Genomic DNA, 892,891 nt, shown 5'->3' with positions numbered 1-892,891 from the left:
TTTTCACTTTTTGTCCATGATTTAAATTTAAGTTATACTTCCTGCTTTATATTTCCTGATTTAAACACTGTCCACAAAATGTGGGTGCACAGTGACAGTATTTTCTACACAATGAGTGTCATTCCAGGTCCATAATGGTATCCATGCGCACAAACCTCAGCTGCTGCCAGCTGGCAACGCCACGTGCCATTTATGGTAGGTTGTTGTGGTTGGTAACAGTTCTAGCGGTGCCATTTTGACCTCAATATTCCAGCTAGTATCATCTCTTAGCCTGGCACAGCTGAACATCATAGAATCATCGAATTTACAGTGCAGGAGGAGGCATTCGGCCCATCGAGTCTGCACCATCCCCTGAAAAGAGAACTCTACTTAAGCCTCCACCTTATCCCCGTAACCCAGTAACCCCACCTAACCCTTTTGGACATTATGGGCAATTTAGCATGGCCAATACACCTAACCTGCACGCCTTCGGACTGTGGGAGGAAGCAGGAGCACCCGGAGGAAACCCACGCAGACACAGGGAGAACATGCAGACTCTGCACAGACAGTGACCCAAGCCGGGAATCGAACCTGGGACCTTGGAGCTGAGAAACAACTGTGCTAACCACTGTGCTACCCCACCAATGCTATGTAAAAGAATCAGCAACTACTTTCAGATTAGTTGCTGATTGGACTACTAAGCGTTGATAGATTGGTGGAGGTTTGAACAGATGTTAAAGTTGGTGAAGACTACAGGGAGGGTGCAAAATGCTGACGGCCTTTGGCGCTATGGCTTCATTAAACAGGGAAAAAAATAAATATTCGAAAGCAGCATGGCAAGGAGATTAAGCAGAGATTGACTTAATCTACTTGAAGAGGGAGGAAGGGGAGGGAAGTCCTCTCAGCAGGAGGCTCCATCCACCCAGGGTCTTCAGGGAACAATTCTCATATTTTAACCTCAAGCAGAAATGTATCCAATATCTCAGTTTCACCAAGGAATTGTTGCCTGAATTCTGCCATCCCCTGCAGATTGTCTCAGAGCAGGGCCAGGATGGCATGGCCTGTCGGTTTAAAATTGACTGCGGCTAGGAACTCATTTGCATTGGGATCCTTCCCGGCTGGAACAAGAATACAATAAGCACATTATTTCTCAATATACTGTCCACTGCTCTGTAAATGGCGTAATTGTTGCTCTACAGGCAAAACGAGAGGGAAATACATGACATTCTCACTTTCCAGGGAGAAACAGATTGAGCGAGCTAATGACTTTACTAGGATATTGGGCTTTCCTATATTGCAGGGTGCTGTGCCAACTCACCGTAACATCAGCATTTAGGCTACTGTTAGAAATTGCATGGAGATCAAAATAGAGCTATGCACTAACTATCTGGACCATACCCCCTGGCGCACAACCCACCTGCAAGTTGGCAGTGTGCATATGAAAGAGTCATACTACCCCACAGTTTTTAAAAATTCATTCATGGGATGTGGGTGTCATTGACTAAGCCAGCATTTATTGCCCATTCCTAATTGTCGTTGAGAAGGTGATGGTACAATGCCTTCTTGAGCTTCTTAAGAAGAAGGGGAGGAGATACCAGTGTTCAAAGGGACTTGGAGGCACTCAAGAAAGTTCAGCAATCTGTTCTTCAATACATTGTGAGCATTGTTGAGGCACCACCCGAGGAAATGGCAGTGATTCTATGGGGCATGAACATGCTGTCCTCTACCAGGACGACAGCATTCAGCCTCCCACCACTGCCACTCATCCAGTGTCCTGGCTGATGCCTGATGTCCAGCCAGACTGGACTGCTGCTGCCCATGCTTAGATGCTGCAATCTGAAACCAGACCGTCAAGGGTCAGAGCTGGCAAGGTTGGACTGCAAGGCAATCTGCAGTCTCCCCCAGTGAAAGGCAGCAGTCTTCCACCAACCAAGCCGCAGCATCCAAGTAGCATGGCAGAGGAGCACTAGGACAGGCAAAGGAATAAGAAAGCCAGGACTAAGAGAATGCACACAGGTGATTAGTTGATTTTTGTATGAAATATTGGATGGATTGATTGGTAAATTTGGTTTGGAATGTTTGTTCTGTGGTGGCTTGCATTGTAGCATTGTGGCCAAGCGAATTCTGGATGGTCAGTAACAGAGAAGATACTGGGTGGGATGTATCGCGCGACCCGCTGCCTGTTTTGCAGTGGCAGAAGGCACCCGCCAATAGCTGGCAGTGGAATTTGCTTGTCCCACTGTTGTCAATGGAGTTTCCCAGTGAATGCACTCCTCACTGCCATGAAACCCATGGCGGGACTGCGGGACTGGACGTTCATGCTGGCGGGAATGGTCAAAACGTTCTGGCCAATGTGTGAGACTGTTGCTGACTTGGAATTTAGAGTTATGTTCACTGGTACCATGGTTAAATGAACCATTCACAGACAGCCTGATGGAAAGGGATATGTTGGCCATCTCCTCCCTTTATTATCTCAGCTGCTCGCTGTAAACCTGCTGGCAAGAACTGAGCCCTAAGAAAGATGTAGGATGCAGCAGGCCATGACAAAGCATGATATGCACTGTGAAACGCGCTGCAGGGCTCCTCCAGAGCACTCTACACAGTATGAAATGAAAATCGCTTATTGTCACAGGCTTCAATGAAGTTACTGTGAAAAGCCCCTAGTCGCCACATTCCGGCGCCTGTTCGGGGCAGTAGAGGCATTGCTTAAGCACACCAACCATCCCCTTGATACACTTGTCCACTCTGATTTCGAGAGAGTTGATAAGTGCAATGTATAATACATACTCTTCCACGTGCGGGCAGGTGGTACTTGGAGGGTCGAGTAAATGAGATCTTGGGATGTTTTAGCACAGTATCAGACACCTTGACTTCAACTCTGCACATTCCTGATGACGTCTCTCGATGTGTTTGGTGCCTCTCCACCTGCAGACTTTCTCTAAAGTGTGTGTTAGCAGCTGAGCTTTTAACTGCGGGAATGAGAGTGAACAATGATGTTTCTTCATAATTAGTCTATTCTCTCCCTTCAACCTCTTGCTCTTGCATCACTGCCTGGACAGGTTTCAAATCCTAGGTATCTGAAAGGAGAAATTTATGAATACACCATCATACATTGAAACATAGAAAATAGAAGCAGGATGCGGCCCTTCGAGCATGCTCTGCCATTCGTTATGATCATGGCTGACCATCATCATTTGCCTTATTTATTGACTGCTGTACCTCTGCATTTACTTTCAGCAACTGGTACATGAGGGCACCAAGGTCTCACTGAGAATCCACTTCTCTCAATTTGCACCCATTCAAATAATAATTTGTCTTCCTATTTAAGCTACCAAAGAAGGTAACCTCACATTTATCCATATTATACTACATCTGCATTGCATATGCTCACTCACTCAGCCTGTCCAAATCCTGCTGAAACATCTTTGCATCCTCCTCACAGCTCACCCTCCAACCCAACTTTTTATCATCTGCAAATTTGGAGATACTACATTTAGTTCCCTCATCCAAATCATTAATGTATAATGTGAACAGTTGGGGTCCTAGCACAGATTCCTGCGGCACCCCACTAGTCACCGCCGGCCAATTGATAAAAGACCCATTTATTCCAACTTTTTGCTTCCTTTCTGCCAACCAGCTATCTGTCCAAATCAAGACACGACCCGAAATCCCATGCACTTTAACTTTATATAGTAATCTGCTATGTGAGATCTTGCTGAAAACCTCCTGAAAATCTAAATAAACCATGTCCACAGGGTCTCCCTGGTCAACTCTACTGGTTGTATCTTCAAAGAATTCCAAAGATTTGTCAAGCACGATTTCCCTTTCATGCCAACTTTGTCTGATTACACATGCTGTGCTATGACATCCTTGATAATAGACTCTTGCAACTTCCCTACTGTTGCCTTCAGGCCCACTAGCCTATAGTTCCTTGTTTTCTCCCTATCTCTCTTTTTGAACAGCGGGGTTAATCAGCTACCCTCCAATCTGTAGGAACCATTCCAGTTTCCAAAATATTTTGGAAAATGACCGCCAATGGATCTAATATTTTATAGGGCCACTTCCCTCAGTACTTTGGGATGAAGATTATCAGGCCCTGGAGATTTGTTTGCCTTCAATCATATTAATTTCCCCAAAACCATTTCTCTACTATTACTAATTTTCTTCAGCTCCTCACTAAACCTTGTGTTTCTCAGAACTTCCAGTACGTTGTTCATGTCTTCCTTTGTGAAGACAGAAGCAAAATACAAATTTAGTTCCTCAGCCATTTCTTTGTTCCCCATTATGAATTCTCCAGTTTCGGACTGTAAGGGGCCTACATTCGTTTTTATCAATCTTTTTCTTTTTAAATACCTGTAGAAACTTTGACAGTCAGTTTTTATGTTCGTCGCTAGCTTATTTTGATATCGTACTTTCACCTTAATCAACCCCTTGGTCTGCCTTTGCTGAATTTTAAACTTTTCCTCATCCTCGGGTCTATTGCTTTTTCTTACAAATTTACATGCCTCTCCTTTGAATCTAATGCTATCTCTAATTACTCTTGCAAGCCATGGTTTGACAAAGGTTCCCTTTCTACTATTGCAGCAAATAGGAATAAACAATTTTTGGATGGCGAAGGAGCTGGTAGTGTTCATGGAGCAGATGAGAGTGTGTGGATCCGTGGAGGTTTAGATACCCAAGGGAGAAGGAGTTTTCCTGCTTCTCACATGTACACAGGGTCTACTCCTGAATATATTTTCGCGTGGTGGGGAAATCGTTACTCCTGGAGGTGGTGGAGCTGGGTACTCTCCACACTATGTGGATATGCGCCTGGAGACTGACCAAGCCCACTGCCTTGATCCACTGCAATTCGCATACCGCCGCAACCAGTCCACAGCAGACGCCACCTCCCTGGCCCTACACTCATCCCTAGAGCATCTCGACAACAAGGACTCCTACATCAGACTCCTATTTATTGACTACAGCTCCGCCTTCAACACCATAATCCCAGCCAAGCTCATAGCAAAGCTCCAAAACCTAGGACTTTGCTCCTTACTCTGCAACTGGATCCTCGACTTTCTGACCCACAGACCACAATCAGTAAGAATAAACAACAACATCTCCTCGACAATACTACTCAATACTGGGGCCCCGCAAGCTGCGTACTTAGCCCCCTACTATACTCCCTGTATACACATGACTGCGTGGCAAAATTTGGTTCCAACTCCATCTACAAGTTTGCTGATGATAGGACCATAGTGGGCCAGATCTCGAATAACGACGAGTCAGAATAAAGGAGGGAGATAGAGAACTTAATGGAGTGGTGAAGCGACAACAATCTATCCCTCAATGCCAGCAAAGTTAAAGAGCTGGTCATTGACTTCAGGAAGCAAAGTACTGTACACACCCCTGTCAGCATCAACGGGGCCGAAGTGGAGATGGTTAGCAGTTTCAAATTCCAAGGGGTACACATCTCCAAAAATCTGTCCTGGTCCACCCACATCGACACTACCACCAAGAAAGCACAACAACGCCTATACTTCCTCAGGAAACTAAGGAAATTTGGCATGCCCACATTAACTCTTACAATCTTTTACAGATGCACCATAGAAAGCAGCCGATCTGGCTGCATCACAGTCTGGTATGGCAACTGCTCGGCCCAAGACGGCAAGAAACTTCAGAGAGTCGTGAACACAGTCCAGTCCATCACATGAACCTGCCTCCCATCCATTGACTCCATCTACACCTCCCGCTGCCTGGGGAAAGCGGGCAGCATAATCAAAGACCCTTCCCACCTGGCTTACTCACTCTTCCAACTTCTTCCATCAGGCAGGGGATACAGAAGTCTGACAAACACGCACAGACTCAAAAACAACTTCTTCCCCGCTGTTACCAGATTCCTAAACGACCCTCTTATGGACTGACCTCATTAACACTACACCCCTGTATGATTCACCCGATGTCGCTGTTTATGTAGTTACATTGTGTACCTTGTATTGCCCTATTATGTATTTTCTTTTCTTTTCATGTACTTAATGATCTGTTGAGCTGCTCGCAGAAAAATACTTTCCACTGCACCTTGGTATACATAACCATAAACAAATCCAATCCAATCCAATCCAGCGCCCCCGTGGAGGTTGGACATGACGCTCCTGCAGATAAGTGTGTTTTTGACAGGGTGGCTTTGGCCATCGGGGACTATGTGGGATTCAACAAGGATGGGGAGGTTTGGCCCTTCACGGAAGCATTGAAGGCACTTGTCAGAGGGGAGATGATTTAGTTTAAGGCCCACAAGGATAAGGTTGGTAAGGTGGAAAAGCAGAGATTGGTCGACTCCATTCTGGAGGTGGACCAACGATACTCCGTTGTTCGTGTAAAGGACGAAGCTACAGATGGAGGTCGAGCTTGTTCCGACGGGGAAGGTAGAGAGCCAACTTTGTCATTCGCGAGGGACATTTTATGAGTATAGTGATTTTGTGAGGGCTAAGAAGAATTCGGCAGGAGTTTGTAGAGTCAAACAGAAAGTAACTTTATTTACAACAATATGTACAAAGTACCAGCAGTTCACGAATGGTCCCTCTCTTGCCAGCAACACGCTGGCCAGCTCTATTTATACAGCTGCACTGCTAATGATTGCCCTCCACTCCCAACTCTGAGAACACGTACTAACAGATTCAAAAACAGCTTCTTTCCCACTGTTACCAAACTCCTAAACGACCCTCTTATGGACTGATCTGATTAATATTACACTCCTGTATGCTTCACCCGATGCCGGTGTCTATGTATTTACATTGTGTACCTTGTTTTGCCCGATTACGTATTTTCTTTTCATGTACTAAATGATCTGTTTGTGCTGCAGGCAGAAAAATACTTTTCACTGTACATCGGTACAGGTGACAATAAACAAATCCAATCCAATCCAATCCCCCCTCATTGGGAGAGCTCATATTCCCCAAGGAACATGAGGTAACCAATTGTCCCCAGCCTCCGGGCAGGTTAAAATAGGTGAGAAGGCCAGCCGGTTATTGGCTCACCAGTTGAGGCGGCAGGCGGCCATGTGGGAGAGATCTCAGGTTAAGGACGAGGGGGAGGGCTGGTTACTACTCCAGACAGGATTACTGGTGTATCTGGGGCTTTCTACCGGGGGCTGTACAAATCTGAGCCTCCTGAGGATGCATTGGGGACGGAGCAATTTTTGGATAGGTTGGACTTCCCGGTAGTGGATAGGGCGAGGAGGCAGGGGCTGGAGGCACTGTTGGGATTGGAGGATATTATTGACTGTATATGTTCCATGCAGTTAGGGAAGGCATGGATGGTTTCCCGGTGGAATTCTATGAACCGTTTGCGGCCTTGTCGGCGCCACACTTATTGGGAATGTTTAATGACTCTTTGTCTTGGGGGATGTTGCCGGCCACAATTATTCAGGCATCAATCTCTTTGATCCTGAAGAAGGACAAAAATCCCTTCGAGTGTGGGCCTTACAGGCCTATCTCACTGTTGAATACCAATGCAAAGGTACTAGCTAAGGTGCTGCCGACTGGTCTAGAGGGGTGCACGCGGGGGTGATCTCGTAGGACCAAATGAGGTTTGTCAATGGCCAACAATTGTCGGCCAATATCAGGAGCCTTTTAAATGTGGTCCTCTAGCCCTCCTTGGGGACTGTTCCAGCGGTAAATATCTCCATGGACGTGTAGAAGGCATTTGAACTGGTGGAGGTGCCTCTTCAAGATTTTGGAGTGAATTGGGTTTGGGCCAACATTTATCTCTTGGATGAGACTGCTGCATAGTGCCCCCATGGCTACAGTCCGAACCAACGTAGTGAGTTCAGGGTACTTCCGGTTGCAGAGCGGTACAAGGCAGGGATGCGGCTGTCCCAGCTATTGTTTGCGCTGATGATGGATGAACAAACCTACAAGTAGCTTCAAGGAGGGGTCCAACCCCAGAGCCTAAGCAGCACAATTGCAAAGTTGGCAATGTATGCAGGGGAAACCTTAAAGATTTTAAATACCACAACGACACCGGTATCGTAACAACAGCCGGCTCACTTACCCATGATCGTTGTGGAAGGACAAGGGCCAAGCCTCTTGGGGTGAGATTGTCTACGTCAGATAAGCTAAACTGGTCAGCAATTTCAGATGGTATATGTCAGGTGGAAAATGTTTTTCCAAACGAGCTTGGCTGAATACGAGGGGGAAAGGCAAAACTTCAGGTGAACCCTGAATCCTCACCAAAATTCTTCAGAGCTATGCCCGTCCCATATGTTCTATACCAGAATGTGGAGGCCGGGTTGATGCACTTGGAAGAACTAGGGATCATAAAACCCGTACAATTCTCTCAATGGACGGCCCCTACCACCCTGTCTTAAAAGCTGACAGCTCTGTCAGAGTCTGCAGTGATTACAAACTCATCATAAACTAATCAGCCAATTAATCAGCCGACAGGTATCCATCCGATCCCTCGGATGGCAGGCCTCTATGCAAAGTTGGTGGGGAGCCTCACATATACAAAGCTTGCCTGAAGTCACGCTTATTTACAACTGTAACTGGATGAGGACTCTAGGAAATTTGTGACCATCAACATGCATAAAGGTTGCCTTTTGGGATTTCATCTGCTTGTATAATATATCATCAGACACTGGAGAACTTGTCACAAGGAATCCCAAAAGTCGTGGTGTACTTAGACAACGGGCTGGATTCTCCGATCCCGATGCCAAAATCGCATTCAGCGATGGGGCGGAGAATCCCCAATAACGGCAAAATTGGGGGCGGCGTGCTTTCGCGATGCTCCGCCCCCTGAAAAGTGGCGTACTCGGAGAGTACACCACGCGCCATATCCCCGAACGTTGGCTGGGGCCCACCCCACAATGCACCATCCCCAACTGGCCGAGATCCCGACGGCGTGGGTCGCCCCCGTCGGGAACTCAGCGTGGCAGCTGCGGACTCAGTCCAGCGCCGCACAGTCGGGGGAGGGCCAATCCGCGGGCAGGGGGGGACATATTTGAGGCTGGGGGCACTGTGGTGGGGCGGTCCAGGGCGCGCAAGCCGGCCAAAGGGGGGATTATTTCACGGGCCAGGTCTGCGAGTGGCATCCGCCATGAAGTACAGCACGGCCGCTGCAGGCCGCCGCCATGCGCAGCCACGGACCCAGCAACTCTCCAGGCCCTATCAGCAGCTAGAGCTGGGAGCTGTACGCTGCCCGGCTGCTAGCGTTCCCCCCCAGAACAGGGAATCGGTGATGGTTTTGTGCCAGTTTTCCTGGTGTAAAACACCACTGTTTTCAAGCCGGTGTGGGGACTTAGTCTCCAAAACGGAGAATCCAGCCCAACATCTTAGTCACGGGGATTTCACCAGAAGAGTATCTGGCCAGTTTGGAAGAAGTCTTCGAAAGGTTCAGAAACTCTGGCATCAGATTAGAAAGAGAAAAATGCACATTTCAGGCCATCAAGGTCACATATTTGGGATTTAAGGTGGACTCAAAAGACCTACACCCTTTAGAGGGCAAAGTAAAAACCACCAAAAAAGTCCCAGTGCTGAAGAATGTCGTAGATTTGAAATTGTTTCTCGGCATGATTAATCACTACAGCCAGTTCATCCCTAATTTGGTAACTACATTAGTGCCGCTACACCCCCACCCACAAAGCGAGCTTTCCAAGTCAAACAGGCCCTACAGTCATCCAGCGTGTTGGTCAATTTCGACCCAGGCAAACGGATAATTTTCTCCTGTGACAATTTGCCTTATGGGATAGGGGTGATCCTGTCCCACCAGGTGGAGGACAGCAATGACAGGCCCATCACCATAGTCTCCCGAACACTCAATGACACAGAACACAAGTATGCACAGATTGTAAAAGAGAGACTAACTATTGGCGTGAAAGAATTCCCTCAGCATGTGTATGGCTGCCGGTTTACCACTGTAACTGACCACAACCAACTGCTAGGGCTATTCCATGAGGATAAACCAAACCACCTATTGCTTTGGCCAGGGCGCAAAGGTGGGCCTTACTATTGGGGACCTATAGCTACGATTTCCAACATCGACCGGGGACACAAATCTCCAATGCTGATGCCCTGAGTCGGCTCCCGCTCCCCCAAAGTCTGGCATCGCCAGCTGTGCCACAAGAGATTGTGCTGGCGTTAAATTTGCTGGATATCATGCTGGTCTCCTCCGCCCATATCAGGAACTGGACTCAATGTGACATGGTCCTCTCGAAGGTCAAATGAATAGTTTGAAGTGGATGGCACCGCGACAGGTCAGATCTACTCAGGCTCCACCAACTGAGGAAAGGCAAACTCAGTTGTGAGGGCAGAGTATGGCTTTGGGGTTTCCGGGTGGTGGTACCACCCCCAGCAAGAGGGCCACTAATGCAGGAGTTGCACAGTGCGCACACTGGCCAGACTAAAGTGAAAATATAGGCCAGGAGCTACATATGGGGGTTCGGTATTGACAAAGATATTGAGAACCTAGGGCGGGATTCTCCCCTACCCGGCGGGGCGGGGGGTCCCGGCGGGATGGAGTGGCGTGAACCACACCGGCGTTGGGCCGCCCCAAAGGTGCGGATTTCTCCGCACCTTTAGGGGCCAAGCCCTCACCTTGAGGGGCTAGCCCCGCGGCGGAGTGTTTGGCATGCTGCCAGCTGGCGGGAAAGGCCTTTGGCGCCACGCCAGCTGGGGCCGAAAGGACTTCGCCGGGCGGTGGAAGTCCGTGCATGCGCGGGAGCGTTAGCAGCTGCTGACGTCATCCCCGCGCATGCGCAGGGGGTGTGTCTGTTCCGCGTCGGCCATGGTGAAGACTGTGGCCGAGGCGGTGGGAAAAGAGTGCCCCCACGGCACAGGCCCGCCCGCGGATCGGTGGGCCCCGATCGCGGGCCAGGCCACCGTGGGGGCACCCCCCGGGGCCAGATCGCCCCACGCCCCCCCCCCCCCCCCCACCCAGGACCCCGGAGACCGCGCCGCAAAGTCCCGCCGGGAAGTGACGTGGTTTGATCCTCGGCGGCGGGACAGCATTCCAGCAGCGGGACTTCAGCCCATCGCGGGCCGGAGAATCGCCGGGGGGGGGGGGGGGGGGGAGGGGGCTCGCCAACCGGCGCGGCGCGATTCACGCCCCCACCGAATATCCGGTGCCGGAGAATTCGGCAACCGGCGGGGGCGGGATTCACGCCAGCTCCCGGCGATTCTCAGACCCGGCGGGGGGGTCAGAGAATCCCACCCCACATGGTTTGTCAGTGTGACCTCTGGCAGTCACTGCAATCTTTGCCGGCTGTGGCTCATCTGCATCCATGGGAATAGCCTGGCCTTCAGTGGACAAGGTTACACATCGATTTCGCTGGCCACTTCCAGAGAAGCACTCCAGTGGTTGGACATCCGGGAAATGGAGTCGAAAACCTCAGAAACCACTATTGAAACACTGAGGTGCATTTTCACCATTCATGGCCTTCCAGAGGTATTGTTTTCCGATAATGGCACAGCTTTTATGGAGGAGGAATTCCAACATTTCGTGCAGACTAATGGCATCCACCACATCCGAATGGCCCCTTATCACCCGGCCTCCAATGGCCGGGCAAAAAGAGTGTTGTCTAAAATAGGTAAATGTCCTCCTCTCGTTCAACATCACCCCTCACATTATTACTGGATCATACCAACAGAACTACAAATGGGCTATTGTCATTGTACTCAGTTAATCCTGGTGTTACCCAATATGGGACGTGGGTGGAGGTGAGGCAAGCCTCCCAAAAGAAGTATCACGATTCAGTGAAAGGCAGCAGCTGGTTTAAAATCGGCGATCGAGTTTTTGTAAGGAACTTTGCATCCGCTCTATTGTGGAAACCTGAGAAAATTGTGGCAAAATCTGGTCCTGTCTCGTACCCGGTGAATTTACAAGGCAGACCGGTGCAAAAGCACGACAGCCATCTAAGGAGCCAAGAGGCCGCATTCCCAATGAGCGAACAGCTGGTTCCGGTGGACATCACCAATGCCCCTTCAGTGGAGCCTGAAGCAAGGGAACGGGGGGCGGATTAAGAAGAGGTCCCTCCCACTAATCCTGAGGAGACGAGAGAGAGGTGTGCCGCCAACGTACCTGTGAAGACCTCAAAGCAACTTCCTACTGTTGACAAAGATACTGCCTCACTAGTGAAGGAACCGGTCTTGGAACTGAAGTGTTCCACCGGGCCTTAGGCAGCGATTTTCCAGCCCCACCTGCCGCAGGGATCGTCCAATCCTCTCAAAAGTCAATGGGCTTCAGGCTGGGCTGTAAAGTCCCGGTGTGGTATTTGCAGAGTAAGAGTCCATGCACAGCTTGATGCAGCTGCATACAATGGTGGCCATCAGGATGAGTACAACTTTGGATATATTTCACCCTCCCCACCCTCACCCCGCACCACCTGGCACCACTCACCTCATCTAAAGACTTGTACACTGCGTCCCTGCAGACCCAATCATGTTCGATCTCCACACACTAACTTGGGTGATCACCATAGTGCAGGAGGGTATGGGCCAGACCTACAACAACATCAAGAGTGCCTTGCACTTGATGCCCAGTTTCTTGACTTCAATGGAGTGGCAGAATCGCACCCACAAGCCCAATGCTTGTTTCACTGCGGTTACCCACTCCATTCAATTTTTGGCATACAACCCAGTCCTCCAAACCATATCCTCAGCACTTTCAGGCAGTCTGACCTGATGGTGAAGGGGATAAAGGATCAGACAGAGATATTTGCTTATCTCTGAGCCTGTATCAACAGATCATAAGGTGGCTCAGTCACATGACACAGGTATTGGTCTTTCACAGCCCCCTACAATTAGCCAAGAGTCTATTAGCGAGTGTTTTTACACCTGCTTTATCGGATCATTTACAATGTCTACCCAAGTGTGCAGTCTGGTATCACACTGATGTAGGCAGATTGTATGGAATGATGCGACTGTTTGGCCACAGATGGCAGAACAGGTTGACTTCTCACTCAATCTGCTCACCACATTGGTGTGAAAAGAATAATTGGGCTCCAGGAGGTTGTCAGTGAAAGCTCCGTAAAATCCTGAGTCGATATGATTGTGGGCATTCGGGACTTAGCACTGAAGGTCCTCTGAAATTTCCACATCCATTACTTTATAAATCGGTGAGCAGCAACAGGATTCAAATGGCAGTAAAATATTATTTTTGAGGCAGCATTATGTTTAAATGAATGTGTCGCTGTTGATAGAATGTAAATCTCCAGGGTAATCCTTTCCTCATCCACAATCCCAGTCTCACAATTTCACTCCATCTGCAAATGGGAACGCATGCCATCTTTTAAATGCAGATAAAATGGTATGAAATATTCAATCACATGTTTTACTCTCATCTCCTGCCTTATAAATATATTAAACAAATAACATTTTTACTATGCCAGTTGCAAGAGAAAAAATGTTTCCACAGCATCAACGTTTTACTTGCATCCATGCATTGACAATACTGCACTAACATAACACAATACCCAGGGGCCCAATACGCACAATTAACTAAAAGCACATTAGTGTAGTGATGCTATTTTAAAGAAGATGTTAACAAGCAGGTTAATGATTGTTAAAATATTGGTTGACTGAATTTCCAATCAATACATTGAGCGTGAATTTCCTTGGATCTTCTCCCTCTCCATTGGTGTAATTGATGGGAAATCCCACAGAGTTCCGCTAAACCCTGTCAAAGTGTGAAGCAAGAGGGCAGGCGTGACATCAAGAGATTCACCTCATTAATGCACTCAGTATTAGCATTGAAATGAAATGAAATGAAAATTGCTTATTGTCACAAGTAGGCTTCAAACGAAGTTACTGTGAAAAGCCCCTAGTCACCACATTCCGGCGCCTGTTCGGGGAGGCTATTACGGGAATGGAACCGTGCTGCTGGCCTGCCTTGGTCTGCTTTCAAAGCCAGCGATTTAGCCCTGTGCTAAACAGCCATATTTCAGTTCAGTCCTCAGTATTAATGCATCGTACCTCCAAATGCAATCATATGGCATACACACTTTTTAATTTTCACCCTCCATAATCGGCGCAGACCCTCAGGCCCCTGGGTAGTCAGAGAATGGACATATCCCCCAAGATGCTCTGAGGGACTCCGTGGATTTCCCAATGCACTGACTCAGTGAGGATTTCCCAGAAACTTCTGATTGAAAATTTTCCTGCTCCCTGAGACCCGTCAAAAAAAGCTCCAATTCTAAGTTAAAGTCAGAGACATTGGACTGTTCTGACTTACTGACATGGACTGAAAAATCCTAACCTAACTCCTAGATAACTATACACCTCCCCTCCCCCACCATCTCCCACCTTGACTCCCACCACCCCACCCCACCCTGCACCCCCCCCCCCCCAACGCAACCTGACCCAACCTCTCCAGCCAATTCCCCCGCCACCCTCCAAATCCCCTCTCAACCTCCCTAATTCCCTCCTGACCCAACTTCACCACTTGATTGCTCCCCCACCCTCCGATGCCCCCATGCCCTGCCAAGGCCTGACCTCACCACCAGGCCCTGATTTACCCAGATGAGGGGGGCCTGGCCTGGGTATGGGCCGGGCACAGGAGACTCTTCGGGCAGTAGGAGGCTTCCGAGTGGTCGCTTGCCTGACACATACCCGCCCTATGCCATCACCCACTTACATTGCCTACTTTACCTTACCATTGAGGCATTTAAAGTTTTACTTAATAGAATACAATAGCTAGTGCCGTAAAACAAAGAACGGGGACATGGCCACTGTGCAGATTCTCTCCACTGCTCCTTTTATTTTTTCATGGGGTGGAGATGTTGCCATCAAGACCAGCATTTGTTGCAAATCCCTAATTGCCCTTGAACTACCTAGCCATTTCAGAGAGCAGTTAAGAGTCAAACATACTGCTGTGGGTCTGGGGGGTCACATGTAGGTCTGGCCAGGTAATGATGGCAGATTTCATCTCCTGAAGGGGATGAACCAGATGGGATTTTATAACAATCGATAATAGATGCTATGGTCACCATTACTAAGACTAGCTTCATATTCCAGATTGATTAATTACATTTAATTTCCACCAGCTGCCATGGTGGGATTTAGCCTAGGCTTCTGGGTTACAAGTCCAGTGGCATTGCCACTACATCACTATCTGCCCTCCAAGCTTTCCTGCACTGAGTCAGTCAGGAAGAAAGTAAATGAGTATATGTTTATCTGATCAGTGATGGAAATAGGGGTTCCGATCCTGATCGGAAGATTTAGACCATTGAGAAATAAAATGTTCCGAAAGAAACCTCAAGAGTTTGACTGGATTCCCAGTGTAACTCCAGCTTGAGTCCAGTGGAACCCATTAGAAAAAGTTCAGGGCGCAAGTATGGGAGATCCCTCTAATTCTGAGAGTTTCTGGGCAACCTTGGGATGAAAAGTACCCATCGCCATCCTGTTAATGGTGTCAGGGGAGCCTGGGGACCCCCAATGCCCAACGGTCTCACTCCTTCAGCTGTGGAGTGCGAGGGGATGTGGAATGTTATTTGGATTCCCGTTTGCCTGAGAGAGGTGAGACATGCCTTCCCCACGTGGATGCAGATAAACTCCACTGGGGAGTCCAGTTGAGAGGAGCAACAATGTATCAAATGCAAGGAGAACTAAAAAAAGATTCTCAGCCTCGGGTACATAAAAGAGAATAAGACGTAGGAGAAGAAGTAGGCCAATCAGCTGATTATAAGTCTGTCTATCTCAGCCTTGAACATACCTAATGACCCAGCCTCTACAGCCCTCTGAGGTAAAGAATTACACAGATTCTTAACCCTCTGAGAGAAATAGTTCCTCCTTATCTCTATCTTAAATGGGTGACCCCTTACTCTGAGATTATGCCCACTCGTCTTTCCCACAAGGCAGCACGGTAGCATTGTGGATAGCACAATTGCTTCACAGCTCCAGGGTCCCAGGTTCGAATCCGGCTTGGGTCACTGTCTGTGCGGAGTCTGCACATCCTCCCCGTGTGTGCGTGGGTTTCCTCCGGGTGCTCCGGTTTCCCCCCACAGTCCAAAGATGTGCAGGTTAGGTGGATTGGCCATGATAAATTGCCCTTCGTGTCCAAAATTGCCCTTAGTGTTGGGTGGGGTTACTGGGTTATGGGGATAGGGGGGAGGTGTTGACCTTGGGTAGGGTGCTCTTTCCAAGAGCCGGTGCAGACTCGATGGGCCGAATGGCCTCCTTCTGCACTGTAAATTCTATGATAGTTCTTTGATAATCTATGACAAGGGGAAACAATCACTCAGCAGTTATCCTGTCAAGCCCTCTGAGAATCCTATATGTCTCAATAAGTTCAACTCTCATTCTTCTAATCTCCTATGACGACAGGTCCAACCTACTCAGCCACTCCTCAAAAGAAAATCCCTCCATACCCTGGATCAGCCTCATGAATCTTCTCTGGACTGCCTCCAACGCCAGTATATCATTCCTTAGATAAGGGGACCGAAACTGTTCACAGTATTCTAGGTGTGGTCTAACTCGTGCCTTGTATAGTTTAAGCAAGACTTCCCTACTTTTATACTCCATTCCCTTTGACAGGAATGCCAACATTCCATTTTCCAACCTTATTATCTGCTGAACTTCCATGTTAGCGGCACGGTTGCACAATGGTTACCACTGTTGCTTCACAGCGCCAAGGACCCTGGTTCGATTCCCGGCTTGGGTCACTGCCTGTGTGGAGTCAGCACATTCTCCCCATATCTACGTGGGTTTCCTCTTAGTGCTCCGGTTTCCTCCCACACGTCCCAAAAGACATGCTGTGAGATGAATTGGATATTCTGAATTCTCCCTCAGTGTACCCGAACAGGCGCGGGAGTGTGGCGACTACGGGATTTTCACAGTAACTTCATTGCAGTGTTAATGTGAGCCTACTTGTGGCACTAAGAAAGATTACTCGGATTATTTTTGTGATTAATGCCTGAGGACCCCTAAATCCCTCTGAGCTGCAGCTTTCCGCAGTCTTTCTCCATTTAAAAATATTCAGCTCCTTTATGCTTCCTACCAAAGTGCATAACTTCACATTTTCCTATATTATATTCCATCTGCCAAGTTGTTGCCTGCTCACTTAACTTAATTTTTTGAAATAATAATAATAATCTTTCAATAATAATAATGATTAATAATTATTATTATTGAATATTATTATTATTGAATAATAATAATAATTATTATTATTATTAAAGGAAATTAGCTCAGATTCTGCCTCACCCAGGAGGACAGCAGAGAAGTGCCCATAGTCGTACAGGTATCTACTAGTCGCATGCAAATTGACTCCGTCAATTCGCGGGCAAAATAAATGTTTACGTAACTGCCAGGCTCACAACTCGTAAACTTTGTGGCCATTGATTTTGGCCCATAGATTCTGGCGCTAGGTAGGTTTTGTCTGACTTGGGAGCTGTATATGCTTACCCTACTCACTGCCCCACACCCCACACTCCCTCAATCCCGCTACCCCCCCACCCACCCACCCACACCCTCACCACCTCAGTCAGGCCTCAGCTTGAAATTGTAAATTAGATCCTGAAGACATCATCAAACTCAATCCATGTGAAACAGAATCCTGCCCCCCTCCTGAAGTTTTCCTGTCCACCTGCTCAAAACAACAGGTTAATATCTGGACCCAGTAGGACCACCATGGGCCAGTGACTCATTTAATTTAACTGCACCAATCTGTCCCCCAGTTCCCCCCAGGCGGGGTGGTTAAAATCAAGCTCATATTGCTAAAAGGCATCATGAGCAATTGACATGATGGAAGGAAAGGTGAAACATTTTTTTCTGCTGTTGTAAAACAAGGACCTTATATTTCTATGCGGACAACCCCTTCCATAATTTCTGAAATACTGTTAATGCCTTTGGACCGAGAATGGTGTTTTACCTGTAGTGCTGAATTAAAAAGATGATTGATTTCACACTGCACTGCCCCCACTCCTTCCCCTTTCTAATCCCAACAGAATACATGTTTGGTAAAAATACATCTTCCCATACTAATGAGAATGTCTTGCTCTTTTAAATACATTCAGATTTCAAGTAATTACAGTAATAGTTTTATTTGCGTTTGCCTCATTACACACAGATAAATGTACTGGAGGTATCATGTCTAGGGGATGCATGAGATGCTTGTAATTACAAAGTATCCATCAATTTCCTGATGACTGCTGAATGTTACATTTCCCTGATATTAGTGGTGAGACAGGAAGAGTACAGGGAAAGTGGGGCAAAGGTTGTAAGGCTGGAACTTGGAGATGTTGCTGACCTTAATGAGGAACCCAGCGAAATAAACTTTTGACTGAATTTCTGTGTTTCTTCTGGCCCAGGCTCTGGGTAAGTTTTGTCTGACTGGGGAACTGACAATGGCTACCCATCCACTCCCCGTACTGCCCCACACCCACCGCTAAACCCCAACCCTGTACCCCCATCCCACTCGTGTCTACGCCCTCATTTGCTGAACCCCCAACCATGCCTGCATTCCTACCCCACCCACATCTGTACTCCCACCCCTGCACCCCCAACGCATCCTCATCTGTACTCCCACCACTCCACCCCTACCCCACTCACCCCTGCACCCCACCCCACTCACCCCTGCATCCCCACCCCACTCACCCCTGCACTCCCACCCCACTCACCCCTGCACTCCCATCCCACTCACCCCTGCACCCCACCCCACTCACCCCTGTACCCCCACCCCACTCACACCTGCACCCCCACCCCACTCACCCCTGCACCCCCACCCCACTCACCCCTGCACCCCCACCCCAGTCACCTCTGCACCCCCACCCCACTCACCCCTGCACCTCCACCACACTCACCCCTGCACCCCCACCCCACTCGACCCTGCACCCCCACCCCACTCACCCCTGCACCCCCACCCCACCCTTGCCTGTACTCCCACACCTGTACTCCTGCTTTGGGAATGCCAACTTGGCCAGGCTTCACGACGCCGTCGATGATTGGCAGGACATCCTGTTCCCCTGAAGGGGTTGGGGAACCAGCAGCAGGGTGGCCAATGCTGCCTGGAAGCAATAGCAGCTGCAGTGAGTGTGGGCAGCATGACGGAAGATTGCCTTCCAATGTCAGAATAAGTCGAACGACCTCCAATGAGTTGCAAGAGTAAGTTACCACTCTCTCCTGGCATCAGTTCCACCTACCACCCCTCAAATTGCCAAAACCCTCCCCCCCCAATCCACTGGCTGACACCTCACACCTTCCCCACATCCGACTTCAAGCTTGTTCCTCAGAAACCCTGTCACCCACCAGCTCAACCCCTTCATCTATATACAGCACCCACACGTGCCATAGACATCAAGTCCATGGCTCACAGTGTCCTCTCTTTGTCCGTGCATGAGAAGAAAGCTCATAATAAGAAGGAAAGAGCAAAGACAGGGGCGAGGAGTCCCCTGATGAGGAGCGAGCCCTGGAGATCATAGGGTTGCCGGAGGAGAGAGCAATAGTCGCTAGCGAAGTCGGTCTGTGCCAGAGAAGTGAGGATCCACTGTCCCTTCACTCAGGTGACCTGTCTGTAGTGAGTTGTTGATGCCCCAGACAATTATCCTTCGCTCTCACTGACCAATGTCCACTGTCTCACAGGATCTCCATCTGATGAGGCCTCCCATCCGGAGTCGGACACCCCCCTGCCATTCAAGAGAACACTTTGGGTGAGAGCTTTGAGGAGAGCACTGGCGAGGCGTCACAGCTTTAACCCACACCTTCCACCAGGGGCTCTATCTGCTGAGCACCACACAGTTGCTGATGCACATTAGGTGGATGCAGGAACATTCAAGGGAGACAGCAGTAAGAGGTCTGCTGGATCCCAGGACACAGCTGGGTCCCAGCCAGATGCTGAGCCTCTGGACAAGGTTCTCCCAAAGCTGATGCAGATAATAGGCCAGAGCCGTGACGTTCAGGAGGAGGCGTCAGCAACATTCCAGTGACTGCAAGGCCAATTGGAGGTGTGTCAAAGACTTCAGGTGCCAGAGATGGTGCCTGAAATTCATGGCACCCAGGCCAACACTGCTAAAGAGGGGACGGCAGTGGAAAACCTGGAGCACGACATCCTCACCTTGAGTATCGGTGTCGAAGGGGTTGCTCAGTCTGTTACAACCATGGCTGAGGGCCTCAACATCATGTCCCAGCTGGTGAGGGACATGTCAAGATGCAGGTGGGTATTGCCGAGGCACTGCAGAGCACGGTGGTTAGCAATGCTGCCTCACAGCTCCCGGGTCCTAGGTTCAATTCCGGCCTTGGGTGACTGTGTGGAATTTGCACTTTCTCCATGTGTCTCTGTGGGTTTCCTCCGGGTGCTCTGTTTCCTCCCAGAGTCCAAAGATGTGCAGGTTAGGTGGATTGGCCATGCTAAATTGCTAAAAAAATTAGGTGGGGATAGGGTGGAGGCGTAGGCTTAAGTATTGTGCTCTTTCCAAGGGCTGGTGCAGACTCAATGGGCTGAATGGCCTTCTTCTGCACTGTAAACTCTATGATATGTTGCAGTCACTGAGGAGCATCACTGGGGCATCGACACCACAGTGCAGACAGTGGAGAGCGCCAAGGATGGCAGAGTCAGATGACCCAGAGGCTTCTGGAGTTCACTCCAGCTGCTGCGCAATCCCATGGAGTTACCCAGGGCCCAACGGGGACCATCAGGGAGGAGGAAGCGCTGGAGCATCCTGACGCCAGCCACCAACGAGATTATGATGGTCTCCAGTTCTTCTGAATCCCCCCCTCCTGACACAGATGTAGCTCAAGGGCAGCGGGCAGAATAGGGTGGCACGGCGATGTCTGTGACATTGGTAAGTAGACTGGGGCTCTCAGCTCCAGGCTCTCCAGAGGATGTCTGCCAAGAGCATGAAAGGCCACAGAACACAGAAAGCATGAGGCTGCCTCTATCTCTGATGTGCATCCCGGGGACACACCTAAACAAAGCACTGAACCACAAAGATCAAGAAGAATGAGGAGCACTGAGTGGGCGAGGTTACTATCTGTAAATAGGGGAAATGGAACTCCATCACATTAAAATGTCCATTATTAAAATTTGTCGCACATGATACATGCAAAGCTTCTGTCACATTAATCTTCACAGCAAGCCTGACTGGCTTGACCATCCCCTGCCCCCCGCCCCTCCCCCTCACACCCACACCTCCGACACAGTGGTCCAACATCAAAACTCCCCAATGCTGACTCTGTCGTAAGGATGGGTATGAGCATGCTGTCAGTAACATACTGGTTAGCACTGTGGCTTCACAGTGCCAGGGTCCCAGGTTCAGGGGCAGCAGGTAGCATAGTGGTTAGCACTGTGGCTTCACAGCACCAGGGTCCATTCTGTTCCCTGCTGGGTCGGTGTCTGTGCGGAGTCTGCACGTTCTCCTCGTGGCTGCGTGGGTTTCCTCCGGGTTCTCAGGTTTCCTCCCACAGCCCAAAGACGTGCAGGTTAGGTGGATTGGCCACGCGAAATTGCCCTTAAGTGTCCAAAATGTTAGGAGGGGTTAATAGGTTAGGGGGATAGGCTGGAAGGGAGGGCTTAAATGGGTCGGTGCAGACTCGATGGACCGAATGGCCTCCTTCTGCACTGTAAATTCTATGTTCTACGTTCTATGTCAGCGGAAAGACAGGAGTCAGATTAATCAGATCCTGAGCAGCAGCAGAGATTTCCTCACAGCGAGTAATCAACATTCTCCTGCCTTGTATAGAGACCCGCTGACAGTGCCGACACACCACCCCTCAGTGATGTTACACAGACCCTTGGAGGAGGGAACAGGGTGGTAAGGGAGGGGGGCGGTGTGATGGGGGAGAGGGATTGAGGGGGGGGGGAAATGGAGGAGGGATTGGAGGGGCAATAAGGGGATTGAGAGGGATTGTGGGGGGGAATGGACCGGGAGTAGGGGGTTGTTGAGCTGATGGAACAGCCTCGTTCCAGGAGAATCTGGAGACGATGAGCGCCTCCCTGGTCCTCTAGCATGTCGGATCCTCGCCGCAGCCTGTCCTCCATCCTCTGGCTCCTCCTTGGGGGTCATTTTTCAGCTCTTCCTGGTCCGCCTCCTCCTCCTCCAGTATGTCGTCCCACTGCCAGATTGTGGAGGGCACAGCAGATGAAGACAAAGCAGGAGACCCTCCTGGGGGGGGGGGGGGGGGGGGGGGGGGGGGGTGTGCAGCAGGGCACCGCCAGAGCGGTCCAGGCACCGAACCGCATTTTAAGTAGCCTGATGCACCAATGACAGCATGGTGGCATCATGGGCCTCATTGTATCAGGTCTCCACCTCAGTCTCAGGCATCCACACCGGTGCCATTAGCTACATCCTCAACAGGTATCCCTTGGCCCCATGTGCCAATCCGTCATCCTGGGGTGGTCCTGGAAGACACTTGGAATATCCAAGTGCCCCATTGTGTAGCTGTCATGCATGTTCCCTGAGTAGCGGGCACACACATGCATGATTCTGAGGCAGTGGTTGCACACGCTCTGAACATTGAGGGATTGGAGCCCCTTCCTCTTAATATAGGGAACTCCACGATGTCTTGGTACTTATAGAGCATGCAAGGTGACATGCATGCCCTTGATTGCACCCTGGACCTATGGCATCCCGGCAATGGTGGCAAATCCTGCAGCCCCGACATCTTGGTGGGCCTGGTCCAGGTCGAAGGTGATATAGTCTGATGCCCAGGCATACGGAGCATCTATCACCTCCTAGATGTACCTGTGGGCTGATGACTGTGAGATCCTATGTTCCACCTCGAGCCCTGGAATGACCCGGTAGCATAGTGGTTTAGTGCTGCAGTGACCTTCACGGCCACCAGGAGTGAATATCCTCCTCCTCCATGGCTGCCATGCCATGAGGTGGCACGGTGGCACAGTGGTTAGCACTGCTGACTGGCAGCTCCAGGGTCCCGGGTTCAATTCCAACCTCGGGTGACCGTACACTGTATTGGTCCTGGCACTCTGTACACGACCATGGTGGTGTGATGGTGTTGTCACTACCAACAACCCAGACCACCCGGAGTCATCCTCTGGGGACCTGGGTTTGAACCCCACCGTGACAGCTGGTGAAATTTCAGGTCAATTAAAAAATTCTGGAATTGAAAGTCTACTGATGATAATATAACTAAGAAGCACTCTGGACATGTTCTGCAACAATCGTCCAGTTCCTGTGCTTGCAACTCAGCACTTACCAATATCATTATTGAATAACGACATAATATCTTCATAATGTCTCACTTGTTAATAAATGACTGCAATACTGTTAGTTTAATGGTTAACATCAGAATGATGTACACAAATAACTGTGAGACACAAAACATTTTCACTGTGATAAGTTATTCTATCAAACAAGATGACAATAATTGATATAAATGATTCAATTAGCTACTAATGGAGAACAGAGGCTTGCATTCCTAAAATGAACAAACTTGGTCAATAGCCTTTGAGTGGGTTAGTTCTACGTGGGCGTTAAAGCTTCGCTGCCTGAATTTTTAAACAATATATACCATCTCCAAATAGCTAGCAATACTTCAACATGTTTTGTGATTGAATAATAGATCTTAAACTAATCAAGCTGAGCCACACTATGTCTTGTGCTATGATCCACTTTCCGTTTAATCCACCTCACGGATGCCATCATTGCTACCATCTTGAAGAAAGGAGAGAAAGCAGACTGTGGGAAGTGCATGATTCTCCATCGCTGGGAGGATGATCGCCGGAATCCTCGCTATCCACTAGTCATCTCTGATGAAATCCTACCGGAAGGTCCTCGCTGATGGAAATAAAACAGAAACCTTGGAGGTCAAGACTGGAGTCAAGCATGGAGCTTCAGAATGCGGATGTCAATGCCACCTCCACTCTCTCAGAAGAGAATCTCAAAATCATGCTTCACGCCTTTGCAGAAGCATACTGAAGGATCAGTCTCATCCTCAAACCCAAGAAGTCTCAAGTCCTTTACCAAGATCTGGGGCAGGATTCTCCCCTACCCGACGGGACGGGGGGGTTCCAGCGTAATGGAGTGGAGGGAACTACTCCGGCGTCGGGCCACCCCAATGGTGCGGAATTCTCCGCACCTTTAGGGGCCAAGCCCTCACCTTGAGGAGCTAGGCCCGCACCGGAGTGGTTTCCGCTCCGCCAGCTGGCGGGAAAGGCCTTTGGCGCCATGCCAGCCGGCGCCGAATGGTCTCCGCCGGGCGACGCATGCGCAGGAGAGAGGGTCTCTTCCGCCTCCGCCATAGTGAAAACCATGGCGAAGGAGGAAGAAAAAGAGTGCCCTCAGGGCACAGGCCCGCCCGCGGATCGGTGGGCCCCGATCGCGGGCCAGGCCACCATGGGGGCACCCCCCGGGGCCAGATCGCCCCGCACCCCCCCCCCCAGGACCCCGGGGCCTGCCCGCGCCGCCTTGTCCCGCCGTTCAAAAGGTGGTTTAATCCACGCCGGCGGGTGAGGGTTGACAGCGGCGGGACTTCGGCCCATCGCGGGCCGGAGAATCGCCGGGGGTGGTCCTCCCTACCGGCGCGATTCCCGCCGACCGGCGCGGTACGATTCCCGCCCCCGCCAAATCTCTGGTGGCGGAGAATTCGGGACACGGCAGGGGCGGGATTCCCGCCAAGCCCCGGCGATTCTCCGACCCAGTGGGGGGGTCGGATAATCGCGCCACTGGTCTCTCTCTCCATCAAGATCAACGGAGAAATCCTACCAAATGTGGGACATTTCCCCTACCTGTCAACCCACTTCTCATCTAAGGCTGACATTGATGAAGAGATCCAACATCCTATCCAATCGGTGAGCGCCGCCTTCGGACTCGTAAGGACGAGAGTCTTTGAGGACTATGACATCCATGCTGATGCCAAGATCCTTCTGTTCAAGGCAGTTGTCCTCATAACTCTTCTATGCAGCTCAGAAACTTGGACTACATACAGATGCCACCTCAAGGTATCATCAACACTTTCTGAGACGGATTCTCCGCATCAGCTGGGAGGACAGGTATACTAACATCAGTGTCCTTGAAGGAGCCGAAAGCACCAACATCAAGTCCATGATCATTTGAACCAACTCCACTGATCTGGCTATGTGCTTCGGATGCCAGAGTCCTGACTGCCAAAGCAAATCCTCTTCACCCGGCTCAAAGAAGGCTCCTGAACAAGAGGAGGACAAAGGAAGGGCGTCAAAGACACCCTGAAGGCTTACCTCAAGAAATTCAACACAGTAGTCAATGCCTGGGAGACCCTTGCTCAGAAGAGACATACCAAAGAACCTTCTGATTGAAAGGACACAATTCTTCGAGAAAATCTGACAGCAAAAGGAGGTCCGAAAAGGAGCCTGAGAAAGGAATACCAGTGATCTTGAGCCCAAAAGACCAATCCCACCTCCCTGAAATACCTACCAAGTGTGCGGCCAAAGTTGCGGCTCTCGGATTGAGCTCATCAGCCACATAGAGTCACACAGAACCCATGACCAGTGTTATGGGCCAGGGTTTAGAGAACCCCAAAGTGTATCATGGAGTTCACCTGACCCACAACTTTTAATAGACTGTGGTATGGGGAGCACACTGCCCACTCTACAGGTGTGGTACAGCAGAAATGGAAAAATATTTTTTAAAGCAAAACAATGTTTATTCTATGAACTCAAGTTAACCTTTTTAAAACATACAGTGAACATCTTAGCAACCATTAATTCAAATACAACCCCCAAAGACTACAACACTAAGTAATCCTTTAAGCTTTCCTTTTAACATCCATAAGACTTTAAAAAACAAAGCCTTTAACAGAAGCACATCAGGTTTATATTCACTACTGAGAACATTTATAATTCTGAATTCACCAAATGATCAAGAGATAGTCTTTTCATGGCAGAGAGAACAACAGTACACCTGCTTTGTCTGGCTTCAGTTCCAACATTGAAAACAAAACCAAAAAGACACAGGCACACCCAAGCTTTTCTCAAAGTGAAACTAAAAAGCAGAGCCAAAGCTCAGCTCCACCCACACCCTGACATCACTGCAGTAACATGAGCAGCCAAACATTTCTTAAAGTGACATTCTCATGACACCTCCCCCCAAGAAAAAAAAAACATCAACTTCAAGATGGTTTCATTTTTCACCTGCTCACTATCCTTTTAGAAATGCACACAGTAAATATACTTTTTTGTTTCAAAAAAACAACACCCGCAAACAGGTCTAATAATATAGTCCTTTTTTTTTGTTCTTCTTCCTCCAACTGAACCTGCTTCCGTTCATCACATTCGTGACAAAGCATCGGCTATCATGTTTTTCCGTCCTGCCATATGTACTATTTTTAAATGAAATGGCTGTAACAATAAACTCCAGCGAAACAGCCTTGCATTATTATTCCGGAATCGCTCCAAAAACGTCAACGGATTATGATCCGTATATATAATGGTGTCAGACGGATTGCTGGTCACATAAATGTGAAAATGTTGTAAAGCTAGCACCAAACATAAAGTCTCCTTCTCAATAGTTGAATGCTTTTTCTGGTGAGAATTCAATTTCTTTGAAAAATAACCAATAGGCCGCTCTAGCCCTTCGTCGTCATCTTGTAGAAGCACCGCGCCTACAACCACATCATTCGCATCAACCGCCATTTTGAATGGTTTCGTATAATTAGGGATGGCTAAATCAGGGGCAGTGGTTAATATAGCCTTCATGCCGTCAAATGCCTGTTGACACTCCGCTGTCCACTGGAATTTGTTACGCTTCTTGAGCAAGTCCGTCAGTGGAGCGACCACACTGCTACAATTCGGTATAAATTTCTGGTAAAATCCACTCATACCAAGAAACCGCATTAGTTCCCGTCGTGTCGAGGGTATCGGAAACTCCCCAATAACTTTTGTTTTCACATCCCATGGGACCATTTGACGATGTCCGATTGTACGGCCTTTCCAAATTCACTTTTGGCTAGGTATATGACCAAACCCGCCTCCTGAAGTTGATCGAATAACTCCATCAGATGTTTCAAATGTTCTGTCCATGTCTGGCTGAAAATTACCAGATCGTCGATGTATACCGCACAATTGGGTAATCCTGAAATAAATTTGTTAGTTAACGGTTGAAATGTGGCTGGGGTGTTTTTCATGCCAAATGGCATAACTTTGAATTGATATATACCATCTGGAGTCACAAAAGCTGAAATCTCCTTCGCCCTTTCGGGTAAAAGTACCTGCCAGTAACCTTTAAGTAAATCCAGTTTGGAAGTAAAAGCTGATTGTCCCACTTTCTCAATGCAATCCTCCAAACGTGGGATGGGATAAGAGTCCGTTATTGTAACTGCATTAACCTTTCTATAGTCCACACATAACCATTGGGTCGGTCCGGTTTTAGTACATCACTGTGGGTGAGCTCCATTGACTGCAACCCACTTCAATTATGCCATTTTAAAGCATACTCTCAATTTCTTTGTTAACCTGTGCCAATTTTAAAGGGTTAAGTCTATATGGATGTTGTTTGATTGGAACAGCATTTCCCACATCTACATCATGTATAGCCATTTTAGTACTTCCCAACTTATCTCCACAAACGTGCCCATGTGATATCAATAACTCTTTCAGGTCAGTCCGTTTTTCCTCTGGAAGGTAACTCTAACAATTTATCCCAATTTTTAAGAACATCCTCATTTTCCAATTTAATTTGAGGTATATCAAATTCACAGTCATCTGGATTTGGTTCGTCACTTTGAGTTAGAATCATTAAAACCTCCTCCTTTTTCTCTCCTTCCCTTTAAAAGTACCTTTTAAGCATATTCACATGTCACTCTCGGTGAGTCTTCCTTCTATCTGGTAATTTTACCACATAATTCACCTCACTTAATTTCCTTTCAATCTGATAATGTCCACAAAATCTTGCTTTTAAAGGCTCACCTGCCACTGGTAACAACACTAAAACTTTATCGCCACTGGCAAAACTACGAACTTTGGATTTCTTGTCCACGACCCGTTTCATCACATTTTGTGCAACTTTTAAATGTTGTCCAGCCAATTCACCTGCTCTATTTAATCATTCCCTAAAATTTGACACGTCATTCAATAATGTAATTTCTGATTTCTCACTCACCAATTTTTCCTCAATCAATTTAAGTGGTCCTCTTACCTCATGACCAAAAATTCATTCAAAAGGACAAAATTTGGTTGACTCATTAGGTGCATCCCTAATTGCACACAGTACAAATGGAATTCCTTTATCCTAATCCTCTGGATTGACAATAAGCCCTCAACATTGTCTTTAATGTCTGATGCAACCTTTCTAATGCTCCCTGCGATTCTGGATGGTACGCAGTTTATTTAAATTGTTTAATTCCTAAGCTATCCATAACTTCTTTGAATAACCTCGAGGTAAAATTTGATCCTTGATCCGATTGTATTTCTGTGGGTAGTCCATATCTAGTAAAGAATTTACGTAACTCCTCCACAATCTTTTTCGCTGTTTTATTACATACTGGAATGGCCTCTGGAAACCGAGTAGACACATCCATTATCGTCAAACGATATTGATTCCCACTTTTCGTTTTAGGAAGCGGACCTACACAATCGATTAGGACCCTTGGAGAAGGTTCCTCAAATGCTGGAATGGGTATTAAGGGCGCTGGTTTTATCACTGCTTGAGGTTTCCCTATCACTTGACATGTGTGACATGATTGACAAAATTTAATTACATATTTATGTAGTCCAGGCCAATAAAAATGTTTCTGGATTTTAGCTTGAGTTTTCCTTATTCCCAAACTACCTCCCACTGGTACCTCATGTGCAACTTACAACACCTCCTTTCTATACCCTATCGGCAATACTACTTGATGAACTTCTGCCCTCTTTTCATCCGCCTGCATATGTAATGGTCTCCATTTTCTCATCAAGACATCACTTTTACGGTAATAACACTTTGGCATACATTCAGATTCCTCTTCCGTGTATGCTTTCTGATACATCCGTTTTATTTCTACATCTTTCTGTTGTAACTCCACCAATTTCCTGAACTAAAAATATTTGCCTCATCATCCACCTGTTCTTGTTGTTTTTCAACCATCTGATCAAAAATTGTTTCTGATAATTGCACTTCAACTTCATCTTCACTCTTTGATTTCTCCTCTTGGCTTAACATGTGACATTGCAACCTTGTTACGACACAGCTCGGAAAAATCCCAGGATATTCGTCCTTCAACATTTCAGTTGTCTGATTTTCCACTGGCTTATCAACCACAATAGGCATCACTCCCACCTGCGATCCAGCTATATAATTCCCCAAGATAAATTGTATTCCTGGACAACAAAGTTTCTCCATCACTCCTACTACCACTTCATCACTCTTCACTGGACTTTCCAACCTTACCTTATATAATGAAACACTAGTCCTCTCACCCTGAATTCCACATATTACCACATTTTCTGGCAACATTCTTCCCAAACTACATAACTCCTCATCTCTTACCAATAAAGATTGACTAGCTCCCATATCTCTTAAAATTGTGACTTCTTTACCTGCTCCCCCTGATACACATGAGTAAACTTTGCCCACACAAGTAAATTCTTTAAAGAGATCTGGCACCTTCTTATCAATCACCTGTTGATCAGGCTGTACAATCTTTTGCAACTCCTTCACTTCACTTGGGCTTTCGTTTACCACTTTAACAAACCCCACTGTATTATCCTGTTTTACCACATCAGCCTTCCCAGTGCTTTTCTTCAACCACCAACACTGTGATTTTACATTGCCTAGTTTATTACAATGAAAACATTTGAAACTTTTCATGTCTCTTCCACCCTCCTGGATTTCTTTTTTTAATCTGAAGTACACTCTCCTTATTATTTCCCATCAGATCACATTTACCTTTACCGCTTTAGTATTTCTCACGTCCCCAGTTTCTATCCCTCACAGGCTGAAACTGATGTCGGAAACCAGACTTTGATTTATGAACTAATTCATAATCATCTACCATTTCTGCTACTAATCTTGCAGTTTTAACCCTCTGCTCTTCCACGTGAGTTCTCATTACATTAGGAATTGAATTTTTAAACTCCTCCAAAAGTATAATTTCTCTGAGAGCTTCATACGTTTGGTCTATTTTCAAAGCCCTTATCCACCCATCAAAATTACTCTGTTTGATTCTTTCAAACTCCATGTATGTTTGATCAAATTCTTTCTTTAAATTTCTAAACCTTTGTGTGTAAGCTTCAGGCACTGGTTCATATGCACCCAAGATGGATTTTTTAACCTCCTCATACGTCCCAGATACCTCCTCCGGTAGTGATGCAAACACTTCACTAGCCCTACCTACCAGCTTTGTTTGAATCAGTAATACCCACATGTCCTGTGGCCATTTCATTTGTTTAGCTACCGTCTCAAATGAAATGAAAAAGGCCTCTACCTCCTTCTCATCAAACTTGGCAATACTTGGAGATATTTAAATAGATTCCCACCAAGCCTTCGACTATATCGCTCATTCTCACTATCCTCATCACTATCATCCACCTGTACGTTTTCCTTTTAACTGACTGTCATATTTCATGGCCATTTTCAAACTCTCTCTCATTATCTCTTTCTCTGATCTGTATCTCCCTTTCTATTTTGTTTTCCTCTCTATCTCTTTCGTATTCAAGCTGCTTTAATTCTTTCTCATGTTCCATTTGTTTAATTTGTAACTGAATTTTTGCCATTTCCAATGAGTCAAACTGTATCTCAGGGAACTTTAAATGCTTCGCCACCGCCATAATTACCTCATCTTTTAGCATTTTGTCAGGTAATGTTAACTGCAATGTTTTTGCCAAATCTAACAGTCTGTTTATCGTCTCTGTCCATGCGTGTGACCGTCTCCAACCCCAAAATCTTCAGAGCCTCTGAAAGATCCATTGTCCACAACACACTCCCTAGTTAAACTAAAATACCACACCTGAAAAGCAACCACAATATGTTCACCCCTCACTGTCTTTAAGTTCACTAAGCCAATCCAATAGATAGACTTTTATCCCACTCGAGCCCCCAATTTGTTATGATCCAGGGTTTAGAGAACCCCAAAGTGTATCATGGAGTTCACCTGACCCACAACTTTTAATAGACTGTGGTATGGGGAGCACACAGCCCACTCTACAGGTGTGGTACAGCAGAAATGGAAAAATATTTTTTAAAGCAAAACAATGTTTATTCTATGAACTCAAGTTAACCTTTTTAAAACATACAGTGAACATCTTAGCAACCATCAAATCAAATACAACCCCCAAAGACTACAACACTAAGTAATCCTTTAAGCTTTCCTTTTAACATCCATAAGACTTTAAAAAACAAAGCCTTTAACAGAAGCACATCAGGTTTATATTCACTACTGAGAACATTTATAATTCTGAATTCACCAAATGATCAAGAGATAGTCTTTTCATGGCAGAGAGAACAACAGTACACCTGCTTTGTCTGGCTTCAGCTCCAACACTCAAAACGAAACCAAAAAAAACACGTGAACACACCCAAGCTTTTCTCAAAGTGAAACTATAAAGCAGAGCCAGAGCTCAGCTCCACCCACACTCTGACATCACTGCAGTAACATGAGCAGCCAAACATTTCTTAAAGTGACATTCTCATGACATAGGGTTTCTCAGGTAGACAATCATAGTCGTTAGCGACTGATCGACAAATAAACTACTTTCTGACCCATCGCAGGATGGAACACACCGGAATATTTGTTGAAACAACGTTTCAATATCATTTGACACATTGTTACCTGAACACGACAAAGAATATAACAGAAACGTTTGTATTAGTTACTTTATAAGTGTTTTCAATCAAATGGCAGAGATTCCTCGGAATCAATGGGCTGGCAGAAGTGTGGTTAGCTGCACCCTGCTGATACAAGAGGTCTCAAGATCCAGGTGGGGCAAATGGAACCCAGTCGGAAGAAATGCCGGTTTTCCCTCAGGAACTGAAGGATGTGGGGAAAAGGTGATTGACCCTTCTGAGGTGTTTCGTTCTTTGCATTTGTTGTACAGGTCACTTTTTGCAACAACATCTTGCATTTCTATAGCACCTTTGACATAAGAAAATAAAAATTGCGATCATACCAAAGGAGAATGTACTTGACCGAGTCTCTTAAAGGAAAAAGAATGGCAGAAAGATTTAAAGAAGGAATTACAGAGCTAAGGGTCTGAAGACACAGCCACCAATGGTGGGGACTGTAGGCAACTGTCATATTGGGGACATATACTAAAATCTTAGTATTTTGTTATTATCCTGCCACAACGTTCATAAAGGCTTTCAAAACGATCAGTTAGCAACCATGCACAAATCTATATCAAATGATTCTGCTTGCAATAATTACAAAACACTGCCAACAAAATTGTTAAAATTTGTATGAAACCAATAAAAGAAACTGCACCAAGCTTTCTTTCAAGCTGTACTAATTTCCACGTGGTTAAAGGATTTCTTCATTCCATAGGACAGCTGGCTTTACAAATCTGAAACCAGTGACATATTTCAACCATCAATGTATTTGCACCTAAAATGATGAGAAAATAGTTGAGGTTCGAGTTTGTCTCTCTAGAGAGAGAAAGAGAGAAAACATTTTTACCAGAGTATTCCCATATCAAGGATGTTATTGGCCGAGACAAATCTTCCAATTTTGCTGCTCAAAAAACAATTATTTGACTTCATTTATCAGAAAAGAGGAAACTTGTTTTTCAATTTTATGCTTCAAATGCAGCATTTGCAGGATTGTCTTTTTGTCAAGACCCCATTGTAAACTATGGACACTTAAGATCAACTCTTTCATGGCTGAAAGCTCAGAGCAATGGTCACCAACATAGATAATTAACCAGAGAGACTAAAGGGTTAATTTTAATTGTACGCACTCTGTGCTTTGGGAGTTGAAAAGAGGCAGGTTATTACCCATTCAGAACTTTTTCCATCATCTCTACTCTTGAGATTAAGGGTTTTGCAGGCAGGCAGATGAGGGGCCATCCTAAATGCAGTGGCTCGAGACATACTGGAGGCTTCCGGTAATAAATAAAGGGGGTTTATTGATGAAAGGCAAAAGCAGTTAGATAATAGGAACAGGACACTATACAACAGGTCATTATACTTCACCTCCCTGGTCCAGACTGCCAGGTGTCCTGCTCCAAGGACACCGCACAAACTACCCATTGACTGGGGTTTGCACTCTTCTGCACGATTGACCCCAAGCCAGTCACGTGGTCCGTGGAGCCCGCCCCCTTAAAGGGGCCACAGCATTACATCCCTTTCCCCTCCCACCCCCCTCAAGTACCTTAACACACTACCCAAAAACTATGGCCAGAATTCTCCACTGTGGGATGCTCTGTTCCCCCAAGGTTTCCTGGCAGTGTCAGGTGGCTGCAATGGGAAATCCCATTGACGAGTGGCGGGAAATGAAAATCTCGCTGCCAGCGAATGGTGCACTGCTGAGAAACATGCGGCTGGTGGACCAGAGAATCCAGCCCTATGTACAAACATCCCAGGAAAGAGAGTCCATCAAAAGTTTGAACGGCCTTCTGAGTCAGACTGTTTGATGTTGGGTGGTAGGGGGCTATCCTTGTGTGTCGTATGCCATTTGTTCTCACAAAATGCTGCAAATGATCGCCGGTGAAGGAGGTGCCGTTGTCTGGAACAATTGACTCAGGAAGCCCATGAATTTCTTTTGTAATAAATTTAGAGTATCCAATTAATTTTTTCAAATTAAGGGGCAATTTAACATGGCCAATCCATCTTTGGGTTGTGGGGGCGAAACCCACGCAAACATGGGGAGAATGTGCAAACTCCTCATGGACAGTGAACCAGAGCCAGGATCGAACCTGGGACCTCGGTGTCATGAGGCAGCAGTGCTACCCACTCGTCACATGCCCAGGAAGCCCACGAATGGCAAACACTTGGCGCAAGGCATCTACTGGACAATGGGGAGTTTGCACGCTCCCGGGCGATTGGCCCCAATCCGGTCACGTGGCCTGTTGAGCTCGCCTTCTCAAACTTGCCCCTAGCCTGAGGTGTGGTGATCCTCAGGTTAAATCACCACCGGTCAGCTCTCCCCTCAAAGGGGAAAGCAGCCTATGGTCATCTGGGACCATGACGACTTTACGTCAATGAGAACCCAGTGGCATTTAATTAGGATCGAAGTGGGAAAGCTGCCATGCCTCTCTCATCAGACTGAACAGATGGAAAGCTAGTAGGAAGAATGGAGAGGCCCTCCATGGTAAGTCACAATATTCCTTTGTATGGCCAAGGGTAGAAAATGTGCTCTTCCAAACTCTATAAGGGGAGGTGCAGCCTCCCAGAAACGGACACTCTGCTTTCCTCCCCACATGACCCTCTCAGAACATTTAATGCCAAATAGCTGGCATCTCACTCAATCTTCCCCTGCCAGTGACAGATCTGCATCCTTTTCCTATCTGGTCTCGGTAGCAAGCGGACTGGCAACATTTAAATTCGCATGGTGATTAGATTTTAGATTAGATTAGATTTAATAATAATAATAATCTTTTATTGTCACAAGTATGAAGTTACTGTGAAAAGCCCCTAGTCGCCACATTCCGGCGCCTGTTCGGGTAAGCTGGTACGGGAATTGAACCCGCGCTGCTAGCCTTGTTCTGCAGCTCTCTAGCCCACTGAGCTAAACCAGATTTAGATTTGTCATGTGTACCGAGGTACAGTGAAAAGTATTGTTCTACGTAAAGTCCAGGCAGATCGCTCCATACATGAAAACATAGACCATACGATAAATGCACACTGTAAATATATAAACATAGACAGAGAAGCATACGGAATGTAGTGCTAAAATTGTAGAGAAGATGCTTAGAAAGATCAGTTCAGTCCATAAAGAGGGCCATTCAGGAGTCTGGTAACAGCAGGGAGGAAGCTGTTTGTCAATCTATTGGTGCGTGTTCTCAAACGTTTGTATCTTCTGCCTAATGGAAGAGGTTGGAAGAGAGAATAACTCGGATGGGAGGGGTCTTTGATTATGCTGCCCGCTTTCCCAAGGCAGCAGGAACTGGAGACAGCGTCAAGGATGGGAGGCGGGTTCGCGTGATGGACTGGCCTGTGTTCACCACTCTCTGAAGTTTCTTACGGTCTTGGGCCGAGCAGTTGCCATACCAGGCTGTGATGCAGCCACATAGGATGCTTTCTATGGTGCATCTGTAAAAATTGGTAAGAGTCGTTGTAGACATGCTGAATTCCTTAATTTCCTGAGGAAGTATAGGCGCTGTTGTGCTTACTTGGTATTAGCATTGATGTGGGGGAACCAGGACAGATTGTTGGTGATGTACACACCAAGGAATTTGAAGCTGCCAACCATCTCCAACTCAGCACCATTGATGCAGACAGAGGCATAGATGGCACTTCACTTCTGAAAGTCGATGACCAAGCTCCTTAGGTTTGAAGACATTGAGGGAGAGATTGTTGTCATGGCCCCATACCACTGAGTATCTCTGACATGGTATTGAAGAAGGAAGCCCATAAGCCTACAAGTTTGGGGCAGGACCAGAACATATGCATGTGACTAGCAAGGTCAAGAGAACAGCGATCACACATATCCTCCACATTTGGGAAAAACCCACTCACCACTGGCATGGACAGGTGCACCCTGTGTAACACCTTAAACTGAATTAGGCTCAACCGAGCACGTGAGGACGTGGAGTTGACCCTGTGAAGGGCCTCACTCCAAACCTTACTAGTAAGTATAGGAGTCAATTCCCTCTCCCACCTCACCCTCACACTGAATCCGACGAGGGAATATGGCCATATAGGTCCAAAATAGACCCCTCGCCTGGCCAAGCCAGGGACAGAACCCTCTTCTGTCCCTGGTATTCTTAGTAGTGTGGATGAGCAGAGAGATCTCGGTGTCCATGTACATAGATCCCTGAAAGTTGACACCCAGGTTGATAGGGTTGTTCAGAAGGCGTATGGTGAATTAGCTTTTATTGGTAGAGGGGTTGAGTTTCGGAGCCATGAGGTCATGTTGCAGCTGTACAAAACTCTGGTGCGGCCGCATTTGGAGTATTGCGTGCAGTTCTGGTCGCCGCATTATAGGAAGGATGTGGAAGCATTGGAAAGGGTGCAGAGGAGATTTACCAGAATGTTGCCTGGTATGGCGGGAAGATCTTATGAGGAAAGGCTGAGGGACTTGAGGCTGTTTTCGTTAGAGAGAAGAAGGTTAAGAGGTGACTTAATAGAGGCATACAAGATGATCAGAGGATTAGATAGGGTGGACTGTGAGATCCTTTTTCCTCGGATGGTGAGGTCTAGCACGAGGGGACATAGCTTTAAATTGAGGGGAGATAGATATAGGATAGATGTCAGAGGTAGGTTCTTTACTCAGAGTAGAATGGAATGCTGTGCCTGCAACAGTAGTGGACTCGCCAATATTAAGGGCATTTAAATGGTCCTTGGATAAACATGGATGATAATGGAATAGTGTAGATGGGTTTTAGATTGGTTTCACAGGTCGGCGCAACATCGAGGGCCGAAGGGCCTGTACTGCGCTGTAATGTTCTATTGTTCTCTTCAGCAAGGAAGAAGGTATTGCCAAAGGAAAGGAAGGAAAAACCACATGCGAGAAGTCGCGAACTTGAAAGTACCGACAAAGGCTGGAGTTGGGGAGCTGCAATTTATCAGCTAGCTCCCAAAAACTGGCAAAACTCCCCTCCATAAAAAGGTCCCCAAATGCTCCAGCCCATTCACTTCACAAGATTTAAATGTTGGGTCCCAACCAGAAGTTAGGAAAATGTGATTGTTACAAATAGAGGCTAGTGAAGCCAGAGAAACGAGGTTGAAATGCTGTCTAAACTGTTTCCAGATTCTAAGAGAGGTGACTACCACAGGGTTTGAGGAAGGTATAGCAGGGGGAAAGGGGCAGTGACTATGACGAGAAAAGTGGAAGTAGTGCAAGACCGAGCCTCCAGTTGCCCCAAATAGAATCTGGGTCACCGATCCGTCACAACGTTTTGAGAATGTTAGAGGCCCGTTAATAAAACAATAAATTGGGGAGGGCAAATCAAAAGGATCCACCTAAGATGGCGTCCAAGGCAAGTCAGAAGACTGGACAAAGAAAAAAACAACAGACACTGTCAGCAGGCTCTCACTAACTCCACGCTTATGTCCTGACACAGTCTAATGGAGTGGCCTTCCCACTTGAAATCGCAGGTGTTCCCTTGCCCATTGTAGAACCCTCTCTTTTTCTTTAAAACTGTGGAATCTTACCATCACCGCACGCGGTGGATCTTCAGAACGGGGCTTTGGTCGAAGTGAGTGATAGGCCCAGTCTAATTCAGGGGGGATGCAAATCCAATCTCACCCACCAAGGGGCTGGCTTAGCACACTGGGCTAAATCGCTGGCTTTTAAAACAGACCAAGGCAGGCCAGCAGCACGGTTCAGTTCCCGTACCAGCCTCCCCGAACAGGTGCCGGAATGTGGTGACTAGGGGCTTTTCACAGTAACTTCATTTGAAGCCTGCTTGTGACAATAAGCGATTTTCAATTTCATTTCATTTTCATTTCATTTCATTTTCATTTTGAGGATCACGTCCGAGAAATATTCCATGGGGGTATGGCCCTCAATCCCCTCCGGAAACGCCACAATCCGGATGTTCTGCCTCCTAGGCCTGTTTTCCATGTCATTTAGCCTGGTCATTAATGACTTATTGGTTTCAGCCACCAAAGTCAGATCAGACTCCAGCATGGAAATCCGATCACTGCGGTCTGATAAAGCCGCCTCCATGCTCTTAATTCTAACTCTATGGACTTCGACATTCTTACTACTTTTTTCCAGAACCACACAAATGGGGGCCAAAGCCTCTTTGATTGATTTTTTAAGATCCTCCAACACGTTTTGTCAGTGTTCCTCGAACTCTTTCGGCAAGATACTAGTGAGAACCTCGGCCGTTAGTGGAGTGGACGGAGAGAAAGAAGACGACTCCGTCATCTGAGCTCTGAGAGGCTTCAGGTTCCATCGGCGTGTTTCTGCTCAAAACTGTCTTAGCATTGTTTTTTCTGGGCATCTTAGCAAATTGAAAACTCTACCGGGATAACTTTCAGGGGTTTCCAAGGAATAAATGACCTGTGATGCCAAGAAAAAGGGCAAAAAGATCAGTTCTCCAGTGGAAGCCACCTTGTGTGCATCTTCTCCTTGCATTGCACCACCGGAGGTCGGGGGCACATAAAATATGGGCTTGTAGCCCATCTCCTGGCCATCTACCCTGACTTGTTTCCCACAACAGGGGGAGGTCGGTAAGTCGCCCACCAGGCTACCCATCCTCAGGCCTATTAAGGCCCTGAACCACTTAAGTAATTGGCAATTAAAGGCCTCAATCCGCCTTAACTGCCAGAAAATGCTGGGCAGTAGCAGGGGAGGCAGACTGCAAAACCCATTTTTGAAAGAGCTTCTTTGGAAAGGCGGGGAGGAAATGGGCGGTGGGGGAAAGATCCTGTGCCTTGTGCGCATTTGGCCCCCACCTTCCACCCCCCCCCGCCCCAGCCCTGACAAGATGTCACACTCCACTTGGTTCCCCACTGCCTGCTCTCCAAAATACCCATCTCCCACATCAATAGGCATTCCAATCCCTTCCTGCTCTAAATGCCCAGGCCTTACCTGTCTCCTGTCAGCATGATCTTCTTCCTAAGGACTCCTTGCCGTCCAGGCAATGGCCACGACTGAATTCTGAGCACACCGGGACTGCGAGAGCTGCCAGCCATTCACATTGACCAGCCGGGCCCGGCTCCAGCATGTCATCACTCTGACAGGGCAGGCATTTTAAAAGTTCAGGGTTGATGGGGGAGTGAGTGATCGCCCCTTCATCACCACCCCCCCCCCCCCAAAAAAAACACTGCACAATCCAAGACGTGGCCTTCCATTGTCCCTGGCAGACGGACAGTTAAATCTTCCAAATGGCTTCCCACTGGGATTCCCCATCAAAATGAAATCCATCCCGAGGAATCATACAGTTTTCCCATAATTATTAAATTGCTATTAGAATTATGTTTCAATTAAAAGTGAATTTGAACTGAACATTACAAACCTTTGGCATGCTAAAGAGCATGCTGAGCCTTTCAGGAGGTCTGTCTGATGCAGCAGGATTGAAAAGATTGCCACTTTCAATTATAGGAGTGTGAATAAGGATTTACTTTGGATTACAAATCGTTCTACTTTCCTGCGAATTCTGTATCTGGAAACAGGAATACCACATACCCACTAAAACTGGAAGAAGTAGTTTTGTTTTTAACATGTCAGCGAGTATAATTTCCTCTCTTTTTTTTCCTTTAGTGCTGTCCTTTCATGAAACTTAAAAACACTGATTAAAGGATCAGTTGATTTTACTGCAGGGATTCTGTACAGTTGAAACATTTTTAGTGATAGACAACTGGTCAATTCTGTTTGTAGCAATGTTCCATTCACAATTCTCAAGCAGTTATAGCCATTCAAGTGGCTGAAATAATGAATTTGTTGTTAATCCAGCTGTGGATTGCACATATCTGCAGCAAAATAACAGAATTACATTTTAGGCAAACCAATCTGACTTTGGAAATCTTACAGGTAATGTTTTTTTAAACTTGATTTTGTTTTTAGGCTCTAGATAAGGGATAGCCCACAAGCCTGCATTGGAGAAAAATAGCGTTCCCCACATAGAAAACCGACAAGGTCGTTTTAAGGCCAATTATTGGGAAGCAGTTGGAGGAATAAAAGCACTTCTAACCTATGGGTAACTAGTGTACAGGCCCATGTCAACCCCATGGGACTCCCCTCACACCTTAAATCCCAGGGGATTCTGACTACCACCCACCATGGTACGCCATGCCACCCTCCATATGACTCCCCCATCTCCCCTCTATAGGAATCTCCTATCATACCCACCCACGGGATTTCTCCAACCACCACCCCCATAATGAACATGCTCCACCCCCACCAAGAGACATCCCCAGCCTCCTCCATGGAACTTCTCCCAGCTTTCAACTGCCCCCCAAGGCCCATTCCAACCCACATCCCCTCAAAGCCCAACCTGACAACCCTGTGGGTCTGCACAATAGTTACCCAGAAGTTAGAAGTGCTTTTAATTCTTACAACTGTTTCTGGGTAACTATTATTGTATGATAGTTGGCTGATGGTTCCTTTTATAAGTCACTTGTCTCAAACTGTTTCCCAATAGTTGATCTTAAATTGACCTGGTCTGGTTTCTATGTCAGTTTTGATGTTTTTCTCCAATGCAGGCTTGTGGGATTTCCCCTTCCCCTGATCCTACCTTATACACTTAACTTGTCAAAGATCTTTAATCCTGGTTGAACTTTTAACTTGGCCTTGTTTATGGCAGCTAGTTCTGTAAAGAAAACGGGTGTGCGGCTGACTTACCTTCGACACTACAGCCCTCGACGGCAGGCCCCGGAGACGCGTTGCACCACCCAGATCTCACCCGGCCTGAGCCAGGCGGTTGGATGAGATAGGACTGCCTGGATTTCAAGGCAAAAACGTTCAAGCAGATTGGCAATCCAACTCAAGTGCCACTCCATCAGGAGTTACAGTCCAATGTCTGAATTACCTCCTTTTTCATCACGGCCTGGGTAGCATCTTCTTCCTTGGTAAAGGCGGGTGCAAAGTATTCGCTTAATAACTCAGCTGTAACGTCTGCCTCCATGCATTAGCCCCCCCAGTTTTGTTGCTAATTGACCCTATACTTCATTTTGTTCTTGATATGAATATAGAAAAGTCCCTTTTATGTTAATTGTCAATTCTTTTTCATGTTCCCTCTGTGTTTCTCTTGTTTGCTTTTACATCTCCCCTCTGAATCTTCTATATTCACTCTGGTGTTATGGGAGAGGTGTTTTCAGAACCCCAAAATGTATCATGAAGTTCAACCAATCTCCCCCTTTAATGCTATTGTTGCTTTTCCGAGTACACGGTTTGTTCTCCAGGTGTGATACAGCAATTATGGACCCGTGGGTTTATAAACACAAAACAATGTTTATTCCATGAACTCAACTTAACACTTTTAAATAAACATTGGATCTCTTAACACCCCCTTACTTCAAAGATAACCCTGAAAATATTACAACACTAAATAATCCTTCAATTATTCCTTTCAACATCCAAGAGAGACTTAACACCTTTAAACAGAAACACATCAGGTTAAAGGCTTTACTATTATGAGTTTAAATCGTCCACAAATGATCCAGAGAACTCTTTCATGGCAGAGATTACAGCAGATCCAGCTCACTGCAAACGCAGACACACACAAGCTCTTTCAAACTCCAACTAAAAACTCAGAACTGCAAAATGGCTGATCTAAAGCCCAGCTCCACCCACACTCTGACATCACTGCATTTCTTAAAGGTACATTGCTTAAACATCCATTTCTTAAAGGCACTCTCACATGACACTGGTTCTCAGTTATATTTGCTACCTGATCTCATAAGCACATTGTACTTTCTGTATCTTAATTTCAACCTTTTTTGTCATCTGGGAGCGCTGGATTAGTTTGCCCTATCTTTCCCTTTTGAGGTATTATACCTTGACTGTGCCCTAAATGCCTCTTCCATGAAGATAGCCATATTCTTCAGCTATTAAAACCCGCACCCCTAATCCATACTGTTGAATAATGTAAACCCAGGAATGGAGTCAGGAATACCGGAATTGGGTCCCAGCTGCCATTTTCACACTTCCACAGAGTCCACCAATTCCATGAAAACCCAGCTCAATCTAATTGAATGGAACAACAGCCTCAAGGGGATTAATGGTCTACTCCTGTTCCTGTGACAACCTGTACTGTGATCCTTAATTGTATGGCGCAGGCTGGATGAACCAGTGGATCTTTTGAAGTCTGTCATTTTTGTATATATGTGTGTATAAAGAAATGTTCAAATGTTGAAGCTGCAGGAAGCTTCTGTGTTTCATTGAATAGCTTTTCATTACTGTTTGATATGGGAGTTTGACATTTGCACTTGGAAGTTAAACTATGAAAAACACATGGTGAATAATAAATTTGAAACTTGGAACTTGCTTATATTTGCAAAGGACAAGTGCAGAGAAATTCTATTCTCTGCAGATTTACACCTCATAGAACTGACAGCAACATCTGGTTATATTCTCACATTGTAAACAATATTGTGCTATTTGCTATTAATTAGCTTTAATAATGTATTGGCTCATTTGAAAAATTGACCCACACGTTCAGGTATTTGCTATCCCTCGACAAACATTTGGACTCCTTCATCAATTTCAACTTTCCTTTTATGATTACAGCATTGATAAAGTATCTCTGGGGTAGTTTTTCAAGGATGATGGCTGCTGCAGAGTGCAAACATGAAGAGGGTTTGAATAGGAAGATCTGCTAATCTTTTCATTGTTTCAGCTCTACCGCTGCAAATCAGTAAACATCTCTTCAAATATGAATAACCCTCAATTTTCCTTTGTCTGATTTACTGAAAGAATGGACAAGAATAAATGTGGCAGCACATTAATGAGAAAATGGCTATGCATGACTCTTCCACTTTTACAATTACTGGTAGTTTTACTCCAGTGTTAATGATGACAAGAAAAATTAGCCCTTCCCCACCAAAAGGTTTTTAAAAATAAATTTAGAGTACCCAATTCTTTTATTTCCAATTAAGAGGTGTGTCCAATCCACCTCCCCTGCATGTCTTTGGGTTGTGGGGGTGAGACCCACGCAGTCACGGGGAGAATGTGCAAACTCCACACGGACAGTGACCTGGGACTGGGATCGAGCCCGGATCCTCGGCGCCGTGAGGCAGCAGTGCTAATCACTACGCCACCGTGCCGCTAAAGCTAATCATGAGAAAATCATGCGGAATACTGCAAAGGAGGGATCTAAGTGAAAACAGAGTTCTGAATTTCAGATTTAACCTGGGTGTAATAAAGCCCACCTTTAGTATCAGGCATTGTAGAATAGTGCTAATGTTGCTCGACTAGTAACGCAGGGATGGGAGTTCAAATCCCACCTTAACATGGAGTGAATATATATTGGGTAAGTAAACCAGCATGTATACTAGAACATAGAACATACAGTGCAGAAGGAGGCCATTCGGCCCATCGAGTCTGCACCGACCCACTTAAGCCCTCACTTCCACCCTATCCACATTACCCAATAACCCCTCCTAACCTTTTTGGACACTAAGGGCAATTTAGCATGGCCAATCCACCTAACCTGTACGTCTTTGATCTGTGGGAGGAAACCGGAGCACCCGGAGGAAACCCACGCAGACACGGGGAGAACGTGCAGACTCTGCACAGGCAGTGACCCAGCAGGAAATCGAACCTGGGATCCTGTAGGATGTGGGTGTTGAGGGATACCACCGGTGTCCCCACTGACGATACCTGCGGGAAGTGCACCCAACTTCAGCTCCTCAAAGACCGTGTTAGGGAACTGGAGCTGAAGCTGGATGAACTTCGGATCATCCGGGAGGCAGAGGGGGTGATTGAGAAGAGTTACAGGGAGGTAACCACACCCAAGGTACAGGACAAGAATAGCTGGGTTACAGTCAGGGGGAAAAAAACAAACAGGCAGACAGTGCAGGGATCCCTCGTGGCCGTTCCCCTTCAAAACAAGTATACCGTTTTGGATGCTGTTGGGGGGGGATGACCTACCGGGGGAAGGCCCTAGCGGTCAGGTCTCTGGCATGGAGTCTGGCTCTGGGGCTCAGAAGGGAAGGGGGGAGAATAGAAAAGCAATAGTTGTAGGAGATTCAATGGTTAGGGGAATAGATAGGAGATTCTGTGGTCGCGAGCGAGACTCCCGGAAGGTATGTTGCCTCCCGGGTGCCAGGGCCAGGGATGTCTCGGATCGTGTCTTCAGGATCCTTAAGGGGGAGGGTGAGCAGCCAGAAGTCGTGGTGCACATTGGTACCAACGACATAGGTAGGAAAAGGGGTGTGGAGGTAATAAACAAGTTTAGGGAGTTAGGCTGGAAGTTGAAAGCCAGGACAGACAGACTTGTCATCTCTGGTTTGTTGCCGGTGCCACGTGATAGCGAGGCTAGGAATAGGGAGAGAGTGCAGTTGAACACGTGGCTGCAGGAATGGTGTAGGAGGGAGGGCTTCAGGTATTTGGATAATTGGAGCGCATTCTGGGGAAGGTGGGACCTGTACAAGCAGGACGGGTTGCATCTGAACCAGAGGGGCACCAATATCCTGGGAGGGAGGTTTGCTAGTACTCTTCGGGAGGGTTTAAACTAATTTGGCAGGGGAATGGGAACCGGATTTGTAATCCAGCAACTAAGGTAGCCGATATTCAGGACGCCAAAGCATGTAATGAGGCAGTGGGGAAGGGAACACTGACAAAGGAGAGTATTTGCAGGCACGGAGATGGGTTGAAGTGTGTATACTTCAACGCAAGAAGCATCAGGAATAAGGTGGGTGAACTTAAGGCATGGATCGGTACTTGGGACTACGATGTGGTGGCCATCACGGAAACTTGGATAGAAGAGGGGCAGAAATGGTTGTTGGAGGTCTCTGGTTATAGATGTTTCAATAAGATTAGGGAGGGTGGTAAAAGAGGTGGGGGGGTGGCATTATTAATTAGAGATAGTATAACAGCTGCAGAAAGGCAGTTCGAGGAGTATCACCCTATTGAGGTAGTATGGGTTGAAGTCAGAAATAGGAAAGGAGCAGTCACCTTGTTAGGAGTTTTCTATAGGCCCCCCAATAGTAACAGAGATGTGGAGGAACAGATTGGGAAACAGATTTTGGAAAGGTGCAGAAGTCACAGGGTAGTAGTCATGGGCGACTTTAACTTCCCAAATATTGAGTGGAAACTCTTTAGATCAAATAGTTTGGATGGGGTGGTGTTTGTGCAGTGTGTCCAGGAAGCTTTTCTAACACAGTATGTAGATTGTCCGACCAGAGGAGGGGCAATATTGGATTCAGTACTGGGTAATGAACCAGGGTAAGTGATAGATTTGTTAGTGGGGGAGCATTTTGGAGATAGTGACCACAATTCTGTGACTTTCACTTTAGTAATGGAGAGGGATAGGTACGTGCAACAGGGCAAGGTTTACAATTGGGGGAAGGGTAAATACGATGTTGTCAGACAAGAATTGAAGTGCATAAGTTGGGAACATAGGCTGGCAGGGAAGGACACAAGTGAAATGTGGAACTTGTTCAAGGAACAGGTGCTACGTGTCCTTGATATGTATGTCCCTGTCAGGCAGGGAAGAGATGGTCGAGTGAGGGAACCATGGTTGACAAGAGAGGTTGAATGTCTTGTTAAAAGGAAAAAGGTGACTTACGTAAGGCTGAGGAAACAAGGTTCAGACAGGGCATTGGAGGGATACAAGATAGCCAGGAGGGAACTGAAGAAAGGGATTAGGAGAGCTAAGAGAGGGCATGAACAATCTTTGGCGGGTAGGATAAAGGAAAACCCCAAGGCCTTTTACACATATGTGAGAAATATGAGAATGACTAGAGCGAGGGTAGGTCCGATCAAGGACAGTAGCGGGAGATTGTGTATTGAGTCTGAAGAGATAGGAGAGGTCTTAAATGAGTATTTTTCTTCTGTATTTACAAATGAGAGGGGCGATATTGTTGGAGAGGACAGTGTGGAACAGATTGGTAAGCTCGAGGAAATACTTGTCAGGAAGGAAGATGTGTTGGGCATTTTGAAAAACTTGAGGATAGACAAGTCCCCCGGGCCTGACGGGATATATCCAAGGATTCTATGGGAAGCAAGAGATGAAATTGCAGAGCCGTTGGCAATGATCTTTTCGTCCTCACTGTCAACAGGGGTGGTACCAGGGATTGGAGAGTGGCGAATGTCGTGCCCCTGTTCAAAAAAGGAACTAGGGATAACCCTGGGAATTACAGGCCAGTTAGTCTTACTTCGGTGGTAGGCAAAGTAATGGAAAGGGTACTGAAGGATAGGATTTCTGAGCATCTGGAAAGACACTGCTTGATTAGGGATAGTCAGAACGGATTTGTGAGGGGTAGGTCTTGCCTTACAAATCTTATTGAATTCTTTGAGGAGGTGACCAAGCATGTGGATGAAGGTAAAGCAGTGGATGTAGTGTACATGGATTTTAGTAAGGCATTTGATAAAGTTCCCCATGGTAGGCTTATGCAGAAAGTAAGGAGGCATGGGGTAGTGGGAAATTTGGCCAGTTGGATAACGAACTGGCTAACCGATAGAAGTCAGAGAGTGGTGGTGGATGGCAAATATTCAGCCTGGATCCCAGTTACCAGTGGCGTACCGCAGGGATCAGTTCTGGGTCCTCTGCTGTTTGTGATTTTCATTAATGACTTGGATGAGGGAGTTGAAGGGTGGGTCAGTAAATTTGCAGACGATACGAAGATTGGTGGAGTTGTGGATAGTAAGGAGGGCTGTTGTCGGCTGCAAAGAGACATAGATAGGATGCAGAGCTGGGCTGAGAAGTGGCAGATGGAGATTAACCCTGAAAAGTGTGAGGTTGTCCATTTTGGAAGGACAAATATGAATGCGGAATATAGGGTTAACGGTAGAGTTCTTGGCAATGTGGAGGAGCAGAGAGATCTTGGGGTCTATGTTCATACATCTTTGAAAGTTGCCACTCAAGTGGATAGAGCTGTGAAGAAGGCCTATGGTGTGCTCGCGTTCATTAACAGAGGGATTGAATTTAAGAGCCGTGAGGTGATGATGCAGCTGTACAAAACTTTGGTAAGGCCACATTTGGAGTACTGTGTACAGTTCTGGTCGCCTCATTTAAGGAAGGATGTGGAAGCTCTGGAAAAGGTGCAAAGAAGATTTACCAGGATGTTGCCTGGAATGGAGAGTAGGTCTTACGAGGAAAGGTTGAGGGTGCTAGGCCTTTTCTCATTAGAGCGGAGAAGGATGAGGGGCGACTTGATAGAGGTTTATAAGATGATCAGGGGAATAGATAGAGTAGACAGTCAGAGACTTTTTCCCCGGGTGGAACACACCATTACAAGGGGACATAAATTTAAGGTGAAAGGTGGAAGATATAGGAGGGATATCAGAGGTAGGTTCTTTACCCAGAGAGTAGTGGGGGCATGGAATGCACTGCCTGTGGAAGTAGTTGAGTCGGAAACATTAGGGACCTTCAAGCAGCTATTGGATAGGTACATGGATGACGGTAAAATGATATAGTGTCGATTTATTTGTTCTTCAGGGCAGCACGGTAGCATTGTGGATAGCGCAATTGCTTCACAGCTCCATGGTCCCAGGTTCGATTCCGGCTTGGGTCATTGTCTGTGCGGAGTCTGCACGTCCTCCCCGTGTCTGCGTGGGTTTCCTCCGGGTGCTCCGGTTTCCTCCCACAGTCCAAAGATGTGCGGGTTAGGTGAATTGGCCAATGATAAATTGCCCTTAATGTCCAAATTGCCCTTGGTGTTGGGTGGAGGTGTTGAGTTTGGGTATGGTGCTCTTTCCAAGAGCCGGTGCAGACTCAAAGGGCCGAATGGCCTTCTTCTGCACTGTAAATTCAATGATAATCTATGATTAGTCTAGGACAAAGGTTCGGCACAACATCGTGGGCCGAAGGGCCTGTTCTGTGCTGTATTTTCTATGTATGTTCTATGTTCTGGCGCTGTGAAACCACAGTGCTAGCCACGTGTGCTACCGTGCTGCCCAATGGTTCTAATGGTAATCATGAAACTACCAGGTTTTCATAAAAATCGATCTGGTTCAGTGATGTCCATTTTAGGAATGGGAACCCCCTGTCTTAACCAGCTAGGTCTGGCCTATTTGTGTCTCGATCCACAACAATGTGGTTGACTCTTCATTAACCCCTGAAAAGGCCAAGCGAGCCAATCAGTTATGTTCGCCTGCGATGGCAAAGGACTGCAGCGGTTCAAGAAGGTGACTCACCACCACCTTCTTAGGGATGGCCAATAAATATTGAACTTGCTAGTGATGCCTATGCCCTGCAAAGGAATAGAAACTGCTATTGTCCATATTTACATAATTTTGTGAGAGAAAATAATTGTGTTGATACCTTTTCTGGCTGCGATGGGTCTCTGTGGTCAGGTCTTCCTCCATATTCGATTGCTTTGGTGTTGACAATTATGGGGAAATGCCACCTCACACCTAAACACTCCATTAGAAATAATCGTGCAGGCAGCACGGTGGCACAGTAGTAGCACTGCAGTCTCACGGCGCCGAGGTCCCAGGTTCGATCGGCTCTGGGTCATTGTCCGTGTGGAGTTTGCACATTCTCCCTGTGTTTGTGTGGGTTTCGACCCCACAACCCAAAGATGTGCATGTTAGGTGGATTGAACATGCCAAATTGCCCCTTAATTGGAAAAAATGAATTGGGTACTCTAAATTTTTTTTTAAAAAGAAATAATCGTGCTTTGGACTCCTGTCAGTCAGAGCTAATCCAGAGCTGAGACACTTGGAAAGATCACCTGTAGGACCATGAGAAAAGTATTTGTCAAAGATATATCAATCTGCAGGTTAGCTCATTTGGCTAGATGCATTTCAGAATAATACCTTTGTTATGGACAGTTGGGGGCTTAATTTTAACAGCATTATTTTCTCCTCTCACCACCCTTGCATTAACAGAAAGGTGTTTTGCTATGTTTCTCCATTTATAGGTGATGGTAACCCCTCAGTTTTAATGCAATCCAATTTTCTATTAATAACTCCACAGTAAAATCGCATTAGATTGAACTCAAATGGTTAGTTTATTTGCACACACTCAAATCATGGGAAGCGGGTCATAATGCTGCCTCCTTTGCATTCATACAGTAAAAGGGGGATTGATAATAAAAGGATTTACAGTGCAGGGACTACAGAAAAAATATTGTTTCATGTGGGTTCTAGAGTCCATACTCGAAGTCCAATGAGGTATTTCGTCAGTAGTCTTGCTGAAACCCAATACTGTATAATTTACTTTTCTGGTGGTGTTGACTTCACACAGTGAGATAGGCACGCAGAGGTTAATCGGTCTTCTAAACGATGGTGGAGAGGTTCTCGCAGGAATGGCATAGTTGGGCCCAGGTATTCAACCTAGGCCTTTTCTGTGAGGCTGCTTGTAAGGTGGTAAATAGCAGACTGAGGTTGCAGTACAGCAAGGCAATATAACTGTTCCGAAAGCTAGAGATCAATGTCACATGGCTCCCACCTCTCCTCATTGCCTTTGACAAGGAATGTGTGTCCCTCCTTTGGGTCCCCAAGATGGTTAAATATCTCAACCATTAAGAACTGAAAGGAAGGTTGCAGGGTCTTTTGTTCCAGCAGACCATTAGACTCTAGTTGACCAACCTGATTATGAAATTCAAGTGGCCTATGATTAGCTCTAATTGAATTTGCTCTGTGCAGCCCTTCGGGAGTCATTAGTATCTCTCCAGAGTTAACGAGGTGCCCATTTCGTCGATATTGCCAGGTAGCTATTTTCATTTGAGGGTCACTGACAGACATAGATTCAATCATTTTAATAAGTCTTTGACCAGTTTTTAAAGTTTTAGAAATAGCCACGAGGATATCTATATATATTTTATAAAAATATTATACAGGGTGAGGTCTTAATCCCTCCCATCACCAAACTCATCACAGGGGCAACATAAGATTCCGTCACCAACCTTCTGGCTCAGAGGTGCAAGTGCTACCTGCTGAGCCATGGCAGGATGTTTGTTATTCAAAGGCATATGGGGATGTCATTATGACCTGACAGAAGTTAATAAACAAGCATGCAGTTTTGCTTGTAACAAGATGGTACCAGAAACAAACTAAACATAGCTAAGTCAGACAGGAACATTATTATACCTCTGCAGCAGCCTCGTTTGAATGTAGGACCCCTCGACCCACTCATCTTTCTACTTTGAATTGACCAAAGTTAACAAGATAGACACTGAGATATTGTATGAGAGTGCTGCAGGAATTGATGGATTCTATTTGTACACTTGTCTAAATTGTACATAGTTTGCACATTTCTATATAACAAGCTCCCTAATACTTGCTGTTTTCTGATTATTAACATAACATTGATGCGGCAGACACAAATCATTGCTACATTTGTTCTTTTTGACTGCTTACAGGCCTGTCAAAACATATGGAGACAATCATTTGGTGCATGTCAACTTCATACATTAAGCAATCCTGTATATCAGAAACTACAATGAAATATTCTAGCCATGGTAAATATCCATGCAAATTTATGGTCATTTGCAAACTGCTTTTGTTTTTTCATTTAACACTATCTTCTACTGGCAGGCCAGGCATTACGGTCAGTTATGGGTGCTTTGAACTATTTATCTATCCTTATATAGATTTTTCACACGGTTAGATGTTTTTGTAATGCGGCGAAAAACACAATCGAGATAAGTATTGGAGAGTGGACCCAATGAATTAATCAACTAAATTGGCCTAAATGACCTTCCACAAATGATTGGCCACATTTGTTCTTTTTTACTGCTTATGGACTTGAGGGTCTCTGCAGCTGCGGCCTTGTTAGAGGCAGCCTCGGAACGGAGGACAGAGCAGGGCCGGGGTCCCAAGGCAAGTGCAGGGACAGCAGTCGGAGCTGGGGAGGGTCTTGGAGGTCAGAGCTGGGCTGACAAGACTTCCCTTAAATTTGGATTGGAATGGGTTTTTGTTGGAGATTTGTTGTGCTTACGACACATTATTAAATGTAAGACTTTTACGTCCCTTGTTGACTGTTTTATAAATATAGTCACAAAATCATTAACTATAGAAAGCCTTCTCCGTCTTACCAGTTAAAATTTTGCCTACTTCCCTTTATGGAGGATAAGAGTAATTGATTATTAACAGACAAGTCAGGATTTGAGCTCTCTCTAGGAAAACATTGAATAAATGATGTGCATGATCCTGTCGATGGCTTCAAAACATAAAATCCTGGGCGGGATTCTCCAAGCCCCGCATCGGGCCGGAGAATTGCCACAACCGCGCCACGCCACCCCTACGCCGGCACGCGATTCTCCGGCCTTGATGGGCCGAGCAGCCGTGCGGAAATGGCAGAGTCCCGCCGGCGCCGTCCACACCTGCTCGCAGCCGGCGGGAACTCTGCGTGCAGGATCGGGGGGTGGCCTGTGGGGGGCTCCTTCATCGGGAGGGGCCTCCAATGGGGTCTGGTACACGATCAGGGCCCACCAATCGGCGGGCCGGCCACTCCAGCCCCGGCCCTATTTTGTTACGTGGCCGGCCCCTGAACCCCTGCGCCATGTTGTGTCGGGGCCGGAGGAAGTCCCCCGCACATGCGCGGGTTGGCGCGGCGCCACTGTGCATGTGCGGGTTGGCGTGGCGTCCAGTTGGCGCTGGGAAGGGAGGCTGGAGCGGCGTGAACCACTCCAGCGCTGTGCTGGCCCCCTGTGGGGGCCAGAGTCAGTAGTGCCCACGCCCCCATTCTGCCTCCATTTCGGAGAATCCCTCCCCCTGTGTTTTGTGGGAGCAATGACAATGGGCACGAATCTCTGGAAAGATTTCTAAGTGTTGTAGTGAACGGGAATTGCCAGCGCTCAGCCCAGCGAGGCCGGCAACGCTGTTCAACGTTAATTGGTCCACTTGACGGACTTCTCGCCACAAATGAAGGCTCGCCTGCCGATTCACCAGCACTGCACTCACCAGACCGCCGCTAACAAAGTCTAGCAGCACTTAAGCTGCACTTGCTCAGCCAACCCCAGCCAGCTCGCAACAATGGGACCCAGGAGACCAGCCCCAAGATTCAAGGAAGCTGACGAAGGGAGGTTGCTAGACGCCGTGGAGGCTAGGGGAGATGTCCTGTCCCCCTGAGGGTTCTGGAGGGTTAGCCATTGGGCAGCCAGTGCTGCCTGGGACAAGGTGGTGGCAGCTGTGAATGCCAGGAGTATGACCAGGTGGACTGGTCTCCAGTGCCGAAAAAAGAGCAACAACCTACACCGGGCAGCACAAGTGAGCAATGACCCCTACCAGCCCTCACCACCCCTCCCTCACCCCCCCAAGACCTGTCCGCTCCCATGGGAGCATCTACCTGCCAACTCTCCATGCGACCCCCAAACCTCCCTCCACCCCCTCCCCCTTCAACCCCCCCCCCTCAATTCTCACTACACAGCTCCCCTCCCACCCCTGAGAACCACACGTGTGACTAACGACACCTTTTCTGTGACCCCCTCAGAAAGGCTCTCCCACAATCGCCGGGAGAGGGCACAGACTGGCGGTGGTCTGCACCACACTGCTGCTGATGTACATCAGCTGGAAGCAGGAACCCCCAGTGGAGATCCTGTCCAGTAGGTACATTGCCTATTTGTGTCTCGGCCAACTCTTACTTGTAAGGACTTCACAGTCCTTTTGCTTTGCTTGCCAGCAGCTAGAAGATGGAAGAAGCTCTCCTCCGAGATTTGGTGCCAAAAGCATGTTCAGGGCACTTGACGTCAAGAGTGCATGTAGGGCACTGACCTCCTCTCTGTTGTCACTTTGGCCGGAAGACTGCACACAGCCTCATTTTGTTTCATTTAGCAGGTGGCAGTGGCGCTATTCTCAATTTGAAAGCCAGTGGCAGCCGTTGAGCGCTTATCTTGCAATCAGACGACCGTGGGAACGGTGCGACTGATCGCTCCAGACACCTGCCCGTGACTCACCTGTGGGCCGCGTCCCGTATTTTGAAAAACTCTGTTCTAGATGGTAGTGATTGTGGGTTTGGATGGTGCCGTCTAAAGAATCTTGGTGAGTTTTTGCAGTGCATCGTGTCAGTGGTGAATGGATTGAATGTTTATGGAAGGAGTAGCATCCAAGCAAAATGCTTTTTCCTGAATAGTGTTGAACTTCTTGAGTGTTGTTGGAGCTGCACTCATCCAGGCAGTGGAGAGCATTCCATTACACTCCTGACCTGTGCCTTGTAGATGGTGGAAAGGCTTTGGGGAGTCAGGAGGTGAGTTACTGACTGCAGGATTGCAAGACTTTGACATGCTCTTCTAGCCATAATACTACATATGGCTACCCCAGTTCAGTTTCTGGTCAATGGTAACACCAGGATGTTGACAGGGGGAAATTCAATGGTGGTTATTGCTACAGGTACAGAAAAACAAATTTTTTACAGGTACAGAAAAACCATTTCCATAAAAAGTTCAAGTGTTAACTTCTTTTAAAGTTTGGTTATTATATTTCAGCTTCTGTTGTGTATGTTCTAATAATTTATTTAACTCTCGGTATAGTCTAATAAAATGTAAGGGATAATCAATGGGCTGGATTCTCCATCTGCGGGATCCCCATTTTGGCCAGCAGCGCACTCAGCCCACTGATTTCCCAACTGCATGGGGGAAACCCTATTGGCCGGCTGCTGGGACAGAGAATCCCGCTGCCGGCGGGGGCGCGTCGCACCAGAAAACTGGTGTGGCGGGACAGAGAATCCTGCCCAATGAAATTTACTTCCTGCTTTGCTGTCTGTGAGAATACTTCAATGTTCTGATTCAATGGGCTGCTTCCTGAACACCTGATGCCACCTAATTTTGAGAAAGTTGTAACCTATGGCACAAAGGCCACTAGATCTTTGTGGCTAGCTTTCTTTGAGGTCAGTGGCGTAGATTTTCACTGCATTGGCATCCTTTGATACACAAAATCACTTAGATATGTCTAAGAAGGGCCTTAGACAAAAAAGAATCTACGTCCACAAAATTCTATCTAATTCCTCATTGAGTTATTCAGCACATCAGTAAGTCACATTGACCAAGAATGTCCTTAGTCACTGGTTTATGCTGAGATAGCTCAGAGTAGCAGCATTGATCCTACAATTGGCCTCAGCACTCTTGTTTGTAAAGGAGTGGAAAATGAGTCAGGATTCTGGCTCATAATTGTTATTTGGGGATCCCTGGTGGAACTATGTATAATTGAAAGGGATTTGCACATACAGACAAGCAAAATCTTGTATAGCAGTCAGTGTGCATGGAACTATCTCCTAAAGGAGTCCATGTCTTCCTGAAGAGGAGAAGATGGGATGGGAGGAAATTAGTGAAGAAAATTTCTCAAACGTTTTTTTCAAATGAAAGATACCTATAGTTGTAGTGAAAATTTACAAAGATGTTTAAATAACAATACAAATTTACATATACGCTACTGGGAATTGGCAAACAAAATCCATTCCTGTCCTTTTGTTGAGAACTTCCATCACATCGCCGTAATGTGTCCTCCTTTCTGTCATGTGAGGCAGCCAGAGGCTGTTGAAGTAAGTGGCAGCTTTGGAACACTATAACAGCCGTCAAAAGTTGATAAGATGGATCATTAAAATTACAATGGAGGGCAAAGGGTACATAGAACTACATAAAATAAAGCAGTGGTACAGTGTTCCAGACTAATGCATTCCTTGGGCTTCCAGTGATCTTCAAAAAATCGCTCAAGGGCAATACTGCTTCATAACGTACTTGTATTGATTCTGAGTATGCGCTGATGTTACTATTAGATATTTATCAATATTTCACAGCAAAAGCTCTTATGTCATTAGATTTAATCAGTTATACAAGATGGGTACAGCACAAAAGGAGGCCATTCAGCCCATCATGTTCTTACTGGCTCTGCAAACAAGAACCACTCTCCCGCTTTTACCCCATGGTCCTGCCATTTGTTTTCTCTTCATATAATTATCTCATTCTCTTTTGAAAGTTACAATTGAATCCACCACACTTTCAGACAGTGTATTCCACATCCTAGCCACTCGTTGAATTAAAATGATGTTTTCTTATTGTCATGGGAATGTCCCTTTAAGAAATGTATGTATTATCACATGGCTTGAGTGATGTCATTATGTGGGTGGAGCTGGGCTGTGGCTCTGGTTTTTAGTTTTGTTTTTGAGCTGGAAGCTGTTGTGTGGTTCTGAGTTTTACTTTTGGTTTAGACTTTTGGCTGCTGTATTCAAAGTACAAGGATCTTGGATCTCTGACTGTCTGCATGTTAAAAGTGATAACTTTTTTTCTGGAAATAATTCAAACCTACTGTTTTGGGTAAAAGGGTTTTTGTCTGGTTTATGGATGTTGTTACTTGAGTGAAACAGTAAAGGGAAGTTATTAAGGGTTAAATATAGAGGACTGTAGCTGTGTGGGGTATTTATGTTTGTAGTTGATAAAAATGCTTCTTGTGGGTGTTTATAAAATGTTAATTGAATTCGTAGAATAAACTTTGTTTTGTTTAAAAGTATTCAAGGCCTCTGGTGAATAACACCTGAAAAGTAGGCCCTTGTGTTCCTCATAACCAAAATCTATAAACTGTTGTAGGTCAGGTGAACACCATGATATGGAGTTTGGAGTTTTCTAAACCCTGGCCCTTAACATTATGTCGCCATTGCTTATTTTGCCAACTGCTTTAAATCAATGTCCTCTAGTTCTAGAAAGCTCCTCCCACCAATGATAGCAATCTATCCCTTTCTAATTCATTCAAATCCATCACGACTGTTATATCGCCTCTTAATTTTCTCTTCTCAAGGAGAATAGCCCTAACATCTCCAATCCATTCACATAACTGAAGTTCTTCATCCCTGGAAGCATTCTGTTGAATCTTTTCTGCAGTCTCTCTGATGTCTTCTGATAGTGTGGTGCCCAGAATTGGATGCAATATTTTAGTTGAGTCTGAACCAGTGCTTTATCCCAATTGCCTTGCTTTTCTGTTATTTATACGGCATACTATCCTTTATGCTTCATTAACCACGTTTTCAACTTGCTCTGCCAACTTCAATGGCTTGCACACGTATAACCACAGGTCCCCCTGCTTCTGCACTCCCTTTAGAATCATGCTCTTTATTTTATGGTCTCTCCACATTCTTCATACCAAAATAAATCACTTCACACTTTTCCGCATTCAATTTCATCTGCCACTTCTCTGTCCATGTCACTGACTTGTCCATGTGCTTTTGAAGTCGATCACTATCCTCCTCACAGTTCACAATAGAATCACAGAATCATAGAATCTCTACAGTGCAGAGGAGGTCATTCGGCCCATCGAGTTTGCACCATCACTCTGAAAGAGCACCCTACCTAGGGTCAGGCCCCCACACTACCCCCGTAACCCAGTAACCCCACTTAACCTTTTGGACACTAAGGACAATTTAGCATGGCCAATCCGCCTAACATGCACATCTTTGGACTGTCGGAGGAAACCGGAACACCCGGAGGAAACCCACGCAGACAAAGGGAGAACGTACAAGCTCCACACAGACAGTTACCCAAGGCCAGAATTGAACCCAGGTCCATGGCGCTGTGAGGCAGCAGTGCTAACCATTGTGCCATTGTGCTGCCACGTTTCGCGACATCTGTAAAGTCTGAAATTGTGTCCGCAGGCAGACAAGTCTACTTCTTTAATATGCATTAAAAACAAAGAAAAGTACAGCACAGGAACAGGCCCTTCAGCCCTCCAAGCCTGCGCCGACCATGCTGCCCATGTTAACTAAAATCTTCTACACTTCCGGGATCCGTATCTCTCTATTCCCATTCTATTCATGTATTTGTCAAGATGCCCCTTAAATGCCACTATCGTCGCTGCTTCCACCACCTCCTCCGGCAGCGAGTTCCAGGCACCCACTACCCTCTGAGTAAAAAAGTTGCCTCGTACATCTACTCTAAACCTTGCCCCTCTCACCTTAAACCTATGCCCCTTAGTAATTGACCGCTCTACCCTGGGAAAAAGAAAAGCAGGGGTGCTAACAGTGACCCCTGAGGAACTCCGCCATTTACTACATACCAGGTTTGTGTGCCGCCAACCTGCACTGAATGTGGCAAGGAAAGACCATGAATCCCAAATAATGGTGCAGACAAATCTTTTGCCTGAAAAGTTTTACAGTTTTTGAATTGGTGATTCTACTGCAAATAGCAAAGAGTCAATCCTTCCCGATTGTTGGTTTGAGAGCGAGGTAGAATAAAACACAAATAAAATGTAAATTTATTTTAGTTTCAAATTCAAGACATGCATAGGACCGCTACTCTGGCTGCACATCTTCAAGGTAATCAGCTTCCTGTCAACTCCAGGTAGCAGATTGCCACTGAATGAGCTTTAGTGCTTGAGCAGGAATCAGGGGCGAGATTCTCCGACCCCCCGCCGGGTCGGAGAATCGCCGGGGGCTGGTGTGAATCCCGCCCCCGCCGGTTGCTGAAGTCTCCGGCACCGGATATTCGGCGGGGGCGGGAATCGCGGCGCGCCGGTTGGCGGCCCCCCCCCCGCTCGATTCTCCGGCCCGTATGGGCCGAAGTCCCGCCGCTAAAATGCCTGTCCCACCGGCGTAAATTAAACCACCTACCTTACCGGTGGGACAAGGCGGCGCGGGCGGGCTCCAGGGTCCTGGGGGGGGCGTGGGGCGATCTGGCCCCGGGGGGGTGCCCCCACGGTGGCCTGGCCCGTGATCGGGGCCCACCGATCCGCGGGCGGGCCTGTGCCGTGGGGGCACACTTTCCCTTCCGCCTCCGCCACGGTCTCCACCATGGCGGAGGCAGAAGAGACTCCCTCCACTGCGCATGCGTGGGAAGCTGTCAGCGGCCGCACACGCTCCCGCGCATGCGCTGCCCGGAGATGTCATTTCCGCGCCAGCTGGCGGGGCACCAAAGGCCTTTTCCGCCAGCTGGCGGGGCGGAAATTCGTCCGGCGCCGACCTAGCCCCTCAAGGTTGGGGCTCGGCCCCCAAAGATGCGGAGGATTCCGCACCTTTGGGGCGGCGCGATGCCCGTCTGATTTGCGCCGTTTTGGGCGCCAGTCGGCGGACATCGCGTCATTTCCGGAGAATTTCGCCCCAGATTAGTAACTTGAGGGAAACTACAGTTCAACTTTAAAATCACAGTAATTCTACATCTTACAGCCAATAACATGCAAATTGTTTCCATGAGCAGTTGCATAAATTTCGAACATATTTGAAAGTGCATATGCTGTTCCTAAGACATGACGTTGTCAGCTGCTTCCAGTTAATAAAGACGGCCCTCTCATAAATATTGTTAGACTTGTTAAACTAGAAATTATTAGAGAATGATTAGTGAGATAGCCACAAACATTAGCAGCCCATTAGAGAAAATTTTCTTTTCTTTCCCAACTAAAGCATTTACTGAATTGTTTGAAAACTGTGGATGCATTTTTAATAAATAAAATTTCTACTGAACCTTTGCTTGCATCAGAGAATAATTTTCTTTTTTTTTAACAAACATTTTATTGAGGTATTTTTGGTATAGTAACAACAACAAAATAAACAGTAGACATGAAACCATAAACATAGTGCAAAAGCCATTTACCTCTCGTACAGGTCCCACCCTTATTAACCCCCAACTCTAATCTAAACTACTCACCCCCCCCCCCCCGCCCCCCCCACCGTCTGCTGACGATTAATTTCCCGCAAAGAAGTCGACGAACAATTGCCACCTCCGGGTGAACCCTAACAGTGACCCTCTCAAGGCGAACTTAATTTTCTCCAAACAGAGAAAGCTAGCCAAGTCCGATAGCCAGGTCTCCGACTTCAGGGACTTTGAGTCCCTCCATTCTAATAGTATCCGTCTCCGGGCTACCAGGGAAGCAAAGGCCATAAATTCCGTCTCATTCTCCTCCTGGATTCCCAGTTCTTCCGACACCCCGAAAATCGCAACCTCTGGACTCAGCGCCACCCTTGTTTTTAACACTGTGGACATGATGTCCACAAACTCCTGCCAAAATCCCCTAAGCTTTGGACATGTCCAAAACATGTGGACATGGTTCGCCGGTCCTCCCGCACATTTTGTGCACCTGCTCTCCACCCCAAAGAATCTGCTCATCCGGGCCACCGTCATGTGAGCTCGGTGTACAAGCTTAAATTGTATCAGGCTGAGCCTGGCACATGTTGCGGACGTGTTGACTCTACTCAATGCGTCTGCCCATAGACCATCCTCTATCTCACCTCCAAGCTCCTCCTCCCACTTGTGCTTCAGCTCCTCGGTCTGCGTCTCCTCCGACCCCATAAGCTCCTTATAAATGTCCGAGACGCTCCCTTCTCCGACCCACCCTCTGGAAACTAGCAGTAGGAGTGGGAAGGTTGACACCTGTTTACAAAGGAAGTCCCGCACCTGCAGATACTTGAATTTGTTTCCCCTCGCCAACCCAAACTTTTCCTCCAACGCCCTCATACTCGGAAAGCTCCCCTCTGTGAACATATCTCCCATCCTCTAAATCCCCGTGATGCGACCATCAATTCACTCGAGACGGGAGTAGAAGTAAACTGTGGCTTTAATCAACTTCGAACAGTGCCTGCCTGCGACTGATCCAATACTGAGAACCGCCTACAGGTCGACTGCTCTTTATACCTCCCTTCAATGGGAGGAGCCGTGGGCAGAGCCCATACAGGCCCCAACATGTTCCCCTATGGATAATGCCAAACAATGGCCCATAGGAGGAGCCCAAAGGGGCAACAGCATAGCACAGATACAAATACAAGGGCAACAGCACAGATACAAATACAATGGTGGATTATTGGCATAATACATTCACCACATTCACCCCCTGTTAAAAAAATGAAGTCCGGCAGGGGTGACAGGTTCATACGTTCAGCCGGTCCGGCGCACGGATTGTGCGCTGTGATCGCCGAAGCTCTGGCGTTGTTGCTGGCCCGGGTGTCGAGCTTGGCCGTGCTGGCATCGGTAGCGAGGGCGCCGGTGCGGGTACAGACATGGACACCGGGAGTGTCTCTTCTGGAGCTTCATTCCTGTGGATTGGTAAAGGGGGGATGGCGGGTGGGAGGGAGCGCAGGAGCCACATAGGAGCGGGGGCGCTGGTCATGGTAGGTTGGGCGGGATATGGTGGAGGGGAGGTGGTGGTGGTGGTGGTGGAATCGGCGGGTGCCAGGTCCCGGAGGGAGACCGTATCCTGTCGGCCATCGGGGTGTTTGATATCAGCATACTGGGGGTTGGAGTTTAGGAGCTGGACCCTCGCCACCAGAGGATCGGACTTATGGCTCCTGACTTGTTTTCTGAGTTGGACTGGCCCCAGTGTCTTCAGCCAGGACGGAAGCGAGGCCCCTGAGGTGGATCTGCTAGGGAAAACAAATAGGCGGTCATGAGGGATCTCGTTTGTGGCCGTGCAAAGTGGGGACCTAATAGAGTGGAGCGCATCGGGGAGGACCACCTGCCAGTGAGAAACTGGGAGATTCCTGGACCACAGGGTCAGTAGGACGGTCTTCCAGACCATCGCGTTCTCCCTCTCCACCTGCCCGTTTCCCCTGGGGTTATAACTGGTAGTCCTGCTCGAGGCGCCGGCCAACCTACGACTGCGCGGGTGACGTCATTTATGCAGCGCCGGTCACGTCATTTACACGGCCCCACTTTTACGCAGCACCAAGGCCCGGCGCGCGTAAATGACGCGGCGCCGCTCCTAGCCCCCCGGGGGCGGGAGAATAGGGGGCTGGGAACGGCCTCCGACGCCGGAGTGAAACACTCCGGTTTTCACTCCGGTGTTGGGACTTAGTCACCAGATGGGGGAATTGCGCCCCCTATATTTTATAAACCTTTCTCAGACTTTGCCCACAACAGAAGTAAGGCTCATGGGTCTATAGTTACCGGGGTTGTCTCTACTCCCCTTCTTGAACAAGGGGACAACATTTGCTATCCTCCAGTCTTCTGGCACTATTCCTGTAGACAAAGATGACTTAAAGATCAAAGCCAAATACTTAACGACCCAGCCTCTTCAGCTCTCTGAGGTAAAGAATTCCACAGATTCACTACCCTCTGAGAGAAGAAAATCCTCCTCATCTTCTCTAACATTTCCAAAGTTTCTGTGATAAGCTGTCCATCAGCTTAATGAAGACATGTCTTCACAATTGCTCTTGAATCTCTTTCTCTTAATTCCATTCTACCTTTCTTTTCTTCTGTTGGTATCTATTTTCTTCTTGGATTTATAAAACATCCCAGCACTATGAGTGTCGCAATATACATGAAAGTTGCTTTTGTTACCATTGGCTGCTAATGCTTGAAAATAGTGGTTCCACTCGAAAAACATTTCAGGATGTAACCTAAGTGGCACTAAATTTACATCTGAGGATTACAGCACATGTCCCAGTGCACTCAGGTATGAGACGGTTGTACTTAACATGGCATCAAGGAAAGGATGATGCCCTATCATCAGGACTAAAAGCTTTATTTTGAGAGTAATTGAGGCGGCACCACATGTATAGAATAAAAGGTGTTACTGTTGCTGTAGTTGCACAATTAGCTTCAAAATTAATAGACTCTCCTAATCCACTCATACTCTTCAGTATCTCCTTCATAAAATATTTACTATTCAGGCGAGGTTACATTTACTCAATAAAAAAATATATTTTTCTTTGTCTATCGTACATTTTCCAGTGATTAACATTAAAGTGCATTATATTTTGGAAAATGTGTTTTAATCATGTGTAACAATACACTGGGACCTAAATTTGGTAGCGTCCAAGTTGGTCATGATTCTGGCAGTGTGTAGCAATGGCGTGATGGAATGCCGCGTTCTGAGGGCCAACTTTACAGGGGCCTCATCAGAGGAAATTGGGTGAAATCAGGGACGTCATTCTCCGACCCCCCACCGGGTTGGAGAATCGCCGGGGGTTGCCATGGATCCCGCCCCCGCCGGTTGCCGAAGTCTCCGGTACCGGAGATTCGGCGGGGGCGGGAATCGGGCGGCGCCGGTTGGCGCCCCCCCCCCGCTGGATTCTCCGGCCCGAATGGGCTGAAGTCCTGCCGATAAATTGCCTGTCCCGCCGGCGTGGATTAAACCACCTTTTGAACGGCGGGACAAGGCGGCGTGGGCGGGCTCCAGGGTCCTGGGGGGGGGGGGGCGCGGGGCGATCTGGCCATGGGGGGTGCCCCCACGGTGGCCTGGCCCACGATCGGGGCCCACCGATCCGCGGGCGGGCCTGTGCCGTGGGGGCACTCTTTCCCTTCCGCCTCCGCCACGGTCTCCACCATGGCGGAGGTGGAAGAGACTCCCTCCACTGTCAGCGGCTGCTGACGCTCCCGCGCATGCGCCGCACGGGGATGTCATTTCCGCGCCAGCTGGCGGAAACGGCCTTTGTTGCCCCGCCAGCTGGCGGGGCGGAAATCCCTCCGGCGTCGGCCTAGCCCCTCAATGTTGGGGCTCGGCCCCCAAAGATGCGGAGCACTCCGCACCTTTGGGGCGGCGCGATGCCCGTCTGATTGGCGCCATTTTGGGCGCCAGTCGGCGGACATCGCGCCGTCTGGGGAGAATTTCGCCCCAGGGATCAATAAGGAACTGTAATGCTGCCCATCTTGAGGGAGCTACCCAATTTGGCAGCATGGCTCAGAGACTAGTTTGGGAAGGGGTGAAAGGATTCTGTGGCGGAGTTGGGAAAATGAAAGGGAGGAAAGGAGTGGGTGAGGGTGGGGGATTCCTTTATGGAGCATAAAATAAACTTTTGCTCATTCAACTTCCATGAAGTCCAAACATAGAAAATAAGAACAGGGGTAGATCGTTCAGCCCTTCGAGCCTGCTCCACCATTCAATATGACCATTGCTGATCCTTTATCTCAACACCATGCTCCCATACGCTCCTCATACACCTTGACACCTTTAGTGTCTAGCAATCTATCTATTTCCTTTATTCATGCATTCAGTGACTTGGCCTCCAGAGTCTTCTGATGTAGTGAATTCCACAAGTTCACCACCCTCTGAGTGAAGAAATATCTCTTGTAAATGTTTTCAAGGGGGTTGGACCATTTTTGAATGATTCAGCGATCCCGCAAAAGAAAGCAAATATGAAGACAGACCTGAAACTTCTAAAAGTCTGCAATCAACAAAGAAGGTGTGAAGACAATCCGCAAGAACATACAACAGAGGCTGCTTCTTACAACATGTGGAGGAATTCGCTTTTTTGTATCTAAATCGCCAAATATCTTTCTTTTGAAATATACTTTTCCAATTTCCCCTGCAACCAGTGATGAAAAGATAACTTTATCCAATGCACGAATTGCTTCAATTAACCAAAGGGTATACAGAAAAGATGTAAGTAGAAAATAAGGGATTGCTTTAATATTTGTTGGGTATCCATCAGCTGAAATATATTTTAAAGTGAAAATCAAAACCAGAAAGTTAGTAATTTGAAGAACAGCACAACAGAACTTTACAGGCTCGATTTTATGCCCCCCACCCCCCTCCCCAAGGCAGCCATTAACAGACAACCAGCATGAAACGCGTGTTGGGAAAGGCTCAGCACTGAGAGGGGGTGAGCACCGAGAAAGGGGAGGGAGAATGCTGGCGCTTCTAATGCCCTTTCTCAAGGGGACGGCAGCTGTGGTGCTGTCTCAGGAAGCTGCAGATCTGTACTAAATTAATTCTGATGGAAAAACACTGCAGAGTGTCTAGGCAGGACATTCAAGCACAAACCTCAGTGCCAGGCACATGATTTATTTCAACCCTGACTTTTCATCCCGCCCTGGATCGATGTTGTAGCTGAAACGCAAAGGCTGCCTGGACAATTGGCCTGTCCAATTGTAAAAGCAGACGGGTCACGTAAAATAGCTTTAAATTGGCTCTTTAATGGGTTAAATTGTCTGCTTGATTGTTTGGGGGCACGCGCCTTCGTCTCACACATTTCTGGGTCGGGTGTGCACCTGTCCAAGTAACGTAAAATTCTGACCATTGACATTGAAGTGAAACAGGAGAAAAAAGCTCAAAACAAGAGATCTTTCCCGTTATTGCACCAAGCGCAGGACAGGGAGTGAAAAACGGAATTCTATCTGCCAGTAGCACTGTCTCACCCAATCCCTGCTGCATTAATTATGCATGCACAGGAAACATGACGGATTGGTGGTGGGTGGCCTCTATTTCACCCACCCCATCATGAGCTCACTATTTCTTCACTCCAGGCTCCATATTTAGCGTGCAGCTAGGACTGCTCCATTAAAGGCATGCAGCTCCGAAATCCACCCATGTGACTCTGGGACTCTCCAGCTGGTCCCGATTACCTCTTTCATCAGCTCCACATGCCTAAGGTGAGTGCACCTGCCCCACCAGGACATGCAAAGCAGGCTGGGCCCTCCAGGTCTCGACCCTCCAGTTGACACTCACCAAGGTCGTCACAGACAACAGAGCATAGCTGTCAGCAGGCTGCCTCCCCCACTGCATGCATCTGCCCTCCAATCCACCTGCACAGCCTTCACTAGCAGTGCTTTCCTCATTTTAATTTTGCACTGCTCCATTGCTGCAGGTTGGAAGATAATTGCACAGAAATGTCACTGTCAGACCAGTTTGCACCGTCCATATGTGAGTGTGGAAACCCTTCCCAGCTCCCTTCCCTCACAGACCTCTCAATCTTTCCACTGTATTCATTGATCCCATTGTGTGTTTGAGGTGCATATCAATGTTTTAGCCCCTGAACATTTTGAAGTCATAGAGACATAAAAGTCGAGAGCACAGAAAAGGCCCTTCAGCCCATCGTGCCTGTGCCAGCCAAAAACAACCAACTGGGCAGCACGATAGCATAGTGGTTAGCACAATTGCTTCATAGCTCCAGGGTCCCAAGTTCGATTCCCGGCTGGGTCACTGTCTGTGCAGAGTCTGCACGTTCTCCCCGTGTGTGCGTGGGTTTCCTCCGGGTGCTCCGGTTTCCTCCCACAGTCCAAAGATGTGCAGGTTAGGTGGATTGGCCATGCTAAATTGCCCTTAGTGTCCAAAATTGCCCGTAGTGTTGGTTGAGTGGGGTTACTGGGTTATGGGGCTAGGGTGATGTGGGCTTGAGTAGGGTGCTCTTTCCAAGAGCCGGTGGAGACTCGATGGGCTGAATGGCCTCCTTCTGCACTGTAAATTCTATGATTCTATCCATTCCAATCCCATTTTCCAGCACTTGGCCCATAGCCTTGTATGCCCTGGGATCGCAAATGCACATCTAAATACTTCTTAAGTGTTATGGGGGTCTCTGCCTCCACCACCCTTTCTGGCAGTGAATTCCAAACACGCACCACCCGCTGGGTAAAAAAGTTTTCCCTCACATCCCCTCTAAACCTCCTGCCCCTTACCTGAAGTCTACGCCTCCTGTCATTGACCTCTCCACCAAGAGGAAAAGTTTGTTTCTGTCTACTCTTTCTATGCCCCTCATAATTTTATACATCTTAATCATGACCCCTTCAGTCTCCTCTGCTCCAAGGAAAACAATCCCAGTCTATCCAATCTCTCTTCATAATTAAAACTCTCCGGCCCAGGCAACATCCTGGTAAATCTCCTCTGCACCCTTTCCAGTGCATTACATCCCTCGTACAATGTGGATTTCAGAACTGCTAACAATACTCTAGTTGTGTCCTAACCAATGTTTTATTCAGTGCCAGCATAACCTCCCTGTTCTTAAAATCTATGCCCCGGCTACAAAAGGCAAGTATATCATAAGCCTTCTTAACCACTGTATCCACTTGCTCTGCTACCTTAAGGGACCAGTGTACATGGACACCAAGATCCCTGTGATCCTCGGTGCTTCACAGGGTCCAGTCGTATATCATGTATTCTCTTGCCTTGTTTGTCCTGCCCAAGTGCATCACCCCACACTTATACAGATTGAATTCCATTTGCCACCAATCAGCCCATCTGACCAGCCCGTCTATATCCTCCTGTAATATCCTTCTCTATTTACCACCCCACCAATTTTCCCATCATCCGCAAACTTCTTGGTCAACCCTCCTACATTCATATCTAAATCCTTTCTATAAACCACAAACAGCAAGGCCCCAACACTGGAAGTGATGGTGGGACGGCTCACTAATTATATTATAATGTATTAAAATGAGGTTCCCAAACTTCCTACATCACCTCACACTTATCCAGATTGAATTACATATGCCACTAATCAGCCCACCTGACCAGAGTGCTTATCAACGTCTGTAACCTAACGCTATCCTTCTATTTGCCACCCCACCAATTTTCCTATCATCACTGAATTTACTGATCAACCCTCCTACTTTCATGTCTAAATCAGTTACGTAAACCAAAAACAGCAAGGGCCCCAAAACTGACCCCTGTGGGACCCCACTGGACATATGCTTCCAGTCAGAAAAATATCCCTCGACCATCAACCTCTGCTTCCTGCCACTCAGCCAATTCTGGATCCAAATTGCCAAATTTCCTTGGATCCCATGGGCTCTTAGCTTCGCTATCATTCTCCCACATGGGACATTATCAAAAGCCTTGCTGAAGCCCAAGTAGACTGCGTCAAATGCATTTCCCTCATCTACACACCTGGTCACCTCTTTGAAAAACTCAATCAAGTTGGTCAGACATGACTTCCCTTTAACAAAACCATGCTGACTGTTCTTGATTAATCCCTGCCTCTCCAAACACAGATTAATTCTGAAGCTCCGAATTGCTTCCAACAGTTTCCCCACCACTGAGGTTAGACTGACTGACCATTGGTTTCCAGGGACGGGATTCTCCGCAATCGGCGCGATGTCCGCCGACCGGCGCCAAAAACGGCGCGAATCAGTCCGGCATCGCACCGCCCCAAAGGTGCGGAATTCTCCGCATCTTGAGGGGCCAAGCCCTCACCTTGAGGGGCTAGGTCCGTGCCTGACTGATTTCCACCCCACCAGCTGGTGGGAAAGGCCTTTGGTGCCCCGCCAGCTGGCGCGGAAATGACTTTGCCGTGCGGCGCATGTGCGGGAGCGTCAGCGGCCGCTCACGTCATCCCCGCGCATGCGCAGGGGAGGGTGTCTCTTCCGCCTCCGCCATAGTGGAGACCATGGCGAAGGCGGAAGGAAAAGAGTGCCCCCACGGCACAGGCCTGCCCGCGGATCGGTGGGCCCCGATCATGGGCCATGCCACCGTGAGGGCACCCCCCGGGGCCAGATCGCCCCGCGCCCCCCCCCAGGACCTTGGAGCCCGCCCGCGCCGCCTTGTCCCGCCGGTAAGAGAGGTGGTTTGATTCTCGCCGGCGGGACAGGCATTCCAGCAGCGGGACTTCGGCCCATCGCGGGCCGGAGAATCGCCGGGGGGGGGGGGGGCCCGCCAACTGGCGCGGCGCGATTCCCACCCCCGCCGAATATCCAGTGCCGGAGAATTCGGCAACCGGCGGGGGCGGGATTCACGCCAGTCCCCGGCGATTCAGCGGGGGGTCGGAGAATCGCGCCCCTGGTTTATCCCTTCCCCCCCACTCTTCTTTAATAATGCTACCACGTTGACTATTCTCCTGTCATCCGGCACCTCTCTTGTGGCCAGAGAGGAATTGAGAATTATTGCCAGCGCCCCTGCTATTTCATCCTTTGCCTCACTCAGCAGCCTGGGATACATTTCATTTGGCCTGTTTAAGCCTGCCAGACCACTCAGAACCTCCTCTCTGTCTATGTTAATCTCTTTAATTTTATCACAGTCCTTCTCCCTAATTTTTCTCCCCACTTTGTCCCTTTCACGAGTGAACACTGACACAAAGTATTAATTTAGAACCCTACCTACATCCTCCGGCTCCACACTCAAATTGCCACTGTGGGGCGTCATTCTCTGCCGGCGGGAGTCTCCGTTTTGCTGGCGCCCGGCGGTTTCCCGACGGCGTGGGGCTGCCCCACAATGGCAAGCCCCATTGACCGGCCGGTGTAACGGAGACTCCCGCCGGCGGGTCGGGGCAGAAATGTGGCGGGGCGGGATGGAGAATTTCGCTCGTGGTCTTTCATGGACCCCATTCTTTCCCTAATTATCCTTTTTACTGTATTGCAAAACAACTTAGGATTTTCCTTCATTTAACCTGCCTGTATCCTTCTACACACCCTTTTTGCTCTCCTAATTTTCTTTTTAAGTTCCCTCTCGCACATTCTCACCAATGTGACTATAGGCATGGCATGTAAGAGCTGCTGAAGATCTTACAGTAAACTGTTTAATTCCTACATAACCCAGCAACTTAATGATGCTCGATCAATGACTCCAGAAGCGAGTTTGGATGACAATTGAAGGCTTTATTGGACTAGATGTTTCCCCCAGCAGCGCAGGTACAGAATGCAGCTGCTAGGGAGACACAGACTCTTATACTCCGCCTTACTGGGCGGAGCCAGCAGGCAGGCTTCACCAATGATCTTCCTGTCTCAGGTACCTCCCACACCAATGATCTTACAGCCTCAACCTAGGTATCGTAATACCCCTAATACTGACTACCAAACTTAACATGCTGCCAGGAGCTGGCCAAGATGGCACAAGGACTTTGGCGTGTCGGCCAGCTCATCTTCATTGACAACTGGAAACATTTTGAAAAGGAATGAGATGTTTCCTGCCATGCTGGTCTCGCTGATAAATCGAAGAAAGTACAAGCACATACGCTGTTGAACCTAGAAGGTCCGGAGGCAGTCAAAAAACCTGAATCTTTCATCTTCCATGGGGAGGAAGGCCACGAGGACCCTGAGGTACTATGAAAAACATTTGAACAGATATGCGCGCCCATAAAAAATGTCAGCATGGACAGACACACTTTTAACACCACTGACTAGAAACGCAATGAACATATGCCTCAATATTGAAAATGTTGGCAAAAAGTGCATATTCGGTACTCTCACTGATGAACCATAGACCTTTGGAAGGCTTGATTACCAGTGGAGATACCACATGGAATGCAGAGGAATCTGTATCTGCCAATCGGAAACATGAATGCAGTGAGCTTCAAAGATTCTTCATCCAACAGGATTTGCCAAAATCCACGCCATCTTTCTTTATAACAGCTACCATAGCTGAAACCCACTCTGTGGGCTCATCTGTGGGGGCTATAACACTCAGGGTGGGATTCTCCGTTTCAGAGACTAAGTGCTGACACCAAGACAGAATCGGTGGACGTCTACGACAGCAAAATTGGTGATACTCCCGGAGCAACTCCACAACCGTTAATGGGCTGCACCGGCGCCACGTGGAACACGATCGATTCCAGTGAGAAGCGGTATCGGATTCGCCAGAGTCGGGATTGACACTGAAGAGGCTGACAAGCTGCAGCCGCATATTAGCACTCCACTCCCCACACACACTTCCCACACACACTTCCCACACACACTTCCCACACACAGCCAACAAGGTGGCAGCAACGAGAATGGCACCAAGGTTTGCGGACGCGGAACTGGAGATCTTGCTGGACGCTGTGGAGGAGAGGCGGGTCACTGCTCAGCCAGCACTCACGGCTCCGGTGTTCCACCCTATTCCCACTCCACCACCCGAGGGATTCGATAGCACCGTGCGATGGAATAGCCAGCTCGCATGCAGGCATCAACCTGGTGGAAAGTGCTACCATGGGCAGGAGTCAGAGGTTGTCGAATGATGCGGAGCATCAGAGCTCATCTAAGAGCGGGTTGTCATCATCCTCCATCCCATGGGCCAGACCTGCTGTTACTGCCAACCCAGGGCCTGCTCCCCCTCGTGAGGCAGTTAGGAATCACGGAATGGGTTGCAACGGAGGGTGGGGGGGGGGGGTGCAGGGAGTGTGTTCATGGAGTGGGTGGTCTGCTGGGGTGGGAGGGGTGTGGGGGTGGCTGCCACCACCTCCCCGGGCCTGGAAAAGGCTCCCCTCTCCCCCCTCAGTCAGCCCTCTCAGTGGCGGGTCCGGCAGCCCACGGTCGTGCCTCTGTATGTCCTACCTCCTCTCTCCCTCTCTCATCAGCCACAGCACCTGTTTCCCGATTTTTAAAAACATGCCATCTGTAATTCCTCCTGGCCACACACCCTGGGTAGTGAACCTGGAGGCAATTGGAGTGTCCCGTGCTTGCGGCCTCCTGCCCGGGCCCCATGTCCTGCCCATTCTCACCCTCCGCAGCGTCCTCCTCGTCGGATGAGGCTGCCGTTCATCCTCCTCCTCCAGCTTGTCACCGCTCTGCTGTCCGATGTTGTGAGGATGCAGCAGGCCACCATGATGTGGGAGACTCTCCTAGCGCTATACTGGAGGGCCCCTCCAAAGCGGTCCAGGCACCTGACCCGCATCTTCAGGATGCTGAAGCATCGCTTGATCACACCCCTGATCACGTCATGGGTGCCGTTGTAGCAGGTCTCCGTGCTGGTCTGTGGCCTCCAGATAAGCACCATCAGTCACAACCGCAGTGGAGAACCATTGTTGCCCAGGAGCCAACCGTGGATGTGCCTCAAAGAGGTCAGGAACCGTTGAATGCGCCAGGATGAAGACGTCATGCACACTGCCCAGGTCTTGGGCTCAGATGTGCATGATGTGCGGCCCATGGTCACACACCAGCTGCACGTTCATCGAGTGGAACCCCTTACTGTTTGTGGGCTGGTACTTGTAGGGGGACATGCATCTCGTTGATCACACTCTAGACCCGGGACATCTCGGCGATGACGCCGAATCCCGCTGCTCCGGCAACTCAGTGAGCTCGGTCCACATTGAATTTAATGTATTGTGCCGAGCGGGCATGTAGGAACTACATTACGGCGCGGATGCACCTGTGCACTGAGGTCTGTGAGATCCTGGACAGACCCCCACTCAGCGCTTGGAAGGGGCCGTGGCGTAAAAGTTCAGGATGACCGTCACCTTGACGACCACCGGAAGCAGATGTCCTCCCCATAGCCCTGCAGTGTCAGATATGCCATGATCTGTTTCCCTGCTCAGCTGGAGTCTTCGACAGCATGCCCAGCTGGCAGGTTCTCGAACGACAGGCGCTGCCGGTACACACAAGGCATGATGCGGTGTCTCCTTCCCACCTCAACCTCAGCCTGTTGGGCAGCCGGCTCTCCATGCTCACTGGCTGACTCCTGTACCTCTGAGACAGGCTCCACTGCTGCAGGGTCCTCCTCAAGCAGCTCCTGCTCGTACAGCCTCAGTGAATCCCCCAGGGCTGCGGCGGCCAGGATGAAGGCATCTATTCCTGGTTGATTTCCGATAGCCATTGTGTGCTGGGGGTGAAAGGCAGACATTGTCCAATGGGCTACAAGGTAGCTCTGGCCTGCACTGCAGCTCCTGCCCCCTATACGGCAGGTGTTCACTGCCGGAATCAAGCATGCCCTGCAGCGTTTCCTCGGCATGATGAATTATCTATCAAAGTTCATTCCCTGTTACCTTGAGGTAATTGGATTCCATCATCAACTTCTTCACCAGGATGTAGAATGGTGTTCATAGAATCCCTACTGTGCAGAAGGAGGCCATTCAGCCCAATGAGTCTGCACCAACCCTCCCAAAGTGTATCCTGCCTGAGCCCACTTCCCCACCCAATCGCTATAACCCCACCTACCCTTTGCACACTAAGGGGCAATTTAGCATGGCCAATCGCACATTTTTGGACTGTGCGAAGAAACCGGAGCACCCGGAGGAAACCCACACAGACACTGGGAGAATGTGCAAACTTCACACAGACAGCACTCGTCCAAGGCTGAAATCGAATTGCGGTTCCTGGCGCGGTGAGGCAGCAGTATTAACCACTATGCCACCGTGCTGCCCACCGTGTTGGCAGGAGTACCACAATGCTGCATTCAATAAACTTGAGGATCTGCAAAATTGTAGTCCTTTGTCATCATCCCTACACAACCCAGCAACTTTACAATTACCAAATGTCGGTCTTACCAGAAGGAGGCCTGGGGCAGCTTGCGGAGATCAGAAGGAAAAATGGAGGCTCAAACGCCCGGACCCTGGAATACCACATGCAGCAGTGTATGAGTGGAGAACCCACCATGTGAATATGCCGCCTTCCAGGAGGTGAATCTTCCGACTTCAACAGTGGGTCAGTTGATAACCGGACATCTTTAAAATATGACGCCCGGACATAATGGTGAAGCGCAAGCCATCCAGTCTGCCCCACCGCGCTGAATGTTGGGAAACCCCCGACTGCATAATTAATTAAGCCAGCTTTGCGTGATATGCCGCAAAATTCCCAGTGACCTGAGCAGCGGGAAACTCTCCACATTCCTGCCCACAACAGGGACTTAGTCCCAGAATGGAAAATTCCACTCATTAACTCTGTTTCTCTCTCCATAAATACTGCCAGAGCTGCTGAGGGTTTCCAGCACTTTCTGTTTTCATTTCCGATTTCTAACATTCGCAGCATTTCGCTTTAACTTTCTGTATAAAAAAAACAGGTGGGGGGTGAGCAGATTCAATAATAAATTTTATCGGAGAATTGGATACATATATGAAGGAAAACAATGTGCAACATGGGAAAAGGACAGGGGATTGGATCTAACAGAATAGCTCTTTCAAAGAGTCACACGGGCATGATGTACTGAATGGCCTTCTGCAGTATCGTTCTGTTGTATCTGTCAAATCTCAGACACTTTGACCAGTTTATTTACCAAGCGTTTTACCCAGGTATCTTTATAGACAAGGAGGTCAAAGGACAATGCAAGTACATAAATCAAATAATTTTATTAAACAAACAGCAAAACAATTACCCTTAAATTAACCCTTAAATTATACGACGAATAACTGCCCCAAGATTCTTAACATGATCGTGCTGATGAACGCAACCATGCTGGGGTCTGATTCTCTGAGTCTCAATTTCCGCAGGGTCTTTGTTGCAAATGGTGAGTCTTGCACACTGCTTCCTTCCATCTCTGCTGCATGGAGTCTTTGCTGCTGGGATGTCCGGGCTTTGACTCTTATACCTCTCCCCATGCCTTTCCAGAAACCTCTCTAGGCCTCAACCAACAAGGTCTTGGGAGGGGGCCGCAACACCAAATGGATTTAGTGGGGGCCGCTTGACGGGATACCAGGGACCTGCCCCTAGTTGCTCATCTCCGATGGTGTTGATTGCACGTAACTTGAATGAAATGAAATGAAAATCACTTATTGTCACAAGTAGGCTTCAAATGAAGTTACTGTGAAAAGCCCCTCGTCGCCACATTCCGGCGCCTGTTCAGGGAGGCTGGTACAGGAATTGAACCATGCTGCTGGCCTGCCTTGGTCTGCTTTAAAAGCCAGCTCTTTAGCCCTGTGCTAAACCAGCGCCTTATATGGCAACTTAAGGTAATGGAACCCTGACTTGGAAATATATCGCCTTTCCTTCACTGTCACTGGGGCAAAACACTGGAACTCACTCCCTAACAGCACAGTGGGTGTACCTACACCTCAGGGACTGCAGCGATTCAAGAAGGCAGCTCGCCATCACCTTCTGAAGGGCAACTAGAGATGGTCAATAAACCAGCGATGCCCACATCCCATGAATGAATTTTTTAAAAAACAGCGGAAACTGGGTGCCAGAAAGTCTGGCTCGATCTGAATAACCCAAAACAACTGGATGCATATGAATGGAACCAATGATCTTCTGACCAGTGATTGACAAGGCAGGCTCAGACATGTCCATGTCTGAGCTTAGTGTATTTGAGTTTTTGGTCAAGTTCGAATTCCCATCAGCTTGCTTGGAGTTGACCGCAGCTAGATTTAAAATGTCCAATTCTTAATTTAGAGTGTCCAATTTCATCGGGCCTAAAATCCAGGCCATTGCAGGTCATCACAGTTTCAGGATACTAGGATTTGAATTTGTAATCGATGGCTATATTTCAGAATATTCTTGTTTTCCAAAATTTAGAGTACCCAATTCATTTTGTTTTCCAATTAAGGGGCAATTTAGCGTGGCTAATCCACCTATCCTGAACATCTTTGGGTTGTGGGGCGAAACCCATGCAGACACGGGAAGAGTGTGCAAACTCCACACGGACAGTGACCCAGATCCAGGATCGAACCTGGGACCTCAGCGCAGTGAGGCGACAATGCTAACCACTGCGCCACCGTGCTGCCCATATCAGAATATTCTATATGACAATGAGGATACTGTTACTTGTTTTGAGACCTATCTGGGAAATGGGGCTGCCCCGTGTAGACCTTCTCCATTCAGATTTTGTTGGCATGAATGTAATGCAGCAAGTGAGGAAAAAATATATTTTCAAAGATTTATGGAGAACAAGGAAGCGGCTTACTCCTCGCTCCACAGCAATTGTTCGGTGTTCTGTTGGCCCACAATCCATCCTCCTTCCAATTTCTTACCCCTCCCCACCGCCCTGTTAACACTTACTCACACGAACACATGCTGCTGGCCCGTGATCACTGCCCTTTCCGATCTCAACGCAGACTCCCTCACTTACTCAAAGATCACTGTTGCTGATGATGTCGGTAGTCCGAAATTAGACCCTCGCCATTAACAAGCCACCTCTCAAGGCACAACCGCTCACCTGTAATGGAAAAATGACCAATTTTGAATTGTCCCCAAGTTGGCCAGCTCCTGGCTTGCATGGCGTCTGAAACTGGCGCGAATCAATTCTTCCCCCATGGCATTATTTTATCATGCTGCTGTTCTACGTGTAAAATATGTATGGGACTGAAGGGAATGTAGAATATGGAGTGGAACACAAGTGACCTACTTTCCCCTCCCTGTTACAAATGAACATATAAAATATGGATACTGCTGTTGCCGTGACTACAGAGAGTGCAGGACAGCAGGTGCCCCATTTTTAAATTCATCGCCTCCTAGCCTTTCTCTTTCATTATTAGCCACTTTTTATTTTTTCAAATAAAACTAATTATCCAATTACATGCAGTCTTTAATCTCCAACTTATACCTTTTAGCACCACATTATTGTGTGAAAGGCCTGGATATTTCTATTACTTGGACAAATTTGAATTGTGCAATTCTACTCTCATACATCCGACTCCTGCTATTCTGTTTAGTGAAATGATCAGTTGTTATTAACACTTTAAAATACTTAGAATACATAGAATGAACATTAGTTTACTCTGTCAAGGCCAGCATTTATTGTCCTTGAGAAGTTGGTAGTGAGTTGCTGTCTTGAATCGCTGCAGTTCATGTATTGTAGATAAACCCACAATGCTGTTGAGGAGGGAATTCCAGGATTTTCACCCAGAAACAGTGAAGGCAGTACAGTTCCAAGTCAGGATGATGTGTGGTTTGCAGGGTAACATTCAGGTGGTGATGTTCCCAAGTGCCTGCTGTCCTTGTCTGATGCACGGTCAATGACCACTAAAACGAGGTTGTAGTACAACTGAAGGATTTAATAAGCTAGATGTTTCCCCCAGCAGCTCAGGTACAAAATGAGGGCTGCTGGGACGGCACAGGTTCTTATACCCCGCCTATCAGGGCGGAGCTATTATACACTCTAGCCAATGGTAAGCATATAGGTTCTACCAATGGTACTTCAGCCTCTCAGGTACCGTAATACCTCTCATACCACTTTCACCCCCTGTTAAGAATAATCCAGCGGGGGTGGTGGCCAGCAACTACAAAACATGACAACATGGTATAATTAGTTATGGAGGTACCGTAATATCCCCGTACAGTGTTTAGTAACTATTTACAAGTCTGGTAGCTATGTACATTCTGTGTTTTATATTTACAGATTACAGTTAAAATGAAGCAATCAGTCGATCGGCGGCCCTGGCCATCCTCTGTGATCGTCAGAGCCTCGGTGGTGAGTCCGGTGGAGGCTCGGGCGTCTGTGACTCCGGGAGCGTGGCTTCGATCTCCATGGCAGCTTCCTCACCCGTAGACGGTGCTGGTGGGGAAAATGGCTGAGCTGGGAAGGGAGCGCCTGCGGGGGGCGTCGGTGGGTGGGGGGGCCTAGGGAGGGGCAGCGGAAGGACCGATCCTCCTGTAAGATGCTGCGGTGGAGGGGAGGGTGGGACTGGTGGCTGGAATGTACGTGGAGTTCCGGCGGGCGCCAGGTTCTGTAGGGAGACCGTATCTTGTCGGCCGTCGGGGTACGCCACGTAGGCGTACTGGGGGTTAGCATGGAGCAGATGGACCCTCTCGACCAACGGGTCCGACTTGTGCGCCCGCACGTGTTTTCGGAGCAGGATGGGTCCGGGTGCTGCCAGCCAGGTCGGGAGCGAGGTCCCGTAGGAGGACTTCCTGGGGAAGACAAGGAGATGTCTGTGAGGTGTCTGATTAGTGGTTGTATAAAGTACCGGATGGAGTGGAGGACTTCTTGCCAGCGGGAGACTGGGAGGTTCCTGGACCGTAGGGCCAGGAGGACGGTCTTCCAGACCGTTCCGTTCTCCCTCTCTACCTGTTCATTACCCCGGGGGTTGTAACTGGTCATCCTGCTCGAGGCGATGCCCTTGCTGAGCAGGAATTGACGCAGTTCATCGCTCATAAAGGAGGACCCCCTATCGCTGTGTATGTAAGCAGGGAACCCGAACAGTGCAAAGATGCTATGGAGGGCCTTCATGATGGTGGAGGCGGTCATGTCGGGGCAGGGGATGGCAAATGGGAACTGGGAGTACTCGTCAATCACGTTTACGAAGTACGTGTTGCGGTCGGTGGAGGAGAGGGGGCCTTTGAAGTCCATGCTGAGGCATTCAAAGGGACAGGAAGCCTTTATCAGGTGTGCTCTCTCTGGCCGGTAGAAGTGCGGTTTGCACTCCGCGCAGATTTGGCAGTCCCTGGTGGCTGTCCTGACCTCCTCGATGGAGGAGGGCAGATTGCGGGTCTTGACGAAATGGATAAAAGCGAGTGAGCCCCGGGTGGCAGAGGTCCTCGTGGAGGGCTCGGAGGCGGTCCACTTGTGCACTGGCACATGTGCCGCAGGACAGGGCGTCAGGAGGCTCATTTAGCTTCCTGGGACGATACAAGATCTCGTAGTTGTAGCTGGAGAGTGTGGTGATGTGCATCACTGTAAATACATGTAAGCTAGACAGACACTCGAGGGAGCACCAGAAACATCACACACACACACTCAACCAATAGGTAAGTTAGATAGGAGGCGACCAATGGACATTCACGATACACAAGGAGGTGACACGACCACAGGGGGGCATTACACCAACCCATACATAAAGGATCATGATCAGCCCCTTCGGCCAGTGGAGACAGTCAGTGAGGAGAGGCACAGGGTTGATTCATTATCACACCCACCATGTGGAAGACAGCAGCTGGTTAGTCAGTTTAGGTAGCTACAATAGGATTAGCAGTAGTGTCAAACTCAAGTTATAAAAGTGCACATAGTGTAAATAAATGAGTTGAAGTTATTTACACGTCTCGACCTTCCTTGACAAATGCAACACAAGGAAGCCGCTTATGTTACAAAGGAAACATAACAAAACAGAGAGTTCTATCCTCCACCTCAAGATGTTGTCGTTTTTTATCTTGCCCCGCTGTGCATTATCGAACATGAAAGCCACCGACTGTTGGTCCATGAGGAGAGTGAATCTCCTGCCGGCCAGGTAATGCCTCCAATGTCGCAGAGCTTCTACTGTGGCCTGGGCCTTCCTTTTCAAATGAGGAGTGGCAGATTTTGGAAGCATGGAGGGTACGGGCGAAGAAGGCCACGAGTCTGCCCGCTTGGTTGAGGGTTGCCGCCAGAGCTACGTCAGATGCGTCGCCCTCGACCTGGAAGGGGAGGGACTCGTCGATGGCGTGCATCGTGGCCTTTGCAATGTCTGCTTTGATGCGGCTGAAGGCCTGGCGGGCCTCTATCGACAGGGGACAAACTGTGATTTGGATCAGGGGACGGGCCTTGTCCGCGTAGTTGTGGACCCACTGGGAATAGTAGCTAAAAAACCCAAGGCAGCGCTTCAGGGCCTTAGAGCAGTGAGGGAGGGGGAACTCCATAAGGGGGCGCATGCGTTCAGGGTCGGGGTCGATAACTCCATTTCGCACTATGTAGCCGAGGATGGCTAAAAACGCATTTATCCTTATTGTACGTTAGGTTCAGGATCTTTGCGGTCTGGAGGAATTTTCTGAGGTTGGTGTCGTGGTCCTGCTGGTCGTGGCCGCAGATGGTGACATTATCGAGATACATGAATGTTGCCCGTAAACCGTACCGGTCAACCATTCGGTCCATCTCGTGTTGGCAGACCGAGACCCCGTTAGTGACACCAAAGAGAACCCTTAAGAAGTGATAGAGCCGCCCGTCTGCCTTGAAGGCAGTGTATTTGCGGTCACTAGTACGGATGGGGAGCTGGTGGTAGGCGGACTTGAGATCCACCGTGGAGAAGACCTTATAGTGCGCGATCCTGTTTACCAGGTCGGATATGCGGGGGAGGGGGTACGCTTCCAGCTGTGTAAACCTGTTGATGGTCTGACTGTAGTCGATGACCATCCTATGCTTCTCCCCGGTCTTTACCACCACTACTTGAGCTCTCCAGGGGCTGTTACTGGCCTTAATGACTCCCTTCCCTCAGTAGTCTTTGGACCTCTGATCTAATAAAGATCCGGTCCTGGGCACTGTAGCGTCTGCTCCTGGTGGCGACAGGTTTGCAATCCGGGGTGAGCAGACAGTAAGGGGGGTATAGGGCCGCCGAATTGGAAGGTCAGACTTTGAAGGTTACACTAGAAGCCTAAACCCAGGAGTGTAGCCGTGCAGAGATGGGGAAGGACGTAGAGACGGAAATTTTTGAACTCTCTTTCCTGGACTGTGAGGTTTGCTAAACAAAACCCTTTTATCTCCATTGAGTGGGGACCAGAGGCCAGTGAGATTTTTTGATTAACAGTGTGGATGAGGAGGGAACAGCACCTTACCGTGTTGGGGTGTATGAAGCTCTCCGTGCACCCAGAGTCAATTAGGCAGGACGTCTTGCGGCCGTTGATGAAAACGGTCGTCGTCGCGGTTGAGAGTGTTCGAGGTCGAGATTGATCCAGAGTCACCGAGGCCAATCGCAGTAGTTGAGAATTCTGTTCAGGCAGTGTGTGGTCGGCCGTGCTGGGGTCCTGGGGGCCCATCCAAGATGGCGTCTCCCATTGGTCGCACATGGTCGGGGGTGCACAAAATGGCGGCGCCCATCCCTCAAGCGTGGCGTCCGTGTAACAAGATGGCGGCACTCGGGGTCCGCACGTGGCCCTGGGATATGGGGGTGGTGGCGACCGCTGGCCACACGGGGCCCGTGGAGAAGTTTGTGGTGGCGGTTCGGAGTCGCCGCTGGAGACCGCGGCCACCGCTTGGGCCTGACATACCCGCACGAAATGGCCCTTTTTGCCGCATCCCCTGCAGGTGGATGCGCGGGCCGGGCAGCACTGGCGGGGGTGCTTGGCCTGGCTGCAAAAGTAGCAGTGGGGACCCTCGGAGTTGGCAGGCCGCCTTGCAGCACAGGCCTGCGGGGGAACGGGGGAAGTCTCTGGGTCGGCCGCTGCCGGGTTCCACGCTGCCCAGGGGGCTGCCGCGCGGTCGGGAACGTAGGCGCGGGCGTTCCTGGAGGCCCGTGCCTCCCTAAGACCCAGGGTGTATTTCTCTAACAGACGCTGGCGGATTTGAGATGAAAGCATACCTGCCACGAAAGCGACCCGGACTAAGAGTTCCGTCTGCTCGTTCGCCGAAACTTGCGGGCAGCCGCAGCTTCTGCCCAGCACCAGGGGTGCGCGGTAGAATTCCTCCAACGATTCCCTAGGGGTTTGCCATCTTGTTGCAAGCAGGTGCCGGGTGTAGACCTGGTTTACTGGGCGAATATAGTGTCCTTTTAGCAGCTCGATTGCTGCATCAAAGTCTTCCGCTTCCTCGATGAGGGTGTAGATCTCCGGGCTCACCCTTGAGTGCAGGACGTGCAGCTTCTGCTCTCCCGTGGGTGCGTTTTCTGCTGTCTCGCGGTACCCTTTAAGACACGCCAGCCAGTGCTTAAAGATTGCCGCTGAGTTCGCCGCGTGGGGGCTAAGTTGCAGACACTCCGGCTTGATTCGGAGCTCCATCCTTTCTTCTTAAAACCTAGCTTATTATATTGATGCACGATCAATGACCACTAAAACGAGGTTGTGGTACAACTGAAGGCTTTAATAAGCTAAATGTTTCCCCCAGCAGCTCAGGTACAAAATGAGAGCTGCTGGGACGGCACGGGTTCCTATACCCCGCCTATCAGGGCGGAGCTATTACACACTCTAGCCAATGGCAAGCATATAGGTTCTACCAATGGTACTTCAGCCTCTCAGGTACCGTAATACCTATAATACTACATTGTCCTTCTAATGGTAGAGGTCACAGGTTTGGGAGGAGCCTCGGTGAGTTGCTGCAGTACTTAAGAACTAAATGGATATGATACATGTTAAATATATGCTGACTAAAAGGGTTCTGTCGCTTACGGGGAAGGAAGAGAGGAGCACCACGAGAATTTATGGGAGGATAATGGTGGAGGATACTGCATCCCTGGAGGTGACTAAGGCCAAGTGGGAGGAGGAGGAGGGTGTGTGGTGAGACTTGCATAGGATGAGCGCTTATTCATTGTGCGCGAGACTGGGGCTGATACAGTTGAAGGTGGTGCACCAGGCGCACTTAACTTGGAGTAGGGTGAGGGGGTGGAAGGTAAGTGTGAGCATTGTGGGAGGGGCCTGGAAACCCATGTGCTTATATTCTGGGCATGTCCTGAGCTGATGAGATTTGGGGTTTCCTTCTTCAGCACCATGTCAGTGATTCTACAGATGGAATTGGAGCCCAGTCGCCTGGTGGCCATATTTGGGGTGTGAGACCTGGGAGCTGCAGACGGGTGTGGGTGTGGATGTCTTAGCCTTCACCTCGCTGATCGCTCGCAGGCGGTTGCTGTTGGAGTGGAGATAAGCTTCTCCACCCAATGCCTCCGCATGGCTGGGGATCTTATGAAATTTGTGCATCATGAGAAAATTAGGTACATGTTAAGGGGTGCAATTGAGGGGTTTTATATAAGATGGTGGCCTTTCATTCTGTTTTCTAAAGAACTAGCTATTGTCAGCTGTTGTGGGGTGGGGCGTTGCTGGTTTGTTTGAGGGGGGTTTGTTTTATTGTATTGTTCTGTATTCATTTAAAAATGGTCCATAAAAATATTTTAACAAAAAATGTACGCTGATGAGAAGTATTGTTTCAAAGGCACTGGATTCATGGATAAATAAAAAAATTAGGAAAAAGATACAATTATTAATAGGAAATGAAGTCTAGGAAGGCTAAATGACAATATGAAAGATAAACTGATAGTGTACAAAAAGGGAATTAGTGAGAACCTTGAAGTAAAAGATTAGTGAAAGATAGAAAGGGTTCAACCTGAATTAGATTTTTTGAAATTCATTTGTGGGATGTGAGCTTAGCTGGCTGGACCAGAATTTATTGCCCGTCCCGAACTGCCTCCATTTCAGAGGGCATTTGAGAATCAACAAGACATCGGTGAACCAGATGGGTTTTTATGACAATCAACAACAGTTTCATGGTCATCATTAGACTTGTAATTCCAGATTTTTTATTGAATTGATATTTCATAGAATTTATTCATAGAATTTACAGTGCAGAAGGATGCCATTCGGCCCATCGAGTCAGCACCCTACACAACCGCACATCTCCACCCTATCCTCATAACCCAGTAACCCCACCCAACTTTTTTGGACACTAAGGGCAATTTAGCATGGCCAATCCACCTAACCTGCACAACTTTGGACTGTGGGAGAAACCGGAGCACCCGGAGGAAACCCACGCACACGCATGGGGAGAACGTGCAGACTCTGCACAGACAGTGACCCAAGCCGGGAATCGAACCTGGGACCCTGGAGCTGTGAAGCAATTGTGCTAACCACTATGCTACTGTGCTGCCCATTTCACCATCTGCTCGGGTGGAATTTGAACCCAGGTCGCCAGACCTTGCCCTGGGGATCTGGATTGCTTGGCTAGTGACAATATCTCCTACGCCACTGCCTCCCAATAGTACAAGGCTGTATTTATTGTCCATCCTTTTCCTTGAATCACTGCATCCCTTGTAGTAATGCTGCTCCCACAAAGCTGGGAGGTAAAGAAGGCCAGAATGTTGACTCAGCAATGTTGTAGGGTATGGGCCCAAATTGGGATGGTGTATAAATTGAAGTGGACACCCTCAATGGTAGAGGCGGCAGGGGAGGGGAGGGGGGTGCTTATGAAGTGACCTTGGCGGGTTGTTGTAATGCATCTTATAAAACGTAGACCTGCAAATCTTAGCGCAGGAAAACTCCAAGGCCTTTTACACATATGTGAGGAATATGAGAATGACTAGAACGAGGGTAGGTCCGATCAAGGACAGTAGCGGGAGATTGTGTATTGAGTCTGAAGAGATAGGAGAGGTCTTGAACGAGTACTTTTCTTCTGTATTTACAAATGAGAGGGGCGATATTGTTGGAGAGGACAGTGTGAAACAGATTGGTAAGCTCGAGGAAATACTTGTTAGGAAGGAAGATGTGTTGGACATTTTGAAAAACTTGAGGATAGACAAGTCCCCCGGGCCTGACGGGATATATCCAAGGATTCTACGGGAAGCAAGAGATGAAATTGCAGAGCCGTTGGCAATGATTTTTTTCGTCCTCACTGTCAACAGGGGTGGTACCAGGGGATTGGAGAGTGGCGAATGTCGTGCCCCTGTTCAAAAAAAGGACTAGGGATAACCCTGGGAATTACAGGCCAGTTAGTCTTACTTCGGTGGTAGGCAAAGTAATGGAAAGGGTACTGAAGGATAGGATTTCCGAGCATCTGGAAAGACACTGCTTGATTAGGGATAGTCAGCACGGATTTGTGAGGGGTAGGTCTTGCCTTACAAGTCTTATTGAATTCTTTGAGGAGGTGACCAAGCATGTGGATGAAGGTAAAGCAGTGGATGTAGTGTACATGGATTTTAGTAAGGCATTTGATAAGGTTCCCCATGGTAGGCATCTGCAGAAAGTAAGGAGGCATGGGATAGTGGGAAATTTGGCCAGTTGGATAACGAACTGGCTAACCGATAGAAGTCAGAGAGTGGTGGTGGATGGCAAATATTCAGCCTGGATCCCAGTTACCAGTGGCGTACCGCAGGGATCAGTTCTGGGTCCTCTGCTGTTTGTGATTTTCATTAATGACTTGGATGAGGGAGTTGAAGGGTGGGTCAGTAAATTTGCAGACGATATGAAGATTGGTGGAGTTGTGGATTGTGAGGAGGGCTGTTGTCGGCTGCAAAGAGACATAGATAGGATGCAGAGCTGGGCTGAGAAGTGGCAGATGGAGCTTAACCCTGAAAAGCGTGAGGTTGTCCATTTTGGAAGGACAAATATGAATGCGGAATACAGGGTTAACGGTAGAGTTCTTGGCAATGTGGAGGAGCAGAGAGATCTTGGGGTCTATGTTCATACATCTTTGAAAGTTGCCACTCAAGTGGATAGAGCTGTGAAGAAGGCCTATGGTGTGCTCGCGTTCATTAACAGAGGGATTGAATTTAAGAGCCGTGAGGTGATGATGCAGCTGTACAAAACTTTGGTAAGGCCACATTTGGAGTACTGTGTACAGTTCTGGTCACCTCATTTTAGGAAGGATGTGGAAGCTGTGGAAAAGGTGCAAAGAAGATTTACCAGGATGTTGCCTGGTATGGAGAATAGGTCTTACGAGGAAAGGTTGAGGGTGCTAGGCCTTTTCTCATTAGAACGGAGAAGGATGAGGGGCGACTTGATAGAGGTTTATAAGATGATCAGGGGAATAGATAGAGTAGACAGTCAGAGACTTTTTGCCCGGGTGGAACAAACCATTACAAGGGGACATAAATTTGAGGTGAAAGGTGGAAGATATAGGAGGGATATCAGAGGTAGGTTCTTTACCCAGAGAGTAGTGGGGGCATGGAATGCACTGCCTGTGGAAGTAGTTGAGTCAGAAACATTAGGGACCTTCAAGCAGCTATTGGATAGGTACATGGATTGCGGTAAAATGATATAGTGTAGATTTTTTTGTTCTGAAGGGCAGCACGGTAGCATTGTGGATAGCACAATTGCTTCACAGCTCCAGGGTCCCAGGTTCGATTCCGGCTTGGGTCACTGTCTGTGCGGAGTCTGCACATCCTCCCCGTGTCTGCGTGGGTTTCCTCCGGGTGCTCCGGTTTCCTCCCACAGTCCAAAGTTGTGCAGGTTAGGTGGATTAACCATGATAAATTGCCCTTAGTGTCCAAAATTGCCCTTGGTGTTGGGTGGAGGTGTTGAGTTTGGGTAGGGTGCTCTTTCCAAGAGCCGGTGCAGACTCAAAGGGCCGAATGGCCTCCTTCTGCACTGTAAATTCAATGATAATCTATGATTAACCTAGGACAAAGGTTCGGCACAACATCGTGGGCTGAAGGGCCTGTTCTGTGCTGTATTTTCTATGTTCTATGTTTTAAGTTGTTAATTAGCATCTAAAGTATACTCACTACCCAGCAGCTCCCACATATCAGAAATTTGCAGAAATGCTGTCCAATTATTAATTTTGTGAGTTTACCTCTTGAGTACGTAATCTGGAATGAGGTTCGTGAACACTGAAAAAGGCCTGGTTAATCAGGAACAGTCAGATTTGTAGAGGGCAAGTCAAGCTTGACTACATTAATTAAACTTTTGCACAGGATGTTTGTATGGGTTTCCTTGAAACATTTGATAAAACATTACAAAGCAAGTCACAAAGGTTAACACATATGTTATTAAATAGAATGTAGATGTGTGGTAAACCACCGGCACCACTCCGTCGCTCCCAACGGTGCATCAAGGCCCCGGACCGGTTATACCTCTAACTGGTCCACTGGACTTCAAAAGACATTTTTTTTTTCCTCTCGATCAAAAATTATAAATGTAAATGTAAAAAGAAAACCATTTGTTGTATATAGTTCTCCACCACCCCTGCCGGACTCAATTTTTAACAGGGGGTGAATGTGGTAAACCACTGTTGCACATCTATTAGGTGATGTAGGGTAGGATCTGTACTACAGGTACGTTGGTAGTCCCTGCCTGCTGGCTCCGCCCAGTAGGCAGAGTATAAATATGTGTGTCCTCCACGCTGCAGCCATTTTGCCAGCTGCTGTGGGAGGCCACACATCTTAGAGCAATAAAGCACTCAGTTGTACCCAACTCAAGTCTTTGTGCAATTGATCGTGCATCAAGATGCATGGATTAGGATGACAGAGGGAAAAGAGTGAGGTATATGGAGTGATTTCAGTTTGGCTGAATGTTGGCTAGAAACTCTTTTGTTCTCCATTTTGTAAGTGATTTGGACAAAGGCAGAAGATAAATAATATGAAAATCGCTCAGAATATCAACTTGGGTGGGGGGTCACATGAGGAAGAATGCAGAAGGTTGCTCGTGGATAAGGAAAGTAACAGACAGGTGTTACGTTCAATTAAAGACAAAGCAATGTGAAGTAATACAGTTTGGAAAAGAGAATTTGTTTAGAAAGGAAAAATACAGAATAATGTGGAAAATTAGAGGAGGCTGTGACAAAACTGAAGCAGCCTTTGCTCAAGAAAGGCTCGGTAGGGGCAGCGCAGTGGTTAGCATTGCTGCATCACGGCGCCAAGGACCCGACCCCGGCCCCGGGTCACTGTCCGTGTGGAGATTGCACATTCTCCCTGTGTCTGTACGGGTCTCACCCCACAACACAAAGATGTGTAGGGTAGATGGATTGGCCACGCTAAAGAAAACAGAATTGGGCACTTGAAATATATATATTTTTTTAAATGTTAATAGAAAAGGCTTGGTATCGGCTCCATTCATTCAGTCATGGTACTTAGTTAAAAATCAGTTTACTCACAGGAATCATTTCCCAATTAATGGCAACATATTGGAAAGTTCCAGCCGTTGTCTTTGTAAAATATAGCGCAAGAAATTGTTCCATTAGTTCTAACTCTCCAAGGAACTCGTAAGATCTAGTTTGAATATTGTTCAATTGATCCTGCGGAGGAGTTTTACAAAATCAATAGCTGAAGCAAATTATGGGTGGGATTTTCCGGTTCCCTAAGGTGGGGGGGGGGGGGGGGGAGTTTGAAGGTAGCTTGTAAAGGTCGCACATGGACTGCCTGCCACTTTTCCACCCACCCGGCTCTGCCTCCCATTTTATGGGGGCAGTAGAGTTGTTTGCCCTTGAGCCTTTTGACGTCCTTCAGTGGCCGATTCATGGCCACTTAGGTGCCTCATCCTACCCCATCACTATTGTGCCCACAGCAATGAGGATGCCCCTGCCAGGTAGGCAGCCCGACACCTTTTCTGTTTTTTAAATGTATTTTATTCCAAACGTTTCCAAAAATACAAAAACACAAATCAGTAACATTGTCAACACCCCCACAATTCACTGTTTGTACAATTTTTACCCCTTTTTACTCCCTCCCCTTCTCCCCTCCCTCATTCCAACCCCCCCCCTCCCCCCCAACACCCAATTCCTCAAACATTGTCATGAACAGTCCCCACCGTCTTTCACAGCCCTCCACTGATCCCCTCAACTCAAACTTGATCTGTTCCAGCTGAAGGAAGTCATACAGGTCCCCCAGCCAGGCCGCCACCCCCAGTGGTGTTGCCAATCGCCAACCGAGCAAAATCCTTCGCCGGGCAATTAGAGAGAGAGAGACGCAGGCCACGACATCGGCCCTCCACCCCTCCATCAGCTCCGGCATTTTCGATACCCCAAAGATCGCCACCATTGGGTCCAGCCTGATCTCTACCCCCACAATCTTCGATAGCGCCCAAAAACTGCCTCCCAGTATCTCTCCAACTTTTCACAGCCCCAGAATATATGTGTGTGGTTCACTGGCCCTCACCCATACTTCCCACACTTGTCTGCCACCCCATGCTATCCACACTAACCATCACCTCCCTCAGCCCTAATGACTCCTCCAGTGCCTGCCTCCTTTCTTGGGGCTGTGAAGCAATTGTGCTAACCACCATGCTACCGTGCTGCCTATACATTCACTAACACCACTGGCATCCCCTCCAGCAACCCACTCACTATCACATTCCTCCCACCGGGTCCCACACTTCCTTTGCCCCTGCAAAACCCGTCTTTTTGCTCAGTAAGGTGGCCACCCCTTGCGACTTTGAATCAAACACCGAGTGAAATAACCATCTCTTCCTCAACTTGACCTGATCCTTCAGGTGCTTCTCCTGCAGAAAGACCACTCCCGCCTTCAAACTCCTCAGGTGCATGAAGACCCAAGACCTCTTCACCGGCCCGTTCAGTCCCCGTACAGTCTATGTTATAAACCTTACCGGAGGCTTACACCTCCACTCTCCTCTACTGTCTGCCATCAACCCCTTACAAACTTATAGCCCCTTAACAAATAATAACAACATCAAGCTCACCACACCCAAACAACCCCCACCCCCACCCCCGCCACGTTACCTGCATCTTTCGACCTCTGCAGTTCCAGCTCCTCCGTCTCCCATCCAGATTCAGTTCTCCCCCAATTTATGATCTCTTATGAAGTCAGTGACCTCTTCTGGCATTTCAAAATAATACTCTCGACCATCAAAATTTACCCGTAGTTTCGCCGGGTACAGTACCCCAAACTGAATTTCCCTTCGGTATAGCACCACCTTGGCCTTGTTTAATTCGGCACGCCTCTCCGCACCGATATCTTGGTAAATTCAGACTCGGTTCCCTTCCCATTTGCAGTTCCGCTTCTCCTTGGCCACAAACGTATGGAGCTTCACAATCCGCGGTAGCTCCCCCGCTCTTTGCTTTTGCCTTAGGGGCTTTTGCGCCTTGTGCACCTCTGGGACCTTGTCCAGTAGCCCCTGTGCCATCAGCCCCGCCAGCATCCTTGAAATGTATCTCGATGCTCCTGAACTTTCCACTTCCTCCGGCAGGCCAACAATGCACAAATTCTGTCTTCTGGATCTGTTCTCCTGCTCCTCCACCTTTGACCTCAGTAACTTGCAACGGTGTCCCACCTCTGCCTCCAATGACACTACCTGATCACTGTGGTTGGACATCTCATCCTCCCGTATCTGCGACCCCTATGCTTCGAGACATTCTCCACTCGCACCATCGATCCTTTCAGGGGAGCTACTGGTCCCTCAATGGCCTTCCCCTAGTCCTTGTGCATCTCTTTTCGTTGCTGGCTACCACTCACTCCATGGCCGCCACCGGAAGTCCCCCACAGCCTTTATTGGACAAGTTGGTGTCAGGCAAGGGGGAACTTCCTTTCTCTATTGGGGGGACCCCACCATCAGGTCAAACCCCTGGCCTCTGAAACCCAGTCCCTGTCCCTTCAACCCTCTTGCTGGCACTTGCCACGCAAGGCCTGCCGATACCCCAGGCCTACCTGAAATCCAGCCTCCATTAGCTCCTGTTCTTTGAGGGCTGTTCACAGCTCGGACCTGACAGTGCTGGGGCTATAGAGCTGCTTGCCAATTCGACAGGCTTCCTCTCTAGATTGGGGTTGGGATGGGGTGGAAATAGAATTCTCTTCCATAGCCATTGAACTTAAATGGCTGCAAGGCTAGAGTGGGTACAGAGGCGATTCACCAGGATGTTGCCTGGGCTGGAGCGCTTCAGCTATGAAGAGAGGCTGGTTAGGATTAGGTTGTTCTCCATAGAACAGAAAAGGCTGAGGGGCGTGGACCTAATTGAGGTGTATAAAATTTTGAAGGACGTAGAAGGACGTAGATAGGGTATTTAGGAAAAAGCTTTTCCGCTTCGTTGAGCAGTCATAAACCAGGGAAAATAGATTTAAAGTAAGAGGCAGAAGATTTGGGGGGATTCGAGGAAAATCCTTTTCACCCCGTGGGTGGTGGGAATCTGGAACTTACTACCTGAAAGCGTGGTCGAGGCAGGAACCCTCATTACATTTAAGAAGCATTTAAATGAGCATTTGAAACACCTTGGCATACAAGGCTACAGACCAAGTGCGGGAAAATGGGATTAGAAGAGATAGATAGGCTTAAGTAGGGTGCTCTTTCCAGGGGCCAGTGGTGACTCGATGGGCCGAAGGGCCTCCTTCTGCACTGTAAATTCTATGATTGTATGAGGTGCTTGATGGTTGGGGCAGACGCAATGGGCCGAAGGGCCTCTTTCTATGCAGTAAAACACTGACTCAACCCTGCCATCTAAAAAACCCTACCCCACCTATGGGTTCTCTGCTCAGTGTCCTGTTATCCGAGAAAATGAAAATACTCTCAACGGTGTGGGAAGCGGGAGCTCATTGGGAAGAATAGGCTGAATCACAGAAACCAAAACTAAATGAAAAAGAATTTGAAAATGCAACACAGACAAATCCAACCAATGTAAGGACGAAATAAATGATCTCGTGCTATGATTCATAAAAATGCAATGAGAAAAAGGGTACGACTAATTCAAATTATTTTTCATTTATTTAGTAAAATGTCACCCAGAACTCATAATCGTCTTCAATGCAATCATTTGCAGAATTGACCTTTAAGATCAATTCCAATTTAATGTATTAAATTTAACATGTTTCAAGCGTAGCCATATCTTTAAAGACCAGAGATTGCAGTGCCTGAAATTTCAATAGATAAGTGTGCACTCGATCAAATTATGGATAATTACAGTCAGCATCATTTTTAGTGCAGCAACTGCGAGAGGAATCTTTACAATTTCCCATCACGTTAAATCTAAATGTTGAAACATGCTTTATAAATATCATACATTTTCAAGAGGCTTCAAAATCTGACATTTGAGAAGGTAAATAGGAAAAGATTCTTTCCAGTTTATGATGGGTAAATGGAGGTGAGGTTCAGCCATGATCGAGTTAAATGGCAGAACAGACTCAGGCTGAATGGCCAATCTTAGTCCTATGTGCCCATCAATCAGTAAGTTGGGGGTTGTAAATTTAGGATTATTTACTTCAAGAATGAAAGCAAGGAAGAAATATTTTTACACGGAGGAATTCTTTATTGAGGAATAAACTATAACATCATTGGATCTGGGTTCAAACCAAAGAATTTTTAAAAATTAGGAAAGGAAGGTAAATGTGTTCGCTCCACTAATATGGACAGCGCTGACACAAGCATAATGCACTCCACTGTTGCAAATCCTATGGGTCAGGCTTTCTTTCTGCGTGCGTCACTGTGGGGAGCACGGCAGTGTGAATGGAGGAGAGTCTGAAGGAATGTGGACCCGACCATAGTAGCTGTTTGTGGTTGTTTATGCATCAATTACTGATGGAGCGGCGAAGGCAGAGAGCTGGAACCCAGGTTGCCTCGTCGAGTCAGTGAGGGAGAAGTGCAGCACCTCTTTTCAAAGGGGGGCAAAAGGGGGCTGCTTTCCCAAGCCAAGCAGGCCTGGATAGAGGTGGTTGAGAACATGAGCAGACAAAGTGTGGTCAGGAGAAACTGGGTCCAGTGCCAGAAAAGGGTTATAATAATAATAATATAATAATAATCTTTTATTGTCACAAGTAGGCTTACATTGCAATGAAGTTACTGTGAAAAGCCCCTCGTTGCCACATTCTGGCGCCTGGTCGGGTACACAAAGGGAGAATTCAGAATGTCCAAATTGCCTAACAGCACGTCTTTCGGGACTTGTGGGAGGACACCAGAGCACCCAGATGAAACCCACGCAGACACGGGGAGAACGTGCCGACACCACACAGATAGTGACCCAGCCGGGAATCGAACCTGAGATGCTGGCGTTTGAAGCCATAGTGCTAAACACTGTGTCACCGTGCTGCCCCATAAGGATAATAGCCTTATTCAATTTAGTTAGGTGAATGCAACCCGTGTGGAGCCTTATGACAGGCTTCTGGGTATTTATACTCCAGCTAACGCACCAGCTGAGGTGCCTAATGTCTCAAGCTGCTATTGAACATGGCAGTAATGTATGCCCAGGTATCTTACTGACTCATCAATAAGGCTCAGAGCACTAGTGCTACTGAGAACCTGCCATCTCTGACACATGCAGTTTCTTATGTCAATGAGCCACTGTCATTGGCCATGGAGGCCAGAAGTAACATATCAGTCTCTCACTCTCTTCCTTTCATGAGGATTGGACTCACGATGCATGCAAATAGGCCTTGACCAGAGGAGTTCCCATTCTTCATGCTGTCACAGCCATGAAAGAGGAAGCAATGGAATCATGAGCTGGCTGACCAAAATTAAATCAGGGAAGGCGAGATGGGCGAGATGGAGAGGATAATTAGAAACTGCAGCATACCCGGTGAATGGTCTACGGTGCACTCCACCCCATCTGACAGTACACCAAAGACACAGGTGTTTTGGAAAGTCGCAGCACGCCGGGCTCTAGGCTAGTTCTCATGATTTCTTCTGACAGGTTCAGATGTCGGGGATATAGCTCTGATTCTGGGGCCAAATGCTGCCAGAAGATACCTCAGAACAACTGCCATCACATCTAACAAACGCACCCTCCAACAGCTCAGATACAGTCACCTCCATGGGTCCTCACGTGCATTTAGATAGGGTGGCATGTTAGGAATGAGCAGGAGGAAGTGACAGATGCAGAGGACAGCCCCTTGAGTTTGGAGGACAGGCACAGCTCTCTCAGCTGGGTGCAGACTCAGAACTTCAGGAGTCATAGGAAAGGAGGCTATGCCTAGACCAGCAATAAGGAGCTGTGCTCCCACATGTCAGAATTCCCGAGGCAGTGAGGAGTCACGGGTTGAGAATGGAGGAATCCACTCAGCTCATGTGCGGCACCAGGGTTGAGGACTTTGAATGCATGAGCTCCTCCATGTGAGTGGCCAACCCCATGAAGCAGCAGGGCATGGAGTGCATGCAGCAACAGTGCACTGGCACCAACAGACTGCAAGCCGCACGCTGTAGTATGGTTTGGTGGGGATTCCAACTGGCGGTCATCATGAGTGACAGCCAAGGGCTGAGGCAGTGACCAAGGATCATCCTCCTTACAGGGGACCATTATCAACATTGGCCTCCTTGGCACCAGTAACTGAGGAACATTGTATGCAGAAAGGTGTCAAAGGCTGCCCCTTCATTAACACCAATGCAACAGCCTCTGGAGGTGCCCCCGATAAGCACCTCCATGATGAGGATGACTGCCACAGGCATTGCAACCACAAGCAGAGACAAGTGAACTGACTGTCACCACATGATCAGAAGCCACAAGGTGAGCAATGTGCAGAAGTGGTCAAGAGTGGCAGCCACCATGTCAGGCGGGGCACTGAGTGGATCGCTGGTCTTTGATCTGTAACTGTTCACTTTTTCTCTTTCTGAACACCCTGTAAATATTGGCACATGAGGTCAGGCATGTGAGTAGAACAGCAAAAAAGGGATGAAGCGATGAAGAGGAGCAAGAGTTAGGGGTCACTGCCAGTGAAACATGTGGTCAAATCTGCATCATTGATTGCCAGTAATAATGAATCCATTCCAGACAGCGTCTCTAATGGAAACATCTTCATAAGCAGCCACAGAGTGAGTTCCAGACTGTGTGTCAGCCTGAGTTAGAAGAGCTCAGTTCAAAATAGCCTGAATCCAATGATCACTGATGTTGGTGGCATCTTGATGGAAATCTAGAGTCCGGGGGAAAGTGGCAAAATGGAGTGGGAATAAAGGGCAGTAAATCAGAAGCTGGGAAGTGGTATTTCACAAGGATGGGCGCTTGTACCACTGCTGTTCACAATTCACACCAACAGTTTGGATTTCAATACAACTGAAAAGGGAGACAAAGGTCTCCGACATCAACAGCACAAATATTTATCATCATCTGCTTGGATTGGGCAATCTCCTGCGGCACTAATTCCCGTTCACCTGAAGATAGCTCCACCTTTGCTGCTGGACCAAAAACTGAAGGTATGACCACATCCAGCCTCTCATCCCGCTCTTGATTCGCATGCCTACCAGATCCGAAATCTGAATCATGCATCTACTGCCAGCTGCTGCCTTCCTCGCACTCAAGTGGCCCCCCAGTTATGTCCAGAAACCCACATGATGCCGGGAGGATGATTATCTCCTGCATTGTCCAAGTTTATGCAAAACACACTTCCCACAGACCAAATGAAACGTGTGTGCTGAGTCACCCTCTGACTCATTCTCCCTTTGTTGGAATGGCCTTGTCTCACCACCGCCTCCATGCACCTGGTCTCCCAATGACCTTGCATGCAACCTTTGAGCCCCCACTAAACTCTCACCATGCCCGTTAACTAGCTCTCAATGAGCTCTTCAACAACCTTAATCATACACATTTACGGGCTGGGCAGTTTCTGATGAAACTCACCAGCAAGAGGAAATGTGAGATGAAACCAATGTGTCAGCCAATATTTTCATCGTGCGTCCATCCCCTTACCCCCGCTGGTGCCTAAAATTCCTGTTCTATGATTCTACTGCTATCCTTCTTTGACTAGCTTTCGGAGCGTCGCTCCTTCACTCACCTGATGAAGGAGTGACGTTCCGAAAGCTGGTGATTCCAAATAAACCTGTTGGACTTTAACCTAGTGTTGTGAGACTTCTTACTGTGCTCACCCCAGCCCAGCGCCGGCATCTCCATATCTTATATTTGCTGTGTTTGTGAACCTGCCTTCACTTCACCTGATGCAGGAGCAGTGCTCCGAAAGCTTATGATTTCAAATAAACATGTTGGACTTTAACCTGGTGTCGTGAGACTTCATACTGTGCCCACCCCAGTCCAACGCCGGCATCTCCACATCATCTTTCTTTGAATGTGGACTTTCATGCTGTAACTTTTAGAAGAATGTTTGTAATTCTTCAATTTTGGCACGCATTCCAATTTTATCCCCCTATCATTTGTTGCCTGTTGTGAGTACTAACTGGGACACACAGCTCCCGCAGCGCATGCTCTGATGTCACCTGCAACATTTGTCTTTGTCTGGATCACTGCTACGTACCTTTGAGCTGCTGTGATCGACCCAGAAGGACATAAATCACTCATTGTTTTGGTCGGGATTATGTACACCTCAGGAAGACCAGGCAAGAGAATCAAGAGGAACCAAGGGCGATGTTATGGATGGATTGGATTTGTTTATTGTCACCTGTACCGAGGTACACTGAAAAGTATTTTCCTGCGAGCAGCTCAAACAGATCATTTAGTACATGGAAATAAAATAAAAAGAAAATACATAAAAGGGCAACACAAGGTCCACAATGAAAATGCACAGACGCCGGCATCGGGTGAAGCATACAGGAGTGTAGTATTAATCAGGTTGTAGCACCATCAATATGACGCGAGGCAGGTTAAGGTAATGTCAATTGAAGGCTTTATTAAGCAGAACTTTCTCCCCAGCAGCGTGGTTACAGAATGCAGCTGCTGAGGGAAATGGACGGAAAACTGGGTTCTTATACCGGCATTTCTGGGTGGAGTCCAGTAGGTGGCAGATCCTATCAGGACCTGGCATCCCTCCACCAATAGCCTGTCGACACGTGGTGTACCGTATTACCCCTAATACATACCACCACACAGGTCAGTCCATAAGAGGGTCGTTTCGGAATCTGGTAACAGCGGGGAAGAAGCTGTTTTTGAGTCTGTTCGTGCGTGTTCTCAGCCTTTTGTATCTCCTGCCCGATGGAAGAAGTTGGAAGAGTGAGTAAGCCGGGTGGGAGGGGTCTTTGATTATGCTGCCCACTTTCACCAGGCAGCGGAAGGTATAGATAGAGTCAATGAATGGAAGACAGGTTCGTGCGATGGACTGGGCAGTGTTCACGACTCTCTGAAATTTCTTGCGGCCTTGGGCTGAGCAGTTGCCATACCAGGCTGTGATGCAGCCTGATAGGATGCTTTCTATGGCGCATATGTAAACGTTGGTAAGAGTGTAGAGGGTGCCATCTCTGCTACTCCACTACTGGGCCGATATCTGGGGTTTGAGTATCTGTGTGTGTCTCTCTCCAGCTGGCACTGAAACTTCAGAGTCCAGGGGATGCCGCACTGGGACACTTCCACTGAAGAGAGCACTGAATCAAGCCTGCCGTTTATCCCTAACCGGCAGCCTGAGGCTTATATCACACAGATCTCCAGACCCCTACCAATACCCAGGTGATTCTCTCTCTTGCCGGTGGTGCAACACCCACCTGGTTCCTACTTCGCTAGAGTAGCTTTCCCAAGAGAGAGAATAGGACCCTGCTGTTTATTACCTAACCAGCAGTCTGTCCTGAGTGAATCGCCCAAGATGACCCTTGATTCTTGAACCCGGAATTAAGGTGAGGAATATTTTAACAATGACTTGGTCAGAGATCGCTGGTGAAAGATTGAAGAATTTAATCGACTCCAATTATCAGCAAATCAAGGTTTATTGCAAAACCCAGGTCAAAATCATCAACAGAAGAAAATATAATAAAATCTTAAACTCTAACACAAGCTAAGTCTATTCAAAAAGTACTATAACGGACACAACGAAAAATCTTATGGTTACACAGTTTTAGCAATAGCACAAAACACACATCAAGTTCCCTTCCCCAAAGCCTCAACCACTATTAAAGTCAAGGGAGTTTCGCAAGCTGCTGCAGGGTACTTACGGTCACAGGCTGCAGAGGTCAAGTCAGAGGTGCAGAGGTCGAGCCAAGAGCGAAGAGCCCCTCAATCGAAACACAGCCCCTTTTATATTGAATCCATAAGGTTTAAAGTTCCCGCTGGTCCTGCCCCCGTTGAGCCTGTCAGACCTGTCAAGATAGGAGTACCTCCCCTAGGTCCGCCTCCAGTCTGCTTTTTGAGATAACGAGGTTGAGCTCCCTTGTGAAGAAGTTCAAAGTCTTCCATCTGCTCTGGAGATCGCTGCTATGTTGATGGGGTGTTGATTGGATACTGCTCTGGTGGAGGCAAAGTCATTTACATTTGCATGGGGCTATGACCATCCCATTGTCCTGCTTGCAGGCAGGCCCCCTGTGTATTCCCGTGCCCCTTTGTCTGTGTTTTGATCTTATCTCGTTGTCTGGCTCCTTCTTCCTTGTAGCTCCTAGGGGGGGTTTGTAAATACTTATGTCCCTACTCAGCTCAGCGGACCAAGCCTGCTGGGAAAACTGGTTACGTTCTCTTGGCTGAAAAGTCAGTTTACAGTCTCTGAGTTTTATTCTTGGGCAGTTCCAAAAAGGGCCGAATTGCCCAAAAACCTTACAGATGCCCCTTCGATACGTCCCTACCCGCTTGGACCGTATCGACACAGGTGAAGGGCAATTATTTCCTTTTGTGTGGACCGTAGGCCCCCCCCTCAACAACATGCGAAACTACAAGTCCCAAGACAGTTCCCTTAATCTAGGCTACCCCTGATTTCAATGAAAGGGAAAGACAAGACCATACTTAATTCAAACACACAGTAACATATACACATTTCACCGGAACCCCAAACGTAAGGGTCCCTGTACATATATCACAATCAAGTACACATTTCACCGGAACCCCAAACGTAAGGGTCCCTGTACATATATCACAATCAAGTAACTGAAACCCGCGAATCCATACAACTATTTACAATTGCATCTCTTTATTTCACCAAGGATCCTCCTTTCTTGGCTGCACTTCGCTTCTTCCCGTTGAAGGCTCTTCATTTTTCCTCCATCGTCGATACCTGCAGCTGAGAGGTTTAGTCCAACTGAGGCGACTGCATAATGTACCCCCTGTACAACATTTTCTTTGTGGGGGCAAACACTAAACCATTCTCAGGCCCCCCCCTGGTGGTGATCGGACAGTTGTGAGGGTCGATCGGTGGGGCTGTGGGCAGGGGTCGCTTTACCTGAACCAGCAGTTCGGTAGCTTCTACAGTCATCCCTTCCCTGGGCGTTACACATCCCTCCCCAGTGCGGTCAATTCATCCCGTTCCCTGGGTTCTGCCACCACCTTACAAAAGTGATTAATGCCCCTTGTGGACATGCCTTGGTAGATCCCCATGAACACAAATAAATGCCCTGGTCAGAAGCCCACCACTTATCCCAGCAAACGGTGATCCTACCCGGTGACCCCGTGATGGTCCGGTAGGTGTTGTCCAGTCCGTTCCCAGTCCGAGGACCGATCCCTCATGTCCAGCCTCAGCTTCCTGGGCCACCACCGTCTCCCCAAAGGAAGGTCCCCCTCACAGGTTGAACACACCCGCCTGCCCTCAGTCACCCTAACCCGGTCAGTCGAAGGACTCTTCTGTCTCGCCTCTGCGGAGTTCTCCCGGTCCCACCATCGCCAAGATCATCAGCAAGCTCCACATCGTCGGGTGCCCCATCTGTAAAACAGACAAAACACATCCTTGCCTCTACAGCCCTACCTACCTTAAAGTGCATGGGTTCTATCCAGCGGCAGCAGCAGCTCCCGCTTTGAAGTTGTGGCAGCCTGTCTGTGATTCTGTGTTTACAGCCCGGCTCCCCAGGGTCCTAGTGCCTGCCGCTATCCGGCGGCAGCAGCAGCTCCCGCTTTGAAGTTGCCGCAGCCTGTCTGTGATTCTGTGTTTACAGCCCGGCTGCACCAGGGTCCTAGTGCCTGGTGCTTCATCATTTTACCATTGCACCAGGCGCTTCTGTGTTCCCACGATCCTAAATACTTCACACACAACTACACACTAATTAGAACTAACAGGGGGGGAATGCTATATACAATGCCACCCGTCTCCGGGTGGCCAAATTAAAACTGTGCCCCGCTAAACTGGGGCAGTTCACCTGTTTGGTCCAACGGCTCGGGCCAGACCGTCCCCTCCCGGGGGTTCGGGCTGCCCCTTGCCTCTCCTTTCCCAACAGGGTTCGGTGATCCCTCATCGCTCCCTTCTACTCGGGCCCCCTTACTGCGGGACCGGGTGACAGGGAGGTGTGATGGGGACCATCTTACCGGGGGCTTGGAGACCCGATTGCTCCTTCGTCCCCTGACTGGTTCCCACGCCCAAGGTGATACCTCCACTTCCTCCGCCTCCTTAGCCTCTAAACTAAGGCAGGCCACCTGACCCACAGGTAAGGGCTTGGGAATCGTTACTGTCCCTGGGCTGGGTGCTTGCAGCACCGTCGGTCTCTTTGGGACTGCCCCTTCGGGACAGCACCTTGTCACCGGTTGTGTGATCGTGGAGTCAGGGACCTCCCCCACCGTCGTTAATTCTACGGGGGGTTTCTCCACTACCACCCCCCGTCTTCCCCCCACCTTGCTCTTTCTTGTCCTTATGGGGTGGAACAATTTAAATTGGCTGATGTGGCGTTCGCATGGGTCCCACCTTAAGGGATTTAAACTGCAAATAGCCGCTGAGGAAGCCTCCAGAATGGGACCCTGCACCTGGACCGGACCAGGGTCTGGGGCTAGAACTACCCCTGCGCTCCCTTTTTCCTGAGGCTGCTCCCTGGGTAGTCATACGGGTTCTTGTGGTGTGGGTGCGGGCAGGCCCTGGCCCGTTGCCATTGCCACCTGTCCTGAGCCTTGCAAAAGGGCTAAAATTTTACTTATCTCGATGGTTCCCGGGGCAGCTGCTCCTGCCGCCGGGGTCTGACTTTCTACTGCGGGAGCCCTCTCCTGCTTGCTAGGGTTTTTACATTCCCTCTTGAAATGCCCGGCCTTCCCACACCCGTAGCATACCGGTTTCTCGTCGGAGGTCCGGGTGCCCTCATGCTTCCACTCTCTCTTAGGGGCTGCTGGCGCGATTTCATGCACCCTACCCTTAAGGGGCTTGTCCTCACCCCTCTCCCCATTACGATATGCAAGGGTGAGTTTTCTAAGGACCTCTGCCTCATTAAGGTCCGGACTCTGCGGGTCGAACCAGTGTTCGGCCTTTGCCCTAACGTGAGGGAGACAGTTAGCTACGAGGGTCTTCAGCCAGTGGGCTGTTCTCTCATCTAAATTCTGCCTATCCGCGGGAGTCCCACACGCCTCCACATAGACAGTCCACAGCCTGTCTGCGAACATATTTGGCGATTCCCCTAGCTGCTGCTTGGTTTCCCCCACCCTCATGAAGGGGCTACCCAGATTCAAGCCCATCGCCTCCAGAACAGCAGTCTGTGCTGCCGCCCATGTGTCAGGTCTTCCCCCATTCCCAGAGGTCACTGTCCTGCATAGCTGTGCATCTAGGGTCATCAGGAGCATCCTTATTTGCTCCCCCTCGTCGCAGTCATTAATGCTGGCGGCCTGCTCCACCTCCATAAAATGAAGCGACGGATCCCCTTTTGGAGTTAGCCTGGGAACGTGGGCCACCATCCCCCTGAGCGCGGGTGCCCCATGAGGAATGATAATGTCGCCCTCAACCGGTCCCCTATTCGCCAGCCCCGCCGGGGGACCATACCTTCTTTGTCTGACAGGGCACATCCGCCCTACCTGGGGTTCCTGCTCCTCCTCCCCACTGTCCAGCTCTCCTGCCCCGTTGGGTAGCCCCCCTGTCCCCGGGCTAACTACCCATATAGGAGACGCCGCTATCTGGGGATACACCACTGACCCCCCTTGGACCTGCCCCTGACCGGGCGGTCCAAACCCTACCTGCTGACCCGGCCCCATCACCGGCATCCCAGGCAGCGGTCTGTCCCCATCCCATGGGGACCCACATACGAAACCAGGCGGACACGCCGCCAGCTGGGGGTACCCTGCCGACCCCCCTTGGACTTGTCCCTGAACGTGCAGTCCGATCCCCCCCTGCCGGCCCGGACACAATCCCGGTGCCTCAGGAGGCGGTCTATTCCCCTTGGCCTTTGGGGAATCATCCGCTGCGAGGAGCACCTTGCCCCTAGGGAACCCCCCTGGACCTACCAGGTGTATCTGTCCCCTGAACCTGGACAAGGTCTCCTCCAACTCCGTTATTCGTGCCTGGCATGGCCCATGGGCACAGTCCCCTACTTCCTCGCGAGCCACTCGGTACGCTGCCTGGATGTTCCGGAACTTCCCCTCCAGCTTCCTACACTGCTCTGTACTCCGAGCATAGAGTTCCTGGAGCCTCCGTTCCTTTTCTTTACCCTCCACTATCTGGCAGTGGAGATAGTCCTTCTCACACCGGTTAGACTCGCTTTCCTGTTTCATTTCTGCCATTTCTTCCCGCAGTCGTTCCGCTACGCTCGCGCTGTCCTGTTTAATTTCTGCCAATTCCTCCCGCAGTCGTTCCGCTGCGCTAGCGCTGTCCCCTGCGCTGGCCCTCACTTCTCTCAACTCCTGCTCTAACTCTTCGACCCTATCCTCTGTTTTGACTACCTGCTCGGACAGGCAAACCAGCCAAACTGCCTTCTCCAAGTGCTTTTTGTGCGCCTTACTTTCTGTCCATGCAGCCGCTGCCATTACCGGTTGCTCCGCATTGATTAGTTCTGAGACCCAAGGTTTGGTGAGGTTGACCTTTTGCCACAAATACGAGGAGATTCTCTCCTCCATTTTACTTCGTTCCCTCACCCCCTCTGCCAAGTCACATACTCCAAACCACCGGGGTCCTGCCGCGGTCGCCATTGTAGAGGGTGCCATCTCTGCTACTCCACTACTGGGCCGATATCTGGGGTTTGAGTATCTGTGTGTGTCTCTCTCCAGCTGGCACTGAAACTTCAGAGTCCAGGGGATGCCGCACTGGGACACTTCCACTGAAGAGAGCACTGAATCAAGCCTGCCGTTTATCCCTAACCGGCAGCCTGAGGCTTATATCACACAGATCTCCAGACCCCTACCAATACCCAGGTGATTCTCTCTCTTGCCGGTGGTGCAACACCCACCTGGTTCCTACTTCGCTAGAGTAGCTTTCCCAAGAGAGAGAATAGGACCCTGCTGTTTATTACCTAACCAGCAGTCTGTCCTGAGTGAATCGCTCAAGATGACCCTTGATTCTTGAACCTGGAATTAAGGTGAGGAATATTTTAACAATGACTTGGTCAGAGATCGCTGGTGAAAGATTGAAGAATTTAATCGACTCCAATTATCAGCAAATCAAGGTTTATTGCAAAACCCAGGTCAAAATCATCAACAGAAGAAAATATAATAAAATCTTAAACTCTAACACAAGCTAAGTCTATTCAAAAAGTACTATAACGGACACAACGAAAAATCTTATGGTTACACAGTTTTAGCAATAGCACAAAACACACATCAAGTTCCCTTCCCCAAAGCCTCAACCACTATTAAAGTCAAGGGAGTTTCGCAAGCTGCTGCAGGGTACTTACGGTCACAGGCTGCAGAGGTCAAGTCAGAGGTGCAGAGGTCGAGCCAAGAGCGAAGAGCCCCTCAATCGAAACACAGCCCCTTTTATATTGAATCCATAAGGTTTAAAGTTCCCGCTGGTCCTGCCCCCGTTGAGCCTGTCAGACCTGTCAAGATAGGAGTACCTCCCCTAGGTCCGCCTCCAGTCTGCTTTTTGAGATAACGAGGTTGAGCTCCCTTGTGAAGAAGTTCAAAGTCTTCCATCTGCTCTGGAGATCGCTGCTATGTTGATGGGGTGTTGATTGGATACTGCTCTGGTGGAGGCAAAGTCATTTACATTTGCATGGGGCTATGACCATCCCATTGTCCTGCTTGCAGGCAGGCCCCCTGTGTATTCCCGTGCCCCTTTGTCTGTGTTTTGATCTTATCTCGTTGTCTGGCTCCTTCTTCCTTGTAGCTCCTAGGGGGGGTTTGTAAATACTTATGTCCCTACTCAGCTCAGCGGACCAAGCCTGCTGGGAAAACTGGTTACGTTCTCTTGGCTGAAAAGTCAGTTTACAGTCTCTGAGTTTTATTCTTGGGCAGTTCCAAAAAGGGCCGAATTGCCCAAAAACCTTACAAGAGTCAGTGTGGACATGCCGAATTCGCTTAGTTTCCTGAGGAAGTATAGGCGCTGTTGTGCTTTCTTGGTGGTAGCGTCGACGTGGGTGGACCAGGACATATTTTTGGTGATGTGCACTCCTACGAATGTGAAGCTGTTAACCATCTCCACCTCGCCTCCATTGATGCAGACAGGGGTGTGTACAATACTTTGCTTCCTGAAGTCAATGACCAGCTTTTAGTTTTGCTGGCATTGAGGGATAGATAATTGTTGCTGCACCGCTCCACTAGGTTCTCTATCTCCCACCTGTATTATGGCTCGTCGTTATTCGACATCCAACCCACTATGTCGTGTTGTCAGCAAACTCGTAGATGGAGTTGGAACCAAATTTTGCCACGCAGTCGGGTGTGTACAGGGTGTATAGTAGGGGGCTAAGTACGCAGCCTTGTGGGACCCCGGTATTGAGGACTATTGCGGAGGAGGTGTTTTGTTTATTCTTACTGATTGTGGTCTGTGGGTCAGAAAGTCGAGGAGCCAAGACCTAGATTTTGGAGCTTTGCTATGAGCTTGGCTGGGATTATGGTGTTGAAGGTGGAGCTGTGGTGAATAAATAGGAGTCTGATGTAGGAGTCCTTGTTGTCGAGGTGCTCCAGGGATGAGTGTAGGGCCAAGGAGATGGTGTTTGCTGTGGACCGATTGTGGCGGTATGAGAATTATGTTCTGTGTTATGGCTGTAGTACAGATGCACACAGAACTTATAGTTCTTTGACTAGTAAGATGATTTCTTAACAATATTAATTAATCCCTTTGGATTTTCCATCTCTTTATCTGATTTATCTTCCTCCACTTTAACTTTTGATGTATCTCATTGGATAACTGCGCCATTATATCTCATTGTGAGTCTTCTGTCGCTGCGCTGTCTGGAATGTACAGCTGCTCAACTAGGTTCAGGGCCTCACACGTGTCCGCTCCTATGATGGAATCGAGCTCTATGTCCACATTGTAAAATGGTATGAATTGACATCTGTTGTGTACTCATGTGTGGAGTTCATATGCTCCCAGCATCTCAATCTCATGCCCATTGCAGTCTTTCAGTAGTCTGGTTTGATTGAGGACCTTCAGTTAATTCGCAGCCTGTTCAAATCGGACAAGCTAAGAGGGTTGGCCCCCACTCCCAAGTTGAGCTCGCATTTGATTATTGCAGCATTCAGTATCACTGGAATTGTCCGTCTGACTTTGATGATATCAGCATCACCATCACTATTGCCGTAATTGGTCAGTAGGACTTCTTCACTCTGCATATTCGGAATCATCATGCCTTAGATGAAATCAGGTCAATGAGAAATAGATCTTCAATGGACATCTTATCAATTTCATTGACTGTTCCTGTTTGGTCCACTGCAGGACCTGAAAAACATTGCTTCGCAAAATGATTTGTTAGGCCACACTTGGAATACACCTTGTCAAATATTGACATTGCCGTGGCACATATCGATTGCCACATCGCTGGCATGAAATGGCCGATCCGTTCGGCTATTTAAAATGGCCGCCCGCACTGAGACCACATTTCTTATTTGACTGCGCCACAGTGCTGATGGTGCTGTCGAACACGAAGGTATTGTAAATTTTAATTGCTTGAGGACCTGCTACCTGGAGCAGCAACGCAATCCGCCTCTCGTCTGGCTTTGCATGCAGGCCAAGAGTGGCAACAGAGAGTCCAAATTGCTTCTTAAAAAGACGTCAATATCATCTCCGTTCTGGTGACTTAAAGTTGGTGGGATGCCTTCAAACTTTCCATCTCGAACTTCACAGTCTTCCCTTGTGTTGAGTTTCAGTTGCCCGTAGATTACCAGGTAGGGAGAAGAATTTTCATTTTTCTCTCTTCAGCCTGTTTCATCCCATCTTCTCTGCTGTTATCTTTAATTGTTCAACACGCTTCATACCAGATAGAACATAGAACATAGAACGATACAGCGCAGTACAGGCCCTTCGGCCCACGATGTTGCACCGACATGGGAAGTCAAAAAACAAAAGCCATCTAACCTACACTATGCCATTATCATCCATATGCTTATCCAATAAACTTTTAAATGCCCTCAATGTTGGTGAGTTCACTACTGTTGCAGGTAGGGCATTCCACGGCCTCACCACTCTTTGCGTAAAGAACCTACCTCTGACCTCTGTCCTATATCTATTACCCCTCAGTTTAAGGCTATGTCCCCTCGTGCTAGCCATTTCCATCCGCGGGAGAAGGCTCTCACTGTCCACCCTATCTAACCCTCTGATCATTTTGTATGCCTCAATTAAGTCTCCTCTTAACCTTCTTCTCTCTAACGAAAACAACCTCAAGTCCATCAGCCTTTCCTCATAAGATTTTCCCTCCATACCAGGCAACATCCTGGTAAATCTCCTCCGCACCCGTTCCAAAGCTTCCACGTCCTTCCTATAATGAGGTGACCAGAACTGTACGCAATACTCCAAATGCGGCCGTACCAGAGTTTTGTACAGCTGCAACATGACCTCATGACTCCGGAAATCAATCCCTCTACCAATAAAGGCCAACACACCATAGGCCTTCTTCACAACCCTATCAACCTGGGTGGCAACTTTCAGGGATCTATGTACATGGACACCGAGATCCCTCTGCTCATCCACACTTCCAAGAATTTTACCATTAGCCAAATATTCCGCATTCCTGTTATTCCTTCCAAAGTGAATCGTCTCACACTTCTCTACATTAAACTCCATTTGCCACCTCTCAGCCCAGCTCTGCAGCTTATCTATGTCCCTCTGTAACCTGCAACATCCTTCCGCACTGTCGACAACACCGCCGACTTTAGTGTCGTCTGCAAATTTACTCACCCACCCTTCTGCGCCCTCCTCTAGGTCATTTATAAAAATGACAAACAGCAACGGCCCCAGAACAGATCCTTGTGGTACGCCACTTGTAACTGAACTCCATTCTGAACATTTCCCATCAACCACCACCCTCTGTCTTCTTTCAGCTAGCCAATTTCTGATCCACATCTCTAAATCACCCTCAATCCCCAGCCTCCGTATTTTCTGCAATAGCCTACCGTGGGGAACCTTATCAAATGCTTTACTGAAATCCATATACACCACATCAACTGCTCTACCCTCGTCTACCTGTTCAGTCACCTTCTCAAAGAACTCGATAAGGTTTGTGATGCATGACCTATCCTTCACAAAGCCATGCTGACTATCCCTAATCATATTATTCCTATCTAGATGATTATAAATCTTGTCTCTTATAATCCCCTCCAAGACTTTACCCACAACAGACGTGAGGCTCACCGGTCTATAGTCGCCAGGGTTGTCTCTACTCCCCTTCTTGAACAAAGGGACCACATTTGCTATCCTCCAGTCCTCTGGCACTATTCCTGTAGCCAATGATGACATAAAAATCAAAGCCAAAGGCTCAGCAATCTCTTCCCTGGCTTCCCAGAGAATCCTAGGATAAATCCCATCAGGCCCCGGGGGCTTATCTATTTTCAGCCTGTCCAGAATTGCCAACACCTCTTCCCTACGTACCTCAATGCCATCTATTCTAATAGCCTGGGTCTCAGCATTCTCCTCCACAACATTATCTTTTTCCTGAGTGAATACTGACGAAAAATATTCATTTAGTATCTCGCCTATCTCTTCAAACTCCACGCACAACTTCCCATCCCTGTCCTTGACTGGCCCTACTCTTACCCTAGTCATTCTTTTATTCCTGACATACCTATAGAAAGCTTTTGGGTTTTCCTTGATCCTACCTGCCAAATACTTCTCATGTCCCCTCCTTGCTCGTCTTAGCTCTCTCTTTAGATCCTTCCTCGCTACCTTGTAACTATCAAGTGCCCCAACTGAAACTTCACACCTCATCTTCACATAGGCCTCCTTCTTCCTCTTAACAAGAGATTCCACTTCTTTGGTAAACCACGGTTCCCTCGCTCGACGCCTTCCTCCCTGCCTGACTGGTAGGTACTTATCAAGAACACGCAGTAGCTGTTCCTTGAACAAGCTCCACATATCCAGTGTGCCCAACACTTGCAGTCTACTTCTCCAACCTACCCCTCCCAAGTCATGTCTAATGGCATCATAATTGCCCTTCCCCCAGCTATAACTCTTGCCCTGCGGGGTATACTTATCCCTTTCCATCACTAACGTAAACGTCACCGAATTGTGGTCACTGTCCCCAAAGTGCTCACCTACCTCCAAATCTAACACCTGGCCTAGTTCATTACCCAAAACCAAATCCAATGTGGCCTCGCCTCTTGTTGGCCTGTCAACATATTGTGTCAGGAAACCCTCCTGCACACATTGTACAAAAAACGACCCATCTAATGTACTCGAACTATGTCTTTTCCAGTCAATATTTGGAAAGTTAAAGTCTCCCATAATAACTACCCTGTTACTTTCGCTCTTATCCAGAATCATCTTCGCCATCCTTTCCTCTACATCCCTAGAACTATTAGGAGGCCTATAAAAAACTCCCAACAGGGTGACCTCTCCTTTCCTGTTTCTAACTTCAGCCCATACTACCTCGGAAGATGAGTCCCCATCTAGCATCCTCTCCGCCACCGTAATACTGCTCTTGACTAGCAGCGCCACACCTCCCCCTCTTTTGCCTCCTTCTCTGAGCTTACTAAAACACCTAAACCCCGGAACCTGCAACAACCATTCCTGTCCCTGCTCTATCCATGTCTCCGAAATGGCCACAACATCGAAGTCCCAGGTACCAGATATTCTGTGTTATGGCCGTAGTACCGATGCACACAGAAAATCTAGTTCTTTGATGAATAAGATGATGTATTAACAATATTAACGTGTGGAAAGATAACTAATGAATTGTGATACAGACAGTAACAAATAAAATAATTCAGTGAATTCTCCTGGGGCTACTTCTTGTGTGACTATCCTCATGTACGTCTTACTACCAACTGGTGGGTATCTCAAGTCACATGATAGATCTCTATCTTCACCAGCTGGTTGAAGGTTGCATCGCTAACTATATACAGAACTGTGCACAAGCATATCACTACAGACGGGACCCTCCATTGGCTGGCGCTGAAAGCTTGAAATGTGATTGGGCGGAGAATAGGTTCTGCTGCTAAAATCGTGGCAGGCGCTGATTTGATGCCAAATTGCAATTCTCCGTCACCTTGACAGCAGCGTCAACACACCGGAACACACATACATTAAACACTGTTTTCGTATCATTAGCGAGCCCAACCCGGTATTCTCCGGGGCCTTCACAATGTTCCGCTTCCAATGGGCCAAGTTCCCAACGGTGCAGTTCACTTGTGCTTTTAAAAATCGTGAAACCAACGTCATGGCTGCTGAAGGAGAGGGGGTGCGGAAAGTGTCCAAGATCGCCATAGTTTGTTGAAAATAGTGACGCTGGCCAGGGGGTTTCTGCCAGGGCCAGGGGGGGAGTAGCGGGGGGTGGCAGGAGGTGGGCTGTAGGGTCGGGGTGGATGGGCACAGAACACCATTGCAGCAGCTGTCAAGGCAGCCATGCAGCTTCACACGCCGCTAACAGCCCACTGTGAACTTAGGGCCACGGGTCATATAGGTGTTCCCCCCAGGCCACCCCCCTGGGTGCCCTCTGGTCCCAGCTGATCCATCAGCTGTATAGGTGCGCTCCAACACAACCAGTGCCACTTTGTTAGCTGGGATGAGTATGTGTGGGGATTGTTATGTGTATATGCGACTGCAGCTTGTCAGCCTCCCGAGTGTCAATCACGGGCCCGGCGAATCCCGCACCGTTTTTCATTGGAATCGATTGTGTTCCACGTGGCGCCGGTGCTAGCCCCTTCACAGTTGCTGAATCGATCCAGGTTTGTTGTCATGAACGTCCACAAATCCTGCCCCAGCGTCAACACTTAGTTTCAGAGACGGTGAATCCTGCCCCAAATGTCTCAATTTAACAAGGTAGCAAAAATGTATAATCAGAGAATTAGCTGCACCATAAATAAATTCCCGATTTTGCAGTAGACTCTATTTTATTACGAGAAAATCTCAACTTCCTAAAAACATTCCTTCAATCAAAAATTGAGAGCACCTGGACAGAAATTAGGAATAGGACAATGTACAGCCTACTAGGAGACAACGGATTTGTTGTCAAAATACTGTCGTAAAATATATTAATAGAAGCACATGAACTTATTTCATGTCAATACAACACCAAACCAGTATAAGTACTCGGATTAAAAGATTTGCTATCATCTCAGTAGATTACAGCGGTTATGATTAATTGTCTTTACTAGTACTTTGTTTCGATATTTCATTTATTTTAACCACCCCTTGTTTGAACATTTTTTAATTAATGGACGACACAGTGGTTAGCACTGTTATTGCACAGCGCCAGGGTCCCAGGTCCGATTCCCGGCCTGGGTCACTGTCTGTGCGGAGTCTGCACTTTCTCCCTGCTTCTGCGTGGGTTTCCTCCGGGTGCTCCGGTTTTCCCCCACAAGTCCCAAAAAGACATGCTGTTAGGAATATTGGACATTCTGAATTCTCCCTCTGTGTACCCGAACAGGCGCCAGAATGTGGCGAATAGGGACTTTTCACAGTAACTTCATTGCATTGTTAATGTAAGGCTACGTGTGACAATAAAGATTATTATTATTAATTCAATCTTGGGATGTCAATGGGACTGTGTTATAACCTGCCTACTTACCATTGGCTGGGGACTAATGACTATCCCACAATCCTGTGGCAGTATGAGCTTCCCCAATGAGGGGGGCGGAGAAACCACTAGTAAACCCCTAGTATAAATAAGCTGGCCAGTTCAGGAACCAGGAGGAAGGAGTATGTAGCAAGGGAAGTTACTGCTACTGGTTTGTATATATGTTATAGTAAATAAATGTTATTACTTTGTATCCTTAAAACTCGTGCTGGATTCTTCTTGGCCCTTACAAAAGACTGATAAGGCAACATTTAATGCCCATCTCTTAGATGGTGTTGAGCTAACTTCCTGAATCGCTGCAGTCCATATGGCATAGGTACATGCACATTGCTGTTGGGAAGGGAATTCCAGGATTTTGACTCAGCAACAGCAAAGGAACATTGATATAGATCCAAATCAGGAGAGTGTGTGATTTAGAGAGGAACTTGCAGGTGGTGATGCTCCTATGAGCTGCTGCCCTTGTTCTTCTAGGTGTTAAAAGGTCTTGGGTATCGAAAATGCTGGCAAAGGAGGTTTTACAATTTGATGGAGTGCACCAGTGATGGAGGAAGCAAATGTTTCATGTGGTTTTTACTGCTGTTAAATCACCAAGTCCTGGTTGCGAAGGGGCTGTGGTTTGTCCTTCTAAATTTAACCATGACTAAATTGGAGGAAGTATGAGCTGAGCTGTGTTATACACCTTATGGACAAATTACTGCTTCACTATGCCATTTTGCTCAGCACACAAATAAAGATACTCGTCTGGACTTAAATATCAATTTATGTCAATTTAAGAAGTGGAATAATGATAGCATTTGTTCTAATCTTTGAATAGCTTTGTTCTTCTGAAACAAATGGTTTTTCTCCCATCACAAAGTGGAATGTTGAGTATCTTTGTGTGAGTTACTGGGAAGGAACCATTTAAATTACATTAATGTTAATATACAATATAAATCTATATCAGTTTTTCAGCATTGTTTATCATCAGTGCTCCTGACACAGTGATAAATTAACCAATTACTCCTTTCTATTTAATGTTTCATCCTTGTGATTCAGTATCCCTCTGCACAGCATGGTATTTTATATCAACAAGTACACGCACATATTCGAAATGAGGTATGAGATAAGCCAGTAAGTCAATTAATTATAGGGCTATCGTTTAGATTTGATTAAATCTGGCTGGCTCCAAGTAAAAGAAATGGCTCTGCCTTGTCCAAACAAACTGTTTATGTATTTAAACAAAACTTTTGTCACCAAATAATCGTCTGTAAGAACCAATGTGCTTGGCAAATGGGAACAGCTTGAGGTATAATTCAGACACTCAACCTCATCATACACCCAAACAAAGTGTTGTTGCGACTCAGCGTAATCACTGTCAGCAATTACTGCATTTTCTTTGTTTGTTAGTTCTTTGTATCATTTGACACAACAACTTGCGTTTACAGAGCACCCTAAACTTCTCAAGGCAGTTAACAGTAATCAGGTTTGACATTGAGGCCCATGTAGATATATCAGAACAATAACTGGGATAAAGTGGTTGGTGTTAAGGAGCATTTTAAAGTAGGAGAGAGGCAGCGAGGAAGGGTGGTTTAGGTTTTGATTTGATTTGCTTTGATTTATTATTGTCACATGTGTTTGTATACAGTGAAAAGTATTGTTTCTTGCATGCTATACAGACAATGCATACCGTACATAGGGGTGGAGGAGAGGCTACAGAATGTAATGTTACAGTCATAACTAGGGTGTAGAGAAAGGATCAACTTAATACGAGGTAGGTCCATTCAAAAGTCTGTTGGCAGCAGGGAAGAAGCTGTTCTTGAGTCGGTTGGTACGTGACCTCAAACTTTGGTATCTTTTTCCTGACGGAAGGAGGTGGAAGAGAGTATGTCCAGGGTGCGTGGGGTCCTTAATTATGCTGGTTGCCTTTCCGAGGCAGCGGGAATTATAGACAGAGTCAATGGATGGGAGGCTGGTTTGCGTGATGGACTGGGCTACATTCACAACCTGTTGTAGTTTCCTGCGGTCTTGGGTAGAGCAGGCTCCATACCAAGCTGTGATACAACCAGAAAGAATGCTTTCAATGGTGCATCTGTAAAAGTTGGTGAGAGTCATAGCTGACATGCCTAATTTCCTTAGTCTTCTGAGAAAGTAGTCGTTGGTGGACTTTCTTAACTATAGTGTCGGCATGGGGGGACCAGGACAGGCTGTTGGTGATCTGTACACCTAAAAACTTGAAGCTCTCGATCCTTTCTACTTCGTTCCCATTGATGTAGACAGGGGCATGTTCTCCACTACGCTTTCTGAAGTCGATGACAATCTCCTTTGTTTTGTTGGCATTGAGGGAGAGATTATTGTCACCGGACCAGTTCACCAGATTCTCTATCTCATTCCTGCACTCTGTCTCGTCATTGTTTGAAATCCGACCCATTACGGTGGTGTCATCAGCAAATTTGAGAATCGAGTTGGAGGGGAATTTAGCCACAAAGTCATAGGTGTATAAGGAGTATAGTAGGGGGCTGAGGACACAGCCTTGTGGGGCACCGGTGTTGAGGATGATCGTGGAGGAGGTGTTGTTGCCTATCCTTACTGATTGTGGCCTGTGGGTCAGGAAGTTCAGGATCCAGTCGCAGAGGGAGGAGCCCAGGCCCAGGCTCCGGAGTTTGGAGATGAGTTTCGTAGGAATAATAGTGTTGAAGGCTGAGCTGTAGTTGATAAATAGGAGTCGGACATAGGTGTCTTTGTTATCGAGGTGTTCTAGTGTTGAGTGCAGAGCCGGGAGATGGTGTCTGCTGTGGACCTGTTGCCGCGGTCAGCAAACTGTAGTGGATCAAGGCAATCCGGGAGGCTGGAGTTGATTCGTGCCATGACTAACCTTTCGAAGGACTTAATAATGATGGATGTCAGAGCCACTGGACGATAGTCATTAAGGCACGCTACTTGGCTTTTCTTTGGTGCAGGGATAATGGTCATCTTCTTGGAGCAGATAGGGACCTCAGATCATTGTAAAGACCTCCACCAATATGCCATATACCCTCAGAAACCAATGGGGTCTTCCCGTTGGTCCTGCCCTTTAAGAACTGACTGTGAGGGCACACAGCAATGGCTGCCTCTAGAATTGGCACTGCTGAGGTTCCTGAGCTGCTGGTCCACTGATTGGCTGGCAGTTCATTCGGGTGAGCCACTGTCCTTAATGCAATGGCAGTCTTGACAACAGCCACCAAATGTGTTCCTGCTGACAAAATGGGGCCTTGGATCCCTCTGACCATCAATGTAATTTCAGCTCTGGCTTCTGACTTCAGCCCCCAGCAGGGGAACACCTGCAGCCACCATAAAATCCAGCTCAACATTTCAGGTCTCTGGCTGAGTCGGGTGAGAGTCGCACATGAATATTCCAATCCCCGTAGTGGAGGCACTCCTGGCCATTATGGGAAAGGTCATTGCTGAAACTATGGCCACTCACACAGCTGAAGCACATGAATGAGCACTTAAAATGCCATAGTTTACAAGCCTCCGGACCAAGTGCTGGGAAATGGGATTAGAGTAAATAGGTGCTGGATGGCTGGCGAGGAGACGATGGCCAGAAGGCCTCTGGCCATGCTGTAAAATTGCGTTGACTCGATGACACATGGCTTAATCAGCTGCGCAAGGGAAATTCTACCAGTGGTATGTAAAGGGATCATCAACAATTTGAAGGTTAGTTAGTTAGTTCTTACTTTCTACTGGCCCTGTTTGAATTTGTAGAAGTATAGGTTTTTGGTAGGTTTGTGTGAGGGTGAGGTGATGTAACTGAACCTTAGACATGAGTCCTGATTGTCTGAGATTGCTAATGGGTGAGTGATGGAGAACGAGTACATTGAGCAATTTGAGAGATTGATGGCACAATGAGTAGGAAATGTGCATTGAAACTGACTACTATTTAATCCCAGGTTTCTCAAAGTGGGGGCAGCACGGTAGCATAGTGGTTAGCACAGTTGCTTCACAGATCCAGGGTCCCAGGTTCGATTCCCCACTGGGTCACTGTCTGTGCGGAGTCTGCACGTTCTCCCTGTGTGTGCGTGGGTTTCCTCCGAGTGCTCCGGGTTCCTCCCACAGTCCAAAGATGTGCAGATTAGGTGGATTGGCCATGCTAAATTGCCCTTAATGTTCAAAAAGGTTGGGTGGGGTTACTGGGTTGCGGGGTGGGTGGGGGTGTGGGCTTGGGTAGGGTGCTCTTCCCAAGGGCCGGTGCAGACCTGATGGACCGAATTGCCTCCTTCTGCACTGTAAAGTCTATGAAATCTATGAGAAGGATGCAGAAATCCTTTAATGTGATTTGGACAAGTTAAGTGAGTGGGCAAATGACTGGCAGATGCAGGATAATTTGGATAAATGCGAGGTGATCCACTTTGGTTGCAAAAACGAGAAGGCAGACTATTATCTGAATGGCCACAAATTAGGAGAGCGAATGTGCAACGAGACCTGGGTGTCCTCTTACACCATAGAGTCATAGCGCTTTACAGCATTGAAACAGGCCCTTCGGCCCAACTTGTCCATTTTACCACTAAGCTAGTCCCAATTGCCTGCATTTGGGCCATATCCATCTATACCCATCTTACCCAAATAACTATCTAAATGCTTTTTAAGTGACAAAATTGTATCCGCCTCTACTACTGCCTCTGACAGCTCTTTCCAGACACTCATCACCTTCTGTGTGAACAAAATTGCCCCTCTGGACCTTTTGTATCTCTCCCCTCTCATTTTAAACCTTTGCCCTCTAGTTTTAGACTTCCCTTCCTTTGGGAAAAGATGTTGACTATCTACCTAATCTATCCCTCATTATTTTATAGACCTCTATAAGATCACCCCTAAGCCTCCTACGCTCCAGGGAAAAATGTCCCAGTCTATCCAGTCTCTCCTTATAACTCAAACCATCGGGTCCCGGTAGCATCCTAGTAAACCTTTTTTGCACTCTTTCTAGTTTAAAAATATCCTTTCTATAATAGGGTGACCAGTACTGCACACAGTATTCCAAGTGTGGCCGTACCAATGTCCTGTACAACTTCAACAAGACATCCCAACTCCTGTATTCAATGTTCTGACCAATGAAACCAAGCATGCCGAATGCCTTCTTGAACACCCTGTCCACCTGTGATTCCTCCCTCAAGGAGCTATGAACCTCTATTCCTAGATCTCTTTGTTCTGTAACTCTCCTCAACCCCCTACCATTAACTGAGTAGGTCCTGCCCTGATTTGATCAACCAAAACACTCTATTCACGATGCCTTATGCTGCTCTCTATTCACGACGCCCTATGCTGCTCTTGCTCCTGTATTTGCTTTGTTTGGCAGCTTGTTCCGCACTGTAACCAATCACTGTTTGCCGATGTAACATTTGTCAATGTTCTCTGTTGATTATTATTTTTGTCTACTAGGTACGTTCCTTCGGCCGCAGAAAAATACTTTTCACTGTACTTCAGTACATGTGACAATAAATCAAATCAAATCAATTCAAATAAATCAAATCAAACACATCACTTCACATTTATTTAAATTAAACTCAATCTGCCATTCATCGGCTCACTGGCCCAAGTGATCAAGATCCCGTTGTAAATCCTAGATAATCTTCTTCACTGTCCACTATGCCACCAAACCTGGTGTCATCTGTAAATTTACTAACCATGCCTCCTAAATTTTCATCAAAATCATTAATATAAATAACAAATAACAGTGAACACAGCACTGATCCCTGAGGCACTGGTCACAGGCCTCCAGTTTGAAAAAAACACTTTACAACCACCTTTGTCTTCTGTCGTCAAGCCAATTTTGTATCCAATTGGCTACCTCACCTTGGATCCTGTGAGATTTAACCTTATGCAACAACCTACCTTGTTAAAGGCCTTGCTAAAGTCATGTGGACAATGTCAACTGCACTGCCCTCATCTACCTTCTTGGTTACCCCTTCAAAAAACTCAATCAAATTTGTGAGACATGATTTTCCACTCACAAAGTCAAGCTGACTGTCCCTAATCAGCCCTTGGCTGTCTAAATGCCTGTAAATCCTTCTCTCAGAATACCTTCCAACAACTTACCCACCAAAGATGTTAGGCTCACCGGCCTGTAATTCCCAGTCTTTTCCCTACGGCCCGTCTTAAACAAAGGAAGAACATTTGCTACCCTCCAATCTTCAGGCACCTCACCTGTGGCTGTCGGCAATTCAAATATCTCTTCTCGGGGACCCGTAATTTTCTCCCTAGCCTTCCACAATGTCCTGTGACATTTCATCAGGTCCCTGGGATTTATCTACCTTGATGCACTTTAAGAATTCCAGCACCTTCTTCTCTGTAATATGTACCTTCCTCAAGACATCACTATTTATTTCTCCAAGTTCCCCAACAACCATACCTTTCTCAACAGTAAATACCGATGAGAAATATTATTTTAGGATCTCACCCATCTCTTGTGGATCCACACATAGATCCACGTAGATCTTGTAGATCCTTAAGAGGCCTTACTCTCCCTAGTTACTCTTTTGCCCTTTGTGTATTTTTTTTAATATACATTTAGAGTACCCAATTATTTTTTTTCCAATTAAGGGGCAATTTAATGCGGTCAATCCACCTAACCTGCACATCTTTGGGTTGTGGGGGTGAAACCCACGCAGACACGGGGAGAATGTGCAAACTCCACACAGACAGTAATCCAGGGTCAGGGTTTGAACCCGGGTCCTCAGCGCCGCAATACCAGTGCTAACCACTGTGCCATGTGCCGCTCCCCCTCTTTATGTATCTGTAAAAGCTCTTTGTATTCTCCTTTGCCTTATCTGCCAAAGCAATCTCATGTCCCCTTTTTGCCCTCCTGATTTCTCTCTTAACTCTACTCAACTTCTCTACTCTTCAAGGGATCCACTTGATCCCAGCTGCCGATGCAACTCATATGCCTTCTTCTTCATTTTGACCAGAGCCTCAATATCCTGAGTCATCCAAAGTTCCCGACTTCTACGAGCCTTGCCCTTCACTCTAAAAGGATTGTGCTTACCCTGAACCCTTGTTAACACACTAATGCAAGCCGACCACTTACCAGCCATCCCTTTGCCTAGCAACAGATTCCCCCAGTCAATTTTTGAAAGTTCATGTCTAATACCATCAAAATTGGTCTTGCCCCAATTTAGAATTTTAACTTTTGGGCATTCTCCACAGCTATCGTAAAACTAATGGAATTATGGTCACTGATCCCAAAGTGATCCCTCACTAACACTTCTATCACTTGCCCTTCCTTATTCCCCAAGAGGAGGTCAAGTTTTGCCCCCTCTCTAGTCGGGCCACCCACATATTGAATGAGGAATTCCTCCTGAATACACTCGACAAATTTCTCTCCATCCAAACCCCTAGTGCGATGTCTGTCCCAGTCAGTGTTGGGAAAATTAAAGTCCCCAACTATTACCACCCTATTTTTCTTGCAGCTATCTGTAATCTCCTTACATATTTGCTCCTCAATTTCCTGCTGACTATTTGGGGGCCTATAGTACAATCCTATCAAAGTGATGTCTCCCTTCCTATTTTTCAGTTCTACCCATATAAACTCAGTGGGCAAACCCTCGGATATATCCCCTCTCAGTACTGCCGTGATATTCTCCCGAATCAAAAACGCGACTCCCCCTCCTCTCTTGTCGCTTGTTCGATCTTTCCTATAGCATCTGTACCCTGGAACATTGAGCTGCCAGTCCTGCCCCTCCCTTAGCCATGTTTCAGTTATGGCTATAAAATCCCAGTCGCATGTACCCATCCGTGCGCTGAGTTCATCTGCCTTGCCCGCCAGGCCTCTTGCATTGAAATGAATGCAGTTTAATTTAGACTTTCCTTGCTTTCTGCCCTGCTTTCTCAGATCATGGGCGTCATTCTCCGACCCCCCGCCGGGTCGGAGAATGGCCGTTGGCCGCCGTGAATCCCGCCCCCGCCCCCGCCGAAGTCTCCGCTCCCGGAGATTGGGCGGGGGCGGGAATCCAGCCGCGCCGGTTGGCGGGACCCCCCGCTGGATTCTCCGGCCCGGATGGGCCGAAGTCCCGCCCAGGAATTGCCTGTCCCGCCGACGTAAATCAAACCTGGTATTTACCGGCGGGACCAGGCGGCGTGGGCGGGCTCCGGGGTCCTGGGGGGGGGCGCGGGGCGATCTGACCCCGGGGGGTGCCCCCACGGTGGCCTGGCCCGCGATCGGGGCCCACCGATCCGCGGGCGGGCCTGTGCCGTGGGGGCACTCTTTCCCTTCCGCCTCCGCTACGGCCTCCACCATGGCGGAGGCGGAAGAGACTCTCCCCACTGCGCATGCGCGGGAAACTGACAGCGGCCGCTGACGCTCCCGCGCATGCGCTGGGAAACTGACAGCGGCCGCTGACGCTCCCACGCATGCGCCGCATTTCCGCGCCAGCTGGCGGGGCAACAAACGCCATTTCCGCCAGCTGGCGGGGCGGAAATCCCTCCGGCGTCGGCCTAGCCCCTCAATGTTGGGGCTAGGCCGCCAAAGATGCAGAGACTTCCGCACCTTTTTGCCGGCGCGATGCCCGTCTGATTGGCGCCGGCTTTGGCGCCAGTCGGCGGGCACCCCGCCGTTGGGGGAGAATTTCGCCCCATCTCTCTGGTCATGTTTTGTACACTCTCCCTATGGGCGCAATTCTCCCAGTCCTGCACCGGGCCGGAGAATCGATGCAATCGCGCCACACCGCCCCAACGCCGGCGTGTGATTCTCCGAGGTGCGGAGAATCGCCGGCATTTGCACCGGCACGTTTGGCGTGGTGCCTGTCGTGGGCCGCCGATTCTCCGGCCCAAATGGGCCGAGCGGCCGCATTGACAAAGCAGAGTCCCGCCGGCGCCGGCCACACCTGGTCGCTGCCGGCAGGAACTCTGCGCGAAGGGTCGGGGGGGTGGGGGGGGCGGGGGGGGGGGGGGGGGGGGGGCTCCGTCCCCGGGGGGGGGGGGGGGCTCCGATGGGGTCTGGCCCGGGATTGGGGCCCACTGATCGGCGGGCCGGCCTCTCCCCCCCGGGCCTACTTTGTTGCGCGTCCGGCGTCAGAACCCCCGCGCCATGTTGCTTTGGGGCCGGAGTGTTCAGTAAGACCAACGCGCATGCGGGTGTCGCCACTGCGCATGCGTGGGTTGCCGCTGCCCCCAGTGCACGCCAGGAAGTAAGGCTGGAGCAACGTGAACCCCTCCAGCGCCGCGCTGGCCCCCTGTGGGGGACAGAATCGCTACTACTCGCACCCGTTTCGCGCCGTCACGAAACGCAATGGCATTCACGACAGCGCGTACACTCTGTCCCGCGATCGGAGAATCGCGCCCATCGTTTAAGTTTTCTTAGCCTTACTGGACCCACAGTTCTCCACAGTCTCTGCACTCTGTACTGTGGCCCTTTGTGATTTTTGACTTTGGTTTCTCTGCCTTTCACTTTTCCCCTTACTGCCTTTTGTTCCTGTTCCCACTTTACTTCCCTTTGATTTCCTGCAAGGATTCCCATCTCCCTGCCACATTAGTTTAAACCCTTCCCAACAGTTCTTAGAATATTCCCATTTATTGTGTACTCCCTACAACTATTCAACCTCCCTAAACGCATGATCTCACACTTCTCCATGTTCAATTCCATCTGCCACTTTATCGCCCATTCCACCAATCCATCTATATAATTTTGGAGGTGATAGCTATCCTCTACACTGTCCACCACTCAACCTATCTTTGTGTCATCTGCAAATTTCCCAATCATGCTCCCTACATTCACGTCCAAAGCGTTAATATATAACACAAGAAGTAAGGATCCCACAACCAAGCCCTGTGGAAGACCACTTGAACCAGCTATCAACCATTACCCTTTGTTTCCTTTTACTGAGCCAACTTTTTATCCTGTTTGCCACATTGCCCCGTATCCCATGGGCTTTCATTTTCTTGACCAATCTGTCATGTGGGACTTCGTCAGTCATGGGGCAGACTAGCAAAGAGAATCCCACCCATAATCTCTGTCAGTACTGCTTACAGGCTGACATGTCATGGGTCTACAACATCACATACTGTCAAGTTGGCAATAATTGATAGTGGTTTAAGATATGCCTCCTTAAAGGTGCAGCACAGAACAAAACTAGCACAGCATCGGTAATCCTGGGAGCTCTCTCTTGCCCGTTGCCCCATTTTCTGTGCATTCCCTTCTATCCAATTCTTCCATGGACATTATGCAGCAACCTTTGTAAAATGAAAGCAGCTTCCCTTAGTGAGGAGCAGGTTTCCTTTAAGATATGCAGGCTAGCTAAACAGGTTAGCCATGCACTGTTTAGCCGCCCTTGGGCTGGCTTAACTCAGTCGACTGGACAGCTAGTTCATGATGCAGAGTGAGGCAAACAACATTGTTATAACCTGCCTACTGACGATTGGCTGGGGACTAATGACTATCCCACAATCCTATGGGAGTATGAACTTCCCCAATGAGGGGGGCGGAGAAACTCCTACTATAAATAAGCGGGCCAGTCCAGGAACCAGGAGGAAGGAGAAGGTAGCAAGGGAAGTTACTGCTACTGTTATGTATATATTGTTATAGTAAATAAACGTTATTATTTTGTATCCTTAAAACTCGTGCTGGATTCTTCGGGGCCCTTACAAAAAATATGGCTTTAATTCCTGCACCGGCTGAGGTTATTCATGAAGGCGCCTCCTTCTCAACCTTGTCCCTCGCCTGAGGTGTGGTGATCCTCGGGTTAAATCACCACCAGTCAGCTCTCGCTGTCAAAGGAGAAAGCAGCCTATGGTGATCTGGGACTAAGGTGACTTCACTTTCCTTTTACTTGGCCTCCTTGTGGAGCATGCAGCCACTCAGCAGCATATTCTGCACTGGGCTGCATGTTGAAATCATTTAGATGAGGAGGCAGCATGAAATATGGGTTCTGTCTGCCTCGACAGGACTGGGTGCGGCGTGATCGCGCACCATAGCCCCTCGCCCAAAAATTCAAATTATTACCCAAAATACCTAACAGGAAATAGTGGTGGAATTGAATCTATAATAACTTATATGGAAGTAAATAAATATTTGAAAAGGATCAAAATTGGTGGAGAAGTGGGATTAAATGGACAGCTGAGAACTGGTTTGACTTGATGGGTCAAATAGTTTCCTTCTGTTTGTAATTTTTGTTCCATATATTTAATTTCATGTTTCATTTGAAGTGCATTCTTCGTTCTATTCCTGTATTTTAAAGGCAACAATTTGACCTTTTTATTCATGTTGTCATTTGAATGAAATTCCAGCCAAACAGCATGTGCTTCCAATTCAGTTTGTTATAAAAACCATTTCCAAAGAGTCCACACGCTGATTGAAACCAGAATTCTCAATGCTGGGCAAACCCAGGTGTGCAATGCTGAGGTTTGAGCCATAGGTCTGAAACCCTAATTCATCCAAAACATGTCTTTAAAAGCAGTAAACAACTTCTGTCTTGCAAGATACAAGGAACAATCGAGAGCTCTTGATGTATTCTCATTTTTATCCTCTTTTCATGTTCTTCCTCTTTCATTCTTTCCCATTTTATCTTTCTCCTTCTCTCTGTACATTCTCTCTTCTCACAGTTGACATGGCTTTGGGACTGCAGCTGAGAACACATGAAAACAAGAGTCCTTTGTGAGTTACACCACTGTCTGTGTAAAGTTAGGAGTAAAGTCACCATCGTCCCAGATGACTGTAGGCTGCTGTTATAACCCCAATGGAGGTCTCGTGATCAGAACTATTTGATTTCCCGTGACCTCCCTGGAATATGAACTTCCCCTTTAAGACTGGCAGGCTTTCTCCTTTAAGGGGGTGGGGTTTCCCCTTTGCAAAGAGAGCCCCAGTTGCATAAGAACTCTGGCCTAACTGCAGGTCAGGGTAGGAGACCCTTAGGGGAGTGGACAAGTATTGTAAGTGTATTGAAATAAACCTTGTTCTGTAATAACTACTTCCGTCTAAGCGTTCTGCCTACCATGGATTCTACAGTGGCGATGAGGATTCAGTGGAGCTGCCGTCAACGCCGGTTGCTACGCATTGGGCCCAACTCCTCTAGGCTTTGGCAGGCCCCACTACTAACCACTGAAATGCCACTCATAGGAAGGAAGGCTAGAACCTATTGATGTAGGTACAGGTGATTGCGGGGCATATGTTGAATGGATGGACCTTTTTTTTGAACAAATGATATTACTAGCGATGCCTGAAACCCTTATATTACTGACGGCTTGTGGAGAGCCTACCTACAGTGTAATAAAGAGCTTGACTCACCCCGGTGCCTAGATTCCCGGTCGATTGCCGCCCAGGTGACCCTGGTGGGGGAGCATTTCGACCCGAAACCACCTCTCATCATACACCGTTTCTGGTTCCACAAGGCTGCTCAGGCGCAGGCTGAGTCGGCGGGTGACTTCCTGGCCCCCCTCCGAAAACTGGCTGAGACTTGCGAACTCGGAGTAACACTGAATGAGACACTCAGGGACCGTTTGGTGTGTGGACTCCGCGGTGCGGCCATGCAATGGAAAGTACTAGCTGAGGCCCAACTGGACTTGCAACGTGCGGTGGCAATAGCTTACTCCAGAGAAAGCGCCAAAAGAAGGGTCTAGGAACTCCAGGGACTGACAGTGCTCAGTCTGGGGGGCAATCAGGAGCACCTATCACACTCGGCTAGACCTGAGGAGGCTGGCACCCTGATAACTGGACACCTATCGGAGGAACACGGGTCGCCATAATAGAGGCTGGGGACGCCACTTGATGTTCTCCCCTGAGCAGGAGGAACAGGACTATGACCACCAGCCAGCAAGGGCCACCACAGGCTGCAGAAACCAGAGAGACAGGAGGCCCCATGAGGATCTACTCACCCGCCAACCCACTAGGCGCAACCACCCCCCATGTGACAGGGCTTACTACATGGAAGATGCGGACAGCACCTACCAGCAGTTACGCTACATGGGTGCGCCAAGCATAGCGCCCATCTGGATCTCCCTGTGGATTAATGGACACCCAATCTGCATGGAACTCAACACTGAGGCAGCAGTGTCTGTAGTCAGTCGCCGTACTTTTGACCGCAATTCGGTCTAACATCTATAGCTGACCCTGTCAAATACCAATCTGAGGCCAGCCACTTATAATGGGGAACCGCTGGCAATAGCGGGCACTTCAACGGTTCCGGTCGAATATGGTCAACAGACTGCAAACCTTCCTCTGGTGGTGGTCCACGGGAGAGGTCGGAGCTTGTTGGAGTGCGACTGGCTACGCCACTTGCAGTTAGATTGGCAGCAGGTGTGCCGCGTACACCCATATGGCCCTGAGGGAGTTATATTGAGGTTTCCATCGGTATTACAGGCTAGCTTGGGCACCATAAAATGAGCTGTGGCCCGAATAAGTGTGGATCCCATGGCTCAACCGCACTACTTCCACATCCGGCCTGTCCTGTATGCCTTATGACCCAAGGTGGATGCTGAGTTGGACCAGATGGAGAACTTGGGCACCATCCGCCCGGTACAGTTCTCTGACTGGGCGGCGCCTGTCGTCCCGGTCATGAAACCGAACGGAACAGTATGCTTGTGTGCCGATTATAAAATGACGGTCAACCATGTGTCTCGACTTAACCGTTACCCAGTTCCCCGGATCGAGGACCTTTACGCAAATCTCAGCGGAGGGCGCATATTTACGAAACTCAACATGAATCACGCTTACCTCCAGTTGTTCCTGGCCCCCGAGTCCAGATGTTTTGTAACTGTGAACATGCACAGGGGCTATAGGAACACACCCGGCTGCCCTTTGGGGTTTCGGCGGAGGGGCTGCTTGGTTCCCGGGCGTCGTGTTGGCGGAAACAGGTCCGGTTCCTTCCCGAATATGGGCACAGGGCCGCGAGTCTAATCGCCACGTGGACCATCTCCGAAGTAGCGTATCGGATACTCCCTGAAGTCTTCTATTACATCAATACAGGAATTAGCTTTAATAGAGGGTTTCCACTCTTGCTCCCAATCATGGGATAGCTCTCCATACACTGCATTTTCTTATTCTCTCCTATTCTTCAATGAATCAAAGTAAAACAAAGTACTGAAAAATGCTTGAAGCCAAGTGGAATATTGCGAGAAAATGCAGAAGATTCAGAAAAAGGAAAAGCAAATGGGTATGGTATTTATTTTTCGTTTAGCGAATGCAAACTCCCTCAGCTAATCAGTTTCTTCCAGTCCTGCTGTGTTGCTGTCGGATAGATCTCCGCTGAGTCTGTGAATCAGACATTCTTCTCTGATGTGGTGCATTGTTTGCTCTCTCCCACAGGCACATAGAGGATGAATGAGGTGAAATAGAAAGAAAAGCTGATGCGATCAAGGAGTAAAAATAGACTTATGAAGGTTGACCATCCCCTAGGGCAGCACGGTAGCACAGTGGTTAGCACAGTTGCTTCACAGCTCCAGGGTCCCAGGTTCGATTCCTGGCTTGGGTCACTGCATGTTCTCCCCGTGTCTACATGGGTTTCCTCCGGATGCTCCAGTTTCGTCCCACAGTCCAAAGATGTGCAGGTTAGGTGGATTGGCCATGATAAATTGCCCATAGTGTCATAAAAGATTAGGTGGGTTATGGGAATAGGGTGGAAGTGTGGGCTTAAGTAGGGTGCTCTTTCCAAGAGCTGGTGCAGACCCGATGGGCCGATTGGCCTCCTTCTGCACTGTAAATTCTATGGTTCTATAACCTGTGTTTTGGTGAAAGTAAGTGAACTTTCAGATGTATGATAAAAGAAAATCTACTACAAACATTGGAGATCTGAAATAAAAATGAAGCGCTGGAAGTTCTGCTAGTATCTCTCCGTGTTTCTCTCTCCACAGATGCTGCCTGTCTTGCTGAGTTTTTCCAGCACTTACTGTTATAACTTCAGACATATAACTTGGTCATTCACCAGTGGGTTTGTCCAATATTAACACCAGAGCTGATAAGGGGTTACACTTGAAATATTAGCTGATCTTTCTCTTTCTGTGCTACCAAATGACTATTTATTAAAGGAAACCCAGTTCAAAGTGTATATGGGGTATCTCCCAACCTTGCGGAGATGACCAAAGGACCCACACGCAGCCAAGTTGCAAAGCTCCCCTCTGAGTCAGGAATCCGGCAGCACCTTGGAGGCGGACTCCCAGTGATAGGCCGGAGGGCCAACAGTGCCTCCTCTCACTGGCCCCATTATTCTGCCACATGAATGAAAAGGCAGCAGCCAGAGCAATGTGATTCTCCCATTGGGCCTCCTACCCCAGGATCCTTCCCACCATCCTTAAACACACAGGGGGCTTGATTCTCCAAAAATGAGACTATGTCCCCACGCCGGCGTAACAACGTTGGAGTTTTACTCCCGAAATTCCTTGAAAAAAGTTAGAAAAATTCATAGCCCTGCAGGGGGCTAGCAGGGACCCGGAGTGAATCTCGCTGCTTTTACTGCAGATACGGCCCCCGCACCTCCGGGTCAGAGGCTGCATATGCGCACGGCGGCGACCTCCAGTGGCCGCACCGTGCTCCATGGCGGCCTCGGACCTCGGAGCCTGACAAAAAAAATAATCCCCCCGATAGGCCACGCGCCCGAGCATCAACCCCCGCACATTTAATCCCCGGCCGCCTATAAGGCACCCCCGGTCTCCAATGTGGACTGAGTCCGCAGCTGCCACGCGTGCATCCTGACCGGCAATAGGTGGTTAGTTCCACGCCGTCGGGAACTCGGCCGGTCGGAAGCGGCGGTTTGTTCAGCGGGCCCCTGGCCGTGTGGTGAACTCCGCGGTGAAGCTGATTTTCGGTGCACGGAGAATCGCCGGTGCCGGGGCGGAGAATCCAGTTTGACGCCGTAATCGGGCCCGGCGCCAGCTGCAATTACGGCGTTGGGCTGTGGAGAATCTAGCCCATGGTCTATTAATTGGCCGACCATGTAAGATTCACAATTGTTGGAGAACTCTGACCCTTTCAGGGTTGAGACCTGAAAATCGTCTCTGTGCCTGAAAGTTTTCAAACCACATGGTTTATTAGTTAGATAATAAACTACAAAAGAGAAGTAAAGAAGTTAGACACAAAGGTTATATGTATAATCTTACATAATGAAAGCCATACAACCAGCTAACATTGACAAGATTTCAAATTCATTGACCTCGAATAGCCTTGTGATAATACTGAGCGTGTTCAGTTCAACTCTGAGAATGTTCTAATATTTCATTCTTTACGTCTGTCTAATTAATATGCATTAAATCACTCATTATCTTATGGGAACTTGTGCCTGTTTTTCTTCCTGCGTGTCAATAGATGTCATTGTTTACCCAAGCCAAGCAGCCTCCTAACAACTCGTGCGCATTCCATAATAGGCAAAAAACAGTCAACTCACTGTTACCACGTTATGTTCCCATAAACAAGAGAGAATGCAGACAAAAAGTCTTGTACGTAGGTGTACAAAGACAATTATACATAGTGCTAGCAACAACAACATTGAATCTCAGAAGCTTATTGTATTGAGAAACCTGCAAAATATGCTTTTCGCAAGATGCAGCTTTTGAAGATGGAGGCTGGAATTTTATCAAAGCCCAATTGCCTGGCGGCTGGGACGAAAGGCAGGCCCCAGGCTCCGGGAAACAAATCGTGAAGCCCTGGGTGGAAATGTACCAGCGCAGCCAATTGCAGCATGCGTCCCACATCCGCTGGCAAAACCAGCGAGGCAGCAGTTTGGTAGCCTGGGCAGCACCACTGATTATGGGTGCTGCAGGGAGAAGAGGACATCTCCATGTCGAAGTACCCTTGGAGGCAATTTTTTGAATTTAATATGCTGGGGCTAGTCAGGCAGACCCTACTAGTGGCACTGTAGCGATGGGGGTGGTATGTAGCCACTTAATTGATTCAATTGGCTGCCTACTTCCTGGCACCGATGCATGGGGTCTCTTTAAAGTGCCTGCCCCTAAGAATATCCTCTAATGGCTGGGTGACACCAGCCTCCTCTCCCAGTGCCTGCCACTGCCATTTTATTAAACCTCCCTCCTTCCAGCTGGTCTCCAAAGAGCTGGTAAAATTTAGCTGAGAAAGCCAGATAGCAATACAAAGAAGTCTAGAACAGAAATTTCAAGGTCGGGCGGGGGGGGCTCTGCTACCAGTGACGATGCAGAAAGTGTCAGCAAAATATTGATCCCATCAGGTGATAAGAATCCGGAAAAAGAAAGCAAACTGTCTTAAAGTTTCAGAGACAATTTGCTCAGTCTTCTTGACAAAGATTGCAAATCCTGCTACAGGAAGGTTGATGTGGATATTACAAGGCTCGTCAAAGAGATTAGTGCAAAATGGGAAATATGTATAAAGTGCGGGTGGATGTTGCCACATCCTATTGAAAGCCTTCCCTTGGCATATGAATTTAATGAGGTAGTGGCTATGGATTTAAAGGCACGGTAGAAATATTTTCATTTTAGATTTTTTATAAATGGCAGCCAGATTTACTCTTTCTATGGTATTACATGGCAATGGGTGATCACAGATAAATTCACGTAGAAATGAATGGGCACCAGACTTGGGGAACCAGCTAAGTTTCAAAATGATAATAGAGGAGAATTTGTTAATGACGAGTTTAAAGACCTGTGAAAACTTGAATATTATGATTGGGAATACCACAGCTTTCAGCAATGAACTCTGTGAAAGGAATCATGTGGTGATAGATGAAATACTGCATGAAATCTTAGCACACCAACCAAACTGCAAGTTGACAACTGTATCGACACGGACAGGCCATGCAAAGAATTTGCTTCAGATGGCTGGAGGGTATGGTCCCCATTAACTGCTCCATGAGAGGAGTTCCAAATTACCTTCTGTACTGGGCGATAGCCCTTCTTCCCCAGAGGGGAACACTATTCTGCCCATTTTTCTCTGCACATGTGCATGGTTCACATACAGGGAAAGTGGTTTTCATCAAGGCTGAGGTCTTGGAGAAAATTGAGAACTCCGAGGCATCGCATAAGATTGCCTGAGATAGACTTTAATTCTAGTGATATAGTGGGAGGGTCATAAATAATGGAAAGAGCCCAGATGGGTACTAGAGCGTAATGAAAGACACTGGTTTGCCAACATGGTAATCTGACTATTAAGGTTGACTCCTTACGGTTAATCGGGATTAATTACTTTTTGTTATTAAGGGGCAATTTAGAGTGACCAAACTACCTATGCTACACATCTTTGGGTTGTGGGTGTGAGACCCATGCAGACATGGGGAGAATGTGCAAACTCCACATGGACAGTGACCCAGGGCCGGGATCGAACCTGGGTCCTCGGCGCCGTGAGGCAGCAGTGCAACCGCTGCACCACCGTGCCGCCCTAATCAGCATTGATTACAAACTCTCAGAATCTGAGTAGCTGATAGAAGGTGATGAGGCAACTTGTACCCCTGATATTCTTGTGTTCTGCAATGACAGTCCTGAAGAACAGAATACAATAAGTGAGAGGCTGAGTGGTGGTAGGCTGAGTGATCATAATGGACAGAACAGGGCTCTCACGCACTAAGGCCAATTATGTAAACCGGTCACTCAGGTTCCAGAAGGATCCAGTGAATAGAGGGATGCCAGAACTGTGAGGTGTGTAGGGGAAACTTCTTTTTCAAGTATTTTTATTCGGCAAATTTTCATCATCTTCACAATACAAGATCAATCCCAAACAAATAAAGAACCTCCCAACCCCCAAAAAACCAACCCCCCCCCCTCAGCCGTCAACTCCCGGAAGTACATAATGAACAAACCCTAGCAATTGTAGAACCCCTCATTCGCCCCCTCATTCGTCCCCTCATTCGTCCCCTCAGCGAAAACTTTACCTTTTTCAGTGTCAAAAACTCCAGCGGGCCCCCATGCCACACTGAGGCACAGGGTGGAAAGGTTGACCTCCACCCAGCAAGACCCGCCTACGAATGATCTACGCGTGATCCACGAGGCATTTGCCCGCTCCCGCCTGCAGCTGCAGCTGCTCCGACACTCCAGGTATGGCTTCTCGGTGACCAGGCTCCACATCCACATGTAAGACCCCTGGGATTTTACTGAACACCATCCTCCAAAATCTTCCCAGCTTCAGGCAGGACCAAAACATATGAACATGGTTCATGGGGCTACTTCCACAGCGCTCACATACATCCTCTACCCCTTCGAACAGCCGGCTCAGGCTTGATTTTGTGATGTGCGCCCTGTACATTACCTTCAGTTGCATCAGCTCCAACCTCGCACACGAAGTTGAGGCATTTACTCTGCGCAGCACCTCACATCACAGTCCCTCTTCCAGTGCCACCCCCAGCAGTTCCTCCCACTTCACCGTAATCCCCTCCATGGACATTGTATCCTCCTCCAGGATCCTCCTGTAGATCGCCAAGGAGACCCCTCTCTCCGCTGACAGCACCGCCTCCAGCAATGAGGAGGCCGACATTATGGGGAAGTTCAGGAAAACCTTCCTTGTGAAATCCCGCACCTGCATACACCTAAACCCTTCCTCTGCGCCAACCCATGCTTCTCCCCCAACTCCTCTAAGCTCGCAAACCGCACCCCTAGGAACAAATCCTTCATTTCCTTAAAGGTAGGTAGGAGGAGCCTTCGGACAGGAGCTGCCATGCTGGCAGGTAATCCTGGTGAACGGAAGTGAGGTAGGGAGGTAGCATCGGGGGATGTTCAAGTGGGGGTGGGGCAGGGGTTTAGGTAGGGAGGGGTAGGGGAGTGGGGGGGATGCGACGCGGCAGTTTTTGAGACTGAGCTTGGAGCCTAGCAGAAAAGACAGTGGAACAGCAATGGCAGGAGTTTTTGGGGGTTATTAGGGAGGCACAACAGAAATTCATCCCAAGGAGGAGAAAACATGCTAAGGGGAGGACAAGGCATCCATGGCTGATGAGGGATGTCAAAGACAGCATAAAGGCTAAAGAAAAAGCATACAAAGTGGCGAGAATTAGTGGGAAACCAGAGGACTGGGAAGCCTTTAAAAGCGAGCAGAGGACAACTAAAAAAGCAATAACGGGGGAGAAGATGAAGTACGAGTGCAAGCTAGCAAGTAATATAAAGGAAGATAGGAAGAGACTTTTTCAATATATAAAAGGTAAAAGAGAGGCAAAATAGACATTGGGCCACTAGAAAATGTGGCTGGAGAAGTAATAATAGGAAACAAAGAAATGGCAGACGAACTGAATAGTTACTTTGCATCAGTCATCATGGTGGAAGACACCAATGGGATGCCAGAGCTCCAGGAGAACCAGGGGGCAGAGGTGAGTGCAGTGACCATTACTAAGGAGAAGGTTCTGGGGAAACTGAGAAGTCTGAATGTGGATAAGTCACCTGGACCGGATGGACTACACACCAGGATCCTAAAAAAGATAGCTGAGGAAATTGTGGAGGCATTAGTGATGATCTTTCAGGAATCACTGGAGGCAGGAAGGGTCCCAGAGGACTGGAACGTGGCGAATGTAACACCACTGTTTAAGAAGGGAGGGAGGAAGAAGACGGGAAATTATAGGCTGGTTAGCCTGACTTTGGTCATTGGTAAGATTTTAGAGTCGGTTATTAAAGCTGAGATCGCGAAGCACTTGGAAGTGCACGGTAAAATAGGACTGAGTCAGCACGGCTTTGTCAAAGGGAGGACATGTCTGACAAATCCATTAGAGTTCTTTGAGGGGGCAACAAGCAAGTTAGACAAAGGAGAACCAGTGGACATGATTTATTTAGATTTCCAGAAGGCCTTTGACAAGGTGCCGCTTAGGAGACTGTTAAATAGGTTAAGAGCTCATGGTGTTCAGGGTAAGATCCTGGCATGCATAGATGACTGGCTGACAGACAGAAGGCAAAGAGTGGGGATAAAGGGGTCTTTTTCAGGATGGCAGCCGGTGACTAGTGGTGTGCCTCAGGGGTCTGTGCTGGGACCACAACTTTTTACAATATACATTAATGATCTGGAAGAAGGAACTGAAGGCACTGTTGCTAAGTTTGCAGATGATACAAAGAACTGTAGAGGGACAGGTAGTATTGAGGAAGCAAGGGGACTGCAGAAGGTCTTGGACAAGCTAGGAGAGTGGGCAATGAAGTGGCAAATGAAATACAATGTGGAAAAGTGTGAGGTTATGCACTTTGGAAGGAGGAATTTAGGCATAGACTATTTTCTAAATGGGGAAATGCTTCGGAAAGCAGAACCACAAAGGGACTTGGGAGTCCTTGTTCACAATTCTCTTAAGGTTAACGTGCAGGTTCAGTCAGCAGTTAGGAAGGCAAATACAATGTTAGCATTCATGCCAAGAGGGCTAGAATACAAGACCAGGGATGTACTTCTGAGGCTTTACAAGGCTCTGGTCAGACCCCATTTGGAGTATTGTGAGCAGTTTTGGGCCCCATATCTAAGGAAGGATGTGCTGGCTTTGGAAAGGGTCCAGAGGAGGTTCACAAGAATGATCCCTCGAATGAAGAACTTGTCGTATGAGGAATGTTTGAGGACTCTGGGGCTGTACTCGTTGGAATTTAGAAGGATGAAAGGGGATCCTATTGAAACGTACAAGATACTGCGAGGCCTGGATAGAGTGGACGTGGAGAGGATGTTTCCACTTGTAGGAAAAACTAGAACCAGAGGACACCATCTCATATTAAAGGGACAATCCTTTAAAACAGAGATCAGGAGGAATTTCTTCAGCCAGAGGGTGGTGAATCTGTGGAATTCTTTGCTGCAGAAGGCTGTGGAGGCCAATTCACTGAGTGTCTTTAAGACAGAGATAGATAGGTTCTTGATTAATAAGGGAATCAGTGGTTATGGGGAGAAGGCAGGAGAATGGGGATGAGAAAATATCAGCCATGATTGAATGGCGGAGCAGACTCGATGGGCCAATTGGCCAATTCTGCTCCTATGTCTTATAGTCTTATGGCCGGAGAAGGGAGCCAACTTGGATGGGCCCAGTTTAGGGCGAAGTTCAAAGAGGTAAAATCGGAAAGGTATGATGGCGGACAATAGAGGGGAGTGGAGGCGTAATCCTCTGGCAAGGTTCATAACATGTGTGGTATTATCAGGTATTGCAGTACCTGAGAGGCTGAAGACCATTGGTTAAACCTAGGAGTTTACCATTGGCTGTTTGGTATGTAGCTCCGCCCTGACAGGCGGGGTATAAGAACTGGTGCCGTCCCAGCAGCCCTCATTCTGTACCAAAGCTGCTGGGGAACAGTTCTAGTCTATTAAAGCCTTCAGTTATGCTACTACCTCGTCTTTAATTGTAATTGATCGTGCATCAACATGGAATGTACGGGGACTGAACGGGCCGGTGAAGAGGTCTTGGGTCTTTGACACTTGAGGAATTTGAAGGCGGGAGTTGTCTTTCTACAGGAGATGGACCTCCGGGTGAAGGATCAGGTCAGGTTGAGAAAGGATGGGTGGGTCAGGTATTTCCCTCGGGTTTGATTCAAAATTGCAGGGGTTGGCCATCTTGCTGAGCAAATGCACCTTTAGTCAACAACTTCCTTTGGATGACTTCATTCCTAAGACCACAAACTAATCGGTCGCGAGGTGTATCATCCAAAGTCTGGCCAATTTGCAGTACTTTGCTTGCTTTCGCAGTGATGTAACAAGTTATGAAATGTTTTCCCCTTCCTCCTGTGCACGATGGTGAAAGTGAAATTTTTCAGCTATTAAATAGTGCATGGGGAGAGAAATGTTCTTGCAAGACAGTCTTTAACTCAGAATGTGACTTGTCTCCAGGTTTAGTTGGGTGTACTAAATTCTGTAGCAACATGAATGTTTTCCTTCCAACTGAGCTGAGAAAGGGCTCAGTCTGCAGGTCTGCTGCTGTCTGATTGGCTTTGTGGGAGGTCTGCAATCTTTCCTCATAAGAGTTCCATGTCTCCTCCTCCTCATCAAACCCATCCATGGCGTCTTTTCTTGCAGCTTCCTGGTCTGTGCTACTCAGCCATCAGCCTGTCTGCCCTGCCATTTATTTTCTCTCTGTTTAAAGCAGACAAACTCACAGCACACAAGCAGACTAGCTGTCTCTGTGCTCCACTACCAACTCCAAGGCAATAGGTTGCAGAGTCTCAGCCCCTGTAGATTTGCGTTGCCGCGCTCCATTGCGTTGCCTCGTGTACGGTCTCTGCAGCCTTACCCATTACAGCAGTGAGTGTACTGAAAACGTCGATCCTCCTTCTCAAGTAAGCCCCCAGTAACTCGCAGTTGAACCACAGCTTTTTTAAAAAACCCTTTTACTTGCACTAGCGGCTGTCGCAATTGATCAGATGATTGGTTGATAGGGTTGTGAAGAAGGCCTATGGAGTGTTGGCCTTTATTGGTAGAGGGATTGAGTTCCGGAGTCAGGAGGTCATGTTGCAGCTGTACAGAACTCTGGTACGGCCGCATTTGGAGTATTGCGTACAGTTCTGGTCACCGCATTATAGGAAGGACGTGGAGGCTTTGAAGCGGGTGCAGAGGAGATTTACCAGGATGTTGCCTGGTATGGATGGAAAATCTTATGAGGAAAGGCTGATGGACTTGAGGTTGTTTTCGTTGGAGAGAAGAAGGTTACGAGGAGACTTAATAGAGGCATACAAAATGATCAGGGGGTTGGATAGGGTGGACAGTGAGAGCCTTCTCCCGCGGATGGAAATGGCTGGCACGAGGGGACATAGCTTTAAACTGAGGGGTAATAGATATAGGACAGAGGTCAGAGGTAGGTTCTTTACGCAAAGAGTAGTGAGGCCGTGGAATGCCCTACCTGCTACAGTAGTGAACTCGCCAACATTGAGGGCATTTAAAAGTTTATTGGATAAACATATGGATGATAATGGCATAGTGTAGGTTAGATGGCTTTTGTTTCGGTGCAACATCGTGGGCCGAAGGGCCTGTACTGCGCTGTATCGTTCTATGTTCTATGATTCCCTGACGCCCCGCTACAATCTGTAAGGGTCCAAGTATTTACTTGAGAGTTGTTTTTACTTGCCATAATGATAATCTTGCCTTGGAACTCGACGATATTCCTCCCAACCTCACTCCTGATGGTGTGTGGGCCTGGATCTTCAATGATTCTTTCTTCTGACTCACAAAATCACCATCAAAAGTTGTTTTTCTCCCTTTTTTGTTTAGGCCCAGATCCAGTCACCAGCTTCACTTTTGTTCTATTCTTTGATGTAGCCGCAACGGGAAACAATCAGAGGTGGCACACATTGAGTTCGTACACACAGAGAAAGGGGTTTATTTACAAAATGCTGCTCAAATAGGGTACAATGGTGAACTCCACAAAAGCCCGCGAGGCACTCCTATTATGTCATTGCAGCATGTGACACTACACCGGCCAATGGTGTTACTCTTATCTCTGATGCATAACTTTGCCCCCCTGGATGCCACCCATGCTGTTTCATCTCCCCATGGTACAGTAAGAAAATGTTATTGCCCATTGGCAAAGGAAGGCAAGAAAAGCTGGAAAACCACGACTAACCTCAAAACCGGTATTATCTAACTGGCTTGTTGCTTTTCCGAATGGCAGTTCCGTTGTCCCTGGATTACAGAGTCTTATATAACATTTTCTCAACTGTGCTGTGCTTGTTCTTTGAATCCTTAATTATATTCCTAACTAGCTATTTATGTTGAAGGAATTAACCAACATACCATTAACTACTGTGGCTGTTTTTTGCATTCAGTCATTACATTTGGTGTGGAACCGCATCTCCTAATCACGAATCTTGCTTAATTTGGGACCAGAGCAGATAGCTACAATGGCAAAGGAAATCCAGGCCCTCGAACAAATTCAGTCTTGTTTCTTTTTAATTGGGTTTTATGCTTTATTGTTTGTCCTTTGGGTTAAGCTCCGTCTGTGTGGGAGTAATACCAATACAAAGCAGATATTTATACAGAATGTAAATGTTGCCACAGTCCCAGAGGACCATAGGCTGCTCTCCCCTTTGAGAGCTGTCTGGTGGTGATTTAACCTTAGGTTCACCACGCCTCAGGCGAGGGGCAAGGTTGAGAAAGACAGGCTTTCAGGATAACCTCAGTTGGTACGGGAATTGAACCCGGGCTGTTGGAGTTATTCTGCATCACGAACCAGTCAACTCAGCTAACCTACCCTCAGAATAGTAGAGCACATAAGGGGCGAAATTCTCCATTATCGGTGGAAAGTCCGCCGATCGGAGCAAAAAACGGCGCAAATCTGACTTACGTCACGCCGGAAAAATCGTCGCGAAGTCTCCGGCCCGAAATGGGCTAGCAGCGACGTGACGGGATCCGCGCTTGCTCACGTGGTTCACGCCGTGCAGCATCATACACGCCGCTGACACGGCGTGACGGCTCATAACGGCGCGCTGCTCCCCCCCACCTGACCAGAACACCCGACCGGATGGCTGGCCGCCGCTCAGCCCCGAGGTTCCAGTCACGGGATGTGGAGGCGCTCCTGGACGCAGTGGAGCAGAGGAGGGAGGCCCTGTATCCCGGGCACGGCCGCAGTGTTGCCCCACGCCACAGCCGGCGTCGGTGGAGGGAGGTGGCAGAGGCTGTCACCGCTGCGGCCCTGACACCACGGACAGGCACCCAGTGCCACAAGAAGGTGAACGGCCTCGTCAGAGCAGGCAGGGTGAGCCTCCCCCCCCCCCCCCGCCCGATATCCATATCCCCCATATCCCCCCTCCCCCATATCCCCCCTCCCCCATATCCCCCATATTCCCCCTCCCCCATATCCCCCCTACCCCCCCTACCCCATATCCCCCATATCCCCCCTCCCCCATATCCCCCATATCCCCAAGTGAATCCAGCCCTAACCTTAACCTCTGCAATGCACGCGCAACCGATGACGTGCATTCATATACCTGTCTAACACTGTTGCCTTTTACCCCTGCCACCACCCCCACCAGCCACAGGAGAAACGCGCACACAACACCAGGGAGCATGTGAGGACTGGAGGAGGCCCCGCTGATGAGAGGCCACTGACCGAACACGAGGAAAGGGCCCTGGAACTGGCTGGCGGACCTGAGGACCGGGAGGTTGCTGATGCAGAGGTCTGGGGCGTACTAGCGAGTGAGCCACTGACAGCCCATCCCCATATCCCCCCTGCCCTATATCCCCCTCCCCCATATCACCTGATCACTGCCTGCGTGTCTAACCATGCATGCTTCATTGTGTATCGCAGGAGCAAACGTCGAGGCACCCATCCCCGCAGATGCACACCGCCCGCAGGATGCCCCTCGGAGGCCACGGGAGACGGAGAGACCCGGACCCTCCGGCATGCGATGCCCGCAGGATGCCCCTCGGAGGCCACGGGAGACGGAGAGACCCGGACCCTCCGGCATGCGATGCCCGCAGGATTCCCCTCGCACACCACGGGAGACGGAGAGACCTGGAGCAACAGGAAGACGACACCCCCATCACGTGCGGGAGCGACGAGGCAGGCGTGTGCCACCCAGCGACGAGGGGGGCAGCCACAGGCCCCCGTCACATCCGAGCCAGGACACCACTACCCAGGACACCACTACCCAGGACACCACTACCCAGGATACCCCTACCCGGGACAGCACTGCCCAGGACACCCCTACCCGGGACAGCACTACCCAGGAAGACGAAATACCGGACAGTGACTCAGAGTGGATGGGTGGAGACGAACCCCCACCCCAAAGTGCCATGGACTCAGAGTGGGACGAAGAGCACGACACAACGCCACTGCTGTCACCAACACCCTCCACCATCGCAGAAACACTCACCTCGGTTGGGCACTTTAGTGATGAGGCGTCTGGTACACTCACTGGTGCGCACAACACAGCCGTCCCGGTACAGCAGGTGGAGGTAGGAGCAGCAGAGGGGCCGGGCGGTCGGAGGGCAGCCCAGCCCAAGCGAATATCTGCCGCCCAGATGGATCCCGGATTCCTGGAGTTACCACACCCACACACAGATCCGATGCAACCACCGACCCGGAGACGAGCGAAGAGGGTGACGGGCGGCTTGCGGCGGCTGCAGTCGCAGGTGGAGGAGTCCACCCGCGTCCAGGAGCTGGGAGTGGTGCCGGTCATGCGTGCCACCCAGGCCGACACCGCACGGGTGGCGTCCGCAGTGGAGGCAATGGGTGCGACGGTGTCAGACATGGGGAACGGTTTGCGAGGCCTAGGGCATTCCGTGCAGGCGGCGTCTGTGGCCCAGGACATGGCTGCCCTCTCACAGGAGGCCATGAGCCAGTGCCAGCGCCAGATGGCAGAGGCGCTCAACGCCATGGCCCAGTCTCAGCAGGCCATAGCCCAGTCTCAGCAGGCCATAGCCCAGTCTCTGCAGGCCATGGCCCAGTCTCTGCAGGCCATGGCCCAGTCTCAGCAGGCCATCGCTGAGGGCATCGGCGCCAGTGGCCATGTGCGAGCCGGCGTCGCACAGTCACAGACAGGGTTTGCCAACCCCCTGGGCTCCATGGCTGCAAACCTGCAGACCCCTGTCGATACCAGCACGGGCCTCCAGGACTGGCAGCGCCAGATGTCGGGGGGGCGTCGGATGGCCAGTCAGTTCGCATCCCCAACCCATGTAGAGGCCTGGGGGCCATCGGGCACCCCGAGGGAGGAGGAGGTGGTGTGGTCCGTCCCGGGTCCCCCTGTAGGGGAGGTCCCGGAACACCGCGACACCTCGGACTCCCCCCTTCCGTCCCAGGTGCATCGGGTGGGCAACGGGCAGGACAGGCTGGCAGCTCGCCATCCCAGTCGCCCGGGCCGCAGCCTGGCCCATCTAGGCCGGGAAGCCCCAGGAAACGGCCGCCAAAGGGATCCAGTGTCAGAGGGCAGGAATCACAGGAGTCCACCTCCAGTTCTGCTGTACCGTCTGGGGAACCACGTAGACGAAGTCAAAGGGCCCGTAAGGCCAAACAATTAGACACTGAGTAAGTTGGCCCGGGTGCAGGGCACAGATGAGTTTTAGGGGCTAGGGCACGTGCATGAACTCCTTTGGTTATTAAAGTCAATGTTACACCTACCGAAGCTGCCTTTGTGCTCTGTCCAAAGCGTGCGGGGGGTGTCATGTACGTTGAACGCAGGTGTGTGTGTGAGGGGTGGTCTTACCTCAGCCCCAGGTGAGTCTGCCCCCTTCCCCCTGGGCCGCCATCAACATCCCCCGGGCAGAGCTCGGGACCGTGCGCTGCAGTGTCACAGCCGCACGCAGGGATGGTCCGGGTGGATGGTGGTACTGTGGCCATGGGTCAGACATAGTCCAACGATGTGGAGCCAGGAGCACATCGCAGGGCGGGTTGTCATCATCCTCCATGGCCTGCAATAGACACGCGTCCACCCGCAACTGTGTGAGCCCGGCCATTGTGCCGCAGGTGGATCGGCACTGGGGGGGGGCGGTGGTGAGCATGCGGGTGGGGTGGGTGGGGTTGGGGAGTGGGGTGAGGGTGCTGGGTGGGTGGATGGGTGGGGGGTGTGGGTGGTCGGCTGTTGCCATGGTGTGCGGTCTGTGGCCATACTACCTGATTCCCACGCCCATCTAGTCAGTGAAGCGGGCGGCTATCAGTCTGTCCCGTGCCCGCTGGGCCAGCCGGTAACGGTGGACAGCCACCCGCCTGTGTCGAGCCCGTCTGTCCTGACCATTGCCCCCATCCCCCTCATCTGGGGAGGACTGCGCCTCTTCCTGCTGCTCCTCCACTCCGCCCTCCTCTGCCTGCGGCACATCGCCCCTCTGTTGGGCTATGTTGTGCATGACGCAGCACACCACAATGATGCGGCCGACCCTATCTGACCGATACTGGAGGGCGCCCCCAGAGAGGTCCAGGCACCTGAAACGTATCTTCAGCACGCCAAAGCACCTCTCTCACTCACCTTGTCGCTACATGGGCATCATTGTAGCGGTTCTCCGCCTCATTGCGTGGCCTCCGTATAGGCATCATCAGCCATGATCGCAATGGGTAGCCCCTGTCGCCCAGCAACCAGCCCCTCAGCCGGGGATGGCGTCCCTCGTACATGCCGGGGATGGATGACCGCGACAACACGTATGAGTCGTGTACACTGCCTGGGTAACGGGCGCAGACGTGCAGGATCATCATGCGGTGGTCGCAGACCACCTGTATGTTCATCGAATAGGTCCCCTTCCTATTGGTGAACACGGCCCTGTTATCTGCAGGTGGTCGCACGGCGACGTGCATCCCATCAATCGCGGCCTGGACCATGGGTAACCCGGCCACGGCAGAGAAGCCCACGGCCAGGGCATCTTGGCTGGCCCGGTCCACTGGGAAGCGGATGTAGCGGTGCGCCATGGCATATAGGGCGTCTGTCACTGCCCGGATGCACCGATGCGCCGATGTCTGCGATATGCCGGACAGGTCCCCACTCGGTGCCTGGAATGACCCCGTTGCATAAAGGTTCAGGGCCACCGTAACCTTGATGGACACGGGGAGAGGGTGTCCCCCGCCAGTGCCACGCGGTGACAGGTGTGCCAGCAGGTGGCAGATGTGTGCCACGGTTTCCCGCCTCATCCGGAGTCTCCTCCTGCATTCCCGGTTTGTGAGGTCCTGGTATGACTGCCGGGGCCGGTACACACGGGGCGCCCTCGGGTGCCTCCGTTGCCGTGGGGCCGCGACGTCCTCCTCCCCCTCCTCGTCCTGTCGGTCAGGTGTCCCTCCAGCCTGGGCGGCTGCCGCCTGCCCCTCTGCGGCAGCCTGCGCCACCTCTCTGGCACGCTCCTCCTCATCCAGGGCAACATAGACATTAGCGGCTGCCGCCACGGCGGCCAACATCGCTGGATGATCAGAAAAGATGACGGCCTGGTGGGGGGGGGGGGGAACGACGACATGTCATCATTGCCCATACCCCCTCCTTCCCCCCAGCCAGGTGACATGGACCGCATGGGTCCAACTGTTGGAGGCTGTCACCTGGCCAGGTGGACCAACTCACTTGCCCTCGCATCCCCCTCCCCGGCACGGAACCCCCCCATCCCCCTCCCCGGCACGGACCCCCCCCCCCCCCCATCCCCCTCCCGGCACGGACCCCCCCCCCATCCTCCTCCCCGGCACGGACCCCCCATCCTCCTCCCCGGCACGGAGCCCCCCCATCCCCCTCCCCGGCACGGGCCCCCCCCATCCTCCTCCCCGGCACGGACCTCCCCCCCATCCTCCTCCCCGGCATGGACCCCCCCCCCATCCTCCTCCCCGGCACGGGCCCCCCATCCCCCTCCCCAGCACGGACCCCCCCCCATCCCCCACCCCAGCACGGACCCCCCCCATCCTCCTCCCCGGCATGGACCCCCCATCCTCCTCCCCGGCACGGACCCCCCCCCATCCCCCTCCCCGGCACGGGCCCCCCCCCCATCCTCCTCCCCGGCACGGACCCCCCGCGCCCCCCCCCCCCCATCCTCCTCCCCGGCACGGACCCCCCGCCCCCCCCCCATCCTCCTCCTCGGCACGGACTCCCCCCCCCCCCCCATCCTCCTCCCCGGCACGGGCCCCCCATCCCCCTCCCCAGCACGGAACCCACCCCATCCTCCTCCCCGGCACGGACCCCCCCATCCCCCTCCCCGGCACGGACCTCCCATCCTCCTTCCCGGCACGGACCCCCCATCCTCCTCCCCGGCACGGACCCCCCCATCCCCCTCCCCGGCACGGACCTCCCATCCTCCTCCCCGGCACGGACCCCCCCCATCCCCCTCCCCGGCACGGACCCCCCCCCATCCCCCTCCCCGGCACGGACCCCCCATCCCCCTCCCCGGCACGGACCCCCCATCCTCCTCCCCGGCACGGACCCCCCCATCCCCCTCCCCGGCACGGACCTTCCATCCTCCTCCCCGGCACGGACCCCCCATCCTCCTCCCCGGCACGGACCCCCCCATCCCCCTCCCCGGCACGGACCTCCCATCCTCCTCCCCGGCATGGACCCCCTTCCTCCTCCCCGGCACGGACCCCCCCCCCCATCCCCCTCCCCGGCACGGACCTCCCATCCTCCTCCCCGGCATGGACCCCCTTCCTCCTCCCCGGCACGGACCCCCCCCCCATCCCCCTCCCCGGCACGGACCCCCCATCCTCCTCCCCGGCACGGACCCCCCCATCCCCCTCCCCGGCACGGACCTCCCATCCTCCTCCCCGGCATGGACCCCCTTCCTCCTCCCCGGCACGGACCCCCCCCCCATCCCCCTCCCCGGCACGGACCTCCCATCCTCCTCCCCGGCACGGACCCCCCATCCTCCTCCCCGGCACGGACCCCCCCCATCCCCCTCCCCGGCACGGACCTCGCATCCTCCTCCCCGGCACGGAACCCCCATCCTCCTCCCCGGCATGGACCCCCCCCATCCCCCTCCCCGGCACGGACCTCGCATCCTCCTCCCCGGCACGGAACCCCCATCCTCCTCCCCGGCACGGACCCCCCTCCCGGCACTCCCCAGGAGCCCAGCCCACTCTAACCACCCCCCCCCCCCCCCGCCCCCCCCCCCCCCCCCCCGCCACTCACACAACCCTAGACACACCTCTCCCCACACATTCAGACTGCGGCCACGCCATCGCCTGCCCAGCGGCCAACCCCCCAGGCCGTCACCCACCTCCACGCTGGTCGGCGTGAACCTGGAGCACAGGTTCATGCCGATGAAAAGGAGGTTTGATTTATGTCGACATGACCGGTCATCACGTCGACGGGACTTCGGCCCATCCGGAAGGGAGAATATTGGCAGGCCCAAAATCGGCTGCCTTGCGCAGACCCGTGCCATTCTCCGACGTCTGCGGCGCCATTAACGCCCCGCCGACTTTTACCCCCTCGGAGACTTCGGCAACCGGCGGGGGCGGGATTCACGGCGGCCAACGGCCATTCTCCGACCTGCTGGGTGGTCGGAGAATGACGCCCATTGAAACCATTCAGCCCATTGAGTCCCAGCAGCTTTTCACTCCCATTTTCTTGTTCTTTCTCCACATGTCTGCAATGTTTTCTCCTTTACGTACATATGCAGTTTCCCATGTATTTTGAATTTTTACAGACCCCATAAAAGGAGCCCACAGTGACTTTTCTCGCTTTAACTTGAAATGGTGTTTTGGAGATGAAAGAGTTATGCACGGTGGTACCCTATCCATCCTTGTCATGGTTTGTATCCAGAATAAATTATATATTAGTTACAGTTAAAAACAGCAGCATTTCAAAGCACTCTTGGAAAATATTGGGCGCGATTTACCGGCCCCGTCCCACCGGAGGCCTCTCATGGAATTCCAGACGGTCGTTACACCTCATGAGATCTCGCAAGACGTTGTGATCTGGATCCCGCCCACAGATTCGCAGAGTTATGTGACCTTAAAAAACTCACTTAACTCTGCCTTCACCTATGGGCTGCATGATGGCGGAGTGGTTAGCACTGCTGTCTCACTGAATTTAAGACCCAGGTTTGATCCCAGCCCCGGGTCACTGTCCATGTAGAGTTTGCACATTCTCCCCATGTCTCCCCATGTTGTAATGATCTGTATATAGTCAGGTTAGTGAAGGGTTAATAATTATATCTATAGTAAATCAAACACTAAAGGGAGTTACTAATTCTCTGTATTTAAGACAGCCTCTCAGGGAATTCTGGGAGAAGCATGGTGAAAAGCACACGGAGAAGATGAGAGCAGATTGAATGTTAATTAGAGATAGATAGCACGAGGTCAAATCATAGTGTAGTTAGTGACTAGATAGAATATTGGATACTGTAATATTATTATCATCCATAACTCAGTAGAGTGTTTGAACTTCATTTAATTAGTAGTGTAATAATAAATTCATTTTGTTTCAATCTTTTGATTGGTGTATTCTTTGTCACCAGTACATCGGGTCATTCTGGAAGAAAAGACAAAGAATATAACATATTACCAATCATGGTAATATAACATGGTACCAGGTTACTACTGAAGTTGTTTAGATAGATTATTGAGAATCTAACTGCAGAAAAAACTAGCACATGACTCAAACTTCGAAGAACAGATTGCTTACAGACCTGTTACTGCGAGACACCAAAGAATCCCGGACTCATGGAGAAAGCTCAATCTCTATGACAGCACAGGATAACTGGTAAACTAGATGTTAACTGGTGAGTGTTCAAACAACAGTTTCAGCTATATCTGTTTGCATCTGATTTAAATAATGCAAGTAATGAGCGGAAATTAGCAGTATTTTGAACGATGGCTGGTCCACAAGCCATAGAACTGTATAACTCATTTCAATTTGCAATGGGTGAAGATAAGACTAAATATGATGTTGTCATAGCAAAATTTGATCTGCACTGCAAGATACAGATTAATGAGACGTATGAGCGTTTTGTCTTTAAGAAAAGGATGCAACAAAATGGGGAGTCGATTGCTTGCTTCATGACTGATCTAAAACTCAAAGCTCAAACATGTAGGGAGGGATTCTTGCAGCCCACGCTAGGTCGGAGAATCGCTGGGCTGGGCGTGAATCGCGCAATGCCGCCCCGACGCCGGTCTGCCGATTCTCCAGTGAGCAGAGAATCAGCGCCATTGGCGCCGGGGCGGTCAGGGGCCGCTCTACAGGGCCCCGGTGATTCTCCACCCGGAATGGGCCGAGTGGACACAAAAAATCCGAGTCCCGCCATCGCCGTCCACGTGCGGTCTTACCCGGTGGGACCTCGGCGTGCATTCTTTCGGAGCCGGCCTGGTGGGGGGAGAGCGGGGGTCCGACCCCGGGGAGGGGGGGGGCTCCGCTGTTCCCTGGCCTGCGATCGGGGCCTACCGATCGGCGGGCCGGCCTCTTGGGCTGGGGGCCCCGACGCAACATGGCGTAGGTCTACAGGGGCCAGGCGGAGAAGGAAGCTACCGGGCATTCGCACAATCGCGCCGGTTGCAGTGCACATGCGTGCATTTGCACCGGTCGCAGCACGCATGCGCAGACCCACGGTGCCCATTTGACACCGGTATTGGCAGCTGGAGCGGCGTGGGTCGCTCCAGTTCTGTGCTGGCCTCTTGTAGGGCTCAGAATCACTGCTCCTGGGAGCCTGTTGACACCGTCGTAAAACACGACGGCGTTTACGACGGCATCAACACTTAACCTCAGGATCAGGGAATCCCGCCCGTAAGTTCTCAATCCTAACTGATTCAATGCTCAGAGACCAAATTGTATTTGGAATAGTAGATGATAATCTCAGGGAACGTTTGCTGAGACAGAAAGATCTCCAGCTTGAAAAAGCTATTAAAATGTGTCAAATGCATGAATTGTGCAACAGTCAATATACTGAAATTGGGCAGAAAGAAAAGGGCGCGAAAATGAACCTCAAGGTAGAATGTGTTGGAGCTGTGGCGCAGCACAGAAAAATGCGTGTTTCGGATGGCAGCCATGTTGCGCACGGGCATTCCCGACCTACACATGCGCACTTCGCAAGAAGACGCGAAACGGAAGAAGACCAATCTGCGCATTTGCAAAGGCACTGTACGCATGACGACATGAACGTCATGACGTGTGGACATGTCCACCCACACAAAAAATGTCCGGCATGAGGAAAAACTTGCTCACAAACTGGCAAACTCAACCACTTTGCTGTGCAATGCAGAACATCACTTAAAGCGACAAAAATGAAATCTGCAAATTTAACTGAAACATATATGAATGTAAGAAGTCTAGACACAACAGAAGAAGCTTATCAGAAAGAACATTTTTCCAATGATCTTGATGCTTACTGCTTAGAAGATTCCTTCTTTGTGGGCATTATTGAAAAATGTTATGATACCACAGATGTTTCATCTCCTCCTAACTTAGTTCATTTTTATTAACACGGAATCTGAATAGGACACAATGTTTCAAGTAAATGGTTCTGAAATCATTTTTAAACTGGATACATGAGCTTCTGCGAACCTGCTCAACAAGCATGATCTTTCACAACTGAGGCAACCTCTTGAAATCAAGAAAACAGATTGTCAATTGCTTGATTATAATAGCAACACTATCACCTCATTGGGAGCTTGCTATTTATTGGTTAGAAACCATAACTCTGCCATTTCTCTACAATTTGAGATTGTTGATTCGAACAGATCTTTTCCCTTAGGTGTGAAGCCTGTAAGTATCTTCAAATGCATGAAAGTCTCTTTCACAATACTATGACATCTTCTAAGGTTATTGAAGATTCACAGAAGACGTTAAAAACTTCTGACACTCCTCTTCTTGACTTGAGAAGATCATCCAGGATTAGAAGGAAGCCGGACAGACTCAATTTGTGGATCATCACTGTTGGACTGTTTGATTATTAATTTTTTTCACTCACATGTTAATTTCATATACATATCATGTATTATGTACCAATATTATACTTTTTTCCTTTAATAATAGAAAAGAAATGTCTTTTAAAAAAGGAGGATGTAATGATATGTATATAGTCAGGTTAGTGAAGGGTAAATCATACACTAGAGGGCATTACTAATTCTCTGTATTTAAGACAGCCTCTCAGGGAATTCTGGGAGAAGCATGGTGAGCAGCACATGGAGAAGATGAGAGCAGATTGAGTGTTAATTAGAGATAGATAACACGAGGTCAAATCATAGTGTAGTTAATGACTAGATAGAATATTGAATTCTGTAATACAGATTCAATATCATTTATTATCTATAGCTCAGTAGAGTGTTCGAACTCCAATTAATTAATAGTGTAATAATAAATTAGTTTTGTTTTAATGTTTTGATTGGTATATTCTTTGTCACCAGTACATCGGGTCATTCTGGAAAAAAAGATAAAGAATACAATAAATTACCACTCATGATAATATAACAGGTGTCCTCCCCACAACCCAAAGATGTGCAGGGTAGGTGGATTGGCCACGTTAAGTTGCACCTTAATTGGAAAAAAAAATTGGGTACTCTAAATTTATTTTTAAAACTTTGCCTTCACCAGATTGAAACTGCTCCCAGGATCTACCAGCCTCGCCAAGGAGACCCTAGCTGGGCGCCAATTAGGACAGGTCCCCACAAACAGGAACCAGGCATACCATCACTTGGGTGGGGGTTCTCCCGGGCTACCAGAGACCCCTCGGTATTTGGAATCTGGGCCGGTTGGTATCCTGGCACTACTGATGCCTTCTGAGAACCTTGGCACTGACAGGGTGCCCAGGTGGCACTGCCAGGTAGGCAGGGGCACTTCCAGGCTGGCAGTGCCAAGATGTCAAGCTGCATTTTGCCCATGTTGGGGATCGGACCTGGAGGTATCCTGCCCGTGTGAAGTGGGGTGCGGGGGACTCGGGGACCCCCAACAGGTGGGTTGGGGCATTAGGGGAGTCCAAGGGTTACATCGGGGGTTAAGAGAATTTTACATGGCACCCTGATCTCTTCCTACACTGAGGAGCTCCGCTCATTGGAGCTCAAACTATTTTTTGGTTAGATCGCAGCCATTATCTTATCTGTTTCTATTTAACTGTAGAATAAATATTGAATAGGTGCGATTTCCAAAAATCTACAGACCAACACTCCTTTGGAAAACAACTCGAATTAAAGCAGAATGCTATACCGGCCGCAACAAACCCATGACAAGATAGATTCATCTTAAACCATATGAAATGTGTGATGAATATTCCTGTGCTGCCACCTTGTGCTGTTAATAAAGAACCAGAAAGCAAATGTTAGCAGTTGTTTTCATTTTCTCTGAAAGTAACCCCGTAGAGGAGGCATTAAGATCCGAAACGAGTGAAATTCCCTTTTCAATTGTTGTAATTAAGATCAGATATTCATAAACAAATAAAACAATAATTGTTTTCCCTGATCCAGGCGAAAATAATATGAAATATAAAACGGAAATGGAAAGTTTTGCCTCCACTAGTCGGAACTGGGTAACTGAATGAAATATTAATTCCCAAAATTATCAGTGGGGAGTTTCTCATTCTGGTTGTTACTATCACAAAAGACTGAACAGCCTGGGACTCTTTTCTCTTGAAAAAAGAAGGCTGAGGAATGACTTGGTGGAGAACTTTAATACAATGAAAAGTTCAAAACTAGTGTCAAAAATATAAAAAGGTCACTATGAATCCAGTTGGAAATTCAGGAGAAACTCCATGTGACAAGGAGTATATTAGGTGAATTGCACGTGAGAAAAAGCTAGATGAGCATGCGCAAGAAAAGGGATGGTCTTGCTGATAGGACTGGATGAAAGGTGAGAGAAGTATAGGAACTATTGTCATATGAGAGTACCTTTAAGAAATGGGTGTTTATCAGTGATGTCAGAGTGTGGGTGGAGCCGCGCTGTCTGTCAGCTTTTTACTTTCATTTTAGGCTGTTTGCTGCAGGGTGTGTTTTAGTTTCGTTTTCAGTGTTGGAGCTGAAGCCAGACAGAGCAGGTGTACTGTTGATCTCTCTGCCATAAAAGACTATCTCCTGATCATTTGGTGAATTCAGAATTATAAATGTTTTCAGTAGTTAATGTAAACCTGATGTGCTTCTGTTAAAAGGTGTTTCTTCGGTCTTCTGGATGTTGTTTGGGAAGTTATTAAGGATTACTTAATGTTGTATTCTTTAGGGGTTGTATTTGAATTAATGGTTGCTAAGATGTTCACTATGTTTCAAAAAGGTTAACTTGAGTTCATAGAATAAACATTGTTTTGCTTTAAAAAATACTTTTCCATTTCTGCTGTACCACACCTGTAGAGTGAGCCGTGTGCTCCCCATACCCCAATCTATTAAAAGTTGTGGGTCAGGTGAACTCCATGATACACTTTGGGGTTCTCTAAACCCTGGCCCATAACAGTATAAACATTGGTATCAATCATTCGGGCCAAGTTACTTGTTCAAAGTTAGCATTTATATTAACATTTATATTAGGTTAGGTGGATTGGCCATGATAAATTGCCCTTAGTGTCCAAAATTGCCCTTAGTGTTGGGTGGGATTACTGGGTTATGGGGATAGGGTGGGGGTGTTGACCTTGGGTAGGGTGCTCTTTCCAAGAGCCGGTGCAGACTCGATGGGCCGAATGGCCTCCTTCTGCACTGTAAATTCTATGATCTATGAACTGCAGCCTTTTCCCAGTTTTAGGTATGGAGTTCGTAGATGGATTAATGGGATTAGTTGGCAGGTGACCTAACAAAGCCAGGACCGTGTGTAGAGAAGTGGCAATTCCCTAATTCCCAGAAATCTATCCAAAGCAAGGCAAGGCTTAATCAGCTCTCAAGGTATTGAGTGATGTCTGCAAGCTGCTGTCAGTATTTTCGTTTCATGGGGTGTGGGTTTTGAGTGCTCGGCTAGGATTTGTTGTCCATCCCTAATTGCCCTTGAGAAGATGTTGCTGAGCTGGCTTCTTCAACTGCTGAATCCAAGGGGTGTAGGTACACCCACGGTGCTTTTAGAAAGGACATTTCAGGACTTATGATCCTGCAACAGTGAAGGTTGAGTAATATAGTTCAAAGTCAGGATGGAGTATGGCTTGGAGAGGAACTTGCTGGGTGTCTTATTTCACCCATACTTCTTTGTCTTCCGTGAATCCACACAAGATTGAGGAAACTGCCCATTCATAGCCAACCGGAAGGAAATCGCAATGCCGTAGCCTCATTGAATTTGACTACCAGATCATCCGAAATGTAATTTAATATTGGCCGGAATTCTCAGGCTGTTAGGATTCTCTGTTGCTGCCGGCAGTGCACCCCTGCCCGCGGATTTTCCGGCAGTGGGGGGCGGCTTCAACGGGAAATCCCATTGACAAGTGGCAGGAGTAGAGAATCCCATCGCTGAGAAACACACGGCTGGAGAACCAGAGAATCCCGCCTATTGTGTTCATTTGTTCCAGAAGCTTCCGTATCAAATGGGAGAAAAAGAATGACAGAGATGACAGTGAGAAAATAACGTCGTGCATTGCACACACCACCTCTTCACTTATTAAAAATATCTGAGTGTCATCTCAAATGGATCTTTAATACTTTTGAGTCAACGCACTCTTAGACCACATTAATTAGTTCTTAGTTCGTACCCGCACTTTTATTTCAGTTGAACTTTATTGACATTTATTCACATTATTTAATCGGGCAAAATTTATGCAAAATAAAACTGTTCAGATTTTCTTTTATAAATATGGCATTCTCGAGATGATACACTAACAGTTGTCTGTCACATTGTGCCATATTCCTCAGCCTGTAAAATACGTGTCTAATTCTAATGTAGCTAAGGTTCAGTGGAAAGCTGCTCAGAGGTAGTTCACTGCCACCTACAGACAAAAAAAAAGGACAGACCAAATAACACTGCACACAAGGTTTTCTGTCATACGTGTCCATGCCCAGTTAGATCAAGGTGGGGAAATACACAAAATCCATCCACCCATATCATGTGAATAATTGCATCGCCATTTGGGGTGGGCACCTCCAGCATTGCTCTCTCTTTCCTAACCGGGCAGGCCGTCTTCAAGGAAGCGACGCACAAAGAGTTCAGCAATGGAAATTCTTGCAAACTGAAAACCAGGGTAGACAGAGGGAGTCAGATTAAGGATACCACACAAGGGCAGCACGGCCGCGTAGTGGGTTAGCGCTGCTGCCTCACGGCGCCGAGGTCCCAGGTTCGATCCCGGCTCTGGGTCCCAGTCCGTGTGGAGTTTGCACATTCTCCCTGTGTTTGCGTGCGTTTCGCACCCACAACCCAAATGATGTGCAGGGTAGGTGGACTGGCCACACTAAATTGCTCCTTAATTGGAAAAAATGAATTGGGTACTTTAATTTTTTTTAAAACGGATACCACTCTGGAGGTAATGGCAGTGCAGAAAGAGAGACACCATGCTTCTGTAGGGCTTCAGGAGACCCTGAAGGACCTGCCTCAGAAGGGAGTGGGAGAGGTTGGTCAGGAAGGTCATCCCCTGGAGGATGCAGCCGAGGACCTGGCAGCAATGCCAGAGGAGATTTAATATCCTCACTCCGGTGGTCAACATCAGTGGATGCATGTTCACGTGACATAGACATCCCCTAACTCACCTCACCATCAACCTCTCACGTTATTGTTAAAATATGTCCCATTGTTTTTTAAAGGTACCATTTCTAATTTTTCTTTTCTGGCTGGATTTAAAAAAGATTGAAACCCTCTAAAAGATGATGGAGACTGCCAGGTGGCTACAATATGCAGCTTGAATTCCGCCAAGTGGGATGAAAAGACACTCAATCCCCCTGGGGAGCATGAGCTATCCCATTCCCAATCCCATGGGGAGCGATCCCATTCTCCTTTTGACTTTACACCTGAAACTTTTCAAACGTTTCAGTGATGAGAGATCAATATGCAATGACCTGTTCAAAAAACAATGATTACAGCAGACATGAACTAATAGAATTTCCTTGGAGAGTACTTTAAGGGGTGTTTTTTTCACCAAGCAAGATAGATATAAAAAAATGGTGCACTGAAACAAGCTGCCAAAACTGTTCGCCCTCACCCACCCGCCCCCCCCCCCCCCCCCCCCCCCTCTCTCTCTCACACAAAGGTATTGTCCCCGGACTGGTGAAGTAATTTCCGCGAGAGGAGAAATCTACTGCAAACAACTACAACCAGGAAGATACATGACCAAAATGGCCGCAATGTGGAATTGCCACACAGGGACCAGCCAAAGAGCAACAAACCATATACACTTCTGTATTTTATCTTCTTCACCAACTGTAAGCATCCTTAAAGTCTATCCTCTTGTTCTGCCATTTGTATTAGTGTGTGTGGTAAACCACTGAACATACATTACATGTATTATGGTACACTGCCATTGTACTACAGTTATTACAGTAAATCCCTGCCTTCTGGATCCACCCAGCAGGCTCTGTATAAAAGTGTACGCTCTCCTGCACTGCCTCTATTCTTGGGTCCAGCTGCAGGAGGCTTTACATCGAGCACAATAAAGCCACAATAGTTCACCATTCGTCTCGTGGTCATTGATGGTATATCAATTTATTGTGCTAGAATTTTGAAGATGAAGGTCTTACTCAAGCCGGATCACCTGGAGCTGAGTCCACACGCAGCCGACGCCATAGCGACTTTCGAGCACTGGTTAGCCTGCTTTGAAGGATATCTCGGAGCATCCACCGAAGTCAAGTCAGACCCTCAGCAGCTCCAGCTACTCTACGCATGGGTGAGCCCACAAGTCTTCCTCCTCATTCGGGACGCTCCCACCTACACGGAGGCGATAGAACTACTGAAAGGACAGTATATCAGGTCATTGACTACAGTCAGACGATCAACCGGTACATGCAGCTCGATGCGTACCCACTTCCCCGCATATCTGACATGGTCAACCAGATTGCGCAGTATTGAGTCTTCTCCACCGTTGACTTGAAATCCGCGTACCACCAGCTCCCCATACGCACGGAGGACCGCCAATACACTGCCTTTGAAACAGATGGCCGTCTCTACCATTTACTTAGGGTTCCCTTCGGCGTCACCAATGGGGTCTCGGTCTTCCAGCGAGAGATGGACCGAAAGGTTGACCAGTACGGGCTGCGGGCCGCGTTCCCGTATCTGCGGCCATGATCAGCAGGACCACGATGCGAATCTCCAGAAATTCCTCCACACCGCTAAACTCCTTAACCTTACCTATAATAAGGAGAAATACGTTTTCCGTACAACCCGCCTAGCCATCCTTGGCTACGTGGTGGCAAATGGAGTCCTAGGGCCCGACCCCGACACTCCCTCACTGTCCCAAGACCCTGAAGCGATGCCTGGGATTCTTCTCACATTACGCCCAGTAGGTCCCTAATTATGCGGACAAGGCCCGCCCACTCATCAAGTCCACCATTTTCCCCCTGACGGCTGAGGCCGCCGGGCCTGCAACCACATCAAGGTGGACATTGCCAAAGCCACGATGCACGCAGTCAACGAGTCCCTCCCATTTCAGCTGGAGAGCGCCGCCACCCTCAACCAGGCGGGAAGAACCTTGGCTTTCTTCTCCCGTACCCTCCATGCATCTGAAAATCAGCACTCCTCTGTCGAAAATGAAGCCCAAGCCATTGTGGAAGCTGTGCGACATTGGAGGCATTACCTGGTCAGTAGGCGATTCACTTTCCTCACTGACCAACGGTCGGTTGCCTTCATGTTCAGTAACACACAGCAGGGCAAGATTAAGAATGACAAGATCTTGAGGTGGAAGATCAAACTCTCCACCTATAATTACGAGATCCTGCATCGTCCTGGGAAGCTCAATGAGCCTCCAGATGCCCTGTCCCGTGGTACATGTGCCAGCGCACAAGTAGACCGACTTCGGGCCCATCCACCATCACCAACGCTCCCGATCTGGTACCGTCTTCCCCCCCCTTCACTGGCGACCACTGCCACCCCTGCCCCTGCGCCATTTCCCCCCCCCCCACCAGTGACTATCACCGCCACCCCCGCCCCGGCATCACCCGTCCCCCCACCGGCTCATCTACTGGGTGAAGAAGGAGAGGACAACATGCTCCAGGAGTCGCAAGTACTCACATCGGCGCCCACACCACAGCTGGAGCCGAGGCGATCGAGGCAGAAAGTCAAAGCCCCCGACAGACTCGACCTGTAACTTCGCTTCACCCCCGCTGGACTCTTTTTTTAAACAGGGGGTGAATGTGGTAAACCACTGATCATACATTACATGTATTACGGTACACTGCCATTGTACTACAGTCATTACAGTAAATCCCCACCTTCTGGATCCACCCAGCAGGCTCTGTATAAAAGTGTACGCTCTCCTGCACTGCCCCCATTCTTGGGTCCAGCTACAGGAGGCTTTACATCTAGCACAATAAAGCCACAATTGTTCACCATTCGTCTCGTGGTCATTGATGGTATATCAGTGTGTGTGTGTGTGTGTGGGCCAAGATGAATATGTGTGACATATGAATGGTGGTTGTAATTCACCCAGTGTCTTTTTTATTTCAGGAAATAGTTTCAATAAATGTATCCTGTTTCTTTGTTTAATCTAAGAAAACATGTCTGACTAATCCTTTACAATCTGTCAGCATAAATAGCGGGATTCCTGCGGTATTGGCAAAACACATCCGGTGGGATTCTCGGTTTCGGAAACTAAGTGTTGATGCCGGGGCTGAACCTGTGGTGTTCTACCAAGGCAAAATTGGCACCATTCCCAGAGCAATCATCAACCGTTAATGGGCTGGCACTGGTACCATGGGGAACATGATCGATTCCAATGGAAAATGGTGTCTGATTCGCCAAGGTGAGAATTGGCACTAGAGAGGCTGCCGGGCCGCAGCTGCATATAAGCAGTCCACTTCCCACACACCCTCATCACAGCCAACAAGGTGGCAGCAAGAAAAGCGGCACCCCGCTTCACTGACGCTGAACTCGAGGTTCTACTGGGCGCAGTGGCGGAGAGGGGCCACTCAGTATCCCGGGGTGGGAAGGAGGTTGCCACCCGTCACCGTGCACTGGATCTGGTTGCAGGTGGCAGAGGCCATGAGCGCAGTGGGCAACACTGCCAGGACCGGCCAGCAGTGCCGTACAAAACTGAACAATCACCTCCGAGCGACTTGGGCGAGCAGACAGCTCTTTGCCCCAACCCTTCCAAACCCCCCCCCCCCCCCCACCCAGAGGGCGGCCGAACCCCCACCCTGCACCACCTGCCAGCCCCCATACCAGCCGCCATGCTGGGTGCTCTGGTCACGATTGGCACCAGCTACTCACCCCCTGTGTTGCACGGTTCAGACTGTCTAACACTGTGTCTTTTCTGATCTCAACCACCCCGTCTCCTGGAGAAGGCTGCCCACAACTGCCGGGACTGTGAAAAGACGGTGGGGAACGGCCGGACCTACGAGCAGCAGGCACTGAGACTGATCAGTGGGCCGGAGAGAGAGAGCAGTCATCGATGCGGAGACTGGCACCAGCGAGCAAGTGGACCCTGCTGAATTGTGGTTCCCCATAGCACATGTGTCACCACCGCCACCCCCAACCTCCCCCTCCACCATCACCCCCAACCCCCCCTCCACCACCACCACCCCCCTACCCCCCTCCACCACCACCCCCCTACCCCCCTCCACCACCACCCCCCTACCCCCCTCCACCACCACCCCCCTACCCCCCTCCACCACCACCATCCCCCCTCCACCACCACCCCCATCCCCCCTCCACCACCACCCCCATCCCCCCTCCACCACCACCCCCTACCCCCCCTCCACCACCACCCCCTACCCCCCCCTCCACCACCACCCCCTACCCCCCCTCCACCACCACCCCCCATCCCCCCTCCACCACCACCCCCCTACCCCCCCTCCACCACCACCCCCCTACCCCCCCTCCACCACCACCCCCCATCCCCCCTCCACCACCACCCCCCATCCCCCCTCCACCACCACCACCCTACCCCCCTCCACCACCACCCCCCTACCCCCCTCCACCACCACCCCCCTACCCCCCTCCACCACCACCCCCCATCCGCCCTCCACCACCAGCCCCCTACCCCCCTCCACCACCACCCCCTACCCCCCTCCACCACCACCCCCCTACCCCCCTCCACCACCACCCCCCTACCCCCCTCCACCACCACCCCCCTACCCCCCTCCACCACCAGCCCCCTACCCCCCTCCACCACCACCCCCCTACCCCCCTCCACCACCAGCCCCCTACCCCCCTCCACCACCAGCCCCCTACCCCCCTCCACCACCACCCCCTAACCCCCTCCACCACCACCCCCTACCCCCCTCCACCACCACCCCCCTACCCCCCTCCACCACCACCCCCCTACCCCCCTCCACCACCCCCCTACCTCCCCTCCACCAACACCCCCCACCCCCACCACCCCCCTACCTCCCCTCCACCACCACCCCCCATCCCCCCCCTCCACCACCACCCCCCATCCCCCCTCCACCACCACCCCCCACCCCCCCTCCACCACCACCCCCCATCCCCCCTCCACCACCACCCCCCATCCCCCATCCCCCCTCCACCACCACCCCCCATCCCCCCTCCACCACCACCCCCCATCCCCCCTCCACCACCACCACCCCTACCCCACTCCACCACCACCCCCCTCCACCACCACCCCCCTACCCCCCTCCATTACCACCCCCCTACCCCCCTCCACCACCACCCCCCATCCCCCCTCCACCACCACCACCCCTACCCCCCTCCACTACCACCCCCCTACCCCCCTCCACCACCAGCCCCCTACCCCCCTCCATCACCACCACCCCTACCCCACTCCACCACCACCACCCCTACCCCCCTCCACCACCACCCCCCTACCCCCCTCCACCACCAGCCCCCTACCCCCCTCCACCACCAGCCCCCTACCCCCCTCCACCACCACCCCCATCCCCCCTCCACCACCACCCCCCTACCCCCTCCACCACCAGCCCCCTACCCCCCTCCACCACCAGCCCCCTACCCCCCTCCACCACCACCACCCCTACCCCCCTTCACCACCACCACCCCTACCCCCCTCCACCACCACCACCCCTACCCCCCTCCACCACCACCCCCCTATACCCCTCCACCACCACCCCTACCCCCCTCCACCACCACCCCTACCCCCCTCCACCCTCCACCATCACCTGCAACCTCCCCCTCCACCATCACCCCCAACCACCCCTCCACCATCACCCCCAACCTCCCCCTCCACCATCACCCCCAAGCTCCCGCTCCACCACCGCCACCCCCACACACCCCCTCCACCATCACCACCAACCTCCCCCTCCACCATCACCCCCAACCTCCCCCTCCACCACCACGCCCAGCCCCCCCTCCACCATCACCCCCAACCTCCCCCACCACCACCCCCAATCCCCCCTCCACCACCACCCCCAACCTCTCCCTCCACCACCACCCCATCCCCCCTCCCACCTTCACCCCCCCTCCACCACCACCCCAACCTCCCCCTCCACCACCTTCACCCCCCTCCACCACCACCTCCAACCTCCCCCTCCAACCTCCCCCTCCACCACCATCCACAACCTCCCCCTCCACCACCACCACCTTCACCCCCCTCCACCACCTCCACCTTCATCCCCCCTCCACCACCTCCACCTTCACCCCCCTACACCACCGCCACCTTCACCCCCCTACACCACCGCCACCTTCACCCCCCTCCACCACCTCCACCTTCACCCCCCTACACCACCGCCACCTTCACCCCCCTACACCACCGCCACCTTCACCCCCCTACACCACCGCCACCTTCACCCCCCTCCACCACCTCCACCTTCACCCCCCTACACCACCGCCACCTTCACCCCCCTACACCACCGCCACCTTCACCCCCCTCCACCACCTCCACCTTCACCCCCCTCCACCACCTCCACCTTCATGCCCCTCCACCACCGCCACCTTCACCCCCTCCACCACCGCCACCGCCACCTTCAGCCCCCTCCACCACCGCAACCGCCACCTTCACCCCCCTCCACCACCGCCACCTTCACCCCCCTCCACCACCGCCACCTTCACCCCCCTCCACCACCGCAACCGCCACCACCCCCCCCTCCACCACCGCCACCTTCACCCCCCCCTCCACCACCGCCACCTTCACCCCCCCTCCACCACATCCCCCAACTTCCCCTCCACCACCACTCCCAACCCCCTCCTCCACCACCACCCCCATCCCCCCTCCACCACCACCCCCTACCCCCCCTCCACCACCACCCCCTACCCCCCCTCTACCACCACCCCCCATCCCCCCACCACCCCCTACCCCCCCTCCACCACCACCCCCCTACCCCACCACGCCCCTACCCCCCTCCACCACCACCCCCAACTCCCCCTCCACCCCCAACTCCCCCTCCACCACCACCCCCAACTCCCCCTCCACCACCACCCTACCCCCCTCCACCATCAGCACGCTACCCCCCTCCACCACCACCCCCAACTCCTCCTCCACCACCACCCTACCCCCCCTCCACCACCACCCCCTACCCCTCGCCACCACCACCCCCCTACCCCCTCCACCAGCACCCCCCTACCCCCCGCCACCCCCCTCCACCACCACCCCCAAACCCCACTCCACCACCACCACCCTACCCCCCCTCCACCACCACCACCCTACCCCCCTCCACCACCACCCCCCTACCCCCCTTCACCACCACCCCCCTACCCCCCTACCCCCCTTCACCACCACCCCCCTACCCCCCTACCCCCCTTCACCACCACCCCCCTACCCCCCTCCACCACCACCCCCCTACCCCCCTCCACCACCACCCCCCTACCCCCCTCCACCACCACCCCCCTACCCACCTCCACCACCACCCCCCTACCCCCCTCCACCACCACCCCCCTACCCCCCTCCACCACCCCCATCCCCCCTCCACCACCACCCCCATCCCCCCTCCACCACCACCCCCTACCCTCCCCTCCACCACCACCCCCTACCCCCCCCTCCACCACCACCCCCTACCCCCCTCCACCAGCACCCCCCTACCCCCCGCCACCCCCCTCCACCACCACCCCCAACCCCCACTCCACCACCACCACCCTACCCCCCCTCCACCACCACCACCCTACCCCCCTCCACCACCACCCCCCTACCCCCCTTCACCACCACCCCCCTACCCCCCAACCGCCCTTCACCACCACCCCCCTACCCCCCAACCCCCCTTCACCACCACCCCCCTACCCCCCTCCACCACCACCCCCCTACCCCCCTCCACCACCACCCCCCTACCCCCCTCCACCACCACCCCCCTACCCCCCTCCACCACCACCCCCCTACCCCCCTCCACCACCACCCCCCTACCCCCCTCCACCACCCCCATCCCCCCTCCACCACCACCCACATCCCCCCTCCACCACCACCCCCTACCCCCCCCTCCACCACCACCCCCTAACCCCCCCTCCACCACCACCCCCCTACCCCCCTCCACCACCAGCCCCCTACCCCCCTCCACCACCACCCCCTAACCCCCTCCACCACCACCCCCTACCCCCCTCCACCACCACCCCCCTACCCCCCTCCACCACCACCCCCCTACCCCCCTCCACCACCCCCCTACCTCCCCTCCACCAACACCCCCCATCCCCCACCACCCCCCTACCTCCCCTCCACCACCACCCCCCATCCCCCCCTCCACCACCACCCCCCATCCCCCCTCCACCACCACCCCCCACCCCCCCTCCACCACCACCCCCCATCCCCCCTCCACCACCACCCCCCATCCCCCCTCCACCACCACCACCCCTACCCCACTCCACCACCACCACCCTCCACCACCACCCCCCTACCCCCCTCCACTACCACCCCCCTACCCCCCTCCACCACCACCCCCCATCCCCCCTCCACCACCACCACCCCTACCCCCCTCCACTACCACCCCCCTACCCCCCTCCACCACCAGCCCCCTACCCCCCTCCATCACCACCACCCCTACCCCACTCCACCACCACCACCCCTACCCCCCTCCACCACCACCCCCCTACCCCCCTCCACCACCAGCCCCCTACCCCCCTCCACCACCAGCCCCCTACCCCCCTCCACCACCACCCCCATCCCCCCTCCACCACCACCCCCCTACCCCCCTCCACCACCAGCCCCCTGCCCCCCTCCACCACCAGCCCCCTACCCCCCTCCACCACCACCACCCCTACCCCCCTTCACCACCACCACCCCTACCCCCCTCCACCACCACCACCCTATACCCCTCCACCACCACCCCTACCCCCCTCCACCACCACCCCTACCCCCCTCCACCCTCCACCATCACCTGCAACCTCCCCCTCCACCATCACCCCCAACCTCCCCTCCACCATCACCCCCAACCTCCCCCTCCACCATCACCCCCAAGCTCCCGCTCCACCACCGCCACCCCCACACACCCCCTCCACCATCACCACCAACCTCCCCCTCCACCATCACCCCCAACCTCCCCCTCCACCACCACGCCCAGCCCCCCCTCCACCATCACCCCCAACCTCCCCCACCACCACCCCCATTCCCCCCTCCACCACCACCCCCAACCTCTCCCTCCACCACCACCCCATCCCCCCTCCCCCTTCACCCCCCCTCCACCACCACCCCAACCTCCCCCTCCACCGCCTTCACCCCCCCTCCACCACCACCTCCAACCTCCCCCTCCAACCTCCCCCTCCACCACCATCCACAACCTCCCCCTCCACCACCACCACCTTCACCCCCCTCCACCACCTCCACCTTCATCCCCCCTCCACCACCTCCACCTTCACCCCCCTACACCACCGCCACCTTCACCCCCCTACACCACCGCCACCTTCACCCCCCTCCACCACCTCCACCTTCACCCCCCTACACCACCGCCACCTTCACCCCCCTACACCACCGCCACCTTCACCCCCTACACCACCGCCACCTTCACCCCCCTCCACCACCTCCACCTTCACCCCCCTACACCACCGCCACCTTCACCCCCCTACACCACCGCCACCTTCACCCCCCTCCACCACCTCCACCTTCACCCCCCTCCACCACCTCCACCTTCATGCCCCTCCACCACCGCCACCTTCACCCCCCTCCACCACCGCAACCGCCACCTTCACTCCCCTCCACCACCGCCACCTTCACCCCCCTCCACCACCGCCACCTTCACCCCCCTCCACCACCGCAACCGCCACCACCCCCCCTCCACCACCGCCACCTTCACCCCCCCCTCCACCACCGCCACCTTCACCCCCCCTCCACCACATCCCCCAACTTCCCCTCCACCACCACTCCCAACCCCCTCCTCCACCACCACCCCCATCCCCCCTCCACCACCACCCCCTACCCCCCCTCCACCACCACCCCCTACCCCCCCTCCACCACCACCCCCCATCCCCCCACCACCCCCTACCCCCCCTCCACCACCACCCCCCTACCCCACCACGCCCCTACCCCCCCTCCACCACCACCCCCAACTCCCCCTCCACCCCCAACTCCCCCTCCACCACCACCCCCAACTCCCCCTCCACCACCACCCTACCCCCTCCACCATCAGCACGCTACCCCCCTCCACCACCACCCCCAACTCCTCCTCCACCACCACCCTACCCCCCCTCCACCACCACCCCCTACCCCTCGCCACCACCACCCCCCTACCCCCTCCACCAGCACCCCCCTACCCCCCGCCACCCCCCTCCACCACCACCCCCTACCCCTCGCCACCACCACCCCCCTAACCCCTCCACCACCACCCCCCGACCCCCCTCCACCACCACCCCCCTACCCCCCTCCACCACCACCCCCCTACCCCCCTCCACCACCACCCCCCTACCCCCCTCCACCACCCCCATCCCCCCTCCACCACCACCCCCATCCCCCCTCCACCACCACCCCCTACCCCCCCCTCCACCACCACCCCCTACCCCCCTCCACCACCACCCCCTACCCCCCCTCCACCACCACCCCCTACCCCCCCTCCACCACCACCCCCTACCCCCCCTCCACCACCACCCCCCTACCCCACCACGCCCCTACCCCCCTCCACCACCACCCCCCTACCCCCCCTCCACCACCACCCCCCTACCCCCCCTCCACCACCACCCCCCATCCCCCCTCCACCACCACCCCCCATCCCCCCTCCACCACCAGCCCCTACCCCCCTCCACCACCAGCCCCCTACCCCCCTCCACCACCACCCCCCTACCCCCCTCCACCACCACCCCCCTACCCCCCTCCACCACCACCCCCCATCCACCCTCCACCACCAGCCCCCTACCCCCCTCCACCACCAGCCCCCTACCCCCCTCCACCACCACCCCCTACCCCCCTCCACCACCACCCCCCTACCCCCCTCCACCACCACCCCCTACCCCCCTCCACCACCACCCCCCTACCCCCCTCCACCACCAGCCCCCTACCCCCCTCCACCACCACCCCCCTACCCCCCTCCACCACCAGCCCCCTACCCCCCTCCACCACCACCCCCTACCCCCCTCCACCACCCCCCTACCTCCCCTCCACCACCACCCCCCATCCCCCCCCTCCACCACCACCCCCCATCCCCCCTCCACCACCACCCCCCATCCCCCCTCCACCACCACCACCCCTACCCCCCTCCACCACCACCCCCCTCCACCACCACCCCCCTACACCCCTCCACTACCACCCCCCTACCCCCCTCCACCACCAGCCCCCTACCCCCCTCCATCACCACCACCCCTACCCCACTCCACCACCACCACCCCTACCCCCCTCCACCACCACCCCCCTACCCCCCTCCACCACCACCCCCATCCCCCCTCCACCACCACCCCCCTACCCCCCTCCACCACCAGCCCCCTACCCCCCTCCACCACCAGCCCCCTACCCCCCTCCACCACCACCACCCCTACCCCCCTCCACCACCACCACCACCCCTACCCCCCTCCACCACCACCACCACCCCTACCCCCCTCCACCACCACCACCACCCCTACCCCCCTCCACCACCACCACCCCTACCCCCCTCCACCACCACCACCCCTACCCCCCTCCACCACCACCCCCCTATACCCCTCCACCACCACCCCTACCCCCCTCCACCACCACCCCTACCCCCCTCCACCACCACCCGTACCCCCCTCCACCACCACCACCACCACCCCTACCCCCCTCCACCACCACCCCTACCCCCCTCCACCACCACCCCTACCCCCCTCCACCACCACCACCACCACCCCTACCCCCCTCCACCACCACCACCCCTACCCCCCTCCACCACCACCACCCCTACCCCCCTCCACCACCACCACCCCTACCCCCCTCCACCACCACCACCCCTACCCCCCTCCACCACCACCCCCTACACCACCACCCCTACACCACCACCCCTACCCCCCTCCACCACCACCCCCCTACACCACCACCCCTACCCCCCTCCACCACCACCCCCCTACCCCCCTCCACCACCAGCCCCCTACCCCCCTCCACCACCACCCCCTACCCCCCTCCACCACCACCCCCTACCCCCCCTCCACCACCACCCTCCATCCCCCCTCCACCACCACCCCCCATCCACCCTCCACCACCACCACCCCTACCCCCCTCCACCACCACCACCACCCCCCTCCCCCCTCCACCACCACCACCACCCCTACCCCCTTCCACCACCACCACCCCTACCCCCCTCCACCACCACCACCACCCCTACCCCCTTCCACCACCACCACCCCTACCCCCCTCCACCACCACCACCCCTACCCCCCTCCACCACCACCACCCCACCCCCCTCCACCACCACTACCCCACCCCCCTCCACCACCACTACCCCTACCCCCCCTCCACCTCCACCACCCCTCCACCCCTCCACCACCCCTACACCCCTCCACCACCCCTACCCCCCTCCACCACCCCTACCCCCCTCCACCACCACCACCACCCCTACACCCCTCCACCACCCCTACACCCCTCCACCACCCCTACCCCCCTCCACCACCACCACCACCACCCCTACCCCCCTCCACCACCACCACCACCCCTACCCCCCTCCACCACCACCACCACCCCTACCCCCCTCCACCACCACCACCCCTACCCCCCCTCCACCACCACCCCCCTACCCCCCTCCACCACCACCCCCCTACCCCCCTCCACCACCACCCCCCTACCCCCCTCCACCACCACCCCCCTACCCCCCTCCACCACCACCACCACCCCTACCCCCCTCCACCACCACCACCCCTACCCCCCTCCACCACCACCACCCCTACCCCCCTCCACCACCACCACCCCTACCCCCCTCCACCACCACCACCCCTACCCCCCTCCACCACCAGCCCCCTACCCCCCTCCACCACCACCACCCCTACCCCCCTCCACCACCACCACCCCTACCCCCCTCAACCACCACCCCCCTACCCCCCTCCACCACCGCCCGCCTACCCCCCTCCACCACCACCCCCATCCGCCCTCCACCACCAGCCCCCTACCTCCCCTCCACCACCACCCCCCTACCCCCCTCCACCACCACCACCACCCCCCTACCCCCCTCCACCACCACCACCCCTACCCCCCTCCACCACCAGCCCCCTACCCCCCTCCACCACCAGCCCCCTACCCCCCTCCACCACCACCACCCCTACCCCCCTCCACCTCCACCACCCCTACCCCCCTCCACCACCACCACCCCAACCCTCCCTCCACCTTCACACCCCCCAACCCCCCCTCCACCTTCACCCCCCCGTCCACCACCACCATCCGCCATCACAACCCGCAATCCAATCACGCGTCATGTCTTGTGTCTTGCAGGATCTCCTGGTGGTGAGGCAGGCCCTCCACGTGCCCCCCCCTCCCCCCCGATCCCAACCACAACCCCAGGTGGACAGAGCGAGGAAGAGGATACAGACAACGAGGGAGCCTTCGACCCGCAGCCCGAGACACGCCAGAGCACCTGTCCAGGGACAACACTGACTTAACTGTCACCTGTCAGCTGGGTTAGCGTTAGGGGCTAGGGCACAAACCTGTATCTATTTGTTCACTTGTTGACAATAAACACCTGTTCACAAAGTTACAACTGTGGTGGTATGCCTTTAGGCTATATCATAGCTGGATGTTGTGCGACCTCCAACCAAGAGGTGGCGGTACTCTAGACCAAGGCCATGTGACCTGTGACTCAGATATACAGGGAGACATATACGGCCATCCTCAGAAGATTGAGAGGGATTGACAAGATAGACATGTGGATAGTCAGTGCTCGGTGCAAGTTCCAGAGGAACTTGCTTGATAACGTGCTCTGTATCAGATTGCGACCTTACCACACGAGACTCGATAAAGGATTCTGGTTTGGACAAGTCGAAGTGTTTGGTGAGTTCCTTCATGATGTACAAAGGACCAAACACAACATTGTACAACGAGTGCTGAAGATTTAAAGATAGCGACGGCAGTGATAACATTAGGCATTTGGCTTGAAGACCGGTCTGGTGAACTGTAGCCTGAGACTACCCAACGCACTAGAAGATGTGGGAGCTACAGATTCAAGAGGTCAGGGGACCCCGCCGCCTCCAGTTCATGGGTAACATAGAACAAAATTGGCGCTTCTTTAAGCAGCAATTCTAGCTCTACCTTTTAACCCTAGTAAGAAGTCTTACATGCACCAGGTTAAAGTCCAACAGGTTTGTTTTGAATCACTAGCTTTCGGAGCACTGTTCCTTCCTCAGGTGAAGGAGCAGTGCTCCGAAAGCTAGTGATTCGAAACAAACCTGTTGGACTTTAACCTGGTGTTGTACGATTTTAGCCCTCGGCCTGCAGGCACAGCCTAAAGACGGGCTTCTCGTGTTTCTGTTAAAGGCAGTAGGTCCAAAGGCAGCAGAGCTAAATAATACATCTGCCTGTGTTGCTGAAGAGCAGAACAGAAGCTAAGATGACGCAGGCCCCATGTCCTGCCCATCCTTGCCCTCCCCCACCTATACCTCATCGGATGGGGCCTGGTGTTCATCCTCCAGCACGCCAACCCTCTGTGTGTGATGTTGTGGAGGACGCAGCAGGGTCCAACGTTATGGGTGACCGTCCTAGCGCTAGACTGGCACCTGAATCGCATCATCAGGACACCTGAATACCACTTGATCACACCCCTGGTCGCTGCATGAGCGTCATTGTTGCTGTTCTCCCAGTGCAAACTTTGCAATCCCCACCCAACACGAAGAAAAGAGCAACCCACCATCCTCCATCAAGAATGAAACAAACCCAAATCAGAGCAACAGCCCTAAATACAGCAACAGTGGTTCAGACAAACCAGAAGAAAACCAAAATACAAAATAGGAACATCTCCTCCAGAGTTCAATGTCCTCCTTCGCCTGCCAGTCCATTGTCTCGAACAAATTCCATCACCTCCTCTGGCGACCCAAAATAGAATTCCTGGCCTTCATTAGTTACCCACAAACGCGCTGGGTATAACAAGCCAAATTTCACCCCCTTCTTAAAGAGGGCCATCTTCACCTTATTGAAGCTCAACCTCCTTTTGGCCAGCACAGCACCCAGACATGCAGCCTGGCCCACCTCAAAATCCATTCCTTATCCAGGATCTGGTGCATCACCATCGCCCTCGGCGGTTCATTCCCTTGCGGCTTCCTCATAAGTGCTCTGTGTGGCCAGTCCGCCTCCAGGGGCCGAGCAAATGCCCCTTCACCCAGTAGCTTATCGGACATCCGCGCCACATATGCGCCGGCGTCCACTCCCTCATTTATCTCCAGCAGGCCCACGATCCTCAAGTTCTGCCTGCGCGATCTATTCTCCAGATCCTCCACCTTCTCCTTCAGCCTCCTTTGTTGTCTCACATCAACCCCATCTCTGCAGCCATTGAGACAAGCTGCTCCTCATGCTCCCCCACCGCCTCCTCCACCTTCTGGACCGCCTGGCCCAGGGCCTGTAATCTCATTTCCATGCGGTCGATCCCCGCCTTTATCAGATCCACCACTCTGGCCAGGTCCTTCAAGTTCTCCTTCCTCTGCTGGACAAATTTCTCGTGGAGGAAGCTCACTAGCTGATCCGTTGACCACTGGGCGGACAAGATCGAACCCTAACCCTCCGCCATCTTCCCCTGTGTCGCAGGCTTCACACCAGCTTTCAGCAATCGTTCCCTCCTTTTTTGACCACTTCTGGTCCACAAATCCATACACCAGTGGGATACTCTCTTCTTCCACCCCTCCTGCGCCTTTTACAATCACTCAGCTCCACCATTAGCTGGTCCAAAACGTCCACTGAGCAGGAGCCACCAAATGTGCAACCATGCACACCATGGCCGCCCCCGGAAGTCAAGCCTTCTTGATTAAAGAGTGCCTCCACTTGGCATCCAAGAGTCAGGGATGCATAGTAATGGGTCTTTCTGTTCCGTCTTTCCAATGGCGTGAGTACCGCCCAAATCAGGTAATGAGAAGATGAGAAGCATCGCATGTCAGGATGAGTTCACCTTTTGGGGTTGAAGTGGGCCAATAAATTAGACAACAGCAGCTGCCGATTTACTTTCTCAAAGGCCACACCTGTGGTGGGTTCCCAAGACCATTTCTGGTGCCTTCACAATAGTATGTGTAGCAGAGACAACAAGGAGGCCAAATTCGGGATAAACTTCCCATAATGAGTGACTAATCCCAGGAAATATTTAAATTCGGTGGTATTTCTTGGAGTTGGCACTTCCTTAACAGCCTTGGCTTTGTTCTCCACTGGGTGTAGCCCTTTTTGGTCCACCCGATAGACCAAATATGTCACTTCGCCCACATGGAAAAAGCATTTCTCCTTTTGAGGTGTACCCCTGCTTTTGAAAATTGCCACAAGACCTCATCTAGGTTTGCCAGGTGCTTGTGTTCTGAAGTCCCTGTGATCAGAACATCATCCAAGTACACTGCCACTTTGAGTAACCTTTTCTGTATATGCTCCATGACCCATTGGAATATGGTGCACACTGGCGAGACTCTGAAGGGAAAGCGAATTTAGTCATATAAGCCCTTATGCGTGTTAATTGTGATGTATTTTCTGGAAGGCTCGTGCCTCACTTAGTGAACGTCTGGTCACCTGCTAATTTGGCATCTAACTCTTTTGTTCGGGCAGCAAGGTAGCACAGTGGTTAGCACTGTTGCTTCTCAGTGCCAGAGACCCGGGTTCAATTCCCAGCTTGGGTCACTGCGTGGAGTATGCACGTTCTCCCCGTGTCTGCGTGGGTTTCCTCCGGGTGCTCTGGTTTCCTCCCACAAGTCCTGAAAGACGTGCTTGTTAGGTGAATTGGACATTTTGAATTCTCGCTCAGTGTACCCGAACAGGCGCCGGAGTGTGGCGACTAGGGGCTTTTCACAGTAACTTCATTGAAGTGATAATGTAAGCCTACTTGTGACACTAATAAAGATTATGATTGTTACTGTTATTCGTCGTATGGGTTACCTATCCAATTTGGAAACCCAATTGACCATAGCGTTATAATCCCCGCAAAGGCGGACTGATTTGTCCGGTTTAAGGACAGGAACGTCAGGCGGCGCCCACTCTGAATTGCATGGGTCTTATTATACATGGACTTTACAGGCAACAAAGCTCGGCCTGTACCTTCTCCTACAGGGAACTTGTCTTGTTCTGAAATATTTAGGCATAGCATCGGAGTGGACATTGATTTTAGCTCTGCCTCCTCTTATTTTCCCAAGGCCCTCTTGGAAGACTTCAAGATATTTTCTGATACCTTCGTACAGATCCCCAACACCCAATCTGAAAACCTCTAAACAATCCTTGGATTTTGCTTATTGTCCCGTGTACCGAGGTACAGTGAAAAGTATTTTTCTGAAAGCAGATCAACAGATCATTAAGTTCATGACAAGAAAAGAAATGCATAACAGGGCAACACAAGATACACAATGTAACTACATAAACACCCGCATTGGGTGAAGCATACAGGGGTGTAATGTTAATGATGTCAGTCTATAAGAGGGTCATTTAGGAGTCTGGTAACAGCTGGGAAGAAGCTGTTTTTGAGTCTGTTAGTGCGTGTTCTCAGACTTCTGTATCTCCTGCCCGATGGAAGATGTTGGAAGAGAGAATAAGCAGGGTGGGAGGGATCTTTGATTATGCTGCCCGCTTTCCTCAGGCAGTGGGAGGTGTAGATGGAGTCAATGGATGGGAGGCAGGTTTGTGTAATGATTTGGGCTGTGTTCATGACTCTCTGAAGTTTCTTGCGATCTTGGGCCGAGCAGTTGCCATACCAGGCTATGATGCAGCCAGATAGGATACTTTCTATGGTGCATCTGTAAAAGTTGGCAAGAGTCAATGTGGACATGCTGAATTTCCTTAGTTTCCTGAGGAAGTATAGGTGCTGTTGTGCTTTCTTGGTGGTAGCGTCGATGTGGGTGGACTAGGACAGATGTTTGGAGATGTGTACCCCAAAGAATTTGAAACTGCTAAGCTTCTCCACCTCGGCCCCGTTGATGCTGACAGGGGTGTGTACAGTACTTTGCTTCCTGAAGTCAATTACCAGCTCTTTAGTTTTGCTGGCATTGAGGGAGAGATTGTTGTCACTACACCACTCGGTTCTCTATCTCCCTCCTGTATTCTGACTCGTCGTTATTTGAGATCCGGCCCACTATGATCGTATCGTCAGCAAACTTGTAGATGGAGTTGGAACCAAGTTTTGCCACGCAGTTGTGTGTGTACAGGGAGTAGAGTAGGGGGCTAAGTACGCAGCCTTGCAGGGCGCCGGTGTTGACTATTGTGGAAGAGGTGTTGTTCATTCTTACTGATTGTGGTCTGTTGGTCAGAAAATCAAGGATCCAGTTGCAGAGTGGGGAGTCAAGTCCTAGGTTTTGAAGCTTTGATATGAGCTTGGCTGGGATTATGGTGTTGAAGGCAGAGTTGTACTTTGCTTTCTGAAGTCAATGACCAACTAGTTTTGCTGGCATTGAGGAATAGATTGTTGTCGCTGCACCATTCCACTAGGTTCTCTATCTCCCTCCTGTATTCTGACTCGTCGTTATTCAAGATTCAGCCCATAATGGTCCTATCCTCAGCAAACCTGTAGATGGAGTTGGAACAAAACTTTGCCACAGTCATGTGTGTACAGGGAGCATAGTAGGGCGCTAAGTACGCAGCCTTGCGGGGCCCCGGTATTGAGGACTATTGTGCAGGTGTTGTTTATTCTTACTGATTGTGGTCTGTGGGTCAGAAAGTCGAGGAGCCAGTTGCAGAGTGAGGAGCCAAGTCCTAGGTTTTGGAGGTTTGATATGAGCTTGGCTGGGATTATGGTGTTGAAGGCGGAGCTGTAGTCAATAAATGGGAGTCTGATGTAGGAGCCCTTATTGTCGAGATGCTGTAGGGATGAGTGCAGGGCCAGGGAGAAAGTGTCTGCTGGGTACCTGTTGCGGCGGTCTGCGAATTGCAGTGGATCGAGGCGTTCTGGGAGTACGGAGGTCATACGCTTCATGACCAGCCTTATCTGCTGGAGCCAATCTCTCCCAATAAATCATAGTCCCTGTCCTCGTACAATGATGAGTGGAAGTACACTGACTGCTAGCTGAAGTTCACCAGGGTCTTTGTAGTACCCTTAATCTGCAAGCTCTCCCGTGTGGCTTCCTAGTATGGCTCTAGTGTCTTCCAACCTCAAGGGCTGGATACCAGTTTTGATGCGATCAAGTGTCTGCTCTCCAATGTCAGAGACATCAGCCCCTTTATTCACCTCCATCTCCAATGGATGACCATTTATTAGCAACTTGTCATTATTGGAATAATCTTGGTCGTGATGATATGGTTTAATTGCCTTGTCTCAGTCAGAGATGGGCTAAATTCCCAATGCTCTGCCAGTTCCACACCCTGGTTGGCAGGTTGCCCCGGGGTCATCCCTGCCGTATTAAACTGGCATCTTTGGAGGATTTTGTACTAAGTCTCTGAGTTAGGGGCATCTGGGTAGGTCAAGTTTTTTATTACACTGAAGGTAGTGGCCCCACCTGCTGTCAGCAGAATCACTATCTGCTTCTCATCTCTCACAATGTTATAAGAAGTAACGTATGCACTCGATGTATTGGACTCAGTCTTCTTTGTCAATGTTTTCAAGGTTCTGGTTTATCAAAGAGAGGCATTTTGCTTCCTACCGGAGAAGCTGCTTGCATTAACTCTGAAGGCTGCTCGGAAAAATTTGTTTACAACTTCACCAAGGCCAGTCTCCTGATGATAACGCTCTTTATTAAAGTAACTCCCCAAACAGGCGCCGGAATGTGGCGACTAGCGGCTTTTCACAGTAACTTCATTTGAAGCCTACTTGTGAAAATAAGCGATTTTCATTTCATTTCATAAAAAGGGCCGCTGCCGCAGAATACAACGAATGCTGTCAAGCCCGGGGACTTACTGAGGTACCGACCCACATGGGAACGGCAGGGTTTAAACTCACACCATGCATCTCCTATTGGGTGAATCTCCAACTGCTCAACTGGGGAATTCATATTCCATGATGCCCATGTCCTTCATGGTCACCATAACTAAAGTGATAACCGAATAAAGTGCAAAAAAATGTGGCGTAAAAACAAAGGCATGGATATAAAAATTGTCTTCATGGGAGTGAAACTGAATATTACTGGGAGTGAATAGTTAACACTCAAGGGCCAATTATAATCTATGCCCAATCTCCTCTGGAAATGCAGGGGCTGTCAAATTGGAACGCAGTAATTTCTGGGTATACAGAGTGCCAGACTGAAACAGGCTCTGCCTGGCTCCACAAAAATACCGTAAAAGATGTTTCTTTCCTGGTCTCGACCCTTTGGATTTTGTCTCTGCCCATCCCAGATCCCTCCCCCTCCAGGACCTACCTGCTCCATGTCAGCAATTGAAATCCCCACTGGGCACAGACCAGAACACTGCACCTGGACCATTAGCATCTGCAGCTTGCCAGTTGAAACAAAACCTGATGCCAAATTTGGCATGAGCCTTCCACTGACTTCTTCGGCCTCACAAATTGCATCACCCATTTAGTGCCAGAAGCTTACCCAAGTTCAATTTCTCACCCATTGTGTCCATAAAATAATTAAACATCCCACGTAAGAGCATGGGAATATTGTTGTAAAAACCCATCTGGTCATTAATGTCCTTTCGGGATGGAAATTTGCCATCCTTACCTGGACTAGTCTACAAGTGACTCCAGACCCATAGCAATGTGGTTGACTCTTAACCGTCCTCTGAAGCAAGCTACTTAGTCCAAGGACAATTATGGATGGGTAATAATCGTGGGCCTTGTCAGTGTCACCCACATTCCATGAAATAATTTTTTTTAAAATTGAGCACATACCCATTTTGCTAACCAATGTCCTTATCAAGTCAGTAATTTGCCTTCAATTCCATGAGCTTTAATATTAGCTAGCAGTCTCTTATATGTAACCTTATCAAATGCCTTCCGGAAATTTCTACAATCTATATTCATAGACATTATATTTGGTCATTTGGGCAGCACGGTGGCACAATAGTTAGCACTGCTGCCTCACAGCACCAGAGACGCAGGTTCAATTTAGTATAGGGTGACTGTCTTTGTGGCGTTTGCACGTTCTCTCTGTATTTGCGTGGGTTTACTCCAGGTGGCTCCGGTTTCCTCCCACAGTTCAAGATGTGCTGGTTAGGTTGATTGGGCATGCTAAATCTCCCCTTGGTGTCCACAAAAAGGTAGGTGCAGTTATGGAGATAAGGTGGGGGTTTGGGCCTAGACAGGGTACTCTTTCAGATGGTTGGTACAGACCCATGGTTATTGGTCCATCTCCATAGATGTGCCGAATGACCTCCTTCTGCACTAGAGTTTCTATTAGGTATGACCTACCCTTTAAAACGCTTGGTGCTACTCGCTAATCAATTCCAATTTCCCCAAGTGCTCATTCTTTTCTTATTATGGATATCAATAACGTCCCCACATCAAATAATAGGCCAATGGGTTTATCATTTTCGGATTTCTGGCTCACAACCGTCTCCAATTGTTAAGTAACAATAGCTAACATCTCAAAATTTTACACAATAGGCATCTACACACAAAATTGTAATGTCGACACAGCTTTGAAAGAAATATTGACCACCAGTCAAAATAACATACTTCAGTTTCTTTATTGAACCCTTTATGGCACTAGTCACAGCATTGTTGTGCCAATCTTACAGAACTATTCATTCACCAGGATAAAAGTTAATGAGAGTTACCTTATAACCAATTCAATAAACTGTCTTTATTGGCTAACAAGACATTGTGGACAAAGCATGCATAACCAATAACCAAACCAAGCAAAGCAACCCAAAACAAACCAAACCAGATGACACTCGTATATTAGGATTTCAGTTTCTAGTAACCTAAATTACTCCATGGTTAAAAAGGCAAAACTTTCTTCTGGACTTAAACATTGCAGAGCAACCTGTACAGGGACAATTTATTTCAGTGTTAAGAAAGTGCTTGAAATATCCACAGTGCATAGGAAGAAAGACAAAAGTTCCACTAAAGAAATACTTCAAGTGATACAGCTGACATTAGTAATCTTGTGCATCTCACAGGCAAAATACAAATGTGCACCAGTTACTATTAAATCTCTCCAATATTAACCCACATTCAGTTGTAACAGACATTATCTTCAGGATAAGTATCTTGAACTTAAAACACTTTGCATAAACATAAATCTGCAAATACTCTAGAAGCAAACTAAGCAAAATTGCACACAGCAATTGATCTTATCACACTTGTGATACTGTAAGTTATGATCAGAGCTGAATCCAACAGCTGAAAAAGTTTCTGTTTCGCTGTTAAAGTCCAACACAATCAATGTTGATACGTCAACATTATTAAAAGCCTTACTGACTGCAGGAAACCATGGTCTATTACACTGTCTTCCTAAGATTGATCAGTAAGAAGAACAGTTTCTTAGGAAGTCCTAAGAATATATCAGTAATACAATAATGAAAAGCTACTTAGATAGTAAATAGGATTTTAATATACTTAACAGGTTCATCTCTTCCTCAACATTTTAATTACCATTTAGTGTAATAAAAATAAAGGATTAAGCACAAATGTCGAGAAACTGGATTCAGTGAAGAGGTTCAACATAGTTTGCTGGAAGCATTCCAGTTTTTCCGGTTCTCTGGACAGTGCCATACATCCAACCTTCATCAATTGCTTGTACATTAATGATGTAATCACCATCTTTGAAGGAAACCTCATCCTCATCAGCAGCAGTGTAGTCATACATTGCTCGGTATGTCCTCTGGAATGACAATGCATGTAATTAATGCAAGGATTTGCCTCATGCAGGGTTACTCTCTAAATAGCATCAGGAAAAATATAGTTAAAGTAAACAGTTCAAGTTGATGTGAAGCAGTTCGCCCTCCCAGTGATGGAAACAATGGTGAATCTGAACACGTCCAAATCAAATTTAGAAAAATGATGTAGAGCAGCAGTCACAGCCATATTCAGTGAATGCAACAATGATTGGTAAAGCAAATATATTGTGCAATGCTTTCCAGAATGCTCCATTTATTGTAACTAGGTTTCCAGGTGTGAACTCAATTTATATAGAAAATCCATGGATAATATTTATATCAGAATTCTGAATAGAAACATGGTGAGAAATTGCATTTTTAAGAATAAATATAAGACCGAACTTACGCAAATAAATCATTCTGTTATATCATCAGGGTGTCTCAAATGTTTTTACATCCAACAAGTGATTATTTTCCCACGTTTGAAGGATTTTTTTCCTTTTTTGATTTTATTAGCAGATTGTTCTGTCAGCGGTTTGTTAACTTTACAAGATAACTGATATTTAGAAATTGGTAAAAGGATTTCTGTTAATGTGCACAAAAGTGTATGTGCAGAATTTGGTTTAACCTAATACGCAATATCATGGAGGGTAGAACTTCCAAAGACATGCAAAATATCAGACAACTAGAAGTGAAGTGGCGAAGAGAAGCAGAAAGAGGTGAGAAGAGGCTGAAGGACAGAACTGGGAGCAAAATTAAACAAGTGGGAATGGGATGGGTAGAAAGAAGGACTGTATAAGAGTGACATTCTACAGAGCATTTCTTCTGAGGGTGGAAGGCAGATATGTTGTGTCTTCATGTTTCTTCCTAATTGGAAGAAGTGTAGCCATGTAAAATGGCTGACACCCGATTAGAATGGTCTGACCCCGATCTAAAATGGTGAATGGAAGAGGCTGATGGGAAAATCAGCCAACAGGACTCAAACGGACAGCTGCAGGTAAAACAGTGTATTCGCCTCTGGGGAAGTCAGTCCAGACCGATACCTGCAGCCATCAACATCACAACAACCCAGCCATCTGCATATTAAGCAGCCACCCCCGGGAACAATTGCTACAAATTAGCAACATAAAGCCGACCCAGACCTTTCGGCGCCAGCAGGGGCTAACACAAAGAAAGGTAAACGACCACCCCCCCGATCAAGGAATCGCTCCAGTATTGGAGCATATTGAACCAAGTGATTGGGACCAAGTCCAATCAATTGGAACCAGGTACGAGGTCCGCCCCGAGAGGCAGGAAGCCCCTAGGGACTACAAGAATAGGGGCCAAGTTCAACTCGACCCTTCTCCTCCTGCCCGCAACCTTCGAGACCCTTCTACAAGAGAATGTAAGTTTTACTCCAGCGATCGCTACCAGATAGGCACTCCTGACTATCGACTTGTACCAGCTTTTGAATCCCGCAGGCTCAGAACCAATTCGAAAGACCATTTGTTTCCCTGACCTGGTGGGCCATTTCCAAAGTTAAGTATTGGCCTGTTAGTTGTAGGTAGTAGTCTAGAAGTAGAATTATTGTATAAGTACTAATTGCTGTATATAATAAATGAGCGTTGATTTAACTCTTACTAAGCTGTGTGTTGCATTATTAATCATTACTTGGACTTGAACCACGTGGCGGCATCACTGGCGACTCATGAGCAAAGGTGACAGAATTAGAGCAAATAAACTAAGGCTAAAACGAGCAACAGAAGGTCTTGTGACATATGGATGACATCATCTACAGTTTGTGCGGCTAATAGTCAGTCTATTCTAGCAGCCTGTGTGAAAACAACTTCCCAATGAAGCAAATTTGTTTTAGACCTTCGTGGTCTGCAAGCTTCTCTTTTAAAAATATCACAAAGAAAACTGGCGACGACTCCGGTGAGTAAGAAAAAAATCATCGATCCACGCCACAGCCATCCAAAAAGTTTAAGATGACAAAACCATTATTACACCCAAGCTGGTAATGGAGCAGAAACCAAAGTTGAAACAAAGGTTTCGGAAGATACAGCATCAAAAAAGAAGCTACTACATGCTCTGCTCGGAAAATTCTGGGACAGTGCTCAAGTGTTCCCTCTACTGTGAGTGACAAGTAAAGTAACAAATTAATTGAGAGCAAGGAAAATGAAACGGACTGAGCTCATGATTCCCTTGTTCAACAAAAAAGGAGTGAGGTAGTGCTAAAATCATTGTGGCACACCTGCGCTTACGCAAACCCTTCCACAGTAAAAATGATGGGGTTTTTTGGCACCATGGAACTGTAGTATGAAAGCACCGAGCGCTGGGGCACATTCACTGAAAGATTGGAATACTTTGCCGAGGCGGACAAAATTTTTATTGTGGGCACATTTGAGGGGATGCACAATCCAATTCTGAGAGCATAACTAAGAATCGCTACTCCGCCTAGGCATCAGGTTCAGAGGGGCAGGTAGACAAACTTAATAAACTGCAAGTGATTTGACAGGATACAACAATGTTTCTTCACAAAAAAAAAGTAATGGGCATGTGGAACAGCCACATAACAAAAACCGTGAATGATTTGATAATCTGAACACTCAGGACACGATTCTCCCAAACAATTTCCAAGTTAATTTGTGGTGGGTTTTTCAGCAATGTCCCCACTGCTATTCAATGACAATTAGTCACTTTTTTGCACCCTGGGGAGTTTCTCACCAGTTAAGCTCACACTTAGAATTTGTTTTAGCACTGGGGAGCTGAACTCAGAGATCGGGGCACCATTTTGAAAGGGTGCCCCAATTTCTAAGTGAACTTATTGGCCCCCCCACAACCCCCATCCATGGGCAATGTCACCCGGACACTATCCGACACCCCCCAAGTGAGGGCACCCGGCTATGGGGTCCCTGGCGGTCCTCCCTCTTCAGGACCCCTCACAGCACCCCCTCCCTTCAAGTACCCTCCTCCTCCTCCATCAACCACCCAACCTCCTGGAGGCCCATACTTACCTGCCACCCCTCCACTCTCATTTCATGGGCATGGCACCCCTTGACCCCAGACCCTTGGCAGTGCCACCCTGGCACCTGGGAACCTTCACACTGTCACCCTGGCACCCAGGCAGTGCTCCCGCTGGCTTGGCAGTGCCATCTGGGCGCCTTGGCTGTGCCAGGGTGGCAATGCCAAGGTGCCCACGTTCCAGGGAGAGGACCTGGGGGCCACCCTGCACTTGCCCTGACCACCCAGGGGTCTCCGATGGCCCAGGAGACCCCTCAGGTGCCGTTCCACCTTCCACATTTCTGTGGTCCAGCATTAATCGGTGCCTGGCTGGGGATGCCAGTGGATCCCACGCTGGAAGGTCGTAAGTAAGTTTATGGCCTACTTCAGTGAGCGTCATTCGATCCCACCCATTTGAGAATCCCAGGAAGTGCGGAGCCTGTCAGGAAGCTCGCTGCAAGCCTCTCCTGGCATTCTCTGGCTGCGTTGTGCTCAAGCAAGAGCACAACACGGCCGAAGAATAGAGCCCTTGGGGAGAAAAAGATCACAATGAAAACTGCCAGATTGGGATGGAGTTCGTCGGCCTAAAGGGGGTCGAGCTCACTGGTCAGAGAACCAATTAGTTCCATTGACGATATTGGGTTGTTCAGGTACTTAAGTGGCCTTGTCAGACCTTCTCCAGGATTCAGTCCCTGGCATCATAGGTTCTGCCCACTGAGAGCTGCCGATCACTTAGACACTGGCAGCTCTTCATTGCTCGATTAGAGGCCCAGGATCGCAAAGGACCCGAGAGCAAAGGCACAGGTGATGCTGGACATTCTTAGGGAGGTACCGGAAAGCCATGCAGACCCCATTTAATGCCTGAGCTACCAATGAATTGCAGTGGGCTCAGGGATAATGGGTATCAATTGGCTCATTGATCAGTCCAACTGACATCCTATTGCCAGCAACTAGGAATCTTTTTGAAAGGGTGCCCCAATCTCAAAGTGAGGTTGAGGAGCCCCCACGCCCCTCCCACTGACAATGCAATCACTGCAGACATGGACAATAACCCAACCCACGACCCCCGAGAGGCAACCTCTGCTCCATCAATAAAGGTTAGGGCGAGCCCCCCACCACCCAAGCATGAGATTGACCCTGCCCCACACAATACCATATTTGTGGGATTGGGGAAACACTGTCCCCCACCCTCCAAGTGTGCATACCCTATGGTGTCACTGAGGGCCCACCATCTTTATGGCCCCCCCTTTCAGGCACCCCTTCCCTCCTCCTTCACGATGCCCTGTCATACTACGCCCATTCTCCTCACCTTTCATTGGCATGGCCCCCTCAGGCCCCACCCATGGCAGTGCCAACCTGGCACCCTGACACTCCAATCTGGCACTTGGACACTGCCCCTGATGGCCTGGCAGTTCCAACCTCGCCACTGTCAGGGTGCCCGGCTGCCAGGGGGCACTGCCCTGCCCCCGACAACCCAGCGGGATCCAATAGCTTCCGCGCCCCTTGGAGTGGCCATCATGCCTGGTGTTTACCTGTGGAGACTAGTCCTAATCGGCGCCTGGATGAGGCCTCGCCGATGCAGCAGATGACTCCCAGGAGCCGGGAGACTGCGGCCTCAAACCAGTTGCGCATATTTAGATGAGTCTAATGGCTTATTTAAATATCATTGACGGTGGGCATGATCCAGTTCACACCGGGTGTCGCAGTACGGGTGCCATGCGGCCCTTCGAGCCTGCTGCACTATTCATCATGATCATAGCTGATCACAGAGTTTGATACCCTGATCCCACCTTCCCCCACATATCCCTTCATAATTTTAGCCCCAAGAGCTATATCTAATTCCTTCTTGAAATTACATAATGTTTTGTGGCAGTAAATTCCACAGATTCACCACTCTCTGGGTGAAGAAGTTTGCCCTCGCCTCACCCTGCATCTTCAAACTATGACCCCTAGTTCTGGACTCCCCCACCATCGGCAACATTCTTTCTGAATCTACCCTGTCTAATCCTGTTAGAATTTTACAAGTTTCTATGAGATCCCCTCTCATTCTTCTAAACTCCAATGAATTTAATCCTAACCGACTTAGTCTCTCCTCATATGACAGTCCTGCCATCCCAGGAATCTTCCTGGTAAACCTTTGCTGCACTCCCTCCATAACAAGAGCATCCTTCCTCAGATAAGGACATCAAAACTGCAAACAATACCCCAGGTGTGGCATCACCAATGATGTATACAATTGTAGCACAACATCCCTATTCCTATACTCAAATCCTCTTGCTATGTGAGCAATGACATACATTTCATAATACAGACTCACAAATCATTACATTTTCAACATTAACAATATGATGAATCTTGAGGTTTGTTGCAACATGATCTTGAACCTCTCGAGTTTCTGGTATTTCATGAGGGTGTTATTCATTACGGCTATTTCTACCTTGCTTCCATTATGAAGCCAAAGTATTTGACAGTTATGCCGTTTAGCCAGTTGCCAGATTTGTGAGGTGTACCACCTTTTGCAATTCTCCACCCATGTCTTCTTGAACATTGTTTTCCTTGGAACTCAGTACTGCACAATTGCCACCTCCTGTCAGATCTTGAATCTTATAATCAGGTTTCCAGTGTCCCATTAGATGATTTAATCGTGGGTTCAAGGTGCACAATCCATCCGCATTTGGTGCTGCAGTTTAGCCAGGATTTTATTAAGGCACTGGATCCGTGCATTGTTGACTGCAGGCCGGACACAGGTGCAAGGACTTAGATTGGCCCTTTGCATCTCCAGTACGTTTAAACCTTATCAACTCTGCTACGTCCGAGGGTCCTTGTTCGATCCATCTCAGCAGAAGACCCTTTATGCAGATGTGTTTGTCCATGAGTTAGAAGTTCTGTCATTTAAGTCATTGTGAATCCCAAAGTTGTGGCATTGGATTTCTGCCCACATTGCGATCACCCATTCTCTCATTCCGGCTCCCAGTTTTCTGTCTTGCTCTGGGTGGGTAGATATCTGCCCATTGCATGTCCAATGTTTCTTCAGGTATGGGTGACTAAGGGCAGCACGGTGGCACAGTGGGTTAGTCCTGCTGCCTCACGGCGCAGAGGTCCCAAGTTTGATCCTGGCTCTGGGTCACTGTTCGTGTGGAGTTTGCACGTTCTCCCCGTGTTTGCGTGGGTTTCGCCCCCACAACCCAAAGATGTGCAGGGTAGGTGGATTGGCCATGCTAAATTGCCCCTTAATTGGAAAAATTAATTGGGTACTCTAAATTTATTTTTAAAAAGGTATGGGTGACTAAAGAGTGATCCAGACTCGAAACGTGAGCTCCCTTCTCTCTCCACAGATGTTGTCAGACCTGCTGAAATTGTCCAGCATTTTCTGTTTTTGTTCTTGATTATATTTTCTGGTTCTGGTAACATGTTCTGCAATGCCTCAGTAGTATTTGCTGACTCTAGAACCTTGATATTGTGTGTGTTATCAGGATCGCGAACTTCTGAGTTACTTTTAATTCAGCCTCTCTCAGACTTGTGATCCAAGAACTGGGTTTGGCCACCATTTGTCTTTGGTGACTCCCCTCCATGGATCTATTCAGGGACCTAGCTCCTTCTCCAATTTCCCGAGAGGAAGGTAGCTCAGGGGACTGCCATTTGTGCCCCAGTTCTCCCAGTGATTGTACAGGACGTCTTCCCCTTATTTCTTAAGCCTGCTGCCTTTTGGATTTGATTTCAAGTCATGTGTTTTCACAGATTGACTACGATTTGAAGCTCCTGGACATTCTGGCGTGGGAATTATTGTTGACTGCTGTGCCACCCGCAAGAGCCAGCAACGAGCAGTTGATATTCTGTTATGTTATAGAATTGCCATCTCTCAGGGAAGCTATCCCAGGAGCTATTTTTCTCCGCACAGGATGAAACCATTGATTGAACTGTCAATTCAACCGAGCAGTACCTTGTGATTCAGACGAGCAGTGTAAGGAGTGTTCTTATTCTTTTTGCATTCACTAGTGTGTATGTTTAATGTAAAATCGAAGGAACAATGAGGGGAAGCAGAAGCACACCTGATTTCATTCCATTCCCAAGTTATTCTGCGAGGATCTGTTTTCCCCACATTATACTCCATGATTTTCAGATGTGGATCCAGGTGTATTTTAAATAAGTTGAGTGGACTTCTGGTGGCAGCATGGTATGAGGAGTTGCACACAGGGCAGCTCCTGCTCGAAGGCATAGAGAAGAGCTCTTTTTACCTGAAAACGGGAGAAACTTCGACGGAAACGTGGAGCTGAAGGTTGGAGGAGAAGATCCCCCCCCCCGGGTGTGGCATGTCTGCTGGTTAGCAAACCCGGCAGAAGGGAGTTGGACGAGACCGGTGGCACAGCTGTTAGTGGAAGGATGGCGGAGGGGAAAGGGCCAGTGCAGGATGGAAAGCCGCAGGTGGAACAGTTGATTGCTTTCATCAGGGAAGAGTTCCGTCAACAAAGGAAAGAGATGCAGGAGGACCGATCAAAGGTCATCCAAGTGGCTGTGGCACCCCTGAGGAGCTCGATGGAAAGGGTCAACAAACGTTTGGAGGTACAGGGGTCGCAGATCCAAGAGATGGAGAGGGTGATGTCAGGCCACAGCGATCAGGTGGTGGCATTGGAGGTGGAGGTGGGACTCCTGGGGGAACTTTGTAAGACGCTGAGGGCAAAGGTGGAAGATGAACAGAACAGGTCGAGGAGGCAAAACCTGTGCATTGTCGGCCTGCCTGAAGGAGTTGAAGGCACAAGTGCCACGGGGTACGTCTCGAGGATGTTGCCAGGGCTGGTGGCGGAGGAGATGCTGGACAAAGCGCCAGAGGTGGACCGAGCGCACAGGTCTCTGAGGCAGAAGCCAAGAGCTGGGGAGCCTCCACTGGTGGTGATTGTAAGACTCCACAAGTTTGTTGAAAAAGAGAAGATCCTGCAGTGGGCCAGGGAGAAGCGGAACTGTGACTGGGAGGGGAAAAGGTCCGAATATACCAGGATGTGGAGATGCCAGCGTTGGACTGGGGTGGGCATAGTCAGAAGTCTTACAACACCAGGTTAAAGTCCAGCAGGTCTACTTGGAATCACTAGCTTTCGGAGAGCAGCTCCTTCATCAGGACATTGGAGCTGAACTGGCAAAACGGCGTGCAGGATTTAACAAGGCCAAGGCGGTGCTTTATCGACGGCAAATTAGGTTCGGGGCGTTCCACTCAGTAAATCTGTGGGTGACTTTTGAAGGCCGGGAATAATACTTTGAGACCCCAGAAGCGACCAATGACTTTATTAAAGAGCGCAAATTAGGGGAGAACTGAACTTTATTGGGAGACGGAGGTGCCGACACTTTGGAGTAATGGAAGAAAGGGGTAGAGTGCGGGATGGAAGGTGAGGCGGGGGAGTGGGGATTCTTTTCCTCCCAGGTGGGGGGCTTTTTGTTGGGTCGACAATGTGTAGCAGGGGTGAAAAGTTTGTAAGGGGATGGCCGCTTCTCCCCCTCCAGCTGCCTGTGGCAGTGTTATTTTCGCTCGGAGGAGCCACCTGTGGTTTGGGATGTTTCTTTGTTTTGGTGGGAGGGAGGGAGGTTCGCGGGGGGCCATGTACACAGAATAAAGAGATGGTGGGGGGAGTGGTGGGGGTCGGTTTGAAGAGCCTTTGGGCAGGAGTTGCCATGCTCGCAGGTAATACTGGCGAACGGAAGTGAGGTAGGGGAGATGGTGTGAGAGATGGCCGAGGGGGAGGGAGGAGGGGGGAAGGGAGGGAGATGCGACATGGCAGGGTTGGAAAAGAAGCATGGTCACGGGTGGAGAAGGGGGCCATGTTGGATGGGTGAAATTAGAGGGGGCAGAGCCGAAAGGAGAGGATGGCAGACGGTAGAGGAGAATGGAGGCACAAGCCCCCGGTAAGGCTTATAACGTGGAACATGTGTGGGCTCAATGGACCGGTGAAAAGATATTGAGCCTTCGTGCACCTCAGGAGTTTGAAGACGGGGGTGGTCTTTCTGCAGGAGACGCACCTCCACGTGAAGGACCAAGTTAGGCTGAGAAAGAGATGGGGGTCAGGTATTTCATTCAGAGTTTGACTCGACATCGCGGGGGGTGGCCATCTTGATGAGCAAGAAGGGGTTTGTAAGTGTGAAGGAACTGAGGGACCCGGGGTGGGGGGGGGGGGGGGGGGGGTGGGTGGGCGGGGGAGGCGTAGAGAGAGAGAGAGAGAGAGATATGTGATGGTGAGTATTGGAGGGGATGCTGGTGGTGTTGATGAATGTATGCGCACCGAGTTGGGACGATGTAGGGTTTGTGAGGGGGTTGCTTGTATCTCAGGATACAAGCTGAACGTAGGGAAAAGTGAGGTGTTCCCGGTGAAAGTATTGAGTCAGAAAGCCAGTTTAGGGGGCTTGCCATTCAAAGCAGCCAGAGATAAGTTCAGCTATCTGGAGATCCAGGTAACGTGAGAGTGGACGACGCTGCGTAAATGGACTTTAACAAAGCTGGTGGAGGAGGTTAGGGAGGATCTGAAGAGGTGGGACACGCTGCATCTGACTCTGGCAGGGAGGGTCCAAGTGGTGAAGATGAATGTCCTGCCAAGATTCCTATTCATATTCCAGACCCTCCCGATTTCTGTTCCAAAGGCCTTTTACTGGAAGTGGATACGATTATTTCAGAGTTTGTGTGGGCGGGGAAGATGCCACGGGTAAAGAGGGTCCTGTTACAGAGGCAGAAGGGGAGGTTGGCATTGCCAAACCAATTGTGGCAAACGTGGAGTAGGTGAGGCGGTGGTGGGAAGGAGAAGGGGCAGAATGGGTTAGGATGGCGGGAGAATCTTGTAGGGGGTCCAGCCTGAGGGCTATGGTGACAGTGGCGTTGTCACTGGCACCAAGGAGATATACGGAGAGCCCAGTTGTGCAGTCCACGATGAAGGTGTGGAACCAGGTGAAGAGACATTTTAGGATAGAGCGGCAGGAGTTGTGTGAAAATCATGGATTTGAGCCAGGATGACAGACGTATGTATAGGCAGTGGAGAGAATTGGGGCTGTTGAGGGCAAGGGTTTTGTACCTGGAAGAGAGATTTGCTAGCATAGAGGAACTAAAGGAGAGGGTAGAGCTCCCAAGAGGAAGCGAGTTTAGATATTTGCAGGTAAGGGACTTCACACGGAAGTTTTGAGTGTTTTTAAGGCAGAGATAGATAGGTTCTTGATTAATAAGGGGATCAGGGGTTATGGGGAGAAGGCAGGAGAATGGGGATGAGAAAAATATCAGCCATGATTGAATGGCGGAGCAGACTCGATGGGCCGAGTGGCCTAATTCTGCTCCTGTGTCTTATGGTCTTATGGAAAGAGTCCTCAAGCTGCCGAAGTATGCCTTACTGGAACGGTTGCTACACCCCGATGTGGAAGAGGAGGGCAAAAGAACAAAGAACAAAGAAATGTACAGCACAGGAACAGGCCCTTCGGCCCTCCAAGCCCGTGCCGACCATACTGCCCGACTAAACTACAATCTTCTACACTTCCTGGGTCCGTATCCTTCTATTCCCATCCTATTCATATATTTGTCAAGATGCCCCTTAAATGTCCCTATCGTCCCTGCCTCCACTACCTCCTCCGGTAGTGAGTTCCAGGCACCCACTACCCTCTGCGTAAAAAACTTGCCTCGTACATCTACTCTAAACTTTGCCCCTCTCACCTTAAACCTATGCCCCCTAGTAATTGACCCCTCTACCCTGGGGAAAAGCCTCTGACTATCCACTCTGTCTATGCCCCTCATAATTTTGTATACCTCTATCAGGTCGCCCCTCAACCTCCTTCGTTCCAGTGAGAACAAACCGAGTTTATTCAATCGCTCCTCATAGCTTATGCCCTCCATACCAGGCAACATTCTGGTAAATCTCTTCTGCACCCTCTCTAAAGCCTCCACATCCTTCTGGTAGTGTGGCGACCAGAATTGAACACTATACTCCAAGTGTGGCCTAACTAAGGTTCTATACAGCTGCAACATGACTTGCCAATTCTTATACTCAATGCCCCGGCCAATGAAGGCAAGCATGCCGTATGCCTTCTTGACTACCTTCTCCACCTGTGTAGCCCCTTTCAGTGATCTGTGGACCTGTACTCCTAGATCTCTTTGACTTTCAATACTCTTGAGGGTTCTACCATTCACTGTATATTCCCTACCTGCATTAGCCCTTCCAAAATGCATTACCTCACATTTGTCCAGGTTAAACTCCATCTGCCATCTCTCCGCCCAAGTCTCCAGACAATCTAAATCCTGCTGTATCCTCAGACAGTCCTCATCGCTATCCGCAATTCCACCAACCTTTGTGTCGTCTGCAAACTTACTAATCAGGCCAGTTACATTTTCCTCCAAATCATTTATATATACTACAAAGAGCAAAGGTCCCAGCACTGATCCCTGTGGAACACCACTGGTCACAGCCCTCCAATTAGAAAAGCATCCCTCCATTGCTACCCTCTGCCTTCTATGGCCTAGCCAGTTCTGTATCCACCTTGCCAGTTCACCCCTGATCCCGTGTGACTTCACCTTTTGTACTAGTCTACCATGAGGGACCTTGTCAAAGGCCTTACTGAAGTCCATATATGAGATACATGTATGGATGGCTGGGAGAACAGGGGGATGAGCAGGTGGTAAAGAATTAGGAGACGTGTGGGGAGGACCTGGGAGGGGAGATAAATTGGGAAGTGTGGAGTGAGGCACTATGCAGGGTAAACGCGACCTCCTAGTGTGTGAGGACAAGCCCGATACAATTCAATGTGGTACACAAGGTGCATAGTCTCGGCCGAAAATGAGTGGGTTCTTCCAGGGAGTGGCAGACGAGTGTGAAAAGTGTGGGTGGGGACCAGCAAACCATGCGCATATGTTCTGAGGCTGTGAGAAGTTGGAGAGATACTGGGCAGGAGTGTTCATGACACAAACAAAAATTGTGGGGGGAGGACGTCGGGCTGGACCCTACGGTGGCGATATTCAGGATATCAGAGAAGCCGGGGCTGATAGAGGGAGGGAGGCCGATGTTGTCACCTTCACTTCTCTGGTTGCCTAGCGAAGGATCTTATTGGAATGGCGGTCGGCAATGCTGCCGGGAGTGACGGCCTGGCTAGAAGACTTAAATGATTTTCTCCCTTTGGAAAAGATCAAATATGAATTGAGGGGTTCAGCAGAGGGCTTCGAGGGAAGGTGGGGGCTGTCCGTGGCCATGTTTAAGGAGCAGGGGTGGGGCGTTAAAATGGGGAAAAACCTGTACAAACTGTAGAAATGTGAGATGGGGAGCATGTTCCCCAGATTGTTCATATTTTGTAACTGTTTGAATAAGCTTGGAATAAAATACATTTTAGATATTAAATAAGTTGAGTTTTTTAGCCTCATTCACCAACTGAGACAGTGAATTCCAGACACCCACCACGCTTTGGGCAAAAAGGCTTTTCTTTGTGACCCCTTTAATCGTCCTGCCAATCATTCAAAATCCATGTCCCATGGTAACTGACCCCTCAGCTAGGGCAAACAAATCTTTCCTGTCCACCTTGTCTGGGCCCCTCATAACTTTATACATCTCAATCAGGTCACCGCTTGGCCTCCTCTGTTCTAAGGAAAACAACCCTAGCCTATCCAATCTTTCCTCATAGCTGCAATTCTAAAGCCCTGGCAGCATTCTTGTAAATCTCCTCCACATTTTCTCCAGAGCAATTATGCCCTTGCTGCAACGTGGTGACCAGACCTGTGCACACAATTCCAACTGTGGCCTCACCTGAGTTTTACACAGCTCATTACATCGCTGCATTTGTATTCAATACATCGCCCAATAAAGGAAAGCATTCCGTATGCTTTCTTTCCTACCTTATCCACCTGTCCTGACACCTTCCAAGGACCTGGGAACATGCACTCCAAGGTTTCCCATTTCCTCAATACCTCTCAATATCCTCCCATTTATCGTGTATTTCTCATGCTTTGTTTGCCTAGAAGCATTGGGCGTGATTTACCGACCAACCTGCTGCGTGTTTTTCAGCAGCAGAGGCGGCCAGCCAACGGGATCTACCGGTCCCGCCATTGTCAACAGGGTTTCCCATTGACTACACTACTTGTTTCCAGGAAACCCATGCGCGTGGGACCGACACCGGCATGATCAGCCGGTAAATCCCACCCATTACAGCCCACTTTTCTGGGTTAAATTCCACTTTTCCGCCCATTCATCCCAATCATTGATGTCATTCTGGGGCCAAAGGTGATCCTCTTCACTATCAACTACACAACTAATTTCTGTGACACCTGCAAATTTCCCAATCACGCCTCCCACATTTAAGAGCAATTCATTAATATTTACAATAAGCAGCAAGGACCCCAACACTGAGCCCTGTGGAACGTCAGTGTAAACCGTTTACCATTCGCAAGAACATCAGTTGACCATTACCCTTTGTTTCCTGTCACTGAGCCAATTTTGGATCCAACTCATCATCTCCCCTGTATCCCATGCGATCGCACTTTTCTGAGCAGTCTGCCATGGGATCTAAAATCCATATGGATAACATCCATTGCACTGCCCTCATCAGTGCTCCTTGTTACTTCCTTAAAAAAACTTAGCATGTTCAGACAAAGTCAACATGGTTTTAAAAAGGGGAAATCACGTTTGACAAATTTATTAGAATTTTTTGAGGATGTAACGAGTAGGATCGATAAAGAGGCATCAGTAGATGTAGTTTACTTGGATTTCCAGGAAACATTTGCCGAGGTGCCATACAAAGGTTGTGGGAATGATAAGGGGTCATGGAGTTGGGGGTAGAGGATTGGTCAATAAACAAAATGCAATAAGTACGCATAATTGGGACATTTTCAAGTTAGCAAGCTGAGACTAGTGAAGTGCCAGTTAGTCCAGTGCTGCCTCAATTGTTCACAACCTATAATAATTACTTAGAAGACAGATTGTAATGGGTCCAGGTCTGCTGATGATACAAAGCTAGGTGGAAATGTAAACTATGAGGGGGACGCAGGGAGGCTGCAAAGAAATATAGGCAGGTGTACGGTCACAGTGGGCACAACAAGGAGTCCTAAGAAGAACGGATGTTGGATACTGATTTCAGATAAATCCAGGCATTTTGGTTGGCTTTTAGAGGCCAGGGAGGTAGGCACAAAGAAGGGTTATGATCTGGAGGGTGGGGTGGGGGCAGGGGGCAGTGGAGAGAAACCTAAACACCTCAATAGGCCGAGGGCAGGTAGGCTGCCTAATGCCTTACCTGCCCCATAATATGAGGGATAGATTGGGGGCGGGCAGGAAGGTGGTAGGAAGGCTGCCCGCTTTATTCTACGTGCTTCTACACCCTCAAATATGCAAGAGTGGCCGGTAAAACTCACCTCATAGTGCTTGTAAGTGTAAGTTCCTTTTTGTGTTCACGTGCAGTTGCTGTGCTAGTTTTCTTAAGCAGAAAATAACTTGTATTTAGATAGTGCCTTTCATGATCTCTGAGCACATTAAGTGCTTTACCGCCAATTAAATACTTTTGAATTGTAGCTACTGTTGTATTGTATTGTATAGGAACCATGGCAGTTCATTTGGACGCAACATAATCCCATAAACGATGGGATGAATCGCCTGATGGTATGTTTTGTGGTATTGCTGCTTGAAGGACAAATGTTCACCAGAGCACTGAGAAAAGTCCTCCTCTTTGCAAAGTTTCATGTGATATTTTACATCCACCTGAGGGGAAAACATGGCCTCAGCGTAATGTTTCCTCTGAAAGGTTGTACTTCTACTTCAGCACTCTACTGAAGTGTCAGGCTTGGTTATCTGCTCAAGTCTCTAGAGTGGAGTTTGAACCTGTGACCTTCTTTTTGACTTAGGGGCATAAGTCCTGCCACTGAGTCAAGGTTAACTTAAAAATTGCAGGCAAGAAACCAAAATTAAATAAATCTATAAACTCTGCCAGGTATGGGCATAAACAGCTGATGGGTGACTTTTTTGTTGTTTTATTTCAGGAGATTTCACAAAAGTCATGCATCTAAGTTATCAGACAGATCCATAAAAACATTCTATATGTATTCACATAGCCAAGAACAGGACATAATTATGTGTATAACATTTTAATGTGTTTATATTTCATTATACAGAAAATTGCATAATAAGTTCAGTTACATCAAAAATAGGAAAGGTAAAATGACTTCATAATATATTTTTCTACATTTCCATGAGTCATTATTAGCTCTAATAATGAAAAAACAATGATGCAAAACAACATTACCACTTCTGAACAAGTCATTACAGTTCCATCCCTATTGCAAATTATACTGAACAAACTGCAGGAGTCAAATGTTAACACACACAATACGGCATATAACAGTAAATCAGTGCCCTTCCATGTGAAACCCAGAAAGGAGTGCAAGAAATATAAATCAAGCAGTTCAGTGAAAAATCTTTCAAACTTCAATTGAAGAAACCCAAGCACTCCAGCAGGAAAGGGGGAAGCATATCTAGGGCAGTATTATTATTCTGTGTACTCCCTCACTTTATATTGTGTATGCTGGTAAACGAAGAACACAATATTCTCTTTGATTTGTTCGGCTGCTGAGGGTCAGGCAAAATGGGGCGCATCAGCTGAGCACATCATGAAATGGAAGAACATACCTTGAATTTTGTGCCTGCTTAAAAGTCAGGCCTCCACAAGAACCCATACCACTGGTCAGAAGAGGCAGATAACCAAACATTCATTTTCATTCATTTTCAAACAATAGCATGGTCCCCATGAGGCTTATGGTTCCTTAGGAATTCTCACGCTGGGCCTAAGTCATGTCCCCTGGTATTATGAATGAAACTATTCCAAGGGGCCATGCAATAGTGATATCATGGAGCAGGATATGAGGCAGGGCCCCTCACTTGAGCACACCTGAATCCAAACGGCTGAGAAAACTTCTCAAAAAACAAAATGGAAAAATTATTTTTCTTCATAAAATGGGGGAAGTAAAAGTGCTGCCTCTCTTTAAAGGGAGAGCGATATGTGAGATGTATATATATATATATGAGAGAGAGAGAGAGAGAGAGAGAGAGGGGGGGTGGGGAGAGAGAGAGCGAGAAAGAGAATAATGTTTTTTGACAATGATTAAAAGACAACAATCTCACTGTTATTCTTTAACGGAAAGGCATTTAAAGCTTGGGATTCCTTTGGAATCATGCGAGTTACTTTATTTCATTTTGGGACAGTGTTTTTGAAGCTACAGAAACAGGCAAGGTATTATTATTGAATAAGAAGGAATCAATATTGATAAAAGTGTTTCTTTCCTAAGAAAAAAACAAAGTGTCAGACCCGAGGAATACAGTTACTCCTCCAGTTAGGCGGCTATCAGGTCACTCCAGGTTCTGCTGTATCTAAATTTTTCCGTCACTTTGATAAATTTAGGAAACTCGTGTGAGATGGTATCGTGTGAGTGGCCATGGGGACACATAAATAAGTGGAGGAGGGTCTCGATTGACGTATCCTGGAGGTGGCACAAGAGATCAAAGAAATTTATGTGGTGGCATTTTGGCATAAAATGGGGGGAAAAAATAAGCAACTCCAGATTAGTTTCAGGAAATTCGGGGTCAGAGTAGCTCAAACTGTAATTCTGATGTGTAATGATTATGTGTAATCAAAATTTAATGCGCATGATATCAAGTGGCACATGACCTCAAAAAGCTTAGAAAAAACTGAGATTATTTTTCTCAATAAAATGGGGAGTGAAACCACTCCCTCCCTTTAAAAATGGAGTGATATGCATTCCATACAATTTAATAGGCACTTTGGAGAGTAAAGACGAAGATCGTTAAGTGATCATTTGAAGAACTTCTGGAAATTATACTTGATAAAAGGACTTTGTTTAAAAAAAGAAATTCAAAGTTTGGTAATTTTACTAAAATGTTGGCATAAATTATTTGCTAAATGCTTATATCCCTGTGATATAATTGTTATTTCTGATGATCAAAATAATTTGACAGATTTATTTACTGTTAAATGCAAAATGTGCTGGCTGGGACCTATCCAGATATTCGGGGTGAAATAGCCTGTTTCATAGTGCATCCATTCCATAAACTATAAGTAGTACAATACCATAAATATTTTATTAACCTTCCACCCGCTTCCCTTTTTTTGGTAAGTTTAAGCTTTCTGAACAATTAGCCAGTTCCTTCCAAGTAATTCTAACATGCCAAGATTAATGTTCTGACACACTTTATCTTTTAAAACTAACACTGCTGGGAGGTATACGGACAAGTTCATAATCCTGAATATTTTCCCACAGTTCAGGAAAATAAGGTTCAATCAGTTGGTGGAAAATGTGCTTTTCTTTAAAACGGAACAAACAATTCACTAATGATAAATACAGTGCAAGAGAAAATCCACCGGCATGAACTCAATGGGCCGAGTGACCTCCTCCTGTGAGGTAATGACTCGATGACTCATTAATCAGCGAAGACACTGTGGTCTACTCACCATATTGATTGTATGAGGAAGAGAATGCTGCGGCCTCATAGAGGAAACACTGGACTGATGCATATAGCCGTATCCAGGAGAATGAGGAGAATGCATCTGCTGGTATGCTCCAGGAAGTACAGCAGCTAATTGATAACAAAAAAAATGTCAAGATATAAAGTAAAATATTACAATGTTGATACATGTTTGATTTAATTTTGTCTTTAATTCTATGCGTTCAAAATGTTAAATCTTTTCTTGTGAATTCCCTGTTGCAAACCACAGTTAGCTCTTAGGATAAAATCAAACTATCAGCTACCAATTTTTGTGAATAATTTTGATCTACATAAAGGACCTGAAATTCAGGAAACTCAGCCGAATGCCTTGGTTTGCATCATCCTTATCCTGGCCCCATAGAGGAAAGCTTTTGTTTAAAGTTACCGTCAAGGGCTTTGCTGACTTCTCAACACTTCCCTATACAGTAATAATGTGCATGGGACACATCCAGCTGGGGTTCATTGTTTCCCCATGCTCATTGGAACTGCGGGCTCCCCTGCTATGGGCGGTGTAGCTTACCAGCGTGATAGCCGACCAGAAAGGAGAGAGGACCCGGTGAGCTGTAAGCGGCCCTCGTGTCGATAATATTGTTGTTAAATAAATATAATTTCTAAAACTCACTGCGAACTCCCCGTGCCTTATTACATATACATCCTGGAATCTCAATTTGCATTTACTGACAAAGCTTTCAGGTAGGTAACTCACCTGTCGTTGAAACTAGTGGGTGATAAAATCAGCCACAATTAAACACCAAATGGCTCCCGATGTCCAAGTAAGGGTTATTAAACCTCAGGGTGACCCACGCTCAGGGGGGAAAAAAGGGACACTTACGAACATATGAATTAGGAGCAGGGGTAGGCCAATCAGTGCCTCAAACTATTCAATAAGATCATAGCTGATCAGATTGTAACCTCAGCTCCACATTCTCACCTACCCGCACTAACTTTTCACCCCCTTGCTTATCAAGAATCTATCTGTTATGTATTCATGTTTGTTCCTAGTTGGAAGAAGGTCACTTTAAGAGCCCGATCACGTTAGCGATTGATGACATCATCAGTCATTTGCCCAGGCAAATGAGCAGTCTATCCTAACACCCTGTAAGGCAAACACCTTTCCAATAAAGCTCTTGTTTGTTTGTATGTTCGTCGTCTGCAAGCCTGTACTTTAAAAATACCACAAAGAAAACTGGCGACGAGAAAGTCAAAACCATGTTGGCAGACTCCCTGAGAAGTAAAAAAATATATAGAAGTTTCATCAATCCATGTGCAGACATTCAAAAAGGATTGTGCTAAAATCTTCACTACACCAAAGCTGACGCGGAGGGATGGTAAACACTGATAGCAGCCATCAAACAAACCAAAACTTAAATGTGCATTTTGGATGAAGCTTGCCACGTTTTCTGCCCGGAAAGATCTGAAACAGTACAGGGAGCATTGTGAGTAGCAATTATCCTGCTTGTAAAAAGTGAGGTGCTAAAATTACGTGGCACACCATGCTTATGCAAGCCCATTACATAATTAAAATGGCAGGAATCTTTGGCGTCGTCATACAGCATGTTGAGAACACCAAGTGATAGAGTTCATAAACTGAAAGATTCTATTATTTTGCCCAAGCAAATATAATTGTTGCAGATATTGTAGCCCCAACTTTCCTGATTACGCTTTACGGGGGTGGGACATTCAACTTCCTGCAAAGCCTGTTGCAGCCAGAAAAATAAGGTTCGAAAACCTATGCTGAGATTGTGGAGGTATTGCAGGGCCACTTCTCACCTCAAACTTTGGTCATTGCCGAAAGGTTTAGGTTCCATAAAAGAAACCAAAAAGGTGAATCAATCATACAGTTAGAAGCTACTTTGAAGAAATTAGCTGAATACTGTGAATTTGGAAACGGTTTAACGACACCATTGGAGACAGACCAGTATTTGGGTTAAGAAGCGAAGCTATCCAAATAAAGCTGTTAACAGAAGGTAACTTAAACCTAAAGAAGGCTTTAGAAGTTGCAATCTTTATGGAATTAGCAGCTAAGGAAGTCCAGCAATTAGGTTTGAGCAGTGGAATCTATAAAATGTCCACTGAGACCCGATCACAGACGTAGATTTGAAATTGCCACCGATGTGCAAAAACTGGGCCCGCAGCACTGTAGTAAAAAGGGGTACAGAGGTGGCACGGTGGCACAGTGGTTAGCCCTGCTGCCTCATGACGCCGATGATCTGGGTTTGGTTCCGGCCCCGGGTCACTGTCCATGGGAATTTGCACATTTTCCCCGTGTCTGCATAGGTCTCATCCCATAACCCAAACCAAACAAAAACTATAAAAAGCAAGAAGGGCTGGATTCTCCCAAAATGTGGCTATGTCCTCACGCCGGCGTACAAAAGCTTGTCTTGCATTCCCGAGTTTCCTCAAAAAAATACAAGTTGATTCACTCACGTTCAGGGGGTTAACAGGGACCCGGAGTGATTCACGCAGCTTTAACTGCGGATACGGGTCCCCGCACATCCGGCTTTGTGTCCATGCATGCGCACGGCGACGGCCTACAGTGGCCGCATTGAGCGCCATGGCGGACTCAGACCACGGAGGCATCTGGAAAATGTAGGCCCCCCATCGGCCGAGCGCCCGAAGATCTGTCCGGCCCGATCTCTCCCCCGGCCGCCCATAAAGCCCCCCCCAGTGCCCGATCCCCCGCCCCCCCCGCCAGCGCGGCCACAGGTTGAGCCCGCATCCTGACCGGCCATAGCATGTTAGTTCCACGCCATCAGGAACATGGCCGGTCGGGAGCAGAGGATCACTGGGCGGGCCTCTGGCAATGCCCTCCCAGCCACGCAGAGTACTACGTGAACGCACCGATTCTCGGGGCCCAGAGAATCGCCGGACTGGTGCCGGGCCCAATTTCGGCGCAAAATCGGATTCTCCGCCCCCGAGTCAAACGCGATTCCAGCGCGAGGCTGCTCAGAATCCAGCCCTAAGTGTTTGAAATGGAAAACCGAATAGAGGGAAATGGGTCCACGTGATACAAAAAGGGCACGATAAAGGAACACAGAGGTACAGTCAGATGACGACCTGTCGTTGAACGTACTGGTCATTGTGTGCGCAACAAACCGTTACTGGGTCGCTCCTTTACTGGACGGACAACTGGAGAAAATGGAAGTGGACACTGGAGCAGCAGTTTAAATAAAATAACTTACCAGGACAAATTCTGCTAAGTGCTGTATTATAGGCGCAGTGCACACTGAACTAATTACCAGCTTTGCATGCTGGTCTTTTCCTGCATTCTGAATGGATCGAGTGACCCTTGACCCCACTCTACCCGAGCCTGGGAGTCAGATATGCTCACCGTATTATTTTCTTCCCACAAATGTTATTTCTTCACTATTATATAATTTCTTTTTATCAAAAAAAATTTGACAAAAATAAACTTTTTCACTTGATTGCATGTCTCTTCCTTTAATATGTAGACAGTCCAACTAGGGAAGGGGCGGTACTGGACCTGGTATTGGGGAATGAGCCCGGCCAGGTGGTAGATGTTTCAGTAGGGGAGCATTTCGGTAACAGTGACCACAATTCAGTAAGTTTTAAAGTACTGGTGGACAAGGATAAGAGTGGTCCGAGGATGAATGTGCTAAATTGGGGGAAGGCTAATTATAACAATATTAGGCGGGAACTGAAGAACATAGATTGGGGGCGGCATGTAGAGGGAGGTCGCACACAAGGTAGCTCCCGCCAGAGCACTCAGATTTTGGTCCTTTTAGCCCAGTTCCGGAGGAAATTTTTTGGACAGACCTGGCCCATCTAATAGTCCTTTGTAAGAGGATGTCAGAGACCCCAAAAAAGAATGTTGGAAATAAGGGTACAAGTGGTAGCCCTTCAGAGGAGACGGAGAAGGTGCGAAGCCCATTGGGAACAAAGACAGGAGGCAATCTCATTGGGTGGGGTCACGCCTATTACAGTGGATAAGCTGATGGAGGTAATGGCAGCTGTGTTTGAGAGACAATTCAGCAAGCATTTTGAGAGGCAAGGGAAGAAGACCCTCAAAAAGTCTGTGGAAGAGGCGCTGAGCCCAATAAGGGAGACATTGGGAAAAACCTTGGAGACAGTGCGGGAGCAAGGAGAGGTGCTGAAAGGGGTGAAGGAGACTTTTGTCGTGACACAACAATCAAACAGCCTCACTGGAAGCTGAGCTGCAGGTGGTGTAGGAGATGAATAAGGGCCTCAGGGCTAAGGTTGATGATTTGGGTAACAGGTTGAAGATGAGGAAACTCAGGATTGTGAGGTTGCCGGAGGGGGTGGAGGGCCCGAGGCCAACCGAGTACTTTGCTGAGATATTTGTAACGTTGTAAAGTAGGTCTACAAGGTTATGAGGGGCATGGATAGAGTGGATGGGCAGGCACCCTTTCCCAGGGTGGAGGGGTCAGTCACCAGGGGGCATAGATTCAAGGTCCATGAGGCAAAGTTTAGAGGAGATGTGCGAGGTTGTTTTTTTTACACAGAGGGTGGTGAGTTACTGGAACGCGTTGCCAGGAGAGGTTGTGGAGGCAGATACTTTAAAGGTGTTATCAAAAGACATCTCGACAAATACATGGATAGGATGGGTATAAAGAAGTTAGGCACAAGGAAGTGCTGAGGGTTTTGGCCAAGGTTGGTATCGTGACCAGTACAGACTTGGAGTGCCGAAGGGCCTGTTCCTGTGCTGTATTGTTCTTTGTTTGAGGGAGAAGGAGGAGGAACAGACCCCCCCCCCTCCCGCCACCGAGCTGGACAGGGACCCCCGAATGCTCTTGGCAAGGCCAAGGGCAAATGAGCCATCACAGGAGGTGATAATGTCCTATCACAGCTACTGGATGAAGAAGAGGGTCCTGAAACAGGCCAAAGAAAATCGTGAAATGCGGTTGGATAGCAGGATCTATCAGGATGTCGTGGCAGAGCTGGAAAAGAGTGTGCGGCATTTAACAAGGCGAAGTCGGTGTTGTCGAAGTAGTGTGGGTTTTGGGGTACCCGCCAAGGGTGAGGGTAATGCACAACTCCAAAGATCACCTTTATGAGACGGCGGAGGAAACGGAGGTTTTCGTTAAAGCACAGGGACTTGGACTGAGCAGAGTGGGTTGATATGGGACGTTTTTCAGTGGGGATGGGATGGGACTGTTTGGGGACATTGTAATGTTTATACATATATATATATGGAGAATTGAGATTTTATTAGGGCTCATCAATTATCACGGAAAATGCATCCCCAACTTAGCCACGCTGCTCACCCCGCTCCACAATTGTTGAAGAAAGGGCACCAGTGGTAATTGGACTCCTGCACCTGGAGGTTAAACAAGCTGCTCACGCCCTTTGACCCTGCAAAACCACTTCTCCTCATGTGTGATGCTCCCACTTACGGCGGGGGGATGCTCTCGCACACTGAATGCCCAACGGATCAGAGCGCCGACCTGGTGTCCAAAATGAAGATGCGTGCCCACAGCTACGTTTGGTGGTCCAGGATAGACTCCCGACATTGAGAAAGTGCCCAGCCCTGCGGCCTTTGCAAGGAAAACGAGAAGGCCCCACCTGCTGCTCCAATGCACCCTTAGGAGTGGTGTGGGACACTGTGGTCCCGCATCCACATCGACTTTGCTGGCCCATTACAGGGGGCAACGTTCCTCGACATGGTGTCGACCCACTTGAAGTGGCTCAAGGTCCAGAACTTGTAAACCGACGACCGTGGTCCGGCTGAGGCATGAAGTACAGAGACATGAAGCCTGCCGCCACATGGACCACATCCACAGCCACACAGAGGAGCCTCTGGAGCAAGCTCAGGACACGTCTGTCCGGGATCACCTGTGGTCTCCGTCACCACCTGGCTGGCTGCCTAGAGCTTCGCCCAGATCGCCGTCACCTCTGCCTGTGGTGGTCCAGGAGGCTGAGATTCTACTGGAAACTCGGACACCGACTTCGACATTTTCCCACCGACGTCGTAATACAGCCACTCCCTGTAAACCGGCCCCCCTGCCAACCACACCATCCCTGCCTTGCCGCTCCGCATGAAAGTGGCGGGTGCTGGTGCGATACATGCCACCCGGTCCTGCTCTGTCGACGCCGGACAGTCGTCCACTCCTAAGTGGACGAGAGGGTTCCGCCTCAGCCAGCAGGCGTGGATGTATCTCTCCGGACTTGGGGGTGGTGGGGGGAGGGGAGAAAGAGGTGTTACATCCCCTTCGGGGGCCATGGGCTATGCTCCATCAGCTTCCCCACATTTACCTCTGAGTATGAACTCCCCTGGTAATTGAGAGTGGGGTTCCCCTTAACAAGGGGGAACCTCACAGTATATAAACCCCAGCCTGGGGAGAGGAATTGTTAGTTTAGTGTTTTTGTTGACTCTCTCAAACTTGATGAATTATCACTGAGCTGCGAATATAACCATGGTTGGGAAGTGGGTAGTGGGGGAGGGGTCGGTATGGGAGCGGATGGAGGCAGCCTCTGTAAGGATTCGAGATTAGGGGGAATGTTGACGGCGTCTCTACCGTTCCCACCAGCCAGGTACTCCACAAGCCTGGTAGTGGTGGCAGCCCCGAGGGTGTGGGGACAGTGGCGGCAACACCTGAATCTGGAGGGGGCCTCGGTTTGGGCACTGAACTGTGGGAATCATTGGTTTGCTCCGGGGGGGCTGGACAGGGGTTTTGGGGGTGGCAACGGGCGGGGATTGAGCTGTTTTGGGATCTATTCGTTGGGGGCAGCTTCTCGAGCTTGTAGGGGTTAGTGGAGGAATTTGAGTTGCCCACCGGGAATGCGTTCCGGTATTTATACGTGAGGAATTTTGTCATGAAGCATGTACCGATCTTTGTCTGCCACTCCAGGGTCTGAAGGACAAGATGGTGTCAAAAACAGAGGTAGGTGAGGGAACAAAATGTAATATTTCCAAATTTGCTGATGACACCAAGTTGGGTGGGAGGGTGAGCTATGAGAAGGTTGCAGAGCTCCTTCAGTGTGAGTTTGGCAAGTTGAACGAATGGGCAAATGAGTGGCAGATGCAGTATAAGCTGGGTAAATGCAAGGTTATCCACTTAGGTAGCAAAGATGAGAAGGCAGACTATTATCTGAATGGCCATAAATTAGGAAAGGTGGATGTGCAACAAGACACAGTAGTTTGCACTGTTGCTTCTCAGCGGGTTTGGTTTCCAGCTTGGGTCATTGTCTATGTGGAGTCTGCATGTTCACCCCATGTCTGGGTGGGTTTCCTCCGGGTGCTCCAGTTTCCTCCCACAAGTCTCGAAAGACGTGCTTGTTAGGTGAGTTGGACATTCTGAATTCTCCCACATTGTACCCGAACAGGCGCCTGAGTGTGGCGGCTAGGGGATTTTCAGTAACTTCATTGCAGTGTTAATGTAAGCCTACTTGTGGCACTAATAAAGATTCTGATAGACCTGGATGTCTTCGTACACCAGTCACCAAAGGTAAGCATGCAGGTACAGCAGGCGGTAAAGAAGGCTGGCCTTCATATGCGAGAGGATTCGAGCAGGGATGTCTTGCTGCAATTATACAGGGCCTTGGTGAGGTCACACCTAGAATATTGTGTGCATTTTTGGTCTCCTTGTCTGAGGAAGGGTATGCTTGCTACAGAGGGAGTGCAGCGAAGATTTACCAGACTGATTCCTGGGATGGCGGGACTGACGTATGAGGAGAGATTGAGTCGGTTAGGATTGTATTCGCTGGAGTGCAGAGGAATGAGACGGGATCTCATAGAAGCCTATAAAATTCTAACAGAACTAGACAGGATAGGTGCAAGAAGAATGTTCCCGATGGTGGGGGTGTCCAGAACCAGGGGTCAGAGTCTGAGGATACGGGGTACACCATTTAGGACAGATGAGGAGAAATGCTTTCATCCAGAGAGTGATGAGTGGTTACCACAGGAAGTAGTTGAGGCCAAAACATTTCAAGAAGCAGTTAGATATAGCACTTAAGGCAAAGTGGATCAAAGGATATGGGGGAAAGTGGGATTCGGCTATTGAGTTGGGTGATCAGCCATGATCACAACAGCACGGTAGCACAGTGGGAAACACTGTTGCTTCACAGCTCCAAGGTCCCAGGTTCGATTCCCGGCTTTGATCACTGTCTGTGTGGAGTCTGCAAGTTCTCCCTGTGTCTGCGTGGGTTTTCTCCGGGTGCTCCGGTTTCCTCCCACAAGTCCCGAAAGACATGCTGTCAGGTGAATTGGATATTTTGAATTCTCCCTCTGTGTACCCGAAAAGGCGCCCGAATGTGGCGACTAGGGGCTTTTCACAGTAACTTCATTGCAGTGTTAATGTAAGCCTAATTGTGACAATAAAAATTACTATTATAAAGGCTGAATGGCCTCCTCCTGCTCTTATTTTCTATGTTTTTATGTATACCGCTGTGCCGCCCACCTTTGCTGGGTTTGTCCTGGCGGTGAGACGGGACATACCAAGGAATGATGATAGCAGTGTCTGGGACATTGGGCGTCATTCTCCGACCCCCCGCCGGGTCGGAGAATGGCCGTTGGCCGCCGTGAATCCCGCCCCCGCTGAAGTCTCCGCTCCCGGAGATTGGGCAGGGGCGGGAATCCAGCCGCGCCGGTTGGCGGGACCCCCCGCTGGATTCTCCGGCCCGGATGGGCAGAAGTCCCGCCCAGGAATTGCCTGTCCCGCCGACGTAAATCAAACCTGGTATTTACCGGCGGGACCAGGCGGCGTGGGCGGGCTCCGGGGTCCTGGGGGGGGGCGCGGGGCGATCTGACCCCGGGGGGTGCCCCCACGGTGGCCTGGCCCGCGATCGGGGCCCACCGATCCGCGGGCGGGCCTGTGCCGTGGGGGCACTCTTTCCCTTCCGCCTCCGCTACGGCCTCCACCATGGCAGAGGCGGAAGAGACTCTCCCCACTGCGCATGCGCGGGAAACTTTCAGTGGCCGCTGACGCTCCCGCGCATGCGCGGGGAAACTGACAGCGGCCGCTGACGCTCCCGCGCATGCGCCGCATTTCCGCGCCAGCTGGCGGGGCAACAAACGCCATTTCCGCCAGCTGGCGGGGCGGAAATCCCTCCGGCGTCGGCCTAGCCCCTCAATGTTGGGGCTAGGCCGCCAAAGATGCGGAGACTTCCGCACCTTTGGGCCGGCGCGATGCCAGTCTGATTGGCGCCGGCTTTGGCGCCAGTCGGCGGGCATCCCGCCGTTGGGGGAGAATTTCGCCCATTATCTATAACATACAATTCTGTCAGTATGACTGTCAGGCTGTTGCTTGACTAGCCTGAGATAGCTCTCCCAACTTTGGCACAAGCCCCCAGATGTTAGTAAAGAGGACTTTTCAGGGTTGATAGGGCTGGGTTTGCCATTGATGGTTCCTGTTCCTAGGTCGATGCTGGGTGGTCTGCCCGGTTTCATTCCTTTTTTTTGTGTTTTTGTTGTGGTTGAACACAACTGAGTGGCTCGCTAGGCCATTTCAGAGGGCATTTAAGAGTCAACCACATTGCTGTGGGTCTGGAGTCACATGTAGACCAGATCAGGTAAGGGTGGCAGATTTCCTTCCCTAAAGGAAGGAACCCAGATGGGTTTTTATGACAATCGACAATGGTTTCATGGTCATTATTAGACTTTTAATTCCAAGTATTTTACTGGGTTTAAATTCCACCATCTGCCATGGTGGATTGGAACCCTTGGTCTCTGGATTACCAATGCGGCGACAATACCACCAAGCAATTCCTCCCCTTTATTTAGTAAACAAGGAGGGATTCAAGTTATTCTCCTCCATTTTAGGTTTCATAATCTTTGGTTCTCATTAGATAATAGGAAAATCGGATAATTCAAAATTGTAGATTAGAGCTGCTGAACCTGACTTCCTTCATATGGAAATGTTTGTAATTTGCCCAGATTTTGTAGTAGCAATGACAACAAAACAGCATTCGTCCCCATTACTCTGTGAAACTGACAGCAACCTCTGGTATCCACACGTGCGATTAAGCACCAAAATCCCTAAGTGTAATAATCCTCACGAGACCCACAGAGGAAACCTAATTGATCTCCCTGTGGGGCACATGGAATGCGGAGGCCCATCAGCTGGGGATGATAGAATCAACCCTCAAAGGCGGCCTGGACTGGGACTGGCATGATCGCTAGTCCTGGTTGGGATCTATATGCTGTATGCAGCATTGGGCCTTTTCTTTTTGCTATAAATGCACCTCAATTTGAATCACCTTTCGGATCTCCCAAGCTTTTATTCTAAGTCACTGTCAGCGTGTCACGTGTGCTGTTAAAGTCCTCATAGTGGAAATCTAAGAAGAAATCACTAGATTTTGTAGAAAATTCCACTTTTTCCACTTAGTAAAAACCCTTCAAAATTTAACATTTTATTGAACAAGACGTAACTAGGTTTTAAATGTCATTAAAAAAATTAATGGGCGGGTTTCTCCGTCGCGCCGTGCCAGATTTCTCGTTCTGCACGTCGGCGGGATTGTCCGTTTCGCCGGCTGGTCAATGGGTTTTCCCATTATGGGGCAGCCCTACGGTGTCGGGCAACCCCCGGGCTGCCGGCAAAACGGAGCATCCTGACGGCAGAGAATCCAGCCCCATATATTTCTTTTTAAAAATTCTAAATTAGAAGTGTCCAATTCATCTTTTCCATTAACCTCATCTACATGTTTCAAACATTATTTTACTCCCTGTAAAATTATTAAAACAAGAAGCACAGCCAATGCTTGATACTTCCCATTTGCTGTCTGAGAACTCTTCAAAGTGATTGGCTGTTTAACCTGCTTGCTGACATCTCTGTCACTGGCTATCTGAATGAAACTAACTTTGGGTAGGTGAAATCCTTTCCACAGAGATGTAGGTACATTTCGACAAGGTCAGCAGTGAAAGCAACACTTTACAGTTGACTGCAACATCTGGGCCATTATATACTTTTAAGCATGAAGGAAGCATGAAAGGATGTTGAATGCAAAATATTAATGTTTTTAAAATGTCCAGAATTGAATACATTTTTGATCAAAATAGATTAAAATTTTGTCGGGGGGTGGGTTTCAAACAATCGTCCACTTTGGTCAAAAGACATTACTGGCGCTTGGGGTGTCATTTAAAAGCCAGCCACGTGCTATAGGTGCCAAATAGCTGCTTGTTGTGGGAGGACAGAGAAATTAGTGGATTCCCATGCTAAGGTTAGACCAGAGAGGTGATTCCAAGGTATGGGCCACACGTAGGCCAGGAGCAAAACAGCTTTAAGGTAGGACCAGTAGGTACATTGCTGTTCCCTTTCACACCACTGGTCAGGCTCTTAGTACAAGTTAGCAATGTGTGAGATGTCCATGCTCCAGCAGGAATGTGGTAAAGCTCTGGTTTGCATATTCAGGGAACTTTCCACTAGAAGGAGGTGGACAGGCCACTTGCCCATTTTAGTCCCAGCTGAAAATTACATCAGGTGAGCTTTGGTCCACAATGAAATGGCTGAACATTCTGTTCCACCACACCCATCAGCCTTGAAACCCTATCCACCCCCCCCCCCCTCCCCCCGCCGGGGCACCACAGTCAATTTCAATTCGATGAGACATGGATAAACAGCAGTTAGAAAGTGCCCTTGAGCTCCTGAGGAAATGCTCATTTCCTGATAGTGTGACTCTTTAAGATTTTGGGCACATAGAAACGACCTCATTAGCTGAAACAGGAACTGAATTTTCAGAGCCCTCAAAAGGCAAGGAAGGCCCCGTCAATACTGCCATCAGGTGTGGTTCCAATTTCAAGGTGCTGATTTCAGCGCTGGCATTAAAGCTGGAACTAGAATCCCACTCTCCTCCCAAATCAGGGTAACTAACACTATTTAAAACCTTGTTAAGAACTCATTGGGGGAGGAGGTGGTTACATTTTTAAAGAAGTGGGCAGGTTACCTACGCCTTCAGAAACGGACCAGCTGAAGACAGGGGAGTAAAGAGTGGGTGTCACTCATGGCTGCCTTAGACCATCACCCAGGCCCCATAAAAGGGTCAGCAGGCGAAAAGTGGGCTGATGACCTGGTTAGGGGGTGCCCTTCGCACTACCACAGGTGACAGGGAGAGTGATCATTTGGCACCTAGGTTTTCAACGAAGTTCACATTGTGGTAGAATAGTAGGGGGGCAAGACTGCCAAAGACAACTGGGCAGTCGCCAGCCCATCAGGAAGGCCTCAGCTAGCATTGGGGATACAACTGTCAGATTTCTGGCCCTGTGGCACTGAGGGGCAACATCCTTCATAGGGATGGAAGAACCCTGGGCAGCAAGAGGTCATGGGGGAGTAAAGGGGACAGGAAGGCAACAGAGGCCAAACCCTCAGCACAAGACTTGTCGCCAATGATGGTGCTCCCCGGAGACAATCAAGAACAGTGCTCCAGGTGGCTGTAACACTCCAGGCAGATGGTCAGAGAGATCTGGGCCCGTGTCACTGAAGAATTTGTTGTCATACCCTGCCACTGACTGTCAAAATCAGTGTCCTTGAACTTCTTCACTTCTGACTCCTTCCAAGCAGCAGCTGTGGACCTTACTGGCATCTCAAAATTGGCTGAACGCCACTGCATCATGCTGGTCACTGATGCCTTTTTGTCAGACCTGGACAACACATTCATTTAATGACAGACATGGCTTCGCAGAGCGGTTGTTGGGTTTTGCAGCAATCACTGGAATCCTCAAGGGGCAAGGCATCATTAACTGCAACCATACTATCAAGGCACCAAGTGACCAGCCAGTAAAATCCATCAATAGGAAGGGCTTCCACCCCCTCAATGTCCAACTGGTCTGCAACCACAACAAGAGCTTGCATCATGTGTGTGCTCACTTTCCTGACTGCTGCCATAATCTCTTCATTCACACTGCCTAAGATTTTTCCCCCAACCCCAACCTCCAAACTATGTGGAGGATCCTAGGGGATCAGGAGATATCCCTTTAAGAGATGGATACTGAAACTCCCAGGAGAGTCATAGACAGGGGTGATACAACCAATGCCGCCTGCTCAATTGGATGACCACTGAACAGGACAACGGGTTTCGGAAGATGGGATTCTGTTGCATGGACAAGTTGGGTGGTGCCTTCCAACACTCTCCTACACGAGTCTCAGTTATTGTGGCAGTCTACAGATATCCCTATTCATGGTCCTCCTGAAAGATATGGATCTTGTCCACAACAAGGCCCTGGAAGGATTGAGAGAGGAAAAGAAAGAGGAATTGAATGGAGATTAAACTGAACAAAGAGGTGCTCTATGACGAGGCAGCCTTCTGCTGCCACCCTCCATTCTGCCTTTAATGGCCTCCAGTGTTAGGTCTGGGCCGGCATCAATGAAACAAGAGGCAGCCGTGCTCAGGTGCCCTGAGACACCTCACTTCACTCTGGTACAATGAAAGACTTTGGTAAAGTCAACAAATCTCTCACGCAAGATAAGTAACAGCCTCAGTGATCGCTGCAGTCGGAGTCTAAATGAGACCCTCAGTTCATCTGACCCACCTTTGTTTCTACCCCCACTGGCTCTAAGTGGACAGGAAATCTGTTCCGCATGCAAAAATCTGAACTTTAATCAGTTTCCCACCGGTAGAGGTTTCTGACCCGAAAACAAACCCGACTCCTGTTTCCCATCTCCGTGGTGAAAAGTCAGCTTAAATTCAGCCTTAATGAACAAAAGCTGTGACCTACATTCAACAGAGAGAAATAGAGAGGGAGAGAGTTAGAGGGGACTTGTCTACTTAAATAAATGAAAGCAGCTACAGAAATTTGATGAATATCCTACTGCACAACATTAAAAAATGATACTGGTGTAGAAACAGTTCCACCATAGGAACTTAATAATAATAATCTTTATTATTGTCACAAGTAGGCTTGCATTAACACCGCAATGAAGTTACTGTGAAAATCCCCTAGTCGCCACAGTCCGGCGCCTGTTCAGGTACACAGAGGGAGAATTCAGAATGTCCAACTCACCTAACGTCTTTTGGGACTTGTGGGAGGAAATTGGAGCACCCGGAGAAAACCCATGCAGCCACAGGGTGAACGTGCAGACTCCACACAGGCAGTGGCCCAAGCCGGGAATAGAATCCGGGACCTAGGCATTGTGAAGCAACAGTGCTAACCACTGTGCTACCGTGCCACCCTTGCCACAATTATGGTTTCTGGGCTGATCACACAATTTAAATAATATTTTCTGCACTTTCTTTTTGCTTTATCAATTAAACTTGGCAATTAAAAGAGGAAAAGCAAGGATCAGAAACATTCTAGATGGTGCCATTTCTCCTTTAATTTGCCTTTACGAATGTGTATGCATAAAACAGTAATTATCCCCTTTTCTCACTATCATTTCCATTTTTCTTCGCCTCAACTTAACAGCATTTACTTTCCTACATAACATTTTGAAGCATTCTTTCTTACTGACAACTCGTGTTTTTTAGATCAAACCAATGTTAGTCATTGTTCACAAGCTCCAATGCTTTAACACCTATGATCCTTTAATAAATAGTAATAAGTTGTAAAATAGCTTAACAGCACAAACATCTGCAAGTGTCTAATTAATCATTTAATCGTTATTTGAACTGTGTAATTTGGGCTGTTCTTGATTTCAAAACGTGACCAATGTTAAGAAATGGTAATTCTGAATGGAGAAATAAAAATGCCTAACACATAAATGGAGGTTGTACAATTAGAACAAAATGGCATACAGTAATACTACAATCTTCAGGATGAGGAAACCACAGCTTGTTATTCTGGCTAAACCTAACAGCAGATGTTTCAGTTTAATTGCCACTAAGCCATCATTCAAATACTTCAGGCTCTTAGCTAATAGCACAGCATGATAGTTCCTGGTCCTAAACAAATCCCCAGATGACAGATGCTGTATGATCATATTACTAGCAGAGACACTGCAAAACCATAGTCCTAGCTTTATCTTTCTCACATGATGATGCTAAATCTCATGAGGTTTATGTGTAAAGTAAGAAAAGACTTGCATTTCTAAAGTGCTTTTCATAGCCACCAGACAACTCAAAGCACTTTGTAGCCAATCAAGTACTTTTTGAAGTGTCGCCACTGTTGTAATGTCAGAAACACGACAGCCAATTTGTGCAAACAGCAATGTGATAATGACTAGATAATCCGTTTTGTTTTTGGGATGTAGGCCGAGGGATAAATAATGGTCAGAATACTGGAGATAACCCCTCTGCTCTTCTTCGAAATAGTCCCCTGGGATCTTTTACTTCCACCCAAGCAAGGCAAGGCTTCGGTTTAATGGCTCACCCAAAAGACAGTACGTCCGACAATGTGGTACTCCCTCTGTACCGCGATGGAGCACCAGCCTTGATTTTCGTGCTCAGACCCTGGGCCAGAATTTTATGGCCCCTCCCGCTTGGCAGGATATTACGCTCCCGCCGAAGTAAACGGGAATATAAGTGGCCCACAGCATCAGCTGGCAGGAGACACACTCTGGCAGGGCCATTAAACCCTGGCCCTGGAGTGGGACTTGTAAACAAAACCTTGCAATTTAGAGACAAGTGTGCTGCTAACTAAACCACAGCTGACACTAAGTAAAAGTCTGAGTTTTGCTTCAATCATCAGACTACAGAAATGTTTTCATTTTCAGGATGTGAGCATCACAGACAAGGTCAGCATCTATTGTCCATGCGTAATAGCCATGTGAGAATCTTACAAAGCAAAACAGGTGTACTCTCTATTGTTTATCCCAACTGACAAGCAGATAATTTATGAGCATTTCAAGTAAGCAAAATCAATACTGAACATTGACATTGCAATTGAAAAGATTGTGACTCAAGTTATGTTTGTCAAAAATGCGTGCAATTAGTGTGCAGCAAGCGGCATTTGTCCAATTCATTTCTTTAAATTATCACCAAAAGGCAACTGGGAGCAATATTAACCAAACCTGCCCAGTGAATAGAGATAGAGATGAATTGGTCATTTGTTTTAAACCCTGTCTTATTTTACTTTTCACTAAAGTTAAAAGAAACTTAAAATTAAGCAGGATGCAAAACAAACAGCTCACGCAATCTCATCAGATCCCCGCTGAGTGAATTAGGCTGAAAGTATAATAACACAATCCTTTTTAGAACAGGATAAATCATTATGTTATGCATGCAATAATGTGCAAGTGTTGGTGCTCAACTTATCATCTATGTACCTCGTTCTCCAGAGAACTCCATTGTATGTTCACTGTGGCTGGAAATGCTGGTGTTAAGCTCAGTCATCTCTGACTTTTCATCTCCAACACTTATACTACCCACACCTGCAGACTGAGACTGTTTACTACAACGTTTTGCCTTTTCTACAGCGAGAGAAGGAAAGCATACAACGGAAAATTGATGCAGAGCAAAACAATGGATCAATTAAAAAATTGTCAGTGAAAAATTATTCTGAACTTCATTGATTTTCATTATATAGAGACTGAAGGTGGGGGTGGGGGTGGGGGGGTGTTGGAGAGGAGGATGGGGGGGGGATCTTCTGCCCTGTGTTCGGCTGCTGGGAAATCAAGAGGGGGCAGAGCATTCAACAGGAGTCCCCAAATAACTTTACGCAGATGGGATTTCCCATCGAGATTGTCCCTGCCATTGACATAATGGGGTTCCTGCCATGAAAGGCTCGGAACCTCATTTTCATTCATTTAAATACACTTCGTGGGCTTCCCCATTGTATCATCCCCCCATACTAGGTCCCCCCCCCCCCCCCGCCACACAGGGTTTACAACTGGTCTGGACAAACGGGGACCTGTCGAACTGTCCCCACTGGGGGCACACATACAAGTTCAGCCGTAGTCCCTGAGGTAGATGCCATGCTGGGCAGTTTCCCTGGGGTGTTTCTGCTTTCGTTTTTTTTTGTGCTTTCATTTTATTTCTGCCTTCATGTTTATTTATTTCAGATCGGGCCATCCTTGAGCCCATCCCACCAGCATGCCTCGTGGATCCCGCCCCTTCCATTTTTATTTCCCCAAGGTGTTTAAAAATGTCAGGAAAAGCCAGCAAGGCAGCTAGTGGGTTGCCCTCTGCTTTTCCCACCCGCGACAACTCGTTGAAAAGAATATTGTAAAATTCTGTCCTAACTTTCTCCAAGTGTTATTCAAGCATTACTATGTCCATAGTCACAAGGAATTCTGCATGTGTGTCACTATTCGAGATGGTGCTTCAAACCCGATTCCAGACTGAGGGGCAGTTGCCAGATTTGATTCACTTTTTTTTAAAAAAATATTTTATTGAAAATTTTTGGTCAACCAACACAGTACATTGTGCATCCTTTACACAATATTATAACAACACAAATAACAATGACCTATTTTATAAACAGAAAATGAATAAATAATAAACAACAAAAATGAAAACTAACCCTAATTGGCAACTGCCTTATCACAAGTAACACTCTCCAAAAATATAATTTAACAGTCCAATATATAATTATCTGTAGCAACGACCTATACATATTATACAGTATATATTAACAACCCTGAGAGTCCTTCTGGTTCCTCCTCCCCCCCCCCCCCACGATCCTGGGCTGCTGCTGCTGCCTTCTTTTTTCCATTCCATCTATCTTTCTGCGAGGTATTCGACGAACGGTTGCCACCGCCTGGTGAACCCTTGAGCCGACCCCCTTAGGACGAACTTAATCCGCTCTCGCTTTATAAACCCTGCCATGTCATTTATGCAGGTCTCCACCCCCGGGGGCTTGGCTTCTTTCCACATTAACAATATCCTGCGCCGGGCTACTAGGGCTGCAAAGGCCAAAACATCGGCCTCTCTCGCCTCCTGCACTCCCGGCTCTTGTGCAACCCCAAATATAGCCAACCCCCAGCTTGGTCCGACCCGGACTCCTACTACTTTTGAAAGCACCTTTGTCACCCCCATCCAAAACCCCTGTAGTGCCGGGCATGACCAAAACATATGGGTATGATTCGCTGGGCTTCTCGAGCACCTCGCACACCTATCCTCCACCCCAAAAAATTTACTGAGCCGTGCTCCAGTCATATGCGCCCTGTGTAATACCTTAAACTGAATCAGGCTTAGCCTGACACACGAGGACGACGAGTTTACCCTGCTTAGGGCATCTGCCCACAGCCCCTCCTCGATCTCCTCCCCCAGCTCTTCTTCCCATTTCCCTTTTAGTTCATCTACCATAGTCTCCCCTTCGTCCCTCATTTCCCTATATATATCTGACACCTTACCATCCCCCACCCATGTCTTTGAGATCACTCTGTCCTGCACCTCGTGTCGGGAGCTGCGGGAATTCCCTCACCTGTTGCCTCGCAAAAGCCCTCAGTTGCATATACCGGAATGCATTCCCTTGGGGCAACCCATATTTCTCGGTCAGTGCTCCCAGACTCGCGAACTTCCCATCCACAAACAGATCTTTCAGTTGCGTTATTCCTGCTCTTTGCCACATTCCATATCCCCCATCCATTCCCCCCAGGGCAAACCTATGGTTGTTTCTTATCGGGGACCCCCCCAAGGCTCCAGTCTTTCCCCTATGCCGTCTCCACTGTCCCCAAATCTTCAGTGTAGCCACCACCACCGGGCTTGTGGTGTAGTTCCTCGGTGAGAATGGCAATGGGGCTGTCACCATAGCCTGTAGGCTAGTCCCCCTACAGGACGCCCTCTCTAATCTCTTCCACGCCGCTCCCTCCTCCTCTCCCATCCACTTACTCACCATTGAAATATTAGCGGCCCAATAATACTCACTTAGGCTCGGTAGTGCCAGCCGCCCCCCCCCCCCATCCCTGCTACGCTGTAAGAATCCCTTCCTCACTCTCGGGGTCTTCCCGGCCCACACAAAACCCATGATGCTCTTTTCGATCCTTTTAAAAAAAGCCTTCGTGATCACCACCGGGAGGCACTGAAACACAAAGAGGAATCTCGGGAGGACCACCATCTTAACCGCCTGCACCCTCCCTGCCAGTGACAGGGATACCATATCCCATCTCTTGAAATCCTCCTCCATTTGTTCCACCAACCGCGTTAAATTTAACCTATGCAATGTGCCCCAATTCTTGGCTATCTGGATCCCCAGGTAACGAATGTCCCTTGTGCCTTCCTCCATTGTGCCTCTGCAGTGCCCGTAGTCAGCAAGTCAAATTCTACATGTAGCCTTTGCCTTTCCCTGTACAGTCCCTCCTCCGGTGCTTCCGCATATTGTCTGTCCACCCTCAAAAGTTCTTGCAGCAACCGCTCCCGTTCCTTACTCTCCTGCTTCCCTTTATGTACCCTTATTGATATCAGCTCCCCTCTAACCACCGCCTTCAGCGCCTCCCAGACCACTCCCACCTGGACCTCCCCATTATCATTGAGTTCCAAGTACTTTTCAATGCACCCCCTCACCCTTAGACACACCCCCTCATCTGCCATTAGTCCCATGTCCATTCTCCAGGGTGGGCGCCCTCCTGTTTCCTCCCCTATCTCCAAGTCTACCCAGTGTGATGGAGCGTGATCCGAAATGGCTATAGCCGTATACTCCGTTCCCCTCACCTTCGGGATCAACGCCCTTCCCAGCACAAAAAAGTCTATTCGCGAGTAGACTTTATGGACATAGGAGAAAAACGAGAACTCCTTACTCCTCGGTCTGCTAAATCTCCACGGGTCTACACCTCCCATCTGCTCCATAAAATCTTTAAGTACCTTGGCTGCTGCCGGCCTTCTTCCAGTCCTGGACTTCGAACTATCCAGCCCTGGTTCCAACACCGTATTAAAATCTCCCCCCATTATCAGCTTTCCCATCTCTAGGTCCGGAATGCGTCCTAGCATCCGCCTCATAAAATTGGCATCATCCCAGTTCGGGGCACATACGTTTACCAAAACCACCGTCTCCCCCTGTAGTTTGCCACTCACCATCACGTATCTGCCCCCGTTATCCGCCACTATAGTCTTTGCCTCGAACATTACCCGCTTCCCCACTAATATAGCCACCCCCCTGTTTTTCGCATGTAGCCCCGAATGGAACACCTGCCCCACCCATCCTTTGCGTAGCCTAACCTGGTCTATCAGTTTCAGGTGCGTTTCCTGCAACATAACCACATCTGCCTTAAGTTTCTTAAGGTGTGCGAGTACCCGTGCCCTCTTTATCGGCCCGTTCAGCCCTCTCACGTTCCACGTGATCAGCCGGGTTGGGGGGCTTCCTACCCCCCCCCCCCCCCCCCCCCCGTTGTCGATTAGCCATCCCCTTTTTCCAGCTCCTCACCCGGTTCCCACGCAGCTGTATCTCCCCCAGGCGGTGCCCCCCCGCCCATCCCCTCCCATACCAGCTCCCCCCTCTCCCCAGCAGCAAGCAACCCAGTAATTCCCCCCTCCCACCCCCCCCGCTAGATCCCCCGCTAGCGTAATTACTCCCCCCATGTTGCTCCCAGAAGTCAGCAAACTCTGGCCGACCTCAGCTTCCCCCCGTGACCTCGGCTCGCACCGTGCGACGCCCCCTCCTTCCTGCTTCTCTATTCCCGCCATGATTATCATAGCGCGGGAACCAAGCCCGCGCTTCTCCCTTGGCCCCGCCCCCAATGGCCAACGCCCCATCTCCTCCACCTCCCCTCCTCCCCCCATCACCACCTGTGGAAGAGAGAAAAGTTACCACATCGCAGGATTAGTACATAAAACTCCTCTTTCCCCCCTTTTTAACTCCCCTCTTCGCCCCCCACATTCGCCCCACCACTTTGTTCAAACGTTCTTTTTAATAACCCGCTCATTCCAGTTTTTCTTCCACAATAAAAGTCCACGCTTCATCCGCCGTCTCAAAGTAGTGGTGCCTTCCTCGATATGTGACCCACAGTCTTGCCGGTTGCAGCATTCCAAATTTTATCTTCTTTTTATGAAGCACCGCCTTGGCCCGATTAAAGCTCGCCCTCCTTCTCGCCACCTCCGCACTCCAGTCTTGATAAACGCGGATCAGCGCGTTCTCCCATTTACTGCTCCGAGTTTTCTTTGCCCATCTAAGGACCATTTCTTTATCCTTAAAACGGAGGAATCTCACCACTATGGCTCTGGGAATTTCTCCTGCTCTCGGTCCTCGCGCCATCACTCGGTATGCTCCCTCCACCTCCAACGGACCCGCCGGGGCCTCCGCTCCCATTAACGAGTGCAGCATCGTGCTCACATATGCCCCGACGTCCGCTCCCTCCACACCTTCAGGAAGACCAAGAATCCTCAGGTTGTTCCTCCTTGCATTGTTCTCCAGTGCCTCCAACCTTTCCACACATCGTTTCTGATGTGCCTCATGCATCTCCGTCTTCAACACCAGGCCCTGTATGTCGTCCTCATTCTCGGTTGCCTTTGCCTTCACGACCCGAAGCTCCCGCTCCTGGGTCTTTTGTTCCTCCTTTAGCCCTTCGATCGCCTGTAGTATCGGGGCCAACAGCTCTTTCTTCATTTCCTTTTTGAGCTCTTCCACACAGCATTTCAAGAACTCTTGTTGTTCAGGGCCCCATGTTAAACTGCCACCTTCCGACGCCATCTTGGTTTTTGCTTGCCTTCCTTGCCGCTGTTCTAAAGGATCCACTGCAATCCGGCCACTTTCTCCTCCTTTTTTCATCCGTTTCCAGGGGGGATTCCCTTCTGGTTTACCGCACAGTGTTTTTAGCCGTCAAAATTGCCGTTGGGGCTCCTATCAAGAGCCCAAAAGTCCGTTTCACCGGGAGCTGCCGAAACGTGCGACTCAGCTGGTCATTGCCGCACCCGGAAGTCCCAGATTTGATTCATAAAGAGCATTGTGCATACATACTCTTGTGCATATTTTGCTGAACTGTGGTACTTATTCGGAATTCTGTTGGTGTTTTGATATCCCATTTTAGACATCCAATGACAGAATCAAGCATTTCCACATCACCTATAAAATGGCAGACTGAAGAAGCAGTGGGTGAAATTCTTCGCCTCGCGCCACCGGTAGCGGAGTTCCCAATGAGGCGGAGAATCCAGTAATTGTGAAGAAAATGGGATTGGTGCCTTTCCGATGCTCCAGCCCCCCGCTGGCGTCGGAACTGAGGTTCATTCCCCGCCCCAGCGGGAGGATGCAAATGGGTCATTAACACCAATTTACATTCTTCCAGTGGCAGTATGTAGGGAGAAGTCGCACATGAGGTGGCCCTCACTAGGGTACTTTATTTTTAGTCCTTTTTATCCAGCTTCTGGGGGTATTTTTGCCTTAAAATTCCAACTGATCGATGGTATAAGGTGCTCATGTAAAGGAAATGCCCAGAAGGACCAGGACAAAGAAAGTTGAAGCCCTGCCAGCAGAAGAGTTCGCTAACAGGAGCGGAGTGGTGGGGGTAACTGCAGCTCATTATGTTAGTTTGGCTTATGATTATGAGCTTAGTTTTTTCATTTTAGTAGGGGTTAGGGTTAGTAGTAGTCGGGTTTAGGGGATTTTGTTCATTTTACTGTTATTTCTCTGTACATTTGGGTGTGGTATTGTTTGGGGGCGATGGAGGGGAAATAGATTGCTGATGGTGACTACAGATTTTTTTTGTTTTGTTTTGCTGGTGGGATTTTTTCTTATCCATTTATGGGATGTGGGCGTTGCTGGTTAGGCCAGAATTTATTGCCCATCCCTAGTTGCCCTTCAAAATGTAGTGGTGAGTTGCCTTCTTGAACCGGTGCAGTCCTTGAGGTATAGGTACACCCAGTATACTGTAGGGGAAGAGTTCCAGGATGTTGCCCAGCAACAGTGGAGGAATGACAATATATTTCCAAGTCAGGGGGTGAGTGACTTGGAGGGGAACCTCAAGGCGATGGGGTTCCCAGGTATCTGTTGCTCCTGTCCTTCTAGATGATAGTGGTCGTGGGTTTGGAACGTGTTGTCTAAGGAACCTTGGTGAGTTATTGCAGTGCATCTTGTAGGTGGCACATACGGCTGCCACTGTTCGGCAGTGGTGGAGGATTTGAATGTTTGTGGAAGGGGGAGCAATCAAACAGGCTGCTTTGTCCTGGATAGTGTCAAGCTTCTTGAGCGTTGTTGGAGCTGCACTCATTCAGACAAGTGGAAAGTATTGCATTACACTCCTGACTTGTGCCTTGTTGATGGTGGACAGGTTTTGGGGGGTCAAGAGGTGAGTAATTTGCCATAGGATTCCTAGCCTTTGACCTGCCCTGATCGCCACAGTATTAATATGGCTAGTCCAGTTCAGTTTCTGATCAATGTTAACCCCCAGGATGTTGATTGTGGGGGATTCAGTGATGGTAATGCCATTGAATGTCAAGGAACAGTGGTTAGATCTTCTCTTTTAGGATTGGTGGCCATATTGTGTGGGGCTGGTGCCTGTTCTCTCTAAGTAGTTGCTGGCTGACTCCAGTTCAAGGGAGATAGAAGGCCCCCAATTTGGTAGGTCACCTAGAATGCAAAGGGTTGAATGGCCCAGTAAAAAGGTTGAGGGTACTTGGTCACTTGAAAAGTTTGAGTGCTGATGTGATGTTTCTGCAAGAGACTCATTTGCGGGTAAGGGACCAGACGAGATGTGGAAGGGCTGGGTGAGTCAAGTATTTAACTTGGGCTTCAGTGGTAGGGATCTACCCAGGCCCAAGTCGCTGGCTCCATCAAGTGTGGCAAAGGGGTCGTTGGCCTTTATGTAACAGATGGGGGTGGGGGGTACATCAATGGCGCTTTTTGCATCCGATGGGAAAATATTTTTGTTTTTATTCCATGTCCTTCAGATTTTCTCGCGGATTGACTTTTCAGTGGTAGGTAGGTCTCTCCTCCCCTGGATGAAGAAGTAAGGGTATTCGGCAATTGTGATTTTGGACCATACTCTACATTTTGTGGATTTGGCCCTAGAGTCAGGTCCCTCCCAATGCCCATCATGGAGGTTGGATACGGTGTTGTCGGCAGACAAAGGATTTTGTGAACATATAGCCCCCACCATTGGGGGTATATTAAATTTAAAAACAGAAAGAGTATCTCGCCTTCTATGCTGTGGGCAGCCCTTAAGGTGGCCATTAGGGGGAACTAATTTCCTACAAAGCACACGTGGAAAGGACTGTGAGGGTAGAGTGGCTGACGCTGGTGGATTCCATCATTGAGGTGGAACATCCGTACTTGCTTGCGCCAACCCTGAGTTGCAGGCGAGTAGGAAAAACAAATAATCAGTTTGATTTGCTATCAACAAGCAAGGCGGTGAGCCAGCTGCGACACTTGAGGGGGGCATCTTATGAACATGGGGAGAAGGCCAGTCCCTTTTAGCCCACCAGCTGAGGTGGCAGACTGCTTCCTGGGAAATTGCAGAGGTAAGGGACTCGGGTGGCAGTTTGGTTTCTGCCCTGTTTAAAGTCAATGCGGCTTTCAAAACATTCTATAGGGATCTCTAAAGATCGGAAGAGGATTCTGCCATGGCGGAGTTTTTGGATGGGTTATCCTTACCATTGGTGGAGAGAGAAAGGTGGGAGGAGTTGGAATCTCCGTTGGGCCCTAAGGAAATTATGAAATGCTTTGGGTTAATGCAGACGGGTAAAACTCCCCGCCCTGATGGATTCCACATCAGGTTTTACAAGACATTTGCAGGTCAGTTGACCCCATTAATATTGGACATGTTCAATGACTCCTTGTCCTGGGGTTCGCTGCCTTTTACACTGACATAGGCCTCTATTTTCCTGATCCTCAAGAAGGACAAGAGCCCAACAGAATGTGGGTCATTTCGACCTATTTCGCTTTTGAATGCAGATGCTAACTTGCTCGTAAAGGTGCTGGTGCTGTGGTTGGTGCCCTGAACCCAGAAATGATCACGGAAGACCAGACAGGCTTCGGTAAGGGTCAGCATTTGTCAACCAATATACATTAGCTGTTAATTATTGTCTTTTCCCCCTTTCTTGTGCCCAAACCAGAGGTGATTGTGTCCATGGATGCTGAAAAAGCATTCGATAAGGTGAATTGGGGATATCGCTTTGAGATTCCAGGGAGGTTTGGTTTTGGCCAAAAGTTCACGTCTTGGATTTGTTTACTGTATAGGGCCCCCACTGTTCGTGTCCGCACTGAGGCGTTGAGCTCAGGGTATTTCCCACAGAATGCGGGTATGAGGTAGGGATGACATAGAACATACAGTGCAGAAGGAGGCCATTCGGCCCATCGGGTCTGCACCAACCCACTTAAGCTCTCACTTCCACCCTATCCCCGTACCCCAATAACCCCTCCTAACATTTTGCACACTAAGGGCAATTTAGCATGGCCAATCCACCTAACCTGCACGTCTTTGGACTGAGAGAGGAAACTGGAGCATCCGGAGGAAACCCACGCAGACACGGGGAGAACGTGCAAACTCCGAACAGACAGTGACTATGGCGCTGTGAAGCCATAGTGCTAGTTACTTGTGCTACCCTGTCCATTGTCTCTGCTTCTTTTTGCTTTAGCAATTGAACCACTGGCCATAGCATTAAGATCTTCCAGTAAGTGGAAGGGGATAAGTCGGGGAGGGAGGGAGCAGAGGGTGTCCTTGTCTGCAGATGATCTGCTTTGTTATATTACGGACCCAGTCTCCACTATGGATGAGATAATGAGAAGTTACTTTGGAGTTTTGGCTCCTTCTCTGGGTGTAAGTTGAATTTGGACAAGAGCGAATACTTTCTGGTTAACCGCTATCTGGGGATGTTGCCTTTTCGACTTGCCAGATCTAACTTTCACCAGTACTGCAGACAGGAGAGAAAGCGAATGTCCTCGTCTTTGCCTCGTTAATAGCCCGGAGGAGAGTTCTGCTTGGCTGGAGATTTCCTACTCCGCCGAGTGCTTTTGCCTGGTTGGGTGACTTCATGGCGTTTCTACTTTTGGAGAAGTTCAAGTGCACCGTTAGGGGGTCGATAGAAGGAATCTACCTAAGATGGGAGCCATTTATTTCCATTTTCAAGAGTTACTCATTGTCAGCTGGTAAGAGGGTTTTAGTTTAAGGTTGGGTGGGTTAGGATTGGATGTGTTCTTGATTGTTGGTTGTGTTCTTTTTATATTGTAACTTGAAGAATTTGTCTTATATTATATTATACCATTTTATTCAAATGGAAACATTTTCAATGAAAATATTTTTTTTAAAAGACGCATTTGCCTTCACTTAGTGGGCTGGGCACCATATTCTCTGGGCCTGCGAGATTCTCCAGTCCTCTGCAGGTTCTGATAAGCGTGGCCCTGTCGGTGGACCTCGGGTTAACTCTTGAAGGGAGTTGCCCCTCAAAGTCCATCCAAGTTGTCTCTGTGGGGGGTCTCTTTATTTAGAGGGACTCTGTGGGGGGGATGGGGAGGCAGGTCAGGTCACACACCCATACTGGAGGGGTGGGATCCAGAAAATCCAAGGAGTAGGGGGCTGACTTGCGATGCATAGCTAAGGATTGGGAATCCCTTCTTCATTTGCACTCCCAGCGTAAGTACAAATCAGGTGCAATTCAACTCCGGCGGGAGATATAATTCGGATTTCGCCCACTATCTGTACTGGCATTTTTCCATTTCTCTTAATGGTTATCGTTACATTTGGTAGCAGCTAGATTAACACTATCCAAATTCATTTCAACTGGGACTCACCCAGCAGATACAGATATCCTCATCCTAATAATCTATGCTAAATTTGAATTTCAGGACCTGCAGCTGAAAGAACAATGTGTTAATATGCCTCAGAACCGACTTCCGGTGATGGCGGGCGGGAGGCAGCCGCGCGTTGGAGGGCTCCCGTTCGGGAACGGCATTGTCGGGGAGTAACGCCCGGTCCTAGGGCCAGCGACGGCAGTAAAAGTCGTGAGACAGCACAGAGAAGAAGGATGTCAAAAAACACCAAAAATACGGCCGTGAAAAAAGCGGCTGAAAGTCCGTTGGGGAGTGGAAAGGTCACCGCGGGGTCAGCAAAGAAAATGGAGGCTGGAGCACCAGGGGAGGCCGCAGTGCTTATGGCTGAAGAAATAACTAAGGTGATGGCTGCGGAATTCGAAAAGCAGTTGGCGCAGATTGCGAAATGCATGGAGACGGTGAGGAAGGAGATGAGGGAGGTTTTGAGTGCGCTGGTGGAGGAGGCGGTTTCCCCGGTGACGACGGCGGTGGCGAGCGCAGTGGCGGAGGTGCGAGAGCAAGGGGAGGCGCTGAAGGAAGTGGAGGAGACGTTATTGCAGCACGGTGATCAACTTGCCTCGATGGGGAAGGAGATGCGGAAGGTGATGGACACTAACAAGGATCTGCGAGGAAAAATGGAAGACCTGGAAAACAGATCCAGGCGACAGAATTTGAGGATTGTGGGGCTGCCCGAAGGAGTTGAAGGACCGAAGCCGACTGAGTGTTTTGCCGCGATGCTGGCAAAACTATTGGAGGAGGGGGAGGATCCCTCCTGATATGAACTGGATCGGGCTCATTGGTCGTGGAGGCCTGTACCAAAGGCGAGTAAGCCGCCAAGGGCAGTGACTCTGTGCTTCCGTAGGTACAGTGTGCAGGAGAAGGTCCTGAGCTGGGCCAAGCAGAAGCAGGTGGTGCAGTGGGCTGGAGCTGGTATACGTGTATACCAGGACTTTACGGTGGAGCTGGCGAGGAGGCGGTCTGCCTTCAACCGGGTGAAGAGGGCACTGTACATTAGCAAGGTGCAGTGCGGCATTGTATATCCTGCGAAGCTGAGGGTGACTTATAAGCTCAGGGACTTTTATTTTGGAACGGCGGAAGTAGCGGAGGAGTTTGCGACAGCAGAAGGACTGTGGCAGAACTGACAAATTGAGGAATGGCCATGTGCCGATGTAACGTCATGACTGTATTTTCTTCCTTTTGTATCACTGCGCGTGGGTGTAGAGGCTAAAGGAGCCAATGTTGTATATATTTGGACAAGGGAAGGGACGGGAATTTCACTCGAAATAAGGGCTCTTTGGGGTGTAGGTGGATATGCGGGGTTTGTGTGCTAAAAGGGGATCTTTGGGCTTACCTAGGGCCGGGCAAGGGGGAAAGGGACCTGGGCTGGGGCATCTACGCTGGCCGGTTTAAGCCGGCCAGTGAACGGGAGTGAGGTGGGGGAGGGGCTGCGGCCATCGGAGCCTGGCAGAACAGGGTCCGAGTCGTTTAGCCGGGGTGGAAAGTTGGAGGGAGGGAACCGAGCTTGTGAGGAGGAGTTTTACAAGAGGCAGTGGACGGGAGGAGCTGGAGACTTGGGGGGGGTGGGGGTACAACTCTGAACGGTACTCTCTCAGAGGCTGGATGGCGTTGGTTGGGGGGGTGGGGAGCTGTGTAGATTAAGGGTGACTACGGGTAATCCCTGATTCCTTTTTGTCATTTGTTTATGTAAACATGCGGGTTGAGGTTTGGGGGTTGGTGGGCGGATGGGATCGTTGTTATTATGGGGATTGACATATGTTGCTGATTATTGTTTATTGTTGATGGGTGTAAAGGTGGGAGAAAATGTGAAAAAGGAGAGTAAAAAAATAAAAAAATGCCTCAGAACCCAGTCCCGAGGAAGTTCTTCATTTAGATGGTGAAGATTGGCAAATCACTAAATTTGTTGCAGAATGCAACACTTTATCCTTACCCTAGCTGGCAAGTCTCCAAACTGTCCATTTAAAAATGTATGTGAGGCAAAATATCAAAATGTATGCAATTCTAATTACATTTTGGTATTCAAGTGCGATTCTGAATAGATACAGAGGAACAAATGATCAATCTGTAGAGCAGTTCATCAATGTTTTTCTTTCCTCTTTTATTTATTCATATTTAAAAATGAAGATTCCGGGTATGGAGGGATTTCCTTATGAAGAGAGGTTGAGTAGGTTGGGCCTGTGCTCATTGGAGTTTAGAAGAATGAGAGGTGACGTTATTGAGACATATAGGATTCTCAGGGGCTTGACAGAGTGGTCCCCTTGTGAGGGAGTCTAGGACCAGAGGGCATAATCTCAGAGCAAGGGCCACCCATTTCAGACAAAGATGAGAAGGAATTTCTTCACTGAGGGTAGTGAATCTGGTGAATTATATACCGCGGAGGGCTGGTAAGGTTGGGTTAATAAGAATGTTCAAGTCTGAGATAGACAGATTTTTAATCAGTAAGGATAAAGTGGAAAAGTGGAGTTGAGTTCTCATTGAAAAGTGGAGCAGATTCGATGGGCCGAATGGCCTATTTCTGTTCCTAAAGCTTAAATTCTAATCTCACTCAGAATGCACCCTCTTTTGGAGAAATATTAAACCACTACACCAGCTGCAGACCACAAAACATTAACTGCATGCATTTTACCTAGACAGTAAGCTGCAGTGATTCTGTTACACGCAGACAGATTTCAAATTGACATTTAACCATGAGAAAGAACACAATGCTGTGCATGCATTAGATTAGGTTGTTCATGATGAGATGTTCTCTTTTAGGCCCAGAGCAGTGTGAAATCTGATAATATTGCAAGTAAGAAAGCTGATAATGCCTCTAATTAATACTACTTAATGTTGGAATAAATGTATGTACTGGGAAGGCACCACTTCCATAATGCACAATACAAAGCAAGTGAAGACTAACAATGCGTAGACACCATACTTTATGATTTGCCTGTTTCGGTATATGTAAAGTGGGCATGTTACAGTCCTCAATGTGTTCATTCTAGATGAAAGCACAGCAGGAATTTTGGCAATGGATATATTAGGCCCAATATTAGCATAGACGAGAACCATTTTACAATCATAAAACAAAGAATACCGTGTGTGTGTGTGTGTGTGGCGGTGGGTGGGGGGGATTTCTGGGATGATTGGAGGCCGCAAGAATGGAACACAGGAGGGGTCAAAAATATGGATTGAGGGGGAAATAGTGACAGATCGTGGCTCAGGATGGGTGGGAATAGGTGTTCCAATCAGGGAGGCGAGGAAGGAGGCATAGGCACTTTTCCACTTACATCTTCCTTGCCTCTCTTTAGCTGCCAACTTTCCAGAGGGCAGGGTACCCATGACAGCCAGGGTTAAATTTAAGAGGGAGATTAGGTCTGAAACACACAGCCTCATTATCATATTTAAATTACTTACCCTCCTCTTGGGAGCAGTTGATTGGCTCCCCCTTGTTTTACCTACGTTAAGACCTAAAGTGAGTGGATTCAAGGGTTTGAGATTTTGCAATTTTAACATCTCACCTGTTTTGGGGTGTTAAAATTTCAGAAAACCTGTGTAACTGCTGTGCATCAAGTGACATTTAGCCAACTTATCTCTTGGAATGGAAAGGGAATAGGGAGTAATTTTAACCAAACTGGCTCAGCAACCAGGGGATCACCCATTTTTCACCCCGTCTTATTTCACTTTCCACTGAGGTTAAGAAAACTTAAAATCAGGCATGATGCAAAAAATGCGGCAAATACAATTCCATCAGATTCATGATGGGTGGGTTAGACAAAAAGTATACTAAAGGTGCGTCACCCCAAATCCGGCAACTTTAGTACCGAGTGTGTGTCGGATTTCAGAACGTGTCAATTTTTGAGGGGAAAATTTGGGAATGCCTTAATTCAGCGAATATAGGAAGCAGAAAAACAAACTGCTATGATTGCAAAGCACTTCATTTTAATGGCCACGTCTCCGCTGATATTAACTTACTTCTCACAGAGTGGATTTAATAACTCTTTCATGCCTCCCCAACTCTCCTACATCAGTGCATCCTATTTAAAATGAGAAAAGATCAATCAAACTTAAATGATGTTAAAATACCCTGTGGCTCTAACTGAAAACTATTTGCTTTTTTATTCATACAATATTGTACAGTACTCTTTAATAACTCTCTCTGAATTGACTAGGGCCCGCTGCAGAAGGCAACCAGTGCCCATGGAACTTAAAGGCTTTTGGGGGTCAAGTGCAAGTTTGTGTTTAAGCCTTCAATACGAGAGGCCTGAATCAAAACTCAATACAGGAACTTCATATTCTGTAGTTAAAAATAGACAAATGACCTGATCCTAAGTACAATACATAGCTAAAATGTTGTACCTCATCAGATTCTGCCAGAGTCTTTTGTTTTTCCTGAGCAAGTTCAACCTTCTTTGCCACGTCTGCAGTGGGTCGGGTAAAGCTTTGCTAGAAGAGCACAGGCATGCAAAGCTAATCAGTACTTGGCAACTCCCCAAACATTTCCAAGTTGGGCTGGTTGGGCTTCAGTGCGCTGGAGGATGGGGAAGAAAAGCCAGATTTTTGGACACCTTACCTCCCCGCCCTGGTTTTCAGGTTGCCGGATTTGAGATCCTCTAACTGTAATACAATTTATTTTTATAACAGGTCAACGTGCTTCTCATGCAATACTGTGCAGTGTTAGTACTGAAATTATCATTTATGTACCTCGTTCTCCAGAGAACTCCATTGTCTGTTCACTGTAGCTGGAAATGCTGGTGTTAAGCTCAGTCATCTCTGACTTTTCATCTCCAACACTTATACTACCCACACCTGTGGACTGAGACTGTTTACTACAAAGTTTTGCCTTTTCTACAGCGAGAGAAGGAAAGCATACAATGGAAAATTGAAGCAAAATGACAGAGAAAATAAAGTCATCAACAAAAAGCTATTCTAAACTGAACCAATTTTAAATATAGAAAATGAATTCCTCCAAGTATTATTCAAGTATGCCTGTGTCCAAAGTAAAGGGGACTGTGGCTTAGTAAAGTCCGAGATAGTAAGAGTTGACTTGGGATAGAAGCAGGATCTAATAGGCAAGTGGAAAAACATCAACTTGCTGGATCCAGCATTCCTCATCTGCCTTTAGCTTCTGGGTTACCCGAGGCCCAGGAAAGCTGACTGGCCAGAGTTAAAATGGAGAATAAATCTGAAGTACTAAGTCTTGTTATTGATATTTGAATGACCAACCCACCCTCTTGGGAGCAAAATAATTCACACCCCATCATACTACATCTATTAAAACCAGAGAGGGCATGTATGATGCAGTTAAGGTTTGAGATTTTTAACTTTTTAACATCTCAACCACCCAAACCCACCTAATTTATGGAGGTGTTGAATTCCTTCACTATGTCTTTTTACACATCATTAAAACAAATGGGGCACATATCCTTTATTTTCAGATGAGGCTTGCTTGTATTATATTATACACTGACTGTCTAAATCATTCATCCGATTTTCAACAACATGTGTAAAAAGTAATGTACCCAGAATTACTGCTTGAGAACTTATACAAATTAATTTTTCTGAACAAGATTTGCCTCCTGTTTTAACCTGATCAAACTGAACACATTACTCGAGGGAATAATAGATTCTTTCCTTCTCTGACTTAATAAGCTAACCACAAACCAGATCACCTTATATCAGTTGAATAAGTCACTAAGTAAAGAAGTTGAAGTTGCTGAATACATTAATAGTCTAATGTACTAGTAAGCTTGAATAAAAACTTAATTGAACTAAACTGATAAATGACACAATGCAATTGTCATGACTAATTATAATTTAAATTGTGTAATTCCTGTGTAGTGGGCTAGTTAGCTCAGTTGGTTAGATGGCCAGTGTGTGGATCAGACTAATGCCAACAGCACAAGGTTCGATCCCCAGTCCATCAGAGTACGACTTGGGCCTCACCTTATACATAGTAAAGAAATTCACAGCAATTTGCTGTGTTTGGACAAGTAAATGCCAATAACCTGCCTTTTGGGTGAGAAGAGTTCAGAATGAAAATGTTGACCTTTATTTTGTCATACATTATTATTATTGCTCAAGCATTTTATTCTGTTGAACCTCATGTAATAATGTGAAAGGAAATGATTTCCCTTCATCTCTAAGTCAGTCATTTCCTATCAAAAATTTCAATAACTTACTAATTGGTTTATATGCAAATATTCCAGTGACTTCCCCTGAATGATATTTAATATCCGTTACTGATACATAGCTCAACTTATAATACAGGTAAAAAAATTAATTGGTGCTATGTCAACACATAATTATTCTTCACATCTGAATAAGTCGCTTTGCACCGAATTCACCTGAATCTGCAATATTGCATTTCCATTACATAAAAGCAAATAAGACTAAAAAGTAAAACTTAAAAGCAGACAGGAGCTATACCGGAGAGCAAGTGTAGACTCCTGGATTGGATGTTGTCTTCAAGAGGATCAAAGTCAAAGATGGAGCCAGGATCAGTGCGCCATACTTTAAATTCTTTTAGTAGAAAAGGAAAGGATATGAGATATGCTAATAGCTTAGACAGTAAAGCCTGAGCCTCATGCAGTTTTTATAAACAGGTGCTTAAATAGGTAACGTACAATTAACAGTTGAGTTTTTTCAACAAATTCCCAACTACCGCCGCCCTTTCCCTCAGGACATTGTTGTGTCCCTGCAGTTTAGTGGGTGCCACACAGTCTATGGCATTTTGCCACAAGAGGCACTATTCATTTGCCACCTTTCTCAGTTAATGTTGGCAGGCGATTTGATCATATGGAAAATAATAAGCAAAGCTGATCCTATTTCACTCAGTGTTCACACACACTTGCTGGCAGAGGCAGAAGTAACCACTGCCCATTTTCCCCTCCTTAACCCAAGGCACTGAAGGTCAATTGCAGGGTCCCTGGCATCTTGTTAAAATCAGCTAAGGTAGCACAGTTCAGAGATTTTGACTAGGACCGTCTTAACCTAATGATTCATTTAGTCACTTGATAAACTCACTTTTCCACTGATGGAGTTACTTTCAAGTATAACATTCTTTGAAATCAAAGTAGTTATATAATTTGAAACGTATATGAAATATGAAACATGTACACATAAATTACATTATTTAAACTGTATTTTGAAATCCCATTTTATGCTCTTTGTTGATCTATTAATTCAGTGATCGTGCAATTTTAAAAATTATTTAAAAAATTATTTTTTAATTATTATTTTCTAGTTGCCAATCACTTTTTTTGAAGCTATAAACCATGTGAACTTTCCTTGAGTCAATATGGTATTTTTCAAATCAATAAAATGCAAACAAAGTTACACTGAAAAGTTAAAACAGAGGCTGACAATTCAATGCTACTGTTAAGAGAACTGTGGTTTGCAGCTCCGCATTTGAAATACTTGTAACTCCTATATTTGCATGATGCCTGCGCCATATTTGACTGTAGTCTCCCAGAGAACAGGCACACAATGCAGCATCTAGTTCAGGATCATTCTTATCTGTACTTTTGTTTTGTAAACATTACAAAAGTGACACAAATGCCTTTGAGTTAATTTCATCTGTGGACATGGTTGTATTTCAAAACCACAAACATGAGATTAGGACATGAATTTCCCCCCCCCCCCCCCCCCCACAAAAATATGTTTTTGCAAAATCCACTGAGCAAAGATTGATAACAGAGAGCAGAAAGGTCATTTTTATTTATTTAACAGAGTGATTTAACATCACATACCATTTGATGGGCAGAACTAGCCATGAGAGGCTATTTCACAGGGTTGACTCAAGGAGAAACTTCTCAGAGAGTGACAGAAATGAGACCAACTTCTATCTAGCTTCAATGCTGATAGTAATGGTAGAAGAAGTGGGTAATCAATTGTGTATCAGTGGCACCAGGAACTCATCTATTATCGGTATTAGGGTCCCGGACAAGAATCCAACAATTTACAATTTGTAAAACTGTGAGGAAAGGTTACTGCACCACAGGAGTGATAATACTCATCAATAAGTATTCCTTATGTCAAAACAAACTTTAATTTAAACACAGAATCAACCACATTAAGAACTGTTAATAGGTACAACAGTTCTTAAGTGAAAGAAGAAACTTTAACTTACTTCCTAAACCTGCCCCTATATTCCAATTAAGCAAACCAATATAGTTCAAATGCCATTCACGAATAAAGCTAACAACCAGTTTTTTTTACTTGCTTTTCTCTGTGCAAGATCTTTGGAGAGAGAACCATTCAGGACCAATACTCAAACACCTCTGTTCAGATTAAAATCCGAGGAAGAACTAACTTTTTCAGACATACCTGGCTCCTCCACTTAAATACATCATCTGTACCCAAAGCATAAGGCATGCTTCTGTCTCCTCCTACAAGGTGTCCCATGACCTGTTTAGCCAGGATCAAGCACAATGGTCTGGATTCTCAGGGTGAACAGAGAATCTGCGGGAGGTTCACGACAGGAAAATTGGGGCGAACCCCTCATCAATTCCGGTACTAGTGAAGGGCTAGCACCGGCGCTGCATGAAATTCCTGCGGACCGCGACGAAAACAGCTGGAAAATGGCCTAGTCTCGGGCCGCGCATGCGCAGGGCTGACAACCTGCACCGGTCGCGCCATAAAACATAATGCCGGCTGTGCGCTAACCCTAATCCACCAACCACGACCCCACAGCCCATCCCCTGGCCTTCCACTATCGGTCCCCCAAGCCCTAGCAGATACCCCTTGGCCAGCGGCACGGATGACGGCCGAGTGTGGTGGCACTGGACACTATCTGCAGCCGGCTCGCCAGGTTCCAGGCACGTGGCCCGTGCTGTCAGGAACTCGGCCCATCGGGGGCGGAGCATCGTGGGTGGGCCGGTCGATGACACGCCAACGGAGTTTAAATGGCGCATAGCACAATGATGCCAATTTGGAGGGGGCGGAGCATGATGGACCAGGTTCAAACCGGTGCCGGCCCCATTTCTGGTGTCAGAATCCATTCTCTTCCCGATCGGCGATCACGATTTTGGCATTGGGCTACGGAGAATCCTGCCCAATACCTCTCATATATTTTCTGTACCCTTGCTGTCCTTTAAACATAAACAATATGCCATTAGCTACCTAGCAGCAAACAAATAAATGGTTCTCAAAACTATTAGCAGACCACTTCATCTACTAAATCAATGATTAAACTCACTTTTCTGACCCCTTAATTACAGCTTTAGCAGACATACTGACTGTATGCATCTTAACCCAGTTTTTAATAACATTACTGCAAAGAAATACATAAAATATATAACAATTTATTACATTCATCACATCAGAACACACTCAATTTCACCAAAGCTGCATTGGTGACATTCAGATGGGTTGATCTGAAAATATCTAAATTCGCTCCCCCTTCGCAACTTGAACTTCACCTGTAATTCCTCGAGCCTTGCGAACCTCCCTCTATGAACAGGTCCTGAACCTGCTCTATCTCTTCCCTACACATCGCATCTATCCCTCCTGCAATAAACCTGCAGTTCCCACATATTAGGATCAGTACCGACATACCCCCTATACCAAAGTGCCACCTCAACTGGTTCCATATTTTGAGAGATGACACAACGGCAGGACTGCTAGTGTGCCTACCCGTTGAAAACAGGAGCGGGGCCCTTGCCAGGTCCCTCAAACCCGGCCCCACGCATGAGGCCTCTTCCACCTGTACCCCTACTGACCCCCCTACTCCCCACCAGCATCTCACCTGCTCCGCATTTTCTGCCCAACAATATTACAACAGGTTATGGAGCGCCAGCCAACCCCACCGCCACCCCCCCCCTCCCACCGCCAAAAAAGGCCCTCCGAATCCTAGGCGTCTCACCCGCCCAAATAAATTCTGAAAACCAGCCTGCCCAGGTTCCATTTATGCATTGTGGCCCAGTCATGGGACACTTGAACACCCAGATACCAAAATCTAATCCTGGCCAGCTTGAATGGCAGGGCTCCCAGATTCGCCTTCCTCGCCTGAGCATTCACTGGAAATACCTCACTTTTCGCAACGTTCAGTTCATACCCAGAAAATGCACCAAATTTCCCCAGTAGGTCCATTATTTTCCCCATGCACTCCAGGAGTTTGAAAAGTAAACCAATACAGTGACACCCTATGCTCCTTATCTCCCCTTACAATGCCCTTCCACTCTCTTGAAGCCCGCAGCGCAATGACCAAATGCTCAATAGCCAATGCAAACAGCAACATGGACAATGGGCATCCCTGCCTTGTGTTCCTATGCAGCCTAAATACACTCAAATTGTTATATTCGTCCTCAAACTCGCCGTGGGGGATACACACAGCCATGAAACAATCATGCGCCCATGAAACAATCGTCGGTCCAAACCCAAACCTCCTCAGGATCTCAAACAGGTGCCTCTATTCTACCCGGTCAAAGGCCTTCACTGCATCCATTCATATGATTACCTCTGGCGTGCTATGCCTTGATAGTTATTACCATATTCAACAACCTCTTAATGTTGCTTGACATCTGCCTCCTCTTAACAAACACCGTCTAGGCCTCCGGGACCACATCTGGCACACACACATCCAACCGTCACACCAACACATTAGCCAATACCTTCACATCTGTATGCAACAGGGAGATGGGCCTGTAAGACCCACACTATCAGTCTTTCTCCTTCTTTGGGATCGAAGGAATAGAAGTTTGCACAAGTGTGGCCGGCAAATCCCCCCCCCCCCCCCCACACCCGCCAATGACTCATTATACATATTCAGGAGATGCGTGCCAGCCCTGCCAAAAACCCTTTGTACAATTCTACCGAAACGCCATCCGGCCCCAGTGCCGTCCCCGATTGCATCAACCCCACACACTCCATTATTTCCAGCAACCCTCAAATGCCTCACTGATTTCTTTTGTAGTTTTCACCACCCCGCCTCCTGCCTCAATCTCCTGTGCAGCCACCTGCTGGCTTAACTGATGGGCTAGCAACCAACCAGCCTTCTCCCCATACTCGTACTGAACCTCCCCTCACGCGGTGAAGCTGACCCACCACCTTCCCTGTCATCATTAGGTCAAACTGCTCACCGAGTACTGCCAATCCATCTCTCCAATGGCATCCACCAATCCCCTGCCTTTCCTCCCTCTCAACTCTGCCCCTGTGGGCGCTATAAGATATATAACCTCCCCCCGGACCACCGCCTTCAATGTCTCCCCGAACGTGGAGGAGGAAACCTCCCCGTTCTGATTAAGCTCCCCATAGTGTTTAATCACCAAGGCCACCTTCTCGCAGAACCTTTTATCTGCCAGGAGCACTGAATCAAACCCCCACCCTGGTCTGTGAGCCCGGCCCATCTCGAACCTCACATCCACATAATGTGGCACGTGGTCCTAAATCACTATCCCTGCATATTCCGCCCCCACGACAGTACTGACTTCCCCACCACAAAAAAATCAATATGGGAGTATACCCGATATACACGGGAGAAGAAGGAATACTCCCTCTCTCTCAGAAAGTCTTTTGTGTCACCAGCATCCTCCCCTCCCCCTCCCGTCCTACCCCCAAACCCCTCCCCTTCACACACCCCTCCTCTCAGCCTTCTACCCATTAGACCCTCCCCCTTCCCACCCTCCTCTCCCCAGCCTCCTACCCACTCTGCCCCCCCCCCCTCCCATCCCCTCACCTCTCTGGCTACTCACTGCAGCCCCTCACCCACGCTGCTTCCCCCTCGCCCATGATGCTTCCGTTTACTAGTATTTCCTGCTATCATGGCGGCTTCCACCAAGAGATCCAAACAAACCCACCCAAACTGCTCAAAAAAAAACCTCCCCCACTCTGCTTCCACTGCAGTACTCTTTCAAAATGTCCCTCCCCAGGCCACCCCTACCAGAGCTCGCCCCTTTCCCTCCAGCAGGAGCACACAACACAAAACTCTGTACCATCCGCTCATCGACCCGAACCAATGCAAAACCAACATGTGCATAAAACTACTGAACACTTACAAATATTGCATATACATATCACTCCATAAATCCAACACAAAACCAACATGCGCAAGAAAAAAAACATGTCAATTACAAAACTAGTGGGCCCCCACCAGGATGTGCATCCTGGAGATATACCCAGACGTAGTGGCAAAGCACGGAAGCATCAGAGGATTGAGAATCACTGAGTGGGCACTGGGAGGGAGCTGGGGCATCATCTGTAGCTAGGAACAATGAGGGTTTTGAATGTTCACATTTAAAACATGCTACATTTGATACATGCAAAGTCTCTGTCACGTTAATCTTCACAGCGGGCCGGCCCGAACTCCCACCCTCTGCTCCCATTACCCCCTACCCTCCTCCCCGGGCAGAGTGGTCCTACAGCAAGAAATCTCGATGCAGACTATGTGCAGGTGATAGGTGTGAGTGCACTGTCAGCAGAAAGTCGAGTTAGACTCTGGCAAAAACTGAGGAGCACTAGAACATACCTCACAGCAGGTTATCATCACTCTATCACTCTCCTGTCTTGCATATTGATGCACCGACAGTGCCAACAAATCCCATTACCCTGTGGTGATGTTACATAGATCCTGTGTACACAGATATATATATTTAAATGACCCTATGCCCCCTTCCCCCGAGGCCCAGGAACGAATGCCTACGTCTGAAAGGCCTTGGCATCATGTCGTTTAACACTGGTGCACACAAACGTGGACCAGGCATAACGGCACCTGGGGGGTCTCCCATGCCATGGGAGACCATAGATGGTTAGGGACAGGGCAGGGCACCCTAGGTTTCCCTCAGGCACTCTGGCATCTTGGCACTGCCAGCCTGGCACCTTTGCACTGTCACTCTGGCACTGAGGAGATAGGGAGGCCTGAAAATGGGGTGCCCCTCAGCGACCCCATAACAGGATGACTTTATTGGGGGGGGTGGGGTAATGTCCATGTGTGTGGGGGGTGACATTTCTCTGTGGGTAGGGGGGTGCGCGGGACCCTAAAGCTCATCTAGAGATGGGGGCGCCCTTCCAAAATGGCATACCGATCTCGGAGGAGCCAGTCTCACCTGCGGGTTCAGCTCTCCATTGCTGAAAAAAATTTCAAGTATGGGCTAGACCGGGGAGAAACTCCCCAACGCCCCAAAATTGGCTAAGTATGGGTAAATACTGGTGTGAATCTCACCGAAAAGGCCAGCGAGAAACACCCCGCCAAATGTGCCCAAATTGACACTTAGAAATGTTTCTGTTAAATCGCGCCCTTGATCTTGTCGTCGAGAACTGTTGGCGTGACATCAGCCATCTATTATGAATGCGTACATTATAAGGTGATTTTTAGTTTGGAAATAGTGGTTTTTAAATCCAGGAGAAATGAAATAATCCCGAACATGAAGGGCTTTTCCGACAGATCTGGAGTTGCAGATCAAAGGGAGGGCCATGTTATGTTAGGGGATCCATGACGTGAGGTACTACAAGTTTTTACTTAGCTAATCGTCTCACCCACACTGGTCCTTTTTACTGGGAATAGTGGGGGATGTGGTTGAGGAATTCCCGAGCTGATTATCAACCATGAAACGGATTATGAACACTCCTTTTGAAGCCATCAAGTCCTGCGCTGCTGGCCTTGTTCTGCATCACAAACCAGCTGTCTAGCCCGCTGAGCTAAACCAGCCAGATTCCTGGTGATTGACTTCAATCCAGAGCTTCTGGTCCAGTGGTAGTGCCACTGCACTCCAAGGCCTCCAGTGTTAAAAATTAAACAATGGGAACCCCATTAACTAACTCTTGAGGAAATATGTTTATCTGTGAGGGTTTATATTATTCATGTAAATTCCCCAGATCAGAGACGGTTTGAGGGCCATTAGTAAACAAAGGTAGGTATTAAGTATATACACACATTTTTCACATCAAAGAATAGGTTTAAAGTTAAGGAAAGTAATTTGGATTTCTATCTGAAGGCAGGCAGAATGTCATGTTGCCATGGAAATGTGTTGAGAGGGAAGGTTCTTCTATTTACCAGTCTGAAGGCAGTCTGCAGGTCAGTCTGTGTTCCACAGGAGCCTGGAGAAGCTGTCAGTAAACGGACAGCTCTGATTTGTAGTCACTGTGCTAGAATGCGAGTGAGAACCATCCTCAAGCTAGGGAAATCCAAACTCGTGAAGTCTTAAAGTATGGCTGCAGGGTTGCCTAGTTGGATGAGAGTGGAAGAATCCCCAAGGAACTCCTCACCTCAGAAGATAACAATAATACTAAAGGAGAAGTAGACAGTTGGGCTGTTGTTTTCTACGGTACCAACGTCTATCCTGCAGAGGCTGAGCACCAACTCTCAAACATTTCTTCCTACCTCCTCTGGACCATGACATCATCAATAAACATTAAGCTATTGTTTCCAGCACTGTTACTGACCTCATCTCCTCTGGAGATCGTCCCTCCACAGCTTCCCACCTTCGAGTTCCCCCACCTCGAACAGCCCACTTCTACGTGCTTCCCAAAGTCCACAAACAGGACTGTTCTGGTAGACCCATCAATTAGGCCTGTTTCTGCTCCACAGAACTAATTTCTTCCTATCTTGACTCTTTCCCCTTGTCCAGTCTCTTCCCACCTACATCTGTGACTTTCCTGATTGCCTACGTCACTTCAACGATTTCTAATTTCCTGGCCCAATCACCTCCTCTTTACTATGGATGTCCAATCTCTCTACACTCCCATCCCCCTCCAGTGTGCTCACAGGGCTCCAAGCTTCTTCCTTGAATAGAGGCCCAATCAGCCCCCTTTCATCACCACCCCCCTCCACCTGGCTGAACTTGTCCTCCCATTGAACAATTCCTCCTTTAACTTGTCTTACTTCTTCCAAATAAAAAGATGTGACTATGGGTATCCACATGGGTTTACTTATGCCTGGCTTTTTGCGGGGTATGTGGAACGTTCCTTGTTCCAGTTCTACTCAGGTCTCTCCCGCAACTCTTTTTCCCGTACTTTGATGACTGCATCGGTGCTCTCGCTCAGAACTCGAAAACTTTGCTTCCAACGCCTACAGTTCTCTCGCTTTCATTTGGTCCATCTTTGACACGCCCTTTCTCGGTCTTCATTTTGGGCAAGGCTGACTACTAATATTTATATAAGCCCACCAATTCCCACAGTTATCTTTTTTTTAATATAACATTTGACATTTGTTTTTAAATTTAAAGTATCCAATTAATTTTTTCCAATTAAGGGGCAATTTAACATGGCCAATCCACCTAGCCTGCACATCTTTGGGTTGTTGGAGTGAAACCCATGCAAACACAGGGAAAATGTGCAAACTCCACACGGACAGTGACCCAGAGCCGGGATCGAACCTGGGACCTCAGGGCCGTGAGGCAGCAATGCTAACCATTGCACCACCGTGCTGCCCCCTCCCACAATTATCTTGACAACACTTCCCCACACCCTGCCTCCTGTAAGGACTCCCTACCATTATCCCAGTTTCTCTGTCTCGATCGTATCTGTTCTGAAGATGCAACTTTCCACACCAACACTTCTGACATGTCTTCCTTTTTCCTCAGCCAAGGATCACCCCCCACTGTCATCGGCAGGGAAATAACAGTGCCCAAACCATTTCCTGCGCTTCTGTCCTCACTCATTCTCCTCCCTCCCAAAACCATGATCAGGAACTTTGATATTACTTTGCACATTGCCTAGTTCTATATTCAAAGGATTATTATCTGCCATTTCTATCATCTCCAGCATGGTACCATCAGCAAACACATTACTTCTTCCATGAGTGGTACGGTAGCACAGTGATTAGCACAAGTGCATCACAGTGCCAGGGACCCGGGTTCAATTCTGGCCTTGGGTGACTGTGTGGAGTTTGCACAGCCTCCCGTGTCTGCGTGGGTTTCCTCCGGGTGCTCCGGTTTCCTCCCACAATCCAAAGATGTGCAATCCTTGATGGAGTGGGGTAGTAGGCTGAGATAAAATGCTCTTTCGGAGGGTCGGTGCAGACCCAATGAGCTGAATGGCCTCCTTTTGCACTGTAGAGATTCTAAGGATTCCTCTTATCATTCCAAAGGGACCGTTCGCTCCATGACACCTTGCTCTGCTCCTCCATCACTCATAGCACCTCGTCCCCTTCCAACGGCTCCTTCAGATGCAATCACAGGAAATGCAGCGCATTTTTAGCTCTTCGCGCCTCACTATCCAAAGCACCCAACACTCCTTCCAGATAAAGCAATGATTTATTTGTACCACTTTCAATTTAAATACTGCTTTTGCTGTTCACAATGCAATCTCATCTACAATGGGGAGAGCAAAGGCAGAGTGCCTGACCATTTTGTGGAACATTCTGTTCAGTCTGTAAGCATGACCCCGAGCTTCAGGTTATGAGCAATTTTAATTCACTACATTACTCACACGTTCACCATTCTGTGCTCAGCACTGAAAATCAACATTGAGTTCAACAATTTAAAACTATGAACTCTTTCACCCATTTTGATTTGGTTTTACTGCCATATGCTGGTCTGAATCTGAATCTTGTGCCCATGTCTTTGACTTTGGACAGAGCTGTTTATTAATCTGCCATTCACACTGACTCTGGATAAATGCGCTGTTTCTTTACTGCAACCATTAGCACACCGTTGTCTATTATTGCATGATGTCTTTGTTACTTTATCTCTCCTACCTGGTATCCTAACCAAGCCTTTCCCTCTTTCAGTATTATAGAATCAATCATATTTCAACTTTTCTTTAGTTCTGAAAACCTATTCAATTTGAAGTCTTAACTTCATTTCTCTCGCCACAGATTCTGCCAGACCCGCTGAGTATTTCCAGCACTTGTTTCACTTCAAGCATCTCCAGCAAATGTTACTCATTTTTATTCCCGCAACAGGTTATCAGCAGTCTGAGCTGACATCAACACCAAGGGACCCCTGATAATCTGAGGCTGCGGAGGGGATTGGATAGTGTGCACCATGCCATCCTTGCTCCACACCAAGCATAAGCTCAGATACTGGTATCGAGGTGATGTTGAGCGCAACGGCTTGAATGGTTGCACCTACTGCTCTGAGCATTAACAATCGCCAGGCCAGCTGCCGGATCATGTGACAATCCAGGCCTCTAACACTTGGAGGATTATGGGGGAATTAGGAAAATGCTGAGCCCCAGAGGTGACAGATGTTGGATGTCTGAGGTACATGAAGATCTGGCAATGGTTCCAGAGGGTGTTTGTGCCCTGGTACGGACAGTGGAAGAGTCCATCAAGGTCATGAATTGTGCAATCACCCTCTCCTCCGAACAGGACTTCTTCCATCAAGAGATTGGCGATACTCATGTAGTCACACACACAACAGGCCATTCAAGGCTTTCTGGTTATACGTTCAAGCCTGAAAGCCCACACACTGTCAATGATCTCAGCGAGATATTGCCAATGTGAGAGACAGACAAAGCACCTGGTGTCCCAGCCTGCCATAGTTCATATTTGATATGCAAGGAGGGTCATTTAGACTTCACATTGGCGGATGAGCACAGCTGTCTGCTTCTGTGACCTATTCTAAAGGGACTCCTGATGGTGACAGCAGTTCTTCTGTCCTCCTGCAGCGATGCCAGTTCTTCAGGAAGCTGTGGCAATGGACAGAAGTCCCTCGCAATGCCTGGAACTTATGGCTTCAGGCATCCAAAGAACAACACCACGGTCATCCAGGCCAACAGGGCATCAGAGCCAACAGTTTGCCTCCAGTGCAGCTGATGCCGATGAAAGGGAACCACAGCACAGCACTCAGGGAAAAATAAAGGAAAAAACATTTGAGACACATGGGCCAAGACTGGTGTCAGACAGATCTGTAACTTGAGTGCATTGAACTACTGTTAATTAAATTGTTCATTCTCTCTAAATGTTTGCACAATGCTAAGAAGTGGACTGAAGACTATCTTGTTTATGTAGGAAACTTCTTGTTTTTAAAAATGGGGCAGCACGGCAGCATTGTGGATAGCACAATTGCTTCACAGCTCCAGGGTCCCAGGTTCGATTCCCCCTTGGGTCACTGTGCGGAGTCTGCACATCCTCCCCGTGTGTGTGTGGGTTTCCTACAGGTGCTCCAGTTTCCTCCCACAGTCCAAAGATGTGCAGGTTAGGTGGATTGGCCATGCTAAATTGCCCTTAGTGTCCAAAATTGCCCTTAGTGTTTGGTTGGGTTACTGGGTTATGGGGATGGGGTGGAGGTGTTGACCTTGGGTAAGGTGCTCTTTCCAAGAGCTGGTGCAGACTCGATGGGCCGAATGGCCTCCTTCTGCACTGTAAATTCCATGATTCTATGAAAGCAAGTTATGTAGAGGACAAAACGAGTCTGCAAAAGGACATAGATAGGTGAAGTGAAAGGGCAAACAATTGGCAGGTGAAGTATAATGTGTGAAAATGTGAACTTGTCCAGTTTGGTAGGAAGAATAAAAAAGCAGCACAATATTTCCATGGGTAGAGATGGCAGAATTCTGGCATTCATCCATGTACATCTTCTCCTCTTGACAAAGCCAATTGTGCAGAATGCAGCAAATAACAACGATCAATGACACCCACGTGCCCCCACGGTGGCCTGGCCCGCCATCGGGGCCCACCGATCCGCGGGTGGGCCTGTGCCGTTGGGGTACTCTTTTACTACGCGTCGGCCGTGTAGGTCTCCGCGATGGCCAACGTGTAGGTGACACCCCCCCCGCGCATGCGCGGGATGATGTCAGCAGCCACTGACGCTCCTGCGCATGCACGGACTTCCGCCGACCGGCGAAGTTCTTTCGGCCCCGACTGGCATGGCGCCAAAGGCCTTTCCCGCCAGATGGTGGCGCGCCAACCACTCCGGCGCGGAGTTAGCCCCTCAAGGTGAGCGCTTGGTCCCTAAAGGTGCTGAGAAATCCGTACCTTTGGGGTGGCCCGACGCCGGAGTGGTTCACAGCACTCCATCCCGCCGTGACCCCCCGCCCCGCCGGGTAGGGGGGAATCCTGCCCCAGGTCTGTCATCTGTTTGGCTGTTTGAAAGTTTTGACAGATGTATGAGCATTTGGCTGCCTTTAATGGCATTAATGGTTTCTGTACTGCAAAGCTTAATTACACAGCTTAGGAGGAGGTGGTGGCAGAGTGGTTGTGCACTGGACCTGTAATCCAGAGGTCTAGGCTATTGCCCTGAGGACATAGATTCAATCTCCCATGAGAGTTGAAATTTAAATTCAATTAATAAATCTGTAATTAAAGGTTGGTCTAATGGCGGTCATGAAACTATTGTAAAAAAAACCCATCTGGTTCACTAATATCCTTTAGGGAAGGAAATCTGCAGTCCTTACCTGGTCTAGCCTAAATGTGAGTCCAGACCTACAGCAATACCGTGGCGTTGTTCTTTGGATGCCTGAAGCCATAAGTTCCAGGCATTGCAAGGGACTTCTGTCCATTGCCACAGCTTCCTGAAGAACTGGCATCACTGCAGGAGGACAGAAGAACTGCTGTGGCTGACTCTTAAATGCCCTCTGAAATGGCCTAGCAAGCCACTCAGTTGTATAAAACTGCTACAAAGCTGACAAAATGGAACAGAACGGATGGCATACAGGCATCAACCTAGGCACCAGAAATAACAATGGGAAACCCAGCTCTATCAACCCTGTGAAGTCCTCTTGACTAACATCTGGGGGCTTGTGCCAAAATAGGGAGAGTTGTCCCACCAGCGGGTCAGACCCAGTAGAATTGGCACAGCACAGTGGTAAACATTTGGGAAGGGGTTGCCCTGGGAGTCCACAACATTGATTCTGGACCCCATGAAGTATCATGGTATCAAGACAAACATGGGCAAGGAAACCCCCATTAACACCGACCAGCCCATTGTAGACAAATCAGTATTATTCCATGTTCAGCACTAACTGGAAGAAGCACAAGGATAGCAAGTATACAGAATGTACCCTGAGTGGGGGATATCACCATGAGTGGCTCAGTATTACCACTACTAACTGAGTTGGTAGAGTCCTAAAGGAGATAACTGCTAAACTGGATAAGCAGCAGATGGTGAGGAGACCAACAAAGGTGAAAAACCTACTTGACCACATCGCCCCAATCTACCTATTACAGATGTATCTGTCCATGAAGTTGTAACACATAACTATTTGAATGCCAAATAGCAGACATAGTATGCGAAAAACAGAGCCAAGAAATCCCACAATCAATGTAACATATGAAAGATCAGGGGCGTCATTGTCCGACCCCCCCAGCGGGTCTGAGAATGGCCGTTGGTCACCGTGAATCCCGCCCCCGCCGGTTGCCGAAGTCTCCGAAGGGAGAAAAGTCGGCGGGGCGTTAATGTCGCCGCTGCCGCGGAGAATGGCACGTGTCTGCGCAAGGCAGCCGATTTTCGGCCTGCCGATATTCTCCCTTCCGGATGGGCCGAAGTCCCGTTGACGTGATGACCGTTCACGTCGACGTAAATCAAAACTCCTTTTCATCGGCGTGAACCTGTGCTCCAGGTTCACGCCGACCAGCGTGTAGGTGAGTGACGGCCTGGGGGGTTGGCCGCTGGGCAGGCGATGGCGTGGCCGCAGTCTGAATGTGTGGGGAGAGGTGTGTCTCGGGTTGTGTGTGTGTGTGCGCGGCGGAGGGGGTGGTTAGAGTGGGCTGGGCTCCGGGGGAGTGCCGGGAGGGGGTCCGTGCCGGGGAGGGGGATGGGGGGGTCCGTGCTGGGGAGGGGGATGGAGGGTCCGTGCCGGGGAGGATGTTGGGGGGGTCCGTGCCGGGGAGGGGGAGTCTGTGCCGGGGAGGAGGATGGGGGGTCCATGCCGGGGAGGAGGTTGGGGTCCGTGCCGTGGAGGGGGATGGGGGCGTCCGTGCCGGGGAGGGGGATGGGCGGGTCCGTGCCGGGGAGGGGGATGGGGGGGTCCGTGCCGGGGAGGAGGTTGGGGGGGTCCGTGCCGGGGAGGAGGTTGGGGGGGTCCGTGCCGGGGAGGGGGATGGGGGGGTCCGTGCCGGGGAGGAGGATGGGGGGTCCGTGCCGGGGAGGAGGATGGGGGGGTCCGTGCCGGGGAGGAGGTTGGGGGGTCCGTGCCGGGGAGGGGGATCCGTACCGGGGAGGAGGATGGGCCGTGCCGGGGAGGGGGATGGCGGGTCCGTGCCGGGGAGGGGGTGGGGGGGGGGGTCCGTGCCGGGGAGGGGGATGGGGGGGTGGTCCGTGCCGGGGAGGGGGGGTGCGAGGGCAAGTGAGTTGGTCCACCTGGCCAGGTGCCAGCCTCCAACAGTTGGACCCATGCGGTCCATGCCACCTGGCTGGGGGGAAGGAGGGGATATGGGCAATGATGACATGTCGTCGTTCCCCCCCCCCAACCAGGCCGTCATGTTTTCCGATCATCCAGCGATGTTGGCCGCCGTGGCGGCAGCGCTAATGTCCATGTTGCCCTGGATGAGGAGGAGGAGCGTGCCAGAGAGGCGGCGCAGGCTGCCGCAGAGGGGCAGGCTGCCGCAGAGGGGCAGGCGGCAGCCGCCCAGGCTGGAGGGACACCTGACCGACAGGACGAGGAGGGGGAGGAGGACGTCGTGGCCCCACGGCAACGGAGGCACCCGAGGGCGCCCCGTGTGTACCGGCCCCGGCAGTCATACCAGGACCTCACGGACCGGGAATGTAGGAGGAGACTCCGGATGAGGCGGGAAACCGTGGCACACATCTGCCACCTGCTGGCACACCTGTCACCGCGTGGCACTGGCGGGGGACACCTTCGCCCCGTGTCCGTCAAGGTTACGGTGGCCCTGAAGTTGTATGCAACGGGGTCATTCCAGGCACCGAGTGGGGACCTGTCCGGCATATCGCAGACATCGGTGCATCCGGGCAGTGACAGATGCCCTATATGCCATGACGCACCGCTACATCCGCTTCCCTGTGGACCGGGCCAGCCAAGATGCCCGGGCCGTGGGCTTCTCTGCCGTGGCCGGGTTCCCCATGGTCCAAGGTGCGATTGATGGGATGCACGTCGCCGTGCGGCCACCTGCAGATAACAGGGCCGTGTTCACCAATAGGAAGGGGACCTATTCAATGAACATACAGGTGGTCTGCGACCACCGCATGATGATCCTGCACGTCTACACCCAGGCAGTGTACACGACTCATACGTGTTGTTGCGGTCATCCATCCCCAGCATGTACGAGGGACGCCATCCATGGCTGAGGGGCTGGTTGCTGGGCGACAGGGGCTACCCATTGCGATCGTGGCTGATGACGCCTATACGGAGGCCACGCAATGAGGCGGAGAACCGCTACAATGATGCCCATGTAGCGACAAGGGGAGTGATAGAGAGGTGCTTTGGCGTGCTGAAGATGCGTTTCAGGTGCCTGGACCTCTCTGGGGGCGCCCTCCAGTATCGGTCAGATAGGGTCGGCCACATCATTGTGGTGTGCTGCGTCCTGCACAACATAGCCCAGCAGAGGGGCGATGTGCCGCAGGCAGAGAAGGGCGGAGTGGAGGAGCAGCAGGAAGAGGCGCAGTCCTCCCAGATGAGGGGGATGGCTGTAATGGTCAGGGCAGACGGGGTAGACACAGGCGGGTGGATGTCCACCGTTACCGGCTGGCCCAGCGGGCACGGGACAGACTGATAGCCGCCCGCTTCACTGACTAGATGGGCGTGGGAATCGGGTAGTATGGCCACAGACCGCACACCATGGCAACAGCTGACCACCCCCACCCATCCACCCACCCAGCACCCTCACCCCCCTCCCCAACCCCACCCACCCCACCCGCATGCACACCACCCCCCCCCCCATTGCCGATCCACCTGCGGCACAACGGGCCGGGCTCACACAGTTGCGGGTGGACGCATGTCTATTGCAGGCCATGGAGGATGATGACAACCCGCCCTACGATGAGCTCCTGGCTCCACATCGTTGGACTATGTCTGACCCATGGCCACAGTACCACCATCCACCCGGACCATCCCTGCATGCGGCTGTGACACTGCAGCGCACGGTCCCGTCCTCTGCCCGGGGGGATGTTGATGGCGGCCCAGGGGGAACGGGGCAGACTCACCTGGGGCTGAGGTAAGACCACCCCTCACACACACACTTGCGCTCAACGTACATGACACCCCCGCACGCTTTGGACAGAGCACAAAGGCAGCTTCTGTAGGTGTAACATTGACTTTAATAACCAAAAGAGTTCATGCACGTGCCCTAGCCCCTAAAACTCATCTGTGACCTGCACCCGTGCCAACTTACTCAGTGTCTAATTGTTTGGCCTTACGGGCCCTTTGACTACGTCTACGTGGTTCCCCAGACGGTACAGCAGAACTGGAGGTGGACTCCTGTGATTCCTGCCCTCTGACACTGGATCCCTTTGGCAGCCGTTTCCTGGGGCGTCCTGGCCTAGATGGGCCAGGCTGCGGCCCGGGCGACTGGGATGGCGAGCTGCCAGCCTGTCCTGCCCATTGCCCACCCGATGCACCTGGGACGGAAGGGGGGGGGGGACTCCGAGGTGTCGCGATGTTCCCGGACCTCCCCTACAGGGGGAGCGGGGACGGACCACACCACCTCCTCCTCCCTCGGGGTGCCCGATGGCCCCCAGGCCTCTACATGGGTGGGGGATGCGAACGGACTGGCCATCCGACGCCCCCCCCCGACATCTGGCGCTGCCAGTCCTGGAGGCCCGTGCTGGTATCGACAGGGGTCTGCAGGTTTGCAGCCATGGAGCCCAGGGGGTTGGCAAACCCTGTCTGTGACAGTGCGACGCCGGCTCGCACATGGCCACAGGCGGCGATGCCCTCAGCGATGGCCTGCAGAGACTGGGCCATGGCCTGCTGAGACTGGGCTATGGTGTTGAGTGCCTCTGCCATCTGGCGCTGGCTCATGGCCTCCTGTGAGAGGGCAGCCATGTCCTGGGCCACAGACTCCACCTGCACGGAAAGCCCCAGGCCTCGCAAACCGTTCCTCATGGCTGACACCGTCGCACCCATTGCCTCCACCGCGGACGCCACCCGTGCGGTGTCGGCCTGGGTTGCACGCATGACCGGCACCACTTCCAGCTCCAGGACGCGGGTGGACTCCTCCACCTGCGACTGCAGCCGCCGCAAGCCGGCCGTCACCCTCTTCGCTCGTCTCCGGGTCGGTGGTTGCATCGGATCTATGTGTGGGTGTGGAAATTCCAGGAACCCGGGATCCATCTGGGCGGCAGATGTTCACTTGGGCTGGGCTGCCCTCTGCCCGCCCGGCCCTTCTGCTGCTCCTACCTCCACCTGCTGTACCGGGACGGCTGTGTTGTGCGCACCAGTGAGTGTCCCAGACGCCTCATCCCTAAAGTGCCCAACCAAGGTGAGTGTTTCTGCGATGATGGAGGGTGTTGGTGACAGCAGTGGCGTTGTGTCGTGCTCTTCGTCCCACTCTGAGTCCATGGCACTTTGGGGTGGGGGTTCGTCTCCACCTATCCACTCTGAGTCACTGTCCGGGTAGGGGTAGAATTTCTTCTTCCTGGGTAGTGCCGTCCCGGGTAGGGGTGTCCTGGGTAGTGCTGTCCCGGGTAATGGTGTCCCGGGTAGTGGTGGCCCGGGTAGTGGTGTCCTGGGTAGTGGTGTCCTGGCTCGGATGTGACGGGGGCTTGTGGCTGCCCCCCTCATCGCTGGGTGGTCGCTCCCGCACGTGACGGGGGCGTCGTCTCCCTGTTGCTCCAGGTCTCTCCGTCTCCCGTGGTGTGCGAGGGGCATCCTGCGTGCTGGAGGGTCCGGGTCTCTCTGTCTTCCGTGGCCTCCGAGGGGCATCCTGCGGGCGTCGCATGCTGGAGGGTCCGGGTCTCTCTGTCTCCCGTGGCCTCCGAGGGGCATCCTGCGGGCGGTCTGCATCTGCCGGGATGGGTGCCTGGACGTTTGGTCCTGCGATACACAATGAAGCATGCATGGTGAGACATCAGGCAGTGATCAGGTGATATGGGGGAGGGGGATATAGGGGAGGGGGGATATGGGGACGGGCTGTCGGTGGCTCACTTGCTAGTACGCCCCCGACCTCTGCATCAGCAACCTCCCGGTCCTCAGGTCCGCCAGCCAGTTCCAGGGCCCTTTCCTCGTGTTCGGTCAGTGGCCTCTCATCAGCGGGGCCTCCTCCAGTCCTCACATGCTCCCTATTGTTGTGTGCGCGCTTCTCCTGTGGGGGGGGGGGGGGGGGGGGGGGGTGGCAGGGGTAAAAGGCAACACTGTTAGGCAGGTATATGAATGCACGCCATCGGTTGCGCGTGCATTGCAGAGGTTAAGGTTAGGGCTGGATTCACTTGGGGATATGGGGGAGGGGGGATATGGGGGAGGGGGGATATGGGGGAGGGGGGATATGGGGAGGGGGGGATAGGGGATATGGGGAGGGGGGATATGGGGAAGGGAGGGATATAGGGGAGGGGGATATGGGGGAGGGGGGATATGGGGAGGGGGTATATGGGGAGGGGGGATATGGGGAGGGGGGATATGGGGGAGCGGGGGATATGGGGGAGCGGGGGATATGGGGGAGGGGGGTATGGGGGAGGGGGGTATGGGGGAGGGGGAATATGGGGGAGGGAGATATGGGATATGGGGGAGGGGGGGATATGGGGAGGGGGGATATGGGGGATATGGGGGATGGGGGATATGGGGGAGGGGGATATAGGGGAGGGGGATATAGGGGAGGGGGGATATGGGGGAGGGGGGATATGGGGAGGCTCACCCTGCCTGCTCTGACGAGGTCGTTCACCTTCTTGTGGCACTGGGTGCCTGTCCGTGGTGTCAGGTGACGGCCTCTGCCACTTCCCTCCACAGACGCCGGCTGTGGCGTGGGGCAACTCTGCGGCCGTGCCCGGGATACAGGGCATCCCTCCTCTGCTCCACTGCGTCCAGGAGCGCTTCCACATCCCGTGACTCGAACCTCGGGGCTGAGCGGCGGCCAGCCATCCAGTCGGGTGTTCCGGTCGGGTGTTCCGGTCGGGTGGGGGGGAGCAGCGCGGCCTTATGAGCCGTCACGCCGTGCGGCGCGTATGACGCTGCACGGCGTGAACCACTACGCAAGCGCGGATCCCGTTACGTCGCTGCTAGCCCATTTTGGGCCGGAGACTTTCGACCCATTTTTCCGACGTGACGCAAGTCGGATTTGCGCCGTTTTTTTTGCGCCGATCGGCGGATTTTGCGCCGATAACGGAGGATTTTGCCCCTGGAGTCCTGCCATATCCAGTCGTGAATGGTGGTGGATAGTTAAACAACTATTGAGGAGGTGACAGCACAAATACAGAAACCCCAGTTTTTGCAGGGGTTCGTTCCTGTGAAATCTCATGAAAGGTAAAATCGCGAATAGTGAACATACTTTATAATGGGAGTGAATTAGATAGGTTCCTGCCATCCCAAAATTTGACATTTGTTTTTAAATTTAAAGTACCCAATTCTTTTTTTCCAATTAAGAGGCAATTTAACGTGGCCAATCCACCTAGCCTGCACATCTTTGGGTTGTGGGGTGAATGTGCAAGCTCCATACGGACAGTGACCCAGAGCCGGGATCAAACCTGGGACCTCAGCGCCGTGAGGCAGCAGTGCTAACCATTGCTCCACCGTGCTGCCCTCTCAACATGTGACATTTTTAAAGGAAAAGAAGCAATGAAAATTATGTTTATGAGTAAATTCAAGACAATTTTACTGCAAAAGTTTTTCGGCAATACAAGGAAACAAGAATGTAAAACCTGTCAATTATAGAATAGTACAAATTACGTTAACTCTATGTTCTATACTTTACTTGAGAGTTGTGGCAGAGGCAGGGGATGACGTAGTTGATGCAAGAACAATGTTATTGTCGACTGCTTTGCCCTCTGTTTTTCGATTTTATGAAGTTCTCGGGAAGGAGTAAAAGTTGCGTCAATTGCTCTTCAAAAATTGCTTTCCATGCTGGCATCATAATCTGTCACCCGTTTTTTCAAAACGTCAGCTGACCTGATGAGATCTGCTGTCATCGTGGCTCTGAATTGAGACTGAAGGTTCTTCTCCTGCTCCTGTTTAAACTTATTTAATCTCATCAGTTCAACCAATTCTTTGATAGTAAGTTTATTTTGAGATCAAAACAACTCATCCACTTCAGCTGTGGTCCAACTTATTTTGCCAAGTCAACAATCCTGGCCATTTCATCAACCACATTGGGGAACCCTGTGAACTCATTCACAGGCTCAGGCCAAATTCTTTCCAGCAGGCATTTATGCCTGAAGCTCTAATTTCATCCCATGAGTCCTTTATCATACCTATTTCCATGAGGATGTGAATTCCTACCAGCAACCAAGGACTGTGGTTGAAGGATCTGCTTCCAGGAAATGAAGAATGTGGCTGAAACGTTGTCAGGTGTAGTAAGCCTTGAATGAGGTAATGACCCCCCCCCCGGTCTGCCTGCTGGATAAGTGAGGTCTTATTTGGGGGTAAAAAGAAAGTCAACACCTGGATGGTTCTGTGTAATAGAGTATTGATGTCATGGCACTTTGTAGAATTAGTAGGACCTTGAAAGACACATTCTTTTTTTCTCAGGTAAGTGTTGAGCCCTGGCACAAGCAATTGGCAAACCAGTCTTCAAATATGACTGCTGTAACCCAGGCATTGATGTTAGCCTTCCCAAAGGCCTGCAGATAAGATTTATTTTTCCCTTTGAAAGCCTGAAGGATTTTTCGACCTATAAAGCAGCATTGAAGCCAGCCACATTGGCACATAGCAGAAGTGTCTGTCGTGCAGCTTGAAAGTCTGGAGCTGTATTTTCCTCTTGTGAAATGTAGGCCCTATTTAGTATCTTCTTCCAGAACTGGCCAGTTTTGTCTGTTGAAGGCCTGCTCTGCTTGGGGCCCAAGTTTCCTGCAGCACCATGGGAAATTCTCCTGCAGTTGCATGATCAGTTGAAGCAGCTCCCCCCACCAACTTCACATTTTGCAGCCCAAAACGTCCAGTGCTGGTTGAGATCCTTTGGAGGTGAGAGGTACCTTCTGCACTACCTTCATCATCATTGGTGACACTAGCACTACCCTCTTTACTACTTTTTATGTGCTGGTACAATTAAAATGCTTTGTTTCAAGTGATTGGACCATTAGATGGGGTCCTCCTTTGATGTTGGTGTCCTATCCATATGTTGAGTAACTTCTCCATTTCCTCCAAGTGCAGATCCCTCCTGCTCACAGACGTTAACTTGGCAGAACGATTACCATAAAAACTAACACTGGCCCTTATTTTTTCTTCAGAGTGCCTAATGGATCTGATTGTGGGTTCATTGGCAGGGTATTCCCCGGCAAACATGATAGCACTTGCACCATTTTTCAGTCTATCAAAGATTGTCCCATGTTGTTTAAATGTCATCACCTTCCTGGGACATTTTCTACTTGGCTCTAACGCGCACATTTTTAGTAAAGTGCTGTGCTGTAAAATACTGGTTACTGTATCCTGTAAATCACAGCAAACCACGTGCAGTTGGAGATGGCATATGTGCAGTGCACATGGGAAAGACAACAAGCAGCACTTTTAATAGCCTCTAAATTCAGTGTTTTATTAATCTTTTAGTACCAATATGTATTTAGGTGAGAAGTTTAACATATTAAATCATGGACAAGGGAAGATTTGGGGCCACAAACTGCAATCAGATGTACAAACACATTCACATGGGCAAACAAATTCCTGATAGAGCAGGTCATGAACGGCAGGAGTTGGCTGTATCCCATCGTCAATGATGGGGGAGCCCCACCATCATTGCAAAGGGCAAAGCGGAAGCATTCACATTCATCTTCAGCTTGAAGTGCCGATTGGATGACCCATCTTCGACTCTGCTTGAGGGCTTTAACATCATAGATGCCAGTCTTCAGTCAAATTGAGTCAGTCTATGTGATATCAAGAAACGGCTGAAGTCATGGGCCCCGACAACATTCTGGCAATAACACTGAAGACTTGTGCACCAGATATTGCCATACTCCTAGCCAGGCTATTCCAGAACAGCTACAACACTGGCATCTCCCCAACAATGTAGAAAATGGCCCAGGTGTATCCAGTCAACAAAAAACAGGACAAATATAACTCAACCAATTACTGACCCATCAGTCCACTCTCGATCAACAGCAAAGTGATGGAAGGGGTCATCGACAAGGCTAGCAAGTCATAGAACTTACAGTGTAGAAGGAGGCCCTTTGGCCCATCGAGTCTATCCCATCCCCGTAACCCAGTAATCCCACCTAACTTTTTTTTTGACGCAAAGGACAATTTATCATGGCCAATCCACCTAACCTGCACATCTTTGGACTGTGGGAGGAAACCGGAGCACCCAAAGGAAATCCACACAGACACGGGGAGAACGTGCAGACTCCGCTCAGACTGTGACCCAAGCCGGGAATCGAACCAGGGGCCCTGGAGCTGTGAAACAACTGCGCTAACTACTGTGCTGCCCACATGGAACTTACTCAGCAATAACCTGATCTCTGACAGTTAATTTGGGTTCTGCCAGAGCCACTTAGCTCCTGATCTTATTACAGCTTTAGTCCAAAGATTGTCAAAAGAGCTGAACGCATGGTGGTGAAGTGAGTGCAACTGCTCTTACATCAAGCAGCTTTTGACCAAGTGTGGCATAAAGGAGCCCTAGCAAAACTGGAGTCAATGGGAGACAGGGGGCAAAGCCTCTGCCAGTTGGGGGTCATACCTGGCACAAAGGAAGATGGTTGTGGTTGCTGAAGGTCAATCATAACTGTCCCAGGACAATACTGCAGGAGTTCCTCAAAGCAGAGTCCAAGGCCCAACCATCTTCAGCTGCTTCATCAATGACCGTCCATCCATCAGAAGATCAGAAGTTGGGATGTTCACTGATGAATGAACAATATTCAGAAACATTCACAGCTCCTTAGATGCTGAAACAGGGTTGACAAATGGAAAGTAATATTTCCACCAAACAAGTGTTAGGCAATGACCATCTCCCACAAGAGATAATCCAATCATCTCCCCATGACAATCAATGGCATTAGCATCAGTTAAGACCCCACTATCAACATCCAGGGTGTTACCGTTTCAAATCACTAGCTTTCGGAGCACTTCTTCTTCCACAGGTGAATGAAGAGGTAGGTTCCAGAAACATATATATGGACAAAGTCAAAGATGCAAGATGATACTTTGAATGTGGGCATTTGCAGGTAATTAAGCCTTGACAGATCCAGAGAGAGGGGTAACCCCAGGTTAAAGAAGTGTGAATTGTCTCAAGCCAGGACAGTTGGTAGTATTTCGCAAGCCCAGGCCAGATGGTGGGGGGGGGGGGGGGGGGGGGGGGGGGGGAATGTAATGCGACATGAATCCAAGGTCCCGGTTGAGACCATACTCATGTGTGCTACTTCCGCACACGAATACGGCCTCAACCGGGACCTTGGATTCATGTCGCATTACATTCACCCCCCCCAGTATCTGGCCTGGGCTTGCGAAATCCTACCAACTGTCTTGCCTTGAGACAATTCACACCTCTTTAACCTGGGATTACCCCTGTCTCTGGATCTGTCAAGGCTTAATTACCTGCAAATGCTCACATTCAAAGTATCATCTTGCATCTTTGACTTTGTCCATATATATGTTTCTGGAACCTACCTCTTCGTTCACCTGTGGAAGAAGCAGTGCTCCGAAAGCTAGTGATTTGAAACAAACCTGTTGGGCTTTAACCTGGTGTTGTAAAACTTCTTACTATCCTTCTAGATGGTAATGATCGTGGGTTTGGAGGTGCTGCCGAGAGACCTTATGAATTCTCACAGTGCATCTTGTAGATGGTACACATGGCTGCCACTGTCAACAGTGATGGAGGGAGTGAATGTTTGTGGGAGGGAGTGAATGTTTTTGGCAGGGAAGTAGGCTGCTTTGTCTTCTATGGTGTCAAGCTTCTTGAGTGTTTTTGGAACTGCACTCATCCAGGCAAGTGAAGAGTATTATATTATACTCCTGAATTGTGCCTTATATATGGTGAACAGGATTTCGGGACTCAAGAGTTAAGTACCCAGCCTCTGACCTGCTCTTCTAGCCACAGTATTTGCATGATTAGTCCAGCTAAATTTCTGGTCAATGATAACCCCAGGATGTTAATGGTGGTGGATTCAGCGAAGGTAATCCCATAATGTCAAAGGGCAATCGTTAGTTGTTCCCTTGTTGGAGTTTGTCATTATCTGTCACTCATGTGGCACAAATATCACATCCCACCTGTCAACCCAAGCCTGGATATTGTCCAGGTCTTGCTTCATTTGGACATGGACTGCTTAGTAGAGGAGCCGTGAATGGCGCTGAACATTGCGCAATCATCGGTGAACATTGCCACTTCTGACCTTATGATGGAAGGAAAGTCATTGATGAAGTAGCTGAAGATGATTGGGACCAATACATTACCCTGAGGAACTCTTGCAGTGATGTCCTGGAACTGAGATGATTGACCTCCAACCACCATAACCATCTTCCTTTGTGCCAGGTATGACTCCAACCAGTGCAACGTATTCCACCTGATTCTCTTTGCCTCCAGTTTTCTTAGGGTTCCTTAGTGCCATACTCAGTCAAATGCTCCTTTGGTGTCAAAGCCTATTCAAGTGCTGTTTAATCATTTGGACAGATTTATGAGCTTTTCAATGATTTCCAAATATTATTGCACGACTCATCAGTTTAGTTATTAAGTGGGGACTAGGTTAGAAGGGTATGTGGGAAAGGGAGGTGAGGTTCTGAGGAAGTTGGAGGAGGTGCAGTCTCTGAGGTAGGAGGAGGGGAGTTGAAGGGGAGCTAAGATGTTGAAGGGGTGAGGCTGAGGGGAGCTTTACACTGATCTGAAGAACTGGGCTGATGCCTTAGAAAAAGGGCCTTGTAAGCTGGCTGCCTCAGCATCAGTCTGCCTTCCTCTCTGACTCAGAGTAAAGCCCAACTCCGGGCCATACTGCCACCAAGGAAATGAAAACTCTGTCGGCTGGCACTGCCAGGACGGGAGGTAGGAACGTGTTGTCAAGAAAGTTCCTGCCTGCATGATAAAAATCCACCTCATTCAGTATAAAAGCAGGGAAGTTATGCTGAACAAGCTTTGCTTAGGCCACAACTAAAGCGTTGTGTCCAGTTCTGATCACCACACTTCAGAAAGGATGTGAGAATCCTTGAGAGGGTGCAGAGGATATTTACCTGAATGATTCCAAGGACTAGAAGCTTTGTTCAAGGAGCTGAAGATGTTCTTATTGGAGCAAAGGCGATTCAGGAGAAATTTGATAGAGGTGTATCAGATTATCACAGGATCAGTTAGACAAAGAAACGTTATTACAATTAGTTGATGATACATGATCTATGGGACACAGATTTAAGGATTTGTCAAGAGGTACAGGGGGATATGAAGAAGATTTGTTTTATGCAGTGAATGCTAATGACTTCAAACTCGCAGTCGACAAGGGTGTTGGAAGTAAAGACGATCAACGATTTCAAAAGGAATATGGATGGCACTTGCAGGAAATAAACTTGTACGGCTATAGGGGTGGAGAAGGGAATGTGACTGATTGGATTGCTCTACATAGAGGAACATGGATGCAATGGGTAAAATTGACTCCTTTTGCACCATTATGACTCTCTGATCAATAAGTTTGGATGTTTCTAGAAGCAGAACTGACTACAGCTCAAAACGTAATGGCATACACAAATTTAATCCGCAGAAACAGTCATACTTAATGCTCCATCATTCAAGTTTTAAATTGTTTATACATTGCAAACCATTTTACACCTATTGAAAGTACAATATACTTTTATTAATATAAATCTTATTAGAAAAGCTAATTTTAAAGAACTATAAAATTACCTCCCATGATGCCAGATCTGCTTTTCTCCATCTCAACCACATGGGGATGCACTCCCTTGTACATTGCATCACTCACAAACTGAGTGTTCTTCCTTGCTCGTTCTGTTACCAGATCATCAGATACTGAAGTGAAACCCTTGCCTCTTGTCCTTTCAAAGTCTTCATGGTATTTAATCTATCAATAAAACAAATTATAATCCAAATAATTAGTATTTCTCATCAAGGTCACCTAATTAAAGTATTAAAAATATTTTAATTCTATTTTTACACATTCAAAAGCAACCATGCAATCACACATTCTATATTCAGCCGTACACAGCTCCCCATCCACACGTACTGCCATCAAATTGCTTCACGCATCAAATCACTCAAACGGTGTGCAGTGGATCAGATATGTGAATGTTATGTGTCAGCAGTGATTGTGCTACAGGATAGACACAAGGGGCTAGGTTTTCATTTAATTTCTTTTATTAAGATACATTCTTTTCAATATCATCCATCAAGAAAGGTTTAACACAGTGATTCGTGCCATTGGTGCTCATTTGCCAATGCAGTTTTAGTACATGGTTTTGATTAGTTTGCCAGAGTTCATCACCAACTGTTAAAGAGAGCCAATAATAAAAATGTAAATGCTGCCATTACAAAGCTTGCTCCACTATACCATGGAGATATTATTCTGTGTTTCACGGACACGTCTCATTTCTGGAGTGTCTAAAAGCTGAATTGGTCTGCCTTTCATTTTCTTCAGGTCATTACTGTATAGCACCTACAGACAACAAATTAACACAAAAATGTGAGCATAGCCCTGCTATATGCAACATGCTAAATCGAGCAAAAACAAGTAAATTGGATGCAACTAGACTTAAATAAAGGACTGTCTGTGTAGCAACTAAAATATTGTTTAATAATAATTTTACATGGCTATAATGTCCTATTCCTGATCACCATTACACTTTATTGATTTGAGAACGCCAAATATTTTGGAAGGGTGTGGACACAACAAGACAGCTAAAAACAAAGAAAAAGTTATGAGGACTTGCCGAGCTGACATTTGATTGGTTCCTCTTGGCCCGTTCCATCTCGAGGGTAACACTGACAGCAGTGCCTGTGCCAACCTGGTCTTTATATTTGACCTTGTATACAAATATATAGATAGTTAAATTTTCCATTTTCTTCAGGCTAGAGTAACTAAACATTACAATAATATCAAATGACCAGAACTGTTGAAAAGGATTAATAGTTAGAAATAATTTCTACTTTCTTTCGCAATTCTCCATCTGAAATGTTCCCTTTTAGAATTAATTTTATGATGTAAACAAACCAAGCTGATGTTCTTCTGATTCTCTTTGATTTGCTTTAAATCATAAAGATCTGGAACTGCTGTTCCTTGTCCAACTTCGTCTTTGTATTTCACCTAGTCGAAATAGAAAGAATGTAACTTGTATTTCAATGAGTATAAGAATTTGTCATGCTCATTAGTCTCGACTTAGCAATGTTAAACATATAATTAGATTAGTTTCACTGCTTAGTTTTCTTTCCAAGGAACATTTAAGCATAGGGGCTGGTTTAGCACAGGGCTAAATCGCTGGCTTTGAAAGCAGACCAAGGCAGGCCAGCAGCACGGTTCAATTCCCGTACCAGCCTCCCCGAACAGGCGCCGGAATGTGGCGCCTAGGGGCTTTTCACAGTAACTTCATTTGAAGCCGACTTGTGACACTAAGCGATTTTCATTTTCATTTTTCAGCATGTGAAAATATGTACTGTAATCATGGATCTTTATACAACATATATTCTGTCTTAAAAATAAAAATCTTCAGAACACTCAGCAGGAATGGCAGCATCTGTGGAAAGAGAAACTAAGTTAGCATTTCATGTTGACGACTTTTCTTCAGAAGTGAATCTCTTGTTGGCATGGTTCCCTTATTCTGCATTGCCATTTCCACCACAGAAGGATCTTCAGTCCAGCTTTTTTAAATATAATGACCCCAAAGGTGTTGCAAATGGGAGGATAAAACTGAAAAGCAAGGTTTTAAAGGACTCCTTAATCCAGGAATAACCAAAGGAAAGAGGGTTCTACTCAAAAATAGAAGCATCTTAGAATAATTGCTCATTTCCACAGCACTCCTACCCTACCCAGAATCATCTGTTCCGAACAGCGGTAATTGAAATATGTAATCCAAAGCCACATGGAAACAAAGAACAAAACAAAGAACAAAGAAAAGTACAGCACAGGAACAGGCCCTTCGGCCCTCCAAGCCCGTGCCGACCATGCTGCCCGACTAAATTACAATCTTCTACACTTCCTGGGTCCATATCCCTCTATTCCCATCCTATTCATGTATTTGTCAAGATGCCCCTTAAATGTCACTATCGTCCCTGCTTCCACCACTCCCTCCGGTAGCGAGTTCCAGGCACCCACTACCCTCTGTGTAAAAAAACTCGCCACATACATCTACTCTAAACCTTGCCTCTTTCATCTTAAACCTATGCCCCCTAGTAATTGACCCCTCTACCCTGGGGAAAAGCCTCTGACTATCCACTCTGTCTATGCCCCTCATAAACGTTAGAAAATAGTTACAATAAACATTGAAGCTACTTATCCAGATTTCTTTAACTAATTTACTCAATCAAAAATGTACATCTTGCTTATTTTTTTTAAATTGGCTAATATAATAATTTTACATATTTCCTCAATACTGCTACTAGTTTTACATGGGGTGAAAAGTGTCATTCAGTAGATACCATATATAAAAGAGAACAAAACTGTCATCAGTATGAAAAACCTGAAAAATGCTGCTTGCAAGTAAAATCTACAAATGAACAGTGATATTGAGCAATTGCAAAAACCAATTATATAAGTCAAGTTTTATATGAGAGATGGCGGCTTAGTGGTATTGTCTCTGGACTGGTAATCCAGAGATCCAGGGTAATGCACTGGGACCCCACAGTTCACGCCAGGTAGAGGAATTTGAATTAGGGGCAGCACGGTGGCGCAGTGAGTAGCACTGCTGCCTCACGGCGCCGAGGTCCCAGGATTCGATCCCGGCTCTGGGTCACTGTCCGTGTGGAGTTTGCACATTCTCCCCGTGTTTGCGTGGGTTTCGCCCCCACAACCCAAAGATGTGCAGGGTAGGTGGATTGACCACGCTAAATTGCCCCTTAATTGGAAAAGATGAATTGGGTGCTCTAAATTTATAAAAAAACAACGAAAAAAAGAATTTGAATTAAATATTTTTTTCAAATCTAAAAAGCTAACAACCATGAAACAATTGTTGTAAAACTCCAGCTGGTCCACTAATGGCTCTTTAAATACACAGAAACATACATAGTAAATAGAAACAGGAGGCCATTCGGCCATTCCAGCCTGCTCTGCCATTCATTATGATCATGGCTGATCATGGCCTTACCCACTATATCGCTCGGCCCCTTTAGCCCAAGAGCTAGGTCTAATTACCACTTGAAATTACACAAAGTTTTTGCCTCAGCTACTTTCTGTGGTAGTGAATTCCAGGGATTCACCACTCTCTGGGTGAAGAAATTTTTCCTCACCTCAGCCCTAAAAGGTTATCATAAAACAATGACCCATAGTTCTGGACACCCCCGCCATTAGGAACATTCTTTCTGAATCGATCCTGTCTTATCCTGTTAGAATTTTATGACTGAGATTCTCCGAGCCCGCGCCAGGTTGGAGAATCGCCGGTGACAAGGGAAATTCCCGCCACGCCACTCTGACGCCGGGACGCGATTCTCCGGCCACTGGAGAATCGGCGGCAATCGCACCCGCGCAGTCAATGCGGCGCCCGTTGGGGGCCGCTGAAAGAGGCCCCCGCAGCGATTCTCCGCTATCAACCAGCCGAATTGCCAAGTACCGCCGGCATGATTTCAACCTGGAACCATCTGGCGGGGGTTCGGACCCACATCTGCGGTGGCCGTCCTGGTGGGGGGCGGGGGAATCAGACTCCGGGGGGGAACTCCATGTCGTCCAGGCTCACGATCGGGGGCTACCGATCAGCGGGCGCCCGCGATCTGGAGGGGGCCTATCTCCTTCCGTGCGGGCCCGCTGTAGGGCTCCGCCATGTTGCTCGGCGCCGGCGCGGAGACGGCCGGTGAGCACATGTGCCGACCCGCACCGACAGTGCAGGGCCGCCTTTCGGCGCCGGATCAACGCGCAGCACTCCAACGCCGTGCTGGCCCCCTGACGGCCGCTGAATCACTGGGTCGGGTGGCCCATTGACACCGCCGTGCACCACTCCGGTGTTTACGCCGGCGTCAACACCTGGCCGGGATTTCAGAGAATCCCGGCCCATATGTTTCTATGAGGTCACTCTCATTCTTCTAAACTCCAATGAATTTAACCCTAACCAACTTAGTCTCTCCTCAAATGACAGTCGTGGCATCCCAGGAATTAGCCTGGTAAACCTTTACTGTATTCCCTCCATAGCAAAAACATCCTTCCTCAGATAAGAACACCAAAAGTGCACACAATACTCCTGGTAAGGCCTCACCTAAGCCCTGTACAATTGCAGTAAAAAAACATCTCAATTGCGATAATCAAATCCTCTCGCTCTGAAGGCCAACATACCATTTGCCTTCTTTACTGCCTGCTGTACCTGCGCGCTTACTTTCAGCGACTGATGCAAGAAGACACCAAGGTCTCGCTGAGTATCCACGTCTCTCAATTTACACCCATTCAAATAATAATCTGCCTTCCTGTTTTTGCTACCAAAGCGGATAACCTTACATTTATCCTCATTATACTGTATCTGCCTTGCATGTGCTCACTCACTCAGCCTGTCCCAATCTCGCTGAAGCATCTCTGCATTCTCCTCACAGTTCACCCTCCCACCCAACTTTGTATCATCTACAAATTTGGAGGTAATTTTATTTCGTTTAATTCCCTCATCCAAATCATTAACATATAATGTGAAAGTTGCGGTCCTAGCACAGATCCCGGCAGTACCCGAATAGTCACAGCCTGCCAATCGGTAAAAGACCCTTTTATTCAAACTTTTTGCTTTCTGTCTACTAACTGTCATGATATTCAAACACACATCACAACACACACATCATGATAGACAGACTAACAGACCAATTAGCACACATAACACGACAGCCAATCACAGACATGAGCAGACACAGTATAAGACAAGAAACACGACACCTCCTGGTCAGTCCATCTGGAGACAGGACAAGGCCAGGACCTCATTAATAAGACATTCACACAGTCACCACGTGCTGAGTACCAAGTCAGATGTGTAAATAACTAGTTGGAATAAAACTGCGTTGTACCAATCGCAACCGTGTTGGTTCGTCTGTACCTCAGAGCACCCAACACCACACTAATCACCTTTCTATCCATCTCAAGACACTACCCCCATTCCCATCCATGCCATCTATCACGACCTGGACTTGGGGCATCCCACCGATGGCAGAGAATCCTGCTGCCCGGGCACCTTGATGGGCTTGGCTCAGGTCAAAGTTTATGTAGTCGCCTGCCTGGGATGCACATGTGGGCTGCAGGATGGGATATGCCTCACAATCCCCAATTGAGCCCTGGAATGAATCCGAAGCGTAAAGGTTCAGGGTTGCGGTGACCTTGACGGCAATCGGGAGCGGGTATCCTCCTCCTCCATCCACATGGGGCCAAGTCCGCAAGGACATGGCACAGGTGTCGCACCATCCCATTGTTGAGGGGAGCCCCCTGTGGCACATGCTGTCCGACATCTTCTAGAACGACCAGCGATCCATGTACAACTTGAGCCGTCGCCGGTCTCCCTCTCTGGCTCGTTCTCCAGCCTGAAGGGTGGCTAGGGTCGTCAGTGTGTGGGGCGGGCCCCTGCACATGGGCTGTCGCCTCGAGCCTCCATTGACGCTGCTGCCGCTGCCTTCTCCAGCGTCTGGCTTGCCACCAGCATCACGAGGGCAGCTGCTGCTGGTTCCACAGTACCATCCATAATGTGATGTCTGTCAGGAATTGGGGAGGGTGAGAGCCGGTTGTGCTGGGGGACCCTGCCCTATACACCCACCCACAGCCACAGCAGAGGCCCCTGGGCACCGGCCCTCAGACCCCAGCCGGGAACATTACTTGGGCTGGGTTCAGGTTCCCTCCCCGATCCACACATGTGCACTTTCTTGCAGTCTGCAGCAATGGTGTTCCGTGCCTGTCCACCATGACCCCATAGCCCACCTCCTGGCCACCCTGTGCTACTCTCCCCAGACTTGGCTGTCAGCAAACGATGGCAATGTTGGACAGTTTCCGTACACACTCTCTCTCCTTCAGCAGCCAAGGTGCCTGTTTTGTGATTTTTAAAAGCACAAGTGAACCTTGCCTTCGGGAATTCATGGCAGTGGAGGCGGAGAATCACGGAGGCCCTGGAGAATACTTTGTCAGGCTCGCTTATGATATGCCAAAGTCGTTTACTGTAAGTGCGTTCTGGAACGCATTGACGTCATTGTTGAGGCACCTGAGAATTGCGATTTGATGTGAAACCGGCACTGGCCACGATTTTGGCGGCAGAACCAATTCTCCGCCCAATCGCGTTTCATGATTCTGCCATCAGCCGACAGAGAATCCCGCCCAAGGCATTCGTAATAACCTTCATCCAGAAGTGCCGAGTGGATGACCCACCTCGGCCTGCTCCAGAGGTTCCCAGCATCACAGTTGTCATTCTTCAGTCAATTCGATTCAAGGCACTATATACTGCAAAGGCTATGGGCCTTAACCATATTCTCGTAATAGTACTGAAGACGTCTGCTTCAGAACTTGTCATAATGCACACCAAGCTGTTCCAGTACAGCTTCAGCACCAGCAATGTGGAAAATTGTCCAGGAATGTCCTTCACACAAAAAGCAGGACAAATCCAACCCAACCAAATAACCCCCATTAATATACACTCAGTCATCAGTAATGAGGTGGAAGGGGACTTCAACTGTGCAATTGAGCGCCACTTGCTCTGCACAACCTGCTCATTGACGCTCAGTTCAGGTTTCATCAAGGCATCTCAGCTCCTGACCTCTTTCAGCCTTGGTTCAAATATGGACAGAAGAGCTGAACTCCAGGTGTGAGGTGAGAGTGACTGCTCTTGATATCTCAGAAGCATTTGACTCAGTATGGCGTCAAGAAGCCCAGCAAAACGGAAATCAATGGGAATCAGGGGACAAACTCTGTGCTGGTTAGAGTCATACCTGGCACAAAGGAAGATGTTTATGGCTGTTGGAGGTCAATCATCTCAGTTCCAGGCCATCATTGCAGGAGTTTCTCAAGGTAGTCTCCTAGGCACAATCATCTTCAGCTCCTTCATCAATGACCTTCCGTCCAACAGGAGGTCATAAGTTGCAATGTTAGCTGATTAATGCACAACGTTCGCAACTCCTCAGATACTGATGCAGTCCAGGTCCAAATGCATCAAGATCTGGACGATATTTAGGCTTTGGTGGTAGCTGGCAAATATCATTCGCATCACACAAATGCCAGGCAATGACCATCGCCAACAAGAGAGAATCTAACCATAACCCCTTGACATTCAATGGAGTAACCATCATTGAATTTTCCACGATCATCATCCCAGGGATTACCATTGACCAGAAACTGAACTGGATTAGCCAGATAGATACTGTGGCTATCAGAGCAGGTCAGAGGCTGGGAACTCTGAGGCGAGAATCTCATCTCCTGACTTCCCAAAGTCTATCCACTATATACAAGTCAGGAGTGTGATGGACTACTCTCCCCTTACCTGGATGAGTGCAGTTCCAACAATACTCAAAAAGCTTGACACTATCAAGGACAAAGCAGCTCATTTGATTGACATTCCTTCCACAAACATTCACTCTCTCCACCACCAACGCATAGTGGTAGCAGCGTGTTTCATCTACAGGATGCACTGCAGTAATTCACCAAGGCTCCTTCGACTGCACCTTTCAAACCCACGACCGCTACCATATAGGACAAGGGGAGCAGATATACCCTCCAAACCATTCATTATGCTGCTGTGGAAATATATTGTTGTTCCTTCACTGTTGCTGGGTCAAAATTCTGGAACTCACTTCCTAACAGCACTGCTGATGCATGTACACCACATGGACTGCAGTGGTTCATGAAAGCAGCACACCACCACCTTCTTATGGGAAATTAGCGATGTGCAGTGAATGTTGGCCTAGCCAGTGAAGCCCACATCACTAGCAAAACAGAAACATCTGTACCAAATAAAATATAGATTAAGAAATCTGGATAGTTTCAAAATATAGTTAACACATTTTAACAGTGTCATTTTAATTTTTAAAAGTTCCACAGGCCTCCTACCAGCTAGAATAGCACTAAGCTGTTAGATAGATGTTAATTGGGGACCTGAGACCCCACTCCATCCCCAGACACCATTATTGGCCTGAACAGTTGGATGTGTGCCATGCCTGTTCTGACTAATGTGAGGTGAACATCCAGCCAAAGAGGATCTCCAAGTTGAGTGCTTCTTGATTTGTGAAGGGCCTAGAGGCATAGGAGTGTATATCTAGAGGTACGTGTTCCACTCGGCTCCCCATACCCAGCCTGGGTCACAGTCACGCCCCCTCTTCGACAACAGATTGTGTCCATCATTGCCTGCCCACCCAATGCAAAATGAACCAAGCCTTCTTGCCGGACTGAAAGGTGGATCTGTTCTATCAGTCAGCATCCTAAACGCTGCACGTATGGAAATCCAGCCCCAAAAGTGCTGTTGCTATCAGTAATAATTGAAAATTACACATCAGCCGCAAAATGGCAAATGCCATCAAACATACAATTTTCAAAATATTTGGAACATTTGTGTAAAGGCAGAATTTCCAATTTCCAAATTGTCCTTTTTCGTAGCAGTACTACCGGTGGTGGAGGTTGATCTGGTCATGGCCGACAACAACAGCTCCCTCGGCAGTTTCTATGCATGGCTGTAGCCTGGTGCTCAGTCAGGATTGCAACTGAGAACTGTATGTTTTCGGTTTTTATTTTGGCTACAGATAACAAATGCATTATCCAGTTATCTTTGAGAATGCCTTTAATTTTTAATATTATTAGAATGTGTTTTAAGAACATGTCCGACAGTACGGCAAGAGGAGTTAATGCTTTCACCTTCTCTCAATAGTTGGCATGTGTCTGGGCCACTGAGAGTTTCAATATGTAACTGGCCAAATCAGCGCAGGACACATTTTAAAAGTTGAAAGGCACTGATGTCTAGCAGAATAGCTTCTACAGAGGGTGGCATGGGGCACAGTGGTTAGCACTGCTGCCTCATGGCGCCAAGGACCCGGATTCTACCCTGGCTCCAGGTCACTCTCCATGCGGAGTTTGCACATTCTCCCCATGTCTGCGTGAGTCTCACTCTCACAACCCGAAGATGGGCAGGTGGATTTGCCACGCTAAATTGCCCCTTAATTGGAATTTCTTTTTAAAATAGCTTCTACCTGCAGAACATATGTTGCCCACTAATGTAACTCCTGGCAGGCATGAGGCCAGCCGTTATATTTTTGCCTGCACTCTTCAGCTCAACATTTCTTTGAACCGTAAGTTTCTGCAAGTGTAAGCTAACATTGCGGCAAGGGAACAGTGCATCTGGGACCTGAATGAAAGATCGGACAACGGTCTATCTCGTCAACCAATGAGATTTAAGAATTGGGAAAGAAGCACAGGAACAATTGAAAAAAGTTAATGGAATGGGTGAATTGGGAGTCAAAACTGGGACAGAAAGAGAAATATTGATGGAGAAAGAAAGATTGGAATAAAAGAGAAAAAAGATAGAAAGGCAAAGAACGAAAGCAATTAAAATGTAATTTATTTTGGATTTCTAACAAGTGACTATATGCAGGATTGAGAGTGAGAGTTGTTATTTTGATGGAGCAGAGAACTTGGCTGGCTTTGCTTCAACAATTATCACTTCATTAAGAAAATATCCCATCCCAACTTTCTGCACTGAGTTTAAGGGGTAATTAATGTTAAATCCAAACAGTTCGCAAAAATAATGGGGAGGCGACAGATTTACAACTCATGATATAGCTCTTAATCCACTGAATGGCCTAGTCATTTTGGGCATTAATACAACGTATGTCATAAAATGGCATTTTTGTTCAGCCTGATGTCCTTCATACCATTAAGTCGTATTTACATACATAATTAGAGTTAATATTTAGTTTGGAATTACCCATATGCAGTACATTTCTCAACCAAGAACAAAGCATAAAAAGGAGCATGGTGAAAGGGAAAGAGAACCGTGACGGACGCTCTTGGAAAGGCTGGGAATGGGGCAACAGCAGGCCCGCGCGGCAGGGCTGCTGGTGTTGGTGCCGGAGGGGAGACAGTCCAACCGGGCAGGGTAGGATTGGCACAACTAGACCTGGACATGATGGAAGGAAGCGAGTTACAGCAGCCAGGGGCAGCAAGGCTGCCTGTAACATCTTCACTCACTATGGCGATGGCCCAGCTTCCCCCAGCAGCAGCAGGCTGGACTCGGAGGAGCCAGTGGGGTATCCAACAGCAGCGGCTGGAGGAGCAGAGGAGGAGAAAAAATAAAAAGGAGAAGCCAAAGGTGGTGATGAAGGACTAAGGTCAACAAAAGGGGGGGGAAAAACAGGCTGCAGCTGGATTTTAAAATTTAAAAACAAATTATTCCAAGATGGCGCCGGAGTTTTACAACGCTCTCCGAGCTCTCCCCTTCAGATCCTCTTCCTACATCTTTATAACAATACTTTCCACTGTACCACGGCACATTTGACAATAAAGAAATCAAATCAAATCAAATAGAAGGAAAATTATAATTGTTAAACTAACTCACCACACTAATGTTCTGCTGATTTTCTTTAACACGTTTCATTTCTGGAGTTTCTTTTACTGCTGTACCAGGACCTACCTCTTCCTTATAAAGCACCTTAAATTTAAAATAAATAACAAGATAATTATTACCAGACAGGTACATTTTTGGTAGTCTGTTCGCATTCTCCAAAGCTTTCTGAATGTTTGTTAATGGTTTGATTCGTGAGAACAACTTTTGTTGTACGTACACTAAAGATGTTCTATATTAAATGTTATTATCTAAGCTGTGCTCTAAAATGAAATGCTTTCGGTTAACTTTTTTTTTTATAAATGTTTTTATTGGGTTTTTGAACAAAGTATATTTACCGTTATGTACACAGAATAAGAAATATATATACATATATAGAAGAGAAGAGCACACCCAAACATACCAAAAAAAAGTAATAATAAAAAATAAAATAGAATAACTGGTAGGGTATTGTGCACCAGCTCAACAGCAGCAATAAGTAGGCGACTGTTTGTGGGGGGGAGGAAGGGGGGGGGCGGGGGGGGTGGTGGCTGGGGAGGTAAATATATATTTGGGTGCCGGAGACAATTACAGTGGGCAATACTCGAATGGGTTTGGTGTTGGTGTTGTCACTTGCTTCTCCCGGACGGATCTCGCTGCCGATGTCGTCTCACGTTCACCTTCGCATCAACCGTTCCTCCCGTCTTTCGCCTGCATTCTCCTTGTTCTCTGTTCCTGGAGATGCCAAGTTTGTTATCGTATCCCATGCCCTCCTTCCGGCTGCCATTTCCCTGCCTCCCCCCCCACCTCCCTCGTTCTCCTCTCTTGTTCCCTGTCTCTTCCCTCTTCCCCCCCTTCCCCCCTCCTGTGGTTCGCCTTTCTTTCTCTTAGGTTTAGCTGTCCCCTCCCCCCCTCCCCCTCTCCCGGTCTATCTCTCCCTCTCATGCTTTGGCTACTTTCCCCTGATTCTTGGCTACCTGGCTATTCTTCTTCATTGGCCACAAACAGATCCCGGAACAATTGGGTGAATGACTCCCACGTTCTGTGGAAGCCGTCGTCTGACTCTCGGATGGCGAATTTGATTTTCTCCATTTGGAGAGATTCTGAGATGTCCGACAGCCAGTCTGCAGCTTTGGGCGGTGCTGCTGACCGCCAGCTGAACAGGATTCTACGGCGGTCAATCAGGGAGGCAAAGGCAAGGGCGTCCGCCCTCCTCCCCCGGAATAGATCTGGCTGGTCAGAAACCCCGAATACCGCCACTTTTGGGCATGGCTCCACCCTCATCCCCACCACTTTGGACATTGCCTAGAAGAAGGCTGTCCAGTACCCTGCAAGTCTGGGGCAAGACCAGAACATATGGCCGTGGTTGGCCGGGCCTCCTTGGCACTGCTCACATCTATCATCCACCTCTGGGAAGAACCTACTCATACGAGCTCTTGTTAAGTGGGCTCTATGTACCACTTTTAACTGCGTCAGGCTGAGTCTTGCACACGTGGAGGTGGAGTTGACCCTGCGCAGTGCTTCGCTCCAGAGTCCTCACCCTATTTAAATCCGCAGGTCCTCCTCCCATTTATTTCTTGTTGGTCCAGTACGGTGTCGGCCCTCTATACCAGTCGGTCATACATGTCACTACAATTTCCTTTATCTAGTATGCTTGCGTCCAGTAACTCTTCCAGTAATGTCTGTCGTGGCGGTTGTGGGTACGTCCTTGTCTCCTTTCATAGGAAGTTTTTGAGTTGTAGATACCTTGGCTCGTTGCTTTCAGTTTTCTTAACACGTTTAATTTTACTGAAATGAAAAAGAAAGTCGCCATAGTCCCCGAGGACATTTGGAGAGAGTTGACTGGTGGTGATTTAACCTGAGGGTCACCACACCTCAGGCGAGGGGCAAGATTGAGAAAGCGTGGCGTTCATGAAAAACCTCAGATGGTACAGGAATTGAACCCGCCCTGTTGGCATTACACAGCATCCCAAACCAACCGTCCAGCCAACTGACCTCCCCTTCATTTTACTATCTATGGCAGGAAAAATATATTGGGGGATGCCTCAGAATCTGCAACATATTCTGTGGCATTGGCACATTAGCAGATTGAATTGATATCGCAATGCATGATAGCAAAAATTTGGAGTTTATTTCCCACAGCTAAATCCTAAGAAGACTTTCTCTCCGTGGCTGCGTGGGTTTCCTCCGGGTGCGGCAGTTTCATCCCAAAGATGTGCAGGTTAGGTGGATTGGCCATGCGAAATTGCCCCTTAGCGTCCAAAAAGTTAGGTGGGGTTACTGGGTTACGGGCTAGGGTGGAGACATGGGCTTAAATAGGGTGCTCTTTCCAAGGGCCGGTGCAGACTCAATGGGCCGAATGGCCTCCTTCTGCACTGTAAATTCTATGATCTAAGATTACCCAACTTGGAAACATTACTGGTTCTACCATTGTGAATAAATGCACAGCAACACAGTGATTGACTTCCATTTAACATTTTCAGTTTCCTTTCTTTACTGGGAAGGAAGGTGATCGCGAGAACATTGAAGTAAAAGTAACTTACATTGCTAACCCTCCCTGCAATTTTCTTTGGCAAGACGGATTTCCGGTGTTTCAGTTACAGCTATTACCGTGCCTTTAAGCAACTGTAAGTCTGCTGTGTATTTCAGCTATGACGCAAAGCAAAATGGAATAAACTGGTGGAATAAACGACCAATGATAAAAATGTTTTTTTTACATTGTAAAATTTAACAATTGACAGCTTTCAGCAAAGTACGACAATCGTAGCACAACAGGGAAGGCGGTATTGTCTCCAGAGTAGCAATCCAGAGACCCAGGTTAATGTTCTGGTGACCTGGGTTCAAATCTCGGGCGAAATTCTCCGTTATCGGCGGAAAGTCCGCCGATCGGGGCGCAAAAAACGGCGCAAATCCGACTTGCGTCACGTCGGAAAAATGGGGTCGAAAGTCTCCGGCCCGAAATGGGCTAGCAGCGACGTAACGGGATCCGCGCTTGTGCACGTGGTTGACGCCGTGCAGCGTCATACGCGCCGCACGGCGACGGCTCATAAGGCCGCGCTGCTCCCCCCCCACCCCGACCGGAACACCCGACTGCAACACCCGACTGGATGGCTGGCCGCCGCTCAGCCCCGAGGTTCGAGTCACGGGATGTGGTGCCGCTTCTGGACGCGGTGGAGCAGAGGAGGGACGCCCTGTATCCCGGGCACGGCCGCAGAGTTGCCCCACGCCACAGCCGGCGTCTGTGGAGGGAAGTGGCAGAGGCCGTCACCGCTGCTGCGCCCCTGACACCACGGACAGGCACCCAGTGCCACAAGAAGGTGAACGACCTCGTCAGAGCAGGCAGGGTGAGCCTCCCCCATATCCCCCCTCCCCCATAATCCCCCCCCTCCCCATATCCCCCCCTCCCCCATATCCCCCCTCCCCCATATACCCCCCTCCCCCATATCCCCCCTCCCCCATATCCCCAAGTGAATCCAGCCCTAACCTTAACCCTCTGCAATGCACGCGCAACCGATGGCGACTTGCCTAACAGTGTTGCCTTTTACCCCTGCCACCCCCCCCCCCCCCCCCCCACAGGATAAGCGCGCACACAACAACAGGGAGCATGTGAGGACTGGAGGAGGGCCCGCTGATGAGAGGCCACTGACCGAACACGAGGAAAGGGCCCTGGAACTGGCTGGCGGACCTGACGACCGGGAGGTTGCTGATGCAGAGGTCGGGGGCGTAGTAGCAAGTGAGCCACCGACAGCCCGTCCCCATATCCCCCCTCCCCTATATCCCCCTCCCCCATATCACCTGATCACTGCCTGATGTCTAACCATGCATGCTTCATTGTGTATCGCAGGACCAAACGTCCAGGCACCCATCCCCGCAGATGCACACCGCCCGCAGGATGCCCCTCGGAGGCCACGGGAGACGGAGAGACCCGCACCCTCCAGCATGTGACGCCCGCAGGATGCCCCTCGGAGGCCACGGGAGACGGAGAGACCTGGAGCAACAGGGAGACGACACCCCCGTCACGTGCGGGAGCGACCACCCAGCGACGAGGGGGGCAGCCACAGGCCCCCGTCACATCCGAGCCAGGACACCACGACCCAGGACACCACTACCCGGGACACCACTACCCGGGACACCACTGCCCGGGACACCACTAGCCGGGACACCACTAGCCGGGACACCACTACCCGGGACAGCACTGCCCAGGACACCCCTACCCGGGACAGCACTACCCAGGAAGACGAAATACCGGACAGTGACTCAGAGTGGATGGGTGGAGACGAACCCCCACCCCAAAGTGCCATGGACTCAGAGTGGGACGAAGAGCACGACACAACGCCACTGCTGTCACCAACACCCTCCACCATCGCAGAAACACTCACCTCGGTTGGGCACTTTAGTGATGAGGCGTCTGGTACACTCACTGGTGCGCACAACACAGCCGTCCCGGTACAGCAGGTGGAGGTAGGAGCAGCAGAGGGGCCGGGCGGTCGGAGGGCAGCCCAGCCCAAGCGAACATCTGCCGCCCAGATGGATCCGAGGTTCCTGGAGTTACCACACCCACACATAGATCCGATACAACCACCGACCCGGAGACGAGCAAAGAAGGTGACGGGCGGCTTGCGTCCAGGAGCTGGGAGTGGTGCCGGTCATGCGTGCCACCCAAGCTGACATCGCACGGGTGGCGTCCACGGTGGAGGCAATGGGTGCGACGGTGTCAGACATGGGGAAGTCCACCTCCAGTTCTGCTGTACCGTCTGGGGAACCACGTAGACGTAGTCAAAGGGCCCGTAAGGCCAAACAATTAGACACTGAGTAAGTTGGCACGGGTGCAGGGCACAGATGAGTTTTAGGGGCTAGGGCACGTGCATGAACTCCTTTGGTTATTAAAGTCAATGTTACACCTACAGAAGCTGCCTTTGTGCTCTGTCCAAAGCGTGCGGGGGTGTCATGTACGTTGAGCGCAAGTGTGTGCGTGAGGGGTGGTCTTACCTCAGCCCCAGGTGAGTCTGCCCCCTTCCCCCTGGGCCGCCATCAACATCCCCCGGGCAGAGGACGGGACCGTGCGCTGCAGTGTCACAGCCGCATGCAGGGATGGTCCGGGTGGATGGTGGTACTGTGGCCATGGGTCAGACATAGTCCAACGATGTAGAGCCAGGAGCTCACCGCAGGGCGGGTTGTCATCATCCTCCATGGCCTGCAATAGACACGCGTCCACCCGCAACTGTGTGAGCCCAGCCCGTTGTGCCGCAGTTGGATCGGCAATGGGGGGGGGGGGGGGGGGGTGGTGTGCATGCGGGTGGGGTGGGTGGGGATGGGGGTGAGGGTGCTGGGTGGGTGGATGGGTGGGGGGTGTGGGTGGTCGGCAGTTGCCATGGTGTGCGGTCTGTGGCCATACTACACGATTCCCACGCCCATCTAGTCAGTGAAGCGGGCGGCTATCAGTCTGTCCCGTGCCCGCTGGGCCAGCCGGTAACGGTGGACAGCCACCCGTCTGATTCTACCCAGTCTGCCCTGACCATTACCCCCATCCCCCTCATCTGGGGAGGACTGCGCCTCTTCCTGCTGCTCCTCCACTCCGCCCTCCTCTGCCTGCGGCACATCGCCCCTCTGCTGGGCTATGTTGTGCAGGACGCAGCACACCACAATGATGCGGCCGACCCTATCTGACCGATACTGGAGGGCGCCCCCAGAGAGGTCCAGGCACCTGAAACGCATCTTCAGCACGCCAAAGCACCTCTCTATCACTCCCCTTGCCGCTACATGGGCATCATTGTAGCGGTTCTCCGCCTCATTGCGTGGCCTCCGTATAGGCGTCATCAGCCACGATTGCAATGGGTAGCCCCTGTCGCCCAGCAACCAGCCCCTCAGCCGGGGATGGCGTCCCTCGTACATGCCGGGGATGGATGACCGCGACAACACGTATGAGTCGTGTACACTGCCTGGGTAACGGGCGCAGACGTGCAGTATCATCATGCGGTGGTCGCAGACCACCTGTATGTTCATCGAATAGGTCCCCTTCCTATTGGTGAACACGGCCCTGTTATCTGCAGGTGGCCGCACGGCGACGTGCATCCCATCGATCGCGCCCTGGACCATGGGGAACCCGGCCACGGCAGAGAAGCCCACGGCCCGGGCATCTTGGCTGGCCCGGTCCACGGGGAAGCGGATGTAGCGGTGCGCCATGGCATATAGGGCATCTGTCACTGCCCGGATGCACCGATGTCTGCGATATGCCGGACAGGTCCCCACTCGGTGCCTGGAATGACCCCGTTGCATAAAAGTTCAGGGCCACTCACTTGCCCTCGCATCCCCCTCCCCGGCACGGACCCCCATCCCCCTCCCCGGCACGGACCCCCCCAACCTCCACCCCGGCACGGACCCCCCATCCCCCTCCCCGGCACGGAACCCCCCCCAACCTCCACCCCGGCACGGACCCCCCATCCCCCTCCCTGGCACGGACCCGCCCATCCCCCTCCCCGGCACGGACCCCCCCATCCCCCTCCCCGGCACGGACCCCCCATCCCCCTCCCCGGCACGGACCCCCCCAACCTCCACCCCGGCACGGACCCCCCCCCCAACCTCCACCCTGGCACGGACCCCCCCCCCCAACCTCCACCCTGGCACGGACCCCCCCCCCCAACCTCCACCCCGGCACGGACCCCCCCCCCCAACCTCCACCCCGGCACGGACCCCCCCCAACCTCCACCCCGCACGGACCCCCCATCCCCCTCCCCGGACACCCCCCCCCCAACCTCCACCCCGACACGGACCCCCCATCCCCCTCCCCAGCACGGACCCCCCCCCCCAACCTCCACGGACACCCCATCCCCCTCCCCGGCACGGACCCCCCCCCCAACCTCCACCCCGGACCCCCCATCCCCCTCTCCGGCACGGACCCCCCCCCATCCCCCTCCCCGGCACGGACACCCCCCAACCTCCACCCCGGCACGGACCCCCCATCCCCCTCCCTGGCACGGACCCCTCCCCCAACCTCCACCCCGGCACGGACCCCCCCCCCGACCTCCACCCCGGCACGGACCCCCTCCCCCCCAACCTCCACCCCGGAACGGACCCCCCCCCAACCCCTCCCCCAACCTCCACCCCGGCACGGACCCCCCCCCAACCTCCACCCCGGCACGGACCCCCCATCCCCCTCCCCGGCACGGACCCCCCTAACCTCCACCCTGGCACGGACCCCCCCCCCAACCTCCACGGACCCCCCATCCCCCTCCCCGGCACGGACCCCCCATCCCACTCCCCGGCACGGACCCCCCATCCCCCTCCCCGGCACGGACCCCCCCCAACCTCCACCGTGGCACGGACCCCCTCCCCCAACCTCCAACCCGACACGGACCCCCCATCCCCCTCCCCGGCACGGACCCCCCCCCCCATCCCCGTCCCCGGCACGGACCCCCCCCATCCCCCTCCCCGGCACGGACCCCCTCCCGGCACTCCCCCGGAGCCCAGCCTACTCTAACCACCCCCCCCACCGCACACACACACACACAACCCGAGACACACCTCTCCTCACGCATTCAGACTGCGGCCACGCCATCGCCTGCCCAGAGCCAACCCCCCAGGCCGTCACTCACCTCCACGCTGGTCGGCGTGAACCTGGAGCACAGGGTCACGCCGATGAAAAGGAGGTTTAATTTACGTCGACGTGAACGGTCATCACGTCGACGGGACTTCGGCCCATCCGGAAGGGAGAATATCGGCAGGCCGAAAATCGGCTGCCTTGCGCAGACCCGTGACATTCTCCGACGGCAGCGGCGACATTAACGCCCCGCCGACTTTTCTCCCTTTGGAGACTTCGGCAACCGGCGAGGGCGGGATTCACGGCGGCCAACGGCCATTCTCCGACCCTCTGAGGGGGTCGGAGAATGACGCCCCTCATCATGGCAGATGGTCAAATTTGAATTCAATAAAGATCTGTAATTGAAAGCCTAATCAGACCATTGTCAATTGTCATAAAAACCCATTTGGTTCACTCGTGTCCTTTAGGGAAGTAAATCTACAGTCCTGACCTGGGCTGGTCCGCATGTGACTCCAGACCCACAGCAATGTAGTTGGCTCAGTTCAAGGGTAATCGGAAGCTCCTTTCCGCTCTCCTTAGCGGCAGGCCGTCTATCCCTCTTCCCTGATCCCTGGGATGTACTACAAAAAGCTCACTCTTCCCCATATTAAGCCTATATCCCAAAAAATCTCCAAACTCCCTCAATATCTGTATAACCTCTGTCATCCCCTCCACAGGATCCGCCACATACAGCAGTAGGTCATCTGCGTAGAGTGACACTCGGTGTTCCTCTCTCCCTCTAACCACCCCCCTCCATTTCCTAGAGTCTCGCAACGCTATGGCCAGTGGTTCAATTGCCAGCGCGAACAGTAATGGGAAGAGAGGGCACCCCTGCCTTGTTCCCCTGTGTAACCGAAAATACTCTGATCTCTGCCGATTTGTGACTGGGGAAACCATAGAGGAGTTTAACCCAACTGACAAACCTCTCCCCGAACCAAACCTCCTCAGCACCTCCCATAAATACTCCCACTCTACCCTATCTAATGCCTTCTCTGCATCCATCGCTGCCACCATCTCTGCCTCCCCCTCCACTGGAGGCATCATTATCACCCCCAACAGCCGTCGCACGTTAACATTCAGTTGTCTCCCCTTTACAAACCCTGTCTGGTCTTTATGCACCACCCCCAGGACACAATCCTCGATCCTCATCGCCAGCACTTTTGCCAGCAACTTGGCGTCTACATTCAGGAGCGAGATAGGCCTATATGACCCGCATTGCAGCGGATCTTTATCTCGCTTCAGGATTAATGATATCGTCGCCTCCGACATTGTCGGGGGTAGAGTCCCCCCTTCTCTGGCCTCGTTAAAGGTTCTTGCCAACAGCGGGGCCAACAAGTCCACGTACTTCCTATAAAATTCCACCGGGAACCCGTCTGGTCCCGGGGCCTTCCCTGCCTGCATGTTCCCCAGCCCTTTAGTCACCTCGTCCACCCCGATTGGCGCCACCAGAACTGCCACCGCCTGCTCCTCCACCCTCGGGAACCTTAGTTGGTCCAAAAACTGTTGCATCCCCTCTTTCCCCTCCGGGGGTTGGGACCTATATAGCCTCTCATAAAAGGTCTTAAACACCTCATTTACCTTCCCTGCACTCCGCACCGTAGTTCCCGTTTCATCTCTAACTCCCCCTATTTCCCTCGCCGCTATCCTCTTACGAAGCTGGTGGGCCAGCAGCCGACTCGCCTTTTCCCCATATTCGTAGCTCATCCCCTGTGCCTCTGCCTTCCCTGTGGTCAGCAGGTCAAACTTCGTCTGAAGTCTTCGCCTCTCCCTATATAGTCCTTCGTCCGGGGCCTCCGCATATCTTTTATCCACACTCAAAATCTCCCCCACTAATCTCTCCCTTTCTTTGCCCTCTTTTTTCTCCTTGTAAGCCCTAATGGAGATCAACTCTCCCCTAACCACTGCTTTCAGCGCTTCCCATACTACCCCCACCTGGACCTCACCATCATCGTTGGCCTCCAGGTACCTTTCAATACATCCCCACACCCTTCCACAGACTCCCTCATCCGCCAATAGTCCCACATCCAGTCGCCACAGTGGGCGCTGTTCCCTCTCCTCTCCTAGTTCCAGATCCACCCAGCGCGGGGCATGATCTGAAACGGTTATGGCCGAGTACTCCGTTCCTTCCACCCTCAAAATCAGTGCCCTACTCAAAACAAAGAAATCTATCCGGGAGTAAACCTTATGAACATGGGAGAAAAAGGAAAACTCTTTGGACAACGGCCTAGCAAATCTCCACGGATCCACTCCCCCCATTTGCTCCATAAACCCCCTGAGCACCTTGGCCGCTGCCGGCCTTCTTCCGGTCCTGGATCTAGACCGATCCAACCCTGGATCCAGCACAGTATTGAAATCCCCCCCCATTACCAGGCTTCCTACCTCCAGGTCCGGGATACATCCCAGCATCCGCTTCATAAATCCCGCATCATCCCAGTTCGGGGCATATACATTTAGCAGCACGACCTCCATTCCCTGCAATCTACCACTCACCATCACATATCTGCCACCGTTGTCCACTACTATATTCCTAGCCTCGAACGACACCCGTTTCCCCACCAATATAGCCACCCCTCTATTTTTCGCATCCAGCCCTGAGTGGAACACCTGTCCCACCCATCCTTTCCTTAACCTAACCTGATCCGCCACCTTCAGATGTGTCCCCTGAAGCATGACCACGTCTGCCTTCAGTCCTTTCAAGTGCGCGAACACTCGGGCCCTCTTAATTGGCCCATTTAGGCCTGACATTCCACGTGATCAGCCGGATTGGGAGGCTCCTTAACAAGCTCCTTAAGGGGCGGCCAATTAAATTTGAGTCTGTTCTGGACTCAGGGACCACGATTTACAAAGGGCCGCCCGCATCAGCTCCCGACAGCATGACTCATTGAAAATCCCACCCCAGTGTGGCTATTAGCCTAGCAGCCATTCCGTGCCTCTTTTCATCCTTTCATCAAAATGATTCCAAAAACTTTGACATGCATTAAAAGAAGCAAAACTAACTGTGTGCTTACCATGCTAAGGTTTTTTTGGTTTTTCTTAACTCTCTCTATTTCTGGAGTATCTGCTATCGTAGTGCACATGCTTAGCATCCTTCCTGCTTCATCTTTGTACTTTTTCTGTGGATAATCAAATTATGATTATAGTTTAACCTGCAGCATCCGATCAAAGATACGCAACTGAATCATCATAACTTATTTGTCCAGATTGTCAACCAAGTGCTGTACAGTTTTCCACTTTTAATTCGGTTTTCTATTATAATTTTAAACACTGGCATATTATTGCCTTACAATCGATACCTTGGGACGGGATTCTCCGGTTCCACAGTCGCGTGTTTCTTGGGGGCGCGATGTTCGCTGGTGGCAGGATTCCATCTTCCCTCCGTTTGTCAGTGGGATTTCCCACAGTACTCAACCCACACCACCGGGAACCTCCTGGCGATGGTGTGCTACTGGCGGGAAAAGTGAATCGCGACGACCGGAGAATTCCGGCCCTTGTCTTTCCAAACAGAATTCATACTCAATGTTACCTACCTGACTATAAATCTTCTTTACGTGTGCAGCATGCATCAACTCTGGTGTATCTGTAACAGTTCCATACTTATTTTGTCCCAAGTCAGCTGCCTGCTTATACATTGCCTGTAATGAAATGCAATTGTAGCCGGGTAAATTAATCCGCAGAATCCATGACTGTTATCTCCATTAGTTCATGAAAAAGGAACTGGGGCGAAATTCTCCGGTATCGGCGCGATGTCCGCCGACTGGCTCCCAAAACGGCGCAAATCAGTCGGGCATCGCACCGCCCCAAAGGTGTGGAATGCTAAGGGGCTAGGCCCGCGCCGGACTAATTTCCGCCCCGCCAGCTGGCGGACAAGGCCTTTGGTGCCCCGCCAGCTGGCGCGGAAATGACATCTCCGGGCGGCACATGCGCGGAAGCGTTAGCGGCCGCTGACGGCATTCCCGCGCATGCGCAGTGGAGGGAGTTTCTTCCGCCTCCGCCATGGTGGAGACCGTGGCGAAAGCGGAAGGAAAAGAGTGCCCCCACGGCACAGGCCCGCCCGCGGATCGGTGGGCCCCAATCGCGGGCCAGGCCACCGTGGGGGCACCCCCTGGGGCCAGATCACCCCGCGCGCCCCCCCCCCAGGACCCCGGAGCCCGCCCGTGCCGCCTTGTCCCGCAGGTAAGAGAGGTGGTTTAATCCACGCCAGCGGGACAGGCAATCTAGCAGCGGGACTTCGGCCCATCCGGGCCGGAGAATCGCGGGGGGGGGGGGGGGGGGGGGGGGGGTGCGACAAACCGGCGCGGCGCGATTCCTGCCCCCGCCGAATATCCGGTGCCGGAGAATTCGGGGGCGAGATTCTCTGACCCCCCGCCGGGTCGGAGAATCGCTGGGGGCTGGCGTGAATCCCGCCCCCGCCGGTTGTTGAAGTCGCCGGCACCGGAGATTCGGCGGGGGCGGGAATCGCGCCGCTCCGGTTGGCGGGCACCCCGCGCGATTCTCCGGCCCGGATGGGCCGAAGTCCCGCCGCTAAAATGCCTGTCCCGCCGGCGTAAAGTAAAACACCAACCTTACCGGCGGGACAAGGCGGCGCGGGGCGGGCTCCGGGGTACTGGGGGGGGCGCGGGGCGATCTGACCCTGGGGGGTGCCCCCACGGTGGCCTGGCCCACGATCGGGGCCCACAGATCCGCGGGCGGGCCTGTGCCGTGGGGGCACTCTTTCCCTTCCGCCTCCGCCACGGTCTCCACCATGGCGGAGGCGGAAGAGACCCCCTCCACTGCGCATGAGCGGGAATGCTGTCAGTGGCCGTTAACGCACCCGCGCATGCGCCGCCCGGAGATGTCATTTCCGCGCCAGCTGGCGGGGCACCAAAGGCCTTTTCCGCCAGCTGGCAGGGCGGAAATTCGTCCGGCGCCGACCTAGCCCCTTAAGGTTGGGGCTCGGCCCCCAAAGATGCGGAGCATTCCGCACCTTTGGGGCGGCGCGATGCCCGACTGATTTGCGCCGTTTTGGGCGCCAGTCGGCGGACATCGCGCCGTTTCCGGAGAATTTCGCCCCTGGTCTATTTTTTTAAATTTTAGCTGAAATATTGGTGAGGACACCAGAAGTATGAAGGCAAAGTACTGCGGATGCTGGAAATTTGAAATAAAACAGGAAGTGATGGAAACACACAGCAGGTCTGGCATCATCTAGGGAGAATCATAGAATCTACAGTGCAGAAGGAGGCCTTTCGGCCCATCGAGTCTGTACCAGCCCTTGGAAAGAGCACCCCATTTAATCCCACACCTGCAACCGATTCCCGTAACCCAGTAAGTAACCCCACCCAACCTCATTTTTTTTTGGACACTAAGGGCAATTTAGCATGGCCAATCCACCTAACCTGCACATCTTTGGACTGTGGGAGGAAACCAGAGCACCCGGAGGAAACCCATGGAGGTTTCCTCCGGGTGCTCCGGTTTCCACCCACAGTCCAAAGATATGCAGGTTAGATGGGTTGGCCATGATAAAATTATTGCCCCTTAGTGTCCAGGAATGTGTATGTTAATTGGGGATAGGGCAGGGGAGTGGACCTAGGTAGGGTGCCCTTTCAGAGAGTAGGGTGCAGACTCGATGGGCCGAATGGCCTCTTTCTGCACTGTAGGGATTCTATGCATAGCTCTGTCATGAAAACAAGATAGAAAATGGCACTTGGTGTGTGTGTGGCAGGGTGGGGGTTGAGGGAGGACCTCAATTTAACATTTAATCTGAACGATGCCACCTTTGACAACAGCTCTTCAGTACTGTACCGAAGTACCAGACAAGGCTATGCACTCAAAGCCCTGGAAGCGGCCAAGAACCCCAAATTCACTGACCCAGAGTAGAGAGTTAGGCCAATAAGTTAAAGTTTACGCTGACCAGAGAGTTTTCTCTGGCAGAAGTTTGGAACTGTCTTCCACAGACAGTAACTGATACTGAGTGTGATTTCCCCAGCCCGTTACACCCGGCGGCGATCCCGTTACCCGCTGAATCACGGGAGAGGCCAGAAACGCGATCTGTGCCATGTGCCAGTTTGCCATTCATCTGGCCCGTTCGCAATGACATGATCAGGATCTCACCCAGAACCTGATTTGCATTCATTTCAAACTCATTGACGAGATTAAAGTTGAATGCAGCTGCCTCCCGGGAGTCACACATTCCTGTCCCCCAGCAAGACGACAGACAGGCACCGTTTAATTCTTGACAAAAGTGAGAGTCTGGCACAATGGCTGCCGAGGGGGAGTGAGGAGGTGAGTGGCCCACTCCATTTACTGGTACACAGCTCAAACGCACCTGAGCTGATGCCCCAATACTGTGGGGGACCCTTCAGGGTGGCTGGAGTTAGTCAGCACAGTAGCACTGTGGTTAGCACGGTTGCTTCACATCGCTAGGGTCACAGGTTCGATTCCCGGCTTGGGTCACTGTCTGTGCGGAGTCTGTATGTTCTCCCCGTGTCTGCGTGGGTTTCCTCCGGGTGCTCCGGGTTTCCTCCCACAAGTCCCGAAAGAAGTGATGTTAGGTAAATTGGACATTCTGAATTCTCCCTCAGTGTCCCCGACCAGGTGCCGGAATGTGGGGCTTTTCACAGTAACTTCATTGCGGTGTTAATGTAAGCCTCCTTGTGACAATAATAAAGATTATTACATTATTATTAGAGTTGTTTGGGGGGCTGGAGGGGACCAGTTTGGGGATTCGGGGGAGTGTGGGGCTTTGCATGTGTCGAGATCCATAGCAGAGCCAACCACTGCTGCAGCATGTCTGTCCTACCAAACCCTCACGGAACAGAGCCCTGCTGCAACTTCCCTCATGAAAGTACATTTCACCCCCTTTGACTGTGCGCAGCCTCTAGCTACACAGTTGAACGCTATTTCAAAGGATGGCTTAGCCTTGTTAGTTGTGAAAGCACTTCACACTCTTGAAATCTCATGTGCCTCCTTCAAAGATCATGGGCGTCATTCTCCGACCCCCAGCCAGAGAATGGCCGTTGGCCGCCGTGAATCCCGCCCCCGCCGAAGTCTCCGGTACCGGAGATTGGGCGGGGGCGGGAATCTGGCCGCGCCGGTTGGCGGGACCCCCCGCTCAATTCTCCGGCCCGGATGGGCCGAAGTCCCGCCCAGAAATTGCCTATCCCGCCGGCGTAAATCAAACCTAGTATTTACCGGCGGGACCAAGCGGCGTGGGCAGGCTCCGGGGTCCTGGGGGGGGGGGGGGCGCGCGGGGGACGATCTGACCCCGGGGGGTGCCCCCACGGTGGCCTGGCCCGCGGTCGGGGCCCACCGATCCGCGGGCGGGCCTGAGCCGTGGGGGCACTCTTTCCCTTCCGCCACGGCCTCCACCATGGCGGAGGCGGAAGAGACTCTCCCCACTGCGCATGCGCCGGGAAACTGTCAGCGGCTGCTGACGCTCCCGCGCATGCGCCGCATTTCCGCGCCAGCTGGCGGGGCAACAAACGCCATTTCCGCCAGCTGGCGGGGCGGAAATCCCTCTGGCGTCGGCCTAGCCCCTCAATGTTGGGGCTAATCGGCGGACATCGCGCCGTTGGGTGTGGGAGAATTTCGCACCATGTCCGGTCTGAGAGGATAATTTATGCAATGGATGTCCTAGAAACTTTGATGCCTGAACAGCGTGCCTGTACTCTCAGTGCATCAGCACCATACAGGAAGCTGCCATCAGTAGAAAAAATGTCTGTGCACGAGGCGAGTGTGTGTGTGAGTGGAGTGTATGCATGTGAGGGGATGTTTGTGTGTGAGGGGAGTGTGTCTGTGCGCATGTGAGGGGAACGGGTTTGAGGGGAATGTGTGTGAGAGCAGTGTGTGAGGGCAGTGTGACTGAGGGCAGTGTGTCTGAGGGCAGTGTGACTGAGGGCAGTGTGTCTGAGGGTAGTGTGTCTGAGGGCAGTGTGTGAGGGCTGTGTGTGTGAGGGCAGTGTGTGAGGGCAGTGTGACTGAGGGCAGTGCGTCTGAGGGCAGTGTGTCTGAGGGCAGTGTGACTGAGGGCAGTGTGTCTGAGGGCTTTGTGTCTGAGGGCAGTGTGTCTGAGGGCAGTGTGACTGAGGGCAGTGTGTCTGAGGGCAGTGTGTCTGAGGGCAGTGTGACTGAGGGCAGTGTGTCTGAGGGCAGTGTGACTGAGGGCAGTGTGACTGAGGGCTGTGTGTCTGAGGGCAGTGTGTCTGAGGGCAGTGTGTCTGAGGGCTGTGTGTCTGAGGGCAGTGTGTCTGAGGGCAGTGTGTCTGAGGGCAGTGTGTCTGAGGGCAGTGTGTCTGAGGGCTGTGTGTCTGAGGGCAGTGTGACTGAGGGCTGTGTGTCTGAGGGCAGTGTGTCTGAGGGCAGTGTGTCTGAGGGCAGTGTGTCTGAGGGCAGTGCGTCTGAGGGCAGTGTGTGTGAGGGCTGTGTGTCTGAGGGCTGTGTGTCTGAGGGCAGTGTGACTGAGGGCTGTGTGTCTGAGAGCAGTGTGACTGAGGGCAGTGTGACTGAGGGCAGTGTGACTGAGGGCAGTGTGACTGAGGGCAGTGTGACTGAGGGCAGTGTGTCTGAGGGCAGTGTGTCTGAGGGTAGAGTGTCTGAGGGCTGTGTGTCTGAGAGCTGTGTGTCTGAGGGCGGTGTGTCTGAGAGCTGTGTGACTGAGGGCTGTGTGTGTGAGGGCAGTGTGTCTGAGGGCTGTGTGTCTGAGAGCTGTGTGTGTGAGGGCTGCGTGTGTGAGGGCAGTGTGTGTGAGGGTAGTGTGTCTGAGGGCTGTGTGTCTGAGAGCAGTGTGACTGAGAGCAGTGTGACTGAGGGCAGTGTGTCTGAGGGCTGTGTGTCTGAGAGCAGTGTGACTGAGGGCTGTGTGTGTGAGGGCAGTGTGTCTGAGGGCTGTGTGTCTGAGAGCAGTGTGACTGAGAGCAGTGTGACTGAGGGCAGTGTGTCTGAGGGCTGTGTGTCTGAGAGCAGTGTGACTGAGGGCTGTGTGTGTGAGGGCAGTGTGTCTGAGGGCTGTGTGTCTGAGAGCAGTGTGACTGAGGGCTGTGTGTGTGAGGGCAGTGTGTCTGAGGGCAGTGTGTGTGAGGGCTGTGTGTCTGACGGCTGTGTGTGTGAGGGCTGTGTGTGTGAGGGCTGTGTGTCTGAGGGCTGTGTGTGTGAGGGCTGTGTGTCTGAGAGCAGTGTGACTGAGGGCTGTGTGTGTGAGGGCAGTGTGTCTGAGGGTAGTGTGTCTGAGGGCTGTGTGTCTGAGAGCAGTGTGTCTGAGGGCAGTGTGTGTGAGGGCAGTGTGACTGAGGGCTGTGTGTCTGAGGGCTGTGTGTGTGAGGGCTGTGTGTCTGAGGGCAGTGTGTCTGAGGGCAGTGTGTCTGAGGGCAGTGTGTCTGAGGGCAGTGTGCCTGAGGGCAGTGTGACTGAGGGCAGTGTGTCTGAGGGCTGTGTGTCTGAGAGCAGTGTGACTGAGGGCTGTGTGTGTGAGGGCAGTGTGTCTGAGGGCTGTGTGTCTGAGGGCAGTGTGTCTGAGGGCAGTGTGCCTGAGGGCAGTGTGACTGAGGGCAGTGTGTCTGAGGGCTGTGTGTCTGAGAGCAGTGTGACTGAGGGCTGTGTGTGTGAGGGCAGTGTGTCTGAGGGCTGTGTGTCTGAGAGCAGTGTGTCTGAGGGCTGTGTGCCTGAGGGCAGTGTGCCTGAGGGCAGTGTGTCTGAGGGCTGTGTGTCTGAGAGCAGTGTGACTGAGAGCAGTGTGACTGAGGGCAGTGTGTCTGAGGGCTGTGTGTCTGAGAGCAGTGTGTCTGAGGGCTGTGTGTGTGAGGGCAGTGTGTCTGAGGGCTGTGTGTCTGAGAGCAGTGTGTGTGAGGGCAGTGTGTGTGAGGGCAGTGTGTGTGAGGGCAGTGTGTCTGAGGGCTGTGTGTGTGAGGGCAGTGTGTGTGAGGGCAGTGTGTGTGAGGGCAGTGTGTGTGAGGGCTGTGTGTCTGAGGGCTGTGTGTGTGAGGGCAGTGTGTCTGAGGGCAGTGTGTCTGAGGGCAGTGTGCCTGAGGGCAGTGTGCCTGAGGGCAGTGTGACTGAGGGCAGTGTGTCTGAGGGCTGTGTGTCTGAGGGCAGTGTGCCTGAGGGCAGTGTGTCTGAGGGCTGTGTGTCTGAGGGCTGTGTGTCTGAGGGCTGTGTGTCTGAGGGCTGTGTGTCTGAGGGCTGTGTGTCTGAGGGCAGTGTGTCTGAGGGCAGTGTGCCTGAGGGCAGTGTGTCTGAGGGCAGTGTGTCTGAGGGCAGTGTGTCTGAGGGTAGTGTGACTGAGGGCAGTGTGTCTGAGGGCAGTGTGACTGAGGGCAGTGTGTCTGAGGGCTGTGTGTCTGAGGGCTGTGTGTCTGAGGGTAGTGTGACTGAGGGCAGTGTGTCTGAGGGTAGTGTGTCTGAGGGCTGTGTGTCTGAGGGCAGTGTGTCTGAGGGTAGTGTGTCTGAGGGCTGTGTGTCTGAGGGCAGTGTGTCTGAGGGCAGTGTGTCTGAGGGCAGTGTGTCTGAGGGTAGTGTGTCTGAGGGTAGTGTGTCTGAGGGCTGTGTGTCTGAGGGCAGTGTGTCTGAGGGTAGTGTGTCTGAGGGCTGTGTGTCTGAGGGCTGTGTGTCTGAGGGCAGTGTGTGTGAGGGCTGTGTGACTGAGGGCTGTGTGTCTGAGGGCTGTGTGTCTGAGGGTAGTGTGACTGAGGGCAGTGTGTGTGAGGGCAGTGTGACTGAGGGCGTTGTGTCTGAGGGTAGTGTGTCTGAGGGTAGTGTGTCTGAGGGCAGTGTGTCTGAGGGCAGTGTGCCTGAGGGCGTTGTGCCTGAGGGCAGTGTGCCTGAGGGCAGTGTGTCTGAGGGCTGTGTGTCTGAGAGCAGTGTGACTGAGAGCAGTGTGACTGAGGGCAGTGTGTCTGAGGGCTGTGTGTCTGAGAGCAGTGTGTCTGAGGGCTGTGTGTGTGAGGGCAGTGTGTCTGAGGGCTGTGTGTCTGAGAGCAGTGTGTGTGAGGGCAGTGTGTGTGAGGGCAGTGTGTGTGAGGGCAGTGTGTCTGAGGGCTGTGTGTGTGAGGGCAGTGTGTGTGAGGGCAGTGTGTGTGAGGGCAGTGTGTGTGAGGGCTGTGTGTGTGAGGGCTGTGTGTGTGAGGGCTGTGTGTGTGAGGGCTTTGTGTCTGAGGGCTTTGTGTCTGAGGGCTGTGTGTCTGAGGGCTGTGTGTGTGAGGGCTGTGTGTCTGAGGGCTTAGTGTCTGAGGGCTGTGTGTGTGAGGGCAGTGTGTCTGAGGGCTTTGTGTCTGAGGGCTTTGTGTCTGAGGGCTGTGTGTCTGAGGGCTGTGTGTGTGAGGGCTTTGTGTCTGAGGGCTTTGTGTCTGAGGGCTGTGTGTCTGAGGGCTTTGTGTCTGAGAGCTGTGTGTCTGAGGGCTGTGTGTGTGAGGGCTTTGTGTCTGAGGGCTTTGTGTCTGAGGGCTTTGTGTCTGAGGGCTTTGTGTCTGAGGGCTGTGTGTCTGAGGGCTGTGTGTGTGAGGGCTGTGTGTGTGAGGGCTTTGTGTCTGAGGGCAGTGTGTCTGAGGGCTTTGTGTCTGAGGGCTTTGTGTCTGAGGGCTGTGTGTCTGAGGGCTGTGTGTGAGGGCTGTGTGTGTGAGGGCTTTGTGTCTGAGGGCTTTGTGTCTGAGGGCTGTGTGTCTGAGGGCTGTGTGTCTGAGGGCTTTATGTCTGAGGGCTGTGTGTCTGAGGGCTGTGTGTCTGAGGGCTGTCTGTCTGAGGGCAGTGTGTGTGAGGGCTTTGTGTCTGAGGGCTGTGTGTCTGAGGGCAGTGTGTGTGAGGGCTGTGTGTGTGAGGGTTGTGTGTCTGAGGGCTTTGTGTCTGAGGGCTGTGTGTCTGAGGGCTTTGTGTCTGAGGGCTTTGTGTCTGAGGGCTGTGTGTCTGAGGGCTGTGTGTCTGAGGGCTGTGTGTCTGAGGGCTGTGTGTCTGAGGGCAGTGTGTGTGAGGGCTGTGTGTCTGAGGGCTGTGTGTCTGAGGGCTGTGTGTCTGAGGGCAGTGTGTGTGAGGGCTGTGTGTGTGAGTGTTGTGTGTCTGAGGGCTGTGTGTCTGAGGGCGTTGTGTCTGAGGGCGTTGTGTCTGAGGGCTTTGTGTCTGAGGGCTTTGTGTCTGAGGGCTTTGTGTCTGAGGGCTTTGTGTCTGAGGGCTTTTTGTCTGAGGGCTTTGTGTCTGAGGGCTGTGTGTCTGAGGGCTTTGTGTCTGAGGGCTTTGTGTCTGAGGGCGTTGTGTCTGAGGGCGTTGTGTCTGAGGGCGTTGTGTCTGAGGGCTTTTTGTCTGAGGGCTGTGTGCCTGAGGGCTGTGTGTCTGACGGCGTTGTGTCTGAGGGCTTTGTGTCTGAGGGCTTTGTGTCTGAGGGCTTTGTGTCTGAGGGCTTTGTGTCTGAGGGCTTTGTGTCTGAGGGCTTTGTGTCTGAGGGCTTTGTGTCTGAGGGCTTTGTGTCTGAGGGCTTTGTGTCTGAGGGGTGTGTGTCTGACGGCGTTGTGTCTGAGGGCTTTGTGTCTGAGGGCTTTGTGTCTGAGGGCGTTGTGTCTGAGGGCGTTGTGTCTGAGGGCTTTGTGTCTGAGGGCTGTGTGCCTGAGGGCTGCGTGCCTGAGGACTGCGTGCCTGAGGACTGCGTGCCTGAGGGCTGTGTGCCTGAGGGCTTTGTGTCTGAGGGCTGTGTGTCTGACGGCGTTGTGTCTGAGGGCTTTGTGTCTGAGGGCTTTGTGTCTGAGGGCGTTGTGTCTGAGGGCGTTGTGTCTGAGGGCTTTGTGTCTGAGGGCTGTGTGTCTGAGGGCTGTGTGTCTGAGGGCTGTGTGCCTGAGGGCTGCGTGCCTGAGGACTGCGTGCCTGAGGACTGTGTGCCTGAGGGCTGTGTGCCTGAGGGCTTTGTGTCTGAGGGCTTAATGTCTGAGGGCTTAGTGTCTGAGGGCTGTGTGCCTGAGGGCTTTGTGTCCGAGGGCTTTGTGTCCGAGGGCTTTGTGTCCGAGGGCAGTGTGTGTGAGGGTTGTGTGTCTGAGGGCTGTGTGTCTGAGGGCTTAATGTCTGAGGGCTTTGTGTCTGAGGGCTTTGTGTCTGAGGGCTTTGTGTCCGAGGGCTTTGTGTCCGAGGGCAGTGTGTGTGAGGGTTGTGTGTCTGAGGGCTGTGTGTCTGAGGGCTGTGTGTCTGAGGGCTGTGTGTCTGAGGGCAGTGTGACTGAGGGCAGTGTGTCTGAGGGCAGTGTGTGAGGGCTTTGTGTCTGAGGGCTTTGTGTCTGAGGGCGTTGTGTCTGAGGGCGTTGTGTCTGAGGGCTTTGTGTCTGAGGGCTTTGTGTCTGAGGGCTGTGTGCCTCAGGGCTTTGTGTCTGAGGGCTGTGTGTGTGAGGGCTGTGTGTCTGAGGGCAGTGTGTGTGAGGGCTGCGTGTGTGAGGGTTGTGTGTCTGAGGGCTGTGTGTCTGACGGCGTTGTGTCTGAGGGCTTTGTGTCTGAGGGCTTTGTGTCTGAGGGCGTTGTGTCTGAGGGCTTTGTGTCTGAGGGCGTTGTGTCTGAGGGCTTTGTGTCTGAGGGCGTTGTGTCTGACGGCGTTGTGTCTGAGGGCTTTGTGTCTGAGGGCTGTGTGCCGCAGGGCTGTGTGTCTGAGGGCTTTTTGTCTGAGGGCTGTGTGCCTGAGGGCTTTGTGTCTGAGGGCTTTGTGTCTGAGGGCTGTGTGTCTGAGGGCGTTGTGTCTGAGGGCGTTGTGTCTGAGGGCTTTGTGTCTGAGGGCTTTGTGTCTGAGGGCTTTGTGTCTGAGGGCTGTGTGCCTGAGGGCTGCGTGCCTGAGGACTGCGTGCCTGAGGGCTGTGTGCCTGAGGGCTTTGTGTCTGAGGGCTTTGTGTCTGAGGGCTTAATGTCTGAGGGCTTAGTGTCTGAGGGCTGTGTGCCTGAGGGCTTTGTGTCCGAGGGCTTTGTGTCCGAGGGCTTTGTGTCCGAGGGCAGTGTGTGTGAGGGTTGTGTGTCTGAGGGCTGTGAGTCTGAGGGCTTAATGTCTGAGGGCTTTGTGTCTGAGGGCTTTGTGTCTGAGGGCTTTGTGTCCGAGGGCTTTGTGTCCGAGGGCAGTGTGTGTGAGGGTTGTGTGTCTGAGGGCTGTGTGTCTGAGGGCTGTGTGTCTGAGGGCTGTGTGTCTGAGGGCAGTGTGACTGAGGGCAGTGTGTCTGAGGGCAGTGTGTGAGGGCTTTGTGTCTGAGGGCTTTGTGTCTGAGGGCGTTGTGTCTGAGGGCGTTGTGTCTGAGGGCTTTGTGTCTGAGGGCTTTGTGTCTGAGGGCTGTGTGCCTCAGGGCTTTGTGTCTGAGGGCTGTGTGTCTGAGGGCAGTCTGCCTGAGGGCAGTGTTTGTGAGGGCTGTGTGTCTGAGGGCAGTGTGTGTGAGGGCTGCGTGTGTGAGGGTTGTGTGTCTGAGGGCTGTGTGTCTGACGGCGTTGTGTCTGAGGGCTTTGTGTCTGAGGGCTTTGTGTCTGAGGGCGTTGTGTCTGAGGGCTTTGTGTCTGAGGGCGTTGTGTCTGAGGGCTTTGTGTCTGAGGGCGTTGTGTCTGACGGCGTTGTGTCTGAGGGCTTTGTGTCTGAGGGCTGTGTGCCGCAGGGCTGTGTGTCTGAGGGCTTTTTGTCTGAGGGCTGTGTGCCTGAGGGCTTTGTGTCTGAGGGCTTTGTGTCTGAGGGCTGTGTGTCTGAGGGCGTTGTGTCTGAGGGCGTTGTGTCTGAGGGCTTTGTGTCTGAGGGCTTTGTGTCTGAGGGCTTTGTGTCTGAGGGCTGTGTGCCTGAGGGCTGCGTGCCTGAGGACTGCGTGCCTGAGGGCTGTGTGCCTGAGGGCTTTGTGTCTGAGGGCTTTGTGTCTGAGGGCTTTGTGTCTGAGGGCGTTGTGTCTGAGGGCGTTGTGTCTGAGGGCAGTGTGTGTGAGGGCTGTGTGACTGAGGGCTGTGTGTCTGAGGGCTGTGTGTCTGAGGGTAGTGTGACTGAGGGCAGTGTGTGTGAGGGCAGTGTGACTGAGGGTGTTGTGTCTGAGGGTAGTGTGTCTGAGGGTAGTGTGTCTGAGGGCAGTGTGTCTGAGGGCAGTGTGCCTGAGGGCGTTGTGTCTGAGGGTAGTGTGTCTGAGGGTAGTGTGTCTGAGGGCAGTGTGTCTGAGGGCAGTGTGTCTGAGGGCAGTGTGCCTGAGGGCTTTGTGTCCGAGGGCTTTGTGTCCGAGGGCTTTGTGTCTGAGGGCTTTGTGTCTGAGGGCTGTGTGTCTGAGGGCTGTGTGTGTGAGGGCTGTGTGTGTGAGGGCTTTGTGTCTGAGGGCAGTGTGTCTGAGGGCTTTGTGTCTGAGGGCTTTGTGTCTGAGGGCTGTGTGTCTGAGGGCTGTGTGTGTGAGGGCTTTGTGTCTGAGGGCTTTGTGTCTGAGGGCTGTGTGTCTGAGGGCTTTGTGTCTGAGGGCTGTGTGTCTGAGGGCTGTGTGTGTGAGGGCTTTGTGTCTGAGGGCTTTGTGTCTGAGGGCTTTGTGTCTGAGGGCTTTGTGTCTGAGGGCTGTGTGTCTGAGGGCTGTGTGTGTGAGGGCTGTGTGTGTGAGGGCTTTGTGTCTGAGGGCAGTGTGTCTGAGGGCTTTGTGTCTGAGGGCTTTGTGTCTGAGGGCTGTGTGTCTGAGGGCTGTGTGTCTGAGGGCTGTGTGTGTGAGGGCTGTGTGTGTGAGGGCTTTGTGTCTGAGGGCTTTGTGTCTGAGGGCTGTGTGCCTGAGGACTGCGTGCCTGAGGACTGCGTGCCTGAGGACTGCGTGCCTGAGGGCTGTGTGCCTGAGGGCTTTGTGTCTGAGGGCTGTGTGTCTGACGGCGTTGTGTCTGAGGGCTTTGTGTCTGAGGGCTTTGTGTCTGAGGGCGTTGTGTCTGAGGGCGTTGTGTCTGAGGGCTTTGTGTCTGAGGGCTGTGTGTCTGAGGGCTGTGTGCCTGAGGGCTGCGTGCCTGAGGACTGCGTGCCTGAGGACTGTGTGCCTGAGGGCTGTGTGCCTGAGGGCTTTGTGCCTGAGGGCTTAGTGTCTGAGGGCTTAGTGTCTGAGGGCTGTGTGCCTGAGGGCTTTGTGTCTGAGGGCTTTGTGTCCGAGGGCTTTGTGTCCGAGGGCAGTGTGTGTGAGGGTTGTGTGTCTGAGGGCTGTGTGTCTGAGGGCTGTGTGTCTGAGGGCAGTGTGACTGAGGGCAGTGTGTCTGAGGGCAGTGTGTGAGGGCTTTGTGTCTGAGGGCTTTGTGTCTGAGGGCGTTGTGTCTGAGGGCGTTGTGTCTGAGGGCTTTATGTCTGAGGGCTGTGTGCCTCAGGGCTTTGTGTCTGAGGGCTGTGTGTCTGAGGGCAGTCTGCCTGAGGGCAGTGTTTGTGAGGGCTGTGTGTCTGAGGGCAGTGTGTGTGAGGGCTGCGTGTGTGAGGGTTGTGTGTCTGAGGGCGGTGTGTCTGAGGGCTTTGTGTCTGAGGGCTGTGTGTCTGAGGGCTTTGTGTCTGAGGGCTTTGTGTCTGAGGGCGTTGTGTCTGAGGGCTTTGTGTCTGAGGGCGTTGTGTCTGAGGGCTTTGTGTCTGAGGGCGTTGTGTCTGAGGGCTTTGTGTCTGAGGGCGTTGTGTCTGAGGGCTTTGTGTCTGAGGGCTGTGTGTCTGACGGCGTTGTGTCTGAGGGCTTTGTGTCTGAGGGCTGTGTGCCGCAGGGCTGTGTGTCTTGAGGGCTTTTTGTCTGAGGGCTGTGTGCCTGAGGGCTTTGTGTCTGAGGGCTTTGTGTCTGAGGGCTGTGTGTCTGAGGGCGTTGTGTCTGAGGGCGTTGTGTCTGAGGGCTTTGTGTCTGAGGGCTTTGTGTCTGAGGGCTTTGTGTCTGAGGGCTGTGTGCCTGAGGGCTGCGTGCCTGAGGACTGCGTGCCTGAGGGCTGTGTGCCTGAGGGCTTTGTGTCTGAGGGCTTTGTGTCTGAGGGCTTTGTGTCTGAGGGCTTTGTGTCTGAGGGCGTTGTGTCTGAGTGCGTTGTGTCTGAGGGCTTTGTGTCTGAGGGCTGTGTGCCTGAGGGCTGCGTGCCTGAGGACTGCGTGCCTGAGGGCTTAGTGTCTGAGGGCTGTGTGCCTGAGGGCTTTGTGTCTGAGGGCGTTGTGTCTGAGGGCGTTGTGTCTGAGGGCGTTGTGTCTGAGGGCGTTGTGTCCGAGGGCGTTGTGTCCGAGGGCGTTGTGTCCGAGGGCTTTGTGTCCGAGGGCTTTGTGTCCGAGGGATTTGTGTCCGAGGGCTTTGTGTCCGAGGGCTGTGTGTCCGAGGGCTTTGTGTCCGAGGGCGTTGTGTCCGAGGGCGTTGTGTCTGAGGGCTTTGTGTCTGAGAGCTTTGTGTCTGAGGGCGTTGTGTCTGAGGGCGTTGTGTCTGAGGGCTTTGTGTCTGAGGGCTTAGTGTCTGAGGGCTGTGTGCCTGAGGGCTGTGTGCCTGAGGGCTTTGTGTCTGAGGGCTTTGTGTCTGAGGGCTTAGTGTCTGAGGGCTGTGTGCCTGAGTGCTTTGTGTCTGAGGGCGTTGTGTCTGAGGGCTTTGTGTCTGAGGGCTTTGTGTCTGAGGGCTTTATGTCTGAGGGCGTTGTGTCTGAGGACGTTGTGTCTGAGGGCGTTGTGTCCGAGGGCTTTGTGTCCGAGGGCTGTGTGTCCGAGGGCGTTGTGTCTGAGGGCTTTGTGTCTGAGGGCTTTGTGTCTGAGGGCTTTATGTCTGAGGGCTGCGTGCCTGAGGGCTGTGTGCCTCAGGGCTGTGTGCCTGAGGGCTGCGTGCCTGAGGCCTGCGTGTCTGAGGGCTGCGTGCCTGAGGACTGTGTGCCTGAGGGCTGCGTGCCTGAGGACTGTGTGCCTGAGGGCTGTGTGCCTGAGGGCTGTGTGCCTGAGGGCTTTGTGTCTGAGGGCTGTGTGCCTGAGGACTGTGTGCCTGAGGGCTGTGTGCCTGAGGGCTTTGTGTCTGAGGGCTGTGTGCCTGAGGGCTGTGTGCCTGAGGGCTTTGTGTCTGAGGGCTTTGTGTCTGAGGGCTTTGTGTCTGAGGGCTTTGTGTCAGAGGGCTTTATGTCGGAGGGCAGCGTGCCTGAGGGCTGCGTGCCTGAGGGCTGCATGCCTGAGGGCTGCGTGTCTGAGGGCTGCGTGCCTGAGGACTGTGTGCCTGAGGGCTTTGTGTCTGAGGGCTTTGTGCCCGAGGGCAGTGTGTGTGAAGGCTGTGTGTGTGATGGCTGCGTGCCTAAGGGCAATGTGTCTGAGGGCTGTGTGTCTGAGGGCTGTGTGTCTCAGGGCTTTGTGTTTGAGGGCTTTGTGTCTGAGGGCTTTGTGTCTGAGGGCTTTGTGTCTGAGGGCTTTGTGTCTGAGGGCTTTGTGTCTGAGGGCTTTGTGTCTGAGGGCTTTGTGTCTGAGGGCTTTGTGTCTGAGGGCTTTATGTCTGAGGGTTTTATGTCTGAGGGCTTTATGTCTGAGGGTTTTGTGTCTGAGGGCTTTGTGTCTGAGGGCGTTGCGCCGGAGGGCTTTATGTCTGAGGGCTTTATGTCTGAGGGCTTTGTGCCTGAGGGCGTTGTGTCTGAGGGCTTTGTGCCTGAGGGCTGTGTGCTTGAGGGCTTTGTGCCTGAGGGTTTTGTGCCTGAGGGCTGTGTGTCTGAGGGCTTTGTGTCTGAGGGCTTTGTGTCTGAGGGCTTTGTGTCTGAGGGCTTTGTGTCTGAGGGCTTTGTGTCTGAGGGCTTTGTGTCTGAGGGCTTTGTGTCTGAGGGCTGTGTGCCTGAGGGCTTTGTGTCTGAGGGCTGTGTGCCTGAGGGCTGCGTGCCTGAGGGCTTTGTGTCTGAGGGCTTTATGTCTGAGGGCTCTATGTCTGAGGGCTGTGTGCCTGAGGGCTTTGTGTCTGAGGGCTGTGTGCCTGAGGGCTGCGTGCCTGAGGGCTTTGTGTCTGAGGGCTTTGTGTCTGAGGGCTTTATGTCTGAGGGCTTTGTGTCTGAGGGTGTTGTGTCTGAGGGCTTTGTGTCTGAGGGCTTTGTGTCTAAAAACTTTATATCTAAAAACTTTATATCTGAAAACTATATGCCTGAGAGCTGCGTGCCTGAGGGCTTTGTGTCTGAGGGCTGTGTGTCTGAGGGCTTTGTGTCTGAGGGCTTTGTGTCTGAGGGCTGTGTGTCTGAGGGCTTTGTGTCTGAGGGCTTTGTGTCTGAGGGCTTAGTGTCTGAGGGCAGTGGGTGTGTATATGTGAAGTGTGTGCCTATGTTAAGGGAGTGTGTGCGCATGTATGAAGGGAGTTTGTGAGGGTGTGCGAGGGGAGGGGGAGTGAGAGGAGTGTGTGAGGGAGGTGTGTGAGGAAGTATATGTGAGGAAAGCATGTGTGAGGCGAGTGTGTGTATGAGGGGTCTGTGTGTGTGTGCTCGCGCCCGTGTGTGGCAGGTGTGTGGTGTGTATGTACAGATATATGAGGCGGGTGTGTGTGTGTGTGAGGGGGGGGGGTGTTTGTGAGGGGTGGGTATCGGTGTGTGTGTGGTAAACACGTATGGTGTATGTATTACGGCACTGCCCGTATATTACAGGTACGACGGTAAATCCCTGCCTGCTGGCACCGTCCAGCAGGCAGCGTATAAAAGTGTGTGCTCTCCTGTGCTGCAGCCATTCTGGTTCCAGCTACAGGAGGCACAACATCTTGTTCAATAAGGCCTCGATTGTTCCACCATTCTCGTCTCGTGGTAATTGATGGTACATCAATTTATTGAACAAGATTTTAAAAGATGGATCTCCTCCTCAAGCCTGATCGCCTGCAGCTGAGCCCTCAAGCAGCCAACGCCACGTCCACCTTCGACCACTGGCTAGCCTGCTTCGAAGGCTACCTCAGAGCAGCCGCTGAAGAACCCTCGGACTCGCAGAAGCTCCAAGTCCTCTATTCACGAGTGAGCCCTGACATTTTCTCCCTCATACGGGATGTGCCTACCTACTCCGAAGCGATGACGCTCCTGAAGGGACATTACGTTAAACCGGCGAATCAAGTGTACGCCAGGCACCTCCTGGCCTCGAGACAGCAACTCCCCGGGGAGACTCTGGACGATTTCCTACGGGCCCTACAGATCCTCGGTAGGAACTGTGACTGCCAGGCAGTTTCAGCAGTCCAGCACACCAAACTTTTAATTAGAGACGCTTACGTCACAGGCATGAAGTTTACGTACGTCTGCCAGCGGCTATTGGAAGGGGGTACGCTTGATCCCGCGGGGACTAGGCAGCTCAATAATTCATTAGAAGTGGTCTCCCGTAACCTGCAGTCCTACACCCCCCGGCCGCGCGGTACCCTCGTGGGCATCATGGGCCCCACCAGCTGCCAACTCCAACTCAAGGCAAGCCAGCAGCCAGCGAAATCTAGGGGGCCCAAGTGTTATTTGTGTGAACAAAGCAAACACCGCGCTGCCCGGCGCGGAGCGCGGCCTGCAACGGGTGTGGGAAGAAAGGGCACTTTGTTTCTGTTTGCCAGAACCGGTCGGTCGCCGCTGTTTCCAGGCCCGGTGTTTCTACACCCCCCACGTGCGTCACAGGGGCGCTGCCATCTTCCCCTCCGCAAGCCACGTGCGGCCCGTGGGCGCCGCCATCTTCCCCACCGCAAGCCACGTGCGGCCCGTGGGCGCCGCCATCTTTGATGCCGCCCGCCATATGTGCCCTGTGGGCGCTGCCATCTTCGGCGCCATTTTGGACCGCGCCTCAGGAACTCTGCTCATCTGACCGTTCGCCGCCTACCGCTACCTCCACCACCGCTGATCATCCCGGGTTCTCCCAGCATCTTCCGCAGCTCACCTCCATTACCCTGGATCAGTCTCGGCCCCGCAACCTCGCGACCGCTACGACGGCGGTGAAGATCAACGGGCACGAGACAACCTGCCTCTTTGACTCCGGGAGCACAGAGAGTTTCATCCACCCCACTACGATAAGGCGCTGCTCCCTCCCGGTACTCCCCGTCACCCAGAAAATCTCCCTGGCCTCCAGATCCCATTCCGTTGAAATCCGGGGGTACTGTATCTCGACCCACACTGTCCAGGGCGTAGAGTTCAGCAACTTCCGGCTCTACGTCCTCCCCCACCTCTGCGCTGCCCTGTTGCTCGGCCTGGATTTTCAGTGCCAGCTCCAAAGCCTGACTTTGAAATTCGGCGGACCCCTGTGACGAATGTGATATAAAATAGTTACTTTAGAGATACTAGTTAATGTAATGTAGAAATAAGCCACTTTGATTCTGGCAGATCGAGACAAAGGGATTTGAGACCGCATGGAAAAAGCAGGAAGAGGTGTGTCTATGAGAGTGATGCTGCATTGATAGGGGCCAGAGAAAGGGATTGGAAGTGAGCCAATCAGAATAGATCAAACAGGTCAGGAGGGATATAGGCTGACCTATGGGCGTCGAGTATGTGAAACTTGATACCATTTGAATTGATTTGCAGAGATCCCTTTGTCTCTTTGTTCATTCGCTTTCTGGAGTGTAGGAGACTGGATGTCTCTTATGTTTCTGTAAGATGAATTAAGCTTGCAAGCTAAATAAATAACTTCTTTTTACGTGCAAATCCATCTCAACTTTTATTGAGGCCAGACTGACGGAGAAAGAAATTTGGGGATCAACACCTGCTCCCCCCTCACCATCTGCGGCCTTACGACCCTCACGACTGCAAACCCGTCGCCACTAGGAGCAGACGGTACAGTGCCCAGGACAGGACATTCATCATGTCGGAGGTCCAACGGCATCTGCGAGAGGGGATCATTGAGGCCAGCAACAGCCCCTGGAGAGCTCAAGTGGTGGTAGTGAAGACTGGGGAGAAGCACAGGATGGTCATTGACGATAGTCAGACCATCAACCGGTACACGCAGCTCGACGCATACCCCCTCCCACGCATATCTGATATGGTCAATCAGATTGCGCAGTATCGAGTCTTTTCCACAGTAGACTTGAAGTCCGCCTACCACCAGCTCCCCATCCGCCCGGAGGACCGCCAATACACTGTGTTTGAAGCAAATGGCTGCCTCTATCACTTCCTTAGGGTTCCCTTCGGCGTTACCAATGGGGTCTTGGTCTTCCAGCGATAGATGGACCGAATGGTTGACCAGTACGGGCTGCGGGCCACCTTCCCGTACCTAGATAACGCCATCAGCTGCGGCCACAATCAGCAGGACCACAACGCAAACCTCCAAAAATTCCTCCATACCGCCAAACTCCTTAATCTCACCTATAATAAGGAGAAATGCGTGTTCCGCACCAACCGCTTCGCCATCCTTGGCTATGTAGTGGAAAAGGGAGTCCTAGGGCCCGACCCCGACCACATGCGCCCCCTCCTGGAACTCCCTTTCTCCCACTGCCCCAAGGCCCTGAAACGTTGCCTGGGGTTTTTCTCATATTACGCCCAGTGGGTCCCTAATTACGTGGACAAGGCCCGCCCACTCATCATGTCCACAGTTTTTCCCCTGATGGCTGAGGCCCGCCAGGCCTTCAACCACATCAAGGCAGACATCGCCAAGGCCACGATGCACGAGTCCCTCCCTTCCAAGTGGAGAGCGATGCATCGGACGTGGCTCTGGCCGCCATCCTCAACCAGGCGGGTAGACCCGTGGCTTTCTTTTCCCGCACCCTCCATGCCTCCGAAATTCGGCACTCCTCTGTCGAGAAGGAGGCCCAAGCCATTGTGGAAGCTGTGCGGCGTTGGAGGCATTACCTGACCAGCAGGAGATTCACTCTCCTCACTGACCAACGGTCGGTTGCCTTCATGTTTAATAATACACAACGGGGCAAGATCAAAAATGACAAGATCTTGAGGTGGAGGATCGAGCTCTCCACCTATAATTATGAGATTTTGTATCGCCCGGGGAATCTCAACGAGCCCCCTGATGCCCTTTCCCACGGTACATGTGCCAGCGCACAAGTGGACCGACTCCGGGATCTCCACTATGACTTCTGCCACCTGGGGGTCACCCGGTTCTTCCATTTCGTCAAGGCCCGCAACCTGCCCTACTCCATTGAGGAGGTCAGGACCGTCACCAGAGACTGCCAAGTCTGCGCAGAGTGCAAGCCGCACTTCTACCGGCCAGATTGAGCGCAACTGGTGAAGGCCTCCCGTCCGTTTGAACGCCTCAGCGTGGACATCAAAGGGTCCCTCCCCTCCACCGACCGCAACATGGAGTTCCTCAACGTAATTGGTGAGTACTCCCGGTTCTCTTTCGCCATCCCGTGCCCCGACATGACTTCTGCCACGGTAATCAAATCCCTGCACAGCATTTCACTCTGTTCGGTTTCCTCAGCTACATCCACAGTGATCGGGGATCCTCGTTCATGAGCCATGAGCTGCGTCAGTTCCTGCTCAGGAAGGGCATCAGCTCGAGCAGGACGACCAGCTGCAACAACCGGGGAAACGGGCAGGTGGAGAGGGAGAACGGGACGGTCTGGAAGGCCGTCCTGCTGGCCCTGCGGTCTAAAACTCTCCCGGTATCCCGCTGGCAGGAGGTCCTCCCCAACGCGCTCCACTCCATCCGGTCGCTCCTCTGCACCGCCACTAATGAGACCCCTCACAAACGTGTGTTTGCCTTCCCAGGAAGTCCACCTCCGGGGTCTCGCTCCCAACAGTTCCTGGACCCGTCCTCCTCCGGAAGCATGTGCTGAGCCATAAATCGGACCCTTGGTCGAGAAAGTCCACCTCCTACATGCAAACCCGCAGTACGCCTACGTGGCATACCCCGACGGGTGCCAAGACACAGTCTCCCTCCAGGACCTGGCACCTGCTGGGTCCCCACCCATGACCCCCGACCTGACACCCCCCCCCCCCAACTCGTTGCCTCATTCCCCCCTGCGCCACTCACCCTCCCTCCAGCGAACCTCACCGCAGCCCCCACCCCAGCGGAATCCGTGCTCCCACTGGATTCACTCAGGGGCGACGAAGACGGGGACAACACACTCCCGGAGTCGCAGGTGAACACGACGGCGCCCACATCACCACCAGGACTGAGGCGATTGCGGCGAAGGATCAAAGCCCCCGACAGACCTAATTTGTAATGTTTTCGTCACCCCCGCTGGACTCTTTTTTTAACAGGGGGTGAATGTGGTAAACACGTATATTGTATGTATTACAGCACTGTCCGTATATTACAGGTACGACGGTAAATCCCTGCCTGCTGGCTCTGCCCAGCAGGTGGCGTATAAAGTGTGTGCTTTTCTGTGCTGCAGCCATTGTGGTTCCAGCTACAGGAGGCACAACATCTTGTTCAATAAAGCCTCGATTGTTCCACCATTCTCATCTCGTGGTAATTGACGGTACACCAGTGTGAGAGAGGGAAGAGCGTGTGTGTTAGGGCAGTGTGTGTGTCTGAGAAATGCGTGTGAGGTGAGTGCGTATGCATGGCAAGCGTGTTTGTGAGGGTGTGTGTGTGTGAGAGGGGGGAAGTGAGGGGAGTGCGTGTATGTGAGGGGACTGTGCGTGTGTGAGGGGTGTGTGCATGTGTGAGGGCAGTGTGTGTGCGAGGGGTGTGTGTGAGGTGTGAGTGTGCACCCTGGTACTCCCCCTGGCACCCTGGAAGTGCAATCTCCAACCTGCCCCCCAGTCCGAACGCAATATGGGAGGGTCCCCAATGCTAGCTTGGCATCTTAAAAGTGCAAACCTGGCACCCTGGCAGTGCCCATTCCAGCTGGCAGTGCCACCTGGGCAACTTGGCAGTGCCAGCCCCAGGTGATACTGTGGTAGTATGCATTAGGGGTCATGTGGGACTGTGAAGCCGTGATGTCATTGGCTGACAGATCCCGGGTCCTGGTTGGCTGTTGACCTCTAGCTCCGCCCTGAAGGCGGAGTATAAGAACCAGGAGTTCTCCCCTGCAGGCCAGTCTGTTACTGAACTACGGTGAACAAGTCACGCTTAATAAAGCCTCATCGACTTAATCTCTATTCGTCTCTCGTGAGTCTTTGTGCGCTACAATTTATTAAGCGTGCTTAAAGGACTATGGAGCTCAGGATCATCCCGGAATGCCCGAGGATCAGCCCCCACGCAGTGAACTCAGCAGCAGTTTTTAAACACTGGCAGACTTGTTTCGAAGCAGACCTCCGAACGGCCCCCGGCCGGGTCACAGAAGACCAGAAACTACAGGTCCTGCACTCGAGGGTAAGCCCGGAAATTTTCCCTCTCATCGAAGACGCAGAGGATTTCCAGACGGCGTTCGCAGCACTAAGGAGCATCTATGTTCGCCCAATGAACCAGATCTACGCACGCTACCAACTCGCAATGAGACGGCAAAGTCCCGGAGAATCGCTGGACGAATTCTACGCCGCGCTGCTAATTTTGGGACGGGCCTGCAGCTGCCCGCCGGTAAACGCGATTGAACACATGGACATGTTGATGCGCGATGCTTTTGTCGCAGGTATGAACTCTCCCCAAATCCGCCAAAGACTTTTGGAAAAAGAGTCGCTGGGACTCTCAGAGGCACGGGCCCTTGCAGCCTCCCTGGATGTAGCCGCGCGAAACGCCCGCGCGTATGGCCCCGACCGCGCAGCAGCCCCTTAGGCTCCGTGGACCCCCGTCGCGACAAACCACCCCCCCCCCCCCCACAGGCTTGCGCGGTTCAGACTCCAAGTCGTCCCGGGGGGGCCCGCTGCTATTTCTGCGGCCAGGCGAAACACCCCTGGCAGCGCTGCCCGGCCCGCGCAGCGATTTGCAAGAGCTGCGGGAAAAAGGGCCATTTCGCGGCTGTGTGCCGGTCCCGGGAGGTCGCCGCTGTCCCAGGAGAAGAAGCAGTCCTGCGCGTTTCTAACGCTCCCCAACCCCCCCCCAGCGCCCTATGTACGACCCGCAGGCGCAGCAATTTTGGGTCCCGGCCACTGCTGTCCCCGGAGAACAAGGAGTCCTGCGCGTTTCAAACGCTCCCCAACCCCCCCAGCGCCCCATGTGCGACCCGCAGGCGCCGCCATTTTGGGTCCCGGCCACCACGAGGGGAGGAGGGGCGCCGCCATCTTGGGACCCCCCAGCCCTGTGCAACGCATGGGAACGGCCATTTTGTCCACCCCCGCCGCCATCTTGTGACCCCCCAGCCATGTGCGATGCCATTTTGTTCAGCCCCGCCGCCATCTTGGACAGCAACAATGGACCCCAGCATAGACGCTTCAACGGGGTTCGAGGAAGACGCTGAAGCACTACGACCACGTCTGGCCTCAATGATGCTGGACCAAGCACGGCCCCGGACGCTCCAGGTGACGACAACAACGGTGCTGATCAACGGGCACGAGACACCATGCCTGGTCGACTCCGGGAGCACAGAAAGCTTCATCCACCCCGACACGGTAAGACGCTGTTTTTTGACCATCCGTCCCAGTGCGCAAAAGATTTCCCTAGCGGCAGGATCCCACTCCGTACAGATCAAAGGCTACTGCATAGTGACCCTAACGGTGCAAGGGAGGGAGTTTAAAAACTACAGGCTCTATGTCCTTCCCCAACTCTGCGCGACCACATTACTGGGATTAGACTTCCAGTGCAACCTGCAGAGCCTAACTTTCAAATTCGGCGGCCCAATACCCCCACTCACTATCTGCGGCCTCGCAACCCTCAAGGTTGAGCCCCCATCATTGTTTGCAAACCTCACCCCGGATTGCAAACCCGTCGCCACTAGGAGCAGACGGTACAGCGCCCAGGACCGGACATTCATTCGGTCCGAAGTCCAGCGGCTACTGAAGGAAGGCATAATCCAGGCCAGCAATAGTCCCTGGAGAGCACAGGTGGTAGTAGTAAAGACAGGGGAGAAGCAAAGGATGGTCATAGACTATAGCCAGACCATCAACAGGTACACACAGCTAGATGCGTACCCTCTCACCCGCATATCCGACATGGTCAATCGGATTGCCCAATACAAGGTCTTCTCCACCATGGACCTCAAGTCCGCCTACCATCAGCTCCCCATCCGCCCAAGTGACCGCAAGTACACAGCCTTCGAGGCAGACGGGCGATTATACCACTTCCTAAGGGTCCCATTTGGCGTCACAAACGGGGTCTCGGTCTTCCAACGAGAGATGGACCGAATGGTTGATCAACACGGGTTGCAGGCCACGTTCCCGTATCTCGACAATGTAACCATCTGCGGCCACGATCAGCAGGACCACGACGCCAACCTCCAAAAATTCCTCCAGACCGCTAAAGCCTTGAACCTCACATACAACGAGGACAAGTGCGTTTTTAGCACAAACCGGCTAGCCATTTTGGGTATGTAGTGCGCAATGGGATAATAGGCCCCGACCCCGAACGTATGCGCCCCCTCCTGGAATTTCCCCTCCCTCACTGCTCCAAAGCCCTAAAACGCTGCCTGGGGTTCTTTTCATATTACGCCCAGTGGGTCCCCCAGTACGCAGACAAGGCCCGCCCCCTGATACAGACCGCGACCTTCCCTCTGTCGACAGAGGCTTGCCAGGCCTTCAGCCGCATCAAAGCGGATATCGCAAAGGCCACGATGCGCGCCATCGACGAGTCCCTCCCCTTCCAGGTCGCGAGCGACGCCTCCGATGTAGCTCTAGCGGCCACCCTTAACCAAGCGGGCAGACCCGTGGCCTTCTTCTCCCGAACCCTCCACACCTCAGAAATCCGCCACTCAGTGGAAAAGGAAGCCCAAGCCATAGTGGAAGCTGTGCGACATTGGAGGCATTACCTGGCCGGCAGGAGATTCACTCTCCTCACTGACCAACGGTCGGTAGCTTTCATGTTCGATAATGCACAGCGGGGCAAAATTAAAAATGACAAGCTCTTAAGGTGGAGGATCGAGCTCTCCACCTTCAACTACGAGATCTTGTACCGTCCCGGAAAGCTGAACGAGCCGTCCGATGCCCTATCCCGCGGCACATGTGCCAACACACAAATAGACCGTCTCCAAGCCCTCCACGAGGACCTCTGCCACCCGGGGGTCACTCGGTTCTACCATTTTATAAAGTCCCGCAACCTCCCCTACTCTGTGGAGGAGGTCCGTACAGTCACCAGGAACTGCCACATCTGCACAGAGTGCAAACCGCACTTTTTCAGGCCAGATAGAGCGCACCTGATCAAGGCTTCCCGTCCCTTTGAACGCCTCAGTCTGGATTTCAAAGGGCCCCTCCCCTCCACCGACCGCAACACATACTTCCTGAACGTGGTGGACGAGTACTCCCGTTTCCCCTTCGCCAACCCCTGCTCTGACATGACAGCGGCCACAGTCATTAAAGCCCTTAACACCATATTCACACTGTTCGGTTGCCCCGCATACGTCCATAGCGACAGGGGGTCCTCCTTCATGAGTAACGAGCTGCGCCAGTTCCTGCTCAGCAAGGGTATAGCCTCGAGCAGGACGACCAGCTACAACCCCCGGGGGAACGGGCAAGTAGAGAGGGAGAACGGCACGGTCTGGAAGACCGTCCTACTGGCCCTACGGTCCAGGGATCTCCCAGTTTCATGGTGGCAGGAGGTCCTCCCGGACGCCCTCCACTCCATCCGGTCGCTACTGTGTACCACTACTAACCAGACGCCTCATGAGCGCCTCCTTGTCTTCCCCAGGAAGTCCTCCTCTGGAACATCGCTGCCGACCTGGCTGGCGGCCCCAGGACCCATCTTGCTCCGGAAACATGTGCGGGCGCACAAGTCGGACCCGTTGGTCGAGAGGGTTCACCTCCTCCACGCGAACCCGCAGTACGCGTACGTGGAGTACCCCGACGGCCGACAGGACACGGTCTCCCTGCGAGATCTGGCGCCCGCCGGCAACACGCACACCCCCCCGACACCTATCACCCCCTCCCTACCACCGGCGCACCCCACGACAGCCCCCTTCCCGGGAGGATCGGTCCTCCTCCCAGGTCCGACCAGAAGTGAAGCTGAAGCAGAAACCGTAAAGCTCCCGGAGGCGACAACACTGGAACAAGCACCACCACCACCAGGGCTGAGGCGATCGACAAGGACGACCAGACCGCCCGACCGACTTGTGGCATCGGTGTAACACTAGAATGTTGTGGACTTTATCGAGAATTTTTTTCCCTTTTTCCCTCTTACGAATACTGTAAATAGTTCAAAACAAAAAAATACCCTGTACATATTGTGATGACATGCAAAAGTTTTCCTCCCAGGACCAGCCTTGTAAACCTCTACCACCATGCGAAGCACCACCCCGCCGGGTTCATTTTTAACAAGGGGTGAATGTGGTAGTATGCATTAGGGGTCATGTGGGACTGTGAAGCCGTGATGTCATTGGCTGACAGATCCCGGGTCCTGGTTGGCTGTTGACCTCTAGCTCCGCCCTGAAGGCGGAGTATAAGAACCAGGAGTTCTCCCCCGCAGGCCAGTCTGTTACTGAACTGCGGGGAACAAGTCACGCTTAATAAAGCCTCATCGACTTCATCTCTATTTGTCTCTCGTGAGTCTTTGTGCGCTACAGATACCAGCAATGCCAGGGCACCACCTTGCTCAAAGGGCTTGCAGCTGGGGGCCTCCAATCCCCTGGGAGACTCCCACGAGTGTCAGTCTGTCTGGAACCCGATTGTGGCGACCAGTGATAAACAGTGCTTGCCTGGGGCACTCTGCAGGCACTGGCCGAGGCACAGGACAAAGTTGCCCTCTCACAGGCAGCCATGTGCAGAGCCAGCTGGACATCGCAGCAGTGCTCTGAGCGTTGCCCTGTCAAGCAGGCCATGGCTGAGAATGTCGGCAACATTGCCCAGACGCTGGCCGACATGGCGCAGACATAGAGGGAGATGGCTGATGTGGCACAGACCCAGAAGTTGGTGGTATGGTCACAGCACGATGTGGCGCAGTCCCAGATGTCCATTCCCTGTGCTCCATGGCCGTGAGCACGAAGACCCTGGTCGAGACCAGAGCGGGCCTCCAGGACTGGCAGCGCCAAATGGCGTGGGTGCCTCAGGGTATAGCTCTGTTCCCATCTCATGGAGTAGACCGGGGGCCATCGGGCACCCCAAGGAAGGAAGAGGTAATTGAACCCGTGCCTGTTACTCCCGCAGAGGTGGTGCTGGAACACCGCAGCACCTCGGACCCGCGTCCTGTCCATGGCGCATCTGGTGGGCAGCGGGAAGAACAGGGTGGCACCACGCCACTTGGGACACTCGAGCAGCAGCTGTGCCCATCCAGGCCCGGTTGCCCCAGAAGACGGTGTCCGTGTCCCTTGCCAGTCCACACCCCACCCAGTCAGTTAACCTGGAGGCGATCAGAGCGTCCCGTGCGAGTTGGCCCTGGCGCACACGGGCGTCCGGCCCCCACATGCCCGCCTGGGTTCCATGTCCTTTCCATCCTCACCCTCCTCCTCATTGGATGAGGTTTGCCGTTCATCCTCCTTCTCCAGCACGTCACCCCTCAGCTACGCGATGTTGTGGAGGATGCAGCAGGCCGCCACGATGCGGGCAACCCCTCTCTGCGCCATCCTCTTCAGGATGCCGAATCACTGCTCAATCATGCCCCTGGTGGCTGCATGAGTGGTGCTGTGGCATGTCTCTGCGTTGGTCTTGTGGCCTTCGGATTGGGGTCATCAGCCAAGACTGTAGTGGATAACCCCTGTCGACCAGGAGCCAACCCCCCAGCCGGGGGCGCGTCTCAAAGAGGCCAGGAATCATCAAGTGTGCCAGAATGAAGGCGTCGTGCAAACTGTCTGGGGATCGGGCACAGACGTGCATGATGCTCAGCTGATGGTCACATATCAGCTGCACTTCACTGAGTCAAATCCCTTTCGGTTGGTGTAGAGCGGCCAGTCATCTGCACGTGCCCGTAGGGGGACATGCATCCCGTCGATCACCCCCTAGACCCAGGCAGCTCAGAGATGGCAGAAAACCCCACTGCCCGGGCAACATGGAGGGCTCGGTCCACATTGAAATGGATGTATTGTGCCAGCCGGGCATATGGGCTTCCGTGACAACGTGGATGCACCTGTGCACCGAGGTAGGTGAGACCCTGGACAGGTCCCCGCTATGCGCCTGGGAGGAGCCTGTGGCGAAAAGGTTCAAGGCGATCGTCACCTTGACAACCACCAGGAGTGGGTGTCCCTCCCATTCCACCGTGGGGCGAGTTGCGCCATGATCTAGAAGAGCACTGGCTTCATGCTCCCTGCTGTCTCGACACATGCCCGGTCTGGCAGGTCCTCGAATGACAGGCGCTGCCAGTACACACAGCCCTTCGTTTGCACCTACTCCTCCATGGCCTGTTGGACGGCCGGCTCCCCATCCTCAACGGCTGCCTCCTGTTCTGCTCCGCTGCTGCCTGCTCAGCTGCTGCCCGTTCAACTACTGCAGCTTCCTCTTCCTCGAGTAGCTCAAGCTCATCCAGGCATAGGGCATCCCCAGAGCTGCAGCGACTAGGAGAAAGGTCATCATTGCTGGTTGTATTCCAATACTATTGTCTGTAGGGAGTGAAAGGCTGACATGTTAGCTTAGTGTATACACCCGTGCCCAACCAAGTCCAATGGTGGCCCCAGCTGGCACTGCGTGCTCTGTCCCTTCACGTACTCCCCACCTCCTCCCACACCCCGGGCTTTATCGGTGCCCAGCACCGTGGGGGCCTCTGGCCCAGGCACCCATCCCTGCTGCCAGGGATATTGTCAGCTGGCGCTGCCCTTGCCAGCGGTACGTTCCAGGGCCCCACCCAGTGCCCCCGTAGGGGCTACAGTGGGCATTGTCCTTGGGTGGGCCACCTTCTGCCCTGCCGGCGGGTGGCGGCCAGGGTGGGGGCACCCATACAGCTGGTGTCACTCTGCAGAACGAAGGCCAAGGTTGGGGGTTAGTGGGTACACAGCAAGATGGCAGCCTTGTAGGCCACGGTAATAGAGATCCGTGCCTGGAAACCGCCCCAGTCCCATAAGGGGTCACTCCAGCCACAAAGCCCATGCCCTCCACAGCCCTGGCAGGGCCCGCCCCACCCCCAGCCAGCCTGGCCAGTGTCCAGCCAGGTAGTCCACAACCTAGGTTTCCTATCTCCTCTCTCTCCCTTGTAGCGCACAATGACTTACGAGAGAGACGAATAGAGATGAAGTCGATGAGGCTTTATTAAGCGTGACATGTTCCCCGCAGTTCAGCAACAGACTGGAGCTGCGGGGAGAAGCCCAGGTTCTTATACTCCGCCTTCAGGGCGGAGCTAGGGATCAACAGCCAACCAGGACCCGAGATCTGTCAGCCAATAGCATCACGGCTTCACAGTCCCACATGACCCCTAATGTATACTACCACATTCACCCCTTGTTAAAAATGAACCCGGCGGGGTGGTGCTTCGCATGGTGGTAGGGGTTTACAAGGCTGGTCCTGGGAGGAGAAAATTTTTGGCATGTACCTTTCAATGCTCTGCACTTTGCCCTACATTGGGCTATGTACAGGGTTTGTGAACTATTTACAATATTCGTAAGAGGAAAAGAACATTCTCGTTAAAGTCCACAACATTCTTGTGTTACACCGATGCCACGAGTCGAGCGGGCGGTCTGGTCTTCCTTGTCGATCGCCTCAGCCCCGGTGGTGGTGCAGGTGCTTGTTCCCGCGTTGTCGTCTCCGGGAGCTTTTCGGTGTCTGCTTCTGTTTCACTCCTGGTCGGACATGGGAGGAGGACCGATCCTCCCGGGAAGGGGGCGGTCGCGGGGTGCGCCGGTGGCAGGGAGGGGATGATCGGTGTCGGGGGGGTGTGCATGTTGCCAGCGGGCGCCAGGTCTCGCAGGGAGACCGTGTCCTGTCGGCCGTCGGGGTACGCCACGTAGGCGTACTGCGGGTTCGCGTGGAGGAGATGAACCCTCTCGACCAATGGGTCCGACTTGTGCGCCCGCACATGTTTCCGGAGCAAGATGGGTCCTGGGGCCGCCAGCCAAGTCGGCAGCGATGTTCCGGAGGAGGACTTCCTGGGGAAGACAAGGAGGCGCTCATGGGGCGTTTGGTTAGTGGTGGTACACAGCAGCGACCGGATGGAGTGGAGAGCGTCCGGAAGGACCTCCTGCCACCATGAAACTGGGAGATCCCTGGACCGTAGGGCCAGTAGGACGGTCTTCCAGACCGTGCCGTTCTCCCTCTCTACTTGCCCGTTCCCCCGGGGGTTGTAGCTGGTCGTCCTGCTCGAGGCTATGCCCTTGCTGAGCAGGAACTGGCGCAGCTCGTCACTCATGAAGGAGGACCCCCTGTCGCTATGGATGTATGCGGGGCAACCGAACAGTGTGAATATAGTGCTAAGGGCTTTAATAACTGTGGCCGCTGTCATGTCGGGGCAGGGGATGGCGAAAGGGAAACGGGAGTACTCGTCCACCACGTTCAGGAAGTATGTGTTTCGATCGGTGGAGGGGAGGGGCCCTTTGAAATCCAGACTGAGGCGTTCAAAGGGGCGGGAAGCCTTGATCAGGTGCGCTCTATCTGGCCTGAAAAAATGCGGTTTGCACTCAGCGCAGATGTGGCAGTTCCTGGTGACCGTACGGACCTCCTCCACGGAGTAGGGGAGGTTGCGGGACTTTATAAAATGGTAGAACCGAGTGACCCCCGGGTGGCAGAGGTCCTCGTGGAGGGTTTGGAGACGGTCTATTTGTGCGTTGGCACATGTGCCGCGGGATAGGGCATCGGACGGCTCGTTCAGCTTTCCGGGACGGTACAAGATCTCGTAGTTGAAGGTGGAGAGTTCGATCCTCCACCTTAAGATCTTGTCATTTTTAATTTTGCCCCGCTGTGCATTATCGAACATGAAAGCTACCGACCGTTGGTCAGTGAGGAGAGTGAATCTCCTGCCGGCCAGGTAATGCCTCCAATGTCGCACAGCTTCCACTATGGCTTGGGCTTCCTTTTCCACTGAGGAGTGGCGGATTTCTGAGGCGTGGAGGGTTCGGGAGAAGAAGGCCACGGGTCTGCCCGCTTGGTTAAGGGTGGCCGCTAGAGCTACATCGGAGGCGTCGCTCTCGACCTGGAAGGGGAGTGACTCGTCGATGGCGCGCATCGTGGCCTTTGCGATATCCGCTTTGATGCGGCTGAAGGCCTGGCGAGCCTCTGTCGACAGGGGGAAGGTAGTAGTCTGTATTAGTGGACGGGCCTTGTCTGCATACTGGGGGACCCACTGGGCGTAATATGAAAAAAAACCCAGGCATCGTTTCAGGGCTTTGGAGCAGTGGGGAAGGGGAAATTCCATAAGGGGGCGCATGCGTTCGGGGTCGGGGCCTATTATCCCATTGCGCACTACGTATCCCAGGATGGCCAGCCGGTTTGTGCTAAACACGCACTTGTCCTCGTTGTATGCGAGGTTCAAGGCGTTTGCGGTCTGGAGGAATTTTTGGAGGTTGGCGTCGTGGTCCTGCTGATCGTGGCCACAGATGGTTACGTTGTCGAGATACGGGAACATGGCCTGTAACCCGTGTTGATCAACCATTCGGTCCATCTCCCGTTGGAAAACCGAGACCCCGTTTGTGACGCCAAATGGGACCCTTAGGAAGTGGTATAGTCGCCCATCTGCCTCGAAGGCTGTGTACTTGCGGTCACTTGGGCGGATGGGGAGCTGGTGATAGGCGGACTTGAGGTCCACGGTGGAGAAGACCTTATATTGGGCAATCCGATTTACCATGTCGGATATGCGGGGGAGAGGGTACGCATCTAGCTGTGTGTACCTGTTGATGGTCTGGCTATAGTCTATGACCATCCTTTGCTTCTCTCCGGTCTTTACTACTACCACCTGTGCTCTCCAGGGACTATTGCTGGCCTGGATTATGCCTTCCTTCAGCAACCGCTGGACTTTGGACCGGATAAATGTCCGGTCCTGGGCGCTGTACCGTCTGCTCCTAGTGGCGACGGGTTTGCAATCCAGGATGAGGTTTGCAAACAAGGATGGCGGTTCAACTTTGAGGGTTGCGAGGCCGCAGATAGTGAGTGGGGGTATTGGGCCGCCGAATTGAAACGTTAGGCTCTGCAGGTTGCACTGGAAATCTAATCCCAGTAATGTGGGCGCGTAGAGTTGGGGAAGGACGTAGAGCCTGTAGTTTTTAAACTCCCTTCCTTGCACCGTTAGGGTCACTATGCAGAACCCTTTGATCTCTACGGAGTGGGATCCTGCAGCTAGGGAAATCTTTTGCGTATTGGGACGGATGGTCAAAAAACAGCGTCTTACCGTGTCGGGGTGGATGAAGCTTTCGGTGCTCCCGGAGTCGATCAGGCATGGTGTCTCGTGTCCGTTGATCAGCACCGTTGTTGTCGTCGTCTGGAGCGTCCGGGGCCGTGCTTGATCCAGCGTCACCGAGGCCAGATGTGGTCGTAGTGTCTCAGCGTCTTCTTCGGACCCCGTGGAGCCGTCGATGCTGGGGTCCTGTGTTGTCATCCAAGATGGCGGCATCCATGAATCGCACGCGTCCGGGGGTGGACAAAATGGCCGCCCCCATGCATCGCACATGGCTGGGGGTCTCAAGATGGCGGCGCCCATCCTCCCCTCGTGGTGGCCAGGGCCCAAAATGGCGGCGCCCGCGGGTCGCAGGGGGGGTTGGGGAGCGTTTGGGATGCGCTGGACTCTTTCTTCTCCGGGGACAGCGGCGACCCCCCGGGACCGGCACACAGCCGCGAAAAGGCCCTTTTTCCCGCAGCTCTTGCAAGTCGCTGCGCAGGCCGGGCAGCGCTGCCGGGGGTGTTTCGTCTGCCCGCAGAAATAGCAGCGGGCCCCCCCGGGTTGATCTGGCGTCTTAACCGCGCAAGCCTTTGAGGGAGGGGGGGGGGGGGGTTTGTCGCGACGGGGGTCCACGGAGCCCAAGGGGCTGCCGCGCGGTCGGGGCCGTAGGCGCGGCCGTTTTGCGAGGCCACATCTAGGGAAGCTGCGATGGCCCGTGCCTCTGAGAGTCCTAGCGTCTCTTTTACTAAAAGTCTTTGGCGGATTTGGGGAGAGTTCATACCTGTCACAAACGCATCGCAAATTAACATGTCCATGTGTTCAGTCGCGTTTACCAGCGGGCAGCCGCAGCCCCGTCCCAAAATTAGCAGCGCGGCGTAGAACTCCTCTAGCGATTCTCCGGGACTTTGCCGTCTCGTTGCGAGTTGGTAGCGTGCGTAGACCTGGTTCACTGGGCGAACGTAGACGCTCTTTAGTGCTGCGAGCGCCGTCGGGAAATCCTCTGCGTCTTCTATGAGAGGGTAAATTTCCGGGCTTACCCTTGAGTGCAGGACCTGTAGTTTCTGGTCTTCTGTGATCCGGCCGGGGGCCGTTCGGAGGTCGCCTTCGAAACAAGTCTGCCAGTGTTTAAAAACTGCTGCCGCGTTCACTGCGTGGGGGCTGATCCGCAGGCATTCCGGGACGATCCTGAGCTCCATAGTCCTTTAAGCACGCTTAATAAATTGTAGCGCACAATGACTTACGAGAGAGACGAATAGAGATGAAGTCGATGAGGCTTTATTAAGCGTGACTTGTTCCCCGCAGTTCAGCAACAGACTGGAGCTGCGGGTAGAAGCCCAGGTTCTTATACTCCGCCTTCAGGGCGGAGCTAGGGATCAACAGCCAACCAGGACCCGGGATCTGTCAGCCAATAGCATCACAGCTTCACAGTCCCACATGACCCCTAATGCATACTACCACATCCCTCAACCGTGCCATCGGGAACTCGGCCCATCGGAGGAGGAGGAGAATTGTGGAGGCTTCAGAGAATACTGGGTCGGGCCCGCTAATGATATGCAAATGGTGTTTACTGTATGTGCATTCTGGAACACACTGACGCCGCTGTCGAAGCGATGGAGAATTGCGATTTGGCGTGAAATCGCACCTGCCGCGATATCGGCGTCGGAACCGATTCTCCGTCCAATTGCATTTTCCAATTCTGCCGTTGCCCGACGGAGAATCCCGTCCAGGCCGCCATTTTGAAAGGGTGCCCCGATCTCTAAGTGAGCTTGTGGGTCCCCCACACCTGCCCTCTCCACCAATGGGAGATTTCACTCCCCCACTGAGCTTGTGGGTACTACCCCACACCCCCCACAAGTGACGACACCCTACTATGGGATCCCTGTGGGTCCCCCACTTCAGTCTTCCCCAAGCCCCATTACAGCACTCCCTCCATTTCAGGACCCCCACCCGTCACCCCCTCCCCCCCCCCAACCTCCTGAAGGCCCCTACTTACCTGTCCTGCACACCCCCACCCTCCTTTCATGGCCATGGCCCCCCTTGGGCCCTGAACCTTGGTGGTGCCACCATGGCACTCGGGCACCCTTCCACTGCCACCCTGGCACCCGAACAGTGCTCCAGCTAGCTTGGCAGTGCCCACGAGCACATTGGCATTGCCAGGGTGGCAGTGTCAAGGTGCAAGCTGGGCAGCGCCAAGGTGCCCACGTTCCAGGGGAAGGTCCAGCGGGCCACTATGCACTGACCCTGACCACCCAGGGGTCTCCGCTGGCCCAGTAGACGCCCCGGGTGCCGTTCCGCCTGGTCAACGTTGCGTGGACCAGCACTAACCGGCGCCTGGCTGCAGTCTCCCTTGGGAGTTCGGACAACCGAGGGAGGCTGGTGCAATAATAATAATCGCTTATTGTCATATGTAGACTTCAATGAAATGACTGTGAAAAGCCCCTAGTCGCCACATTCCGGTGCCTGTTCGGGGAGGCCGGACGGGAATTGAACCCGCGCTGCTGGCCTTGTTCTGCATTACATGCCAGCTGTTTAGCCCACTGTGCTAAACCAGCCCCTCTCGGGTAGGTAGGTCTGAAGTAGGAATAAGATTACTTCCGCGAGCGTCATTTGGTCCCACCTCTTTTGGGCAGAGTTCCAGATCCGACCCCTCACGGAACTTGGGGGGTGAATCCCGCGAGGCGCGGAGGCTGCTGGGAAGCCTTCGAGAGGCCTTTCCTGGGATTCTCTGGTTGCAATGTGCTATCGCTCGAGCACAACGCAGTCAAAGAATCGCACCCGTAGTCATTTTTGGGAGAATCGTGCCTATCAAGTATTGTAATTGCTGTTACTAATATTTCATACCTATAAGATCACAGACTCATCAGCATCAACCTACATTTAGTTTCAACATATGTTTAGAAGAGCATTAATCAATATTTTGGTCACTTTTGGTTTGTATAACAAAAATGTCGTAATAAAATATTATATAGACTATGGATTCAAACTAGTGGTATAATGAAAGCATTTGTCTCGAGTAGAAAAAAGTACTGAACACGTAACTAGTCTGTAATCTATATTTACCTGACTGACAATTTCTGATGCTTTCTTGGCACGTTTCATGTCAAGAATTTCAGAACTCAGTTCCATCCCTTTGCCTTTGATTTGGACTTCAAGATCCTTTCTGTATTCTTTCTGCATCAATTAAAATTAATATCTGGTATTTATAACGTTTATACAATCTTTAAACAAATTGAGATGAAATTTGCAAATAATATGGGCGCGATCCATCAGCTGCATCCCACAGGAATCGAAGTGGGACGCAGCCAGGAGAGACCTCCCCGGGTTTGCCGACAGCCATTATGTCCGGCGGGATCTAAACAGATCTTGTGAGGAGTCGCGATCTAGGTCCAGCCCACAATGCGCAGGACAGTCTCGCATGGCTTAACCATGCTGACACTGCTGTGGTCTAACTGGCTCCCGGCATCTACTGGCCTCCCCAGGGAGACCCCAGCCAGGTGTCTTTTCATACTGGTCTGCACAAACATGAACCAGGCGGAAAGGCACTTGAGGGGCCTCTGGGTGGCCAGGAACAGGGCAGGGTGGCACCCTGGCTCTCTCCCTGGCACCCAGGCACCATGGCACTGCCAGGCTGGAAATGCCAGGCTGATCGGAGCACTGCCAGGGAGATAGTGCCAGAGTGCCCGGATGGCATTGCCAAGGGTCAGGTCCTGAGCGAGGCCATGCTCGTAAAAGGAGGCATGAGGGTGGTATGAAGGGTGGGGGAGCGAAGAGGTGCCATGGTAGCATAGTGGTTAGCACTGTTGCTTCACATCGCCAGGGACCCGGATTCGATTCCTGGCTTGGGTCATTGTCTGTGCGGAGTCTGCACGTTCTCCTCGTGTCTGCGTGGGTTTCCTCCAGGTGCTCCGGTTTCCTCCCACAGCCCAAAGGTGTGCAGGTTTTAGGTGGATTGGTCACGCTAAATTGCCCCGTGGTGTTCAAAAGTTAGGTGGGGTTGCTGGGTTAAGGGTTAGGGTGGAGGTGCAGGCTTCTGTTGGTGGTCTTTCAGGGGCTGATGTAGACTCAATGGGCCGAATGGCCTCCTTCTGCACTGTAGATTCTATGAAGGTCCTGAAAGGGAGGGGGACCTGAAAGGAAGCGTGGACATGCCTGAGAGAGGGACGTTTCTCAGCGACCCTGCAGCGGGGTGTCCTCATTTGGTGGGGTATAGGGTAATGCCCATATGTATGGAGGGTGACATTGCCCTTGGATAGGGGGTGCAGGGGAACCCTCAAGCTCCCTTATAGATTAGGGCACCTTTCAAAATGATGGCCTGATCTCGGAGGAGCCGATCTGGTCAGCGAGTTCAGCTCCCCAGCGATGAAAAAAAATTCCAAGTGTGGGCTAGCCCGGAGAGAAAGTCCCCAGAGCCCGAAAAGTGACTAAGTATGGTTAGATCGTAGTGGGGAACTCTCCGACAGAGCCGGGGAGAAACTCCCAGCCAAACCTACCTGAGATGTCACTTAGGAACCTTTCCGTTAGATCCTGCTTTAGGTTGAATTCATGAATGGGTGAATCATATTATGATCAAGTGAATTTACCTCATTTAATATCTGTGATGCATTTTTTACTCTAATCATGTCTGGTGTATCTTCCAGCAGAGTGAGTCCTTTTCCCTTCACACCTTCTTCCCAGTCCTTTCTATATTCTTTCTAATGAAAGTATTGACAGTTAGTTCAAGCCATCTTTAAAAATAAACAAATTGGAGCAAAATGATAGTTATTAAACTATTTATTAAATTCTGCTCCAAACAGGGATGTTCAATCTGAGAGATATTTTGAGTTCAACAGAAACAACTGAATCATATCAAAATTAGGTACATTTACCTCATCCAATATCTGGGATGCATGTTTGATCCGAATCATGTCAGGTGTGTCTTCTGCTAAAGTTGTTACTTTACCTTTTATGTTTTCTTCCCAGTCTTTTCTGTATTCTTTCTGAAAAGATTAATCGAGTGAGTTTAACTCATCTTTTATATTTATTTTCAGATGTTGCATTTGATCTAAATTGCTTGAATTCTCCTAAGAATAAAGTTAGATTTTCAAAAACCCATTTTAACCAAATCAACTGACTGGTCTGAAATGTTGTAAATCAAAGCATATTAACTTTTACATTCTGTTAGTATCCATTTATTTTTCAGTCCCTGCCGGAAGTCCCAAGTCAGCTGCAATAAGGTAAAATAAATGAGGCACAGCTAGTATCATCAGTAGCAGTATGCATAGAAAGTTATTGGCCCATAAAGGTATCATTTCCAACAGCAAGATAGGTGCTTATTTTTACATGCACTATTGACCACAGCAGGCACAGTGTCAAACTTTGGGTTCTCTGTAACAGGCCTATATAGTTGTCTTCCCCAGTTACTCGGGAGGTAGAAGTTCAGGAAAGGTAATTTGTAGTGGGTGAGATTCTCAGGGCGTGTTTCTTGGCCGCGGGGGATGGCCCGCTGATTGCCGACGGTGGGATCTTCTGGTTCTGCTGCTATCTATGGGATTTCCCATTGAATCCACCCCATGCTGCTGGGAAACCAGCGGCATGAACAGCCTTAGGATTGAGTCCAGGAGGTTGTCTTGTTCAGTAATGCCACGGGGTAAAATGTATCAAAATGTTCTTATCATTACCATACAAACATAAGAAATAACAGCAGGAGGGGACCATTGAGCCCCTTGAGCCTCCTCCGCCATTCCTTAAGATCATGAGTGAACTGATTGTGGCCTGAATGCTACTTTCCTGTCTGGCTTCCCGTTACCCACAACACCCTTGTAGATCAAAAATCTGTAACTCAGCCTTGGATATCTTTTCTGATCCAGTCTCCACTGCTCGCAGGGAAAGAGAGTCCAAACACCAACAACTCCTAATCACCATCTTAAATTTATACTTTTAAACTGGGCCCCCTACATCTAGATTCTCACAGAAGGAGAAACTTCCTCCCAGCATCCACCCTGTCGAGCCCCCTCCAAATCTTAATATGTTCCAATAATATCGCCTCGCATTCTTCTAAACTCCAGTGAGTACAGACCCAAGCTGCTCAACCTTACCTCACGAGACAAACCCCCTCATCCCAGGAATGAACCGAATGAACCTTCTCTCAACTGCTTCCCATGCAAGTCCCTCCTTCAATAAGGTGACCAAAACTGTACGTTAGGTATGATCTCACCAATGACTTCCCTATTTTTATACTTTATATGATTTTATATGATTTTCATACACAAGGACATTTGAAGAATATTCTGCTTTTATATTCTTCCTGCCAACTTTATATTTTCCCACATTATACTCCATCTGCCAATTTTTTGTCTGCTCACTTAACGTGGCTACATCAAATTCATGCCCCACTCCTGATGATGCTGCTGAGCTGCAGGCTGACAGCTTGGCGACACTGCCAGATTTTTTGCAGGCCACTAAATAGAATGTCTCACATGGTGAGGGAAGAGGAAAAAATAAAGTAGAAAGAATACAGCATCACTCAACTCCTGCCAGCCGACAAGAAAAAAGTATCGAGTCAGGCACATATCTAACAAATTGTCCAGTCTTGTTAACGACAGTGAAATGAAAAGTACAACAAAACAATAAGGTAATTCTTTAAGTAAATGTATATATTTCTGACCAATACGGTGAAAAATGTTTATGCTCTAACTGTTGAACATTTTCAATGGTTACATGTTTTCAATGCTGTACTACACTGTACTCTTCATCCATAGATGAGAAATGTACCTTGAACTGCATGCACTACAATACAAGTGAGAGTTACCTCATTAAGGAGGCTGGTGGCATGTTTGGCATGTAAGTAACCTGGGGTCATATCAAGATCCGCTGGCACACTTCCTTTGATCCATTCGTCAAAATCTTTTCTGTACTCTTTCTGTTGGTACAAAAGCACATATGTCAGAAATTTCACATTCACCAGGCATGACTCATGTTCAAGAAAAGCTCTTTATTTTGTGAGCAGATAAATATTTGGCAATGACAGAAGGATATCAGATTTGATATTCATAGCAACATAGAAACTTCCATCACAGAGGAGGCCATTCGACCTATCATGCTTATGCTGGCTGTTTGAAAGAGCAATCATGCTTAGCTCACATACCTACTTTGTCTGTCAGCTTGTTAACCTTCCTCATCCTCAAATATCTGTCCAACTCTCTTAAAATTATTCATGGCATCAGCATGCATCACCTTTTCAAATAGAGCATTCCAGATCCCAACTACTCCCAGTGAAAAGCACTTAATCTCCCTTTTTGTCCCAGATTTCTTGCTACTGATTTAGAATTTACAACTCAGAGTTATTGGCTCATTGACCAGAGGGAATATCTTTCCTTTATCTACTTCTCATCCTCTTGAGAACCTCTACTAAGTCACCTCTTCGTCTTCAACTCTTCAACTTTTCCACGCTCCACATAACTGAAATCCTTCATCTCCAGCAGCATCCCATAATACCAAAGTTTATGTCTGAGAACGTTTAGGTTTATTCACACATACTGCTCAGTGAAATGATCCTAATGATTAGAACCACAGAAAAGTTTCGGTACAGAAGGAGGCCATTCAGTCCATTATCTCTGCACTAAAAGAGCATCTCACATACTTCTAACCATCTGTTCACGGTGATGCCTCATTCATTATAGGTACAAGAGCACAAATGGTATTTTAGAAAATATAAAACAAGTCATCAAAAATCCATTTCTTTACCTCGCTCTGAATGTGTTGTGCTTTTTTTGCTACTTCGTAGTTTGGAGTCTCAGTAAATTCCAGCATTGTCTTCCCCTTATTCTTCTCATATTCCTCTCTGTATTTGATCTGCAATATGCAAGAGTTCAGGAGAAAGGTCTGATAGGAAAATAACATTTTTCTGGTTCTCAATTTACTAGAATATACAACTTGTAGTACCTGACTCTGGAGTATCGCATTCTCCTTATGATGAAGCTGTTCTGAAGTATCTAGTGCCAAATGATAATGACCCTTGCTTTTTTCAAACTCTTTCTTGTATTCATGCTACAAACAAAATTTAATCACACAAAAATGTCAAACCTAGCTGTATTTATTACAATTTATGGGTAATTTACTATATACTAAAGTCAAAAAATTTAGTGTTGGCATCTTCCACTGAAGAACTGGTTTGGTGCTGGATTTCCAGGCTCAGCCATGACATCATCGACAAGCAAGAGGAGCAGACTAAAGTGTCCATTGGGGATAAAGAAATAAAAGTGGAGACCAAAGTTAACTCTTACTGCACATCATAGTGATCAGTTTCATGGCTACATTGACAGGCCATTTAGGGGCAGGCCACTCATCCTATCCACAGGAAAGGTGCATGATGTGGAAAAGTACAGGAGAAGGTTAATTTAAAAAGTTGTATTTGCAGATTCTGCCAATTGCAGGAGAATTACCTGGGCAAATCTGTAAAATTGTTCTGCTTTGCAAATGGAAGGACCTATAAACAAAACAGCTTTTAACTGTGGTAAATTTCATACCAGTGTTGGTTGTGATAGTATAAAATTGATTTTGGATGTACCCGTGCATCAACTTGCCTGCCATAGCAATCACTGATCCTCTGCCCAATTGTAACTCAAGGACTTAAAGAATACGTGTCTAGGATTTTGATAAAAATTTCTAACATCAGGGGTGAAATTCTCCCGAAACGGCACGATGTCCGCCGACTGGTGCTCAAAACGGCACCAATCAGACGGGCATCGCGCCGCCCCAAAGGTGCGGAATGCTCCGCATCTTTGGGGGCCGAGCCCCAACATTGAGGGTCTAGGCTGACGCCGGAGTAATTTCCGCCCCGCCAGCTGGCGGAAACGGCCTTTGTTGCCCCGCCAGCTGGCGCGGAAATGACATACCCGGGCGGCGCATGCGCGGGAGAGTCAGCAGCCGCTGACAGTTTCCCACGCATGCGCAGTGGAGGGAGTCTCTTCCGCCTCCGCTATGGTGGAGACCGTAGCGGAGGCGGAAGGGAAAGAGTGCCCCCACGGCACAGGCCCGCCCGCGGATCGGTGGGCCCCGATCGCGGGCCAGGCCACCGTGGGGGCACCCCCCGGGGCCAGATCGCCCCGCGACCCCCCCAGGACCCCGGAGCCCACGCACGCTGCCTTGTCCCGCCGTTCAAAAGGTGGTTTAATCCACGCCGGCGGGACAGGCAATTTATCGGCGGGACTTCGGCCCATCCGGGCCGGAGAATCGAGCGGGGGGGGGCCCGCCAACCGGCGCGGCCCGATTCCTGCCCCCGCCGAATATCCGGTGCCGGAGACTTCGGCAACCGGCGGGGGCGGGATTCACGGCAGCCCCCGGCGATTCTCAAACCCGGCGGGGGGTCGGAGAATGACGCCCCAGGTGTCAAAGCTGACTTCGGTAACATCAGTCCAACTCGATTAAAAACGTTTTTGAATTCAAATTTTTCTATTTTACCAAATATTGCAAAAAATTCAAACTTTTACAGATCCACCAATACAACATCCTAGAAAAGATCCCCCCTTTCCCATGTCCCTTCCCTCCTAGCAATTGATGGTGATTAGTTCCTTAAAATAGACAATGAAAGGCTGCCACCTCTGGTAGAATCCCTCAACCGATCCCCCCATGGTGTATTTTACCTTCTCCAGGTACAGAAACTCCATTATCCCCAACCATCCCGGGTCGGGGACCTCCACCCCAGCAGAACCCGTCTCCGGGCAATCAACGCGGTGAAGGCAAGAACACCTGCCCCCTCCCCATCTCCCCTGTTTGTAGCCCCAGCAAGTCGACACTCCAAATATGATAACCAGATGACAGGGGTCCAATTAGACATTTAGAATCGTCGACATGGAACTAAAGAAGGAGACCCAAAAGCTCACAAGCTTGGGACAGGCCCAGAACATATGTGTGTGATTGGGCCCTCAGAACACCACTCACACCTGTCATCCACCTCTGACAAAAGAAACGCTCATCTTCGCCTTGGTCAGGTATGCCCTAAACACTACTTTGAGCTGGGTCCAGCCCAGCCTTGCACACGAGGACGTGGAATTAACCCTGTGAAGGGTCTCTCATTCCACACCTCGTCATCTACTATGGGCCCCAGCTCCCCCTCCCACCACACTTTCACCCCATCCACCAGGCCCACCTTCCTCAACAGGATCCACCCATAGATGGCAGATGTGCGACCCCCTTCTGACCTGCAAGCGAAAGGATCCTTTTCATAAGAGATGTCGACGACGCCTCGGGGAATGTCAGGAAGGCCTTCCGTACAAAACTGTGAACTCTGGAGATATCTAAACAAACTCAACCCCTTGGAGCCCGTATTTCATTGTCAATTCCTCCAGGCTGGCAAATCGCCCTTCCAAGAACAAGTCTCCTAGTCTCTTTAGCCCTTTCCTTCCCCTTTCCCCAAATTAGACATCCAGCCTCGCCGGTTCAAACAGCTGGTTGGTACAAATAGAGGCTTGGAGCACTCCAGGGACCGGCAAGCCTTCTTAAAAACGGAGAATCACCCCGGACATTTTAGAAAAAGATCCGGAGTGATTCGCGCCCGTTTTCTGGCGGGCGTGGGGACATAGCCCCATTATTGGAGAATCCCGGCCATGATTTTAAAGTAGTATAGGAATTCCAAAAAATAACTCACATCACTTTGCAACTTGCTGGCTGCCAGTACATGCTCCAGGAGCAACAAATTGGGCAAATCTGATGCAGTCCGATTCATGCTTTTACGATCAGTCTTATATTTCACCTGAAAGTGGGAGGCAAAACTTTTTTTTTTTTTAAATATCTTTATTCAAATTTTCAACAGATTTCCAACAAAACCCCCACAGAAAAAAGAAACAAGAACATAAGGACACCACCCGCAAGAATTATACATAGAATTTCCCCAAACTACAATAACCCCCCATATAAAAATAAAAACACAAATAGGGAAACCCCCCCACCCCCGCGTTGCTGCTGCTGCTGACCTCCTCCTAACACTCCACGAGAAAATCTAGGAACAGTTGCCACCGCCTGAGGAACCCCTGCACAGACCCTCACAAGGCAAACTTTATCCTCTCCAGCTTGATGAACCCTGCCATGTCATTAATCCAGGCTTCCACGCTAGGGGGCTTCGCATCCTTCCACAGTAACAAAATCCTCCGCCGGGCTACCAGGGACGCAAAGGCCAGAATACAGGCCTCTTTCGCCTCCTGCACTCCCGGCTCGTTCGATACCCCAAATAATGCTACCCCCCAGCTCGGCTTGACCCGGGCGTTCACCACCTTGGACATAGTCCTCGCAAAGCCCCTCCAAAATCCATCCAGCGGCGGGCACGTCCAGAATATATGGGCGTGATTTGCTCAGCTCCCCGAGCACCTCCCACATCTGTCCTCCATCCCAAAGAACCTACTCAACCTCGTCCCTGTCATATGTGCTCTGTGAACAACTTTAAACTGTATCAGGCTGAGCCTGGTGCAAGAGGAAGAAGAATTAACCCTACTCAGGGCGTCAGCCCACAGACCCTCATCTATCTCCCCCCGAGCTCCTCCTCCCATTTGCCCTTTAGCTCCTCCACCGAGATCTCCTCCTCTTCTTGCAGCTCCTGGTAAATCGCCGAGACCTTGCCTTCTCCAACCCATATCCCCGAGATCAGCCTGTCCTGAATCCTGCGTGCTGGAAGCAGCGGGAATTCCCTCACCTGCCGTTTCACAAACGCCCTCACCTGCATATACCTAAAAGCGTTTCACGGGGGTAGCCCAAATTTCTCCTCCAGCGCCCCTAGGCTCGCAAACGTCCCATCAATGAACAGGTCCCCCATTCTTTTAATCCCTGCCCAATGAAATGAAATGAAATGAAAATCGCTTATTGTCACAAGTAGGTTTCAAATGAAGTTATTGTGAAAAGCCCCTAGTCGCCACATTCCGGCGCCTGTTCGGGGTGACTGTTACGGGAATCGAACCGTGCTGCTGGCATGCCTTGGTCTGCTTTCAAAGCCAGCGATTTAGCCCTGTGCTAAACAGCCCCTAGATGCCAGCTCAGAAACCCCCCATCCATCCTTCCCGGGACGAACCGATGGTTCTCTCAAATCGGGGACCAAACCGAGGCCCCCACCTCACCCCTATGATGCCTCCACTGCCCCCAAATCTTCAGAGTCGCTGCCACCACCGGACTCATGGTGTACCTTGTCGGTGGGAGCGGCAACGGTGCCGTCACCAGCGCCCTCAGACTCGTGCCCACACAGGACGCCATCTCTAGCCTCTTCCACGCCGCCCCCTCCCCTTCCATTACCCACTTACGGATCATTGCCACATTGGCTGCCCAGCAGTAGCCACATAGATTCGGCAACGCCAGCCCTCCTCTGTCTCTGCTACGTTCCAGGAAAACCCTTTTTACCCTCGGGGTCTTATTCGCCCACACAAATCTCATGATGCTCCTGCTTACCAGTTTAAAAAAGGCCTTAGGGGTCAGAATGGGAAGGCACTGAAATACAAAGAGAAACCTCGGAAGGACCGTCATTTTAACCGACTGCACCTTACCCGCCAGTGAGAGTGAAACATATCCCATCTTTTAAAATCCTCCTCCATCTGTTCCACCAACCGCGTCAAATTGAGCTTGTGCGGGGCCCCCCAACTCCTAGCTACCTGGATCCCCAGGTACCGAAAGCTCCTCTCTGCCCTCTTCAGCTCGGAAGCTCGTCTATTCCCCTTCCCTGGTCTCCTGGGTGCACCACAGAGAGCTCACTCTTCCCCACGTTAAGTTTATATCCCGAAAAGTCCCCAAACTCCCTAAGGATCCGCATGACCTCCGCCATCCCCTCCACTGGGTCCGCAGCATGCAATAACAGGTCATCGGCATATTGCGACACCCGGTGTTCCTCTCCCCCCCCCCCCGAACCAATCCCCTCCAGTTCCTGGACTCCCTCAATGCCATGGCCAGCGGCTCAATTGCCAGTGTAAACAACAAGGGGGGGATAGGGGACACCCCTATATCGTTCCCCGGTACAGCCGAATGTACTCCGACCTCCGCCGGTTTGTAGCCACACTCGCCATTGGGGCTCTATATAGCAGCCTAACCCAACTGATGAACCCCTCCCCGAACCCAAACCTCCGCAGCACCTCCCAAAGTTACTCCCACTCCACCCTAGCGAAGGCCTTCTCCACGTCCGTAGCCGCCACTACCTCCGCTTCTCCCTCCACCGAAGGCATCATAATTACATTAAGGAGCCTCTGCACATTGGTGTTCAGCTGCCAACCCTTCACAAATCCCGTCTGGTCCTCATGAGTCACCCTAGGGACACAGTCCTCAATACTCGTGGCCAGAGCCTTCGCCAGCAACTTTGCGTCGACATTGAGGAGCGAGATCGGCCTGTACAATCCACACCGTAATGGGTCCTTGTCTCGCTTCAAGATCAAAGAGATGGGCGCCCTGGACATTGTCGGGGGCAAGGTCCCCCCCTCCCCCGCCTCATTGAAAGTCCTCACTAGCAGCGGGCCCAGCAGGTCCACATACTTCCTATAAAATTCTACTGGGAACACAATCCGGCCCTGGGGCCTTCCCCGCCTGCATACTCCCTAGTCCCTTAACCAGCTCATCCAGCCCAATCGGTGCCCCCAGCCCAACCACCTGCTCCTCCTCCACCCTCGGGAACCTCAGGCGATCTAGAAATCGGCGCATCCCCCCTCCCCGTCGGAGACCTTTACAGCTCCTCATAGAAGTCCCTGAATGCCCCGTTTATTCCCACCGCACTCCGCACCGTGTTCCGCACCGTGTTCCCTCCTTTATCCCTAACTCCACCAATCTCCCTCGCTGCCTCCCTCTTCTGAAACTGATGTGCCATCATCCGACTCGCCTTCTCCCCATACTCATACATCGCCCCCTGCGCTTTCCTCCACTGCGCCTCTGCTTTCCCAGTAGTCAGCAAGTTGAATTCCGTCTGGAGGTTCCGTCGCTCCCTAAGCAGTCCCTCCTCGGGGGCCTCTGCATAGCTCCTGTCCACCCTTAATATAACCCCCACCAGTCTCTCCCTCTCTCTCTTCTCCCTATGGGCCCTAATGGAGATTAGCTCTCCCCTGACCACCGCCTTCAATGCCTCCCAGAATACCTCCACCTGCACCTTCCCATTGTCATTGGCCTCTAAGTATCTTTCGATACACCCCCGAATCCGCCCGCACACCTCCTCATCCGCCAACAGTCCACATCGAGGTGGCACATCGGACGCTGGTCCCTCTCCTCCCCCAGATCCAGCTCCACCCAATGCGGGGCATGATCTGAAATGGCTATATATTCCGTGCCCTCCACTCTTGGGATTAGCGCCCGACTCACGATGAGAAAATGTATCCGGGAGTAGGCTTTATGGACGTGGGAAAAAAAAGAAAATTCCCTGGCCACCGGCCTGGCAAACCTAAATGGATCCACTCTCCCCATCTGGTCCATAAACCCCCTAAGCACCTTGGCTGCAGCCGGCCTCTTACCCGTCCTGGACCTAGACCGGTCCAGTGCTGGGTCCAGCACCGTGTTGAAGTCCCCCCCCCCCATTATCAGGCTCCCTGCCTCCAAATCCGGAATCCGACCCAACATGAGCTTCATAAATCCGGCATCTTCCCAATTCCACCCGCATCCCCTGCAACCTACCACTCACCATCACGTACCGACCTCCATTATCTGCCACAATGTTCAGCGCCTCAAACGACACCCGCTTCCCCACCAGAATCGCCACCCCTCTATTCTTCGCGTCCAACCACGAGTGAAAGACCTGCCCTACCCACCCCTTTCTCAGCCTAACCTGATCTGCCACCTTCAAATGCGTCTCCTGGAGCATAACCACATCTGCCTTCAGTCTCTTTAGGTGGGCGAACACCCGGGCCCTCTTGACCGGCCCGTTCAGGCCCCTCACATTCCAAGTTATCAGCCGGATTGGGGGCTTCCCCCCACCCCCCCTCCCCCTGCCGACTAGCCATCTCCCTTTTTAGGCCAGCCACGTGCCCGAATCCCACACCCTCCATTCCCCCAGGCGGCGGACGCCCGCCCTGACTCCTTCTCCTACTATCCTAGCTCCAGCTCCCCTTTGGCCAATGCAGCAGCAACCGAGTCCCCCCCCCCTCCCCCTGCTAGATCCTCCTCTAGCCGTTTTGCTCCCCCCATGGCACTCCCGTAAGTCAGCTGACTCCTGCTGACCCCAGCCTCTCCCGCCACTCCATCGACCCCCCAGTGTGAGAGTCCCTCCACCTCCCCCTGGCAATCAGTGTGTTCTCCTCTCCAGCACCGCCCTTCCCCCAGCCCCGCCCCCTTCGTGGGAGGCAAAACTTAAACACAAAAGGAAACTTTGAATCTGGTTTATTTCAAGATGTTGTCTATCACAGAAATTAAATGCAATAATAAGTTCAACCCCTTATATTAAAAGATAGAGGAAAATATTGCAGATGGCGGAAACTGAAATCAAACAGAAAATACTGGAAACACCCTCAGCAGGCCAGTCAGTATCGATGGAGAGTGAAAGGTAACATTAATCCTTCAGGTTGATGACTGTTGTACAAGGGTCTGGCACATATGGCATTAATGTGGGACTACAGTATCACCCACACAGCGATGTAAAAGAACACATGACCCACCATCTAGGAGTCAGTTGAGTGTCGGACAAGCAATCATGGATGCAGCTCTTAACTTGAACCCTGTAACTTTACATATGTACATAATATGCTTATATGATACCTGGATTACAGGGGTTGAATTACGAAGAGAGATTACTCAAATTAGATCTGTTTTCATTAGAATTTGGAAAGCTGAGTGGTGATCCAATCAAATTATTCAAGATATTAACAGGGAAAGACAAGGTAGATAAAGATAAATTATTTCCACTGTTTGGGGATGCTAAAACTAGGGGGCATCGTCTAAAAATTAGGACTAGATCATTCAGGAGAGATGTTAGGAAGAGCTTCTTCACTTAAAGGATGGTGGAGGTTTGATACTGACTCCACAAACAGTAGTTGAAGCTAGATCAATTGATCATTTTAAATCAGAGAGATTTTATTCAACAAAAATATTAAGGTATATGGGCCAAAGGCCCAAAGGGTATGAAGTTAGGTCACATATCAGCCATGATCTCATTGAATGGTGGGACAGGTTTGAGGGGCTGAATGGCCGCCTCTGTTCCTGGAATTCTTGTAGCTCATAAATACATAGTTAACCTACTACAGACTTCATTAAGACCTCCCAAATGGTATCCAACACCCTACAACAATGACTTTTCATCTGTTGATGAAAAGTCTTCAAAGGGCAGCATGGTGACACAGTGGTTAACACTGCTGCCTCACAGCTGCAGGGACCCGGGATCAATTCCAGCCTCGGGTAACTGTGTGGAGTTTGCACTTTGTTCCCATGTCTGCGTGGGTTTCCTCCGGGTGCTCCGCTTTCCTCCCACAGTCCAAACATGTGCAGGTTAGGTGGATAGGTCATGCTAAATTGCCCCTTAATGTCCAAAAGATTAGGTGGGGTTACTGGGTTACGAGGATAGGGTGGAGGCGTGGGCTTAAGTACGGTGCTCTTTCCAAGGGCCGCTGCAGATGATTCTATGATTCTAGTTAAAAATATACTCGAAAGATAGTGTTGATGCATCGCATCTGGAGAGCAAAAGGTTCAGTTAACCTTTCAAGTGGTGATGCTCCACCAGATCTGATGAACGGTCTTTATTAAAATCATTAACCAAATCTTTTCTATTTTCAGATGCTAACAACCTTCCTGTAATTTCCAGCATTTTCTGATTTTATTTTAGGTTTCCAATTTTCTTCCCTTTACCTAAACTTTTATTTTCAAAACATATTCAAACGTGCATTTTAGTGACATCTACTGAATGAGTCCACCAAATTAAAACAAATAATTGATCCGCGACATTTATAACTCTGACAATGCTGTTGAAAGAAAATTCCTGTCAAAACAGTTCTGCGAAAAGCAATGCTAATGACACTGTGAGCCAGGATGTTTTCAGAAATCTGTCACACGGTAGCAGCAAATGAAGATCAAGTTACTTTGGCAATAGACTGTTCTCAAAGCTGCTGTTAATTGACATTTGAGGGACATTTGTAGATTCAACAAAGAACCATTATCATAGGTTTCTGGTACACCCACCTCATAGGAAATGGATCCTTGTGGGACCAGCTGCATCACTGAACTTTAGGGGGAGCTCCTGAGCACTTTTTAAAATCTGATTTTTATTTATTTGGATTTTTAGTTGGTTGGGAAATAATTCCTGACAGTCGTGGTTACAGCTACAGCTGGACATGGAAGCCCTAACTGAGCAACGGCCAGCAGCATTAAAACATAACTTCCAGAAGCTTCACAAACATTTTAAAAACTCCTGCCGACTGAATTGTCGCACATTCAATTCAGCTAATGAGCCGAAGAAACAATTTATCAATGAAAGGGCAAGTATGGAACTTCCCAAATTTTGTCCCGCAAAAGGGTTAGCGAGTAATTGTTTTCAATAAATCCTGCTTACATCACTTGCAAGAACAGACGCAGCTTGCAATTGTTTGAAGGAAGCACTTTCCTGGGGATTGAAGTGATGCCTCCTCTCTTTAAGCTCTTTATTAAATTTGTCTTTGTAGTTAACCTAGAACAAAATAAATTACAGGTTATCAGATGTAATCAGGGTACAAACTTTACAGCACTGCTCACAGCAAGACACATTGCAGCGATACTTGCGTCTCTCTCTCTCTCGGCATACACATCCCTAACCGAGCAGCCAACACTCTTGCTTCTCTACTTTTTTCCCGATCCAGCGGAGAATGGCGCGTCGGTGAAAAACGGGATCGGCCTCTGGCGGGAGGATGCAACTCGATGATTTAGCTGGGAGCTCGAATCTCCAACCCCAAGCCCGAGATGCTCAGCCGGGAGCCACGCAAGCTGAGCACCATTTGAGGGGAGAGCGACTAGGTAACCAAGTTTTTCAAACTTCTCGGCTTGCTGGGGGGGTTTATGCCTGGACCTCAGGGAGTAGTGGAGAATGACTTGGTGGTAAGTGTGTAGACTCGCGGTGTTCCCCTCATGATCGGAGTGCCATGGCTGAGACCCCTATTGCTGCATAAATTCATTTAAACCGATCTGTAATTTACAGGCTCCTGGTTGTTGACACTGCTGCCTGTATTAGTTCAGGGCTGGTTTAGCTCAGTGGGCTAAACAGCTTGCTCGCAATGCAGAACACGGCCAGCAGCGCGGGTTCAATTCCCGTACCGGCCTCCCCGAACAGGCGCTGGAATGTGGCTTTTCACAGTAACTTGATTGAAGCCTACTTGTGAAAATAAGCGATTATTATTATCCTACAAATGCTCTGAGGGCTCATGTGGAAACCCACCCAGCCCACTTGTCTGGAAACCCTCATACCCTGGCAGTACCATAAGGAGGATGGGCGTTGCCATGCTCAATCGTCAGCCCACCAGATTGGCACTCCTCAGAAACGCAGCCCCACAGTCGAGGAAGCAAGGGATTAGCAGAGCTCAATGGACACGTGCACCGTTGCCACTGGGACCCGCCGTGGCACACAGCCCCTCTCAGAGTAAAAGCCTCCCAAGAGATACTGTCTGCTAGTCGACCCTTGAGAATCACGAGATGTCTCCAGGTCCTGCCTGTCCACCGCACCCCTGATCCCATCCACCCTGCTGACCAGCTCTCTGTAACAACCGGTGTGTAAAACCCAGACTCCATGTAATACTGCGACTAAGGTCCCAGCAAACGCACACATCCCTCGCTCACTCCCATCTATGGGAACTGCCTGCACACCAGCCTCTTAGCACAGAGATGAATGTCTTCATCAATCATTTGTCACCCTCCTGGCGGGAGAGCACAAGGCCCACCCAGTGAGGAGACCCAAAGTAGACCCCATTGGGAGAAACAGAACGAGGGCCACAAGTCCATCACTAACAACAGTTGTGGCAGCCACTGGTATCCCTTTTGGCAGGGATGGGTTGTGAAGATAAAGGCTCCCAATATCATAGATCGGTGCCAGTCACTGATGGGGACAGGGGTGAAGTGCAGACTTTATCGTAAAGGGGCAGGGGTGGCACGGCATGTTGGGGGTGGTGCAGCAGTACAACTCAGGCTGACCATGAGGATTCCCTTGACCATCCAATGCCTGAAAGAGCACCCTACCTAGGCCCACCCCCCTGCCCTATCCCTGTAACCCCATATAACCTGAACACCCCTGGTCCCAAAGGTGCAATTTTAGCAATTGTAATCCACCTAACCTGCACATCTTTGGACTGTGGGAGGAAACCGGGGCACCCGGAGGAAAGCCACGCAGACACAAGGAGAACATTCAAACTCCATACAATCAATCATGGCCGGAATTGAAACCGGGTCCCTAGTGCTGTGAGGCAGCAGTGCTAACCACTGTGCCACACTCGATGCCACTGTGCCACGCATTCCTTCCCCTAGTCCTTGCACCCCTTCCTTTCCCCTTAGTCCACCCATCCCTTCCCTCTCCCGTAGTCCACCCATCCCTTCCCTCTCCCTTAGTCCACCCACCCCTTCCCTCTCCCTTAGTCCACCCACCCCTTCCCTCTCCCTTAGTCCACCCATCCCTTTCCTCTCCCTTAGTCCACTCACCCCTTCCCACTTCCTTAGTCCACTCACCCCTTCCCACTTCCATAGTCCACCCACCCCTTTCCTCTCCCTTAGTCCACCCACCCCTTCCCTCTCCCATAGTCCGTACACCCCTTCCCTCTCCCTTAGTCCGTCCATCCCTTTCCTCTCCCTTAGTCCATCCACCCCTTTCCTCTTTTAGTCCACCCACTCATTCCCTCTCCCTTAGCCCGTCCACCCCTTTCCCTCTCCCTTCGTCCACCCACCCCTTTCCTCTTTTAGTCCATCCACCACTTCCCTCTCCCTTAGTCCACCCACCCATTCCCTCTCCCTTAGTCCGTCCACCCCTTTCCCTCTCCCTTAGTCCACCCACCCATTCCCTCTCCCTTAGTCCACCCACCCCTTTCCCTCTCCCTTAGTCCACCCACCCCTTTCCTCTTTTAGTCCACCCACCCCTTCCCTCTCCCTTAGTCCACCCACCCATTCCCTCTCCCTTAGTCCATCCACCTATTCCATCTCCCTTAGCCTGTTCACCCCTTTCCCTCTCCCTTAGTCCACCCACCCCTTTCCCTCTCTCTTACTCCATCCACCCCTTCCCTCGCCCTTAGTCCATCCACCCATTCCCTCTCCCTTAGTTCTTCACATCACCTTCCCCCTAGCCTTCCACTCCTTCCCACTACCGTAGCTCCGAGATCCGGCATCTCCACAGGATGTTGACGACTCGCTGTGAGATGAGCTCTGGTGCTCCTCATTTTCTGACAAAGTCTGACTCCTGTCTTTAAGATTACGAGCCACTGTCTGGCCGGGTGAAGCCTGCATGTCTGCTGGGAATTTGTTCTCACGGGCCCAAATATTTTGGGGTCTTGCAGGAGATGGTGAACAGTTAGTGCTTACTCGCTGCGCATGCTGCCACACAAGGTGGGCTCACACTGCTAAACCCGTGCCCTGTCACTTCTCGGTGAGGGTGTCACCATGTGACCACGTGTGACGTTGGTGCGTCATGGATGTGCTGCCCCAGCCCTTCCTTCACACCCGCGGGACAGAGGATGGAGGCAAATCGCACTGGTGGTGTGCAAGTGAGTAATGGTGAGTGGCTATAATATGTGTGCCCTTCCCCCTTACTATCTATTCAGTATTACACACATGCCAACTTAAATGTCATTTACCTTTCAAATCTTTCGTGGCCTACCTCTTCTTCTAGGCAATACCCCAGAAGCAGATCAGAAGTGCCATCCTCTGCCCTGTGATGTCCTCAGTGGCATGCTCTGGAGGGCCTGGGTCTGGATGGGATGGCCGACTTTCGAGTGTCACAGGTGACGATGTGTCAGCCTGTTCTGTCCACTGCCCATGAGGTGTGCAAGTGTTAGGTGGAGGGATTCGGAGGGCTGGATTCTCAACTTTCGGGATTCCCCATTGGGATTTTGCAACACGTGGGGCTGCCAAAATGGGAAAACTGGTGCAGCGGGATGGAGAATCCCGCCTGCTATGTCTGAGATGTTCCAGCACATTCCACAGTGGGCCCCATCAATTCTTCCTCAGGGTGCTCAATGGCCCCTGGGCAACTCCCATATGATGGAGGGAAGGCCGGAGTGAACTCTGGAGGCACCACCATCACCTGCTGCGGCCAGTCCTGAAAGTCCACCCTCACCTGAATCATGGTTTCGACGCCCTCAGAAATGGTGCACTGAGACGGGGTTATGTCCCGTAGCGAGTGAGTCATGTCCCTCACTGCCTCGGTCATGTCCCTCTGGGCCTGCGCCATGTCCTTTTGTGACTGGAAATGTATGTCAGCGCCCTGTCAATGCTCTTGATGCCCTCAGCCATGACCCTTTGTGAATGAGCCAAGCTCTAGAGTGCCACAGCAATGTCCATTTGCTCCCGAGACATGTCCAGCTGTGACTGGGCTCTCCTGCCCTGCACCTTAGCCATGAACAGCACAGTCTGCCCCAAGCTTTGGGCGCCCTGACATGTGGCTCTGACGTCTTGCCCCAGGTCTTCCACCGTGGACGCTACCCTTTCAGCGTTGGCCTGGGTGCCCCGCATTGTCAGCACCATCTCCTGTGCCTGAAGGTGGCTGATCTCCTCCTGCTGTACTGAAAAGTTGCTGGCACCCCCTCCTGTAGATTCTGCTTCTGCATCCACAACAGTGATGAGATCATCCTCTCCAGAAGAGCAGCAACTGTCTGGACGCCAGCTGTCCCCTAGGATCAGGCAGCCTTTCGACCATCCACTCCCTCGGTAGTCGCAGCCTCCACCTAATGTGCTGCAGCAGTGTGTAGTGCGCACCAAAGGGTGAACCAGGAGCCTGATCATTAACATCACCCACCGAGGTGATAGTCCCTGCGATGGTGGATGTTGCAGTTGCAAGCAGTGGTAAGGTGTTGGTGTCTTCCCCGTAGAGGTGCACCAGGATGTTCTGAGGGTCTGGATGGGGGGGTGGCAGCGACCCAGGTAGGCCTGGTTTTGTCTGATGGTGACCCTGTAAGACAAAAGACATGGGGTGAGATTTTGTGAATGACTGGTCTGTGGGAGAGGAGTGACTCACTTGCTATCGGGACATCTGCGTTGCATTGAACTCTCACTTGCTTGGCGCAAGCCGAACTCCAAAGCAGCTAGTTCCCACTCATTGAACTCCCCCGCGAGTTGAAATATGAAATGAAAATGAAATGAAAATCGCTTATTGTCACAAGCAGGCTTCAAATGAAGTTACTGTGAAAAGTCCCTAGTTGCCACATTCCGGCGCCTGTTCGGGGAGGCTAGTACGGGAATTGAACTGCGCTGCTGGCCTGTCTTGGTCTGCTGTAAAAGCCAGCTATTTAGCTCTATGCTAAACCAGCCCCCTTGCAGGGCTCACAGTGGTTAGCACTGTTGCTTCACAGCGTCAGGGATCCGGGTTCAACTCCTGGCTTGGGTCACTGTTTGTGCGGAGTCTGCACGTTCTCTCCGTGTCTGCATGGGTTTCCTCCAGGTGTTCTAGTTTCCTCCCACAAGTCCCGAAAGACGTGCTGTTAGGTGAATTGGACATTCTGAATTCTCCCTCTGTGTACCTGAACAGGTGCCGGAGTGTGGCGACTAGGGGCTTTTCACAGTAACTTCATTGCAGTGTTAATGTAAACCTACTTGTGGCACTAATAAAGATTATCATTGGGAGTTTGAACCCGAATATCTGGGATGCCCCCTCCTGTCTTCTGGCGCTCCCTGTGATTATAGCCCACTTTATCCTTGGGGGGCACAAAAAGACATGGTGAGATGCTGGAACACAAGTTTTATGGGGGATTTGTAGCTGGTGGGCAGCACTGTAGCATAGTGATTAGCACAGTTGCTTCACAGCTCCAGGGTCCCAGGTTCGATTCCCGGCTGGGTCACTGTCTGTGTCCGGAGTCTGCACGTTCTCCCCGTGTGTGCGTGGGTTTCCTCCAGATGCTCCGGTTTCCTCCCACAGTCCAAAGATGTTTGGCTTAGGTGGAATGGCCATTCTAAATTGCCCTTAGTGTCCAAAACATGTTAAGTGGGGGTTATTGGGTTACGGGGATAGGGGAGATACGTGGGCTTCAGTAGGGTGCTCTTTGTATCGGCCGGTGCAGACTCGATGGGCCGAATGGCCTCCTTCTGCACTGTAAATTCTATGATTCTATGATTGTGTGTGCAGGTCTCCTGGCCAAAGAGGACAACAGATGTGTCGGGATTTTGTGGAGGGTGCGCGGTAAGGGAGTTGCAGGCAGATGGGGAGTTTTTGGCCTCTAGGGGATTGGGGCAGATGTGAGGAGTGAGAGACGTGAGTGATGCAGGGGCACAGAGATGGTTACTGGCCCGAGCTGATCGAAGCAGGGCATTCATCGTCTTGCGGCATTGCGTGATGGTCATCTTGGTGAGGCTGGCATCACTCTCAGCCTCTGCCACCTCATCCCAGGTGTTCTTCAATATGGCGGGCTTGAGTCTTCACTCGATTGTAGGGAAGAGAGTGCCCCTACTCCTCTCAATGGCGTCCAACATTCGGTCAATCTTTGACTCCAGGAACCTTGTTGCAGGCCTTTTTGCAGCCATCTTCCTGTCTGGAATGACAGTCTGTGCTGAATGGAACGCTTAAAGATGCTCCAGCTTGTAAGGTTCTGAATGCAATTCCGAATCCCAACGAATCAGACACCAACAGGGCTGGGACTCGGGAGGGCAGCATGTGGGCTGCCCACTGACCCATTTGCATGACATGAATTTCTCCTAGCTGGTGCTCCCAGACGGACCTTGCAGTTCCCACGATTCTACAACAGTGGGAGCACTTAAGTGTCCAGAATGGTGAAACTAGCCCTTGATCTCCTTCCTGTTGGCTATGTTGGGAGCTTGTCTCCTTCCAGCTTGATCTTGGTGCCCATCTCCTCCATTCTATAGAGAGGCATGTGGCTGCAGGAAGGCAGCTGTTGCTGTACTGAAGTGGTGGTGTGGTTTCTGATCTTGTCGTCCAACATAAGTGCAAGCTGGCGCTGCATAAGCTGCTCCCATGCTGCGGCAAAAAGACCGTGAAATGTTAGACCTATCAAGGAGTGATAGTACTTCTGAGAGAAGTCTCTCAATGGCCATGCTTGGAGCTCTTCAGTGGAAGTGATTAAAGCCTTCACAGCTTGTCAGCTGCACAGAAGAAGCTCTTCCCACTGCATATTCATCCTTAAAATCTCCTTGTCCAAGCTATTCTCTGGATTCTACAAAGAGCATAGGAGTACTCTGTAAGTTGCCTCTTTATTCTCACTGCTTCACAATCAATGAGCTGAGTTCTCCGCTTCTTGTTACCGGCAGCAAGAATTGCGATTGGGTGGAGAATAACGCACAAGTGAAAAATTGCAATTTGCGCCTGCTGCCAATTCCAACATCACAATCCGGTCCGTGGCAGTAGTGAAGTTTATACCCTACGCCGGCGGACTAATGCAAAATCGTCATTTGCATAGGTTTAAAACTCATTGGCAGGTTGGACACTTCATGTTTCACCCCTCTGGAATGCTCTCTGACGGTCATCTCGCGGGCGTGAGTTGGTGCAAGTATTCACAAGCAGGGACTGGATGCTATGGCTGCTGAGCAAGACGCTAAAAAAAACTCTCAAACATGGTCAGGTTCGCTTGGTGATAGCTGCCTGCGCCAGGGGAGTAGCGGAGAATGATTTGGTGCCAGGTCCGTGGACTCGGGGTCTGGTCTCCCCCCTCAGGATCAGGGTGGTCTGGCTCAGATCGCCATTGCTGCAGTGTGTGATTTGAAAAATCCTTCAGGTGCTACTTACATGCTCCTGGTTGTTCGCACTGCTGACTGCTCACTGTGTCCTGTAAATGCTTGGAGAGCCTCTGGTGATGTGAAAGCCTACCCAGGCTGCCACTCTGGAAACCCTCATACCCCAGCAGTATCATCAAGGGGATGGGCGTGGCCAAACTCAATCACTGGCCTACAAGGTGCTGGCACTCCTGTGAAACACAGCCACACTGCAGAGGGAGCAGGGGATTAGCAGAGCTCACCCCAACCAAAGGACACCTGCACCATGGGCTTTGGAACCCTCCCTGGCAAACTGCTCCTCTCATGGCAGCAGCCTCACCAGTGACACCCATCCCTCAGGATCATAGGCTTTCTCCTCCTGGTGAGGCTAGCACCACTGACTGCCTCTACCACCTCCTCCCAGGCGCTGTTCAGGACGGTGGGCTTGTGTCTGCGGCCCATCCTGGGGACAAAGTTGTCCCTCCTCTCCTCAATGGCATCAAGCAGTGGGTCCAATTCAGACTCCCGAAATCGGGGGACAGGTCTCCTCTGAACCTCTTCATAGCTGCAAAGAGTTTGTGGTGAGTGGAGTGCATAAAAACAGCTCTAGACTAAGTGCTAATTCTGATTACACCACCCGCTGGGCTGGGAATTGCTTCCAATTCACCCCAGCAGAGTGCTGGCCAATTTATATGTCCTGAATTGCGGAACGAATAGCGCCCCCAATGGAAACGCAAATCGCACGCTATTGAGTTCCGGCGGGAACACTTAGGGCTGGATTCTCCGATTTTGAGGCTATGTCCGGAGGAAGTGTCCGGTTTTACGATGAAAAAATCCAGCACTGATCCTCCGACCGGTGAGGGGCGAGCAGCCGTGCCACGTAAAAAGCACGGCCTTCCAGATATAAATGCCTGGAGAATTGCCAGGTCCGTGGCCGCACATACGCATGGCGTGACCTGCAGTGGCCATGCCGTGCCCCCCTGGACACCCCTCGCCACCCCCCCCAGCCCCCACCGAAGTCCCCATGGCCAGCAGCACGGTGCCCCCCCCCGACTGTGGTGACACTGGACACAGTCCACTGCCACCACACCGGGTTCACAGAAACTATCGGGAACTCGGCCCATCGGGGGACGGCCTTCAGATAATGTCCTGAGGCTGACCCAACGGCGTGCGGCGTACTCCTCGATGATGTCGTTTTGGAGAGGGCAGAGCATCTGAAAACAGGCTCTGCCCCCGATTTGGTCGTAAACAGGGATTCTCCGCCCAATTGCCGATTACGATATCGGCGTCGGGCAACGGAGAATCCCGCCCTCAGTCTTCCGAACGGAGAATCCAGACCAATATACACCTTCTCCTAATAGCACACGCAAGAACACAAACTCATAAGTTGTTGCTTTGAACCAAAGTGCAATCCAGCACACCACCACATGTTGAATCATATTAATGGCCAATATTCTGTTGAAGCATATTAACCCAAATTGTCATGACATTTCTTTTTTCCTTAAATATGCTGCCTGACCCACCCAGTGTTTTATGTTTCTATTCTATTTTTACTTTATCAAGCTGCTGCCTCCAAAATAGCTTGTACAAAAATCCTGCATATATATTAATCTTAATGACCAGATTTAGTGAAAATTGTGATTTTAGTTAAAACGTATGCTGGTATATAACTTTTTAAGTTTCAGGTATCAGAATTAGGAAAGCTAACAGTTTTAATTGTCATGCGAGAGTGCCTTTAAGAACTGGATGTTTAAGCAATGCACCTTTAAGAAAACAGTGATATCATAGAGTGGGTGGAGCTCAGCTCAGGTCAGCCATTTTGCAGGTTTTTAGTTTCAGTTTAAAAGCAGTGTCTGTGTGTTTCCAGAGAGCTGCAAGTTTTGCAGTTTGGTTTTGCTGAGAGCAGCTAAAAAGTGCCTGGCTGGTTTTGCTGAGAGCAGTTTAAAAGTAGAAAGCCAGTTTGCGACAGTCTCTGCCATTCTACAGAAAAAATATGTATCCTTTAACCTGATGTGATACTGTTTAAAGGTGTTAAGTCTCTTGGAAGTTTCAAGGAACATTTTAAGGAATTATTTACTGATGCAATATTTTCTGAGTTATCTTTGAAGTAAGGGGTGTTAAGAGATCCAATGCTTATTTAAGATATTGAATTGAGTTCATGGAATAAACAGTGTTTTGAGTTTAAAAATCCACGTGTCCATAATTGTAATCCCACACCTAGGGAAAAAGCCGTGTGCTCGGAAAAGGAACAAATCCATTAATCTCCATGATTCATTTTGGGGTTCTGAAAAGCCTCGCCCATAACATAATATTTAGAAAATATCAACTGTGATAGTTATTGCAGATTACGGTTTGTACATCCAGAAATCAGGCCAGGTTTTCACTGTTAATATAATAAACTTTGGTTTAAACAATATTAAAAATTTAACCATTTTGTTTAGTTTTAAACATGAAGATTATTGCTGTTTTTTAAAATGGAAACAGTATGAAAACACTCGCTTTACTTACTTAGGTTCCCACACTTTGGGAAATCAATTGACTTGGTGCTCTTAAATTTGATAAAATTACATAGTGATCACAAAACAAAGTGAATGATTGACAAAAGAATCTTTTCAATTCGAAGGACTTACTTGGCTAGTAATTTTGGAAACCTCTTTTGCATGCTCAATGTCTGGTCGACCAATGATGGATGTTTTCACAGATGCTGCTGCTTTTGCTTGATTTTTATATGCAACCTGCAAAAGACATATGAAGTTCAATTAATAAAGTATCTAAGCTGTAAATGTATGCATCTGTCAAGTTAGAATCTCTTAATTTGTCCACCACCAGAAATAAACGGTGACATTTAGTCATCTCAGCAATAATCAGTTTGCCCACAAACAGAAAATGCACAATTACTTGGGATTAGATTTCTTTGACTCTACAGTTCCGGTAAGATGAATGGACATGAATGATTGCTTGGCACTAAACTAATTTTGTAGCAATGATGAATAATTTCCACAAAGCATCGGTGCTTCAATGTGAACATGTATCATAATACACTGCCCAATCTAATTTCCATGTTGAAAAAGAATTGGCCCAAGGATGCATTGCAGCTTGTGACCACACGACACTTCACATAATCAGCCACTTTCCTCGTCTACTACATAAAGCTGTTCAGCGGTGGCATTCTTTTCTGAAGGTTTTCATTTTACTGTGCTGACATATCATCACAAGTTGAGGAGAATGAGGCCAAGACCTTGATGCCAAGTCTACCATGAGTTCATGACCTTAACAATCAAGTAATGAAATTGCAATATTTTAATCATGCTTATTGTCACAAGTAGGCTTCAATGAAGTTACTGTGAAAAGCCCCTAGTCGCCACATTCCGGCGCCTGTTCGGGGAGGCCGGTACGGGAATTGAACCCGCGCTGCTGACATTGTTCTGTATTACAAGCCAGCTGTTTAGCCCATTGTGCTAAACCAGCCCCACAATTCAGGTAATGTCCTGAGGCCCAATTACACAAATGACTAACAACTGAAGTCTATTATCTTATTCCACTGGGACTACACTGCCTCTCATTTTCTTTTTGCTACTTATTGGCTATATTACTACAACTAATGCACCAAACAATTATAGTTAATTGATTTTATTTTGAATCACTAATAATAATTTGGTCAATAAATTTTAGAAATCGAATGTGAAAGTCGTATTGCTACCAGTTTAGCACACCTATTTCCCAAGCATAAACATTCCAGATTAAATCGCGGACTTCACAAAATAAAACCTCTCTGAGTGGGAAAAGAAATCAGAGTGTGAAATAACCTCATATGCAGTCAAGTTTTTGCTTTTTAAGCAGCATGCCAATTTGGCAGCACTCTCAATTCTAGTGCACAAGGTTGGAGATTCAAAGCCTTATGCATACAGCCACGGCTGGCATTTCAATCCAGTACTGTGAGAACGCTGCACTGTCAAAGATAAGGGCCGGAATTCTACAGCCGTTCTCTAGTCCCGCCGGCAGCACACAGCTGCCTGGAGGTTTCCGGGTGGCGTGGGCTGGCTTCAATGGGAATTCCCATAGACAGTGGCAGGAGCAGAGAATTCCACCGCCAGCAAAGGACGCGCCGCCTCCCGCTGCTGGGAAGCACTTTGAAATGGAGTGGTAAACTCTACACCATCTACCTGCTCACGTTAATCTAAGAAATGTCATGGAATCTTTCAAAAAGCAGCAGAGAATTTCCCTGATCTCCTGGCCACTATTTCTTTCAATGCTACCAACAATAAATGATACGGTCATTTATTAATTTGGTGCTTATGGTATCTTGCAGCAAACATCATGCCGTGTTTATTTTTAGAACAGTGATTACACTTCAAAAGCAATATAAGGATTGTAAAATGTTTAGGGCTTCCTACAGACATGGTGATACGCTATGTAAAAGCAAGTCTTTTTTTCCTGCTTATTTTCGAATGAATTAATAAATACAAAGCAAAACACAGAATAAACATTAAAAATGACAAACTGATCTGTCCAATAAGCTTAATTGGAATAGTATTACATGTACTGGAATCACCCTTTATCAGCAACATAAGCACATTTTAAGAGCTTCACACAATCCATAATTTATGCTTCTTCTCACTAGAAAGGCTGATAACTCTGTTGACGTCAATTGTACAAATTGCTAAGTGGGGAATGAGAAATTCACATCATATATATATATATATTTATATATTACTGTCACATTTTAGAATTTGTGGCCATTTTAATGACCAGAAATAATCTAGGTAGAAGAGATACTTTTATGTTGTAGCTGAAAAGCACAGTGCATTGCAGCAAGTTTACCAAGAAAAAAAGGTTGCATAAAATGCTAAAAAAGTAACCTTGATGGTACATCTTTATAGATTGTCAATGATTAGCAATTCAATAGTTTGTCATTATAATTGATTTTTAAAAATCTTCACCTGATCTCTTTCTGAATGCCAGAATTCTAGAGAATAAAGAATATCAGACAACTAAAGAAAATAGGTAAGGTAGCAGTAGTCCCGGCTCCTGGTGTTGGCTGCTGGCAATGGACAGCTGCCAGCCTCTGATTAGCCCGCAGCTAGGTGGGAGTTCTGCCTAAATCATGGGGAAGGTCTGATGCCAGACACGTAATTCAGGCCCCCCTCCCCCACGGATGGGACACTGGACCCTCATTTGGAAGATTAAGCTCTGCTCATTAGTGGAAAGCACATTTAGGAGTCATAATCAATATTCCATAACATGTCATGGCTTAGGGAAACATGGTACTGTTCATATTTTACTGGCTCCCAGGTGGTGAGATGGGGGAGGGGCTGCATAGGGATGGCTCCCTGGCACGCACCCGTTACCGGGAAATTCTACCAGCAGCCACCCGGAAGGGCTCAGGATCTGCATATGGTCCCATGTCAGGACTTAACTTTTCCGAGAAAATACCCACCCTTGTTGCAGTTTGTGCAATGCTTGATGACACATTACATACAAACATTTGAATTAGGAGCAGGAGTTGGGCATTTTGCCCCTCGGGCCTGCTCCGCCATTCAATAAGATCATGGCTAATCTGATTGTAACCTCAACTCCACATTCAGCCTACACCTGACAACCTTTGACTTCCTTATCAGTCAACTTCTGCCTAAAAAATATTCAATGACTCTGCCTCCGCCACTCTCTGGTGAAGAGAGTTCCAAAGAATCATGACCCTCGCAGATAAAATGTCTTTACATCTCGGTCTTAAATGGGATACCCCCTTATTTTCAAACTGTGTCCCCTAGTTTTAGTCTCTCAGAGGTTGGCTCTAGAACATGCTGCTTTAAGAAACTGTCCCAAAAACATTACAAATTCATCATCTAGGCTACCTTTGCAAATCTGATTTGTCCAACCTATATGTAGACTAAAAACACCTATGACTATCACCAAATCTTTCTCACCACCCCACCCCCCCCATTATTTGGTCCTGTATATCTGTCCTACAGTGCAGTTACTGTTCAGGGGTCTATGAAACACTCATAAGTGACTCTTTCCCTTTACTTTTTCTCTCCTTACCTATTTCTTACCTTTACTATTACCCAAACTGGTCCCACGTTTTGAGCTCCAGAACTAAGGTCAACAGTCTGTGTTATCCTTCAATAAGAGAGCTATACCCCCACCTTCTCCTAGCTTCCTGTATTTCCTATATGTCATTTACCATTGAATATTTAGGTCCTAGTCCTTGTAATCCTGCAGCCATGTCTCTTTAATGGCTCTAAGATCATACGTATTTATTTCTATTTGTGCTGTCAATTCATCTGCACGCATTCAGATACAAAGACTTTAGTTCCATCTTTTTAATATTTTTTAAGTTTGAGCTTTATCTGCTCGTTCACTCTTAGGTTAGTCCATTCCTACCACACATTTCCCTTCCTCCTACCTTGCTCCCTTGCCTGGTCTTCTCTATTTAATTCATTACAACTTCCCAAACTTTACCCCTCACCCGCACTACTGAGTTTAAAGCCCACATATTAATACATTATACACATTCTGTCCTAATGTGGGACCAAATAAATTAATATCGACCAGCAGCCTGAGTTGTTCAAAACGTTTGGTGTTTTTTTTAATAGAGAAAGATAATTTCCTGTCAGAAATTACAACTTAATTTTTCATAGGTACAGGAAATTAATATGCTGCTATCAAAATATATTGGGCAGGATTCTCTGTTTGGGAGACTATGGGCTGGATTCTCCTTTTCAGTGGCTAAGCACCGACTCGAACGGAGAATTCGCGGGAGGTGTCCGATCTGCAGCGAACGCGCCGAACAACATGGTGCCAGCCGTGCGCGGACCCGACCCACCATCCGCGGCCCCACAGGCCAGCCCCTGGCCACTCACTGGCCACGCCCCCACCAGTCCCCCCAGCCCTCGCAGAAGCCCCCCACCCCCGGCACAAATCCCATTTTGGCACTGGACACGGTCCACAGCCGCCATGCCGGGGTCCCGACTGCTGAGACCACACGTGTTCCATGCCGTCGGGAACTCGGCCCATCGAGGGCGGAGCATCGCAAGAGGTCCTGCTGATGATGCACCATCGCGGTTGCCACGCGTTTGCGGCATTTCCGAGGGGGCGGAACATGGCTGACTGGCGTCAAACTGGCACCGTTCCCGATTTGGGCGTCGGAGTCGATTCTCCACCCGATCGACGATTACGATATCGGCGCGAGCAACGGAGAATCCCGTCCTATGTTCTTTCACTCGAGCTGAATATCTTCTGGTTTGCACTGACGCTAGAAGCAGCACCCAGAAGCAATTCACTGTCGTTTGTCATGCAAATTTATGCATGGTGGAGATCGCAAGGGATTCCATGGCTAATCACGCTATCAGGCTGCCATTTTGAGCGGGCGGCCCGATACCGAAGTCAGGCAGTTGGGCCCCCTTTCCCGCCGCAACGGACATCCTGCATCCCCCCCCGCCCCTACCCCATGACAAGTAGGGACATCATCCGCCTCCACACCACAGGAATTGCTGGGTCATCCCCCAAACCACAGCACGCATGAGGGTGACCCAACCTGAACCCACCCCCTGCCACCGACCGCCCCACCTGAGAACCCTCCCAATAACAGAGAACCCACCCCATATGAAAGGAACCCCCCCATATCGAAGAACCCCCTCCCATTTTGGTTATGGGGGGTTCTATGATTCTATGAACCCCCCCCCATAACGGAGCCTCCTCCCATAAGGGAACACCCCCCCCATAACGGAGAACCCCTGCCCTACCGTAATGGAGAACCCCCTCCATAACGGAGAACCCCCCATAACAGAGAATCCCCAACAGAAAACCCCCCATAACATATAAGCCCCTTACGACAGAGCCACCCTCCTACAATATACACCCCAATAACAGAGACCACCCCCACAATAACAGAGTCCACCCGATAACAGAGATCTCCCAAAACTGAGACTCCCATTACAGAGACCCCCCATAATAGAGCCCACACCCCAATAAAGAGGCCCCTCTCAATCAAGAGACTCCATTCCCCCATCAGTCACCCCTGTCTCCAAGCTAAAGAGAAGCCGAGGCACAAACAGTGAAAAAAAATTGTTGCTTTTTCACTCACCTACCTCTCACACCTGCAGCCTCAGGCAGATGTCTTGACCGCAGCAGCTATAACTTCATAAAAGTGAACACCACATCAAAAGGCCTTAACCCCCCCACCCCCGCCCAAATCCCTTGATCTGCAAGGCTTCTAGTCACTTCAAACAGAAATAGCTTTCAGTAGGCTGTAATTGACAGCTTGATGGTGTATTTTCATTTCCCTTCACATTTGAATGGATCTCAAGTAGCCTACTGTGAAACTAACCGCAATGTTTATGAATATATAGTTATAATTGACAACTCAATGACCATATCAAAAGCAGTTAAGTGCCTTCTCTGAGGTAAAGAGGAAGGGAAAGCACTTAACTCCTAGATGTTTATAATCGTTGCTGTTAGTTTTACAGCAGGCAAGGTCTGGGGGCTGCTGCCCTCTGATCAGCTTTGGGGCACCTACATTAAATACCTACTCTTTTGACCTACAGGTCAACAGCGTCAGGCCACACTGGTAAATACTTGTACCGGTCCATGCTCATGTGAATTCCGGCCCAGAGGGCCAGAGAATCATGGAGGCAAGGAGAATCTGGTGTCCAGCCTGTTAATAGGATCCAAATGAGTCGATGCCAATGCCAGTGGGGGAGCAAAGCATCATAAAGGGCACCAATCCCGCTTTTTCCCCCGACGCTTGATTCTCCACCGTATCAGGAACTCCGCTGGTGGCAGAGAATCCAGTCCATTAATATATGTACAGACAGCATAAGAGGAAATCCCAAGGATGCTCATGTGGTAAGGTATAATACCTTATACTGTCTGCAATGCTGCCTCAGATCTGCGACAATGGTATGGCAAGAAAACTCTAAATGAAAATCTTATAAAAGCTCAACATTCCACTAATCTTTTTAAATCTTTATTAGTGTCACAAGTAGTCTTACATTAACACTGCAATGAAGTTACTGTGAAAATCCCATAGTTGCCACTCTCCAGCGCCTGTTTGGGCTCATGGAGGGAGAATTCAGAATGTCCAATTCACCTAACAAGCACGTCTTTCAGGATGTTGTCCTTCTTAGTTACAAATGTTCGCAACCAATTTTCCCTGCCTCTCAATTCTTCAAACCAAATAAACATGCTCACTAGAAATAAATGGTAAAGTTAAATAAGAACAAGTTTGAGTACTGTTCAAAAATAATTGCTTACATTGCTAACCAGCTTGGTGGTTTGCATTGCCTTTTTGATGTCAGGTCTATCGATAATTTCCGTGTAACTGTGCATACCTTGTGCATCTTTCTTGTATAATACCTATTCAAAAAAAAGAAAATGATTACCCATTTTATGTACACCAAAATCGCAGAATCATAGAATTATTACAGCACAGGAGGCCATTCGGCCCACCGTGTTTGGACCAGCTCTCTGAATGAGTAATTCATTACGTGTCATTCTCTTGCATCTCCCTGTAACGCTGCACATTCTTCTCCGTCAGCTAACAGTTTTGAATGCCTCGATTCAACCTGCCTCCACCATGTTCTCAGGCAGTGCAGTCTAGATCTTAACCACTTGCTGTTTTTTCTCACATCTATCTTTACCAATTAGCTCAAATCTGTGCTCTCTTATTCTTGATCCTTTCATGAGGTGAAACAGTTTCTCCCCATCTACTCTATCCAGACCCCTCACGATTATGAATACTTCCATCAAATCTCCTCTCTGTCTTTTCTTCTACAAGGAAAACAGTCCTAACTTTTCCAATCCACCTTCACAACCAAAATTCTTCCTCAATAGAGCCATTCTTGTTAATCTTTTCTGCATTCTCTCTAATGCTTCACATCCTTCCTAAAGTGCAGCATCCTGAACTAGATGCAATGCTCCAGCTGAGGCCGAACTAATGTCTCAGACAACATCAACATAACCTCTATGCTCTTGTAATCTATTCCCTATTAATAAAGCCTAGAATGTTGTAGTTTATTAACTGTGCTCTCAGCATGTCCTGTCACCTTGAGTGATTTATGCATGTGTACACTCAGGTTCCTCTGCTCCTGCACCTCCTTTAGAATTATACCATTTATTTTGTATCTTCCCTCCATATTCTTCCTACCAAAATTAATTATTTCACATTTCTCTGCATTGATTTAATCTGCCACCTGTCCACCCATTTCACCAACTTTGTCAATGCCCTTTTGTAGTTCTACATTATCCTCCTCACAGTTCACAATGCTTCCAAGTTTCATATCATCCACAAATTTTGAAATTGTGCCCTGTACACCAAGGTCTAGATCATTACTATATATCACAAAAACAGGGTCCAAAATGAAACTCCACCACAAACTTTCCTCCGGCCCGAAAGACATCCATTATCCACTACTCTGTTTCCTGCCACTCAGCCAATTCCGTATCCATGGTGCTACTATCCCTTTTATTCCATGAGCTGTAACTTTGCTCACAAGTCTGTTGTTCAACGCTGTATCAAATGCCTTTTGGAAATCCATGTACACCTTCATCTAATCTCTTAGTTACTTCTTCAAAGAACTCCAGCAAGCTAGTTAAACACAATTTTCCCATAACAAATCCATGTTGCCCTTCCTTGATTAATCCGCATTTGACCATGTGACTATTAATTTTGTCCTGAATCATTGTTTCTATAACTTTCCACATCATCAGCATTAAACTAACAAGCTTGCAGTTGCTGATCTTGGGCGAGATTCTCTGACCCCCCCCGCCGGCACCGGAGATTCGGCGGGGGCGGGAATCGCGCCGCGGCAGTTGGCGGCCCCCCCCCCCGCCCCCCCCGGCGATTCTCCGGCCCGGATGGGCCGAAGTCCCGCTGCTAAAATGCCTGTCCCGCCGGCGTAGATTAAACCACCTACCTTACCGGCGGGACAAGGCGACGCGGGCGGGCTCCGGGGTCCTGGGGGGGGGCGCGGGGCGGTCTGGCCCCGGGGGGGACCCCCACGGTGGCCTGGCCCGCGATCGGGGCTCACCGATCCGCGGGCGGGCCTGTGCCGTGGGGGCACTCTTTTCCTTCCGCCTTCGCCACGGTCTCCACCATGGCGGAGGCGGATGAGACTGCCTCCACTGCGCATGCGCGGGAATGCCGTCAGCGGCCGCTAATGCTCCCGCGCATGTGCCGCCCGGAGATGTAATTTCCGTGCCAGCTGGTGGGGCACCAAAGGCCTTTTCCGCCAGCTGGCGGGGCGGAAATTCGTCCGGCGCGGGCCTAGCCCCTTAAGGTCGGGGCTCGGCCCCCCAAGATGCGGAGCATTCCGCACCTTTGGGGCGGCGCGATGCCCGAATGATTTGCGCCCTTTTGGTCGCCAGTCTGCGGACATCGCGCCGAGACCGGAGAATTTCACCCCTTATCTTTGTAACCGTTTTTGAAAAAGAGTGTGATGTTTGGAATTCTCCAATCCTTTGGCACCACCCGAGTCTAAGGAAGGTTAAAAAATTATAGCCAGTACCTCCGCACACCATTTCGTACCTTTATGCAACTCATCTGGCCCTGGTGCCTCAACAACGTTAAGTACAGACAGTCTATCCGATACCTCCTCCTTTTCAATTTAAAACCACTCATGTCTGATTTACAACCTCTTACACCATGGCCTGGTTAGCATAGAACATAGAACAATACAGCGCAGTACAGGCCCTTCGGCCCACGATGTTGCACCGAAACAAAAGCCATCTAACCTACACTATGCCATTATCATCCATATGTTTATCCAATAAACTTTTAAATGCCCTCAATGTTGGCGAGTTCACTACTGTTGCAGGTAGGGCATTCCACGGCCTCACTACTCTTTGCGTAAAGAACCTACCTCTGACCTCTGTCCTATATCTATTACCCCTCAGTTTAAAGTTATGTCCCCTCGTGCCAGCCATATCCATCCGCGGGAGAAGGCTCTCACTGTCCACCCTATCCAACCCCCTGATCATTTTGTATGCCTCTATTAAGTCTCCTCTTAACCTTCTTCTCTCCAACGAAAACAACCTCAAGTCCGTCAGCCTTTCCTCATAAGATTTTCCCTCCATACCAGGCAACATCCTGGTAAATCTCCTCTGCACCCGCTCCAAAGCCTCCACGTCCTTCCTATAATGCGGTGACCAGAACTGTACGCAATACTCCAAATGCGGCCGGACCAGAGTTCTGTACAGCTGCAACATGACCTCCCGACTCCGGAACTCAATCCCTCTACCAATAAAGGCCAACACTCCATAGGCCTTCTTCACAACCCTATCAACCTGGGTGGCAACTTTCAGGGATCTATGTACATGGACACCTAGATCCCTCTGCTCAGCCACACTTTCAAGAACTTTACCATTAGCCAAATATTCCGCATTCCTGTTATTCCTTCCAAAGTGAATCACCTCACACTTCTCTACATTAAACTCCATTTGCCACCTCTCAGCCCAGCTCTGCAGCTTATCTATATCCCTCTGTAACCTGCTACATCCTTCCACACTATCGACAACACCACCGACTTTAGTATCGTCTGCAAATTTACTCACCCACCCTTCTGCGCCTTCCTCTAGGTCATTGATAAAAATGACAAACAGCAACGGCCCCAGAACAGATCCTTGTGGTACTCCACTTGTGACTGAACTCCATTCTGAACATTTCCCATCAACCACCACCCTCTGTCTTCTTTCAGCTAGCCAATTTCTGATCCACATCTCTAAATCACCCTCAATCCCCAGCCTCCGTATTTTTTGCAATAGCCTACCGTGGGGAACCTTATCAAACGCTTTGCTGAAATCCATATACACCACATCAACTGCTCTACCCTCGTCTACCTGTTCAGTCACCTTCCCAAAGAACTCAATAAGGTTTGTGAGGCATGACCTACCCCTCACAAAGCCATGCTGACTATCCCTGATCATATTATTCCTATCTAGATGATTATAAATCTTGTCTCTTATAATCCCCTCCAAGACTTTACCCACTACAGACGTGAGGCTCACCGGTCTATAGTTGCCGGGGTTGTCTCTGCTCCCCTTTTTGAACAAAGGGACCACATTTGCTGTCCTCCAGTCCTCTGGCACTATTCCTGTAGCCAATGATGACATAAAAATCAAAGCCAAAGGTCCAGCAATCTCTTCCCTGGCCTCCCATAGAATCCTAGGATAAATCCCATCAGGTCCAGGGGACTTATCTATTTTCAGCCTGTCCAGAATTGCCAACACCTCTTCCCTACGTACCTCAATGCCATCTATTCTATTAGCCTGGGGTTCAGCATTCTCCTCCACAACATTATCTTTTTCCTGAGTGAATACTGACGAAAAATATTCATTTAGTATCTCGCCTATCTCTTCAGACTCCACACACAATTTCCCATCCCTGTCCTTGACTGGTCCTACTCTTTCCCTAGTCATTCGCTTATTCCTGACATACCTATAGAAAGCTTTTGGGTTTTCCTTGATCCTTCCTGCCAAATACTTCTCATGTCCCCTCCTTGCTCGTCTTAGCTCTCTCTTTAGATCCTTCCTCGCTACCTTGTAACTATCCATCGCCCCAACCGAAACTTCACACTTCATCTTCACATAGGCCTTCTTCTTCCTCTTAACAAGAGATTCCACTTCCCTGGTAAACCACGGTTCCCTCGCTCGACGCCTTCCTCCCTGTCTGACCGGTACATACTTATCAAGAACACGCAGTAGCTGATCCTTGAACAAGCCCCACTTATCCAGTGTGCCCAACACTTGCAGCCTACTTCTCCACCTTATCCCCCCCAAGTCACGTCTAATGGCATCATAATTGCCCTTCCCCCAGCTATACCTCTTGCCCTGCGGTGTATACTTATCCCTTTCCATCATTAACGTAAACGTCACCGAATTGTGGTCACTGTCCCCAAAGTGCTCTCCTACCTCCAAATCCAACACCTGGCCTGGTTCATTACCCAAAACCAAATCCAACGTGGCCTCGCCTCTTGTTGGCCTGTCAACATATTGTTTCAGGAAACCCTCCTGCACACACTGTACAAAAAACGACCCATCTATTGTACTCGAATCTTCTTCCTTTTTAATGACAGGTGCAAAGTATTCATTTATTACCTTAGCTATGCCCTCTGCTTCCATGTGTAAATCCCCTATTTTATCTCTAATCAGCATATCTTCTTTTACCACCCTTTCATTACATTTAAGCCTATCGAAGATTTAGGCCGGGATTTTCCGATTCCGCCAGTAGCGGAGCATCATTGGGGGCGGGGTGGGAAAATTTGAATACTAGACAAAAGTTAATTGACTTTTGACCTCTGTCCAAATTTTCCCATCCTGCTCGCCACAATGACCGTCACTTGCGGGAGAGGAAAAGTCCACCCTTTTGGAGTCGCTTTCATGTTGGCTCGTTTCATATTCCCTCCTCACTTCTCTTACTTTTCACCTGCTCTCTGAACCTTCTATATTCAGCCTGGTTCTCTGTTGTATAATCCACCTGACATCTGTAATCGACACGGGGCTGGATTCTTCCGTCCCGCCCGCCACAAGATCGTCACTGGTAAGATGCGGACAATGGAAAAGTCCATTGACCTCAGGCGGGATTCTCCAGTCGCCGGGCAGGCACGGCCAGAGAATCCTGCCCACTGTTTTTCTTCTTCTTAATTTTGATCTCTTATATCAACGAGGGAGCTCTGGATTTGTTTGCCCTCCCTCTTTCTGTTGAAGGAATATCTTCATTGTGGCAGAAATACCTCTCCTTTAAGGTAGCCCACTCTTCAGATACTATTTTTTCTGCCAATCTTTGACTCCAGTTTATTTGTCCCAGATCCATTCTTACCTCATTGAAGTTGGCTTCCCCCCATTTAATTATTCTTACTCTGGATTGTTCTTTATCCATTTTCATAGCCAACTTAACCTGATGATATTATTTTATCTTACAAAAGTCTAATGCGATTGGAACTTGAAAGGATGAAGTAGGACAGTACATATATTCTAATAAATAAAACTTATATTCAGATTTGTTGAATATATATATGTCGATAGCTACATTGAGGTGTTTCAAATTGTATCAGAGTTTTAGGTTCACATTAAAAACATGGGGCGCGATTTAACCAAATGGGAACTATGTCCCATAGAGAGCGCGACTAGCCTCCTATTTCCCAACGCTCGCGGCACCGAGAAACACAACGCTATCTAACCTGACTCTGGTTAGGTACGGGGCCTCAGTGGGGATCGTGCCGCCGAGGCCGCACTTAGTCCCGTTTCCTGCACTGAGATGTCCTGCTCGCCGAAACCTCTCAGTGCAGGGAGGCATCGGGACACCGGGCAGGATTGACACCGTCGTAAACGCCGACGCGTTTCAGGACGGCGTCAGCATGCCCTCAGGAGCAGCTATTCCAGGCCCTACAGGGGGCCAGCATGGCACTGGAGTGACCCAAGCCGCCCCAGCTGCCGATGCAGGTGTCAAATGGGTGCCGCGGGTCTGCGCATGCGTGATGCGGCCGGCGCAAATGCGTACACGCGTACTGCGACCGGCAAAGTTGCGCGCATGTGTGGTGGCTCCCTTCTCCGCGCCTGCCCCGACGCAGCATGCGTAGGGCTACAGGGGCCGGCGCGGAGCAAAAGAGGCCCCCAGCCCGCCGATCGGTAGGCCCTGATCGCGGGCCAGGACACAGCGGAGGCCCCCCCTCGGGGTCACGCTGAGGTCCCGCCGGGGAAGACCACACGTGGACGGCGCCGGCGGGACTTGGATTTTTTTTGCGGCTGCTCGACCCTTCCCGGTTGGAGAATCGCTCCCAACCGGCGCTGCGCCAATGGCTCCGGAGAATCAGCAGACTGGTGTTGCGCTATTCACGCCCAGCCCGGCGATACTCCGTCCCAGCGTGGGCTGAGAGAATCACGCCCACCATTTTTAAATGGCATCTCGATCTCTCGAGCCTCCGACGCGACACACGAGGCACTCCACCCCCAGCCCCAACTCACTGTAAAGGGCTCCCCTGCCCCCCTCGCCCATGCAGGGTACCCACTGCACGGTCACTGCAAGCAATGCTACCGTGGCAATGTCAGCCTGGCACCCTGGCAGTGCCACATGGATGCCTCGGCAGTGCCAGGCTGGCACCCAGGTGGCACCAGTAGTGCCAGAGTACCACCCTGCCCAGAGGGTTTGCACCTGGGGCCTCCAATCCCATGGGAGACCCCCACGAGTGCCGTTCCATCTAGGGGTCAGGGACTGCGTCGGGGGTCGAGAGATCGGGGCACCATTTTAAAATGGCGTCCCGATCTCTCGCTACGTTGAAGAGTTCCAGTGAATGGAGCTCCTCAGTGCAGAAAACAAGGCTATGTGCAGTCTTGCCTATGCGTTCCCCACTGAGACCCCTTACCTAACCCGGGCACATTAAATAGCGGGGTGTTTCTCTACACTGCGAGCGTGGGGGGGACACGCGGCAAAACACAGTGGGCGGAGAATCCGTTTTGATGCCTATATGGGGAGAGGTGCCGGTTTTTATATTATCCACCCCCTGAAAACCGGCATATTCTAAGAGTATGCCGCGACGATTATCCACGGCCTCAAGCCATTGCTCCGACCCGACCCGCCGAGTTCCCGATGGCGTGGCATATGTGTGCTCACACCGTCTGGGAACCTCGCGTGGTGGCAGCGGACTCAGTCCGGCGCCGCCACTGTCGGGGGAGGGCCAAATCCCAAGCTGGGGAGGCTTCATTTTGGGCTGGGGGCACTGTGGGCGGGCGGTCCAGGGCGCGCGAGTGGCTGAAGGGAGGCTTTACTTTTGTGGTCCGCGTCCGCGGGCTGAGTCCGCCATGAAGCACGGCTCGGCCGTTGCAGGCCTCCACTGTGTACATGGGTAGCCACGGACCCGGAAATGCTCTGGGCCGTATCAGCAGCTAGAGTTGCGAGCTCCACGCTGTCTCCCTGCTAGCCCCCAGCAAAACGGGGAATACGGCCGTTTTGTGCCAGTTTTCCTGGCCTAAAAGACCACCGTTTTCACGCCGGCATGGGGACTTAGTCTCCAAAACGGAGAATCCAGTCCCAGTTCTTCTGCCAAAATAATACCTAAACACATGTATGAACAAAATGCAGATATTCACTTACATCACTTTGATGTTTATTGACTTCCATCGCATATTTAACATCCGGCAGTTCTTTCATGATGCAATAATTTGATTTTCCTTTCTCTGCATCGTATTTTTGCTTATATCGTTTCTAAGAAAATAAGAAAAATAGGCACCTCAATTGAGTCGAGACAGGGATAAAATACTTTAAAATGCCTTTCCTTTTTTCCCATTTTGGATTGCATGCACTTTAAATCACATTCAGAATGTAGCAGAGTTGAGAAGATTTTGTTTTGCAATGGAGTAAAATAACGAACAAAATTGGATTGCAAAATGATACAATTATACTGTAATTTAAAACAGGTTCAATATTGGATAGCCTCCAAAATCTTATACAAATGACCAATTAAACTGCACCAGTTCTTTCTCATGCAGGAGGCGCACAAACTCTATGTTGCCTGTGGATTTACAGGATAATTGCAGACGCTAAATGCACTGCTGAGTGGCTGCATACCTCAGCAGGAGGATAAAGACATGCAAGGTTAGCACCATTAAAAGTAAGTCTGCAAGGCATAAAGCAGCCTTGCACCTTAAGAGTGCCAGGAAGCCCTCCAGACAAACTCTGAAGACAATGGGAACAGATAGCTGTCATGGTTAATGCAAAGTAGGACAAAGTGGAGCATAACTGGTGGCAGCAGGAAGTTACAAGTGGGGGAGAGACATGGAGTCATATCTTAGCTCTATGGTGGTCAACATCACTGAAGAAATGGCAGGGCTGAAATCAAAGATCAAAATATCCTCATACCTAATCCTCATTCTCACACACCCTTTCTCCCTCATCCCTCAATCTCTTTTGTTTAAAAGCTGCATATGGTAAGCATGCACCTTTTGTTTCGCCTTCCACTCCCTATCAGATACCCAAGAACTGCCACCTGGCAGGGCAATGGTGAAAACGCGAGGGATGGAAATCCGATTGACAAGCAGCATGAGGATAGAATTCCACTGCCAGCGAACGGCACACAGCCGGGTAACATGTGGCTGGGGGAGTGGAGAATCCAGCCCCAAATCTGCATTTCAGTCTGAGAATGGAGGCAATTCTAGTCAGCACCTCCATGTCTTGATGCATGTGCCTCATTCACTTGGTCCAATCTTTCAATCCCATTCTTTATTTCTATTGCTGTGCCTGTCTTTACATGGATTTCACCATGCTAACTGTTTCTGAACTCGCGGTTTCAAATCTTTTGATTTTAATGTCCTGATTGTTTAAGGCAATCTGTAGTCCCTTGCCCTGCTCACTCAAGACTTTATCTTGCACTTCCAGCAACTTGCAGAGAAAATTATCATGGACATTAAATGGACAAATACAAGACTAACAACGGACTCTATAACAGCATCTAATCAAAATAAACTCATGCTGCACATTGTTACGACACATCAAAGGATATTTAAATTTCCAGTAAATGACTGGAAGGATCACACAAGATTTCAAGCTCTAAGACTTTTACCATAATAAACAAAATAAAAACATTGTACAAATAATATTCAGTAGGAAACTTGTACTCTAAACTACAAAGAAGATCCAAAGTTTAATTTTTTAAATAACCAAAAATTCTCTTCTATGGTTATATTTACTCTGCCCCTTAAGAGGACATTTCACTCTCCAGGAACCAGTACAAAGCTACTCTCAGCTCCCAATGGTTTTCTTTCTTTTCCCTTTTCCAATGACTTGCTTCCTTTTCCAGTCAGATGATTTCTAATCCCTGAACTGACTTTCATGGTCAGGGTTAACCTGGAAATTCCTCCCTCTAGCCAAAACTGATGAAATTCTCATAAATCTAGTCAATTGAATCACATTCTGCGTGGGTTGCCTCTATCTCTCTATTGTCTTTCTCGCTCAGATTCTTGCAGCCTGATCTGTCTAGGTCAGATTCATTTATATCTTTGAAAAACCTATAACCTGATTCTATGATGGTTCCCACTGGGTTCTTCCCCTCTCAAAACCGACATTCATGGAAATATACATCACATGAGCCTTGTATCCAGGTAGAACAACAGCTAATTAGCTATCCTCCAACTCCATTCTATCTTTGAAGTAAAAAGGCACCGGCGGGAATTTCCACACAACCTGCCACGTGTTTCATGGTGGTGTGGATGGCTCACCATTGGTCTTCTGGTCCCACAGTTGTGACTGGGGTTTCCCATTGAATGCACCCCTCGTCGCCAAGGAACCCGTGGCGATGGTGCACATTGGCAGGACCAATTGATTCCGCTGGCGTGACAGCTGGAAAGTTCCGGACAAAGTAAGAATGTCTATAAGATCTGACATTCCAAACATCACCCTGCGAGACCTGGAGATTACCAGTCTATCCACCATCAGTGCAGTTCTTCTGATTATTGTTTACAGGTGCAGCACGGTAGCATTGTGGATAGCACAATTGCTTCACAGCTCCTGGGTCCCAGGTTCGATTCCGGCTTGGGTCACTGTCTGTGTGGAGTCTGCACATCCTCCCCGTGTGTGTGTGGGTTTCCTCCGGGTGCTCCGGTTTCCTCCCACAGTCCAAAGATGTGCAGGTTAGGTGGATTGGCCATGATAAATTGCTCTTAGTGTCCAAAATTGCCCTTAGTGTTGGGTGGAGTTACTGGGTTATGGGGATAGGGTGGGGGTGTTGACCTTGGGTAGGGTGCTCTTTCCAAGAGCCGGTGCAGACTCGACGGGCCGAATGGCCTCCTTCTGCACTGTAAATTCTATGATCTAGGTGTGAATATCTTACACCTTCTTCCCAGTTACAGAACCTGGGCCCTCCTTTAATCTTTAAAAATCAAGCCTCCCGAGCAAAATTACATGACTCCCTTTATACTTTAATTTTACCCTAAACTAAAGAAACAGTCTCAAAACATAACAATCTCTTTTATCTTCAAATATTACACCCTAAGAGGGCACTGTTATGGACATCTATGTGGTGCTCCAAGGTTATGCTTGACAAGGTACTGCAGTTAGTTTCCATTGCCTTCTGCAGGTTCTGGAGACAAGGTGACTCTCCCACTCTTACTGCCTGCCATAGGCATATTAGAAGGATTATCAGGTTGCGCATTTATCCTCTATGGTGTATTTGGGGAATTAATAATGGAAAATTTGGAAATGACAGATGAATTGAACAGATATTTTGCATCTGTTCTCATTACAGAAGATACAAATCTATCCTGGAATCTAGAAATAATTATGTATCAGGAGGTAAAGGGAGGGAGGAACTTAAACGACGCACAATCGCCAAACAGAAATTTATAGCCAAGTTCTGCACACACGAGTACGGCCTCAACCGGGACCTTGGATTCATGTCGCATTACATTCACCCCCCACCATCTGGCCTGGGCTTGCAAAATCCTACCAACTGTCCTGGCTTGAGACAATTCACACCTCTTTAACCTGGGATTACCCCTCTCCGTGGATCTGTAAAGACTTAATTACCTGCAAATGCTCACATTCAAAGCATTGTCTTGCATCTTTGACTTTGTCTTTATATATGTTTCTGGAACCTACCTCTTCATTCACCTGAGGGAGGAGCAGTGCTCCGAAAGCTAGTGATTAGAAACAAACCTGTTGGGACTTTAACCTGGTGTGGTAAGACTTCTTACTGTGCTCACCCCAGTCCAACGCCGGCATCTCCACATCCTAATTTTTATGTTCACATGCCGATAATCAACCTGTGTGGCCAAGTTATTCCATGGCTAATAAGTCTCAATGTGGGACTCGAACCCAGAGCTTCTAGCTCAGAGGTAGGGATGATATCACTATGCCACAAGACATTCTGTTCATAGCAATCCTACGAACTACAGGGCCGGAATTCTCCATTTGCAAGACTAGGGTCTGTTGCGTCTGGGCACGCATTTGGGCGTGCCAGTTAAATAGCAAGAAAGGCCAAAATCGAGATTTACATCAGGCACAAATCAGTTTGCTATCTAACCGGCTCACTCCCGATGGGGAGTTCCAGATCATGCCAAAATATGGCGAGCATATCATAGTCCTCACTTGCATTCATTTCCACATCATTAGTGAGATTGAAGTTGAAGGCAACGGCCTCCCGGGAATTAACCAGTTCCCCAGCGAGAAATCACAATGGTTAGAATTCTTTGAGGGTGTATCAAGGAAGTTGGACAAAGGAGAGCAAGTGGATGTGATCAATTTAGATTTCCAGAAGGCCTTTGACAAGGTGCCATACAGGAGGCTGCTAAAAAACATAAGAGCCCATGGTGTTATGGACAAGGTACTGGCATGGATCGAGGGTTGGCTGACTGGCAGCAGGCAAAGAGTAAAGGGGTCTTTTTCAGGACGGCAGACGGTGACTAGTGGTGTTTCGCAGGCGTCAGTGTTGGGACCACAACTATTCACGACATACATTAATAATCTGGAAGAAGGAACTGAGGGCATTGTTGCTAAGTTTGCAGATGATACAAAGATATGTAGAGGGGCAGGTACTATTGAGGAAGTGGGAAGACTGCAAAAGGACTTGTACAGGCTGGGCAAAGAGTGGGCAAAGAAGTGGCAGTTGGAATACAATGTGTAAATGTGTACGGTTATGCATTTTGGTAGGAAAAATAGAGGCATAGACTATTTTCTAAATGGGGAAAGGCTTTAGAAATCTGAAGCACAAAGGGACTTAGGAGTCTTGGTTCAAGATTCTCTTACGGTTAACATGAAGGTTCTGGTTAATGGCGCCAGTGCGGAAGCTGGAGACCACTGCGGAGACCTGATATAACATGGCTGATGTTGCCACCCGTGCTATCATTGAGTGGTGCACGGACTGTTCAAAATGCCTGGACGGCTCTGGTTGTACACTGCGGTACACCCCCCAGAGGGTCTCCTACTTTGTGGTGGCCTGCTATGTCCTCCACAACCTAGCACAGCAGCGGGGTGACAACGGCCTCATCTGAGGGACAGGAGGAGGCGGACCAGGTGGGGATGGAGGACGAACCCAGGGAGGACCCGCAAGAGGAGCCGGAGGATGGAGTAAAGGCCGCAGCAAGGGTCTGGCATGTCCGGAGAACCAGGGAGGCCCTCACCCTCACCCGATACTCATTGGATGAGGCTTTGTCTGTCAGCCTACCTCCTACCCTCAAAATCCCTCTACACCCCTTCCAATCCCCCGTCCCCCCATTCCCCTCCTTCTCATCCAATCCCTCCTCCCCCAATCCCTCTACACAGCCCAATTCTTCCTTCCCACATCCTCCTCCTTCCCACATCCCCCTCCTTTCCACCCATTTCCCTCCTTCCTTCCCCGGCCATTTCCCAATTCTCCCACAGACCACCTCCCACCCTATCCCGACTACCCTGTTCCATCCTGCAAAGGTCTGCGTAACATCACCCCAGGATGAAGGGCCTGTGTCAGCACTGTCAGCAGATTAACATACAAGTGCTCCTCATCATGCCAAAGTTGGACTCCTGTCTTTCTGCTGGCAGCGTGCTCACACCCATCCTCTGAACACGGTCTGCATCAGGAGCATATGATCTTGGACAACTGTGAGCAGGGGTGCAGGGGGAACAAAGGGCAACAGAGGATGGGCGTGCAGGCAGGCCCGCTGTGAAGATTAATGTGACAGAGGCTTCACATGTATCAGATGTAACATGTTTTAATTGTGGACATTTGAATTTTCCATTCTCCCTAGCAACAGATAGTGCCCCCCATGCTGCCCCACACCAGTGATCCTCCCTCGAGGTGTGTACCCAGGATGCATATCGGAGGTGGAAGCAGCCTGCTGCTTTCCGTGCTCTGTAGCCTTTTCTGCCCTTGGCAGACGTCTTCTGGAGGGCCTGGAGCCGGGGGGTGGAGCGTGTAATGGAGGGATGGAGCATGAAGTGTCCAAGCCGCTAATGATATTGAAATTTATGCATATGACGGTTTTGCATGGACTCACTGGCGCGGGGCAAACCTTGATATTGCTGCCAGCGAGGGGCGGAGCATGGCTTTGGAATCAGCGGCGGGCGCAAATGTATTTTTTTCCATTTTGCGTGATCGCGATTCTCGCTTCTGGCATCACCATGCGGAGAATCCTGTCCAAGATTTGTAACAACATCAAAAATACCAAGCAAAGTTTAAAATGGCCATTCTTTTCTAAATTGTTCAGTATAGTAGTCGTTGCCTGCTGGAATGATGACAAAATTACTGTTATGCAACCGTTTCTGCAGGCTACTGATCTCAAACTCCCAGGAAAGTTCATCAGTAGCAAAGCTATGTTTATATTTGATCTGCTAATCCACTTGCTGTGCCATAATTCGCTACTGCTGCTCAAAGTGATCTTACTATCTATCACATGTTAATCCTTGAGCCAGCACTCTCTTGTATTTTCCGGTCATTCCTGGATAGCTTGGAGGCAGCGAGTTCCTCAATGTATTGAACTCAATGCAAAATTTAATAGCGTTTACTAGGTTATGGCATCATATCAGCTTCAAAGTTACTGCTACGTAATCATTGAAGGACATTTGATTGTCTTATTAAATGCCTCTTCAGAGTGGTAAGACCAATTTATTATACTGTTCATTATTAATTTCCTCACTTCAGCATGGTACATAGTAATAGGAATAGGCCATTTAAACCTTCAATTCGGTCTGCTACTCGCCGAGATCATGTCTAAACTGTGACCTAACTCCATATACCCAGCTTAGCCCCATATCCCTTAATACCTTTTGTTAATAAAAATCTATCAATCTTACTTTAAAAATTAATAATTGGTCTAGGATCAATGGCCAATTTGCGAACATGAGTTTCAAACATCTATAAGTGTTTCCCGATTTCATTCCTGGAAAGGTCTGGCTCTAATATTGATGCAATTCCCCCTAATTCTAGACTTTCCAAACAGCTAATTTTGTTTTTGCCCAATCTATTCTATTTGTCCCTCTTAATACCTTGAAAACTTTGATCCAAACATCCTTAACTTCTAAATTCTAGAGAACACAAGCCTCATACTTTAAACCATGGAGGCCAGGTATTATCCAGTAAATCGATTCCGCAGTCCACTTCAAGGCCAGTTTATCCTTCCTACATTTGATGCCCAAAACTGAACACAATACTACAGGTATTGTATAGCCAGGGCTTTGTAGGGTGCAGTGTGACTTCAACTCCTTTGTATTCTAATCCCCTGGATGTAAAGGTTTTTGATTATTAAAATGTCATGAACAGATAGAGAAACAATCTGTGTACTATACCTGATCTCCAAGTTTCTTTAACCTTCTAGTGTTTTTAGTTTTTCACCATTAGGGAAGTACTGCATTCTATTCTTTTTAGATCCAAAATGGATGACATCACATTTTCCAATGATGAAATCCATTTGCCACTGTTTTTGATATTTAATCAATCAATATCTCTGTGATCTTATGCTTCCATCTATAATACTTATCAACATCTACTTTTGTCAACTTGGATATGTGCCTTTCTATTTCTTCATCTAAGTCATTACAAAATACAGCAAAGAGTTGAGAACCCAGCACAAATCCTTGCAAGCTCTACATCCTGCCAAGTAGAATACTTGCCCGCATCATCATACCTCACTCTGAATCTGCGAAACTTCTTTCGCAAATACAGTATCTATGGTGGCTGGCATCTGTGCATACAAACACTTAGAGCTTTCTTTTTTCACAAGTTCTTTGTACTTGGTCTGAAAATAAGAAACAGTCTGCTGTTACCTTAATGGAAATAGTCTAATACTTTAACCAGGCCGACATTAGCGGAGACCAATAAGTCTTTGAAAAAAACAAAGTTTTGCAAGCTTATGTGAATAATCTCATTTTATATTTTTCAAGATTGCTCAACATAGTGGAATTTTCACAAACATTTACAGCAAGAAGCTTTTGGAGTTCATTAATCAGGGTGGAAACATGTAAATTTCATTAAAGTAAATGGTTCATTTGGTTACCAAATCCTTTTGCTTTTTCTGCTTTCAAACACTTCTTATACTTTTTTTTAAAAAATATTTTTTTTATTCTACATTTTCACATTTTCCTTCAAAGATTTACACACCACCCACAAACAGTAAATGGTAACAAATACAAAATCAATCCCCTTAACAATACCAATGATCCCATCCTCCCACCACCCCAAACAACGGCCCACCTGTCAATATATGCATCCAATAAACCAAACCCTCCCACGGTGGAAACAAAAAACAAAAGAGAAAAAGAAAAAGGAGTCCGGGACCGCCATGGTCACCATTTACCTATAGAGTCCACTCCCCCTCCCCCCCTACACTCAACGTCATCCAGCCTCTGAAAGAGTACCGTACATGATACCCAAGAGTTGTACACCTCCCCCCCCCCCCCCCCCCCCCCCCCACCCAAGTCTCCAGCTCCTCCCGTCCACTGCCTCTTGTAAAACTCCTCCTCCCAACCTCGGTTCCTTCCCCCCAACTTTCCACCCCGGCTAGACCACTCGGACACTGTTCTGCCAGGCTCTGATGGCTGCAGCCCCTCCCCCCACCTCACTCCCGTTCACTGGCCGGCTCAAACCGGCCAGCGTGGAGGCCCCCGCCCGGGTCCCTTCCCCCTTGCCCGGCCCTAGGAAAGCCCAGAGATCCCCTTTTAGCACACAAACCCCGCATATCCACCTACACCCCGAAGAGCCCTCATTTCGAGTGAAAGTCCCATCACTTCCCTTGTCCAAATATATACAACATTGGCTCCTTTAGCCCCTACACCCACGCACAGTGAAACAAAAAAGAAGAAAATACAGTCATGAGGTTACATCGGCACATGGCCATTTCTCAATTTGTCAGTTCTGCCACAGTCCTTCTGCCTTCGCAAACTCCTCCTCTGCTTCCGCCGTTCCAAAATAAAAGTCCCTGAGCTTATAAGTCACCCTCAGCTTCGCAGGATATACAATGCTGCACTGCACCTTGCTAATGTACAGTGCCCTCTTCACCCGGTTGAAGGCAGCCCGCCTCCTCGCCAGCTCCACCGTAAAGTCCTGGTATACACGTATACCAGCTCCAGCCCACTGCACCACCCGCTTCTGCTTGGCCCAGCTCAGGACCTTCTCCTTCACACTGTACCTACGGAAGCACAGAGTCACTGCCCTTGGCGGCTCACTCGCCTTTGGTACAGGCCTCCACGACCAATGAGCCCGATCCAGTTCATATCAGGAGGGATCCTCCCCCTCCCCCAATAGTTTTGCCAGCATCGCGGCAAAATACTCAGTCGGCTTCGGTCCTTCAACTCCTTCGGGCAGCCCCACAATCCTCAAATTCTGTCGCCTGGATCTGTTTTCCAGGTCTTCCATTTTTCCTCGCAGATCCTTGTTAATGTCCATCACCTTTCGCATTTCCTTCCCCGTCGAGGCAAGTTGATCACTGTGCTGCAATAACGTCACCTCCACTTCCTTCAGCGCCTCCCCTTGCTCTCGCACCTCCGCCACTGCGCTCGCCACCGCCGTCATCACCGGGGAAATCGCCTCCTCCGCCAGCGCACTCAAAGCCTTCCTCATCTCCTTCCTCAACGTCTCCATGCATTTCGCAAACTGCTTTTCGAATTCCGCAGCCATCACCTTAGTTATTCCTTCAGCCGTAAGCACTGCGGCCTCCCCTGGTGCTCCAGCCTCCATTTTCTTTACTGACCCCGCTGTGACCTTTCCACTCCCCGACGGACTTTCAGCCGCTTTTTTCACGGCCGCTTTTTTGCTGGTCTTCGACATTCCCCTCCTCTGTGCTGTCTCCCGACTTTTACTGCCTTTGCTGGCCCTAGGACCGGGCGTTAACCCCCGACAATGCCGTTCCCGAATGGGAGCCCTCCAACGCGCGGCTGCCTCCCGCCTGCCGTCACCGGAAGTCCCCAACACTTCTTATACTTGACTGCAGTTTCCAAACCTTTCTGTGTGCAGCAATATTCATAAAAGAATGCTTATTTTATCTGATTCAATTATGGGTAAAACACCTCAAATTTGAAGAAATGATTTGTGGGCCGTTACTTTTACAACATCCAGACCAGTGAGAAATTTGACCTCGTTGCAGAAGGGTTGAGGGGAACATTGCTGTGTTTTTGGAAGCAGAAGAATAGGAGCTGTTAACTCCTTCCATGACAGTCCATAACACACAAGCACTTCTTTTAATCGGGCGTAAATCCATTGAAGTACAGACACGGCAGAAATCTAAGAGCAGAAACAATTATCCTGTATCAATTAAGAATAAAATTCGATATGGTTTACCTCAGAAATAAGAACAGATGCATTTTTCATATATTGCTGTTGAGGTGTGTCTGGCACAAAAGTATACTTCCCCTTTGACTTTAGATGTTCTTCTTTGTATTTAACCTAAAAAGAAAATTGATGGCTGTAACACAAACTGAAAACCACACAATCACTGTCAATAAACTTTTAAGCTAAAAGTACGTCACCATTTTAACAGATGCACTGTCCATTTCCCCATGCAAGCCATTCCATTTGTTACATTCCACTCGGAATAAAGCCGCTGAGACTTTTTTTTCCCAAACGAGAACTTAATACACAATGCTCAAAGCAATCCAAATAATTTAACACCAAACAATTGACCACATTGGTGATGCAACATGCAAAGTGAGAACCCACTGTTTTCTTGTAGGTTTAGAAGACTATCACCGCAACAAAATAAGAAAGTTGATTGTGTGCATTTCACAAAATACTGTTTTAAAAAAGAAAATACTTACATCACTTATCTGATCACTACATTTCTGGGCAAATTCAATACTCCAGTCTTTCACAATGGGTTTACTGAGTGCCTGAGAAGGAAAAACCAATATTGCTGTAAAAGCTTTTCATGATAAGTTACTGAAAAATAACAGAACAACTATGAAGTTTTTAACCTTTTCCTGTTCTTCTTCTCCATCCTCTTCTACGGAATTATGAACCTTCATTTTTAAAAAAATACTGAATTAAAAACAATTGCACAGCTAATGTTTTCAGCAGCAGCAACTGCTTTGCAGTAGTCTATTCCAATGTCCGTTACGTAGAAGATAGTTTAAGACCACATCCTAATTTAGTAAGCACTTGATGAGTTGATGGCCTTTATCTCAGGAATTCAACAGAGGTGAACACAAAAGCTTCACAGATGGCCCAGTCGCCAAATCCTGTTTGAAGCTAATAACTTTGTTTTTTTAACAATTATTTGTCAGATCCTACCTAAACTCTGTCTGCAAGAGTTGAGAATATAATTAAATTTGGTGCTGAGAAAATCTGAATAGTTTAAATTCGCTCCCAGCTGATCAAGTAAAAGTATTTTGAAGTCAGAAGGGCTATGAAGGAATTTTATTGCTTTGGAATGTGTGTCGCTATTATCTGGAGAACGTTCAATACCCTGTCAAAATTAAATGGTACAAGTATATTCAGCTTGCATATCAATACTAAATATTTCATATTCAATAGAGAAGATAAGGGTGTACAACAAATCTTCCTTTATTCAATTAACCATATAAAACAGGGCCAAAGATCTCCAAACACATATCAGTTTATATCACATAACCTCTGAGGCACAAGGTTCTGGGTTCAATTCCCATCCCACGGCTAGAGCACAAAATTCTACGCTGACATTCCAGTGTGGCATGAGGAAGCTCTGCATTGTCGGATGCAGAGGCACCAATGGTGCACAGAGTCATCAGTGTCCATGTGAAAATTGTTGCTGTGTTCTTGAATGCTGCCATGCAGGGGCAATACGTCAATGAGAAATAGGAAGGGGCCTAGGACAGATTCTTAGGGAACACCATAGGTAATGGCGCAGGAGCTGAAAAGAAGCTATTGCAACTGATACTCTGCTATTATTAGATAGATGAGAATGGAGTGGCAAGGGCAGTCCCACACATCTGAGCAACAGTGGACAGACAATGGTCAATCAAGCCATAGGTCGCAGACAGGAATGATAAGGACAAGGAAGGATAAGTCACATTCACATCAGATGTCATTTATGACTCTGAAATGGCCGTATTGGTACAATGGCAGGGCAGAAACCTGGTTAGGAAGATTCAAACATGGAATTCAGGGATAGGTGGGTTCGGATTTGAGGCAACAATACAATCTAGGGCTTTGGAGAGAAAAGGGAGGTTGATGGTGGCATGGATGTTTGCAAGGATGGCTTCATCGCGTGTTGAAGTTTTGAGAAGAGGGATAGTGATGACGGATTTAACCATGGAACCATAAAATTACTACAGTGCAAGAGGCCATTCGGCCCATCCAATCTGTACCGACCTTCTGAAAGAGCACCCTACGTAGGTCCACTCCCCTGCCCTATCCCTACAACACCACCTAACCTGCACATCTTTGTACTGTGGGAGGAAACCAGAGCACCCGGAGGAAACCCATGCAGACATGGGAGAATGTGCAAACTCCACACTGACAGTCACCCAAAGGGGAATTGAACCCAGGTTCTTGGCACTGTGAGACAACAGTGCTAACCAGTGCTAACAACGTAGAGTCAGAATACAGGAGGGAGGGAGAGAACCTAGTGGAGTGGTGTAACAACAACAATTTCTCCCTCAATGTCAGCAAAACTAAAGAGCTGGTCATTGACTTCAGGAAGCAAAGTATCATACATACCCTTGTCTTCATTAAGGGGGCCGAGGTGGAGATGGTTGACAGCTTCAAATTCCTCGGTGTGCACATCACCAACAATCTGTCCTGGTCCACCCACGTCGCGCTATGACCAAGAAAGCACAACAGCGCCTATACTTTCTCAGGAAACTAAGGAAATTTGGCATGTCCACAATGACTCTTATCAACTTTTACCAGATGTACCATAGAAAGCATCCTATCGGGCTGCATCACAGCCTGGTATGGCAACTGCTCGGCCCAAGACTGTAGGAAACTACAAAGAGTCATTAACACTGCCCAGTCCATCACATGAACCCACCTTACATCCGTTGACTCTGTCTACACTTCCCGCTGTCTTGGGAAAGCGGGCAGTATAATCAAAGACCTTTCACTCTTTATTCACTCTTCCAATTTCTTCCATTGGGCAGGAGATACAAAAGTCTGAGAACGCGCATTAACATTTTCAAAATAAATAGGGACTGGTTTAGCACCGTGGGCTTCTTCCCCGCTGTTACCAGACTCCTAAACGACCTTTTTATGGACTGATCTGATCTCTTCACACATCTTCTTTACTGAGTAGTACTACACTCCTGCATGCTTCACCCGATGCCTGTGTCTATGTATTTACATTGTGTATTCATGTTTGCCCTATGTATTTTCTTTTCATGTATGGAATGATCTGTTTGAACTGCACGCAGAACAATACTTTTTAACTGTAGTATACGTGACAATAAACAAATCCAATCCAATATCTTTTAGTGCAACCATGGTAACAGTTGATATGCTGCTATTTTTAAATCTTCGCATTGAGCTATAAAGAATTTGCTCTTTTGTCATTGTTTCCTTCATGGTCAATTCAGCTTCTTTCCTCAAGCTTGGACTTTTCCTGTTGGCACAAAAATCCTACTAAATTACATTTTTTTTAAAGTATCATAGGTCAGTTATTGCATAACATTTATCAAATAAGATAAACAATTTGCATTTCATGGCCAGAGGTTAGTCATCTGATGAAGGATTCCAATTATATGAAGGCCATTCTAATCTGGCTGTTTGGAACTACTTTGATGTATATTTCCATTTTCCTTTGTAGTTTCTTCAACTCAGAAATTATTATTGCTGCCTTGAAGGAACAGTCTATCCGAATTAAAATTGGGGGAGAAGCTAAAATGTCACATCCAAAAACAGCTGACATGGACGACTGACTAATCACAGCTACAGTTATCACCATGGGGGCTATCTAGACTTAGAGCAGGGACATTTGTCTTTACTTAGCATTAGACCTCTGAAGTTTATTTGTGCCTCTTTTCGTTAATAAAGTCAAGGACTAAAAGTCAAGAATACATTTTGAGGAAACATGATGATGATTCAGGCACTCTCCAGGCACTTGCCTTTTGCTTCACACAAAAACACCAGATCCACAGGTCAGCCACTCTTCCGATGAGCCAAAACATGACCGTATAGTAACTTGAAGGCTCCATCCTTAGGGTGATGAATAAACCGTTTACTCTGATAAGTTCACGGATATATTCATGCCTAGTATTCTCTTTGAGAGTTGGAGAAATTGTGAACAAGACATAATAACTCAAGATATAAACCATGAATCAGGTTTATCATGTAAAATTAACAGAAACAGGGCAGCACGGTGGCACAGTGGTTAGCATTGCTGCCTACGGCACCGAGGACCCGGGTTCGAATCCCGGTCCTGGGTCACTGTCCGTTTGGAGATTGCATGTTCTCCCCATGTCTGCATGGGTTTCACCCCCACAAACCAAAAAAAAAAAGATGTACAGGATAGGTGGATTGGCCACGCTAAATTGTCCCTTAATTGGAAAAAATAATTGGGTACTCTAAAATAGAAAATAAAAAATTAACAGAAACAATATCAAACAAAGCATATTTTCAAATTGTATGACGAAATACAAGTTTTGACCCCAAACACATTTCAAAAGAATCTATTTTTCAGTATTGGCATAGTGACATTTAACATAGAGCAGCGTTGGTGATGAGGAATTTATATGTACAATTAATATTCACGAAATGCTCCCACTAGCCCTCATGTTGGCACCAAAGAATCACCAAAAGCCTAGATATGGAAAATGGTGTTTCTGTTCTTTATCTGTATTTGAATATTAACATTTAAGTTGTTCACACTCAGGTGACTCATTCCCCCCTTTGATGTGACACCATGAACAGAAAAACATAATCTAGGTATTCACTCAGCCAGAGCGTTTCCAGGCAACAGTGAACAAATATAAATGGTTCCAATTGGACAAGTACCAAAATTCCACAAAGAAAGATAAAAACTAGTTTTTGCAGGTTAGAAGCAACAAATTTCTGCGGCGCGATGTCCGCCGACTGGCGCCCAAAACGGCGGAAATCAGACGGGCATCGCGCCGCCCCAAAGGTGCGGAATGCTCCGCATCTTTGGGGGCCGAGCCCCAACATTTAGGGGCTAGGCCGGCGCCGGACGAATTTCCGCCCCGCCAGCTGGCGGAAAAGGCCTTTGGTGCCCCGCCAGCTGGCGCGGAAATTACATCTCCGGGCGGCGCATGCGCGGGAGCGTCAGCGGCCGCTGACAGCATTCCCGCGCATGCGCAGTGGAGGGAGTCTCTTCTGCCTCCGCCATGGTGGAGACCGTGGCAGAGGCGGAAGGGAAAGAGTGCCCCCACGGCACAGGCCCGACCGCGGATCGGTGGGCCCCGATCGCGGGCCAGGCCACCGTGGGGGCACTCCCCGGGGCCAGATCGCCCCGTGACGCCCCCAGGATCCCGGAGCCCGCCCGCGCCGCCTTGTCCTGCCGGTAAGGTAGGTGATTTAATTTACGCCGGCGGGACAGGCATTTTAGCGGCGGGACTTAGGCCCATCCGGGCCGGAGAATCGAGCGGGGGGGCCCGCCAACCGGCGCGATTCCCGCCCCCGCCGAATATTCGGTGGTGGAGAATTCGGCAACCGGCGGGGGCGGGATTCACGCCAGCCTCCAGCGATTCTCCGACCCGGCGGGGGGTCGGAGAATATCGCCCCTGATCTGTCACAGTAAGAAAAATCAAAACAGTGACCATCTTTTCCCTTTAGCTAGCAGCATTACACGGTAGCACAGTGGTTAGCACTGTTGCTTCACAGCGGCAGGGACCCGGGTTCGATTCCCGGCTTGGGTCACTGTGCGGATTCTGTTCCTTCTCCCCGTGTCTGTGTGGGTTTCCCCCGGTTTCCTCCCACAAGTCCTGAAAGACGTGCTTGTTGGATGAATTGGACATTCTGAATTCTCCCTCAGTATTCCCGAACAGGCGCCGGAATGTGGCAACTAGGGGATTTTCACAGTAACTTCACTGCAGTGTTAATGTAAGCCTACTTGTCACAATAAAGATTATTATTATTAGATGGTCCACTTCCTGTGCTCCATGCCCGCAAGCGTGCAGGCCCTGGTCGAGACCAGAGTGGGCCTCCAGGACCGGCAGCGTCATGTGGAGGGAGAGCCTCAGATGTTCGCTCCACTCGCACACCTGTCCCATGGAGTAGCCGAGGGGCCATCGGGCACCGCAAAGGAGGAGGAGGTGATGGGTCCCATGCCGGTGACTCCCCCATCCCTTGTCCCTGGCGCATTTGGTGCGCAGTGGGCAGAACAGGGTGTCACACACCACCTGGGGCATCCGAGGAGCAGCCAGGCCCATCCAGGCCCGGTCGCCCCAGAAGACTGCCGCCAACAAGGACCCAGGTTGCAGGGTGGGAATCACAACAAGCCGTCTCCACTCCTGATGTTCCATATGGGGATCCACCAAAATGTAGCATTAGGGACAGTAATGCCAGAAATTTAGACACCAGTAGAGTTGGCATGGGTGCAGAGCAGTTTAGTTATAGGAGCTAGGGAACAAATCTGTATATACGTTATCACATTAAAGACCCGTACGCACTGCTACAACCTGTCTCGGTGCTTTGTCAGATGGGTGTGCATTGTTTGGGCTGGCCAGAGAGGGCGTGCGGTGGGGGATGGGGGTCATTTTGGGTGGCCTGGGCTTCCCCCCCTTCCCCCTGACCATCCCCAGTGCCGTCACCCCAGGGATCCGATGGCACCGTGTGATGGAATGGCCAGTTTATATGCAGGGATCACCCAGGTGGACGGTGGAAAGTGCGACCGTGGGCAGGAGTCAGAGGTTGTCAAATGATGCGGAGCACCAGAACTCATTGCAGAGGGAGTGGTCATCATCCTACATCCCACCCGATCCGGTGACTGCCAACCCAGGGCCCACACACTGCAGTGCAGCAGGTATGTATCACGGAGGGGGTGCAGGGAGGGGGTGGCCAGGAAGGGGGAGGGGGGGGGGGGAGAGGGGGGGTTTGCAGGGGTGGGATTCGGTGCCTCTGGCCAGCGTGCCCCTGCCCCGCCCCAGTCGGTGAACCTGGAGGCAATCAGAGCATCTCGTGTGCATTGGCCCAGGCGCACACATCATGCGGCCTCCCATGTCTGCCTGGACCCCATGTCCTGCCCACCCTCGCCCTTCCCCGCATCCTCATCGTCAGACAAGGCCTGGTGTTCAACCTCCTCCTCCAGCACATTGCCCCTCTGCTGCGCGATGTTGTGGAGGGTGCAGCAGACTGCCACGATGTGGGCAACATTCCCAGTGTGGTGTTGGGTGCTCTGGTGCACAGATGAGCCAACACAGTTGTATGTGGTACAACTCTATTTTATTATAACTCTTATAATACAGTTCGTTCTGGATACTCTGCACGTGCTGTCTCCCTGAGTGTCTTTGGCAATAGCTGTGTCCTGGTTCTCCTCTGCAGCTCTTACTGACCACCAGGGGTCGTGTCTATGCTTTTATATCTTTCTGTCATTGGTTGTGGTGTTGTGTGTTCTGATTTGTCTGTTGGTGTGTCTATCATGATGTGTGTGTTTGAATATCATGACATCCCCCCTTTTTACAAAGACAAGTGCCTACGTGGTTATAAATATAATTGTGTCGTGAGTGCATCTAAGAGTGTGCGTTTGTGTTGTGTACAGCGTGTGTTTATGACGTAACTATTTACATGGGGCGATGTCGGGTGCGTCACACTAACAAGGTTGTACCATAACAAAACTTGGATGCGAGAGAAAAAAAAAAACTTGAACATTGGTCCGGTCAGACGATATCTGGAACAATAAACAACAACAGGTTATAATACAGAAGTGTTTGACTTTTTGAACGTATTAACAGCGTTATAAGTCCAGTCTAATGTGTGACCGCCTCAAGAATGGGCTGGTCCTCAAGCCGGTTCAGCTGTGGAGATTTGGGGTCACACTGGTTCACCTTGGACTGTTGGAGGTGATGCTGTTGCCGAAGTCTCTACTTTACCATTTGTTGTACTTCATGCAGTGCTTGGTTTTTTTCATTCTTGCAAATATAACATTCAACATCTTTGTTAGTGGTGCCCTGGCTGTGGTTTGGTTCTGGTGGCGATGGAAGGGGCATGATCCGTGGCATCTCCACGAAGTCATCCTTGGGAACCAGTGGAGGATCCGGCGTGTGCGTACGGTGCAGTTACGAGCGTGGAAGGCGGCACAAAGCCCGCTGATTGCGCCTACGCACCAATCCATCCGCCCTGCATGCCAGGAACAAGGTGGAGTCTGTTTTCTTTTTATGTTTGTGGTGGACGGCATCTTGTAGCCGATGGGTCGTTGCCATCGAAGTAGCACCATCACTAATATCATGCAAGGCGATGACTGTGCCAGATGTGGAAGTTGGCCAAGACCGTGTACGCTGGTTCCGGCCACCTGCTGTGCCGGAAGGGCGACTCCGCAGAGAAACGTCGAAGCATGTCGCCTTGGAGAGAGAATTGTTGCTCGCATCAACGTCTGGCGATGGCGCGAGTTGGTGTGTCCATCTTGGACCGCCGGTGCTGGTTGCCACTGCCGACCCAGTGGGACTGCCACGCGATCCATTCCCTGTCGCCGTGGCATCTGCCGTCACCCTGAGCGTGCCATCACCGAGGCCGCGACACCGCCCGTCCGGAGCAAGGTCTGGCGTGCGCAGATCAGAGTCGGCGCTTGGCTGCTCCCCATCTGGAGTCCGGTCTGCCTTCCGTCGATGCCCCCCGTCCGGAGTCCCAACAGGTTCACTGGAGGCAGCCGAGATTCCCTGAAGCTGCACTTCTGGAGTCGGAACATGCAGGAATGCACCATCCAGTGGAGAGGCTCGAGCCATCGAGGGTGGAAGCGGTGCGCCGCCACCGCAGTCGTCAGTGGTCCCACCGTGATCGTTGAGTGCCTCGGTACGCACTAGGCGAGGTCTGTCACCTTGCACCTTTTGCATGGGAAGTGGGATGCTGTCGTCACTCGTCTCACATCCCGTGGATAGATCGTCATTAGCAGCTTGCTGTTCACTAGGGTTGGGTAAATTGTCAGAGTTTTCATCTGGTGGTGCACACCATGTCGGTGGACTGTCATTGTCTTGCCATTGTCCTTCATTTGGGCTTTTCTTCTTTGGAACTTTAAATCTTCCCCCAGACATTGCAGAACCTTGTTTATTACCCCCAAATTCTCCCATATGTATGGTCTCGAATATAGGATCCACTGTTTCTATCGACATTGTACCATTTTCCAAAGAACATTCCGTTTCACTTTTCTTCTCAGGTACCTCATATGTAACTTTGTTTAATGTACATGCCTTCATGGTCTCTGGGTCTGATTTTGCTGGGACTGGCATGGTCACAGTCTCTCTTTTACTGTTCTCAATTGCCCACATTATACTCCCCATACATAACTGCTTAATCACTGGGGTTAGTGTGGTACAATGGATAATCGGGTCGACCTTATCTGCATCTTCACCATTAGTGGAAAGCACACTTGGTTCACTTGAAACTGCTGTGGGTTTTAAATTCGTTATCTGGCTACTCGATGTCGGTGTCCTCAGGATTCTTGCTCCAATGTTCTGCTCAATAATCAGTGGAGTGTGTATAGGTTCAATGCAATTAATGTTCCCCTCCAGGTTTGAAGAGTCATTACTGACGAACTGCTGGTCTCCGAAGTTGGGATTTTGCGGCATTGCGTTGAAGGGAGACATTTGTCCCTGCTGTAGATATGATTCAGGTTGTGTTATTTCCATTACCTGAGGATCAATGTCTTGTCCATTTTTTCGATCCGTACTAAAACACTGGCAATTCTCAGTCTGCTCCTTGCAAGTTAAACATTCAATTAATTTCGTTAGCAAATCCTCAGCATCCTTCTGTGGCCGTGCTGCATTATTAATCTCTGTTCGGCTACAATGATCCTGAAGGTCAGCGCATAAACCTTTTTTCTTCGGGCTTGGACGAGGCGATTCCTTTGGCTTGTCTTCAGTTGGGCTTGAACAGTCTTCAGCGCTGTGCCCTTTATTGTAGCATGAGAGACCGTCATGGTCATGCTGCTGTGTAGTGGAGCATGGTAGGCTGTTATAGCCTTCTTGCTGTTCACGGGAGCATGGCAGACTTGCATCGTCTGCCGCTGGTTGGTCAGGAGAGGTTGCTAGACCCTCATGGTCTTGTTCCTGCAAGGACTGCGCTCTGGAGTCTTGCGTTCCTTCCATCGTGGAGTCCGTCCACGAGCTCTCTGTGGAGGCTTGTGACACTGGAGTCACTTCTTGTTCATGCAAGGACTGCGCTCTGGAGTCTTGCGTTGCTTCTATCGTGGAGGCTGTCCACGAGCTTGCTGTGGAAGCTTGTGACACTGGAGTCACTTCTGGTTCATGCGAGGACTGCACTCTGGAGTCTTGCATGTCGTCTTTCATAGAGTCGGGAACGTTGAGCGGGACGTGGACCACGCTCTGTGTGGCAGCAGGGCACTCTCCGTGTGCTTGCACCGCTCCCTGTCTGTTAATGTCAGGCTGCAGCATCATCCGGCACTGATAAGTTGGAACGTCATATCTGCTGGGTTGAAGATCCTCAAATCCGAAAAATGAATCCGCATCTGCGTCGGATTCAATGTGGGGGCCGCCAATGTGCAACATGAAAGGTTCGTCCGAGTCATAGTCATATAGGACCACGGAGCTATCATTGGGCTCGCGAGGTCCGGAAACACTGTAAAAATCGTCATCGAAGTATTCAAGGTCGGAATCATCGGCTTGTGCGTAGGTAACTGCTTGTCGGAGGGTTCTTCGGAGGTAAAATTCATCTCCTGGGTCAATTTGCGGCACTGTGCTGTCATTCCAGGTGAAGGAAGGTTGTTTTACAGCTTTAACAGATTTTTGTTTTTTTGATTTGGGACGTTTCCCTTTTAAATTGGATTTGGGACATTTCCTTTTTAAATTGATCCAGTCTTGGGCCTCTGACATCCTGACGCTCGGTATGTAGCACGTAGGAAGCGACTGCGCATGCTCAGATCGCTGTTCCTTTACCGATGGCCGTTTTCTTGACTGCGCATGCGCACCATCTCGCGCATGCGCAAACGAAACTTCCGGTTCTGCGCACTTCTCGCGCAACTGTGCTAGCGTTATACCTTTAGCAAGATGGCCGCCGACCTCGACCCAGCCTTTTCTCAGGCCCGGGATTTCGGGCTCCGGGATCCCAGCCACGAGGTGAGTACTGCAGCTTTTCTTACCTTTAAGTCCCCATTGGATTGCGTATTCTTCACAGTACTTGGCGAATTTGCCCATGACTGCCTGGTAATCGTGCCTTTGCTGCCTCCTGAAGAACCTGAACCTTCTGAACATTTCTCTTGCCCTTGCACCGGCGACGACGAGGAGAAATTCAATTTTTTCCTTATCATCCAGGTCCTTGAGTTCAGCTGCCGCCAGGAACAACTCGAACATTTGCCGGAATCGCCGCCAGTTTTCGTGGAGGTCGCCGTCGCACTGGAGCGCCTGCGGAACCGGGAGCTTGTACATCATGCCTGGGCACTGCTGGTTGTCTGTGTACACTGAAGTATGCCAGCAGGTATCGATCCACTCCTGTACCATGTGGTGTTGGGTGCTCTGGTGCACAGATGAGCCAACACAGTTGTATGTGGTACAACTCTATTTTATTATAACTCTTATAATACAGTTCGTTCTGGATACTCTGCACGTGCTGTCTCCCTGAGTGTCTTTGGCAATAGCTGTGTCCTGGTTCTCCTCTGCAGCTCTTACTGACCACCAGGGGTCGTGTCTGTGCTTTTATATCTTTCTGTCATTGGTTGTGGTGTTGTGTGTTCTGATTTGTCTGTTGGTGTGTCTATCATGATGTGTGTGTTTGAATATCATGACACCCAGCATCATACTGGAGGGCCCCCTCAGATTAGTCCAGGCACCTCAACCGCATCTTCAGGAGGCCGAAGCATAGGTCAATCACAGACATGGGGCGGGATTCTCCTACCCCATGCCGGGTCGGAGAATCGCTGGGGGGGGGGCGGCGTGAATCCCGCCCCCGCCGGCCGCCGAATTCTCCGGCACCGGAGGCGTGTATTAAACCACCTCCCTTTCCAGCGGGACCAGGCGGCGCGAGCGGGCTCCGGGGTCCTGGGGGGGGGGGGGGGGATCTGACCCCCACGGTGGCCTGGCCCGCGATTGGGGCCCACCGATCCGCGGGCAGGCCTGTGCCGTGGGGGAACTCTTTTACTACGCGTCGGCCGTGTAGGTCTCCACGATGGCCGACGCCTAGTTGACCCCCCCTGCGCATGCGCGGGGATGACGTCAGCAGCCGCTGACGCTCCCGCGCATGCGCGGACTTCCGCCAGCTGGCGGGGTCCCTTCGGCCCCGTCTGGTGTTGCGCCAAAGGCCTTCCACGCCAGCCGGCGGGACGGCAACCACTCCGGCGCGGGCCTAGCCCCTAAATGTGAGGGCTTGACCCCTAAATGTGCAGAGAAATCCGCACCTTTGGGGTGGCCCGACGCCGGAGTGGTTCACGCCACTCCATCCCGCCCAGACACCCCGGGTAGGGGAGAATCCCACCCAAGGTCACTGTACGGGGATTGCTGTAGCAGGTCTCCATGTCGGTCCGAGGCTTTCGGATAGACGACATCAGCCATGGCCGCAATGGATAACCCCTATCAACCAGGAGCCAGCCCCCCAGCCGGGCAGGCGTCTCGAACATGTCAGGAATCGTCACGAGTCGGGCATCCTGGTGGTCTCGGTCCACATTGAAACGGATCTATTGAGCCAACTGGGTATATAGGGCCTCCGTGATGGCGCAGATGCACCTGTGCACCGAGGTCTGTGAGATCCCGGACAGGTCCCCAATCGGTGCTTGGACAGACCCCGTGGCATAAAATTGCAGGGTCAAAAAAATCTAGTCGACCAAACATAGGCATAGCGAAGACGCAACGCTGTACCTTAGTCCCAGTTGATGCAATGTCACCGAGAGATGGCGTAGGTGGCACATCGACAGTTCCAGTTTATCTTTGTCATCTGTTTAATAAAGGTGAAAAGGAGTCAGACAAGTAACTTTAAGAAGACATTTATTTATAACGCGTACTATATACAAAGGGGCCCAGTCAGACTTTACCGGGTCCTCGCTCACTGTCGGTCGGTTCCTATCCGGCCGGCCGTATATATTTGCAGCACTATTCATTTTATTCTCTTTTTTGAGCTCAGTAGTTGTCGGGACGGTGGGGGAAGAAATCTGAGTGCTCGGCGGTGGTCATATCGGCTCTTGCCCCACATTGGGTGGACCTAGTGTTGGAGGTAGGCCGGGGGCATCGCATAGGATGGCGGTTAGATGTATGGTTGCTAGCGGACCTCGGGTTCTGTGTAACTATCTCAAGGACCATCCAGGATTATTTCTTGAACAATGATAATGGGGAGGTCTCAACTTCAATATTATGGGACTGCTGAAGGTAGTAATGAGGAGAGAATCATGGGCAGGATTCTCCGTTTCTGAGGCTAAGTGTTGACACTGACGTGGAATTTGTGGACTTTCACGACAGCAAAACTGGCGCAGAACCTGGATCGATTCAGCGACTGTGGAGGGAATAGCACCGGCACCACGAGGAACACAACTGATTCCAATGAAAAAAAGTGCGGGATTCGATGGGTCCATGATTGACACTTGGGGGCTGACAAGCTGCAGCCGTATATACACATTGCAATCCCCACACACACGCATCCCAGCCAACATATTATATTCCAGCGCCGCTCGGTGTTCCTGCCCACGGTATTTTTCAGAGATCGACCGGCTTGTGACCTGGCTTATTTGGCGGTTAGGGTCTGAGGATCAGGAGGGTGATGCTGCAGAGGGAGAGACAGCAGGGGGCTTGGTCTTGCTGGGGGGGTGCGGGGACGCGGAGGAGCTGTGGGCCCAGGTGGTTGCAGAGTCTGTGAGGGGGGCAAGCCTGGGGGCATTGTAACGGCACCAATCCCGTTGGCGCCGAAGGAACACTCGACTAACCCAGTGGTAGTAACCACGTTAAAGGTTTGGAGGCAGCTCCATCAACATTTTAACTTGAAGGCTGCCTCGAGTCTAGCTCCCATTTGTGCAAACCAATTATTGAAGCCTGCTAAGCTGAATGTGAGGTTTAGGGAGTGGAAGGAGAAGGGGTTGGAGAAAGTGGGAGATTTATTTCTCGAGGGTCAGTTTGCAAGCCTGGGGAGCTGAAGGAGACATATGGGCTTACAGACACTGACAGGTTTAGGTACCTCCAGGTGCAAAGCTGGGTTAAAAAGTACTTTCCTGCCTTTCCAGTGAAGCAGCCTTCTACCTTGCTCAAGTTGAATTTGTCCTGCTCGGGGTCGGAGGTTGCCAGTATGTGAAGCATATACCAGTGGATAGTGGGGGAAGAGCACCGGGTCTGGTTGAGGGAGTGAAGGCAAAGTGGGTAGAAGAGCTAGGGCCAATTGTGGAGAAGGTTTGGAGCGTGGCACTGAGGAGGGTAAATGCAACCTCGTCCTATGCGAGGCTGAGTCTCATTCAGCTAATAATGTTTCACACAACCGTCACAAAGGCTAGAAAGAGCCATTTTTCGATAAGGTGGGGATAGTTGCGGTTGGTGTTCGTGGGGGACGGCACACCATGTGTACATATTCTGGTCGTGTATCAAAGCTTGTGGGCTTCTGGATGTCTTTTGTGATATCATGTCGGCAGTAGTGAACAATGGGTTGGAGCCATGCCCACTGGTTACGATTTGGTGGGTCTCAGATGAACCGGAGCTCTGGTCGGAGGCAGGGGCAGGTGCCCTGGCATTTGCCTCACTTTTGGACTGGAGGTCGACTACACCACTAAGCGCTTCGGCATGGCTGGGTGATCTGATTGAGATATTGCACCTCGAGTAGGTCAAGTTCACTGTGGGAGGATAGGTGGAAGGGCTTTACCATTGGTGGCAGGCGTTTATAATGTCCTACAAGGAGTTGGTCACTGTTAGCTGTTGGGGAGTGGGACGGTTTAGTTTATATTGTTATGGGGGGGCAGTTTATTCCTGTTTTTTATGTGTTATTGTTTGGTTTTGTGTAAACTTCGTATAAAATAATAATTTTTCCAAAAAAATAATTGCATCAGACCTCTTAACAAGAACTTAATTTCTCAGACAGAGAACGCACATTTGTCAAGTTTACCAAGTGAACTCTGAGCAAATGAAAGATGCATTAAGAAGGATGACTGAAAATTTGTTCAAAGAGGTGACTTTTTGGGAGGCCTTAAAGGAGAGGGGAAAAGAGAGCATCGTTGAGGGTTAGGAAGGAATACCAGGACATGGGCATGAACATAGAACATAGAAAATACAGCACAGAACAGGCCCTTCGGCCCACGATGTTGTGCCGAACCTTTGTCCTAGATTAATCATAGATTATCATTGAATTTACAGTGCAGAAGGAGGCCACTCGGCCCCTTGAGTCTGCACCGGCTCTTGGAAAGAGCACCATACCCAAACTCAACACCTCCACCCAACACCAAGGGCAATTTGGACATTAAGGGCAATTTATCATTGGCCAATTCACCTAACCCGCACATCTTTGGACTGTGGGAGGAAACCGGAGCACCCGGAGGAAACCCACGCAGACACGGGGAGGACGTGCAGACTCCGCACAGACAATGACCCAAGCCGGAATCGAACCTGGGACCATGGAGCTGTGAAGCAATTGCGCTATCCACAATGCTACCGTGCTGCCCAATTAAGTGGCTCATGGCATGACCGCCAAAGATGAGGCAAAGAGAAAGGAGGAGATCCACAAGAGTCAAAAAGAATGGAGAGTTTAGAGGAGTTGTGAAGCTGGGGTGGATGTTGGGGGGGGGGGGGGGGTCGAATGGGATGTGTTGTACGACTGGGAGAATTGAAGAGATGGAAAGGAGAGAGACCATGGGCGGGATTCTCCGACCCCTGCCAGGTCGGAGAATCGCCGGGGGGTGGCGTGAATCCCGCCCCCGCTGGCTGCCGAATTCTCCGGCACTGGAGATTCGGCGGGGGCGGAATCGTGGCGCGCCAGTCAGCGCCCCCCCCCGGTGCCGATTCTCCGGCCCGCGATGGGCCGAAGTCCTGCTGCTGTAATGCTGGTCCTGCCGGCGTGAATTAAACCACCTCCCTGACCGGCGGGACCAGGCGGCGCGAGCGGGCTCTGGGGTCCTGGGGGTGGGGGGGGGGGGAGGGGGGGGGCTCCATCCTGCCTGGACCCCCCGCCCCGCCAGGTAGGGGAGAATCTCGCCCAGGAGTTAAACACAACTTTTAGGTATTAGTGGACCAAAAGTCGACAAACATCAGTCAGTACAGGAGTAATGGAACATATGAACACCAGCCAACCGTTTAGCCCCTTAGTCTAGTTGTACCCTTTCTACTAACTTTCTCTCCATTTATCCACATTTTCTCTTTACCTATGCCTAACAAAAATCTATCAGTTTTAATCTTAACCATTTGAATTGACCCAGCAGGAAAAGACCTTAGCAGAGGAGAGTCCAATATTTCCATTACATTTACATGAAGGAGCTTCTTAATATCAATCCTAAATGGTCGAGAAACCCTTATGTTCTGGACATCTCTAACAAATGCAACCCTATCAATTCCTTTTACCATTTTAAACATCACATTTGAATAACCGCTCACTTTCAAAACTCAAGGGAAACCAAACCAAGTTTATTCAACCTGCCCTTACTATTTAATCTCTTCGGCCTGGAATGATTTTGAGAAATCTTCAGTACGCCCTCTCCAAGGCCAGCAAATCCTTTCTGAAGTCACACTGCCCAAAACTGTCTTGACTGGAAGTGCTGAGGGAAAAGAGAAAATGCTGCTACCCCTTGTTAGCAATGAACAGCTGAGCCCCGAGTCGTATGCGTCAGACACCTGGGGGCTCTATCTCAGCGTGATTCATGTGGGGGATCATTTTTTACACAAAGTGTGCGTGAATTGCGATCTGCATTGTGCCCATCCACCTGGCGGGAATCGCCCCATGATTCCCTCAGAAATGGCCCTTAGTCATTTGTCAGTAGAATCGCACCAATTGTTTTAATACACTCTGTTAACGAAGACCTGTGTCATTTAGATTTAGCTCCCTTTCAGTGCCAATGGCTGATCACAGTACAGATGGCAGTACACTCCACATTATTCTTCTATGCTTATATTCAGCTTTAGAGTTTCTCTGCAGATGGGCAGGATCGCGTTCAAATTGTTCAAGTCTGAATCCCACCCAAAACCAGTACAATTCGCATCATAGCTTAATGTCGGAGCAGAATTAAGATGGAAGACAAACCATGTCAGGGATGGGAAAAAAACACCCTCCAGCAAGAAGTAATGGATTAGAGGCAGGTAAATCATGGCTGACAAAGACTGGGGGAAAAAGCCAGGAGCAGAGGAGTCCGAGGTTGCCTCAGTTGACCAAGAGAAGCCTGCTATTAAAAAAAAGATATTACTTACCTAATCCTCTTTCTGGCCTGATGCCACTTGACAAACGATGCTTTTCAAAATCAAAATGATGTAGAGATACGAATGAAGTAATTTGCACTGACATTTCGATAATTATGAAGCCACCTGCCTGCCTGTCATGATGGTTTATCATCACCTTGTTATATGATGACCAAGATGATGGCAAACATTTGTTGTTTGTTGCTCTTATCCATTTGTATGGAGTGCTGAAGTTCCTCATGCATTTGTATTCACAGCCTTTCCTGCGTTACAGGATGAGGCAAAGTACAACAAGCTTCACAAATTTGAAACGAAAGAGAAAATGCTGGAGAATCTCCGAAGGTCTGGCAGCATCTGTAGGGAGAGAAACGAGCTAACGTTTCGAGTCCAGATGATCCTCTGTCAAAGCTTTTAGCTCTTTTCTCTCCCTACAGATGCTGCCAGACCTGCTGAGATTTTCCAGCATTTTCTCTTTCGGTTTCAGATTCCAGCATCCGCAGTCATTTGCTTTTATCCAAGCTCCAAACATTTTGTTGGTGAGTGTTCAGCACAACAATCAAATTATTATTTTTGAATTAACAGTACAAATGTATTTAATTATTCCATAGGTTTTTTTTTTGTAAATATTGATAACGTCAACACAGGGCAGCAAAATTGTAACTTCTGGAAGTAGTGGCAGCGAAGGAGGCTGGCAGAGGTTCAGAAACCCAAAACGTGCGTCAGCTTTTGCAGTGGCTTTTTCACTCAGCAACGGCTTTAGCATCCCACTTCCTGGTTTCCCGATTAATTGGTGCAGGCAGGAGTGATCACGACTGACACACGATTATCTAATCCTATTGGAGGGTTGGGGGGGGGGGGGGGCAGGCGTAAATCCAGATTCTGGAGGTTACCCAAATAGTTTGAAACACTAAAACCATGGAACATTAACTTGGTTTCACCTCTTGGCCCAATGAGGGATTTTTGTCTGTGTTAAATTTGGTGATTTTTTTCTCTTTTCTCCTTCCGCACTTAATAATTTCCTCTCTTTCCTTTTCCTTCTTCAGCACCAAATGCGCACACTTTAACATGTGACTGACACCACCTTCAGAGGTCCCTTCTTGAGGGTAAAGTGGAGGGCGGCAGAAAAAAGGGTCAACCTAGGCGTAGATTATAAAGGTCGCAGAGCAGTTGCAGACATGTACAGTGAATGTGTGAGGATGGCACTAGACACATGCACATGACATACCATGATGGTGATCTCCTGGCAGCTGCAGGAGGACACCAGCTCCCTCTCAATTTTCACAATGACTCACGGTCTTCTACTCCAATTTAAAATAACTGCTCTTAACATAGAACCATGAATTCCTACAATACAAAAGGAAGCCATTTGGCCCATCGAGTCTGCACCAGGAAATGAGGCAAGTGCTGCCTCAACGGGGTGTTCCTGATCGAGGCCTAAAAAAATGGCAGAATTCCGTTAGATAGCGGGATTGTTCTCGGCACTGCAGGCACCGAAAAGCACCCCGCTGTATGTGCCCAAATGGCACACTGTTTCTTGTGCGTTAAATCACGCATAACAATGCAATTAAACTTCACAATCTTCTGAGACATGCTGTTTTAATTCATTAACAAGCCGTCAGCGGCCGCTGACGTTCCCGCGCATGCGCCGCCCGGAGATGTCATTTCTGCGCCAGCTGGCGGGGCACCAAAGGCCTTTTCCGCCAGCTGGCGGGCGGAAATTCGTCCGGCGCCGGCCTAGCCCCTTAAGATTGGGGCTCGGCCCCCAAAGATGCGGAGCATACCGCACCTTTGGGGCGGCGCGATTCCCGACTGATTTGCGCTGTTTGGGCGCTAGTCGCCGGACATCGCGCCGATACCGGAGAATTTCGCCCCTGGTGGTTGTGAAAGGTACTGTTTCAAATGCAAGTTTTTTATTTTTTTTAAATGCCCTCAGGACCATATTTTCAAACCAGCTTTCCTCCTAAGGTCTCTCTTCCAGGTCATGCAGTGGTTCTGCCATGGTGAAATATTTCTATTTTGAAAAGTGTTTGGACATTTACTTCAAACCTCATTTATATATCCACATTTTGCCATTGCTGCTATTAGAACCTGGGGTGGGATTCTCCGCAATCGGCGCGATGTCCGCCAACCGGCGCCAAAAACGGCGCGAATCAGTCCGGCATCGCACCGCAGAGATTGGGTCTCACCAAAAATCAGCCTTGCAGAAGAATGGAGAAGCGTTTCTATCAAATCTCTCATTCAGCTGTACTGAGCAATAATTTCATCCACTGCATGTTAGATTGCAAAAGTAATATTATTTTCTCGATGGATAACTGGAGGATAACTAGATGGATAACTAAGAAGCGTATGATTACTGCTTCTGTTCCATTAAAAGATGGATAAATCGAGTGAAATCTTCCTGAATGGAATAAACACATAGCCAACAACTTCCTATCCAATCTTTTATTCATACAATGTGGTGGCCTTAAAATGAGAAGCAACAAGGAAAATTTGTAATTTATTTAAATTATTTAATGTTTATAGACTCTGTAATTGTTTTTCTAAATGTTTAAAAATAACTTTTAAGCATTGGCATCAATTGTACTTTTCTTACATACTAAGAAAATGTGACTTGGCGACAATCGATCTGGCAACAGGACCAACAGGAAATTGAGATACAAAAAAAGCCATTTGGTCAGACACAAAGAAGACAGACAGAGAACCTACAGAGAAACTACTGCTGTCAAGTAAACAAGAGCTCCAGGAGGCAGTGTGTGCTGCCTAACAAGGTCTAAAACCTGGAAAACAGTCTGACCAGCTCAGAGATGCTAAAGAACTGGGTGTTTGACCAGGGGCAGAATTTTATGGTCCTCTGTTGCGGCTTACACGTTGGCAGGGGGTATTAATATTCCCCGGGTTGCCTCCCACCACCCTCCTGCCCTCCCAACCTATCCTCAATTTTATGTGGGACAGGTGAGACCAATGGTGGCAGATTTGCCCTTGCCTCAATTGAGGCCCTTAAGTAGCTTTATACCCAGCCTCCATCTGATTATCCTGCCCCAGAAATGGCCACACCATGAACTAGGGAATTGTTGATTGGTCAGTTCATAAAGGAACCCGGGAAAATTATACCACCAGGACTGTCATGAGCAGAGGTAAAGAGGGTTCAGAGAAGTGGGCAGTACGGTGGCGCAGAGGTTAGCACTGCTACCTCACAGCACCAGGGACCCGGGTTCAATTCCAGTCTTGGGTGACTGTGTGAAATCAACAGAGAATCATAGAATCCCCACAGTGCAAAAGGAGGCCATTTGGCCCATCAAATCTGCACCGACTGTCAGAAAAAACACTCTGCACAGGTCCACTCCCCTTTCCACCCGCCCCACCTTATCCCCGTAACCTGTTGGACATTAAAGGGCAACTTAACATTGTCAATCCACCTAACCTGCACATCTTTGGACTGTGGGAGGAAAGTGAGCACCCAGAGAAAACCCATGAAGACATGGGGGGAACGTGCAATTTCCACTAGGCAATCACCCAAGGCCAGAATTGACCAGGGTACAATTTGCATGTTCTTCCCATGTCTGTGTGGGTTCCCACTGGGTGCTCCAGTTTCCTCCCACAGACCAAAGATGCACATGTTAGGTGGATTGGCCATGATCAATGCACGGTGTTCTGGGGAAAGGGCGGAGGACTGGGCCTAGGTAGAGTGCTTATTCGGAGGGTCGGTGCAGACTTGATAGGCCAAATGGCCCTCCTTTCGCACTGTAGGGATTCTATGGAAAGTGTGCCTTGCTGATGAAGGTGGTGAAAGCGGTTGTTGGAGAAGCTCTTGACCTACTCTGCATGAATAAAGAGCAGCATATTGGGGAACTGCGTAGTAATGTTGTGCCAGATGCTTACGGGAACAAATGTGAATGCTTGTGGTTGTGTGTGACGTTTGTTGCATTGATTATTTAAAGTGAAATTTACCTTTTAATCTGAAGTATCATTTGCCTGTTTATTCATGTTTATTTGCAATAGTTTGAATTTGTTTTAAAGTAATAGTTACAAAAAGTGGAATCTTTTGATGATAATGTCTTCATAAGGGGGTGATTTGGTGAACTAGGTTATTTTGGTTTACAGTGCCGCACAGGGATTGTAACAAAATGGTTATGTTTTAAAATTTCAGCCGCTCATAGAATGATACATCACAAAAAGTGGCCGTTCAAACAATTGCACATGTGTTGGCTCTTTACTAGAGCTATCCAATATATTCCAGTTCCCAGCTCTTCCCACGTAGCCCTATAATTTTATTCCCCTGTAAGTGTTATTCAAAATTGTAAATAAACTTGCCTTTTCCTACGAGTCACCAAGCCATTCTTCAATACTTCTCAGCAACTGGCTGCAGAGTGACATTTTTGCAGAATCTACACAATTTCTACTGAACGAAGATTTAAATAAAGTACGAAAAGCAATTACTAACTCCAAATCTATTTCACGTTTATTACAATAATTATACTTCACAAATTTATGTTATATCTCCTATTGGCCCATATTCTATTCCATTTGAATCAGCAAGCAACAGCCTTGCAGACTTTTTTAAAACTCAAATAAACGCACAATCTGAAAATGCTTACCTATTTTGGATCAATTGTTCAACTGTATTTTTAACCAATCACTAGAAATGCACATCGCTGTATGTACAGTAACCAAATGTTGTTTTGCTGCTTATTGAGGGAATAATTTGTTTTCAAGTTTTCAATGTACGATGTTTAGTAATACACCACACACAAATCATACTCAGTTTACAAAGCAAATTGGAAATGTTTTGTAAGGGCCATGAAGAATCCAGCACGAGTTTTAAGGATACAAAGTAATAACATTTATTTACTATAACATACATACATAACAGTAGCAGTAACTTCCCTTGCTACATACTCCTTCCTGCTGGTTCCTGAACTGGCCAGCTTTATTTATACTAGGAGTTTACAAGTGGTTTCTCCGCCCCCCTCATTGGGGAAGCTCATACTCCCACAGGATTGTGGGATAGTCATTAGTCCCCAGCCAATGGTAAGTAGGCAGGTTATAACATCCCTCCCCCCCAAAGTCTAAGGAATCCACCGAAGACCATGGCGAAGGAGGGCATCGGACTCGTTTGGCCGCAGGTCGGACACCATTTGCACGCGGCGCTGGATCAGGCAGCGTGTAACGAGACAGAGACCGGCGCTTCCGTGATGAACGGCGCGGTTGTACATCCACGGCCCGTGGACCCGAGGATTCCCCCTCTGATGCATCCTGTGTCTCCATCTCGGAGTCAGAGTCTGCTGCCTCCGTCATGTCAGCGTCTCTATCTCCATTTGGTCCCGTAACGACCTGCGCAGGCTTAGAGTGAGGCACCAGTGGAAGATTGTAAGGACTACCTTCCCTTGTCTCTGGTCTCTGCGGCTGTTGAAATGAGCTCCGGGGGCGGGGAATCTTTTGAGGGGATGGTCTTCTGGACCGAACGTGGTCTACATGTTTTCGCTGGAGACGACCCTGGGCTTGCACTTGGTAAGATATAGGGCCCGTTCGGCGAACGATTACACCAGGAACCCATTGGGCACCACCAGCAAAATTCCGAACGAACACTGGGTCACCGGGCGCAAACTGCCGAATCGGCCGATGCCGAGAAAATCCCTGTCCCTGCCGTTCTTGTGTGCGGCATACTTTTGCGCCAATGTCCGGGAAAACCATACTAAGGCGGGTGCGAAGTCTCCGGCCCATTAAGAGTTCTGCGGGAGCTACCCCAGTCACTGCATGGGGGGTGGTCCTGTACGTAAACAAAAAGCGAGCCAGTCTCGTGTCCATTGATCTGGAAGACTGCTTCTTTAGACCTCTTTTGAATGTCTGCACTGCGCACTCTGCCAACCCATTTGAAGCCGGGTGGTAAGGGGCAGTGCGGATATGGCGGATGCCGTTCACCTTCGCGAACCTCGCAAACTCCTCACTCGTGAATGGAGTGCCGTTATCCGTGACCAGCACCTCGGGGAGGCCATGCGTACTAAACGATAAACGCATCTTTTCAATTGTTGCGCAGGACGTTGTCCCCTGCATCTTATGCACCTCTAGCCATTTGGACTGGGCGTCAATTAGTAGAAGGAACATGGATCCTTGAAAAGGGTCTGCGAAATCTGCATGCAAGCGTGCCCAAGGCCGCCCTGGCCATTCCCAGTGATGTAGGGGCACGGCCGGCGGAAGCTTCTGATGCTCCTGGCAAATGGAGCAGTTTTGGGCCACCGTCTCAATGTCGGTGTCGAGGCCTGGCCACCAGACATAACTCCGGGCCAACATTTTCATTTTGGTCACGCCTGGATGCCCATTGTGCAAGTCTGATAGTATCAGCTCCTGGCCTTTTTCCGGGACAATCACACGCATCCCCCACACGAGGATGCCGTCTTCCACGCTGAATTCTGACAGCTTGGAGGAAATTGCCCGCAACTCGCCTGGGAGCTGTCTATGCTTCCCACCATACAGGACTATGTGCCGAACCTTTGACAGGACTGGCTCCGTCTGGGTCCACTCACGGATCTGTGATGCCGTGACAGGCAAGGTGTCCATAAAATTTAGGGTTGCAACCACTTCACCGGTCGTGGGGGTCGACATGGAGCCGGTCGATAAAGGCAATCGGCTCAGTGCGTCGGCATTTGCTATCTGCGTACCTGGTTTGTGCTCCAGAGAATACTCGTATGCAGCAAGCAACAAAGCCCAGCGCTGGATCCGTGCAGAAGCAATGGGCGGTATTGGCTTATCCTCTCTGAAAAGTCCCAGCAGGGGCTTATGATCAGTCACGATGGTGAAATGGCAGCCGTACATGTACTGGTGGAAGCGTTTCACCGCAAAAACCACTGCCAGGCCCTCCTTCTGAATCTGCGCGTACTTTGTCTCCACTGCAGTCAATGTGCGGGAGGCAAAAGCTATCGGTCATTCGGCCCCGTTCTCCATCTTGTGGGACAGAACGGCCCCAATACCATACGGGGATGCATCACATGTGACGAGCAAAGGCTTTCCAGGATCATAGTGGGTTAGTAACCCAGATGGCGACAATTGTTGCTTTACCCGCCGGAAAGTGGTTTCTTGCAGCTGACCCCAAACTCAGGTGTGATTTTTCTTTAGCAGAAGGTGCAAAGGGGCCAGCGTAGTTGCCAGATTGGGGAGGAACTTCCCGTAATAGTTTACGAGACCGAGAAAAGAACAAAGATGCGAAGTGTCAATCGGGGCGGGGGCATGTTGAATTGCACGCACCTTCTCTGCGACGGGGTGCAGACCTTCGCGGTCCACCCGATAACCTAGATAGACTACTTCCTTTGCCTGAAATACGTACTTTGTGCGACGTAAACGGATTCCAGCCTCCGAAAGGCGTCTTAAGGACAGCCTCCAGATTTTCCAAATGTTCCTGCTCCGACATCCCTGTAATCAAAACGTCATCTAGGTAGACAGCCACACGTGGTAAACCTCTCAAAATGCCCTCCATAACACGTTGAAAAATTGCGCGGGCAGAGGATACTCCAAAGGGCAACCGTGTATATTCATACAGGCCCCGGTGTGTATTAATCATTACATATGGTCGGGAGGCAGGGTCCAGCTCCAACTGCAGGTAGGCGTGACTCATATCTAATTTTGTGAACGAGACTCCACCTGCAAGTTTCGCGTGGAGATCCTCTATGCGAGGCATTGGATATCGGTCGAGTCGGGAAACCGTATTCACTGTAAGTTTATAGTCGCCACACAAGCGAACTGTGGCATCTGGCTTCATTACAGGTACAATTGGTGCTGCCCAGTCAGCAAAACGGACGGGCCTGATAATACCCAAACTCTCCAAACGAGTGAGCTCCCCTTCTACCTTCTCGAGCAAGGCGTAAGGCACTGGGCGCGCCCGGAAATAGCGCGGCGTGGCTCCTGGTTCAACTTGGATACGGGCTACGGCCCCTTTTATTTTCCCCAAACCAGGCTGGAATACATCTGGGTATCGTCCTAGCACCTCAGTCAACCCTTCAGAAACTGTTTGGAGGATGTGCTGCCATTGCAACCGCAAATGGCGCAACCAGTCCCGACCCAACAGGCTGGGCCCATGGCCGCGCACCACGATAAGTGGGAAACGCCCCTCCTGGCGTCCATAAACAACAGGGGTCATTGTAGTTCCTGCAATGTCCAGTGGTTCCCCCGTGTAGGTGGCCAACCTGGCCTGTGAGTCGGTTAATGTAAGGGTCTGTATACCTTGCTTGATGCGGTCGAATGTCCTCTGGGCGATCACGGAGACCGCTGCGCCAGTATCCAACTCCATCTCAAGCGGGTGGCCATTGACCCGTACTGTCACCTTAATGGGGGCCCACACGGGGAGCTGCCACACAATGCAGCTGCAGGCAGTCGTCCTCCGTCTCCATGTCCTCAGGAGTAGTCGCCGCAGGTTCATCCACATGGAAGGTACGGCTTCTGGGCTGGTCCCAGTTACGGCCCCTGGGCTGGTCCCAGTTTCGGTCGGAACGACGGCGCCTCTGGCGCCCCCAGGACTGCCGTCCGCGACGGGGTTGGCGCCTACAAGTCTGACACGGACATGGCTCCTCATCCATTGGCTCTTGAGAAGGCTCCCTTCGGGGAGGGATGTCCGATGGCCACTGGCATCGGTCCGGACGTTGCCTCGCCCAAGGTGCCGCAGGAGTGCGGGGGAACATTTTCGGACGGAAGGGGTTGCGCCCCAAGGCATGCACTTCCATTCCCTGTAGCTCCTGTACTCCTCGCTCTGCGCTCTCTCGGGACAATACTATTTGAATGGCCTGTTGAAAAGTCAATGTTGGCTCCACTAACAACTTTCTCTGGGTGGCCGCATTGTTAATACCGCAAACCAAACGGTCGCGTAACAGTTCTGACAAGGTCTCACCATAGTCACAGTACTCCGCAATCCTGCGTAGCCTGGATAGAAAATCGGCAAGGGATTCTCCAGGGGTCCTCTCAGCGGTATTAAACCGGTAACACTGGACTATCGTGGATGGGGTTGGGTTAAAATGTTGCCCCACTATATTCACAAGTTCATCAAACGTTTTGGTGTCCGGCGCAGCTGGGTACGTAAGGCTCCTAATCACCCCAAACGTATGCGGGCCGCAGGCGGTGAGCAATATGACCACCTGGCGCTCGTTTTCGGTGATATTGTTTGCCCGGAAATAGTAACGCATCCGTTGTGTGTACTGGTTCCAGCTTTCCAGCGCAGCATCAAAAACATCCAAATGTCCGTACAGAGGCATGGTATAATAGAAAACAACTTCCAACCTGTATCCAACAAAAATCCAGGGAGGTGGCTTCAGCAGTGTAGACAGCTATTCACTTTAACTTTCGTCGCCAGTTTTGTAAGGGCCACGAAGAATCCAGCACGAGTTTTAAGGATACAAAGTAATAACATTTATTTACTATAACATATGTACATAACAGTAGCAGTAACTTCCCTTGCTACATACTCCTTCCTGCTGGTTCCTGAACTGGCCAGCTTTATTTATACTAGGAGTTTACAAGTGGTTTCTCCACCCCCCTCATTGGGGAAGCTCATACTCCCACAGGATTGTGGGATAGTCATTAGTCCCCAGCCAATGGTAAGTAGGCAGGCTATAACAAAATGTATCACAAAATGCACAAAGAATACAGACACAATGTTGACCTGCAGAAAACATGAATATAAAATGCCATGCCACAGAAGGCAACGTTGGATGTACATATAAATTCAGTGTCTATTGCGGAAGTATGGTTCGGTGTTATCTACAGTAGAGGGAATTGTTCTTTCTAGTTCCCAAAATAATTCAATTCCAGGCAAAAGGTCTTTTCAATTCCAGATCATTTTCGATCAAATGTTTGTTAAGACCCAAAGAACAAAGCTGGACCTCTTGGGATATACTCTCCCCTTCCCCCTGCTTCCTGTTCTGAATTATCAGTGCTAATGTTGTTTGCCCAGAAATTGATTTTGTATTCTTGGAAGAATAAAGCCTTGACTCAGATTTCATACTTGTGCACTTCTTGGATTAGCCCTCCCTGGAGGATAACAATCCTCTGGTAACAATGCGCATCTTCGGGCAGCACGGTGACGCAGTGGTAGCACTGCAATCTCACGGCGCCAAGGTCCCAGGTTCGATCCCGGCTCTGGGTCACTGTCCATGTGGAGTTTGCACATTCTCCCAGTATTTGCGTGGTTTCGCCCCCACAACCCAAAGATGTGCAAGGTAGGTGGATTGAACACGCTCAATTGCCTCTGAATTGGAAAAAATGAATTGGATACTCTAAAAATTTATTTTTTTAAAACAATGCCCTTTGGGTATCACCTCTTCCTTTTTGGCATCACATTAGGGAACCTCAGTTTTTCTTGAAGTTCCTCCTCGCCATCAAAGAAGACAAAACAAAATGGCCACAGCTCCTCTTGCTGTCTGGTTGGGCTAATGGGCAGCCACGGCCGTACAGACTCAAGAAAAATATTTAGTCTGATCCTAATGTCATCAAAAGCTGATCTGGATATTTCAAGAAGGGCCCCATGTCTTCCATCAAAATTCCCCATACCTGCTTAAAAAAGGAGGTACAAATTGCAACCCAGAGCATAAATGGTGGGGTAACTCAATTTAACTATCCAGTTTCTCGGCAGGCAGAGATAAGATCATTCCTCAAGTTTCAGCACAGCTGACTACAGCTCTGTTCTGTTCTAAAAAGAACAGTAGCCTAGTATCTGGAAAAAACAGCCTCTCCCTAACTTATGTGTGGGAAGAACATGAACACTGCTAAGGACAAACACGATATGCCCTTTACCTACATCCCAAACATGCATTAGATCCTTTGCATATGTAAATAGGAGAACTCCGAGACCCCTCCCCAAATCCAAATCCCACGATCACTTGCATGTGGGCTGCAATCCCCCATCTCACGATCACTGATCCATAACCTGTGGATCGCCATTACATCAGGCCACTGATAACATACCTGTTAGTCACTGTGACTCTTGCAGCAATGGGACTTCTATCACTTACTCCTCGCATCGTGCTGCTGATATGAGGAATAATGCCAAGGCCCAATACCGAGGACTCCTCATACATTAATATTCATGCGCAGGGTAAGTATCACGTGCCGGCGGGAAAAATCACCCAAAATTGAACAACTGATTTTGTGGCGCATCAAATAATTTGTTTATGGTTTACCACAGTAAACTTTCACTGGGAAGTTTCACACAAAATATATTCAATTAAAACTAACTGATCTTTTTGTAAAAGGAAATCCACATATTTAAAAATTGTATGTAGACATTATTCTGATAGTCATGAAGCACTGTTGCTGCTTTACTCAATGTCACGAAGAACAATATTTTCATTAACTGGAGTCAAGGTATGACTAATAAACTCACTGGTAACGTTCCTTCTCATGGTGGTATCCAGCAGACTTCAGTTCTTCAATTCTTTCTCTCAAATCATCAAGGAAAACATTTATTCTGTAATAAAATGCAAATTCTTAATGGAAAGAAAATTAGTGATGATAATTGTTTTTGAATACTTTTGAAGTAATATTCTTCATGGTTTCTCCATGCATCTTAATTACATTGCCAAACGTCCATACAGTTCTTTTATTCTGATCTTAAATCCAAATCATTTCACTTAATTTGTGTTATGGGTTTGTATATCCTTAAGCTGAATGCAGCATTTCCTGCGAAGAACTGCTGGAATAGAACACAGTGGCAGGTTTACAAGTTATTCTAATCAAGAACGGATGGTACAGAGTTGTTTTTGATTAGTGCATCCTAGGCACCAGTAATTTGTAAATGTCCGCTAAGACTAAAAGAGAAAACCTTTTTAATAGTTGCTTCAATAAGGGAAAAGCAATACCCGTTTGATTTTTATCTTCATGCAGTGACCGGTCCCCAGATCATTACCCTGGGTCTCTGGATTACTAGTCCAGTGACAATACCAATATGCCACTACATAACTCAGTTTTTAAAAAAATAAGGACCTCTAATTTAGCTTCCATTGCTAAATTCCTCAGTCTGCATTAATGCTGCAGGTGAGGTTGCCTTTATGTTATGAGCCCATCCTAAAATTTGGAATAGGTTCAATCTTAGAATAGACAGGAGGGCATAAGCCTTTCAACGTTGCAAGTAATGTGGCACAGTAGCCTGCCAGTAATTTTAAGGTTACTGTAGCACAATCATTGTCCTTTTAACCAGCTGTCTACTGATTTCCTGTTCACCATCAGTGTCATCACCAACAAACAAAAGTAAATCACAGGATTGCATTGGCACATAAATGCACATAGAGGGTGGAATTTTCCCATATATTTTCCAGAGTATCAGGCTCTGACTGAAACCCAGCGTGTAGCTCTCCAGCTGCACAGCCAAGTTTTTGTCCAGATTTTGAGACTCTCTGGAAAAAAAATACAATGGCCGCATTTTAGGCCATCACTGTGGCGGGGCGAGGCCAAATAGAGACAGTAAGGCCGGCTCCAACGGGTACAGGACACCCTTTAAAAAGGGGGCCCTGATCAGAACAGCTCCACCACGGGCTCCCCTCCCCTCCATAACCATCAGGTTCTCCATTCCCCACCAACCATCAGCATCGGGGCTCTATCCCCTTCCCCCCTCACCACAATCAGCACCTCTCCCCCCCCCAACAAACATAACACGAACCATGGTGCTCCCCAGGGGGGTCTGCCCTGGCAGTGCTCCTGGCACACCCAAACCTGTGCCAGCGGGGCAGCTTTCCCCTCCCCCTAGGGGGGGTACTTAACTTTGTGCCTGCCCCCGGGGGATCCCCTTGACTGAAGCACATTTCTCAGAACCTGCTGTAAACCTCACCGACATGATGTCATTCCAGCAAGGTATGAATATTCAATGGAGGAGATCATGTGGCGGGTGGGAGGGGTTAAGTATACTAAAATGTATTTAAATGAGGTTCCTGTCGTTGTTGCGTCACCGACGAGGGGCATGGAAAATCAGGAAACGCTATCTCACCGGTGAGAATCACATTTTCAAATTCTCACAGGATTTTCCACTGTGTTGCTGTTCTCGCTGACGGCTAAGGGCGAGCTGAAAATCGCTTCCAGAGAATTAAAGTCAGTTACTATGTTTGCAATAATAGATGATACAAAATAATGCATGCACACGAACCCATAATGTGATTGGCACAGTATCAACATTTTAATATTCAATAAACTGAGCCTTCCCTTTCAGTTCACCAATCTGAATGTGGATTCTAGGATAACAGAATGACCCTAACTCTTTTAATCCTCGCCAATTGTGTGCATCTCCAAGAAATTATTTAGTTGAACTCAACATTGTGCTTCTTCTCTGATGATAGATCATGAACCAAACTTTGTTCCTCTCTGCACAAATGTTGCCAGGCCTGCTGAGTATATCAAACATTTTCTGTGTTTCTTTCAACCCAACCCTTGTAGCTGGGTGCCAATCTACAGCATAAAACTGTCCGTAACTTAACCAAAGCTGCCTGTTATACTTAGAAGAATATTTGTAATGGTGATATATGTTGTTCTGTCAAAACATAATGTTGGAACACAGGAAAACTGGAAATTACAGTCACACTACATCTTACCTTGAAATGCCTGTTTTTGATATCTATATTAGCAAAAAGAATGAGGAAATTACTCACATTATCTCATTACATACAGCACTCAAGAGCAGCTAATGTCATTTTATGCCCTGCAAACATAGTCAACTCGCCAAAGATCAATTAACAAGTGTTAACATAATCCGCACGGCAAACATTTTCTGATATTTAATAGTATGCAGATGTACATTTATTCGCACGATTGATCACCTTACTGTGTCCACATACCATTCTCAGTACATGTTAACTCACTTTAAGGGTATATTTCACAAATTGCGCCTTCAGGGTTTGATTTTGGTGACTGTGGCTTTTCTGTAATAAACAAGAAATTAAAACTATTCAATGTTCACTGCCTATACAGAAAAAATATTTAGATTGATTCAATTAATCAGTTCATAGCACAAACTTAATCAACTTTTTAAGAAGTTCAAATAAAAAAGGCCTACCTTTTTTCACGATATTTTCAATGCCCATTAGTCTTTGTAGATGCACTGAAGATTAACTTGTGAAACTCAAAACGTTCAACTCAAAATGATTAATTGTGCTGTCAATGTGCCTTAATGATCCTTGGGAGTGGTGTGAAAACAATTCTTGGTAATAGCAAACACCAGAAAAATCCATTGTGCTCAGCCAAACAGTTCCATGTTAATGTTATTAGTTCATGCAGCTTAAGTTAAGTGATCCACTGCATTTACACAATTCTTAAAGACCACAAGAATTCTGATTTAATCGCAACAATTTTCTTACTTCGTAAAATAATTGAACTGGAATTTGGCTTTTCTTTTAAACAGACAAATAGATTGTTTAAAAGTGAAATTCAGTGATATAAATTTCAAACCATTCATGTGGTCTTCAACAGACAATGCACAGGCAGAGGAACAGATTGTGTGAAGGTACCTTTACTTAACATAAGATGTATTGAACTTGAATTAATTCAGGTAGTGGAAGATCAAGAAAGCCTAACATCCCCTCATTCTGCACAGACCTTCAGAGATTAAGAGATGGGAAAAAAAGTCAATGCAATTTTTAAAAGAAAAGCAAGATTATTGCAGTTTTAAACAATTTTTTGTTTTGAATCAATTTGTGATGGTTACATTCATATGATGTATGGTGCATTTTGGTGCATAGATGTCCATGTGTATGTCACAAAACACTCTCGCAGCCTCACATGCATTCCAGAATCCACATGAAATAAAGGTTATTCTCATTATCCGAGGACTCTAATTGTATAAATAAATACACTGATACAACATTACTTCCTGGTAGGATGAATTGTATATGGCAACAAAAACGAGGTAGTCTGGTAAATCATCTGGTGTTCCCTAATCATTCCACATTCTATATCCAAGGATTCTTTTATCACCATTCACACATGCATTCTCACCTAACACTGCATCTCCATTGTCAACAATATATAAACAAAACAAGAAAAAAAACTGTCCTCATGCATGTTCTCACACAGAACATTACATACGTTACTGATTTGCTCTTGAGTTCTTTTTAATCTCTGCAGTTCAGGAGTGTCAGTAACAATGCTAAATCCTCTTCCCCGGTTCCTTTCAAAGTCTTCTTTGTACTTGGCCTGGAAGGAAAAGAAAATATAATTCAAAGCATGCACATCAAAGTAAACAAGTTAATTCATTATTCCTGCCCCTCTTTGTCAGACATATTTAGATTTGCACAATGATAAAGAACAGAAGACGGCCATTTAGGATCCTGTGTTGGTTTTTTGGTAGGGCCATGAAATTAGTCCCATGTCCCTGCTTTTTCCCCATAGCCTTGTAAATATTTTTCCCTTCAAATGTTTCTCAAATTACCTTTTGAAAGTTGTTATTGACTGTGCTTCCACCGTCCTTTCAGGCACTGCATACCAGATAACAACAACTCGCTGCATAAAAAACACTTTCCTCATGTTGTCTCGGATTCTTTTGCCAGTGACTAAAGTCTGTGTTCTCTGATTAACAAACCCTTCACAAACAGAGAACAATTTCTCCTTCTTGACTCTTATCAAAACACTTCATGATTTTGAACATGGCCATCAAATTCTCTCTCAAAAACCTTTTTGCTCTCAGGCAGACAGCCCAGCGTCTCCAGTCTCTGAAACTCTCATCCCAGGTCCCATTCCAGTAAATCTCTTCTGCATCTACTCCAAATAATACTCCAGCCCAGGCTGAGCCAGTGTTTTATCAAGTTATGAAGTTTTAGCATTGCTTTCTTTCTTTTGTATTCCATGTTCCTCAATTTGGAAAGCCAAGAATTCCAAAAGCTTGTAACAGCTTTCTTTACTTGTCTTGCCATCTTTAAAGATTTCTGCGCGTACACTACAGGTACTTTTGTTCCTGTACCTCCTTTAGAATTGGGTAATTCAGTTTATACAGCCTCTCCTCATTCGTTCCATTAAAATGTGCCACTTCACATATCTTTCTGTTAAATGTCATCTGCCACAAGTCTGCTCATTTTACCAGGGGCTGGATTCTCCGCCTCGCACGCCACATTTCTGTTTCACCCCGCCGGTGGGAGGCTCCATTACACCAGGAGGTCAATGGGGTTCCCCACTGTGGGCAGCCCCACGCCGTCGGGAAACCCCTGGGCTGCCGGCAAATCGGAGCATCCCGCCGGTGGAGAATCCAGCCCCAGTTGTCTATGTCCTCCTGAAGCCTGGTACAATCCACCACATTATTATATTTCTGAGCTTTGTATCATTGGCAAATTTTGAAATTATGCTCTGCATTTCCAAGTCCAGTTTATTACTATATTTCAAAAAAGAGAAGTTATTCCCAAAACTAACTCTCATGGGAATGCCACTGCATATTTCCCTCCACTCTGAAAAACAACTGTTCATCGCTATTCTCTCGTTTTCAGTCCCTTAGCAAATTTAATATTCATGCTGTCTTTAATCCCATGGGCTTTAATTTTGCAAACAAGTTTATTATGTGTAACTTTATCAAATGCTTTCTGCAAGTCCATGATGCACGATCAATCACTACTGAAGCGAGATTGTAGTCCAATTGAAGGCTTTAATGAACAAGTAGTTACCCGAGCAGCTCCGGTACAGAATGACTGCTGTGGGTGAAACACAGGCTCTTATGCTCCATCTGCTGGGTGGAACCAGCAGGCAGGTTCTACCACTCATACTACAGTATAAGGTACATCCCACCTAGGTACCGCGATACCCCTAATATAGCCTACCACAGTCCATATATGCATCAAATATTTTAATGGCCTCAAATAAAAAGTAACCGTCAAATTGATTTCTGGGTAAAACAAAGCAATGATCTAAAATTGCAATGATTTATTTATGTGGTATTGTCAGACCATTATTATTGTGTTCATAATCTTCACAATAAATTAGCTGGCAAACATTACAAATCTCAGCAGAGTCAACTGCAAATCAATTGCACATGGCAGAGTCTTCTTCCTAAGTTAGCCCAAAAACAAATCTGAAAACAAAGTTGCCACCTAGAAGAGATACTTGGTTTTTTTAAAAAAAGCATTATTCCAGTGGATCAGGAACTTCACTGAAACTGGCTTTTCTGGTCATCTGTTTGTACATTTCACTGCCCGAGGCCGCCTTGTGATACTCCGTCCCACACCGGCCGAGTTCCCGACGGCGTGGGCACGTGTGATCTCACCCGTCGTGAACTTAGCGTGGCAGCTGCAGACTCAGTCCGGCGCAGCCACAGTCGGGGAGGGCACGGGGGGGGGGGGGGCTTCATTCGGGGCTGGGGCCACTGGGGCCGGGCGTCCCGGGGGGCACGAGCGGCCGAAGGGGGTACTAATTTTGCCATCTGGGTCCGCTAGCTGAGTCCGCCATGAAGCACGGCGCGAGCCGTATCAGCAGCTAGAGCTGGGAGCTCTACGCTGTCTCCGTGCTATCACCCAGCAAAATGGGGAATCGGTAGCCGTTTTGTGCCAATTGTCCCGGCATAAAACACCACCGTTTTCACGCCGATGTGGGGACTTCGTCTCCCAAACAGAGAATCCAGCCCAAAGTGTCCAGGACTTTACTAAACTCTCAATAGTTCTCTCTGGATTGACCCCTTAGGGAGCGAGGTCCAGGATTTTGCCCCAGCAACAGTGAAGGAGTGACGATATATTTCCAAGTCAGGGTGGAGAGTGACTTGACTCCACGTGATGGGGTTCCCATATATCTGCTGCTCCTGTCCATCTAGATGGTAGGGATCGTGGATTTGGAAGGTGCTGTCTAAGGAATCTTGGCGAGCTGCTAGTCCGGTGCTCGGGGGGAGGGCCATTCAGTAGGTTGGAGGGGTCAGGTTGGAGGTCGCCGTGGCCTATGGGGTAGTGAGGAGCTTTGTGTCTGTGATGCCTTCAAGCCATCTTTAAATATTGAGGAGACCCATAGCAGGGGCAACCACACCTTCAGCCTGTCTGTACTACCAAACTCTCCCAGGTCTGAGCCCTGCTGCAACTTCTCTCATGAAAGTCAATTTCACCCCCTGACTGTGAGCAGCCTCTAGCTTCACAGCTAAAGGCTATTTCAAATGAGGGATTAGCCTCGTTAGCTGTGATAGCACTTCACACTCCTGAACTTTCAAATGCCTCCTCGAAGAAACAGGTGCCATGCCTCAGAGGATGATTAATGGACTGGATGTCCAGCAACCTTGGATGCCTGAACAGTGTGCTTGTACTCGAGGAGCATCAGCACATAGGTGCAGCTGCCAACAATTAAACACTAAAGAGCAGGGCTTCACCACTGAGGATCTCAAAGCCAAAGGGTAAGTGTGTGAATGAGAGGAGGGCAGCGGAGCACAACCTCTCGAAGGTCTGGGGTCTACGGGTTCTTGATCCGGCCTGGAGTGAGTGTGCAGAGCGAAGTTTTCCAGCACAACTGGTTCGCTGGATGGCACTCTGAGAGAAGGCGGGACAGTCATGATAAGGGCAGGGCAGTCCTAAGGGATTTGAGGGTCCCAGGATGAAAGCCTCTCTCTTCCTCCGATTCCTTCCAGAAACAAATATGTTTGCTGGTGTGGGGCCTGCGGAGGCTGCCCTCACTGTGCTTGTAGCGGCCGGGATAGGAAGACGCTGAAGACGGCATCAATGCCAACGCAGGCTGAAGGCATCTCCACATGTGCAGAGGGCCACCACACACCCCGAAGACCTGGCTGCCCATCAGGCTGAGGAGGGGGCCAGAAGGGGAGGCCAGTGACGGCTCAAGGTGTACAGCCATCGTTGGTCCTTCCGTAACCTGAGGGACAGCATATGCAGCAGAAGACTCCAAATCAACAGGGAGGCACTGCGGTATCTGTGCCACAGTCTCGTGGACATGGCACCCCGTGGAGGAGGACACCGGCTCCCGGTGGCCATAACGGTTGCTGCAGCCCTAAAGCTCTGTGCCACTGGATCATTCCAAGGCTGAGTGGGGGCCTGTGTGGCAATTGCCAATCTTCAGGCCCACAGTTACATCCGGGAGGTGACGGATGCTCTCTGTGTCCAGACATCAGACTATATCACCTGCGACCTGGGCTCGGACCAGACCCAAGAAGATACCTGGGCTGCAGGATACGCAGCCATCGCCTGGGACAATCAATGGCATGCATATCGCTCTCCACACACCGGGGCATCAGGGAGTACCCTGTATTAACTGAAAGGGGTTACACTCCCTGAATTTCCAAATCGTGTGCAACCACAGCCTCAGGATCATGCACCTCTGTGCCCGCTACCCTGGAACCGTGCATGACAACAACATCCTTGGGCACTTTTACGAGGCCTGTTCGGGGAGGCTGATACGGAAAATGTTAATGCAGTGTTAATGTATCCCTACTTGTGACAAAGATTATTATTATAAGATCCCCCCTCATCCTTGTAAACTCCAACGAGTACAGACCCAGAGTCCTCAAATGTTCCTCATACAACAAGTTCTTCATTCCAGGGATCATTCTTGTGAACCTCCTCTGGATCCTTTCCAAGGCCAGCCCATCCTTCCTTAGATACGGGGCCCAAAACTGCTCACAATACTCCAAATGGGGTCTGACCAGAGCCTTATGCAGCCTCAGAAGTACATCCCTGGTCTTGTATTCTAGCCCTCTCTTAACATGAATACTAACATTGCATTTGCGTCCCTAACTGCTGACTGAACCTGCACGTTAACCTTAAGAGAATCGTGAACAAGGACTCCCTAGTCCCTTTGTGCTTCTGATTTCCTAAGTATTTTCCCATTTATAAAATAGTCTATCCCTCCATTTCTCCTTCCAACGTGCATAACCTCACATCTTTTCACGTTGTATTCCATCTGCCACTTCTTTGCCCACTCTCCTAGCCTGTCCAAGTCATTCTGCAGCCCGCCTGCTTCCTCAATACTACCTGTCCCTCTACAGATCTTTGTATCATCTGCAAACTTAGCAACAGTGCCTTCAGTTCCTTCTTCCAGATCATTAATGTATATTGTGTAAAGTTGTGGTCCCAGCACCGGCCTCTGAGGTTCACCACTAGTCACCGGCTGCCATCCTGAAAAAGACCCCTTTATACCCACTCTCTGCCTTCTGCCAGTCAGCCAATCTTCTATCCATGCCTTAACATCATGGGTTCGTAACTTATTTAACAGTTCCTATGCAGCACCTTGTCAAAGGCCTTCTGGAAATCTAAATAAATAACGTCCACTAGTTCTCCTCTGTCTAACTTCCTTGTTACTTCCTCAAAGAATTCTTAACAGATTTGTCAGACGCGACCTCCCATTGACAAAGCCATGCTGACTCAGCCCTATTTTATAATGCACTTTCTTCTATATTTATTTTAAAAAATAAATTTAGAGTACCCAATAATTTTTTTCCAATTAAGAGGCAGTTTAACGTGGCCAATCCACCTACCCTGCACATCTCTGGGCTGTGGGGGTGAGACCCACGCAGACATCGGGAGAATGTGGCAACCACACACGGACAGTGACCCGGGGCCGGGATCGAACCCGGGTTATCAGTGGCATGAGGCAGCAGTGCTAACCACTGCACCACCGTGCCGCCCCGCTCCTCATTCTTCTTGATCTTCCATGGTCGTGATCTAGTGTTGGTCTAGGTGTGCCCCTAGGATGCACATCCGAGGCGGAGACAGCTTGCTGCTTTCCGCACCCTGTGGCCTTTTGATGACTTTGGCAGATGTTCTCTGGAGGGCATGGAACCAGATGGTCCTGGTCGACTGACAGGTGTCACAAATGCCACCCTGTTCTGCCCACTGCCCTTGAGATGCACTGCTGTCAGGAGGGGGGACTTAGAAGAACTGGAAACCGCTTAGTCTCCTTGGTGGAAAGCTGCAGGTTGGGCTACAGTGCTTCCTCCTCCCTGAGATTGCCCATAGGGCCCTGGGTGACTGCACATGGAGTGAGTTCCAAATGAGTCATCTGGTTCTGCCAAGCCTGGAGGTTCCCCACTAATTGCACCATAGTGTTCGTGCCATCAGCCATAGTCGTCGGTGACTAGGCCACACTCTGTAGTGCCTCAAAAAAGTCCATCTGCATCTGGGACATGTCTCTAATCAACTGGAACACGTCAACGCCTTCAGGCATCAGCGTCACAGACTGAACAATGCCTTGGACACGACCACTCAAGGCGCGGACACCGTGCTTCAGGTTTCCACTGTGGTCGTCACAGTGTTGGCCTGGATTCTGATGTGTTCGGCAGGTCGGGTCGATGTGGACTTCACTCGATGCAGGGAAGCTAGAAACAGACGTCTAACACTGGAGAAGATCCAACACTGTTTTATTCAATGATAGAACTGATATACATATTCAGCTGTGGGTCGACACTATACTGAACTGACTGGAGACCTTGTAGTAGCCTGACCAGACTTACTAGCTACTGCATGGTGTTTGCACTATGCTAGCTCGTGGACTCTGATTGTCTCAGTGGCTGGGTCCCGAGAGAGCGGGAAACCTAGTGCCCTCTGGCTTTATAGTGGTAGTGTCTTGTCTGGTGATGGGCTGCACTGTGTTGTGTGCTTACTGGTCATCCTGTGTGTCAATCACTGCCTGTCTGCATCTCAGTATATACATGAGTGGATATTATGACATCTCCCCTTTTCTTTTTAGATAAATAAATACTAAGGTGTGCGTGCGTATGCCTGACTATATACACAAGGTGTCTAAATGAACGTATATACAGAGGAAGGTGTCGATAGTGCAGATACATGGCAAACAAAACAATATTTATAGAGGTTAAATCGATGAAGTCACAACATGTACAGAAGTCCAGTCTACAGATTCAGTCTTTGTGGTGGGCGACGAATTCTTGTTGATCGCCGCAGAGGTGGATCAGGAGCCGCCTGCACGTGGATAGGCGGGATCGCTGCCATCGCAGTGGTCGCATGGGCCGGCAGGATTGCTGGTAGATCGGTGACCTCGTGGCAGGGTACGTCCGGAGGAAGCATCGTAGGCGGGGCGGCACTTTGGTCAGGTAGCGGGCAGGGAAATCTTCGCAGTGCCCGTCTGTTGCGCCGTAGCAGGGAGCCATCAGCCATGCAGACAAGGAATGATCTTGGGGCCACTTGTTTGATCACAATAGCTGTGGCTGACCAGCCGCCCTCAGGCAACTGGACACGAATGTGATCAGTTGGGGCCAGCTCGGGTAGATCCATGGCATGAGCATCATATGTGGCCTTCTGTTGGGCCCGTGACTGCTGCATTTTCTGTAAGACCGTGAGGTGGTCAAGGTCTGGAGCATGGATGGCTGGAACTGTGGTCCTCAGAGTGCGATTCATGAGCATCTGCGCTGGAGACAACCCAATGGACAGTGGGGTTGCCCTGTATGCCAGCATCGCCAGGTTGAAGCCGGAGCCTGAGTCTGCAGCTTTACACAGCAACCGCTTTACAATATGGACCCCTTTCTCGGCCTTCCCGTTTGACAGCGGGTAGTGGGGACTGGAGGTTATGTGACGGAAGTTGTAGGACTGTGCAAAATCAGACCATTCCTGGCTGTAAAAGCAAGGACCGTTGTCGCTCATTACTGTGAGCGGAATCCCATGCCTGGCGAACGTTTCTTTGCAGGTTTTGATTACCGCCTTCGACGTGAGGTCGGACAGTTTCACCACTTCTGGGTAACTGGAGAAGTAGTCGACCAGGAGTACGTACACCGACTTTGGACCACGGAGAGCTCACAATCTCGTGCTGCTGCAACGTTTCTTTGAGTTGAGCTGGCTGAAACTTCTGACAGGTAGGGCAGTTGAGGACTGTGTCGGCAATGTCCTGGCTGATGCCCGGCCAATAGACCGCCTCCCGAGCTCTGTGTCGGCATCTCGACCCCAAGGTGACCCTCATGGAGTTGACCCAGGACCATAGCCCGCATGCTCTGAGGATTTACGATCCTGTCGAGTTTCAGAAGGATTCCCTCCACCACCGTCAGGTCGTCTTTTACGTTATAGACTGGGGACATTGTCCCTTCTGCCAGCCATTGGTAAGGTACTGCATCACACGCTGCAGCAGAGGATTCTTGGCCATCTCCTCACGAATTTGGACCACCCATTCGTCAGAGGCCGGAAGGTTGGTGGCACACAACTGCACTTTTGCTTCTATGTGGCAGATGAAGTCACTTTGTTCACACGGTGTGGTAATGGACCTGGATAGGGCATCTGCAACGATCAGCTCATTGCCGGGCATGTCGACAAGTTCGAAGTCATAGCGGTGTAGCTTAAGAAGAATTCGCTGTAACCGAGGTACCATGTCATTTAAATCCTTCTGGATTATATGGACTAGAGGCCTGTGGTCCGTTTCTACCGTGAATTTTGGCAGGCCGTAAACGTAGTCGTGAAACTTGACCATCCCTGTCAGGAGGCCCAGACATTCCTTCTCAATCTGAGCGTACCGTTGCTGAGTGGGCGTCATGGCCCTGGAGGCGTACGCCACTGGAGCCCAGGACGCGGAGTCATCTCGCTGAAGGAGCACCGCCCCAATGCTTGCTTCAGTCGAGATCTTGGTTTCCTTGGTTGGGTCGAGGAACGCTAGAACCGGGGCTGTGGTGAGCTTTGCTTTCAGCTCACGCCATTCCTCTTCATGCAGCCACTGGAATTCCGTCGACTTCTTGACGAGATGGCGGAGGGCCGTGGTGTGGGATGCCATATTGGGAATGAATTTCCCGAGGAAGTTGACCATCCCGAGGAAGAGGAGGACTGCCTTCTTGTCCTCCGGGGTCTTCATGGCGTTGATTGGTGAGACCTTGTCGGCATCTGGCCGCATGCCCTGCTGCGAGATGTGATCACCCAGGAACTTAATATCCAATTGACCAAATGAGCACTTGGCCCTGTTGAGCTGGAGACCATGTTCATGAATTCTCTGGAATACCTGCTTGAGGTGAACAATGTGTTCCTGGGGGGTTGTGGACCAGATAATTACGTCATCAATGTATACTCGCACCCCCTCGATGCCCTCCATCATCTGCTCCATGATGCGGTGAAATACTTCGAAGGCAGATATGATCCCAAAAGGCATCCGGTTGTAGAAGTAGCGACCGAACGGGGTGTTGAACGTGCAGAGCTTGCGACTGGACGCGCCCAGATGTATTTGCCAAAAATCCTTGGAGGCGTCCAGCTTAGTAAAGAATTTGGCATGAGCCATCTCACTGGCCAACTCTTCACGTTTTGGTATCGGGTAATGCTCCCGCATGATGTTGCGGTTTATATCCTTAGGGTCAATGCAAATGCGAAGCTCCCCTGACGGCTTCTTTACGCAGACCATGGAGCGGACCCAGTCTGTTGGCTCTGTGACCTTCGATATGATGCCCTGGTCTTGGAGGTCCTGTACTTGCTTCTTCAGACGATCCTTGAGGGGTGCCGGCACCCGGTGTGGTGCATGAATTACAGGGGTGGCGTTCGGCTTGAGAAGGATTTTGTATCGGTATGGGAGTGTGCCCATTCCATCGAATACGCTGTGGTACTGCGTGATAATGTGATCTATGTCGGCTTGCAAGTTTCCATCAGGCGAGGCCGTCGCCGGTGATGATGACATGGTGTGGACTCGCTGAACCAGGTTCAGGAGCTTGCAGGCTCGAGCACCGAGCAGGGACGCTCTGTCAGGCCCGACGATTTCAAACCGCAGTGTTGCCTTGATCGCCTTGTTGGATACCCCTAGTTGACAGGAGCCACTGGCAGCTATGGCGTTGCCATTGTAGTCAAGGAGCTGGCAGGCCGGTGGAAGAATGCTTGGTCTGGCGCGGATGGTGTCGAGGTCGGATTTTGAGATGAGGTTCGCTGATGCGCCGGTGTCCAGTTTAAATCGGATGCGAGCCTTGTTAACTGTGAGGACAGCACACCACTCGTCATCGGGATCCACACTGAGGATCGAGAGGCGTTTCACCGTTGTGGTGAAAGGCAGCACATGTGTAGTTATGATGCCCACCCGGTATGGGGACTTGAGGCTCTCAGCATCAGGGTCTGTTGGGCTGTCGGGATCGGAATCTGGCATGCCTTGTGGTATTGAGTGGACACTTCTGCGCTGCAGCTGGGATTGCTGGCTGCTGAGTGGTGGAGCAGATCTACAAAGGGTTGCGTAGTGGCCAAGATTGCCACACTGTAGACACTCGCGAACTTTTGCCGGATATTGCCGCTTTAAATGGGCAGAGCCGCAATTTGGACACGTCATGACGCCGACGTCAGAACGCTCCGTGCGCCATCGCGCATGCGCAGTGCGGTCGGTCGACGTGCGCACCTGCGCAGTCGGGTTGTAGGGCTCGTCGTCCATTCGGTCGTGGCGCGCATGCGCAGGGACCCGGGAAAAGCGTGCGAAACGGCCACTCTCCTCGATGCTCAGGCCCTGCATTTGTGCAATGGCCTGCACCCGTTCCGCCTCGTGGGAGGCCAACTTTGCAGTTTCTGCCGCCCTGATGTGGGAGTAACTATTCTTAGCATGCTCATGGACAACGCACGACTCTATAGCGACAGAGAGGGTCAACTGTCTGACTTTCAGGAGCTGCTGCCGAAGGGAATCGGAGTGGACCCCGAAAACGATCTGATCCCGGATCATGGAATCAGCTGTTGAGTCATAGTTACATGACTGCGCTAGGATGCGGAGATAGGTCATGAAGGACTGAAAAGGTTCATCCTTACCCTGAAGACTCTGCTGGAAAAAGTATTGTTCAAAGCTCTCATTTACCTCAATGTCACAGTGGCTGTCAAACTTCAGCAGGACTGTTTTGAATTTTGTTTTGTCTTCGCTGTCAGCGAACGTAAGGAAGTTGTAGATGTGGATGGCGTGGTCCCCTGAGGTGGAGAGAAATAGCGCGATCTTCCTGGCATCCGATGCTGCTTTGAGGTCGGAGGCCTCGATGAACAAGAGGAACTTTAGCTTGAAGATTTTCCAATTGGCGCCGAGGTTGCCGGAGATGCGGAGCTGCGGAGGAGGCTGGATGCTTTCCATTTCACCGGATGGCAGCTTGCTGGTCAATGCTGATTCACTCGAGGTAGGTCCGTCAAGATCAGTATCATTCTGGTACCATGATGTGTTAGGCATGTAGGTTCGATGTAGACTGCACTCGATGCAGGGAAGCTAGAAACAGCAGTCTAACGCTGGAGAAGATCCAACACTGTTTTATTCAACAATTGAACTAACACACATATTCAGCTGTGGGTCGACACTATACTGAACTGACTGGAGACCTTGTAGTAGCCTGACCAGACTTACTAGCTACCGCATGGTGTTTGCATTTGCTAGCTCGTGGACTCTGACTGTCTCAGTGGCTGGGTCCCGAGAGAGCGGGAAACCTAGTGCCCTCTGGCTTTATAGTGGTAGTGCCCTGTCTGGTGATTGGCTGCACTGTGTTGTGTGCTTACTGGTCATACGGTGTGTCAATCACTGCCTGTCTGCATCTCAGTATATACATGAGTGGATATTATGACAGATTCCACGCATTGCCGGCAGCATCTCCTGCACCTGAACCCTTTGGGACTCCTCCAGTCGGCCTTGCGGTTGTTGGAATGTCTCCTGAATCTCACGGCTGTGTCCTATCATCTGCATCAGCTCTGCGAGAACCTTGTCCAGATGCTCGGGGTCTGGCTGGGACTAGTGTCCTGGGATCTGGCAGATCTCCGACTGCTGTCTCCTGTCTGCTGTCTTGGGCAGCCCCGTGATCTCCAGGACATGTTCCTCACGAGATAAAGACTCGGATCTCTGGCATCCCACTCCCTCCCCGCTGTTTTCGCTCTTTCCCTCTTATAATAAGCTACCTTCTCCTGCGGGGACAAAGAGAGGGTATTGTGAGCTACATGCTTGATTGATCAGGGAGTCTATGGTAGGTGGCATGTGTGGGCACAACGCCTAGACATGAAGGGGTTGCACTGATGGGTACCAGGGGGTTCTGCGGAACAAACTTGAAGATCAGATGTTGGGAGCGGGCATAGTGTCAGCCAGTCGATTGGAGGGGGGGTTTGGAAAGTTGAGGGGTGGCAGGTGGGACTGATGCCAACAGAAAGTAGGCAACCTACCCTTGCAGCTCGTTGGAGATCATTCATTTTCTTCCGATACTGGACGGCAGTCCTGGTCATGCTGTCCACACTCACTGCAGTTGCATTCCTCACCCCGCCTCTCATCAACGGCGTTCAGAAGCCTTGTGCGGTCAGCATCCCCAAAGCGACGAGCAGGTCTCCGCGCTGCCATCCTCGTCTCTTGGCTAATTGAGTGGTGAGGGATAGTTTAAAAGTAGCTGCCCCTTGTAAACGGGGCCCGAAATTCATGTGGGGGCTCATTTTGGACCAAGCGCAAGGGAATACAATGCGATCGAGCCAATGCAGCTGACGTGACTTACCCCGCTAAAGTCGCAAAAAATAACACTTTTGAAATTTTTTGATTGAATCGTGCACAACACCTTAAAAATGTTGGGCTGATCAGAGAAATTCATGCCTGAGGAATCTTGTTTGTTTTTTATTTACAGCACAGAAGGAGGCCATTCGGCCTATCATGTCTGGACCGACTCCCAAAAGAGCAACCCAGCTGGTCCCGTTCCCCAGCCCCATCTCCATAGCCCTCTAAATCCACCATATTCAAATATGTATCAGCTCCTTTCTGAAACCTATGGAATCCGCTTCCCCCACTCTCCCAGGCAGCGCATTCCAACTCCCAACAACTCTCTGAGTAAAGACATTTCTCCTCATCTCACTCTGAGCTATCTTGCTAACCATCTTGAAATTGTGGCTCCTAGGGCGAGATTCTCCGACCCCCCGCCGGGTCGGAGAATCGCTGGGGGCTGGCGTGAATCCCGCCCCCGCCGGTTGCTGAATTCTCCGGCACCGGATATTCGGCGGGGGCGGGAATCGCGCCGCGCCGGTTGCCGGGACCCCCCCCCGCGATTCTCCGGCCCGGATGGGCCGATGTCCCGCTGCAAGAATGCCTGTCCCGCCGGCGTAGATTAATCCACCTCTCTTACCGGCGGGACAAGGTGGCGCGGGCGGGCTCCGGGGTCCTGGGGGGGGGGGGGGCGCGGGGCGATCTGGCCCCGGGGGGGTGCCCCCACGGTGGCCTGGCCCGCGATCGGGGCCCACTGATCCGTGGGCGGGCCTGTGTCGTGGGGGCACTCTTTTCCTTCCGCCTTCGCCACGGTCTCCACCATGGCGGAGGCGGAAGAGACTCCCTCCACTGCGCATGCGCGGGGTGCCGTGAGCGGCCGCTAACGCTCCTGCGCCAGCTGGCGGGGCACTTCCGCCAGCTGGCGGGGCGGAAATCAGTCCGGCGTGGGTCTAGCCCCTCAATGTTAGGGCTCAGCCCCCCAAGATGCGGAGGATTCCGCACCTTTGGAGCGGCGCGATGCCCGACTGATTTGCGCCGTTTTTGGCGCCGATCGACGGACATTGCGCCGATACCGGAGAATTTTGCCCCTAGTCACTGACATATCAACTAGTGGAAACAGAATATCCTTCTTTACCCTTTCAAAATTGTTCAGAATTTTGAACACCTCAATAATGTTGTCTCTTAATCTTCTCTGTTCCAAGGAGAACAAGCCCAATATCTCCAATCTTTCCTTCTATCTAAAATTCCTCATTCCTGCTATCCTCCAGGCGTGACCTCACCAATGCCCTATACAATTGCACTAAAACATCTGTTTTTATACTCAAATCTTCTCGCTATTAAGGCCAACATACCATTTGACTTCTTTACTGCCTGCTGTATCCGCACACTTACATTCAGCAAGTGATGCATGAGGACTCGCTGAGTATCCACCTCTCTCAATTTACACCCATTCAAATAATAATCTGCGTTCCTATTTTTGCTACCGAAGCAGACGACCTCACATTTATCCACATTATGCTGCATATTCCCACTCACTCAGCCTGTCCAAATCCCGCTGAAGCACCTCTGCATCCTCCCTCGCAGCTCACCCCCCCCACCCACCTTTGTATCATCTGCAAATTTTGAGATAATATATTTAGTTCCCCTATCCAAATCATTAATATAAAATGCGAACAGTTGGGGATCTCGCACAGATCCCTTCTGTATCCCACTAATCACTGCCTGCAAATCGGAAAGAGGCAGATTTATTCCAATTTTTGCCTCCTGTCTGCTAACCAGCTTTCTATCCATCTCAAGACACTACCCGCAATCCCATGCACTTTAACTTTACATTACTATCTGAGAACTTGTCTAAAGCCTTCTGAAAGTCTAACTAAACCACATCCACCGGTTCTCCCTGGTCAACTCTACTAATTACATCTTCAAGGAATTCCATTAGATTTGTAAAGCATGATTTCCCTTTCGTAAATCGATGCTAAAGCGGACTTTGTCTGATTATACCAATGCTTTCCAAATGCTTTGCTATGAAACCCTTGATTCCGTTCTCTAGCAGCTTCACTACTGCCGACCGTTAGGCTCACTGGTCTATAAGTTCCCTGTTTCCTGTCTACCTCCCCTTTTGAATAATGGGGTTACATTCGCTACCCTCCTATCTGTAAGAACTATTCCAGACTCCGAAGGATTGTGGAAAATTACCACCAATGGGCCTACTGTTTCTAGGGCCATTTCCTTAACTACTCTGGAATAAAGGTTATCAAGGCCTGGAGATTTAGCAGCTTTCAATCCGATTAATTTCCCCAAAACCATGGGCTGGATTCTCTGCCCCGCCGCGCTACATTTCTGTTTCACCCCGCTGGTGGGATGCTCTGTTACGCCGGCTGGTGAATGGAGTTTCCAATTGTGGGGCAGCCCCACACCATCAGGAATCCCCTGGGCTGCCGGCAAAGCGGAGCGTCCAGCCGGCGGAGAATCCAGCCCCATTTGCTTACTAATACTAATTTCAAAAGAACAAGGAAATGTACAGCACAGGAACAGGCCCTTCGGCCCTCCAAGCCCGTGCCGACCATGCTGCCCGACTAAACTACAATCTTCTACACTTCCTGGGTCCGTATCCCTCTATTCCCATCCTATTCATGTATTTGTCAAGATGCCCCTTAAATGTCACTATTGTCCCTGCTTCTACCACCTCCTCCGGTAGCGAGTTCCAGGCACCCATTACCCTCTGTGTAAAAAACTTGCCTCCTACATCTACTCTAAACCTTGCCCCTCTCACCTTAAACCTATGCCCCCTAGTAATTGACCCCTCTACCCTTGAAAGTGTGGATGAGCAGAGGGATCTAGGTGTCCATGTACATAGATCCCTGAAAGTTGCCACGCAGGTTGATAGGGTTGTGAAGAAGGCCTATGGAGTGTTGGCCTTTATTGGTAGAGGGATTGAGTTCCGGAGTCAGGAGGTCATGTTGCAGCTGTACAGAACTCTGGTACGGCCGCATTTGGAGTATTGCGTACAGTTCTGGTCACCGCATTATAGGAAGGACGTGGAGGCTTTGGAGCGGGTGCAGAGGAGATTTACCAGAATGTTGCCTGGTATGGAGGGAAAATCTTATGAGGAAAGGTTGATGGACTTGAGGTTGTTTTCGCTGGAGAGAAGAAGGTTAGGAGACTTAATAGAGGCATACAAAATGATCAGGGGGTTGGATAGGGTGGACAGTGAGAGCCTTCTCCCGCGGATGGAAATGACTGGCACGAGGGGACATATCTATTACCCCTCAGTTTAAAGTTATAGGACAGAGGTCAGAGGTAGGTTCTTTACGCAAAGAGTAGTGAGGCCGTGGAAAGCCCTACCCGCTACAGTAGTGAACTCGCCAACACTGAGGGCATTTAAAAGTTTATTGGATAAACATATGGATGATAATGGTATAGTGTAGGTTAGATGGCTTTTGTTTCGGTGCAACATCGTGGGCCGAAGGGCCTGTACTGCGCTGTATTGTTCTATGTTCTATGTACACACCCTTCTCCAGACTCAACATCTACCAATTCCTTCTCTTTGGTGAATACTGATGCAAAGTATTCATTTAGTACCTCGCCCATTTCCTCTGGCTCCACACATAGATTCCCTTGCCTATCCTTCAGTGGGCCAACCCTTTCCCTGGCTACCCTCTTGCTTTTTATGTACGGGTAAAAAGCCTTGGGATTTTCCTTAACCCTATTTGCCAATTACGTTTTGTGACTCCTTCTAGCCCTCCTGTCTCCTTGCTTAATTTCCTTCCTACTTTCCTTATATTCCACACAGGCTTCGTCTGTTCCCTGACAGAGACTGCTCCTCCTCCTCCGAACGGCTCCCGAAACTAGGCCGCGATCTTTTTAAATCTCCGCTCCGCATAGCACATTTGGCGGCTCCCGCTAAAACAGACTTTTGGGCTCTCTTGAGGAGCCCCAACGGCAATTTTTTCGACAACCTTTAGTGTGGGAAGGTGAGCAAGGTCCCCCCTCCATAGTATATGGATTGGACCAGGAGTGGAGCGGTCAAAAAAGCATTTTTGGAGCAGCGAAAAATGGGAGGGAGAAAAAACAAGATGGTGGCGGGCGGAGATCAAGCAGCATGGGTGCAGGAGCAGCAGGAGTTTCTCAGGCGCTGCTTTGAGGAGCTGAAGAAAGAGGTGCTGGCACCAATGCTGACAGCGATCGAGGGGTTAGTGGAGACCCAGAAGGCCCAAGGGGCGGCGATCCAGGCAGTGCGGGAGAAAACCGCAGAGAATGAGGATGAGATCTTGGGCCTGGCGGTGAAGGTGGAGGCGCATGAGGCGTTGCACAGGAGGTGGGCGGAAAGATTCGAGGACCTGGCGAACAGGTCGAGGAGGAAGAATCTTAGGATTCTGGGTCTCCCTTAAGGAGTGGAGGGGACCGATGCTGGAGCAAATGTGAGCACGTGCTCAATTTGCTGATGGGAGCGGGGGCCTTTCCGCATCCCCTGGAGCTGGATGGGGCTCATCAGGTCCTGGCGAGGAGACCCAAGGCCAATGGGCCGCCACGGGCGGTGGTGGTGAGGTTTCACCGTCTCGTGGATAGAGAGTGTGTTTTGAGATGGGCCAAGAAGGAGCGGAGCAGCAGGTGGGAGAATGCGGAGATCCGAATCTACCAGGACTGGAGCGCGGAGGTGGCAAAGAAGAGAGCTAGTTTTAATCGGGCCAAGGCGGTGCTCCATCGGAAAGGGGTGAGGTTCGGAATGCTGCAGCCAGCGCGATTGTGGGTCACGTTTCAGGATCGACACCACTACTTTGAAACGCCTGAGGAGGCTTGGACCTTTATACAAACTGAAAGGTTGGACTCAAGCTGAGGGTCTGTGGTTGTGGGGGGGGGGGGGGGGGGATGTCGGATGTATACAGGGTTTTAACTATGCCTCGGGAATGTTCCACGGGTTGGGGGATGGATGGGGATGGGGGAAGAGATCTGATGGGGAGACTGTGAGCGAATGTGGGCGTCGGTGCTGGAGGGAGGGGAAGCCCGGGGATGGGGGAATTGGGATAAGGCCGCAAAAGGAGCTGCGCCAGAGGGGGCGGGGCCGGCTTAGGAAAGCACGGGCTTTTTCCCACGCTAGGGAAAGACGGAGGGGGGGGGGTAGAGGAGCACTCACTGATTGATGGGGAGGAGGGGGAGGGGGGATTCCCACACGGGGGGGTCAATGGGATGGTGGGGGAGGCCGGGGTCAGCAGAAGTCAGCTGACTTACGGGAGTGTTATGTGGGGAGCAAAAGAGCTAGACATGGGTCTAGCGGGGGGAGGGGGGGGGGGGGGGGATATTGGGTTGCTGCTGCATTGGCCGATGGGGAACTGGAAACAGAAGGGGTGGTCGGGACAGTGGTCCCCAGCCTGGCGGACTGGAGGGTGTGGGAGGCGCGGGCACGGGACTGGCCCAGAAAAGGAGATGGTTAGTCGGCCTGGGGGGGGGAAGCCCCCCAATCCGGGTGATAACTTGGAATGTAAGGGGCCTGAATGGGCCGGTTAAGAGGGCCCGAGTGTTCACGCACTTAAAGGGACTGAAGGCAGTCGTGGTCATGCTTCAGGAGACACATTTGAAGGTGGCAGACCAGGTCAGGTTATGAAAGGGATGGGTAGGACAGGTATTCCATTTGGGGCTGGATGCAAAGAACAGAGGGGTGGCAATACTGGTGGGGAAGCGGGTGTCATTTGAGGCCAAGAATATTGTAGTGGATAATGGGGGTCGATACGTGATGGTGAGCGGTAGGCTACAGGGGGTGTGGGTGGTATTGGTGAACGTCTACGCCCCGAACTGGGATGATTCTGGATTTATGAAGCGCATGTTAGGGCGGATTCCGGATCTGGAGGCAGGAAGCTTGATAATGGGGGAGGATTTCAACACAGTGCTGGACCCAGCATGAGATTGCTCCAGATCTAGGGCGGGGAAGAGGCTGGCTGCGGCCAAGGTGCTTAGGCGGTTTATGGACCAGATGGGGGGAGTAGATCCGTGGAGGTTTGCCAGGCCGCAGGCCAGGGAATTTTCTTTTTTCTCACGTGCACAGAGCCTACTCCCGGATAGATTTTTTTGTTTTGAGCAGGGTGCTGATTCCGAAAGTGGAAGGAACGGAGTACTCGGCCATAGCTATGTCAAGCCACGCCCCGCACTGGGTGGAGCTAGAGTTAGGAGAGGGACCGACGCCCGCTGTGGCGTCTGGATGTGGGATTACAGGCGGATGAGGAGGTGTGCGGGAGTGTGCGGGGTGCATTGAAAGGTATTTGGAGGCCAACGACAACGGGGAGGTGCAGGTGGGGGTAGTATGGGAGGTGCTGAAGGCGGTGGTCAGGGGAGAGTTAATCTCCATCAGGGCTCACAGGGAGACGAGAGAGGGCAGGGAAAGGGAGAGGTTAGTGGGAGAGATCTTAAGGGTCAGGAGATGTGCAGAGGCCCCCGAGGAGGGACTACTTAGGGAGCGGCGAAGTCTCCAGAAGGAATTCGACCTATTGACCACAGAGAAGGCAGAGGCACAGTAGAGGAAGGCACAGGGGGCAACGTACGAGTATGGGGAGAAGACGAGCCGGATGCTGGCACATCAGCTCCGGAAGAGGATGGCAGCGAGGGAGATAGGTGGAGTCAAGGATAGCAGGGGAACTACAATGCGGAGTGCGGTGAAAGTAAATGAGGCATTTAAGGACTTCTATGAGGAGCTGCACAGATCTCAGCCCCCAGCGGGGGAGGAGGGGATGCAAAGGTTTCTTGATCAACTGAGGTTCCCGAGGGTGGAGGAGCAGGAGGTGGCTGGTTTGGGGCGCCAATTGGGTTGGAGGAGCTGGTTAAAGGACTGGGGAGCATGCAGGCGGGGAAGGCCCCGGGGCTAGATGGGTTCCCGGTTGAGTTTTACAGGAAGTATGCGGACCTGTTAACCCCTTTGCTGATGAGAACTTTCAATGAGGCAAGGGAGGGGGGGACCCTGCCACAGACAATGTCCGGAGCGCTGATTTCGCTGATCCTGAAACGGGACAAGGACCCACTGCAATGTGGGTCATATAGACCGATCTCGCTCCTCAATGTGGACGCTAAGCTGCTGGCAAAAGTGCTGGCTACGAGAATTGAGGACTGTGTCCCGGGGGTGATTCATGAGGACCAGACGGGATTTGTAAAGGGCAGGCAGCTAAATACCAATGTGCGGAGGCTCCTAAACGTGATTATGATGCCATCGGTGGAGGGAGAGGCGGAGATAGTGGCAGCGATGGACGCGGAGAAGTCCTTTGACCGGGTGGAGTGGGAGTATCTCTGGGAAGTGTTGCGGAGGTTTGGGTGTGGGGAGGGGTTTATTAGTTGGGTTAAGCTTCTATATAGAGCCCCGGTGGCGAGTGTGGCTACGAACCGCGGAGGTCGGAGTATTTTCGGCTGTATCGAGGGACGAGGCAGGGTGCCCCCTGTTATTTGCATTAGCAATTGAGCCTTTGGCCATGGCATTAAGGGAGTCCAGGAACTGGAGGGGGGTGGTCCGAGGGGGAGAGGAGCATCGAGTGTCGCTGTATGCAGACGACCTGTTGCTGTATGTGGCGGATCCAGTGGAGGGGATGGTGGAGGTCATGCGGATCCTAAGAGAGTTTGGGGACTTCTCGGACTACAAGCTCAATGTAGGGAAGAGTGAGCTCTTTGTGGTGCATCCGGGGGACCAGGGAAGAGGGATAGACGACCTACCGTTGAGGAGGGCGCAAAGGAGCTTTCGGTACTTGGGGATCCAGGTAGCTAGGAGCTGGGGAGCCCTGCACAAACTCAATTTGACGTGGCTGGTGGAGCAGATGGAGGAGGACTTCAAACGATGGGATGTGTTGCCACTCTCGCTAGCGGGCAGGGTACAGTCAATTAAAATTACGGTCCACCCGAGGTTTCTTTTCGTGTTCCAGTGCCTTCCCATTAGGATTACCAAGGTCATTTTTAAGCGGGTAGGTAGGAGCATCATGGGCTTTGTGTGGGCAAACAAGACCCCGAGGGTAAGGAGGGGGTTTCTGGAGTGTAGTAGGGACAGGGAGGGCAGGCGTTGCCGAATCTGGAGGGCTATTATTGGGCAGCCAATGTAGCGATGATCCGTAAGTGGGTGATAGAGGGAGAGGGGGCGGCATGGAAGAGATTGGAGATGGCGTCCTGCAAAGGAACAAGCCTGAGGGCGCTGGTAACGGCACCGCTACCGCTCTCGCCGACAAGGTACACCACAAGTCCGGTAGTGGCGGAAACGCTAAAGATCTGGGGGCAGTGGAGACGACATAGGGGTGAGATGGGAGCCTCGGTGTGGTCCCCGATCCGGGAGAACCACCGGTTCGTCCCAGGGAGGATGGATGGGGGGTTTTGGAGCTGGCATCGGGCAGGGATCAGAAGGATGGGGGACCTGTTAGTAGACGGGACGTTTGCGAGCCTCGGGGCGCTGGAGGAGAAGTTCAGGTTACCCCCGGGAAATGCGTTCAGGTATATGCAAGTTAGGGCGTTTGTGAGGTGGCAGGTGAGGGAATTCCCATCGCTCCCGGCACAGCGGATCCAGGACAGGGTGATTTTGGGTGTATGGGTCGGAGAGGGCAAGGTTTCGGCGATATATCAGGAGATGAAAGAGGGGGAGGCTTTGGTAGAGGAGCTGAAGAGCAAGAAGGAGGAGGAGTTGGGGGAGGATGCCCTGAGTAGGGTTAATTCCTCTTCCTCATGTGCCAGGCTCAGCCTGATACAGTTTAAGGTTGTTCACAGAGCGCATATGACGGGGGCGAGTCCGAGTAGGTTCTTTGGGGTGGAGGACAGATGTGGGAGGTGCTCGGGAAGCCCGGCGAATCATGTCCACATGTTTTGGTCGTGCCCGGCACTGGAAGGGTTCTGGAGGGGTTTCGCGAGGACTATTTCCAAGGTGGTGAAAGTCCAGGTCAAACCAAGTTGGGGGCTGGCATTATTTGGGGTGGGGGACGAGCCGGGAGCGCAGGAGGCGAAAGAGGCCGGCATTCTGGCCTTTGCGTCTCTGGTAAGCCCGGCGGAGGATCTTGCTATTATGGAAGGACGCGAAGCCCCCCAGTGTGGAAGCCTGGATAACTGACATGGCAGGGTTCATTAAGCTAGAGAGGATAAAGTTTGCCCTGAGAGGGTCTGCGCAGGGGTTCTTCAGGCGGTGGCAGCCGTTCCTTGACTATCTCACGGAGCGCTAGAAGGAGCTCAGTCAGCAGCAGCAGCAAACCAGGGAGGGGGGGGGGATATTTGGGTAGATGGGGGAGGTTTTTTCCCCCAGGTAGTATTTGTACAAACATAGGGGAGGGTTAATATGTGTGGGAGAAACCCATTGTATAAGTTCTGTACTATGTTTGCTTGATATGTTTATGTTATGTTTTGTTCTTTTGCCTTTTTCCTTTCTGTTACAGGGGGGGGGGGGGTTTAACTGGTTGAAAATTTTTGTTGGAAAAACTTTGAATAAACATTTTTTTAAAAATTTTTTAAAAAATATTTCCCACTTTCTATGTCTGTTAGGTTTGACAAAGAGTCATTGGACTCGAAACGTTGGCTTTTTTCTCTCCCTACAGATGCTGCCAGTCCTGCTGAGATTTTCCAGCATTTTAGGCCCTTCGAGTCTGCTCTGCCATTCAACCATGGCTGATATAATTCAGCTTTACAGCGAAGAATGAAAGCAGAAACATGGGGCGCCATTCAACAGAAACATTTCAAAGTGCAGTTTCGGGCACGTGCTGGCAGGGTGTTTCACGTTGGCCGCATTGATGAGATTGCGACCCGTATTCAACGGCACTTAGTGTCAAAATTGAGCCCCCATGAGATTATTTTTTTTTAAAAGTATTTTTAATCTCCTTTTTCACATTTTCTCCCAAATTTACACCCACCAACAATAAACAATAATCAGTAACAAATATGTCAATCCCCTTTTCAACAACAACAATCCCATCCTCCCACCAAACCCCAAACCTTAGCCCGCATGTTCACATGAACAAATGACAAAAAGGACTCAGGAATCACCCATAGTCACCATTAACACACACCGCCCCCCCCCTCCCCCCAACCCTCCCACCCACCCGCCCCAACTAATGTTTGATGTTATCCAGTTCTTGAAAGTGCATAATGAATAATGCCCATGAATTGTAGAACCCGCGCCATCCTTCCCCTCAGTTCAAACTTAACCTGCTCAAGAGTCAAGAATTCCAACAGGTCCCCCCGCCACGCCAGGGGACAGGGTGGAGAGGTTGCTCTCCAGCCCATCAGGATCCGCCTTCGGGCGATCAACGAGGCAAAGGCTACAACATCTGCCTCCGCCCCCGTTTCCAACTCTGGCTGATCCGACACCCCGAATATGGCCTCCCGGGGGCCCGGGTCCAGTTTCGCGTGCACCACTTTAGAAATTACCCTAAAAACCTCCTTCCAGTAATCCTCTAGCTTTGGACAGGATCAAAACATATCTTGGACGGGATTGTCCAATTCCGCAGCAGAGTGTCCACGCCATCGTAAACGCCGTCGCTAATTACAATGGCTTGAACGGGCTGCTCCCAGGACTAATTCCAGGGGGCCAGCACAGCGCTGTAGCGGTTCACGGCGCTCCAGCTGCTGATCCTGGCGGGAACTGGGTGCCGCGGGATCCGCGTATGTGCAGTTGCGCCGACGACAACGAGGACATGCGCAGTGGCGCCGGCACCAACGCGCGCATGCGCAGTGGCCTCCTTCAACACTCCAGCCCTGACGCAACATGGCGCAGGACTACAGGGGCCCCCAGCCACAGAGGCCGGCCCGCCAATTGGTGGGCCACGATCGCGGGCCAGGCCACTTTGGAGGCCCCCCCCCTCCAGGGTCGGACCCCCCACAGGCCGCCACCCGACCATTCAATGCCGAGGTCCCGCCGGCTCAGAGCAGGTTAGAATGCCGCCGGCGGGACTCGGCTCTTTTCTTACGGCCGCTTGACCCATACGGGCTGGAGAATCGGCAGGCTGGCCGCATGGAGCGGCCCGCGACTAGCGCCGCACCAACCACACCTGCGCCAATGGCGCCGATCACGTGCCGGCATTAGGGTGGCCCGTTCGCAGGAATACTCCTGCCCAGCCCAGGGCTGGGAGAATCCCGCCCCATATTTGCTTCTTTTGCAAGTAATTGCAAATAAATCTGTGTCCTCGTGTTCATGATCCTTGTATAAGCGGGAACAGTTTCTGCTTATCTACTCATGGTTTTGAACACCTCTATCAAATCTCCCCTTAGCCTTCTGTTCTCCAAGGAGAACAGCCCCAACTTCTCTCATTTATCTTCATAAAGGAAATTTCTCATCCTTGGAACCATTTTTGCAAACCTCTTACAAAGAACAAAGAAATGTACAGCACAGGTACAGGCCCTTCGGCCCTCCAAGCCTGTGCCGACCATGCTGCCCGTCTAAACTAAAATCTTCTCCACTTCCAGGGTCCGTATCCCTCTATTCCCATCCTATTCATGTATTTGTCAAGATGCCCCTTAAATGTCACTATCGTCCCTGCTTCCACCACCTCCTCCGGTAACGAGTTCCAGGCACCCACTACCTTCTGTGTAAAAACCTGCCTCGTACATCTCCTCTAAACCTTGCCCCTCGCACCTTAAACCTATGCCCCCTAGTAATTGACCCCTCTACCCTGGGAAAAAGCCTCTGACTATCCACTCTGTCAATGCCCCTCATAATTTTGTAGACCTCTATAAGGTCACCCCTCAACCTCCGTCGTTCCAGTGAGAACAAACCGAGTTTATTCAACCGCTCCTCATAGCTAATGCCCTCCATACCAGGCAACATCCTGGTAAATCTCTTCTGCACCCTCTCTAAAGCCTCCACAGTCTTCTGGTAGTGTGGCGACCAGAATTGAACACTATACTCCAAGTGTGGCCTAACTTCTGTGCTCTCTCGAATGCATTCACAACCTTCCGAAAGTATGGTACCTAGAACTACACACAATAATCCAGCTGAGGTCCAACTACTGTCCCATACAAGTTCAACATTAGATCCTTGCTCTTGTACTCTATTCCCCTCTTCATAAAGATTTAAGATACAGTATGCTTTATTAACTGCTCTCTCCACCTGTCTTGCCAACTTCAGTGACTTACGCACATGTACACTGCCCTCTCTGCTCCTGCACCCCCTTTAAAGTTGCACCCTTTAGTTTACACTGTCGCTCCATGTTCTTCCTACCACAATGAATGACCTTATGCTTCTTTACATTGACTTCCATCTGCCACCTGTTTCCCACTCCACTAACTTGTCTATATCCTTTTGAAGTTCTACACAGTCCTCCTCACAGTTTGTAATGCTTCCAAGTTTTGTATCATCCGCAAACTTTGAAACTGTTCAGCAAGATCTAAATCATTAATATATATCTAGAAAAGCAAGGCTCTCAATAGAACATAGAACAGTACAGCACAATACAGGCACTTCGGCCCACGATGTACCCTCGGTAACTCCAGCCCGCAAAATGTCCATTAACCATTACTCGCTGTTTCCGATTACTCAGCCAATTTTCAGATACTAATGACATCAAGGAACTTAGGGACAGTGTGGGAAAATAGCATTCGGGTACAAACTCAGCCATGGTCTCGTTGAATGGCGGAGAAGGCTTGTAGGGCCGAATGACCTACCTCTGCTCCTCTGTTCCAAGCAATGTCCTCACCCCTTTATTGATCTGTTAACGTTCCCTCTTCCAGCAGGACTTTTGAGTTTTACATTGTTCTGCAAAGCTTGTGGCCAGGGACATGCCCCCCTGGAATGCAGCATTGCTAGGGCCTCCGCTACGTGTTTAAAAGTTAAATGGATAGGTTTTTCATTGCTTCCCATCACAAAGCAAATTACATGCATAACTCAGAAAACTGCCCAATAACAATTAAAGGCAACTAAATTATTTTTCTTAAAAATTGCTCCAGCTCCCAGTGACCACAGGCTTAATTGTGTTGCTGTAAAACTTCACATGCGGGTTTTCTCGCCCCCCCCCCCCTTGCCAACCCCCAACAGAAGGCGGAACCCTTGGCTCAGTGAACTGCACAGGCATTTCCTTGCAGCTATGTGTTCTGTGTCCCTGCACCCAGGATCTTGTACAAGATCAGACCAAAGTTTCACGTTGATGCAATTTTGTGCTAGAAAGCCGTACTTAAAGCCCTAATGCTGTAGATTTCCAATACGTCGACTAACTACTTTTAATTATTAAAACAGGTTGTTCTTTTGCCTGGAACTTTGTTCTTTTGCCTGGAACTCGCTACCGGAGGAGGTAGTGGAAGCAGGGACGATAGGGACATTTAAGGGGCATCTTGACAAATATATGAATAGGATGGGAATAGAAGGATACGGACCCAGGAAGTGTAGAAGATTGTAGTTTAGTCGGGCAGTATGGTCGGCGCGGGCTTGGAGGGCCGAAGGGCCTGTTCCTGTGCTGTACATTTCTTTGTTCTTTTGCCTGGAACTCGCTACCGGAGGGCTTAGTGCTGACAAAGTGCTGTGTAGAGACCCACCTGATGAAAATGCTCCTATTATGCGCTGTACTCCTGAGCTTGCCGTTTTAAGCTCTTCATTTTTAAACAAGGTGGAAAAAGTGCATTAAACGTCAGCGTTATAAAAGGATTGAAGGCTAGCCCCAAGTGAGCCATGGGGATGGCTGTCAGGGGAGTAGTCATTCGGCATGATAAGGATAGCATAGCACAATGAAGGCAGGAAGGCTACGTGTGAAGGGTTCAATCATGAAAGATGCATTCGTGGGAGCTTCAGACAATAGGCCCAACTTGCGCAGGCATCAATTTTTGTTTAAATGTGCTAATTGGCTTGGAGATGGAACTGGAAAGCACTCAAGAAGACTAAGTTTCAAATCACAGAGGTGAAAGACGTATGTGGGAAATATGAAGTGTGAAAGACAATTAGGGTATATGCAACTTTTAATATATTGTGTGCAAGTCTCCAATTGCTCAAAGTGAACTGAAGGATATGGCAATACTGTAGATGCAGCATCAAAATGGTTTTGACGGTTTGCAGATTCTTGAGGGTGAGGAACTCTTGGGGTTTGGCAGCGCGTGATGAGGGGAAAAGGTGGAGAGACAAAGAGGGTGTCACAAGAGGTGGAGGCCACAGATTAATTTTTTAAGTACTTGGGTGCTGGAGTATCTCAGGGGAGTATGAGGAGAGAGTCAAATAGCAATCACCACAGCAGCATCAAAAAAGAAAGCAGCAACGACAGGAATGCAGAAAGCCACCACACCCATCGTAAGGTGTGAAAAGCAGCCACAAAAACAGGACGACAGGTCAGAGGTGCAGGAGTAGAGAAAACAATTGTGGGTACAAGTGAAGCAGATATGACTAGAACAGCAGATTGCTCGTGACTATATCCACAGGAGCGAAAAATCAAGAACAGAAACTAAAGAAGAACAAGTATACCCACAATAAATTCAATCCAATGTGGTCAAATATGCAGTGACAGTAAAACTGAACTGATGTATTGGGTACAGGTTGAACAGAAAAACTGCAAATTAAATTTAGTGCTGTCACAAGCAAAGTGCAGGCTTGTAGGAAAAGTGGGTCTGCTTTTGCAAGGCATTCAAATATCATTTCTGAATTAATGTGACAGTAATGTGACATTAGAACTTAGAACATTCAGTCTTCATGTTGTTGTAGGTTATGACCGTTAGGCAGCGAAGGACGCCACTGAAATGTTGTGTGCCATTTTGGTCACCCTCTTACTCTCCTTGAGACATGTAAATTTAAGTTCAAGATTTTTGCTCTTGCTTTTCGCTAGAGTTATCCCAATTTCGCAATGTAACCAGTGGAAGATCAGCGATAATGCTGAAGAAATGGTGAAAACGGCAATTTTTGCTGTTGTGTCCTCAAAGGCGAGCAGCAGGGACCATCGGGGCCACCAACAGCGGCTTTCAGAGGTGACGTCATAGTTCAGAAAATGACATGGGACCAATGGACGCGGCTGATTATTGAGTAAGTCCTGGTGGGTATTCTTCAAACTACATAAAATTTTGCCAGACTCGACATGTTACTTCCCTTCTCTCTCTTTTTTTTTAACAAACATTTTATTGAGGCATTTATCATTTTATAACAACAAAAGATACAAATACAAATGTAAACATAATTCAGTAACACCCCCCCCCCCAACCAACAACCATACCCAGCCAACATAGCTTATACACACAATTCCCAAGTCCCTCCATCTCCTCCCGCTGTTCCCGCCTAAACTGAACTCAACTAACCCCCCCCCCCTTTATTGTATCTGCTAACAGTTTAAATAGAAGTCAATAAATGGCTGCCACCTCCAGACGGACACTAACACTTCCCTTCTCTCTCCACAGATGCTGTTAGACTGCTGAGATTGTCCAGTATTTTATGTTTTTGTTTCAGATTCCAGCATCAGCAGCAATTTGCTTTTAAATTGTAGTCATTGTTTTAGCAAGAGTAAGGATTTAGTTGATTAATTCCATTTAAATGTAGAAGTGTACGAAAGTTGTAAAGAACAAAGAACACAAAGTACAGCACAGGAACAGGCCCTTCGGCCCTCCAAGCCTGCATCGACCATGCTGCCCGCCTAACCTAAAACCTTCTACACTTCCAGGGTCCGTATCCCTCTATTCATGTATTTGTCATGACACCCCTTAAAAATCACTATCGTATCTGCTTTCACCACTTCCTCCGGCAGTGTGTTCCAGGCACCCACTAATAATAATAATAATCTTTATTATTGTCACAAGTAGGCTGCATTAACACTGCAATGAAGTTACTGTAAAAATCCCCTAGTCTCCACACTCCAATGCCTGTTCAGGTACACAGAGGGAGAATTCAGATTGTCCAAATTATCTAACAGCACGTCTTTCGGGAATTGTGGGAGGAAACCGGTTACCTTCTGTATAAAAGACTTGCCTTGCACATCTCCTCTAAACTTTGCTCCTTCCACCTTAAACCTATGCCCCCATGTAATTGACTCTTCCTCTCTGGAAAAAGCTTTTAATTTAAAGGGTTGAGTCATGGCAGGAAAGCTGAAAGCCGTGGTATGCTCCTCCTGCTCTATGTGGGTAGCCGGGCAGATTTCCAGACTCCAGGACCAGCATGTGTGCAGGAAGTGTGCCTAGCTGCAGTTCCTGGAAGCTAAGGTTTTAAAGCTGGAATGGCTGCTGGGGACACTATGAGAGCATCATGGAAACACATTTAGAGAGGTGATCGCACCGCAGTTGAAGTGACTTAAGGAAAGGAATGGGTGACCACCAGGCAGTCTAAGAGAAACAGGCAGATAGTTCATAAGTCCCCTGGGGTCCCACTCACAAATCGGTATTCCATTTTGGAGGCTGATAAGGGAGCTGGTTCTCCCAGGGCGTGTAAACAATGCCAAGTTGTCCCCTTGTTCAAGAAGGGGAGTAGAGACAACCCCGGTAACTATAGAGCAGTGAGCCTTACTGTGGGCAAAGTCTTGGAAAGGATTATAAGAGTTGGATTTATAATCATCTCGAAAGGAATAATTTGATTAGGGAGAGTCAACATGGTTTTGTGAAGGATAGGTCGTGCCTCACAAACCTTGAGTTCTTTGAGAAGGTGACCAAACAGGTGGATGAGGGTAAAGAAGTTTTTGTGGTGTATATGGATTTCAGTAAAGCGTTTGATAAGGTTCCCCACGGTAGGCTACTGCAGAAAATACGGAGGCACGGGATTGAGGGTGAATTAGCAGTTTGGATCAGAAATTGGCTAGCTGTAAGACGATAGAGGGTGGTGGTTGATGGGAAATGTTCAGCCTGGAGTTCAGTTACTAGTGGTGTACCACAAGGATCTGTTTTGGGGCCACTGCTGTTTATTATTTTTATAAATGACCTGGAGGAGGACGTAGAAGGAGGGGTGAGTAAATTTGCAGATGACACTAAAGTCGGTGGAGTTGTGGACAGTGCGGAAGGATGTTGCAGGTTGCAGAGGGACATAAATAAGCTGCAGAGCTGGGTTGAGAAGTGGCAAATGGAGTTTAATGCAGAAAAGTGTGAGGTGATTCATTTTGGAAGGAATGAAATGAAATGAAAATTGCTTATTGTCACAAGTAGGCTTCAAATGAAGTTACTGTGAAAAGCCCCTAGTCGTCACATTCTGGCGCCTGTTCGGGGAGGCTGGTACGGGAGTAACAGGTATACAGAGTACTGGGCTAATGTAAGATTCTTGGTAGTGTGGATGAGCAGAGAGATCTCGGTGTCCATGTACATAGATCCCTGAAAGTTGCCACCCAGGTTGATAGGGTTGTTAAGAAGGCGTACGGTGTGTTAGCTTTTATTGGTAGAGGGATAGAGTTTCGGAGCCATGAGGTCATGTTGCAGCTGTACAAAACTCTGGTGCGACCGCATTTGGAGTATTGCGTGCAGTTCTGGTCGCCGCATTATAGGAAGGATGTGGAAGCATTGGAAAGGGTGCAGAGGAGATTTACCAGGATGTTGCCTGGTAAGGAGGGAAGATCTTATGAGGAAAGGCTGAGGGACTTGGGGCTGTTTCGTTAGAGAGAAGAAGGTTAAGAGGTGACTTAATAGAGGCATACAAGATGATCAGAGGATTAGATAGGGTGGACAGTGAGAGCCTTTTTCCTTGGATGGTGATGGCTAGCACGAGGGGACATAGCTTTAAATTGAGGGGAGATAGATATAGGCCAGATGTCAGAGGTAGGTTCTTTACTCAGAGAGTAGTAAGGGCGTGGAATTCCCTGCCTGCAACAGGAGTGGACTCGCTAACATTAAGGGCATTTAAATGGTCATTGGATAAACATATGGATGATAATGGAATAGTGTAAATGGGCTTTAGATTGGTTTCACAGGTCGGCGCAACACCGAGGGCCGAATGGCCTGTACTGCGCTGTAATGTTCTATTCTCTTCTAAGTTTCTGGCACCACAAGCAACCTGTCTGTACAGGAGTTGTCGTGTGTGTGGGTTTGCGGGTGGGGGGGGGGGTTGGAAAAGCAATAGTAACAGGGGATCTATAAGGGGAACAGATGAAATTAAATGAAATGAAAATCGCTTATTGTCACAAGTAGGCTTCAAATGAAGTTACTGTGAAAAGCCCCTAGTCACCACATTCCGGCGCCTGTTCGGGGAGGCTGTTACGGGAATTGAACCGTGCTGCTGGCCTGCCTTGGTCTGCTTTCACCGTCAACGTGATTCCACGATGGAGTGTTGTCTCCCTGGTGCCAGGATCTGGTATGTCACTGAATGGCTGCAGGGCATCCTGAAGGGGAGGGTGATAAGGCAGAGGTCATGGTCCCTGTTGGTACCAATGACATGGTAGAAAGAAAGATGAGGTGTTGCATCAAGAATTCAGGGAGCTAGGCAGTAGACTAAAAAGCAGGACCTCTCGGGTTGTAATCTATGGATTACGCCCAGTGCCACGTGCTAGCGAGTACAGAAATAGGAGAATAGCATATGGCTTAAGAGTTGGTGCAGGAGGGAGCGTTTTAGATTTCTGGATCACTGGGTCTGTTTCTGATGAAGGTGGGACCTGTAGAAGCAGGACGGTCTACAGTGAACCGGAACAGGACTATCCTTGCCGAAGAGTTTGCTAGTGTTGTTGGGAGGAGTTAAAACTAATTCAGCAAGGGGAGGGGACCATAACACATAGGAGCAGAATTAGGCCAATTGGCCCATCGAGTCTGCTCCGCCATTCAATCATGGCTGATATTTTCTCATCCCCATTCTTCTGCCTTCTCCCCATAACCCCTGATCCCCTTATTAATCAAGATCCTATCTATCTCTGTCTTAAAGACACTCAGTGAATTGGCCTCCACAGCCTTCTGTGGCAAAGAGTTCCACAGATTCACCACCCTCTGGCTGAAAAAATTCCTCCTCATCTCTGTTTTAAAGGATCATCCCTTTAATCTGAGATGGTGTCCTCTGGTTCTAGTTTTTCCTACAAGTGGAAACATCCTCTCCACGTCTACTCTATCCAGGCCTCGCGGTATCTTGTACGTTTCAATAAGATCTCCTCTCATCCTTCTAAACTCCAACGGGTACAGACCCAGAGTCCTCAAACATTCCTCATACAACAAGTTCTTCATTCCAGGGATCATTCTTGTGAACCTCCTCTGGACACAGACTGTTAGAAGAATAGGGACACAGCATAATACAGTAAACCAATCAAGTCAGAGGGGATACCGATGTATTAAGTTTCAAGGGAGGAAGGCAAGGCTGGATGGCCTCTCCTTTAATGCCAGGAGTATTACAGGTAAAACAGATGAGTCAATGGCGAGGATGGACACGGGGAATTGTGATACAGTAGCCATCATGAAGATGTGTTTGAGCGGGGGCAGGATTGTCAGGATAAATGTTAGCTTGGAAATACAGAGAGTAGCCCCACTCTTTATCAATTGCCAAATGGCAAGGGGTGAAGGAGATTACAGAATGGCTCAAAGCCTAGTGTGAGAAGAACAGGTTTCGATTCATGTGGCACTGCATGGCACCAGGACTTGGGGAAGGGGGAGTTGATCCGCTGGGATGAATTGCATTTAAACCTTGCTGGGACTAGTATCCTGGCAAATTATATAACTAGGGCTTTGGTTAAGGTTTAAGCTCAACGGTGGATGGGGGAGGGTTCAGTTGAAGGAACATTTAGAAATCTAAAAGGCGTTAAGAATGGAACAGTGTATCAATCTGGGTAAAGACAAGCAGAGTGGGAGAAGGGACAGGGTGTTTAGCAGTAGTAATGCTTCAGCTAACAGGGTCCATGCAAATAATGCCGTAGTAGTTAAAAGAAAATGAAAGGTTCCTTATCTGAAGGCACAAGGCATTAATAAAACGATAGATGAACCAGTAGCATAAATAGAGTTAACAGGTTTTGACCTAATCGCCGTTACAGAAACATGTTTACAAGATGACCAAGGTCAGGAAATAAATATTCCAAGGTACACAACAGGCAGAAAAAATGGGCAGAATGGCAAAGAAGGAGTAGCCGCATCATAAAGGATGACATTAAACACTGGCGGCAGTTGTTTATAAGTCTACTATCTGTAGTTATACAGTTGGACTGAGCATTAAGAAAAAAATAGTTGAAGCCTGTCACAAAGGCAATTAATAATTGTGGGGGACTTTAATCTTCATACAGACATAAGAAACAAAATTGGCAAAGGTGGTCTGGAACAGGAGTTTGCAGAATGTTTCTATGACAACCAACTAGGGATAGAGCTATTTCCGATTTAGTGTTGCTCAATGAGACAAGATTGATTAGAAATCTCATGGTCTAAGATAGACTGGGAAAAAGTCAGACAACTATTGGGCGCGATCCAACGGCCATGTTGCACCTGGAAAACAGCTGGCCGCAGCGCTATGTGGCCGATAAAAGCCGGGAAATCCCGCTGCCCAAATCTACACAGCTTGCAACTCTTCGTGGCGCAGCACGGTAGCCTTGTGGATAGCACAATTGCTTCACAGCTCCAGGGTCCCAGGTTCGATTCTGGCTTGGGTCACTGTCTGTGCGGAGTCTGCACATCCTCCCCGTGTGTGCGTGGGTTTCCTCCGGGTGCTCCGGTTTCCTCCCACAGTCCAAAGATGTGCGGGTTAGGTGGATTGGCCATGATAAATTGCCCTTAGTGTCCAAAATTGCCCTTAGTGTTGGGTGGGGTTACTGGGTTATGGGGATAGGGTGGCGGTGTTGACCTTGGGTAGGGTGCTCTTTCCAAGAGCCGGTGCAGACTCGATGGGCTGAATGGCCTCCTTCTGCACTGTAAATTCTATGAATTCTATGATAATCTAAGATCTAATGCGATCTCGTGAGACGTTGTGAAGTAAATCCCGCCCGTTGTGGGCGGGATGACTTTTCAGCAAATCTGTACATTAAAGCGTGACAGCTAGTCTAAAAAACAGCAAGGGGCCACCATAAAGTTGATAAAAGGGGAAAACAATAGAATGAGAGTAAACTAGCCAGGAATATAAAAACTGATTGCAAGAGCTCTTACAAGAACATGAAAAGGAGAATGTGTTGGCCCTTTAGCGACAGAGACAGGAGGAATGATCATTGGTGAATGAGGAAATGGCAGGGACATTGAACAAATATTTTAGGCTAGATTTTCATACTTGAGGCTCAAAGCGGGAGCCAGAAAATACCCATCTCAGTCCGCTCACCTGGACCAGGAAAACCTTCGGAGGCAGCCACAGGAGATGCCGGGTGATAAGGCAGTCTGTTTAAAAGGTGAGCCTCATTACTGTTGGAATCCACCACAGCTATAATAAGAACAGAATGGCCCTTACTCCTCACACCTCTTATTGCTCCCATCCCCCACCCACTCCCCATGCCTGATCTTTGACACTTCATGCCCTTATCATCCCCCTATAGCCTCTCATCTCCCCCATGCAAAAGATATGAAGCTGGATTCTCCGATTTTGATACTAAGTGCTGACGCCGGCGTGGGAATGGTGGCATTTTACGACCGAAAAAACGGCGCAAAATGGCCACCGATCCTCCGTCTGGTGGGGGGGCTAACAGGCACGCAGCGTAGAGCTCCCGGCTCTAGCTGCGGATACGGCCGGAGAATTGGGGAGTCCGTGGCCGCGCATGGCAGCGGCCGTTCCGTGCAAGATGGCGCAGCCGCGCGCGGTCCCGGCCTGCCAGATAGTGACTCCCTTTGGCCAGGTTCGCCACCTGGATTTTCCAGCCGATCGCCAAATGCGATCTCAGCGTCGGAGACCGGACAATCCGCCCAAGGTTCCTCATGTCCCCAAAGCCAAGCTATCTCCCCCACCCCCACCTACCAAGCCTCATTCTGGCCAAACAACTCCCATCGTGCCCTGCTATGGTACTTTCATGCCCATTCACCCACTATACACTGTACAGAAGTAATGAATGCTACAGCAATAGTAGGGTTTGTAAAACAAAAAGTTTTGTAAAAAGTCATTCATTGATAATTTTCCACTTTTCTATAGCCCAATAAAATCATCAATATTCAGACACTTTAAAGTATCAATAGCTGAAAATGCAAGCACTTGAAACCTCTATCATGCAGAAATAACCATTGTCAAAAATACAGCATAGATCAAAGAGCCAGAGATGTAAATAAAGCAACAATTTCCCTTGGGCTCACATGTTCTAACAGGTTAATGGATTTTTGAACTCGCAGCCAAATACTGAAACACCAGAGCACCAGGGAAAAATGGAAGAAAAACTAATTTGGTGCTCCATTTTATCTATTTCCTTGTATGTCTCAGAAACTTGTATGATATTTAAATATTTATGGAAGATAGTCAATGCCTTTGTAATGGGGATACTAGGATATATATTAGATATTCCTTTTACAGCCCAGAAGACAAATGAAGAAGAAGAATAATAATCTTTATTGTCACAAGTAGGGTTACATTAACACTGCAATGAAGTTACTGTGAAAAGCCCCGAGTCACCACATTCCGGCGTCTGTTCGGGCACACAGAGGGAGAATTCAGAATGTCCAAATTACCTAACAGCACATCTTTCAGGACTTGTGGGAGGAAACCGGAGCACCTAAAGGAAACCACACAGACACGGGGAGAACATGCAGACTCTGCACAGATAGTGACCCAAGCCGGGAATCGAACCTGGGACTGTGGAGCTGTGAAGCAACAGTGCTGCCTACTGTGCTATTGTGTGAAATCTCAACAGCAAAAAGAACACTACAAAGTGACACCCTGAACAAACATGAGTATTTTAGCTATTTGATCAGAACTGAAAAGCTGCAGAGAATTTGGATGGCAGATATCACAGAATGGCTGCAGCAAGCTACAGCGAATGTGTGTAGGTGGCACAAGACAGACAAACATGACATAGAATGATAGCTGACCTCCTAGTTGGAGCAATGATAGATAGCTGTAGTAATAAGAGTAGCAACATGTTTAAAGGCTTGAAACATGTAAATGTTGATATTGAGGGACCTGGGTTTACTCATTCAAGGGACACAACGCTGGCATGCATGCATGCACAGTAAACAATTAAGAAGACAAATTACATATTTTAACTTACTGCAAGGAGATTGCAGTACAAGAATACCAAAGTCTTGCTTTGCTCCAGTTGCACAGAGCTTTGGTGAGACCATACCTGGGGCGTGCTGGTATGCGCTTTTGGTTTCCAGAAATAAGGACTAAATGAGGTAGATCACAAGCAGAAGTCAAGAATCAGAAGAGTTGGAAATATAGCCAAGTACCAAAATTGGAAGCAAAAACCTGCCACCAGCCCCATTAAGCCTGTGGTGACAATGGACGAGCAATTGGCGGCGGTACAGGAAAGATTTACTAGATTAGTTCCTGGGATGAGAGTTGTCCTATGATGACAAATTGGACCTATATTCTTTGCAGTGTTGAAGAATGAGCGTTGATCTCATTGATTCAAGAATCTGAAGGGGCCTAATAGGGTGGATACTCGGAGGTTGTTTCCCCTGTCTGGAGAATCTGTCAGGGCACAGTCTCAGGATAAGGGGTCGACCATCTGGGACTGAGATGACAAGAAAATTCTGCACTTGAATCTTTCGACTTCTCCAGCTCAGAGGGTTGTGGGTGCTTCATGTTGATTATATTCAAAGTCTGAGACAGAGAGATCATCGGTCTCTTAAGGAATCAAGGAATATGGGGAGAAGGCGGGAAAGTGGAGTTGAGGCCAAGGATCAGCCAAGATTCGACTGAATGGCAGAGCAAGCTCAAGGGATTACACAATCTACTACGGTCCCATTTCTGTTTAACAAGAAATTTTTACATCCTCCTGGAAGTACAGATTTTTCCTCAGTTTAATGACTGATCCAAAAGATATCTGTTTTTTTCATTTGGAGCAGAGACAGAATTTATTTTATTGTAACGTTCAGGGACAGCCTCCCATGGTGCATAAACAGTAGCTTAGCCAAATACCTGCTGCTCCTTTCCTAAGATGTACCAAGTTCCTGTTCGATGGAGTGGCACTGTGGCACAGTGGTTAGCACTGCTGCCTCACAGTGCCAGGAACCCGGGTTCAATTCCAGCCTCAGGTGCTTGTCTGTGTGGAGTTTGCATTTTCTCCCTGTGTCTGCGTGGGTTTCCTGCGGGTGCTCCGGTTTCCTCCTACAGTCCAAAGATGTGCAGGTTAGGTGGATTGGCCATGCTAAAATTGCCCCTTAGTGTCCAGGGATGCAAAGGTATGGTGAGGTTATGGGGATAGGGCAGGGGGGAGTGGGTCTAGGTAGGGTGCTCTTTCAGAGGGTCAGTGAAGGTTCGATGGGCCGGATGACCTCCTTCTGCACTGTAGAGATTCTATCATTCTATGTGCTGGTACTTGTGAACAATGAGGAATGTGGAATAAACTGAATCTTGCAATATTTGGAGAAGGAAAGTCACAGGGCAAGCAGCATTACTTTGTAACTGTTCAAGGGAACCTGGTAAATGTTAAATTTAGTGTTTTGAAATTTTTAGGTGACAATTAGGTGATAGAGGCTTTCAGCTTGCTTTCAAAATTCATCTTTTTTTTTTCAAACACTCAAGTTAAAATGAGGAAAGATGCTGTTTACCAGTGTGCGCTTCAGCAAAATACATTTTCTGAATATTATGAAGTATTTATATGTGATCATCAATTAAAGGTACAATAGATGTTTCACCAGTACATTCCATCATGTTTATTTTCCTTTCTCTCTTACACCAACCTCTGTTTAAAAAAAATACGAAACAAAATTGTTTGAAAAAGGTATTTTATTAGAGACACCAGGATGTTGCCTGGTCTCGAGATGTTGGCTATGAGGAGAGGTGAAGGATTGTTTGCCCTGGAAAGGCAGAGGCTGATAGAGGAATTATGAGAGGCATAGACAGGGTAGACAGTGAGAGGCTTTTTCCAAGGGTGGAAGTGTCAATTACAAGGAGGCACAGGTTCAAGGAGAGGGGACAAGTTTAAGGGAGATGCGTGAGGTACGTTTTTCACGCTGAGAGTGGTGAGTGCCTGGAACGGGCTGCCAGAATATGTGGTGGAAGCAGGCACATTAGCAATATTTAAGAGGCATCTGGATGGGTACATGAATAGGGATACAGATCAAGTAAGGGCAGAAGGTTTTTTTTTAGTTGGAGCATCATGATCAGCACAGGCTTGGAGGGCCGAAGGGTCTGTTCCTGAGCTGTACTTTTCTTTGTTCTTTGTTTGTTCTTTAGAGACAGGAGGAGACATTTTCCATCCATTGATTAATCTGAATGGTACTGAGGCATCTAGAAACTGGATAAATCTTGGCAAATAACAGTCAACATTGATTTGATTTGATTTATTATTGTCACATGTATTGGTATACAGTGAAAAGTGTTGTTTCTTGCATCCTGTACAGACAATGCATACCGTACATAGGGAAGGAAGGAGAGACTGCAGAATATAATATTACAGTCATAACTAGGATGTAGAGAAAAGATCAACTTAATACGAGGTAGATCCATTCAAAAGGCTGACGGCAGGAGGGAAGAAATGTGATGAAATACTCTCCACTTGCCTGTGCAGCTCCAACAACACTCGAGAAGCTCGACACCATCCAGGACAAAGCAGCAGCCCACTGGATTGGCACCCCATCCACAAACATTCACTCCCTCCACCACTGATGCAGATTGGCAGCAGTGTGTACTATCTACAAGATGCACTGCAGGAACTCACCAAGACTTTTTGGGCAGCACCTTCTAAACCCACAACCAGTACCATCTAGAACAAGGACAGCAAACACATGGGAGCATCACCAAGTTCTCCTCCAAGCCACTCACCATCCTGACATGGAAATATAATGCCATTCCTTCACAGTTGCTGGGCCAAAATCCTGGAACTCCCTTCCTAACAGGACTCTACATGTCCCGACACCATATGGACGACAACAGTTCATAAGGTTCAAAAGGTGGCAGCTCACCACCCCCTTCTCAAGGGCAATTGAGAATTGGCAATAAATGCTGGTCTAGCCAGTGACACCCACATCTCAAGAATTAATAAAAGAAAACTAAAAAGGCACAAATATTAATGGATACATTTAATCATGTTATGATGACTCAATGGCATTTTCCCATGTATAAAACTAGTTGCCAGCCATCAGAAAATATTATATTTTATCATGTGTGCAAAATGGTTCCTTGACAATACAGTAAAGATTATAAAACTTCTTTTAAAATTAAAGATAAATTACTTGCAAAATGAATTCACGAACAGAATCCAGATGTCTTTATATTTCTGATTCAAATTGATTATTCGGTATTCAGATGGACATACTTATCTTAAGTGCTTTAAGGTTATACTAATAAAACTACTTCAGAGAATTTATGACATATTAGTGCCATTGCACCTGAGTTGGAAACTACAAAATTGGCTCCAATTTTCCTGAACTGTGAACCATCTAATACTCAACAATGATTTAAAATGAAGTAATCAAGCCCGATTTCACATGGGTACTGATATTTCCATTAAATTTACACAGATGATTTGGAGTTGGGGACCAAGGGCAATGTGTCCAAGTTTGCAGATGACACTAAGATAAGTGGTAAAGCAAAAAGTGCAGAGGATACTGGAAGTCTGCAGAGGAATTTGGATAGGCTAAGTGAATGGGCTAGGGTCTGGCAGATGGAATACAATGTTGACAAATGTGAGGTTATCCATTTTGGTAGGAATAACAGCAAAAGGGATTATTATTTAAATGATAAAATAATAAAGCATGCTGCTGTGCAGAGAGACCTGGGTGTGCTAGTGCATGAGTCGCAGAAAGTTGGTTTACAGGTGCAACAGGTGATTAAGAAGGCAAATGGAATTTTGTCCTTCATTGCTAGAGGGATGGAGTTCAAGACTAGGGAGGTTCTGCTGCAATTGTATAAGGTGTTAGTGAGGCCACACCTGGAGTATTGTGTGCAGTTTTGGTCTCCTTACTTGAGAAAGGACGTACTGGCACTGGAGGGTGTGCAGAGGAGATTCACTAGGTTAATCCCAGAGCTGAAGGGGTTGGATTACGAGGAGAGGTTGAGTAGACTGGGACTGTACTCGTTGGAATTTAGAAGGATGAGGGGGGATCTTATAGAAACATATAAGATTATGAAGGGAATAGATAGGATAGATGCGGGCAGGTTGTTTCCACTGGCGGGTGAAAGCAGAACTAGGGGGCATAGCCTCAAAATAAGGGGAAGTAGATTTAGGACTGAGTTTAGGAGGAACTTCTTCACCCAAAGGGTTGTGAATCTATGGAATTCCTTGCCCAGTGAAGCAGTAGAGGCTCCTTCAAAGAACAAAGAACAAAGAAATGTACAGCACAGGAACAGGCCCTTCGGCCCTCCAAGCCCGTGCCGACCATACTGCCCGACTAAACTACAATCTTCTACACTTCCTGGGTCCGGATCCTTCTATTCCCATCCTATTCATATATTTGTCAAGATGCCCCTTAAATGTCCCTATCGTCCCTGCTTCCACTACCTCCTCCGGTAGCGAGTTCCAGGTACCCACTACCCTCTGCGTAAAAAACTTGCCTCGTACATCTACGCTAAACCTTGCCCCTCTCACCTTAAACCTATGCCCCCTAGTAATTGACCCCTCTACCCTGGGGAAAAGCCTCTGACTATCCACTCTGTCTATGCCCCTCATAATTTTGTATACCTCTATCAGGTCGCCCCTCAACCTCCTTCATTCCAGTGAGAACAAACCGAGTTTATTCAACCGCTCCTCATAGCTTATGCCCTCCATACCAGGCAACATTCTGGTAAATCTCTTCTGCACCCTCTCTAAAGCCTCCACATCCTTCTGGTAGTGTGGCGACCAGAATTGAACACTATACTCCAAGTGTGGCCTAACTAAGGTTCTATACAGCTGCAACATGACTTGCCAATTCTTATACTCAATGCCCCGGCCAATGAAGGCAAGCATGCCGTATGCCTTCTTGACTACCTTCTCCACCTGTGTTGCCCCTTTCAATGACCTGTGGACCTGTACTCCTAGATCTCTTTGACTTTCAATACTCTTGAGGGTTCTACCATTCACTGTATATTCCCTACCTGCATTAGACCTTCCAAAATGCATTACCTCACATTTGTCCGGATTAAACTCCATCTGCCATCTCTCCGCCCAAGTCTCCAGACAATCTAAATCCTGCTGTATCCTCCGACAGTCCTCATCGCTATCCACAATTCCACCAACCTTTGTGTCGTCTGCAAACTTACTAATCAGACCAGTTACATTTTCCTCCAAATCATTTATATATACTACAAAGAGCAAAGGTCCCAGCACTGATCCCTGTGGAACACCACTGGTCACAGCCCTCCAATTAGAAAAGCATCCCTCCATTGCTACCCTCTGCCTTCTATGGCCTAGCCAGTTCTGTATCCACCTTGCCACTTCACCCCTGATCCCGTGTGACTTCACCTTTTGTACTAGTCTACCATGAGGGACCTTGTCAAAGGCCTTACTGAAGTCCATATAGACAACATCTACTGCCCTACCTGCATCAATCATCTTAGTGACCTCCTCGAAAAACTCTATCAAGTTAGTGAGACACGACCTCCCCTTCACAAAACCGTGCTGCCTCTCACTAATACGTCCATTTGCTTCCAAATGGGAGTAGATCCTGTCTCTAAGAATTCTCTCCAGTAATTTCCCTACCACTGACGTAAGGCTCACCGGCCTGTAGTTCCCGGGATTATCCTTGCTACCCTTCTTAAACAGAGGAACAACATTGGCTATTCTCCAGTCCTCCGGGACATCCCCTGAAGACAGCGAGGATCCAAAGATTTCTGTCAAGGCCTCAGCAATTTCCTCTCCAGCCTCCTTCAGTATTCTGGGGTAGGTCCCATCAGGCCCTGGGACTTATCTACCTTAATATTTTTTAAGACACCCAACACCTCGTCTTTTTGGATCACAATGTGACCCAGGCTATCTACACCCCCTTCTCCAGACTCAACATCTATCAATTCCTTCTCTTTGGTGAATACTGATGCAAAGTATTCATTTAGTACCTCGCCCATTTCCTCTGGCTCCACACATAGATTCCCTTGCCTATCCTTCAGTGGGCCAACCCTTTCCCTGGCTACCCTCTTGCTTTTTATGTACGTGTAAAAAGCCTTGGGATTTTCCTTAACCCTATTTGCTAATGACTTTTCGTGACCCCTTCTAGCCCTCCTGACTCCTTGCTTAAGTTCCTTCCTACTTTCCTTATATGCCACACAGGCTTCGTCTGTTCCCAGCCTTTTAGCCCTGACAAATGCCTCCTTTTTCTTTTTGACGAGGCCTACAATATCACTCGTCATCCAAGGTTCCCGAAAATTGCCGTATTTATCTTTCTTCCTCACAGGAACATGCCGGTCCTGTATTCCTTTCAACTGACACTTGAAAGCCTCCCACATGTCAGATGTTGATTTGCCCTCAAACATCCGCCCCCAATCTATGTTCTTCAGTTCCCGCCTAATATTGTTATAATTAGCCTTCCCCCAATTTAGCACATTCATCCTCGGACCACTCTTATCCTTGTCCACCAGTACTTTAAAACTTACTGAATTGTGGTCACTGTTACCGAAATGCTCCCCTACTGAAACATCTACCACCTGGCCGGGCTCATTCCCCAATACCAGGTCCAGTACCGCCCCTTCCCCAGTTGGACTGTTTACATATTGTTTTAAGAAGCCCTCCTGGATGCTCCTTACAAACTCCGCCCCGCCTAAGCCCCTGGCACTAAGTGAGTCCCAGTCAATATTGGGGAAGTTGAAGTCTCCCATCACCACAACCCTGTTGTTTTTACTCTTTTCCAAAATCTGTCTACCTATCTGCTCCTCTATCTCCCGCTGGCTGTTGGGAGGCCTGTAGTATACCCCCAACATTGTGACTGCACCCTTCTTATTCCTGATCTCTACCCATATAGCCTCACTGCCCTCTGAGGTGTCCTCTCGCAGTATAGCTGTGATATTCTCCCGAACAAGTAGCGCAACTCCACCTCCCCTTTTACATCCCCCTCTATCCTGCCTGAAACATCTAAATCCTGGAACGTTTAGCTGCCAATCCTGCCCTTCCCTCAACCAGGTCTCTGTAATGGCAACAACATCATAGTTCCAAGTAGTAATCCAAGCTCTAAGTTCATCTGCCTTACCCGTAATGCTCCTTGCATTAAAACATATGCACTTCAGGCCACCAGACCCGCTGTGTTCAGCAACTTCTCCCCGTCTGCTCTGCCTCAGAGCCACACTGTCCCTATTCCCTAGTTCTCCCTCAATGCTCTCACCTTCTGACCTATTGCTCCCGTGCCCACCGGGAATGTGGGCATTCAATTCAATTCATTCAATGTTTTTAAGATAAAGATAGATAGTTTTTTGAAGAATAAAGGGATTAAGGGTTATAGTGTTCGGGCCGGAAAGTGGAGCTGAGTCCACAAAAGATCAGCCATGATCTCATTGAATGGTGGAGCAGGCTCGAGGTGCAGGATGGCCTACTCCTGCTCCTAGTTCTTATGTTCTAAATCCAGTACAAATTGTTTCAACTCAAATTCCAGAAAAGTAGCTCTTCAGTTATACAAAAGCAAAATACCTTTGTCAAAATGAAAGGTCATTGATCTGAAACACTGGGCTGAACATTCCACTCCCCGCTAGCAGGTTCGAAAGCCCACTGCTTAACTGCTCGCCCGCAGCAGATCGGAAAATATACGAGGAAGGTCGGTGGAGGCATCGGTCTATTGGAGCTCTTAAGTGGCAAATTAACAGTCACTTAAGGGTCTCAGCCTGCACAGGTTCTAGTTTACCCGTGGCTTTGGGGGCTCATGCCAAGCAGGTAGCCTGGCAGCTTTAGCTACCCAGGCTGGTGTCAGGCAAAGGGAGGAGGGACCTTCTTTTGCAGAGAATAACCTCTCCTACCCCATAGGTCATACTTCTGCCTTTATCCTCACTGCCTGGCCCTCTACCCCCATCACCAGTGCCTGCCACCGTGGCCTCGATGTTACGCTGGACTCACCTTAAGTTAGGGTTCCTCTTTGTCGGAAATAGCTGTAGTCACAACAGTGGCTACAGTGCCCACCTGGTGCTGCTAGAACAACAGAGCTGCTGGCCAACCAATCGAGGAAGGACTTTCTCCTGAGATAAGGCTGGGCACTTCACCTGAAAGCAATTAACACTGCTTCCAGCATTAGGGCAGCACGGTAGTATAAGGGCAGCACAGTAGCACAGTGGTTAGCACGGTTGCTTCACAGCTCCAGGGTCCCAGGTTCGATTCCCGGCTTGGGTCACTGTCTGTGTTGGGTCTGTATGTTCTCCCTGTGTCTGCGTGGGTTTCCTCCGGGTGCTCCGGTTTCCTCCCACAAGTCTCAAAAGACGTGCTCGTTGGGTGCATAGGACATTCTAAATTCCCCGTGTGCCCGAACAGGTGACGGAATGTGGCGACTCGGGGATTTTCACAGTAACTTCATTGCAGTGTTAATGTAAGCCTACTTGTGACAATAAAGATTATTATTATTATAAATTGCTGAGGAGCAGTTGTCAGGATGGTGGGTGGGCTCACCACCAACAGGTAGTTTCGTTCTCATTTGTGTGCTGTCCTTTTCCTTCTAGGTGGCCGCCGTTGTGGGTTTGGAAGATGCTGCTTAAAGAGTCTTGGTGAATTCCTGCAGTGCACCTTGATAGATGGTACATGGCTGTCATGGTTTGTCAGAGGTGGAGGGAATGAAAGTTCGTGGAAGGAGTAGCAATCTGTACATCACTGTTCCTTCACTGTCATTAGGTCAAAATAATGGCACTCCCTCCCGAACAGCACTCTGGATCGACCTACACCACATGGGCTACAACGGTTCAAGGCAGCTCACCACCAGTCTTGCAGGCAAAAAGGGATGGGCAATAAATACTAGCATAGCCAGTGACACCCACATCCCATTAATGAATTAAAAAAAGATTGAATTGAATGCTTTGAAGACACCCTGAAAGAGATGCTACTGTCTTTCTGGGAGACTCCTGCCTCCACCAAGATTTCAGTAGAGCAGTTTCGGGAGCCTGACATAGGAACGACATGTCCCACCAACATAGCTTTATCCTGGATGGTGTCAAGCTCCTCAAGTGTTTTTGGGGCTGCACTCATCCAGGCTTGTGGAGAGTATTCCATCACACTCCTGACTTGTGCCTTATAGATGGTGGGCATGCTTTGGGCAGTATTGAATCCTCTGAGCTACTCTTGTAGTCACAGTATGCAGCACGGTAGCATTGTGGATAGCACAATTGCTTCACAGCTCCAGGGTCCCAGGTTCGATTCCCGGCTTGGTTCACTGTCTGTGCGGAGTCTGCACATCCTCCCCGTGTGTGCGTGGGTTTCCTCCGGGTGCTCCGGTTTCCTCCCACAGTCCAAAGATGTGCAGGTTAGGTAGATTGGCCATGCTAAATTACCCTTCGTGTCCAAAATTGCCCTTAGTGTTGGGTGGGGTTACTGGGTTATGGGGATGGGGTGGAGATGTTGACCATGGGTAAGGTGCTCTTTCCAAGAGCCGGTGCAGACTCGATGGGCCGAATGGCCTCCTTCTGCACTGTAAAATCTATGATAATCTATGGATAGGCCAGTTCAGTTTTTGGTCAATGGTAACTCCAGGATGTTGATAATGGGGGATTCAGCAATGATAATGCCATTCATGGCTAGATTCTCTCTTGTTGGAGATGATCTTTACCTGCCACTTATGTGGCACAAATGTCACATGCTACTGGTCAGTCCAAGCCTGAATATTGTCCAGATCTCACTGCATTTGGGCATGGACTGCTTCAGTATCTGAGGAATTGTGAATGATGCTGAACATTGTGCAGTCATCAGCCAACATCCCCCATTCTGACATTAGGAAGGTCAATGAAGCAGCTGAAGAGTTCCCGAAGGAACTCCTCAAGTGATGTTCTGGAACTGAGATGATTGACCTCCAACCACCACAACCATCTTCCTTTGTGCTGGGCATGACTTTAACCAGGATGGTTTTACCCCTGATTCCCATTGACTCTATTTTACTAGGGTCCTTAATGCCACTCGATCAAATGTTGCCTTGATGTCCAGGGATGCCAATCTGACCTCACCTCTGGAATTCAGCTCTTTTGTCTTTTTTTGAACCAAGGCTGTAATGAGATCAGGAGCTGAGTGACCCTGGCGGAATGCAAACTGGCTGTCAGTGGGCAGATTATTGCAAGTGCCACTTGATGGCGCTGTTGATGACCCCTTCCAGCCCTTTACTGATGGTCGAGAGTAGAACATAGAACATAGAAAATACAGCACAGAACAGGCCGTTCGGCCCACGATGTTGTGCCGAACCTTTGTCCTAGATTAATCATAGATTATCATTGAATTTACAGTGCAGGAGGCCATTCGGCCCTTTGAATCTGCACCGGCTCTTGGAAAGAGCACCCTACCCAAACTCAACACCTCCACCCAACACCAAGGGCAATTTGGACATTAAGGGCAATTTATCATTGGCCAATTCACCTAACCCGCACATCTTTGGATTGTGGGAGGAAACCGGAGCACCCGGAGGAAACCCACGCAGACACGGGGAGGACGTGCAGACTCCGCACAGACAGTGACCCAAGCCGGAATCGAACCTGGGACCCTGGAGCTGTGAAGCAATTGTGCTATCCACAATGCTACCGTGCTGCCCTTGAGAACAAATAAATCTACACTATATCATTTCACCGTAATCCATGTACCTATCCAATAGCTGCTTGAAGGTCCCTAATGTTTCCGACTCAACTACTTCCACAGGCAGTGCATTCCATGCCCCCACTACTCTCTGGGTAAAGAACCTACCTCTGATATCCCTCCTATATCTTCCACCTTTCACCTTAAATTTATGTCCCCTTGTAATGGTTTGTTCCACCCGGGGAAAAAGTCTACTAATGGGGCGGTAATTGGCCTTCCTGCGTTTGTCTTGCTTTTTGTATATAGGACATACCTGGTCAGTTTTCCGCATTTCCAGGTAGCTGCCGGTCTTGTAGCTATACTGAAGCAACTTGGCCATGGGCATCGCAAGTTCTGGAGTACAGTTCTTCAGTATCATTGCCAGAATATTGTTAGTGCCCATAGCCTTTGCAGTATCCAGTACCTTCAGCCATTTCTTGATATCACCTAGAGGGAATCGAATTGGCTGAAGACTGGCATCGGTGATGCTGGGGAGCTCCAGAGGAGACCGCGATGGATCATCCACTTGACACTTCTAGCTAAAGATTGTAGCAAATGTTTTCGTACTTTAGCAGACTAATGGCTTATAGCATAGTGTTGAACTACAACCTGGTAGTTCTGCAGTTCTCTCTGATAACTCATGATATGGTCATTTCTTTTTTTTTTAATTTTTTTTATTAAGGTTTTGCAAAGTTTTTCATAATAAATAGTAATAATCCTAACACAGCAAAACAGAGGGAACATTAACATAGTGCAAAAAGTGAATATACAACAGCAATTGACTAGACATGACCCCACGCACCTCAGTCTTCCGACACCCTCCCAACGGAGCACTCACCCCCACGGGTCGCTGCTGCTGACGTTTTAAGTTTCCCTGAGAAGCCATTGGACGGTATTATGCCCCCGCTCAACAGCAGCAGCTCTGTACACATGTCAAAATTATTTACACACATAAGTAGGCATCTGTTCGTGGTATTGTCGTCCCTTGCTTCTCCCAGACGGAGTTCGCTGCCGTTGTCGTCTCGTTCCGCCTCTGCGCACTTCCGCTTCGGCGGCCCTCCCGTCTTCCCCGTTTTCTCTGTTCCTGTGGACGTTAAGTTTGTTAACGTTTCCCTGCCTCCCCCTCCCCCTCCCTGGTTCTCCTCTATTGTTCCATCTCTTCCCTCTACCCCACCTCTCCCCGCTCCTGCCCCCCACCCCCCCCACCCCTGTGGCTCGCCTTTCCTTCCTCTTAGATTTAGCTGCCCCCCTCTCCGGGTCTATCTCTCCCTCTCATGCTTTGGCTACTCTCCCCTGTTTCTTGACTACCTGGCTATTCTTCTGCTTGCTTGATGGCCACAAACAGGTCCCGGATCAATTGGGTGAATGGCTCCCACGTTCTGTGGAAGCCGACGTCTGACCCTCGGATGGCGAATTTGATTTTCTCCATTTGGAGAGTGTAGCACAATCAATCACTCACGACACAAGATGAGAAGGAGTCAAACGATGGCCTTATTATGCAGACTTGTTCCCCAGCAGCACAGTTACAGAATGCGGCTGCCAGGAGAACCCGGGCTCTTATACTCCGCCTTGCTGGGTGGAGCCAGCAGGCAGCTGATCCAATCGGGATCCAGTGTCTATCTACCAATAGCCTCTCGGCATCCCAGGGTACCTTAATACCCCTAATACATACCACCACATTCACCCCTTGTTAAAAAAGAACCCGGCGGGGTAGTGGGCCGTATGGTGGTAGGGGTTTCCAGAGTCGGTACCTTGGATGCCGCTAACACGGCGGCTATGCTCCGATATTAACTACTTACAATGCCGCTTTTACTGGGCAACCAAACCAAAAAAAATTATTTACAGAGGCATTTTGTGCTTCATTATACAGATACGATGAGTTGGATGGGTGCCCTGGTCGTCCTCGCCGATCGTCTTAGCCCCGGTGGTGATGCAGGCGCAGGTTCCGGCCTCGTCGTCTCTGGAAGCGTTGCGATGCCTCGTCTTGCTCCAATATCACTATCGGGACCGGGGGAAGGACCGATCCACCCTGGAAGGGGACGGCTGTGGGGTGCGCCGGCGGGAGGGAGGGGGTGATCGGTGTTGGGGGGGGGTGCATGGCTCCAGAGGGGGTCACTGGTATTGGGGGGGGGGGGGGGTGCGGTGCTCCGGCGGGTGGCAGGTCCCGCAGGGAGACCGTGTTCTGTCGGCCGTCGGGGTACGGCCACGTAGGCGTATTGAGGACATGAACCCTCTCGACCAACGGGTCCGATTTGTGCGTCCGCACATGTTTTCGGAGCAGGATGGGTCCCGGGGCTGCCAGCCAGGTCGGAAGTGACGTTCCGGAGGAAGACTTCCTAGGGAAGACAAGGAGGCGTTCGTGAGGTGTTTGATTCGTTGTTGTACACAGCAGCAACCGGATGGAATGGAGGGCGTCCGGGAGGACTTCATGCCAGCGGGAAACTGGGAGACTTCTGGACCGCAGGGCCAGTAGGACGGTCTGCCAGACCGTTCCGTTCTCCCTCTCTACCTGACCGTTCCCCCGGGGGTTGTAACTGGTCGTCCTGCTCGAGGCGATGCCCTTGCTGAGCAGGAATTGACGCAGTTCGTCGCTCATGAAGGAGGACCCCCTATCGCTATGTATGTAGGCGGGGAAACCGAACAGTGTAAAGATGGTGCCAAGGGCTCTAATGACCGTGGCCGCGGTCATGTCGGGACAGGGGATGGCGAATGGGAACCGGGAGTATTCGTCAATCACGTTGAGGAAGTACGTGTTGCGATCGGTGGAGGGGAGGGGGCCTTTGAAGTCCAGGCTGAGGTGCTCAAAAGCACGGGAAGCCTTTATCAGGTGCGCTTTATCTGGCCGGTAGAAATGCGGCTTGCACTCTGCGCAGATCTGGCAGTTCTTGGTGGCGGTCCTGACCTCCTCGATGGAGTAGGGCAGGTTGCGGGGCTTCACGAAGTGATAGAACCGAGTGACCCCTGGATGGCAGAGGTCCTCGTGGAGGGTTCGGAGACGGTCCACTTGTGCGTTGGCACACGTGCCGCGGGATAGGGCATCGGAAGGCTCGTTCAGCTTTCTGGGAAGATACAAGATCTCATAGTTATAGGTGGAGAGTTCGATCCTCCACCGCAAGATCTTGTCGTACTTGATCTTGCCCCGCTGTGCATTATCGAACATGAAGGCAACCGACCATTGGTCAGTGAGGAGAGTGAATCTCCTGCCGGCCAGGTAATGCCTCCAATGCTGCACAGCTTCCACTATGGCCTGGGCCTCCTTTTCCACTGAGGAGTGGCGGATTTCTGAAGCGTGGAGGGTACGGGAGAAAAAGGCCACGGGTCTGCCCGCTTGGTTGAGGGTGGCCGCCAGAGCTACGTCAGACGCGTCTCTCTCGACTCGGAAGGGGAGGGGCTCGTTGATTGCGTGCATCGTGGCCTTTGCGATATCTACTTTGATGCGGCTGAAGGCCTGGCGGGCCTCTGTCAACAGGGGGAAGACCATGGACTGGATTAACGGACGGGCCTTGTCCGCGTAGTTGGGGACCCACTGGGTGTAATAAGAGAAGAAGCCCAGGCAGCGTTTCAGGGCCTTGGAGCAGGGGGGAGTGGGAACTCCATGAGGGGGCGCATGCGTTCGGGGTCGGGGCCTATCACTCCATTTCGCACTACGCAGCCAAGGATGGCTAGACGGTCAGTGCTAAACACGCATTTCTCCCTGTTGTATGTGAGATTCAGGGCTTTTGTGGTCTGGAGGAATTTGCGGAGGTTGGCGTCGTGGTCCTGCTGGTCGTGGCCGCAGATGGTGACGTTGTCGAGATACGGGAACGTGGCCCGCAAACCGTACCGACCAACCATTCGGTTCATCCCCCATTGGAAGACCGAGACCCCGTTAGTGACGCCAAATGGAACCCTTAAAAAATGATAGAGCCGCCCATCTGCTTCGAAAGCAGTGTATTTTCGGTCGCTCGGGCGGATGGGGAGCTGGTGGTAGGCGGACTTAAGGTCCACCGTGGAAAAGACCTTGTACTGTGCAATCCGATTGACCATGTCGGATATGCGGGGGAGAGGGTACGCATCCAGCTGCGTGTACCTATTGATGGTTTGACTATAGTCTACGACCATCCTCTGCTTCTCCCCGGTCTTTACGACTACCACCTGGGCTCTCCAGGGACTATTGCTGGCCTGAATTATGCCTTCCTTCAGCAGCCGCTGGACTTCTGACCGGATAAAAGGTCGGTACTGGGCGCTGTACCGTCTGCTCCTAGTGGCGACTGGTTTGCAATCCGGGGTGAGGTTCGCGAACAGAGAAGACGGATCGACCTTGAGGATCGCGAGGCTGCAGATAGTGAGTGGGGGTATAGGGCCGCCGAATTTAAACGTTAAGCTCTGGAGATTGCACTGAAAATCCAATCCCAGGGGTGTGGCTGCGCAGAGGTGGGGAAGGACGTACAGCCGGTAGTTTTTGAACTCCCTCCCCTGCACCGTGAGGTTCGCGATGCAGAACCCTTTTATCTCTACCGAATGGGACCCCGCCGGCAGAAATGTTTTTTGATTACTTGGGTGGATCGGAAGGGAACAGCGTCTTACCGTATCAGGATGTATAAAACTCTCCGTGATCCCAGAATCGATCAGGCAGGGCGTCTCGTACCCGTTAACGAATATCATTGTTGATGCTGTTTGGAGGGTTCGGGGCCGCGACTGGTCCAGGGTCCCCGAAGCCAGTCGTAATTGTTGCACCGGGGCGTTTTCTTCAGGCCCCGTGTGGCCATCCATCCCGGGGTCCTTAGACATCAGCCAAGATGGCAGCGTCCACGGGTCGCACACGGTCGGGGGTGGGCAAGATGGCGCCGTCCATGAATCAGACGTTGCCGGAGGGGCACAAAATGGCGCCGTCCATCCCTCCCGCGTGGAGTCCGGGACCCAAGATGTCGGCGCCCGTTGGCCGCACATGGATCGCTGGGTGGGCTGAGTTTGGGGTTCTCCCCCCGAATATTGCGGCCACCCCCCGTGCCTGGCACACAGCGACGAAATGACCCTTTTTCCCGCACCCTTTACAGAGGGCCGAGCGGGCCGGGCAGCGCATCCGGGGGGGGTTTCCCCTGCCCGCAAAAGTAGCAGCGGGGCCCCCCCGGGTGATCCGCCGCTCTGGCGGTGCAGGCCTGCGGGGGGGGCGGGGGGTCCCGGAGGTTCGGTCGTGGCGGGGTTCCACGGTGCCCAAGGGGCTGCCGCGTGGTCGGGGGCGAGGCGCGGGCGTTCTGTGACGCCACATCAAACGAGGCCACGAGGGCCCGTGCCTCTTTGAGGCCTAGTGTGTCTCTTTCAAGCAATCACTGGCGAATTTGGGATGAAAGCATACCTGCCATGAATGCATCTCAGACCAGCAGCTGTGTGTGTTCATTAGTCGCAACCGATGGGCAGTTGCAGTTTCTCCCCAGTATCAACAGCGCATTGTAGAATTCGTCCAGCGATTCCCCAGGGATCTGCCGTCTCGTCGCGAGCTGGTGGCGTGCGTAGACCTGGTTGACGGGCCGAACGTAGATTCCTATCAGCATCGCGATCGCCGTCGGGAAATCTTCTGCATCCTCTATGAGCGTGTAGATATCAGGGCTCACCCTGGCATGCAGGACTTGGAATTTCTGTTCCTCTGTAGGTATGCCGGGGGACGTTCGGAGGTATCCCTGGAAATACGCTAACCAATGTTTAAAAGTGGCCGCTGCGTTTGCCACGTGGAGGCTGATTCGCAGACACTCCGCATGATTCGGAGCTCCATGTCCTTAAAAGTTTGTGTAATAAATTGTAGCACAATCAATCACTCACGAGACGAGATGAGGAGTCGTCGAACGATGGCTTTATTACACAGACTTGTTCCCCAGCAGCACAGTTACAGAATGCGGCTGCTAGGAGAACCCGGGCTCTTATACTCCGCCTTGCTGGGTGGAGCCAGCAGGCAGCTGATCCAATCGGGATCCAGTGTCTATCTACCAATAGCCTCTCGGCATCCCAGGGTACCTTAATACCCCTAATACATACCACCACAGAGAGATTCCGAGAGGTCGGACAACCAGTCTGCAGCTTTGGGTGGTGCTGCTGACCGCCAGCCGAACAGGATTCTACGGCAGGCGATCAGGGAGGTAAAGGCAAGGGCGTCCGCCCTCCTCCCCAGAACTAGATCTGGCTGGTCTGAAACCCCAAAGACCACCACTTTCGGGCATGGCTCCACCTTCACCACCTTGGACATTGCCTCGAAGAAGGCTGTCCAGTACTCCACAAGTCTGGGGCAGGACCAGAACATGTGGGCGTGGTTGGCTGGGCCTCCTTGGCACCGCTCACATCTGTCCTCCACCTCCAGGAAGAACCTACTCATACGGGTTCTTGTTAAGTGGGCTCTATGTACCACTTTTAGTTGCGTCAGGCTGAACTTTGCGCACGTGGAGGTGGAGTTGACCCTATGCAGTGCTTCGCTCCAGAGTCCCCACCCTATTTCGATCCCCAGGTCCTCCTCCCACTTCATTCCTGTTGCGTCCAATACGGTGTCGGCCCCTTCTACCAGTCGGTCATACATGTCACTACAGTTTCCTTTATCTAGTAAGCTTGTGTCCAGTAACTCTTCCAGTAGTGTCTGTCGTGGTGGTTGTGGGTATGTCCCGGTCTCCTTTCGTGGGAAGTTTTTTAGTTGCAGGTACCTTAGCTCGTTCCCCCTGGCTAGCTGGAATTTCTCTGTCAATTTGACCAGTGTTGCGATCCTGCCGTCCGTGTATAAGTCCCTGACTGTCGGTGTCCTTCTGTCCTGTCCCCACCAGTCAGCGCTGGCGTGAACCTATGGTTGTTGCAGATGGGAGCTTTACCCAACATTCTGGTCAGGCCAAATTGTTGCCGTAGTTGGTTCCAGGACTGGAGGGTGGCTATTACCACCGGGCTGCTGGAGTGTTTTTTGGGTGGGGATGGGGGTGGGAGTGCCACCATGGTGAGGGCCCGGAGGGAGGTCCCCTTGCAGGAGGCCTCTTCCGCGCGCACCCACTCGGCTTCTGGCTCCTTGATCCATCCCCTTATTCGCTCGGCCGTCGCCGCTCAGTAGTAAAAGTTGAAGGTTTGGGAGGGCAAGACCCCACTGGATTTTGTTTTTTGTAAGACCTTCTTTGGGATCCTAGCATTCTTCTCCCCCCATACGAATGCCATGATTAGTTTGTCTAGTGCTGTGAAAAAGGCCTTGGGGATGTAGATCGGGATGGATCTGAATAGGAAGAGGTACCTGGGCATCACGTTCATTTTGATCGTCTGGACTCTCCCCGCGAGGGAGAGTGGGAGTGTGTTCCATCTTTGCAGATCCTTTTTTACTTCCTCTGTCAGACTGGTGAGGTTCCATTTGTGGATCCCTTTCCAGTCATGGGCTATTTGGATCCCCAGGGAGCAGAATTTGTGTCGGGCTTGTTTAAGCGGCAGTCCCGTTAGGGCTGCCCCACCTACTTGTGGGTGTACCGGGAAGATCTCGCTTTTGCTCATGTTGAGTTTGTAGCCCGAGAAGGCGACAAACTCTTTCAGGAGCGCGATGATTCCGTCCATGCTGCTCTGTGGATCCGAAATGTAGAGGAGCAGGTCATCTGCATAGAGTGAGATGATATGGTCATTTCTTACCCTTAACCAGGCTTTCTGGAAAGGTACATAACACAAATGTGAAAAAATTAGAGGATAGCCGCTCAGAAACTAATCTCTTTGGTTCGCATTTGGCTACTGTGCATTTTGATCAAGGGCCGGACAAAATTTAGGGTAGGCAACTGCTCAGACCGATATATTCACCTAGATGAAGGCCCAGATGGCAGAACACCAGGGGTGAAAAATAGTATTGTACTGGCATTAAATATGGTGGACGAGACAACTGCATGTGCTTATACTGTTCAATAAATTACCCGCAAGTTTTTGCTTCAAAAATATGATTACAAGGTATCAGAAAAGTGGAAAACAATATTATTGAAATCAAAGCCAGCATTATTACTGCACTCAACTGTGCCTGCATTTCTCTTTATAAGAGGGCAAGTATAGATGCCACTATAAAATTCATAAATCCAGGTACCCCCTTCATTACTTTCTTTCTCTGTAGCACATGTGGCAGAGACTGCCATAACACAGTGGTTTCCTGAGCTACACCTGGTGATGCTTAACACAAGGTTGACCAACACTGCGCAAACCATCATGTTACGAAATGGAAGGCTGTCATATATCATAACTAATATTATAATCTTATTCCTTGCATAATGCATCAAATAATATGTGGGAAAAGACCAATTTATCTCAATCATCACTTCACTCATTTTTAATTGCGATGAATTATTAGCTCCAGAAATCAGAGGACAGGCAACAGGATTCTCATTTGGAGGGTGTTGACATTTACAACTTGAACTGCATTGTTCATCCTGTTGAGAAATCATTTTCATCGGGCATTGTAATTTCCTTATATGGAAAGGAAGGAAACACTGACGTTTAAACTCCAGCAGATGCTTGCCCTTACATCTGCAGGCTACAGATAAACAGGTGATAAACAGTATTTCCCCAGCAACCATGCTCTCAATTTGGAACATGAGGATTTACCTAATTAACTGCTCCCTGTCGTCACATCTACATAGGAATCTTTTGTTTCTGCTTCAAAAGACATCATATAACATACTTTCTACTACCTGCTGTTAATTAAAACGGGTTTTATACTCCAGCTATCCCTCATTTAGCACTCCTAATGTCACCCTAAAAAAATGGCATGCTAAACAAAAAAATGAGACACAAAAATCACTTGCCTTTAAGAAGTAATAAGGGTGGGTTACATTCCTAACTGTAATTATTACATTAAAAAAAAATTAACTGCCTGCCTTGAACCTACTAAATCCAAAGATCCTTTCACTAACTCTAAATAACTTATACTTCAGCCTCCCTCCTTAATGCTGTGCCGCACCCTCTCCCCAAAGTCTGTCTCCCAGGTCCAGCCTCCATTCCACCCTACCGCCCCCCCTTCCAGCCTCGACATATATTGGGTGCCAGTAGCACAAGCTGAGTGAAGTTAAGCAGTCCCCAAGCAGCATATACAGACCACAAACGTTGTGGAAGAAGTGAAGCTCGCCGGGTGCACATTACTTAAATACGGTCATAAAAATGAACTTTCTAATTTCCAGTTAGCGGGGAGCTTAATTTGAAAGGGGAATTTTATTACGGTGAGGTGCTTTTTTTAATCAGCATGCTATCACTTGCAAAAGGACTTCCCAACATTGCTCGCCTTTAAAATCCCAAGAACAGAATGGCAACAGTTCAGTCCAATTTTGGGCCTCAGAGATCCCAGTTGTCCAATATGCTTTCTTAGAATTTTCAGTGAAGGAGGCTATTCGGCCCATCGAGTCTGCCCGGCTCTTGGAACGAGCCCCCCACATAAGCTCACACATCCCCGTAACCCAGTAACCCACCTAACCTAAGGGTAATTTAGCATGGCCAATCTACCTAACCTGCACAGGAAACCGGAGCATCCAGAGGAAACCCACGCAGACACGGGAAGAACGTGCAGACTCCACACAGACAGTGACCCAAGCCTGTTGTAGTCAATATTTTCCTGTTTCTGTAGTAGAGATTCAACAACGCTCGTTGAGACAAAATAACAAAGCTTTATTTTCAAAACGACTGCATGCAGTAATGGCTGAAATTTGAGGTCAGAGAGCAGTTAGTGAAACTTGCTGATTCCTTCTCAAGTCCCGCTTTTACAGAAAATCAGTTCAGTATTTATACATTATTATCAAGATTGCGTGACTACAGCTTAGTCAGGAATTCAATCGGAAGTAGAAACGGAAGTAATGCCTGCTGACCTTATTGGGCTCTTTGTCGCATCACTCATACAATTATCTTGTCCTTGGAGGGAACATTGAGAGGTCGGAGGAGACTTATTTCTTCTTGACCTTATCTTGTCTTATTCCTACGGCCCTGGGTTATGACGAGTTAGTCTTATCAGGAGTTGCCGAGGTCCAGTATTTTGGAATGGCTTGACCTTCTCTGATCTTATTCATACTTCAAGTTATGCAGAGTCGGCTTATTAGTCTTACAGGGGTCTGAAATGGTTAGGGCAGCATTTCTTACATTGTATCAAATATTTTGACCAGTCTTCCCATTGACCAGTTTTCCCATCATGCCATTACTTTATTCGTACCATATCACAGGCCGGGAATCGAACCTGGGACCCGGGAGCTGTGAAGCAGCTGTGCTACCCACTGTGCTACCATGCTGCCCTTTGGACTTGGACGACCTACTGCAAGCATCTCAATGCACAGATGTGTCACGAGCTGTACTGTCACGAGCTGTACCTTCACAGGATCCTCCGAATCCAGTGACAAGAAAAGCAGTCCAACAGCAGCATCCTCTCCTATGCCAACTTGCCTCGCATCGAGGCACTTGTCACTCAAAGCCAGCTTCGTTGGACAGGCCATGTCATGCGTATCCCTGACAGCAGACTCCCAGAACAACTGCTCTTTGCAGAATCCTATCACAGCAGGGAATCAGAAATGCATCAAAGCAACCCTGAAGATTTCAAATAATGGGAGGCTCATGCTTCAGAACGACTAAAATGGCAAACAGCCCCTGGATTCAACGTTTCAAGCGTCATTCTTCCTGCATGCGGCAGAGTCTGCAGTTCGTGCATTGGACTTGTCAGCCACCTCAGAATCCATTGAGCCAGAGAGGAAACAAGTCATTCTCGATCCCAAGGGACTGCCCAAGAAGAAGGATACTCTCTGTACATATTATTACTATTGCCCAAAGTGTGTTGCAAGCTTCTGAACTTTGTTTTGTTTAATGTTGGGATTCATGAGGCGGGATTCTCCTGAATCGACACGATGGTCCGATGGCAGCGTAAAAAATGGCCCAAACCACTCCGGCGTCAGGCCGACCAGAAGTTGCGGAATTCTCCGCACTTCCAGGGGCTAGGCCGGCGGCGGAGTGGTTGGCGCCGTGCCAGCTGATGCCGAAGGGACTGTGCAAGTTAGCGCATGCGCAGACCGGTCGGCGTATTCTGGTGCATGCGCAGGGGGGGTGTCTTCTCCGCGCGGTCATGGCGGAGCCCTACAGGGGCCTGCGCCGAAGGAAGGAGTGCCCGCCCGCAGATCGGTGGGCCCTGATCGCGGGCCAGGCCACCGTGGGCCCCCCCCCCCCGGGGTCGGACTCCCCCCACACCCCCGAGGACCGCACCAGCAAACCCACCTGCCAGGTCCTGCCGTGTGGGACCATGTGCAATCCACGCCGGAGGGACTGGCCAGAAACCGACGGACGCTCGGCCCATCGGGGCCTGGAGAATTGCCGGGGGGGGTCGCTGCCAACGGCCCCCGACTGGCAAGGCATGATCCCCGCCCAAAATCGTCAGGAGCGACGGGATTCACGCCCCCCCCCCCCCCCCGGGGATTCTCCGACCCTGCCCCGTGGGGGGGGGGGGGTCGGAGAATCACGCCCATTTATTTTGGCTAATTATTATCCCAATCCACAACTCCAAACTTTGCAAATGAAATAATGGGGGGAGGGGGATTCTCCTCCACTCGTAGCAAGGTCCCGATGTGGTGGAGAATCTTGTGTCGGGGGGGGCGGGGGCTGGATCAGCGTTCAGATGCTCCGGTCCCCCACTGGCAGCAGCATAGAGGTTCACATATAACAGGCTGGACACCGGATTTTCAACACCTCAGTGATGCTCCGGCTTGAATTAATGGGGGCATGGATTGGTGCAAGTATTTGCATGGCCCTGACGCGAACGACCTTGCAGTGGATCAAGGAGTATGTATTTGAAGTAGGCTGTTACAATTGGTCTCACTGACTAAGAACGAGAGAGAAAAATATCACTGAGCTTCGCACCACTAGCATTACCGATAGCCAATGTTCCCTGATAGAAATTAAAGGTGTAAATGGCCTTCCAGTCAAGTAGTTTTTTGACATCTGCCCTCTTTGCACACCAGACAGCAAAAGAAGGAACAACTGGTTGCACATGTGGAACTGTATTCAGAACAAACAGCTTTCATGGATTGCTGTCACTGAGAATCATCCATGGCATTCACCACAATGTTTCAAATTACAGCCTAACATTAACAAGAAGCCAGGGATAACTTGACTAAAATGGTGCAGCTCAAAGCAAAATTTTAGTTGACAGACTGAGCAAACAGCATCTGACCAAAACATCAACATAATGACTTGGTTTTCCTTAAGATCACGTTCTTAAGATTTTGCTCTGTAAAATGATAGCACCATGTATGAGATTTTTAAAAATATTGTTCAAGAAAGATACAGTATTTTCATCGATACAAGCATTATTCTGATTATCATGCTGATACTTCATCAATATATTCCATAAACGCCACTGATTAGTTGGAGACAACTGAGCAGGTGAAGATGTAGGTGCGGAGAAAATGGAAATGAGCTGCAAGTTGAATGAAGAAACCAGGATATAAACGGAAGGTAAAAAGGGAACTGCCAAGAGTGAAATGATTTAACAAGGAGCACAGAAACACAGGCGAGAAAGAAACCAACAAGCTGGGAGACAGCTGTCACAAGAGATTGGGAGCAAATTGTGTCACAAACAAGAAGCCGCCCATTCTGAAATGGCCAGGAAAGAACAAAAGGGGAATAAACCACTTTATTTGGCTGCAGTGGGCCACTTATGTAACCTCATTTTGGTTACCTCCCAAAGATCACATTATATTGCTTTCCAACATATGCGTATCTGAGCAGCAACTGAGACTTACGATAATGCTTTCAGGTTTACTACAGAAACACAAGATAATCAGCTAAAATGTCGCACTATTAAATCACAAAGGGAATTGGAGTAGGAGGCACAATCTGGCAGCTTTCAGCACTTTTACTCAGTATCAAGTCTGGATTTCAGCCATGTTTTACTCATGCTGTTTACGAGTACAACACCACAATCAATTCTTTTTCAATGAAAAATTAACAGAATTTTTAAAAAAAAATAATTTCCAATATGTGGATATTATTGGCAGGCCAGCATTTATTGTTCATCCATAGCTGCCCTGGAAAAGTTGGTGGTGTGCCAACATTTTGAGTTGCTCCAGCCCATGAGGTGACAGTGCTCAATGCAGTTAGCTAGGGAATTCCCAGATTTTTTTACCAGTGACGATGAAGGAACACAGACATAGTTCCAAGTCAAGATGGCAGGTGACTTGTGGGGGTGGGGGGTGGTTGGTGGTTGGTGGAGAACTTGGAGATTATAGTGTTCCCATACGCTTGCAGCGCAGTCCTTGTACGTCCAGCACAGTATTTTTAAACCTTCTTGCCTGGGACTCATTTTTACCAACTGCTTCAGGACCCATGCTGCCCAAACTTCGCGACTGACATTTTTGCTTACCTTCAATGCGACTGGTGAGCCTGCTTGATCTTCACGACCTCACTTGCTTTGTCATTCAATTTTACATTTCTGCTAAGCGCTTCAGTTGATGATTTTAAATTCTCGTTGCATCCTTTGGAAAAAAAATCAAATAGCTTGTCCTCAAACGCACCGTGCTTAGTCTTTAAATGCCTTTGAAGTTTTGAAGGTATTAATCTTTTATTTGCCATGACCTCCCTGCACATAATGCACATGGGCTTTGCATCCTGATTTGCATTGGCACAATTAATAAAGCCACAGGTCAGGAATTCACCTTTATACTGCTTTGTTCCGGAGTTCAGTTTCTTCTTAATGGGTTGTTCATCAGGGGCCCTGGAGCTCACACCAGGACTGCTTTGTCCTGCCATGAACTCTCCTGAATGGCTCTCTCCAACAGATTCAGTTGTGAGATTCTGGCCCTTATTCCATATTACAAACTGATCGATCTTCAGTTCTTCACATACTCCTGATGCTTGGTTGCTGGCAGCTGCAAAATGGATGGATCTCTCCTCCGTGATTTGATGGCCAAAGCACGGATCGCATGACATCAGTGTACGTGCCGGGCACGTGACCTGCTCTCTGCTGACACTTCTGGTGGGAAGACTCTGCCGTTTTTATAAATAAATTTGGTCCTGGGACAGAGCGCTGACATCGGGAGGAGACAGTACTGGGACAGCGTGCTGCCGTCAGGAGGTGGCAGTCTGCCACACTGGGCACTGGAACTATGTACTGCTGGATGTGCCAGAGGGGGCATGCATGTGGACAGCATCCTCTTCTTTTATTAAAACAGCACATGGCGTCTTGTAAGTTTTATTTGTGAAGGCTGATAACTTATATATGCCATTATTGCGATTGCAGAGGTTTCAAAGATTCACACAGATTTCACATGCTGGTACTTAAATTCCACTTGCCCTGTCCCACATGTCATTTCTTTACTGTGATTACTGCTAGTGCCTTCTTCTTGGATCTCAGTTTGAAGAACAAACAAATTGCTGAAATCCCTGTATATGTAGCCATCACATAATTCCTCCTCCCTGTGATAGTGTAGGCATTGAAGTACTTATGGAAGTCAATGAACTGGTGCTGACTGCCAACATCGTGGCCTGCCATTCTCACTCCTCACATAAACTTCACTCGGCCACTCTCCATGTCCTTCACAGGCGAGCTCCAACAGTCCCACCAATGGAAGCACCATCCCCGCGTTCTCCTATTGGTCAGCAGAACAATGATGTGATGGAGATCACGCTCGCCACAGAATTCGGTTTAGAATAAGGACAAGTATAAGCAGCAGAAATGAATGCATCAAGTATTTTAATTCAAAGTGGAATAAAAGGTCTTTCAAAAATCACCATTTGCTGCAAGAAACTTTAGCTGACCCCAAGGATCATTAAACCATTGCAGACAAATGTAGGATGAGGACGATCCTTGAGTTGAAGTAGAAACATGACTCCAACAAGTCCCTGCCCAACCATGTATCTTAGACACTTGGGGCGAAATTCTCCCCCAACGGTGCGATGTCCGCCGACTGGCGCCAAAAACAGCGCCAATCAGACGGGCATCGCGCCGGCCCAAAGGCGCGGAATGCTCCGCAACTTTGGGGGCCGAGCCCCAACATTGAGGGGCTAGGCCGACGCCGGAGGGATTTCAGCCCCGCCAGCTGGCGGAAATGGCGTTTGTTGCCCCGCCAGCTGGCGCGGAAATGCGGCGCATGCACGGGAGCGTCAGCGGCCGCCGACAGTTTCCTGCGCATGCGCAGTGGGGAGAGTCACTTTCTCCTCCACCATGGTGGAGGCCGTGGCGGAGGCGGAAGGGAAAGAGTGCCCCCACGGCACAGGCCCGCCCGCGGATCGGTGGGCCCCGAATCGCGGGCCAGGCCACCGTGGGGGCACCCCCCGGGGTCAGATCAGCCCGCGCCCCCCCCAGGACCCCGGAGCCCACCCACGCCGCCTGGTCCCGCCGGTAAATACCAGCTTTGATTTACGCCGGCGGGACAGGCAATTTCTGGACGGGACTTCGGCCCATCCGGGCCGGAGAATTGAGCGGGGGGTCCCGCCAACCGGCGCGGCCCGATTCCCGCCCCCGCCCAATCTCCGGTACCGGAGACTTCCGCGGGGGCGGGATTCACGGCGGCCAACGGCCATTCTCCGACCCGGCGGGGGGTCGGAGAATGACGCCCTTGACATTCAAGCATCACTGAGATCATTAAAGCACATATTGTTGATAAGACAACAAACCTGACCATTTGGCTATGGGAAATTAGCCAAACATCAAGAGATAAAGTAACAGGAAATCCCTACACTAAGTAGGAGAAATTATGTATAAAAAGAGGGGGCACCGAAGAAGGGACCAAGGCAAAGTGGGAGGAAGAGTTGGGAGAGGGTATGGAGGAGGGGTTCTGGTGTGAGGTGCTCCGGAGGGTGAAGGCCTCTACCTAGTGTACGAGGTTGGGGCTGATACATCTGTAGGTGGGGTATAGAGCACACCTTACAAAGGCGAGGGTGAGCTGGCTGTTTGAGGGGGTAGAAGATGTGTGTGAACGTTGTGGGGGGGGGGGGGGGGGCGCAAACTACGTTCATATGTTTTGGCCCTGTCCAAAGCTGGAGGATTACTGGAAGGAGGTGTTTAGGGTAATCTCTAAAGTGGTGCACATGAAACTGGACCCGGGCCCTCGGGACGCCATATTTGGGGTGCCGGATCAGCCGGGGTTGGAAACAGGCACGAACGCAGATGTTGTAGCCTTCGCTTATCGCCCGAAGGCGGATCCTGTTAGGGTGGAGATCAACCTCTCCTCCCTGTGCCCTGGCGTCGTTGGGGGACCTGCTGGAATTCTTGACAATTGAAAAGGTCAAATTTGAACTGAGGGGAAGGATTGAGGGGTTCTACAATTCATGGGCGTAATTCATTATGCACTTTTGTGAATTGGATCACATCGAACACTAGGGGGTGGGGAGGGAGGGGGACTGTATGTGTTAATGGTGACTGCGGGTGATTCCTTTTTCTAATTTGTTTATGTTTAATATGCAGGCTAATGTCTGGGGTTTGGTGGGAGGATGGGATCTTTGTTTTTGATATGGTGATTGACATTACATTCGTTACTGATTGTTCGGTGTAAATTTGGGAGAAAATGTGAAAAAGGAGAATAAAATTTTTTTTTTTTAAATGTATAAAAAGAGGGACATTTTGGTAGAATTGGTATCTCACTCTCTCCTGTTGGAGTGGATCAAAGTCTGTTCTGCAGCTTGCCTCGTCAAACAAAGACCAAGTGGTTTTTGTAATCGGATGGAGCAACGCAAAATGCTGCGGCTGCTGGCAGTGGCGGCGCATTCTCAACCTAAAAGCCGGTTGCGACCGTTGGACGCTTCTCCTGCGATCGGAGGTGCCACGACCGATCGCTCTGCGACCCTCCCGATATCCACCCGTAACCCACTCGCAGGTCGCGACCCTGAGTTTGGAAAACCCTGGTCTAGGAATTAAAGGTCACAGGTTTGAAGGAGGCTTGAGTTACTGCCATACATATTGTAGCCTGTACATACTATGGTGCACCAGTAGTGGAAGGAGTGAATATGTAAGATTGTTCATGGTGTGTCAGTCAAGCAGGTTGACCTGTTGTACTTGCTACAGTATTAGGTGTCTGATCCAGTTAAGTTTCTGGTCATTGGTAACACCACTACCACATCCCCAACCATCAAAATGTTGACGGTTTGGGTCTCAGCAATGAAAATGCTGTTGAATGTCAAGGAGAGGTGATTAGACGTGCATTTGCTGGAGATGACCATTGCTTATTTATTTGTGTGGCACAAATATTGCTTTCTATTTATGAGCCCAAATCTGAATGTTTTTCAGGTCCTTGTGCATGTAAAAATGGACTGCTTCATTTTCCAAGGAGTTCTGGATGAAATTGATCACATTACAATCTGACCTTATGATGGAGGAAAGGTCATTGATGAAGCAACTGATGATAGTTGGACACTACCTCGAGGAGCTCTTGCAGTGATGTCCTTCGTCTAAGAGTGATCAAGCAAGTCATACCAACATAGTAACACTCAAGCTCATCTTATTTTACAATACCAACTTCTATTCCCTGTAGTTTTGATAAGAAAGAGAGAAGACAAGAAAGACAAATATGGAAAGACAAGAGTGGGGGGAGAAGACACTTGCAAATGATTATATTAACAGAACATCGCAAAATATTTCACACCGTGTATCATTTTTTGAGCACAATGACATATGTCAACAAACATGTTACTAATGCAATAAAACTACAAAGGCAACATATTTTTTATACAAAAGATTTTTATTAAGGTTTGCATAAAATATCAAAAATCAAATGAAAAAGGAACCCAATAGGGTTAAGTACAAAACACAGTCTAGAAAAGCAATCCTTCATACCCCCCTCCCCCCTGTACATAAATAATAAATTAACATTGACACCCCGACTTAACACATGTATATACACCCCCTCAGACTCGCCAGTGTAAATAACGAAAACAAAAATAAAAATAAAGTAAAGTAAACACCCCCCCCCCCCCCCCCCAGTTGCCGCTGCCATTGACCAATGTCTACCGTTCTGCCAGGAAGTCTAAGAACGGTTGCCATCATCTAAAGAACCCTTGTACCGACCCTCTCAAGGCGAATTTCACCCTCTCCAACTTAATAAACCCCGCCATATCGTTGATCCAGGATTCCACACTTGGGGGCCTCCCATCCTTCCACTGAAGAAGAATCCTTCGCCGGGCTACCAGGGACGCAAAGGCCAGAATACCAGCCTCTTTCGCCTCCTGCACTCCCGGCTCCTCTGCTACCCCAAATATTGCGAGCCCCCAGCCCGTTTTGACCCTGGATCCTACCACCCTCGACACCGTCCTCGCTACGCCCTTCCAAAATTCCTCCAGCGCTGGGCTCGCCCAGAACATATGGGTGTGATTTGCTGTGCTCCCTGAACACACCTGTCCTCACCCCCAAAATACCGGCTCAACCTTGTCCCGGTCATGTGTGCCCTGTGCAGCACTTTAAACTGTATGAGGCTGAGCCTCGCGCACAATGAGGAAGAGTTCTCCCTCCCTAGGGCATCTGCCTACGTCCCTTCCTCAATCTCCTCTGCCAACTCCTCCTCCCACTTGCCTTTCACTTCCACCACCGAGGCCGACTCCTCCTCCTGCATCACCTGGTAAGTTTCCGAGATCTTCCCCACTCCAACCCCCCCCCCCCCCCCCCCCCCCCCCGAGAGCACCCTGTCCTGTACTGTGTGGGGCAGCAGCCGCTGGAATTACACCACCTGCCACCTGGCAAACGCCCTTACCTGTAAGTACCTGAAGGTGTTCCCCGGGGGGAGCCCGTACTTCTCCTCCAGCTCATCCAGGCTTGCGAACTTCCCGTCCACAAACAGGTCCCCCAACCTTCGTATCCCTGTCCTGTGCCACCCCGAAAACCCTCCATCTGTTCTCCCTGGGTCGAACCAGTGGTTCTCCCGTATTGGGGTCGACACCGAGGCCACAGCTTCCCCCCTTGCCGCCTCCACTGCCCCCAGATTTTGAGGGCAGCCGCCACCACCGGGTTCGTGGTATACCTCCTTGGAGGGAATGGCAGCGGCACTGTTGCCAGCGCCCCCAGACTCGTACCACACAAGACGCTGTCTCCAACCTCTTCCATGCAGCCCCCTCCCACTCCATCACCCACTTGCGCACCATCGTCGCATTGGCGGCCCAGTAGTACCCACAGAGGTTGGGCAGCGCTCCGCTCCAGGAACACCCTTCTCACCCTCTGAGTCCCTCGTGCCCACACAAACCCCATTACACTCCTGTTGACCCACCTAAAAAAGGCCTTCGGGATAAATAAGGGGAGGCACTGGAACAGGTACAAAAACCTCGGGAGCACCGTCATTTTGACTGACTGCACCCTACCCGCCAAGGACAGCAGCAACGCGTCCCACCTCTTGAACTCCTCCTCCATTTGCTCCACCAGCCTTGTGAAATTAAGCCTATGCAGGGCCCCCCAGCTCCTGGCCACCTGGACCCCCAAATGCCTGAAGCTGCTCTCTGCCCTTTTTAATGGGAGCTCGCCAATCCCCCTCGCCTGGTCCCCTGGGTGAACCACGAACAGCTCGCTCTTCCCCATGTTGAGCTTGTACCCCGAGAAATCCCGGAATTCCCTAAGGATCCTTATTACCTCCGGCATCCCCCCCACCGGGTCCGCCACATATAGCGGCAAGTCGTCCGCATAGAGCCCCTCCCCACCCCCCTCCAGTACCTCGACTCCCTCAGTGCCATAGCCAGGGGTTCAATCGCCAGTACGAAGAGCAGGTGGGACAGGGGACACCCCTGCCACGTCCCTCGGTGCAACCGAAGTTACTCGGACCTCCTCCTGTTTGTGGCCACACTTGCCATCGGGACCTCATACAACAGCCTAACCCACCTGACAACCCCCGCCCCAAACCCAAACCTCTTCAGCACCGCCCACAGGTACTCCCACTCTGCCCTATCGAAGGCTTTCTCAGCGTCCATCGCCACCACTATCGCCGCCTCGCCCTCCCCCGCCGGCATCATGATAACGTTCAAAAGCCTCCGCACATTCGCGTTCAACTGCCTCCCCTTCACGAACCCCGTCTGGTCTTCGTGGATGATCTGCGGCACACAATCCTCAATCCTCGTGGCTAAGACCTTCGCCAGCACCCTGGCATCTACATTTAGCAACAAAATCGGCCTGTAAGACCCACACTGCAGGGGAGCCTTGTGTCCCGCTTCAGGATCAAGGACATCAGTGCCCGGGACATCGTCGGGGGCAAAGCCCCCCCCCTCCCTTGCCTCACTGAAGGTCCTAACTAGCAACGGGCCCAACAGGTCCATATATTTTTAATAGAATTTGACCGGGAAACCATCCGGCCCCAGTGCCTTCCCCGCCTGCATGCTTCCTATTCCTTTGGTCAGCTCCTCCAGTGCAATCGGGGCCCCCAATCCCGCCACCAGTCCCTCCACCACCTTCGGAAACCTCAATTGGTACAGGAAGCGGCCCATCCCTCCCTCCCCCAGTGAGGGCTCGGACCGGTACAATTCCTCACAGAAGTCCCTGAGGACCCCATTGATGCCAACCCCACTCCGCACCACACTCCCTCCCCTGTCCTTAACTCCCCCGATCTCCCTAGCTGCGTCCCGCTTCTGAAGCTGATGTGCCAGCATCCGGCTTGCCTTTTCCCCATACTCGTAAATCGCCCCCTGGGCCTTCCTCCACTGCACCTCTGCCTTCCTGGTGGTCACCAGGTCGAATTCGGCCTGGAGGCTGCGCTTCTTCCTCAACAATCCTTCCTCGGGCACCTCCGCATACCTATCTACCCTCACCATCTCCCCCACCAGCCTCCCTCCTCTCCTTGTGGGCCCTAATGGAGATCAGCTCTCACCTAACCACCGCCTTCAGCGCCTTCCATATCATCCCCACTCGGACCTCCCCGTTATCGATGGCCTCCAGGTACCTCTCTATACTTCCTCGGACCCGCTCGCTCACCTCCGCCAACAGCCCCACCTGCAAGCGCCACAACGGGCGCTGGTCCCTCTCCTCCCCCAGCTCTAAGTCCACCCAATGCGGGGCGTGATCCGAAATGTCTATCGCCGAGTACTCGGTATCCTCTACTCTCGCTATCAGCGCCCTACTCAAAATTAAAAAGTCAATTCAGGAATAAGCCTTATGGACATGTGAGAAGAATGAAAATTCCCTAGCCCCCGGCCTTGCAAATCTCCAAGGGCCCACCCCTCCCATCTGGTCCGTAAACCCCCTCAGCACTCTAGCCGCCGCCAGCTTCCTACCTGTCCTAGACCTGGAGCGATCCAGTGCCGGATCCAGCACCGTGTTAAAGTCTTCCCCCATTATCAGGCCCCCGACTTCCAAGTCTGGGATCCGACCCAACATGCGCCGCATAAAACCCGCACCGATCCAATTCGGGGCATACACATTGACCAATACCACCCTCTCTCCCTGCAGCTTACCACGTACCATTACGTACCTACCGCCATTATCTGCCACAATGCTCAATGCCTCGAATGTCACCTTCTTTCCCACCAAAATCGCCACCCCTCGATTTTTGCCATCCAGCACCGAATAAAACACCTGACCTACCCACCCGTTCCTTAATCTTACCTGGTCTGCCACCTTCAGGTGTGTCTCCTGGAGCATAACCACATCCGCCTTCAGCCCCTTCAGGTGCGCGAACACACGGGCCCGCTTGACCGGCCCATTCAGTCCCCTTACATTCCAGGTTATCAGCCGGATCGGGGGCTACCCGCCCCCCTCCTCCGCCGACTAGCCATGACCCCTCCTCGGCCAGCCACCCGCCCGCACCCCCCTCCCGGCCCGTTCCGCACGGCGGCAGACCCCCGCCCACTCGCTCCAGCTCCCCCTTGACCATAGCAGCAGCAACTCGATTTCCCCCCCCCCCCCCACCTCGGACCTATCCTAGCTGTTTTACTCCCCCCCCCCCCCCCATTGCACTTCCGCAAGTCAGCTGACTCCTGCTGACCCCAGCCGCTCCCGCCGAGTCCTCCCATTGTGTGACACACCCTCCTCTTCCGTTCCCCATCCACAGGCTCTCCCCCTCACCCTTCCATCCCAAGCGCGGGAAACAAGCCTCGCTTCTCCGCCCTGGCCCCGCCCCCTCCAGTCTTCAGCGCGGGAAAAAGCCGGCGCATTCCACCTACCCGGCCCCGCCACCTCTGCCGCAGCTCCTTTTACAGGCCCAGTCCCCTGACCCCCGACTCGGGCCTCCCCCTCCCCCACGGGGCCCCATCTCACCGCCGGCCATTCACCCCTGTCCCGCTTGCTTACTCCCCTCCAAGAGCCCCCCGACCAACCCAACCAAAACAGTGCCCAACCCCCCCTAACCACCCTCACCAACCAGAAAGAGAAAAACACAACAAAAAAAAAAGAAACCAAGAGCAAAGGACCCCCCCTCCAAAAGTAACATATCAACCACAATCCCCAAACGCCCATCCCGACCCTCAATCTGTGTCCAACTTCTCGGCCTGAACAAAGGCCCACGCCTCCTCCGGAGACTCAAAATACTGGTGCCGGTCCTTGTAGGTGACCCACAGTCGCGCCGGCTACAACATGCCAAACTTCACCCCCTTCCTGTGCAGCACCGCCTTCGCTCGATTGTACTGGCCCTCCTCTTCGCCACCTCCGCACTCCAGCCCTGGTATATTCGACCTCCGCGTTCACCCACCTGCTGCTCCTCTCCTTCTTGGCCCACCTGAGCACACACTCCCGATCAGCGAACCGATGAAACCGCACCAGCACCGCCCGCGGAGGCTCGTTAGCCTTGGGCCTCATCGCCAGCACTCTATGGGCCCCTTCCAGCTCCAGGGGCCCCTGGAAGGACCTCGCTCCCATCAGCGAGTTCAACATGGTGACCACATAGGCCCCCACGTCCGGCCCCTCCAGCCGCTCCGGGAGGCCCAGAATCCGCAGATTCTTCCGCCTCGACCGATTCTCCATGTCCTCGAACCGCTCCTGCCATTTCCTGTGGAGCGCCTCGTGCGCCTCCACCTTTACCGCCAGGCCTAAGATCTCGTCCTCGTTGTCGGAGATCTTTTGTCGGGCCTCGCAGATCGCCACCCCCTGGGCCGTCTGGGTCTCCAGCAGCTTGTCGATAGAAGACTTCATCGGCTCAAGCAGGTCCGCTTTAATCTCTCTGAAACAGCGCTGGATACCCTCCTGTTGCTCCTGCGCCCACTGCATCCACGCTGCCTGGTCTCTGCCCGCCGCCATTTTGTTCTTCTTCCCTCGCACCTTCTTCGGGTCCACCACCACCCTTTTAGTTGCCCCGCTCCTGGTAAAAGCCATATACTATCGGGGAATTGTTGTAATCTCCTTCCCACACCGGGAAACATCAAAAAAGTGCCGTTGGGGGCCCCGAAAAGAGCCCAAAAGTCCGTTTTTGCTGGAGCCGCCGAATGTGCGACTTAGCTCCGCATAGCCACAACCGGAAGTCAAAGGCAACAGGTTCTGTGATACGTCAATAATTATTTCTGAAACTGCATGCACACAGGATGCATAAAAATAGTTGATATAATAGACAGGAGGTCAAAAAGGGAAAATCAAAAGGTTGCAAGAGGGTGAAGATACAGCTGAAGAGAGCTTTAATATGTTTTTGATAGCAGGAAGGTTATAAAACTGAGAAATATCTATCTATATATATATAAAAATCTTTTTAGTCTCCTCATTATCAACATTTTCATCAATAACCACCAAAGAAAAAACAAACAAAAACGATACAATACCAATCCCCCACACCCAAACCGCATTCTATATACAGACCAAAACATCCACCCATACACTCCAGGTAAAAAACAAAAATTAACAGTCAATCAGTGAACAGTGTAACCAAAGACAACAATACCGCCGCCCCCTTCCCACCCCAAATGTTCAACGGCAATCAATTCTCGACAGTGCATAAGAAACAGCCCCCATAAATTGTAAGACCTTCCTTCATCCCCTTCAGCTGAGATTTCACCTCCACGAGAGTCACAAAAGTTCAAGTAGGTTCCCCCACCAAGCCGAGGCATTTGGTGGGGAAGCTGACCTCCACCCCAACAGGACCCATCTCCGGGTAATCAGCGAGACAAAGGCTAACATCTGCCCCCGCACCCGCCTGCCGCCTGAGCCAGTCCGACCCCCCGAAAATGGCTTCTAGGAGCCCTGGTACCAAGTTCACGAGCACTACCCCCAAGATAACACTGAGAACTCCCTCCAACAAACCCCTCACATTGCATGTAACTGTCCTAACCGGGAGTGTCTCACCGCTAGCCCCCCTCCCCTCCCCCCCTCCTATCAACCATCATCATATCTCCGGGCCTGCCCACTGAGCTTGGCCTGCCCCATTCCATGACTACCATTGAGCCCCTCCCCCTTCTCCCAGAATCCAACCCCGTCCACTTCCTCTCGAAAACACCTCTCCCAGTATTGGTCCCCTCCCCCCACTTTTCACATGTTCTAAGCCCATTGAAACCTGTTCTACAAGGCTCCAATCGTCACAGCCCCTTCCCCCACCACACTCTCGTTCACTAGCCAGCTTGAGCTAGCCAGTGTGGAGGCACCTGCCCAGGCCCCCCTCCCCTCAAATCCCCCCCCAGCCGGTCCCAGGAAAACAAAGAAATCCTCTTCCAACACATGTGTCATATACACACATATGGTAGCTGACTCCATCCTTTCTTATCATAGCACACAAATAATGTATAAAGGTGACAGAACCAAGAAAGAAGCTGTGGGCTACACTGGAGTTGAACAAATTGACCATGGAGAAATTACTGGCAGCAATGTGATCTATTTTTTGCAACATACAAGGTGAAACCTAAGGAGTGTCATAGTTACAGAATAGACCAGAGAAAGGCAGCAATGTGATGGGACCATCAATTCACTGAGAGACACGTTGAGAATTAACCGTGGTTTTAATCAGCTTACAACTGAGCCTGCCTGTGACCGGTCAAACAATGAATGCGGCCCCGCAGGTCAGCTGCCTTTATATTTCCTGTAAAGGACGGAGCCATGGGCGAGCCCGTACATGCCCCGACATATCCCCCTGTGGGTGAAGCCGTACAATGGCCCCTAGGTGCAGCCCACAGGGTTAAACACATAACATAACACGATATAGCAGTAACATGATATCACAGTGCACTGGTGAATTAACAGTAGTTCCATTCACCACATTCACCCCCTGTTTAAAAAATGAAGTCTGGCGGGGGTGACGGGTTTACAGATTCAGTCGGTCTGGTGCCTGGGTCGTACGTTGTGACCGCCAAAGCACTGGTGTTGCAGCCGTTTCGGGTGGCTGTGGAGCTGGGCCCGGAGCAGGCACAGGCGTGGACTCCTGGAGCGGCTTTTCCAGAGCTTCATTCCTGTGTACCGGTTTGGCGGGTGGGAGGGAGCGCGAGAACCATATCGGGTAGGGGCGCTGAACATGGGAGGTTGGATTGGGGTAGGGGCGCTGAACGGGACCTAGTGTGGGGGATGCAGTAGTGATCGTGGTGTCGGAGCCTGCGGGTGCCAGGTCCCGGAGGGAGACGGTATCTTGCCGGCCATCGGGATGTCTGATATACGCATAGTGTGGGTTGGAGTGCAGGAGCTGGACCCTCTCTACCAGGGGGTCGGTCTTATGGCTCCGAACATGTTTTCGGAGGAGGACGGATCCGGTGTCATCAGCCAGGATGGAAGCGAGGCCCCCAGGTAGCTCCCCTAGGGAAAACAAACAAGCGGTCATGAGGAGTCTGGTTTGTGGCTGTGCAAAGGAGGGACCTAATAGAGTGGAGCGCATCGGGGAGGACCTCCTGCCAGTGAGAAACTGGGAGATTCCTGGACCATAGGGTCAGTAGGACGGTCTCCCAGACCGTCGCGTTCTCCCTCTCCACCTGCCCGTTTCCCCTGTGGTTATAGCTGGTAGTCCTGCTCGAGGCGATGCCGTTACTGAGCAGATACTGACGCAGTTTGTCGTTCATGAACGACGAGCCCCTGTCGCTGTGGACATAGCGGGGGAAACCGAACAGGGTGAAGACACTATGCAGGGCTTTGATGACTGTTGGAGTGGTCATATCGGGGTAGGGAATGGCGAACGGAAAACGGGAGAACTCGTCTATGATGTTCAGGAAGTACGTGTTGCGATTATTGGAGGGGAGGGGCCCTTTGAAATCGATACTAAGGCGTTCAAAGGGCCGGGATGCCTTTACCAGGTGGGCCTTATCCGGTCGATAGAAGTGCGGTTTACACTCCGCACAGATTTGGCAGTCTCTGGTTACAGCTTTGACCTCCTCGGTGGAGTAGGGCAGATAGCGGGCCTTGATGTAGTGGGCGAGCCGGGTGACCCCCGGGTGGCAGAGGTCATCGTGGATAGCACGTAATCGGTCATCTTGCGCGCTGGCGCACGTGCCACGGGACAGGGCATCTGAGGGCTTGTTGAGCTTCCCAGGACGATATACTATATCGTAGTTATAGGTGGAGAGTTCGATCCTCCACCTCAAGATCTTGTCAGTCTTGATCTTTCCCCACTGCGTATTGTCAAACATAAAGGCAACCGATCGTTGGTCGGTGATGAGGGTAAACCTCCTACCAGCGAGGTAGTGCCTCGAGTGCCGTACGGCTTCCACAATGGCTTGGGCTTCTTTTTCGACTGAGGAGTGTTGAACTTCAGAGGTGGTGAGGGTGCGGGAAAAGAACGCTACCAGCCTGCCTGCTTGGTTGAGAGTGGCGGCGAGAGCGACCTCTGAGGCATCGCTCTCCACCTGGAAGGGGGCGGACTCGTCCAACGCGCGCATTGCAGCTTTGGCGATGTCCGCCTTGATGCAGTTGAAGGCCTGGCGAGCCTCGGCTGCCAGTGGAAAAATGGTGGCCTTAAATAGTGGGCGGGCTTTGTCTGCATACTGGGGGACCCACTGGGCGTAATAGGAGAAAAATCCAAGGCACCTCTTCAGGGCCTTGGGGCAGTGAGGGAGAGGGAATTGGATTAGAGGGTGCATATGGTCAGGGTCGGGCCCTAGGACCCCGTTTTCCATGGCTAGCCTGGTTGTGCGGAAAATGCATTTCTCCTTGTTGAGGTTGAGATTTTGGGCGGTTTAGAGAAATCGGTGGAGGTTGGTGTCGTGGTCCTGGTCATGGCCGCAGATGGTTACATTGTCCAAGTACGGAAACGTGGCCCGCAGCCCGTACTGGTTCACCATTCGGTCCATTGCTCGTTGGAACACTGAAACCCCGTTTGTGACGCCAAAGGGGACCCGGAGGAAATGGAAAAGGCCTCAAACGCCGTGTAGTGGCGGTCGTCCGGGCAGATTGGGAGCTGGTGATATGCAGGCTTCATAGAAAACACGCAGTAGTGCGCGATCTGATTTACCATGTCTGCAATCCGGGGAAGGGGGTACGCATCGAGTTGCGTAAAGCGGTTAAAGGTGCCTCCTGCCAGGGTCCTGGTATTTTGATACCTTTGCCTGTTTTTTTCAGGAGATTTTGGGTTCTAATCCAGTAGGTTAGTGTGGCGAACAGAAAGGCGGCAGGGGTTTGTCAAAAGCCTCGGCGAAGAAATGCCATGGGAAAGAAATCCCCAGCTGGTAGCCCGACAAAGGAATCTGGGGGAGAAAAGATGCCGGAGGTGGTTGCATCCATCACACTAGAGACGCTGGGCGGGTGTGGTGGAGCAGGAGTTTGAGAAGTTTGGCAGGCAGATAGATGGGTCAATCGGAGTGGCATAGGAAGGAGATTAAAAAGTCGTTCAAAGCCACCATCGAGGAGGCATTTAGTCCAAAAAGGGAGCAGCTGGGAAAGACAATCAAAGCTGTGAGGAAGCATGGGGAGACATTGTCGAGGCATGCGGATCAGCTCGCCTTGTTGGAAGCTGAGATGCTGCTCATTGTGGATAGGAATAAGGGCCTAAAGGCCAAAGTTGAAGATCTGTATGACAGGTCAAGGTGCTTGAATCTCAGAGTGGTGGGTTTTCCAGAGGGAGCGAAGGGCCCGAGACCAACAGGAAATCTTTTAGAAATGTTCTCTCAGTTGGTAGGCAGGGAGGGAGTGTTCTCCGCTCCGGAATTGGACAGAGTGCATCAGGCTCTGCGTCAGAAGGTATGGTCGGATAAGCCGCCGCAGGCAGTGATCGTCCTATTTCACAATTACCAGACGAAGTAGCGGGTCCTGGAGTGGGCCAAGAAGAATCACAACATTGATTGAGACGAGCACTACAGGACATTGGTATGAGCTGGCGAAGCAGCGGGCGGCCTTCAATAAGGCGAAAGTGGTTCTATAGTACAAGGGTGTGCAGTTCTGGGTGGTGTTGAGAGTCACGCTGGACTCGAGGGATCACTTTTTAACCACTCCGGAACAGGCCGAAGTCTTCATCAAGGACAAAGGACTGGGGCTGGTTTGAGGCTGGTGGGATTTTTTGTTTGTAAAAGTTGAGCCGGGGTGACTGTAAATATTGCAATATAGTGTGTTACGTCTTTGCTCTTCTTTTTCTGGAGTCCAGGGTCATGGGGGAAGGTAAAGTGGGGGAATTAATATGGTAATTAGGGAGTAAAGAGGAGCATGGTAAGGATGTTGGGATTTGGACAAGGGAGTCGGGGGGGGATGCGGTTGTTGGCCTTTGTTTTGGTTGTTTTGGGTGGGACATTGCTAGCACTAAGTGGTGGGCTAGTGAACGAGAGTGGTGTGGGGGTGGGGGAGGCTGCGTATTGGGCCAGTTTGGCAAGGCCCGATGTATCTAGAATGTTTGTTTGGGAGGGAGAGGAGGTTAGTTGAGGTAGTGGGCGGTTTGCCGGCTTTTAGAGGGAGTAGGGAGCTAACAATGATCGGGGAATTTTCTTTATCTCACCCTTTGGGTGGGGCAGGGGGCCATTGTAGGTGTACCTGAGGCCTAGGAACTGGTAGTGAAGGTATTACTCGAAGGTGAGGGGGGGTGTGAGAGGCCCCCAACAAGGTGAGTAACCTGAAACTTGTGAGGTCTGGGGTGTCCAGTAAAGAGGGCGAGGGTTTTTGCACATTTAAAGAGTCTGGAGCTGATATGGTGTTCTGATAAGAGACTCACATGTGGATACGGGACCAGATTAGGCTCCAGAAAACCTGGGGTAGCCATGTGTTTCACTCGGGCTTGGATAGTAGAGTACGGGAGGTGGCGATCTTAATTAATAAGAGAGTTCGGAGCCGGGAGGAGAGAGTTCTCGCTGATGAGGGTGGACGATACGTGATGGTTGTAGGGGCATGAGAAGGGAAGTCGGTGGTTTTGGTGAATGTGTACACCCCAAATTGGGATGAGATATCATTTATGAAGTGGCTGCTGACTACGGTACCGGATTTGGATACCCACCAATTGATTTTGGGGGCAATTTAAACTGTGTGTTGGACCCAAAGGTGGATTGCTCCAGGCCAAACATGTTGGTCCCGGGTGGGATGGCATGGGTATTGTCTGCGTTTAAGGAGGAGATGGTGCTGGCGTGGGGGGCAGATCCGTGGCCGTTTAGCACCGTGGGGAAAAAGAGTTCTCTTTTTTTCTTCTGCACACAAGGTGTATTCGAGGAGCAATTATTTTATCGTGAGTCGGACTCTTCTCACTGGGGTGAAGAAGTCGGAGTACTCAGCGGTGGTTATTTCAGATCATGCCCCACGTTGGGTGGACCTGGTGTTGGAGCTCAGTCGGGAACACCATCGATGGCGGTGGTTAGACATAGGGCTGCTATCGGGCTTGGGGTTGTGTGTGAGGATTTCTAGGACCATTCGGGAGTATGTGGAACATGATGATAACGGGGTGGTATCTCCCTCACCTTTGTGGGAGGTGCTGAAGGTGATGATCAGGGGAGAGATCATGGCCGGGATTCTCCAAGCCTGCGCCGGGTCGGAGAATCGCCGGGGGGGGGGCACGAGAATCACGCCACGCCGACGCCGGGCTGCCGATTCTCCGGCGAACGGAGAATCGGCGGCAATTGCGCCAGCGCGGTCGCCGTGGCGCCGGTCAGGGGCCATTGAGAGCGACCCCCGCAGCGATTCTTCACGCTCAATGGGCCGAGTGCCCGCCAAGTTCCGCAAAGTCCCACCGGCGTGCTTTACATATGGTCCCACCTGGCGGGACCTCGGCGTTCTGGCTGCGGGAGCCGTTCTGGTGGGGAGGCTGGTGGAGCCAACTCCGGGGGGGCCTCCACAGTGGCCGCGATCGGGGGCTACTAATTGGCGATCGCTCTAATTCCGGGGGGGGGGCCTTTGTTCCTCCGCGCCGGGCCCCTGTCGGGCTTGTTGCCCGGGGATCGGCGCGGAGTCGGCCGTGGCGCGCATGCGCGGACTCGCGCCGGCCGTGTAGGTCTGGCTTTCAGCACCGGAGCAGCACACAGCACTCCGGCGCCATTCTAGCCCCCAAGGAAGGGGAGAATGGCTGGGCCTGGAGGCCCATTGAGGGCGGCGTCGCCCGCGCCGGTTTTGAAGCTGGCATCAACACTTGCCCGGGAGTTCGGAGAATCCTGGCCATAGCTTTTAAGTCCAATGTGGATGGAGAGGTGAGGGAAGAACAACAGAAATTGGTGGCTGAGATTCTCGGGGTAACTTGTAGGTACGCGAGGGGCCCGACCCTGGAGCTTTTGGTGTGCAGTTAAAGACTGCAAATGCAGTTTGATTTGCTGTCCATGGACAGGGCATTGCGGCAATTGAGGTGGGCGAAAGGGACAGTCTAGGAGTCTGGTGACGACCAAGCCATCTCTTGCCGGATTGGGCGGTTGGAATTTTGGTTGACGCGGAAGAGTTTTCAATACTCAGGGGTCCAGGTGGCGCGAGATTGGGCATGATTCGGAGGTTGAATTATATGAGCCTGGTGAGTAGTGTTAAGGCGGACTTGGAGAGGTGGGTGAGGCTCTTGTTATCGTTCGAGTACCAGGCTTAATTGGTTAAGATGAACAGCTTGCAGAGATTTTCATTTCAGTGTCTCCTGGTGATCCTGCCCTAGTCGTTTTTCTGAAGGGAAGCTTATTTCCAGCTTTATTTTGGTGCTAAAGGCCCGAGGATTTGGAGGGGGGACCTCCAGTGGGAGAGACAAGCAGGGGGTCTAGCACTGACAAATTTGCTGTATATTATTGGGTGTCCAATGCGGTGAAGGTGTTGGGAGCGATGCGGGACCCGGGTGCTCTTTGGGTTCAGATAGAGTCGAGATGATTAGGGGCATATGTTTGGGGGCATTAGTAACAGCACCACTTCCGTTGGCGCTGGTAAGCTGCTCAACAAACCCAGTGGTGTCCTCGCTAAAAATATGGAAGCAACTCCACCAGCATTTCAAAGTTTGGGGCAGCTTCAAGGCTGGCTCCCATTTGTGCTAACCACCTGTTTCAGCCAGCAAGCCTAGATGCTACATTTGGTGCATGGAGAGAGTGGGTGTTTGCCAGTCTGGAGGTGCTGCAGGAGAAATTTGGGCTGTTAGGCTAAGACATGTATAGGTACCTCCGGGTATGGAGCTTTGTTAAGGGTTTTTTTTAAATTTCCCGGTGGTTTCACCATCATCCCTACTGGAAAGGATTCTCTCCCATTTGGGGTCAGAGGAGGGCAGTATATCCAGCATGTATGAACGAATCATAGGGAAAGAGTTGAGTTTGGTGGAACGGATGAAGGCTAAATGGGTGGAGGAGTTGGGGCCAATACTGGTGGAGGAGGTATGGAGTGAGGGGCTGCGGAGGGTAAACTTCATGTCGTCATGTGCAGGACTGAGCCCTATTCAGCTAAAGGTAGTGTTTCGAGTGCACCTCATTAAAGGCTAGGATGTTTTTTTTGGAGGGGGTGGAGGATAGGTGCGAAGCCCTACTCGAGAGAGAATAGGTGCGAGCCCTGCTCGAGGGGGCATGCACACCACACACACATGTTTTGGTCCTGTTCTAAGCTGGTAGGTTCTGAAGGTCCTTCGTTTATACCATGCCAGTGATCCTAAATATTGAGCTAGAGCCCTGCCCTTTGGTGGCTATGTTTGGGGTTTTTGATGTGCCAGAGCTTTGGATGGGTACAGATGTCCTTGCCTTCACCTCGTTGGTGGCGCGGAGGTGTACCCTCATGGGCTGGAGGTTGGCGACGAGGACTTCTGCGTGGCTAGGGAACTTGATGGTGTTTTTGCACCTTAAGAAGGTCAAACAGAATCCCTGGGGGAGCACTCATATCCTGCGCAGACCAGCTGACGAATGTATTCACAGACATCTTCAATACCTCACTTCTCCGCTCTGAGGTTCCCAACTCCTTCAAGAAGACAACCATAATACCAGTACCAAAGAAGAACAAGGTACCTGCCTTAATGACTACCATCCGGTGGCCCTGACATCTGTTATCATGAAGCGAGCGGCTAACCATGAGATGGATCAACGCCAGCCTCCCAGACGGTTTCGATCCATTGCAGTTTGCCTGTCGCCGCAAGTGGTCCACAGCAGATGCTATCTCCCTGGCCCTACAATCAACAATTTCACACCTCGACAACAAGGACACCTACGTCAGATTACTGTATATACACTCCAGCTTCCCCTTGAACACCATTATCCAGACAAGACTAATAACCAAACTCTGCAATCTTGGACTTGACCCCTCCCTGCGCAGTTTGCAGATGATACGACTATGGTGGGTGTATCTCAAACAACAACTAGTCAGACCACAGAAGTGAGATAGACCACTTGGTTGCATGGTGCACCGAAAACAACCTCTCTCTAAATGTCAGCAAAACCAAGGAACTGATCACCGACTTCAGCAAGAGTAGTACGACACACGGCCCTATCTACATCAATGGGTCCCAAGCGGAGATGGTTGATAATGTTAAGTTCTTTGGGGTCACCATCACCAACAGTCTGTCCTGGACCACTCACGTTGATGCAACAGTCAAGAAAGCCCAACAATGTCTCTACTTCTTACAGAAACTAAATAAATTCGGCATGCCTGCGTTGACTATCACAAACATCTTCAGATGTGCCATAGAGAGCATCCTATCTGGCTGCATCACAGCTTGGTATGGCAACTGCTCGGCCCAAGATTGCAAGAAACTGCAGAATGTGGTAAAGTCAATCCAACGCATCACACAAGCTTAACACACCACATTGATTTTGTATACACCTCCTGATGCCTCAGGAAGGCAGGCAGCATTGTCAGAGACCACTCCCACCCAGGCTTTGCCTTCTTCCAGACCCTTCCATCAGGCAGAAGGTACAGAAGTCTGAAGAACAGCATATCCAGACATAGGATCAGCTTCTTCCCCAAAGCTACTAGACTCCTCAACGACTCTCCCTCAGACTGATCTGTTCCCTGTAAGAACACCATTTCATGACGCCTTATGCTGCTCTTGCTCATGTATTTGCTTTATTTGGCCGTTGTTCCACACTGTAGCCAATAAATAATTTGTTGATGTACTTTGTCGATTATTCTTTTTGTCTACTGTGTACGTACTGTGTACGTCCCATTGGCAGCAGAAAAATGCTTTTCACGTACTTTGGTACATGTGACAATAACTCAATCAATCAATCAATACACCGTGAGGGGATCGATTGAAGGGTTCTACCAGAGTTGACGGCCATTTATATTGTGTTTCAGCGAATTAGTCACTGTTAGCTGTTAGGGGAAGTTGGTGAGTGAGCAGGGGAGTTTCTTGTTTTTTGTGTTTCACAGGTTGGAAAGTTGAGTTGCAGATTTGTTTGGGGTTTGTGTTTGGTTAAGGGTTTTTGTTTGTGTGTTTTGTAATTTTGTATAAAATGCTAAAAATGTAATAATATGTTTTTAAAAAGACAAGGAAAAGGTCAAGAGGTGATAACTCATCCATTAGACCATCTGATGTCATCCTGTAATCATCAAAATGTTGAATCTTTCTGGGGGTTCAAAGTTGCAGTGATAGGTCCATCCACGTGTGGCCTGCTGTCAGCCCGACTGATAAATAAGGTTTTAAAACTGCCATGGGAGCTTAATTGAAGTGCACTCAATTGCCAGTATATCACATTTGTCTTTCAAAAATTCAATGACAGCCATAATGAGATAAAACTGAATTTTGTTCAAGCCAGAGTTTGATGTATGATTGACACGAAAACGATTTCGATCCTCGGAAATTGCAACATAGCTACATGAATGGAAACTGCTCACCCAAGTCACGAAGAGGTTTGTAAATAAGAGCAAAGGTTTTAAGTTTAAATATTGAGGGAAACAGAGCCGCTGCAGCTTAATGAGGAAGGGTAACGGTCAGTAGGATAGGAAATTGGCAAGAAATATTTTAGACGGCGCAGTTTCTATGGGGTACCAGATGGAAGCTCGCAAAGAGTACTGTGAAGTAAATTCTGAACATCACAAAACATGAATGAGGACTGCAAATTAGAAGAGTTTGGTATGGAGAGAGCTGCTCATGACATGACAGGAGGATTCAAAAGTGGCACCGGGAAAGTGAAAGTTGGTGAGTACAGTCGGGTAAGTATTTACTGTTGCTTTACAGTGCCAGGGTCCCAGGTCAATTCCCGGCTTGGATCACTACCTGTGCGGATTCTGCACGTTTGCCCTGTGTCTGCGTGGGTTTCCTCCGGGTGCTCCAGTTTCCTCCCGCAAGTTCTGAAAGATGTGCTGTTAAATAATTTGGGCATTCTGAATTCTCCCTAAGTGTACTCGAACAGGTGCCGGAGTGTGGCGACGAGGGGATTTTCACAGTAACTTCATTGCAGTGTTAATGTAAGCCTACCTGTGACAATAATAAAGGTTATTATTATTACTTTTATCGCTTCTAGTTTGTACGGTCTACATTTTGTGGTTTATACTTTGTAAGGACTATATTCTGTAGTAACGAGAACCGGGGAAGAAGGGTGCTAGAGTAATTGATATTAATTGATTTTAAAATTAATATTTAAGGGTAAGTCATGGAGAGTTCAGAGCCGTGGTGTGCTCCTCCTGCTCTATGTGGAATGATGACTGTAAGAAATTGGTACTTTAACCCAGGCCTTTAAAAACCTTACTGCAACAGATATAAAATACAATAAAGTATATATTTGTTGCAGTAATATTATTAAATAACCTAGATTAAGGTATCCAGACTGTGTGTCTGCTAAAGGTGTAATTAAGAAGTTGTAATTAGGGGCGGCACAGTGGTTAGCACTGCTGCCCCACAGCGCCGGAGGGAGCACCAGGGGGTTTCAATTCCAGCTTTGGGCGACTGACTGTGTGGAATTTGCACTTTCTCCCCGTGTCTGTGTGGGTTTCCTCCCACTGTCCAAGTAGGTGCAGGTTAGGTTGGTTGACTATGCTAAATTGTCCCTTAGTGTGCAAAGGTTAGGTGGGGTTATGACGTTGTAGGGGGTTGAGCCGAGGTAGAGCGCTCTTTCAGAAGGTTGGTGCAGACTCAATGAGCCGAATGGCCTCGTTCTGCACTGTAGGGATTCTATGATTCTAACTCATAAAAGGTGAGATCATGAATGATTCTAAACATTTACTTGTTTACAAAAAGAGGGCTAATGGAACATTGTTATGATTGCTGAAGGTTCCATGGAGAGTGGATAATTTATCGGCAAGTGGTGTTTAGTCCTAGTGAAACAGGTCATGTGACATCTTAGTGGGATACAGATGGTGTAATTAATGGGAGGAGCCAGGTCTGTCTGTAATTTTGCAGTTTGCCAAGGATTTGAGTCTGACAATTTTACATTGAAAAGCAGTTTTGTCAAATGCCAGGTTCAGCAGAAGTGTACTGGTTCTGCTCCTGAAAAGCTCCTTCTCTCCAAAAGTTTCTACACAATTAGGTAATTTGTTGGTTAACTTTATTTATAAGGGGGACTTCCGGGTGCGGCTATGCAGAGCTAGGTCGCATATTCGGTAGCTCCTGCTTGGAACGGACTTTTGGGCTCGTTACAGGGCCCCCACGGCATTTGTTTGCCATTTCCCGGTGTGGGAAGAAGGCTGCAGCATTCCCCCAACAGTGTCCCCCAGGAAGGGTATGTCTCTTGGTTGCGAGACACGGCAGAAACAGTAAAAGATTTGGCTGCAACTTCAGGATAAACATGGCCTCTTCCAGCATGCAGGTGGGGGAAGGGCAAGCTTAAAGCTGCAAGCTGACCTGAGGGCCTGTATCAAAGGTGAATTCTAGCAGCAGAGGGAAAAACTGTGAAAAGATCTCATCAAGGCCACTGAAGGGACTTCCGGTTGCGGTGATGCCTAGCTAGCCGCACGCTTCGGCGGCTCCAGCTCCGACGGACCTTCGGGCTCTTTTAAGAGCCCCAACGGGGAATTTTTCGACGACGCAACCCGGTGCGAGGAATCGTCGACCAAAGGGTCAGAAAGAGAGAAGTACAAGATGGCGGCGGAGAAGGCGCAGGCGACATGGGGGCCTGAGCAGGATGAAATCGTGAGACGGTGCGTGGAGCTGCTGAAGAGGGAGGTGCTGACCCCGATGCTACAGGCAATTGAGGGGCTCAAGGAGACATTAAAGACCCAGGAGACTGAGCTCCGCGTGGTGGAGCAGAAGGTGACAGATATTGAGGACGAGATCCTGGGCCTGGCGGTTAAGACTCAGACGCACGAGGCACTTCATAAAAAGTGTACTGAAAGGATCGAGGCCCTAGAAAACGGAGCACGAAGGAAGAACCTTCGGATACTAGGTCTCCCTGAGGGTGTGGAAGGAGTGGACTGTGGAGAGTACGCAAGTAAGATGCTGAGCTCACTGATGGGTGCTGAGGCCCCTGCGGGCCCCATGGAGGTGGAGTGGGCAAATCGGATTCCGGTGAGAAGACCAAAAGCGGGAGAACCACAGAGGGCGATAATCGTGCGATTTTACCGCCTTAAGGTCAGAGAAGAGGTCCTGAGATGGGCTAAAAAGGTGCGGAGTAGCAGATGGGAGAATGCTGTGGTGCGGATATACCAGGATTGGAGTGCGGAGGTGGCGAGAAGGAGGGCGAGCTTCAACCGAGCCAAAGAGGTGTTGCATAAAAGGAAGGTGAAGTTTGGGATGCTGCAGCCGGCAAGACTATGGGTCACGTATCAGGAGAGACACTATTATTTCGAGACGGCGGAGGAAGCATGGTCCTTCATCAAAGAAGAGAAATTGGACCGGAACTGAGGGACTGATGCTGCAGGAAATGTGATTGTTATTGTTTTTGTTAATGTTACAGTGGAAGTTAATTGAGAAGTAAACAGGGAAGGGGGGAGACATTGGGGAAATGTGGGCGCCGGTGAGGGGGGAAAGACGGGACATAGTCGGAGAATGGGGAAGGAGGGGGGGGGGGGAGGGGAAAGGGAGCTGCGCCATAAGAGGCGGGTCAGGTAAAGGGATGTTCCCGCACCAGAAAGAATAAGGCGGGAAGACAGGCGCAAGGCAGATGGGAGTTCCCCTTACACGGTGGGCAGGGGGGGGGTCGAGGAGTGAGCAGGAGTAGCCGGGGTCAGTTGAAGTCAGCTGACTTACGAAAGTGACATGGGGGGAGCAATCATGCTAGATAGGGATCTAGCGGGGAGGGGAAGGGGGGAGGGGGACAACTGGGTTGCTGCTGCGGAAATCCAAAAGGAAATGGCTAAAGAGTGGGTGGGCGGGGATGGTGTGCGACGCTGGGGGAGCGAGCGGGAGCGCGGAGGCGGGATATGGGACTGGCCTAGAGAAGGTAATGGCTAGTCGACACAGGAGGGGGGCTGGTAGCCCCCTAGTGAGGCTGATCACGTGGAACGTGAGAGGCCTGAACGGACCGATAAAAAGGGCCCGAGTGCTCGCGCATTTGAAAGGACTAAGGGCAGACGTGGTTATGCTCCAAGAGACGCACCTAAAGGCAGCGGACCAAGTTAGTCTAAGGAAAGGATGGGTGGGACAGGTGTTCCACTCAGGACTGGACGCATAGAACAGAGGGGTGGCCATTTTGGTGGGGAAACGGGTAGCATTTGAAGCAAAGAACATCGTAGCAGATAGCGGAGGTAGATATGTAATGGTGAGTGATAGGCTGGAGGGAATGGAGGTCGTGTTGGTTAATGTGTATGCCCCAAATTGGGATGATGCGGGATTCATGAGACGGATGCTGGGGCGTATACCGGACCTGGAGGCAGGAAACTTGATTTTAGGAGGGAACTTTAATACGGTGCTGGACCCGGTGTTAGATAGATCCAGATCAAGGACCGGAAGGAGGCCGGCAGCGGCCAAGGTACTTAAGGGGTTTATGGACCAAATGGGGGGGCGTGGATCCATGGCGATTTCTTAGACCTAGGGCTAGGGAGTTTTCCTTCTTCTCCCATGTCCATAAAGTGTACTCCCGGATAGATTTTTTTGTTTTAGGAAGGTCGTTGATCTCTAGGGTGGAAGAAGCTGAGTACTCAGCCATAGCGGTTTCAGACCATGCCCCACATTGGGTGGACCTGGAAGCAGGAGAGGACAGGGAGCAGAGAACACTCTGGCGATTAGATGTGGGACTGATGACGGATGAGGGAGTGTGCGGAAGAGTGCGGGGGTGTATTGAGAGATACCTGGAGGTCAATGACGACGGCGAGGTCCCTGTGGGAGTGGTCTGGGAAGCATTAAAAGCGGTGGTCAGAGGACAGCTGATCTCTATTGGGGCCCACAAAAGGAAAACAGAGGCCAAGGAAAGGGAAAGATTACTGGGGGAGATTTTAAGGGTGGATAGGGAATTTGCAGAGACTCCGGAGGAGGAACTGTACAGGGAGAGGAGACGACTCCAGACGGAGTTTGACCTTCTGACCACCAGAAAGGCGGAGGTACTGTGGAGGAAGACACAGGGGAGGAGGTATGAATATGGGGAAAAGACTAGTCGCCTGTTGGCGCATCAATTGCGAAAGAGGGCAGCAGCGAGGGAGATAGGAATTAGAGACGAAAGGGGAGACACGGTGCGAAGGGCAGGAAAGATAAATGAGGTGTTCAAGACCTTCTATGAGGAACTGTATAGGTCTCAACCCCCAGAGGGAGAGGAGGGGATGCGGCAGTTCTTGGACCAATTGAGGTTCCCGAAAGTGGAGGAGCAGGAGGTGGCAGGCCTGGGGGCGCCGATTGAGGTGGACGAGGTTATTAAGGGACTGGGAAGCATGCAAGCAGGGAAGGCCCCGGGACCAGACGGGTTCCCGGTGGAATATTACAGAAAATATGTGGACTTGTTGGCCCCGTTGATGGCGAGGACGTTCAATGAGGCCAGGGAAGGGGGGACTCTACCCCCGACGATGTCGGAGGCGACGATATCGCTAATTTTGAAGAGGGACAAAGATCTGTTGCAGTGTGGGTCCTATAGACCTATTTCACTATTGAACGTGGACGCCAAATTGCTGGCAAAGGTACTGGCATCGAGGATAGAGGACTGTGTCCCGGGGGTGGTGCACGAAGACCAGACAGGGTTCGTAAAAGGGAGACAACTGAATGTTAACGACTATTAGGGGTGATAATGATGCCCCTAGTGGAGGGGGAGGCAGAGATAGTGGCGGCAATGGACGCAGAGAAGGCATTTGATAGGGTGGAGTGGGAGTATTTATGGAAAGTGTTAAGGAGGTTTGGGTTTGGGAACGGGTTTATTAGCTGGGTTAGACTTCTTTATGGGGCTCCAACGGCAAGCGTAGTTACAGGTCGACATAGATCGGAGTATTTCCGATTATATAGGGGAACAAGACAGGGATGCCCGCTGTCTCCATTGTTGTTCGCGTTGGCAATTGAACCTCTGGCCATGGCATTGAGAAACTCCAGGAAATGGAGAGGGGTGATTAGAGGGGGAGAAGAACACAGAGTCTCGTTATACGCAGATGACCTATTGTTATACGTGTCGGACCCAGCGGGGGGGATGATAGAGGTTATGCAAATTTTGAGGGGGTTCGGGGAATTCTCGGGGTATAGGCTAAACATGGGGAAGAGTGAATTATTTGTGATACATCCAGGGGACCAGAGTAAAGAGATAGAAGGCTTACCGCTAAGGAAAGTGGAAAGAAACTTCCGATACCTGGGGATTCAGATCGCTAGGAGCTGGGGAACCTTGCACAGACTTAATCTGACACGGCTGGTAGAACAAATGGAGGAGGACTTCAAGAGGTGGGACATGCAGCCTCTATCGCTGGCGGGCAGGGCGCAAGCAATTAAGATGATGGTCCTCCCGAGGTTCTTATTTGTATTTCAATGTCTCCCTATACTAATCACCAAGACCTTTTTTAATAAAATAGATAGGAGCATCACGAGCTTCGTGTGGGCAGGGAAAGTTCCGAGAGTAAGGAGGGGGTTCCTTCAGTGTAGTAGGGACAGAGGAGGACTGGCACTACCGAACTTGGGTGATTACTATTGGGCCGCCAATGTGGCAATGATACGTAGATGGATGATGGAGGGTGAGGGAGCGGCGTGGCAAAGACTGGAGAGAAAGTCCTGTAAAGGGACGAGTTTAGAGGCGCTGGTGACGGCGCCGCTACCGTTCTCACCTAAAATGTTTACCACAAACCCGGTGGTGGCGGCAACGCTGAATATCTGGGGACAGTGGAGGCGACAGAGAGGGGTGCGGGGAGCCCTGGTGGGGTCCCCTATCAGGAACAACCATAGGTTCGCCCCAGGAAGAATGGATGGAGGATTTCAAAGCTGGTACCAGTTGGGAATTAGGAAGGTGGGAGATTTATTTATAGATGGGACTTTTGCGAGCTTGGGAGCATTGGAGGAAAAGTATAAGTTGCCCCGGGGAAATTTCCTGCGATATATGCAGGTGAGGGCGTTTACTAGACAACAGGTGAGGGAATTTCCGCGGCTCCCGACACAGGGGATACAGGACATGGTGCTTTCAGGGGTGTGGGTCGGAGAGGGCAAGGTGTCAGAGATTTATAGAGAGATGAGGGAAGAGGGGGAGGAGTCGGTGGGCTAACTAAAAGGAAAGTGGGAAGAAGAATTAGGGGAGGAGATAGAGGAGGGTATGTGGACTGATGCCCTAAGCAGGTTAAATTCCTCTTCCTCATGCGCCAGGCTTAGCCTGATTCAATTTAAGGTGCTACATAGAGCACACATAACGGGGGCAAGATTGAGCAGGTTCTTTGGAGTGGAGGACAAATGTGGGAGGTGTGGCGGGAGCCCGGCAAACCACGCACATATGTTTTGGGCGCGCCCGGCACTGGAAGGGTATTGGAAGGGAGTGACGGGAGTGATTTCGCAGGTGGTGAAGGCCCGGGTCAAACCAGGTTGGGGGTTCGCTCTATTTGGAGTTGCGGAAGAGCCGGGAGTGCAGGAGGCGAAAGAGGCCGATGTCGTGGCCTTTGCGTCCCTAGTAGCCCGGCGCAGGATCCTACTCATGTGGAAGGAGGCGAAACCCCCCGGACTGGAGGCCTGGGTAAATGATATGGCGGGGTTCATTAAACTGGAACAGATAAAGTTTGCCCTGAGAGGATCGGCTCAAGGGTTCACCAGGCGGTGGCAGCCATTTCTCGACTACCTAGGGGAACGTTAGAGGGAAGACAGATGACCAGCAGCAGCAACCCAGGGGCAGGGGGGGAGGGAGGGGGGTGGGGGGTTTAGTTTAGTTTAGGTCAATAGACAATGGGGTTTTGTTACCTGTGTATTGTTAAAAATTTCTGTTTTGTTATTGTTTCGTTTGCTTTGTAAGAGGGAAAAATTGTTGTTTGGAAAAAAAATTCAATAAAATATATATTTTTTTTAAAAACGTTATTTATAAGTGGAATTTGAACTGTATTGGGTTGCTTTATTGCAGTTAGTGGCAGGTACAGATGGCAAGTTAAAAAAAATTCTTGTGCTTAAGAACTGTTTAACTGATAATTGTAAAGCTATTTTCTTTGATGCTAATGTGGTTAATTCTATTTTTAATTATTTTACATAAAATGTACCTATTGGTCAAAGTCATCACTCCTGGGATGAAGTATCCTTTCCTCACAGTTTTGCAAAATAAAATAAAAATTGTTTGGGGTTCTGGTCTGGTATCTGAACAAATGTTGGGGTCTGTATCCTGACATTGGGAAGCCAGTAACATTTCCAGTGCCAGCATGTCTCCAGCTGTAGCTTCTGGAAGCCTGGATTTCGGAGCTCACAAGCCTGCTGGGGCCAATGTGGAGTATCCGTAAGGCAGAGAGCACCATGGATAGGACGTACAGAGAGACAGTCACACTGCAGGCTAATACTCCACATGCAGGAAGAGAATGGGTTTCCACTAGGCAGAGCAGGAGAACTAGGCAGTGCAGCTATTTCCTCTGGCCAGTATCCTGCAAAACAGATATACTGCTTTGGATAAAGTGAAGGGGAATGGCCTCCCGGGGGAAGCAGCAACAGCCAAATTTGTTGGTTCTACTGCACAGGAGAAGAGTAAAAAGTGTGGGAATGCAATAGCAACGCTGGATTCAGTTGCAAGGGGAAATAGTTAGGCGTTTCTGGCCACAAAATAGACTCCAGGATGATATGTTGCCTCCCTGGTGCTTTGGTCAAGGATGTCTCCGAGCAGCTACAGGCCATTCTGGAAGGAGTGGTGAACAACCAATGGTCATAGTACACATTGGTACAGGCAACACAGGTTAAAAAAAGGGACAAGGTCTTAAAAACAGAATATAGGGAGTTAGGAAGTTGAAAAGTAGGGCCTCAAAGTTAGTGATCTCAGGATTACTACCAGTGCCACATGCCAGTCAGAACAGAAATAGCAGGATATATCAGATGAATATGTGGCTGAAGAGATGGTGTGATGGAGAAGGTTTCAGATTCCTGGGACATTGCAACCGATTCTGGGGGAGGTGGAACCCATACAAACTGGACGGGTTACACCTGGGCAGGACCAGGATTGATGCCCAGGGGGAGTATTTTCTAGAGTGGCTGGGAAGGGTTTAAACTAAAATAGCAGAGGATGGAACCTATCCAAAGAGTCAAAGAAGGGGGAAACATGAACTTAGAACAAAAGACAGAAAGGGGAATAAGTAAAGTGATAGGCAGAGAAATTAAGGGCCAGAATCAAACAGGGCCACAGTGAAAAATAATGGGAATGGGACAAGGAGTGTTAAAAAGACAAGCCTCAAGACTTTGTGCCATAATGCACAGAGCATTTGCAATAAAGTGGATGAATTAATCATGCAAATAGATGTAAATGGGTATGACATAGTCAGGATATGGAGGCATGGCTGTCGGGTGACCAGGGATGGGAACTGAATATGCAGGGGTACTAGGTATATAGGAAGGGTAGACAAAAAGGAAAAGGCAGTGGAGTTTCATTACTGGTTAAGGAAGAAATTAACAAAATAGTGAGGAAGGATATTCGCTCCGGCGATGTGGAATCTGTATGGGTAAGGCTGAGAATCACCAATTGGTCAAAAACATTAGTGGGCGTTGTATATAGATCACCAAACTGCAGTAGTGATATTGGGAATGGCATTAAACAGAAAATTAGAGACACCTATAATAAAGGAACATCATTAATTATGGATGATTTTTATCTGCATATAGATTGGGCAAATCAAATTAGTAACGATGCGATCGTGGAAGAATTCCTGCAGTGTACACAGGATGGTTTTCTAGACCAAATGTTGAGGAACTAGATAACAGGCCATCCTAGACTGGGTATATCCTCGCTGGGCTAAATCGCTGGCTTTTAAAGCAGACCAAGGCAGTCCAGCAGCACGGTTCAATTCCCGTACCAGCCTCCCCGAACAGGCGCCGGAATGTGGCGACTAGGGGATTTTCACAGTAACTTCATTGAAGCCTACTCGTGACAATAAGCGATTTTCATTTCATTCATTTCAATTGGTAATCTAGTTGTTCGAGATCCCTTGAGGAGGACCGTAACATGATAGAATTCTTCATCCAGATACCTGAATCTTAATAAAGGAAACTACAATTGTCTGAGACACGAGTTGGCTATGATGGAATGGGGAATGTTACTGAATGGGATGACTGTGGATAGGCAATAGCAAATATTCAAACAGCGCCTCGGTGAACTGCAATAATTGCTCATTCCTATCTGGTGCAAAAATAAAACAGGAAATATAGCCAAACCATGGCTTACAATGGAAATTAGAGATAGTATTAGATCCAAGAACGAAGCATACAAATTCGCCAGACAAAACAGCATTCCTGAGCATTGGGAGCAGTTTAGAATTCAGCAAAGGTGGACAAGGGGATTAAGAAGGGGGGATAAAGTACGAGAGTAAGCTTGCGGGGAACATAAAAACTGACTGTAAAAGCTTCTATTGGTACGTGAAGAGAAAACGATTGGTGAAGACAAATGTAAGTTCCTTACAGTAGGAAACAGGAGACTTTATAATGAGGAACAAAGAAATGGCTGACCAACTAAATACATGCTTAGTTCAGTCATCACAAAGGAATACACAAGTAACATAACATAAATGCTAATGAGAGGGAGGAACTGAAGGAAATCAGCATTAGCAGGGAAATGGTGTTGAGGAAATTGATGGGACTTCAGGCCGGTAAATCCCCAGGGCCTGATAATCTACATCACAGAGTACTTTATGAAATAGTGGCTGCATTGGTGGTCATCGTCCAAGATGCTATAGACTCTGATATAGTTCCTACAGATTGGAGGGAAGTTAATGTAACATCACTATTTAAAAAGGGAGGTTCTGAATTCTCTCATATGTACCCGAACAGGTGACGGAAAGTGGTGACTAGGGATTTTTCACAGCAACTTCAAGCATACATGTGACAATAAAGATTATTATTATTATAGTGAGAAAATTGGAAATTATAGACCAGTCAGCCTGACATCAGTAGTGGGGAAAATGTGAGTCTATTATAAAAGATTAATAGCAGAGCATTTGGTGGCAGGATCGGACAGTCAGCATCGATTTACAAAAGGGAAATCATGCTCGACAGATCTACTGGAATTCTTCGAAGATGTAACTAGTACTGTTGATGAGGGGGGAACCAGTGGATGTGGTTTATTTGGACTTTCAGAAGGCTTTGGACAAAGTTCCACGTAAGAGATTAACATGTGAAATTAACTTTTAAAATGAAAGAGCATGGGTTTGGGAGTAGTGTATGGAGATGGATAGAAAACTCGTTAGCAAACAGGAAACAGAGTAGGAATACACTGGTCTTTTTCCAAATGACAGGCAGTGGCTACCAGCTATGGTAGGACCCCAGCTAGGACCTATACCTAGGACCCCAGCTATTCACAATATACATTAATGATTTAAGGTAAGGGAGCTAAGTGTAATACCTCCAAATTTTCAGGTGGTACAAAGCTAGGTGAGAGGGTGGACTGTGAGGAGGATGCAGAGATGCTTCAGTGTGATGCAATATAATGCGGTTAAATGTGAGGTTATCCTATTTGGCAACAAAAACAGGAAGGCGGATTATTATCTGAATGGCTACAGATTGAAGGAGGAAAATGTGTAACAATACCTTGGTGCCCTTGTGCACTAGGTGCTGAAAGTAAGCATGTGGGTGCAGTGGGCGGTAATGTTGACACCCCGGGCAAGTACGCGGTAGTCAATTCCAGCCCCACACATTCTAGAGTCATAACGCAAGTGAATTAACCAATAATTCTTATAAAAATACCCAAAATCTTTGGCCCTTGGCTGTCCAATAATTAAAGACACTAGGTTTGTAAGTTTAAACACAATTACTGTTTATTTATAACAAGAACAAATATGCAGTAAATACGGCTGCTAACGGAAGGCTAATACCCAACTCCCCCTTTAACTGCCCCACCCTCTACCCACACACGCAAGACAAACAAATTTTGGAAGAGGGTAAAAAAATAAGAGTTAAGGTCAAAAGATAGAATCCTTGCTTCAGATGATGAGTTCTTTAGTGCACTTTCACAGTATGAGTGTGGATTAAACCACTGGTTGACAGCCTGTAATGGCCGTCCTTGCAGTTAGCAATATCTTACTCATAGCATTTCCAGGTGAGGCCCTGGCTTCACATCAGCCTGTTCTGCAGATAGTTAACAGATTCTGGTCTCTGCTTGCTTCCGCCTTTTATGTAGAGAGAGTTCCGTCCCACAGTGGTCTTTCAGTAAGAATCAGCTGGTTATTTCTGGAGAAACAACGTGGGGAAAAATAGATTTTCTCCCTTAGCTGCCAAAGCAAAACTGAAAGCTCCTTGGGTCCTGAACCATTTCAGTGGGAGCAGATCCAATCACCACCTGTTACAAGGCAGAGTACAGTCTTTTGGACCAATTCATTGGCCATCAGCCAAATCAACCAAACCGAGGCTCAGCCAGTCTCTGTCATTGGTGTTGGTCAGTCCACACCTTCCAAACTAGCACAGGCTTCTGCTCAAATTAAAGGCACAGGCCACTTTCCTTAAAGACATGCCCATAAATCAACCATGGATCAAAAACGTAATGGCAAGAATAAAGGAAAGGGGAAAACAAGGGAATCGACAAGAAATAAACAAGAAAGAACAGGTAGTTACAGTAAAGGAGGAAAATGTTAGGTTGGCTTTCATAGCGAGAGGATTAGAGTACAGGAGCAGGAATGCCTTGCTGCAATTGTACAGTGCCTTAGTGAGACCACAACTGAAATATTGTGTGCAAGTGTGGTCTCCTTATCAGAGGATGGATGTTCTTGCTATAGATGGACTGCAGGGAAAGTTTACCAGACTGATTCCTAGGATGGTGGGGCTGACCTATGAGGAGAGAACGTGTCAGTTAGGATTATATTCACTGCAGCTCATTAGAATGAGGGGGGGATCTCATAGAAACCTACAAAATTCTAACAAACCTGGACAGGGTAGATGCAGGAAGGATGTTCCCAATGGTAGGGAGTCTATAACCAGGGGTCACTGTCTAAGGATGTGGGCTAAACCATTTAGGACTAAGGTGAGGAGAAATCTCTTCACTCAGTGTGGTGAACCTGTGGAATTCTCTACTACAGAAAGCAGTTGAGACCAAAATATTGTACATTTTCAGGAATCAGTCAGAGATAGCTCTTGGGGCAAAAGGGCTCAAAGAATATGGGAGCAAAGCAGGAACAGGTCACTGAGTTAGATGATCAGCCATGATCATAATGAATGGTGGGGCAGGCCTGAATGGCCTATTCCTGCTCCAATTTTCTATGTTTCTATGTGCAGAAGGACAATGTTGCAGATGTGGAAATGAGGTTCTGCACTAGATTGAGTGCAAAATTAAAGATCAGCTCAGAGTCCAACAGAATGGCAATTTTTCACACACTCTGACTCAGATTGAAATGGTTGCCAGAGGGGAAAGCAATCAGTGAAAAAGTAACAAGAGTTCATGCAGGTTGAAAACAATGGTTTTGATATTTACAAATTTGAGTTAGAGGACACAGTGACTAATCCATGACGTGATTCAATACAAGAGGCTGACAGCACTGAATGAGTTAAGGGGAGTGATGGAGAGGTAGAATTGGTAACTTATGGAAACTGACCCTCGACTTGCATATGCCCCTGAGGGACAACACACAGCTAAGGGAGATGTATTTCTTTGAAAAATTCAAAAAGTATAGGGTATCACCAAGGGAACATTCAGTAAATGCAAGTGTGAGTCAGAACTGCCATTGACCATTTTCATCACAATAATGTGATGGCAGGGGCAAAAATGATTAGATATTGTGATGCAATTTAGGCTTTTGTCTTTCAGGAATAAGGTGCCCCTTGAAAAATATTATTTTGTTCACTTGCACTGACTCATGCATGTTAACTGTTATACAAGCTCACTCAGTTCAATATTCCATCAGCTAGCTGCTAATGTTTGGTTACTCAAACTCTCAAGTTTCATGCTCTTCACTAAAAAAATACAATTTCATCCACCACAATCTGTACCAAAGGACTGAATGGCTATTCCCCAAAGCCTCGTGAGTCTACATTACTATTCCTGGAAGATATTTTCAATAATTGTGGTGTTAGTGGCAGCTTTACAAGTTCAACATTTCTTTAAATTAAATTACAGGAAATCTGTACTTCTTTTAGTTTTGAAAACTGTTGAAGCCTTGGACAAGACAGCATTATGCTATGTTGCGTATTTCAAAGGTTTCGGAACAATAAATTTCTTCGAAAAGAACTTATAATTTTATGGTTGTTCAAACATTCCTGAGTTGCTTTTTGGAGAACTAAGGAAATAGATTTTTCCAGTCAGTGGCCTTTCCCTACTTTTAGTCCATTCCACATTCAGAGTGAACGGAACAGATCCGAGGCATTTAGATCACAAAACACCAGACAACATTTACTATTTTCTTTTGGGTTTTTTCCTTTCTTCACCCAATTTTATTTCTTCCAATACTCCTAAACAGAACTTGCGTGGTACAGTTATACAAACACAAGGCATCCCCCACTACTTCAAAACGTTGAGTCCGTTGCCCACTGCCAAGATAGCAGCTGTCAGCAGACCATTTAACTACAAAGAACCAACTGAAGTGCTCAGGCCACATCTCTAGCTTAGCTTGCTGGATGGCAATCAGAAACAGGAACTGCAGACAATTATCCACTTCCTAACCCAGTGAAATCACGGCTGCTTGAGGCATCCCACTGCATCCATTGCTGAGATTACTTAACTCAGCAAAGACTGTGATAATATGTGAGAAGTGTGTCATGTGTATGATTCAGTTATTCAGTACTCATTCATCAGTTAAGCCATCTCCAACAGGAACAATATTCATTTAATTGTGGATACCACAGAAACACTGCATAGTGTTGGAAAACATGAGGACATATTTTTTAAAAAGCAATGCCAGTGAAACACTAAGCTGATTCCAAAGACAAAATTTTGGGGGGGAAAAAGTCATAAAAGCTCAAATGCTAAAGTAAGGATTTGCGCCTTAGGTTTTCTGGAGAGCAAGTTTGTGATTTTAACTTAAACATCTAGCTTCTGGGCAATTAAGTATCATTCGCATTTACCTCACAGGAGCAGCCTGTTTAGAAAGCCTCATTGGCAAATATCTTTGTGCTCACTTCCTCCCCTTTAAATATGATGTGCAGTATGTTGATAAAGGAATTGTGGACAATGAGAAAATAAGTACACTGATATTCATCCTCCAATAGGGAAACATTTCCTGTCAAGTTAAATGCCAAGTTCTCAATGCTAAAATTATTTTTGTTGTACACAGCTATTAAGAATAGCTCGGGAAGACACTTGCATTCATTTGTGCTCCCATACAGGGAAGGGAATGGACAAAGTCCTTTCAGTTAAGGAGAAGATTATTCTGTTTGTTACATTTGATTTGTCTATAAACTTGCTGAAAACGAAATACAATTTAGAGGAAGAAAAATAGCTTAATCTATGCACGAATAGCGACAAAATGGTCTCAAACGTCATGTTTATCTGTAGCTGCAAGAAAGGAAAATAATGGAACTGGATGGCATACTCCCTTATTTCCTTTAATTCAACCTTTCAGAAGTTTGAATGCATTACTGGAATATAGAATGTGTTACTACAATTGATTGCAGAGGCATAGATTATAGCATTTCAAAAAAGAACTGGATAAGGATTAAAAGAGGAAGAATCTAAAATATCAAGAAAGTAGATTATATTAAGTAGCTTCTGTTGAAAAGCTGGATAAGGTTTAAAAGAGGAAGATTCTAAAATATCAAGAAAGTGGATTATGTTAAGTAGCTTCTGTTGGGAGAGCTGGCTTCGCCTCAATGCTTTATTTATGCTTTTGTTCCAGTGCACCAAGGCGGAGGAAAAACAATGCTACAATTTGTGAATATATATCCATCCTAACCCTAACCTCAACCCATGACACTTGGGCACTGCCAAGTTGGAGACTGTTGCTAACACATTCAAAAACCTTTTAAAAAGGCAAAAGCTTAGGTAGGGTGATAAGTAAAAGATAAAACTGGACAGTTTGAGCTTTTCAGCAAGGTGTGATGTCAATTTTGACCAGACTGGGGAAAATACATTTGACCACGCACAGATACCTGAGTGATAAGGAGCTCGCTCAAGTTGAGATGTGGCATCAAGAGAGCTGGCAGTCAGATGCTAGGAAACAGCGCAATGAGAAACAAGGAATTAAGGGGAGAGTGGGGAGAAAAATCAAAGAGAAAGGGACAAAGGACACAATTACCTTTGGATTATCAGTTATCCCGCAAGATCCCACAGGGTTTGATTCCCGGCTTGGGTCACTGTCTGTCCGGAGAACTGGCTGCACGTTCTCCCCATGTCTGCATGGGTTTCCTCCGGGAGCTCTGGTTTCTTCCCACAGTTCAAAGATGTGCAGGTCAGGTGGATTGGCCATAATAAATTGTCCTTAAGTGTCCAAAAAGGTTGGGTGGTGTTACAGGGATAGGGTGGAGGTGTGGGCTTGGGTAGGCTGCTCTTTCCAAGGGCCGGTGTAGACTTGATGGACCGAATGGCCTACTTCTGCACTGTAGATTCTATGATTATTGTGGATTGCTAAATGGATTTGACAGGAGCTAAGTTATGATACTGCCCAAGACAGATATGGCTATAGGTGCCCAGGATCTACATGTAGCAGGCCGTGGTTCTCATATTATTGCCCTAAGGGGATGCAGACCATGAGGGACCAAGATGTTAAATCTAGAGGCAAAGCATCTGTTGAACAAGTGAATCTAGGCAGCAAGATCTAGCAGTTCAAATGAGAGAGTTGTGAGTTAAAGGGCATTAAAGGAAGAAGCTAAAGCAGAAAGTAATAGGAGAAGGCTTTGAGGTGGACAAGGGCTTGTTGATGGTGACAGAGTTAAGGAAATGTTCTTCGATTGGCTTGTCAGTAATAAAGGCCTCAATCAATTTTACATCCTATTCAAATCAAATCAGAAATGAGTCCCTGAAAGGACCTGCACAATGTTGGGCACCATATCCCAAACCATTTCCTCACATTTAAGCATAACTAAGGCTGATACTTGTCTCATCTTTCAAGTCCGTCAGGATTGAGATGTTCTCCTTGCCGAATACCAAGAACATGAGTGGATAACAACCAGTAGATCCACGATCAACCTCTTCAACTGCGCCAGCTCCAAACTATTCAAATTGAGGGTACATGCAATTCAGCTCTCAGAAACCTTAAAGCTGATCCCGAAAATAAATGACAATCTTTTTGCTAAACTTATTTTACTTATTGGGATGTGATCTGATTATTATCAGTGGAAGACAAAGACCTTTAGGACTACTGACAGAAAAAGCATTAAAATATAGTGGGCTGGATTCTCCGCAGCCCCGTGCCGAAATCGGGTTTGGCGGCGGTCCGGCAATTCTCTGGGACCCATGAATCGGCGTGTTCGCGGAGTACACTGCGCGGCTAGGGGGCCATTGCCAGAGGCCCGCCCAGCGATCCTCCGATCCCAACCGGCTGAGTTCCCGGCGTGGTTCTAACCACCTATTGCCGTTATGGAAGCTCGCGTGGCGGCTGCGGACTCAGTCTGCGGCTGCCCTGATCAGGGGGCGGGAGGATAGGACATTGGGGGGGGGGGCCTTATGGGGGACAGATCTGGTCGGTTGGATCTTCAGGCGCGCGGCCAATCGGGGGGCCTACCTTTTGCAGCTGCCTCTGCGGTCCGAGTCCGCCATGGCACTCAGCGGGGTGCGCATGCGCGGACTCGAAACCGGAAGTGCAGGGCCCGTATCCACAGCTAAAATGCGTGAACTACTCTGGGTCACTGCTGGCCCCCTGCAGGTGAGTGAATTGGCTTATCTTTGATTTAGGAAACTCCGGAGTAAAACGCCAGTGTTTTTACACCGGCGTGGGGATATTCAAAGGCATTTCCGACACTGAATCCACCACAATGCACCTCCTGGGGCTTACCACTGATCAGAAATCTCAATCATGTCGTGTGGCACTACTGCCATTCTAAATGATAACAAATTGGGAAATACAAAAGTAATTTTACATGACAGAGATGGAGGAAATGCTACTCCAATTAAGCAAATTCAATACAGGCTCAATCCACTAAAGTTAGCACAGGTTCAAAAGGAGATTGAAAACATGCTTAAGAATGATATCATCGTTTCTGTTGGAATTCTTGACTCTTGAGAAGGTTAAGTTTGAACAGAGGGGAAGGATGAAGGGTTCTACAATTCATGGGTGTTATTCATTATGCACTTTCAAGTACTGAATAACATCGAACATTGGTGGGGGGTGGGGGGGGGGAAGAGTTGAGAGGATTGGGGGGAGGGGGACTGTATGTGTTAATGGTGACTATGGGTGATTCCTGATTCCTTTATCCTTTGTTTATGTTAACATGCGGGCTAATGTTTGGGGTTTGGTGGGAGGATGGGATTGTTGTTATTGATATGGGGATTGACATTATATTCGTTACTGATTATTGTTTATTGTTGGTGGGTGCAAATTTTGTAGAAAATGTGAAAAAGGAGAATAAAAATATATATATTTTTTAAATGATATCATTAAAGTGCGTTGCAGCAATTGGAGCTCACCTATTGTGATGGTACCAAAATGGATGGAACATAATGATTGTGGACTATAGAAAAATCAACACAGTAACAAAGTCAGATTCGCATTCCAACCCTCATTTGGAAGACTATGTTGAAAAGGTGAGACAAGTGAATTTTTGTTCCAAACTTCACTCACTTAAAGGATACAGGCAAGTACCTTGATCAGACAAGTCAAAGAAAGTTTTGGCTTTTGTGACACCGAACGGTCTGTATCAGTTTAAAGTTATGCCATCTGGAATGAAGCATATGCAAAAACCATTCCAAAGATTATCTAACAGGGTCATTTCTGGACTAAACAATTGTATAGTGTATATATAAAAGCAAATTACTGCGGATGCTGGGATCTGAAACAAAAACAGAACATATTGTGGACAATCTCAGCAGGTCTGACAACAACTGTGGAGAGAAGGGTGCTAAAATCGAGTCTGAATGACTTGTCAAAGCTAGAGAAAACTGGAAATAGGGTCAGATTTATACAGATTTGTACATTGAACATTGACGATTTGGTGGTGTTCAGCTAAATGTGGAAGGAATATTTAAAGGAATTATTCAATCCAAGAGGCTGGACTGGTGGTAAACGTGGCTACAAGTGAATTTTCAAAATCTCTAGTCACATTCTTAGGCCATACTACTGGACATGGTCAGATGGCCCAACGGAATTTGATTTGATTTATTGTCACATGTATTAGTATATAGTGAAAATTATTGTTTCTTGCATACTATACAGACAACGCATACCGTACATAGGGAAGGAATGATAGACTACAGAATGTAATGTTTCAGTCATAGCTGTTTTGTTACCTGCGTGGTAGGTAACATGTGCTACTCAAACCTGGGTTAGTGATGAGGTATTCTGAATCCCGATGAAGAAGATTCGAACTCTTCCAGTAGGAACAGAAGGTTTATTGAGTAACTACAACAATATTTGAAATGAAATGAAATGAAATGAAATGAATGAAATGAAAATCGCTTATTGTCACAAGTAGGCTTCAATGAAGTTACTGTGAAAAGCCCCTAGTCGCCACATTCCGGCGCCTGTTCGGGGAGGCTGGTACGGGAATTGAACCGTGCTGCTGGCCTGCCTTGGTCTGATTTAAAAGCCAGTGATTTAGCCCTGTGCTAAACAGCCCCTATTTACATGAGTTCTTTACTTGAACTTTGATACTAGTGAGTTAACAAGATCTAACTATGATAACTACACGTAACTCCACTGGCCAGCTAAACTAGTCTGCTGTTGCTTTGATCACAGTGCACCACAGGGAGAGAGAGAGACCCAATATGGCTGCCTTTTATACCCCTGTTGGTCCAGCCCTCTAGTGATCATGTGGTGCTACTGATTACACATTAACCCCTTGTGTACATGTACACATAGAGATCACCACATCCCTCTTTTTTTTGTGTTACATATTTTCTGTATGTTGTAAAGAAAATTGAACAAACATAATGGATGCAGTTTGCAAAGGCATTACATAAAATCAATGAGTTAGTCAGTCAAATGTTCATACATTTTGTCTCTTACGTTTTTTTTTTGCTTGCGTGAAATAGGTAGACAAATGAAGTTATGTACAAGTTGTGAGGATCTTGACGATTATACAAAGCCAATTAATATTTCTGAGTCCAATCTTAAATTTTTTTTAAATTTGTGAGTCCATACTTTATGAGTTTGTTCAGTCGAGTTGTTTTCTTCTTCTGTTGTTGAAGGGGTGATGTTGATGTTGTTATTTCTTTGTGAGCGTCGTCAGTGTTGCTGTGTTTAAGTAACCAAGAAGTCAACAATGAGGTATTTGAATGGTCGGATCACTTTGTTGTCTGATTTATGCTTTTTTTTCTATGCTTGTGGTAGCGATTCTGTGTTACATCTTTGTTGTCTGACCTGGACGTTTTCCTGTGTTTGTGGTATTGATTCTATATGTCATCTTTGTTGTCTGACCTGACTTTTTCTTATGTTTGTGGTATTGATTCTGCATGTCATCTTTCTTGACAGCTGGTTTGCTTGTTTGTTGTGGAGCAAATGTGAATTTGTGAGATTTGTTGCCATGCCATGGCATGTTTGTACTCTTGCCATTGTTTTGCAGTGTACTGTGGCATTGTCCTTCATGTGCAGAGTTGTACCATGTTGTACAGGTCATTGTTGTCATTTCTGTCTTGGTCGTTTTCATTGTCGTTCTTGTTGTTGTTTTTGTCATGCTTGTTGTTTCTGGGTTTTTTTTTTGTTGTTTTCGTTGTTGTTCTTGGTGTTTTTCTTGTCGTGCTCGTTGTTTCTGTTTTTGTTATGCTTCTTGTTGTGTTTGTTGTTGTTCTTGTAGTTTTTGTTGTGCTTGTAGTTATTGATGTTACTGTCGTTGTTCTTGTTTCTGCAGCGCTTCGTGTTGTTGTTGCTCTTGTTGCGCAGCATGTTGTTTTCGTTATTGCTGTTGCACTCAACAAGTGTTCCGTTTGGATGATGTGAGTCACTGTCACAGTTATTGGTGTCAATATCCTTTGTGATATCTGTTACATTGAGCGTTTCTTCCTGAGAATTGTGAGAATATCTGATGTTGTATTGATGTTAGTGACATCAGTCATTTGTGGTGGATTTGATTCCTCTTCTTTGCTTCCTTGGTACTCCTCTTCTCGAGTCATTTCTGGTTCACTTGAATCACCTTTGGTTTCTTGGTGCTCCTCTTCTGGAGTCAAAATCTTCAGGATTTCTATTGACGTGGTCTCTCTGGACTCATGAGTCGCCGTCCTCTGATTATTGAGTGCTTCTGTGCAGACGAGCTGAGATATGTCAGTCTCGCTGTGATCCTGCACATCCTGTATGGGAATTGTGATTTCTTCGTCACTTGTCTCACTTACAGTGGGTAGACATTCAGTGTCTTCTTGTTGGTTAAATGAGCTGGGTAGACTTTCATAGTCTTCTTCTGGTGGCTCAAATAAGCTGGGTAGACTGTCATAGTCTTCTTCTGGTGGCTCAAATAAGCTTGACAGATCTTCATGGTCTTGTTCATGCATGGCGTTCGCAATAGAGTGTTTGCTTGCTTCCATTTTTGAGTCTGTCACTGAGCTGTCTGTGGAGGCCTGCATCGCTCTCTCTGTGGAGGCGTGTCGCTCTCTTTGTGGAGGCTTGTGTCGCTCTCTTTGTGGAGTTTGTCATCGCTCTCTCTGTGGAGTCTGTCATCGCTCTCTCTGTAGAGTCTGTCATCGCTCTCTTTGTGGAGTCGTGCAGTGTTCTCGCTGTAGAGTCGATCTGTGCTTTCTCAATGGAGTTGTTCTGTGCTCTCTCAATGGAGTTGTTCTGTGCTCTCTGTGTGGCGTCGTCTTCTTCTTAGGTATTGCTGTCATCCAATGTATCGACGATCTGCCATGGCACCATAATATTGGATTCACCTACCATGAGAAGAGTATTGTTGAGCTTTTCAACCTTGTTACTGATGCTGTGATCAGCATATCCGAATAACTCAGCCATGTCTGAGCAGTATTGTGTGTATTGTTCGATAGACAAATCATCCCTTTTTGTTTCGGAGTTATCGTTCTCTTCATGTTCAATGAACAAATCATCTTCTTTGGTTTTGGATTTTTCATTCTGCTCTTCACATTGGGTGGTGCAGACTGCTTGTTACAGGGTGTTGTGAAAGTTGTTTCCAACTGCCGGTGTAAGTTCGAGCATTGTTCTGTTTTTGTGAGGCAAGAAAAGTGGGTTTGGCAGCTTTAAATTTCTTTTTGTTCATTTTCGTGCATTTCCCTTTTAAGTGGGCGTGGACCTGGTCCTCTGATGTCATGAAGCTCGTGACGTCATGCGCAGTTCAGGTTTCCTTTACTGTGCACTCTTTGCACAACTGTGCATGTGCGGCTCCTTTCTCAAGATAGCTGCCGCTCAGAACTTCCGCCTTCTTCTGTTTCAACCATGCCTCTGCCTCATGCTAAATTTTGGCGCCGTTTTTACCGATTTTGTTTTCTAGACATTGATTCTGTGTTTGCAAGAACTCACAGAATTGATTTTGTTTTTGTACAGAATTGATTTTGTTTTTGTTCATAAGCAAGGCATTTTTGTATAGCAGTTTCTAGAGTTAGATGATTATTTTGTGATAGTTATTCCCTCAAATTTTTATCAGGTAGTCCAGAAATTAATTGATTCATTATCACAGTGTCTCTGAAAGCAGCATAATCACAGCCTTGTGGTAATAACTTGAGATTTGTAATAAAATCAGTGATGGGCCCTCCGTTTCTCTGGCATTTATGACAATTGTTAAATCTTTTCAGCATCTCTCCAGAGTGACTCTTACAGTGTTCATCAAATTTTTTGAGTATTGCTTCTATTTCGGTGTCGTCTTCACCTTCTAAGTAATTAAAGCAATTATAGATTTATCTAGCTTCATGCCCTCCTACTGAGAGTAGTAGTGCTATTTTCGTTGCATTAAAGACCGTGCTTAAACCATTAGCTGCGATAAATATTTGGAATATCTGTTCAAATCTTTTCCAGTCATAACTTAAATTACCGGTTGTTTCCAGCTGTCCTAGATGTCCAATGAGTCCCATAGTTAGTCGTCGAGGATCCATTTGCTGCGAAGTCTTCCACAGTCGAATGTCCAGTCTTTTCTTTTTCTTATTTTTGTCTAACCTAATCGAACTAGTTCTGTTAAAACCCCACTGCTGGTACCATGTTTTGTTACCTGCGTGGTAGGTAACATGTGCTACTCAAACCTGGGTTAGTGGTGAGGTATTCTGAATCCTGATGAAAAATATCTGAACTCTTCCAGTAGTAACAAAAGGTTTATTGAGTAACTACAACAATATTTACATGAGTTCTTTACTTTAACTTTGATACTAGTGATAAGGTTAACAAGATCTAACTATGGTAACTGTACATAACTCCACTGGCCATCTAAACTAGTCTGCTGTTGCTTTAATCACAGTGCACCCCAGAGAGAGCGAGAGAGACCCAATGTGGCTGCCTTTTATACCCCTGTTGGTCCGGCCCTCTAGTGATCATGTGGTATTACTGATTACACATTAACCCCTTGTGTACATGCACACATAGAGATCACCACAATAGCTAGGGTGTAGAGTTGTAGATCAACTTAATACGACGTCGGTCCATACAAAGGTCTGATGGCAGCAGTGAAGAAGCTGTTCCTGAGTCGGTTGGTACATGATCTCAAATTTTTGAATCTTTTTCCTGACGGAAGAAGGTGGAAGAGAGTGTGTCCTGGGTGCGTGGGGTCCTTAATGTTTGTCTTTCCGAGGCTGTGGGAATTATAGACAGAGTCAATGGATGGGAGGCTGGTTTGCGTGATGGACTGGGCTACATTCACGACCTTTTGTAGTTTCCTGTGGTCTTGGGCAGAGCAGTGTAGCCACCTGGGTTGGCCACTTCCCGACTTTAAAATGGAGATCCGCAAAGAATGCAGGGAAATTCAGTCAACGCAGGAAAAACAAGCAGGTGCAAAGTTTCCTGTATATCAGAACTTGCAGGAACCCAGACAGCACTGGAACTGACAACCATCTACACATTAATGAGCGATCCCCGGGAACAATTGGAAACAGTTAAGACAAACAAGGCCAAGCCAGACTCCTCGGCGCCAGCAGGAGCCAAGACAAAGGAAGGCCAACGGACACTTAGGAACCGCCCAGCGATCAGGGAACAGCTTCAGTATTGGAGGAATCGATCTAAGTGATCAAAACTTAGTCCAATCACTTGGAACCAGGTACGGGGTCCGCCCAAAAGGGCGCGGAGCCCCTGGGGGCTATAAAATAGAGTCCCCAAGTTCAATTCGTCCTTCTTGGCAGGGTCATTCAAGCAGCTCGAAACAACCCTTGACAGTGACCTGCCTAGCTGCTACATCAACCAAGGAAGTCTCCAGTCAACGCACGTAACGAGATAGGCGCTCCTAGCTACAAGTCCATACCAGCTTTGAAGCCTGCAGATACAGAACCCGAACGAAAGGCCATTTGTTCCCCTGACCTGGTGGGCCAGTTCCAAAGCTATGTATAGGCCTATAGTATAGAGATAGTCTAGAAAGTAGAGTTTTATGCATGAGTAGCGATTGACTGTGTATAATAAATGTGTTTTGATTTGAAACTTACTAACTGGTGTATTGAGTTATTGATCAGTACTTGAACTTGAACCTCGTGGCGGTATCATAAAGATACCTGGCGGCTCTAGAGCAAAGGTTAAAGAAACAGAGCAAATTAAGTAAAGACGCAACGGGCAACATTTACTGCTGTGTCTGAGCCTAATTAAGAACCAACCAGCCGACCAAAAGTTAGCAACAGCAGGAACCATACTAAGCTGTTATACAAACAGAAAGAACGCTTTCAATGGTGCATCTGTAAAAGATGGTGAGAGTCATAGCTGACATGCCTAATTTCCTTAGTCTTCTGAGAAAGTATAGTCGTTGGTGGGCTTTCTTAACTATAGTGTCGGCATGGGGGGACCAGGACATGTTGTTGATAATCTAGACACCGAAAAACTTGAAGCTCTTGACCCTTTCTACTTCGTTCCCATTGATTCATTAAAAAAATATTTTTATTAGGGTATTTGCAATTTTTATACTAATAACAATAACAGCGACGTCAACATGGGATGGTTTAGCACAGGGCTACATAGCTGGCTTTTAAAGCTGATCAAGGCAGGCCAGCAGCGTGGTTCAATTCCCGTACCAGCCTCCCCGAACAGGCACCAGAATGTGGTGACTAGGGGCTTTTCACAGTAACTTCGTTTGAAGCTTACTTGTGACAATAAGTGATTTTCATTTCATTTTTTTCATTTCATGGCACAATAAGCATTTCCACCCCATCACAATCTTCACACCACCCAACAACAAAACAACAGTCTGGCCCTCCCCCCTTCCCCTTTTTGGGGGGAATTCTGCTTCTGCTGACATTTTAATTTTCCCAGAGAAAATCGACGAATGGCTGCCACCTCCGGGTGAACCCCAGCAATGACACCCCTCAAGGCAAACTTTATTTTCTCGAGACTAAGAAACCCAGCCATGTCACTAGCCCACATTTCTACACTCAGGGGCTTCGAGTCCCTCCACATTAATAAGATTCGTCTCCAGGCTACCAGAGAGGCAAAGGCCAAGATGTCGGCCTCTTTCACCACCTGAACTCCCTGCTCTTCCGACACTCCAAAGATTGCCACTTCCAGTCTCGGCACCACCCGTCTTTTGAGTACCGTGGACATCGACTTAGTGAAACCCTGCCAAAACCCTCTAAGCTCGGGCATGCCCAAAACATGTGGACATGATTTGCTGGACATCCTGCGCACCTCGCACATCTGTCCTCTGAGGGGCTCTTTAGCACAGGGCTAAATGGCTGGCTTTGAAAGCAGACCAAGGCAGGCCAGCAGCACGGTTCAATTCCTGTACCAGCCTCCCCGAATAGGCGCCGGAATGTGGCGACTAGGGGCTTTTCACAGTAACTTCATTTGAAGCCTACTTGTGACAATAAGCCATTTACATTTACATTTACATTTTTACCCCAAAAAACTTGCTCATCCGGGCCACCGTCATGTGTGCCCCGTGGACTACCTTGAAATGTATCAGACTAAGCCTGGCACATGATGAGGCATCCTCCCACAGACCCGCCTCTATCTTTCCCCCCAGCTCGTCTTCCCATTTGCCCTTTAGCTCCTCCACCGGAGTTTCCTCCGATTCCATAAGTGCTTGGTAGATGTCTGATACCTTCCCCTCTCCCACCCATGCTTTGTTCCCATTGATGTAGACAGGGACATGTTCTCCTCTATGCTTCCTGAAGTCGATGACAATCTCCTTCGTTTTTTTTAAATTGAAGGAGAGATTGTCAGCGCACCAATTCACCAGATTCTCTACCTCATTCCTGTACTCTGTCTCGTCATTGTTTGAAATCCGACCCACTACGGTGGTGTCATCAGCAAATTTGAAGATCGGGTTGGAGGGGAATTTAGCCACAAAGTCATAGGTGTAAGGAGTATAGTAGGGGGCTGAGGACACAGCCTTGTGGGGCACCAGTGTTGAGGACGATCATGGAGGAGGTGTTGTTGCCTATCCTTACTGATTGTGGCCTCTGGGTTAGGAAGTTCAGGATCCAGTCGCAGAGGGAGGAGCCCAGACCCAGGAGTTTGGAGATGAGTTTCATAGGAATAATAGTGTTGAAGGCTGAGGTGTAGTCAATAAATAGGAGTCTGACATAGGTGTCTTTGTTATCTTGCTGTTCCAGTGTTGAGTGCAGGGCCAGGAAGATGGCGTCTGCTATGGACCTGTTGCAGCAGTAGGCGAACTGTAGTGGATCAAGGCAATCCGGGAGGCTGGAGTTGACTAACTTTTCGAAGCACTTCATAATGATGGATTCAGAGCCACTGGATGATAGTCATTAAGGCACGCCGCATGGCTTTTCTTTGGTACAGCGATGATGGTTGTCTTCTTGAAGCACATAGGGATCTCAGATTGTTGTAAAGAGAGGTTGAAGATATCTGCGAATACCCCCGCCAGCTGATCCGCACAAGACCCGAGTGCTCGTCCGGGTACCCCATCTGGGCCAGTGGCCTTCCATGGGTTCACCTTCGAGAAGGCTGCTCTGACATCTGCAATGGTGATCTCAGATACAAGTTCATCCGAGGCTTCCAGGATGGAGGGCTCGCTCTCACTGACCTCTTGCTCAAAGCGGGCGTAGAATGCATTGAGCTCATCAGTGAGGGGTGTGTTGGAGCCAGCGATTTTACATACCTTCATTTTGTAGCCCATTTATGTGAAAACGAAAGCTATTGGGTAGTTTCCAATCCCATCAATGAGGAGGGACGTTCTGAGATTTCTGGGCATGAGTGGTTTCTACCGGAAATGCATGACAAATTTTAGAGGTGTGGTTGCTCCACGCCTGAACTTCTGCAAAAGCACAGGAAATTTCAGTGGACGTCAGAATGCATTTGACAATCTGAAAACTGTATTAACCAGCGGAGCTGTGCTGGTAACACCTAATTTTGCCAAGCAATTTAAGGTGGCAATTGATGCAAGTGATGTGGGCGGTGGTGTTCTACTGTCGTAAGATGACGAAAAAATAGAAAGGCCTATTGGTTATTTTTCTTGGAAACAAAATGTTAATCAAATGAAATATTTGACCATATAGTTTGGTACTGTGTTACAATATTTTGACATTTATGCTGCGGACAATTCATCGGAGACATTTGTATATACAGACCATAATCCATTCAAGTTTTGGAAAAAGTTTAAGGATCGAAATGCAAGATCGTTTAGGCTACAACCATTTATCTTGAAAATTGTAAATGTAACAGGAAGAGAAAACATGATTTTCAATGATTTATCATGACTTTGAAATGTGAGAAGACTGGTAAATTTGAAGGTGGAAAGGAAAGACTGAAATGGAGTATACAGTGTCAAATTTGCATGCTTAAATGTAATATATGTATCTTATATGTATCTTACAGAGTATTAGTTGTATTTAGTAATAAGTAATGTTTAAAGTTGAACGGCATTGAAAAATGTAGCCATGTGTTTATATTGCTGGTTCATTTTTTTAAGGGGGGAGGTGTGATGAATGTAGGAATGTCAGATATATTGTACTATATGTATTTGGTGCAGTTGAGGGTTAAAAGCCTGGGATGATTTATGTATGACTGCTGCAGCAGTGTGTTTTTTTAATCCTGGTTTGAAGAAAGCAGGATTTTGGGGAGTCAGAGGTGCAATTAAAGCACCGTAAAAGTTGGGCTACTGGATTTTTATTTTTATTAAGAGGGTTCCCTATGCAGTAGTTAAGAGACATTAGGCGCTATCTACCAGCCATTTTGCGCCTGAACGGCCGGTAGATAGCCTGTATGCCTCACGGGTCGTGATCTAAATCCTGCCCATAATAGACAGGACCAAGCCTCACTGGGAGGCTAACCCAGGATCTACCAGGCTCCTGGCATCAGGGAAATCTCAGCTGGGCACTGTTCAGCCTTGGTCCACACAATTTTGGACCAGGTGGAATGGTACCGGGGTAGGGGGAATCGCCCAGGCCATCGGAGGCCCTGGGTGGTCAGGGATAAGACGGGGTGCCCCCCTGGCTCTCCTCCTTGAACACAGGCACCTTAGTACTTTCAGACTGGCACTACAAAGCCGGCAGGAGCACTGCCAGGGAGGGTGCCAGTGCCAAGGGTCATGGCCTGAGGGGGGCTGTGTCTGTGAAAGGAGGATGGAGGGGTGCAGGGCGGGTATGAAGGAGCCTCCAGAAGTTTGGGAGTGAAGGAGGTGAATGGTGGGGGTGCTGGAAGGCTGGCCTGAAAGGGGGTGTGGGAGGGCCTGAAAAAGGGGGGCACTCAGCGGCTCCACAGCAGGGTGCCATCACTTTGAGGGGGGGGCAGTGCCTATGTGTGTGGGCAGCAGCATTGCCCGTGGGTGGGGATGTGGGGGAGCCCTTTCAAAATTGTGGCCTGATCTCGGAGAAGCCAGTCTGACCAGTGGCTTCAGCTCCCCAGTGATGAACATTATTCTAAGTGTGGGCTAGCCCAGTGAGAAACTCCCCTGGGCCAAAAAGAATGACTAAGTGTGGTTAGATAGCGGTGGGAAGCTTGCCGACAGAGCCGATTAGAAATTCCCAGCAAAACCCACCACAAATGACATTTTACTGTTCGATCATGCCCATTGTGTTCAGTTAGTACTGTGATGTAGTTTTTTTAAAAATATATATTTATTAAAGTTTTTTAACACAATTTTTCTCCCTTACAAACAATAACCCCCCCCCATCGTAACAAAAAAAACGAGAAATCGCACAGAGCAAGATATATACATGGCAAAATGATATATTTACACAGCTTTGTACACTGGCCCTCACCCGTACGTGCCAGTTTCCCCAACCCTTCATGTTATCTCTTGCTCATCCACCCTCCCAGGCAGTCCCCCCTCCCCCCTACCAGGACGTCCGTTCGTCCCCCTCCCCCAAGGTTGCTGCTGCTGCTGACCGACCTTCCTCTAACGCTCCGCGAGATAGTCTAGGAACGGTTGCCACCGCCTGTAGAACCCCTGCGCAGACCCTCTCAAGGCAAACTTAATCCTCTCCAACTTTATGAACCCAGCCATATCATTTATCCAGGCCTCCAGGCTGGGGGGCTTCGCCTCCTTCCCCATCAGCAAGATCCTTCGCCGGGCTACTAGGGACGCAAAGGCCAGAATGCCGGCCTCTTTCGCCTCCTGCACTCCAGGCTCGTCCATTACTCCAAATATTGCTAGCCCCCAGCTTGGCTTGACCCGGACTTTCACCACCTGAGATATTGCTCCCGCCACTCCTCTCCAGAACCCCTCCAGTGCCAGGCATGACCAAAACATATGGACATGGTTCGCCGGGCTCCCTGAGCACCTTCCACATCTGTCCTCCACCCCAAAGAACCTACTCAACCTCGCCCCCGTCAAGTGCGCTCTGTGGACCACCTTAAATTGTATCAGGCTGAGCCTGGCACACGAGGAGGAGGAATTAACCCTACCCAGGGCATCAGCCCACAGACCTTCCTCGATCTCCTCCCCCAGCTCCTCCTCCCATTTACCCTTCAACTCTTCTACCAACGCTTCCCCCTCTTCTTTCAACTCCTGGTGTATTTCCGACACCTTGCCCTCCCCGACCCATAAGTACTGTGATGTAGTTAGTGGCAGGAGCCAGGGGATGAAGCAGTCAGGTGTTGAGGTGCAGTGTTTGTTTGTGGCTGTCAGGCAAGCCGAGAGGTTTCTGACGAAATACAGCCAGAAAATCTGCACTGTTCTTTTCAGTTATTGTGTTGTTGTATTGATTAGCATTGTTTAAGGGGTAATTGTATTTTCTTGTGTGATACTAAAGATATTTTAATACTATATTAGTAATAAAGTTTGTTTTAACACACTTTGCCCCTAATTTGCATAAAATCACTCCTGAAGCGAGATATCCTTTCCACACAGTCTTACAAATTTACAACAAAATACTGGGGTTTCTGCCCAGTCTCCGAGCCACTGTTGGGGTCTGGTTCGGGATGGTAATAGTGTATCATCTGCAAGGTGCACTACAGGAACTCACCAAGGCTCCTTTGACAGCACCTCCCAAACCCACAATCTCTACCACCTAGAAAGACGAAGGCAGTAGATGCATTGGAAAATGTGATGAATGTAGGAATTTCAAATATATTGTATCGTAAGTGGTGAAGTAAACGTTAAACGCCTGGGTTAGAGTGTGTTTGATTGCTGAAATCCTGTTTTAAAAGATTCTTAGGTTGAAAGACAAGAAAACTTTTAGATGCCAGAGATGCAATTAACAATTGTAAAAAGCTTGAGCTAATATTTTGTTTTCATTAAAGATTCCCTGGGGAGCTCATTAGTTTTGGGGGCTGGTTTAGCTCACTTGGCTAGACAAGTTAGCACCAGGGACCCGGGTTCGATTCCTGGCTTGGGCCACTGTCTGTGCAGAGTCTGCTCGTTCTCCCTGGGTTTCCTCCAGGTGTAAGCCTACTTGTGACATTAATAAAGATTATTATTATAATAAAGATGATTATAAAGATTATTATTCGTGATGCAGAGCAAGGCCAGCAGTGAGGGTTCAATCCCCATACTGGCTGAGGTTGTTCATGAAAGCCAGCCTTCTCAACTTTGCCCCTCGCCTGAGGTGTGGTGATCGTCAGGTTAAATCACCACCAGTCAGCTCTCTCCCACTCAAAGGGGAAAGCAGCCGATGGTCATCCGGGACTATGGTGACTTTACCTTACCGTACTTAATTAGTTTTCAGCTTGGTGAGATAATGACATTGCTGGGTGGAGCTCAGGCATGAGTCTTTTTGGGCAGCACGGTGGCACAGTGGGTTAGCCCTGCTGCTTCACTGCGCTGAGGTCCCAGGTTCGATCCCAGCTCTGGGTCACTGTCCATGTGGAGTTTGCACATTCTCCCCGTGTTTATAGAACATAGAACTGTACAGCACAGTACCGGCCCTTCGGCCCACGATGTTGTGCCGAACTAGTCTGAAACTAAGATCAAATCAACCTACTCTCACTCATTCTAATGCACTCCATATGCCTATCCAATAACCGCTTGAAAGTTCCTAAAGTGTCAGACTTCACTTCCATAGCTGGGAGTGCGTTCCACGCCCCAACCACTCTCTGAGTAAAGAACCTACCTCTTTCGCCCCCACAGCCCAAAAGATGTACGGGCTAGGTGGATTGGCCACGCTAAGTTGCCCCTTAATTGGAAAAAAATGAACTAGGTATTTTAAATTTATTTTAAAAAAACAAAAAAAACAAAAACAAAAAGGCATGAGTCTTTTTGAGAATGCATTTTCAGTTCAGCTCTGAGCTGAATGAAGCTGTGTGCAGAAGTGAGGCAGCTCTGCTCTCACTGTAGGTTATATAAAAGAGAGTAAGGGCTGGGTTCTTCTGCCCCGCCCGCTGCAAGATCACCACAGGTGGGACACGAACCATGTAAAGGTCCACTGACCTCGGGCGAGAATTACCAGTCGCCAGGCGAGTGCGGCAGGAGAATCGCGCGACTAACAGTATTTAAAGCAGTGTAGACTTGTCTGAGGACAAGGGGGACCTGAAACAAGCCAGTTGCAATAGAGTTTGATGACACACAGCCAGGAGACAGATCTGACAGGATACAGATCTTTTCTGTAAAGCAGCATCAAGAGATCTCTTTTTCAAAGATTAACTCTCTAAAGCAAGTATTCCTTTGTGCCATTGGTATTTAGGGTGGATTGAGAGCCGAGATGGTCTCTTTTTTTTTTGTTTAAGTGGGAATAAAGATGGCAATTAAGGGTACTGTATTACATGATAATTGTAAGCTATTTTCTGGTGTAATAGTAAAGATTTTAATACTGTGTTAGTAATATAGTTTGTTTTATTAGACCATAATCCTTAATTCATCAGAAATCACTCCTGAGTCGAAGCATCCTTTCCTCACAAAATTAAAAAATATTGGCTTCTCTGTCCAGTATCTTAGCCACTATTGGGGTCTGGTCAGGAATCGTAACAAACACCATGACCTGCAAGTTCTCCTCCAAGCCACACACCGCCTCATTTGAAACTACATCACCATTCCTTAACTGTCACTGGTCAACATCCTGGAACTCCCTCCCTAACAGCATTGTGGGAATAACTTTTCAACTGGCAATTAAGGATAGTCAATAAATATACATCCAATAAGTGAATAAAAATACAAATACATCGTAATTCTTCTCTGGGATTCGAGATCTTGAATGTTTCCCTTGCTTCCTCATGGCTAAACATTTGACAGATTTCTGAAAGTGAGGTTGATAAACAACAACTTGCCTATATATAGAACCTTCAATGCAGTAAAATGCCCCAAGGTGCTTCACTGGAACATTATCAAATAAAACTTGTCACAAAGCCACATGAGGCAATATAAGGACAAATGGCCAACAGGTTAATTTTAAAAGGAGTGTTATAAAGGAGAAAGAGTGACAGAGAGGCAGAGAGCTTGAGAGTGAACTTCGAATTTAGACAAGGCTTGACCAACCTCCAGCTCCGCAGGCCAAATGAGGCCCCGAGGCATTTTGATCCAGTTCGACTGTTGAAGACTTCATGGTCAGCTGTTTGAAAAACGTGTCTCAGGATGTCACGTGAGGCCAGGTCCCAGTTTAATTGCGTTTACAGTTGAGCAAGCAGCATAATATGTATTGTCTGTGAAGACACACCAGTTGGGTGTGGCATCAGGATAAAAACATGAATTTCTTCACCAACAGAAAGTCAAAGCACCAGGAGGCAGAGGGAGAAAGGAGATATCATATTGCCATGTTAACCTTGAATGTCAGGCATGTTCGCCATGATATCACAAGGGAGAACCTCTGGCAATCACACTGAAACATTTTAATCATTAAACATTTGCTATTAACATCTATCAATAATGTGCCTTTTAGTGAATTCATGCATAGTGTTTAGGTAAATATTTTATGAACATAGCAATGTTTTTTTTTCCCAATTAAGGGGCAATTTAGCGTGGCCAATCCCACCTACCCTGCACATCTTTGGGTTGTGGGGGCAAAACCCACGCATACACAGGGAGAATGTGCAAACTCCACACGGACAGTGACCCAGAGACGGGATCGAACCTGGGACCTTGGCGCCCTGAGGCAGCAATGCTAACCACTGCACCACCGTGCTGCCCTAGCGTCATGAGTGATGATGTCCAAGACATGGTTCAGTCAGTGGCGACCATTGTTGAAGGCTTCAATAGCATGTGCCAATCACTGGGGGACGTATCCCTGATGCATATGGATGTTGCCGAGGCACTGCGGAGCATGCCCCAGGTGCAGGTGGACATCGCCGAGGCACTGCGGAGCATGTCCCAGGTGCAGGTGGGCATCGCTGAGGCATTGCAGAGCATGTCCCAGTCACCGAGTAGCATCACTGAGGGCGTCAGCACCATGGTGTAGACAACGGGGAGGCGCCAGCGAGGCAGGGCCGGATTACGCAGAGGTCTCTGGAGCTCACTCCAGCTGTCACTCCATCTCATGTTGCACCCCAGGACACCATGGGCACCGTCGGGGAAAAGGGACCGCCGGATGCCGTCCCCTTGCCTTCCACCTCACCCGAATCCCCCTCTCCTGACACCGGTGTGTGTCAAGGCCAGTGGGCAGAACAGGATGCCATGGGGATGGCAATCACACTGCTAAGTCGGCCGAGGCGCTCTGGCTCCAGCTCCTCTTGAGGGAGCCCACCAGAGGTATCAGAGGCCACAGGGCACGAGAAGTAGCAGACCTCCGATGTGCATCCTGGGGACGCACGTAGACATAGTGGTAGAGCACGGAAGCTTAAGAAGATTGATGATAACTGAGTGGGCACAGGGGATGGGGAGGGAGTGTTATGAGCCAGGGTTTAGAAACTCCAAAGTGTATTATAAAGTTCACTTGACCTACAACCTTTATGTTGAATTTAGCTAGGATGAGCCCAAAAGCCTTCACTTCAGATGTGATTCATCAGACTTCCTTGACACTTTAATCCAAATAATGTTTATTCTAAGAATATTGTTAACATATATCCATATATATATATATATATATATATAAACACAGCAATAATTTTTAACAATTATAAACATAAAGGCACCCACACAGCTACAGTAATCTATGCATAACATTTAATGAATTCCCCCTTAACTGTTCCAATTCAATAACAAAATCCCATAAACCAAAACCCCCTTTTTAAGGATGTGGCCCAGCACACTGTATTCACACTTGAATGGGACTGGTCCTTTTCCTGAACTTCTGGTCCAGTCTCAAACAGCAGATTCAAGCTGCTTCCGGAAAACAACTATATCTTTAAAGATGGCCACAGCCAATGTGCTTTTTACTGGAACAGCTCTTTAAAATGAAAACATAGAAAGACAGGGAAAACACTTCTTTTCTCGTTCTGTGCGGGTGAGACCCAAGCAGACACGGGGAGACACTGTCCAGACGGACAGTGACCTGAAGCCGGGATGAAATGAAAATGAAATGAAAATCGCTTATTGTCACAAGTAGGCTTCAATGAAGTTACTGTGAAAAGCCCCTAGTCGCCACATTCCGGCGCCTGTTCGGGGAAGCTGTTACGGGAATTGAACCGTGCTGCTGGCCTGCCTTGTCTGCTTTCAAAGCCAGCGATTTAGCCCAGTGTGCTAAACAGCCCCTATCGTATCCGGATCGTCAGCGCCGTGAGACAGTAGTGCTAACCACTGTGCCACCATATGAACATAACAAAGTTAAGTCCATCCAAGTGCAGATGGCATTTGTTTTTATGTACCAACCATTCGCAAAGATGGTTAAGATTTTTGTTAAAACTATCAAAGAAACTTGATAAATGTACTTTGAAACACAATCAATATAACAGGCATCGTTTACTTTAACTCGATTTCCTGAATCCCAGATTCCCTTGATGCCCGAAAATCTATCGATCTGGTCTAGAATACTCAGCATCCAGAGCCCTAGGAATAGAGAATCTCAAAGAATCAAAGCTTGAGTGAAGAAATTTCTCTTCATCTTGGGTCCTTATGCTAAAACTTTGAGAGGTTGGGGGAGTGGGACGAGGAGAGGGCGGTGGTAAAGAGAGTTCAAATGACAGGAGGACAAGACACGCTAAATGAACAAAAGAAATATTAAGGCCTACTCTACCAGAGGATTGGTCTTCTACTCCATGACCCTGAGAGTAGACTGCAGGCAAAGAAATATGTCATTCTCACTATCGCCCACCGCTTACCCCCACTCCGCCCACCCGCCCCAACTCCCTCCAAAGGCTATCAGAGGGGCCTACCAGCCTGATCCCTCTGACTTTCAATTTTTGACTTGCCTGTCTCAGACACCCTCACAAATCCAACCTACATGGGAAGCAGAGTTGGGAGGGGAGATCAATTGGGGAGCATGGAGTGAGGCACTGCGTAGGGTAAACGGGACCTCCTCATGTGCAAGGATGAGCCTGATACAGTTTAAGGTGGTGCACAGGGTACATATGAGTCGGGTGAGAATGAGTGGATTCTTTCAGGGGGTAGCAGATGAGTGTGAGAGTGTGGGCTGGGGGCCAGCGAATCACACGCACATGTTTTGGGGTTGCAAAAAATTGGGAAAATTCTGGGCGGGAGTGTTCGCAGTCTTAGCCAGGATAGTGGAGGAGGAGGTGGACCCGGACCCTTTGGTGGCGATATTTGGGGGTCTCAGAGAAGTCGGAGCTCATGGAGAGGAGGAAGGCCAATGTCTTGGCCCTCGCCTCTCTGATTGCACGGCAGCAAATTTTGCTGGAATGGCGGTCGGCCATCACCACCAGGGGTAGTGGCTTGGTTGGGTGACGGCTTCCTGCGATTAGAGAAGATAAAGTACGACTTCCTGCGATTAAAGAAGATAAAGTATGAGTTAAGGGGCTTTTCAGGGGGGTTTGAGAAAACATAGGGGATGTTTGTGACCATGTTTGAGGGGCTGTTCGTCACGGAGGAGTGGGGTTGGAAAAGAGGAAAAATCTGTACAGACTGTATAGTTGATTGTAGGGTCGCATGTTTCCCAGGGTGTTTGTTCGCTGTAACCTGTTTTGATACATGTTTGTAATAAAATACATTGTTAAAAAAGCAAATCCAACCTACCTCTTCGCACCCACCTCCCTCAATGAGACTTCCAGGGCTTTAGAGCTGCCATCCCTCTGATTAGGCCAACAGCATCTCCAGTAGGGAGGCCATCTCATGGAAAACTGCTGAGTCAGTCCCACAGCCATGGATCCCCATTTGCTCCAGATATCAGGTTCACAAATCCATCCGGACTTTTAGGTAGGGGAAACAATTTCACACCATCTATCCTGTCAAACCCACTTAGAATCTTACAGGTTTCAAACAGATGACCTCTCGTTCTTCGAAACTCCAGACAGTGTACATCCATTCTAATTGATCTCTCCTTGTAGCACAACCCTCTAGTTCCAGGAATGCATCTAACAAACCTTCACTGCATCCCCACCTATGATAAGTACATCCTCCCTCAGGGCGGCACGGTGACACAGTGGTTAGCACTGCTGCCTCACAGCGTCAGACACCAGGCCTTGGGTGACTGTGTGGAGATTGCACACTCTCCCCAAGTCTGCGTAGGTTTTCACCGGGTGCTCCTGTTTCCTCCCACAATCACAAAGGTGTGCAAGTTGGGTAGATTGGCTATTCTAAATTGCCCCTTAGCTGTGGGGATAGGGCAGGGTGACGGGGATATTTCAGGTGATCTTTCAGAGGGTCGGTGCAGACTGGATGGGCCGAATGGCCTCCTTCTGTACTGCAAAATTCTATGTTTCTATAGGGAGACCAAAACTGCACGCTACTTCAGGTGGGTCATCCCAAAGTCCAATATAATTGTGGCAAGACTTTCTTACTTTACACTCCATAATCTCACAACAAAGGCTAATATATTATTTACTCCCTATTGCTTGCTGTGCCTTTATGTGAATGTTGTCCTATTCAGGTACAAGGACACACAAAACCCTCTGAACACCAACATTACCAGTGCCTTACCTTTCACAAAATTTCTACTTTTGTGCTCTGCCTACCAAAATGGATCGCTTCACAAATTCCCACATTATACTTCACCTGCCAACTTCTTGCCCAATCACTCAGCAGCCTCTTTTGGTCCTCGTCACAGTTTACTTTCCCAGCTAACTTAGTGTTATTTGCAAACTTAGATGTTTTGCCTTCAGTGCCCTCATCTAAGTCGCCGATATGCAGCAGGGTTTTTCAAACTGCGAGTCGGGAGGTTCGCGGAACAATTGGTCGCAGCGTTCCTGATCACGGAAGCGGCCAATGGCCGCAACCGACTTTCAAGAATGCTGGCGACCTCATGCATACGCACCGCCTTCAACAGATCTGGAAGTGCGCAGGCCCGAGATTGGAGGCCCTCCACTCCTGTTTATGATCACCCAGTCGCCCTTGTGCTGCCCTTCCCCTGCAGCCCGTCACACCCTCCCTCTGCCCTCAGAACCACAGCTCCACTCACCACAGGTCTCATGCATATTCCTCCATAATCCAGAGAGCTGGTTGGAGACTAGCCGGGTAGACTGCCTCATCCTAATGTCAGCGCGCTGTCCCACTACCGCTTTAAAGAAGGCCAGCTGCGACGGGCCTTTACGTTGATAAAGCCAGCCGAGTGCGACCTTTAAATTCAAATGATGGAGTCTTCCCGCCAGAACCAGCCGCAGAGAGCAGATCACACCTACAGCACGTCCACTTATGTCATGCACTCTATACGTTCGTGCTTTGGGCGCAAAATCACGGAGGAGAGATTTCTCCATTTTGTAACTGCAAAGGTCGGCCGGCGTGGGTCGCAAAAGGTCGGCCGGTGGACTTCCGGTGGCGGCCATGGAGGAGTAGGTCGCACACTTGATAGCTCCCGCCTGTGACGGACGTTTGGACCTTTTTCCCCCGTTTTTTTCTGGATTTTATCGGATAAATTGGTGAAGAGTGAGACAGTAAGGAGAAATCTCCCTCCGGTGTATGGAGAATTGGACCAGAAGTAGCCGTGTGAGAAGACAAAGTCCTATAAGGAAGACGCGAGCAGAGCTGGCAATGCGGGAAAGCATGGCGGAGAGCAAGAGCCACGGGGAGACGGCACAGTGGCCGACGAGTCAGCTGGTGGAGTTTTTTGAAGATTGCTTTGCCAGGCTGAAGGAGGACACGCTGGACCCGATTAAGGCTTCGATTGATCAAGTTGTGCAAAATCAAGAGACCCATGGGAGAACGATCCAGGAGATGGAGAAAAAGGTGTCCGAGCACGAGGAGTACATAACCGTGCTGGAGACCAAGGTGGAGATGATGAACAACTGCCAGAAAAGAATGCAGGAGAAGCTGGAGGACCTGGAGAACAGGTCCAGGAGGCAGAATCTTAGAATTGCCGGCCTCCCTGACAGCAGTGAGGGATCGGATGCGAGGGCCTGTGTGATGAACATGTTGGAGAAGTTGATGGGGGCTGAGGCGTTCCCTCGACCCCGGAAGTGGATAGAGCGCACAGAGCCCTCGCGAAGAAGCCCCGAGCAAACGAGCCGCCGAGGGCAATGGTGGTACGCTTTCACCGAATCCTGGACAAAGAACACGTTCTGCGGTGGGCCAAGAAGGACTGGTGCAGCAAGTGGGAGAATTGTGAGCAGCGCATTTATGAGGACCTGGGCGTGGATTTGGCCAAGAAGCGAGCTGGGTTTAATCGGCAAAAACGGCCCTCTTTAAGAAGGGGGTGAAGTTTGGGATGCTGTACCCAGCCCGTCTTTGAGTCACACATGTGGAACGGGACTTCTACTTCGAAACACCAGATGAAGTATGGACTTTTATTAAAGAAAAGGGGCTGGAGGCGAATTAAAAGACACTGAAGCCTTGGAGAGTACTGTGGTGGCGATTTGTTGTGCTGGGCTGTACAAGCATAAGTCGTGTGTAATAAGGGGCTGTTTGGATGGCTAAAGGTAACTTTGTCTTGCAGGGAGCTGGTTAGAGGGGGGATGGTCTTTGGGGTTGGTTCTGCTTTTGGGTGTTTTTTTTTCTAACGTGGCTGTTTCTTCACTGTTTTTTTCCTGATGTATGTTTACTGGGGAATGTGATGCTTTTAATATGTTTGTTCAAGTTGGGGGAGAGGGGAGAGAACAATGGGGAGACAGACTGCTTGGTGCCAGGGGCGGGCGCTATCAAGTCAGCATGGGTCAGCTGACTCTCAGAAGCGCAGTGGGGAGCGAGCAGATGTTAAGATGAAGCTTGATATGGGGGGTTGGGTATCTAGTGTTGTTGCTAGAGGGGGAGGGGGAGGGAGAGGGGGAGCTGTTTTGCTGAAAGGGGAGGAACTGTTACTAGGGGACAAATGGGAGGTCGGGAACGCGAATGCCCGAGGGGGGGGCTCGAGGAGGCGGAGGGCGGAGGAGCTAGAGGCTGGCCTAAAAAGGATGATGGCTAATCGGGGGGTAAGTCCCCCGACCAGGCTGATTACATGGAACGTCAGAGGGCTGAATGGGCCGGTCAAGAGGGCTCGTGTGTTTGCGCATTTGAGGGGGCTGAAGGCGGACGTGGCAATGCTACAAGAGACACACCTAAAGGTTACAGACCAGACAAGATTGAGAAAGGGGTGGGTTAGCCAAGTATTCCACTCAGGGCTGGACTCAGAGGCCAGGGGAGTAGTGATCTTGATCCGCAAACGAATGGCATTCGAGGCAGGGAGAATCGTGTCAGACAAGGGGGTAAGTACATAATGGTGAGTGGGAAGTTGGAGGGAGTGTGAGTGGTACTTGTGAACATAAATGCTCCGAATTGGGACGATCGGAATTGGGCCGGTCAAAATCCAGGATAGGGAGGAGGCCGGCTGCGGCAAAGGAATTGAAGGGGTTTATGGAACAGATGGGGGGAGTAGACCCATGGAGATTTGCACGGCCAAGGGGGAAGAAGTTTTCCTTTTTCTCACATGTCCACAAGGTATACTTTCGCATCGACTTTTTTGTTCTGGGCAGGGCGCTAATACCAGAGGTGGTGGATACTGAGTACTCGGCAATCGCAGTGTCGGATCATGCCCCACATTGGGTGGATCTACGGGTTAGTGTGGAGAGAGGACAACGCCCGCTGTGGAGACTGGATTTGGAGTTGCTAGCGGACGAAGTGATCTGTGGGTGGGTTAACAAGTCCATCCAGAACTACCTGGAAACAAATGATATGGGGGAGGTCTCTGCAGCGACGGTTTGGGAAGCTTTGAAGCCAGTGGTCAGAGGGGTATTAATCACGGTATGGGCCCACAGAGAAAAGGCAGAACGGGCTGAGAAAGACAGGTTAGTGGAGGAGATACTCCAGGTGGACAGGAGATACTCGGTGGCCCCGGACACGGGGCTACTGAGGGAACGGCGGAGGTTACAGCGGAGTTTGGGCTGTTGATCACAGGGAAAGCGGTGGAACAGTTGAGGAAGGCAAGGGGGGAGATTTATGAGTACGGGGAAAAGGCAAGCAGAATGTTTTTTTCCAGCTCAAGAAAAGGGAGGCGGCCAGGGAGAAAGGTAAAGTAAAGAGTAGAGGCGGGAATACTGTCCTGGACCCAGCGGGGGTGAACGAGGTGTTTAAGGACTTCTATAGTTTATTATATGAGTCAGAACCCCTGGCTGGGGTGGAAGGGATGAGGCAGTTTTTGGATCAGTTGAGGTTTCCGAGGGTAGATGAGGATCTGGTGGAAGGGCTGGGGGCCCCAATTGAGATTGAGGAAATAATCAAGGGGCTGGAGGGCAAGGAGTCGGGCAAGGCCCCGGGGCCTGATGGCTACCCGGTGGAATTATAGAACAAGTTTCCAGTGATATACAAGATTCCACTGCTAGTGAGGACATTTAATGAAGCAAAAGAGAAGGGAGTCCTCCCCCCAACAATATCGCAGGCCTCAATTTCATTGATTCTGAAACAGGAGAAGGATCCGGAGCAATACGGGTCATACAGGCCGATTTCTCTACTGAATGTGGACGCCAAATTGCTGGCTAAGATACTGGCCACAAGGATAGAGGACTGTGTCCCGGGGATGATAGGGGAAGACCAGACGGGATTTGTAAAGGGCAGGAAACTCAAGGCCAATGTTCGAAGGCTTCTAAATGTTATTATGATGCGCTCAGAAGGAGAGGAGGTGGAGGTGGTGGTAGCGATGGATGCGGAGAAGGCTTTTGATCGGGTGGAGTGGGATTACCTGTGGGAGGCGCTGGGAAGGTTTGGGTTTCGTGAGGACTTTATTGACTGGGTGCGGTTGCTCTATCAGGCACCAGTAGCGAGTGTGTACACGAACCGGCTGAGGTCGGGGCTGGTTTAGCACACTGGGCTAAATCGCTGTCTTTTAAAGCAGACCAAGGCAGGCCAGGAGCATGGTTCAATTCCCGTACCAGCCTCCCCGAACAGGCGCTGGAATGTGGCGACTAGGGGCTTTTCACAGTAACTTCATTTGAAGCCTACTTGTGACAATAAGCGATTTTCATTTCATTTAAACTACACCGAGGGATGAGGCAAGGGTGCCCCCTCTCCCCATTACTGTTTGCTCTGGCCATAGAGCCATTGGCCATGGCGTTAAGAGCCTCTAGGAACTGGAAAGGACTGGTTCGGGGGGAGGGGATGGAGCACCGGGTCTCGCCTTACGCAGATGACCTGCTCTTGTATATTTCAGACCCGTTGGAGGGGATGGGGGAAGTAATGCGAATCCTGGGGGAATTTTGCAATTTTTCAGGGTATAAATTGAACATGGGGAAAAGCGAGATGTTCGCAATCCAGACAAGAGGACAGGAGAAGAGACTTGGAGAGCTGCCGCTTAGAATGGTAGGAAAGAGCTTTCGGTATCTGGGAATCTAGGTGTCCTGGGAGTGGGAGGGACTGCACAAGTTAAACCTATCCCGGCTGGTGGGACAAATGAGAGAGGACTTTAAGAGGACATGCTCCCGCTATCACTGACGGAGAGGGTACAGACCATGAAAATGACAGTCCTCCCCAGATTTCTGTTTGTCTTTCAGTGCCTCCCCATCTTCATCCCAAAGACCTTTTTCAAGCAGGTGAATAAGATTATTTTGGGCTTTGTGTGGGCGGGTAAAACCCCGCGAGTGAAGAAAGTGTTGCTGGTGCGCAGTCGGGGGAGGGTGGGTTGGCGCTGCCGAACTTCTGCAATTACTACTGGGCAGCTAATATAGCCATGATCAGGAAGTGAGTAGTGGGGGAGAGGTCGGTGTGGGAGCGGATGGAGGTGGTGTCTTGCAAAGACACCAGTTTGGGTGCACTGGTAACGGCACGTCTTTGGTCTGTCAGTGTGGGTCGCAAAAGGTCGGCCGGCATGGGTCGCAAAGGTCAACCGGCATGGGTCGCAAAGGTCAACCGGCATGGGTCGCAAAGGTCAACCGCCGTGGGTCGCAAAAGCCAACTGGCGTGGGTCGCAAACGTCAACCACGTGGTTCGCAAAACGTCGGCCGGCGTGGGTTGCAAAAGGTCGACAGGCATGGGTCGCAAAAGGTCAGCCAATGTGTGTGGAAAAAGATCAGCCGGCGTGGGTCACAAACGTCAACCGCGTGGTTCGCAAAACGTCGGCCGGCGTGGGTCGCAAAAGGTCGGCCGGCATGGGTCGCAAAGGTAAACCAGCATGGGTTGCAAAGATAAACCGCCGTGGGTCGTGAAGGTCAGACGGTTGGTAAATGTGGGTCCTGGGAAAAAAAGTGGGTCCCATGGGAGGAAACCAGAGCATCCGGAGGAAACCCACGCAGAAACGAGGAGAACGTGCAAACTCCATACAGACAGTCAAAATCTTTTAGTTTTCTTGAGGATGAAACCAGTAAGATGGATAAGGGGAAATAAGTGGATTCAGTCTTTCAGATTTTAGAAAAGATTTTGAAAGGTGCTGCATGAAAAGTTATTACACAAAATTAGGGTTCTTGGATTGGGGTAATATATCAGCATGAATTTAAAATTGATTAACAGAAAAAAAAAAGAGTAGGAATAAACAGACCATTTTCAGATTCGGAGGTTATGACTAATGGAATACTTCAAGCATTGGCCTCAGGCAGTTACACTCTATCCATGCCATTATTTGACTCTGCAGGCCAGTTCCCAGCCCAGTGGAACAGCTCCCTCTTTCCCCAGTTCCACAAATCAAACCTTCTGCCTCCCACACCACACTTAATCTTCCAATCAGTCTGTCTCAATGCCAATCAGACCGTAGGTTTAGTTAACAATCCAGAGATCATTAGCTGTGTTCTGTATTTCAACTTCGACCCAAGCTCCTCAAACTCTCTCAGCAAACTTCATTCCTAGCTCTTTTTTTTCAAAAAGATTTTTTTTCTAATTAAGGAGAAATTTAGCGTGGCCAATAGGGAGGCACGGTAGCACAGTGGTTAGCACAGCTGCTTCACAGCTCCAGGGTCCCAGGTTCAATTCCCGGCTTGGGTCACTGTCTGTGCGGAGTCTGCACGTTCTCCCCGTGACTGCGTGGGTTTCCTCCGGGTGCTCCGGTTTCCTCCCACAGTCCAAAGATGTGCAGGTTAGGTGGATTGGCCATGCTAAATTGCCCCGTAGGTTAGGTGGGGTTACGGGGATAGGGAGGAGGTGTGGGCTTAAGTGGGGTGCTCTTTTGAAGAGCCGGTGCAGACTCGATGGGCTGAGTGGCCTCCTTCGGCACTGTAAATTCTATGGTTAGAACAAAGAACAATACAGCACAGTAACAGGCCCTTCGGCCCTCAAGGCCTGTATCAGTCATGATACCAACCTTGGCCAAAAGCCTCAGCACTTCCTAGTGCCATATATCCCTCTATCCCCACCCTATCCATGCATTTGTCAAGATGCCTTTTAAATGCCGTTAATGTATCTGCTTCCACAATCACCCTCTGTGTAAAAAACCTGCCTTGCACATCTCCTCTAAACTTTGCCCCACGGACCTTAAACCTAGGTCCCCTGGTGACTGACACCTCCACCCTGGGAAAGAGTGCCTGCCCATCCGCTCGATCATGCCCCTCATAATCTGTAGACCTCTACCAGGTTACCCCTTAACCTCCGTCATTCTAATGAAAACAGTCCGAGTCTATTCAGCCTCTCCGCAAAGCTAACACCCTCCAGACCAGGCAACATCCTGGTAAACCTTCAATTCTCCACATCCTTCTGGTAGTGTGGCGAACAGAATTGTGCACCAAGGTTCTATACAATTGTAGCATGACTTGCCAGCTTTAATACTCAATGCCCTGCCCAATGAAGGCAAGCATTCCATATGCTTTCTTGTGGGGATGAGACCTACGCAAACACGGGGAGAATGTGCAGCGACACGGGGCCAGGATCAAATCCTGTCGTCGGCATTATGAGGCAGCAGTGCTAACCAGTGCGCCACCGTACGGCCCCTTCGCTCCTAGCTCTGCACAGTGCACAATGGTTAGCACTGTTGCTTCACAGCTCCAGGGTCTCATGTTCGATTCCCGGCTTGGGTCATTATCTGTGCGGAGTCGGCACATTCATTCTCCCTGTGTCTGTGTGGGTTTTCTCCGGGTGCTCCGGTCTCCTCCCACAAGTCCCGAAAGTCTTGTGACGATAAAGATTATTATTATTATTACCTATGTTGTTGGCGCTAACATGGATCCTCCACCTCTGACTTCAAGTTCCATTCTAGCTGCAAGGAAATGCCCTTAATCCTCACACCAAGCAGGCAACACAAGCTTCATGCCTCCTGGTCACTGCTGCAGAGTATAGCATCTATTCTCCAACTATACCTGCCCCTTTCCAGTACCAGATGGCCATGTAATGCATAGCTATACAAACTGATCAATTATCTCTCCTGGTTGTATAGTGACAACACTATCTCAACTACATTTTTTAAAACACCTCATCAAATAATACGCCCCTTTATAGTATTAGTTAATCATCTTCCTGCATGAGAATCAACTTATCCAATCTCACAAGACTGTGGGGTATATATGAGATATATGAGTTTCCTGAAGATCTTAAATAAACAATCTACATTTTTTATATTACAAAAAAAAAAATGGGAATTAAACAAACAATGAGTACTGGTGAGTGAAAGTGAGTGAACAGCCGATACCATTTTGATCTATCTCCTTGGAAATATTGTATGGCACCATTGGGGCGGGCAGGAACTATGAGCACGATTTAACTAAATGGGAACAAGTCCCATAGCGAGCGTATTTAGCCGTGTGTGTCCCGGCACTCGCAGCATGCACCTGGGGCATGTATCTGGGGTCTTCGACCCACTCGGAGACCACCACGAGTACTGTTCCATCTGGTCCCCGTTTGTGGAGATCAGTACTGAACGGCGCTCGCCCAAGGTCTCAAGACGAAGGAGATGGATCCTACGCCTCAGGTACCTCGGGAATCTGTACATTCAAGTGAGACAAACTGTCTCGCTTTAATATGCAGATTTGCTGAAAAGTAATCCCGCCCACAATGGGTGAGAGTCATATCGCAACGTCTCACGAGATTGGGTTGGATCTTGCGAGGCGTTGTGAGCCGGGCAGATCCCGGGAGTGGGGCCTCAAGGCTTCTATCGGCCACACTGCGTAGCAGCGAGCTGATTTTCGGGTGCAGTGTAGCCGTAAAATTGCGCCCTATATATTTTTCCAATCTACAATTCAATGGGCGAAAATTATTTGCAACAATGGTGGGAAGGGATTAGAGAATAATGGATGAATTAAATCTTCAAGAAAAAAAGATACAACAGTAAGAAACTGATGTAACCTAACATAAAAGGGATGAAAAATCAAGTAAATTTGAACTGGAGAGGGAAAAATAGGATCATATCGTCATCTAACAAACTATTCTTTATGTCAGTGATTGTCACCTCAGGGGCTCGACAATCAGGTGGGTCGTGGGCGGGTGCCGGGGGGGGTCACGGAGCCGCCCTTCGCGGCACTCCCGATCGCGCAAATCCGCGAGCAGCAGCCAGCTTTTAATAACGCCGGCTGCAAGCGGCCTTCAAAATGGCCGCGAACATGTTAAAAAAAAAAGGGGCCGCATTGCGCATGACTGGTGATCGGGCACACATGCGCAGTGCGGCCGCTTTTTTTAAAAATGGTCGCAGTTTTTTGTTTTACAAGTTTGGGGGGGGGGGTGTTTATTCATTTTATTCATTGAATTTTTATTTTTTTCATTTATTTTATTCTTTTTTTTTTACAAATTCGGGGGGGGTTTTATTTGATAAAACTTTGACAGGAAAAAATGCAGAACTTTAGACAGATGGAGACTCCATACTTTCCGACACTGGAAGGCTTCACTTTCATCTAACAGGTTCCATTGGGGGAGTGTGTACGAGGGCCAAAGGGACCCAAAACCATTTCCTCCATTTTTGTCAGCAGCAAACAAAGGTAAGAGAAAATGGTGGGTCGCGCAGGTCGGCTGCCGTGGGTCGCAAGGTCGGCCGGTATGGGTCGCGAAGGTCAGCCAGGTTGGATCCCGAAGGTTGGCCGGTTGGTAAAAATGGGTCCCAGGAAAAAAAGTTTGAAGAACACTGCTTTATGTTATGAAAAACCTGAGTTTCAATTGAACCCATTCATATATACAATGAAAATCTTTTTTCAGCTGACTGCAACAGTCTTAGCACTTTGGTTAGGCTCAGTTTTAGACGCAGGCCTCTACATCATTCTCCATTTTAAAATAAATTGACAACCTCAGTCCAAAGACCATAACAATGACATATTAAAATATGTCAAATATTAAAATTAACATTTGGACAACAAATGGTGTTCTTTTGACATTGGTTTGAAGCACATTGGGTTAGATCACTGAAGGCAGTTTTTCTTCTGGTTCATACCATGTCAAACCTAGGACTATTTTACGATGAGACAGTGACTAAAAAAAGTGGTAACATCCTTAGGCTTAATACGGACATAATTTAATGAAAAAACATGGAGAAAATTAATCTAAGCATTCTGCTTAGCTTGGAGTATAAAAGGGAGAACTGTAATGTTATTTATACTTTTTTTAAACTGTTGAACCACTAGCAATTAGTGTGCAAAGACAGACAATAGTTCATATTGACAATTACCTGACTCTGCAGTTCACTTTGTTGCTTCAGGCGAAGATTTTCTGGTGTATCAGCAACAATGGTGAATTGCTGCTTTGGGTAATGGCTGAAACAAGACAGAGCAGCAATCAGAATCAATAAATATAACTTAAGTGTGTTAAATATAAAAATAAAAAGAATGTGCATTTCACTTTTACATGGTTTGATCATATCCTGTATTAACAAACTTATGTTTAATATTCTACCAATTCAAAGAGACATGCAGCACAGGACTAAAATTGGGCAATTGCTCATCCTGAATGGAAAGTTGAAATGCTGCAAATATCAGAAATCTAACAAAGAACAGAAAATGCTGGACACTCTCAAGTCATGACAGCATATGTGGTGAGAATTCACCAGTGTACCCATTTTATACAGTCAGCCTGAGTAAATGGGAGTTCTGTTTCAAGTCTGATCATGTAAAAATCAATATTAAGACCAGTGGACAGAATATTGCCCAGTAGAAAAAGGGAAGTGTTGCTCCTTGTCCTTGCATTGAGCTTCATTGGAACAGTAGATGCTGGCAATACAGACTGGAACTTGAGGCAATTCCAAGGATAAGGGAAGGGAGTGGATTACGGGTTCGGGTGGGGACCCTTTGGACCAACGTGTTGGTAGAGAGATCAGCAATCTTGGTATCGGCCTGTTATTTCCTGCCACCAGCCTGTGAGCCACTTGGCCTGCTTCGATTTCTCAGACTCTCAGACTTCCTAATCCATTTACCTATCTCCCTTTAATAATTCTTACACTAGGGGCAGCACGGTGGCGCAGTCGTTAGCATTGCTGCCTCACAGCGCCGAGGTCCCAGGTTCGATCACGGCTCTGGATCACTGTCCGTGTGGAGTTCCCCGTGTTTGCGTGGGTTTCGCCCCCACAACCCAAAGGTCTGCAGGGTAGGTGGATTGGCCACGCTAAATTGCCCCTTAATTGGAAAAAGTGAATTGGGTACTCAAATTTTTTTTAAAAAATTAAATAATTCTTGCACTCAAAAATCTATCTATCCCAGTCTTCAATACATTCAGTGACAAGGCTTCCACAACCCTCTAGGGGAGAGAGTTCAAACATTCACAATCCTTTGAATTGGGAAATTTCTCATCTCGATCCTAAATGATCAGCCCCTTTGTCCCAAGTGTTCTAGATTTCCCAGCCAGGGGAAACAACCTGTTAATGTCTTCCCTATGAAGCCCCTTCAGAATCTTGTATTTTCAATTGTATAAAATCTCATTCTTCCAAACGCCAGAGAATATAAGCCCAATTTACGCAGCCGTTCATCACAGATAAAGGATGTATTGGCATTGGAGAGGTGCAGGGGAGATTCACTCGGTTGATTCCGGAGTTAGAGGATTGGCTTATGAGGAGAGACTGAGTAGATTGGGACTATACTCATTGGAATTTAGAAGAATGAGGGACGGGTCTTATAGAAACATATAAAATTATGAAGGGAATAGATAAGACAGAAGCAAGGAGGTTGTTTCCACTGGCGGGTGAAACTAGAACTAGAGGGTTCAGCCTTAAAAGAAGGGGGAGCAGATATAGGGCTGAGTTGAGGAGGAACTTCTTCACCTTAAGGGTTATGAATCTGTGGAATTCCCTGCACAGTGAAGGAGTTGAGGCTACCTCGTTGAATGTTTTTAAGGCAAAGATAGGTAGATTTTTGAACAGTAAAGGAACTAAGGGTTATGGTGAGTGGGTGGATGAGTGGAGCTGAGTCCACAAAAAGATCAGCCATGATCTTATTGAATGGCGGAGCAGGCTTGAAGGGCCAGATGGCCTACTCTTGCTCCTAATTCTTATGTTCTTATATGCCAAGCCTCTCATCCCAGGAATCAAATAAGTCAATCTTGACTGTACCACCTCCAATGCAAATATATCCTTTCTTAAATAAGATGACCATGGGCTGGATTCTCCAGTCCCCCAGCCGTCTGTTTCTTTGCGGCGCGCCATTTGCTGGCAGCAGGATTCCCTACACCTGTTGCTTGTCAATGGGATTTTCCATTCAAGCCACCCGACGCTGCTGGGAAACCCGAGGGCGGGAGGTACGCTGCAGGTGGGAACAGAGAATCCCAACGACAAGATGATTCCGGCCCAAAAAACTGCGCACAGTACTCCAGGTGTACAATCGTTGCATTCTATTTCATCTCCTTATGTTACTTATTGGTAATATCTTCCAGTTCGGAGGAAGGATTCATACCCAAAACATCATTGATATGTCTTCTCAACAGACATTGCTTGGCCTACTTAGTGCCTCCAGCATCTTCTGTTCATTGTTCATCCCACATCAACGAGTAACTTCTATTCATTCTCCAGGATTGCAGCACATCATCTCGGCTGACACTTAATCCAGTATCAATTGTGCTGTTGGTGGGCCTGTCAACTCTGTCTGTTGGATATAAAATATCCTGTAGTGCATCCACCCTTTCAAGTCCCTTCAGGATCTTATATGTTTCAAGAAGATCACCCTCATTCTTCTAAACGCCAATGGATTCAGGCCCAACCTACACAATCTTTCCTCAAAAGTGAACCCCTTCATCAAGAAACATTATTCTACTCTCAACGTGGTCAAAGGCCAAGTAATAAAGACTAACACTGAGTTTCTTTTTGTTTAAATGTTCTGGCAAATCTCTCTTTGAGTGCTGCTTACTTTGTATAGATTGGGAAAACGTGTTGTGGACAACAGTAAATCTCGACTTGCATTCTCCTATACCCTGCGCTAGAACATCATTGTCACTGTGGTACCTCCCAGCAAATAATTCCTTCAGTATATGCAAATATCAGCAACGCAAAGCAAAATAACCAGAACCAGAACAGAAATAAACAAATCATTCGCAAATAAGAAAGTATCGTTTGTGAAGCATTCACAGAACCATTCTGCCCAGAAATAGGATTACGGTATTACCTTTGAAACCCACAATCTCCATCACTAACAAACACAAGGGAATGTGGCTATCTTTGGCACCACTGTGCATACAAATAGAAAACACAAAACTTGAACAAACATGGTTTAATTTAATCAGAGATTCCCTGTGAACATATTTGCAGTGGAGGCCTTAGTTAGAGTCTTCCTGGGCAAGTCCTTTGAAGTTTAATTTCAGGATATGCACCAGAATCATCTTGAAAAGGTGGCAACTCATAAGCTAGAAAATTCATATTGTCATCACAGATTTCCCTAAATTACTACCAAAGGCAGGGACCATCACGATGCATCATTGCAGCAAATGAGCAATGAGTAAGATATGTAACCCTTGTTTAGGACAGACTAATATTCTCAGATAATTAATTAGTTTTTTTTAATCAGAGCTAACAAAATGATTCTATCCATCTTGGTTTCACCCTTGGGAGAGGTGCAAAGGCCCCAGGAGTATGCTGGGACAGGGAAAGAGGAATAGCATTTTGAAAACAGTCAGCTAGACCCACAAGACAATATGGCCAATAGACACTGAATTTTCAATCGAACTGATCGTTGTCAAAGGGTTTCCTGAAGTCCATTTACTCCATTCCATTATATTTCTCAATCTATGATGTTGGTCACTTCCTCAAAAGAATTCTAATTGGTTTGTCTGCCTCTTTCTAATGAAAGGAGCCTCCATTTCTACAGTGACTCCTCAGAGTGGAAGCCCGTCATTCATCTTTAGTATTATCTTATGAATTTCTTCTTCACCTCTTCTATAGCCTTGTTGTATTTCCTTTTTTTATATAAATTTTAGAGTACCCAATTCATTTTTTCCAATTAAGGGGCAATCTTAGCGTGGCCAATCCACTACCCTGCACATCTTTGGGTTGTGGGGGCAAAACTCAAGCAAACACAGACAGTGACCCGGGGCCGAGATCGAACCTGGGACCTCGGCGCCATGAGGCAGCAGTGCTAACCACTGCGCCACCATGCTTCCCCATTGTTGTCTTTCCTACAGTAAGCCACCAAATCGAAGTAGGAGTCTATAAAGTCCCAGGAAGCCAAGCGGTGGGTAAACATCGATCTATTCACTGTCACGGAAAATCTGTTTAAGGCAGCAAACTATTTAGTGTACAGTCCAGTTGGGACAACCAACGTGCGGGACCCTGCCTAGGCCGGCCTTTATACTGGTGTGGTAGTCTGTGTAGAGGTATTACGGTACCTGGTAATGCTGGAAAACCATTGGTAAATATTGTATGTTTCCTATTGGTCAAGCTGTATGGTAGCTCTGCCCTGCAAGGTGGGGTATTAGAGCCCGTGCCGCCCCAGCCTTCTTTCTGTACCTGAGCTGCTGGGGGAAACATTTAGCTTATTAAAGCCTTCAGTTGGACTACAACCTCCTTTAGTGGTCATTGATCGTGCATCAATTTAATAAGCTAGATTTAAACGGGTGGAGCTCCGAATCAAGCCGGAGTGTCTGCAACTCAGCCCCCACGCGGCGAACTCAGCGGCAACATTCAAGCACTGGCTGGCGTGTTTTAAAGGATATCTCGGAACGGCCGAAAACACACCCACGGGAGAACAGAAATTGCAAGTCCTGCACTCGAGAGTGAGCCCGGAAATTTACACCCTCATCAAGGACATGGACGACTTCGATGCAGCAATGGAGCTGCTAAAAGGACATTATATTCACCCGGTAAACCAGGTCTACACCCGACATCTGCTAGCAACGAGGGGACAAATCCCTGGGGAATCACTGGAAGAATTCTACCATGTGCTCCTGGTGTTGGGGAGAAACTGCAGCTGCCCGCATGTTTCGGCGAGCGACTACACAGAACTCTTGATCCGGGACGCTTTTGTGGCAGGTATGCTATCCTCCCAAATCCGCCAGCCATTACTGGAAAAAGACACCCTAGGCCTCAAGGAGGCATGGGCCCTTGCAGGCTCCCTGGATGTGGCCTCCCGAAATGTGCACGCTTACGTTCCCGATCGCGCGGCAGCCCCCTAGGCAGCGTGGAACCCCTCCGCAGCCGACCCCGAGACATCTCCCATCCCCCCCATAAGCTTGTGCTGCAAGGCGGCCTGGCAACCCGGGGGGGCCCCGCTGCTACTTTTGCGGGCAGGCCAATGACCCCCGGCAGCGCTGCCCGGCCCGCGCATCCACCTGCAAGGGATGGGGTAAACAGGGCCACTTTGTGGTAGTATGCCAGGCCTGTGCAGTCGCCGCAGTCTCCGGTGGCGAATGCGGACCGCCACCACAAACCTCTCCACGGTCCCTGTGCGGCCAGCGTGCACCGCCATCTTCCTCTTCCAGGGTCACGTGCGGCCCCCGGGCGCCGCCATCTTGTCCTGCGGACACCACGTTCGATGGATGGGCGCCGCCATTTTGTGCATCTCCAGCCATGTGCGACCAATGGGAGCCGCCATCTTGGATGGACTCCCAGGACCCCAGCTCGGCTGACCGCACACCGCCCGAAGGGAACACTCAACTGCTGCGATTAGCCTCGGTGACTCTGGATCAGTCCCGGCCTCGAACACTCTCAACTACTACAACGACTGTACTTCTCAACGGGCACGAGACGTCCTGCTTAATTGACTCTGGGAGCACGGAGAGCTTCATAGACCCCCGACACGGTAAAGCGCTGTTCTCTCCTCGTCCACCCCGTTAATCAAAAAATCTCCCTGGCCTCCGGTTCCCACTCAGTAGAGATAAAGGGGTTTTGTGTAGCAAACCTCACAGTCCAAGGAAGGGAGTTTAAAAATTACCGGCTCTACGTCCTTCCCCACCTCTATGCGGCCACACTCCTAGGTTTAGACTTCCAGTGTAATCTCCAAAGTCTAACTTTCCAATTAGGCGGCCCTATACCCGCCTCACTGTCTGCGGCCTCACGACCCTCAAGGTCGATCCACCTTCCCTGTTTGCGAACCTCACCCCGGATTGCAAACCAGTCGCCACCGAGAGCAGACGGTACAGTGCCCAGGATCGGATCTCTATTAGGTCAGAGGTCCAAAGGCTACTGAAGGAAGGAGTCATTGAAGCTAGCAACAGTTCCTGGAGAGCTCAATAGTGGTGGTAAGGACCGGGGAGAAGCATAGGATGGTCATCGACTACAGTCAGACCATCAACAGGTTTACGCAGCTGGACGCGTACCCTCTCCCCCGCATATCTGACCTGGTAAACAGGATCGCGCATTACAAGGTCTTCTCCACGGTGGATCTCAAGTCCGCCTACCACCAGCTCCCCATCCACACTAGTGACCGCGAATACACGGCCTTCGAGGCAGACGGGCGGCTCTATCACTTCTGAAGGGTTCCCTTCGGTGTCACTAACGGGGTCTCGGTCTTCCAGCGCGCGATGAACCAAATGATTGACCAGTACGGTTTACGGGCAACATTCCCGTATCTCGATAATGTCACCATCTGCGGCCACGACCAGGAGGACCACAACACCAACCTCCGGAAATTCCTCCAGACCGCAAAGATCCTTAACCTTGCGTATAAAAAGGATAAATGAGTGTTTAGCACCAACTGCCTAGCCATCCTCGGCTACGTAGTGCGAAATGGAGTTATACGCCCCTACCCTGAACGCGTGCGCCCCCTTATGGAGTTCCCCCTCCCTCACTGCTCCAAGGCCCTGAAGCGCTGCCTCGTGTTTTTCTCTTACTATGCCCAGGGGGTCCCCAACAATGCGGACAAGGCCCGTCCTCTGATCCAATCCACAGTTTTTCCCCTGTCGATAGAGGCCCGCCAGGCCTTCAGCCGCATCAAAGCAGACATTGTAAAGGCCACGATGCACGCCATTGTCGAGTCCCTCCCTTCCAGATTGAGAGCGACTGAAGGAAGAAGTCATTGAAGCTAGCAACAGTTCCTGGAGAGCTCAAGTAGTGGTGGTAAGGACCGGGGAGAAGCATAGGATGGTCATCGACTACAGTCAGACCATCAACAGGTTTACGCAGCTGGACGCATACCCTCTCCCCCGCATATCTGACCTGGTAAACAGGATCGCGCATTACAAGGTCTTCTCCACGGTGGATCTTAAGTCCGCCTACCACCAGCTCCCCATCCACACTAGTGACCGCAAATACACTGCCTTCGAGGCAGACGGGCGGCTCTATCACTTCTGAAGGGTTCCCTTCGGTGTCACTAACGGGGTCTCGGTCTTCCAGCGCGCGATGGACCAAATGATTGACCAGTACGGTTTACGGGCAACATTCCCGTATCTCGATAATGTCACCATCTGCGGCCACGACCAGGAGGACCACAACACCAACCTCCGGAAATTCCTCCAGACCGCAAAGATCCTTAACCTTACGTATAAAAAGGATAAATGAGTGTTTAGCACCAACTGCCTAGCCATCCTCGGCTACGTAGTGCGAAATGGAGTTATACGCCCCGATCCTGAACGCGTGCGCCCCCTTATGGAGTTCCCCCTCCCTCACTGCTCCAAGGCCCTGAAGCGCTGCCTCGTGTTTTTCTCTTACTATGCCCAGGGGGTCCCCAACAATGCGGACAAGGCCCGTCCTCTGATCCAATCCACAGTTTTTCCCCTGTCGATAGAGGCCCGCCAGGCCTTCAGCCGCATCAAAGCAGACATTGTAAAGGCCACGATGCACGCCATCGTCGAGTCCCTCCCTTCCAGATTGAGAGCGACTGAAGGAAGAAGTCATTGAAGCTAGCAACAGTTCCTGGAGAGCTCAAGTAGTGGTGGTAAGGACCGGGGAGAAGCATAGGATGGTCATCGACTACAGTCAGACCATCAACAGGTTTACGCAGCTGGACGCATACCCTCTCCCCCGCATATCTGACCTGGTAAACAGGATCGCGCATTACAAGGTCTTCTCCACGGTGGATCTTAAGTCCGCCTACCACCAGCTCCCCATCCACACTAGTGACCGCAAATACACTGCCTTCGAGGCAGACGGGCGGCTCTATCACTTCTGAAGGGTTCCCTTCGGTGCCACTAACGGGGTCTCGGTCTTCCAGCGCGCGATGGACCAAATGATTGACCAGTACGGTTTACGGGCAACATTCCCGTATCTCGATAATGTCACCATCTGCGGCCACGACCAGGAGGACCACAACACCAACCTCCGGAAATTCCTCCAGACCGCAAAGATCCTTAACCTTACGTATAAAAAGGATAAATGAGTGTTTAGCACCAACTGCCTAGCCGTCCTCGGCTACGTAGTGCGAAATGGAGTTATACGCCCCGACCCTGAACGCGTGCGCCCCCTTATGGAGTTCCCCCTCCCTCACTGCTCCAAGGCCCTGAAGCGCTGCCTCGTGTTTTTCTCTTACTATGCCCAGGGGGTCCCCAACTATGCGGACAAGGCCCGTCCTCTGATCCAATCCACAGTTTTTCCCCTGTCGATAGAGGCCCGCCAGGCCTTCAGCCGCATCAAAGCAGACATTGTAAAGGCCACGATGCACGCCATCGTCGAGTCCCTCCCTTCCAGATTGAGAGCGACGCATCGGACATAGCTCTGACGGCCACTCGCAACCAAGCGGGCAGGCCCGTGGCCTTCTTCTCACGTACCCTCGATACTTCCGAAATCCGCCACTCCTCGGTCGAAAAGGAGGCCCAGGCCATAGTAGAAGCTCTGCGACATTGGAGGCATTACCTGGCCGGCAGGAGATTCACTCTCCTCACTGACCAACGGTCGGTTGCTTTCATGTTCGTTAATGCACAGCGGGGCAAGATAAAAAACGATAAGATCTTGCGGTGGAGGATCAAACTCTCCACCTACATCTACGAGATCTTGTATCGTCCCAGGAAGCTAAACGAGCCTCCTGAAGCCATGTCCCGCGGCACATGTGCCAACGCACAAGTGGACCGCCTCCGAGCCCTCCACGAGGACCTCCTCCACCCGGGGGTCACTTGCTTTTTCCACTTTATCAAGACCCGCAACCTGCCCTACTCCATCGAGGAGGTCAGGACAGCCACCAGGGACTGCCGAATCTGTGCGGAGTGCAAAACGCACTTCTACAGGCCAGAGAAAGCACACCTGATAAAGGCTTCCCGTCCCTTTGAACGCCTCAGCATGGACTTCAAAGGCCCCCTCCCCTCTACCAACCGCAACACGTACTTCCTGAATGTGATTGACGAGTACTCCCGGTTCCCATTCGCCATGCCCTGCCCAGACATGACCGCAACCACCGTCATCAAGGCCCTCCATAGCATGTTTGCACTGTTCGGGTTCCCACCTACATACACAGTGATAGGGGGTCCTCCTTTATGAGCGACGAACTGCGTCAATTCCTGCTCAGCAAGGGCATCACCTCGAGCAGGACGACCAGTTACAGCCCCCGGGGTAACGGACAGGTAGAGGGGGAGAACGGAACCGTCTGGAAGACCGTCCTACTGGCCCTACGGTCCAGGAATCTCCCAGTCTCCCGCTGGCAGGAAGTCCTCCCGGATGCCCTCCACTCCATCCGGTCACTGCTGTGTACCACGACCAACCAAACACCTCACGAACGTCTCCTTGTCTTCCGCAGGATGTCCTCCTCTGGGATCTCGCTCCCGACCTGGCTGGCAGCTCCCGGACCCATCCTGCTCCGAAAACACGTGCGGGCGCACAGGTCGGACCCGTTGGTCGAGAGGGTCCATCTTCTCCATGCTAACCCCCAGTACGCCTACGTGGCGTACCCCGACAGCCGACAAGATACGGTCTCGCTAGAGACCTGGCGCCCGCCGGATCTCCACGCACACCCCTGCCACCAGCCCCACCCTCCCTCCCACTGGTGCACCTTACATGAGGATCGGTCCTTCCGCCGGCCCCATCTAGGCCCTCCCACCCACCGACGCACCCCGCAGACACTCCCTTCCCAGGTCAACCGTTTTCCCCACCAGCGCCGTCTAGGGGTGTTGAAGCTGCCACAGAGATCTAGGCCATGCTCCCAGAGTCACAGACACCCGAGCCTCCACCGGCGTCACCACCAAAGCTTTGACCATCACAGAGGACGACCAGGGCCCCCGATCGACTGATTGCTTCATTTTAAAGTATAGTTAATTGTGAATCTGTAAATAGTTACAAAACGCTGTACGGCGGTATTAAGGTACCTCCATAACTATCATTTCTACCACTTTACCATGTTGTAATATCAAGCCACCACCCCCGCCGGACTCTTTTTTAACAGGGGGTGAATGTGGTAGTCTGTGTAGAGGTATTACGGTACCTGGTAATGCTGGAACACCATTGGTAGATATTGTACGTTTCCTATTGGTCAAGCTATATGGTAGCTCCGCCCTACAAGGCGGGGTATAAGAGCCCGTGCCGCCTTATTTCTGTACCTGAGCTGCTGGGGGAAACATCTAGCTTATTAAAGCCTTTAGTTGGACTACAACCTCGCTTTAGTGGTCATTGATCGTGCATCAACTGGGTTCTTATGAGCCCAAGCTGGACGGGCCTACGCCCCCTAGCGGGGAAGCTCACATTCCACAAATCCCACGGGGAGATCATTCAGGGTATCCCGATGAGTCTCGTGGGGATTATTAGAGTCCAAATGTAACCGAACAAACCAGATGTGTAGGATTTGCATAAAGTAGAAAATTGTAGCAATCAGGTCCCCTGTAGCAATAAACCCTACCAAAATTGGACTGATTAAAATTAGGGATGATCAAGGGGCCATAATCGAGGAGCAGATATCTCAGAAGATTATGGGGCTTGAAGGCAGTACAGAGAAAGGGAGGGGTGGAGGAGAGATTAAAAACAAGGATGAGATTTTTTTTAATTGAAGCACTGTATTGGCTGGGAGCCAATAGGCCAGCAAGCACAGGGTAATAGACGAAGGAAATCTTGTATGAGGTTATGACAGTCAACAGGATTTTGGATGATCTCAAGTTAACGGCGGGTGGTCAGCCAGGTGTGTATTGGGGTAGTCAGCTTTACAGGTGATAAAGGCAATTGCTGTGGAGACATTTAGTTAGATGCCTCCTTTAAATTTAATACCACATATACATCAGAAACATTCTGAAAAGGCAAATGTAGCATCTCATAGGAGCTCCCATTTTTATTTTGTCAATGTCGGATTTCCCTAAATTAATACCAAAGGAAAAGGGAGCTGAGCAGGGGCAGAGTTGTGTAATGTTCCTGAGGTGGGGACAGCCAGTTTTTGTAGACAGATGAGTGAAACACCCAAAGGAAGGCACAGCTGGCTTCTTCTTTAACATGCTTATCAGTTTCACAAAAGTCAGCAGGCCCCGATCTGTCATTCTAATCATCTGACTGCAGGGTTAATTCCCACAGGTCCCATGCAGCAACCCGCATCGCCAAATTCCCGTTCCCATCTGCTAGATGGTGGGAATGGGGGCAGGGGGTGGAAAATACAGAGTCCAGGTGGCAAGGACAACAATTAAACAGGATTCCTCTGCTCTGGATTTTGTCAAATCTTCCATTGTACTATGATTTCAGCCTTGCTGTTGGAGAAGAGGAATGGAGTAATTTATGGGAGGAGCACTCAACTCCTGCCCTGCTCTTGTAGCCACGGTGCTGATATGGGATGTCCAGTTTAGCATCTAGTCAGTGATGACTTGTATTCCAAAGATGCTGGGGCATTCCGCATGGTCGCACTAATGAAAACTGGGGAAAGTTGATGAGAAATCTGTTTGTGCATTACTTTGGCTGCCATTGGAATGGAATGAGCAATTTTGGCACCCCATTACATTAAAAATATTGGAGCCATAGAAAAAGGTGGAAATAAGGTTCACTGGGGTGCAATCAAAATCTAAGACTGCACGCATTGTCTTGAACAGGGCCAGTTACTGGAGAATCTGGTACAAATGCTCAAACTTTTGTAAGAGCTTGAATGGGTAAATTGTGCAAGATTATTTCCACTGTTGGTGAAATTTTTTTTTATTTTTTATTTTTTATTAAATCAGAAAATCCTCGTGTATCCTGTTCTGGATCAATAATAAAATCTCATCATCATTTATACGGTCATCAATTTGTTAACATTCATTAAAGGCAGTCATGAAACCCCCATCAGGATAGTCAGGGTACTTAACTGCTCAGTGAAAAGACCAAGAGTCTTGGCCCACCTGAAAAATCGGAGGGACGATGTTATCTTCCTTCAAGAGACGCACCTGAGGGAGAAGGACCAGCTGAGGGTAAGAAAGAGCTGGGTGGGACAGACTTACTATTCATGCTATGGGATGAGGGTGGCCATACTGCTCAACAAGAGGGCAGCACTTACGATGACAAAGACGGTTACAGACCCAGAGTGACGGTATGATTGGTGTCCTGGAAGGTTCACCAATGGTCCTCGTAAACGTATATGCTCCCAATTAGGACGACGTGGAATTCATAAAGAAAACCAGGGCAGACATCCCCAACATAGACATCCACTGACTCATTATGGAGGGATACTTTAACTGCGTACAGCAGTGTTTTTCAAACTTTTTTTCCGGCGACCCGTTTTTACCAAGCGGCCAACCTTCGGGACTCAACCCAGTCGACCTTCACGACCCACGCTGGCCGACCTTCGCGACCCACCCCGGCCGGCCTGCGCAGCCCACCATTTTCTCTTACTTTGTTTGTTGCTGTCAAAAATGGTGGAAATGGTTTTGGGTCCCTTTGGCCCCTCGAACTTGGGAAAAAAAAGGCTGCGACCATATAAAAAAAAATGAGACCGCACTGCGCATGGGTGCCCGATCATCGGTGCGCATGCGTAAAATGTGCACCCATGCGCAGTGCGGCCAAATTTGTTTTATCTGTTCCTGGCCATTTTGAAGGCCGCTCGCAGCCGGCATTATTAAAAGCCGGCTGCTGCGGCTGTTGCGTGCGGATTTGCGCGATCGGGAGCGCCGCCGCGATGCTCCCGACACCCGCCCGCGACCCACCCGTTGGTCGCGCCCCTAAGTTTGACAATGCCTGGCGTACAGGACCCACGGACGGACAGATCCAGCCCCAAATCGGGAAAACTAGCAAACATGGCGAGAGACTTGAACACCTTCATGGAAACGATAGGGGCACTGGACCCCTGAGATTCACACATCCAAGGTAGCCACTCTCCGAATGTGGAATCAAATTAGACAGCACTTCAGACAAACAAAAATGTCCACCATGGCCCCCATCTGCAATAGTCATAGTTTCACTCTCGCAATAATGGACGCTTCCTTCAAAAGGAGACAGGACGAAGGAACACTGATGATTCGGGATATGTTGCGATCCTGGAGGAACTCCTGGAGACGTTCAGGCTCCCGAGAAGGAATGACCTGAGGTACATACATGTCAAAAACGTCCTCCGCAAGGAAACAACAATGTACCCCCGGTACCAGGCCATTCACTGCTGTAAAAACTACTGAATGTGGGCAACTGAGGCAAGGTGAACTGTGCGGACATGTAGAGGTATGTTCATCCCTGGACGAGAGAAAGAGAAAGTGGGAGGAAGAACTAGGCAGAGAGATAGGGGGAAGACTCTGGATCGAAGGACTTCACAGGACAAACTTCACCTCCACGTGCGCAGGACTGAGACTAACACAACTAAAGTTGGTGAACAGGGCGTACCTAACCAGAACATGCATGAGTGGGTGCTTCCCGAAGGTGGACAAATGTGAACGGTGCCAGGGAGGCCCGGCCAACCACCCCCACATGTTCTGGTCTTGCCCCAGACTTGTCGGGTACTGGACGTCCTTCTTAGAGGCCATGTCCAGGGTTGTGGGAGTGAGGGTGGAGCCGTGCCCACTAGTGGCGGTCTTCAGGGTATCAGAGCAGCCAGAGCTCTTCATAGGGAAGGGAGCTGACGTCCAAGCCTTTGCCTCCCCGATTGCTCACCGAAGACTTCTGCTCGGCTGGCGATCAGCAGCAGCAACCAAGGCTGCAGACTGGTGGAATAGCTCAGGCTGGAGAAGATAAAGTTCACCATCCATGGGTTGGAAGAAGGCTTTCACAGGACTTGGAAGCTGTTCACCAACTTGTTTCAAAACCTGTCCGTAGCCAGCAACCAATAAAGTCGGGAGGGGGCGTACGGGGACACAGGACAAGTCACGGAAAATGGAAGAGAAAGAAAGGAAGGGAGGGGGTGAGGCAAATGCACCCAAGGAAGAACCCGGGACCCGGCAGAAGTGGAGACGCTGGTAAATTACTGCCTGAACCACAATGTATGTCAATTATTGTAAATATATATTTGGCCATGTAAAGTTTGCAATGAAATATAAAAAACCCAAATAAAAAATATATTTTTTAATGTTTTCATTTTTGTGAACAAGGTCGGACAATGAATATTTGAACAAAACACAATGAGGTAATTTCAAAATAACTCCAATGGCATGATTCATAAGAACATAGGAGGAGGAGTGGGTCATTTGGCCCTCAAGCCTGGTCCACCACTGATCCCGATCATGGCTGATCTTCTCCCTCAATGCTATCTTTCCCACACTATCCCGGCCTCCCTTCATATCTTGGCTATCTAGAAATCTACTGACCTCTGCTTCAATGGAAGAAAAACTGAAGTGTCTCAAGAGAGGTTTTATTTCTCAAAATATTTTTGCCCAAAAGCAAAAGATTACAAGATTGGATGATCTAAAATCTTGAAGATAATTGGTTAAAAAATAAATTCACTTCTATTTTTGTCCCCAGAGGTGGGTCAGTACAACAGCAGGAGGTTTTTAACTGAGCTGAATGATTAGTGCATGTGGTTACCATGCTAATTCATACGGAAACCAGAAAGCTTCAATTCACAATTACAGTTTTAAATGACTGCTCAACATTTTTTTTAAATGGCAACCATTGAGATACTCAGCAACCAAAGAGCCCCCCTTTGATAAAGGATCCTGAATTCACAACATGAATCGCTAGCGGTTTCCAAAACTCTACAAACAGGCATTGTGAAATAAGCAACATGATTTCAATAATTTCATTTGTGGAGGCTGACTGATCTCATTTTGCTTGTTTTCGGACTGCGAAGGGCATGGACATAGAACATACAGTGCAGAAGGAGGCAATTCGGCCCATCGAGTCTGCACCGACCCACTTTAAGCCCTCACTTCCACCCTATCCCCATAACCCAATAACCCGCTCCTAACCTTTTTGGACACTGAGGGCAATTTAGCATGGCCAATCCACCTAACCTGCACGTCTTTGGACTGTGGGAGGAAACCGGAGCACCCAGAGGAAACCCACGCAGACACGGGGAGAACATGCACACTCCGCACAGACAATGACCCAGCGGGGAATCGAACATGGGACCCTGGCGCTGTGAAGCCACAGTGCTATCCACTTGTGCTACCGTGCTGCATGGGTAATGTTTTTATGTCAAGAATAACAAATGTTTTTTTTGTAGTGTTATAATAATGCTGGTTTGTAATGCTGGTGTTAAAGCTTATTGGGAAAAAGGTTTCTGTATCAACTTACAAATTAACAGTAAAATATTGAGAAAGGTATTTCCTTAACTCTTGTTAAGTTTGGAACAAGATTATCCAATAAAAAAAATTACAGAACACATCAGGCTCCAACATTCAGAAACAATCACGGTTCAAATACAACATTTCTTTGACACAAGAACGGAAAGTAAGGGCGGCACCTGGAGCAGTGGTTAGTACTGGGACTATGGCGCTGAGGACCCAGGTTCAAATTCCGGCCATGGGTCACTGTCCGTGTGGAGTGATGCGTTATGTATGTTGGATTAACAGGAACTGCAACTTGATGCAGTATCACTTGAAAATAGGCTTCCAACGCTGTAGATGGTTCAACACTGCTATATTGGAGTTGCCTAGTAATGCACACAGTTTGCTGTGGGTCGATACTCTATTAATCCAAGCTTTGTAACCTTGGTCTGGCTTGCCCAGACTTGCTCTGTGCCATGTGTAGTAGGTGCTGACTGTACATTGCACCCTGACTGTTGCTACAGCTATCACCAGTACGAAGAGGCCGAGCCTTCCTGCCTCGTGTGTTTTATAATGGTAATGTACCCTGTAGTGTCCTGCCTGGTGATTGGTTGTTCTGTATTCTATGTGGTGATTAATTCCTGTGTGTGTCCATCACTGCCTGTCTGTATCTCATTATGAACATGAGTGCATATTATGACATGGAGTTTGCATATTCCCCCCGTGTCTGCGTGGGTTTCACCCCCACACCCAAAGATGTGCAGGTTAGGTGGATTTGCCACACTAAATTGCCCCCTAATTGGAAAAAATAATTGGGTACTCTAAATTTATTTTAAAAAAAGAACCCAATGTAGTTGTTTTGAGTTGAAACATTTGAAGAATTAATCTTCACACAATTCTCCTCTGATAATTGAGTAACCAGCCTCATGAGTTTTACCTTAATATGCTGGCCAGCTCTCAATTACAGCCCTCATGCGGATATGCCTCTGTCAAGATACTTTAGTTATCTAGCCTGTGATCTTCAGGCAATAAATAGGAAGGTCTTACTGCAACTCTGCAGGGGCAACAGAACAATGCCTAACCAAGAACTTAGCTTATTATTTTATCCAATGATCCTTTCAACTACTGATGGGAGCTTTTGCTGGTCTCCAAAGCCAGTTTCTAGAGCATGAAGCTAATAGGTAACCTTTATTTCCATCCAGGAATAGGATTTAACCCTCCCTATACTAGATACCTCAGCAGCATAACAATGTGTACTAATCATGCGCCGACTTGACAAACACAGGGCTTACTACTGCTGTAAATTAGTGGACTGTTACGCATCAAGAGTTCCCTATTCTGTAATCTACTGTTTGGCAGCATACAGCATTAGTTTAATCCGCAAAGGAAATTTCATGCATACTTGCGATAAACTCAGATAGCAAAGGACACACTGATGCTGTTGAGTTACTGCTCATCCCTCATCTCTACTGACTGCTAACCAAGAAACTAGAAAATCTTTCCAAACCAAGTACATAAGGAAAGCATACCACATGAAATTAATTCTACATCTTAAATGTATTTGTAATAAAGACAGCACAGTACCTCAAACATTGCAAAGCATTTGTTGTGTTTTCATATAGAATCTTAGAATTTACAGCGCAGAAGGAGGCCATTTGGCCCATCAAGTCTGCACCGGCCATTGGAAAGAGCACCCTACGTAAGCCAACACCTCGATCCTATCCCCATAACCCCACCCAACCTTCTTGTTGGACACTAAGGGCAATTCAGCATGGCAAATCCACCTAACCTGCACATGTTTGGACTGTGGGAGGAAACCGGAGCACCGGGAGGAAACGCGCACAGATACGGGGAGAACATGCAAATCCCACACAGACAGTGATCCAAGCTGGGAATCGAACTCTCTGGGACTGCCCATAAATTTGATTTAATTTTTTCAGAAGTAATGATAAATGTTTTGCTTCAATAAAATACAAAAGATATTCAGTTAAACAAAGTAAAACTTGAAGAGAGCTCTCCTGAATTATAGCATTCCAAATCCACATTGTTTCCTACTGTGGCTGCTCTGTTGCTGTTACATTCTTGTCCTCTAACATGCCTCTTCCGGCTGCCTCACCATAACTTACTATAGCTCCACTTACACAAATACACTTACATCACTTTCCAAGCTATTCATTTCAAAAAACAATTCCATTTCTCCGCCTCTTCGGGTAACAATGTGGAGGAGCACCAGTTGTTTGCTATTTGAATTTTATTTCACTCTGACCTGTCTTCAGCCTCCTACATGGATCCTGAATGCAAGTTCGAGGGACAGCACCTCTTCTTTTGATTAGGCACTTTACAACATTTTGAACTAAACACCGATATCAATAACTTCAGATCATAACAATTCCCCCCTTTCACTGGGCAACAGGAAGGACAAGAGAAAAGTTTAAAATGAGTTCCCCAGGGGGCATTCGGACCCTAATCTTCCTGATATTTACATTATTGAACTAGGCCTTTGTGTACAGGACACAATTTCAAAATTTGCAGGAGATACAAAACCTGGAAGCATTGTGAAGTGTGAAGGATATCTCATTATGTGGTCAGGGTCTAGACAGGGATGTTGGGTATTGTCTTCTCCCAGATTATGCTGCTCGACTCTGTAGTTTCTCAAAACCATTACTTTTAATTGACAGCATGTATTTACACATTTGGGCCTTGACAGGAGGTTGGAGTTCTCCTCCTTCTAGATCTCTCTTACTTCAGTCATGTGATTGGGCATTATTACATCAGTACTACGGATGCTTCCGATGTTAACCCTTCACCCCACCCGCCATACATTTATATCCTCCAATTCCCCCAACGTCTCAGACTTCACAGGGTTAGTCGCTGAGGTGCCGTAACCAATCTCCTGATCTTCTTCTGATCTTCTTTTAAGGTCGAGGATATTCCGTACTCCCTTCTGTCAATGTGAGTGCTCTTCTCCTGGAAGGTTGCAGAGTCCATTATTAATTTGCCTCATCAGGATCAGAGTAGTAATCCCAAATTTCTATCAGCTATCTCTCCTAAGGATATTAAGGCGCTTTGGTTTCTCCTTATTTTACCCTGATCTATCTCAGCCCTGTACGATCTTGGTTGTGGAGTTTTTCAATGATCGAGCATTCCTTCTGTTAGTCTCGGACCCATTCACTCTTTCCTAGCTTCAGCACTGGTAACTCTATGCCTGTGATTAAAGTTCTGAGCCTAGTTGCTTCTCTGTCCTTCCTCACACAGTTTTACCTTCTCATATTAGTTCCTGGCGATATTGACTTGAGTTTCTGTTCCAGAGATAAAAGCAGTACTCTCATTCTCCCACCTATTGATAACTAATGATGAGAATACATTTTGTACTTTTTTTATTCTTTCACAGGATGCGGTTGTCATTGGCAAAGCCAACATTTAATGTCCATCCCTAATTGTTCTGAGAAGGTGGTGGTAAGCCATCTTCTTTTGAATCGTTGCAGTCCATGTGGTATAGGTACACCTACAATGCTGTTAGGGAGTTCCAAGCAACAGCGAAGGAACTGTGATATAGTTCCAAGTCAGAATAGTGTGTGGCTTGGAGGGGAGGTGGGTATTCCCATGCATCTGCATCTTGTCCTTTTGGTGGCAGAGGTTGTGGTTTTGGAAGTGAGCTGCCGCAGTGCATCTTATAGATGGAGCACACTGTGCATCAGTGGTGGAGAAGATAAATGTTGAAGGTGATAGATGGAAAGCCAATGAAGCAGGCTGATGTGTCAAGCCTCATGTGTGTTGTTGGAGCGGCACTCACCCTGGCAAGGGGAGAGTATTATATCACACTCCTGACTTGTGCCTTGTAGATGTTGGCCAGGCTTTGAGGAGTGAGGAGGGATGCTATTCGCCACCGAATTCCCAGCGTCTGGCCTGCTTTTGCAGCTACATTATTGATGTAGCTGCTCCAGTTCATTTTCTGGTCAATGGTAATCCATAAAATGTTGATCATGGGAGATTCAGTGATAGTAATGCCACTGAATGTCAAGGGCGATGGTTGGATTCTCTCTTTTTGGAGATAGTCATTGTCTTGCAATTGCGTGGAGCAAATGTTACGAGCCACTTTTCAGTCCATGTCTGAGTTTTATCCAGGTCTTGCTGCATATGCAGACAAACTGCTTCATTATCTGAGGAGCCATGAATGGTGCTGAACATTGTGCAATCATCAGTGAACCTTCCCACTTCTGACCCTATGATGGAGGAAAGGTTACTGATGAGGCTGCTGAAGATAGTTGGTCCTAGGGCAGTCTAGGATGCTGAGGAACTCCCAATGTCCTGCGACTGAGACAACTGAACTGTTATGATCCTTGGCTCTGATCCCAGGCCATGGGGAGGGACATCTGGTTAGGGGCCAATACCGTTTTGTTTAAAATAAATAACGTTTGAGATTCCAGGCGCTTTATAAATAAATAAAGCCTCAAGAGCCCACGTGTTTTGAGCAAACAAAAATAAATTTGCTATACAAGTTCAGAAAGATGAAACAACATCAATCTTATAGTCTAATATGGAGTGTAAGCTAATAAAGCATATGATATCCTGGGCTTTTTCAATAGCTAGAGTATAAAAGCAATCAAGTTATGTTAAACCTGGAGCACTGAACCCAATTTGGGTACCACACTGTAGGAAGGATGTGAATGCTTTAGCGAGGCTACAGAAAAGATTCACAAGAATGGTTCCAGGGATGAGGCACTTCACTGATGCTGGGAGATTGGAGATTGGGGAGGGTTTAAACTAATATGCAAGGGGGATGGGAACCTATACAAAGAGTCAGAAAAAGAGGGAGCAAGGATAAAAACAAAAGGTAGAAAAGTGAATTGAAAAAGTGATAGGTGGAGAAACGAAGGACAAAATTCAAACAGGGCAGGAGAGAAAAATATTTGGAGCAAGACAAACATTGTGAAAAAGACAAACTTAAAGGCTCTGTGCCTTAATGCACGGAGTATTTGCAATAAAGTGGATGAACTAATCCCGCAGATCGAAATAAATGTGTACGATATGATTGGGATTACAGATACATGGCTGCAGGGTGACCAGGGATGGCAACTAAATGTCCCAGGATTTTCAGTATTTAGGAAGGACAGACATAAAAAGGTGGTGGCGTGGCACTGCTGGTTAAAGAGGAAATTAACACAGTAGTGAGAAAGGATATTAGCTCTGACAATGTGGAGTCTGTATGGGTAGAGTTGAGAAATACTAAGGGGCAAAAAACATTAGTGGGTGTCATATGTAAACCCCCAAACTGCAGTGGTGAGGTTGGGAATGGCATTAAACAGGAAATTAGAGATGCATGTAATCAGGGAATAGCAGTGATCATGGATGATTTTAATCTTCACATAGATTGGGCAAATCAAATTAGCCACAATGCCGTAGAGGAGGGACTCCTGGGGTGTGTATGGGATGGTTTTCTTGACCATTATGTGGAGGAACCAACTAGAGAGCAGGCCATCTTAGACTGAGTACTGTGTAATGAGATGGGAATTATTGCCAATCTGGCTGTACAAGACCCCTTGGGAATGAGCGACCATAACATGATAGAATCTTTTATCAAGATGGACAGTGAAGTAGTTGATTCGCGACTAGGGTGCTGAATCTCAACAAAGCGAACTATGAAAATATGAGGTGTGGGTTGGCCTTGATAGATTGGGGAGAGTTACTTAAAGGGATGACAGTGGATAGACAATGGCAAACATTCAAGCAACGCATGGGGGAACTACAGCAACTGTTCATTCCTGTCTGGACAAAAGCAAAGTGGGTAAGAGGGCCAAATCATGGCTTACAAAGGGAATTAGAAATAGTATCCGATCCAACGAAAACAGATTGGCCAAGAAAAATAATAGGTCTGAGGATTGGGAGCAGTTTAGAATTCAGCAACGAAGGACGAAGGGATTGATTAAGAAGGGAAAAGTACAGTACGAAAGGAAGCTTGCAGGGAACATGAACAGGGGAATGCATAATAAAGGACAAAGAAATGGCTGAGTAATTGAATACATACTTTGGTTCTGTCTTCACAAAAGAGGACACAAATCAGAGACCAAAAATTTTGGAGAATGAAAGGTTTAGAGCGAGGGAAGAACTGGGGGAGATCAACATTAGTAGGGGAATGTTGCTGGGAAAATTCATAGAATTTTCATAGAATTTACAGTGCAGAAGAGGCCATTCGGCCCATCGAGTCTGCACCGGCTCTTGGAAAGAGCACCCCACCCAAGCCCACACTTCCACCCTATCCCCATAACCCAGTAACCCCACCCAACACTAAGGGCAATTTTGGACACAAAGGGCAATTTAGCATGGCCAATCCACCTAACCTGCACATCTTTTGACTGTGGGAGGAAACCGGAGCACTCGGAGGAAACCCACGCACACAAGGGGAGACCGTGCAAACACCGCCAGACAGTGACCCAAGCCGGGAATCGAACCTGGGACCCTGGAGCTGTCAAGCAATTGTGCTATCCACTATGCTACCGTGCTGCCCTATTGATGGGATTGAAGGCGGATGAATCCCCAGGGAGGCAGAGACAAAGCAGGGAATTATAGACCAGTAAGCCTACATTGGTAGTGGGGAAAATGCTTGAATCCATTATCAAGGACTTTATAGCGGAATATTTAGAAAGCAATGGCAGGATCAGTCAGTCAGCATGGATTTATGAAGGGAAAATCATGCTTGACAAATCTGTTGGAATTCTTTGAAGATGTAACCAGTACAGTTGACAAGGGGGAGCCAGTCGATGTGGTATATTTAGACTTTCAGAAGGCGTTTGACAAAATCCCGCATAAGAGATTATTGTGCACAATTAAAACGCATGGGATTGAGGGAAATGTATTAAGACCATAAGACATAGGAGCGGAAGTAAGGCCATTCGGCCCATCGAGTCCACTCCCCCATTCAATCATGGCTGATTTCAACTCCATTTACCCGCTCTCTCTCTCCATAGCCTTTAATTCCTCGAGAAATCAAGAATTTATCAACTTCTGTCTTAAAGACACTCAACGTCCCGGCCTCCACCGCCCTCTGTGGCAATGAATTCCACAGACCCACCACTCTCTGGCTGAAGAAATTTCTCCTCATCTCTGTTCTAAAGTGACTCCCTTTTATTCTAAGGCTGTGCCCCCGGGTCCTAGTCTCCCCTGCTAATGGAAACAACTTCCTTACATCCACCCTATCTAAGCCATTCATTATCTTGTAAGTTTCTATTAGATCTCCCCTCAACCTCCTGAACTCCAATGAATATAATTCCAGGATCCTCAGACGTTCATCCTATGTTAGGCCTACCATTCCTGGGATCATCCGTGTGAATCTCCGCTGGACCCGCTCCAGTGCCAGTATGTCCTTCCTGAGGTGTGGGGCCCAAAATTGCTCACAGTATTCTAAATGGGGCCTAACTAATGCTTTATAAAGCTTCAGAAGTACATCCCTGCTTTTATATTCCAAGCCTCTTGAGATGAATGACAACATTGCATTTGCTTTCTTAATTACGGACTCAACCTGCAAGTTTACCTTTAGAGAATCCTGGACTAGGACTCCCAAGTCCCTTTGCACTTCAGCATTATAAATTTTGTCACCGTTTAGAAAATAGTCTATGCCTCTATTCTTTTTTCCAAAGTGCAAGACCTCGCACTGGCCCACGTTGAATTTCATCAGCAATTGAGGTGGATAGAAAACTGATTGGCAGAGAGGAAACAAAGAGTAGGGATTAATGGGTCCCTTTCAAATTGGCAGGCAGTAACTAATGGGGTACCACAGGGATCGGTGCTGGGACCCCAGCTATTCACAATATATATTAATGATTTGGATGAGGGAACAAAATGTAACATCTCAAAATTTGCAGATGATACCAAGTTAGATGGGACGGTGAATTGTGACGAGGATGCAGGGATCCTACAGCATGATCTGGACAGGTTGGATGAGTGGGCAAATCAATAGCAGATGCAGTATAATTTGGACAAGTGTGAGGTTATTCACTTTGGAAGCAAAAACAGGAAGGCAGATTACTACCTGAATGAATGTAAATTGGGAGAGGGGAGTGTGCAGTGGGACCTGGGTGTCCTTGTGCACCAGTCACTGAACGTAAGCGTGCAGGTGCAACAGGCGATAAAGAAGGCTAATGGTATATTGGCCTTCATTGCGAGAGGTTTCAAGTATAGAATCTGCAAATATACAGGGCCTTGCTGAGGCCACACCTGGAGTATTGTGTGCAGTTTTGGTCTCCTTCTCTGAGGAAGGATGTTCTTTCTCTCGAGGGAGTGCAGCGAAGGTTTACCAGACTGATTCCAGGGATGGCAGGACTGTCATATGAGGAGAAATTGACTAGGTTAGGATTGCTCTCGCTGGAGTTCAGAAGAATGAGGGGGATCTCATAGAGACTTATAAAATGTTAACGTGACTAGACAGGGTAGATGCAGGGAAGATGTTACCAATGATGGGTGTGTCCAGAACCAGGGGTCACATTCTGAGGATTCAGGGTAAATCATTTCGGACAGAGATGAGGAGACATTTCTTCACACAAGATTGGTGAGCCTGTGGAATTCATTGCCACAGGAAGTAGTTGATGCTAAGACTTTGAATATATTCAAGAGGCGGCTAGATATAGCGCTTGGGGAGAATGGGATCAAAGGCTATGGAGGGAAAGCAGGATTAGGCTATTGAGTTGGATGATTAGCCATGATCGTGATGAATGGCGGAGCAGGCTCAAAGGGCTAAAAGACCTCCTCCTACTCCCATATTCTGCGTATCTATCTTGTGACTATTCTTAAAGAGAAGGTTGAGATGAGATTTGATAGAGGTAATCAAAGTCATGAGGGGTCTGAGCAGAGTAGATAGGGGAAAACTGTTCCCAATGGTGGAAGGATCAAGAACCAGAGGGCACAAATTTTAGGTAATTGGCAGAAACAATTGGGGAAAAAAGCAATGACGACATGACGAAAAACTTTCTTTGTATCTAGATTGCCCAAGTGTGGTGAAGGCAGATTCAATCAAGACATTTAAGGGGGAGCTGGATTATTATATGAAAAGGGAGAAGGCAGAGGAATTGCACCTTCAGCGTGCCAGCACAGTCATAACAGGCTGAATTACATCCTTCTGTGCTGTAACCATTCTGTGATTCTAGTAGGTCGTAGTAATGGTTCTGCTGTTGCCATTTACGGCTCATATAGGCCCATGTGGTTTCTTAGCTTGTCCTAATACTATCCCACTTTTGTCATTTAATCACTCCTGTTGTCTCCTATCATAGACTGTTCCTTTTCATTCTTTCTTCACACTACCCCAATCCCATACTCTTTTCCCTGCCTTGGTACTTGCTTAAAAGTTGATAAATCTCCTACTTATTCTAGATCTAATGAAACATTATCGGCCTGAAATGTTAACTCTGGTTTCTCTCTCCAAAGATGCTGTGTATTTCCACCATTCTCTAACTTTGATTTAACTTCTTACTTTGATTTAACTAAATGGGAACAAAGTCGCATAACGAGGCCACATACATCCTCACTTTGTGTTCTTAGGAATTCGCTCGCCGGAACTCCTCAGGAGAAATTCGCTCGCCGGAACTCCTCAGTGCAGCGAGAGACCAGGACTCCGTTTTCAAATGGCATCCGATTTCTGGAGCCTCCGAAGCAACCCCTGAACACCTCCCCCCCCCCCCAAAGCCCCAACGTACAATGGGAGGGTACCCACAAAACAGCGGTGCAGGGCTCCCCGGCCAGATCGCCACCATGCAAAAAATGTCAGCTTGGCACCTTGGCAGTGTCCCTGGCAGTGCCACCTGGGCACCTTGGCAATGCCAGGGTGGCATCAGACATGCCAGGGTACCATTTGCCCAAAGTGCATGCACCTGGGGGCCTCCGATCTCCTGGGAGACCCCACATGCCGTTCCATCTGATCCCCGTTTGTGGAGAGCAGTCCTTAACACACTGCACTGCTTTTCAGATGCAACGTGGCCATAAAATCGCACCCTTTATTTCAGGTTTTCAACATCTCCAGTATTTTCCTTTCGTTAAATATATAATGCAACTGACTTGACAATGACAAATGCACATTAAAAAATAATACTCGACTTACAGCCTGACTCGAACACTGGACGCACATTTCCATACTCTTACTCAACACTGATAATTACTGCCACTGGAATACAAATTAAAAGACACAAGTATACATAGGTACATAAAAAATAGAAGCAGGAGGAGGCCATTTGGCCCTTCGAGCCTGCTCCTCCATTCATTATCATCATGGCTGATCATCAAGTTCAATACCCTGATCCCGCCTTCCCCCTATCTCTTGATCCCTTTAGCCCCAAGAGCTACATCTAATTCCTACTTGAAATTACACAATGTTTTCACCTCAACTGCTTTTTGTGGTGGTGAATTCCACAGATTAACCACTCTCTGGATGAAGAAATTTCTCCTCACCTCAGTCTTAAAAGGTTTACCCCTTGTCCACAAACTATGACCCCTAGTTCTGGACTCCCCTGTCATTAGGAACATTCTTTCTGAATCTTCCCTGTCTAATTTTCTCTATTCACTACCAATACATGACAAATCCACTTCTCCATGAGACAATCCTATTAACACTACTTCAATTACATCTGAATTAATAATGATTTAAACAAACAACCGCACCTCAAAATACACAATGGAAATGGGAACAAAATAAACAGTATAAAAGTGAAGCAGTCACACATTAATAACTCATAATTCCAGCTGTCATATCACAGCCATTATTTATCTCCGTATCCAAGTAATTCTACTGGACCTAGTGTCATTTAAATACTATCTCCTCCAAATGTATAGTGGGGACCCCGCAGACGTGAATGTGTAAAAGTTAACAAATTCAGTGAACCACAGGAGTCATAGACCCATCTCCTACTAGCTCATGCAACTAAAGTACGATTAGACCAATATTGACTTTAGAGGGCCATGTAATCAGGTGAACGACTCATGGGCAGCACAGTGGTTAACACTGCTGCCTCACAGCGGCAGGGACCCGGCTTTGATTCTGACCTTGGGTCACTGTCTGTGTGAAGTTTGCATATTCCCACCGTGTCTGCGTGGGTTTCCTCTGGGTGTACCGGTTTCCTCCCACAGTCCAAAGATGTACCGGTTAGGTGGATTGGCCATGCTAAATTGCCCCAAAGTGTCTAAAGGTTCCATGGAATTACAGGGTTGGGGTGGGGGAATTGGGCCTAGGTGGGGTGCTCTTTCAGGAGGGCCGATGCAGACTCGATGAGCCGAATGGCCTCCTTTTAGCAATTCTATGATTCTAAGACACTGGGTACATCTTCAGTGCCCATAGTTATTGTTTCTATAATTAGTTGTTTGAATTCTACATAAGAGATGGAGGGAGAAACACAAAATATCATACTGTCTGATCTGAGAGTTTCTGGTTAATGGTACCCCATTGATAGTGGGAGATTTAGTGACGGTAATGCCATTGAATGTCAAGGGGTGATGATTAAATTCTCTCTTGTTGGATTTGGTCATTGTCTGGCACTTGTGTGGCACAAATGGTACTTGCCACTTGTCAGCCCAATCCTGGATCTTGTCCAAGTCTTGCTGCATGTGGCCATGGACTGTTTTAGTATCAGAGGATTAGCAAATGGTGCTGATCATTGTGTGATCATCAGCAAACATCCCCACTTCTGACCTTCTGATGGAAGGAGATGAAGATGGTTGGGCAGAGGACACTATCCTGAAGAACTCCTGCAGGAATGTCCTGGAACTGAGATGTTTGACCTCCAACAACCACAACCATTTTCCTTTGTGCTAGGTATGACTGTAACCAGTGAAGAATTTTCCCCGATTCTCAATGACTCCAATTTTGCTAGGGCATCAATGTGCTCTTGTATTTTACTCAATTATCTTTGCATATTAGTGACAGATGAGTAGAATTTACTCTTGTGAAAGGAAAATGCTTTCTGAGTCAAATAACTATTTTAGTGCCTTTTATTTTTTTGACTGACTTATAGGACACTATGTGAAGTTTCATTGCTGGTCTTCAAAATACTGAGGCGCAGCAGCACAGATTGCTCATGGAGAATAGCCTCAGGGACTCTATCTCAAGAGGTTTGAGCCAAATTTCATATTTGCAGCTTTTAATACACCATGTTATTTCTCCTTATGTCATTAATCCTTACTTGGATTATTACCACTGGGTCCCCATCTGTTACTCTCGATATTGCTCCAAATGTTCCTCAGTGTGTATTGCTGTAGCTTCAGAGAGACCAACAGTTATTGTCCTTCTGTGTCAATTATAATTTCAGATGGACACGTGCATCGAATGGGTCAAACTGACAGGCTTCGCAGTGGAGTCCGACACTGCCGCAACAACCTCTTCCATTGGGAACACCGTGACTTACCCCTATGCAAGTGAGGTGAAGTGCAAATCATGGTGGACATAAATTGATAAGCACCCCAACCTGTACTTCAGTGGGGGTTTCACTGCCCAACACTAGGCTGGTGAGGAGGCTGCAAACTGGCTGAAGGTTTCAAATTTGACATCTAGCTGTTCATCAGTGCGTACGATAGTAACAGTAGTACTTCTGATTCCAATCAATGAATGGCACCTCAGGAACTGTCGTGTTCCATCCATCCATCCTGCTTTAAATTGTCACAGTGGATTTCATTAGCCTACTCCTTGAACTTCCAATCTTTCAACTCAAAGGCAAGTGTGCTGCACTAAACCAAGTTACCACTTGTAGTACACAAACAAAATACACAGATGTTTTAAGTATGAAATAAAAAGAGAAAATTCTGCATTCTTGTAATATTCATTTATGGGATGTGGATGTCACTGGCTAGGTCAGCACTGAATGCCGCTCCCTAATTATCGTTGAGAAGGTGGTGGTGAGCTGCCTTCTTGAACTGCTGCAGTCCATGTGGTATAGGTACACCCACAGTGCTGTTAGGGAAGTGTTCCAGGATTTTGATCCAAACCGTGAAGGAACAGCAATATATTTATTTCCGAGGCAGGATGGTGAGAGGCTTGGAGGGGAACCGTCAGGTGGTGGGGTTCCCATGCATCTGCTGTCCTTGGTTCTTCGAGATGGGATCAGTCATGTGTTTGGAAGATGCTGTCTGAGGAGTCTTGGTGAGTTCCAGCAGTGCATCTTGTAGATGATGCACACTGCTGCCACTGTGTATAGATGGTGGAGAGAGTGAATGTTTGTGGATGAGGTGCCATGAGTGTTATTGGAGCTGCACTCATCCAGACAAGTGGAGAGTATTCATCACATTCCTGACTTGTGCCTTATACATGATGGACAAACTTTCGGGAATTAGAAGGTGAGTTACTCGCTGCAGGACTCCTAGCCTCTGATCTGCTTTTGTAACTTCAGTATTTATATGGCTAGTTCAGTTCAGTTTATAGTCAATGGTAACCCCCAGAATGTCGACCATGGCGGATTTAGTGTTGATACTGCCATTGAATATCAAGTAGTGTTAATTAGATTCTCTCTTGTTAGAGATCATCATGCCTGGCACTTGAGTGACACAAATGTAACTTGCCTCTTTTCAGTCCAAACGTGGATATTGTCCAGGTCTTGCTGCATTTGGATATGGACTGCTTCAGTATCTGAGAAGTCGCGAATGGCGCTGAACATTGTGCAATCATCAGCAAACATCCCCACTTTCGACCTTATGATGGAACAAAGGTCATTGATGAAGCCGCTCAAGATAGTTGAGCCTAGGACACTAGGAACTCTTGCAGCAATATCGTGGAACGGAGGTGACTGATCTCCAACAACTACTGCCTTCCTTTGTGCTAGGCATGGCTCCAACCAGCAGAGAACTTCTCCCCCTCCCCCCGATTCCCATTGATTCCAGTTTTTCTTGGGCACATTCATGTCATACGCCGTTAAATGCAACTCCAATGTCAAAAGCAGCCACTCTCACCTCAATTCAGAAACCGAGAAGCCGAGTTAATGTTCTAGTGAAAGGTCATCGACGTTTAGCTCTCCAAAGATGCTTCAGGATCTGACTATTTCCAGCATGTTTTGGTTTTAATGTCCCTCAGCATGTTTTGGTTTTAATGTCCCTCGTAATAATTGTGACATTCTATGCAAACAAATAAATACAAATAGATGCCTCTTCAATCTTTTCTCTGTACCATGCCCATTATATCAATTGTTTCCTTATTTGCACAACGGATGACCATTGAAAAATTGCTTGTACAGTCAACGTGCATTTCATCCTTGGAATTTGCCATTGTTGCTCTTCCAAAAAAAACACAAGTTTCCTTTGAGCTCTTCTCACCAATCTGTGCATAAATATTTATACTGCAGGAGAAATTAAAGAGCAGGTAATCCACAACGTTCACCTCAAGGCCCTTACATAATTGATGATACAGTTTGAATTCTCTACAATCCCTTTTGGGAACATCATGTAACTATTACAAAAACTGTACAGTTTCAGTGATGACAAAGCATTTCCATTAACCAATTGAGTAGGCTTGGCAACCAATTACAAGAAATCAATACCGAAATATAGACTTTTGGTTTTCCCTTTATTGTTAATCAATACAACTTTCACAATACATAAATTATTCTCTTTTCAATTCAACCAGACCACAGCAATGCATGTTGAATATTTTGTTTATCGACTGCTGTATTTCTTGCTGTGTCAGCATAATTGCAATTAATTTAAGTATCAGAAATAAAAGTAATCAAAGCAGTAATTGCATATTTTCACAAGATAACTCACCTATGAATGCAACATGAATACATTAAATTATGAATTAGAAGCTTACACTGTGGACAAACTAGTAAATATCCTTTCACGAGAAATGTTTAAATCTCTCCTATTTAGGGAAATTTGTGTGATGAATGGTTTTGATCCGTCTGCAAATGATTTTATTCAACGGACAGAGGTGGCGATTTTTGGATTGTCGGAGCCCAGGGGGCGAGAGAGGCAGCCATTTTGGCCTTTGCCTCCTTGGTAGCCCAGAGACGGATCTTATTGGCGTGGAGGGACTCGGAACACCCGAAATCGGGGCTATGGGTTAGCGACATGGCTGGGTTTCTCAGGCTTGAGAAAATCAAGTTCGCCTTAAGGGGTTCAGTGTTAGGGTTCGTTCGGAGGTAGCAGCTGTTTATCGACTTCTTCGGGGAAAACTAAACTGTTAGCAGATACAACAAGGTGGGGGGGGGGGGGGGGTTAGGGAATGGGGGGGTAGGAAGAGTTAGTTTAGTTTAGTTCAATTTAGTTTAGTTTAGGCGGGCAAAGGAATGGAAACACAAAATTGTTGCCATTATGTTATTCTCTAAGTCTGAATAAAGATTGTAGACTTCCAGTTAACACAAATACTTTATTCAGTGGGTTTGTTCTGTTTCCAGAGCTTAACTAGATATAAGACAGTCAAGAGGTATGACCAGTGAAGCTAAGGTAAACTGCCTATGCTGAGCTATCTCTGTCTGCTGCTGCTCACTAGCCCTGTGCTTCTGAAAGAGGCAGATCCTCCCTTGGGCCGGACCCTTTATAACCGTCTCTGATGCTGCCCTCTAGTGATGCTGTGGCTGTTACATCTGTCTGCAGTCCATGGTGTATGTGCGGATGTATATACAGATGTACAGATCGCTACATCCCCCCCCCCCTTTTATTTGACATGTTTTCTAGACTGGCCTCAAGAAAACTGTACATAACAAGTGGTGAGAATATGCAAATCTGCACACTGTGAAAAAGATTAAAGTAATACAGAAACAATTAACTGTGTTGGGAGTCCATCGTGAGAAATGTTCATATTCGTCTTCTGCGTGTGTTGGAGCGTCGTTACAAATCTAGCCGGTCGGGTGCCTTACCGCTTCTGCTGGAGCGTCTTAACGGTGGTAGTAGGGATGATGGTTTGATGTCATTAAGAGTACTGTCTGGCATTGTGTGGCGAGAAACGTCCTGTGGACAAATGGACTGGGTCAAGTCCAGTGTGGGAAATACTGGCATTGTAGGTCGAATCTCTAATAGATCCCGGCGGAAAAGTACTCCCGCAGACGATTTGATGATGTAGGACCGCGGTGCCTCCTGCCTGATCACCGTGGCTGATTCAGACCATCTGCCTTCTGGGTCCCTGATTCTGATGGTGTCACCTATTGTCAGTGGCTTGAGCGGGATCGCATGTTGATCGTAGTATAGTTTTTGTTTGGAGCATAGTGCCCACATGCGCCCAGAACCGGTGCATTGCCAGGGTCTCGGAATTGCTTTGCCAGTATGATTGTCCGGATGTCTCTGCCAAAGAGCATTTGCGCTGCAACAGTCCTGAGCTCAATGGGGTTGCTCGGTACGATAACAGACCAAGGTTGATGTCGGAACGTGACTCGGTTGCCTTGTTGATGAGTCGTTTAATGATGTGGACACCTTTTTCCCCTGTTCCATTTGATTGCGGGTAGCGATTCTGTGTCGCACCATTGTCTGACCTCGACTTTTTCTTGTGTTTGTGGTATTGATTCTGTTTGTCATCGTTCGCGAAAGCTGTTTTGCTTGTTTGTTCTGGGGCAGATGTGAATTCGTGAGATTCTTTATCATGCCATGGCATGTTTGTAGTCTTGTCATTGTTTCGCAGTGTGCTGTGGCATTGTCCTTCACCTGGAGAGTTGTACCATGTTGTACAGGTCGTTGTTTCATTGTTGTTGTTTCTGTCATTTCTGTCTTGGTTGTTTTCATTGGCGTTCTTGTTGTTATTTTTGTCGTGCTTGGTGATTCTGTTTTTGTTGTTTTCGCTTTTATTCTTGCTCTTTTTCTTGTCGTGCTTGTTGTTTCTGGGATGCTCCTTGTTGCGCTGCATGTTGTTTTTGTTGTTGCTGTTGTTCTTGTTTCTGCTGTGCTTCTTGCGGTTTTTGTTGTTCTTATTGCGCTCAATGAGTGTGCCATGTGGATGTTTTGAGTCATTGTCACAGTTATTGGTGTCAGTGTCCTTTGTGGTCTCTGCTACATTGAGCGTTTCTTCTTCAGAATTGGGAGAATGATCTGATGTTGCATTGATGTTGGTGACATCAGTCATTTGCGGTGGATCCGATTCCTCTTCTTTGTTTCCTTGGTACTCCGCTTCTAGAGTCATTTCTGGTTCATGGAGTCATTTCAGGTTCACTTGAATCGTCACTGATCTTTGTGCTCCTTTTCTGGAGTCAAAATCTTCACGATTTCAATTGACGTGGTCTCTCTAGACTCTTGGTGCTCCTCTTTTGGAGTCAAAATCTTCATGACTTCTGCACAGGCAGCACGGTGGTTAACACAATTGCTTCACAGCTCCAGGGTCCCAGGTTTGATTCCCGGCTTGGGTCACTGTCTGTGCGGAGTCTGCACGTTCTCCCCGTGTGTGCGTGGGTTTCCTCCGGGTGCTCCGGTTTCCTCCCACAGTCCAAAGATGTGCAGGTTAGGTGGATTGGCCCTTAGTGTCTAAAATTTCCCTTAGTGTTGGGTGGGGTTACTGGGTTATGGGGATAGGGTGGAGGTGTTGACCTTGGGTAGGGTGCTCTTTCAAAGAGTCGGTGCAGACTCGATGGGCCGAATGGCCTCCTTCTGCACTGTAACTTCTATGATTCTATGATTTTATGTGGTCTCTCTGGACTCATGTGTAGCCATCCTCTGATTATTGAGTGCTTCTGTGCAGACGAGCGGAGATATGCCAGTCCAACGCCGGCATCTCCACATCAAATAAGCTTGATAGATCTTCATGGTCTTGTTCATGCATGGCGTTCGCTATGGAGTGTTTGCTTGCTTCCATTTTTGAGTCTGTCACCAAGCTGTCTGTAGAGGCTTGCGTCGCTCCCTTTGTGGAGGCTTGTGTCGCTCTCTTTGTGGAGTCCTTCATCGCTCTCTCTGTGGAGTTTGTCATCGCTCTCTCTGTGGAGTCCTTCATCGCTCTCTCCGTGGAGTCATGCAGTGTTTTCGCTGTAGAGCCGATCTGTGCTTTCTCAACGGAGTCATTCTGTGCTCTCCTTGTATTGTCGTCTTCGTCTTGGGTATTGCTGTCATCCCATGTATCGACGATCTGCCATGGCACCCTGGTATTGGATTCATCTACCATGAGGAGATTGTGTGTATTGTTCGATAGACAAATCATCCCTGTTTGTTTCGGAGTTGTGATCGTTCTCTTCATGTTCAATGAACAAATCATCTTCTTGTGTGGAGTCAGGGACCCTTCGTGGTGCGTAGACCACTCTCTGTTTCTTGGCGTCAGGCCGCAGCATAATCCTGCACTTACGAGTTGGGATGTCATATATGCTGGGCTGAAGATTCCCCAATCCGAAGAACCCATCGTCGGGGTCTTCACGGTACAACACCTCTAGCTGCGCTTCGGATTTGGTACTGGGGAGCCATCTCCCAAGATGAAATCTTCGTCTGGGTTTTAGTCTACAAGGACCATATCATCTTCTAGGGCGGTGCTAACTGCTTGTTCCAGGGTGTTGTGAAAGTTATTTTCAACTGCTGGTGTAAGTGAAAATGAAAATCGTTTATTGGCACAAGTAGGCTTCAAATTAAGTTACTGTGAAAAGCCCCTAGTCGCCACATTCCGGCGCCTGTTCGGGGAGGCTGTTACGGGAATTGAACCGTGCTGCTGGCCTGCCTTGGTCTGCTTTCAAATCCAGCGATTTAGCTCTGTGCTAAACAGCCCCTGTTCGGGCATTGTTCTGTCTTTTGAGGCAAGAAAATTGGGTTTTGCAGTTTTAAATTCCTTTTTGTTCATTTTCGTGCATTTCCCTTTTAAGTGGGCGTGGTCCTAGTCCTCTGACGTCATGACACTCATGACGTCATGCGCAGGACTCGATTGCCCATGCGCACTCCGAGTTTCCTGTACTGTGCCCTCTTTTTGCAACTGCGCATGTGCAGCTCCTTTCTCAAGATGGCTGCCCCTCAGAACCTCCATCTTCCTCCGATTCAACCCTGCCTCTGCCTCGTGATAAGTTATCGCGCCATTTTTACCGATTTTGTTTTCTAAATGATGATTCTGTGTTTGTAGAGACTCAAAGTATTGATTTTCTTTTTGTTCATAAGCAAGGCATTTTTGTATAGCGATTTCTAGAGTTAGATACTTATTTTGTGAAAGCTCTTCCCGCAAATTTTTATCAGACAGTCCGGAAATTAATTGATCCTTTAACATAGTGTCTCTGAAATCAGCATAATCACAGCCTGGTGGTGTTAACTTGAGATTTGTAATAAAATCAGAGATAGGTCCTCCGTTTTTCTGACAAGTGTTAAATATTTCCAGCATCTCACCAGGCTGACTGTGGCAGCATTCATCAAATTTTTTGAGTATTACTTCTAGTTTGGTGTTGTCCTCACCTTCTAAGTAATTAAAGCAATTATAGATTTCTCTAGCATCATGCTCTCCTGTTGAATAGTAGGGTTATTTTCATTGCGTCAGAGGCAGTGCTTAAATCATTAGCTGTGATAAATATTTGGAACAGCTGTTCAAACATTTTCCAGTCATAACTTAAATTACCGGTTGTTTCCAGCTGCCATGGAGTTCCAACAAGTTCCAGCCAATCAGTTAGTCGTCGAGTATCCATTTGATGCAAAGTCTTCTACAGTCGAATATCTGGTTTAAGTTTTTCTTTTCTTGCTGGTGTCTAGCTAGCTTTCTGCAATCACTTCTGGTACCATATGTTATTCTCTTACGTCTGAATAAAGATTGTAGACTTTCAGTTAACACAAGTACTTTATTCAGTGGGTTTGTTCTGTTTCCAGAGCTTAACTAGATATAACAGTCAAGAGGAATGACCAGTGAAGCTAAGGTAAACTGCCTATGCCGAGCTGTCTCTGTCTGCTGCTGCTCACTAGCCTTGTGCTTCTGAAAGAGATGGATCCTCCTTGGGCTGGACTCTTTATACCCGTCTCTGATGCTGCCCTCTAGTGATGCTGTGGCTGTTACATCTGTCTGTAGTCCATGGTGTATGTGCAGATGTTTGTATAGATGTACAGATCACTACAGTCATGAGCAAGGTGTCCAAACTATTTTGATTGTCAGGCTTTACATAAGTGGAATTGGTAAGCTGCCCACACACTTCCACCATGGAGTGTGGGGGACAAGGAGTTTTAACATTTTGCTGCCATTCTATGGCACTGAGTGAGTAGAGGAGCTTTCAGAGGGATAGCCAAGCTCATTGTGGGGGGTGGAGGCATGGAAGAGCAGCTTGAGGTCATGCAGCGGTCAGAAGGATTTGTCATGATATTCAGGTAAACATCATGGTACAAACATACATACATACTGATGGACAGATCAACGGACCAATCAACACACACACACCACAGCCAATCACAGGCAAGAGCAGACACACAAAACAGGGAACACGACACTTCCCGGGCATTCCAGCAGGAGACAGCTCAGGGCACAGAGCTCACAGCAAGCCACTCAGACATCCACCATGTGCTGAGTGCCACTCCAAGATAGTGTTAGGAATAGGTCCACAGATTCAAGGGTTATGATCGAACCTCAGTAACCAGTTTACCACTGTAAATAAATATTAGTAATAAAACTGAGTTGTACGATTTGCAACCGTGTTGGTTCGTCTGTGTAGCAGAGTACCCAACACATCATAGTACCAGGAGTAACTGTGGGACCTACCTACGAATCCTCCAGAATCTGCCATCCTGCGCCATGGACACCGTCAGCACGCCGCAGCCGCTACAAGTCGCTGGAAACCTCGGCGTCAATTAGAAGCTGTTCAAACAGCGCTTCCAGCTCTTCCTGGAAGCCAACGAAAAGGAGAGCGCTTCGGACACCAGAAAGATCGCCATCCTCCTCTCCACGGCAGGTCAACACGCCATCCATGTCTACAACTCCCTGGTGTTCGCGGAAGGTGAGGACAAGACCAAGAACAACACGGACCTTCTCAAACTCGACCAACACTTCAACGTCGAGGTCAACGAGAGTTTCGAGAGGTATCTCTTCCAGCAGCGCCTGCAGGGTAAGGATGAGCCCTTTCAATCCTTCCTTACACACCTCCGTATCCTGGTGCAGTCCTGCGGTTACGACACCACCTCCGATTCCATGATTCGGGACCAGATCGTTTTTGGGGTCACCTCGGGCACCCTACGCCAGCAGCTATTAAAAATTAAAGGCCTCACCCTAGCCTCCGCAATCGAAGCCTGTGTCCTGCATGAAAACGCGACTAGTCGCTACTCCCAATTTCAAGCTGCCGAATCGGCGCGGCAGGGGTCCTACGCGGCTGGATCGGCGAGGCAGGCGTCCTACGAGGCCGAACGGGTCCAGGCGATCGAGTTCCTCCCGGCCCGCGGCCCGGACGAGGGCGGCTATTTTGCGCACATTCCGTGGCCTCCCGCGTTTGTGCGCGCCAAAAAAGACGTCGACACAGTGGGACGTGATGCGCAGGCGCGCTCGACGCAATACCGAACTGCGCATGCATGGTGGCGCAACGAATGCCATGACGTCACGACGTGCGGCAACTGCGGAGCCGCACATTTAAAGCGGCAATGTCCGGCAAGAAACCAACAATGCCTCCGCTGGGGAAAGATGGGCCACTACGCTGCCTGCTGTCGAACAGCTCAACCTGCCAATGTTCCCCAATTCTGACAACCTCGCAGGGACGTGCGGACCATTCAGCCTCCTTACTACGAGTCGTGCCCAGACGATATCCAGACCAGTGACACAGACGATCGGGACGCCTTCCGTGTTGCGGTCATTGATGGGAACCGGATGTCTCAAGCTAGGACCCACCAGCCGTTGCAAGTGAACACTGTCAATCCGGGTGATGAATGGTGTGCCACCCTAATGGTCAACCGATCACCGATAACATTCCGTCTGGACACTGGCGCCTCCGCCAACCCCATAGCATGGTCAGCCTTCTACGCCATGAAGGTCAGACCACCAATTCGGCCATCCCGTTGCAAGATGGTCGACTACAATGGGAACGTTATCCCGGCTATGGGATCCTGCCAGCTCCAGGTGACACACAACACACACACGGCCACACTCTCATTCGAAATAGTCGGATCATCAAAGGACTCCCTCCTAGGCGCACAGGCATGCAAGGTTCTCCACCTCGTGCAACGAGTCCACGCTCTGTCGCCAGAAGGCACATCTGACTTCCCGGATGCAGAATTCAGGGCACAGCTCCAATCGCTCCTCGCCCACAACCAGGAGGCATTCGAGGGCATGGGAACACTGCCCTACACCTACAGAATACGGCTCAAACCGGACGCCACCCCGGTCATTCATGCACCTCGCAGGGTCCCAGCGCCACTCAAAGACCGCCTCAAGCAGCAGCTGCAGGATCTCCAGGACCAAGAGGTGCTGTCCCGGGTCACGGAGCCCACGCCATGGGTCAGCTACATGGTGTGTGTTAAGAAGCCCTCCGGCGAGCTCCGGATCTGCATTGATCCAAAAGACCTCAACAACAACATAATGAGGGAACACTACCCCATACCCAAATGGGAAGAGATCACGAGCGAAATGGCCCGAGCTAAAATCTTCACAGAACTGGATGCCTCGAAGGGTTTTTGGCAGATCCAACTGGATCAGTCCAGCCGAAAGCTGTGCACCTTCGACACCCCTTTCGGCAGGTTCTGCTATAACAGAATGCCATTTGGCATCATCTCGGCATCCGAGGTCTTTCACAGGATCATGAAGCAGATGATTGAGGGCATCAAAGTGGTGCGTGTCTACGTGGACGACGTCATCATCTGGTCCACCACACCACAGGAGCACATCAATCGTCTCCAGCGCGTCTTTGCGCGCATACGGGAAAACGGCCTGCGCCTCAACCTAGCCAAGTGTTCTTTCGGACAAACCGAGCTGAAGTTTCTGGGGGAACCACATATCCCGGTCAGGGGTCCGTCCGGATGCAGACAAGGTGAGCGCCATTACAGCCATGCCGCAGCCGGCAGACAAGAAAGCAGTGCTACGCTTCCTCGTCACATCGGTCAACTTCCTGGGGAAGTTCATTCCCAACCTTGCCTCCCACACGACGGCTCTGCGCCACCTAGTCAAGAAGTCCACAGAGTTCCAGTGGCTGTCCACACACCAGAATGAATGGGAGGAGCTCAAAATTAAGCTCACCACTGCCCCGGTATTGGCGTTTTTCGACACATCTCGTGACACTAAAATTTCGACTGATGCCAGCCAGTCCGGCATTGGGGCGGTGCTCCTACAGCGGGATGACACTGCGTCATGGGCTCCAGTCCGCGGGCCATGACCCCCATAGAACAGCGCTACGCGCAGATCGAAAAGGAGTGCCTGGGTTTGCTGACCGGAATAGACAAGTTCCATGACTACGTGTATGGTCTCCCCCAGTTTACCGTTGAGACTGACCATCGCCCCCTGGTCAGCATCATACGCAAGGACCTGAACGAGATGACCCCTCACCACCAGCGCATCCTACTTAAACTCAGGAGGTATGACTTCCAAGTGGTCTACACCCCGGGGAAGGACCTGATCATTGCGGATGCCCTATCTAGAGCAGTGAGCACACCGGCCGATTCGGAGGGGTTCGTCTATCAGGTCGAAGCGCAGGTGGCCTTCACATCGGCAAATCTGCCAGCTGACGACTCCAGTCTGGCCCGTATTCACCGGGAGACTGCGGCTGACCCCCCTCGACAACGGGTGATGCGCCACATGACGGGAGGGTGGCTCAAAGGACAGTGCCCGCAGTTCTACAATGTTCGAGACGATTTTGCCATCATTGATGGTGTCCTTCTGAAGTTGGACCGGATTGTGATTCCACACAGCATGCACAAGCTGGTCCTCGACCAACTACACGAAGGCCATCTGGGGGTCGCGAAGTGCAGACGGAGGGCCCAAGAGGCGGTATACTGGCCGGGCATCAGTGATGACATTGCCAATATGGTGCTCAACTGCCCCACCTGCCAAAGGTTTCAACCGGCGCAACCTCCTGAGACGCTTCAGCCCCATGAGCTGGTGACGTCCCCCTGGGCGAAGGTGGGTGTGGACCTTTTTCACGCGCTCGGCAGGGACTATGTAATCGCCATTGATTACTTTTCAAACTATCCAGAGGTCATACGCCTGCACGATTTCACATCGTCCGCTGTCATAAGGGCCTGCAAAGACACCTTCGCTCGCCATGGCATTCCAATTACTGTCATGTCGTACAATGGGCCCTGTTTTGCCAGCCAGGAATGGTCGTCCTTTGCTGCCTCGTATGGCTTCACACACGTGACCTCCAGCCCTCTGCATCCCCAGTCCAATGGAAAGGCGGAGAAGGGCGTTCACATCGTCAAGCGGCTCCTCTGCAAGGCTGCTGCTGCCGGATCGGATTTCTGCCTAGCCCTGCTGGCCTATCGCTCAGCCCCACTAGTCACTGGCCTCTCACCAGCCCAGCTGTTGATGGGTCTCGCCCTCAGGACCACTGTGCCATCCATTCTGGTACCCACAACCAACCATGCTCCGGTACTACACAGAATGCAACAGCAGCACGTTCGCCAGAAGATGGCATATGACACACGGGCAACTGATCTTCCCGCCCTGGCGCCTGGAGACGACGTCCGCATCCACCTCCCTCTCAGCACCTGCCCAAGTTCTCCGACGCGTGGCTCCCCGCTCGTTCCTTGTTCGCATGCCTGATGGATCCATTCGTAGGCGCAACCGCCGGGCTCTTCGCCTACTTCCACGCTCGCTACGGGAACTTACATTGGCACCACGCCCTCCTGTTGTTCCTGATATCGACTTTGTGGAGCTTCCTGCCACCATGCCCCTTCTGTCGTCACCCGTGGCCAGGCCCATTCCTCAGCCGGTGGATCCAGACCCACCCTTGAGGCGGTCAACCCAAATTCTTCGCCCACCTACTAGACCGGACTTATGAGCCTGTTTGTACATTTAACTCATAATACCACTGTGTTACTATGTTTCTGTTCTTCCTTGTCGTTACAGGAGTTTGTTCTGTCGTTCAACATTTCCCCGTTCTTTGTTTATGGTACAACCTCGTTGCTAAGTCGCACCCAACATCGCCCCTTGTATATAGTTTAGCCCCATGTACATGCTGTAGATATTGCACACACACACATTCAGTTGCGCTCAGTACACATCTCTATTTATAACCACATAGGCACATGTTCTTGTAAAAAAACGGGGATGTCATGATATTCAGGTAAACATCATGGTGCAAACATACATACATACTGATGGACAGATCAACGGACCAATCAACACACACACAACACCACAGCCAATCACAGGCAAGAGCATACACACTACAAAACAGGGAACACGACACTTCCCGGGCATTCCAGCAGGAGACTGCTCAGGGCACAGAGCTCACAGCAAGCCACTCAGACATCCACCATGTGCTGAGTGCCACTCCAAGATAGTATTAGGAATAGGTCCACAGATTGTAGGGTTATGATTGAACCTCAGTAACCCGTTTACCACTGTAAATAAATGTTAGTAATAAAACTGAGTTGTACCATTCGCAACCGTGTTGGTTCGTTTGTGTAGCAAAGTACCCAACACATCAGGGTTTCTTTGGAGGTGCATGAAAAGTACTCTTTCTCATCTTGGCCCATAGTGCCCTCCGCAAACTTTCATTTTGGCTTTTCCTGACCAGTCTCCACCAATCCCTGTAACAGCACTGCTTACCACTTGGTCACTTGGTGTCAGTGGGCTACTAAATTGCGTATTTCTACCGATTTCTGGTGGCAGCCTGACCATTGGAAAAACAAAATGCAGCAGACCTGTAAACTACAGGAAGTTTCTCATTGTGACTTTGCTGAAAATAGTGAGAAACACACCAAAATCACTCATTATGTTTCAACAATCATCTCAGCCTGCACCTATCCTTTCAAGCTATAATGCCGTACCAAGAATATCTCCATGTTTCATAAAAGATTGTACAATATTGAAAATTAGCAAGTGAGGCCAATTGTCCAAGAAAAGAGAAATACAGTAAAGTGTGTGTTATTTGGCACTCTGCCAACCAGAGCATTCTACTAGCCATGAATTTCTAATGTTCCCAGATACAAATCGGCACTTTACCACCAGAAACAAAGTTATCCGGAACCTGTACACAGTACTGTATTCTTTGATACTTCATGTTACAATGTACTCTTGAAGATCAGAAGAAAAAAGAATACTGTTCTTTACTTGCTGTGTACTTGTATCTTACTCCGTGCTGCAAGTGTTGAGCTGTGTTCCTGGTAAATAGAACGCTATGTTAATCTGCACTTCTGATTAAGCAGCATCACCTACTTCTCGCACATGTCAGGTAATAAAGATTTTACTATAATTCAGAACAGATCATGGCAACTCAACAGACGGAGTAGACATGTAATTCAAGTGATAGCTATTGTTCACTGATGTAAGACAACCTGCATTCTGTGCAGCTGTCTACACTTCGCAACATATCACTTATGCAGTTTCAACTGCTTTACACTTTTAGTAAGAAGTATTAACATATTTTATCGACTTCTACGAAATAAAGAATAAAACATATTTTAACACATTAATGGCAACAATATAAAACAGTTTTCCAGGTAGGTATTTTCCAAAAGAAAGCTGCAATCATTATCAAGGTGCATGGGAAGTTTGATAAAATGTCTCACTAAAAGTTTAAAATTCATCAGTTACCAAAAAATATTCCTTCCTTCATGAATAATTCATGACTGCATCTGTACATCGTCAGTGTCCAATATGCTTAGTGCTGGCATTCAGTAGAATCATTTTATTATATATTTTATCATTTTATCATGTGCTCTTTTTGTTGAGCTGTACTGAAAGACAATGGGAGTATTTTAAACTGCAAGATAGGGTAAATTTGGACCAAGGAACATAGGAACATACAATAGGAATAGGTTATTCGGCTCCCCGAGTCTGTTACACCATTCAACTAGATTCTGGCAGATCTTCTACCTCAACAGCATTCTCCTGCTATATCCCCATATCCATAGAATTCCTACAGTGCAGAAGGAGATCATTCGGCCCATCAAGTCTGCACCAGCCCTCCAAAAGAGCACCCTGCCTAGGCCCACTCCTCCGCCTAACATGCACATATTTGGACGCTAAGGGGCAATTTAGCATGGCCAATCCACCTAACCCACACACCTTTGGACTTTGGGAGGAAACCCTTGCAGACACTGGGAGATCGAGCAAACTCCACACAGACACCCAAGGCCGGTATCGAGCCCGGGTCCCTGACACGATGAGGCAGCAGTGTTATCCCTTGATACATTTGTGCCACACAAGTGCCAGGCAATGACCATCTCCTACAAGCGAGGATCTAACAATCGCCCCATGACATTCAATGGCATTACCATCGCTGAATTCCCCCACAATCAACATCTTGGGGATTACCACTGATCAGAAACTGAACTGGACTAGCCATATTAATACTGTGCCTACCAGGGCAGGCCAAAGGCTAGGAATCTTACGGCGAGTAACTCACCTCCTTACCCCCAAAGCCTATCCACCATTACAACGCACAAGTCAGGAGTGTAATGGAATACTCTCCACTTGCCTGGATTAGTGCAGCTCCAACACCACTCAAGAAGCTCAACGCCATCCAGGACAAAGCAGTCCCCTTGATTGCTCCCCCTTCCACAAAAATTCAAACCTTCCACCACTGATGAACAGTGGCAGCCGTGTGTACCATCTACAGGATGCACTGCAGTAACTCGCCAAGGTTCCTTAGACAGCACCTTTCAAATATAACATTAATAATATAATATTAATCTTTATTATCACAAGTAGGCTGATATTAACACTGCAATGAAGTTACTGTGAAAATCCCCTAGTCGCCACACTCCGGCACCTGTTCGGGTACACTGAGCGAGAATTCAGAATGCCCAACACATCTTTCGGGACTTGTGGGAGGAAACCGGAGCACCCGGAGGAAACCCACGCAGACACGGGGAGAAAAACCCATGTCCACTATGAAATGAAACTCGCTTATTGTCACCAGTAGGCTTCAAATGAAATTACTGTGAAAAGCCCCTAGTCACCACATTCCGGCGCCTGTTCGAGGAGGCTGGTACGGGAATTGAACCGTGCTGCTGGCCTGCCTTGGTCTGCTTTCAAAGCCAGCGATTTAGCTCAGTGTGCTAAACCAGTGTGCTAGAAGGACAAGAGCAGCAGATACCTGGGAAACCTACCAGCTGGAGATACCCCTCCAAGTCACTCACCACCCTGACTTGGAAATATATTGCCATTCCTTCACCGTCGCGTGAAAAAATCCTGAACTCCCTCCCTAACAGTACAGTGGGTGTACCTACACCTCAAGGACTGCAGCAGTTCAGGAAGGCAATTCACCACCACCTTCTGAAGAGCAACTAAGGATGGGCAATAAATGCTGGCCGAACTTGTGATGCCCGCATCCCACAAACGAATTTTGAAAAAAATGAAGTCTCCAACCACGTCCCTCCCTCCCACCCTTGCTTCCAATCTCCCAATCCACCCATTTCCCGACCTCATACCCACCACCTCGCAGGCATCCAAATTCCCAACCAGCCCTCCATTCCCATTTTTCCAGCAGTATCACTAGAAACAGCAGCCAGTGCACTGATGAGGGAAAGAAACCTTTTAAGACTCACAAAGAGAGAGAGTGAGACATGAGAAGGTAGTACGGCGGCCTAATCTCCAGACTTGCCCCCCCTGATAAAGTTTCTCAATCTGATCCTTTTCCATTCGCCAGTTCACACAAACCAACTCTCATAATCAGAAAAGCATCAACAATTTTCAACAAAAGCGGCAACATTGATTTTTTTTCTGACTTGATTAGCTTAAATGTTTTAAATTAGATATTGAACAACAGCAATTTTGTAGAGGAATAACTTAGCATACTACATTTTAAAAATCCTACGAAAGTCAATCAAAAAACTACTCTAAACTGCAGAAGGAAATTTAGTCACTTCCTCTTGCTCAAAAGGAACATTTTGCTTATTTAAACATCATGGAAACAAAGAAATCAAACGTCCTTTTCCTACTGCCGAGATAAACAGCTGCAAAAGCTGGGAAGGGCGTATCTCCATCTACAAAACACATATTTAAGTCAACAATTAGTTCCGATAAAGAACTGAACCAAAATTCACTCTCTGCTTTGGATCGATTTCAATAAGGGCTTTACAGTTAGTGTACAGCAAAAAGTCATTCACCAATTATTACTGCTTAAGATGTTTCAATATTTGGTGGGTTTTTTTGACAAAGCACTACAAGTACTGGCAATTCATAGAACCATAGAATCCCTACTTGGCCCATCGAATCTGCACCGACCCTTGGAAAGAGCACCCCACTTGGCACATAGCCCACACCCCGACCCACTCCCACAACCCAGTAATCCGATCGAACCTTTTGGACACTAGGGGCACTTTAGCATGGCCAATCCACCTAATCTACACCTCTTCGAAACCCACGGGGAGAGAGTGCAAACTCCACACAGTCACCCGAGGCCAAAAACAAACCCAGGTCCCTGCCACTGTGAGGCAGCAGTTCTAACCACTGCGCCACCGTGCTGCCATTTTAAAATTTATTGGGCAGGCTGTGGTGTAGTGATATTGCCGCTAGACTAGTAATCCAGAGACCGAGGGTAATGCTCTGGAGTCCCAGGTTCAAATCCCACCAGGGCAGATGGTGAAATTTGAATTCAATGAAAAATCTGGAACTAAAAGTCTAATGATGACCATGAAACCATTGTCAATTGTCGTCAGAACCCATCTGGTTCACTAATGTCCTTCGGGGAAGGAAATCTGCCGTCTGTAGCACCATCGATCACACACGAAGCGAGACGTAAAGAACTTCAATCGAGGCTTTATTGAGCAGACTTGTTCAGACTTGTTCCCCCAGCAGCTCAGTCACAGAATGCAGCTGCGGGGATTAAACCCAGGTTCTTATACCCCTCCTATCTGGGTGGAGCCCAGTAGGTGGAGGATTCAATCAGGATCCAGCATCTGTCCTCCAATGGCTCCTCGGCATTCATGGTGTACCGTATTACCCCTAATACATACCACCACATTCTCCCCTTGTTAAAAAAGAACCCTGCTGGGTGGTGGGTGGTATGGTGGTAGGGGTTTACAGGGTCGGTGCCTTAACCATTGAACTATATACAATCATGCCGCTTTTACTGGGCCACCGAATTATTCACATTTTACCCGATTTGCAGCGTTAACTATTTACAACAATGCCGCTTTACTGGGCCACTGAATTATATACATCTTAAGTCGATTCGATGAGTCGAGATGGTGCTCTGGTCGCCCTTTCCGATCGTCTCAGCCCGGGTGGTGGTGGTGGTGCTGGCTCGGGTCCGGTCGACTCTGGGTGCATCGCGCTGTCCCCTTCTGTTTCCTTACTCCTGGACGGGCCTGGGAGGTGGACTGATCCCCCGGGAAGGGGGTGGCTGTGGAGTGCACCGGCGGGAGTGAGGGGGAGGTGATTTGTGTTGTGGGGGGGTGGGGAGCTCCGGCGGGCGCCAGGTCCCGCAGAGAGACCGTGTCCTGTCAGCCGTCTGGGTACGCCACATAGGCGTACTGCGGAGTAGATGTACCTTTTCCACCAGCGGGTCTGATTTGTGCGCCCGCACATGTTTCCGGAACAGGATGGGTCCCGGGGCCGCCAGCCAGGTCGGAAGTGACGTTCCAGAAGCGGACCTCCTAGAGAAGACAAGGAGGCGCTCGTGAGGCATTTGGTTAGTGGTGGTACACAGCAGGGACCGGATAGAATGAAGGGCATCCGGGAGGACTTCCTGCCAGCGGGAAGTTGGGAGACTCCTAGGCCGTAGGGCCAGTAGGACGGTCTTCCAGACCATTCCGTTCTCCCTCTCTACCTGCCCGTTCCCCCGGAAATTGTAGCTGGTCGTCCTGCTCGAGACTATGCCCTTGCTGAGCAGGAATTGACGCAGCTCGTCACTCATGAAGGAGGACCCCCTGTCGCTATGGATGTAGGCGGGGAAACCGAACAGGGTAAAGATGGTGCCGAGGGCTTTAATGACCGGGGCCGCGGTCATGTCGGGGCAGGGGATGGCGAAGGGGAAGCGGGAGTATTCGTCAACGACGTTAAGAAAGTACGTGTTGCGATCGGTGGAGGGGAGGGTGCCTTTGAAATCCAAACTGAGGCATTCAAAGGGACGGGAAGCCTTTATCAGGTGCGCTCTATCCGGCCTGAAAAAGGGAGGTTTGCGAGCCTTTATGAAGTGGTAGAAACGAGTGACCCCCGGGTGGCAGAGGTCCTCGTGGAGGGCTTGGAGACGGTCCACTTGTGCGTTGGCACAAGTGCCGCGAGATAGGGCATCGGACGGCTCGTTCAGCTTTCCGGGACGATACAAGATCTCGTAGTTGTAGGTGGAGAGTTTGATCCTCCACCGCAGGATCTTGTCATTTTTTATCTTGCCCCGCTGTGCATTATCGAACATGAAGGCTACCGACCGTTGGTCAGTGAGGAGAGTGAATCTCCTACCGGCTAGGTAATGCCTCCAATGTCGCACAGCTTCCACTATGGCTTGGGCCTCCTTTTCTACTGAGGAGTGGCGAACTTCCGAAGCGTGTAGGGTCCAGGAGAAAAAGGCCACGGGTCTGCCCGCTTGGTTGAGCGTGGCCGCCAGAGCTACGTCGGACGCGTCGCTCTCGACTTGGAAGGGGAGGGACTCGTCGATGGCGCGCATCGTGGCCTTTGCAATATCCGTTTTGATGTGGCTGAAGGCCTGGCGGGCCTCTGTCGATAGGGGAAAAGTAGTGGACTGGATTAGTGGGCGGGCCTTGTCTGCGTACTGGGGGACCCACTGGGTGTAATAAGAAAAGAAGCCCAGGCAGCGTTTCAGGGCTTTGGTACAGTGGGGGCGAGGGAACTCCATGAGGGGGCGCATGCATTCGGGGTCGGGGCCTATCACTCCATTACGCACTACGTAGCCCAGGATGGCTAAACGGTCGGTGCTAAACACGCATTTTTCCTCGTTGTAGGTGAGGTTGAGGGCGTTAGCGGTCTGGAGGAATTTGCGGAGGTTGGCGTCGTGGTCCTGCTGGTCGTGGCCGCAGATGGTGACGTTGTCGAGGTACGGGAACGTGGCCCATAAACCGTGCTGGTCGACCATTCGATCCATCTCTCGTTGGAAGACCGAGACTCCGTTCGTGACGCCGAATGGAACCCTTAAGAAGTGGTATAGCCACCCGTCTGCTTCGAAGGCAGTGTACTTGCGGTCACCGGGGCGAATGGGGAGCTGGTGGTAGGCGGACTTAAGGTCCATGGTGGAGAAGACCTTGTACTGTGCAATCCGATTGACCATGTCGGATATGCAGGGAAGAGGGTAAGCATCTAGCTGCGTGTACCTGTTGATGGTCTGACTGTAGTCTACAACCATCCTTTGCTTCTCCCCTGTCTTCACTACTACCACCTGGGCTCTCCAGGGACTATTGCTGGCCTGGATTATGCCTTCCTTCAGCAGCCGCTGGACTTCGGACCTGATAAACGTCCGGTCCTGGGTGCTGTACCGTCTGCTCCTAGTGGCGACGGTTTTGCAATCCGGGGTGAGGTTCGCAAACAGGGAGGGCGGTTCGACCTTGAGTGTCGCGAGGCTGCAGATAGTCAGTGGGGGTATAGGGCCGCCAAATTTGAATGTTAAGCTCTGGAGGTTGCATTGGAAGTCCAAACCCAGGAGGGTGGGAGCGCAGAGGTGGGGAAGGACATACAGCCGGTAATTTTTGAACTCTCTCCCCTGCACCGTTAGGTTTGCGATGCAGAACCCTTTGATTTCAACTGAGTGGGACCCCGCCGCCAGGAAAATTTTTGGGTGCTTGGCCGAATTACAAGGGAACAGCGTCTTACCGTGCCCGGGTGAATAAAACTCTCCGTGCTCCCCGAGTCGATCAAACACGGCGTTTCGTGGCCGTTCACCAGCACCTTTGTCGTTGTCATCTGGAGCGTCCGGGGCCGCGACTGGTCGAGGGTCACCGATGCCAAACGTGGTTGGTGTATCAGACCCTTGTCTTCAGGCAGTGTGGAGCCGTCCACGCCGGGGTCCTTGCCTGTCAGCCAAGATGGCGGCGTCCATGGATCGCACGCGGTCGGGGGTGGACAAAATGGCCGCTCCCATGAGTCGCACGCGGCCGGGGGTGGACAAAATGGCCGCTCCCATGGGTCGCACGTGGCCGGGTGTGGACAAAATGGCCGCTCCCATGGATCGCACGCGCCCCGTGGGTAGGAAGATGGCGGCGCCCGTCCCTCCCTCGTGGCGTCCGGGGTCCAAAATGGCGGCGCCCGTTGGCCTCCCGTGGGTCGCTGGGGGGATGGAGCCCATGGTCCCATTTGTTCCCCGGAGATAGCGGCGACCCCACGGGACTGGCACACCGCTGCGTAGTGCCCCCTTTTACCGCTGCTTTTGCAGGTGGCCGAGTGGGCCGGGCAGCGCTGGCGGGGGTGTTTTGACTGCCCGCAAAAGTAGCAGCGGGGGCCCCCCGGGTGGTCTGGGATTCTGGCTGCGCACGCTTGCGGAGGGGTTGGGGTTGCCGGGGGGTCGGTCGCGGCGGGGGTCCACGGAGCCCAAGGGGCTGCAGCGTGGTCGGGGGCATAGGCGCGGGCATTTTGGGAGGCCACGTCGAGGGAGGCTGCGAGGGCCCGTACCTCTGTGAGTCCGAGAGAGTCCTTCTCTAAATATCTCTGGCGCATTTGCGACGATGCCAAACCTGCTACGTAAGCGTCTCTGATCAGGAGGTCCGTATGTTCGTTCGCCGTAACTGCTGGGCAGTTGCAGTTTCGTCCCAGGATCGTTAGAGCGTTGAAGAAATCGTCTAGCGATTCCCCGGGGATTTGTCGTCTCGTCGCGACCTGGTAGCGTGCGTAGACCTGGTTGACGGGCTTAATGTAGATCTCTTTCAGCAAGTTGATCGCCTCTGAGAATTCTTCCGCGCCCTCGATGAGTGAGTAGATTTCGGGACTCACCCTGGAATGCAGAACCTGCATCTTCTGGTCTTCTGTTGGTCTGCCGGGGGCTGTTCGGAGGTATCTCTCAAAGCACACCAGCCAGTGTTTAAACGCGGATGTTGCGTTTGCTGCTTGGGGGCTGATTCGCAGGCACTCTGGGGTGATCCGGAGCTCCATATTCCTTTTTAAGTCTGCTCAATAAATTGTAGCACCATCGATCACACACGAGGCGAGACGTAAAGAACTTCAATCGAGGCTTTATTGAGCAGACTTGTTCAGACACGTTCCCCCAGCAGCTCAGTCACAGAATGCAGCTGCGGGGATTAAACCCAGGTTCTTATACCCCTCCTATCTGGGTGGAGCCCAGTAGGTGGAGGATCCAATCGGGATCCAGCATCTGTCCTCCAATAGCTCCTCGGCATTCCTGGTGTACCGTATTACCCCTAATACATACCACCACACCGTCCTTACCTGGTCTGGCCTACATGTGACTCTAGACCCACACAGCGATGCAGTTGACTCTTATTTGCCCTCCACTGAAATGGCCTCGCAAGCCACTCGGTTCAAGGGCAATTAGGAATGGGCAACCAGCCAGATGCCCACATCCCAAGAATGATTTTTTTTTAAAATGACAACCACATAACTTATGTGAAATGTACAAAAACATTATTTGACACACAATATCTTAGCTGGCAACATTCAATTAAAAATATGATTTTATTGTTGCACTGTACTCAAATACTTGACCATTACCATCACAAGGCATTCCATTTCTATGCCAATTATCCTTTCCTAATAATTTCCTCCTGTTGTTTAAGTTGATGTTAACCTACAAATGCAACTTACACACACAACTAGACTTCATTTACTTCACTGTGATGCCTGCCTAAGATCTATTAACATGCAAATGTAAACTGTGCACAGATGACCCCATGCACTCTTAGAACAATATATTGCACTTATGTGGTGCCTTTAATGCAATAGAGCGTCCCAAGGCGCTTCACTGGAGTATCAAACAAAACTGGATAGCAGATTACCAAAACCTTGGTAAAAGAGGTAAGTTTTAGGGAGTGTCTTAAAAAAGGAGAGCCAGAGAGGTTTCGGGAGACATCAAGATGCCAATTGCACTTATGATCCTTGGCCAGACCCCAAGTTGTTGGTGAGATCCAGTGAGCAATTAATAATGTTTTCTTTAACATAGAAAAAGTTACTTACTAAGTGAAGAAAGCCACAAGATTCCACGGTTTTGAACAAACAAAAAAAAACTTTATAAGGTTAAAAACATAAAACTACTCACAATATATTATGGGCCAGGGTTTACAGAACACCAAAGTATAGCATGGAGTTCACCTGACCCACAACTTTGAATAGATTTTGGTTATGGGGAGCACAGCTTCCGAAGTCAGATTGGCCTTCCTGAAAGTGAACCCTCGGAAGGCAATGGGCCCGGACGGGATCCCTGGTCGTGCACTCAAAGCCTGCGCGGACCAGCTGGCAGAGGTATTCGTGGACATCTTTAACCTGTCCCTACTCCACTCCGAGGTCCCCACCTGCTTCAAGAAGGCCACCATCATACCGGTACCAAAGAAGAACCAGGCAACGTGCCTCAATGACTACCGACCAGTGGCCCTGACTTCAGTCGTAATGAAGTGCTTCGAGAGGTTGATCATGAAGCGCATCATCTCCATACTCCCAGAACACCTTGATCCACTGCAATTTGCATACCGCTGCAACCGGTCCACAACAGAGGCCGTTTCCCTGACCCTACACTCATCCCTAGAGCATCTCGAAAACAAGGACTCCTACATTAAACTCCTATTTATTGACTACAGCTCCACCTTCAACACCATAATCCCAGCCAAGCTCATATCAAAGCTCCAAAACCAAGGACTTGGCTCCCCACTCTGCAACTGGATCCTCGATTTTCTGACCAACAGACCACAATCAGTAAGAATGAACAACAACACCTCCTCCACAATAGTCCTCAACACCGGCGCCCCGCAAGGCTGCGTACTTAGCCCCCTACTCTACTCCCTGTACACACACGACTGCGTGGCAAAACTTGGTTCCAACTCCATCTACAAGTTTGCTGACGATACGACCATAGTGGGCCGGATCTCGAATAACAACTAGTCCAAATACAGGAGGGAGATAGAGAACCTAGTGGAGTGGTGTAGCGACAACAATCTCTCCTCAATGCCAGCAAAACTAAAGAGCTGGTAATTGACTTCAGGAAGCAAAGTACGGTACACACCCCTCTCAGCATCAACGGGGCCGAGGTGGAGATGGTTAGCAGTTTCAAATTCCTAGGGGTGCACATCTCCAAAAATCTGTCCTGGTCCACCCACGTCGACGCTACCACCAAGAAAGCACAACAGCGCCTATACTTCCTCAGGAAACTAAGGAAATTCGGCATGTCCACATTAACCCTTACCAACTTTTACAGATGCACCATAGAAAGCATCCTATCGGGATGCATCACAGCCTGGTATGGCAACTGCTCGGCCCAGGACCGCAAGAAACTTCAGAGAGTCGTGAACACCGCCCAGTCCATCACACGAACCTGCCTCCCATCCATTGACTCCATCTACACCTCCCGCTGCCTGGGGAAAGCGGGCAGCATAATCAAAGATCCCTCCCACCCGGCTTACTCACTCTTCCAACTTCTTCCATTGGGCAGGAGATAGAGAAGTCTGAGAACACGCACGACTAGAGTCAAAAACAGCTTCTTCCCCACTGTCACCAGACTCCTAAATGACCCTCTTATGGACTGACCTCATTAACACTACACCCTGTATGCTTCATCCGATGCCAGTGCTTATGTAGTTACATTGTATATGTTGTGTTGCCCTATTATGTATTTTCTTTTATTCCCTTTTCTTCTCATGTAATTAATGATCTGTTGAGCTGCTCGCAGAAAAATACTTTTCACTGTACCTCGGTACACGTGACAATAAACAAATCCAATCCAATGGCCCACTTTATAGGTATGATGCAACAGGGATCTAAAGTATTTTTTAAACAAAAACAATGTTTATTCTATTAATCCAGTTAACGTTTTATAAACGCACAGTAAACATCTTATCAACTACCAACACTGATACTCTCCCCAAAGATACAATACTCTATAGGTAACCCCAAAGATACAATACTCTATAGGTAACCCTTAGTAGCTTTCCTAACAACATCCATAAGTCAAAAACCCTTTTTAACAAAGACAATGGATGGGATTCTCCCACAATTGGCGGGATGGCCCGACGCCAAGAACGGCGCGAACCACTCTGCCGTCGGGCCAACCGGAACTTCCTCCGCACATCCAGGGGGTAGGCCGCGCCGGCCATGGCGGAGCCCTACAGAGGCCGGCGCGGAAGGAAGGAGTGCCCCCACAGTACAGGCCCGCTTGCAGATCGGTTGGCTCCGATCGCGGGCCGCCCCCCGGCGTCGAATCCCCCCCCCCCCCCCCCCCCCCCCGAGGACTCCACTAGACGGCCTACCAGCTAGGTCCCGCCGGCAGCGGGACTGGCCAGGAACTGACGGCCGCTCGGGGCCCGGAGAATTGCCAGGGGGGGGGCTGTGCCAATGGCCCCCGACCAGCGTGGCGTAAACCCCGCCCCCCGGAGAATACGGCAGCCGGCGTCGGAGCGGGATTCACGCCGTCGCCCCGGGGATTCTCCGACCCAATCCCGCCCACAAGGTTTGCATTCCTTATAGAAACAGGTATTACTTTGAAATCATCAAGTGATCTGGAGACATTCTTTAGCATGCAGAGAGACCCAAAATACACCTCCTTGGTTTGAATGCAGCTCTCCAACTGAAAACGAAACTAGAACTCAGCTACAAAACAGATTCCAGCTCAAAACAAAAGTAAAAAGCAGAGCTAGAACCCAGCTCCACCCACACACAGACAAACATTTCTTAAAGTGACATTCCCATGACAAATATCAATCTTATATTCCAACATTCAGAGTAATTAAGAGGTACATGTGAATTAATAAGCCAACTGTGGCCAAAACACACCACACAGTAAATGCCAAATGCAACCAAAACAGATTCCATGGATCTCGCAATAACCCACCCAGACATATGTAACACTGAGTCAACCAACTTCACCCTCTCACAAGGGTTTCCAATCTTCTCCTTCAAAGATCTCGCCTTGGAATTCTCTCGAAACGTTGCTCCAACTTGGACGGCTTTCAATCTCAGCTTCCAAGATTCCGTCCCTTGGGTTCTTAACTAAACTCCAGTATCAGCTTACAAACACAATTTCAGCTCATCGGCCATGCCAAGCAGAACACCCCTGCTCCAAAGGGATGCCTTTGCCCCAACAGCCCATAGCATCAACTCACCAATCTTTGTCCGGCTGCTTAAAACTTCAGAGCTTCTTCTGAGCACTCTTCCATTATCAGGACTTTTCTCGAGCCAAGTCACCTAAAGTCTGCTCCCTGCACCTCTTTTCTCTAATTAGAGCCTGTATTTTTGCTCTTCTCTTTTTTCAACTTAACTGGGACTGATCTCTGTCCCCTGCCTTTGTCCCTCACCAGGGGCTTCATTTTTGAGACCGCTCCCTGCACGGAAGTCCAAAGACTTTCGCGACTTGGAGTTCCGAACCTCCATTCCTGACAAGCAGACAAGTACAAATTTCATAACACTGTACATCTCTTGCCCGAGTCCTTCTGCTTTGCTACAACTCTTTCCCTTCATCCCACAATGCCAAAAACACACAAGCAACTGTCTCCTCCTTTTTCCTTTCTATTCATTGGGTTACATTACCTTAAAAATTAATTTGTGTTAATTAACAGGTGATAGTACCGCCACTTATTTTCAAACATTAACTAATGGGCCTGCAAACACCTCCTTCTTTAATTCTGCATTCACAATTTTTCCCCTTGTATTTTAATCTCTCATACTCCGCTGCGCCTTCACATTTGTCTCTGTCTCTTCATTTATATCAGTCAAGATCAGGCCTAAGGTAATGGTGATCTGGGGAATGACATTGGAGCTGTACTTCAGAAAATTTGCTGTTGCTAGAATGCGATTGTTTTGACTTTTTGGTCGAATGCAAACACACATTTGAAGAAAAATACCTTGGCCACTGTGACTAATGAATATTGCAAGCGTCAGAAAACAGAAGCAACAATGGGAGAGAAGAAAAACAGAACTAGCTGTAAACACCAAGATACCTAACCAATGTGAAAAAAGTTGACAGACATAGAATCATTGAATGGTTACAACACAGCAAGAAGCCATTCAACCCATCATGTCTGTGCCAACTTTCAGCCAGAAACATGCCTTTCCCTGTAGCCGTACTTTTCATTCTTCAGGTAATTATTCCAGAGCACTGAATGTATTCTGGGTGGGGACTTCAAAGTTTATCACCAAGAGTTGCTTGGTAGCACCATTACTGACCAAGCTAGCTGGGACCTGAAGGGCATATCTGCCAGACTAGGCATGCCATAACCAAAAGGTGGGAAAAAGTTACTTGACCTTGTCCTCATTAATCTACCCATAGCAGATGCTTCTGTCCATGGCAGCACTGACAGCAGTGATCTCACAGTCTTCATGGAGGGGAGGTCTGATCTCCACACCAAGGATACTCTTAATCGTGTTGTGTGCCCCCACCACTATGCTAAATGGGACAGGTTCCGATCAGATCGTGCAACTCGAAACTGGGCATTCAGGAGGCAACATGTGCCATCAGCAGCAGCAGACTTGTATTCTACCACAATCTCTAACCTCATGGCTCAGCATATCCCTCGCTCTACCAAGGGATCCCTGCTTGAATGAATGTAGGAGAGCAGCAGTACTAGGCATAGCCGAAACAAATGCCCAACGAGCTGAAGTTATAACACAGACTACACGAACATTCAACAGTGGAAGCAGCGTGCTACAAAGCTAAGTAATCTCTCAACCAAAGGTTTGCAGACTTGCCCTCGCCAATTGGGAGCAGGTTGGACAATTAAACAACAAACCAGAGGAGGAGGCTCCAAAACAGCTTCATCCTCCAAGATTGGGCTCCCACAACCACAACTATCTTTATGTCCTTGCCATGACTCCAACCTTTCCCATTAACTCTCGGGCCGTTGACTCCCGGGAGCCAATTGAATTCGATCCCATAGTATTTAAATAAGCCTAATGGGCAAGATCCGGATCTTGCCGGGTGGAACAAGTCGGGTAATTAGTGATCACCCCGGCACCCGCTGTGGAACCAGATTTGGGGCTCTCGCGTGATTCGTCGGGCGCAACGCAATCGCTGAATCGCACTCTTTTAAATGGCGGGCAGGACCTGGATTTGGAAGTCTCACCCTCATTTCACAGAATCATAGAATCCCTACAGTGCAGAAGGAAGCTATTTGTTCCATCGAGTCTGCACCGACCCTCCGAAAGATCCACTTCCTCCTCTAACCACTGGACACTATGGGGCAATGTAGCATGTTCAATTCCACATCTTTGGACTGTGGGTGGAAGCCGGAGCACTCAGAGGAAACCTACGCAGACCCGGGGAGAACATGCAAACTCCACACAGTCACCCTAGGTCAGAATTGAACCTGGGTCCCTAACGCTGTACGGCAGCAGTGCTAACAACGTTGCCCTTCTGATTTCTGACAGATCCCATTTCCACTGGTAGGGGAAAGGGGACAAGACATAGCTCACACAGGATGGAAAACTGGAACTGAGCAGGGCTATTTGAACCCATCTCATTCCTGTTGTAGCGAGGACCTGAACTAGCAGTGTAGGAGTTACAAATTTTTAGAGTAATTATAAATGCTTTTGAAGGGCAGATACGATCTGTAGAACCGTCAAGCTGTGAAGTTGTTTAAATGATCAATCCTTTCACATCAAAAATTAAATAGGCTGCCCTCATCAGTGAGTTGAAAAAATTTGTTCTAGCAGTTAGTGGCGGTTTGTTCGCATTACCCCAAGGGCTATTATATTTTCAATATAAAAGCTCAGCTGCTTTCTACTCCCTATTATTAACTCAATAGGGGATCCTACGTTCACAGTTTGATTGACAGCACAGGTGTTATTAAAAGATAGTTGTCTTTGAAGAGTTATGAATACAAGTTGCTTTGGTAAGAATTTAAGTACTTGAGGGGATTTGAATATTATGAATGGGCTCTCATGGAGTTTTTTTTATTATAGTTAAGTTGCAATAGATATTTAGATCTTTAATTTTATTTAATCTCAACACGAATCCTAAGAACTGCTGATATTGGATGAGTTGACATAGAAGGTTTAAGGGAAAGGGATGGTAAATAGGCTGGCATTAAGTTACATGGGGCTACAGGGGTCCATGGGCCCAACTAAAGCCCCCTCCCCCCCCCCCTTCCCCACAGACCCGTCAAGGGAAAATTCCACCTTCCAGCTGAATTTCTCCCAGGTGAGCTGTGAGATTTCCAGACTCCCGTTCTCCAACTCAGGACTGAAAACCCAGACCTATACCTCAGCGTTGCCCTCCAATGTTATTTTATGTCCAGCATATTCATCACATTCTCTATTTCCAGTGATAACGATTATTCTCAGAATTTTGAAATTGATTGAACTAATCAACTTGTCAAATAGATTTCTGTCTTATTTTCAAGCTATCAGCACGAGGCTAAGCAGTTTGTGTCAGGTTTTTCTTTAGTTGAATGTTGTTAACCTTGGCTCTGGAGTTGGGAGGTCAAGCCTGCTCCAGAAATGTGAGCATATAATTCAAACTGACACTTTTGGTGCAGTATGTTTGGAGGTGCCTTCTAAACAAGCACTCCTAAAAGAGATAACAAGGCACACAAATATATAGATCCTCAAAAGAGGGGAGCTCAGCTACAAAAAAAAAAGCCATAAAGGCCACAACTGGAATTCTGTGTAGTGAACAGAAAATCAAATATGTGAAATTGAATCTGTACAAGACATAAATGAGGGGGTATAGATATGAAAATAGACAGCAAAGATTGCCCCCCCCCCACAATGGATTAGAGAAGGTGGTATCTAACCAAGTTTCACAACCATGAAAGGTTTCAGAAAGGATAAATTGCTAAACGCAGGTTCTGCTGGTTAACAAACTGGTAACAAAGGATAGGCTGAAGATTAAACAAACAAAAAATTTTCACACCAGTTTAGAATGGTTTATCACAAGTTAATACTGAGACAGTGTATTTCAATTAACAGAGAACTTGATGTGCACTAGAAAACAGGAGTAGGAGTAGACCATTCGGCCCTTCGACCCTGCTGCACCATTCAATAAGATCATGGCCGATCTAATTGGAGTCTCGACTCTACTTCACTGTCTGCTCCCCTTAACTGTCAATTCCTTGTCGACCAAAAATCCATCCAACACAACTTTAAATAAATTCAATAACCCAGCCTCCAATGCTTTAAGGAGGGGAGACTGATGACCCTCAAGAGAACATAAAAAACCTTCTCATCTCCATCTTAAAAGTAGACCTCTCATTTTTAAACTGTGTCTTACAGGTTTCAATTAGACTACCGCTCATTCTTCTAAACTCCAATGGGTATTGGACATACCTGTTCAACCTTTCATCACAAGATAAGTTCCTGATCCCTAGAATGAGTTGAGTGAGCCTACTCTGAACTGCTTTAATGCATTTATATTCTTTTTCAAATAGAGGAGAGCAAAATTATACACAGTACTCCAGATGGGCCTCACCAAGGCCCTCTGCAGCTGCAGTAAAATATTTGTTATTATTTTGTGGGATATGAGCATTGCTGGCAAGGTCAGCATTTGTTATCCATCCCTGGCCAGGCCATAGCAAGGTGCAATTGGGAGTCAACCACATTGTTCCAATCCAGTTGGTGTTATAACTGAATGGGAAGATCCCAGAATGGAATCCTGGCGCAAAAGACCATAACTTTTACTTTTTACTTAGAAAATATTCTTCGAAACAGAGTCAGATGACCGTTAATTAGTTTTAACAGGAAAAAATGGGCACAATTTAAGAGGGAATGCGTTCTGTTGGTATTTCAGATAGCCCAGCTGAGCATTGAACTGCATCTTAGTATTAATATTCCAGATGATTATCACCTTTTGAATTATATTTGTTTCTGGAATTTTTAAATAGGCATTTACGTTTCAGGAACTTGCATATATTTCCGCTTAATCACAGAATAAAATCATAGAACCACCACAGTGCAGAAAGAGGCCATTCATCCCATGGAGTCTGCACTGGCCCACCTAGGCCCACTCTCCGCCCTATCCCTGTAACCCAGTAAGCCCACCTAACTTTTTTGACAATAAGGAGCAATTTAGCATGGCCAATCCACCTAACCTGATCCACCTCGTCCATTGACTTAACTGAAGTAGTACTCTGGGTATACTTCATCTGTATGAATTGTTCCACATCAGGGGCGGAATTCTCCCCTACCCGGCGGAGTGATTGGCGCGCCGCCAGCCGGCGGGAAAGGCCTTTGGCGCCACGCCAGCCGGGGCCGAAAGGACTTCGCCGGGCGGCGGAAGTCCGCACATGTGCGGGAGCGTCAGCGACTGCTGACGTCATCCCCGCGCATGCGCAGGAGGGGGTCGCTTCCGCGTCGGCCATGGTGAAGACTGTGGCCGAGGCAGAGGGAAAAGAGTGTCCCCACGGCACACGCCCACCCGCGGATGATTTTCATAGAATTTACAGTGCAGGAGGCCATTCGGCCCATTGAGTCTGCACCGGCTCTTGGAAAGAACAACCCATTCAAGGTCCACACCTCCACCCTATCCCCATAACCCAGCTACCCCACCCCACACTATGGGCAATTTTGGACACTAAGGGCAATTTATCATGGCCAATCCACCTAACCTGCACATCTTTGGACTGTGGGAGGAAACCGGAGCACCCGGAGGAAACCCACACACACATGGGGAGGATGTGCAGACTCCGCACAGACAGTGACCCAAGCCGGAATCGAACCTGGGACCCTGGAGCTGTGAAGCAATTGTGATATCCACAATGCTACCGTGCTGCCCGATCTCGGGCCAGGCCACCGTGGGAGCACACCCCGGGGCCAGATCGCCCCCCGCCCGCCCCAGGAACCCGGAGCCCGCCCGCGCCGCCTAGTCCCGCCGGGAAGAGAGGTGGTTTGATTCACGCCGGTGGGACAGGCATTCCAGCAGCGGGACTTCGGCCCATCGCAGGCCGGAGGGGGGGGGGCGCACGATTCCCGCCCCCACCGAATATCCAGTGCCGGACAATTCAGCAACCGGCGTGGGCGGAATTCACGCCTGCCCCCGGCGATTCTCCGACCCGGCGGGGGGTCGGAGAATCCCGCCCCAGGTCTATCAGTAGAGAGGTTCAGTTGTCAATCAAGGTTGCTACCCTGAGGTGAGGCCGTTATTCCTTTAATTTGGAAGCATGTGGCATCTGTCTTAGCACTGGATGCAAGATGGCACCGGATCATGGCGACTCTCTGCGAGGTCTCTGAACCAGACCCCTTTCTTTTATCTCTTAGCACCGTTCTGGCCTACTAAAACTCTTTTACACTTCCTATATAATTCACTATTTGTTGATGTACCATTTGTCAATGTACTCGGTCGACTATTCTTTTCTCTACTATGTACGTACTGTGTATGTTCCCTTGGCCGCAGAAAAATACTTTTCACTGTACTTCGGTACATGTGACAATAAATATCAATCAATCAATCAATGAAACTAACAAAATTCTTACAGGTCGTGACAGGGTAGATGTGGATGTTTCCCTTGCTGTTGGGTCTAGAACAGCACATGGGTCTCGGTGACACATTCTCAGAATAAGGGGCAGGCCATTCAGGACTGAGATGAGGAGAAATTCCTTCACTTGAAGGGTGGTGAATCTTTGAAATTATCTACCTTTGGGCTGTGGAAGCTCAATTATGGAGGATGTTCAATACAGATGTTGGTGGATTTCTGGATACTCATGACAATCAAGGGATATGAGGAGCCTGGGGGAAAATGGTGCAGGAGGTAGATGATCAGCCATGATCTGATTGAATGTCAGAACAAGTTCCAAGGGCTGAATGGCCTGCTCACACTCCTATTTTCCATGCTCCTCTGTGTTATAACCCTCACGAAAACTGTAGGGATCGCCGATTGATCTCCCCATCGGCTTCGTAGAATATGAGTTCCCGAGTTGAGCAGGCAGAGGCCCGCTCAAAAGGGGCTCACCAGCAGGGGCTTAAATATCGACCCCCAGAACAGACCGGCAGTTCCTGATAGTCCCGGGCTGGGACATTTGTTTTGTACGCCACGGCTGTGGCCTTGTTTGTGTTGGAGAATAAACTTGTTTTGCCTTTTAGCCTGTGCCTCCTGGAATTATTACACTACGAAAGGAATGAAAAAGAATATAAGGAAAAAGGAAAATATGTTTCAAGTTCACAACTCTGCTTGAAGCAGCAGCAGGACAGGTATGATGTGTCAGATGACTTCCTGCTCTGTACAAGTTCTATGCAGTCGTTTTCCACTCCACGTCTCAGGAGGCTCCACGTTCAATGAGCGCAGTATATTTTTCCTGAATGGAGTTCAGCTAATTTCATGGGCAACAATCAGTGTCTTAATAGCTGACTTCTGGATCAATCATAATAATTTCAGCTCCTTCTATCACTCATGAGTTTAGAATCCAATTCTTCAAATAACTGCTCTCCCGCAGACATTGTCAATGCACGCTTTTAGTAAGGATCAAGATGGTTTCCAGTTGAGTTCATCCATAAATTTAATGTCTCCAGAAATCATGATGTCTCTCTCCAGACTTAATCCAAAAGTAACAAATTCCAGAACATTCCAATACTTCTGTCTCTTCCATTGGGTCACCCAGGCAAAAGGCCAAAACACTTGTCATGATATGCAGACATGCAGATAATGATATACAGACAGGCACATACAGGCAGCTAATGAACACAGAGAGCAGGACATGACCAATGAGCAGGCAGGACACTCGGGGGTGGTGTCTCACTATAAAAGGCACGAGGCACTCACATTCCGCCTCTTTCCACTGATGAACATCTACAGAGAGTCAGGGTGCATGTACAGTATCACACCGCCAGCACGTGGCTAAGAGCTAGTCTGGTTCAGTCAGACAGAGTAACCACACTTAGGTTAGCAGAGAGTCGAACATCAGAGAACTGTGCTAACTGGGCTACTGGTTCAATAAATCAGATTGAACTGACTTCAAGGTCTGGAGTATCTTTTGGTTAAAGCTGCATCCAGTTGCAGCCTGTGCTATCCCAGAGTACATAGCACGACATGCTACCAGGAGACTGCTTAATCTAGGTGGTTTACCTCTGTCCATTCCGTGACGACCAGCGAATGTAGCCCGGTACCATGGAGAAGATTCAGGCTCTTCACCAGCTCAGGGCCTCCGGCAATCTCAGTGCCAACTGGCGGACATTCAAGCAAATGTTTCTGCTGTACATCGAAGCTTCTGACCTCGTGGGTGCGTCTGATGCAAGGAATATCGCGCTTCTCTTCTCAACAGCGGGTGATCAAGCCATCAAACTCTTCAAGTTTCAGACCATCCTGGACAAGTTTGACAGCCACTGTGAAGTGGACACCAATGAAATCTTCGCTCCATATTTCGACCCAGACAGGGAGACGAAGATCTCGACAGATGCGAGCCAGGATGGCATCAGTGCGGTGCTGCTTCAACGCGATGACACTTCATCCTGGGCACCGGTAGCCTATGCATCGAGGGTCATGACGCCCACCGAAAACAAGGTATGCGCAAATAGAGAAGGAATGCCTGGGTCTTCTCACTGGCATTGTCAAGTTTCACGACTATGTCTACGGCCTGCCGACATTCACTGTCGAGACGGATCATAGGCATCTGGTCCACATTATCCACAAGGACCTGAACGACATGACGCCTCGGTTGCAGCGCATCCTCCTCAAACTCAGAAGGTACGACTTTGACTTAGTGTACACGCCTGGCAAGGAGCTCATCATCGCTGATGCATTGTCCCGCTCCATCACATTGCCTAGTGAACCGCTGGAAATCATCCGGCAGATTGAATCACAGGTGCAGCTGTGTGCTAGCACCCTCCCGGCATCTGATGAGAAGGTGGTTCGTATCCGCGAGGAGACAGCCAAAGACCCCCTCTTGCAGCGTGTCATGCACCACCTCGCCAATGGCTGGCAGAAAGGGCAGTGCCCTCAATTTTACATTGTAAAGGACGACCTGACGGTGATTGATGGTATCCTCCTCAAGCTGGACCGGATTGTCATTCCACTCAGTCTCCAGAGCTTGGTGCTCCGCCAAATTCATGAGGGACACCTGGGTGTCGAGAAGTGCAGACACAGAGCCAGGCAGGATGTCTACTGGCCCGGTATTAGCCAGGACATCTTGAACATGGTCCTCAACTGTGCGACCTGTCAATGCTTCCAGCCAGCACAGAGCAAAGAGACACTCCAGCAGCATGAAATCGAGACCTCCCCTTGGTCCAAGGTTGGCATCGGCCTCTTTCGTGCGAATGGTCGTGACTACATGTTGATTATTGACTATTTCTCCAATTACCCTGAAGTCGTGAAGCTCTCAGACCTCACATCTCGGACCGTCATCAAGGCCTGTAAGGAGACGTTCTCCAGGCATGGTATCCCACTCACTGTCATGAGTGACAATGGCCCGTGCTTCAACAGCCACGAGCGGTCTATGTTTGCCAAGTCATACCATTTCAAACATGTCACTTCCAGCCCACACTATCCACAGTCCAATGGGAAGGTTGAAAAAGGGGTGCACATTGTGAAACAGCTCATCGGCAAGGCCGTGGATTCTGCTTCTGACATCTACCTCACGCTGCTTGCGTACAGGGTGACCCCACTGTCCACTGGCATGTCGCCGGCTCAACTCCTGATGAACAGGGACCTGCGGGCGACACTTCCAGCCATACACTTGCCCAACCTGGATCACCTCCTGGTGCTGCAGCAGGTGCAGCAGCTCCGAAACCAGCAAAAGCAGGGCTATGATGCTCATGCCACCGATTTGCCCGTGTTATCCCCGGCAGACACGGTCAGGATCAAGATACCGGATGGTCAGCTCCAGCTGTCGGTGTTCGACAGGCTGCGCCCCACTCGTATGTTGTACGTATGGCTGATGGTTCTGTTGTGCGATGAAACAGACGGGCACTGCGCAACGTTGCCTGCCCGCAACCACATTCTTCTCCGTTTCCGTCCATTGTTTTGCCACCTCCTGATACCTCGAACTATGAGGCTTCCATCCCACCTGTCAAGGCGCCGTCGTCCCCACCATCACCTCTCCAGCTGTCGACAAGGATCAGACGCAAGCTCCAGAGACTGGACTTATGAACATTTGTTTTGTTTGCTATGTTCTGTTTTCTCACATTAGACAGCTGTCTTCACATGTAAATACGTTCACATATGCCACCGCTTGTAAATATGTTAATATATGCCACCACATGTAAGTACGTTCCCATGTGCCAACAAAACATTTTTAAAAAGGGAGATGTCATGATATGCAGACATGCAGATAATGATATACAGACAGGCAGCTAATGAACACAGAGAACAGGACATGACCAATGAGCAGACAGGACACTCAGGGGTAGTATCTCACTATAAAAGGCAAGAGGCACTCACACTCCGCCTCTTTCCACTGATGAAAATCTACAAAGTGAGTCAGGGTGTATGTACAGTATCACACCTCCAGCACGTGGCTAAGAGCTAGTCTGGTTCAGCCAGACAGAGTAACTTAGGTTAGCAGAGAGTCGAACTCAGAGAGAACTGTGCTACTGGTTCAATAAATCAGATTGAACTAACTTCAAGGTCTGGAGTATCTTTTGGTTAAAGCTGCATCCAATGTTATCCCAGAGTACATAACATATCAACACTTGTAACCAAGGTAACCATGGATATATAAACCTTAAACACAGCACTTGTAATAAGGGAGCACAACATATGTTACATTTCCCACTGCATTTAACTGGGGTTACTTCAGGTGATGGGCGACTTTTAGAGTTCTTACGTGGTGAACTGTATCACCATCAAAAACGAGACCCTGGGATTGCATTACGCAATTATCCCATGCCGGCAGTTTTAAATGCAGTCAGCAAGTCAACTTTGTTTTATGCATTCAATTGAATGGCCACTGCATCCAATCAATATTAACCGCGCTGTCCACTGGCTGTGCACATAAGCTGGGGTCTGATATCTCGAGTGGCTTGTACTACTTAAGCTAGCCTGCAATTCTGGGAGACAGCATAGCGATGTGTTGGGTCAGATGTTTGTGGAGTTGGGAAGACTCTGAACACCTTTAAAAATGGCCGGCAGTACCTAAATGTGGAAGCCCCATCCACACTTCTGACACCTCCAATTTCTACCAGCAGGGGGTGGGACATGATTCATACAGGTGGGAAACCCAAAACTCAGCAGTGCCATTTGAACTTAGTGCTGAGTTCAAACAGACCTCATTCTGGCTGCTGCAAGGGCTTTAACCCGCAGAGTGGGAGTCACAAATTAATGGGGTATATGTAAAACCCTCTTGAAAGTGCAGTCAATGTCTGTGTAACGTCATGATCTGAGTGGCCATTGTAGGGTGCTGGAGGGCATGAGCTGGCATGGAGGTGGGTGGGAGGGGAGGGCAAGAGAAGCTTTGGAAAAATTGGGGTGAAGTCCCAGAGAACTGAAAGGTTTCTCATCAGACCACCTTAGCACTCGCCTACCCTGTCTCTGCCTACCACAGTCATCCTGCGCCCTCGCCAACCAGCCCACCACTGCACCCAAGGCCTGGAGTTACGTCCATGCGTGGAACAAGGAAACTGGGACAGAAATTGTGCCAGGAGGTCTGCCTACTTTATCAATGTCAAATTGCATCCAAACAGCCACACAATCTAACAGGAATCAAGCATGAACAAAGAATCCAGGAACCAGCATAACATCCAAATATGGTTTAAAAGATCATTGGAGCAGGCTCATTGGAGCTGTACAGTGATATTAAAGTGAAAGAGCTATAAAAGTGAAAATAAATTCTTCAAAGTTAGCAGCACACAATCGTCTGGCCTGCAGATTTTTAAATTTCTCTGTCAAGTTTGAACTAGCTCAAACATTTCCTTCAAGTTCTTTTGGATGAAGTGGAAAGGAGTCACCAGCAGCTGATTAGCTCACCATTTGCACAGTCCTCACATGTGGCTGTGGGATTGATCACAAATGCACTGAATGCTCTCTTAATCAGGTCCAGGATGAGGAGCAGTTGCCTAAAGAAGCTTAGTGGTCCGACTCCAGCTGAAACGGTAAGCAACACTTAAGTTCATTACGTTCTCCCGTGTCCAATGTGATTTCCATACTTATGGAAGAAACTGATTAGTGGCCTTGTTGACAAGACTTCCCTCTACCAATGTTCCCTCGAAGCTGCACAGCTCCACATCAATCGGCAGTGTGTGGCATAGGGAAAAAACAAACCATTCACAGACAACGTTCCCTTCAAGACACACAAAAGCTCAGCCTCGTGTCAATCTTAAAGAGACAGACAGTATAGTGCACCAAACTGACTGCTCAGGAGGATAAGCTAGAGAAAACAATGCCTTGCACTCGACCCCACCATAAATTGCAGACCAGTAAGTAGTTCTTTCAATTACTTCATCCACTAAAGCACAAATCTAATCATCCCCATTCGTGTTTTGGTCATTTCTTTTTTTAGAGCACTGGATATAAAAATTACAGATTTCCATACTTCCAATGCTGTTAGGCAAACTCAAGAAATTTCCCATGAATCAAGTATAAAAATACATTCTTTACAATAATCTTGCTCTCTAATGAGCAATGCAACTCTTATTCCATCCATTTGGAGGAGAAAACACTTGTTTGAAATGAACACATGAAGCTGGAGATATTCATTTGCAAAATGTTGGTAAAATAATATCTTCACATTTTTGTCATAACCTTTGCACGATGATGGCATTTTCAGGACTAAAAACACAACTGTCAGAAATGCATTACATATATGGATTTGAACTCATAAGGTCAAATTACAAATTATACATTGGGACATCATAGTATAAGGTATAATCCTGCAAAGAAGGGAAGAAACAATATTTGGAGACCATGCATATGGATCGCATTAACATCTGCTTTAGCATAAACAAGTCAGCAGCATCACGGCTGGGATTTCTGAGACAAGGATATTCAATTCAATGTGTAGTCCCAACCATCTGCAGCTAACACCTGACAGAATGACTCTTCCTGGCTCCCACTCCTCCCTATGGACCACCCATTATTTTCACCCTATTAGTCACTTTTGGAAACGTATAAATGCTTTTCACTCCAAGTTATTTTTCCAAGTCCCTTCAGAATCACCCAAAAAATATTTCCTCAAACACAGTGTCAAATACATTCAGGACATTTAGTCCCCACACAAAAGCAAATGAACTGTCAAGTTAAAACCCACACCGCAGGACAGCCTTGTTTACATGCCAATCAGAAAAACAACAGAGGTGAAAGGAGGCACAGCATCCCAACCTGCTACTCCTTTAGATTGGGGGGTGCCTTGAATGAACACATCATGCCATAATTGGCAAGACCAAGAAAAGCTGTTGAAAACAGAGACATTCCAGTAACGATTAAACATTGTGTTCCAACTAATGACTGCAAGAGGGTAACCTCTTCAACTCCGGAATTTTCCAACCCTGCCATGGTGAGTTCCCCCACATCGGATGCAGCAAGCCATTTAAACATCCACTGACTTACAGGAGCTGAAGATCCCACAAGTGGGAACAACCGGAAAATTTCAACCTCTGTGTCATCTGGCATTAAAAAAAACCAGATTTGAACACCAACCCAAATGAACTTTCTTATACGAATACTTGACCCCAACTCCTCCACCCATGTACACACGAACAGCCCAATTCATAATTACAGTCATAATCGCAGTTGCATATTCATTCCACACTACACTGCAAAAGTAACAAACATGTGCAATGTCACAGGCATCATTGACTTCAGATGAATGGGGATTTTTAAATTCTGTTTAAAAATAAAAGAACCCAATTGAGAACAAGGAATTAAGATAACAGGCCAGATGGAATGACCTCACCGCGCCCAACTTGGGACGGGATCCAGATTTGCATATTTAAATCACAGTTAGGCTTACTTAAATATGTCTGTGCCAGATTCTCCCAAAGCCTGGGATTCAATGGCCCTACCTGGGAGGCCTCTCCAAGGCGCTGTTTAACACTAGTCCACACAAATGTGGACCAGGCATGATGACACCTCGTTGCTGGGGTTTGGGGGGGGGCAGGTGCCGGGGGTACCTCTCGGGGCCATTGGAGGCCCCCAGGTGGTTGGGTCTGGGCAGGGTAGTACTCAGGCACCTTGGCACTACCAGCCTGGCACCGCCCAGGTGGTATTGTCACCAAGGTGCCCAAGTGCCAGGTTAGCACTGCTGTCTCACGGTGCCGAGGTCCCAGGTTCGATCCCGGCTCACTGTCCGTGTGGTGTTTACACATTCTCCCCATGTTTGCGTGGGTCTCGCCCCCACAAGCCAAAGATGTGCAGGGTAGGTGGATTGGCCACACTAAATTGCCCCTTAATTGGAAAAAATGAATTGGGTACTCTAAATTTATTTTTAAAAAAGAAAAAAAAAATGAATAACCGGATAATCATATTAGGGGAAGGCACCAAAGCAAAAATTATTCCAAGTTAATTAAAGCTGTCAGGAAAGCCTTTAAAGTCCGAGAAGGCGATGGAGAGGATTAGGTGGCTGAAAAGATAGCTGAAAAGGTGGCTGACTATGGGCGCGATCCTCCGGCTACGCTGCGTCGGAAAGGCAACTCGCAGTGCAACCTGGCCGGTGAAGGCGGGAGACCCCGCTCCCGGGATCGACCCGGCTCGCAACGCCTCGCAAGATTCAATGCAATCTCGCGGGACGTTGCAAGGGGAATCCTGCCCACAATGGGCAGGATCAATTTTTGGCAAATTTGCATATTAGAGCGTGGCAGTAAGCCTTACTCTAATGCGCAGATTCCCGAGGTACCTGAGGCTTTGGGATTCAATCCCTTCGTCTTGGGGACCTCAGGCGAGTGCCATTTTGTACTGGTGCCCACAAACGGGGACCAGACGGATCGGCACTTGTGCGGGTCTCCAAAGACCCCAGCTGCATGCCCTTTGGGCAGGGTGGTGCCACCTGGGTACCAGCTGGCACTGTAGGTGGCACTGCCAGCTGGCAGGGCACTGCTAGGATGGCAGGTTGGCACTGCTAAGGTGTCACGCTGACATTTTTGCACACGCGCAATGGTGCCAGGGTTGCCAGGGTTGGGGAGGCCGGGGAACCCTCTCATGTTGCATTTGGGCTGGAGGGAGGGGGGGGCTTCTTTTCAGGTCCTCTGAGATCGAGGCGCCATTTCTCTAGCTACAATGGGAAGCTCCAGCGAGCATTTAAAAAAACGGGGCTATGCGCGTCCTCGGCCCGCGTTCCCCATTCAGGCCCTTTATTCGAGGCAAGTCGCATTGAATAGCCATGCGTTTCTGCAAATGCTGGGAAACACGTGGCTGAACGCACTCGCTTGGGGACCTTGTTCCCTTTTGGGAAGGTCACCCCTGTGGTTCGGGGAAAGAGGAAGAGAATTTCTTTAAATCGGGGATTTCTTTTGCGGGCCTCGGAGATCTGGACTCCATTAAAAAATATAAAGTATATATTTTTGTGGGCGGCACGGTGGCGTAGTGATTAGCCCCCTACTTATCTGCCCTGCACACCCGGCGGGGGGTCGGAGAATCTCGCCCCTGATGCCTCAAAGGACTTGGCTGAATCCCGCAAGGCGCGGAGGCTGCCGGGAAGCTCGCGGTTGGGCTCTCCCAAGATTCTCTCGCGCTCGAGCCCAACGCGGCAAGAGAATCGCACCCTGTGTCATTTTGCACGAGTTTGGTTAGATATTTCATGCCGGCTTTTTGGACGGAATCCACACAAATATTCAACCACACTTTTTCGGCCTTGTGTAGTTTCTCCCACTTCTATCCTACACTTAGGGCGTGATTCTCCCCAATAAATTTTCTAAGTTAATTTGTGGTGGGTTTCCACTGGCTCTGCCGGCGAGTTCCCCATCGCTATTCAATGACACGTAGTCATTTTTTTGGGCCTGCGAGTTTCTCACCGGTTTAGCCCATGCTTAGAATTATTTTCAGCACCATTTTGAAAGGGTGCCCCGATCTCGAAGTTAGTTTGTGGATCCCCCCCACCCATGGGCAATCTCTCTCCCCCCCCCCCCCGCAATATGGGCACTACCCCACAGCCCCCAAGTGAGGACAACCCACTATGGAGTCCCTGAGGATCCCACCTCTTTAGGCCCTCCCCAAGCCCCCTTACAGCACCCTTTCCCTTCCAGGACCCCCACCCATCACCCCTTCAACATCCCAGAGGCCCCCCTTCTCATCTGACCTGCACACCCCCACTCTTCAAACTCATCTTTCATCCTCCTTTCATTGGCGGGGCCCCCCTTGTCCTTGCAGTGCCACTCTGGCACCCGGGCAGTGCTCCTGCCAGTTGGGCAGTGCCAAGGTGCCAGCTGGGCAGTGCCAAGGTGCCCGCATTCCAGGGGGAGGGCGAGAGGGCCACCTTACACTTACCCTGACCACCCAGGTGTCTCCGATGGCCCGGGAGACCTCTAAGGTGCCGTTCTGCCTGGTCCACATTTGTGTGAACAGTGCCCAGCTGCGGCCTCCCTGGGGAGGCCGGTGGATCCTGCGTTGCCGGTGGATGCAGAGTAAATTCGCCTAAGCCGGTTTAAAACGGTCCTTGTGGCCATGTTTCACATTTGGGCATCCCGCGAGGCGTGAAGTCGGTCGGTAAGCCATCGGGAGATCTCTCCCAGCATTCACCGGCCGCACCGCGCTCAACGGGGAACGTAACATGGCCGGAAGATCACGCCCTTAGAAATTCTTTCAGCAGTGGGAGCAGAACTTGCCAGTAAGATCTGCTCCTCGGGCTGCCATTTTGAAAGGGTGCACCAATCTCTAAGGGAGCTTGAGGGTTCCCCACACACCTCACCCCCCCTTCCCCCACACATGGGCGTGACCCCACACCCTCCCCAAGAGAGGACATCTGCTATGTGGTCACTGAGAACCCCCCTTTCAGGCCTTCCCCCACACACACACACACCCTTTCAGGCCCCCTGGAGCTTAAACCCTTCTTCTTTCACGAGGTCCCTTCATACCTGCCCTTCAAAACACCTCCTTTCATGGGCATGGTCTCCCTCAGGCCTCTACCCTTGGAGGTGCCACCCAAGAACCCTGGCAGTGCTCCTGCCAGCCTCTGTGCCACCCGAGCACCTTGGCAGTGCCAGGATGGCAGTGCCACAATGCCAGGCTGGCAGTGCCAAGATGCCCAGTTGCCAGAGGGACAACCAGGGGCCAACCTGCCCTGTCCCGACCGCCCAAGGATCATGTCACATGTTCCATGTTTGTCTGGACCAGTACTAAACGGTGCCTGGACGCGGCATCGTTGAGGAGGTCATTCGTTTTTGGGCGCCGGGAGAATCCAGCACAGACATATTTTAATGAGCCATACACCTCATTTCAATATACTGATCTGGATCTCACCCAGCGAGGGAGAGATCCAGATAGGGACGTTTCGAAAGATGCGGTTGAATTTTGTGGGACGTCTCAAGCATTGCAAATCTTTCAAACTACCTCGTCACGCCCAACACGGTGGCACGCCCTAAATTCTCTTGCCGGAGTGGAATCCCTTCTGAACCCTGCTGCCGCACAGAGCAGCATCCTGGAGCGATTCATTCCCCTTCTCCATGCAAATCTATGCATGAAGGGCAGCGCACTGGATACTTTCGGAATCCCGGTATCGGGCTGCCATTTTGAACGGGTGGCCCAACACCAAGGTCCCTCCCCCCCCCCCCCGCCCACGGAAATTCCCCCCGTTTCACTGGTCAGTAGGTGCATCCTCCCCCACCACCATGGGAATTACAAGTCACCGGACCCAATCCCCCCCCCCCCCACACACACACACAAACACAGCATGCACACGAGTGGCCTGACCCTCCCCCTGACACCGACCCCCCATCAGAGCTCACCAGCACCACCAGAGGCACCCCCAGCAGCCTGTCCAACAGAAGTCCGCTCAAACGCCCCCATCAGAGACCGCCCCCCCCCACACGCAATCAGGTTCCCATGAGCAACCCCTCCAACGAGAGACTCACTTCAGAGATCCTTGCCTGAAAACTGAAGAACAGTCCAGGCAGTAGGCAATTGAAAAATCATTGCATTTTCACTTGCCCTTTCCTAATATCTCCTGCCTCAGACAGTAATGGGCAGCACGGTAGCATAGGTGGGTAGCACGGTAGCATAGTGGTTTACACTATGGCTTCATAGCGCCAGGGTCCCAGGTTCGATTCCCACTTGGGTCACTGTCTGTGCGGAGTCTGCACGTTCTCCCTGTGACTGCATGGGTTTCCTCCGGGTGTTCCGGTTTCCTCCCACAGTCCAAACATGTGCAGGTTAGGTGGATTGGCCATGCTAAATTGCCCTTAGGTTAGATGGGGTTGCTGGGTTACGGGCATAGGGTGGAGGTGTGGGCTTAGGTAGGATGCTCTTTCCAAGAGCCGGTGCAGACTCGATGGGCCGAATGGCCTCCTTCTGCACTTTAAATTCTATGAAATGCCCAAAGCAGCACCTGTTACAAGTGTCAGAGACTTCCACGAAAGCCCAGTACATATCAAAGGCTTGAAATCCCTTGACAGCCTTTGAAATTCTGATCTTCGATTCAATGCAGTACATTGCATTAACCGGTAATTGACAGTTTTATTACTGCTTGGCAGATTGTTCTTTGATCTTTACCTGCACGCTTGCATGCATCTCCATTGCCCTCTTTGATGCCAACCACAATGTTTATATAAGCTCATTGGTGGGGGGTCTCTGATTGGTGGGGGGTCGCTGATTGGTGGGGGGGTATAAGATTTGCAATGTGGGGGCGGGGAGGGAAGGGGGCCCTCCGATTGACTCTGGGGTCACCTACATTACACACCTACTGCCTTGACCCATCGCGGTGTGCACCGTGCGAGGACCACGTTTGGAACTACCTGCGCCTATCCACGCCCATGTAAATCCCAGCTTAGAGGCCAGCGGAGAATCGGGCTTGCTTCCCGTTAATCAGATGCAAAGGAAGCTAATGATCCATTTGCATCCTCCCACCATCCCAGGGTGTGTAGCTTGCCGCCGCCGCCAGCGGGGGACCAGAGCACGGGAACAGGATCAACACCCAGCCCAAAGCTTAATTCTCCATCGGATCAGGAACCTCACTGTCAGTGGCAGAGCATCCAGCCCTGTATCTCATCAGCAAAACTAAGGAGCTGGTCATTGACTTCAGGAAGTGAAGTATCGTACACACCCCTGTCTGCACCAATGGTGTCGAGGTGGAGATGGTTGACAGCTTCACATTTCTAGGTGTGCACATCACCAACAATCTGTCCTGGTCCACCCACTTCAAAGCTACAATCAAGAAAGCACAACAGTGCCTGTACTAAGTCTGAGAACACGCACTAACAGATTCAAAAACCCCTTCTGCCCCACTGTTACCAGACTCTGAAGGACCCTCTTATGAACTGATCTCTCCACACATCTTCTCTGCTGAGTAGCAGTACACTCTGTATGCTTCACCCAATGTCTATGTCTATGTATTTGCATTGTCTATCTATCGTATGTCCTATGTTTGTCATGTATGGAACAATCTGTCTGGACTGTACGCAGAACAATAGTTTTCACTATACCTGGGTACACGTGACAGTAAATCCAAATCCAAATCTCATAAAATGTTTTCATTCCAGACTAGTTATCATGCACAAGAGGGTAATGAAGGATATTCTGTTAGGCAGATGGTTAGTCCTAGAATGCTCTAAATCTCAAACCTGCAGCCATCTGCAACTCTTACAGATTCTGAAACAGAGGTCCAAATTTCTATTAGTGACATGAAAGCACGGTTTAACTCACAGGGTTATCAACAGTTAAAAATTTATTTATTTCTTCGAGGTCGTGATGAAACATTCTGTAAATATATATTACAGAGATTCTCATATTTCCCTCGGGTGCACTTATTTTTTGAGCAAGAATTGCATCACGTAGACTTTCATGCAATTTAACATTTGCTTTATTAACATCTTATTTATATATATATATATATCATAAACATTTATTTTACACATCAAGGGAAAGGAAATAGTAAATCAAGAGTGGTTTAAAAAAAACAGTAAACTGTGCATGAGCGCCACTCTGAATCTTAACATTACACACCGAGAGCACAATGGAGTCCAGAGGCCTAGAGCTCTTAAATTTATAAAAATGTTACCAAGCACTTCACATGGTGCTAAGCGTTTTAAGAGGGGTTTTGAACACAGGGTAGAACAGAGTACACCAGACTTGGAGTGTTCCGGACAGTGAAGGCAAAGCAACCAAAGATGCAATCAGCAACAGCGGAGTGGGGGAGTGGGAAGTAAGAAGTAGAAGAGCATCAGGTAATCCAAAAGCTTTGAAAGTTTCACTGAAAGATGTGTTGAAGCTTTGGAAGCTTCATTGAATAATGTGTTGAAATTCTCTCCTCACCTCCGTTTTTTGGAAGAATGGATTGTCGTGTACAATTGTACTGTAGCTGGTATTTGTTTGATATAATTGTATTGCTTCAAGCTAGTTGTGAGCTGTAAGAATGAATGCCTGTATTCATTGTACTGTCAGGCAAGAGTCCACCAAACTGGTAACCCCAATGAAACAAAAAGTGTTTTAGAAACAAGTGAACAAACTAATCAACACTGACAAAGCCATGAATTAAAGGAGCCTTGAGAAAGATGAATGAGGAAGAGGGACAGATTACTAGCAAGAGTCAGACTTGAGTTCAAATCTCATTGTTGAAACCGATTATTAGAACATTAAATATCGGCTGTGAGCAGGAAAGGCTATATCAGTTCACAGAATTAGTCAACATCTTGCATTAGGAGTTGGATTAGCACACTGGGCTAAATCGCTGGCTTTTAAAACAGACCAAGGCAGGCCAGCAGCACGGTTCAATTCCTGTACCAGCCTCCCCGAACAGGTGCTGGAATGTGGCGACTAGGGGCTTTTCACAGTAACTTCATTTGAAGCCTACTTAAGCGATTTTCATTTCATTAAAACAGTGCCTTTCACATAGTAATAATAAAACATCCCAAGACAACACTACAGGAGTATCACAAAACAAAATCCAATAAATGGGACATAAATAGAACCAACTGGAGAGTATCCATGCTCTACATGAAGGGAGAGACATCAAAAGACTGGGCCCGGAGTGAGGAAAGACAACTATCAAAATGGTAAGAAAAAAACAAAATTTAACATCTGATGGTTTTATGAGATTTTGTATTTATTAACTCAAGTGTCAGCTGAAACGTTTGCTCTCACTTCTCTGGAGTGGGACTTGAACCTATAACCTTCTGCCTCAGAGGCAAGATTGTGACCAACTGAGCCACAGCTGACAGTCAAAATGTGTAGTCACGCACATACCGCGGAATAAAAAGGGCTTTGCTCACATCCAGCATATGCTACCATCTGATATAAAAATGCCTGGCAATATCATTCCATACCCTAAACCGAAATGTGCTCCATACTTCAGTATGCCATGTGAATATTATGGAACTCTGTACAACAGGGGTAGTTGAGACAGCATAGATGCATTTTAGGAGAAGCTCAAAAAACAGGAGGGAGAAAGGAACTGAAGGCTCTCCTGAGAAGGATTAGATAAGGAGGATTCTCAATGGAGCATAAACACCCACGTGGCATGTTTCTGCACTATACACTGTGATTTTATGCCATTTCAAACTGGAATGTCATTAAATAGAGATTCAAAACTAGCAGCTCCTATTCAGATTATTTTCTTTTGCAACCACACAAAAAGAATGCACTTTTGAACCTTTCATCATAGTGTATGGCTATTTCCTTCATGTCACAAATCTGTATTTCTAGCATGTAACTTCATTTGGATTAGCTTCTGTAAATTAATTCGGAGGCACAATGGCTCTTTCATAAAGGCAAACAAAATAATTGTTTTCAGCCCAGTACAAAGCATTGCATAATATGTTGTGACATGAGGATATAAAAATGGCCGAACAAAGAGACATGGGGCGTCATTCTCCGACCCCCCGCCGGGTCGGAGAATGGCCGTTGGCCGCCGTGAATCCCGCCCCCGCCCCCGCCGAAGTCTCCGAAGGGAGAAAAGTCGGCGGGGCGTTAATGGCGCCGCTGCCGCGGAGAATGTCACGGGTCTGCGCAAGGCAGCCGATTTTCGGCCTGCCGATATTCTCCCTTCCGGATGGGCCGAAGTCCCGTCGACGTGATGACCGTTCACGTCGACGTGAATCAAACCTCCTTTTCATCGGCGTGACCCGGTGCTCCAGGCTCACGCCGACCGGCGAGGAGGTGAGTGACGGCCTGGGGGGTTGGCTCTGGGCAGGAAATGGCGTGGCCGCAGACTGATTGCCTGAGGAGAGGTGTGTCTCGGCTTGTGTGTGTGTGTGCGGCGGGGGGGGGGTGGTGGTTAGAGTAGGCTGGGCTCCGGGGGAGTGCCGGGAGGGGGTCCGTGCTGGGGTGGAGGTTGGGGGGGGGTCCGTGCCGGGGTGGAGGTTGGGGGGGGGGGGTCCGTGCTGGGGTGGAGGTTGGGGAGGGGGTCCGTGCTGGGGTGGAGGTTGGGGGGGGGTCCGTGCCGGGGTGGAGGTTGGGGGTTGGGGGGGGGGGTCCGTGCTGGGGTGGAGGTTGGGGGGGGGGTCCGTGCCGGGGTGGAGGTTGGGGGGGGGGGTCCGTGCTGGGGTGGAGGTTGGGGAGGGGGTCCGTGCCGGGGTGGGTGATGGGAGGGCAAATGAGTTGGTCCACCTGGCCAGGTGCCAGCCTCCAACAGTTGGACCCATGCGGTCCATGCCACCTGGCTGGGGGGAGGAGGGGATATGGGCAATGATGACATGTCGTCGTTCCCCTCCCCCCCACCAGGCCGTCATGTTTTCAGACCATCCAGCGATGTTGGCCGCCGTGGTGGCAGCCGCTCATGTCTATGTTGCCCTGGATGAGGAGGAGGAGGAGGAGGAGGAGCGTGCCAGAGAGGCGGCGCAGGCTGCCGCAGAGGGGCAGGCGGCAGCCGCCCAGGCTGGAGGGACACCTGACCGACAGGACGAGGAGGGGGAGGAGGACGTCGCGGCCCCACGGCAACGGAGGCACCCGAGGGCGCCCCGTGTGTACCGGCCCCGGCAGTCATACCAGGACCTCACGGACCGGGAATGCAGGAGGAGACTCCGGATGAGCCGGGAAACCGTGGCACACATCTGCCACCTGCTGGCACACCTGTCACCGCGTGGCACTGGCGGGGGACACCCTCTCCCCGTGTCCGTCAAGGTTACGGTGGCCCTGAACTTTTATGCAACGGGGTCATTCCAGGCACCGAGTGGGGACCTGTCCTGCATATCGCAGACATCGGTGCATCGGTGCATCCGGGCAGTGACAGATGCCCTTTATGCCATGGCGCACCGCTACATCCGCTTCCCCGTGGACCGGGCCAGCCAAGATGCCCGGGCCGTGGGCTTCTCTGCCGTTGCCGGGTTCCCCATGGTCCAGGGCGCGATCGATGGGATGCACGTCGCCGTGCGGCCACCTGCAGAGAACAGGGCCGTGTTCACTAATAGGAAGGGGACCTATTCAATGAACGTACAGGTGGTCTGCGACCACCGCATGATGATCCTGCACGTCTGCGCCCGTCACCCAGGCAGTGTACACGACTCATTCGTGTTGTCGCGGTCATCCATCCCCGGCATGTACGAGGGACGCCATCCCCGGCTGAGGGGCTGGTTGCTGGGCGACAGGGGCTACCCATTGCGATCGTGGCTGATGACGCCTATACGGAGGCCACGCAATGAGGCGGAGAACCGCTACAATGATGCCCATGTAGCGACAAGGGGAGTGATCGAGAGGTGCTTTGGCGTGCTGAAGATGCGTTTCAGGTGCCTGGACCTCTCTGGGGGCGCCCTCCAGTATCGGTCAGATAGGGTCGGCCGCATCATTGTGGTGTGCTGCGTCCTGCACAACATAGCCCAGCAGAGGGGCGATGTGCCGCAGGCAGAGGAGGGCGGAGTGGAGGAGCAGCAGGAAGAGGCCCAGTCCTCCCCAGATGAGGGGATGGGGGCAATGGTCAGGGCAGACGGGGTAGACACAGGCGGGTGGCTGTCCACCGTTACCGGCTGGCCCAGCGGGCACGGGACAGACTGATAGACGCCCGCTTCACTGACTAGATGGGCGTGGGAATCGGGTAGTATGGCCACAGACCGCACGCCATGACAACAGCCGACCACCCACACCCCCCACCCATCCACCCACCCAGCACCCTCACCCCCCTCCCCAACCCCACACACCCCACCCGCATGCACACCACCCCCTCCCCCAATTGCCGATCCACCGGCGGCACAACGGGCCGGGCTCACCCAGTTGCGGGTGGACGCGTGTCTATCGCAGGCCATGGAGGATGATGACAACCCGCCTCCGATGAGCTCCTGGCTCTACATCGTTGGACTATGTCTGACCCATGGCCACAGTACCACCATCCACCCGGACCATCCCTGCATGCGGCTGTGACACTGCAGCGCACGGTCCCGTCCTCTGCCCGGGGGATGTTGATGGCGGCCCAGGGGGAAGGGGGCAGACTCACCTGGGGCTGAGGTAAGACCACCCGTCACACACACACTTGCGCTCAACGTACATGACACGCCCGCACACTTTGGACAGAGCACAAAGGCAGCTTCGGTAGGTGTAACATTGACTTTAATAACCAAAGGAGTTCATGCACGTGCCCTAGCCCCTAAAACTCATCTGTGCCCTGCACCCGTGCCAACTTACTCAGTGTCTAATTGTTTGGCCTTACGGGCCCTTTGACTACGTCTACGTGGTTCCCCAGACGGTACAGCAGAACTGGAGGTGGACTCCTGTGATTCCTGCCCTCTGACACTGGATCCCTTTGGCGGCCGTTTCCTGGGGCGTCCTGGCCTAGGTGGGCCAGGCTGCGGCCCGGGCGACTGGGATGGCGAGCTGCCAGCCTGCCCTGCCCATTGCCCACCCGATGCACCTGGGACAGAAGGGGGGGGGGGGGAGAGTCCGAGGTGTCGCGGTGTACCGGGACCTCCCCTACAGAGGGAGCCGGGACGGACCACACCACCTCCTCCTCCCTCGGGGTGCCCGATGGCCCCCAGGCCTCTACATGGGTGGGGGATGCGAACAGACTGGCCATCCGACGCGCCCCCGACATCTGGCGCTGCCAGTCCTGGAGGCCCGTGCTGGTATCGACAGGGGTCTGCAGGTTTGCAGCCATGGAGCCCAGGGGGTTGTCGAACCCTGTCTGTGACAGTGCGACGCCGGCTCGCACATGGCCACTGGCGCCGATGCCCTCAGCGATGGCCTGCTGAGACTGGGCCATGGCCTGCAGAGACTGGGCCATGGCCTGCAGAGACTGGGCTATGGCCTGCTGAGACTGGGCTATGGCCTGCTGAGACTGGGCTATGGCCTGCTGAGACTGGGCCATGGCCTGCTGAGACTGGGCCATGGCCTGCTGAGACTGGGCTATGGCGTTGAGCGCCTCTGCCATCTGGCGCTGGCACTGGCTCATGGCCTCCTGTGAGAGGGCAGCCATTTCCTGGGCCACAGACGCCGCCTGCACGGAAGGCCCCAGGCCTCGCAAACCGTTCCCCATGTCTGACACCGTCGCACCCATTGCCTCCACCGCGGACGCCACCCGTGCGGTGTCAGCCTGGGTGGCACGCATGACCGGGACCACTCCCAGCTCCTGGACGCGGGTGGACTCCTCCACCTGCGACCGCAGCCGCCGCAAGCCACCCGTCACCCTATTCGCTCGTCTCCGTGTCAGTGGTTGCATCGGATCTATGTGTGGGTGTGGTAACTGCAGGAACCCGGGATGCATCTGGGCGGCAGATGTTCGCTTGGCCTGGGCTGCCCTCCGACCGCCCGGTCCCTCTGCTGCTCCTACCCCCACCTGCTGTACCGGGACGGCTGTGTTGTGCGCACCAGTGAGTGTACCAGACGCCTCATCACTAAAGTGCCCAACCGTGGTGAGTGTTTCTGCGATGGTGGAGGGTGTTGGTGACAGCAGTGGCGTTGTGTCGTGCTCTTCGTCCCACTCTGACTCCATGGCACTTTGGGGTGGGGGTTCGTCTTCACCCATCCACTCTGAGTCACTGTCCGGTATTTTGTCTTCCCGGGTAGGGGTGTCCTGGGTAGTGCTGTCCCGGGTAGTGCTGTCCCGGGTAGTGCTGTCCCGGGTAGTGCTGTCCCGGGTAGTGCTGTCCCGGGTAGGGGTGTCCTGGGTAGTGGTGTCCTGGGTAGTGGTGTCCCGGGTAGGGGTGTCCTGGATAGTGGTGTCCTGGATAGTGGTGTCCTGGGTAGTGGTGTCCTGGCTCGGATGTGACGGGGGCCTGTGGCTGCCCCCCTCATCGCTGGGTGGTCGCTCCCGCACGTGACGGGGGTGTCGTCTCCCTGTTGCTCCAGGTCTCTCCGTCTCCCGTGGTGTGCGAGGGGCATCCTGCGGGCGTCGCATGCTGGAGGGTCCGGGTCTCTCCGTCTCCCGTGGTCTCCGAGGGGCATCCTGCGGGCGTCGCATGCTGGAGGGTGCGGGTCTCTCCGTCTCCTGTGGTCTCCGAGGGGCATCCTGCGGGCGGTGTGCATCTGCAGGGATGGGTGCCTGGACGTTTGGTCCTGCGATACACAACGAAGCATGCATGGTTAGACATCAGGCAGTGATCAGGTGATATGGGGGAGGGGGATATAGGGGAGGGGGGATATGGGGATGGGCTGTCGGTGGCTCACTTGCTACTATGCCCCCGACCTCTGCATCAGCAACCTCCCGGTCGTCAGGTCCGCCAGCCAGTTCCAGGGCCCTTTCCTCGTTTTCGGTCAGTGGCCTCTCATCAGCGGGGCCTCCTCCAGTCCTCACATGCTCCCTATTGTTGTGTGCGCGCTTATCCTGTGTGGGGGGGGGGTGGCAGGGGTAAAAGGCAACACTGTTTGGCAGGTATATGAATGCACGCCATCGGTTGCGCGTGCATTGCAGAGGTTAAGGTTAGGGCTGGATTCACTTGGGGATATGGGGGAGGGGGGATATGGGGGAGGGGGGATATGGGGGAGGGGGGATATGGGGGAGGGGGGATATGGGGGATATGGGGGATATGGGGGAGGGGGGATATGGGGGAGGGGGATATGGGGGAGGGGGGATATGGGGGAGGGGGGATATGGGGGAGGGGGGTATGGGGGAGGGGGGTATGGGGGAGGGGGGTATGGGGGAGGGGGATATGGGGGAGGGGGGATATGGGGGATATGGGGAGGGGGGATATGGGGGAGGGGGGATATGGGGGAGGGGGGGTATGGGGGAGGGGGGATATGGGGGAGGGGGGATATGGGGGAGGGGGGATATGGGGGAGGGGGGATATGGGGGAGGGGGGATATGGGGGAGGGGGGATATGGGGGAGGGGGGATATGGGGGAGGGGGGATATGGGGGAGGGGGGATATGGGGGAGGGGGATATGGGGGAGATATGGGGGATATGGGGAGGGGGGGATATGGGGAGGGGGGGATATGGGGGATATGGGGGAGGCTCACCCTGCCTGCTCTGACGAGGTCGTTCACCTTCTTGTGGCACTGGGTGCCTGTCCGTGGTGTTAGGGCCACAGCGGTGACGGCCTCTGCCACTTCCCTCCACAGACGCCGGCTGTGGCGTGGGGCAACTCTGCGGCCATGCCCGGGATACAAGGCGTCCCTCCTCTGCTCCACCGCGTCCAGGAGCGCCTCCACATCGCGTGACTCGAACCTCGGGGCTGAGCGACGGCTAGCCATCCAGTCGGGTGTTCCGGTCGGGTGTTCCGGTCGGGTGGGGGGGAGCTGCGCAGCCTTATGAGCCGTCACGCCGTGCAGCGCGTATGACGCTGCACGGTGTGAACCATTGCGCAAGCGCGGATCCCGTCACGTCGCTGCTAGCCCATTTCGGGCCGGAGACTATCGGCCCATTTTTATGACGTGACGCAAGTGGGATTTGCGCCGTTTTTTGCGCCGATCGGCGGACTTTCCGCCGATAACGGAGAATTTCGCCCATGATGTTGAAGTTCATTACTTGCACTCATCAGGACAAACTCACAAGAATAGTAATTGTAATGGGAACAATTTATGCTGCATGAGCAGAGTGCTGATTGGTTGGCAAGTGGCCTCTGAGTCCACTTGTCAACCAATCAACACTCTCCTGCTTATGCAGGATAAATTGTTGTTCCCTTTACAATTTGTATTCTTGCGAATCTGTCCTGATGAGTGCAAAACAAGAAGCTTCAACAGCATGTCTCTTTATTCAGCAATACTCAAGCTCTGTACAACCAAACTAAAAGCTAAAAATATAGATCCAGCCTTCCATTTGTACAACATGAATATTTTCAGGTGTGGCTGTCAGTTTAAATGTTAACAATTCTTGTAAGCAACAGGTTATCATTTCGATTACAAACTTTTAAAAATCTGAAACTTCAGAATATGATAGAAAGTCACATGCATATTTTGAAAGCTTTCACATTCAAGCCTATTTAAAGAAGCTCCTCAACCAACTAAGTTAACAGAAGTCAGAAAAGGTTGAGCTATTTACTAGACATTGACTGCAGTGTCACCTTTTGCAAGTTTTAATGTCAATCAATCTAACAATGTTGTCCCTGACCAAGATGGTGGTGAACCTAGTCCTTAAAGCATTGCAGTACCCGAGCTGCTGGTGCACCCACAATAATGTTCAGTCAGGAATTCCAAGATTTTAACTGAACAACACTCAAGGAATGGTAATGTGCGTCCATCTCAGAATGGCGTGTGACCTGGAGTAGTGCATGGTCTTAACTATGTTTCCATAATATTACTGACCCTGTCCTTCTCCATAATAAAGATACCATCAAATAAAGTTTGTGAATTGCTTTCTGCAAATAGTACCAGTGTTCCAGTGGCAGAGAAGATAAATGGTTAGTCTAGTAGTGGGGACATCCATCAAGCAAACTGTTCTGTCCTGAATGGTGTCACACCATCCATGTAATGACAAGTATTCCATTACAGTGCTGACTTGAGCCTTGTAGATGGCAGAGATCTTTTTAGTAATCAGTAGGGGAGTCATTTAGTACAGGCATCCCAGTGTCAGCCCTTGCAGTCAGGTTTCCTACAATGCAACAGTGACTTGATTTTCAAAAAGTTCTTAAAGGGGCAGCAAGGTGGTGCAGTGGTTAGCACTGCTGCCTCACGGCGCCGAGGTCCCAGGTTCGGTCCCGGCTCTGGGTCACTGTCCGTGTGGAGTTTGCACATTCTCCCAGTGTTTGTGTGAGTTTTGACCCCACAACCCAAAAGATGTGCAGGGTAGGTGGATTGGCCACGCTAAATTGCCCCTTAATTGGAAAAAATGAATTGAGCCCTCTAAATTTAGAAATGGCAGGATTCGGAAACCATGGATGAGAAAGGAATTGTAAGTTTAGTCAAAAAGAAAAAGAAAGCATACAATAGGTCTAGGCATCTAAAAACTGATGATGCCCTTGAGGCAATGAAAGTAGGAAGGACTTAAACGTGGAATTTTAGGAGGGCTAAAAGGGGCCATGAAATGTCTTTAGCAAACACGGTCAAGGAGAATGTCAAGGCTTTTTATGCATAAATTAGGAGCAAGAGGGTAACAAGAAAAAGAGTAGGCCCACTTAAGGACAATGGAGGGAAGTTATACGTGGAACCACAAGAAGTGGGTGAAATCCTTAATGTGTACTTTGTGTCTATATTCACCAGAGAGACCATGACAGGTTGCGGTCAGGGATAGGTGTGCGAACACTGAGAATGTCAATGTATCAAAGGAGGAAGTGTTGAGTTTCCTAAATTTCATTATGGTAGACAAGTCCCCAGGGGCCAGGTGGGATCTATCCCAGGTTATTGCAGGAGGCACGGGAGAAATAGCTGGGGCCTTAACAGATATCTTCACATCCTCTTTGACCAGAGGCGAGGTTCCAGAGGACTGGAGAATAGCCAATATTGTTTTCTTGTTTAAGAAAGGAAGCAGGGATAATCCAGAAAATTATAGGCCGGTGACCCAGACATCAGTGAAGGGAAAGCTTTTTGAAAAGAGGGACAGGATATATGCACATTTGGAGGAAAATGAACTAGTTAGTGACAGGCAGCATGGTTTTGTACAGGAAAGGTCATGTCTCACCAACTTGATTGCGTTTTTTGAAGAGGTGACAAAGAAAATTAATGAGGGAAGGGCTGTGGGTGTAGTTTAGTAAGACATTTGACAAGGTCCCACATGGCAGCCTGGTACAAAAACTAAAATCACATGGGATTTGGGGTGGGCTGGCTAGATGGATACAGAACAGGCTTGGTTATAGAAGACAGAGAGTAGTGGTGGAAGAGTGTTTTTCTAAATGGAGATCTGTAGCTGGAGGTGTTCCACAGGAATCAGTGTTGGGACCTTGCTGTTTGTAGTAAATATAAATGATCTGGAGGAAATGTGGGTGGTCTGATTAGTAAATTTGCGGATGACACAAAGATTGGAGGAGTTGCTGATAGTGCTGAAAATTGTCAGAGGATACAACAGGATATAGATAGATTGGAGACTTGGGCAGAGAAATGGCAGCTTGAGGTGATGCATTTTGGAGGATCAAATCTAGGTATGAACTATACTGTAAATGGCAGAACCCTGAGGAACATTAACATAGAGGGATCTGGGTACGCAGTTCCACAGTTCCTTAAAAGTGGAAACACAAATGGCCACGATGATTAAGAAGACATATAGCATGCCTGCCTTCATCAGCCGGGGCATTGAGTACAGGAGTTGGGAAATCATGTTGCAGCTATATAAAAACTTGGTTAGGCCGCATTTGGAGTCATCAGAAGAATGTGGAAGCTTTGGAGAGAGTGCAAAGTAAATTCACCAGGATGTTGTCTGGTCTCGAGGGTGTTGGCTATGAGGAGAGGTGGAATAAACTACGATTCTTTTCACTGGTAAGACAGAGGCTGAGGGGAGACCTGCTAGAGGTCTACAAAATTATGAGAGGCATAGACAGGTGTATAGTCAGAGGCTTTTTCCAGGGTGGAAGTGTCAATTACAAGGGGGCACAGGGTCAAAGGGAGAGGGGGAAAGTTTAAGGGAGATGTGCGGGGTAAGTATTTCATGCAGAGAGTAGTGGGTGCCTGGAACGCGCTGCCAGAGGATGTGGTGGAAGCAGGCACATTAGCAACATTTAAGAGGCATCTGACTAGATACATGAATAGGGAGGAAATAGAGGGATACGCACCGAGTAAGGGCGGAAGGTGTTTTTCTTTAGTAAGGGCATCATGATCGGCACAGGCTTAGAGGGCCAAAGGGCCTGTTCCTGTGCTGTACTTTTCTTTGTTCTTTGATGTCAAAGCTCACTCACCCAAGGTTCCTGTGATTCCTAGAATGTTAGTGATGCAATACTCAGCAACAGTAAGGTTACTGAACTTTAGGGGTGAATGCTTGGATCAATTTCTTTTTTAAGATGGTTATTATTCGGCTTAAGTCACCATCTGTGCAGAGTCTGCACATTCTCCCTGTGTCTGCTTGGGTTTCTTCCGGGTGCTCCGCTTTCAGGACTGGTTTAGCACAGTGGGCTAAACATCTGGCTTGTAATGCAGAACAATGCCAGCAGCGTGGGTTCACCGAGCAGGTGCCGAAATGTGGCGACTAGGGGCTTTTCACAGTAACTTCATTGAAGCCTACTTGTGACAATAAGCTATTATTATTATTATTATATTCCTCCCACAAGTCACGAAAGATGTGCTGTTAGGTAACTTGGAGATTCTGAATCCTCCCTCTGTGTACCCGAACAGGCGCCGGAATGTGGCGACTAGGGGCTTTTCACAGCAACTTCAATGCAGTGTTAATGGAAGCCTATTTGTGGCAATAATAAAGATTATTATTGCCTCGCATTTATGTAATCAGAATGTTATCTGCCTTTTGTTAGTATAGATACTGTAGTCTGGCATGGGCCACTTCACTGCCAGAGGAACTATGATTAGGCTCAACACTCTAGAGTAATGAGCAACCAGCCTACTTTTGATGTCATGAGAGTGGGTTAATAGCATTATGCTATTATCTCCCATCCATTGGCTCTGTCTACACCTCCCACTGCCTTGGGAAAGTGGGCAGCATAATCAAAGACCACTCCCACCCTGATTATTCTCTCTTCCAACCGGCAGGAGATACAAAAGTCTGAGAACACGCACTAATAGATTCAAAAACAATTTCTTCCCCACTGTTACCAGACTGCTGAATGACCCTCTTATGGACTGAACTAATCTCTCCACACATCGTCTCTACTGTGTAGTACTACATACCGTATCCTTCACCCGATGTCTATGTATTTACGTTATGTATCTATCGTATTTAATATGTTTTTTCATGTTTTGAACGATCTGTCTGGACTGCACACAGAACAATACTTTTCACTGTACCTCTGTCGACATGACACGAAATCCAAATTATTCTAATTGCTAGATTGCATAATCAGTGGTGTCAAATGATGTCACATCACATGGAGTCCTGCTAAAGTCCATCTCTGTCAACAGTGCAAATAGTCAATAAACGTTCATTTGTTTTTAAACGGCTTGTCCCCAGCTCTCTTCTATCAAAGGCACCCAGAGTCCGGTTGTGATAATAATACAGGAACTATATTAATGAAGTTGTCCGTAGTCATTGGACAACTAACTACTGAAGATATACAGCCTTGGCTACCCATCATTAGTCTCCAGTTTCGCTTGTTAAATACTGCCTTAGATGTTGAAGACATTGAGTTCTCTTGTTTCACTTGGTGCTTCTTCGAAGTCGTGTTCAACATGGATGAGTACTGATTCGTCATGTGAAATGATTTTGTCAGCAGTACTGCCTTATTAGTGCACTGTGGAAAATTGCTTCTTGGCTCTAGATCGATTTCAGGCATTATTAACAGATAAGTCATGTTTAGTGTTGTGAATTAATCACAGACATTAAGCATCACCATTTAAGTGGAAAACCATTAATTTAGCCAGCAAGATCATGATTTTGCACCATTTTTCTGAACACTAAATGCGTGCACAATTACAAGAAACTCAGAACACTCAGTAAACACAGGAACTCCTGCATAGACAGGATAACACCTCCTCAGATGTAGCAAATCAGCATGTCCAAACCACATGTAGCTCTTCTATAGCTGAAATGTAGCTCTTTGAAAGCTCTGTTATTCTGTGCCCTTCACATCAGGACTGAGTGCTCAGGCAAGACAGGTAAACAAGGAATTAATAGGCAGAACAAAACATGCAGCCTCCATTTTCAGATGAAAATAGGGACCCTAAACTGGGCCTTCATCTTTCTGGAAAATATAGCTGTCCTTTTTTTTAAATGAATAATGTACTTCGGTAAATAGAATATTTGCTCAGCCACACTTCAAGTTAATCTTTAAGAGTTAAAGGGTGTTTGCGTCCATTCTTTTTTTTAAATATTAAATGTTGTCAGTCGTGTTCCTGAATTTGCAGCATGATAAAAACTATGTGAATGTTTCTTTCAAGAGATTTTTTTATTTTAATGTGGCTAATATGATCACAAGGGAGCAAAGAATATCAAGGGGAAACTGAAAAAGGACAGAAGAAAAGTTGAGAGAAAATTAGAGAAGCAGAAAATTAAAAGGCAGGTAAGAGAGAACAGGTGAGGCAAGGCAAAAAGTTGAGACAAAGGGGAGAGTTATGAGCAGAGACAGAGAAGCAACGGACAAAATAATTACAGCCCAAATGTCAGTTTAATTATTAGATACTAAGCAGTTTTGCTAAACATCTCAAAAGCCACATTAATGGGCTACTTCTCAAATATTTTGCACAGCATACCTGCATTTACAATGAGAGAATAACAGAATGTTAGCTGTAATTATTAAAAGCTGTAATCTCTTTGTCAGTTTAGAGTTTCCATTTTTTTTTTTATAAACGCTTCAGCTTTTAAAAGTGTGTTCCTTTCAGTTTAAAATGTTTAGGGACAACACCCATTCACCAGCAATCCGGGTCAATTGAGTCATAGGATATAACGGGGTAGAAATAAGACCTTACTGCATTCATTTTACGCCTCAGGAACGCCTGGGATAAAAAGTCCATTGAACCATTTTTCAGACATCCCCAAAGGTCAGCTGAAATCAACAGTTGGTCCCTTACATATGTAAATGAGGGCTCCAACGCCAATTTTTGGCCTTGCCGAAATTGGTCCATAGTGAGCAGGACAGATATCAGGCCAAACCCATTCAAGAGTCTTCTCTTTAAAAAGAGAGAAAAGCTAATTTTAAAAACATTCCTGTGAAACCAGGAGGATGAATGCTGCACACTCTCCAGAGGACTGCGGCATCTCCCCAACTTACTGGACGACTGTTCATTCCAAAATTCCATTCAGCACTCAGGTGAACTACTGTGGAGGGTAGGGCAGCATCTAGCCCAGAATATTTAGACAAGGACTGAGGCCCAATTTCACAGCAGTGTTAGGCCTCCTAGTTAATTTCTGAAACAGAACACTGACATATTTCTACCCCACTGCTCCAATTTGGATGCAGCAATTTGTGTGTGGTCTATGTTGTTTTTTCCTCAATGCACATTAATCATAAATGATAGTTATCAAGAGGCAGTATTTACTTCCACCAGAATTGTGAACCTTACATATTTCAAGCTACATTTTCTTTTCATTAATACACAGGAAATTGTTTGAAGCTATGCAGTTACATTCTGGCAAAACACCAATTCAGACCCAAGAGCCAGGACAGCTGAATAAAGAGTTTAACACCTAATAAAGAAACAAAAAAAAACATTGTTTTACCTGTCACATATACTCTGTTACATGTACAATTATTGTAATTTACAGAGTTACTGCAATTTATAACATTATTGAGACACCCTGAGACACATAAATGTGGAGACAGCAGGCGGTGGATTACTGAAATCAACAAGCTGATGAAAGAAAACACCTGCTCGGTTAACCTTGTGCTAAAACGTGAGACAATAATGGCTTCTGCGAAATTGGCTTAGGAAATGGTAAACCTACGTGCAGCTTCCAAATATTCCCCAGCAGCCTAGCATTAAAATAAGACATGAAGGAGAAAGGAAGTTAACCTTGATGCTCATCAATGAAAAAGTTCATGAGATGATCCTGTGGATGATACTGCACCCAGAAGTCCTGTTATAAATCCAACCTTGACCTAAAGTCTCCTCAGCTCCTCTCTCAAATTTATCTCAGCCTGCTCATGAACTTCTTTGCCCTCCCAATCTTGAAATCAGTAAGGCCTCAAAACCTCTATTTTTCGGTGTCACAGCTCAAATCAAACGTATGTAAAAATCATTTAAACCCCAACTCCACGTTTACACTATAAAATGTTAGCAGTAAAGTGAATCCATTATATACCACCATGATTTTAGTGTAAATGCATCATAAGTGGTCCATAAATTTGCAGATGTCACAAGCTGCAGAGCAATGATGAAGGAACAAGGGGAGTGGGATTAATTCAAAAGCTCTTTCAAAGGCCGACACAGGCACAATGGGTGAAATAATCTCCTTCTGTGCTGCATGCTGCTATAACCTTTAATCCTGTCCTTAACCAGACTTTGTTCCAGCTTGCTCTTAAAACCAGTTAATTTTTATACCATTCTGTGTGAAATTCCATTTTCCACACATCTAGAACAGATGAGAGAGTGGAGACAGATAACATTTTTTGCTATTATAGGCTTGTTTGAAGGTTGCCACTATTCTGATATTGTATTTACATAATCACAATCAATGTTAAAGATCCAGTACACACACATTCCTCGCATTCAAAATGTTAAAATGTTGGATGAGAACCCCTCCCAATCTTTCAAAATTCAATCTATAACCTTTCTTTTTTCCCCACAAGGTTACAGCAACACAGGCAAAGCCACATTGACTGCCCATCCCTGGCTGCTCTGTTTGTGACTGAGTGAGATGCAAGGTCACTTAGGGGGGCATCAAGAGTCAGCATGTCGGGGACTTCTGGTGGCAACATGTAGAAGGTCGCACATAAGGTAGCTCCCACCAAGGCCTTGTTTTATGATCCTTTTCCCTGGTTCCCGGGGGAATCTTTTTGTAAAATTTAGAGTACCCAATTCTTTTTTTTTTTCAATTAAGGGGCAATTTAGTGTGGCCAATTCATCTACCCTGCAGATCTTTGGATTGTGGGGGTGAGACCCACGCAGACACAGGAGAATGTGCAAACTCCACACAGGGCTAGGAGCAAACCTGGGTCCTCGGCGCCATGAGGCAGCAGTGCTAACCACTGCATCATGTTGCCCCAGGTTTCCGGGGGAAATTGGCTGGCAAACCCGACCATCTAATGGAACTCGAATTCAAAAAGCAATTTGGGAAACACCTTGAAAGGCAAGGAAGGGAGATGATGGAGACCCTCAAAACAACTATTGAGGGGCAGCCTCATGGCGCCGAGGTCCCAGGTTCGATCCCAGCTCTGGGTTACTGTCCGTGTGGAGTTTGCACATTCTCCCCGTGTTTGCGTGGGTTTCGCCCCCACAACCCAAAGATGTGCAGGCTAGGTGGATTGGCCACGCTAAATTGGCCCATAATTTTTTTTTAATGAATTGGGTACTCTAAATTTATTTTTTTAAAACAACTATTGAGGAGACGTTGGACCTGATAAAAGTTATGAAGGACTTCGGAGGCCATGAAAGAGCCTGGAGAGATGGTGAAGGAGGCGGAAGGGATTTTGTCACGGCATAGCAACCAGATTGCCTCATTGGAAGCCGAGATGCTGATGGTGGAGGAGAGGAATAATGCCGAGAGGGTGAAGGTCGAAGATCAGGAGAGCAGGTCAAGAAGACAGAACCGCCGGCTCGTGGGGTTTCCAGAGGGACTGGGGGCCTCGAGGCCAACTGAGTACAATGAAAACATGTCCCGTCCTGAGCTGGATGGGGCCCACCAAACACTCCGGCAGAGCACTCGGGCGAATGAGCTACCATGAACACCAGAAGGAGTGGGTCCTGAAATGGGCCAAAGAGAACTGGGATGCCAGGTGGGGAGAAAGCAGTATCTGAATTTATCAAGATGTCGGGGCAGAGCTGGCAAAGAGGCGTGTGGCCATTATTAGGGCAAAGTCTGCTCTATATAAAAGTGGAGTGCATTTTCAACCCGGCAAGGTTGAAAGCTATGTATAATTCAAAAAAGGACTTTTTCGAGATGGAGGCTTTTGTCAAGGACCAAAGACTTGGACTTAACTCAAAGAATTTGAATGGGACTTGAATGGGGGTTGATGGGACAGGATTGTTTGGCGATGTTTCAGAATTATGTATATATTTTTGGTTATTTGGGGTTTATTGTTCTGTACTGGAGTATGCATGTTGTTGGGGAGGGACAAGGGGGCCAATGTAGTCAGGGGTAATGGTTAAGCCAGCAATAGCGATAATATATGACCCATGGCGGGATGTTAAGAATTGTAAAGGCTTTGGTTTTGGTTATTCCTTTGCAGCGGGGGAGGGCAGGGGAGCTTCTCTTATGTCTTTGTTCTTGGGTGTGGGTCCTGGCGGGGGGGCTACCTCACTAGCAGTTAGGTCTTAGCTCGTGAACGAGAATGAGGTGAGGGGAGGGGCTGCGGTCTGTTGGACCAGTTTGGACAGGTTTCAATATGCCCAGCGTATTTATTTGGTGGGGGGGTGGCAAGGAGGGAGCATTGTTTATTGGGAGGTAGTTTTCCGGTTCTTGAGTTGGGGGGGGGGGGGGGGGGGGGGGGGGGCTTTGGAGTGCTGATGGTGACCAGGGTTTTTTCTTTGCCTCAGTTTATGGGTAGGGTTGACGGCCATCTGGGGCAGGCCGTGGCTCTATGAACTTGGCGCAAGGACAGTATAATTCCTCAGTGGAAATGACTGACTTGAGAGGGGTGAAATCATCTCCCCCCGCTTTGCGAGTGAGGGATCAGATTAGGCTCCGAAAGGGCTTGCTAAGACAGGTGTTCCACTCAGGCTTTGAAAGCAGGGCCCAGGGAGTCCATTTTCCAGCGGGAAGGGTTGTGGCAGAGCAGCGAAGTAGGTATGTGATAGTCACTGGGATGCTCGAAGGTACTTTGGTGGTGCTGGTGAACATATATGCTCCAAAATGGGACAATGTAACATTTATGAGGAGATTGTTGGCAACAATGCCAAATGTGGACAAGCATCAGTTGATTCTGGGGTGAAATTTGAGCCCGAAACTTGACCGGTTGAAGCCAAAGTCGTTGGCCCCTTTGGAGCTGGCATAGAAGTTTATTGAGGAAAAAGGGGGGGGCGGACAGATCCATGGATGTTTATGCACCTTGGGGATAAGGAATTTTAGTTTTTTCCCCTAGTACATAAAGTATATTGTAGAATAGATTTTTTTCCCCTGATGGGAAGGTCTCTACTTCCTGGGGTGAGGAAAGCTGAGTGCTCGGCGATAGTCATCTCAGACCATGCTCCACATTTAATGGATTTGGTATTAGAGGTAGGTTCGGCTCAATGCCCGGCATGGAGGCTCGATGTGGGGTTATTCGTGGACGGATATCGAGGGCCATAGACGAGTACATGGAGTTCAATAGGAATGGATCGGTCTCACCCTCTGTTCTGTGGGAGACTGTGAAAGCAGTGAGAGGGGAGGTCATATCGCACAAAGCGTACATATAGATAGGGAGGCTAGAAAGCAACGGCAAAAGCTGGTGATGACATTTTGCAAGTAGACTGCAGGTATTCGAATAACCCAACCCCAGAGCTCTCAGTAAGCAGGAAAAGCTGCAGATGAAGTTTGACCCGTTATCTACAGACAAGGCAGTATGCCAGTTGTGGAACTCAAGGGGAGGAAAAATAAGTCAGAGTTTTGGAGGGCTTAGAGTTTCCCGAGGTGGGAGAGGAAGAGCATGAGGAGCTGGAGGAGCCATTGGGCCCAGAGGAGGTCTTGGCCGCGATAGGGCAGATGCAAACAGGTACGGCCTCGGAGCCAGACGGGTTCACGGTGGAGTTTTACAAGATGTTTGCTGGACAGCTCGGTAAAACGAGGCACCTTGCCTGTGACGCTGATGCAGGTATCAAAATACCTTATATTGAAAAGGAACAGGAGTCCTGTGGAATGTGGGTCATACCACCCTATTCCATTGCTTAATGTGGACGCCAACATATTGGCCAAGGTGCTAGTGCTGAGTTTGGAACCATGTCTTCCTCAGGTAACTGGGGGAGATCAGACAGGATTTGTCAACGGCAGGGTGTGTTGGTGGGCAGGGTCCAGTCGATCAAGATGAACATGTTGCCACAATTTCTGTTTTTGTTCCACTGTCTGTCGGTTTTCCTTCCGAAATCATTTTTTGGGGCGGCTTGAAAGTTGAGATCATCCTTTTTATGGGTGAGCAAGACCTCGAGGATTCGTAGGCAGTCCTTTAAAGGGATAGACAGTCGGGGGGCGTGGCGTTGCCAAACCTGATATTTTATTACTTGGCAGCTAATGCAGAGAAAGTGTTGGGTTGGTGTAGTGATCCGGAAGCTACATGGGTGCAGATGGAATCAAGGTCATGTAGGGGGCTGATCTGGGGGCATTAGTGACAGCCCCGCTCCCATTCTCATCGACAAAGTATTTGCCAAATCCAGTGGTAGTTTCCACTTTGAAGATAAGGAGGCAATTTCGACAACATTTTAAACTCGGGTCAGTGTCGAAGCTGGCTCTCATCTGTGCTAATCATCCGTTCGTGCCACTAGATTAGATGCCACGTTAAGAAGGGTGGGAGGGAAGGGGCTAGAGAGTGAGCGATTTGTTCCTGGAGTGGCGGTTTACTAGTCTAGAGGAACTAACGGAAAGGTTTGAGCTCTTGGGTTCGAATTCATTCAGATATCTTCAAGTTCGTAATTTTGCAAAATAGAATTCCCGACATTCCCTGTGGCGCTGCCAACATCTCTAACAGAGAGGGTTCTTCCGTGTACAGCGGCCCGCGACCGGTGCCGCGCCAAACATGCTGGCGCAATGGCGCCGATTCTCCGCTCCACGGAGAATCGCATGCCAGCGTCAGGGCGGCGTGGCCCGGTTGCGGGGATTCTTGGGGCTGTTTAGCACGGGGCTAAATCGCTGGCTTTGAAAGCAGACCAAGGCAGGCTAGCAGCACGGTTCGATTCACGTAACAGCCTCCCCGAACAGGCGCCGGAATGTGGCGACTAGGGGCTTTTCACAGTAACTTCATTTGAAGCCTACGTGTGACAATAAGCGATTTTCATTTCATTTCATTTTTCATTCTCCGTCCCGGCCCCGGGCTAGGAGAATCCCGCCCATGGATTTTTGGGTTTCCTTCTTATTTCCTTCACTTATTTATGGACGGATTTTGTCGGAAGATTTGGTGTCAGTGGAGGTGGTTACGGCGAGTTGGGTGGAGGGGTTGGGGCCAATATTTGATGAGGTGTGGAGTGAGGCACGTTGCAGGCTGAACTCCACGTCCTCGTGCGCGACGTTGGTTTGATCCAACCAAGGTAGTTTTTGGGGCACACCTGACCATGTCTAGAATGAGTCACTTCTTTACAAGGGTGGAGGACAGGTACAAGCGCTGTTCAAGAGGTCCAGCTAACCACACACACATGTTCTGGTCTTGTCCCAAACTCATGGGGTGGGATTCTCCCATTCGGCAGCATGAACGGGCCGCTGGGAGTGCCGATTCTGGCCCCTATAGGGGGCCAGCACGGCGCTGAAGCAGTTCACACCGCTCCAGTCTCCCATCCCGGCGTGAACTGTGCGCCGCAGGATCCGCGCATGCACAGGGGCCTCCCTCAACGCACCGGCCCCGACGCGACATGGTGCGGGAGTTCAGGGGCTGGTGCGGAAGAAAATAGGCCTGGGGAGCGAGAGGCCGGCCCGCTGATCAGTGGGCCCCGATCGCGGGCCACGCCCCATCGGAGGCCCCCCCCTTGGGGTCGGAGCCCCCCTCCGCCCCCCCCCACAGGCCGCCCCCCGACCCTGCGCACAGAGTTCCCGCTGACTGCAACCAGGTGCGGATGGCGCTGGCGGGTCTCTGCCTTTTTAGATCGGCTGCTCAGCCCACCCTGGGCCGAGAATCGGCAGCCCGGACGTGTACAGCGGCCCGCGACCGGCGCCACGCCAAACATGCTGGCGCAATGGCGACGATTCTCCGCTCCACGGAGAATCGCATGCCAGCGTCAGGGCAGCGTGGCCCGGTTGCGGGGATTCTCCGGCCCGGGCTAGGAGAATCCCGCCCATGGATTTTTGGGTTTCCTGCTTTAGCACCATGTCGATGATTCTGAAGATAGAGCTGGAACCCTGTCCTTTAGTGGCCATATTAGGGGTGTCAGACTCATCGGGGCTGCCGACAGGCACGGGGGCCAATGCCCTGGCCTATGCCTCGCAGATTGCCCAAAGACAAGTACTGCTGGGGTGGAGATTGTCATCTCCAACCAGTGCCTTGCTGTGGCCTGGAGACCTGATGGAGTTCCTATACCTCGAGAAAGTTAAGTACACTGAGGGGAGCAATCAATGGGTTTGATCGGAGAAGGCAGCTGTTAATTGTTTATTTCAAGGACTTGGCCTCCGTTAGCTGTTAAGGGGGGAGGGGGGAGAGAAGGGAAGGTGGGTTAGATTTTTGTGAAGGGTTGTTTTATGGGTTTTTTTTTAAGTATGTAACTGTGTTTGCTCTTTCAGGTCATTTTGTATTGTCTAAAAAGTGAAAAATGTGAATAAGAAGAGTCAGCATATAATGAACAAAGAACAAAGAACAAAGAAATGTACAGCACAGGAACAGGCCCTTCGGCCCTCCAAGCCCGTGCCGACCATACTGCCCGACTAAACTACAATCTTCTACACTTCCTGGGTCCGTATCCTTCTATTCCCATCCTATTCATATATTTGTCAAGATGCCCCTTAAATGTCCCTATCGTCCCTGCTTCCACTACCTCCTCCGGTAGCGAGTTCCAGGTACCCACTACCCTCTGCGTAAAAAACTTGCCTCATACATCTACTCTAAACCTTGCCCCTCTCACCTTAAACCTATGCCCCCTAGTAATTGACCCCTCTACCCTGGGGAAAAGCCTCTGACTATCCACTCTGTCTATGCCCCTCATAATTTTGTATACCTCTATCAGGTCGCCCCTCAACCTCCTTCGTTCCAGTGAAAACAAACCGAGTTTATTCAATCGCTCCTCATAGCTTATGCCCTCCATACCAGGCAACATTCTGGTAAATCTCTTCTGCACCCTCTCTAAAGCCTCCACATCCTTCTGGTAGTGTGGCGACCAGAATTGAACACTATACTCCAAGTGTGGCCTAACTAAGGTTCTATACAGCTGCAACATGACTTGCCAATTCTTATACTCAATGCCCCGGCCAATGAAGGCAAGCATGCCGTATGCCTTCTTGACTACCTTCTCCACCTGTGTTGCCCCTTTCAATGACCTGTGGACCTGTACTCCTAGATCTCTTTGACTTTCAATACTCTTGAGGGTTCTACCATTCACTGTATATTCCCTACCTGCATTAGACCTTCCAAAATGCATTACCTCACATTTGTCCGGATTAAACTCCATCTGCCATCTCTCCGCCCCCAAGTCTCCAGACAATCTAAATCCTGCTGTATCCTCAGACAGTCCTCATCGCTATCCGCAATTCCACCAACCTTTGTGTCATCTGCAAACTTACTAATCAGACCAGTTACATTTTCCTCCAAATCATTTATATATACTACAAAGAGCAAAGGTCCCAGCACTGATCCCTGTGGAACACCACTGGTCACAGCCCTCCAATTAGAAAAGTATCCCTCCATTGCTACCCTCTGCCTTCTATGGCCTAGCCAGTTCTGTATCCACCTTGCCAGTTCACCCCTGATCCCGTGTGACTTCACCTTTTGTACTAGTCTACCATGAGGGACCTTGTCAAAGGCCTTACTGAAGTCCATATAGACAACATCTACTGCCCTACCTGCATCAATCATCTTAGTGACCTCCTCGAAAAACTCTATCAAGTTAGTGAGACACGACCTCCCCTTCACAAAACCGTGCTGCCTCTCACTAATACGTCCATTTGCTTCCAAATGGGAGTAGATCCTGTCTCTAAGAATTCTCTCCAGTAATTTCCCTACCACTGAAGAAAGGCTCACCGGCCTGTAGTTCCCGGGATTATCCTTGCTACCCTTCTTAAACAGAGGAACAACATTGGCTATTCTCCAGTCCTCCGGGACATCCCCTGAAGACAGCGAGGATCCAAAGATTTCTGTCAAGGCCTCAGCAATTTCCTCTCCAGCCTCCTTCAGTATTCTGGGGTAGATCCCATCAGGCCCTGGGGACTTATCTACCTTAATATTTTTTAAGACACCCAACACCTCGTCTTTTTGGATCACAATGTGACCCAGGCTATCTACACCCCCTTCTCCAGACTCAACATCTACCAATTCCTTCTCTTTGGTGAATACTGATGCAAAGTATTCATTTAGTACCTCGCCCATTTCCTCTGGCTCCACACATAGATTCCCTTGCCTATCCTTCAGTGGGCCAACCCTTTCCCTGGCTACCCTCTTGCTTTTTATGTACGTGTAAAAAGCCTTGGGATTTTCCTTAACCCTATTTGCTAATGACTTTTCGTGACCCCTTCTAGCCCTCCTGACTCCTTGTTTAAGTTCCTTCCTACTTTCCTTATATGTCACACAGGCTTCGTCTGTTCCCAGCCTCTTAGCCCTGACAAATGCCTCCTTTTTCTTTTTGACGAGGCCTACAATATCACTCGTCATCCAAGGTTCCCGAAAATTGCCGTATTTATCTTTCTTCCTCACAGGAACATGCCGGTCCTGTATTCCTTTCAACTGGGTCTTTCAGCTGCTAGTCAAGCATCATCCATAAACCATTCTTGTTATTTTTCTATATTCTTCCCAATACGTTCCCCATTCTTTTGAATGTCCACAATGTGCTCCGCATTGTTGCCGTGCCTTCGATTGCCCAAGCCCTAGAATTCTCTCCCTCGCTAACCCACTTTCTTCATTGAAGGCTATCCTTAAAACCTAGCTCTTTGACCAATTGTCCTAAATCTCCTCTAATGGCAAGCTGCCATATTTTGTTTTACCCCGTGAAGCACATTGGGATATTACATTAAAAGGTGCTATATCAATGCAATTTGTTATTTTTGTCACATGACCCTCAAGCAAAAGCTAAAATTATTTATGAATCTCCTAAAATAGAACTCCTTGCATTCTTTATTTTCTCTTCCCTTCTTTGGAGATTCCAGGGAGTAAGCCATCTGGTGCAAGTACTCCATATAATTAATTCCTGGAGGTTATTCATTATCCATGCTCCACTAATTTCCACTGACCCATAATGTCCATCGTCATCTATGAAGTTAAATCTCATTTAACACCTCTACTATTTCCTAATCCTCATCTACAACTTACTTTGATTACCCTCCTCAGCATTTCCTTGCTTTTCCTTAAAGCATTACTGCTGGTTTTCTTAAATGTTTGTTTTACCTCCTCACTCAGTTACTGTGATCTGGTTTACCTGGTATACAGGTTTACCTTTTCACATCTCGAATAAGTTGCAATTTGATTTAGTTCTACTCAGGGGGTTGGATAGGGTGGACAGTGAGAGCCTTCTCCCGCGGATGGATATGGCTGGCACGAGGGGACATAACTTTAAACTGAGGGGTAATAGATATAGGACAGAGGTCAGAGGTAGGTTCTTTACGCAAAGAGTAGTGAGGGCGTGGAATGCCCTACCTGCTACAGTAGTGAACTCGCCAACATTGAGGGCATTTAAAAGTTTATTAGATAAACATATGGATGATAATGGCATAGTGTAGGTTAGATGGCTTTTGTTTCGGTGCAACATCATGGGCCGAAGGGCCTGTACTGCGCTGTATTGTTCTATGTTCTACTTTTTATTTGATCATCTCTCAAACATCTCATTGCTAACCTAAAATACATTTATTGTACACATAGTTTGGGTGTTTTCTGCACTAATGCGAATCATCAATGTTAACAACTTGCCACTTTCTTAATGCATCTGATTAATTTATTAAAATCTCTTTAAATATGAACAGTCTCCCTTACATTTGTAAACCTGGCTGTAATCAAGACATAATACCAGAAGATCTTGTGACATAGTGTTGCTCTATTAATACTGTTGGTGAACCACAAGCCTTCCTTTATATCGATCAAATGACCACACAACCAGTTAGTTAGTTCAAAAGATGGTTTATTTACATACACAAGAGTTATCTCGACATGCAAACACAATATCTACTACGAGTTAAACTACACCTATCAGCTACAATAACCTATACTTAACTCAGGGTGACCGGCACTGTGCAAATGGATAAGGCCTTTATCTGGATTTCACTTGGCTGGTTCGAAGAAAGCGGCTCTGTCTCTGCTGGGCTCATCCGTCAGGTAGCGATCGTTGGTCTTGAACTTAGCTGGCTGTTCCTGCTGCAATTGGGTTGGCACAGGCCGGATCCAAAAGAGACAGAACACATGGCTGTGTCCTCTTTTATCCCTCTGGGAATTCGCGCTCTTTGGGGCGGTCCTTAACCTTGGACCCAATAGTTCGACAGGGCTCTGATCACGGTCTTCGATTTCACCCAATAAAGGGGCGGGTGCCTTGGTAGCTGGGCGGGTCCTTAGCGGTCAGTGACCCTGGCAGTTAGGCTTTCTGAGTAATGGGAGTGGCGCCAATCAGTCTGTGGCTGTACCAGTTGCTTGATTGGTGTTCATTTGTCCTGGGAAAATGGATCATTGAAATGCAAACGAGCGGGGGTTTCGATCAGGCCTGGTTACCTGTGTTTCAGATACACATAGGCTTTGTATCTGTCTTGAGTGCTGGGTTGGCCATAATTCCCATGGTCCTTTGCAGGTGGCCATCTTAGATGGCTACAATAGTATGCCAACAAATCAATAGTCCCAGTTGTAAAATAGTCGGCCATGAGTACACAGTGGACGGCACGGTGGCACTGTTGCCTCACAGGTCCAGGGTCTTGGGTTCAATTCCGGCCTCTGTGTGGAGTTTGCACTTTCTCCCGTGTCTACGGGTTCCCTTCATGTGCTCTGGTTTACTCCCACAGTCCAAAGATGTGCAGGTTAGGTGGATTGGTCATGCTAAATTGCTCCTTAGTGTCCAAAAGGTTAGGTCAGGTTATTGGGTTACGGGGATAGGGTGGAGGCATGGGTTGAGTATAGTGCTCTTTCCAGGGGCTGGTGCAGACTCGATGGGCCCAATGGCCTCCTTCTGCACTGCGAGTTTGTGTACAAGATTTTCACAACCTGGAGATCTCAAGGCAGCCCACTTGGAAGATGAAGCAGCATTACTGAGATGTGATTCTTTTCCCATAGGAAAGGAGAGCAGAGGTGACACAGAGGACAAATTAACCTGCACTGCTCTCAATGTCCTAGAGACGCGAGCTTTGGAGCGAGAGCAGGTTTTATATTGATCCGGAATCAGAGGCTGGAAAATGGGGAAGTAAATATAATGTACAAGTAAATCATGCTTCATTTGAACACAATAGTAAATGTAAACATGTTTTCTCTGTTTTAGTTCGCAGCTGAGGCCTCACAGCATTCTGCATGTATAAATTCAGGAATACTACTGGGATCATGTCTGGCAGACGGGCATGATATGGTGACAGGCAACAAAATCTAACATTGATCTAACATCAGATCCAAGCAATAAATGCCACATATGATTTACTGCTCTATCAGAAACAATTGCATGAGCATCCAGTTGTAAATTAAATTCAAGGATCTCAGTGTAGGCATTTACACCCATGTAAATCTCATCTATTGATTGCCATTGGTCAAAATTGAATAAAGTAATTCTTAATATTAGAATGGTGGTTTGTAGTTTTTCTAATTTACTATTGAAGTAAAGGAGTAATGCCAGCAAGTTCTCTTCTTGGGTTATTATTTGGGTGTGGTTATTCATATTGTACCAGGATTAAAATTTCTGCAGGCAGCTCATGTTAGTTTAAATTGTGTACGATATATTGGAAGGAACAGGCTTAATGGGCCATCCATTTCCTTTTCTGCTTTATAAATCTAAGGAGCATTGAACTCAAAATGTTCTCACAAATGCAGAAAAATTGCCATCACAGAATGTTCATCAGCTCAATCAGCCATGGTTTAAGAAATCACAGCTATTCTGCTTTTTTGAAACAGTTGGAGAACCAGGAAATGGTATCAAATATAATTTATTACAGTAGAGAATTGTGGTGAATTGGGTGTAGTAGTTTTGGGAAAACTCCAGTATATGAGCCAAATAATTTCTCACAAACAGGAACAAAGGAGCTCTGACCAGCTCACAGGAAGTGACCTGTTAAACTGAACATTAGTTAGTCAACAATAAAAGGACAAGCAGTGGTCTGAAAAAAAACAAGCTCCATGCTTGAATAAAGGGGGATGCAATACACTAATTAGAAGATTACCATTTGAGGGTAGAGCTCAGGTCAAGCTTACGGTCAACAGAAAACAGGATGATGTTAGGTAGTGCCAGAGGCCTCGAGTCCATTCTTTGGTATGCACAATCTATTCCAGATTGTTGCACTAAAAGGATGGATCAGCAACATGAGGCACAAATCAAGTTTGAATGCAGCCAAGAGCTACGACAAGCGGTTAGACCCACCCACCTGGTAAAGCTAAGGCTATCGTCACTCACTCAGATGACCGATTTGAGAAGCAACTTTTTTTTTTACATCAGACAAAGCCAACCCGTCTGTCTGGCCGGTAAATGAGTGTCTATTCCAGGACATTTCAAACATGTTTGAATGTTTTCAGTCCACCCTATAACTCTCCTTCCTCTCCAGGAATATCAAAAGTGTCATAGTCACTCAAAAGATACAAAGGTTTGAGGTCACGTAACAACCGACTCATGAACAGCTTCTTCCCTGCTGCCATCAGGCTTTTGAATAGACCTACCTAGTATTAAATTGATTTTTTTCTCTACACCCGAATTATGACTGCAACATTACATTCTACAGTCTCTTCTTCCTTCCCTATGTACAGTATGTGTTGTCTGTACAGCATGCAAGAAACAATACGTTTCACTGTATACTAATACATGTGACAATAATAATTCAAATCAAATCAACTTCGGAAACCTCTCCCAGCGTTGTTCAAGTCTTTCCACTTGTCAATGATCATTCCAATGTCACTTTTCACTGCATCAAAAATAAAAACTATTAAATTTTGCACCACCTGCAGCGCACTTGTTGCCAATCACTGAAAATTCCACTCTTGTTCCCGAATTTCCTTCAGCATCAGGCAACAATCCAAAGGTCATCTGACAATGCATTCACCCAATCAAGAGAATTGACTGGGTGGAAAATAAGACAAGAACGGGTTTTCTGGCCGCTCTCACCAGTGGGATCATACGACCCTGCAGGCGGTGAGCCCTCCCGCTGCACGTTCCCCAGCCATGGAGGGCACGGACAATGGGAAATGCCTCAACAATGGCAAGGCTGCAAGATCTTGCTGCTGTCCAATGGCGAGCCGCCTACGGTAGCGCAAAACATGCCGTGAGAGAGAGAGAGAGAAAGTCCTGCCCATGGGAAGTCAGACTCAGCCCTGCTACCTGTCCCCCACAATGGTTCCTTCTCCCACCTGAGTAACCAGGCCATGTGGACTGCCCATGACTCCTGCCTTATTCTCAGACCCAACCACTTTTGTAGGCTGCAACCGCACCACAAATTGACAGACCTGCAAAAGTAGAATAAATCTGCACAGGCACCATCATCACCCTGATGTCGGATCAAGCATATGAACACTGCCAATGTGAAACGGATCTTTTACACAAAGAGGCAGTTTTGTTTTAAATTGAAAGATATGTTAAATACAGTAGTTTATTGGAGTTTGGTTCAAATGTGTAGAACTCAGGATACATGCAACAAGTTATTTCCAACCAACTTAATCCCATCTTACTTTATGCATCCACAAAATTCACAATAGAAATGTATTCTGTTATACTATTGTCTTCAGTCCCTGTTCCAAACTCTACTCCCTAGTTACCAACTCCATCCCTCTCCCTGGCAACAGTCTGAGACTAAACCAGACTGTTCGCAATCTTGACATCAAATTTGTTCCAAAGATGAACATTCCAACCTCATATAACTATAAGTTCCATGTTCTCCTCCAAACTATCGCCAAACTTTAACCCCATCTCATGTCAACTGCTGCTGAAATACTCATTTATGTCTTTGTTACCGCTAAACTAGACTATTCCACACACTGAACCATAGAATTCCGACAGAGCAGAAGGAGGCCATTCGGCCCATCGAGTCTGCACCAACCCTCCGAAAGAACACCCTACCTGGGCACACTTCTGGCTAGCCTCCTATATTCAACCCGCTCTAAACTTGAGATCATCCAAAGTTCTGCTGCCTGTGATCTATCTCTCAACGAGTCTCATTCACCGCTGCTTACGCTCACATTGGCTCAAACACCTCGATTTTGAAATTCCGATCCTCCTGTCAGGAGCTGAAACGTTAGGCATTGTTTTGAGGTCAGGGCATTGGGAGAATTTCCAGGACCTGACACCGCATGGTGTCTGCATCAGATACCCAATGTGACTTTTGTGAACATGGCCAATGGCCAGGGAGCGCACTTGCCAATCAATTAAGGATGGTGGGTGGCCTCCCAAGGCTGGAGGGGTCATTCAGGGGCATGTGATCGCGACATCCTCTGAACAAAAGGATAGAAGGTTCAGCCCGACTGCTGTGGCTGGTCAACTTGGAGGGGCAACCTCTCCACTAGACAACCAGTGGTCATGCCAGTTTCGGAGGGGTTGGCCCTAGCCGGATGGAGTGCCGCACTCCCACAGTCTGCCGCCTCCAAATCCTGACTGTGATTCAGCTTCCATAAAGGGGCTGACTGACACTTGCATGTTGTCATCACCACAACTCCCTGACACCCACCATCCATTTCCACTTTTTAAAGTAGCAAATCAGCACCCCCACCTCCAGTTCCAACTCCAATGCAAATCAAAAATTCTGCCCCGTCCCTCTGTATCTCTCCCATAGATTCTGCCTAACCTGTTCAGTATTTCCTGTTTTTATTTCAGATCTCCAGCATCCACTTTTATATTCGGGAAGAGAGGTAGTTCAGTAAACTGAAATGGTTGCAGCAATTACCGAGAGGGCACCATGGTTGTCTGATGCTGCTTTGGAATCCCTGGTGCAGAACACAGTGATAGGAATATACCAAGAAATGCTCGGTTAACTATCAGCAAGGTTGCACACATGTCACAAAGCTTGGAGAAGTCCACTTTCCTAATTACATCAACGTTTCACTTACAGCATGGAGGCAATTCTGTCCAACATGGACTGGTTGGTCAGTTCCATCAACACGGCAGTTCACTAATATCCTCGAGGGAAGGAAATCCGATCCACAGCCAAGCCCTCTGAAATGGCCTACCAAGCCACTCAGTTGTAAAAGGTATCAAAGGAACAAAACTGACATCAACCTACACACTGGAAAAGACAACAGCAAACTCAGCCATACCCTGACCTTCTGGGGGCTCGTGCTTGACATAGACATTCACTCAGAATCATACCTTACAAATAATGTCCCAGTCACCACCATCACCATCCTTGGGAATGTCCTGTCCCACCAACAGGACAGGCCCAGCAAATGGGCAGCACAGTGCTATACAGTCAGGTTGCCCTGAGAGTCTTCAACGTCGACTCCGTACCCATGAAGTCTCATAGCATAATGTCAAACATGGGCAAGGAACCATCCTGCTGATTACCACGTACTGCCCCCAACCCCACTCAGCTGATGAACTCCATGTCGAACAGCACTTTGAGGAAGCAGTGAGGTTGGTAAGGGTGCAAGAGTGGCTTAGTAGCACCACTACTGGCTGTGCTGGCCGGGTCCTAAAAGACTGTGCCTGTGGCAGGTGGTGAGGGAACCAGAGGGAAAAGTATACTTGACCTCATCCTCATCAACCTGGGGCAACATGATGGCGCAGAAGTTAGCACTGCTACCTCACGGCGCCGAGGACCCAGGCTCGATCCCGGCCCCGGGACACTGTCCATGTGTAGTTTGCACATTCTCCCAGTGTCTGCATGGGTCTTACCCCACAACACAAAAGATTCACAGGGTAGGTGGATTGGCTATGCTAAATTGCCCCTTCATTGGAAACAAATAATTTGTGTACTCTAAAATAAAATAAAAAACAAAAAGCCCTCGTCAACCTGCCTGCCGTAGAGGCATCTGCCCATGACATTATCGGTAGAAATGACCACCGCACAGTCTTGGTGGAGACAGTCCTGTCCTCACATTAAGGGTACCCTCCATCGTGCTGTCTGGCACTACTACCATGTTAAATGGGATAGATTTCAAACAAATCGAACAGCAAGACTGGGCAACCATGAGGCACTGTGCAACATCAACAGCAGCAGAACTGTACTCAACCACAATCTTTAACCTCACGGGCAGGCATATTCCCCACTCTATCATTACTACCAAGCCAGGGGGTCAACCTTGGTTCAATGAGCGCAAGGGAGGCAGGCATGCAGCAGCAGCAACAGGCATACCGAAAATTTAGGTTCAACCTGGTGAAGCTACAACACAGGACAACAAACAGCATAAGCAGTAAGTGATAGACAAAGTTATGTGGTTCCACAACTAACAGATCCAATCTAAGATCTGCAGTCCTGCCACATCCAGCCATGAATGGTGGTGAAATACTCACCAAAGGAGGAGGCTCTACAAATATCCCATCTTCTATGAGGGGTCCCAGTACAAAATATAAGGTTGAAACTTTTCTGACAATTTTCAGCTAGAAATGCTGAGTCGATGATCCATCTTGGCCTCCACCGGAGGTTCCCAGCATCACAGATGCCAGACTTCAGCTAATCAATTCACCCCATGTGCTATCAAGAAACAGCTATAGACCCTGACAATATTCCGGCAATAGTACCGAAGACTTGTGCTCCAAAGCTTGCTGTGCCCCTAGCCAAGCTATTCCAGAACAGCTACAACACTCTCATCTACCTGGCAATTTGGAAATATGCCCAGATATGTTCTGTATACAAACAGCAGACAAATCCAACTCGGCCAATTACCGCCCCATCAGTCTACTCTCAATCAGTAAAATGATGGAAGGGATTATCAACAGTGCTTTCCAGCAGCATTTGCTTTGCAATAGCCTGCTCACTGATGCCAGGGCCACTCAGCTCCTGAGCACATTACAGCCTTGGTTCAAATATGGAGAAAAGAACTGAACTTCAGGGGTGAGGGGTGGGATTCTCCCAAACCGCAGCAGAGTGTCCATGGCCTCATAAACCCCGTCGTGTTTTACGAAGGTGTGAACAGGCCGCTGCCAGGAGTAATTCTGGCCCCTACAGGGGGCCAGCACGGCGCTGGAGCGGTTTGTGCTGCTCCAGCTGCCGATCCCGGTGTGTACTGTGCACCGCGGGATCCGCGCATGCGCGGTGGCCTCCTTCAATGCAACATGGCGCAGGAGTACAGGGGCCGGCGCATAGGAAAGAGCCCCCCCACACACAGGTCGCCACCCAACCCTTGCACGCAGAGTTACTGCTGGCTGCGAGCTGGTGTGGACGGCGCCGGCGGGACTCTTTTTTTTTCACGGCCGCTCGGTCCATCCGGGCCGGAGATTCGGTGGGCCGGCCGCGTAGAGCGGCCCACGACCGGCGCCGCGCCAACCATGCCGGCGCCAATGGCGCGGATTCTCCACTCTGTAGAGAATCACGTGCTGGCGTCGGGGAGGCGTGGCCCGGTCGCGGGGATTCTCCGGCCCAGTCTAGGGCTGGGAGAATCTTGCCCAAGGTGAGAGTGACTGCCCTTGACATCAAGGCTGCATTTAACCAAGTGTGGCATCAAAGAGTCTTAGCAAGAGACTTCTGGTAGTGGCCATGAGCTGATAGGTCGCACACAAAGTGGCTCCTACTTGGAGGCTTTGGGTTTGGCCCTTTCTACCTGGCTAATGGGCACTTTGCTTGTAAAAAGTGCAAAATGATTGCAGGGAGTTGGTTTCTCCAAGTGGAATGTCGGCGCGGTACAACATCCGGCAAAAGTCGAGTAAAGTCTCGGTTCAAGAGTTGGAGGGCCACGTGGCACAGTAACTGAGGTCATAGCGGATTTGGGAGTGTTGTCATCACCAAACCCACTGCCTGTGGAGTGCTGATGGAATTTATCAAGGGGGAGTTTAGGCACCATCGGCGAGAGATGCAAGAGGACTGGTCCAAGGCGATTGAGGGAGCAGTAGCCCCTCTTTGCGGGACTTTGGAATGGATGGAGGAAGGTTTGGAGTCACAAGGAGTGACGGACGATCTGTGAGCTGTAAATGGCGGTATCTGACCACAGCAACTGGATTGTGTCATTGGGGGCAGAGGTGGCGATGCTGTGAGAGACCTGCGAAGTCGGACAATCAGGAAAATTGGCCCAGGCAGCGGAACTGAAGAATCATGGGACTGCCGGAGGGAGTGGAGGGAACGAGTGTAACGGACTATGCGTTGAGTGTGTTCGCAAATTTGGTCGATGAGGGGGTCTTTGAGAAACTCCCGGAAGTGGATCGGGCCCACCGGTCGCAGCAACACAAGCAGAGAGCTGGGAAGCTGCACGGGTGGTGAACATCCGGATGTATAGGTTTCAAGAAAAGGAGAGGATTCTAGTGGGCAAAGTCAACGCGAGGCTGTAGTTGGGAGGGTCAGCGGATTCGGATCGACCAGGACATTCTTTTGTTTTGGTCGATGGAGGGATGGTTCCAAGTCAGAGAACATAAAATTTACAGTATAGAATGAGGCCATTCAGCCCATCAAGTCTGCACCAGTCCTTGGAAAGAGCACACTACTTAAGCCCCTTACCACCCTATACCAATATCCCCACCTAACATTTTTAAACACTAAGGGCAATTTGGTATGGCCAATCCACCTAACCTGCACATCTTTGGACTGTGGGATGAAACCGGAGCACCCGGAGGAAACCCACGCAGACACGGAGAGAACGTGCACACATACAGTGACCCAAGCCAGGAATTGAACCTGGCACTGTGAAACAACCATGCTAACCACTGTGCTACCGTGCTGTCCTGGGTTTCTTCCTCCTGTAGGAAAGGGGGAGGGGGGATGGGCGTATGGGTGGGGTCCTTTGTGTAGCTCTCCAGGTGGGAGAATAGTTAATGATCTCATAGTTAGTGATCCTCTCGGAAGGAGCAATTATAGTATGGTTGAATTTAAAATATAGATGGAGTGTGGGAAGGTTAAATCCAATACCAGTGTCTTGTGCTTAAACAAAGGAGACTACAATGGGATGAGGGTAGATTGGGAGCAAAGACTTTGTGGTAGGACAATCGAGGAACAATGGAGGACTTCCAAAGAGATTTTTCACAGTGCTCAGAAGTATATACCAGTGAAGAGGAAGGACTGTAGGACTAGGCCATGGATATCTAAGGGAATAAAGGAGGGTATCAAATTGAAAGAAAATGATACAAAGTGGCAAACATTAGTGGGAAACCAGAGAATTGGGAAATCTTTAAAAGTTAACAGAAAGGCACGAAAAAAGCTATGAAGAAAAGTAAGATTGATAATGAGAGTAAACTAGCTCAGAATATGGGGCGGGATTCTCCGACCCCCCGCCGGGTCAGAGAATCGCCGGGGGCTGGCGTGAATCTCGCCCCCGCCGGTTGCCGAATTCTCCGGCACCGGATATTCGGCGGGGGTGGGAATCACGCACCACCCTCAAGCAACACTACACCTGCGGCACCTCATTACTGTTGGTAGACTTTGACTTCCGTAAGCGGGTATGAACAGTGCCATGTTGGATGATGACAACCCGCTCTGCAATGAGCGGTGAGCTACAGATCGCTACTGAATGTCTGACTCATGGCCATATCTGAACACCCCCACCTCGGTGTCCCCTCTATGCGTCACAGACACTCCATCACATGTCCATGTGTGGCAGCGGGCGTCGGAGCACTGAGGACGACGGCGTGTTTGGTGTTGGGGGGGGCACTCCCGGCCTCACCCTTGCAATGATCCTCGAACACCACCGTCACCGGGCATCCTCACGACCCCCCCGACCCCCCCAGCACCGGAAATAGGACAGACGCATGAAGGTTTGGTGTACCAACTTTAATTGTGCCATTGAAAGACACGTGCCCTAGCCCCTATAACTTATCTGTGCCCTGCACCCGTGCCAACCTACGACGTGTTTAACTTCTTGGCCTTACGGGCCCTACCACTACGTCTAGGTGTCTCCCCAGACGGTACATCAGGAGTGGAGGCGGACTGCTGAGAATCCTGCCCTTCGATGTGGTTCCCCATCGGCGTGCGCTTCCTGGGGTGGCCCGGCCTGGATGGGCCAGGCTGCTCAGCGGGCGTGCTGTTTGGCGTGATGCCACCCTCCTCTGCCCGCTGCCAACCAGATGCACCAGGGACAGGTCGGGGGGAGTGCGAGTATTCCGGAAATGCCCATGTGGCTCTGGCGCATGGCTGCCTGTGAGAGGGCAGCCCTGTCATGGGCCACGGATGACGCGTGCGCACTAAGCCCCACACCCTGAAGAATCTGACCCATGGCCGACACCGTTTCCCCCATTGCCTCCATCGCGGACGGTGTTGGCCTGGGTTGCAGCCATGACCGGCACCACTCCCTGCTCGTGGACGGACTCCTCCAGCTGCGTTTGCAGTTGCCGGAAGACAGCCGTCATCCCGTCGTCTGGTCCCTGGGGTAGCAAATGCATCGGGTCTGTGGGTGGGCCTGGAATGCCCAGGAACCAGGGAGCCGTCTGGGCAGCAGCTGGGTGCTGGGCTTGGCCTGCCCTCCGACCGTCCAGCCCCTCGGCTGCTCCTACCTCCACCTGCTGTACCTGTGTGGTGCGCACCAGTCTGTGAACCAGAAGCCTCGTCACTTACTTGCCCAACCGGGGTGAGTGTATCTGCGATGGTGGAGGGTGTGGGTGACAGCAGTGCGGCGGCCGCTAGGTCCTAGTCTGTCCCCAGCTCTGTCTCCTGTGTGGAACCGTGGCCCGGTGCATTGAGACCACGGCCGATGCCAGGTGCCGTGCCCCTGTGCCTCGAATGTCGCGACGTCCTCTGTGCATCACTGTCCGGGCTCGCTGTCCCCTCCTCGTCTGTCACACTGTCATAAGAGTGATTACTGTCCGTTCTGACGTCTCTGCCTGTCCTCGGTGCGTCACGCCTCGATGGCCCAGCCTCAGAAGATGGCCCTCCTACCCGTGTCGTTCCCCTCTGTCCCGTGCGTCCCTGTGGCCAAAAGAGGTTGTCAGGCGGTGGGGTGTAAGGGTTTGGACTGTGGGGGTGGTGCAGTGTCAGGCGGTGGGGTGTGAGGGTGTAGACTGTGGAGGTGGTGCAGTGTCAGGCGGTGGGGTGTGAGGGTGTAGACTGTGGGGGTGGTGCAGTGTCAGGCGCGGGGTCTGAGGATGTGGACTGTGGGGGTGGTGCAGTGTCAGGTGGTGGGGTGTGTGGGTGTGGACTGTGGAGGTGGTGCAGTGTCAGGTGGTGGGGTGTGAGAGTTTCGACTGTGGGGTGGTGTAGTGTCAGGAGGTGGGGTGTGAGGGTGTAGACTGTGGGGGTGGTGCAGTGTCAGGTGGTGGGGTGTGAGTGTATTGACTGTGGAGGTGGTGCAGTGTCAGGTGGTGGGGTGTGAGGGTGTGGACTGTGGGGGTGGTGCAGTGTCAGGAGGTAGGGTGTGAGGGTGTGGGGGTGGTGCAGTGTCAGGCGGTGGGGTGTGAGGGTGTGGACTGTGGGGGTGGTGCAGTGTCAGGCGGTGGGGTGTGAGGGTGTAGACTGTGGGGTTGGTGCAGTGTCAGGCGCGGGGTATGAGGATGTGGACTGTGGGGGTGGTGCAGTGTCAGGTGGTGGGGTGTGTGGGTGTGGACTGTGGAGGTGGTGCAGTGTCAGGTGGTGGGGTGTGAGAGTTTCGACTGTGGGGTGGTGTAGTGTCAGGAGGTGGGGTGTGAGGGTGTAGACTGTGGGGGTGGTGCAGTGTCAGGTGGTGGGGTGTGAGTGTATTGACTGTGGAGGTGGTGCAGTGTCAGGTGGTGGGGTGTGAGGGTGTGGACTGTGGGGGTGGTGCAGTGTCAGGAGGTAGGGTGTGAGGGTGTGGGGGTGGTGCAGTGTCAGGCGGTGGGGTGTGAGGGTGTGGACTGTGGGGGTGGTGCAGTGTCAGGCGGTGGGGTGTGAGGGTGTAGACTGTGGGGTTGGTGCAGTGTCAGGCGCGGGGTATGAGGATGTGGACTGTGGGGGTGGTGCAGTGTCAGGTGGTGGGGTGTGTGGGTGTGGACTGTGGAGGTGGTGCAGTGTCAGGTGGTGGGGTGTGAGAGTTTCGACTGTGGGGTGGTGCAGTGTCAGGAGGTGGGGTGTGAGGGTGTAGACTGTGGGGGTGGTGCAGTGTCAGGTGGTGGGGTGTGAGTGTATTGACTGTGGAGGTGGTGCAGTGTCAGGTGGTGGGGTGTGAGGGTGTGGACTGTGGGGGTGGTGCAGTGTCAGGAGGTAGGGTGTGAGGGTGTGGGCTGTGGGGGTGGTGCAGTGTCAGGTGGTGGGGTGTGAGGGTGTGGGCTGTGGGGGTGGTGCAGTGTCAGGAGGTAGGGTGTGAGGGTGTGGGGGTGGTGCAGTGTCAGGCGGTGGGGTGTGAGGGTGTGGACTGTGGGGGTGGTGCAGTGTCAGGAGGTGGGGTGTGAGGGTGTGGGGGTGGTGCAGTGTCAGGCGGTGGGGTGTGAGGGTGTGGACTGTGGGGGTGGTGCAGTGTCAGGCGGTGGGGTGTGAGGGTGTAGACTGTGGGGTTGGTGCAGTGTCAGGCGCGGGGTATGAGGATGTGGACTGTGGGGGTGGTGCAGTGTCAGGTGGTGGGGTGTGTGGGTGTGGACTGTGGAGGTGGTGCAGTGTCAGGTGGTGGGGTGTGAGAGTTTCGACTGTGGGGTGGTGCAGTGTCAGGAGGTGGGGTGTGAGGGTGTAGACTGTGGGGGTGGTGCAGTGTCAGGTGGTGGGGTGTGAGTGTATTGACTGTGGAGGTGGTGCAGTGTCAGGTGGTGGGGTGTGAGGGTGTGGACTGTGGGGGTGGTGCAGTGTCAGGAGGTAGGGTGTGAGGGTGTGGGCTGTGGGGGTGGTGCAGTGTCAGGTGGTGGGGTGTGAGGGTGTGGGCTGTGGGGGTGGTGCAGTGTCAGGAGGTAGGGTGTGAGGGTGTGGGGGTGGTGCAGTGTCAGGCGGTGGGGTGTGAGGGTGTGGACTGTGGGGGTGGTGCAGTGTCAGGAGGTGGGGTGTGAGGGTGTGGGGGTGGTGCAGTGTCAGGCGGTGGGGTGTGAGGGTGTGGACTGTGGGGGTGGTGCAGTGTCAGGTGGTGGGGTGTGAGGGTGTCGACTGTGGGGGTGGTGCAGTGTCAGGCGGTGGGGTGTGAGGGTGTGGACTGTGGGGGTGGTGCAGTGTCAGGCAGTGGGGTGTGAAGGTGTGGACTGTGGGGGTAGAGCAGTGTCAGGCGGCGGGGTGTGAGGGTGTGGACTGTGAGGGTGGTGCAGTGTCAGGCGGCGGGGTGTGGGTGTCGATTGTGGGTGTAGTGCAGTGTCAGGCGGCGGGGTGTGAGGGTGTGGACTGTGGGGGTGGTGCACTGTCAGGCGGTGGGGTGTGAGGGTGTCGGCTGTAGGGCTGGTGCAGTTTCAGGCGGTGGGGTGTGAGGATGTGGACTGTGGAGGTGGTGCAGTGTCAGGTGGTGGGGTGTCAGGGTGTCGACTGTAGGGCTGGTGCAGTGTCAGGCGGTGGGGTGTGAGGGGGTGTGAGGCGACTGATGGGCTGAAGGACTGCATGCATACAGTGGATTCTCACTTGGAGCTTCGCCTCCGACCTGGCACGGCGCTACCTCCCGGCTGGCGGCTCCCCCAGCAAGGTCCAGTGCCCTTTGCTCATAGACGGTCAGGGGGTGCAGGTGTTGCTAACTTTGGTTGGCTCTTAATTGGTTGCCGTTGGGTCTTTACTGAATTTGCTCTGTTTCTATAACCTTTGCTATAGAGTCGCCAGGTATCTTTATACCGCCACGAGGTTCAAGTTCAAGTACTGATCAATAACTCAACACACCAATTAGTAAGATTCAAATCAAAACACATTTATTATGCACAGTAAATCACTACTCATGCATAAACTCTACTTTCTAGACTATTCTCTATCGCTAAAAGTCCTATATTTAGCTTCGGAATTGGCCCACCAGGTCAGGGGAACAAATGGCCTTTCGTTCGATCAGAGTCTGCAGGATTCAAAAGCTGGTATGGACTGGTAGCTAGGAGCGCCTATCTCGTAGCGTGCGTTGACTGGAGACTTACTTGGTTGGTGCGACAGCTTGGGCAGTTCACTCTCAAGGGTTGGTTCGCTGTTGAGAGACCCTGCCAAGAAGACCGATTTGAACTTGGGGACTCTATTTTATAGTCCCCAGGGGCTTTCCGCCGTTCGGGGCGGACCCTGTACCTGGTTCCAAGTGATTGAACTGCGTTCCGATCACTTGGATCGATTTCTCCAATACTGGAGTTATTCCCTGATCGCTGGACGGTCCCTGAGTGGCCGTTGGCCTTCCTTTGTCCTGGCTCCTGCTGGCGCCAAGGAGTCTGGCTTTGCCTTATTCCCCTTACATGTTTCAATTGTACCCGGGGATTGCTCACTAGTATGCAGATGGCTGTGAGTTTCAGTGCTGTCTGGGCTTTTGCAAGTTCTAATACACAGGATTTTTGCACTTGCTAGTTTTTGCCTGTGTTGGCTGAATTTCCCTGTAGTCTTTGCAGATCTCCATTTTAAGTCGGGAAGGGCCAACCCAGGAGAGGTCATTCCCCCTCCAGTTCTTGCACGCTCCCTGTAATTGTGAGCTGTCTTGCCCTTGCGTGGGGGGGGTTTGAGCCTCAGGGTTAGTCAGACATTGGCAGGACGTACACATGAACGCCACATTATCACAAGGTGGGGACACCACGACCCACGCCATGGCACCTGCCCACTGGGTGGGGTGGGGGGTTTCACATGTGTCCCGGGTGCAACGTGGGGCCCCAGCCCTCCCCCCCCTCCGCGTGGGCAGGGGGGGCATTGCCCGGGGGAATGTCAGGGTACTTATCCTCGCTGCCCTCGTGAGGTTGTGCAGTTTTTTTCTGCACTGGTCTCCCGTGCGGGGGATGTGCCCCACAGCGCTGACTGCCGTCCCGACCTCTCGCCATCCACGCCTCACGGTGCTGCTTGTCTGCCGATGTCCACATCTGGGAAAGAGGATGGCCCGGCGCTCTTCCACTGCCTCCAGAAGTGCCTCCGGGTCGCTGTCCCGGAAGCGGGGGGCGGCACGACGGGGCTCATCCATGTTGGGCCCCGGTGTGTATGTGCCGATCCGCGCACTTCCTTATACATAGCGCGGCGTCATCCTGGCCGCTGGTCCTGCGCAATGCCCCCGCGTTTCTCGCGGCGCCGCTGCTGGCCCCTTTTCTGGCTGTGAATCGGTCGTGGCTGGAGCTGTTCGCGCCGTCGTGAAACGCGATGGCGTTCACGACGGCGAAGGCACTTGGGGCGATTCGCCCCCTTTGTGTCAGTCTTCACAGTGGAAGACAAATAACATGCCAATAATTGTTGGCAAGGAGGCTATGGCAGGTGAGGACCTAGAAATGATCATTATCACTAAGGAGATAGTGCTGGGCAAGATAATGGGGCTAAATGTAGACAGGTCTCCTGGCCCTGATGGAATGCATCCCAGGGTACTAAAAGAGATGGCGGGAAAAATATCAAATGAGCTTGTGGTCATTTACCAAAATTCGACGGACACGGATTCCAGCAGATTGGAAAACAGTAAATGTGACGCCACTGTGTAAAAAAGGATGTAGACAAAAGGCGAGTAACTATAGGCTGGTTAGCTTAACTTCTGTGGTGGAGAAAATGCTCTAATCTATCATTAAGGAAGAAATAGTGAGACATCTGGATAGAAATTGTCACATTGGGTAGACGCAGCATGGGTTCATGAAAGACAGATCATGTTTTACTAATTTAGTGGAATTCTTTGAGGACATTACGAACGAGGTGGACAACGGAGAACCGGTGGATGTGGTGTATCTGGTTTTCCAGATGGCATTCGACAAGGTGCCGCACAAAAGGCTGCTGCATAAGATAAAGGTGCATGGCGTTACGTGTAATATATTAACATGGATAGAGGATTGGTTAACTGACAGAAAGCTAAGAGTGGGGATAAATGGGTGTTTTTCTGGTTGGCGATCAGTGTCTAGTGGTGTGCCTCAGGGATCAGCGTTGGGTGCACAATTTTTTACAATTTACGGAGATGACCTGGAGTTGGGGACCAAGTGTAATGTGGCAAAGTTTGCAGATGACACGAAGATGAATGATAGAGCAAAGTGTGCAGAGGATACTGAAAGATTGCAGAGGGATATAGATAGTTTGAGTAGGCAAGGATCTGGCAGATAGGGTAGAACGTTGGTAAATGTTGAGGTCATCCAGTTTGGTAGGAATAACAGCAAAATGGGTTATTATTTAAATAGTAAAATATTGCAGCATGCTACTGTGCAGAGGGACCTGGGTGTCCTTATGCGTGAATCGTAAAATGGTGGTTTGCAGGTGCAGCAAGTAACTAAGAAGGCAAATGGAATTTGTCCTTCATTGCTAGAGGGATGGAGTTTAAAAGCAAGGAGGTTATGCTGCGGCTGTATGGGTTGCTGGCGAAGCCACACTTGGGAGTACTGTTTTGGTCTCCTTACTTGGGAGTACTGTTTTGGTCTCCTTACTTGAGAAAGGATGTAGTGGCACTGGGGGGTGCACAGAGGAGATTTGCTAGGTTGATTCCAGAGTTGAGCGGATTAGTTTATGAGGAGAGACTGAGTAGACTGGTAATATACTCATTGGAATTTAGAAGAATGACAGGGATCTTTTCGAAACATATAAAATTATGAAGGCAATGGGTAGGATATAAGCATGGAGGTGGTTTCCACTGGTGGATGAAACTAGAACTAGGGGGCATAGCCTCAAAATAAGGGGGAGCAGATTTAGGACTGAGTTGAGGAAGAACGTCTTCACGCAAAGGGTTGTAAATCAGTGGAATTCCCTGCCCCGTGAAGCAGTTGAGGCTAATAAATGTTATTAAGGCAAAAGATTTTGAATAGTAAAGGAATAAAAGGTAACAGTGAGCAGGCAGGCAAGTGGAGCTGAGTCCACGAAATGAACAGCCATGATCTTACTGAATGGCGGAGGAGGCTCGAGGGGCCAGATGCCCTCCTCCTGCTCCTAATTAGTTTGAGTTGCCAGGTTAGCAGGGATGTTAGTAAATGGAGGCAGTGTGGGGCCGGAGGCTGCGGCGGGTAGCCAGAGAGAGTGGGGGGGGGGGGGTTAGAGAGGAGAGGGGGTGGGTGGAGGGGTGATGTAAGGGGAGAGGAAGGAGGAGATTGAGGGAGGGGAATGTGCTGGTAACGCTGCTGACTGTGACGGAGTGCAGGCGGGAATGGAAGGGGCAGCCATTTTGGGTGGACTCTGTCAAGAGGGGGACCTAGAGATAAGGAGAGTCTCAGGTTGGGATGGCGGACCGTAACAGAGGGGGTGGCGGTTCAGAAACCCCCAGTGAGGATAGTGACGTTGAACATGCAGGGGCTAAACAGCCCAGTTAAACGGTCTCGGGTGTTCACACATTTGAAAAGCTTAAAGGTGGATGACGTCTTCGTTCAGGAGACACACCTGCGGGTGAATGACCAGACAAGGTTAAGAAACGGATGGGTTGAGGCGAAACCCCCCGGACTGGAGGCCTGGGTAAACGATATGGCGGGGTTCATAAAACTGGAGCGGATAAAGTTTGCCCTGAGAGGATCGGCTCAAGGGTTCACCAGGCGGTGGCAGCCATTCCTCGACTACCTAGAGGAACGTTAGAGGGAAGACAGATGACCAGCAGCAGCAACCCGGGGGGGGGGGGGGGAAGTTTTAGTTTATGTTAAATGACTATGTTGATTAGCCATTTGTTTATTGTTAAACTTTCTTTACTGTTATGTTTGTTCTGTAAGGGGAAAAAATTTTGTTCGAAAAAATTTCAATAAAACATATTTTTTTAAAAAAAGAAACGGATGGGTGGGGCAGACACTCCACTCGAGGTTCGATTCAGAGTCGAGAGGGGTCGCAATTATGTTGAGTAAAAGGGTGTTTTTTGTGGTCAGCGAGGTGCAAGACCTGGGAGGGAAGTTCGTGATGGTGGGCAGGGTCTTGGTGGGGGCGCCGGTTGTTTTAGTGAACGTATATGTGCCAACTGGGACAATGGGGAATTTGTCAGGAAAACGCTGGCATCCATTCCGGATCTAGATTCGCATTCATTGATAATGGGGGACAACTTCAATTGCGTGTTAGATTCCAGTTTGGATAGGTCCTTGGCCAAGTCGGGAATGGCAATCAAACTAGAGGTATTTATGGATCAGATGGGAGATGGGTGGATCAGTGGTGGTTTATGCATCTGGGAGGGAGGGAGTTTTCCTTCTTCTCCCATGTGCATCGGGTACACTCCCAAAAATACTTTTCCGTGGTGGGGAAATCAATACTCCCAGGGATTGTGGGGGTGAAATATGCAGCGATTGTGATTTTGGACCACACGCCACGCTATGTGGACAAGAGGTTTGATATAGGTCGAGCCAGAGATCCTCGTGGAGGTTCAATTCTGTGCTCCTGACGGACAAGAAGTTATAGATCCCTAGAATCCCTGGTGCAGAAGGAGGTCATTCAGCCCAGAGTCTCTACCAGCGCTTCTAATGAGCACTCTAGCCATGCCTATTCTCCTGTCCACCCTGCCCTATCACCGTAACCCCACAACCTAACCTGCACATCCCCTGGACTCTAAGGGGCAATTTATCATGGTCAATCCACCTAACCTGCATATCTTTGGACTGTGGGAAGAAACCGGAGGAAACCCACGCCGCCGGTACTCGGTGGCCCCGACCAGGTAGTTGTTAGTAGATAGAAAGAAGCTACAAGGGGCGCATCATCTACTAACGACAGGGAAGCCGGTGAGCCAGCTTCGTTGCTCGAGGGGAGTGTTTTATGGGTTTGGGGAGAAGGCCAGCTAACTGCTAGCCCATCAGATGGCCACATGGGAGAAGTGCAGATAAGGGATGGGGGAGGAAGGTTGGTGACGCCGCAGAAAATTAACAAGGCCTTCTACTGGAGGCTGTATAGCTCCAAGCCCTGAGGGGAGAATGCGTAGAAGGGGCACTTTTTCGATGGGCTGGTATTCCCGGAGGTGGAGAGGGGAAGGGACAGGGATTGGAGGCGCCATTGGAACTGCAGGAGATAATGGAGTGCATTTGGTTAGTGCAGTCTAGGAAGGCGCCAGGGCCGGATGGCTTTCCGGTAGAATTCTATGAACAATTTTTCAATGTCATAACCTTCGCCATTCTGATCACCCGGCAGCAAATTCTATTGGGGTGGAGTTCAGCGACGCCACTGAAGGTTGTAAGCGTGGTTAGGGGATTAATGTTCTTTCTTAGAGGATCAGAGGAGGGATTTTATGTAAGATGGAGCTGTTTCTGTTTTAAATCAAGGATTGTTTGTCGTCAGTGACTTGGGTTGGAGGGTTTCCCTTCGTTAAGGGGAGAAAAGAGGGAAAATGACAAACTGTTTGTAATTTGGTTAAATGTTTTGTTGACTGTGAGTTGTTGATTGTGTTTGGAATAAAATTTTATTTATAAAAGAGCCCTAGCAAAAGTGGAGTCAATGGGAATAAGGGCGAAAACTCTCCGCTGGTTGAACTAATTCTTCGCACAAAGGAAGATGGTTGCGGTTGTTGGAGGTCAATCATCTCAGCTCCAGGACATCACCGCAGGAGTTCCTCAGGGTAGTGTCCTAGGTCCAACCATCTTCAGCTGCTTCATCAATGACCTTCTTTCCATTGCAAGATCAGACGTCGGGGTGCTTGCTGGTGATTGCACAATGTTCTGCACTATTTGCGACACCTGAGACATTGAAGGAGTTCATGTCCAAATGCAGCAAGACCTGGACAATATTCAGGCTCGGGCTGACAAGTGACAAGTAACATGCACACCAGACAAGTGCCAGGCAGTGATCATTTCCAACAAGAGAGGATCTAACCATCGACCCTTGACATTCTATGGCATTACCATCACTGAATCCCCCACTATCAACACCCTGGGGAAGACCATTGATCACAAACTGAACTGGAATATCCATATAAATACCGTGATTACAAGAGCAGCTCAGAGACTGTGACCGGGATTCTCCGAGCCCCCGGCGGGTCGGAGAATTCCCGGGGGAGGAGCGAATCCTGCCCCGCCTCTCCGATGCCGGCTGACCTATTCTCCAGCGCCGTTTTTCGGGGGCCGGCGGGATCCAGGTCACGCCGGTCGGGGGCCGTTGACAGCGGTCCCCCCGGTGATTCTCCGGGCCCCGATGGGCTGAGCGGCCATCCAGTTTCGGCCAGTCCCGCCGGCGTGAATTACTCACCTCACACACGGCTGGACCTAGCAGATGCCCGGGGGCTGCCGCGGAGAGAACCCCCGCGCATGCGTGGAAATACGCCGGCCTGTCTGCGCAGAAATACGGTGGCCGGTCCGCGCATGCGCGAGATCACGCCGGTCGTTCCGCACATACGCGAACTCGCTCCGGCCCTTCGGCGCCGGCTGGAGTGGCGCCAACCACTCCGCTGTCAACCTAGCCCCCGAAAATTTGGAGAATTCCTCACTTTCGGGGGCTGTTGTCGCCGCAGTGGTTGGCGCCGGTTTTCCCGCCGGCGTAGGGACATAGACCCCAGAAGGGAGAATCCCGCCCTAGGAATCCTGTGATGAGTAACTCACCTCCTGACTCCCCAAAGCCTGTCCACCATCTACAAGTCAGGAGCGTGATGGAACACTTAACTGTGCCAAAGCAGAAGAGCCTATTAATATCTCAATTGGGGTGCCAGATGATTCAATTTGTCTAAACTTGACAGAAGTGGTTCTGCCATATCAGACAATGTCATTGTCAGCAGAGTCGGTGCCAACGGATGTTGCTGCTCTGTAGACAGGAATCAAGTGGAGCAAACCATTGGCCACGCTGCATCCGAAAAGCAGCTCACCGCGGCGCAGAGTGGTTGATAAAAGCTGGGAGACCCCTGGGTGCCCAGTTGGTTCTGCCATCTGGCATGGGCACTGCCAGGGTGTCAGGTTGGCACTGCCAAGGTGCCACACTGGCATTTTCTGCACACGGGCGATCGGGCCAGGGGGTGCCCTGCATGGGTGTGCAGGGGAGGGGTGTGGGGGTCGGGGGTTGCTTCGGGAGCCTCGGAGATCGGGACGCCATCTCTCACTACACTGGGGAGTTCCAGCGAGCGGAGCTCCTCAGTGTACTAAACGGCCTCAGCCACACATTTCCTGCTGAGGCCCCTTATACCACGCAAGTTGTGTTTTAAAGCCATGTGATTCTGAGTGCTGCGAGCGCCTGGGAAACACGTGGCTAAACGCGCACACTATGGTACTTTGTTCCCAATTAGTTGAATTGCACTCAAGCTCTTAACATCTCCACTGCATTTTCTGATGATTTAAAAAACAGTGAAGACTGCCTCACCTGGTAAAAGTAAAGCTGTCTCAGTAAACAAGGAGAAACTGAGCCAGTGCCAAGTTTAATGGAGAAACACCAGTAATAACCATCTGCCATCCTAACAGCCTGGCAACATTTAGTGAAGTGCTTGAACTGACTTCAGTTATTAATGACAGTGCTCCTAGAGAAAAGGTAACAGAAGACAAGCTATAAAATGCATGTCCACTGTTCACCGGACAACTCACAATTTGTTTTTCAAGTTAGATCAGCTGACTCAAAGTTCACTCCTTCCAGGCAACCAGCCATTAATCATCACAATTGTACAGAGTTACAGAAATCTGCATGTTGGAATGCATTGCCTCTGATAACTCCCACTATAAAAATCTCATTCTCCTGAAAGGTATGGATTTGTATTGGATTCTGCTCAGATTCAGCTCAATTATGAAGCCTAGTTAGTTTGCTGTCAAAACGTAAGCTTTACTTTCCCATATTGCATGCATCTTCACATGTTCACACAAACACTTTCCAAATTCACAGCAAAAAGTTAACAGATGGCTATCATTTGCTTGGTAAAGCACATATCACATTAATTTTTGATATATTTATATATTGCAGCCTTTGCAGTGCATAGGGTACTAGTCTTGAATTTGACAATTTACCCAGGATAAAATTGTGGCACAGCTCTGAAAGAGGGTGAAATGAAAATGTAGATTCAGTATTTAAAACATGAACATTCCCCCAATAAAATTCAGACAAAAAAATTGCACTTACCACAATCACATTGAGTAACACTAACCAACTATCATTGCAACCTTAATCTCAGCCATGATCAATGCATCTGCAAATGATGAGAAATATCAATGCTGAACACCTGCTGAACTCTAACTGATATCAAAACATCAAATCGGGGCTAATTACATGGATAACATTGTGGTAGCTCTGACCCCAGGTGACATAATTCAAAGTAAAGGGAAGCCAAGTTGAAAGCAGCAGGCACCACCAAAACAGTCATGGTGATTAGTCATGACTCTTGCATTGATACTAGCATCAATAGCTTTGGCATTCAGCCTGAAATTTCGAGCAGGGAAGGCATAGAATAAAGTGCAATTATTCAACACCGCAACAATTTTTTTTAATACCTTCATGTATTTTTGTTAACTTTTTAAACTTTTTAAAGGTAGAAGGAAATGAAAGCATAGATAATAGGGATAATGCAATACCATAACTTAGATCCTCATTCTCTTAGCAAAATATCCTGAGGCATTTCACAAAAGGGTTGGTTACGCATCAAGCAGAATGCCGAGCAGTGACAGAAGGCATGGTTGAAGAGCTCAGTTTTTGGAAGTTGCCAGGCAGGACAGAGCATATATGGAGAATGCAGCAACATAGTAGCGATAGTTCAACTAGCCCCTGTTCGATATGGGTGGGAAGATGCAGCACAGTATTGCCCAGAGTCATGCTGGACCTTAGGGCTTGAAGAGATCAGATAGAGTGGAAGAAGGTCATCCAGGATTTTGTAAATGGCTCTAAGATAATATGAAAGATGCAGTAAATTAATGCGTACAGGCAGTCAATGACTTTGACCAGGTGATTTCAATCTTATGGGTGGGAATGGAAACCATTCAAACAGGAAGTGATAGCAATGGAGTTGTGTTGTATCAGAATATACACAAAATACGAGGGAAGGGGCGGTTATCAGCTGCTGGTTGCAAAAGATAGGACAAGTCTGTATGGCCTTAAGATGGAGGTTATTTGGAAAACAGTGCAACAACACAAGGAGCAGTCCCAATGTCCATATTACAACCACGGGTTGAAGTCAGATAATTAAGAGGTTACAAGGTGGATAAAGAGGGGTTAATGAAGCACGTTGACAGTCCTGCAGATGAAATCACTCTGATGAGGTCTTGAAGAGAGAAGCTGCAGAGCATTTTGTTAGGATTGAGGAGTTAAATGTGGAGAAGCAGGAGATAGAGACAGTTGCCTTGATAGTCGCAATTTTGGAAACACAGCATGACAATTGGAATCAATAAAGGGAAAAGGAGATTAATGAAAATTGCTTGCTACAGGAAAACAACATTTATTTTACCTTCCAAGACTAACACTGCATATTCTGGAACAGTAAGACATTTTCATAGTTGAGGGCAAACGACTCGAGGTGATCAAGCCATAACTGACTGTAGAAGCTGAATTGGTGAGATATGTCAATCTCAAAATGTGTTAACTTGGTTCATGGTTTAACATCTCAATTGTTCGCACTGCTGCCTCATGGCGCAGAGGTCCCTGGTTCGATTCCGGCCCTAGGTCACTGTCTGTGTGGAGGTGCCACATTCTCCCCGTGTTTTTGTGGGTCTCACCCCCACAACCCAAGGATGTGCAGGGTAAGCGAATTGGCCACGTTAAATTGGCCTTTAATTGGAAAAAATGAATTGGGTACTCTTTAACATCTCAATTGAAAGCTGACAGAGCAGTACCGCTCTCTGACACTGCACTGGACTGTCAGCCTAGATTTTATGTTCAAATATATGGCGTGGGACTTGAATTCAACCATCTGATTAAGAAGCAAGAGTGCTGCCACTGAGCCACAGCTGGTACAATGACAAAGAGAATTGAAATTACTATACAAGAACCAAGCTTTTTTTAATTCATTCATGAGATTTGGACATTGCTGGCTAGACAGACATTCATTCTCGAGAAGGTGGTGGTGAGCCATCTTTATGAACTGCTGCAGTCCATGTGATGTAGGTACACCCACAATGCTGTTAGTTAGGAATCCAGCAACAGTGAAGGAATGGCGATATGGTTCCAAGTCAGGATGATGCGTGATGTGGCGGTGCTGCATACATCTGCTTCCCTTGTCCTCCTAGGTGGTGACGGTCGCAGGTATGGAGGGTGCTGTCGAAGGAGCCTTGGTGAGTTTTTGCAGTGCTTCTTGCAGATGGTATTCACTTCTGCCATTGTGAGTCAGTGGTGGAGAGGTGACTGTTAAAGATGATAGGTGGAGGGCGGCTCGGTGGCACAATGGTTAGCATTGCTCTCTCACGCTTCCAAGGACCCAGGTTCGATCGCGGCCCCAGGTCACTGTCCATGTGGAGTTTGCACATTCTCCCAGTGCCTGCATTGGTCTCACCCCCACAACCCAATGATTTGCAGGGTAGATGGATTGCCCATACTAAATTGCTCCTGATTGGAAACATTTTTTTAAAATTAAATTGAAAAAAAAACATATCAGAGATACTGAATGTCAATTTGGAGCCATGTCCACTGGTGACCGGTGTCAGACTCGCTAAAACAAAATGATGGGTGGGGTGCAAATCAAGCGAACTGCTTTGCTGTGGATGTTCCCAAGCTTCTTGAATATTGCTGGAGCTTCATGCTTTCACACAAGTGAAGCTGTCTCTGTGGCATAATTGGTTAGTGTGTTCATCTACACAGTAGATGGGCAGCACGGTAGCATTGTGGATAGCACAATTGCTTCACAGCTACAGGGTCCCAGGTTCGATTCCCGCTTGGGTCACTGCCTGTGCGGAGTCTGCACATCCTCCCCGTGTGTGCGTGTTTCCTCCGGGTGCTCCGTCCTCCCACAGTCCAAAGATGTGCAGGTTAGGTGAATTGGCCATGATAAATTGCCCTAAGTGCCAAAATTGCCCTTAGGGTCAGGTGGGGTTACTGGGTTATGGGGATAGGGTGGAGGTGTTGACCTTGGGTAGGGTGCTCTTTCCAAGAGCCGGTGCAGACTCGATGGGCCGAATGGCCTCCTTCTGCACTGTAAATTCTATGATATCTATGATATCTGTTAACCAAAGGGTTGGTGTTTCAAACCCACCCAAGGACAAAACCTTTCTCAGTCTGATTTTTTTAAATTGTCACATGTACCGAAGTACAGTGAAAAGTAACTACAAAATTATGAGGGGCATAGACAGAGTGGATAGTCAGAGGCCTTTGCCCAGGGTAGAGGGGTCAATTACTAGGGGGCATAGGTTTAAAGGAGATGTACGAGGCAAGTTTTTTTACACAGAGGGTAGTGGGTGCCTGGAACTCGCTACCAGAGGAGGTGGTGGAAGCAGGGTCGATAGTGACATTTAAGGGGCATCTTAACAAATACATGAATAGGATGGGAATAGAGGGATACGGACCCAGGAAGTGTAGAAGATTTTAGTTTAGACGGGCAGCATGGTCGGGGCAGGCTTGGAGGGCCTGTTCCTGTGCTGTTCTTTTCTTTGTTCTTTGTATTTTTCTGCAGCCGAGGGACCGTACACAGTACATACATAGCCCCCCTTTGGGTTCAATACAAAGGTTTTCCCCCATTTTAGGTTCAATACCACACAGGTTTGAGTTGTATCCTTCAGCCACAAGAAAATAATCCCCAAATGTTTTGCCGGTCGAATGGCCTAATGGTTAAGGTGTCCGCCTTTGGCATTAATGGTGATGTTATCAGAAGATTGCAGGTTTGGGTCCTGCTGTGGTCACTTTATGCAGATAAATCAGTTCCAACTGAAACTACCAGCATTGATGCTTAGTGGAGAGTATTCCATCGCACTCCCGACTTGTGCCTTGTGGACAGGCTTTGGGGAGTGAGGTGGTGAGTTACTCTCCACAGAGTTCCTAGCCTCTGACCTGCTCTTATAGACAGAGTGTTTATATGGCTGGTTCAGTTTTTGATCAACGGTAACCCCCTAGAATGTTGATTGAAGGGGATGTCATGCCATTGAATGTCAAAGGGAGATAGTTATATTCTCCCTTGTTGGAGATGATGATTGTCTGGCACGAATGTTACTGGACACTCATCAGGCTGAAGCCTGGATATTGTCCAGTCTTGCAGCACATGGACACAGACTGTTTCGAATATTCTAATGTCACAATAAAAGTGAAAGACAAGTAGAGAAAGGCTAGGAAGATAAATTAGAAAGGATCAGGAAATGGTCAATATGTTTAAAGAATTCCCACATCGATGCTTCGAAAGCAGTGGTCAAATTACAGCACAATGGCTTTGAGGCAGAAACATAGGTTACAAGTATAAACCTTTAAAGGTAGTGTTCCAAATCACAAAATTCAATGTCAACAAGAGATATGAGCCACATAAAATACATCTTGGACGGGATTCTCCAATAATGGGGCTATGGCCCCAATCCAGCATGAAAACGCAGGCGAATCACTCTGGACTTTCCTGAAGAAAGTCCAGTGATTCTCCTACCTGGAGGGGGCTAGCAGGGCCCCGGAGTAGTCCTCGCAGCTCCGGCTGCCGATAGGGGGCCCTGCACTTCCGGTCGGGGGTCCGCGCATGCGCATGGCGGCAGCCTGCGTCGGCCACCCCGCATGACATGGCGGACTAGCACCCCCTCCCCCCCCCCCCCGAGATTGCGCACGCCTGCGGATCGGTGGCCCCCAATCGATAGCCTGCCCGTCTCGGAGGGCCCCCCCCCCCCCCCCCCCAAGTGAAGGATCCCCCTGCCCCCCCACCAGGGCAGCCGTGGACTGAGTTCCCGACGGGTGAGACCGTGTGAGAACCACACCGTCGGGAACTCAGGGGCTGGTTTAGCAGTCAGTGCTGGTTTAGAACAGTGGGCTAAACAGCTGGCTTGTAATGCAGAACAAGGCCAGCAACGCGAGTTCAATTTGCGTACCGGCCTCCTCGAACAGGTGCCGGAATGTGGCGACTAGGGACTTTTCACAGTAACTTCATTGAAATCTACTTGTGACAAGAAGCGATTATTATTATTATTACACTTGGAGAATCGCCTCAGGGACCTCTGTCAATGGCCCCTTACCCGTGCAGCGTAGACCGTGCGATTCGCGACGATTTTCCGGGGGCTGGAGAATCGCGGGAGCGGCGTCGCACCAGATTTCTGCATCGGTGCCCATTCTCCTCCCCCGCTCCGATCGCGATTTCGGCGCGGAGGCTCGGAGAATCCCACCCCCTATATTTCACAAGGAAGTGGGAGATAAAATAGCCAGAAGTCCCGTTAATACTATTTGGATCCTGCTGCTACCAAGATGCTAAACAACCCAATGGGGTTCAGATAGTCCTTGTTCACTGAAATAAAGCATCCCATATTGTGATATTATTGAACAGTTTTATGAATATTTTAAAACATTATTAAACAAATAACTAAACAAATAATTTCTTGTATACAGAGGAAAGAATTGCACTTATATTGTAAGAAATAGGGACCTTCAAGAAAATGTATATTTTTTAGAATTGTATAGAACCTGTGGAATTGGGAGGATAGGATAAGGCCATCTCAACAGAACAACTGTTTTCTTTCTCTGTAGAAAAACACAAACAGTCCCTAGAAATGTTGAGGTCTCTTGGTGCAGGTCTCCATGTTGAATTTCCTATGTCGGGAGGATAAAGCCTTGGGTAGGCAGGTGATGCCTGGGTTAATTGTGTCCTCTGTTATACAGAATCACCAATAATGCAATGAAATGTAATACTAGCCAACATATCAAACTAATTCATGCAGAGTTTCTGCTTTCCACAAAGGGAATGAACATGCGAACATAAGAATTATGGGCATTCTAATTCTTATAAGAATGAATGCCATTCGACTCCTCAATTTGTTAAGATTATGGCTGATCTAACTGTGGCCTCAACACCACTTTCTTTATTACCCCCCATACTTTCTAACCCCCGTACCCTTTTATTCCCTTGTTAGTCAATAATCTATCCAACTCAAACAGAACAACGACCCTCTGGCCCACATCCATCTTAAATCATAAAATTGTCTCCCCTTGTCCAGGTCTCACACAAGGGGAGACATCCTCTCAGCATGCACCCTGCCAAGTCACCCAAGGATCTTATGTGTTTCAATAAGATCATCTCTCATTCTTCTAAACTCCAATGGATATAGGCTCAGCCTGTCAACCCTTTCCTCAGATGATAACTCCTCCATAACCCCTCTGACCGGCTTCTAATGCAATTATATTCTTTCTTAAGTAAGGAAACCAAAACTGCACACAATACCCCAGATGTGGTCACACTAACACCCTGTACAACTGCAACAAAACATCCCTACCTTTTATATTTAATTCCCCTTGCAATAAGCAACAGCATTCCATGTGCACACCCCACTTTCCATAGTACAGAAAGCTGAGGCACTAGTGACCATTTCCTGGTTCCATGCTTGCTCACACTTCAGAAAATGTCAACATTTGTCAAAGATTAGTGGAAATGTATGAATATTTGAAGTCAAATGCATGGATGTTCTTCACATATGCAGGGACTACAGCTGTAGATTTCTTTCCTTCAATTTAATATCTTTTTTTTCTGCTTTGAACTGTTGAGAGTTAGAAAACAGTAAATAATCCTAAAACCTTGAGATGAGGAGAATGCATTTGCCTCGATAATAAAGAATGAATCTCCAGGAAGAATGATACTGTGCCCTTCATTGCACACTGCTAGTAACCTACTGACAAAAGCGCCATCTGAAACCACAACAGTAACCCAGAGGTTCAGTCTTGAGCGTCTGGCATACACACTGCTAAATAGCCCGATGGAGTCGAGGTAGTCTTTGTTCACTAAAATAAAGTATCCATATTGTGATATTATTGAACAGTTTTATAAATATTTTAAATCATTATTAAACAAATAATACAACAGTTGACAATTATTTATGTTCTACATGGTCTCCTTCCATTTTGTACATCAATAGTTAATTTACATGAGACTCGCCATCTGGATGCATTATGCAAGGTGGAACTGGGCTGAATGCCATAAACGCACTGTAGAATCAGGTTTTCATATGTTAAAAAATAAACAGGGATATCTTCCAATTGCTTACTGTGGCGGTATACTTATCTATTAGTTCTCCTTTTCATTGAAATGCACATAGTCTAAGACATTTGAACAAAACTGGTAAACTGTGATTCCACCATTGGAAGATCTCAAAACCTAGTTCACGCACACGTTACCATTGACAAATAAAATTAAATTATACAGGTGAAAAACAAATTTTCAACTACTTTGCCAGATACCAAAGTCAGATTCCACTGCAATGTAGTAACCAATTTGGTGTAGAATTTGGACTAAGCAATGTTTTAAGTTGAATAGACTTTTCTGCTTCCTGATTTTTTTATCTTTCAGCAGAACACTATTCTGTGTTGCAAAGTTATGTCCCATTTCCTTGTGCTGTTTATTCTGAAAGTTTTATGGGCAAGGAATGAATTTTGAGCCCATCAGATCATGTTAAGGAAAATTTTCTACTGTTGGCATCCTACTTGACTATAAAGCAAAACATGAAGCATTTCCAGAGGCAGCGGCTACTTTGCAATTGCACAGGGGTCTGAGCAAATCCAGTGAAAGGAGACTTATGTAATGGTGACAGCTGATCCCCAATCATGTTTGCAACTATTTTTAAGTAACCTATTGCTGTTTCATCTTTGTTCTTGTGCTGATTTAAAACCATATTCAGTATTTAGTACAATTTCCGAGTAAAATTAGCAGTGGCTTCAAATCGAACCTTTGTACAAGGCTGCCATGAGGCAAACGTTGCCAACCCCAGGTATGGTACAACAAAACCAGAAGCAATATGAAGCTTTTTCTATACTTCCTCATCAGTCTGTCTTCATCTTAACCTCAGAAAATAAATTGTACTCTCCCAATGTTTAATGAAGCTTCTTTAATTAGCATCATCAATTCAGTGACATTTTTGTCAGGTTGTATTTGTTTCATTGAATGGTTACAAGACAGGCCATTCAGGTGCTTATCCAATTTTCTTTTTAAAGCCACAATTAAATCCCTCTCTGGTTCTGCATTTTGGTTCTTAACCACTTGCTTCATAAAAAGATTTTCCTCATGTGGCCTTTGGTTCTTTTGCCAGTAACATGAAATTTGTGTCCTCTGGTTCTTATATCCTCAGCCAAAGGGAGTAGTTTCTCTCCATCTTTTCTGTCTAGACTTCTCACTTTTGAGAATTTGTGTCAAATCTGCTCTCAACTTTCTATTCTCTAAAGAGCTGGACGCCAACTTCTCCAATCCGCAATTCCAAACATATAACTCATCCCTGGAACCATTCTCCAAAATCTTTTCTGCACTCCCTCTAAAGCCTTCACATTCTTTGGTGCAGTGGCTAGAATAGAACACAATACTCCAGCTGAGACTGAACCAGTTTTATAAGCATTCATCATAACTTCCTTACTTTTGTACTCGTAGGTGTTTTTTTTTTAAATGAAGCCGAGGATGCTATATGCGTTTTTAACCACTTTCTTAATCTGCACTGATTAGTACTTAACTGTGAGTATATAAGTGATATATCTGTAGGTCTCGCTGTCCCTGTATCCCCTTTAGAGCTGTACCATTTAGATGACACTGCCTCTCCTCGTTCTTTCTACTGAAATGTATAATTTCACATTTCTCGGCTTTTAATTTAATCTGCCATGTATCAGCCCAATCGATCAGCCAATGTTCTTTGCACACTATCCTCCTCACAGTGTAAAATAGATCCAAGTTTAGTGTAATTTGCAAATGTTGAAGTTGTGCCCAGTACACTCATGTCTAAGTCACTAATATCTACCAAGGAAAGCAGCAGTCTTGGTACGAAACCTAGGAAACCACTGTACATTTTCCTCCAGCCTGAAAAACAACTGTTTACCCCTACTTGTTTCCCATCACTCAGCAAACTACATGTCGGAAGAAAAGTCATATTCAGCTCAAAACATTCAGTTCTGTTCCTCTCTCCACAGATGCTGCCAGACATATTAAGTATCTCCAGCACATTGCTTTTATTTTGTATCATGCTGCTACTGTCCATTTTACTGTAGGGGCCTCAACTATGCTGACATGGCTTTTATGTGGCGCTGTCTCAAATGCATTTTGGAAGTTCACATACACCACATCAATCAGCCTCATCAACCAGTCTATTGCCCCAGTGAAGAACTCAATCAAGTTAGTTAAACATGATTTGTCTTTAACAAATCCTGCTGGCTTTCCTGAATTGATCAATTGCCCCTCTGAAATTTTAAGTCGGCCTTGTTCTCACTTGTATTATCAACCTGGCATCTGTCAATATACCTCCTTTTTCTGCTTTATATTACTCTCTATCACTTTCATCATTCAGGAAGAACTGGATGTGTTTGCCCGATCTTTCTCCCTTGTGAAAATATATCTGAACTATACCCAAACCATCTCCCCTTTAAAGGCAGGCATTGTTCCATTACAGTTTTGCCTGGCAACCTTTCATTCCATATAACCAAGCTGAATCCATTCTCAATCCACTGAAATTGGCCCTCCTCCAATTAAGTATTTTTATTTTTAATCTAAACCTTGTGATACAATGATCACATTTCCTTAATTGTTCCCCTACTGGCATCTGATTCACTTGACATACCTCATTCACCAGCACCAGACCCAACGATGCCTCCTTCCAAATTGGATGTTGTGCCAAGAGCCAAAAGAAGTGGGTTGAGAGTGACCACACCCATTTCACTTCGAGCCCCTTACAGCAATACACCAAACTAACCCCATTAATCCAGGCTGCTTTTAAACCCCGGTTCACAAAACAGAAAAATACAAGGTTCAACTTAACGTCACAATCTCATCAATAGTTTGCAAGTCTGTCCAGGTTGCGCTTCTTTAGTTAGTAAGAAGTCTTACAACATCAGTTTCTTTAGTTAGGTAATACATAGGACTACAGCATCAACATCAAAAGTGCTGACGTTAGTTAGAACTTTTTAATTTAATTGGCATAGAGGCAGCCTAAAGAATCCTGGATTCAACGGGCACAGCGACAGGCCACAAGAGGACTCCGGCCGCCAGAGGTCGCCGGTGCAACGGCTCCAATGAGTCAGTCTATGTGACTGCTTCCCAAATAATCTTATTGGCACACAACAACCCTTGTAGCAAGCTGAAATTTGTCCCGAGGAATATGCTGTAAAGTCCGCTTCAGCAAGCCCTCAAGACTGATTGAAAAATATGCTTGGAGATCGTGTGAAGTAATATTTGATGCAGCTTCATCTTTGTATCATAATCTCCAGACATCTGGAATATGGGCGAAATTCTCCCGAAACGGCGCGATGTCCGCCGACTGGCGCCCAAAACGGCGCCAATCAGACGGGCATCGCGCCGCCCCAAAGGTGCGGAATGCTCCGCATCTTGGGGGGCCGAGCCCCAACATTGAGGGGCTAGGCCGACGCCGGAGGAATTTCCGCCCCGCCAGCTGGCGAAAACGGCCTTTGTTGCCCCGCCAGCTGGCGCGGAAATGACATGTTGGGGCGGCGCATGCGCGGGAGCGTCAGCTGAAGGTTTCCCGCGCATGCGCAGTGGAGGGAGTCTCTTCCGCCTCCGCCATGGTGGAGACCGTGGCGGAGACGGAAGGGAAAGAGTGCCCCCATGGCACAGGCCCTCCCGCGGATCGGTGGGCCCCGATCGCGGGCCAGGCTACCGTGGGGGCACCCCCCGGGGTCAGATCGCCCCGCGCCCCCCCCCAGGACCCCGGAGCCCGCCCACGCCGCCTTGTCCTGCCGTTCAAAAGGTGGTTTAATCCACGCCAGCGGGGCAGGCAATTTATCGGCGGGACTTCGGCCCATTCGGGCCGGAGAATCCAGCGGGGGGTCCGCCAACCGGCGCGGCCCGATTCCCGCCCCCGCCGAATATCCGGTACCGGAGACTTCGGCAACCGGCGGGGGCAGGATTCACGGCAGCCCCCGACGATTCTCCAACCCGGCGGGGGGTCGGAGAATGACGCCCATGGTGTAGTTTTGGTGTCAATTTTAAAATGTTTGATTCCAGAACTAAGGGCAGAGCTATAAAGAGAGAGGCAAAAATAGGGGTGCGAATAATTTGGTTCCAGGTAATTGTTTCACCCATGTACAAGGTTAAAGAAAGTTGAATCATGATTTGACATTAAAGACAACAAAAGAAAATGGGAAAATCAAGCAGAACATTTAATTCAAGATAAACACAAAAATGGGGGCCGACAAGCTCCAACCAGGTACTGAATTCAAGGTTCTCATATTTAGAAATGCTTTAGGAATGCTGCAAGGATAACCTGGTAGAAGTTGATGTTTACAGCAGTAGTCAAATCCTGTCTGAATTTATCTCATTTCATAGATGTGACATTTTTGAAAAGAAGCTGCTTGCACCAATCTAAAAATTATCCAACCTGGCAGATTACCTTCCTTGAAGTCACAAGTAATTGTGCAACCTGGAACACATTTTAAGGCCTGGGGAGATTAATTGCTCATAAAATAACACAAAATGAAAATATATTCTTCTGCATAGCTTAATTTCACCACCAACCCACCTGCCACCCACCAACCCACCCACCACCATTCAATCTTGCAGAAAGAAAATACCTTTTGTGAAGTCCCTGTACAATTTAATTAAATACAAAAAATATATTTGGTTCAGATATTACCTTGAAAATACAAATAGGGATACCTCCTCCACATATTCTGCAATAACTTGCTTTCCAACTGGTTATCTATTCCACTTTAGACATCTGGGGCAGGATTCTCCAAAAACTGGCGCGATGTCCGGGACCTGGAGCCAAAAACAGCCCGGATCACTCCAGCGTCAGGCCCCCCCGCAAACAACGCAAATTCTCCGGCCCCGAATGGGCTAGCAGCGGCGTGACGCCGTTCGCGATGGCGTCACCCGACCCCCACCCCGGAAGACCCGACAAGATGGCCGCCTGCCGCGCAGCCCCGAGGTTCCAGGACCGCAACATCGAGGCGCTCCTGGACGCAGTGGAGGAGAAGAGGGAGTCCCTGTACCCCAGACACAGCTGCAGGGTCGCCCCACGCCTCAGCCGGCGTCTGCGGAGGGAGGTGGCAAAGGCCCTCAGCGCTGTGGCTCTGACACCACGGACAGGCACCCAGTGCCACAAGGTGAACGACCTCATCAGGGCAGCCAGGGTGAGTTCCCCCCCCCCCCTGCCCGATGTGCGGCACACCCCCAGGTGAAACCAACCCTAACCCTAACCTCTGCACTATACGCGCAACCGATGGCGTGCATTCATATACCTAACACAGTTGCCCTTTACCCCTGCCACCCACCCGCCCCCCCACAGGAGAAACGCGCACACAATAGGGAGCATGAGAGGACTGGAGGGGGCCCAGCTGATGAGAGGCCACTCACCAAACATGGGGAAAGGGCCCTGGAACTGGCTGGTGGACTTGAGGACCGGGAGGTGCCGATGCAGAGGTCGGGGGCCCAGCAGCTAGTGAGCCACCGACAGCACGTCCCCATATCCCCCCTCCCCCATATCCCCCTCCCCTGTATCCCCCATATCCCCCCTCCCCCATATCCCCCATATCCCCCCTCCCCCATGTCCCTCATTTCCCCCTTCCCCCATGTCCCCCATATCCCCCCTCCCCATATCCCCCCTCCCCCATATCACCTGATCACCCCCTGCGTGTCTAACCATGCATGCTTCATTGTGTATCGCAGGAGCAAACGTCGAGGCATCCATCCCCGCAGATGCCGACCGCCCGCAGAATGCCCCAGGGCGACCACAGGATACGGAGAGACCCGGACCCTCTGGCACGCGACGCCCGCAGGATGCCCCAGGGCGACCATGGGAGATGGAGAGACCTGGAGCAATAGGGAGATGACGCCCCCGTCTCGTGCGGGTGCGGCGGCGCAGGCATGTGCCACCCAGCGACAAGGGGGGCAGCCACAGGCCCCCGTCACAGCCGAGCCACGAAACCACTACCCACGATAACCCCTACCCACGATACCCCTACCCAGGACACCCCTACCCAGGACACCGAAATACAGGACAGTGACTCAGAGTGGATGGGTGGAGCCGAACCGCCACCCCAAAGTATCATGGACTCAGAGTGGGACGAAGAGTACGACACAACGCCACTGCTGTCTCCAACATCCTCCACCATTGCAGAGACACTCACCTCGGTTGGGCACTTTAGTGATGAGGCGTCTGGTACACTCACTGGTGCGCACAACACAGCCGTCCCAGTACAGCAGGTGGAGGAGGTAGGACCAGCAGAGGGGCCAGGAGGTCGGAGGGCATCCTGGAACAAGCAAACATCTGCCGCCCAGATGAATCCCGGGTTCCTGGAGTTACCACACCCACACATAGCCCCGATGCAACCACTGAACCTGGGACGAGCGAAGAGGGTGACGGCTGGCTTGCAGCGGCTGCAGTCGCAGGTGGAGGAGTGCACCCGCGACCAGGAGCTGGGAGTGGTGCCGGTCATGCGTGCCACCCAGGCCAACACCGCACGGGTGGCGTCCGCGGTGGAGGCAATGGGGGTGACGGTGTCAGACATGGGGAGCAGTATGCGAGGCCTGGGGCTTTCCGTGCAGGTGGCATCTGTGGCCCAGGACATGGCTGCCCTCTCACAGGAGGCCATGAGCCAGCGCCAGCAGCAGATGGCAGAGGCGCTCAATGCCATGGCCCTGTCTCAGCAGGCCATGGCCCAGTCTCAGCAGGCAATAGCCCAATCCCTGCAGGCCATGGCCCAGTCTCAGCAGGCCATCGCTGAGGGCATCGGCACCATTGCCCATGTGCTAGCCGGCGTCGGACAGTCACAGACAGGGATGGCCAACTCCCTGAGCTCATTGGCTGCAAACCTGCAGACGCTTGTCGATACCAGCACGGGCTTCCAGGACTGGCAGCGCCAGGTGTCGGAGGGGCGTCGGATGGCTGGTCCGTTCGCACCCCCGACCCATGTAGTGGCCTGGGGGCCATTGGGCACCCCGAGGGAGGAGGAGTTGCTGGCGCCCGTCCCTGGTCCCCCTGTAGGGGAGGTCCAGGAACACTGCAGCACCTCAGACTCCCCCCTTCCATCCCAGGTGCATTGGGTGGGCAACGGGCAGGTCAGGCTGGCAGCTCACCATCCCAGTCGCCTGGACCGCAGCCTGGCCCATCTAGGCCAGGACGCCCCAGGAAACGGCCGCCAAAGGGATCCCGAGTCAGAGGGCAGGAATCGCAGGAGTCCACCTCCAGTTCTGCTGTACCGTCTGGGGAACCACCTAGGCGTAGTCAAAGGGCCCGTAAGGCCAAACAATTAGACACTGAGTAAGTTGGCACGGGTGCAGGGCACAGACGAGTTTTAGGGGCTAGGGCACATGTGTGCACTGTTTGTTATTCAAATCACTTTAACACCTACAGAAGCTGCCTTTGTGCTCTGTTTGAAGCGTGCGGGGGTGTCATGTACGTTGAGCGCCAGTGTGTGTGTGAGGGGTGGTCTTACGTCGGCCTCAGGTGAGTCTGCCCCCTGCCCCCTGGGCCGCCCTCACCATCCCCCTGGGCAGAGGACGGGCCGGGCGCTGCAGTGTCACTGCCGCATGCAGGGATGGTCCAGGTGGATGGTGGTACTGTGGCCATGGGTCAGACATCGTCCAACGATGTGGAGCCACGAGCTCATCGCAGAGCGGGTTGTCATCATCCTCCATGGCCTGCAATAGACACGCTTCCACCGGCGCCTGTTAGAGCCCGGCCGTCGTGCCGCAGGTGGATCTGCAATGGAGGGGTGGTGTGCATGCGGGTGGGGTGGGTGTGATTGGGATGGGGGGGGGGGGGGGGTGAGGGTGCTGGGTGGGTGGATGGGTGGGGGGGGGGGGGGTGAGGGTGTTCGGGTGTTGCCATGGGATGCGGTATGTGGCCATACTCGCCAATTCCCACGCCCCCCTAGTCAGTGAAGCGGGCGGCTATCAGCCTGTCCCGTGCCCGCTGGCCCAGCCGGTAACGGTGGACAGCCACCTGCCCATGTCTATCCTGTCTGCCCTGACCATTGCCCCCATCCCCCTCATCTGGGGAGGACTGTGCCTCTTCCTGCTGCTCCTCCACTCTGCCCTCCTCTGCCTGCGGAACATCGCCCCTCTGCTGGGCCTCTGTTGTGCAGGACGCAGCACACCACAATGATGCAGTTGACCCTATCTGATGGATACTGGAGGGCGCCCCCAGAGAGGTCCAGGCACCTGAAACGCATTTTGAAACCGGGACCTGGGATTCATGTCGCATTACATTCATCCCCCACCATCTGGCCTGCAAAATCCTACCAACTGTCCTGGCTTGATACAATTCACACCTCTTTAACCTGGGGTTACCCCATCTCTGGATCTGTAAAGATTTAATCACCTGCTAATGCTCGCATTCCTAGCATTGTTTGGCATCTTTTAATTTGTCTATATATGTGTTTCTGGAACAGACCTCTTCATTCACCTGAGGAAGGAGCAGCGCTCCGAAAGCTAGTGACATCGAAACAAACCTGTTGGACTTTAACCTGGTGTTGTAAGACTTTGTACTTTAAAACAGAGATGAGGAGAAATTTCTTCAGCCAGAGAGTGGTGGGTCTGTGGAATTCATTGCCACAGAGGGCGGTGGAGGCCGGGACGTTGAGTGTCTTTAAGACAGAAGTTGATAAATTCTTGATTTCTCAAGGAATTAAAGGCTATGGAGAAAGAGCGGGTAAATGGAGTTGAAATCAGCCATGATTGAATGGTGGAGTGGACTCGATGGGCCGAATGGCCTTACTTCCACTCCTATGTCTTATGGTCTTATGGTCTTAACACGTATGAGTCATGTACACTTCCCGGGTATCGGGCGCAGACGTGCAGTATAATCATGCGGTGATCGCAGACCACCTGGATGTTCATGGAATAGGTCCCCTTCCTATTGGTGAACACGGCCCTGTTATCTGTAGCTGGTCGCACGGCGATGTGCATATCATCGATCGCGCCCTGGACCATGGGAAACCCAGCCACGGCAGAGAAGCCCACGGCCCGGGCATCCTGGCTGGCCCGGTCCACAGGGAAGCGGATGTAGCGGTGCGCCATGGCATATAGGGCGTATGTCACTGCCCGGATGCACCGGTGCACCGATGTCTGCGATATGCCGGACAGGTCCCCACCTGGCGTCCGGAATGACCCCATGGCATAAAAGTTCAGGGCCACCGTAACCTTGACGGACACGGGGAGAGGGTGTGTGTCCCCCAGTGCCACGCGGTGCCAGGTGTGCCAGCAGGTGGCAGATGTGTGCCACGGTTTCCCGGCTGATCCGGAGTCTCCTCCTGCATTCCCGGTCCGTGAGGTACTGGCACGACAGCCAGGGCGAGTACACACGGGGCCACCTCGGGTGCCTCCATTGCCGTGGCGCCGCGACGTCCTCCTCATGTTCCTCGTCCACTACGTGCTCTCCCTGCTCCTCCTCCTCCTCGTCCTGTCGGACGGGTGTCCCTCCAGCCTGGGCGGCTGCTGCCTGCCCCTCTGCAGCATACTCCTCTGCGGCAGCCTGCGCCGCCTCTCTTACAGGCTCCTCCTCCTCCTCCAGGGCAACATGGAGAATAGTGGCTGCCGCCACGGCAGCTAACATCACTGCTGATCAGAAAACATGACGGGGGGGGGGGGGACATGTCATCATTGCCCGTACCCCACTCCCCACAGCCAGGTGGCATGGGTGTGACTTTTGGAGAATGGCACCTGGCCAGGTGGACAAACTCCCTTGCCCTCGCAGCCCCCGTCCCCGGCACTCACCCTCCCCCTCACCCGGCACTCATCCCCCCCCTCACCCGGCACTCATCCCCCCCCTCACCCGGCACTCATCCCCCCCCCTCAACCGGCACTCATCCCCCCCCCCCTCACCCGGCACTCATCCCCCCCCCCCCTCACCCGGCACTCATTCCCCCCCTCACCCGGCACTCATTCCCCCCCCTCACCCGGCACTCATTCCCCCCCTCACCCGGCACTCATTCCCCCCCTCAGCCGGCACTCATTCCCCCCCTCAGCCGGCACTCATTCCCCCCCCTCACCCGGCACTCATTCCCCCCCCTCACCCGGCACTCATTCCCCCCCCCTCACCCGGCACTCAGCCCCCACCCCGTCCCCGGCACGCATCCCCCCTGTCCACGGATATGGGCAGCCCCGGAGTCCATTGTCTTGTGCCCGCCCCTGACATTCTCCGAGGCGGGCAGCACAGTTGACGCCCCGCCGACTTTTCACCCTTCGGAGAATTCGGCGGGCGGCGGGGGCGGGATTTACGCAGCCCCCCAGCGATTGTCCGACCCGGCGGGGGGTCGGAGAATCCCGCCCCGATTTGACTTTGCACATGTTTTTGCAATCCTTTGTATAAAGAGATTTTCCATAATATACGTTTAATCAGTTTAGCTTCAATTTACAGGTGATGTTCCCTTGTTCTCGATTAATTGACGAGAGAGGAAAGAGTGGTGCTATATTTTGTATTTATTATTTTATGCATTTGAATCAGATCACCACTAACCTCCAGAGGCCACAGGGAATATAATCCAAACTTTTCCCAATCCACTTTCATGTCAGGAATAATTCTGGTGAATCATCACTGAACTTTCCCCATGTGTTTGTGCAAACATACTTCAAAACTAAACACGAAACCATCCAGATCGTCCGGTCTCTGGATCACCGAAGGCCGGACGTACAACCCAAGTTGCGAGCAGGACCCCATGGAAGTCCCGATGCACCAAAAACCAGGGAACTTTCAACATCCAATTGTCAATTCCCCCTATTCCCTGGGACCGTCTGTGAAAGTCTCTGATTCTGAGCTAGGCTGGGAGACTTTGCCTAGTTCTGTGGTACTTAACTGTATAGTTACCCAGGAACTGTCAAACAGAACATTTCTATTCTAATTCCTGAGTGACTACAGAAGTGACCTCCCCAATCACTCACACTGCACCCCCTTGCCCCCCCCTCCACATCCCCGCAACTCCACCTTGCCCCTATCCAATCCGACCCCCACTCTCCCCACCGACCTGACCCCAACTACTCAACAAGCATCCCTCGACCCAACCAGACTACCCCTCCCGACCATACCCATCTTCCACCTCACCCACATGCCGTCTTATCCACCCTATCGATTCACCCATTCACTAACATTCACCCATTCATTAATGTTCACACTGGACATTTAAGCTCAACATACGCCAGCTCATGGCGCAAAAAGGGGTCATGTTTAGTCTTTCTTTCAATGTTACACACTCTGATGGGGTTTTCGGAGGGGCAGAACACTCAGCACTTCTGGAGAAGATGGGCTCAGAAAACCTGGAAAGAAATACTGAGCAGCGGATTTCCGGTGGCAGCATGTAGGGAGTAGTCACACACAATGTGGCTCCCTCCAGAGTACTTTATTTTTAGCCCTTTTTGGCATGTTTTTGGTGAGGTTCTAGGTTAAAACTCCACTAATTCGATGGGATATGATTCCCACACAAGAGAAATTCCCAGAAAGTCCAGGACAAGGAAGCTTGCAAATAAAGATTTGCTGACGGATTCAGAAGCCTCTCGAAGCTCTTTGGCTGAGAAGATGGTGGAGGCTGCTACCGCAATTGACCCCTCCATTGTCAGCCGAGATGCTTACAGGCATCTTAGTAACAGAATTTCAGAAGCAGCAGTGAGATGTCTCAGAGGACCTCCACAAGATGCCCTAGCTCCCATTCGGGCGCCATTGCAGAAGACTGATGAGATGGTAAAGTCCATGGCACAACGATACAAGGTGTGGAGACGGCTCTCTCGAAGCAGAAGGTTGTTTCCTTGGAAGCAAAGATGGCAGTGTTTGCCAGTGTTAATAAAGCACTGAGGACCACGGTGGATGACCTGGAGAATCTCTCCAGGAGACAGAATCTTAAAATTGTGGGTCTGCCGGAGGGAATAGACGGCCCAAATCCAACGGATTATGTCTCGAAGAGGATGTTTGGGAAGATGGTGGGTGAGGGTGGATTGGTGTCCCATCTCAAACTGGATTAAGCCCTCCGGTCACTCAGGCAGAAGCCCCGTCCCAGCGAACCACCATAGGCAATCATCGTGAGGTTCCGGAGTTTTCAGAAGGAGGAACAAGTCTTAAGATTGGTGAAGGATCATCGGGACTACAAGTGGGAGGGCCATGCCATCAGGGCACATCATGATGTAGGCAGGGAGCTGGCTATGAAACGGGTGGCATTTAAAAAAGGCACGGCCGTGTTGTATAAGAGCAGAGTTCGATTTGGGGTGGTATACCCGGCATGTGTCAGAGTGACTTTTGGTACAAAGGACTATTATTTCAACGCGCTGGAAGCGACAAGAGGCTTTTGTTAAGATGCATTGGCTGGGAAAGAGTTAATCATAATTTTCACGAGGTCTTTGTATGTTTGGGGAAGGAATGTGGTTATGGGAATTTGTTGGGGTTTCTTGTGCAAATTTGTATTTTATTGTTCTTGTGTGGGAGGGGTGTTTTTTCTTTGATTGTTAAAGTTGGACTTGGGTGGGGGCTGGTGGCTATGGCTATTATTTTGACTTAGGTGGTCCCCCCTGCTAGTTGAAGAGTTAGCTAATGGGAGCCGAGTTGTGGGGGTAATTGCAGCTCATCATTTTATTGCAGTTTTAAATAATGTTTTGTTTTGCTTGGGGTTAGGGATAGTGGAGGTCGGGGCTAGCGGTCTTTGTTCGCCTTTTGATTGTTTGATTGTTTATGAGAATGTGGTATTATTGGGAAGCGGGGAGATAATGGCGGAGGTTGGGGGTTAGGAATAGTTTTCTGGCGGTGTCTACAATTTGTTCTTTGTTCGGTCTGGATGGAGGGTCTGGTGGCCATCTCGGGTGGGCCCTGTGCCTGTACTCTTTAAATAGATGCTGGATTACCCTGTTTGGTGGAAATGGTTGACTCTGGGTCAGGGGGGCTGGTCACTTAGATTGCAAGGGAGTTGAACAGCCCAGTGAAAAGGACGAGGATATTTGCACGCTTGTAAAGTTTAAATGCTGATGTTGTATTTCTGCAGGAGACTCATTTGTGGGTCAGGAACCAGAAAAGGTAATGGAAAGGGGTGGGTGGGACAGATATTCCACTCTGGTTTCGATAGTAGGGTCACAAAAGCGTTGCTTTTTCAGTAGCTAAGATCTTGGCGGACCCGAACGGGAGACATATGATTGTCAATGGGTCTTTGGCGGGCACCTCGGTGGTTCTAGTTAATGTGCATGCGCCAAATTGGGATGATACGGCTCTTATTAACAGGCTTATATTCCTGATTTGGAGTCACACCAACTAATTATGCGGAGGGCGGGGTAGACCCAAGTCTCTGGTCCCATCTGGGTTGGCAGAGGCCTTATTGGCTTTTATTGAGCTGGTGGGTCTTTGCATTCATGTGATTTTGAGTGATAAATATTTTTCTTTTTTCTCCCATGTCCATGAAGTTCATTCTTGGATCGGACGGCTCTCCTTTCTTGGGTGAATAGGGCAGGGTACTCCGCAATTGTGATCTCAGACCATTCCCCACATTTTGTGGATTTGGTATTAGAGCCGGTTCCTCCTCAACGCCTGTAATGGAGATTGGACACAGCATTGTTGGCAGATAAAGGATTTTGCGAGAGCATATACTCCGCCATTGAGGAGTACACTACATTTAATAAGAGTGAGTCGATCTTTCAGAGGTGGTTTCGGAAGAATAGACAGATTTTGTTGAGGGTCTGCAGCTGTCATCCAATATACATCGATTACTAAACATCGACCGACCGCTCCCCCTCTCCAGTGTCGAAACAGAGGGGATTGTCTCAATGGACACCGAAAAGGTGTTTGATAGGGTGTGGAGGGGATATCTCAGATCCTTGGAAGGTTTGGTTTTGGCCAAAAGTTTATATCTTGGATTTATCTTCTGTACAGGGCCCCCACCACAAGTGTTTGCACAAACGCCTTGAGTTCAGGTTACTTTCAGCTGGATAGGGGTACGAGGTAGGCTTGTCCATTGTCTGCGCTTTTGTTTGCTTTGGCTAGCGAACCATTGGCCATAGCATTAAGATGTGCCATGGCATGGAGGGGGATAAAGTGGGGAGGGAGTGAGCATACGGTATCCTTTTATGCAGATGATCACGGACCCAGTCTCCGCCACGGATGAGATAACGAGAAGCTACGTGGGAGCTTTGGCCCCTTCTCGGGTTAGAACTTGAATTTGAACAAGAGCGACTAATTTCCAATGAATCCCCCAGAGAGGAGAGCCAATCTGGGGATGTTGCCTTTTCGCCTTGCCAGATCTAGCTTTCGCTTTCCGGGAATCCGGGTGGTCCACGATTGGGCTTCACTTCATAAATGAAACTATGCTTGTCTGGTGAATGAGGTTAAGTCTGACTTGCAGAAGTGGGATAACTTCCCCTTGTCCTTGGCGGGCAGGATAAAGACCGTTAAAATGAATGTCCTCCCGAGGGTTTTTTTTCAATATCTCCCCATTTATCTCCCCTATTCTTTCTTTGTTAGTGTCAACAAATTGATGGCTTCCTTCATTTGGACGGCGAATACCCCAAGGATTCAGAGGGCATTTCTTCAGAGAAGGAGACAATTAGGTGGCTTAACTTTACCTAATTTGTTATTTTGTTACTGGGCAGCTAATATTGAAAAAGTACTGGGGTGGCTAAAGGAGCCAAATTCCATGTGGGGGCAGATGGAGACAGTCTCTTGTAGTGGTTCTACCTTGGAGGCTTTCATTGTTCCCCTGTATAATTTACCTCATGTCCGGTAGTGGTGTCCACTCTGAGGATTTGGAGACGGTTTAGACAACATTTTAAGTTGGACTCAATGTCGTTGTTGGCCCTAAATGTTAGTATTCAACTCTTTGTGCCATTGGGTTTAGGTTCGACCTTCAGGTCATGATTGGGGGGGGGGGGGGGGGGGGGAAGAGTCTGAAGAGGTTTGGGGGCCTGTTTGTGGAGGGTAGGTTTGTCAGTTTTGAGGTGCTGTTGGACAAATTCCAACTCCCGAGGACTAATTTATTTAGATATGTTCAGGTTCACAATTCCTTGCTTCAGGAGTTTGCTTCATTTCCTTGCCACCTCCGCCCTCTCTTTTTAATAGAATTTTATCTCTGGCCGATGCGGGTGAGGGGAGGATTTCGGACATTTATGGCCAGATCCTGTCAGCAGTGCAGGCTCCATTGAATGAGGTGAAGAGGAAGTGGAAGGTGAACTGAGTCCATTTTGAATAGGGTGGGGAGGGGGTGTGGAATAAAGCTCTTCACAGGGTCAATGCTACCTCCTCATGTGCTAGGCTCATCTTGATTCAGTTAAAAGTGGTGCACAAGGTGAGGATGAGTTTTTTTTCTCGTGGGTGGAGATAGGTGCGAACATTGTTCTCCCGGAGGCCAACGAATCATACCCATATGTTCTGGTCGTGTCCTAAATTTGAAAGCTTCTGGGTCTCCTTGAACACCATGTCAGAGATTCAAGATATCAAGCTGGAGCCATGACCGCTGGGGTGGCCATTTTCTCGAGGTTTCGGACTTTCCATAATGCAGGCAGGGGTGAAGACAGATGTTCTTGCCTTTGCCTCGTTGATAGCCCAGAGGAGAGTTCTGCTTGGGTGGAGATCTCCTACTCCGCACAGTGACGCGGTTTGGTTGGGTGACCTAATAGAGTTCTTATATGGTGAAGTACATCTTTAGGGGATCGGTAGAAGGGTTCTATGGTAGAAGGGGTGGTACGGTGGCACAATGGTTAACACTGCTGCCTCACATCACCAGGGACCCAGGTTCAATTCTGGCCATGGGTGACTGTCTGTGTAGAGTTTTCACGTTCTCCCCTTGTCTGCATGGGCTTCCTGCGGATGCTTCAGTTTCCTCCCACAGTCAAAAGATGTGCAGATTAGGTAGATTGGCCATGCTAAATTGCCCCTTGGGTGTCCAAAAGTTAGGTGGGGTTATGGGGTTACAAGGATGGGGCAGAGGAGTAGGCCTAGGTAGGGTGCTCTTTCAGATGGTCAGTGTAGACTCGATGGGCCGAATGGCCTCCTGCTGCACTGTAGGGATACTATGATACTCGAGATGGCAGCCGTTCATTTCCTTTTTCAAAGAGTTAGTCGCCATCAGCTGTTGGGCGGGGGGGGGGTTCGGTTATATGTCTGGGGGGTTGGGTTTAGTGGGGTTGTTGAGTATTGATTGTGCTATTTCTGCATTGTACCTTTATGTATAGCCTGGTGTTATTTTGTCATTATGAAAGATGTTTTTTTTAAATAAATACTGAGCACACCAAGGCATGGAAAGGTTCGAGCAGAACAACAAGCTGACCATGATTGACGCGTCGCAGAAGATCGAGGTCCATATTCAAAATGGAGTCTTTCTGACGCTCTGTAGAATTGCAGAATTGCCTCCTTACTTTTATCCTGTAAGCCTTTTCCCACCCTTCATTATCCACAGTTCACATGGGGCAGTAGGCTTCTCTCGTTATTCAATGCAATTCTGCAGGCCGGTGTCAAGCCTCCCTCCATCCATTTTCTGTTGTTGCTCACCCAACCAGTCCTTTACTCTTTCAGAAATATGGGCTTGAGGAGTATTTCAGATAACAACTATGAATTGGGACTGGAGTCAGATCCAAGTCAAGACAGCAGGTTTCCTTTCCTAAAGTCATTAGTGCGGCACTTTGGGTTATCATTTTGAAAAAGTTGTCTTTCTTTTAAACCGGATTGCAGTTTTTTTAAAATTTCCAGATTATTTTTAAATGTTCTCGGAATTATTAGTAATGCAACCACTTCTCTTTAAAAAACAGAAAAGCTAGCGCAGCACGGTGGTACAGTGGATAGAACTGGGACTACAGTGCTGAGGACCTGGGTTTGAATCCCGGCCCTGGGCCACTGCTGTGTGGAGTTTGCATATTGTGTGCATGGGTTTCACCCCCACAACCCAAAAGATATGCAGGTTATGTGGATTGGCCCATGCTAAATTGCCCCTTAATTGGAAAAAAAAAAATAATTGTGTACGCTAAATTTAAAAACGCATACAATTTTGGAAACAAAAATTACCGAAAATATTATCCACAAATGTATTTGTTACTTTGGCCTACAAGATGTTCCCCTAAAGACACCTTTGTGTGCAGCCTCAAGTGCAATTCGGAATTTTCATCTGATCCCGGCCAGCAATCATTTCAAAAGCAAAATACTACATGTTCTAAATCAGAAATAAAAACTGAAAATGTTGGCAATACAGAAGGATCCCTTCTCCCAATGTCTGCGTGGGTCTCACCCTCACAGCCCAAAAAGGTGTGTGCAGATTGGCCACGCTAAATTGCCCCTTAATTGGGAGAGAAGAAGAATTAGGTACTCTAAATTTATATTTTTCAAAAACATTTAAAAATACAGACAAATTCAGGTCATCATGACTTGAAACACACTGTTTCTCTCCTCAGATGTTGTCTAGCTTACTGATATTTCCAGCATTTTCTGCTTTTATATCAATCGTTTCAGCTGTTGTAAGAAAATGTTGTACGTGGAAAAAGATGCAATGCGTCAGTGTTATAATTAGCACTCTAACTCCTGTGAAGCCACAATACCCAGACCATATCACAACGACTAACCTCTATCATGTGACAACCATGCAGAAAATGACCAGGGAATTATTTAGTTTCTGTACACAACTTCTGCTGAAAAATGTATCATGGCAGATGTCGTTTTCACCCTCCATTAAGTTCTTCTTCACGCAAAAAAGTGAACATCACTTTGAATTCACTTTCAGGCTTTTGACCATCACTCTACAAGGAATTATTAAAGAAACAATTAGGTTCTGCAATTGGAAACTTTAGGTTACTTCAGACGGATGAATTAATGTGTGCCAAATGAGCATCTTCATTAATAAGGGTCCAGTGGTCAGCTGCAGTTCATTTCATTTGTAATAATGCTACAGTTTTCCATATTAGGAAGATAGGACTCTTGAGGAGTAGTCCATTCAGCTCTTTGAACCTGCTCTGCCATTTGATAACTTTCTCGTCTTCACCCCCTCCCCCCCCCAAGTAACTTTATTTAAAAGTGATTCATGTACTAAGACACACAGATCCCTCAGTGTCACCAAGTTCTGCAATGCCTCTCCATTTAAATACTTTACTGCTTTTCTATTCTTCCTGACAAAGTGGACACGTTACATTTTCCCACATTACACTCCATCTGCCAAATCTTTGCCCACTCACGATGCCCAAATTCCAAATTGCACTTGAGGCTGCACACAAAGGTGTCTTTAGGGGGAATAGCTTGTAACCTATCTATATCCCTTTGCAGACTCCTTGGCCAGGATTCTCCGACCCAGCGGCGGGTCGGAAAATCCCCAGGGGGACCCGAGAATCGGGCCCCGCCGCCCGCTTCCCCATTCTCCGGCGCCGATTCTCGGGCGCCCGCGGGATTCTCGCTGCGCTGGTCGGGGGCCATTGACAGCGTCGTCTCTCCCCCCCCTCCCCGGCGATTCTCCAGGCCCCGATGGGCCGAGTGGCTGAAGAGTTTGGCCGAGTCCCGCCGGCGTGGATTACTCAGGCCTCACACGGCGGGATCTGGCTGGTGAGTCTGCGGAGGCCATCCTGGAGAGGGAGGGGACCCCCATGGTGGCCTGGCCCACGATCAGGGCCTACTGATCGGCGGGGGGGGCTGGTTCCGTGGCGGTCTATTTTACTCCGCGCCGGGCCCCTGTAGGGCTCCGCCATATTGCCCAGGGGGCGCCATCGGGAAGGGAGCCCCCGCGCATGCACGGTAATATGCCAGCTGTTCCGCGCATGCGTGAATTCGCACGGGCTGTTCCATGCCGGCTGGAGCTGCGGGACCACTCCGCTGCCGACCTAGCCCCCTAGAAGGGGAGTATTCCCCATTATCAGGGACCGTTGGTGCCGGAATGGTAGGCGCCGCTTTTCACACCGGTGTGGGGACATAGCCCTATTATTGGAGAATCCCACCCCCCATGTTCTCTGCACAACTTACTTTCTTACTTACTGTGATGTCGTCAGCAAATTTAGCTATCATCATCAATGTCATTGATATAGATTGTAATTATTTGAGGCCCCAGCACTAATACGTGTAGCAGTCCACTAGTTACAGCACGTCGTCCCAAAAAAAGCCCATCGCTCCTCTGTTTCCTGTCAGCTAACCAATCCTTTATCCATGCTAATATTTTGCCCCCTATGCAATGAGCTCTTATTTTGTGTAGTAATCATTGATGTAACACCTTATCATAGCATCCTAGAATCCCTACAGTGCAGAAGGGAGCCATTCGACCCATCAAGTCTGCACCGACCCTTCGCCACAAAAGTCATTTTCATGTTCTCCATCCTGCTGGTCCTACCCTGTAGCTGGAATACTTATGTTAATTTCAGGGTGCACCTCAACCTTTTTTACAGCCACAGGCAACCCACCCCCTGGTTGCAACCCTCACTTTGAAAAAGTCTGAAGATGACTTCCCTCACAGTCATTTATATCGTAACTTGCTGAGATCTTTGTCTGAGAAATCATCAGCTTTGGAATATTCATTTTGGAGTTGCCAAAGTGTATCAAGTAATGCCAATAGAACAAATAAAAAACATCCCACAAACCCTAATCTTCATTCCCTGAAAGACTTGTTTAAGGAAAATCTATTGAAACTTTTTAAAAAATGAATGCCAGCACTGCATTCACTGTGCCAGTCCTGTGAATGACGGAAGAGAAAGGCCAGTCGCTGACGTGTCCAGAACTCTCTCCGAGGCAGAGAAGACATATTCCCAAATCGAGAACGACAGGTTGGCAGTCGACTTCAACAACAAACAATTCCACCAATGCATATATGGAAGGTATTTCACAATACTGACGGACTAATTGGGGTTATTAAAGGAAGATAAGGCAATCCCTCCCATTGCCTCTGCCCGGATACAACGCTGGGCATTAATGCTCTCTGCATAAGAGGACACATTGAAGCATTGACCCTAGATCCAGATATGCAACACCGATGCTTTCAGCCATCTTCCATTATCCGTAAGCTGAACACTCCCCCACCGGTACCAGAGGAAGTTGTAATGACTCTAAGCATCTTAGAAATGCTGTCTGAAACAAATGAGAACTTGGGCGCAAAGAGACCCTGTCCTGTTGAAAATCAAGAAATATGGTATTCAGCAGGGGTTTCTATGGTCAAGCTTTATTTGACCTGAAGAGAAGAACTGAGCTGCGAAGATGGTGTGTTCCTTTGGGGCTCACGAGTGATTGTTCCCAATCCCGGAAGACAATAATTCTTGGAGAAATTGCATGATGCCAAGCAGAGCATATCTAAAATTAAAATGCTAGTAACGAGTTGCAAATGGTGGCCCGGCATCGACGCCGATATAACGAACATAGTCGAGCAATTTGACCAACGGAACATGCCCCCTTTACATCCATGGGAATGGCCGAGCAAGCCTTTGGTGATGGTCGCCAATATTCCTTCTATTGGTGGATGTACACTCAAAATGGATTGACGTGTACTGGTTGAAGTCCACCACCTTTATCACAATGGTCGAAAAATGACGTCAGTATTTTTGCTTTCATATAGTACCTGAGGTCCTGGTTTCAGATAATAGACTACTTATACCACTATGGAGTTTCAACAGTATCAAGCATATCAAAACAATGTCATACCATCCGTCATCCAACTGTTTTGCAGAACGGGTTGTGCAAACTTCGAGTCCGGGATGAAGAAGCAGTCGGCAGCCTCCATAAATACAAAGGTTTCACGATTCTTGCTATCTCATAGAACCTCCCCACACTCAACAACAGGGATTGCCCCCGGTGAAACTGCTAACAGGGTGTTGATTGCGCATCATATTCTCAAATTTAGCAGGAAGAGTGGAGTCTAGGCAACATGTTCAAAAAAGAAATCATGACTCAAAGGCAGAGCAAATATTTGGAGGGAACCCCAGTTTTCTTAGCAACTTTCAGGGTGTGAACCAGCTGAGAAGGCATTTTAAGATGGAGAAGATGTCAGTGCTGACACCACTGTGTGAGAACCACAGGTTCAAGCCGGGGGAGATGGTTGGGATTTGGGGGGAAATGGAGGGAGGCAGTGCTGGAGAGAGTTAGGGACTTGTTCTTGGAAGGGAGGTTTGCGGGTCTGGACGAGCTGTGAGAGAGATTTGAGTTACCAAAGGGCAGTGAGTTTAGACATATGCAGGTGTGGAACTTTGCGCAGAAATAGTGGAGGGTATTTCCCAAGCTGCTGTAGTACACACCGCTGGAGCAACACTGTTGCTGGATGAGCTGGAGGGGAGTAGGATTGGAGATATATACGGGTGAATGGGGGAGCAGGGTGGGGCACAAGTGAGAATCAAGAATAAATGGGAGGAGGAGTTGGGGGGGTGGGAATAGTTTGGGGGCTATGCTGTGAGGTGATACGGCAAGTGAACTCAACCTCTTCCTGCGCAAGGGTGAGCTTGATTCAGTTCAAGGTGGTGCATAGAGTGCATGTGACTAGGGCGAGGATGATTGGGTTCTTCCAGTGGTGGCCGATAGGTGCGATAAATGTGGGCGAGGGCTGGCAAATCACGCACATTCTGGGGTTGCGAGAAGCTGGAGAGATACTGGGAAGCTGTGTTTGGGACATTATCTAAGATAGTGGCGATGGAGATCAAGCCGGATCCAATGGTGGCAATTTTTTGGGTATCAGAAGTGCCAACGCTTCTGGAGGGGAAGGAGGCCAACGTTGTGATCTTTGCTTCTCTAATTGCCCAGCCAAGGATCCTGGTAAGTCGGAGGACGGATACGCCACCAGAGGTGGTAGCTTGGCTAGGGTCTTGTACAACTTTCGCAGGTTGGAGAAGATTAAGTTTGAGTTGAGGGGGTCAGCGGAGGGTTTCGCATTGCGCTGGGGATTGTTCATGGCGCTGTTTGAGGAATTGTTCATCGCAGAGGGGTTGGCAGGGATAAATGAGGAAAAGCTGTACAAACTGTGGACTGTTTGGAGTGTGTATTTTATATTTTGCTGTTTTAACATGTTTGGAATAAAGTAACTTTATTTAAAAAAAATTAAAGGTGTGCAATGCCCATTTGAGCACAATTATTGCATTTCTATCTTGCTCTGAATAATGCAAGAAATATGGTGCAACTATCCTGCACAAATGACTGTGAACCAAAACTAAATTTGCCAACCTACCTTATATTGACAACATGCATTTTATACAACAATCATAACAATGATGAACTGCATTTGCATGGTAATTGAAGCTAATGGCTAATATTGGTAGTGATAAGCTGGCCCAACAATGGAGATATTTGTTTGATGCAGATAATAAATCGCAGGGTCAATGTGGTACACTATACAGCCATAGTGCAGCTGGAGAATATACTGTGCGGACTGTAATATTTTAATTAATACTTACTTTCCTAAATGTTAAATTATGCAGATTCATGCCGGCTTTTTATCTGTACTCAAGGTGCATCATCGATCGCACTATATGGTTTCAAGGGCTAAACATTCTTTCTTTGCATAAGTGCATTTCTCTAAACCTACAGAGGTATGTGAGACTCTGCCCATAGATTTTGATGTACAGACATTTTTTTATTTTATTTTGCAGGACGTGGGTGTTACGGCTAGTCCAGTGTTTATTGAGCATCCCTAATTGTCCTTGAGAAGTCACAAGGAAGAGCCTTTATCCGAAGTAAAAAATAAACTAGAGCAGTGTGCTCATCCTAAACCTTTACACAACAAAGCAGGCCATGTTTGGCACCTCCTCTCAGCAACATCTTGGTCGCATTTCCATTCTCAGCATATAACCGCCCCAGAAACTCAAGCAAAGCTGGAATATGGTGTACGGAAGACTTGAAGTGAAGCAGGAAGATTAGTTTTCCAAACTCATATCTTACTAACTTAGGCTAGCTTTGATCGTCACACTATCCTGATTGTCCAAGGTTTAGTTCACCTAACCGACACAGAAAATGTTAAAATCTGACGTGGTCTTTAATGTTGGATGATGGAGAGGGTAAAACAAAAAGGACTGTAAAATTACCTTAATAAGATCCTTCACCGTTCCTAGGTAAACATTTAACACACTTCAGGAAATTCTTACAAATGAGAATATTTTGCTTAAAGAATTAAAAGGATGCGGGGAGTTGATGTTCTCTATTGCCTCGGAGTTGAATAGAAATATGAAACATCATGTGTACAACAAAAACACATAATAATCAAATGATCCTGACTTTACCTACCAATATACATGAGTTGTCTTAGCAACAAGACTCCATTTAGTTCCCATATGCTGCTGCTTTTCCTTCATTTCTGCAAGAACACTTTAATGGACTGATCGTGCATAAAGATTGAAGTACACCAATATCATTATTAATACGAGCTAGAATGTATACTTTTCACCATCGTTGATCATAGATTTAACTAACAAACTCTCTTGATGTTTATGCTTACTAACATTTTGGTGGTCCAAAAATGGCACACAAATGTGCCATAGCAACCACAGCCAACTAAAACAGCTCCGCAGTTAAAAGGGGCAGGAACAACGGCATATGGTATCCAAATTATGTTTAATTGCTAAGGAAACACTCAAAATAACCATCACTTGCAATCAAGATAATTGAGATTATTTTGCGTGGAGCATCATAATTCCCGTGTCATTCTTACTGATCGTACCAATCCTTACAGATTCTGATTCAAACTGTTATTTTAAGTAGAAGCCGCCTCTAAGAAAGTTGCTACTCATTAGAATTGGTAGTTTCACCGCAGAGAAAAACACAAGTGCGAGAAAATATTGGTTGCACGACAGCAGTTTCCTTGACAACGAAATGCCATTCAGTTTCCTTGTGCGGTCACTGCCATAATGATCAGTTGCAGTTTTCCGTTTATCCTATTTCTTAAAAAATGTTCAATGGGCAAACATTGTAGAGGTACAGGGAAGGAATGCATCTGCTGAAACAAATGTTTTAAGTGCTGTACTATGTTATAAATTTGCTGGAGCTCATGTTTATATAGAATTGGCCAAATTTTCAAACGCCTAGCAGCCAAGACACAGTGCTGTTTCTTGGCTGGCAAAACATCTATCTGGCAAGTTCAAAAATGTACAGTCACGACTGGTGATGTTTTTCTTTTTTTTTTTTAAATTCAGAGTACCCATTTGTTTTTCCACAAGGGGCAATTTAGCATGGCCAATCCACCGATCCTGTACATCTTTGGGTTGTGGGGATGAGACCCACACAGACACGGGGAGAATGTGCAAACTCCACACGGACAGTGGCCTAGGGCCGAGATCAAACCCACGTCCTCGGCTCCGTGAGGCAGCAGTGCTAAGCACTGCACCACCATGCTGCCCTATGTCTGGTATTTCTAACAAGGATTACCACTTTTCTAAAAAAAAATAACATGCATATTTGGCAATTATCATTTTACTCCAGGTTGCAAGAATTTTCCTGATAAAGCCAAGATGCAAATCTATATACTGCTGTCTCATAATCTTCGTTCATACCTGTTCCCCCAAGGTAAAAGCAAACCCGAATGAGAACAGAATTCTGTAAAGGGCAATCTTGTAGCTATAGAACAAAACAATGGATTGACCAAACAAAAGAATACAAGAGTTCGTACCTCAGTTTAACTAGATATGGGAATGGGTCAGACAAAAAAATGTCTTCATTTCTTTTCCAGTCGGTTATCTTCTGATGTTCACTAACATCCAGAATGCACAAGTCCCACAGAGACACAAAGCAGGTTCACTCCCTTATTTGTTCAGAGGAAAAATAATCGACTGTAGAGGTCATCTCTGCTTCTATCTCCACAAATTACCATTGGGGGGGTTACCATTCACAAGAAACTGAACTGGACTAGCCATATTAATACTGTGGCTCCCAGGGCAGGTCTAAGGCTACCAATCCTATGGTGAGTGACTCACCACCTAACCCCTCCAAAGCCTGTCCACTATCTAATAGGCACAAGTCAGGAGCGTAATGGAATACTCTCCACTCGACTGCATGAGTGCAGCTCCAACAACTCAAGAAACTCAACACCATCCAGGACAAAGCAGCCCGCTTGATTGCTCCCTTCCACAAACATTCAAACCCTCCACCACCAATGAACAGTGGCAGCCGTGTGTACCATTTACAAGATGTGCTGCAGTAACTCACAAAGGTTCTTTAGACAGCACCTTCCAAACCCAGAACCACTACCATCTAGAAGGAAAAGAGCAGCAGATACCTGGGAATCCCACACCTGGAGGTTCCCCCCCAAGTCACTCACCACCTTGACTTGGAAATATATCGCTGTTCCTTCACTGTCGCTGGGGCATCCTGGAACTCCCTCCCTAACAGCAAAGTGGGTATACCTACACCTCAAGGACTGCAGCAGTTCAAGAAGGCAACTCACCAGCACCTTCCGAAGGACAACTAGGGATGGGCAATAAATGCTGGCCTAACCAAAGAAGTGCAGGTCAGGTGGATTGGCCATGATGAATTGCCCTTAGTGTCCAAAATTGCCCTTAAGTGTTGAGTGGGGTTATTTGGTTATGGGGATAGGGTGGAGGTGTGGACCTTGGGTAGGGTGCTCTTTCCAAGAGCCAGTGCAGACTCGATGGGCCGAATGGCCTCCTTCTGCACTGTAAATTCTATGAAATTTCTATGAAATAACCAGTGACACCCACATCCCGTAAATTAAATTTTTAAAAGATGCTGCCTGAACTGCTGAACTGTTTCTACAGCAACTCTATTTAATTGACATTTTAGTTCTAAACCTGATACAGGTGGAAAGGGTAACCTATCTATCAGAGGGCAAACTACATTAGCAATTCTGTAAGCAGCGGGCCCCGATACTCTCTTTAAGGTTCACAAAGTCACTACTGTATACATAAGATTAGCATTTTTGTACCAATCTAAATTCCACTGCTCTTCCTTGAACAGGACTTAAGTCTTAAAGCAGAGATTCTCAAAGATCTCTGGTAGTCTGCAGAGATTTTTTAGGGATGTGCAAAATAAAGTGAAAGTTCTTGAGTATGTGCAGCTTACAAATGGGCAACATGCATGGTCAAATGTATGAGGCAGACATGGTGCAAGCAGAGAGCTGGGAATGGAGCACAGCTGCCACATGTGCAGTACAGAGTGGGCTGGCAGTCTCACCTGGGAAGGGGGCAAGCATAGAGGAGTGCTGAATGCAGCAGAAAGATCGCCACATAGTTACCAAGGTCGATATGGGTGCCAGGTGAATTCAGCCTTGTTTAAGAGAGGGGAGAATCTTTTGTTTAAAAGAAAATTATGTACTGAAACTCCACGAAAAAGCACCAAGCCTCATGCCATTTTCCCTGACTTAGATGCTGCTATTAATCTTAGGAGTCCATCAACCAAAAATGTTTGAAAACCTGACTTAATTGGTCATCACATTCATGAGTAAATTTGGGTAACTTATGTAAAGTTGCATCATTACACCATGTGACAGAGTAGCAAAAAGAGCTCTTTGTTCATTTCACGCTCTCCAAAAATAGGTTCACCACCACTAGTGGTCCATGAAGACAGTGCTCCTTTAATAAATCAAAATGTCACTGCGAATTCTACTGTAGGTTACATCCCCCCATGTAACAACCACCATACATAGCTTGAAAAATGTAGAATTTTGCATACATATCTTCATTGTTAAAGATTTCTGTAGTACTTTGGCAGCAGGCAAGTCGACAGTCAGATTTGGTATTATGAAGGATCATAGCGATGATATGGTAGAGAAAATAGCAAACGGGCAAACCAAATTGTTGGAAACAGCTTTAAATACAATTATCAAGCACGTGGTAAAAGAAAAAATTGAAAAAAGAGAAAAGGGTTTACATGACGTTTGATACAAGCTGTTAAGATGTCGGAGCTGTTAAACAAAATCAGAAATAAAAAATCTAAATTTTTCAGTAAACTATATAAAATTCCCGTGTACTTTTTATTATTTGATTTTTTTTAAATTAAATTTACCATAGAAGCATTATCTGAATTACTCCACATGGCTGCAGTGGTAATATCGTCAAATTTGCAAGGAAATTGTAAACAACTCCTAAACTTGCTCTGAATGTAGCAGTAGAAGTTACTTGTCCCTTCTTCCCTTTTGCAACATAGAACATAGAAAAATACAGCACAGAACAGGCCCTTCGGCCCACGATGTTGTGCCGAAATTGGACTATATCAAAATATATTCCCTGTTAAGAGATTGAGAAATAAAAGAAAAAGAGTCAAATTTCCTTTACTTCACCCCATCCAGTGATGGATATCAGGATCAGGAAAAGTTCCTCATCTTTCAGAATCCATGACGGCAATAATTTTAATTGCAAAAGAGTAACTGGGGTTGTTGGCGACGGCCCAAAGCTATTTCGTGACCCACAGCCCAGCCTTCTGCCACAGTAAACGGGGGGTGCTGTTCTAGCTCATCTCCAGGGTCCCAGGTTCGATTCCAGGCCTGGGTCACTGTCTGTACGGAGTCCGCACGTTCCCCCCGCGTCTGTGTAGGCTCAGAAATTTGGACATTCTGAATGCTCCGTGTGCCCGAACAGGCGCCGGAATGTGGCGACTAGGGGCTTTTCACAGTAACTTAAGAATAATAATTGCGTATTGTCACAAGTAGGCTTCAATCAAGTTATTTCCCTTCGTATCCAATGGGGTCAGGGCCACAATCCGGGTGCAGACCCCCGCAGCCCTTGACTACAGACTTGTTAGTAAAAGGGTGGGATGGTCCGCCATGGGGGCGCTCCGCCGTGGGGGGGCAACAGCGCACGGCTTCGCAATGCCAAGCTCTGGATCATGTGTACCCATTATAGGGGCAACCCTTGTCCCTGCCTGTCTGTCCCACCGACCACCCATAACTCTCACTGACCACGGAGGCCTCTGGCCGTGCGGCTGAAGGCTATTGCGGATAGGGAATTGGCAACTGTACATAAGTGAGCACTTCACACATCCCAAGTGGATTCCCACTAGATGGGACAGGTCCAGGTTGGCACCCAGAGTCCCCTCCTCCTGGTCGGTGCCCATAGGGCCCTGTGGTTCATCTCGGGACGGAGGGGCAGCTGGAATGAGCCCCGGCTGCCTCTGCGTCATCTGGCCCTGCCAGTTCTGGCAGCTCCCAATGGATGCACCATGGTGTCAGCGCCCTCGCCGATGCTCCTCAGCGATTGGAACATGCTCTGCAGTGCCTCGACAATGCCCACCCGGGATCTCCCGGCCACGATGCGCTCCCATTGGGGCACAACGTCGCTGGTAGATCGCGCCCCACATGTTTATTAACTTCCACAAAAAAGCAACACCTCGGAAGCTTGATTAATAAATATGATGATGAAAATTTATATAAATAAATTATATACGTGAACAGGCACCGGAATGTGGCGACTAGGGGCTTTTCACAGTAACTTTATTGCAGCGATAACTAATAGATATAGGACAGAGGTCAGAGGTAGGTTCTTTACGCAAAGAGTAGTGAGGCCGTGGAATGCCCTACCTGCTACAGTAGTGAACTCGCCAACATTGAGGGCATTTAAAAGTTTATTGGATAAACATATGGATGATAATGGCATAGTGTAGGTTAGATGGCTTTTGTTTCGGTGCAACATCGTGGGCCGAAGGGCCTGTACTGCGCTGTATTGTTCTATGTTCTATAACGTAAGCCTACTTGTGACAATAAAGATTATTAAATGACAAATTTGCTTCATCGTATTTATTGTAAAAGAGAGCAAACTAATCATGGTTCAGATATTCATCGTCCCTCTGCAAATATACGACGGACAATCTGTACACATTATATGGAACTGTTTTAAGTTGAGTGTTGGTGAAAGTTGTTAAAAAACGGCAAGATACTCTTAATTGCTTTTAATGGATATATTTCAGATTTTATGAAAATGCAATTGTTCAGTTTACTTCTCTCTGTGCTTTAATGCTCGCAAACCAGTCAGTCAATCTATCAATTAATGCAGAGCTTTTCAAACTGCAGGTCGCAATCTATGGTTGGGTCGCGGGCAGGTGTTAGGAGGATCACACAGTGATAGAAACGCCAAATGGCCGAGATCAACTTTTAAATTGAGAATGCCAGCCGCGGCTGGCTTTTAAATGGAACAATGTCATCTGGCCAGAACCGGCTGCAGAGAGCAGGGCACGCACCCAGCACATACACTGACATTGCATGCCCTGTTCGCCCGTGTGGAGAGATTCCTTCATTTTATAGCTGCAAGCAAGCAAGGCAACAGGACTGTGATGAACTAAAGATGGATCGTTTTGTTTTAAGGAAGGCTCTCTCAACTGAATCTGCTGGCGAGAGCTGCTCAGGCGAGTCCATGACAGGACAAAGCAGTACTATTGTTAGGGCCTCTAGTGAACAGCCTCTGGCGAACAGCGAACAATGAAAAACCTGAAATCGGGAACAAAACAGTATAAAGATGATTTCTTGAGGTATGGCTTCATTAATTTTTTTCAACTTGTTAATCTTAGCAATTCTAAACGAACTGAACCTCAAATTGCAAGGGAAGGATGATGATTGCTTTTGGCACTGTGAAGAAACAGGTGCTTTCCAAAAGTGCGAGTACAAAGTCAAATCTACTACATGTCCCCCACAATGCTACGACACACTGAAGAAAACAGTGTTAGTAAGGGAACAGTCAATAGAGTGGTAAGCCTTATTCAGTCCCATCTGGCTGCGCTGATCAACAATTTTTGTCGCTACTTTCCAGATGAGAAGTTTCAGATTTTGAAAAAGAGGAAGGTGAATGGCAATGCTAAGGAGCTCCCCATCCACCACTGCACACGAGGGTGATCCAGCCCCCCCCCCCCCCCCACTCAGAGGTAGGTGAAAAATCCTTGAGTTTGAGACCCCTGGGTCAATTATAAACTTACAGCTGACTCCAAATAAAGAGACTGAACTTCTGTGCCTCACCTGTGACAGTACATTAAAAACATGCCACGGACTTCCAGTGGCGGCAATGAGTGAGTGAGCCGCACATTCGGTGGCTCTCACTCCAGCGGTATTTGAGGACCTGGTTCCCTGGTTTTGAGGGACTGTGAAGCGCTGGAAAGATAGCCACAGAGGTGCTGAGGAACGGGCAGAGCTGCATGGAATCGCGGGAGAGCAGAAAGCAGCAAAAACGGGAGAGGAAGGGACAAAGGCAAGGTGCCGGGGAAGCTGACCCGGGAGCAAAGATGGCGGACCTACGGACCTGCCGATCCAGCAAGCGCTGGAAAACATGCTGCAGGTGATAAAAAACAGTTTTGAGTCGTTGAAGCGGGATAACTTGGACCCACTTCAGCAGGCAGTGGATCAGTTGAATCAGAGATTGGATGCCCAGGACGAAAAAGTTAAGGAGCTGGGGGAAGCGGTGGAGGAGCAGGCGGACGTGCAGACGATTGCTGCGCTAGAAGTCGATGGGCTGAAGGAGAGACAGAGAAGACTGCTGGACAGAGTGGAGGAGCTGGAAAATAGAGCCCGCAGACAAAATCTGAGGATCATCGGCCTCCCGGTGGGGGCGGAGGGAGCTGATGCCACAGCGTTCATGGCTGACCTGTTGATGCAGCTGATGGGGGCTGAAGCCTTTCCGTGACCGCCGGAGCTGGAGGGGGCACACAGAGTACAGGCGAGGCAGATGCGTCCGGGGGGGTCCCCTCCGTCCGATGGTGATTAGGTTCCACAGGTTTGTGGAGAAGGAGCGGGTGCTGCAGTGGGCAAAGAGCGCTAAGAGCAGCACGTGGAATAACAGTGTTCTTTGCATTTATCAGGACCTAAGCCAGGAGGTGGCCAGGCGGCGAGCAGCCTTTAAACAAGTTAAGGAAGTGCTATTTAAAAAGCACGTGAAGTTTGGTCTGCTCTTCCCGGCTCGTCTTTGGGTTACACATCAGGGCCAATACCACTACTTCGAGCCCGAAGAAGCGATGGACCGGGGGCTGGTCCCGAAAAAGGACACACGGACACAAGCTAGGGTCTGAGAGTTACCGCTTGGGGTTGCCTGGACTGTGCCTAGACTGTCGGTCGACTGTTTACTGCTTTAAAGGTGCCGTGTGTTGTATTTTTTGGGCAGCTTTTGCCTACGGGGGGTGTGGATTGGGGGGGGGGGGGGGGGGGGGGGGGCGGGAATCCCCCTCTCGAATGTTCTTTTCCTTTTTTGTTGCTTTTCTCATTTTTCTGCTGCGGTGGGTGCCTTTTATCATGTTCTCTGGGGGTGCTGGAGCCTTCATTGTAATATAAGGGTGGCCGGTCAGCAATGGGGATTGAAGATGTTGGTTGAGGGTTTTCGTTTTTTATGTCTATGGTTTTTATGTTTGGTATTGGGTGGGTGGTGTATGGGTACGGGGTTACTGTGTTGTTGTATTTATGCTCAGAAAGGGACGTGGGTTCACACTTTTCTGTGTACACAGCTGGAACTGTATTGTACCTGGAGCAACCTCGCGGTGCTGTTTGATGTTTCCAGCTTGTTTGATCTTTCCCATTTTAGTGAGGCTGCTCCCGTGGGTCGGAGTGGGGGATGGTGTGTTTACATTTACATAGAATTTACAGTGCAGAAGGAGCCATTCGGGCAATCGAGTCTGCACCGGCTCTTGGAAAGAGCATCCTACCCAAGGTCAACACCTCCACCCTATCCCCATAACCCAGTAACCCCACCCAACACTAAGGGCAATGTTGGACACTAAGGGCAATTTATCATGGCTAATCCACCTAACCTGCACATCTTTGGACTGTGGGAGGAAACCGGAGCACCCGGAGGAAACCCACGCACACACGGGGAGGATGTGCAGACTCCGCACAGACAGAGACCCAAGCCGGAATCGAACCTGGGACCCTTGAGCTGTGAAGCAATTGTGCTATCCACAATGCTACCGTGTTGATGAGTGGGGAGAGGAGGTCGGGGAAACAATGGGAGTGAGACAAGTGGGCGCCGGAGGGATGAGTCACGGGCTAGCAGATTGGCTAGTCAAGGGAGTCAGGTTGTGGGGGGGGGGGGAGAATACAGCCAGTGGATGGCAGGAGTGGAGCTATCAGGAGATGTTGCTGGGGGGGGGGGGGGGGAGGAGGAGTTATTCTGCTGACGTGTGAGGGGTCTGAAGTAGGTAATGGAGATGAGGTCGGGGGTGGAGGCGGCCAAGAGGCGAGCCAAGAGCGGCGTGGCGCGGCGCATGGGCCGGGGGCGGGCCCAAGAAAGGTTATGGCTGACCGGCATTGGGGGGGGGGGGCTCTAAAGGCGGACGTAATTATGTTGCAGGAGACACATTTGAAAGTGTCGGACCTGACCAGGCTAAGGAAGGGCTGGATCAGCCAGGTCTTCCGCTCGGGCTTGGATTCGAAGTCCAGGGGGGTAGCAATTATGATCAATAAGCGGGTTCAATTTGAGGCGGAAGGCGTAATCGCAGACGGCGGGGGCAGATTCCTTATGGTAAGGGGCAAGCTGGAGGGGAGGAGAGTGGTGTTGGTGAACATATATGCTCCGAACTGGGACAACGCTGACTTTATTAAAAAAAAGAGTGCTGGGGAAGATCCCAGACCTAGACTCACATAAGTTGATGATGGGCGGGGGGCTTTAATACGGTCCTCGACCCAGTGCTAGACCGCTCATGTCCCAGAACGGGCCGACTCCCAGCAATGGCAAGGGAGTTGAAAGGGTTCATGGAGCAAATGGGGGTTGTGGACCCATGGAGAGCCGGACAGCCGACGGGAAGGGGCTACTCGTTCTACTCGCATGTTCATAAAGTATACTCCAGGATTGATTTCTTTATCTTGAGCAGGGACTGTGTAGGGGAGGTAAAGAATACGGAATACTCGGCAATCACTATCTCGGACCATGCCCCGCATTGGGTGGACCTGCAGGTCGGTGGGGCGAATTACCAACGCCCGCAATGGAGGTTAGACATAGGACTGTTGTCGGAGGAGGGGATATGTGAGAGACTGCGGAAGTGTATGCAAAATTACTTGCAGGTGAACGATACGGGGGAGGTTTCAGCAGCGACCCTGTGGGAGGCGCTGAAGGCAGTAGTGAGGGGGGAACTGACCTCAATTCGGGCTCACAGGGATAGGGCAGACAGAGCAGAAACGGATTGATTGGTTAAGGAGATTCACCGGATAGACGAGGAGCATGCGGGGTCCCCGGGGGAGGACCTACTCAGGGAGAGAGGGAAACTGTAGGCGGAACTGGGAGTGCTATCCACGAGTAGAGCCATGGAACAGCTTAGGAAGGCAACGAGTGTGGTGTATGAGCATGGGGAGAAGGCCCGCAGATTGCTAGCGCAGCAACTCAGGAAGAGGGAGGCGGCCACGGAAATAAGTAGGGTGGGGGACGGGGAGGGGAGCAGAGTGGAGGACCCGTCAGGACTGAATAAGTTGTTTCGGGACTTTTATAGTAAGCTCTACTTCAGAATCCCCGGAGGAGCCGGAGGAGATGAAACGGTTCCTGGATGGACTAACCTTCCCAAAAGTAGGTAGGGGACTAGTGGACGGGCTGGGGGCCCCGATTAGAGCGGAGGAGGTACTGGGGGCCTAAAGGCCATGCAGTCGGGGTCAGACTATTGTCCCAGGCCCCAAAAGCTAGTGTAAGGACGAACAGGATGTTAGATTATTTCAGGCTACATCGCGGGACCAGACAGGGATGCCCACTCTCCCCATTGCTGTTCGCACTGGCCATAGAACCGTTGGCGATTGCACTGAGAGCTGCAAAGGGGTGGAAGGGAATGACTGGGGGGGGGGGGGGAACGTTTCCGGTACTTGGGGATACAGGTGGCACGAGACTGGGGCAGGTTACATAAGTTAAATTTGTCTAGAGTGGTGGAACAAATGAAGAGGGAGTTTCGGAGATGGGATGCACTCCCGCTGTCACTTGCGGGGAGGGTGCAGACAGTAAAGATGACAATCCTCCCTAGATTCCTGTTCATCTTCCAGTGCCTCCCGATCTTTATCCCACGGTCCTTCTTCAAAAGGACCGGCAAAATTATCATGAGCTTTGTCTGGGTGGGAAAATCCCCGCAGGTGAGGAAGGCGATGCTTGAAAGGAGCCACAGCGAGGGGGGACTGGCATTGCCGAGTCTGATCAACTACTACTGGGCGGCTAACATAGCCATGATAAGGAAGTGGATGGTGGGGACGGGGTCTATCTGGGAGCGGGTGGAGGCGGCTTCGTGCAGGGGCACCAGTTTGGCAGCCCTGGTCATGGCTCCCCTACCGCTTGCGCCGGCCAGGTACTCCACCAGCCCGGTAGTGGGGGCGGCCCTGCGGATTTGGGGCCAGTGGAGAAAGCATGCAGGGGAGGTGGGAGCGTCGGTCTGGGCTCCAATTTGTGATAACCATCGATTCACCCCCAGGAACATGGATGGAGGGTTTCGAACATGGCGGGGGTGAGGAGGGTGGGCGATATGTTCCTGGAGCGCAACTTTGCGAGTTTGAGGGATTTGGAGGAGAAAGCTGGGCTGGAAAGAGGAAATGACTTTAGGTACTTACAGGTGCGGGACTTTGTACGCAGATAGGTCCCATCCTTCCCATGCTTCCTGCCAATAGGGATTCAGGACAGAATAGTCTCTGGAGGAGAAGGAGGAGAGGGTAGAGTCTTGGATATTTTCAAGGTGCTCATGAAGGGGAAAGAGTCGCAGAAGGAGGAGCTGAAACTCAAATGGGAGGAGGAACTCGGTGGGGAGATGGAGGATGAGGTATGGGCGGAAGCCCCGAGTAGGGTAAACTCAAACGCAACGTGTGCCAAGCTCGGCCTGATTCAGTTTAAAGTCGTTCACCGGGCTCACATGATTGTGGCTCGGATGAGCAAATTCTTTGGGGTAGAGGACAAGTGCGCTAGATGCGCGTGAGGACCAGCGAACCACGTCCACGTTTTAGGCATGCCCTAAGCTTAGGGGGTACTGGGAGGGATTTGCAGATGTCATGTCCCGGGTGCTGAGAACAAGGGCGGTGATGAGTCCAGAGGTTTTCGGGGTTTCGGAGGACCTGGGAGTCCAGGGGGAGAAAGAGGCCAATGTTCTGGCCTTTACTTTCCTGATAGCCCGACAGCATGGAGGGACTCAAAACCCCCAAAGACCGAACTGTGGCTTTCGGACATGTCAAGTTCGCCTTGAGGGGATCTGTATTGGGGTTCACCCGAAGGTGGCAACCATTCATCGACTTCTTCGCGGGAGAGTGAGCGTCAGCAGTGGGAGTGGGGGGGGGGGGGGAGAATTAGGGCAGAGTAGGAGGGATAAACAGGCGGGAAGTGTAGGTGGGAGAGGAGCGGGTATGTGCATTATGGGTTGGTTGAAATGTTGGTTTTCTGTTGATGTTTGCATATTTCTGTAATCTGTAACTGTTTACAATGCCAAAAAATACCTCAATAAAATTGTTTACTAATAAAAGAACATGCCACAAATCCATGAGGCTGTCAGCATTCTGGAGTAGCATCTCCGAAGAGTATCCAGTGTAAAACAAACATTTTGTTGCTATTACCCTTCACAACGACCTACAAGTGCGAGGTTGGATTTTCTGTCCTCACAAAGATGAAGACAGCACATAGAAAACGGCTGAATTCTGCACCTGATATGCGCATTGCCTTCTTCTCTTGTGAACCTGATTGGTGTGCGATCATGAAGACCAAGCAGGCTCACCTGTTGCATTATAGGCAAGTGAAAATTCATGAGGACCAAGCAGGCTCACCTGTTGCATTAAAGGTAAGTGAAAATGGTATGTGCGACAGTCGGCTGGCATGAGTCGCGAAGGTCGGCCAGTTGGTAAAAGTGAGCTTCTGATTGAATCGTTTTTGAAGTTCCCACATATTTTACAATTTAATTGCAAGAACTGCTTTCTTAAGAGACTAAAAATGAATGGGTTTTCATTTGAAACAAGTCAAGTTTGATCCCAGATTTTTCCAACTTCTGAAAACATATCTCACAAAATATGAAAATGTATCTCACAAAATGTAAGTGAATGAAATTAATTTCCAAGACAATGGTGATCCTGCTGCTCTATAATATCAGCAATACATTGCCAGAGTGTACAGTTTTTTAAACCAGGGCCAACAAGTGAATCCAGCTTGGTTGGACTTATATCACTGTCATCAGAGACAGGGAGGGCAAATCTCAAGACTAAGAGCTCCTGCCAGTGGGAAAACTGGAGTGGTTCCCGCTGGTGCTAGAAGCGTTGCGGAGGTGGGATACCCTCACCTTTAGCATGCTAAAATATGCACAGCAGCTAGCACACCGGCCAGCCTGCAGCTACCGATTTTGGGGCGCAATGTTTAATGGGTGCCCCAATCCCAGAGACAGGCCCCTCCTCCCCCAACAGAAATGGTGACCTCTTGCTGACAAGCGGAGTACACAACACTTAAGCAAAGGGGGCATGCTCCCCATCCACCATGCACACATGAGGGCGATCCAGCCCCCCCCCCTCCCCACTCAGCCATCCCCCTCCCAGACTCAGCCATCCCCGCTCAACCACCCCCTTCAGGCCCTGCTCTTTAGCATTTCCAACAGTGTATTGCTCCCTAGCACTGACACCCTGGCCTGGCCCCGAGTGGGGGGGTGGGGGGGGGGGGGGGTCAATGAAATAAGTGCATTGCCAATGTGCCCCTCTGCCACTGCCATGCTGCAAAGAAAGGGTCCCCCAACAGTCCTAGGGATTGACCTTGGGATCCTCCCATGGATTGGGGGTCCTGTGGCTGGACTTCCCCTGGGCAACCTGAAGGTCATGGTCATCGCATATCAAAATCTTCATCCTTGTCTGTGTACTGTGAAAACTTTGAAATGGCCTGCTCACTTTGAACTGTTCTAAAGTTACAAGCCAGGACGCCTCAAGTATTTTCCCTTTCTCCATATCTGTTCATTAAGCCCCATGCTTTTAACACAGAAGCTTTTGAAATCTGAGCCTTCCTTGAACCTCACAACCCTTCAAAACCTTTTAAATCCCCTGATAGCCTTTGAAATGCTTTGTACTCATTCAATTTCATGGTCCAGTACCTTTAACTAGCCTTTGATTGACAGCTTAATGGTTTATACACAGCAGGCAGGAGTTTTGTGTATTTATCTTTCCCTTCACACTTGAATGCACCTGAAGTACCTCCCATTGATCCTAGCTGTAATGTTTATAAACACCGAATCACTGCGGTCAGAGAAAAAAGAATTGAAAGCTCTTAGCATTTTTGCCTGCAGCTTCAATCAGAACAAGGATGTTTATAAACTTTATTTATCAATTTTATTTTGGACTACATGTGCAACACAGCCTACAAGAACGTGTGATGCATTTGACATTGAAAACCTAACAAAATGATACCTACAATACTAACAGGTACTTCTGACCTTTTCATGAAATGTGCATCCGACCTACTGAATTTATCATATAATAGATACGCTCAAATCTCCCAGAACAGTTAATGGGGAAAGGCAGGAGGGTGGAAAGGAAACAAACAATTAAAAGAAGGAAACATAGATCACTGAAGGTAGCAAGAATGAATGGAAGGAACTTCCATTTGTTTAGTGCCTCCCATTTCACAGGATACCAAGTTTTGGACAGCTAACAAAGTACTTCAGCGTGTATGTTGAAGAGAAGCATCTACCTAGATTAGAGGCATGAATCTTGGAATAGGACTGAACTACTCAATCTTCTGAACCAAAAGGTTCTACCATTGAGTTAAGCTTACACCAACAGGAATATGCAGCTTTATAATGGTAAATATGTTATGCCATGTAATGCACAAAATATCACGGCCACTGATTTACAATGACAAATAAGTCAAACTTTATTTTATCATATGGTGAATTCTGGGTCTTTTAATAGTGCTTTGGATGCATATATTATTGTTTTCGGTTTGTATTTTTGTCTTACTTATTTCATGTTAAAATCTTATTTCAGGCATTAGAAATGTTAGCTGCAGCGAAACAAATTGTATTTTGAATGAATAAATTAGGACATACAAGAATCAGGTTTGATTTCTGTGTGTGTAAATGCACAAAGTAGAAGGGGAATATTGGTAACAAAAGGTACAATTTGCTATAGCAGCAACAAAGTCATGATTTAGGTTAAGGCAAGAGGAGCAGTAACTATTCCTGGTTACAAAATGTTCAGGAAGAACAAAGTAGGAAACAAAGAATAAGTTAATCAAATATTGCATTATTTTACTAGATCACTGAGATGACTGGAGGCAATGCAAAGCTGAGGCTACCTCGTAATGTTAAGGGAAATTACGGATCTTTTTCTCTATTGGAAGCACATTATAGACCTCAAAGGAGCAGGAGGGATGAAGCATGTCGACAAATTACAAAAATGCAGTAGCAAGACAGCTATAATAATGGATAACTTTATTTACTAAGAATACACTCGGTTAAGAGTAATTTAAGCAACCAAGATAAATATTTTTACAATGGGGAAATTTTTTTACAGTGGATGTACATCAGTCAGGCAGCGGGCAGGATGTCTACTCTCCCTGCCAGATAAGGTTAGTGGAAGGCCCAAATCAATTTCTTTAGTTGGAACTCATTTACATTGAATAAGCTGCAGTGACCTTGACTGCAAGACGCAATGCTATGATAGCTGTGACAGTTGGTTGCAGGTTCTGATGCAGATGGCAACACCACTCTATGACAGCCTCCCGCGAGAAGCACAGCCTCCGTCTGCACAGCTCTTCAGAGAACTACAGTGCGTTGCCATATTAACAAAGCTTATACTTGGTGTACCTGCACAAACTGCTGTTTGCTCTCCCCTTGCTGGTTCTTCTCCCCCTCCTCTAGCCAGAGTGAGATCATCTAGAAACAAAACTACAGCCCAAAACACTCAATAGTTAAGATTGTTTTGTAGCCATGCCAAGCACTTTGAAATCGTTAAGTGGCCAAACAAAACAATGAAGTACAAGGAAACCATCTCCCAAAACTTTCCAACATTTGGATACCACTGGAAATGGCCAGTTCTCATCTCACACCAGTGGTCAGAGCTGAGGCTGACAGTTGCAACATACGGGATTCTTGTCGAGGTCACTTAAGCCTATTTTCATGCTTCAATAAAGCCCCTGCTTATTTTGGATGGAAGTGCTGCCCACCTAAATCAATGTCTGCTTGAAAATAGGAACCGGCGGACCTTCAAAAGTAAATCAGCAAATTAATTTCTTCAGCAATTTTGACCCTGCTTCCACAAGTTTAAGCTTTAAAGAGATTGGTTACAACATGTACATTAGCACCAATGTATCCAACACTATTTCTAAACCTTTCATGCGGTTAGTCCAAACAGAGACATTGCTGAAATGAAGCAGCACAAATAAACAATACAAGAATAAACAAACACCCTGAAAACAAAGACCATAATATATAGTTAGGTTGGATATGAAAGATAAAGCAAGAGAGAACAATGGCTAAAAAAGGCCAACTTCAATGAGATCAAGACTGGCTAGGTGGCTAGCACTGCTGCCTCACAGTGCCAGGGACCTGGGTTCAATTCCGGCCTTGGGTGACTGTGTATGTGGAGTTTGCACATTCTCCCCGTGTCCGTATTGGTTTCCTCCTGGTGCTCCGGTTTCTTCCCACAGTCCAAAGATGTGCTGGTTAGGTGCAGTTATGGAGATATGGGGGAATACTCTTTCAGAGGGTCAGTGCAGATTTGATGGGTCGAATGGCCTCCTTCTGCACTTTAGGGATTTTATGATTCAATGATGATATAGCAAAATAAAATTTTAAAATAGGGTACAGCGGCATAGTGGGTATGTTACTGGATTAGTAAGAAGGACTCAACATCGAGTTCAAGAACTGCAGACCATGAACTCTGTCCTTCGTCTTGTTTTTCTTTTTGCCCAAGGCTCTATCGATATCTTGATTTCACGCTTTTGCTTTCAGACAGAGCTTTTCATCATTCTGCCATTAATACCTAATCTGAAGCAATGCTCTGTTTCTTTACTATGACCATTACCACCCCCTTTGCCTCTTGTTCCATGGCATCATTGTTATTTAATCTCTCTGGCTCTCTGCCCTATTTTAGATATTCCCTGTTTTCTACTTCTCCCTCTTTCAACAGTATGAAACATGTATACTTCCCTTCAGTTCCAAAGTCGACATATTAGACTCAAAATATCAATTCTGTTGCCCTCTCTACAAATGCTGCCAGACTGAACTTTTTCAAGCACTTTCTGATTTATTTCAGATTGCCAGAGCAGCAGTATTTTGTTTTTGTTGTAGTAACTGTTGCGATCTGGACTATTAATCTGAAGATACATGTTCACAATCCACCATGGCAGTTTGCGAATTTGAATTCAGTTAAAATAAATTTAGAATAAAAGATATTAATAATGGTGAGCCTGAAGCTATTGGATTGTTCAAAAGGGCCATCTGGTTGACTAATGTCCTTTAGGGAAGGAAGCCTGTCGTCCTTACCATGTCTGGCCAAAATGTGGCTCCAGACAGCGCAACATGGTTGACTCTTAACTGCCTTCTGAAACTGCCTAGCAAGCTTTTGTATGAAACCACTGCAAAAAATGTACAATAAGAATTGAACTAGGCAGACCCACTTGGCTTCAAACCGAACATCAGATTCGAACATGCAGAAGGCATAACCAGCCAAGCAAATCCTGCAACGTTCTCCTGACTAACATTTGGAGAATTGGGAGAGCAGCCCCATAGACTATTCAAGCAACAGCCTGACATATTCAGAATCACAGAATCATACCATCTGGCAATGTCTAAAATTTCAAGGGAGTTACTTTGATCAAAGGGTAAAAACAGGCCCAAAATAGTTGCAATGCTGAGCTGTTTAAAATTCTGAATTTAGCAAACAATTTTGGCCCCAATTGTTTATCACCATAATTTGAATCGACCAAGAGGTGCTAAACCAGAAATCTGCAGTGCTAATTAGATGCAAGGTTTTGTGGAGCAGCATATGTGGGCTCCTCACAACTACTTCCACTGTAATTGTGGATTTCTCTAGCTGGCACACAGCAGCGCCTTGCAGGGTGACTCGAGGACCAAGGGAAAGGGTGCACAGGCTCCGTGATGTGGCACTGGAAGCCCTGGTGGAGAAGGTCTATGGGGGAAGAATGAGTGGGAAGAACTGAGGGAGATCAACATTAGTAGAGAAATGGTGCTGGGAAAATTGATGGGATTGAAGGTGGATAAATCCCCAGGGCCTGAGAATCTGCATCCCAGAGTGCTTAAGGTGGCGGCTCTGTAAATAGTGGATGCATTGGTGGTCATCTTCCAGGATTCTATAGACTCTGGAACTGTCCCTGCAGATTGGAGGGTAGCTCACATCACACCAATAATCAAAAAGGGAGGTAGAGAGAAAGCAGGGAATTATAGACCAGTAAGCCTAACATCGCTTGAAAATGCTTGAATCCATTATCAAGGACTTTATAGCGAAACATTTAGAAAGCAGTGGCAGGATCAGTCGGAGTCAGCATTGATTTATGAAGGGAAAATCATGCTTGACAAATCTGTTGGAATTCTTTGAAGACGTAATCAGTACAGTTGACAAGGGGGAGCCAGTCGATGTGGTATATTTGGACTTTCAGAAGGCGTTTGACAAAGTCCCGCATGAGAGATTATTGTGCAAAATTAAAGCACATGGAATTGTGGGAAATGTATTGAGGTGGATAGAAAACTGGTTGGCAGAGAGGAAAGAAAGAGTAGGGATTAATGGGTCCTTTTCAAATTGGCAGGCAGTAACTTGTGGGGTATCACAGGGATCAGTGCTGAGACCCCAGCTATTCATAATATATATTCATGATTTGGATGAGGGAACACAATGTAACAACTCAAAGTTTGCAGATGATACCAAGTTGGGTGGGTGAACTGTGACAAAGATGCAGGGATCCTGCAGCATGATCTGGACAGGTTGGGCAAGTGGGCAAATCAATGACAGATGCAGTATAATTTGGATAAGTGTGAGGTTATTCACTTTGGAAGCAAAAGCAGGAAGGCAGATTACTACCTGAATGGTTGTAAATAGGGAGAGGGGTGTGTGCAGCAGGACCTGGGTGTCCTTGTGCACCATTCGCTGAAGGTAAGCATGCAGGTGCAGCAGGCGGTAAAGAAGGCTAATGGTATGTTGGCCTCCATTGCGAGAGGTTTCGAGTATAGAAGCAGGGATGTGTTGCTGCAATTATACAGGGCTTTGGTGAGGCCACACCTGGAGTATTGTGTGCAGTTTTGGTCTCCTTCTCGGAGGAAGGATGTTCTTGCTCTCGAGGGAGTGCAGCGAAGGTTTACCAGACTGATTCTAGGGAAGGCAGGACTGTCATATGAGGAGAGATTGACTAGGTTGGGATTGTTCTCGCTGGAGTTCAGAAGAATGAGGGGGATCTCATAGAGACTTATAAAATTTTAACGGGACTAGACAGGGTAGATGCAGGGAAGATGTTACCAATGATGGGTGTGTCCAGAACCAGGGGTCACAGTCTGAGGATTCAGGGTAAATCATTTCGGACAGATATAAGGAGATATTTCTTCACCCAAAGAGTGGTGAGCCTGTGGAATCCATTACCACAGAAAGTAGTTGATGTTAAAACATTGAATATATTCAAGAAGTGGCAAGATATAGCACTTGGGGAGAATGGGAACAAAGGCTATGGGGAGAAAGCAGGATTAGGCTATTGAGTTGGATGATCAGCCATGATCGTGATGAATGGCAGAGCAGGCTCGAAGGGCCAAAAGGCCTCCTCCTGCTTCTATCTTATATGTATCTATGTATCTATGTCCTGTACCCCCAAGGAGAGAAGGGTACTATCTCAGCTTCCTGTCCCTCTCGCCTGCAGCAGCTTGGCGCTGCTCCTTTCATTTCTGGTTCAAACCAAGGTGGACCCCTGGCTATAAAGCTGTCGTCAAGAACTCCCTTTCTCTTGGTGACTCCATTTATTCCTTTTTGGTGAAGTCCTCAGAGAATTTCTGAAATAAGCATTGGCTGAGTGAATTGTTGACAAAGTGTCCCAGAAAGCCTTCCAAGGCGTTTCAGAGATCCTCTTCACAACTCCAACAACAGCAATGATCATGGAATGTTGAGCAACCCTTGAATAATAAATGGCTTGAAATTAAAATCAACGCCTTGTTTATTCCAAGATAGCTGGTTTCTCTTAGGAAGGGGAATTAGTTGAAGTGGTAGCTACCAAAATGCAGTGCAGCCTCTTTAATTAACATTCTTCCGCATTTTAAGTGGCAATCAACTGGTTACCACGCTTCTGAATTCCCACGGCATCGTACACCAGGCCCGGGCTAAACCAATGTTTCAGCTCGAGAATCATCTTGACCACTCAAGAGGTCTTCAGAGCTTCAAGTACTTGGCAAGAATCATCCTATAACTCGCTTTCTCGCTCCAGAGATGATATCTGCCGTGTTAAGTATTTCTAGCATTTCCTTTTTTTATTTCAGAATTCCAGTCTCAGCAGTTTCGATGCTTTTGTTTTAGGGAGTGATGAAACACTGGCAGGTAACGTAATAGATTTTACAAAGAGTTAGAGAAGTTAAAGTGAAAGGTTCACACAAAGTGAAAAAGGATAGATACTTCACCCCAGTTTTTCAAGAAGAGTATGGGAGTGAGAATGAAAGGGGACAAGGGGAGGCAGGGGATCAGTTACGGAAGGAATTAGCACTGAAAAATATATGACCATCCAAATTGGAAAAGTCTTTGGCCCCCGATGACATGCACACTAGAATACTGAGGAAAATGGAAGAAAAATGCAGAGGCCTTGACCACAATCTTTCAAACATACTTGATTGAAAATGGAAGTTGAGCCAGAGGATTGGAAGATTTCCAACAGAACATCTGTTGGAAAGGCGTAGGCCAAGTAAATATGGACCTGTCAGCCTAACATCAACAAACTTCGAGACTATAATACAAGACAAACATAATAATTGCCGAGAAAGGCTTTGACTAATTAGCCACAGCTAGTACACATTTTTAAAGGCAAGTCATGCCTGAAAAATGTAATTGAGAAAATAAAAGTTTATTGATAAAGGAAACAGAATGAATGTTGTGTAAATAGAACTTCAATAGGAACTTGATAAGATGCCACATAGGAGGCTTATTGGTGCTGTTAAAGTACAATGCTTAAGGGAGTATGACATCCTGAAATAGGAAGCTGGTGAATGACTTATCAGAGTATGTTAATAGATAATTTTCAAACTGAAGAGGCATAAAGTGAAAGGGCCGGTGTGGGTATAAAAATCAGGGAGAACGACTGTTATAAAATTAATTAAATTAATATAGACAGAGAGGAGGTTCTGAGTGGTCTATCATACTTAAAAGTAGACAAATCACCAAGGCGAGATGAAATGCTACCCAGGCTGTTGAGTGAGAAAGGGTTGAAATAGCAAGGGCGCTGGCAATAATTTTCAATTCCTCTCTGGTCACAGGAGAGGTAATAATAATCTTTATTAGTGTCACAAGTAGACTTACATTATACTGCACTGAAGTTACAGTGAAAATCCCCGAGTAGATGCCTGTTCGGGTACACTGAGGGAGAATTCCGAATGTCCAATTCACCTAACAAGCATGTCTTTTGGGACTTGTGGGAGGAAACCGGAGCACCCAGAGGAAACCCACGCAGACTTGGGGAGAATGTGCAGGCCCCAAGCCGGGAATCAATCCCGGGCCCCTGCCGCTATTAAGCAACTGTGCTAACCACTGTGCTTCCATGCCACCCATGCCGAAGGACAGAAGGAAATCCAAAGTGGTACCTTTATTCAAGAAGGGAGGAAGGGATAAACCAGAAACCTACAGGCTAGTCAGTCTAGCCTCAGTGGTAGGGAAACTATTGGAAGCAATTCGGAGAGGCCGAATTAATCTGCATTTGAAGAGGCAGAGATTAATCAAGAACAGTCAGCATAGTTTTGTTAAGGGGAGGTCATTTCTGACCAACTTGGGTGACCAGGTGTGTAGATAAGGGGAATGCATTTGTTGTGGACTTCAGCAAGGCTTTTGCTAAGGTCCCACGTGGGAGAATGATAGCAAAGGTAAGAGCCCATGGGATCAAAGAAAATTTGGCAAATTGGATCCAGAACTGGATGAGTGGCAGAGAGGAAGCAGAGGGTGATGGTTGAGGGATGTTTCTGACTGGAAGCCTGAGAACAATGAGGTCCCATGGGGGATCAGTGTTGGTGCCCTTGCTGCTTGTGGTTTATATAAATGTTTTACATGAATGTAGGAGGGCTGATCAATAAGTTTGTGGATAATAGAAACATTGGGGTGGTAAAAAGTGGCGAGGATAGCCTTAGATTACAGGAGGATATAGATGGGCTGGTCAGATGGGCTTATCAGTAGAAAGTGGAATTCAATCGGATTAAGTGTGAGGTGATACACATGGGCAGGACAAACCAAGCAAGCAGGGGAATACATGATAAATGGCAACACCCTGGAAAGCACCATGGATCAGAGGAACCGAGCAAGCACACTGGTGCCTTAAGGCAGCAGGACAGGTAGATACAGTGGTTAGGAAACATATGCTATACTTGCATTTATTAGCCGAGGCTATGGTTTAAAAGCAGGGAGGTTTTGCTGGAACTGTATAAAACATTGGTTAGACCACAGCTGGAATATTGTGTGCCGTTCTGGAATCCACATTATAGGAGGGATGAGATAGCACTGGAAAGGGAGAAGAGGAGATTTACCAGGATATTGCCTAGACTGGGGAGTTTTAGCTATGAAGAGAGGCTGGATGGATTGGAATTGTTTTTCTTGGAGCAAAGGAAACGGAAAGAGGTCATAATATGAGGGGCATGGATAAGGGTAGACAGGAAGAAACTTTTCCACTTGATGGAGGGATCAAGGACCAGGGGGCATAGATATAAGGTAAGGCGCAGGAGGTTGAGAGGGGAGGTGAGGAAAAACGTTTTCACCCAGATCATGGTGGGAGTCTGGCACTCACTGCCTGTAAGGGTGGTGGAGGCAGGGACCCTCATAACATTTAAGAAGTATTTAGATGTGCACCTGCTATGCCAAGGCATACAAGGCTATGGGCCACGTGCTAGAAAATGGGATTGGAATACTTAGTTGGTGGGCAGCACAGTGACGCAGTGGTTAACACTGCTGCTTCACGGCACCAAGGACCGCATTCAATCCTGGCACCAAGGACCGCATTCAATCCTGGCCCCAGGTCACGGTCCGTGTGGAGTTTGCACATTCTCCCCGTGTCTGGGTGGGTCTCACCTCCACAACTCAAAAATGTGTCTTGTAGGTGAGCTGGCCAAAAAAAAAGAATTGGATACTCTAAATTTATTTTTTCGAGAAGGATAGGTGGTTGTGGTTGTTTTTGACCAACGCAGACACGATGGGCCAAAGGGTGGTTTTGGTGCTATAGACCTCTATGTCTCTAAACTGCAGTTCCTGTGTGTATAAATGGACATGCCTCTCTTTTCTGATTTTATGGGCGGGATTCTCCACTCCCGCGCCGAAGTACCCACGCCGTCGTGAACGCCGTCGTGAACGGCCCCTATCCCGACCGATTCAGGGCCCGATAATGGGCTAGGAGCGGGGCCACGTCATCTACATGCAGCAGGCCTTGTCGCCGCGTAAAGGTGGCGCCGCATACATGACGCGGCCGGCGCCGCATAACTGGCATAACCCGCGCATGCGTGGTTGCCGTCCTCTCCGATTCTGCCCCGCAAGAAGATGGCGGACGGATCTTGCGGGGCCGCGGAAGGAAGGAGGTCTTCCTTCAGCGAGGACGGCCCGATGATCGGTGGGCACGATCGAGGGCCATCCCCAATTTGAGGTACCCCCCGGTGCTGGCCCAATTTGAGGTACCCCCCGGTGCTGGATCCCCCCCCCCACCCCACCCCACCCCACCCACCCACCTCCCCCACACCCCCACCCACGTCCCCCACCCCCCACCCACCCACGTCCCCCACCCCCAGCGTTCCCAACGGCAGCAACCAGGTGTGGACGGCGCCGGGGGGAACCCGCCGTTTTGGCCTGGCCGCTCGGCCCATCCAGGCCTGAGAATAGCGGGGGTGCTGGAGAATCGCCATTTTGGGTGTCTCAGGCGATTCTCCGGCCTGCGGCCCGCGGAACTCGACCGGGCCGTTCCCGCCGCTTGGGAGAATCGCGGGAGGGCGTCGGACCGGCGTCGCGGGACATTTTGGCGGCCCAGGCGATTCTCCCAACCGGCGCGGGAGTGGAGAATCTCGCCCAAGGTATCAGGCAGGTTAGCAGACTGGCGAGAAAGGTGTCCTGATGAACGGGTAGAGGGCATATAGACTAAGTGGTAAAAATTTGAAAGGGGTAGAAGAGCAGAGGTCCCTGCCCGATTTGTTCTTAGTACCCTATTCTGTGGTGTTGCTTTGACTGAGACAGTCTTCAAAACTACTGTAGCACCAAGCACTTTCCCAGTGGCAACCGGTACAATTTAAGGACAGAAACATGGGCCGGGATTCTCCCCTACCCGGCGGGGCGGGGGAATCCGGCGTAATGGAGTGGCGTGAACCACTCCGGCGTCGGGCCGCCCCAAAGGTGCGGAATTCTGCACCTTTAGGGGCCAAGCCCGCACCTTGAGGGGCTAGACCTGCGCCGGAGTGATTTCCGCCCCGCCGGCTGGCAGGAAAGGCCTTTGGCGCCACGCCAGCCGGCGCCGAAAGGACTTCGCCGGGCGACGCATGGGTGGGAGCATCAGCGGCCGCTCACGGCATCCCCGCGCACGCGCAGAGAAGGGGGTCTCTTCCGCCTCCTCCATAGTGAAGACCATGGCGAAGGCGGGAAAAAAAGAGTGCCCCACGGCACAGGCCCGATCGCGGACCAGGCCACTGTGGGTAACCCCCCGGGAGCAGATCGCCCCGCGCCCCCCCCAGGACCCCGGAGCCCGCCCGGTCTGCTTCCGCCGGTAAGGTAAGTGGTTCAATCCACGCCGGCTGGCGAGGGTTGACAGCGGCGGGACTTTGGCCCATAGCGGGCCGCAGAATTGCCGGGGGGTGCCCACCGACCGGCGCAGCGTGCTGCCCCCGCCGATTTTCTGGTAGCGGAGAATTCGGGACACGGCAGGGGCGAAATTCACGCCAGCCCCCGGCGATTCTCCGACCCAGTGGGGGGTCGGAGAATCGCGCCCATGGATTCATCAAATAGTTATTTGAGGTCTCAATTTGTAGTTTAGTCGGGCAGCATGGTCGGCACGGGCTTGGAGGGCCGAAGGGCCTGTTCCTGTGCTGTACATTTCTTTGTTCTTTGTTCTTGTTCAAAGTCAACAAAAATAAATGGGACATTATTCTCCGTTGTGAATTAACACCTCTATCGCTGATAGCGAGGACAGAAAATCTCTCATTCACTGTAGCAGGACCGGAACATCCCACTGCTGTGAACAGACGGAGAATCCCGCCCATGATATGAATTTGGGACTCAGATATATTTTAGAATTACTGGCTCTGTTTCGTGATTGCACTAATGAGGTAAAAAAATATGGCTACGTTAGTCATAAACTACGCAGACAGCAACTGAGATACACAGCATTCTTAACAAAAAGTTAATTCACTCTACAAATGTTAACAGATCCTTTAAACAAATTCAAGATCCAGATCTGCAGCTTCGCTAAAAACTAATCTGTTCATCCTTGGGCCATACACAATCTGTGCACCAAGTTTTGTTGAAATCCATCTATTAGTTTTTGAGATATATTGTTTACAAGCAACAGACCGATAAATAGGGGCAAAAATAGGACTTCTGCAAGATATGTGCCACAGGGAAACTTAGGAAGAAAGGATAAAGGTAGAAACAATAACCAACTTCTTGGTCCACTAATTTTACATCCTCCATGGTTCTAAAATTTGAAATGCCAATGTTTCTTCTGTTATGATATCAGTTCATGTCAGAACCGGACTAAACGATCCCAGAATGGAACCCTGGTTCAAAAGACTTTTATTATATTTTTCCAAAAAGGTGGAGGAACAGAGTCAGAGGATCGCTAATTAGTTTTGACAAAAAAAAAGCATTTATGAAACATGAAAGAAATTGATGACACAACAAGCCTTTACTCTCCTCTTAGCTTAACAATTACACACAGGTTTTAGGATTAACATGGATTGCCAAATACATCTTAATCTACAAATGGTCTCATTGACACAAAGTCCTTTTTAAGAACACAAGATGAATGTGGTCAAATACACACTCTGCTCTAAACCCAAGTTAGTGTCTGTGGATTTCTCCAAATGATTGTCACGTGAGTTTTGAAACTCCACTCTCAAAAACACGCTTTAAAATCTTCTCTGGATTATGCTTTCCTATAGTGGTTTACATTCTGAAATCCAAACTACTTTTTCAAAAAGACGCTTTTAAACAAAGCTTCTGTGCCATTTTTAAACAGTGAATCCAGTCCAGGATTTTACACCAACCCCTTTAGGATCTATTTGTATTGACTGCTGTGCAAACTGCTTGCAACTGCTTTAATTCTAGACTACCAGAATATATTAAACTGGCATCATATGTTTCATCTACCTCGGGAGTCTGCCCTCCCACTTCAAATCTAGTTGCTGCAATTTCCTCTATAACTCAGAACACTTTGGTTACTCTTCCTTAAATTCTTCTGAACAATGAACAAAGAAAAGTACAGCACAGGAACAGGCCCTTCGGCCCCCCAAGCCTGTGCTGACCATGCTGTCCTTCTAAACTAAAATCTTCTACACTTCCGGGGTCCGTATCCCTCTATTCCCATCCTATTCATGTATTTGTCAAGGTGCCACTTTGCGTAAATGTATGATCTCAAAGTTTACCTCCATGTGCCAAAGTAACAGATATTAAATAATGCACTAATATTTTCCAGACTCTGAAAGAATTCAAAGTGAATTGTGTTAAATAATTCATCCTTAAACTGTTGTAATTCAATAGCCATTCAGGTATATGCTCAACTTCAACATATTCAAAAACAAACTAAGTGGCATCACTGGCTGGAATCTCATGACCAGATTTTCAACATGGAATGGAACAAGTACTTTTTCTGGTGTTTTACAACAATATTTGAACTTTTTTTTTTAAATTACATTCACTGAGACATGCACTGTCTTTTTGTTCTCCAACTAAGTCACCCTTAAAATTATAAAATGTTAGCCCTATCGCACACTTTTAGATATGCAATGCCCAATGTTCATGAATGGTGATGAAATGAATTGAATCTTTAATTTTAGAGGGAAATATATTTTCATAGAATTTACAGTGCAGAAGGAGGCCATTCGGCCCATCGAGTCTGCACCAGCTCTTGGAAAGAGCACCCCAACCCACGCCTCCACCCTAGCCCCGTAACGCAGTAACCCCACCGAACCTTTTTTGACACGAAGGGCAATTTATCATGGCCAATTCACCTAACCTGCACATCTTTGGACTGTGGGAGGAAACCGGAGCACCCGGAGGAAACCCACACAGACACGGGGAGAACGTGCAGACTCCGCACAGACAGTGACCCAAGCCGGGAATCGAAATGGAGCTGTGAAGCAACTGTGCTAACCACTGTGCCACCGTGCTGCCCTATTGTGCATGTTTAATGCTTTCTGTAGGCCGCAATGGGTTGTATCTTTTTTTGCCCATTTTTCATTTAGTCATATTCCAATGAAACTTGAGCATATCTTGACATTGACAGAACTGGTGGGACAATTTGCATGATTTTAGATCTAACTTCTTCATTGTGACCACATGCCAAATGTTCAAAACACACCAGCAACATGTAGGTTACCTACAGCATTGATATAAAATGGGAGGCACTGGACTTTTGTTCAGCTGCAAATATTTAAGCTACACCACCAAATGTATTTTGTCTCCGACTATTTCTCACTTCCATTTCCATTTATGCAATATAATGCTTCATTATTAGTTTATTTTGTCATTTTGAAACCTGGAAATACTTTTTGAAATACTGGAAGTCTGCAGAGGGATTTGGATAGGCTAAGTGAATGGGCTAGGGTCTGGCAGATGGAATACAATGTTGACAAATGTGAGATTATCCATTTTGGCAGGAATAACAGCAAAAGGAATTATTATTTAAATGATAAAATATTAAAACATGCTGCTGTGCAGAGAGACCTGGGTGTGCTAGCGCATGAGTCGCAAAAAGTTGGTTTACAGGTGCAACAGGTGATTAAGAAGGCAAATGGAATTTTGTCCTTCATTGCTAGAGGGATGGAGTTTAAGACTAGGGAGGTTATGCTGCAATTGTATATGGTGTTAGTGAGGCCACACCTGGAGTATTGTGTTCAGTTTTGGTCTCCTCACTTGAGAAAGGACGTACTGGCACTGGAGGGTGTGCAGAGGAGATTCACTAGGTTAATCCCAGAGCTGAAGGGGTTGGATTATGAAGAGAGGTTGAGTAGACTGGGACTGTACTCATTGGAATTTAGAAGGATGAGGGGGGATCTTATAGAAACATATAAGATTATGAAGGGAATAGATAGGATAGATGCGGGCAGGTTGTTTCCACTGGCGGGTGAAAGCAGAACTAGGGGGCATCGCCTCAAAATAAGGGGAAGTAGATTTAGGACTGAGTTTAGGAGGAACTTCTTCACCCAAAGGGTTGTGAATCTATGGAATTCCTTGCCCAGTGAAGCAGTAGAGGCTCCTTCATTAAATGTTTTTAAGAAAAAGATAGATAGGTTTTTGAAGAATAAAGGGATTAAGGGTTATGGTGTTCGGGCCGGAAAGTGGAGCTGAGTCCACAAAAGATCAGCCATGATCTCATTGAATGGTGGAGCAGGCTCGAGGGGCCAGATGGCCTACTCCTGCTCCTAGTTCTTATGTTCTTATGTTCTGATCTATGTTTTGTTCTGTGGTCATTATGCACCAAAACAGATTTTTAATCAATTTTGTGGTTCAAGTCTGAAGTTTGGATGCCAATGTACATGTTTCTGCAAGTGAGTGACAATAGGAGGCACAGGTCCAACATTGATAAATTGAAATGATGACAAATTAACATGTTGGGCAAAATTTAGCCATTTAAAAATCTTTTCAGTAGACTTCAAACTTTTTAAAAGAAGTTTTAACAATTTAAAATAATCCATTAGTTGACATTGAATTATAAATTAAGAATAATCAATGAATGTACACTCCATTACCTAAAAGGGGACTTTGAAAAAGCACAGCTACAAACTGCATAAACTGTTTAAAAAACCCATTACCATTATAATCAACAATAATACTCTCAATCAGGGACAGGGTTAATAAATGCAATAAGAGGTCTCCAAACAACCAGGCACATTAGGAGCGAACTATGCTGTAAACAGAAACATAGGATGGAAAAATAGTTTTGTTTTTTTGAAATACTCATAAATCCATCAAAGATGACTTAAATGTTCAGAGTAGAGGTGTTACTCATTGTTAAAATGTTCTTCTTATTTTGTAACTCTGCAAGAAAATCAAGGAACAGGAGACACAAAATTATTGTAACCGAGCACATTTTTGGGAGTTTGCTAATAGAATTCCTCCAGTGCAGAAGGAGGCCATTCGGCCTATCGAGTCTGCACCGATCCTCCGAAAGAGCATCCTACCTGGGCCCACTCCCCTCCCCTATCCTTGTAACCCCCACCTAACCTGGACACCAATGAGTAATTTAGCATGGCTAATCCATCTAACCTGCACATCCTTGGACTACGGGAGGAAACCGGACCCCGGGAGGAAACCCACACAGACACAGGAGAACATGCAAACTCCACAGTCACCCAAGGTCAGAATGACCCGGGTTCCTGGTGCTGTGGAGCAGCAGTGTTAACCACTCCACCACTGCCAACATGCCACCCAGGTGGGACAATTTGAAGAATATGGAGTCACTGTTGCACATTGTTAGGTGGTAAGACACTGTTGGACAAGGGTAGATTAAAGGACATATTGATAGACTAATATACTTTATATTTGGACAAAATTTAACTTTTCAGAAATCCAACAGAATTTTCTTAAAATCTTAAATTTACTCAAGAACTGGGTACCTGTATTGAGTTTTGATACCATAAAGGCCATCCAAATAGAAACCCACAGGCTTAAATTCAAACACTATGCTTGATTCACAAAAGTCCTTAAGTTCCATTGGCCCTAGTCAGTTCAAAGACACTGCATGAAAGAGTTATTAAACTCTTTAATAAAGAGGTGGTATGGAAGAGTTATTAAATTCACTGTGTGAGAACTGAATTAATATCAGCAGAGAGATAGTCATTAACCTCAAGTGCATTGCAACCATATCATTTGGTTTTCATGGGCGGGATTCTCCGACCCCCCGCCGAGTTGGAGAATCGCCGGGGGGGGGGGGGGGGGGGGGGGGGGGGAGGGGGGGTACAGGACCCTTATTAACATTTTAAGTTATGTCAGTGTTGGTTTCAGGAGTGCAAACCATGATGCTGATGTTAATTTTTTATTTTTTTTAATCATTTACAGGATGTGGTCATCGCTGGTTAGGCCATCATTTATTGTCCATCCCTAGTTGCCCTTCAGAAGGTGGTGGTGAGTTGCCTTCTTGAACTGCTGCAGTCCCTGAGGTGTAGGTACACCCACTGTGACTTTAGGGAGTTCCAAGATTTTGACAGCGACAGTGAAGGAACGGCAGTATATTTCCAAGTTAGTGTGGTGAGTGACTTGGAGGGGACCCTCCGGGTGGTGGGGTTCCCAGGTATCAGCTGCGCTTGTCGCTCTGGATGGTAGCTGTTGTGGGTTTGGAAGGTGCTGCCTAAGGAACCTTGGCAAGTTCCTGCAATGCATCTGGTACACACAGCTGCCACTGTTCATTGGTGGTTGGGGAGTTGAATGTTTGTGGCAGGGGAAGCAATCAGGTGAGCTGCTTTGCTCTGGATGGTGTCCAGCTTCTTGAGTGTTGTTGGTGCTGCACTCATCCAGGCAAGTGGAGAGAATTCCATTACACTCCTGACTTGCGCCTTGCAGATGGTGGACAGACTTTGGGGGGTCAGGAGATGAGTTACTTGCCGTAGGAATCCTAGCCTTTGATTTGTGCTGGTAGCCACAGTATTAATAAGTCTAGTCCAGTGCAGGTTCTGATCAATGGTAACCTCCAGGATGTTGATTGTGGGGGATTCAGCAATAATGCCATTAAATGTCAAGGGCCAATGGTTAGATCATCTCTTGTAGGAGATGGTCATTGTCTGACACTTGTGTGGCACTAATGTAACTTGCCACTTGTCAGCCCAAGCCTGGATATTGTCCAGCAGGTCTTGCTGCATTTGAACATTGACTGCTTCATTATCTGAGGAATTGCAAATGATGTAGAACATTGTGCAGTCATCTGCGAACCCACTTTTGACCTTATGATGGAAGGGAGGTCAATGATAAAGCAGCTGAAGATGGTTGGGCCTTGGACACTACCCTGAGGAACACTTGCGGTGATGTCCTGGAGCTGAGATGATGGACCTCCAACCAACGCAATCTTTGTGCCAGGTATGACTCCAACCAACAGAGTTTTCCCCTGATTTCCATTAATGCCTCCAACTCGAACGTAGCATCTAGTAGTTTTTTTTTTTACTTTAACTGATAAACAAAATGTTATTTTGCCACATTCTTAATTTTAATATCTCTTTAAAAATAACATTTTTGTAGATGTTCTGCTGAGTTTTGATCTAATAAAAATAACCATGAACGAATGCAGTTTTAATACTATAAGTTTAAACACAGTATGCTTATGTAGCTGTCACGGTGCTGAAACTTTTGATGGCTAAGTCATCGTAGAAAAATCTATTTGCCTCACAATAGGGCAGCATCTTTCACATAGCTTAGGTATGTAAATAGTCAAATATAAATGCTGAATAACGTGCTGCCACACCTTAGGGCAGGGCCACTAAACTTGTTTCTAGAGTATTACTGTCTTAGTTAACTATGCTTATTGCGAGAGATTACAATGACGATACAACAGGTTAAGATCTTTTTGTTGGACTGTATTGATAAGGCTCGTCGTTACTCACGCATTACAGTAGGGTTTCTTTTCATATCCTTTATATGTTTTCATATTTAGGGTCATCCTGCAGATCTCGCAGTGGAAACATGCTTTGTGCCAATACTGCAAATTTAAAAAAAAGAAAATCTGAGTTTTTGCTCACCTGGGTTATCCAATAATATGACAAAATGATTCTCGCGAAAGCAGATATACGAAATTGGACTGCGTAGCCCGAAATCGACCTCAAAACATGCACAAATCACAGGTTGTTACCAGAAAGCAACACAATTTGCTCCATTCTGTGCACCTCAACAATACATTCTGCGTCAAACTATGGGTCATTAATCTCGTAAACGTAAACGCAGAATTTTTAATGTCTGAATAAAACGAGCACCGTGCAAATTATATATATATATAAATTAAAATAAATTTAGAAAAAAGACTGGAGCATAAACCAAGTGCATTAAACACATATTTTTCATTGGATATTTGAACCGATTCTCGCCAGGTAGAGTGGCAACATTTCGCCGACAGGTTGCCCGGCTGGCTATCCGTCAGTCCACTCAAAATGCTTTGCATCGTTCAGCAATGCGTCACACGTAGAACAAGTAAAGTGGATTTATTCCCAGCGTTTGAAGCCTTCGACACCTGAAATCGACACTTTTCGCGTAGTTCAGGAGGATGATAACTCCATTTTATTGCACCAGCCAGGATGATCTCAACGCCATCCAGCCCCGCAAGCCTGCCCGCTACACCCCCCAACCTCACATGCATTTTGTCCCTCCATTTAACACTTTGATGGGAGACAAGTGATGAGCCGCAGTGCAACCAATGATGCGCTTGTATGTGTGTGTGAGAGAGAAAGGGGGAAAACTAAATTCATTTACCTTATCCAAGCAGTTGACTTTTTCCGTGGGATAAACAATTTTCCCACAGCGGGCACACTGGGGATTCATGTTTCCTTTCTCTCAGACTGAGAGCGGAGCTGCTCCCACCCCCGCCAGCTCAGAGCACCAGCTCTGCCTGTCTGACACTTGCTTCTGTCCCTCTCACCCTTCTCCGCTCTTTCCAGCTCCGCCCCCCGCGCGGGCGCGAGCGTGGGAGTCAGGGCGCGAGCGTGGGAGTCAGAGCACCCTCCCCTCCTCCCCCTCTCTCTCTCTCTCTCTGCACCGCAGCCGCGCGAGAGCGCGCTCGCGTCACCAGCCACCGGGAATTCGGATTCCAGAATGCGGCTGGGCGCGCTCGCCCGCGCGCGCGCGCAGGTACAGACGTCAATCATCCAATGCTGCTGCTGCCCCATCCCGTCCCTGTTCGCGTGCTGAACCGCTCTCTTCCCCCGTCCTTGCTCCGTCCTGTCCCTTGTGTGGCCTCGCCAACCTGTGCTGCCGCTGCTGCTTGTAGTGATTTATGGATCTGTATGAACTGCCAGATCTCTTCGCTCCCTCACCCTCCCTGGTGTCTTGCCTTACCAGAAATAAGAGGCCTCCTTGCTGTTCCTACCTCGATGACCAACCTCACACTTTATCGCATTGAATTTCATTTGCCATTCTGTTCCCCTGCTTGCATTTTACTGTACTTTGGTGCAGTCCTCCGCATTATTTGCTTTCACCCACAATTTGTTTAATTTTCACATTTCATTACCTCTGCCTCTAATTTTTGAGTGCAAATTATTTATGTTGAGAGTAAACAAAAGTATCCCCAGCCCGGAGGCCTGCAGGACATGTTTTGTGCCAGTATGTTACCCTCGGTTTTCTTGTTTTGCAGCCCTGATCTTTGTCGCATGCTGCTTCTTATCAATGTTGGATTTTTCAATATAACTTTAATGCAGGTTCACTCATTTAACTGAAATATAATTTGGGGGAGTAGATCCAAACAATTGAAGCTCTTTGAATGCTACATTCTGTAATATAATGGAGTATGTCCCACAAAGAGTTAACTAATGGGTTGTGATGCAATAGACGGAAGTGTCTACTTGTGATCTGAGAGTGTCTTGGAGAAGGCAGCATTGAAAAGAGCTCATGTTAAGGAGTGTTTTCATAGCTGTAGATGTTACAATAGAGTTATACAGTATTGAGAGCTATCAGTCTTCTGGGGTTGTTGCAACAACACCAACCAGCAACACTACAATGTTTGGTGGAAAGCAGTACAAAGATAATCATAGAATTTACAGTGCAGAAGGAAGCCATTCGGCCCATCGAGTCTGCACTGGCTCTTAGAAAGAGGATCCTACCCAAGCCCACACCTCCACCCTATCCCCATTACCCAGTAACCCCACCAATCCCCATTACCCAGTAACCCCACCCAACACTAAGGGCAATTTTGGACACTAAGGACAATTTAACAGGGCCAATCCACTTAACCCGCACATCTTTGGACTGTGGGAGGAAACCGGAGCACCCGGAGGAAACCCACACACACACGGAGAGAACGTGCAGACTCCACACAGACAGTGACCCAAGCCAGGAATCGAACCTGGGACCCTGGAGCTATGAAGCAATCGTGCTAACCACAATGCTACCGTGCTGCATTGGTGAAAGAAAAATCTTTACCTGTGCTAGTGTGCTTTTGAGAAAGTTGCTGGCTTAAATAAAGCTGAACTGTGGCCAAAGTGGTACAGGAGATTCGCTTACTAGACTGGTCTCTTCGAACCTGAAAAAGTACTGCGCCCAAACCTGTACAGGATGTAACCGCTGCTATTACTGGAGGAACGTAATGTGCTAATATCTCTGATAGCATCAAACTCTCCTTGATTTTACTGATGATTTCTAAAGTGCTTCTTCCCAACACCATTCATTGTCTTATAATAATAATTGCTTATTGTCAATGAAGTTACTGTGAAAAGCCCTTAGTCGTCATGTTCTGGCACCTGTTCAGGGGGGCCGGTACGAGAATTGAACCCGCGCTGCTGGCATTGTTCTGCATCACAAACCAGCGGTTTAGCCCACTGTGCTAAACCAGCCCATAGTCTTGGCGTCACAACTGACGGAATAGCTCGTTGTGATCTGTTAAGTTTTTAAAATAAATTTAACCACTTGATTCGCCATTCCCATATATGTTTGTAACTCCATGATGTTCCTTGGAGGCTCTGGCCTTTAGTGAAGGCTCTGGTGTTCAGTGGATCAGCTGTTATTCCTGATGCACTCACCAGATGACCAAGAATGCTGATTGTTTGCTGTGAAAACTTGCACCTACTGCGAGTGTCAATCTGCTTGTTGTATTCTTCTCAGCAATGCTCTCACTATTATGTTATACTCAGCTTGCGTGGACCCAAGTGTCAACACATCATCCATGTGGCAAACAATTCTGTGTAAGCCCTCCATAAGAGATTTGATATTGTTCTTTGAAAGATCTCCGGTGCTGATATTATTCCAAAGCATAACCTGTTAAAATAGAACCTTCCAATTAATGTTATGGAAGTTGAGAGAAACTTGCACTCCTCTTCTAATGGTTATTTGACAGAATCCACTGTAGCATCTAAGAGAATATAAATCTTCCCTAATTTTCCAGCTCTCTCATCTACTGATACCATTGATGGATTTCTCTTTTCACAGCTTTATTCAGTTGCGCAAGATCAACACATATTCTTATGGAACAATTTGGCTTCAGAATTAATGCCATCCCGAAGCACCAATTCTTTGGCTCTTTTATGGGTGAAATGGTTCCTTTTCAATCTCTTTCTTTACGGTGATAGAATACTAATCTCGAGAGCATTGAATTTGAAATATTACAACGCCTATATCAAGGTCATATTGGCATTACTAAGGGCAGAGTCAGAGCACAGTATTTGGTTTGGTGGCTGGGTCTCTCAAGGTCATTAGAAGAAATGATATCCAGATGTATCATGTACAATTCACAGACAGGAATCAAAATAACCATGTACTAGTTTGAATTCTGTTCAGCAGCATCCAGAGGATGGACAGTGGTATACAAATGAGAGGAAAATGAGATAAAACAGACCAGCAAAGACATCACAACTCTTTAACGGGCAGCATGGTAGCACAAGTGGCTAGCACTGTGGCTTCACAGCGCCAGGATCCCAGGTTCGATTCCCCGCTGGGTCACTGTCTGTGCGGAGTCTGCACATTCTCCCCGTGTCTGCGTGGGTTTCCTCTGGGTGCTCCGGTTTCCTCCCACAGTCCAAAGACGTGCAGGTTAGGTGGAATGGCCATGTTAAATTGCCCTTAGTGTCCAAAAAAGGTTAGGAGGGGATATTGGGTTACGGGGATAGGGTGGAAGTGAGGGCTTAAGTGGGTCAGTGCAGACTCGATGGGCCGAATGGCCCCCTTCTGCACTGTATGTTCTGTGTTCTTATCAGTGTAAAAGAAGGTGAGAATCTCATAAAAATGAAGGAAGGAGAAAGAAGAGAGAACAAGAAGAAACATGGAGAGAGAAAGACAAACTACAAAACACATATGCAGAAAGACGAGGAAACTGAAGCATTGGGTTTTGCAGGAACGTCAGAGAACACTGAAATCTGACAGACCATGGGGTGAGGGAGGGGCGAGGGGAGATGTCGGATAATAGAGGATGTTAGCTGAAGTTCCATAAAGGATTAACTGGATTAAAGAATCACTGAACTGTTGTGTAGAAGGTGGCCATTTGACCCATCTCTCCAAATGAGCATCATTACTTAGTGCCACTCCCCTGCCTTTTCCCTGTACCCCTGCACATGGTTTCTATTCAGGCAATTATGTAATGCCCTCTTGAATGCTTTGATTGAACCTGCCCCACCACACTTCCAGGCAGTGCGTTCCAGACCCGAACCACTCATGTGAAAAAGATTTTTCTCATATCACATTTGCTTCTTTTGCAAATCACTTTCAACATGTGCCCGTTTGTTCTTGATCCTTTAACAGTAGGGATATTTACTCTGTCCAGCCCTCTCATGATTTTGAACATCTTGATCAATCCTCTTAGTCTTCTTCTCTCCAAGAAGAACAGTCGCAAACTTTCCGGTGCTCAACTTTCCGTTTCTGAATCTAAGTGCTGATGCCAATGGAGAATCCGTGGACTTCCACGTCAGAAAAATTGGCGCCACACCTGCACCGATTCTGCAACCGGTGAGGGGCAAACAACCGGCACCGTGTGGAACACCATCAGAACCCACAAAATCGGTGCGAGAATCACTAGGTCCGTGATGGACACTCGCAGGGCTGACAGGATGCAGCTGCTCTTAGACTATACATCCCCCACATACACACTGATCACGGCCGAAAAGATGGGACAGGTTGTGCTGGAGCACCCATACAGCTGATGGGTCGGCTGGAGTCAGAAGGCACCCAGGGAGGTGTCCCGGGGGAGGGGGGGGTCACCTTTACAACCCCGAGTGCCTGATTTAAAGCAGCCTGTCAGCGGCATGCGCAGCTGCAAGGCTGCCTTGCCAGCTGCGGTAATGGTGTTGCGTACCCCACAACCCACCTCCTGGACACCCCCCACTACTCCCCCCAGCCCTGGCAGAAGCCCCCCGGCCAGTGGCACAGCAGTCGGTGAAGTATGGCGGTGTTGGACACTGTCCGTACGACCACTCTCAGCAACCACCACGCCATGTTCATGATTTGTGAGAGCACACCATCGGGAACTCGCCCATCGGACGCGGAGAATCGCGGGTGGACCAACTAATGATATGCAACTACTTGCAGCGTGCGTCGCATTGACGCTGTTTTTGCGAGGCATGGCATCGTGATTCGGTGTCAAACCGACGCCTGCCGCGATTGTCGGGAGCTATTCTCCGCGCGATCGCACACCCTGATTTCGCCGTCGGCCAACGGAGAATCCTGCCCCAATCTTTCCTTAAAACTGAAGGTTCTAATTCCCGGGACCATTCTTGTCAACTTCTTCTGCACTCCAACGCGTTCACATCTTTCCTTTAGTCTAGCACTCAGAAACATACACAATACTCCAGCTGAAGTCTAACCTGTGTCTTTTATAAGTTCAGCATAACTCTTGCTCTTGTACCCTGTGCCCCTATTAATAAAGCCCAGGATAACTTATGCTTTATTAACTGTTCTCTCCAGCTGTCCTGGCACCTTCCATTCTGTGTATATATACACCCAGGTACCTCTGCTTCTGCACCCCCTTAAGAATTGTACTCCTTTTTTAATATTGTCTGTCCATATTCTTTCCATCAACATGCATCACCTCACACTTTTCCGCATTGAACTTCATCTTTTTTATTTATTTATTTATTGTCACATGAACCGAAGTACAGTGAAAAGTATTTTTCTGCGGCCGAGGTACACAGTACGTAGATAGTAGACAAAAGAATAATCAACAGAGAACATTGACAAATGGTACATTGACAAACAGTGATTGGTTACAGTGTGGAACAAGGGGCCAAACAAAGCAAATACACGAGCAAGAGCAGCACAGAGCGTTGTGAATAGTGTTCTTACAGGGAACAGATCAATCCGAGGGGAAGTCAACAACCTATCTGCCTGCCATCTAGAACAAGAACAAAGCAGAAGAACAAAGAAAAAGTACAGCACAGGAACAGGCCCTTCAGCCCTCCAAGCCTGCGTCGATCCAGATCCTCTATTAAAACTGTCGCCTATTTTCTAAGGATCTGTATCCGTCTGCTCCCTGCCCATTCATGTATCTGTCTAGATACATCTTAAATGACGCTATCGTGCCCGCCTCTACCACCTCCGCCGGCAATGCGTTCCAGGCACCCACCACCCTCTGCGTAAAGAACTTTCCACGCATATCTCCCTTAAACGTTTCCCCTCTCACCTTGAACTCGTGACCCCTAGTAATTGAGTCCCCCACTCTGGGAAAAAGCTTCTTCCTTTCCACCCTGTCTATACCTCTCATGATTTTGTAGACCTCAATGAGGTCCCCCCTCAACCTCCATCTTTCTAATGAAAATAATCCCAATCTTTCACAGGGAATAGAGCCCTCCATACCAGGCAACATCCTGGTGAACCTCCTCTGCACCTTCTCCAAAGCATCCACATCCTTTTGGTAATGTGGCGACCAGAACTGTATGCAGTATTCCAAATGTGGCCGAACCAAAGTCTTATACAACAGTAACATGACCTGCCAATTCTTGTACTCAATACCCCTTCCGATGAAGGAAAGCATGCCATATACCTTCTTGACCACTCTATCAACCTGCGCAGCCACCTTCAGGGTACTTGAACACCCAGATCTCTTTGTACATCAATTTTCCCCAGGGCTTTTTCATTTGCCGAATAGTTCGCTCTTGAATCTTCCAAAATGCATCACCTCGCATATGCCCGGATTGAACTCCATCTGCCATTTCTCCGCCCAACTCTCCAATCTATCTATAGTCTTCTGTATTCTCTGACAGTCTCCTTCACTATCTGCTACTCCACCAATCTTAATGTAATCTGCAAACTTGCTAATCAGACCACCTATACCTTCCTCCAGATCATTTATGGAAATCACAACAACAGTGGTCCCAGCACGGATCCCTGTGGAACACCACTGGTCACAGTCCTCCATTTTGCGAAAATCCCTTCCACTCTCTGTCTCCTGGTGTCCAGCCAGTTCTTTACCCATCTAGCTAGTACACCCTGGACCCCATGAGACTTCACTTTCTCCATCAGCCTACCATGGGGAACCTTATCAAATGCCTTACTGAAGTCCATGTATATGACATCTACAGCCGTTCCCTCATCAATCAACTTTGTCACTTCCTCAAAGAATTCTATTAAGTTGGTAAGAAATGACCTTCCCTGCACTAAACCATGTTGCCTATCACTGATAAGCCCATTTTCTTCCAAATGGGAATAGATCCTGGCCGGGAATCTCCCCTACCCGGCGGGGCGGGGGAATCCGGCGTAATGGAATGGCGTGAACCACACCTGCGTCGGGCCGCGCACCTTTAGGGGCCAAGCCCTCACCTTGAGGGGCTAGGCCCGCGCCAGAGTGATTTCCGCCCCACTGGCTGGCGGGTAAGGCCTTTGGTGCCATGCCAGCCGGCACTGAAAGGACTTCGCCGGGCGACGCATGCACGGGAGCGTCAGTGGCCGCTCACGGCATCCCCGCGCATGTGCAGTGGAGGGGGTCTCTTCCGCCTCCGCCATTGTGAAGACCATGGCGAAGGCGGAAGAAAAAGAGTGCCCCCATGGCACAGGCCCGCCCGCCGATCGGTGGGCCCCGATCGCGGGCCAGGCCACCATGGGGGCACCCCCCGGGGCCAGATCGCCCCGCGCTCCCCCCAGGACCCCGGAGCCCGCCCGCGCCGTCTGCTCCCGCCGGTAAGGTAGGTGGTTCAATCCACGCCGGCTGGTGAGGGTTGACAGCGGCGGGACTTCGGCCCATCGCGGGCCGGAGAATCGCCGGGGGGGGCCCGCCGACCGGCGCGGCGCGATTCCCGCCCGCGGTGAATCTCTGGTGGCGGAGAATTCGGGACACGGCGGAAGCGGGATTCACGCCAGCTCCCGGCGATTCTCCGACCCGGTGGGGGGTCGGAGAATCGCGCCCCCTATCCCTCAGTATCTTCTTCAGCATCTTCCCTACCACTGCCGTCAGGCTCACCGGTCTATAATTACCTGGATTATCCCTGCTACCCTTCTTAAACAAGGGAACAACATTAACAATTCTCCAGTCCTCCAGTAGCTCACCCGTGTTCAAGGATGCTGCAAAGATATCTGTTAAGGCCCCAGCTATTCCCTCTCTCACTTCCCTCAGTAACCTGGGATAGATTCCATCCGGACCTAGGGACTTGTCTACCTTAATGCCTGTTATAATACCCAACACATCCTCCCTCCTTATGCCGACTTGACCTAGAGTAACCAAACATCTATCCCTAACCTCAACATCCGTCATTTCCCTCTCCTCGGTGAATACCGATGCAAAGTACTCATTAAGAATCTCACCCATTTTCTCTGACTCCACGCATAACTTTCCTCTTTTGTCCATGAGTGGGCCAACCCTTTCTCTAGTTACCCTCTTGCTCCTTATATATGAATAAAAGGCTTTGGGATTTCCCTTAACCCTGTTTGCTAAAGATATTTCATGACCCCTTTTAGCCCTCTTGATTCCTCGTTTCAGATTGATCCTACATTCCCAATATTCTTCCAAAGCTTCGTCTGTCTTCAGTCGCCTAGACCTTATGTATGCTTCCTTTTTCCTCTTAGCTAGTCTCACAATTTCACCTGTCATCCATGGGTCCCTAATCTTGCCATTTCAATCCCTCATTTTCACAGGGACATGTCTGTCCTGCACTCTCATCAACCTCTTTTTAAAAGCCTCCCACATATCAAATGTGGATTTACCTTCAAACAGCTGCTCCCAATCCACATTCCCCAGCTCCTGCCGAATTTTGGTACAGTTGGCCTTCCCCCAATTTAGCACTCTTCCTTTAGGACCACTCGTGTCTTTGTCCATGAGTATTCTAAAACTTACGGAATTGTGATCACTATTCCCAAAGTAATCCCCGACTGACACTTCAACCAGCTGGCCGGGCGCATTCCCCAACACCAGGTCCAGTATGGCCCCTTCCCGAGTTGGACTATTTACATACTGCTCTAGAAAACCCTCCTGGATGCTCCTTACAAATTCTGCTCCATCTAGACCTATGACACTAAGTGTATCCCAGTCAATGTTGGGAAAATTCAAATCTCCTATCACCACCACCCTGTTGCTCCTACATCTTTCCATAATCTGTTTACATATTTGTACCTCTATCTCACGCTCGCTGTTGGGAGGTCTGTAGTACAGTCCCAACTTTGTTACCGCACCCTTCCTATTTCTGAGCTCTGCCCATATTGCCTCACTGCTCAAGTCCTCCATAGTGCCCTCCTTCAGCACAGCTGTGATATCCTCTCTGACCAGTAATGCAACTCCTCCACCCCTTTTACCTCCCTCTCTATCCCGCCTGAAGCATCGATATCCTGGGATATTTAGTTGCCAATCATGCCCTTCCCTCAACCAAGTCTCAGTAATAGCAATAACATCATGCTCCCAGGTACCAATCCAAGCCCTAAGTTCATCTGCCTTACCTACTACACTTCTTGCACTAAAACAAATGCACCACAGACCACCAGTCCCTTTGCGTTCATCATCTGCTCCCTGCCTACTCTTCCCCTTAGTAACGCTGACATCATGATCTAGTTCCTTACAGGCTTTAGTTCCTACCTCCTTCCTGTCCACTAACTTCCTCATTTAGTTCCCATCCCCCTGCCACATAAGTTTAAACCCTCCCCAACAGTGTTAGCAAAAGCACCCCCAAGGACATTGGTTCCAGTCCGGCCCAGGTGTAGACCGTCCAATTTGTAGTAGTCCCACCTCCCCCAGAACTGGTCCCAATGTCCCAAAAATCTGAACTCCTCCCTCCTACACCATCTCTCAAGCCATGCATTCATCCTGCCTATTCTTTCATTTCCACTCTGACTACCACGTGGCACTGGTAGCAGTCCTGAGATTACTACCTCTGAGGTCCGACTTTTTAACTTGGCTCCTAACTCCCTACATTCTGCTTGTAGGACCTCATCCCATTCTTTACCTATATCATTGGTGCCTATATGCACCACGACAACTGGGTGTTCACCCTCCCCCTTCAGAATGTTCTGCAGCCGATCTGAGACACCCCTGACCCGTGCATCTGGGAGGCAACATACCATTGGGGGCAGCACGGTAGCCTTGTGGATAGCACAATTGCTTCACAGCTACAGGGTCCCAGGTTCGATTCCGGCTTGGGCCACTGTCTGTGCGGAGTCTGCACATCCTCCCCGTGTGTGCGTGGGTTTCCTCCGGGTGCTCCGGTTTCCTCCCACAGTCCAAAGATGTGCAAGTTAGGTGGATTGGCCATGATAAATTGCCCTTAGTGTCCAACATTGCCCTTAGTGTTGGGTGGGGTTACTGGGTTATGGGGATAGGGTTGCGGTGTTGACCTTGGGTAGGGTGCTCTTTCCAAGAGCCGGTGCAGACTCGATGGGCCGAATGGCCTCCTTCTGCACTGTAAATTCTATGAAATACGGGAGACTCATTATCGACCACAGAACCGCCTATCTACTCCCCTTACAATTGAATCCCCTATGACTATAGCCCTTCCACTCTTTTTCCCGCCCTTCTGTACAGCAGAGCCAGCCACGGTGCCATGAACCTGGCTACTGCTGCCTTCCCCTGGTAAGCCATCTCCCCCAACAGTATCCAAAACGGTATACCTGTTTTGGAGGGAGATGACCGCAGGGGGCACCAGCACTGCCTTCCTGCTTTTTCTCTGCCTTTTGGTCACCCATTCCCTTTCTCCCTCAGCAATCCTAATCTGTGGTGTGACCAATTCACTAAACGTGCTGTCCACGATATCCTCAGCATCGCGGATGCTACAAAGTGAGTCCATCCGCAGCTCCAGAGCTCTCATGCGGTCTAACAAGAGCTGCAGCTGGACACACTTCCCGCAAGTGAAGGAACCAGGGACATCAGCCCCCTGAGTTCCCACATTGAGCAAGAGGAGCATAACACGGGTCTGAGATTTCCTGCCATTTTTAATCTTAAGCTTAACTTAGTCCAACTATAATATCAAATAATAGATAAATGAAAAAGGAAAAAAAAAAGAAAAATTGTCACGTGGCTGGTCAAATATTCATGCATATATCTGATAGAGTTGATTGGTCAAATGGTCTTTCCTTGTTGACAGCTGAAGTTCCCAGCATAAAAATTAAGAACTGTACATACTCCTTTCACGTTCACAGAGGCACTTTATCTTCTTGGTGTTCATCTTCTTGCTGCGTCTGCTATCTGTCATTGATAATTTGTTCCAGGTTTGCACTCTGTACTGCAGACACAAAAAAATCCCATATAGCACATTTGGGAGGCAATGATGGAGTGGTATTGTGATTGGACTAGTAATCCATAGATCCAGGATTTGAACCTAATGATGACCGTGAAACCATTGTCAATTGTCGTAGAAACCCATCTGGTTCATTAATGTCCTTTAGGGAAGGAAATCTGCCATCCTTACCTCGACTGGCGTACATGTGACTCCAGACCCACAGCAATGAAATGGCCACAGGCCAAAGGAAATGGGCAACAAATGCCGGTGCTTGCCAGCAACGCGAAAATCCCAAGAAAGAACGCAGAGCAAAATGACTACAAATTTGCAGTTGGAACACAGAGTCCAATAATGGAAGAAATCAAGAGTGCCAGGTCGAAACAACACCCAGGAACATAGAACATAGAACATTACAGCGCAGTACAGGCCCTTCGGCCCTCGATGTTGCGCCGACCTGTGAAACCACTCTAAAGCCCATCTACACTATTCCCTTATTGTCCATATGTCTAGCCAATGACCATTTGAATGTCCTTAGTGTTGGCGAGTCCACTACTGTTGCAGGCAGGGCATTCCACGCCCTTACTACTCTCTGAGTAAAGAACCTACCTCTGACATCTGTCTTATATCTATCCCCCTTCAATTTAAAGGTATGTCCCCCTCGTGCTAGACATCACTATCCGAGGAAAAAGGCTCTCACTGTCCACCCTATCCAATCCTCTGATCATCTTGTATGCCTCAATTAAGTCACCTCTTAACCTTCTTCTCTCTAACGAAAATAGCCTCAAGTCCCTCAGCCTTTCCTCATAAGATCTTCCCTCCATACCAGGCAACATTCTGGTAAATCTCTGCACCCTTTCCAATGCTTCCACATCCTTCCTATAATGCGGCGACCAGAATTGCACGCAATACTCCAAATGCGGCCGCACCAGAGTGTTGTATAGCTGCAACTTGACCTCATGGCTCCTAAACTCAATCCCTCTACCAATAAAAGCTAACACACCGTACGCCTTCTTAACAACCCTCTCAACCTGGGTGGCAACTTTCAGGGATCTATGTACATGGACACCAAGATCTCTCTGCTCATCCACACTGCCAAGAATCTTACCATTAGCCCAGTACTAAGTCTTCCTGTTATTCCTTCCAAAATGAATCACCTCACACTTTTCTGCATTAAACTCCATTTGCCACCTCTCAGCCCAGCGCTGCAGCTTATCTATGTCCCTCTGTAACTTGTAACATCCTTCCGCACTGTCCACAACTCCACCGACTTTAGTGTCATCTGCAAATTTACTCACCCATCCTTCTACGCCCTCCTCCAGGTCATTTATAAAAATGACAAACAGCAGTGGCCCCAAAACAGATCCTTGTGGTACACCACTAGTAACTGGACTCCAGTCTGAACATTTCCCATCAACCACCACCCTTTGTCTTCTTCCATCTAGGCAATTTCTGATCCAAACTGCTACATCACCCTGAATCCCATGCCTCTGTATTTTCTGCAGTAGCCTACCGTGGGGAACGTTATCAAACACTTTACTGAAATCCATATACACCACATCAACTGCTTTACCCTCATCCACCTGTTTGGTCACCTTCTCAAAGAACTCTATAAGGTTTGTGAGGCACGACCTACCCTTCACAAAACCGTGTTGACTATCTCTAATCAAATTATTCCTTTCCAGATGATTATACATCCTATCTCTTATAAACCTTTCCAAGATTTTGCCCACAACAGAAGTAAGGCTCACTGGTCTATAGTTACCGGGGTTATCTCTACTCCCCTTCTTGAACAAGGGGACAACATTTGCTATCCTCCAGTCTTCTGGCACTATTCCTGCAGACAAAGATGACTTAAAGATCAAGGTCAAAGGCTCAGCAATCTCCTCCCTAGCTTCCCAGAGAATCCTAGGATAAATCCCATCCGGCCCAGGTGACTTATCTATTTTCACACTTTCTAGAATTGCTAACACCTCCTCCTAATGAACCTCAAGCCCTTCTAGTCTTGTAGCCTGAATCTCAGTATTCTCCTCGACAACATTGTCTTTTTCCTGTGTGAATACTGACGAAAAATATTCATTTAGCACCTCTCCTATCTCCTCGGACTCCAAGCACAAGTTCCCACTGCTGTCCTTGACTGGCCCTATTCTTACCCTAGTCATTCTTTTATTCCTGACATATCTATAGAAAGCTTTAGGGTTATCCTTGATCCTACCTGCCAAAGACTTCTCATGTCCCCTCCTGGCTCTTCTTAGCTCTCTCTTTAGGTCCTTCCTAGCTAACTTGTAACTCTCGAGTGCCCTAACTGAACCTTCATGTCTCATCTTTACATAAGTCTCCTTCTTCTTCTTGACAAGTGTTTCGACTGCTTTAGTAAACCACGGTTCCTTCACTCAACCACTTCCTCCCTGCCTGACAGGTACATACTTATCAAGGACACGTAATAGCTGTTCCTTGAACAAGCTCCACATTTCCATTGTGCCCATCCCCTGCAGTTTTCCTCTCCATCCAATGTATCCTAAGTCTTGCCTCATCGCATCATAATTGCCTTTCCCCCAGATATAACTCTTGCCCTGCGGTATATACCTATCCCTTTCCATCACTAAAGTAAACGTAATCGAATTGTGGTCACTATCACCAAAGTGCTCACCTACCTCCAAATCTAACACCTGTCCTGGTTCATTACCCAGTACCAAATCCAATATGGCCTCGCCTCTCGTTGGCCTATCTACATACCCTCCTGCACACATTGGACAAAAACGGACCCATCTAATGTACTCGAACTATAGCGTTTCCAGTCAATATTTGGAAAGATAAAGTCCCCCATAACAACTACCCTGTTGCTTTCACTCCTATCCAGAATCATCTTTGCAATCCTCTCCTCTACATCTCTGGAACTTTTCAGAGGCCTATAGAAAACCCCTAACATGGTGACCTCTCCTTTCCTGTTTCTAACCACAGTCCATACTACCTCAGTAGACGAGTCCTCATCAAACGTCCTTTCTGCCACTGTAATACTGTCCTTGACTAACAATGCCACCCCTCCCCCTCTTTTACCACCTTCCCTGAGCTTACTGAAATATCTAAATCCCAGCACCTGCAACAACCATTCCTGTCCCTGCTCTATCCATGTCTCCGAAATGGCCACAACATCGAAGTCCCAGGTACCAACCCATGCCGCAAGTTCACCCACCTTATTCCCGATGCTCCTGGCATTGAAGAAGACACACTTTAAACCACCTTCCTGCCTGCCGGTACACTCCTGCAACTTTGAAACCCTACTCATGACCTCACTACTCTCAACCTCCTGTATACTGGAGCTACAATTCAGGTTCCCAAGCCCCTGCTGAACTAGTTTAAACCCTCCCGAAGAGCATTAGCAAATTTCCCCCCCAGAATATTGGTACCCCTCTGGTCCAGGTGCAGAGGGGTCCCACCGACCCCAGAATGAGCCCCAATTATCCAGAAATCTGAAACCCTCCCTCCTGCACCATCCCTGTAGCCACGTGTTCAACTCCTCTCTCTCCCTATTCCTCGTCTCGCTATCACGTGGCACAGGTAACAACCCAGAGATAATAACTCTGTTTGTCCTAGATCAAAGTTTCCACCCTAGCTCCCTGAATTCCTGCCTTACATCCCCATCCCTTTTCCTACCTATGTCGTTGGTACCTATGAGGACCACGACTTGGGGCTGCTCCCCCTCCCCCTTAAGGATCCCGAAAACACGATCCGAGACATCATGCACCCTGGCACCTGGAAGGCAACACACCAGCCGTGAGTCTCTCTCGTTCCCACAGAATCTCCTATCTATCCCCCAAACTATGGAGTCTCCAATGACTAACGCTCTACTCCTCTCCCCGCTTCCCTTCTGAGCAACAGGGACAGACTCTGTGCCAGAGACCTGTACCCCATGGCTTAACCCTGGTAAGTCCCCCCCCCCCAACAGTATCCAAAGCGGTATACTTGTTACTAAGGGGAACGGCCACAGGGGATCCCTGTACTGACTGCTTCCTCCCAGCCCCTCTCACCGTCACCCATCTATCTTTATTCTTTGGAGTAACTACATCCCTGAAGCTTCTATCTATGACCAACTCTGCCTCCCGAATGATCCGAAGTTCATCCAACTCCAGCTCCAGTTCCCTAACGCGGTTTCTGAGGAGCTGGAGATGGGTGCACTTCCCACAGATGAAATCAGCAGGGACACTGACGGCGTCCCTCACCTCAAACATTCTGCAGGAGGAACATTGCACTACCTTCCCTGTCATCCACTCTAGATTTTAAAAAAAAGAAAGAAAGAGCTTACCTGTTATTCACTCCCCTTCTCAGCAAGCTCTCACTCAGCAACCTCTGCGCCCCGCACGATAACACCTGAGGGAAAATAAATAAAAACTAATTACCAGTCACTAGCCAATCCCTTACCTGCAGGCTGTGACGTCACGGTTCCACTTTCCACTTCTACCTGCCCTCGAGTCTTCCTCTTGATCCTTACAGCGGTTGTTTTTTTTGGTTACAGGAGGGGGTAGGGAGGGAAACACTGAAGAAGTGTTTCGGGTTTAAGTGTCGCTTGACAAGAGCTCCTCCACAAACCACCTCCAAGTTAGGGTGAGCACACGGACGTATGCAAATTTCCCCTGCAACGGCCAATCAGCAGCTCCGCTCTACTGCCCTCTGCAGGAGTAGCAGTCGGAAGATCATCAGTGAATTGATCCAGAATAAATCCTGGCCAGATTATTGTAGGCAGCAAACCTGCAGTTACAAACAATCAGTGTGGAAGAGCATACCAGGGAAAAATTAGACCAACCAGGTGAAGATGCAATACAGGATGATATGCATGTTAAATAGAGGAAGCAGCATCCTATAGACACAACCAAGTAATCTCGCAACCAAACGATCAGATTAAAAAACTCTGCAATCCTGCTGCACCCAGTCCTAAATGGTAGTGGACAATCAAACAGCTAACCGGAGGAGCTGGCTTCACAAACATCCTTAATGATGGGAGAGCCCACTGCATCAGTGCAAACGGCAAGGTTGCAACATGTGCAACGATCTTTAGGCAAAAGTGGCAACTGGACGACCAGCCCTACCTGCTGAAGTCCCCAGCTTAACAGATGCCAGCCTCAGCCAATTCAATTCACTGCACATGGTAAGGGGGCACGGTGGCGCAGTGGTTACACGAGTGCCTCACGGCGCTGAGGACCAAGGTTCGATCATGGCCCCGGGTCACTGTCCGTGTGGAGTTTGCACATTCTTCCCGTATATGCGTGGGTCTCACCCTCACACCCCAAAGATATGCAGGATAGGTGAATTGGCCAAACTAAATTGCCTCTTAATTGGGAAAAAAGGAAAAGAAGAATTGAGTACTCTGAATTTTTTTTTTAAATCACTGCACACGATATCAAGAAATAGCTGAAGGTAGCTGGGAGTGCAGGAGGCGAAAGAGGCTGGTATTCTGGCCTTTGCGTCCCTGGTAGCCCGGCGAAGGATTCTCCTTCAGTGGAAGGATGCGAGGCCCCCAAGCGTGGAATCCTGGATCAGCAATATGGCGGGGTTCATTAAATTGGAGAGGGTTAAATTCGCCTTGAGAGGGTCGGTACAAGGGTTCTTTAGGCGGTGGCAACCGTTCTTAGACTTCCTGGCAGAACGGTAGACATTGATCAATGGCAGCAGCAACTCGGGGCTGGGGGGGTGGGGGGGGGGGGGGGGGGCGGGGGGGGGGGGGGGGGGGGCGGGGGGGGGGGGGGGTGGGTTACTTTATAATTATTTTTGTTATTGTTATTTACACTGAAGGGTCTGAGGGGGTGTATATACCTGTTGTGTCAAGTCGGGGTGTTAATGTTAATTTATTATTTATGTACAGGGGGGAGGGGTTTGGGGGGTTGCTTTTCTAGACCGTGTTTTGTACTTAACCCTGTTGGGTTCTTTTTTTCATTTTGTTATTGATATTTTGTGAAAACCTTAATAAAAATTATTTTTTTAAAAAAGAAATCGTTGAAGGCACCGGATGTGACAATGGCTATGGACTCTGATAACATTACAGCTGCAGCACTGAAGACATGCGCTCCAGAATTAAACTGTTACAGTGCAGCTGCAATATGCTAAATTGCACAGGTGCGTCTGGATCCATAAAAAGCAGGACAAATCCAAACCAGCCAACTATTGCTCCATTAGTCTACTCTCAACTATCAGGAAAGTGACAGAAGGTGTCATCGACAATGCTCTCAAGGGGTGTTTACTCAACAATAACCAGCTCGCTAATGGTCAGCCCAGACCTCGTTACTGTGTTGGTCCAAACATGGACAAAAGAGATGAACCACAGAGATGAGGTGAGAATGTCCTTGACAGTGATACCAAGAAGCCTGAACAAAATTGAAGTCAAAGGGAATTAGGGGGGAAATTCTTCACTTGAGCAAAGGAATATGTTGGAAGCCAATAAGTTTAGCCCCAGGACATTGCCACATTGGTTAGTCAGTGTTGAGTCCTAGGCCAAGCTACCTTCAGCTGTTTCATTAATGATCTTTCCTGCAACATACAGTCAGAAGGGGGAATGTTTGATGGAGCGGGATTCTCCCATAATCGGCGCGATCGCCGGAACCCGGCTCCAAAAACGGCACGGATCACTCTGGTGTCGGGGCCCCCCAAATGGCGCAAAGTCTCCGGCCCGGAATGGGCTAGTAGCGCCGTGACGCCATTCGCGACGGCGTCACCCGTCGCAGACGCGTGGCATCACAGCACAAAAGATGCCCTCCCCTCCAGAGAGCCGTCAAGATGGCCGCCCGCTGCGCAGCTCCGAGATTCCATGAGCGCGAAATCGAGGTGCTCCTAGATGCAGTGGAGCAGAGGAGGGAGGCCCTGTATCCCGAACACGGCTGCAGGGTCGCCCCACGCCTCAACCGGCGCCTGTGCAGTGCACCTCTCTATCACAGCCCTGGTCACTGCATGGGCATCGTTGTAGCCATTCTCCACATCAGTCTGTGGCCTCCGTATAAGCGTCATCAGCCATGACCGCAACGGGTAACCCCTGTCGCCCAGCAACCAGCCCCTGAGCCGGGGGGGGCATCCCTCGAACATGGTGGGGATGTAATAGTGCACCAATACGAATGAGTTATGTACACTGACTGGGTACTGGGCGCAGACGTGCAGGATCATCATGCGGTGGTCGCAGACCACCTGAATGTCCATGGAATAGGTCCCCTTCCTATTGGTGAACACGGCCCTGTTATCTGCAGGTGGCCGCACGGCAACGTGCATCCCATCGATCGCGCCCTGGACCGTGGGAAACCCGGCCACGGCAGCGAAGCCCGCTGCCTGGGCATCCTGGCTGGCCCGGTCCACAGGGAACTGGATGTAGCGGTGCGCCATGGCATATAGGGCATCTGTCACTGCCCGGATGCACCGGTGCACCGATGCCTGCGCGATGCCGGACAGGTCCCCACTCGGCACCTGGAATGACCCCGTGGCATAAAAGTTCAGGGCCACCGTAACCTTGACGGACACGGGGAGAGGGTGTCCTCCCCAAGTGCCACGCAGTGCCAGGTGTGCCATCGGGTGGCAGATATGGGCGACGGTTTACTGGCTCATCCGGAGTCTCCTCCTGCATGCCCGGTCCGTGAGGTCCTGGTACGACAGCCGGGGCCGGTACACACGGTGCCTCCTCGGGCGTCTCCGTCGCTGTGGCACCATGACCGTCCAGCCTGGGTGGCTGCCGCCTGCCCCTCTGCGGCATGCTCCTCTGCGGCAACCTCCGCCGCCTCCGTGGCACGCTCCTCCTCCTGCTCCCCCAGTGCGGCTCCCGCCACGGCGGCCAACATTGCTGGCTGATCACCAAACATAACGGCCTGCAGGGGGTGGAGGGTGGGGGGGGGGGGGGGGGGGGGGCGAACGACGACATATCAGCATTGCCCGTAGGCCCATCCCCCCCCCCCCCCCGCAGGCAGGTGCCATGAGCTGCATGGTCACGTCTGCTAGAAGCTGGCACCTGGCCAGGCAGACGACCTCCCTCGCCCTCTCCCCCCCCCCCTCCCCGGCACTCGCCCTCTCCCCCCTCCCCGGCACTCGCCCTCTCCCCCCTCCCCGGCATTCGCCCCCTATCCCCGGCACTTTCCCCCCCTTCCCGGAACTCGCCGTCTCCCCCCCTCCCCGGCACTCGCCCCTTCTCTTCGACACTCGCCCCCCCTCCCCAGCATACGCCCACACCCCCTCCCCGGCACTTGCCCTCTCCCCCTCCACGGCACTCGCCCTCTCCACCCCCCCGGCACTCACCCTCTCCCCCCTCCCCAGTGTAGCCACATAAATTGGCCAACTCCCGATTTAAAATGGCGAACGGCAAAGGCTGATGGGAAAGTCAGCCAACATAGACAGAAACCAGCAGCTGCAGGTTTGCTGTGTATTTATCTCTGCAGAGACCAGACAACATCGATACCAGCGACCATCAGCATAACAAAGTAGCAGCGATCTGCATACTGATGAGCAATCCCCGGGAACAATAAGTAACATTTTTGACACACAAAGCAAAGCCAGACTCCTCGGCGCCAGCAGGAGCCAACACAAAGGAGATGAACGCGCACCTCAAGACCGCCCATCGATCAGGGAACCGCTCCAGTATTGGAGAAATCGAACCAAGCGATTGGGACAAAGTCCAATCACTTGAGACCAGGTACAGGGTCCGCCCAGAAAGGCGGGAAGCCCCTGGGGACTATAAGAGTTGAGCCCCAAGTTCAAATCGCGCTCTCTTCACTCTCATCTTCCTGCCCGGGTCACCCAGCAACACGAACCAACATTGACCGTGACCAGTGCAGTGATCGTCGACTGACGTAAGTCTTAATTCAACGCTCGCTACGGGATAGGCGCTCCTAGCTACCAATCCGTATCAACTTTGAATCCCGCAGACTCAGAACCCGAACAAAAGGCCATTTGTTCCCCTGACCTGGTGGGCCAGTCCGAAGTTAAGTATAGGCCTGTTAGTTGTAGAAGTAGCTTAGAAGTAGAATTTGTGCATGAGTAGCGATTACTGTGTATAATAAATGTGCTTTGATTTAATCTTACGAATCGGTGTATTGGGTTATTGATCATTACTCGGACTTGAACCTTTGTGGCGGTATCATAAAGATACCTGGCAACTCGAGAGCAAAGGTAATAAAACAGAGCAATTGAACCAAGGAGAAAATCAGCAACATTATTTGGCGACTCTGGTGGGAGCCGATCTAGAAGTGGCATAACCACTCCGGGAGAACCCAAGAATTTGAATTAGAGATCCAATTGGGAACAGAAAACCACAAGAGTTCAAGCAGTTCTGATCAATACTCATAATTCAGAAGTGTGCGTATGCATGCGTAACTAACTGGGCGATAAGGTAAAACTGATAGATGTAAAACTGTCGGAAGTTTGTATATCGGAAAGTAGCGAAAGCCGTACCCGTATTTACAGCACCGCCTTAATACCCCTGTCCCAAATTTGAAGAGCAGCATTCGGAGAGGAAAGATGGCAATGCAGGCAATGCAGCGCCTCATGAACCCAGAGGAATTTGCGGTCGCAGCGACCAGTAGTAGTAGAGTGGGACAATGTCCCATTTGGGAGGAAGAGATCAGGAAATATCTCAAAGGGAAAGGATGGCCCCTTTGGAATGAATTCTGTGACAACGAGGAATCAGGCCCCGGGAATATAGGACATACTTGGTGGGAGAACCTGAGCGAGATCCACAAAAAGAGCTTAGGGAAAGCTCACAAGCCGATGGCAATCGTGTCCTGCTTGGCACAATTGCGAGGCACAGAGGAGGTTGTTAGGACGCTCCGGAAAGAGATAGAAGGCATACATCGAATGAGTAAGGTCGATGTAAGCGAGGTAGAAAAGGTGAATTTGGAATTGAGAAGGAAGTTGGCAGCAAAAGATGGAGAGGTGGAGGATGCTAAAAGAGCACACCAGTCTTGTCTGGCGCACTTAAGCAGCTTCCAGTCTCAATATGAAAAGGCCTATCAGGACATGCAACATGCAGTCTTGGTACGTGAAGAAACAGAAAAGCAGGTAGAAGCATTGCAGAGACAGTGCAGCGATCTAAAGGCAGCATTAAGAGCACTCCATGCTGCACCACGGAACAAAGACAAAGTACGCTAGATCACGCAAAGTGCCGGAAGCAGATTGCAGAGCTGCAATCGCTGCTTTTAGTTCAGAAAGGCTTCCAGGAAATCTTTGGAGCAAAATTAGATCAGGAAGACGGCCCTGATTGGGAAGAATTAAACAAGACAGCGCAGAGATATGTTCAGGGAACATGTGCACAGGGAAAGCCACAAAATAGGAAAGCGCCCCAACCCCCCACAGAGCAGAGAGTTCAAGCTCCAATGAACCCAGTCACCACCCACCGCACAGCCACATCGGACGATGTGGAATTTCTATACTCCATCCCCTTAACAGTGACCCAATTACGGGACGCGTGCGATAAGATCACACCGTTCCTCCCCACCTCAGACCCCCACCATTTCTTTGCCACAGTCAAGCATCAGGCGACCATGTACGGCCTGGATGAGCGAGAGCATGTAAAGCTCACAGTTTTAAGTTTAGACCCTTCAGTAGCAGCAGCCCTTGCCGACCCACAGAATGTAAGAGGAGGCACCCTTGCAGAAATGCATACCGCGATCCTGGATGCGATCGGGTATAACCGGGGTGACCCCGTAGATGGCCTCAACAAATGCAGGCAAAAGAAAGCCGAGCACCCCACAGCATTTTGCTGGACGCCTGTGGATCCACTTTGCAGCAATCTTTGGAGACTTAGACCGTGCCCATTTGTCCCCAGACAACATGGCCAAATGGATCTGCACCCTTATCTCCCATGCCACAGAAACAGGACAGAAAGCTTGCGCGAGTTATGATCCCTCAGAGGAGACCCATAACGAGAAGTGGGTAGTGAAAAGATTGTCCCGCGCTTGGGAGCAATCTATACAAAGCAAACCCGCAGTCAAGAATCCCGAGGAAAAGCAGGCCGACGCAGATATGCAGGCAGTAAAAGCACACCAGAACCCCGCACGGGTGAATGAAGGAAAGAACAGCCCCCACCCAAGTCACAGGAGTGTTACAACTGCAGACAGTTGGGACACTTCGCAAGAGAGTGCAATGCCCCTAGAAAGCCACAGAGAGCCCAGCAGACGGGCACTCTGAGTAAGAATAAGACAGAGCCCATTCATAGTGTTAGCGCCCGTTCAGATCAGACGGACTTGATCGGAACGGACTGACGGTGTACGGGCTCCCCCAGTTGGGTCTGCGACACCCTTTGGGATAGGTCCGGACGACCGGTAGTTGAAGCGAAAATTCGTGGACAGCCCATCGAATTTCTCTGAGACACAGGAGGGTCCCGCACCACAATAAATTCCTCCACCATGTTCCAAAAGGACACGTGGCCCACTACAGCCACCATCACCCTCAGCGACTTTACAGGCCACTCACAGCAGGGACACATCACAGCCCCTGTACTTATTCAAATCGGTACCATCACCACCAAGCACCCCGTAGTTTTAGTTGACCTGCCCCACACAGCAGAACACATTCTGGGAATAGATTTCATGAATTCCCACAATCTTTCATTTGATCCAGTCAACCAGTGTGTCTGGAAGTTGGCAAAATCCGCAAGAGCCCCCGCAACGCTCAACATAGGAGAGTACGCGAACAAAATTAGCGCAGTAGGCGGATTTTGGTTCAACCCGACCACGCTTAGTACGGACAAGAAGGTTAAGGCAGTTCTGCAAAAGAACAGGGCAGCATTCGCGACCCACAAGCACTACTGTGGACGGATGATTGGCTCCGTACAAATAACAGGACCTGACCCTAGACCCCCAAAACAGTATGGATTTCCCCAAGAGGCAGAGGGAGAAATCTCAAAGGTAATAGAAAGCTTATTAGAGCAGGGCGTACTTAGATCAGTAGCCTCCACTAATAATGCCCCGATTTGGCCAGTGAGAAAGCCCGATGGATCATGGCAACTGACCATCGATTACCGGGAACTCAACAAAATCACCCCCGCAGCAACCCCTACAGTAGCAACAAGTCCCGAGACCATGCTCAAGCAGGGACTCAATTCCCGATTCTTTACGGTTTTGGATGTCAATAATGGATTCTGGTCCATTCCATTGGCAAAGGCGTGCCAGTACAAATTTGCCTTCACCTTTAAAGCACAGCAGTACACATGGACATGCCTGCCACAAGGATTCCACAACTCCCCCTCCATTTTCCACCGACAGCTGGCAAATGGTTTAGCCAAATTCTCTCGCCCCGAATGTCTGGTTCAGTACGTAGATGACCTACTACTGCAGGCAGACACCAAGGAAGAGCACATTGAGCTTCTGTCCGAACTCCTGGAACTCTTACACTCAATCGGTTGTAAAGTCAACCCCAAAAAGGCCCAGATTTTGGAAGATAAGGTGATATATTTGGGAACAATTATCACACATGGTAAACGCGAAATCGAGCATAAAAGGATTGACTCGATTGCTAAATTGCCCCTTCCCCAGAATGTTTCAGCCCTCCGGTCGTTTTTAGGACTGGTTGGCTACTGCCGAAACCACATTGACGGTTTCACCAGCAAGGCAGCACCCCTCTCAGACCTCCTAAAGAAAGGAGCCCGCTGGGAATGGCTTCCGCAGCATACGCATGCTGTGGACTCTTTAAAACAGGCACTCATAGCAGCCCCCGCACGACAAGTTCCAGACCCACTTTCCCCTTACGCCATAGAGGTAGCGATCACAGACCACACCCTTTCGGCCATGCTCCTCCAGGAACGGCACGACCAATTAAGGCCCGTAGCTTACGCCTCCTAAATTTTAGATGCTGTGGAGCAGGGATTTTCCGCCTGTGAGAGGCACCTGCTCGCAGTATTTTGGGCAATGCAGTACTTTTCATATATTACCAGACTGAACCTCATCACAATTCTCACCGAACACACCCCCACCCAACTTTTACTGGACGGACGACTCAAGGACGGTACAGTAAGCCAGATTAGAGCAGCTAGATGGACCCTTCTCTTTCAGGGACGGGACATCACTGTTAAACGGACAAAAACGTTTTTTAGCCGACAACCTACAGTACCCCGGAACCCCCCAGGAATGTGAAATTATCTCGCCACACCACAGCACAGGCCCTTTTATTGCGAAACCCCCCCCCCCCAGAAAGATAGGTAGTTCAACCCAGAGCCCCCAGCACACAGACACGTGTGAGCCCATAAAGATCTATGTGGATGGATCTTCCACAGTATTGGATGGGAAGCGCATAACATGTTGCGGCATTTATGTCGAGGACGCGCAGGGCTGCGCCCTCGAAGAAATCGCAATAAAACATCCAGGCCACTTAGGCGCGCAGGCAGCAGAGCTCGCGGCCATCGCGTATATAGTGGAACGCCCAGATTCCTTCCCCAGCCCAGCAGACATATACTTGGACAGCCTCTATGTCTGCAACAGCCTCACGGAATTTCTGCCCCTGTGGAAAGCAAGAGGATTTGTTTCCGCAGACGGAAAGCCCCTCCCCTCAGCCCCATTGCTCCGTCACATTTTAGAGAGAGCACAGAACACGACTTTTGGGATAGTCAAGGTTCAGTCACCATCGTTCCTCCCCCCCTGGAAATGTGAAAGCCGACACACTGGCTAAGGCAGGTTCCAGGCATGGATATTGTTGGACACCCCCCGAAAGCGCACCAGTGAGTGCAGTTCAGGTCTCACAGACAAAGATCGAGGATCTAGTGGAGGCCCAGAAGCAGGACAGCAATCTCAGGGAGATTGTAAAAGGAAAATATCCAGCTCCCTATGAGAGATTTAGAAATGCACTGACCACACATGACGGTCTGGTGTTAAAAGACACCCTTTATGTGGTTCCTGAACAGGACAGGAATCAACTGATTTGTTTGTTCCATGACGGTCATGGACATCAGGGAATCGATCCCACTACAGCCCATCTCAAGCAGCTTTGTTGGTGGCCGAATTTAAAGGATGATGTAAATCACTACATCGAGAATTGTCTTATCTGTGCCCAGAATAATCCGGACAGATATGCCAAAAAGGCTCAACTCAGCGACACCCGACCCGTTAATCGCCCCTGGACTAACCTCCAGATCGATTTTATAGGACCATTGCCCCCTTGCAGGAATGGCTATAAATATGTACTTGTGGTGATTGACACATTTACGAAATGGGTGGAAGCATTCCCAGCCCGCACAAACACTGCAAAAACCACAGCCAAGATTTTGACCCACCACATCTTTACAAGATGGGGACTCCCCCGCAGCATTGAATCAGACCAAGGTTCCCATTTTATGGGACGGATCATGCAGAACGTCCTCACGATATTTGGCATCACCCAAAAATTCCACATAGCATACCACCCACAGTCGAGTGGTATGGTGGGGCGCATGAATCGGACCCTAAAATCTACCCTCAGAAAAATGGTCCAGCAAAACAACACCACTTGGGACTCAGTCCTCCCTTTTGCGCTGATGTTTTTGCGTAATACAATTTCAACTTTCACAGGTTACACACCACACACCCTCATGACCGGACGCCCCATGAAAGGCACAGAATATTTATTAGGTTTAGACTTGACCAGACCCGAAGTGACGGCCCCCACACACGAAAAAGCAGTAGAGCCGCAGTAAAATGGGGCACCAGAAAGAAACAGAGCAAGGCTTGTTTCGACAAGACAGTGCACGCGACTGAGTACAGTATAGGACAGCAAGTCATGCTCTCCGCATACAACCCCAGCACATTCCTGTCACAAAATATTCGGGTCCGTACTCCATTGCGGACAAAGTAAGCCCTTCCGTATATAAAATAAAATATCCCAACGGTAAGACTGCGTGGTTCCATATCAACCAGCTGAAGGCATGCGGAACACCGTCTAACCACGCACACCACATCATGCTCGACGCAGCACACCACGCCCCGCCCACAGCCAACGTAACCCTACCATCTCCAACACGTCCAGCCCAGCCACGGACTCAACCTCGACTCCACCCCCGAAATATACACTCCACCCCGGAACGCCCACAGACTGCAGCAGCAGAGACAGCGACTGTGACTCAGCCGATAGCCACAGCACGCCTCCCTACTACCCCCATGCAACAGGACCCACACCCAGCGAATCCGACTACGATCCGAGTGATCCCTTCATGATCACTTTCCTAAACAAACCCCACCACTGACCACCGAACCACACTGACGACCCCGATTCTGTCTCCACACAACTAGACACCAACTATTGGCACCGAGATAACTCGTTCCGACTCGTCCGCAACGACGAGAGTTACCCCAAATCACACCATGCAGCTCCAGCAACCTTAATACATTCAAGAGTTTGGCACCCGGGAGAAGAGTCTGACTCCCAAAACGAGAACCCCCTTGCGACCCTGTTCGCAACCGATAACTGAGGTGTCCAGATGATTTTATAAAAGGAACCGCTTGGGAGAAAGAGTGTCCTTTCTGATGGAACCTGCAGGATGTTTTATGTTGTTTTTAGTGTTTTGTTAAATGTTGTATGTCAGACAGGAAAAAAACATTTCCACCGCCCCACATCTTTTCAGCCGAAACCTCTGAGGACTTGCCCACAGAGACTTGCTATTGGCCAGACACTAGTTCAGAGGAACTAGTTGTCTGCAGAGACTTGTTAAGGTCCCAGACACCAGTTCAGCGGAACTCGTCTGTCGGCAGACGCCCGTTCATAACTGCCCTTCTGGTTCGAAGGTAGAACCACTACGGCAGCCCCACCACGATGACTACATTTCTTGTCTGTTCTTGTCGGTTGCTCAGGCAGTGGAGAAACGGCTTGGGACCCGCCCTGCCTGGGAACCCCCCTCTGGTCAACTACGCTCGGGTAGGGGAGACACGGCATTGGTAGCCGTCCTACCCGGGAACTCCATCCAACTCTTACCCGTCACGGCCCATACGCACCTCATTTTGGAAATTTTAGTTCAAAAAGTTTTGTTTTGTTTCAGGTAACCCTTAGGTTGCCAACCACATGCTATTTACATCCTGAAACATTTGGATGGTAAACCACACAGTCTGCGAGACGGCTTGCACTGGTCCAGTATTTGTAAGTGTGTCTTGTCCTAAAATTCGTTTTTTGAAAAAATGAGGGAGTCACACATAGTGACCAATTATGAAGGGAGTAATTGGCACTAAAGGACAGACAGACTATCGTACGAGATGTTAAACCAGGATAGTTACAGACACTATGCTTGTTTCCACAGAACGCCAGAAGCTCCAGGACCGGAGAAGAGAAGGAAAGAAAAGAAGAAGCACCATGAGGACTTCCTTCACATGGTTCATCATCATGAAAATGGACATTTGGTTGCGAGTGAACGCGAACCCCATGACCTCAAGCCCCCCCCAGCCGTTAATGTTTCACTTCCCCACATTGCCCAGAACCCAGTCACCAGCGACACCACACCATCTTGGTGTGACAGGTTTATAACCTGGTATTCCCTGTCCTACGTGATAGAATCCTTGTTGGTATTGGCGATACTCTGCTGCATCGTGCAGACTATGCGTCTAAGAAAATGGAGAAGGAGAGCTTACCGCGCTCGAACCCCGGTATATAGGATCAGATCCCCTATCTTCGGATATGACCAGACCCCCGACCCCCGCGATCTATAATAAAGAGCATTCATTTGCGGTTTTATTGTAAATAAAGAAATGTAAAGAAACTGTTCATGAGCCATTGTACGATCCTGAGTTTGACTGCCAAGCCAGGAAACATGTGTATGAACTGCTATGATTTTGTTAGTATGGTTGAGGAAGTTAGAGTAATGAAATGTTCAAGTGAGTGTAGTGTATTAAGAATAGTTAGAGGTTCCCATTTTATTGTTTTGTAATGCATGTCCCTGTTTGACATAGCGCCCCTTAGAATTGGCAGTTAAAATTTTTTTCCATAGTTATGGTCAGTGTAGAGGCCATGAAAGAAGTGCTCCCCAGGTCAGGGAATGGAAAGCAACGTAGTTATGTGATCCTTCACGCTTCGCGTAAGGATCACAAGGAGGGGTTGTAGCCACCTAAATTGGCCAACTCCCGATTTAAAATGGCGAACGGCAAAGGCTGATGGGAATGTCAGCCAACATAGACAGAAACCAGCAGCTGCAGGTTTGCTGTGTATTTACCTCTGCAAAGGCCAGACAACATCGATACCAGCGACCATCAGCATAACAAAGTAGCAGCTATCTGCATACTGATGAGCAATCCCCGGGAATAATAAGTAACATGTTGGACACACAAAGCAAAGCCAGACTCCTCGGCGCCAGCAGGAGCCAACACAAAGGAGGTGAACGCGCACCTCAAGACCGCCCATCGATCAGGGAACCGCTCCAGTATTGGAGAAAATCGAACCAAGCGATTGGGACAAACTCCAATCACTTGGGACCATGTACTGGGTCCGCCCCGAAAGGCAGGAAGCCCCTGGGGACTATAAGAGTTGAGCCCCAAGTTCAAATCGCGCTCTCTTCACTCTCTTCTTCCTGCCCGGGTCACCCAGCAACACGAACCAACATTGACCGTGACCGGTGCTGTAATCGTCGACTGACGTAAGTCTTAATTCAACGCTCGCTACGAGATAGGCGCTCCTAGCTACCAATCCGTACCAACTTTGAATCCCGCAGACTCAGATCCCGAACAAAAGGCTATTTGTTCCCCTGACCTGGTGGGCCAATCTGAAGTTAAGTATAGGCCTGTTAGTTGTAGAAGTAGCTTAGAAGTAGAATTTGTGGACTTCCGGGTTGCGGCGATGCGGAGCTAAGCCGCGCGATTCGGCAGCTCCCGCGAAAACGGACTTTTGGGCCCGCTAACGGAGCCCCAACGGCACTTTAAAAAAACCCAACCTGTGGGGAAGGAAGGAGAAAGTCCCCTACAGACCTGCATGGATCGGACCCGCAGCGAAACGGCGAAAAAAGCGGCCCTGGAGCAGCGGGAGAAGAAAGAAGAAAAAGAAGGAAAAAACAAAATGGCGGCGCCCACGGACAGGGAGGAGATGAAAGAGTTCATCAAGTGCTGCTTCGAGGAGCTGCGTAAGGAGATGGTGGCACCTATACTGGCAATGGTTGAAAGGCTTGGAGCAACCCAGAAAGCCCAAGAGGTGAAGATTCAGGAGATCCAGGAAAAAGTGAGTGAGAACGATGACAAGCTCGTGGGCCTGGCGGAGAGAGTGGAGCGGCACGAGGCGCTGCACAAGACGTGGGCGGGAAGACTCAAAGACCTGGAGAACAGATCAAGGAGAAACAACTTGAGGATCCTGGGTCTCCCAGAAGGAGTGGAGGGGGCCGATGCCGCAGCATATGCGGGCACAATGATCGGGACGCTGATGGGTGCGGAGGCCCCCCCGGGATTGCTGGAGCTGGATGGGGCGCACCGAGTGCTAGCGAGGAAGCCCAAGGCAAAAGAGCCGCCAAGGGCGATGGTGGTGAGATTTCACCGGTTTAGGGACAGAGAGAGGGTCCTGAAATGGGCCAAGAAGGAACGGAGCAGCAAGTGGGACAATGCGGAGATCAGAATATACCCGGACTGGAGCGCGGAGGTCGCTAAGCGGAGAGCGAGTTTCAACCGGGCCAAAGCGGTGCTGCATCGGAAAGGAGTGAAATTTGGAATGTAGCAGCCAGCGCGACTGTGGGTTACACATAATGGCCAACACCACTACTTCGAAACGCCCGAAGAGGCGTGGACCTTTATACTAGCTGCAAAATTGGACTCTAATTGAGGGTTTGTGTGGGAGGGGGGTGTTTGAGGGTTGAAGTATGATGGTTGTTGTACATAGGGGGTCAACCACGTGCAGGAAATGCTATATGGGCTGGGGGAGAGGGACAAGGCCACAACAGGAGCTGCACCATGGGGGGCGGGGCAGGCTTTGGAAAGCGCGGGGTTGTCTTTCCCGCGCGCGGCAAAAAAGGCGGGAAGGGGAACAAAGGAATGTACATTGATTGGGAGGCTCCCACACGGGGGGGGGTTAAAGGGACGGCGGGGGAAGCCGGGGTCAGCAGGTGTCAGCTGACTTACGGGAGGGATATGGGGGGAGCAAAAAAGCTAGACGGGGATCTAACGGGGGGGGGGGGGGGGGAGGGTTGCTGCTGCACTGGCCGAAAGAGAACGTGACACAGAAGAGGTGGCTGGGATGGGGGTCCCCCGGCTGGGGGACTGGAGAGTGAGGGAGACCCGGACAAGGGACTGGCCCAGAAAAGGAGATGGCTAGTCGGCGGAGGGGGCGGGGGGGGGGGAGGGGGGGGGGGGTGAGGGTCCCTCCAATCCGGCTGATAACGTGGAACGTGAGGGGCCTGAATGGGCCGGTGAAGCGGGCTCGAGTGTTCGCGCACTTGAAGGGACTGAAGGCAGACGTGGCTATGCTCCAAGAGACACACCTGAAGGTGGCGGTCCAGGTCAGGTTAAGAAAGGGATGGGTAGGACAGGTATTTCACTCAGGATTGGACGCAAAAATTAGAGGGGTGGCAATTCTGGTGGGAAAGCATGTGTCTTTTGAGGCCAAGACTATCGTAGCGGATAATGGAGGGAGATATGTGATGGTGAGTGGTAGGTTGCAAGGGACGTGGGTGGTATTGGTAAATGTATACGCCCCGAACTGGGTGATGCGGGATTTATGAAGCGCATGTTGGGGCGCATTCCGGACCTGGAGGTAGGAGGACTGATAATGGGAGGGGACTTCAATACGGTGCTGGACCCAGCACTGGACCGCTCCAGATCAAGGACGGGAAAGAGGCCAGCGGTGGCCAAGGTACTTAGGGGGTTTATGGATCAGATGGGGGGAGTGGACCCATGGAGGTTTGCAAGACCGCAGGCCAGGGAATTTTCTTTTTTCTCCCACGTGCATAAGGCTTACTCCCGGATAGATTTCTTTGTTCTGGGCAGGGCGCTCATCCCGAGAGTGGAGGGGACAGAGTATTCGGCCATAGCCGTTTCGGACCATGCCCCGCACTGGGTGGAACTGGAGCTGGGAGAGGAGAGGGAACAACGCCCGCTGTGGCGGCTGGATGTGGGACTGCTGGCCGATGAGGTGGTGTGTGGGAAGGTGAGGGGGTGTATTGAAAGGTACTTGGAGGCCAACGACAACGGGGAGGTGCGAGTGGGGGTCGTATGGGAGGCGTTGAAGGCGGTGATCAGGGGAGAGCTGATCTCCATCAGGGCTCATAGGGAGAAGATAGAGGGAATGGAAAGGGAGAGGTTAGTGGGGGAGATCTTGCGAGTGGACAGGAGATACGCAGAGGCCCCGGAGGAAAGATTACTTGGGGAAAGGCGACGGCTCCAGACGGAGTTTGACCTGCTGACCACGGGCAAGGCGGAGGCACAGTGGAGGAAGGCGCAAGGGGCGACTTACGAGTACGGGGAAAAGGCTAGTCGGATGCTGGCGCACCAGCTTCGTAAGAGGGCGGCAGCGAGGGAAATAGGGGGAATCAATGATGGAAGGGGAGCCACGGTTCGAAGTGCAACGAAAATAAATAAGGTATTCAAGGACTTCTATGAAGAGCTGTACAGATCCCAGCCCCCAGGGGGGGAAGGGGGGATGAGGCGATTCCTGGACTAGCTAGGGTTCCCGAGGGTGGAGGAGCAGGAGGCGGTTGGTTTGGGGGCACCAATTGGGTTGGAGGAGTTGAATAAGGGTTTGGGGAGCATGCAGGCGGGGTAGGCCCCGGGACCGGAAGGGTTCCCGGTGGAATTCTATAGAAAATATGTGGACCTGCTGGCCCCGCTACTAGTGAGGACCTTCAACGAGGCAAGAGAAGAGGGAACCCTGCCCCAGACAATGTCGGAGGCGACAATCTCCTTGATTCTAAAGCGAGACAAGGATCCACTGCAATGTGGATCGTACAGGCCGATTTCGCTCCTCAATGTGGATGCTAAGCTATTGGCGAAGGTACTGGTCACTTGGATTGAGGACTGTGTCCCGGGGATGATTCACGAGGACCAAACGAGATTCATAAAGGGCAGGCAGTTAAATACCAATGTGCGGCGGCTCTTAAACGTGATAACGATGACATCGGAGGAGGGAGAGGCGGAGATAGTGGCAGCTATGGACGCGGAAAAAGCATTTGACCGAGTAGAGTGGGAGTACCTCTGGGAGGCATTGCGCAGGTTTGGGTTCGGGGGAGGGTTTATTAGATGGGGTAAGCTCCTTTACAGCGCCCCGGTGGCGAGCGTAGTGACGAATCGGCGGAGGTCGGAATACTTTCGGCTGTACCGAGGGACGAGACAGGGGTGCCCCCTGTCCCCCATGTTGTTTGCATTGGCGATCGAACCCTTGGCCATATCACTTGGGGAGTCTCAGAAATGGAGGGGGATAGTCCGCGGGGTAGAGGAGCATCGGGTATCGCTATATGCGGATGACCTGCTGCTATACGTGGCGGACCCAATGGAGGGGATGGTGGAGGTCATGCAGACTCTGAAGGAGTTTGGAGAGTTCTCGGGCTACAAGCTTAATGTAGAGAAGAGTGAACTCTTTGTATTACAGGCAGGGGACCAAGAAAGAGGGATAGGGAACCTACCGCTGAGGAGGGCGGAGAGGAGTTTTCGGTATCTAGGGATCCAGATAGCCAGAAGTTGGGGGGCCCTACATAAACTGAATTTGACGAGGGTGGTGGAGCAAATGGAGGAGGATTTTAAAAGATGGGACATGCTCCCGCTCTCGTTGGCGGGTAGGGTGTAGTCGGTCAAAATGGTGGTCCTTCCGAGGTTTTTGTTTGTGTTTCAGTGCCTCCCCATCGTGATCACCAAGGGCTTTTTCAAGAGAGTAGGTAGGAGTATGATGGGGTATGTGTGGGCAAATAAGACCCTGAGGGTTAGGAGAGGGTTCTTGGAACGCAACAGGGACCGAGGAGGGTTGGCTTTGCCAAACCTAGAGAGTTACTACTGGGCAGCAAACGTGGCGATGATCCGCAAGTGGGTCATGGAGGGAGAGGGGGCGGCATGGAAGAGGATGGAGATGGCGTCCTGTAAAAGAACGAGCCTGGGGGCGTTGGTGACGGCACCGCTGCCGCTCTCGGCGACAAAATACACCACAAGCCCGGTGGTGGCGGCAACACTAAGGATCTGGGGCCAGTGGAGATGGCACAGGGGTGCAATGGGAACATCGGTATGGTCCCCGATCAGGGGTAACCACCGGTTTGTCCCAGGGAAGATGGACGGGGGGGTTCCAAGGCTGGCATCGGGCGGGGATAAGAAGAATGGGGGACCTGTTCATTGACGGGACATTTGCGAGCCTAGGGGCACTGGAGGAGAAATTTGAGTTACCCCCGGGAAATGCATTTAGATATGTGCAGGTGAGGGCTTTTGTGAGGCGACAGGTGAGGGAATTTCCGTTGCTCCTGGCACAAGAAGTTCAAGATAGAGTGATCTCGAGGGCATGGGTCGGGGAGGGCAAGGTGTCGGAAATATACCAAGAGATGAAAGAAGAGGGGGAAGCGCTAGTAGAAGAATTGAAAGGGAAATGGGAGGAGGAGCTGGGGGAGGAGATTGAGGAAGGGCTATGGGCGGATGCCCTGGGTAGGGTTAATACCTCCTCCTCGTGTGCCAGGCTCAGTCTGATACAATTTAAGGTGGTTCACAGAGCGCATTTGACGAGGGCGAGGCTGAGTAGGTTCTTTGGGGTAGAGGATAGATGTGGAAGGTGCTCAGGGAGTCCGGCGAACCATGTCCATATGTTTTGGTCATGCCCGGCATTGGAGGGGTTCTGGAGAGGAGTGGCGGGAGCAATATCCCAGGTGGTGAAAGTCCGGGTCAAGCCAAGCTGGGGACTAGCAATATTTGGAGTAGTGGATGAGCCGGGAGTGCAGGAGGCGAAAGAGGCCGGAATTCTGGCCTTTGCGTCCCTAGTAGCCCGGCGAAGGGTCTTGCTATGGTGGAAGGAGGTGAAGCCCCCCAGCGTGGAGGCCTGGATAAACGACATGGCGGGGTTCATAAAATTGGAGAGAATTAAGTTTGCTTTGAGAGGGTCTGCACAGGGGTTTTACAGGTGGTGGCAACCGTTCCTCGAATATCTCGCGGAGCGTTAGAAGAAGGTCGATCAGCAGCAGCAGCAACCCTGGGGGGGGGGGGGGGGGGGCGGGGGGGGAGGGGGGAACGAGAGATTGTTTGAGGGGATGGACGAGCGGGAGATAGCATGAAGGGTGGGGGGGGAAACGGTACATGCGGCCAAGAGCCAGTGTATAAAGCTATGTAAATATACCATCTTGCCTTGTATATATCTTGCTCAGGGAGATTTTGCGTTATTTTGTTACGGGGGAGGGTTACTGTTTGTAAGGGGAAAAATTGTGTTGTTAAAAAATCTTAATAAAAAATATTTTTTTTAAAAAGAAGTAGAATTTGTGCATGAGTAGCGATTACTGTGTATAATAAATGTGCTTTGATTTAAATCTTATTAATCGGTGTATTGGGTTATTGATCATTACTCGGACTTGAACCTTGTGCCGGTATCATAAAGATACCTGGCGACTCTAGAGCAAAGGTAATAAAACAGAGCAATTGAACCAAGGAGAAAATCAGCAACACCAGCACTCGCCCCCCCTCCCCGGCACTCGCCCTCTCCCCCCCCTCCCTGGCACACGCCCCCCCCTCCCCGGCACTCGCCCCTCTCCCCCCCTCCCTGGCACACGCCACCCCCTCCCCGGCACTCGCCCTCTCCCCCCTCCCCGGCACTCGCCCTCTCCCCCCTCCCTGGCACAAGCCCCCCCCCTCCCCGGCACTCGCCCTCTCCCCCCCTCCCTGACACTCGCCCCCCCCTCCCCGGCACTCGCCCTCTCCCCCCTCCCTGGCACACGCCCCCCCTCCCCAGCACTCGCCCTCTCCCGCCTCCCCGGCACTCGCCCCCTCTCCCCGGCACTCACCCCACCTCCCCGGCACTCGCCCCCCCCCCTCCCCGGCACTCACCCTCTCCCCCCCTCCCCGGCACAATACCCCCTTCCCCGGCACTTGCCCCCCCTCCCCGGCACTCACCCCCTCTCCCCAACACTCGCCCCCCCCTCCCCGGCACTCGCCCTCTCCCCCCACCCCGGCACTTGCCCTCTCCCCCCTCCCAGGCTTTCGCCCCGCACTCCCCCCCACCCCCCCCCCCACCCCGGCACTCGCTCTCTCTCCCCCTCCCTGGCACTCGCCCCCTCTCCCCGGCACTCGCCCCCTCCCCGGCACTCGCCCTCTCCCCCCACCCCGGCACTCGCCCTCTCCCCCCTCCTGGGCTTTCGCCCCCCCCTCCCCGCACTCCCCCCCCCCCCCCACCCCGGCACTCGCTCTCTCTCCCCCTCCCTGGCACTCGCCCCCTCTCCCCGGCACTCGCCCCCTCCCCGGCACTCGCTCTCTCCCCCCTCCCTGGCAGTCGCCCCTCTCCGCCCTCCCCGGCACTCGCTCCCTTCTCCCCGGCACTCGCCCCCCCCCCCCCTCTCCGGCACTCGACCCCCTCCCCAGCACTCGACCCCCCTTCCCGTCACTCGCCTTCTCCCCCCTCCCCGGCACTTACCCCCTCTCCCCGGCACTCGACCCCCCTCCCCGGCACTCGACCCCCCTCCCCGGCACTCGCCCTCTACCCTTCCCGGTACTCGCCCACCCTCCCCGGCACTCGCCCTCTCCCCACTCCACAGCACTCGCCCTTTCCCCCCTCCCCGGCACCCGCCCTCTCCCCCCTCCCTGGCACTCGCCCCCTCTCCCCGGCACTCGCCCCCTCCCCGGCACTCGCTCTCTCCCCCCTCCCTGGCAGTCGCCCCTCTCCGCCCTCCCCGGCACTCCTCGCTCCCTTCTCCACAGCACTCGCCCCCCCCCCCCGCCCCCGGCACTCGACCCCCTCCCCGGCACTCGACCCCCCTTCCCGTCACTCGCCTTCTCCCCACTCCCCAGCACTCGCCCTTTCCCGCCTCCCCGGCACTCGTCCTCTCCCCCCTCACTGACACTCGCCCTCTCCCCACTCCCTGGCACTCGCCCCCCCTCCTCGGCACTCGCCCTCTCCCCACTCCCTGACACTCGCCCCCCCCTCCCGGGCACTCGCCCTCTCCCCACTCCCTGACACTCGCCCCCCCTCCCCGGCACTCGCCCCCCCCTCTCCGGCTCTCGCCCCCCCTCCCCGGCACTTGCCCTCTCCCCCCCTCCCTGGCACAAGCCCCCCCTCCCCAGCACTCACCCTTCCTCCCCTCCCCGTCACTCGCCCTCGCCCCCCTCCCCGGCATTCGCCCCCTCTCCCACTCCCCGGCACTCGCCCTCTTCCCCCTCCCCGGCATTCGCCCCCCCTCCCCGGCACTCGCCCTCTACCCCTTCCCGGTACTCGCCCCCCCTCCCCGGCACTCGCCCTCTCCCCACTCCACAGCACTCGCCCTTTCCCCCCTCCCCGGCACCCGCCCTCTACCCCCCTCCCTGGCACTCGCCCCCTCTCCCCGGCACTCGCCCCCTCTCCCCGGCACTCGCCCCCTCCCCGGCACTCGCTCTCTCCCCCCTCCCTGGCAGTCGCCCCTCTCCGCCCTCCCCGGCACTCCTCGCTCCCTTCTCCACAGCACTCGCCCCCCCCCCCGCCCCCGGCACTCGACCCCCTCCCCGGCACTCGACCCCCCTTCCCGTCACTCGCCTTCTCCCCACTCCCCAGCACTCGCCCTTTCCCCCCTCCCCGGCACTCGTCCTCTCCCCCCTCACTGACACTCGCCCTCTCCCCACTCCCTGACACTCGCCCCCCCTCCTCGGCACTCGCCCTCTCCCCACTCCCTGACACTCGCCCCCCCTCCCGGGCACTCGCCCTCTCCCCACTCCCTGACACTCGCCCCCCCTCCCCGGCACTCGCCCCCCCCCTCTCCGGCTCTCGCCCCCCCTCCCCGGCACTTGCCCTCTCCCCCCTCCCTGGCACAAGCCCCCCCTCCCCAGCACTCACCCTTCCTCCCCTCCCCGGCACTCGCCCTCGCCCCCCTCCCCGGCATTCTCCCCCTCTCCCACTCCCCGGCACTCGCCCTCTTCCCCCTCCCCGGCATTCGCCCCCCCCCTCCCTGGCACTCGCCCCCCCCCATCCCCGGCACTAGCCCTCACTCCTCTCCGCCCCCGGCACACGCCCTCTCCCCCCTCCCCTCCCCGGCACACGCCCCCACTCCCCAGCACTCGCCCTTTCCCCCCTCCCCGGCACTCGTCCTCTCCCCCCTCGCTGACACTCGCCCTCTCCCCACTCCCTGACACTCGCCCCCCCTCCCCGGCACTCGCCCCCCCCTCTCCGGCTCTCGCCCCCCCCCTCCCCGGCACTCGCCCTCGCCCCCCTCCCCGGCATTCGCCCCCTCTCCCACTCCCCGGCACTCGCCCTCTTCCCCCTCCCCGGCATTCGCCCCCCCCTCCCTGGTACTCGCCCCCCCCCCCCAACCCCGGCACTAGCCCTCACTCCCCCCCCGCCCCCGGCACACGCCCTCTCCCCCTCCCCGGCACTCGCCCCCCCACCCCGGCACTCGCCCTCTCCCCCCTCCCTGGCACTCGCCCTCCCTCCCCGGCACTCGCCCTCTCCACCCTCCCCGGCACTTGCGTCCCTCTCCACGGCACTCACCCCCCCCCTCCCCGGCACAAGCCCCCCCTCCCCCGGCTCTCGCCACCACCCATCCATGGCACTCGCCCTCTTCCCCCTCCCCGGCATTCGCCCCCCCTCCCCGGCACTCGCCCCCCCCCCCCCTCCCCGGCACTAGCCCTCACTCCCCCCGCCCCCGGCACATGCCATCTCCCCCTCCCCGGCATTCGCCGCCCCTCCCCGGCACTCGCCCTCTCCCCCCTCCCCGGCACTCGCCCTCTCCCCCCTCCCCGGCACTCACCCCCCCCCCCCCCTCCCCGGCACACGCCTTCTCTCCCCGGCACTCGCCCCCCCCCCTCCCTCGGCACTCGCCCCCACTCCCCAGCACTTGCTCACTTCCCCCACCCCGGCACTCGCCCTCTCCCCCACTCCCCGGCACTCGCCCTCTCCCCCCCTCCCTGGCACTCGCCCTCCCTCCCCGGCACTCGCCCCTCTCCTCCCTCCCCGGCACTCGCCCTCTACCCTCCCCGGCACTTGCTTCCTCTCCCCGGCACTCACCCCCCTCCCCGGCACTCGCCCTCCCCTCCCGGCACTCGCCCTCTCCTCCCTCCCCGGCACTCGCCCTCTACCCCTCCCCGGCACTTGCTTCCTCTCCCCGCACTCACCCCCCCCCTCCCCGGCACAAGCCCCCCTCCCCGGCACTCGCCCCCCCTTCCCCGGCACACGCCCTCTCTCCCCGGCACTCGCCCCCCCCTCCTCGGCACTCGCCCCCACTCCCCAGCACTCGCCCACTCCCCTCCACCCGGCACTCGCCCTCTACCCCCACTCCCGGCACCCGCCACTCCGCCCACCCCAGCACTCGCCCTCTCCCCCCTCCCCGGCATTCGCCTCCCCTGCCCACACTTGCCCCCCCTCCCCGTTACTCACCCTCTCCCCCCTACCCGGCACGCGCCCTCACCCCCTCTCCCTGGCACTCGCCCCATCTCCCCGGCACTCGCCCCCTCTCCCCGGCACTCGCCCCCTCTCCCCGGCACTCGCCCCCCCTCCCTGGCATTCGCCCCTCCCCCTCCCCGGCAATTGCCCTCTCCACTCTCACCGACATTCACCCCCCTCCCCAGCACTCGCCCTCTCCCCCCCCGCCCCAGCACTCACCCCCCTCCCTGGTACTCGCCCTCTCACCCCTCCCCAGCACTCGTCCCCCCTCCCCGGCACTTGCCCTCTCCCCCCTCCCCGGCACTCGACCTCTCCCCCCTCCCCGGCACTCGCTTCCCATCCCCGGCACTCGCCCTCCCCTCCCCACCTCTCCAACCCCCTCCACACACGCACCCCTCCACACATGCCCCCCCCCTCCACACGCTCCCACACTCCACAACCCCCTCCACACACCCACCACCCCCTCCACACCGACTGCGGCCGTGCCGTCACTTCCCTGCGTCCACCCCACGCTGTGACCTACCTCTGCGCTGTCCGGCGTCGACCATCAGAACTGGTTGACGCCGTTATATAGGTGGTTTAATTTACGCCGATGTGAACCGTGGTCACGTCGGCGGGAATTCGGCCCATCCGGCCGGGAGAATTCGGGCAGCCCCGGGGCACATAGCGTCGCGCCGGTCCCCGCCATTCTCCAAGGTGGCGCGATTCACGCGGGGCCAGATTTTGGGGATCGGAGAATTCGGAGGATGGCGGGGGCAGGATTCACGCTGACCCCGGCAATTCTGTGACCCGGCGGGGTGTCGGAGAATTCGGAGGACGGCGGGGGCGGGATTCACGCCGGCCCCCGGCAATTCTGCGACCCGGCGGGGTGTCGGAGAATTCGGAGGATGGCGGGGGCGGGATTCACGGCCGGCCCCCAGCAATTCTGCGACCTGGCGGGGTGTCGGAGAATGCCGCCCATGATTGCCCAATGTTCAATGCCATTCTCGATTCCTCTGAGATTGCAGCCAAACGTGGACAACATTCAGGCATAGGCTGAAAAGTGACAAGTAATATTCATTGTTATTATTTATAAATTTAGAGTACCCAATTTATTTTTTCCAATTAAGGGGCAAATTTAGCGTGGCCAATCCACCTACCCTGCACATCTTTGGGTTGTGGGGGTGAAACCCACGCAAACACAGGGAGAATGTGCAAACTCCGCACGGACAGTGATCCAGAGCCGGGATCGAACCCGGGAATATTCATGCCACACAACTGCGAGGCAATGGCCGTTGCTTCCAACGCATTTACATCTTTGATGCCTGAATTGCGTACCTGTACTCTAGGAGCACCACAGAGGCAGCTGCCCACAATCAAACACTAAAGAGCAGGGGCTTCAGCACTGAGGACCCTCTCACTAAAGGTAATTCTCTGAATGGCTGGAGGACAGCTGAGCATGGACTCCCTAATGTTGCTGGCAGAGGTCTGGGGTCCAGGGTTTCGTCATCTGGCTGGGAGTGAGTCTGCAGAGCGAGGTTTTCGGGCACAATAGGCTCGCTGGATGGCACTCTGAGAGAAGGCGGGACAGTCATGGTAAGGGTTGGGGAGGCCTGAGGGACTTGAGGGTCTCAGGATGGAAGCCCGAACTAAACATCGGTCTCTCTCCTCCAATGAAGTCCAGATACAAGCACGTTTGCTGGTGTGCATCCTGCAGAGGCTGCCCTCCCTGTGCAGCCAAGGTAGATGCCGAAGGCAGCAGCAACACCAACGCAGGCTGGAGGCAACACCACATGTGCAGGAGGTTGCCGCACACCCTGCGCACAAGGCCGTCTGTAAGGCTGAGGATGCGGGTCAGAAGCGGAGGCTAGCAACGTACCAGGGTTTACAGGACTTTACAGGACTCATTGGTCCTTCCATGAGCTGATGGACAGCATATTTTGCAGAAGACTGCATCCCAACAGGAAGACAGTACGGCACCTGTGCCCGACCTCGCTGATATGGCACTGCATGGAGGAGGAGGACACCCACTCCAGGTGGCCATGAAGGTCACTGTAGCACTAAACATCTATGCTATTGGGGCCCAGAGCTCAAGCAGGGACCTGTGTGGCATATCGCAGTCATCAGCCCACAGATTCATTCGGGAGGTGACGGCTGCTCTGTGTGCCTGGGGATTCAACTACGGTCTGGACCAAGATGACCGGGCTATAGGTTTTGCCGCAATTGCCGGGATCCTCCAGGTTCAGGGGACCATCGCTTGTTGCCATGCAGGCACCGGGGGAACCGGAATGCCGTGAGATTAAGAGGAAGGGGGTCCCACTCCCTGAATGTTCAGGTCGTGTGTGACCACCACCTCAGAATCATGCGCGTTGCGCCCGCTACATTGGGAGCGTGCACAATAGCTGCATCCTGGGGCACGAGGAGGTCCCCAGTATCTTTGAGGACCACCCTAGGATGATGGGTTGGCTTGTGCGGGACAAGGGATACCCGCTTAGGTCATGAATGAATGACGCGTGTGCAAAGGCCTGAGACCAAGGCAAAGACCTGATATAACGTTGCCACTTGTGCTGTCATTGAGCAATGCATCGTGCTCCTCAGGATGCAGTTCCAATGCTTGGACAACTCTGGCGGGGCTACAGTACATTCCCCCTAGCTGTGGATAGTGACCTCATCAGTGCCCACTCAGTGCTCCTCACCCTTCTTGATCTTCCGTGGTCTACTGTTACATCTAGGTATGTCCCCAGGATGCACATCAGAGGTAGAGGCAGAAAGCTGTATTCCGCTCCCTGTGGCCTTTGATGTCATTGGCAGATGTCCTCCAGAAGGCCTGGAGCCTGAGGGCCATGGCCAACTTACCGATGTCACATGTGTCGCAGTGCCACCCTGTCACAGTGACCAAAAACTCAATAGGGCCAACCACATAAATACTGTAACCACTAGAGTAGGTTTGAGGCCAGGTATTCTGCATCCCCAAAGGAAGGAGCAGGTCTTTGCGCTGCCATGCTTCTGTGTTGAATGGGAGTGAGTGGTGAGGGAGCGTTCAAAAGCAGCTCCCCTTTGTTACCAGCGAGCAGCTGTGGCGCGGGTCAGGTGAATCAGACGGCAAGGGATCCAGGCATGGCGAGGTTCACATGGGGGTTCATTTTCCGAGTTACGTACTGGTGAATACAGGCCGCAATCTCACCAATTGTTGTTCCCATTGCTCACAGAGAGTGCTGACTAATCCCAGCAGAAGCCAGTTATTTCCAGTTGGAGTTCCCAGTTGTTTCCATTGCTCACAGAGAGTGCTGACTAATCCCAGCAGAAGCCAGTTATTTCCAGTTGGAGTTCCCAGTTGTTTCCATTGCTCACAGAGAGTGCTGACTAATCCCAGCAGTAGCCAGTTATTTCCAGTTGGAGTTCCCAGTTGTTTCCATTGCTCACAGAGAGTGCTGACTAATCCCAGCAGAAGCCAGTTATTTCCAGTTGGAGTTCCCAGTTGTTTCCATTGCTCGCAGAGAGTGCTGACTAATCCCAGCAGAAGCCAGTTATTTCCAGTTGGAGTTCCCAGTTGTTTCCATTGCTCTCAGAGAGTGCTGATTAATCCCAGCAGAGGCCAGTTATTTCCAGTTGCCATCTTCAACTTATTTGGGAGCAGGTCACTTAACACTTACTTCGAAAGAGAATTTTAAAAATCACAAAAAGGCAGTAGTTAGAGCACTTCTGTTCTGAGTTTATCTTTTAGTTGCCATAGGTGGAGAATCACAGGAGGAAATGGGGGTAAGACCATAACACATCGGAGCAGAATTAGGCCACTTGGCCCATCGAGTCTGCTCCGTCATTCAATCATGGCTGATATTTTCTCATCCTCATTCTTCTGCCTTCTCCCCATAACCCCTGATCCCCTTATTAATCAAGAACCTATCTATCTCTCTCTTAAAGACGCTCAGTGAATTGGCCTCCACAGCCTTCTGCGGCAAAGAGCTCCACAGATTCACCACCCTCTGGCTGAAGAAATTCCTCCTCATCTCTGTTTTAAAGGATCGACTCTTTAGTCTGAGGTGGTGTCCTCTGGTTCTAGTTTTTCCTACAAGTGAAAACATCCTCTCCACGTCCATTCTATCCAGGCCTCGCAGTATCCTGTAAGTTTCATTAAGATCTCCCTCTCATCCTTCTAAACTCCAACGAGTACAGACCCAGAGTCCTCAAACGTTCCTCATATGACAAGTTCTTCATTCCAGGAATCATGCTGATGAACCTCCTCTGGACCCTAAAGTCAGCTTGAGGTTTCACCTTAGAACATAGAACATAGAACGATACAGCGCAGTACAGGCCCTTCGGCCCACGATGTTGCACCGAAACAAAAGCCATCTAACCTACACTATGCCATTATCATCCATATGTTTATCCAATAAACTTTTAAATGCCCTCAATGTTGGCGAGTTCACTACTGTAGAAGGTAGGGCATTCCACGGCCTCACTACTCTTTGCGTAAAGAACCTACCTCTGACCTCTGTCCTATATCTATTACCCCTCAGTTTAAAGCTATGTCCCCTCGTGCCAGCCATTTCCATCCGCGGGAGAAGGCTCTCACTGTCCACCCTATCCAACCCCCTGATCATTTTGTATGCCTCTATTAAGTCTCCTCTCAACCTTCTTCTCTCCAACGAAAACAACCTCAAGTCCATCAGCCTTTCCTCATAAGATTTTCCCTCCATACCAGGCAACATCCTGGCAAATCTCCTCTGCACCCGCTCCAAAACCTCCACGTCCTTCCTATAATGCGGTGACCAGAACTGTACGCAATACTCCAAATGCGGCCGAACCAGAGTTCTGTACAGCTGCAACATGACCTCCTGACTCCGGAACTCAATCCCTCTACCAATAAAGGCCAACACTCCATAGGGCTTCTTCACAACCCTATCAACCTGGGTGGCAACTTTCAGGGATCTATGTACATGGACACCTAGATCCCTCTGCTCATCCACACTTTCAAGAACTTTACCATTAGCCAAATATTCCGCATTCCTGTTATTCCTTCCAAAGTGAATCACCTCACACTTCTCTACATTGAACTCCATTTGCCACCTCTCAGCCCAGCTCTGCAGCTTATCTATATCCCTCTGTAACCTGCTACATCCTTCCACACTATCGACAACACCACCGACTTTAGTATCGTCTGCAAATTTACTCACCCACCCTTCTGCACCTTCCTCTAGGTCATTGATAAAAATGACAAACAGCAACGGCCCCAGAACAGATCCTTGTGGTACTCCACTTGTGACTGAACTCCATTCTGAACATTTCCCATCAACCACCACCCTCTATCTTCTTTCAGCTAGCCAATTTCTGATCCACATCTCTAAATCACCCTCAATCCCCAGCCTCCGTATTTTCTGCAATAGCCTACCGTGGGGAACCTTATCAAACGCTTTGCTGAAATCCATATACACCACATCAACTGCTCTACCCTCATCTACCTGTTCAGTCACCTTCTCAAAGAACTCAATAAGGTTTGTGAGGCATGACCTACCCTTCACAAAGCCATGCTGACTATCCCTGATCATATTATTCCTATCTAGATGATTATAAATCTTGTCTCTTATAATCCCCTCCAAGACTTTGCCCACTACAGACATGAGGCTCACCGGTCTATAGTTGCCGGGGCTGTCTCTGCTCCCCTTTTTGAACAAAGGGACCACATTTGCTATCCTCCAGTCCTCTGGCACTATTCCTGTAGCCAATGATGACATAAAAATCAAAGCCAATGGTCCAGCAATCTCTTCCCTGGCCTCCCAGAGAATCCTCGGATAAATCCCATCAGGTCCCGGGGACTTATCTATTTTCAGCCTGTCCAGAATTGCCAACACCTCTTCCCTACGTACCTCAATGCCATCTATTCTATTAGCCTGGGGCTCAGCATTCTCCTCCACAACATTATCTTTTTCCTGAGTGAATACTGACGAAAAATATTCATTTAGTATCTCGCCTATCTCTTCAGACTCCACACACAATTTCCCATCCCTGTCCTTGACTGGTCCTACTCTTTCTCTAGTCATTCGCTTATTCCTGACATACCTATAGAAAGCTTTTGGGTTTTCCTTGATCCTTCCTGCCAAATACTTCTCATGTCCCCTCCTTGCTCGTCTTAGCTCTCTCTTTAGATCTTTCCTCGCTACCTTGTAACTATCCATCGCCCCAACTGAAACTTCACACCTCATCTTCACATAGGCCTCCTTCTTCCTCTTAACAAGAGATTCCACTTCCTTGGTAAACCACGGTTCCCTCGCTTGACGCCTTCCTCCCTGCCTGACCGGTACATACTTATCAAGAACACGCAGTAGCTGATCCTTGAACAAGCCCCACTTATCCAGTGTGCCCAACACTTGCAGCCTACTTCTCCACCTTATCCCCCCCAAGTCACGTCTAATGGCATCATAATTGCCCTTCCCCCAGCTATAACTCTTGCCCTGCGGTGTATACTTATCCCTTTCCATCATTAACGTAAACATCACCAAATTGTGGTCACTGTCCCCAAAGTGCTCTCCTACCTCCAAATCCAACACCTGGCCTGGTTCATTACCCAAAACCAAATCCAACGTGGCCTCGCCTATTGTTGGCCTATCAACATATTGTTTCAGGAAACCCTCCTGCACACACTGTATAAAAAACGACCCATCTATTGTACTCGAACTATATCTTTTCCAGTCAATATTTGGAAAGTTAAAGTCTCCCATAATAACTACCCTGTTACTTTCGCTCTTATCCAGAATCATCTTCGCCATCCTTTCCTCTACATCCCTAGAACTATTAGAAGGCCTATAAAAAACTCCCAACAGGGTGACCTCTCCTTTCCTGTTTCTAACTTCAGCCCAGAAGAAGAGTCCCCATCTAGCATCCTCTCCACCACCGTAATACTGCTCTTGACTAGCAGCGCCACACCTCCCTCTCTTTTTCCTCCTTCTCGGAGCTTACTAAAACACCTAAACCCCGGAACCTGCAACATCCATTCCTGTCCCTGCTCTATCCATGTCTCCGAAATGGCCACAACACCGAAGTCCCAGGTACCAACCCATGCTGCCAGTTCCCCTACCTTGTTTCGTATACTCCTGGCATTGAAGTAGACACACTTCAAACCACCTACCTGAACACTGGCCCCCTCCTGCGACGTCAAATCTGTGCTCCTGACCTCTATACTCTCATTCTCCCTTACCCTAAAACTACAATCCAGGTTCCCATGCCCCTGCTGCATTAGTTTAAGAGCACTAACAAATCTCCCCCCCAGGATATTTGTGCCCCTCAGGTTCAGATGTAGACCATCCTGTCTGTAGAGGTCCCACCTTCCCCAGAAAGAGCCCCAGTTATCCAGAAATCTGAATCCCTCCCGCCTGCACCATCCCTGTAGCCACGTGTTTAAATGCTCTCTCTCCCTATTCCTCATCTCACTATCACGTGGCACGGGCAACAACCCAGAGATAACAACTCTGTTTGTTCTAGTTCTGAGCTTCCATCCTAGCTCCCTGAAAGCCTGCCTGACATCCTTGTCCCCTTTCCTACCTATGTCGTTAGTGCCAATGTGGACCACGACTTGGGGTTGCTCCCCCTCCCCCTAAGGACCCGGAAAACACGATCCGAGACATCACGTACCCTTGCACCTGGGGGGTAACATACCAAACGTGAGTCTCTCACGCTCCCACAAAATCTCCTATCTGTGCCCCTGACTATAGAGTCCCCAATTACTAATGCTCTGCTCCTCTCCCCCCTTCCCTTCTGAGCAACAGGGACAGACTCCGTGCCAGAGGCCCGTACCCCATGGCTTACCCCTGGTAAGTCGTCGCCCCCCACAAGTATCCAAAGCGGTATACTTGTTTCTCAAGGGAACGACCGCAGGGGATCCCTGCACTGACTGCTTTTTCCCAGTCCCTCTTACAGTTACCCACCTATCTCCAATCTTTGGTGTAACTAATTCCCTGAAGCTGCTATCTATGACCCCCTCTGCCTCCCGAATGATCCGAAGTTCTTCCAACTCCAGCTCCAGTTCCCTAACTCGGTCTTGGAGGAGCTGGAGATGGCAGCACTTCCTGCAGGTAAAATCAGCAGGGACACTAACTGCATCCCTCACCTCAAACATCCTGCAGGAGGAACATTGCACTCCCTTCCCTGCCATCCCTCTAACTTTCTACCAAGATCTGGCTAACAACTAAATTTTAAAAAAATTTTATTTAAAAAAAATTAATAATAATAAAATATGGTACTTACCTCACACCAAAGGGTTTTATTATTAGGTTAGAGGAGGAGGGCGGGTGGGAGACACTACACGCGTAGTGTCTCGGGTTTCCTCTCCACCAGAATTTATTGGTGAGGGTCTTCCCAGAACTCCGCGGGTCGACTAAAGGACAGCCTTACCTCCCAGCAGCCACTTCCGCACAGCTCCCGCTGAAACAGACTAACCAGCCAGCTCCACTCCCGCCGAAATCGACTGGCCTGCCCCTGCAAAGACAAGTGCTTTTAAAGGACAGACTTACCTCCCAGCAGCCACTTCCGCACAGCTCCCGCTGAAACTGACTCACCAGCTGTTCTCCCGCCGAAATCGACTGGCCTGCCCCTGCAAAGACAAGTGCTTTTAAAGGACAGACTTACCTCCCAGCAGCCACTTCCGCACAGCTCCCGCTGAAACTGACTAACCAGCCAGCTCCACTCCCGCCGAAATCGACGCTTGTTCGGCAATCTCAGAAGCTTCAAAAATCTCAGAGGATTTTGAAGTTTAAAATTAACTGAGCTTGCTTATTTTTGTGCTGCACATCTCAATAACCTTTTGCTTGTTTTTACTTGCCTCCTCCACATGGCATGGTTTCTGTTAATTTTATTTGCCTCCCACTCTCTCATCTTCTTTATGCTATATTTAAGGTTCAGTTCAAGCACTCAACCCGCAGAGGCTGTTTTGCCATTCAATGATTGTTGTAACCCAGGGAAATGCAGTGGAACCTATTGATGCACTAAGCGTCAAGAACCACAAAGACATGTGAGACTTTAACCAAGGCTTTAATACACTACATAGGAAGCTTACCCGACACAGACGACCCCAGACAAAGGGGTCCGGTCTCAGAAGCTGGGTCTTGTACCTAACTCCCGGGGGTGTGGCCAAGGCGGAGCTCTCCGTGGCCAGGTCAGGTTACATACAGGTGACCGAACCTCTACAGAGCTACAGTACAATACACAGAATTACAGGGCCACGTTACACACAACTATTATATAACTATGTACAATGCTAGGGAAGTACAGTGGTGTATCACCACATTCACCCCTTGTTTAGAAGGAAGGCCGGGGTGAAAATATGGAGTAGCAAACACAGTGAACAAACAGGGAGTAACGAACAGAGTCCATCAGGAGGTTCCGTGGCATCAGAGGTCGAGACGAATGATGGGTTTGGTCGATCTCTTTGAACGTCGGAGCTGCGGCGCTGAGGTAGTGTCCGGCGGTATCCGTGCGGTCGGTGGTGCTGGGTCGCGAGGCGGCATGACGTCCACCACCGCTTCGTCTGGCTCGAGGCGAAACTGCGGGATGACAGCGGCTGGCACGGAGTAGTAACAGGCCGAGGGATCGACGGGAGCAGAGAGGGAGCGGGGTGGAGGTTGCGGGGCGGGGGCGGCAGGGGCCCCAGAGGGGGCCAGGTCCTTGATGGAGACGGTCTCCTCACGCCCGTCGGGGTATGCTATGTACGCGTACTGTGGGTTGGCGTGGAGGAGATGGACTCTCTCCACCAGGGGCTCCGCCTTAGAGGTCCGCACGTGCTTGCGGAGCAGGACGTCTCCCGGGGACAGGAGCCAGGACGGAAGCGATGTCACGGATGCTGATCTCCTGGAGAAGAGAAACATCCGCTCATGAGGGGTAGCATTCGTTGCAGTACACAAAAGGGACCAGATGGAGTGGAATGCGGCAGGGAGGGCCTCCTGCCAACGGGAGACTGGTAGGCCTTTGGACTTGAGGGCTAGCAGCACGGCCTTCCAAACTGTCGCATTCTCCCTCTCCACCTGTCCGTTCCCCCGGGGGTTGTAACTGGTCGTCCTGCTCGAGGCAACGCCCCTGGCGAGCAGGTACCGACGCAGCTCCTCACTCATGAAGGAGGAGCCCCGGTCACTGTGAATGTAATTGGGATAACCGAACAGCATGAAGAGGTCGTGCAACGCTTTGATGACGGTGGCGGAGGTCGTGTCGGGGCAGGGAATGGCGACGGGGAACCGCGAGTACTCGTCGATGACATTGAGGAAGTACGTGTTGCGGTTGTGGGTGGGGAGGGGCCCTTTGAAGTCAATGTTGAGACGTTCAAAGGGGCGGGTAGCCTTGATTAGGTGCGCCTTGTCTGGCTTGTAGAATTGCGGCTTGCACTCCGCACAGACTTGGCAGTCCCTAGTCATGGCCTTGACCTCCTCGACTGAGAAGGGCAGGTTGTGGCCCTTGGTGTAGTGGTAGAACCGCCTGACGCCCGGGTGACAGAGGTCATTATGTAGTGCCCGCAGTCGGTCATCCTGTGCGTTGGCACAAGTACTACGGGGCAGGGCATCAGGAGGATCATTGAGCTTACCTGGCCGGTATAAGATACTATAATTGTAGGTGGAGAGTTCGATCCTCCACCGTAATATCTTATCATTTTTGATTTTACCTCGTTGTTTGTTGTAGAACATGAACGCAACTGATCGTTGGTCAGTAACGAGGGTAAATGGTTTTCCGGCCAGGTTGTGCCTCCAGTGCCGGACGGCTTCCACTATGGCCTGTGCCTCACTCTCAACAGAGGAGTGGCGGATCTCGGGGCCTTGGAGTGTGCGGGAAAAGAAGGTGATGGGCCTGCCCGCCTGGTTGGGGTGGCACCCAGGGCAAAGTCGGAGGCATCGCGCTCGACTTGGAATGGTGCAGACTCGTCTACCGCATGCATGGCGGCTCTGGCAATAGAGGTTTTTAGGAGGTGGAAGGCCTGGCAGGCCTCAGGCGGGAGGGGGAATGAGGGGGAACGGAGGAGGGGTCGGGCCTTGTCAGCGTACTCGGGCACCCACTGGGCATAGTAGGCAAAGAACCCGAGGCATCGCCTCAGTTCTTTGGGGCAGGTGGGAATGGGGAGTTCGAGAAGGGGGCGCAGACGGTCGGGATCGGGGCCGAGGACACCGTTCTCCACCACGTAGCCGAGTATGGCGAGGCGGGTGGTGCCGAAAACACATTTTGCCTCGTTGTACGTGAGATTGAGGCGTTTGGCAGTTTGGAGGAATTTAGTGAGGTTGATGTCATGGTCCTGCTGGTTGTGGCCGCAGATGGTGACCTTGTCCAGATACGGGAAGGTAGCCCGCAGTCTGTTCTGGTCCACCATTCGGTCCATCTCCCGTTGGAAGACCGAGACTCCATTGGTGACGCCAAAGGGTACCCTAAGAAAGTGGTAGAGGCGGCCGTCCGCCTTGAAGGCCGTGAAGTTACGGTCCTCCGGGCGGATAGGGAGCTGGTGGTAGGCGGATTTCAAGTCTATGGTGGAGAACACCCGGTACTGTGCAATCCGGTTGACCATGTCAGATATGCGGGGGAGGGGATACGCATCAAGCAGCGTGTACCGGTTGATGGTCTGACTGTAGTCAATGACCATGCGGTGTTTCTCGCTAGACTTGACTACCACCACTTGGACTCGCCAGGGGCTGGTGCTGTGAGCAATGATCTTTTCCGAGAAAAGGCGCTTAATCTCCGCTCGAATGAATTGGCGGTCCCCGAAACTGTAACGCTGACTTTTAGTAGCCACGGGCTTGCAGTCGGGGGTGAGATTAGCAAACAGTGAAGGGGGGGGGGGATCCTGAGCGTGGAGAGACTACAGGTGGGACCCGGGGGGGGATCAGGGAAGAACTGGGGGTTGGAGACCGTGAGGGGGGGAGGGGGCCGTTAAAATGCAAGGTGAGGCTGCGCAGCTGGCATTGGAAGTCCAGGATGAGGATCGCGGCGGCGCAGAGGTGAGGGAGGACCATGAATTTGAAATCCTGGAACACCGCGCCGTTCACTGAGAGGGTGACGACGCAGTAGCCTGAAACCTCGGCCGACTGGGAGTTGGAGGCCATGGAAATATGCCTGCGCGTGGGTAGTACCTTGAGGGAGCAGCGGCGCACGGTGTCCGGGTGGAGGAAGCTCTCCGTGCTGCCGCTGTCGAAGAGGCAGGTAACAGTGAAACAATTTACCTGAACCTCCATGGTGGATCTGGCGAGCTGATGCGGTCGGTCCTGGTCGAGGACGATGGATGCGATGGTGGAGCTGTTGGAGAAGGGTGCCGGATCCGGGGAGCGGCCTGCGGAAGAAGGTGGCGGCACCCAGGCGTCGTAGGCTGCTGTTGGAGGCCAGGTTGCAGTCGTTGGCTGCATCTCAGTTGTTTGCAGCATTTCGCTCGAGTGCGCAGGACCGGAAGTGACGATCGGCGGTGGACCGGAAGTGACGTAAGTCGGGGTTCCGGGTGGCGCCCATGCAGACCACGTGGAGGGGGGGCCAGAGGTCAAGTGCGCAGGTCCGAAAGTGACGATCGGCGGCAGGGCGGACCCGGAAGCGACGATCGGCGGCGGACCGGAAGTGCCGTGCGGCGGACCGGAAGCGAAGGAAGCCGGGCCGGGGATAATCAAAGATGGCGGCGCCCATGCGTCGCACGTGTCGAATAGCGAGCTGGGAACGGAGGATGGCGGCACCCAGGAGTAGCAGGCCGCGGTGTTGGACCCCGAGGCAGCGGTGGAGCGGCAGACGTTTGCAAAATGGCCTTTCTTGCCACAGGCTGAACAGGTAGCATCTCTAGCAGAGCAGCGTTTCCTGGGGTGTTTTGCCTGGCCACAAAAGTAACACTGGGGCCCAGGCATTATTTTTACTGCTGGTGTGGCTGGGTGGGCCGTGACTTGCAGGGGTTGTTGCTGGGCAGGCGGCAGGGAGGTAGCGGCCACGTAGGGAACGTGGGCAGGCGCATAGAAAGTTTGGGCAGGCGTGTAGGACGCATTATTGTCATAGGCTGCCTGTTGGGCCTCTGCCATAGTGACTGCCGTGTCCAGAGTCAGGGTAGTTTGTGCCAGTAGGAGTTGGCGAATTGGGACGGAAGCGATGCCGGCTACAAAGGCATCGAGCGCCAGGGCCTCAGTGTTCTGCTCAGCGGAGACTACTGGCGCGTTGCAGGTGAGCGCGAGGGCACGGAGGTCCCGAACGAACACGGATAGGGGTTCACCCGGCTGCTGGTGCCGGGAGGCGAGGCGGTGGCGGGTGTAAATAGAATTAACAGTTCGTGCATACCAGCTTTTGAGCTTCACGATGGCATCGGCGTAGGTCGTTGTTCCCATGATGAGGTCGAAAAGCCCGTAGTCGAGCCGTGAGCACAGGAGGTTGAGTCGGTCAGCGTCCGTTTTGGCGAAGGCGGAGGATGCTTCCAGGTAGGCCTCGAAACACCGGAGCCAGCAGTTGAAAAGGTGATCCGCGAGTGGAGCGTGGGGGTCGAGCGAGAGCTTGTTGGGTTTCAGAGCAGCCTCCATTATAACTGTAGTGTATTAAATTGATGCACCAAGCGTCAAGAACCACAAAGACATGTGAGACTTTAACTAAGGCTTTAATACACTACATAGGAAGCTTACACGACACAGACGACCCCAGACAAAATGGGTCAGGTCTCAGAAGCTGGGTCTTATACCTAACTCCCGGGGGAGTGGCCAAGGCGGAGCTCTCCGTGGCCAGGTCAGGTTACATACAGGTGACCGAACCTCTACAGAGCTACAATACAATACACAGTACCATACACAGGATTACAGGGCCACGTTACACACAACTTTTATATAACTATGTACAATGCTAGGGAAGTACAGCGGTGTATCACCACACCTATACACAACAGTGTCCCACAAACAGCAGCCTACTTGTCTCATACTCACCAGTCTACCCGTTGTAGATGTGTCTCTCCCTAACAGTGTTAGTAGGATTGACCCCATTCAGTCCTTTTGTTATTCTTTCTCACAATGTGGCTGTTGCTGGCTAGGCCAAAATTTTATTGCTCATCCCCCATTGTCCTTACGGAGGTGGTGATATTCCACCTTCTTGAACCGCTGCAGTCCATGGGTGCTTTCTCCAACTGGTGTTCAACATGGAGGACGACTGATTCACCAGCTGAAGGAGTGGGGGAGAACAATACTGGTGGCAAACAGCAGGTTTCCTCGCTCGTATTTTACCTGATACCATGGGACTTCATGAGGTCCAGAGTCAATGTTGAGCACTCCCAAACATTCCCCCACTGTATACCACTGTGCCCCCACCTCTGCTGGGTCTGTCCTGCTGGTGAGAGAGGACATCCCCCCACGCATGGTGATGGTGGTGTCTAGGACATTATTTCTATGGTAGGATCCCATGAGTATGACTATGCCAGTCAGTTGCTTGACAAGTCTGTGGGTCAGCCAATTGTGGCACAGGTCCCCAGATGTATGGTGGCACAGAAGTTAGCACTGCTGCCTCACAGCGCCAGAGGCCTAGGTTCAATTCTGGCCTTGGGTGACTGTCTGTGCAGAGTTTGCACGTTCTCTCCGTGTCTCCATTGGTCTCCTCTAGGCGCTCTGGTTTCCTCCCATGGTATAAAGATGTACAGGTTAGGTGGATTAGCCATGCTAAATTTCCCCTTAGCGTCCAAAGATGTGTAGGTTAGGTCGATTGGCCATGATCAATTCGCAGGGTTATAGAGATAGGGAGGTCGAGTGGGCCTAGGTAGAATGCTGTTTTGAGGGTCGATGCAGACTTGATGGGCCGAATGCCTTCCTTCTGCACTATGGATTCTATGTTAATAAGGAAGACCTTGAAGGGTCGACAGGACTGGGTATGCTGTTGTCGATTCCAGTGCCTAGGTCAATACCTACTGGTCCATCCAGTTTCATTCCTTATAGACATCTGGGGCAGGTTTTTCCGACCCCACGCCGGGTCGGAGAATCGGCGGGGCTGGCGTGAATCCCGCCCCCGCCGTGTCCCGAAGTCTCCACCACCAGAGATTCAGCGGGGGCGGGAATCGCTCTGCGCCGGTCGGCGGGCCCATCCCCGCCGATTCTCCGGCCCACGATGGGCCGAAGTCCCGCTGCTGGAATGCCTGTCCATCCAGCGTGGATTAAACCACCTTTTGAACGGCGGGTCAATGTGGCGCGGGCAAGTTCCAGGATCCTGGGGGGGGCGCGGGGCAATCTGGCCCCGGGGGGTGCCCCCACAGTGGCCTGGCCTGCGATCGGGGCACACCAATCCGCGGGCGGGCCTGTGCCGTGGGGGCACTCTTTTTCTTTCGCCTTCGCCATGGTCTTCACTATGGCAGAGGCGGAAGAGACCCCCTCCCCTGCGCATGCGCAGGGATGACGTCAGCAGCCGCTGACGCTCCTGCGCATGCGTCGGCCGGTGAAGACCTTTCGGCCCCGGCTGGTGTGGTGCCAAAGGCCTTTCCCGCCAGCCGGCAGAGCGCAAACCACTCCGGCGCGGGCCTAGCCCCTCAAGGTGAGGGCTTGGCCCCCAAAGGTGCGGAGACATCCGCACCTTTGGGGCGGCCCGACGTCGGAGTGGTTCCCGCCACTCCATTACGCCGGAACTCCCCGCCCCACCGGGTAGGGGAGAATCCCGTCCCTGGGCAGCTTTATGCAACTGAGTGGCTCAAGCACATTGCTGAGTGTCTGGAACGATATATAGGCCAGATCAGGTACATTCACATATGTCCCTTCCCAATTTTCATTGATGAACCAGGTAGGTTTGTGTGAGAATTCAGTAACTTTCTGGTCAACATCACTTGTTTCAATGTTATACATTCAATGTAAATCAACCTGACCCAATTATTGACCGATCAGTTTGATCTCAATATTCAGCAAAGTGATAGTAATCGGAGTCACCATCAGTGCTACCAAGTAGCACTTACCCATCAATAATAAGTTCACTATAGTTCAGATGGCTTCTGTAGGGATCACTCACTTTCAGATCACTTTACAGCCTTTACTGCCCTTGACGTCAAGGCAGCATTTCCCGAAAAGTGACACCTATAAAATTAAGTCAATGGGGTTCAAGGGTACATCTCTGTGACCAAAGTGATAAGTCACACAAAGTGGGACGGTTGGAGTTATTAGAGGCCAATCATCTCAGCCCCAGACATTACTAAATTAGTTCCTCAGAGCAGCATCATTAACTAAAATGTTTTCAGAGGTTTCGCAAATTACCTTCCCTCCATCATGAGGTCTGATGTGAGAATTTTTGCTTACAACTGTACAGTTTTCAACTTCATTCGTAATTCCTCAGATAATGAGGCAGTTCATGCCACCATGCAGACGTGGAAAACATCCACACTTTAAATGATAAATGTCAAGTAACATTTATATCACATAAGTGCCAGGCACTAACCGTCTCCAACAAGAGTGGGTCGAAATATCTCCCCTTGATATTCAGTGGCATTACTATCACTGAATTCCATATCTTCAACATCCTGATGGGGCCACCTTTGACCAAAAACTCAATAGGATCAACCACATAAATACTGTAACAACTAGAGTAGGTTTGAGGCCAGGTATTCAGCATTGAGTGGCTCAGTTGAATCTTTCAAGACACTTCACAACTTACAAAGTTGCATTATTTTCAGCAATTGATAGTGTATATTACAGGCCAAAAACATTGGAGATGAGATTGAAGGCAAGAATATCCAAAAATTTAGAAACATGTATCACAACAAAAACGCAACAATTTGCCTGAATTTAACTAAATGTCCACAACTTAGAAACCTTTTTTTCGAATGGCTATTTCTCAGATCAGTACATTTTCAGTCCAGCAAGAGAAATAACATTGCTTGACTTTGTTCTCAGAAATAAATGTAACAAGTTACTAGTCTGGGAGTGGGAGAATAATTCGGAAATAGTGCCACAACATAATCACACCCAGCTGACTTCCATTCCTACAGATAGATGGAGAGAAATTTCCATGCAAACTGAGATTGGGAAGATAAATTTAAAGCTGGTGACCTCAACACCGAAATACCAGTGCGGAAGGCCAGTTTTAGTGTAGGAGTTTCTCTCCTCTATCCCGGCCTATTATCTTTTTAAAAAATAAATTTAGAGTACCCAATTAATTTTTACCAATTAAGGGGCAATTTAGCCTGACCAAACCACTTACCCTGCACATCTTTTTGGATTGTGGGGGCGAAACCCACGCAAACACGGGGAGAATGTGCAAACTCCACACGGACAGTGGCCCAGAGACGGGATCGAACCTGGGACCTCAGCGCCGTGAGGCAGCAATGTGCCACCGTGCTGCCCTCCCAGCCTATTGTCTTTTTGGAACCTACACCAATAAACACAGATTAACTGGTCATGATTTGCTTTGTAATAACTGAAATAAACAGGTGTGCTGACTTTCATGTTTGCCGACATAATAATGGTGACCGAGCTTCAGTGCAATTTTTTAGGACATGTTGAGGTGCACCAGAATGCGTGTCAGTTCTTTCTCTTCATAGTGGACACATGAAACTATCAGGAAAAGCAGCTGTCAACGTGATGAGATCCACAGACACTAAGATAGGGTGAGGAACTCATCAGTAATCGAACAATTAACAATGTTAATCTGTTTAAAGTCACCTTAAATCGAATAATGTAATAATTCAAAGATATAATTTGGTGTAAAGCATTTTCCTATTTACGCTAACAGCTTGCAGAACTGGTTTTGAATTGTTAGAATGGTTTTGCATATTTCCAATGATGCTGGAATTACATTGTAGTTTTATTGCTGCTGAAACTGACGAAAATAGCTCACCATTTGATAGTCACTTCCTTCAAAAACTATCTTGCCATATCAAGGTTTAATCTTGCTTCGTACCTACCCATCTTTCTAATTGTCTGTCACTGTTTTCTTTTCTCTGTATTTTTCTTGGAATAGATTGATGCTGCCTTTGCTGTGTCACTGTAGCGAAGCAATATCAGCAAAGCAGATTGTGACCATAAACCAAGATCCAGCACCAACAGTGTTAAACATTCTAACTCAGTGTCACATTAGTCACCTCATATGATGACTATGCTGCTCCTATAGACTGTTTGTGCACAAATTAAATTAATTGACCCATTTAAGGCTCAGCCCAGGTAAAATTAACTGCAACTCCCTCTTTTGTTTAAAAATATGCGCACATGGAGCATGTAATCTAAATGTTAAATGGATAACAAATAAACTTTCAGAATTAAGGTTCAATTGTGCATGTGACTTGGAGAGTTGTTTGGCTCTCCTATTGTGCTAGTGGGAATACTTGTTACATGAAACTAGGAGGGCATGAGAAGGATGACTGGTTAATTATGGGAGAAGTCATTAAAGAATTGTTGTTCAGATAGTGATCTTTTAAGCAAATATATAATACAAAATATTGTGAAGAATCAGGAGCTGAGGGAAATGTCTGCATTAGCAGTCTTGCTTCTGAGCCAGAAGGTCGTGAAATCAAGTCCCACTCCAGAGAGTTGAGTGCATCTAGACTGATACGTCAATGAATCATTGAGTAAGTGCCGTACAACCAGAAATACTGGGCGGAATCTCTGGTCCTGCCAGCGGTGGGAAGCTTCCTGACCGCAGGATGAACCTTAGGAATTCTGCTTTTGGGACTTTAGAGGTGATCGAGCTTCCTGACGAACAATGTTGGGGAGTCCATTTGCCTGGATTAGCATGTCATGCGTACTCATTAAAAGGCCATCTACAGAGGGTGTATAGAACTTTAGTTAGGCTACACTTGGAGTATAGTGTTCAATTCTGGTCACCACACTACCAGAAGGATGTGGAAGCTTTAGAGAGACTGCAGAAGGGATTTACCAGGATGTTGCCTGGTATGGAGGGCATTAGCTATGAGGTGCGGTTGAATAAACTTGGTTTGTTCTCACTGGAACGACGGAGGTTGAGGGGCGACCTGATAGAGGTATACAAAATTATGTGAGGCATAGACAGAGTGGATAGTCAGAGGCTTTTTCCCAGTGTAGAGGGGTCAAATACTTGGGGGCATAGGTTGAAGGTGCGAGGGGCAAGGTTGAGAGGAGATGTATGAGGCAAGTTTTTTACGCAGAGGGTAGTGGGTGCCTGGAACTCGCCGGAGGAGGTGGTGGAAGCAGGGACGATAGTGACATTTAAGGGACATCTTGACAAATACAGGAATAGGATGGGAATAGAGGGATACGGACCCAGGAAGTGTAGAAGGTTTTAGTTTAGACGGGCAGCATGGTCGGCACAGGCTTGGAGGGCTGAAGGGCCTGTTACTGTGCTGTACTTTTCTTTGTTCTTTGTTCGGGCAGCAGTGAGAAGCGACTGCAGAGAATTACGGGAGAAGCCTGCTTGCTCACTACAGTGCAGAACCCAATGACAAAGAGCGGTAAAGCCCAAACATTACATTGCTGCAGTGTTTCCATGCTTCCCTCCTCCTCAAACCAAAAAGAGAGTGAGGCTGTTAGATAGTTGTTTGTAACTTCGATACAGCAGAGCTGTACTTCCGGTGAGGGGGATGTGCTGAGTTGAGGTAGGGAAGGTGGCTTTCCTCCAGGAACACAGAAAAACAGCATTTTTAACGCAAAAGTAGCGCACCAAACAAGTTGAACCCCCCACCCCCACCATCTCACAAGACAGCTGCAACCACCAAGACTTGGCTGGCAATAAGTCCAGGACCCGAAGGGTTGGCAGATCAGCCAAGCCTGGACAGGAGGAATGGGATGATAGCGAGCATGAGGAGTGAGTCAGAGCCAGCCACACCCAAGCGAGCTGGGCAGCCGGGACGCACGCCAGACTACCGTATGATAAGCGAGTGGATGGACTTCCTGACTCAGGAGCTCCAGAAACACAGAGATGCCATCAAGCTGGAAATGATAGCAACAGTGAAGACGACGGTTGCGAATGCCCTAGCCCCCTTCAAGGTGGCGTTGGAGAAAAGAGAGCGCCGACTGGAACCACAGGAGGCAACAATCAGGGACCAAGAAACAGGGGTGACCGACCAGAGTGACCGAATCATCTTCTTGGAAACAGAAGTGGCAAGATTGGTGATGACATAAGGGGCGTTGAAGAGGAAGGTCGAGGACCAGGAGAACCGGTCACACCATCAGAATCTCTGTATCGTGGGCCTACCGGAGGGTACGAGGGCAAAAACCCCACAGACTATGTGGCCCAGATAACCTGGTCCGAAGGGAGAGCTTCCCCAACCCCCCAGAGATAGACAGAGCCCACAGGTCATTCCGGCCAAAACCTAAAGTTGGGGAGCAGCCAAGTGCCGTAATAACGAAGCTGCACCGATACCAATATTGGGAGAAGATCCTGAACTGGGCAAGGCACACTCGGTCCTGCCAGTAGGAAGGTCATTCAATCCAAGTGCCATACTGAATTTAATCACAGAATCATAGAATTTACAGTGCAGAAGGAGGCCATTCAGCCCATTGAGTCTGCACCTGTTCTGAGAAAGAGCACCCTACCCAAGCCCTCACCTCCACCCTATCCCCATAACCCAGTAACCCACCCAACACTAAGGGCAATTTTGGACACTAAGGGCAATTTAACATGGCCAAGCCACCTAACCTGCACAACTTTGGACTGTGGGAGGAAAGTGGAGCATCCCAGAGGAAACCCACGCACACACGGGGAGAACGTGCGGACTCCGCACAGGCTGTGACCCAAGCCGGAATCGAACCTGGGACCCTGGAGCTGTGAAGCAATTGTGCTAACCACTATACTACCATGCTGCCCTAATGCAGCCAAGGCAAACTGTGGGTATCCTTCCAGGGGAAGGAATTCTACTTCAGTGAGGTGGACAAGTTTGTGTGCAGACACTGGGAAGGCAGCACAACAGTGCCAACAGTGATGACAAACTCATTTTAAAAAGAAAGATATTAACGGCACGGTGGTGCAGTGGTTAGAACTGCTGCCTCATGGTGCCGAGGACCAGGGTTCGATCCCGACCCCGGGTCACTGTCCGTGTGAAGTTTTCACATTGTCTGCGTGGGTCTCACCCCCCACAACTCAAAGATGTGCAGGGTAGGTGGATTGGCCACGCTGAATTGTCCCTTAATTGGAAACATTTTTTTTAATTTAAAAAAGAAAGGGACAGAACTGCCTTGCTTTTGACCGAGCTGTAAATACCAGGAAAGAGGGGATGAGAGCGGAGACAGATGGAGGGAGGGAGGGGAAGAACATAAGAGGTGAGGGCAAACATGGATCTCTCCCGGGGGGCACACACTAGCGAGCAAGCCAGTGAAGGCAAACAAGAATGAACACAAGGTACAAGCAGGAAGGACAAAGCCGCAGGGGACCGGTCTGATGGCAAGCTAAGGCCCGAAACAAATTGTCTAGAAATGCCTGTAAATATATGTCTCGGCCATATTGGGGAAAATAAAATATGTATGCTGGTTAAAGGGGGGGGTCAAGGCCACAGTTGTTATGAAAATGCTCATTTGTAAATATACATGTTGGTTTTTGCGTGGTTTCTTTCTGATAATGTATAATTTATCATTTATTGGATATAAACTATGAAAACGCAAAAAAAAACATTTCCCAACAAAAGGCCATTCCGCCGGAATTCAGTTAATCCTCCAAATTACATTCCCCACCAGCAAGAAAGTAGAATGTTTACGTTTATGACAGTCTCTAAACAGCTTGCACCCAGCAAGCTTGACTTCTTCCACAACTTTGAAATAAGTAGACGATACTTTGGCCTTCTGGGGGACTGCTGGCAAATCTCAGCCTCTTGTCGCAGTTCAGTTGCTAATAGGACAATCTACATAAAGAAATTAAAATGAAAATGAAAATCGCTTATTGTCACAAGTAATTACTGTGAAAAGCCCCTAGTCGCCACATTCCGGCGCCTGTTCGGGGAGGCTGGTACGGGAATTGAACCGTGCTGCTGGCCTGCCTTGGTCTGCTTTAAAAGCCAGCTATTTAGCCCAGTGTGCTAAACAAAGGCTGGGCAGGAGGTTCAGGTGTAGGGTGGAAAGGTAGGTAGCATGGGAGGGTGGAGCAGAGGCTGGATATGGGTCACAGGTTACGAGTGGAAGGGTGGGATAGGGTGGAATCAAGGCTGGATACAGGAAGAGGATTAAGGGTGGAACAGTGAGCTAAGGTAAAGCAAAGACTGGGCCCTGGTGAGACCACATTTGGAGTATTGTGTGCAGTTCTGGTCACCTCATTATAGGAAGGATGTGGAAGCATTGGAAAGGGTGCAAAGGAGATTTACCAGGATGCTGCCTGGTATGCAGGATAGGTCTTATGAGGAAAGGTTGAGGGAGCTAGGGCTTTTCTCTTTGGAGCGGAGGAGGATGAGAGACAACTTAATAGAGGTTTATAAGATGATGAGGGGGATAGATAGAGTGGACGTTCAGAGACTATTTCTTCGGGTGGATGTAGCTGTTACAAGGGGGCATAACTATAAGGTACAGGGTGGGAGATATAGGAGGGATGTCCGAGGTAGGTTCTTTACTCAGAGAGTGGCTAGGGTGTGGAATGGACTGCCTGCTGTGATAGTGGAGTCGGACACTTTAGGAACTTTCAAGCGGTTATTGGATAGGCACATGGAGCACACCAGAATGACAGGGAGTGGGATAGCTTGATCTTGGTTTTGGACAAAGCTCGGCACAACATCGAGGGCCGAAGGGCCTGTTCTGTGCTGTACTGTTCTATGTTCTAAGAGAGGCAGGTGAAGGGTGGAAGGGGGGGGGCTAGGGTGCAGTGGAGGCTGGACACCTGAGGCAAACTGGAAGGGAAGGGAGGAAAGCTCTCCAGGAAAGGAAGACCGACTGTCTGGGGTGGGAGGGAGGCCGCGGGGGTTTGAGGAAGGAGGGGAAGACCTTGCTTATTCAGTGTGGGAGTCCTGTAGCTAGGTAGGGAAGGGGCATTTCCAAGCAAGGATGGTGGGAGAGAGAGGGCAGGGTCGATACTGTCGATTGTGGGTTTCTGGGGGTTGAACTGAAGGTACTGGGCAGTGGAGGAAGCAGTCACAGTGAGAGGCGAGAGTGGGATATGGTAGGGTGACAAGTCTAGTCAAGTAGCTGAAGGTTTCATGGGGAGGGCGGTCACAGAAAATGTATAACTGAGCCAATAGGAGGGGTCAGATTCAGGATGGGCATGGGGACAGTAATGGTTGTAGGCTCAGAGTAGGGGGAAGACAAGTGGAGGTTGATGGTGATAGGGGCAAGGGCAACAGGGTGGGGGGTAAGTTCAAGGGGTACAGAGGAGAGAGGAATGTTTATATCGCATGTGTCAAGCGTGATGGGGAGGTTGGTAGGTGATGGGGAGGGTAAAAGGCTGCGCAGAGAGTCTCAAATGTTGTGCGAATCATTTCGGTAGTCTCACTTATGTAGCGTAATCACTGTAAAACTGTGATGCCTCAAAGTGGGAGAAGGGTCTTTTTGGGCTGTGGAGTTCAAGGTCAGCACAACTGACTGGTTAAAGGGACACCCAAATATAAGCACGGTAGCATTGTGGATAGCACAATTGCTTCACAGCTCCAGGGTCCCAGGTTCGATTCCGGCTTGGGTTACTGTCTGTGCGGAGTCTGCACATCCTCCCCGTGTGTGCATGGGTTTGCCGGAGGACATCGGTAGGGTTTGAAATGAATACTTTGTGTCAGTGTTCACTTGTGAGAGGGACGGTGCAGGTATAGAAATCAGGGAGAAGGACTATGATAAAAATTAAAGAGATTAACACAAACAGAGAGGAGGTTCTGAGTGGTCTGGCAGGCTTAAAATTAGACAAATATCCAGGGCCAGATGAAATATATCCCAGGCTGCTGAGGGAGGCAAGGGAGGAAATAGCAGGGGCGCTGGCAATAATTTTCAATTCCTCTCTGGCCACAGTCGGGATGAAGGAGGACAGGAGGATAGCCAATGTGGTACCATTATTCAAGAAGGGAGGAAGGGATAAACCAGGAAACTACAGGCTAGTCAGTCTAACCTCAGTGGTGGGGAACTATTGGAAGTAATTCTGAGAGACAGAATTAATCTGCATTTGGAGAGGGAGGAATTAATCAAGCGCAGTCAGCATGGTTTTGTTAAGGGGAGGTCATGTCTGACCAACTTGATTGAATTTTTCGAAGAGGTGACCAGGTGTGTAGATAAGGGCAATTCATTTGGCGTAATCTACTTGGACTTCAGCAAAGCTTTTGATAAGGTCCCACATGGAGACTGATAGCGAAGATGCCCATGGGATCCAAGGAAATTTGGCAAATTGGATCCAGAATTGGCTGAGTGGCAGGAAGCAGAGGGTGATGGTCAATATGGGCAGCACGGTAGCACAGTAAGTAGCACAGTTGCTTCACAGCTCCAGGGACCCAGGTTCGATTCCCGGCTTGGGTCACTGTCTGTGCGGAGTCTGCGCATTCTCCCCGTGTGTGCGTGGGTTTCCTCCGGGTGCTCCGGTTTTCTCCCGCAGCCCAAAGATGTGCAGGTTAGGTGGATTGGCCATGATAAATTGCCCTTAGTGTCCAAAGAAGGTTAGGTGAGGTTACGGGGATAGAGTGGAGGTGTGGCCTTAAGTAGGGTGTTCTTTCCAAGGGCTGGTTCAGACTCGATGGGCCGAATGGCCTCCTTCTGCACTATAAATTCTATAATTCTTTGATCCTATGGTGGAGGGGTGTTTTCCTGACTGAAAGCCTCTGTCCAGTGGGGTCCCGCAGGGATCAGTGTTGGGGGCCCTTGCAGTTTGTGGTTTATATAAATGATTTATACATAAATGTAAGATGGGTGATCAGTAAGTTTGTTGATGATTCGAAAATTAGTGAGTTGGTAAATACTAAGGATTGCTGAGTTGGTAAATACTAACTTAGATTGTAGCAGGATACAGATGGGCTGATCAGTGGCAAATTTAATTCAATCCAGATGAGTGTGAGGTGGTGCATTTGTGCAGGTCAAACAAGGCAAGGGCAGACCTTGGGAAGCATCGAGGATCAGAGGGACCTTGATGTGCATGTACATCGGTCCCTTAAGGTTGCAGGGCAAGTGTATAGAGTGGTTAAAATGGTTATGGAATACTAGCCTTTATTAGCTGAGGAATAGAGTTTAAGAGCAGGGAGATTATGCTGGAACTGTATAAAACGTTGGTTAGCCCACAGCTAGAGTATTGTGTGCAGTTCTGGAATCCACATTATAGGGGGGATGTGATAGCACTGGAAAGGGTGTGGAGGAGATTTACCAGGATGTTACCTGGGCTGGAGAGTTTTAACTATGAAGACAGATTGGGTAGACTGGGGTTGTTGCCCTTGGAGCAGAGGAGACTGAAGGTGGACATGATCGAGGTGTATAGAATTATGAGGGGCAGAGATAGGGTAGACAGGAAGAAACCTTTCCCCTTGGTGAAGGGATCAATGACCAGGGGCATAGATTTGTGGTAAGGGGCAGGGGTTTCAGAGGGGATGTGAGGAAAAACATTTTCAACCAGAGGGAGAAATCAAGGAGAAATGGGAAGCGGAGTTGGGACGGGAGATCAATTGGGGAGTATGGAGTGAGGCTCTGCGTAGGGTAAACGGGACCTCCTCCTGTGCAAGGATGAGCCTGATACAGTTTAAGGTGGTGCACAGGGTGCATAAGACTCGGGCGAGAATGAGTGGATTCTTTCAGAGGGTAGCAGATGAGTGTGAGAGGGATGGGCTGGGGCCAGCAATCACACGCACATGTTGTGGGGTTGCAAAGAATTGGGAAGATTCTGGGCAGGAGTGTTTGTGGTCTTAGCCAGGATAGTGGAGGAGCAGGTGGACCCGAACCCTTTGGTGGCAATATTGAGCCGGAGCACATGGAGAGGAGGAAGGCCAATATTGTGGCCTTTGCCTCTCTGATTGTACGGCGGCGAACTTTACTGGAGTAGCGGTCAGCATCGGCACCGGGGATAGCGGCTTGGTTGGGTGACCTGTATGACTTCCTGCGGTTGGAGCATATAAAATATGAGTTAAGAGGCTCTGCAGAGGGGGTTTGAGTAAAGGTGGGGGATGTTTGTAACCCTGGGCGGGATTCTCCCCTACCCGGTGGGGCGGGGGGTTCCGGCGTAATGGAGTGGCGGGAACCACTCCGGTGTCGGCCCGCCCCAAAGGTGCGGAGTTCCGCACCTTTAGGGGCCAAGCCCTCACCTTGAGGGGCTAAGCCCGCGCCGGAGTGTGTTCCGCTCCGCCAGCTGGCGGGAAAGGCCTTTGGCGCCACGCCAGCCGGGGCCGATAGGTCTTCGCCGGGCGACGCATGCGCGGGAGCGTCAGCAGCCGCTCACGGCATCCCCACGCATGCGCAGGGGAGGGGGGTCTCTTCCGCCTCCACCATAGTGAAGACCATGGCGAAGGCGGAAGAAAAAGAGAGTGCCCCACGGCACAGGCCCGCCCGCGGATCGGTGGGCTCCGATCGTGGGCCAGGCTAGCATGGGGGCATCCCCCGGGGCCAGATCGCCCCGCGCCCACCCCCCCCCCCCCCCCCCAGGACCCCGGAGCCTGCCTGCGCCGCCTTGTCCCGCCGTTGAAAAGGAGGTTTAATCCACGCCAGCGAGCGAGGGTTGACAGCGGCGGGAGTTCGGCCCATCGCGGGCCAGAGAATCGCTGGGGTGGGCCCGCCGGCCGGCGCGATTCCCCCCGACCGGCGCGGCGCGATTCCCGCCCCCGCCAAATCTCTGGTGGCGGAGAATTCGGGACACAGCGGGGGCGGGATTCACGCCAGCCCCCGGCGATTCTCCGACCCGGTGGGGGGTTGGAGAATCGCACCCCAGGTTTGAGGAGCTCTTTGTCGTGGGGGGTGGGGTCATGGAGAGGGGGGGGAAGGTAAAAAAGCAGTGGGGGGGGGGAAAATTGTACAGACTGTATTGTTAATTGTTGGGAAGTATGTTTCCTGTGGTATTTAGTTGTTGTAACCTGATTTGATATATGTTTGTAATAAAATACATTTTTTTAACAAGAGAATCATAGTCAGATCGAAGACGAAGCAGATCTGTCTGTCTGGGGGAATTCCGCCATGGTTTTCTTCATGAATAGTCTCTTCTTTTTGGACTGATGACATGAGAGGTCTGGTTCACTGCTGGTGTCGTTGCCTTCCCATTCTGTACTTTTGCACAAATTTGTCTGCTTCTGCTGTTGGGTGAAGTAGTACTCCCTACCTTGGCGGGGTACAACATCCCAAACTGGGCCGCCTTGGCTGTACTAAATTCCGCCCGGCGCTTGGCCAGGTTTCCCCTAAAGTCCTGGTACACACCAATTGAGTGTTCCTCCCATTTACAGGACCGTGTGTGTCTTGCTGAGTTCAGGATCTTTTCGCGGTCTTGGTACTATTGCAGTTACGCGAATATGGACCATGGCTGCTCCCCGGTTTTCGGCTTTGGCCGGAGTGACCTGTGCGCTCTGTCCACTTCCTGGGGCTTGGGTTAAGTTTGCCCAGCATCTGGGCCTCGGACTCCGTAGGACTCCTGCCCTCGGTAGCCTCCGGTAAGCCCACAATGTGAAGGTTTTGGCAGCATAATCGCTTTTCTTGGTCTTCGGCCTTTCCCCTTAGCATTCCTTGTGTCGGCACCTAACCTTGCCATCTCTGTCTCCAGTGAGGTGGTCCAATCTCTCTGGTCGGTCACGGCCTTTTCCAGCTCTCTGATCATCACCTCCTGTGTCTCCAGTCACCGTTCCAACTTTTCCTGCGCTGCTTTAAAGGGACCCGGGCCTCTGCTGCCGCTGCCTTCGCCATCGCCATCATTTCTAGCTTGATGCCGTCTCTGAGCAATTGGAGTTCCATTGATAGGAGGGTGGGTGTTGCTCGGCATATGTTCTGGTGACCCACCCAGTTTGGGTGTGGTCGAATCCTCATCAGCCCGTGTGTTCACCATCGCCCCAATCTTCCTCTCCAGGGCAGCACGGAATCCCGGCCCTGGGTCACTGTCTGTGTGGAGTTTCCACATTCTCCCCGTGTCTGCGTGGGTTTCAGCCCCACGACCCAAAGATGTGTACGGTAGGTGGATTGGCCACGCTAAATTGCCCCTCAATTGGAAAAAATTATTGGGTACTCCAAATTTTTTTTTAAAAGAACCTTCCTCTCCAGAATTTTGCTGATTCTGCCGGCTCCTCAGGTTGTTTAATGGCATGTCTCGTTCGTTGTGGTGGTGTTGGAGGAGGGTGAGGGTTTTCCCCCCAGATGTAGCCGTCTATTTGTGCCCAATTTCAAGTTTTCCGGAGGAGAGCCACCGTTCATGCACCTGCTGAACACATCCCCATCGCCAGAAATCCGCCACACTGATTGGAAGATGGACTGAAAGCTGTATGTTTCTTTTCTTGTTCTTTAATGGAGAATTGGGTAGGATTGTTGAAGGGGTAATTGTAAGCTATTCTTTGAGGGTATGAAGTTAAAGAATTTAATATTGTATTCATAACAAATTTTGTTTCAAAAATACTAAATCCCTATTTCTTCATGTACCCACTCCTGGAGTTTTATATTTTTCGACCCGCGGACTTCTGGGAAGGCCCCCCCCCCCAACCAATAAATTCTGGTGGAGAGGAAACCCGAGACACTACACGTGTAGTGTCTCTCACCCACCCTCCTCCTCTAACCTAATAATAAGATCCATTGGTGTGAGGTAAGTGCCATATTTTATTATTATTAGCATTATTATATTATATTATTAGCTTTGCACAGGTCAAGGAGACACAGCCGGAGTGAGAGAGATACAGACAGTGAGAATTTGGTAGTTTGGTGCAGTGACGTAACCAGGAAAGGTAAGTGGTTAATCTAATTGTGCTGTTTTTCAGTTAAAAGTGCAGGGTAGTGTCTGATTGGCTGAAGCTGCCCCCACCATAAACTTAAATTAAACTAATTAATTAATTAGTGATGGCTGGTCAAGTGATGTGCTTGAGCTGCTTGATGTGGGAGCTGGCAGATCCCATTGCGAGCTGCAGCGACCACATCTGCAGTAAGTGTTGGCTGCTCGAAGAGCTCCGGCTCAGAGTTGATGAGCTGGAGTCTGAGCTTCAAACACTGAGGCACATCCGGGAGGGGGAGACTTACCTAGACATTGTGTTTCAGGAGGCAGTCACACCTGTCAGAGTAAGTAGTTTAAATCCTGCCAGTGGCCAGGGACAGCAGGGTGTGACTGCAAGTCAGGCAGGTAAAGGGAACCAGCAGTCAGGAACTCAGGAGCCTCAGCCCTTGACTCTGTCCAACAGGTATGAGGCACTTGCTCCCTGTGTGGATGGCGAACAGGGTTGCAGGAAGGATGAGTCAGCTGACCAAGGCACCATGGTTCAGCAGGCCATTCAAGGGGAGGGAGTAAATAGGCAAGTTGTAGTTGTAGGGGATTCTATTATCAGGGGGATAGATAGTATCCTTTGTGAGCAGGACAAAGAGTCCCGCATGGTATGTTGCCTGCCCGGTGCTAGGGTGCGGGACATCTCTGACCGGCTTGAAAGGATACTGGAGAGGGAGGGGGAGGATCCAGTTGTTGTGGTCCATGTCGGTACCAACAACATAGGCAAGTCTAGGAAAGAGGACCTGTTTAGAGATTATAAAGAGCTAGGATTCAAATTAAAAAACAGGTCCTCAAGGGTCATAATCTCCGGATTACTGCCCGAGCCATGTGCAAATTGGCATAGGGAGGCAAGAATAAGGGAAGTTAACACGTGGCTGAAAGAGTGGTGTGGGAATGAGGGGTTCCTTTTCATCACTGACATCAGTTTTGGGACAGGGGGGACCTATACCGTTGGGATGGTCTCCACCTGAACCGAGCTGGGACCAGTGTTCTGGCGAAAAGAGTAAATAGGGTGGTCAATAGGACTTTAAACTAAAGATTGGGGGGGGAAGGGAAAGTCAGGGAACCAAGAGGTGAAGTAATCAGCGGGGAGCGTAGCTGCTTAGGAATACAAAAAAACACGAACAGACAAAACTCAAGAGTGGTTACGATTGTCCCCATCCCACAAAATATGACACAGTGTATGGAAAGGCTCAGTAAACCAAGGTCCACCACACTAAGAAAACAAAAAGGGACAGTCAATAGAGAATTAAAGGTGCTATATTTAAATGCGCGCAGTGTACGGAACAAGGTAGATGAGCTTGTGGCCCAGATTGTGACTGGCAGGTATGATGTGGTAGGCATCACAGAGACATGGTTGCAGGGGGTTCAGGACTGGCATTTAAACATCCAGGGATTCACAACCTATCGAAAAGACAGAGAGGTGGGCAGAGGGGGCGGGGTTGCCTTGTTAATTAGGAATGAAATTAAATCAATAGCACTAAACGACATAGGGTCAGATGATGTGGAGTCTGTGTGGGTAGAGTTGAGGAACCACAAAGGCAAAAAAACCATAATGGGAGTTATGTACAGGCCTCCTAACAGTGAACAAAGAACAAAGAACAAAGAAATGTACAGCACAGGAACAGGCCCTTCGGCCCTCCAAGCCCGTGCCGACCATGCTGCCCGACTAAACTACAATCTTCTACACTTCCTGGGTCCGTATCCCTCTATTCCCATCCTATTCATGTATTTGTCAAGATGCCCCTTAAATGTCACTATCGTCCCTGCTTCCACCACCTCCTCCGGTAGCGAGTTCCAGGCATCACTACCATCTGCGTAAAAAACTTGCCTCGTACATCTACTCTAAACCTTGCCCCTCTCACCTTAAACCTATGCCCCCTAGTAATTGACCCCTCTACCCTGGGGAAAAGCCTCTGACTATCCACTCTGTCTATGCCCCTCATAATTTTGTAGACCTCTATCAGGTCTCCCCTCAACCTCCTTCGTTCCAGTGAGAACAAACCGAGTTTATTCAACCGCTCCTCATAGCTAATGCCCTCCATACCAGGCAACATTCTGGTAAATCTCTTCTGCACCCTCTCTAAAGCCTCCACATCCAGAATTGAACACGATACTCCAAGTGTGGTCAGGACCGGGGGCACAAAATGCACCACGAAATAGAAAGTGTATGTCAGAAAAGCAAGGTCACAGTGATCATGGGGGACTTTAATATGCAGGTGGACTGGGTAAATAATACTGCCAGTGGACCCAAGGAAAGGGAATTCATTGAATGTTTACAGGAGGGCTTTTTGGAACAGCTTGTGATGGAGCCCACGAGGGAACAGGCCATTCTGGACTTAGTGTTATGTAATGAGCCAGACTTGATTAAAGATCTTAAAGTAAGGGAGCACTTAGGAGGCAGTGATCATAATATGGTAGAATTCAATCTCCAATTTGAAAGAAAGAAGGTAGAATCAGATGTAAAGGTGTTACAGTTAAATAAAGGTAACTACAGGGGCATGAGGGAGGAACTGACGAAAATCGACTGGGAGCAGAGCCTAGTGGGAAAGACAGTAGAACAGCAATGGCAGGAGTTTCTGGGAGTAATTGAGGACACAGTACAGAGGTTCATCCCAAAGAAAAGAAAGGTTATCAGAGGGGGGATTAGGCAGCCATGGCTGACAAAGGAAGTTAGGGAATGCATCAAAGCAAAAGAGAAAGCTTATAATGTGGCAAAGAGTAGTGGGAAGTCAGAAGATTGGGAAGGCTACAAAAACAAACAGAGGATAACAAAGAGAGAGATAAGGAAAGAGAGGATCAATTTTGAAGGTAGGCTAGCCAGTAACATTAGGAATGTAGTAAAAGTTTCTTTAAATACATTAAAAACAAACGGGAGGCAAAAGTTGACATTGGGCCGCTTCAAAATGACGCTGGTAATTTTGTGATGGGAGACAAGGAAATAGCTGAGGAACTGAATAAGTACTTTGCATCAGTCTTCACAGTAGAAGACATGAGTAATATCCCAACAATTCCGGAGAGTCAGGGGGCAGAGTTGAATATGGAAGCCATCTCAAAGGAGAAAGTGCTAGAGAAACTAAGAGGTCTAAAAATTGATAAATCTCCGGGCCCAGGTGGGCTACACCCTAGAGTTCTAAAGGAGATAGCTGAAGAAATAGTGGAGGCGTTAGTTATGATCTTTCAAAAGTCACTGGAGTCAGGGAAAGTCCCAGAGGATTGGAAAATCGCTGTTGTAACCCCCTGTTCAAGAAGGGAACAAGGAAAAAGATGGAAAATTATAGGCCAATTAGCCTAACCTCGGTTGTTGGCAAGGTTCTAGAATCCATTGTTAAGGATGAGATTTCTAAATTCTTGGAAGTGCAGGGTCGGATTAGGACAAGTCAGCATGGATTTAGTAAGGGGAGATCGTGCCTGACAAACCTGTTAGAGTTCTTTGAAGAGATAACAAATAGGTTAGACCAAGGAGAGCCAATGGATGTTATCTATCTTGACTTCCAAAAGGCCTTTGATAAGGTGCCTCACGGGAGACTGCTGAGTAAAATAAGGGCCCATGGTATTCGAGGCAAGGTACTAACATGGATTGACGATTGGCTGTCAGGCAGAAGGCAGAGAGATGGGATAAAAGGTTCTTTTTCGGAATGGCAACCGGTGACGAGTGGTGTCCCGCAGGTTCAGTGTTGGGGCCACAGCTGTTCTCTTTATATATTAACGATCTAGATGACGGGACTGAGGGCATTCTGGCTAAGTTTGCCGATGATACAAAGATAGGTGGAGGGGCAGGTAGTATGGAGGAGGTGGGGAGGCTGCAGAAAGATTTAGACAGTTTAGGAGAGTGATCCAAGAAATGGCTGATGAAATTCAACGTGGGCAAGTGCGAGGTCTTGCACTTTGGAAAAAAGAATAGAGGCGTGGACTATTTTCTAAACGGTGACAAAATTCATAATGCTGAAGTGCAAAGGGACTTGGGAGTCCTAGTCCAGGATTCTCTAAAGGTAAACTTGCAGGTTGAGTCCGTAATTAAGAAAGCAAATGCAATGTTGTCATTCATCTCAAGAGGCTTGGAATATAAAAGCAGGGATGTACTTCTGAAGCTTTATAAAGCATTAGTTAGGCCCCATTTAGAATACTGTGAGCAATTTTGGGCCCCACACCTCAGGAAGGACATACTGGCACTGGAGCGGGTCCAGCGGAGATTCACACGGATGATCCCAGGAATGGTAGGCCTAACATACGATGAACGTCTGAGGATCCTGGGATTATATTCATTGGAGTTTAGGAGGTTGAGGGGCGATCTAATAGAAACTTACAAGATAATGAATGGCTTAGATAGGGTGGATGTAGGGAAGTTGTTTCCATTAGCAGGGGAGACTACGACCCGGGGGCACAGCCTTAGAATAAAAGGGAGTCACTTTAGAACAGAGATGAGGAGAAATTTCTTCAGCCAGAGAGTGGTGGGTCTGTGGAATTCATTGCCACAGAGGGCGGTGGAGGCCAGGACGTTGAGTGTCTTTAAGACAGAAGTTGATAAATTCTTGATTTCACGAGGAATTAAGGGCTATGGAGAGAGAGCGGGTAAATGGAGTTGAAATCAGCCATGATTGAATGGTGGAGTGGACTCGATGGGCCGAATGGCCTTATTTCCGCTCCTAAGTCTTATGGTCTTATGGTCTTATGGAGTGAAGCATTCTACCACCCAGTCTTACAAATAAACTAAAATAGTGGGGGTTTGGTCCAGTCTCCTGGCCACTGTTGGGAATAGAAGCTAAACCAGCAACTTTGGTGTCAAACTTGAACCTGAGATAAGCTTCTGACGATGCATGTTCTCTATTGCTAAGACGGCTGATTTCCACCTCCGTAATATTGCTTGATCCCACCCCACTATCTCCTGCTGAAACCCTCATTCATGCCTTTGTTACCTCGAGGCTTGATATTTATATGCACCCCTGGTCAGCCTCCCATACTCCACTGTCCATAAACTTCAGACCATCCAAACGTTTGCTGCCCATGTCCTAACGCGCACCAAGTTCCATTCACCTATTGCCCCTGTGTTCGCTGACCTCCATCAGCATTCTGGTTGAGCAATGCCTAGATTTTAAAATTTTCATCCTTATTTTCAAATCCCTCCATGACCTTGCCCTACTGTTTTATCTCTGTAATCTCCTCCAGTTGAGCAACACTCTAAGATATCTGCACACTTCTAATTTGGATCTCTTGAGCACCCAGGATTTTAATTTCTCCACCATTGCTGGCTGTGCCTTCAGTTGTTAAGGGCATAGGTTCTGGAGAAAATGTTAATTTTTTTTGACACAATTTGCAATTTAAACATATGAAAAGCACCCTTTTATCTATTTCTCTCGGACAAAAACACCCACAATAAGCGAGGCCAAAACTTGAGGCGGTATTCCGGATATTAGAGTCCTCACTCCTTATGAGGAGAAAGTTAATGAGTTAGCCATGGAGGAGCAAGACCTTGTCTGTGCTGGAGGCAAGATAGGACTCTGCCCAAAAGCCAGTGAGGATACCTCCAGTCTGCAATTGGCAGCTGCGCCCACAGAGTAACAGGTTGATTTAATTAAGGAAATGACTTAGGTATCCACTAAGTCTATCTTTTCTCCAGCAAGAAAAGGGAGGTGGGGGGGGCACACGTCACAGGCCACCCACAGCTCAATCTCTGACCCCAACTCTGAAGAGGATGACCTCTGAAAATGTGTTCAGTGAGGATAGTGCAGCGCTTGCTGCTGTTGCTCTGAGCTGTGATGTGGGGGGATGCCATGATTACTCAAGAAGAATTAAGCCTACCCGGTGACCAGAGGTGGATTGACAATGGAACACACCGACCACACCTCGCTGGCCGGTGTCTGTGGGCACCAATCAGAGCCCAATAACTCTGCATTTGCTGATAGGCTCAGCAGGCAATGCAAAGCGACATCAGACTCTGATTGGTCGAGCCCCTTTAGAGTGGAAAAACAGACAGTTCTGCGCGAGGAACGAAAGGCGACTAGGCGAGGAGAGAAACAGGTGGAGGCAGAAGTCCCTGTGTTTTACTTTTGCAAAAAAAGGCACAGCCAGAAGGTTTCTTGACCCAGTGCTGAAGGCAGGCCACACAAACAATAGCGAGGTATGGGGTGAGGCGCTGGACAAAAGCCATGAGCCAAGATTAGCCAGCTGTTCAGCAACCATCGAGCAGTGAGGGAAGCAAGCGAGGGCCGACTTGACCCAGAAGGGCTGAGAAGGGCAGGCCAACCAGTAACAGTGAGGTGTGAGGCACTGAGGCTGGGCGAAAGCCAACGTTTGGGCCCATCAGCCACCGAGCAGTGAGTGGAGCAGGCGAGGGGCAACTCGACACCCAAGGCTGGATAAGGCAGGCCAACCAGCATCAGTGAGTCACAAGCTGACGAACCAAGCCGTACCAGGACTGTCGAAGTATTACAAGGCAGACACGGGAGCTCTTTTCATCAATCTTTATTGACATGAGCACACGGAGAGCAAACCAGTGGAATACACTGCCTAAATTGATGTGGAGATGCCAGCATTGGACTGGGGTGAGTACAGTAAGAGGTCTTACAACACCAGGTTAAAGTCCAACAGATTTGTTTCGAATCACTAGCTTTCAGAGCACTGCTCCTACCTCAGTGTTATAAACTGCCTGCTTACCATTGGCTGGAGACTAATGACAATCCCACTATCCTGTGGGAGTATGAGCTTCCCCAATGAGGGAGGCGGGGAAATCATTAGCAGACTCCCTGTATAAATAAAGCTGGCCAGTTTGGTACCGGCAGGAAGGAGTGAGCAGCAAGCGAAGTTGCTGCTGCTGTTGTATATATATGTTATTGTAAATAAATGTTATTTCTTTGTATCCTTAAAATTCGTGCTGGATTCTTCGTGGCCCTCACAAAACTCAGGAAGTGCTCCGAAAGCTAGTGTTTCAAAACAAACCTGTTGGACTTTAACCTGGTGTTGTAAGACCTTTTACTGTTATTCTAATTTAATCTAGTAAACAGAAACATTTATAGCTTAATTAACCAATAGAATTTGTAGTTGCATCCTAATCCTTCATTTGCATGTCACATGCACCAATAATATCACAGTTAAACTTTCATTTTAGACCAATGAAAGGACAGTAATTCTAGTCAATAGAAAACAGTAGAAAACAGGTCAAATGGACCAATAGAAACACTAGCACTTTCTATCCTTCTTTTGCAGACTTATCTTCCCTTTGACCTGAAGGTGATGGTAATTTACAGAAGAGTGCATCCTTGTTATGACTACTTCCATCATTCCGTCTACCCAGACTTGCGTCATTCACTGAGAACCAATTTATTATGGATTTCATTCTAACTCATGACCCTTGCACAGAAATAGTACAGTCATGGATTCCACAGAACAAGAAGACAACGAGTGAGGCAGGAGGCTGCCTCGAAGTCCCCAGACAAGTGAGGTTAGTGAGATTGTGAGAATGGAAAAGTGTGAGGGGAGAAGAATGTGTGAGGCAGGGTTAGCCAGGTTTGCAGGCTTGCAGGGAAGGAGAGTATGTGAGGGCCGGGTTGCATTTTGGAGGGAGGGAGAGTTTGTGAGTTTGTGATTGGGGAATGGGCAGAAGAGTAGAGTGAATGTTGTTTGAAATCCAGAATCAGAGCTTCATAGTTAAAAGATGAATCCAATCAACATGGGATTGATTGTGCAAAAGCTTGCTCATCCAGAAAAGTAATTCAAATCAAGATCTGGGGCGAAATTCTCCGTTATCGGCGGAAAGTCCGCCGATCGGCGCAAAAAACGGCGCAAATCCGACTTGCGTCACGTCGGAAAAATGGGTCGAAAGTCTCCGGCCCGAAATGAGCTAGCAGCGACGTAACGGGATCCGCGCTTGCGTAGTGGTTCACGCCGTGCAGCGTCATACGCGCCGCACAGCGTGATGGCTCATAAGGCCGCGCTGCTCCCCCCCACCCGACCGGAACACCCGACCGGAACACCCGACCGGAACACCCGACTGGATGGCTGGCCGCCGCTCAGCCCCGAGGTTCGAGTCACAGGATGTGGAGGCGCTCCAGGACGCGGTGGAGCAGAGGAGGGACGCCCTGTATCCCGGGCACGGCCGCAGAGTTGCCCCACGCCACAGCCGGCGTCTGTGGAGGGAAGTGGCAGAGGCCGTCACCGCTGCGGCCCTGACACCACGGACAGGCACCCAGTGCCACAAGAAGGTGAACGACCTCGTCAGAGCAGGCAGGGTGAGCCTCCCCATATCCCCCCCTCCCCCATATCCCCCCTCCCCATATCCCCCCTTCCCCCATATCCCCCTCCCCCATATCCCCCCTCCTCCATATCCCCCCTTCCCCCATATCCCCCCATATCCCCCTTCCCCCATATCCCGCTCCCCCATATCCCCCTCCCCCATATCCCCCCCTCCCCCATATCCCCCCTCCCCATATCCCCCTGCCCATATCCCCCCTCCCCCATATCCCCCTTCCCCCATATCCCCCTCCCCATATCCCCCTTCCCCCATATCCCCCTCCCCCATATTCCCCTCCCCCATATCCCCCCTTCCCCCATATCCCCCCTTCCCCCATATCCCCCCTCCCCATATCCCCCCTCCCCATAGCCCCCCTCCCCATATCCCCCTCCCCATATCCCCCCTCCTCATATCCCCCCTCCCCCATATCCCCCTTCCCCATATCCCCCCTCCCCAATATCCCCCCTCCCCCATATCCCCCCTCCCCCATATCCTCCCTTCCCCCATATCCCCCCTCTCCCCATGTCCCCCCTCCCCATATCCCCCATATCCCCTCCACCATATCCCCCCTCCCCATATCCCCCCTCCCCCATATCCCCCCTTCCCCCATATCCCCCCTCCCCCATATCCCCCCTCCCCCCATATCCCCCCTCCCCCATATCCCCCCTCCCCCATATCCCCCCTCCCCATATCCCCCCTCCCCATATCCCCATATCCCCCACTCCCCCCATATCCCCCCTTCCCCCATATCCCTCCCTTCCCCATATCCCCCCTCCCCCATATCCCTCCTTCCCCCATATCCCCCCCCTCCCCCATATCCCCCATATCCCCAAGTGAATCCAGCCCTAACCTTAACCTCTGCAATGCACGCGCAACCGATGGCGTGCATTCATATACCTGCCAAACAGTGTTGCCTATTACCCCTACCACCACCCCCCCACAGGATAAGCGCGCACACAACAATAGGGAGCATGTGAGGACTGGAGGAGGCCTCGCTGATGAGAGGCCACTGACCGTACACGAGGAAAGGGCCCTGGAACTGGCTGGCGGACCTGACGACCGGGAGGTTGCTGATGCAGAGGTCGGGGGCATAGTAGCAAGTGAGCCACCGACAGCCCGTCCCCATATCCCCCCTCCCCTATATCCCCCTCCCGCATATCACCTTATCACTGCCTAACCATGCATGCTTCATTGTGTATCGCAGGACCAAACTTCCAGGCACCCATCCCCGCAGATGTAGACCGCCCGCAAGATGCCCCTCGGAGGCCACGGGAGACGGAGAGACACAAACCCTCCAGCATGCGACGCCCGCAGGATGCCCCTCGGAGGCCACGGGAGACGGAGAGACCCGGACCCTCCAGCATGCGAAGCCCGCAGGATGCCCCTCGCACACCACGGGAGATTGAGAGACCCGCACCCTCCAGCATGCGACGCCCGCAGGATGCCCCTCGCACACCACGGGAGACGGAGAGACACGGACCCTCCAGCATGCGACGCCCGCAGGATGCCCCTCGGAGGCCACGGGAGACGGAGAGACCCGGACCCTCCAGCATGCGACGCCCGCAGGATGCCCCTCGCACACCACGGGAGACGGAGAGATGGGGCAACAGGGAGACGACACCCCCGTCACGTGCGGGAGCGACCACCCAGCGACGAGGGGGGCAGCCACAGGCACCCGTCACATCCGAGCCAGGACACCACTACCCAGGACACCACTACCCAGGACACCACTACCCAGGACACCACTACCCAGGACACCACTACCCGGGACACCACTACCCGGGGCAGCACTGCCCAGGACACCCCTACCCGGAACAGCACTACCCAGGAAGACGAAATACCGGACAGTGACTCAGAGTGGATGGGTGGAGACGAACCCCCCACCCCAAAGTGCCATGGACTCAGAGTGGGACGAAGAGCACGACACAACGCCACTGCTGTCACCAACACCCTCCACCATCGCAGAAACACTCACCTCGGTTGGGCACTTTAGTGATGAGGCGTCTGGTACACTCACTGGTGCGCACAACACAGCCGTCCCGGTACAGCAGGTGGAGGTAGGAGCAGCAGAGGGGCTGGGCGGTCGGAGGGCAGCCCAGCCCAAGCGAACATCTGCCGCCCAGATGGATCCCGGGTTCCTGGAGTTACCACACCCACACATAGATCCGATGCAACCACCGACCCGGAGACGAGCGAAGAGGGTGACGGGCGGCTTGCGGCGGCTGCAGTCGCAGGTGGAGGAGTCCACCCGCGTCCAGGAGCTGGGAGTGGTGCCGGCCATGCCTGCCACCCAGGCTGACACCGCACGGGTGGCGTCCGCGGTGGAGGCAATGGGTGCGACGGTGTCAGACATGGGGAACGGTTTGCGAGGCCTGGGGCCTTCCGTGCAGGCGGCGTCTGTGGCCCAGGAAATGGCTGCCCTCTCACAGGAGGCCATGAGCCAGTGCCTGCGCCAGATGGCAGAGGCGCTCAACGCCATAGCCCAGTCTCTGCAGGCCATGGCCCAGTCTCAGCAGGCCATGGCCCAGTCTCTGCAGGCCATCGCTGAGGGCATCGGCGCCAGTGGCCATGTGCGAGCCGGCGTCGCACTGTCACAGACAGGGTTTGCCAACCCCCTGGGCTCCATGGCTGCAAACCTGCAGACCCCTGTCGATACCAGCACGGGCCTCCAGGACTGGCAGCGCCACATGTCGGGGGGGCGTCGGACGGCCAGTCCGTTCGCATCCCCCACCCATGTAGAGGCCTGGGGGCCATCGGGCACCCCGAGGGAGGAGGAGGTGGTGTGGTCCATCCCGGCTCCCCCTGTAGGGGAGGTCCCGGTACACCGCGACACCTCGGACTCCCCCCCCCCCCTTCCGTCCCAGGTGCATCGGGTGGGCAACGGGCAGGACAGGCTGGCAGCTCGCCATCCCAGTCGCCCGGGCCGCAGCCTGGCCCATCTAGGCCAGGACGCCCCAGGAAACGGCTGCCAAAGGGATCCAGTGTCAGAGGGCAGGAATCACAGGAGTCCACCTCCAGTTCTGCTGTACCGTCTGGGGAACCACCTAGGCGTAGTCAAAGGGCCCGTAAGGCCAAACAATTAGACACTGAGTAAGTTGGCACGGGTGCAGGGCACAGACGAGGTTTAGGGGCTAGGGCACGTGCATGAACTCCTTTGGTTATTAAAGTCAATGTTACACCTACAGAAGCTGCCTTTGTGCTCTGTCCAAAGCTTGCGGGGGTGTCATGTACATTGAGCGCAAGTGTGTGTGTGAGGGGTGGTCTTACCTCAGCCCCAGGTGAGTCTGCCCCCTTCCCCCTGGGCCGCCATCAACATCCCCCGGGCAGAGGACGGGACCGTGCGCTGCAGTGTCACAGCCGCATGCAGGGATGGTCCGGGTGGATGGTGGTACTGTGGCCATGGGTCAGACATGGTCCAACGATGTAGAGCCAGGAGCTCACCGCAGGGCGGGTTGTCATCATCCTCCATGGCCTGCAATAGACACGCGTCCACCCGCAACTGTGTGAGCCCGGCCCGTTGTGCCGCAGGTGGATCTGCAATGGGGGGGGGTGGTGTGCATGCGGGTGGGGTGTGTGGGGTTGGGGAGGGGGGTGAGGGTGCTGGGTGGGTGGATGGGTGAGGGGTGTGGGTGGTCGGCCGTTGCCATGGTGTGCAGTCTGTGGCCATACTACCCGATTCCCACGGCCACCTAGTCAGTGAAGCGGGCGGCTATCAGTCTGTCCCGTGCCCGCTGGGCCAGCCGGTAACGGTGGACAGCCACCCGCCTCTGTCTACCCCGTCTGCCCTGACCATTACCCCCATCCCCCTCAGCTGGGGAGGACTGCGCCTCTTCCTGCTGCTCCTCCACTCCACCCTCCTCTGCCTGCGGCACATCACCCCTCTGCTGGGCTATGTTGTGCAGGACGCAGCACACCACAATGATGCGGCCGACCCTATCTGACCGATACTGGAGGGCGCCCCCAGAGAGGTCCAGGCACCTGAAACGCATCTTCAGCACGCCAAAGCACCTCTCTATCACCCCCCTTGTCGCTACATGGGCATCATTGTAGCGGTTCTCCGCCTCATTGCGTGGCCTCCGTATAGGCGTCATCAGCCATGATCGCAATGGGTAGCCCCTGTCGCCCAGCAACCAGCCCCTCAGCCGGGGATGGCGTCCCTCGTACATGCCGGGGTTGGATGACCGCGACAACACGTATGAGTCGTGTACACTGCCTGGGTAACGGGCGCAGACGTGCAGGATCATCTTGCGGTGGTCGCAGACCACCTGTATGTTCATCGAATAGGTCCTCTTCCCATTGGTGAACACGGCCCTGTTATCTGCAGGTGGCCGCACGGCGACGTGCATCCCATCGATCGCGCCCTGGACCATGGGGAACCCGGCCACGGCAGAGAAGCCCACGGCCCGGGCATCTTGGCTGGCCCGGTCCACGGGGAAGCGGATGTAGCGGTGCGCCATGGCATATAGGGCATCTGTCACTGCCCGGATGCACCGATGCACCGATGTCTGCGATATGCCGGACAGGTCCCCACTCGGTGCCTGGAATGACCCCGTTGCATAAAAGTTCAGGGCCACCGTAACCTTGACGGACACGGGGAGAGGGTGTCCCCCGCCAGTGCCACGCGGTGACAGGTGTGCCAGCAGGTGGCAGATGTGTGCCACGGTTTCCCGCCTCATCCGGAGTCTCCTCCTGCATTCCCGGTCCGTGAGGTCCTGGTATGACTGCCGGGGCCGGTACACACGGGGCGCCCTCGGGTGCCTCCGTTGCCGTGGGGCCGCGACGTCCTCCTCCCCCTCCTCGTCCTGTCGGTCAGGTGTCCCTCCAGCCTGGGCGGCTGCTGCCTGTCCCTCTGCGGCAGCCTGCGCCGCCTCTCTGGCACGCTCCTCCTCCTCCTCCTCCTCCTCATCCAGGGCAACATAGACATGAGCGGCTGCCGCCACGGCGGCCAACATGGCTGGATAATCGGAAAACATGACGGCCTGGTGGGGGGGAGGGGAACGACGACATGTCATCATTGCCCATATCCCCTCCTCCCCCCAGCCAGGTGGCATGGAACGCATGGGTCCAACTGTTGGAGGCTGGCACCTGGCCAGGTGGACCAACTCACTTGCCCTCGTATCCCCCCCCATCCCCCTCCCCGGCACGGACCCCCCATCCCCCTCCCCGGCACAGACCCCCCCCCCATCCCCCTCCCCGGCACGGACCCCCCATTCCCCTCCCCGGCAGGGACCCCCCCATCCCCCTCCCCGGCACGGACCCCCCCCAACCTTCACCCCGGCACGGACTCCCCCCCCAACCTCCACCCCGGCACGGACCCCCTAACCTCCACCCCGGCACGGACCCCCCCATCCCCCTCCCCGGCATGGACCCCCCCCCCACCTCCACCCCGGCATGGACCCCCCCCCCCCCCAACCTCCACCCCGGCACGGACCCCCCATCCCCCTCCCCGGCACGGACACCCCCCAACCCCCTCCCGGCACGGACCCCCCCCCAACCTCCACCCCGGCACGGACCCCCCCCCAACCTCCACCCCGGCACGGACCCCCCACCCCCTCCCCGACACGGACCCCCCCATCCCCCTCCCCGGCAGAGGACCCCCCCCATCCCCCTCCCCGGGCACGGAGCCCCTCCCGGTACTCCCCCGGAGCCCAGCCTACTCTAACCCCCCCCCCCCCCCCCCCCCCCCCCGCCACACACACACACACACACAACCCGAGAAACACCTCTCCTCACGCATTCAGACTGCGGCCACGCTATCGCCTGCCCAGAGCCAACCCCCCAGGCCGTCACTCACCTCCACGCTGGTCGGCGTGAACCTGGAGCACAGGGTCACGCCGGTGAAAAGGAGGTTTAATTTACGTCGACGTGAACGGTCATCACGTCGACGGGACTTCGGCCCATCCGGAAGGGAGAATATCGGCAGGCCGAAAATCGCCTGCCTTGCGCAGACCCGTGCCATTCTCCGACGGCAGCGGCGACATTAACGCCCCGCCGACTTTTCTCCCTTCGGAGACTTCGGCAACCGGCGGGGGCGGGATTCACGGCGGCCAACGGCCATTCTCCGACCCTCTGGGGGGTCGGAGAATGACGTCCCTGTTTCTTTACCAAATGAAGCAACACTATTAATCTGGCAGAAAATTGAAGGTGAGACAAGAGAATGAAGCTCGGCAAAAAAGACAGTTTGTCATTTTACTTTTTTAAGTTTGAAGTATTGAACAGTGCAAAAACTGTACATTCATTCTAATCCACCAAAAGTGTGGGTGCAGTATCTGATGACTTAGACTTGCTGATTTCCAGAGATACCACATCACCTGAAAAAGTTGACCAAGAAGTGGACTCAGAAATGGCAATGGAACTGCAAGATATTTCTTCTGTTGAAGTGAGGGAAGAAACCTATCCTGAAGACATTGCCTTTTGGCCAAAATCTATTCCACTGGGGATGATAGAATATTTTGTACTAAATACACCAGAAAATATAGGTAATATGGAAAATTTGAGGAAGGCATTTCGAGATTGGAGGCCGAAAGCAGTTTAGAAATCTTCATAAGTCTCATTTTCTGAGGGTGAAAAGAAATGCAACGACGGAAATTAGAAATTGTTTTTTTTTAAATCTCTCTACTGTTACGTTTGCAAATTATTCACTGACCCTAGTAAAAGGAAACAAGCAATCACTGATGGATACTCTAACTGGAGAAATGTTGGAAGAGATATTGTTGATCATAAAACTTCCAACGCTCATATTGCTATGTGTGTGTTCGTTCAAAGATGTAAATTATCTGGAAGAATTTATTCTGCATTTATTGGCTCAGTTTGAAAAGGAATGTTCTTATTGGAGGAAAGTGCTGAGACATGTTGGTGCCACAGTCAAACTGCTGTCTTCTTTGAGACAGTTTTATGATCAACAATATCTCTCAGAGAACATGATGAGTCATCAGTGTCAACGTGAAGAGGTAATTTTTTAGCGCCTTGAATACCTCAGTGAATTTGATGAGCTTCTCAAAGATCATTTGAAAAGTTATCAATGTTGTCGCTCAGGCGACCAAGGGCGGAATTCCCCATTTGAAGACTAAGTGTTGATGCCGGGACAGAATCGGTGGACTTCTATGACAGCAAAATTGGCGCCAGTCCCGGAGCAATTCCGGAACCATTAATGGGCTGCACCGGCGCCATGTGCAGCACGGGCGATTCCAATGAGAAACGATGTCTGATTCGCCGGGGTCGGGGTTGTGGTGATCTGCCTGTGCACAGTTCTGTATATAGTTAGCAATGCGACCTCCAATCAACTCGTGGCAATAGAGATCTATCACATGACTTGAGACGCCCGCCCGATGGTAGCAAGACATTCAATAAGATAGTCACACTGAGAGCTTATTGGTTATCTTTCCACGTGTTTGTTCATAAATCATCTTTCTAGTTAAACAACTAGATGTTCAGTGTACATCATTACAACAGTCATCACACAGAACACAATATGATACCAGGAGTGTAGAGCAATTAAAGATAACGATGGAGAAGACAGAACGAAATAAGCTGAAGAAAGAAAAGAGAAAATTCTTCCGCTGACCTGGTGAACTACGGCCATCTGCAACTCAATGTAACGAAAGACGGTGAAGTTAGAAATGGAAGGTTTGAAGGCACCCACCAGCTTCAAGTCTCGGGTAACATAGATGAAAATTGTCATGTTTTCAAGCAGCAATTTAGACTCTATGTTGCAGCCCTTGGCCTGCAGGCACAGCCTGACAAAAGGCATATTGTGTTGCTGCTCAGGGAAGCAGGTCTTCAAGCAATAGAAATGTACAATACAGTGACTTCCGGTGGCGGCTATGAAGGAGTAAGTCACACATTTGGTGGCTCCCGCTCGGGTCAGACTTTTGGACTTTTTCCCCTGATTTTTGACCGGACCTGATGTGAAAAATTGATGACAGAGGCAATTGTCAACTGAATTCCCACATCGGTGCATGGAGAGGAGGACTAGAGGTTCTCGCAAAGGTAGAAACAGAAGGACAGAGAAGGCTTGGGCTGAAGCTGCACCGGGAAGAAGCATGGCGGAAGACCGGACCTCTGGCTTGTCAACCCAGCGATCAACAGAGCAGCTGATGCAAGTTATCCAGGAGGGCTTCGTCAAGCAGAAGCAGGACTGCTTGGACCTGAGTAAAGAGGCAATTTCGCGGCTGGAACTTAGATTGGATACCCAACATCGGGCAATCCAGAAAGTAGAGAAGTTGCTGGCTGACCAGGAGGACCATCAAACAACAGTAGAGTTGGAGGTGGCGATGCTAAGAGACCACCAGAAAAGGCTCCTGGAGAAGGTGGAGGACCTAGAGAACAGGTTCCGCCGGCAGAGCTTGAGGATAGTTGGGCTCCCGGAGGGATCCGAAGGAGCGGACGCTGGGGCATATATAGCGGCCATGTTCGAGAAGCTGCTGGGGGATGGGGCATTCCCCCGACTCTTGGAGGTGGACAGGGCTCACAGAGCGCTTGCGAGGCAGCCGCGAATGGGAGACCCCCCCCGAGGGATGAGATTCCACAGATAACTGGATAAGGAGCGCGTTTTACAGTGGGCCAAGCAGACACAGAGCTGCAAATGGGACAACAGTATCCTACGGATCTATCAAGACCTGTGTGCGGAGGTGGCCAGGAGAAGAGCGGGGTTTAACCAGATCAGGTCAACCCTTCTCAAGAAAAAGGTGAAGTTCGGACTGTTGTACCCGGCCCGCCTCTGGGTCACATACGAGGAACGACATTTCTATTTCGAGTCGCCTGAGGAAGCACTGGACTTCGCAAAAAGGAAAGGACTGGTGTCGGACTGAGAACTTTGAATTGTGTTGTAGCGTTTATGTTTTTCAAAAAAAAAAAGTTTCTTGTTTCTTGCTTTTTCGGACGTTATTTGTAATGCCTGCTGTATGGACCTGGGGTCTGCTGCAGAGCTGAGTGAGGTAGAGTTTGCATTTGCACAGTTGGGGGATGTGTTTGTTCAGATGCTGGATCTTTTGCTTGATCTTTTCTTTTCTTTGAGTTCAACTAAGGGGTTTTTTCAGTTCTGTCGGACAATTGTGTTGGTATTGTTTTTCCTTTGAATATGTATGTATGAGCGGGGGAGAGGGTGGGGAAGGAACAATAGGTGGGAGTTTGTCTGGCGCCAGGAGCGAGGGCCACCAAGCAAGCTGGGCGGGCTAGCTTACAGAAACGTAGTGGGGGGTGAACAGATGCTCGGCTTATCAAAGGGGTTGATTTATTTTGTGCTGTTATTATGGGGGGGGGGGGTTCTGCTGATGAGGGAGGGACTTTTACTAAGGGACAAAGAGGCGGTCGGGGGCGGAGGCTGCCTGGGGGCAGGCCGGTGGAGGTGTGGGGCGCGGGCTGGTGACTGGCCCAAGAGAGGGGATGGCTGATCGACGAAAGGGGGGGGCGATGAGCCCCCCAAGTAGACTGATCACCTGGAATGTAAGAGGGCTCAATGAGCCAGTCAAGAGGGCACGTGTGTTCGCGCACTTGAGAGGATTGAAGGCGGACGTGGTAATGCTGCAGGAGACGCACCTTAGAGTAGCTGACCAGATTAGGTTAAGGAAAGTTTGGGTCGAACAGGTTTTTCATTCGGTACTGGACTCAAAGATCAGAGGGGTCGCGATCCTGATCAACAAGCGAGTGGTATAGTTGTATGAGGTGCAAGGGCAGCCCTGCAAACAATGTCCACATGTTTTGGGCATGCCCGGAGCTTAGAGGGTTCTGGCAGGGGTTCGCGAGGACAATGTCCAAGGTGCTTAACACACGGGTGTTGCCGAGTCCAGAGATAGCGATCTTTGGAGTGTCAGAGGAACCGGGAGTTCGGGGGGCGAAAGAGGCCAACGTCTTGGCCTTTGCCTCCCTAGTAGCCCGGAGACGGATTTTATTAATGTGGAGGGACTCGAAGCCCCCGAGTGTAGAGACTCGGGTTAACGACATGGCTGGGTTTCTCAGCCTCGAGAAAATAGTTTGCCTTAAGAGGGTCTACGCTAGGGTTCTCTCGGAGGTGGCAGCCGTTCGTCGACTTTATCGGGGAAAATTAAAATGTCAATAGCAGCAATTAGTAGGGGGTGGGGTGTTGGGGGGGGGGTGGTGAGTACTTAATTGGGATGGTGTGGGAAGACTGAGTCTCGCGGGGTTATGTCTATTTAATTGTTATTGTATATTCTCTTTTTGCACTATGTTAATGTTCACTCCAGTTTGTTTTGTTACTACTGTTTTATTATGAAAAATTCTGCAAAACCTTAATAAAATATTTAATTTTTTGAAAAACAAGCAAGTGGTGTCTTCCGGTGGCGGCTATGAAGGAGTAAGTCGCACATTTGGTGGCTCCCACTTGGGGCGGATTTTTGGACCTTTTCTCCTGATTTTTTACCGGACTTGATGTGAAAAATTGATGACAGAGGCAATTGTGAATTGAATTCCCACATCGGTGCATGGAGAGGAGGACTAGAAGTACTCAGAAAGGCAGAAACAGAAAGACAGAGAAGGCTTGGGCTGAAGCTGCACCGGGAGGAAGTATGGCGGAGGACCGGATCTCTGGCTTGTCGACCCAGCGGTCAACGGAGCAGTTGATGCAAGTTATCCAGGAGGGCTTCGTCAAGCAGAAGCAGGACTGCTTGGACCCGTTTGAAGAGGCAATTTCGCGGCTGGAACTAAGATTGGATGCCCAAGATCGAGCGATCCAGAAAGTAGAGAAGGTGCTGGCTGACCAGGAGGAACATCAAACAGCGGTGAATTTGGAGATGGGAATGTTAAGAGACTAGCAGAAAAGGCTCCTGGAGAAGGTGGAGGACCTAGAGAACAGGTCCCACTGGCAGAGCCTGATGATCGTTGGACTCCCGGAGGGATCCGAAGGAGCGGACGCTGGGGCATATATAGCGGCCATGTTCAAGAAGCTGCTGGGGATGGGGCATTCCCCTGTCGCTTGGAGGTGGACAGGGCTCACAGAGCGTTTGTGAGGCAGCCGCCAATGGGAGATCCCCCGAGGGCAATGGCGGTGCGATTCCACATATATCTGGATAAGGAGCGTGTTTTACAGTGGGCCAAGCAGACATGCAGCTGCAAGTGGGACAACAGTATCCTACGGATCTATCAAGACCTGAGTGCGGAGGTGGCCAGGAGAAGAGCGGATTCAATCAGATCAGGTCGAACCGTTTCAAGAAAAAGGTGAAGTTCGGACTGTTGTACCCGGCCCGCCTCTGGGTCACATACGAGGAACAACATTTCTATTTTGAGTCGCCAGAGGAAGGGCTGGACTTCGCGAAAAGGAAAGGACTGGTGTCGGACTGAGAACTTTTAACTTGGAATTTGGTGTTTTATGTTTTGCAAAGAAATAGTTTTTTGTTTCTTGTTTTTCTTTCGGACATTATTTGTAATGACTGCTGCATGGACCTGGGACCAGCTGCAGAGCTTAGTGAGGTAAAAGTTTGTATTTGCACTGTTGGGTGATGGAGGTGTGTTTGTTCAGACGCTGGATCTTTTGCTTGACCGTTTCCTTTGTTTGAGTTCAACCAGGGTTTTTCAGTTCTGTCGGACAATTGTGTTGCGATTGTTTTTCCTTTGAATATGGATGTGTGAGCGGGGGAGGAGGGGGGAAAGAGACAATAGGTGGGAGATTGTCTGGCACCTGGGGTGCTAGCTGGGTGGGCTAGCTTACAGAAGCATAGTGGGGGGTGAACAGATGTTAGGCTTATCAAAGGGGTTGATTTATTTAATGCTGTTACTAAGGGGGGGAGGGGGGGAAATGTTCTGCTGACGAGGGAGGGACTTTTGCTGAGGAACAGAGAGGAGGTCGGGGCTGGAGGCTGCCTGGGGGGCGGGCCGGTGGAGGCGCGGGGCGCAGGCTGGTGACCGGCCCAAGTGAGGGGGTGGCTGATCGGCGAAAGGGGGGGGGGGGGCGATGAGCTCCCCAACTAGACTGATCACCTGGAATGTAAGAGGGCTCAATGAGCCAGTCAAGAGGGCACGCGTGTTCGCGCATCTGAGGGGACTGAAGGCGGACGTGGTAATGCTGCAGGAGACGCATCTTAGAGTAGCTGATCAGATTAGGTTAAGGAAAGGTTGGGTTGGACAGTTTTTCCACTCAGGACTGGACTCAAAGACCAGAGGGGTCGCGATCCTGATCAACAAGCGAGTGGTGTTTGAGGCGGGTAGAATAGTTTCAGTTGGGGAGGTCGGTACATTATGATCAGTGGGAAATTGGAGGGGGTGCAGGTGGTATTAGTGGTCGCAATGGACGCAGAGGAGGCTTTTGATCGAGTAGAATGGGAATATTTGTGGGAGGTGCTGGGACGGTTCGGACTTGGACGGGGCTTTATTGACTGGATCAGGTGACTGTGGCGAAGCTTCTGTGGCGAGTGTACGGACGAATAGGACAACATCGGACTATTTTAGGCTACACCGGGGGATGAGGCAGGGGTGCCTCCTCTCCCCACTGTTGTTCCCGCTAGCTATAGAGCGGCTGGCAATTGCGCTGAGAGCCTCAAGGGGCTGGAAGGGGTTGGTCCGGGGGGGGAGTGGAATACAGAGTCTCGCTTTACGCAGACGGCCTGCTCCTGTATGTGTCGGACCCAGTGGGGGGGATGGAAGAAATCATGAGCATTCTGGGGGAATTTGGCTGGTTCTCGAGGTACAAACTGAATATGGGGAAAAGCGAGATGTTTGCGATCCAGGCAAGGGGACAGGAGAGGCGACTGGGGGAGCTGCCGTTTAGAGTGGTAGGGGGAAGCTTTATGTATCTCGGCATCCAAGTGGTGCAGGAATGGGAATGGCTGCACAAACTTAATCTGGCCCGTCTGGTGGACCAAATGAAGGACGATTTTCGGAGGTGGGACACGATCCCGTTGTCACTAGCTGGGAGGGTCCAGAAGGTGAAGATGACGGTCCTTCCGAGACTCCTGTTTGTGTTTCAGTGTCTCCCCATTTTTATTCCGCGCTCCTTCTTTAAACGGGTTAACAAAGTTATCACTGGCTTTGTATGGGCGGGCAAGACCCCGCGAATAGAAAAGGGGATGACTGAGGGGAGCCGGGGAGAGGGCGGGCTGGCCCTGCCAAACTTCAGTAACTATTATTGGGTGGCGAATATAGCCATGATCAGGAAGTGGGTGGTGGGGGAGGATTGGCATGGGAGTGTATCGAGGCAGCTTCATGTAAGGGCACCAGTTTCGGGGCGCTGATAACAGCGCCTCTGCCATTCCCACCGGCACGGTACTCCACCAGCCCCGTGGTGGTGGCAGCCCTGAGAGTCTGGGGACAATGGAGGAAGCACGTGGGAGCGGAGGGAGCATCGGTCTGGTCCCCAATCTGCAATAACCACCGGTTTGCCCCGGGAAAGATGGTCGGGGTATTTTGGAGATGGCAGAGGGCAGGAATTGAGAGGATGGGGGATATGTTTATAGAAGGGAGCTTTCCAAGCTTGAGGGAGTTGGAGGAGAAATGCGGATTGGCGAGAGGAAACAAATTTAGGTACCTGCAGGTGCGGGACTTCCTACATAGACAGGTCTCAACCTTCCCGCTCCTACCACCAAGGGGGATTCAGGATAGTGTAGTTCCAGAGTGAGGCTGGGAGAAGGGAAGGTCTCCAACATCTATAAGGGGGTTCAGAGGACACGCAGACTGAGGAGCTGAAGGGCAAATGGGAAGAGGAGTTGGAGTATAGAGATAGAGGATGGTCTTTGGGCTGATGCGTCGAGTAAAGTCAACGCATCCACAACATGCACCAGGCTCAGCCTGATCCAGTTCAAGGTCGTTCACCGGGCTCACATTACAGTGGCCCGGATGAGCAAGTTCTTTGGTGTAGAAGACATGTGCGCAAGGTGTGCGGGAGGGCCAACGAACCATGTCCACATGTTTTGGACATACCCGAAGCGTCGAGAATTCTGGCACGGGTTTGTAGACGTCATGTCCACGGTGTTTAAAAACAAGGGTGGCACCGAGTCTGGAGGTGGGAATTTTCCGGGTGTCAGAAGACGCGGGAATCCAGGAGGAGAAAGAGGCAGACGTTCTGGCCTTTGCTTCCCTGGTAGCCCGGAGGCGGATACTATTAACTTGGAGGGACTCAAAGCCCCCAAAGTCGGAGAGCTGGATTACTGAAATGGCTAGCTTTCTCTGTCTGGAGAAAATCAAGTTCGCCCTGAGAGGGTCAATGTTAGGGTTCGCCCGGAGGTGGCAGCCATTCGTCGACTTTGAGGAAAATTAATCGTCAACAGAAGGGGGGGGGGGGTTAGTTTAGTTTAGAGTAGGGGGTTAATAAATGTGAGACCTGTGAGGGAGGAAGCAGGCTTTTTGCACTATGCATATTGTTTATTTTGTCGTTGTTGCAAAACCAAAAATACCTCAATAAAATGTTTATTAAAAAAAAAATGTACAACACCTTCACGTTCAAAAGAGGACAGCTAGAGCTTCGACAAAGTAATAAAGTACTTTGTTCACCATTGGTCTCCGAAGAAAATCGAAACATCTGAACGTTACATATTTTGTACGCGTACCCAAAAAGCAGGCAAATCTTTTGAAAGCTTTGTGACTGACTTGCAGTTGAAGGCGCAGTCGTGCAATTTTAGTACTTTAAAGTTGTCGATGATCCACAACCAGATAGAACATAGAACATACATTGCAGAAGGAGGCCATTCAGCCCATCAAGACTGCACCGATCCATTTGAACCCTCACTTCCACCCTATCCCCGTAACCCAATAACCCCTCCTAACCTTTTTGGACACTAAGGGCAAATTATCATGGCCAATCCACCTAACCTGCACGTCTTTGACTGTGGGAGGAAACCGGACGAAACCCACGCAGGCATGGGGAGAACGTGCAGATTCAGCACAGACAGTGACCCAGCGGGGAATTGAACCTGGGACCCTGGCGCTGTGAAGCCACAGTGCTAGCCACTTGTGCTACTGTGCTGCCCAAGATAGTGTTCGGGATATCGAATGATAAAGTATATGAGAGGTTATTAAGGGAAGAAGACCTGAAATTAGTAAATGCGATATGCCATGCAAGTGAGCTAGCTGCACAGCAGATCAGTACGCTCAACTTGAAACATCTGTAAGAAGATACCAGCGCCATCATCACTGTGACACAGTTGAGTAAAAAACGTGGTCTCAGTGCGGGCGGCCATTTTAAGCAGCCGACCGGGTCCGCCATCGTATGCCAGCGATGCGGCAATCGACATGGGCCTCGGCAATGTCCATCATTTGGGAAAGTATGTTCCAAGTGTGGCCGTACAAATCATATTGCTAAACAATGCTTTTTGCGTCCAACAGTGGGCCACATAGGATTAGTCTATGCAGTTGATGAGATGAAATGAAAATGAAATGAAATGGAAATCGCTTATTGTCACAAGTAGGCTTTAATGAAGTTACTGTGAAAAGCCCCTAGTCGCCACATTCCGGCGCCTGTTCGGGGAGGCTGTTACGGGAATTGAACCGTGCTGCTGGCCTGCCTTGGTCTGCTTTCAAAGCCAGCGATTTAGCCCTGTGCTAAACAGCCCCTCGAAGAAAATTTTTCATTGATCTAATCCCGACCAGGGACACGATGAGTCTGAATATGAAAAGTGAAGACGTTTTACTGACCAGTTGTGCCAATAGTGCTAATGAAGCTGATACCAGATGGACAATTCCAGTGATGCTGAAATGCTACATTGATAAAATACAGGCTCGACATGGGAGCGAGAGCATGGGCTGCGGGTTAAACTGAAAATCATTAATCAAATGAGACTCCTGAAAGACTACAATGGGAATGAGATTGCAACGCTGGATGTATGTGAATGGGCAGGAATACCATTGCCGCAGCCTGCAAGGCAGCCAATCTCTGTGCAAATATGGCAGGAAAATATTCAGGTCTACAAGCAAGACTGCGCAATGCAAGCCCCTGTGCATTATTCATCCCCTGTTCCAGTCACTCCTTGAAATTATTCTGCAGCGCTGCAGCTGAATCCTGTGAGGAGCTGTGCATTTGTTTTGACTTTGTTAAAACGTGGATGCCTTTTTTTCAGTTTCCATGTTTTGGTTGAATAGTTTGCAATCATGTTTGGAGTAGGAAAATGGAAAACAGCTGACGGTCAAAATATTTTGTGATACCAGCTGGTTCGCTCATGTACATATTGTTTTGGCTTTGAAAATAGACTTTGCTGATGTAAAGGAAAGCTTATTAGACATAGCTGCATCAAATTCAGAAAAACCGCATGTGAAAGCTTAAGCAAAATCCTCAGCAGAGAAGTTTGAAAAATATGACATTGCTGATTTTACTCTTTCGTGAAACCATTTACTTCAAATAATTAATGTTGTCAGCAAATCACTGCAAAATGTTGATACAACTTTATTGAATGCTGCACAATTGTTAGTCTCAGTTTAAAGATTTGTTGTGGAAGTTCAAAATGACTATAGTCCGGTGGAAGCAGAGGCATTAACACTAATAAAATATGCAGGTTCCTCTGATGATGACAAACACAGGATGCTATTTTTTGATGAAAGTAGAGACAATGAAATCACTTTAAAAGGGAAAAAGAAGATCATTGTTGAGACTGTCAATGTTATTTGTGTCACAGTACTGGTGCAGTTGCAGAGTAGAACTGAATTTCTGAAGAAAACTGTTGATTTATTTTGTGTGCTTTTCAACAGATGTTCAGCTGAGAATGTTACAAGCCACTGCAGTAAGAAATTAAGCGAATTCTACCGGAAGACCACAGTCACAAATCTTTTTGAAGGTGAAGTGAAACAATTCATTCATTTCATTGGTTATGATGAGCTCTGTGCTTCAAGATCACCAGCTGATTCATACAGACTTGTACCTGATAGTTTGCATGGAACCTTTCCAAATGTGGAAACCATTCTGAAAAATTTTTTTTTTAACAAACAATTTTATTGAGGTATTTTTGGCATTCTAAACAGTAACAATATGCATTAGTGTGCAAATATCAATTACAAAAACATAGTGCAAATAACAGTTCCTCTCTCGCAAATAGACCCGCCGATTCTTCCCCCCTACTCTACACTATTCTACCCTCCCCACCCACCCCCCGCCACCCCTGCTGACGATTAGTTCCCTGTGAAGAAGTCGATGAATGTTGCCACCTCCAGGCGAACCCCGATAGTGATCCTCGTAAGGCGAACTTGATTTTTTTCCAAGCCAAGAAAACTTGCCATGTCCGACAGCCATACTTCGGTCTTTGGGGGCTTTGAGTCCCTCATGGCCAGCAGTATTCGTCGCCGGGCTACCAGGGAAGCAAAGGCCACAACGTCGGCCTCTATCCCCTCCTGGACTCCCGGGTCCTCCGACACCCCAAAAATCGCCACCTCTGGACTCATCGCCACCCTTGTTTTCAGTACCCGGGACATGACGTCCGCAAATCCCTGTCAGTATCCCCTGAGTTTTGGGCACGCCCAGAACATGTGGACATGGTTCGCTGGACCTCCCGCACATCTAGCACACTTGTCCTCCAGCCCAAAGAATTTACTCATCCGGGCCACCATCATGTGGGCCCGGTGAACTACCTTGAACTGAATCAGGCCGAGCCTGGCACATGTTGCGGTTGCATTTACCCTCCTCAGAGCGTCTGCCCATACGCCTCCCTCCAACTCCCCACCAAGCTCCTCCTCCCACTTGAGTTTCAGTTCCTCGGTCCCTGTGTCCTCCGCTCCCATAAGCTCCTTATAAATATCCGAGACTCTCCCCTCTCCTACGTGTCCCTTGGAAACTACCCTGTCCTGGATCCCCCTTGGTGGAAGGCGTGGAAAGGATGGGACCTGTCTATGTACAAAATCCCGCACCTGAAAGTACCAAAAGTCATTTACCCTTGCCAGCCCGAACTTCTCCTCCAGCGCCCTCATGCTCGCGAAGCTCCCTTCCAGGAACAAGTCGCCCATCCTTCCCACCCCCGCCCTCCGCCACGCTCGAAACCCGCCATCCATCTTCCCCGGGACAAATCGTGGTTGTCGCATATTGGGGACCAGACCGAAGCTCCCACTTCCCCCGCATGCTTCCTCCACTGGCCCCAAATCCGCAGAGCCGCCACCACTATAGGGCTGGTGGAGCACCTGGCCAGCGGGAGCAGCAGAGAAGCCGTGACCCTGGCTACCAATCTGGTGCCCCTGCACAAAGCAGCCTCCACCCGCTCCCAAACCGACCCCGTACCCACCATCCATTTCCTTATCATGGCTATGTTAGCCGCCCAGTAATAGTTGCTGAGGTTCGGCAACACCAGTCCCCCCTCGCTACGGTTCCGTTCCAGCATCCCCCTCTTTACCCGCTGGGACTTCCCCGCCCAAACAAATCCCAGGATGATTTTATTGATCCTTTTAAAGAAGGACCACGGAATGAAAATAGGGAGACACTGAAAAATAAACAGGAATCTCGGGAGGATCGTCATGTTCACCGTCTGTACTCTCCCCGCTAGTGACAGCGGGTGTGCATCCCATCTCCGGAACTCGCTCCTCATTTGCTCCACCAGCCTAGACAAGTTCAACTTAAGCATTCTGCCCCAGTCCAACGCCACTTGTATCCCTAAATACCTAAAACTTTCCCCAACCAGCCTAAACGGTAGCTCCCTCAGCCTATTCTCCTGACCCCTCGCCTGCACCACAAACATCTCGCTCTTTGCCATGTTCAACTTGTACCCCGAAAACCGGCCAAATTCCCCTCCCCCCCCACCCATCAACACCACTTCCCCAGAACAGCCCTTTTGGAAGGGCCACGAAGAATCCAGCACGAGTTTTAAGGATACAAAGTAATAACATTTATTTACTATAGCATATATACATAACAGTAGCAGTAACTTCCCTTGCTACATACTCCTTCCTGTTGGTTCCTGAACTGGCCAGCTTTATTTATACTAGGAGTTTACTAGTGGTTTCTCCGCCCCCCTCATTGGGGAAGCTCATACTCCCACAGGATTATGGGATAGTCATTAGTCCCCAGCCAATGGTAAGTAGGCAGGTTATAGTATCCCTCCCCCCCCCAAAGTCCAAGGAATCCACCGAAGACCCTGGCGAAGGAGGGCGTCGGACTCGTTTGGCCGCAGGCCGGACACCATTTGCACGCGGCGCTGCATCAGGCGGCGTGTAACGAGACGGAGACCGGCGCTTCCGTGATGAACGGCGCAACGGTTGTACATCCACGGCCCGTGGACCCGAGGATTCCCTCTCTGATGCATCCTGTGTCTCCATCTCGGAGTCAGAGTCTGCTGTCTCCGTCATGTCAGCGTCTCTATCTCCATTCGATCCCGTAACGACCTGCGCAGACTTCGAGTGAGGCACCAGTGGAAGATTGTGAGGACTACCTTCCCTTGTCTCTGGTCTCTGCGGCTGTTGAAATGAGCTCCGGGGGCGGGGAATCTTTTGAGGGGATGGTCTTCTGGACCGAACGTGGTCTACATGTTTTCGCTGGAGACGACCCTGGGCTTGCACTTGGTAAGATATAGGGCCCGTTTGGCGAAAGATTACACCAGGAACCCATTGGGCACCACCAGCAAAATTCCGAACGAACACTGGGTCACCGGGCGCAAACTGCCGAATCGGCCGATGCCGAGAAAATCCCTGTCCCTGCCGTTCCTGTGTGCGCCGTACATTTGCGCCAATGTCTGGGAAAACCATACTAAGGCGGGTGCGAAGTCTCCGTCCCATTAGGAGTTCTGCGGGAGCTACTCCAGTCACTGCATGGGGGGTGGTCCTGTACGTAAACAAAAAGTGAGCCAGTCTCGTGTCCAGTTTTGTAAGGGCCACGAAGAATCCAGCACGAGTTTTAATGATACAAAGTAATAACATTTATTTACTATAACATATATACATAACAGTAGCAGTAACGTCCCTTGCTACATACTCCTTCCTGCTGGTTCCTGAACTGGCCAGCTTTATTTATACTAGGAGTTTACTAGTGGTTTCTCCACCCCCCTTCATTGGGGAAGCTCATACTCCCACAGGATTGTGGGATAGTCATTAGTCCCCAGCCAATGGTAAGTAGGCAGGTTATAACAAGCCCTATTCGAGCAGTCGCTCTGGGACCGAAACAGAGAGAAAACAAACAATAGTGCAATTCAAACTGTGTAATGAGGTGGGCGCTACCACCCACACCCCTCCCAACATTACCAGAAAAATAGCAAAAAGAACCCGTACAGCCCTCCAGCACCCAATAACTTAACCTTTTTAAAAAATATATATATTTATTAAAGTTTTTTAACACAATTTTTCTCCCTTACAAACAATAACCCCTCGTAACAAAAAAAAACAAGAAATCGCGCAGAGCAAGATATATACATGGCAAAATGATATATTTACACAGCTTTGTACACTGGCCCTCACCCGTACGTGCCAGTTTCCCCCACCCTTCATGTTATCTCTTGCTCATCCACCCTCCCAGGCAGTCCCCCCTTCCCCAAGATCCTTCGCCGGGCTACTAGGGACGCAAAGGCCAGAAGACCGGCCTCTTTCGCCTCCTGCACTCCCGGCTCGTCCACTACTCTAAATATTGCTAGCCCTCAGCTTGGCTTGACCCGGACTTTCACCACCTGAGATATTGCTCCCGCCACTCCTCTCCAGAACCCCTCCAGTGCCGGGCATGACCAAAACATATGGACATGGTTCGCCGGGCTCCCTGAGCACCTTCCACATCTGACCTCTCCCCCAAAGAACCTACTCAACCTGGCCCCATCAAGTGCGCTCTGTGGACCACCTTAAATTGTATCAGGCTGAGCCTGGCACACGAGGAGGAGGAATTAACCCTACCTAGGGCATCAGCCCACAGACCTTCCTCGATCTCCTCCCCCAGCTCCTCCTCCCATTTACCCTTCAACTCTTCTACCAGCGCTTCCCCCTCTTCTTTCAACTCCTGGTGTATTTCCGACACCTTGCCCTCCCCGACCCCTCCACCTGAGATCACCCTATCTTGAACTTCTTGTGCCAGGAGCAACGGGAATTCCCTCACCTGTCGCCTCACAAAAGCCCTCACCTGCATATATCTAAAGGCATTTCCCGGGGGTAACTCGAACGTCTCCTCCAGTGCCCCGAGGCTCGCAAACGTCCCGTTGATGAACAGATCCCCCATTCTTCCAATCCCCGCCCGATGCCAGCTCTGGAACCCCTCGTCCATCTTCCCCGGGACAAACCGGTGGTTACCCCTGATCGGGGACCACACCGATGCTCCCATTGCACCCCGGTGCCGTCTCCACGGGCCCCAGATCCTTAGTGTTGCCGCCACCACCGGGCTCGTGGTATACTTTGTCGGCGAGAGCGGCAGCGGTGCCGTCACCAACACCCCCAGGCTCGTTCCTTTACAGGACGCCATCTCCATCCTCTTCCATGCCGCCCCCTCTCCCTCCATAACCCACTTGCAGATCATCGCCACATTTGCTGCCCAGTAGTAGCTCCCCAGGTTTGGCAGCGCCAACCCTCCTCGGTCCCTACTGCATTCCAGGAACCCTCTCCTTACTCTCGGGGTCTTATTCGCCCACACAAACCCCATAATACTCCTGCCTACTCTCTTAAAAAAGGCCTTAGTGATCACGATGGGAAGGCACTGAAACACAAACAGAAACCTCGGAAGGACCACCATTTTGACCGACTGCACTCTACCCGCCAGCGAGAGCGGTAACATGTCCCATCTTTTGAAATCCTCCTCCATTTGCTCCACCAACCTCGTCAGATTCAGTTTATGTAGGGTCCCCCAACTCCTGGCTATCTGGATCCCCAGATACCGAAAGCTCCCCTCCGCCCTCCTCAGCGGTAGGTCCCCTATCTCTCTTTCTTGGTCCCCCGCCTGTAATACAAAGCAATAACTTAACCTTTAACTATGACTTTGGCTTTAACTTTAAAACTTTCAAACAGGCAAAAACAAACACAAGAACACCACAAATTTTAAGTAAAAGAACATGCCGAACGACATCGCTAACACGTAGGGCAATCCACAAACAAATGCAAACATCCCTTGAAACACTCTAACTTGAGTCCATGGGTCCTCAGTTCGGCACCAGTCCATGCCCCTTGGCCAAGTCCATCGCTTCCTCCGGGTCGTCAAAATAATGCTGCTGTTCCCGGTATGTGACCCAAAGCCGCGCCGGAAAAAGTAGCCCAAACTTGACCTTCTTTTTAAGCAAGATCTCTTTAATTTGTCTGTAAGCTGCCCTCCTTCTGGCCACCTCTTGGCTCAGATCCTGATAGATGCGCAGGACACTGTTGTTCCATAAGCAGCTCTTCGTGTTCTTGGCCCACTGTAGGACCCGCTCCTTGTCCACGAACCTATGGAACCTGACCACCATCGCCCGGGCCGCCCCCCTCGCGGCTGCCTCGCCTGCACTCTGTGTGCCCTGTCCAGCTCCAATGGACGCAGGAAGAAATCATCCCCCACCAGCTTCTGCAGCAACTCTGCCACATATGCCGTGGCATCCACTCCCTCGGCCCCCTCCGGGAGCCCAATGATTCTCAGATTCTGCCGAACAGACCTATTTTCCAGGTCCTCCAGCCTGTCCATCAGCCTTGATTCTTGCTCCTTCAACTTTCTAATTTCCACGTCCGCCACCGTTTGGAAATCCGCCTGCTCCTCTACTGTCTTCTCCAATGCCTGGGCGTCCAGCCTTTGGTCCAGTCGCTCCACCGCTTTCTGAAGCGGTTCCAAATTATCCCGCTTCAGTGCTGCAAAGCTCTCCTTCATGACCTTCAGCATGTTGTCCAGTGCTGTCTGGACCGTCCGTTCATGGTCCATTCGTCGGCCATCTTTCCTCCCACTTGAACTTCCACAGCACCTTTGTTCAGCCCCTTCTTCACCTGTTTTCGCTCCCTTCTACTCCTTAAGTCCATACAACTCTGTATTGATCCAGATCTACAGTGCTGTTGTTTTCCCCTCCAGCGCCCAAAAGTTCGAAAAAGTCGGGGGAAAAGGTCTAAAAGTCTAAAGGTCTAAAAGGTGGCAAGAGCCACCAAATGCGTGACTTATTCCCTCATAGCCGCCACAGGAAACTCTGAAAATATTTTTAACAATGCCTGTCACAAATGCTTCCAGTGGGGCAGCACGGTAGCGAAGTGGTTAGCCCTACTGCCTCATGGCACTGAGGACCCGGGTTCGACCACGGCCCCGGGTCACTGTTCGTGTGGAATTTGCCCACTCTCCCGTGCTTGTGTGGGTCTCACTCCCACAACCCAAAGATGTAAAGGGTAGATGGATTGGCCACGTTAAATTGCCCCTTAATTTGAATTTTTTTTTTAATTGCTTCCGGTGGAAGTACTTTTTCTGTATTGAAAAGAGTTAAAAGTTATTTTATAATACGATGAGTCAAGATCATTTGGCGAGTTCAGTAATATTGACAATTGCAAGTGCGTGTTTACAAGATTTTACCTACGGTGATGTAATTGATGATTTTGTGAAGAAAAAATGCAGAAAAAAGCTAAGTTGCCATGCCAACAAGGGACGAAGCAAGAAAATCTTTAAAATCTATCCGTCTTCCATATTCTCTTGTTTATATTCTGTATTTCAAAATGGACCATTGCTGGTCAGTGGAGGCGGTGGCATAGTGGTATTGTCACTGGACTAGGTTCAAAACCCGCCACAGCGGATGGTGAAATTTGAATTCAATAAAAATCTGGAATTAGCTGGCAGCACGGCGCTGAGGACCCGGGTTCAATCCCAGCCCCAGGTCACTGTCCATGTGGAGTTTGCACATTCTCCCCGTGACTGCGTGGGTTTCACCCCCCATAACTCAAAGATGTGCAGGTTAGGTGGACTGGCCACGCTAAATTTCCCTTTAATAATAAAATAATTGGGTACTCTAAATTTATTTTTAACAAGTCCCAACACGTCCCTGTGAATTCCCAACTCCCTGATTGGACTAACAAGTCACATGACCCCTCCCTCAGAGACCGCCCCTTAAAGTGGCCAGTAGCTACTACACTCTCAATCTCCGAAAGACAAGGGAAAACAAGACAACTATTTAATCCTTCATTTGGAGTACTTTTTGTACCTGTGCCCTGGCTTTTAGTGTTTGCATATGTGGACATTTAAATCCTTTTACTCTCCCAATGGAGTTCAAATGGAATTATTTATTAATCTAGACACAATTACTGTCTGTTTTGGTCAAAAATAAGGTGAATTTTGACTTTTTGGGCAACCAACTGACCGATTAAGGAGGTGAAGAGATAGATTGGCAACTCTGAGGCCAAAATCTTATTTATATTAAGCAGGCGAGATACAGGGCACCAAATAGGTGTCACAGTGCAGCTCACTGGTTCAAAGCCTCAATATATCAAGCTGCATGTCTACAACCAAGGTCAATCGCCGGTGGGGAGTTGTGTCTGTTGGCCTAGTGGTTAGCTAATATAAGCAGGGCAGCACGGTGGTGCAGTGGGTTACCCCTGTCGCCTCACGCCGCTGAGGTCCCAGGTTCGATCCCGGCTCTGGGGCATTGTCCGTGTGGAGTTTGCACATTCTCCCCGTGTCGGCGTGGGTTTCGCCCCCACAACCTAAAATGATATGCAAGGTAGGTGGATTGAACACGCTAAATTGCCCCTTAATTGGAAAAAAAATGAATTGGGTATGCTAAATTTATTTTTAAAATTTTTTAAAAATTCATATAAGCAGAAGCTTATCATCTGAAACAGGCAGGTGCTGTCGAATCCCAGGGCAGATTTTCTTTGCTGGAATAGGAAAGACAGTGCAGAACTGTTTCCCGGTCCCAAATCTGCCCGTCCACATGGGGATCAAGGAATCGATCATTGTGATTTTTACAAGGCTGTCATCTTAATTGACCTGGGGATAGGCTCGCTGTCCAATTAAGGAGAGTGGGTAGGCGGGCGGACTCTTATAGCTGAAGGGCCAATCAGATGCCTTTTACCTAGGAGCAGCAGTCTGTAATAGAGAGTAAGCGAAGAAAAGTGTGTCTCAAGTTGGAGCAGCCCCTCTCCAATTTTTCTGAACTTAAAAATGGATCTTTAGCCAGGCCACCAACGTAAGGGGGATTCCCTACTAAAGGACAACCTGTGACTCCTCCTGTATTCAGGGCCTGTAAAGGCGAGTCTGAAGTGCTGGTTGGCCTGTTGTGCCACCTCCAGATAGCTGAAGTGACTCCTGCTACCTGTGGGGACCTGGGGTCAGACTGGGAAATCTCCTTGAATTGTCCTCTTGATGAGCCGTGCCAGCAACCTGCCAAGTACAGGTGGGCCTGCCATCAGCCCACCTCCACAGAAATAGCCCAGACTCAGGATGGAACTGGGTAATCAGCAAACTGACAGCGCTGTTTTTAGCTCTCACCTGCCTCTGCTTGCAGCCCCAGAAGGACTCAGAATGCTGCCAGCAGTGTTAGACATCTTTCAAAATGGAGAGGGCTGCATAATGAGGTTTAGTTGTTCTTTTTGATTGCATGTTCCCTATAATTGTTTTTCCATCCATGCTTGCAAGTTAGTCAGCATGGAACAAGGCCTGCACATTACCTTAGTGGATACATTGGATACAGCCCCACTGACACCAGGTAAGGCAGTCTGCCTCTATCCATTTGTAACTTTCCACCTCCATCTTCGAGGAGTTGACTGGAAAGCTATTATAATTACAGGGGTCCCGAGAAGGTCCAAACTTAAAGGGTTATTTAGTTAAAAACATGCAAAATGCAAAGCAATAGGCAGTACATCCAGTCCCAGCCAGGACCATCTGAAAATGCCAGTTCCCATCCTGGCTGGCTTTTATCAGTCCAATTTACTGAACCCTGCTGTTAGGCCTCTGCCCCTCGTCGAGCCCCACAGGGAGATCACTCGGGTCATTACATCGGGTTATTACACCCTTTCACCTCCCCTCCCCTCCTCCCCCGAGTCTGTAAACCCCTGTGTCAAAAGGGGTGGAGGAGGTCTCCTTCTTCACTTCACCCGCAGTTGCGCTTCCAACGATTACAGGGCTGGGTCGGGGGAGGGGGGGGCGCGTCAAGGAGCGTCACTTCCACGCCCATAATCTACGGGATGCTGTCAGTGGTCTCTCTCTGGACACTTCTGTCTCCATGTCTAACCCTGAATCTTCTGTCCTTGATGCATCGGCTAATGGTCTCTCCATCCCTTCGTCGAACCGGTGTGACAACATCGCCCCAATGCCATATGGGGAGGCATCCCACATGATCAGGAGTTGTCTGGAAGGCTCATAGTCCATTAGCAGCCTGGAGGACAGCAGCTGTCGCTTTACCTTGGCAAACACCTCTTCTGGTGGCACCCTCCATGCCCGGCCTTTTTTAAGGGGTGCATGCAGGGAACTGAGCTGGTGCTAAGTTGGGGTCGGATTTGCCGTATTAATTTACGAGTCTGAGGAACGACCGTAGTTCGGTTGTATTCTCAAGAGTGGGAACCTGTTTGATGGCCCATACCTTCTCCTCCATCAGGTGCAAGCCGTCCTTGTTAACCCGGTACCCCAGGTATGTGACCCTTTTTGTGTGAAAAACGCACTTTTTAAGCGGATGTCTGCCTCAGAGAACCGGCAAAGAACTTTTTCTAAATTATCCAGGTGTTCCTTTTTGATGGCTCCAGTGATCAGGACATCGTCCAAGTAAACTTCCAAACTTGCACCCATGGAAGCCCTCGAAGGATGCTTTCCATGACCCTCTGAAATATCACCCAGTAGATACCCCGAATGGAAGTCTGGTGTATTCATAAAGACCCCTGTGGGTATTGATGGTCACATATCTCCTGGGCACCATGTCCAGCTCCAACTGGAGGTATGTGTGGCTCATGTCTAACTTGGAGAAGGAGTGTCCCCTAGCCAACTTCGCAAAGAGATCTTCCATGTGCAGCATTGAGTACCCGGCCAACCGAGAGGCCTTGTTCACCATTGATTCGAAATTGCCATACAGGCAGTCAGGTTTGTCCGGCTTCAGCACCAGGACTACAAGTACTGCCCACTACGTGAATTGCACAGGATGAATGGGGGCTATTCACCTCCACAGCTAGCGAGCCCTGGAGTTCCTGGACTTCCTTCTCTGTGTTTTCACGCAAGAGGGATTTCTCTTTGGCCATTTTCAGGTCCAAGGAAAGTTCAGCCAGCAACGTACATTGGGTCACCATGTCGCACTTGAGGTGGTCCCTCAGCATCTCCAGAAGGCATAGCCCATAGTCGTAATGCTCGGCAGCGTGTGTGGGTGCATCAAGAATTCCGTGACCCCCGGGGTTTGCCGGCCTTGTTGAACTTGTACCTTTGTACAATCATCAACAGTTTGGGGTCATAATAGTCTGCTACAAGTTCTACCAGCTCGTGGAACGTCTTTGAATCTGAGGCTACAGGGTAGGTCAGGCTTTTGATGATGCTAAAGGTAGGACCCCACAGGAGGTCAGGAGTATTACCTGTTGCCGATTGCCTCCTATAATGACATTCGCCCAACCGGAAGCAATGTGGATGAGGATATGGCAGACTCTTGTAGGGGTCGGAGTTGCGGGCGCTGGCAACAGCGTTGCTCCCATTTGTCCGTGGGAAATACCCGGGTAGTCCGACACTGGTGGCCACGCTGAAGATATGGAGGCAATTTCGACAGCACTTTAAGTTGGGGGTGGGGTCGAAGTTGATGCTGGTCTGAGAGAATCACGTGTTCGAGCCGGTGAAGCTGGATGCTAGCTTTCGGGGTTGGGAGGAGCAGGGGGTGGAAATGAAGGACTTATTTTTGAAGGGCGGTTTGCGAGTTTGGAGGAGTTGATGGAGAATTTTGGGATTCCACAGGGGGAGGCCTTTAGGCATATGTAGATGCAGAACTTTGCAAAAAGGGTTTCCCCGATAGTTTCCATTGACACCACCCTCCTCATTGTTGGAGGAGGTGTTGTTGGTGACGAGGTTGGAGGGGGAGGGATCATCTCAGTGATTTATGGGACGATTTTGGAGGAGGATGTGGCATCGTTGGAGGAGGAGGAAATGGGGTGGGGTTGGAGGAGTGGTTATGATGTGAGGTGTTATGGAGGGTGAATGCCTCAACCACTTGTGCAAAGCTGGTGCCCCAAAGGTGGTGCACAGGGTGCAACTGACGAGGTTGAGGATTAGGATGAGCCTGTTGTTTGAGGGGGTGGAGTGTTATTGAAGTATTGGTTGGTGTGGGGTATGTTGTTCTTGATGTTTTGCAGTGTCTTGTTCTATGTATAAAACGTTTTTTAAAATGGTATTCATTGAAAAAAGTAGCACATTTGCTCAGCGTACTGGGCCCAGTTCGCTATGCTGGTGTCAAAAGCACGAGCCTGCCGATGGGTGGCATTTTGTTCTGACCTTACTCCCTTTTAGCAAAATTCAACCGTGGTCCAGACGTCCAGAATCACTACCTGCAGTTCCGTTTTTCCTCATTACCAGCATTATAATCGTAGGAGTCCCAAGAATGCAAGGCAGCAAAGCCGCAAAGCAGCAGGCAGTGTATCCAGTTCCAGCCGGGACCATCCAAAGATGCCAGTTCCCTCTTGGCCGGCTTTTATTGATCTGATTTAACAAGCCCCACTGTTAGGCCTCCGCCCCACAGCAGGGGAGCTCATATTCCTCGGAGCCCCATGGGAAGATCAACCGGGTCATCTCAATGGGTCTCATTAGGATTATTACAAAAGTAGAACCCACAATCAGATCAACCATGATCTTATCATGGCTTGAGGAGCCGAATGACCTACTCATGCTCCTAATTAGTATGCTAACTCAGATATGCAACTCTATTATTTCAGCCAAGTCAATGCCCGGATGTAAATAATCGTGAGAGAAGAATCACACGTCCATTGCAGATCCCAATGGTTTTCTATTAATGTATTTAAATGGATGATTAAAAATGGGAGTGCAAATAAAATCCTGGGTCCTATGCACAGGGATTGAACATTAAACTACGGAAGCGTATTTGAATTTGTGCAAGATTGATTGGACAACAGTTGCAGTATATTGCTTGCAGTTCTAGGTATCCATTTACAGGAAAGATATTAGGATTCAAGGGTTCAATGAAAGGTTGTTTCCAGTTTCCACTGGCTGGTAATTTATTAACAAAGTTAAGGTTTATAATTAGAAGAAGGAAAGAGGGAGTTTGTTGTTTCACACAGGACTATTAAAACAAAGCAAGCCTTACCAGAACTGCCGATAGAAAGAGAAATTCTGCAGTCTGTTCATCAGCACCAGTAAGTCACAAAGTGTGAAGTGTCAATCATGGTTGAGTTGGAGACACTCTTGCCATTGAGCCTCACTGAACCTCAGCTGGAATACTGTGTACAGTTGTGGACACCACACTGAGGAAGGATGTGAATGCATTGGAAAGTGTGCAGAAGAGGTTTACAAGAATGGTTCATTTATGAGGAGAGACTGCAGAAGTTGGGACTGTCCTCCCTGGAGAGAGGAATGCTAAGAGGAGGTTTGAAAGAGATGTTCAAAATCATGAGAGGGCTGGACAGAGTAGATATCCCTCTCGTTAAAGGACCAAGAACAAGCAGGCACAGTATTAAAGTGATTTGCAAAAGAGGCAAATGTGCAGTGAGAAAATGATTTTTCACATAGAATGTGGTTCGAGTCTGGAATGCACTGCCTGGAAGTGTGATGGACAGGTTCAATGAAAGCATTCAAGAGGGCATTAGGTGATTATTTGAATAGAAACCGTGTGCAGGGGTACAGGGAAAAGGCAGGGGAGTGGCACTATGTCATGATGCTCGTTTGGAGAGACGCTGCAGACACGATGCCGTAACAATCTGTGACTCTGAGTCAGAATGGAGTAGGTTCATGTCTCACTACAGGGGCTCATGCATACCAATCAAGGCTGATACCCCTGTAGTGCAGTCCTGAGGGAGTTCTACCAATTTGGAGGCGGTCTCTTGGCTACTGCCACAAGTAGATGTAAAAACCCTAATGACAAAATTTCAAAGAATGGGGGAGGGAGTTGTCCACATGGCCTAGCCAGTATTTAAGTTGTAGTCATTATTACAAAAACAGATGATCAGATTTGTACTGCCTTGTTTTTTGTAGGGCCTGGCTTCTTTTCCTACATTACAAGATACAATCGATGAAAAGTACTTCAGTAGTTTGGGGTGTCCTGAGGCCATGGAAAATGCTATATAAATGCAAATTGTTTCCTTGCATTAGTCCCAGGATCACAAGGATATCTTCTCTCTGTCTACTAGCATGTCTTTACCGCCCCACCCCAGCCATTCTCACCCCAAGTGCAGGATTAAATATTCATCAATAAGGCTTAAAAGTGAACTTCGCTTCAGGCCTCTCTGGTTTCCAGCTGTCGCTTGCGGATCAAATGTCAGAACCTTCTGACTGTCGATCCTCATTGGATTTTAAAATTGCAGGCGCAACTTAAAATTTCCTGCTCTCCTGGGGACCTTCAGCCTGTTCTAGGACACTCTTAGATCACATTGATCGACAGGTACCTGGTACATGTCCTTTGGGGTCCAACTAAAAATTGCATCAGAGAAAGGCAGAGGCTGGAAATGCCCCTCCCACCTCATCAACATTGCTGTATCAGGCTTGCGACCACCAGCACCCTCCCAAACAGCAAGGCCTGTAAATGCAATGGCAATGACAAAAGGGCCAATCCTTTTACTCTTTATCTGATTTTCCTGATCTTTGTACCTGGAAGTGTCAGGAAAATGGGTCTTTTGTTACTCATTCGCGGGATGTGGGTGTCGCTGGCTAAACCAGCATGCTTTGCCCTTGAGAAGGTGGCAATGAGCTGCCTTTGTCTACCATTGCAGTCCATGTGGTGTAGGTACACCCACAGTGGTGTTGGTGAGGGAGAGCCAGGATTTTGACCCAGAGACAGTGAAGGGACCGTGATACAGTTTCAAATCGGGATGGTGAGCGACTTGGAGGGAAACCTTCAGGTTGTGGTGTTCCCATGTATCTGTTGCTCTTGAGCTTCCAGATGGTAGTGGACGTGCTGTCCATATAATTATTTAGCACGCAGCTGGACAAAGATTTGACTGCAAGAAATTTTAAAGGATGCAGGGAAAGAACAAAGCATTACAATGGATGGTGTCAGCTGATGAACTGGTTCTTGCACAGCTATTATGAACCAAATACTCTGTTGTCATTTCTTTGACTCCAGATGACTGTAGTGCATCCATGTAAATAATATTTGTTCTTTGTCATTATTAGTGCATAGACAAATCAAAAATAAGCTGCAGGAAAACAGTGAATGTTCAGTTTGAGGATAGAATGTATGGTTGCTACCAAACACTGAATCCAATTTGCATTTTCATTATTTGTACTGATGCCCTCTAGTTGTGTGCATCATAATTGCAGGTTGTTTATTTCACACAGAGCTGGGTGTATTTTAAATTGCATTTTCTATAGTTCAATATTCACTTTACTTTAGGGTATCAGACACAGAGGAAGAAAATAAAGCCATAAAAGTTGGAAAAATCAAAACCCATTGCTTAAGATAGTAAGTGCTTTGAAAAAAGGACTCAACAGCATGTCTATTTTTTCAACTCTACTAACTAGCGAAAATATTAACTGTAAAGCTTTCACTTTTTAATACATCTCAATATCATCTCGCCATGTCTCTTAAATTGCCTTTTCTTGAGATGTCAGCATTAATATGGTCAGTTTTCCTCTGCAGTATATTTAATCAAATTTCTATTTGTGCCTTTTCCTCCCAAAGATGAAGCTGATTCTCTGTGTCGATCTTTTTGTACAGTGCTGTGAAACAAGTGACACTGAATCACCAGTCCAGCTTACATCTCCCAGTTTAATTACCATCGACTTCTAGACCTATTCCCACTCCTGCAGATTTTCTCAGATCCAGGGGTGCTGAGCATTCCCATAAGTGGTCCCCGTGTTTTAACTTCAGCAGTGTACATACTGTCATAATATACACCAGTATATCATGGTGCAGATACACACACTGATGGACACACAGCAAGACCAATCAACACACACAACACCGCAGCCAATCACCAGTTAGAGCACATGCTCATTCGAGCTGCAGCTTCCTAGTAGGACAGAGCTCACAGTCTGCAGCACAGACAATCACCATGTGCTGAGTGCATCGACTGGTTAGGACAAGGCAAAGGTCTTTAGTTAAAGCTAGTATCGTGTTAACCCACAGTGAGAGTATGTTAAACTGTTAATGACTCAATAAAATAGTGTTGCACTACTTCAAGTGTTGGTGATCTGTATGTGTTCCACGGATCCAGAGAGCCCAACACAACATGCTCCCAGGAGTTGAGGGATATTAGCACTTCTTAGACCTACCTGCAAGTGATCTGCCTTCCGCCAGCATTCCGACAACCTGCAACATGGACAACATCTGCTCGCCGCCGCCACTCCGCATCGCCGGCAACCTAGGGGCCAACTGGAAGATATTCAAACAGCTCTTCCAGCTCTTCCTTGAGGCCACAGACAGAGAGGATGCCTCGGATACCAGGAAGATTGCGCTCCTCCTATCCACGGCCGGGGACCATGCCATCCACATTTTCAATTCTCTCGCCTTTGCGGATGATGAAGATAAAACAAAGTTCAAGACGGTCCTCATCAAGTTTGACACTCACTGCAGCGTAGAGATGAATGAAAGGTTCGAGCACTACGTGTTCCAACAGCGTTTGCAGGGTAAGGATGAACCTTTCCAATCCTTTCTCACTCACCTTCGCATCTTTGCACAGTCTTGCAGCTACAGGCCCACCTCCGACTCCATGATACGCGACCAGATCATTTTCGGTGTTCAGTCAGACCCCCTACGACAGCAGCTCCTCAAAGTAAAGCAGCTCACCCTAGCGACCGCCATTCAGACCTGTGTCCTACACGAAAACGCCATGAGACGGTATTCCCACATCCAAGCGGCTGAAACGCCAAGCAATTGAGCAACTCCAGGGCCTCAGCCTGGATGAGGGCAGCCATTTCGCGCCCTTTTCGCGGACTCCCGCGTGTGTGCGCACCAAACAAGGGGACGGCGACGTCGAAGAACGTAATGCGCAGGCGCGCACCACGCACGACCGCACCGCGCATGCACGGTGGTGCAGTGAACATGCTGACGCTACAATGTGCAGCAACTGTGTCTCCGCCCATTTAAAATGGCAATGCCCTGCCAAATCTCAACAATGCCTAAGATGTGGCAGACTTGGCCCTGGCCTCTGCCAATCTCATTGCGCGGTCTGACTTCCAAAGCCTTAGTGTCAAACCAGCCATCCTTCCATCAGCCTGCCAGCTATTAGATTATAATGGCAATGCCATTGATGCCAGAGGCTCATGCCAACTTGACGCACAGGTCACGCAAAGCCATCCTTCCTTTTGAAATCGTGGGCTCCTCGAAAGCCTCCCTGCTTGGCGCGCAGGCATGCAAGCTGTTGAACCTAGTTCAGAGAGTTCACTCTGTCTCTCCTGATGACACGTCTGCCTTTCAGGACACCGACTTCAGGGGGCAACTCGATGCCATCATCAACCAGCACCACAACGTCTTCGAAGGCATGGGCATGGGCACGCTGCCATACACCTACAAGATCTTATTAAAACCGAATGCCACGCCTGTGGTGCACGCAACTGTGGTGCAGGGTCCCAGCACCCCTCAAGGATCACCTCAAGCAGCACCTCCAGGACCAAGGAGTGATTTCCAAAGTCACGGAACCAACCGACTGGGTTAGTTCCATGGTATGTGTATAAAAGCCTTCCGGCGAATTGAGAATTTGCATTGATTCCAAGGATCTAAATCGCAATATCATGAGGGAGCATTATCCAATTCCCAAGCGCGAAGAGCTCACATGTGAGATGGCTCGCGCCAAGCTCTTCACCAAACTCAACGCCTCAAAAGGATTCTGGCAAATCCAGCTCGACAAATCCAGCAGGAAACTGTGTACATTCAATACCCCCTTTGGCAGATATTGTTACAACAGGATGCCGTTTCGGATCATATTTGCTTCAGAAGTGTTCCATAGGATTATGGAACAAATGATGGAAGGCATTGAAGGTGTTCGCGCCGATGCCAACGACATAATCATTTGGTCCACCAACCCGTAGGAGCATGTCAGTCGCCTCCAGTGCGTATTTAAACGCATATGTGAGCAGGGCCTACGCCTCAACAGGGCCAAATGCTCTTTTGGTCAGACGGAACTCAAGTTCCTCGGGGACCTCAGTTGGGTGTGTGGCCGGATGCAGACAAGGTGGCTGCTATCACAGCCATGAAAACGCCAGAGGACAAGAAGGCATTCCTCCGATTTCTGGGCATGGTCAACTTTTTAGGGAAGTTCATCCCTACCCTTGCCTCTCATACCACGGCTCTCAGGAACCTGGTCAGGAAGACGACAGACTTCCAGTGGCTCCCTGCCCACGAGCGCGAATGGAGAGAACTCAAAACCAAACTCACCACGGCCCCAGTCTTAGCTTTATTTGATCCAGCAAAAGAGACTAAAATTTTGACCGATGCCAGTCAATCCGGCATTGGGGCAGTGCTCTTGCAACGCGATGAGGCCTCATCGTGGGCCCCCGTTGCATATGCGTCACGCGCCATGACCCGCACGGACAGCGCTACACGCAGATAGAAAAGGAGTGCCTGGGCCTTCTGACCGGTGTGGTTAAATTTCATGATTATGTGTACAGACTTCCTCAATTCACCGTCGAGACCGACCATCGCCCGCTGGTCAATATAATACAGAAAGACTTGAACGACATGACGCCTCGCCTCCAGCGTATTCTTCTCAAGCTCCGGCGCTATGACTTCCAGCTGGTATAAACCCCAGGCAAAGACCTCATCATTGCTGATGCTCTCTCCAGGGCAGTCAACACTCCATGTGACCCGGCGGGATTTGTCTGCCAGGTTGAGGCCCATGTGGCCTTTGTGGCCTCCAATCTACCTGCCACGGATGAATACCTCGTCCAAATTCGCCGCGAGACGGCGGCTGACCCTTTGCTACAGCCTGTCATGCGCCACCTAACAGACGGGTGGCTCAAGGGCCAATGCCCTCAGTTCTATAACGTCAGAGATGATCTGGCGGTAGTAGACGTGGTTCTTCTGAAACTGGACCGCATTGTCATCCCGCATAGCATGCGCCAGCTTGTCCTGGAAAAACTACATGAGGGCCACCTTGGCGTGGAAAAGTGCCGCCGATGGGCCCGAGAGGCAGTGTACTGGCCCGGCATTAATGACGACATAGCCAACACAGTGCTCAACTGCCCCACTTGTCAGCGTTTCCAGCCGGCCCAACCACGTGAGACCCTGCAGCCCCATGAGTTGGTCACATCACCTTGGACTAAGATGGGCATCGACCTGTTCCACGCGCTGGGTAGAGACTATGGGCGTCATTCTCCGACCCCCCCGCCGGGTTGGAGAATCGCCAGGGGCTGCCGTGAATCCCGCCGCCGGCGGTTGCCGAAGTCTCCGGTACCGGATATTCGGCGGGGGCGGGAATCGGGCCGCGCCGGTTGGCGGGCCCCCCCGCTGGATTCTCTGGCCCGGATGGGCCGAAGTCCCGCCGATAAATTGCCTGTCCCGCCGGCGTGGATTAAACCACCTTTTGAACGGCGGGACAAGGCGGCGTGGGCGGGCTCCGGGGTCCTGGGGGGGGGGCGCGTGATGATCTGACCCCGGGGGGGTGCTCCCACGGTGGCCTGGCCCACGATCGGGGCCCACCGATCCGCGGGCGGGCCTGTGCCGTGGTGGCACTCTTTCCCTTCCGCATCCGCCACGGTCTCCACCATGGCGGAGGCGGAAGAGACTCCCTCCACTGCGCATGCGCGGGAAACTTTCAGCGGCCGCTGACGCTCCCGCGCATGCGCCGCCCTGACATGTCATTTCCGCGCCAGCTGGCGGGGCAACAAAGGCCGTTTCCGCCAGCTGGCGGGGCGGAAATTCCTCCGGCGTCGGCCTAGCCCCTCAATGTTGGGGCTCGGCCCCCAAAGATGCGGAGCATTCCGCACCTTTGGGGCGGCGCGATGCCCGTCTGATTGGTGCCGTTTTGGGCGCCAGTTGGCGGACATCGCGCCGTTTCGGGAGAATTTCGCCCTATGTTCTGATCGTGGACTACTTTTCAAATTACCCAGAGGTGATACGGTTGCACGATATCACATCGTCGGCAGTCATCCGTGCCTGGAAGGACACCTTTGCTCGACACGGCATCCCACTCACGGTTATGTCGGACAATGGCCCCTGCTTCACAAGCCAGGAATGGTCCAACTTTGCCAGGCAGTACAATTTTGCCCATGTGACATCCAGACCCCTGTACCCCCAATCCAACGGCAAAGCGGAGAAGGGAGTCCGTACAGTCAAACGGTTCCTCTGCAAGGCTGCCGATGCTGGGTCCGATTTCTACCTCGCCTTGCTGGCCTATCGCTCCGCCCCACTGGCTGGTCTGCAACCGCTGTTGTCCTTCGGTAAGTGACCCTCGCTCGTTCCTGGTTCGTCTACCAGATGGCTCCATTCTGCGCCGCAATCGACGCGCCCTTCGTCTCGTTCCGTGCTCGCTACATGATCCTCCACCATTGCCACGCCCTCCTGCTGACCCTGCCATGGACTATGCAGAGATCCCTGTCACTCTGCATCCTCCTCACTCTGATGCAGTCCAGCCCGCTCCTCAGCCGGCAGCTCCCGACCCACCATTGAGGCGGTCAACCAGAATTCGTCGCCCACCTCAGAGACTTAATTTGTGAACTTTGTGGACTTATACACTTCCTGAATTGTTCTGTTCTTCCGTTTGATCGTTTACATGGTTTGTATATAGTCTTCATCTCGTTATTCTTGTTGCATACTATTTTTCTGCACCAGGCACCTTCCCATGTAAATAGCTTAGTTCTCATGTACATAGTCCTGTAAATATGTCTTTCGCGCACACGTCGTCAGGGACATTCTCACCATACACTATTTATTGCCACACATGTACATTCTTTTATAAAAGGAGGGATGTCATAATATACACCAGTATATCATGGTGCAGACACACACACTGATGGACACACAGTGGGACCAATCAACGCACACAATACTGCAGCCAATCACCAGTTAGAGCACATGCACTATAAAGACAGGGGGCATCAGAGTTCCCGCTCATTCGGACTGCAGCTAGCTGGGAGGACAGAGCTCACAGCCTGCAGCACAGACAATCACCATGTGCTGAGTGCATCGACTGGTTCGGACAAGGCAAAGTTCTTTAGTTAAAGCTAGTATCGTGTTAACCCACAGCGAGAGTATGTTAAACTGTTAATGACTCAATAAAATAGTGTTTCACTATTTCAAGTGTTGGTGACCTGTATGTGTTCCATGGATCCAGAGTGCCCAACACAACACATACCACAGTGGGTATCACTGTTGCTTCACAGCTCCAGAGTCCCAGGTTCGATTCCTGGCTTGGGTGCTATTATGTAATTTAGACATTCTGAATTCTCCCTCAGTGTATCCGAACAGGTGCTGGAATATGGTGACCAGGGGCTTTTCACAGTAACTTCATTGCAGTGTTAATGTAAGCCTACTCGTGACAATAATGATTATTAATTTGATGGTATAACAGTTGTGGCCTCTTGAAATCTGAACTGAATATTGTACATGCCCAGATGTACACTTGTCCAATCTTTCAGTAGGTGGACTGAAACATGTTGATGGGGCGAGGACAGATACTAATCATTAAGCTCCTTTAACGTTTTACAGAAGCAAATGAATGTACATTGATAGCTTTAATCAAAATTCACACATCACCCAACTTCAAGCCCCTCCTCCTGAGATAAGGAAAATAAGGAACCACACAAATCCACTGTAATATCTTACACGGGACTTAGGGATGGGAATGTTTGTCTTCCCTGTGTTTCTTGTGGAGTGCGAGGTCCCCCATTAGGGGCAGGGTATCTCAATTATCCGGTGTATATAAGGTTGGCCAGTAACGCATTGAACAAGCAGGAACCCAGTAGGGGTCTACCAGGAAGTGTATATATATCGTTTGTAAATAAAACGTTATTTTTACTCGGTGTGGACGCCCATATCCCTATTAAACTGGCGACGAGGAGTAAACTGTTGATGCTGCAACCTACTCAGCTGAGCCACCTCCCCGATTTTCTAGACCCAGATTTGGATTTCTTTGATTCGCCGTGCCTCTGCTTGGGGTGGTGGATTTGACACCGGTGTTGAAGACTGGAACCAATACGTTGAACGAATGCGATATTTTTTCTGGGCCAATAATATCACGGAGAACGAATTCCAGACGGTCATGCTGTTGATGGCTTGTGAACCACATACGTTCAGGGTGATCCGGAGTGTCACTTACCTGGCGACTCTGGATACGCAAACATTCAACCAGCTTGTGACACCAGCGGCGCAACAATTTGACCCAACACCTTTTTAAAAAATATAATTTTAGAGTACCCAATTCATTTTTTCCAATTAAGGGGCAATTTAGCGTGGCCAATCCACCCAGCTTGCACATCTTTGGGTTGTGGGGGTGAAACCCACGCAGACACGGGGAGAATGTGCAAACTCCACACGGACAGTGACCCAGAGCCGGGATCGAACCTGGGTCCTCGGCGCCCTGTGGCTGCAGGGCTAACCCACTGCGCCACCGTGCAGCCCCCCAACACCGATAATTGTTCAAATATATCCGTTTACTAGGGCAGAGAGGTTCACTGGTGAGTCCATCACTGAGTTTTGCCTTGGCTATGGAAGTCAGCCGAGTTTTGTGAATTTGGAACTGTTTTGTCCGATATGCTCTGAGATTGCTTGGTCTGCGGTATCAGTAATACGGAAACTCAGAATAAGCTTTTTGGTGAACTCTCCCTAATTTTTCAGCAGGTGCTACAGGGGCTGAATTGTCCGTGGGAAAGCACCAAAATTGCAAAACGTGATTGGCCGGGGAATCGGCTCAGACGCCGAAATCGGGCCTGACGCCGGTTTCGCGTCGAGTCGGCATTCTCCGGACCCCCGAAATCGACAAAATCGCGGCACCCGCCGCGTGGCCCAGAAGTACAGTATGCATCTCATTATTGGTCCTGACAACCGATTAGTCTGTCCTCGGATGGGCCGATTTCCCGACGGCGTGTTTCTAATGTGCTCTAAAAAATCGTGAACCTGGCATGCTGGCTGAGGCAGCTGCTAGAGGAGGTAGGGGGTGGGACTTCCGGGTGCGGCTATGCAGAGCTAGGTCGCATATTCGGCAGCTCCCGCTTGGAACGGACTTTTGGACTCTTTTACAGGGCATTTGTTTGTGTGGTGTGGCAAGAAGACTGCAGCATTCCCCTGACAGTGTCCCCCAGGAATGTTATGTCTTTTGGCTACCAGACCCGGCAGAAACAGTAAAAGATTTGGCTTTGGCTGCAGGTTTAGAAAAAAGCCTCTTCCAGCATGCAGGTGGGGGAAGGGCAAGCTTAAAGCTGCAATCTGACTTGACTCTATCAAAGGTGAATTCTAGCAGCAGAGGGAACAACTGTGAAAAGATCTACCAAGGCCATTGAAGAAGCAGGGACGAGGCTTCCGGTGGCGGCCATGGAGGAGTAGGTCGCGCATTCGGCAGCTCCCGTCTGGAACTGACTCTCAGACCTTTTTCAGGAGTTTCCATAGACTTTTTAAACGGACCAGAAGTGTAACGGCCAAAGGAGCGGCACTGGAGCAACGGGAGAAGCGAGGGAAAGAAAACAAAATGGCGGCGGCCAGGGACAAAGGGGAGCTGCAGGAGTTCATCAAGCGCTGCTTCGAGGAGCAGCGCGAGGAGATGCACAACGAGATGTTGCCGCCTATGCTTTCGGCAATTCAAGGACTCAGGATCACCCAGAAGGTCCACGAAGCTAAGATCCAGGAGGTACAGAAAAGAGTCAGTCAGAACGAGGACGAGCTCGTGGGCCTGACGGTGAGAGTGGAGCAGAACGAGGCGCTACACAAGAGGTGGGCGGGAAGACTCGAAGACCTGGAGAACAGGTCGAGGAGAAAGAATCTGAGAATCCTGGGTCTCCCTGAGGGAGTGGAGGGGGCTGATGCCGGGGCATACGCAAGCACGATGCTCGAGGCGATGATGGGCACGAAGGCTCCTTCGAGGCCGCTGGAGTTGGACGGGGCACATCGGGTGCTGGCAAAGAAGCCCCAGGCAAATGAGCTGCCAAGGGCGATGGTGGTGAGATTTCACCGGTTTACGGACAGAGAGAGGGTCCTGAGATGGGCCAAGAAGGAGCGGAGCAGTAAATGGGACAATGCAGAGATCCGAATATACCCGGACTGGAGCACAGAGGTTGCAAAGTGGAGAGCGGGTTTCAACCGGGCCAAAGCGGCGTTGTACCGGAAAGAAGTGAAATTCGGAATGCTGCAGCCAGCGCGACTGTGGGTCACATACAAGGGCCAACACTATTACTTCGTAATGCCTTAGGAGGCGTGGACCTTTGTACAAGCCGAAAAATTGGACTCGAACTGAGGGTTTGTGAGGGTAGGGGGGATGTTTGAGGTTTGATGTGTGATGGTTGTTGTATATAGTGGGTCAATCACGTGCAGGAAATGTTACATGAGCTGGGGGGGAGCGACAGGAGGTGCGCCAGAGGGGGCGGATCGGGCTTTGGAAAGCGCGGCGTGTTTTCCCGCGCGCGGGAAGAAAGGCGGGAAGGGGAACGTAGGAATGCATATGGATTGGGAGACTCCCACGCGGGGAGGTCAATGGGACAGCGGGGGAAGCTGGGGTCAGCAGGCGTCAGCTGACTTACGGGAGTGACATGGGGGGAGCAAAAACGCTAGACAGGGGTCTAGCGGGGGGGGGGGAGGGGAGGGGGGGGAAAGGGTTGCTGCTGCACTGGCTGAAAGGGAATGGGACACAGAAGGGGTGGTCGGGACGGGGATCCCCCCTCTGGGGGACTGGAGGGTGAGGGAGGCGTGGACATGGGATTGGCCCAGAAAAGGAGATGGCTAGTCGGCGGGGGGGGGGAGGAAGGAAGGGGTGAGAGCCCCTCCAATCCGGCTGATAACGTGGAACGTGAGGGGCCTGAATGGGCCGGTGAAGTGGGCTCGAGTGTTTGCGCACTTAAAGGGACTGAAGGCGGACGTGGCCATGCTCCAAGAGACACACCTGAAGGTGGCGGACATGGTCAGGCTAAGAAAGGGATGGGTAGGACAGGTATTCCACTCGGAACTGGACGCGAAGAATAGAGGGGTGGCAATATTGGTGGGAAAGCGGGTGTCATTTGAGGCCAAGACTATTGTAGCGGACAATGGAGGGCGATATGTGATGGTGAGCGGTAGGCTGCAAGGGACGTGGGTGGTGTTGGTAAACGTATACGCCCCGAACTGGGATGATGCAGGATTCATGAAGCGCATGTTGGGGCGCATTCCGGACCTGGAGATAGGAGGCCTGATAATGGGAGGGGACTTCAATATAGTGTTGGATCCAGCACTAGACCGCTCCAAACCAAGGACTGGAAAGAGGCCGGCGGCAGCCAAGGTACTTAGGGGGTTTATGGATCAGATGGGGGGAGTGGACCCATGGCGGTTTGCAAGGCCGCAGGCCAGGGAATTTTCTTTCTTCTCCCATGCACACAAAGCCTACTCCCGGATAGATTTCTTTGTTCTGGGTAGGGCGCTCATCCCGAGGGTGGAGGGGACGGAGTATTCGGCGATAGCCGTTTCGGACCATGCCCCACACTGGGTGGAACTGGAGCTGGGAGAGGAGAGGGACCAACGCCCGCTGTGGTGGCTGGATGTGGGACTGCTGGCAGACGAGGTGGTGTGTGGGAAGCTGAGGGGGTGTATCGAAAGGTACTTGGAGGCCAACGACAACGGGGAGGTGCGGGTGTGGGTGGTATGGGAGGCGTTGAAGGCGGTGATCAGGGGAGAGCGAATTTCCATTAGGGCTCATAGGGAGAAGACAGAGGGTATGGAAAGGGAGAGGTTAGTGGGGGAGATTTTGAGAGTGGACAGGAGATACGCAGAGGCCCCGGAGGAAAGATTACTTGGGGAAAGACAACGGCTCCAGACGGAGTTTGACCTGTTGACCACAGGGAAGGCGGAGGCACAGTGGAGGAAAGCGCAGGGGGCGACCTACGAGTACGGGGAAAAGGCTAGTCGGATGCTGGCACACCAGCTCCGTAAGAGGATGGCAGCGAGGGAAATAGGGGGAGTCAAAGATGGAAGGGGAGCCACGGTTCGGAGTGCGTCGAAAATAAACAAGGTATTCAAGGCCTTTTATGAAGAGCTGTACAGATCCCAACCCACAGCGGGGGAAGAGGGGATGAGACAATTCCTAGATCAGCTGAGATTCCCGAGGGTGGAGGAGCAAGAGGTGGCTGGTTTGGGGGCACCAATTGGGTTGGAGGAGCTGAGCAAGGGTTTGGGGAGCATGCAGGCGGGGAAGGCCCCGGGACCGGACGGATTCCCGGTGGAGTTCTACAGGAAGTACGCAGACCTGTTGGCCCCGCTACTGGTGAGGACCTTTAATGAGGCAAGAGAGGAGGGGACCCTGCCTCCAACAATGTCGGAAGCGACAATGTTTTTGATCCGAAAGCGGGACAAGGACCCACTGCAATGTGGATCGTACAGGCCGATCTCGCTCCTCAATGTGGATGCAAAGTAGCTGGCAAAAGTGCTGGCCACGAGGATCGAGGACTGTGTCCCGGGGGTGATACACGAGGACCAGACGGGATTTGTAAAGGGCAGGCAACTAAACACCAATGTGCGGCGGCTCTTAAACGTGATAATGATGCCATCGGAGGAGGGAGAGGCGGAGATAGTGGCAGCTATGGACGCGGAGAAGGCCTTTGACCGAGTATAGTGGGAGTACCTCTGGGAGGTGCTGCGCAGGTTTGGGTTCGGGGTAGGGTTTATCAATTGGGTTAAGCTCCTTTACAGAGCCCCGATGGCAAGTGTAGTGACGAACCGGCGGAGGTCGGAGTACTTTCGACTGTACCGAGGGACGAGGCAGAGGTGTCCCCTGTCCCCCCTGTTGTTCGCATTGGCGATCGAACCATTGGCCATGTCATTGAGGGAGTCTAATAAATGGAAGGGGGTGGTCCGAGGGGGAGAAGAGCATCGGGAGTTGCTAGATGCGGATGACCTGTTGCTGTACGTAGCGGATCCAATGGAGGGGATGGTGGAGGTCATGCAGACTCTAAGGGAGTTTGGGGAGTTTTCGGGCTATAAGCTCAATGTAGGGAAGAGTGAGCTCTTTGTATTACAGGCGGGGGACCAAGAAAGAGGGATAGGGGACCTACCGCTGAGGAGGGCGGAGGGGAGCTTTCGGTATCTGGGGATCCAGATAGCCAGGAGTTGGGGGACCCTACATAAACTGAATCTGACGAGGTTGGTGGAGCAAATGGAGGAGGATTTCAAAAGATGGGACATGTTACCGCTCTCGCTGGCGGGTAGAGTGCAGTCGGTCAAAATGGTGGTCCTTCCGAGGTTTCTGTTTGTGTTTCAGTGCCTTCCCATCGTGATCACTAAGGCCTTTTTTTAAGAGAGTAGGCAGGAGTATTATGGGGTTTGTGTGGGCGAATAAGACCCTGAGAGTAAGGAGAGGGTTCCTGGAACGCAGTGGGGACCGAGGAGGGTTGGCGCTGCCAAACCTGGGGAGCTACTACTGGGCAAGAAATGTGGCGATGATCCGCAAGTGGGTTATGGAGGGAGAGGGGGCGGCATGGAAGAGGATGGAGATGGCGTCCTGTAAAGGAACGGGCCTGGGGGCGTTGGTGACGGCACCGCTGCCGCTCTCGCCGACAAAGTATACCACGAGCCCAGTGGTGGCGGCAACGCTAAGGATCTGGGGCCAGTGGAGACAGCACCGGGGTGCAATGGGAGCATCGGTGTGGTCCCCGATCAGAGGTAACCACCGATTTGTCCCGGGGAAGATGGACGGGGGGTTCCAGAGCTGGCATCGGGCGGGGATTGGAAGAATGGGGGACCTGTTCATCGACGGGACGTTTGCGAGCCTAGGGGCACTGGAGGAGAAGTTCGAGTTACCCCCGGGAAATGCCTTTAGATATATGCAGGTGAGGGCTTTTGTGAGGCGACAGGTGAGCGAATTCCCGTTGCTCCCGGCACAAGAAGTTCAAGATAGGGTGATCTCGGGTGAATGGGTCGGGGAGGGCAAGGTGTCGGAAATACACCAGGAGTTGAAAGAAGAGGGGGAAGCGCTGGTAGAAGAGTTGAAGGGTAAATGGGAGGAGGAGCTGGGGGAGGAGATCGAGGAAGGTCTGTGGGCTGATGCCCTAGGTAGGGTTAATTCCTCCTCCTCGTGTGCCAGGCTCAGCCTGATACAATTTAAGGTGGTCCACAGAGCGCACTTGACGGGGGCGAGGTTGAGTAGGTTCTTTGGGGTGGAGGACAGATGTGGAAGGTGCTCAGGGAGCCCGGCGAACCATGTCCATATGTTTTGGTCATGCCCGGCACTGGAGGGGTTCTGGAGAGGAGTGGCGGGAGCAATATCTCAGGTGGTGAAAGTCCGGGTCAAGCCAAGCTGGGGGCTAGCAATATTTGGAGTAGTGGACGAACCGGGAGTGCAGGAGGCGAAAGAGGCCGGCATTCTGGCCTTTGCGTCCCTAGTAGCCCGGCGAAGGATCTTGCTAATGTGGAAGGAGGCGAAGCCCCCCAGCCTGGAGGCCTGGATAAATGATATGGCTGGGTTCATAAAGTTGGAGAGGATTAAGTTCGCCTTGAGAGGGTCTGCGCAGGGGTTCTACAGGCGGTGGCAACCGTTCCTAGACTATCTCGCGGAGCGTTAGAGGAAGGTCGGTCAGCAGCAACAGCAATCTTGGGGGGGTGGGGGGAACATCCTGGGAGGGGGGGGGGAGAGGGGGGACTGCCTGGGAGGGTGGATGAGCAAGAGATAACATGAAGGGTTGGGGAAACTGGCACGTACGGGTGAGGGCCAGTGTACAAAGCTGTGTAAATGTATCATTTTGCCATGTATATATCTTGCTCTGCGCGATTTCTCTTTTTTTTTGTTACGGGGGGGGTTATTGTTTGTAAGGGAGAAAAATTGTGTTAAAAAACTTTAATAAATATATATTTTTTAAAAAGAGGAGTTGGGGGTGGCATGGGGAGTATTGCGGGCTCTCGGATCGGACATCGCCCGTGCTTTCAGCGGGGGGGGGGGGGGGGGGTGGGGCGGGGGGGAGCTCTGCCAGGGCTGGAGAGGGGAAGTGGGGGGAACCCCCGACAGGACAGGGGTGGTGCCCATGCAATGAGCGCCATTAGGCAGCCCCTTTTTCCATACCCGCGGCACTACGAGCCGGGGACCCTGGGAAAAAGGATGATGACAGCCCGCTCTGCGATGAGCTCCATGCTCAACATCATTAGACAATGTCTGACTCATGCCCACTGTAGCACCTTCCACCTGGGTGAACCCTGCATGTGACCTGACCAGTCCATCACGCGGTCCTGTCGAATAGCTGGGGAGGGGGTGATGGGGACGGTCGGGGAGAGGGGGGGGCTGCACCCACTGGGCCTCACTCGACAACCACTCCTCACTCCCAGTGGCCATCACTGACTACCCCACCCTCATACCCAGCAGACAGAGCACCAAGGCTGGTTTTAACGATGTGAACATGTGTTTATTCTGAACAATAATGTGCAGTCTGTGCCCTAGCCCATATTCCTAAGCAGTGCCTTTCATCCGTGCCAACTTAACTGGTGTCGAACGTTCTTGCCTTGCAGGCCCTACCACTACGCCTTTGTGGTTCCCTAGGCGGTACAGCAGGAGTGGAGGCGACCTGCTGTGACTCCTGCACTGCGACGAGGGTCCCCATTGGTGCACGTTTCCTGGGGTGGCCCATCTTGGATGGGTGCTGCCCTGTTCTGCCCGCTTCCCACCAGATGCACCAGGGGCAGGAGATCTTCCAACACCGTCTCCCCCATTGCCTCCACCGCGGACGCCATCTGTGCGGTTTTGGCCTGGGTGGCACGCATGACCGGCACCACCCCCTGCTCCGGCACGTGGATGGACTCCTCCATCTGCACCTGTAGGTGCTGGACGTCGGCCGTCATCTCCTCCTCTCGTTCCTAGGTCTCTGACTGCACCTCCACTATGGGTGGTGGATGTTCCAGGAGCCCGGGTCCCGTCTGGGCATCAGCTGGTTCCTGGGGCAACTGTCCGGCCCCTCAGCTGCTCCTATGTCCACCTGCTGTACTGGACCGGCTGTGTGGGGCGCACCAGAGAGTGTCCCAGGAGCCTCTTCACTAATTTGCCCAACCAACACTATAGCCTCTGAGATGGTTGGAGACAGCAGTGACGGAAAGTCAGTGTCCTCCTCCGACCCGAACTACGTCTCAGGCAGACGGCTGGTGTTCCGGCTGCTTTCCCATCGGTGCTCGGCTGTCGGGGGGCGGGGGGGGGGGGGGGCACCGGCTCTGGCACTGGCTGGGGATTGGGAGGCCCCCGATGGGCCAGGCCCATCCCCGCTGGTCCTGTAAGACACAAGACGGCATGTATGGTTGGACAGCGAGACGGGGATGAGTTGTGATGTGGTGGGGTATGGGGTGAGAGTGGTTTGGGTGTGGGGTGAGAGGGGTGGGGTGTGGGGTGATGGGGGTGGGGTGGGGTTGAGAGGGGTTTAGGTGTGGGGTGAGGGGGGTGGGGTGTGGGGTGAGGGGGTGGGGTGTGAGGTGAGGGGGGTTGGGTGTGGGGTGAGGGTGTGGGGTGAGGGGGTTGGGGTGTGGGGTGAGAGGGGTTTGGGTGTGGGGTGAGAGGGGTCGGGATGGGGGTGAGGGGGGCTGGGGTGTGGGGTGAGGGGGGGGTGGGGTTGTCATAATATACACCAGTATATCATGGTGCAGACGCACACACAGCAAGACCAATCAACACACACAACACCGCAGCCAATCACCAGTTGGAGCACACTCACTATAAAGACAGAGGGCATCAGTTTTCCCGCTCATTCGGGATGCAGCCTCTCAGAAGGACAGAGCTTACAGCTTACAGCACAGATCTTCACCATGTGCTGAGTGCATTGACTGGTTAAGACAGGCATAGGTCTTTAGTTTAATCTAACATCGTGTTAACGCACAGTGAAAGTATGTTCAACAGTTTCTAGCTTAATAAAGTAGTGTTGCACTATTTTAAGTGTTGGTGGCCTGTATGTGTTCCATGGATCCAGAGCACCCAACACATCATGGTACCAGAAGTTGAGGGATGTTAGAACTTCTTAGACCTACCTGCAAGTGATCTGCCTTCCACCAGCATACAGTCATCCTGCAAAATGGACCGCATCCGCCCGCCGCCGCCGCTCCGCATCACCAGTAACCTAGGGGCCAACTGGAAGATATTCAAACAACGCTTCCAGCTCTACCTTGAAGCCACAGACCAGGACGATGCCTCAGACACCAGGAAGATCGCTCTCTTCCTATCCACGGCCGGGGACCATGCCATCCACATTTTCAATTCTCTCACCTTTGCTGATGGTGAATATAAATCAAAATTCAAGACGGTCCTCCTTAAGTTTGACAGTCACTGCGACATCGAGGTGAATGAAAGTTTCGAGCACTATGTATTCCAACAGCATTTGCAGGGTAAGGATGAACCTTTCCAGTCCATTCTCACCCACCTCCGCATCCTTGCGCAGTCCTGTAATTACGGGTCCACCTCCGACTCCATGATACGCGACCAGATCGTTTTCGGTGTTCAGTCGGACCCCCTATGCAGCAGCTCCTCACGGTAAAGCAGCTCACCCTAGCGACCGCCATCGAGACCTGCGTGCTACACGAATACGCCACTAGTCGCTATTCCCACATCCAAGCGGCTGAAACGGCGCAGCAAGGTCCCCATGAGGTAGAATGGGTCCAAGCAATCAAGCAACTCCAGGGCCTCAGCCTGGATGAGGGCAGCCATTTTGCACGCTTTTCGCGGACTCCCGCGCTTGTGCGCACCGAACGAGGGGACGGCGACGTCGACGAACGTAATGCACAAGCGTGCACCACGTACGACCGCACTGTGCATGCGCGGTGGCGCAGCAAAAGTACTGACGCTACAGCGTGCGGCAACTTTGGTTCCGCCCACTTAAAGCGGCAATGTCCTGCCAAATCCCGGCGATGCCTGCGATGTGGCAAACTTGGCCACTATGCTGCTTTATGCAGATCAGCTCAGTCTGCCAACTCTCGTCGCTCTAGCCAGCCTCGCAGGAATGTCCGGGCCATACAACCCACGGTCACCGAGCCCGATTCGGACCTGCTACCCGATATTGACACCAAGGACCCGAAGGCGCCTTTTCCAGTCGGTATCATTACAAAAAACAGGGTGTCCCCGGAGCAAAGAATCCAGCCTCTATCGGTTTACAGCATTGATCCGGACGATGAGTGGTGTGCCACCCTGACGGTAAACCGGTCCCAAATACGATTCTGCCTGGACACTGGTGCCTCCGCCAATCTCATTGCGCGGTCTGACTTCCAAAGCCTTAGTGTCAAACCAGCCATCCTTCCATCAGCCTGCCAGCTATTAGATTACAATGGCAATGCCATTGATGCCAGCGGCTCGTGCCAACTTGAAGTGACGCACAGGTCACGCAAAGCCATCCTTCCCTTTGAAATCGTGGGCTCCTCAAAACCCTCCCTGCTTGGCGCGCAGGCATGCAAGCTGTTGAACCTACTTCAGAGAGTTCACTCTCTCTCTCCTGCTGACGCGTCTGCCTTTCAGGACACTGACTTCAGGGCGCAACTCGACGCCATTATCAACCAGTACCACGATGTCTTCGAGGGCATGGGTCTCCTGTACACCTACAAGATTTTATTAAAACCGAATGCCACGCCTGTGGTGCATGCACCTCACAGGGTCCCAGCACCCCTTAAGGACCGCCTCAAGCAGCAACTACAGGACCTCCAGAACCAAGGAGTGATTTCCAAAGTCACGGAACCTACCGACTGGGTCAGTTCCATGGTATGTGTAAAAAAGCCTTCCGGCGAATTGAGAATTTGCCTTGATCCCAAGGATCTAAATCGCAATATTATGAGAGAGCACTAGCCAATTCACAAGCGCGAAGAGCTCACATGTGAGATGGCTCGCGCCAAGCTCTTTACCAAACTCGACGCCTCAAAAGGATTCTGGCAACTCCAGCTCGCTAAATCCAGCAGGAAACTCTGCACGTTTAACACCCCCTTTGGAAGTTATTGTTACAACAGGATGCCGTTTGGGATCATCTCTGCACCAGAAGTGTTCCATAGGATTATGGAACAAATGATGGAAGGTATTGAAGGTGTTCGCAGCTATGTCGATGACATAATCATTTGGTCCACCACCCCGCAGGAGCATGTTAGTCGCCTCCAGCGCGTATTCAGACGTATACATGAGCATGGCCTCCACCTCAACAGGACCAAATGCTCTTTTGGTCAGACAGAACTTAAGTTCCTCGGGGACTACATCTCCCAATTGGGTGTGCAGCCGGATGCGGACAAGGTAGCTGCCATCACAGCTATGAAAACACCAGAGGACAAGAAGGCGGTCCTCCGATTTCTGGGCACGGTCAATTTTTTAGCGAAATTCATCCCTACCCTTGCCTCTCATACCACGGCTCTCAGGAACCTGGTCAGGAAGACGACAGACTTCCAATGGCTCCCTGCCCACGAGCGCGAATGGAGGGAACTCAAGGCAAAACTGACCACGGACCCGGTCTTAGCCTTCTTTGATCCAGCAAAGGAGACCAAAATTTCGACCGTTGCCAGTCAATCCGGCATTGGGGCAGTGCTCCTTCAACGTGATGAGGCCTCATCATGGGCCCCCGTTGCATATGCGTCACGCGCCATGACCCCCATGGAGCAGCGCTACGCGCAGATAGAAAAGGAGTGCCTGGGCCTTCTGACCGGTGTTGTTAAATTTCACGATTATGTCTACGGACTTCCTCAATTCACCGTCGAGACCGACCATCGCCCGCTGGTCAATATAATACAGAAAGACTTGAACGACATGACGCCTCGTCTCCAGCGTATTCTTCTCAAGCTCCGGCGATATGACTTCCAGCTGGTATACACCCCAGGCAAGAACCTCATCATTGCTGACGCTCTCTCCAGCGCAGTCAACACTCCATGTGACCCGGCGGGATTTGTCTGCCAGGTTGACGCCCATGTGGCATTCGCGGCCTCCAATCTACCTGCCTCGGATGAACGCCTCGTCCAAATTCGCCGCGAGACGGCGGCTGACCCCTTGCTGCAGCGTGTCATGCGCCACCTAACGGACGGGTGGCTCAAGGGCCAATGCCCTCAATTCTATAATGTCAGAGATGATCTGTCGGTAGTAGATGGGGTTCTTCTAAAACTGGACCGCATTGTCATTCCGCATAGCATGCGCCAGCTGGTCCTAGAACAGCTACACGAGGGCCACCTTGGCGTGGAAAAGTGCCGCCTACGGGCCCGAGACGCAGTGTACTGGCCAGGCATTAATGAGGACATAGCCAACACAGTGCTCAACTGCCCCACTTGTCAGCGCTTCCAGCCGGCCCAACCACGCGAGACCCTGCAGCCCCATGAGTTGGTCACGTCACCATGGACCAAGGTGGGCATCGACCTGTTCCACGCGCTGGGTAGAGACTATGTCCTGATCGTGGACTACTTTTCGAATTACCTGGAGGTGATACGGTTGCATGACCTCACTTCGTCTGCAGTCATTCGTGCATGTAAAGAAACCTTTGCTCGACACGGCATCCCACTCACGGTTATGTCGGACAATGGCCCCTGCTTCGCCAGCCAAGAATGGTCCAACTTTGCCAGGCGGTACAATTTTGCCCATGTGACGTCCAGTCCCCTGTACCCCCAATCCAACGGCAAAGCAGAGAAGGGAGTACATATCGTCAAACGGCTCCTATGCAAGGCTGCCGATGTTGGGTCTGATTTCTACCTTGCCTTGCTGGCCTATCGCTCCGCCCCACTGTCCACTGGCCTGTCGACAGCCCAACTACTCATGAGTCACACCCTGAGGACGACGGTGCCGTCCATCCATGTCCCAGACCTCGACCATCTTCCGGTCCTTCGCCGGATGCAGCTGTCTCATGCACAGCACAAGGCGGCTCATGACTCCCGGGCAGCTGATCTCCCTGCTCTGGCTCCAGATGACAATGTCCGCGTCCATCTCCCAGATGGTGGCTGGTCTGCAACCGCTGTTGTCCTTCGGCAGGTGGCCCCCCACTCGTTCCTGGTTCGTCTACCAGATGGCTCTATTCTGCGCTGCAATCGACGCGCCCTTCGTCTCGTTCCACGCTCGCCACGTGATCCTCCAGTGTCGCCTCGCCCTCCTGCTGACCCTGCCACGGACTATGCAGAGCTCCCTGACACTCTGCCTCCCCCTGACTTTGACACAGTCCTGCCCGCTCCTGAACCGGCGGCTCTCGACCCACCCTTGAGGCGGTCAACTAGAATTCGTCGCCCACCTCAGAGGCTAAATTTATGAACTTTTTGAATTTATGACTCTCTGAATTGTTTTGTTGCTTTGTTTGATCGTTTCCCTGGTTTGTATATAGTGTTGATCTCGATACTCTTGTTGCATACTGCTTCTCTGCACCAGGCACCTTCCCATGTAAATAGCTTAGTTCCCATGTAAAAAGTCCTGTAAATATGTCTTTGCACCCCACACGTAGTTAGGAACATTATCACCACACACTATTTATTGCCACACACATACATTTTTTATAAAAGGGGGGCTGTCATAATATACACCAGTATATCATGGTGCAAACACACACACTGATGGACACACAGCAAGACCAATCAACACACACAACACCGCAGCCAATCACCAGTTAGAGCACACTCACTATAAAGAGAGGACATCAGTTTTCCCGCTCATTCGGGATGCAGCATCTCAGAAGGACAGAGCTTACAGCTTACAGCACAGATCTTCACCATGTGCTGAGTGCATAGATTGGTTAGGACAGGCATAGGTTTTTAGTTTAATCTGACATCGTGTTAACCCACAGTGAAAGTATGTTCAACAGTTTCTAGCTTAATAAAATAGTGTTGCACTATTTTAAGTGTTGGTGGCCTGTATGTATTCCACGGATCCAGAGCACCCAACACATCAGGGGTGAGAGGGGTTGGAGTGTGGGGTGAGGGGGTTGGAGTGTGGGGTGAGGGGGTTGGGGTGTGGGGTGAGAGGGGTTGGAGTGTGGGGTGAGGGGGTAGGAGTGTGGGGTGAGGGGGTTGGAGTGTGGAGTGAGGGGGTTGGAGTGTGGGGTGAGGGGTTGGAGTGTGGGGTGAGGGGGTTGGAGTGTGGGGTGAGGGGGTTGGAGTGTGGGGTGAGGGTGTTGGAGTGTGGGGTGAGGGGGTTGGAGTGTGGGGTGAGGGGGTTGGAGTGTGGGGCGAGGGGGTTGGAGTGTGGGGTGAGGGGGTTGGAGTGTGGGGTGAGGGGGTTGGGGTGTGTGATGAGGGGGGTTGGGGTGAGAGGGGTTGGAGTGTGGGGTGAAGGGGTTGGAGTGAGAGGGGTTAGAATGTGGGGTGAGGGGTTTGGGGTGTGCGTTGAGGGGGGTTGGTGTGGGCACACATTTGTCGTGAGGACCAACGACCAGGCAGGGGGTCTCACTTCGTCGCCCGCTGCCGACCTCCCTCTCCTGCGGGCCGCCAACCACGTCCAGTGCCCTTTGGTCGGCCATGGTTAGGGGCAGCAGGTCTGGTGGTTCCCCTCGGGTCTTCTCCCGCTCCCGACGGTTGTGCGCAGCCTTGCCTTGGGCAGGTGGAGGGGGGGGGGCAATCATAAACAATGATAGTGTTAGATAGTCCAGCGCATGCAGCCCAGGGGTTGGGCAGATGATGGCACCAGCGGCCAGGGCACACTGCCATTGCAACTGGCACGGGTGCTGGCATGTGGTTCATGGTGGGGGTCCGGCTGTCCCCCAGGAAGGGGGTGGTTCCGGGTCACATGTGTGTGGGGGTAGGGTGCTTGGTGCCAGGAGCACAGTGCTGGGTACTCACCCTGGCCACCCTGAGGAGGTTGTGCAGTTTCTTCCTGCACTGGTCTCCAGTCTGGGCCACCTCGCTGACAGCGGCTCCCACCTCCGCCCGGGCATGGTGGCCGGTGGCGCCTGATGACATCCCTCCCGGCCCGCGGTACAGCACCAGCCTCTTCTCCTCCACAGAGTCTAGCAGGGTCTTGAGTTCCGCATCTCAGAATCGCGGCGCTGCTCTCCTTGCGGCCATCTTGGCTGCGACGCTTGTGTGTGAGAGGGGGAGAATGACTTAAGTCCAACCACGGTGGTGCGTCAATCACGGAACTGGCAAATCAGCCACCGTTCCATTCCCAGAGTGTGGCGTTCCTCGTTACGCCTGTGCTAGCCCCTTGGGAGCAGTTGAATCGCTGCAGCTGTGGACCCAATTTCACCATCATGAACTCCACCGTTTTCACGATGGCGTCAACACTTAGTCTCCAGAATGGAGAATCCAGCCCCAGATCTGTCTATCCCAAAAAAGTGTGGAACGCGGCATCCAAGGAATCAAGAGATGGAGGTGAATGATGTGGGCCGTTACCCCTCATATGGTATCCCCACAGCCTAGACCAAACGCTGCTGCAACTCTGGCTTCTAGGTGCATAGCCAGCCGCCGAGACGTACAATGTCCCTGGACTTCGTTGAATGTGATTCCGGCCTGTGCGCAACATGTGTAGGGCCATCACGGTGGCACAGTGGTTAGCACTGCTGCTTTGCAGCACCAGGGACCCGGGTTTGATCCTGACTCCTGTGTGGAGTTTGCGCATTCTCCCCGTGTCTGCGTGGGTTTCCTCCGAGTGCTTCGGTTTCCTCCCACTGTCCGAATATGTGTAGGTTAGGTGGATTGACCATGATAAATTGCCCCTTAGTGTCCAAAGGTTAATTAGGTTGCAAGGTTATTGCTATAGGACGGGGGATTGGTAGCGTACTCTTTCTGGCCTCCTTCTGCAATGTAGGTAATCTATGATTCTATGATTCTATGTGGACTCCGGTCTAGGCATACCAACCAGCAGCAGGAAGCCCAGCGCTCCAGGTGCCCTGGTCGAGGTAAACATCAGCCCTGGGGCCGGGCCTTGCCTCTGGATGTCCCAGAAGACGCAGAGGATGAGGCTGGGATGCAGCTGAACTGTTTGGCAGCGCCCTGTGTGGTGCCTATTTATGTTCCGATGCAAGTGACTGGTCACCTGCTCCAAATGGAGCTGGACACGGGAACGGCCGTTTCTGTAGTGACGCAGAGCATTTTTGGTCTTACCAACCAAGGAGTGCATACTTTGTCTTTGGCTGACATGGAGCTTGTTTGGCCATTTATACAGGAGAATGGCTGAATATCATGGGGTCCACCCTCAGCCTGGTGGTTTATGGGTGCCAGTCAGTTCGTCTTCCCTTGCAGGGAAGTGGCCCTCGCCTGTTGGGCTGCGATTGGCTGCACCAGCTGCAGTTGGATTGGCTGCATATCCTCCAAGTGGGGTCTGGTGGTTTGTGTACGGTACTGAACAAATTGCCGGAGATTTTCCAGCCCGGTTTGGGGTACCATTAAAGGGGCCGTGGCCAGAATCCTGGTGGATCCGGATGCCCAGCCCCAATGTTTTCAAGCCAGCTGGTTCTCAATGCTACAGTGGAGGAGGTTGAGACTGAACTTCGGCATTTGGAAAGTTTGAGCATTATTCATTCGGTCAGTATGTGAAGGGGATTTACTATTCACTGATAGGTAAAAAGGCTATTTTAATGTAAATATTAAAGCGCAGTTTTAATACCCATTTTAAAATAAGGATTTCAGTACTCATAACCTCAGGTCATGACAAAACACATAACTTCAACAGAAGCACAAAAGCCTGACACATGCATAAACTAATTGTAGATTAAAACAACATTTTTGCTGACAAGGTATTGTTCGAATAAACAGATTTTCAAAGTCAGTTTGACATTAAGAAATAAGCTGTATCAGTAATCGAGATCAAGGTCGAAGTAAGCACCATAGTAATATGAAGGCACCATTGTCCAGAATATGGATAAAGCAAAGTCAGTAGAAAACTAGCAGAAACCAGTCTTGATAATCGCACAAAATTGCATTCCATAACATACACAGATATTCAAACCTGAAACATTCAGAACTTACGTTGCACATTGAGGATTGACAGTTAGCCATCGAATCAAATGTATTCGATTCTCACCCAAACCAATTCGGACTACTTAGAAGTGTAGACAGATGGCTTCAGACTGATAAAATTCTCCTTAAACATGATGTTCCGCACGGCCATCTTTATTCTGGGATCACTCTATACTTTGATGTAACTATTCGCTATCTCTATTTTCACTTTTCCATTCTAACTCTTGAATTTCATGCAAGCTGTTTTGCCGTAAGCAAGAAACCATTTCTGGATGATTTTGAAAGTTAAATTGTTTATAGGTTACTTCTCTTTAAGTCCTTTTGCTAGCCGGACTTTATTGAGAATAGATTCAAGTTTCTCTCAATTGTAATCAAGTAGAGGCAATAAAAGATTCTTATTTGCATCCGAGAAGTGTAACTCAAATTTCTACTGAGTTTTAGTGTTGCAAGACTTCACTAGATCCGCATGGTAGATCTCTACAGTATGCTTCACTGCCTATCAATTTACAGTGAACACGGCTTCAAGGTTACACTCTTATCCTTTACCTCGCACCGAGGATTTGTATACAACATTGGCCGATGGTTGTACATTCATGAAATTGGACATGAACATCGCTTATCTACAGCTGGAGCTCGATGAATCCTCACGGAAGTACGTCACGATTAACACACACAAGGGACTCTATGAGTACACCCGACTTCTGTTCAGAGTCTCCTCAGCCTGCTCAGTCTTCCAGCGCATCATGGTGGACATCCTGCATGGATTGCCGAGCGTTGCGGTTTACTTGGATGACATGTTAGTCACAGGGGCCACGGAACAGGAATATTTGCAGAACCTCGAGGCAGTGTTGAAGAGGTTTTCCGAATATGGGGTCCGCCTGCACTGTGCCAAGTATATGTTTCACGCGAAAGAAGTGGTGTATTTGGGATATCGGGTGGACCGAGATGGCCTACACCCAGTCGTTGAGAAGGGACGGGCCATAAAAATGGCCCTCAGTCCATGAGACGCCACGGAACTTCAATCCTTTCTGCAGTTAGTTAATTATTATGGGTGCTTTATTCCGAATTTGGCCAACATCCTCGCCCCCCTACACTTGCTTTTTAAATAATGCCAACCTTGAGCCTGGGGAAAGGCAGAGGATACGGCATTTACCAAGAAGAAGCGGCAGTTATCTTCTTCAGGGGCACAAATTGACTCCTCAAAACCGTTGGACGTCATGTGCAATGCTTCGCCGTATGGCACTGGGGCAGTTTTTTTGTTAAGTGTTTGTATTGAGTTTTTTGTGGTATACAAAACAAGGATAAACATGGACAAACAGTAGGGGATAGAGGAAAAATAAAAATATTTACACACAAGTTGGTTTCAACTATTTACATACATACATCGTAATTTTGTTTTCTCTTCCATTATTTAGAATGGTTGTGGTTTCCTGTGTTTTGTTCCTCACTGGTTTTCTTTTTGTTCCTTTGGTTCAGGTTGTTGCCCCTGCCTTCCCCCTCTTCTCTTTTCCTGCCCCCCCCCCTCTTGTTTCTCATGCTTCTTTTGTTGGGCATGGTTGGCTTCCATGTTCCCCCACACCCTCCCCACCACCATTTGGACTCACTAAATTGCCCCTTAATAGAGTTGACCGTGGAGGCCGGCATCCTTCTGTGGGGAATCAGGGTTGTAGTCCCAGCAAAGGGACTGGCAGCTGTGTTGAAGGACTTTCACAACGGACATCCCAGAAAGTCCAAAATGAAGATGCTGGCGGGAAACTACGTCTGGTGGCCGGGTATGGACATGGATATTGAGACATTGGCCCAGCAGCGCTCGATCTGTCACGAGCACCAGAAGCTCCCCACTGTGGCACCCCTACAACCTTGGGAGTGGCCGGGGAACCCTTGGCCCACATGCACACTGATTTCTTCAGTCCCTTCTTGGGTTCCATCTTTCTCGTCCTGGAGGATGTCTACTCAAAGTGGCTGGAGGTCCACAAGATGGCGTTGATCAGCACCCAGGCGGCCATCAAGCTATTGTGCATTTCCTTTTCCACCCACGGAATCTCTGAGTTACTCGTGACTGATAATGACAAGTGAAGAGTTTGCCGCATTTGTGAAGAGCAACGGAATTCTCCACGTCCGCACTGCCCCTAACCATCCGGCATTGAATAGTTTGGCAGAGACGGCCGGCAGACGGGGGATAAGAAACAGACATCTGCCTCGATGGACACAAGACTGGAAAGACTTTTATTCTTGTATTGGACCACACCACACACAGTAATTGGAGTAGCCCCCGCTGAGATTTTAATGGGTCGTAGACTCCGTACACAAGTGAGTTTGATTCTACCGTACATCGGCTCGAAGGTGTGTCATAACCAAGATTTACAAGGGCATCAAGGGCGGCATGGTGATGCAGTGGTTAGCACTGCTGCCTCATAGCACTGAGGACCCGGGTTCAATCCCGGCCCCGGGTCCCTATCCTTGTGGAGTTTGCACATTCTCCCCATCTCTGTGTTGGTCTCACCTCCACAACCCAAAGATGTGCAGTCTAGGTGTTTTGGTCATGCTAAATTTCCCCTTAGTGTGGGGTTGCAGGAATAGGGCAGGAATTGGGGCTAGGTAGGGTGATCTTTTGAAGGGTCGGTGCAGACTTGGTGGCCGAATAGCCTCCTTCTGCATTGTAGGGATTCTATGATTGCCCAGTTTGATCTCTTGGCGAGTTCACACCTGATGAAGCAGGTTCGTTTGTAACTTCAACGGCGGTGTTCGCTGGCTCTTTGCGATTGCCGTCCATCAAATGGGACGAGTCTCTTACCAAGTTCAGGTCCGGGGCAACTGATGAAACGGCACCTCAATCACATTCACTCATGGGAGGTTGCTTCCTCGTGAAGTGTCTCGAAAGAAGCTTCTCCTGGATCCTGTTGTGAAGCCTCCATGTCCCACATCGTGTCTTCCAACTCCGAGATGGAGATGCAGACCTCGGAGGTCTCGGATACCAATTCTGCAGCTCAGCCGCCTCCTGACGATTGTCCGCCATGAATGCTAACATTGCATTTGCCTTCCAAACTGCCGACTGAACCTGCACGTTAAACTTAAGAGAATCGTGAACAAGGACTTGCAAGTCCCTTTGTGCTTCTGATTTATTGAGCATCTCCCCATTTAGAAAATAGTCTATGCCTCCATTTCTCCTTCCAAAGTGCATAACCTCACACTTTTTCACATTGTATTCCATCTGCCACTTCTTTGCCCACTCTCCTAGCCTGTCCAAGTCCTTCTGCAGCCCGCCTGCTTCCTCAATACTACCTGTCCCTCGACAGATCTTTGTATCATCTGTAAACTTAGCAACAGTGCCTTCAGTTCCTTCTTCCAGATCATTAATGTATATTGTGAAAAGTTGTGGTCCCAGCACCGACTCCTGAAGCACACCAGTAGTCACCGGTTGCCATCCTGAAAAAGTTCCCTTTATCCCCACTCTCTGTCTTCTGCCAGTCAGCCAATCCTCTATCCTTGCCAGCACCTTACCCTTAACACCATGGGCTCTTAACTTATTTAACAGTCTCCTATGTGACACCTTGTCAAAGGCCTTCTGGAAATCTAAATAAATCACGTCCATTAGCTCTCCTTTGTCTAACTTCCTTGTTACTTCCTCAAAGAACTCTAACAGATTTGTCAGACATGACCTCCCCTTGATGAAGCCGTGCTGACTCAGTCCTATTTTATCATCCACTTCTAAGTACTCCGCGATCTCACCTTTTTAAAAAATAAATTTAGAATATCCAATTCATTTTTTCCAATTAAGGGACAATTTAGGGTGGTCAATCCACCTATCCTGCACATCTTTTGGGTGTGGGGGGGAAACCCACACAAACACAGGGAGAATGTGCAAGCTCTACATGGACAGTGACCCAGAGCCGGGATCGAACCTAGGACCTCGGCGCCGTGAGGCAACCATGCTAACCACTTGCGCCATCGTGCTGCCCTCATGATCTCATCTTTAATAATGGACTCTAAAATCTTACCAATGACTGGAGTCAGGCTAACCGGCCTGTAATTTCCCGTTTTCTGCCTCCCTCCCTTCTTAAACAGCGGTGTTACGTTCGCCACTTTCCAGTTCTCTGGGACCTTTCCTACCTCCAGTGATTCCTGAAAGATCACCACCAATGCCTCCACAATCTCCTCAACTAGCTCTCGTAGAATCCTGGTACTGTAGCCCATCTGGTCCAGGTGATTTATCCACCTTCAGACCTTTCTGTTTCCCCAGAACCCTATCCTTAGTAATGGCCACTGCACTCACTTCTGCCCTCTGATTTTCCTCGAGCTCTGGTATACCACTGGTGTCTTCCACCGTGAAGACTATGTAAAATAACCATTCAGTTCCTCTGCCATTTCTTTGGTTCTTATTATTACTTCTCCAGCCACATTTTCCAGTGGTCCACTGTCTATTTTTGCCTCTCTCTTACCTTTTATATATTGAAAAAAAACTCTTCCTATCTTCCTTTATATTACTAACTTGCTTGCACTCATACTTCATCTTCTCCCCCCTTATTGCTTTTCTAGTTGTCCTCTGCTCACTTTTAAAGGCTTCCCAATACTCTGGCTTCCCACTAATTCTCGCCACTTTGTATACTTTTTCTTTAGCTTTTATACTGTCCTTCACTTCCCTCATCAACCATGGATGCGTTGTCCTCCCCTTTGCATGTTTCCTCCTCCTTGGATGAATTTTTGTTGTGCCTCCCGAATAACCCCCAAAAAACCCTGCCATTGCTGTTCCACTGTCTTCCCTGCTGGGCTGCTTTTCCAATCAACTCTGGCCAGCTCCTCCTTCATGTCTTTGTATTACCCTTATTTAATCATAATACCTTTACATCTGATTGCAGCTTCTCCCTCTCAAAGTGCAGGTTAAATTCTATCATGTTGTGGTCACTGCTCCCTAAAGGTTCCTTCACCTTAAGTTCCCTAATCAAGTCATCCTAAAGTCTCTATAAAAGACAGACAGAAAGCGCACATTAGTAAGCATTGCGCAGGTCAAGGACACACAGCCTGAGTGAGAGAGATACAGACCGAGAGAGAATTTGGTAATTTGGTGCAGTGAGGTAACCAGGAAAGGTAAGTGGTTCATCTAATTTTGCTGTTTTTCAGTTAAAAGTGCAGTGTAGATTAGTGTCTGATTGGCTGAAGCTGCCCCCACCCTAATTGCTGAGAGGCAGTTATCTGGCAGTCACCTGAGGCCTGTTAAGGGGCACAAAGGTACACATTGTATTCTTCTCTTTGAAGTTTTAGTGTGAGTCATCCTAAAGTCTGTATAAAAGACAGACAGAAAGCGCACATTAGTAAGCATTGCGCAGGTCAAGGACACACAGCCTGAGTGAGAGAGATACAGACCGAGTGAGAATTTGGTAATTTGGTGCAGTGAGGTAATTCGGTGAAGAGTGGGAGAAGGTGCTTTTTCCCTACTGTTTTGTTCTCTCTCTTTCTTCGGGCCTAATTTCGGGAGCCGTTTGGAGGAGGAGGAGCAGTCTCTGTGTATAAAAACCTAATGGAAACTTCCTGTTTTCCAGTTTTTTCCCCAAAAGTGACGTCAGAGGGAAGCTGTGATCTGAGTGGTTGATAGCAAATCTGCCCCAAATTAAAAAAAAAAACACAGCTAAACTCATAAATTAAATTAAACTAATTAATTAATTAGTGATGGCTGGTCAGGTGATGTGCTTGAGCTGCTTGATGTGGAAGCTGGCAGATCCCATTGCGAGCTGCAGCAACCACATCTGCAGTAAGTGTTGGCTGCTCGAAGAGCTCCGGCTCAGAGTTGATGAGCTGGAGTCTGAGCTTCAAATACTGAGGCACATCCGGGAGGGGGAGACTTACCTGGACACTGTGTTTCAGGAGGCAGTCACACCTGTCAGAGTAAGTAGTTTAAATCCTGCCAGTGGCCAGGGACAGCAGGGTGTGACTGCAAGTCAGGCAGGTAAAGGGAACCAGCAGTCAAGAACTCAGGAGCCTCAGCCTTTGACTCTGTCCAACAGGTATGAGGCACTTGCTCCCTGTGTGGATGGCGAACAGGGCTGCAGGAAGGATGAGTCAGCTGACCAAGGCACCATGGTTCGGCAGGCCATTCAAGGGGAGGGAGTAAATAGGCAAGTTGTAGTTGTAGGGGACTCTATTATCAGGGGGATAGATAGTATCCTTTGTGAGCAGGATAAAGAGTCCCGCATGGTATGTTGCCTGCCCGGTGCTAGGGTGCGGGACATCTCTGACTGGCTTGAAAGGATACTGGAGAGGGAGGGGGAGGATCCAGTTGTTGTGGTCCATGTCGGTACCAACAACATAGGCAAGTCTAGGAAAGAGGACCTGTTTAGAGATTATAAAGAGCTAGGATTCAAATTAAAAAACAGGTCCTCAAGGGTCATAATCTCCGGATTACTGCCCGAGCCACATGCAAATTGGCATAGGGAGGCAAGAATAAGGGAAGTTAACACGTGGCTGAAAGAGTGGTGTGGGAAAGAGGGGTTCCTTTTCATGGGACACTGGCATCAGTTTTGGGACAGGGGGGACCTATACCGTTGGGATGGTCTCCACCTGAACCGAGCTGGGACCAGTGTTCTGGCGAAAAGAATAAATAGGGTGGTCAATAGGACTTTAAACTAAAGATTGGGGGGGAAGGGAAAGTCAGGGAACCAAGAGGTGAAGTAATCAGTGGGAAGCGTAGCTGCTTAGGAATACAAAAAAGCACGAAAAGACAAAACTCAGGAGAGGTTACGATAGTCCCCATCCCACAAAATATGACACAGTGTATGGAAAGGCTCAGTAAACCAAGGTCCACCATACTAAGAAAACAAAAAGGGACGGTCAATAGAGAATTAAAGGTGCTATATTTAAATGCGCGCAGTGTACGGAACAAGGTAGATGAGCTTGTGGCCCAGATTGTGACTGGCAGGTATGATGTGGTAGGCATCACAGAGACATGGTTGCAGGGGGTTCAGGACTGGCATTTAAACATCCAGGGATTCACAACCTATCGAAAAGACAGGGAGGTGGGCAGAGGGGGCGGGGTTGCCTTGTTAATTAGGAATGAAATTAAATCAATAGCACTAAATCACATAAGGTCAGATGATGTGGAGTCTGTGTGGGTAGAGTTGAGGAACCACAAAGGCAAAAAAAACATAATGGGAGTTATGTACAGGCCTCCTAACAGTGGTCAGTACCGGGGGCACAAAATGCACCACAAAATAGAAAGTGCATGTCAGAAAGGCAAGGTCACAGTGATCATGGGGGACTTCAATATGCAGGTGGACTGGGTAAATAATGCTGCCAGTGGACCCAAGGAAAGGGAATTCATTGAATGTTTACAGGAGGGCTTTTTGGAACAGCTTGTGATGGAGCCCACGAGGGAACAGGCCATTCTGGACTTAGTGTTATGTAATGAGCCAGACTTGATTAAAGATCTTAAAGTAAGGGAGCACTTAGGAGGCAGTGATCATAATATGGTAGAATTCAATCTCCAATTTGAAAGAAAGAAGGTAGAATCAGATGTAAAGGTGTTACAGTTAAATAAAGGTAACTACAGGGGCATGAGGGAGGAACTGACGAAAATCGACTGGGAGCAGAGCCTAGTGGGAAAGACAGTAGAACAGCAATGGCAGGAGTTTCTGGGAGTAATTGAGGACACAGTGCAGAGGTTCATCCCAAAGAAAAGAAAGGTTATCAGAGGGGGGATTAGGCAGCCATGGCAGACAAGGGAAGTTAGGGAATGCATCAAAGCAAAAGAGAAAGCCTATAATGTGGCAAAGAGTAGTGGGAAGTCAGAAGATTGGGAAGGCTACAAAAACAAACAGAGGATAACAAAGAGAGAAATAAGGAAAGAGAGTAACATTAGCCAGTAACATTAGGAATGATCGTAAAAGTTTCTTTAAATACATTAAAAACAAACGGGAAGCAAAAGTTGACATTGGGCCGCTCCAAAATGACGCTGGTAATTTTGTGATGGGAGACAAGGAAATAGCTGAGGAACTAAATAAGTACTTTGCGTCAGTCTTCACAGTAGAAGACATGAGTAATATCCCACCAATTCCGGAGAGTCAGGGGGCAGAGTTGAATATGGTAGCCATCACAAAGGAGAAAGTGCGAGAGAAACTAAGAGGTCTAAAAATTGATAAATCTCTGGGCCCAGGTGGGCTACATCCTAGAGTTCTAAAGGAGATAGCTGAAGAAATAGTGGAGGCGTTAGTTATGATCTTTCAAAAGTCACTGGACTCTGGGAAAGTCCCAGAGGATTGGAAAATCGCTGTTGTAACCCCCCTGTTCAAGAAGGGACCAAGGAAAAAGATGGAAAATTATAGGCCAATTAGCCTAACCTCGGTTGTTGGCAAGATTCTAGAATCCATTGTTAAGGATGAGATTTCTAAATTCTTGGACGTGCAGGGTCAGATTAGGACAAGTCAGCATGGATTTAGTAAGGGGAGGTCGTGCCTGACAAACCTGTTAGAGTTCTTTGAAGAGATAACAAATAGGTTAGACCAAGGAGAGCCAATGGATGTTATCTATCTTGACTTCCAAAAGGCCTTTGATAAGGTGCCTCACGGGAGACTGCTGAGTAAAATAAGGGCCCATGGTATTCGAGGCAAGGTACTAACATGGATTGACGATTGGCTGTCAGGCAGAAGGCAGAGAGTTGGGATAAAAGGTTCTTTTTCGGAATGGCAACCGGTGACGAGTGGTGTCCCGCAGGGTTCAGTGTTGGGGCCACAGCTGTTCTCTTTATATATTAACGATCTAGATGACGGGACTGGGAGCATTCTGGCTAAGTTTGCCGATGATACAAAGATAGGTGGAGGGGCAGGTACTATGGAGGAGGTGGGGAGGCTGCAGAAAGATTTAGACAGTTTAGGAGAGTGGTCCAAGAAATGGCTGATGAAAGTCAACGTGGGCAAGTGCGAGGTCTTGCACTTTGGAAAAAAGAATAGAGGCATGGACTATTTTCTAAACGGTGACAAAATTCATAATGCTGAAGTGCAAAGGGACTTGGGAGTCCTAGTCTAGGATTCTCTAAAGGTAAACTTGCAGGTTGAGTCCGTAATTAAGAAAGCAAATGCAATGTTGTCATTCATCTCAAGAGGCTTGGAATATAAAAGCAGGGATGTACTTCTGAAGCTTTATAAAGCATTAGTTAGGCCCCATTTAGAATACTGTGAGCAATTTTGGGCCCCACACCTCAGGAAGGACATACTGGCACTGGAGCGGGTCCAGCGGAGATTCACACGGATGATCCCAGGAATGGTAGGCCTAACATACGATGAACGTTTGAGGATCCTGGGATTATATTCATTGGAGTTTAGGAGGTTGAGGGGAGATCTAATAGAAACTTACAAGATAATGAATGGCTTAGATAGGGTGGATGTAGGGAAGTTGTTTCCATTAGCAGGGGAGACTAGGACCCGGGGGCACAGCCTTAGAATAAAAGGGAGTCACTTTAGAACAGAGATGAGGAGAAATTTCTTCAGCCAGAGAGTGGTGGGTCTGTGGAATTCATTGCCACAGAGGGCGGTGGAGGCCGGGACGTTGAGTGTCTTTAAGACAGAAGTTGATAAATTCTTGATTTCTCGAGGAATTAAGGGCTATGGAGAGAGAGCGGGTAAATGGAGTTGAAATCAGCCATGATTGAATGGCGGAGTGGACTCGATGGGCCTAATGGCCTTACTTCCGCTCCTATGTCTTATGGTCTTATGGTCTAAGTCTGCCTCATTACACATCACCAAATCCAGAATTGCCTGTTCCCTAGTAGGCTCTGTCACAAGTTGCTCCAAAAAACCCATCTCTTAGACATTCCACAAATTCCTTTTCTTGGGATCCACTACCAACCTTAACCACTACCAACTACCACTACCAACCTGAATTCATTACCATAGGAAGTAGTTGATGCTAAAACTTTGAATATATTCAAGAGGCGGCTGGATATAGCACTTGGGGAGAATGGGATCAAAGGCTATGGGGAGAAAGCAGGATTAGGCTATTGAGTTGGACGATCAGCCATGATCGTGATGAATGGCGGAGCAGGCTTGAAGGGCCAAAAGGCCTCCTCCTGTTCTTATCTTCTATGTATCTATGTAACCTGATTTTCCCAGTCCACCTGCATATTGAAGTCCCCCATAATTATTGTAATATTACTTTTTTTATCTCCTGATTTATTTTCTGCTCCACATCCTGACTACTGCTCGGGGGCCTGTACATAACTCCCATCAGGGTCTTTTTATCTTTGCGATTCCTCAACTCTACCCACAGAGATTCTATGTCTTCTGATCCTATATCGCTCCTTGTTATCGATTTAACTTCATTCCTTACTAACAATGCAACCACTGCCCCTTTGCCCATCTGCCTGTCCTTTCGGGAGGACACATATCCTTGTATACATAGATCCCAGCCCTAATTCCCTTGCAGCCACGTCTCTGTGATGCCCACAACATCGTAGCGGCCAATTTCAATGTGCGCAACAAACTCATTTACCTTGTTCCGTATACTGCGCGCGTTTAGGTACAACACCCTCAATCCTGCATTGACCGCCTCCCTTTTCACACTTGTCATCTTTTTTGCTCTGCCTGAGGGTGAAGTTGTTCTTTTATTTTGATTCTCTATTTCCCCTTCAGTTATTACACCTTCTAAACTCACATTCTGGTTCCTACCTCCTGCCATACTAGTTTAAATCCTCCCGAGTGAATTTAGCAAACCTCCCAGCCAGGATATCAGTGCCCCTCCAGTTTAGATGTAACCCATCCTTCTTGTACAGGTCCCACCTGCCCCGGAAGAGTTCCCAATGGTCCAAAAATCTGAAACCCTCCCTCCTACACCACCAGTTTAATCACGTGTTTAGTTGCACTTTCCTCTTATTTCTAGCCTCACTGGCACGTGTGTCATGTGAGAGTACCTTTAAGAAATGAATGTTTAAGCAATGTACCTTTAAGAAATGGAGCTGATCATATTACTGAAGTGATGTCAGAGGGTGGGGGGAACTGAGCTCACTTCTGCTTTTTGAGTTTCAGTTTGAGAATGCAGCTGGGAGTGTCTGTGTGTTTTGCTGTGAGCTGCAGGAAGAAACACAGAGCTGGTCTGTTGATTTCTGCAATCCAAAGACTATAAATATATTGAATGTAACCTAATGTGCTCCTATTTTTGAAGGTTTGAAGTCTTTTGGATGTTAAAGGAACAATTTGAAGGATTATTTAGTGTGTAGTCTTTTGGGGTTATCTTTGAAGTAATGGGTGTAGTCTTTTGGGGTTATCTTTGAAGTAATGGGTGTTAAGGTATTCAATGTTTGTTTTAAAAAGGTTAACATTGTTTTGTTTTAAAAACCACTTGTCCATTTCTGCTGTATCACACCTGGAGAGTACGCCGTGTGCTTCCCACACCACAATCTATTAAAAGTTGTGGGTCGGTTGAACTCCATGAAACACTTTGGGGTTCTGTAAACCCGGACACATAACACGTGGCAGAGGAAGTAACCCTGAGATTACAACACTTGAGGTCCTGCTTCAGAGTGCAAGATCTCGCCTTACATGTGGGCATGCCACAAATCAAAAACCTAACTTATCCTTCTCTTACAGAAGAAAGCTAAATTAATTTGTGCAGGTGAAGACTATTTTGGCATCGCTGACCCATTATTTATTCTTTTAAGAATTTGAAAAATGAAGATACCTTGGGCGAGATTCTCCGACCCCCCGCCGGGTCGGAGAATCGCCGGGGGCTGGCGTGAATCCCGCCCCCGCCGGTTGCCGAATTCTCCGGCACCGGAGATTCGGCGGGGGCGGGAATTGCGCCGTGCAGGTTGGCGGGGCCCCCCCCCCACGATTCTCCTGCCCGAATGGGCCGAAGTCCCGCAGCTAAAATGCCTGTCCCGCCGGCGTAGATTAAACCACCTACCTTACCGGCGGGACAAGGCGGCGCGGACAAGGCGACGGGCTCTGAGGTCCTGGTGCCCCCACGGTGGCCTGGCCCGCGATCGGGGCCCACCAATCCCCGGGCGGGCCTGTGCCGTGGTGGCAATCTTTTCCTTCCGCCTTCACCACGGTCTCCACCATGGCGGAGGCGGAAGAGACTCCCTCCACTGCGCATGCGCGGGAATGCTGTCAGCGGCCGCTAACGCTCCCGCGCATGCGCCGCCCGGAGATGTCATTTCCGCGCCAACTGGCGGGGCACCAAAGGCCTTTTCCGCCAGCTGGCGGGGCGGAAATTCGTCCGGCACAAGCCTAGCCCCTTAAGGTTGGGGCTCGGCCGCCAAAGATGCGGAGCATTCCGCACCCTTGGGGCGGCGCGATGCTCGACTGATTTGCGCCATTTTGGGCGCCAGTCGGCGGACATCGCGCCGATACCGGAGAATTTCGCCCACTTTCTTACAAAACATCCACCTTTTTTCCAGCAAAATATCCTCCTTATGCTTCGATTTTGCTCCAATCAATTGCCATCTTCATTTAACAAAATGTTTTAATGGAATTCTGCCATTCATAACTAGCCTGCCAGAGATTCCTGTAATGTGACATCTGGTCAATCTAAAAACTGCATCAATCAGTAAATCGCACGAGCCCAGGTGTGTGGAATTCAAGGTTCCTGGACAGACATATCATATCATTCACATTCTCTTTATAGTCTAAGGTAGTCTTGAGCACTGCTCTTTATTATCTCCTTTTTGAATTAGCTCTCTCCCATTGTAAATATGTAGGGCGTGATTTAATGGAAACGTTTCTCAGTGTGGTAGCAAACGGGAACTACCTCGAGCTTCCCGACGCTCAGCCCAGCGAGATCATCACCGCTATAAATGTTTTGGTTTTTTTTTTTTTCATTTTTTTATAAATGTTTTTTATTGGGTTTTTGAACAAAGTATATTTGCCGTTATGTACACAGGATATGAAATATATATATATATATATATATATATAGAAGAAGAGAAGGGCACACACACACAAATCAAAAAGGGAGAGGAAAAAAAATTAGCAATCCAAGAGAAATACAAAATCAAATAATGTAACTGGTAGGGTATTATGCACCCGCTCATCAGCAGAAACTCTGTACACTTGGCAAAATTATGTAGGCATCTGTTTGTTGGGGAGTGGGGGGGGGGGGGGGGTAGATATACATTTGTGTGCCAGAGAGACAATTCCAGAGGGCAATCCTCAAATGGGTTTGGTGTTGGTGTTATCACTTGCTTCTCCCGGACGGATTTCGCTGCCGTTGTCGTCTCGTGCTCACTTCCGCTTCAGCCGGCCCTCCAGTCTTCCACCTGTATTCTCCCTTTTCTCTGTACCTTTTATTGTTCCCTGTCTCTTCCCTCTTCACCCCGGTTCGGCTTTCCTTCCTCTTAGATTTAACTGTCCCCCCCTCCTCCTCCGGGTCTATCTCACCATCTCATGCTTTGGCTACTTTCCCCTGGTTCTTGGCTACCTGGCTATTCTTCTGCTTGTTCGTTGGCCACAAACAGGTCCCGGAACAATTGGGTGAATGGCTCCCACGTTCTGTGGAAGCCGTTGTCTGACCCTCGGATGACGAATTAGATTTTCTCTATTTGGAGAGATTCCGAGATGTCCGACAGCCAGTCTGCAGCTTTGGGTGGTGCTGCTGACCGCCAGCCAAACAGGATTCCACGGTGGGCCATCAGGGAGGCAAAGGGAAGGGCGTCCGCCCTCCTCCCCCGGAATAGATCTGGCTGGTCTGAAACCCTGAATACCGCCATTTTCGGGCATGGCTCCACCGTCACCCCCACCACTTTGGACATTGCCTCGAAGAAGGCTGTCCAGTACCCAACAAGTATGGGGCAAGACCAGAACATGTGGGCGTGGTTGGCCGGGCCTCCTTCGCACCGTTCACATCTATCCTCCACCTCCGGGAAGAACCTACTCATACGGGTTCTTGTTAAGTGGGCTCTATGTACCACTTTTAGTTGCGTCAGGCTGAGCCTTGCACACGTGGAGGTGGAGTTGACCCTATGCAGTGCTTTGCTCCAGAGTCCCCACCCTATTTCGATCCCCAGGTCCTCCTCCCATTTCATTCTTGTTGCGTCCAGTTAGTACAGTGTCGGCCCTTTCTACCAGTTGGTCATGCATGTCGCTACAGTTTCCTTTCTCTAGTATGCTAGCGTCCAGTAACTCTTCCAGTAATGTCTGTCATGGTGGTTGTGGGTATGTCCTTGTCTCCTTTCGTAGGAAGTTTTTGAGTTGCAGGTACCTTAGCTCGTTCCCCCTGGCTAGCTGGAATTTCTCTGTCAGTTCGTCCAGTGTTGTGACCCTGCCGTCGGTGTATAGGTCCCTGACTGTCAGTGACCACCCCCCCCCTCTCTCCTGTCTCCACCTTTTGAAGATGGCGTCAGTCAGTGTTGGTGTGAACCTATGGTTGTTGCAGATGGGAGCTTTGTCCGACATTTTGGTCAGGCCAAATTGCTGCCGTAGTTGGTTCCAGGACATTAGGGTGGCTATCACCACCGGGCTGCTGGAGTGTTTTTAGGGTGGGGATGGCAGTGCTGCTGTGGCGAGGGCCCAGAGGGAGGTCCCCATGCAGGAGGCCTCTTCCACGTGCACCCACTCGGCTTCTGGCTCCTTGATCCATCCCCTTATTCGTTCGGCCGTGGCTGCCCAGTGGTAGAATTGTAGGTTTGGGGGGGCGAGCACCACCCCCCCCCCCCCCCCCCCCACACCCCCCCCCCCCCCCGGATTTTATTTTTTGTAAGACCTTCTTCGGGATCCCAGCATTCTTCGCCCCCCCCCCCCCGCAACAAATGCCATGATTAGGTTGTCTCGAGCTTTGAAAAAGGCCTTGGGGATGTAGATCGGGATGGATCTGAATAGGAAGAGGTACCTGGGCAGCACGTTCATTTTGATCGTCTGGACTCTCCCCGCGAGGGAGAGTGGGTGTGTGTTCCATCTTTGCAGATCCTTTTTTACTTCCTCTGTCAGACTGGTGAGGTTCCATTTGTGGATCCCTTTCCAGTCATGGACTATTTGGATCCCCAAGGAGCAGAATTTGTGTCGGGCTTGTTTAAACGGCAGTCCCGTTAGTGCTGCCCCCCCTCCTTGTGGGTGTACCGGGAAGATCTTGCTTTTGCTCATGTTGAGTTTGTAGCCCGAGAAGGCGCCAAACTCTTTCAGGAGCTCGTTGATTCCGTCCATGCTGCTTTGTGGGTCCGAGATGTAGAGGAGCAGGTCATCTGCATAGAGTGAGACTCTGTGCTCTCTGCCGCCCCTTTGGATCCCCCTCCAGCTTTTTGCTGCTCTGAGCGCAATTGCTAATGGCTCGATCGCTAGAGCAAACAGCAGCGGGGACAGTGGGCATCCTTGTCTGGTGCCCCTGTGCAGCTGGAAGTATCGGGAGTTGTTGTTGTTGGTCCGTACACTTGCCATGGGAGCGTTGTATAGGAGTTTTACCTAGGAGACGAATCCTGTTCCAAGCCCGAACCGCTCCACTACCTCTATGAGGTATTTCCATTCGACTCTGTCGAAGGTCTTTTCTGTGTCTTGGGAGACGATCACCTCTGGTGTTCTCTCCCCGGATGGGGTCATTATCACGATAGCAGGCGCCTAATGTTCGAAGTAAGCTGTCTACCTTTGACAAATCCCATCTGGTCCTCTACGACCACCTCTGGCACGCAGTCTTCTAGCCTTTTGGCTGGAATCTTGGCCAGTATTTTGGCATCTGCGTTCAGCAGTGAAATGGGTCTGTATGACCCACATTCCATTGGGTCTTTATCTTTCTTAGGTATCAGCAAGATTGAGGCCTGTGCTAGCGTGCGTGGCAGTGTGCCCCTAGCTTGTGAGTCTGTGAACATCTCCCGCAGGTGCGGGGCCAGTGCTGTCGCAAATTTTTTGTAGAAGTCCGCCGGGAACCCGTCTGGTCCCGGCGCCTTCCCCGCCTGCATGGAGCTGATGCTGTCCATGATCTCTCCCAGTGCCAGTGGTGCTTCCAGGCCCCGTTTTCTGCCCTCCATCACGACTGGTATGTCCAGTTCATCAAGGAACCGTTTCATCCCGGACTCCCCCATTGGGGGCTCTGAGGTGTACAGCCCTTGGTAAAAGGCCCTGAAGGTTTTGTTGATCTTTTCTGGTTCTGTTTCTAATGTGCCTCTGGTATCCCTGATTTGTGCAATTTCTCTGGTGGCTGCCTGCTTTCTCAGCGGGTGTGCCAACAGGCGGCTGGCTTTGTCTCTGTGTTCGTATAGGGTCCCACGTGCCTGGCGGAGTTGATGCACTGCTTTCCTGGTGGAGAGCAGATCAAAGTTCCTTTGTAGCTCTTTCCTCTCCGCCAGAAGCTCTACGGTCGGGGCCTCGGAGTATTTACGGTCTACCTCCAGTATGGAGTCGACCAGCTGCTGCCTAGCCGGCCTTTCCTCCCTATCTCTTCGTGTTTTGAAATCGATGGTTTCACCTCTTAGTACGGCCTTTAACGCTTCCCAGAATGTGATGGGTGAGACCTCCCCGTTCTGGTTGTTCTCCATGTATTCTGCTATGGCCCGCGATATCTTTTCGTTGAAGGCCTTGTCAGCTAGTAGGCCAATGTCCAACTTCCATGTGGGGCGTTGGGCCCTGCCCGTTTCCAGCCTCACGTCCATGTAGTGTGGAGCGTGGTCTGATAGCACAATTGCGGGGTATTCCACTTTGTCTATCCCCGGAAGCACCGTTATCCCCACCACAAAGAAGTCAACTCTGGTGTATACTTTGTGTACTGGGGAGAAGGAAAACTCCTTCTCCCCTGGGTGGGTTAACCTCCAGGGGTCCACCGCTCCCACCTGTTCCATAAAGTGACTGAGTTCCCTTGCCATGCTTGAGGTTTTCCCCGTCTTGGGGTTTGATCTATCAGTCATTGGGTCCTGCATACAGTTGAAGTCCCCCCCATGATTAGCCGGTGCATCACTATGTCAGGGCTTTCTGCCATGGTCTTCTTGATGAAGCTCGTGTCGTCCCAATTGGGCGCGTACACGTTAACTAGTACTACCGGTGCCCCATCCAGGGCCCGCTGACCATGACGTACCGCCCCCCTGGGTCCATAACAGTCTTTGTCGCCCTAAACATCGTCCATTTGCTGATCAGTATTGCCACCCCCCTGGCCCTCGGCCCATAACAGGAATGGTAGGTCTGTCCCAACTAGCCCTTTCTTACCCACAATCTTCCTGCTCTCTCAGGTGCATCTCTCATCTGCCTTCATCTTTCTTAGGTGTGTGAGGACTCTGGATCTTTTCTCTGGGCCGTTGAGTCCCCTTACGTTCTAGGTGACTATCCTGGTGGGGGGCTACTGTCCCCTTGCTCCTGTGGGATTAACCATACTTACCTGGTGGACGCGTCCCTGCCCTCCAGGGTTCCCCTTTGTTAGGGGGCCGTCCAGGATGGCTGCTGTCACTGCTCTCTCCATGCGGTCGGGCCCCTGCGCTCCGAGGTTTCCCTTCGTCCAAGGGGCGCACGGCCGCCCGCTGTGCGACCACCACACGGGTAGCCCCCTGCACTCTGAGGTCTCCCTTCGCCCAGAGACCGTACTGGGTTGGTGCTTGGAGCGATTTCTTGTTCCGAGCCCTTGGTTGTGGCACTTTATAGCCCTATTGTTATTCCTTTTCTAGCCTTGTTTGTCCCTCCGTCCCTGTGTTACCCCCCCCCCCCTCCCCACCATTCCTTCCCTTCTTGTGCCCCGCCCTCCGGTCCGTCCCTTAACTCCCCTTTTCTCCCCCTCTCCCATATATCCCTCCTTTGTCCCTCTTTCCCCTGCTCCTATCCCCCTTTGCTCTCCCACCTCTGTTGAGTGGTCCCCCACCCCCTCTGCCTGGCGCCATCCCCCCTGTTGGGGGCGTGCTGCGTCCCTGTTTTGTTGCATGTCCCCGGTGCTAGCTTTCTTGCGAGTGCGGTGACCCCCCCCCCCTGTTCGGGGGGACGCACTCTCCCCAGCCACTTCCAAGTCTTCGGCCCCAGCTCCTCTCGCACACCTTTTTCTCCTTTCCTCCCACGGGCCACAGCTTACCGGTCCGGTCCCTTGCGGCCTGTTCTCTTTTTGCCCTGCTCGTACCTCCGGGTGAGCGCTGTGTGGGTCCTTGCTATTTTTTTCCCCTCCTCTCCATTTTTTTAAATGTGTGCACAAAAATAAAAACCCACAAGGATTAGGAGGAAAAAAAACCCGGACAAAACAAGCAAAGAACAAGAAAAAAACCCTGTGAACCTAGTTCAGTAGCGAAAGCCGCCCCGTCCATGTCTTCCCCCGACAGAGCCCTATCGGAAGTCCTCACCGCTATAAATGTGGCCCATGGGCTTTGCACCACTGCTGGTCCCGCCGGCTGATTCGATGGGACCACGCTCACCAGCCCCCAGCCAACAAGGGAGAGCAGCACTTAAACCTGCACAACCAACCCCACACTGCTCACAGCCATGTCTGCAAGAAGACCAGCCCTACAATTCAGGATGCCGAGCTGGGCAGATTGTTGGACACAGTCGAAGCCAGATGGGATGCCCTGTTCCCCGAGGGTCTCAGAGGGTCAGCCACAGGGCAGCCAGTGTCGGCTGGGAGGAAGTGACAGCGGCCGTCAACTCGGGGAGCATCACCAGGAGGATCGGCACCCAGTGCAGTGAGATCAACAGCCTCCAGCGGGCCGCACGGGTGGGTTGGCACCAGATCCCCTCCTCCCAATCCCCCTGAGAATGCACCTGTCACCACCCTCGGCCAGCTCCATTCCGTGCCCCGGCAATGCAGGCTGAGCACCAATCCCATGTCTCATCCCCCTCCCCCCGCACACAGAGGTCCTGGATGCCTACCACCCACCCTCCCAGCCCCTCTCCCCCTGGCCCACCCTCACCCCAGCACACCGTGTGCAGTTGGTGGGTGTGAGCGAGCACTCAGCAGACAGGCAGGGGTCAGACTATGGCCTTGAATGAGGAGCACCAGCACTCAGCTCTCAGTTGGTTATCATCACCCCTCCTGGTCTGGCGCATCCCCCTCTACCTCCAGCACGTCGCCCCGCTGCTCTGCCAGGTTGTGGAGGACACAGCAGACCACCACAGAGCAGGCAGCCCTCTGGGGAGTGTACTGCAGAGCACGGCCAGAGCGGTCGAGGCATCTGAACCGCATCTTGCGGAGTCTGATGCGCCGCTTAATCACAGCCTGGATGGCCAATGGGCCTCGTTGTATCGGGTCCCCGCTTCGGTCACCGGCCTCCGTACTGGTGTCATTAGCCAGATCCTCAGCGGATACCCCTTATTCCCCCAAGAGCCAACTGGCCATCCACGGGTGAGCCACGAAGAGGCAGGGAATGTCCAACTGCCCCAGAACATAGCTGTCATGCACACCCCCTGGGAAGCAGGCACACGCGTGTATGATCTTCATGTGGTGGACACACACAAGCTGGATGTTCAGGGAATAGAACACCTTCTTGTTGATGTGGGGCACTCCCACACGGCCCGGTGTGTATAGGGCAGCATGCGTGCCATCTATTAGCTCCTGGACCTGGGGCATCGATGGTGGAAAATTCCGCTGTCCGGGCATCTTGTTGGGCTTGGTCAAGGTCAATGTCAAAGTTTATATAGTCCACTGCCTGTGACTTCACGGCTCCACTTGTGGGGTGTAGCTTGTGAGATGCCATACAAGACCCCACTCAAGCCCTGGGATGATCCTGAGGCATAGATGTTCAGAGCGGGTATCCTCCTCCTCCACGTGGTGCCAAGTCCACCAGGACATGGCATAGGTACCGCACCTTCCCCGTGTTGTGGCGGAGCCTCCTGTGGCATACGCTGTCCATAATGTGTTTGAAAGACCAGCAACGCCTGTACAACTTCGGCCATCGCCGGCTTCCCACTCTGGTGACTCCCTGGCCTGTTTGGTGGCCGGGTTCGCAGGGTGTGGGGTGGGGCCCTGCACATGGGCCGATGCCTCGAGCCTCTGTCGATTTTGCTGCCGCCGATTTCTCCGCTGTCTGGCCGCTTGGCCTGCCAGCAGCACCACGAAGGCAGCATCGGTGGGGTCCAAGATACTGTCCATACGATTTAATATCTGTAAGGAATTGGGAGAGGGTCTGAAATTGTCAACTGGCAGTGTCTTCCACCCCAGGACCCTCTGATCCCCCCATTGTTCCCCTGGCATGCTTTGCCCACACATCCAGCCGCAATGGGGGGCCCCTGCTCACCAAACTCAGACCCTGTACTCCAAGCACCCACACGTAACATCATCTGGACCAGGTGCTGGTCCCCTTCCCAGTTCACCCGCCCACCCTCTGGTTATGGAAATGTCCCCGGTGCTGGGGCCCAGGCCCTGGGTGTTTGGATATTGGCCACTGCGTCCCTGGTGTTGCCTCTCGCGGTGTTCAGGCACAGTTTCCAGGCATCATGGCCTGATTGGTATGTTAGGCAATAACCCCTACATGCTACATGGCCTGTCCACCCACAGGGATCCACTTGGGATGTCTGAAGTCCTCACTTCACTACGATTGCCAATTCCCTATTAGCAATAGCCTTCAGCTACCCGGCCAGCGGCCTCCCCGGTCATTGGGAGTTCTGGGTGGTCGATGGGGCGGGCAGGCTGGGTCTGGGGTTGCCCCCGGAACGGGAACACACAGTCCAGCGGTTGGCCTGGCGCTGAGACACCCATCTCCCCCCACACCTCCCCCCCACCCCAGCCAAAGCCATGGGCAGCCACCCCCTGCTCGGCAACCTCCTTAATGTTAGCCCGCCCTGACCAAGGCTGGCCCCCCCAGTGGTTCCCCAACCCCCTGCGACGACTGGGGCAGCAGCCCCAGTGCTCCCGGGCTCTTTGCCTGTGAGCAAAGATGGCTACTCAGCTCCTCGGGACCTCACAGCAGCCCTTCCACCAGCTTTACATGTTTTAAATGGAGTACTAATCGGTGCTCATGTAGCCACTTGCTAGGGAGGCTGTTCGATCACGGTTGGGGCCGTTAGATAGGGCTTAATTAATCCATTAATTGTATAGATATTGGGCTTAAGTGGGGATTATTGGTTTCTTGCCACGCTATGGCGGGATCCTGATTTATCGGCAACAGGAGTGGGCCGGTTAGACCGCAAACAGGTCAGCGCCCGGCGCAGTTCTTGATTTTGGCCTCTCCCGCGATTTAACAGCCTCGTCGTGCTCTTGCTTAGGCGCAATGCGGTCATTAAATCGCGCCCTTTAACTCATGGCAACCCCTAACTTTCTGCGGCAAGATTAACTGGCAACTCATATGCAGAATTATACCTTCATGAAAATCAGAGGGTGATTGACAGCAAGCTGCCATTTTCCAAGACTAATGGGGAGTGCTGCAAATCGTCCAGCCACTTTTGGAGATTCGCAATTCAAGGGGAGCCTCACCACAAGTTTCTGGGCAATTCATTCATTGAAGGTGCTGTTATTTTGACAACAAAATATGAGCTGTTATGTCGCAAGATAAGTGCCAAATTTGTCAGCTGGACTATAATGTGGCAAAACGTGATCACGTCCACTGGCAAGAAGAATAGAACAGCAGCATATTATTTCAATGTAGAGAGATTGCAGAACCCTATGGTACAGAGGGATCTGGGTGTCCTGGTATATGAATCACAGAACGTTGGCATGCAGGTGCAACAAGTGATTAGGAAACCAAATGGAATATTAGTGTTAATTGCAAAAAGAATTAAGTATCAAAGTAGGAATTGGGCGAGGTTGTTTGACCAGTGGGAGGGGGGTTATAGGGTGGTCAATAGGGAAATGGGGATCAAGTGGTCAGTAGTTGGGGCAGTGGGGGTTGGTTGGATATAGTGGAGTTGGCTGGTAGACCATGAGAAATAGAAACAGAAGTTGGCCATTCAGCCCTTCAAGCCTGGCTCCACCATTTAATACGATCATAGCTGGTCTAACACTCACTAAGTCCATTTTCCTGCTGCCTTCCTGTAACCCTTAATTCCCCGACTGACTACAAAAACCTAGCAATCTCTGCCTTGAAAATGTTCAAGGACTCAGCCTCCAGAGCTTCTTGGGGTAAAGAATTCCAAAAATTCACCAATTTTTGAGATAAGAAATCCTTCCTCAAAGCCGTCTTAAATAAGCACCCATACGTATTCTGCAACTATGGTCTCTGGTCCTAGCCTCTCTGATTATGGTAAATATCCTCCCAGCAGTTAGGGAAGAGGTTGGTCAATAGGAGGGGTTTGGTTGGTCGGAGAGTTGGGTGGTCAGTGGGGTGTGGAGCAGTGAGGTGGTCAGTGGAGTGGTTGTGAGTGGGGTGAGCGGCTGGGTGCAGTAGTCGGTGGAGGGGCAGTTGGGGGGGTTTCCTGTTGGGATGGAATGGTATTGTAAGAGTTCAGGGGTATGGGGGAGGTCAGGGGTATGGGGGGAGTCCAGTGGGAAGGAGGGTGGGGGCGCGACTAGTCAGTGGGAGGAGGGGGTTAGTGGAGTGCAGGGGGGTGTGGAGATAGTCAGTAGTATAGATACCCAGAAGTGATTTTAATTCTTGTTACACTTTATTTTGTTATGGGAGAGGTGTTTTCAGACCCCCAAAATGTATTATGGAGTTCAACCAACCCCCCCCCCCCCCCCCGCCTTTAATGGATTGTTGCTTTTGAAGCACATGGCTTGTTCCCCAGGTGTAGCATTACAATTATGGACACGTGGTTTTTAAAACAAAACAATGTTTACTCCATGAACTCAAATTAACCTTTTAAATAAACATTGGATCTCTTAACACCCCTTACTTAACAAATAACCCCGAAAATAATACAACACTACCCAATCCTGCAAACTGTTCCTATACACATCCAAAAGACTTAACAAATCCTTCAAACAGGAGCACATTGGATTTATATTCAATACTGAGACCTTTTTACAATTCCGATTTCACCAAAGGATTAAGAGATAGTCCTTCATGGCAGAGATCACCAGCAATGCAGCTCACAGCAAAACACACAGACACTCCCAGCTTTCTCCTCAAACTGAAACCAAAAGCAGAAGTGAGCTCAGCTCCCGCCCCTCTGACATCACTTCAGTAATATGATCAGCTCCAATTCTTAAAGGTACATTGCTTAAACATCCATTTCTTAAAGGTACTCTCACATGACACCTCCCCCAAAGAAAGAAAAAATAAACCATCAACTTCAAGATGGTTTCATTTTTCACCTTTGCACCATCAATTAAGAAATGCACACAGTAAAAACACTTTACCGGTTCAAAAAAAACAACACACGCAAGCAGGTATAATAATGCTGTGCACTTTTTTTTCTTCTTCTTCCTCCAACCGAAATCCTTCCGTTCATCACATTCGTGACAAAGCATCGGCTATCATGTTTTCCCGTCCTGCCACATGTACTATTTTTAAATGAAATGGCTGTAACAATAAACTCCGCCAATTTTCCTGAACTAAAAATATCCGCCTCATCCACCACCTGCGCTTGTTCTTTTTCAACCATCTGATCAAAAATCGTTTCAGATAATTGCACTTCAACTTCATCTTCACTCTTTGATTTCTCCTCTTGGCTTAACCTATGACTTTGCAAACTTGTTACTACACAATCCGGAAAAATCCCAGGAAATTCGTCCTTCAACCCTTCAGTTGTCTGATTTTCCACTGGCTTATCAACCACAGTAAGCATCACTCCCACCTGCGATCCAGCTATATCATTTCCCAAGATAAACTGTATTCCTGGACAACATAGTTTATCGATTACTCCTACTACCACTTCACCACTCTTCACTGGACTTTACAACCTTACCTTATATAATGGAATGCTACTCCTCTCACCCTGAATTCCACATATCTCCACCTTTTCTGGCAACATTCTTCCCAAACTACATAATTCCTCATCTCTTACCATTAAAGATTCACTAGCCCCTGTATCTCTTAAAATTGTGACTTCTTTACCTGCTCCTCCTGATACACATGAGTAAACTTTACCAACACAAGTAAATTCTTTAAAGACATCTGGCACCTTCTTAACAATTACTTCTTGAACAGGCTGTACAATCGTTTGCACCTCCTTTGCTTACCTTGGGCTTTCCTTTACCACTCTAACAAATCCCACTGTATTATCCTGTTTTACCACATCAGCCTTCCCAGTGCTTTTCTTCAACCACCAACACTGTGGCTTAACATGGCCTAGTTTATTACAGTGAAAACATTTGAAACTTTTCTTTTTTTTTCCACCCTCCTGGATTTCTTTTTTAATCTGAGGTACACTCTCCTTCTTATCTCCCATCAGATCACCTTTACCTTTACCACTTGAGTATTTCTCATGTCCCCAGTTTCTATCCCTCACAGGCTGAAACTGATGTCAGAAACCAATCTTTGATTTATGAACTAATTCATAATTATCTGCCATTTCTGCTGCTAATCTCACAGTTTTAACCCTCTGTTCTTCCACATGAGTTCTCACTACATCAGGAATTGAATTTTTAAACTCCTCTAAAAGTATAATTTCTCTGAGAGCTTCATACGTTTGGTCTATTTTCAAAGCACTTATCCACCTATCAAAATTGCTCTGTTTGAGCCTGTCAAACTCCATGTATGTTTGAACAAATTATTTCCTTAAATTTATAAACCTTTGTCTGTAGGCTTCAGGCACTAGCTCATATGTACTTAAGATGGATTTCTTCACCTCCTCATATGTTCCAGATACCTCCTCCGGTAGTGATGCAAACACTTCACTAGCCCTACCTACCAGCTTTGTTTGAATCAGTAATACCCACATGTCCTGTGGCCATTGCATTTGCTTAGCTACCTTCTCAAATGAAATGAAAAAGGCTTCTACCTCCTTCTCGCAAACCTTAGCAATGCTTGGACATATTTAAATAGATCCTCACGACGTCTTGGACTATGACGCTCTGTCTCATTATCCTCATCCATCTCCTCCAACTGTATGTGGCCCTTTGCGTCTGCCAATTTTAACTGATTTTCATGTTTCCGAGCCATTTTCTGAACTTCAAGCTCTCTCTCTTTTTCCCTTTCCTCTCTATCTCTTTATTTGTTTCTTTCTTCTCTCTCCTTTTCTTTTCCCTCTCTATCTCTATCTCTTTCTTTTTCTTTCATTGCATATTCAAGCCGCTTTAATTCTTTTTCATGTTCAAGTTGCTTTAATTCTTTTTCATGTTCAAATTGCTTAATCTGCAACTGGAGCTTTGCCACATCTAATGAGTTAGAATGTATCACAGGCAAACGTAAATGCGCAGATACCACGTTAAGTACCTCATCTTTTCGTATTTTGCTAGGCAGTGTTAACTGCAATGCTTTTGCCAAACCTAATAGTCTGTTTTTAGTCTCTGTCAGTAAGGTATCACGTGTTACCGTGTCCACCCCCAAAAACTTCTGAGCCTCTGAAAGAGCCATTGTTCACAACACTCTCCCCACTTAAACTGAAATATCACACCGGAAAAGCAACAATCCTTCACTGTCTTTAAGTTCACAACAGCCAATCCAATGGATAGACTTTTATCCCTGATGAGCCCCCAATTGTTGTGGGAGAGGTGTTTTCAGAACCCCAAAATGTATCATGGAGTTGAACCAACCCCCCCCCTTTAATGGATTGTTGCTTTTGAAGCACACGGCTTGTTCCCCAGGTGTAGTATTACAATTATGGACACATGGTTTTTAAAACAAAACAATGTTTATTCCATGAACTCAAATTAACCTTGTAAATAAACATTGAATCGCTTAACACCCCTTATTTCAAAGATAACCCCGAAAATAATACAACAGTACCCAGTCCTGCAAACTGTTCCTTTACACATCCAAAGGACTGAACAAATCCTTCAAACATAAGCTCATTAGATCTATATTCAATAATGAGACCTTTTTACAATTCCGATTTCACCAAAGGATTAAGAGATAGTCCTTCATGGCAGAGATCACCAGCAATGCAGCTCACAGCAAAACACACAGACACTCCCAGCTTTCTCCTCAAACTGAAACCAAAAACAGAAGTGAGTTCAGCTTCCCCCCCGCCCCCCCACCCCGACATCACTTCAGTAATATGATCAGCTCCATTTCTTAAAGGTACATTGCTTAAACATCCATTTCTTAAAGGTACTCTCACATGACACTGTGCAACTATTACCGTAAGACAGTCAGAATCGTCTGAAATTTGAGATTTATAACATAGTTTCAGATGGTTCCCATTGCAATTGTCTGGGGACTTCCAGGGCCGGTCGGTGGGGACGGAGGGCGGCGATGGGATAGGATTCCCCAGGGCATCTTTGGGGTACCCCCAATTATGACACCCCAAGCTCAGGGATTACGTGCCAACGAATGTAAAATTGCCTTGAAACTAATGAAGTTAATATGCTGAGGATTCTGCTAATTTCACTTGTTCAGTTATTTACTGAGTAGATTTGACCCCACAATTCTTTTCATTTCAGCAATGTTGTTATGTTATGAAAGCTTTGCTGCCTTAATTTCACAGGAAGAGAGCTTAGAGCTCTTGATCTTGCAAGAAATGTTGGGAAATACTTCAAAAATGCCTTTGTCAAGGGCATTTTGACAGTCATAGAACATAGAACATTACAGAACAGCACAGGCCCTTCGGCCCACAATGTTGTGCTGATCACCTATCCTAACTAAGTTTTGATTTTGATTTGATTTATTGTCACATGTACCGAAGTACAGTGAAAAGTATTTTTCTGCGGCTGAGGGAATGTATACAGTACGTACATGAAATGAAATTAAATGAAAATCACTTATTGTCATAAGTAGGCTTCAATGAAGTTACTGTGAAAGTCCCTAGTCGCTACATTCCGGCGCCTGTTCGGGGAGGCTGGTACGGGAATTGAACCATGCTGCTGGCCTGCCTTTGTCTGCTTTAAAAGCTAGCGATTTAGCCTAGTGTGCTAAACCAGCCCCTATACATGGTACATATACATAGTAAACAAAAAGAATAATCAACAGAGAACATTGACAAATGGTACATCGACAAATAGTGATTGGTTACAGTGTGGAACAAGGAGCCAAACAAAGCAAATACATGAGCAAGAGTAGCAAAGGGCGGCGTGAATAGTGTTCTTACAGGGAACAGATCAGTCTGAGGGGGAGTCGTTGAGGAGTCTTGTAGCTTTGGGGAAGAAGCTGTTCCTTTGTCTGGATGTGCGGGTCTTCAGACTTTTGTACCTGATGGAAGGATCTGGAAGAAGGCAATGCCTGGGTGGGAGGGGACTCTGATAATGCACTCTGCCTTCCTGAGGCAGCGGGAGTGTACACAGAATCAATGTCGGGGTGGCAAGCTTGTGTGATGCGTTGGGCTGAGTTCACCACATTCTGCAGTTTCTTGCAATCTTGGACCGAGCAGTTGCCATATCAGGCTGTGATGCAGCCGGATAGGATGATCTCTATCGCACATCTGTAGAAGTTTGTGAGAGTCGGTGCAGACATGCCAAATTTCTTTAGCTTCCTTGTTGGGCTTTCTTGACTGTTGAATCAACGTGAGTGGACCAGGATAGACTGTTGGTGATGGTGACCCCCAGGAACTTAAAGCTATCAACCATCTCCACTTCGGAGCCATTGATCACCTAACCTATATCCATTTAATTTACTGCTGTCCATGAGCCTGTCCAAGAGTTGCTTAAATGTCCCTAATGACTCTGATTCCACCATCTCCGCTGGCAGTGCATTCCACGCACCTAACACTCTCCATGTAAAGAACCAACCTCTGACATTTCCCCTATACCTTCTTCCAATCACCTTAAAATTATGTCCCCTCATGACAGCCATTTCCACCCTGGGGAAAAGTCTCTTGCTATCCACTTTATCTATGCCTCTCATCACCTTGTACACCTCTATCAAGTCACCTCTCTGCCTTCTTCGCTCCAGTGAGCCCTAGCTCACTCAACCTTTCTTCATAAGACATGCCCTCCAGTCCAGGCAGCATCCTGAAAAATCTCATCTGCACCCTCTCCAAAGCATCCACATCCTTCCTATAATGAGGCAACCAGAACTGGACACAATATTCCAAATGTGATCTAACCAGGGTTTAATAAAGCTGCAGCAAAACCTCGTGGCTCTTAAACTCAATCCCCCTGTTAATGAAAGCCAACACATCATATGCCTTCTAACAACCCTATCAACCTGGGTGGCAACTTTGAAGGATCTATGTACTTGGACCTCAAGATCCCTCTGTTCCTCCACACTGCCAAGAATCCTGCCTTTAACCCTGTAGTCAGCATTCAAAATCGACCTTTCAAAATGAATCACTTCACATTTATCTAGGTTGAACTCCATCTGCCACTTCTCAGCCCGTTCTGTGTCCTGTCAATGTCCTGTTGTAACCTGCAACAGCACTCGACACTATCTACAACTCCACCAACCTTCGTGTCATTGGCAAACTTACTAACCCACCCTTCCACTTCCTCATCCAAGTCATTTATAAAAACTACAAAGAGCAGAGGTCCCAGAACTGACCCCTGCAGGACACCACTGGTCACCGACCTCCAGGCGGAATACTTTCCATCCACTACCTCTCGCTGTCTTCTTTTGGCCAGCCAATTCTGTACTCAGACAGCCAAATTTCCCTGTATCCCATGCCCCCTGTCTTTCTCAATGAGCCTACCATGGGGAACCTTATCAAATGCCTTACTGAAATCCATATACACCACATCCACTGCCTGACCTTCATCAATGTGTCAAATGTCAATATGGAACATTATAATTTGAAAAAATTATTTCATTAGATGGGTGTCATAGGCAATTACCCCTGAACTGAATGTGTCTCGCTTTCAGAGGGCATTTAAGAATAAATTACATTGCTGTAGGTCTGAAGCCACATATTGGCCAGACCGGGTTAGGATGGCAGTTTTCTTCCCGAAAGGACATTAGTGAACCAGATGAGTTTTATAACAATTAACAATGGTTTCACAGTCATCATTAGACTTTTAATTCCGGATTTTGATTGAATTCAAATTCCATCATCTCTGTGGTGTGATTCGAAACCGGGTCTCAATAGTATTACCCTGGGTGGAGGGTGGGGCGACTCTTTGGCTGCATTGTGCCGAACGCTAATCTCACTATGTGAGATTCACAGGGGAATTGTGGGAGTGCCCCAAAACGGGATTTGCAGCAGGTGCAAAATAGGTTCCAATTCTCCCGGCCTGCTCTGGCCAGCGTGATCAAGATCTTGCCCAGAAACAGCGAGAAACTCATTAGTGATATTAAAGTCGAATGCAGTGGCCTCCTGGTATTCTCTTGCCACCCTCCCAGTGGGAAGTCACACGGGTGCGAATCACTGCTGGTCGTAAAAAGTGGGCGACCAGGCGCCATGGATTCCAAGGGGGAGCAAGGAGGTGAGTACCCCTCTCCACTTCAATGAAGGGAGCACAACAGCACAGCAGCCGCTGGCCAGGTGCTATGGGGGGGGGGGGGGGGGGGCGGGGGGGGGGGGGGTCCTTCAAGGGAACTGGTGGTTGGGGGGGGCTCAGGTTGGGTTGGAAAGGGCCATGCTGGGGGTATCCCCTGAAATGGGGATTGCTTTTAGTCTGTGATGCCTCTCAGCCTGTTAGGATTCTGGACCAGACCCCAACATTGTTAGGATGCCGGACAAGATCACCAAACAATTTATTCTAATTTGTAAAGCTGTGAGGAAAGGATACTTCACCCCAGGAGTGATGACTCTGACCAATGTGTCTTTTATGTTTAAACAGATTTTAATTTAAACATAGAATTAACCACGTTAACATCAAAGAAAATAGCTTTACAATTATCAGTCAAACAGTTCTTAAACACATGGAAAAATGTAAATTTATGATCTATGCCTGCTACTAACTCCAATTAAACAAGCCAGTGCAGTTCAAATGCCACTTATAAATAAAGTTAATAAAACATGTTTACTTGCTCAGTTGTGCAGATCTTTGGAGTATTCCTCTCCAGAGCAGATTCAGCACACTTCTGCTCAACCTAGCAGCATTTGCCAAAACTGGGGCGAAATCCTCCGGAAACGGAGCAATGTCCGCCGACTGGCGCCCAAAACAGCGCAAATCAGACGGGCATCGCGCCGCCCCAAAGGTGCGGAATGCTCCGCATCTTTGGGGGCCGAGCCCCAACATTGAGGGGCTAGGCCGGCACCAGACGAATTTCCGCCCCGCCAGCTGGCGGGAAAGGCCTTTGGTGCCCCGCCAGCTGGCGCGGAAATGACATCTCCGGGCGGCACATGCGCGGGAGCGTCAGCGGCCGCTGACAGCATTCCCGCGCATGCGCAGTGGAGGGAGTCTCTTCCGCCTCCGCCATGGTGGAGACCGTGGCGAAGGCGGAAGGGAAAGAGTGCCCCCACGACACAGGCCCGACCGCGGATCGGTGGGCCCCGATCGCGGGCCAGCCCACCGTGGGGGCATCCCCGGGGCCAGATCGCCCCGCGACCCCCCCAGGATCCCGGAGCCTGCCCGCGCCGCCTTGTCCCGCCGGTAAGGTAGGTGATTTAATTTATGCCGGTGGGACAGGCATTTTAGCGGCGGGACTTCGGCCCATCCGGGCCGGAGGATCAAGCGGGGGGGCCCGCCAACCGGCGCGGCGCGATTCCCACCCCCCGACGAATATCCGGTGCCGGAGTCTTCGGCAACCGGCGGGAGCGGGATTCACGCCAGCCCCCGGCGATTCTCCGACCCGGCGGGGGGTCGGAGAATTTCGCCCCTGCTGTTCAACTTACAATCCTATGTCAAAGTACAAAATTACAGTAAGACATCTTACAACACCAGGTTAAAGTCCAACAGGTTGTTTCGAATCACTAGCTTTCGGAGCACTGCTCCTTCCACAGGTGAAACGCAGTGCTCTGAAAGCTAGTGATTCGAAACAAACCTGTTGGACCTATTGGACTTTAAACTGGTGTTATAAGATTTCTTACTGTGCTCACCCCAGTCCAACGCCGGCATCTCCACATCATGGCTACAAAATTACAGACGGACCTGGCTCCTTCCATTAATTACATCATCAGCAGCCCACTAAGATGTCACATGACCTGCTTAGCTAGGGCTAAATACAACTCCTCATAAATTATCTACTCTCTGGGAATCTCCAGCAACCATCACAATATCCCATTAGCCTTTTATTTGTAACCAAGTAAGTGATTGGGATAAATCATGATCTCACCTTTAAGGACGACTTAATTACAGCTTTAGCAGACAGACAGTCTGGAGACCTTAACCTAGGTTCTTTAATAATATTACTGCAACAAATATATACCATAACCCATGTTTTTAATAACATTACTGCCACAAAATATTCCATTTCATTTCATTTTCATTTTCAAATACAATATATAACAATTTCTGCATTCATTACACACCCCGGGCGCGATTCTCCGAGCCCCGTGCCGGGCCGGAGAATCGCCGCAACCGTGCCAGGTCGCCCCGAAGCCGGCATGCGATTCTCCTAGGTGTGGAGAATCGGCGCTGGTCGCGGCCCGCTGTACGCGGCGGGGCTGCCGATTCTCCGGCCCGGATGGGCCGAGCGGCCGCGCGGAAAAAGCAGAGTCCCGCCGTCACCGTCCACACCTGTTCGCTGCTGGCGGGAATTCTGCGCGAAGAGTCGGGGGGGGCCTGTGGGCAGGGAAAAGCGCTCCATCACCGGGGGGGCCTCCGATGGGGTCTGGCCCACGATCGGGGCCCACCGATCGGCGGGCCAACCTCTCCCCCCCGGGCCTTCTTTGTTGCACGGCCGGCCCCTGAACCCCCACACCATGTTGCGTCAGGGCCGGGGCGCTGAAGAGGTCCCCCGCGCATGCGCGGGTTGGCGCGGCCCAACTGCGCATGTGTGGGTTGGCGCGGCGCCCATTTGGGAAGGGAGGCTGGAGCGGTGTGAACTCTTTTGAACTATTGCCTGCTAAACATTTAGGTTTTGATGTATTGCCTACAGCTTACTTCAATCTAATGGATTTTTTGAGTGGAAATTAGAATCAAAGAATCATCGAATTTACAGTGCAGAAGGAGACCATACAGCTAATCGAGTCTGCAGTGGCCCTTGGAAAGAGCACCTTACTTAAGCTCCACGTCTCCCTATGGGGGCCAGAATCGGTAGTCCCTGCGCCCGCTTCGTGCTGTCGTGAAACGCAACGGCGTTCATGACGGCGCGAACACTCTGTCTCCATTTCAGAGAATCGCGCCCCCCCATATCAGAGAAAAATGGAACACGAGTAAAAAACTGGGAAATTAAAATACTGTTTTTCCCTATTGTTTCTGGGAACACGCCCACCTCTGACTCTTAAGATCGTGGCGTCAAGTCCCACTTCACAGACTTAAAGATAAATTCCAGGCTTACACTTCAGTGTAGTATTGAGGGAGTGCTGCATTGTCAAAAGTGCTGTTGTTCAATCAGATGTCAACCAATTCAGGTGGATGGGAAAGATCCCACATCATTATATAAGAACAAAAGGGGTCTCCTGGTATCCTGACCAATATTATTCTCTTAATTGACACCACTAAATCATGTTACTTGATGATCATCACATTGATGTTTGTGGGAACTTGCCATGTGTACAATGGCTGGTATCTCCTATATTACAAGAATAACTACACTTCAATAGTTGTAAACCACTTCAGAAAATCTTGTGGTCATAAAAGGTGTCATATGAATGGCATTTTCTTCCCATTTATATGGCAGATTGAACACAAAATGAATGTATTACAGTGATTCTCAAAGGCATAAATAGACAAAAATTGAGCTATTAGAAGGAATGACAAAAAGTTAGGCATTCCTTTTTAAGATGTCTGACGGATGATTTCGGTGAAGAGGCGAAGGGGAGAGGCCAGGAGGGAATTGAAACACAGCAATGAGAATTTTTAAAGTGAAGCCTTTGGGGAGCTGAAGCCAACATAGATTAGTGAGGTTAGCAAGTAAAATGTAAATTCTACTGAATGAAATTATTTAGCACAGGACATCAGGTTCAATTATGGTTTTATGATTGAATTAGATTATAAAGTTCGGTACTTTCCACAATTTGATTTTGTTATTCAGTGTTCTCTTGAACTATTGCCTGCTAAACATTTAGGTTTTGATATATTGCCTACAGCTTACTTCAATCTAATGGATCTTTTGAGTGGAAATTAGAATCAAAGAATCACAGAATCATCGAATTTACAGAGCAGAAGGAGACCATTCAGCCAATCGAGTCTGCAGCGGCCCTTGGAAAGAACACCTTACTTAAGCTCCACGTCTCCACACTATCGCCTTTATCCCCGTAACCCAGTAACCCCACCTAAACTTTTTTGGACACTCAGGGTAATTTAGAATGGCCAATCCACCTAACCTGCACGTTTTTGGACTGTGGGAGGAAACCCACGCACTCACGGGGAGAACGTGCAGACGCCACACAGGCAGTGACCCAAGCCGGAAATTGAACCTGGGACCCTGGAGCTATGAAGCAACTGTGCTTACCACTATGCTACCGTGCTGCCCAAAGAGCTGTTTAGAGCTGTTGCTACCAAACATCTGGAAATTGGGAAGCCTGACAGAAATTTTAATTTCTTCACAAAAGCAAGAGTAGGCAAGGCACTCGAGGTTTGCTAATATGAGACACACTGTTGTTAGTGCATTAAATGTATTGTTAGCTGAAGTTGTAGTAATTTTTGGCTTCCCTAAGAGGAGGAATTTTGTGACTGTGCTCCCTGTGAGGAACCACGATCTGAGTCAACATACTGGAAATTGTCTTGCTGTGCACAATTTTATGGCTATTACAAATAATATGTTGGAAGTGCAAAGTTAGAAGATTGCGCCTATTAAATTTAATTTTGTCCCACTGCCAAATAACCAGCAAATTCACAGTATGCCATGCTTGATGCTATATTCAGATTAAGAGGCAAGATACAGAAGTACATAATTACATTCCAATTATCTACATAGTATTCACTGGGAAAAGAATATCTGTATTATTAGAATGAAGCTAACAATAAATGTATGTGGAATAAATATAATATTCAATAACTAGCAGATGTTTAGACTTAAGTGACTACAGATAAATGTCCACGCATACTGTCTTTGATATTGTGCCTTAGAAATTATACCTCAATTGTATGAAAGCAAAAGTGGAGGTTTGAATAATTTATTTGAAGAATTGCTTCATGGTCAACAGTTGCTTTCAATATATTTCATGAGAGAGGCTGACCACATAATTCACTGATGGAAAGTTATGAGTGAGTTATAAAAGTTTACATTTCCCAGAGAGTGAAATCAAAACTGAATTGATACCAGAGTGGAACAATACTGAAAACAGTTTTATGTCGGTAATGTTAAAATTAGATTTTTGCACTTACAGCATGGGTATTAGCAGACTTATTTCAGAGGAGGCTAGCTGTGCTCTTAGAATTTCAATATCTGAACCAGTACCCTTTTGTCCTTTGTCATTTTCAGCATCATTTTGCAGTTTGACTGCCTGCTGTTAACATTGTTGACGTTCGAGTCCTGTCCTGGCAGAGGGAACCTTGTGATGTACAATATGTCTATTATGAGTTATCCTAAAGTCTGCTTCGTGTTAGCTTCTGATGTGTCCATCTTTGGTAGTGCAGGAAAAGGGCATCCAAATGGAGTATTGCAGCAGGTTTAGATGAAGAGAAGCTGTGGGCCTTTGGGAAACGATTGGACTGCTACCCTCAGGAAGAAACGTCTGGTCATACTTTGTAGCAAATCAACGGAGGAAATGGATGTAACTGGCAGGAAACCGATGGTTCCTTTAACAAAGATTTTCTTGGAAAATGAAAAATAATTATATGTAAACATTGTTAAAGTACATCATGGGCTATTTACTAACCAAGGAAAAGTTGGAACCAGGCATTAATGATGACTGAATCAGACTCCAGGGCGATAGAAGAATTGCAGTTATATAATGCCTTTCATGATCTCAGGATATCCCGAGTTCTTTATCGCCAAGTAAGTACACATTCTGTGGTAATACCAGGTATTGCGGTACCAGAGAGAGGAATAACCATTGGCTAGACCGCGGGGTCTACCATTGGGCAATGTACATAGCCCCGCCCTGAGAGGCAGGGTATAAGAACCTGTGCCGTCCCCAGCAGCCTTCACTTCTGTAACTTCGCTGCTGGGTACAGTTCTATCTGATTAAAGCTGAATCAATATGACTCCACATGGACTCAAGCGTATTGATTGTGCATCAATTTAATCAGATAAGTACTTTTGAAGGATGTATCTCCACATCAAGCCGGCGTGCCTTCAGCTCAGCCCGCACGCAGAAAGCTCCACCGAGATTTTTAAGCATTGGCTGGCATGCTTCCAGAGCTACCTCGACACGGCTGCCGACACCCCCACGGAAAGGCAGAAAATGCACCTCCTACGCTTGCGGGTCGGCCCGGCGATCTGCCTTCTGATCGAAGGGGCGGCGAACTATGATACAGCCATGGAACTGCTGGAAGGACACTACATTCGTCCACTTAATCAGGTCTACGCCCGTCACCTGCTGGCAACGAGACGGCAGAGCCCAGATGAGACGCTAGAAGATTTCTACAGGGCGCTAATCGTGCTGGGCCAAAACTGCGGCTGCCCAGAGCTGACGGCGAACGAGCACTCCGAACTTTTAATTCGAGACGCCTTCGTGGCAGATATGATATCCCCCGATATTCGCCGAAGGCTGCTCGAAATGGAGACGCTGGGCCTCGCCGATGCCCGGGCCTTGGCAGGGTCTATGGACGTGGCGTACAGAAATGCCCTGGCGTACGCCCCTGCATGCACCGCGCCTTACCCGCCTAACCCCCAGACTTACCCGCAAACTCCGCAGGCAAACTCAGCAAGGCGCCCCGCTACCGCCGCCGGCCAACGCTGCTTCTTCTGCGGCCAGGCGAATCACCCACGCGCGCGCTGCCCGGCCCACACCGTCACCTTCAAAGGGTGCGGCAAGAAAGGCCACTATGCCGCTGTCTGCCTCGCCCGCACGGTGAACGCGGTGTCCAGCGACTACCCTCAGCCATTCCTCCAGCCGCGCAACCACAGCCATTCCTCCACGCCCCGACCGTTCCAAGCCCACCGCCGCACTCCCTTTTCCAAGCCCTGCCAGCCCAACGCACACCACAGTTTTTGCCCCGCCAGGCAGCGTCGCTGCCACAGCCTTTCCTCTCCACGGCAACCACGCTGGAGGAGTACGCACAGCCATTTGGTCCCTCGCCGACCCAATCGTCGGGGTCTCCGTCCCCGAACTCCACGGGCGAACCCTAGCCGGCGCCATCCTGGACGGGGCCTCAAGCCCCCAGCGCGGCTGGCTACGCACTGCCGGGCCAGAACCCCTCGCTGCAGCTGGCCTCCGTCACACTGGAGCAGCATGCGCTGCTAGTTTACTCCTGCCACCCAAAACGCCGCAGCTCCAGGCCCGGACCGCCCACCTCTCCCCGCCCCGCTCCATGGCCGCAGTCTTCTGCGCACCCAAAACGCCGCGGCACGCCCCGCTCCAGCGCTCACCTCCACCCCCCTGCCCTAGGGCCACGGCCAACCCACGGGCGCAGTCTTTCTGGCGGGTCCCGGCGGTCCAAGGGCCACCTCCGCCAGTTTGCTCCTCCCCGCCGCCATCTTCAGAGTCCCCGGACTCCACGTGCGATCCATGGCCGGCGCCATCTTGGATGGGGCCTCAAGCCCCCAGCGCGGATGGCTACGCGCTGCCCGACCAAAACCCGTGGTTGCAGCTGGCCTCCGCCTCGTGGGAGCAGAGTGCGCCGCCATTTTGTCCCTCCCCGCCGCCATTTTGTGCCTCCCCGCCGCCATTTTGTTTCTCCCCGCCGCCATCCTCGGAGTCCCCGGACTCCATGTGCGAGCCATGGGCGGCATCATCTTGGATGGGGCCTCAAGCCCCCAACACAGCTGACGATGCGCTGCCCGATCTTCACTCCTTGCTGCAGCTGGCCTCCGTCACCCTGGACCAGTGACGGCCCCGAACGCTAGCAAAGGCCACCACGATGATCGGCATCAACGGCCACGTGACGTCATGCCTCATCGACTCCGGGAGCACGGAGAGTTTCGTCCACCCCGACAGGTAAGGCGCTGTTCTCTGGTCACCTACCCCACCCAACAAAGGATCTCCCTGGCCTCCGGGTCACACGCGGTGCAGATAAAAGGGTTCTGCCTCGCGAACCTCACCGTCCAAGGCAGGGAATTCCGCAATTTCCGCCTATACGTGCTGCCGCACCTCTGCGCAGCCACCCTTCTGGGACTGGATTTCCAGTGCCACCTACAAAGCCTTACTTTTAAATTCGGCGGCCCTATACCCCCCTTACTGTTTGCGGCCTCGCGACCCTTAAGGTCGACCCGCCATCCCTGTTTGCGAACCTCACCCTGGATTGCAAACCCGTCGCCACCAGGAGCAGACGGTACAGCGCCCAGGACCGGACCTTCATCAGGTCCGAGGTCCAAAGGCTGCTGAAGGAAGGGGTCATCGAAGCAAGCAACAGCCCCTGGAGGGCTCAAGTAGTGGTGGTAAAGACCGGGGAGAAGCATAGGATGGTCATAGACTATAGCCAGACCATCAACCGGTTTACGCAACTGGACGCGGACCCCCTCCCCCGTATAGCCGACCTGGTGAACAGGATCGCGCAATACAAAGTCTTCTCCACGGTGGAGCTCAAGTCTGCCTACCACCAGCTACCCCTCCGTACGAGTGACCGCCAGTACACTGCCTTCGAAGCAGATGGGCGGCTCTACCACTTTTTAAGGGTTCCCTTCGGTGTCACAAACGGGGTCTCGGTCTTCCAGTGTGAGATGGACCAAATGGTTGACCGGTACGGCTTACACGCAACGTTCCCGTATCTTGACAACGTCACCAGCTGCGGCCATGACCAGCAGGACCACGACACCAACCTCCGTAAATTTCTCCAGACCGCGCACCTCCTGAATCTGACCTACAATAAGGAGAATTGCGTGTTTAGCACCGACCGTCTAGCCATCCTAGGCTACGTAGTGCGAAATGGAGTCATAGGCCCCGGCCCCGAACGCATGCGCCCCCTTATGGAGTTCCCACTCCCTCACTGCCCCAAGGCCCTAAAGCGCTGCCTCGGCTTCTTTAGCTACTATGCACAATGGGTCCCCAATTACGCCGACAAGGCCCGACCCCTAATCCAATCCACGACCTTCCCCCTGTCGACGGAGGCCCGCCATGCCTTCTGCCGCATCAAAGCGGACATCGCAAATGCCGCGATGCGCGCCATCGACGAGTCCCTCCCTTTCCAGGTCGAGAGCGACGCGTCTGACGTAGCTCTGGCCGCCACCCTCAACCAAGCAGGCAGGCCCGTGGCTTTCTTCTCCCGCACTCTCCATGCTTCCGAAATTCGCCACTCCTCGGTCGAAAAGGAGACCCAGGCCATAGTGGAAGCTGTGCGACACTGGAGGCATTACCTGGCCGGCAGGAGATTCACTCTCCTCACGGACCAACGGTCGGTGGCCTTCATGTTCGATAATGCACAGTGGGGCAAGATCAAGAACGACAAGATTGAACAATGTGAAATCTAGATGGCACCTTAAATTTATGTCCATTAATGTCATAATTTTAGTACCTATGTATTTACTTTATTAACAAGAAAATGTAACATTGCCTTTGTGAGTTTGCTTAAATCACAAATATTAGCCATAAAATTGTCAGGTTTTCAGTTCCATACAGGAAATTTCAAAGCTCAGCAGAGGTTGTCCATCACCGTCACCAAATATAATCTCAAAACTTCACAGATCACCACCTAAGCAGACATGCTTAAATAAATCTCACTGCATGTAGAAAGGGGCCTTACGTTGCTGGGGAGATAAGACAACAGTCAAAGACAAAGGGCACGATTCAGCAGATTTGAACGTTTGCCGGGGCATTTTGCGACGGCTGCATTGCCGTGATCATGACCTGTATTCAACCGCACTGAGTCCCAAAATTCAGCCCCCACGTGAATCTCGTCATGCCGTCCCTTGCCGTCTGACCCGCCTCAACTGTTCACCGCTAACAAGGGGGAGCAGCGTTTAAATCCTCTCACCACTCACTCTCAGTCACCAAACGAAGAGGACAGCGCGGAGACCTGCTCCTCGCTTTGGGGATGACAACCTGACCAGGCTTCTCAACACCGACGAGAGGCGGGGCACCCTGTTCCCCCAAGGGGGTTGGAGAACCAACAGCAGGGTCAGCAATGCTGGCTGGGAGCCAGTGGCAGCTGCAATGAGTGTGGGCAGCATGACCAAGAGAACAGCCATCCAATGCCAGAAGAAGACGAACGACCTCCAACAAGCTGCTGGGTTAAGTTACCACCGCTCTCCTGGCATCGGCTCCGCCCGCCCCCACCACCCCTCAATTTTCCAAACTGCACCACCTTTCTCCACCCTCCCCCCAACACTCACCCCCCACCCCCAATGCATAGGTGGACCCCTCGCACCCTCCCGACATCCAATATTCAAGCTTGTTCCTTAGAACCCCTTGGCACGACAGCCCAATCTCTTCATGTCTATGTATGGTCCACTCATATGCCCCCTGCTATAGATACCCCCCAACCCCCCCCCCCCCACGACCCATCAAGCATGCAACTCACAATGTCCTCCGTTTGTTCCCGCAGCAGAAGATAGCCCATAAAAAGAGGGAAATGTCGAGGATAGGGAGAGGAGTCCCAGAGATCAGAGTCTTCAACTCCTATGAGGAACAGGTCTGGAGATCGCAGGATTTCCTGCGGAGAGAGCAGTGACTGACAGCGAGGTTGACCTGTGCTAGAGAATTGAGGATCCACTGCCCCTTCCTTCACCCAGATCACCTGTCTCAAGTGAGTAGTTGATGACTGACAAAAGTATCCTTCCCTCTCACTGACCCTATGTTCACTGTCTTGCAGGATCACCATCAGATGAGGCCAGGCCATCCGGAGTCATCCCATCCCTCCCCCTGCCAGCCAAGAGAACACCTCAGAGGAGAGTTCCGAGGAGAACACCAGCAAAGCGTCACAGCTATCAATCGCACCTTCCAGCAGCGTGGAGACACACACACACCTCGGTGGGTGGCATTAGTGGACAGGCTTCAGGGGCACTATCTGGTGAATACATCAGGAATGTCCCAGAGAACTGCGGCGCTGGGGACCCGGGTTTGAATCCCAGCCCTGGGTCACTGTCCGTGTGGAATTTGCACATTCTCCCCATTTCTGCGTGGGTTTCACCCCCACAACTCAAAGGTGTGCAGGTTAAGTGGATTGGCCACGCTAAATTGCCCCTTAATTGAAAGAAAACAAAAAGAATTGGGTACTCTAAATTTATTTTTTAAAAGGGAATGTCCCAGAGAGACCGCAGTCGGAGGTCTGCTGGCCAGCAAGTTTAATGGTCATTGTTACTTTAGATCTCGACAATTGAAATGAAAAGGGTGGTTACCAAAAGCTGGGAAGGCAATTTACATTTTAATCACTTTCTAGAGGCATGTTCAAACATGTTCAGCTCTGAATAAGAATCATACAGACTTGAGCTTTCCCAGCATTTTCTGTTTTTATTTCAAGTTTCCAGCATTCGCGTTATTTTGCTTTTATTTGTCCAGACATGAAGTTAGTCCCAGTCTGTGTAGAAACCACAAAAGAAATCACCTGGCTATCTGGAGTCCATTTTTTAGAAGGGAATTGTCCATATTTCAGGCTGCCTGTTAAGTAATGTCCCCATCTTCCTGATAGGCTTCAGAAGCATATTGTGTGACCTTAACGGATGGCATACAGTGAGATGTTGTTTATGTCACCAGCTCCTTCTTAGAAGGATCGCTGGTGTGGAATTTTAAGACCACGGTGATCTTGATTGCCATCGGCAGCACTGTCCTTACCCTGCTTGGATATTGCAGGTTGGGTTATAGGAAGTGGCACAGTTCATAGAACATAGAACATACAGTGCAAAAGGAGGCCATTCGGCCCATCGAGTCTGCACCGACCCACTTAAACCCTCACTTGCACCCTATCCCCGTAACCCAATAACCCCTCCTGACCTTTTTGGTCACTAAGAGCAATTTAGCATGGCCAATCCACTGAACCTGCACGTCTTTGGACCATGGGAGGAAACCGGAGCACCCGGAGGTAACCCACGCAGACACGGGGAGAACGTGCAGACTCCGCACAGACAGTGACCCAGCGGGGAACCGAACCTGGGACCCTGGCGCTGTGAAGCCACAGTGCTAGCCACTTGTGCTACCGTGCTGTCCTCCTTGTTGAATCACCGGCGCTTCTCACACTGCCCATGGCAATGGTGAAGGTTGGAGAATTACACCCGAAAGAAAATTCTATTAAGAGCCCTCCTCCTCCTCCATCCTCCTCTCTGTTGGCTGCCTGTGCTGCATCTCCAAATAATATTGCAGCCCAAAATGTGCACCAATTATAACCTTCATCACTGAAGCAGGCTTTCTCTTGACAGGTCAACCAACTGCTCTGACTTCCTTGTCAAGATTCTGCATCACACCATGGAGAATGATTGTGGTTAACTGGACCTGCACTGTCTGAAATGGCAGATGGTACACCAAATCAGCATTTGGGGCTGTTTGCTGCCACAATCCGCCCACTTGCATGCTTCCAACACATGGGCACCACGCCTGCTAAGTCAGAGCATATTGTGAGCTGCACCAGAAATAATCAGAACCATTCTGTTACCAATTTTGATCTTGGAGCTTTTATGGTGCCAGGGCCAGCAGGGCTACAGAGACACATTTTGCAGCCCGAAGGTTTATCAACTCCAAAATTGAATAAATTGGAGCTTGGTTTACTTTGCAATGCAAATACTGTAGCATAAAAAAATAAGGTATTACTCTCCTCTTTCTGTGTCCTTTTTCACTTCCTTGAAGGAAAAATGGCAAGGAAACATTGACAAAAGAAAACTAAAACATAAGACTCTTCCTTACGGGCCCCCTCTGAGCTGTCATTTATGTGTCCAGTGTCTTCGGGACAATATCAGAATAATGTTTACATATCCAACTGTCATGAGGAAGGAATTGATTTGAAACTCGGATTAAATCCTCCAGCTTCTCTAGTAAATGTCAGCCCCCTCATGGCGCCGAGGTCCCAGGTTCGATCCCGGCTCTGGATCACTGTCCGTGTGGAATTTGCACATTCTCCCCGTGTTTGCGTGGGTTTTGCCCCCACAACCCAAAGATTTGCAAGGTAGGTGGATTGAACACGCTAAATTGCCCCTTAATTGGAAAAAATTAATTGGGTACTCAAAATTTATTTTTAAAAATGTAAATGTCAGCCCTGTCACTATAGAGGCACACTCATTTCTTGAGTCAGAAGGGTGGCACAGTGGCACAGTGATTAGCACTGCTGCCTCACAGCGCCGGGGCCTGGTGGAGAAAGTATTGCATAACACATACAGTATCCTGGGTTTTATTAGTAGGGGCATAGAGTACAAGAGCACGGTGGCTCAGTGGCTAGAACTGCCTTGGGTGACCATCTGTGTGGAGTTTGCACATTCTCCCCGTGTCTACATGAGTTTCTTCCCGGTGCTCCGGTTTCTTCCCAAAGTCCAAAGAAATGCAGGTTAAATGGATTGACCATGTTAAATTGCCTCTTAGTGTCCAAAGATGTGCAGGTTAGGTGAGTTTACGGGGTTACAGAGAGTGGGGCCTAGGTAGGGTGCTCTTTCAGACGGTCGGTGCAGACGCGATGGGCCGAATGGCCTCTTTCTGCACTGCAACAATTCTGTGATTTTATTCTTTTCTATGGATCCCAGGTCATAGTTGGGTCCCAGCCAGATGTCAAGCTCTGGGCAAGGTTTCTCCCAGAGCTGATGCAGATGATAGGCCAGAGCCGTGACATTCAGGAGGGGGTGTCAGCATCATTCAAGAGACTGCAAAGTCGATTGCAAGAGTTCCAAAGCCTTCAGATGTTGGAAATGATGCTGGCAATGTGCGGCACCCAGGCCAACACTGCTAGGGTGGCGACCTGGAGCACAACATCCTCGCCTCGAGTGGTGGTGTCCAAGGTATGGCTCATTCTGTGACAACCATGGCTGAGGGCCTTGACATCTTGTCCCAGTTGTCTCAGTTGCAGTTGGACATTGCTGAATCACTGAGGAGCATCGCTGAGGGCATCAACACAATAGTGCTGACAATGGGGAGCCTCCAGGACTGGCAGAGCCAGATGACTGAAAGGTTCTGGAGCTCACTCGAGCTGCTCCTCTGTCCCATGGAGTCACCAGGGCCGACGGGCACCGTCAGGGACGAGGAAGTGCTCGAAACCAACCACATTCTGACACCAAGGAGTCGACGGCGGTCTCCAGTTCTCCCGATTACCCGCTGTCACCGGTGCATCTCAAGGGCAGCGGGTAGGGCAGGGTGGTACGTCGATACCTGTGGCACCGGTAAGTTGGCCGGAAAACCCCAGCTCCAGGCCCTCCAGAGGACATCCACCACGGGCATCAAAGGCTATAGGGTGCGGAAAGCAGCACCTCTGATGTGCATTGTACACCCCGGGGACACACCTAGACGTAGCACAAGACCACAGAAGATCAAGACGATTGAGGACTGAATGGGCACTGATGAGGTCACTATCCATGACTAGGAGGAATTGGAATCTGTCACATTAAAACATATCACACTTAATACATGTGAAACCTCTGTCACGTTAATCTTCACAGCGAACCTGCCTGCACCCCATCTCCCCTCCCCCGGCACACTGGTCCAGGATCAAAAGCCCCAATGCAGACTCTGTCATGACGATGGGTTGTTAGCAGAAAGACAACAGTCAGATTTTATCAGACCTAGAGGGTCACCAGAGCTTTCCTTACGGTGAGTGAGCATCACTCCCCTGCGTTGTGGAGTAACCCACTGACAGTGCCAGCACAGAACTATCACCCTGGAGTGATGTTACATAGACCTTTGCTGGGGGGACCTGGGTGGTCGTGGAATTGGGATGATGGCCACAGCCTCATCCTACGAGAATATGGAGACCATGAGGGCCACCTTAGTCCTCCTGGAATGTTGGACCGTCACCCCAGCCTGCCTTCATCCTCCGGCTCCTCCTCGGGGTCGTCCTCCTCCTCAGACCAGGCCGCATGTTCCTCCGACTCCTCCAGCATGTCGCCCTCCTGCTCAACCAGATTGTGGAAGGCACAACAGACCACCACAAAGCAGAAGCCCCTGAAGGGTGTAATACAGGGCACCGCAAGAGTGGCTCAAGCATCGGAACCGTACTTGAACAGCCCGATGCACCACTCAATGACAGCATGGGTGGAAACGAGGGCCTCATTATATCAGATCTCCACCTCGGTCTCAGACCTCTGCAATGGCGTCATCAGCCATGTCCTCAGCGGGTATCCCTTGTCCCCCACGAGCCAACCTGTCATGCTAGGGTAGTCCTCAAAGACACCAGAGATTCTGAGTGCCCCAGAATGTAACTGTCATGCACACTCTCAGGGTAGTGGGCACACACGTTCATTATTCTGAGGCGGTAGTCGCACATATCTGAACATTCAGGGAGTGGAACCCCTTTCTGTTAATATTGAGCACTCCAAGGTGACATGCATGCCATTGATTGCCCCCTGGACCTGGGGCATCCCAGCGATGGTGGCAAAGACCTGCAGCCCGGGCAACTTGATGGGCCTTGTCCAGCTTGAAGATGCTGTAGTCTGATGCTCGTGCATACAGAGCATCCGTCACCCCGCTGGATGCACCTGTGGGCTTACGGCTGCAATATGCAGCATGGATCCCTGCTCGACCCTTGCAATCAGTTAGGGCTTCTATCCCGAGACCCTCAAATGCCCCAGGCTTTCCTCACCCTTACCATAACTGTCCCGCCTGCCATGCCTTCTTTCAGAGTGCCACCTGACGAGCCAATTGTGCTGGCAAACTCACTCCCGGCCAGATCAGGAACGGCACAGTAGCATTAGGGGTGGGGCTGTGCTCCGCTGCTCTCCGCTCATCCAGACACTTACCCTTTGGCCGTGGGATGATCCACAGTGGTGAAGCCCTGCTCTTGACCGTTTGATTGTTGGTAGCTGCCTCTATGGTGCAGGCACTCCTACAGTACAGGCACACTAATCAGGCAAAGGTTGCTGGACATGCAGTGCACAAATCAGCCTCAGAGACATGGCACCTGTGCCTTTGAGGAGGCACTCGAGAGTTCAGAAGCGTGAAGTGCTCTCACAGCCAACAATCCCTCATTTGAAATAAGACCATAAGACATAGGAGCAGAATAAGGCCTTCAGCTGTGAAACTAGAGGCTGCTCACAGTCAAATGGGATGAAACTGACTTTAATGAGAGCTGGGCTCCGTCCTGGAAGAGTTTGGTAGGACAGGCTGTAGCTGTGATTACCCCTGGTATGAGTCTCCAGAATATTTAAAGATGGGTCTTCGTGGGTTTCCTCAGGTGCTCCAGTTTCCTCCCACATTCCAGAGGTGTGTGGGTTAGGTGGATTGGCTATGCTCAAATTGCCATTAGTGTCCAAAAAGGTTAATTGGGGTTACTGGGTTATGGGGATGGGGTGGAGGCATGGGTTTGAGTAGGGCGCTCTTTCCAAGGGCCGGTGCAGACTCGATGGGCCCATTGGCCTCCTTCTGCACTGTAAACTCTATGGCCTCAGATGCAAAGCCCCTCACTGCCCCTCCTCCCCCAGCCCAGGACAACCCCTAACCTGAACCCTTCCAGCTCCCCAAACAACCCCAAACCCCTTTAAGGGCCCCCAGCTCCTCAGAGCATGGGGGCAGCAGCTCCAGTGCCCTTGAGCTGCATGTCACTAAATGGAATGGGCTTCTCACCTCCTCACTTCCCTCGGTTGCCATTGCGCCAGCTTAATGTTTTTGAAAAGGAGTACTAAACGACACACGCATGACTTCTTGCTGGGGTGTTGGGTGACTCCAGGAGTCCGCTGCATTCAATCTTGTTAATGAGATTGAAATGAATGCAATTAGGCTTAAATAGATTCTCGCCATTTTGGGGCTAGATTTGGAACTTGTCATCGAGCGCGGGTTGGGTGAACTGCAAAATGGTTCGCGCCAGGGGCGAATCTTGATTTTGCCCTCTTCTGCACTTCACCCGGTGTGCCCATATGCACGGCACAATGCGGTGAGTGAATCGTGCCCAATATCAACATTCTTTAGGAGTGGGGGGGGTGCGGAAATTAAAGCGTACAGGATCTCCAGCTTTTGAGGGTTAGTAAGATATAGACACACGTGTAATTCTTGATTTTTTAAAAAGGACAGTGCAACGGCACTGGCTGTCAGAGTGTGGAGTACAATAAATTTTGTACCACTGAGTTAGAGACTGGATAGGTGAATTAATTCGAAGTAGAAAAAAATGCCAGAGTTGAATGGGATTAATACTAGGATTCTCAGTGCGTTCAAAGCAGACCCACTGGCAGAAATCTTGCAGGATTTATTTTAAATGTGGTGGTACTGGAATAGGTTAACAGCAGTGTCGCATTTCAAAAGAGATCTGAGGGATGCCAAGAACTAGAGACTAGTTAGCCTCACATCAGCGCCAGGCAAAATTCGAGAATCAATTATCAAAGACAAAACAAAGCAATTGGGGGTAATAAGCAAACTGGTAGGACTTTGTATGAATATCATAACTGATATTTTAACTGAGATATCATAACTGAGTAATTTAATTGATTTTGTTTGATAAATTAACAGTAGACATGGGAAGAATGTACATGTTACATACTTGGGTTTTAGTAAAGTGTTTGATATGGCACCTCAATAAAAGTAGTCATGAAAATCAGCAGACATGGCAGACGTATGATGAGTGATGGTTGCAGAGGGTTTGTGTAAATGTAAAAGTATTCTGGATGAAGGAGTGTGATGAGTGGAGTCCCACTGACCTTCGGACTGGTACTTTTTAAACATTCATTATCTATTTGAAGAATTTGCAACCCAGAAGGAGGACATTTGGCCCATTTTTCCTGTGCTGACTCTTTCAAAGAGAATTTTTTAAAAAAAAATTAATTTAGAGTACCCAATTCATTTTTTCCAATTAAGGGGCAATTTAGCGTGACCAGTCCACCTACCCTGCACATCTTTTAGATGGATTGACCACGCTAAATTGCCCATTAATTGGAATTTATTTTTTAAATAGGAGATTCAATGGACAGACCTGGAGGAGTCTCACATTTGTGATCAGTTCTAGGAATAAAAGAGTCTGACAAGGCCTGAACTACATGGGCGGCACAGTAGCACAGTGGTTAACTGTTGCTTCACAGCGCCAAGGTCCCAGGTTCGATTCCTGGCTTGGGTCACTGTCCGTGCAGAGTCTGCACCTTCTTCCCATGTCTGCGGGGGTTGTGCTCCGGTTTCCTCCCACAAGTCCCAAAAAGCCTTGCTGTTAGGTAGTTTGAACATTCTGAATTCTCCCTCTGTGTACCCGAACAGGCGGCGGTGTGTGGCGACTAGGGGATTTTCACAGTAACTTCATTGCAGTGTTAATGTAAGCCTACCTGTGACAATAATAAAAGGTTATTATACAAACACAGAAAGGTGCCAAGAAAAGTCCATGCCTCCATTTTGAAAAGGGCTTTAAAACTTAATTTTATAGTTTGAAGCAAAAAATGTACCTTTAAAACAGTTTCAATAAAATCTGTAACATTACAGCTGCAGGTTTGTGCCACCACCCAAAATCAAGTGGCATCATGTTGGCAGGTGCAAATAGGAGGATCTGCCATGACATCACCACCCACACTGAAGCTTCAGTTTCTCTCTTCCCAACTCCAATTAGGATCATTGCTCACTGATTCTTTCTTACTCACTGCATGTAAATAGTGCTGGAAAGCAAGGCCCAATGAACAAGGATGCACGTTCCAAAGGCCATTCAGTACTCAAAAGAGTAATGCGCTATTTCATTTCAGTCATGTGAGCCATAGAATCGCTACAGTGCAGAAGGAGGCCATATGGCCCATCAAGTCTGTTCCTTCCCTCTGAAAGAGCACCCGATCTTGGTCCACTTCCCGCCCTATCCCAGTAACCCCACCTATCCTTTTGGACACTAAGGGGCAATTTAGTTTGACCAATCCACCTAACCTGGAAATCTTATACTGTGGGAGGAAATCAGAGCACCCGGAGGAAACCCATGCAGACACGGGGAGAACGTGCAAACTCCACACAGACAGTAACCCAAGGCCGGAATTGAACCCGGGTCCCTGGTGCTGTGAGGCAGCGGTGCTAACCACTGTGCCGCCCCCAAACACTTGCCCCGACTATTTTTATTTCTCTTGCAGTTCCTCACATCCTCTTCATTGCTTCTTTAGGCCATTATACGGAAGATGATAATGGGCCCTAGGGAGTGGTTATAATAGTCCTGGATTTAACCACCGGATGGAAACGATCAAGTAGCTGACTGCTTGTTCTCCTATTTGGCCATCAATACCTTACACTGAAACCTACAAGGCCACAAGTCTTGCCATCTTCAGAAGATGATCTGTCCCCTTAAGGCTGTGCCCATTTCTTCAGGTATTACAACCCACTACAGTACTGCTGGCACTTCACATGACATGCTGCTCACTCTTGACCACAGGAATTCCTTAGGAATCCACTGTGCATATTTACAGAATCCCACTTAAACAGGTAGATCTGGAACATCAACCTGAACAAGATAATCCCAGTCACTGAGAAAACTCATTATAAAAATATGCCTGCAGATGGCGCTGAGATAAAAGATTTCCAAGGTAATTAAGCATCCTACTTTTAAACTAACATAATGTGACAGCCTAATGCTTCATAATTGACTTGTATATAGTGAGAGTAAATAAAGGGAAACAAAGAATTTGTGCTGTAATTCTTCATGCAATTGCAAGCTCTTACCACTGGGTGGGGATATGCCATGGACTGTGATCTTTAGCTGGGGCTCCATGATGTAAAACTAAGGAAATGCTGAAGTGAAAATGCAGTATGTGCTTTATCAAGTAGTTTCTTGCAGGTTTCCAATTCTGCTAAAATGACAATGGTTCCCAGACAATCTCTCAAAATGCCCGAAACAGCTGTCCTCTCCCCATTCCCACACAGTTCATCGAATAGCTGGTGCAAACTTCTAAAGTCGTTGGGTGGCATTTTCCAGACTTAATCCTTTCGGAATAGCAGGACCATTAGCAGGTCAGGAACCCAAATGGCGAAGGCGTGGTCTTTGCGGAGGCTCCTTAACTAAACCACAACATTAACATTCCAACCAATCAGAGGGGATAGGCAGGATGATGCCTCGAATCTGTTTGAATTGCAGGGACAACAGCATGTGTTACAATGATTTTACTGCCCCTGGATTATTGAGGCTGCAGCTCTCACACCTGGGAAGGCTGCTGCCTAGGAATCTCACTCTTACTTGAATGTCCTAAGGGTCTGCAGTGGGGCAAGCTCTCCTCAGTACGGAGTAGGCGAGTAGCCAAGGAGGTCAGCTGCAGAAGTATGGTTCCCTCCAACCTTGGATCAGTGCACCAGGAGGATCGAGGATCCCAGGAAGGCAGGAACGCTAAGTGGCATGTCTGACCTGCCCAGCATTCACTCCTCAGGCCAACAGAGCTTCCAGCTCCACCCATTCCGCTTTCTATCCAGGTAGCTCACACCCCAGTCTGAACAATGGACACGCACACATGCCTCTCAAAATGTCATCATAGAATTTACAGTGCAGAAGGAGGCTATTCGGCCCATAGAGTCTGCTCCGGCCCTTGGAAAGAGCACCCTACACAATCGCATACCTCCGCCCTATCCCCGTAACCCCACCTAACCATCTTTGGACTGTGGGTGGAAACCGGAGCACCCGGATAAAACCCACGCAGACTCGAGAACGTGCAGACTCCGCACAGACAGTGACCCAAGCCGGGAATCGAACCTGGGACCCTGGAGCTCTGAAGCAACTGCGCTAACCACGCTGCTACCGTGCTGCCCTTCCCACCTCTCCACAAAAACCATCATACACACTCATACCTCTCTGCACAGAACCTTGCCAAATACTGAATACCCAAGACAGGGGGCTGGTGTGGAGTGGAGGGGAGGTTCTCCAGTGACAAGCACCTTCTTGGCCAATGGTAATACAAGTCCATCTGTTCCACAAGGAAAGAAATCTTGTTCCAGGAGGCGGCAGATGTCGGCAATGATCTGTCATAAATGCTTAATCTTCATGAGGTCCTGGTGCGCAGATATTTCAGAAGAGCTGATTGTCTACTTGTAGACTGTGTTGGGAGTCCTCCTTCGGATCTCAGTAAATTATCCCCTCTATCCCATGCAGGACAGTGTGTCTGAGGAGAAGGCAGCCGGTGGTGTTGCTAATGTTGCTCCTGATGCTGCTAGATCTGTTGGCAGTGGTGTGGTTTCGCCTCCTGATCCCCAAGGGCAGGTGAGTGGAACAGTCCAAGCTGCTGTGCAGTGGCATCGATATTATGGTCTGAACAGCCTCCTTTAAGGCTGTAATCATTCTATGATTCATTGGAGCTACAAGGTGCTCCCATGTCATGATAAAGGCTGGTAGCAGGGAGGCCCATCAGCAGGTTAGTGATGCCCTTTATAGGTGAAGTACCTTGCAAGAAGTTGACGATTCCCTGTCAAGTAGTGAGAGCACTCCGAGTAGAAATGCTTTGAGCAGCAGTCCCTCAATGGCCATTGTTATGGGCGAGGCATTTTCAGAACCCCAAAATGTATCATGGAGTTCAACCTACTTCTCCCTTTAATGGATTTGTTGCTTTTCCTAGCACACGGCTTGTTCCCTAGGTGGGGGAATACAATTATGGACACGTGGGTTTTTAAACACAAAACAATGTTTATTCCATGAACTCAACTTAACATCTTAGATAAACATTGGATCTCTTAACACCCCTTACTTCAAAGATAACTCAGAAAATATTACAACAGTAAATAATTCCTAAAAATGTTCCTTCAAACTTCCAACAGACTTAACACCTTTAAACAGAATCACATCAGGTTAAAGGCTTTACTATTTTGAGTTTAAATCACCCAAATAATTCAGAGATAGTCTTTCATGGCAGAGATCCAGTTCACTGCAAACACAGACACTCCCAAGCTCTTTACAAACTGCAAAACTAAACTGCAAAATGGCTGACCTGAGCTCAGCCCCACCCTCTCTCTGACATCATTGTTTTCTTAAAGGTACATTGCTTAAACATCCAAGTCGGAAAGGTACTCTCACATGACACCATGGATTGAGCTCTTCTGTGCAACTGATCAAAGCCTTCCCTGTCAGTTTCATTGGAGAAGCTCTTCCCTCTGTGCACTCACTTCAGTGAACCTGGCGCGATGTTATCAGATCAGGAAATAAGTGTCCTGGCTGAGAAATACAGCAGAAAAGGGTTAAGTCCAGTTCTTAATTGATTTAATTATCTCAATTACTTAGCTGATATATCCAAGGTACTTCCGGTTGCCTTCATTCCTGCCCTGTAGAAACCCACGAGAGGGCAAGATGATGTTAGGGTCCCAGCCTAACGTAAAATTTAGGAGATTTAATTCCCCTCACGCCTCCTCTTCCCTGGAGAGATCCTCCATTTTCTCTAAACCTCATTCCCTGTTCGCTAATTTAATTCCTTTATTAAAATCTCTTGAACCTAATCCTGCACCACCTATTGTGATAGCCACATATTCCTCTGCAGTCATTTTTGACAATGTTTTCACAGTACCCCAAGAATCAAATCAGTGCAGTCCAGCCTGATGCCCGCAGCATGATGGAATGAAAATATGAAGAAAATTGCCTCTCATCAAAGCAAAATTGGGCTTGGAGGAAAGAGAAGGCTGTGGCTAATAAAGGCAAGTATCCCAAATGCCTTCTTAACCACCTTATCAAACTGTCCTGCTGCCTTCAGGGGTCTGTGGACATGCACCCAAAGTCCCTCTGGTCATCTGTAATTCCTAGCATGTTCATTGTGTATTACTTTGCCTTGTTAGTCGCCTCACACTTTCAGGGTTCAATTCCATTTGCCACTTTCTGCCCATCTGATCCAACCTGTCTATATCGTCCTGTAATCTGAGACCTTGCTCCTCACTATTTACTACACCACCAATTTTTGTGTCATCTGCAAATATACTTACCCTACCTCCAACATTCATATCCCGATGATTAATGTATACTACAGACATCACTGGATACAGGGTTCCAGTCATAGAAGCGAGCTTCAACCCTCGCCCTCTGCCACTAAGCTAGTTTTGGATCCAGTTTGCCAAATTGCCTTGGATCCCATGGGCTCTTACGTTCTTCACCAGACTTCCATGTGGGACCTTGTCAAAAGTCTTACTAAAGTCCATGTAGATTGCATCAACTGCATTACCCTCATCTACACACCTTGTCACCTCCTCAGAAATTCAATCAAATTCGTAAGACATGATCTCTCCTTGACAAAGCCATGCTGACAATCCTTGCCTATCCAAGTGGAGATTAATCCTGTCCCTCAAGAGTTTTTCCAATAATTTCCCTGCCACTGATGTTAGACTTACTGGCCTGTAATTACCTGTTTTTTCTTACTTCCCTTCTTCAATAACGGTACTCCATTAGCTCTCCACCAGTCCTCTGGCACCTCACCTGTGGCCAGAGAGGATTTGAAAATTATAGTCAGAGCTCCTACAATCTCCTCTCTTGCCCCAAACAGCAGCCTAGGATACATTGCATCGGGGCCTGGGAAATTATCCACTTTTAAGTCCGCAAAAAGCTCCTCCCTCTCAAAGCTAATCTGTTCAATTATATTACAGCCTCCCTCCCTTCTATACCTACACTGTTTTTCTCCATAGTGAACACAGATGCAAAGTAATAACTTAATACTTCACCTACATCTTTCGGCTCCACGTAGTCTGCACGTTCTCCCTGTGTCTGCGTGGGTTTCCTCCGGTTTCCTCCCACAGTCAAGAGAGTCAGGGGTGAGTGTAGTGGCCATCACTAAGGAGAAGGTACTGGGAAGCTGAAAGGTCTGAAGGTGGATAAATCACCCAGACCGGATGGACTAGACCCCAGGGTTCTGAAGGAGATAGCTGAGGAGATTATGGAGACATAGGTGGTGGTCTTTCAGGGATCACTGGAGTCAGGGAGGTTCCAAGACGACTGGGAAATAACTAATGTGACGTCCCTGTTTAAGAAGGGAGGGAGGCTGGTTCATCATTGTGCTCGGTCACAAAATTATAACCTGGATGACGACAGTTCCATCAACACTGAAGAAGTTAAACAGCATCCAGCACAAAGCAGCCTCCTTGATTGGCACCCCATCCACCACCTTCAACATTTATTCCCTCCACCACCAACACACTGTTATGTGTACCATTTACAAGGTACACTGCAGAAACTCACCAAGTCTCCTTCTACAGCACCTCCCAGGCCCATGAGCTCTACCACCTACAAGGATGAGGGCAGTAGACACATGAAACACCGCCACCTGCAAGTTCCTCTCCAAACCACATTCCATCCTCACTTGAAACTATAACGCTGTTCCTTCACTGTCACTGGATCAAAATCCTGGAACTCCCTCCCGTGGGCGGGTGACACGGTAGCACAGTGGTTAGCACTGTTGCTTCACAGCACCAGGGTCTCAAGTTTCATTCCGGGCTTGGGTCACTGCCTGTGCAGAGTCTGCACCTTCTCCCGTGCCCATGTGGGTTTCCTCCGGGTGCTCCGATTTCCTCCCACAAGTCCCGAAAGACGTGGAGCGCGATTCTCCACTCCCACGCTGAAGTGGCCGCGCCGTCGTGAACGCCGGCGAGGTTCACGACGGCGCGGAACGGCCCCGGTCCCGACCGATTCAGGCCCCGGCAATGGGCCAGGATCGGGGCCGCGTCATCTACACGCGCCAGGCCTTGTCGCCCGCGTAAAAGCGGCGTCGCATAGATGATGCGGCCGGCGCCGCATAACGGGCATCATCCGTGCATGCGCGGGTTGGCCGGCGCCAACCCGCGCATGCGTGGTTGCCGTCCTCTCTAAGTCCGCCCCTCAAGAAGATGGCGGACGGATCTTGCGGGGCTGCGGAAGGAAGTAGGTACTCCTTCAGAGAGGACGGCCCGACGATCGGTGGGCACCGATCGCGGGTCACCCCACATCTGAGGTACCCCCCGGTGCAGGATCCCCCCTCGTTCCCCCGCAGGCCACCCCCCCCCAGCGTTCACGCACCGCTCACGACTGCAGCGACCAGGTGTGGACGGCGCCGGGGGGAACCCGCCGTTTTGGCCTGGCCGCTCGGCCCATCCGGGCCTCAGAATCGCAGGGGTGCCGGAGAATCGGCATTTTCGGTGTCTCCGGCGATTCCCCGGCCTGCGGCTCGCGAAACCCGACCGGGCCATTCCCACCGCTTGGGAGAATCGCAGGAGAGCGTCGGACCGGCGTCCCGGGAAATTTTGGCGGCCCAGGCGATTCTCCCAACCGGCGTGGGAGTGAAGAATCGCGCCCGTGCTGTTAGGTAATTTGGACATTCTGAATTCTCCCTCTGTGTACCCAAACAGGCGCCGGAATGTGGCGACTAAGGGCTTTTCACAGTAACTTCATTGCAGTGTGAATGTAAGCCTACTTGTGACAATAAAGATTATTATTACGAGACTTCCAGTGGCGACCATGGAGGAATAGGTCGCACATTCGATAGCTCCCGTCTGAAATGGACTTTTGGACCTTTTTTCCCAACTTTTCTCGGACTTTATGGGATAGATCGGTGAAGTGGACAATATTAAGAAGGATTCCCTCTCTGATGTATGACTAATTGGACTAGAAGTGGCCGTGTGAAAAGACTCAGCCCTGATAGAGTGAAGCAGTCGGAGCTGGTACCGTGGCGCAGCATGGCGGGGGGGTCAGGACCAGGGAGTGGCGGCTCAGTGGTCTAAGGAGCAACAGATGAAGTTCTTTAAGGACTGTTCCGCCGAGCAGAAAAAGGAAACGCTGGGCCCGATCAAGGCTACAATCGATCAAGTGGTTTTGAATCATGCGGCCCAAGGGAAAGCGATACAAGAAATTGAGCTGAAGTTGTCCAGCCAGGAGGACTATCGAGCCGTGCTGGAACATAAGGTGGAGGTGCTGGATGAGCGACTCAAGAGAATGTAGGAGAAGTTGGAGGAACTGGAGAACAGGTCCAGAAGGCAGAACTCGTCTTGCGGTGGGCCAAGAAGGAGCGGAGCAGCAGATGGGAGAACAGCGAGGTGTGCATCTACCAGGACCTGGGAGCTGAGCTGGCCAAGAGATGTGCTGAGTTTAACCAGGTGAAGGCGATCCTCTTCAAGAAGGGGGTGAAATTCGGGATGCTGTATCCAGCACGTTTGTGGGTTACACACGAAGACCGGAACTTTTACGTTGAGGCGATGTATGGTCTTTTATCAAGGAAAAGAAATTGGAAGCATCTTAAAGGACACTTATGTCTTGAATTTTTGCAATTCTTGTATCGGTTCAAATAAGACTGTATGGGGTTCTGGGTTAAGTATTGGGCTGGGTGGTGGTTTGAGGGTGCTTTGTTTTTGCAGAGACTGGGTGCGGAGGGGGGAGGGGCCCCCCGATTCTGTGGGAGGTTGGGTCTGGTTTCAAGCGATTGTTTCTGCATTGGTTTATGTTAATTTCTTTTATTTGATGTTGTTTACTTACTGGGGACTCCGATGTTTTTAAATGGTTTATGTATGTCGGGAGAGGGGTTCGAACAATAGGGAGCCAGACTGTTTGGCACCAAGGGCGGGGGCTGTCGGGTCAGCATGGGTCAGCTGACTCTCGGAAGGGGGGTGCACATGTGCTAAGATGGTGCTTGACCTGGGGGATTAGGTTTCGGTGGCTGTTGTGGGGGGGGGGGCTGCTTCACTGACAGGGGAGGAACTATTATCAGGGAACAAAAGGGAGGTCGGGGGCGGTTGCTGCTTGTGGGGGTGGGCTCGGGGAAGCGGGGGCACGGGCTCTGGGCTGGCCAAAAAAAGGTTATGGCTAGTCGGCAGGGGTGGGGGTGGTGGGGAGGGGGGGGGGGTGGCAGCCCCCTGTCTAGGCTGATTACGTGGAATGTGAGGGGTTTGAATGGGCCGGTCAAAAGGGCTCACGTTTTTGCGCATTTAAAGGGCTGAAGGCAGATGTAGCAATGCTTCAGGAGACACATCTAAAGATTATTGATCAGGCGAGATTGAGAAAGGGGTGGGTTGGTCAGGTGTTCCACTCTGGGCTGGACTCAAAGACCAGGGGGTAGCGATATTGATCAGTAAGCGGGTGGCGTTTGAGGCTGGAAGAATTGTGGCAGATAAGGGGGGTTGAAATATTATGGTGAGTGGGAAGCTGGAGCGTGTACGGGTGGTGCAGGACGGAATATTCGGTGATTGCCGTCTCTGATCGTGCCCCGTATTGGGTGGATTTGCGGTTAACTGAGGAGAGAGGGCAGTGCCGGCTCTGGAGACTGGATGTGGGGTTGTTAGCGGACAAAGCGGTCTGCGGGCGGGTGAATAAGTCCATTCAGAATTACCTGGATACAAACGATACGGGTGAGGTATCACCAGCGGTGGTTTGGGAGGCTCTGAAAGCAGTTGTTACAGGGGAACTAATTTCGATTCGGTCCCACAGAGAAAAAGTGGAATGAGCAGATAGGGAGAGGTTAGTGGAGGAGTTACTTTGAGTGGATAGGGGATATGCGGAGCCCCGGACGCTGGGCTCTTGAGGGAGCGTCGGAAACTACACGCAGAGTTTGAGCTGTTGACCACGGGGAGGGCGGTGGAGCAGTTGAGGAGGGCAAGGAGGGCGGTCTACGAATATGGGGAAAAGGCGAGCAGGATGTTGGCACACCAGTTTAGGAAGAGAGAAGCGGCCAGGGAGATTGGGGGAATAAGGAATGGGGAGGGTAACATGGTCTTGGACCCAGGGGGGGGTTGAACAACGTTTTAAATTTTTTTATAGCAAACTATATGAGTCGGAACCGCCGCCTGGTGGAGAAAGGATGAGGCAGTTCCTGGATCAGTTGAGGTTTCCGAGGGGGGAGGAGGACCTGGTCGAGGGGCTGGGGGCCCTGGTTGAAGCAGAGGAAATTGTTAAAGGATTGGAGGGCATGCAGTCGGGCAAGGCTCCGGGGCCGGACAGTTACCCGGTAGAATTCTATAAGAAGTTCTCAGAGGTGTTGTGCCCGCTGCTGATGAGGACCTTTAATGAGGCGAAAGAGAGGGGAATCCTCCCCCCAACTATGTCACAGGCCTCGATTTCGCCAGCTGCTGTGGGAGACCACACATCTTCGAGCAATAAATTGAGGCACGATCAATTGCTTGAATTGGGTACAACTGAGGCTTTATTGCTCTAAGATGTGTGGCCTCCCACAGCAGCTGGCGAAATGGCTGCTGAATGGAGGACACGCATATTTATACTCCGCCTACTGGGCGGAGCCAGCAGGCAGGGACTACCGGTGAACCTGTAGTACAGGTCCTATCTTACATCACCTAATACAGATGTAACAGTGGTTTACCACAAGTGAAAGAGGCCAACGTTCCCACCTTTGCCTCCCTGGTAGCCCGGAGACGGATCCTGTTAATGTGGAGGGACCCGAAGTCCCCGAGTGTAGAGACTTGGGTCAGTGACATGGCTGGGTTTCACAAGCTAGAGAAAATAAAGTTTGCCTTGAGGGGGTCAATGCTGGGGTTCTCCCGGAGGTGGCAGCCGTTCGTCGACTTTCTCGGGGAAAATTAAAATGTCAGCAGAAGCAGCATTCTGAAGGGGGGCGGGGGGTGGGTAGGTGCAATATGGTTAAGGGATGTACAGAAGGGGTTGGGTGGGAAATGTCTAGTTTACCATGTTGATGTTTATGTTATTATTGTTTGGTTTGTTATTGTTATAAAAATTTTGCTAATGCTTCAATAAAAATATTTTAAAAAAAAGATTATTATTACACCCTGGGTGTTCCTACATCACGTGGACTGCAACAGTTCAAGCAGGCAGCTCACCACCACCTTTAGGGCAATTAGAGATCGGCTATAAACATGTTGGTATAGCCAGTGACGCACACTTTTAGCTACTTCCTATTTTGTGGAAATGTCTCCAGTCTGACCCATTCTGGTACTGCTTAAAAACTTTTCTGCAGCGAATGTTTGCACAAGGAGTGCTCCTAAGTAGCAATTATTAGGCATTTAACCAGCATTTAAAGGCTGAAAGTTCATTACAACAGCTGAGCAGCAAGCTATACCTGTTGGCAGTGGCAGCTGTTGAAGAACAACTCAAAACATATTTCACAGACAAAATCCTGCAGGCACTCACTCGTATCCTTGGTAATACAGCGCAGGACACATTTTTTCGGGCGGCTGTCACATTGTAAATGGCAAATAAGGTTAACACCAAAGTCCTCGCAGTGTGCTGGCCCTGCTGGAGATAACCCTTACCTCTTTTTAAAAAGTACTCCAAGGTATATTTTTACCGTTGATGTGAGGGGAGACTGTGGGGGGGGTGAGAGTGAGGGGGGGAGGGGAGAGTGAGGGGGGGAGAGTGAGGGGGGGAGAGTGAGGGGGGGAGGGGAGAGTGAGGGGGGAGGGGAGAGTGAGGGGGAGGGGAGAGTGAGGGGGGAGGGGAGAGTGGGGGGGAGGGGAGAGTGGGGGGGAGAGGAGAGTGAGGGGGGAGGGGAGAGTGAGGGGGGAGGGGAGAGTGGGGGAGGGGAGAGTGGGGGGGGGAGGGGAGAGTGGGGGGGGAGGGGAGAGTGGGGGGGAGGGGAGAGTGGGGGGAGGGGAGAGTGGGGGGGAGGGGAGAGTGGGGGGGAGGGGAGAGTGGGGGGAGGGAGAGTGGGGGGAGGGGAGAGTGGGGGGGAGGGGAGAGTGGGGGGGGAGGGGAGAGTGGGGGGAGGGGAGAGTGGGGGGGAGGGGAGAGTGGGGGGGAGGGGAGAGTGGGGGGGAGGGGGAGAGTGGGGGGGAGGGGAGAGTGGGGGGAGGGGAGAGTGGGGGGAGGGGAGAGTGGGGGGGGAGAGTGGGGAGGGGAGGGGTGAGTGGGGGGGAGGGGAGAGTGGGGGGGAGGGGAGAGTGGGGGGGGGAGAGTGAGGGGGGGGGGGGAGAGTGAGGGGAGGGGAGAGTGAGGGAGGGGGAGGGGAGAGTGAGGGGGAGGGGAGAGTGAGGGGGGAGGGGAGAGTGAGGGGGGGAGGGGAGAGTGAGGGGGGAGGGGAGAGTGAGGGGGGGAGGGGAGAGTGAGGGGGAGGGGAGAGTGAGGGGGGAGAGTGAGGGGTGAGGGGGGAGGGGAGAGTGAGGGGGAGGGGAGAGTGAGGGGGGAGGGGAGAGTGAGGGGGAGGGGAGAGTGAGGGGGGGGAGGGGAGAGTGGGGGGGGAGGGAGAGTGGGGGGGAGAGGAGAGTGAGGGGGGAGGGGAGAGTGAGGGGGGGAGGGGGAGAGTGGGGGGAGGGGAGAGTGGGGGGGAGGGAGAGTGGGGGGGAGAGTGAGGGGTGAGGGGGGAGGGGAGAGTGAGGGGGGGAGGGGAGAGTGAGGGGGGAGGGGAGAGTGAGGGGAGGGGAGAGTGAGGGGGAGGGGAGAGTGAGGGGGGAGGGGAGGAGTGAGGGGGGAGGGGAGAGGGAGGGGAGGGGAGAGGGAGGGGAGAGGGAGGGGGAGGGGAGAGTGAGGGGGGAGGGGAGAGTGAGGGGGGAGGGGGAGAGTGAGGGGGAGGGGAGAGTGAGGGGGGGAGGGGAGAGGGAGGGGAGAGTGAGGGGGGAGGGGAGAGTGAGGGGGGGGAAAGTGAGGGGGGAGGGGAGAGTGAGGGGGAGGGGAGAGTGAGGGGGAGGGGAGAGTGAGGGGGAGGGGAGAGTGAGGGGGAGGGAAGAGCGAGGAGGGAGGGGAGAGTGAGGGGGGGGGAGAGTGAGGGGGGGGGAGGGGGAGAGTGAGGGGGAGGGGGAGAGAGGGGGGAGGGGCAGAGTGAGGGGGAAGGGGAGAGTGAGGGGGAGGGGAGAGTGAGGGGGGAGGGGAGAGTGAGGGGAGGGGAGAGTGAGGGGGAGGAGAGAGTGAGGAGGGGAGGGAAGAGTCGTGGGAGGGGAGAGTGAGGGGGGGAGGGGAGAGTGAGGGGGGGAGGGGAGAGTGAGGGGGAGAGTGAGGGGGGAGGGGAGAGTGAGGGGAGGGGAGGTGAGTGAGGGGAGGGGGGAGGGGAGAGTGAGGGGGGAGGGGAGAGTGAGGGGGGAGGGGAGGAGTGAGGGGGGAGGGGGGAGGGGAGAGTGAGGGGGGAGGGGGGAGGGAGAGTGAGGGGGAGGGGGGAGGTGGAGTGAGGGGGGAGTGAGGGGGGGAGGGGGAGAGTGTGGGGGAGGGAGAGTGAGGGGGGAGGGGGAGAGTGAGGGGGAAGGGGAGAGTGAGGGGGGGAGGGGAGTGTGAGGGGGAGGGGAGAGTGAGGGGGGTGGGGTGAGTGAGGGGGGAAGGGGTGAGTGAGGGTGGGGTGGGGAGTGTGAGGGGGAGGGGAGAGTGAGGGGGGAGGGGAGGTGAGGGGGAGGGGAGGTGAGGTGTGGGGGAGGGGGTGAGTGGGGGAGGGGTGTGTGGGTGGGGTGGGGTGAGTGAGGGGGAGGTGGAGTGTGGGGGGGAGGGGGAGTGGAGGGGGAGGGGAGTGTGGGGGGGTGGGGAGGGTGAGGGGGGAGGGGTGGGAGTGAGGGGGGGGGGGGAGTGGGGGGTGGGGGTGTGAGGGGGGTGGGAGAGTGAAGGGGGGAGGGGAGTGAGGGGGGAGGGGAGAGTGAGGGGGTGGGGAGAGTGAGGGGTGGGGGAGAGTGAGGGGGGAGGGGGAGTGGGGGAAGGGGAGAGTGGGGGGGAGGGGAGAGTGGGGGAGGGGAGAGCGAGGCGGGAGGGGGAGAGTGGGGGGTGGAGGGGAGAGTGAGGGGGGAGGTGAGAGTGAGGGGGGAGGGGAGAGTGAGGGGGGGAGGGGGAGAGTGAGGGGGGAGGGGGAGGTGGGGGGGGGAGGGGAGAGTGGGGGGAGGGGGGGAGGGGGGAGGGGAGAGTGAGGGGGGATGGAGAGGGAGGGGGCGGGGAGAGTGAGGGGGAGGGGAGAGTGAGGGGGTATGGGAGAGTGAGGGGGAGGGGAGAGTGAGGGGGGGAGGCGAGAGTGAGGGGGGGGAGGCGAGAGTGAGGGGGGAGGCGAGAGTGAGGGGGGAGGGGAGAGTGAGGGGGGAGGGGGAGAGTGAGGGGGGAGGGGAGAGTGAGGGGGAGGGAGAGTGAGGGGGGGAGGGAGAGTGAGGGGGGGGAGGGGAGAGTGAGGGGGGAGGGGAGAGTGAGGGGGGGAGGGGAGAGTGAAGGGGGGAGGGGAGTGAGGGGGAGGGGAGAGTGAGGGGGAGGGGAGAGTGAGGGGGAGGGGAGAGTGAGGGGGGAGGGGAGAGTGAGGGGGAGGGAGAGTGGGGGGAGAGTGGGGAAGGGGAGAGTGGGGGGAGGGGGAGAGTGGGGGAGGGGAGAGTGGGGGGGGGGAGGGGAGAGTGGGGGGTGGAGGGGAGAGTGAGGGGGGAGGGGAGAGTGGGGGGTGGAGGGAGAGTGAGGGGGGAGGGGAGAGTGAGGGGGGAGGGGAGAGTGAGGGAGGCGGGGAGAGTGAGGGGGAGGGGTGAGTGAGGGGGGAGGGGTGAGTGAGGGGGAGGGGGAGAGTGAGGGGGGAGTGTGAGGGGGGAGGGGAGAGTGAGGGGGGAGGGGAGTGTGAGGGGGAGGGGAGAGTGAGGGGGGAGGGGAGAGTGAGGGGGAGGGGAGAGTGAGGGGGGAGGGGAGAGTGAGGGGGAGGGGAGAGTGAGGGGGGGAGGGGAGAGTGAGGGGGGAGGGGAGAGTGAGGGTGGAGGGGAGAGTGAGAGGGGGGAGGGGAGAGTGAGGGGGAGGCGAGAGTGAGGGGGAGGGGTGAGTGAGGAGGGGGAGGGGATAGTGAGGGGGGAGGGGAGAGTGAGGGGGAGGGGAGAGTGAGGGGGAGGGGAGAGTGAGGGGGGGAGGGGAGAGTGAGGGGGGGGAGGGGAGAGTGAGGGGGGAGGGGAGAGTGAGCGGGGAGGGGAAAGTGAGGGGGAGGGGAGAGTGAGGGGGAGGGGGGAGGGGGAGGGGGAGGGGAGAGTGAGGGGGAGGGGAGAGTGAGCGGGGAGGGGAGAGGTGAGGGGGAGGGGAGAGTGAGGGGGAGGGGGAGGGGGAGGGGGAGGGGAGAGTGAGGGGGGAGGGGAGAGTGAGGGGGAGGGGAGAGTGGGGGAGAGTGGGGAAGGGGAGAGTGGGGGAGGGGAGAGTGGGGGGGGGAGAGTGAGGGGGGAGGGGTGAGTGAGGGGGGAGGGGAGAGTGAGGGGGGGAGGGGAGAGTGAGGGGGGGAGGGGGAGAGTGAAGGGGGAGGGGAGTGAGGGGGAGGTGAGAGTGAGGGGGAGGGGAGAGTGAGGGGGGAGGGGGAGAGTGAGGGGGAGGGGGAGAGTGAGGGGAGAGTGGGGGGAGAGTGGGGAAGGGGTGAGTGGGGGGGAGGGGAGAGTGGGGGAGGGGAGAGTGGGGGGGAGGGGAGAGTGGGGGTGGAGGGGAGAGTGAGGGGGAGGGAGAGTGAGGGGGAGGGGAGAGTGTGGGGGAGGGGAGAGGGGAGGGGAGGGGAGGGAGGGGGAGGGAGGCGGAGGGGAGAGGGAGGGGGAGGGGGGAGCGGAGAGTGAGGGGGGAAGGGGGGGAGCGGAGAGTGAGGGGGGGAGGGGAGAGTGAGGGGGAGGGGGGAGCGGAGAGAGAGGGTGGAGGGGAGAGTGAGGGGGGAGGGGAGAGTGAGGGGGAGGGGAGAGTGAGGGGGAGGGAGAGTGAGGGGGAAGGGAGAGTGAGGGGGGAGGGAAGAGTGAGGGGGAGGGGAGAATGAGGGGGGGAGGGGAGAGTGAGGGGGGAGGGGAGAGTGAGGGGGGGGGAGAGTGAGGGGGGAGGGGAGAGTGAGGGGGGAGTGAGGGGGGAGGGGAGAGTGAGGGGAGAGTGAGGGGAGGAGGGGAGAGTGAGGGGGGGAGGGGAGAGTGAGGGGGGAGGGGAGGGTGAGGGGGGAGGGGAGAGTGATGGGGGAGGGGAGAGTGAGGGGGAGGGGAGAGTGAGGGGGAGGGGGAGTGTGAGGGGGAGGGGAGAGTGAGGGGGGAGGGGACAGTGAGGGGGAGGGGAGGGGAGTGAGGGTGTGGAGGGGGACAGTGAGGGGGGGGAGAGTGAGGGGGGGGGGGAGAGTGAGGGGGGAGGGGAGTGTGAGGGGGGGAGGGGAGAGTGAGGGGGAGGGGGAGGTGTGGGGGGGGGAGGAGGGAGAGTGAGGGGGGAGGGGAGAGTGAGGGTGAGGGGAGGGAGAGTGAGGGGGAGGGGAGCGTGAGGGGGAGGGGAGCGTGAGGGGGAGGGGAGAGTGAGGGGGAGGGGAGAGTGAGGGGGAGGGGAGAGTGAGGGGGAGGGGAGAGTGAAGGGGGAGGGGAGAGAGAGGGGGAGGGAGAGTGAGGGGGGAGGGGAGAGTGAGGGGGAGGGGGAGAGTGAGGGGGAGGGGAGAGTGAGGGGAGGGGGAGAGTGAGGGGGAGGAGAGAGTGAGGGGGAGGGGAGAGTGAGGGGGAGGGGGAGAGTGAGGGGGAGGGGAGAGTGAGGGGGGAGGGGAGAGTGAGGGGAGGGGAGAGTGAGGGGGAGGGGAGAGTGAGGGGAGGGGAGAGTGAGGGGGAGGGGAGAGAGGGGGAGGGGAGAGTGAGGGGGAGGGGAGAGTGGGGGGGAGGGGAGAGTGGGGGGGAGGGGGAGAGTGAGGGGGAGGGGAGAGTGAGGGGAGGGTAGAGTGAGGGGGAGGGGAGGGTAAGGGGGAGGGGAGAGTGAGGGGGGAGGGGAGAGTGAGGGGGAGGGGAGAGTGAGGGGGGAGGGGAGAGTGAGGGGGAGGGGAGAGTGAGGGGGAGGGGAGAGAGAGGGGGGAGGGGAGAGTGAGGGGAGGGGAGGGGGAGGTGGAGGGGAGAGTGAGGGGGAGGGGAGAGTGAGGGGGAGGGGAGAGTGAGGGGGGAGGGAAGAGTGAGGGGAGAGGGGAGAGTGAGGGGAGAGGGGAGAGTGAGGGGGGAGGGGAGAGTGAGGGGGAGGGGAGAGTGAGGGGGAGAGGGAGGGGAGAGTGAGGGGGAGGGGAGAGTGAGGGGGGGGGGAGAGTGAGGGGAGGGGAGAGTGAGGGGAGAGGGGGGAGGGGAGGGGAGAGGGGGGAGGGGAGAGGGAGGGGGTGGGGGTGGGGAGGGTGAAGGGGGTGGGGAGGGGGAGGAGGGGGAGGGAGGGGAGAGTGAGGGGGAGGGGTGGGGAGGGGGAGAGGAGGGGAGAGGGTGAGGGGAGTGGGAGGGGGAGGGGAGGGGGAGGGGAGAGGGAGGGGAGGGGAGGGGATGGGGAGAGGGAGGGGGGGGAGAGGGAGGGGGAGGTGAGAGTGAGAGGGGAGGGGGAGGGGGAGGGGGTGGGGGAGGGTGGAGGGGGGGGTGGGGGGTGGGGGAGGGTGGAGGGGGTGGGGGAGGGGGAGGGGGAGGGGAAGGGGGAGGGGGAGGGGGGAGGGGGAGGGGATGATGAGGGGGAGGGGAGAGTGAGGGGGGGATAGTGAGGGGGAGGGGGGAGGGAGGGGAGAGTGAGGGGGAGGGAGGGGAGAGTGAGGGGGAGGGAGGGGAGAGTGAGGGGGAGGGAGGGGAGAGTGAGGGGGAGGGTGGGGAGGAGTGAGGGGGGAGGGTGAGGGGAGAGTGAGGGGGAGGGGGGAGAGTGAGGGGTGAGGGCAGGGGGGAGGGGAGGGGGAGGGGGGGAGGGGAGGGGAGGGATTGGAGGGAGTGGAGGGGAGGACGGGAGGGGAGGGAGGGGAGAGTGGAGGGGGACGGGGGACGAGGGGGAGAGGGGAGGGAGGGGGAGGGGAGGGAGGGGGAGAGGGGAGGGAGGGGGAGGGAGGGAGGGGGAGGGGAGGGAGGGGGAGGGGGGAAAGATGGGTAAGAGGGGGGAGGTGGGGGTAGGTGGGGGGAGGGAGGGGGAGGTGGGGGGAGGGAGGGGAAGGTGGGGGGAGGGAGGGGGAGGAGGGGGGGAGTGAGGGGGAGGGAGGGGGGAGCGAGGGGAGGGGGGAGGGGAGGGAGGGGAGGGAGGAGGGAGGGGAGGGAGGGGAGAGGGCAGGGGGGAGGGGAGGGGGGGAGAGGGAGGGGGAGGGAGGGGAGAGGGGAGGGGAGAGTGAGGGGGAGGGGAGAGTGAGGGGGAGGGAGAGTGATGGGCGAGGGGAGAGTGAAGGGGAGGGGAGACTGAGGGGGGAGGGGAGAGTGAGGGGAGGGGGGAGCGGAGGGGAGGGGGAGGGGAGGGGAGAGTGAGGGGAGGGGGAAGGAGGAGCGAGGGGGAGGGGAGAGTGAGGGGGAGGGGAGAGTGAGGGGGAGGGGAGAGTGAGGGGGGAGGGGAGAGTGAGGGGGAGGGGAGTGAGGGGAGGGGGAGGGGAGTGAGGGGGGAGGGGAGAGTGAGGGGGGAGGGGAGAGTGAGGGGGGGAGGGGAGAGGGAGGGGGGGAGGGGAGAGTGAGGGGGGAGGGAGAGTGAGGGGGAGGGGAGAGGGGAGGGTGGAGGGGGAGGGGAGAGTGAGGGGGGAGAGTGAGGGGGAGGGGAGAGTGAGGGGGGGAGTGGAGAGTGAGGGGGAGGGGAGAGTGAGGGGGGAGGGGAGAGTGAGGGGTGGAGGGGAGAGTGAGGGGTGGAGGGGAGAGTGAGGGGGGAGGGGAGAGTGAGGGGGAGGGGTGAGTGAGGGGGAGGGGAGAGTGAGGGGGATGGGGAGAGTGAGGGGGGAGGGGTGAGTGAGGGGGGGAGGGGAGAGTGAGGGGGGAGGGGGGAGAGTGAGGGGGGGAGGGGAGAGTGAGGGGGGATGGGGAGAGTGAGGGGGGAGGGGAGAGTGAGGGGGGAGGGGAGAGTGAGGGGGGGAGGGGAGAGTGAGGGGGGGAGGGGAGAGTGAGGGGGAGGGGAGAGTGAGGGGAGGGGAGGGGGAGTGAGGGGGAGGGGAGAGTGAGGGGGGAGGGGAGAGTGAGGGGGGAGGGGAGAGTGAGGGGGGAGGGGAGTGTGAGGGGTGAGGGGAGAGTGAGGGGGGAGGGGAGAATGAGGGGGAGGGGAGAGTGTGGGGGAGGGGAGAGTGAGGGGGGAGGGAGAGTGAGGGGGAGGGGAGAGTGAGGGGGAGGGGAGAGTGAGGGGGGAGGGGAGAGTGAGGGGGGAGGGGAGAGTGAGGGGGGGAGGGGAGAGTGAGGGGGGAGGGGAGAGTGAGGGGGAGGGGAGAGTGAGGGGGGTGAGGGGAGAGTGAGGGGGAGGGGAGAGTGACGGAGGAGGGGAGAGTGAAGGGGGAGGGGAGAGTGAAGGGGGGAGGGGAGAGTGAGGGGGAGGGGAGAGTGAGGGGGAGGGGAGAGGTAGGGGAGGAGAGAGTGGGGGGAGGGGAGAGTGGGGGGGAGGGGAGAGTGAGGGGGAGGGGAGAGGAGGGGTGAGGGGGAGGGAGAGTGAGGGGGAGGGGAGAGTGAGGGGGAGGGGAGAGTGAGGGGGGAGGGGAGAGTGAGGGGGGAGGGGAGAGTGGAGGGGGACGGGGGACGAGGGGGAGAGGGAGGGAGGGGGAGGGGAGGGAGGGGGAGGGGAGGGAGGGGGAGGGGAGGGAGGGGGAGGGGGGAAAGATGGGTAAGACGGGGGAGGTGGGGTAGGTGGGGGAGGAGGGGGAGGTGGGGGGAGGGAGGGGAAGGTGGGGGAGGGAGGGGGAGGAGGGGGGAGTGAGGGGGAGGGAGGGGGGAGCGAGGGGAGGGGGGGAGGGGAGGAGGGGGAGGGAGGAGGGAGGGGAGGGAGGGGAGAGGGCAGGGGGGAGGGGAGGGGGGGAGAGGGAGGGGGGAGGGAGGGGAGAGGGGAGGGAGGAGTGAGGGGGAGGGGAGAGTGAGGGGGAGGGGAGAGTGATGGGCGAGGGGAGAGTGAAGGGGGAGGGGAGGACTGAGGGGGGAGGGGAGAGTGAGGGGAGGGGGAGCGGGAGGGGAGGGGGAGGGGAGGGGAGAGTGAGGGGAGGGGGAAGGGAGGAGCGAGGGGGAGGGGAGAGTGAGGGGGAGGGGAGAGTGAGGGGGAGGGGAGAGTGAGGGGGGAGGGGAGAGTGAGGGGGAGGGGAGAGTGAGGGGGAGGGGAGAGTGAGGGGGGAGGGGAGAGTGAGGGGGGAGGGAGAGTGAGGGGGGGAGGGGAGAGGGAGGGGGGGAGGGGAGAGTGAGGGGGGAGGGGAGAGTGAGGGGGAGGGGAGAGTGAGGGGGAGGGGAGAGTGAGGGGGGAGAGTGAGGGGGGAGGGGAGAGTGAGGGGGGGAGTGGAGAGTGAGGGGAGGGGAGAGTGGAGGGGGGAGGGGAGAGTGAGGGTGGAGGGGAGGTGAGGGGGGAGTGGGAGGGGGAGAGTGGGGGGAGGGGTGAGTGAGGGGGAGGGGAGAGTGAGGGGGATGGGGAGAGTGAGGGGGGAGGGGTGAGTGAGGGGGGAGGGGAGAGTGAGGGGGGAGGGGGGAGAGTGAGGGGGGGAGGGAGTGTGAGGGGGGATGGGGAGAGTGAGGGGGGAGGGGAGGAGTGAGGGGGGAGGGGAGAGTGAGGGGGGGGAGGGGAGAGTGAGGGGGAGGGGAGAGTGAGGGGGAGGGGGAGTGAGGGGGGGGAGGGGAGAGTGAGGGGGGAGGGGAGAGTGAGGGGGGAGGGGAGAGTGAGGGGGAGGGGAGAGTGAGGGGTGAGGGGAGAGTGAGGGGGGGGGGGAGAATGAGGGGGAGGGGGGAGAGTGTGGGGGAGGGGTGAGTGAGGGGGGTGGGGAGAGTGAGGGGGAGGGGAGAGTGGGGGGAGGGGAGAGTGAGGGGGGAGGGGAGAGTGAGGGGGGAGGGGAGAGTGAGGGGGAGGGGGAGAGTCAGGGGGAGGGGAGAGTGAGGGGGAGGGGGAGAGTGAGGGGGTGAGGGGGAGAGTGAGGGGGAGGGGAGAGTGACGGAGGAGGGGAGAGTGAAGGGGGAGGGGAGAGTGAAGGGGGGGAGGGGAGAGTGAGGGGGAGGGGAGAGTGAGGGGGAGGGGAGAGTAGGGGAGGAGAGAGTGGGGGGAGGGGGAGAGTGGGGGGGAGGGGAGAGTGAGGGGGAGGGGAGAGTGAGGGGGAGGGGAGAGTGAGGGGGAGGGGAGAGTGAGGGGGGAGGGGAGAGTGAGGGGGGAGGGGAGAGTGAGGGGGGAGGGGAGAGTGAGGGGGGGAGGGAGAGTGGAGGGGGAGGGGAGGTGGGAGGGGGAGGGGAGAGTGAGGGGGAGGGGAGAGTGAGGGGGAGGGGAGAGTGAGGGGGAGGGGAGAGTGAGGGGGAGGGGGAGTGTGAGGGGGAGAGGAGAGTGGGGGGAGAGTTGGGGAGTGAGGGGGAGGGGAGAGTGAGGGTGAGGGGAGAGTGGGGGAGAGTGGGGGAGGGGAGAGTGGGGGGGGGGAGAGTGGGGGAGGGAGAGTGGGGGGAGGGGAGAGTGGGGGGTGGAGGGGAGAGTATGGGGGGGAGGGGAGAGTGGGGGGGGAGGGGAGAGGTGAGGGGGAGGGGGAGTTGAGGGGGAGGGGAAAGTGAGGGGAGGGGAGAGTGAGGGGGGAGGGCAGAGTGAGGGGGGAGGGGAGAGTGAGGGGGGGAGGGGAGAGTGAGGGGGGGGGGGAGGTGGGAGAGTGAGGGGGGAGGGGAGAGTAAGGGGGAGGGGAGAGTGAGGGGGAGGGGAGAGTGAGGGGGAGAGTGAGGGAGAGTGAGGGGGGAGGGGAGAGTGAGGGGGAGGGGGTGAGTGAGGGGGAGGAGAGAGGTGAGGGGGAGGGGAGAGTGAGGGGAGGGGAGAGTGAGGGGGAGGGGAGAGTGAGGGGGAGGGGAGGGGGAGGGGAGGGGGAGGGGGGGAGGGGAGAGTGAGGGGGTGGAGGGGAGAGTGAGGGGGGAGGGGAGAGTGAGGGGGGGAGGGGAGAGTGAGGGGGGAGGGGAGAGTGAGGGGGAGGGAGAGGTGAGGGGGGGAGGGGAGAGTGAGGGGGAGGGGAGAGTGAGGGGGGAGGGGAGAGTGAGGGGGGGAGGGGAGAGTGAGGGGGGAGGGGAGAGTGAGGGGGGAGGGAGAGTGAGGGGGGAGGGGAGAGTGAGGGGGTGGGGAGAGTGAGGGGGAGGGGTGAGTGAGGGGGAGGGGAGAGAGAGGGGGAGGGGAGAGTGAGGGGGGAGGGGAGTGAGTGAGGGGGGAGGGGAGAGAGAGGGGGGGGGAGTGGGGGAGGGGGGGGAGGGGAGAGTGGGGGGGGAGGGGAGAGTGGGGGAGGGAGAGTGGGGGGAGGGAGAGTGAGGGGGAGAGTGAGGGGTGAGGGGGCGAGGGGAGTGAGGGGGAGGGGAGAGTGAGGGGGAGGGGAGGGTGAGGGGGGAGGGGAGGAGAGTGAGGGGGAGGGGAGGTGAGGGGGAGGGAGAGTGAGGGGGGGCGGGGAGAGAGTGAGGGGGAGGGAGAGTGAGAGGGGGAGGGGAGAGAGAGGGGGGAGGGGAGAGTTAGGGGGAGGGGAGGGAGAGTCGAAGGGGGAGGGGAGAGTGAGGGGAGGGGAGAGTGAGGGGGGAGGGGAAGAGTGAGGGGGGAGGGGAGAGTGAGGGGAGAGGGAGAGTGAGGGGGAGGGGGAGAGTGAAGGGGGAGGGGAGAGGTGAGGGGGAGGGAGGGAGGAGAGTGAGGGGGAGGGAGAGAGGGGAGGGAGAGTGAGGGCGAGGGGAGAGTGAGGGGGAGGGGAGAGTGAAGGGGGAGGGGAGCGTGAGGGGGGAGGGGGAGAGTGAGGGGGGGAGAGTGAGGGGGGAGGGGAGAGTGAGGGGGAGGGAGAGAGAGGGGGAGGGGAGAGTGAGGGGGGAGGTGGAGGGAGAGTGAGGGGGAGGGGAGAGAGGAGGGGGAGGGGAGACGTGAGGGGGAGGGGGAGGGGAGGAGGTGGGTGGGGAGGGGAGGTGAGGGGAGGGGAGACTGGGGGGAGGGAGACTGAGGGGGAGGGGAGGGTGAGGGGGATGGGATGGTGA

At 50.0% G+C, this 892,891-nt stretch overlaps 2 protein-coding genes across 9 annotated transcripts; both read right to left on the bottom strand.

The window, feature by feature from the left end:
* Positions 1-168,733: 168,733 nt before the first annotated feature.
* Positions 168,734-693,547, bottom strand: LOC140424909 (LIM zinc-binding domain-containing Nebulette-like). 6 transcript variants are annotated; one of them, XM_072508537.1, is made up of 10 exons: positions 693,424-693,547; positions 692,565-692,659; positions 510,709-510,793; positions 383,963-384,070; positions 246,529-246,703; positions 220,233-220,325; positions 218,508-218,651; positions 203,461-203,604; positions 187,314-187,438; positions 168,734-169,891 (listed from the first exon to the last, which is right to left on the bottom strand). In XM_072508537.1, exons 1-10 carry the CDS (start codon positions 693,490-693,492, stop codon positions 169,715-169,717), a joined length of 1,215 nt encoding a protein of 404 aa, XP_072364638.1. In that variant the 5' UTR covers positions 693,493-693,547; the 3' UTR covers positions 168,734-169,714. The 6 variants fall into 6 exon arrangements, with proteins under 6 accessions (XP_072364638.1, XP_072364639.1, XP_072364640.1 ...); XM_072508538.1 differs by lacking the exons at positions 203,461-203,604; positions 383,963-384,070; positions 510,709-510,793; positions 692,565-692,659; positions 693,424-693,547 and adding exons at positions 247,190-247,294; positions 247,569-247,661; positions 247,850-247,942; positions 257,322-257,414; positions 258,847-258,891; XM_072508539.1 differs by lacking the exons at positions 203,461-203,604; positions 218,508-218,651; positions 383,963-384,070; ... (1 more) ...; positions 692,565-692,659; positions 693,424-693,547 and adding exons at positions 247,190-247,294; positions 247,569-247,661; positions 247,850-247,942; positions 257,322-257,414; positions 258,847-258,891.
* On the bottom strand, positions 259,848-383,948 carry LOC140424908 (nebulette-like). Of its 3 annotated transcripts, XM_072508534.1 has the most exons (23): positions 382,935-383,948; positions 382,741-382,800; positions 382,474-382,496; positions 380,280-380,363; positions 364,433-364,508; positions 354,186-354,285; positions 352,307-352,378; positions 351,831-351,935; positions 349,183-349,293; positions 341,687-341,797; positions 333,856-333,957; positions 327,234-327,338; positions 317,297-317,410; positions 310,466-310,570; positions 307,762-307,866; positions 307,564-307,671; positions 306,629-306,739; positions 304,707-304,817; positions 304,422-304,532; positions 302,902-303,012; positions 268,410-268,514; positions 267,891-267,995; positions 259,848-259,955 (listed from the first exon to the last, which is right to left on the bottom strand). In XM_072508534.1, the coding sequence occupies exons 4-23, from the start codon at positions 380,296-380,298 to the stop codon at positions 259,854-259,856; spliced, it is 1,989 nt and encodes a 662-aa protein (XP_072364635.1). In that variant the 5' UTR covers positions 380,299-380,363; positions 382,474-382,496; positions 382,741-382,800; positions 382,935-383,948; the 3' UTR covers positions 259,848-259,853. The 3 variants fall into 3 exon arrangements, with proteins under 3 accessions (XP_072364635.1, XP_072364636.1, XP_072364637.1); XM_072508535.1 differs by lacking the exons at positions 354,186-354,285; positions 364,433-364,508 and having other exon boundaries at positions 382,741-383,946; XM_072508536.1 differs by lacking the exons at positions 354,186-354,285; positions 380,280-380,363; positions 382,474-382,496; positions 382,741-382,800; positions 382,935-383,948.
* Positions 693,548-892,891: the final 199,344 nt, after the last annotated feature.

This window comes from Scyliorhinus torazame, chromosome 6, assembly GCF_047496885.1.
Source record: "Scyliorhinus torazame isolate Kashiwa2021f chromosome 6, sScyTor2.1, whole genome shotgun sequence".
Classification (NCBI taxonomy): domain Eukaryota; kingdom Metazoa; phylum Chordata; class Chondrichthyes; order Carcharhiniformes; family Scyliorhinidae; genus Scyliorhinus; species Scyliorhinus torazame.
Note: the sequence above shows the minus strand (reverse complement) of the source record. Positions and strands in the feature narration are given on the sequence as shown.

Coding starts and splice junctions, on each gene's coding strand:
- LOC140424908 (XM_072508534.1), bottom strand. Junction 307,867..310,465: donor CCAGCAAGTTGCAAAGTGAT/GTGAGTTATTTT, acceptor TTTTGTTTGTAG/CATGAATACAAGAAAGAGTT. Junction 303,013..304,421: donor CATCACAGATATTAAATGAG/GTAAATTCACTT, acceptor TAATTGATGCAG/AAAGAATACAGAAAGGATCT.
- LOC140424909 (XM_072508537.1), bottom strand. CDS start 693,492: ATGAATCCCCAGTGTGCCCGCTGTGGGAAAATTGTTTATCCCACGGAA. Junction 218,652..220,232: donor GAGTCTACACTTGCTCTCCG/GTATAGCTCCTG, acceptor CTCTCGCTGTAG/AAAAGGCAAAACTTTGTAGT. Junction 187,439..203,460: donor GGAGTTCTCTGGAGAACGAG/GTACATAGATGA, acceptor GTTATCAATTAG/CTGCTGTACTTCCTGGAGCA.